This window comes from Meriones unguiculatus, chromosome 5 (genome assembly GCF_030254825.1).
Source record: "Meriones unguiculatus strain TT.TT164.6M chromosome 5, Bangor_MerUng_6.1, whole genome shotgun sequence".
NCBI lineage: Eukaryota > Metazoa > Chordata > Mammalia > Rodentia > Muridae > Meriones > Meriones unguiculatus.
This window is the reverse complement of record NC_083353.1, coordinates 4,272,177-5,425,609: the sequence shown is the minus strand read 5'-3', so window position 1 is coordinate 5,425,609 and position 1,153,433 is coordinate 4,272,177. Positions and strand designations below refer to the sequence as shown.

At 38.2% G+C, this 1,153,433-nt stretch overlaps 1 protein-coding gene and 2 pseudogenes across 4 annotated transcripts; 2 read left to right on the top strand and 1 right to left on the bottom strand.

Annotated features, from left to right (window-relative positions):
- The first annotated feature begins 210,014 nt into the window (after positions 1–210,014).
- Lrrtm4 (leucine rich repeat transmembrane neuronal 4) lies at positions 210,015–1,032,201 on the top strand. 4 transcript variants are annotated; one of them, XM_060383515.1, is made up of 4 exons: positions 210,022–210,325; positions 210,751–210,814; positions 212,644–214,190; positions 1,031,023–1,032,201. In XM_060383515.1, exons 2-4 carry the CDS (start codon positions 210,811–210,813, stop codon positions 1,031,242–1,031,244), a joined length of 1,773 nt encoding a protein of 590 aa, XP_060239498.1. In that variant the 5' UTR covers positions 210,022–210,325; positions 210,751–210,810; the 3' UTR covers positions 1,031,245–1,032,201. The 4 variants fall into 4 exon arrangements, with proteins under 4 accessions (XP_060239495.1, XP_060239498.1, XP_060239497.1 ...); XM_060383514.1 differs by having other exon boundaries at positions 210,732–210,814; XM_060383513.1 differs by having other exon boundaries at positions 210,610–210,814.
- Positions 837,976–903,598, bottom strand: LOC110561443 (L-xylulose reductase-like; annotated as a pseudogene).
- Positions 903,616–910,327, top strand: LOC110561442 (mitochondrial import inner membrane translocase subunit Tim23-like; annotated as a pseudogene).
- Positions 1,032,202–1,153,433: the final 121,232 nt, after the last annotated feature.

Below are 1,153,433 nucleotides of genomic sequence, written 5' to 3'. Positions count from 1 at the left end.
GACACAATAAACCTGTTAGAAGAAAATTGGGGAAGAGCCTTGAACTCACTGGCACAGGAGACAACTTCCTGAATAGAACACCAACAGCACAGGCTGTACAATGGAAAAAAGACAGCATCTTCAATAAATGGTGCTTATCTAACTGGATGTCTACATGTAGAAAAATGCAAATAGATTCATATTTATCACCTTACACAAAACTAAAGTCCATCTGGATCAAAAACCTCAACATAAAACCAGACACAATAAACCTGTTAGAAGAAAATTGGGGAAGAGCCTTGAACTCACTGGCACAGGAGACAACTTCCTGAATAGAACACCAACAGCACAGGCTCTAAGAGCAACAATCAATAAATGGGACCTCACGAAACTGAAAAGCTTGTGTATAGCAAATGATATTGTCATTAGAACAAAATAACCTACAGATTGGAAAAAGATCTTCACCAACCCTGTATCTAACAGAGAGCTAATATCCAGAATATATAAAAACTCAAGTAGTTAAACACCAACAAACAAGAAATCTAATAAAAAAAGGGGTACTGATCTAAACAGAGAATTCTCAATAGAGAAATATTGAATGGCAGAGAAATGCTTAAAGAAATGTTCAACATCCTTAGTCATCAGGAGATGCAAATCAAAACGACCCTGAGAGTTCACCTCATCCCCATCAGAATGGCTAAGATCAAAAACTCAAATGACAGCACATGCTGGAGAGGTTGTGAAGAAAGGGAAACCCTCCTCGATTGCTGGTGGGAATGTAAACTTGTACAACCACTTTGCAAATCAAACTGGTGCTTTCTCAGAAAATTAGGAATAGTGCTAATTCAAGATCCAGCTATACCACTTCTAGGCATATATCCAAAATATACTCAAGTAGACAACAAGGACATTTGTTCAACCAAGTTTGTAGTAGCTCTATTCATAATAGCCAGAAGCTGGAAACAGCCTAGATGTCCCTCAGCTGAGGAATGGATACAGAAATTGTGGTATATTTACACAATGAAATAAGACTCAGATATTAAAAATGAGAAAATCATGAAATTTGCAGGCTAATGGGAACTAGAAAAGATCATCCCGAGTGAGGTAACCCAGAAGCTGAAAGACACACATGGTATATATTCAGAGATACTGAATACTAACCTGTTTTGCATGAGTTTGAGAGAAATGTATGACAGAGATAGAGGGCATTTTTATACTGAGGAAATAGTTTTAAAAATTAAAGCAAATCACAAAATAACCGAGCAAGAAAGAAGGAAGGCTCCTCAGAAATGCTTCTTGAGGCAACTGGAAGCAAGAAAGTTCGGTATGTACTTGGAGATATTGGCTTCATGTAAGGCACAGATGGGTGACTATAGTAACATGTGGGAAGGTAGTTAACGTGGGTGCAGATGGTGGAGGGATGGTAAAATCAACTAGAGGAGGTTCTGGGATTTTTCTTCTGATTTTTTTTTCTATTTCTTTTTCAGTGAAATAGGAAGAAAAATAATCAGTTGATATGAAGCGTGTGAGAGGATGGCACACAGTTTAGGAATGAGGAAACGTGAAACTTTATCTAGAGAAATCCTAGCATGCATTTGTACAGGACTGTCATATACGTGTTTGTATTTACAGATCCTTCTGTAGGGTTTGCCAATATGGCTCTTCCCTCCTACAGCAATGTGTGTTAGCTTGAGTGTGGGAGAATCAGGCTAAATTATATTTAATTGAGTTGTGGTCTTAAAATAATAAGTGTAATGATTCAAGAGTGTCTCTGTGGGTGGAGAATCAAGGATATTGTTGAGAACTTGAGTATGGTGCTGACCATGGAACTATAGCTAAGTAGAAAAGGTTGAAAATTGCAAAATCAAAGTGGAGTGGCATAATGAATTAATTAGCCCTTAGGGGGTAGCAAGTTAAGATAGTAGGAGGCACTAGAAAGCCACAATGGCTATATCCATACATGGTCCTTGCTTGAATGTCAGTCTCAGAAAAGACCCTGTGCCCAGATATATTTGGTCCTTGTGGAGCTCCTATCCTTTCCCCATCATACTAACTCTCCTTCTTTCATATGATTCCCTGTACTCTGCCAAAGGTTTGGTTATGAGTCTTAGTGTCTGCTTTGAAAACACTGCTAGAGTCTTTCAGATGCCTTCAGTAGACTCCTGTCATACGTTCAATGCATATCCCATCTGTCTTTCTAAACAATATTGATTATCTTACCCCATGTCCGCTCTCTTGATTATCTTTTTAAGGTGTATAGATTTCATTATGTTTATCATATCTTATAGGTCTATATAAGTGAGTATATACTGTGTTTGTCTTTCTCCTTCTGGGATATTTCACTCAGAATGATCTTTTCTAGATCCCACCATTTGCCTGCAAATTTTATGATTTCCTCCTTTTTGATTGTTGAGTAGTATTCCATTGTGTAAAAATACCACAATTTTTGTATCTATTCCTCCATTGATGGACATCTGGGTTGTTTCCAGGTTCTGGCTATTACAAATAAAGCTGCTATAAACATGGTTGCTTGGATGTAGCCCGTGGTAGCTCAGTAACCAATTGGTTTCCCATAGTGAGGGGAACAAGGACTATTTCTAACAGAAACTCAATGGCTGGCTCTTTGACCTCCCCATGTTATACCCAGTTCGAGAGCCCCCACAAGATCTACAGGAATCGACTCTGTTGAAAAACACACGAGGGTCTTTATTATTACAAGCTCGAGCCGGGTCACTGCCCTTTACAAAGACATACGGGCAAGCGACCCCTAGCTCTAGGAGATCAGGGTTTTTAAAGGAACAAAAACGCCAGTGGGGTAGTACAAGCTTTGGCATTACAGGATTGGGTAAGAGGAACAAAATGCAAGTGGGGTGGTCTCTAGGGATTGGTTTAAAATGATTGGTCTATTTTTAGGCGCCAGAACTGCTAATGGTAGGGCCTAGCTACCTGGGAGACATCTGACCTCTAGTTCTTAGGGGCCATGTGACTCCAGTCATACCCTGAGGTTTATCTGGGTGGGGACTGTTGTTGGCCCATTATCTGAAAGGAATGTGGTTTTGTGATTCCATCTTAGCCTCTGGGCCTGCCCTCTGCTCTGAAAGGAATGTGGGACTCTGCCCTAGCCTCTGGGCTAGCCCTCTGCTCTGAAAGGAATGTGGGACTCTGCCCTAGCCTCTGGGCTAGCCCTCTGCTCTGAAAGGAATGTGGTCTTGTGATTGTGCCTCAGCCCCAGGAATTAACTCTAATCTTTCACCCAACCCCCAAGGAAGGAGCAGTCCTGTTAGGCCACAGAGGAGGACTTTGCAGCCAGTCCTAAAGATACCTGATAAAACAGGATCAGATGAATGGGGAGGAGGTCCCCCCTATCAGTGGACTTGGAAAGGGGCACGGTGGAGATGAGGGAGGGAGGGTGGGAATGGGAGGGAATGAGGGAGCAGGATACAGCTGGGATACAGAGTTAATAAAATGTAACTGATAAGAAAAAAATAAAATTAAAAAAAGAAAAAAAAAAAAAAAAGAAAGCCACAACGGTTTTACGCTTGTGAAGTAATCCAAACAACACCTGTGATAGCACCATGGTTACCAAGAAATATATATTAAAGGGTATGACAATGAGAATGTGAGAAAGAGTTTAGGCGATGGAAGAGACCAGGTAAAGAGAATAAAGGAAATGAGAAGCTAGAAGTTTTAAAAGAAGCCAATATATGTTTCAAAATATCCGAGAATTAATATTGGAGTCATTTTAGAAAGATTATCAGTGAAAGTAAAACAAAAATCCAAAGGTTAAGCAGTACCTACCCAGGTTTTCAGGAGATGCAATCTTTTTTAGTCCTATCTCAGTTTCGACCAGTCTGTGAAAGTGTGGACATTGTATTTTGAACTAAACACACACACACACATATATATATATAACCCCTTTTAATGTCCTTAAAATATATCCTTGTTTCCGAAATACCCAACTTAGTGTCCTCTAGAAAGAAATAAAAAGAAGTACTATTTATGCTGTGTGTATATTCTTGAATATATGACTTTATACTGATCTGATCTGTTAGTTGAATTATACCAGGTCTAGAAATATGCAACCTTCCTCCAGTTTCTCACTGTCTTTACATTTTTCATCATCATTCATTTTCCTCAAATTATTCTGCCTCCCTCTCTTTTTCCATTCCCTCTCTCCTTCCTTCCTTCCTTCCTTCCTTCCTTCCTTCCTTCCTTCCTTCTTTCCTTCCTTTTATCTTCTAGTGTTCTGCTCTTCTCCCAATCTTTTAGAGTTCTATGGATAGTTTCCTGCTTTTAATATTTGAGATCATTGTTTTAGATATTTAATGTTTGTAAGAAGATAGATAGACCTGGAGGAGACAGGAACTCCACAAAAAGAACAACAGAGCCAAAAATTTTGGGCCCAGGGGGGACTGCAAAGACTGATGAGTCAACCAAGGACCATGCTTGGAGAGGAACTAGACCCCCTGTTCAGATGTAGCCCAGGGGCAGCTCAGTCTCCGTGGGGTGTCCTAGTAAGGGGAGCAGAGGCAGTCACAGGCGTGAACTTGATTGTTTGCCTTTTGATCACCTTCGCCTGGCAAAGTTGGCTTACTAGGAAACATAGAAAAATAATCCAGACAGTCCTGATGAGACAAGATAGGCTAGGATCAGATAGTAGGAGAGGAAGACCTCCCCTATCAATGGACTAGGGGAGGGACATAGGGGTGGGAGATGGAGGGAAGGTGGGGCCAGGAGGATATGAGGGAGGGGGCTACAGCTGGCATACAAAGTGAATAAATTGTAATAAATGATAATAATAATAGAAAAATAAAAAAATGAAAAAAGTATTCTGACTATTTGAATACCTTCGGATACTTTGGATGTGAAATTGTATATTAATAGTGATTTGGATAAATGAAGAAACAGAACTAACATAATTTTCTTTCAATATGTTCCTACCATCATTTTTTATATATTTCACAGTTAGTACATTATACAAATGTTTCTTATAAACCTAAACTTTAAAACATTACTTATTGTGTCTGTGTGTGGATATGCCAGGTGCTAAAGACGACCCAGTCTTTAAATACCCTGGTGTTGCTGGCAGTTTTGAGCCACCAGTGTGCTGATGGGAACCCAACTTGGGTCTGCTGCAAGAGCAGTGTGCTGTTATCTCCTGATCTAATTCGTAAGCTCCAACAGCTAAACTATTTTGTAATAAATATATATTTTTTTCCTTGAAATTTCGGTGCAGGCTGATCCTACACACACAGTGTCTTACACTTGCTTAGGTTGGTTACATTCTTCTCCTGTCAGTTTTTCTGTGAGCTCACTAGTTTTTTTTTTTCTTTTTTTTTTATTAATTACACTTTACTAATTTTGTATCCCCCCATAAGCCCCTCCTTCCTCCCCTCCCGATCCCACCCTCCCCCCGGTTTCTGCATGCATGCCCCTCCCCAAGTCCACTGATAGGGGAGGTTCTCCTCTCCTTTCTGATCTTAGTTTTGACATATGACATTTTTGGGAAATTCATTGTCATTTTATTTCCACATATCCCTCATTTCAGGTTTTTCTTATTTTCTGAACTAGAAATTATTTGCCTGTCACTACTATCTTCTGTAGCTGTTTTATCTTTTTCACTTTTATTTATTAATTACTTCAAATTGCCTTCTATGTTTTACTACAGTGATATCTCTTTGAAAACAGTAGGATCCTTATCTTCTTTCCAGTTTTCATATGCAACATTTACTAGTAACCCTAGGAAGTGAGCATGTAAGATACGTCCTGTAAACAAAATCGTTAGCTGGTTTTGAAATTTTAATAGGTGCTAATTTCATGTTTGTTCAGTCACACACTTTACGTTCAAAACTGTATTCTAAATTTTTACTTTTAATCTTCTACACTCCTGCAGTAAATCAAAGCCCATCCTGACAATTCGAAAGAAACTTATTTCGTTGTCAAGTTAAAGTGTTTTGCCAAGAGTATTATGGAGTGTTTTATTTATTCATTTATTTATTTAGAACCAATCACCTCTCCTCTATACTCGGATTGTATTCTGTTAAATCCTCTATGATGAATCCTTGAGATAATTCCATACAGTATACATCAGCTGGCTCTGCTGAAATTGTGTACTTTACATGCAGACAGGTAGCACTTAATAACCTGCCTGTGTTAAAAACCTGGCACGTTTTCTTGACTTCAGGCAACTCTAAAAGACCTTGCAGCTGTATGGCAACCAGGAAAACAGCTAAGATATCAACTACCAACACACAAATTTTCATGATCTCTCGATACTACCATATTTTGAATATGTTATTCTCAATAATCTTACTATCCCCCAGATTTACACCATGATTATAAAGAGTGCAATGGTGGGTTCAATATTTCAAATATTTGGTAAGTTGAGTGAAAGTATGAATTCTTTTTTTTTTTTTTCTGGTTGGAAACCTTGCATTTATTAAAAACAAATGGTATGGTAACATTAAAACTTTCAGCAGTAGAAATGTGTTCTTTTTTTTTTATCACAGGTCATTCACTTGTATCCCATCCATAGCCCCCTCTCTCTTTCCCTCCCAATCCCACCTTCCCTCCCTCATCTCCTCCCTGTCCCCTTCCAAGTCCACTGATAGGGGAGGTCCTCCTCCCAGTCCACCTGACCCTAGCTTATCAGGTATCTTCAGGACTGGCTGCCATGTCCTCCTCTGTGGCTGGCAAGGCTGCTCCTCTCTCTGGGGAGAGGGGGAGATCTATGGAATTAGAAATCTCTTGCCAAGTGTCCTACCACTATTGCTGTGATGAGATAGCATGACCACAAGCATCTTGGGAGTGAAAGGGTTTGAGTTACACTTCTGCATCACTCTTTATCACTTAGGGAAGTCTGAACAAGAATTCAGGCAGGGCAGGAACCTGCAGGCAGAAGCTGATACAGAGGCAATGGGAGAGCCCTAGGTTTTGGCTTGCTCTCCATGGCTTGCTCAGCCTGATTTCTTGTAGAACCCAAGACCACCATTCCAGAAGTAGCACAACCCACAATAATCTGAGTTTTCCACATCAATCATTAATTAAGAGTCTCAACTGAGGTTTCCTCCTCTCTGATGATTCTAGCTTATTTCGAGTCGACGTTAAGCTAGCTAGCACAAGAGTTATTAGTATTTGGAACAACATTTTAATGATGATTAGTCACTAATTTAGAGTGCTTTGTAAAAGCCAAGACAAAGAAAAAGAAAAACTCTAGATTGAGTTCAGAGATCAAACATGAGTGGCATGTTTATTGAGAAGGTGAAGTTTAGTTTTATCCTGGGGGAAGGTCAAGGCTGTAGAATACAGCAGAAGGGTATCACATGGAGACATCTAACTAGCGTTACTGAAATAAGATGGCTCTGTCTACATATCTAAATCTTCGCAATGGTATGACTAACAGAAGTAACCCACATCTCCCTGGTGAACACTCATGCCCATTTGCTTAAAATGATGCTGAGATACCTCTTCTAAATATTAACAAGCAGGCTGGGAATGTGTGTTCCATTTCTGCCTAGTGTGTGTTCCATAAAGGCCTGGGTTGGATCTCTTTGTTACAGAAAACTGGATGTAATGGCTTGTGTCTGTAACGTTAGTACTGGAGAAGTGGAGGGAAGAGATTTAGAAGGTCAAGGACATATTCAACTACAAGGAAAGTTTGAGGCTACCCTGAGCTACATAAAAACTTGTCTCAAAAAAAAAAGGAAAAGAAACAGCTACACTGTGTTTCTTCATTTATCCTTGTGTTTATCTCATTGATTTGCTATTTATTAATTTCTTCAAAACTTATTTCCTAGTTTATACATTCTACACTCAGCAATATTTTGGTTTTATGCTTAATTTGGTTATTGATAAGTATAAAATATTATATATATTTGATAAGAAAATGTTTATTTCATCATATGTTTAGACACCATCTTACAGGTAACAGGAAAGCAAGAGCTTGATGTTAAAACTGTGGGAAGAATTCTGAATACTTGTTTGCTGTTAGTTTTACTTTCAACTTCTTTCTTTTTTATTATTCATTACAATTTATTCATTTTGTATCTGGCTGTAGCCCCCTCCCTTTTCTCCTCCCAGTCCCACATTCCTTTAGTCTTCCCTCCTATTATGGACCTCCTCTAGTCCACTGATAGAGGAGGTCCTCATGCCCTTCCATTGGACCCTAGCCTATCAGATATCATCAGGACTGTCTGGATCATCTTTCTCTGTGGCAGAGTAAGTCCACCTCACGGGGCGTGAGTGGGGGGTGATCAGAGAGCAGGCAGCTGATATTACTCCAGAGACTGCCCCTGCACCACTTAGTAGGGTACCCCAATAGAACCATAAAATATAGGACAATCATACTAAAATCTACATTCCTAAAGAAGCTAAACGACAAGAAGGAATAGGGAAGATGCTTAATCTTCATTTAAGAAGGGGCGGAGCCAAGATGGCGACTAGCACACACAGTTTCTGAGCAGTGGGATACCTGATCTTCTGAGTTGGAGAATGGAAGGACCCCCAACCCAGGAAAACCACAGCGAGGCTTTCTGAACACCAGAGAACATCGCAGGAGGTGAAAACTTTGGCCTCCGGTCACCCGGAGACTTGCTTGGGGAGGGAGAGAAAAGATCCTTTGTACTTGCTGCACTCCCTTCCCCCAGACCTCCTTCCTCCTCGGCACAGCGGCACAGCGGACTCATCTTTCTCAGCGCAGACCTAACTGCCTGGGGTATACAACCGCTGAGACGGAGCCCCAACCACTTTAGCGGCAGACAAAAGCCAGCAGTACGTACCCCGGAGTCCCAGATTCGCGCAGCGGCTGCACCATCCTCCCAGGGCGCGAATCTGCTAGACACCATACTAGCTCCGCAGGATCGCCATCACTGACGGTACGACCCGCCCAATCCCACAGTGACAGAGAATACGCTATATACTCACCGAAACCAGGCAGAAACGTCATACAACCTGGACACACCAGGCATTGGGCCTCCCAAGCTTGGAGAGCACAACGAAGAGATCCCAGGACTTCCCAGAAAGCATTGGGACTAGCAAGCCAGTCTCCAGTTACAGCAGGACGGGGCAGCGGAGCAGTACTGAACTGGTGGGGCACCACAGCCCTCCAGTTTAAGACTAACCAGGGCCAAACCAGAGAACAGAGAGCCTGATTACCCCATCCCTGCTGAAGTGACCACCCTGAAATCTCCAGCTGCAGCAAGACCTCAGAACCTGGCAGTGACAGCAGCACAGAACTGGCGGAACACATCAAAGAAGCAGGGCCAAACCAGAGAGCAGAGAGCCCCGGATACCACGATCTCGGCCAAGAGACCTGCCTGTAAGTGAGTGCACCCTTGAGAATCTGCAGTTCCCCAGATCCTGGGTCCTTCTAAATCAGAAGCCAGGCATCGAACCCCCTCCCACCCACATACCCACTTTGGGAAACAGAGGGGCACTAGGGACATTGAAGTTCCTGCCCTGTGGGCCTGATTGAGGAGCTAAGACAGTTAATACCAGAAATTGCGCTGCGATCATCATTAGCGCCTGCGACATATACAGTACAGAGCCCCTCCCACACACTCAAGGGTTCAACATTAGCCATCACTCTGTCCCTCGAGAAACTCATCCACGCACACTTACACACACAGACACACACGCACGCGCGCGCGCACACACGCTTGCATTTGCCCCGTTTGCGCCTGCGTACTTTCCTCCCACAGGTACAGCTAGTCCTCAGCACACGCTGAGAGTGCTCAGCTTCCTGAAGAACTCTCCAGACACCAGAGAGAGACAGCACCAATCTGATCTGCAGAATCCAAAAACAAACAGAGAAGGTTTCAGATAAGCCAGTGGCCAGAGGTAGGCGAAAGAACACTTCCAACATAAATCAGGACATCATGACTTCACCAGCAAACCCCAAAATCGATGGATACACCAATTCAGCAGAAGCAAAGGAAAATGATTTTAAAGCCATGCTTGCCCAATTATTTGAGGCTCATAAGGAGGAAATGAACAAGTCTTTCAAAGAGATGGCCAGTCAATTGGAGGTAAAGAAAGAAGAAATAGACAATATCCTTAAAGAAACACAGGCAAACATAGCCAAACAAATAGATACACAAGTAGAGGAAAAATTAGTGGCATATAAGAAGGAAATGAAAAAAGAAATAGAGGCCATCGTAGAGAGACAGGAATCCAAATTCAAAGACATGAAAGAAATGGTGCAAGGCATGAAAACAGAATTAGAATCAATAAAGAAAACACAAAATGAGAAAACCCTTGAGCTGGAGAACTTGGAGAAAAGATCAGGAACCACAAAAGTAAGCATCACCAACAGAATACAAGAGATGGAAGAGAGAATCTCTGGAGCTGAAGACACACTTGCAGAAATGGATACTTCTCTCAAAGAAAAAGTAAAATCAGAAAAGTTCCAATCACAAAATATCCAAGAAATCAAGGATGCTATGAAAAGACAAAATCTAAGAATAATAGGAATTCACGAAAAAGAAGACTCCAGACTCCAAGGTCCAGAAAATATTTTCAAGAAAATCATAGAAGAAAATTTTCCCAACTTAAAGAAAGAGATGTCCATAAATATACAAGAGGCCTACAGAACTCCAAATAGACTAGACCAGAAAAGAAACACATCACGTCACATCATAGTCAAAACACTAAATCTACAGAACAAAGAAAAGATATTAAAAGCAGCAAGGGAAAAAGGCCAAGTAACATATGAAGGTAGACCTATCAGAATCACGCCGGACTTCTCATCAGAAACTATGAAAGCCAGAAGGGCCTGGGCAAGTATCATGGAGACTCTAAGAGATCACAAATGTCAACCCAGACTACTATACCCTGCAAAGCTTTCAATCAACATAGATGGAGAAAACAAAATATTCCATGACAAAACTAAATTTATACAATATCTACACAGCAAACCATCCCTACAGAAGATACTAGAAGGAAAACTCCAATCCAATGAAAACAAATTCACCCAAGAAAACAGGGCATACAGATAATGTCGCAACAAAAATGAAAAGAAAACAAGCAATGAAACAGGGTTAGATCATCGACTCCATTACAAAAGGAACTAACATGCATTGGTCACTATTATCTATCAATATCAATGGACTCAACTCACCAATAAAAAGACACAGGCTAACAGAATGGTTAAGGAAACAGGATCCAACATTCTGTTGCATCCAAGAAACACACCTATGCAACAAAGACAAACACTACCTCAGAGTAAAGGGCTGGAAAACTGTTTTTCAAGCAAACGGTTCCAGAAAACAAGCTGGAGTAGCCATCCTAATATCTAATAAAATAAAATTTCAACAGAAGTTAATCAAAAAAGATAAGGAGGGCCACTATATTCTCATCAAAGGAAAAATCCACCAAGAGGACATCACAATCTTGAATATCTATGCCCCAAATACAAGAGCACCGACATTCGTAAATGAAACATTATTAAAGCTTAAATCATACATTGATTCTAATACCTTAATAGTGGGAGACTTCAACACTCCACTCTCACCAAGGGACAGATCAACTAGACAGACACCAAATAGGGAAATAAAAGCACTCACAGAATCCCTAAATCAAATGGACCTAATAGACGTCTACAGATCATTTCACCCAAACTCAAAAGAGTACACCTTCTTTTCAGCACCCCATGGAACCTTTTCCAAAATAGACCATATAGTGGGCCACAAAGCAAGCCTCAACAGATACAAAAGGATTGAAATAATCCCTTGTATACTATCTGACCACCATGGACTAAAGCTCGACCTCAACAACAACAGAAACAACAAAAAGCCGACACGCACATGGAAACTAAACAACTTACTACTCAATGACAGCTGGGTTAAGGAAGAAATAAAGAAAGAAATTAAAGACTTCCTAGAATTCAATGAAAAGGAAGGCACAACATACCCAAATTTATGGGATACACTGAAAGCAGTGCTCAGAGGAAAATTTATAGCACTAAGTGCCTGCAAGAAGAAATTCGTAACATCACATACAAACAACTTAATGGCCCAACTGAAAACCCTAGAACAAAAAGAAGCAGATACACCCAAAAGGAGCAGACGGCTGGAAATAATCAAACTAAGGGCTGAAATCAATCAACTAGAAACAAATAAAACTATCCAAAGAATCAATGAAACAAAAAGCTGGTTCTTTGAGAAAATCAACAAGATAGACAAACCCTTAGCCAAACTAACTAAAAAGCAGAGAGAAACTTTCCAGATCAGCAAAATCAGAAATGAAAATGGGGACATAACCACAGACATTGAGGAAATCCAAACAATTATTAGGTCATACTACAAAAGCCTATATGCCACAAAATTTGAGAATCTAAATGAAATGGATAATTTTCTTGAAAGATTCCATCTACCAAAACTAAGTCAAGATCAGGTAGAAAGACTGAATAGCCCTATATCTCCCAAGGAAATCGAAGCAGTCATTAACAGTCTCCCCTCCAAAAAAAGCCCTGGACCAGATGGCTTCAGTGCAGAATTCTACAAGACCTTCAAAGAAGTGCTAAATCCAATTCTCCTCAAGCTATTCCACAAAATAGAAACAGAAGGAACACTACCAAACTCATTCTATGAAGCCACAGTCACCTTAATACCTAAACCACAAAAGACCCAACAAAAAAAGAGAACTTTAGGCCTATCTCTCTTATGAACATTGACGCAAAAATACTCAATAAAATACTTGCAAACCGAATCCAAGAACACATCAAAGATATCATCCACCATGACCAAGTAGGCTTCATCCCAGGCATGCAAGGGTGGTTCAACATACGGAAATCCATCAATGTAATCCACTACATAAACAAACTGAAGGAGAAAAACCACATGATCATCTCCTTAGACGCCGAAAAAGCATTTGACAAAGTCCAACACCCATTCATGTTTAAAGTCTTGGAGAGATCAGGGATACAAGGCACATACCTAAACATAGTAAAGGCAATATATAGCAAGCCTATAGCTAACATCAAACTCAATGGAGAGAAACTTAAATCAATCCCACTGAAATCAGGGACAAGACAAGGCTGTCCATTGTCCCCATATCTCTTCAACATAGTACTTGAAGTCCTAGCCAGAGCAATAAGACAACTAAAGGAGATCAAGGGGATACAAATCGGAAAGGAAGAGGTCAAAGTGTCACTATTTGCAGATGATATGATAGTATACATGAGCGACCCCAAAAATTCAACCAGAGAACTCCTTCAGCTGATAAACACCTTCAGCAAAGTGGCAGGATACAAAATCAACTCAAAAAAATCAGAAGCCCTCCTATATACCAAAGACAAAAAGGCTGAGAAAGAAATTAGGGAAACAACACCCTTCACAATAGCCACTAATAACATAAAGTACCTTGGTGTGACCCTAACCAAGCAAGTGAAAGACCTGTTTGAGAAAAACTTCAAGTCTCTGAAGAAAGAAATTGAAGAAGATATCAGAAGATGGAAAGATCTCCCGTGCTCATGGATTGGTAGGATTAACATTATGAAAATGGCCATACTGCCAAAAGCAATCTACAGATTCAATGCAATTCCCATCAAAATACCAACTCAATTCTTTACAGACCTTGAAAAAAAGATTCTCAGCTTCATATGGAGAAACAAAAAACCCAGAATTTCCAAAACGATCCTGTACAACAACAGATCATCTGGAGGTATCTCCATTCCTGATCTCAAGCTGTACTACAGGGCAACAGTAATAAAAACTGCATGGTACTGGCATAGAAACAGAAAGGAGGATCAATGGAACCACATAGAAGACCCAGAAATAAATCCACACACCTATGAATACTCGATATTCGACAAAGAAGCCAATTCCATTCAATGGAAAAAAGACAGCATCTTCAACAAATGGTGCTGGACCAACTGGATGTCTACATGCAGAAAAATGAAAATAGATCCATATTTATCACCCTGCACAAAACTAAAGTCAAAGTGGATCAAGGACCTCAACATAAAACCAGATACCCTAAATCAATTGGAAAAAAAAGTGGGGAACAGCCTAGAACTCATTGGCACAGGAGACAACTTCCTGAACAGAACACCAACAGCACAGGCTCTAAGAGCAACAATCAATAAATGGGACCTCATGAAACTGAAAAGTTTCTGTAAAGCAAAGGATACCGTCATCAAAACAAAACGACTGCCTACAGATTGGGAAAGAATCTTCACTAACCCTTTATCTGACAGAGGACTAATATCCAGTATATACAAAGAACTAAAGAAGCTGAAAAGCAGCAGTCCAAGTAATCCAATTAAAAAATGGGGAACAGAGCTAAAGAGAGAATTCTCGACAGAGGAATATCGAATGGCAGAAAAACACTTAAAGAAATGCTCATCCTCATTAGCCATCAGGGAAATGCAAATCAAAACGACCCTGAGATATCACCTTACACCCATCAGAATGGCCAAGATGAAAAACTCAAGCGATAACACATGCTGGAGAGGTTGTGGAGAAAGGGGAACCCTGCTCCACTGCTGGTGGGAATGTAAACTGGTACAACCACTCTGGAAAGCTATCTGGCGCTTTCTAAGACAAATAGGAATAGTGCTTCCTCCAGACCCAGCTATACCACTGCTAGGTATATACCCAAAGTTTGTTCAAGTACACAAAAAGGACACTTGCTCAACCATGTTTATAGCAGCTCTATTTGTAATAGCCAGAACCTGGAAACAACCCAGATGTCCATCAACGGTGGAATGGGTACAGAAATTGTGGTATTTTTACACAATGGAATACTACTCAGCAATCAAAAAGGAGGAAATCATGAAATTTGCAGGCAAATGGTGGGATCTAGAAAAGATCATTCTGAGTGAAATATCCCAGAAGGAGAAAGACAAACATGGGATATACTCACTTATATAGACCTATAAGATATGATAAACATAATGAAATCTATACACCTAAAAAAGATAATCAATTGAGCAGACATGGGGTAAGATGATCAATCCTCATTTAGAAAGACAGATGGGATGTGCATTGAACGTATGACAGGAGTCTACTGAGAGCATCTGAAAGACTCTAACTAGCAGTGTTTTCAAAGCAAAGACTCATGACCAAACCTTTGGCAGAGTACAGGGAATCATAAGAAAGAAGGGGAGTTAGTCTGATGGGGAAAGGATAGGAGCTCCACAAGGACCAAATATATCTGGGCACAGGGTCTTTTCTGAGACTGACATTCAACCAAGGACCATGTATGGATATAACCTAGAACCTCCACTCAGATGTAGCCTGTGGTAGCTCAGTAACCAATTGGTTTCCCAAAGTGAGGGGAACAGGGACTATTTCTAACAGGAACTCAATGACTGGCTCTTTGGTCTCCCCACCCCCGAAGGGAGGAGCAGTCCTGTTAGGCCACAGAGGAGGGCTTTGCAGCCAGTCCTGAAGATACCTGATAAAACAGGATCAGATGAATGGGGAGGAGGTCCCCCCTATCAGTGGACTTGGAAAGGGGCACGGTGGAGATGAGGGAGGGACTGGGAGGGAATGAGGGATCGGGACACGGCTGGGATACAGAGTTAATAAAATGTAACTGATAAAAAAAAATAAAATTAAAAAAAATATTTTCTTAGAAAACAAAACAAAACAAAAAAAATGCTAAAGTAACCTTCCTGTCCTAAGTTGCTTTGACCAGGGCATTTCATCACAGGAATGGGAACAAAGCTAATCCATTACGTAGCTTACATGTAAAAACTGTCCGGTTGTTACTGCAAGAAGACTGAAAATAAATTTGATAGAAGTAACTTAAAAAAAAAAAATCTTCATTTAAAAGGGCAAACAGGATATCTGCTGTGGGAGAAGACAAGGAACACAACAGGAGCCTGCCACAAAGGGCCTCTGAAAGACTCTACCCAGCAGAATATCGAGGCAGATGCTGAGATTCATAGTTAAACTTTGGGCAGAGTGTAGGGAATCTTATGGAAGAAGGGGGAGAAAAAGACCTGGATGGCACAGGAGAGCCACAAAGAAAAAAAAAAAAAATTCTGTGCCCAGGGTGGGTCCTGCAGAGACTTATGAATGCACCAAGGACCTAGATCCCCTGCTCAGATGTAGCCCATAAAATGATATTTAAAAAAAATTTACATTGCATATATCTTAATATTTTTATAGTTGTAATTATTCACAATTAGACTTTTATTTAATAAGATTTTACTTATTGTATATTTGTATTAATATTATCTACAACTGAAATATGTATAGCTATACCTATGTGTGACATGTGAACATAGGCTTCCTGCATGGCAATTTGATTCTTCATTTAAATGGTGTGACAACAGTGGCATTGGACTGAGTTCCTAAAGAGGCAATTTTGCAAGGCATTTGCCTGCTGTTCAATAGGCTATCAGCTCATAATCACTTTCCAGTGATTTTTGCAATGCATCTCAGACCACAGAGGGAAGGTATACTTAAGCTGTCAGTGTATATCAAGGCTTGGTTACAAGCTCTTAAGGGGAAATGTCTTTTCCCCCCTTCCCAGATGATTAGCCAATTGCAGAGCCCCTGCTGTTGTTGATTTGAAGTATTTGGTCAGCATGTCTTACCTAAGTAAGTCTAAATGCAGACTGAGTTTTAACTGCTCAGTATCCTCCTAATTTTTAAAGTCCTGAGTCTATTTGGTTGTCATGAAAAAGAGATGAAGGTCTTTTTATAGCATTTTCAGTTATTTTATAGCTGGAGATGTTTTCAAAATATATGGTGTGCTCTTTGTCCTTGGAATGTAAATCACACTGATGTCTGAAATAATGTAATGTAGCTTAGAAGTTGATTCCTATGTTGATATTTTCATACATAGGCATATACACATGTATAAATGTATGTATTTCCTTTAATACATAAATTCTTTTCTATATATTTGTTTCTTTTATTATATAAGTTCATAAATTTCACAAAGGTATAAGAGAAGTATTCAATGCAACAAAAGAAATATCTTTTAACCAAGTATATCTGACATTGCAGCTTTTAAATCCTAAATTTTCTCTGCTGACAATATAATTTTCTTTTGTTCTTCCATCACTGCCTCCACAATTTAACCAATACTCTTTCCAGGCTACTTATTTTAAACATATTTATTAAATTCGGGAAAAACTATCCTTTTCATTGATAACAACTTACTTCTACTTTTGTTATTATTCATGTTTATTTTTCTTTTAAAATATTTGTTATAATCTCAAAAATACAAGAAAAAATGTAATAAATAAGTAAATAACAAATAATTTATTTTTGCTATGAAAAGCAAACTCCATTGAACTACTGAAATTTCACTAGGCCTATCCTATTATGTTTTTACTTCTGTGAAATTTCAGGGAAGCTTCCAAAACACAATTTTACAAGATACATTTATTTCATTTCTGAGGCTATCTTAATTGAGAAACTGGCCTTGAGTTCACATTATACCTAGGCCAATCTAGGGTTGACAGTCAGTCTCAACCTCCTGTTTTCTGAGATTTCAAGAATGAGCCAGCAGATAAAGACACAATTTCTATATCTCCTGTGGAAATATATAGTTCTGCTGTGTTATTTTTTATGGTATGAATATATAATCAGTGCAGTTGTCATTTTAAGGCTTTAAATTTCTTCTGTTACCAGTTTCGTGTGTTTCTGAGCAGTAACTTCCTGACTATGGTCCCTAGATGTGCCTTTCACTATACTAAAGGAACTCTCTCCCAATGACCTTTTTTTCATATTGGAAACTTCATTCTTGCCACTGCTTGCTCTTGTTATTGTTGTTCATATATGGTTATGTATTTTAAGTATATCAAATACTGTTTTATAACCTTACATTCATACACTTTACTATGTTTACCATCCTTAGAGCTTCTGAAAAAGTATCTATAGCTATGGACCATCAGTAAATTGATACAGCATTGTATATTAGAGCTTCTATTTCAAGACTGTGATTCCTTTGGCTGTGAATCTGAGCATTTTCTTTGATATCCTGCTGAACAGATTCTTTCAGAGGCCCTCTGTGATAGGCTCCTGTTCTGTTACCTGTCTTCTCCTGCCTCTGATGTCTATGCTGTTTGCCCTTATGGATAATGATTAAGCATCTTCCCTAGGGTCCTCCTTGTTGTTTAGCTTCCTTAGGGCAATAAACTTTAGTATGTTTATCATATATTATATGGCTAATATTCTCTTATAAGTGAGCATATACTATGTGTGTCTTTCTGCTTCTAGGTTACCTCACCCAGGATGATATTTTTTAGTTCCCAGCATTTGCCTGCAAATTTCATGATTTCCTTGTTTTTAATTGCTGAGTAGTTGTCCATTGTGTAAAAGTTCCACAATTTCTGTATCCATTCCTCGGTTGAGGAACATCTAAAATGCTTCCGGATTCTGGATATTATGAATAACACTGTTATGAACATAGTTGAGTAAATGTCCTTGTTCAATGGTTGAGCGGCTATCAAATATATGAGAAAATCTAATGGAAGAAGAGGGACAGGAAGGGAAGGGACAGGAGCTCCACAAGGAGACAAACAGAGCCAAAAAATCTGAGTCCAGGGTGATGTCTGCAGAGATCAATGTGCCAACTAAAGACAATTCATGGAGAGGACCTAAATCTCTTGCTCATATGTAGACCATAGAAACCTCAGTCTCCACGTGGGTTCCCCACTAAGGGTTACAGGGGCTGTCTCCGACATAGAGTCAGTGGCTGGCTCTTTGATCACCTCCCCCTGGGGGGGTACAGCCTTGCCAGGCCACAGAGGAAAAAAATGAAGTTAGTCGTGATGAGATCTGATAGGCTAGGTTCAGATAGTAAGGGAGGAAGACCTTACCTATCAGTAGACTAAGAGAGGGGCATAGGGGAAGAAGATGGAGGGAGGGTGGGACTGGCAGAATATGAGGAAGGGGGCCACATTTGGGATACAAATGAATAAACTGTAATGAATAATAAATCAATATAAATTAAATAAAAAGAGTGTTATTCATGGAACAGACAGAAGAAAACTCACTTCTACCTCTGACTCAAGCAGCTCAGAAACCCTGCTTTCTTACAGTGCATTTGTTAAGTTCTGGATCCTCCAATTTGCTGATAGTCATCAAACATTTTCAATGCTGCTAATGATCTCTTTCATAGGGATTTTATTTTAATGTAGTGTGAGTACAGAATTTATTAATGATTTACTATTGATATATCGTTTAGATATAACCTAATAAACTATTTTAAAAATATTCTGGATTCTTAAAATTATCAGCAATTTCTGCCATTAGAGTTTTGGAAAGAATACAGTTGGTGCAGTTATTTAGAATCTCTTTGCAGAAAAGTTAATTGTGCGTTTGTGTGTGTGTGTGTGTGTGTGTGTGTGTACTTGTGTGTACCTGCATGCACATATACACTCCTCACAGGTTATATGCTTTTTTTTTTCAGGAGTTTCTATTTTTAAATTTACTTATTTATTCACTTTACATCCCGATCTCAGCCCTCTCCCTTCTCTCCTCTTGTGACCACCTCCCACTGGCTTTCTCCTTTTCCAGCTCCCCTTCTCCTCAGAAAAAGGAAGACTGTCCTGTACCAACCCACTCCTGTCCATCTACTCACATCAGGTCTAAGAACATTCTCTTCCACTGGGGCCAAACAGGACAGTCCAGCTGGGGGAAACTTATCCATCAGGCAGCAGAGTCCAATGTCAGACACAACCCTGTTCTACCTGCTAGGGGACCCACATGAAGACCAAGCTTCCCCTCAGCTATGAATGTGTCAGGGGCCTAGTTCTAATCCATACGAGCTCTTTGGTTAGTGCTTCATTCTCTGTAAGCTCCATGGGTCTAGGTTAGTTGACTCTGGGTTTTCTTGTGGAGTTTCTGTCACCTCTGGCTCTCACTATCCATTTTCCTACTCTTCTACAAGACTTTCCGAGCTCCACCTAATGTTTGGCTGTGAGTCTCAGCATCTGATCTGCTTCTGGATGGAGCCTCTAGGAGGACAGTTATACTTTTGTTTCTCTTCAGATAGTATGAATTTTTTGGCTTTTATTCAGGAATTTCATGGTCATATTTTTCCTTCTACTTACATTTCTTAAGTGTTTCATCTACTTTTAAATTGATACATATTTCATTTTTAGTACCATGCATAGTCAATTTAATAACAACAAAGCAGATTAATTATATTTATTAGAGTCCCATATATCAGAGATATGTGCTAATTTTACAGTAAAAATTTTGGAAATTCAGTTTTAAGTTTTACATTTATATTTATGTTTGAGCGTGTGTGTGTGTGTAGATACTCAACGAAGCCTGAGGAGGGCATTAGCTTGTCATGATGATGGGAATCTAACTTGGGTCCCTAGCAAGAATAGTATGTACTCCTAACTGTTGCTTCATTTTTCTGGAACCCAGATAAACTTAAATTTGGAAAGTAAATGTGAATCTCATACTGTTTTCTTGCAAATAAAGCTTTGTTTCATTATTTCTGACAGTTAAATGGTAAAACCACTGAATAGGAGAGTGGAGTCAGCCAGTGGTAACAGAAAGCATGATGCTTCTTTCCTGGAACATCATCCTCTCTTGCAGTTCTTTGTGATCCCTACAAAATGTATTTATCTGGCTCCTTTCCTAACCTCTGTGGATGTCCTAAGGATAGGCAGTCATTTAAAAGTGGTCTGCAAGGAAAGACCTCTATTCTGTAGGTGTGTTTGTATTGATAATAAGATCAACACAAAAGAAGCCTCACTAATGTCCTCTGGATATAAAAATTGTCTAGATGCCTTCTGATGCTCTTGATCCATCTTTTCTACTTTATGACAGTCAGTGGTTTAGAGCACATTTAAGTAAATTTGGTTTAACTGGACATGGTTACAAAAATTCAAAATGATTCTAAAATTTTTGACAGTTTAAAAATCCTAAACTTGATAAACCCAGGAATGCATTTGTATTTAAATTAACACATAAGCCACAACAGATAATTGCAGACATACAATAAGCCTTACAACATGCCCAGAGCTCATATGACGTTGATTTCTCAGGAGATTTTAACTATAAATTATATTTTGAATAATGTCATTTTCTTTCCATGTAGTTTTTTTTCCCATTATTGATCTGTATGACACTTGTTTTGAGTGGGGATTCTTGAAAAATTCATCCTGGCCTAGGAGAAAATCACTATAATTAGCTTCAATATATAGTAAAAGGTTACTTGAAGATAATTTCTTTCAGATCCTGCATGTTTTCAAATCATCAAATGCAAAACTCTCTTGCATCATGGTTGTAATACCTGCTCTGTCAATCATGTCACTTCATGCATTGGCCCTTTGAGCTCTGAGCTTGGCAAATGCAGTGATATGGAATTGTGCTCTAGTACTTGTCATTTCATAACAACTCTCTTCAAAGCAGATGATATAAAATAAAAACAATATGACTCTATTTCATTATGTCATGATTGTTCAGTTAAAGTATGGTAATGTGAGGGAATCTTCAACACAGATGATATCAGTTGCTCAACATTATGGAACAGTGATCTGTAGTGATCATCGCAGATGAGGAATGAGCAGAGATGAGACAGATTCTCCATTTGCCCATGTCATTTCTTACATGAGCTCTACAATACTGAAGATGTACACCTGAAGGTTCTAAGAGTAAGTGTTTGACACGCTTTTGCCTCTCCATTACCAACACATTGTATTGGTCAACTGAGTCAATCCCAGGTCAAAGCCGGTGACATTAGATCTCTCCTTTTAGTGTGATGTCAACGATCATTAGGCGACTGTAATCTGCCATAATTTTATCTAATGCTAAGGATTTTTCTAGAGCATCTTAAAGATTAAAATATACTGTTTAATGTTTCTACCAGGAATATTTAAAAATAATTGATGTTGTCTGGAAATGAAGTTCTACTGGCATTTCTAAGAATGGACAAAATGCATCAGATTAAATATATATAACCTCTCCTCATAGGTTAGAAAAGACACTGTTAAACAAGCAATGAGGATTAAATTATGAGGTAGAAAAACTAGAAATGAAGTAGCTAGAAAATCAGTTGTCATGGTGAGTCTGAAATACATAATAGAAAAAGAGAGCGAAGGGGTAAATTAAGACTTCATGAGATTAAACTCAGCAGGAGCAGAAAATTAAATCCAATCCTACTCATCTGCTGCTTGGAAACTGTAGCCAATTCATTTTATAAAAGGAAGAAGTGCTTTCCCAAGAGGCAGCTAGAGTTACAGGCTCTTGTCAGAGTTGCACAGTGTATTTTATCTTGATTTATTTTTGTTTTTGTTTTTGTTAATAATAATTATTTTGACTGCAAAACTAACTTGAAGACTTAATATTTTTTAAATATATTTTTATTAATTACAGAGTATTCACTTTGTACCCCCTGTAGCTTCCTCCCTCCTCCCCTCCCAATCGCACCCTCCCTTTCTCTTTTCCACCCATGCCCTTCCACAAATTCACTGAAATGGGAGGTCTTCTTCCCCTTCTTTCTGATCCTAGTCTATCAGATCTCATCGGGAGTGGCTGCATTGCCTTCCTCTGTGACCTGGTAAGGCTGCTTCCCACTCAGGGGGAGGTGATCAAAGAGCAGGCCAATCAGTTCATGTCAGAGGCAGTCCCTCTTCCCATTACTATGAAACATACTTGGACACTTACTGAACTGCCATGGGCTACATCTGTGCCGGGGTTCTAGGTTATCTCCATGAATGGTCATTGGTTGGAATATCAGTCTCAGAAAAGTCCCATGTGCCCAGATTTTTTGGTTCCATTGCTCTCCTTGTGGAGCTCCTGTCTTCTCCAGTCTTACTATTTCACACCTCTTTTGTATTCCCCGAACTCTGCCCAAAGTTTGGCTATAAGTCTCAACCTCTGCTTTGATACCCTTCAGGGTAGAACCCTTCAGAGGCCCTCTGTGGTAGGCTCCTGTCCTATTCCCTGTTTTCTCCCTCTTCTGATGTCCATCCTCTTTGCCTTTCTGAATAGGGATTGAGCATTTAAGTCAGAGTCCTCCTTCTTGATTAGTTTCTTTAGGTATACAGATTTTAGTTTGTTTATCCTATATTATATCTCTAATACCCACTTATGAGTGAGTATATACTCTGTGTGTCTGTAATAGCTAGAAGCTGGAAACAATCCAGATGCCCATCAGTTGAGGAATGGATACAGAAATTGTGGTACATCTACACAATGGAATACTACTCAGCAACAAAAAACAAGGAAATCATGAAATTTGCCCGCAAATGGTGGGAACTGTAAAAGATCATCCTGAGGGAGGCATCCCCGAAGGAGAAAAATACACTGGGTATATATTCATTCATAACTCAGTATTTTTATGTAATAGTTTATATTGTCCTAATGACTGTTAAATGGGATTATGGCTAGGGACAATGGAAAGGCAACTTAATGACTGATGTTTCCAAGTTCAGCATGGTATGGGTAGCTACAGCTACGATGCCCCCATACTGAGACACAACAATGGGTATTGCTCAGGAGATATGAGGGTTGAAACAGAGCTAAGAATTAGGGTTATTCATCTCTCAATGCTTCTAAGAAATAGAGAATTATGCAAGTTCTGGAAATACATGCAATTTTTTTAGCCATGTGGCTAAAGAAATTTAGAGATTTTAGAGTAAAATGGAGAGGTAAAAATGCAGTGGAAGCATCTTTCAGAGGCCCCATGTGGAAGACTCCTGCCCTGTTCCTTGTCTTTTCTTATGTCTGTCTTGCTTGGCCTTCTGAGTGAGGTTTCAGCCTTTTCCCTAGGGTCCTTTTTTTGTTTAGCTTCTCTAGGACTATAGATTTTAACATGTTTATCTTATATTATAGGGCTAATATTCACTTATAAGAGAGTATATACCACTTGTGTCTTTCTGCTTCTGGGATACATCATATGGGGCCTCTGAAAGACTCTACCCTTAATGGTATTGAAGGAAAAACTGAGACTCATAGCCAAGCTTTGGACAGAGTGCAGGAAACTTTATGGAAGAAGAAGGAGATAGAAAAACCTGAAGGAGGCAAGAAATCCATAAGGATACCAAAAGACTCAAAAAGAAAAGAAAAGAAAAGAAAACCTGGACCAGGGGTGGGGGCTGCAGAAACTGATACTCCAACCAAGGACCATGCATGGAAAGGACCTGTACCCCCTGCTCAGAGAAAGCACATAGGCTGCTCATTATCCAAGTGGGTTCCCTAGTAATGGGGTCAAAGTCTGTCTCTAACAAGAATTCAGTGTTTAGCTTTGTGATTACCTCCCCTGGGTGTGTGTGTATTTTTGCCAGGTCATAGAGGAAGATGATGCCTCCAGTCCTTGTGAGACCTGATAGATTAGGGTCAGATAGAAGAGGAGGAGTCCTCCCCAATCAGTGGACTAGGGTAGGGGCATTGGATTAGAAGAAGGCAGGCGGGTAGGACTAGGCAGAGACAAGGGAGAGGGATAGAGCTGGGATACAAAGTGAATGAATTGAAATAAATAAATAAATAAATAAATAAATAAATAAATAAATAAATAGTGCAGTGAAAACTTCAAGATTTCTGGGTTGTTTCCAGGTTCTGGCTATTAGGAAAAAGCTGCTACAAACATGGTTGAACAAATGTCCTTGTTGTGTACTTGAGCATATTTTGGATGTATGCCTAAGAGTGGTATAGATGGATCTTGAGGAATCTCTATTCCTAATTTTCTGAGAAAGCTCCAGATTGATTTACAAAGTGATTGTACAAGTTTAAATTCCCACCAAGAATGGAGAAGGGTTCCCCTTTCTTCACATCCTCTCCAGCATGTATTATCACTTGAGTTTTTGATCTTAGTCATTCTGATGGGTATAAGGTGAAATCTCAGGGTAGTTTTGATTTGCATTTCCCTGATGACTAAGAAATTAGAGCATTTTTTAGGTGTCTCTGCCATTCAATATTTCTCTATTGAGAGTTCTTTCTTTAGTTCTGTATCCCATATTTTAATTGGATTAATTGATTTGTTGCTTAATTTCTTGAGTTTTTGATCTATTCTGGATATTATCCCTCTGTCAGATATAGGGTTGGTGAAGATCCTTTCCCAATCTTTGGCAGTCGTTTTGTTCTGGCAGCAGTGTCCATTGCTTTACAGAAATAAAAGAAATGTTATCTTTTATAAAGGTTGCCTTTAGTCAGTGTGTTTTATCACAACAGAAAATTAACTAAGATTCTCTGTCTTAGGCTTGCTATTACGGTTATCAACACCATGACAAAAGCGATTTGTGCAGGAAAAGTATTTATTTCACAGTTTGCAGTCCATCATGCAGAGAAGTTGGGGAAAGAACTCAGTACAGAAACCTGGAGGCCAGACCTGAAGTAGAGGCCACAGAGCAATAGTACTCATTGCTTTTTTCCTCATGGACTGCTCAGCCTGCTTTCTTATACACAGTAAGGTCATAGTTCCAGGGGTGACACCAATCAGGAAGGGATGCACCTTTTTCACATCAGTCTTTAATCAAGACTACACCATCACCCTGACTTCTCTACAGGGCAGTCTAATGGATACATATTTACAATTAAGATTCCTTTTCCCATGTATGTCTATTTTTTTTTCCAAGTTGATAAAACCAACTAGTATCATCTCATTATCTCCAGTGAACCTTACCACTCTCCATTACCCAAACACTGGGATTATAACAAGCTCCACCATGACTTACACAGGGTTGTTGAGGCTTGAACTTAGGTCTTCATTATTGCATGACAAACACCAACTGATTGAGCAATCTCCCAAGTCTTAAACTTGTTTCTTTATTTGTAAATGTGTTGACTACTAGAGATAAAAAATGATAACCACAAAACCCAAACACTTTTATATTAATTTTTATTTTTTATATTAATTACAGTTTATTCACATTGTATCCCAGCTGAAGCCACTTCCCTCATTCCCTCCGAAACCCACCCCCCTTCCTCTTCTCCACCTATGCCCCTCTCCAAGTCCACAGATAGGGGAGGTCCTCCTCCCTTTCCATCTGACCCTAGCCTATCAGGTCTCATCAGCACTGGCTGAACTCTCTTCCTCTGTGGCCTGGTAAGTCTGCTCCCCCTCAGGGTGAGGTGATCAAAGAGCCAGCCACTGAGTTCATGTCAGAGATGGTCCCTATTCCCATAACTAAGGAACTCACTTGGATACTGAGCTGCCATGGGCTACATTTGTGCAGGGGTTCTAGGTTATCTCCATGCATGGTCCTTAGATGGAGTATCACTCTCAGAAACGACCCCTGGGCCCAGATTTCTTAGTTCTGTTGTTCTCCTTATGGAGCTCCTATCCCCTCCAGGTCTTTCTGTCCCCTCCCCTCTTTTTTCATAAGATTTCCTGCACTCTGCCCTAAGTTTGGCCATGAGCCTCAACATCTGCTTTGATACCCTGCTGGGTAGAGTCTTTCACAGGGCCTGTGTGGTAGGCTCCTATCCTGGTCCCTGTTTTCTCCCTCTTCCGATGTCCATCCCATTTGTCTTTACAGAACACCAACAGCACAGGCTCTAAGATCAACAATCAATAAGTGGGACCTCATTAAAATGAAAAGCTTATATAAAGCAAAGAACACTGCAATCAGAACAAATCTATAGCCTGCCGACTGGGGAAGGATCTTCACCAACTCTATAGCTGACAAAGGGATAATATCCAGAACATATAAAGAACTCAAGAATTTACAGAACAACAAATTAAGTAATACAATTAAAAAATGAGAACATAGCTAAACAGAGAATTCTCAATAGAGGAATATTGAATCACAATATAGAAACACTTAAAGAAATGTTCAACTTCCTTAGTCATCAGGGAAATGCAAATCAAAACAACCCTGAGATTTCACTTTACACCCATGAGAATGGCTAAGATCAAAAACTCAAGTGACAATACATGCTGAAGAGGATGTGGAGAAAGGGGAATCCTCCTTCATTGCTGGTGGGAATTTAAACTTGTACAACCACTTTGGAAACCAATCTGGTGCTTTCTCCGACCACTAGGAATAGTGCTTCCTCAAGATCCAGCCATACCACTCCTGGGCATATATCCAAAAGATACTCAAGTACACAACAAAGGCATAAAACCATGTTCATAATAACCAGAACCTGGAAACCACCCATATTTCTCTCAATGGAGGAATGGATGCAGAAATTGTGGTACATTTACACAATGGAATACTATTCAGCAATTAAAAACAAGGAAATCATGAAATTATCAGGCAAATGGTGAGACCTAGAAAAGATCATCCTGGGTGAGGTATCCCAGAAGCAGCAAGACACACATGGTATATGCTCACTTGTAGGTGGATATCGGACATATAATATAGGATAAACATACTAAAATCTGTGCACTTAAAGAAACTAAGCAAGAAGAAGGACCCTGGGTAAGATGATCAATCCTCACTCAGAATCCAAACCTTTTAACTCAGGGATGTAGCATATGCATAAAACATTCCCAGAAAACAAGGAGGTATGGTTAATGAAGTAAGTATCATTCTAGTCATTTAAACAATTGAAATTATTCAGAAGAGTAACAAATTGACTCAAAATGAGCTAGGAAAAGAAGGCCAACTAGAAGGTCCTCACTAAAATCTTAAAGTTCATGTGGGTGGAATTGAGTCACTTTGAGACAAGTCCATAGAAGGAAGGCTGTAGGGTTGAGCATACCAACAGGCAGCCAACTCTGGAGGGTAAGCCTTAGAGAAACTGCAGACATGGAAGCCACACATCCAGTCTGTTTCTCACACTCACTCTTTACAGAATTGAGCTAGACAGAAATATACAAGAGAAGTACATGTAGCTTCCAAAATCTGTGTAGTAACAGAGGTAGCTGTTGAGTGGATATTAGATCAAACAAGTGTGCAATCCATGCTTCATCATCTCTTGAGAGACAACTATTCCCTGGATAGAATTTAAGTTTTATGTGAAGATTTTCTCTACATAGTGTTTTGAGTAATCTATCTGTTCGGATTTCTAGAATTACATTTTGAATTTCAAATAAGAAGAGACAATAATTTAGGTCACATCTCCTGGGAGAGAAGTCAATAGCTAACCTCTGGTTTATTGATTAACTATAACTTGGAGTCTTAATCAACAGTCCCTATGTTAGTTTTTTTTTTTTTCATATTTTCAGAGTAGGAAAGGAAAACAAGATGCTCAAAGCTCCAAACAGGAATAATTAATATTGGTACAGAGCGGTTAAGGATGTGTGAGGACAGTTTGGAGAAGGAAAATTGAGATAAGGATCATGAACTTCAAATGACAAGAAGAATTTGAGATTACAGAAAAGGACACATTTCTGTTTGCAAAGGAAGGAAAATAGTAATGGTGAAAAAATACATGTTTGTCTGTTCCATCTCCTATCTATCTATTTATCTATCTATCTGTCTATCTATCTATCTATCTATCTATCTATCTATCTATCTATCTATCTGTCTATCTAGCAAACCATCTCTCCAACCCTATTTTTTCTATTTTTTTTACAAATTTCCTTATGATATATATTACTCTTGTCACACAGTAGTAGAATAAATTATTTTTATTGTATGATAAGATATTAGCCTTTATTGCTAAGAATTATATGTTAATTTTTTGAAAAGATTACAGAATTTAGTTTTCCCACCTTTTACAACTCTCAGCTTTTCTTTACATCTGTGGACTCTTCTCTAAGGCCTGGTTGATATTGTGATGGTGTCTTTGTCGAACAGGAGAAATGAACTCTTTGCTTTTCTCAGGTGCTTAGTGGAAGCTCTGGGTCTACTGAGGTCACTTTTTATCACAATGCTTTCTCAGTTATCCTATATCTTTCTAGTGACAGTTAGTTTCCAAACATGAGCTGCAAGGCTAATGGGAGACAATAATTGCATTTTCATAGGAGAAAATTACCAAGGTTTCTCAAGGTTCATAGTGTTTTATTTCTGCTATTCATTCTGGTCAGAATAAAGAGAAAACACTTTCAATGTGTTTCTAGAAACAAAATTAACTTCTTCCTAGAAAAATAACAGTTTATGCTCAACTTCAGACCAATGTGCATAAGGTAGTCTGAAATACAGAAGAAAATTATTTGAAAGTGGTGATAGCAGTCAGTCCTTTAATGACAAGTTCTACGCAGGTTGTGCTGAGATGAGAACCAACAAAAATATCAATTAAAGGAGCTGGAGGTGGAGCTGGGGCTGGGGCAGGGACAGCTGCTAGAGCCCTGGCTGCCCTTGCTGAAAGCACAGTTCTGTTCTCAGCATAACATCAGGCTGCTCACAACTTTTTGTAACTCCACTCTTGGAGATCTGTCTGCTCTGACGGATGTCTCTTCTGGCTTCCATGGGCACATGCACAGGTGGGCACATATATATAATCCGACTCACATAGCTATACTTTTAAATAAAAATACAATTAAATATTTTGAAAATCCCACCAACTAGTCAAAATAGATATAAAGTGAAACATTGAACACAATATTCTGTATTGCTTTCCTAGTTTTATTTTTTAGCTTTAAAAAGCATTAAAAGATGTCCTGAGCATATAAAAAGTACTTTTTCTTAAAGACAGAATGAGAAAGGTAATGCCTAACTTCCTAGAAAGAATCCCTGGGGAGATATAGGCAGTTCACCACTTGACTTGAGTTGATGGGAAATTGGCTGAAACTAAGTCAGTGTTTCAGTTCAGTTCCACCCACAATCAGCAGACATGTGCACAGATGTGCAATAAAAAATAATCTTGAGCCAAAAAAAATACATGTTTTTGAGAAAGATTGAATGGTAGCTGACATGATTTATCAGTTTGAGACGCTAAGAAATATTTTATGTGCACATTATTTTGGGGTAAATGAAAAAAATCAATTCTAAATTCACAGTCTAAACCTAAATTTTGTGTTCCCAAATAAATTTTTTCAAAGTAAAAACAAAAAAACAAAAAAACAACAAAAACAAAAAACCCGCTTAAAATAGCATGTGTATGAAATATATATAAGAAATCTGTGTTTGAGTGCTGTGGGAGGTGGAGAGACTGAGACACAACCATTGGAATTGGGGAAAGCTCAATGCTAAATGTATTCATTGAGATATGAGTTGGTGATGGTGAATTCCATGAACAGGAAGTAGTGAATCAAAGACATCTAGACATCCGGAACACATTATGAAAATGGGTATTCATCCTTGGAAGATATTAACAGAGCAAATAGTTTCATTATTTTTAAAAGAAAATAATGAAGTATAGAAGTATAGAAGAGCTAAAGTTTGAAGTAGAATATGGAAGTTATACAGAGTAACACTTGTACACAATAAAAATTGGAAGTACCTAACCACAAAATTTATTTAAAAAAATTAGAAGGGCCTGTATAAAACTGCTTAGAAAGAATGTAAACAAGCTTCTTTCTATGTAATTTGTGTAGTCTGTAGGGAATGTATAAGGAGGTAATGAATGTCTTACTATAAACAGGTGGATATTTGCTTTATTTTATTAATAAATTATGACATTTACATACTGCGTCCATATCTCCATATTCATAGACATGCCCTAGTGTTTGTTCCCTGAAAGTTAGCTGAAATTTCTTTCCTTGAGAAAGATTCTTTGAGTCACAGGAATGTTTCTAGACAGATGTCCATGGCAGTCAGCTTGTTATGAATTTTGAAACACAGTTATGGAAAATTATTTTTAACACCAGGAATATTTGAGTTCAAGAACATGAGTAAATGTGCTAGTAACTTTTCCTGTTGATGTGACAGAAGACCCAAGAGAAGCAAATGATAGAGAAAACAGTTTACTTTTGGTTCATATTCAGGGTATGATTCTTCATGGTTTATGCATTCAGTGCCCCATACATAAAAACAATTTCCTAAAGTGTAACTAAAGGAGAGCAAGGGGATACAAATTGGAAAAGAAAAAGTCAAAGCATTATTATTTGTGGATGATATGATAGTATATATCAAAGACACCAAAAATGCAACCAAGGAATTCCTACAACTGATTAAAAACCTTCAGCAAAGTGGCTATATTAAAAAAAAAAATAACTCAAAAAAAAAAATCAGCAGCTCTCCAGTATAAAAAGGGAGGGGGGGCTGAGAAAGGAATTAGAAAACAACACCCTTCAAATACCCACACAACAAAACAAAACAGAGAACCTGTAAAGTATCTTGATGTAACTCTAACTAAGCAAGTGAAAGACTTCTATGAAACAAACAAACAAACAAACTTCAAGTCTCTGAAGACAGAAATTGAAGAGAATATGAGAAAATGGGAAGATCTCCTATGCTCATGGATCAGAAGGATTAATATAGTGAAAATGGACATCTAACCAAAAACAACCTACAGATTCAATGCAATTCCCTTCAAATTGCCAACACAATTCTTTATAGACCTTGAAAGAACAATTCTCAACTTCATATGGAAAAACAAATACCTAGAATAGCTAAAAAACAGTCCTGTATAATAAAAGGTCTTCTGGAGGAATCTCTGTCCCTGATCACAAGTGTGCTGTAGAGCAACAGTAATAAAAACATGCATAGTACTAGCATAGAAACAGACTAATGGGTCAATAGAATCTAATCTAGGACCCAGAAATAAACCCATACACCTATGGACACCTGACTTTTGACGAAGGAGCCAAAATCATCCAGTGGAAAAAATAGCATTTTCAACAAATGGTGCCCATCTAATCAGATGTCTGCATGTGGATAAATGCATATAGATACCATATTTATCATCTTGCAAAAATCTCAAGTCCAAGTAGACCAAAGACTTCAACATAAAATTAGACATAATCAATCTATTAAAAGAAAAGATTGGGAAGAGCACTGAACTTATTGTCACAGAAGACAACTTCCTGAACAAAACAACAAAAAATCAGGCTCTAAAATCAACAATTAGTAAATAGGACCTCATGAAACTGAAAAGCTTCTCTAAGTCAAAGGACACTCTCAACAGAACAAAACAACTGCCTACAGATTGGGAAAAGGTCTTCACCAACCCTTCATCTGACAGATGGCTAATATCCAGAACATATGAAGAACTCAAGAAATTAAACATCAGCAAAGAAAATAATCTAATTAAAAATGGGGCTAAATAGAGAATACACAACAGAGGAATATTAAATGGCAGAGAAACATTTAAAGAAATGCTCAATGTCCTTAGTCATCAGGAAAATGCAAATCAAAACAACTCTGAGATTACATGTTACAACCATCAGAATGGCTAAGATCAAAACCTTAAGAGCCAGCACATGCTGGAGAGGATGTGGAGAAAGAGGAACACTCCTCCATTGCTGGTGGGAGTACAAACTTGTACAACCACTTTGGAAATCAATCTGATGTTTTCTTTTAAAACTGGGAATAGTGATACCTCAATCCCAGCTTTACCATTCCTGGGCATATATTAGAAAGATGATCCATCATACAATAAGGACATTGGCTCAGTTATGGTCATAGCAGCTTTATTTTTAATAGGAAGTATCTGGAAACAACCTAGATGTCCCTCACCCAAAGAATGGATAAAAAAAAATTGTGATACATTTATACAATGGAATACTGCTCAGCTATTTAAAAAACAAGGAAATCATAAAATTTGCAGACAAATAGTTAGAACTAGGAAATATCTTTTCTTCTGTTTTCTTTTGTTATTATTATTATTGTTATTTATAACTTATTTACCTTTTATCCTAGCTGTGCCCCCTGATTATCTCCTCCTGTCCCTACCTTTCCTCCATATCCTCCTTCCTATATCCCTCCCTAGTCCTCTGATAGGGGAGGCCCTCCTCCCCTACTACCTGATTCTAGCCTATCAGCTCTCATGAGGACTCCCTGGATCCTCTTTCTCTGTGGCCTAGTAAGGGCACTTTGCCAGGGAGAGGTGATCAAAGAGCAGAGAACCAAGTCAATGCCAGTGACTGCCCCTGCTCCCCATCCAAGTAGATTCTGAGACTCATAGCCAAACTTTGGGCAAAGGGTAGGAGATCTTATGAAAGAAAGGGGAGATAGAAAGATCTGGAAGGGTGAGAAGATCCACAAAGAAACCAACAGAACCGAAAAGTCTGGGTCCAGCAGGGCCTGCAGAGACTGATGAATCAACCAAGGACCATGTATGGAGAGGACCTAGACCCCCTGCTCAGATGTAGCCCATGGGAAAAAAAATCATCTTGAGTGAGGTAACCAATACTCAGAAAGACCTGCACGCTATATACTCACTTACAAGTGGATATTAGCCATGAAATATAGCATAACCAAACTACAATCCACAGACCTCAAGAAACTAAAAAACAAAAGAAGAGCCTGGGGAGGATATTTAATTCTCATTCAGAAGGTCAAATAAAATAGACACCAGAAGCTGTTGAAGACAGGGAACAAGACTGCAGACTACCATAGATGTCTTCTAAAAGGCTCCACCCAGCAGGTGATTGAAGCAGATGCGAAGACTCACTTCCAAATTTTTGGCAGAATGCAGGGAGTCTTACCGAAGAGTGGGGCAGAGATAAGAGTTCCACAAAGAAACCAATAGAGCCAACAAATCTGGGCCAGGGGTGAGGGTGGGGGGAAGCAAAGACTAATGCATCAACCAAAGACATGCATGGAGAGGAACCTGCTCAAATGTAGCCTGTAGGTAAGTCTCTGTATGGGCTCCCTAGTAATGGAAGCAGGGGCTGTCTTTGACATGGATTCTGTTGCCTGCTCTTTGATCATGTCCCTCTGGCAGAGGGTCATTACCAGGCTACTAGGGAAGAGGATACAGGAAGTACTGATGAGACTTGATAGGCTGGGCCAGATGGTAGGGAAGGCATTTTCCTTTTTCTGAGTACTAGGGTTTTGGGATGGGGGGAAAAGGAAGGAGAAGAGGAAGGACGATGTTACAATCAGGATGTAAAGTGAATGAATTTTAAAAAATAAATTTTAATTTTAAAAAATGTTTTGAAAAAAAAAAGACAAAAAAATGACTATTTAGATGACCCCCAAATTATTCACATTAAAGGACAAATATAATTTGTGACTACATTCTACTTTCAATAGATCAACTTGAGTTAACGTGAACACACACAAACACACCCATAATCTAACAGAGTAACAGAGACAGATACATACATATGAACATATGCACATCCATTTAAACAGTAAAAGAAACAGAAGACAGACACACAGAGAGATAACTCATATTTACATATACACAAATATATTTGCATAGAGAAACAGAGAGACATACACGTACATGCATATACTACAACCACCTGAATGAACCAATATGTGGTTTTCATCAGCATTATGTTGAGACTACGTTAGACTGGCTTATTAAAATGAACTTTTAAATTTTCAGGTACATTTCAGAACAGTATAATATATAAAAAATTTAATTGTATTAATGCACTTTTTAATAAAGAAATTTAATGAGATAAATATCCACTCAAACACACCACTTTGATGATATTATCGCATTTTACTACTAACTTTGCTATTGAATACCATCTTGTTATTTCAAAATAACAAATGAAGTATTGAAAATGCAGAGGAAAGCTACTCTTGTTTTATGACAACATGTCTCTAGCTTGAAATCCACACCTTTGGTGGCTATTTTTATCACAGAAGTTTTCAAACAATCTGAATCAAGGTCTATTTTATTTTACTTATTTTTTTATTATGTTATGCATTTATTTATTTATTAAATTTACAGCTTGATCGTACTCAGGGGCCCCTTTCCTTCCATTCCCACCCACATATTCTCTCCTTCCATTCCCCCCCTTCTTCTCAGAGAAGGGAAGGTTCCCCAATAGTACCAACACACCAACCTTAATATATCAAGTCATAGCAGATATAACATGGTCAGAGATAGCCCCCTCTCCAATTGTTAGTTGGCCCATATGAAGTTCAAGCTGCACATCTGCTACATTTGTGTTCCAGCCCATGAAAGATTTTTGGCAGGTAGTTCAGTCTCCATGAGCCCAATGAGCTCGGGTTATTTTAATCTGTAAGTCTTCTTGTGCTGTCCTTGACACCTTCTGCTCCCTCGGTCCTTCCTCTCCCTTTTCCACAAAACTCCCAGAGTTTGGCCTATGGTTTAGATATGAGTGTCTGCCTCTATTTCCATCAGCTGCTGGATGAAACATCAAGCATAGCAGAGTATCATTAATAGTGTCAGTGTCTGGCTTACTCTCATGGAGTGGGTCTCAAGTTAGGCCAGTCATTGAGTTGCCATTCCCTCAATATCTTCTCTATCCTTATGCCTGTATATGAGTGACCCCAAAAATCCAACCAGAGAACTCCTTCAGCTGACAAAAACCTTCAGCAATGTGGCTGGATATGAAATTAAGTCAAAAAAATCAGAAGCCCTCCTGTATACCAAAGACAAAATGGCCGAGAAAAAAAATTAGGGAAACAACACACTTCACAATAACCAAAAATAACATAAAATGCCTAGGTGTAACTCTAACCAAAAAAGTCAAAGATTTGTATGAAAAAAATTTCCAGTCTCTGATGAAAGAAATAGAAGAAGATATCAGAAGATGGAAAGATCTTCCATGCTCATAGATAGATAGGCTTAACAAAGTGAAAACGGTCATCTTACCAAAAGCAATCTACAGATTCAATGCATTTCCCATCAAAATGCCAACACAATTCTTCGCAGAACTTAAGAGAACAATTCTCAACTATGATGGAAAAACAAACAATAGAAAACAAGAACTACTAAAACAATCCTGAACAACAGATCATCTGGAAGTATCTCCATCCCTGATCTCAAGCTGTACTACAGAGCAATAATAATAATAATAATAATAATAATAATAATAATAACAACTGTATGTTACTGGAATAGAAACAGAATGATGGATCAATAGAATCAAATAGAAGACCCAGAAATAAATCCACACACCTTAGGATACTTGATTTTTGACAAAGAAGTCAAAACAATACAATGGAAAAAAGACAGCATCTTCAACAAATGGTGCTGGTCTAACTGGATGCCTACATGTAGAAAAATGCAAATAGATCCATATTTATCACACTGCATTAAGCTAAATTCCAAGAGGATCAAAGACCTCAACATAAAACCAGACGCACTAAATCAGTTAGAAAAAAAAGTGGGAAGAGCCTAGAACTCATTGGCATAAGAGAAAAGTTCCTAAACAGAACATCAACAGCACAGGCTCTAATATCAATAGATGGGACCTCACGAAAGTGAAAAGTGTCTGTAAATCAAAGGCAACTGTCATCAGAATAAAACGACAGCCTACATACTGAGAAAAGGTCTTCATCAACCCTATATCTTAAAGAGGGCTAATATCCAGAATATATAAAGAACTCAAGAAGTTAAAAAGCAACAAATCAAGTAATCCAAACAGAATTCTCTGTAGAGGATTATAGAATGGCAGAAAAACACTTAAAGAAATGTTCAAGTCCTTATTCATCAGGGAGATGCAAATCAAAATGACCCTGAGATTTCACCTTACACCCATTAGAATGGCCATGATGAAAAACTCAAGTGACAACACATGCTGGAGAGGTTGTGGAGAAAGGGGAACCCTCCTCCACTGCTAGTGGGAATGTAAACTGGTACAACCACTTTGGAAGTCAATCTGGCGCTTATTCAGACAATTAGGAATAATGCTTCCTCAAGAACCGGCTATACCACTGCTAGGTGTATACCCAAAATTTGCTCAAGTACACAACAAGGACATTTGCTCAACCATGTTTGTAGCAGCTTTATTCGTAATAGCCAGAACCTGGAAACAACCCAGATGTCCATCAATGGAGGAATGGATACAGAAATTGTAGTATTTTTACACAATGGAATACTACTCAGCAATCAAAAACAAGGAAATCATGAAATTTGCAGGCAAATGGTGGGATCTAGAAAAGATCATTCTGAGTGAAGTATCCCAGAAGAAGAAAGACAAACATCGTATATATTCGCTTATATAGATCTACAAGATATGATAAATATAATGAAGTCTATACACCTAAAGAAGATAAACAAGAAAGCAGACACTAGGTAAGATGATCAATCCTCACTTAGAAAGACAAATGAGATGTGCATTGGATGTATGACAGGAGTCTACCACAGAAGGCATCTGAAAGATCCTACCAAGCATCGTTTCAAAACAGATACTAAGACTCATAACCAAACCTTCGACAGAAGGGGAGTTAGTATGACAGGGAAAGGATAGGAGCCCCACAAGGACCAAATATATCTGGACACAGGGTTTTTTTCTGAAACTGTTTCTCCAACCAAGGACCATGTATGGCTATAACCTAGAAACTTTGCTCGGATGAAGCTCCTGGTAGCTCAATAATCAATTGGTTTCCCATAGTAAGGGGAACAGGGACTATCTCTGACAGGAACTCAATGGCAGGCTCTTTGACCACCCCACCCCCTAAGGAAGGAGCAGTCCTGCTAGGCTACAGAGGAGGACTTTGCAGCCAGCCCTGAAGATACCTGATAAAACAGGGACAGAAGAAAGGGGAGGAGGTCCTCCCAATCCGTGGACTTGGAAAGGGGCAGGGAGAAGCTGAGGGAGGGAGGGAGGGGCTGAGAGGGAATGAGGGAGCAGGATACAGCTGGGATACAGAGTTAATAAAATGTAACTAATAATAATAAACAATAAAAAAAGAAAAAATAGGGATACCATGTTTCTTGACAAATAAAAAAAAAGAAAATCTCAAGTGACAATACATGCTGGAGAGGATGTGGAGAAAGGGGAACCCTCCTTCATTGCTGGTGGGAGTGTAAACCTGAACAACCACTTTGGAAGTCAATCTGGTGCTTTCTCAGAAAATTAGGAATAGTGCTAATTCAAGATCCAGCTAAAACACTCCTAGGCATATATCCAAATTATGCTCAAGTACAAAACAAGTACATTTGCTCAACCATGTTCATAGCAGTTTTATTTGTAATAGCTGGCATATGGAAACAACCCAGATGTCCCTCAATGGAGGAATGGATACAGAAATTGAAGTACATTTTCGCAATGGACTACTACTCAGCAACTAAAAGCAAGGAAATCATGAAATTTGCAGGCAAATGTTGGGACCTAGAAAAGATCATCCTGAGTGAGGTATCCCAGAAGCAAAAAGACATGGTATATACTCACTTATAAAGGTGTATTAGCCATTTAATATAGGCTAAACATACTAAGATATGTACACCCAAAGAAACTAAGCAAGAAGGAGGACCCTTCGTAAGATGTTCAATCCTAACTCAGAAAGGCAAATGGGATAGACATCGAAAGAGGGAGAAAACAAGGAACAGGACAGGAGCCTACCACAGAGGGCCTCTGAAAGACTCTACCCAGGAAGGTATCAATGCAGATGCTGAGCCTCATAGTCAAACTTTGGGCAGAGTGCAGTGAACCTTCTGAAAGAAAGGGGAGATAGAAAACCTGAAAGGGACAGGAGTTCTATAAGGAGAGCAACAGAATCAAAAATCTGGGTCCAGAGGTCTTTTCTGAGACTGATACCCCAACCAAGGACCATGCATGGAGAAAACCTAGAAACACATAAATGTAGGCTATGGCAGCTCAGTGTCCAAGTGGGTTCCCTAGTAATGGGAACAGGGAGTATCTCTGACATGAACTCAGGGGCCTGCTCTTTGATCACCTCCTCCTTAGGGGGAACAGCCTTACCAGGCCACCGAGGAAGACAATGCAGCCAGTCTTAATGAGACCTGATAGGCTATGGTCAGAGTGAAGGCGAGGAACAAGGGAGGAAATGAGGGAGTGAGAGCGGGATTGGGAGGGAGTGATGGAGGGGGCTACAGCTGTGATACAATGTGAATAAACTGTAATTAGATAAAAACAATAAAAAGGAAATGCAATATTAAAGTATAAGATATTTAAGATATTTAAAAAATATTTTGTTCAATTTCAATGAGTATTTTTCAATTGTAGTAGATGGATAATTTTCTTTTACCACAACAGAAAAAATGGAAAACGTGTATTTGGTATATTCCCTTCTTCATATCATGATATCTCCATATCACTAATAGCCTCTTTCGTTTAGCACTTAGAGCAATTTTTGGTTTTCAATTCAGTGTGAAAGTTAATACTGATAATCAACTTGATAGGATTTAAATCCATCTTGGAGAAAAACCTCTGGGTATATCTGTGAAGAGTTTTATGCATTGTACTAAATGAAATGGGAAGACCTTCCCTGCATGTAGGTGAAATCAATCTCGTGGACCAAGATTTAATAAAAAGAATAAAGACAGCTGAGCAAGTGTCATAGTTACTTTTATATTGGTACAATAAGACTCCATAGCCAAAGCAACTTACAAAATAAGGTATTTATTTGGGGATTACACCTTCATCAGGCCATAAGGAGCATGGCTTCAGGTAGGCAGGCATAGCACTGGAGAAGTAGCTGAGAGCTTTCTAATATAACCATGAGCCCGAGGGGGTGGGGAAATGGCATGAGTCTTTTGAAACCTCTAAGCTTTTCCCTGGTAACATACTTCTTCTCCAACAATACAACACTCCCTAATCCTTCCAAAGTAGTTAGAACAGCTGGGGACCAAATATTGAAACATATGAGCCTATGGGGCAGTGCTCATTCAAACCACCACGACCAGTATTTATCTTTGTACTTCCTGAGTACGGGTGCAATATAACTGTCTTCCTGAGGCGCCCACCTCCATGATGACCTGCATCTTCAAACTGTGACCCAAAAGAAACCGTTCCTTTTCTAATTTGTTATTGTCAGATATTTTGTCAGTAGGTGAGAAAAGTGATGATTGTAAAATGTCACATAGAGCTCCCATATACGCCCTACCCCTACACAGACTTCCCTAATTATCAACTTCACTTTGCAGAGCAATGCACTTCCTCTAATGTATACATGTCACTTGATCCATAGTCATGCATAGACCATAGTGTATGCTAAGGCTAATTCTGGGTGTCATACAGACTGCTGATTGTTTGATTGTGTAATGCTCTGTAAAATCTGGTTTTAAAAGCAAAAGCCCATTGTTTTAGGGAACATTCTTTTGTGAAGATCTATCACTGTGACATAATTTAAAATTTCAGTAAGTACAGCAAGAAATTAATATATTACCTAATTTTATATCTATGTTTTACAGCCACAAAACATTACATAACATACAACAGAGACTGAGGTATTTGACAAGTGAAAAATAACAATAAAATCATAATTTTTGTTTAATAAAATTTAATGACTTTGAGGTACTTTAGAGGCATTTCTAACTGTTGGGTTAGAAATGTTTATGCATCAATGAGAGAATTAAAACTCTTGACAAACATATTTTCCAGTTTTAAAAAATCCTTTTCTTGCAAACTTTATTTGCATTAATTTTGTACCACCATACCTTCTCTTATGATTGTTACTGAGTTGTATGAATTACTTCATTTTGTATAAGGACAAGTTAAATATTAATCTTTAGGAATATTTCATGGTTTCAATTTATACTAAGGTAAAATTTTATTAACCCCATCACATTTCAATGTACCTTTTAGAAATAAGTAGTGAAACAAAATTTGAATGGTAACCTGAGAAAGAATGGTTTTGTGGTGTTTTTTTTTTTCCAGGTTTAAGTTTGAATTTTGTTGTGTTAGTTTGTACAGAGCATGTGTTTCAAACTTGCTCGTTTTCAATTTAGATGTATTTGACTTCAGATATTTGTATCTATATAAAAAAATATGTTCTCTAAAGAAAGTATGAAAGTAAAATATAAGAGCCCAGAAAAGCTGATGTGCTTATTTTGTTGCATATAAAAACTAAATGCTAAGACCCTGTGACTTACACTGCATCCTTCTTGCTTGCTAGATTTCACAGTTCTAGAAGGTGCTTTACAAACCAATTGGAGAGAAAAGGAATCAGTGAAATTACCATTGCAGAACTACCTAAATGATATAGTAATGGACTACCAGGCAGAAATGTAACTACTGTTGTCTCAGAGGTCTGATGATCATGGGGGTAATCAGCCATTTTCTGATTGGTTTGAGGTTGCCTCTTTTGGAGAAAATACATGGTTGGCATTCTAATCTTGGCAAAATCCATAGCTAGAGAGACAGCAGTTCTTAGTAAGAAACCGCCCATCTTTGTTTTAATAAATGGGTATTTTATAAATTTGCTTCCTACATATTAGATTTATGCCCTTAGATTTCTTCTGTTCTCAACATTGACTAAAGAAGCAACTTTTGGCGATGTCTCATAAGAGTTCAAGATGCTAAAAATATAATGACTATTGAGTATTCAGCCCTAAATGGCACATCAGCATGGACCTCTCTTGAAGCTCAGAGAAAAGAAGAGAAAGAAGAAAGAATGTAAAAGCCAAAAGGAGTGTAAGATGTTGTCTTCTGGATGTGACAGGAACCTCACATTCATAAATATTCTGCAGTTGTAGTTATCTACACAATATCAAGACTTTCTTCATTTATGCATAGATGCAATCAGGGGACCCTATCCCTACCAGAGAAGCTTTAGGTAATTAATGGTTGGAGATGAATGTTCCTTTTGGGTTTTGACTACTGGTAGGTTGCCTGTGCTCTAGAGAATCACAGTACACCCAATGCACATTCATGAAGCACCAATTGGACTGAATCTTGGCTTTGAAGGTGGGAGGGAAGTATTGGTGGCATTAATGGTTCATGGATTGGTGGTGTTAGCAATTTATTTTTCTCTATTACATTTCAATTAATAAACCTCCGTCCATCCATGAATTTAACTTTGGATGACAGACTTTATTAGAGGAGCAAGTGCCTGTTATGCTGTTCCAAGGAGAAATTTATCCATTTCCTCGGTAAAACTAGCAGCTCAGTTTATTGAGCATTTGATGAAACCATTGTTAAGCCCACCAAAGAATAAATATCTAGTTACCTAAATCCACAGAAATGGAGACACATGCTCACCTCACCTACCCTTACTCAGAGTTAACAATTTCCTTTGATCTTGTCCATTTTTCTCCCTGTGTCTCTGCCTGAATTGGGGAACCATTAGATTCTATTCTCCTTTTAGTAGCTTTAATGTTTGCTGTTGTCATTTTGTTTCATTTTTATTGTAACAAAATGCACATAGTCTGAAGTTCACTATAGATTTTAATGATACAGTCTAGTAATATTAAATGTGTTATTATATTTCATAACCATCACCAACTTCTCTCTACAGAGTTCTTCACATTTCGAAATTTCAATCTCTTAACTATTTATTCATAGCTCTTCATTTTCCATCCCCCATATCCCAGCAACCACATTCTTCTTTCTCCCATTCTGATTCTTAGCACTGTTAAGTTTTTCATGTAAACAGAGTTATATACTGTTTATCTCTTATGATTATTATAATTCAGTTAGCATAATAGTATCAACCATCATCCATGTTTTAATAAATGGAAAATTTTATTTTTTCATTGGAGAGTATTTATTTATTCATTGGAGAGGTACATGCATATGTACCTCTTTGTTTCTCCTCTTGTTTACATGTGGAAGTGCAGGTTGCTCCCACAATTTACCTGTTATGAGTAATGCTCTCACAAACAAAGAATACAAATATCTGCTTAATGGTGTGCTTTTAGCTCTTTTTAATATATAACTTTACTCATATATACGCGCACACAATATCTGTATGTTTGTGTGCATCTCTGAATGTGTGTATACACATATATAATCTTTCATTTCATTTGTCAAAAATTCAAAAACAAGAGATAAGAAGAAAAAAGCATTTTTTACGATAAAAGCATTTTCAATAAAAAATAAAAAATATTCAGATATGATCTCACAGTGTGTTCCTGCAATATAAATGTTGGAGTCATGCTAAGTAGATTAAGTAGACCCTGACATCTTATCTTAAAAGTTTGGATAGTTTATTTTATTCATTTATGGGCCATGAGCAGGACTTGGGAGCAGCATGGAGAAATTTTTAATTGTCGTCCAGTCCTTACTATGCTCTGCTCTGCAATCTGGGATATGGTATCTCAAGGTATCTATTGTATGTGTTGCCCTTGAGTTCTTGCTTTATTTACTGGATGTATTTTATGTTATTACTAACCTATTTGTCATAGAGCAACATTCTGTTCCAAAGAAATAGCACACACTGTGTATTTCTGGGTAGAAATTGTCTTGATGTACATCTAAATCTACATGAAGTGAGAATCCCCACAAACAGTCCCGCTGTCTAGCTAAATATATCTGCATACATTGTTCTAGTGTGGAGATTATACCCAGACCTCCTCAAAGAAAATCACTCCACAGCTCCATTCAGTAATTACAGCCTAATGACATGGATTTCTCAGTTACATGTTTTTATCTCTCAACTCCAAAAGTGAATTTTAGTGAAGATATCCATGCATTAAACATCTGCCCAGAAAACCATGATGAATAAAAGCAAACTAATTATAGATCATATTTATATGAATTGTTATCAGTGAATGAAATGACATCTTATAACAAAAATATATATGGAGTTCCATGCCATCAGCAGAGTAAGTTTCTTGGTGAACACACGTATCAGCTACTTTTTGCTGATGTTATTATAAAACATGATCTGCAGCTCAAATTTATATATTTTAACCTTGGAGAATATTTTTGTCTATTACAAGTTTATTTGCAACCACTTTGTTTCAAACCTTCCACTCTCTATTCTATCTCAGCCTTTCTGAGTGAGCTTCTGGCCTCAGTGCGTGAGGATGTGCTCAGTCCTGATGTGACTTGATGTGCTGGGGAGAAATGCTATGGGGTAAGGGGGACTCCTCTTTCCAGAGAAGAACGGGACTCTGTTAAGGGAGAAAGGGGGGAGAGGTAGGAGTATGGAACTGGGAATAGATGAGGGAGGGGGCCGCATTCGGGATGTGAAATGAGGAAAAAGACTTAGTAATAAACGAAAATAAACAGAAAAAAAATAAAACTTTGTTTCTCCAGTTGCTGCTTTAGTGAATAAATCTGACACAGACAGATGCAGCGACCATTTGAATTTGAAAGTGGACACTGGATGATGGAGAATAGCCTGAATTCTTTTCTACAAGTCGCTGGCAGCTCTAGCTTGTGAGTAAGCCTGTGAGAAGAGAATGGAAGACTGTTTTTGTGAAAAGACACTTTTGTATAATGATCTTAAACTTTGCTGGAAACATTTCAAATAACTTGCATTAAAAACATCTTCTTCCCTGGTGGAAGGGAAAATACATAGAATAAGGAGATTAGTTTTGTTTCATGATTCCAGAGGATCAGTTCACCCTGGCATTAGAGACATGGCAGCAGGCATCCAGAAACCAAATCTAGAGATTATATCATCTTCAACAGCAAATATGAATCAGAGTGAAAGAACTTGAACTGTGTGAATCTATCAATGCTTAAAGACCATACCAATGATGTACTTCCTCCAATATTCTCCATTTCCTCCAGATTCCAAAACATTTCCAAGTGATCAAATACATGAGCCCATAGCCTGTATGATGATTTTTCATTCAAACCATTACAGCATGTATAATATCACTGATAATGTTCCTTGATGGTAAATCATTATCATTTTAGTCAGTATGTTTAATACACATTGATTCTTTATGTCTTATTGTTTATAAACTATCTAATGGGCATTGAAAAGTATGTTGGGGAGGTTTGCCTAGCTTATAATGTACTAATGGTGATACCTTGTTGAGTTTATCTTAAAGATCCAATAATCAAAGAAATCTCAAAGAGAACTAGTGATTTGGACAACATGATTCTCCAAAAACATGTTCAGTTTTTATTTATTGCAATCGCTACAATTCTAAGACAGTGAAATTTATAAAAAGATCTTGAACTTGAATCTGTTTAACTTGTTTTCTTGATTTATATTTGATTTGATTGGATCATTTTGTGGTGTTTTGGATAAACATCCAAGTAACCCAGGCTGGCCTGAAAGTCACAATTATCCTGCCTCAACGTAGACTCTAACATCTTATCTTAAAAGTTTAGAGAGTTCAACTAAAGAATGGATACAGAAATTGTGGCACATCTACACAATGGAATATTACTCAGCAATAAAAACAAAGAAATCATGAAATTTGCAGGTAAATGGTGGGACCTGGAAAGGATCATCCTGAGTGAGCTATCCCAGAAGCAGAAAGACACACAGGATATATACTCACTCACGTAGACATATAATATAGGATAAACCTACTAAAATTTGTACATCTAAAGAAACTAATCAAAAGGGAGGACTCTGGCTAAAATGCTCAATCTGCATCCTGAAAGGCAAAGAGGATGACATCAGAAGAAGAAGAAAACAGGAAACTAGTTAGAACCTGCCACAGAGGGACTCTGAAAGCCTCTGTCCTGCAGACTATCAAAGCAAATGCTGAGACTTATGGCCAACTGTTGGGCAGAGTGCATGGAAATCTTATGAAAGAAGTGGAAAATAGTAAGGACAGGAGTGGACAGCAGCTCTGCAAGGAGAAGGAGAGCAACAGAACCAAAAAATCTGAGCACAGGGGTCTTTCCTGAGACGCATACTCCAACAAAGTAGCATGCATGGAGATAACCTAGAATCCCTTTCCAGAGGTAGCCCATGTCAGTTCAGTGTCCAAGTGGGTTCCATAGTAATGGGAACAGGGACTTCCTCTATCATGAACTGATTGGTCTGCTCTTTGATCACCTCCCCCTAAGTGGGGAGCAGCCTTACCAGGCTACAGAGGAAGACAATGCAGCCACTCCTGATGAGATCTGAAAGATTTGGATCAGAAAGAAGGAGAGGAAGACCTCCCCTACCAGCAGACTTGAGGAGGGGCATGAGTGGAGAAGGGGGAGGGAAGGTGGGATTGAGAGGGGAGGAGGGAGGGTTTTATGGGGGAATACAAAGTGAATAAAGTGTAATTAATAAAATTAAAATAAAAATATAGTAAAAAAAGAAATAAAAAAGTGTAGAGAGTTTATTTTATTAATTTAATGGGTTCAATGTTTGAACGGCAAGTATACACACCACTTGGCATTTTGTTCTTACATATGCTAATTCTTGCTTGTCCCTTCAGATTTCAGTTTTATGTAGCTTTAACACCAATCACTCTCAACCATCTGAAGGCTCAGGTCTCAGCAGGCAGGAAAAGATGTTTATTTTAACTATATTGCTTGATTGATTCATTATCTGGTAGAAAATAATTACTTGGAAATATTAACAAAAGCTTGAGGGCACAATGTAGTTTCTTGAGAGTTATCAGCTGTTCTGCTCTAGGGCTAGGTTTTTATCCATCATTATGGAATCTACACATATTGAAGTTCAAGTTACAGAAAAGGGGCATTCTTAGCAGAATTGTTTGTGCAGTGAAGTAAGTAAATATTTGATTTAGATGAAATGCATTCGTGAAGACATACTGTGTGGTAAGAAGTAGCACACACCCTAAAGTATTTCACCGCTCTTGTCCACAGGAACAGTAGGACGCATTGGCCCATGGCTGACAGTGGGGGTAGCTGACTTTCTGTGTCAAACGGTTTTATTTGGGAAGAGCTTTATGTGATTAAAGTCTTTCCCAGTCTTTTAGAGTATCGAACTTGGCTCCTGAGTGGCTCACAGCGGTGGGTGACTTCCATTCCAGGGGATCCCATGCCATTTTCTGATCTTCTGACCTCTACAAGTACCTGCATATACACATACATTCTCAAAGTCACTCTCTCTCACATACACACACAAATGAAAATAAAGAACAAGAAGAAAAGTAACATCTGTTCTGAGAGATTCATATGAATGACTGATGTAATTTTTATAATATTTTATTCTTATTAATTACAATTTATTCCCTTTGTATCCCACTTATATCTCCATTTATCTTCCCCTCCCAATCTCACACGTCCTCTATGAGAACTGAGAATTTTGCTGGGTATAGTAGCCCGAGCTGACATCTGTGTCCTCTTATGGTCCGCATGATATCCGTCCAGGCCCTTCTGGCTTTCATAGTCTCCATTGAGAAGTGAGGTGTGATTCTGATGGGTTTTTCATTATATTTTACTTGGCCATTTTCCCTTGCAGCTTCTAGTATTTTTTTCATTGTTCTGTATACTTACTGTTTTGATTATTATGTGGCAGGAGGATTTTCTTTTCTAGTCTAATTTATTAGGTGTTCTGTAGGATTCTTGTATGCTTATAGGCCTCTCTTTTAAATTGGGGAAATTTTCTTCTATGATTTTGTTGAAAATATTTTCTGGGCCTTGGAGATGGGAATCTTCTTTCTCCTCTATTCCTATTATTTTTAGGTTTTATCTTTTCATATTTTCTTGGATTTCTTGGATGGTTTGTGTCAGGAATTTTTTAGATTTATTATTTTCTTTGATGGATACATTGATTTCTTCCATTGTATCTTCCACACCTCAGATTCTTTCTTCCATCTCTTATAATCTGTTGTTTATGCTTACCTCTGCAGTTCCTGTTTTCTTTCCTAAGTTCTTCTCCATGATTTCTTCCATTTTTATTTTCTTTAATTTTTCCAATTCTGTCTTCATATCTTGAACTGTTTTGTTGATTTCCTTTACCTGTCTGACTGTATATTACTGTTTTTCCCCCCTCAGTTCCTTTACCTGTTTGTTTGAACATTCCTCTTTCTTTCATTTCTTTAAGTGATTTAACCATTTCTTCTCTGAAAGCCACAAACTGTTTGGCTGTCTCTTCCTGTAATTCTTTACAGATGGGCATAATCTGTTTGACTTTATCTTCCTCTAATTTTTTTACACATTTTTTTTTGTTTCTGCCATTAACCTCTTCATAAGCATAAATGTAAAGTCTTGAATTTCTTGAATTTCACTTACGTTAGGGTGTCCAGGGCTACTTGCCCCTAGATAACTTGGTTCTGGGGATTCCATATTGCCTTTCCTTTTGTTGGTTGTGCTTTTATGCTGGCCTCTACCTATCTGGCTGTTTCAGGTGTTGGCTGTTAATTTTTGGTGCCTCTTGGAATGCTGGGATAGGGAGAATCCCCTTGATAGGGATTGGAAGGAGGCCTCCTCAGCCTTTTGGTTATGGTCACCCGAATGTCGGTGCCTCTCAGGAATTGCCACAGTTTACCTCAGGCATATGGACTTGTGTGGTAACTGCTCTCCTCTCACCAGGAGAAGTCCCAGAGACAGCTGCCCTGCTGCTGGGTTTCTTGCTCTGAATTTAATGAGCTGCTGTTGCTCCTCTTATGTTGTGTTTGTTGGAAGCAGCCCACTTGAAGAACCAGGGAGCCCACAGGTTTGTTCAGTTTAGCTAGAGATAACTGGTTGACTTTGGAGCAATATCTGGGGGCTGATCCAGTGGCTCTCAAGCTTCTATAGGCCGGAGGTTGGAGCTGTGTGCCCTAGTGCCTTTGTGGTAATCAATGGCAGGTGTGCACAGCACTCATGCTTTCAGGTGGAGGCTAGAGCCTCGAACCTGCGGGAACCCAGAAACTTTTCTGGAGCTGGGTGTTGTGAGGCCAGATCTGATGTTTCCCCCCACCATGGGGTTTCCTCCCAACAGGAAGACCCTGTCTGTGGTGTTTGGGGGCCACCATCTAGGATGGTGAGTAGAGCTTGCAGGTAGAGTGGCTCTGACTCTGGCGATTGAGTGCCTGGTCGCCTTGGTGCTGGGTGCCTACAGGAAACAGGGAACTTATCCTGAGAACTTTTCGGGGCACAAGGCAGGTGGTGGTGGCTGAGTGCCCTAAGGTTGGACTTGCCTTTTCCCTTTCTGTGGGGTGTCCTCCTTACAGAGAAACCCAGTCTCTGTTGCCCTGGGACCCACAGTTCAGCCTGGGAAGGTGATCAGAGCATGCAGACTTGCCGCTCTGGGCTGGCAGGAGCCGGGTACTCTTCTGCAGTTTAGCTGGATAACCTGAACCCAATTGATTCCCACACCATAGGGTTTCCTCTCACCTGGGAAACACAGTCTCTGGTGTTTTAGGGCCCAGAGTTCTGTCTGTTTGTCACTGTCCGTCCTGCTGTGCTGCTAGTCAGAAACAGTGTCCTCCCATCGCCGCTATCTTGGATCCCTCTGAATGATGTATTAATTAAGCTTTTACTATACTTGTGAATGAAGACATAAATCATAAAATATGTTCATAATAAGTAATTAAAATAATTTAGCTGAAATTGTGAACTATGAAAATTAATAGAAAACCATGCAACAGAATAGTCAAACAGCTTAAAAAAGAAATGCACTAAAATGATATAATTTTGGTTTTGTTTTTTCAACAGGGTGTCTTCTTTATGTAGCTGTGGCTATCCTGGACTTACTTTGTAGACCAGGCTGGCCCTGAACTCACAGAGACCCACCTGCCTTTGCCTCCCTAAGTACTGGGAGGCATACATACTCACAGTTCATACTCCTTAAGTATGCTACTGTGCCCAACTAAACTGATTCAGTCCTTAAAACAGCATGATTTTGAAGTGAACACAGATGCATGGAGCAGTAGGAAAGAATACAAAGAGGAAATGAATCCATGTATTCACAGCCAATTAATTTTCACTTCTCTCTCTAACTGCACAATTGATGTTCTGTTAATTAATTTTCTGATGTCCCTACCATTTTAAAATTCAGCATGGGGATCGGAAAATATTACAAATTTGACCTGGCTCCTGTCATTATTTTTTTAAATAGTTATTATTTGAAATTTTCACATCTGTACATGGCATTTTCATCACATCTATCTACTACTGCTTCCTTCTAACTTCCCTAGGATCTCTGCCTTCCCCAGCTTCCTCCCAACTTCATGCCCTTTGTTGTTGCTGTTTGTTATTAATGACCACATGATTAAATTAGCACAGTCTAATGGGTATCGTGGGAACTAGCCAGTAGCTCATGGGCAATTTTCCAGCAACAACAGCCCCAGAGGAGAGTCACTACCTCTCAACAGCCATCACCAACTCCAGCAGCTCTTCTGCCCAAGGAGGGGCACCAGGAACTCTTCTTGTGCTTTCTTTTATTATTTATTTCTTTTATTTTAAAATCATTTATTTTATTTCCAGACAGAAAGCTTGTTGATTATTTACCATCATGATTCATCTCTGTATTAGCTACTTTTCTGTTGCTGTGATAAAATACCCTGAGAAGTAGCAAGTTATGGAAGAAAGGGTTTTGTTTTGCCTTATAATTCCACATAGAGTTTTTATAATGGTAGGGAAGCCATAACAAGGTAGTAGGAGCAGGAATTAGACAGACTGTATTTCATCGTTATACAAGCGTGGGGGGGGGCAGGAAGCAGGACCAGGCAGGTTAGCAACCCTCACAGGCCTCCACTATTGACATGAACCATCCAGCATGGCTCTACCACCTATGTCCCAGGACCGCCATAAATAGCACTACCAACTGGGGGCCGAGTGTTAAAACACACAAGACTGTGGAGATATTTTTCATGTAAATCCCAAGTACAAAGAAAAAAAATACAGAAAATACACCCTGAAAAATAAAGTTCTAAACCTATACATTTATTTCAACTAAACTGACATTCATAGCTGATCACAACTAGCAGACATGTTACCTCCAGAACTTTTATTTCATACTGCCTTAGTCATCTAACTTGCCATTTAAGTGAAGTTATTGTTTTTCATTTATTCTTAAGTCATTTTTATTTAATGTATACCCTCCTATAATTATGCAAAAGACATCAATGTGATCCACAACCCTGTTGGTCAATGTTTACGAAGTTAGCAGGCCCTACAGCAGGAGCTATTGATTCAGTTGCAGGTTGCAACATTGTAAAATGAGAGACATATAATATAATGCATATTAATAAAACCACATCTTGCTGAGAGAAAGTCAGGCTTTTTAAATCACAGGTGCTAATGAGAGCACACCTGCAGAGACCCAGGGAAGCTACAGATTTTATGCAGATATATGGATATAGCAGATACTACACTTTCTCTGAATGCCAGCCAGTCCTATCAAAGAAGATTCAAAAACCATACAAAAATACTAAATTTTAATGCTCTTACTTTTTAAAATTTTTCTGTGTGTTTCTGGCACCCACATTTTGATAATTCTGCCTAAAAAGGAAGCTAAGATTTCTTACTTGCAAATAATTTGTTCAATAATTCATTGTTAGGCAAAATATAGCCTATGGATAAGAAAGCCTCACCTAGGTGCTAGAAAATTCTCTCTTCAGTCCGAACCCAGATTTATTGAAACAGAACCTGCACTTTCATTATTTGCAGTGTGTGATGGCCAATTTTAAGAGCAAGTGTTATGCAGCCTATGGTTTCCTGAGAGGCAAGCCTAGAGCTTCAGGGGAGGAAGCCCTACACCAAACTGGCCTCATTTGTTAATTACTGTAGGAGGACTTGGCCCACAATGGGTGGCACTCGTCCTTGAGCAGGTGGCCTTGAAATGTATAAAAATGCTAGCTAAGCATGAGCCTGCAGGCAGCCCTTTTTGAGTCCCTTCCCTGTCTTCCCATGCAAAGAACTGTGGTATGGAAGATGAAATACGTCACTTCCTCCCTTGAGTTGCTTCTGGTTTTGGTGTTTTATTATAGCCACAGGAAGAGACTAAACTCTATGGGTGAAACTTGTCTACCCTTTAAATATGAAACACTACATTATTAAACACTCAATGTTATCTTTGTAATTAATTTTTCAGGTAGAATCAAACAAGTTATTATATAAATCAGCCATTTTTAACTGGGTGTGATTTATGTTATATCACTTATTTCAATTTTCTGTAAATAAAAATTGCAAGAAACAATTATCTCATAAGGTGTATAGGCCAACAATAACTCAGGTAGGCATTGTACTAGGTTAATTATTACACTACTTTGAATGCAGAATAAGAATCAGATTTTATTTGCCTTATAGTTCCTAGTCCAACAAGGTATTGGCTGTGCTTTTATTTTTTTCTTACAGGAATTACTGTATATAGCTTTAAGAAAGTAAAATAAATACACCAATAAGTCATATGGTATATATCAGATATAGAAATATGTCATTTCAAATCTATTAGTACCTAAATTTTTGATATATCTGAAATAATTGTTACATCAAAATCATATGGATAAAATCAATTTTTAATAAGTAAGAGTCAGTACAGAGGGGATGGAGGTGTGGCTTAGTCATGGAGAATACATTCTGCTTGGGCACAGGAAAGCAGTTTGGTTCCCACACAAAGATCAGTGGCTCATGACTTCCTGTAATTCCAGATCAGTGGATCTGATGCCTTCTTTCTGGCCTCCCCCAGATACCTACAACCACACACAGACACACATGCACACACTTAATTAAAATATAAACCAATATTTAAAATAAAAGATTCAATACAGAAAAGTTAGTCAAAATTGTGGTGAAATCATGAGTTATTTAAAACGTCCTACTAAAACAAAAGCAGGATTGTTTAATTGGTGTTTGATAGTAACAACATTTCACTTGATCTGCCCACTGAAATAATTTGAGAGTCCAAAAACAATTTAACCAGATCTTGCCTTGCTTTGGATGGAATCTAAGAAAAGGAATGTCAGATATCATGAAGCCAGTTTCAAGTGATGCCATATATTATAAGGCTATAAGTGTAAGAATGGTAACATGACAGGAAATGGTGCCTATAGCATATACTAATCAGGAAAACAGTTTCTTGAATATATTCTGTTCTTAGATGTTTTGGAGAAAGGATCTTGAGGAGTGGTATGATCTCTGAATCTTTTCCTTAACACTCATGCCCTTTGAACTAGTAACCGTTTTGCGTTCTGCTTATTCCCTTCAGGCCATATTTGATATTTTCATTACATTGTTGTTTGCAACAGGAAAAATATTTAACATGGATCTTCAAATACTTAGGATAGGAAAATCAAATACGACATATTGTGGATTGTCTTTCAGAGTAAGCGTCAATTGTCAACTTGACACAAATAGGATGAGGAAACCTCGGTTGAGGAACTGTCTCTGTTTGACTGGCCTGTAGGTAAAACTGCGATGCATTTTCTTGACTATTGACAGATGCATGGGGGCTCAGCCCACTGTGGGTGGTGTCATCTCTAGGAAACATGTTTAAGAAAGGGAGTTGAATATAAGCCTGGAGGCAAGCAAGTTACAGCGACATTCATCCATTGGCTCTGCTTCAATTCCCAACCTACCTTTCATCAATTAAGGGCTATCATGTTGAAGTATAGGACAAACAAGAGCATTCCTCCCCAAGTTTGGTCTTGTTCAGTGTTTTATCACAACAACTAAAAGTAACTAGGGCTGTATCCATCCATCCATTCATCCATACATAGATCCCTACATAATATACATATCCATACATAGATGCATGCAATGCATACATAATATAAAATATTGACACATATATCATGACACAATGGTTCGTTCTAATTACATATATTATATATATAATTTATATTTATATATAATTATATATATATTGTTTACTGATAAAAACACAACCAAAAATTTCATAAATTTTTGTAAAAGATTCTTTTGAACTTTGAGTATTGTTTTCCCAAAGAATAGTTTAAACTTTTGCATTTTATCATAGGCCAATTAGAAGTTTATTTTTAAAATGTACCTCAATTTCAAGCTTGTGATTTCTTGAAGATAGAAAATAGTATAAAGGAAATTATGCTTAAATGTCTTACCTGTACTAAGCATACATCTCTGTGAGTCCAGAACTAATAACACAGATATGCTTGACAACAAAAAATAATTAAACAATAAATCAAGGTAAAGCTGGGAATGAGAGAAATATGACTTTCATTCTTTATGAAAGATGGCCATCTAATATTTTATAAATATTTTTTTATAAAAATTAAATACTGAAAAATAAATAATTTCATGGTTATTATTAAATAATACTTAAATATGTTCTGTCCTGTATCAACACTAAGAGAATGTGAAACTCTGATTTGATGTTGCTTCTCTGATTTGAAGAGTGTATAAAGACAATTCGCAAGTCTCCCAGCTGACAGACAATAATTCATTGGAATGTCTGTGGAGGATAAAATCCTTTTCAAATGAATTCTACAGGAAAAACCACATCACTCAGCCAGAAATATTGAATAATCAGAACTGTATTTGAAAAGCCATCAAATTTTCATTCATGTTAGCTCTACAAAATTCAAGTAGATGAAGATCCATTCTTATTTGTGGATATGTAATTTTCCAATTTTTATAAGATCATCCAGTCATTTAGTTTTTCTGCTAGATCGTAGATTCAGACATATTCTTTTGTATATCTTATGCCATCCTGTACATGATGACTTCTTTTAGTTTCTTCATCTTCCTCTTATGACTTCAATATTGTTCAATGTCACCTAACCGGAAATAATAAATTTTAATGACTATTTTGACTTTGGGAGTTTCACTGGCCATACATAGGCAAAGGGGTAGGTGGGCATCACAATAATTCTCTGTATGAGAGAGAATAAATAGAAATTTTACGCAGTAGGAATGAAGCATTATAAGACAGCAGATGTAACATTTCATTAGTGTTTCCCTTAAGAAAATAGGGAAAACGCTGAGAAAATGGCTTAGTGGATACTTTCCTTGCTGCACAAGTATGGTCTGAGTTCAGATAATCAGGATGCTTTCATAAGGATACTGGAATGGGAAGGGTCACCTGTACTATTGGACTGAGAAGATAGGAAGAACTAGAAATTGTTGCTTGCAATCATAAGTCAAAATGCAGTGTGAGAAACCCTGTCTCAGGAGAACAAGGCAGAGAGCAATAGAGGACATTTTATATATAAAATAAATGACAGGCCTGGGGGCCAGTAAGGTGCCTCTTTGGATAAAGGTACTTGCTTTTCAGCCTGAATCCTTGAGTCCAATCTCCATAACCCACGTGGTGGACTCACAGAAGTAACTCCTGAAAGCTGTCCTCAGACTACCACATATATGCTGTGTAATGCAAAGGCTGCATGCATGCACACACACACAAACACACAAACACATACACACATACCACATTACCTATTTACTTATCATCTATCACCTATCTATATATCATCTATCACCTATAAATATATGTATATGTCACATATGTAAAATATAATACAAAGGATATATAAAACATATACATATACATGTATTCTAATTTGCAAATTTTGATTGCAAGCATAATCAGAACATCTAAGGTATTCAGTTATGTACATTATATCTTCACTTACATATGTGACGTGAGTGCCAGCCATATGTCATTGTGCTTTTTAAGTCTTGCGGTGTCAAGAACGAAGATCCACCTATCACAGAATCATCTTCATGGTGAATATAAAACTCAAAGCTATTGCAATGACAATGGTTTAGAAAGGTATGTATGAGAGAGAGTGTGTGTGTGAGAGAGAGAGGGAGAAAGAAAGAGAGAGAAAAAAAGAAATAAAAATTCTGATGACACAGTATTTCCTACTGTGGCAGAAGACTTTACAGAAAAAAAAAATTAACTTTACTAAGAAGAATGAAATTCTACTATTCAGTACAGCATCCTGTGATTTTAGCACCAACTGTAGCTTTTGTTATTAGCATGGCTTGATTACTACTTTTCAAAGAACTAGATATCATATGCCCCACATTAATGTGCTGTCTAATTAAATCACAACATCACCATGATGTATAAATAATTGTGCATTTTCATTGCAAAGAAGTGAAATTCAGCTTTCTCAAACATAGAACATGCAACTATCAGGGCTGGTCAGAGCCCAAGATTAAGGTTAAAGCAAACATTCCATGAGGTGGGTCAGCTGGGTCAGTGGTGACAACTGTGAGTCAGTGCCAGAGTCCTCAGCAGCATCAATACCACAGTAAAGGACATACCTAAAGTAGAGATTTAAGAAATCAAAATGTTAGTGGAATGCTTTGGGTTTGTATACTTGACTTTTTTAAATTTATATATATATATTTTTTCTTTACAATTTATTTTTTATCCTGATTGAAGACCCTCCATCAACTCTGCCTAATCCCACCCTCCCATCCTCTTCCCCCATCCCCTTCCCCTAGTTGACTGAAACGGGGAGTTCTTGACCATTGCCAACTGCCCATAGCTTGTTTTTTAATCCTGATATAATAATTAAGATATGTCATACACATGTCAGTTAAGTTAAATGCTTAATGTGGCCATTTAACATATCAGGTCAAATCAGTACATTGATTATAAAACTAGGTGTCACGTTCTGAATGTATGTCAAACATACTCCTTTTTGCCTTCCCTTCTCTAGAGATTACTGTGACACTCCTAACTTAATTTCATATTAGATGAAGATCATTAAAGTTTAGAGGGCTGAGAAGACTCAGTTGGTAACTTACTTGCCATGCAAGCATGAGGAAATGACTTCATATGTAAAAGCTCTAACTAGTGGTACCCATTTATAACCGCAAAGCTGGAGTACTGAGGTCCAGTGACAGGAGTCATCCTGGAGATCATTGGCCAAGCAAATTAAATAATTGATGAACTTTAGTTTGTTGAGAGACCTTGTCTGCCTCTAAACACACCACAAATAAAATAGAGAACTACAAAGAAATATATCAATGTCATCCTCTGTCCAGCTCACATGTGTCTGAGTGAAAATGTGCATCTTCACACAGAACACAGACCTACACTACATGCCGAGAAAGGCAAAAACACTTAAAAAGGTTTATCTATGCTAATTTTGCCATCAATCAAATATTAATTATTTTATGAAGTACGACATGTTATAATCAGATAGCATTACTAAGTTAACATTGTGTTTTAGAAAATAGTTCGCAAATGCAGCTGAACGGCACAATGAAATGAAATGATATTAAAAGAGTAGTACCGGCTTGGCGTTGTAAGAACTTGCAACTGTTTCCAGCACCCCTGTCCAGCGCCTCACGCCCACCTGCAAATCAAAGTCTAGGGGATCTCACTCTTCTGCATCTGCGGGGACCCTCATGAGTGAATTTTACCATTTTTGTAATATTTAATATTTTATTGTTTTTAAATGCTTCATATAAAATCCTAATATCAACCTATGTTCTGTCATACATGTTGGAAATTTTTCTAAAACTCTCTTGTATTTTAATGCTCTTATGTATTGAGCTGTCTCTTAATTATCTGTGAACTCCATGTCAATTAGTAGATAGTTCTTTGTCAATAAAACCGCTCTGTGCAAATATAGTATTTTTAAATTTTTTCATAAATGATCATATACAACATTTATGTGTTTAGTCAAAAATAATTTTATTAAGTGTAGGATATATATTATATTTTAAATTTGTCATAAGAATTTAGATATGTCAAAACCATCCACTTTCACAGTTCATTACAATGGTTCTAGTTATATGATTAATGTCTTTGTAACTCTTTTAGCCAAAATTTATGTTAATGTTTTGATAAAAATAATTCTGCTCCATTAATTAGTTAGTGACATTCTTTCCAATAAAAATTACCAGAAAAATATTTTGTATTCTTTATTTGCTCCCTTGTTTTTATAGAAATACTGAGGTAAGTACTATTGAATTTCTATTGTTATCAAGGCAATCATTGAATTTTTCTGTTATTTATGGAATGAAATTTATTAACATATCTATAAATTCAAGTGTCAATAAAATAAAACTATACTAATATTAATTAATTCTTGGGGAGATAATTTAATCTACTTGTAAAATTTGCAAGCCTCCCAAGTATGTCTAATTTGTTTGGCCTGTATTTAATTTTCTTTAGCATTGTGGTTGCTATTTTTATATATTGTCTCAAATGGTAGAATAATAAATATTTAAAACAGCATAAATACTTTCTATAATGTAGAATCTGTTAAGTAGTGTAACTTGAAAAAATAATTAAGTTAAACTAGTAATTAAGTTAAAACCCTCTGTTTTATTTTTGGTGAGATCCACATCCTTGAACAACTGCTTGCCTTTTCCCAGTTGCTGTGTACCAGCCCTTGGCAGAGAAAGACTTCAACAGTTGGATGCTTGAGATTTCTCAGATGTTGTGGTTGGGCTTTCTCCTTGTTTGCCATTAAGTGTTATTTTCCTAAAATCTTTCTGCTGTGTTTTTTTATTGATAATTTGGATGCACAGGCAATACTTTTCCCTCCCCCACAACGTTATGGGACAGATGGTGGTCAGAGACATCCATGAGTTCTGCTGGACTGATGACACTGGTTCTGTCCTTGTCTGTGGAGTAAGAGTCACCACACCAACGAAACTCAGTTCATGCAGTTGTTAAACTTTTCTCTGCAAGGAGCTAGGACAAGTCTGGAGCATACCGTGCTGCCACTTCCTGCTGTAATTAATAGACCATGATGTTTTTAATGTATTTTTGTTTTAATTGTGCATATTTGTGAGCAAAGGGAATGTATAGAGAGTACAGTGCCTATGAGATCAGAAGAGAGTGTCAGATCCCCTACAGCTGGAGTTACAGAAAATTGTGTGCTGTCCCAGTGGTACCAAACAGGGCTTTTGCAAGAGCAGAACATGGTTGTAACTGATGAGCCTTCTCTTGGACCCCACAAGATCACATTTAAAATATCTGCTTGCCAACATGTAGAAAAGCAAACATTTCTTTTCAATCATATTAACCAAATACTCTCAAGTGAGGAAGAAAATTGACAGTAACTGTCATAGTTTATCTAAGTTCCCATTACTGTACACTCTACATATGCTCATTAGATCTAGAAGATTTGGGTGTTATTTTTTCAGAACTTTTACACGGGTTATGATGTTATCTATTAATGAAGTTACTTCAGTTTTTTTAATTGTCATATTTCAATATTGATTGTGTTTTTTGATGCTATCTAGGATTTCTGTCATTATGTTCAATAGTAGTAGTAAGAGAGGGGCCTGGAGAGATGGTTCAGTGGTTCAGAACCCTGGCAATTCTTCTAGAGTCCTGAGTTCAATTCCCATCACACAAATGTTGGCTCACTATTTTATGTAACTATTGTCCTATGGGATCCAGTATCTTCTTCTAGTGTATAAATGTACATGAAGATAAAACACCCATATACATAAATAAATAAATAAATAATTTTTTTTAAAGGTAGTAAGAGAAATTATCTAATTTTAAAATTCTTGCTCTTTTACTATCAGGACTTTCAATCCAGCAGAGCCCAGTGTCGGAATAGGAAGCATCGTATCGTGTTGGTCAGGCAAAGTGATGCGCATTCTGGAAAAGCGCCGTAATTTTCTGAGTGTTTCTTTTGGGTTTCTAATGCTTTCAGCCTTTTTATGATGCTTTTGAATTTCACAAATAAATAAAAATCAAATTATACAAAATTAATTCACATAAAAGCTTTGATCTTTTTCCATTATCAGAGTACTGCAACAAGAAATGGAGAGGTTTATAAGGATTTTCTCTTCACTTTGTACTTTAAAAGTTGTGGAGATCTTCATTGACTTCTGTAATTTTAGATGTGTTAGGAGACCACTTTAGAGGCAGAGTGGCTCACAGTGAAGCAGCTCCCAAAAAAGCTCTTATTACAGTAAACAAGAAGGGGTCATTGGCCATCCAACAGTGTCAGATGCTTAAAATGCCAGAAATTCCTCCATAAAATTTAGAAGAAAGCATTCAACTTTCAAGAAGGCAGGAATTCTGTGTTTGGTTTAATCAAGGGTCATTGCATGAAGCCAGTTATGCCACAGAAAAGAGCTTATAGCATAATACATTTACCAAAGCTTTAAGAAACATTTCTGCGTGGGAAGTACAGTTATTCATGTGATGAATATTTCGTTTGGGGAATGTAACTGCAGCTTGTTCACAGACTCTCTGGAGTCTCTGTGAGATGATTGTCAACAAGGCCTTTTATAGCCAACCTTCTTAACTTTCTACTTTCACTGATGCGCTATTAAAGAGGGATTCTGAATCTCCCAAGAATAAAGTTAACATATTGCTACTGTCTAATGATCTTCTAAAGATCTGGTGATTTTATTTTCCCTAAAAGCCCAGTTTCCTTGTAAATAAGCTCTGTTCAATTTGAGGCATGCTGGGGATATTTAGAGTACACAGTAAAGGGAATATTGCAGAGAGGTCTCTCATTACTGTCAATTGCTTTCTTCATTGGAGAGTATGGGGAAGCATCTGAGCTGAGTCAGTCTTGCAAAGAAATGAAGGGATGTGAATATAAATCTTACTTAGATCAGGCTTCTCTTGGCAGACCAATTTTATTGTTGTTCTTACAGGTGTGTGTGTGTGTGCGCGCGCTCATGTTCATGCCTGTGTGTGTGTGTGTGTGTGTGTATCTGTATTGTTAGAGGCTCTAACCCTAGACCGTAATAAGCCCCAGACTTTAGCACAAATGACACCATTATAGAAGATTCATTCAGGACCTAGAACACAACACATGGGCAGCCACCAGCTGCCAAAATGAGAACAAAGACTAATCTACCAAAGTCCATAGTTCTGGGAAAGTCCCTTAATGCACTAACCCTGCTTTTTTGTTCCCATAGTTCTGATTCTGGCTAACTGTTCTTGCTAACTGAGGTGTGGAACCTCAGGCCGTAGTTTTTTTGTTTAAAAGTTCAACCTAAGAAAGGTTAGGAACTGCCCTGGTGTTCCAGATGCCCAGCATAGTTCCCAGATGGCTAATAAAAACTTTCTATTGGCTTATACGTGTGTCTGAGTAGTCTTCTCTGAACACTGTGTTGGTAAATAGGTCACCACCGTGAGTATTTGTGTGCATGTGTACCCACAGGAGCTCAGTTTTTCCTGGAGGGTCATATTCCTGGAGCTGAAGCTACAGGCAGTTGGAGTTACCCAGCACGGACAAATGAGTACTGTATACCAAGCTTGTGTCCTCTGCAGCAGCAGCAAGAACTCTTAATTACCTGATACCTTTCCAACCCTGAAATCACCTTAAGTTCTTTCTATGTTAGAAATATAAAGAGTGATTAATAACCAGAAAGGACTATTTAGTCCAAAGGACCCAAGCAATGTATAGAAACTTCTAAGTTATGCTCTTCATTTCTGAAACTCTAGGCTGCCATCCTAAACCAAAGATGCTTAGGTTTTAAGTTACCCAAACTTTTAATTCCTTCAGATACGATAAATTACCTCCATTATAGTTTGCTGTCAATCATTTTCACAAATAGTTTTGTGTGTTTTCTGAGGAGAAGTGAAGATCAGTTTCTTCACTGTAGTTAGGATGCTGACCGAACCAAGCAACAATTGTATCTGAGTACAGATTGGGAAACAGATGGGTTTATTAAGATGACTTAGTGAATAAGCATAGAGTAGTTTATAGGATTATAGGTAATTTAAAAGCCGCTGAAGCACGAAATAAAACTTCACCCCAGCATGAGTGATGACTTAACAAAAGAAGGGAGTCCAACCTTATCGAGTTTCTTGTGTGTATCTAATTGCTCTAGTATCCCTAGAACCAAAAGTATTTGAGGAGAGGAGAGACTGATGGCCAAAAGAGAAGATGGACCCCAGATATATTACCCTAAGAGAGAAAGTTTACAGCCCCATTGCTGTAAGTATAGCTAACAAATTTGGGTTTTTATTTTATTGTCATTGGTAAGAACTGGAGTTAGAAATTTATTGAAAAATAGAAAGAAGGAAAGAAAGGAAAGATGAAAGAAAGAAAGAGAGAGAGAGAGAGAGAGAGAGAAAGAAAGAAAGAAAGAAAGAAAGAAAGAAAGAAAGAAAGAAGCCTAATCTAAAGGGTCTTCTGAAAAACTCCACCCTACAGGGGATCAAAGCAGGTGCTGAGACTCATAGCGAAACTTTAGGCAAAGCTCGGGGAGTCTTATGGAAGAAGGGGACAGGATAGAAGGACATGGAAGGACAGGAGCCCCAAAAGTACACCAACAAACCTAAAAAATCTGAGCCCAGGGGTTCTAGCAGAGACTGATGCACCAAGGACCATGCATGGAGAGGACCTGTACCTCCTGCTCAGATGTAGCCCTTATGAAGCTCAGTCTCCATGTGGGTTACTGAGTAAGGGAGGCAGGGGCTGTCTTTGTCATGAACTCGGCTGGCTGCTCTTTGATTACTTCTCACTGGCAATGTGGCCATCCTAGCCCATAGAGGAAGAGGATCCAAGCAGTCCTGATGAGACTTGATAAACTGTGGGCAGATAGTAGGGGAGGAGAACTCCTGCTTTAAGTGGACTAGGGAAAAAGGATGGGAGGGAAGGGAAGGTGGAACTGGGAGGAGTCTACAATTGGGATATATAATAAATAAATTGTAAAAAAAAAAAAAAAAGAAAAGAAAATGGAAAAAGACCTAAACAAATGTCACGAAGTTCTTCGTTGGTAAAAGGAAGTCCTTTGCTTGTTGTTAGCCTCCTCCATGCTGGAGGCTAAAGATGCTGGAAGTATCTAACTCAAGAATGCCTGTGATTCACCTCTTAAAGGAAGCTAGAGATGCCAGGAAGGGGGTCTTGTTCTTCATAATGGATCTTTCCCTAAGGTGGTATCACTTTTAATGGAATCAATCTAGATTTTACTGAACTAGCAGAGCACCTCAGGACCTGGAATGGATACCAGAATGAGCACCTGTGTCCAGCGCATTTCTTCCATCCAGCATGCACTATCAGCCTCAAGGCAGTGAGGTTCGGATACCAGAATGAGCACCTGTGTCCAGCGCATTTCTTCCATCCAGCATGCACTATCAGCCTCAAGGCAGTGAGGTTCCATGGCACCTCCTCCAGAAGACCCATTCTACTAAACTGTTTTATTCTTTTAAGCTTTGCATTGTTTTATTCTCTTAAGGTCCCTATAGTAAAATATTTTTTCCTAAAATCCACCATCTGTAGCCCATAAATTTCATTGTTCAAACTCACAAAATGGAATGCCACTGGGTCAGGCATTGTTGTCCACCATCTCTTTTTGGGATGCAGTTGCCCAAGCAAAGTAGACAAAAACCAAGAGAAGTCCCACTGCTTTCAAAGACACCTCACATCCCTTACTAGCTTGAGTGGGGGCCAAGGCAGTCCTTTATGGTTGTGATTGTGTGAATCACACAGGAAGTGGCTTCACAATGACATATTTCACTCCTATCCTTCTATAAGATTCCCTTGGATATGTCTACCTAATGTATGTAAATAATACGCATACTAGCTAATGTATGCAAATAATAAATCAACTTTTCTTAAAATTCTGGATTATTTTCAGTTTTTTGCCCCATTGTCCACTGAGTCTATATTGCACTTTTTCCAATCATGCAATGACAACACTCAAAACACAGCTCTCACATCAGAGGGAATAACACATAGCTAATTCTAAAAGTAAATACAAGTGGCCATGGCCCTCGAACAGAGTAACATCACCCCCAATTTTGTTACAATATGGTAACAGCTTTATGAACTTTGGATAATTACATAACAAAGAACACAACTGATTCACTTTTAAAATTCATTGATGGAAACCTTAAGTTGGTGGTTTTCAGTGAAGAAGGAAATCTCTGCTACAGAATTTAGATTCAAAGGGAAAATCGTCTCAGATTTTAAGATAGAATCTGAGATCTCAAATGTTTTATATAATAATCACAAGGAATTTAGATCATACACAGAGGTGAGCAAGAGTGGATATTTGGGAACTTAGAGCCCAAGATAATTTAGCTGAAAACATACAAAATTCCAACTAACCATAATCATTTAAGTTATGATGCACTAAGCATCTTTGTCAATATTCATGTAGCTTACGTTTCCGGGGACTTCAGATAATGGCAAAGAAACCAGACTAGCTTAGCTGTTGATCTGGGTGATGCAGTCTCTCTCCACTCCTTCCCACCCTTTTCTCTTTCAGAAAAGTGTTCCTGTTGAAGTACTTGATCTGGTCCAAAATTTTATATACCTTAACCCCTACATCTTTAAACTCCATTATGATGACACTTTCTCATGATTTTTTAACAGACATTTGAACAGGTAAACATTATACAACTACATCTATATCACTATTTAGGCTTTAGATTTTCAGTCATTCTCAATGAACACCTAAAGTTTTACAAGGCCAATTTGAAAAGGCTTTGTTTTGACACCCTCACACAGACATACATGCTGGCTAAATACTAATGCACATAAAATAAAAATAAATTATAAAAAAAGATAGGATAAATATACTAAAATATGTGCACCTAAAGAAGATAAACAAGAAAGAGGACCCAGGGTAAGATGATCAATCCTCACTTAGAAAGGCAAAAGGGATGGACATGGGAAGTAGGAGAAAACAAGAAACAGGACAGGACCCTACTGCAGAGGGCCACAGCAATTCTTATTAAACATTTGTTAAAAAGAATTTAATAGGGGCTAGTTTACAGTTCAGAGTTTTAAGCCATTGCCATATGGCAGGAAGTATGGCAACATATAAGCATGCAGGTTAACTGCTGGTTTCTATAAATCAAAGAACTAAGACCATTGCCAGTAAAATGGCTCCCACTTTCTGTAACCCTCTATCTGAGGTACCCATCAATTAATTTAAACATGTCTCTATGTTGAACGTTTCACTTCATATATTATAAAACTTCCTCAAATAGTTATATGAAAATTAAATTTATGGTAAACTTAATTTGTGTCCCTGGGCTATGGTCATTCATATTTTATTTTAGGATGAATTGTCTCATCCCCTTTGAGGTGAGTGTTGTATTTTTCACAATAAGTATCATGTTTGCCTTTATTTAGGTTTTGTAAAAAGAGGTAAAACAAAACAAAAAAACAAAACAAAAAAAACCCCCACAGTTTGCTTTCAGATGGAAAATGCTGCCTAAAGGACAGCAGCACATCAGACAGGAAGAGGAAAGGAAGAAAGGAGGGGCAGTTCACATCAGAACAACCCCATTAAGAGAAAGATCATTTCTCTTTTTAACTGTTATTTTCAGAGATTTGTTTTTGTTTTTATTTTACTTCTTTATTCTTTCGAATCTATTCTGTTACATCCTTTCTGATGACATGAATGGGATATGAGTTATTTCTCTGATTCTGGCTAGAAAAATGATTTTTGACATAGTTGCAAAGATCTTAATGGTACCATCGTACTATCTAGAAGAGGATTTCTTATAAAGAATAAACGCAAACCCATCTCACACTCTTTCCTTAGAAACAAATGCTATTGGTGCTGTCAGTCACTTAGATGTGAAACAACATCTCTAAAAAGCTCTGTATTCCAAAACATTTGGGATTAGTGTATCCTTTTTTGGACTTGGGGTCAGTACACTGGTCCCTTTGGGTATGGTCAAATCTCAAGCATGTCTTTCCTGTTTCTTCCACAATGGCCTCTCCAGTCATGGTCCACTCTAATCCTATGAGAAAGTTTACCTCTATGATGTCAACTTAGATCATTTCCACTGTCACACTTGAGAGTGACAGGGGTTACTCTATAATGCATCCTGGCTACATTTTACTCCATCAATTATTTGAATCATTTGAGAATATAAGGATTAGGGAACACAGAGGAGATTCAGAGCAAGATCTAATAACAGGACATTGCAAGGAATATGCCAAATCGAATTATTCTTTTCTTTCAATTATTAAGAGTGCATGAGGCTGAGCCAACCAACCGCAAGTAAATCTCAGTAGGTTTAAGATTCTTCCTAATTAATAGTATTCTTTGATAACTTCATTCATCCATAAAATTTATTTTCATCTTATTTACACTTTTTTTAACTCTTTGAGGTCATAATTCATGGCTTCTTCTTTTTTGCTTTTGTTTTGTTTCTGTTATAATCCAATGAGTTCAATTATTGTTGTCCATATTCAAGTGTCAGTTTAGTACTCTTTCCATTTAGCACTATAAGAGTATGTATCCATAGAACCCATGACTGTCCTACTTGTAGGTTCTTGGAGCCAACAACAGTGTCACATACAGACTTCATCTAGTAGAGAAAGACTTGGATCCAATAAGAAAATAGTTATTTCCACTTTGTTCATCTTATTATTTGTCCAGCAGGTATGTCTTTCAAGTTAATAGTTACTGTAGCTTCAGTACTCAAGCTTCATAGCTGAATGTGACTGATTTCATTATCTTTCTCCTCCAGGAGCATGCACAGTACCTTCCAGGAAGATGAAGGCTAGCCAGTAGTGTTGAGGTTTTCAGGTGAGTACCAGCTCCATTTCTCCATGTTCTGTGACTTATGTGTTCTGTTTTCGATAAGAGAGTCTTATTCTGGTAGGCTACAGAGAACAGTTGCCTGTAATTTTTGATACTCTATGAAACTCCATTGGCCAAAAATTCCAAAAGAGGAAACTAATTTCTGGTTATGGACATTTTATTTGATAGACTGTTCTTTCTAGTTAAGTCATTGTCACTTTGTTACATAGTAAATACATTTTAACTATATATTTGCATGCATATACTTTATGAGGTTTAGTAAGTTAAGTTTTTGTGTGACTATTTAAAAAAAATGTCTTTAATGCTAGGTTAAAGTGAATAATGGAACTAAAGGGGTTAAACTGGGGTAGAAGGTAAAATAACAAGGAAGAGACAGGAATACAAAGTGAGAGCACACATATGCACTAAAGCGCCATTTTAACTACGACCCACATATCTGGAATCTGTTCTCAAGATAAGTGGATAGGGTGCCAAGGACCATGTGTCTGTCATTTTTAACACCTGTCAATATTTTCTTCAGCTGTGCTGAGGGAGTCAAACAGCAGAAGCAGGGGGAAAGAGTGTGTTTGGGCCAGAGTGATGGTTCAGCAAGTAAAGGTGTTTACTTTCAAGTCTGTAGTGTCAGCTCAATCCCAGAAATCTAAACAGTGGAAGCAAATATTGATTCCTTGAAGGAAATTGTCTCTATGGTGGGTATTTCCAAGTGGACATAGCATATTATGAATTTTCATGCGCAACATGTTTAGCCTTTAGGTCTAATTTTTGACCAGCTCAAGAAAAAAAATTCTGCCTGTCAATCCTATCATCAGTTCTGCTGTTGGTGTTGGTACTGTTTTCTTCCTGTTAACTCTGGACTTTTAAAAATCTTTTTCTTTTTAAAAGTATTAATCTGTCAGAAATAGTCCCTGTTCTCCTTACTATGGGAAACCAATTGGTTACTGAGCTACCACGGGCTTCATCCAAGCAAAGGTTCTAAGTTATATCCATACATGGTCCTTGGCAGACAGGAACTCAATGGCAGGCTCTTTGACCTTCCCACCCCCCAAGGGAGGAGCAGTCCTGCTAGGCCACAGAGGAGGACTCTGGGGATACCTGATAAAACAGGGTCAGATGAAAGGGGAGGAGGTCCTCCCCAATTAGCAGACTTGGAAAAGGGCAGGGAGGGTGGGATTGGGAGGGAATAAGGGAGCTGAATACACCTGGGATACAGAGTTAATAAAATGTAACTAATAATAAAAAAATAAAATTAAATTAAAAAATATTAATCTATTTTTATTTTCTGTCTATGAGTACTTTTCCTGTGAAGGTGTGTGTGTGTGTAACATGAAAGCCAAGTGAGGGTGTCAGATACCCTGAAGCCATGGGTAGTTGTGAACTTCATTTGGGGCTGTGACCTCAGGTTGTCAGTCAAGGTAGCTGCAGCTTTTAATCAATGATACAACTCTCCAACCCTCTTAATACAATTTTTGACTGTGTCTTAAAATGGCTATTCCAGTCAATTTCTTCACATGTTCAATTTTCTTTTTTATTTTTTATATTAATTACAGTTTATTCATTTTGTAACTCTCAGATATTCATTTTGTACTCCCATTCCCTCCCAGGCCCATCTCCCTTTCTCATCTCTTCCCATGCCCCTCCCCCAGTCCACTGATAGAGATCTTCCCCTCCTTTTCCATCTTACCCTAGCCTATCAGGTTTCATCAAGACTGATTGTATTTCTCTTCTTCTGTGGTGTGGTAAGGCTGCTCTCCTATCAGGAGGAGGTGATCAAAGAGCCAGCCACTGAGTTCCTGTCAGAGATGGTCCCTATTCCCATAACTAGGGAACTCACTTGGATACTGAGCTGCTATGGGCTACATATGTGCAGGGGTTCTAGGTTATCTCTATGCATGGTCCTTGGTTGGAGTATCAGTCTCAGAAAAGACCCCTGAGCACAGATTTCTTGGTCCTGTTGCTCTCCTGTGGAGCTCCTGTTCTCTCCATATCTTTCTATTTCCCCCTTCTATCATAAGATTCCCTGCACTCTGCCCAAGATTTGATTATGAGTCTCAGCATCTGCTTTGACACCCTGCGGGGTAGTGTTTTAGAAGTCCTTTGTGGTAGGCTCTTGTCCTATTCCCTGTTTTCTCCCTCTTTCATTGTCTGTCCCCTTTGCCTTTCTGAGTGAGGATTGATCATCTTACCCAGGGACCTCCTTCTTGCTTAGCTTCTTTAGGTGTACAGATTTTAGTATTTTAGTATTTTATGGCTAATATAGACTTATAAGTGAGTATATACCACGTGTGCCTTTCTGCTTCTGAGATATCTTACTCAGGATGATCTTTTCTAGTTTCCATCCATTGCCTGCAAATTTCGTGATTTTCTTGCTTTTAATTGCTGAGTAGTATTCCATTTTGTAAGTGTACCACAATTTCTGTATCCATTCCTCTGTTGAGGAACATCTGGGTTGTTTCCAGTTTCCGGCTATTATGAATAAAGCTATGAACATGGTTCAACAAATGTCCTTGTTGTGTATTTGAGCATATTTTGGATACATGCCTAGGAGTGGAATAGCTGGATCTTGAGAAAACACTAATTCTAATTGTTTGAGAAAGTGCCAGATTGATTTCCAAAGTGGTGGTACAAGTTAATTTTCAATAAAATACTTGCAAATCAAATCCAAGAACACATCAAGGATATCATTCACCATGACCAAGTAGTTTTCATCCCAGGTATGCAGGAGTAGTTCAATATATGGAAATCCATCAATGTAATCCATAATACAATTGAACTGAAGGAGAAAAACCAAACAATCATCTCTTTAGATGCTGAAAAGCATTTAAAAAAAATCCAGCACCCATTCATGTTTAAAGTCTTGGAGAGAACAGGATACAAGGCACATACCTAAATGTAGTAAAGACAATATAGAGCAAGCCTATAGCCAACATCAAACTTAATGGAGAGAAAAGTAAATCAATCCCACTGATATCAGCGACAAGACAAGGCTGCCCTCTCTCTCTCCATATCGTACCCCAAAAGTACTCTTCAACATAGTACTTGATGCCCTTGCCAGACCAATAAGACAACTAAAGAAGATCAAGGGTATACAGATTGGAAAGGAAGAAGTCCAAGTATCACTGTTTGCAGATGATAAGATAGTATACATGAGTGACCCCCAAAATTCAACAAAAGAATTCCTTAAGCTGATAAACACCTTCAGCAAAGTGGCTGGATACAAAATTAACTAAAAAAACAAACAAACAAACAAAAAAACAGCAGCCCTCCTGTATATGAAAGACAAAAGGGCTGAGAAAGAAATTAGGGAAGCTACATCCTTTACAATAACCCAAATAACATAAAGTACCTTGCTGTGACTCTAACCAAGCAAGTAAAGGACTTGTTTGAAAAAAACTTCACATCTCTGAATAAAGAAATTTACGAACATGTTTAATTTTCAATAAATAATTATTGGTACAAGAATTCTCACAGACATTGAACTCTCTCAAAGTTTGAGAGAGTTTGAGTCAAAGCTCATAGAAACATTTAAACATTTGAAAGGATGCTAATAAATAATAAGAAAATATGTGAAAATTAATTGACATTTAGCAGAAATGTCTCTAAATTAGTGGCAATAAACTCCAATCCCAAGTATTCCATAAGTCTCACTGTGTATTCTGAATGTAGTAACTCATATTTACAATTTTGTGCCAGAAGAATCAGACAGGGAGGATTCTCACAAAGGCACAGGCAAGGTAATTAAGTGCACAATTTGAGGGAAATGTGAACTTCTGCGATTAGAAGTTGATGACTTTTGACCTAAATTAAATGCAGAAATTTCTTCTCACTTTATAATAAGGTAAGCAAGCAAAAGGCGCCCCTGTTGTCTGTGTCAGTGTGGCAGAACTTGCAGGTGCTTCTTACCTTCATTAATAGTCAGGATTCCTCTGCGGACATCAATGCTGTCAACATAGCTCCTTAGGGCCAAAATATGTAAATAGGGCTTGGAAGATAATTCAGTCAGTAAAGTACTCAGTGCACAAGACAGAGGATATGGGTTTGATTCCCATCTTAAATCACAGTGCTGGAGAGGTGGAAATGGACAGATGCTGGAGCGCACCAGCCTGAGAATTATCCATGAGCTCCAGGATTAACAAAACACTATGTCTCAAGAGAATTAAAGTGGGCATCCCCAAGGAATGAAATGAGAACTTGACCTTGGTTTTCACATGCAAGAACACAACTGCACACCCTGGTACTCCAAAAGTTAAAAATACAAGGGCCATCCATGAAGACTATAAACAACTGTTTATAATCATAAACTATAATTATGTTGTAACAGAATTACCATTACCACATGGAATCATGTGGTTTGGACTGAACAACATAATAGGGTGTTTGTCGTGTTATACAATGTGAACTACACGAGTGTTCTATATTAACCGGAATATAAAATCTAAGTGACGGTGAATCATTGCTAGTTTGCTTTTGATTTTTGTTGGAAATTATCTTTAACCTATGTTTTCTTGGGTGTATTTGTTTTCATTAGATTGGAATTTTCCTTCCAGTATCTTCTGTAGGGCTGGGTTGCTGTTCAAATATTGCTTAAATTTAGTTTTGTTGTAGAATATTTTATTTTCTCCATCTATGTTGATTGAAAGCTTTGCTGGGTAAAGTAGTCTACAGTAACATCGCCAACTCCACAATAATAGAAAATAACATTCAATGGTCATTATTATCTATCAACATCAATGAACTCAACTCTCCAATAAAAAGACACAGATTAACAGAATGGGTATGGAAACAGGAACCAACATTCTGCTGCATCCAAGAAACACACCTATGCAACAAAGATAAACATTACCTCAGAGTAAAAGGCTGGAAAACAGTTTTTCAAGCAAATTGACCCAAAAAACAAGCAGGAGTGGTTATCCTAATATCTAATAAAATAGATTTTCAACCAAAACTAATCAAAAAAGACATAGAGGGGCACTACATTTTCATCAAAGGAAAAATTCACCAAGAAGACATCACAATTCTAAACATCTATGCCCCAAATACAAGAGCACCTACATTCATAAATGAAACATTATTAAAGCTTAAATCACACATTGATCCTAATACCCTAATAGTGGGTGCCTTCAACTTCCCACTCTCACCAAGGGACAGATCAACTAGACAGAAACCAAATAGGGAAATAAAAGCACTTACAGAGTCCCTAAATCAAATGGACCTAATAGACGTCTACAGATTTTCTACCCAAACTCAAAAGAATATACCTTCTTTTCAGCACCTCATGGAACCTTCTCCAAAATAGACCATATAGTTGGTCACAAAGCAAGCCTCAACAGATATAAAATGATTGAGATAATTCCTTGTATTCTATCGGACCACCATGGACTAAAGCTGGACATCAACAACAATGGAAATAACCAAAAACCTACACGCACATGGAAACTGAACAACTTGTTACTCAATGACAGCTGGGTTAAGGAAGAAATAAGGAAAGAAATTAAAGACTTCCTAGAACTCAATGAAAATGAAGGCACAACATACCCAAATTTATGGGACACATTGAAAGCAGTGCTCAGAGGAAAATTTATAACACTAAGTGCCTTCAAGAAGAATTTTGTAACAAGTAACTTAATGGCCCAACTGAAACCCTAGAAAAAAAAAGAAGCAGATACACCCAAGAGGAGCAGACGGCTGGAAATAATCAAACTCAGGGCTGAAATCAATCAATTAGAAACAAATAAAACTATTCAAAGAATCAATGAAACAAAAAGCTGGTTCTTTGAGAAAATCAACAAGATAGACAAACCCTTAGCCAAGCTAACTAAAAAGCAGAGAGAATCTATCCAAATCAACAAAATCAGAAATGAAAAGGGGGACATAACTACAGACACCTAAGAAATCCAAACAATCATTAGGTCATACTACAAAAGCCTATACGCCACAAAATTTGAAAATCTTAATGAAATGGACAATTTCCTTGAAAGATTCTGTCTACCAATATTAAGTCAAGATCAGGTAGAAAGAGTGAATAACCCTATATCCCCCAAGGAAATTGAAGCAGTCATTAACAGTCTCCCCTCCAAAAAAAAAAAAGCCCTGGGCCCGATGGTTTCAGTGCAGACTTCTACCAGACCTTCAAAGAAGTACTAATACCAATTCTCCTCAAACTATTCCACAAAATAGAAACAGAAGGAACACTACCAAACTCATTCTATGAAGCGACAGTCACCCTGATACCCAAACCACACAAAGACCCAACAAAAAAAGAGAACTTCAGGCCTATCTCTCTTATGAATATTGATGCAAAAATACTCAATAAAATACTTGCAAACTGAATCCAAGAACACATCAAAATATCATCCACCATGACCAAGTAGGCTTCATCCCAGGTATGCAAGGGTGGTTCATTAATGTAATCCATCAATGTAATCCACCACATAAACAAACTGAAGGACAAAAACCACATGGTCATCTACTTGGATGCTGAAAAAGCATTTGGCAAAGTCCAACACCCATTCATGTTTAAAGTATTGGAGAGATCAGGGATACAAGGCACATACTTAAACATAGTAAAGGCAACATACAGCAAGCCAACAGCTAACATCAAACTCAATGGAGAGAAACTTAAATCAATCCCACTGAAATCAGGGACAAGACAAGGCTGCCCACTCTCTCCATATCTCTTCAACATAGTACTTGAAGTCCTAGCCAGAGCAATAAGACAACTAAAGGAGATCAAGGGGATACAAATTGGAAAGGAAGAGGTCAAAGTGTCACTATTCACAGATGATATGATAGTATACATGAATGTCCCCAAAAATTCAACCATAGAACTCCTTGAGCTGATAAACACCTTCAGCAAAGTGGCAGGATACTAAATCAACTAAAAAAAAAAAAAAAATCAGAAGCCCTCCTGTATACCAAAGACAAAAGGGCTGAGAAAGAAATTGGGGAAATAACACCCTTCACAACAGCCACTAATAACATAAAGTACCTTGGGGTGACATTAACCAAACAAGTGAAAGACCTGTTTGAGAAAAACTTCAAGTCTCTGAAGAAAGAAATTGAAGAAGATCTCAGAAGATGGAAAGATGTCCCGTGCTCATGGATTGGTAGGATTAACATTGTGAAAATGGCCATCCTGCCAAAAGCAATCTACAGATTCAATGCAATTCCCATCAAAATGCCAATTCAATTCTTTTCAGACCTTGAAAAAAAGATTCTCAGCTTCATATGGAGAAACAAAAAACCCAGAATCTCCAAAATAACCCTGTACAACAACCGATCATCTGGAGGTATCTCCATCCCCGATCTCAAGCTGTACTACAGAGCAATAATAATAAATACTGCATGGTATTGGTATAGAAATAGAAATGAGGATGAATGGAACCGAATAGAAGACCCCGAAATAAACTCGTGTACCTATGAATACTCGATTTTTGACAAAGCAGCCAAAACCATTCAATGGAAAAAAGATAGCATCTTCAACAGATGCACAAAACTAAAGTCTAATTGGATCAAAGACCTCAACATAAAACCAGATATGCTAAATCTGTTAGAAGAAAAAGTGGGGAACAGCCTAGAACTCATTGGCACATGAGACAACTTCCTGAAGAGAACTCCAATAGCACAGGCTTTAAGAGCAACAGCAATAAATGGGACCTCATGAAACTGAAAAGCTTTTGTAAAGCAAAGGTCATCAAAACAAAACGACTGCCTACAGATGGGGAAAGAATCTTCACCAACCCTTTATCTGACAGAGGGCTAATATCCAGTATATATAAAGAACTAAAGAAGCTGAAAAGCAACAAACCAAGTAATCCAATTAAAAAAATGGGGAACAGAGCTAAACAGAGAATTCTCTCTAGAGGAATATAGAATGGCAAAGAAACACTTAAAGAAATGATCAACCTCATTAGCCATTAGGGAAATGCAAATCAAAACGACCCTGAGATTTCACCTTACACCCATCAGAATGGCCAAGATGAAAAACTCAAGTGACAACACATGCTGGAGAGGTTGTGGAAAAAAGGGAACCCTCCTCCATTGCTGGTGGGAATGTAAACTGGAACAACCACTTTGGAAGTCAATCTGGCACTTTCTCAGACAATTAGGAATAGTGCTTCCTCAACATCCAGGTATACCACTGCTAGGCATATATCCAAAATTTGCTCAAGTAGGCAATAAGGACATTTGCTCAACCATGTTTGTAGAAGCTTTATTTGTAATAGCCAGAACCTGGAAACAACCCAGATGTCCATCAACGGAGGAATGGGTACAGAAATTGTGGTATTTTTACACAATGGAATACTACTCAGCAATCAAAAAAGAGGAAATCATGAAATTTGCAGACAAATGGTGGGATCTAGAAAAGATCATTCTGAGTGAAGAATCCCAGAAGGAGAAAGACAAACATGGAATATACTTGCTTATATAGACCTATAAGATATGATAAACATAATGAAATCTATACACCTAAAGAGGATAATCAAGAAAGCCTACACGAGGTATGATGATCTATCCTCATTTAGAAAGAAAAATGGGATATGCATGGAATGTATGAAAGGAGTCTACAGCAGAAAGCATCTGAAAGACTCTACCTAGCAGTGTTCCAAACTAGATACTAAGACTCATAACCAAACCTTCGGCAGAGTGCAGGGAATCATATGAAAGAAGGGGAGTTGATGTGGAAAGGATAGGAGCTCCACAAGGACCAAACATATCTGGGCACAGGGTCTTTTCTGAGATGGACACTCAATCAAAGACCATGAGAGGATAAAACCTAGAACCTCTGCTGGGATGTGACCCATGATAGCCCAGTAACCAATTGGTTTCCCATAGTAAGGGGAACAAGGAATACTTCTAACAGGAACTCAATGACTGGCTCTTTGACCTCCCCACCTCCCAAGGGAGGAGCAGTACTGTTAGGCCACAGAGGAGGACTTTGCAGCCAGTCCTGAAAATACCTGACAAAACAGAGTCATATGAAAGGGGAGGAGGTCCTCCCCTATCAGTGGACTTGGAAAGGGGCAGGGAGGAGATGAGGGAGGGAGGGTGGGATTGGGGAGGGAATGAGGGATGCAGCTGGGATACAGAATTAACAAAATGTAACTAATGAGAATAATAAAATAAAATAAAAAAAATAAAAGATAAGAAAGAAAGAAATAATAAAATGAAAAGGATTTGTACAGGGAAGGAGAGTTAGGCAGGGGTGGGAGGGATAAGAGATCTTCCAGGACTTGGAAAAGAAGTGTTTCAGAAAATGATTGAAGATTCAAGTGTGTGCCAATGTACACATACTTTTGATTTAGTTCCAGAATTGTTTTTGACATCAAAATTTGTTCTTAATAGCTTTGTTTCCTTCAGATGCCATCCCCCACCCCCAAATAAAACAATCCTGGGAGAATTCTGGTTTCTGTCCCTGAATGAGACTCATTTCTGGCAGCTTGAATCAAAACTAAAAGGCACCTTTCTTGAGAACACTGTCTCGAAACAGGTGAATTTGAAACTGCAGTTTGTTCTCAATTTCATGGGGTTTAACTGTGCTGCTGAAAACGGGCCTTAAAATGTAGAGTAACTCTAGGAAAGGGAACAGGGACTATTTCTGACATGAACTCAATGGCTGGCTCTTTGACATCCCCCCGCCCGGAGGGAGGAGAAGCCTTGCTAGGCCACATAAGAGGACATTGCAACCAGTCTTGAAGACACCTGATAAACGAAGGAGAGATGAGGGGGGGAGGATGTCCCCTATCAGTGGACTTGGAAAGGGGCATGGGAGGAGATGAGGGAGGGAGGGAGGGTGGGATTGGGAGGGGGGCTACAGCTGGGATGCAAAGTAAATAACCTGTGATTAATAAAAAAATAAATTAAATAAATATAAAACTCATTTTTTTTAAAAAAAGAAAATCTAAGTGATCATGTTTATACATTTAGGAATAGACAAAAAGAGAGAAATGTATGTGTCCTTGAATAAATGATCAGAAAGCAATATATTGGGTTAAATGGAACACTGAATGACTGAGAGGGGGACCTATAGGACAGTTTGGGGAACTATCCATAAATTTTATGAAAATAATGACTACTTCAACGTTCTTATTGTATTAACTCTTTTAATTGACGCATTTGGTATATGTACTTTTTTGTGTGAATATATTGTTGTTAGCAAAAAAATAAAACAAACAAACAACAAACAAAAACTCTACAAGATCAGTAGTATTGCCAACTTTAATTTAAATAGAAGCTGCTCATCATCAATCCAAGACCAGGAAAGATTAAAATAAAACAAATAAACTTCAAATTAGTATCTTTAAAGACAAACAAATGCAGATTTTGTATATCTGCATTTTTTAATTTTCAAAAATTTATTAATGTTTTATTTTTACCTTATAAGAGTAGTTTGTAAAGTGAAGCTTTTTTTTTAAAAAAAAAATGTTATTTGTAAATTTATCTGTGTTTTCACAAAACATTTTTTCTTGTAACTTTTAAATCATGGAATCATATAGTATTTACATAAATCATATAAGTGAAATAGTATGTATAACTGGAGCAAATATAAAACAAATACAAACTCATTAAACTAAATACATGTTTAACTTATGGAAGTTGTAAATACAGAGGGTTACAAAATGTACAAAAGAGTGCTTTAGGTACTGGTTTACTTGAGCAAGAAAAACAAGAACAGTTATACATGTGTATGTGTGAGAGCTACTGAGAGATGGAAGTTTCGGTACAAAGATAGACAAACAGACCGACAGACAGACAGAGTTTTTTGGAACAGGTCCTTGAAAGTAAGCATACTCCTCTACAGAGAATTCTCTGTTTAGCTCCATACCGCATTTTTAATTAGATTACTTGATTTGTTATTTTTTTTAACTTCTTTAGTTCTTTATATATTCTGGATATCAGCCCTCAGACACAAGGTTGATGAAAATCCTTTCCCAGTCTGTAGACAGTCATTTTGTTCTGACGACGCTGTCTTTTGTTTTATAGAAGCTTTTCAGTTTCATGAGGTCCCATTTATTGATTGTTGCTCTTAGAGCCTGTGCTGTCAGTGTTCTGTTCAGGAAGTTGTCTCCTGTTCCAATGAGTTCTAGGCTCTTCTTTTCTTTTAACCGATTTAGTCTGTCTGGTTTTCTTCTAACCAATTTAGTGTGTCTGGTTTTATGATGAGGTCTTTGATCCACTTGTACTTTAGTTTTTTGCAGGGTGATAAATATGGGTATATTTTCATTTTTCTGCATGTAGACATCAAGTTGTACCAGCAACATTTGTTGGAGATACTGTCTTTTTTCCATTGAGTGGTTTTGACTTCTTTGTCAAAAATCAAGTATCAGCTCTAAATTGGTTAAAAGAAAAAGTGGGAAGAGCCTAGAACTCATTGGTACAGGAGACAACTTCCTGAACAGAACACCAACAGCACAGGCTCTAAGAGCAACAGTCAATAAATGGGACCTCATGAAACTGAAAAGGTTCTATAAAGCAAAAGACACTGTCATCAGAACAAAATGACAGCCTACAGACTGGGGAAGGATCTTTACCAACCCTACATCTGACAGAGGGCTAATATCCAGAATATATAAAGAACTATAAAAGTTAAGAGCAATAAATCAAATAATCCCATTAAAAAATGGGGTACAATGCTAAACAGAGAATTTTCTGTAGAGGAATATACAATGACAGAGAAACACTTAAACAACATCCTTAACCATCATAGAGATACAAACCAAAACAATCCTGAGATTTCACCTTAATCCATCAAAATGGCTAAAATCAAAAACTCAAATGACAAAACATGCTGGAGAGGTTGTAGAGAAAGGGGAAACCTCTTTCATTGCTGGCAGGAATGCAAACTGGTACAACCACTTTGGAAATCAATCTGGCACTTTCTCAGACAATTAGGAATAGTGCTTCCTCAGGACCCAGCTATACCACTCCTAGGCATATACCCAAAATTTGCTCAAGTACACAACAAGGACATTTGCTCAACCATGTTTGAAGCAGCTTTATTCGTAATAGCCAGAACCTGGAAACAACCCAGGTGTCCATTAACATAGGAATGTATACAGAAATTGTGGTACTTTTACAAAATGGAATACTACTCAGCAATCAAAAACAAGGAAATCATGAAATTTGCAGACAAATGGTGGGATCTAGAAAAGATCATCCTGAGAGAGGTATCCCAGAAGGAGAAAGACACACATAGTATATACTCACTTATATAAACCTATAAGATATGATAAACGTAATGAAATCTGTACACTTAAAGAAGATAAACAAGAAAGAGGACCCGGGGTAAGATGATGAATCCTCACTGAGAAAGACAAATGGGATGGACATTGGATGTAGGAGAAAACAAATAACAGGACAGGAGCCTACCACAGAGGGCCTCTGAAAGACTCTGCCTAGCAGTGTATCAAAGTAGATACTAAGAATCATAACCAAACCTTTGGCAGAGTGCAGGGAATCATATGAAAGAAGGGGGAGTTAGTATGATGTGGAGAGGATAGGAGCTCCACAAGGACCAAATATATCTGGGCACAGGGGTCTTTTCTGAGACTGATACTCCACCAAGGACCATATATGGATATAACCTAGAACCTCTGCTCAGATGTAGCCCATGGTAGCCCAGTAACCAACTGGTTTTCCCTCGTAAGGGGAACAGACTATTTCTGACATGAACTCAATGGTAGGTTTTTTGACCTTCCAACCCCCCATGGGAGGAGGAGTCTTGCTAGGCCACAGAGGAGGACTTTGCAGCCAGTCCTGAAGATACCTTATAAAACAGGGTCAGGTGAAAGGGGAGAAGGTCCTCCCCAATCAATGAACTTGAAAAGGGGCAGGAAGGAGATGAGGGAGGGGAGGTGGGATTGGGAGTGAATGAGGGAGCAGGATACAGCTAGGATACAGAATTAATAAAATATAACTAATAATAAAAATAAAAAATAAAAAAGAGAAAAAAAATTAAGTATCTGTAGGTGTGTGGGTTTCTTCCTGGATCTTCTATTTGGTTCCATTGATCCACCATTTTGTTTCTATGCCAGTACCGTGCAGTTATTATTACTCTTGCTCTGTAAAGGAATATAGAATGGAAGAGAAACACTTAAATAACTGTTCAACATCCTTAGCCATCAAGGAGGTGCAAATCAAAACAACCCTGGGATGTTCACCTTACACCAATCAAAATGGCTAAGATCAAAAACTCAAGTGACAACACATGCTGGAGAGGTTGTGGAGAAAGGGGAACCCTCCTCCATCGCTGGTGGGAATGTAAACTTATACAACCATTTTGTAAATCAATCTGGCACTTTCTCAAATAATTAGGAATAGCTCTCTCTCAAGATCCAGCTATACCACTCCTAGGAATATATCCAAAATACGCTCAAATATACAACAAGGACATTTGTTCAAATATGTTCGTAGCAGCTTTATTTGTAATAGCGAACCTGGAAACAACCCAGATGACAATCAACAAAGGAATGGATGCGGAAATTATGGTACATTTACACAGTGGAATACTACTCAGCAATTAAAAACAAGGAAATCATGGAATTTGGAGGCAAATGACGAGATCTAGAAAAGATCATCCTGAGAGAAGTATCCCAGAAGCAGAAAGACACATACAATATGTGTTACCTATAATTGGATATTAGACCTATAAATAGGGTAGGCATACTAAAATTTGTACACCTAAAGAAGCTAAACAAGAAGGAGGATTCTGCATAAGAGGATCAATCCTTACCTAAAAAGACAAATGGGAAGGACAATGGAAGAAGGAGAAAACAAGAAACAGGACAGGAGCCTACCACAGAGGACCTCTGAAAGACTACCTAGTAGTGTATCAAAGTTGATGCTGAGACTCATAACCAAATCTAGGGCAGAGTGGAGGGAATCATATGAAAGAAGACGTAGTTAGTAAGACCTGGAGAGTACAAGAACATGACAAAGAGAACAACAAAATAAAAAAATCTGGGCTCAAGGGGTAATTTCTGTGACTGATACCCCAACCAAGGTCCATTTGTGGATATAACCTAGAACCCCTGCTCGGATGTAGCGCATGGTAGCTCAGTATCCAAGTGGGTTCCCTAGTAAGGTGAAGAGGGACTGTCTCTGACATGAACTTAGTGGCTGGCTCTTTGACCCCCTCCTTCCCGAGGTAGGAGCAGCCTTGCCAGACCACAGAGGAGGACAATGCAGCCAGTACTGATGAGACTTGAAAAGCTAGGGTTAGATGAAAGAGGAGGTGGACCTCCCTTATCAGTGTATTTGGAGAGGGGCAGGAAGAAGATAAGGGGGGGAGTGTGGGATTGGGAGACAATAAGGGAGGGCTACAGCTGGGATACAAAGTGAATAAAAATATAATTAATGTAAAAAAAAGTAAAATTAAAAAAGAAAGTAAGCATACAAGAATTTCAATGAAGTAGAAGAAATTGTTACTTCACTAATCTTATGAAGCTTCTGAAATCTCATAAACGGTTCAACACAACCAATAAAAATTATGAAACATAATTTGAAGGTCCAAAATTTAACTCAGTGTTAAATTTTGATTCTCTATTAGGAAACACAGAGTGATTAAAATCAAAATACTTTCACAGAGTTGAAAATATTGCTGAAGAAGATGGAAGAAAGCTTACTTTAAAAATCTTGAGAAATGGGCTGCCTCTGACATGAACGAAGTGGCTGGCTCTTTGATCACCTCCCCCTGAGGAAGACATAGAGGAATTCCACAGAGGAAGAAAATGCAACCAGTTCTGATAAGACCTGATAGGCTAAGGTCAGATTGAAGGGGAGGAGGTCCTCCCCTATCATTGGACTGGGGAAGGGGCATGGGAGGAGAGGAGGGAAGGAGGAAATGATTTGGAGGGGATGAGGTATGGGGCTACAGCTGGGATACAAAGTGAATAAATAAAAAAAAATCTTGAGAAAAAGAGTGTGTTTCAATCATAAAATTACTAAGAGGTGAACAAGGGCTGAAGAGATCGTTCAGTGGTTAAGAGCTCATATTCTTGCAGAGTGCCTGACTTTGGTTCCCAGAATCCACTTTATGTACTTTTGGCAGCTCACAACTGTTTGTAGCTTTAAATCTAGGGGATCCTAAACCCTCTCTTCCCTCTTCAGGTTCTTACATTCTCCTTACAAACACACACACACACACACACACACACACACACACACAAATACATACACTCACACACACATAAGGACACAGGCATGCATGAATAATTTAAAAAATCAATTTAAAAAAAAGAAATGAATCAGTTATTAAGTACTAAAATATAAAATAATAAACTTCAGACATAAATATGAAGTACCCAGTTTTCATCAAATTGGGCAAAATGAGAACATTTTATCATATGAATAATATTACATTTGTTTTCAGGTCATTTAGCTGAAACATTCTCTTTTGAAAACATGAACTTATAGTCTTCATATTGGAAGAGTAATTTGCCATAAATTCACATTCCAGAGCAGGTCAAAATTTCAATTAAATTTCAAGTGTAATTCATATTTGTCATTATTCATGCTTTGTTAGTTTGCATTGCAAACTGTATTATAAAAATTTAAAAAGCAAAGAAGGCGTGGATATGAGGAGCGTGAGAAGACAAGGAACACTAATATATAATTCAGTCTAGTAATTGTAGAGGGACACCATTGGGAGAGTTAAAGTAACTGTTAATGATTCAAAAACAATAAAAGAAAATAGCAATATTTCGAAAAATAATATTTCTCTTCTTTTCCCATAGCAAACAGAATAAAGAGGAAAAAAATGACCAAGAAGATTTCAGTACATGCAGTGAAGAAAAATATATAGGCTATTTATTTTCTTTTATTCTTTTCTCAAACATTACATCCTGAGCACATTTCCCCTTACTTTGTTCCTCTCAGTCCCTCCATCAAACCTCCTTTCTCTCCCAGATTCACTCATCCTCCATTTCTCCTCAATTAAAAGAGCAGATCTCCAAGAAACACAGCTGAACAATGTACAAGACTAGACATAAACTATCATATCGAGGCTGGACAAGGCAACCTAGCAGAAGACAAGGGGTCCCAAACACAGGCAAAATACTCAGGGATTCCCTCACTTACACTATCAGGAATCTCATAAGAATAGCAAACTACCCTATCACACAGTTTAGTTGCTTCAGTCTCTGTGAGCACCAACAAGTCCTGCTTACTAAATTCTGTGGGCCATATCCTCTACCCCTCTGGTTCCTAATTTCATCCCTCTCTTTTCTGTGATGGTCTCCCGGCCCCACTTAGTGTTTGGATGTGGGTCTTTGCATCTTCTCCCATAAGTTTCTGAATGACACTCTCCAATGGCAGTTGGATTAAGCAAGAATCTATAAGTATGTCCTTAGGAATCATTTCTTTGACTTTTTTTGCCTGTAATACTTGGTTCTATCTTGGATCTCAGGGACATCAAGTATCTGGTTTCTGGCTATTCAGGAAGTGTCAAGCATGGATTCCCTCTTGTGTTCTGGACCTCAAGTTGGACCAGTCAATGGCTGGCTATGCTCACAAGTTTTGTGCCACCATTACCTCAGCACATCTTTCAGGCAGGACAGACTAAAGTTTGGTGGCTGGGTTGAACACGCCCACTGCCAGGACCTTTGCTTGGTTATAGAAGATGGGTAGCTCAGTGTTGCGAGCCATGTGATCGTCTTGCCAGCAAGAACGCACACGGACAACAGGATCCTTCTGCAGCAGGCTTTATTATATGAAAGGAGGGAGACACCGAGCCCCGAAGTGGCGCTGTTTATATAAGCCCTGGTCGCACCTAAGTGACGTGAAATGATGTGTCATACCCTGATTGGCTGCTCACTCATCACCACTCATCACCCTGTCTGACGGCCCAGGCTCGGGCAGTGGCTTGGTGCGCTTTCGCAACTTGCACATGCGCTCTAGAGGTTCTTTACAGTTCTGAGGGCAGATGTCAGCGCCATTAGATGGTGTCTGAATCTCAGCTCTCCACATCTCCCCCTTTTTGTTTTAAATATAGCAAGTCCCCTTCCGCCGACGAGGTGCTGTGCCAATTTATTTGAGAGCATTACCAACGTCTGAGCCTGGTGGAAGGCAATGCTCAGCCCTTACCCATCATTGGAGCAACCTCCTCACAGCGAGGCTGTCCTGTCTTAGGTGGGCGGACACTTATTTGCACTCTTCCGTCATTGACTTTCCAGACCGTTTGATTTTTATACTCATGAAGAGACAACATGGAATCGCACCCATCCCCATGCAATGGGAACACATCCCCAGGAGTGCAAGGGCTGCTAATCCAGTCTCATCCAATTTTGTGGCACTACAACTACAAAGGCAGAGGTAACCTTGCTGTTTATCATTCTTTTAACATGGAAAGCCAAACCTCGGGAGACGAGCCTTGCTCTAGGGCTGCTAGTGCTTGTGCGATCACCACCTTGTCACGTTTTTGTTGGGTTTTGAGTTTGCAGAACCCCCAGAGTAAAAACACTAAGCCACAACATAATGCTGCACCAAACATTCCAAACCCCACCCATTCTTTAAAATAAGAAAAGGCAGAAGAAACCCAGGATAATAAGCCATCTGTGAGCAATAAACCCACTCAAGTAGAATTAGTGGTCACCACTGCCACCCTTAGTTCTTCAAGTAGTTGCAGGTATATTCGTTGAAAGATCATCTTCAGCTGCCACGAGCTTTCGCGTGAGGCGCTCCGGTACCCAGAATGGATTGTTTTCTTCCTGTGGGAAAACACAGACAGCTCCCCTGGATCTTATTAAGATAGGATCCGGGCCTTTCCATTGACCAGTCAAGACATCCTTCCATTTGACCATTTCCTTAGGCCTATCAGGCTCTAAGCAGTGGTGATCAGCCGCTGAGTGGCCCTGACTGTCCAAATTTAAAAAATTGAGAGTAAAGAGTGCCAAGGAAACAGTCACTCGTGGCACTGAGGGCAGAGCCTCCTCGACTCCCCCTTTTTGTTTTATTAAGTAGGATTTTAGAGTGCGATGAGCACGTTCAATAATACCCTGTCCCTGAGGGTTATATGGGTGACCCGTTAGGTGGGTCACTCCCATTTGATGACAAAACTGTCCAAATTTCTGAGAAGTATAGGTTGGCCCATTGTCAGTTTTTAGAATTTTGGGCTTTCCCCAGGCACTCCATGCCTCCAGGCAATGTTGAATAACATGGGCTGCCTTTTCACCAGTCAGGGGAGAAGCAAACATAACTCCAGAGCAAGTATCAACAGAAACATGCAAATATTGAAGTTTACCAAAAAATGAAATGTGGGTAACATCCATCTGCCACACTTGTAGTGGACAGATTCCTCTGGGATTAATCCCAACATGAGGCATAGGTAAGAACTGACAACAATTTTGACATTGGGTTACAATATCTCTAGCTTCCTTTCTAGTTATGTCAAACTGATGATGCAGTGTTTCAGCTGTCACATGAAATTTCTTATGAAACTCTTTAGCCAATTCCAAATTGGAGAAGAGGGCAAATGCAATCATCTTTGTGGCTCGATCTGCCAGGTCATTTCCATGGGACATGGGTCCTGGTAGACCTGAGTGAGCCCTGATGTGTGTAATAAAAACAGGGGATCTTCTGGTAATTAAGGCAAACTGAATCTTTTGAAAAATTTTTGCAAGCTTGCTAGATGCCTTGATCAATCCAGCAGCCTCTAAGATTTTGGTTGCATTTACCACATAACTAGAATCAGAAACAATATTTAAAGGACCTGGAAATTTTGTCAAAACTTCTAACACTACTAAACATTCCACAATTTGAGGCGAAGTCTCATGATATTGCTTAGAAACAACTTTATTATTAACCACATAAGCTCCTACTCCTGTTTTTGACCCATCTGTATAAAATACCAGTCCATCCTGAAGTGGTTCCTGGGACGTTACATGCGGGAAGACTACCTCTTGAGTTAAAGCAAATTGCAAAACAGGGTGTCGAGGGTAATGATTACCAATCAAACCACTAAAGGAGGTAACTAGCACCAACCAAGTATCAGAGGTAGCAGTCAATACCTGAACTTGGTGAGCTGTATAAGGCACTATTAAGAACTTTGGCTCCTTCCCAAAGTATGTAATGGCTGTTTTTAACCCACGAAGTGCAAGTTGAGCAACTGCATCTGGATACCATTCAATAATTTTTGCAGGAGAAGCATTGGGATGAACCCACAATAAGGGTCCATCTTGCCATAATACAGCAGTTGGTAAATGTTTAGTTTTAATGACACACAGGTCAAAGGTCTTAGTTTCATCCACACGTTTTAATTGGGCATCTTGTAAAGCGTTTTCTACCACTTGTAGGGCGCAGCTTGCAGCCGATGTTAAGGCTCTGGGTGAAGAAATATGAACATCCCCTTCCAAAATATCAAATAGGGGTTTTAATTCAGCAGAAGGAATCTTTAAAAACGGCCTAAGCCAATTTATATCACCTAATAATTTTTGAAAATCATTTAAGGTATGTAAATGATCCCTGTGAATTTCTATTTTCTGAGGAACTATTTGTTCAGGATAAATAACAGTCCCTAGAAAGGAACCTACTTCTGAAATTTGGACCTTTTCAGTGGCAATATGCAATCCCCATTGTTGCAGGGTTTTTTGCAACAAAGGATACGCATCTTGCAAGATGGCTAACTCCTCATGGCACAAGAGAATATCATCCATATAATGAATCAGCAACAAGGAAGGAAATTGCTGTCTAACTGGTTCAAGAGCCATCTGCACATACAATTGACACATGGTGGGGCTATTAGCCATGCCTTGAGGTAAAACTATCCATTGATATCTTTTGTCTGGCTCATGGTGATTAACAGCAGGTAGGGTAAAGGCAAATCTCTGTCTGTCTCGTGGGCACAATGGAATGGAGAAAAAACAATCCTTGATGTCTATTATTATAATTCTCCATTGCTTAGGCAGGGCTGAAAGCAGAGGCAAGCCTCGTTGCACTGTTCCAAATAATCGCATCTGTGCATTAATAGCCCTCAAATCATGGAGAAGCCTCCATTTTCCTGATTTCTTTTTTATAACAAAAATGGGTGTATTCCAGGGGGAAGTAGATGGTTCCAAATGACCAAGCTGTACCTGTTCTTTAACCAGCCTTGTAGCGGCTTCCAGCTTTTCAGAGGAAAGGGGCCATTGAGGAACCCATACGGCTTCCTCTGTGAGCCAAGATATGGGCATGGAACCCTCAATGGCAGCTAATGAAAACCCAGGCCTTGTTTCCCTGTATTACTTTCCTGTGAAATCGGGTGTAATCTCCCTTGTTCCTGTTTACCAAGGCCTTTTTCTTCCTTATAACCCATTCTTTTCATTATATCAACCGCTTGTTGAGAGTACTCATTGGTCAATGCTAATCCTAAATCCTGCAAAATATCTCTTCCCCAGAGATTGACAGGGAGAGGAAGAACATATGGTATGAAACTTCCTGTTTGACCTTCTGGTGCTTGCCACATCAAGGAACGTGAACTAACTGTAGGGCTGGCCTCATATCCCAACCCTTGTAAGGAGTGGGATGATTGTGTAACAGGCCACGCCTTAGGCCACCAGGTGGAAGAGATAATGCTTTTATCGGCCCCTGTGTCCAAAATACCAGTAAAACATTTTCCCTCTATTTGTATTTGTAGGGTAGGTCTAGTCTTAAGATCAACTACCAAATGAGCAAAATCTGTTCCTGTGGAACCGAGTCCTTTTGTGCCCCTTGGTGTTCCAGTAGATGGAAAATAGTCATGAAGGCTTGGGAGGAGGACTAATTGACCAATCCTATCTCCAGGAGAAATAGAAAATATGCCTTGGGGGCAGGAACAAAGCACTTGGAGCTGTCCCGTAAAATCCTGATCTAATATTCCAGGATGGACCATAAGTCCTTTTAAAGTGAGAGAGGAGCGACCCAAAATAAGACCGACACTTCCTTCAGGCAGGGGGCCTTCAAACTCCACTGGGACAGGTTGCACCCCCATGTGTGGCATTAATAAGAATTGGGAGGTGGAATGGAGGTCCAGCCCTGCTGATCCTCTTGTTGCTCTACAGCTGGATAAACCCTCCTGTTGTCTGCCTGTGTCCCATTTTTTGGGGGGCCCTGAGACTTGGGGCCCTGAGACCCGTTTTTTGGAATATTCTCATTCCTCTCATTAGGGGGGGTTTCATTAGGATAAACTTCATTAGGATAAGTTTTCCCTGAATATCTCTAACTGAACAGCATTCAATAGCCCAGTGATTGCCTTTTCTACACTTAGGGCAAAGTCCAGGAACTTTCTTTTGCACAGACACACGACAGTCTCTTTTTAAATGACCCATTTTGCCACAATTAAAACAAACTTTATTGTTTCCAGAACTTGGGCGGTTATTGTTTTGTAATATGGCTGCCGCCAGGCCGGCATTGGTAAGCGGGCCTCTGAGTCCTTGGCAAACTTTTATCCAATCTGTCAGTCCTTTGTTCCTTCTGGGGGTAATGACTGCCTTGCATTCTGGTGAAGCATTCTCATACACCAGTTGCTCTATCATTGGTCGGACTCTTTCTGGGTCTCCAAATATTCTGCCTGCTGTGTCTGTCATTCTGGCCACAAATTCTGGGAATGACTCCTGAGGACCCTGGATAATTTTTGTTAAATGGCCCTCGGTCCCACCCTTCTTTGAAAGGGCCTTCCATGCTTTAATTGCAGCAGCAGATATTTGGCTGTACGCTCCCCAATCATAATCTGTCTGTTGCTGAACATGTGGACCTTGTCCTGTTAGTAGCTCAAATGTCCAGCGTCGTTGATTGTCTTCTGCATTGGCATTAGCCCTAGCTTGGGATTGACAGGCATCAAGCCATAAGGCTTTCCATTCCAAATACACTCCCATATTAGGGAGGGCAGCTTTCACTACAGTCTGCCAATCATTTGGGGTCATTGCTGTAGAGCCTAGCCTCTCAAGCTGCATAATTATGAAATTAGCATCCACCGCATACTTATTAACTGACTCTGCCAGTTCCTTGACTAGAGGGTAATCTATAGGTACGTGGACACGGCCTCCCTCCACATCTTCAAATACTGGAAAAGTCTGAAAAATTTTGTGTCTATCTTTTGTTGAAAAGAAGGAATCAGGATAGTGCCTCCCGGTGTAGGGTGGAGGAGCACTAGAGACAACGGGAGCGGCCCACTGAGAAACTGCGCCCTGCCTGTTCCTCATACTACTTTGCTTCCGATACAACAGTAATGGCCGCTCATCCGGGTGGTATCGTTCTTCCTCATAGCGGGTTGCTTCCCCCTCTAAGTCCTCTTCCTCAGAGGGATTCAGCTGCTCAGATTCAGAGCTATCAAGCCCCAAAGCCTCCAATTCTTTTATCGGATAAAGAGGCTTCTCTTTTGGGTTTCTCCTTCCCTTCTCACCTTCCTCATACTACTTTGCTTCCGATACAACAATAATGGCCACTCATCCGGGTGGTATCATTCTTCCTCATAGCGGGTTGCTTCCCCCTCTAAGTCCTCTTCCTCAGAGGGATTCAGCTGCTCAGATTCAGAGCTATCAAGCCCCAAAGCCTCCAATTCTTTTATCGGATAAAGAGGCTTCTCTTTTGGGTTTCTCCTTCCCTTCTCACCTTCCTCATACTACTTTGCTTCCGATACAACAATAATGGCCACTCATCCGGGTGGTATCATTCTTCCTCATAGCGGGTTGCTTCCCCCTCTAAGTCCTCTTCCTCAGAGGGATTCAGCTGCTCAGATTCAGAGCTATCAAGCCCCAAAGCCTCCAATTCTTTCATCGGATAAAGAGGCTTCTCTTTTGGGTTTCTCCTTCCCTTCTCACCTTTCTCTCCCAGGGCGTCTTTTCCCTTACCTCTCGCTCCTGCGGCTTTAACATCCGCAGAAGGGCTTTTTTTCTTAGAGACGTCTCTATTTCTATCCATTGGAGCCCCTAATCTTTTGTCATGTTCTGTTTCTGACATGCTGTCTTGTATCTCCTCTAACACTCCCTTAGTGCCTACTCTTAGCTTTTTGTTAATCTCTTCCCTTCCGAGGTCGCCCTCAAGCTTGTACGAAACCAAAAGAAAGAGGACGAGGGCAACGGTCACAACAGGGAAAGCAATAAGGGCTTCTGCTAGCTGAAGTGAAAGATGAGATAAATCAAGACTAAACATGCCTCTCAGAACTAACCTCGAAGCTGCAGTTCTGAATCCTCCCCGCAAACGGGGGGTCTTCTTGGCACCAGCGATGGCAGGCTCCCTGCTTCCCGGGTGGTTCGATCCCGGGTTTCGGCACCAGATGTTGCGAGCTGCGTGATTGTCTCGCCAGCAAGAACGCACACGGACAACAGGATCCTTCTGCAGCAGGCTTTATTATATGAAAGGAGGGAGACGCCGAGCCCCGAAGTGGCACTGTTTATATAAGCCCTGGTCGCACCTAAGTGAGGTGAAATGACGTGTCATACCCTGATTGGCTGCTCACTCATCACCCCGTCTGACGGCCCAGGCTCGGGCAGTGGCTAGGCACACTTTCGCAACTCACACATGCGCTCTAGAGGTTCTTTACAGTTCTGAGGGCGGATGTCAGCGCCATTAGATGGGGTCTGAATCTCAGCTCTCCACAGCTCAGGCTTCAAATTACCCATTAACAGATACCTCATTAGGGTCACTAATAGACTACAGGGAGTTTCCACTGCACTAGATTTTTACATTTCTCCCAAACGCCCTCCAATTCCAATTTTCCCTCCCCGTATTCTCTCTCTCTGCTCTTCTCATCTCATCCCACACCTGTTCCTGCTGGCTATTTTTAACAGAAATGAAAGCAGAATAGACAATATTAAAACAAAACAAAAGATGGGGAGCAAGAAAGATCTCCAAGCCCAAAGCTGGTCTGGTGTCACATAGGCCTCCTCGGGAAGGAGGACAAGTGGCTGAAGAGAGGGTACAAGGTAGGAAAGGGTACACAGAAAGTTAAGAGGATGGAGATCAGACTTGGGGTGAGCGAGGAAAAGAGGAAAGAAGGCCTTCGAATAAAAGAGAAACTGAGGGTGGGAGTATCACTGTGACAAGTTGGAGACCTAAGTCAGGGTAGGTAGAATATGAGGGAGACTCATTAAAGACTCCTAGGAGCAGAGGCCATAGAAACTGAAGAGGGTACCCTCTAACTAGACTAGACTCCTAGTAGAGGGAGAAGAACAACAACTCACCCACAAATCTTCAACCCGAAATTTGCCCTTCCTACAAGATCTGCAAGGGTAAGATTGAGCAGATAGAGCAGAGACTGAGGGATTGTATAACCAGAGGCTCACACTATTGGAGAGTGCCATCTCCTGACACTATTAACGATACTCGGCTAAGTTTGCAGGCAGGAGCCTGACAGGTTTGTCCCCTGAGAAACTCTACCAGCAGTGCCTCACAACTGATGCTGACATTCACGTCCAGACACTGGGCAATGCACAGGAAGCTTTGTGGGAAAGTGGGAGGAAAGAGAAAAAAGACCTGGAGGTGACAGGATCTCATAAAGACCAACAGAGCCAACTAACCTGGGCCCAGAGGGGCTTGCTGAGACTGAAACACCAACCAAGGACCATGCACAAATTGGACCTAGGCCCCCTACAAAGATATGGCAGATGGGCAGCTTAGGCCTCAGGTGCGTCCTCTAGTTAGGGGAATGGGGACTGCATTGAACAAGAACTCACTTGCCAGCTTTTTGATCACTTTCCCCTGGTAGGACTCCCTTGCCAGGCCACAGCAGAAGAAGACATGCTCAGTCCTGATGCAACTTGATGAGCTATGGTGGATGGGAAATTGGGCTCCCCTTTTCTGAGGAAAAGGAGAAGGGAGGGGGAGAGGGAGGGAAGGTCGGACTGGGCGGGAATGACAAGGATGCACAGTGAATAAAAAAAAAGGAAAAACATTAAAAACTTAAAAACAAACAAATGACAAAACAAGTGCACTAATATTAAGCTGAAATGATAATAGTCTTTCAGCAAGATTTACAATCCAATCCAATAAGATTAAGAACAAAAATCTCTATAGACCCTTCATGGAAACAAAATCCTAACAATACATCTCTTAGATTGAGAAGGACAACAAATATTCACAGTGGGAATATGTTAGAATCCTTTCAGAAACAAGATTAAGTCAATAAAATTATATCAGAACATTATGGAAACTAATAAGGCTATAAGCATATGTGGTCATCTTTATAGCTATTTAAAGTTTTCTGACCGGATTTGCAAATGAAATAAAATATCTTTATCAGATGCTACCAAACTCTGCATATCCAGGTCCTTAGAGACTGCACAGTAGCAAAAGGCTTGTCGCCAAGGCTGCAGACCCACTGGCCTGCAAGCAGAATGGAAGAATGACCCCTGCATGTTGTCCTCTAATCATCACCAGCAACGTTCTGAGGACTCTGTACGTCTGCCTGCTGAGCATCTCCTGAGCTCACTTAAGACAGGCTGGCCTTGTGTCCTCCATTTACTCAAGAATGACTTTGGTTTCTGGAGGTTAGCAGTCTCACTGAGGTACATCAACAGCCTTTGTACAATTATTCCTATTTTTAAATTTCTATTACAATAGATCCATCTTACAGACCTGGGACTCTCAGCTTTTCTTTGAACAGGACTGCATTTTCTATAAGTCCTCCACTCTGTCATTCATCTTTAAGAGTGGAGGTTTAACATATGCAAATAATGGGAAGGTGTTTTGGAGAATTGTGTTTACTATGGAACTCAAGTCTTTCAGGGTAACAAGTGTGAAAAAGTATGCCAACACACCTGCCTTTCTGAAAAGTTTGCAGTGACTGCAAAGGCAGGGGGAGAGAGCAAGTGGGGAAAACAAATCATTTGCTAAGAGTTAAAAGGCTGGACCTGGAGAAGGGATGGGGTTAAGGTGGACTATGATGAGGATGTTTGCAGTGAAGTAAGTGGGTTAGAAAGCAGAGAGAACGGGATTCCCCTGTAACAAGTTATAAGTTGGAAGTTGTAGTAATGGTAACCAGATAGGTAGTGGGTACAGGTAGATGATGATGCAAAGGCCTAAAGTTAACTGAGTAAAAAGAAAAGTACATGCATGGAGGGGTCACTCCTGAGAGCTCATTCTACACTGCATATATATATTATATAATATGTACATATTATATACATGTAATACACACACATATATAGTACATATATATACACAATATCATTATGTTGGCTGCAAATAAAAAGGAGGACTTGTGGTGGTTTCCTGTCTCATTGCCATTTCAAAATACCTGGCAAATGCTACTTATAAAAGAGAAGATTGATTTGAATTCTGAGTTAGAGGTATGGGAAGGCCAGATGATGGGTGAAAGCCACTTTAACTGTGACAGCTAGAACATGAGGCAGCTATCCACAGCTGTGTCCACAGTCAGAAATTAGGGACAGACAGATGCTGTTGCTCCACGCAGGTTCTCTTTATTACTTTGTCCTATGCCCCAGACTATCAGACAGTGGCACACTACAATAGGAGAAGTTCTTGTCAGAGTGGTCAGGGACTTTCTGGCTTCAAACCAGTGACACAGTTTCTGTCATAAAGTGCCAAACTGAAAGGACCCTTTGAGTTGAGTTTTTTTTTTTTCCTTTTTAGAAATTATTTTTCAAAAGCTGAAGCAAATGCAATGATAAACAAAATACCATATATCAAGTGTTCCTCTGAGCATTTCTATGGATAATTTCTCATTTTTAAGTGAATTACCTTACTTTAGCATGAGCTATTTTAGTCATGTAAGATGTTAGTTTTGCAGTTATGAAATTAGTTAATTAACCAGATTTTTCAGTGTCAGTGAGACTACGATTTATTTTTCTCAAACTCGTAGGCACAAACTAATTAAATGGGACTTATTGGGATTGGTGATGACCTGGAGAAAGCCACACCAGACTTTCACCTTAGTAATGCAGAAATGACTAATATGTTCCTCCTTTGGCACTATATTCTATAATTCATTGTATGGAAAGAATTTTTTGTGTGTTTGTAAGAAAAATAAATTACTGCCTGAATAGAGTAACTCATTTGAATATAATTTATATAACCTTATGTGAGCTCTTAAGAAATGAACACTACCTTATGTTTTCTATAGAAAGCTATAAGCAATGCAGAATGGAAGACGTAAATAGGGGCAGCTACAGAAAAGAATGTTAACTACCACATGCAGCATTTGTGCTTTGGGTTTAAAACTACATATATATGTCTTGACTATAGGATTCAAATATTATCATGGTTCTTAGGATGGTTCCAAAAATTCCTGTGACACAATTATTAAATTTAATGATTATGCTAATACATTCCTCATATACATTTATTTAAATTTTGAAACCTTAATCTAGTATGTAATGTTTCGGCATGTTGAAATTAATATTAAATTGGTATCACTATATTAGGAACTTGAGGAGGGGAGGGTTTGTTTTGCCTCACTTTGAAGGGACAGTGTATCACGGCAGGGAAGACATGGTGGCAGGAGCAGGAGGCAAATGGCCACACTGCATCCCTAGTTAGGAAGAAAAGAGAGCTACATTTCTTTTCTTTGTTCAGTTGGGTATTCTAGCACAGGGGACAATGCTGTCCATATTTACAGCACACTTTCTCAGTTCAACAAACATGATCTTGATAATGCAACACACTCACGCCCAGAGAGTTGCTTTCATGATAATTCTTAATGCTGTCCAGTGGACAAGAGAGATTAACCATGACAGTAAAGACACATCAAAATTCTTCTGGATTGATTCACAATTAGGGCTAGAGAGATAGCGTACACACTGAGTGCATACACCACTCTTCTATTGCATCCAAGTTCTGGTTCTGTCCCCAGCACCCATGCAGGTTGGCTTATAAGCCCCTATAACTCAAGCTCTGGCAGATACAAACACCCTTTTCCAGATTCTTCAGGCATTGCACTCATGGCAATGTGTGTGTATATATATATACACACACAAGCACCCAGAGTTAAAATAAGGTAAAATTTTGAAGTACAATTTTGGTTTAATTTAGTTTTTATTTTCAAAATGAGAAGATTTTCTACTTTGGTTATTTTGATTTTGTTGTTGGTAAACATGAACACATTTAATGATAAACTAATATTTACTGAGTAAATAAATTCTCTTACTAAATGATTAATTTAAATTTAAATTTAAAGTTATACAACTAAAATTGTGAATAGTAAGGATTTCAAAAATTTTATATATTCTTGATATTAACACCTAAATTTTCAAGCAAGATTTTGTTAGTTCAAAAAAATTAGACTTACATACTACAAAAAAATAAAAGCAAAAAACCCTAAATTTTTATACTGTAATTTTTACTCACTCCTTGATTGAAAGACTTCACATAACTATTAATTCTCTACCCTGATGCAAGTATGTTTTATTTTCATTCTAGACAATGGAAAAATATGCAGCCTCCTTTGAGCTTACAATGTCTTCTTGGAAATCCTATTCCCAACCAGATACTTAAAAATGAGGACATGTGTCCAAAAACATTTATACAAAGATACATTATAATTTTATTCATGGTAACAAGAGTTCTCTAAAGAAACATACAGGCTACAATGAACTATATGTATAATATATGGCTATATGTAATACACACTAAATATTCTGTATATGTATACTGTATATATATGGGGGGGTTACTAGATTGGCTTATGGCATATAGTAGTCCAGAAATAGTGGTCTTACACTGGAGAAGCAAGAATCCTGAAGCTGATCATCCTAGGGGCATGGTTGTCTCAACAGTCACAACATGGCACCAGAGGCACGTTGTCCCACTGTACAGTAGAATAATGGTTAAAAAAGACAATAAATAGTAACATACTCTTGAATGAGAATAAAGTTTGAGCATATTAATGTGGTTAATTTAGGCATGAAATCTCACCAGGTTTGATTCTATTTTCATGAAGTGTGAAGACTAAGCAAGAAAGTAGCCACAGAAAGAGCAGTCCAGTGCAGAGAGACTCATAACTATTCAGAGTGCTGAGAAAAGAGACTTTGAGTCATTCCCTGAATGAGAAATCTATATCAATATCCACCATACTCTGCCAAATCTCAGAGGACAGCCAGGAAGAGTAAAAGAAGAAACATGAAAATGCTGAAGGATGGGGCAAAGTGCAGTGAATTTCTGTCCTCTGGGCAGGACAAGAACGTGCATTTGTGATATCAAAGCAGCTTCAGTTATCTCCAACAAACTATCAAGCCTGAAACAATTATGGAATAATTAAGGGACATCCATTACAAGTTCTAGCCTTTATGAGGAGTCACTTGTCAGTGAATAGCTCTTAAGGGGTAGGGTGTGGGCAGACAATCAAGCTTCTTCGGGGATGTGGCCACTGAGAAGCTTCTCATGATCCAATAGATGGTCCCATACCCATCATAATGGCAGCATTCCTTGGGTTTAGTGAGCTACTAGTGGAAGAGAAAGAGGAATTGGAAAAGGAGGAGGAGACTTGAAGTTGAGAGGTGGAATTACTGAGAAAAATATGGAATAAGTTAGAGGGGGAAGGTGGGTGTAAGATAATCATATTTTATTGTAGACGTGTGAAATTAATATAAATAGTTATATGTGTTTGTGCATTTCTAAAAAGAATGAAGGTAGAATTGTGTCAAGGACTGTGGAGAAGATGGAACTCATAACTGATATGAGTGTTTAACACTATGTAAAATTGCACAATGGAAATTATGATATTTATTAATGAAGAAGTTATATACTATAGCAGTGAACACTTAAAACTTACAATACACTAACAAAATCTAATTCCACTAATTTTTGTGAATTATCTAATTGTACATGCCACTTTATGGTGATGTCATATCCTGTACTGGCTCGTCATTTCTTGACAGGAGATACATATCTTCTTACCTAAATTAAGACATTTAAAGATCCAATTGATTTCACAATTATTCAGAGAGTGATCTAGTTTATTATGTGAAGTATTCAGTGCAATTTTGGAAAACTAATGTCAAAAAGGAAGGAAGGTAAGTGGCATGACAGAAGAGGTCATTCTGCCATCCTACATGGTAGATTTTTGAATCAATCTGTGATAATTTTAACTGTGAGTAATATGAACTCACTTATAAATAGATATTAGCCATGTCATACAGGATAACCATACTACAACCCACAGACCTAAAGAAGCTAAGTAACAAGAAAGACCCTAGGGAGGATGCTTAATTTTTACTCAGAAAGGCAAAGAGAAAAGACATTAGAAGCAGATGAAGAGAGGGAACAGGATGGGTGCCTACCATAGACATCCTCTGAAAGACTCCACCCAGCAGGGGATTGAAGCAGACGGTAAGAGCTTCAATATTTGATATTGGTACATAACAAAAAGTCTGTCTTGTTAAAATGTATTGGCAGGCTGAGGAGATGGTTTGGTAGGTAGAGGCTTGTTCAGGCATTTTTGTACCTGAGTTATAAACACAAGCGCCCACCTTAAATCAGATAGTCCAGCCCTGGGAAGGTGGTCACAGGCAAATCCCTAGTGGGCACAAGCCTGCTGGTCTAGTCTAGTCTGGTGGTTTGCAGATTCAGTGTAAAACTGTTTCGAACATTAAGATAAAGAACAACTGAAGAAAACACTGAGGGTTAACTTCTGGCTTCCAGAGGCACATACACACATGTGAACTCTGCATAGCACATACACAAAGGGTAAAACATTAGCAAGCCAAACAACCACTGAAGACTCAACACTAGGGACACTGTCCTTCGTAGTGCTATGAGACGGATGTTGTGTTAAATATTGCCAGCTGGTTGTCTGCTTAGCTGCTTATTTCTAATTTCTATTAAAATGCCTACACTTTAACCTGGAAAAGAGTTCTACCAATGCATATTTCTGCAGAGCCCTCGCTTCCTGTCACACAGGCTGCAATCGGTGATAGCTTCCAGGTGCATGAAGATGCATGATTATAGCTCGCCACCCCAGTTTATCATATGTATCGGTGGCAGCAGAGCAATGTATTCAGTTTTTCACAGCATTTGAGCAAGTTCTGAATATTAAAAACTGTATACAAAGAGGGGCAGACTGCCAGAACTGCTGACAGTGCTTCCCCATAAGGTTAATTGTTGTAAACAGAACGGTCCCTAATGCTCCCTTCACTCATACGCTGGCTGCTGCCAGCCAAGCTCAGTAAAGACTTTATAAATTCCCACTTTATCTCAGCCTCCAGATGATTGACAGGTGAACGGCAAGCTGGTGCTGTTTGAAGGACTGCACTGGATTTCTATAAAGCTATGATGTTTCCTGAACCTTCCACAGCCAGCACTAACTTCTGCAATTTCAACTGAAAACTCTTAAATGTCCGAAAGTCTCTGTACTGGAAAAGCAGTAGAATATCTTACTGTTTCATCTCCTTCCTTGGCTTGTGACAGTTTATTCAGTGAGCAAAATTTAGATGACAGGAGTTTCCCATTCAGAGTTTACTAACAATTTTAACAGCCCGACAGCTTATTAGTCTGATGTTTTAATATATGATGTAATGTTCTTCTTTTTTGTGTTCTAATTCTAGTTACATTAAAAAATTCACCTAATGAGCTTTGTTTCTTCCTTTGTTAAAAGTTATTAACTCTATAAATAAAACAGCTACTACTAATTTTAAAGAAACACTGTAGTGACAATTTTTCATAGAGAGGAGGTGTAACATTTAGGAGTTGGTGAAATGGTGCAAGTTAAAATGTGTCTGGCTCTTTCCTCTCTCCCCTTTTCCTTTGTTCTTCCCCTCTTCCCCCTTCTCTTTTGCTCACTATGTGTATGAATGTGTATGAACACGGTGCATGTGTGTATAAATACCCACAGACACGTGCTCTCAGAGGCCGCAGAAGAATGCCAGCTGCCTGGCCTGTCACTTTTCGTTCAATGACTTTGAAACAATCTCTTGCTAACCCTGAAGATAGGCTGGAGCTGGGAAGCAGAGTTACTCTCTTGTCTATGTTCACCACAGTGCTGGGGTTACTGGTACAGGCGAACAGGCCAGGATTTTTAGTGGGAACTGGAGTTGAAATTTGGATTTTATACTTGCACAGCTCAATTATCCCCAAGCCATCTCTGTTTTTCTAGCCTCGCTCTCTCCTTCTTTCTTGCCTTCGTTCTCTTTTACCTTTCCTGTCTGTTTCCCCTTCTCACTCCTGTTTCTTCCTCCTCCCCTGCCATCTCAATCACCTTCAGTCCTTCAGAACTCAGTTACCTTCTTCAAATGAAATGAACCCAAAAGTGATAGAGTATAACATTAAAACACAAATGCAAATAAAGAGAGATTTCTTATATAGACATTTTTCTCCAAATGAGACATATGTTATGTAGGTTGTCTGGCTGCTACCAAAAGGTCCCAGTATTCTCCCGATATCTAAAATAAAGAATTGGTGCCATTAATCCCAGGGGTTTATCCTTTCATTGGATTAGGGGAAGGGGATGGAGAAAGAGGGAGGAAGGCTGAACTTGGGGAGTTGAGGAAGGGGGCTTAAATCAGGATATACAATGAATAAATTGTGAAGAAAAATATAAAATTGAAAAAATAATTAAAAAATTGGAATTCCTAAAATTTTGCTAAAGATGGAATGTATTGCCTCTCTTACAGATTCAGTTATTTCATGTTTATTCATTGGTGTTGGATCTGAACACATGTTGATTTTCTTCATTTTAGAGAATGACAAGAGAGAAAAGTGAAATTTGTTTTGTGAACTGCGAATCCCAAAGTGAAGAGAAACAGTTCTATGATTCACAATCAAGCAACATCTCTGGTAATAAGCAGGAATCTGCAGCCATCATGAAAGGACACTCGTAACGACTGAAGCCTTCTCTCCACCCAACCTGGAAGAATCAGGATAAAGAAAACAGGGGAGTTCTTCAAGCAAATTCTCTCATTATAGCATCCTCATCTTAATTCTAATTAGACAGAAAATACATGATTAGATTAGAAAATTCATGATTGAATGTTTGTAGGTACATGCATGTGGGTTCATGTATTACAAACCAATATTAACATGATCAAAATCACACCAAGTAAGGAACATCAATGTGGGAATATTGCAAGATGCCTCACCAACCAACATCACTTGGTTCTCCTCTAGTGTACTAGATTTCCCAACACCCATACGTGATGGTTCGAAACCACCTGCAATTCCAAAATCCAATGCCCTTCTCTGGAGTCCATGGGTACCACACTCATGTGTGCGTACAAAGATACATACATAAATAATAAACTTTAAAGAAATGCCAATTTGAGAAAAGGGTTTTAAAACTGCATTCTTAAAGATAAAAATAAATGTTAGACAGAATTTTCAATATCGGAATATCTAATGACAGAGAAACACTTAAAGAAATGTTCAACATCCTCAGTCATCAGAGAGATGAAAATCAAAACAACCCTGAGGTTTCACCTTACATCCATCAGAATGGCTGAGATCAAAAACTCAGGTGACAACCCATGATGGAGAGGATGTGGAGAAAGGGGAACCCTCTTCCGTTGCATTCCGGGAATGTAAACCCGTACAACCACTTTTGGAAATCAGTCTGGCAATTTCTCAGACAATTCGGAATAGTGCTTCCTCAAAATCCAGCTATACCACTCCTAGGCATATATCCAAAATGCTCAAGTATACAACAAGGACATTTGCCCAACCATGTTTGGAGCAGCTTTATTTGGAATAGCCAGAACCTGGAAACAACCCAAAGGAATGGAAACAAAAATTGCTGTACATTTCCACAATGGAATACTACTCAGCAACTAAAAACAAGGAAATCATGAAATTTGCAGGCAAATGCTGGGAACTAGAAAAGATCATCCTGAGTGAGGTATCCCAGAAACAGAAAAGCACATTGTACATTACTCACTTATAACTGGATATTAGCCATAAAATATAGGATAAACATACTAAAATCTGTACACCTAAAGAAGCTAAGCAAGAAGGAGGACCCTGGGTAAGATGATCAATCTTCATTCAAAAAGGCAAACAGGATGGACAAAGAGGGATAAAACAGGCAACAGGACAGTAGCCTGCCACAAAAGGCTTCTGAAAGAATCTACACAGCAGTGCATCAAAGCAGATGCTAAGACTGATAGCCAAACTTTGGACAGAGTGCAGGGAATCTTATGAAAGCAGGGGGAGATGGAAAAAACTGGAGTAGACAGAAGCTCCAAAAGGAGACCAACAGAGCCTAAAAAACTGGGCCCTGGGGGCCCTACAAAGACTAATACCCCAACTAAGGACCATGCATGGAGAAGACCTAAACCCTCTGCTCAGATGTATCCCATAGACTGGGTCTCAAAGTGAGTTCCCTAGTAAGGGGAGCAGGAGCTGTCTCTGGCATAGACTCAGTGGTAGGCTCGCTGATCACCTCTCGCTGGGTGTTTGCAACTTTGCCAATGCAGCCAGTCCTGATGAGACTTGATAGGCTAGGGTCAGATAGAAGGGAGGAGAACCTCCCCTATCAGTAAACTAGAGGACGGGCATAGGTGGAGAAGAGGGAGGAGGGTGAAATTAGGAGGAGAAGAGGGAGAGTGTTACAGCTGAGAAACAAAGTGAATAGATTGTAATAATAATAATAATAAAGTAAAAAAGTAGATGTTAGATTAATCAAAAACTAAATGCAGTAGCATACACAGAGATGGAGATATTTTACCAGTGACACCAAAATTTATAGGTTAATATTAAAGAAATAAGTAAAAACAATAAAACACCAATTAGGAAGATATATGTTTAGTATTTGAAAACAGAGAATCTACACTACTCTAAAGAAAAATATTTATAAATATGCTGCATAAAAATTAAGTAGGTAGTAGGGATGCATAGGGGCATCCTCAACATAAAGTGGAAATAACTGGGTGAATTTATTTGTAACATATGTTAACATCAAGATGTTATAAGACAATCATTTAAGTTTTCCTCTCTAAGAAACAAATGATCAGCCTTTATAGTAGGAGGTGGCTTGTTAAGAAACATGAGAGGAAACAGATGCCCCTTGGTAGGCATAAGCTCAGTGACATGTTCAGCTTCTCCATCTCTGATAACATACCGTTTAGACAAACTAGTTTAATCACATTGATAAATGGATCACTGAGATTGCTCAGCCAGTGGAGGTGTTTTTCATCAAGACTGAACCTTAGTTCAACTCCCAAATACTAAATGGAAGCAAAAGCTAACTGACTCCTGCATGTTGTCTCCTGACTTCCATATGCCCAATGTGGAGAACACACACACACTCACACACACAACAGAAACACACACACACATTCATTCGCTCACACACCTTCACATGCACGGGCTCTCACGAGCAGGCACGTGCTCTCACGAGCAGGCACGGGCTCTCACGAGCAGGCACGGGCTCTCACGGGCAGGCACATCCATTCACACACACATTCACACACAAATGCAGACACACACATTCCTGTACACACATGCACATACACACACATCTACTCATGATCACACATGTGCATGTGCACAAACACATGCATGCACACACTTGCACAAACACACACACACTCACAAGCACACATATGCATGTGCACACACACATGAATGCACAGACAAACACATGCACATCCATGTCTACATTTATACTCATGCAGGTACACCTACACATGTGTATACATGTACACACACGCATTTGCATGTGCACGCACATACACACACATATGCACACAAACAATAAATGTTAAAATATAATAAAATCCTGGTAATTGGCATATTTATGGAGAAACACATTCAGTGTTCAGTGTTCGAGGGTTATTTTTATTGAATCAGTTATTGTTAATGATTCATGACGATGACCAATTACATTTGTAGATTCATGGAAAATAGTGGAACTAGAAGACACAAAGGATCCTGAAAAACAACCACTATATTGCTTTTCATAACAGTGAAAAATCTGAAACAATGTGCTCTTAGGAAAACTTCTTGAGTACATTTTGGCATAGCTAAAAGAAAAATAAGTTTATTCATTTCTAGAGGAATTTTTTTCCAAAGTATAATTTCTTTAATATAAAAATAGAAATCCAGGAAAGGCATATAAACATGTGATACCTAGAGAATTATGGAGAATTCTGGCAGCCTTTGGATTCTGTTATGATATGGGTCGTGTAAGAATTTCAGATTTGGAGTGAATAAACTTAAGAATTATTTGAATATTTTACCAATTATAATTGTAATATCAGTTTTCAGTTAAATGTCTTTTTTAATGTATTATGCAGTTATTGGGCTGTGACAGTCTGGCTTGAGGTTTAATACATACTATCGAGGATTATAAACCGTATTTATTTAATCTGCTTCTATAAAGTACTCTAAAGCTTTAATTTCATATATAATCTTTTTAGCTGCCTGAAGCAAACCCTTTATCTCTATTTACTCATTACAATGGAGTAGAATGGCATGTGTGTATTTCAAGGAGTCGGAATTTTGATAGCAGGACAGATTCCTTAGACCATGATACAGATCATATGATTATTTTTTTCATGCAAAACAAAATAGTGCCAGTCTAGAGAATAATACAAATGAAAAAAAATACTGAGCAGGGGCTGGTAAAATGATCAGTGGCTTTGAGAGTTTGTCACACTGCCCCGCTTCCAGTTTGAGCTCTCCGCTTCATGTGGCCAACTGAGATGCACTATCTCAGCTTTCTGCTCCTCTCCCCATGCAATTTCTACCATTATAACCATGGAAGCCTCTGACACCTTAATCCAAAATAAATTCTTCTTTAAATTAACTTTGGCCATAGTTTTTGTTGTTGTTTTCTTTTTCTTTTTTTATTTATCACAGCACTAAAAATGTAAAAAAGACACTTGAAAAAAAATCTCTAAATGTCACTTGAGTTTAGTGATGCAAGCATAATGGACGCTTTTCCCCCCCCAAGAAAATACCATTCTCTCTTCTTTTTCAAGTGGAGGAATTTTCATGCATCCTTTGACTCCAAGTACATGTCAAAGCACCTTGGGATAATGTCAAATGTAGTAGCTCTCTAAGTCTGCTGCTCTCAATGTGTATCTCCTGGGACATGCCTCTCTTTCTTCAATTCCAATGAATAATTTCAATAAGTTCTGTAGTATGATTTTCCTTGTTTGTATAAAAGGTACGTATTTTTGTACTTTTATAATTAGGTCAAAAGTACATAAATATGATTATCTTAAGTATAAAAAATGGTTATTTTTTGTGGACCAATGTGAAACCTCTCCATAAGCATGTTGTATCTTAGAGATCACATGTGCATTTTAAAAAGGGATTTGCAAAACCTATTTCACAGGGAAAAGAAGCCAAGGCTAGCTAATGAGCATGCGGGTAAGTGCCTTTAATCCTAGTACAGGAGAGGCAAAGAAAGACTCTCTGTGAGTTCCTAGCCAGCCAAGACAACTTAGTAAGACTATGAAACAAATAAATCAAGGTCACTCATTTTTACAGCAGGTGTAAATAGCAGGATGACTTTGATATATCTTGAACTGCTAAAGGATGTCTGAAAGGCAGGGATGGGAGTGGAGATTTCTTATCTTCTGAGATCTTTCTGAAAACCCTTTTTCATTTAAATAATTTACTGAAAGAACAACTTTGCATTTCAATAAAGCAAAACAACAACAACAACAACAATAAAACCACCTCTGTACTCTGAATACTAAAGTTGATAGGCACTATATCAGAGCTAAGGTATGAACATCATTGACTGAGCCTATTCAGAATAGATGCTATTTTCTAAGTAGTGTTAGCTGCCTGGACTATCTGCTTCTCTTCTTGGTTGGTCTCTGGCTCTTCTATTCAATCTAATTCTCTATTGTAGTAACAGGTGTGGTAATCTGCACAGAAAAGTATCTTTTTGCACATAAAATAAACCTTCTTTCATAGAAGATAGAGAGGCTCAGAAACTTCAACCATCCTTGAAAATTTGTGTGCAGTTAATGGTTGATCAGGAGAGCAGAAATATTTTGTTTAGTAGTATAGCCATTGCTAAGATGTCTGTGCATTTGTAAAAGCCTTATCTGCTAGCAAAAACAACCCTATACAATAAAAGAACTTCCAGGGGTATCATCATACTTGATTTCAAGTTGTACTATACAGCTGTAGTAAGAAATACCACATGGTATTGGCATAAGAACAGACTCAGTCATCAGTGGAATACAGTTAAAGACCCAGGTAGAAATCCACACAATTACCAACACCTCAGTTTGGATAAAGATGCCATAAATATACAATGTAAAAAAAGAAATCATCTTCTGCAAATGTACTGCTCTGCATATAGAAGAATGCAATCAGTTCCATATCTATCACTGTGTATAAAACTCAAGACTAAGTGGCCCAAAGACTTCAACATAAAACCAGATACATTGAATCTGACAGAAGTGAAAGTGGGAAATAGCCTTGAAATCATTGGTACAGGAAGCCACTTCCTGAACAGAACATCAACAGCTCAGGCACTAAGATCAATAACTAATAAATTTGACCTCATGATACTGAACAGCTTCTATAAGGCAAAAGACCATCAATAGGACAAAGTGTCAGCCTATAGGATAAGAAAAGATTTCACCAACTCCACATCTGACAGAAGGCTAATATCCAAAATATATAAAGAACTCAAGAAAATAGATTGAAACCAAACAATCCAATTAAAAATGGGATAACAATGGGGACAGGGACTCTCTCTGACAGGAACTGATCACCCTGCTCTTTGATCACCTCCCCCTGAGGGGGGAGCAGCCTTACCAGGCCACAGAAGAAGACAATGCAGCTATGAGTCCTATGAGTCCTGATAGACTAGGATCAGAGGGAAGGGGAGGAGGACCTCTCTTATCAGTGGAATGGGGGAGGGATACAGGTGGAGAAGAGGAAGGGAAGGTGGGATTGAGAGGGGAGGAGGGAGGAAGCTACAGGGGGGATACAAATTGAATAAGCAATAATTAATAAAAATAAAAATAAATTTAAAAAAATGAGATACAGATTTAAACAAAATTCTCAACAGAGGGATCTCAAATAACTAGGAAACACTTTAAAAATGTTCAACATCCTCAGCCATCAGGGAAATGCAAATCAAAACAACTTTGGGATTCCATCTCACACCTGTCAGAATAATTAAGATCAAAACCACAAGTGCTGATTAGGATGTGAAGTAAGTGAAACATGCCTCCATTGCTGGTGGGATTGCAAACTTTCATAGCTACTTTGGAAATCAATATGGCAGTTTCTCGGAAAACTGATCTACATCAAGGCCCAGCTATACCACTCCTGGGCATATACCCAAACAATAGTCCACCCTACCACAAGAACACTTGTTCAAATATGTTCATAACAGCTTTATTCTTAATAGTCAGAAACTGAAAACAACGTAGGTATCCCTCAACTGAAGAGTGGATAAAGAAAATATGGTATGTTTCCATAATGGAGTATTAATTCACTGTTTATAAAATGAGATCATGAAATCTGCAGGAGAATGAATAGAACTGGAAAAGCTCGTGCTGAGTGAAGTAACCCAGACTCAGAAAGCCATGCGTGGTATGTACTCACTTACAAGTGGATGCTAGCTATAATGTAAAAGATAATCATGCTACAGTCCACAGACTCAATAGAACAAGGAATTCTTAAGTGAGGATACAATGATCTCCCTAAGAAAAGGAAATAGAATATGTTTTGTGGGTGGACTTGGGGAGGGTGAGGTTGGCAAAAGGAATGATCATGTGCAGGGGTTTGTGAGGGTGAAAGTATCTGAAGAAAAGACTGGAATTGGGGACATTTGGGGGTGAGGCAGAAGCCTAATGCAAAGGAAGCTTCAGGAATCTATGAGAGTAACCCTAGCAAAGACTCCTAGTAATTGAAGACACAGCCTGAACTGGCATATTCTGTAACCAGGCAAGGCCTCAAGTGAATGGAATGGGTGACTAACCCAGACACAAAACCTTCAACATACAGTTTGTCCATCCTGCAGAGTGTTCTCGAGCCAGAACTTAGCAGTGTCATCATGAAAGAACCCAGAGAGTATTCAGCAAGTGATAGGAGCTGATGCAAAATAGCATAGACAAATATTTGGCTGAGCTCAGGGAGGCCTTTGGAGGAAGTGGAGGAAAGGTTGGAGAAACCAGAGAGTCAGAGACACCACAAAACACAGGCCTCAGAGTCAGCTGATGAGCTCACAGAAATCAGGGAACCTGAACAGGTCTGACCCACGTCCTATGCATATATGTTATGTCTCAGTAGCTTGTTGTTCTTGTGGGAATCCTAACAGTGGGAGCTTGGGCTGTTTCCGACTCCTTTGCTTGCTTGTGGTATACTTTCCTGCTTTCGGATTCTCTCATTCAGCCCTGATGTCATGGTATGGGTCTTGTCTTATTGTAGCCTGTTATTCCATGTTTGATTAATGTCCCTAAAAGGCCAACTGTTTTCTAAGGGGAGGCATAACCGTGTGAATCTGAGTGAGAGGGGAGGTTATGGAAAATGACTGGGGGGGGGAAGCGAGCAGAAGGACATAATAAGAGAAAAAAAAAGAATTCATCCATATTTCTATAGTAACCTTAATGAACTCATTGAGTTACCAATATCAAAAGTAGAAGAGAGTCCAGTAGGAAATAAGACAAGGTTCAGCAGGAGTGGGGAAAGTCAGAAAAGCAAGAAAGAATAATGGGGATGAATATAATCAGACTACATTTTGTGTGTGTGTGTGTGTGTCTGTGTCAATGTATATGTTTCAAACACACACACACGTAACTGTCATAACAGAATACATAGGATTAATTTATGCTAATTAAAAGCATAAAAAATTACTCAGATTTTATCTAGTTCCACAGTTTGCCAACAGAAGATAATCTCATGTGACAACTTTGGCCTAAAGAAAACAAAATTGTTTAGCATCTTGTGGAGGCCTCCTTTTGTGAGAATCAGCTACAATCACAAAATATAAATGTCCAAAAGTGCTAATCAGTCCCAGCTGTGATGCTTCTCTACCACGGTCTCAGTATGTTTGCCACCAATGATACTGAAGAGAAGCCTCTTCCCAGTGGAGTGGAAAGCCTCAAGTATGCAGAGTTAGATTATGTTTTCTTTTTTTTTAATATTTTTTTTAATTTTTTTATCAGTTACATTTTATTAACTCTGTATCCCAGCCGTGTCCCGATCCCTCATTCCCTCCCAGCTCCTCCCTCCCTCCCTCCCTCATCTCCACCGTGCCCCTTTCCAAGTCCACTGATGGGGGGACCTCCTCCCCATTCATCTGATCCTGTTTTATCAGGTATCTTCAGGACTGGCTGCAAAGCCCTCCTCTGTGGCCTAACAGGACTGCTCCTCCCTTCGGGGGTGGGGAGACCAAAGAGCCAGTCATTGAGTTCCTGTTAGAAATAGTCCCTGTTCCCCTCACTTTGGGAAACCAATTGGTTACTGAGCTACCACAGGCTACATCTGAGCAGAGGTTCTAGGTTATATCCATACATGGTCCTTGGTTGAATGTCAGTCTCAGAAAAGACCCTGTGCCCAGATATATTTGGTCCTTGTGGAGCACCTATCCTTTCCCCATCAGACTAACTCCCCTTCTTTCTTATGATTCCCTGTACTCTGCCAAAGGTTTGGTCATGAGTCTTTGCTTTGAAAACACTGCTAGTTAGAGTCTTTCAGATGCGCTCAGTAGACTCCTGTCATACGTTCAATGCACATCCCATCTGTCTTTCTAAACGAGGATTGATCATCTTAACCCATGTCTGCTCAATTGATTATCTTTTTTAGGTGTATAGATTTCATTATGTTTATCATATCTTATAGGTCTATATAAGTGAGTATATCTCATGTTTGTCTTTCTCCTTCTGGGATATTTCACTCAGAATGATCTTTTCTAGATCCCACCATTTGCCTGCAAATTTCATGATTTCCTCCTTTTTGATTGCTGAGTAGTATTCCATTGTATAAAAATACCACAATTTCTGTACCCATTCCACCGTTGATGGACATCTGGGTTGTTTCCAGGTTCTGGCTATTACAAATAGAGCTGCTATAAACATGGTTGAGCAAGTGTCCTTTTTGTGTACTTGAACAAACTTTGTGTATATACCTAGCAGTGGTATAGCTGGGTCTGGAGGAAGCACTATTCCTATTTGCCTTAGGAAGCGCCAGATAGCTTTACAGAGTGATTGTACCAGTTTACATTCCCACCAGCAGTGGAGCAGGGTTCCCCTTTCTCCACAACCTCTCCAGCATGTGTTATCGCTTGAGTTTTTCATCTTGGCCATTCTGATGGCTGTAAGGTGATATCTCAGGGTCGTTTTGATTTGCATTTCCCTGATGGCTAATGAGGATGAGCATTTCTTTAAGTGTTTTTCTGCCATTCGATATTCCTCTGTCGAGAATTCTCTGTTTAGCTCTGTTCCCCATTTTTTAATTGGATTACTTGGATTGCTGCTTTTCAGATATTTAGTTCTTTGTATATACTGGATATTAGTCCTCTGTCAGATAAAGGGTTAGTGAAGATTCTTTCCCAATCTGTAGGCAGTTGTTTTGTTTTGATGACGGTATCCTTTGCTTTACAGAAACTTTTCAGTTTCATGAGGTCCCATTTATTGATTGTTGCTCTTAGAGCCTGTGCTGTTGGTGTTCTGTTCAGGAAGTTGTCTCCTGTGCCAATGAGTTCTAGGCTGTTCCCCACTTTTTTTTCCAATTGATTTAGGGTATCTGGTTTTATATTGAGGTCCTTGATCCACTTTGACTTTAGTTTTGTGCAGGGTGATAAATATGGATCTATTTTCATTTTTCTGCATGTAGACATCCAGTTTGTCCAGCACCATTTGTTGAAGATGCTGTCTTTTTTCCATTGAATGGAATTGGCTTCTTTGTCAAATATCGAGTATTCATAGGTGTGTGGATTTATTTCTGGGTCTTCTATGCGGTTCCATTGATCCTCCTTTCTGTTTCTATGCCAATACCATGCAGTTTTTATTACTGTTGCCCTGTAGTACAGCTTGAGATCAGGAATGGAGATACCTCCAGATGATCTGTTGTTGTACAGGATCGTTTTGGAGATTCTGGGTTTTTTGTTTCTCCATATGAAGCTGAGAATCTTTTTTTCAAGGTCTGTAAAGAATTGAGTTGGTATGTTGATGGGAATTGCATTGAATCTGTAGATTGCTTTTGGCAGTATGGCCATTTTCACAATGTTAATCCTACCAATCTATGAGCACGGGAGATCTTTCCATCTTCTGATATCTTCTTCGATTTCTTTCTTCAGAGACTTGAAGTTTTTCTCAAACAGGTCTTTCACTTGCTTGGTTAGAGTCACACCAAGGTACTTTATGTTATTAGTGGCTATTGTGAAGGGTGTTGTTTCCCTAATTTCTTTCTCAGCCTTTTTGTCTATGGTATATAGGAGGGCTTCTGATTTTTTTGAGTTGATTTTGTATCCTGCCACTTTGCTGAAGGTGTTTATCAGCTGAAGGAGTTCTCTGGTTGAATTTTTGGGGTCGCTCATGTATACTATCATATCATCTGCAAATAGTGACACTTTGACCTCTTCCTTTCCAATTTGTATCCCCTTGATCTCCTTTAGTTGTCTTATTGCTCTGGCTAGGACTTCAAGTACTATGTTGAAGAGATATGGGGACAATGGACAGCCTTGTCTTGTCCCTGATTTCAGTGGGATTGATTTAAGTTTCTCTCCATTGAGTTTGATGTTAGCTATAGGCTTGCTATATATTGCCTTTACTATGTTTAGGTATGTGCCTTGTATCCCTGATCTCTCCAAGACTTTAAACATGAATGGATGTTGGACTTTGTCAAATGCTTTTTCGGCAACTAAGGAGATGATCATGTGGTTTTTCTCCTTCAGTTTGTTTATGTAGTGGATTACATTGATGGATTTCCGTATGTTGAACCACCCTTGCATGCCTGGGATGAAGCCTACTTGGTCATGGTGGATGATATCTTTGATGTGTTCTTGGATTCGGTTTGCAAGTATTTTATTGAGTATTTTTGCGTCAATGTTCATAAGAGAGATAGGCCTGAAGTTCTCTTTTTTTGTTGGGTCTTTGTGTGGTTTAGGTATTAAGGTGACTGTGGCTTCATAGAATGAGTTTGGTAGTGTTCCTTCTGTTTCTATTTTGTGGAATAGCTTGAGGAGAATTGGATTTAGCACTTCTTTGAAGGTCTTGTAGAATTCTGCACTGAAGCCATCTGGTCCAGGGCTTTTTTTGGAGGGGAGACTGTTAATGACTGCTTCGATTTCCTTGGGAGATATAGGGCTATTCAGTCTTTCTACCTGATCTTGACTTAGTTTTGGTAGATGGAATCTTTCAAGAAAATTATCCATTTCATTTAGATTCTCAAATTTTGTGGCATATAGGCTTTTGTAGTATGACCTAATAATTGTTTGGATTTCCTCAATGTCTGTGGTTATGTCCCCATTTTCATTTCTGATTTTGCTGATCTGGATAGTTTCTCTCTGCTTTTTAGTTAGTTTGGCTAAGGGTTTGTCTATCTTGTTGATTTTCTCAAAGAACCAGCTTTTTGTTTCATTGATTCTTTGGATAGTTTTATTTGTTTCTAGTTGATTGATTTCAGCCCTTAGTTTGATTATCTCCAGCCGTCTGCTCCTCTTGGGTGTATCTGCTTCTTTTTTTTCTAGGGTTTTCAGTTGGGCCATTAAGTTGTTTGTATGTGATGTTACGAATTTCTTCTTGCAGGCACTTAGTGCTATAAATTTTCCTCTGAGCACTAGATTATGTTTTCTACCGCCCTGAGTGTAAATGTCACTGAAGTTCCCCTGCAGGCACCAGTGAGGAGCCCTGGCTCTATTCATTAACAAGTAGTCAGTATTCAGCTTACACCTTCGTACCTTCCACTTCCTCCTCTCTGAGTCCTATAGAAACTCTTTGGTTGGCACAAAACCTGCAGATTTCCCCAATGCTAAGATTACTTCAAGAGACTAACATGGAGATACTGTATCTTTCCAGGGTTCCCCCAGGCTGTAGACATGAATCTCCAGACCCCTGTGCCAAATTATTGTGTGTGTGCCAGTGCACTTGCCTGTGGAGGCTAGATGTCATCTGTCAGTGTCATCCCTCAAGTGCTGCTCACCCTCTTTTTTTGAAACAGTGTCTTACTAGGGCCTGGGCTTGCCATTTATGTCGAGATGGTTAGTTAGCAAGCTCTGGGGATTTATCTTCCCATCTCTGTCTCCAGAGATCTGATCCCAAACATGCTCTATTCTACCCAGACATTTTATATAGGCCTTTTGTATCGAATTCAGGTCTTTATATTTATATGGCTATCACTTTACCAACTGAGCCATTAACCTATCACTCAACTAATTTTAATCTTAAAAATGGGGTATGCAAGTTAATGTAGTATCTTTCTAGTTTTTAAAAATGATTCAATTAAACAAAACATCTTCAAACAAACGACAGCCAGTGTTACCAACTTTCTCCTGACTTGTAGCAGATTGAAGTTACCTGTAAGCTCTGAGTTTTCTGAACTGTTGCTTCCATATTGTGCTCATCATGAACTTCCTCTACTGATAACCCAAATTCAAAAGCAGCAACAAAATGAGAAATATAGCATGCAGGAGTGTATATCCCATTGTTGTATATTCCAAATTCTGTCAGTTGTTGAGAGCAATAATTGTTAAAGTTCTCTATACAAACTTAAGCACTAAGATATATTTTCCAGTTCATTCCATTCCTTTAAGCACAAGTTTAAGTTACCATTAACTGCTATCTGCCTTTTGTTGCTGGCTCAAGGGATTTCCATCGGCATAATGGCAATGTCTTGATGAAATTTAGCAACAAAGACTAAAAGGGCGATAGCAAAATGAGATGGAATTTTAATTTTTTTTTGAGGTTTCATCCAAATCTACGGAGCCTGAGGCTGCTGAGTATTTCTTAGTGTAACACTGCCATAAAGATCTAGGAATCCAGAGTGTGGCTTCACTTCCTTTTGCCAAGTTTATTTTCAAATCTGTGAAGGGTTGCGAGGTCCAGCCTCTTCTCCTAATGTTATGACCTAGAGATTTTATAAACACTCTTCTCACATTCAACTAATGGGCACTGGTCATGCACGTGACTACCCCTAGCTTTGGGGAGACAGTATCCACACACTTGAAATTCTGTGCCTGGCAACTAGGAACTCGGAAAAAAAACCTATGGTTCTCTAATTAAAGGGTTAAGAGAAAAATAAAGAGAGAAGCAAAAAAGTTTCATTTCAATCACATCCTTGAATTAACCTAACCCCTTATTCCCCAGCTTTTAAATTTTTAAATTTTTTATTTATTTTATTTTATTTTTTTTTATTTTTTTTCTTTTTTTTTTAATTTTATTTATTTTTTATCAGTTACATTTTATTAACTCTGTATCCCAGCCGTGTCCCGATCCCTCATTCCCTCCCAGTCCCTCCCTCCCTCCCTCCCTCATCTCCACCGTGCCCCTTTCCAAGTCCACTGATGGGGGGGACCTCCTCCCCATTCAGTGAATTTCTGTTTAGAAGCCTGGATCTGATATAAATAAATAGATAGATAGATAGATAGATAGATAGATAGATAGATGGATAGATAGACAGATAGATAGATAGATAGATAATTAAATACAGACAGACAGATAAATATAGAAGATATAGATAGAGATACATTAGATATAGATATATAGATATAGAGATACAGGTGATATATAGATAAATAAGATAGAGATGGAGAAATATACATAGATATAGATGATATACATGCAGATACAATATAGTTATGGATATATATAGGTGATATATGATAGATATATAGATAGATGATAGAAATAGAAATAAATTAGGTATAGATTAGATATAGTCATAGAGAGTAATAGAGGTACATAAAATGGAGATAGAGATAGATTAAATAAAGATAGAGATAGAAATAGATGATACAGATAAAGATGTAGATAAGCCATAGATATAAGTGATAATGATAGATACATACATAGATGATAGATAGAAGATAGATAAATAGATATAGTGATACAGAGATATATAGATATATATCCATATAAATATGGATAGATAGATAATAGAGATAGAGAGATAGATATATAGATATATAAAGAGATAGATATCCATATATATGGATAGATAAAGAGAAGGATGTATAGAGATTGAGAAAGAAATAGAAGATGTAGGGCTAGAGAGATGGCTCAGAGGTTAAGAGCACTAGTTGCTCTTCCAGAGGATCTGAGTTCAATTCCCAGCAACTGCATGGTGGCTCACAACCACCTACAGTTAGATCCCGTGCCCTCTTCTGGCCTGCAGGGTACAGGCAGGCAGAATAATGAATAAATAATAAATAAATCTTTCAAAAAAAAAGAAATAGATGACGTAATATATCTTGCTCTGCAACATTCTTTTTTCAATAACTAGTTGTAAATTGTCCGCTTTTCAGTTTGATTCTCTGTCTAAATATATGGGACCATATTTGGATCCCTAACACCCACTTAAGAGCGCTCCTGGTAGTACATGCCTGCATTTCCAAAGCGGGAGAGGGAAAGCCAGACGGTTCCTGGGGTTTACTCCAAATTCAGCAAGAGACCCTGGCTCTGTCACGTACAGAAAAGATTGAGAATAACTGAGAAAGACACCCACATAAACTGCCCATCTCTTCAAGTGCACACAGATTAGCACTCTAACCACAGACACGTGTGCACCCATGTGAGCATGTAGACAAATATACAAATACATGTGCAAATATAAACTCCATTTATATTTAGATCCTACTATATATTTAAATTATGACCATGATAATAGGTATATCAAGGACTTAAGAAATTTGCTACCCCTATTAAATAAGCAAATATAATTTTGTATTCTTGCATTATTCATTTTTCTGTTCTTTCATTTTTTTATTTTTTGGTTAGTATATAATTGAAATTTTATTTTTAAAAAAAGCTTAACTTACTCCAATAATCCTAGAACTCTGGGATGCAGAGACAGGTAGATTTCTGTGAGTTTGAGACTGGTCTATAAAGCAAGGCCAGGAGAGACGAGGAAACTTATTTAATACAGATAAGCACAGGTTAAATAACCTAAACCCAAATGTTTTAATTACATTTTACTCAAATGTCAGAATTCAAGTAAAAGAAAAAATAACTTTATTAAATATTCATCTTCGTCTCCATAAGCTTTATGTGTCAACCACAGTTGGTTGGTTGGTTGTAACTTAAAGGAGTTTGACAATCAGAGGCTTTCATTGAACATGATGCAATAGAAAAGTTTGCCTTGATTTACTAAGGTGTACGTGAAGTTATGGCAACTTGAAGGATTATTTAAATAGACCAGGCATGTCACAGAGTCATGTGTGATGGGAAGTACTTGGGACTTGAAAACACATTGTATTTCTAGAGGTCTAGATGGGACCAGGGATGATGTCTTTTTAAAAACCTATCAAGTGATGCTGAAGCTGCTAGAGGATGAGCTGGACTTTGAATAAGAATGTGATAAATCCTGCTAGGTATATACCCAAAATTTGCTCAAGTACACAACAAGGACATTTGCTCAACCATGTTTGTAGCAGCTTTATTTGTAATAGCCAGAACCTGGAAACAACCCAGATGTCCATCATAAGAGGAATGGACACAGAAATTGTGGTATTTTTACACAATGGAATACTACTCAGCAATCAAAAATGAGGAAATCATGAAATTTGCAGGCAAATGGTGGGATCTAGAAAAGATCATTCTGAGTGAAGTATCCCAGAAGGAGAAAGACAAACATGGTATAAATTCGCTCATATAGACCTACAAGATATAATAAACATAATGAAGTCTATACACCTAAAGGAGATAAACAAGAAAACAGACATGAGGTAAGATGATCAATCCTCACTTAGAAAGACAACTGAGATGTGCATTGGACATATGACAAGAGTCTACCTCAGAAGGCATCTGAAAGACCCTACCAAGCAGCATTTTAAAGCAGATACTAAGTCTCATGACCAAACCTTTGGCAGAAGGGGAGTTAGTATAACAGGGAAAGGATAGGAGACCTACAAGGACCAAATATATCTGGGCACAGGGTTTTTTTTTTTTCCCGAAACTGTTTCTCCAACCAAGGACCATGTATGGATATAACCTAGAACCTTTACTCAGACAAAGCTCATGGTAGCTCAATAACCAATTGGTTTTTCCTAGTAAGGGGAACAGGGACTATCTCTGACAGGAACTCAATGGCAGGCTCTTTGACTCCCCACCCCCCAAGGGAGGAGCAGTCTTGCTAGGCCACAGAGGAGGACTTTGAAGCCAGTCCTGAAGATACCTGATAAAACAGGGTCAGATGAAAGGGGAGGAGGTCCTCCCCAATCCGTGGACTTGGAAAGGGGCAGGGAGAAGCTGAGGGAGGGAGGGTGTGATAGGGAGGGAATGAGGGAGCTGGATACTTCTGGGATGCAGAGTTAATAAAATGTAACTAATATTAACAAACAATAAAAAAAATTAAAAAAAAAAGAATGTGATAAATCCTCCTGGATAATTAGACCATCTCTCAGAGAGCACATTCTTTGGATTATGTAAATGAAGATTCATGCATGCATGTATATAACAATATTTATCAACTCACTATGTAGTGGGCAAGTTTCTAACTGTAGAAATAGAGCCATAAGCCTTAAAGATGGAGCTGGTTTCTGCCTTCCACCTTCTCGATGGTGAGTGCTCTCTGTCACAAACAACTCCACATTTGGCTAAGGCTGAGGATCTGGCTTGCTTCCATGTATGTGGACCTATCTGCATTGCCCACGTGGCATGCTGGGGCTGGCTACCCAGAGGCTATTTAAGCTGTGGGCTGGCTATCCCCAGGGTCAGAAGATTGTTCAAGGTTCCTGAATAAACTGCATTGAAAAAAAAATAAAAAATAAAAAGGAGCTGTTTAAAAAAAATAAAAAATAAATAAATAAATAAATAACAAAACAAAACAACAAAAAAAGAAATAGAGCCATAAAATAAATAAATACATACATACATACATACATACATAAACACATAAATAAATAAAATAAGTGTAAGCCGCTATTCCTGCAGGTATAATGTTTAGATGTATGAGAAGAGCAGAAAGCAGCAAAAATGAAGACTAGCAGATATTGTATGAATACCTAGTAAGTGTTAAGAACCTTTAACAGCACAAGCCCGAAGTGGTGGGCACAGTAGTTAAGAGCACCAGATAGACTTCCAGAGAACTGAGTTATGTGTGCAGCAGCCATGTCTGGTGGCTCACAACCGTTTATAACTCCAGGATCCTGCAGTGTCTCTGCAGGTACCAGTAAACATGTGTATTGGGAGGTAATCTACCATATATACATAAATACATACATATATATATATATATATATATATATATTTGTGTGTATAGTATGTATCACAATTTGATAACATGATATATATATATGTATATATGTATATATCACATATATATGTGTTTGCTATATATGTTGTGAGATTTCACAATACCAGAGCACTGATTTAAGCAAATGTAATGGAACTTTAGCCTAAATCATTACTAAAAGTAACTAAAATAAAATAATAGCTTTTAAAAAACAATCTAAACCTTCTAACCTCAAAGGCAAGCCCGAATGTACCTGGGAAATCCAGCCCAGCCCATAAAAAGTTCTTATGTTAACTGTCACAGGGCTATGTCATGAGACCCTTCCTCAGAGCAGCATTGGAGAATTTTACAAAGTGGATAACAAAGAGGAAAAAAAGCTTTAACCCTAAAAATACCAGGATATTAGTATGAAGAGAAAGACTGGGTAACCAGTTGGTATTGATACCAAAATAAGACTGATAGGATGATCTTTTCTAGATCCCACCATTTACCAACAAATACCATGATTTCTTTGTTTTTAATTGCGGAGTAGTATTCCAATGTGGAAACGTACAGCAATTTCTGTTTCCATTCCTCTGGGTTGTTTCAAGGTTCTGGCTATTACAAATAAAGCTGCTACGAACATGGTTGGGCAAATGCCCTTGTTGTATACTTGAGGATGTTTTGGATATATGACTAGAAGTGGCATAGCTGCATCTTGAAGAAGCGCTATTCCAAATTATCTGAGAAAGCACCATATTGATTTCCAAAGTGGTTGTACAAGTTTACATTCCCACCAGCAATGGAGGAGAGTTCTCCTTTCTCCACCTACTCTCCAGCATGTGTTGTCACTTGAGTTTTTGATCTTAGACATTCTGATGGGTATAACGTGAAATCTCAGTGAAGTTTTGATTTGCGTTTCCCTGATGACTTAGGACTTTGAGCATTTCTTTAAGTGTTTCTCTGCAATTCAGTATTCCTCAACTGAGGAATCTGTTTAGCTCTGCAGCCAATATTTTAACTGGATTACTTGATCTGTATTTTTTAACTTCTTGAGTTCTTTACATATTCTGTATATTAGCCCTCGGTCAAATATACGGTTGGTGAAGAACCTTTCCCAATCTGTAGGCTGACATTTTGTTCTGACGACAGTGTCCTTTACTTTACAGAAATTTTCACTTTCATGAGATCCCATTTGTTGATTGTTGATCTTAGAGCCTATGCTTTTGGTGTTCTGTTCAAGAAGTTATCTCCTGTGCCAATGAGTTCTAGGCTCTTCCCCACTTGTTTTTTTCTAACTGATTTAGTATGTTTGGTTTTATGTTCAAATCTGTGATCAACTTGGACTTTAGCTTTGTGTAGGGTGATAAATATGGATCTATTTGCATTTTCTACATGTAGACATCCAGTTAGACCAGCAGTACTTGGTGAAGATGCTTCTTTTCTTTTTTTTTTTTTTTTTCCATTGTATGGTTTTGGATTCTTTGTCAAAAATCAAGTATCTATAAGTGTGTGGGGTTATTTCTGTGTCTTCTATTCAATTCCATTGATCCACCATTATGTTTCTATGCCTGAACCATGCAGTTTTTATGACTATTGCTCTGTAGTACAGTTTGAGATCAGAAATGGAGATACTTCCAGGTGATCTGTTGTTGTCCAGGATAATTTTGAATTTCTGGGTTTTTTGTTGTTGTTGTTTAGTTTTGTTTTTTTTTTAATTGTATTGGTATTTTGATGGGAATTGCATTGAATCTGTAGATTGCGTTTGGCATGATGACCATTTTCACTATATTAATCCTACAGATCCATGAGCATGAGAGATCTTTCCATAATCGGATTTTGTCTTCAATTTCTTTCTTCAGAGACTTAAAGTTTTTTTTAAACAGGTTTTTCACTTGCTTGATTAGAGTCACACCAATGTACTTTATGCTATTAATGGCTATCATGAAGGGTGTTGTTTCCCTAATTTTTTTCTCAACCCTTTTTGTCTTTGGTGTACAAGAGGTCTTCTGATTTTTTTTTTTTTTAGTTAATTTTGTAGCCAGCCACTTTGCTGAAGGTGTTTATCAGCTGAAGGAGCTCTTTGGTTGAAATTTTGGGGTCACTCAGGTACGCTATCATATCATTTGCGAACAGTGATACTTTGAGTTCTTCCTTTCTGATTTGTATCCCTTGATCTCCTTAGAGTTCTTGATATAAGTATAGATTTTAAAATTTTATTTGGAGAATAAAGGAATTGGCCCTTAGAGATTTAAAAAAATGTTAAACTCCAAAAACATCAAAATAATATTTCTCTGAAGTTAAATAATATAATTATCAATTATAAGTAAAAATATAAAATTCTTTATATTTCACAACATATTATAGTTTATAAATGTTTTTCTGTATGGTGGGATGTGAATTTTTCCTCATAAATACCATTGTGAAGGAGGGTGTGGAGTTATTAATTTCCCTCTTCATCTCAGAGGCAGCCCCAAATCCTCACTGAGTAGATTAAACATGCATAACTTCATTTTTCATTCCCTGGCTGATTCCAGAGTCAATATCTTAATATTGCTAAAAGAAGTTGCCTTCCTTAAACTAAGGCTGCTGTGATACATAGAGAATATTTATAAGGTAATAAGCAAGCATCGTTATGAAGGTGAGACCAAGTCTTATAAAATCTGCAGACATTTCATCTTTATTACATAACTTTAATTAGAAAAAGGGAAATATTTCAACCGGGTACCTGAGCATGTTTTCCACAAAATGCATATATACTTTTTTTAAAATATTTTCCTTCCAAATTTTTTGTATGTGTATGTGTCTGTGTTGTCATTTACTGTTGGCTTGTGAGAACAGAGTGTATTAGATTCAGGAAGAGTTTGCCTCCCGTGTAAAAAATATACAAAGGAGAAAGAAAAATCTTATAGCAGAAGTTATGACCCAGCAAGGCCTAAAATGATTGTCAGGTGTCTGGGGAAGGTCATGAGATTCAGAATCAATATTAAGCTCAGAATTAAAACAGTAGTAAGCCCATTCATGTTCAGGTCAAATGATGCCAAAATAAACCATGAGAAAATTAAAAGTACAACAGTCTTGCAAGGAATATGGATATGACACTTCTCTCTAGGATGAATTGGTAAAAAATGAAAAGAAAAAAAGAAAGAGCGCAAGTTGAGCACAGATGTCTCAGTGTTACCTATCACCTGCACACTTGCTCTGGTGCTGTTAATAATGCATCATCACTCGGTGACAGTACTCATTTGAGACACCCGTTTTACAGACATTTCTGTTCTCTGTGAATGTATATAAAACCACACATGCTAGACAGATATTTAGGATAACTTTTCCAGTTACTGCATTAAAAGAGTAAAAGAAGCAGGTGAAATTATTTCCACTAATTTCTTTATTCGGCTCATTTTAGTTAGAACATTGTGCACTGTAATAAACAATGTTTTCTCAATCCTCGCCCCATCCCCCAAGTGTTTTCCACTCTCCAGCTCCCTGGCATGCTCGTTTCTCAGACACCATCTCCACCTGCAAACCTGGAGACAGGCAACCATTAGGGAACAGCAGGAGAGAACCCTTCCCCAACCCCTGGCCTGCTAGAGCTCAGCTGCAGAGGTGGGGTCTGCACTGGGGCCTCCATCTCCCTGATATTCTCCATTTCTGGGACCCAACCACCCCTGCAATCTCAGAAACAGCCAGTCATCAGGAAGCAGCAGAAATCTGCAGCCATTAGAGAGCACCAGCAGCTCTCAGCATGCCCTATTACCTGGGCCCAGTTTCCATCTGCAATCCCAGAGACCAGCAGTTACCAGAGACTACCTGTTCTCCCTATATCCCCTGACACCTCCTACCACACAGGAAAATGAAAGGACTGCTACCACCCTGGACCAACAGCTCTACCAACAATCCTACAGACCTACTACCACCAGGCTTGCTAACACCAGGGACAACCAGATGGCTAGAGGTCAGCCTAAGAACACAAGTTACAAAACCCAGGGCCATATGGCATCAATGGAACCCAGATATCTTACTTTAGCAAGCGCTGGATACCCTAACACACCTGAAGTACAAGAAAATGATCTTAAATCTGATGTTATGAAGATGATAGAAGCCTTAAAAGAGGAAAATTAAACCTTCAAAGAAATTAAGGTAAATACAATCAAATAGGTGAAGGAATTGAACAAATCCATTGAAAAAATATGGGAAAACACAGTCAAATGAGAGAAGGAAATGAATAAAACTGTTCAAGGTCTGAAAATATAAATAGAAGCAATGAACAAAACACAATCTGAGGCAATTCTAGAGATGGAAAACTTAGGGTAGAGAACAAGAACTGCAGGAAGAGGCACCACCAACAGAATACAAGAAACAAAAGAGACAATCACAGGTGAAGATATGATAGGAGAAATCGTTACATCAGTCAAAGAAAAAGGTAAATCTAGAAAGTTCCTGACACAAAACATCCCATAAAAAGACCAAACCTAAGAATAGAAGGCTAGTAGAATAGTAGTAGAAGACTCCCAGCAATGATCAACAAGAGACTCTTTCTCAACTGAGGTGGAAGGGGAGAGTTAACACTCAATGTGGCATTCTGCTCTCCACACACAGGCAGTGATGCCCCTACTCACAATCGCAACACACCTGTGTGCATGTGCACACACACACACACACACACAATTTTGAAACTATTTCTTATTTGTATACCTACTATAATCCCCAATTGCTGAAGGAGTAGGGTGTTCTTCATTAAGTCTTTAATCAAGAACGATCAACTGAGTTTATACTTGCTGCCTTTAAGGAGCTACACTGTGTGTCTTTGTACATTTACACTCATATATTTTCTTCTATTAATTTGTCTTCCCTGTCCTTTTGAAGTTCAGTCTGAATTTCCCACTCACATTTCTGCCTTAGCCCTTGCTTTTTACTTTACTGGGAGCATATCTGAAGCTGGGAAGATATCAGGCTCCTCCTTTCAGCCTGACCCTCCCACATCACTTCATCCACTACCATTTTCCCCACCTATTTCTTCAAAGACCCTCCTAACACCTAGATGCTTTGACTGATCCACCATTCAGGACAGATGATGGGCCAGAGAGGAAGGCAGACCTTGCCTAAAAGTCAGCTTTGTGTGAAGATGGCTCCTGAAGTTCTGGCCCATCAACTCTTTCAGAAGAATTGTATAGTTATTACAAGAGGATGAGGAGACCGTCTTATAGGCTGAGATACAAGAAGCAGGCATAAACCCAGGCTACCTCTTGAAGACTTTTCCTTGAGAGCCTCTCTGGATCTCCATGCACTCAATGAGGTTTTGACAGTTTATAATCCATAGTCCAGAGCTGTAAATGCTCCAGATGTGTCAAGGCTTCTAATAATTTGGCACTTGAACAAGTGCGAAACCTCTGTTTCAAAGCTAACCAGTATTCATTAATCAGAGTCCTAAATTAAAGTCACACTGTAGAGCAGACAAAGAAAATGGGCTTCTAAATTTTATGTATTCAAATTACCAAACAAAATGGAAAGCATGAGTTTTCTAAACAGATAAGGAAATGAGCACATTGTTCAAGAAAATGCATTTTGGGAAAGTGACTAAGAAAATAATGCCATTGATTTTGTAAGATTTTGTTTTAATTTTCATTTCTATCGTATGTGCTTGCACTAACACAGTGCCTCTCAGGGGACAAGAGAGTTCATCATAGTCCCCAGAGTTGCAGTTAAAAATGGGTGTAACCAATTGGATAGGGGTGCTGAAGACTAAATTTGGGTCATCTGGAAGAGTATTAAGTGTGCTTAACCTCTGAGCCATCTCTTCAGCTGGAGATCTTCATGTTTTAAGCTCATAATACATGCTAATTATGTTTATAAATGTTTATATTATGTTTATATCATTAGAACAGACAAACATCCTGAGTCAAGCAAAACCATTTCTTTGCTTTGAGTAGAATCCAACTATGAGTTAGGCTGCCACATCTTTAAATGTGATTAATAGGACTTTCGTCTAATTGCGTTGGTGTGACTTAGCAATGGTGTGTTTAATGTTTCACAATTCAAATCTCTCTTGTACTTGAATACCTTGCTATGACACAATCAAGAAACGATAGCTTTGAAAAATAATAACTTAGTTCTTTTTATTCTCTACAGTTTACAACAGTGAAAGCAGGAAATGGAATCATTGATCCTGCTCTAATTGGTTGGCACTTTGCTTCTGATCACCACTCCTCAAGGTGACAGAGATGCCCTTTCATTTTTGCTGACCTGCCAATACACTTTTAGAGTGTTGCAAATTGCTCAAAGGCATTTGACATCACAGAAGATGATGAAAAATTATCTTACATCTAACTGCAATGTTCTTACACCTCTGAAGGACCCAGAATTTTAAAAGCAAAACAACAACAAAGCATAATAAATGTCTCAGCATTGCAGGTTCTCTCAGTTGATGACATGAATCTCCCAAAACACATCCTTTCTTCTCATGTCCTTGTTTGCCTGTGTTCCCTTGTCCTCCCTCCCTTGCCCTCTCCTTCCCTTCTCTTCCCTTTTTTCCCCTTCTCTCTACCCCATCCTCTTTCCTTATGTTCACTTTGTCTCTGACTCTTATCGAAGGCTTAAATTATTTTCCCAATTTAAGACACTTTTCTACTTAGAAAAGCCCTAAAAATATACCTCTATTCTGATAGGCAGAAAAAACCTTTTGATTCTTCATTGTTCCTGTACTTAGTGTCTCATACTAGGCCATTTCTTTCACTTTGATATTTCCTTCACAAAAACTTTCCTTACCTGAGTTGGTGCTCATTCAATTTTGGAAACTTTTTTCATTAACTGTTTGTTTTCATAGTCACTATCCTGTCATTTCCCATTGCCAGTCTCTGGTCTCATTAGCTGCCCTTAAAAAAAGAAAGGTTTCAGGGGGGAAAAAAAGGAATAAAAATAGAATAAAACTTACAGTTGTAGCATTTTTGGTCACATTATTATAAAAAAGAGAAGCAGCCCCCATATTGCAATAGTCCTTAATTGCTAAAATCTGTGTAACTAAAGGGCTTTGCTGAACCTTGTGTATTGAGTGTGTTGAAGTTTGAAGTGGCATTTTCTGAGTTTAATTTGAGAGAAGAGTGTGGAGATGAAGAAGAGAAGTTGCTGAAAGGACTAAGCCCAGTGAGAATCGATATTTTGAAGATTTTTGGATATGTTCTTTACTTTGCCAGGAAATATGTATCTTCCTATTTGGGGATTAAAATTATAACATGTCATGGAGTGGAAAATTAACTAGAGGTGCTTTCCTGAGGGAGCCAAGTTTGATTCCAAGCACAAACATAAGAGGGCTCACAATAGCCTATAATGCCAGCTCTTCTGAGCACTCAGATACTCAGATACACACACAAACAGAGAGAGAGAGAGAAAATAAATATCTTAGTGTAATATCTTAGTATAAATATGAAGTGTGATCAAGTTTTTGCTCTGTATCATGCTCAATGTGTTGAAAATTTTAAGGGCCAGCAGATAGCTCAGAGGGTTGGAAGCACTTTCTGTTCAAGTCTGAGTATCTAAGCTCAGTCTCCAAACGCCACCATGGAAGGAGAAATCGAACTTTTGAAAATTTGTTCTGTGACCTTCGCACATGCATTCTGGCCTGCCATGAGAACATGCCTGCATTCTCTCTCTCTCTCTCTCTCTTGATAATAAAAATGGAATTTTTAAATTTTTGAAAATTTAACATCAAAAGAAAGGGATCTTTTCTGGGTCTGAGTTGTCTCTTTCAGGATAATTTTTTTTTTCTAGTTCCATTCATTTGCCAGGAAATTCATGGTGTCATTTTTTTAACTGCTGAGTAATACTCCATTGTGTAATGTACCACATTTATTTTTAATCCATTCTCCAGTTGAGGTACATCTAGACAATTTCCAGTTCCTGGCTATCTGAATATAGCTGCTATAAACATAGTTGAGTGTCCCTACCAGCGGGAGTTCAAAGGGTTCCTAAAGGGGGGTGAGGGGTGGAAAGCATGGGGGAGGACAAGAGACACAAGGAATGAGGAGGCCAAGTCTGTTTGTCTGATCAAAGCCTTGTTTATTAAAAATTTTTACCCAACTTATATAGGGAGAAGGCAGGAAAAGGGGGAAGGCTAAATTACTGCTGCAGGAGAGAGGAAGAGTGCTTTCATGGCTTGAATATTGCACCTGCAAGATACCATAACGATGTTTTCTTAAGTTAACTCACTCAAGGATGTTCTAAAACTAACAGAGAGATGTCCTCACAAATCTATCACCCATGATTTAGGGTCCTGGGTAAATCTTTCACTAAATAGCTTTAGGTCTCCACTAAATGACCTTTGCTCACTATTTGGCTTTGGCTTCAGTAAAAAGCTTTGGCTCCTGGCAGTTGAGCAAGGGTTCTTGTGGTAGGATGAGTTATCTTCTGGGTACATGCACAAGAGTAGTTTAGCTGGATCCTGAGGTGACTGATGACCAAAATATTTTTTTCAGGAACTACCATGTTAATTTCATAGTAGGTATAAGGTTTAGAGACCTAACGTAGAACCAAACAAGATTAACAACAACAAGAAAAAATTAAAAACGTTAAGAAAAAAACAAAAAAGATTCCTAATGATATTCTGCTATACTGTAGGATCAGTGGCTAGCCCAGTCCTCATCTGAAAGGTTTCCTCCAGCAGCTGGTGGGGACAGATTCAGAGCCCCACAGCCAGACATTAGTCAAATTCTGGGGAAGCACAGTAGAGGAAGAAGGAAAAGGACTGTAAGAAGAGAGGTCAAGGACACCAGAAGGACATGGCTCCCAGAGTCAACTAAACAGGGCTCAGAGGTGCTTACAGACACGGAAGTGGCTACTATGGAGCCTGCCTGGTCTGCACCACGCCTTCTGCAAAAATGCTGTGGTTCCTTAGCTTGGGATTTTTTTTTTTTTTGACTCCTAAATATGAGAGTGGGGGTGTCCTACTGTTTGTAGGATCCTTTTTCTTCTACCAGGTTTCCTTGTCCAGCCTAGAACCTTGTTAGGTCCAGTTTCAATGCTATCACTGGAAGGCCTGCTTTTTTATGAAGAAAAACAGAGGAGCAGTGGATCTGGGGGGAAAAGGGTGGTGGGTGGAAGGAGAGGAAGAAGAGGAAGCTACAATTGGGATGTATGTATGAGAGAAAGAATAGATAAGTAAAATAAAATAAAAATAATAAAATACGAATGTCAGTGGGACAGCATATGTTTTCAGTTAATATTCAGGCTTATGTTTAGAATGCATTCCCTAAATTCCTATAATTTAAAATTATTTATTTTTTTTGTTTTTTGATATTTATTTTTTTATTTATTGCAATGTATTCACTTTGTATCCCAGCTGTAGTCCCCTCCCTCATTCCCTTTCAATTCCACCCTCCTTCCCTCTTCTCCTCCCATGCCCCTCCCCAAGTACACTGATGGGCGAGGTCCTCCTCCCCTTCCATCTGACCCTAGCCTTTCAAGTCTCATCAGGACTGGCTGCCATGTCCTCCTCTGTGGCCTGGTAAGGCTGCCTCCCCAACCCTCAGGAGGAGGTGATCAAAGAGCAGACCACTGAGTCCCTGTCAGAGACAGCCCCTGTTCTTTTTACTAAGAAAGACATCCATTTCTGTTTTCTCTGCAGCTACCAAGTCATTATGTTTCAGAAACTATGTTTTACAAATAAAAATATACTTAGTTTACATGCATGCTATAAAAAGATTTGTTTTAGAATAACAATAGCTTTTCATAGAAATGATAGAGATTAGATTATTATCATGAGAAAAAGACATAGCTTACTAGCTCTTGGAGTCATTTTATAATATAACATGCACTTCATAAACAATGGTGTAAAGAAAGGGAAACGTAGAGGCCATCATATTAACACCTTGTTTCAGAAGATAGAAAAGTAAGAATGAAATGACCATTGTGTCTTTTGCTAGCTAAATTTGTGGTCAGTGTAACAGGAAGAAGACGAAGAATCCTGATTCACAGTACTTCATAGTCATTCAAGTTACTCTGTTTTTGTTTTCCTGGAAGATGCTCCGTAAATCTTTTCTGAAAAATAGGGCACAAAATCAAAATACAACTGTGTTTCAATGTTTAAACATTCCAAAAAGCATAGTAGGTATTTATGCTTGCACTGGTCGTATATTTTCTCTTTTTATTGTTTTATGCATATATGGTTAATGTATATAAATAAAATAATAAAAGAGATTACGTGAGTGAAAGAAGATGTGTGAAGCATCATGATACATACCCGTAATGGACAACATGAAGTAAAATGAAATCTTAACATTGGTAAGAAAGGGGATGGATCTAGAAATAATTATATTAAGTAAAATAAGTCAGATTCAGAACAACTCCTACTTTTCTGTCATATGTGAGACAAAGATTTAATCATAAATAGAGATTCACATACATGTGTGTGTACATGCATGCATGTATGTGTGTGTATGTGAGTAGAACATGAAGCTTAAGGTGTAATGGGAAAGGGGAGGACGCTCTTTCGGGGGCACATAGTGAGAACATAGCAGAAAAGCAGATGGAATGAGCATTAGTGAGGTGGAAGGTAGCCATCAGGACTGGAAGAATGGATGAGCGATGCAGTGGATAAAGAAGATAACAAGGTACAATGTAAATTGACCTTTGGATTGCTTTTGGTAGGATGCTCAGTTTTACTGTGTTAAGCCTACTAATCCATGAGCATATGAGAACTTTCCATTTTCTCATATTTTCTTCAATTTCCTTCTTCAGAGACTCTGAGATTCCAACTTACATCAGTCAGAATGGCTAGGATTAAAAAATCAAGTGATAGCACATGTTGGCAAGGATGTGGAGAAAGGGAGGCACTACTAAGTTCCTACTGGGAGTGCAAACTTGTACAACCACTTTAGAAATCAATCTGGCTCTTTCTCAGAAAACTAGGAATAGCACTACGACAAGATCGAGCTATACCACTCCTGGGCATATACCCAAAAGTTGCTTCACCATTCAGTAAGGACATCTGCTAAACTATGTTCTTAGCAGCTTTATTCATAAAAGCCAGAAAGTGGAAACAACCTAGATATCCCTCAACGAAGGAAAAGAAAAAGAAATTGTGGCACATTTACACAATGTAAACTGACCGATTTGGATGAGAATGATGTGCTGAATCCTACTATCATATGTGCTGAGAAAAACTAATAATTAAGACATACTATTTTTTTTAGGATTTTACTATTGTTATTTTTAAAACATCATTTGTAACAAACAACCTTGTTAAACATGATTTGCTCTAGTAGGATGCTACCTTGTTAGAAAATTATTACTGTTTGTAAGAAGGTGCATATCAAGCCAGTCCTGATGAGACCTGATAAGCTAGGGTTCGATGGAAGGGGAGAAGGACCTCCCTTATCAGTTGACTTGGGGAGGGGCATGGGAGGAGATGAGGGAGGGAGGATAGGATTGGGAAGGAATAAGGGACAGGGCTAGAGCTGGGATACAAAGTGAATAAGCTGTAATTAATATAAAAATATAATTTAAAAAAGGAATGTGCATACCATATTTCCGTATTTCAAGTATGGAGTATAAGATTCTGCACGCATTTATATCTTAATGAGTACTAAGACTGCATTTCATTTGTCATAGCTGAACTGTAGAAATTAGGAAAAAAAATACAAGATTTAATGTAAACAAAGTAAAATAATGTTCAGCAATATAATTAAAAGTCAAGTAATTAATATGTTTAAAATTTTTAATGTTTTTAAATAGAAAAATGAGGCACAATTTTTTATTTCTTTTGGAAATTATTATGTACTCTTACATGCTAAAGTGCATCATGTAACTAAAGAAATGTCTACAAGAAGTAACCACTGCAGGATTAGTAGGGGTAGGCACAGAGAAGCACATGTTGGCAAATGAACAAGGACACAGGAATTATTAGCAAACTCAATAAAATCCAAGCACAAATACAGATAACATTTCTAAGCAAGTTATGCAATACCAGTATAATAATACTCATTGTTAATTTTGTAATTTGCCTAGCTTCTCATACTGGTAAATAAGATTAAATTTTATTGGTAGCACTAATGTAAAATAATCTAAATATCTATGTAGCTTCCTTTTTCAAAGATTTTCAGTCTAGGCCAAACCTGAAATGCAATATCTCCCCTCTTAAGTCCCTGTTATTGTGTCTCACTGAGGCTAGTTATTGTTTTTTTTTTAATGTTGAGCTTCCCACCCCAATATCTATGTATGTGTGTCACCCCAGGATTGATGGATGTTTTCAGTCAAGAATCAACTGTAAGTCTTTCACACTTCATGGGTAACACACACTCTCTGCAGTAGAACCTGGGCCAAAGCAGAATGCAATATTTTACGCAGTTTAATGCAGTATGCAGTGTTTTTTGTGTTTAAAAAGAAAATGTAAAATGGTGACAGCTAAGGGTGTATCTATGGAAGGTTAACCATGTTTCAGTGTGTGCCCCTCAACCCCCTGTCCTTGCTTCACCAGTATATGGACAGTAGTAATTAGATTTAGTAGTTAATAAAATTTTAACTGTAAAAATGACGACATAGATTTAGGTTGGAAATGTTGTAAGAGAAGAGGACATGGCAGGAGTTGGAGTAGCAAATTGGGGGACGGAATGTGATTGAAATACATTTCATGCATCTATGAAATTCTTGAATAATAACTAAAAATGGTTTTTAAAAGGAAAAGATAATAAAATGAACAACAGGCATAAACTTAAGCTATTTAGTGCACCCTGTTATTATGTTTTTTTAATTTTTTTATTTTTAATGTTTTTTTTATTAATTACACTTTATTAATTTATATCCCCCATACGCCCCTCCCTCCTCCCCTCCCAATCCCATCTTCCCTCCCCTTTCTGCATGCATGCCCCTCCCCAAGTCCACTGATAGGGGAGGTTCTCCTCTCCTTTCTGATGTTAGTCTATCAGGTCTCGTCAAAAGTGGCTGCACTGTCATCTTCTGTGGCCTGGTAGAGATGCTCCCCCTCAGGGGGAGGTGATCAAAGAGCAGGCCAATCAGATTATGTCAGAGGCAGTCCCTCTTCCATTACTAGGTAACCCACTTGGACACTCTCCTGCCATGGGCCACATCTGTGCAGGGGTTCTAGGTTATCTCCATGAATAGTCCTTGGTTGGAGTATGAGTCTCTGGGAAGTTCCCTGTGTTCAAATTTTCTTGTTCTGTTGCTCTCCTTGTGGAGTTCCTGTCCTTTCCAGCTCTTACTATTTCCCACTTCTTACATAAAATTCCATTCACTCTGCCTGACAGTTGGCCATCAGGCTCAGCATCTGCTTTGACAGTCTGCAGGGCAGAGGCTTAATGCAACATCTAAATATTATAAATTTAGGCATGGTAGTGTATGCCATTAATTCCAGATTTTGGGAATCAGAGGCAGACAGATATCCATGAGTTGGAGGCACTCTAGTCAAGAGAGTGAAGTCTTCAACATTTAAGGTTTCAAGATAAGAACATTTCAACAGCTAGTAACTAACTAACTAACTAACTAATCAACTAAATAATTGCAATTACATTTTTAGTGGACATGAAAGCTATTGAGAAATGAGTGATCATTTCTACTCTATTTATGCTTTAACTTTTCAACCTCCATTTTGTATATTTTTCTCCTGTTGACATTTTAATTTTGACTGTTCTTTCTTTTGAGTGATCAGGAGTTTCCTGTAGTCAACACCTAGTGAATTACAGTTGGCCAGTGAAGCTTCACCATGTCCTAAATGGAATCTTCAACGATTAAACTATAGATCCCATTCATTTCTTCCTGACCTGGACAAAATCTTTTTTCCCAGCCACTGAGGTCCAGAACTTAGACAGCTACTTTAATAATTCTTCACATTCTGCTGTGTGGTGCTAAATAGAAAGCCCCACATGTTAAGCCACTGTGCTTTGTCACAGTTTCCATTGCAAGGCATGGCTTGGTCTTGCTTAGACTATCAGTGGATGGCTGTGCTTCTGTGTCTGAGCATTACTCACTGTATTGTTTCCAGTTCCATCGGTGTCATACTGTGACACTCTCTTGCTTTGAGATTGAATGTAATCCTAACAGGCTATTGCATTACATGTCATGTGCTCTCTGCACATTTTATGATATCAGAAGCAAATGGTGATAGTTTTAATTTTCATTTTAAATTGACCCTCTTTTTTCTTATTTAATTATTTCAGCCATTACTTATAGTATCATGCTGAGTAGAAATGGTGAAAGAGAACATCCTTAAAGAACAGTTGGTCTTAGAGAAAAATCTTCCAGACTCTGTAAATGACATGACAGCACTTTCATATAGAGATCTTGACTTAGAGAATAATTTTCATATATTGATCTTAATATATAGGTTTTATTAGATTTTTATGTAATCACTCTGAAAGGCTCAGAGTGATCATGGAACAGGAAGTAAATAGGTCATTACGGACACTATAAGCAGGACTGACAGAATTCTAGACATGATCACATAACCACACATATGAAGTCACAGCAGGTATGGTTGAATGAACACGACCTGAATATGACCCAGCCACACGACATTGCAGCATGGAGTTGTAAGGTTTTCATCACACCTCATTCCTGAAGTGATATATTGACAGCTAGTGTCAACTGTTCTAGAGAGAGTCCAGTTTCTCTAATTGTGGCTCTCCTGCTAGGTTGACTGGGCTTCAGTGGGTGGACCCATGCATAGGTGTACATGAAAAACACAAATAAGACTCAGTGGGTTATGAATAGATAAATAATAAAAGAGGACAGGAATCTGCGTAGGAGAGTTTAGAGTAGATCTGGGAAGAGTTATTGGATGAATATAATGAAAATATATTGTTTGCATATGTGAAATTCTCAAAAATTTAACATATTAAAATGTAAATAATATACAAATATATTTATGTACAAAACATATAATGATTTAAGCATCATAGAGATATACAAGCATTGAGAGATCATTACCATCATTTATGATGAATAACAATATCAGAAGTATAAAAACAATATCATAAAGTATGCACTTACTTTTATTTATTGCTTCATTCAATTGAAGTTCTACTTCAAAGATTCTAAAAGAAATTAACAAGATTTGTGTTTACAATCCTTGTTCTCAATCAAAATAGACACAATGCAAAGTATGGTTGGGCTTTAACCAACCATTTCTAAACTGGTGGAAATGTGCACCACAATTGACAACCATTGTATTTACAGAGGTATCTGAATATACTTCAAAGTTTAGCATAGTATAAGAATTTGAAGATGAAGTAAGTTTTTTAAGACATCGTCTCTAGGATAAAATCTACAATGGATGTGACCCATGATAGCTCAGTAATCAATTGGTTTCCCATAGTAAGGGGAACAAGGACTGTTTCTAACAGGAACTCAGTGACTGGCTCTTTGACCTCCCCACCTCCCAAGGGAGGAGCAGTCCTGTTAGGCCACAGAGGAGGACTTTGCAACCAGTCCTGAAAAAAAATGACAAAACAGAGTCATATAAAAAGGGAGGAGGTCCTTTCCTATCAGTGGACTTGGAAAGGGGCAGAGAGGAGATGAGGGAGGGAAGGTGGGATTGGGGAGGGAATGAGGGATACAGCTGGGATACAGAATTAACAAAATGTAACTAATGAGAAAAAATAAATAAATAAATAAATAAATAAATAAATAAATAAACAAATAAATAAATAAATAAAAGACATTGTCTATAATGAGGTTGAGCATTTCTTTAAGTGCTTCTCTGACATTCGATATTCCTCTACAGAGAATTCTCTGTTTAGCTCTGTTCCCCATTTTTTAAGTGTATTACTTGGTTTGCTGCTTTTCAGCTTCTTTAGTTCTTTATATGTACTGGATATGAGTCCTCTATCAGATAAAGGGTTGGTGAAGATTCTTTCCCAATCTGTAGGCAGTCGCTTTGTTTTGATGACGGTGTCCTTTGCTTTGCAGAAGCTTTTCAGTTTCATGAGGTCCCATTTATTGATTGTTGCTCTTAGAGCCTGTGCTGTTGGTGTTCTGTTCAGGAAGTTTTCTCATGTACCAATGAATTCTAGGGTATTCCCCACTTTTTTTTTCTAGCCGATTTAATGTGTCTGGTTTCATGTTGAGGTCTTTGATCCACTTGGACTTCAGTTTTGTGCAGGGTGATAAGTATGGATCTATTTTCATTTTTCTACATGTAGACATCCAGTTGGACCAGCACCATTTGTTGAAGATGCTATCTTTTCTCCATTGTATGGTTTTGGCATCTTTGTCAAAGGTCAGGTGTCCATAAGTGTGTGTATTTATTTCTGGGTCCTCTGTTCAGTTCCATTGTTCCACCATTCTGTTTCTATGCCAGTACCATGCAGTTTTAAAACTGTTGCTCTATACTACAGCTTAAGATCAGGGATGGAGATACCTCCAGAAGATCTTTTATTGTAGAGGATTGTTTTAGCAAATCTGAGTTTCTTGTTATTCCATATGAAGTTGAGAATTGTTCTTTCCAGGTCTGTAAAGAATTGTGTTGGTAATTTGATGGGAATTGCATTGAATCTGTAGATTGCTTTTGGTAAGATGGCCATTTTTACTATGTTAATCTTGCCAAGCCATGAGCATGGGAGATCTTTCCATCTTCTGATATCTTCTTCTAATTCTTTCTCCAGAGACTTGAAATTTTTTTCATATAAGTCTTTGACTTCCTTGGTTAGGGCTACTCTGAGGTACCTTTTGTCATTTGTGGCTATTGTGAAGGGTGTTGTTTCCCTAATTTCTTTATCAGCCCTTTTGTCTTTTGTATATAGGAGGGCTACTGATTTTTTGGAGTTAATTTTGTATCCGGCCATTTTGCTGAAGGTGTTTATCAGCTGTAGGAGTTCCCTGGTAGAGTTTTTGGGGTCACTCAGGTATACTATCATATCATCTGCAAATAGTGATAATTTGACTTCTTCCTTTCCAATCTGTATCCCCTTGATTTCCTTCAACTGTCTTATTGCTCTAGCAAGGACTTCCAGAACTATGTTGAAGAGATATGGAGAGAGTGGGCAGCCTTATCTTGTCCCCGATTTCAGTGGGATTGCTTTAAATTTTTCTCCGTTGAGTTTGATGTTGGCTATAGGTTTGCTGTATATCGGCTTTACTATGTTTATATATGTGCCTTGTATCCCTGATCTCTCCAATACTTTAAACCTGAATGGATGTTGGATTTTGTCAAATGCTTTTTCAGCATCTAGGGAGATTATCATGTCGTTTTTTTCTTTCAGTTTGTTAATATGGTGGATCACATTGATGGATTTCCGTATATTGAACCACCCCTGCATACCTGGGATGAAGCCTACTTGGTCATGGTGGATAATATCTTTGATGTGTTCTTGTATTTGGTTTGCGAGTATTTTGTTGAGTATTTTTGCATCAATGTTCATAAGGGAGATTGGCCTGAAGTTCTCTTTTTTTGTTGGGTCTTTGTGAGGTTTAGTTACCAAGGCTCAACCTCATTAGCCCTTAGGGAAATGCAAATCAAAACAACCTTGAGATTTCACCTTACACCCATGACAATGGCCAAGATAAAAAACTCAAGTGACAACACATGCTGGAGAGGTGGTGGAGAAAGGGGAACCCTTCTCCACTGCTGGTGGGAATGTAAACTGGTACAACCACTCTGGAAATCAATCTGGTGCTTTCTCAGACAACTAGGAATAGCGCTTCCCCAAGATCCAGCCATACCACTCCTGGGCATATATCCAAAAGAGGCTCAAGTACACAAAAAGGACATTTGCTCAACCATGTTTGTAGCAGCTTTATTTATAATAACCAGAAGCTGGAAACAGCCCAGATGCCCCTCAACTGAATAATGGATGCAGAAACTGTGGTACATCTATACAATGGAGTATTACTCAGCAATGAAAAATAAGGAAATCATGAAATTTGCAGGTAAATGGTGGAACCTGGAAAGGATCATCCTGAGTGAGTTGTCCCAGAAACAAAAAGACACACACGGTATATACTCACTCATATAGACATACAACATAGGACAAACCCACTAAAATCTGTGCATCTAAAGAAACTAAGCAAGAGAGAGGACCCTAACTAAAATGGTCAATCCCCATACTGAAAGGCAAAGAGGATGGACATCAGAAGAAGAAGAAAACAGGAAACAACCTAGGAACCTTCTACAGAGGGCTGCTGAAAGCCAGAAGAAGAAAACAGGAAACAAACTAGGAACCTACCACAGAGGGCCTCTGAAAGCCTCTGCCCTACAGACTATCAAAGCAGATGCTGAGCCTGATGGTCAACTGTTGGGCAGAGTGATTGGTATTTTATGTAAGAAGTGGGAAATAGTAAGAGCTGGAGAGGACAGGAACTCCACAAGGAGAGCAACAGAACAAGAAAATTTGAACACAGGGAACTTCCCAGAAACTCATACTCCAACCAAGGACTATTCATGGAGATAACCTAGAACCCCTGCACAGATGTAGCCCATGGCAGTTAAGTGTCCAAGTGGGTTACATAGTAATGGGAAGAGGGACTGCCTCTGACATAATCTGATTGGCCTGTTCTTTGATCACCTCCTCCTGAGCGGGGAGCAGCCTTACCAGGCCACAGTAGAGGACAATGCAGCCACTTTTGATGTGAACTGATGGACTAAGATCAGAAAAGAGAGGAGAACCTCCCCTATCAGTCGACTTGGGGAGTGGCATGCATGCAGAAAGGGGAGGGAGGGTGTGACCGGGAGGAGAGGAGGGAGGAGCTTATGGGGGGATACAAAATGAATAAAGTGTAATTAATAAAATAAAATAAAAAGACATCGTCTCAATTACTCATATTCTTAAAAAAATTAACATAATTGTGGAACAGTGGTGTTCAAGCCAATTATAATGTTCAAGCCAGTTGTAATACTATAAAGCGTTTCATTGAGATTAGCTGACCCCACCAAAGGTCCCAGTCTCACAACATCATCAATAGGAAATTCTATTATCCTATACAAGCTGTGTTAATTACCATTGGTTCCAATATTCTATTTGGTTTTTTGTTTGTTCGTTTGTTTGTTTGTTATTAATGACTCTCTACCTGGTGGTTTTCTGCTTTTTAATTACCACTCACAATTTGAGAATAATATGAGTGAGAGACTACCTTTATACAAAAATAAAAGACAATGAAAAATTGTGGGTATAAAGCTCAAATAACAGTGAGATGGTAATATAAATTGAAAAAAATAGCTAAAATTAAAAAAAAAAGTTTTTCCAAGGCTGTAGGGCAGTTGTGGGATTCTTGACTAGGGTGAACATTCTTGCTTGGGTTCTGTCCCCAAGCACCACATAATCCAGACATAGAGTAAACTCCTGAAAATCCAGCACTGGGGGGATGTATTCAAGGACTACAAAATTTCATCCCTCACATAGTGAGTTTGAAACTAGTTTGGGCTACATGACAGCCTGTCTCAAAAAACTAAACTAAAATAATAAAATACAATGTAATAAACAAAATCAGAATAAAATGAAGTTTGCCATTGTGTCCATTTACTGTATCATTCTTATTTCTGTGGTGGTGATCATTTAAAAGTTGTCATCTTCTGTTGCTGAACAATTATTCAAAAACGCTAAACTGCAAGATCAGTGTGGCCTTGGGAACAGAAAAATGCACTACAATCTACCCTTCAGACTCTTTTATTTAGTGTGTGTGTGTGTGTGTGTGTGTGTGTGTTCGTGTGTGTGTGTGTGTGTGCTTGTGTGTGTGTGCGCACATGCATGCACCACATGCACACAGTGACCACAAAAGCCAGAAGAGGGCACTGGCCCCTTTAAAACTGTGATAACAAGAGGTTGGCTCAGTAATTAATAGCACATACTACTAGAGAAATAGCTCTGCAATAAATAACATGTATTACACTCCCCCTTTAGAGGATCTGAGTTCAGCTACCAGGATTCATGGTAGACTGCCTACAAGAACTGTTTGTGATTCCTTCTCCCGAGGATCTCACAGTTTCTAGGGACTGGCCTCTGAGCACTTGCACTCAAATACACACACATGAACATATACACAGTGCAAGTTTTTGGGTTTTGTTTGTTTTGTTTTTAATACCTGGCTGGAAATATGGCTTAGTAGTTAAGAAAAATGGATACTCTTCCAAACAAACCACATTCAAAACCCAGAAAGCCCCATGGTGGCTAGCAAACATCTGTAACCCTGGTTCTAAGATGCCCTCTTCTGGTGTCCGTAGGCATGAGGTACCTACATATTGCACAGACATATATGCGGGCAAAAGACCTACATATATTAAATAAATAGATAGGTAAAATCTTAAAATGATTTAAATTTCAAAGCAAAGAATTTTAAGGAGTTAAAATACTTAATAATACTATAAAATCATCAGAGAATAGTTTCTGGCTATTAAGTCAATATGTTATCACTTCTAAATTTATCACATACACACAGAGATGAACAGACTAAAAATAAATAACTCACCTCAGATTAATCAGATAGTTGAGGTTTCCACCTTGAAGCTCCAAGATGCAGGTAGATGTGGAGACCCTCATGACAGAGGGTGAGGCATGGCCAAGCCTGAAGTGATACTGCTAAGGAAGAAGCAGGGTGGGCATCTTCGCAGAGATGGTCCTGCCATCCTACAACTCCTGGAAATCTTTTTTTTTCCAGGCTGGAGACATGACTTGAAGATGAAAAGTATGCACTTCTTCTGCAGAGAACTGGACTTTGGTTCCAAGAACTCAAGCTGAGCCACCCACAACCTCAAGAAACTGCAGCTGGAAGGATGTAACACATTCTTCTGCCCTCCATGATCATCTGCCCTCATACGTGTGCATACTCATACACATAGCACATAAATATATAAAACTGAAAAATATATATATATATATTAGTAATCTTTCCCTTTATTTTTATCTAAAACATGATGGCACAAACTGGACATGTTAGGAAGAAGGACTGTCTTCTCCCCCAATATAGGCTACCTAATAAATCCCCCACCATGGGTCCCTGGGCTTCTTTTATGGACAACCTTGCATTGCAGATGACCCCCAGTTATCCGTACTTGCTTTGGGTCATAAACATTTCTAATATCTTTGATATCTTGACTGTTTATGTTGACTTTGAACACATGGAGAGGCAACCCCCTGACTTCAGTTACAGTGCTTACCATAGATTTACTAAAATATATATAATGAACACATCAGCTGGGGAGATAGAATTCCAGGGGCTCAGCTTAGCCACAGGATTATCATCATGGATTGCTGCAGTCATGAATCATCTGAAGGAATGGGCGGGCATGGGAGCGTTAGCAGGCCTTCTGGTGTTGGTCTCCTTGGTTTGCCTGTGGTGTATATGCAAGATTAGAGTCTCACAACAGCGTGATGCAGCCATGACCATTCAGGCCTTTACAGCCATTGAAGCAGGACAGTCTCCCCAAGCATGGTTGGCTACCATAAAAAGCTAAAATGTTATGCTCAGGATGCGAGGCTAAGCACTGCACTCAGGGTCAGCCGCTTTCGACCCAGAGAAGAGCATGTCTGATTGCATGCGGGTTGATGCCCCAGGTCCCGCCTCTGAGAAAAAGGTATCGGACGGGTCTGATGCTCTTTGGGTGGATGACACCTAAATGAACATCAGTACAAAGTCCCAATTTATTTCTTTTTTTTTTTTTCCAGAGCTGAGCAAGAACCCAGGGCCTTGCGCTTGCTAGGCAAGCGCTCTACCACTGAGCTAAATCCCTAACCCCCCCAATTTATTTCTAAGATCAGAGATCAGACCTCTACTCTTGCCTGATGCGTCTAAAACAAAAAGGGGGAACTGCAGAGAGCTGCGTAATGCCACACCTTAAAGATGGAGCTGGTTTCCGCCTTCCACCTTCCCGATGATGAGTGCTCTCTGTCACGAACAACTCCACATCTGGCTAAGGCCGAGGATCTGGCTTGCTTCCATGTATGTGGACCTATCTGCATTGCCCACATGGCACGCTGGGGTTGGCTACCCAGAGGCTATTTAAGCTGTGGGCTGGCTTTCCCCAGGGTCAGATGTTTGTTCAAGGTTCCTGAATAAACTGCATTGAAAAAAAAAAAATCCAGAGTAAAGCTTAGGTATGCCCCTAATACTGTAGGAGAAAAAGAAAATAATTTTGTAACATGTCCAGATCATGCATCGCTCATTAGCAAAAGCCTAACCTCAAGAAATAGAGAGTAAGAGAGAGAGAGCGGCCCAATATTATCAGCACCTAGCCAACATGGCATGTATGTGATAATCAATTCCAGTCCCTCTGGACTTTGCCTTAACGGAAGTTGGGAAAGCTAAACATATGTGACATTCACAGACCACGAATCCAGTCCCAGTAGATCAATACAGTATACACAAGAATACAGGGAAGCAAAATGTTTCTTTCCTTGTGCCTTCCCATCTATTTTGGGAGCAACTGAAAAAAAAATGCAGCAGTAGGGCCCTATATAATGAGGAATATCTATGGAAACCCATAGACAATGGTGGATATGAGAATAAAGAAACCAAAGAAATTTAACCTCATAATCACAGCAATCAATAAACAAAGTCTAGATTCCTTTTATCAAGAAGTTTTCCAGTCAAGGCCTGGACTCTGGCAGTACAAGAGCTTCAATGAAAGTGTAAAGTAGGCATGAGGTATAGAGAAAGGAGATTTATTCAACATGGCCAAACCATGTTAGAAGGACAAATGAAGAGGTTCAGGTACCCCAACTCCCTACAGAGGTACTGAGGTAAGGCTTATGCTTAAACAGAGATCTCTATTTTAAAGAAATCCCTCTGTATAAACAGTCTTTGCCAATATGTGCTCCTGCTCATTACTGATCATTGTCTCGGTTTTACTCTGTTCTATCAGATGGTCCAGTAAGTTGCCAGAACTCTGAAATCTCTTTCTGGCAAAAAAACAAATCCTCTCCTGTCTTTCCCTTTTTCCAGCATGGTGTTACTTACTAAGCTTTAATTTTTTGAAATACATTGTTTCTACAGTATCATATTAGTCAAATGGAAATATACAAATGTCTTTCTAACATATTCACTCATGAAAGACTGGTGACAATCCTAGTTGAGTAATCTTGAAGCCTAACATGAAAGGTCTATTCTTCCTGGATCAAAGATATCACTTCAAATTTTATGTATAACTACAAGAGATGATAAATGTTAAAAAAGACCAAAAAGCAAACTTAACTATCAAAAGTAGACTTCCAAATGGCAGAAATGCTGGTATCCACTATCTATCATCAGATGAAAAGCTTGTGATTATCATGCTGAGAATATTAGACAATTGGACAACAAACATTCAAGAACATATGGTGAATATAAGAGAGAGGTCAGGGCTTAAAAGATGGTTTAGCATTTAAGAGAACTGCCTACTGCTATAGAAGACCAGAGTTCAGTTTTCAGTAGCCAGGTGGGGTGGCACAAAACCACCTGTAACCCCAGCTTCAGAGGGTCACATGCTCTCTTCTGGCCTATGTGAGCACTGTACTCATTACACATATCTGCACACATATACATACATACCTAACTAAAATTGAAAATAATATTTATTGGTTGGAGAAGTGGCTCAGAGGTTAAGAGCACTGATTGTTCTTCCAAAGGCCCTGAGTTCAATTCCTAACAACCACATGGTGGCTCACAACCATCTATAATGAAGTCTGGTTTCCTCTTTTGGCATGTAGGTGTACATGCAGGCAGAATTCTATATACATAATAAATAAATCTTTTAAAGACAATATATAACATTAAAAAATTTAAAGATAATAGAAACCAAATAAATCTTTTAGAGCAAATAGAAATGTAGACTCAAAAACAGAATCTAAAGATAATTTTTCAAAGTGAACAATACCATTACAAAAAGAATGCCTCTGTGCAGTCAAAAGGCTGGAAAGGGTTAAGAAACAATGACCTGAAAAAAATTATAATGTACAATTTGCAAACTAAAAGTAGAGGTTTCTGTATAACAGATTTATCCTGGGTAACACACAATTCTACTTACCCCAGATAGGAAGCTCATGACAGACCAAAATAAGAACACCACTGTTAATCCCTTAGACATAAGGAGAAAGAGCACCAAGCCAAGTTATAGTCAAATTAAATTAAACATTATTCATGTATACATCAGAGCCTAATCAGCAGCTATCTCCCACTAAGGTGGGATTCATGAGACCAACCCTGAGGCAATTTCTCATGCCCTTTTTACAGGGCAAACCCATAGAGTGAGAGATTTTGCACACAAGTATGGTTATAGAAGTTAGACAGGCACTTAGGAAAAGTAGATCATGAAACAAGGAGTACAGAACATTTCGCATTACAGGTAGGGAGGTGTTATGGTCCAGTCTACGGTTATTGCGTGGGGTACATCCCAGCTCTGAGAAACAGAAACTCAAGCTTTATAGAAAAAAGAAAGTTAACTTGGCTACAGACTCAAAATGGCTCCGAGAAAGAAAATGGAGACAGGCTGGTATTTCAACCACCAAAGTTTAACTTGGTAAATCAAAGATTTTTATGGGGTTATTTACAGGAATATAGGTAAGTGATTACTTACAGAGGGAAAATTAATTCAAAGACAATTGCATCATCAAAAGGCCAGCCCAACAATGGTAACAGTTCACAAAACCTGAATTTCTGGATTTTACTGCCCCCTTGCAGGCAGCTCTAGGGGTTAAGCGTGTCCTTTCTGGGTAGCTGAGTTAATCTAATCCTCCTCCAGGCAGCTCTGCTGGTCTATGCTTCTTTTCTGGCAGCATGGCCTGTCTGACAGTCTTCCTTTCAGTCTTGCTTGTCTGCGAGTTACTCTTATCAGTCATTATTGTGTACAGCTTGGAGGGAAGAGCCTAGTCAATTTTAATCTAGTCAATTTTAGGGACTTCCTGAAGCTATTGTTACTTGTTTTCATCCCCTCTTAAGGAGGATGGATGGAATGTTTACATTTTGGAGGAAACTGCTACACAATAATGTAAAAAAAATGAGACCATTGCAATAGGCATAATTTATGTCTAATATAGATGACAAAAGAAAGAAAAGGATTATTTTAGGTACTAGTGGCTGGGAGTGTTCAATGACACAGATCAACTTTATATCCAGAAGCCTCAGATCAGCAAACATCAAACTTGATAAAGATATATAATGTTGCTCTGTCATATATAAGTCACAAAACCAGACAAAATAAAAGGCTAACAAGGTTACAAGAAAAAAAAGTAGCATAACAGTTATTCATTTTGAAGCCATGGAAGCAAAAAAAAAAAAAAAAAATGCATTAAATATTTAAGGTGGTGAAAGAAAAGCATGCCAACCTAGACTGTTGTCTCTGTAAAGCCATCCTTTAAGTACAAAGGAAAAATAAATCATCTAAAATAAGTGATCAAACTAAAATAAGAGACAACAATGTGATGGATGAATTTCCATGAGAGAAATTAATAACAGGAGAATTAAAAAGGAATAGGAGGATTGATTGTTGAAATACATATTGTCAGTCTTCAGATCATCCTCCAACTACAGTAGAGTTACCTTGTAATTACCTCATCAAATCTGGAATGTAGCAAGGGAAATGAGCTTAACACCCCTACCTCTAATGTACTATACCCCAGATCTGAGAAATGCCATATGCTTGACACCTGACAGTATTCATTGTGGTCCTATGGCTCTCTGGAGGCTATGTGCAGTTGCCTGTGGAGAGCAGAAGAAGCATCAGATCCCTTGCAGCTGGACTTATCGGACACTGTGAACTTATGGACATGGAGCTAGAAATGGACCCCACGCACCCCGCAAGAACAAGAAGCATTCATAACACCTGAGCCACCCCTGCATCCCACACAAGTATCATTTCACTGAGTGGAGGGGAAGTTCAAAGGAAGACTATTTTGAATCTTATTTTGCTGCCTTTGCTATTTTGCAATCATATTTTCCTAACAAAATAACCCATAGATAATGATACCCCACAAAAATATTTATATTCACTTGGATGTTTTGCTGGCAAAATAAGGGATGTAACTTAATGTCTAACTTTTCAATGGCCTGCTATGTTTTCATATAAACAGAATCTTAATGTCTGTTTCCCTTTTATGCCTGTAAATTTTGAAAGCGTAATGCTGTATATTCTCTTCTTTGCATCTAATAATCTGTCAGTTAAGGCTATGAGCATTTCATTCAGATCCACGCTCTCCATGTAATTTGCATAGATTGTGGACAATTTTATTTCCCTTGAAGAAAAGTACTCTTAAGTAGAATTACTCTCCTTGTAAAAAATATGGCATGCAAGCATTCAGGAGTTTAAATCTACCATCTAGCAAGTTTTTACTCTTAAGAAAAATAATATGGATGCACTTATTGAAGTAATGAAATAAAAATTGGCATAAGTGATATCTATTTTTTGGAGAAAACACTGTTAGGAATCCCTCCACCTCTGTTAAATTTTTTTGATAATTATAAAAATGAATGTTCAATACTCTTACCATTCTCACAATGATGGTTAGCTATAACTGCCAATCATCCTATTTCCAGACAAGACAGACATTACGTCTCCCATGCATGTACCGTCTTTTCATTTTCATTTCCTAGTTGATTTAGGAGCCTGGATCATAGTTATCTCTGGTTTGAAAATACCCTTTGTAAAGTCTACTTATGCTGCTTCTCTGAAATGCAATGTTTCACTGTGATAAAATAATGAGATTGCCTAATCCCACACGAACCATTCAGTCTCTTTGTTATGCTCATAAACTAAATTATTAGAATAAAAGTGTGATCAACCATGACAGCAGGAGGCTTTATTGGTAAAATGATGCTGTGTACCTGCTGCTTCACAAGACTATTTCTGACTTCATCTTATAGTCACTGTAATTGAATTTTACTGCCTGTAGTTTAGTATCCATCTTTAAATTGTGTAAGCACATCACTAACCCCCAAAGCATTTTTCTATGGTATATCCTTATTAAAACTCACAATTTTGTACTCATTACATTAACTTCTTGGATGTTTATTAACATAGTTGGAATAGTATCTGGGTTGCAGGATGTCATATCCTGTTTGCTGTGGGCAGCACCTGACACTCAACTTAAAACTTTCCACTGTGTATTTGCTACAATGGTAATTTTACAAATGGTAATTTGCTACAATGCGTGTGAGTGCCTTAATTACATATTGATTCTGGATTTCATCTTAAGAGGGTTTACTGGACAAACTCTTGGTTTTAAAAGAAGGAAAATCAAATATATATATACACATATATATATATATATAAATTTTGTCTCCCTGAAAAATTATATGAGTCTTAAAACAAAATTTGGACCGTATTTTCAGAATACAATTCACTTTAAAGAGAGGGGATTCTGCTTATAAATAGATAGAATTCAATTATGCCAGAAGTGTATATTTTCAGTAAAATTTACATTTTTAAATGATACCTTGAATTACCTAATAAAAATACTTCCTTGAAAGTTTTATGGTAACCAGCACTACTTTTGGTTTAAATTAATACCCTGGGAAGTATATGAATTCAAAAGTAGCCACCATAGCAGACTTTGGAAATCTCTACACCTGCTAATTTCAAAACCATAGACATATGAGTATGACATGCAAAGAATTCTTTCTCGGCCAAGTTGACAGGGTGTACATAATGACTCTGCTTTTTTTCACACTGGATGGCCTGAAAAGTGTCCTCAGTGTCCCAAGTTTCATAATAATAATAATAATAATAATAAAGTCTACCTTGGGGCTAGAAAAATGGCTCAGCAGGTAGGTATACACACTTGCTGTCAAGGTTGACCACCTGAGGGGATTTCCAGGTTCCACATGGTGGCAGAAGAGAGGAGAATGCCACTGCAAGTTGGCTTCTAACCTTCACAGCTATGCCCACAAAATAAATGAAAGGAGTATAATATAAATAAAAAAGATAACGGCTTCTGTCAGTGCTGTTATCAGGGGTGAGCATGTGACTGGTGATCTTGAAGATCTCCTAATTGCTTACACTTGATCATTCTCATGAAGACAGTCTTTTACTTACTTGTTTTTCCACACAATATGTTTTTATCATATTATTTTGCAATTGATGTTTGCTGTCAAAGGGAAAATCCTTTTATAGTCATAATACAACTTTTTAATAAATCTATTAAAAATCTTAATAATCTTTTAAAAGTCTAGGTTGCTTTGCTCTGCATTGTGTAGACATTATGCCTGGTCTCAGTAACTCTTTTTTCCCCATATTAAAAAAAAAAAAGTCCTTAGGCCTATAGCCAATTACTAGAGAGGTAGTTCAACAAAAGCTACTAGTTTTTTCATCCAAAGTACCAAAGTGGGATAAAAATTTTGGAACAATTCCTCTCCCTTGGAATTCCCTTTGGGAAGTTCAGTTAGACCTTTCTTTTTCAATTTTTTTCTTTCTTTTTTTCTTTTTGTCATTTTCTCACTCCTTACAGCCTGATACCAGCCCCCTACCTTCTCTCCTCCCAGTCCTACCCTCAGGACCCTCTTGAATCATTCCCTTCCTCTCCTTCTTCCCAGAGAAGGGAAGGCCCCCAAGGGTGCCCAATCCATGCTGGCACCTCACGCTGGAGCAGGACATGAGAGGGCAGCCCAGCTAGGGGAAAGGGATCCAGAGGCAAGCAATAAAGTCATTGACAGCCCTTACTCCCGTTGTTAGTGAACGCATATGTTGACCATACTGCAAGTCTGCTACATATGTGTAGGCGGTTATTTAATGTGTATAAGGTATTTGGCTTGTTTGCTTGCTTGCTTTTTTTTTTTTAACCTGCTCATATTTCTTTGTACCTTTTGTGACCCTGGTGCCTGTATTCAACCAAAAGAAGGCATAAGGTCCCCTAGAAGTGGGCTTACAAATGGTTTCAAGCTGGTAGAAGTTGATTCTGGCTCACTACAAGAACAGATAGTGCTCTGAATGGCTGAGTCTCCATTCTGTCCCCCAGCTATGCATTTTAAAAGCCCATATTCTGCATTAGTGTGGCTTCCTTCCTACCCTGTGCTTCTAGTGCCCTTACTGAAAACTGGGAGAGTGATTTTTCTGCCAAGCTGTGTCTGGTACAACTCTCCCTAGCCCCCAATGCGGAGAAATTCATTTGCGGTTGAAAAACATGAAGCCAAGCCTTACACACTGACCACAAGCACACGGCCAACAAATTCTAACAACTATTTCCATAATTTATATAGTTTATAGAGTAGCAAATTGTTTATCGTGTAATCGATTAACCTGACCTGAAAATGATAGGAAAGATGAAAAGTTAAACTAGAAACTCCAGGGCAGTGAGTAATGTAACTTGAATCATTAATACTTATTTTATTAAATAGGTAAATATTATTTGTATATGAAGTTATACAAATTTGCTGAAAAATAACAAAATAAGAACCTAGATATTCATTCCCTAAAATGTATCAAGATATCTAGGAAACAAATCTATTATAATGTGCTGGCAGATGCTTATATTTATGGCTTAGAAGGAAAATTATAGCTCTGCCTCACCTGTGGCAGATTTGGAAGATGGCTCTGTAGTGAGAGCCTTTGGTTTGCAAATATAAATACCAGAGGTCAAGCCCCCAAATCCATGTCAAAAATGCCAGCTGGGCACAGTAATCCGCCTGTAATTTCATCTGTCAGGAGGTAGAGTCAAACTCCCTGTGAAAAGATGCTTGTTATGACTAAGCTAGAGAGTACACTCTGCCTTTCGGTGAGAGATCCTCTCTGGATGCAGAATGTAGGCAGTGATTGTGGCCACAACCTCTGGCCTCGATATACACCAAACACATGTACCAAACATATGCCCCAACACACATGTGAATGCACATACCCACGTGTACACTACAGGCTTCTCACTGACATACCCACCAACAAAATGACACACAACCCATATCCAAAGTATCTTTTTATACATTACATTAGAGAAGTATGAAAGCAAAAGCACGAATTGTTAAATTTAGCGATTCTTCTGTGCTGTTTTATTGTTTGATAACTCCAGACATGGATACAATTGGCAACCCTAGTCAGACTCAGGGGGCTTTAAAAAGAGAAGAGGACTTGAAGTGGGGAGGGTAATGTGGGAGGGTCGATGTCGGGGGAGGAAGTGGGAGTGGGAAGAGGGCAGGCAGTTCAGTTTTGACATTGTAATGGACTAAATAGGAAGGAGTGGAACATGACAAATTAGTAACAAGACTTTAAGCGAATATATAAGTAGATGTTGCAGACATTATTAATAGAATGCTGTCCATCAGAATAGCATTAACATTTTCCCAGTGTGCAGTGAGTTTCCTACGCCAAAACTGACTCAGTATGCAGCACAGTTTGGGAAAGGCCAGTTGAAAGTCTAAAATTAGTCTCTTTTAGTCCTGCCAAACTTCGTAATTAAATAGATGCTTTTATTTAATTTCAGCTAAATAGCAAACTCATACTCAGTGTGAAAATAATTAACTATTATTAAATCAATGGTCTTGTAAGTATTTCAAGTTTCTGAGGTTATGAAATTTTGAATTCATTAAATATGTTTATTTCTTTCATAGAATGTTTGAGAAAATGATATTTTCTCAACTGTTAATTTATAATTGTAAACAATTTTCTAAATTCATTCATGATGCAAAAATAAAATAATAATTTCCAAATACTATGCTACTTAGAAATAAATGATAAGTACCATTTTAGTTGAAACAGTATTCTAGTAATTTCATAATATGCTTTGAAAATGATGTTTGCATATATTCTGTTTATTTTATTTTTATTTAGGTTTTTGTGTGTATCACTGTGTGTGTGTGTGTATGTGTGTGTGTGTGTGTGTGTGTGTGCACGTGTGTGCAGATCCAAATGAGTGCAGGAACGCAGGAGGCCAGCAGAGGGACTCAAATCCTCCTGGAGCTCGAGTTGCAGACAATTGTACGCTGCCATTTTTGGATGCTAGCAACTGTATTCAGTTCCTCTGGAAGAGTGCAAGTGTTATTAACTGGTGAGCCGTCATTCTAACCCTATTCATGAAAGCTCATTTGTTTATGTCAGTGGGATGAATGGCCCTTTGGACCATCACGTAAGTTGAGGAACCAGTTAGTTGAAATTTCATGTAGAATCTCAAGATCATTTACTAACTTTACGGAACTTATGGGAAATTTTAAAACCCATAATTATGAACATTCGGCAGAGCACATTATGAAATCAGTACATTGTCATTTGCACAGAATTATTTCCTCAACATAAACTACTATTAAATTTTTTTAACCGTGTATTCTCATCTAGATATATCTTAATTTATTACATATTATTTGTACTTCATTATTCTCATAACCAACAGACCTTTTTGGAAATTTTAATAATGTTTCTATATATTTTATGTATACATCTCTTTCAGGGCTTATTTGTTTCTTGTCTTTTAAAAAATTATTTTATTCATTTTTTATTCAGTTTACATCTCAGTTGTAGCCCCATCTCTACTCCCTTCCCATTCCCATCCTTCTGCCTGTCCCCTTTGCTTATTCCTCAGGAAAGGGGAGCACCCTTTCCCATACACCTCAGCTCATCAAGTTGCGGCAGGACTGAGCATGTCTTCTTCTCTTGTGACCTGCCAAGGCAGTCCCACCAGAGAGAAATGGTTAAAAACCTGGCAAGTGAGTCCTTGTCCAATGTAGTCTCTGCCTTCCTTACTAGAGAACCCTCATGAAGCATAACCTGACCATCTGCTATATCTTTGTAGGGAGCCTAGGTCCAGTTCATGCATGGTTCTTGGTTGTTGCTTCAGTCTCAGCAAGCCCTCTGGTCCTGGTTAATTGGCTCTGTTGGTCTTCTTGTGGAGCTCCTGTCACCTCCAGGTCATTTTCTCTTTGCTCTCACTTTTCCACAAAGCTCCCCATACATCGCCCAACATTTGGCTGTGAGTCTCAGAATCAGTTTTGAGGAACTGCTGGGTAGAGTCTCTCAGAGGACAAATCTATCAGGCTCCTGACTGCAAGCTTAGCAGAGTATTATTCATGGTGTTAGGGGTTGGCACTCTCCCATAGGGTAGGTCTTTGGTTGAATTTAGTTTTCTGCATCACAATATAACTATTGTCCTAAGCCTATCCTCTTGCTTATCATATCCTGCTGTATTTGCCTTTAAACTCTTTTTAGTTGGTGGGTTTTGCTTTGCATGACCAAAGCCGAGGTGTCTGTGTTTTTATTCTGAAAATTCACTGGCTTACTTTTGGTTTTGGCTGATCCAAACAATCTGACACACTCTTCAGGCTTCCATGAATATCTGCACTCAGGTAAATGTATTCAAACACAGAGAGACACAGCCACCTATGACTAAAAATAAAAATGAATCTAAAATAAATAAATATAGGACTTTTTGTTTTAGAAAACTTTAAGATATCCCAAACTAAAAAGACGGAACATAGAAATCCCACCACTTGAGAATGTAAACTGGTACAACCATTTTGGAAGTCTGTCTGGTGCTTTCTCAGACAATTAGGAATAGTGCTTCCTCAAGATCAAGCTATACCATTCCTAGGCATATATCAAAAATTTGCTCAAGTACAGAACAATGACATTTGCTCAACCAAGTTTGTAGCAGCTTTATTTGTAATAGTCAGAACCTGGAAACAACCTAGACGTCTGTCAACAGAGGAATGGATATAGAAATTGTGGTATTTTTACACAATGGAATACTACTCAGCAATCAAAAATGAGGAAATGATGAAATTTGAAATGGTGGGATCTAGCAAAGATCATTCTGAGTGAGGTATCCCAGAAGGAGAAATACACACATGGTATATACTCACTCATATAGTCCTATAAGATATGATAAACATAATGAAATCTGTACACCTAAAGAAGATAAACAAGAAAGAGGACCCGGGGTAAGATAATCAATCCTCACTTAGAAAGACAAATGGGAGGTGCATTGGACATCAGATAAGACAAGTAATAGGACAGGAGCCTGAGGGCCTGTGAAAGACTCTACCTAGCAATGTATCAAAGCAGATACTAAAGACTCATAACCAAACCTTCGGCAGAGTGCAGGGAATCATATGAAAGAAGGGGGAGTTATTACGATGTGGAAAGGATAGGAGCTCCATAAGGACCAAATATATCTGGGCACAGGGGTCTTTTCTAAGACTGACACTCCACCAAAGACCATATATGGATATAACTTAGAACCTCTGCTCGGATGTAGCCCGTGGTAGCTCAGTAACCAATTGGTTTCCCATAGTAAGGGGAACAAGGACTATTTCTAACAGGAAATCAATGACTGGCTCTTTGACCTCTCCACCCCCCCAAGGGAGGAGCAGTCCTGTTAGGCCACAGAGGAGGACTTTGCAGCCAATCCTGAAGATACCTGATAAACCAAGGTCAGATGAAAAGGGAGGAGGTCCTCCCCAATCAGTGGACTTGGAAAGGGGCAGGGAGGAGATGAGGGAAGGAGGGTTTGGGAGGGAATGAGGGAGCTAGATACAGCTGGGATACAGAGTTAATAAAATGTAACTAGTAATAAAAATAAATAAAAAAAGAAATCCCACCACTATTTTTCTTGCAATTGCCTACCATTAATATGGTACCTTGGTTTACAACTAGTGAATGACAAAACCATGTTATCGTGTTTATATTTTAACTATACTTCCTTATTTTTAATGTGATACTTCATTTATGTCCATGAAATTCAACACAAGTCTTTATAGTTATCATTACTTCTTCAAAAATACTATTGGTTAGTGTTTCTTTGAAGAGATTTGGGTTTTGAACAGATATATTTCAGTTTTAAATTTAAATTAAACTTAAATTTAAATCTTCACTTTTTTCACGAAATTTATGACAGCAAGAACTCACATATACATTTATATTATAACTATAACCTAACATATTATTCTTTCAGTTGTTTATAACTTCAGGTATTAAAAGGCCTTTCAGCTGACTCCAGTCCTTTAGACCGCTCACTGTCATTTCTTTCCCATATCTATAAACCTTGCCAACTATCCTCCATACCTGTTCTCTTCCCAAGTTCACCATATTTTGTTACCCATTTATTTTAATAAGTGTCATCTGTGTGACCAGTGGATTGGAATAATCCATTATACCCTCATGGAGCCACCCTGGGAATACAACTAAAGCCAATAGCACCCTTCTCCTGGAACCTATCAGTTGAAACTCTACCAGCGGTAAGGATTATGGCATCTCCAAAGTGTCCTCTTCCAGCCATTCTTGTCCAGCACACTTACCTGCACTTTGTGAGAGCTTTTTGCGGCAACAGCTCTTTGCTCAGTAGATGTCATTACATTATAGCCCTTCTCCCTATATCCCAGCTGCTATGTCCCTACTGCATATGCTTCTTCAGTGTTCACTGAGCTTTAGAGGTGGTGCCATAACTGTCTTTTTTGGCCTGAGTACTCAGTCATCACATGTTCTCAGCATACTATGCAGCCACTATTTTCTACCTTCACTGGAGGTTATTGAAAAAGTGACTTCTCTTATTGAAGCCCAATGTGACAATTGTCAATGATTATAAACATGTGAGTTTACAGTGTGATTCAATCCAACTAAGTATTTTGAATGCACTGCTAGTGATATTACTCTTTCAGACAACTTCTTGTAGGCATGCAAAGATGGCTCAACAGTTAATAACACTTGCTAATATTCCAGAGCCCAAGTTTTTCCCAGGACACACTTTGAATGGCATAGAACCAGCTGTAACTGCAGTTCCATGGCTATTCTAGTATCCTTTTCTGGCCTCCCCAAACTCCTACACACACATGACGTAAGCACATGGACATACAAACATAGATTAAATAAAGTTTTAAAAATTTATAAACAAACAAAATTCCAAATGCCTTCTCAGTTTCTAGGTCTAGAATATTTAACCAAAATATTGTCTAATTCAGCCCCCAAGTAAAGTGTTTGTTCTAGAAGCCCTTAATTGAAGAACTGCTTAAAGTCAATTTTATGAGAAGTAATTTCTGTGACTCTTCAGAGAACATTGTCTGACACTCTGTCAGCTAATGGAGTCTCAACACCTGCATACTTACATCATATGTCTGCATATCGATGAATGCTATCATTGCATTCCAGTACTGAATGAAACATGAGTTGTCCTGATGTATATGTCAATCATCTTGTATCACTTCAGCATATTGTGTGATTCCTGATCTTGCTATGTCATTATTTTAGATTAAATTTTAACATTCTAATACACATGTGCAGTGGTTTCAAATATCTTTAATTTTTATCCCTAAGGACACAGATGAGAAAAATATTTATTAACAATTAAACAAAGGTTATATGTACTCTTAATGGCTGATTTCCTAGTTTTGTTCACTTATAGATTTATCTAAGGTCAACAGCTAGCCTGCATCTCTGTGAAACATTTTCTGTGCTTTGTGCTATAAGGGGTTATTACCATATTTTTAGCTATGTGTTCGGGGCTCGGTAGTTTAGGAGTTCAGTTCCATCACTCATATCAAGTGACCCAAAACTTCCTATAACAGCAGCCACAGAAGATTTTTCTCCTCTTCCCACAATCTGTGGGCGCTGCACTTGTATGTACATACTTTCATAGACACACACACACAAATACATGTAACTAAAAAAAAAAAAATACATTGTTTTCAACTGTTCAATTTTGTTTTATTCTGATTTTTCTTACTTTAAATAATTTGAAATATTTTTGTTTGTATGCATGTTTGTTTGTTTTTAGAAACATGGATTTCTCAAACATTTGTACTTACATACCTCTGTGTACTAAAACTTGAAAATTTAAAGTTTTTTTTCCTTAGTTCATTTTAACAAAAATATCATTTTTTTCTGACATGTGAAGTATTCTAAAGTACTTATTGAAAACTTGACAATGATGGCAGCTAAGCATTTTTCTTTATTTTTGACAGTTTTCTATACATATGCAAAGTATAAGGATTGTATTCACCCACTATTATCTCCAGGCCCCCTCCGGTTCCTCTCCTCTGAACCCTTGTTCTTACCTGACCCCTCAGTGTTGATATCATTAGAGAAAATAACAGCTCCTCTTCTAGCAACCATTAGCAGTCATTTGCTTTTCAAGTAGGGATGCCATCTCCTGGGTATCTCCTCCATGCGTGGTTCTTACTCAGGTATCCACAGCTGCTGTGTATGCACGTTTGCAACCTTGATATCGCAGGGTCGGGATGAGAACTTCCATTGACACTCTTCTCTCAGCAAGGCTTCTTAAATTATTTCTTCCCACTTCTCTCATGGTCCCTGGGCCTTGGGTGGGTGGGTTGGGAATGATACAGATGTCTTGTTTCTTAAGCATTCATTGATACTTCTCTGTGTCTTCACAAACTTTTCTGTGTTAACCAGCCCCCTTTTCAAGGAGCTCCTCATTATTCTATGGGTACAAACATAAATATTTAGAAGATAATATGACAGCATGCTAATTTAGGGAAACAACAGTAAGTAGTGTGTGCTCTTCTTGAGTTCATGTCAATATTCAGCCATAAAGTTGGAGCAAGTTTATGGTATTCGATGTATAATTCCTCCTGTAGACAGAGTTTCAAGCCCAATAAATAAATCATTGCCTTCACCAAACGTAGTCATTCCAATTAGTAGTTAATGATAAGTTATAATCAGAAATAATACCTGTAAAAATTAATTTTAATTCATGTTTGTCATATTTTCTCTGACACCACCCCAACCACAAACACAAATTGCTTGGCATTTGTGTCAGAGACTAGTTTCTCAGCTGATGTTATTGGTGTAAGAAAATGTACAGAATGCCATTTATTTTCTTTTTATGTTGCTTTTTTTAAAGTATAATACTGGGAGTAGCATGCTATATTTGTTTTTATTTGCTTAGGGCTAAAATAACAAAGAAAATTATGGAATGAAGAGGGATTTGAGAGAAGCAATGGGAAAGTGGAAGAGCCCCTCTGAGAGAAGGGATTCGATGCTGTTATCATGTTTAATAATGTGTCATGATCATTCCAGCCGTTTCCACTTGAGGCCAAGAGACATTTGCACCACTAATATTTTACAAATATGTTTCTTTAAGGGATAATATTCCCCAGTCTCAAAACACATACCAGTGTTAGAATTCTCCAAGAACTCCTAATTGGACTCTTGAGTATAAAAATCCCATCTATTTTTAAAGGACGCTTGTGTGTTAGCTGCAAATATTTCCATAATAAAAAGATATTAATTACGAGAAAGGTGTCTATGCGAAGCCGCAAATAACCACTCATAAATGGCCCCCAGCCCCTCCACAATAGTATGTCTAACAAGCCTAGCTGATAGAAAGCTGATGGTTAAAATTAGTAATCATGAAATGCACGTGTGGAGGCACCGTAAAAATAAAAAGGCATTAAAATTCTTTAGCATAACTTTGCATATTAACTATGAAGAGTCATAAATATTCAATCAAAATATACCAAATATGGTATATTCCATGAATATCAAAGCTGTATTTCAGCCAAGAGGAGACCTAGATCCATAATTTTATTGAATACTGCAAAAAGCTTTAACTAGATTTTACTCTTTCTATGTGTCTCTCTTACATGCACACTGCACAATTTAAACATTAGCTGCTGAATGCTATTTCTACTTTCAATGTAAATAACTACTCATGATTTCCTTTTTTTATTCTTCACACTAAGTTTTAGTACATGTTTTTAAAGTGACGTTTGTGTTGGGGGAGAGGTGCCTGTCATAGTATGCATGTTGTGTCAGAGACCAATTTCTAGAAGTCAGCTCTCTCCTTCCACCACGTCGTTCTGAAGACTGAATGCAGATCCTCAGGCTTGGTAGCAATTCTTGTCCAATGAGCCATCCCCCAGCCCTCACCAAACTTTTGCACTAATATCCATCTTGGCAGTAAATAAAAATTTACTATAAGAATTCAATAAAAATATTTAGCATGAAAGTATAAAGGGGATGATGCACATGCAGACACTCCCAGGCAAACTTTGGACAGAGGGCAGGAAGTCTTACAGAAGAAAGATGGGGTGGAAGTACACAGAGGGGACAGTACCTCTACAAGGAGACTAACAAAGACAAAACATCTAGGCCCAGTGGGGGCTGCAGACACTGATGCACCAACCAAGGATCATGCATGGAGAGGACCTAGATCCCCTGCTCAGATATAGCCCATGGACAGCTCAGTTTCCATTTGGGTTCCATAGTAAGAGGAGCAGGGGCTGTCTGTGACATGAACTCAGTTGCCCTTTCACTTTCCCCTGGTGAGGATCCTTCCCAGGCCACAGAGAAAGAGGATCCAGTTAGTCTGATGAGACATGATAGACTAAGATGAGATGGAAAGGGAGGAGGACTCTTTTTTTCAATGGACTAGGAGAGGAGAATAAGGTGGAAAGAGAGATGGAAGGGGCTACAATCAAGATATAAAGTGAATAAATTGTAGAAAATAAAGCAATTAATTAAAATAAAGTAAATATGCTTCATTTATACACATATTTATACCTCTTGCTTGCATTTTCACTTAAAGTAATGTGAAAGATAATAGAGAAATTAAAATTTGTGTGCTAACTTCTAATATTTTTTGAGATTTTCATACACACTCATTTTGATCAAATCCATTCCCATTTTACATCAACTCCTTCTGTACACCATACAACCCTTTCCTCCCAATTTCACATAGTTCTTTTAAAAAAAGAATGAGTCCACTTAGTGTTGGCACCATGCGTATGGGTGTAGGGTCGTCCAGTGAAACATGGGCAGCCAATTAGGAGAGATATCTGAAGTAAACTGACTTTCCCTCTTCCATCTTCTATCAATTGCTAATTTCTCCTAAGTAATGGGGTCTGTATCAGTCAGGTTTTCTAGAAAAACGTAAATTGGAGAATGAATATATATTCATATATAAATACCTATACATCATAAAGTATTGAATTAAATGTATAATATATGCATATATTATATATAAAACATATGGAATTTATTAGAGTGGTATACAGGTTGTGGTCCAACTAGTCCACCAATGACTGTCCACAAAGAAAAAGTACAGCAATACAGTAGTTGTTCAGTCCATGAGCCTGGATGTCTCAGCTGGTCTTTAGTATTCAATGGAATTCCAAAGAAACAGGCTCTTCAGCCAGTAGAGAAATGCACATGCCAGTCAGATTAAGTGCAAGCAGGTAGACAGTAAACACTTCCTTCTTCCATGTTTCTTATATAGCCTGCCACCAGGAGATATGTCACAGATCTATGCTGGGTCTTTCTACCTCAAAAGATCGAGGTTAGGGTTTGTCTTACCAAGTCAAATGCTCAGCCATTAAAAACCTCAGACAGTTGTATCAAGCCACTTGGGTTTTATTTAATTCCAGCTATAGTCAAGTTGACAACCAAGAATTGCAGGGTCTGACTTCACTTTAATGACTTCACTTTTAATGGTCCTAAATTTGTTTGAATTTTCTGTGCCCATTATCCTTGACGCTATAATGACTTTGCATACTTCATAGATTCCACACACTTTATAAATGCTCTAAGAACTTTAATAAGTGAATTGTTCCATTTCCTCAGCAGCAAAGCTCTAATCATCAGGATCGTCTGATTTGTTTTCAAAGTCTGTGTTCATTTCCACATCTTTGTGAAAATTCATAAAGGTAAATGAGTATTTCAAAGAAACGCCTCTCCTGAGTTCCTTGGTAGACTAGACATTTCCGCATAGTAATCTCACCTTTCACAACAATGATCAAAGGAATATAAAGCAGAAATGGGATAATTGGTTCAGTACAAAATAAGTGGGAGAAAGTCCTTAGGGAATATCAAAGGAAAATACTTAGCAAGTGTTGAAACTGAAGAGCCAAGTTCTCTGACATGGTTCTTTCAGTTGGCAGTCAATGTGAAATCTGTCGAGAGCTGCGTCTAGATTCTCCATCAATATATGGTGGCATGACTCTCCTGGGAGGACAAGAAGGTAATGTGGCTGCTGTTTTAGTCATTTGTGACAACTGTGATGGAAAATTTGAGGTGCTATATTCCAAATTTTCTGGTTGCTTTAGTCAAATAACTGACAAAAACCAGTGTCAGGGAAGAAAAGTTTCTTTTCGCTGAAAGTGGAAGGGAATACTGTCCAACATGGTTAGGAAAGTGTGGCAATCAGTCATATCTCAATCACAATCAGAAACCAGAGAGATAAGATTAGCTTTCTCCAGGACCCCAGCCTTTGAATGGTGCCAACCACATTTGAGTAGGGGCTTTCTGTGATAGTTAACATAATCTAGAAAATTCTCTATGGGAATGCTCAGGTATTTGTGTCTGCACCTTTTCTAAATCCATCAAGCTGGCAATATAAACCCTTACACTGCTAAGTAAAGTGAATTGGTGGGTGTTATGAGAGTAAAGCCACACGGAGAAGCCAGGCACAGTTTTGCTCAAAAGCCAAAGGATACAAACCATGTAATCTCAGCTGCCAGACATGGCAGAACACCTACTAAACGAGACCAGGAAAGAAAATCCTCCAGCCCCATAATAATCAAAACAGTAATTATACAGAACAACAACAAAACACTAAAATCTGCAAGGAAAAAAATGCCAAGTAACATATAATGACAAACCCATCAGAATCAAACAAAACCTACCCATGAATCCATCATTACAAAAGATACTAGAAGGAAAAATACAACCCAAGAAAGCTAACTGCATTCAGAAAACTACAGGAAATAAATGATCTCCCTACAGCAAAACTAAAAGTAGCTAAGCACTCACACTACTACAACCAACACCAAAATCAAAGGATCTAACTCTGGTCTTTAATCTGGTCATTAATCTATCTCAAAATCAGTGGACTCAGTTCTCCAATAAAAAGACACAGACTAACAGAATGGATGTGTAAACAAAACTCAACAATCTGTTGCGTACAAGAAACATGCCTAAGTCACAAAGATAGACATTACCTGAGAGTAAAGGGCTGGAAGATGGTTTTCCAAGCAAATGGACACAAGAAACAAGCAAGAGTAGCTATTTTAATATCTTATAAAATAGACCTTCAACCAAAATTAATCAAAAGAGATGAGGAAGTTCACTTCATACTCATCAAAGTAAAATGCCACCAAGAAGACATCACAATTCTGAAAATATATGACCCCCCCAAAAAAGGGCATCCACATTTGTAAATGAAACATTAATAAAACTGAAAGCACACATCGACCCCTACACATTAATAGTGGAAGTCTTCAATACTCCACTCTCAACAGAGGATATGTCAACAAAACAGAAATTAAACAAAGAAATAATGACTCTGACAGAGGTCATGAATCAAATGGCCCTAACAGACATCTACAAAACTTTTCATACAAACACAAAAGAATTTACCTTCCTCCCAGCACCTCATGGAACCATCTCTAAAATAGACCATAGAGTTGGTCACAAAGCAAACCTCAACAGATTCAAGAAGAAAGGAATAATCACTTGTATCCTATATGACAACCATAGACTAAAGCTGAGCTCAACAAAAAACAAAAATAGCAAAAAGCCTACATGCACAAGGAAACTGAACAACTTGCTACTCACTGACAGCTGGGTTAAGGAAGAAATAAAGAAAAAATTAAAGGATTTTCTAGAATTCAATGAAAATGAATACCCAAACTTATGGTACACAATGAAAGCAGTGCTAAGAGGAAAGTTCATAGAACTTCAAGTAGAAATTGTAAACATCTCATTCAAGTAACTTAACTGCTCACCTGCAAGCTCTAGTAAAAAAGAAGCAGACAGACACCTGGAAATAATTGAATTCAGGGCTGAAATCAATAAATTAGAAACAATAAAACAATTCAAAGAATCAATGTAACCAAAAGGTGGTTCTTTGAGAAAATCAATAAGATAGACACTTAGCTAAATTAGCTAAAAGGTGGAAAGATATTATCAAAATCAACAAAATCAGAAATAAAAAGTGAGACATAATAACAGACACTGAGGAAATCCAAACAAGCATTAGTTCTTACTTCAAAAGCCTATATGCCTTAAATTTTGAAAATCTAAATGAAATGGACAATATTCTTGTTTGATTCCACTTATCAAAGCTATATCAATACCAGGTAAATAAATTAAATAGCCCTATATCCCCTAAAGAAAAAAAAGCTGTCATCAAAAGTCTTCCATCCAAAAACAGCCCAGGGGCAGATGGTTTCAGTGCAGAATTCTACTAGATCCTCACAGAAGAGCTAACACCAATGCTCTTTAAACTATTCCATAAAGTAGAAACAGAAGGAACATTCTATAAAGCCACCACCACTTAGATACCTAAACCTTACAAAGAAAGATAAATTCAGGCCAATCTTCCTTATGAACATTGATGCAAAATACTCAATAAAATACTCACAAACTGAATTCAAGAACACATCAAAAATATCATCTAACATGAGCAAGTAGGCTTCATCCCAGGTAATGCAGGGGTGGTTCAATATATGGAAATCCATCAATGTAATCCACCATGTAAACAAACTTAAAAAACAAACAAACAACAAAAACATGATAATCTCTTTGGATGCTGAAAAAGCATTTGAAGATCCTTGTACTCATTGGCATGGGAGACAACTCCCTGAACAGAACACCAACAGAACAGACTTTAAGATAATCAATAAAAGGATCTCATGAAACTGAAAAACTTCTGTAAAACAAAGGATACTGTCATCACAACAAACTGACAGCCTACAGACTGGGAAAAGGTCTTCATCAACCCTATATCTGACATAGGGATAATATCCAGAATATATACAGAACTCAAGAAGTTAAACAACAACAAATTAAGTAATCCAATTAAAAATGGAGTACAGAGTTAAACAGAGAATTCTCAATAGAGGAATATCAAATGGCAGAGAAACACTTAAAGAAATGCTCAATGTCCTTATTCATAAGAGAAATGAAAATTAAAATGACCCTGAAATTTTACCTTGCAACTATCAGAATGGCTAAGAAGAAAAACTCAAGGAACAACACATGCTGAAGAGGATGTGGAGAAATGGTAATCCTCCTTCTTTGCTGGTGGGAATGCAGCCTTGCACAACCACTTTGGAAATCAATCTGGTGCTTTCTCAGAAAATTAATAGTGCTATCTCAAGATCCAGTTATACCACTCCTACACATATATCCAAACTATGCTCAAGTACACAACAAGGAAATTTGCTCAACTTGTTCGTAGCAGTTTTATTCATAATAGTCAGAATCTGGAAACAACCCAGATGTCCCACAATTGAGGATTGGATACAGAAATTGTGTTACAGTTACACAATGGAATACTACTTAGCAATTAAAAACAAGGAAATCATGAAATCTGCAGGCAAGTGGTGGGATCTAGAAAAGATCATCCTGAGTGAGGTATCTTAGAAGCAAAAAGAAACACATGGTATTTACTCACTTATAAGTGGATATTAAACCTATAAGATAGGAAAAATATACTAAAATATGCACACCTAAAGAAGTTAAGCAATAAGGAGGACCCTGGTAAGATGTTCAATCCTCATCCTGAAAAGTAAATTGGATAAACCTCACAAGATGCAGAAAACAGGGAATAGAAGAGGGGCCTCTATTTCAGAGGGCCTCTGAAAGTCTCTGCCCAGCAGGCTATTAAAGCAGATGCTGAGACTCAGAGCCAAACTTTGGGAAGAGTCCAGGGAATATTATGAAAGAAAGGGGAGATAGAAAAATCTGAAGGGGACAGGAGCTCCACAAGCAGAACAACACAACCAAAAAAATCTTGGCCCAGAAGTCTTTTCTGAGACTGATACTCCAACCAAGTACCATACATTGACATAACCTACTGCCCCTGCACAGTTGTAGCCCATGGCAGCTAAGTCTCCCATTGGTTCCCTAGTAAGGAGAGCAGGGACTATCTCTTACATGAACTCACAGGCTAGCTCTTTGATCAGCTCCCGCTGAAGAGGAGCAGCCTTACCAGGCCACAGAGGAAGACAAGGCAGACAGTCCTGATGAGACCTGATAGGCCTGATAGGTTCAGATGGAAGAGGAGGAGAATCTCCCCTATCAGTAGACTGGGGAGGGACATGGGAGTAGAAGAGGGAGGGAGAGAGAGATTGGGAGGGGATGAGGTAGGGGGCTACAGCTGGGATACAAAGTGAATCAATTGTAATAATCAGCTACAGATAGGATACAAAGTGAATAAACTGTAATTAATAAAAATAAAAATAAAGAGAAAATACAAAAAAAAATTAAAGAAAGAGGAAAAAATGAAAGAGGATGAACACCAGTGACTCCTATACTTGAATGAATGATCCCTGGTTGGGAGAACTGTTTTGGGACAAATTAGAAGATATGCCCCTTTTGGAAGGCCTGTCACTGGGGGCAGGTTTTGAGGTTTACAACCTCAAAACATTCCCAGATCTCTCTCTCTCTCTCTCTCTCTCTCTCTCTCTCTCTCTCTCTCTCTCTCTCTCTCTCTCTCTCAGCTTTCAGATATTGCTGTGGCACCCCCTACCTACCTGTATGCTGGCATGTTCTGTAGCATAAAAGGTATGATCTCTAACTCTCTAGAACCATGAACCCAAACTAAATGCTTTCTTTCATAAGTTATCTTGGTAATGATAGTTTGTCACAACAATAGAAAATAACTAAGGCAGGGTCTCAACAGAGGGCTTTAAATATTCAGTAAATAATGTTATAAATAGATTTGCTATCATAGTGACTTCATCATACTGCTTAAGTAGCATACACTTGAAATGGCACATTTTTATGTATTTGTTAAAGAATCTAGGATATAGGAACAAATGATGGACTGTTAACTTCAACTCAAAGCCGGGGGCTTTCTTAACCCAGTAAGAGAGTAAGCTTTGTCCTTTAAAACTCTTCTTTCTAGAGTAGAAGACTATGTGTGCACATTGATAATCTACTGCATTGTCTGAAGAGGCTCCTCAATTATTTCATGTAGGTTTTGTAGAAAACTTATGTTTATGACATCAGCTGTTGCTGTTTTGACTTTTATCCCATGGATACAGCGTTATTTTAAAGTACTATTAGCCAGACTCTTGCAGTTTCAAGGTGATCCTTCCCAGATTGTTCACCTTTGTAGAACTGAAGAGTTCTGCATTTGGTTTGTGTTATCCTTGTTTGGATCTATCCAGACTTCCAGTGCTTCATCTTCACTGTCTGCTAACATGATCTGGAGTCACATAGAAGAGGATCATGGGAGCCTTTCTGTGGAAGTTTAACTGAGGAGGGAAGCCCCACTCTACAATAGACTGAATAAAATGCACAAATGATCAAGAATGCTTTGTGAGCACCAGGATTCATTTTTCTGCCTTCTGACTGCAAATTCAGTGTGATCAACTGTCTCGTGCTGACATTATAACTGCAGCTTCAGATACTGAGACAAAGCAAAACTTTAGGCCATTTCCAGGTATTTTGTCCGAGCAATAACAGAAGGGATTAATATGGAGGCTCCTCAAATAGGCCTCACATGAGCATTAGATTTCTTTATCTTCTCACCTCACTATCCACTAAAACAGCTCTTTATTTTTCCTTGTGAATCTTTCCTTTGTAGTCACAGCATGGAGAACCATTAGGCACCAAGAATTTATGTTCTGTTTCTCTAAACATTATTCATAGTTCTTTTAGCTTTGTCTGTTCAACTCTTGATGACATGTAAACAGATGTGATTTTTTTCCTTTTATTTGTTATTATAATGGTCATTATAGGGTTATTCTCTTACTAATTTTAATATTGCTATGTCTTCAGAAATAGGGAAGCAGAAACTAGCTAATTACTATTCATTTTTGGATTATGTACAATATAAGTACAATTTATGGTATCCAAAGGGGTCATAAGAAAAACAGAAAAGAAGGCTTGATCTGAATAATATAACAGTAATGAAAAGTTTTAATGCACAGTATTAGCATAAAAACAGAATGGTGGATCAATGGAATAGAACAGAAGACACAAAAATAAACCCACATACTGATGGATAATTGAATTTTGACAAAGAAGCCAAAAACTACTCAAAGGAAAAAAGACAGCATCTTCAACAAATGGTGCTAGTCCAACTGGATGTCTACCTGCAGAAAAATGAAAATAGATCCATATTTATCACCCTGCACAAAACTAAAGTCCAAGCGGATCAAAGACCTCCACATAAAACCAGATACACTATATTGGTTAGAAGAAAAAGTGGGGAAGAGCCTGGAACTCATTGGCACAGGAGACAACTTCCTGAACAGAAGACTAACAGCACAGGTTCTAAGATCAACAATCAATGAATTAGACTTCATGAAACTGAAAACCTTCTGTAAAGCAAAAGATACTGTTGTCAGAACAAAAAAACAGCCTACAGACTGGGAAAGGATCTTCACCAACCCTATATCTGACAGAAGATTATATCCAGAATATATAAAGAACTCAAGAAATTAAAAAGCAACAAATCAAGTAATCCAATTAAAAAATGGGGTACAAGAAGAAGGACTCAGGGTAAGATGATCAGTCCTCACTTAGAAAGACAAATGGGAAGGACACTAGAAGTTGGAGAAAAAAAGGATATGGGACAGGAGCCTACCATAGAGGGCCTCTGAAAGACTATACCTAGCAGTGTATCAAAGCAGATGCTGAGATTCATAACCAAACCTTGGGCAGAGTGCAGGGAATCATATGAATGAAGAGGGGAGTTAGTAAAACCTGGAGAGGACAAGAGCTCCCAAAAGACCAAATATATCTGGTCACAATGGTCTTTTCTGAGACTGATTATCCAACCAAGGACTATGCATAGATATAACCTAGAACCGCTCAGAAGTAGCCATGGCAGCTAAGTCTCCAGTTAGTACCCTAGTAAGGGGAACAGGAAATGTCTCTAACATGAACTCAGTGATTTGCTCTTTAATGCCAAGTTCACAGGACCCTCAGAGATCACCAGGAGATGATAGCAAGAGAGTTTATTAAGAGAGCAATCAAATCCGGAAACCAAGTCTCACTGATGCAGCAGTAGAGAAGTGGGACCTCCAGCTCTGTGTTTAAAGGGAAACTCTGTGAGCAGGGGGTTTCCATGGCAGCAAGCAGGGGGGCACAAGCCTTGGCATTATAGAATTGGGTGAAGTTTAGCAGGGTGGGGTGACCTTTTCTGAGGCACACACAGTGGCTAAGACATATAATCACAATGCCTATTTTTCTAAACCATATCTGAAACATTGGGGAGAATTTTTCCATACTATTTCCAACCAATTCCCATTGATTATTGCCAGGGAGTTTGTCTCTATTTTCTTTTTTTTTTTTTAATGCAGTTTATTCAGGAACCTTGAACAACAATCTGACCCTGGGGAAAGCCAGCCCACAGCTCAAATAGCCTCTGGGTAGCCAAACCCAGCATGCCACGTGGGCAGTGCAGACAGGTCCACACACATGGAAGCAAGCCAGATCCTCAGCCCCAGCCAAATGTGGAGTTGTTCGTGACAGAGAGCACTCATCATCGGGAAGGCGGAAGGTGGAAACCAGCTTCATCCTTAAGGCGTGGCATTACGCAGCTCCCCACAGTTCCCCCTTTTTGTTTTAGACGCATCAGGCAAGAGTAGAGGTCCAATCTCTGATATTAGAAATAAATTGGGACTTTGTACTGATGTTCATCTAGGTGTCATCCACCCAAAGAGCATCAGACCCGTCCGATACCCTTTCCTCAGAGGCGGGACCTGGGGCATCAACCCGCATGCAATCAGACATGCTCTTCTCTGGGTCCAAAGCGGCTGACCCTGAGTGCAGTGCTTAGCCTCGCATCCTGAGCATAACATTTTAGCCTTTTATGGTAGCCAACCATGCTTGGGGAGACTGTCCTGCTTCAATGGCTGTAAAGGCCTGAATGGTCATGGCTGCATTACGCTGTTGTGAGACTCTAATCTTGCATATATACCACAGGCAAACCAAGGAGACCAACACAAGAAGGCCTGCTAACACTCCCATGCCCTCCCATTTTTTCAGATGATTCATGGCTGCAGCAATCCATGATGATAATCCTGTGGCTAGTCCTGCGTCCACTCTGGTAGAATTTACTGTGACAATGGCCACTCTCAGCTGCTCCATCGTAGTATTGAATTTTCCAGTCCAATTACCTAAAATATAGCTAGACAATTGTTTAGACAGATTTGCAGCACAGGAAAAATTCTCATGTTGTATGCTAGTGACTCAAAATCCAGCATACTTTCATTGACAGCCAAGTTGAGCGATTTGCCATAGGGTATCAATTTGCTCCTGCACGAGGTCAATCCTCTGATTGAACACCATCAAGCCTCCTTTTAGTTGAGCATTAATTCCTTTTTGTACATCTAAGGCATGAGCTACATTGTCTAAAAGGTTATTCGGGGTCTGAGCAGTCTGCACAGTATGACTCCTGGCTAATGCCCTGGTGGTAGCTCCAACAGCCACCAATGAGATGGCAGTAACAATGGTGGCTGTAGTTCCAAGATCCCTTTTCTGTCTGAAGAGAGTCATAGCATGAGGGGCATCAACGGGCACAGGCACCCAGCGAGGCATGCGAGTAACCAGCTAGTAAATTTACTAGCATTCCAGCATTGGGCAAAAAAGCAAGTATCATTACCACTATTACTTGGCTCTATCTGCCTAATAATGAATAGAAATGGGGGATATAAACAAACAGGTGTGGGCTTATAGGAAATATTACGAGAAGCCTTAACCCCCTTGTTGGAACATCCTGCATCAGTTCTAGAACTAGCAGTGGTGGTGTCCGAGGTCTGAGTAGGTTCAGAAGACCATTGCCCCCAGGGGCGAGACGTGCTCCATGTAAAATGTAAAATGTAAAATGTAAAACTCCATGTTTTCCTCTACTTTTGAAAGTCATTTAAGGTTCTTAAATTATTTTTTCCCTTTTTTTAAAATTTTTCATCAATTACACTTTATTCATTCTGCATCCCCCCATAAGCCCCTCCCTCCCCTCCAAATCCCCCCCTACCTCCTCCCTCTGCATGCATGCCACTACCCAAGTCCACTGATAGGGGAGGTTCTCCTCTCCTTTCTGATCTTAGTCCATCAGTTCACATCAAAAGTGGCTGCATTGTCCTCTACTATGGCCTGGTAAGGCTGCTCCCCCTCAGGAGGAAGTGACTAAAGAGCAGGCCAGTCAGTTCATGTCAGAGGCAGTCCCTCTTCACATTACTATGTAACCCAATTGGACTCTGAACTGCCCTGGGCTACATCTGTGCCGGGGTTCTGGGTTATCTCTATGAATAGTCCTTGGTTGGAGTATGAGTCTCTGGGAAGTTCCCTGTGTTCAAATTTTCTTGTTCTGTTGCTCTACTTGTGGAGACCCTGTCCTCTCCAGCTCTTACTATTTCCCACTTCTTACATAAAATTCCATTCACTCTGCCCAACAGTTGCCCATCAGGTTCAGCATCTGCTTTGATAGTCTGTAGGGCAGAGGGTTTCAGAGGCCCTCTGTGGTAGGTTCCTAGGTTTTTCCTGTTTTCTTTTTCTTCTGATGTCCATCCTCTTTGCCTTTCCGGATGGGGATTGGACATTTTAGTTAGGGTTCTCTCTCTTGCTTAGTTTCTTTAGATGCACAGGTTTTAGTGGGTTTGTTCTATGTTGTATGTCTATATGAGTGAGTATATACCATGTGTGTCTTTTTGCTTCTGGGACAACTCACTCAGGATGATCCTTTCCAGATCCCACCATTTACCTGCAAATTTCATGATTTCCTTATTTTTCATTGCTGAGTAATATTCCATTGTGTAGATGTACCACAATTTCTGCATCCATTCTTCAGTTGAGGGGCATCTGGGTTGTTTCCAGCTTCTGGCTATTACAAATAAAGCTACTACAAACATGGTTGAGCAAATTTCCTTTTTGTGTGCTTGAGCCTCTTTTGGATATATGCCTAGGAGTGGTATGGCTGGATCTTGGGGAAGCATTATTCCTAGTTGTCTGAGAAAACGCCAGATTGACTTCCAAAGTGGTTGTACAAGTTTACATTCCCACCAGCAGTGGAGAAGGGTTCCTTTTTCTCCACAACCTCTCCAGCATGTGTTGTCACTTGAGTTTTTGATCTTGGCCATTCTCATGGGTGTAAGGTGAAATCTCAGGGTTGTTTTGATTTGCATTTCCCTAATGGCTAGTGAGGTTGAGCATTTCTTTAAGTGTTTCTCTGCCATTCGATATTCCTCTACAGAGAATTCTCTGTTTAGCTCTGTTCCCCATTTTTTAAGTGGGTTACTTGGTTTGCTGCTTTTCAGCTTCTTTAGTTCTTTATATATACTTGATATGAGTCCTCTGTCAGATAAAGGGTTGGTGAAGATTCTTTCCCAATCTGTAGGCAGTCGCTTTGTTTTGATGACGGTGTACTTTGCTTTGCAGAAGCTTTTCAGTTTCATGAGGTCCCATTTATTGATTGTTGATCTTAGAGCCTGTGCTGTTGGTGTTCTGTTCAGGAAGTTTTCTCCTGTACCAATGAGTTCTAGGGTATTCCCCACTTTTTTTTCAAGCTGATTTAATGTGTCTGGTTTCATGTTGAGGTCTTTGATCCACTTCGACTTCAGTTTTGTGCAGGGTGATAAGTATGGATCTATTTTCATTTTTCTACATGTAGACATCCAGTTGGACCAGCACCATTTGCTGAAGATGCTATCTTTTTTCCATTGTATGGTTTTGGCATCTTTGTCAAAGATCAGGTGTCCATAAGTGTGTGGTTTTATTTCTGGGTCTTCTGTTCGGTTCCATTGATCCACTATTCTGTTATTATGCCAGTACCATGCAGTTTTTAAAACTGTTGCTCTATAGTACAGCTTAAGATCAGGGATGGAGATACCTCCAGAAGATCTTTTATTGTAGAGGATTGTTTTAGCAATTCTGGGTTTCTTGTTATTCCATATGAAGTTGAGAATTTTTCTTTCCAGGTCTGTAAATAATTGTGTTGGTAATTTGATGGGCATTGCATTGAATCTGTAGACTGCTTTTGGTAAGATGGCCATTTTTACTATGTTAATCCTGCCAAGCCATGAGCATGGGAGATCTTTCTATCTTCTCATATCTTCTTCTAGTTCTTTCTTCAGAGATTTGAGATTTTTTTCATACAAGTCTTTGACTTCTTTGGTTAGGGTTACTCCGAGGTACCTTATGTCATTTGTGGCTATTGTGAAGGGTGTTGTTTCCCTAATTTCTTTATCAGCCCTTTTGTCTTTTGTATACAGGAGGGCTACTGATTTTTTTGAGTTAATTTTGTATCTGGCAACTTTGCTGAAGGTGTTTATCAGCTGTAGGAGTTCCCTGGTAGAGTTTTTGGGGTCACTCAGGTATACTATCATATCATCTGCAAATAGTGATAATTTAACTCCTTCCTTTCCAATTTGTATCTCCTTAATCTTCTTCAACTGTCTTATTGCTCTAGCAAGGACTTCCAGAACTATGTTGAAGAGATATGGAGAGAGTGGGCAGCCTTGTCTAGTCCCTGATTTCAGTGGGATTGCTTTAAGTTCCTCTCTGTTCAGTTTGATGTTGGCTATAGGTTTGCTGTATATTGCCTTTACTATGTTTAGATATGTGCCTTGTATCCCTGATCTCTCCAATACTTTAAACATGAATGGATGTTGGATTTTGTCAAAGGCTTTTTCAGCATCTAGGGAGATTATCATGTGTTTTTTTTTCTTTCAATTTGTTAATATGGTGGATCACATTGATGGATTTCCGTATATTGAACCACCCCTGCATACCTGGGATGAAGCCTACTTGGTCATGGTGGATGATATCTTTGATGTGTTCTTGTATTCATTTTGCGAGCATTTTGTTGAGTATTTTTGCATCAATGTTCATAAGGGAGATTGGCCTGAAATTCTCTTTCTTTGTTGAGTCTTTGAGAGGTTTAGGTACCAAGGTGACTGTGGCTTCATAGAATGAGTTTGGTAATGTTCCTTCTGTTTCTATTTTGTGGAATAGTTTGAAGAGAATTGCTGTTAGCTCTTCTTTGAATGTCTGGTAGAATTCTGCACTGAAACCATCAGGTCCTGGGCTTTTTTTGGATGGGAGACTTTCGATGACTTCTTCTAATTCCTTGGGGGATATAAGACTATTTAATTGACTTACCTGGTCCTGATTTAGCTTTGGTAAGTGAAATCGATCAAGAAAATTGTCCATTTCATTTAATTTTCAAATTTTGTTCCATATAGACTTTTGAAGTAAGTCCTAATGATTGCTTGGATTTCCTCAGTGTCTCTAGTTATGTCCCCCTTTTCATTTCTGATTTTTTTCATTTGGATGGTGTCTCGCTGCCTTTTAGTTAGCTTGGCTAAGGGTTTGTCTATCTTGTTGATTTTCTCAAAGAACCAGCTGTTGGTTTCATTGATTCTTTGAATTGTTTTATTTGTTTCTAATTGATTGATTTCAGCCCTGAGTTTGATTATTTCCAGCCGTCTGCTCCTTCTTGGTGTGTCTGCTTCTTCTTTTTCTAGGGTTTTTAAGTGAGCCATTAAGTTGCTTGAATGCGCTGTCTCAGATTTCTTCTTGAAGGCACTTAGTGCTATGAACTTTCCTCTTAGCACTGCCTTCATTGTGTCCCACAAGTTTGGGTATGTTGTGTCTTCATTTTCATTGAGTTCTAGGAAGATTTTAATTTCTGTCTTTATTTCTTCCCTGACCCAGCTGTCATTTAGTAGCAAGTTGTTCAGTTTCCATGTGCGTGTAGACTTTTTGCTATTTCTGTTGTTACTGAGGTCCAGCTTTATTCCATGGTGATCAGACAGGATACAAAGGATTATTTCAATCTTCTTGTATCTGTTGAGGCTTGCTTTGTGACCAACTATATGGTCTATTTTGGAGAAGGTTCCATGAGGTGCTGAGAAGAAGGTAAATTCTTTTGTGTTTGGGTGTAAGGTTCTGTAAATGTCTGTTAGGTCCATTTGATTCATGACCTCTGTTAGAGATATTGTTTCTTTGTTTAATTTCTGTTTTGTTGATCTGTCCTTTGTTGAGAGTGGGGTGTTGAAGTCTCCCACTATTAGTGTGTGTGGATCTATGTGTGGTTTAAGTTTTATCAATGTTTCTTTCACAAATGTGGGTGCCCTTGTATTTGGGGCATAGATGTTCAGGATTGTGATGTCTTCTTGGTGGAATATTCCCTTGATGAGTATGAAGTGTCCTTCCCCATCTCTTTTGATTAATTTTGGTTGAAAGACTATTTTATCAGATATTAGAATGGCTACTCCTGCTTGCTTCTTGCATCCATTTGCTTGAAAAGCCATGTTTCTTTCCATCCCTTTACCCTCAGGTAATGTCTATCTTTGTGACTTAGGTGTGTTTCTTGTATACAACAGATTGCTGGGTTTTGTTTACGCAACCATTCTGTTAGTCTGTTTCTTTTTATTGGAGAATTAAGTCCATTGATATTGAGAGAGATTAATGACCAGTGGCTGTTAGATCCTTTGAATTTGATGTTGGCTGTGGTCATATGGTTGTGTGCTTGGTTTTTTCTTTGTTTTACTGTAGTTGGGTTATTTATTTCCTGTGTTTTCTTGAATGTAGTTAATTTTCTTGGGTTGTATTTTCCCTTCCAGTGTCTTCTGTAATGCTGGATTTGTTTGTAGGTATTGTTGAAATTTGTTTTTGTCATTGACTATCTTGTTTTCTCCATCTATGAGGACTGAGATTTTTGCAGGGTATAGTAGCCTAGGCTGACATCTGTGTTCTCTTAGGGTCTGCATGATATCTGTCCAGGCCCTTCTGGCTTTCATAGTCTCTGTTGAAAAGTCAGGTGTGATTCTAATGGTTTTGCCATTATATGTTACTTGGTTTTTTTCTCTTGCAGCTTTTAGTACTTTTTCTTTGCTCTGCATGCTTACGGTTTTGATTATTATGTGGCGGGAGGATTTTCTTTTCTGGTCTAATTTATTGGGTGTTCTATAGGCCTCTTGTATTCTTATTGGCCTCTCCTTTAACTTGGGGAAATTTTCTTCAATGATTTTGTTGAAAATATTTTCTGGGCCTTTGTGCAGGGAATCTTCTTTTTCGTCTATTCCTATTATTCTTAGGTTTTGTCTTTTTATGTTGTCTTGAATTTCTTGGACAGTCTGTGTCAGGAATTTTTTAGATTTAACATTTTCTTTGACAGATCTATTTCTTCCATTGTATCTTCCACCCCGGAGATTCTTTCTTCCATTTCTTGTAGCCTATTGGTTATGCTAACCTCTGTAGTTCCTGCTTTCTTCCCTAAGTTCTTTCTCTCCACAATTTCTTCCATTTGTATTTTTTTTTAATTTTTCCAATTCTATCTTCAGGTCTTGAGCTATTTTGTTGGTTTCCTTCCCCTGTCTGACTGTATTTTCATGTTTTTCCGTCAATTCCTTCAGCTGTTTGTTTGAACAAACCACTGTTTCTTTTATTTCATTCAGTGATTTAAGCATTTCCTCTCTAAGGGCCACAGAATGTTTGGCTGCAGCTTCCCGTATTTCTTCACGGATGGCCATAATCTCCTTGTCTTTAATTTCCTCCATTTCTTTATGGATAGCCATGATCTGTTTGTTTTTATTTTCCTATAATTCTTTTCGTATTTTATTTGTTTCCTCTGTTGTCTTCTTCATGAGCATAGATGTTAGGTCATCTCCTTGAATTTCATTTATGCTGGGGTGTCTAGGGCTATTTGCCCCTGGTTAACTGGGTTCTGGAGATGCCATATAGCTCTGGCTTTTGTTGGTTGAACTTTTACGCTGTCCTCTACCCATTGGGCTATCTTAGTTGTTTGAATTTAGTTTCTGGTTGTTCCTGGACTCTTGTAGTGGAGAGAATCCCTTTGGCAGGAAGATGGTTTTTCCTGAAGGAAGCTTTTCCAGCTTTTTGGGTATAGTCACTGGATGTCCCGTGTTTTTCAGGAGTTGCTACAGCTTACCTCAGGCATAGAGACCTGGGTAGTAACTGTGGTCCTGATTAGTCAAGAGGGCTCTCCTCTCATTGGGAGAAGTCCTGGAGACAGCTGTCCTCCTTCTGGGTTTCTTGCTATAAATTTAGTGATCAGCTGCTGTAACCTGTGTGTCCCGTCGTTTGGTAGGTTTTGTTAGGGATAACTGGTTGCCCCTTGGAGCAGTATCTGGGGGTTGATCTCAGGGTTCCCAGTCTTTTGTAGGTCTGAGGTTGGAGCTCTGTGCTCCAGAACCCAAGAGGTAATCTGTGGCGGGTGAGTACTGCTCTGGTGTCTTGGGGCACACAGATCTGCCTGTAAGGTGTAGTTGGTACCAAGCACGCCTCTGGGCTGGCAGAGCATGCGCTCACCTGCTAGTCTGCTGGAGCTGAGTTTCCAATCACTCTGTGCTCCTGTTTGGACTCAGATCTGTGATGGCTGGGTGTACTCACCTGTTTGTGATCTGCAGGCTGCTAGACTTTCCCTAGGTGACCCCAGCAGCATGGTTTCTTCCTTCCCTGTGGGGTCCTCTCTGGACAGGGGTTCCCAGTCTCTGTTGTACTGGGGCGTGCAGCTTGTCTGTACTGCTGAGCTGAGCGCAAAGCTCTCCAGGCATGGCAGGAGCTCAGCTGTAATGGCGGCGGGCAACCTCTGTCCCGGAGACCTTCCGGGGAAATACTGGGTGACCCGAGATCAGACCCGCAACCTTGCTTCCCCGTGGGGTCCCCCCGTGCCTGGGACTCCCAGTCTCAGGAACCCTTGTGCTCACGGATCAGCCTGGGAAAGTGACTGGGACACGCCCGCTTGCGGCTCCAGCCCGGAGACCCAAAGCCCGCCCCACCCAGGATCTCTTTCGGGTTTTGGCTGGGTAGCCGAGAGTGGACCCAACCGATTCCCCCGCCGTGGGAGCCTCCCCTCACCTGGGAAACACGACCGCTGTGGTTTCAGGACCCAGAGTTCAGTCTCCTGGTCGCTGCACGGAGAGTGCTGTCCTGCTTCTCAGTCTCAGTGCTCACCGGGCGCTGCCATCTTGGCTCCCCTTGTCTCTATTTTCTATGAAGCATTTATTCTGTATTATTTTCTGGAGGCTAGTAGACAATTGCTAGATATTTGCTAGGAGAATTAACTTTGTTCTCTGACAGGTGTATATTCTGTGGTCTTTCCTAGTACCTGAATTCAGCTCCCAGTCAAGATGGCTCTTTATTTTAAAATGGAGTTATACTCAGGCTAACTTAAACTCTTCAGCTCTTTGACTTTCCACCTACAAGAGAGAAGCAGCCTTGCTAGGCCACAGAGGAGGACATTATAGCCAGTCCTGAAGAGACCTGACAAGCTAGGGTCAGATGGAAGGGGAGGAGGACCTCCCCTATCAGTGGACTTGGAAAGGGACAGGGAGAAGATGAGGAATGGAGGGTAGGATTGGGAAGGAATGAGGGAGGAGCTACAGCTGGGATACAAAGTAAATAAACTGTAATTAATATAAAAAATAAAAATTTAATCAAAAAACTGTGTACCTAGCAAAAAAGAAAAAAAAAGAGACAAGTTTTAAAATACTGCATAAAACATTGACACAGTCATGGGCTCAATTTATGTTTTTGGAAACATTATGTAATACAGTTGTTTAATTCAGGATTGATCCAAATCTTCATTTTATGGAAAATATATTATCTTCAAAAATATAACCTACCTACCAGGAAATATGACTTTAAAGAGTTCTGACTTTTCCTTACCACAGAATTTACCAACTGTTGATATCTCCCCAGTTAGCAGTTGAGACTAATGTGCTTCTTCCTACTCTATGTTACAATGTTGACTAGTTTAATCTTTTTAGAACTCACTCACAGTTGCTGTGAGTTCTTGGAAAGAATTGATTTCTACAAGTTTACCTCTGACATCTACACACTCACCATAGCATGTGAATGCATGCGTATGCCTAAAGAAAGTCAAAGTTTATAAAGGGGTTTTGTGGATGTTAAAATTTGATGGCTGTCTAGACTCCTTGGGATATAGTGGCCACCGTGTTGATGGTTCAATAGGGATTAAATGTAGAATATAGCATAATCACAGGCAAATAGCATAAATCCAACTTTACAGACATGTTTCATCCGTCTCATTTCTTTGACGTGAAATTCTGAAAATTGGTCATCATTGGATTTCTTGTTCAAAAAACATCTGAGAAAATATTGATTACCTAGACAGAATTTGCCCAACAGGAAAAGTATCATGGAGATCTGTGTATCTGAGTGACAGAAATGGCTGCTGCAGGGACCAAGCTCACAAATGAACACATCTGCAGTGGCAGAGGCTATATTTGCACATGGATCAAAACATCAAGAGTTCAGGGAAGCATTATTATACATAAAGCTTTTATTTTTACATTACATACATGTGCACATGTGTGTGCACACAAGTGACTGTGCGTGCGCGCGCGCGCGTGCGTGCGTGTGTGTGTGTGTGTGTGTGTGTGTGTGTGTGTGTAGATCAAAGGACCACTAACAACCATCAGAGGACAGGAGTCAGTTCTTTCCTTCCACCTTGTTAAGTCCATTCACAAACTAAGGAATTGCATAAAACATTAAAGAGAATAAAATAAAATATTTTGTTGTTTTTTTTGTCAGAAAATAAGCAAACATGGAAAAATAAACTATAATAATATGAAGTAAAAACCATCACTAGGCACAATAATCTGTTTAAATTGCTTATCTGATCTTGATTTAAGTTTGGTAAGTGATGTGTAAAGAGAAAATTATTAATTTCTTCTGGATTTTTCATTTAGTAGAATATAGGTTTTAATGGATTCTTTGGCTTTTCTTGGTCTCTGAAGTTATGCCTACTTTTTCATTTATAATTATGTTAATTTTAGTATTATTTCTATTCCTTTTAGTTAATTTGGATAAGTGCTTGTCAATCTTATTGATTTTCTCAAAAAACCAACACTTTACATTGATTCTTTGCATTTTTATTTATTACATTTATATATTTGAATTGTTTACTTATTACATTTATATATGATTATTTATTTATTTTGTATGTGCATAAGTACACATGTGCCATAGCACATATTCGGAGGTGTGAGAACAACTTGAAAGAGTCTGCTCTCTGCTTCTACCATGTGGTGCCTGGAAATCAAACTCAGATCATAAACAAGTTAGTAAGTGCTTTTACCCATGAGCCATTACACATATTAAATACATATTTAAACATGTTTCTCCTACATTTCTAATAAATAAACTATTGGAATTGATATTTTTCTTATTATTGAGTCCTACCTGTCACCGAAGGTAGTGTCACTTCAGCACTCTACATATGCAGTTTGAAAAAATATTTATGTAAAGTTTAACAATAATAAATTGATTAATGTTTTTAAGACAATAGCATATGTGGTATGACAAATGTTTTCCAGAGAAATAAAAGAAACATCTACTTACTTCATAAACAGAATCAAGAAAAGACCAAAATAAGGATTGTACCTAAGTCCACATTGACGAATCAATGAGTTTTTACAGGGTTATTAACAGAAATGTTAATAACTATTACTCATAAGGAATGGGTACAACTCAAAAGCAACCAACTTTATGAAGAAAATTCATTGTTCCCATGATCTCCAATCATCAGTGTTTGTGGATAAATAAACAAAGGAAACCATAAAATATCAATTGTTAGGATGGGAAGTTCCTCAGTGGATAAGGATGTTTAGTGTGAGAGCATGATAATCTGATCGTGTGTGCATGTGTATATGTGGAATCACTGCCCCCACACACACACACCTCAAACTTAACTAAAGCTTTCAGCTTCCATGTGCAAAATATTCTTTAAAGACAAAATAAATGACCTTTACTAAAGAGAATCATTACGCCATTGTAAGAGACTTTGAAGTAATAATAAAAACTTGAATTTGTTGAATATATTTCCTTTGTGAACTTATAAGAAAATAAATGAATAAAATAACAAGAACTAGGATTGTCAGGCATCATTGTTCGGTAGGGATTCTGGGTGGAGTTATTGGGTAGGGTTTCTGGGTAGTGCTCATGGGTAGAATAGTTGTCTATGTTTGATAAGTAACATTTGTGCAGAGAGTTCGTGGGAAGGGTTAATGAAGAGTGTTATTGGGTAGAGCTGATGGATAGAGTTGTTGGGCAGGGTTGCAGGGTAGGGTGTCTTGCTAGAGTTGATGAGTAGAGTTGATGAGTAGAGTATGTGGGCTTGATTGCTAGGTAGGATTTCTGGGTAGTTAACTTTCCAGGTACAGTTGCGGAACACTTGCTGAGTAGGGCTCCTGAGTATTACTTCTGGGTAGAGTCGTTGGCTACAGTTTATGAATAGGATTGACATATAGAATTGATGGTATTGTGTTGGGTATCATCTCTTAGTAGGGTTCCTGAATCCTACCAAGTACCAAAGCAAAGTACACTGTCATCAGAACAAAACAACAATCTACAGACTGGGAAAGGATCTTCACCAACATTTTATAACTGACAGAGGACTAATATCCAGAATACATGAAGAACTCAAGAAGTTAAACAGCAATAAATCAAGTAATCCAATTAAAAAATTGGGTGCAGAGCTAAACAGAGAATTTTCTATAGAGTACTATTGAATGGCAGAAACAATTAAAGAAATGTTTAATGTCCTTAGTCATCAAGGAAATGCCAATCAAAACGACCCTGAGATTTCACCTTACATCCATCAGAATGGCTAAGATGAAAAACTCAAGTGACAACACATGCTGGAGAGGATGTGGAGAAAGGGGAACCCTCCTCCATTGCTGTGGGAATGTACAACCACTTGGGAAATCAATTTGGCACTTTCTCATAATCAGGAATAGCGCTTCCTCAAGATCCAGCTATATTGCTCCTGGGCATATATCCAAAATATGTTCAGGTACACAATAAGGATATTTGCTCAATCATGTTTGTAGCAGCTTCATTTATAATAGCTAGAATCTGGAAACAACCCAGATGCCCCTCAACTGAGGAGTGGATACAGAAATTGTGGTACATTTGCCAAAGGAATACTACTCAACAATTAAAAACAAGGAAATCATGAAATTTGCAGGCAAATAGTGGGCTCTAAAAAAGATCATTCTAAGTGAGGTATCCCAGAAGCAGAAAGACACGCATGTTATATACTAACTTATAAGTAGATATTAGACAAATAATATAGAATAAACATACTAAAATCTGTACATCTTATACAGTAACCATACTATTAACCCTACAAAGCAAATTTTTTCTAGCAACCACCTCCCATTCTGAAATCTATTCAGACTTGTATTCTCAAGTAAAACTTGTGCCAACTCTCTAAGATCATATAACCACATGGACCTAAGGGAATCTGGTGACACTCAACTGTATAGAATCAAACACCCAAAAATATGAACTAAATTTGCCCTTAAAAGAATCTCTACTAACTCCCTTTTTCAACGTTTTTTATTAATTAATTCAATTTACATCTTGGTCATAGGCCCCACCCTCCTCTTCTCCCAGTCTCACCCTAACTCCCAATTTTTATAACATATTTCTTAAATACTATTTTATATTTGATATTTTAAAACTTGGAGTATTAGGATAGTTGTTGGTATATTTTTCTAAGTGATAAATTAATTTAAAAATGATATGATCTTGGTTTGGTGAAAACACAAATGAGGTGTAAGATATTATGTTCTCTCATTCATGATACATTTGTTTTGTTTTTATCCTTATCCAGACCTCCTACTTTACATAAAGCAAGTCTTCAAGTTTTAAAAGATTATAATTTCTCATTGTCTCCACCAGGTCTTATCTCATTATTCAGTATAATTTCTCTTTCCCCAGTAGATATCAACTGATAAGAGTTGCTCAGTTAAATGTGGGGCTTAGAGTCTATTTATTCCATCTAAGTCATATTTTGGCTATCTTGAACTTGTATAGGTCAACATGGTCTCTATTCTAGGAGCTAATCTTTTTATCACCATGGAACATAAAACTGGAGTCACTGAGCTGGTGATGCTTGTCCAACAGGGGAACGTATGAGCTGAAGTTACAGGAAAAAAATCTATATGGAAGAGTCTTTAATGCTGATTGTTGGAGTAAGACACAGCTGCAGAATTGGAATATTGCAGGTCTATAACCAAAGTAATTTTGAGCTGTCTTTAAACTATATAATAGACACTCATTGTTATCTGATCTTACACCGTTATGACTAAGGGGAAAAAATATTTCCAGTGTGTTTTCAGCAGGCTAATCATTTCTAGCAATGCTAAAGCAAGGATGTCATCAGCTGTTATCTGCGCCCTATTACAGAGGTTCTGCATATTGCTATAAACCTGCCTTCTCTTCCTAACGCAACAATTGGTAAGTGCCTTCTCTCAGAGCTTTCTTTTATTCTATAACTGTGAAAAGTTCATGGTATATTTCCTATGTTAGAATATACCACATAGGACAACCTGAATCTATGTTTCCTGTGATTACTCTGAACCAAATCTCTCTGTACATGCTTAGCACAGAATGAACTGTCCCATCTCTTTTGCAATGAGAGCTGTGTTTAGCATCACAAAGTCATGTATCAGGATGCCATAGATGCAAATTCCCCTCATATGTGTGGTTGGATTGTGAAATCTTTGAAAATTCCTCATGGTGTAGTAATACTCTATCAGGTATGAGCATTTCTAATTCCTGAAATCAGTTATCTCTGAGAGGGAATATCATGAAACTTGTAAAAGGGTCTGTAGTATTATGAAGACATGTTTAGTAAATTAGTAAATCTTGCCTTGGTTTACAGATGAACACCCCTTGGCTTTAGGCACTACTTGAAGTTTTATTTTCTATAGAAACCATAAACACACATGATAAAGTAACAAGTGTACATCAGATAACTCGGGTTTCTTCCTATGAGTAACAGAAATAAGAAGTGACAACATAGCCAGTTGAATTATTCAGAAACTGATACAAATCACTCCTCCTCAATTTATTAAGAATTGCCACATTTGAATTATTTCTTTTCCTTCCTAACCTGTCCCCATCTGTAAGTGTGTGTGTATGCGCGCACACACATGCATGCCAACAGAGCATAAGGGAGGATTTTGTATGCTCTGCTCTATCACCCTAAACCTTATTAATTTGAGAAAGAATCTCACTAAACTTGAGCCAGGCAGATAGTCAGAAAGCCACAGGGATCCTTCCACTTCCATCCACACGTCTGGGGTTACAGAAGAAGCATCCTTTGACCTACTTCTTTTTTTCTTTTTGAAAAATTTCTTTTACAGTATATCCCAATTATAGTTTCCTCTCCCTCTCCTCCTCCTAGGTTCTCCCCACATTCTCTCCCATCTGGATCCATTCACTCTCTCTCTCTTATTAGAAAACAAATAGGCTTCTAAGCAAATATAATATAATAAATATATAATATAACATAATATAATACATAATATGCAATACATTGGAATTAGATAAAACAAGCAGAGGGAAAGATCCCAAGAGAAGGCACAAGAAACATAGAGCTACTCCTTTGCACACACACACACACACACACACACACACACACAGGAATCCCACAGAAACCACTAAACTGGAAGCCACAGCATGCTCAAGGGACCTGGTGCAGACCTGAAGCATGCTGCCTCAGTCTAGGTGAGTTCATATGTGTTTTGAATATGCCAATTTAGAAAACCTTGCTTTCTTGGTGCCCTCAGTCCTCTCTGGCTCTTATGCTCTTTTGGCCTCTCTTTAGCAGGGTCCCATGAGAAATGAATGGAAGGCTTTAATGGAGACGTCTGGTTTGGCCCTAATTGTTCCAAGTTGACGCCTCTTTATATTGGTGCCTGGGATCTGAACTCAAGTCCTCATGTTTGTACAGCAAGAGTTCTTATGCCCTGGGCTATCAGACACATATTCTCACACCAAGTCTGGATGAGGCAACTCAGTAGGAGAAAAAAGGCCCCAAAGGCAGGCAATAGAGCAGAGACATTCCTTGTGTACACTCTTAGAAGTCCCATAAGAACACTGAGCTACACAGCCATAACATGTAAGTTTGCCTTTTTCTCATTAACTTTGATTCATGACTATGTCTCAGCTGATCCTTAATACTAAAGACTTTTTATTGTAAAAGGTAAAAATGCCTCTGCGGTATGGGGAGTCCTTCTTTATTGCCATTATTATTTAAAGGTTTAAGAATTGTAATAAAAAAACATTTTCTCCTTTTTGTTACATTTGTTTTTGTTTCAAGAAATGATTGATTGTTTAGGCTTTTCTAGCAGCTAACAATTTGTGCTCGTATTTATGATATGATTCACATCATCTTTTAGACAGTCAGTTACTATTTCTTATTAAGATATTTGTCAGGTAGCATTTTATTTTACATTATTGGTAATAAGATGAGAAATAAATCATTTTGAAATGCTCATGATTTTTGTAATAAAATTATGTCCATCTTCTACTGTAAGAAATTTAGATTAGACTCTCAGGTATTCATGTTTCTGGGCCAAAAGAAACTGCCAAGAGTCTGGAGTCATGGCTCAGCTGTTAAAAGTGCTAACTGCTCTTACAGAGGACACTGTTTTGGTTCCTGAGAAACTGGCTGTAACTCCAGCCCCAGTGTAGTTGATATCCTTTTCTGGCTTCCATGAATAGCCACAATCACATGGACACATACACATAATTAAAACTGAGAATGAATCTTTTTAAAAATTATAAAGGAATGATTTCAATTATTATGTGCTCTTAATTGAGAACTTAGATGAATTAAATCACATGGCAGGATCAATTATTTTTCCTTGTACATGGTAACTGTTAAATATTAGTGTTTTATTAGTCATTTAGTCTTATTTAATTTAATTTAATAATACACATTAGCTTCAATTCTCCAAAATAGTTTATAATAAATATTGTTTCCCATGCTTCAGTATTATTCTAGAGAAAGTATTCTCTAAGACCCTGATCTTGTTCTGTGATTTTTAATGTTTTTGGTCTCGTCTTCTCTTAAGAAGGGAACAGTGTGAGCTGAACACGATGGTAGAAATGGTTTGTGCCAGCATTGGGGAGGCAGAGGCAGGGCATCACCCATCTGAGTCAGGCCTGGGTCACATAATAAGTTTGAGGCCAACCAGACTCCCATATGGAAAGCTGGTTCCCTAAATTTGCATCCCAGAGAACAATTTACCTTTTTGCATACATTTGTAGTTTTCTAATTAGTGAGGGTGTTGTCAGAAGTAACTATATTGCAAAGCCCAGGAATATCATTAAATACCTCACACTGTGAGGCAGGAAAATGTTGCGGTGGATAAAGCATTTATAAAAACACAAGCATGAATGGAGCTTCGATCTCCAGCACCCATGTTTCAAATGCCAGGCATGCATTGTCTTTGCCCTATAATCCAAGCACTAAGGAGCGGAAGCTGGCTAGAAAGGCTACAGAAATCAGTGAGAAGTGGGTGTAGCAAGAACCCCTGTCCCAATGAATAAAGTAAGGAGCAATCAGAGGAGACACTTTATACAAACTCTGGCCTCCGCATATATGTAACACATGTGCCTACCTATGCATCCATATATTGTCATAAGGCACCCGCCCGAGAAGACTACTTAGACACAGGTTTACTCAAATATAAAGTCTTAATTAGCTTGCTGCTGACTCTGACTACCTGGGTATGTTGACCGCAGCTCCAAGCCTTTCTCAGGTGTGTAAGCACAAAATCCACCTCCTGAGTTGACAAACCTCAGTTAGCAAGAACAGTTGGCCAGAAGCAGAACTACAGAAGCCGAAAAGCAGAATTTCTACATTTAAGGAACAATGGAGTTTGATGGATTAGGTTTGTTATCATTTTAGCAAGGGTCTTTGTGCTGGTTTTCAATGCGCGAGCGGAACTTAAAGCTTGGTGTCAATAGTGCTAAGGTCTGAGGTTCTACTAAGGCCCGGAGGCCCATTACAACATACATAAACATACAAACACACACACACTGTATGTATAAAACAAGCATGCACAATAATATAGGGAAGTTCCTCAATGTGTGAGCTGTATTGTAGAACAAATTATCCAATCTAACAGGACAATAATGACAACTTGAAGAAACATTGTATTTGAGGTATCGCTTTTCCCTGCACACACACACACACACACACTTAGCCCAACATTTCTTTTAAAAGTACCCCAGGCAGATCAAACAGCATTGATGAAGTCTGTTTCTAGTAGAAGTGTTCAACGGTTGCATAGAGTCAAGTCATTTAAAAAGCCGTTCAACCATTGGTCACTGATCAATAATATAATAAGCTCTGATAGTTGAAACACTTTCTCATAGGAATAATTTCTAAACTCTATATAAGCAGAAATAATGCACTATGCATTTATGAGAAGGGAAATGCATTAAATATATATATGATTATATAGACAATGAGAATATTTAAAAGAGCATGTCTTTGGACAGTTGGGAAACGTTTGTGGATAAAAGCACCTGTTGCCAAGCTTTATGATCCAAGTTCATTCCTCATGACCCACTCAGTAGAGGTAGAAAAGGATCCACTCATGAAAGTTGTCCTCTTCCTCCACATTTACACATAGGAAAGCGGGGAATAAAGTTGTAATATTTCTTCTAAGCAATTATTTTCTGAATTGTATCTGTGGGCATTACATTTTTATTATATCCACGAAAACTAGTTATAGGCTCAAAAAAAACCAGAACATTAACTAATTTAGAAGTCTTTTAATAAAGGTGACTTATGAAAATTACATCAATTAATGATTTGAATCATTTGAGTAATATCCACCTTTTTGCACTATATAACATGACATATCAGCACATGATATTCACAGTCACAAATGTATGTGGCTACAATCCAATTCCAAGTAACAATTTTCTAGTACCTCAAATTAAAAGTTAACTTTGGCTACAAGTTTCTCCAAATAAACCACACATATATTCCCTATGCATTGATTGAATCAGAAAAAAATGACATAAATGGAGACTGAAATGTTTTACTGCCTGAGAAGACTCATTAGGAGAGTTTTCTGATACTTCTGTTGTCAGACAAATGACATCCAGCTTTGTATGTCTGTTTTCTGTCAAAATCTACATTAGCCACATGGACAAAGCATCATTTTCATAGTCTACTTTTTCAATAATTTCTCCACAATGCACCTTGTTACATTTAGATTTTAACTATAATCTTTTTATTCTACATTTTTTAGTTAAAACAGATAATTTGTTTTGATTTAACTTATTTCATTATTATTCTTTTTCTTCATCATCATCATTATTATTATTGTTGTTGTTGTTGCTGTTAATTAAAATTCATTCACTTTGTATCCTGGCGCTGGCCCCCTCCCTGTCTCTTCCCAATCCTACCCTCCTTCTCTCTTCTCTCCCTATACACTGCCTCTCGTTCACTGATGGGGAGGTCCTCCTCCCCTTCTATCTGACCCTAGGCTGGATGCCTGCTTATTTTCTAGTAAGAGACACAAAGGGTGTGGATTTGGGAAGGGGAAAATCTATTTTCAATAAAATAAAATAAATAGAAGACATATTTTATATGATATTCTGATTATAATTTTCCCTTCCCCAACTATCTGAGATACTTCCCCACCTCCACTCCCACTCCAGTGCATACCCTTTCTGTCTCTCACTAAAATAAACAAGCATCTAAAGAATAACAATTAATTGTAATAAATAATAGTAATAAATAAATAATAACAAAAATGAAATAAAACAAACTGGGATCTTAATGTTATGGTTTGAACATAAGCATCACATCATTTTCTTAAACTGGAAGGAGAACTCTTTGAAATGAATATGAATTTTATTTATCTTCTCAGTGTCAATCTACATAAATACTAGACCAGTGTGATGTAATTATGTGATGACAGTGTAGACTGTTCTTGACTTTCCTGGTCCATTTTGGAGTCAGTAAGAATTGCAGGAACTGTGAACAGAAGAAGTTTTTCTTGAATTTTCTAATTTATTTTTAGGTCTATTGTTTGGTTGAAAATAAAGTCACATACAATGGAAAAAGTTAGTTCTCGGCTTTCGTAAAGTTCCATTCCATATTTTGGTCTCTGTATGAACAGCATCATTCTTTCCGTTTACTGAAAATATATAATGCAATTGAACATTTTCTTTCATCCCTTTGACAAAGATCAGACTGATCTCAGCCCGCACATATCTGCTGTGCAAGGGCTGATTGCTGGAGGTAACAGATGTCATGAACTTCATGACTTGGAGTAAGTCCTCTGCTTAAAACAGCTCTGTGGGTCAGTCATTGTCCATCCAACTTCACTGTAAAGCAAAGTCAGGACTTGGTCCATCTCCAGTGTGGCCCAGTGTGTGGACTGGTCCAGATGCGTGGGCTGCATTCTTCAGTGTTTGGTTTTACCACATTGGACAGCCCATATTGTCTATGCAGTCAGAGAAAAGAATTGAAAAACCTGTTCCTGTTTCATCATCCGTAAAATGAGCATAAGAATGTCACTCACCACATAGTTGTGAAAAAAAATTTAAAGCAATGATTGACACACAAAAAATTACTGAATAAATTCTGAATTTTGTACTTATTATAATCACAATAAATTCTTATTTTTTACACTGCCTGTCAAATAGGTAAATGCTAGACGGGTTAATAATTTATTTATTTATGGGTAATTGGGTGCGTGTGTGAGTTTAAGTGTATGTGTGTGTGTATATGTAAACGCGTGTGTGTGTGTGTGTGTGTGTGCGCGTGTGTCTGCCCATATACACACAACAGTGTGAAAATGTAGATCAAAGGACAATTTCCAAAACTCAGTTCTTTTACTCCACTGTTTATGTCTGGAGACTGTACTTTGGTCATCAGGCTTGGCAGCAATTGCCTTTAACCATTAAACCATATCATGGTGCTGGACTCTTCTTTCCTGTGTTCCCTGCAGCTATTGAAATTCAACAGAGTTCTGCTGCACCTGTGATCAGTTACAAGACATCTTCAGTCTCCAAGTATCTACACTGAGATATATAAGAAATGTAAGATGATCAGTCCTCACTAAGAAGACAAACAGAATGGACATTGGAAGAAGGAGAAAACAGGAAAGAGGACAGGAGCCTACCACAGAGGGCCTCTGAAAGACTCTACCCAGCAGGGTATCAAAGCAGATGCTGAGATTCATAACCAAACTTTGGGCATAGTGCACGGAATCTATGAAAGAAGGGGGAGAGAGTAAGACCTGGAGGGGACAGGAGCTCCACAAGGAGAGGAACAGAACCAAAAAATCTGGGCCCAGGGGTCTTTTCTGAGACTGATACGCCAAAAAAGGACCATTCATAGAGATAATCTAGAACCCCTGCACAGATGAAGCCCATGGCAGCTCAGTCTCCAAGTGGGTTCCCTAATAAGGGGAACAGGGACTGTCTCTGACATGAACTCATTGGCGGGCTCTTTGACCATCTTTCCCCGAGATGATAGCAGCCTTGCCAGGCCACACAGCAGGATATTGCAGCCAATCCTGATGAGATCTGATAGGGTAGCTTCAAAGGAAAGGGTAGGAGGACCTCTCCTATCAGTGTTCTTGGGGAGGAGATGAAGGAAGAAGGATGGAAGTGGGAAGGAATGAGGTAGGAGACTACAGCTGGGATACAAAGTGAATAAATTATAATTAATTAAACATGATTTTTAATTAATTATAATTAATATAAAAATGATTTTTTTTAAAAAAAATTATTTTTTAAAAAATGATGGTCTCCCAAACCATCAGTCTTCTGAGTCAAGATTCAGATCCCATTGCCAAACTGAGGAATAAAGATTAAAAAATTTTCTAATTGTGTTTGGACTTTTATTGTTGCTTTTATGCTTATTTTTATTTTTGTGCTTTTGTGTGTCCACATGCACACACATGAGCACACCCACACATGTTTTCATGTACACGCAGGTAGGTGCAGAGTCAAGAGGAAAACTTTGGGTGTTGTCCCTTACCATTCTCTGTCTTATTCCCTTAAAGCAGGGTCTCTCTGTAAATCAGAAACTTAGTTTTTTTCTGTGATGATAAAGGCCATTGAGCCCATTAAGCCTTGCCGACCCTCTTGCCTCCAGTTCTTTGGATTTCGGGCTCTTATCATCTTTCTTGGTTTTTGCATTGGTGTGAAGATGCAAATTCAGTGACATGCAACTGTGATAGGCAACAAGAGTTCTCGCCCACATGCACCCAGTTCTGTTTTGAGGCAGTATCTGCTGATTTTATCCAGACTTGCCTTGAATGTATGATCCTATTGCTGTCCCATTGCATTTCCGGAAGTATACCAGCTATAGAGTCTGCTCTGTTTCTCCTGGGTGGAGACCATTTCTGCTTGAGCTATTCAGTGAAGCATGTAGTGCCTGGCAATTCTTCACATCTCACAGATGTCTCTGGGTTCACACATGGTCATTCTGCAACAGCACTTACTTATTATTTCCCATTATGTTTGTTAAATTCATCACCAGTAGGCCATATGGAACTCTAAAAACTGGAGCTCAGAGTTGTGAAATAACTAAGAAAAAATGGGTGTCCCTGAAACACAATAATTATGAAACACAATAATTATGGAATTCTTGCACATCACACCACAGCATTAAACTTTCGTCCACAAATTTCTTGTGACATTGTTTCATTAGCATTTTTCTGTCCTAACAATGGCTAGTTATTGATAACTTAGATGTAAAATTATTCACTTCATGTAAATAGTTTAGGTGCTGAAGAGCTGAATCAACAGGTAAGAGCACTTACTACTCGGGTTGGGCAGTTCACAACCAACTGTACTTCAAGCCTGTGGGGAGCTAACAACATCTCCAGGCCTCCATGGACACTTACACACACTTGATACACACCTGTCTTTTCTCTCTTCTCTTCTCTTCTCTCTCTCTCTCTCTTTCTCTCGCTCATACACACACTCAGGAGAGAGAGAGTCGCGCACATATACACAAAAAATACATTTTTAAAACAAAACATTTACTGCTATCTTTTCATGAGCTCCAATTTGTGATATCTAAAACTGAATTAAGCTAATGAAACAAGTTTACAGCATATATGTTCTTGAGTATACATGTTCACACACATATATAAACACAATTATTTCTAGTACAAATTTATTTGGTGAGACATGTTTTAGTATAATACTTTTAGAAATCTCATTTCTGTTTTAATAATATCTTAATCCTTAAAGTCAGAAGGGACAGGAATTGCTATGATCAGTGTTCAAATTGAAGGTTTCCTGTTTTTGCTTCTGTAAAATGTAATAATCTGCTTTGCTGTCGAAATCTTTCTGTTTTTTGTCTTTAATATTGTCACTATTAACACAGTGATGTCTGCTTTGTCTGGCAGGGATTCCGGGTTAAATAGGCATCAATGTACATGTATTTCTTCCATGATTAAGTACAAAACAGATTCCAAAGTTGTAAAAAAATACACTTTTTAAATAAATTCTGAGTGACTGGAGAGGTGACTCAGCAGGTAAGAGTGAATATTTCCTGAGTTCAATTCCTAGCTGTGCTACATCGCTGCTCACAATCACCTGTACTCTAGCACTGGTTGAATGACGCTTCTGGCTTCTACAGACACCAGCACACTTGTGAACATTCCTGTACATAATTAAATCCAATACACATAATTAAAAATACCAAAAACTTTAAAACCAAATTAGATCATCATTTTTCATTTGTATTTTATATAGTTGCACAATTTTTCAGTTGTATTTTATATAGAGTTTAGAGCCAGGTTGGGTTTAAGGTTGTTTACTTTTAAATTTTTTAAAGATTTGTTCATTGTTTTATTATGCATTTGCACACACACACAGATGCCCATGTATGCCATACATGCTGAGGTCAGAGGATAAGTTTTTGTACTTGGGTCTCTCCTTCTATGATATGGTTTCTGACACTATGCCATCTCACTGTACCATCATTTTTTTATGACTTGTAAGTCGTTTGTTTCAAGATAAATATTTCATGACAATTTTTAATTGATTTGTAATAATACCAACTTTATTAGATAAAATATTAATATATATTAATAATAGATTAACTTAATTAACCTCTATTAATTTAGTAAATTAATAATTTACTAAAAATAATTTTGTGAAATTTAAATTATTTTTTCTATAGTGCATTAAATCTAAAAATTTTATTTTGTAATTATTGGAATAGCCCAGAATGGCCAAATTGGAGGGTTTATAAGGACTGAAAAGTAAAGAGTAAAAGGAACACTTGGGACTTTTTTGTACACCTGCTACATTTTGCTTTTCATTATAAATCAGCATATGCTTAGAGACTAGTAGCATCCAAAAATAGAAGTAAGAAATGGAAATTAGCAAAACTGAGTTTGCTAAGGCCATTTTGCCCATTAAAAGATGGGCTTGGATCATAAACATAAGCTATAGCTGTGCTGCTGATGAAACAAGACATATTTGTTTAAAGAACGTGAACAGACCTAGCAATGTTCCAACAGTGAGAATCATGCAAAGAAAACGTGGGTAGATGAGAAGGTTCAAAGTGTAAAGGAGCGTGCAAGGCTGATACTAGAATCGGATCCTGGGAAGGAAGTGCCTCCCTCAAATCCTTCTATGACTCCCACAGACAAGCAATGGCATGCACATGCCCTTTATAAGTAAATAAACCTAAAACATAAAAGTCTTCCTTAAATTGTAAAGTTGATGGTTAACTGCAACAATATTCAGAAACAAACTCTATCAGCTCTTATAGAATCTGTCAGAAGAAAAATCCTTAGCATACTTTTAAAAATGCAAGCATATTTAAACGAATATTAATGTGTGTATTTTATGTGTATAGACAGATAAATATAGATATACATGTATTTTATGTGTATAGATAGATAAATATAGATATACATGTATTTTATGTGTATAGATAGATACCTGTATATCTATTTATACACATAAAATACATGTATATATATATGTATGTAAATATGTACAACACAAAGTAAAATTTTCCTTTAGAGAACATCAAAACTAATCAACAACAGCAAAGTGATAACAATATCAAAACTTCATGATGGATCTTCTGAAATAATGTATAGACAATAAACTTTAGTGCTAATTCCTTTGTTCTCAACATTGTAAACATGAATCTTAGTAGCAACATCACAGTCACACTAAGAACTTAATATATGCATATTTATGTTTTATATCAACATATCTCTTTTATATAAGTTCTGCTAGCCTCTTTTTACTTATAAAACTTAAATATAAAGTATCTGGCTTTTCACGTGTGTGTGTGTTCACCTGAATGTGTGTATGTAAACCAGTCCAAACCCTTTTGGTTCCCATAAAAGCCAGAAAAAAAGTATTGGAGCCCATGAAATTAGAGTTATACATAGATGTGAGAAACTGTGTAGGGGCTTGCAAAGTCCTCTGGATAAACAAATTATCTTATTCACTGATTATTTCTTAAGGATCAGGACATTGCTTTAAATAAATTTATAATTCTAGCTATAACATAGTTACAGAGCACAATGTACCAAGCCTAAACAATCAAACACTTAAAGAAGTTTACAGAGTCAGTTTATATTAGTACATCAAATCATGAAAGATATTTAGTTCAAATTTATTTTAAAATGTTCTAGGATTTGGAGAGATGGAATAATAGGCAAGAAGACATAGTATTTTCTCAGAGGACATGAGTTCAGTTCTCAGCATTCATGTCACATGTCTCTCAACTGGCTTCCTCTCTAGCCTTAGTATATCCAAATCTCTCTGTGGACATCCTTGGGTCAATGCAATCAGGTGTATATACATACCCATAGAGAACACTCATACCCATGATTAGAAATAAATCTTTAGAAATTACTCCAGAACTTTTCTGTAACTGAATCAGGAATTTGGCGTTACCATACTATCTCAATTAATTAATTACAGTTCAGGGCACAATTTCCCTCTTCTGGGTAGGAGTTCTATACTTCTGGATAGTGTATAAAAATATAAAAAATTAGAACATTTATTCAAATAGTTTCAAATTCAACAGGTAAATGTGTTCTAGGTTACTTTATTTTTTCTGAGTAAAAAAATATAAGGAATGATTTTATTTGTTATTTAAGAATTCCATACAATGTATTTTGGTCATAGTAATTACCTTCCCCCAACTCCCTCCATCCTTACCTACCCAACTTTGTATTATCTCTTAAAACAAAAAACAAAACAAACAAACAGACACAAAACAACCACAATTAAATGCCAACAGTTCCTTGGCTAGCTGTGGGGCTGTGTTCTTCCCTGCCACTCCCATGCTGGTTCCTTCTGGCGTGAGCTTGTGCAGGTCTTGTGCATGCTGTCTCAATCTTACATGCACCCAACATGTTGTGCCTGTAACTTCTGTCTTTGGAGTCATCCACCACTTCTGGCTCTTACAGTCCTTCCAGCTCTTTTTCTACTGTTTGAGTACAATTTTTACATGGCTGTAATCATTAATATGAATACTGTTTTGATTCCAGTTTTTATTTTTTAAATTATTATATGTATCACTTTTTATTTTGGCTGGTGTACATATTTTACCAATTGATCTGAAATATTTCATTGGACTATTCTTTCTTATTTTCAAAGTTTATTTTTATGACTTTTCTTTATATATATAGCAATACCATAATGTACTTATTTGAATGAAGCATATTACATGCTAAAACATCTTAGGATAGGCACAAGAGCTTAACCTTGAGAATGGGGTCTATCAGTCTTATACCATTTTGCTTTTCATGTAAGACAATAATTACTCCAATTTACATTTCCACTGTATGTCGATATAGGTTTGGCAAGAAATAATGAAATAATAATGAAAACATGTTTGATAACATGACCAAAGATCATATTAACTCACAGAGACTGAGGCAGCATGCATAGGGCTTGCATAGGTCTTCACCTGGTCTTCTGTGTTGTAGATTTCAGTTTAATAATTTTAAAGGATTCCAGAGTGAGAGAGGAGGTGATTCTCTGTTTCTTGTACCTTCTCTTGGACTCTTTCCCTTCTGTTTGTTTGTCATGTCCAACTTTGATGTGTTAGTTTTTCTTTTTTCCTTCTATATTTTATTATTATCCCTTAGAAGCCTGTTTATTTTCTGAAAGACACAAAGGCAGTGTACCTTGATGAGAGAGAAGGTGGGGAGGAACTTAGTAGAGGTGGAGGAGACAATGTCCAGAAAGATTATGTGAAAAGAAAAAAGAAAAAAAAACCCATTTTCAATAAAGGAAGCAAAAAACACGATAATGCTTCAAACACAATGTCTTAGTTAAGTTTACTGTTGCTATGGTGAAATGTCATGACTAAAAAAAGTTGGGGAGAAAGGCTTTATTTGGCTTACACTTCCCCATCATAGACTACCCTTAAAGGAAGTCTGGACAGAAACTCAGACAAGGCAGAAGTCTGAAGGCTGGAGCTACTATAGTCTTTCGAGAAGTGCTTCTTGCTGGCTTGCGCTCCATGACTTTCTCAGCCTGCTTTCTAATAGACTCAGTTTCACCTCCTAGGGGCGGCATCTAGAAAGAAAGACTTGGCTCTTCCACCTCAATCACTCATTAAGAAATACGCTGCTGTCGTTCTGCAGCCCGATCTTGTTGAAGCATTTTTTTTTTAAATTTTTAAATTTTTTTTATTTATTACAATTTATTCACTTTGTATCCCAGCTGTAGCCCCCTCCCTTGTCTTTGTATCCTCTCAAAAGACTTTAGCCTGTGTCAGGTAGACATGAAAAGAGCCTGCATGCGTAATATAGCTTACTATCTTCTGCACTTCATGTGGTTTCTGCACGGAGAACATTCCTGGTGGTAATGATTACAGTTTTTGGTATGAACATTCTCATTGTTTAACTGCTACTTAATTTACATCCTTGTTGTAGCACCCTTCCATCTTCCCTCCTAGTCTCACCGTTCCTCCACCTGGCCCTTCCCTTTTCCTCAGAATAGGGAAGTCCCTTTCCCATCCACCCCAGCTCATCAAGTTTTGTTAGGAATGAGCATGTCCTCTTCCCTTGTGGCCTGACAAGACAGTACTACTTAGGGGGAAGTGCTCAAAAAGCTGGAACATGAGCCCTTGTCCAATGCTGTCCCCATTTCTTTTAGCACAGGGTCCACATGAAGCTAAGAGAACCATCTACTACATCTTTGTACAGGGCGTAGGTTCAGTTCCTGCATAGTCCTTGATTGATGTTTCAGTCTCAGCAAGCCCCTCTGGGCTTTGGTTAGTTGGCTCTGTTGGTCTTCTTGTGGAGCTCCTGTCACCTCCAGGTCCTTTTCTTGTTCCTTCCAGTTTTCCACAAGACTCCCTAAGTATTGCCCAATGTTTGTGAGTCTCAGAATCTTCTTTGAGGTGCTGCTGGGTAGAGCCTCTCAGAGGATGGCTCTGACAGGCTGCTGTCTGGCAACTTAGCAGAGTATAGTTCACAGTGTCAGGGTTGCCACTTTGGGTCTCAGATAGGGTGGGTCTTTGGCTGGGCCAGGCATTGGTAGGACATTCCCTCAATCTCTCTCTACTCTATCTTTACTCCTGCACATTTTGAAGGCGGGGTAAATTTTGGGTCGATGTTTTTGTGGGTGGATTGGTGTTTCCATCCCTCTAATAGAAGATTAGTCTAGTCAGAGGGTATCTTCTTCGGTCTCTATGGACACTGCTACCAGGAGTCTGTGCTTGAATCTTCCTCATATACTTCCAGGAGGCTACCCTGACTTAAGTCTCCATCTTGTTACAGAGATGTCCCCACCCTCAGTTTCTTTTTTTTTCTGTCCTCTCACCCTCATTCTCTCAAGGTCTGATGTCCACCCTATTAACTCTCTGTGCCACATCTCCTACCTTGTTCCCTCTCTCCAGTCACTACCTCTGCTTCTTTTATATGCTCTTTCAAGTGGAAATTACACATCCTCTCATAGATTCTCCATGTTACTTATCTTCTTTGGGGCTGTGCCTCATAGTATGTTTATCCTGTACTATATAGCTAAAATCCCCTTATAAGTGAGTACATACTATGTGTGCCTTTCTGGGTCTGAGTTACCTCACTTTAGGATAACCTTTTCTAGTTCTATCCATTTGCCTACAAATTTCATGATTTCTTTGTTTTTAATAGCTAAGTAGTATTGCATTGTGTCAATGTGCCACAGTTCCTTTATCTATCCTTTGTTTGAGAGACATCTACGTGGTTTCCAGATTCTGGCTATTTTGAATAAAGCTGCAATGAACATAGCTGAGCAAGTGTCCTTGTAGGATTGAGCATCTTTTGGATATGTATCCAGGAGAGGTATAGCTGGGCCTTGAGGTAAGGCTATTCCCAATGTTCTGAGAAAGCACCAGGTTGATTTCCAAAGTGGTTTTATACATTTATATTAACACCAGCAATGGAGGAATATTCTCCTTTCTCCACACCCTCTCTTGAGATTTTGATATTGGCCATTCATAACAGAGTGAGCTATTTTTTTTTTAATTTTTGTTATCCTAATTTCTAAGTAAGTTGAGCATTTCTTTAAGTGCTTCTTGCCCATTTGAGATTCTTCTGTTGAAAATTCTATGTTTAATTCTGTGTCCCATTTTTCAATTGAGTTGTTGTGTTTAATTGTGTTTGATTTCTTGAGTTTATTATATATTTTTGATGTTAGCCCTTGGTCAGATATAGGATTGGTGAAGATCTTTACCCTACCTATAGACTGTCTTTCCATTCTATTGACTGTGTTCTTTGCCTTACATAAGCTTTTCAGTTTCAAGAGGTCCTTTTTTTTATTATGTTAATCTTAGAGTCTAAGCTGTTGGTGTTCTGTTCAGGAAGTTGTCTCTTATGCTAATGAGTTCAAGGTTCTTCCTTACTTTCTTTTCTACTAGATTTAATATATCTGGTGTTATATTGAGGTCTTTGATCCACTTGGATCTGACTTTTGTGCAGGGAGGTATATATTGATGTAATTCCATTTTTCTACCAGTTAGATCAGCACCATTTGTTGAAGATGCTGTCTTTTTTCCATTGTATGCTTTTGGCTTCTTTCTCAAAAATCAAGTGACCATAGTGATGTGGGTTTATTTCTGGGTCTTCAATTTTATTTCATTGATCAACCAGTCTATTTCTATGTCAGTACCATGTCATTTTTATTACCATTGCTCTATAGTATAGCTTGAAGTCAGGGTTGAAGATACCTCCAGATGTTCTTTTATTGTAGAGGATTGTTTTAGCTACTCTGTTTAATTTTGTTTGCTTGTTTTTTTTTTTTCCTTATGAAGTTTAGAATTATTCTTTCAAGGTCTATAAAGAACTGTGTTTGTATTTTGAGGGAGACTGCATTGAATCTGTAGATTGCTTTTGGTAAGATGGCCATTTTTACTATGTTAATCCTACTGAATCACATGTGTGAGACATCTTTTCATCTTCTGATATCTTCCTCAATTTTTTTCTTCAGAGACTTGGAGTTCTTGTCATATGGGTCTTTCAATTGCTTGGTTAGACTTACAGCAAGTACTTTATATTATTTGTGGCTATTGTGAAGGGTGTAGTTTCCCTAATTTCTATCTCAGCCTATTTGTCTTTTGAGTACAGGAGGGCTACTGATTGTTTTCTAATTAATCTTATATCCAGCCACTTTTCTGAAAGTGCTTATCAACTATAGGAGTTCTCTGATGGAATTTTGGGGTCACTTACATACACTATCATATCATCTGCAAACAGTGATACTTTTATTTCTTCCTTACAAAATTGTATCCACTTGATCTCTCTGATTTATCTTATTGCTCTAACTAGAACTTCAAGTACTATATTGAAGAGGTATGGAAAGAGTGGGCACCATTCGCTTTTCTCTGATTTTAGTAGAATCGCTTTGACTTTCTCTCCACTTAATTTGAAGTTGGCAATCTGCTAACTGTATATAGCCTTTATTAAATTTAGGTATGAACATTTTATCCCTGATTTCTTCAAGCCTTTCATCAGAAAGGGGAGTTGGACTTTATCAAAGGCTTTTCCTACATCTAATGAGATGATCATGTGAGTTCTTTCTTTGAATTTGTTTCTATGGTATTTTGTTTACAATGATGGCATTTCAAATACTGAATCATTACTGTATCCTTGGGATGAAACCTACTTGATCACTGTGAATGATGTATTTTATATATTCTTGGATTTGGTTTGTGAGTATTTTATTGAGTATTTTGCATCAATGTTCATGAGTGAAATTGGTCTAATTCTCTTTCTTTGTTTAGTTTTTGCATGGTTTACATATCAGGGTAACTGTGGCTTCCTAGAATGAGTTTGGCAACATTCCTTCAGTCTCTATTTTGTGGAATAGAGAACTATTCTTATTAGTTCTTCTTTGAATGTTTGGCAGAATTCTGCCCTAAACATGTGAATTTTGTTTTGTTTTGTTTTGGTTGGGAGAATTTTGATGACTGCTTCTATTTCCTTAGGCGTTATAAGTCTGTTTAAACTGTTTACCTGATCTTGTTTTAGCTTTGGTAGGTGAAATCTATCAATAAAATAAGCCATTTTCTTTAGACTTTCCAATTTTGTATAATACAGGCTTTTGAAGTAAGACCAAATGATTTTTTTTTATTTCTTCATTATCTGTTGTTATCTTTCCCTTTTTGTTTCTAATTTTGCTTATTTGGATACTCTCCCTCTGTGTTTTAATTCGTTTGTATAAGGGTTTCTCAATCTTATTGCTTTTCTCAAAGAACCAGCTCTTGGTTACATTGATTCTTTGTAGGGTTCTTTTTGTTTCAAATTTATTGATTTCAGCACTGAGTTTGATTGTTTCCTGTCATCTACTCATCTTTGGTGTGTCTGCTTCTTCTGATCTAGAGCTTTCAGGTGAGCTTTCAGTTACTAGTTTGGAATCTCTCCAATTTCTTTATGAAGGCACTTAGTGCTATGAATTTTTTTCTTAGCAGTGCTTTCAATGTGTCCCATAAGTTTGAGTATGTTGTGCCTTCACTTTCAATATTAGAAAATCTTTAATTTCTTTCTTTTTTCTCTGATATAGTGGTTGTTGAGTAGGAAGTTTCCATGAGTTTGTAGGCTTTCTATTTTTTTCTGTTGTTGAGTTCCAGCTTTAATCCATGGTGGCCTGATAAGAGGCATAGGGTTATTTCAATCATCTTGCATTTGTTGAGGCTTCCTTTGTGACCAAGTTTATATTTAATATTAAAGAAGGTTCCATGATGTGCTGTAAAGAAGGTATATTCTGTTGTGTTTGGATGAAATGTTCTGTAGAAATCTGTTAGAACCATTTGATTCATCACTTCTGTAAGTTTCATTTCCCTGTTTAGTTTCTGTCTTGATGAGCTGTCCATTGGAGAGAGTGGAGTGTTGAAATCTTCCACTATTAACGTATGGGGTTTGATGTGTAATTAAGCATTAGTAATGTTTCTTTTATGAATGTGGGTGCCCTGCAATTGTGACATAGATGTTCAGAATTGAAAAGTCGTCCTGGTAGTTTTTTCCTTTGATGAGTATGATGTGTCCTCCATCTTTTTTGATTAATTTTGGTTGAAATTCTATTTTATTAGATATTGGAATGGCTACTCCAGCTTGTTTCTTGGGCCTATTTGCTTAGAAAACCTTTTCTAGCCCTATACTCTGATGTAAAGTATTGCTCAATAAAGTATCTTTATTGCTGAGGTGTATTTTTTGTATCCAGCAGAATGATGGGTCCTGTTTTCTTCTCCATTTTGTTACCTGTGCCTTTTTATTGGAGAGTTGATGCCATTGATGTTGAAAGATATCAATGACCAGTGGTTGTTACTTTCTGTTATTTTGATGTTGGTAGGTATAGAGGGTGTGTGTGTGTGATTCCTTTTGTTTGGTTTTGCTAATGTGGGATTATTTATTACCTGTGTTTTCCCGGGTGTAGTTGTCTTCTAATATCTTCTATAGGATTTGTGGTAGGTACTGTTTAAATTTGTTTTGACAAAGAAGATCTTGTTTTCTCCCTCTATGCTAATTCAAAGTTTTGATGGATATAGTAGTAGGGGCTGGCATCTGTGGTCTCTTAGAGGCTATAAGACATATGTCCAGGCTCTTCTGATTCTTAGGCTTTGTGATGAGAAGTCAGGTATAATTCTGATAGGTTTGTCTTTATATATGACTTGGCATTTTTTCCCTTACATATTTTAATATTCTCTATTTGTACTATATATTTAGTGTTTTGATTATTATATGGTAGAGTGATTTGTGTTTCTGGTCCAATCTAGTGTTCTGTAAGCTTATTGCATTTTTACATGTCTCTCTTTAGGTTGTGGAAGTTTTCTTCTATGATTTTATTGAAAATATTTTCTGGGTCTTGGGGCTAGGAGTCTTCTTCTATTCCTATTATTCTTTGGTTTGCTCTTTTCGTAGTGTCCCAGATTTCTTAGATGTTCTGTGTCAGGAGCTTTTTAGATTTAACACTTTCTTTGACTGGTTTCTTCAATTATATCTTCTACCCTGAGATTCTTTCTTCCATTTCTTGTATTCTATTTGTGATGCTCATGTATATAATCCCTGTCATCTTCTCTAGCATTTCACCTCCAGGATTTCTTCAGATTTTGTTTTTCTTATTGCTTCTATTTCCATGTTTAAGCCTTGAACAGTCTTATTCATATCCTTACCCTGTTTGATTGTAATTTCCTAAATTTCTTTAATTCTTTCATCTGTTTGATTGCATTTTCTTGTGCTACTTTAGGAGCATTATTTTCTTTCTTTAATGCACCTATGATTTTCATAGGTTCAGATTTAAAATCTTTTCTCTTGTGCTGCAGGTGTGACAGTATCTCCAGGGCTTGCTGTGGTAGGACCAATGGTATATGGTGATGTCATATGGTCCTGAGTTTTGTTGTGTGTGTTCTTACGCTGGCCCATAGCCATTTAGTTGTCTCTGATGTTCTCCAGTCTGGTGGCTCCTCCTCTCGGTTCACTGTGTTGCAGGTGTGACAGGCAGATGGGAAGCAGGGAGAAAGATCTCCTAGCTGACCACTGCTCCAGTGTCCCGCAAGCCTCCTTGGGATGGGGGACAATGTGGTTTGAGGCCACATCCACTTGACCTCCACTGGATTTGCTGTTGGACTCATTATCTATGACCCAGGTCAGCCAGGCAAATGGGTAGCAGATGGAAAGATCTCCAAGTCAAATTCTGCTCTGGTGCCCCACAGGTGTTCTTGGGATGGGAGACAACTGAGTTTGGGTCCCCTGTCCAGCTCACCTCCGCTGTGCTCACTGTCTGTTGGTATGTGAACATTCTTATTATACTTGTTTATGCTAAGCAAGTGCAGGGACTTCTCTTCCTGTCAGGGCAGAAACATCTGGTTAGTTTTTAGATAAAACTTCACTCAAATGAGAATTTTTGTTTGTAATTTATACAACATCCCTTCTCTAGCTATTTAGGAAGGATGTTCAGCTTATCTGTTGATGTTTTGCTAGGCAACTCCCTGTACTGCCTTGCCTGCCTCAACAGGTTTTTCTAGAGTGGTTTTTCTGCCAGCATTTAGTGGTATTGGCTGAGTAAAGGCATCAGTGATACAATCAGCAGAATAACAAAAATAGGAACAGAGAAAGGCAGACAGAAGAGTGACCAGGTGCATTGAAGAGGGAGGGCGGGATTGGGAGGGGAGGATGAAGGGAGGTACAGGGGAGAAACAAAATGAATAAACTGTAATTAATAAAAATACAAAATTAAAAAAAGGTGGTGATATGTGCCTCCAAAATTGGTACCATTTTCACAGTGGCAATAGCAATAAGATTCAGCTAAATATCTCAAGAGAGTAGATGGGCAAAAACGAGAGAGCTATGGAAGAAGAAGTGTTGGTGTTTCTACTGTTGGGTTAAATCACTCTACCAAAGGCAGGTTGGAAAGGAAAGGATTTAGTTCATCGTACAGCTTATAGTTCACCATCCATGAAACCTGAGGAATATGGATGTTATTAATTGATACACAAACCATCGATGTGTGGTGCTTACTGGCTTGCTCTCCATGGCTTGTTCTACTTTCTTATACACTCCAAGACCACCTGTCCAGAGGTTGTGCTATTCACAGTGCTCTACAACCTAGAGTCTAGGCATTCATACATAAATCAATAAATAGGAAAATGTACTACATGTTTGTCCATAAGCCCATCTGATAAAAGCATTTTTAATTGAGTGTCTGTCTTCCCAAATGTCTCTTCTTTGTGTCAACTTGACACAAACTAGTCAGTAGATGATATAAAGGATATAAGGCTGTGAAGAGCCAGATAATAGAAATACCACATTCAAATGCCTGGAAAGAAATGTCATTAGACAAAAAGACCTAAGATATTGGCTTTGCTACTTTTCCTGTTTCCATGAACAACCTACAAGATTAAACTTAAGGGAGAGAGAGTTTATTTTGTTTTAGTTTAGATAATTCAGTCTACTGTGCTGGAAAAGGCAAAGCGTTGGGAACAGAAGGGCAGTTGGTTGCATTGCGTCACAACAAGAGAAAGAATAAGTAGTGTGGGGTCACACTATGAACCTCAAGAACTTCCCCTCCTACAGTTTCCACAACCTGCCCAATGAGCATCACCCATTGTGGACCAAGTATTCAAACACAAGGGCCTATGGCAGGCATTTCACAGTCAAACCATCGCAGACACCCCAGGATCAGGAGCTGTGTCATTAGCTAAGGCCAAGAGTAGAAAAATCCTGATATCTAGGACTACCAAGAAGCTACAAAGCCAACCACTGCCAAATGCCGAAGAATCCAAACTCCCTAGGCCTACACAAGAACGACAACACTTGTCCTTACATTTGAGACAGAATATAGCTGTAATACACTAAGGGATAAAGGTGCCAATACCCAAGACTTATAAGACAATTTTAACTCTACAAGGTGCCACCTGTCACTGCTGCAGCTGCTCAGGGCTGGGAAATGTTAAGAGAAAAAAAAAAAAAGAGGTACTAGACATGCAAGGGCTTCTTCTTGCTTGCTCACGATTTCTATCCTGACAGAGTAAAAAGATCACAGCCATGTGGTTAGTGATGCTACATGTCTTATTTTCATTTCTGCTTGCTATGACAAAATATTCTAACAAAAAAAATCACCTTGAGGAAGAAAGGACTTATTCCGCCTACAGTCTATCACTGAGTGAGGTCAAGGCTGAAACTTGAAGCAGAACACATCATCATATCCATAATCTAGCATAGAGAGAAACAAAGTATTCATGTTTACTTGCCTCTTTACTTGTGCTCAGCTCTGTTTCTCTCTTCTTTGTTGACTCAGGATCCCCTGTCTAGGCAATGGTGCCAGACATCATGGGATGATGTTTTTCATATTAGCAAAGTGAATTAAGACAATCCCTCATAGACAGACTCACAGTCCAATACAACATAGACAATCCTTAAGGAACACTATTCCTAGGTGACTCTTGCTTGTGCTGAGTTGATAATTAAACTTAACCATCACACTATAATCACATGATTACTCTTGGGATCAAATATATAAGTTTTTTTTTAATTCTTGCATTTCTCTTAATGCACTAACTTGGTGAGAAATGACAGTGAAACATTGTTATGGAGGTAAAAGTCTGTCTCTAACTTCACTAGATGTCTAAGAAATAGAGACAATGGGATATACATGACATGGTCGTCAGTGGACCTGTTGTGTAGGGCTAGTAAAACATAGTACATGGGATTTGCACAAAGGGTAAGTTTGAAAGCAGAGAAACCAAGGTTCTGGGATCACAAAGTTGGAACTACCATACCCAATTCGGCATAAGACCAAGTAAGGAACCCTTAGCTTGTTGCATTTGGAAATACAATAGGAACAGGGCATTTATCATATCTGTCAAGGACTGAGAACTCTGTAGGGATTGTCTGTCTGATTATTGTGTACTTCCAACAATCAGTGGGTTTCTGGTTCACCAACTTTTGCCATATTTCTATGTGCACAGAAAATTAGGAGCAAGTATTGTATTGTATATTTAGTTCACATACCACCAAAGCTTATTAGAGCATGCTGCGCACCTGGTGTGCTAACCTCTCTGAAATGACTGCAACATTCTGGACAAACTGTCACACTGACTGACCTGGTAGGAAATGCAAGCCAGGGCTCAGTCTATGTATTTCAATATTTGATGGAAGCTAAGAATTAAAATAGGGAATAACTGGAACCCAAGGGCCACTGGGGTTAGAAAACAAAGTGTTAGAAAACAAAGAAAAAAGTAACTCCAATCCAACTACCATTTCTTGGCAGATGTTTTAAAAATTGATTTTTCTTTTCTTTCTAGTTATATTTCCTTACTGTTTTTATCCTATATTTTTTTAATCTTTAATTGGAATTTTTTTTTTCATTTTGGTTCTCATTTTCCTTTTTAAAATATTTAACTCATTTTTCTCCCTTTTATTATTAATTTCGTTATACTTTTTTAATTTTGCACTTTTACTATAATTTCATCCCATTTTTTTATTATTTCTTGTTGTGGTTGTTTTCACTATATTTCTATCTTTCATTTGATTACTTTCATATGATTACTTTTATCATGTTTTATTTTATTCTTTTAGACATCTTTTGGAGTTTGAGCCCAGCATCTTGATCTTGTTGAGAGGATGCTTTCATGCTGAGTTAAATTCTCAGAAGGAGTGAGGGAAATTACATCCCACCCTTTGCATAATCCAGTCACATTCAAATATTTCCAGGCATTTCAACATAAGAAGCAGATCAATGTTTACAACATTGCACTCAAGTGGACATAGGCAGGAAGTCAGAATTCCTGCTACTGCTTGGCAATAGCATATAAAAATACCATATCTGTTGTAAGCACATCAGCTCTGAGGTATCTCAGCCTAGGTCCCTATAGTAGGTTCTAAGAAAACACATTACAGATAAGAATAGAAGAGTATGCAGAGAGACACAGGTATATTTTGCTCTTTAAATATATCAGCTCAGAGTATCAAAGACAACCTTCTCTAAGGAGATCTCCAATCAAAGTGTACCTCAGACACAGAAACTGTATGCACAATATCAAAACATGGTAGCCACAAGCAGAGAAGCTACTTTGAAACTACACTGTGAAGTACTCTTGGAATAATACTACAGAGCAAACCAGCACTTTATAGCTTAGAAAACTGACCATTAGGGCAAATGGATGGAAGTAGAAAATCCAGATTACCTTAATGAGGTAATCTGGATCCAGAAAAACGCACATGGTATGTGCTCACAAGGAGATTTTAGCCATCGAGTACAGGCTAAACATACTACAGTTCACAGACCCAAACAAGAGAAATAACAAGGAGGATCCAAGGGCAGATGCTTCAGTCTCAGACAGAAGGGGAAATAGAAGAGAGAGTGGAAGTGGGTGAAGAGAGGGAATCAGGTAAGAGGGAGCACACAGAGAAACAAAGGGGGAGACCAGACCTGCGGGGAGTAGAGCGGAGAGGACAGAAGACCTACAAAGAGAAGTGAAGCTGTGGGCAGGGGCATCTCTATGACAAGCTGGACACCTAAGACAGGGTAGGCTTCTGGAAGCATATGGTGGTGACTCTTGCTGAGACTCCTCGTAGGAGAGGTCATGGAGACTAAAGAGAACACTCTCTAACTAGACAAGACAACTAGGGAAGGGATGGGAAGACCATCTCATCCACAAATCTTCGACCTAAAATTTACCTTGACTAGAAGATATTCAGGAATATAGAGCAGAGAATGAGGGAATGTCCCAACCTGCCCCAACCTGAGACACACCCTATGGGAGAGAGCCAACTCTGACACTATTAGCAATATTCTACTATGGTCACACACAATAGCCTAGCATAACTGTCTGCTGAGAGGGTCCACCAAGCAGCAAACTGAAACATGCTGAGACTCACAGTCACACATTCGGTGAAGTCTAGGGATTCTACAGGAAAATGGAAAAGGATAGAAGGGCCTGGAGGGGGCAGGAGCTCCACAAGAAGATCAACAAAGCCAACTAACCAGGGCCCAGAGGGTCTTGTGGAGAGTGAACCACCAACCAAGGTCCATGCATGCAGAGACAGGGCCTCGGTCCCCTACACAGAGGAGCCAGGGCTGACTCTAACATGGACTCTGTTGCCTGCTTTCTGATCACTCCATAACGGCAGGGCTACCTCCCCAGGCCTCAAGGTAATAGGGCATGCTCAATCCTGATGCACCTTGATGAACTGAGGAGTTGGGGAGGAAGGATGGGAGGAAGAGAGAGGGAGGGTGAGATGTGGAAGAGAGAAGAGAGGGGACTATGGGTAGCATGTAAAGTGAATAAATTAAATAACTTAAAAAAGGAATAATGTAAAAATGAAAAAGAAAGATAACCTAGAGCCCCTGCTCAGATGTAGCCCTTGGTAGCTCAGTATCCAAGTGGGTACCCTAATAAGGGGAATAGGGACTGTTTCTGACATAAACTTGATGGCGGGCTCTTTGAACTCCGTCCCCCCCATTCCTGTTGGGAGAAGCAGCCTTGCTAGGCCACAGAGGAGGACTTTGCAGCCAGTCCTGATACCTGATAAAACAGTATCAGATGAAAGGGGAGGAGGTCCTCCCCAATCAGTGGACTTGGAAAGGGGCACGGTAGAGATGAGGGAGGGAGGGAAGGAGGGAGGGGCTGGGAGGGAATGAGGGAGCAGGATACAGCTGGGATACAGAGTTAATAAAATGTAACTAATAATAAAAAATAAAATTAAATTTAAAAAATAAAGATATTTATATTACCAAATGAATAAATAACAGTGTAGAAAAATGAAATTCTTGGGGCAAGGAGAACTCACAAAGCTCTTTTAAAATAATTTTTAAAGTGTGTATGAGTGTGGTGTGGTGTGATGTGTGTGTGTGTGTGTGTGTGTGTGTCTGTCTGTCTGTCTGTCTGTCCCTCTGCCTGCCTGGGGTAAGTGTACATGATTGTCGTGATAGCAAGGGCTGGAAGAAGGTACTTAATATTTTTACATCTTAGTAGTCAATGACAAGGAGGTACCCACCAGAGCTTATGCTAGCAAAAATCAAGAGCCAACAGTGAATTATCTAGTTGTGGTATTTTGCTTTTCATTTGGCTTGTTTTTGACTGTGTGTTGTTTTTGTTTGTGTGTTTGGTTGGTCTGTGACTTATTTGCACCATAAATACTACTTTCTTTGCCACACTCCATTGGTAGCTCTCTCTCATTTATAATGCTAATTTAAACAATTGTCTGAATCTAACACCAAGACATAGCTTTAAGGTCTTGAGGAAGATAAAGTCAAAGGAACATGAAATTGGTCCTTTTTCTTAACCCCTTGGCCTGGTGTGATGCTCTTCCATTCTGCTCATTGCACAATGGTATGTAAAACGTATCCCTTGTGTGGCTCCAACCTCTGTTTAGGGCTAATGTATAAAAATTGTCTGTGTAAAATTTTGTGACGATTTCTTTTTTTTTTTTTTTTTTTTTTTGTCCGCTTTCAGTCTGCTTTTGGAAGTTATTTCCTTGTATTTCCTTGTCCTATCAAAGGGTTGAATCTGCCTCTGTAAACTTTTCCTCTTTTTACTTTTACTGAGAGACCTTATTTTTCTGAACAGAGAAAACCATTCTTATAAGGCAAAAATGAAAAGGTGGGGTGTGAGTCAAGGTGGAAATTAGCCCCACTGTATAAAATGAGGTTTTTATTAGTATACACAGAGGGGAAGGTGAAGACAGAGAAGGAGAGATGGAGGAGAGCTTGAATGTACACAGTTGACTGTGGAGTAGAAATCTTATTTCCTGTTTGTTTTAGTTATGCTTGGCCTCTTGTTTCGATCTCACTGTGTTAGGTAGACTGGCTTTCAATTGGTGCCATACTTTTGCATAAGCTTCTTTGATACTAAGGTTATACTCTTGATCCATCATGCTGGAATTGCAACAACGATTAGATTGGGGAAAAAACATTGATGGTTAATTGTGAGAATTAGAGCCCAGGGAAAATATAAGAACCAGGGCCACCCTATCTGACCACAAGCATCTTCATTGACCATAACTAAAATAGATTGGGTATATCTTCACAAGTGTCTTTATGTTTTTATCAATATGGACCTTTAACGGGGAGATCTAGTAATACTGTAGGAAAGAAGAATGGCTTTGAAGGTGACATTGACTATACTCTTCATAGTAACTAACTTCTTGGTTTATTGAATTATTGACTGCTGCCAGAGCACTTTACCAATTGATTTACTAATTAATCCATTCATTTTAAAGCACTTTTTCTCATTTATAATTAGACAGGTTCATAATAGCGATAAAACGTAAGTGTACAAACAGACAAATGTCCCATGACACTATCATATGTTACTACGACTTCAGGAGTAGTATGAATTCCAGTGCAGGAATATTGTAAGAATGTCGGAAACATCAGGGTGGAAGCTGTAGAGTTGGACTGGAGTCTGTGCTGTGTGCATTAGTTCTCCAGTTGTCTTCCCCACTCCTTTTAATCCTTTACTGCTTTTGAGATTAAAGGAGAAATAGACTTTTCAAAGAAAACTAAAATTAAGCTTTTTTTCTTTTTTCTTTTTCTTTAATTTAGTTGCAAGATTATAGTACTTTCCTAGTATGTCTATGTGCTTTGGATCAAGAAATACATAAGAACAATTCATATTGGAAAGGAAGTTAACACTGGCTCTCAAAGAGTAATGCTTTCATAAATACTATCTTAGTGTATGTGTGGGCATGTCCATGTGTGAGCATATACACGCACATGCAACTGTGTGTGGAAAACACAAACCAGCCAGGGACGTTGTTTCTCAGGAACTCCACACCTTCTCTTGAGGTGTGTTTTTGGACTCCATGCTCACTGGTTAGGCTAAGCTGGCTGGCCAACAGGCCCTTGAACTCTCCTGTCTCCATCTGCACAGTTCAGGAGGTACGCCACCATACTTAGAGTTATCTGTCAGTTCTGGGGAATCTCACTCAGGCTGTCATGCCTGCACAAGTGGCTCTAATGACTGTGCTTCCTTCCTAGCCCTCTCTAAATGATTGTTTTTCACAGGACTAACTTCATTTCTGTGTTAAAAACTGATGAATTTCATTGCTCAATCAGAATTTGTTTTTCAAATGCCAGAATGCTGCTCAAATTTTGCAGTGTTTAAAATTATATAGCTACAGAGTCAATACATTTTCAAGTTGATCCTTTTCTTGCTTTTTTTCTGTATCATTTTCTCAGGTCTAGACATACGCAAAACAATAAAGCAGACACTGAATTATAGACTTTGGTGATTTCTGTGTTGTGAATATTTCTATCACAGGAAATTTCAAGTTCTAAGTTTCAGTTACTGAATGGTCTTTGAGGTAACAAAAGAAATGTACTGCCTCCTCATGAAGTTCCATAAGTAACAGACGTATTAGGGCCAATTTTAAAATTTATGTCAAAAGCTTCTAATCTTTTAGCTTCTCAAAGCCATGCTGAATAAACTGCTTTGGATGACATATTACAAAGTAAAAGTATTTTCTTCCCTTATTCTTTACAGAGCATCATTCTTTACAGAGCAGATGCCTGGCAGTCAGGTCTCTACCTGGGGGCAAGGAAACACATCTTCCATTTCCTTATCTTGATTTCCTCTTATACATTTACAGTTCTTACATCTAACTAACCCATGATAATAGAATCTCTTAAACTATTGTGAAGATTTGTGATCTTTGAGCCTAGGAAATGGTGAAAATTTACTTTTCATTATTATATTTGTAGTTCATCAACAGCCTCACTACCAATAATTAATAAAGAAAGCAATCTCTCAGTGGTAGGCTCCTGTCCTGTTCCCTCTTTTTTCCCTCTTCTGATGTCCATCCCATATTCCTTTATGAATGAGGATTGCTCATTTTATTCAGAGTCCTGCTTCTTGCTTAGGTTCTTCAGGTGTAGAGATTTTAGTATGATTGTCCTATATTATATGTCTAATATCCATTTATAAGTGAGTATATACCATGTGTGCCTTTTTCTGGGATACCTCACATAGGATGATCTTTTCTAGTTCCCACCATTTACCTGCAAATTTCATGATTCCCTTGTTTTTAGTTTCTGAGTAGTATCCCATTGTAAGTGTACCACAATTTCTGTATCCATTCCTCCACTGAGATTCATATGGGTTGTTTCCAGCTTCTGGCTATTACAAATAAGCCTACTATAAACATGGTTGACCAAATGTCCTTGCTGTATACTTGAGAATTGTTTTGTATATATGACTAAGAGTGGTATAGCTGTATCTTGTAGTAGCACTATTACCAATTGTTTGAGAAAGCACCAGTTGATTTTCAAAGTGGTTGCACAAGTTTATATTGGAGGAAGGTTCCCCTTTCTCCACACCCTTTCCATCATGTGTTGTCACTTGAGTTGTTTTATCTTAACCATTTTGATAAGTGTAAAGTGAAATCCCAGGGTCACATTGATTTGGATTTTCCTGATGGCTAAGCATTTCTTTTTTTTTTTTTCTTTTTTTAAGATTTATTTATTTATTTATTTATTTATTTATTTATTAGATACTGTTCTGCCTGAATGTATGCCTGCACACCAGAGAGGGCACAAGATCTCATTATACGTGTTTATGAGCCACCATGTGGTTACTGGGAATTGAACTCAGGAAATTTGGAAGAACAGTGTTCTTAACCTCTGAGCCATCTCTCCAATCCAAGCATTTCTTAGTGTTTCTCTGCCATTCAATATTCTTCTACAGAGAATTCTCTGTTTAGCTCTGTACCCCATTTTTTAATTGGATTACTTGATTTGTTGCTGTTTAACTTCTTGAGTTCTTTATATATTGTGGATATTAGTCCTCTGTCAGATATAGGGTTGATGAAGATCCTTTCTCAGTCTGTAGGCTGTTTTGTTCTGATCACACTCTCCTTTGTTTTACGGAAGTTTTTCAGTTTCATGAGGTCCCATTTATTGATTGTTGATCTTAGAGCCTGTGCTGTTGGTGTTCTGTTCAGGTAGTTGTCTCCTGTGCCAATGAATTCCAGGCTCTTCCCAACTTTTTCTTTTGAAAGGTTTAGTGTATCTGGTTTTATATTAAAGCCTTTGATCCACTTGTACTTTAGCTTTGTGGAGTGTGACAAAGTATGGATCTATTTGCATTTTTTCTACCTGTAGGCAATCATTTAGACCAGCACCATTTGTTGAAGATGCTATCTTTTTTCCATTGTATGGATTTGGCATCTTTGTCAAAAATCAAGTGTCCATAAGTGTTGTGGGTTTATTTCTGGGTCTTCAATTTGATTTCATTGATCAATCAGTCTATTCCTCTGTCAGTACCATGCAGTTTTTATTACTGTTGCTCTATAGTACAGCTTGAAATCAGGGATGGAAATATCTCCAGAAGATCTTTTATTGTAGAGGATTGTTTAAGCAATTCTGGGTTTCTTGTCATTCCATATGAAGTTGAGAATTTTCTTTCAAGCTCTGTAAAGAGGCAGAGTGCAGGGATCTTATGAAATAAGTGAAAAATAGAAAGACAGAGAGGACAGGAGCTCCACAAGAAGAGCCACAGAACCAAAAATCTGGGCCCAGGGATCTTTCCTGAGACTGATACTCCAAGGAAGGACCATTCATGGAGATAACCTAGAACCCATGCAGAGATGTATAGCCAGTGGCAGCTCAGTGTCCAAATGGCTTCCCTAATAATGGGAGCAGGCACTGTCTCTGACATGAATTGAGTGGCTGGCTCTTTGATCATCTCCCCCTGAGGGGGGTGCTGCCTTACCAGGCCACAAAGGAAGACAATGCATCTAGTCCTGATAGACTAGGGTTAGATGAAAAGGGAGGAGGACCTCCCCTATCAGTGGACTGGGGGAGGAGCAAGGGAGGAGAAGAGGGAGGGTGGGATTAGGAAGAGGATGAGGGAGGAGGCTATAGCTGGGATACTGTAATTAATGTAAAAATAAGTAAATGTAAATTTAAAAAACTTGTACTAAGAATAAAGATAAATAGGATGTGCGAAAAAAAAAGGAAAGCAATCTCTCTTCTCCTTTGCATTTTTTCTAGTACTTATCCATGCTTTGTTGACTTCTGTTTGTCTTTTGGTTTTGTTTGTTTGTTTGTTTGTTTGTTTGTTGTTTTAGTCAAGCACACTGTGAGACTCTTTCTCTTAGGTGCTTCAACAAAGTTTGAGGTATCCTCAAAATGACTTCCCGCCTAGCTATCTTTCTTTCACAGAAGGTTCCTATTCATGTTTTTTTTTTTTTGTTAAATATTTTATTTATTTTATGTATATGAACACTCTATCTGCATGTACACCTGCATGCCAGAAGAGGGCATCAGATCACATTATAAATGGTTGTGAACTACCATGTGGTTGCTGGGAATTGAACTCAGGACCTCTGGAAGAGCAGACAGTGCTCTTAACCGCTGAGCCATTTCCTATTCATGTTTTTATCCAGACAAATGTTGAACATGGAAGTTCCTTCCCATTCCACCTAGCTCTGTTGTATTCTAGGAACCCCATTAGTCTTCTGTTGATTTTTAGCAAGAAGCATATACAATTCCCACAGAGGGCTCACCTGGGGCCCACAACATGAACCTACAGTGTTCAATTTTTATTTTTTTAATGGTCTGAAGGAGTGATTGATCAACTTTTTCTTTTCAGGAGATAAAGATAGATAGATGGATAGATAGATAGATAAAACATGGGAAAAGGAAAGACGAGGTAAGGTTTTTCCAAACAATTCTTCTACATAGTATCTTCCATCCCACTCCATAGCTCTTTACAACATTATCCTTGTTTGCATCTTTATATTTTGACTACATTGTTTATAGAATAAGAATAGAATATGACACCAAAATTGCAATACATTGCCTATTAGGTCTTAAGGGAACATGAACTTAATTTTTAAGACAAACACCCTTTTTGCTCATAGGTATGACAGGGTTGCCTGAACCTTTTCTTTAGCCTCCTGAGCTCTGTGATGCCTTCAAATCTGTATGTACTTTGCCCAGTCAGTATTTATTAGCTCCTGATACTTTAAAATGAAAGGTTTATTTTACTTTTAGCTATGTGTATGTGCATGTTTAAATATGCATGGTATGAGTACCTATGGAATCCAGAGGTTCTGCATTCCTTTGTAGTTGGAATTAGCAGAAGAGCATGGGATAAAGGGATGGTAAGATATGTGACATTGGAGCCAGGAAAAGAACTCAGGTCCAGAAAACTCTTTTAACTACTAAACCATTTCTCTAGCACCTGATCTTTATATACTAACCAAATTATCAGCTAATTATCATTAAAAACTGATATTATTTTCTCCAATCAATTGTCAAAAGTAGTTCTCATATTGTAGATTCAAACAAAAGAAAATTTACACATGTGTGGATAGATAAACATCATACCTAACTACATATTCATGAGATGAGAAACTAGAAAATATAGACAAAATATCACAGCAGATGAAATCAAATACACCCTAGTTTCATCTTCCACCAGATATCTGCTCTGAACATTTCATTTTTTTTTCCCTACACAAATGAAAATATTCCTGGAAATAAATCTACTGCTTTTTCTTTTTTTCTGATACTTGCATTCTCTGATCCTGTCACCCTATATTTTATATGATATGTAGTCACCCAATCCAAAACTTTTTTTAAAATTTTACTGGTAGAGTGCCCCACTTTTTCAAAGTCAATTGTTTTCTCCTTAGCCAGTCTACTATAACTGAATATATGGGTGGGTTTGTGTATCTATGTGAACCACAATAATTTGAAGAAACCCTATGTGTATCACGTTCACTGATTGACTTATTTCCTTTCAATACCCACAATTACATTGCCTCTTGTGGTATGAATTTGCATTTTAATAGGTATTAAGCCTTAAGCCCAAAATACACATTCTACATCAGAAACTCACATACCAGTTAATGGGAAGCATGTATGTATGGGACAAGTGATCCCCCCACCTTTTTCTTTGAGAAATCTTAGTAATTAGACAAAGTTCTTGTTTCTATCAGGTTGCCTTGCATAACACAATGGGTAATTTGCATAAGAAAAAGTTTATTGCAAAAGTGGATGAGTTTTAAGGAAAGTGACTGCAATAAAGTTGACAAGCTTCAATTCAGTTCCTGGCTGATATTCAGTCTCCGTTACCCAGAAACTTGGTAAAATGCTATAGCTGAGAAAGCATTAAGGCTAAATATACACACTTTTACAAAGTCATATTATAAATCACTCAATAAATATACAAAGTAACAGACAGAATAGATGTTATTGACAAAGGCTGAGAATGGAGCCATCACAAAATCTTTCTCCCAGGTGGGGTGACATCCTTATGTGATTATCTTTAAAAATGTAAATGAAGACAAACCAACAATAATCATAAATATAGTACAAATTACTCCTGTCATTGAAAATAAGACAATATCATCTGTGACATGCACAAACCCATTTCAAACCAAAGCAACTTGCAAAACCTCCTGATCATGGACTTTGGGAGGGAGAGAGATCTAGAAAGTTGTTAACAGCTGCTGCAGCTGTGAAACATAAACCCTGGCACAAACCTTTCATAATTTATATTATTGGAGAGAGGGGGAAAAGTGATCCTGTGCCTTTAATTCCCCTTTTTGAGCAGGGAAGGCTGCACAGCCCTGACAAGCTCACTTGTTCCCGTCTTTAATGTGCAATCTGTTTTCTCCAGCGGAGGGCACTCAGTGTATCACAAACTCGAGCATTAGCACCAACCAGCTCTGAGCACCATCAGTCTCTGGAAAGCCTTCTGAATTAGACAAGGGCTGCCTCTCAGCACAGCTACAAAACACTTTCAACCTGACCAGCTAAATGGATAAACCTAGCCCGCATAGCTTTTAAACTGGGGTCTCACACAGCACAGGCGGCCTGCTTGCTTCAACAACTGAAAAATCCTGAGGATGAATTGCTTTATCTGGGAATGGCAAAAGCCAGCACAATAAGGAATGCCAGGTATTCTGAGGATTTTCTTTTTCTTATCTTTTTTTTTTTTTACCCTTCTCCCGTCTCTGTCTCTTTCTCTCTCACTCCCTCTTTTTCCACAGAGAAGTTGGTTACCTCCGAGATGAGCTGTAGCTCTTTTCACAGATTGCCAATTTACTGCTAATGTGTCCCTAGTGAATTATACAATGGTCCTCAGAGCCTAGAGGCCCTCCCCCTTCGACCCCCCCCCCGCGGCTTCCTCTTCCCTGCCCCTTCATCCCACCCCGTGCTGATTTCTTTTTTTTTTTTTTAAGTATACGTGCACCTATATTATTTGTGTGTGTCTGCCTGTCCTCTCCGGGGAAGTTTACATGGGCTTACTGGCTCACATGCGGGCTCAGAATGGTTTGAATGACAGCTTCACTGTGTCATGAAGGTGGTGGTGATTCCTACAGGAGAGACCAAATAAGAAGAAAGCTGAGAGAGGGGGGCAGACGTTTTTTGGATGACAAAGGATGGGTAAGCGAACTTTTGTTGTTTTTGTCTTAGCAGAGCTGATCCTAACCCCTCATCCTCACCCGGGCATTAGCTGCTAAGAGACCAGGAAACAGGCACAAAGCAGCAACCTCGACTTTACCGGTTGTCTCACTATAGTTGCTATTATATTTTTAGATCATTTTATTTTGGCAGTGTTTTTTTTTTTTTTCTAATCTGTAAATGCATAAAGCGGACTTAGACACACTCTGGAGGGATAGCTTTAAGACTGTCTCTAGCGTCTGCGTATCCACAGCCTGGGAACGGAGCATGAAATAAATCCCGTGTTTGCTTCTATTTCCTGATAATCTGAGCCACGCTTGTGCTCGGGTTGCTGTCGGGAAGATTGTTAACACTTGGCTGTGTGTGGGCAGGGGTGGGGTCCCTACTTTATCAGAGGTGGCAAGGGAGGCTTGTTTGATCTTGGAACCTGCATCCTGAATACAGCTTCCAAATTTCCAATAGTCATTTGCCAGTTTTATTTTTTTTTTCAAGTGTGACTGGCTTTTTTTTCTCCCTCTCTCTCTTTCTCCTGTCTGGGAGAGCTGGGCTGTATTTCAATGAGTCTGTAGCTGACAAGAAAACAGAGTGCAAGATCGAGTTAATTTTATAAATAAATAAATAAATAAATAAATAAATAAGAGAAAAAGACAACTCTTTGAGAGAGGGAGAATTTTTAGACTAGGATTTTAGCTAATTGTCTCTTGTTTCTAAAAGATGAGCTTTTAAAAAGAAAAGAAACTGTAGCCTGCAGTACCCCCACCCCATCTCTTGTCTCTCTCTTCCCAGTGAAGAAATAATATACCGGCTGTTGAAGGTGGACTGGAGTCCCCTCACATGTAATGACTTGAAAATGCGGCATAAATGCTAAGGGATCGCAACTTTGCAGGATTTCTGAAGTTAATGGAGACAGAGGAGAGATGGAAAAGCAGTCAGTGAGAGACCTGAGTAGGTCAGGATTGTGGGGGGCTTGAGAACAGGCTTCTTTGCTTATCTCTCAAATTTGTGAGGGCAACTGCATGGGAAAAAGAACAGCATTCCATCTAATCATGTGATTAGTTTATTATACACATTTTGAATAAGAATTTGACATTATTGCCAGGGCTACCAGTGTCTATGGTATGGCTGAGCATGTATGTGAGCTCACTTATTACTGGGCATGGGGCCAACATACGCAATCATATGTTCAGAAATCACCTGAGAGCACCTCAAAGTGTGAAGAACCGTGTTCTGTGGGCTGTCCGTACAGATACCCATACCACTTCTCAGGGCTTAGTGATTGCGACCCTTGTATGCAGTCAGCATGGAATTCAGGCAGAACAAACTTGGATTACTTTGATAGCATCCCGGAAGCTCTTTTGCTAAATCACAGCCTGTTTGTTCAACTAGGAAAGAGGTGCAGGAACTGCGTTTCCTAAGTCATGGTTCTGACCTTACCAAAAGCTGGGATATACCTTTCTTCAGTACTGTGGGTCCATACAATGACAGCTAAATGTTACCATTATCCAAATGTCACCATTCAATAAAGAGAAATGCCCTGGGCTTTTCAGTGTTGGGAGAGAGCAGGACTCTTGAAACTCGGAGAGATTTTTCACAGTTCTACTTCTTTGTAATGTTATGAAAACTAAGGAAGAAAGAATGAGCTCTAAACAAGCAGGGGGAACTAGAGTAAATAGATTTTTAAGTGTTAAAATGTGCTCTTGAACGTGCTATCCCACTCTTTCACTAGACGAGACACCCCTGATCGCAGTGAGCCAGTGGGGCTGTGCTGTCTCGTTTGACGGCGTGCATCTGTGTGCTCTTTGCCGTTGTAGGTTTCCGTCTCCTCACGCAGCTGAGAGGCATGAGTGTGTTCCTGGTGCTGCTTCCCACCCTGCTGCTGGTTATGCTGACGGGGGCTCAGAGAGCTTGCCCGAAGAACTGCAGATGCGATGGCAAGATTGTGTACTGTGAGTCTCACGCCTTCGCAGACATCCCAGAGAACATTTCTGGAGGGTCACAAGGTTTATCCTTACGGTTCAACAGCATTCAGAAACTCAAATCCAATCAGTTTGCCGGCCTTAACCAGCTTATATGGCTTTATCTTGACCATAATTACATTAGCTCAGTGGATGAAGATGCCTTTCAAGGGATCCGCAGACTGAAAGAATTAATTCTAAGCTCCAACAAAATTACCTATCTGCACAATAAAACATTTCATCCAGTCCCCAACCTCCGCAACCTGGATCTCTCCTACAACAAACTTCAGAGCTTGCAATCTGAGCAGTTTAAAGGCCTCCGGAAACTCATCATTTTGCACTTGCGATCTAATTCCCTAAAGACTGTGCCCATACGGGTTTTCCAAGACTGCCGGAACCTTGATTTCCTGGACCTGGGTTACAATCGTCTCAGAAGCCTATCCCGAAATGCATTTGCTGGTCTTCTGAAGTTGAAAGAGCTCCACCTGGAGCACAATCAGTTTTCAAAGATCAACTTTGCTCATTTTCCTCGTCTCTTCAACCTGCGATCCATTTACCTACAGTGGAACAGGATCCGCTCTGTCAGTCAAGGCCTAACATGGACTTGGAGTTCCTTGCATACCTTGGATTTATCAGGGAATGACATCCAAGCGATCGAGCCTGGCACATTTAAATGCCTCCCCAATTTACAAAAATTGAATTTGGATTCCAACAAGCTCACCAACGTCTCCCAGGAGACCGTCAATGCATGGATATCCTTAATATCCATCACCCTATCTGGAAATATGTGGGAATGCAGTCGGAGCATTTGTCCGCTGTTCTACTGGCTGAAGAATTTCAAAGGGAATAAAGAAAGCACCATGATTTGCGCAGGGCCTAAGCACATACAGGGCGAAAAGGTCAGCGATGCTGTGGAAACTTACAACATTTGCTCCGAGGTCCAAGTGGTCAACACGGAAAGGTCGCACCTGGCGCCTCAGACGCCCCAGAAGCCTCCGTTCATTCCTAAGCCTACCATCTCCAAACCTGATGTCATCCCAGCCACCCTGGAGGCAGCGAGCCCTTCCCCGGGCTTTCAGATTCCTGGTGCGGATCATGAGTATGAGCACGTGTCATTTCACAAGATCATCGCAGGGAGTGTGGCTCTGTTCCTCTCGGTGGCCATGATTCTCCTGGTGATCTATGTGTCGTGGAAACGGTACCCAGCCAGCATGAAACAACTCCAACAGCACTCCCTTATGAAGAGGAGGCGGAAAAAGGCGAGGGAGTCCGAGAGACAAATGAATTCCCCTTTGCAGGAATACTACGTGGACTACAAGCCGACGAACTCTGAGACCATGGATATATCGGTTAATGGATCTGGTCCCTGCACATATACCATCTCTGGCTCCAGGGAGTGTGAGGTATGAACCGTGATTCCCCTAAAACCATTTCTACTGCGGGGAAGGAGAGGTAAATGTTTGAGGCTCTAGCCGTGTGTCTAATCACTAGAAAGATTAACGACCCTTTTGCTTTGGGGTTTTGCTCAGTGTGAAAGGTTACTTAATTAAATTGCAACCACCAGGAAACTGACTACTTAAAAAAATTGTTGAAACTTGAAAGAAAATCATTCAAGGATGGGATTAAGTTGTAATAAAATACTATGTTAAAACACCTGTTTTTATTTTTTTTCCTGTTGGTTTATTTTGCTTTTTTTTTTTTTTTTCTAAAACAGTATATAGAGAAGTTGGACTTAGAAGCAATTTGTTTTGAATTCTCACAAACAAAACCATTCTGAAATTTATGTCTGGTTCTTGGTGATTGACTTTCGTAATGGGGTGAAGATGGGAGGCCCAACTTAATTTAAAATCTAAGTGAGTTAACCAAAATTATAGAAGGTGGTGAAGACTTAAACCAAAGAGCATTTGACCCAAGGTTTGACTTTTTTGCTGTTAATTTCTAGTTTGAATTAAAGCATGCAACCAGGAAGTCACAGCCATGTCACGTGTGTTTGGTTCGTTTTTATACCAGCAGAGAGAATAGCCAAGGCCTACTGTAGAACTGTACCACACTTCGAAGGATGCTTTCTTTCTATTGCCTTTGCTTTTCTTTTGTTTATAACTACTGGGATATGAATCACTCTCCAAAGGTTCTTTAAGTGCTGGATATTTGTGTTTTATTAGAAGGAAACTGAATTTCCATATTTTGCCTGTTCCTCTGGTAACTAACAGAAGGCCAACTTCTAGTGGCTTACTCGGCAGTAACGTAATGACAGGCATCATAGAAACTGCTTGTCATCTTTCCTTTCATCCTCAAAAGAAATGATATAAACTCTTGTTGATCTGACCCAAAACTAAGTGATGCAACAAATATTTATGAATAAAGGGTGAAACTTTTTCTAGAGTCTTCCTTATTTGCATAGAATCCTCAAAGGGGTGTCTGGATTTCATGTTGGATTTCTTTTCATTTATATGAAAATAAGTTTGGTCCACTTTCTGACTATTTTATTTAAAATGTCACTTACCAGAACAAAGTACATGAGTAGAACAGTGGTTGCCCACTTCCATTTTCTGATTGAATTATACTAGATATATGTTGTTCTTTCCTTGGTAAAATAATGCTGTGTAACATCCAACTACCAGGTTTTATTGCCAGAATACTTTAGCTAATAGAAGGTTGTTCTGGCAATTGACTATTTTAGTATCTGATATTAGATGGTATTTTCAAAACTGAGTTTTAATGAGTGTTTAAAGATGGTGCTCTTTCTAATGCTACTTATAACAATTAGGAAATATAATTTGTTCTTTGGTAACCTATATCAAGTTTTCCACAAACCTACATACAGACTTTAATGAGATTGTTTTCAGATGCTGCAGTGAATTTGAAATAATCATAAACTTAGTACAGTTTGGACTTTTTGAACTGTTCTTTGCTGAGTTTGTTTTCTCTTTCTCTTTTTCTTCATTTATGTACCACTGAAAATAAAAGACATAATTCCAAATATTAAACCCCCCAAAGAAACCTGTATAAGCAATTACCCTTAAATCTTAAAGAGAATAAAAGCTTTCTATGAAAGTCTAACAGGACTTGATGTTTTTCTTGCAAGCCCACATTGATACCATAGAGGTGAAAGTACACAAGGCAATTTCATCATATTATAATTTGGGTTCTCCTTAGATCCTTGAGTCTCGGAAAGGTTGGTACCATGAAAGCTAATGGAAAATCCAGGTCTATTCGTTTATTTTATTTGGAATAAAATGGTGATTCAAGTTTCACTAAGAAGGAAGAAAGACTTTCAAGGAAGTATTAGAAAACCGGTGTCCTAAAATTTTCCAGAGTTCTTAAATTGCAGATATTTTCCTTCAGAAATATTAGACATTACTGTGATGGAAATAAAGGTTGCTTTATTTCCTAAAAACATAATTTAAAACACAGAATACCACCTGTGCTTAACAAAGGGCCTTACAGCTACGAAACTGAACTGGCAGAATTGATTATTGAGGCATTGATCAGCAAAAGGATTACACAATGCTGCAAGGGTGCTGTTGAGTCAAATGGCAGCAACTGGGAGGATCAAACCCTCTTTGTCCTGGAACTTGGAAGATGATTGGCTAAATACATTTCACAACATTGCCTTCAATGACCAAGGCATAAAACTTAAAAAAGACTTAAAAAAAATCACTATTATTTTCAGAAACTTGAGTACTTCCCAATAATGGAGTCATCATTTCTACTTTGAATAATCTATTCAGATACTGGAGTAATAGATGGATTTATAAATATAAGCAAAAGAAAATTCTGAGAATTGATTGGAGAGCTATTCAACTTTTTCTTTGTCACAAAATGTTCTGCAATTAAGAAACTGTCCTTTAAATAAAGGCTGTCTGTGAAACAGAGCCAGGAAATGAGCACAATATTACTTAAAATTGCTGTTTTAGAAGTTACTATATTCTGTCTTTGCTCATGCATTGTTTACGTAAATCATAACATCAGAAGCATAGACTCTAAACAACTGTTTGTATATTTATAGTATCATTTTGTTATTTTTAAAAAATATATATAACAACTATCTTGAAGAAAGCTATAAAATTTCCACTAAAACATGTTGCAATGATTTTTTTTTTAATTAATGCCTTGAAAAAAAAAAACTGCTCAATGGAAAAATTTTCTACTAATTCATGTATTCAGTTGAAATACCCATTTTGTCTGCTTAATAGTAAAATGAAACTGTTATACTCTCTCATTAGGATGGGAACTCTCTCATTAACAACTACTCACAGCATCATTTTCAAATTCAGTACTTTTCCCTGTGGTTATTTTTTTTTATTATTTTTTTATTTTTTTGCAAGGGACACTTTGAACAAATCATACGCAAATAGCAAATATCTGACTAACAAACTGGGAGAGAATATTTTAAGAGCATAAGCAGTATTCTTCATAGCTATAAAAGAAGAATTCCTTATATAGTAATGAGTGATTAGTATGATTAATTAAACAAGTAAGAGACACATACACATATCTGTCGCCATACTGAGTCAATCAGTGTGCTTGGAAGTACTGAGTAGAAGAAACTCAGAGCTAATGAATTCACTCTAAAATTTTGAAAGATGTTATGGGAAACTGCAATTCCTCATTCTCCAAAAGAGCTTGTGAAATCTTATGCAATATTTTCTCATTAATTATATTACAGAGATGGTGACTGTATGTATATATATATATAATATATATATATTACCATTTTGTCCCTAGGTATTATTAAAAAAAAAAAAAAAAAAAAACTTTGACTATCTAGTTATTCCAAGGCTGGCTTTCTCAGCTGATGAAAATAAAGACATTTATACAATTAGCTTATGTAAATACAAGAAAACGGAAATAATTTCTAGTTTGGCTCTCACAGTTTAAAGCAGTGACATTGTTGGAGCATGGAAGGCAATCAAAAGTCTCCAATATTCTTCATCCAAAGTGCTTAAAATGTGAAATCCTAAAAAAGTTTATCTTGAAACATCCATCCCACAATGCTATCAGTGGTACCACTAAGAAAATGTCAGTATGGATGATGACTTAGCTGCATATTTCCTTATTTTCAGTATTTCAATGATATACATTGAAATAAATGTATAATGTAGTCGGTTTGTTCTAGGCTTTCACGATTATGCAGTAAGGTAGTGTAGTCTGAGGCTAACAATTTGTAGTGACATAATAGCAGGTGTTAGGTCAAGTTCAAGCTTTTGACTTGAAAAATAATGTTATCTTCTTTTGACACTTTAAATTTTGACATTTTTGTGGGTTGATAACTGTATTTCCAAGGACTGAAAGGTTTTAATGTATATTGAAAGAGTATTTGTAGGTGAGCTGAGCCCAGTTTCATTAACCGCTTGCTGAAGTAGTTATAAAAAATACAAGTACAATATGATGAATTAAACATCACAGTGAACTGTTGTAATTGAAGCTATAGCTTGTACGGTCATATACACAATGTGTGCTAATTGTGATTTATATAAGAACTTAAACATATGTGCATCAGTGTATTCATGCGCTAATTATAAATATATACATACTGACACAAGGCAGAGGTGATGGGAGAGAAAAACAGAAAAACATATTTTACAATAGAGGTAATGACTTTTCAATATTAATAAAAATAATATGGTGTCATAATTACTAGAATGTGTTAGGAACATATTTGTCAAAGTAAACATATAATCTAGTTTTTTATAAAAGAGAATTTTATAAATTATGTAGTTTAATTTGAATACTCATGACATAGTGACATTTGAACGTGATAAGGAGTTAGTCCTTTCTTTTGACTTTGACCCATCACTCATATTGTATTCAACTAGCTTAGTATTTCCCAAGTCAAACATTCTTCAAAACAGTAAATTTTGTAAAACTCTTTGTGGTCATGTGCAGGATTAAGTGCAAAACGATCAGACATGGGGGAAAATTGAACTATTTTTATTTTTTTGTCAACATTAAACAAACAAACAAACAAATACAGTACACTGAATTATTAAAAAAATGCTTGCTCAGGTGATAGTCATACCATCCTCCCATCTGGTCGAAAAGGTATATAGCTAACACTGGCGTGATGAACATCCAAGCATGAGGGCCAGCATACCTGGGCTTATTTCAAACATTCTGCCAAGCAGCTACTTATTTTGAAAGCACTTAAAAGTATGAATGTCTTTTAAAAATATCGATTGTCTGATTTGATCCAGTTAAAATCTCTTTGTGAATAGTGTTTTCATTAGAATTTGAAACTGGTACTTGTGAGGACTGACAGCTGCCAACAGGGCCTGACATGACAAATTCAGGAAAGGTTTCTTTTTAACTGACTGAAATGCTTCAGATCTTTTCTGGGATCTGCTGGAAACAGCATCTGAAAACATGGATTGAAGCACAGAGTATGCTCTAAGAATCCAATCTGAGAAGTCTAAGAGCTTAAGAATGTTAAGATTTGATTCAACTCAATAACTTATATAATCCCATTATTTTTCTTCTTGCTGCTATTTCTATATTGGACAAAGCACATCATCCCTATCCTAAAATTTGCCTTCCTAGGCAGAACTGTGCTTTAGAGGTTGTTCGGCAACATCAGCATTGGTGACTCATCTGACTGCTCGTGTCTTTAGAGTTTTGTGATTCAGTAAATCAAGAGGAGTGTGGCAGCCTGCCTGTTACAAAGCATTGGGGATTATGAAACATTAGCATGTCTTTTGGTTAGGGAAACGTGTGAAGTAATGTTGAATACCTTTTAAAAATTAAAATTGCTTTTTACAGTTCTAGAAGTAGCATCATTCATCCCTTCAGTTTAATAAAATCTCTGTATTCTTAAAAGGAAGAGAAATTACGAAGCTATTTTTCTCATGTTTTCCATAAGCCATTGAAACATTCAGTAGGGGTTGAGGGAGGCTGAGAAAAATCACAGTATTTCCTGTGGTATCAAAGTCATTGTTTTTGGAATTAGTCGCTGCTACATCTCTGCAAAGTCGCCTTTAAAACCCTGCTAATACTCTAATGTTTCACTACCCTGAAATGAAATCTAAATAATTTCAACAGCTGAAAGATTACTCTTTTGAGGAAAGATATATGAGAGAATCATATACATTATTTTAATTTTTTAACATTTTATTACCCACACACATATTGAATACTGTATATGCATTCATGCAGGGATACACAGGTGAAGCTCAGACAATAGTTTCAGGAGTTGGTCCTCTCCTTCCACCAGGTGGGATAAAGATGTCAAACCCAGGTCTTCAGGCTTGGTGGCAAGTACTTTTACACACTGAGCCATCTCACTGGTCTGGTTGCAATATTTAGTAACATCAAATTTGGAAGTAAAGTAACAAGAAAGCTGATAAACTTTTAAGAAGTTATGGTACATGTAAAACTATTTAGATATATTAACTCTAAATATTGAATTTTTCCACACATAACTGAATGATTTTGTTTTGTAGTATTATTTTTATATGTGGTAATGTTTTAGTGGTATAGAAACGAAGAATTGAAGAATATCTTTAATATAATCATCAACATAATTTAGAAGTTCTCTTTAATGATCCGCATATAATTAAGCATTCAGACTCTTTTATGCATGATGCAGAACCAATACACATATGCATGTAGTATATGTTAAAATAATGCATTTTTTCATTTTGAATATATATTCAAAAGGAATATATATTACATATAATATACATATAAACACCTTTGTTTGCCCATCTTCCTCTCCTGTACTTAGTTTGAAATTTGAATAATACTCACAACCACCTCATAAGCAGCTTCTCTTTTGCTTTGACTCAGCTTTCTTTCCTTGTTCCTTAGGTGTCAGGGCAAATGGCAAAGATATAACCATTAACGCTGGACAGTAAAATCATGTTATTAATTCTTATTTGTTTTTCTTTAAAACAGAAATTGTCCAATCCTTATAATCACATATAAACAGAAAGTAACTATAGTTTTAAAACTTCCACATAAATTTATAATGTTTACATACTAATCCAATGTTTGGGGTCTTCAATTCTCACTGATTTAAAGGACAGACAACGGTTTTCATTTAAACTAGGTTGAATATAAACTAACTTTTATAAATTAGTTTAAGAGAACTATTTCTTTAAATTCTCAGTGAAATGTATCTGTCAAAATAGAAGTATAAAAAGTTATACTTCATTTCATGAAGGATTCATTAATTTTAAATCTAAACCTCAACCATGTCTCTACTGCTTATGTGATAGCAGAAATTATTATTCAGAGTAAACAACCTCCCCAATTCATTTTCAGTCTAATTTCTCTTTAAAGGAGCAACAATTTTGTTTCTTGCTTGATTTCAAAATGAGATGTCATTTGATGGATCAGCTTGAAATAAAATTTAAAAACACATTATAAATTTTATCTTATTTCTTCATTCCTCTCTTCTTCCTCAAATCACCATTACCAAAACACATTTGAGGTATTGAAAACTGTTAAACTTTGATTTCTTGATTTTCTTACTGATTTATCAGATGTTTTAAATGCATTCATCTTCAAATAAAACTCAAAATTTCATTTTATCACATCCTAAATTTGATTATGATATCACTAATAAACTGTTTGATCTTTGCGATTTTGACAACAACAGTTGACTAAGATTTTCAAAATAAACAAAAAGAAATAAAAAACAATGGTTTTCTACATCTTCTCTTTTATGGGCATGATAGAAAAATATTGATAATTTTTTCTATGTTTATAGATTTGTAGAAGTGAGAGTAGAGAGGTCAGCCATGGGCTGTTTTAAGTTGATGGCTACCCACTACACAGACCAGTATTGCGCTGGTCCACTGGTTAGATCAAGAGGTGAAAAGAAGTCTCAGATTTGAAACCGACTCCCTGTGCTTTTCCCAGATTGGACAAGTAAATATGTAACTGACCTTTCCATGATATAATTTTTCTATCTATTGAACTGGGATAATAACTTTCCAAGTAACTGGCTGACATGATTAATGAGGTAGTGTTTGGAAACTCTCTGCACTCCTTTACTGTAAATATACTATTATTAAGTGTAAACCTTGCTGTCTCCTGAAAAATGCAAAATTCACTATTACTGCATTATTTTCCTTGTTATTATTAGTTTTAATGATGCCAATAATACACATGATTTAGAAATAATGTTCCTCTTACATTTCTTCTAAACTGGATAATAAACCTGACCTTTCTGGCCCCTGCCAAAGCTGATATTTAATCTGGGTACAAGCAAAGTAATATTTAAAAATATTTAATATAATACCTTAAGATTTTTAAAATGTTCCATTGGCTGAAACTTTTATTCACCTTGATAAAAATCAATATTTATGCTTGTTTTATTGGTATAGTCCTAAAAAAATAACTGCATTAGAAACACAATTTATAAATCACCGAACTCATCAACTATTGCCTCTTAATTAATATTCTTAAAAAGCAACAGTTTTCTAATCCCCATACCGATTGGAGCTTTCAAAAAATATAGGATATTGCTTGTGATGTAAAACCTTACTGACTAATATCAAGAAGACATAATACATCTTAGTGTATGTCTAGGTAATGTCAGTAAGACTTCAGTTAACTTGACTTCTCTTACACAGACATATAAAAATTTAGTGGAGTGTCCGTGTCATGCATATTGAGAGAGAAATTAACTGCTGAGGACTCTTTCTTAAAGAGACTACACATCATGAAAATCAGGTGGCTTCACTGTCAAAAAGACATATTATACTGTAGTGTTATTCTTATATAAGCTATCCTTTGATGATTGAGATATTGGTACATAGAGCATGGCCCTTTATGTATCTATGTAGCTATCCACCCTATATTCAACTCTACAAACGACATGATAAAAATACATGTCACATTTCATGCTTAATGTGAATATTTATGTTTATTGACTATAATTCAAGCTCTTCCTTTTACAGAAATATGCATTTCCTTATTCTTATTTTTGTCCCCATACATACGTCATTTTGTAAGGTAAAATAACAATTTTAGCTTTCAACTATTACTTAACAACGAATGTTACTAAACAAGAACAATATTCAGGTTCCTTAAAAAGTACAACTACAGAAAGACAAAAAGACAAACAAAATTAACTTTATGGGCAGAAGAAGTAGTTCCACTGGTGGAGTGTTCACCTAGTATACAGAAAGTTCTGAGTCCAAGCATCCCCAGTTTGGTGGATTCCAGAGGCAGGGAATCGGGGGTTCATAGACAATTGTGGCTATCAGTGAATTTCAGGTGAGCCTGAGAACATGAAATGCTCATTAGGAAGCAGGAAAGAAAGAAGGAAGGAGGAAGGAAGGAAGGAAGGAAGGAAGAGGGAGGGAGGGAGGAAAGGAAAGAAAGAAGGAAGGTAGGAAGGAAGGAGGAAGGGAGGGAGGGAAGAAAGGAAGGAAGGAAGAAAAAGAGGGAGGGGGGGAAAGAAGGAAGAAAAGGAGGGGGGAGGGAGTGGAAGAGGGAGGGGACTCATTGTAGATGGCCATGAGCTCCTGAATCCTCACTCTGGAGGTCAGAGTGATCCTGTATCCTTGATTCCGAGGAATTACCATCTTTTCAGACACTGTATGCAAGAGTAACCAATGATCTGATCACTTATCATTTCTCAACACAGTCACCTTGGTAAGTTGTGGCAGATCACTTTGGAAAAGTCTGAGGAAGAAAGATACAGTTAAATAACATGAACTTTTGAGAAGGTAGCAGAGTTCTTCCTCATGTGGCTCTGATGTTGGTTCTACTTGAGTTCTAGGTCAGTAATTAGATGACTACAAACTTCTTTAGGTGGTTTCAGTTTATTCTTTATTACAAACACTCCTCTGTTTACCCAAAGTAGGCTCCCTACACCATTCTTTTCTAAGAACTCTATGACGGTCTAGCTGACCTCATGTTAGTGAGGCTCTCTGAGTGCTTTGCTTCCTATCACTGTGGTAACTCTGCCACCATGTCTTTGGTGATGGAGTGATGTGCCTCCTATAATGCCTTGCTTCTATTGTACTTACAGGTCACAGTTAGATATCTAACAGCTGTTCCTACTGTAAATCCTAAACCACAGCCACCACAGCACTGTTCACCTCAGCATTATCTCCCCGACCTCATTCTCCCCTGTCCATTCTGAGACGTAGACTTTGCTACTAAAATCTGAAATTATATTTCTTTTAATATTTTTTAAATGAAAACATACTTAGATCCCAAATTTGAAATTTGAAAGGCAATAGAATGTGTAAAATTTATAAATTTTGCCAGTCAAAATCCCTTTGACATCCCTGTTCACAAATGGTGTCATTTCCTCAAATGATAAAATGATAAAAAAATCAATTTAAATCAATATTCTACCATATTTCCCTTCATTTTGAGTTTAACATTTTCCTTGGGAATTTGTGCATGATCAGTCACTGGATAAAATATACAGTAGGATTATTAGAATAGAAAGAAGATAATATCTATTTATATTGTCGTTAAATTTTCTTTCAAAATTTTATTGAATACAATGATTAAGTATATGAGCAAATATTCCCATTTTATTATATGATGTTGTCAAACTTTATATGACTGATTCAAACTAAACAATTGGTAGATTTATAAGTATAATCTGATGCAATTATCTAAAAATATAAAAAGTAAAGTTCTGTAGAGTAAGTTAAAGTTTTTCTTCTTTTTATATCACTTTTAATAAATGATTGTGTTTTTAGAACCATTTTGAAATGTTCAAGGATGAAATTATTAATAACTTAAGGAAAGCTATTAAAATTGTAATGCAGATTAAAACTTTTTGGGGAATTCATATTACTTTTAACATATTATAACACAGGTGGATGAGAATAAATGTGGCTCAAAAAACAATATAAACTTGATTCTGGAATCTAAATATTTAAAAAAAATTGAAACAGATTCTTTAAAATCTTTATTTTTTTGATAAGATGAATATTTATTAAATGTATTTTATTTCATAATTTCCTTAAACCTTTCTTTTTTGCTAAACAGTTATGCAGGTCCATACTTCATAAGTAGTTCTGTTTTAGAATTAAAATCTTATTGTATTAAACTTGCAAATTAAACATAAGGAGGATGGGCCTACTGTCACATGCCTTTCAGCCTCACACCTGGCTGGAATGGGACATGGGCAGAAGGATTACTGTGAGTTCCCTGTCCAAGTAATAGTAACAACAACAACAATAATTCTTGTGGAATACATTCACTGTGCTTATCCATCAGCAAACAAAGAAAAAAATCCGTGATAGACGTAGAGCTAGAGAAGCCATTGACTTTCTTTCCTCCTTCACGTGTGTGTTGCTCGCATTCACCCTCCGCCTCAGCTAACATCCTCGCTGTTGTTTCTACGTGTTCTACTGCACACACACACATGTTCACTAAATGCACTTTGGATCTCAGTCACAGCTATTTTCGATAACCTCCTCAAGCATGTGTGCTCTAAGAAGAAAGGCATGGCCACACAGAAAAAACAGAAGACGTTTTCATGATTTTTCCAAGCTACTTAAAAGTATACATGGCCTTTAATGTGATCACACAATTCACAAACATTTCCGCTTTTCTCATTCACACTAACTTTATTGTTTTTTGTCAACCATCTGAGAGCTTTATTTTGCCTACTGTTTACAGTTTTTTGTTTCGTTTTTGTTCTATGCAGGGTCTACTTGACCCTCGTGTCTCTGCTTTCCAAAAACTCAAATTCATCACCACCGCTGGTTTGTATCTCTGCATTTACTGTAATTTTTCTTTCTTTTTCTTTTTTTTTCTTTTTTACATGTTATTTGTAATGCATACTCTGACCCTCCAGTGAGTCTAAACCTAACAGCAGATTTTTTTTTTAAACAGCAATTCCTAGCATGGCTGTAGCAGGGCATTCATTATGTTTCGACCATTTTGATCAAAATGTTTACGTTTATATTTCAGCCTTTAATCTCTTCATAACTTAGCACAGGATGGAAAATAGAGACTAACTTGTTTCTCTCATTAAAGAGTTTTATTATAGTCAACATCTCTAATGCGGAGGTGGAAGATGAAAGCAGTCATGTATCCAGACACTTGTAATTTCTACAGTTGTCCATATTCCCTCCACAGTGTATCAGAAACATGATTCTAAGCACTAAACTACATTTAGTGTGCATGGATGAAGGTCCTTTCTGTAACAACTAAATTCAACATAAGTTTTGAAAAGAATATCTTGCTTCCGTTTTGATATGTACAACTGAAATAAAATAATTGCATATTTCTCTATTTTCCCCAAAAATTCGCACACAACGTAAACAAAAGTGCACACACCAGAATGCACAATGCTCAGTTTAGCCAGAACTATGCAACTCTAGGAATACTTCTAAAATAAAAGGAATCTCTGTGTAAAGGAATCATTGTGGGGGAACTGACAGCATTACAATGCTACATTTAAAACAACTTCTAACATCAACAGAGGTGATTGATATTACTCTAAGGTCTCAATATATTTATTATAATATATGTATAAAATTAGTTAATGATTCATAGAATTTGTTAATTATAGTACATGATTTTAAATTTCCTAACTTAAAATTTTTAATACAAAATATGAGAATAAAAACTATTTCTTACTTTTTTACATATTCTAGAGCCTAAACAATTCAGAATAATGTTAAGTAAATAATATTAAAGTATTAAGGTGATACCTATCAAAACATTTAACTCTTAGATATAATAAATAAAATTATTTTATTTTTCTCATATTTATTTTTTATTTATTACTTGAGGATTTTATATATTTATTAATCAATCCACCCATTTTCATTTCCTTTCAACTCCTCCCACCCTGTCCTGCATTTCTCTTTTCCCAAATTCATGGACAATTTTTAATTCTAAGTCCATTTACTGCTATATAGCCAATTTTTCCTCAACTGCAATAGATATATATATATATTTTTTTCATCTATGTTATTGTATAGTCACACTGGATAACAAGCTATTTTGCAGTAATGCACAAAACAAGTTTAATTTTTTAGCTAAATCCTTCTTATTACAAATATAGAAGCATTTTTAAAACATAAATTTATAAATATGCACACTAAATGCAAGGGAAATTTTAGCTTTTCTTTTCACCAAAAATATTTTATACATCTTACAGGTATATATTTTATAAATTATACATATAGTTTCTCATTCAGATATTTGAATTACTACAGTAAAATTATTATTTTATGCATTTCTTTTGCAGATTAGCACTCATTTAGACTTATTGGAAGTTTTCACTTTCTCTCTCTCTCCCTTTCTCTCTCTCTCTCTATATATATATATATGTTTGTCTGTGTGTGTGTATGTGTGTGTTCCACAGCCCCTGTGTGGAGGTCAAAAGATAATTTTCAGGGATAGTTTCCCTCCTTCTACCATGTGGGTTCCTGGGATTGAACTCGGGCTGCCAGACTTGGCAGCAAACACTTCTACCCAGTAAGCCATCACGTCAGTCTCGAAGTCTCCGTGTCTCTTTTAATGAAGAGCTTCATGTGACTTTCCCTAACAATGTCTTACATTTAGTCAATTATCATTTTATTTTTGAAATGATTAAAATAGTAAGAAATCAATTTTCCTTGAAATGTACAAGCAATCTACAAAAATTTGTCATTTAGAGACCATTTTTGATTTGCTGAAAACATATTACATTTCTTTTACATAATGGTTTGAATGGTTTTCTTTCTTGAATCAGAATTTGAATGATAGTTTCGCAGAAAATTACTCATGCCTTTAAAACAGCAATTGTACTATCTGCTTGATAGTAGTACTCTTCCTTAGATGTGTATAGTTATGTATTTTTCATGTGCTCTCTAAGGGCAACTGTGCTACAAAATACAAGCGAAGCTTGTTAACTTCTTTATCTTTTAATTTATAATTCAGAATAAAACCGTTGGACCATTAGGTATATTTCTGTCTTTAAGGTGTTATGTTCCTTCAGTTATGTTTTTGTGCAGTTTTATGAATTGATTCTCATCATATTTACTAATGGCTTTCACATTCATAGATTTATAAAACAAACTTAAGGGCATTTATATTCTATTTAAAGTGAATTATTATTGTCCTATTTCCCTGAGTATAACAGTACCAGAGTCTGCAGAAATCCTTCTGCTTTTCTGCTTTGGCATTCAAATAAGTATTTTATTATTTTTATTAGCTACTATACTTTTTCATATAAAGTCAAATGATTTCATCTCTATTGGGAGTCCAGCAATCTATTGCTATCAGATCAATGCAGTAAGTGGTTAGAGCTGAGACCTGTGGGTTATGTGGATGCTTCATCAATGTGTCTTGAAAAAAAAAAAAAAGAAAAAAAGAGTAGAAACTTTGCAAAGAACATAGACAGCTTTTGAACAACAAAGCTTATTTACAGACTGGATTTGATAAGTGAACTCTCATTTGCTCACACAATGATGTACCATTCTTACCCACTGAACATACATGGATCTTATTGCTAAAAATCAAAGCAAACTTTTTTTTTCTAAATTAAAACTTTCTTCAATTTCATTCTTACCCCACCTTATCCTTGGCTCTGCCCCAGTTTACTTTTCCCATCAAACACTCAGTTCTTCAGACCAAGACAATCTGTGAATACAGCCTGCCAATCATCAAAACCAATCTTGTTAATCTTGCCAGTGGCTTCACTGATGCTATCTGGATAACTTTCGATTCTGTACCTTACTTTAATATTTCAGCAATAATAAACTCTAGGCCTTTTTTTTTCTTTCTTCCAGTGCTCTCTTCTTCAGAGCTTTCAATATAAGACGGTTTCTTCCCATAGTTTTTTACAAGCTCAAATGTTTTTCTACCTGAGTAGAATAGTGTATTTCCCTCATGGAATAATCATCAAACTTCCTCACGTGTTACTAAATATCTCTCTCTCCCTTCTCTCCCTTCTTTCTTTTTATTTACATACCTGAACAATTGTGACTTCTTTACTGGATAGAAACAGGCTCTTTGTTTTTTACTACATAATACATTTGCATCTACCAATTGCTAACTTGGTATCTGAACCCTAATATCCTTCAAATTTTAATAATAAAGTTATAAAAATAACTTTAATATTATAATATATATTTAATAATATCATAATAAATAATAAAAATATCAAATTTTCCTTGAACTCATTTCTAAAAGTTAGCTGTTTATTTTTCAAATATGTTATTTTTTCCATATTTATGCTTTGAATGAAGTTGTCCATTATACAAAGTGAGACTCACAGGGGTCACAGATGACACTAACTTTCTTTTATCAAAATCCTACTGATTTCCGCCCTTTACAGTTCTCTCAATTTATCATACATCCTTTCCATCATGAGTGCTACGTTCTTCTCTTCTGTGTCTCAGTTCCACCGTTCTCTTGCATTTTCTTTTTAAACTTCATACAATGTACTTGGAAAACAGAGAAGTGGCATCAGATTTCTCCCGGTTTACATAAAGCATTTTAGTGGGATCTCATGCTCATAGAATGAGAGCTAAAACCATCAGTATAAACCACAGAATGATGAATAATGACCACTCAAACGCCTTTCCCCTTTTCTGAGTATTCCACCAGAGAAGTTCTTGTCTTGTTTTTCTTCATTATCTCCATCTTATTTGTTTTCTTCCTCTTTCCACAGTTTTTGTAAATTGAGTTGTAAAATCCCACTCAACTCTATGTAATTGATTTCCATCCTCAAACCACCCTTAAAATCCTCACGTGGTCAAGATAACACCCAGTCAAGGTGAGATAATGACTTCCATCTGCAATTCCCACTTGAGTCCAACCCACTGATTTAAAAATAGTGTGGGATCTCTAACTCCAGAAACTCTTGCCTTGTCTTGACTCAGTAGGAGCTTGAAATACTGAGAGAATTCTGCTTCATTTTTTGTCACTGTCTTTTAAATATAGATTCTCTTTGAACAGGATTTAATATTTGTCTTGAAAGATTTTGATATTTAGTTCATCAAGTAAACAATTGCCCTAGGTTTCATTGACTTTTGTGTTGGCCATTCACACACACAACCACAACATACATACCTTCACATGCCTTGTATTAGCATTTTCTAGAAAGCTTGTATATATAAATATTAGAATACAAAATAACTAATGTAAGAAAAGTGAAATACTGTATTTCATTAACTCTATTGAAAGAATTTTTGTATCCTAGTGAACATTCACATAAGCAGAATGTTAGTGCATATTACTATTTTATTGTACTGATATTGCAATTGTTTTTGTTTTTTTTTGTTTTGTTTTGTTTTTAGTTATTTGGAATAAACAAATTTGGGATAATCCTTGAGCTTGTGTCTGTCTTGATATATCTAAAGATTTACAATGCATAGTTATATTTCCTCTCATTTCATCATTTTAGGTTTGTTTTTTTTTTTTTTTGAGGGGGTCTGTTTCAGATAAAAGCAAATGTATCTCCTGTCCTTTCGACATTTATCACTGTGATCAGTAATGACACACATCATTTCTCCTATCTATATGAGCTTTGTATTTTCTAATTACTGTATTATATGTTCCTTTTCAATGCTTGTTCATAATTCTACTAACATTCATAGATTGTACAGTATTTATTAATCTTTCAGCCTTTACAAACATCTGAATTGTTTCTATCAGAGAACATTTGTTTATTTTACTATAAATGGCATTTTGATTGTATAATCACAAGTTTATTTTCTTATAAATAATCCTAAAATTTATTTTACAAGGATTTTGTTGTATTATATGGAGGCTCTATATAGAAAATATTAATAAATATTCACTTTGCTTTTATTTAGTAGATTTATACTGGTTTTTTAAAATCATTTTATTGCCATGCAAATCATTAACTGAACTCAGCCTACATTATCAAATATTTGTTGTACTTCTCCAAACTAATTTTCCATTTAATCACAGTTCTGATGCTTTGTTAGTAATTTTAAACATTTTAAGTAGTTACTTATGTTCATATATTAAAATTATATATATATATATATACTTAACATGCTTTGTTTATAGGTTATCTATCTATCTATATGTATATAGCCTATAGACAAATATTTGTAGGGAAGCAGTTTCTTTACTAATAAACTTTTTACTTAATTGTTATTTTTCTATGATGCTAGTCAATATACTGGATAAAATTACATTCATTTTTCTTATTTGAAAATTTTGGCTATTTTAATATAATCTCTGTATTGAACTATAAAATGATGAACTATAGCACACATTGATATGATATTCAGTTCCAAAATGATGTTTCTCAAATCCTCTGGAGAAAATCTAGAAAAACAATAAATCATTGTATGTGATTCACTGTGTACTAACCTGGATAAATTCTGTGACTACATGGATAATTTTTTTCTTTATAAATAACATTATGCATAAACAAATTTTAATCTTGCTTATATACATGCATTTAAATTTAGTTCTCTTGGTATGCTCATCTTTCTCATATCAATAAATAAAGATGTAGCTTTGCTTCTAATGTATTAAAATAGTTTTTTAGGATGCTGCAAAGGAGGATTTTAAATTACTTGGGTGTGTGAACTGTAGAAAATGAAGTCAATAAAAATCCATATTTGCTATTATTTATTAGAATTACATTTTAAAACAATGTAGAGTGAAATAATACATTTGAAATTCTGTCTATCATTTATGTTATGAAACATTCTGCTTACGTGAATTAATATTTATGAGTAAAATATGCATTAAATCTACAGTGTTATATATACTGAAGAAAATTTATTTAAAACTATATTGCCTAAATATTCTGTTTTTATCTTTAATATAATCTAAAGGGTTTTTTCTTTTTCAAAATTATCTGTATTTTTCAGCTTCATAGTTTATTATTTTCTGTATGTTGTACAGTTGTATTATATGATGTCCCCATTAAAGCCACAAAATAATATACCAAATATTAATACTTTCTATTCTGCTCAATAAATAATGGATTTCTTATTTTGTTTATTATTTACTAACCTATTTCCATCACTAGATTCACATCCAATTTTTTAACATTTTATTTGTCAAAGTGTTGAAGTTGTTGATTAATTCCAAGCCCTGAGGTGCTCAGCAACATTCCCTCCAACTTCCACAGTAGTTCTGAGGAGGAAAGGCATTATGTGAATAATTTGGGTTAAGAACATAGAACATTCACGATAATAAAAGTGCTTAAAATAATTGCAAGCCTCTTCTGTAGGAAGAGGAAGCAATTAAATCTGATGACAGTTCCCAATGGAAGGTGTTCTTAAGTATCCCCAACTGGGGAAGAAAAATAAGTTTTTCTTCTTTACTGTCCTTTATTGAGCTTCTTCTGGTTCTTTAAATATTGTGGTGGTATGAAAAAGGACATCGAAAGTTCTTGTGAGCTTAAGATAAATGATTAGGGAGTGAGAGGCACTTCGTTTAAATTTGACCATAGCTTGTCTTCTAGTACAGGCAAACACCCATGCACTGATGTGTAGGAAAGGTAAGTACCATAAAGGATACATGCAACAGTAATTGACAATAAATTAGAATTGCCATTTTATCTCCAGAAACCTAAGAGCGTGCAGAGTGTTTAAGAAAGCATTATTATTATTATTATTATTATTATTATTATTATTATTTGCATTGCACTGGACAAGGCTAATAGATTTTGCTGTGGAACTTCAGTTGTCACTTGGTAGTGTTAACTGACTTAGGACTGAAGTGGAGAACATAGCTTTAGTCACTCACATGCTGCCCACTCGACTTTACCAAACACAGGCTGTGTTAAAAAAGAGTGACAGAACTAGGAAGGTGCTGAAGGTTCTTTCAAATTCTTTGTTCCTATGTCTCTTTTAACTGTGCATTCCAGAGAAAAGAGTAGCATTTGGCATACCTAGGCAGGCTCAGGTAAGTGTATAGAAAAACAGGATCACAAAGATGTTGAATGTATGGAGGCTGTCAGATTCCTTCTAAATACTGTAAAAGGATGCATGTAGTAAAGGGATTTTAGCCTCACTACTTTTGGCTGTTTTGTCCAGATAATTGATGATAGTGGATGTAAGACACATTGCAGGCCTCCATCCATAGTATCTCCAGCAATCCCTGTACTTGAAAAATGGTAACCAATATTGCTTTCACCTCTTGCAGGATGTCCCTCATGGGAGCTCTCAAATGAGAACCATTGAGGTACCTAGACTTTTGTTTTGGCAGAAGCTAGAAGGTGGTCTGCATTTGAGGAAAGATCATTAGCAAGCCTAGCCCCTTGGGTTAGATAAGATATCTAAAGATGGGATATAATCCACACACAGGTTGCAGTTGCTTTTTAAGTAGACTCAGACTCATGTCAAAAATGGGGGATTTGTATGTGCCAACATTTTTGAAAGTAGCATCAGTATTTTAATTACAGGGCCTGGGTAGATTATTTAACCGTTAAAAACACTTATTACTCTTGCAGAGGACTTTGATTCAGTTCCCAGCACTCATATAGACCAACTCACAACCTCTTCTTCCTTCAGCTTAAGGTGACCTACTGCTCTCTCTGGCCTCCATGGGCATTGCACTAATATTTAAAAACTCACACATATATACATATTTTAAATTGGAAACAAGTATTTAGGAGAGAATCTGAATGTATAATTAATAGGCCTCAATAATAGGACAATCAAATGCCTATGAATTTAAAACAAATGCTACTTATTTTTTTAGAGAGAAATGAAAATCAGCTGGTTTGTGGACCCAGTAATGATGTCGCAGGCTTAAAGAAAACTGTGTGGGATGTGATGTTGGGAAACTACATGGGGAAAACAGCACAGGTTCCTGTGAGATTTTTAGTGACTGAGTGTTTGAAACATAAGAGGCTCCAACTATTCCTGAGGCTTTGCAATGCTCAGGTCTCTGAGTTTAGGGCTCTGCTTTTGTTGCTTTGCCTAATCTAGGACAGGAAGGGGGCAGGAGCCTACAAGTATGCTTGCACTCAATTCTTGCAGATGTTTTGCAAAGAAAAGCAATAAATGTTTTTGAACACACTGGATGAGACTGTGCAAGAGGGAACCTAGCCTCCAGGGGAGAAAAATGGTGAATCTGGCACAGACACTTCCATAATTTTCTTCACTCCCTAAAAAGACAGTTTTTCAGTGGATATGCTCTATTGGAGGAAGCAATTTTCACGGATGGTAGAATTTTCTCCTATTATATGGGAAAGATACGGTTAAAGCCTTGATGAAAGATTTCTTCCAATTGAATTTTAGGCTCACAAGTAATGAAATCTGAACAAATGCCATAGAATGACATGGAGAGGCTGAAATTAAAAAGAAAAAAATCATATTTTTCTTCTTTCTCTAGAAATTCTTTGAAATCTAAAGGACCTGAGATGAAGCAATTGCCTTTCCACATTTAGCTGTAGAATCATGTGCAGACTGTGTAGCCTATGCCAACTTTATCTATTAAAAATAGTGTCCTATTTATAAAATAATGATTTTCTCTGTACTCCACAGAGTGATACCAAGATGCCAGGTGGGACAGAACATTATGCAATTTCTGTGTTGTGAGTGCCCCTGGCAGTTAGTAACTATTTCTGACACGTTACTCTGCTTGCGAACTACTCTCCAAACCTTACCTCTTTTGGTGATGTTTGTTGCTGTTACTCACCAACTTCAACTTGGTTTAGGGTATGTCCTATAATTTTTGTAATATGTATCTATGTAAGATCACATATTCAAATGATGCCATCATACATAATCATCTAATTACATGGAAAATAGTCATATATATGTATGTTTAAATGTCTATGTATGATGTATTCATATACACTTGTATATGTGTGTGTACATGATATAATTATTTTATATAAGTGATAATAAGGCATATATGGATATGTATAATACTAATATGCATGCTATATATAACTAATATGTTATATATATATATAAAATATATACACACATAAGTATATATATATTGGAACATATATGGCTGTAGGTGAACATGGTTGCCAAAATGGTTGCCTCACTGAATTCTCCAAGGTAGTAAAAAGTGTGCTATAGAAACTTGTGGAATAAGAGACTGACTGGAGACTCCAGAACGACTGAGGCCCACCTGGTGCACCAAGGAAAATGTGCAACACACAATGCATAATTAGAAAAGACCCAAGTCAGTAGCTTAGCTTTGGCATTAGGAAGCTGGGGTGGAGCTCCAAACAGAAAAAAAAAAAACTGTCAATGAAGAACAAAGTTGGAATGTTTCAGAGAACAAGCAGAAACAAACAGGACTCAGAAATCAGTCGTTGAATCTGAGGAGTAAAGACAATTGAAAAGCCATTCAGATCTATCTTTGACAAAATTAATCCATCATTAGAGATGTGTCACTGCAGATGCTAAGCATATTCAGAGCCCAACAATATTGCAAACTTATTTTCCAGTAAATTTAATAATTTGGATGTAATTTATAACTTACTTAAATGGCATGAACTACCAAAGTATGCTGGAGTTCCCTGTATTCTAATCGCGAGCATAGTTCTCACAGAAATTATATATTTATAATTATTTCCACACTGAAAAATATAATGATGGGTGGAGTCACTGGTATATGATTTCTACCAAATATGAAGAAATAATACATATTCTTCAGGAAATGAAGGTTGGAGAGAAAATTTAAGAGGAAGGAACAAATATCCCAACCTACTCGAAAGGTCATCATTGTACTTACATAAAAAGACAAATTCAAGGAAAGAAAATTGAAGTCAAATATACCCTACGTATATTAATGTAAAAGTTCCCTATACATTTTAGCAAACTTTTGTCCAAAATATGTAATCAGGCTAAAGAGAGAAAGTTACCCATGCTGTAGCTGGTTGGGAGAGCATCATCAGCTCCGTGCATAGAACTCATCATGTAATTGGCAGCTAATCACCTCTGCATATGCAGATTAAGCAGTTGACAAACTGCAACCTATATTTCAATATTAAAAAAGAAAAACTAGGGTAGAAGGAAACTTCTTCAACTTGACAGAGAATTCTATAATAAAAGCAACTCTTGGTGATTACCTCAGGAGACAAATGCGTAGGTTCTATGTAAGATCAGGAGCAGATGTAGAAGCTCAGGCTCAGTACTCCATTCACTTTAAAGAGATTGTCTAATCTATTGAAGATTAGAAAAGGGTAAAATTAGACTCCCTGTGCTTTGCCCAAAGTTTGGCTGTGCGTCTCAGCACCTGCTTCAATCCCCCGTTCGGTGGAGCCTTTCAGAGGACCCTTTATAGTAAGCTCCCATCCTGTTCCCTCTCTTCCATCACTTCTGATGTCTATCATGTTATCACTTCTGATGTCTATCATGTTTGCCATTGTGAATGAGATTTAGGAATGCTCTGTAGGGTCCTCCTTTTTGTTTAGCTTCTTTAGGTCTGTAGATTTTAGTGTGTTTATCCTTTACTAAAAGTCTAACATCTGCTTTTAAGTGAATATACACCATGCATTTCTTTCTGGTTCTGGGTTGCCAGGCCACAGAGGAAGAATATTCAAGCAGTCCTGATGAGACTTGGTAAGTTAGGTTCAAATGGCAGGAAAGGAGAACTCCTCCTTTTAGTGGACTTGGGGAAAGGAATAGGAATAAAGAGGTAAGAAGGATGGAACCACGAAAAATAAAATAAATGTAATGAAAAACAAAACAAAACAAACAAAAACAAAACAAAAAAGAAAATGAAAACAATAAATCTGGACTGGATGAGAAATGTCAAATTACTTGTATGTTCTCATTGAAATATAAGAAATATAGAGAATGTCAAGCATTATATTAAAGTACCCACTAAAATGAGTGAGCTTAGCAAGCTTACAGAATACAAATTTTATATAATAAAACAATTATGTTTTTTATATTAAGACAAACCAAAACAAATTTAAAATTATCATTTATGATATCACTGAGAACAGGAAAAGTTTAGGTATAAATCTAACAAAAGTATCTATGACTTATGCTCAAAGACACAAAATACAGTCAATATTAGTGCATAGAGTAAAAGCTCAATTGGAAGGCTTCAAGATGTCAGCTCTTTCAACCTAATATATTCATTAAGATCAAAACTGAAATACTACCAGAATTATTTTGTAGAAATAGACATATCTTAAAATTCTGAAATTTATACCAAACTACAAAGGACCAAGAATAATCAAAGAAAAAATGCAAAGACAGAAGGATTTGAAGGGTTAACATTCCCTTGCTTCATATTTTGGAAGACCTTATTACCCAATGATATATGTGTGAATGCTATATGAACAAGTAAATCAACGTGAATTCAGTCTCAACATAAACCCACAGAGAAGAAAATCTTATATTTGGCGACACTGAAAAGGTAGCTCAAAGAAGAAAGCAAAGGGATTTTATCAAAGGACAATTGTTATTCACACATCAAACAAGCAAGAAGTGCCTCCATACATTCACAGTACTTTAACTATGTGATGCTTAAATAGAAAACACACAAATTACATGCTACAACATTCGTTCATCTCAAAGTGTTTATGCTGAACGAATAAGGAAAGTCGGAAAGAGAACACCTGAATGACTAACCATCTTAAAATAAATCTGAAGTAAATTCATACTAATACACGACAATCTAGTGTTGGCCAGACTGAAAGGGTCACAGAAACATTCAAAAGGTGGAGAGGAAATTCAGTCTTGTTCACATGACTTTTTTTTCTTGTTTTATCAACACACACACACTTTCTAAAACATGTCAAATTCATACTTTAAGTAATGTAGCATATCTATACCTATTGTTTCCCAAATCTCCCAATAATACACATGAACTTTTAAAGAAGGCCTTCTGGCTGAAGCAGACAAAATAGCAAGAAAACAAGAAAAATGAGACAGCGACCAGGGGATCTTGCTACGTGCATCACTGTGGAGAATGAGATTTTATAGCAATGAGGAAGATCAAGGTTGAGTTCATAGCTGAAAATTGAACAGTAGATAGCCAAGGAAGTTTAAGAGAGAAACACAAACCAAGAGAGGCTTTCAAAGCTATGTCTTTGCCTTACATTTTTTGTTTATTTAATGATGTCTCTTCTTTTATAGATTTCTGTGTCCTTTAGTAGATGTGTAGTAGGTCTCTGCGTTCCCCATTATATACAAGAGTAGCCACTGACTTTAGCTGTTGAGAGTTTATTTTTTTTTCCTGTTTTACAATATTAAGTATTCTATTTCCCTCATTTCATGAGGACTTGATAAGAAACAAATAATAAAGTTTTGTATAGCTGTGTCCTATAGGTGGAGGTTATTTTAGCAAATCCATTAACAAAGCAGATCTATGAAGTTTTTGAACGTCAACATTAACTTACTATTAAGTCTTTTATAGATTATAAAATTTGCTTTTTTATTTTAAGGAATATTATGATTAATTGGCTGAAGTGAATTGCTCCAAGAGTGCTTTTATCAGTATCTGCAATTAAATCTTATGAGCATTGTTTTGTTTGATTTCTTTATTAACTCACTTGATTATAAAATAATTAATTGTAAACCTTTATATTATTTCTATGTCCTTATATATAAAACTTGACATTGATAGTACCTCTACAACTCTTTCTATACTATATCTTTTGAGACAGGATAGTTTCTGAATTGAAAATTTTAAGTGTGATAAAAGTCTTTTTTTTCTATTCAGTTTTAATACATCATTTTCTTCTCTATGATTCTATGATCTCACATTCTTAAATATTGATATCTGGTATATATCTTACCCACACACATACACATACAACAACAACAACAAATCCTTATTTCTTAATTCTGCTTTCCACAATTAATACTTAGCCTTGGTTCAAAAATGACTCCAAGATGTCTTTACTGGCTATAGCTTATGATTTTTTTTTTACTATAGGTAAACATATTGCTTGCTTAATATTTCTGAAACTATGTCTTTTACAAAAGCATGTTTTCTGACTTTAGTTACATAATAAATGGAAATTTTCCTTTTAAAAGTTTTTTTTTCTTTTTTTATTGTATAATAAAAACATATGAGCCCCTAATACTGTTTCTGATTAAATTTTAGGTTTTATCTTAAATACATAAATTCTGGTGTGTTTTACTTATCAGTAATACTTTTAAAATAAATTTTATTTGTAGTTTGATTTTCTGTTTTGGCATTATGTTTATGAAGGAGAATAATCATTTGGCTTGTAGTTGCTGATATGTAGGTCTTTAACAAGTTGCCAGTAATTTTCAGCCTTTTTACATAATTTAAGTGCAACAAATGAAATCTGTCTTTGTTTACTAAAGCAAAACAAATTTCATTATTCTTGGATTTGAACATAAAGTGTATTATTTATTTCAGTGACACGGTTTTTAATAAACTACCACTCCAAATGCTTAAATTGCACAACTTTGATTGGCCATTGTTACTGATCTATCCTAACTGCAGATTTTGTTTGCTCTTTCCTTCCATAGTGTTACTGCACCTATGGCCATGCATTGTTACTTATGATCTCTAAATTATAACATTACAAACACTCATATGTGGATTTGAGAGACGGCTAAGCTACCATGAGCACTTGCTGCTCTTGTGCAGGACATGAGCTTAGTTCCAGCACTCCGTTCTCAGTGCCTCACACTTGCCTATAACTGTAGCTCTAAGTTTTTCAATGCATGATTCTAGCCTCTTTGGGCATCAGCACACACACACACCATCACCCACCCAGCATCAATAAAATCATAACAAAGAAAACTTAGAAGAACATATAGATACCCCTTACAAGTACTATGAAATACATGTAGTTGTGTCTTGTATAGAAAAATGATTGTTACCAAAGTTCTTTATAATTATATATTAATATTGTTATTTTCTTTTCAAAAGATCCAAGAATATTTTACTATGTATAATATATTAGCATATATTAATTAATTAATTTAATTTACTTCTTGGTCATAGGCCCTGCCCTATTCCCTTCCCTGTCCCACCCTCCCTCCCACATTCCCTTCCCCCTATTCCTCAGAATAGGGGGCCCTCTACCCTACAGGCATTTTGTTCTATCTAACTTGAGGGAAATAGCCTTGTAAAATAAATGGAGTTTTATATGACTTACTTGGTTTATCCTAATCGTTTGAACTTAATCTTCTATATTTGACAGTTTTTCATGTTTTATAGTATAGTCACATGCTTTATGCTTTTATTTATCGCCCTTTCTTTGCTCTGCTGTGCAATTTTACATAATACATGAGTAATTTTTCTAGAACTCACTTCAGAAAGCATATGTCTTAGTTTGTGTTCTTAAAATGTAACTTTTACATTTATAAAAGGAACTCTTAAAAACTTACTTAAATGAGTGAAAACTTACAAATGAAACTTTATTCTTTGTACAGAAACAGGGAATTTGATATTATTTTACTTCTCTCATAAATAAAAGTATTAAAATGAGAGCCATTTTATATACTCTCCATATTCATTTTATTATTTCTTACGATTTTGTGGCTTCATCAGTAATGTTGTTTTCTTTCCTCTTGTTTTAAACTTTTTTATGTGGAGTGTTATGTCATTACGCCATCGGAATTTTTACTCTTTAGTTTTCTTTGAATGTCATTGAAGTTAAGTTTCATTATCATTGAATTCAGGCACAATTCAAAATTGAAGAAACAATAATATTTGCAAATTATAGCATAGTTTTACAATTCATAGATCTCTGATTCCCATTTAGTTTTCCACCATGTTTTTTTTTCCCCCAGGTCCACACAATGGCTTCTGTCTGCTCCTTTTGTTTCATTGGGTTTGCCTTTCACTAGTACCTTCATACTCTTCTTTGTTGTGACTGTTTTTTGATGGAAGGACCTTCCCTTACATTGAGAAGTTGGGTTCCCTTTTTTCAATTGTTAATTCTGTCGTTAAGTGAGAGCTGAGTGCTGGAAGATTTTGGTATTTTAATTTCTATGGCCCTTCACAGGATTTGTATTTGTAAATGCTTCTTTTTCCTCACCTGTGGAAGGGCAACCCAGAAGAGATGAATCAGGTGTTGTCTTGTTGCTGATTGGTTCGTACTGGCAAGCAGCTTTTTGTGTAATGACAGGATGACAGAGCAGACAGGAAAAGTTTAGAGAACTAGTTGAAGGTCTGCTCCAAAGGGCCAACAGCTTTAATCTATATAGAAGTCACTTTGTTGTAATTAAACTGCAAGCAGGATTTTTGAAAGCTCCGCATGGTTTTTCAACGTATCCTTCCTCGTATCTTGGTTGTTCACTCAGACTTTTTTGTTGTTGTTGTTAATTCTCCAATGCCACTTTGACTTTCAGCAGTGTGCTTTGCTCTATATCTTCTCACATGTAGAGAATTTTGGTCTTAAATGATTGTCACAGAATCATATTTTTCAAAACTTTGATGTGGTGTTTTAAATGAATTGGGTTATACTGGTCTATGTATGCCTTGCAGAAATGGCCGAATTAAGTTTTTTTGAGTAAATGTGACTTTGCTCAAATGGATTCTTGGCAAGATGGATCCATTTCCCTAGCAGATGGAACATGACAATGATCATGAAGATAGTGTGGCTTTTCTCTGTGTTGCACAGCAGTGTTGGTAGCATGTCCACAGTTCGCACATACAAGTATTTGCAAAGACAGAGAGCATCGGACTGACCATTTTATCTTGCTATTCAGTTATGGACTTAATGTCCCTACCTCCAGAAGCTGTGGAAGTTGATTTGAGACATATGTGGGCTCTGTTTAAATTCCCAGTCAACTTTCTTACTGGGTGCTCTTACTTGGTAATCAAGATCATACTCCTGGGTCTCCCCCATATCTTCTTACATGTTCCCCTGTATTTTTATATTGTGAAGCAAGAAAGAATAGAAAATTAACAATTTATAATATTAGCCACCGTTAGCCACATTCTCACAACACAATGTGTCTGAAGTGTCTTTTCCTTCTGTGGAATGAACCTTCATATTCTAGCAGTTTTGTTCTTAATGCTTAGGAATATTCATTTATTAGCAGAACTTAAGTCTCTGAGGAAATGTTTTCTTTGCTTTGTTTCTTAATGTTGTGAATTATTTTTATTCTGACTGATGAATAAACACTATACTCCAATATATAATGTACTATCAGTGTCCTCTTACATTCCTCTCTCACACAGTTCATACAGCGCATAATGCTGCCTCTCCTCTTGCCGGGTACTCAATCTTCAGTTAAGTGTTTAAATGACATTAGCTTAAATGATGTCAGTTCTGGATATTTCTAGGCATGAGTTTTGTTCTCTCCTTCCTCCATGATCCCAAGATTTCAAGGCCCAGTCTCAAAATCTCTTAGACTTATTTTTGGTACACTCCTGCTATTTGATATTGTGTGAGACTTACCACCTAAAGAGACATTTAATGTGTGAGACCTAAAAGCTAAAGAGTCAGCTGAGAGCTTTGTTTCTGCTGTGATGCCTAAGTTGCAAAGACAATGGTGGAGAGTAAGGGGCAATTACATTCTTGCTTAGCTGCTCTTAGGGAATCACTCTTTCACAATGTAGACCATATTTATTTAAGAGAGCATTGCTTGCAAATATTGCAGGCTGGCTGTGATATGCAGTGGTTTCAGAAAGATATCTACTATCTATAAAACAATTGTTTTTCCTTGTTTTGTTATTTGTTGCTATTGAAACCTCATCATCCATATTTGTTTTGGAGACTATTTTGGGGAGGACACAGCAGCTTCAATAGATTATATGCCACTGTAGATTTGCAGAAAGGCCATACATAGAATATTTATATTCACAGATACAGAGATGTTATGAGTTCCATTCCTCTGATCTAGTCAATTTTAAAATACAAGTATTATAACAGATATGACCTATTTTACAATATAATATATTCATACACCAATTAATAAGTTTGGTTTTGGAATGCCTAAATATATCTAGAGGTCAGAATAGACTATACTTGATAGGGGAGAGATATACTTCTATTGTAAAAATCTTATCTCTTCTATCAGCCTTGAACTTACCCTTCAGTACCAAGAATCCCTAAGAGGAGGAAGGATGAGAGGAATACCTGAAAATAGAGCTTTAGAAATTGAAGACATGACATTTATCATGTCAATACAACTGCCTACAATGCATTCCAGTTGCTCTCTTTGAAATAATAAATTATTTAGGCCTGTTCTGAAGCAATAATATTTTTTCTCAAGCAGTATAGTCTACATTTCTTAAATCAAGGATATTTGTATAGATGAATGCACTTTTTTAAATGACAAACATATTTCTTTTAGTTATTTGTTAAAATGAAGTCTTGTACTTCCAGTTCTTAGTAGGCAGAGAGGAGGATTGCTTGAACCTAGGAAGTGGAGGCTACTCCGGGCAACATAGTCGATTTGTTAAAATCAAATATTAATTAGGATTTCTTTACTTTTATTTTTAAACAAGCTATTATTACTCATTGTTTTATTGAGTTGTGCAGCCATAAGTTAAACTTTGTTAATGACTTAAATATAAAGGTATCCTTACACCAATCACAATAAAGCTGACTATTAAGAAGTATCTATAAATATCATGTTACAATTGTATATAATTGAAAATTAAAAAGACTACTTTGAAAATCAGACATGTGCCATCTGGTTCCAAACTGTAGTGTTTGCACAAGCTCAGGGGGAATGTAGCATTCTAGACAAAAGGCAATTCTGAAGATAAGTATCACAAACTACTACTGAAAAATCAAGATAGCAGGAGACTATTTGACCATCCTTGATGTATTGCTTATTCATAACTCTGTCAAAGTAGGAAGGTCTGTGTAACATCCTTTTTATTGAACATTGTAGAGATACAAGTTGATAAGGTTATTAAAATTCTTCATCTAGTACCAAATCCTTCAGTTCTTGATGTAAGATCCTTCCTAGAACAAGGTTCATGCAATGGCAACATTTTTAGGTGAATAAGCAGAAAGAGAAGTTTCAGCTCAGTTCTTTCCACTACTGAAATTGATCATACTATTTAGTATTAGAAATTAATCCACGTCTGTTGTCTTTTATGAGTAACAACTACTTGTCATATTGCTAGTTTATATGCAATTGGGCCATATTAAAGTTTCACTAAAATTTCAACATTCTCCTTTTTTCTTTACTTTTATTTCATTTCAGATGACTATAAAATTTTTTGAACTAGGATTTTACTCTGTTGCTTAGGCTGTTTCCCACTTGTGTGTAGCCCAGGCTATCTTATAGCTCAGTGATTCTACTGCCTCAGCTCTACCTGTACATAGCACTATTCTCAGTCTTCCATTGATCTTCAGACTTCTTCCTAGCCAACTGAACAACACAGACAAAATGAAAATGTGACAATTTTCATTCAGAGAGGCAAACAATATAGACATCGGAAGAGGGAGAAGACAGGGAACAGGACAGGAGCCTACCACAGAGGGCCTCTGAAAGACTCTACCCAGAAGAGTATTGAAGCAGATGCTGAGGCTCATAGCCAAACTTTGAGCAGAGTGCAAGGAATCTTATAAAAGAACTGGGAGATGAAAGACCTGGAGGGGACAGGAGATCCACAAAGAGACTAACAGCCAAAAATTCTGGGCCCGGGGGTCTTTTCTGAGACTAATACTCCAACCAAGGACCATGCATGGAGATGTCCTAGAACCCCTCAACAGATATAGCCCATGGCAGCTCAGTCTTCATAAGTGGGTTCTCCAATAATAGGAACAGGGACTGTCTCTGACATGCACTTAGGGGCTGGCTCTTTGATCACAGCTCCCTGAGGGAGGAGCAGTCTTACCAGGCCACAAAGGAAGACAATGCAGCCAGTCCTGATGAGAACTGATAGGCTAGGTTCAGAGGGAAGGGGAGGAGGAACTCCCTTATCAGTGGATTAGGAGGAGGGCATGAGAAGAGATGAGGAAGGGAAGGTGGGGTTTGGAGGGGATGAGGGAGGGGGCTACAACTAGGATACAAAATGAATAAACTGTAATTAATAAAAAAAATAAATTCATTAAAAATATTTACAGTGGAAATATTTGGATATCTAACTTTGCAACTTTTCTGCTTTCACTAATGACACCATTTCATTCACATGAAAGAAGGGCCCTGTTTTTCTGTATATAAGGGTTTTATTTTCTCAATACTTTTATCATGTTAGCTACACAGGTTTTCACCTCTTTGGTTCATTCCCTCTTAGATACTTAACTTTTTTGATACTATTCCAAAACAGTTCTCTTTCCAGATTTCCTTGTTATATCCTTCACTCTTGGCATAGGGCAAAAGTGATTATGTTATTGACTCTTAGCCTAGAGATGTCAGCCATGTTTCTGGATTGAGCTGTTATTTCACTTTGTGTTCCACATGGGACATCCTGATGATCTGTTATGATGAACACAGTTTCCATATACTTGTTGGCCATCTGTGTATCTTCCTTAGGCTTGGTACCATTTTTAATTTGTGTATTTATGGTGGCTTTACTATTGAAATTATGGAGTTCCTTACTTATTCTGCATATTAGTCAATTGTCAAACAGACTACATATTCTGTTCTGGCACTGACTTTATCTTTTTGATTATTTTGTCAAAACCCTGTACTTTTTGTGACCCTGTTTGTTGCATCCTCTGTTGCTTCCTCTGTAATACCAGCTTCCTTGGTTCTGAGGACCAAAGTAGTTCCTTTCTTTTCCTCTGATATTTCATAGGTACAGGTGTTACATCTAAATATTCTGTCCTCTTCAAGTTCATTACTGTAACTTGTGATAAGTATTGATCTAAAAAAAAAAAGTATTGATCTAATGTGCTGCTTCTGCTCATGGAGATCCAATTCCCAGAACTGCTTATTGAGGGGATGGTCCTTCTCTGCAAAGCCATCTCGACACTGGTTTTAATGAGTTAGCTGCAGTTCTCTGCTCTTTTCTGTTCTGTCCATGTTCATTCCAGTGTCATGGTCTTCCAATCGTTACAGTCTAATGAACATTTTGGTAACAAATATCACAATGCTACTTGCTTTGCTCTTTGCTCAAGGTGACAAGATGACATTTGCTACTCAGCTTTTCTTCCACATAAATTTTAGATTTGTTTACCTTTACTTCTTTGAAGAATTTCTTCAGTGCTTTTATAGCAATTGCATTAAATCATAGATTATTTTACTTAGCAAAATTATTATTATACATTCTTCTAATCTATGAACAAAGGCACTTTTCAGGATTGATCTCTCTCTCTCTCTCTCTCTGTTTGTCTCTCTGTCTGTCTCTGTCATTCTCCCCTCCTCTTCCTGCTCTCTTCTCTGTAGGCTTTCTGTGTGTGTGTGGTGTATCCTTTCCAATTTATTTTGTAAGTACTTTGTAATTTTTACCTTTAGATGATTTTCATATCTTTGGTTAATTTATTCTTAGTTATAAATATTTGTACATATTCCAAACAAAGTTGATTTTCAACTTTCTGTTTTAGATCACTTTACTAACTTTGGCATGTTTTAGTACAGCTGGCTTTATAGGTTCTTGAAAATGGGCTGAGTTCCTTTATTAATTCTAGCACATTTTTAATGACATATTTGTGATGACTTTAATTTTATTTTTAAAAATATTTATTTTAGTCTTATTTACATGTATGTGTCAGCATGCCTACATGTGCTAAGAATGCAGATGTATGTGTATGGCCTTACATGGATGCTAGGAGCAGAGCTTTGGGGCTCAGCCAGTGTAGCACATGCCCTTAACCACGAAGCCATATCTCTAGTTCTCATTTGAATCATGATCATATATATATGATCATGTCATTTTCAGCACCAGTGATTAGGGTTTCTCCACTATGGATTCCTGTTATTTCATTCTATTATCTGACTGTACTGTTTAGGAGTTTCTGCACTATATTGAGTTACAGTGCCTTAAGGAAGCAACCTTGTTTGTTCTAGGTTTACAGACAATGCTTTCAATTCTTCCCTTTCAGGATTGCTTGATATTTTCTTATTTTTTTTTTTTTTTTTTTTTTTTTTTTTTAGATATTAGTGAACTTAATAGGGCTGTGCAGTTGATTTAGTGTAAACAGTGCTTGCGCTACAACTGTGAGGACCCAGCACTGGTAAAAAGCCAGGCATAGATGCATGTTCCTGTAATCATAGCAATGGGGAATCTATCTATGCACGTAGATCGAGAGAGCTTGCTGGCCACCCAGAGTAGTCAAAGAGGCAAGCTTCTGGTTCACTGAGGAAGCCTACATCAGGTTTAGTGAGCACTTGTGGATATATGGCTCGTTTTCAGGCTTCCTACCAGGTGCATGTCCACATCTTCTCATACATTCATATGTACGATTGTTCTCCGCACACACCTAATTTATTCAGGTTTTTACTTTGAGCTTTTGTGGAATGAGATGTTTTTCTTCATATGTTATAATTATGTGGTGTTTGTCCTTTGTTCTGTCGGCATGATGAATGATATTGAAGCCATCATGTACAAAGGTCATGGCACATCATTTTTTTATGGGTGTAAGGTTGCTCATTGGTGTTGTGTTGAAGATTCAGACAACAGTATTAATCAAGGACAGTGGATCCTGTTTTTATCAACCGGACTGTGTATCAAAGTAGGACCAGCCTTGTTTAATGAGGCTGAAACACTTCCTATTCTGTTTTGCATTTAAGAATAATTTGTGATAGTTCTTTAAATGCTCAGTGGAAGCTAACAATTAATCTTTCTGCTTATTAATTTGTTTGTTTCTTTAATTATCATAAATTTGTCTGGAAAATGATTTATTACTGATTCAAACTCATTACATGTTATGGGGCTGTTAAGACTGTTTCATTTCTTCATGATTCAATGTTAGTGAGGTAAATGTTTCTGGGAAATGGTTCCTGTCTTCTGGTTTATCAAATTTGTGTACCATTGTGTGATGTAACTGTTGATGATCTTTGTTTTCCTACTTCTAATGCCTCCTTTCTTTTGGTCTCTGATCTTATTTATTTAAGTTTTTTTTGGCTTTTCTTCATCAAGGTACTCATTTTTTTTAAAAAAAATATATTCCAGAAATATCAGTTCTTCATATTATTAATAATTTAAATTATTTTATTAATGTTTCTTTCATTAATATCCATTTTCTTTGATTATTTGTTTCTCCTTTTTTTAAAAAAACTTTTATTCCATTGAGAAGAAACATAGATTATTTACCTGAGATCCTTTTGCTTTTTTGATATATGTTGATTATTGAAAAGTAAAATTTACTTCAAAGTAATTAAATATATTCCAAATATATCTTGCTTGTGATGCATAGTCTTATTGTAAGATCTCAGAAAAGATAATTATCATAGGTTCAGTTTTATAAAAATCTATTGAGTCTTGCTTTGTCGTCTATCCTTCACGGACCCTTTGTGTGGATACTATGATGATAATCTCACAGATTTGGGCTACAATTTAACTGTGTGTCCTGTAGAAGTCTGGTTCGATGATCCATCTGCTGACACCAGGAGGGTGCTAACCCGGCCCTGTTTGCATTGAGCCAGTCCTGACTCTCACTGTAGGTTTACTAAGGTTGTGTAGTATATTTTGGTATATCAACAAGAAGCACATAAGCAGCTGCTTCTGCCATAGAATATCTTATCCCATAATCCACTCTCCTTCTGTGTAAATACTTCTTACAGCCTGTTCTAGTTTGTACCCATTCAGTCATTAGGACTGAACTTGAGAATTTAACTTATTAGTGTTCAAGGTTTATTTAACTTATTAGTGACAAGGACTGGATTACAGACTTGTAAAAGGAATGCCTGGTGTATCTGCTTGTGACTATGTGCACGGGTGCCCCAGGAGCCAGAAGAGGGCATCCGGTTCTAGGTTACAGAGTTACAGGTGGTTGTGGGCTGCTTGAAATAGGTGCTCATTGAATAGTCCATGTTTTGTGGAAGAACAGCCAGCACACTTAACCACGGACCTGTCTTTTCAGCCGCTAACTATAGACATTTCTGACTTGACTTCTAGTGGCATTCTGATTACTAATCCTTTCAGTATTTGTCTTCTTTTGATTAAGAAATTTACTCCTGTAATAAGTGTGCTTGATTTATTGTTTCTTTTTTTCATTTTCTTTTTTGGTGTGCTTGCTGTTTGTTTATTATAGATGGTTGATTTGTGGTCATGATGAGCTTTAAAATGCATTTGAATTATAAGAGGCTACTCTGAAGGGGCAGTAGCTGCCTTGAACGCCAGTGAGCAGGATGCTTGATTCTTTGACACTGATGTGGTATTCCCCAAAGCCTTCCTCCGTTCCCGTTAAGTCCTTCTTTTGTTCTCTAATTGTGCATCCTCTACATCATCTATCTTAGTGTACAGATTCTCTTCTCTGTGTCATTTATAGGGTTGTCAACATGCATCCTTACACTTTTAACATCAGTGTTTATTCTCACCTCAAGGGCTTGGCAGGCTTTCGAATCAATTCTATCTTTTCATTAAATTCCTTTTCAAAGTAATTGAACTTATTTCTCAGTTTTTCATGAAATTTTTCCTCATCAAGTTTTTTAAAAATTGCTCTTGCAGATTTAACACCTGAGTGCGCTCTTGTATTGATAACCATCTGGCTAGTTCCTGGCACCTTATTTTGGGGATTAGATGAGTGCACCGTGAAAGTTTTTTATGTTTGTTAGTTAGAAAGCACTGTCTAGACTCAAGGATTGGGCATCTCACTCTTCAGAGTATGCTTGTGCATGAGCCTTTCCAGTTTAAACACATCTTTACATTACCTCTTTTCTTTAGTTATTATTGTCAACTCTCTCGTCCTTTCTGTCTCTCTCTCCCCTTCTCTTTTCTCTATTTACACACACACTCAGGGAGCAGAGGAGAAAGAGAGTTGCATTTGTATAAATAAATATAACTTCCTTTTTCCACTTAGTGTTCTTAATATATAGATGGTTTAGGGCCACTCACTGAAGAGAACTGATTCTTCTTTTTTTCTTAGTCATTTTCAAACATTTTCTTAGTCAATGTTTGTAGCTCTTTATCTAGGTATGAAGCCTTGTGAGCCTTTCCTCCGTCAGTGCTGGGAATGTGCAAGTCCTTTTTAGTATCATATTTTTACTGTGGTTTACCCTATCATCAAAACTTTCATTTTTTGAAGCAGAAGAGAAAAGCTATGCCAGAAAGTCACTACTGGTCAAAACTTGGAGAATAACTGACGGTGAAGTGCCCAGTCCCAACTGACGCATCTGTAAACCAACTGTCCCTAAGGCTCAGGGGAAATCTCAGGAGAGTGGAAAGTTCATGAGAACCAAAACAACAGGATGTCTTCGCAATACCATAACTATATAGGACAGGAAAGCTGAACTCATGAAATATTTTGGGGGTTTTAAAAAACCTTTTTGTTTTCTGAGCGAGCATTTGAAGATACCTGCATCATTTCAGCACCACATGATGCCCCAATCCATGTTTGACACAAATCACTGTTGCTGTATTATAAATTTATAAGTTCTAGAGTGTCACTTCAGACAATCTTGCAAAATGTACAGCTGGTATTTTTTTTTTAGCAGAAATGAACGAGGAGAATATAAGGGTTATCCACTCCCATAGGCCTCTTTTGTAGGCTGCTGTGGGAGCCCAGAGATCCTTTACACAGACCAGAGTAGATGCCCCTATATAGGTATTCTCCCACACTTACATATCTATCCTAGGCTCTTATGCCAAAATGCTATCAAGTTTCCTCATTCTCTGATCCTAGAGTCTACTAAGACTAGGCCAGCAACAGGATAGGACCAAGAAGTACACTTATATAATCTGTTTAGCACTGAAGTGGACTCATGGCAATGACTGCTGTAGTTGGCCACAGGAGATAGAGTCTTGTGATATACGTATGTCACTCATGTGATAGTTTGGTCCTATACAGTTCCTTTCCACACCTGAAATGTTTTGGAAGCTCCATTGATGAACATGCTTTCAAATTGTCGGTGTCAGGATCTGCCCAGTATTGGCAGTCTCAAACCTGGCATTACACTCAAAGGAAAGATTCTGTATTTAATGCTATGTCCCACCTTCCAGAAATGGAAGTTTGTTCCCTGCCGTGCTTCCTTAAGTTCAGTGGCAATGGTGAAAGCCATCACTTGCTTACTGAGACTTATGCTAAAGTGAGTCACAGCTATATCACACAGTTGCATGTATACATACATATTATAAATAATACATATGGATGTTATCAGAAACACACCAAGGACTTCGAGGTTGACACTGATACAAACTAAACTTTCTATCTAGTCTACCTACAACAGAATTTCTCCTGGTGCAATGACAGATCCAGAACTTTCGCTCTGAGCACAGGACGGGCTACTGCTGTGATTACTAAGGTTAAGGAATGGATGATGTAGAGAGTCTTTTGATCACCAAAGATCATATTAAACTGAACCCTACCTGAGCCTCACCGCTGGAATCTTCTCTGTCTTAGAGATTGCATATTCCCCAGCTGGAAATGTTGTTTTGCAAAACAGAATTCTGTCTCAGAGGTGAGGCTCTGTCTCCCAGCTCCAGTCAGTGTCAGATACATATATGTTTTTGTAGCACCAGGTACTGAAATCTAAGACTAAGTCTTCTCCTAGTTTTTGTTCTCAATACCATGAAATTGCACGATTCTGTTGCCAGCTCTGCCTTTTGAGTTTGGGGCAGAGGGGGAGGTGATCTGTTTGTCTGGCTAGTGCAGGTGCTCAGCATATATTGTTTTGGCAAGAAGGGAAATGGACGTTGTCAGCTGCTAGTTTTATTGTGATAGATCTGGCATTTGGTTTCAAGGGCAAGGCCTCTTCCACGTGGAATGCATCTCCACTTCTGCTTATTGGAGTTAGGAAGCAACTGATGTGGACAGCTCTTGTCTTTCTGGTATCTTCAGCACATCCTTTTAAATTATAATTAAATTATTTCCCTTCCTCCCTGCTCCTTACTCTTCCATTTCTTCAGCATATCCTAAGGCAACCCTCTCACCTGATCTGTAGCTCTCAGAAAAGCAATATTTCTGTGTGAAAAGCTGTTGAAATTGGTATGTCTGTGAGTAGACTATCTCTAGAGGATTTTGTCTTTTCATTCCATTTCTAAAATTTACACTTGGTTAATAATACAGACTCTCTCATAAGAAGTATGTGATTATCCGGGATACATTCATATAATCCATGATTCATAATTATACCACCTCTTTCTTTAATGTCATTATACCATGAGTACTTTGCAGTTTCTTCCTTAAAATTCTACTTTAATGAATGCCAGAAAGTATTGTTTTCTTTTTCTAAATGGGGGATATATAAGAATGGAAAGTGTTATTCCCTCTCCTCTCTGTGATTATAGAGGAGATAGTATGCATGAATTTTTAATTTATTTCTGAAATCTATTCACAACATGCTGTTAAATTTTCATTAAACCCATAGTTACTGTCTTTGCTGCTGACAAGGTTACTTTATTGTGTGGATGGCAGTGGGCATACAATCAATGTGAGGCAATAGCCAATAAAGGCAATAGTCTTTAAAATGTATCCATGGAAGAATTATAGATGTGGAATAACCCTTCTTTATTAGTTGTATTCACATAAAGTATTTATTTTTATAAATAAAATCTCAGTTGGTATAGGATGATGCAGAATTGTAACCATAACACTTCACAGGAGGAGATAGGAGGATCAGGAATTCAAGAGCATTCTCAGTTATTTAAAAGGTTCAAGGCCAGCTTGGGTTACATAAGATAATGTCTCAAGAAAACATGATACAAATAAATAAATAAATAACAGATATTAATTAAAATTATTGTGGACCTCATCTAAAGAAGTGTGTGAAAAAGATGATATTTTTGGATTTCCTTAGTAAACTTAAGTTGACTTCTTTAGAACAGATCTGACATGATGAGTAAAATGGCTCAGTCAGTAAAGTGCTTCCCACACAAGTGTGAGGGCTTGAGCTTAGGTCTCTAGAACCCTCTTGAAAAACCAGCATGGTGGTAGTGGTTATGGAATCCTTGAAGCTCATTGGCCACTCCTCTGGCCAAAAACAAACAAAAAGGTGGAAAGTGGTTGAGAACAGATACCCGTTATCCACCTCTGTTTTATAAATGCATATACATGCATTTTATAAGTATATGCAGATGCTCAAACACATACTAACACTGAAACCACACACTATGATAACAGTAACACACACATGCAAACAGACACAAACACACACAAATACACAAGGCATATGCGATACCATATACTTGAACTATTTATAAATGAAATTTCTCCCATTGTTTTGGAAGGTTGTAGGGTGTTTCTGGGGAGACCTACCAGGAGGAAGTAGGTCTCCTGGTATATGGGGTAGTCTTTAGGTAGTGGATCTCCTGCTAGTGACCTCCTGGTGGGGTAGCCTTAAAGTTTGTCTAGCTTGGCTCTCTGATCATACTCTCTGTCTCTCTCTCTCCCTCCCTCTTTGCTTGTTGGTTGACAGATATATGGACAAACAGCTTCATACCCCTGTCACCACAACTGAGAGCCACCCCTGCCATTCTGCCTCCCCTACTGTGAACTGTATACTAAACAGGGCCCAAAGGAATCCATGAATCCCTCAGTAGCTTTTGTGTTTGGTATTTGGTCATAGAAATGAGAAAAGCAACCAACACAGCATCCAGGCTGTAAGCCTTTTTATTAAACAATTTCAAAGCTGTTTTCAGGATTAGAATTAAACAACAATAAAAAAACAGTGGTAAGCCTCATTATATCTTTTTTCCCCTTTGAAGTTGGATCTCATTGGTATGTGATGATATGAGGATCATGTTTCTCTCCACTCACTGAGTGCTTTTTTGATTTTATAATTTCCCATTATCTTTGTCTACTAGAAAAATATCCTCATTTAAGATGCAGTCTAATTTCATCTCTGAATTCATAAGTAGCAGTATTGATCTCTTATGTTTTCCCAAATCTTGCACACTACCTGTCCTTAACAGTACCCTAATTTGACCATCAGGCTTGGCTTCTTTGGCTGGTGCTTGGGAACTGAACCCAGATGCTCAGACTTGCACAACAACAGGCTAGCATCTGAGCCATTTCTCCAAACCTCCATTCTACCACAATGAAAAAAAAATTACATAGTATTTTCTCAAGTTGAATTTGAGTATGTCATATTTATATTTTACATTAAGTAGTTAAGTAAATTTTATGACTCATGAAAAATTATAAAATAGTTTTTAAAAGATAATTTGACAAAATTGTGAATAACTCATCAAAACAAAGCTAACAATGAAATTTACAACAGCTCTTGAATACATGATTGCTTGAGTAATTTTTTACCACTGAAATTTAGGGTGTGTGTGTGTGTGTGTGTGTGTGTGTGTGTGTGTGGTTAGTGTCTCTTCACAGATTCTGCACTTAGATATTCCATGTTGCTTTTTATTGACAAACATGCCATTAACTACTATTTGTGCTGGGATGAAGCCAAATTACAGTAATTAAGTTTACTGATCCCAAGATTGTTCTTTATTGATTGTTAAAAAGAGTAAAGGGGATGTGATTTTATCACTGCAATAAAAAGAAAAATAAACTTCAAAAATCATGTTTAGGTTTTACTTTTTATCATTAGAGGTATTTTAACTAAACCAGAATCACATTGCTCTCTTTCTTCCCTTTCCTCCCAGGCACCTACTTTCCAATGCTTTCCATGCTCCCCACGCCTACCCTCAAATTAATAGCCTCTTTTTCTTTTATTTATATCTTCAATCACAAGATATTTTACTAATATCTGCACACACACATGATCAGGCATATGCACAATTTATTTTTATTCACAAATACATCAATACAACTTGTTGGCTCCATTTTTGTTGTTTCTACATATATGATTTCAGGCTGAGCACTTTTTTCTGTATAATCAATGCAGAGTCTCATTCCCCAGAAAGGAGAGTCCTCCCTTTTCTGACAGTCATGAGTTGTGAGTAGTTCTCCTTTCATGTTATCACATTTATTGATGCTGCTATTGCTGCAGTCTCGTTTATGCAGCCATTTGGTTCTAGCTCTTACAACCTTTCTACACCTCTTCTGCTATGTTCCCTGAGCCACAGATTTCAGAGCTGGGTTATAAATGTATCTACTCTGCTAGAGTAACATAATCCCTTAATACATTCTAAATCTTATCCTTAGAACCACAAATTAGTGTGCCTCCTACCCTTCATCAAAGTCTCTCTTTCCAGTGAGTGAAGGCCCTCACAGAAAACCACAACTGGATATGATGCAGAAACTCATTGTCCTCTAAACATTTAGTCAAACAAAGTACTATTGAAATTAACCAGATATTTATTAATGTTAAAATTATTCTTAGATACCTAAAGTTTGTATGTTATTTCATCTACCAGCTGTAAATTTAAGAAATTTATTTTAATCACTGATGCCTTGGTAATGTCTTTAACTTTCATCACTTAAACATATAAAAGAGGAGTTTGGAGAGATGCCTCAGCAGTTAACACTCTTTTTCTGCTCTTACAGAGGACCTGGGTTAGATCCCAATACCTACATCAAGTTGTTTACAAAAGCTTGAAAGTCTAGCTTCAAGGAATTCTATGCTCTCTTCCGGTCTGCAGGCACCCGCACACTTTTCAGGCACACACACACACACCACATTCTGTCTCTCTCTCTCAAACACAAAATAAGTTCTAAAAGCTTGAGAACTTGTAAGGTAGCAAAAGAAACTTTATCCTAACTTAAAATATCCTGAATCTATGGGCACCACTTTCTATTTCCTGTTTGTTTCAAAATTATGGTTATCTACCAAAATACAGAGAGTTCATCTTGCAAAGACATGCACTCCATGACTTTGTATGGTCTGTTCCACAGTGACAGAAGTGTAACAGAATTGAAACAGAAGCTATAGAGTAGAGCAGAATGTTGGTGTTTGGCTGGGGAACAATCTGGTTACCCTGGAACTCACCTATGTTTACCTTCAGAGTCTGGTTACCCGCTGGAAAGAGCCAAGGACATGGTCTTGAATATTCACGCTATCCACCTGTAAATGAGGCAGGATTTTTCTTTACATGGGTGTTTCCAAGACCCTTTTACTCTGAATCTAACCATTTGTCAACTTAGCCTAATATGTGATATGATGAAGTAGGATTCAGACTTCTAAGATTGAGTTATCAGGAATTGAAAATCAAAAAGAACATTAAAGTTACTGTGTTAGTTTTTATGTGTGATTGATAGAATGTCTGGCCTGTAATAAGTGGTCAGCATATGTAGGTTATTATGGCTGTAGCTTATTATCATCTCAGCTACAAAAAGATGATTTGCTGCATAGACTAATGTAGATTAATACTACCGCTACTTGTTAGGTAAAAGATTGCTGTTATATATAATGATTTAAACAACATTTTAAAATATATGCTTAAGTATGTGCACTACATGTATGCAATATTTTATACTTCATGTATAATAGGTATATAGGGGTCATTTCATGCAAAAATCTAAACAACTTTTAAATTTATCATACAATTTTAAGTGTTCCTTTTTTATTGAAATGTTTTTAGAATTTATGAATGTTTAAATTTACTAGTTCTTTAAAGTGGGATGTAAATTTGATCACAGGTGAGTCTGAATGTGTGTGTATGTGTGTGTGTGAAAGAGAGAGAGAAAGGTTCCTTTGGTTTTTGAGATGATTCTGTGTTTGAAATTTGTTTGAAATTGCATTACTTTTATAGTAGTTTGGATTTTTTCTTTCTCTCTCTTTTCTGTTATTTCCTTGTATCTCCAAAATCTCACATAGGGTATCTGATTTATAAGTCAGTGCCTTGTAGGGAATAAAATGGGAAATAAATGTGCCTCTCATTTCCTCGCAGTTGGAATAAATACCAGCCAAATCATATTGGGTAAAAGAAGCAGCAATTTTAAATTAGTGAGAATCATCTATGAATGCACACCATGAGTATCTTCCATCCTTTACTGTCTACTTTAGAAAAAAGGCATACACTCAGGAAAAGTGCATCCTTTCACTGACCTGAAATGTGTAAGATTTGATTTGAAATAGTAGAACACTTTTCACTATTATCTTCCTGTTAGTGCTTGGAAAGTTTTGGTTTATAAAAGTTACAACAGAATTTAGAGCAATGCGTACATACTAAGAGATGTAGTGGCCCCGAGGATCATAACCAGGTCACAAAAGAAATAGAGAACGTAAACAAACAAACAAAAGCCACCAAACCATCCATGAGCTTCCATCCTGGTTTTACATGTGCTGTGGGAAATGTTACAGTAAAAGTAATATGACAGTTTTTATTTACTTTTTAAATTTAAAATGTAATTATATCATTTATCTCCTTTCCTTTCTTTCCAACCACTTCCCTTTTAGATCCATGGCCTCTTTTTATTTATTATTGTTATATCTACATCAAAAATATCCAAGTACAACCCACTGAGTCAGTTTAGTGTTGCTTGTATGTATATCATTTCAATGCTGACCAATTAAGGGATTTATCCCTAAGGAAGACAAATTCTCCCTCTCTCAACTGTTGGCTCTTCATCCTTTGTTTAATTATACTATCATTAGAAAGGAGACTTTCTGGAACGTTTTTGTGCCCATAGAGGAAAAATGTATATAATGAAATGAAAGATGTATATAACATGTACTATCCATAGTCAACCTTATCTTTTCAAACTGAGAACACGAAAAGAGAAAGAAAAGCATAAAGAACCAAGAAAATGAAATAGCTAACAGAACTGTTCTTTTAAAATTATTATTCTTTTTATCTCTCTCTCTCTCTCTCTCTCTCTCTCTCATGCATGTAAGTCAAGGTGTGCATTGTTAGAGCAATCATATTGAGGTCAATGGACACCTCAGATGTTGGTCCTCACCTACCTCCTTGTTTGGGACAACATCCTCTTTTTTGCTTTGTGTATGTGAAGTTAGCTGTCCCACAAATCCCCAGGGATTCTCCTTTCTGCAGCTCCCATCTTTCTAAGAACACTGAGATTAAAGTAAGGTATAGTGCTGTGTATGGCATTGTGTGGTGTCTGGGCTCCTAAATCAAGTTCTCACACTAATGTATTAAGTGTTTCACCCACTTAGTCGTCTCCCTAGCCCTATTTCTACATGGTCTGCATTTTACAGGAGTTTTAAAGTTCTTGGAGAAAGGCAGAATACATCTCTCCTGCTCTAGCTGTTCAGTCTGCCATATGCTAAAATGGTCTGTATGTGGAGGGGGTGGGGTGTGTAGGAATAGATTGCCTTATGGAAGCCAAGCCATCCATTTCTCCTCATTGATATTGGTCATGCCTATCAAAGCAAGGTCTCCAGTCAAGCTGCTGCATTTAAAGTTCGATGACCCCATTCTCTTGGTCTATAATACCAAGAAAGCCCACTTGTTTCTTTGAGAATTAGAATTTTTTTTCACTGAGAGACAATGATATTAATTGACTATGGCTCACAGACTTCTACCAAAAATTCAATAAAGGAGGATCAGCATAACTTTTTACCACAGCACTTTGCATAGTAAACACATTCAATATGGTTAGCCTGTATTCCTGAGCAGTACCATCAAGGGTGAGCAGTGATGGAGGCAACACTTCTTTATGGATTCCTCGGCTTCTGTGCCTTCTTCAACATGATAATTATACCTATGAATAAAAAAGTCCAGATAGCAGCTTATTAGGCAGGTGTGATGGTTAGTTCTAATCCTCAACTGGACACAATCTAAAATAAACAGGAGAGAAGGGCTCAGTGAGGAATTGCTTAGATCAGTAGTTCTCAATCTTTGACAAACTTCTATATCTCAAAAAATTACATTACGATTTATAACAGGAGAAAAATTACAGTTACACAGTAGCAACAGAAACAATTTTATGGTTGGGAGTTACCACACTATGAGAGACTGTATTAAAGGGTTGCAGCATTAGGAGGATTGAGAACCACTGGTCAAATCAAGTTAATCTGTAGTATTGCCTGTTGGAGGTAGCATTGACCATGTTAACTAAGGGGAGGGGAACCAACCTACCGCGGGAGGGTCTGTGCCCTGTGTACGTGGCGTTGAACTGTGTAAGACTAGAGAAAGCGGGCTGAACACTAAAACATGCACACGTTAGCTTATATCTGCCCCTGACTCTGGGTGTTCTGTGACCATCTGTCTCAAACTTCTGATGCTGTGTCTTCCCAATGATAGTAGACAGTCATGTAGAATTATGAGGGTAAATGAACCTCTTCTCTTTTAAGTTGGTTATTGTCAATATGTTTTATCATAGCAATAGAAAAGAAAAACTACAACAGCATGATTGGCTAAAGATGGTAATAAAGAGCCATGTTTTTAATGGGAATAGAACACAAGTTAGACTCATCTCTCTCACTTGTCCCAGTCTCAACACTAATGAAATGTTCCAACTCTGTGAAGTTTGTTTTGGCCAATTGAGTGGTTGTGATATCTTTACCATGTGCCAGTTTAGGCTGAGGGCACAGACCACCGAAGATCTTAGTAGAAAATGAGGTCAGTTGTAAATATGAACTGAAGTGGAAACATGCATTTCTTTTACTCAAACATCAGTCTTTGGTAATTCAAAATTGTTGGAAAACCAGATATTTGAAGGCTTTGTGAGAACATAAAATTTAAAGTTGTTCTGAGGAGGACTGAGAAGCCAAGGACTTGAGAGAACAAAAAACAACATGAAGGATTGGCAGGCCTCTTCTTGAACACTAAACACCACAGTGGCTCCTGGGAACTCACAGGACGGTCACTCATTGTGTGCTTAACACAGGTCACACAGCTTCTGCTCTCAAGGTCTCCTGGTTATTAGTCATCTTTGTTTGGGGGGGTGGGCAGATTAGCATCCTGCTCAGGCTCACTGTCCACTAAACCCTAAGGATGTGAGTTTTGAAACTTCTAATGCTTTTGCAAAGCCAACTGTCTACTTCATCCTCTTTTTTTTTTTTTTTTTGTCAGTTATACTTTGTTAACAGAAAAAAAAATTCATCTCTGGAGTACCAGACTTCCTATATGTCTTACAATGAGTGTTACAAAGAACATTATAAGACTTTCACTTTTTCTCTCATAAAAAATTTTGGCTCAAAAGGTCAACAAGGAAACTAAGTGATTTAACATGCAGCAAGTCCTCATAGAAAAATACATACTGAATGACATGAAGATTCCTCACTACAGAAAATGGGTCAGGATTATCACAGTTGTTTTTTATTTCCTTTCCAAAAATGATAAAAATCATAAATCCTACGTGACTATTAGAATAAATGCTATGTTCACATAAGGAACAGATCTGAAGAAGTAATTTCCTCTGAGGTGACAAGAAAAAAGAATGCTTCATTATAATTAATTGAAAATCTTGAAAATATACATAGTTTCTAGGAAAGAAGCTCCTTTGCATATGCCGGTGTATGCACACAGAGAAATCCCTCTCAAGAAATCATGCATAGGGCAAAGGGTGCCAGTTGACTAGTATTTATTAGCTCATGACCTCAAAGCATCTTAAGAAATAAAAAAGGAGAGCAAGATGTTTAAAAGAAACTGGCTGCTCATGTGTAATGTGATTAGATACATGACGTTTCTTTTATGTAGTTTATGTAAATGTTAACACTGAGTGGTTTTAGAGATGAGTGGTAGTCCTCATTTCAGTCATGATGGTATACCCCAAGACACTAGGCCACCCATTCCTTCTCAAGGATGCGTTTTGTTAGAGGGTGTTAGCACAACAGCAGAAAGGAAACCAGCGGCTGGAGAGATGGTTCAGAGCTGATGAGCACTTCCTGCTTCCCACTTCCTGGAATTCCCACTGGGGAGTTATTGAGCATCTAGAATTCCTGTTCCAGAAAATCCCAATCTGACTCCTGCCCTGCACAGGTACCTTCACTCACAGGCACATACTCACACACAGGCACACCCATGTATGATTATACATAATCATAAATGAAATAAAACATAAAAATTATAACTAAAACATAGTGGTAAATATGCAAAATAAATACTCGTTTTAAGGACATATGAAAGAACTGCAATTTGACCACCGGAACTCATGAAAGAGTTTGAAATAAAAATTCATCTTTACAGGGTGGAGCCAATGCTCACACAAACCTCAGTTTGGGATTTCCTGTATTCATGGAGTGTGATTTGTATACAGAAGCACATTGACATGAACTCAGTGGTGACTCTTTGACCTTCCGTGCCCCGAGGGAGGAGCAGTCTTGACAGGCCACAGAGAAGAACATTACAGCCAGTCCTGATGAGACCTGACAAGCTAGGATCAGATGGAAGGGGAAAAGGACCTCCACCATCAGTGGGCTTATAGAGGGGGGAAGGGAGGAGATGAGGGAAGGAGAGCAGGATTGGGAGGGAACGAATGAGGGGGCTACAGCTGGGATACAAAGTAAATAAACTGTAATTAATATAAAAAAACTAAAAATTTAATTAAAAAGTAAAAAATAAAAATGAATCAAATACTAGAAAGAAAGGAAGAAAGAAAGAAAGAGAGAGAGAGAGAAAGAAAGAAAGAAAGAAAGAAAGAAAGAAAGAAAGAAAGAAAGAAAGAAAGAAAGAAAGAAAGAAAGAAAGAAAGAAAGAAAGAAAGAAAGAAAGAAAGCACATTGGTGGTGTTCTGGGAATGAACTTTCCTGTATCATTCAGAATTTTTCAGGAACACTTCATCTTGTACTTTCGTTTTCTACCAATTTCTTAAATTTATTCCCTTGAATCTTCAGTTGTATCTCTGTGAGAATCATCTAGAGTTTCACAACAGGCCAATGACTCATTACGTGGTCTGCACTCTGGCTCTCTTTGTATCTCCTACTATTGACCCCATGACCCCTTCCCCGTGTTAGAAGAACTCTGAAATGCCTAGTAACACACCTTGCAAAGCTCAGTGTTTGTTCTCCATTTGATCATATGTATGCATCCAATAATACACGCATTACACATGAGGGAGAATAGAGAGGGAGAAAATCCCTCAAGTACTCATTTTACTACATATTCTAACATTACCTTGTAAGAACTGGCAACAAAGCTCATTCAGTAAACTACCCATCTTTCAAGCACAAGGCCCTGAGACTGATACCTAGAACTCATGCCAAAATAAAAATAAACATGAAAATTAAAATGATGGTGGAAGGCACTTTGAAATTCCAGTTGAAACAAAATATGCTCCAGGCTTAATGGACCAGCTGATTTTGCCTACTTTGTGAGCTTTAGGCCACTAAGAGAAGTTGTCTTTATAAAACAAAGGTAGAAGGCACCTGAGTAATGGCACCCAAGGCTGTCCTATGACTGCCACACATGTATACACGTACATAAACATACAGGCAGACGAAAAGATGCATTATATTCTCATGAATTTACAAAAACACACAATATACATACATACATATGAATATATATACATATATAGTTTATAATTATACAATATATAAAATATGTATTTATTACATTTCTGAAGAGAAATCATTATCTACCTGGTGGGGGAATAGAATAAATTAGCTATGAATTCACCATTTGAAAAAAACCTGTTATTTCATTATTTCCTGAAAAAAAAAAAAAAAAAAAAACAACCTGCATTAGATTTTTCAGTTAGACTATAAATTCTCAAGAAATAAATAGATAATATAACTGATATTTGACAAGCAGCTTTAGCCTGACAATCAGAAACATTCTGCTGAAGCATTATTTGGAGAGATTATGTACAACAATGTAAAAGCAATCTTTAATTAAAAACTTTAATTGAGTATAATTTTAACTAAAATTAGTAGCTTCCAGTATTTCCATGTTATAAGTTTCTTTCATGGTGCTTTTTGAATTTCCTTTCTTCTTTTGCAATAATGCTTAAAAATAATGCTCATTTAAAATTTGTGTGTGTGTGTTTCCCATTAAACTCAGTTTACGGCTCTTGCTGCATGTAATTTTACCTACATATTTATGTTTTATTTTGTGTATTTACTTTTTTATTCTTCATTTCTTAAATGTGTGTGTCCATGTGTATGATGTGTACACTTGTGTAGGGAGGTGCATGTGCTTGTGCAGACTAGAAGAGGATGTTGGGTATCACTCGCTCATTCATGGCCTCCCTCCAAAACAAGGGCCCTCTCTGAACCATCAAATTGCCATTGGTGGCTATGATCACTATGCAGCAAGCTTCAACCGTCTACTGACTAAGGCCGGGCCAGTCTTTCACATGGGTGTTTGCAGGTCTTTATGTTCGCACAAGTCCTATTAGGAACTTAACCATTTTCCCAGCCTCCATTGTTCCATTACCAAAGACTCTATGTATTTATTTTTAGTTGATTTTTCACATATTTTTGGGAGCATTTAAGAAAAGTGTCTTGTCAGTTAGTTAGTGATTAAGGGATCCTCAGTAAAGTGGTTCAATATTAGCCTCACGTCATTTAGCAATAAGAATTTCCTTTCTGAATGGACATGTGGGAGCACTAAGCTCATTTACAACTAGTAAATATGTAGATGGCATTATCTGGAGAAGACATCGGAGGGTGAACAATAAAATGACGTCTACCATATTAATTAAACCGCCTGTTACTCTGACCTAATGCGTGACAGAGACAGCTTAGCAGAGTAAAACTTTTCTATCTCATTGTATTGGAAAGTTTGTTCCTTGGCCTCTTGGTTCTAATTCAGAGCCTGAAGTGACATAGAGTACCATGGTTCTGTGAGAGGGTGGCAGTTGTTCATCTTATGGTGGATGGGGAGCGCAGAAAGCCAAGAAGTGGCCAAGGATAAGACTCACTCCTGGACACCCACTTCCTTCAGCAGATGTAGTTTCCAAAGCCTCAAAAGTAGGCTCATCTTTTGGAGGACATATAACCCAGCATAACAAATGAGATGAAGGTGATTCCTCTGCTTCAGGAGTCTATTCATTAGCTCCGGTAATCTATAAGTCTTTTCCATATGTACAAAAATTCCCTGGACACCGTTGCTTTTAACCATTTAAATAAAGAGTCCATTACTTTTGTTAAAACTTTACTATGTTTATACTAAAAAAATGGTCACTGTTTCTCTGTAAGGAAATAAAATAAGCTAATAAAATAAAAGATACTTGTCTTTGCATAGGTACATCTTGAGAAAAATTTTGATGGTGATAATGTGATAGAAAATCATGTTTTGTGAAATGGAAAAAGTAAACCTATAGACAGATAAACCCATGATTATATACAAACATTTATATAAACACACATGCTGCAGACACACACACATATTCAGATAAATGACTTGAATATGTTCTGAAGAAATAAGTAGAAACAGGGAATATTCTTATAAATTAAGAACTTCTTATACTTCTTCTTTTGGAGGGGCCTGGAGACATGTGTACCTGCAGACATGTGCACACGCAAATACACAATAGATAAGCAAACAAACAAACAAATAAATAAATATAAAAGTAGAATACAAACATTTTATTATGTCTGTAGGCAAAATTCTATGTGCCATGCTTGGAGGCCACCTGCTGGTCAATGGACTAGTAAAAACGAATGAATTCATATTGTAAAATACTAGTTATTATTTTAGCATTTCTTTATAATACTGACATGCTACTTTATGAGTGCATTTGGAAAGAATTGCTGACCTCAAAAATATGAGTTAGTCAAAGGTTTCCATTGCCCCAGCCCTCGAAAATGAGTAGCTGGAAACTTGACCCTCAAAGCCTCATGTTTACAAAAGTTAGGTATGTATTCATCACAGAGCAAAATGAAGAAACCTAAAGGACAATGGAGTGTTTATAGTATTTCTTCAGAATTCAGTACTCAGATTATTTCAAGGGTGATTTAAAGTGTGAATAATTCTATTAATCTGACTTAATTTTGACATTTTTTGTTCTAATTCATACTATTATATTGATTCTGAGGCAAGCTTAGTCTTGAGATTGCTGTACCTGATCTATTGAGTTCTCCCTGAAATGGGTTTCTGTGGCTACTTTATTTATAATAAATCATTTGAACAGACAATTTGACTCACTCAGAAAGCTGTGAGTATTTACATGTCAACAAAACAAAAGATGTCTAACATTTTAATATAAAAAATTATATATCTAAAGCCTCAAATATCTTTTAAAATCTACTTAAATGTCTTATTTACTTCCATTGCTCTCATCCTCTTTTGGCTCATCATTCTTCCCTCTGCTTTCCCCTCTCTCTGTCTGTTTTTCTTTGTAGTAGAAATCTCCCTTACTGTGTTAATTTTTAAGTAATTTTGCTCAGTTAAAACAAACAACAAAACATAAACAGTATGGCTGGTTCTTCTTTAAACTTGGCCTAGAAATAAAAACAAGAAAACACTATTTCAACAAATAGTATTGACAAATAGATCAACAAATATGGAAAGGAACACATAATTAAGTAAATGCTTTTATTGTCCTTACTATTGTGTTGTGTTATGTTGTGTGTGAATTTCTCACAGCCCCACTTGGAATGGCTGGTACACAGCTCAAATATCCGTTCACCAAATAAAACGAGGACTTTCCATAGACAGTAACTGTACTTTTCTTTCTTTTTCTTTCTTCTTTTCTTTTTTTTTTTTTTTATTACGGTTACATACTTTAGTGCCAATAAAGCTGTCAAGCAGATGTTTTTGCTTAAATACCCCTGGCAGTAACTTTATTGAAAATCAACACAAATCATGAGTCACAATCGCCTCTTACTCCCCAAAGAAACAATTAAGTCGAAGTGACAGCTCCGCTGGCCTCATGAGGGGGAACCAGATCTCAAGGTTGAAGTACAAGGCTCTCTGTCACAGTGGTCCAGTTGCCACCAGGTCAATGTCCTTTCCTTATTTGATTTTACTCATATACCCGTCCTACTCATTTTTCTAGAAAGAGGAAAGAAGTAACAAAACAAAAGGCTGATCGAGCTGTCAGGTGAGCACTGTACATAAAATCAATCCCTTTAGCCCAAGAAAATGCAGTGTTAATGTCCTGCAGATGCTCATCTCTCCCTCTCTCTCTCTCTCTCTCTCTCTGTGTGTGTGTGTGTGTGTGTGTGTGTGTGTGTGTGTGTGTGTTCGGCTCCACATGGCTTCTTATGGTAACAATAAGCAAATTCATCCACAACATTCCTCATTACAAATTCCTTAATAAACAAGTATTTCAAACATCAGAGGATATGATCAACACTGCATAAAGTTTACTGGAGTTACTCATCATTTTAATATGACCCAATATTTAGTCACTCTCAGATTGCTTTTGTATACCTAGTGTTTCCTGATTCATATGATTATATGAAAAAGTAGAGGAAAAGATGTGTTAAAACAGTGTTCTCTGAAATGCAGACAAATGCATCCTTAGACTTCATTAAATTCTCTGTGATTCTGTCTCCTCCATCTACCATCTATATCTGCTGGCTCCTTTTGGGATATCCTAATTTTTGCATGAATATACTTTGCATTTTACTTAAACAACAGCAACAATAGTAACGAAGGCAAAGGAAGTTGCCTCACAAACCTAAGACGGGAGTTCAAAGGTAGAGGGAGAGAACCGGCTCCATGAAATTGTGCTCTGACTTGCACATGTGCGCCGTGACGTGCACACCGAGGCAGAGACACATACATCACACACGCACGGTAATAGAGTGTGGAATTTAAACAATTTACCTTACTGTTCTTTAGTTGTGTATTTGAGTGTGTGTGAGGTGATGCATGTGCATCTGAATGCAAACGCCCATGGACTCTAGAGGAACACCATTCCGTGGAGCTGGAGTTAAAGGTGACCGTGACCCAACCAAACTGGCTGTAACTGAGAATTATCCAGGTCATTTGCAGGTGCAGTGCCGGTTCTTAGCCTAAGTCATCAATCTGACCCCTAAAATAGAAATACTAAAATTATTTCTTATGACAACAACAATAATAAACCTGTACGTCTTAAGATGGCCATATGAATGAAGGGTAAATTCAGGTTAGCATTAGATATAGCTGAAGTTTGCTTGTTACTTCACTTAGTAATTAATTAATTGCTTTCCTTTCCTCAGTTCAGCTGGCATAAAGCTATCCATTAGCTTCAGGATAAATAAATGGAGATGGTTAGCAACCCCAAACCTTGTCCTGTTTCCCACCAACAGAATTGGTGTAAGGGGACCTCAGCATCTGCTTTTGTCCAATAGATGTTAACTCAGTAGGCAAAATGAAAGCCATGATAATGTATTTACATCGCTGCAATGGCTGCTCTATCAAGAGCATGCTTTAGCACTAAGGAAATTAGACAGTGACCAAGTGTGAGGAGAGCAGATTACATCACCTGTCTTCCTCCATCACTCTCCATCTCCTTTTAAAGATGGGTTCATCTGTAAATTAGAACTCACCAACCCTGTCAGTTAGAAGCACTTGCTGGTTAGGCCCTCAAGATCCTCCTGTATGTGCCTCTCCTTCCCCCTTATTACAGTGCTGTGCTCAGCTTTGCACGCTGGTGCTGAGGTTCTAAACTCAGGTCCTAATGCTTTACATGAGCAGTTTACCAGCTGAGCCATCTTTCTAGCCAGGGAGTAACTTTTATGGATGATGCTTTGCATTATGTTATGAAAAAAATAACAAAGACATATAGAAGACACACACAAACACAGCTGAGTCTCATTACTCACTGCGTTCATGCTGTGGACTTGTGATGAGCATGGGATTAGTACATTCTCAGCTACTGCTTCTAGGATAAAATACAGAGTGTTCTTGGAAGCCGCAGCTAATTCAACTTTTGTTGATCAGTTTGTGTTTATCACTACAATTCTCATGCTCATCTGTGTAAAGCCAGTTCTTTGGCTAGCACTGAACTCATAGCTCACAGTTCATGCCTGAGGAAAGTTCATTCCACACACATATTGTCTTTGTAAGGCATGCCACAACCGTCTTGAAGTTAGGAACATTACAACTGAAAGCTGTTATCAACAGCAAAATTACCAGAAAAATGCAAAAGCGAATATTACAAAACAGACCATGAAAAGGACGCCTTTTCACTGTAGAATAGCTAAAATATGAAGACAAAGCCATTTAGCAATATTTTCAACTGTGAACTGCTTCTTGGGTGCTATTGATTTTTCAGAGTTCTAAGTAACCTACCTGAGTTCCAGGAAAAATTAGGAGTAAGTAATCTAAATTTAACATTAAGGAGTTTTTATGAGTGAGAAAAACTTGAGTTTGACAATAATTATGATATAGTATGTGTTTATGAGTACATGTGCATGTACGTGCGTCTGTTTGTTTAACATTCCCTAGGTGGAAATAATAATTACAGAAATGTCCAAATCAGGTAAGGGGCTAGAGATTGCTGTTTCTGTGACAAGTGTGTCATAGGGTGGAGACCATAGTATAATAGCTCAAGAGATTTGAAGATACTATCAAGTGGATATTTACCAGAAATGACAACCAACTGGAATACGACATGCTTAGATGACTAGAGGAGTTATAATGAGCTTATTTGAGGAGAGGCAGGCTGAAGAGGGGTGATATGAGATTGTGAAGAAAGAGGCTACAGAGAAGTGGAAAAGGTGCAGGACCTGTGATATTAGAAAATGTAAGGACAGATCAGTCCATTAGGGCTATGTGAAGATGAATGGTAACAAGCCATGGTGAAAGCGAACCATGTGACATTTGCAAAGAATATATGGAAGTTTGCTAAAAATTAAATTATCCATTTAAGATTCTTCTGGACTCCTCGGATTTTTTATGATTTTTTTTTTATACAGTGTAACAGTGTAGTCGAGTGGTCATGTTTGAGCTATATCGATACACTTCACAGGATTACTAGATACTGAACAATTTACAGAAACCAAGTAAATGATGGAAACCCCATGAGGCCTCTCTGAAAGTTGGAAAATAGGATTACATTTAAAAAGAGAGATAAGTGTGTAATATATTTGGAGGAAAAGTCTGGGAACTACAGAACTATACATTATGTAAACATGTATCAGACGTCAGCAGCAGATGGAAGATGATGAAAGCCAAGAGAGTAGAGGGGAAGCAGAGCATAAGTGCTCAGAAGAGAGTCCCCGAGAGTGAGTCCTACATGGGAATCAGGATCCAGCTTTGGGTCTAGGGATTTTGCTAATGTCTGTTTTCTCGGCATAGACTCCCATCAAATGTTCCTGGAGTCCATAGGTTTTTTTACTCAATTCCCATGATATTATTGAGATATCACAGAAAATTTTTTTTAATATCATCTTTTTTTAAAGACCACAGCCTGTGTTTTACATTCTCTAACAACAAAGAAGAAATCTTAAGACAAACATGATTTAATAATTAACAAGGAGGATATGGTGGTGTGTAACTTTATTTCCAAGAACAGGGGATTTTGGTAAAGCAGGATCACTGCCATGTTCAAGGCCAGCCTGGCAAATATATTGGGCAACATCTCAAAATAATAAGCATTATATGTATAAATAAACAAATAACCAAGGTTAGAGATGTAACAGAGTGGATAGTACTTGTTCAGCAGTCACAGGTTTCTGGGTGTTTTCTCAGCATTATTTAAAAGATATGTTCCAAAAGAAAACGAAAGGAAAGAAGCTTAACAAGTTAGTTCTGAGGGGACTCACCTGTAAAGCCGGGATGCTGCTTCATTGGCTGCCAGCAGCAGCGTGAGGAGAGCCCGAAGCATCCTTTGGTTGCCTGACTCAAATCAGTCCTCTTACACAAGTCACCATTTTGCCCAGCATGTAGCTTAATCTTGTAAAACACCACACATCGTTTTAAAAGTTATTGTTTTAGCTATTCTAAAAATGCATTCTTAAGCCTCCTTTTTTTCCCGAAGTATCTCCTGCTTTCAAACACTTGCTTTGTACAATTTTGTCTGTGTTTTCTGTGATTTTCAACGTATTTGGCCTCAACTTACTTTGCCTTCCAAAATTCTTACCACCCACCCATCTGTTTTTCCTTATGCCAACAGCCAGGAAGCATAGCTCTCAGTCCTTAGCTCTGAAGAGAAAAGTTAGATAATCTTGAAGGAAATGGATTATTTTACCATCAAAGGACATACAACAAGTGGTCATGAGTTGCATACCAAACCCACATGCCCATCGCCTTGTATTGTGCATTTAAAAGTGCTTTTGCCTTCAACCACCACATGCGACTTTCCACATCTGTAGAGAGTCTATCTATCATTTTTGAGAAACTAAGCCTTAAAGCTAATGTAAAGCCTGAGTAACCTTGACCTCTTGTACCGTGTGACCTAACTACACTTGTCAAAGCAATGTATTGTGTTTTACAGTGGCTGGCTCTCTGACCACCTCCCCCTGAGGGTAGAGCAGCCTTGCCAGGCCACAGAGGAAGACAATGCAGCCAGTCCTGATGAGACCTGAAAGGTTAGGGTCAGATGGAAGGGGAGTAGAACCTACCCTATTAGTGGACTTGGGGAGGGGAACAGGAGGAGATGAGGGAGGGAAGGTGGCATTGGGAGGGAATGAGAGACAGGGCTAGAGCTGGGATAGAAAGTGAATAAACTGTAATTAAGATAAAAATAAAAATTTAATTAAAAACACACATTTAATGGGATTAACTGCACTGTAATTTTCAAGAGTTATTTTTTGTTTTTAGTGTGCGTGTGCATGTATATGTGTGAGTGTATGGGACCTCTGTGCCTGTATGTGTGTACGTGAGAGAGACCTTTGTGCAAGTGCCCAAAGAAGGCATAAAGGACCCTGAGGCTATTGTTACTGATTACTGTGAGATGTGACTACTGGGATATGAGGTCCAGTCTGGTACAAGAACAGCAAGTGACCTTTACCACTGAACCATCTCTCCATCCTAGGCTTCACCATATTTTAAGTGAGCTACTAAGCAACTTAAACTTATCTACTTCAAGTTGTGCAGAAAATGTCATGAAGAGCACAAGGTGTTTTTAAAACAAAGAATGTTGTGTTATAAATACATAAAGTATAATTTGGAATGTATTTATAACAGCATAAGTATTCATATACATGGTTTAAATACATATATTATATGCATGTATAAAATTTAATCATCTTCCTTTCTAAGAATAAGATTGATATCTCCAGTTTGCTGCAATTCATCATCTCACTTTCTTAAAATCATTTCATATATTCATCAAAATTAGAGCCTTTATTCTGGAATCAGATGGAAATGAAATAAAGTCTTTGCCTTTCTCATTTGCATAATTGCAAAATTTTGATTTATGTATTAACCTGGCACTAATTCCCTCTCCTTCTTGGCTGTGTCTTTACAGTTAGCAGAAAGCTTATTTTTTCAGTACATTAGTTCTCTATTACTAAATATCAGTTTGAATTCTTTGTAAGTTTTTTTTCCCTGCCCTGACACATTCTCTCTGTCTCTTTCCATCAAACAGGCTTCTGTTGTGGGAGTTTATTAGTTGCTTTCTGTGAAATAAAGGCGCTTCTGTGTTGAGCCATGATGTGCTTGCTGGCCTGGCTCTCAGAGGCAAACCCTCGTGGCTTCTTCTGCTTGGGCACAGTGTGCAAATATGAGAGCTTACAGCTGTAGCCTAACTATGTAAGTCCAACCAAGCTTTCCCCCTTGTATAGTCCCCTTAACTCTGTTTTGCCCCTTTTCCTAAAGCAAAAGCAGCCAAAGACCTGGGAGATGTCCCAGAGTGCATGCTGCTTGCTGTGCAAGTGTGAGGACATGATTTCTGATCCCCAGAGTCTATATAAAAGCATGACCAGCAGCATGCTACCATAACCCCAGCACTAGAGAAAGAGTGACAAGAGGAATCCAGAAGCTGCCTCTGTAGCAAGCCTGGCAGAAATAGTGATAACGGGTTCAGAGCATGACCTAATCTCAAAAACTAAGGTAGAGAGAGATATAGAAGAGATTGTAACATCAAACTTTGTTATCTACATGTGTTAGCATAGGATAGCATACTTGCACATGCACACACGTTAAAAAATAAAATAACATTAAAAGCAGGTAAGGCTGCAGTACAGTCTCTGCGTTGACCTGAGTACCCATAGACACAGCTCTGCCACTCTTATTGAAAGACCAGGGCTTATTTTACCTGCCAGAACAAATGAGGCAGTCAGGCCCAGTGTCTGCATTTCTGTGGCATAGAAGGATCAGGTGAGGCCTTTGTAAGATGTGCTTCTTTAATGTGTGCTTTAATGTTCACAAGAAAGACAAAAAAATTCTCTTTGAATCCTAAAGGCAGGACCAGTACAGGATGGGTATCAAGTGGTAAGACAAAAGGTTGGAAGCAGAGGGGAAGTAGGAAGAAACCAGGGATTCTGTGGAACCATCCAGACCCCTGCAGACAAAACGACTACTCCACAAGACTGGCTTAAGAGCTCTCAAAATGTGCCAAGCATTCTTGACCAATGAGGAATTAGTGAACAGATGCCTCAGTATTAAAAGAAAATGTAGGTTAATCTGAAGACATTTCAAGAGTACATGGATTTTGTAGCATATCAGAAGCCCTAGTTTACAGGACCTTGCACTTCCTGTGGACAAGATATGCATATGATGCATTTTTCAGTCTCTATAAATAAAGCTTCTAAGTGTTTATGCTTCCTATGAGCATGGCTAAGCGCTGTGTTCACAGTGGATATTAAATATTTGTCACACAAGGATGCAAATGGAACAATAAGAAAACTACCAGTGATAGTGAAATACAGAGATCATTAGTGTAGCTTTAATGAAGGCCTCCCTCCCCACAGTTATCAAGCCATTCAGCTGTTATGCCCCAGAGAATAACTGACAGGAGGGGTGTGTAAGCAGATACCCCAACTACTGGGAGTGCCTCTCACGATGGAGGTTGACAATACCATGGGCAATTTTAACAAAAGCAAGGAAAAAGAAATGAAATTAAAAATACAACACTTAAGCACAGATCTGTCTGGTCTGGCATTTATGCCACCATGGCAGGCAATGAGAACAAAGCAAGCAGTTCTGATAGCAACTTAAAAGTAAGCAGGAATAGGCAGAAAAAGACTAATCATAAATAATTTCTGACATTTAATCAAAACTTTATTTCAGAGTTGACACAATGATTTTATGGCACCTAGGACTTTTTCTTAACCCATAGTTTATTTATTTGTGTATTTATTTATTTACTGTTTTTAGTGTTAAAACTCAGTGTGTTTCTGTCACATTTCCCCGACATTTGATAAATTTTAGTACAACACATTGTTTAAAATTATTTCAAAGTCGATTGTCAAATTAGTTACACTCAGCCTCATGGACAAATGGCTACTTTTTTTCACATATATCATATATTTAAAAGATATTCCTTACTGTCCTATTGGTTAAAAATGAAAGTATATGTTCACGCGTGCCTCTATACACTCAAATATCTCAAATATGTGCTAACAAATTTGTGTGCTTTCTTAACCTATCTACAATAGGTTTTTAATCAAGGCAGCCACAGGCCTTAAAGGGATATTAAAATACCTAGAGAGCTTGAGTTGTCGTGACTGGTAATTACTGTTGTTGAGAACCCACAGCAGCAGACCTTGACTTTTCTCCTTTCTGAATTCTATGCAGTATAGATGACATAGCTGGGACCCTGCCTTATGAGTACTGAGACTTTTTGCCACATATAAGGCTCCTCAGTGCAAAGCAAGTGTTCTTTTCACTTATGGTCTGCTGTTCTGTCAAACAGAATATTTTCCAGACTGGCTTCATGCATCATGTGTCCAAGACTAGCTTCACACTAGATCAGGTGGCAGAGGATGACTGTGAACTCCTGATTCTCTTGTCTCTACCTTCCATGGTCTGAGATTACAGGCCTGAAAACCTTCAACTTCAAAATGCTGACTACTGAGTAAACTTATACATACGTACTCTGAGTTGAAGACTATTGAAAGACCAAGAGCCAAAATCATGAGGAACAGAGTCCTCTGTTTTCTGCTCCTCTCCTGAACCACAAAGTCAGAGCTGGGGGATATTCTTGTTTAATTTAAAATGCCAGGATGTAAAATGTGATGAACAATTTCTGTAACAATAAAGAGTTAAGAAGCAGAAAGAGGATGTCACTAGGATCTATAGATATCCTTTATAATAGTAATACATACTATATTGGAGACAGATGTTTATAGATTATATAAAATGATTAAAGAAAACTTTTTGATAGTCTGCAAAGCCTCTGCCCTGCAGACTATCAAAGCAGACGCTGAGACTTATGGCCAACTGTTGGACAGAGTGCATGGAATCTTATGTAAGAAGTGAGAAATAGTAAGAGCTGGAGAGGACGGGAACCACACAAGGAGAGCAACAGAACCAGAAAATTTGAACACAGGGAACTTTCCAGAGACTCATACTCCAACCAAGGACTATACATGGAGATAACCTAGAACCCCTGCACAGATGTAGCCCAGGGCAGTTCAGAGTCCAATTGGGTTACATAGTAATGTGAAGAGGGACTGCCTCTGACATGATCTGATTGGCCTGCTCTTTGATCACCTCCCCTGACGGGGGAGCAGCCTTACCAGGTCACAGAGGATGACAATGCAGCCACTCTTGATGTGATCTGATAGACTAAGAACAGAAGGAAGGAGAGGAGGACCTTCCCTATCAATGGACTTGGGGAGGGGCATGCATAAGGAGGAGGGAGGGAGGATGGGATCAGGAGGGGAGGAGGAAGGGGCTTATGAGGGGATACAAAGTGAATAAAGTGTAATTAATAATAAAAAATAAAAAATAAAAAAGAAAACTTTTTATGTTTGACTATTACCGATCTGAATTGTTCATTCTCAATAAGAAAAACTAATAATTGCAAACAAGATGTTATCATTTAAATGTTAGTGACACCATACAATAATAAAAAAAATGTTTTAAAAATGAACAGTCAGCACGTAAGAGCACTCAGGTATGGTTCCTAGCACTGTACCGGTGGCTTCCAACCATCCATAACTCCAGCCTCAGGAAACCTGACTCCCTCTTAAGACATCTACAATGTATAGGCATGCACACATAGACATTGTACACACACATACAGGTAAGCAACACACACACACAGAGATCTTTCTTTTAATGAATAGTAGGTTAGGGAGATAGGTCAGATTCTACAGTGCTGGCTTTGTAAGACTGAGGACCTGAGTTTAATTTCTGGAGCCTGCATGCGAAGTTAGATGTGGTGGTTCACTCTTGAAATCCAATTCCTGGGGAGAAGACAATGTGGTTCTTAGCTTCATTAGCCAGACAGCATAACCTGCTTGGCAGGTTCCACAATCTAATGAGAGACTCTGTCTAAAAAAAATGCCTTCTTGTCTACACACACAAAAAGAAAAATCACACTAGCAAAAGAAATGAATAAATACTAGACAGAAAAGATAGATATCTTTCTGTGATAAGAGAAATGCATCAGCCTATTTAACTTATTATACTAAGGTTTTTGTTGTTTTTTTTTTCCCAGACCACTAATTTCATCTCTGAGGTTATAAATTTCAAAATATGGATATTTAGCTGTAGGACAGTCTTATGAATTTATATTTCTTGCTCAGTTGTAACAAAGGCCCTGTTAGCTCAGACTCCCCTGAGTTAATTAATTTGGGGTCTTTTAAAAACCAGAAGACTGTACAAGCAGAGTTCTATTTTACTTCCATCCAATTAAATTTCACAGCCTTTACTGTCCCCATCTGCCACTCTCTGATAAGCTTTGTTCAGAATTGAAACTCTGAGGAGAGCTGATCTGAATTCAATTCTATTGTTTCTAAGAAATGTATCCCATAGTTAAAATCTTGTTGTTTTTCTCTAAAACAAAGATGTTCTCTCCACATAAAAGGAGTCATGGTTGCTTAGGGCCAGAGTTAGACAAGTTTTATGCTCTGTGAATGGACTACAGTCACCAAGCAAAATAGAAGTGTGAGGCAAAGATAGCCCACACTGTGCCTGAGAAGACTGCTGTTTCTCACACAGCCTTTGGTGCCAGCTGCCTCTACGCATTGTTCTGAAATACCATTCTAGTCAGTGCAGAGACCAGACACACCATGTACATGAAAACTAGAAAAAAATTTGCTTAAATCTATAAATCCAAAAAAGCACACCAATGAAGTTAAAACCAACGAAGTTAAAAAACATGTGTTCCAAAGAATATATTTTAGAGAACTACGGATAGGTAAAAATCTGTAATAAAAGCAAATGTGGTGATGGGTTGAAAGTTATTCAAGGAGGTAAGGAAACTATAGGAGACTCTTTCTGTGATGTTGTGACAGCAAACTCTCTTCACTCCCATCACCACCATACAATCACAATGGTGAGAGAAATTGCAAGTGTTAAAGAGGATATCTTGAGTGTTTTTTTGTGTGTTGTTTATGCATGTGTGTGCAAATGGACTTGCCCCAGATGGGCGTACACACAGGTCATATATTTAGCAGAATATCTTTTACTTGTTCTTTGGTATTTTTAAATATGTAAACAATTCATGTTGGTCATAGACTCTCCCAATTCCTTCTCAATCCCGACACATCTCTGTCCTCTTTTATAGCCTTCCTATTTTTAGTTAGTAATAGTCTGAGGTCAATTGTTCCTGCCTACGGCAATGTTAACTAATCTTGACTTAATTTTGTGCAGGTGATTCCATCTGCATTAGGCTTCTGTGTGAAACAGACAAACCATGTCCAAAAGCTAGCATTTCAGAGCACCCTTCCCAGTCCTTCAGGTTTTATATAGTTTGCTACAATTCTGTGATGTTCACAGAGTCTGGGTTAGGGAAAGTGGGTAGATGTCCTATTTAGGGGTGAGCACTTGATAGACCGCAATTTTATGTGATTTAGGAAGTCATTTTTAAATGAAAACATTTTTTTGAGATGAGCATTATGAAAGCTTCAAGTTTTATTTTTTAATTAATTAATTAATTAATTTTAAATTAATTTTATATCCTGATTGCGATCCCCTTCCTCCACCCCTCCTCATTCTCCTATCTTCTTCCCCTTGTCCACTGAAAGGGAGAGTTCTCTTCCCCTGCCATCTGACCCTAGTTTATCAAGTCTCATCAGGACTTCCTGAATCTTCAACCTCTGTGGCTTGGCAAGGCTCCTTCACCAGGAGGCGAAGAGTGAGGTAACCCAGAACCAGGAAGACATGCATGGTATATACTCACTTATAATCAGATATTAACCATATAATATAGGATAACCATACTAAAATCTACAGACCTAAAGAAGCTAAACAAGAAGGACCCTAGGGAGGATGCTTAAATCTCATTCAGAACACCAAACAGGATAGACGCAAGAGTGGTGGAAGAGAGGAAACAGGATGGAGCCTACCACAGATGTCCTCCGAAAGGCTCCACCAACAGAGGATGGAAGCAGATGCTGAGACTCAGAACCAAACTCTGGGCAGACTGCAGGGACTGGGTATTTTACTGAATGTTCCATGCCTTTTCAGCAAGGCCAGCCAGTCAGTGAACTCACAGCGTTTTCTCCTGTCTCCATTTACCCAACACTGGGATTGTGGGTACCTGCCCTCACACTTGATGCTGTTTTTGCAGGGAATTCCCGTCCTTGCATACCAATGACCATTGCCCCTGAGCCATCTCTGCGCTTCTATGTCTGCTTTTAAGATGTGAATGTTTGTGTAAGAATAAACAGTCTTCACAGTGGTGAACGTTTTAAATGTCCTTTTCTTCACAGGGAAAACGTGCAAGCATTGGGGGAAAGTTGTGTGAATTGAAGTCCTCGTGGATATAATCAATTCTCATTTCACACATTCTCTCAAGATGCACATGTTGTTCAATTTGTGGTTAAATGACTCACATGCTGTAAAAAGAAGGTTCCCTTCACTCGTGAATCAAATATTTTCTGAGCACCTGCCGTTTCTGCAAGGCATAGCTTTGATAGATATACTGTACCTTATGGGGATACTGTAATTAATCTCAGTCTTTATAAAGATTATGTATCTCTGGCAGCTGAACAACTATCAACACATTCTATTGCTTTGTGGAGCTACAGAGAATAATGAGGAATATGGTTTCTGAGACGAAGACAGTGATATATTCCATATTTCCCCCACTGTGTTAGCTCTCATGGGAAGCAGGGATGAGAATTGATTTGGCTCTATGATATTAATGATTTCATGAGCTATCTTTTTGTACAGCATCTGTTTGTTAGGAAAGAATATTTTTAAAGAGCTGACTTTTCCATCATTAGTCTATAGAAGAAACACCTGGCTAACTTGCTAAAAAGCACATTTGATTGCTCAGTTTGGAGTTTCTTACTTTGTGCCCCTTAATAGAAGGTTTTGTGTGAGTATCTAAGATGACACTAATGCAGGTGACCTATCGAATATTTATTGAGAAACAGTGACCCCAAGGAATGGCTAGATATTTAACTTAGGTTGCCTGTTCTCATAGCTATAACTGTCCACTTGACACAACCGAGAGTCACATAAGAAGGGAGTCCCAACTGAGAGATTGCCTCAGTCATACTTCCTGTGCACATACCCTGGGAGGGCTGTCAGCTCAGGCAGGAAGACCCAGTCCACTGTGGATTGCACCATCAGGCAGGTGGTTCGGGTCTGTGTAAGAAAGCTTCCTAAGCATGAGCAGGCGATCCCGCAGTGTTCCTCCATCGCTTCTGCTTCAACTTCCTGACTGATTTCCTGCCTGGATTTCCCTCAACGGTAGACTGTAGAAGCTCCTTCCTCCTCAAAGTTACTTATAATCACAGTGGTTTTTGCAGCAACAAAATGAAAATGAGAGGCTGTCTTGGTATTGTCCCTAAATTGGCTTCTGATAACCAATGTATCCAAGACCAGGTTGTGTCTGACGGAAGCCCCTTCAGTACTGTGAGTGAAATTGGAACTTTTGAATTGCACACATGCTCTGGAACTGGAAAATAACCCCTTGTTTTGTTTTTTAAACGTACCATGAAAATAATTAGCATATATTAAGAATTTTTTACTTGAATATTTGCAGCAATAAAATATGCTGAGTATTTTGAGTAAAACAATATATATATATCATTGAGTTATTATTTTATCTTTCTGTAAACCAGTAAATATTCATTATGTTATTCTATTCATTATGTTTATTTTTATTTCATACTATATTATATTATCATATGTACACTTCTATATTCGTTAGCTAATTAATTTGCTCAAAAATTATTATCAACCATTATGTCCTAGCCAGCAAAAAAAAAAAAAAAATACCTGTTTCCTAATGGCACAATGGCAATATTTTTATCAATATATACCCAACACCACCACCTAAATTATGAGTAGAGCAAGATATGGTGACCAGTGCCAGAAGCAGGATATCACATCCTTACAGTATTCCTGCAGCACAAGTGTTAGGACATTTCTATATTCTGTATGTTCCGTACTCTTCCAGTTGTTTTGACAGGGTTGAAATAGGATGAAAGTGACAATGCCTGTGGAGAAACGCAACCATTTCAGAATCATGAAAACATAATGATCTATTATTTATAGACATGACATTTCTCATTCTCTAGTGGGCTATCCTGAAGGATAACATAAATTTTGTGCCATTAATAGCCAGAAGATTCCCACACTCTTCTGTGGAAACACTGACAAGTCTATGCCACTATAAATTCCTTAGTTCTGAGCATGTAGGAAACCTTGACTTAAGTGCTTAAAACGAACATTTGTGTCTGTGCTTAATACTAAGATGTGAAATATATAGATGTGTTATGTAAACACTTTGTCACACAAAAACAAATTCCCTGTAGTCACTAAGTGGCCCAAAAAGCTAACAATGAGTCCACCACAGATAATGAAAACAATTCTATTTGTTTGGTTCTTTTGTTTTTCCTACCTCAGACCCATCCTATTTTTTCCCAGTCTTCCCTTATTAATCTGATTGGCCTTATCAAAGCTTTATGCGTAGATACAGGGACAGATATCCCACAGAAAGAGAGACAGACAGACAGACAAAGAGACAGACAGAGACAGAGAGAAAGAATGAGAGAGGGAAAAAGAGTTAGATTACTCTTTGAAAATATTTTTTAAACAAAAACTGTTACACTTGTCTCAAAATCCTAAACATGTTTGTATTGATTTCTGTACAGGTAGGCAGTATTTGATTTTACTTTTCCTCAAGCTGATTGCTACTCAAGGCAAGGCAAGACCTTTTAGTTTCCATTTGAAAGGGTTGTCTTGTGAGTAGCACATTATCTGTGACTGCAGCAATCTAAACACCAAGGAGAGAGCTCTTAAGAAATTTCCTGTCACCTGTTTGTTTATTACTTATTTGTTCATTCATTCATTCATCCATTCATTCACTCACTTAGTCATTCATTCATTCATTTTCGTTACGTTGAGTCTTGGATTTCTCTATGCTACAACATTTCCTTTTGTAGTTGCCTTGCTCAAACCCAGGAGTATCATTATCTTATAGGTTGTGACCCCAGAGAAAGACAGGGCTCCACCAGAAAGTGTGAAGACAAGCCTGGACTCTCAGAGATTCTCAATTCTGATTGCTATTGAACTACCGTGGCAGGATGTTAAGCCCCAGTGATTCCTCTGTGATTGAAGACTTTGCAAGTGTCTGGACCAATTCACAACTTAGACAAAGGAAAAATATTCCTTTGGGAAACTTGGCTGGTTGAATTTGACAGAGACTTCTCTCTGATTGGTTCTCCCTGCAGTTCCAGTGTGTAAACTTGAGATCCAAATTGCAGTTTCCCCAAAACTGAGAAGAAGACAGCAATCATCCTTGATGCCCCCACCTTGCCAGATGGTTTAGAAGGTACTTGGGTAGAATTGTCCATGCATGGGAGTGTTAACAGAGTTATCTAGAATATTTTTCTGACTTCTAAAGAAATGTGTGCTAAGAGATGCTGCTATATCTAAAAAATAAAAATAACAAATGGATATCCAGCTAGTAAAATGACTCAAAAGGTATGATTAATTGTTTCCAGAAACTTGCTTCTAAACCTGGTCAGCTGGTTCAGTTTCTTGGACCCATATCATAGAGGAAAGAACTGATCATCCTGTCCTCACTACAAATACACCATGGTACAGTGTTCACACAAACAAACACACTCCTACAGTAGATAGATAGTTAGATACATAGATAGATAGATAGATAGATAGATAGATAGATAGATAGATAGATAGATAGATGGATGGATGGATGGATGGATGGATGGATAGATAGATAGATAGATAGATAGATAGATAGATGGATGGATGGATGGATGGATGGATAGATAGATGGATGGATGGATGGATGGATGGGTGGATGGATGGATGGGTGGATGGATGGATGGATGGATGGATGGATGGATGGATTTTTCAAGAGAAAAGAAGATGCTCTCAGTTGTTCTCAGTTTGCTCTCACATCGGGTTGAATTCCTGTACCATTGTACTAAAATGCCCAAAAGTTACTAGGTCATCAGTATTAATATGTGCTGAAAGATGCAAATAAACAATATATTCTTTGGTCCAAGGAAGCAGATGAATAAAACATATGATCACAGAAAAGTATAAACCCTCCATAACCAGTTGATTGAAAAATTATTCTATTGGTTGCTCTGTATAATTCATTGCCCCTAATGGCCTAAATCAGCCAGAGTAGGGCAAGTTCACTGTCATAGCTGTGAGATGCTAAAACTTCAGATGGAATTAGTTATCGATGGAAAAATTGATCATCTGTGCAGAAAATAATGTGTGTAATTTCACTTTTTAAAAAATGCTTTGTGGGGGGGGGGCAATAGGTTGATGTAGACTGTCTTCTTCTTAACTTCGCAATCTTAGTTTGTGAGGAAGGCTATCTCAATGAAACTGGAGCTTCCAAAAAGCAGGCTGGCAGGTTCAGGGATCTGCCTTCTTCCACCCTGCCAAAGCGGGAACTGCAGTTGCCTGCCGTACGCTTGGCTTTTCAATAGGTTTTGGAATTCAAACTCAGGATCTCATCTTTACATGAGAAACCATTTACCCACAGAGCCTTCTCCTCATTGCTATGCGAAAAAAGATACTTTAGTTTTTGGAGCTATATTTACTTTCCTTTGAATAATATTAATAAAAATAATAGATGGAATGTTTTGATATTCCAGTGACTCCCAACATTTATAACCTTGTGGTGACAGGGAGGCAGGAGTGCGTGTGTGAGTTGAGATACTACAGCTGCCAGTAATGACGGAAACTGATTCAATGTCCTACATTTGAGGATACAGTAAGCAGGAAACTAATTCCAGATAGTGGTCCATATTTCTGAGTAATTTATAATTTGTTCTTTCCTTCTGTGGAGTACGTTTTGGAGCTTACATGTTAAGAGAATTTGCTTATCTTCGTATAGTCCAGGATTGGCTCTGTGGACCTTTGTCAGGTAGCTCACAGTCACATGTACAATTGTAGAGTATATGACACTGCTTTCTGGACTTGAAAATTATATGCATAAGGTATATATGCATACATTCAGGAACACACATGTAAACTGACAAGTCTCTTGAATTATATAGTTTAAGTCATAGAGAAAGAAAGGCTTCAAAATCAATGCATTCCAAAACACATGTGCAGATATGTAGAGAAATAGTATTGTTAAAGAAATTCAAAGTACACGTTTCATTAGCGATGAATAAAAGTAGGCGTAAATGTGTTGAGCACGAGATACAAGGTATGGAACAGAATTTTCATTTTCTTTAACCCAAATAGCTGAAATTTTTTTCAAAGTTATTTCTACGACTATGGTGGAGGCAACAAGGATACGTTCATGTTGATTGTTCAGTGTTTCATGCTGTTGATTCTTCCTAGGCGCAGCCAATCATTTTCAGGGATGCAAAGTGCAGTATTTGACTGTTACATCAAGCACACCATGCTCATCTTTCCCTGTCTGCCTTAGGGACAAATGGCCTCATTCTAAAATGTGAAATTTCTTTGTCAGTTTCTTAAATTCATGTTAATAATTATTCCGAGCTATTAAGATCACCAGTTTCTATTCTACACTAATTTTATGGTCATCAAGCTCAACTAACATGGCCTCAAGAAGGAAACCACCTGCAGTGACATTTTTCGTCTTTCCTGAGATAAATGAACGGAATGAGATTTGTCATAAACTTCTCCACCAGCAGTTTCAATGGTTTCTTTCTTACTGATAACAGAGAGCTAAAAGAAGTTACATGATTTAACTTGTTATATAGCTAACAAGTACCCATGGTCAGCTTTGCTATAGGCCAGTAGCCACCCTGGTTCCTCTATATGGAGTTAAATGTAATTTCTACTATGTTTTCTTGGTAAACGACAAAATGGACTTAGGGGTGTGACTCACTCGTGAAACATTTGCATAGGGGAGGGAAGAGGATCCTAGGTAACAGACTAGAGAAATATGAAAAGGTGGAGCATGTCCATACTGTCAGTATACTACTTACAAACAAAACTGTGCTGATCAGTATCTCTGCAAATAGTTAGACATGCCATTCATTCCCTCAGTGTTTTCTTGTATTCCTCTGGGCGTTTACAGACAATGCAGAAGTTGAATCCTTTTAATTAGTTTACTCAAGTGGAAAGAAAAATGTAGCAATTTGGAGATTATCACTTTCCATCATGATCTGAAGATAGATTGGAATTTAATATAATGGTTACTGGAATAAGAATCTAATGTCTGAAGGTAATGCAAGGCAGAAGCCCACTGCTTCCTGATAAGTTGAGTTTATGGGCACATAGCAATTACCAAAACTCATTAGCATAAATGATTAGTCAAAAACTACATCATTTGGTGGCAAAATGTTATTGTTGTACTTGTTGCTGCTTGTTTTTAGGGGTGGTTTGTGTAAGTCTGTATAAATTCCTCCACTGAACGTGCAATGCTTTGAAAGTGAGTCTTAGTAAAAGAAGTCACGTCTTTACTGTTTTCTGAAAGTATATTTCATTGGCTTTCACCTGTGTTTGATGTTAAATATATTTAGTAAATCTTAAATATGTCATCACTTATAATGCACGATGTTTTAGATGTTTTGGGGGAACATTTTACTCCAGAGACTAAAAACAGAGATGATCGAGCCAACCATGTAAACATTTTAAGACTCACTTTTATTTGTAGTAATGGAGTTTCTGTTCGTGTCTATGCACACATGAATGCAGTGGCACATGGAGTCCAGAAGACGCTCTTCAGATTCTCTGAAGCTTGAGCTTCAGGCAGTTATGAGCTACCGTGTGTGGATGCTTGGGATTGAATGCAAGCCCTTTGCAAAATAGCATTGACTTAAACACTGAGCCATCTTTCCAAACCCAAGTCTCTAAAACTTAAAAATATCTAAAGTTTCATCTGATCAAGAATGTCTTTCAGTCAAATTAATGGGTCAATCACACTCCAGTCATCAAGTAAATTATGTTAAATCTATTGATTTAAATAGCAAGAGCTGGAGAGAACAGGAACTCCACAAGGAGAGCAACAGAACAAGAAAATTTGAACACAGGGAACTTCCCAGAGACTCATACTCCAACCAAGTACCATGCATGGAGATAACCTAGAATCCCTGCACAGATGTAGCACATAGCAGTTCAGTGTCCAAGTGGGTTATATAGTAATGGGAAGAGGGACTGCCTCTGACATAATCTGATTGGCCTGCTCTTTGATCACCTCCCCCCGAGGGGGAAGCAGCCTTACTAGGCCACAGAAGATGACAATGCAGCCACTTCTGATGAGAACTGATAGTCTAAGATCAGAAAGAAGGAGAGGAAGACCTCCCCTATCAGTGGACTTGGGGAGGGGCATGCATGCAGAAAGGGGAGGAAGGGTGGGATTGGGAGGGGAGGAGGGAGGGGCTTATGGGGGGATAAAAAATAAATAAAGTGTAATTAATAATAATAATAATAAAAGAAAAAAACAGAAAAAGGTACTATCCACAGTACATGGGCTATTTATGCATTTTTTCATTTTATATCCCAATTGCAGCTCCCTCCATCCTCTCCACCTGGCCCCATCTTCCCACTCTCGTTTCCCTTCTCCTCTCACCTTCTCTTCAGAAAAGGGTAGCCCCCACCCTACAACCCCCCCCCGGCACAACAGGGTACATCCTCTTCTACTGAGGCCAGACAAGGCAGCCTAGTTAGGGGAAAGTTATCCAAAAGCAGGCAAGACATTCCATGTGGGGGACAACCTCGATCCATTTGTTAGGGAAACCACATATACTGTATATGATCTGAAAGAATCAGAAGCCCATCTTTGCTTCTTAAGTGATTTACAGCAGTGTACAAAGCAGCAGAGTAAATAAAAACCTGGCACGCATTCCCTAGGCATGAGACAAGGAGAACTTGTCATTTTGTGATGAATATTCACTACTTCAAGCATTTTATAGTTGAAGCTCTTAAAGTTCATGATAGTATTGTTTAGTGCTTTTTTTTCAGATTCAGTTATCTGTCTCTATCTCTGTGCACAATCTGTGACTCTCTTTGCCTATTTCTGTGCTAAGGTGTCCTTCCCATCAGAGGAAGGCAGTGATGACATCAATGGAAGATGACTGAAACTCCAGTAGCCATGAGCTACTCTTTCAAGTAGTTTCTATTAGGCACTTTGTTAGCACAGTGAAATACTGACTGGTGCAATGTTGAAGACAGCCACCAGAGTTTACTTAGTGGTGTCAGTGTATAGGCAGGTACCTTGTGTACAGGCACTTGATGAGAGCCAACGTCATCCAGTTATCCATCTTGTTTTTAGCTGGCCTAGCAGCATGTACCATGGATCTGCTTCTCCAGCACGGGGATTTCAAATTCATGCCACAATGCATGACTTTTTACCTGATTCTTGGGATTGAACGCCAGTCCTCAAGTAACCCATCTTCCTAGCCAGAAGGTTCACATATTTTATCTCATTTTTACATTCCATTGCAGTTACCAAAATGAGTAAAGTGAAATTTATAACAACATCAACATTCAAGATGCCACTGAAATATGGAAATATTTTAAGGTGTTTACAAAATAAATGGTTGGAGCAAGAACGTTATGAAAGAACCATCCACAACATTCTCTTCAGAGAAGGAAAATTCTGTGGAGATGGATAGGGCAGGCTTCCTTGCAGGAATGGCACTAATTCTCTTTTGTTTATACCACCAGAAGCCGGATCCAATGCCAATACATGGCCCATCCTTGGCTGAACACCAACTGAGCTCATAATTTTCCCTGTATTCATTCACAAGTCCATTCCATGGGACAGCCCTGCCATGATTGCCTTCTAACTCCCATTGCCATGTTTAAATATGTCAGAGCATTGCCCCCGCAGCTGGCTCCAAATGGAAGAAATAGTGCCAGCTGCAGAGAGCGCCACTGACCCAGCTAATGCCTGCTGCCCTGAGAAATGTAAAAGTAAATGGCTTGGCAGACAGGTGAGGCACTGCTTTGGCTCTTTCTAGCTATAGCTCCCTTGCTACCCTCTCCTGGCAGGCAAAATGAGAGCTACTTTGAAATGTGTCCTTTATCCTTTTGTTTGGTCCTGAGATATTTGAACAAGGATCAAAGTAATCTCCAGTAGATCCCATTTCAAATCCCAAAGCTGGAAAAGAATTATTGATTGTTTGTACTCTATACAGGTGGGAAAATATTGGACAAATGCAAGGACTAGGCCTTAGAGTGAGAGGGAGTTAATCTAAGGTGGTAAGCCACAGCTACCTATGAGACAGCTGCCATTTTTGTTTACCTGTGTAATTTTAATTGTAATCCAATCAGATGCAGTGTTTGTGTGTGTGTGTGTGTGTGTGTGTGTGTGTGTGTGTGTGTGTGTACAGTTGTATACAGGTGCACTTATGTGGAGGAATGAAAGTTTGGGCAATAACTTGATGTTATCCTTCCAGCAGGATCTAGCTTGTTTTAATGAGATAGAGTTTCTCAGTGACATAGGACTTCTTAATTTTGTCTATGCCAAATGGCTGGTGATTCTCAGGCATATATATCCCTTCATCTCAAAAGAGCTGGGTTTATCAGCCCACGCTTGCCTTATTTTTTTAAATATGTGTACTGGGGAATTGAACTCAGGTTTCCCTGCTTGCAAGAAAGCAGTGACCTAGATGTCTATGTCACCATATCACCCAAACAGTTTCTAAATTCGTTTCCACAAAGTTCTCTAAAGCATAGGCACAGTGCAGGGTAATTCATAAAGACGTTGTTCAGCATCGGAAATACATTCTTCATTGCTGTGACAAAAATACATAGCAAAAACTAGTTATGGGGAGAAAGGTTTATTTTAGCTCATGGTTTCAGAGGAATGGGAGTCTGTCATGCTGGGGAAGGTAAAGTGGGGCAGCTCAGCATGAGGACCAAGGGAGTGTGTGTTTGTTGTAGTTCCTTCATATGGTAGAGAGCAGGAAGTAGAGATAACTGCTTAAAAGCACATATAATATTCAAACCTCTGTCCCTGGTGTCCTATTTCTGACAGCTAGTAATTACCCTCTGGAAGTTCAAGATCCTCCCTAAATCACATCAACAGCTGGGCAACGAGTGTTCAAACAGGAGCACATGTAGCAACATTTCAGAAGCATCTTATGAGGCTTAGAAAAGAGGGATGTAAACTGAGGCATGATGGGAAGAAACTCCTAGCTTATGATTCGTCAGAAGATCATTCTTGATAGAGGTATTGAAAGGGTCAAGACATTAATTCAGGTGTGAAGTGAGCATCATAATTTAGAGACAAAGGAAGTGAAATGGCTGCAGCGTACTCCAGTAGAGGAAGGCCAAATGTGAGATCAGGGAATCGGGAGCGGGGAAGCAGGAGGAAGAGGACACAAGCTTGAATACCATGTGATGCAGCACTGCAGAGTATTTAAGGGCAACGGCAAGCTGTACCCGTATTCTGAAGCAGGAAACGTATGAGGTGATTCATATTTTAAAATATCTTGGCTTCTTTTTGGAAAGTGAAGAAAGGTATGGTGAAAGGGTTGGTGTGGAAGAATCAGGTGCTGTTAGCCAGCTGATACACAGACGTGACTGGCTTGGAACGGTTGAGATGGAGCTGGATTGTGTGCTGTTATGTCAGAGAGCTCAACGAGTGTTTGAATGTGTGTGAAAAGATGCAGGTGGAAGAGGAAAATGAAATCAGGATGACTTTTAGCCTAGCCAACTCCCATTTGCTGAGAAATGGAAATGAGGGAGGAACAGATTTTGTGACAAGAGGGGGAACCTGGGTGTAACGAAGCAGCTTTGTTAATTTTAAGACGGCATTTGAAACTCTCACAAGTGATAGAGACTGGAAATAGAATTTAAAATTAATCACCATATAAATAGTGTTTTAGAAACCAATGAACAAAAATAAGCCACCCAGAGAAGGGACAGAAGATGCCTAACCAACCTGTGCCAGGTGAGGAAAATATAGACAAAGAGAACTAGAGAATTCAAGGGTCAGAAAAGAATAGTGGAGGTGGAGTGGAATATCAGAAGGTGGTTAGAGAATGTGTTTCATAGGAGAAATATAATAGCTCTAGCAGATGTTTAAAGGCTGTATGGAATAAAACCTGTACTACATTTCTTACAAGCTAAGATCACTGGTGACCTAAAAACCATTTGTATGAACAAGAGTGGAACACTGACTGTAATGTGGACAGGAAAATTTTCATAAGGTCCCACCCCTAGACAAAGAATTACAGGCAAAAGAAAAAGAAAAAGAAAGAAAAAGACTGCAGCATAGTCAGCACAGAAAAAAAAAAAAAAACATACACACAAGCAAAAATAATAGACTCGGTATGTTGTACATACATATATACAAACATATATAAATATATAAACATACAAACACCACACAAACACACATCATACACACACATATATACCAATAATAATCAAAGAAAATAGTTGAAGAGTTTTCTCCATGAGAGGAGAAGAGGAAGTAGGGGAGGGGTTGGAGAGATGGTACATTGGAGGGACCGGAGGAAGGAATGGGAGGAAGGAATATGATATAATTCTATTTGAACTGAAGTATATATCAAAAATCATTAAAAAAAGAAGGTATTACTAAATGACAGTATAAAATGTGGCCATTGAAGAGAATGGGCATAAGATCAAGGGGGAATTTTAATATTATTAATATTGCAATACATGTGTGTGAGTGAGTGTGTGTGTGTGTGTGTGTGTGTGCGCATGTGTGTGTGTGTAGATGGGACTAATCCAATGGGACAGGAAGGAAGAAAGTTGGAGAAGATATAAAGACACTGAAAGACAGGCATAGAGACAGAGAAGAAGGCTGAACATTCAGGAGAAAAGGAAAATGATTTCTATTTGTGAATAAGAAGAAATGTAGACTTTGACTTCAGTTATGAGCATGTACAACCTACCTGTGTTTGTGTAAGAAGGTGGATTTTTTTTCTTCTTTAAAATTTTTATTCTTCTCTTTTACATTGCCTCATCTCATTCTTTTTGTTAAAAATGCATCTCTTTTTTTTTTTTTTTTCAATGCAGTTTATTCAGGAACCTTGAACAATCATCTGACCCTGGGGAAAGCCAGCCCACAGCTTAAATAGCCTCTGGGTAGCCAACCCCAGTGTGCCATGTGGGCAATGCAGATAGGTCCACATACATGGAAGCAAGCCAGATCTTTGGCCTTAGCCAAATGTGGAATTGTTCGTGACAGAGAGCACTCACCATCGGGAAGGTGGAAGGCAGAAACCAGCTCCATCTTTAAGGCATAGCATTCCGCAGCTCTCTACAGTTCCCCCTTTTGGTTTTAGACGCATCAGGCAAGAGTAGAGGTCTGATCTCTGATATTAGAAATAAATTGGGACTTTGTACCGATGTTCATTTAGGTGTCATCCACCCAAAGAGCATCAGACCCGTCCGATACCTTTTTCTCAGAGGCGGGACCTGGGGCATCAACTCGCATGCAATCAGACATGCTCTTCTCTGGGTCCAAAGCGGCTGACCCTGAGTGCAGTGCTTAGCCTCGCATGAAGGTGGATTATTTGTGGAAAGAATAAAGTAAGCATATGTGGAAAGATGAGAAGAAAATAAATTTATATTATTAACTATTTTTGTACAAAGTATCAGAAAATACAAACAGCCCAGAATGTGTTTGAGAGAATGACGCTAGATCCTTCCAAGAAACGCAAGTTGATGTAGTAAACAAGAAATATGCAACAGAATGCAATAGAGCTTTCCTGAATAGTTAAGGGCTCTTTGAAATTAATATTTATAAGGACCAAGTGAGTCCTGTCAGTGGGAGGTTTTGATCTCCTATAGTGATATTCAGCTAATACTGATATATTGGCCAACATGTTTAATGTGGGAGAGGAAGAAAATTTTAAGTATCTTGCAAAGAGTGTAAACTAGGTATAACAGGCAGACACTAAACTTGAGCAGTGTGAAACAAGATGCTGATTGACACCAACTGATAGAAGGCAAACGAATATCGAAAACAGGTGTGGAATGATCTTGCTGAGTGGGCTATGCCAAATAATAATTTTGCTGTATTTCCAGTCAATTAAACAAAAATATAGAAATGGCTCTTTAATTGGATGGCTCAGATAAAGTCGTTAAGATAAAAAAGTTATTGTGTTGTAAAGATTCAAAGGATATCAATCAAGTTTAGCAGATCAACTTGAGAACATTGTGACTCGGGTATTAAGTAGATGGGGATGGGGCAGGAGTGCAGAGATCACAGCAAGGAAGAAGAGAAAAATGGGAATACGGAAAGACAAATGTTTAGAAAGCAGAATAGAAGTTCAGAATGGGACACGTGGTCATCCCACCTTAAAAGATCATGCAGCTGGTTAGAGGCAAGCCTTTGTGGAAGGATCTTACTGTGGACAAAATGGCATCTGGGTCTAATAATGTTCCAGGGGAACCCAATAAAATCACATGGATGACAGCTGACTGGTGGCTGCCCCTTCTGCAAAGTCTGTGTTTGGATGTGTGTTGCTCATATAATGCTGGCTTTGGTCATTTGCAACAACATTTGGACATGGAGCGATCATAGTAGAAATAAGTAGTTGTGTGACTCCTTGAATATATTTGCTTCTAACCAATATTTATGCTTCCTGACATGACTATAAGCTCTATATCCACTGCTAGACTGGGGAGCTAAGGAAGCTGACCCGACCTCCATATATTCCTGCCCCTGATAGACTGTGAACTTGAACTGGGAACCAAGATAAACATCTGCCTCAAGTTGTTACTGTTAGACATTCTATCACAGGTATGAAAAAGCTAATTATCATAGTACTCTTGGGCATTACTGTAGGATAGCCAAATCTAGGATTAGAGGACTCTGTGGCAAATGAAAGTGCAATGCAGGAAATGTGGCTCATTGGTAGAGTGCTAGTCTACCAAACATGAGCTTTGGTTTTGAGCATCAGCACTGCATACTCCTGGGGAGGAGAGTACATGTGTGTAAAACAAAAAGCAGAAGAATCGTGAGTTCATGGTCATCCTTGCATAGAAAGCAGCTCAAGATCAGCCCTGAGCACATGAAGCTTCAAAATACTAACTTTACAAATTAAAACAACTTAACACCCTTGTACTACTGAGTTTTATCAGGGTAACTTGTACTGCTCGTTTTAATTTGTTGGAAATTGCAACAAATTAAATTGTTAGACACAAATCACAGCAGTAAATACCTCCCATACATTTTTTTTCTTTTGTAAGGTATTCTTCACATAATTTAAAATAAATATGTGTGTGTGTGTGTGTGTGTGTGTGTGTGTGTGTTTGTCTGTGTCTGTGTCTGTGTGTGTCTATTTGTTTTCTGGATAGGAAACCTTAGAGGTTTGCCTGTCTCCATCTCTCACACACTGAGATCACAAGTTCTGCTTTGTGTTTCATGTAATAAGCATGAATAAAAATGAATACATCTTTTAAAAACAAACACAAAAAAAGAATGAGTGAAAACATAATTCTTCCACATGCAAGAACAGCCAGGAATGCACAGTGGATTTTTGTCTCCCACTGTAAAATCTAATGTGGCTCATTGAACATCAATGTGTCATTTTTCAGCTCTTTAGGGAGAACAACATGGCTACTCAGATCTCATCTAGAGATCAATCAACAGATACAATCAATAATGACATTGATTAAGACTAGATGGTGTGCGAAATTAAAAAGTAGGGCAAGCACTGTTTGTCCATCTACTCAGAGGAAGCTAGATAATTTCTAACAATGCCACTCATGGAACAAAGCACTAGGAATGTTCACAAGCAAAGGTGGGGACAAAGCCCCCAGAAATGTCTTAAGGAAGACCTAGATGTAGCTTGACTTTGGCTATTTTCTGGGTTCTTATTTCTTCCACCATTTTCCACCCTTTTTCTTTTTCCCTTTCAACCTCATAACGCTAGGAGATAGAAAAAATGGATAGAGAATAATTAAAGACATCCCTGAAGTTGATGCTTGCAAATGGGTTGGCATTATTATTATTGTTAGACTACTTCAGGGGATTCCAGATCCTTGGGTCAAGTTTGATACTCACCTTCAGTGTATCTAATTTATTTTTGTTGCTCTTCTTTGTGCATGACAAATTGCAACTAATCAAAACCAACAAGCAACAACCCATCCTACCTCTTGAAACCTTAGCATTTATATACCCTCTGAAAAGTCCTCAGAATTTTCAAACCACACAATTGCATAAACTATCTGAAACTGACAAAATCAAACACCACATGAGAGCATAAGGCAAATCATAGGAAGCTGCTGTGAACTAGCCTTATATGCCCACATCTGGGATGAAAATGAAAAAATGTTCTTACAATATTTCTGTGTTTTTAAAGAAACCAAAATTCCAAAATTCTCACTACACCTACACATCAGATGAAGGCTTACAAGACATACTGGCCTCGACTTGAAAATTAAGATTTGCAAATGTTAGTGTGACCTACCCTAGGGGAGCTTTGCGAGGCAATATGGGCATGGGTTTGCACTCTGCAAAAGTTTTCAGCATGGAAAATAACAGAGTTGGATTTAGTGAGACTGCAAAGATGCTGTGTACTAAATCCATTTTAAAGTTGAAATGCAGACAATAAAAATTAATAAGTCCTTTCTGGCAGGGAAGGAACTATAGTAGGGGAAGTGACATGTTAGGATTTAATCTCTAGGAATTTATAGAACACTTTGGGCTGGTAGGAATAAACCCTAGAATACTATAACTGTCTCGCTACAATATGATATGTGAGTTAGCTAGTAATTTTGTGTTAAATCCTAGTGGTAAAAATAGCAAGTCTTCCCCCAGGCCACAGAAGAAGACAATGAAGCCACTCCTGAGGAGATCTAATTGACTAGGATCAGAAGGAAGGAAAAGAAGACCTCCCCTATCAGTGGACTTAGGGAGGAGCATGCATGCAGAGGGTGGAGGAAGGGAGGGATTGGGATGGGAGGAGGGAGGGAACCACAGGGGGGATACAATTTGAATAAAGTGTAATTAATAAAGAATATAAAAAAAATAAAACTGGTAGGCAACATAAAAAACAAACAAATAAATAAAAAATAGCAAGCCTTGAGTGTGTGACTAGATACATTTTCTTTTGGAAGATCAGCAATCAAATTCTTAGATGTTGTTTTAATTCTCCATTCTGAAAACAACAACAACAACAAACAAGAACAATGAGTATATACTTCTCATAATTTTGATCTCTGATTTCATACACATTTGTTTTATGTGTCCCAGCTTCTGAAATTCTAGTCCAAACTCAGGGTCAATTATAGGCAGTTAAGTGAAGTATAGATTGCCTTTCAGCATCTAATTTAATTGGTAAATCCTTTACGCTAAAAGTAGAACCAAAAACTTAATAAAGCGGTTTCCTCTTAGGCTCTTAAAACGTATGTCAAAGTTCAGAGATAACTGCTGAGAAATGTCCTTGGCCATCAAAATATGCCACCCAAAATTTGATAGCAAGTAGATAACACATAGCTATAAGCTCAGCTATAGGTTGAGGCAAGAGCATCAGGATTTTAAGACCAGCTTCAGCTATATAGTAAGTTTGAGATCAAACTGGGTCACGTAAGTTCCTATCACAAATAAAAAATAATCGATACACAATTGATTCATTTTACAACTAAATATTAGACGACTTTTATTTCTGAAATATAATTTTGCAAGCATTTCTTAACAGATATGCATGTCATGGTCATGTTGCAATATTATGAGCTAGCTGCTAAGAGTACAACACCAAAAAGTCACTCCTGGTTTCTGAGTTCTTGAACGGAAACCTATTATTGTTGAAGACTGGGCCCTGCTTTAATATTTCACATACTAGAGGAGGGCTTTGCAGCCAGTCCTGAAGATGCCTGATAAAACAGGATCAGATGAATGGGGAGGAGGTCCCCCCCATCAGTGGACTTGGAAAGGGGCACGGTGGAGATGAGGGAGGGAGGGAGGGAGGGACTGGGAGGGAATGAGGGATCGGGACACGGCTGGGATACAGAGTTAATAAAATGTAACTGATAAAAAAAATAAAATAAAAAATTAAAAAAAAATAAAAAAAAATATTTCACATACTGCACTGCTGAAAAGTACAAAACTGACTCTGACGGGTTAGACAGAAGATATTGACAACACATTAGGAAAGTAGTTTTGGAAGTGATGTCGCACCCAGTACCAGAAACTCCTGCTGGTTGGGCCACCTCTGCCCACACTGTAGCACTGCAGCTTCCGGGAAGTAGATGGACTCTGCATTAGGCTCCTGCGTTCCACGATGGCTAATATCTAAAAAACAACTGCTGCTACCCATTAAGCCACCTCACCAGCCACTATTAGGTTTCAATTTTTTATTGTCAAAAAAGAAGAATCAAAATTATCATACAGCTATTTTGTATCACTTAGAGTCCCTGACATTCTAGACCTTTTATTACAGGCAAAGTAAACAAATAAAAAATTAGTATAAGATTAAAGAATAACCTTAGCTTTAACTGTTGTTTCTCACATTAATACAATGTGAGTCACACAGATACAAAATGATTTGTAAGGTTATTCATAATTTAGTCAGTATTCAAGATCACAGAATTCCAATATGCAAATATTTTTTAAAAATACATTAAAATAACATAAATCTGCTACTTTTGCATATATCACAGAAAGTTCATTGCCTTTTAATCTGCTTAAACTTGACTAAACAGTCTATTAAAATCTGAAAATACATTCATAGAGTCATTAGGCAAATTCAGAAATAACAGACTGCTTTGATAACTGACATAAAGCATATGTAGGTTATATATATATATATAACAGCTCCCCCCTCAGGGGGAGGTGATCAAAGAGCAGGCCAATCCATTCATGTCAGAGACAGTCCCTGTTCTCATTACTATGGAACCCACTTGGACACTAAAGTGCCATGGGCTACATCTATATAGGGGTTCTAGGTTATCTCCACAAATGGTCCTTGTTTGGAGTATCAGTCTCAGAGAAGACCCCTGTGCCCAGATTTTTTGATTCTGCTGCTCTCTTTGTGGAGCTCCTGTCCTCTCCAGGTCTTACTATTTCCCACTTCTTTCATAAGATTACCTGCCCTCTTTCCAAAGATTGGCCATAAGTCTCAGCATCTGCTTTGATACCCTGCAGGGTAGAGCCTTTCAGAGGCCCTCTGTGGCAGGCTTCTGTCCTGTTCCCTGTTTTCTCCTTCTTCTGATGTCCATCCTCTTTGCCTTTCTGAATGGGGATTCAGCATTTTAGCCAGAGTCCTCCTTCCTGATTAGTTTCTTTAAGTGTACAGATTTTAGTAGGTTTATCCTATATTATAAGTTTAATATCCACTTTTGAGTGAGTATACACCCTGTGTGTCTTTTTGCTTCTGGGATACCTCACTCAGGATGATCTTTTCCAGTTCCCACCATTTACCTGCAGATTTCATGATTTACTTGTTTTTTATTGCGAAGAAATATTCCATTGTGTAGATGTACCACAATTTCTGTATCCATTCCTCAACTGAGGGACATCTGGGTTGTTTCCAGCTTCTGGATATTACAAATAAAGCTGCTACAAACATGGTTGAGCAAATGCCCTTGTTTTGTACTTGAGCATCTTTTGGATATATGCCTACGAGTAGTATAGCTGGATCTTGAGGAAACACTAATCCTAATTATGAGAAAGTGCCAGATTGATTTCCAGAGTGGTTGTAGAATTTTACATTTCCACAAGGAGTGGAGGAGGGTTCCCCTTTCTCCATATCCTCTCTAGCATGTGTTGTCACTTGAATTTTTGATCTTAGCCATTCTGATGGGTGTAAGGTGAAATCTCAGGATTGTTTTGATTTGCATTTCCCTAATGACTAAGGACATTCAGCATTTCTTTAAGTGTTTTTTTTTTTTTTTTGGCCATTCAATATTCCTCTATTGAGAATTCTCTGTTTAGCTCTGTACCCCATTTCTTTTTTTTTCTTTTTTATAGATTTATCTATCTATTTATTTATTTATTTATTAGATACTGTTCTGCCTGAATGTATGCCTGCACACCAGAGAGGGCACAAGATCTCATTATACGTGTTTATGAGCCACCATGTGGTTGCTGGGAATTGAACTCAGGAAATTTGGAAGAACAGTGTTCTTAACCTCTGAGCCATCTCTCCAATCCAAGCATTTCTTAGTGTTTCTCTGCCATTCAATATTCCTCTACAGAGAATTCTCTGTTTAGCTCTGTACCCCATTTTTTAATTGGATTACTTGATTTGTTGCTGTTTAACTTCTTGAGTTCTTTATATATTGTGGATATTAGTCCTCTGTCAGATATACGGGTTGTGAAGATTCTTTCCTGATTTGTAGGCAGTTGTTTGGTTCTGATGACAGGTTTTGCTTTACAGAAGATTTTCAGTTTCATGAGGTCCCATTTATTGATTGTTGATCTTAGAGCCTGTGCTGTTGGTATTCTGTTCAGGAAGTTGTCTCCTGTGCCAATGAGTTCTAGGCTCTTCCTCACTTTTTCTTCTAACAGGTTTAGTGTCTCTGGTTTTTTGTAGAAGTCTTTGATCCACTTGGACTTTAGTTTTGTGCAAGGTGATAAGTATGGATCTTTGTGCACTTTTCTACATGTATACAATGGATAAACTCTTAAATGTCAACACATATGAAAGAACAGTCAAAATGGAAAAGTTTTAGCTACTGAGATCACCATGGAGGAACACCAAATACAAAAGTTTTAGTTAAAACAAAAATTCCAAGAAACATATTTGTGTGGTATGAAAAGTAAAGGTTTAAAATAAAAAAAAAATTCTAATGTTTTCATTTCATTGTTGTGTTTGTTTGTTTGTTTTGTTTCTCTGAATTACTTATAAAGTATGGGTATGGTGATACTTGCCTGCTATTACGATGATAATGATGGAGGGTCACATTATTTTAGTACAGCCTGGGATAAGCAGAAAGGTCAAGACCAATCTAGACTACATAACTAATCTTTCTTACCAACACTGAAGGCCTAAATTATATTCAGATAAATATTTATTTAAAATATAAAGAATAAGAGTTAAAAATATGATCTGACCAGAAGTTGTTACCCAGGTGTGAGTATGATTAGTATTCAGAATAGTGATGTGGCAGAGGGAAGTGATACAAACAAAGTCCTTATACCTAAAATTCTCAAGATTAAAAATCAGTGCCCTGCAAACAGCACAGCCAAAGAAATTCAGAGATGAGGCAATGTCTCTACTTTAATACTCTTGTGTTGACAGGATTTAAAAACCACTAGAGAGACTACTAGATACACACACACACACACACACACACACACACACACACACGTACACACACACACAAATGAACTATGAAAGAGAGAAACGGGCACGAGACAGATCAGGAGAAAACACAATAAATCATTGGTGGCCTCTAACCTACTGAAAATATTTTTCATACAATGTATTTTAATCATAGTTCCCCTCCCCAACTCCTTTCAGATACTCTTAGCTCCCACAATTCCACATCTTCTATCTTTAGAAAACATACCCAAACAAACTAAACACACAAGAAACCACACAGAGAGACACACTTATACAAAAGACACACATATAAAAACACAAAATCAGAAACCACAATATACAAGCAAAAGAACAGTAAGACAAAAACAACCAAACAAAAAAACACAGTGTGATACAAACCTACAAAAGTAGCATTGAGTTTGTTTTTATGTTGACTACCTACTCCTAGGCTTGTGGCCCAGCCCAAAGAGTGGTTTATTTAAGCAGAGAGACTACATTAGAAAAAGCAAATTTTTTGTTTCTTTTATCTATCTATCTATCGATCTATCTATCTATTTTTAGGTTAATTTATTTATTTTTTGTGAGATGTTGACACTCAGAGAGCTTCTGAGTTATATTTGGAGCTTGTATCTACTTGTCCCTCAGCACTGGGACCTCCTCTGAACCTGTGCAGGCCATGTGCATGTTGCTAGAGTTTTATTGAGCTAATGTTTCAGTCCTGTTCTGTATGGAAGAAACAGTTTCCTTTTACATCATCCATCCTCACTAGCTCCAACAATTTTTCTGTTTCCTCTTCTGCATAGCTCCCTGAGGAGAAACATTTGATAAAGCAATCCTATTTTAGATTGCCTGGTCCAAAGTCTCACTTTCTGAGCATTGTCCATGTCAATTCCCATCTAATGCAAGAGAAAGCATCCCTGACTCTTGATACTTTTGAATTTGCAGTCTGGTTATACCTGTGGAGTGCTTTCTGAATTTCAGTACAGTCTCTCATTTGTCTCTGTCTAAATTTGATACTCTATAGAGACAACATACAGACAAAACAAAAACAAAACCATTCACACCAAAATAAGAAACATTTTACCCTAAACTGTCAAAATAAGATACATCTTCCACAGACACAAATATTTCCATACAAACTTGTACAAAAATGTTACAGTCGTAGAGTAATAATAATGAACAGGATAGTGTTAGAACTGCATACTTCCTGAAGAATTTCAAAGATTTCCTTCCATCACACAGTTTAATCTGATAGAGGGATATATGATCTAACTGTGATTCAAAGGTATTTTTGAGCTGTTTTGTTACAGTAAGTTAGAATGTTTTAAAATAATTGCTAAGACTTAAATGTTAGAAGACATAAATATCAGGATATTCTGTGTGCTAGGCGTATCTCTTTCATTTCAACCTGACATACAGACTATCCACAAGCCAGCCTAAATGAATGTCTCATGCAGCTTTCATAGCCCATCATTTCACCAGGTACCAAATACTCCTTCAGCTTATTTCCCAAATCTGTTTCTCATTTCTGTCACCTGAACATCATCCTTTGATATTATTTCTTGTATTGCAGCCATTTATATACTTAGAGTCTTCCTCCATTGCAATCAAAAGCCATGTTATTTCTCCACAATATCTGACATCATTCATCATTTAATATAAAACAAACCGCTAATAGTCATGTCACGGAAGGACATGGATTTTTTTATTTTTTAATTTAATTTTTTTTATAATTTATTCACTTTACATTTCACATCCTGGTTGTAGCCAATCCTTCATCTCATCCCAGTCCCACCTTCCCTCTCTCTTCCCCCTAGTCTTCAGAAAAGAGGGAGGTCTCCAGCCTACCATCTGACCCCAGCCTATCAACTCTCATTAGGACTGCCTAAATCTTCTTCCTCTGTGGCCAGGCAAAGCCACTTCACCAGGCGAAGTGATCAAAGAGCAGGCAACAGAGTCCATGTCAGAGACAGCCCGTGCTTCACTTTATAGGACCCACATGGAATCTGAGCTGCTTATTGGCCATATCTAGTGGAGGGTCTAGGTCTAGCGTCCATGCATCATCCATGGTTGGTGCATCAGTCTCTCCATGACCCCTGGGCCCAGATTTATTGACTCTGTTGGTTCTCTTATGGAGCTCCTGTCCCTTCCAGGTCCTTCTACCCCAAAATCTCCCCTTTGACTCCCTGCACTCTGCCCAAGATTTGGCTGAGAGTTTTAGCATCTACTTTGATCTCCTGCTGGATGGAGTTCTTCAGAGGACATCTATGGTAGGTTTCCTTCCTACTCCTTCTCTTAAACTGATTCTGGTATATATAGGTCTGTGGATTATAGTTTGGTTATCATGTACTATATGGCTAATAAACACCTAAAAGTGACTATATACCATGCATGTCTTTATGGTTCTGGGTTTGCTCACTCAGGATGATGGATTCTAGTTCCATCCAATTGTTTGCAAGTATCATGATTTCCTTGTTTTTGATAGCTGAGTAATATTCCATTATGTATATGTACCACGATTTCTGTATATATTCTTTGGTTGAGGGACATCTAAATTGTTTCCAGATTCTGACTATTATGAATAAAGCCGCTATGAATACAGTTGAGCAGATGTCCTTCTTGTATGGGTATATGCCCAGGAATACTATAGCTGCGTCTTGAGGTTGCACTAGTCTTAGTTGTCAGAGAAAGCACCAGACTGATTTCCAAAGTCACTGAACAAGTTTACATTCCTACCAGCATTGGAGAAGGGTTCCCCTTTCTCTACAACCTTGTCAACAAGTGGTGTCACTTGAGTTTTTGATCTTAGCTATTCTGTTGGGTGTAAAATGGAATCTCGGAGTCATTTTCATCCGCATTTCCCTGTTAACTAAGGATGTTGAACATTTCTCTTTTTTTAAATTTAATTTTATTTTTTATTATTAGTTACATTTTATTAACGCTGTATCCCGCTCCCTTATTCCCACCCAATCCCACCCTCCCTCCCTCATCTCCTCCCTGCCCCTTTCCAAGTCCACTGATTGGGGAGGGCCTCCTCCCCTTTCATCTGACCCTGTTTTATCAAGAGAAACAAAAAAACCCAGAATCTCCACAATGTTCCTGTACAACAGATCATCTTGAGGCATCTCCATCCCTGATCTCAAGCTGTACTACAGAGCAAAAGTAATAAAAACTGCATGGTATTGGCATAGAAATAGAATGGTGGATCAATGGAACCGAAGAGAAGACCCAAAATTAAACCCACATAGCTATGGATATTTGATTTTTGACAAATAATAGAAGCAAAAACCATTCAGTGGAAAAAAGACAGCATGTTCAACAAATGGTTCTGTTCCAACTGGGTGCCTACATGCAGAAAAATGAAAATAGATCCATATTTATCACCCTGTACAAAACTAAAGTCCAAATGGATCAAAGATATCAAAATAAAACCAAATACTCTAAATCGGTTAGAAGAAAAAGTGAGTAAGACATTGGAACTCCTTGGCACAGGAGACAACTTCCTGAACAGAACACCAACAGCACAGGCTCTAAGAGCAACAATCGATAAATGGGACCTTATGAAGCTGAAAAGGTTCTGTAAAGCAAAGGACATAGTCATCAAAACAAAATGACAGCCTACAGACTGGGAAAGAATCTTCACCAACCCTACATCTGACAGAGGGCTGATATCCAGAATATATAAAGAACTAAAGAAGTTAAAAAGCAGCAAATCAAGCAATCCGATTAAAAAATGGAGTACAGAGCTAAACAGAGAATTCTCAGTAGAGGAATATCGAATGGCAGAGAAACACTTAAAGAAATGCTCAACTTCATTAGCCATCAGAAAGATGCAAATCAAACAAACAAACAAAAAAAAAACCCTGAGATTTCACCTGACACCCACCAGAATGGCTAAGATCAAAAATTCAAGTGACAACACCTGCTGAAGAGGTTGTGGAGAAAGGGGAATCCTCCTCCATTGCTGGTGGGAATGCAAACTTGCACAACCACTTCGGAAATCAATCTGGCACTTTCTCAGACAATTAGGAATAGTGCTTCCTCTAGATCCAGCTATACCACTCCTAGGTATATATCCAAAAGAGGCTCAAGTACACAACAAGGGCATTTGCTCAACCATGTTTGTAGCAGCTTTATTTGTAATAGCCAGAAGCTGGAAACAACCAGATGTCCCTCAGTTGAGGAATGGATACAGAAATTGTGGTACTTTTATACAATGGAATACTGCTCAGCAATTAAAAACAAGGAAATCATGAAATTTTCAGGCAAATTGTGGGACCTAGAAATGATAATCCTGAGTGAAGTATCCCAAAAGCAGAAATATACATATGGTATATACTCACACATATCGTCCTATAAGATATGATAAACATACTAAAATCTGTACGCCTAAAGAAGATAAACAAGAAAGAAGACCCAGGGTACAATGATCTATCCTCACTTAGAAAGACAAACAGTATGGACATTGGATGTATGAGCAAACAAGTAACAGGACAGGAGCCTACCACAGAGGGCCTCTGAAAGATTCTACCTAGCAGTGTATCAAAACAGATGATAAGATTCATAACCAAACCTCCGGCAGAATGCAGGGAACCAAAAAAAAAAAGGGGGGGGAGTTAATACAACCTGGAGAGGACAGGAGTTCCACAAGGACCAAATATATCTGGACGCAGAGGTCGTTTATGAGACTGTTTCTCCAAACAAGGACCATGTATGGATGCATCTAAAGCCCCTGGTCAGATGTAGCCCTTGGTAGCTCAGTATCCAAGTGGGTACCCTAATAAGGGGAACAGGGACTGTTTCTGACATGAACTCAATGGTAGGCTCTTTGATCTCTGCTCCCCCCCCCCCCCGCCCCTGCAGGGAGAAGCAGCCTTGCTAGGCCACAGAGGAGGACTTTGCAGCCAGTCCTGAAGATACCTGATAAACCAGTGTCAGATGGGAGGGAAGGAGGTTCTCCCTATCAGTGGACTTGGAAAGAGGCAGGGAGGAGATGAGGATGGGAGGGTGGGATTGGGAGGGAAAGAGGGAGCAGGATACAGCAGGGATACAAAGTTAACAAACTGTAAATAATATTAATTTTTTTTAAATTGGTTTACTTGATCTATTGCTTTTTAACTTCTTTAGTTCTTTATATATTCTGGATATCAGCCCTCTGTCAGATAAAGGGTTGGTGAAGATCCTTTCCCAGATTGTAGGCTGTGGTTTCGTTCTGACAACAGTATCTTTTGCTTTACAGAAGCTTTTCAGTTTCATGAGGTCCCATTTTTTGATTGTTGATCTTAGAGCCTGTGCTGTTGGTGTTCTGTTCAGAAAGTTGTCTTCTGTGCCAATGAGTTCCAATGTCTTACCCACTTTTTCTTCTAACTGATTTAGAGTATCTTGTTTTAAGTTGATGTCTTGATCCACTTGGACTTTAGTTTTGTGCAGGGTGATAAATATGGATCTATTTTCATTTTTCTGCATGTAGACATCCAGTTGGACCAGCACCATTTGTTGAAGATCTTATCTTTTTTTCCATTGTATGCTTTTGGCTTCTTTGTCAAAAAGCAAGCATTCATAGGTGTGTGGGTTTATTTCTGGGTCTTCTATTCGGTTCCATTGATCCTCCTTTCTGTTTCTATGTCAATGCCATGCAGTTTTTATTCCTATTGCTCTATAGTACAGCTGGAGATTGGGGATGGAGATGCCTCCAGAGGATCTGTTGTACAGGATCGTTTTGGAGATTCTGGGTTTTTCGTTTCTCCATATGAAGCTGAGAATCTTTTTTTCAAGGTCTGTAAAGAATTGAGTTGGTATTTTGATGGGAAATGTGTTGAATCTGTAGATTGCTTTTGGCAGGATGTCCATTTTCATAATGTTAATACTACCAATCCATAAGCACAGGAGAACTTTCCATCTTCTGATATCTTCTTCAATTTCTTTCTTCAGAGACTTGAAGTTTTTCTCAAACAGGTCTTTTACTTTCTTGGTTGGTGTCACCCCAAGGTACTTTATGTTATTAGTGGCTATTGTGAAGGGCGTTGTTTCTCTAATTTCTTTCTCAGCCCTTTTGTTTTTGGTATCCAGGAGGGCTTCTGATTTTTTTTTTAGTTGATTTTGTATCCTGCCACTTTGCTGCAGGTGTTTACCAGCTGGAGGAGTTCTCTGGTTGAAATTTTTGGGGTTGCTCATGTAGACTATCATATCATCTGTGAATAGCGACACTTTGACCTCTTTGTTTCTCAGCCATTCAATATCTTTTTGTTCAGAATTCTATGGTTGGTTTTATACCCCATATTTAATCAGATTATTTGGTTTGTAAAAGTTTAATTTCTTCAGTTCTAGATTTTGTATATTAGCCCTTTATCTGATGTAGGGTTGGTGAAGATCTTTTCCCAGTCTGTAGGCTGTCATTTTGTTCTGGTGATGGCATCCTTTGCTTTACAGAAGATTTTCAGTTTCATCAGATCCCATCTATTCGTTGTTGGTTTGAGAGCCTGTTGGTGTTCTGTTCCGGAAGTTGTCTCCTGTGCCAATGTCCCCACTTTTTCTTCTAAGTGGTTTAGTGTGTCGGTTTTATGTTGAGGTCTTTGATCCATTTGGACTTTAGTTTTGTGCAAGGTGATAAGTATGGATCTATATGCATTTTTCATGTAGACAATGGATAAACTCTTAAATGTCAACACAATATGAAAGAACAGTCAAAACGGACAAGTTTTAGCTACTGAGATCACCATGGAAGAAAACCAAGTACAAAAGATTTAGTTAAAAGAAAAATTCCAAGAAACATATTTGTGTGGTATAAAAAGTAAAGGTTTAAAATGAAAAAAATTCTAAAAATTCCTCACTTTTTCTCCTAGTAGATTTAGTGTGTATCGTTTTATGTTGAGGTCTCTGATCCACCTGGAATCTAGTTACTGCAGGGTGATAAACATGGACTTATTGCATTTTTCTACATGTAGATATCAACATAAAAAGATTTCTCATGCTCATGGATAGGTGGAATCAACAGTAAAAATGACTATCCTAAAAAAAGTAATCTACAGATTCAATGCAATTCCCATCAAAATACTAACACAACTCTTTGCAGAACTTGAAATAATAATACTTAACTTCATATGGAAAAAACAAAATTCCACAGTATTTAAAACAATCCTGTACAATAAAAAAAATATTCTGGAGGTATCTCCATCCCTGATCTCAAGCTGTACTTTAGAGTAATAGAAATAAAAACTGTATGGTACTGGCATAGAAATAGAATGGCTGGTCAATGGAATAGAACTAAAGACCCAGGAATAAACCTACACACCTACAGACATGGTAATATATGCCTCCAGTGAAACTAAAGGATTTCTGTCCTGAATGGCAGCACATGGTTGTGGATGAATGTGTCCTATGTGAACAGATATTTTTATTTAATTCTCTTTAAGTTTGTATTGCTTTCCCTAATGTCTTCCATTTCCTTTTCTTGCTCCCATCTTCATCTGTTCTTGATTGTGTAGACTTATTGCTCAAGTTGGAGGTCAGAGAATGAAGCTCTTTCTTCATCCTTTATTAATAAGGAGAACAGAAACAGTTGGTTTTCTTTTTGTTTTTGGCTGCCTTTCATATGATACCTACAAGTCAAGTGTGTACTATAGTTTATCGATGGTTCTAGAACACTCACTTACCAATGAGATATTAAAAACCACACAATAGCATCCTCGTTCCTTGGTCGTACAATGACTTTCTAGTTGTGATACTGAGTTCCTCAGTATCATTCCACATCCATGTCTCTCAGAATAGCAGCATGGAACATTATGAGGATTGCAGGGTCTGTTAAGTTGCTGGACCTCTTTGTGTTCTTCCCTACCTCTAAAACAAGAACGATGCCACACCGAGCATGTGGGGCTGGCCCATGTGAGATTCTCTGAAAGAGAATTTGCATTGAAGGTTTACCAGTCGTTCCCTAGCTACAAACAAAATAATTAGCAAGCGTTGCTCCTTCTGTCCTTGTTAGTGAGACAAGGCATGGAAGGCAAAAGAAGTTGGACCTGGTACAGAAAAGATGGCAAGGAGTCTGCTCTTCACAGCTATGATGTCATTGATGCGAAGTTCCATGGTTTTATATTGTTAATACAAAAAGGAAATAGTTAGGAATAACATATCCAACTGGTCTGTTCACATTTGCACAAGCACACACATACACATGCAAGTATGCACACACATTTGCACATGAATATATATTACGTATGCTTATTCATGGATGTGTATATGGGTAAACATACTTTCAACTTCTCTAGGGAAGCAAATGCTCTTAAAGAAGGAGTGGTGGGATTAAGATACAAATCCTATGGGTCCCTCAGTTCCTTCCATTATATCACCTGATAATGGTAAATTACAAATTCAGGCTTAAGAGTAGTTTCTTATAAACATTTTGAGGTTTTGATAATATGGACAGAATGATAGAGATATGAACCTATATACTATTTCTTTTTTTTTTGCTAGAAGTTTAGAAGTTTGCCTGCCGTTGCTGCAGGCAAAGTGATAATTTAGAGATGAGTCTAGGGATGTGCTCTATTACAAGTCATAATTTCATCACTTCTGTAAAAGGCTGACCTCTATCAGAGCTCAATATAAGCAGCCTTGTCAATCATCTCTTGGATGCTGCAGTTAAATCTCAGGCTCTGCTGGAGGTCAGAGCTTGTACAGTTATCCGCACCACAACAGCTGATTTTTATGCAAAATTGTCCTGACAGTGACAGAAGCACTAAGGCTACCTTCTGTGTGGCCTGGCACATGGCCTACTTTCTAGTCCCTTGAGAGTGCATAAGAAATTAATTATAGAATGATTAAGGAAAAGGAACATTTTCATAATTTGTTCTCTCTCTGTGCACCTTTCTCTTGATTTCCCCTATGGCTCCTACATCTAATCTGCTATTTCAATAAACAATTCAATCTCTGCTTCTAAGTGGAAAGAGGAATGGTTCAGAAATAAGTTGTACAAGGGCAATGCTAAGATTCCCATATTCATCACTCACTATGAAAACGGTTGTGTGGCAACAGCAAGCTAATGCGATAACAGTAGGACTGTTTTCCAACCCTCTCAAACTACATATAGAGTTTGCTGTAACCCGACATATATGCTCTCAAAATCACTGAGTTATATAAAATATATTTGCAATAAATTCCATAGGGCTTGTGAGAAAATGAAGTTAAGTGCACAACACTCACATAATTGTCAACGACACACACAGCACAAATACATGACCCAGAACAGCACAGCTGTATTCATGTTGCCTGGCTATTGTGCCATTGCACACAACCTTGATGATTAAGAGTGAACATCAGAATGACTGTTTGAATCCTAGAGCTTCCTATGAAGTAGAAGGAAGGTGAAGAAAATCACACAGAATGTGGGTGAATGTGCTTAAACGATATTTTGTTTCAAGGGCCTTCTGTATGGTTTTATTCAACTAGGTATCAGTTTGGTTTCTGTATTCCTTTAGTGTTTTCAATGGCACATCTATACATAAGAAAATATAGTTATTTCTCTATGATATCAATGAATTTCCCAGAAACATTTTTGCATTTTGAAAACATGGAAAATGCATTACATTTAGAGTTTTATGTAAATATTAAAAACCTGATGACAGGTATGAATCTTCTCCCACAAATATTCACATACTTTAAACTTTTATTTATTTATTCTGTTATAGGGTTCACCTACATGTAAGTATGCACACCATGTGGATGGCTAAAACCAGAGAGGCCAGAAGATGGCCACTGGATTTCCTGAAACTGTAGTTGCAGGCAGTTATGAGCCTCTGAGCAAGTTCTGGGAACCAAAAGCAGGTTCTGTAAGAACATCCAGTGCTCTTAACTAGTGAACTGTCCATCCAAACTGAACATACAATTATTTTAATATCAGCATTAATACAGGATAGATATATAGATGATAGAGGTATAAATAGAAGATCGACAAACAGATAAATGAGAGACAGATGGCAGATAGATACATGGTAGATAGATTGGTTATACATGGATCATAAGAACATGATAGACAGATCATAAGATGGAAATGCTATGCCCAAAGAATTGTATAAAAACTATATCAATTCCAAATGTTAATACAAAAACAGAACAAGTTCTAAGGATCACATGTGGACTCCAAAATGATCTAAAGACTGAGCAGAAAATATTTTAAAGGTAAGAAAATAATTTTCCAGAGACAAATAAAATAAAAAGACTATCTCTAGATATCATGTATTTTTTAAAAATTTATTTATTTATCCCCTTTATATCCCAATCATAAATCATAGCCCCCTCCATTCTCTCCCCCCATTCCACCCTCTCTCATTCTTCCTCCATTCCCCTTTTCCTGTTTCTCAGATAAAGAAGCCCCAATCCCTCAGTTCATTAAGCTGAATCAGAACTGAATGTGCTCTCCTCCCCTGTGGCCTGGTGAGGGAGCCTTGCCATGGAGAGTATATATCAAGAATTCTTTGAGTGTATTGCTAGGGTTGATTCATGTAATTCTCATACCATACTTCAATAATATTACTTTGACACTCATTTCAAAATAAGAAAGCTGAGACATAAACAGACCACAATAGTCTATTTTCACTGAATAGATATTGAGCAAGAAAGATAGGATCTAAACCTGCAGGAAAGAGTTAGCTTCCAGGTTCTTAACCATAGTTAATTTCGCCTTATAAAAATGCTCGAGGATCACTCACTAGAGTAAGCACATAGGATATCCCAACAGTTAAGATACATAAAGCACATAAGTTACCTGTCAAATCCATTTTCCACCCACCAATTTACACACAGCCATCACTGTGTATGTATGAATGCAAAAGAAAGAGATGGAAAAAGACAGAGGGAAGAAGGAGCAATAGAAGATGCAGGCAAATTCTTACTTCATCTAATTTTCAGTAAGGTTTCGGAAAAAAATGAAGGTGTTGAAGATGATCTTTTTTATGGCATTTTTTTTTTCAGTAGGAACAAAGCTCCTGGCAGAAATAACACAGTGAAGGAAACTGAATTCAACAGACACTATGATTTTAGTGTTTATTATGTAGGCTGAAATTGATATTAAAATATTCTTTCAATTGTAAAATCTGAATTTCTTATTTTGTGTTTTAACAACTAGGATGCCTAGTTATTGTGGTAAATTAGGGAGCACAATGCCATCCCTGTGTGGTACACCTCATCACATGTCTTTAATGTTTACTGTTGCTAATGTTCAGCCAAGAAAATGTCAGGGAAACATCAAGTGGTCTTAAGAATAAGTGATAATGTAACCATGGTGAAAAGACTAACTTCTGAAAATACATATTTTTGCAGAAAAGTAAAGGTTACATTTGTTGAAGAAATGGTCTTCTGGTGACTTTTAGTTCAATAGCTTCCTTGACGGGCGTCCAAGTGAGACACCTGCCATACAGGGTGCTTACTGTTTACAGATACGCACCTGATGACATGACCGTTGGAGAAACGGGGTGAACTTTTAACGGAAAATAACTGTAGTTATTAACGACTATCTTCAGAATAGTCTCTGAATTTTGCTGTGCTTACTGTGTCTAATATCGAAGATAACATTTAATAAAGCAGATATTTGCTGCCTAGAGTGATTCTCCTGTGTGAGCTGGATTTACAGCATTAGAGTAAAGCAAATGATTGCCTAGATCGCAGTCTCTGGCTGTACACTTTCCTCTGAGTTTTCCACTCTGCTATACATTGTGACATATCATCCCTCAGCTCTTGTCTTTTTGATTTTCTTTGAATCCTCCTTAGAAGCCAAATCACTTAGCACACAGTGCATTTGAGCTCGTTTTTCCTGATAATACAATTACATCTCTCTTCACTGAATTTAAGGCATTTTAACAAAGCGCTCATGGTATAGCTAAAATGGACTTTTGACTTAATGTCTTTCCTCAAGCCTTGTTTTGTCATTGTCATGTTTTCTTTCTTTTTTCTTTTTAGGCTTTAATCTAAGAGTTGCATTAAAATTGATGGTTGAGGATCTCTCTCTGTGTGTGTGTGTGTGTGTGTGTGTGTGTATGCTGACATTTTAAAAATTATATACTTTTTATTAATTACAGTTTATTCACTTTGTATCCCAGCTGTAGCCCCCTACCTCATCTCCTCCCAACCCCACCCTTCCTCTCTCATCTCCTCCCATGCCCCTTCCTCAGTCCACTGATAGGGGAGGTCCTCCTCCCCTTCCCTCTGACCTTAGCCTATCAGGACTATCTGCATTGTCTTCACTGACAAGCATTATTTACACGCTTGATGCATTCTTAAAATATGTGCATGTTAGGAAAACTATTCAATTTTCTATAAAATCCTATGAAACAATGTAGCTTTGAAATTTGTTTGTAACACACTTTATGTGTCACAAGAAAGCTTCACCAGCTATATATGTTAGAATCCCAGTCTCTCACTGAGCTAAGATTTGCTACTATATTGTAAATATAATAGCACTGAAATATTAATATTTACTGAGTGTCAGTAAATGTGTCAGTAAATGTTAATTTACTGACTAAAATTTTATTAATAATACTAACTTTAAGGAAGATATACTATTTACCTACTCGTTGGTATTTTCCGGGTGTGCAAACATAATAATAAAAAAAGTTTTACTGCAACCTAAGTGTTCTAACCCCTCCCACATAACAGCATTTCTTTCCTTTGAATACCCACAACCACAGGATCTAGTTGATGCATCTATTGCTGGTCTGGAAGCCTTCCAGTCCATAGAACTCATCAGTGGAAGAAATACAGTGTCTACGCTCACTTGATAAATGCTTTGTCACCCTCCCTCTGTGATTCCTTTCTTAGACTAAAAGAACAGTACAGGCTGCAAACCTTGACTGGACTTGTTCTTAACAACTTTATCCATCCACTTCACAAAGTTTGTATTTTCTCCTTCCATGTGCTATGTTGTTTTACTCAGAAACACTGTTAGTACTGGGCCAGCTCCCCTGACACAACCCTTCAGCATGATGTTCATTCAGCAAATAGTAATAATCGCATAATTAGATTGTATGTGCCCAGGGAGCCCATTCTATACTCCAGGTAACTCCAGAAGAATTTCATGTTGATCACATCATTTGTTTAAAAGTAATTCCTTTACTTCTAATTATGGTCTCTGTGTAGCTTATGTGCACATGAGTGAATGTGCTCCGGGAGCCCAGAGAAGGTTGTCGTACCAACTGCTGTTAAGCCACTTGCCACGGGTGCTGAGAATGAAACTCAGGTCCTATGAAAGAACAATATGTGCTCTCAGACTCTGACCCAACACATGCTCTGACAGTTCTGCTCATTTTAAGAAATCTGAAATACAATGAATAGGAAGATTTGATGTTGTTTTATAAACTTGAATAGGAAACAAGCTACTGACAGGAACACAGAATCATGCTTTCTCTCCAGAGGGTCCTACTCAAATAATGTATCTAGATTAACTGTTTAATGAAATTGCTATTGGAAAAACAAAATTTTAAATTGGTCAGTGTAATTCTGAAACCTCTTTGTATTTAGCACAGTTGTCATTTCTACAAGAGTCCCCTGTGTTCAAGCTTTTCCCTATTGCTCTATAGGATATCATGGACACATTTTGATACAAACTATGTGTTAGGTACTTTATTAGCTTTATTACATATAACACTATGTCTAACATAAAAATGCATATTAAACACTGTTTCATGTATACAACTGGCTTAAAGTTTACTATGCAGTCAAGGATAGCCTTGACCTTCTGTCCCCCTGGGTTCACTTGCTGAGTACTGGGATTATAAACACGTGCTAGCATATCTGGTTTACGCAGTGCTAGGCGTGGAATCCACGACTTTGCTAAGTGAGCTCTCTACCAACTGACTCATAACCCTGGTCCAAGAATTTCTGAAGAAACTCCTCTACTATTTTCTTTGATTCCTTCATTATATCATCTGCTTCAACACTATGACTGCTGTTTGCACATTTCCCGTCATTGCTTTCTTGTGCTTGTCACATGATGTAAGGTAGGATTTGGAGACAACGATCAGTCACGTGTTTCTGATGGCCCTCCTGTGGGTCATTGGCTACCTAACATGCGTCCACGACACTGAGAAACAAACCTCTAGTTACTCAAACAAGGGAAACTGCTCCTTGTCCATTTTGTTGGTGACAAATATAAGAAGTGGAACAAGTATATTTTAAAGATATGCTGAGGGTGCTGGAGAGACTGCTCAGAGGTTAAGAGCACTGTCTGCGCTTGCAGGGGTCCTGACTTCAATTCCCAGCAACCACTTGGTGGCTCACAACCATCTATAATGTGATCTGATGCTCTCTTCTAGCATGCAGGCGTACATGAAGATAGAGCACTTATCCATAAAATGAATAATAAATAAATATCTTTAAAGATATGCTGAAAGAAATATAAACAGTGGTATGTGTTGTATGCAATTGTTTCTGAGACAAATATTTATTCTTGTGGTCATTTTCTTACTGCCCAAACCTACAAGTTTAATATCTCTATGCAAAGAATGAGCTGAGAAACACACATGTAAAATGAATGGAGAAAAATTGGACATGTGAACTTATTTGTTTTCATATAGAACAAAAAACAAAAAGGGCATTTAAACATCCAATGAGTGAACATACTGAGAGCAAAACACGGTTTCTGTAAACTAGTAAGCACACAGTATTAAACAATTTGCCTCATGTAGTAGTTCAACAACTGTTTATGAGCTGCTATGAAAAACCACTTGCAATTCTATGCATCAGATACAGTTCAATAGGTCATCCAAAAAAAAAAAAAAAACCTAACCAAAACACTCCTTTTTCTTCTTCCACCTGTTCCAGTGTGGTGGTCACTGTGTACATATAGATTTTAATGATAAGAATTTAAATAAATTTTAGCAAGTTTTCTTCAAGTTAATAGAGGGTTATAGAAATATTTAGATGTGTGTGTGTGTGTGTGTGTTATTTGGTTTTTTACTTTATTTTATGTGTACCATGTGCTTGTGTGCAGTGCCTTCAGAAGGCCAGAAGAGGATGTTACATCCCAGAGATTTACATTACAGAGAGATTTGAGACACTGCTGAGTAGTCCTGGAGGAGAGCAGTAGTGCTTTTAATCACTGACTTATTTCTGTAGCCCGGCTCAAAAAAATGTTAGTTTTTCTTTGTCAATTTTTGATTTAGTTATGATGAAAATGATTTTGTAATAATAAATCATATAAATGGTTTCAATGTGTACAACCATAATCCTTTTTCATTGAAATAGGAATAGAATTTCTTTTTGTTTGTTTGGGTTTTTTGTTTTTGTTTTGTTTTTTGAGACAGGGTTTATCTGTGTAGCTGTAGGTGTCCTAGAACTTACTCCTAGACCAGGCTGAACCCAAACTTACAGAGATCCTCCTGCCTCTGCCTCTGCCTCCCAAGTGCTGGGATTAAAAGTGTATGCCACCATCACCTGGCTGGGACAACATTTCTCAATTTATACATGAAATGATCAAGCAAAGTGCCCCATCAAATATCACCCACATCTCTTCAGCCTCACATACTTTGGTTGAAGAAGTAGGATTAAAAATTTTCTACAGGCATCAAAATTTTCTAGGTCATACTCATCTACACTGAATTTGAGAGTATCAAGTAGTGTTTATTTTTTTAAAAAAATGAGCCTTATTATGCACCACAGCTATAAAAAAAATCAGTCTTATTTGAGTTGGTTTTATAAGATTCACCTCTGCAACAATTAATTCCTAAACACTGAACTAGTCCTTATTTGGAAACATAAAGGGTGAAATCTGCTAAGTTTCCCTTATGACATTCACATTCTGAAAAACAAATGTCCAGTAAAAATGTATTTTCAAAACAAACATTTAATTGATTGTTGTACTATACTTTTTTCAAGCATTTTCATGTTGCTATTTTTGGGGGGGTGTGAGCAGGACAATGCACGCTCCACAGCAGTCAAGTGACGTGAAACACATGTGGAAGTCAGAACACAACTTGAGTCAGTCGTCTCTTTGAGGACTAAACTCAGGTCCTGAGGCTTGGCCACACATTGTATCAGAGCTGAAAATTTGCCTTTCTGGGTTGGTTTTGTCTCAAGAAGAGTGAACCCTCAAATCTTGTTATCTCTCATACAAGCTTCAGATTTTTCTTTACCCCATGTAAAGAATATTCCATTTCACCCATAGTTCACTCTGTTGGAAGAATATTAAATTTTACCTACAGGGTCTTCATGAATCCATCATTATTTAATAGCTACAATGTTGAATAACATTTATTATTCCACATGGAGGATACCCATTTCCACAATCAGATATGCAGTATTGCTTTAAGAACACAATCATTGTGACACTTTGATCTTGTTACAGCAGCGAACACAACACTTAGTGAACTGGGATGAGTGCTCAGTTGTTCTGTCATCCCCGATGCTTAGTAGGCTCAGGATGGTTACAGTTTTGAAGGGTGTCTGAGCCACAGAGTGTGCCCAAGACCTCTCTGGGCAACTCATTTTTATTTTTACTATCAAAGGAGGGAATGCAAACATAGAACAGTGGTAGAATAATTGCCCAGCGTGCTCCAAGCCTTATTATAAAACCCATTACTACCATCATTCAGTCAATCACTCAACCAATCAAATTCAAGCTGTCCCTGCATCAATTGCTTTTCCTACAAGATAATAATAAGTAAAATAATAATAATAAAAGTAAAATAATAATAATAAAAGTCTTATACATTCTGCTCTTTGGATTAAGTAAATAAATCATGTGAAAGAAAATAGCAATAACTTAGAATTTAATTATGTATCAATGCTAGCTATAACCTTCTTACCACTTATTCAAGAAAATAGGTATTTATTAATGTACAAATTTTGACTTCTACACATAGCCTGGTTTAGATTGCCTATTATGGCACTTCATTCAAAGATTAATTAAGAGAAAATTTTTACTGATATTTAGCTCAGGCATAATTGTTTTTAAAGTTATAGTACCAAGTAAATATGTTCAGTTTTAGTTATTAAAATAAAAACACACTTTAAATCTATGCTCATGTTCATATATGACTTAAATTAATCGCACTTAAATTTATTTTAAACCATAAAAGTAAGAAAAAAAGAAGATAGGAGGAAAAATAGCATGTGCACTTATCCATAAAAACAGCTACGTATAGTGCTGCTGAGAGCTAAGTGTGAATGATCTCATTTAATATTTACAGCATTTTGAATCTGCTCTCAAAAGTTTTCTTCTGTTTCCTGTCATAGAATATTAGCCTAAACAGGGGGTATTTTTTAACAAAACATTACATCAGGCTGCATTGCAAGGAGAGCCCAAACACCAATCTCAAGCCCCATACTGCCCCAGACCCTGTGGGGCAGCTCTGCTTTACTCTCATTTGGAGTAATTTACAGGATACATCTTCATTCATGACTGATGACACGTTTTGAATACTTCTGTCACTAATGTCTAGTTCTATTGCTGTGTACAACTCTAGGCCTCTGTTGTTTCCAGATTTAGAGATTGTTAAATCTGGATCCATGCTAGCAACAACAATTCCTTGAGTATGAGTTCCTTGTTTCTGGGTTAAAGGAAAAAGGGACAGTGGGGAAGCTACTTGCTGTGTGAGCTTAAATCCCCAAAGAGGACATAAAGCAGGCAATAAGGTGAGCACTGATAATTGTAGGGGCCTTAAAGTAAGATGAGCATTAGAGACAGAATAATCCCTGGTAGCCCCATGGCCAGCAGGCCTGGCACAAACAGGGTGGAATGACAGTCTCAAAACAAGGTAGAAGACAAGGGCCACCATGGAGATCAGTCCCTGCCCTACAAGTCTGCATGCATACACACACACACGTACACACCATGAGTTCCTTGATTACCCTAATGAAGTACTTTATAGTCAAAAGCTTCTCTGGGTGATTTATGTTAAAATTGCACCTGTACTAGTAACTATAATTTTCTCACATACCCCCTTAATTCTTATTTTTCTATTATTATCAAAAGTGAAAAACTCATTTTTTTTGTTGCTACCTACTTGAAACACATTGTTATAGCTAAAAGAACAAAGCCCAAGTTTAAAATCCCTTCTATTAATGTATCAATTTCTGTCATCTGTATTCGGTATCAGGGCTAATTTTCACAGCTCTACTCAGCTCTATAATCTGATTTATCACTCTACTAGAATACACATTTTATTCTTCTCACCGTTTAGAAATGTAATTTGTACATATTTTGCATACATCATAAATTATATTTTATAGACTCTGAAATATAATTATGTGACCTGTCATTAATTTAAAGAAATCCAGCTATTTCATATTTTAATGTGAATAACTTCCATTTTTCCATTTAAAATGATATCAGAGCACTCCATTGCAGTGTTATTTAGTATGTAGAATTGTTACTACTTGTATAGTAAACTTTAGTCCTAAAATATTTTTAGAATAAACTGAGTGCAGGGTGTGCTCTACGTATGAAATTATGGACACATAGGTTGCAAGACAAAATGCTGTGACTAACCTTGCTTTCAGTAGAGAAAACAGACACTGAGGTGCCTTCCACTAACAGTGATTGTACATACAATCACCCCTACAGATGTTTCCCCTTCAATTAGATAAAACCAAGCTGTAAAATGAACATTACTAATGCTGGGTAAATAAGGGCTCATTTTATTATTTATTCAGGGAAAATAAAATGCAACAGATACCATTTTAATTGGTTTAGAGGAAAACATAGCAATCTAATCTATGCTCATTAAGTACTTTGCATTGTATTTTCTATACGAAATTATTCAATTAACATCTGCAATATACTTTTAAAACGTTGTTCTGTTATTTTCATGTGTGTGTGTGTGTGTGTGTGTGTGTGTGCGTGTGTGAGCTGATGTGCACCATGTGCACACAGGAACCTACAGAGGCCAGCGATCAACATATCCCATGAGGCCCCTGTGGATGCTGGGAACCAAATCTGAGTCCTCTGGAAGAACAGCAAGCGCTCTGAATTGCTGGGCCATCTCGCCCACCTCCTATGCACAGTTTATGTTTCCTTTGATCACTTTGTAGACTTTGCAGGAGCCATGACGCTGCTTTACATGCATGTAGAGACTTCGTTCATTTCCAGAGGTAGATATGCACCTCTTCAAATTCAGTGCTTTCCCAATGTTTAATAAGGAAAGGTTATGCCCCAGTTTCTTCCAGATGATCTGGTTATAGTTTTTAATGTATTTAACCTCAAATGTGGAGTGTGATCACTAATGCTGTGTTCAAAGAGTCAGTGGGCTTGAGATAATGCAATTGCCTTGTTTGTTTGCGAGTCGACATGTAGAGTTCCTTAGAGAGCTGAGTCTGTATAACACAAAGGTCTCATGAAATGAGAAATACATTTATAGTTTCTCATGCCTGCTGCTCAGAGTGGCTTCTTTAATGATCTTAATGTTCATGCAAAAAAATACCATTTCTGAGATTTAAAGAACACTAAACAATTTTATCTTATGTGTGTGATACATGAACATCTGTGTCTGTGCTTGTTCATGTGTGTGAGTACTGATATGAAACCTCTGGTGTGGACATTTGCCTTCAGACTTCTTTCATTCACGGGACCTGTGGTTGTTTGCAGTTTTGTATGCCAGGCTCACTGAGCCATGAGCTTTCAGAGATTGTATTGGCACCATCTTTCGGCAGGTATGTTGGGATAGCAGGCACATGTCATTCACCGCTATGTATTTGCATGTGTTCTGGGGATCCAGACTGTCCTCAGTGCTTTCACTACATGTACTCTTCTCACTGAACCATCTCCCTAGACCCAACATTTTTGCTTGATCTAAAATTTGTAGAAATCATACATTCAGCCAGCTGGAAATGTAACAGGCCTGTATTATTGAAATTAAAAGGGAGTCTCTTAGTAAATTTATTATACTTTTGTCTCTTCATAATCAGATTAGTGTCAAGAGAAATAATCATAATTTTCTTCCACAGCCTACAAACCAGACATATGGAAGTCATTATTATAGATCATTTATGCATGTTAATATTTAACTTTGCAAGTTTCAACTTTTTTTTCTGGTGTTTTGATATAAAGTCTCATGTATTATAGTCTGGCCCCAGTATTGCTCTGCAGTCAAGAATAATACTGAATATCTTATCTGCTTGCTTCCACCTCCCAAGTACCGGTGTGTGCCAACACACCCACGTTAATTTGATATACATCGTATGAGTTGGTTGGCTATTTAAAACACACTTTGATATAGATATAGTGAAAATGGAGTCAACTAGACTAAATTTATCTCCTTAGCACTTGGTAAGAGTTTAGAGACAGTGAATCACTTTTTGTTATGCAAAATATTACTTTTATTACACATAATAAATAAGTGTATATCATGCTAAATATATAAAAACCAGTAACAGAGAATAAGCTGTGATGAAGTTGAAAGCTAACACCTTTATTTCCCTTTTTACACATTATTGCCGAAAGACTAAGTATCATGACCTTTCAGTTTTTTAAATCCTCTAACTTTCCCATAATCTTATACTGTGTTTCTATGGTATCATCTCTGGAAGTAATCCATTGTATAATAAATAAATCCTTCTTTCATGGTTGCTAAATTTAATTTTCCTGCACTGTACAATGTCTTTTGATTTTATTTTTCTGGCATAAAATTAATTGTAAGTATATAAGATCCTAAACAATATTTTTATACATAAACAATTATTGTGGCTGAAATGGCTTGTCTATGCAACAAGCTTAATATTAATATTCAAAGAGATCATTTACTGTTGTAGGGTTTCAGCCATAATTCATGTGGTATTGACAGGATGCATGGCACTTTCTATGGCCAGTAATTTAACCCCACCATATTGCAACCTATTTGATATTATTCATAAATATTTGAGTCTTTAAGTACTAATCCAAGCAATTTTTTCTTATAATAGCCCCGGAAAATACGTATTATGTTTTCTTAAAAGTATAATTCAATAATTTCAATGCTTTTATTCCTTCTTATTTCAAATTGTTAATATGTCTCCTGGTCATGCCTTTCCATCTGAAGAGTGAAAAACATTTAAGGACAGATGCACATACAGAGAAAGCAAGAGAAAAAGAGAAAAGGCACGAATCAAATACCTCTTCCTTTTCATTGTTGATCTCTAATGTCTTTTACATTAGATTTGCAGTCCTGGTGTATATAGCCTTGTTCTCCCAGATTTGCAGTTAAAGAAGTTTTATATTTATTGTTTAATTTGTTATTGGAATTATATTAAATGTAATTATCTTTGCAATTAAATTATATATTATGTACATAATGATTTCATAAAATAGACATAATGATCTTTATTTAGGTATATAGATAAGGTAGTTCAACTAATAATTTTCAGCAATAAAGCAATTTGATTAGGGAATCACTGAGTAATAAGCTTGAAAACATGTTTTATGGCATAATTTCTTTTCACAAATTGTTCTTATTTTGTCTCCTCCAGTATTCAAATTACTGGGATACTATTCTTCCAAATCAATTATGTTATCAGCAGAAATCTCAAAAAGCAAAACAAAACACAACAAAAGAAAAAAGATGGTAAAGGAAATAATACTCAAGTGTCCTTCCAGACACATTAAGGGTATCACAGTGGTTCTTAAGCACTTTTCTGCTCCTCCTAAGGACCATTTGGTCCTTTTTTTTTGTCATAAGTGAGAACCAGGCTTCTGCTAAATACAAGTTGGTAAAGACAAGGCATACAACTAAGCACGCTACAAAGCACGGGGAACCCCATCAAAACAAGAAGTACCTCCATGTGCATTGCCGTGGTCTTCGTCATCTCGGCCATGAATATAGGCTTTGTTCTCCAGAGGTAGTTGTACTGGCGTGCATATATTTGGGTTTTAATTCCCAAGTCTTCCACCTATTGCGGTGTTTCACCTGGGCATGTCACTGTACCTTACTTTTAGAGTACGAATTCTTTGATGGTTTCTGAGCTATAAAACTGCTATCAGAAAAATAACATTATTATTGTTGTTGTTAGTTTACAAATTATTCCCTTTGTATTCTGGCCTGAACCTCTAAACTGGAGAGCAAATATCTAATAAATTACAGCAGCTATATTAACTTTTCTATAGATATTAATGAAGATTGTAGCTTATAAAATGTGTTTTCCAAAAATCTTACTTAGTTTCTGACTGTGCTCTCCTTTTCAGAACTGAAAATAAAAGGTCAATTTGCAAATAAACTCATATTAATTAATTATTTCTCTGACATAGTAAAATCCCATTCTGATTTCTTTGTTGTCAGTGTTGCATGTAACTTTTGGAATGAGATCAAAACCTACTGAAAGTTCTTGGTGGCGACTTTAGTTTTTTGTTAACAGTTTTGTTTCCCTGGTTCCCATTATCAGTAGCTGTGGCACAGAAGCATTCTGCAGATGTTCTTTTTCAGTCTAGGCTCTGACCAGATCTCTATCCATGTTTTTGATCCGTGCAGGTCTACAAGTTCCTTAATATCTTTTTCACAATTCTTTCATCTCTGACGCAATGGGGAACTCACAAATACAGTCTCATGGCGTAAAGCTACCAAGAAAGGTAAATGTTGTCTTGGACAGTGTTGTGCACCGTTTGACAGCATCACTGTTTGAGGGTCCTAGAACTCAGGTGCCCTTGCAGGTACAGGAAAGCTGCGATGGAAATCCCCTGATACTGTGCTTTTCGGAAGACTCCACTTTTCTCTTAGAGAAAGCTCCGAGTGGGAATGTAAAACAGTAAAGCACAGCCCCGAGTCAACAGAATTCATCTGTTTCTCTGCAGTACTTCCCTATCTCAGCTAGAAATGCTGGGCATGTGGCACATCTTTTAATCCCATCACTCGGAGACAGAGGCAGGTGTATCTCTGTGAGTTTGAGGTTAGCCTGGTCTACAAAGTGAGCTCAGGGCAGCCTGGACAGCACAGAGAAACCCTGTTTAAAAAAAAATTTTTTTTCAGGGAGAAAAGTTTATTTATCATGTTCTAGTGCTAGAGTGCCCTGATGTGGCTAAACAAAAGTGAGGGAAAATGCCTCACATCAATAAATTGTTCAATAAGCCCAAGTTAACATATCAAAGTACCACTAGTTTTTTACATTTCAGAAGATTTGACTTTGCAGCAAACTCAAAATCTCACAAATGATTGAAGCAAGTTTAGTTGTTGTTTAACACGTTATCTGATTCCCCCAAACACCTGGTTTTACAATCTAACCGTATACAGTCTGTGGTCTCCTAGCATGCTGTCCGTGTACAAACTAAGCCACGACTTCCGATTCTGAAAAATGTTGTTGGTGAGCCGAAGTGCTATTCACACAGCTAGACCAAGGATTTTTGTAGTCAGTTTAATACTAATCTCATTTAGTAGAGTGACAGTACTAGGTTCTCACCGAGGGCCAATGTCTTTCTACTAACTAGCTCCTGACCCCAGTAAATGGTAGTAGTCTGGGTTCATTTTGTAGAGCAGATATTAAATCCAATTAGAAAGTGATTGGTTAACACCATAACCTCCACAGCACTGGGGCACTAGTGGGCATGACGTTCAGGCCCATGATTATTGTATCTCCCATTGTTCATACCTGGGTGAACCAGTTTTTGGTTGCCCTCCGGAACATGAGGGTAAGACCCTATTGCAGAACTTACGACATACTTGAATTATACGACGTGGATACTTAAAGCTGCTAGTCACCTGAAAGCTTCCTCCCTATTCTCTGGGTGATGTAATCTTACTGGATGAATGTCATGCTCACGGTCAGCCAATATAAATATTACTGTATAGAATATAACTATGTGTTGCTATACAATATAATTCAACCCAATTTTCATATTTAAGTAAATTTTTATTAGTGCCTCCTTCATCAAACTACCCTTATTTCTTTCTTCTTCTATTTAATATGAGTCCTATATTTTAGGTTTCATAAATGAGATAGTGTATGTACTATTTCTGTTTCCATGTATCACTTATTTTCTTTACATATTATTCAACACACCACAAAGTGCATGATTTCTTTCTTAATAAAAGTGGGTAATTTCCCACCACATATAGATATGTTACTTCTCTATCCATTCGTTTTAGTTGATTCCATATCTTGGCTGTTTTGAATAATGATGTGATTGTCATGGGAGAGAAAACATATTTTGTAAAAACTAATTTAATTTTACACTGACATGGAGATAGATAGAGAGAGAGAGGGAGAGAGAGAGAGAGACCCAATGGTTGCTTTCATTTTGAGTGAAAGGGCATACTGTAATTCTTAGACCATTATATCATAAATGGTACTGCATAGTCTATTATGCTGGATCTAGAATAAGCCTTTAATGTCTCTCTTTACACTAACCCACATTCCAGCTCCGCTGCCATTTCTTACCCCACAGTACTTCACTCCCACTGACTCAGCATTCCAGTGCTTAGAATAATGTGGAAAGTTCAGTGTGTACACCCACCTTTAGGTTATTTATAAAAACCTTTAAATAAAATTACTGTCAAACCCCAGGAATGACATCGTTAAACTTTCCCAACCAGCACATATTAATTTTGCTTTGTTCTTTTTCTCCTGATTATCATGGTAGTCAGCATGCACACTGGCTGCTCATTGGCTCACAAGAATATCTGCGTGTGATGATGAATTCTATGACAGGAAAGGCACTCAATTCAATCACAAAATAATTAAACTTTATTTGCATTTTTAGAAGAGTCTCAGTAACAACACTTTACTGGACATCATGAATTAGTATGACCACCATTTACTTTTAATTCTCCTACTAGTGGCCTAACCTGTGAATCTTATTAAAAGCACATGCAGACTTAACTTAAAAGTTTTGAACATCTGTTCAATTGATCCAGAATTTATTTGGAACCTATATCTAAAAATTGTGGACAATGCCTAAAACCTATATCTAAAAATGTGGAAAATGGGGAAAACAGTATTTTACTCTGAGTTAAAAACCCATATGATACTGTAATGTAAATTCCAAATGTCAAATTATAGGCTAAGGCAGGTTTAAGGTCAAAAATTTTAGAAGACAAGATGAACTGATAATGGACAGTCACCAGAGTTTGAAAGTTACATTTATTAAAAAAAAAAAACCTATATTTTTGTTCTAGTTGTGAGCATGAAGGGACAGAGACATTCCTCCACAGTGCTTTCCCCATGAGCATGAGCATGTCCTACATCTTGAGTTTTGAGCAACCTCAGCAAGTAGAGTTTGTAGCTCTGCTCATAAAGGAATTTCATGACTAGCTGCTATAACAAAACAGAGGCAGACATTTTAATAGAAAACATTTTAATGTCAGCTTCACCATGAAAGTTAAAGAAAGAGGCAAACAGGATAAAGAAAGGCACACCCAAGTGAGGGTATGTGCATTGAAGCTGAGAATAAAGGCACTTTCTCAAGAGAGAATGAGCAATTAGCATTAGCCATACACAACCTTGGGCAACTCTCAGATTATATCTCAAAAGGTCTCATTTCATGTTGTTGAGATATTACGGGGTATAAATTCAGATGCTGCTAAGACATACAATCTTACAGCAAAGTCCCTAATCATCTGACTCTTAAAATCTTATCGCTTCCTCTTCTTCAATGTTCAGAGCCTTAGACATGGAAGTGTTTTGCAGATGTATACATTGAGACTGGAGTGTATAACTTTACATTGGTTGTGTTTTACTGTAGTGGCCTATGTCTGTTGCAAAGAGAAGTTTTCCTTAATGAGGGGTGAAGACTACACTTATCAGTGTGTTTAGTGATAAATATTTATAGATCGTTGTTAGGAATCATGTTGATTTAGTAAATTAGGGGTTGTAGAGTCTATTCCAATAACTATGATTTTTCTAGCACTTAGTAATTAGCTATACGTCTAGGACCAGGCATTTTGAGTGGATCTCAAGTATGATTAGAGAGCAGTGGTTATGTCCAAAGTATGTGTACCACTGCTGCACCTCTCAGGCTATTGTCCAGTGCTGGTCATTCATGTGGTTCTGGTCAACATAGATGGGGAAAGCTATTGGTTGCCTCCCTTCTTTGGAAGCTTGCCAGGCACCTTATGTTACTCTGAAAGGTAGCCCCCAGGGAGGGCACATGTCAGGTCAATTCCTGCTCTGGGATCTCTTGGACCTTTTTCTAAAGTTCATAGTGCCTTCAGCAATAGGGATCTAACTGTCATGTGGGTTCAGGAGGAGAATAATCAAGGTCATCAGCAACAGGCTTTATGGTTTGGGAGTCTCTTAAATCATGTACACATTGTTCAATGATGGCACCAACAAACACGTTCGTTAGGCCTCAACCCTCCAAAAACAATTATAGGCAGCTGAGGAAAGATGAGAGTGGACAAGTGGTACTCCCCAAGGAAGAGCATAATGTTTGGGTACCCAAGTGTGGAATACTCAGCCGTGAAGGCAGACATACAAGTAACCTAATATAGATGGAACTGGTTACATTTAGAGATATGTATCATAAATATATATGCATACAAGAGTACTTAATGGGAAAAGAGGACATTGATTTGAAAGAGATTGGAGGGAGAAAAGGAAGAGGAAGGGATAAACATAGCTAAATTATAATTTTAAAAGTAAAAACAAAACAGTTACTAACGAACTGTTCCTCCCCCTCTTGATGAAGGAGATAAGTGAGGTGGCTCGAGAGATACACTGTGTGAAACTATCATCTAATGAAGTAATACCAGGAGCCAAAAGGATTGCACAAGGAATTTTGTACATGTCCTTTCCCAGAAAATGGGTGACAGTCTCAGAAAATAGCAGGTTTTATTGATGGGTATGGAGAAGGGCCTTGCAAGTTGTTAGGAGAACTTTACTTGTGGTGAGAGATTTCACGTGGGTGCCTGGGTCAGGGGCTTCTTTTCTTTTTCTGTAAGTGATGGGGTACTGAAACCACTGAACTAAGCCACTCCATGGATGCAGAGAAAATTTTCTGTTGGGAAATTCAAAGCTGTCATAACTGTCCCTTGGATAAAAGAGAGGAAATATGAAAAGGGAGCTTTTAAGAAACCCAGAGAAGAGCATGTCTGGTTGCATGCGGGTTGATGCCCCAGGTCCCGCCTCTGAGAAAAAGGTATCGGACGGGTCTGATGCTCTTTGGGTGGATGACACCCAAACGAACATCGGTACAAAGTCCCAATTTATTTCTAATATCAGAGATCAGACCTCTACTCTTGCCTGATGCGTCTAAAACAAAAAGGGGGAACTGTAGAGAGCTGCGGAATGCTATGCCTTAAAGATGGAGCTGGTTTCCACCTTCCACCTTCCCGATGGTGAGTGCTCTCTGTCATGAACAATTCCACATTTGGCTAAGGCTGAGGATCTGGCTTGCTTCCATGTATGTGGACCTATCTGCATTGCCCACGTGGCACGCCTGGGTTGGCTACCCAGAGGCTATTTAAGCTGTGGGCTGGCTTTCCCCAGGGTCCGAGGATTGTTCAAGGTTTCTGAATAAACTGCATTGAAAAAAAAAAAAAAAACAAGAAAAAAAAAAAAAAAAGAAAGAAAGTAGTTAGCAACGGAGGAGCTACTTAAATAAGCCAGAGCAGTCTGAAATTTAGTGTGATGTTAGGGGAGGAAGATTTTTGGGCTAGAATGTTCCTAGATTTTGATATGTATTATAGGTATGTGTTATTCACAAACTAGATGCCCAATATTTGTGGGGAGAGATAAGATAGGTAGTAGCTCTTCCTGACAGAAACCTACTTTTAAAGCTTATGAAGAATGTTGAGTGTAAGGTTTTTTTCATCTGCTAGTAATCTTTCTAAGAGTATAGTTGGAGCTGAGGTCAGACTCTTTTTAGGGGTTGAGGGGCATTTTGGACCTAGCATTTTCTTGTGCTCCAACTTTTCTGCCTTTTTATTATGCTTCAAAATGAGCAGCACAGACATTTCAACTTACATATGTAAATAATGTAGATAAATGAGAGAGCTAGCAAATTCATAACCATCTTTCACCTTTCTCTAAATATTTATTATACCTGGACTTCTAAATATTAGTAACACAGATTTATATATCACTAAGCTAGGAATTTCTTCTATTCAGCTGAACTTTGAAGATGTACGCAATGGTCACACATAAACAAAACAATATTCTTCCTCATATTCTCTTCCCATGACATACATCCAAATCATAGAATCCAATGTTAAAATACATATCATTTTATGTCAGCTACGTCATTGCTTTACATGTTAGAATCATCTTCAAAATAGCTCAGTAACTTCATATCACTCCATAAATCCTAACTTTGCATTACCGATGAAGCAGATTTTTATCGTATTGTATATGGAAAGATCATTGTTACCATGCTTATGAATGAACCCAAAATAGGGTTTGTTTTCACATCAGTACTTCTGCTTACAAGGTGGGGATACTTGGCTCATAACTGCTTGTGGTATTTAACAAATCTCTTTAAAGTTCTAAGTAACTTGTTCAATGATAAGTATAAAAACAAGCAAAAACCAGTGCAAAACCAGAACTGATCCCCCACTTAATAAAATGGAAACTCAGAGTATTCAAGACAGAGAAGACCCTGAGTTAAACAAAAGAAGCAATGTAAAGTTTGTGAGCGTGAATTAAGCCTTGTGAAAAGAAAAGGGTCAGAGTTTACCAAATTAGCCCCATTAACAAGTCAATGTTACAGAGACAAAGCTCTAGCTGGATGTGAACAAATGGCAGCCAGGGAGGGGAGCCTAGGGAGATGTAGGGTCGTCCACTGTAGATATTAACATAGTAGTAATTACCACTGAAACCAAGAAACTGGTATGAGAGATCATAAGTGAGTAAGCGTGAATAACTGTGTAGCACGCAGACTCCAGAAAACTTTTTAAAAGCATGATTGGAGAGTGAAATGAGGGTGATGGGTGTCAGAATTGACTAATGACTATTGAATTTAGAACCTGGATGTATAAATTTAAGACATTCAAGGGAAGCTGAGAAGACAGCAAACATCAATATCTTTACTTATAAATGAGATCTAGAAGGCAGGAGAGAAAGCTTAGCAGTTAAGACTATATAAAGAGCATATGCAGCCCTTCCAGAGGATCAGAGTTTGCTTCCAGCACCCAAGTCAGGTAGCACACAATTGCCTGTGACTCCTGCCCCAGGGAATTTGATGTCTTCTCTTTCCAGTAGGCATCTTCACCCATGTACACCACATACACACATACACATACATATAAACAAACAAAAAATAAAACAAACACTTTTTCACAGAATGAAATCTTTTAATGTGAATCCTCTAAGGTAAAAGCAAAGAGGATGTTTTACTATAAGAGAAAGGAAATATTCAGAGGCATGTGAAAGAATCCAGAGCAGAGAGAGAAAGAAGTAGATTGAACATGGCCAGCAGACTAGCCATGGCCAGGGATATCTGTGAGAGAAGGGACAATAACAGGAGTTAGAGAATAGAGAACACATCGTGAGAGTAGTTGGGTTATAAGAAGAATGAATAGATGGGAATAAGGAAAGGGCCAAGAGGAAAGATCCAGGGAAAAAGGCTTGGAACTTTGAAATGTATAACAAGTACTTGTGAGCAGGGACTGAGGGAGCCTGGAAGCTAGTACAGACTTTGATATGCTTATAACACTACAGGCATATGCTATTGGACAATCATATGCCCTTTTGCCAGGGTTAAGGAAAAAAAATGACTCAATTTGGCAGATTAGACCTGGCTTCACAAATTGCTGAAGAATAGTGGCTTTTTTTCTAAGTGCCAGAAATCTTTCTTTAGTCCAGATTAAGCCCATTTCTATATATTTGGACTGCCTTTTGGAGTCTGGGGATTTGGCCCTTTGGACCTGACAACTAGAAGTGTCAACTGTTATACTATGTGAAGACCTAGGGAAATGGCATAGAACAAAGTCGTAATTTAGACGGATCATATAAGGATTCTGGTCTTGAGAAAACTAGAGCATTCAAAAGAGCCAGAGAGAGAAAATTTATCTGACATAAGGCAACAAACTCAAAACGAAATGGCATAAAAGTCAAGACAAATTCAGGTCCAGTATAACAAAATAAACGCTGCTAAGAAGGTCAGGTAACAACCCATTGGATAATATCCAGCCTATTTAGAAAACCAAGGCTGACTATGAGTCATTACCACAGGTATGAAAGCAGAGTGATGGACTGGACTGCTGACTTAGACTGAAATTTACAAAAAAAAAAAAAAAAAAAAAAAAAAAAAGTCCAGAAAATTGGGACGTTGAGAAGGATTTATAAGAAATGTTTCCGTGAAACTGGGAACACTCTAACTTAGTCCCTGCTTTTCATAGGCTGTGATATTTTGGAGAAATCAAAACAGGAAGGAAAGCTGAAGAAATTAACTAAAAAATGTTGAAAATTACTCAATGCTCAGTTCTAACTGTAGGAGCGTGTTTTTATTTAGCATGTTTTTTTGGTAATTGGAATACATTTTTTAATAGATGCTGTGCTTAATCATCTTCTGGAATCTGCCACTGTGATTCAAGGATGTTTCATATTCAACTTAAAATACTAAGCATCTAGAATAAAAAGAATATATTAGCCTACCTCCTGGCACTTAGAAGTATTTATTTTTAAAGCTAAACTATTAATGGGCTCCTTAACACGTGTTTCTTCCATCCATTGGCATCGTTGAGTCACTGACAAAATGTAGCATGACTTCTTAGAAAAGGGATGATTTATTAAGAGTGACATTTTCTCCCAATCAATTGTATATATTTATTTGTGGAAAACTCTCAAAGAATTCAAATCAACAAGAACGATAATGTATACACTCATCACATGGGTGTTAGGTGTTGGGTTCTGGAATATTTCAGCTATGAGAAAACTGCTAAAACATACATATTGAGAAATATGTGTTCTGTAAGATCAAGGAAATTTAGCTAAGATTAAATATTCCACAAAAGAATAATGAATTACTTCATGATCATTATTTGCTTTAATAATAATGACTGTTTCTGATTTTTCGGAGTGGCAGTAAGCACATTGTTTAGTCAAGCACTGTGGTTGTTTGATGGGGGGGGCTTTACAGAGTAGTGTGTTAATGCTTGGTCCTCAGCTGTTGATATTGAGCTGACAGTTCTGGAATCATTAGGGGATGGAAACCTGTTGGAGAGCTATGTCAGTAGAGCTGTGCCTATTAAGGCTAAACATGGTTTTCTGCTCCTGCTGGCTGTTTCCAGTCTCATGTGAGGTAAATGGCTTCTTGCTCTATTCTCTTTAGCTACCAAGGTGCACTGTCCAAGCACACAGGCCAAGCATCCCTTGACTATACCTTCTGAAAGAGGGCCAAATCAATTTTTCCTCCTTTGCCTTGTGCTTTGAGGTCATTAATCATTAATATGCAAAACTAAAAACCCAAGAGCTATTATGAAGATGTTTTAGAAATCAAGACGTTGAGTATAGTGTAACACATCATCAATGGAGGATATGTGACGAAATGTCATCTCAAAAATCTTTCCTTCCCTTTGCTCAGCAAAGGATCAAATAGAAACCAAGATTCTCAGTCAAACATAGGGAGGAGGAGTATAGAGAAGCTTGTGAGGGAGGGAGGAGGGAGCAGAGAATACCCTGAGGGGACAGGAGCTCCACAAGAAGACCAATAGTCCTAACTTATCTGGTCCTAGGGGGGATTGAGGAGAGTGATGCACCAACCAAGGACCAGACACAGACTAGACCTAGACTCTCTACACAGCAGCTTAGTGTCCATGTGGGTTCCTCAGAAAGGGTATGGGGCTGTCTCTGACATGGTCTCTGTCGCATGCCTTTCGATCACTTCACCCTTGTGTGGCTGCCTTGCCAGGACACTGAGAAAGAAAAAACACAGTCCTGATGAAATCAGATGTGCTAAGATATGTTTGGGTGAGGGGAGTAGAGGGGTAGAGGCGAGGAGTTAGGTGATGTATCTTCTTTCCTGAGGGGTAAGAGAGGGATGATAGGGGAAAGAGGGAGAGACAGAGGTGAAGAACTGGAGGAGAAATGAGATGTAAAGTGAATAATTATAAAACAAACAAACAAAAACAAAACAGAAAAACCTTTTCTTTCAAATCATGTTTTCAAGTTCAGCAAGCAACAGCTGCAACAAAGTAAAAAGTGTGGAATTCCTGCCACATGTCCAGAAGAAACCAAAGTTCATCCAAGTGCTAAGATCTCACATGTTTGCCAAAACACCAAGCAGTTCTACTGCATATTAGGAGTGTGCTATTCTCAGTCTCTGTGGTGATACAAGCAACAATGACTTAGAACACATCCGCACACTGAAGGCGCCAATGGCAAGACACATGAATAGACAGTGAGGGAAAACAAAGACACAAAACAAATATAACCTACCAAGAGCTCAATACATGCAACTGAACCAAGTAGAAGACTGTATAAAGCTGTTAAGTACAAGTGAAGGATTGTTTTATAGACTGAAAGCCGTTGACCGTTTTGAAAGATTTAAAGCAAGGTCTGTGACGTGGCTGACTCAACATCATCCCCCCAAACCTGACTTATCAGACAGGCTAGAAAATTAAACAGCATGTTTTGTGTACAACTTCTGGAAGGGCATCACTTTGCAGTAGGATTCTGACTGAGAAGACTGAGAGGTCACAGGTCCTCTAGGAATTCCTTGCTTATTTTCATGCTAAGATAAATCTTCAGATCCATTCAGTGTATTTGTCTGGTCGCTAATAGATTATTTCAGCAACCAAAATGAAACCATAACAAAACCACATGGTTGCTTTCTATCCTCCAACTCAGGATCATAGAAGATATGTGTCACTGATAATACTAGCCACAGCACCTTAATATCTGAGATGAACCAAATACAAAGTATTTAGATAATTTCAGTAAATGTGAGTTATTTTGTAGGCAATTGCTTTCTGAATTTCTGAGGAGTGATTTATCTTTAAGTTTCAATAATTTTTAGAAGGGCAAGAGTTTATTTTCAGGTATTTAAATTCTGGGAATTATCACAGAGGAATTTATACCAGATCTATACACCCTAAAACGAATGAGTCTGGATGAGAAATTATGTAGTATGTAGAATGCATTTATTTCAGTACAATTTATAATACAGAAAAGTAGAGGGGGGATGAAATGGTAAGTAGGAGATGAAAAGTAATATAACAAGTAATGTTTACTTAGTGGATCATTCATTATCTAGCAATAAAATGAGTGGAAAACGAATAATGCTAAAATATAATGTATTTTAATATAAATAGAATGTAAAATTAATATTTAACATTCTATATAGCACAATGAAAATGCTATATTAAAGGAATCATAATGTTAAAGTTTGTGTTGAGTTGATATACATTAGTGACATTTTGCTGTTATAGCATTTCTTATATCCAAATATAATTATAGTAATATTTAATAGGAAATTACAGACTTTTATGTTTAATCAATTTTGTTATGAATGAAACTACTTACTCTTGAGTGTCATAATGCACTGAAAAGCTCAAGGAATGATAAAAGAAATGTTCATAAATTATTAACCTTTATTCAGGTGACTGTTACCTGCTTATTATTTTTATTTTTTGATCTTAATAGTCTATTGTTTCATCTTGTTTTGTTTTAATAAAATACAGAAAGATAAAACTAAAACTATTATATCAAAATTGGATAAGACAAATCAAGAGAAGGAAAAGGACCCCAAGAGTCAGAGCAAAAATCAGAGACCCACTAATGACAAATTCAAGAGTCCTATAAAAGAACTAAACTGAAAGATATGATATATAATAGAGGACCTGGTGCAAATCTGCATAGGCCCTGTTCTTGCTGCTTCAGTCTCCGTGTGTTCATATGAACTTCCTGGGTTGATTTAGAGTCTTTTTTTCCAGTTTCCTTCATATCCTCTCTCTCTTACATACATTCTGCTTCCTCTTCCACAGGGTTAACTGAGCTCTGAGGGGACAGATTTGAAAGACATCTCATCTAGAGCTGTGTCTTTCAAGGGACTATGTGTAATGTCTAGCTGTGTGTTTTTGTATTTTTTCTCATCTCCTGCCAGAGGAAGCCTCTCTTGTAATGACTGAATAAGATCTATGAGTATAACAGATTATCATTAGGGGTCATTATATTGTTACTTTTCTATTTCTTAGTCCACTGTTATTCATTCTACCCTAGGTCTCTGGACTACCTAATCTCAGATTCTTGGTCACCGGACAATGTTGGATATGGGTTCCATCTCATGAAGTGTATCTTAAGTCAAATCAGACAATTTTTGTTTTCTTTTACAATTTTTGTGCCACTGTTGATCTAGTGTATTTTGCAGGTAGAATAGGTGGTTTGTGAATGTGTTTACATTTCTCTTTTGATAGCATTGCTGAGGACCTTCCAGTACCAAAAACACTAGTACAGGAAGGTGAAGGTTCTTTATAGGCAGCAGCTCTCCCTCTGCATGTTCAATGAGTTCTGTACGTATCGTTTTCTGCAGCTGGGCCTTGTCAGTTTGTGAAGATAAACTGACAATACCCTGGGTTATTTGAGGATTTTCATTGGACCCCTTTGGCCAACAATACAGTTGCATATAACCCAGTCCCAATACTGGAACCTTTGTTTGAAGACAAAAGATGGTCAGTTAGGACTCAGTCTCCCCTACATAGAAGCAAAGGCATTTCATATTTATATTTCTGGCTCTGGATTACCTCACTAAGAATGATTCTTTTTCTCTCATTCCATTCCTTTGTTTGCAAATTTCATGAGGTAATTTTTTAACAGCTGAGTAAATATACTCTAATTTCTTTATTCATTCTTCCATTGAGGGGCATCTAGGTAGTGTCCAGTTTCTGGCTTTTACAGATAAGTAGCAATGGACATGTCTGAATGACTGTCTTTGTGGTAGGATAAAGTGCAGTTTGGGTGTATGTCCCAAAGGGGTATAACTGGATTGTGAGGCAGATTAATTCCCATCTTTCTAAGGAACAACCATACAGATTTCCATAGTGGCTGGACAATTTGGCACTCCCACCAGTAATGGGGGAGTGTTCCCCTTGCTCCACATTCTCTCCAGCCTAAGCTGTCATTTGTGTTATTGATTTTAGCCATTCTGACAGGAAAGATAGAATTTTAAGGTAATTTTGATATGCATTTCCCTGATGCCTAAGGAAATTAAAATTTTTTAATTGTTTTTCAGGTATTTGTTGAGGTTCTCTGCTTAGAACTGTACCCATTTTTAATTAGATTTCTTTTTTTATATCTATTTTTTTGAGTTCTTTATGTATTTTATATATTAGTTCTCTGCCATATGTGCAGTTGATAAAAATCTCTTCCAATCCTGTATGCTGCCATTTTGTCTAAGAGGAGGTGTTTTTCCTTATATGCGTTTAAGTTTCATGATGTCCCGTTGACTAATTGTTGACCTTAGTGCCTGCCTTACTGTTTTCTGTTCAGAAAGTCTTCTGTTCTGCTGCATTTGAGGCTGCTTGCCACTTCCTCTTCTATTAGTTTCAGTGTTTCTGGTTTTATGTTGGTCTTTGATCCACTTGGACATGAATTCTTTATAGGGTGATATATATATGAGCATTCTTCTGCATGTAGAAAACCAGTTTGACCAGAAGTTGCAAATGCTGCATTTTTGCTGTTGTTGTTTTCTTAGTGTATATTTCTCGTTTCTTTATCAAAACTTAGGTGTCAATATGTGTATGTGGGTTTGTGTCTAGGTTTCAGGTCCATTTATTAACCTGTCTGTTTTTATGTTAATACCGTGCTAATATTGTTATTACTCTGTAGTATGACTGGAAATCAAGAATGAAAAGACCTCAAACAGAGCAGTTGTTTCATTATTCAGAACTGTTTTAGATATTCTTAGATTTTGTGTTTCCATATAAAGCTGCAAACTGTTCATTCAATTTCTGTGAAGAATTTATGTTGGAAATTTGATGGGATTGAATTGAATCTATAGATTATTTTTGGTACAATGCCCATTTTTGCTGTGTTAATCTTACTGAGCCATAAGCATGGGATTTTTTTCATCTTCTGATATCTTTTTGATTCAGTTCTTTTTTCAGAGACTTGAAGTATTTAATCATACAAGTTTTTCACAAGTTTTTCATGTTACCCCAAGATATTTTATATTATTTGAGGCTATCATGAAAGGTGTTTCTTCTCTATTTTCTTAGTCTGTTTGTCATTTATATAGATGAGTTTCTGATTTTTTGTGAGTTGGTTTTGTATCCTGCTACTTTGCTAAAATATTTATCAGCTGTAGGATTTCTCTAGGGGAATTTTTAGGGTCACTTATGTATTTTATCATGTGATCTCACATAATTATACTGTGACGTCTTTCTTTCCAATTTGTATATTTTTGACCACTTTCAGTTGTCTTATTGCTCTAGTAAAATATTTACATACTATATTGAATAGATATGGAAAGAGTAAACACCCGTGTCTTGTTCCTGATTTCAATAGAATTGTTTTGAGTTTCTTCCCATTTAAGTTGTTGTTATTGGTTTACTGTAAATTTCCTTTACTGTGTTTACATATGCCCCCTTTATCCCAAATCTCTACAGGGTGTTTAACATAAAGATCGTGTTGGATTTTGTCAAGAGCCTTTTCTGCACTAGTGAGATGATAATGTTTTAATTTTTTCTTTTACCGTCTTTATATAATAGATTACATTTATTGATTTTCAAATATTGAGCTATTACCATTCTAACTTAACTCCATGCATGTTCCTTTTCTCCCTCTGTTTTGGCATGATCCAGGGGACTGAGATGCATATCCCCATTTGCTTTATCTCTTGGCTGCCAAGCTGATGGTTCAGGCAACTGATCACAATGGATGACCGAAAGAAAATAAAAAAAGGGGCTGGAGCCCAGGATTCATTATTTAGGATTAGAAACTAGTTACACAGCTGCTAATGAGGAAAACTTCAACTGACCACTATTTTCCTGCAGTGGCTGCTGTAAAAGCAGCTTCTACCCAAAACTGCAGAGTGATCTAAAAGGAGGCTCTTTGATCTGTACCTAGGCCTCTTTGCAGAGATCTTCATTAGACTAAGGCATGCCTGCTGATGGTAGAGCCCGGAGTCTTTTAACTTGTAAGTTCATCTATAGGAAAACAAAAATGAAAGAAATAAAAACTAGACCTCTCACACAAAGGAACATTCCAGAATGAAAGGTGAATGAAGTTAAAACCTCTAATTTCAACATCGACAAATTCCCACAAGATCACATATGCTGATGATGCTGATTTCAGCTAGCATCTACTAGGTGAAACTACAGAAAGTTCAGGCTCCCTGTTCCTTAGTATCAGCCCATACATACACATGGACAAACAATCAGACATATAAACGTGTATATATTCATATACACATTCAATGGACCAAACAAAAGGAGCTCCTTACACACAGAGAGACAATTAACATATATTCATGTAACATATGTACAAAAAACAGGCAGACAGAAGGAAAGACATATTTAAATGCAAACACATATCTATGTACATATTTACATATACGCCACTCATGGAGGAAGCAAATTCCAGAGGACTTCAACCCCTGTTTATTGTCTGGTCATAACTTTTATACTCATTACCTGAGAAAGCTCTCTACCTGAGAAAAGGAATTACATCATAGTCAAAAAGGCAATTAACCACAAAAAAAGATGAATTCTATAATACAACAGGTTACATGTTTTTCATTAAAATTAAATATTACTTATCTATGTATGCAATCCATATGTTTATATTGAGTTCAGTGTGACTAAGTTTGACAAGACCTAAAGGTTAACAGGGCTCAGAAATTTACAAGAATATGTGTCTTTTCAACTAGGAATGGCCTGGATATGAATTTTCCAGCTATCTCTTAGTTTATAGTGAGTTCAGGACAATAATTTTATCTGTAATTTATTCTAAGAAACAAAGTAAATTTAGAATGACAGTATTTTATGCCATAAGCTGACAAGGTATATGTAATTACTACAAAACTGTTTGTATATTTTTTTACATTAAGGTTTGCATTGTATTTAATTTGGGTATTTCTAGATAGTCCAATTACATTGTGGGTTCATGGAAAGTTTAAGCCAACTTGCCTATATTCATGGTGCCATCCCTAATGTGAGAGCTTATCTGAGGCCACAAAACTGTCTCAAGCCTGTCTCCTAGTGAGTAATCTGGAGGTCCACAGAGGTATTTACTGAAGCTGTAAACTTTCTAAAATTGTTTTAGAAGTTCTTAAACAATTTAACTTGTAAAACTGTTTGAATTGAATCAGGAATTCTATAATCAGGAACTAATTCATTTGAAGAACAGTACATTTTCATAAAGATCCCATAGGAAATTTGTTCAAACTTAATGGGTAAATAGTCACAAAGTGAGGGTTTACACATGCCAGATTTTTTGATGACTTCAACAGCAGTGTAGAAATAGCAAAGTGTCAGAGGCTGGAAGCAATTCTGTTTTCAAGACATGTTTTTGCTATGTAATAGCACTGGCTGTCCTGGAATTCATTTTTAGAGCAGGCTAGACTTGAACTCACAATCACCTACCTCTGTCTCCAGAGTGCTGGGATTAAAGGTGTGTGCTACCACCACCCAGCTAGTGTTCTGTTGTTGTTGTTGTTGTTTAAATAAGTGGGAATGTCTTTAACATTGATTAATGTTAATACTCTTAAGTTTGAGACTCTTAAGTCGGTCCTCTTTTAGTTTTATATTCCATGTCTGCTTTATGAAAAGCTAAGATTAGATTTGTGCTCTTGTGCCTAAAAATAAATTTTGATATATTTTATCACATATTTTTATTTGCACCATAATTTTCTGATGGCACCGTAATTTCCCTTGATTATTGTATCAAATTAAAAAAATCTATTCTATCTCTTGGAACTTATAAATGCAGCCCCTTTAATGTGTATTGCTTTTTGAATTCTAACAGTTGAGAGAACTTTGATATACTCCCTTTGGAATTTTGCCTTATTTGGCTCAATACCCTTTCTCAGTTATCATAAGCCCTACAGTTAAGGTGTGTCTCTTCACCTCAATTAACCTACTCTAGAAAATTCTTCTCACATACACACACACACCCTGAGATAAATTTCCATAATGATGCTAAATCTAGAAAAGCTAACAATCAATAAAAATTGTCACTCTCCTCTACTAATAACAATCAGATTTACAATACTGTTAGAGCTTAAATTGTATTTATAAAGCCAAAAAGACTGCTTTAGAGGAAAAATGTCCCTAATAGAGGACCACTGAGTTACCTTAAGATTCAAACACACACACACATACACACACACACACACACACACACACACTTAAATTAATGTGTTAAGTCTCAGTTTGAAAACATGGAACATTTACTTAGTCCTTAATTATCTATGTATATCTCTTTTTCACTCACAATTTTAATAGCTAATTATAACATCATAATAATATCTTACTTGTTTTTCCTTGTGTTATGTACACTTTAAGTTGCCCTTCAGTTTATTGGCTTGGTAGTCAGGTTCTTCTTCTATACCACCCTCTTCCGGATGATCTGGGGGAATCACTTATCCTTAATAGAACTTTGCAAAGAAGGAAAGGATGTCACTTCCTAGGCTGTGTTTTAAAAGGATCAAAATAAACCTGTTTTCAGGTGGGCTTGTTTATCTAGATTTCCTGTTATTCGGCCCTTTAGAGTATGTATGTTCTGCTTTGAGTTGACCAGCACTGTCAGAGACTCACAACAGAAAAACGAAGAATGTCTATCAGCCAGAGAAGAGCTGAAGCCTTCATTTCAACAATCCGTAAAAAAAAATCGAGTCTTCTCAGACTGGATGTATAGTTCGATCGGAAGATTGCTTCTTAGTGTGCGTTAAATACTGGATTTAGTTCGCAGAACTGCTTGACTCTGGATTTAGTGCTGCACACAGGTTATCCCAGTACTACAGAAGTATGGGGAGGAAGATCATAAGCTCAAGGGCATACATGCACACAAAGCAAGTTCATAGCCAGCCTAGGCTCCATAACAGCCTATTTCAAACAACAACAAAAAGAAAAGAAAAGAAAAGGAGAAAAATGGAGTCCTCTCAACAACTAAGCAAGCTAAGAAAAAGGTATTTCTTTCCACTGCTGGCCCTGTCGGAAGTACAGAGAAATGAATTTTATTGCTGGGCTCACTTTTTGAATATTCAATCTGAAAACCACCCACATTCAGAGTATGCCTTCCTGACTCAATTAATGCTTTCTGGGAATACTCCAACAGATACATCCAGAGGGTGAGGGAAATTCTAAATTCCATCAAGATAACAATGAAGATTCATCCCCAAAGATGGCAAACCCCTTCTTTTTAATTAATGTAATTGACAGTGTATTAGTCATGTTTATGTTGCTGTGCTAAAATACTATTACCAAAAGCAACTTAAGAAAAAGTAATTTATTTTTGCTTATGTTAGCTGGGAAGGTATAGCAAAAGAAGGAAGCTGGCTGATCACATCATCCATATCCAGGAAAGAGAGAGAACAGGGAATGGCATGAGGCTATAAATCCTCAAAGTCTTTCTGGGAAGAATGTCCTCTACAGTAGTTCAGTCTTCTAAAGGTTCCATAGGTACCTTAAACAGCGACGCCTACTAATGACCAAGTGTTCGAATACATGAGTCTATGGAGACAATTTTCATCCAAATTACCATATTTTGTGCATTTTTGATAGCACAGATTAGGGTTTCTTCTGTTCAACACTGTTAACATTGTAAGCCTTACAATTTTGCTGTAAGTAGGTGTTCAACGTCTTAAGATGTTTAACAGGGTCACTGGTCTCTACTCATTAGATTTCACTATCATTCCCCACTGCAAGTTCTAACAGCCAAATGTGGAATATTATCCTTTTCATTCCTTTCAAGAACATTGCCTTAGATTTAATATATATGTCATCCTTGTCTTATAGCTCTACGTCACACCCGTATTTATATGACATTCTTCTTAAAACTGATTTCTTTCTTTTTCTCTTCACTTTACAGTCTAATCCCAGCCCTCTCCCTCCTCTCCTCCAAGTCCCACCCACATTCTTCTCTCTCCTACTTCTCAGAGAAGGGAAGACCCCCAAGGGCTACCAAGTCACAACTGATCTCCTTTTTAGATGTGCTTTAGTGCTTTCCAGGTCTACTAATTTTTATTCATTCACTAATGATAGGTTTTTATCTATCTATCTATCTATCTATTTATCTATCTATCTATCTATCATCTATCTATCTATCTATCTACCAATGTATCTACACAAATAAAATTTAAAAAAATAACTACATTTTTGCAAGACATAAAAAAAAAAAAACAAAACAAATCCACACCACCTATTAGGAAGTGAACTAGTTTAATTTTTTACCAGGAATGAATGAGTATGAAGCCTGAGAAACTGTCCTCAGTCTTTAGTATTATTGCCAGTCTGACAGAAGACATTAGTCTAATTTCACTTGCTCCACAGTTATTATTAGTAAGACTAGTGACTTTCCATATATTTGTTTCCATATACTTGCCATGTCATTTGCATTTTATGTCAGTTACATGGTCACATTTATTTATCCCTTAATATCAGTAGTTATTTTTATTTTCCAGATGGAATATCTTAACACATTGGTTCTAAAGCTTTGTCTACAGAGTGGAGTCTACAGAGGTTGCTCAGAGGGTGAAAGCAATGAGGACTTGATTTTAGATTTCTTTTTTTTTTTCTTTCTGCAGAAATTTTTTATTTTTTTATAAGTTACATTTTATTAACTCTGTATCCCAGCCGTGTCCCGATCCCTCATTCCCTCCCAGTCCCTCCCTCCCTCCCTCATCTCCACCGTGCCCCTTTCCAAGTCCACTGATAGGGGGGACCTCCTCCCCATTCATCTGATCCTGTTTTATCAGGTATCTTCAGGACTGGCTGCAAAGCCCTCCTCTGTGGCCTAACAGGACTGCTCCTCCCTTCGGGGGTGGGGAGACCAAACAGCCAGTCATTGAGTTCCTGTTAGAAATAGTCCCTGTTCCCCTCACTTTGGGAAACCAATTGGTTACTGAGCTACCACAGGCTACATCTGAGTGGAGGTTCTAGGTTATATCCATACATGGTCCTTGGTTGAATGTCAGTCTCAGAAAAGACCCTGTGCCCAGATATATTTGGTCCTTGTGGAGCTCCTATCCTTTCCCCATCAGACTATCTCCCCTTCTTTCTTATGATTCCCTGTACTCTGCCAAAGGTTTGGTCATGAGTCTTTGCTTTGAAAACACTGCTAGTTAGAGTCTTTCAGATGCGCTCAGTAGACTCCTGTCATACGTTCAATGCACATCCCATCTGTCTTTCTAAATGAGGATTGATCATCTTACCCCATGTCCGCTCAATTGATTATCTTTTTTAGGTGTATAGATTTCATTATGTTTATCATATCTTATAGGTCTATATAAGTGAGTATATCCTATGTTTGTCTTTCTCCTTGTGAGATATTTCACTCAGAATGATCTTTTCCAGATCCCACCATTTGCCTGCAAATTTCATGATTTCCTCCTTTTTGATTGCTGAGTAGTATTCCATTGTATAAAAATATCACAATTTCTGTACCCATTCCACCGTTGATGGACATCTGGGTTGTTTCCAGGTTCTGGCTATTACAAATAGAGCTGCTATAAACATGGTTGAGCAAGTGTCCTTTTTGTGTACTTGAACAAACTTTGGGTATATACCTAGCAGTGGTATAGCTAGGTCTGGAGGAAGCACTATTCCTATTTGTCTTAGAAAGCGCCAGATAGCTTTCCAGAGTGGTTGTACCAGTTTACATTCCCACCAGCAGTGGAGGAGGGTTCCCCTTTCTCCACAACCTCTCCAGCATGTGTTATCGCTTGAGTTTTTCATCTTGGCCATTCTGATGGGTGTAAGGTGATATCTCAGGGTCGTTTTGATTTGCATTTCCCTGATGGCTAATGAGGATGAGCATTTCTTTAAGTGTTTTTCTGCCATTCGATAATTTCTGAGTGCCTATGTGTCTGCATACGATTGGAACCCCTGAACTTCTGGGGGTGATGGGGGGAAACAAGTGGTGCAGCTGGACTGAAAAAAAGATAAAATCAAACAGCAACAATGAATAAAAACACAAACAACTCCAAGTGGTCCATTCAGTAAGAGGCCCTGTCTAAAGGGAAAAGAATAGTGATCTGGCATCCACCTGGCCTTGATGCATCCTGAATATATGAATGTCACATACACAATACACACACACACCAAAAATGAATACACATAGAGACACACTCACCATATGCATACATGCGCAGAGACACTCAAAAACACAAAAGAAAAAATGTTTGAATACAATCTATTTTACACATATCATTTGTTTTTTAATTTAAATTTTTTATACTTTCATATATACATAGTCTTCTTTAAACATTTTCAATTATTTTTAATAATTTTATACAATATATTTTTATTACATTACTCTTCCTTTTACTCCAGAAGACTATCATTTTCTGTTTCCCTACCCAACCAATTTTGGGTTCTCTATTTTTCTTTAAAAACAATAAATCAAAGCCCTGTTTGTGTTTCCTAACTAATCCTTGAGGTGGAGCCTGTCATGGAGTGTGATCACACTATTATATATCAGGTGTCACACAATTGAGAAAATTTAATTTCTCTCACACAAGAGTAATCAAATATCAACAGTGCTTTGTCTAAGGGTAGAAATTCATACCTACTTCTCTTCTTCTATTGTGGAATTTTGTTTGGTTTGAGTTTGTGTCCATTTTATATATACTGTCACAGTTTCTGTAAGTTCCGAGGTAGATCTGTCCTGTTCTGTCTTGAAAACTCTGTTGTTTTTTTTTGTTTTGTTTTGTTTTGTTTTGTTTTGTTTTGTTTTTGAAGTCATCAACCGCCTCTGATTCTTTAAACCTTTCAACTTCCCCTTAACATTGATCCCTGAGCTTTGATGGGGCGGTGTGATTCAGGTGTCACTTTTACAGTCACGTATTCCCTGAACATTAACCAGTAGTTGGTTTCGTTGTTAACTGTCACGTGCTGCAGGAAGGAACTTCCTGGTAAAGGTTGAACATTGAACTCATGCATGAATACAGCAATACATCCTTTACTAGAATAATGATAGAAAATATCCCCTACGGTCATCACCTTGAGCTCCTGGCTTTATTGACGGGGTCAGGTTTGGGTTCCATCTTATGCATCAGGTCTTTCAAAAGTGAGCTGCTTGCTTCCACGATATACATGCCACTGTCGGCATAGATATCGAAACCTTGTCATTTCCTCCCTCCATTTCTTCCTCTATTAATTCCTGATACTTGTCCCATGCAACTTTCTGTGCCTTTGTTTTTTTTAACACTGGGTCCACCCAAGACCTCTGTATTTACATGGATATAGAACCACCCACTGGACTGTGGGTAATTTCTCACATGCCACATCCCTGAAGAGAAGGCGATGCCTCATCTCTCAGAATAGCTCCTTAACTAGAGATCGGAGCTCAAGAGGTTCATCCCAAACCTTGCTGGTATTTGGCAGCCTAATCTTGTGCATGCTGTCACAGGTAGTTCTACAACTGTAATCTTTATGTCCTTCATTATAAAACAATATCAGTATAGTCTTTATTTTATGTGAATGTTTAATTGTTTTATCTTATGTTAAAGCTGAGTTATGGTCAAATAAATTAAACTACACGTAAACTAGGAAATAATTTAGTGGATTTTCTAGGCAATTCCTGAATCATTATTATTTATTCTGTTTCATAGAGGCACAAACTATTTTAATTTTTTCATTGTGAGTTTCCAGTATTTTACCACTGATTTAGAAACTTCACGTTTCAAGTTCTTTGGAGACGTTTTATTTAACATGATATATTTCCAAACCTTGAGCCTTTTGTATTGTTTTTATTTGTTTATTATTATCAATTTATTATGGAGACAAGGTTTTACTATGCAGCACAGGTTTGGCTGGAACATACTATGTAGTCCAGGCTGTCTTTGCATCTTGCAATCTCCAGCCTGAGTTTCCTGAGTGTTGAGATTATAAGTTTGTATACCAAATCAAGTGATTCTCAATTCTTTTAAAAATAAAATTCCTTGGGTTATAAATAATTTATATAAAGTGGAATTTACATTTCTTAAATATAAAATTCAATAATTGCTACAAAACATACAGAACTTTGCACTCATAAAAATTTTAGTTTGGATCATCTTCTTGACTTCAAAATGTTTCTTGCTTCCATTAGGCATCACTATGGATTATTTCACACGGCCTCTATAAGACAAAAATCCATGATACATTTTTATAGATAATCCTCTTTTGATAGTTTTTATGTAAACAAATGATGCATATACACTTTGATTATGATTGACATTTTTCACTGAAATTAATGGACTATGCTTGAGTTCATCATATTTGCAGTTTGTATCTGGGCTTCAGTTTCCATTTTCAAATATTATAACTGGTTGATTTATGACATATTTGGTCACATATTATTTATTAATATTTGAGTTTTTCTTTTTTATTTTACTTCTGTTGTAAATGTTACCAGAAACATTTACAAACAAGCCCTGGGAGATTTGCATTCAACTTAGATTAATACATAGTAGTATATAAGTAAATTATATGGTAAATTTACATTTAACTACAAGAAATTGTAAACTAAGTATGGCCTGCTCAGTGATTATAATGGCATTTGTGTGCATGTTTTCAGGAATGACTATTGGTATTGTAAAATAAGTTGGTATGCTATTCCCTGGGGAAGGCTATTTCTCTTGTTCTTCGCATTTTTAGCTGCCAATAGTTCTTTGTGTAAGTGTGAGATCTCGTGGTCTTTTCCTTGTACACCTTGTTTCTGACATTGTTCAGCTCACCTTCGGGCAGTAATGTTGGTGAGACTTTATGACTGGCATTACTAAGTGACACAATGTCAAATCAAACTTACTGATCATCTGGCTCTTACCATCTTTCTGCCCCCTCTCTGACAATGTTTCCAGAACCTTAGATGTGGTAATTGTTTTTTAGACGTGTACATTAAGAATAGGTTCCACAATTCTGCATAATGATTGGCTGTGGTTTTCTGCAATCGCCTCCAACTGTTGCAAAGAGAATTTACCTTGACGGTGGATAATGACTATACTTTTCTATAGATATAACAACAAATGTTTATAGATTGTTGATAGGAATTATGCTGGTGGAGTAAATTACTGGTTGTAGGTTCTCCTGCAATAACCATGATTTCTCTCATATTGATTAGCTAACTAGATTTCCAGTATCAGGCATGGCATTCCCATTATTGAGCATAATTTTAGTCCAATTAGAGAGCTGTTGGTTACCACTAAGTTACTCATGCCACTACAGCTCCCATATGATTATTTAATTACGCATGATTTTGTTGTAGTTCATTGCTATAATAATAGATGGATAGGACTTTGTTTGCTTTCTCTCCATTGGACGCTTGGATTGCATCTTCTGATACTATGAAAACTAGTCCTCAGAGAGAAGACTTTCAGGTTAGATCTAGCTTGAGTCCTCTATGCCCAGTTTCTGAAGTTCATGATATCTTCAGCAATAGATCCTTACTTTCTATCTCTCAGGGGATACCAAGGACAGTAGCAATAGCTTAAAATATCCTGGGAGTCTTTTAAACAACCCTGACCAATAACTCAAAAGAGGCGTCTCTTCCCTGGTGTAGAATTTGTTACATGGCCTTTGGGTTAAAAATCATTTAACATCTTTCTCTGATTTTGTGCATACCTAGTTTTCTGCTATGTGTAATTGAATCAATAATAATATTAAAAATACTTCTGGAACTTTGTAAGTTTATTATGTAGTTAGAATTTCAGGCATGATTGAATAAACAGAGATAATGGAACTAAGCCTAGAATAGCATCCGTGCTGACTTTGATATAAAGTCATATAGAAGTACAAAATAGTGGTAGTCCAGATGAACTTAGATTTGACTGTATTTAGGGTCAATGTCTTAAGTAGATTTTTAAAGAAAATTGTGAGTAGGAGTCATCTGGCTCATGTGAAATATATAAGTCATCTGGTTCATGTGAAAATAAATAAATAAATAAATAAATAAATAAATAAAATCAAACCTGAAAATTAATAAAAATTTAAGAATGACGAGAGAACACCTTTAAGCCATCCAAGTTTAGGGAGAGCTGAATTGGCAAACTTTTAACAATGTATTAGGTTTGCTTTAGTATGTATATATTTGATTTGGAAGCATAATTTGCATTTACTGCCATACATTTTGACTTTAAGTCATGAGTTCTAAACAATGCAGTTTCAGTGAAAATTATCTGGTTTACAGAATGAAGTTAGTTGTATAGTAAGCCAGTATTTCCTCTATTTCTATTTAACAAGTTGTCATTGTAAGGGTGATGTAGACTTAAAATAGAGTATCCATGCCCCTTCCTCTGGTGTCTCCTTACATACAGTGTGTTGACTAAATTATCAGTGGAAGGATTTTCTTAGTATGTAGACATTTGTCTTCAGAGGAAATAATCTGAAACACATGGATGGGCCAGTGAGATGACCCAGTCTGTAGAAGTACTAGAAGCAAAACCTTGAGCTGAGTTCAAGCTCTTAAATTGTGGTAGAAGGAGAGAACTAATTCCCAAAAGTTGATTTCAAACTTCAACATGAGGCAGAACGCAATTTTGCACTCCCATACCAATGTGTGCAAATACACACTCACAAACACACACACTCACATACCCGATCCTTTTAAAAGTTTGGCTTGCTTCCATGTATGTGGACCTATCTGCATTGCCCACGTGGCATGCTGGGGTTGGCTACCCAGAGGCTATTTAAGCTGTGGGCCGGCTTTCCCCAGGGTCAGATGATTGTTCAAGGTTCCTGAATAAACTGCATTGGAAAAAAAAAAAGTTTGGTAAGAGTGTTGGCAAACAAATGCTTTCAAACAAAGTCTGCCAACTTTTAGTAAACTTTGGATGAAAATAAGTTTTGTCCATTAGTAGTTTGTAAAAACCTTTGTCTGGTAAGATATCAGTGCTGAACTCAGTTGAGAAATAGGTTTCTCATGACCTTCCTTTCTGTTCTTCTAGAGACCTCTGAGTTCCTAGCACTTCTAGTCCAAATAAAAGGTTGAAACTATAAAAAATAGATTAATGATAGGAAGACACAACTTCAACACCAGATAGACAGCTCAGACTTTATGTGAGTTCCCTAGTGCAGGGAGCAGGGCTTGTCTCTGACATGGACTCTGTTGCCTGCTCTTTGATCACTTCCCTCTGGTGGGAGGCCATTGCCAGGCCACAGAGGAAAAGGATGCAAGCAGTCAGGGTGAGACTTGATAGGCTGAGATCAGATGGCAGGGTGTGAGGGCTCCATATTTCTGAGAAATACGGGAGGAAAATGGAGGGAGGTGGGACTGGCAGGAGCTAAAATCGGGATGTAAAATGAACAAATTATTAAAAAAGATGTTAAATTTAAAAATTAAAGTCGTCAATCATCTGAGTGAATGAAAACAGATAAACGTATCTTTTCACTAAAGTGATAATTTATTAACAAAGCATATTTGACGGTATGTATTTACTGTACACATTATGATTTTTAGAGAATACCCTAAGACGCTAACTAACATAAACATTGTCTCCAATAAGTGTTTGCATTGTGAGAACATTTAATTTTCTCTGTATTTTTCAAGAACACAATATGTCTTCATTAGCAGAAAAATTGAAATCAAATGTCTGCCTCCATTCAATGGAAGAGCACTCATCAAATACAAGATATGGAATCACTTGTGTCCCATCAATTAATCAATAGATACAGAGGATGCCCAACCATTGGAATACTATTTAGCCATAAGATAACACAGCAGGGTGTTATCTGTAAAGTTCATTTTACAAGTAATGAGATAAGTGTTCACATGCTTAAAGTAAGGAACCAACATCCCTTTAATAGGACTTTGGATATGAGGGAAACACACACTTGAATTACAACACTTATTTGAAGATTAAAGTATTAGCACTTGGTTTCTTAATTTTGTCTTTATTATTTTTAATGACATGGATAGATGGGGGATGTGAATGCATTGCTGGTGGAGACCAGAGGAGGGTGTCAGATTCCCTGGTTGTGGGTTGCAGTTGGTTGTGGGCCTTCTGATGTGGGTGCTTGGAACTGACCCAGGGTTTTCTCTAACATCAGTGTGCTCTTAATTATACTGAGGCATTGCTTCACCCTCTGCAACTTGATATTTCTAAAGGTTATCTTCTTATTATGGTTTCAAGTTCTAGGCATACTACTTTGGACACAGTTGTTCATGGAGAATCTTTGTGTATTAAGTATATTTCACAGAATATTAACAAATAAATTTTAATGGGCTCTTTTATAGTTATAATTAAACTTCTCAACTCCTGAAATTTAAAAAACAAAACAAAACACATACATCCTTGTGATATGCTGGAGTACCTTTTGGGTATATGCCCAGGAGTGGTACAACTTATACTTATAGTTGAGGTATAACTATACCCAATTTTTTGAGAAAATGCCAAATTTATTTCCAAAGCAGTCTTGAAACTTTGCACTCCCACCAGCAATGGAGGAGTATTCATTCCTCTTTCTCCACAACCTTTGTCAGCATGTTGTGTCACTTGAATTTTTGATCATATCCATCCTAATCAGTGTAAGATGGAATCTCAGAGTAATTTTGATTATTTTTCCCAGATAACTAAGGATGTTGAACATTTCTTTAAGAGTTTGTAGACAATTAGAAATCCCTCTCTTGAGAATTCTGTTTAGTTCTGCATGCCATTTTAAAATAGGTTATTTGGTTTGTTGGTGTCTAATTTCTTGAGTTCTTTATATATGTTGGGTATTAGCCCTCTGTCAGATGTAAGGCTGGTGAAGATCTTTTCCCATTCTATGGTTTGCCACTTTCTCTGTGACAGTGTCCTTTGTTTTACAGAAGCTTTGCAATTTCATGAGGTCCAATTTATTATTATTTTTTTAATCTTAGTGCCTGAGCTGTTGGTGTTCTGTTCAGCAAATTGTTTATTGTGTCATTGAGTTCAAGACTATACTCCACCTTCCTTTCTGTTAGATTTAGTATCTGATTTTATGTTGAGGTCTTTGATCCACTTAGAGTTGAGTTTTTTCATCATCATCATCATCATTATTATTATCATTTACAATTTATTCACTTTGTATCCTAGTTGTAGCACCCTTCTTTATCTTCTCCCATCTCCACCCTCTTCCTCCCCCATCCTTCTCCCCTACTCCACTGATAGGGTAAGTCCTCCTCCCCTACTGTCTGACCCTAACCTGTCAGGTATCAAAGGACTTCTGGATACTCTTTCTCTGTGTGCTGGCTAGGTTGCCCCAACAGGGAGAAGATATCAAGGAGCAGGCAACAGAGTTTATGTCAGAGACTGTTTCTTTTCCCATTACTAGGGAACCCACATGAGCTGTCTATGGGCTACACATGAGCAGGGGTTTTAGATCTTTGGCTGATGCATCAGTCTTTGAAGTACTGCCTAGGCACCTTTTGGCTTTGTTGGCCTCCTTGTAGGGCTCTTGGCCCCTCTTGGTCCTTCTATACCCTTCTTCCATAAGATTCCTTGTGCTCAGTCTAAAATTTGGCTATGAGTCTCTGCATATGCTTTGATCCCCTGCTGGGTGGAGGCTTTTACACAACATCTGTGGTAGGTTCCCATCCTGTTCCTTCTCTTCTACCACTTCTGGATATTAGCCAACTTAATGTGCCAGGGAGAGTTGGTACCCATAGGGGACCCCCTTCAACTTTGAAGAGAAGGAGACAGGAGAATGGAAGGAAGGGGTGTGAAAAGAGGGACTGTGAGGAGGGAGGCTGTGATCAGAATGTAAAGTCAATAAATAATTAATGTGAAGGAAAAATCACATTTGCCATCAAATAATGGTCATAATCAATGACATAGTATTTACTTATTTATGTTACAAATGCCTTGGGAGAACTCAATACTAAAAAATTGTGCTAAAGTAAATATTTAAAAAACTAGGTTTGCTCTGTTCAGAGGTTCATACAGAAATGAAAAATATCACAGAGCCTGGAGAGATGGCTCATCTATTATGAACATGAAAATACTCTTGAAGGGAACCAGGTTAATTTTGTTTTCAGGATCTTTTTGGATAACTCACTACTGCCTATGACTTCAGCTCCAAAGAATGGGCTTTAGCCTCTAGCTTCAGAGGATACCAGCATACATATGGTCTACATGGTATAGACCACAAATACCACTACCACCAGCATACACAAGCACACACACACACACACACACACATTTAAAATTAAAATAGAACTTGTGGGCTGGGGCGGGGGAGGGAGCCTTACCAGGTCAAAGAGGAAAACAATGCAGCCAGTTCTAATGAGACCTGATAGGGTAAGGTCAGATGGAAGGGGAGAAGGACCTCCCCTATCAGTGGACTTGGAGAGGGGCATGGAAGGAGATGAGAGTGGGATTGGGAGGGGATGATGGAGGGGGCTACAGCTGGGATACAAAGAGAATAAATTGTAATAAATAAAAAATAGAAATTAAAAAAGTATAGTTAAAAAAGTTTTGCTAGGTATAGTAGTTTGGTTTGACATCTGTGTTCTCTTAAAGTCTGCATGACATCTTCCCAGGCCCTTCTGGCTTTCATAGTTTCTGTTGAGAAGTCTGGTGTAATTCTGATAGGTCTACCTTTATATGTTACTTGGCTTTTTTCCCTTGTTGCTTTTAATATTTTTCTTTATTCTGTAGATTTAGTATTTTTACTATTATGTGATGTGAAGAGTTTCTTTTCTGGTCTAGTTTATTTGGTGTTCTGTAGGCCTCTTGTATGTTTAAGGATATCTCTTTAAGTTGGGATTTTTTTTTTCTGTGACTTTCTTGAAAATATTCTCTGGTTCTTGGAGCCTGGAATCTTCTATTTTGTCTATTCATATTAGTCTTAGATTTCATCTTTTCATGGCATCCTTGATTTCTTGGATGTTTTGTGTTTGGAATTTTTCCAATATTATGTATCAGTTTCTGTAATTGTATCTTCAGAGCTTGAGATTCTCACTTCCATCTCTCATATACTATTTGCGATACCTTTGTGGTTCCTCAACCAAAACGGAATGGATACAGAAATTGTGGTACATTTACACAATGGAATACTACTGAGCTATTAAACACAAGGAAATCATGAAATTTGCAAGCAAATGGTGGGAACTAGAAAAGATCACCCTGAGTGAGGTAATCCAGAAACAGAAACATATATGGTATATATTCACTCATAAATGGTCATTAGAATTATAATGTAGGATAAACATACTAAAATCTGTAAGAAGCTAAAGAATAAGGAAGCTAAAATCTAAAGAACCTAAACAATAAAGAAGACCCTAGAGAAAATGCTCAATCCTCATTCAGAAGGACAAACGGGATAGACATCAGAAGCAGAAGAAGACAGGGAACAGGATAGAAACCTACCACAGAGGGCCTCTGAAAGACTCTACTGATCGAGGTATCAAGGCAGAGGCTGTGACTCACAGCCATAGCCAAACTTTAGGGAGAATGCATGGAATTTTATGAACGAAGCGGGAGGTAGAAAGACAGAGAGGACAGGATCTCCAAAAGGAGACCAACAGAGCCAAAAAACTGAGCCCTGGCTGCCCTCAAGAGAATGATATTCCAACCAAGGACCATGCATGGCGAAGACCTAAAACCCCAGCTAAGATATAACCCATAGACTCAGTCTCTGAGTGGGTTCTCTAGTAAGGGGAACAAGGGCTGTCTCTGGCATGAACTCAGTGGTAGGCTCTCTGTTCATTGTCCATTCTGGGTCAGTGAAACCTTTCCAGGTGAAAGAGGAAGACAACACAACCAGTCCTGATGAGACCTGATAGGCTAGGGTCAGATGGAAGGTGAAAAGGATCTCCCTTATCAGTAGACATGGAGAGGGCATGAGAGGAGATGAGGGAGAAGGGTGGGATTGGAAGGATATGGGAGGACACAGCAGGGATCAAATTGAATAAACTGTTATAAATAATAATAATAAGAAGAACAAGAACAAGAAGAAAAAAAGAAGAAGAGACCCTTCCCTATCATGGGCTAGGGAATGAGCATAGGGGGAGAAAAGGGAGGGAGAGTGGGACTGAGAGTATGGGGCTGCAGAGGGGATACAAAGTGAATAAATTGTAAAAGATAGATAGATAGATAGATAGATAGATAGATAGATAGATAGATAAAAATTAAAAAAGAAGAAAACTCACTCAGGATGATCCTTTCCAGTTTCTATCATTTACCTGCAAATTTCATGATTTCCTTATTTTTCATTGCAGAGTAATACTTCATTGTGTAGATGTACCACAATTTTTATATCCATTCTTCAGTTGAGGGGCATCTGGGCTGTTTCCAGCTTCTGGCTATTACAAATAAAGCTGCTACAAACATGGTTGAGCAAATGTCGTTATTGTGTACTTGAGCCTCTTTTGGATAAATGCCTAAAAGTTGTATGGCTGTTTCTTGAGGAAGCGCTATTCCTAGTTGTCTGAGAGAGCACCAAATTGATTTCCAAAGTGGTTGTACAAGTTTACATTCCTACCAGTAGTGGAGGAGGATTCCCCTTTCTCCACAACCTCTTCAGCATGTGTTGTCACTTGAGTTTTTGAGCTTGGCCATTCTGATGGGTGTAAGGTGAAATCTCAGGGTTGTTTTGATTTGCGTTTCCCTGATGGCTAATGACATTGAGCATTTCTTTAGTGTTTCTTTGTCATTTGACGCAGAAAGACACACACGGTATATACACACTCATATAGACATGTAATATAGGATAAACCTACTAAAATCTGTACACCTAAAGAAACTAATCAAGAGGGAGGACTCTAGCTAAAATGCTCAGTTCCCATCCTGAAAGGCAATGAGGATGGACATCAGAAGAAGAAAACAGGAAACAATTAGGAGCCTCCCACAGAGGGCCTCTGAAAGCTCTGCCCTGCAGACTATCAAAGATGTTCAGACTGATGGCCAAACTTTGGGCAGAATGCAGGGAATCTTATGAAAGAAGTGGGGAGTATTAAGATCTGGAGAGGACAGGAGCTCTACAAGGAGAGCAACAGAACCAAAAAAAAATTGAACACAGGGCTTTTTCCTGAGATTCATACTCCAACCAAGTATCATGCATGTAGATAACCTAGAACCCCTGCACAGATGTAGCCCATGGCAGTTCAGTGTCCAAATGGTTTCCATAGTAATGGGAACAGGGACTGCCTCTGACATGAAATGATTGGCCTGCTCTTTGATCACCTCCCCCTGAGGGGCGAGCAGCCTTACCCGGCCAAAAAGGAAAATAAGGCAGCCACTCTTGATGAGGCCTAACAGACTAGGATCAGAAGGATGAAAATGAAACCCTCCCCTACCAGTGAACATGGGGAGGGGCATGCGTGGAGAAAGGGGAGGAAGGGAGAGATTGGGAGGGGTGGAGGGAGGGAACTAGAGGGGGGGATACAAAGTAAATATAGTGGTTCTAGGTTATCTCTATGCATGGTACTTGGTTTGAGTCTGAGTCTCTGGAAAGACCCCTGTATTCAAATTTTCTGGTTCAGTTGCTCTCCTTGTGGGGTTCCTGTCCTCTCCAGATCTTACTATTTCCCACTTCTTTCATAAGATTCCATGCACTCTGTCCAACAGTTGTCCATATGTCTCAGCATCTGCTTTGATAGTCTGAAGGGCAGAGCCTTTCAGAGGCCTTCTGTGGCAGGTTCCTAACTTGTTTCCTGTTTTCTTCTTCTTCTGATGACCATTCTCTTTGCCTTTCAGGATGGGGATTGAGCATTTTAGTCAGAGTCCTCCCTCTTGATTAGTTTCTTTAGATGTACAGATTTTAGTAGGTTTATCCTATATACTGTAGCCCATGGCAGTTCAGTGTCCAAGTGGGTTCCATAGTAATGGGAAGAGGGACTGCCTCTGACATAATCTGATTGGCCTGCTCTTTTATCACCTCCCCCTTAGGGGGAACAGCCTTACCAGGCCACAGAAGATGACAATGCAGGCACTCCTGATGAGATTTGATAGACTAAGATCAGAAGCAAGGAGAGGGAGACCTCCCGTATCAGTGGACTTGGGGAGGGGCATGCGTAAAGAAGGGGGAGGGAAGGGTGGGATTAGGAGGGGAGGAGGGAAGGGTTTATAATAAGGGAGATACAAAGTGAATAAAGTGTAACAAATAAAAAATAAATAAAAATAAAAAATAAACTGTAATTACAAATAAAATAAAATAAATATTAAAAAAGAAAAAAACTCAGAAAGAAAAATATTACAATGCAAAATTGTGAGAGAACAAGGCTCTAAAAATTTTTAATTTATGTATTAACTTTACATCCTGATCACAGCCTCCTCTTTCCTGTCCTCCTTGTCCTACCCTCCCACCAAATCCCCCCTTTCTCCATATCCCCTCCTCCTCAGAAAAGAGAGCCCTTCCACTACCAACCCACCCCAACACAGAAATTCACACCAGGACTGAGATCATCCTCATCCACTTAGGCAAGGCAAAGCAACTTCAATAAGTGGAGGTGATAGGAGAGCAGGCAACAGAGTCCATGTCATAGACAGCACCAGCCCAACTTACTAGGGCACTCACATGAAGATCAAGCTGCCCATTGGTTACAGGTGTAGGGGGCCTAGGTCCAGTCCAGGCACGCTCTCTGGTGAAAACATTTTTAAATTGAACCTATAAATGAGATGGAAGAGAAGCTTCCTGTGTGAACTGAGAGCTGGGATAAAGCTATAGTCTGCCAAAGAAAGAAAGAAAGAAAGAAAGAAAGAAAGAAAGAAAGAAAGAAAGAAAGAAAGAAAGAAAGAAAGAAAGAAAGAAAGAAAGAAAGAGAAAGAAAGAAATTTAACACAGTGGAAACTTTCTTTTGGGCTTAAGAGAATGTGTAAATATTCCTACAGGAAGTCAATAGAACATGCGTGTACAAGGAAAAAAAAGATGGCTGCCATATATTAGAAACACTCATATGTTAGAAGCATCATAGAGATAAATTATCAATGTCAGTAAGAAGCTGTGGCAACAGCAAAGGTGAAAAATAATAGGAATTAGTATGCTCATGTACTTTGAAGAATGGAAGGCAACTTTGATACAATGGGTAAAGTGTCATCTTTGACACAATGAGTGAAGTGCTGGAAGATATGTGTTTCCCTAAGCAAAGATTGTTTCTGACGCATTCTATGTTACACCTGAAGAATTATGTAAAACACTATGATTTCCCAGAAGCAACTCTCCCAAGAGCAATGGAGTGTGCAGTTTGGGTGTAAAACGAACACACACATCGTCTGTCATTTCTTCAGGGAACTTTATTTGTCATGCTCTGGACTGCACATGTAACATTACAACTTAAAATCATAATCACAACATCCTGAATCACTACCGTCAAATGCTTCTAGCACTTGTTCTGAAATAACTGAATTTCAGTAGGCCATGTAAGAGCTTTGTCTAATTCCATGATACTGTGTGGGGAGATGCAAACAAGCGATCAGAACATGTGAAAGGTCAAAGGCTAGCTCTCTTTTACTTTTGGTCTCTTAGTTTTGATTTCCCAGACAGGTAGTTCAGGTGTTACAAATGGGTAATTATTGCTCTTTGTGTGCCTTTTCCTGGTGATCTGTGAATGAATGCCTCTAAGGATGACAGAGCAAAGAAATGATTCCATCCTAGTCCAGCTTTTATGGGGTCATTTATAGGAACTTGGATCTGGAGTATGAATTACTCGCATCTGTATCACTGAAAAGCCCAGAATAGCATGGCTTATGATTCTCAAATCTCCCTCCTTGGAGCTTTCTGCACAACTAATAGGCAGTTCAAGTGGTCAGAGTATTTCTTATATCTAATAATTATTACTGATTACTTGACTTTGTGGATGGGACCTTGTGTATACTGCATACTTAGAAACTTTCAAAGACTAGTATGTTTTGTTACTTCTAAAAACTGAAGGGGATGTTTCAATATGGAGAAAATGGCTACAGGACAGTGTTGTGTGTGTGTGTATGTGGGTGCATGTGTGTTTATTATAAAAAGAATGCGGGGAAGACAGGAATATTTGCTCATAATACATAAACACTACTGATACTGGTGAGATACTGAATATGTGAATGCATGACTAATGCTTCTAAAGAGCTGTTTTTTCTTTGAGAAAGTGTGATTGGGTCAGAAAACCCCTGGCCAGTATAAGAGCAGAGGCGTTCATCTTTCTCTAATGGCAAACTATAATTACAACAATGCCCTTACAGAAACCATGGTCTTTAATTGGTTTTGTTGCTGTTAGTGCCTGTGGTTGGCCATGGATTCAGAACAATTAGAAGATTCTGAAATAAATAGAAATATAACAGGCTTTTGGGGGGCATGAGAGGTCACTCACTCAGACAGTTTGGCTAGCGTGCAGCAAAGGCTTCCCTGGGCAATTAAAACTAGTGGATAAGCTGTCCATACAGACCTCTGTATTTCAGTTTAATAGTATTCATCATAATAAATTATAAATAACTATATGATAGCATGGTTTGCCTCATTGCAAAATTTAGCTTGTGTTTGGTTTTTCGGATTTTAGCATAATGGCTACCATTTAGAAAATCTTAGATATATGTTTTTTTGAATGGAATTAGGCTAGAACAAAGGAAGATATAAGGATAGAAAAGGGGAGAAAAAAAGATACAGGTTAAACAATGTACTTCTATGTTACATTTTATTTTAATTTCAAGTAGCAGTATATTTAATTTCAAGTAGCAACATATTCTTCTTTAAACTAAAAACCACACTGGCAAAAGAGCAGTGCTGCAAAGACTTCCTCAATTTCCTGATTTAATGAAACAGATTTCCAATAACCCTACTTAGGAAAATGCCTCATTGACAGTGAACAATTGCTTATCAGGGTAAGCTCTAGAAGCCCACCTATGCTACAGTGCTGATTATCTCCAGAGTGTTTAACGTAGCTCTGCATTTAAGCAGACAAAAATGTTGATGCTTGAAGGTCCTATCCACTTGAAAACTGTATTTCTATGGTTTCACCCTATAAGACTACAGAATGCATTTGTGGGAAACCGTGGGAGAAGATTCTAGAGTCTCAAGACTAATTCCCTTCTCTGAAAACAGAGTTCTCCATGTCTACCATGAGCTCTCACACTCTGATTCACATGTAAGAGGAGAATATTGTCCAATATCTATTATGTTGTCTTAAGTCCATTAAAACGTAGTATGACTAGTAATGCTGTCTGGTTCATAGGGGATCAGAAAGTTCAATTAGGTCAGAGAAATACTACATAGTGTTTGGAACAAAAGTATCTTCCCTGTCTTTGAGACAAAGTTTAGGAGGCCAGGGAACTACAGCTTGTTCATGAAATCAGCTCTCATAGGAAAAAGGCTAGATGTCAAGGCCTACATTGTGGCACACTTGCATCCTTTTCAAGTTAATGACTGAATAACTATATTTTACTTTTTCAAACAGGGGAAGAAAGACCTCAAGTGACCATGAAACAACTATTAACTATAACACTAATACCTGTATTATCATCTTCCTTAATCACCCTTGACCGTGACTGTACTGGAGGACTCTCCATTACTAGAGTAGAAGAAATCCCCTCTTTAGTTGAGAAAAATAAGTCATCTGGACTTCCTGTGTACTCTGCACACAAGGTCTGTGAGAAGGTTCATTGGTACAGGGGCTTGTTACAAGAAGACACCTGAGTTTAGATCTCAAGACCCACATGGTAGAAGGTAAAAGCCAAATTCCGAAATTGTCATCTCACCTCCATACTTGTTACCGAGTGCTTACTGTGTGTGTGTGCTTGTTAGTGTACACACACAAATGATAATGATAATAATAATTGAATCATACATAAATATAATCAAAATTTTTAAGTATTGGACAAAATCTCAGTAAAAACAGTGGATATATTAAAAAAAAAACACCTTAGAAGCAAATTGGTAAATAGTATAAGTGGCAGTTATCAAAACCTCACAGGCATAAGCTAAAATGATCATTATCTCAGAATTTCTTGATGTTGACATAGATTGTTAACTTGACAGGATTTAGAATCATCCAGGAGACAGTTTTGATCATGTCTATGTGGGAGTTCCTACATGGAAGAGTCATTTTGAATGTGAGAGACACTATTCCATGTTGTGAGGGTGTCAGATAACACAGAAAGAAGGGAGTTAAATGCTGTTTTCATTTCTCTCTTTCTGACTGCCAATGTAATGGAACCAGCTGCCTCAGTTCCTGATACAAGGCTTCTCCCACCACAACAGAGTGTCCCCCAAGCTGTGAGCTGAAAATAAAACTTTCTTCCTTTAAGTTGACTTTGTCAAGGATTTTGTTGCAAAATCTAGAAAATTAGCTCAGAATCCTACCAATCAAGGTTCTGTGAAAAATCTACATGGCAGAAAGTTTAACTAAGCTATTTAAATATCTATACATTTATGATTTTTATTTTTACATATTTAAGAACAATGGCTTTCACTTTTAATAATCTGGAATAATTTTCCAAATTACACCTCATTAGGCACTGTAATTTCTGTTAATTTAAAATTATTTATTCTATTCTCAGTTATATGTATCTATGAGTGTGTGTTTATAGATAGGCACACATGAGTGCAGAAACCCTCATATTCCAGAGACACTGGATCCCCTGAAGCTAGACTTACACAAAGTTAGGAGCTGCTCGCGCTTAGGGCTGGGAACTGTCCTGTCAGCTTTGCATGCTCTTACCCTTACTGCTTGTGTGTACAAGCTGACACTCATGGTTGTTGATGGCACAGGTATAATGTCGCGTGAATTTCTCAGTTCTTCACTGACACAGCACATGATATGAAGCAGCTGATTGTCTCCTTTACAAATACTGCCATCAAGATCCCCTTGCAGGCTGTTTAAAATCCTCCAGGGCTTTGTACGTGAAGAAGGCATTATCCCAAAATTAAACAGTGGTAGCTGCTTCCAAAATGCTTGCAAATACAGAATATTTGCTAAGTGGCTAAGCAGATGTCACTGTAGTGTGCTGTAGAGATTTAGAGATCCTTTAGGGCTGTAGCATATTTAGAGAAAAAGCTTGTATTGTACTGTCTGCTACTCTGTTCAGAGACAAATTTATTTCCTCTTAATGAAATCTGCTACAATATGGCTGTATTAAAAACTGAAATGTTTCCCCCACTTTACCTAGGGGAAGTCTTCTTGTCCATTCCACACACTGACTTCCATTCCTACAGATATATTTATAATCATCATACTCTGAGGTTCGACTGCATAATATCCAGAAGATATATAATTCAGCCTGTGGAATTCATGATGTATTATTGCTGGTCTTGGTAATCGTCTTGATATTAAGGCTTATATCTAGCCCATCTGTTACATCCTCTTACCTGAACACCAAACCTTCTTTGGAGTAAGTCTTTAATGGATGTTGAATAAATCCAACCGAGGCCTCTCTGCTGGTTTACTGTCATGTATTCCATTGCACCACACAAACAAATCATCTGGAAAGAGACTGTGATGCCTTCAAACCTAATGTCTTTGTCAGAGATTGTGGTACATCTGTTAGGTTTCATTGTCCAGAAGATGATTTTATTTCCATACACCTCCATGGATTCTAAATAATTCTTGATGAATAGTCATTGTTTTCAATGGTTGTCAATTTCTAGTTCATGCAAGTGTAGGACAAACTTCAGTCTGACCAAGTTTTCTTTAATACTCTACCTTCTCAGTTGGGGTTCTCCACCCGATATGCACCCCATTCTGAAAGGACTTTCTCACAGGACTGGATCCCACTTAATTAGCTGTCTTACAGATTGGGAAGGAGTCCCTGATCAGGTGTTAGCTAGTGTTTCCTATGGTGTTACATCCTGTAAAGCAATTTCAATTTAATAGGGAAATGGGAGGACCAGAATCTTTAGGGCTTAAGAAATCTAATAGAGGTTTCAAGCACCAGTGTGGGAGTTATTTCAGGGAAGGGAGGTCTTTAAAATAGACTAAAATCACAATTGATCTGGCTCTCTACTCTTGTGGCTGACCCAATTTCCCCAGTATCAAACCCAGATTATCCATGGTGTGAAACTGTTTTTGCTGATTCCTCTCCATTGTATTATGAAGTTTTTATATTTAAAAAAGACCATAAATGTAGATTATACTCTTGCATATTTTCTCTAAAAAGCTGTGAGATTTTTTTTACTGTTTTTATATGATAGACTCATGATAGATTACAGGTAGATACAGATAAATTAGTAAATAAAACCTAGGTAGATATATAAAAAAGAGATGGATACTAGACAGATACATGATGAATAGAAGACATAATAATTATAAATATATCAAGGAATAGGTGCGAGGTAGACAGCTGATAAATTAATAGATAGTTTATATTTGATAGATAGAAGATACATGCATAGATAGGTTGATAGGTAGATAATAGATAAATAATAGATAAAAATGATAGGAAGAAAAATTAGAGATTATAGATAAATAGATATGTTGATAAGTAAATAGAACATAAATCAATGATAGAAGATAATTGCTAGGTTGATAACAGTGAGATTACAGGGAGAAAATCAATAAATAGATGATAGGCATATAAAGAAGCAGACAGTATATAATAGATAACAGGAAGATGAATGACAAATAGAAGATAGACACTTTACAGTAGATGCTCACACGCACTTGTTTTCTGTAGACCCCTTTAGAGCATTCTAAAAGCATCTCTTATCATAAACTTTGTGTAGTTGCTCACGGTGATTGATCAGGTCATACAGTTGCAAATTTAAGAAGGCCGGGGTTTCAGACTGAGCCTTTTCTCTACTTAGGATTTCATGTGAATCAATGAGGATGATGTGAACGTAGCAGAGGAGAGCCTTCCCAGAAGTTTGCCACTACCTCAGCCTCCTGCATAGGTACCGTCACAGTAACCCCAAGGATGCCAACACGCAAATGCTTGCGTTGCTCTTAGTAGCGGGTGCAGTCCTTGTATATTACCCACGCACACATATCCGTACGCTGCTGAAAGCATCCTGCAGCTTATTTGCAATGCCTAGTCTGATCTCCGTGCTCTGCCAGTGCTTGCGTCACTGACACATGTAGGCTATGACCACACAACAGAAAAGCTCGTCACTACTTATACGTACTTTTATCTTTCTGAGTGATTCTATCTGTAATTAGCTGAATCCATGCATGTGGAACCTGCATATAGGTAGGGCCCATGAAGCACATAGTTTTCTATTTTTAGTTTAATAGGCATTTCTCCTTAAACTCATTTCAGTCCATTGCAACATCAATTCATAGATAATAAAATGTAAATAAAGACAGACCTTTTAAAGAAAAAAAAGTTTGGTGATTGAATGTTCTGTTATATTTTCTAAAACTATAGAGTAGAAGTTAATGATATTTGTTTATTTCTAAAATATTTTATTCAATACATCCTTATTGTAGCCCCATTCCTCCTCCCCTCCAAGTCCCACAGCTCTCCCTCCCTCCCCATCCCCTTTTCCTTAGAAAGGGGGAGCTCATTTTCCCATCCAGACTACCTCATCAAGTTGCATCAGGACTTAGAGTGTCCTCTCCCCCTGTGGCCTGGAAAGGCACTCCCACCAGAGAAAAGTGATCAAAGACTTGGCAAGTGTTCTGTATCCAGTGAAGTCCCCACTTCCCTTACTAGAGGACCCACATGAGGCCTAAGCTGTCCATCTGCTATGTCTTTGTAAGCCTGGTTCCCCCATGGTCCTTGGTTGATGCTTCAGTCTCAGCAAGCCCCTCTGGGCCCCAGTGAGTTAGTGCTGTTGGACTATGGAGCTCCTGTTACCTCCAGGTCCTTTTTTCTTTACTACCACTTTTCCTATGCATCACCCAATGTTTAGCTGCAAGTCTTGGCATCTGTTCTGAGGCATTGCTTAGTAGCCTGTCTGCGAGGACAACTCTGACATGCTCCTGACTGCAAGTTTAATAGAACGTCCTTCATAGTGTCAGAGGTTGGCACTCTCTGATAGGATGGGTCTTTGATTGGGTAGGCATTGCTTGGACATTCCCTCAATCTCTGCTCTATCTTTATCCCTTCCATCTTGTAGGCAGGGTAAATTTTGAGTAGAAGTTTTTGTGAGTGGGTTAGACTAGTCTCTGCTAGGAGACTAGTCTGGTTAGCGGGTGTCCTCTTTAGTCTCTATGGCCCACCCTGACACAGAGCTCCAGTTTGTCAGAGAGATTCCCCAATCCTCAGTTTCTCTTTTCTCTATGGGCCTTCTGTCCTCTAGCCCTATTCTCCCCAGATGTGTTCTCGACCCTTTCAACTCTCTGCATGCCCTCTCCTATCTTGTTCCCTCTTTTCAGCCACTACTTCTGTCTATTCTGTCTGCCCTTCTGAGTGAGATTTATGTATTCTCTCTTGAATGATCTATGTTATTTATCTTCTTTGAGTCTGTGCCAAAACAGAGAAATTATAAAATTTGCAAACAAAGGATGGAACTAGAAAATATCGTCCTGACTGAGGAAACACAGACCCAGAAAGACATCACTGGTATGTATTCACTCATAAGTGGATTTTAATCATGTAGTACAAGATATTTGTTTTTTTCCCCCACAATTTAATCATTATAGATCCTGACTGAAGCTCCCTCCCTCTTCCTCCATCCCCCTCCCCCAGTCCACTGAAAAAAGGAGTTCTCTTTCTCTGCCATCTGCGCATAGTTAATCAAATCTCATCAGGACTGCCTGTATCTTCTTCCCCCGTGTCCTGGCAAGGCTGCATCACCAGAGGCGAGTGATCAAAAAGCAGACAACCTAGTTTATGACAGAGGCAGCCCCTGCTCCCCTCATTCGGAGGTTCACATGGAGACTGAGTTGCCAATCGGCCTCATCTGAGCAGATCTATATTCTCTGCACACATGGTCCTTGGTTTGTGTATCAGTCCCTGCAGGACCCCTGGGCTCAGATCCTTTGGCTTTGTGCACGTTTATTGTGTGCAGTGGCCCTAGGGAACCAGAAGAGGGCACCCAACACGTTGGCGCTGAAGTTACATATGGTAGGTGATGAGTTGGATTGTGTTGGCAACTGACCTTGAGTCAAGAAAGCACTCTTAACTATTGAACCATCTCCCCAGTTCAAATACTTATTAAATGAAATCTTTCAATAATTTTTATTTAAATAATTTTTGCTTAAAACGATCAACCAAACAATATGAAAACCCTTACAGCACAGTACACAAACACACACACACATACTCCATGTACATCATCCCATACACACACATCCCATATATATAACACATACACAGTGGCACACTAGACACATCATGCAATACACATAATACATACTACATATATCATATGCATAACACACACATAAACAGCCCCGCACACAGGGGAAGAATGTCGTTTGTAAATTGGAGGTAATACTAATTGTTGTCTCACGATTTCTCTGTCTTTATTAAGAACGCAGTGTCGGTGCCAGTAGAAAACGAACACACACAAGGGAATCTTTACACATATTCTTAATTGACTATTTAACTGATACTAGTTTTTTATAGAAACATATTTATTGAATATATTCAGTTTTGTGTGATTGGGAACTGGGGATTTACTGTGGCACAACTTCTTCTTTTGAAGAGCTTTATCTGATGGGACCACAGAAATGGGAAAAAGCAATTACAACACAAAATGACAAAGCCTCAATGGGGAAGCAAATTTCACAGAGGCAGAGTGCTTCTCAGACAAGAAGGCTCACTAACTGCCAGAAGCACACAGAGGTCATGAGTAATTTGTAAGAACACACCAGTCAGGTGTTCAGTAAATACAGTTTTTTTATGTGTGTGTGTGTGTGTGTGTGTGTGTGAAAACACACAATCAGGATTATTCGTGAACAGTATTTCTGCAAATTAGGAATTGATTTTATATAACATTTCTTAGGGATTTAAATTCTGAGCTCAGCAGATAGATGAGAAGTTGTAATTAGAGGCAGCATTTTTTAATGACTTATCTCAAATTGGGATTTAAGACCTAATTCAGAATTTGCTTTGTCCATAAAACATTATGCCTGGATAAATATTTCAAGCCATGGTAAATTCTGAGTTCTCGGGATTTTGAGTGTTTTCTCTATAAAGAAATGATGAACGTTTAGGGTGACAGATACATTTACCCTGGTTTAAACAATAACTACATCTAACAAAACATTGTGTGGTGTCCCATAAATATGCTGAATTTTTATGTCTTTAAGATATAGATTCAAATATAAAAGTCTTAAGCTATTAAAATCTCACTAAATTAGGAGGCACATTCAGTCATAGCTATGAAGGAGGCAAGAGGAATCGATGTAATACTCCGATAAATACTTATTCTCACACCCATAGATTAGCTCAGCTTCTATCCCTCATCAGAGAAGCTCCCTTTTGGAATGAATAGAGCTTAACAGGGAGAACCACAGATGACTCAAGTACAGGAACAAGTGTCTATGGAGTGTTCATTCCCAAATGAGACATTTATATCACAGCCTTCCCTAAAGACTAAGGGAGCTTCAAAGAAGAGGGGCCAGAAAAATTGTAAGAAAGAGGTCCAAGAAGACCAGAGCAAAATAGTGTCTTCCAGGTCCAACATGTACTTGTGCCCATGAGCTCTCAATAGCTGTGATTTCTACACACGACCCACACAAACTCTATCTAGTCAATGTTCTAGCATGATCCTACTGCTAGTTTTGAAGGTAGGGCCAGCTGATGATAGTTCTGGAGGAAGGAGAGTCAATTTCAATTTTTTCTAGTGTGGGGCTCCTGCTAGGTTACATGTGTTACAATGGACAGCCGTATAGTGATATACATCCAGCAAACCAATTGGTTTCAGTAGGTTGTATATTTGTGTGTTTGTGTGTGTGTGTGTGTGTGTGTGTGTGTGTTTCAGAAAAGAAGACATGAAGTAGTGAGGTGGGTATGGAAGAAAAGACCCAGGAAGAATTGTAGGATATAAGGAGTAAAATGGAACAAAAGGAAATATATTCATGTGTGAGTAAAATTAAAAAAAATGTGAGAGGTCCTCTGTGTTAGGCTCCTGACTTGTTCCCTCTTTTCTTCTTCTTCTGATGTCCATCCTCTTTGCCTTTCTGGATAGGAATTGAACATTTTAGCAAGAGTCCTTCCTATTGAATAGTTTCTTTCGGTGTACAGATTTTAGTAGGTTTATCCTACATTATATGTCTGTATGAGTGAGTATATACTGTGTGCATCTTTCTGCTTCCAGGATAGCTCATTCAGGATGATCTTTTCCAGATCCCACCATTTACCTGCAAATTTCATGATTTCCTTGTTTTTCATTGCTAAGTAATATTCCATTGTGTAGATATAACACAATTTGTGCATCTATTCCTCCACTGAGGGGCATCTGGGCTGTTTCCAGCTTCTGGCTATTACAAATAAGGCTGCTACAAACATGGTTGAGCAAATGTCCTTACTGTGTACTTGAGACTCTTCTTGGTATATGCCTAGGAGTGGTATAGCTGGATCTTGAGGAAGCGCTCCTGCAGACTACTGATGCAGATGCTGAGACTTATGGGCAACCTTTGGGCAGAGTGCAGGGATTCTTATGAAAGAAGTGGGAAACAGTAAGATCTGGAGAGGACAGGAACTCCACAAGGAGAGCAACAGAACCAAAAAATCTAAGCACAGGGCTCTTTCCTGAGACTGATACTCCAATTAAGGACTATGAATGGAGATAACCTAAGACCCCTGCACAGATGTAGCCCATGGCAGTTCAGTATCCAAGTGGGTTCCATTGTAATAGGAACAGGGATTACCTCTGACATGAACTGATTGGCCTGCTCTTTAATTACCTCCCCCTGAGGGGGAAGCAGCATTACCAGGCCACAGAAAAAGACAGTGCAACCACTCCTGATGAGACCTAAGTGACTAGGATCAGAAGGAAGGAAAAGAAGACCTCCCCTATCAGTGGACTGAGGAGGGGCATGCATGCAGAGGGTGGAGGAGGGGAGGGGTTGGGAAGGGAGGAGGGAGGGAACCACAGGGGGGATACAAAGTGAATAAAGTGTAATTAATAATTAAAAAACAATTAAAAATTTTAAATGAAGCCAGGAAAATATCACCATATTAAACAGAAGCAGCATTTAAATGTAGCCACACTACAAACCAACTTCATATATTGAACATATTGAGATGAAAGTATCTTTCTTTACAAGGTTAGTAATCTTCTAAGTGTCTCAGTAGAGAGGGCTCTTATCATTTTCCAGTGAATGTTACTGTTTACATTTGAGATTTACAATATATCCTCAGGAGATACAAAAGGCAAAATTGTTACAATAGTGAGACAGACTGTCATAATATGTATCTCCCAAAGGGACCAAATTTAAATTGATTGGTTAAACAAAACTTTTGAATCTGGATCTGGTGTTATATAGCCTCACACTACATGGTATAGCTATGGAGTTTTTTTTTATACTGGAATTATATCCATCTGCCCATTCACATACTTACCTCTGTTTGACCAATTTTGTTGTTAATTTTACTTCTGTCAACTCCTCATGTAAGTAAGATTATGCAACTCACTTCTCTTTCTTTTTAACAGTCAAGTGGTAAGATATGGTTCTATTTTAAGCCTGAATATCATACTGTCATGAATGTGTACATCACAATTATTCCTTTGTACATTCATCCCTTGAGATAAACATGGTTGTTTCTATGTATTGTATATCAACAGCCTGATTTACAAACTTTCTTCCAAACTATATTAACAGTAAGAAAACAGGTGATGGAGTTGGATTAAAGGAACAGTTCTCAGGTACCAATTATATTTAATTTTTTCTAGATATTTGATAATCTCTATTTCTTCAAAAAGGAACTCCCAAAAATCTTGGACAAAGGCTATATAAAAGTGTCTAAGTTTCATTTTAGAGGCACTGAAACAGCCTGAAGAATATCAGGCAGAAATGTTCAAAGTCTATTTAATGCACATAATGATATTTGCCAAGAATCTTGCTGCCAGGACTTACAGGTGACTTATTATTACAAAAAAAAAAAAAAAAAAAAACACAACAGACTGATGTTAAACACAATGCTAAAACGATCACATAGGCAAAAGCAGATGTGTTCTTATGCATAACTGTAGTTTCACACTCTAGAGTATTGATTCATCTATAACATTTTAAGGAGCAGTTGCAAAGATGGCTCAGTCGATAAAATGATTGCCATGATATTCCTAAGACACACGCAAAATAAAAGATAATGAATGACCTGGATGACCGAGTATTTGGTCTTTTGGTCCATTCCCATGGTCTATTTTTTTTTTCTATTGTTGATAAAATTCAGAAAAAGTTTGACCCTTACAATTCCCACAATGTAGCTGAGTAGGGCAGCACTTGTGTGGAATTCCAGCACTGAGGAGGCAGAGAGAAGTGGATCCCAGGAGTTCCCTAGGCAATTAACCTTGCCTTCTTCCTCAAGTCCAGGCCAGTGAAAAGATTTTGTCTAAATAAACAAAGTGAGAAACACCTGATGAATGATAGTCAAGGTTGTCTTCTGGCCTCCACATGTGTAGCCAAGCACGCATGCGCGCGCACACACACACACACACACACACACACACACACAAATGCACATATACCTGTGCCATGCTCAAATATGTAATTAAAAATGAAACTTCCATGCAAAAATAACATTTTAATTTCATATCTTAAAAATATTTCAGGACAAGCGATCAAAGAGCAGGCAACCAAGTTTGTGACAGAAGCAGCCCCTGCACCCCTTATTCAGGCACCCACTTAAAGAATGAACTGTGAATCAGCTACATCTGAACAGGAGTATCTAGGTCCTCTCCATGAATTGTCCATGTTTAGCAATGAGGCCACAGAGGAGGGCATCCAGGCAGTCCTGATGAGACTCAATATGCTATGGGCAGACGGCAATAGTGGAGAAGGCTCCCTTTCAGTGGACTAAGGGAAGGGAATGAGGAGAAGAGGGAAGGAGGGTGGGATTGATAGGAGTTGCGAATGGGGACTTCAATTGGGATATACAATGAATAAATTGTAAAAAAAATAAATAAATATAACTGAAAAATATTTTAGAATACATTATAAACCTCACATAGAGCTAAAGTTATTGGTTTAATATATCTTTTAATTTCTCCTTGCAAACTATTATTTTTCATGTTCCAGTTTCAAGATAATATATATATATATATATATATATATAAAAGAAGACCCAAGTAAATCCATCCCTCTCTTTAACACCACAAAGCAAGCAGCCAGGTATAAATTTGTGTGCAGTTTTCTTGTTAAGATTTACTTTTAATTACAATTGAACTCAATAATCTAAGCCCAAGGAATAAATTCTTTTTCTACAATTAGAAATTCTCCATTTAAAAGATTGGGTTTATTGACCAGTTTCACAGTAGTTAACTTAGGAGGGTGTGCTCCAGTAGCTAGCTGAGGGAGAATTTATCTCACTGTGGGCACTGGGCAGTATTTTCCCCCTGTTATTTCTTTCTATAGTGGAAAGGTATATTTTTGTTTGTCATGTTTGTCAAAAGTACTAAAATGATATAATGCAATATTTCTTTCTTTTCTCCTGTGGCTTTAGAAAAGTATTTTCCTATTCCATGTATAGCTGGAGAGAGAGAGAGAGACTAGCCTTGCAACATACTGACAGTATATTTGAACTTCATCAACATCGTGTGCTAAATGGTTTGAGAATCATCAGAGATCATCACAAAATTATGTTCTCAGAAAGCTCAAATGCTCCTGTATTCTCAACCTTAGGGAGGCTGAGGCAGGAGGATTAGCAGTTCAACACAGCCCTGTATATTGTTAGTTTAGTTTGAAAAAGAGCTACATTACATGAGACTATGTCTCAAGAAGCAGCCTACCCAAACTATATTGTTTTGTTACAAATTTGTTCTTCTATTAATTTAAAATTAGTAAATGAAACACTGCAGATAGAGGTTCTTTTTTTTCTCCTTCTTTATTTTATTATTTATTACAATTTATTCACTTTGTATCCAGGCTGTGGCCCTCTCCCTCTTCTTTTTTCCCAATTCCACCCTCCCTCTCTCTTCTCGACCTAGGCTCTTCCCCTTGGCTGATGCTGATAGGTCAATTTTTCTTTTATTTTCTTGTCCAGTATCTACCAGAAATGTTCAACATCAAGCTTTGGTACAGAAATGAAGAAAAGAGTAATATAGTTCTCTAAAATGGGTTTTTTTTTTAGACTGTGGATTGCTCAATTCTAAATGAAACATCTACACCAAACTTTCTCTCCAAAAGGAAAAGGGGGAAAGAGAGATTGAAAGAACCAAAGTAAAAGATGTCTACAGTAAAACAGTATTAATGGAACATAACTGTTGCATACAATATCTGTGAATGCATGCATTAAATTGCCACAAGGGCAATTTCAGCATGAATTGTGGAGGTGCAAGTGAAATCCCACCCCTAGCTGAAGAGCTCTTGGCAGTTGATGGACTCTCAGAAGAGAGGACATGAAAGGCTACCTATATTCTAATAGATATTCCAACATCCACGGATATACAGACAGCACCAACTGTACTCTGGGTCATAACCCCAAAGGAAGGAGGACATGAAGTTAGATGAGAAAAGTACTGAAGAGGGGAGGAGCTGGAAGGAGAAAATGGGGATGGTTTGTTACAAATAAATTTTATGCATATATGGAACTCTCATTTTTTGAAATGTTCAAAGACCTTTATGTACTGGAGTGCTACACATTTGAGCAGACAAAAATTATTGAAATGAATACAAATCTTGAAAAGAAAGATAAGAGGACCTTACTAACTGAGAAGAGTAGAGGGATGTCCACTCTTTGGTAGATACACAACAAGATTCTAAATAGACTTGGGATTGTTCAACACTAATAAAATGCTGATTATTGTCCCCCAAATTCTACTTTGACCCATTTATTCATTATCATGTCAAACACTGTCCTGCTGTGCTAGAGCAGCACTTTTTCTAAATTTATTCTGGATAACTGGAAGGCAGTCCTGAAGGTTTAAATATTGAACATGAATAGGTCTGAGCTAAATGACTTTTCAAAATTAGAAAAAAAGAAAAATATGTAAAAGAAAAGAAACACATTCCACATAAAGCTCTAGTCAAACAGTAAAAAAAAAAAAAAAGAAAAAAAGAAACATTCATATTATGCCACAGACTAGGCAAAAGGATTTAAGGCCAGGTGGCAGAAAGAGGGCCATGTTATACTGAACACATGTTTTTGCTGTGTTCAGGAGGCTTCCTCCACCACTCCAATGCTATTTGTAAAAGCTAAGCATTTAACAGTTCTATTGGGCTCTATAAAATTTCCCAAAGGGCTTCAAGTCAAAATTAGCCTATTGCTCATAAATCAAAGTAAATAGCATTAATTTGGCTGCAATTGGAGTGAGACTGATAAAGTGGAAGCTTTCAACTCAAACATCTGCAGAAGCTGAGATTCTTTTATATTAGAATTAAAAAATTACATTTTAAGAGTAATTTAAATCATAGCTTACACCTGCTATTTAGTAAAGTTGATTGCATAGTGCTTAATAAGTATATAAATCTACCTTTAAAAGTGACATTATCACACTTACCAATCATGTGAAAATGCAATGGTCTAGAACATAGATCATGGAAGGAGTTCATTAAAAACAGAAACATCAAATGCCAGATGCCCAGTAATTCCTGTTGCTTCACTAAATGCTATTTTCTTTCACTTTTTCCTTTTACTGCATGCTGCTGCCGCCTGCTTACAAGCTCCCTGTGGCCTTTTAATTAGCTCCCCGCCTCTCCTGTGAGATTTGCTGATGGCATGATGGGTCGAGTTAACTGAGTCTAACCGTGGCTCTACTATTTTCTTCATAGAAATGTGGGAGTTGAAAGAAAACCTTACATCTCCTGAGTTCATGTGATCCTTCGTTAAGCAGAAGTACTGAGACACCATAATACAATTATGACTGGCACGTGGTGTATTCACTCACTGGGTACACAGCATTTCTTCTGAAGCCACCTTCCATTAGTCTAAGCTTTCAAAGGTGTTTTGGTTTGGCTACTAACAGATTTGAATTTTTTCATTTTCTGAAGCCGAATCCAAACTGTCCAACAGAGAAGGTCTAGTGTTTGTTAAAATTTAATAGATTTAAAAATTACCGCTGTGAAATACAGGTGCACCAAACTGCATAAAACTCTGCTTATATTAAGTATCAGCCATCCAAGAAAGGATGATGGGAAAATTAGAGACCACAGTCAGTGAAAGAGTGTGCTTTTCCCCCCAATGCACAATACAACAATTTCAAATTTGCTTTTCATTTCAACCAATTAGTTCTGTGACCATATTGTGAAGGAGATTGCTTGCTGAATCACAAACCACAATATCAGCCTGAAGTTATGGTGTAATGAGGACTGTTTTAAGGGTCTTTCTCCATATAAACCACAATAAACCACAATAGAAATGGCAGCATCTTATCTCTCTAGGAAACACGACTTACTGTTTGAGTTGAATACAATAGCAGATCCTTTAAATGGTAATAATGAAGCAGAACATTGTGCCCTACTTAACTGCAAGCTGTTCTTAAAACGATATAAAAATGCTACAAACATCTTCTTGATGATTAGAAAAGAAAATGGATACTAAACTTCCTTTCATAAAATTTGTATCTCCTCATTTAAGTGGTGAGAAATAGAAATAATTGCCTCCTAAACAAAATCTCAAGCCAACAATGAATAATATTTAGTGATGATCATTGTAGACTAAAGGCTTAGTCTGAGTTCGGATTCAACAAGATGGTAGTTAAGTACATTGTGTAAGCCATGGAGCTATTAGGGAATAAGGACCTGCCTCACGGTAGGACTAACGAAGCTCAGTCCAATTTTATAAGGCTTCCATGTGTCATTCTTACTAGAAATATCAAAAGTCATTTGCTCTCTGGATAAAGAGCTTACTTTGCAAGCACAAGTTTCAAGACCTGAGATTGAAACTCAGCACCAGAGTAATTGTGCATGTAATAACAAACACCTATAATTCCATGACTGAGAAGGTGAAGATAAGTGGATACTGAGGATCTCTGTGTCAATAGACTAGTCACAGGTTAGGGACAGCCAGAATCGTGTGTGTGTGTGTGTGTGTGTGTGAAGTGCTGATTAATTTTTTCATTCTTTTTAAACATTTATTTATTTTTTTCTTAATTACAGTTTATTCATTTTGTATCCCAGCTGTAGCTCTCCGTCATCACGTTCCATGCCACTCCCCAAGTCCACTTTTGGGGGAGGTCCTTCTCCCCTTCCATCTGACTCTATCAGGTCTCATCAGGACTGGCTGCATAGTCTTCTTCTGTGGCCTGGTAAGGCTGCACCTCCCTCAGGGGGAGGTGGTCGAAGAGCCAGCCACTGAGTTCATATCAGAGACAGTCTCTGTTCCCATCCATTACTAGGAAACCCACTTGGACACTGAGCTGCTATGGGCTACATCTGTGCCAGGGTTTCATGTTATCTCCATGCATGATCCTTGGTTGGAGTATCAGTCTCAGAAGAGACTCCTGTGCCCAGATTTCTTGGTTCTGTTGCTCTCCTTGTGGAGTTCCTGTCCCCTCCAGGTCTTTCTATCTCCCCCTTCTTTTATAACATTCCCAGCAGTCTATCCAAAGTTTGGCTATGAGTCTCAGCATCTGCTTTGATACTCTGCGAGGTCCTCTGTGGTAGGTTCCTGTCCTGTTCCCTCTTTTTTTCCTCTTCGGATGTACATCTGGTTTGACATTTGGTTTGAATGAGGATTGATCATCTTAACCAGGGTCCTCCTTTCAAGTGCTGATTAATTTTAATGATAAACTTGATACAACGTGAAATGAGCTGGGATGAAAGTTTTGATGAGGAATTATCTAGATCAGGTTGGTTTCTGGATCTGTCTATGGGATTGTCTTTATAAATTGAAAATACTGCAAGTCAGAAATTCTGTTTGTCCACCTAGACCTCTCACCTCTAGTTTGGTGGCAGAGGATAGTCTGGTCTACTCCTTATCACCAGGATTATGTCAATGACTCATTGACCCAATGCTCAATGACCCAGCAACAAAAGTTACATCCACCAATCCCTATCCTAAGTAATGTGCATAACTCACGTCTGATTTTATGGAGTTTTCCAGTATTGTACAGTCACAAATACATTAAGTTTAAACATCATATATTAGACTTTCTCTGATTGGAAAGGTACCAATTTAGAGTCAATCACTCACCAATAAAAAAATTTGCTGAAATGTCATAGAATAAGTGTATAACACACTCAGGGAAGGGGATGTTATAAGTAACAAGCATTCAAAAACTATACAGATAGAAAATAATGGAATCTCCCAGAGATTCGCATGCTAAGTACTTACACATCATCATATCTCAAATTCCTGAATCCCCAATATAACTACAGATGAGATAAACCACATAGGCAGTCCATGCAGGTGGCATTCCCACGTTCTGGGATGGTGGCTCTAGAATGCCATGATACACCATCTTTCTTCTGCGGTCTCATAAAATGCAGGCCTTGGGCCTTGTACCAGATTCTCTGATTAACCAACGCTGGTGAGGTATGAACGTTTGCAGTGTTAACAGGTTTCCAGGCATTCTGATTTCAAGAGCCACCTCTGAGAACTATCCTATACTGTATAATGCGCCAACATTTTCTATGAATGTCAAAATAATAAATACTCTTATTGTGAACCATAATTTTCCTTTAGAAACCAGACATCTAAGCATATGAAGTGTAAAATAGCCATGAGAACGACACTTGAGTAAAGAAAACTACTTATAAGCAATCAAATTTTAATTTTGTTATAATTTCTACTCACCAGGAAATAGTAGCCTTCAGTTTATCTTTGAAACATTTAAACATTTACATAACATCATTATCTCATATTTCTTGCAGAAAATATATTGCCCAGGAAACGGAATAACCACTTTTAATAAGCAGGAATGAAAATGGAAACTTCTGAAGTAGAAGTATATTTGGTATGTTCTAGGAATGGGGAGGAAGCTATTGTCTCAACAGGAGGGAAGCAGAGAGAGGAAGCTTTAGAATTTGGGAGTTTATATGAACCACCAGCTCATAGACCTCTCATAGACTATATTCTGGTAAGCAAATGGCTTACAGCACAGAAATGAGGACATCTGTCCCTCTCTGGCTGTCCCACGATCCCATAAGACTAAAGTTGCAGAGGAAAAATGGAGATAAGAAGCAGGTGAATTGTCAGGTGATCCCTTACTTATCCAGGAAAATGCTCTGGGGTTCAACTCAGACATTTGCTATATCAATGTTAGGAGAGAAGTGTGTGTGTGTGTGTGTGTGTGTGTGTGTGTGTGTGTGTGTGTGTGTTATAAACCACCTACGCTCATGCTGATAGATGCTCTCTGGGATGTATAAAATAAAGCCAAAGACAGTTCTGAGTCTTTCCATCTTGGAAGCTGAATGAATTGAAGGGCCAATTACTCAGCAGTAGTCATTAGAGAAAATTGTAGATCCAATTACTCAGCTGTAGGCAACAGAGAGAGAAGCATGGACTGTGGAAGGGGAACAGTATCATTGAATGGTAGATAAAAACAAATCAAAACAAAAAATACAGTGGCCGTCTCAAAATAACGAACTCTTTGGGAAAAGGATGAGAACCATGAGAAGGCATGCAAACTGAGGACATGCAAACTGAGGCATGGCTGTAACACGGAAGCTATAGCTGCGTAGCTGTGGCTCTCACTTGTGAAACAGGGAGTGCCATTCACAACAGGATGAAATAAAAGTACTGGGGATAGTTTACAGATTGTTCTAAAAAATATTTATTAGTAAAGAGAACAATAATAAGAAGCAAGGTGACTATCTCCTCCACATGCATCTATTGGCAAAGATTTAAAATATGGTTTGCATTCTGGTGTGGATTATCCAGCAAAACAACTTCGTGAAGGATGATAGACAGGTGAAATGGTTTAGATTTGGGGTTTGTTAGAAGGGATTTCCTCCTGTTGACTGCAGAGGGTCTGTATAGAGCAAACTATCAAGCAAAGAGACACAGAAGATAGATGTCACGAATTCACAAATAATGTTTCTAGGTACCACAGTTTTTTTTTTTTTTCTATTTGATTATGTATACATTTGTGTGCATGCACTTGGTGGGGTTTTTTTTTTCTGTATGATAATGTGATCAGAGGCCAAGCAGTCCCCAGATAAGCTTTGATAGGCAGAATATGTCTATACACTGGTAGCTTATCAACTCTGAAACCTGAAAGTATCAGAACAAGAGTAACCAGTGATGGAGCCCAGGCAGATGTAGAAGCACTGGACCTTCAATCAAGAGTCACTGGTAACTTTGTATTCAGAGCTGAAGTGGCCATGGTTGTGGGCAGTAACAGAAAACACAACACAAAACAAATTACTCCATTTGCTCAGAAAGAGTCCTGTGTAAGAACGCAGGAGTCTTCTCTTTCTCCCACAGTTCTTCAGGCTTGTTCATTGCCGCCTGCCATATTCAGAGTGGAGATTTCCCTCATTCAGTTTGCTGACCCACACAATGCTCCTTTTAGAAGTGGTATTTCCTAGTTCCCTAAACTTTTATTTTTCATTCCAGAAAGCCAAGAGTAACCATCCTACGAGGCAAGCAGGTGCACAGACTTGTTAGCTGAAGTCTGTCATTTTGTGGCATGGAGATGGCAAAGATGGTCTCTATATCTGTCCACAGCACATGTGAGTTGGTCTAAGAGAAAATAAATGAAGGACATCTGCTTTATGAAAGGATTGCTGAGGGATCCATTCATTCAAAGAAGGCATGATTGCAAAATGTTCAGACTCTTGAAAGAGTCTGTTGATGAAGATATATTTGAAATTCAGAGGTCTGACATTCAGATAGATCTTCAAGTGAATTGTGCCTACTCTGTCAACTGAGATATATATTCCAAGGACACCACAGTGACCTCTGGCTTCCACATCCATGCATTCACAATTATGACAAAACCAACCTTCATACAAATACATACACATATACAAAGTGGGAAAAGGAGATATAAGCTTATATTAGAGTTCTCTAGATTAACACACACACACACACACACACACACACACACACACACACAAGGAGGTTTACTAGAATGACTTACAGGCTGTGGTCCAGCTAACCCAACAATGTCTGCCTTTGAATGAAAAGTCAAGAAATTATCAATACAGAGAATTCTCAACCAAAAAATCTTGAATAACATCTGGGTCATTCAAGATTTTTCTGTTGAGAATTCTCTGTGTTGCTCTATAGCCCACTTTTAAATTGGATTATCGGGTTTGTTGGTGTTTAATTTCTTGAGTTCTTTTTTTCAAGTTGTTATTAATTGATTTATTCTTTATTACAATTTATTCACTTTGTATCCCAGCTATAAGCCTCTCCTTCATCTTCTCTCAGTCCCACCCTCCCTTTCTCTTCTTCCCCTATGCCCCTCGCTTATCAATGGACTAAGGGAGTTCTCCTCCCCTACTATCTGCCCCTAGACTATCAGGTCTCATCAAGTATGGTTGCATCTTCTATGTGGCATGGCAAGGCTGTTCCCCACCAGGGGGAGGTGATCAAAGAGCTGGTCACTGAGTCCATATCAGAGACAACCCCTAATCTATTATTAGGGAACCCACATGGAGACTGAGCTTCCTGTACTCTACATCTGAGCAAGGGGTCTAGGTCCTGTGCATGCATGGTCCTTGATTGGAACATCAGTCTTTGCAGTCCCCACTAGTCCCAAATATTTTTGGTTCTGTTAGTCTCCTGGAGGAGCTACTGTCCACTCCAGGTCTTTTATCTCCCCCTTCTTCCATAAAATTCCCTGCACTCTGCCCAAAGTTTGACTATTAGTTTCAGCATCAGCTTTGATACCCTGCTGGGTAAATTCTTTCAGAGAAACTGTGTGGTAAGCTCCTGTTCTGTTCCCTGTCTTCTCCTGCTTCCAATGTCTAAACCGTTTGCCCTTCTGAATGATGATTAAGCATCTTCTTTAGGGTCCTCCTTCTTGTTTAGCTTCTTTAAGACTATAGATTTTAATGAGTTTAATCTTTGATCTCATTGGTACAGGAGACAAATTCTTGAACAGAACACCAACAGAACAGGCTCTAAAATCAGCAATCAATAAACTGGAACTTATGAAACTGAAAAACTTCTATAAAGTGAAGAACAGTGTAAACAGAACAAAACAACAACCTACAGAACTGGAAAGGCTCTTCACTAATCCTATATCTTACAGAGGGCTAATATCCAGAATATACAAAGAACTAAAGAAGTTAAACAGCAACAAACCAAGTAATCTGATTTTAAAATGGTATACAGTGCTAAACAGAATTCTCAAGAGAAGAATATCAAATGACAGAGAATCACTTAAAGAAATGCTCAGTGTCCTTAGTCCTCAGGGAAATGCAAATCAAAATGATCTTGAGGTTTTACCTTACACCCATCAAAATGGCTAAGATCAAAAATTCAACACATGCTGGAGAGGATGTGGAGAAAGTGAAACCTTCCTCTATTGCTGGTGCAATTGTAAATTTGTACAACCACTTTGGAAATCAACCTGGCACTTTTTCAGATAATTAAGAATAGTGCAACCTAAAGATTCAGCTATATTACTCTTGGGCTTATATCTGGAACCTGTTCAACCATTCAACAAGGCCATTTGCTCAGCTTTGTTCATAATAGCCAGAATGTGGAAACAACCTATAGTTCCTCAACTGAGAAATGGATATAGAAATGGTGGTACCCTTACAGAATGGAATACCACTCAGCAATTAAAAACAAAGAAATCATGAAATTTGCAAGCAAATGAATGGAACTAGAAAAGATTATTCTGAGTGAGGTAACCCAGAAGCAGAAAGACACACATGGTATATATTCACTTATAAGTGGATATTTCTTTGGATCTTTTTATAATTTGGATATTAGCCCATTGTAAGATGTAAGGTTTTGGTGAAGATTTTCCCCCAGTTTGTAGGCTGCTGCTTTATTCTATTGACAGTGTTCTTTTCCTTACAGACACTTTACAGTTTCATGAGGTGCCAATTATTAATTGTTGATCTTGGAGCCTGAGCCATTAGTGTACTGTTCAGGAAGTTTTCTCCTGTGTCAATGAGTTCAAGTGTGATCCCCACTATCTCTTCTAATAGATTTCGTGTTTCTGGGCTTATGTTGAGGTCTTTGATCCACTTGGAATTGAATTTTGTTAGTGATAGCTATCCACTGAGAGGCCCTACCCATCAGTGAATCAAAACAGATGATGAGACTCAAAAACAAACATTGGGTGGGTCATAGAGAGACTTATGAAAAAGTGGAAGGGGGGAGGATGTAAGGAAGGGGATAGGAAATCCATAAGAAGACCAACAGAGCCAACGAACCAAGGCCCAGGTATGTTTATGGAAACTGGAGCACCAACCAAGGACCATGCATGGACTGCAACTAGGCCCCCTACACAAATGTAGCCTATGCACAGCTTGGGCTTCTTGTGTGTCCTATAGAAAGGGGAGCAGGGACTGTCTCTGACATGGACTCTGTTGCCTGCTTTTGATCACTCCCTTGTGGTGGAGCTGCCTCTCCAGGCCTCAGAGGAAAATGATGAGCTCAGTCCTGATGCAACCTGATGCTGTTTCCTGAGGAGTAGAAAGGGGTGATAAGAGAAAGGGGTGGGACTGGGAAGAGAAGAAGGAGGGGGCTATGATCAGGATATAAAATGAATAAATAAGTGGATAATAAAACAATAGATGACAGATAGATAGATAGATAGATAGATAGATAGATAGATAGATAGATGGATATGACATCTGACTCCTAAATAGATTGACCTGTGGGAATTTGCTTCATTCCTGACTCTGGTGTTAAAGCTTGCAGCCTATGAGATCCCTTCTGGAATGCATATGTGACTTGAAGTTTGACTAACTTCTATTAAGCTGTAAGGCCAACTGGAAACTATGAGTAGTAACTATTCCTCTCAAGGCCTCCTTGATGAGACTGTCCTTGTAGCAAATATGTAAAGAAAGCCAATTATGCAACAATATTCAGCTTAAAACCATACCGGTAAAGGGAAATCTCCTTCTGTATTCAGGGCAGCATGTGGGAGAAAACTGTTCATAGGGTTTTTGTTTGTTTGTTTGTTTGTTTGTTTGTTTACCATATTAATACGGTTAGAGAATGGAATTAATAGTTATGAGTTTTTATATGAGTGGTAGAAGTGGGTAGTGAGCTGGACAGGGTTTCAAAAATCATATCATTGGTCCAGGAAACAAACACCATTTTGAACCATGGTCCCTCAGAGCTCTGCATTTTCTGAAATGAGCACCACAGACTTTGTTTTGCAAAAACTCTTCTGTGTTCTTCTTCAGGAGAACTGCTACAGAGAACTGCTATAACACTAATGTACTGACTTAGGTTGATGAATAATTTTTGAGATGATAAGTAATTTGATCCCGTGATCACCACAACCAATTATATATAAAACCATCAAATTACCCAAAGAGATGTTTTCTTACCTGTGACTTGATTCACTATCTGCTGATGTCTGTGCTTAATTAACAGAGTCATCTTACAGGTCTTCCTTCTGTGCCTCTTCACAGGATTCTTCACTTAATGCATTGTGAGGAGAAAGGACTGAAAATGTACATGGTATGCATAAGATACAGAATCAGAGGAGCTCAGGCCTAGGATCGTGTTTATGACATAATCTAAGATGTTATGTTAAGCCTGAACCTGTGAGACATGTTGCAGCTATAGTATTACACACTTGTTCTAATAACAGACTAAAATGCACACTAAAAAAGGGGTGATACAAAATTTTAAATTGAATGTATTATTACTATTTACTCCCAGCATAAATTATACACACTTGACCCTCTGTAATCATTTGCTGACTGAATGAGCAAATCAGCGAGTAATAGACCACTCATCAATCATTGTATTTGGCTATGCTAAAGCCACAGTTCAAAGGAGCTTGTTACACATGACCTACCTGTATGTAAAGCAGAGAATGACAATAAGCCAGCAGGCCTTCTCAAGCTCCCATGTACAAACAAGCTTCTCCAAGAAACACGTATTCAGACATTGATTCCAGTTGACCTTGTTGCTCAACCCTCTTGTAGCAGCAATAACAGTTAATCACTTTACTGCTGTCTCTTGTTTTACATAAGCAGCTCTCTTGCATGTTACCTAGTGTTGCTATTCAATGGCCTTCCTCTTTTCAAAGATACCACTGAAGCATAAGCCTCTGACAATTTTTTCCTTATATTCTCATAATCTACTATATATTGCTTACATTGGCAAACAAAATAATATAAAACAAAGCAAAAATGCCTGTTAATCTTTTGTATTGTTTGGATTTCTTCCTTATCACATGGTAACGGCTACACTGTGTATATGTCCATTTTGTCATTTATTCAAAACAACGTTCAAGATGTTTACACTAAGGAGATGGCAATATGGTTCGGTGGGTAATGGAGATTGCCTAGTTAACTGAGTTTGATACCTGAAATTCATATAAAGGAAAGGGAGATCGAACACACACATGCATCAATATTTGTTGAATTGCTTTTTATTTTTATTCTTTAATTTTTAGTTTGCCGCACTTGAACACAATAGTTTCAGAGGTTCATACATGATGGTGTTGACAAGATATTTTTGCTTTGGCATGCCTTACTGAGTCTTTGATGCACAACCAGTTGAAAAGAAAAGATGCAACTGTGCTTCTCTGCAGACCACAGCTAACCATAGGGTCCTGTAGTTAACAGCAAAGCCTTGGTGGTAGCCTTGCATGGCAACATAGTTACAATAATTGTGTAGACATTTCATGGACATCCCTGAATCCTTTCAAACAAATGAATAGTGAGCCTAAGAACCCCATTAAAAAATCCACATGCACACTGAACTGCCATGGGCTACATCTGTGCAGGGGTTCTAGGTTATCTCCATGCATGGTCCTTGGTTGGAGTATCAGTCTCAGGAAAGACCCCTGTGCTCAGATTTTTTGGTTCTGTTGCTCTCCTTGTGGAGTTCCTGTCCTCTCCAGATCTTACTGTTTCCCACTTCTTTCATAAGATTCCATTCACTCTGCCCAAAGGTTGCCCATAAGTCTCAACATCTGCTTTGATAGCTGCAGGACAGAGCCTTTCAGAGGTCCTCTGTGGCAGGTTCTTAGGTTGTTTCCTGTTTTCTTCTTCTTCTGATGTCCATCCTCTTTGCCTTTCGGGATGGGGATTGAGCGTTTTAGTCAGGGTCCTCTCTCTTGATTAGTTTCTTTAGATGTACAGATTTTAGTAGGTTTATCTTATGTTATACGTCAACATGAGTGAGTATATACCATGTGTGTCTTTCTGCTTCTGAGGTTGCTCACTCAGGATGATCTTTTCCATATCCCACCATTTACCTGCAAATTTCATGATTTCCTTGTTTTTATTGCTTAGTAACATTCCATTGTGTAAATGTACCACAATTTCTGTATCCATTCCTCCATTGAGGGACATCTGGGTTGTTTCCAGGTTCTGGCTATTACAAATAAGGCTGCTACAAACATGGTTGAGCTAATGTCCTTATTGTGTACTTGAGCCTTTTTTGGGTATATGCCTAGGAGTGGTATAGATGGATCTTGAGGAAGCGCTATTCCTAATTGTCTAAAAAAGCGCCAGATTGCTTTCCAGAGTGGTTGTACAAGTTTACATTCCCACCAGCAGTGGAGGAAGGTTACCCTTTCTCTACAAGCTTCCATGGTAATAGGAACAGGGACTGTCTCTGACATGAACTGATTGGCCTGCTCTTTGATCACTTCTCCCTGATGGGGGAGCAGCCTTACCAGGCCACAGAAGAAAACTATTCAGCCATTCCTGATGAGACCTAATAGACTAGTATCAGAAGGAAGGAAAAGAAGACCTCCCCCATCAGTGGACTTGGGGAGGGGCATGCATGCAGAGGGAGGAGGAAGGGAGGGATTGGGAGGGGAGGAAGGAAGGAACTACAGGAAGGATGCAAAGTGAATAAGGTGTAATTAATAAAGAATTTTTAAAAATGAAAACAAAAATGGAAATTTTTCAATTGAATAAAATTGAGTTAAAAACAAAACAAAAAATAAACAGTATGATCTAAAAAAAAAATCCACAACCAGGTGTCATCTAACAAGGATGTGATTGCTAGAAAATGAACCAGCAGAGAATATGATCTTTCTGTGAGCATTGTAGCATGTACTTCCATAGACTGCTGACTAGGATTGTTGTAAAAATGCCATTTTCTGAGGCTATATGTACAGTTTGACAGCAATCACATTATTGTAGAACATGCATGGCTGTGTTGGATTTTTGTATGCAGTTGAATGCAGCATTATGTGCTCAGATGGAGATAGAAATGATACTGGTAAAGGTAAATATAACACTATCATTTCATAATAAAATATATGTGGAGACTTTCCTTTTGTATCTTATGTGTGCGTTTTATGTATATGTCCATCTTTTTGTGTGTGCATGTAATGTGGACATTAGAGGTAGATGTTGACTATTTCTCATATTCACTTACCACCTTATGTATTGAGACAGGACTCTCACTGAACCTGAGCTGCATCAATTCAACTACGATGGCTGGCAAGCAATGGCCATAACCATTCCCATCACCCATTAGCAAGGACTACAAAAGCTTGCTGCTAGAACTGATTTTTATGTGAGAGAGCAGAATTTAAATGCAGGTCCTTAGGCGTGTGTAGCAAGCATTTTACTCACCAATCCATCTCCGCATCCCCAAGACTTCCATAACTAAATATTTCAATGAATCCTATTTATTCCCTTATAAAATACAAAATATTTTATGCAATTTATAATTTGATAACTCACGTATATTTAAATTTAGAAAAGTGAGTACAGGTATTTGTATGTCCATTTAAAAAGATAATTTCAGCATAAAATTAATAATAGATAAATACGGCAACAATTCTAAATTATATTACATAATGTTCAGAATGAATGTACAAAGTATAAATAAGCCGATTTTACATAGGAGAACATTGACATGGTGCTTATATCATGTGCTGAATACCCAGTGTAAGACAAAGTCAAAGACTTGAGGGTCACACTGTTAAGTTTGATGGGGGTTAAGGAGAATGAAGTAGCTTTTAATTTTAATTCACTCAACACTTACATGTTGGTGATTGTTCTTCTTCCTCTTCAAAATGTGATCTACTGAAAACCTGCTATTCTCAGGTGCACATTGAACACATGTCTTAATATTTAGTGGTCACTTTTATCAGCTATGTACAAACTGCGTTCTTGTTGCAGAGAGAGAAAACAACCATAGATTTTATCTCCATAGGGCTGAGTGTAGTGTTCTGTATCTATACTGATTGAGTGGCTGATAATTTAGCTACTCTGAGAGATCACAGTAACAGTGGATGCTTGACAAGAAAAGTTTCAGCAGAAAATATTTCAAAGTGGGATTTTACTTTTCTTATACAAATACTTTCTGAAAGAAGATGTGGGATACCTCTGTTTCTTGAAAGGAATGCAGCTTGTGGATGACACTCATCTTTACAGTAACTGGCTATTTTTCATTCACACACGGTAAAAATGAAAACATTTACTACTACATTTAAACATGTAGAAACATTACAGCTTTGAGAAATATCCAAAAAGTGACTTGAGTTCATCTCACAAACAAACAGTCTCTGTATGCTAGTTTTTGTATACTGACAATCCTGCAGTATTTAGGAGTTTTGAAGCAGAGCTGCCGAATTGTCGCTGTTCACAGAGGGGCTTTCTCTGCCTCATGTTTGTTTTTGAAAGAACGGTGTTTCGGATCTGTTTATGAGGACTTTTCTGTCTAGGACACCACTGTGGCTCCTTCCTGACAGACAGGGCACGCTGTTCAAAACAACTGAGAGTACCCAGGTACCAAAAAAGTTATTTTGGTCATTCCTGATCCCAACCTTCTAGTCCTTTGATGATATGTCCTCAAGCTCTTAGGAGTAAGGAAAGGAAGTCCTAACCAATGGTTTCCAAGTTTGGTGGCAATCCTAATACGGGAACATGTTGACATAAATTATTAATACAAGATAGAAAATCAGTTAAATGAATATGTGAGCCTTTTTCATCCTCCTTTTAGAGTAGAATATACTTTTACTTTTGATTCCTTGATATGTTTTGAAAAAATAATTGAAGCAAGAAGAACACATACGTCACTATTTTAGCTGTCTTGTTATCTGTCCATGGACAAGTATGTGGATGTGTGTGTCCATGTGTGCATGTGTGTGTGTGCAGGTGCTCATGGGTGGGAGCCAGGTGTCTTCCTCAATGTCTCTTCAACTTATTCTTTCATTTTTGTTCTCTGAGAGAATTTCATAGTTGAATACAATGAAATATAATCATTTTTAGTTTTTATTTCCCTTTCAACTACCCCCCTATTTCCTTACATTATTTTTTGAGACAAATCTCGGACTGTATCTGGAGCACATTGATTCTACTAATATAACCATCAACCCCCAAGGATCTGTGTGTCTCTCCCTCTCCAGCCAAAGGCTTAACAAGTGTATTCAGCAACAACAGACATTTTCTGTGACGCTACAGGGTTAAGCTCACATCTCCAAGCCTACAGGCACTTTACCAGTTAAGTTAGGATCCAAGCTGTTCAATGGTCTTTTTAATTTTTTATCTTTCTTTCTTTCTTTCTTTCTTTCTTTCTTTCTTTCTTTCTTTCTTTCTTTCTTTCTTTCTTTCTTTCGATTTATTCACATTGTGTTTCTGCTGTAGTCCCCTCTCTGGTCTCCGTCTCCTCCTAGGCCACCCATGCTCCCTCTTCTACCCTCATACCCTTTCCCTAGACCCCTGATAGGGGAGGTCCTCCTTCCCTTCTATCTGCCCCTAGCTTATTGGGTCTCATCAAGGCTGGCACCACCATCTTCCTCTGTGGCCTGGCCAGGCTGCACCCCTCAGGGAGAGGTGATTGAAGAGTCAGCCACTGAGTTCATGTCAGAGACAGCCCTTGAACCCCTGACTAGGGAACCCACTTGGAGACTGAGCCACCAATGCGTTTCCTCCATGGTCCTTTGTTGGAGTATAGGTCTCTGCAGGCCACCCTGGGCCCAGGTTTCTTGGCTTTGTTGGTCTCTTTGTGGACTTCCTGTCACCTTCAGGTCTTTCTATCTCCCTCTTCTTCCATAAGGTTTCTGGTACTCTGTCCAAAGTTTGGGTGTGAGTCTCAGTATCTCCTTTGATATCCTCATGGGTAGAGTCTTTCAGAGGCTTCCTGTGTAAGACTCCTGTCCTGTTCTTGTCTTCTCTTACTTCCAATGTCTATCCCGTTTGCCCTTCTGAGTGAGGTTTCAGCCTCTTCCCTAGAGTCCTCCTTATTGTTTAGCTTCTTTAAGACTACAGACTTTAGTATGTTTATACTGTATTATATGCCTAATATCTATTTATAAGTGAGTATATACCATATGTGTCTTTCTGTTTCTGGGTTACCTCATTCAGGATGGTCACAGATAACTATGTAGCTCTAGTATATTTTGTAATTTATCTCTTCCTTGTACTCTGTTTTCTGCTTTGTTGAGGAAATGCAGAGACTTAATTGTTTTATTTATTAGTGGAGAAAGATGGTCTCCTCGGGCTTGTTTCCATCCCCAAATACTATGAGAAAGGGTTGTTGCTCTTGTCACTGTCAGGAACTCTTTTGTGCAGTCCTTCCTTTGGAGGCTGAATGTGGCAAGGTGACTGGTGCAACTTCATTTAGTTAGGTCACTGACCTAGAATCCTGAGTCAGGATTGCCATGGGCAGTCCCAGTAGGAATTCTTTGAGACTGGACTGATTCTTCTCTGTGTTATTAGAACCTCTCTTTCTGGAGTCCTGACACAAGGCATGGCCCTGATCTGCTTTCTTTTTTTGTGTGTCACTGAGAGTAACATCAAGAGAGCCTCCAGGGACACCATGACCCAGCAGAAACAAATGACTCCCGTTTAGTTGTAGCTACCTGCTGCTTGCTCCTGAAGCAAGAGATTTAAAAGCATCTTGGTTTTTGTTGGTATGTTTTTGTTTGTTTGTGAAACTGTTTATTCTGATAAATCCTGAAAAACTTTATGCACATATGTGATCAAAACTGCTGTCCTGAAATAAGCATTTGTATTTCTTTGAAAACTTAAATTAAATTTTTATATTCATTCCAAGTTACTAATGGAGTTACATTTGGTCATGTTTGGCTTTTTAATGCAGATTGGCAAAGGGAGTGAGCAGAATGGCTGTATTTTCGCTCTGCTGTCCAGTGTCACCCTTTATTTATTTATTTTTTATCCTCTTCCTTGCCATCTAATTGTCACCTAACTGCTGCTTTTCCAGTATGTGGACAGCTGGCCTTCAATTAGGTCTCATTTTACTTAAATTAAGCAGATGACCTTTAAAGATTTCAAAACATGGGTGTCTTCCTTATTCACAGTGTGATTTGTATTTTTCAGCTTTTATGAAAGGAAGGGATGTATTAGCTGCCTATTCAGGAATGTTGTTGGTATTTGAAAGCCCCCATAATGAGCTTTGAAATTTTCTTGTTCTTAGACTGTTAGGCGGATGCATGATAACCTGATGAAGCAATGATTCTTCAGTGGCCCAGGAAGAATTTTATAACCAGAAGGCAGAACAAGAAACCTCAAGTATTTTCTTTTTCAATTTTTAATCATTTTTAAAATGTTTTAAATGAATTTATTTCATTTAGGTTTGTATATTTTATATCCCAAGGGTGCTCCCTCCCCTTCTTTCCCCTTCCCCTCTCCCTGTCTCCCCAGAAAAGAGGAGACCCCTCCCTGTATCAATCCTCTCGAGCACATCAAGTCACATCAGTATAGAGTATATCCTGTTGCACTGAGGCTAAGAAAGGCAGCGCTGCCAAGGGGAACTGAGTCAAAAGCAAGCAATAGAGTCCATGTTAGAAACAGCCCCCACCCCTCCACTGGTCAGGTGACCCACATAAAGACAAATCGGTCCATCAGCCACATATGTTCAGGAGGCCTAGGTCCAGACCATGAATGCTCCTTAGTAGATGCCTCAGTCTCTGTAAGACCCCATGGGTCTGGGTTAGTTGTCTCTGTTGGTCTTCTTGTGGGGTTCCTGTCCCCTCAGGACAGATCCTTTTATCTTTCCCCTAACACTTCCACAAGACCCATGGAGCTTCGTCCCATGCTTGGCTGTAGGTCCCAGTTTGCAGGAACCTCCCAGATGACAGGCATATTAGGCTCCTGTCTGTAAGCATAGCAGCATCATTAGCAGTGTCAGGGCTGGATCTCTACCTTGGAGCGGGTCTCAGGTTGGTCTAATTATTGGTTGGATATTCCCTCAATCTTTGTTCCTTCTTTACAGCTGCACTTCTGTAGGCAGGGTAATTTTGGGATCACAGGTTTTATCAGTGGGTTGTTGTTCCCCTCCTTCCACTAGTCCTGCCTGACTAGGAGGGGGTCACTTCAGTCTCCATGTTCCCACCGCCCTCTCCTTTAGTATTCTCAGCTAGAGTCTCAATCATACCCGCCAAGGAGCCTACCCAGAATCAGGCCTCCAGCTTGTCAAAAAAATGGACCCTCTCAGTTTCACTGCTTGTTCTCAGCTCTCTCATCTGTCGCCCCTGTTTTCTTCATATCTGATCCCCACCCTTGTTTCCTCCCCATTCCATCTCCTGCCCAGTTCCCTCTCTTCATCCATATTGCTGTCTATTTTTTTTTCCCTTCTGAGTGACATTCTGGCACCCTCCCTTGGGCCCTCCGTGTTATGTAGCTTCTTTGGGTTTGTGGATTGTAGTATAATTATCCTGTACTATAGATATGATATCTGCTTATAAGTGAGTACATAACATGTGTGTCTTTCTGGGTCTTGGTAACCTCACTCAGGGTGATCTTTTCTAATTCCATACACTTGTCTCATCTTTACACGTACATTTGTATCTCAAAATAATGGTTTGTAGATACAGTTAATAACTTCACATTTGAAAACTCAAATATGTAAATTAAAAATCAAAGGATGTAGAGGGTAGTACGTTAACTCAGCAAGTTAAGAAACTTGCCACAAGGTATGATGATACGAATCAATATCCTGGATCCACGTGGGGGTTGGGATGCGGGGTGTCGAATCCTGCAAAGTGTCCTCAGAATCCATATGTGCACTGTGACAAGTGCTTGCACTCTTGTGTGCATATGCATAAACAGTAACACAAGATGAGAGAGACTGAAAATATCTCCAAATGTAGAGTATGAGAGGAGCTTTTATGAAGATTATTTACTGCATTTACATTAAAAATATTTCTAGACTGAAGATTCAAATAAGCAGAATTTACTTTTACTGTCATTCATTTAACAGCATTTAACAAGTACTCACACTATGCAAAGCCATGTTTAGCCACTGCAGGAATATATAAAGATGAATTAAACACAGTTGCTACCTGAAAAGGCCTTACGGGAGACAAACTATACATAAATAGCTAGAATACAATCCAGGAAAAGGAGGAGTGCTTTGGGAGCATAAACCATGTCTCCTGGGTTGAGCAGTTTATGAGATTGCTGTCATGTAGAAATAAAATGGAGAATACGAATGCACAGGTGTATGTATGTATGTATGTATGTGAACATGCACATCGGTTGGGTCTATTTCATGACAGTTCCTATGTATTTAGTTTTGAAAAAGATGCATCCTTTTGTGGTTTTAAGAGAGCAACGCACCCAAAGAAGCACACTGCAAGGATAGCATCTCAATGATTCAAAACATGATCCAGCTTTTCATGTTCAGAGGGATGTTTCAGTACAAATATCAATTACAAGACAGGAAACATATGAAATGACTCCTAATGAGCAAAATTAACTCCTTGGCAAATGTCACAGAATCACATCCATTTATATCTAATTATTTAAAGCTGGCAAAAATCGATGTGGAAAACTGGACCATTTAAGAAAAGAAAAAATCTAAACAGAAATGCTGATGTGAGCTGAAATGAGTGTTCATGCATGAGGACACATCACAGTGTTTTCAGTAATTTGAAACAAGGCTTCCATCCAATGGATTCAAGGCATAGAAATTTCAAAAATAGCACCAGCCAGCCAGCCTTGTCAGTCTCTGTGCATAGACAGGCAGCAAACAGTTTAATTATAGAAAGACAAAGTCAGGTTCTAGAAAATTCTAGAGAGAATAACTCAATAAAGGAGGCACCAGGGCAATTTGCTATGCAGTTTCAATTTATAAATCTCCACTTAGTGATCAAAGAGTTTGGGAAGGAGAATTCGGGTCCTCTTCAAGCATTATGATGACCTGTCTGCAAGCTACGTAAGCCAGTCATGTCCTAGCTACTTCAGAGCCTCCGCTATTATTTCTGGTGAATTTGAGAAATTTTCTGACTCATATTTACAAGGAAGATATTTCAAGCTTGGATACCATTAATAATACTACTGCTGAAAATGTAAATGAGCATATGCCTGTGGCATTTAATAATAATGCCACCACAGACAGGACATCCCATAACTCTGTTTCATGACTTGAAAATAGTCCCTAAAACAAGGTGGGAAGAAAGAACCTAGGAAATTCAGGAATTTATTGTCTCCAATAGTGTAACATTATTTTGCTTTCCTATATAAGAGGCTAACATGAAATCCAGAGGCTTTCACAAAGAAAAAGCACATTCCCTTTCTTTAGTGTTGCTAAAACATTATTGCAGAATCTATAAAATTTACACGTGTTCATTCAAATGCTGATTTCTCTGCTCCACTATCTAGTTTCAACCCCAACATTGCATTGTGATGCTTATTCTAAGCATCACCTGTCTTAATTTTGTGTAAACATGCTACCATTTGTTCTCTGCATTGACAATAAAAACAACCAGCCAATGCTGAGCAATGAAGAGAATAGGTGGGAACACCCTTTTCTGGAGGGTAGGAGAAAGAAGCCAGTGGAAGAGAGATCCCAGAGGAGAGGCCATGGAAACATCAGGAAAAATGAACGGTACCTAAGATGTGAACAAAACCAAGTATAATGTGGGAAATCTGAATGGGAGGAAGCTATGCAGGCTTGGAGGTTAAGGATGGAGTAATTATTGCCCAACAGTTTGCTCTAGGTTAATTAAATAAATCCTAGTGTCTGTGTGGTGATTTGGGTATACAGCTGGTTTGGGAATGGCCACTGATAAACTAAAATATAAATCAATATTAAATATTAATAATATTTGAAAATTCTTGTGACATAAAAACTGTAACACTTTATTTATTATTATTAATATTATTTATTACAATTTTATTTAGTTTAAAAATATTAATAATCATCAACACTTTATTTTTAGTTTGCTCCATAGTTAGAAAGTTCAGTTCCCTTTCCTCCTGTCTTTACTTTTATTCTTAGAAAACTTCATACATTTATATCATATAATATGATGATAAACCTTTCCTATTACTCTCTCATATCCTCAGCTGTATCCTACTAAATCTCTTCTTTCCAGGTTCTCCACCTATGCTTATGTTTTACGTGCTGCAATAAGTTTAATTAAGATTGCAAGATGATAGGTGGGAGACCATATACTGAACCAAGGACAATGTACTAGTTGCTAAAACCATGAAGAAAAATGAGCCCCCCCCCCAAGCATCAAATGACAGCCAATGGCTACTAATGGAAGGGTGTGGCCTCAGGAGTTCCTCCTCACCCATTATGGAATGTCAATGGGTTCAACCTTGTGCAAATCTTGTGTAGGTAACCACAGCTGCTCATATTTCATGGGTGCAACAGCTATATCATTTTCAGTAGGCACCATTTATGAACATGCTTCTTCTTTTAGCATCAGTACTCTTTCCATTCCCTTCTACCATAGTATCTGAACTTAGGAGAGGGTGATATAGATGACCTGAAAAAGGCTAGCTCACAAATTATTCTTAGGATTTTGACTAGTTATGGCTACATGCATTAACCTTTAATCTTTAAAACCTCTAAATTTGCTTTTATGTATAGTATTCTCATGTATAAATGCAAATTGTCCATAACAGGGAATCATGTAATTTTTCATGCATACATAATTTGTAAGGTTCAATCAAGCTAAGACATCCATCTTCTTATTTTTCATTCTTTATAACTAAGACACTCAATTAAATTTCTTTCAGCATTCAAAAGTGTAGACTGTAATATCATTAGCTATAGTCACCCCACTTGGAAGGAGCTCACCAGAAGCTCTTGCTCCTATCAAAATGAAAATTAGGACTCAATGACCAACCTTCTCCATCCTACCCCACATCCAAAATCTCTACAGCTTGCAGGAAACAATATTCTGTTCCCAATTTCCATAAGATTTGATATCCTTGACTTAAAGCAAATGAAACCTAAACCAATATCTACATAACTAGATATCAAATTTTGAGAAAAAAAAAAGAAAGAAAGTACTCAATGTGTCACTGCAGAACACTTGACAGACTTAATAAAGGACATCTGGTTAAATCAAAGTTTCAAATAAACAAGGATGATTTTCTTCTATAAATTTATTCTTGGTTTTAGATAGAACATGTTTATACTAACAATTATTCATAATTCATCTTAAATTTGAATTTTATGAGCATATGTATTTCATATAAGAAAGATAATCTTGGGTATAGGAATTATGTAGTCTTGTTGCACCAAACCTAAATTGATCAACCCACCTCTACCACTACTTATCCATCTCTGTCCCCTCTGCCACTTCCTTCCTTCCAAGCATTAATCACTATTTCCGAAGTAACTCTAAATGTCTAGTAACTGATTTATTTTCTTCCTCTCCCACTCTATCTTACACTTTGTAGGAGAGTCAATGTTCTATACCTCAAACCTGATAATAGCAACTCCACTGCTAAAATCTTGCTGATGACTCTCCAGAGCCCTCAGGAGGAAGTCTAAACTAAATGTAAACTCTGGGTGGTCTAGACCTGCCTTCTCCAGAACAGCAGTAAATTGAATCCCTCCCCACTTAAGCTTCACCCTCTCTGGATTCTCCTGCATGGAAAGAACATCATCATCTTCTCCTACATGCTCCCCTAGAGAAATACTGCTTACCCAGAAGATGTGTGCATATCTTTTCTTCAGTAACCTAAGAGTGTTCCAATTTTAACACATTCTAACAACTGTCACCCAGCACCACAATTGCCTTTTTCACTCCTTGGTTTCCTTAGTAGACTCCATGCTCTGGGAAGAGAGAGACTGTCTTTCTGAACTTAATATACACTGTTTGGTGTATTTTAAGTGTATTGAATAAAGGAAAATAATTTTCATTTCATAATACATTAAATCAGGGCAAGAAGCAAAATAAGATGAGATGGCATTTAAAAGCTAAAGCAGAAAAAATAAAGCCGAACTTTTAGACAGCAATTTGGTTCTTTGAATTATCTTAGTATGAGAATTCTTTTCCCTAATTGATGAACAGCGTCTACATGAAAGAACTGGCCTTAGCTCCACAGTGAATTCAGGAATTGCAGATTATTATTTAACCTGTGAAATTCTTCACAAACTTCTTCTTTCTTTTTTCCTTTGTGTTTGTTTATGTTTTTTGCTTGGCTGTTGTTTTTGGAGGGCAAAGCGTTTGACTTGGTTTTCTTGCATGTCTAGTGATAACAGATTTAAAAAACCTAGTCTGACTAAGGCTATCAGGATTGGGAGGGGAAGAAGGAGGGAGGTATAGCTGGGATACAAAGTGAATAAATTGCAATAAATTTAAATAAAAAAAAAACAAGAATTCTTGCTGTTCATTCTTGAGGACCTGAGTTCAGATCTCAGGACCCACTTCAGGCCCTTCACAACTCTGGCTCCAAGGCATCTGATGCCCTCTTCTGGCCGTGTCAGGAACCAAAACATACATGTGTGCAAACACATACACACATGCACACACACAAATAAATAAAATAGAACAAAATTTTAAAAGAGTATTTAAAAATCTACTATCATTAATGTTCAAATATATAATAATCATAGGTCTCACATGTATAGGAATTTGCTTCAATTTATTCTTACTTTGCAAGTAAAATTTTGTGACCTTTGACTCACATCTTTCCCCCAAACCTCTTTCACCAGACCCTGGGAAACACTGCACACTCTGCTTTGGTAATTTCTGCTGTTCACAAACAATGGGAACAAGCTGTGTTTGTCTTTTTGTTTGCTGTTTATTGCATTTACCATCTTGTCCCTGGGTTTACATGTGTCCTACACATTTTCATTTTTAAAGGCTGAATAGCGTCACAATGTGTATACATGATGTCCGCTTGATTTGTCATCTTCTGGACACTCATATTTGGCAAAAAGTGACTCAGGCAACCATGCATGAGTCTACAGTTTGAAGTTCTTGACTTACTAGGTAAATAATTTTCAATTACTTTTTCAGATAATATAGAATTATAAGCTGTAATTTCTCATTTTTAATTTAATTATTAATTTCTGAGAATGTCTTACATGAACACTGTATTTACATCATTTCTATCTCTCCTTTATTCTTTCTGCCTCCTCTCACATCCTTTCCTCTCTTTTCAAAATATAAACCCTCCTTCTCATTATTATAGTTACACACATATACATTACCTGAGTTCATTTAGTGTCACTCTATGAATTAATGTTTATGGCTAAACATTTCACATTGGATAGTTTATCAAAAGGCTCATCCTGGGAAAATATTGCTCGTCTCTCTTTTTGTAACCACTGATTGACTGTAGCCCTTCATCTAAGAGTGAGGCCTTATGATGACATTTCCTCCATCCATAGTAGCATGTCAACTGCCGTTGGTATGTACAGGTGCCATCCACATATTTCTTGCTCTAGAGGCAAAACTCTTTAGCCTTTTCATGGGGAGCTTTCAAGTGCTGTTTATGCAAATGAGAGCAAATATATGTAAATATAAGCACACATTCATTTCTATTATTTCTATGGGTAATTAAATCTTTAACTATTAAAAAACAAAATTACAAAGGCTTCACTTGACCCATTCAAGCAATGGATTTCATAAGAATACGTTTTGCTTGGTTCCACAGTTTTGATCAGTAATTAAGTAATTAAATATTCATTAATGAAGAATATACCATGTTCTGATTGCAAATTTTAAGTGGGTCATGATCTATGGATAATATGCTCCAGTACATTGTCTAAAAGTTGTAAAAAATTTAAACAGCCTATCTGAAGATAAGAAACATGGCCCATTCTCTTCCAGCAAATCCTAATCTTCTTTGCATTTTCTATTTTTTCCTAAGAAGACTTCTATTCATTCTTAGCCTTCAGAAAGATTGAAAATTACAGTGTATTTGTTATAAAAATAAACAACTATGTAAATTTTTATATACTTCTTCAATACGTAAATGACTATAAATGAATTATAATATTTTCTTCTGAAAATAACCTTTATTTGCATTAACTATTTAGTTAATGTACTGTGGACACTCAAATTTAATGATAGACATAAAAATGTTACCAGTTTGGAGATCAAATCAAGTATAACATGTTTACATAGAATAAATGCATCCTGATTATTGATGTTAAGAGCAGCAGTCATCCTTCAGGTGAAACAGGCTTTCATTTCCACATATTTACCAGAGATGTGGATTTGTTTGTAGCACAAATTGCTTCTTTGCTGCCTCTGAAAAGTTAAAGAAACTTTTAGTGTTGTGTACCTCCAGAACTACTAGATGGAAGATGAAAAGAGAAGATACCCTATAAACATGTGAAATTATATTTTACTCCATAGAAAGATATTGGCTTCATTATAATATCACAAATAAATTCATATATGTTCCCCTTCTAAACGGCAACCACTGCTCAGTTCTAGTGGAAAAATTATTCATATTATAATGCAAAATAGCATAATTTTTACCATTCCTTTACAGCTGCCTTAGGAGTAAAGAGAACAAGGTAGAAGTATGTCCAGGGGTGATTTACTGAACATTAAATATATGTTATTGAACCCAAGTTTTAGATTCCAAAAGAGGTGATTATGTCATCTGTATATCTTCTTTGTATGTGACACCTCCATCTTCCCTCAAAGGCTCTGGACACGCAGGAGGTTCCTTGTGGCCAGGGTGATTGTCTCCCTTCCTTTCCATCAGTTTTTCCTGCTGTAGTCACTAAACAGAAAGTGACTAGCATGAAATAGACTGCTCATGAAATGGAAAATAGAGTGGTTGGGAGGAAGGAAGGAGGGAAGAAAGGAAGGAAGGAAAGAAGAAAGGAGAAAAACGTGGAGCAAGGGAGAAAAGAAGGAAAAGGAAGTAAGGGAACGGAGGAAGTAAGGAAGGAGGGAAAGAAAGCAAGTAATGGGAAGAAAAGCAGATAGATGGAGAGGAGAGGGAAGGGATAATGAAACAGATTTAGACAACACTGATATAGACAGGCTTCAGGAAATGACCATAACAGAAATATGTGCCAGAGTTACTCCTTTGGGAAATATTGAGATTATATACATAGCAAGTTAAAAAATTATACATGACTGACACTATATTAATTCAGGATACTTCATAAGTAACATTTTCATGTTTTTCTATGATTTGACATGTAAAAAATTACATGATTATCATAGAATAAAAACTTTGTTAGCTGTTCTAAGTGGGAGACTATGTATAAATTTAAAAATGGCTTCTTATTGTACTAAGCTGTGAAGTAACTGCATGAAAACCGTTTGATGGCTATGCTAAAATGAAGAAAAGAAACAATGAATGAAAATGGTAAATTCAACTAGTGAGATTGCTCAAGCCTACCTGACAACCTGAGCTCAAGTTCCATCCCTACAAAGGGAGAGGAAAGTGCTCCTATCCCATTGGCCCCAATGTGCAGTCAAACTGAGTACATATACATATATTAATGAAATAAAAATAATAACCAAAACACACTCATGTACTTAGTCTCATCTATGCAACTGTGACTGCACACTGCTTCATTCGGGATGTCGGTCTTAAATGACAGAGAGAAATAACATATTGGCTTTGTATGAGATCTGCGAGCCACCAACATCCTTCACAGGGTGACCTGAAAGAGTGGCCAAATGCTTCTTCCTCTCACTAGATGAGGTCCATTTCAGTACTATTTTCTATTCTATCTAATTCTTTCTCAGTAAATCCTTTCTTCTTCTACACAAATAAATGTGAGTATCTGTTGGTCAGCACCAAGCCTTACTTTATCCCTGGATATTACTTCTAATATTTTAGGTAATTAATCTGATTTTTCCTTCCCTCTTTCACATATCTCCTTCTCTTTCACACAGCCTGGTAAGACAATTTACATCATAGAAACACAAAGACCTCATACCTCGAAAAGATCTCATTCCAATAGTACCTTACACTCTACAAGTGCCTTCAGCAACATAAAAATAGCAGGAGCTCATGAAGCAAAGAATGAACTAAAACACAATAAAGGTTTCAGAAAATGTGGACACTTTCACTCATAATGCAAAGCATGAGGACATCATCTCATTAACTCTTAGCTTTATACTCGTATTCCATTACCATGGTCCCAGCTTTCATTTGGTATTTCTTCATCAGACAGAATGTTTTTTCCTCATATAAGCTGTTTCTCCAATAAGGATACAGGCAGACATGTCCAGAGGTTGCAGACACAGCAGGTAGAGTGAACCCCCCAGCACACCACCCCCTACAGAGGCAAGACACAGCAGTCCAGCTTGCTCTTCACACAGTCATTGACGTGGAGATGAAAAACCTCAAACCCCAGGAAGTAAAGGTCTGCAAGCCAACCTGCCAACACGTTGCCCCAGAGAGACACCCTCAGAAACAAACCAATCTGTCCTTTACTTCAGAAAGAGATGCAGAAACACAAGAGACCCATGGGAATTTCTCTTAACAAAAATCAAAATCATTCACTTAGGAGATCTGCTTTGTTATGCAAATCGGCACTCATGTAATTCATTCCACCCCTTTTCCCTAGGAGGCAGGCTGGTACAGTATGATCAAATAACCTAGCATCTATAAATGTTATTGTGTCCCAAGGAATTTTCATTAATGCATTTGCTCTAGCAGTGAGAGTCAGTCTGCCAGGAGCATTATGCGATATTGAAGCTAACAGCCCTGGAAGGACCACTGTCTGCTACATAATTTTGGTGACATAATCATTATGCAGTGAGGCTTAGATTTTGTTTGGAACATTAGAAAACAAGTGTTATATAATTGTTTTAAATGAGTGAAGGAAAAAAAAACAACTTTTAGTCACAACACTTTTAGTTGTTTCATTCATTTAGCAGATTTATGTAAAGAACTTATTAATGGCTAGTAGGATTATCCTGGTAATTTGTTAGTATAAGATCAAATCAGTAAATCTATGGGTTTATAAAAACCATCCATCTTTGTCTTATAGAAAGTAAGTGAAGTAAACTGTAAGTAAGTTATAGGAAACTTACTTATCTGAGATTTCCCCCAAAGGTTTGCTTTTCTTCCTATCCCTTCCTTATTTGCTAATGTTTTATTTCTCAAATTCAGTTACTGGGGGCATAATTTGATGAGAAATTATGATCAATACTCTACCTTAAATACGTTATCTTACAAATTATTTTCTTATGTTCTGCCCCAAAGATCTAAGACTGCAGTATGTAACATAAGAATGAGCATTTTATAATTTTGCCTTGTGAAAATGAAAGGGAAATGTAAAGAAATGGCAACTCTGCTTAGCAGAGCATGTGCTGCTGCTAACAGAGAAGAGAGAGAGGGAGGAGGAGGAGAGAGAGGAAGAGAAAGAGAGAGATTCACATTTCCAAGTCATGCTCTGAAGGGTTTGATACTCTTATGTCAGGGATCCCATGTTTTCCATGTGAAGCCACTTTGTTAGGAACCTGCTCCTTACGTCTCTCTAGCCAGGAAAGGGTTAACTGAGGACAGAAGATTTATGTTTCGTAAATGTTATCAAAGCCAACAGCAGCTAAGAGGATTTGCTCTTACCTGTGAGTCTGCCTGAATGTTCTTTGGGACTGCCGTCCACACAGCCCTATTCTCCTGCCCGTTGTTAACAGAACTGTTCCTTGACTGAGTTTGGCTAAGCCCCTAGGATAAAAGCTTCTAAACTGTGCGGTTAGAATTATTAATGGGATTTGTAAAATCAAATGATTCGTTAGAGTGCATTCCACTGCAGATCCCTTTCGAAACATTCCATTTTCCGTTATGTTTTGATCTGTTTCTCAGACTCTGGGCTGAGCCTGCTATGATTAATTACTCTAGAAATCACATCACCTGAAACTGTGTTCTTACCTGGGAAAGGTGTTTCCATTCTGCTCTTCCTATTTCCTTCCCACACACTTTTGTTTGGACACAGATGATTAACATAGAGGAATAAAAAACTGAGTGGTAAAGGGTTGTAAACACCTCCTGTCTAAGAGTTTCCATACCCATATTTGCTATGTGGTATTCCCCTAACTAAAGGCCACGTTTAGTTGAGAGCAAGATGAACTCTACAATTTATGTTTAAGTCCAGGCTTTACTCACTTTCCTTCATAAATCTCATATCCTATCGTGATAGTCTATTCTCTTTCCCAGTAAGCATTCTCTCAAATTCCCGTCTTACCAATTCTCTTTTTCTTTGAACCAGAAAGAGAAAAAGATGGACAATATCCAACTTAAGTCCTGCTTTTCCTTTTTTGGCTTGCTCATTGTTGAACTTCAAATTCTTCAACTACTCAATATTGCTCTCTTTATTTGATTTATTAACATTTTACTACAAAATGGTTTTTTTTTTGTCAGTTGTACTATCAACACAAGCAGAAACAAGTAATTAAAAATTTTGAATTTATGTTACATATTACATAAAAGCCTTGTTTAGGCTTTCATATATATAATATATATTGTATATAATAATTTTGTACAAATAATATATAATTATTATATATATAATTGTACTAAATTATTGGTTTCATTGTGATAACTTCACCACACCCCATTACCATTTCTTATTGACCTCTACCCTCTTCCCTTGTCCCCTTCATCTCCCCTAAGATATTATTCTACTTCCATGGTTTTTGTTTGTTTGTTTTAGATTCTTGTCTGACTGAGCCTTATCTCAGTTAGCACGGTGTTCCCGATTCCAAACACTAACCTGCACACAGCATGGTTTTCTACTTTTCTTCTGAATAGAACTCTATTGTATGGATAAATACCACATTGACACTATACATTAGAATATGATTGGGCATTTAAGCTTATTTTATGATGTAGCTATCATGAATAGTCCTAAAATAAGCATGGATTTGGAGGGTTTTGTAGCATGTGTTGACTTTGATTATTTGTCATTTAATTCACCTAGCAACTATATAAGTTCAGTACCTTCGGGACGTTTGAAAGATGAAGTATTCGGATGGGCCCCTCGGATGACATCCTGTAGTAACTGCTGAAACTGGTGTTCACGCCTTCTGCTCTCAAGGCAAGCACTCTCATTCTAAACCTACACGCTGTGTTTTCTGTTTAAAGAAAACCTTCTGTGTTTCCCAAGTTACAAAATCTTTGATGAAAAAGGCAAGTTCTTATAGATGTATGCCTCCCTCGCACACCCTATGCAAGCCTATTTATTCGCACGTTTCCTCTGTTTCTTTATAACTAGCACTATGGTAATTAAACACAGAATCATTATAGCTTATCAAGATGGCTCTCACGTGCAAGCTTTCCTCTTTTAGATTTAACAAAACATAGCTATCAGTAATATTTCCCTAAAGAGGCAATGACAGTATATCTAAAGTCTAAGCTGTAAGAGTTAAAAGCCATGTGAGCATCATTGTTTAAACATCATAGGGTCTTGTTTTATTTGTCCATAAGAAGCAAGCATTGAAATTCCATGTGCCCTGAATGAGCTAATGCACTGGGGGTGGGAGGGATGAAAATCTGAAATCTAGAAACTGAAATACGACCATTTCTAAACATAACAAAAGTATAGTTAGATTAACAAAGGCTGGCTCAGTTCTCTGGACCTCTTATTTTCACTTATGAAATACAAACTATGTATAATTTTCAAAGCTCAGTTTGTTACATAAATCCTTTTCTTCATCTGATCCTCTTACATACATGAGAAAATCAGCAAGGAGGGAGGCTCTGCTGGGAAATTGTTATTTCTAGTAAACAAGGTAACCTTTTGATCCTGCAGGTTTTCTTAGCAACTAAACCCATTATTTCAGGATTTCATTGAAGCCAGGTGTAGTGAAATTTAAGTGGGTATGAAGTGTGCATTTTGCTCTAGATATTCATTTGCCTATTAGCTTAAATCCTGATTTAGAAACTTTAATATACTTTTTAGAAATCCTTTTGGTTTTGGACAAGCTTGGTTTACCCTTAGAGAATAAAGCACTGGTGTGATTCCCATAGCCATTTAGATAGAGAGCCACTCTGTGGTCATTGATTCAAGATTTCATTCATTACTTTCCACACCTTCTCAAACAGATACCATAAGAACATTTGTTTTCATTTTTCCAGACCAAACTGTCCTTGTTAAGTGGTTTTCCCATGAACTGTGTTTTTGTTTTTTTTTTTTTTGTTTTTTTTTTGTTTGTTTGTTTTGTTTGCCTGAAATAAAAACTCCAACATAAAAATATATCAGAAATAAAAAGCAACTATAGAAGTATTTGAAAACTGACTATGTAAAGTGTGTTTAAATATCATTACAGATTTCCCTGCAGGACCAGCCCTTGTTGCGGAGTGTCGTATTGCTTAATCAGTCATAAGTTAAATGATGAACATGCTACTGTAGATCATTGCTCAGAGTTACGGCTTCATAGACTACTGATTTAACAAGCATTGCTTAATGAAATGTGTGATGCATATTTCCTTTTTTTTTTTTGCCTGTATGCTGGAAACAAATGTATCTTTATGAAATTATAGATTACCAAACACTAAATGAAAAGTTTTAAAGAGCCTCATGCAGAAAATAGATCAACTAAAATTAACCAGACAGAGCTAAATTCTCAACATCAATAAAGATCATAAAATGCTAAAATCATATTTTTCTTTTGTTGAGAAAAATAATTGCCTTGTGCCAGTTCAGTGCTCAGATAAACTACAATAATGGTAAATGGCAAAACAGAAAACAAGACAGAAATTAGTCATAGCACTTTTTCTGAAGTCCTATTACAGCAGTATGATTCAAGAAGGAAAATCAACAAAATATAGAAAGCCCAGGAGAGAAAACAACTACTAACAAAGAAATTGATTGACAAATAGAAGATACATAGAACTACATAAACTAAGGTTCAGATCAGCAACTAGGGAAAAGAGATGAACGGAAACTGAAAGTAAACTAAGTGACAGAGGCAGCGGGTAAGTGTCATAGGAGGGTCTACGTTTATACCAGCACAAAAGCCAGATGATGCTGGAAGACCGAGTCACAAGGTTCTTAAATATGTAATGTCACGTCAGATGTTTATATTGAATTTATACATAATGTTAAAATGACTCAAGTACAATACATCACTCCACCCTAGTGAAAAATTAAATATTAGTGAAGGGAATTCCAGGAACTTGGAAGATGGCTCAGTTTGTTTCCCAGAAGCCATGTAAAAGTCAAACACAGCTGTGTACTTGACACCTCAGCACTAGGAGAGTTTGGGAGGGAGACAAGAGGGTTCCTGGAGCTTGCTGGCCAGCTGGACGAGCCTAAGCTCTTAGGCTTAATGAGAGGCCCTATGTCAAAACAAGGTATGTGCAACCAAGGACGACACCTGACACTGACGTCTGGTCTCTCCATGCCTGTGCACCAGCAGCACACGCATAGACACTTTCACACAAATGCACACATACACTACACACACAAAAGAATGTTCCATGACGAGCTGATGGACAATAAATAGAGAATTTCAAGAACAATCTCTGAAAAGGAGTATTAAAGAATAGCACTCAGTATCCACGATACAGTGTTAAAAAAAATAGGGCTGAACAAATGGGGAATGTACTCTTAAGGTTCTGTTAATTAACTGTAAGTAGATATGATTTTCTAAAGCTTTACAGAGAAAGGATCTTAACACACATAGCATAGACACACACGCCCTTGCATAAACACTTTACATGCATCACACATACACACATCCAAACATACAAAGTGCTATGCACACATCTAGATGAACACAAGTATACACAAACCTACACATACACACACACACGTTGCACACACACTTCATACACATAATACAAGCCTACGTAGGTGTACATACATACTCATACATGCACACTTACACATATATTCGTACATACACACTGATAAACATATATACATGCACACAACTGAAAATAAATAGTTTTATAAAGGACTCATAATTAAAACACGTATTTCAACAGTGAAAACAAGATAGCTAAACACCTGGGATGAATCTTTGAACAATGTAATTTATTGTTTTAGGTGTGTGTGTGTGTGTGTGTGTGTGTGTGTGTGTGTGCTTGCACGTGTGTGTATACCCTCACAGGGCAGAGGGTAGAGGAGTTGGATACCCGGAGCTGGCATTCATTACAGGTGACTGGAAATTGTGAGCCACCTGACATAAGGGCTTGGATTTGAAACTGCATCGTCTGGAAGAGCAATATGCCTTCGTGACAGCTCAACCATCTCTCCAGCATTGTGGAATGAGTTCAAAGTATCAGTTAAGATTAAAACTTTAGTCTTAGTTACAAAATTATTTAATTAATTTTACTTATTATATGGATGCAAGCGATGTGCATGACTCAAGCTAAAAACATTAAAATTATCAATGAATAAGGCAAAAAATGAATTGAAATAGAAAAATGATTTCCAAAAATAAGTCATTGAAAAAGACTTAAGTTGACAAATACACAAGAATATAAAAAAGGGGGGAAGGCAACATTGAGGTATAACAAGTTAATGTTTACTGAACATAAATAATAGGATTATGTTGTATAGGGGATATTTTCTAAATTATTTATTTTTTTGAGATTGTAATTAAGCCATTTCCCTTTTCATTTCCTACCTTCAAACAATCCCTCAATCCTCTCCTCGTTCTTTTTATAAATCATGGCCTCTTATTTATTACTGTGTGTCCATGTGTGCATATATATAAACACACATATATATATACATATATCTTTTTTTTTTCAATGCAGTTTATTCAGGAACATTGAACAATCCTCGGACCCCGGGGAAAGCCAGCCCACAGCTGCAGTATATTAGGGTTCCAGAAAGTATACTTAAGCAGACAGAGACCTGGAGGCATCTCAGTGGACCTTCAAATGCAAACTGCAGCCAATGTGAAAGAATGGTCCCGGAAGAAATGATACCAACAGTCTGGTGCACAGAATAACATAACATCTGTTTTCTCTCATTGTGATATATAAAAAAAGTGAGCCTGTCCTCATACAAATATTAGTTCAATAAATAGTGAGAGAAAATAAATAGGAGTGAGAAAAAGAAGTAGAGAGGAAGGAAAAGAGAGAGACACACACTGAGAGATGCAGAGAGCAGTCTCCCACATAAAAGAACTACAAATATTTCTTAGAGGTGATCCCTCAATTTTCAGGACAAGATGCTTGATTTTTTCCCCTTCTTGAGTACTGGATATGTGTAATGATTTGCTTCCAGATTGTAGATAAAGAAGAGGACAAAAGTAGCTTTCCAATGCAGAGAACACACACCCCACCACAGCCTGGTGCACAAGGCTGTCATCATCAGAAATCAATCTTGTTGATAGCAAGCTTCCCCACAACAGTTGAGAAATCATAGTAACAGCATTGTATTGCTATAGTCTTCTTCCATAAAACTTATAACCCCAGGTAATCACAAGAAAAAAAAAAGTTGGTAGAGCTCAATTGAAGTGCATTCTAAAAACAACTTACCAATTCTCAAAAGCTTTCATCAGAATCAAAGGCAATCTGAGATACTGTTAGGACCAGGAGAAGCTGAGGAGGTTTCTGAACCATTTCGTTATCATTGGCATTGCAGATCTCTTCACTGAAAGAGGAAAACTCAGTAAAGTTAAAAATGAAGCAGAGGTGTGCTGATTGTAGCATTGCAGTTTTGATTGTTTCTGTTGGAGCAATTGCATTCCCTAAAGAAAAGTTTATAAGAATTACATAGCCTCTCCTCATTATCTTTGTAAATTATCAATATGAATCTATTTCAATATCAGGACATTTAAATAATTTTACAAGAGTGAATTTCCATTAAAAGAAAACTTTAAGGTACCTTGTAAAATATTGTAGCAAGAGGCATCACACAAAATAATTTTGAAGCCTAGAAAAGCTTGAAAACCTATAACAATTGGATCAATGTGTATGAGGGGTCATAACACCTTATCCTACAAGGCAGATTCATTCTATGGTTGATATTTGTAGTGCTCAATAAGTTCACAATATTTCATTGGTTTTTGAATTTAAATGGAGTGAAGGAAAGAGAAGCAGAAAAAGACAGGAGACTAGGGAAAGAAGAATTTGCAATGTATATTACAAGTTTGGAACAGTTTCTTTACACCGCCACACAGAGAGTTTGTACTAAAGGAAGGCTGGTGACAGCATCTAGGGGTTCTGACCACTTCCTCAGGGCCCGATGGTTTTCCCGAGGACTTCCCTTGTTTTTACCTCTCTGTCCCCCTTACATGTGATAGCCGTGATTTCCTACACATAGGGAAGAAAACTAAGTGCAGAGTCTGATGTCTCAGGTGTGTACTCTCAAAGTGTATGGACATTGGGGCACAGGTGGCAATTCAAGCTGTCTCTTTCAATGTTCTCATTCTTAGAAGCACTGGCTTTAATCTAGAACAGTGGTTATAACTGGGGTCGGACCAAAAGGGATAGCTGAAGGCTTGCAGAAATCACAGAATCTATAGTTCATCTTTAACATTTCCCCCCCATTGTGTTTAAGTTTCTAAGTTTGTTGTGTCCATTTTTCCTAAAGTTTTTATTATTCATGAAAATATGGCAAATTTCAACCTTAAGGAGAAATATAACTCCTTTACTTAACATCTTTGAGAGTTTGTGGTATGACCAAATTCACCTCCAAATTCTTCCCAATTTACCCCCACTTCTACATCAATTGAATTTGCTTTTATTTTTTAATCCTTAAAGACGAATTTGTGGTGCCCAAGTACTCTTGGATATGTGGCCTTCTGTCTGAGAAAAACCCATTTAAGGGGTGCTATGTTATTAGAGAAAAATGCCCCCCTCCAAAAAGCTAACAAATGTCATTGTATACAATGTAGGTGTCGATTGTGTGCCCAAACTCATGTACTGGGATTTGGTGTGTGTGTTGTCACAACTGTGATGAGTTCATATGGGTAACTGCTTGCTGTATCTATATGATAAATTCCTGGAGTCACCTCGCCTTTCCAGAGAAGATAACTATAAAAAACAAACTAAGGGCTGAAATCAATCAATTAGAAACAAATAAAACTATTCAAAGAATCAATGAAACCAAGAGCTGGTTCTTTGAGAAAATCAACAAGACAGACAAATCCTTAGCCAAACTAACTAAAAGGCAGAGAGAAACTATCCAAGTCAGCATAATCAGAAATGAAAAAGGGGACATAACTACAGACACTGAGGAAATCCAAACAATCATCAGGTTGTATTACAAAAGACTATATGCCAGAAAATTTGAAAATCTAAAAGAAATGGACAATTTTCGGTATAGATTCCAGCTACCAAAATTAAGTCAAGCTCAGGTAGAAAGAATGAATAGCCCTATATCCCCCAAGGAAATTGAAGCAGTCATCAACAGTCTTCCTTCCAAAAAAGGCCTTGGGACAGATGGTTTCAGCATAGAATTCTACCTGACTTTCAAAGAAGTGCTAATTCCAATTCTCTTCAAACTATTCCACAAAATACAAACAAAAGGAACATTTCCAAACTCATTCTATGAAGCCACAGTCACTTGATACCTAAACCACACAAAGACCCAACAAAAAAATGAGAACTTCAGACCTATCTTCTTTTATGAACATTGATGCAAAAACACTCAATAAAAGACTTGCAAAACGAATCCAAGAACACATAAAATGTATCATTCACCATGACCAAGTAGGCTTCATCCCAGGCACCCAATGATGGTTCAATATATGGAAATCCATCAATGTAATCCACCATATAAACAAATTGAAGGAGAAAAAATACATGATCATCTCTTTAGATGCCAAAAAAGCATTTGACAAAGTCCAACATCTATTCATGTTTAAAGTCTTGGAGAGATCAGGGATACAAGGCACATACCTAAACATAGTAAAGGTGATATACAGCAAGCCTATATCCAACATCCAACTCAATGGAGAGAAACTTAAATCAATCCCACTGATATCATAGACAAGGCAAGGCTGCCCACTCTCTCCATATCTATTCAACCTAATACTATGAGTCCTAGCTAGAGTAATAAGACGAGTAAAGGAGATCAAGGGGATACAAATTGAAAAGGAAGAGGTTAAAGTTTCACTATTCACAGATGATATGATAGTCTACATAAGTGACCCCCAAAATTCAATCAGAGAATTTCTTCATCTGATAAACACCTTCAGCAAAGTGGCTGAATACAAAATCAACTCAAAAAAAAAAAAATCAGAAGCCCTCCTGTATACCCAAGACAAAAGGGTCAAGAAAGAAATTAGGGAAACAACACCCTTCACAAAGCCACTAATAACATAAAGTACCTTGGGGTGACTCTAACCAAGCAGGTGAAAGACCTGTTTGAAAAAAAAAAAAAAGTCAAGTGTCTAAAGAAAGAAACTGAAGAAAATATCCGAAGATGGAAAGATCTCCTGTGCTCATGAACTGGTAGGATTAATATAGTGAAAAATGGCCATCCTGCCAAAAGCAATCTACAGACTCAATGCAATTCCCATCAAAATTCTTTATACATATTATAAATTCAATTCTTTATAGACCTTGAAAGAAAAATTCTCAACTTCATGTGGAGAAACAAAAAACCCAGAATTTCCAAAACAATCCTGTACAACAACAGATCATCTGGATGTTTCTCCATCTCTGATCTCTGTAATACAGGGAAATAGTAATAAAAACTGTACGGTAATGGCATGGAAACAGAAAGGTAGATCAGCAAAACCAAACAGAAGACCCACAATTAAACCGAAACACCTATGAGTACTTGATTTTTGACAAAGAAGCCAAAACCATTCAATGGGAAAAAAAGACAGCATCTTCAACAAATGGTGCTGGTCCAACTGGATGTCTACATGCAGAAAAAAATGATCCATATTGATCACCCTGAACAAAATTAAAGTCCAAGTGGATCAAAGACCTCAACATAAAACCAGATGCACTAAAACGCTTAGAAAAAAAAAGTGGGGAAGAGCCTAGAACTCATTGGCACAGGAGACAACTTCCTGAGCAGAACACCAACAGCACAGGCTCTAAGAGCAACAATCAATAAATGAGACCTCATGAAATTGAGAAACTTTTGTAAAGCAAACAACATTTTCATCATAATAAAACGACAGCCTACAGACTGGGAAAGGATCTTCACCAACCCTATATCTGACAAAGGGCTTATATCCAGAATATATAAAGAACTAAAGAAATTAAAAAACAATAAATCAAACCATCCAATTAAAAAAATGGGGGTACTGAGATAAACAAAAAATTCTCTGTAGAGGAATATAGAATGGCAGAGAAACCCCTAAAGAAATGCTCAATGTCCTAAGTCATCAGAAAGATGCAACTCAAAATGATACTGAGATTTCACCTTACATGCATCAGAATGGCAAAGGTTAAAAATTCAAGTGACAAGACATGCTGGAGAGGTTGTGGAGAATTGGGAACCCTCTTCCACTGCTGGTGGCAATGTAACCTTGTACAACCACTTTGGAAATCAATCTGGCACTTTCTCAGACAATTAGGAATAGCACTTCCTCAAGACCCAGCTGTACCACTCCTAGGCGTATATCCAAAAGAGGCTCAAGTACACAACAAGGACATTTGCTCAACCATGTTTGTAGCAGCTTTATTTGTAATAGCCAGAAACTAGAAACAACCCAGATGTCCATCAATGGAGGAATGGATACAGAAATTGTGGTACTTTTACACAATGGAATATTACTCAGCAATTAAAAAGAAGGAAATCATGAAATAGGCAAGAAAATGGTGAGATCTAGAAAAGATAATCCTGAGTGAGGTATCCCAGGATAAGAAAGACACACATGGTATATACTCACTCATATAGACCTATAAGATATGACAAACATACTAAAATCTGTACACCTAAAGAAGATAAACAAGAAATAGGACCCTGGGTAAGATGGCCAATCCTCACTTAAAAGGACAAATGGGAAGGACCTGGGAAGTAGGAGAAAACAAGTAACAGGACAGGAGCCTGCTGCAGACGGCCTCTGAAAGACTCTATCCAGAAGTGTAACAAAGCAGATGCTGAGACTCATAACCAAACCTTCAGTAAAGTGCAGGGAATCACACATAAAAGGGGAAGTTAATATGGACAGGAGAGTACAGGAGCTCCACAAGGACAAAATATATCAGGGCACGGGGGTCCTCTATGAGAATGTTTCTCCAACCAAGGACCATGTATGGATATAACCTAGAACCCCTGCTCAGATGTAGATGTAGCCCATGGTATTTCAGTATCCAAGTGGGTTTCCCTAATAAGGGCAACCAGAATTATTTCTGACATGAACTCAATGACTGGCTCCTTTACCACCACCCACAGCCCCTGAAGGAGGAGTAGTCTTGCTAGGCCACAGAGGAGGACATGGCAGCCAGTACTGAAGATACCTGATAAGCTAGGGTCAGATGAAAGGAAAGGAGGACCTCCCTTAGCAGTGGACTTGGAAAGGGGCAGGGACAAGATGAGGGAGGGTGGGATTGGGAGGGAATAAGGGAGAGGGCTATGACTGGGATACAAAGTGAATATCTTGTGATTAATATAAAAAATAATAGCTAATTTAAAAAATAAAAATAAGATTAAAAACATAATAAATAACTTCCTGTAGTCACTTCCCTTTTTCAGAGAAAGATAACTATAATGATAAAAATAGAATTTACTTCTATTTTTTTAATGAAAGTACCCTGTCACAAAAGAACATTGGTCCTATGGACACATCTATTTGCGCTACCTAAAAACAAAGCAAAGCAAAACAAAACAAAACAAAACAAAAAAAAGTCAAACACATGTTAAACTCATGGCCACCGAGAGTATCAGAGGAAGGAAGAAAGAGAGTTGATCTGACAGTGTGTAAAGTTTCAGTCAGGCAAGCTTATGTTGCAGAAATATGCTGTAAAATACAGGCCACGTAGGAAGACAATGCAGCCAGTCCTGATGAGATCTGATAGGCTGGGGTCAGATGGAAGGGGAGGAAGACCTCCCCTAGTGGACTGGGGAAGGGATATGGGAGAAGATGAGAGAGGGACAGTGGGATTGGGAGGGGAAAAAGGAAGGGGCAACAGCTGGGATCCAAAGTGAATAAACTGTAATTAAGATTTGTTTCAATGCACTCACTGCTCTTGCAGTGAACTTGGCTTCAGCTCCTCGCAGGTACATGGCTGCTTACAGCCATTTCCAACTTCAGTACTTAGACCCTGAGGACCTCTCTGGTCTCCTCAGGCCCTGAGTACACACGATGCACACACATGGAGGTAAAATATTCCTACAGATAGAGCTAAATAATTTTCTTTTGAAATCAAATGAAGGGGAAGAAACAGTGGTGAAATAGAGATGGTATTCATAATTCACTTGCTTACTTAGAGAACTGACATCAGATTGGTGTTTACATATTGTATTTGGAGGAATATTAATGTCAGAATCCTGGAAAAACACTTGCTATTTTACTGCCTCTTATGAATCAAAAGTAAATGGAAAGAAAGACTGTGACAGTATTCCAACATACCTCCAAATGCAGCATCCATATTATAACCTCAGTGTGGAGGCTGACAGCAATTTTAATCAATTTATTTTTTATTTTTCCCCCAAATGTGTTTTATTACAGACAAAAGTTTTGGTTTTCTTTTGTTAATGCATAACTTGCTATTACTTCTTTTGTAATTGCTTCATTATATTACATTTTACGGTTCATTTTTATTTGTGTAGTGTTCTGTGTGTCATGTGGTTGCAGTTGCTGCAGAAGCCAAAAGAGGGAGTCAGATCTCCTGACCCTGAGATGTGGGTGGCAGGGAACTTTCCTATGGAGGTCTGGGAAAACCAAAGCTGGGTGGCAAAAGCAGTACATACCCTTAATGGGCCCCTCTCCACCCCTTTTCAGGACTCCAAGAATTAATGAAAAGTTTTCAAAGATCTGAGCCACAAACTGTTGATACTTACGCAGCTTAAGTGAATCATCGTAATATTTATTTCTGTCTAGATCTGAGGTGTTTGTAATAAATATATATATATATATGTACAATATATATTCTGTTCATTTAAGTTTGTTACAATGGTTTGTTTTTCAGAATTGGAGAAGGTTGCAACACAGTCTATAAGCCAATGCCCTTTTAAACCAAAAGTGTCTTAAATCTGGTTGATATTCTTTATGACCCTTTTTAGTAAGCTCTTTTGTGTTTCCCCAGAAATCATTAAGCTCATTGCAGTGAGCAAGTAAATTGTGTTTGACCAGCTGTTCCACTGCACTCATTTCCAGAAGAATTGAATTTTCTTCTGAACTCTGAACTCACAATAGCTAAACTTGGCACAATGTATTTTCTTATTCCTACCTCAAAAGACCCAGCATACAGAGTTATTTAATATAATGTGATTCCAACGGTTGTCCCAAAATGAAGTGGAGGCTACCAGCAGCTGCTTCGGTAGTTTGCTGCAGTTTCTCTCTGCATGTCTTGAAGAATAGAGAACACATTGCTAATACTAAAATTTTACTCACAATTTATTCTTCTTTATTGGATCAATACTAACATATGTAGAGATTTTTTTGGCCAGACCTCAATTCTTAGAAACCTTGCAGCAGTTTATAATGAAACGACTAGGTATGATTTATGATTAGTAATTAAGGGCTTTAAAAAAATCACAGTTATTTCTGCAATATGTTGCAAGATTCATGTGTCTATTAAGAATTTAATCAGGCTCTTTGAAACTGAGATTATGTTCATCACCTAACAAAATGTCTAACACATGGAATAAAGGGCATGCTCAGTGTGTGTGTGTGTGTGTGTGTGTGTGTGTGTGTGTGTGTGCATGTGTGCATGCAGGCATGTAAATGTGAATGTGCATTCATGCCTGATCATGTTTGCATGTGCAGCAGCCAGAGTGTCGATGTCTGGCATTTTCAACTATGGCCCCTCACCTTAATTTTCTGAGGCAATGTCCTCACTGAACCTGTAGCTCACAGTATGTGACAGGCTGTCCAACCAGGTGGCCACCAGGAAGGACCCCTCTCCTCCACCACCATAACATTGGGGTTATAGGCAGATAACGCCATAACCTGGCTTTTCACATGACTTCTGGGGATCTGAAGTCTTTATGTTTACCCATTTGGCCACTTCTCCACTGCTGAATATACTTAAAAAATTAATAAGCCCAGTGAGATAGCTCATCAGGCCAAAGCACTGTCCTCAGTCCTGATAACCTGAGTTTGATCCATGACCAGCACGGCAGGAAGAAGAACTGAGTCCTTAAAGTTGTTCTCTAACTTCAGTACGCAAGCAGTGGCATGAGATACTTCCAAAATAACTATCTAACTATGTGAATAAAATAATAAATATAATAATTTTAATGAAATAATAAAGTGTAAATAAACAAAAATCAGTCTAATGAGAACCAGTATTCTATGGTATTTTTATCTTTTTTGGCTATGTTTTGTTCAAGATCTTCAGTATATGTGGAAAAGAAAATACTTTGATTTTTTTTTCTTTTTTAGTTACACTTTATTCACTTTGTATCCCCCCTGTGGTTCCCTCTCTCCTCCCATCCCAATCCCTCCCTTCCTCCACCAGCTGAATGCATGCCCCTCCCCAAGTCCACTGATAGGGGAGGTCTTCTTTTCCTTCCTTCTGATCCTAGTCAGTTAGGTCTCATCAGGAGTGGCTGCATTGTCTTCTTCTGTGGCCTGGTAATGCTGCTTCCCCCTCAGGGGGAGGTAAAAAGAACAAGCCAATCAGTTCATGTCAAAGGCAGTCCCAATTCCTATTAAAATGGAACTCACTTGGATACTGAACTGCCATGGGCTACATCTGTGCAGGGGTCTTAGGTTATCTCCATGCATAGTCCTTGGTTGGAGTATCAGTTTCGGGAAAGACCCCTGTGCTCAGATTTTTTGGTTCTGTTGCTCTCCTTGTGGAGTTCCTGTCCTCTCCTGATCTCACTGTTTCCCACTTCTTTCATAAGATTCCCTGCACTCTGCCCAAAGGTTGCCCATAAGTCTCAGCATCTGCATTGATAGTCTGCAGGGCAGAGCCTTTCAGAGGTCCTCTGTCTGAGTCAGGCTCTTGACTTGTTCCCACTTTTCTCCTTTTTCTGATGTCCAGCCTCTTTGCCTTTATGGATAGGAACCCTTCACAATAGCCACAAAGGACATAAAGTACCTTGGTGTGAACCTAACCAAGAAAGTCAAAGACTTGTATGAAAAAAAAAAAAAAAGAAAGATTTAGAAGAAGATATCAGAAGATGGAAAGATCTTCCATGCTCATGGCTTGGCAGGATTAATATAGTAAAAAATGGCCATTTTACCAAAAGCAATCTACAGATTCAATTCAATTCTTATCAAATTACCAACACAATTCTTTACAGACCTTGAAAGAAAAATTCTCACCTTCATATGGAACAGCAAAAAAACCAGAATTGCTAAAACTATTCTCTACAGTAAAAGATCTTCAGGAGATATCACCATCCTTGATCTCAAGCTGTACTATAGAGCAACAATACTAAAAACTGCACGGTACTGGCATAGAAACAGACTGATGGATCAATGGAATTGAATAGAAGACCCTGAAATAAATCCACACACTTATGGACACCTGATTTTTGACAAAGATGCCAAAACCATTCAATGAAAACCATTCAATGAAAAAAGACAGCATCTTCAACAAATGGCGCTGGTCTAACTGGATGTCTACATGTAGAAAAATGCAAATAGATACACACTTATCACCCTGCACAAAACTAAAGTCCAAGTGGATCAAAGACCTCAACATAAAACCAGACACATTATGGATATAACCTAGAACCTCTGCTTGGGTGTAGCCCCTGGTAGCTCAGTAACCAATTGGTTTCCCATAGTAAGGGGAACAAGGACTATTTCTAACAGGAACTCAATGACTGGCTCTTTGACCTCCCTACCCCCAAGGGAGGAGCAGTCGTGTTAGGCCACAGAGGAGGACTTTGCAGCCAGTCCTGAAGATACCTGATAAAACAGGATCAGATGAATGGGGATGAGGTCCCCCCCCATCAGTGGACTTGGAAAGGGGCAGGGTGGAGATAAGGGAAGGCGGGTGGGAGTGGGAGGGAATGAGGGAGTTGGATACAGCTGGGATACAGAGTTAATAAAATGTAACTGATAAGAAAAAAAATAAAATTATTAAAAAAAAAAACAGACACATTAAACTGGTTAGAAGAAAAAGTGGGGAAGAGCCTTGAACTCATTGGCACAGGAGACAACTTCCTGAGCAGAACACCAACAGCACAGGCTCTAAGAGCAACAATCAATAAATGGGACCTCGTGAAACTGAAAAGCTTCTGTAAAGCAAAGGAAACTGTCGTCAGAACAAAATGACAACCTACAGATTGGGAAAGGATCTTCACCAACCCTGTATCTGACAGAGGACTAATATCCAGTATATATAAAGAACTTAAGAAGTTGAACAGCAAAAAATTAAGTAATCCAATTTAAAAACTGGAGTAAAGAGCTAAACAGATTCCTGGCTATCAGTGAGGGGAATATTATGATGCCAAGCCCAGGGACACACCTGCGAAGCTGTGATTGCAGCCAGCAATGGGAGTATAGTGAGTCCACACCTTGGAGGCAGTTCACATAGCCTAAGACAGGTCACCTCACAATAGCTGTGACCACAGCCGATGACGGGATTATTGTGAATCCAAGTGTGGAGCCAACTCACATAGCCTAGGACAGGCAGATCACCTCATATAACGGTGCTGGGCTTGGGTGCTCATCATATAGCCTAAGACAGATACTTCGCCCATTTTTCTTTATTACAAGAAAGGGGGAGATGCCGGAGACCAAGATACCCAGGCACGTAGTCACGATGGATGCTGGTGCCGGAGGCTGCAATTAGCTTTGACCACCTGGATAGATTGCTTCCTGAGACTGGGAACCACCCCCACCTAATTCCCCCACCTGATTTCCCCACCTGACCAGTTTTAACAGTTAATGTTAAAACCTTGGAATGCCTCAATGAATCATGAGATAGGCTCCCGCCCCGCTTCCTCCTAGTCTACTACCTCATTCTTTGAGCATAAAAGTAAAGTCTTGCCCCATAATAAATGGACTTTGACAAGGAAAACTGCTTGTTCCCATTCTTCTCTCTCGCCCGTTTTTCTTCAGGCTTGGCCCTCTTTGAAGACCCACGAATTACCAGTCCCCCAGGCAGGTACAAACAGAGAATTCTCAATAGAGAAATATTAAATGGCAGAAAAACGCTTAAAAAATGCTCAACCTCATTAGCCATCAGGGAAATGCAAATCAAAACGACCCTAAGATTTCAACTAACACCCATCAGAATGGCCAAGATCAAAAACTCAAGAGACAACACATGCTGGAGAGGTTGTGGAGAAAGGGGAACTCTCCTGCTGGTGGGAATGTAATCTTGTATAACCACTCTGGAAAGCAATCTGGCGCTTTCTCAGACAACTAGGAATAGCACTTCCTCAAGATCCAGCTATACCACTCCTAGTCATACACCCAAAAGAGTCTCAAGTACACAATAAGGACATTTGCTCAGCCATGTTTGTAGCAGCCTTATTTGTAATAGCCAGAAGCTTGAAACAGCCCAGATGCCCCTCAGTGGAAGAATGGATACACAAACTGTAGTATATCTACACAATGGAATATTACTCAGCAATAAAAAACAAGGAAATCATGAAATTTGCAAGTAAATGGTGGGATATGGAAAAGATCATCCTGAGTGAGCTATCCCAGAAACAAAAAGACGCACACGGTATATACTCACTCATATAGACATATAACATAGGATAAACCTACTAAAATCTGTACACCTAAAGAAACTAATCAAGAGGGAGGACTCTTGTTAAAATAATTTGAGTTTTTTATCTTAGCTATTCTGATGGGTGTAAGATAAAATCTCAGGGCCATTTTGATATGCATTTCTTTAAGTGTTTCTCTGCCATTCAATATTCTTATGTTGAGAATTCTCTGTTTAGCTCTGTACCTCATTTTTAAAAATTGGGTTACTTGGTTTGTTGGTGTTTAACTTCTTTAGTTCTTTATGTATTCTGGACATTAGCCATCTCTGTCAGATACAGGGTTGGTGAAGATCCTTTCCCAATCTGTAGACATTCCTTTTGTTTTGATGACAGTGTCTTTTGCTTTACAGAAGCTTTTCAGTTTCATCAGGTCCCATTTATTGACTGTTGCTCTCAGAGCCTGTGTTGTTGGTGTTCTGTTCAGGAAGTTGTTGCCTGTGCCAATGAGTTCAAGCCTCTTCCCCACCTTTTCTTCTAACAGATTTAGTGTGTCTGGCTTTATTTTGAGGTCTTAAGTGACAACACATGCTGGAGAGGATGTGGAGAAAGGGGAACCCTCCTCCATTGCTGGTGGGAATATAAACTTGTACAAACACTTTGGAAATTAATATGGTGCTTTCTCAGAAAATTAGGAATAGCGCTATCTCAAGATTCAAACATACCACTCCTGAGCATATATCTGAAAGATGCTCAACCATACAACAAGGACATTTGCACAACTATGTTCATAGCAGCTTTATTCATAATAGCCAGAATTTGGAAACAATGTAGATGTTCCTCAACCAGGAAATGGACACAGAAATTTTGGTACATTTACACAGTGGAATACTACTCACCAATTAAAAACAAGGAAATCATGAAATTCACAGGTAAATGGATGGATCTAGAAAAGATCATCTTTAGTGAGGTAACCCAGAAGCAGAAAGACACACATGGTATATACTCACTTATAATTGGATATTTTCCATGTAATATAGGATAAACATACTAAAATCTGTAGTCCTAAAGAAGCTAAACAAGGAGAACCCTAGGGAAGAGGCTTAATCCTCATTCAGAAGGACAAACAGGATAGACATTGGAGTAGCAGAAGACAGGGAACAGGACAGGGACCTTCCACAGAGGGCCTCTGAAAGACTCTACTCTTTAGGGTATCAAAACAGATGCTGAGACTCATAGCCAAACTTTGGGCAGAATGCAGGACATCTTATAGAAGAAGGGGAAGATAGAAAGAACTGGATGGGACAATAGGACCACAAAGAGACCAACAGAACCAAAAATTCTGGGCTCAGGGGGTCCTGCAAAGACTGATGAATCAACCAAGGACCATGCATGAGGGAGAGCAAGACCCCCTACTCAGTTGTAGCCCATGGGCAGCTTAGTCTCTGTGTGGGTTCCATAGTTAGGAGACTAGGGGCTGTCTCTGACATGGACTCAGTGGGTGGCTCTTTTATCATCTCCCCCTGGGAGTTAGCCAACTAGGCCACAGAAAAAGAGGATCCAAACAATCCTGATGATACCTGATAGGTTAGGCTCAGATAGAAGGGGAGGAGGACCTCCCCGTCAGTGGAATAGGGATGGGACATAAGGTGGGAAGATGGAAGGAGGGTTGAACAGGGGGGAGATGAGAGAGGAGGTTATAGCCAGTATTCAAAATAAATAAATTGTAATTTATAATAATAAAGAAAAATTTTCAAAAGAAAGAAAATACTTTGGAATATACCATTTCATTTAATGTCAGAGAACAGGCTTATTGCTGGTTGCAGTAGCAAAGGCAATTTCTGCATAGGGCTCAGATTTGGAAAGTTTGTATACAGCCCATATTACTGTCAGGGATTTCTAAACTTGGGTGGTCTCTTGACTGTGATGCAGAGCACCCATGTCTTTCAGCCACTTATGTCACCACTTAAAACATGAGTGTCATGAGAACTGATGGCAACATTAAAGCTCATGCTTCATGTCCTATGGGTTATCATAGACACCATCTTTCTTCAGTAAGTTGTGTATCTTCAGTACACAGTGCTATACTAGTTGATTGGTCCTCAAATAAAGTAAAATCATATCTTTGTTAAGGTTCTTGATACAACCTCTTGCCATGGAGGTCATATCATTACTTTGTCAGTAACTAGTGTGAACATGCCAAGATATTTGAGAGACGGGACTGAGGAGGAAGAGCTGGCAATTAAGGATGGGTCAAAGATTTGTAAAGTAAGTAAGGCTAATGCTATCAGCCCCTAGAGTCAGAATCGGAGGAGACATTCAAAAAATGCAGTAATAAAAGCTTCCTTGAATCAAGAATAAAGACATTGCCTCATGTGCAAAAAGAAAAAGAGGTAAAAGACTGGCTGGAGCAGTAGAAAGTTGAATAAAGGGTTGGAAAATGAAGAGAAAATCAAGCCTGTGGGTTCACAGTTTTCAAGAGAATCCTGCCATGAAGTGAGAGAAAATGGCGAGGAAACAGAGCAGGCGCATCCTAGGGAAACTTACATGTATCAGTGTCAGAATGGGAGAAGCCCAGGTATAAAAGCAGATCGTGGGGAAGGTGGTAGTCGTAAGGGCTCCGAGCAGGTCACAGAGTACAGATCTGTAACATTTTGACACACAAGCTAACATGGTACACTGGCACAGAGAAGTCGCTGAAGGAGGTAGATCAACAGGAGGGAAGGTCTGAGGAAAGCACCAGTACAGGCACTTCCACTGCCACTGTTAGGAGATGAGCTTTCATTCAGAAATCTTTATGCCAAATACCTTATCCTACAGCAAGGAAATGGTTTTAAATACTGTAACATCAGCAGAATGTTTCTTGTTAATTAGACTATCATTTTAAAAATGACACAATCATTAGCTGATTATATAAAAGACAAATACATTTCAGTGACTAATAGTTAATATTTTATAAAAATGTATTCATAAAGACATCAACTAACTCTAAGGTTGAAGTTTTACAAATTTTAAAGAGATTCATTAAATTTTATTTACTTTCATTTCTAAAGGAAGATGTGTTCCAAGAGGGAAAAAATAAAATATGAGATGTTTTCAGAATTCCTGATTATATAATGTTGTCTTAGTTTATTTATCTTAGACCAGATATGGTGGGTTATACTTGTAAGTCAGTGCTCAGGAGAGAAAATGGTGCTATGAAACCCAGAGCAACCAGACTGTCTCAATACACAATCAGCAACAACAGAAGGTCTTTTCTAATGATGCTGTACTTCTTGCTCTGTATCTGCATATAGAGTTAAACTCTTCAGCATTGGAACTTAAGCACATAATGCTATTCTCATCATAGATTACAGAAGTTTTCCAAGGCTAGCAGTGTTTAATAGACATGTCTGGGTACATATTATGCTCCACCCCAGACACACTGCCTCTCTATTTCCCTTGATAAAGAGCAGATTTCCTAGATATATCAATAGAACACGGCTTAAAAAGATGCAATAAGACTAGGCAGAAATGCTCATACCAAGGCTGAAGGAGGCAAGCCAATAGGTGAAAAAGGATCCCAGGAGAAGGTAAAAGAGTCAGAAATACTCTCACTCCCACCATTAGGAGACCCACAAACACTCCAGGCTAAACAATCAGAGTGTCTATGCAGAGGACCTAGTGCTGGATCCATGATTGCCCCTCAACAGTCTCTTGGTTTCCCATGATCCTCCTTAGTTGAATCTGTAGACCCCTCGTCAAAAGAAGAGGGGTCAAAGTGCGTTTCTGGATTCTACCAGTGGAACTAAGAAGACACCACTCATTTATCTTTCTTCTGAAATTACTAGTTCTTGCATATAATTAGGTTCTGACTTTTACCCTTACAAAGAAACCTCAGTAGGTAAAGGTCTGGACATTGTAATTGTTGCTGCAATGCAGAAAAATGGATTTCTTTGTGTTGGAAATGTCAATACTGGTTTTAAAACTTGGCTTTAAATGAATGTTGCTTATCTGCTAAGAGGTAGGATTATATGATCATTGGGGATTCGTCCCACTCTGATGGATTCAACTGCAGTTGGTGTTTATCCTCTACATATTTCTCCCACCAAAAGCATCATCAGGAGCATAATAACAAAAAACAATAAGAGGGTTTTGGCTATGATGGTGACTCTGGCTCCTAGATTCATTTGCTGCACTTCTTGTGATGAAGACAGCTATTTATTGAGGTAAATTTAGTCAGTGATACTTTCCTTCTGGATACAGAAGCCTTGTTAGAGCCTATTGATTCACAGAAGATGAGGCAGAGTGCCAGGAGATGGAGGAGCCAGAGGGGAAGAAAAGGCCCCCTGGGACTCTCAGGAGACACCATAGGGTAGCAGAGAGTTCTCTAAGTTCAGGGAAAAGTATATCTGTTCTCATTATTGCTGCTAGGCTGTTTTCCCTTGAAAATATGACCAGACAGAGATTTTTGCCTGTAAGTGAGCAATTAGTCCTCCACTGAAAAACAGAGTCTTCCTTGTTTTGACTTGAATCCACAATTTTCTATCATTCTCTAAGTCCCATAAAATTGACTCTAGTCTGTAGCTTTCACCAAATACATTCCTTTTAAATAATAGTTAACTTGAAGACTTCATTTTTCTTTCTAAAGAAATTTTAAATGTGTGAGAGCTGAAAAGGGAGCACAAGCAAAACATTCTTCTGCTCAGAACCAGCCAATTAGCTAGTGGCAGGTGTGAGGATATTGTATGAGAATATTCCCACAAACACAGAGGCATAAATAGTAAAGGGAAACTTTCCTGTTTTGAGTCCTCTCCCTAACTTTCTGTGCTTTAAATTTTTCATTTGAGGAGAATTTGAAGACCTAAAAATTTCCTTTTGGGACTCAAATTTAGGTGTGTTGAGAATGAGCATACTGCAACTCATTTATCTTTAGTCAGTAACCATTCTAACTGTGTCAGTCATGTGTGGAGTCATGTACCACTTGTAAGTGAAGCTTTCCATTATAGATATAATTTCAGTTCAATTGGTTCTTTTCAGTTCCAAACTCAATGTTACATAATACTTCAAGTAAAATCCCAAAAGCAGTCTTTTAATACCTCCATGAAGAGACAAACATCATATATGTAAACTGTTCAGTGAGCTATGCACAAGAAAAGAATAAAATTAATTATGGCAAATTGGCTGCTTTTATCCAAAAGTTAATGCTTATGGCACAGTGCTCTGAAGAATACATTCATTAATCATTCATTTTGTTTGTACAACAGTTCTGGGTCAGAATGGAATTCCAGATTGGAGACAAAGCTCCATAAACCATGTCAGGATGGCAAGACATAGAAAACATGCATGTGTGCCTCTTTGTCTTCTTCAAAAGACAAAGAGAAACTATTACGACTTGTGTTCAGTGACATGACCATAGTAACACTTTGGATTACGTCACATTGCATTCATTAGGCAAGTCTGGATTCTGTGGACTCCAAGCAATATACTGTACTCTTAGAGGCACACTTTTCTCTTTCCTCTGCTTTTCTAACCTTCAGATTACTTTTCTTCCTTTCCTCCTAGTTTTCTTTAGTTGTTAATATGCAGTTTCATGGACAGAACATGTTTAACCAGGCAGTCACAATGGTAACAAATAAAACATTCAAGCCGATGATATTTCTATTACAGCCTATAGTAAAGCTTACTGTGAGTTTCATCTCTGTAAGTAATATAAACTTTAAAGGGCCACAGTGACCTTGTGTTTAAAAAGATGAATTTTTTTTCTAACCTTTTAAATTTTGGGGGATATTAAATATCTTGGGGATAACATTTTTTGTTTCCTTTCTTTTGCCCCAATCCTCCCAAATGTGCCTCCCATTCTTCTTAAAAATTGTGGCTTCATCTTTTATTAGTTGTCATTACATGGATATATGTATATCCATACACATTCCTAGATATAATCAGCTAAGTCCTTATAATTCTACATGTATGTATGTTTTTAGAGCTTATCATTTGCATCTAAAATCTAGCTATTTCTAACATTTTCTTTTTGCCATTTACTCTTTGATATTAGATGAGTTACCAACAGGAGAATGCTACAATTTTCTTTTCTATTGAGTGGCAAGCTATAATAAAAATCTGTGTGGATTCCTATAAAGATTCAGGGGAGAATTGCTAAAAAATGTACAATAAAAATTAAACATTTCTCCATTTGAAGAAGCAGACTAATATTTAGTCTAGGTCAACCTGTGTTGTGTACAGATGGAGTAATTGACTTCCTCTCCTCTTATTGATACATGGGAATTCAGAATCTCATTTGGGGATCTTTAATCTCATAAATAAAAGACTTTAAGAATGTAAGCACAAAGACAATTTTATTAGCATTTAAGAGAAAAACCTGAGGGCAGGCCAGCTGTAAGGTGACTTAGCTGCTGTCCAAGGAAAGGGACAGAGAAAAGAACTGGAAAAAAAAAGTCATTTAAGCTGGTATGAACCCTGATAGACAAGCAGCAACATGGAAGGGACGGAAGGTTTTTAGAAAGAATAAGGAAGCCAAGATGTTGGAGGAAAAGCCCAAAGTATTGAGGAAAGCATGCTAGGGTGAGACTAGGGAGAAAAGGTAATGTGATGTTTTGCTTTTCCGAATTGTACAGGAATGGACAGACTTGGGTCCCTGCAAGGTGGAAGGTCACAAGCTTCAGCACTAGGGGTAAGGCTACAGGATGGGAACAGTTGAGCATCTCGTTGAAGAATTAGCTATTCCACCTCTCTCTTTAGCAGGGTGTAAGGTGTTCCCACCTTCCTAGGCAGGATCCCTTAGGGAAAGTGACTGAATCAGCCCAGAGGAAAGTTATGTCTCTACCAAGGCCAGAGTCCCTGGACAAGGAGATGTTTTGCTACTCTAACATAATCGATTCTTATACCTAAGAAATCTGTTATGCAAGACTTAGAAGCACTGTTCATTCATTGTTCTAATACAGACAAAGAGTAAAAGGAAGGATTAGTCAGTAGTTCTAGCCTTTTATCTCATGGTCCTAATGTCAAGAAGCACCAACGCATTCTCTTCCACTGACTGTGACTTTTTATTAGACAGACTTCTTATGGTCAAAAGAAAAAATGGACCTGCTTCCATACTGCTGTTCATAGGGAACAGAATATAATCATGCTGGTGAGATCACGGCATCTGAACAGCTTAATGAGACATGGGCCTCATTACCCATCAGGCTGGTTAGTCCCTATGGTACACTGCTTTTAGTTTACAAGACCTACCTGCCTTCTTAATGATGATGCCAATGACAACAGTGTCTGTCATAACTCCTAACCATCCTAAGGGTGTGAAGGTTTCCCAATTTTTCTCTAATTAAAAATGACTCAGAGTTGAGAAGGGATTGAGAATAAAAACCGTAGAGATTTAAGATGGTGTTATTCCAAATTTTAGTAGCTAGCATAACGTGGCACTTAAAAAATATAGGAAATAAAAGTCCCCAATACTTAAGTAACTCTTAGATGCTGTTTTATATGGGAAGAAAATGATAGGATGAATCAGTTGGTAAAATGTTTGCCAATCAACCATGAATATTCTAGTTTGATTCCCAAAGCTCACATAAAATCCTGGCCCTGTAAATCTGCATCTGTAAGTCCAAAGCTCCTAGTAGGAAGCAGAGATCAGGGGCAGGAGATGCTCTAAAATTTATATGTCATGCATTGATATCCATACAGAGATTTTTAAAGTTAAATTAACAAAAACCTATAAAGTTAGTAAAATATCATCATAGTATATGGTAATAACCAAATGTAGTTGGTGATAAATATAACACATCTCATTCAAAAAATTAATCACTGCACATCAAAACTTAATTTTTATCCAGCAATCCAACTCTAGCAATTATTTTACTGAAAAGTACTTAATGACTGGGATTTCTTTTGCTATGAAGAGAAAGACTTCAAAATTGACATCAGAGTACAATTTATTCTTTACTTAAACATTATATGTTAGGGGAAAGATTGAGAAAATTATTGGGATATTTTAAGTAAGAAAATGACTAGGCTGAAATGCATGTTAAATTAGATCTTTATTTTCCTTCAATTTTGATATAATTTTTAAAAAACACTGATAAGAATACAAGGAAAGTGTGTTAAAATGATGAGTCACTGTAAAAAAACCCTTATTTGTTCTTTCTGTCCCCATGAGGCCTACTCACTTTCTTTGAAGTTCTGTATGTCTGAGGTAGGAGGTAGTAATGTCTATTTTAAAAGGATAGTATTTTTAAAAGCATAAAAATATATAGTAACAAAAAAACATGTGTCTTCATTACCTCATGTTAACTTTTAGTTTAATTGCATCATTTCTGTGCTAACACCTGTCTTTTAAAAGTCCTTAATTTAAAATAAAAGGAATTTAAGAAAAGATTGAAATGTCCAAGACGGTTTTGCTGATCAGTGATGTGCACATGCATCTGAAAAAGCTCTGGGTAAGATGTGAGTGGACATTAATCCTAACTAGATATTTCACATTTGATTAGTACTCAGGAAAATCCAAATATTGGGGAATAATTTCTTTCTAGGTAAGGAGTACAATTAAGAAGTAGATTTGAACATGTGGTCTTGGTCTTTCCTTTATTACAGACTCCTCCAGATGTGCTAATTTATTGCTTTGTTGGAAAATACAGAAAAGGTTATCATCGTTTTATCTCATGTTGCAATACCATGATACACTGTTGGTGATATGTTATTCAAATTTTAGTTTTCATTTTTCTTCTTCAAAGGCTTTGGAAATTAGCCTTTACTTTAATTATCTTGAAAAATAAAATTAATGTAAATGTTTAGATGTTAAAAACAATAAGTTTGAATGGTAAGTGTACATAGATAGAAGATACCGGACAAGGCATAACTTAAGCCAATTCTAGCTCAGGACCGTGAACTGCAGAAGGATATAAAATACAGCCTCTAAACAGAGCCCCTTCCTCACAGACAACAGGAACGGCCTACTGCAAATATCCAGCGGAGGGGGTGGGAAAGGCAGAGGGGACCCCGGGCCATGAGTGACTGTGTGTCCTTGGGCAGCGGGTGCTCACGGTGCCCTCAACGCATCCATTAGCTTGACTGTAGCTATGAGGCCTGCGACAGGCTCACAGCCTCATGATGCAGGTTGAAATACTAACAAACCAAACTGCTACATGATGAACCTGAAACCCCGAAACCCCACAATTTGGAGTGCGGGGGGAAAAAAACATCTCGGCTGTTAAGGGCACGTGTTGCTCTTGCAGAGAACTTGCGTTCAGTTCCAAGCACTCAGAGTGCTCAGTTTACAAGCTCCTATAAACCAGCTCTGGGGAATCCAACTGTTTTCTGACACACACTCACACACACACACACACACACACACACACACACACACACACACACTGTACACACACACACACACACACACACACACTGTACACACACACACACACACGCACACATTTTTTAAAAAGTAAATAACTCTGTAGTTTTGTTATCTGTATTAGACCTGCTGCTTCTTTTGAACAAGATGTCGATTTTGTTGTCCTGGACATTTTTCTCATGTAACCCAAACTGAGCTTGGAGTCATTGTGTAGCCAACACTGTTCTTTGCTCCTGCCTTTTCTGCTTCCACCTTCTGGGTGCTGGCATCACAGCTGTGTGACACCCCTCACCTCATAATTACCTAAGCACACATTCAACTTCAGCCTAGCTGTGGCTACTATGATGGCACAGCTGCTTAATGTCAAACCATGCAGTAAGATGCCAGTGCAGCTACAGAAAGCAGGCGGATAAATTTTCCCATTGTTTCCTTACATTGAGCATCTTGCAAAGCAAACTGATCTATATTTTCATTTCTAGCCAGTTGAAACCTTCTTTATTTTTTCTCAAACTTTGATACAGCAGGCTTACTAAAAACTTATTTCTTCAGTCGTCTGTGGGCCTTGATATCATAGCAATATTTAATACTCCTTTTCACAGAGTCTCCTCCTTTCTCATGTCATCTACCACCAATTTACTGAGTTTCCCACACATTTTTATGAAACATTAGTGTCACACAGTGATTACTCAAGGCAGGTAATCTCACATTTTTTTCATGTGTTCACTTTTTTCATTTTTTATATTTGTGACTGTGTGCGTGGTCATGTTGCATGCCACAGTGTACAGGTGAAAGTAAACAATGTTGGGGGGAGCCATTCTTTCCTTCCACTGTGCAGGCGCCTGTGATAAAACTCAGCTCATAGGATTGGCGACAAATGAAGTTACACATGAGCCATTCTGACAGGCCCTAAAAACTTGCAATATCGAGACTGAAATAATTCTATTCTCTCTAAATATTACAATGTCCTTTGTGGGGAAAGTTACACTATCTATTTAAAAAAACTATTTTTGTATAAAATGTTTGGGGAATGTTCCTCTAGCCACGTAGCCCTCCTAAATGAAACCATGTATGTTCAATTCACTATGTTCTAGTTTTTACAAACGCTATCTTGGCAGTTCTGGATTGCCTTATTCACTTCCAACATGAAATTACATGAAGATACGGATGACACAGGTTGCATTTTCTTGCATCTAAACCCAACAGACTGAGTTTTCCTCCTCAGGCATTTTATTTTTGTCCTTTCAGAATTTTTTCCCAGTGAGTGTGTCGTGACTTTTTAAACTTTTCTTTTTATTTTGCCTTTCTCAGTTGACTACTCTGGCCCTGGGAAACAGGATGCACAGTCCACACGCCTTGCTCTCTCAACTGATGGAGGCATTACTAACCTGTTCACACCAGTGAACAGGCATCTGGAGATTAATAGAATATTTTGACAGAGGAATATTTTAGCAGAATCTATGTTGTGGTTTTCAACGTAGACACTTAAGTCTGACTGGGAAGAGATCCTTAGAGATTGTCTTAGGGACTCTGAGTATAGAAATTGAGTATTATTCCTCATGAGCCCTTTTCTGCTGTCGTGGGTAAATTATGAGACAGGAAGGTTTCTAGCTTGCATTATTCATGTTTATCTCAAAACCAACCCTTTGACCATTGGCAGAAAGCTGGCATCTGATGGAAAAACTGCAAAACTATTCCATCCCACGTTATTTCCTCATCAATAAGGGTGGTATAATAAATAGAACTATCATTTCCTTCATTAGATAATAGCATATGAGATATTAGGTACAGTGATTTGAATGTTAAATACAAATGAATCATTTTTAATTCAAAATATGTGCATATGTAAAGATGTTTGTTTTAGTTTTATGTGAAATACAGGAAAAGTTAAAAAGTAAATAAACTGTAATTAATATAAAATGTCATTATTTGCAAACAAAACTATCTAGATATATAAGAACACATTATAGACTCTCTACTAATCGTTCAAATTTTACGTATAATTATTTTGTCTGCTTTCATGTATGTATATTATCTAATACATGCAGTGCCCGTAGAGGTGAAAAGGACATTGAATTCCCTAGAAAGGGAGGTAAACTCTTGTGGACTGCTATGTGGGTACTCAGGTCCTCTGTAAGAGCAGGCAATGCTCTTAACCACTGAGTCATGTCTCCATCCTCGGGTAATAGACTTTTAATACTGTAATTTATACTTTCATTATAAAAACATTTAACGTCACTGAATGCATGCACAACATATAAAGAAGAAACAAAGATTATTCACATTTTCAGCAAAGAAAAAAACTATTGAAAAATGTAAATTGTTATGGCTAGAAAGATGATTCAGTGAATAAGAGCACTTTCTCTACAAAGCATGTGGACTTCAGTTCAAACCTTCAGCACATACAGAAAGGTGGGCATGACCTTAGCATTAGAGGGTGGAAACAGACAGATCCTGTGAGCTGACTGGTCATCTAACCTAAACAAAACGATGAGTCTTCAAACTTATTGGGAGGCCCTATCCAAAGGCAATAAAGCAGAAAGAAATAGAGGAATATAACAAAAAGCCTGCTCTGGCTTCTGAATGAATACACATGTGTGCACAGCTGCACATCATATGCTTACTGCACACACACACACACACACACAAAGACACTAGGTGTTATTAACTACTCATGTAGGAGACAGAAATATGATATTTATATTTGTATAAATTATCTTTACTTAGTCTTGCTTAGTTCTTGGTATTGATCCTAGGGTCTTTCAAATGCCAGGAAAACATTTCACCACTGAGCTCTGTATCAGATTTTCATTAATTTGTTTTAGAGACAGGGTTTCACTGAGCTGCATAGAAAGTCCTTGAACTTGTGATTCTGAGGTAGGGTTCCAAATAGCTGGGATTACAGGCTCATAGGATTGTATATTTAGGCATAGCTTCAATTTTATTTTTTAATTATAAAATATTTTAAATAAAAAGATTTGAATTATAATAATTTTATTAAACTTTTCATCCTATAAGGAAAAAGTATGCATCTTATCATATAAATATACCATTATAGTTTATATATACCATTATAGTTTAAATATACCATTCAAATCAATAAGATAAAATTAGCCATATATTTTAATTATTTAAAAGTATTGAGAAATACAAATAAAAAAGCCGAATTTCATCAACTTGATTTGTGTGGTATTTCCAATTAGACCTTTATTAAACTCTTGCAATTAATCCTCTAACCAATACTTACTTTTTGTTTGTATATCAGCCAACTTTCTTTCAAAAGTTTCAGGGTTGAAGAGATGGCCCAATGGTTAATAGCGCCTTTTCTTGTTCTAAGGACCCAAGTTCAGGTCCCACCTGTAGCCCAAATCCCAGGGGATCTGATGCTTTATTCTAGACTTTTTGACATCCAGACACATAGGGCACATACATGGATGAAGACACCACACAAATGGGCACATAAATAAAAATGAAACACATCTTTTCAAAAATAAAGAAACAAAGAACACAATTGTTTCTTGCAATTCCTTTCCATAACTTGGAATACACACACACACACACACACACACACACACACAACGCAAAAAATAAAAGAATTCTTGTTTTTGTCTGGGAAAATAAATAGAATTGTAAGTCTTAAGGGCTCCCTGCATTGCATATTTAGACCAATGACTCCCTTTAGATACAGCACTGTAATCAGGAACAAGCTTGGTCTGTCTTCAAATGGAAGCACTTGGAATCATGAGAACTGATTATACTTCCAAGATGTCCCTTGGGAGAGTATTTCAAATGAGAAGGCGCATGCATAAAATTAATTGCAGTTTCTGGAGTCTGCAAAATGATCTGCGGGTGAGGCAGATCACTTAATAATCGCCAGAATAATCTGTCTTCAGTGTGTAAGGTCACTGATGGAGAGCTTGAATTTTTTTCTTTGTTGCAATCATATCTAGGAAACGAACAATTTTTCCCCTGGCCATCTGGCAGTGGGTTGTACAGCAAATCAATCAATGACTTTGCTTCTGAAATCTAATTATTACTTCCCCATCAGTAAACAGCACTAAACAAATAGCTTCAAACTCTTATTCCATAAAATGGAAGATTGAGGGTCAGAGTCAAGAGGCTGTAGAACAGCCTCTTGTAGGCGCTATAGAAAGGAGACAATGGGGACGGGAGATATTCCTTTATTTTTTAAGATCCATGACTGTTCTTGCAGAGGAACAGGGCTTGAATCTCAGCACCATCTTGTGGCTCTCAAAGTTTGTAACTCCAGTTCTGGTGCCTTTGGCTGCCCTTACAGCCTTTAGGGATAAGTTGTGCACATGTAGATCACTCCTCACTGCAGACTGGAGCTCAGGCGCTCAGTATTGACATGCTCTTATACCTTTTGCTGTTCTATCTCATTGCTATATAAACTCCCTAGATAGCTGAAGAATTTGATAAGGTGACTTCATGCACGCAGTGACCTATGAGGCCAGCAGAGATGACAGACCTCCTGGAACTGGACTACGGATGGTTATGAGCTTCCATGTGGGGCTCAAAATCACACCTGGGTCCTCTGAGTGAGCAGCAAGTATTAGTAACCGCTTAGCCATCTTTCTTGCCCCTTCTAAATTTAGCTTATTGTAATGACTTTTCATTAAATATTTCTACATAAATTTTACACAGTGTTTCACATGTTAAAGAATTGTTTGTATTGATTGTGTGTGTGTGTGTGTGTGTGTGTGTGTGTGTGTGTGCATGAGAATTGTGCTCTTGAATGAAGAAAGTCACAGGACGATGTTGGAGCTCCTGACTGGGAGTTACAGGCAGTTGTGTGATGCTTGACATGGGTTCTGGGAATAGAACTAGAGTCCTTTTGAAGAGCAGCAAACATTCTTAAGTGAAGAACCATCAAGCCAGCCCTTCATATGTATATTTTAAAGTATTTTCACTCCCTAATATACTATGTAATACATAGCATAATTCTGCAGTTCAGTTTGAATGACTCTGGGCTGGAGGTATAATTCTGTGTTGAGGGGCTTTTTCTTGGATCTCTCCTGGAAAAAATTAATTGCAGTTTCTGGAGTCTGCAAAATGATCTGCGGGTGAGGCAGATCACTTAATAATCGCCAGAATAATCTGTCTTTCGTTTGTCTCCTCCTTTAGCACCTGAAAGCACCCAGGAGCACATAGCAATCTACTGTGAGGACTATGCAGGTTTTCTAAAATTTCCCCTAAATAAGTACTGTTATGTAAAGTAAAATTGCATGTAAAAATTCACTAGGATAAGCACACATATATAGAGGACTTTCATTCTCTCACAAACATATATCATTTTTATGTCTCATTTCCACCACTTAAAAATAGCACTCACTTATAAATGAATCTTAGCCATTTAATATAGGATAAACATAGTAAAATCTTTAGATCTAAACAAACTAAACAATAAGAAGGACCCTAGGGAAGGGGCTGAAACCTCACTCAGAAGGGCAAATAGGATGGACATTGGAAATAGAAGACAAGGGACAGGACAGGAGCCTTCCACAGAGAGCCTCTGAAAGAGTCCACCCACCAGGGTATCGAAGCAGATGCTGAGACTCATAGCCAAACTTCGGGCAGAATGCAGGGAATCTTATGATAGAAGAGAAAGATAGAAATGTCCCTGGAGGGGACAGGAAAGTTGATGAACAGAGCCAAAAAACCTGGGCCCAGCATTGCCTGCAGAGACAGCTACTCCAACCAAGGACCATGCATGGTGAGGACCTAGAATCCCTGCACAGATGTAGCCCATAGCAGATCATATCTAAGTAGGTGGCCTAGTAAGGGGACAGGGACTGTCTCTAATATGAATTGGCTCTTTGATCTCCCATTGGAGGTTGCAGCCTTGCCACGCCACAGAGAAAGATGACGCAGCCAGTCCTGATGTGACCTGACAGGCTATGATTAGATAGTAGAGGAGATCCTCACTTAACAGGAAAGGGGCTTAGAGGGAGAAGAGGGAGAGTGGGTGGAAGTGGGAAGAGCTGAAGGAGGGGGCTGCAGTTGGGATACAAAGTGAATGGATTGTAATTAACTAATTTAAAAAAATTTAAAAGACAATTTCTCAAATAAAAAAAGAAAAAGCACATGGAAATATTTCTGCATCATTTGGTTTATTTCCATTTGTTTTAATCTTTCAAGGTTTCTATTTCCATCAGGCCTTTAGCCATTATACCACTAAAGGGAACTCAATTTTTTTCATGTCTTTTACATTATAATGTAGTAAATGCTGCAATAAAACTGTCAAACTTACATCTTCAATTGTAACTGCTTTACCCCTGAATTTGAAACTAACCGGAAATACCTTGACTAAGAAAATACACTTTGGAATTGTGAGGTTCCTCCACTTGATGTGAGGTTGGCTCATAATAATTTATACTTTCACCAATAGAGATTTTGTTTGTTTGCATGTTTAATTTTTTTCAGTGTATGAATAATGTGACATTTCCCAGCAGTGGTATATTTTATCAGTTACTCCTTAACTACTGCTGAGGCCAAACAACTTTTTACATGATATTTAGATAATAAATGGTCAACTGAGATTGACAATGTAGAGCATCAATTTTTCTTAGTCGTTTCCACTTGCTTTGCTACCCTGTTTTAATCACTTCATAACAATGTGTTGTGTGGATATTAACTTTCCATTTTCTCATGTGGGTTTTATGGTTGGAATCTTGATAACAGGGCTACTAATTACCATAGAATTAAACATCTAGCTACACAGTCCATGACAGTCCGTTGCTCAGGGTCATCAGTTTTTATATCAACTTTATCACTTTTTCCTCAAATTTTTCTAAATCCATTCGCTAACACCTCAGCATCATTAAATTAAATTGTAAGAAAAAAAAATGTATGAGCGGAAAGTCTTCCTGAAGTTAATCCCATTATTAGCCAGGTTGCATGTGCTGCTGCAGACTTGTTGCGGCTTACAGCTCTGTGTGGTAGACGGTAGGGGGTGTGTTGATACTCTCTGAACGTGGAAACTGACTTTCGCGACACCGTCTCAAATATGCTGGAACTTTATTTTGATAGCTTTGCTGTTGACATACTTTGTTCTGGTTTTTATGGAGGTGCTAGGGTTTGAGCTATGGAATTCATTCTATCACAGCAATGGCTCTTACCCTCTGAGCATGTCTCCAGTTGCTGATGATTATCCTGTCCTGGTTTTTAAGAAGCTATCCTTTCACAGTGACTATAAGCATCTTTGCTTAGGTGGTGTAATACAGAGAACTTGCCCTCTTTCTTTCTTGTTCTCAAGCAAGACTTGTCATTGTTCTGGGTACATTCATCTTCCCCGCGGATGCGAGGAGCAACCTGCCAAGTCCCCCTGTACACACAGTCATCAAAACTAACAGTAGCATCATCACAAGGGGTTGATTTTCTAGTACAATGGTGAAATACTTAGTGCAGGATTATGAAAATAGACTGCTATGTCCAAGAGAACACTTTCTCTTCCTGCTTTAACAGTATACCAGAGCTTCAATTTCTCCTGAGCTATTTTAGACCAGTTGTAAGAACTTTCTAGTGTTAGTTTTCCCTTTAATTCGGAATAAATGATTTAATACTTCTATGCAATTTTCTAGGAAACAAGAGAGGAGACTGGTTTCACCTGTAATATATTTGCTTTGTGTGTGGCCAAGGCAGGTGCACTTGTCAGTGGCTTTTGATAATCTCTAATATTAAATTGATAGCAGTGTGGCATCTCTGTCTGTCTGAATTGTCCCATTTTCTCACTGATGTCACCAAATCCTCTGGTACACTTTTACCTTAGGAAATGGACTAAAACATCACCCTGCCCTCTTCCTGGCATCACTGCAAATGCTCCCAGAGGCCTTTTAATCATATTTGCACGCATTTAATAGTCTTCAGTTCTTATTTTTAATATAGCTTTTGTTGTAACTATGAAGTGCTTTTTGTGCACTGCTAATATTTTTGCAAAGTGATTATTTGGTGTCTGGAAACAACTGAACGAAAATGAGGTGATTAAGAACAGGTTTTAACAAAGGTGATGCTTTCAGAGGCGGGAAACATGGACAAAACATGCTGAAGACCCCGTGTTTATGCAGCATGATGGCCTCACATCTCCTGGATTGAGACAAAAGCTTATCGTAACTGGAATTCTCAGGAAACTCCAGCTTCAGAGTTAACTCACCTGATAGGAGTTATGGCCTTTGGTCAGGTCACGTAACCATTATCAAATCACAGACAACAGGGGCAGAAATAAATACCTTCAATATCCTTCTACAGGTCAAGTCTGTTAGCATTCTGTCTTGGTCAACCCAAATGCAAGTCAGAGAGCAAGAATGTCCATTTCTGAAGCACCCCTGGCCGGGGGAGGGGACAGTGTGAGTCTGTGAAGGAGAGTGGAGACTGTGTGCCTGACAAGCAGGGTGGTTCAGACTCTCTGGGGTTCATGAAAAATTAAGGGATAAATAATACAAAATATTATCTTTCATATGTGTGTGTGGATGGATGGATTCTGTTTGCTCTTATTGCTATAACTTTTTAAAAACTGAAGGTAACATGTGTTATGAGCGAAGTATGGCACACATGTCTGAAATCCAGCACCCAGGAGATGGAGGCTGGAAGAACAGGCACTCAAACTCATTCTCAGCAGCATGCTGAGTTCAAGGCCAACTTGGATTGTATTATGCTGTGTCTCAGAACTCAAATAAAATTACATATGTATATATGTGTGTACATATCTCTTTTAGATATATATGTATATTTTGTGTTTTACACCAAAAATTTGCAAACTATCTTTTTATTTTGTAATTACTCTTTTAAAAATCTATTATGATTATATCCATTTAGGAACCAACACAGTGTTCAGAATTACGTCGGTGAAATTATCACTATTTAATGAAGCTTTGGTTATTGCTTATTTGCATTCCACTGAGCTAGACAATAACGATGGTTCTGCCACTACAAAGGCACCCTGTACTACTTGCTGCGTACATAGTCACTTCCTGTTCTAATTTACAGGAGTAGAACTCCCTCAGGGAGCCTTGAAAAGTGTTGAAAACTCTTGTACACCTTAAAAGCTTGAACTAAAATTTCCATATCCTAGTTGCCTAGGCCTTCATGTCACTATGAGGACCACACACATATGTCTCTGCATGGTTACATGAGAATTTTTGAAATATGTTGTATATTAATTTTAAATGTTATTTGAAAAAGAGACAAAACATGTTTGTTTGTTTTGAGTTAGGATCTCACTATATAGCTCTGGCTGTCATAGAACTACATAGACCTGGCTGGCCTCAAACTTATAGAAATTTTCCTGTCTCTGCCTCCCAAGTGTGGATTAAAGTTATACACCACTAAGCCTAGCTGAGTATTTTTTTGAGTATCATATCAACTATATGTAACTCGATCAATATTCCACATATTGCCTAAAAATTGGATTTATTTGCATTTGATTTTAGTATAATTTTTAATCAACAAATATACAAAATCTGTTCATGAACTAGTTATTAACATTTATGGACAAATAAGTTAGTTTGTGTCCCTTCACCATGATCTGTTTTCATTGATTAACATTTATTTTAGCATGTTTTATGATATTGTATATGTAGTATTTAAATGGTTTGCTATTTATCCATTTTTAACTTTTTTATTTATTGTCAACAAACATAATGATTGTTCTCTTTCCTGCTATTGACCACTCTGTGAGGTGTGTGTCTGTGTGTGTTTTATGTTTGTGTGTGTGTTCAATGTGTGCGTGTTCAGAGGCTAGAGGAAAACCTTAAATATCATTTCTAAGATGCTTTCAACTTTGTTTCGATGTAGTGTTACTGTCTTGGCAGTAAGTCCCATGAATCCTCCTGCCTCCATCTTCCTAACACACAACCGGTATACCTTGGTTCTGGAGATCAAACTTCAATTGTCAGGACTGCATAGAAAGAATTTTACTGAATAAGCTGTCTCCAGAGTCCTCCATGAGGCTTAGTTCTTGGTTGAGCACCTGCTGTGTCAGCTGGAAAATGGAGCGGTTCAATGCCCTTGCCAGGTGCTGCTCTATGTGACAGTCTTCCAAAGTTGCGCACTGCAGGCGAGGCAAAGGATGCACCCTGGTTTTGTTCTCACTGCTTCCCATTTTCACACGCCCTAGGAGAACAGCACACCGGTTTCACACGTGCCACCTTGTTGGCCGTTCTGAAAGGTTGTATAAATGTATTATTCATTCCATCTTTGGTATATAATACTGTCTGCTGAGAGCACCATGGTTTGTTTAGATGATCTGTCAGGAATGACATTCGGACTCTCTTCAGTGTGTGTGTTGATAAATAGGACTACTGCACATAACATATATGAGTTTCTGTGAATGCAAAGTTGCATTTAGCTTAGGTAATTATCTAAGAGGAAAATCACAAGTTTGTTTTGGCAAATATTTCCAATTAAATAAACTATCAAAATTTTTCCAGAGGAACTTTGCCATTTTTGCTCATTTCCATAGTAATTGTTAGTCCCCATTGTTGTGTATTCTTGACAACATTAAGTTACTATTATCTTAGAAGCTGGTCAGAAGAGAACTTTGTGCTTTCACTTTCTATTATTGCACAGGCTGCTGAGATTGGAGACCGAATGAATAACTTTTTAATGTGCTTCTTGGCCAACTCCATATTCTCTTACACGAGAGTCAGGAAGTTTCTCTACAAATGTTCTGCTCTCTCTTTCTCATGGGTTTCTTCACTTCTGCAGTCTTTTTCACAATCAGGATGTGAAAATAATAACTGTTGTACAATATTTGCTCAATAAATAATTATTTGCTGAGTAAACCTATCTGTCAACTATATCACCGTTCCCTGTTGTATGACAATCACCGCCATGGTATTTTCAATCTCATTAGTTGATCTTCTTCCTTCTCTTCATTTTTTCTTCTTCTTTTTTTTCTTTTCTCCTCTTACTCCTCCTCTTTCTTATTCTTCCTCCCTTTCCTCCTCATTCTTCTCTTCTTCTTCATCTTATTTTCATTTTTTGAACTTTCTTGGGAAATTCAGAAGTTATTCAAATGTAACTAGTCATGAAGGAGTAAAATTGCAATCTGAATTTTTAAATATATTAAAGAGTAAAGTACTTAGGTGACTACTATTTGGGGAACAATTAGACTTACAGATTTATAACATGGGTTAGACAAAATACAGAGGGATCTGAGAAATGCAAAGATTTTGGTGGTATGATTTACATCATTGTGAAGTATTTGACTGGCTCTCATAAACTATTTTGTAATGGGAGGAACTATGGAAAGGAGAACTGTTTTGTAATGCTCTTTAGAAAACATGAGTTTTGCATTTCTGACTGAAAATGATAGCTCTACTTGTATTAATTGAGACTCCTTAAATTAAAACAGATAAAGCTTAATGAAATTTATAAAAAGATGGAGGGTGCAAGTCTTTGGTTTATCTCAAGTTACATAGTTTCAGAGGCATAGCTAGACATCATGCTGAAATGTGATCGTGGTAACTCTTTTTATCATGCTCAGCTCTTCTCCACTGCATGGTCATACTTTCTTACTGGCAAAGGTCTTTGCTTTCAGTCAAGCCATGAGGTCATAGTCTTGGAAAGAACTGTTATTTCTTATGGAGATTGGACTCCTTTAAAAGGCACCCTGAACCTTTTTAGGATTCTACTTGTGGGTTGGTGCTATAGGCTCTTTTCTATTTATTATTTTTTAATATTTTATTAATTACAGTTTATTCACTTTGTAGCCCAGCTGTAGCCCCCTCCTTCATCCCCTCCTCATTCTTCCCAACCTCCCTCTTCTCCTCTCATACCCCTCCCCAACTTCACTGACAGGGGGAGTCCTCTTCCCCTTCCCTCTGAATCTACCCTATCAGGTCTCATCAAGACTAGCTCCATTTTCTTTCTCTGTGGCCTGATAAGGCTGCTTCCCCCTCCAGGGGGAGGTGACCAAAGAGGTAGTCAATGAGTTCATATCAGAGACAGCCCCTGTTCCCATTATTAGGGAGAACATTTGGAGACTCAGTCTATGAGTTACATCTGAGCAGGGATTCTAGGTTTGCTCCATGCATGGTCCTCTTAAGGGTGAATCTACTAAGCAAATCTTATGGAGGAATGAGGGGCTGTCATGTTTGCCATAAGCGTATGTTCTGCTACTGGAAACAACAAATAGGGCTCTTACAAAAACAAAAAAATAAAACAAAAAAAATACTGCTTTTGCCTTTATTTTATTTTTGCTGTAGTAAATGTGGAGCCCTGGGCTTTTTACATGTTCAGTAAGCCTTCTACCACTCAGCTATAACTGCAACCCTATTTTATCTTTTTTAAAGTAAATTTTACCTTCCATATTAAATAATTCATTTTGTTCAATAAAGTATCTAAAGTTTTAGGCATAATTTGCTCAATTTGCTATACTTATTTAGCAGAATGACAGAAATGGTTGTTTCTGTCTGAGTACATAGTCCTCCAAAGTTATGATAACTCAAGAAGTATTCTGTGTAATACTGAACTTTAATAGATAACATTTTGGTACAGAATTTCCACCAGTGTTCCACTCTGGGTGTATCTGGCCTTCAAGATGCTTTGTTGTAAAGAGTGCCATAGGATCAAGAATCAGAAAAGGCTACAGATGCATTATAACCTTGTGTCTACTGGCATTGATGTAGAATATGGATATCACAAACATCTCTAAAATTCTGAAGTTGACAAATTGTTCAAATTCTTGGTCAATGACTGTTATTTCTTAATCTCTTATCCCATGATCAAGAACTCATAAAATACTCGGATATATTGTCTTTTCAATTCCAAAGCCTTTGCATATTTCATCAAGCCCTCTGTTTTTCAGAAACTGTTACTCCATACAAGAATTCTTCCAACAAAGATTTACAAACACTTTTGCCTATAAATACATCACTTCTACCTTTAAGTGACATCTAGTAGATTCCTGTTCATGCTTAAAATAGTCACATGAAAGTGATTGATCAGTGTCTTTTTCTTAATCTTCTAAAACATAAACAATTTGCCTTAGGTCTTTCAGCATTTAATTTTTATTGCTAGCTTACTTTTTTTTCTTTTTCTTCTTTCTATGTAACAGATATTAATTGAATATACTATATTGTTCTGGAGAAAAGCTTACCAGGTCCTCATCCTCATAGGGTTAATACATTAATAAGTAAAACAACGTCTGTCATCAATGAGAATAAGAAAGCATCTTTTTAGAGGGAATATGTATTGTGCTGTAGCAGTTGAAATATCTCGAGACAGTATAATGTCTGGCGTGAAGGAATAAAATGTAAGCAGATATCTCAATGCTAATTGAGGCCTACCTCAAAAATAAAGACAACTTAGATAAAATGAGGAAACAAGATTGAAAGGAGACAAAGGCTCAAAGGTAAGAGAAAGTGTAAGATCACTACAGAAAACCGTAACAAATCAGAATGCAGAGTTGTGGAGCCCAGTCCAAAGGGATGCATCTACAAAACAAAGACCACACCAAAAGCTCAGGGAACACTGTGGAAGAGGGTGCAGAAAGATTGTAAAATCAGTAGTATCCATAAGTTTTCTATGAGATTTTTGTCTCCTAGTAGTGTAAGAAAGTTACACCCATAAAGTCTCACCAACGTTGACTGCTCAAACACAAGCTGAACAAAGACAACAGTAGATATGATAAACTGAATGGGAAAAGGTCACAAGGCCACAACCCTACAGAAAGAACTATAAGCATGAAAAATGGTGAGAGTGGGAGCAATTGTCTCCCTCATGGAGGAGGGAGACATATTATGGTCAGCAATGACAGCATGTAAAGGAGTAACATTGTATGCAGGTTATATTTAAAAATATATATATATAGATGTATACCCCAGTATATATATATACATATATATATATATACAGTATACAAATAAAATAATAATAAATGAAAAAAGTCATGAATTTGAAGGAAAGCCAGGAGGGGTATATGAAATGATTTGAAAGGAGGAAAAGGAAGAGAGTGATGACATGACTATATAATTCTCAAAAGTAAAGAATAACAAAAAGATTGTGTCTTTAATTTAATTGCAATAACAAATAGCATATGAAGGCTTCATTACAGATTTTGAACATGAGGCAGGAAATCTAAAAGAAATAGGATCATAGTTTGTGCACTCAGGTAAGTTCAGCCAGACCCCAAAGACAGGGCCCTAATCTTCATGATGTCCTGTATGAACAGGAAACTGTCTGACTCATGGTACTTATTAAAACAGTGTTCTTGGGCAAATGGATCCTTATTTTCTTTAAAGTCTGAGAAATAATGAAAGAACACCCCATACTATGTCATTATATCTTTATACTGTAACACATATAGTATTTCATTTTGCTGGGAGTCAACTGAAGCTGGAATAAGTTTTCATCAGGGGCTTGAATGGTCTCTGATTCAGAAATAATTCATGTCATTGTATTATATACACAATGTTATATACTATATACTTCCAGTTACTAACTGTAAAAATAATTTTTCACTTAGAAATATAAATCGTTCTTCCTACACAAGGTATATATATATATATATATATATATATATATATATATATGTGTGTGTGTGTGTGTGTGTGTGTGTGTGTGTGTCCTATTAAGTAACTTGTAGTGTCAAATTCTTGCAAAGAATATTAAAATTGTGAGCTATGGTGGATAAATTACAATCATTTCTGACTGTCAGTAGGGGATTAATCAAGAGAATACAAACACCTTGACAGAATAAATGACTTTATTTCTGAATTAAGTCTAATACCTAGTTCATAATTTCTTCCCAGTTCTAACCTCCTCCTCTTTCTGTGCATGTGAAAATAAAATAGTATTTAAAGGTCAACGATCTATAGACACGTTTGTTGCAATTAATTTACTGTTATTTCAGTATTTATATTTACAACTATTGCCTTGAATGTGTATGCCTAACCTTTGGCCAGGAGTTACAATGTGCCAAAAATAATTAATTTCTTCTATGTATGTAGTCATACAATCTTCAGAGAACCATTACTGTCAGATTTCATTGTTATCTAAGGTTTCTCATTAAATTTATGAACATAACATAGTTCATAACTTTACCATAAATTTTGAACATTTAAATTATGCAGTTAATCCCTTTTGTTTATGCAGGGACCGCCTTGACTACAACCTACTATTGCTTATATTAGCAATTCAAGGTTGAAGATAAAATTTTTATATACATACATATATATATATGTATATGTACATATACTTTTTAAAGATTATATGTGTGTGTGTGTGTGTATGCTGTGCATTTGGGAGTACCCTCATAGGACAGATGAGAGCATCAACAGTTTTAGATGGTTGCAATCTGTCTAGCATGAGTGATGGAAACTGAATTTACTCCCTTTGGTAGACTAGCAAATACTCTTAAATGTAGAGCTATCACTCTAATCCTTCAAATATGTATTTAATGAAATCAGACACATACTAAGTTTCCCAAGGCAAATAAAATTGACTCCATGAAATTTTATTCTTTTGAGAACTTCACCAACAACCTGGTTTTAGTTTCTGATATATCTCAGAATGCGATCCCTCTCATTTCCCATGATATTTGTTTTATCTGCATGTATATTTCTCCATATGCAAAAACTGAACCTGTGGTCTTTACATGGTTTTCCATGTCACTGGCTACAAATCTTAGTGTACATCCTAACTGGTAAAATAAAGCCACTGGGCTTCGTTGGAGAAGATACATCAGGAAAGTGTACCAGTTTCCAGAGACATCTTGGCTGTGCTGTAGAAATGAAGTGCATTCTTCAATTCTTCCACTATCTTTAAGAGGATGGGGGAGGATAGGGAGACTTACTTACTATCTACTCAGTGTCTACAGTGACACATTCAAGCACTTTAGGTTGGATGGATGGTCAAGAAACAAAGAGCTTAGAGACCTTAACATTTACATATATCACATTGTCTTTACCTTTTGACCTTCTGTTTGCAAACTCAGCTTTTCTCACTATAAATTGAAAGCACTAACAAATACATCACCAATAGACAATGTTTTTCTAGTTATGCGTTTGGCACATATTCACTGAACATCTGCTCTATTCCAGGTGCTAATTTGGACAACAGAAAATCATTTGCTTTCACCACATTGTCATTATGAAATTACAGAAAGAATAATAAAAATAAGTAAATAGTCAATAACATGGCACTAAAATAAAGAAGAGAAAGTGGAGCATAAAGGAGAGGCAGAAGTCGATATGCTGGGTGAAGTGGTTGAGGGAGACTTTGGCTAACTGAAATGGTAAAAAGAAACAACAACAACAAAATGCCATGGTGTTTTCGACTATAGGGTAGTATGCTTAAATGTGGTTTCCTGAAATCAAGTCTGTTCAAATGTCCAACTGTGGGTCTCAGACAAGGAGAGCCAACCAGTTTCTTGGAATAATGGCGGTCAGAAATCTCTAATTCCACCAGTCAGGTGCACAGGCTTTCTGATGGGGCTTATACAATGTCTGCTTAGATATGAACATGTATGGGCTTATCTCTGTTGATGTCATAATAACATTCCAGCAGGACTTATTTTATAATAAAATCATCTTTATGTAGGTATCTTATTTTTACACAATGGAATACTACTCAGCAATCGAAAAGGAGGAAATCATGAAATTTGCAGGCAAATGGTGGGATCTTGAAAAGATCATTCTGAGTGAAGTATCCCAGAAGGAGAAAGACAAACATGGAATATACTCGCTTATATAGACCTACAAGATATGATAAACATAATGAAATCTACACACCTAAAGAAGATAATCAAGAAAGCAGACATGGGCAAAGATCATCAATCATCATTTAGAAAGACATATGGGATGTGCATTGAACGTATGACAGGAGTCTACCGCAAAAGGCATCTGAAAGACTCTAACTAGCCGTGTTTCAAAGCAGACACTAAGACTCATAACCAAACCCTCGGCAGAGTGCAGGGAATCATATGAAAGAAGGGGAGTTAGTATGATATGGAAAGGATAGGAGCTCTACAAGGACCAAATATATCTGGGCACAGGGTCTTTTCTGAGACTGACACTCAACCAAGGACCATCTATGGATATAACCTAGAACTTCTGCTCGGATGTGGCCCATGGTAGCTCAGTAACCAAGTAGTTTTCCAAAGTAAGGGGAACAAGGACTATTTCTAACAGGATCTCAAGGGCAGGCTCTTTGACCTCCCCACCCCTCCAGGCGAGGAGCAGTCCTGTTAGGCCACAGAGGAGGGCTTTGCAGCCAGCCCTAAAGATACCTGATAAAACAGGGTCAAATGAAAGGGGAGGAGGTCCTCCCCTATTAGTGGACTTGGAAAGGAGCAGGGAGGAGACCAGGGAGGGAGTGTGGGGTTGGGGAGGGAATGAGGGAGCGGGATACAGCTGGGACACAGAGTTAACAAAGTATAACTATTAAGAAAAATAAAATTTAAAAAAACTGTAAAAAAAAAAACGATTTCACTGCACAGATTTTGCAATTTTTGACTAATTATACCAATACAAAGGTCTTACAACTTAAAAAAAAAAAGTGAGATATCCCTTAAGTGACTACATCTCACAGTGAGGAAATGGAGTATAATGTGTCCCTCATAGTCACAGAAATTTCCTATAAATATATATTTGATTTCCAAAAATAAGAGCAGTTTTAAATAACAGTAACTTCAAAATATTAATGCATAAACTGTCTTTTTCTTTTTGCTGCTGTTGCTGCTGTGGCTGCAAACGTAGAAATGAAGTTTCAGAAAGAAGATCATACTTAGCTACCAAGATTGGTGGCATTTGGAAAGTGAAGTGTGCAGGAGTGCTGGCCGTGGTGACACCTGCAGCCCGTGCTGACCTTAAGTGCTCCTGGGATTTTTCACTGTACAAGAGTTCTTATTTGTTCTTATTTAAAGATTCAAAAACTGGCAAAAATCAGCAACTCAGATGGCCTCCAGCATTCTGAAGGCAGAATTAAAGAGAAGGTAGCACACACCCATGTTATCGTAAATTAATAAAATAAAATTGCATAAAATACTATTTTTAAAAAGCTTCCAAAAGTAAATTTCAAGTTAGTCTGGAGAACATATAAATGTACCTTAGAGTAACAGGTCAAGAAAATTGTGGTTGACCCGCTAGAAAAGTGAGGCTGCCAGAGGACATGCTGAGAGCCCACATGTCTGTCTGTCAAAGAAGGGTCAGGAAAACTGTCTGTGTACATTTGTGTGTCTGTGTGAGCACATGCAGTCTTGTACAGATGAACGTATGTACAAGTGCAATGAGACAGAGATCAACGGCAGTTATTGTTACTCAGGCCCCCTCCACCTTACCATTTAAGGCTGGACCCTCACTGGCCAGGAGCTCAACCATTATGCAGTGCTGGCTATCAGAAGAGTCTGTGGGATCTCCCCTAGTTACTAGGGTTACAATCAGAAGCAATCCTGGCATGCCCAGGTTTTTCAGAAATTCTTAGGATGCTGCAGAAGTTCTGTTGTTTACTCAGCAAACACCTTATTGACTGAACCATCTTTCCAGCTCTAAAATTACTATTCAGGAGTCAACAAGCTCCAATGTGCAGAAGAAATCTGACAGATGCTTGACTCTGTCAGTGAACTCTATTAGAAGTCTGGAACTCCTCCATTCTGTCTGCAGATGAGACTGTGCTCCAACAGCAAAGACATAGGGTGAGGGTAAGAAGGAGGCTGTGGGGTGTACACAGCCTGCAATTTCTGCTTTCAGCCCATCTGCAGACAAATGCTCACTGTGCCCTGCAGTCAGTTCTCACGTGATGTCCAGGAGGTATTAAACCTGGCAGATTAGCAGAGGACGAGTTACAGGCAGCACTGCAGCTTCTACGTGAAGCATACTGACTGACTTAAAGATAGAATTGAGACCCAGAAGGCTGTGCCCAGGAGGGAATATGGACCTGCCAACCACATCTAGGTCAGGCATGCCTTTGTGCCAGGAAAATGTTCAGAGCGTGGCTGTCAGCCTCATACACAGGATTCCATGGCAGCCCCTCAGTCAGCTCAGAGTCACAGGGGAAAGCAGAGTTTTGTTCTTATTTAAAGATTCAAAAACTGGAGCTTATGGCATCTGAGACCAAACAACTAGAAACTGTCAGAATTTGTGGAAATACCTAGGTCTTCCAGACCTCAATGACCATGCTTAGTATTTGTATTAAACAATGTTTTCTCCAGTGTGAGAGTCTTTAGAAATTATTTTGAAAAGTTAAAGAATTAAATAAATTAACAAACTAATGAGCAAATTTAAATAAAAGAGGATGCCTACTAGAAAACTGATTACTTATAGAAGTCTGTTAGGGATGAAAATGTAAGAGAAAGCATATTTCCACTGACTACAAATAGTGCGCTTTGAAAATTCAAGAGAGATTTCTATTTAACCTTCTTCAACAAACAAAGAATTTTGGGAGAAAATATGGAAAACCATCCCTTCCTTATCACAACAAAGAGGCAACAACAACAAAATTACAATAGATTAAGATTCTGAAAAATTATAAGATAAAATTAATTATTCATTTTTAAAAATCACAAGCTCTTGTGTATCTCATAAAAGATAGGTGGTTTATCAGAAAAAAAGAAAAATACATGTATTAAAAGTACACATGAAACTGCACATGATAGCTCAAGTCCATATCCAGTACTCAAGAGCACTCTGGAGAACTGCCATGGGTTTGAAGCCACCTTAGGATATGTAATAAATTCTAGGATATACTGGGCTACATAGCGAGACTCTGTCCAGAGGATGTTTTAAAGGACCTGAAGAAAGAAAAAAAAATGTCTTCACATAATTTAGATTTATCCAAATAAGTGTCACTTATGTAAGTTAAGTAGTGATTCTAAAATAATAAATGAAATACAATACAGTAGGAAAATATTGCCAAAGATAAACGGGAGCAGGAATGCTGTAATGGGGCAGGATCTTGAACATCACGCCTTTCTGAATAGGTTAAATGGAAGCAAAAACTTCAAGATACACGGGTATGGTAAAACTTCAGTGGAGAGAAGACAGGGAACAGGTCCTGAGGCAAGAGTGTGCCTGTGTTATAGAAAATCCAGGCTGACCAGACTGATGCAAGCCAAGGAAGGAGGGGTGAGGTGGTGCTGAGTGCACAGAATCTAGACACGAAATGGACTGTTTTGTGGAGTTAGCTACTTAGACCTCAGTGTGGGAAGTGCTCTGCAGGCTTTGATAAGCGTTTAAAGTAGACTGGGTCTAGAAAAGTGCAATGGAAGTCTTCTCTCCACACTCAGGCGCTTAAGAGATTTTAAAACAAGGTGAAACATATAATGCACAAATTGACTTAAGCTAAAATATTGTAATTCCCTATAAGAACTTTGATCCACTAAAATGAGAACATATAAAGAATAAGATAAAGAAAACTCTAGAGAGGCTATAGAAAGGAAAAATGAGGAAAGTATTAAATTAAAAACAGATACTTTTGAGGTTGAGGAGTTAGCTCAGTGCTAGAGTGCTTGTCTAACACACACAGGGCTTAGGGTTCAATGCCTACACCTGTGGGAGGAATAAAAAACACTACTGTTTGCTAAGTATCGACTGCGTTAGCATTGTTAGCATTTTACATATATTTCAGTCAAAATGTAAATGCAGGACAGTATTGTTATTTCTGTAATTTGTAAACAAAGCGCATGCAGCGATGCTTGTAGCGGGACTTAGAACCCTGCAGTCAAAAGGAAGAAGTGTCATTCTGGCTTTAACTCAGACACAGCTCATCTTTCTAACACAGCACCGTGAGAAGGATGGAAAATGGCAGACAAAAGCTATGTACACTGTACTCACTGGAGATGAGAGCCTCCAAAACTAAGCTTCAAATGACTACAAGAGTGTAATGCTAAAATTAAGCAATTACATTGCACAGGCGAGAGAATGTAGAACAACTAGTGTCTATTACACTCTACAAACTAAAACCAACTAAGTCTTGAAAAATGTAATAAATTTAGGGGTGCACAGTTGTTTTGTGTTAATAGAGAGGAGAAGAGGTTGGACCTATGATCTAGCCTAAATTACTGGTTTCACTAAACTGCAGAGACTGACTACAAATAGTGCGTTTTGAAAATTCAAGAGAGATTTCCATTTAACCTTCTTCAACAAACAAAGAATTTTGGGAGAAAATATGGAAAACCATCCCTTCCTTATCACAGTCATAATCATGGTTATGATTACCAAGGTTTTACTGGAGCCTCTTGAAAGTATAGTGCAAGTGGAACTTGATGTATGATGTGGTCAAGAAGTCCTAGAACTACGGCCTGTCTCTTCACTACACATTTTCAGTTTGATTGAGACCTGTGTTTAGGATATTAATGCAAAATCAAGTTCATAGTTGTGGAGGTCTTTTCCAAAATATTTTTCATTATTATTTTATTATTTTATAATTTATTCACTTTGTATCCCAGTTGTAGCTCCCTTCCTCATTTCCTCCTATTCCCACCCTCTCTCCCTCCCTCTTCACACTGTATCCCTCTCCCCTAGTCCACTGATAGGGGAGGTCCTCCTCCCCTGCAATCTGACCCTAGCCTATCAGGTCTCATCAGGACTGCTGGGATTCTCTTCCTCAGTGAGATGACTAGATAGCCAGGGAAAGGTGATCAATGAGCAGGCAACTGAATTCATGTCAGAGACTGCCCCTGCTCCCCTTACTAGGGAGTCCACATGGAGACTGAGTTACCTATGGGCTGCATCTGAGCAGGGGTCCAGATTCTCTCAATACATAGTCCTTGGTGGATGCATCAGTCTCTGCAGGTCCCTGGACCCAGAATTTTTGTCTTTGCTGGTCTTCTTGTGGAGCTCCTGTGACAGGCCTAGATCAATTGTATAGTTTTAAAGATTTTGTTTTTCATTTTATGTATGTGAACATTTGCAGAATGTATATAACTATACTACCTATATGGAATGCTAAAGAAGGGTGTCAGATTCCTCTGTAACTGGAGCTACAGGTGCTTGTGAGCTGCCATGTAGGTGCTGAGAAGTGAACTCAGGTGCTCTGGTAGAGCAGCCACTGCTCTTACCAAATGTGCCAATTCTCTAGCCTCAGTGCAATTCTTAGACCTTCTTTCCATGAACTCTTCCAAGAAATTCCTAAGTTGCAACTTACTATCTTCTGTGAAAGGCAGTGTTCATTGTTTGATTTATTCATGTCCAAACTGCTCTAAAGGAAATACTGCCAATAAAGCTACAAGAAAATAAAAGGATGTTTGTTTCGTGTTTTGCCAGACGGCATTTTGAAATTTCCCCTGTATTTTGATTTTAAAAAAATCAATAAAGGAATTTAGACAGTTTACAATATGAAATAGATTTTTCTAGAATACCGAAAATGAACATTCTTCCCAGGAAACATATTGACATTTGTATTATTGTGACAATATTTGTCGCTTTGCCTTGATATCAAAATACATATCTAGGACAGGGTAGGGGCTAGGCAAGTGTTCTACAACTGAGCTTAATTTATTAGAAACATGTATTTGTTCAGGCACACACCAATAAATCCAACATTCAAAATACTGAAATAAAATGTTTTATTTGTGTTTATATAGTTGCCCAGATCCATCTCACACTGGGAGGCTAAAGAAATGATTTCATGCTTCAGGATCTTTGCTTGCTGTGTTTACAGGAGACCAGTGGTTCATCCCAGCACCCACAGGGCGTGGTTCACGAGCGTCTATACCTCTGGCTCCACAGGATCCAACACCTCCTGCCGGCTCCCACATGCGCTTGAACATGTGTAGCATGCACACACACGTATACATAAAAACTAAAGTAAATCTTAGAAGAAACAGCCTTAAAAAGAAGAAAAAATCCCATATCTATCCCATAAAGTCTTTAGCTAACTTAACAGGAAGGATTAAAAAGTCAAATTACACTTGCAAAATTAGGGATCTCACCCGCTGTTTTGTTTACCACAGGGAAGGAATGGCAGAACACTCTGGTGAAAGCACCTTAAAAGAGGAAGGTGTGATTTAGCCCACAACTGAGTTATAGTCCCCATAGAAGGGAAGTCAAAGCAGCAGGAGCTTGAAGCAGCTGGTCACCTTACATCTACAGTTAGAGAAAGTCAGCAACGGTTGTTTGCCAGCATTCGGCTCAAATTCTTCCTTGCCAGGGAATGGTGTCATCCGTAGTAGACAGATTCCCCAATCTCAGTGAATGAAATCAAGGTGTCCTCCTCCTACAGGCCCAGAGGCCCATCTCCCGGTTAGTCTCGACTGTGTCAAGCTGACAGCTACACACCTGCTCTTCACTACTATTAAATTTTCTCAGATTATGAGTAACCGTAGAAATAGTCTCCTACAGTGGAAGTTGGGGTGTATTTAACTCGGTTGCCTACTCCTGAGACCCTTTTCCTCCTTCTGGGTTGTCTCTTCCAGCCTAGACATGAGGATTTCTGCCTAGTCACATTGCATTTTATCATGCCTTGTTCAGCTGATATCCTGGGGAGGCCAGCCCTTTTCTGAAGAGAAATGGAGAAGCAATGATTCTGGGAGAAAGTGGGGATGGGAAGGTAGTAGAACTGGGAGGAGTGGAGGGAGAAGAGGATGGAGCAGGGTCGACGATAGGAGAGAAAAATGAATTAAAAAGAAAGAAGAAAACAAATTAAAAAATAGTTAAGTGGTAAAAAAGTGTTCTCAAATGATCCTTCTCAAACTTTTTTTTTTCTTTGTCACATGTTTTACTCTGGGCTTACACAAAACAATGAAAGTTTTCTAAGTTCGGTAACACGATTACATCATCAGTACAGGAGAAGCCCACGCAGGGTAACTCTCCACCTTGAATTGCATGAATGCCTCCCCTCTTGTGAATACTTCTCCAGCAGAAGCAGTTGACTGCAGAGCTACCTTTAACAAGAACAGTTTTCAACTGGCCTTTGTCTTTCCACATCTTAAAGTAGGCCTGGCCACTCATCCCCCTCCCACCTATTATCCCAGTAAAAAGCACCTGACGCAAAGAAGCTTACATAAGCCAGTCAATTAGATAATAAGCAATTTCTTTTGTACTCATCTAAGTTCTCAACAAAAGCAAGTTATCAGTTAGGACTGGTACAAAATCCTATAATATTTGGTGTGGGGGTGGGATCTTCTTTTCTTTTGTTTTTCCTATAGTGATTGCCAAGCCTGTACTACTGATTGTCAAGATATACATTTGAATTAAAAATGAATCATGATAGCATGAAGAAGAAATAAAACTGAATATCCACAGAGGAATACATTAATACAAAGTACAAACGCAGTTGGAACCACAGTTTGATCTGTAATGAGCTTACTTTGTCTCTATATCCACCTACCATTTGAAGCTCTTTCCTTTCAGTTATGTAAACCATTGTATGAACTGCATACATCGCCTCTCAGACAGAGTGTTAATGAATCATAATATATACAGAGGAATTTAAAACTGACTCATACTCTTTCCATAACTAATAAAATGCCATTTTGATATTTTGACAATTTAACTTTTTCTTTTCTTATAACATACAAAAGAAATCATAAAATGCTAGATTCTGAACTTTAATTCCTCTCACCACAGAGAGGAATTCAACTTGCCACAGTTTATATTTTTAATAAAAGTATGGCAGCTCAGTATTCAAGGGTTCCCTGGTGATGGGTACAGGGACTGTCTCGGACATGAGCCCAATAGCTGGCTCTTTGACCACCTCCTCCTCATGGGGAAGCAGCCTTACCAAGCCACAGAGGAAGACAATGCAGCCAGTCCTGATGAGACCTGATAGGCTAGGGTAATGGAAGGAAAGGAGGACCTCAGTGGACTTGGAGAGGGGCTTGAGAGGAGAGGGTCTACAGCTGGGATACAAGTAATTAATATAAAAGATAAAAATTTAAAAAAGTAGTTGGAAGCTGTTGAATGAGCAGTGGAGCTGTGAAGTGCTGTCCTCTGGACATGACATGGCCAGTGCACTCATGAACTTACAGCATCTATAGCTATCTGCACAAGATCAAGCAAGGCTGACACAGAGATAAAGGAAGTTGTGCTCCAGGCTTCACTCCTTTGGACAGGAGCTATTGGCAGTTGATAGATGCTGGGGTGCTGGGAAGGGGGAAGAGGTGCCTTCCTTTTTATGCACTGGGCCATTGGCCATTCCTCATGCTTCACTGTTTGGCACTATATCCATTGTGTACGGTCATCACTAATTGAACCTAGTCAGTTTTCAAAATTTAAAAGATATGAAATTAGAAAGGGGATATTTTGGGGAAAAATTTAGTAAATACCATCTTTCTAAGGATTAATGTATGGAATTCTCAAGGACTAAGAAAAATAATTTTAAACATCACTAATGGCAAAAATGAAATCTGATAGAAAGTTGATGTTTTTGACAGCACAGATGGATGTAAAAGCAAAAATAAATAATTTTTTATCTAGTAATTAATGTTAGCGACCATGACATGCTGACACACTCTCTTCATATAATCATAACATAAATATATAAACCCAGGCTCATGCACATACAAAAAAGCAACCATATTTTACATGCATATTTTATTGTATAAGAGGTCACAGAAATTTTTTTATATAATTGAAGTTTTGCAAATGGAAATTTGCTAGGAAACTTATTTCTTGTTGTTACCATAGAATAAAACTCATTGAGAGAACTCTTCTCTCACCAATCAACAAAATACGAACAATTACTAATACTTTAAATGTCACTGTTTTGATTGCAATCAACACCATTCAAAAGAGCACCACTAATTGGATTCATGTCATCTCCTTCTGTGGGTAGTTAACAAGTCACTTGAACCATGTGGGTACATTGATCATAACCAAGAACAGAGAAGCAAATAATTAAATAAAAACTGCTCCCAAAGTTTTGCTGAATATTTAACTGTGCACTGAACAAGAGATTTTCCACCTACAATTTTGTCCTTCCCATTAACCCTTCAACAAGCAGCGTTGATTTACCAAGTGATAGTTCTGAGACCCACACCATTCACTCCACTCTTGGATGTTACAGTTAAACTAAGCTAGGGGCTCAGAGGGAGAAGGAGGCTGCACTGTGACCCCTTTACTTCACATGCTGAGTTATGCCTCAGAAAGCCCCAGTCAACTCCTTGATCAGCTTCTGGATGTTTCCTTGCAGAAATAAATTCACTGCCTGGAACTAAACAGGGTTATTTAGCTTATTATTATAGTGATAGGATTATTTTTTTTAAACACTTAGGAACATTTTATTATTATTCATATATGATACTATTTTTAATTTTTTTTATTTTTCTTATTAGTTACATTTTGTTAACTCTGTATCCCAGCTGTATCCCGCTCCCTCATTCCCTCCCAATCCCACTCTCCCTCCTTCATCTCCTCCCTGCCCCTTTCCAAGTCCACTGATAGGGGAGGACCTCCTCCCCTTTCATCTGACCCTGTTTTATCAGGTATCTTCAGGACTGGCTGCAAAGTCCTCCTCTGTGGCCTAGCAGTACTGCTCCTCCCTTGGTGATAGGATTATTATCCATCCTTATGCATTATTGACCCACTTCCTTCATTGCTGGGACCAAATGCCCGAGCAAGAACCAACTTAAGAATGATAATCGCTAAACTTGTAGACAGGAGCATATCATAGTTGTCCTCTGAGAGGCACTGCCCAGCAGTACCTCAAAACAGATTCTGAGACTAACAGCCAAACATCGGGCCATGTATAGTGGAAAAGTAGGAGGAAAAAGAAAAGGACCTGGAGGTAACAGGAGCTCCTCAAGAAAACCAACAGTGCCAACTAACCAGGCCCAAGAGGGGCTTGCTGAGACTGAAGCATTAACCAAGCTCCACGCAACAACTGGACCTAGGCCCCATACAAAGATGTAGCAAGTGGGCAGCTTAGTCCTCATTTGGGTCCTCTAGTAAGGAAAGTGGGGACTGCGTTGGACAAGGAATTGCTTGTCAGATTTTTTTTTTTTCAATGCAGTTTATTCAGGAACCTTGAACAATCCTCGGACCCTGGGGAAAGCCAGCCCACAGCTTAAATAGCCTCTGGGTAGCCAACCCAGGCGTGCCACGGGGGCAATGCAGATAGGTCCACATACATGGAAGCAAGCCAGATCCTCAGCCTTAGCCAAATGTGGAGTTGTTCGTGACAGAGAGCACTCACCATCGGGAAGGTGGAAGGCGGAAACCAGCTCCATCTTTAAGGCATAGCATTCCGCAGCTCTCTACAGTTCCCCCTTTTTGTTTTAGACGCATCAGGCAAGAGTAGAGGTCTGATCTCTGATATTAGAAATAAATTGGACTTTCCCATGGCAGAGCTGCTTTGCCAGGCCAGGGGTGAAGAGACCCTGTTAAGTCCTGATGCACTTGAGGAGCTGGAGCAGATGGGAAAGGGACTTCCCCTTTTCTGAGAAAAAGGGGAATGGGGAGTGAAAGAAGGAGACAATGGGACTGGAAGGGAGGGAGGGAGGGAGAGATGGGGCTACAACAAGGATGTAAAGCGAATTAAAAAAAAGTAGCTAAATTACTAAAAAAAAAATGAAAGAAAGAAAAGAAAAAAGTAATTTTTTTTTAAATGAGAAAGTATAATAAAAAAGAAAAGGGTTTTATTTGGCTCATGTTTGTAAGGGACTCACTTGGCCTTGGTGGAAGAAGGGATGAGGCAGGGTTGACGCTGCCTACTCATATTTGGGCAGACTAAGGAGCCGAGAGCAGGGATCCTATCACTGAGGTCACTTTCTCTTTTTTCCCCTTTTACTTGGTCCAGGATCCCAGACAATGTGATGCTACCTACACTTGGGCAGCTCTTCTTCCCCCACTTCATCCTCTCTGTAACTGCCCTGATACACACAGACAAAGCTAATTCCTGCGAATCCCGTAGGCATATATTTTTCAAATTAAGTAGACTGCTGAAGTTAAGCATCTAGCCTTGTAACCCCTGCATCCAGCCCGTCTATTGCTTAGGGTTATTTTCTGAGCCCAGACAGAAATACTTTCAATCAAGTACCTGTGCAGCGTTGGATCTCTTCCTGTTGCACCATCCCATCCCATGCAGCTCTCAGAAGTTGGCTCCATAGAATTCTATCCCCAGATCATTACACTGTACCATTCTGAGATATCAGGGCTAAACTCCAGAAGTCATTCATCAGCTTGTTTCATTTTAGGTGCCCATAGTATGGACTGAAATCCCTAACTAAGAAGAATAAGTCACCTGTGATGAGTTCTGAGCAGCTTCTTCCAAACAGGGCGCTTGTAAAGCATACATCATAGTTGACTGCAATCACCCTCCTGGGCTTCACAATTGTCTCATGAATGTATAATATATTGTGGGAAGTTATAGTTTTAGTAACTGTCATTGTTCAGCTCTAATTCTTGTGCTCTCAAACCACGCCTTGAAATTGTTCCAATGGCATGGTAGTGAGTCAAAACGTAGGTAGGCAGGGAATAGAGGGAGAGAGGAGGTGGGTGATGGCATCTGCCCGTTTGTTCCTGAAATCTCCCCATTTTGACTACACCCTGGAAAAATGTCAACCCAAGCAGCAAGCTTCGGGGATAACTATGGGAAAACATGTGAACTCTGTCAGCACTCACAGGCAGAACAGGCAAGCTTGTCCTGGCTGCTTGAGCAGGGGTTCTACGTGGCTTGGATTTTACACAGCTGTTACTCAGTTATATTTAATAGCAACAACCTTCACCTGCACCTTTGAGCTCACTTGGACTTCAAATTTAACTTAATCTGAGGTTATATCAAGCCAGGTAGGGAGTTAATGGATAAAACCGATTTGCTGAAATTATAACTTTTATTACCAAAAATAAGAGGTCACCTCGGGTTTAAAACGGTATGTAATAAGAACTGCTCTAATGTCTCTCCACACAGGTATTTTGAAAAAGTCAGATTCCAGCTTTAAGTTCACAGAACAGGCAATCTGGCAAAACACCTCTCTGTCTCAGATTTTTTTACCTCTTTCTTTTTTTTACTTGTTTTTCTTAACCACTGTCTTTCCTGTGACTGCCTTTCTTTCACATTTAAGATGCCCCTCTCCTTTTCTCTTCTCTCTTGCTTAACCCTTTCCATCCTTTCTTCAAATTATGCCCCCTCTTTTAGAAGATTTAACATTTTCTTTTTTTTTTTTTTGTACTTATTTTTTTTTTTTCAATACAGTTTATTCAGGAACATTGAACAATCCTCGGACCCCGGGGAAAGCCAGCCCACAGCTTAAATAGCCTCTGGGTAGCCAACCCAGGCGTGCCACGGGGGCAATGCAGATAGGTCCACATACATGGAAGCAAGCCAGATCCTCGGCCTTAGCCAAATGTGGAGTTGTTCGTGACAGAGAGCACTCACCATCGGGAAGGTGGAAGGCGGAAACCAGCTCCATCTTTAAGGCATAGGATTCCGCAGCTCTCTACAGTTCCCCCTTTTTGTTTTAGACGCATCAGGCAAGAGTAGAGGTCTGATCTCTGATATTAGAAATAAATTGGGACTTTGTACAGATGTTCATTTAGTTGTCATCCTCCCAAAGAGCATCAGACCAGTCCGATACCTTTTTCTCAGAGGCAGGACCTGGGGCATCAACCCGCATGCAATCAGACATGCTCTTCTCTGGGTCCAAAGCGGCTGACCCTGAGTGCAGTGCTTAGCCTCGCATCCTGAGCGTATCATTTTAGCTTTTTATGGTATCCAACCATGCTTGGGGAGAATGTCCTGCTTCAATGGCTGTAAAGGCCTGAATGATCATGGCTGCATCACACTGTTGTGAGACTCTAATCTTGCATATATACCACAGGCAAACCAAGGAGACCAACACCAGAAGGCCTGCTAACACTCCCATGCCCGCCCATTCCTTCAGATGATTCATGGCTGCAGCAATCCATGTTGATAATCCTGTGGCTAGTCCTGCGTCCACTCCGGTAGAATTTACTGTGACAATGGCCACTCTCAGCTGCTCCATCGTAGTATCGAATTCTCCAGTCCAATTACCTAAAATATAGCTCGACAATTGTTTAGACAGATTTGCAGCACAGGAAAAATTCTCATGTTGTATGCTAGTGACACAAAGTCCAGCATACTTTCATTGACAGCCAGGTTGAGCGATTTGCCATAGGGTATCAATTTGCTCCTGCAAGAGGTCAATCTTCTGATTGAACACCATCAAGCTTCCTTTTAGTTGAGCATTAATTCCTTTATGTACAACTAAGGCATGAGCTACATTGGCTAAATGATTATTCAGGGTCTGAGCAGTCTGCCCAGTATTACTCATGGCTAATGCCCTGGTGGTAGCTCCAACAGCCGTCAATGAGATGGTAGTAACAATGGTGGCTGTAGTTCCAAGATCCCTTTTCTGTCTGAAGAGAGTCATAGCGTGAGGGGCATCAATGGGCACAGGCACCCAGTGAGGCATGTGAGTAACCAGGGCATACCTAAATTTACTAGCATTCCAGCATTGGGCAAAAAAGCAAGTATCATTACCACAATTACTTGGCTCTATCTGGCTAATAATGAATAAAAATGGGGGATATAGACAAACAGTTGCGGGCTTATAGGAAATATTATGAGAAGCCTTAACCCCTCGTTGGAACATCCTGCGTCAGTTCTAGAACTAGCAGTGGTGGCTTCTTAAGTGTATTTTGTCTCCGAGTTGATGTGCATGTTTGAGCAGGACCCAGAGAGACCTGAAGAGGGCATTGGATCCCCTGGCACTGACATTAGGAGGTGGTGAGCCGCAATGTGGGTCCAGTTCTCTACAAAAGCAACAACCACTCTTAACCACGAAGCAGTCTTTCTAGGCCCCTTTATCTTGCTGATTATCTTTATACACTCCCCTTACCAACTATTGCATTGGTTTAGAGGGATTACTCTGTGGATTACTCCTTCTGCTCCAAAAGCAATGTCTAGGGATGGGAAGTCTGCCTACAACTAAATGGGGTAAAGACAGAAAGCTAACAGTGGATGCCATCGATCTGAAAAGCAGAAATCATATAATGATGAAGGACCCCATGCCTCCTGCCCCCTTTTCTTTCCTGGTCTAACTTACAACCTTTTGTCCTTTCCATAACTTATAGCCATTTAAATGATTTTTTTTTCAAGTAAAAAGAAAAATATGCCATGACCAAGGAACAATTTTGCATAATGATCTTTATTGTGCATAGACAAATAACCCTTTATTGCTGTTCATATGCCACTGATTATTCTGGAAAAAATAAAAAATAATTCTACTCTCAAGGGCTGTATAACGTTAGTAAGCTGTAGGAACCAACTCTTGATGTTATATATAAATAAAATCCATATCACATTTTCGTATGACTCCATCTTTTACTCTCATTTTGTAACTGATTTACCTAGTGTAAAGAGGCAGAGAAGCGATTTTAATCTCTGCATTGCTTCCTTTAGGTTCCACAAGATCTGTGACTTGATGAATACAATTAGGCACATTGTGATTCTAATGTCCAGATCCTGAACTGTCTGTAGTTAATTCGTGAAGAATAGCTTCCCCTGGTGCTACATCACATTCTCTTAGAAAGGAGCGATTTATGGCTTCTGACGCTGATGGCGCCACAGTTAAAGTGCTTTCAAGACTGACGACTGAAGTTGATTCCTGGAACCCATGGTGGTAGGAGAGAAACAACCCACTCAGGAAAATTTTCCTCTGACCTCCAATATACACACCATGACCTGTATATGCTATCGAAAAATCACGTTAGCACCCACACCCACACAAGTTCTAGAGATCAGGACACCGTGAGATTGGTACTTCTCTGGCTCTACCATTTGAGTTCTTAGGATCAAATGTAGAGCCCCCAGCTTAGGGATACGTCTGCTGAGCCATCTCACTGCACTGGTGTCTGGAAAATTTTTGTTTCATTATCATAGCTGGGTAATGACTTGGCCTCGAATAAAAGAGCTAAATTAATAAGATAAAAGTATCATATTTACTTATTATGAATTTCCAAGATAGGATAGACCTCATGGAGGAAATAAAGGTTCGAAGAAAAAAAGTAACCCTGTACTTGCATGTGTCAGTGGGAAGAGAACTGGCAGCCTTGGAGAAATCTTGGGAAGAACGCCGGCAGTGTATCCGGCCTGAGCAAGCGGGAAGCTTAGCAAAGCCTGTCTGTGAGGCTCCTTCTAGGTCTCTGTGTTCGCAGCTCTTTCCTCTGGGCATGGGCGAGGGGTGGGATGGGGTGGGGGTGGGGGAGTCAGCCCTGTGGCGAACCACTGTGAGCTGCTTCACCCAAGAAGAGGTGGGGAAGTAAAGGGGCCTTATTGCTTCTGCTGGTTCACAACCTTTAGGACCCCGCGTTTTATGGTTACATACCGAGATCCCTTTGGAGGCAAATGATGAGCAGGCTGAGCATGCCGACAGTCAGCTTCCACGGTTTTGATTTTGGCCAACGATTGTTTTTATGTCTACTATCATTTTACCCGCATGTACGTTTGTGCGTCTCATGTGTCCTGATGCCAGCAGAAGGTGTAAGATCTGCTGGAGTTACAGTTGGATGTGAGCTGCCATGTGCAGGAGCAACCGAAACGTTTAACTACTATGTTACCTTTCCACCCCCGATAAATCTTTTTTCCAGCCCAATGCATTTTTTAAAGAGGCCATCACAGAATTTTTAGCAATATGCACTGCAAGAAGCTAAATACAGAAAACATACTGATAGCATTTAGGAAATCACCTCCTTCCTCACACCAGCCAACTAGGTAAATTTCCCATCTCTCAATGTAAGTCATATTGTCCTTACTGAGAGTACAGAGTATTCTGTTAAGAAATGGCGCCCAGACAATTCTGGTTCTTCGAGGGGGGTCTTTCTTGACCAATCCCATGTGCTTTTTTTTTTCTCTTTTGTTCTGATGTGTTTACTCCTTTTGATATCTACGAAATCCAATTTTATTTCTATCGGTTTCTTAAATTCAGAGCCCTATAGCTGAGGAATAACTTGGCATCTGTATTTGCTTAGCCCACATGGGTCTTAAACCAAATATGTTCCCCACTGAACTCACGTTGATGACAGGCTGTACTTGAACTCATGCAAAATTTGTTTTGGTAAAAGGATTGAGAAGCATATGAGAAATCTTTTAATTGTTTTATTTATTATTTTAGGTTTTATTTTGGAGACAGGGATTTACATATCAAACTATTCTGATAATGTCTTGCCTTTCTGAGGAATGAAGAATGCCCTTCTAAGACTATAGGAAAAAAATGTGAAGTTATCAGGTGACATTAATAGTAATTAATTTAGGCTGGATGTTGCCTAAACTACCATAGAAGAACCCCAGTATTTATGAGACTGGAAAACTAGTTTCAGTCTGTTGTCAGGCTGAGTTGCACAGTTAGTTTGAGACCAACTATTGTTACAGAGCAAGACCCTGTCTCAACTTCCCAGGCTCCCCAAAAAACCAAACAAACCAAACAAAATTCAAAACAAAACAAAGCAAAAAATAAACCAAAACAAGTAAACAAATACCAACTTCAGTTTGTAATAAGAAGTTCGGTAATAAGTTTAGTAATAAGAAGTAGATGCATGGACATCATAGTTTCTATTTTATCAACTGTGTATGCTTTCTGGTCTTGTTTTATTTCTTTAAACTCTTAAATGATGGTTGATTTAGCTACTTGCCTTTATCGTTCTGTCATGACCTGTGAAAGAAGCAATAATTTTGCACATGACAGTTAAAATATCCTCTTAGCTGTCCTTGAAAACATACTTGTTGCATTTATCCAATTTATTCTATAAAAATTAACCCATGGGTGACTTTAAATATTGAAATGAAATCACACCACTACCCTTTCTAAGACACAGGGGGTGAAATCCAAATCCACCACACACCTTCCCCAATGTAGTATGATTTTTTTCTTGTAACAATATTTCCAGCTACTTTTCTTGAATGTAACCCCAATTTATTTTAGCTCCAAGATGTCCAGAGTTGGCTGCCCCATGTCTGCTTCTCCTCTTTGGGTATTCAGGCTCATAGTGCACTGAGCTGGACTTGGAGAGAGGGAAGCTTAGCTAGAGTGGGTGGGTACAATGCAGAATCTCCATTGGCAGTGAGATTGAGAAACAGCCTTGAGAGACAGCTTCAGGGCGACAGCTCATTTAATTGGGTGGAACAAAGCCTATTTAAACCCGTGGGGAGTGGGTAGAGGATTTTGGGGTGAGTGTATATCATTGGCCAGGGCCAAGGGGCTGGGAATGTCTTATTTGCAAGAACTCCAGGTGCTTGCTGGACATGACCTTACAAGAAGAGAGGAAGTTTAACTTGTAACCTGGCAGCAGGCTACCTGACCACCTCAAGGTGGCAGAGGATGGGACTGCAAGGCTGTGTGCCTGGGACATGCAGGCCAAGGGCAGAGAGAAAACCTTTCCTGATCCTGCTGATCTCACAGGGTTTGGACATGCCTCCACCTCACACTTGCTCCAGGCCAGCTGCCCAGTCATTCTCGCCCTCCCCTCTGCCTCACAAGAATTCTAAGAACCTTGTTACTCTGTTTCCAAATATGTTGCCTAATTTTAGATGAATAGTATTCATGTTCTTCTTACTTCCCGGACTAGGGTTGAGTACCACTTTTATGCTTCCATTTTACATTTGTGCGTTTTTGCAATGTGTGTGTAAGAGAGAGTTTATGAACATAACCTTTCAAATACTTTATAGCTCATAAGCCTGTGAAGCCCCAAGAAAGTGAAAAAACCTTGCTTCCTTTGCATTTGCTATTTTCTCTTCCTTCTCCCAAGCATAATTAGTGCCTGTGTTTTGTAGAGAGGAAGCTAGAAATATTGCAATCATGCTAATCTAAACTATATGATACCCCTGCTTATTTTATAACAGTCTGAAGATTCTTCATTCTGTCAAAAAACTTTTGATGGAAATATTAAATGCAAACCCCGCAAGAATGAGAATGGCCTCCTGGGCACTGTGTGGTGACTGTTCTAAGGTACTCGTCTCAGCACTTTATATTAAATCTTCATGTAGATTAGCACCTATGGGAGCTGGGATATGCCACAGAGGTTAGGTGCACTTATTTTTTCAGAGGACCTGGGTTAAGAGTCCAACATCCACACTGTGACTTACAACCACCTGCAACTTCAGTTCTTGGGAATTCAATGCCACTTCTGGTCTCTAAGGGAACCAACAGCCAAGGTTCAGGCACACACACACACACACACACACACACACACATCATACACACATACATACACACACACACACAAGAAAACACATCCATGTACATGTGTATGCATACAAAAATAAATCTTCAAACAGAAACTACCATTGCTACAAGTTTTTGTTTGAAAAAAATGAAGTTAGACAAAGTCAAGTGACTTTCCTAAGAACACTAAGAAAATAACGACAAAGCCTAGCTTCAGGTTCTCATTCTTACTTGGTGGAACATGGGTTTCACACTCAAAGAGGAATATGTAAATACAGTTCTGTGGTCTTTCAGCGGTGTGATCTGAAGGAAATACTTTAATGCCACAGGCTCTGTGCATTTTTCTTTGAAATGGGGTTCTTCGAGAAGAGACTGTCCCACAGTTGCACTAAACATGTTACAGTTATAGTGGGAAGCGAGGCAGCCACAGTCCCTACAACCTTTGCACTGACGGTATAGATTTGTTCTCACGCAGCAGAAACACAGGTTAAGCCAAGTTGTAACAAATAAAAGTAAATGCTTAGTTCCTGTAAGTTTATTTAAAAAAATGCAATTGTTGGGTGGGTTCCTGGCAAAAAAAAAAAAAAAAAAAAAAAAAAAAAAAAGAAAAGAAAAAGAGTCTTTCTGATGTTTGACGGGGCTCTGTTATCACCTCTGTCACACCAGTTTTTTCCATAAGCCACATCCCAGTCTGACCTCAGACTGCAGAAAAGTCAGAGAAAGACTACTGCTCATAACCAGCAATCACGTTCTTGGGGAACATGTTCTTGGATTTTCTGTTTGGGAAGCTTTGAACCAAGAAGTACATGGTTTGTGGGAGATAGTCATGGGATGTCATGGAGAGCTTACTAAGAGGGATCGAAAAGCTGGGATGAAGCTGCTGTCTGATCATCAGCCCTCTTCCCAAAGATATGAACTCTTGTCTGAGACATTGTGAAAAGACTAATACCAGCAAGGAACTGGGCACTATGGAGAGCCAAAGGAAATTAGATTTAATTGTGTATGTATGTGGGAGGGAGTTGTCTAGTTGGGACATGTGCACATGAGTGCAGATGCCCTCAGAAGAGGGAGTCCGATTCCCAGGAGCAAGAATAAACGGGATTGTGAGCTGCATGACATGAGTGCCAGGAACTGAACACAGCTCCCCTGAAAGAATACCGGTATTCTTAACTATTGAACCTTTTCTGTAGTCCTATTTACAGGCTTTATACTAATTTTGGCACCTGTTAAGAATTGTCTATTAATGTTAGGATCTGTGCAAGTAAATATTTCTGGCAGAAGCAGTTTGCCCATAAAGCCATGCCAACCCTTTATTACCATCATTGCCTTCAGGATTTGTATGAAGCATCCAGTCCTTGGTCGAATGCAGCAGTATTCCAACATTTGGAAACGTATATGCTAATTGAACTGTTTAAAGTACTCTAAAATTTAGCCAAAATAAAATCTTTTTATTGCATGGGGGTGGGTAGCTGTGATATGAGAGCTCATCTCGAAGCCTTGAGAGCTCGCTCACAAAGTGATGTGAAGCCAGGTTTGCAATGTGCGCCACTGCTGTCAGTTGTGTCATGTGAGCTGATTCACCCAGACCCTACAAGAATGCTAAAGAAGGACAACGCAGGAGTAAGATGGATTTACCAACACACAGGGAATTTGTGGTTCTCTAACTCCATCCTCCAAACCCTCAGAAAATTTTTCTCTACCTTAAAACCCTCATGCTGTTACAGAAATTGAAGCCTAAAGGAAACTCCTCCACTTCTACACTTGGTTTTCCACGAACGGAACTCAGTTTCTCTATTTATAAAGGAGGGAGGAATTAATTTTTTTAAATCTAACTTTTACTCCCCTACAGATCAGAATTTTCTTAGTTTCCAATTGTAAATAATATGCTTCAATCACCACCAGAGAGTATAGTAAATGAACATTATTGACCTTACAGCAAAGCCATGCAGCTGTCCTAGATCTCTTTGCTCAGTTTTTATAATCCACTGGATCAATATGGACACTGTCTGCCAAGCCTCCTAGAATGAGTCTTGACCATATTTTTAAAATATCTAAATTTATTCTTTGTGTGATGATCTTTACTTAAAAATAAAACATTTTCTTCTTGCTCATGTTAAATTCATACATCATATTTGAGTATGGCTAAACGGATCTACCTAGTGAATATAAAGTATCAAAACATCCTCAATTTGGTTCCACTTAACATTACATCATAGCTATTAATTTATTTGTTTTTCTTCATTCATCCCAGACTTACTTGACACATACTCTTTGCTAAGGTTTGAAAATTAAAGCACTTTTATTTAGATATTGTAGTGTTTCCTTTGAGGGAATCATAACCAACAACTGCCTCCTGGTGATATAAGATGGATTTTGATTTAAAAAATACTCTCATTTATATACCTAAGATTTCCAATAGGAGGCATGCTAAAAGTATTGATTTCCATTGCATGTGCACACACACAGACAAAAACATCTTACCAATAAAATTCTACCTCCGGTTCCTGTGACTTGCACTTCTACAGGCAGAAGACCTACTCAAGAGTGTCAGGGAGAGACAGTTTCTTATTCCTTTCTAAAAGATCTCAGGACAGACAGATGGAAGATGTATCCATTTCTACCAACCAGCAGATGGTGCTTTCTGTAATAAAGTTATGAGTTCTTTTCAATATTACCTCTCTGTAGAGTTTTCTTTTAATAAAACTCTCCAGAAACTAGACAAGGTGATATTTTCCCATGACATGCGCAAAGTCTATATATTTTATTGTTATTAACCTGTGTTCCTACAAATCTCAGTGTGGCTTATCAAATATCAGCACTTCTCAAATAGTGAGAGAGGTGATGTAGGCAAGAAGCTGAAGTTACTGTAAAAACAGGTATCTCAGCAATGTGTTTTAAGTGTTATGTGCAAATGTAGTTCAAGTAAATAAGCAGCATAATTTTTACCATAGACATTCCATATTTATTGTATTAACTCATGTTGGCTTTATAATAGATTTTCTTTCTTTCTTTCTTTCTTTCTTTCTTTCTTTCTTTCTTTCTTCAGACAGCATATTTTATTTTACATCATCCACATCTACCTTCATTATATGTAGGAAACAAAAATAAAGCTCAAGTAAAAATCTCTAGAACTCTTACTGATAAGTAAAATATTAGAGACAAATTATTCACTTTGTATTTCGGCTGTAGCGCCCCTTCCTTGTCTCCCGCCACAATCCCACCCTGCCTACCTATTCTCCTTCCAAGTCCCTCCCCCAGTCTACTGATAGGGGAGGTCCTCCTCTACTTCCATTTGACCCTAGCCAATCAGGTCTAATATGATACACTTTCTTTGTATGTTTTTTTTTAATCTTGATGTCTTATAAAATCTATGCTACTATTTACTCATAGCATCTTTTTGTTTGTCTGACTGATTGATTTGTTCTCGCTTCCATTTTTCTTCTATCAACTTCAAGGCATATTCTGTCCTGCCTTTTTGCTTTGTATTCTTCTTGGGGATTGATATATAATACACACAGAAATAACAGCAGGCAACATTTTAATAATAGTCAAATATATTAATAATAGTTTCATTCTTTGAAATGTTCATCCATTTATACAGTGTAATTTGATCATATCAACTCACTACTTCCAAACTCTCCTTAATGCCCCCATTGTTTCTCACTCCCAAATTCAAGTCTGCTTTTTAAAAATTATTAACGACCCACTGAATTCAGTTAGTGCTGTCCATATGTACAAAGGTATGTGGACATGTGCCATTTGAGCAGTGTCCACCTTCCCAGGGGATAATGGCTCTCCTTTCTTTAGCAGCCATAAACGGGTAATAAAAATATAAGCCTGGAGGTCTCGCTTTAACCCAGGCTGGAATTCTACCTAGCTTGATTCTGTGGGTGTAAACACAGATAGAGTGTGTTGGTGAGTGCAACAGCTATGTCACATCCTGCAGTCAGCAGGCCAGTCCTCCTTCCAATTGCTAGCTGTTTTATTCTTTCTGTCCTCCTGTTTGCAAAGTTTTCCCAACCTTGGCTGCTGGAGGATTGGTACAGATGACCCATTCACAACTGGGCACTCCGTCCTTTTTAGTAGTCCACACTTTGACCAGGCATGAATCTCTATGTAAAGAAAGGTCTATTTTTCTTTTTTTATTATTATCATTTATTACATTTTGTTCAATTTGTATCCCTGCTGTGGCCCCCTCCCTCATCTACTCCCAATGCCCCTCTTCTTCCCTCTTCTCCCCCTATACCCTTCCTCTTAGTCCATTGATAGGGGAGGTCCTCCTCCCCTTCCATCTAACCCTAGCCTATCAGGTCTCATCAGGACTGGCTGCATTATCTTCCTTTGTGACCTGGTAGGATTGCACCCCGCTCCCCTTCCCTTCTGCCGCCCAGGGGGAGATGATCAGAGAGCCTGTTACTGAGTTCATGTCAGAGACAGCTTCTGCTCCACTTACTAGTGACCCCAGTTGGAGACTGAGTCTATGGGCTACATGTGAGTCAGAGTTTTAGGTCCTCTCCATGCATTTTCCTTGGTTGGGGTAGCATTCTCTTCAGGGTCCCCAGGGCTCAGTTTTTATGGCTCTGTTGATCTTTTGGTGTTCTTGTCTCCTCCAGGTCTTTCTACCTCCCCCTTCTTCAGTTAGATTCCCTGCACTCTGCCCAAAGTTTGGCTATTAGTCTCAGCATCTGTGTCAATACTTTGATCAGTAGAGTCTTTCAGAGGCCCTCTGTGGTAGGCTCCTGTCCTGTTCCCTGTCTTCTCTAGCTTCTCATGTCTATCGCGTTTGTCTTTCTGAATGAAGATTGAGCATCTTCCCTAGGGTCTTCCTTGTTGTTTAGCTTCTTAAGGACTATAGATTTTAGTTTGTTCATTCTGATTCTGGGATACCTTACTCAGGATGGTCTTTCCTAGTTCCCACCATTTGCCTGCAAATTTCACAATTTCCTTGTTTTCAATGGCTGAGTAATATTTCATTGTGTAAATGTACCACAATTTCTTATCGATTCCTTGGCTGAGAGACATCTAAGTTGTTTCCAGCTTTTGGCTACTTCGAATAGAGCTTAGTCATCAGAGAGAATCAAATGAAAACGACCCTGAGATTTCACCTTACACCCATCGGAATGGCTAAGATCAAAACCTCAAATGATTAACACATGATGGAGAGGTTGTGGAGAAAGGGGAACCCTCCTCCATTGCTGGTGGGAATGGAAACTTGTACAACCAATCTGAAAATCATTCTGGCACTTTTTCAGAAAGTTAGGAATAGTGCTACCTCAAGATCCAGATAGACCACTGCTAGGCATATACCCAAAATATACTTAACTTAATATACTTAAAATATACTTAAAGACATTTGCTCAACCATGTTCATAGCAGCTCTGTTCATAAAGATATATTTTCAAAGAGGTCAATAGGAAACTCCTGTTACCTTGATTTTTGTGAAGAGTTGGAGATCCTTGGAGATCCTCACAGTGTGATAGATTAAAAGCATGTTTACAATTTATAAAGGATTGTTCCTTTTTTGTTTTGTTTTTTTCTCGTATGACCAGTTTCTAAGAGGTGAGCCACGCTGGTAGAAAATGAAGAGTGTGCATGAACTAACCTACATGCAGCTTTGACAGGTTGAAATGTGAGAAACCGCCATTACTTTCAACACTATTCTTAACAGTCTTCAGTCTCTTGCTAAAATGCAGTAGATCTGTGTGTTTTAGTTACCATTTGGTCCTTTCCAACTTGAACATGAAGAGATTAGCAGAACTGACATCAATACAAAAAACTAGTAAGGAATAAGGACTAGAGTAACAATGTCTGGGTGAGTTGAAAGACAACACAGGAGGGAAGGAAAAGGGTAGAGAGGGAGCCCTGGGCCCAGGAGGGCCTTCCATAAAGAACAGTCAGGTGTGGGTCAGTGCCTGACCTTTCCCTTTACAGACTTTATTGAAAGTTTATGTAAAAGGATTTCCCCTCTAAGTAGCCACCGCTGAAAAGCAAGCCTCCTGACCTTCATACATAAAGTCAGCCTCACAAGCTTTGAAATTGAATTTCCCAATCTAAGAGCATACATGAATTTACACTTTGGGGACTGAATAGAGCATCTTCCTCCTGGAAGTTACCATTCCACCCTCCCCATTATCTGTGTATCACCACTATTTCAGAATATACATGACTTTACTGCTCAAATTTCATTGTAAGTCACACCAAATGTGCTGTTTTCATGTTGTTTTCTTTCATATTTAGGGATATTTGTAAATAGCTATCTGACAACCTGAGTTGCCATATTCCCCACTGTTCTTGGCACAAATCCGAGTTTGAAGAGCACCATGGTTTGGATTGACACAAAAGCATCCGTGGGAATCAAGATAATTAAAAGAAAGAAACAAAGAAACTTGGATACTAGACAGTGCTGGACTCATGTTCAAATTAGAAGTAGCATGGGTATCTTTTACCTGTCATTTATATATTTTGCATTCTTTGAACACAAATTGTTTTCTTACGTATAGGCAGTGGTCAGTAGTTTCCATTTTTCCTATGTCATCAGTTTCTTCCATGAATTAATTATGATGCATCTGCAACCCTCCTCTCCCCCCTATTCTCTTACATCACCTTAGCATAAGAAAGGGAGGTGTAAAACCAAGAGGAAAGTAGTTAAAAGCTCTTTGTGTCCTTGAGTCATTCCTTGTCTCAGCTTTCCCACAAAGAACCACGGAGACTTGACAAATAAAGTCACAGATATTTAAATTTAGTCAATAGCAGGAATGAGTTGGCTATTATTTAATTTTAATTAAAACTTGGGGAAGTCCCATAGCAACACAGGCTTATTTTAATATGCACCCATTAAAATGAACATCAAACCATTATAAGCATTTTTTGTGGTCTTCTTGTGCTGCTCCAATCACCTCCAGGTCCTTTTCCCCTCCGCCCCTCTTTTCCATGAGACTCCCTACATCTTGCCCAAGGTTCGGTTCTGAGTCAGCAGCTGTTTCTATTCACTGCTGGGTGGAGCCTCTTGAGGACAACTGTGTTTGGCTCCTGTCTGCAAGCACAGCAGAGTATCATTAATAGTGTCAGGGGTTGGTTCTCTCCCATGCGGTGAGTCTTGAGTTGGCCAGACACTGGTTGGGCTTTCCCTCTGTTATATCTGCTCTATCTTTATCCCTGCACATCTTGTGGAAAAATGAGTCCAGGGCCATGAGGGGCCTGCTGAGACTGAATCACCAACCACGGACCTTGCATGGACTGGACCTAGACCCCCTACAAAGATGTAGCTGATGAGCTCAGTTCTCATGTTGATCCCCTAATAAGGGGAGCAGAGGCTCTCTCTGGCAGGGACTCTATTGTCAGCTTTTCAATTATTTCCCCCTGGAAGAACTGCCTTGTCAGGCCACAGAGGAAGAGGACATGCTCAGCTCTGATGTGACTTGATGAGCTGGGGTGGATTGGAAGGGGGAATCCTCTTTGCTGAGGAATGGGGATAGGAGATGAGGGAGATGGAGGGAGAGAGTGGGACTGGGAAGTGAGGAATGATGGGGTTCAGATCAGAATGTAAAGTGAAAAAAAAGTAAATAAATAAAAAATAAATAAATGGAAAAACCTTCTTTGCCTTTATAGCATCTGAAGAGGGGTAAAACCAAAGGCATACTTTGCTACTGGGGGGAGTTGTCTGGGGGAGGGGGCAAGAGAGAGATGGAAGACAGACGCAGAGACAGAGACACAAAGATAGAGAGACAGACAGAAACAGGAAAAGGCAGACAAAGAGACAGAGATAGAAACAGAAAGAGAGAGAGAAGTGTGTGTGTGTGTGTGTGTGTGTGTGTGTGATTTTAAAAGGAGGCCAGAGGAGAACACTGAGGTTCCTGTTCTGTCACTCACTTGCTGATGGTCAAACCCAACATTCTTTTTAAACCTGGATTCTGGGGACTTAAGCTTAGATATTCATGATGTATAGCAAGCACTCCTACAGACAAAGCCATTTCCCCAGGCCCATGCCCTGCTTTTCTTAATGTTAATTAGTGATCAGACATCATGTGAATTTGAATTATTTAACACAGTCAGTTCAGGATTACTAAATGCCAGCCAGCTCCTAGAATGTAGCCTGTGCTGAAAAGCAGGAATGTGACAATGTAGAACAGTGTCCTATTACCAGATTGTAGGATGTGATTTTGGTGGCCCAGCATCTCTTCTGTGATGTTCTTACCAAAAATCTAGTACGCTTTAGTTGTGAGACAACGTCAGATTAAAATCAAAGTATATGTGCAAATAACTGGCTAGTATTGATGGAAGTTATTTGAAAGTATCAAAATAAAGACTTAGGAACTGTCACAGTGGGAGGAATGTAAGGAGACATGACAGCACAATGTAATACAGCACACTGGGTTGGGTCCAGGAGCTGAAAAAGCAATTACTGATCGAATTGGAAAAATCCATATTTTCCTAACTTAATTGAAAGTATTGAATTAAATTAGCTTATAATTTCTTTCTTTCTAAAAACGTGCGTTTGAATTTTGCCTGCACATATATCTAGTGAGGGTGTCAGATCTCCTGACACTGCATGCAGTTGAAGCTGAGCCTTCCAGAAGCACAGCCAGAGCTCTTAACCTCCAAAGCATTTCTTTAGCCCTAATTCATGATTTCTACGTGAGTGCAACTTTCCTTAAGTCTAACATTTTATAGAGAGTAAAGAAAGGAAACAGCAATTATGTGATAACACTCATAACCCTCAGGATTCTAAAGACCCCATTCAAATTTACCCTAGCTTTCAAGTTGTATCTCTTCTACAGATTGTCGTGTCAGTCACACATTGAATGGGAGTGTTCAAGAAAGGCATAATCATCCTGTAAGGCAGTCCATGTGGTCAAATTATAATTAGCCCATATGCACATTGAAATCAGGCAACAATTCTTTAAAAAACAAAACAAAACAAAACAAAAAACAAAAAAACAAATTAGATTAAACTATATGTTTTCAAGCCACAACGATATTAAGTAAAAACAGCATTTGGTTAGGACTCTGGCCCTTGGAAAGGCTCCTTCTCTTTTCCAGGTGTCTTCCAATAGGAAGATAGTATGTTCCTCAGTTGCTTCATGGAAGTGCAGGCTTTCATTTTGCTGCTTCCCGGTGTTTTCAGGCAGAAAATGCTTAATTTGATCTGCTGAATTCCTTCACAAAAGTTTGCTGTAACTGTATACAGCCATGCAACTTATCCCTACTGATTCAGATTGTGCCGGTGTTTTAATCAAAATAAAAATATAAGAAATGTAAAATAAAATGTGCCCTAAGAGACAAAAATACTACTAGAAAACTATTATGTTTTGAGTAAAGAAAGTCTGGTACAAGAGACTGAGTAACTGGCATCGGGAATTTATCCTGAGTATGTTATCTGGAGAGCTCCTAGATCTGAGAACTGTTTAGATTTGCTTGTCCTACGCATCAGTTAGCAATGGGCACTTCAAGACACATTTATGTTTAAGAGGGACAGGAATCTACCATTAAGTCATGTCTAGTTATTAATAGTCACGTGACTTGCCAGCCTCCCGTGAGTCCCTCCACAGTGAGTTGGTACCATCTAACTATAGAAACACCACTTAAAACACAAATGAAGAAATACACAAGGTGGAAGGAATGGCTATTCAGGCTGTGGGAAGGCACTGCAATCATAAAACAGTGGGGAACCTTATATTTATTGGGAATAAAATTTTAAAAAATAATAAAAAGCTCTATGTATTGTTTAAAGAGAATTAGGAAGTTGTGTGGAAATGCTGTTTCTATGACAGATGAAGGATGATTTTCTTTTTAACTAGATGATCATTACCAACAGGCTTACTTGTATCACAATCCTACTTTTAATCATTAGTTATGAACTGATGCCAAGAGGTCAAGATTACAATTAGATTTCATATTTTATACCATGTATCTGTACACTTAACTTGTTCCTTTCACACTGTATGGATGTCAGTGCACTAAATGTACTATTTTTTGGTCATGTATTTCATCATGAAAATATTCTAAACCAACCAAAGATTCTTAAGAGCCGTTCTAAACACGTATCTAGTATAGTCTCCGGCACAAAGATTTTAGAAGCTGTTTTTCTGTAATTTGATATCTTTTGTGATTTTCAACTTCTCATTATTGGAAAAAATATTTTAAAAAAGCGTAAATCTACACCAGAAGTTTAGCATTGATGTGTGCTGACCAACTGTCCTTCAGAAAAACAGACTTTTTTGTGTCGACGCCTTTATGTTTTGTCAGCTACTGGCAAGACTCGGGCTGTTCATTAGTTTGAAGGTCATTGTGTATTAGTTAATTTATTGTTGCTTCAACGTACTTTTATAAAACTACAACAAAATACATTTATTTTGTGTGTTTATTGGTATATTCTTGTAATTGCTTATATAATCTCTCAGAAAGTATTTTTGCTTTTGTCTCATTGAGCCATTTCTGTACTTCATTCATTTTAGGGTTGACCAAAGTCATTTCCTTTGATCTATACAACAGGCTACTAGCCAGATGTTTAAAATTCACTTGAGCAACTTGGAAAATTAGCTGGGTGTGGATGTCCGTGGCTATAATCACTGTACTTGGGAGGCAGAAAAGAGAGGATCAGGTCCAAGCCTGCCTGGGCTATGTGAAATTCTATGTCAGTAAAAGCAAACTAAATCAAACAATAAACCCAACAGCAAAAGAACAACAAAACAAACTGAAAAACTGAGATTTAATCACATGGTATTCCCAAATTATAGAGCCAGCCATTCAAGAACAGAACCACTGTTTGGCTGTTAAAGAAAGCCATAACACTAAGGGATGAAGAGATTGCCCGCAGAGGCAGAGCAGGAAGCACACTAGTGCTGGATTCCTTCTTTCAATAAAAAAGGACTGGAAGATTTTTAAAAAGATTTCAGATTGCTTGGAGTCAATGCCATCTATGTTTGTTAATTAACCTCAGCTTTAAAAGTAAGTGTTCTTATGTTTTTCTGCCAGAAGATGGTTTTATGGTTTAGGGCAAAGCTCCAGCCAGGCTTCTGCTCCTTTGGCCTCAGGAAAACGAGCTGAAAGGTCTCTACCCTGATTACATTTTAAAGACACAGTTCTAGAGCCTTGAGAAAGGCAGCCTTGGGCTGTAAAATCTGAAAGGGGCTTTAAAAAATATTTACATCTCAAAGGGCAGAAAAAGGATTTACAATTACATTACCTTTACAAAAAGAATTTTTGAAAATGGGGAGGTCAGAGGTCTTCTGTCAGAACTTCCCATCTGATGCTCAGACCCACTGAGGGGGAGAAGTAGGCCTTTGGGGTCACTCTCAGTAACCAATGGTATTCAGAAAGAATCTGGTAGTAGAAATTATGGCAATGATCTTTCAGCAAATTTGTCTTGATTTATAGTTTGATAAATTTTATAGTACTAGAAACCTACAATATGCTAGTCCTACAAAATGAGAAAGTATTCTAGCTGTTTATGTATGCTATGCAAATTGTTCCTTTTCTTTCTTCTTTCTCACAATTTGCTTTTGTTTTATTTTTTAATTTAGCTGTTGTAATGCATGTCGTGCTTGCTGTATTTCACTGACCTCTTTTTTTCAAAACTTTTAATTGAAAATAGATTCTCTTATATAATACAATCCCAGCCACAGTTCCCCTCTCACACCTTCTAGCTCCCCATAGACACACACACACATTTCCCCTCCTCCCAGATCCACCCTTTCCTTTTCTGAAAAGACAACAGCCAAACAGGTCAAAAGGAAATGGAGACAAGGTAAAAGCCCACATATGGAGGCTGGACAAGGCAACCCAAAAGATGGAAAAGAGTCTCTCGAGAGCAGACAAAATCAGTGAAATGATTCCTAGTGACGTTCTTCTGCACTGATACGTTGCTGCCTTGTCCAGCCTTCATCAGACAGATGGGTCTGCTTGGAAACGTGTTACTTTTCTAATTAACAAGGCATGTTAATGATCCTTTTGAAAGCAGTGGCACCTGAACTTTACAAATTTCAAGTTAATAGAGTAAACACACACATACACAAGCCTGCAAAGGCACACAAGCACACACCTTTAACTATTATTGAGATCTTTGTCTAGATTTCTTTTGGCTCACAGTTCTTTGCGATCTGCCTAGACAACTAAGGTAAGACACATCCAGTGGACAAAACAGAACTTTTTAGAGTAGAGGATAGTGATAAGCATTCTTCTGGCTGACTTAATGAACCAATCCCAGCCAAAACTAGAGTTTATGAATGCAGGTTTATTAGAAGCAGCTCTATGCAGGTTCATTGGTCCCAAGGAACAGGGCTAGGGAAGTCACCAAGCAGGGGCAGACAGAAAAGCTGGGGTAAGAGAAAGCAAGTGCATGAGCAGAGAGAGAGAAGAGGGGGAAAGCAGAGCAAGTGAGAGTGAGTGAGAGAGAGAAGAAACACACACACACACAGAGAAGAAAAGCAGAGAGCACAGGAACCAAATGTCTAGCTTATATAGGGAAGCCCAGTCCTGGGGCTGGAAAGGTTAGGGTAGAGGGCAGGGTATGCCAGCAACATCCTGTAATAGGAAGGGACTAAGGGATGCTGGGAGAGCCTGGAGGCCAGGTCCGTTTTGGTTAAAAGGCATCTCAGCCACTTGTCTATAGTCTGAAGCCCAACAGATGGCATCTTCTCAAGGAAGGGAAACACGCTGTGGCCAAAGAGAGGGAGATTTTTTGCAATTTACCTTTCAGGCAAGCTCTCACTCACGTCTTATTCTTTATCAGAAAGCATCATGCTAAATAGAAACCTTATAATACTTAGAGGTCCTGAACCAGGCTCAGATAATTATCAACTGATGACCTTCCATGCAGGTGAAGATGTCATGGGGTCTTCAGGTCCAGAAATATCACTATATCCCATTCCTTAGGCCAGTAATTAAGAGTCACTGAAATATGTGGCTGGAAGAAATGGCATTTCTTAGAGTCACACTTTAGGGATATGCTATTGGTAATATGTAGGAGAAAAGACTGAGGACAAGAAGACCCTATATGTGATCTGATAGTGTTAAAACTAGTCTGCGATCTCAAGAAAACTACCAAACACAACCCAAGTTCTTTGAGAAGTTACAAAGTTTTATCTCTGTAGAAGGGTGCATGGCTGTGCTTCAGGAAGTAAGCAGGCACACTCTCTGAGTAGCCACCAGGTTCTTATTCCTAAAGGACAGGCGTGCTGTATCTCATCGGAGTGGCTAGACTTCATCAAGGTGTAACTGGTTGTCAAAGTGCAACTTTTGACAACAGAATGCAACCTTGAATAAATATCAGAGAAAAAATGCTCTTAGGATGGACTTTTGCAAGGTAGGATTGTTATACATTTCTTTAAAGGTGGAATTTATTTTATTTTCGTCTTATTTAATCCTTGGATAGGTAAGACATTTATATCCTTCCTAGGTAGCAGTGGATAAAGAGAAAGAGAGATCCCGCAGTTGGTCTGCAAAGAGAAGCTCTAGAAGGATGTTTCTGATGTCAGGATGCAGGAAGTAAGAAAGAAGGCTTCCGGTAGCTCTAGAGCCCAGTGTCTGGTTTGTTATTTTAAGTGGTTTTGATGAAAACACTCTCAAAACTATTTCTGTATGATAGGTTTTCCTCATGAGGAAAGGATCTAAAACAACTGGCAAAGCCAAAAGAAAGAATGCTTCATGTCTTTAAATTGACAATTCATTGTAATCTCAACTCCAGCATGCCCTATCACCAGTCTCACGAGCTCTCTTCTGCATTCCTGGGACAACTCATCACTGGACCTTTTAACAAATGTCTTCAACATTTTTAATGTTTCCTTTTAGTGCGCAAAGCTTCAGAAAAGATGTGCATTTTCTTTGTTTTATGTATTTCATTGTTTGCCTGCATGCATGTTGTGTACCTTGTGCTTCTTTGGTGGCCTTGAACTCACATCATCTGCAAGAGTAACAGGTGCTCTGTCTTCACTGCTGAACCATCTTTCCATCCCCTCTCTTCGCATTTTCTGATTCTAGGGAAACCATGTCACATCTCTTTCCTTTCAAGAGTTAGTTGATATCTTTTGGTATTTGACAATCTAGTTTAGGTGATGCTTGTTGGGTGACAGATTTTCCTTGAATTAGACAAGTTTTTTGGAAAGACTTAACATAATTTGAAAAATGGTAGCCTGTTTAATTATCATCTAGATAATTGTGCTGAACTCAACTCATGAGATTGTTTTTAGTTAAAGAAAGATAAATATGTTTATATCAAATGAAAAATGAATTGTAATGTGTCGTTTTTTTATTTTTATTTGAAATTTTAGATTTTCTTTTTCTTTCTTTCTTTTTTTTTTCATTAGAAATTGAAACACCTGGGTGTGCACTCTACCACTGAGCTGGCCCCCAGCTACATGAATTTCAGAGTTTGAAACTGAAGTCCAATGTAGATAATTGAAACTGTGCCTACAGATCTAAAATTATCTAGTACTGTCAATAAAATAAAATTGCATTTACATAATTGTGTTACAATCTTGTTGATGGGGTGAATCAAATTCAATAGCAGCATTTATCCCTTAGTGAAACAATCAGGAGTCCAGCGGGGGCTGAAAACCACAGGAAAAAGCAGATCAGGTATACTCGATGAGGGAACTTTAAGTGACATCTAATTAATAGTGAAGAATTACACGCTGCTGTGGAGGATATATACTGCAAAGAAATGGAAGGTTCACCTGGTATTCAGCACAGGGGACATGGGGGGATATGCATGGAAGCCTCGGAACCTTTCAAAGAGACAACACTCACTGCCATGTTTCACTAAGGGTGAGACCTCCACACTCCAATCCTGGCAAAGTCTCCAGAGAAAGAAAAATAATGTATCCCGTACCTTTTCATCTTTTGTGGAAGAAAAAAAAAAAAAAAAAAGGAATCAGCCCAGGGGGATTTTCCTTCCTCATATTGAAGCAAGACAGTCAGGTTAGGAGTTAAACAAAATTTACCACTCTTCTTCATTAATTTACTATACGGTTCTAAGTTTTTAATTTTTTCTATGATTTATTTATTTGTTCTCTGCATATATGTGTTTGTGTGTGGGCATGTATGTGATAAGGGGGCTCATGTTAACAGAGGACAACTTTTGGGAGTAGATTCTATTCTTCCACCATGTGTGTCTTGGGGACCAAAATTGAGTCCACAGGATTGGTGGTGAGAGCCTTCATCCACTGAACTATCTCATATGTCAAAGTCTTCTAAGTTTTCATGACATTTCATTGTGAAACAGAGATGAATTTCCCAAAGATGTTATGCCTTTAGATCTTGTTTATGTTTTATCTGTGTTTGATGTATACCTTGGGCTTATAGCTGAATGAGATGTCTCATCCTATTGCTTCTTCATAGGGCTTCCTCTCATCATTGAGGTTTTGGCTAGAGGCATTTCACAGTCCTAATGGTCTATATCTCATTCTACACCACTGGTGTTACCATCACACATAGAGTATGAAAGATACAGTCAGGCAGGACAGATGCCCAGTGGATGAAAAAAATTTGCACCAATTTGGGTTTCCAGGCCCCATGTGAGGTGGCTCTCAGCCATTTCTAATTTGGGCCCCAGGGGATCCAATATCTTCTTCTGCCCTCTTTTGCACACAGATGGTATATACCAAGTCACACACACATATAGATAAATAAAGATGAAAATAAATCTTAAAAAACAAGTGCTTCATAAATATTGACTCATTTGATGATCAAAACAATTTTATGATAGAGACAGGCAACAGTCTCCTACAATTTAATGGCATGCAAATGAGGGTTTTAGAATGTCAAAAATGCTAATAGTGTTCAATCCACCTGTTTTCTGGCCTCTGAGATTAAGCCCTTTATTCCACCTCAGCACTCAGCTCCTGGATGTCCTCTATTCTGCAGTCCTTCCCAAGTCCCACATTCCACTTTGCCCTTGAACCGGCAGAAAGCAAAATTATTAATGAAACCACAGGGCAGGCAGAAAACCCCGCAAACGTCACAGGCTTTTAAGATTCTCCCTTATGGTTGGTGCCTTACAGTCTGCCTTGCAGTCCAACACGTTCCCTTAGAAAAATATTTCAAGAATGAATTTGATGCAAAAAGTCCAAGTAATTTTTTAAGAAACAGACTGTAATACCTTCAACTAAGGCTGCTATATTTAGATATCTCTGCAAAAATGAAACAAGCCAAAGGCAAAAGCTTAAATTCACAATCAAATGAAAGCAGGTAACTTCCATGAGATTTAAATATTTGTCAAACATTTTTGCATTTTTGTTTATGTTAATTTTAGGTTCAATGACAAGTTTAAATGCATATACAGACACATGTATGCATGCAATAACAATTAGTGAAAAAAGAGCTCAAGAATTTGAAGGAGAGTGAGGAGGGCTACATGGGAGGGTTTAGAGAGAGCAAGGGAAAGGGAGAAATGCAATCACATTATAATTGCAAATATATAAAAGATAGAAAAAACAACATATATTCAGATGTAAGTGTATATTTTGTATCTATACATACAGGTATAAAGGTGCATACACACATACTTGTGTAATGTTTATAAGTATAATATTTAAAGTATATTATCATGATTGCTTTGTATATATGTATGTTTGCATGTCTGTATTCATGGAGATGTGTGTGTACCCAGGTGTAATTATAGGTATGTAAGCCAGGGACAATCTTGTTTGCTATGTTTCAGGAACTATGCCATCAGGCTGATTTTTCAACCATGGTCTCTTGCTCATCTAGTATTATTCAATACTCTGTCAGATGGTTCATTGAGCCATGTCAGGAAAGCCGCCTGACACAGTATTGGAGTAGCCTAGGCTATCTGATTCACAAGCCGCAAGGATTGTCCTATTTCTCCCTCTTCAGTGCTGATATTTATAAGTGTGTGTCTCCAAGCCCAGCTTCGCTTTATTTGTATTCTAGGGCTGGGTCTCATGACCTTGTGTACTTACAGCAATGATGTGAAAAACTGAGCTCCTTCTCCAGCTCAAATCATTACTGTTTTTTTTTTGTGCTAAGACTGAAAATACAGTTAATTGTGCTGGTCTAGCAAGGTATGGAGATATTGAAAAATTGGCTGTAGACACCTAACTGACTTTTTTACAGCAACAGTGGAGATTCTGATCGAGAGAAGTATTTGCTGCTACATCAGACAATAGATTAGTGACAGATGTTTTATGTTTGGCTGAAGGAACACAGATGAAAGTAACAGACTTTCCATTCTTGTGAAACCATGGTCAAAATGAGCAGTTGTCCCTCTTGCAGATAGCTGCTAACAGACTTGCAGAACCTTGAATTGATGTGAGGCCTGTCCTGCACTCAGAAGTGGTTCCCACGGAGACCTCAAGGCTGCCTGCATGAACTAACAATCCTCTATCCCCTCAATCACATTAATGCTCTGTTTTCTTTTTCTGAAAACTTATCTATTACAAATAGTGTTTGCAAATCAACAATATAAGTTGCTATAATAATTTGTTTCATTTTATATATATATATTTATACACACACACATATATATATGTATACATACATATATATATTCCCTATTTTGTTTAAGCAATATATTTTCTTTAAGGTTAAATTAAAAAAAAACAGACAAATGCATATAATGATGAAAAAGTCCATGTTAACATTGTAGTGTGTAGTCCATCCTGTAAACTCATACATGCCTCCACTATAAATATTTTAATGGCAAATATATAATAATATACAGTTTGGTACCAATGCTTTTCCACAGGGTACTAGCTAGTAAAAATGTGTCTCAAATGTTTCTCTTTAAAATCTTCTTTAAAGAAGAAGTTTTTGAAAAGGACACATACCAGATATTTTAAATTTTTCTCTCTGGATGTTATTTGTCACAGAAATGAAAGTTCTTCACTGCATCAGAAAAGAAGTCATGCTCTATGCCCAAATAACCCTGCTATACCCCAATGGGACTTACAAGAACAGGAAGCATACCACTAGAATTGGTCTGTGGGTTGCACTGGTCCAACTTCGCCTTTGTTCTTATTTTAACGCTGTGTAAACTTCCATGCTGTGGCGTGGGCATGGCTCATTTCCACCTTTAGCAACCATAAGGCATCCTTTCTGTTTCCAGAATTTTGTTATTTTAAAAAGAAATTGCCAACTCTTCCACTACGCTTTGTGCTTAATGCAGGAGCTACTGTCTCTGAAGCCACCATTTCAAGGCTTTTAGCCTGCTTGGACGAGCAATCCTTCATTTTCCCCATCCGAGTATCTACGGGCTCCAGCTAGATCTAAACCTACCTGTGGCAGTGAACACCATTTCAGAAGAGATTAATGACAACAGATCTATTGATGGGCAAGCTTTTTCATGGTCAAATCTACACAACATTTTGCAAATTTATGTTTCCAAAAAAAAAAAAAAAAAGTCCTAGTAATGGTAACAGGACTGTCTCTGACATGAACTTAGTGACTGACTCTTTGATCACCTCCCCTTGAAGGGGGAGCAACCTTGACAGTCCTCAGAGGAAGATAATCCAGCCAGTCCTGATGAGACCTGACAGGCGAGGGTCAAAGGGAAGGGGAGGAGGACCTCTCATATCAGTGGACAAGGGGAGGGGCATGGGAGGAGATGAGGAAGGAAGGGTGGGATTGGGGGGGAGAGGACCACAGCTGGGATACAATGTGAATAAACTGTAATTTATAAAAAAAATGAATTAATTTTAAAAATAACAAAAAAGTTTGAATGACAGTCATCTATCTGTCTCCACCCATGTGTGTATGTGTGTGTGCAGTGTGTATGTCTATGTTTTTACATAGATGTAGACATACATCCTTGCAGGTGTGTGAGAATATAAAAACCCCAGTTTGTAGACAGGAACCCTTCAATATCACCTTCCACCTCAATTTCTGAGACAGAGTCCCTTAGTCAAATCTAGAACTTATTGATATGTCTTGTCTTGCTAATCAGCTTGCTCTAGTGATCATCTGTTTCCATCTTCCAGGACTGAAATTATAAGCAGGTCATTTGCCTACTTGGTAGTCAATGATTCCCCAGTCTCACACTCAAAGAGTAAAGATTTAACCACTGGGGCCTTTTCTCAGCCCTGGATGAGAGTTTACTTAGAAGGTGGACATTGTTTTTGTTTTTAAGATTTTACATTTATTTTTTCCCAACATTTTATGGATTATTTGAGAATTTCACATCATGCAATCCAATCATAGTCACTTCTCAGTTCCTTCAGGTCCACCAGCACCCAACTCTTGTGACCTTCCTTAGAAGAAGAAGAAGAAGAAGAAGAAGAAGAAGAAGAAGAAGAAGAAGAAGAAGAAGAAGAAGAAGAAGAAGAAGAAGAAGAAGATCCAAGTTCAATTCTTAAATCTTAAGGTTGAAGAAGCAGAGAGATGTTTCTTAGTCTTCTCTTCCTGAAATACATGTCCAGTTGGTTTTACTGAGTCACTGTTTACATTCTAATACTATTTACTTGAACTGTGCCCAGCTTTCTTGCTCCACGTTGAAAACATTAGCCAAAGACTTATTAAAGCTGTAAAATGTCTTTCTTCTCCACCTATGATCACATCATTTTGTTTCCTGACAGATACATTAGCTGACAGGATTGCTGATGTCCAATTACTTATTTAGCAGTTCTTATTACTGAAACGAGGATACTCAGGAGTTGCAAAGTCATGGTAACAATTTTAAGATTATGGTTAAGGTTTCTCTTGTTGTCTTGTTTTTTGTGTTCTCTTGTTTGTTTTTTTTAAATTTTGGTTGCTTAAAATGGAATTTGGCATATCAAGAGTTCTACAGTTTAGTGAAGTGAACTGCCCATGCCAAAATTAAACATACCATAATAGAAATTTTACATACAAAGAAAAAAAATTGACTTACAAGAGAGTTTTGTCTTACAAGAGGAAAAATTAATGCAAGTATCATACTGTTGTTAATAGAACTCAGGGAGTGGGAGAGAGATGTAAGAAAGAGAGAGAACTTTATTAGGGTTTTCATCATGATCTACATAATGAAGAGCTTTGTCTAAAAGAAAGAAAAAGGATATAAATTTGTTATTTAACATTGTAAAAATGAGGAATAAGAACGTACTACTAAACTCACACAATAAGGACAGTAACAACTAAGCCCCAGACTCTCACGAGTTCCAAAGTTGATTGCTCAAAGTAAACACTCGAGGCACCAGTGTCTTCTTTCTAATTGTAGCTGTAATCAGTATTTGAAAGCTAAAGAAGCCGCATTGTTTTCCTGTGGACTGAGGGTTAAAAATGAAGACCCCAGGCTGGAGAAATAGCTCAGCAGTGAGGGAAGCTTGTCGCTCTTGCAGAGAAGCCTGTTCTGTGTCCCAGCACTTACATAGTGGCTCATCCAGTTCCAGGGCATCCAAACCCTTCTTCTGACCTCCATAGGCACTAGATTCACGTGTGATATACACATTAGATAAATCCAAGAAATAAAAGCTATAAAAAGTCCTGTCTTTCCGTTTCCATGTTATATCACTCACTAACATTACATCTTTAATATTGAATTGGAATGGAATTTTTTTATCAGTAACAAAAAAATCATTATATTTCACTGATAGCATGCATGTCTTTTAAGGTAAAAGCAAATAAAATTCCATTATTTTTCTGTGTATGTGTCTGTACATACACACATATGTGTATACATACACACATACATATATACAGATACTTACATATATGTATATATACACATAAAATATATGTGTAATATCAGAGTGACATTTGTGTGCATATGCATATTTATGAATTTTCTGTTGCTGTAATAAAATAACGTGAGCCAATCAGCTTAAGGCAGAAAGGGTTTGTTTTAAGTTATAATAAAAGAGAGACAGAGTCCATCATAGTACAGAAGTCAGCATGATAGCAGAAACAGGAAGATGGTTAATCACATTTATCCACACTGAAAGTAGGGTGAAGCAATAGGCTCTCAAGTCCCATTATCAGTTACATACATTAGCAAAGCTCTACCTCCAAAGGTTCCAAACTTACCCTGATCATGCCACAACTACAGACTGTGTATTCAAATAATAGAACTTAATGAAAACATTTTTTCATTCAAACCACAATTACATTTAACATTGTGCTATTAATTTAAGTAAACAGATTAAAAGCATGCATACTTGGTGCTGGAGAGATGGCTCAGTGGTTAACAGTGCTTAGTATTCTTGAAAAGGACCTGAATTAGATTCTCAGAATCGACATTGGGTAACTCACAATTTTCTATAGCTCTAGTTCAGGTAATACAATGACCCAACCTCTTCTGCTGCCTATGTGGGCCCCTATGCATTCGTGGCACACATATTCATATAGGTACTTAAACACACACCCACACACCCACCCATTAACAAAATCAAATTTAAATTAAAGTTATGTATGGCATGAAAAGAATTTTATTATTTGTTAATGGATGTGTGAGCCCCAGAAGTCTTGAATATTAGGTGGAGAATTAGAGTAAGAAGCAAAAGTGAAGAGTAATTTTTCGTTCAGAGAAAATTTCAGTTTGATCTCCATTCTGTTCATATTTCATTTGATCACATTTTAATAGTCACAGTAGGCTACAGAAATGTAGGAGAACAGAATATACCCACTGTTTTTTAAGAAAGAGGAATCACAGAAGCTATTTGATTTTAACTTTAATGACTAAAAGTATTTGCAATTTCACCCTACCAATATCAATTCATTATGCAAGGTTTTCCTCTCCGTCCTCTGTTTTAACTGCATGTCTTGATTAAATGAAATCACAGATATTTTTAAATAAATGTGACTGTACTGCACACTTTGAATCTAGGGTTGTTATTGTTATTTATTCATATCCTGAGTTAGAATGGTATCACCATCACAGAGTATTGTATCATTAATTGGTCTCAGGTTACTCCTTTGAGAAAGAAATGATGAGATTTTAAGAATTAATTATCTATAAAAGATGAATTCTCCTTTGAATACTGCTGGAGTCACATTTGAAAATATGAAGGAGACATCAGTTACTTGTGCCTCTGGTGGGACTTAACAAAAATTATCGAGTTTAAGGGTCTTATAATACGAGAATCCACAAAACCTGTAGATTTCCGAAGAGTTGTGTGTAGGGTCCCAGTCTCACCTCGTTATGAGCCATGGACCTCAGATTTGTCAGCCTGTACTCTAGATACAGCAGGACTGGGCAGTGCTGCGCAACACAGAGAGAGGGGTAGATTTAATCCCTCTTGTTTCCATACTCAAAGGCAATGAACAGAAACTTTTTAAAAATTATATTTGGACCCAAAGTTGGTTTTAAATTAACTTTGGTTATATATACTATCAGAAAAATACACAACAGATAATATTGAAGAGTTGAGTTGAATTCTAAATACCCACAGATCTAAAATTAATATATAACTAAGAGTGTTTCTATACAATGCGTTCGTATTATGCAGACATGTAGAAAACACTGTGTGGTCTGATAGGCAGAAGAGATGATTGCATAGGTCGGAGCACTTGCTGTCTTATAGAAGGTCAGAGTTCAGTTCCACGTGCCCTTCTGGCTGGGATGAAAGCATGTGTATCTCCAGCATCAGGGTATCTGACACCCTCTTCTAGCATATGCACACACACACAGACACAAAAAACCAAACATTTTAATGTAAGCAAAATAGAGATATAGGATCCAACAGTATAGTCAGTTATTCTGTTTTTTTTTAATGCTTTAGATTGTACATAATAATCAGTTGTAATGATTTGATCAGTATATTTTTCCATCTTTAAAATGTGCAGCCAGTCTTATTATTTTAGTGTGAAATATAAAAGGGATTGCTATAGTTCTATCGTTAAATCATGAAACACATTATTTGAATTATTGTATCATTTAATAATTAAAGATTTTGAAAATTTAAAATAAATCTCAGAATATATTTTTATATGTTCTTAAGAATACTGGGCTGAGTTTTTCAAAGGTCCTCTGTCATATTCCGTTTTCTCCCTCTTCTGATGTCTGTCCTGTTTGTTTCTCTGAGTGAGGATTGAACATTTTACCCAGGGTTCTCTTTCTTGCTTAGCTTCTTCAGGTGTACAGATTTTAGTATGTTTATCCTATATTTTATGTCTAATGTCTACCTATAAATTAGTATGTACCATATCTGTTTTTCTGCTTCTGGGATACATCACTAAGGATGATCTTTTCTAGTTCCCACCATTTGCCTGCAAATTTCATGATTTCCTTGTTTTTAATTTCTGAGTAGCATTCCATTGTGTAAATGTACCACAATTTCTGTATCTATTCCTCTGTTGAGGGACATTTGGGTTTCAAGGTTCTGGCTATTACAAATAGAGCTACTACAAACATGGTTGAGCAAATGTTCTTGTTGTATATTTGAGCCTCTTTTGGATATATGCCTAGGAGTAGTATAGCTGGATCTTGAGGAAGCACTATTCCTAATTGTCTGAGAAAGCACAAGGTATCAAAGCAGACACTGAGACTCATAGCCAAACTTTGGGCAGAGTGCGAGGAATGTTATGAGAGAAGGGGGAGATAGAAAGACCTGGAGGGGACAGGAGCTCCAAAGGAGAACAACAGAAACAAAAAATCTGAGCACAGGGGTCTTTTCAGAGACTGATATTCCAAACAAGGAGCATTCATGGAGATAACCTAGAACCCCTGCACAGATGTAGCCCATGGCAGCTCAGTCTCCAAGTGGGTTCCCTAACAAGAGAAACAGGAGTTGTTTTTGACTTGAACTCAGTGGCTGGTTCTATGATCACCTCTCCCTAAGGGGGAAGCAGCCTTACCACTCCACAGTGGAAGACAATGAAGCCAGTCCTGATCAGACCTGATAAGCTAGGGTCAGATGGAAGGGGAGGAGGACCTCCCCTACCAGTGGACTAGGGCAGGGGCCTGGGAGGAGATGAGAGAAATAAGGCGGGATTAAGAGGGGGCTACAGCTGGGATCCAAAGTGAATACTTTGTAATTTATTTTTAAAAAATGAATACTGGGAGCCTGAGATAGGGATCAGTGGGTAGGATCACATGCTCTGAAAGCATGCTAGTCTGAGTTCTGATTCCTAGTACCCTTGTAAATTCAGGCTTTGAAATTCACACATAACTATGGCATTACACGGGATACAAACAGGAGATTACTGGGTCTAACTAGCCAGCCATTCTGAGCTGAAAAGCATCCCAGGTTTAGGGAGAAACTCTTTCTCAAAGGATAAAGCGGAGAGAAATAGAGTAGGAAACCATACATAGCCTCACCATGCAATCACAAACACACATGCACTTTTCTCGTTCTAAAAATTTCCTAGCTTCTATACATATATGTGATATGATGTACTATGAAGAATTAACCCATACATCATTCATGGAAGTGCTGGTTCATCTAGTTGTCAAACTTCATTCTCATCAAAGGAAAAATCCATCAGGAGGATATCACAATTCTGAACATCTATGCCCCAAATACAAGAGAGCCTACATTCGTAAGTGAAACATCATTAAAGCTGAAATCACACACCGATCCCAACACCTTAATAGTGGAAGAGTTCAGCACTCCACTCTCACCAAGGGACAGATCATCTTGACAGAAGCTAAATAGAGAAATAAAGGTACTTACAAAGGTCCTAAATCAAATGGATCTAATAGATGTCTACAGAACTTTTCACCCAAATTCAAAAGTGTATGCCTTCTTTTCAGCACTTCATGGAACTTTCTCCAAAATAGACCATATAGTTGGTCACAAAGCAAGCCTCAACAGACACAAGAAGATTCAAATAATACCTTGTATTCTATCATGGAATAAAGCTGGACCTCAACAACAACAGAAATAGCAAAAAGCCTACACATACATGGAAACTGACCAACTTGCTACTCAATGACAGCTGGGTTAAGGAAGAAATAAAGGAACAAATTAAAGACTTCCTAGAATTCAACGAAAATGAAGACACCACATACTCAAACTTATGGGAAACAATAAAAAAGGGCTAAGAGGAAAATTCATAGCACTAAGTGCCTTCAAGAAGAAATTGAAATATCTCATACAAGCAATTTAATGGCCCAAATGAAAACCCTAGAAAAAAAAGAGAAGCTGACACACCCAGGAGGAGCAGATGGCTAGAAATAGTCAAACTCAGGGTTGAAATCAATGAATCAGAATCAAATAAAACTACTCACAGGTTTCTTATATAATCCTCCCAACAGCATTGGTTGAAGAATTTTGATTTCAAACCTGTAGTGATGGTTATTCTAACAGCTACATCAGTCAGACTCTGGAATGTCAATATTAATGTTTTTGAAAAACATTTGCAAAAATATTCCCATACTGATGATTAGTCACACTGATTAAAAGAAACCAAAATTTAATATGACAGAGCTGTCTAAAATTTTTGGTTAAAACAAAAAGTTATCTATTGATTATTTAAGTTAATAAAAAGAGCCAGATACAGGCCTGGACTGAATAAAAACAGAAGGACATTTTGACTCAATGCTTTCTCTCTGCCTGTGGAATACTTTTTAATACTTTACATTTGGAATGATTTTTTGGAATATCTTTGATGGAAATTTTATTGCCTCAGTATGCATTTGCACTGATAACTAGAAAAGTATGTCTTTATTTCTATCTATTCCTTTCTGGCTTTTCTGATGCATGGAAAATGAGCTCATTCCTGCTCAGTTCTCTCTTTGTGCCTAGATGACACAGAAACTCAGAAACTCAGAACCTATGTCTAAAATCATTTTTAAATGATTTTCTTTTTGCCTTTTCTCATTTCTGGTGAGTCTTCCATGACGCTCATATTTTGTGGAAGTGCTAGGCAATATCTTAACTTTTCATTTCTTGCAATGACTTAGCTCTTCGGTGTCACTGTTAAGTCAAAAGCTGAGGTCACAGACACAAAATATGGGATATCTATCTGGCATCTGAGAATTCTCCATGGCCCAAGAATGATCAAGTTTAATATGAAGGGAATAGGATAGGATCCATCTACAGTTCTATTAGCAAAAATTCTAGTAAATAATTGAAAGACAAGGAGAAATATAATTACAGAAATAGGTTGCCAGCTGCCTTCTACATTCCTAGGATGCTCTCCTGGGACAGAACAAAAGTGATTGCTGTTATATTCAGTGTCTCCGAGGGACACCAATGTGACAGTTTTAGCAATAGCTTTCTTATTTTGTATCAAGTTGTGTTAATAAAATGGATGGCTCTGGTAATTTGGGAAACATTAAATTTTGTTAATAGTAATTACAGCTGAATTCAGTCCTGGTGAATGGCATACAAAAATCTTTCTAGGACACACATTGCCTCTGTGTGAACCTTCAGCAGTGTTATTATTTGTAAACCATTTTCTGATAGTGTTTTCAGGTAGACACGCCGACTTAAATTGATAAATTGACAATTTATTCTATGCATCACGATGTTACATTTTTCAAAAACTAAAGCAAGAATAAAATTAAGAGTGTTTAACATTTGCAGTGATAGAATTTAGAAGTAGAAAGACTGTTCATTTTCTTTACACAACTACTTAAGCATGTTTCATTGGATAGAAAAACAATCCTCAATATTTATAAAGTACCCATTTAATAGTATATTGAGATGAGTGAAGGGAAGTTTTCTGGCTTCCATTTGTGTTCTTAACCCCAGGTGAACCAAACACTTCAGTGAGCTTTAGAGGAGCCACTTGATGGCTTGCTTAGCATGTTTGTCGAATAGACAATGAGAAATCCCTTTCTTTTAGACTTAAAGTGAATTTCTCCTCCCTACAATTATATTATTATTAAATAATTTTATTTATTCTTTGCTAATATTATACATGTATAAAATATAGTTCTAATCATGTTCATCTTGCACACCACTTTCCTCTAGATCCACCCAGATTCCCAACATATCCTGTATCTACTACAAGTCCTTTAACAGAAGTAGTATTAGCACACTGAATTCAGTTAGTGCAGCCTGTATGTCCACGGATGTGGGACCAGCCACTGAAGTACAGGAACTTACCAGTGGCCACACTTCTAAAGAACAATGACACACCCTACCTTAGCAACCATCAATTGTCGATAGCTACTCAGCCAGGAGTAGGGCCTTACGAGGCCCTTCCCATCCATGCTGGAACTTTGGCTGCCTTGATTTTGTTTGGGTCTTTTGTAGAAAATCAAAACCGCTATGAAGTCTAGAGTGTATAGGTCCTTTTGTGCTGGAAATCAACTCTCCATACCTCTCTGTGTCTTCCAGCTCTTAAACTCTTTCTGCCCCCCCCATTCATGTTGTTCTGTGACTCCTGGTTGGAGAGAGCAATATAACTAGCCCATCTTTGCCCTCATTGTCATTTGTCTTAGAACTTAGACCAGTTAAGTCTTTATATCAAGTAAAGTAGTGTGTGTTTAACACACTACTCAAAGAAGTTTTATGATAAAGGTTGTGAGCAGCACAAATCTTTGGGTATAATAAAGAATATTTTTTCAGGGTTTTATTAATTAATTTAATTTATATCTCTGTCATAGGCCCCTCCCTCCTCTCCTCCCAGTCCCAAACTCCCTCCTGCATCTCCTCTTCCCTTTCCTCGGATTAGGGGAGCCCCCATACCCAGACATCCCTGCTCATCTATTCACATGAGGGCTGAGTCTTCCTCTCCAGTGACCTGGTAAGGAAGTCCCATCAGGGGTGAGTGATCAAAAACAGACAAGATAGTCCCTGTCTGAGATAGCCTCCACTCCTCTAACTTGTGGGTCCACATAAAGCCTAAGATGCCCATTGAGCTTATCTTCTTGGGGTCTGTGCATTGTAGTAGTCTATCCTGTACTATATGACTAAAATCCATTTATAAGTGAGTACATAGCATGTTTGTCTTTATGGGTCTATGTTACCTTACTCAGGATGATCTTTTCTAGTTCCATCCATTTGCCTGCAAACTTCATGATTTCTTCGTGTTTAATGGCTGAGTAGTATTTCACCTTGTAAATTCACCACAGCTTCTTTATTCATTCTTCAGTTGAGGGACACCTAGGTTGTTTCTAGCTTCTGGCTATTACGAATAAAGCTGCTATGAACATGCTTGGTCAAATGTTCTTGTTGTATGGTAGAGCTACTTTTGGGTGTATGCCCAGGAGTGGTATAGCTATGTCTTGAGGTATGGTTATTTCCAGTTTTCTGAGAAAGGGCCAGATTTATTTCTACAGTGGTTTTACAAGTTTTCATTCACACCAGCAATGGAGGAGGGTTCCCCTTTCTCTCTAAATCCTTGTTAGTGCTTGTAGTCTTTTGAGGATTTTTTTTTCATCTTAGGCATTTTGATGGGTGTAGGATGGAATCTCAGAGTCATTTTGATTTGCATTTCCCTGATGACTAAGGACCTTGAGAATTTCTTCAAGTGCTTCTCCACCATTCTAGATTTCTCTATTGAGAATCCTTTGTTTAGCTACACTGATAGAACTTCCGAAGGTATCTTCATACCTGACCTCAGGCTATACTACAAAGCAATAGTAATAAAAAATGGTACTGGCATAAAAAATAGGCTGGTTGGTCAACAGAATCAAATCAAAGACAAAGAAATAGACCCACATACCTATGTACAACTGATTTCTGACAGCATCTTCAATGAATGGTGGTGCTATACCTGGATGTCTACATGTAGAAAAATTCAAATGGATACGTATTTCTCACTCTGCACAAAATTCAAGTCCAAGTGGATCAAAGACCTCAACATAAAAGCAGACACACCAAATCTGCAAGAGAAGAAAGTGCATATTTTAAATTACGTTTTACATCTTTCTTCAAATTACTGGTATTGAAATTTTCAACCTGAAAGAATGAAGGCATGTGATACTATATGAAAGATTACTTTTGTAATGATTAAATAGTGAACTTGGTTGCCTGCTCTTTGATCACTTACCCCTGGTGATGGCCTTGCCAGGCCATGGAAGAAGAGGTTCGAGGCAGTCCTGATGAGACCTGATAATCCATGGGCATATGGCAGAGGAGGGGAACTCCCCTTTTCAGTGGACTAGGGGAAGAGAATGGGGGGGGGAAGAGGGTGGGAGGATGGGACAGAGATGAGTTGAATAAGGGGGCTCCAATCCAGATATATAATGAATAAATTATGAAAAAATAAAAATAATGTATAAAAATGTTATCTTGCTAGTTGCTCAACCATGTTTATAGCACCTTTATTTGTAATAGCCAGAACCTGGAAACAACCCAGATGTCCATCAACGGAAGAATGGGTACAGAAATTGTGGTATTTCTACACAATGGAATATTACTCAGCAATCAAAAAGGAGGAAATCATAAAATTTGCAGGCAAATGGTGGGATCTAGAAAAGATCATTCTGAGTGAAATATCCCAGAAGGAGACAGACAAACACAGTATATACTCACTTATATAGACCTATAAGATATGATAAACATAAGGAAATCTATACACCTAAAAAAGATAATCAAGAGAGCAGACATGGGGTAAGATGATCAATCCTCATTTAGAAAGACAGATGGGATGTGCATTGAACGTATAACAGGAGTCTATTGAGCGCATCTGAAAGACTCTAACTAGCAGTGTTTTCAAAGCAAAGACTCATGACCAAACCTTTGGCAGAGTACAGGAAATCATAAGAAAGATTGGGAGTTAGTCTGATGGGGAAAGGATAGGAGCTCCACAAGGACCAAATATATCTGGGCACAGGGTCTTTTCTGAGACTGACATTCAACCAAGGACTATGTATGGAGATAACCTAGAACCTCCACTCAGATGTAGCCTGTGGTAGCTCAGTAACCAATTGGTTTCCCAAAGTGAGGGGAACAAGGACTATTTCTAACAGGAACTCAATGACTGGCTCTTTGGTCTCCCCACCCCCAAGGGAGGAGCAGTCCTGTTAGGCCACAGAGGAGGGCTTTGCAGCCAGTCCTGAAGATACCTGATAAAATAGGATCAGATGAATGGGGAGGAGGCCCCCCCCATCAGTGGACTTGGAAAGGGGCACGGTGGAGATGAGGGAGGGAGGGAGGGGCTGGGAGGGAATGAGGAATCCGGACACGGCTGGGATATAGAGTTAATAAAATGTAACTGATAAGAAAAAATAAAATTAAAAAAAATGTTATCTTGTAAAAAAAGAAAAGAAAAGAAAAAATAGGAACATTCAAGCATGCATATTGAATAAATGTCTAAGATTTCTTCCTAAGCACTAATATCAACCAATGAATACTGACATTTACAGAGTTCTGATGTACAGAAGCAATAGTTATCAGTGTGTCGTACACACTCTTGAATTTCAGGCATACTCCTTATAATGTTTCTTTATCACCATATTAGGTGCAATTTATATCAGATTCCATATCACAAAAGGAATATTGAGTCACTTCTCAATCGGTCCCAAATTATACATCTAGTCTTTGTTAGAATTTAAGCACAGTCCTAATTTGTATAGTTGAATCCTCATCATTCTTCATGATTTTATTTTCTTCTACATGTAGTCTAACAAAAGTTTGAAATATGTTTGTTTCCAGTGGCATAAAATTCTCTAAAGAGTAATACAACATACAATTTTGATATAATTTTGATTAAAGAACATGACTTGTGAACAACTTTTGCAAATTAGATACTGAACACCACCATACTAGTTTCTATCATCACTTTCATGTACTTTATCAGCTATATGATCTTCAAATAAACTTATGAAAATCATCATTACCTCGTGTCTAGTCCTCACACTCACTGACAATGTGCTGTGATGTTTCCACAGAGCTGTCAAGTGTATTTTCTTGGAAAGGTCAAGAGTGTTTCTTTACAATGAACCATAAGCTTTTCCAGATATCTTGCCCGCTTTATAGAATCAGAATGTTCTGCATTAGGTAACAGAAATGTTTTACTTAAATAGGGTTTTATTTCTTTTCCACTTCAATTTATAAATAGAAGATTAGAAGGAGAGAATGCTCAGCTACCATGTGAAAGGGAATCTCCATCCATTTCTTAGAGTTGGGATGGAACTTTATTTTAAAGATTTATTTTGTCATTATTTTCATGTGTGCATATATGTGTGAGTGTTTGTAGATAGCGCATGTGTAGAGGTGTTCAAACAAGCCAGAAGAGAGTGTTGGATCTCCTGCAGGTGGAGTCACAGGTAGTTGTGATTTGCCTGATGTGAGTTCTGAGAATTGCAAGTAGATTTTCAGGAAGAGTGACAAGTACTTTTTAAAAACTGATGCAATTTTGTAGCCCCTGGATATTTTGTATTAATTAGAAACAAAGAACAAATTTCTATAATAATATTGATGAAAATTTGCATAACAGTGCAGGAGAGAAAAAAAATTAAAATGTCAACAACAACAAAACAAGAGTAGATGCATTTTTAATGATGTTATCAGCGATTTGCTGCTTTGCTGCTTCACAAAACTGTAGTGAAGAGTTAGGTATAGCTCTCTTTGTGTCTTCATATATCGGTCTCTCTGACTGTCTCTATCTGTGTCTCTCTGTCTCTGTCTCTCTTTGTCTCTCTCTGTGCCCTTGTGTCTCTGACCCTGTCTCTCTCCACCTGTAACTTTTGGTCTAAGTCATATTCTACGGTGCAGAAATAGATGGGAATCCCAGAAAGTCAGAGTTGGTCACTTCATTTATTCTGACACAGAACTACCTGAATGGAAAGGCAATTCTTCGGCAAACTCAGGTTCCATGTGAAGCAGGAATGAGTCTTTTCAGCCTTACCTTTAGCAGTTTTCTATTTACGTGAGAAAATAAATTCTCAGACACAAATAATAAGAGTGAGTAAGTTAGAGTGGTCCAGTTTCCTTTGGGGTTATCTACCTATCTATCTTTCATATTCTATATGTCTGTCTATAAATCCATCTGTCCCTTTATTTATTTACCAACGTGTGTGCGTGAGGATGTCCCAATGTACTTGTGGAGATGAGAGGAAAACTCTCACTCAGAAGCTAGTTTTTGTTTTTCACTGTGTGATTCCTGGTGAGAAAACTCAGGTCTTCAGGCTTGGAGGCAATCACCTTCACTCTCTGAACCTCTTAACTTGCCTCTAACTCCCAGGTTTAGAATGTTGACGCTTAAGTTGTGAAAGAGGTAAATATAATAATAATCTAACTGGCCAGGGTAAATATGTGTGAATCTAAACATGTGTGAATCAACCATGTCACTAAATAAGATTAATGTTATGCATTGAATGTGTCACTTACAAAGTCCGGTACATATACAACTCTCAAAAACAATGCAGGGACATCACCCCCCATTTATGCGATTGAAAAAAAAGACTAGTAGGAACACTAATGAATTCACAGAGAAACACAATGGGGAATGCTACTCTACCCATGAAAGCCACAGGAGACAGTGCAGAGGTGCAAAATGGGAACATGCTTAACCCTATGTGGCTGTGGGCTCCCTCCCCAACCCTGTGGATTAACAACCCCAAATAATATAAAGACCACAATCGGTTATATAAAAATAATTTAATGCTATTATTATGCTATGAATATTTTAGAAATACAAATTGGGAAAATGGCATATGCCCAGCTTTATTTCTTTAATTAAAGATGAAACACTATTTAACTTTTTGGTGTTCTTGCAAGTCAAACCCAGAGCCTCACGGTTCTGAGCGAAGAGCTTATAACTGAAATATACCATAAGTTCTCCAAACATTTGTTAAAACAAATATCAAATCCTTAGTGTTGGGAAATCCTAGAGAAATTTCTTCCCACTGTTCTCATTTTATCCACAAACTTCTATATGTTTGCAAATTGAGATCTTTAAGTAGGTATAGAAGCTTGAAAATATTCTTGCACTTAGAGAAATGCTCATCAGTTAAGAGTTCTTGCGTCTCTTCCTGAGGACCTAAGTTTCCAGCACTCACATCAAGCAGCTCCAAGCTCTCTGTAACTTACATGTACAGGGAAGCTGAGGTCTCATTTGGTCTCTGCAGCCACCGGCCACACAGACACACACAATTGTATACACAGAAATACACATATACATACAAACAAAGGACATTTGGATCCAACATGGAGAGAAGGAAGCTATGTAAACATCCACAGGAAGGGAAAGGCAGCATTTCCATGTCAGGAAAAGGGGCTGTGACCCTGTCTTCTCATCACAGCCCTCACAGGACATCAACTCTGCTAACTTCATGCTTTCAGAATTCTGAGAAAATACATTTTTGCTGCTGAATTTTCCACACCTTCAGAACTCGCAGTGACAACACTGGCCAGTTGGGAGCATGATGGGCCAAGTCTCACAGCTAGAGACAAATGTTGATGTTATTGTTCTCCAAAGAAGGGTTTTCTGGACCAGCCAGGCCAATACGCTCATGACATGATTACCAAGTATGTTTTGCCTAGCATAGGATTTTAACCACATGAAAGCGGCACTCAGGAAGGAAATGATAAGTTCCAGAAGTCTTTATAAACAGATAATTTTATTTTATCTTTGATGTTTTAACATGTGTAGGTAGCAGACTTTCATTTTTTCACCCTCATTGCACTCTCTTCTTCCCTATTTCCTCTTTACCCTAAGTCCTCCTCTCCCTGCATTCCATCAGTGTTTCTTGCATGAGCACGGTTGCAAGAAAGTCAATTCTTAATAGACAACACAAAACTGTTTAAATGAAAAAGTTCTGCAATTAATATAATATGGAAGGGTTTTAGAAGCATTTGTTGAAAGACATTTGATCCCTTTGTGAACCCTGAGATTGTGGACTGTAAAATACTTGTCTTTACAGCTACTAATCTGAGCACTCTCCAAAGTTAGAAAAGTTGGCTGCAACTTAGATGAGGGCTTTAATCCACCTGCAGCCATTTCTTGTTCATGAATTTTCCTTGATGATTGTGTAAATGTGCTTCCTGTTATTATTATATCTGACTTCTACTTCAACACAACACATCCTTAAGTGGACTTTCTATTACATTATTGTAGTTGTGAAATGGCTCAGCCCTAACCATGACTTTAATCCAAGAACATTCTGTTTATTATTATTCTGTAACTCAGCCCTAGCACACATCTTTAATCCAAAATCTTTCTGTACATGTGATTAAAGAAAGTTAACCCTAGGTCAAGAAGCAGAACAAGCATCCAGCTGATAAGAGATCAGATAGAAAGCAGGGACTCTGAGCTGAATGGTATTTAAGACAGCATGAAGAAGAAAGAGCTTTTGGCTTTTTGGGTTTTTGGCTATTTTGTCTCTTTCCTTCTGGGGCTTGAGATGAGTAGTATAGTAACCTGAGTGCTTTCTCTGAATCTTTCAGCTAGTAGGTATTTATCCCAGCTTCTGATTCCTGAGTCTTTACTGGTAAATTCAAGCATTGGGATTTTGTTTTGAAAATAGCACGTACACATTAAAGTAACATGTAAAGTAGAGAAATTGTGTTAGAGTCTCACACCTTCAGTACCAGCACTTGAGAGGCAGAAGGAGATAGATCACTGTGAGTTCAAAACCAGTCTTGTTGAAACAGTGAGTTTCAACTATATGCTCACTATGCTATCCAGGGTAGCATAGTGAGACCTTCTCTAAACGAACAAGCAAACAAACAAAGGAATAGTAAACAAAAAACCACAAAAAGACAAGATACATTTTTTCAACAATATATAACTGAAACTATGAAAACTTTATTTACTGAAGAATAAATTTTGTTTCCAGAACAATTACTGAATTTATTGTAAATTGTAGTAATATAAAGGCTACTAACCTGAGCACCCACCAACATTAGAAATGTTGGCTGCACCTTAGAAGCAGCATTTTTAATTCGCCTGCAGTCATTTCATGTTTATGCGTTTTTCCATGGTATTATGTAAATGTGCTTCCTCTTATAATATCTGAATGTTGCTTCAATACAACACATAGTTAAGTGGACTTCTATTACATTATTTAAATTTTGCTTAGATACCACACATGTATTAAACAAAGAAACTAACTTCTGGTACTGACTGTTTCCTTAAAATGTTTTGGTTTTGAAATAGGAAATGACAGGGTATATGTTCTGGGTGTGTTTTCCTTTGCAATGAGATGCAGTTCTGTTCCTGGGGCATTTTGAGCTCCCTGTTGCCATAGCTGCTGCTAAGAAAATGCATTTTTCTAAAAGATTTATAAATAATAATTGCAGTGTTTTTTAGCTCTTTGTAGTGAAATACAATATCTACACCCTCTGAGAAGAAAATAAATCCAAGCACCAGGGAGCAATTTGGGGCACACTTGAGTCCAGTTACAAGCAGAGCAGGAAAAGTGTCTCAGTGGCGTCCATTAATGTGCACTCTCCAGCCCACTCGAGAGATAAATTCTATGTTGTTAGGTTGGAAGTCATATGGAAGACAGGTTCTGAGCTTCAGATCTGTGTTTTCTCCTTCAGTACTTTGTCAGGTTCAAAACTTCCTATTTATCATCCCTTCAGTCCATTCTGATATAGTTTATTTCCCTCACTCTTCTAAATGCTGAATTTGCCTATGTATTTTATATCACCATGTTCACCAAATCCATGCAACTTCTACTGCTACCTTTGAAAGTAGAGAATTTCTACTTTTTACCTTATAGAAAAACAAAGGTAGCAAAAGCTGATGAGCTGAGTATTATTAAGGTCTACAACAAAAGTGAAGGATCGATATTCAAGAGCCATTTTTGCTTTTTATTTTTTCCAGAAATATTTACTATATACCAATTGAAAGTCAATTTTGTTATTCAACATATATTACAGGTCAGCAGAATGCAAAACACTCACCTTAAATCCAAGCACCAAATACAGAGAACAATATTAAAATAACATAGAAGAGCCTGGCATTCTGAGATAAATAATTAGTGTTTTATGATCTTACACACTTACTTACACACAGATATACATAATATACATATATTTTATATATATATATATTATATATGTGTACATATTATTTATATATATATAGAAAATCTTACTCACATAGATTACATACCTAGTGTAGAACATCTTTTAAAAAGGAACCAAACTTCTTGAAATAGCAAAAGTTTAATATTTCTTATTCATAAACAAATTTAAAACTTTCATCTAAAGAAAAGATTTGTTTCCTTTTAGTCACTCAGAGATCTGGGCCTACGTGACTGAAGGTTTATCATATTGTGACATGGTGAACCATCATCGTATATCAGGGGGCTCCAGGAGAGAGATGAACCCACAAGACTTTCCAGCGGAAAACTCTGCAAATGGAGTTGTCCATGCATGATTGTTTGTGTATTACAGTCTGTTCCTAAACCATTTTCACCTACTGATATCTCTAAATAATTTTGTCTTACTTGAAAATATGAAGTACCTACAAATTTCATTTTTTCTTGTTATATTGTTTGTGAGTCCTTAGTTTTTAACAAGAAAGACTAAGTTGATGTCATTAGAAGTAAATATAATAAATATTTTAATCTATGCACCTTGATAAAATACCATAGCAAATGGCAAAAACAAAACAAAACAAAACAAAAACGTTGGGTAGGGGAAGGGTTTATTTAACTAAAAATTTATGTTATAGCCCATCACTGAGGTGAAAATAAGGCAGGAATTCAAGCCACTAGTCAAATCATGTCTACAGTCAAGTAAATAGATAGAAAATAGATACGTGAATCATTGCTTTCTCTCTCTCTCTCAGGTAGTGTTTCTCTCTCTGTTGCCCTCTTCAGGGCTCCGTGACTAAGAGACAGCGCACACCACCATAGATTGGGTGCTCCTACAGCAGTCAGCAATCCAGACTCTGCCCCACATATTTAGACACAGGCTAACCTGATCTAGATGATTCCTCACTAAGATTTTCTAGCCTGCTGATTCTAGTTTGTGTCAAGTTGACAGTTAAAACTAACCAGCACCGTGTATAAATAAAGAAGAAATTGTAAGTGTATAGTTTCTTTAAATGTAGTTGTGGTTTTAAATTTATAATGTTCAAAATGTATACAGAGAAATTCAAAGACATAGTTCGTTAATAGGGTGCTTGTTTAACATGCGCAAGGCCCAAGTTCATTTCCAATCTTCAATACAAACAAAATAAAAATTAAAAGAAGAATTTAAGAAGCAAATATCTTAATAAAGACATGGGGAAATATTTACTTTTAGTTAAAACAACACAGAAACAGACACACACACATGTAAACACACTCACATATTTGATGAAATCATGCCATTTGAGGTGGCAATGCTCTTACCAAGAGTCATGGACTGTCTAACAAAAATCACCAATTATTAGGTGGTTTGCTCTTTACATGCAAGACTTGGTGGAACTGACTCCTCACTGTGGACTACCTCTCATAGTATCTGGAACTTTTGTGAAAGATACTAAGGAAGAAAAGCAGTCAGTTGTTCTAACCAGCTACAAAGCTTATGAACCAAAACAATGACATGCATGGCAGGATATTCACAAGGGTTCAATACTGGCCTATACCTCATTGGAGTAACCAACAGTTATCTAACAGTTGGACTTAAGCCTAACTCAATAGGAGGTAATTAATGCCTATTACTGGAAACAACCAAATACCCACAGCTTCAAAGTCATATACACTAGAGGAAACCTTACTACTATCACTTCCTGAAAACAACATAATTTGTGACTGTATTCCAAATACCCTTCTTTACATCCACAGAGAAGTGTAGTTCTCACCATGAGTCAAAGAAGCTTCTCTTTACCTCAGATACAAACGACTACAGAAATCTACAACTGTTCAGCATTGCAGGTCATATAAGACCATGAGTTGCTAAGCTCTTAATATGTACAATATGGAAGTGAAAAATTTCCTCCATGTTTTGCACGTATATTAGTCCATAATGGAAAAGTGATAGGAATCGATGATGTTCTACTAGACAGTAGATAACTCAGTAAATAATAATAGGGAGAGTGCAACTGGGGTAGGTAATAGAACAGTGGGTTGTGCTGAATGCACAAGAATTTTATGACACTATTTATGCAGCTCTTATTTTTTCCTAAGCACCTGTAGAATAGTTAAGGCCTGGATAAAAATAGACCTTACCACTTTGTCTCACTGATGTTGCCACCATACAAGAAGTACAAGATAGCATTGATGGCATGCCTTTGGTCCCAGCACCCAGAAAGCAGAAGCCAGCAGATCTTTGTGAGTTCTAGGCCATCCTAGAAAACATGGTAAGTTTCAGGATGGTGGGGGCTGTGTAGAAAGACCATTTCTCAAAACAGACAAAAAGACTTCCCATTTTCTGATTCATTCAAAACTGTATGATTGGATTTTTTAAAACTTTTCTCACAAAATTTCGCCTTTCACAAGTCATTGTGAATTATGGGACAATTTTGTTAACTCCAGCACTTAATGCAGAGCTGTGATAGAGCTTTCTTTTATAGTACAACCATAGCTTACTCCAATCACTCACTAGTGTAAAAAAAAAATTCTAATTTTCTTGATACTAAGAAATGCATGGTAGATTGAAAATAACACACCCTCCCACTAGGAGTATAATGTTGAAAACAGAACTGTATCTGTCTTGTTGAGTTGGTTAGAACATGGTGCTAGCTGTGGAGTTTGACAGGCAGTAAGGGGCTCATGGCCCCAGCTCTGTCCTTCTATATGAAGTTTGTCTGCAGTGAAATTGAGAGACTCTTGACTTGGCATGACCCCTGTGAGCTCATGAGGCCTAAATATGTCAGACAACTGATGATGAGGAGGAACACAAGAGCTGTAAGTGTCTTAGTGTCATGAGCCCTGAGGGAGGTCCAGAGCAAATGAAGCTACAAGTAGCTTGAATTATTCTGAGAACCTGGGCTTTGAGAAGAAGCAGATGACACGGAATAGAAGCAGATGCCGCTGAATTCAAGCATCAGTTCCTTAGGTACCTCTAGATAAACAGCGGTAGTGACTGCTTACTCACTTTTCTCACCACTGTAAGAAAGTACTTAACAAAGCACTTAAGGAAGAAACAGTTGATTCTGGCTTAAAGTTTGAGGGTGCCATGCAGCCAGCCCTGGTGGACAAGGCAACAGGAGTGACCTTCCTTCCTCGGTTTTCATTCACTACATGACCCCAGCTCATGAAAAGAAGCTACTTACATTCAGAGTGGGTTTTCCTATCTCAGTCAACCTATTCTAAAAAGTTCCTCAGATACACAGCCAGACATTTCTTTTCAAGAGGACAGTGAGCAGCAACCTTTGCAGTGTCCTGTGTAGCCCCTACCTCATGGCTACGTCACTCAGTGGTGGGGAGACCCACACAGAAAGACTGATACTTTTAATCTACTGTAATAAATCTAAAGAACCAGTCCATTGAAGATTACACAGTTTGTATTGGTTTTCTCCTTGTTTTAGTTTGCAAAGTACTTGATTGCTCATAAATTCTTATTTTTTAAAAACAGCTGTCTCTGATAAAGACTCAAATCCCTTCATAATGCCTCAATCAGAAGATAATTTCTCTTGGATAGTGCTGATGATTTTTCTTTGGGGAATTAAGAACTAAGATGAATGGGGAGACAGGGGTCAAGAGAAAGGGTAAAGAAATATTATTTTGGGAAATAACCTGCTGAGAGCAAGACATAAACAGAGGGCTTATTTATATTGACCAGATTTCACCCCAGAGCTTTTAAACAGGGAAGGGGCTGGGGAGATGGCTCAGGAAATAAGGTGTTTTCTTTACAACCATGAGGACCTGAATTTCATTTCCATAACCCGTATGAAAACAAGTGAGGATGGTGGTGGGTACAGGCTTACACCCACAGTTTTTGGGAGACAGGCACAGGTGGGTTCCCAGGCTCTCTGTCTAGCTAGCCTTCACAAACTGCCAAATTTCAACCTGAGGGAGACATCTGTCCAAAAAATGAGGTAGAGAATAAATGAGGAACATACTGAACACAGACATCTGGCCTTCGCATCCATACGCATAGACATACACATGCCTCTGTGCAAACACATGGACAAACATACAAAGAACTGAATTAATACAAGTATAATTGTATAATCATTGCACAGAAAATTCAATCAGGCTGGATACAGTAGAGACAGGGAGAGACATGTTTGTGTATAAGCCCACACTCTAAATTCTCCATGCTCTCTCGCCCAACATTCATACTGCAAAACAAAGAGGCAAATAGCAAAAAATGCAGGCCTGCCATCTTGATCCTAAACATGTTGGTTTTGGTATGAGATAAAATAACCAGTTTTTTTATCATGAGTCATTTCGTATGAAGTCTGTGGTTAATATTAATATTGAGCTGGATAGGAGAGTGACTCCAGGGTTTTTGATAATCACGTAACACAGGAGATTAGCATCCACTCCTTACTGCATGTGTAATTAATGAACAGCAAAATCATCTAAACTTCTTCCACACATACACTTTTGAAAAGGTGGGTCTGTGAATCCTGAAGCTTTATTTTTGTATTTTTACTTTGTCTTTATTCATCTCTCATATGACATACATTGCCTTCAGCCTCCAAACCCCCCTCCTCCCCAACACACCTCTCCTATTCTCCAGATCCACTCTTCCTTGTTTTCTTCAGAAAAAGGCAGGCATCCCAGGGATGTCACCTGATCATAGCAGAAGAGGGTGCAATATGTCGAGGTACAAATATTCATATCAAGGCTGAAGGAGACAATCTACTAGGAGGAAAGGAGTCCCAAGAGCAGGAAAAAGAGTCAGAGACACCCCCACACCATTGGTAGGAGTCACAGAAAACCCCCAAGCATAAACAACCATAATATATTAAACAGAGGACATAACACAGACCAATGAAGGCTCCTTGATTGCTGCTTCAGCCTCTATGATTCCCTATGAACCCTGCTTTGTTGATTCTGAGGACCATGTTCTCCTGGTACTGTCAACTCCTCTGACTTCTACAATCCTTCCATACTGTCTTCCATGGAGCTCTGGTAGACCTAATGATTATCAGCAGGAATCATTTCATTGACTTTTTTTTTTTTTTTTTTTGGCCAGTGGTATTTGTTGGTGTTTAGTTGTATGCTATGTCTCTGGGCTATACAGTTTCAGGATTTTGGCCATCTGGGCAGAGTCAAGCATGGGTTCCCACTAGGTGCTTGGGCCTCAAGCTAGACCAGTCATTGACTGGCCACTCCAACAATTTCTGAGCTACTACTGTCCCTGTACACCTTCCAGGCAGGACATGTGCATCAAAGGTTTTTTGGCTGATTGTTATCCTAGTCCCACCACTGGAAACCTTACCTGCCTACTGAAGATGGCTGTTTCAAATCTGTTTGAAAATAAAACCCCAACTTTGTTCCAACGTTTAAACTAAAATATGCTATGGTATAGATAAGATAAAAGCTGTCTTAGAGAGACTGTAAACTCCTTGTAACAGCATAGAAAATTACTTTGGTCAAAATTATGCAGACTGACTGTGCCCTGTTTAGAACACACACAAACCACACACACACACACACACACATACACACACACACACACACACACACACACACACACACACACACACACAGTGTTCTATATTTGCATATAAAGAAAACAAAAAGTTCTTATACTGCGATTAACAAATTTGCCTCTTGTGAATGAATAGCTAATTAATGGATCAACAGCTTTATTAAAAGTCATGGTGATGGTATTGCCACTTGAGTTTTATGTTTCACAATGCTGATGCAATTCCACCTACCATCTCACAGGCAGATGAGATTACTTTATGCTCATACAAATAGCATGAACATGCCCCAGAAAAATGGATTTAGGTTGCCTGAAATACCATATTTTAACATGATTGTGGGTACATGAGCATTTGTAGTAATAGACCATAAGGAAACCATAAACAAGGCATTAAAAGACAGAGTGCCAGAATCTCAAACAAGGGCAATAAAGCAAATCAACAAAATCTCTGTTGTAGGGATCAGGTGGTATTTGGCAATACTTTTTGGCACAGGGGTGAGGTGAAGCTAGTTGTCTCCTTAGCATTCAGTTCTAAGATTTTCTTGTGCATGGAAAGGTAGGTCAGAATAGCACGTTTAATTATCAGCCACTGTAAAGTCCTAACCCATCATCAGTCAGTGAGCCTGTAGAATCCTCTGCACAGGCTTTCAGGAAGATCCTTCCACACACAACACAGTTGGCTTTCTCCAAGACACCACAGAGGAGAAAGCTGGCACAGAGTACTCTCTGCTACACAGAAGGCTAGGAAAGAAGTAGACAGGATGGTCCCAGTGAGCATGACCTAGGGCAGCCTTTTTCTGAAAGTATAGTGTCTAAGCATTGCTACCTAAAACCTAAAGTGAATCCACAGACCTTTTATTCCTCTGTATGTAATTCCTTACTGTGTTCTTATACATTATTTATTTATAGTTTCAAAACATTGACACATTGATTTATTATTCATGATGATTAGAAAACAACAAACTTTATATTTTAAATGATTTATTTTTTGTGTAAGTGTAAGTAGCCATACATATACCATGGTGTAGGGTGTAGGAGTCAGAGGACAGTATGTGAAAGTCATTTCTCTCATATTATTTTGGGGGTCCCAGGCATCAAACACAGATCATTAAGTTTGTGCCAGATGATCCATTACTCTCACCCTAACATTGAATTGTTTAACTCTTGAAACATCTCCTCTGACATCCATATGAATTTCACAGCAAAATCCATTCCACCTAGCCACCCCATACAGACACATAAAGAGAGAGAGAGAAAATGTTTCCATTAACCAGTTTAGTTTTATAACATAGTTAACACCTGAGATAATACTATAAAGATAGGATAATTAGCAATAACCAATTTTAAATAGCACTTATTTTCAAAGTCAATGTAAAATAAGTTGGAGTTCAGGATCTCTTTGTCTCTCTTTCATTAAGCCTGGGGTTACAGACATGGGCAGCCAGGCTGAGTTCTAGCTTGGTTGCTGGTGAACTGTGGTGGTTTGAATGAGAATGGCCCCCGGAGGTTCACAGATTTGACTACCTGGCTCCCAGGGTTGGCACTATTTGAAAATGATTAGGAGATATGACCTTGTTAGAGGATGTGTGTCACTGGAGGAGGGCTTTGAGGTTTCAAAGGCCCATTCCAAGATCAGAGATGTTCTCTTCCTGCTATCTGCTGATCTGGAGGAAGAACTCCCAGCCTCTTCTCCAGTGGCATCTCTGACTATGTGAGCCATGCTTCCTGCCAAGCAGATAATGGACTATACCTCTGAAACTGTAAGAAAGCCCCAACTTAAATCTATAAATTTAAAATTTTCTTTTATAAAAAGTTGCCTTGATCATGGTGTCTCTTTGCAGTAATCGAACACTTACTAAGACAGGATTCAAACTCAGTTTCTCTTTTGCGGTAGCAGACACTTTACCTATTAAGACATCATTCCAACCCCCATTTTATTGTTTTGACTAACTGAGTTTTCCTGTACTGTTATACTAGTTATCTTTCTATTACTGTGCTTAAACACCATGACCGAGGCAACTTACAAAAGACGAGTGGAGGCAGCAGGCAGCATGTGTGGTGATTGCAGCAGCCCCTGGGACACACATCTTAGACCTTAGGAGAGAAGCAGAGACACTGAATGGCTTGAGTCTTTAAAGCCTCAGAACCCTCTTACAGTTATATACTTCTTCCAACATGGCCACATCTCCCAAGCTTTTCAGAATAGCACTACCAACTGGAGACTGAGCATGAAAAAGAGCTTGGGATCATGGGAAATAGTTTCCATTCAAACCCCACATTTGCAAAAGTGGAAATAAGCACAACTAGCAAACTGTAAAAGGCTAACAGCATCTGGGGGGGGGGCTCTTTTATACTGTCTACAAATGTTTTTCTTTAAAAAATTCTGTGTTTATGGATGGCTATTCATGTGTGTGCAAGGGTGTGTATGTGTGTGTGTGCACACACGTAGGTATAAACACATGACAGAGGGGTGTGTTGGGTATCTCCTGTATGACACTCCACTATTATTTTGAGGCAGATTCTCTCGCTGAACTTAGAACTCACATTTTAAATCAGGGATGTCAGCATGTAGAACCTGGCAAAGTATCTGTCTCTGTGTGCCTATCTAAATGATGGTGTTTCAGGCATACTGGCGCCACTTTTGCCTTTCCAATGGATTCTAGTATCGAAACTCTGGTTCTTATGATTTTTATAGCAAGTGCTCTTAGCTACTGGGCCATCCCTGTCCCAGTATCTAATCTTAGTATGTTTAATTTTTTTTATTTTTTGATTATTATAATTTATTCATTTTAGTAGTTTTAATGATAAAATATTTTTATTTGCTGGCAATGTCTCACATTACTAATTTTTTGATTCTATTGGCCACTTGAATTTTTTCTGTCATTTTAAATTTTATATAGATTGAATAATATTCAACGAACACTCATACTAATCACTAAGATATTTTATTTTGCTAAAAATGAAACATCATGACTGGCTTCTAAAACGAACCTGTACAAAAATGGTTTCAGACTGATACTGATTATGTTTCTACTGCAAAAAAAATTAAAAAAAAGAAAGAAAAGGAAAGGAAAAAGGCAGTAAGCTAACAAAAAAGTTTCAGCTCAGTTTTGCAGTTATCAGAGGTTTATATCTTTTGACCTTTACTTAAATAGTCCAAGGCTGCAGGAATAAAGTCTCTCTGATAGCACACCAAGTGTTATTACTGTTATCTTCATCTCCTAAATGCAATGTTTGAGCTACTTAAGATTCACCTCAGATGTTGCATACTTTCTTAATAGCTTTGTAATCATAAAGAGAGCTTTGATGAGGGTTTTAGGGTTTCCCTGACTTCTGAGTGAATCGCCTGGTTAGTGGCAGATAAGGAGACTTCAGGGGCTGCGGGGCTTACCAAAATCCCATTTCTTTTGATTTCTTCATTTTCTAATTCTTTAAAACATGCCTTTTCCTTCACTAACATGAGATCATGCAAGCAAGCAACATGTTAGGTTGAAAGAACAGAAGGAATTAGAGGATATAAATCACATTTTAACACTATCATTAACTTCTAGTAAAGTTTGGATAGAATTACTAACGTGTCCTGAAGGGTAGAGGAACTTCTGTCTCAAAGGCCATCTTACCTAGAAACATGATTATTTAAGAACATGTTTTGCGTTATTGTCTACTTATTTCCTCAGACATTCATTTACATTTAATAAGAGTAAATAAAGAAATGCCACTGGGATTTTAAATATAGTTGCAGGTTTTAAAACTGCATTCTATTTTTAAAAACATTTGATGTTAATATGTCAAGTTAAGTTAACTTCCCATTCTTTTAGTTAAGAGTGGACATGCAGTATGTGCTGTCAGCTAATGGTGACTAGTACTAACAATGTTTCTTTTGTGGTACAAAAGGACGTAGTACATTATGAGAATTACACTATTACGTGCAAAAAGGTGATATGTGCTTTCCTCATGTTCTCTGTAGAGGTAACTTAACTGTGAGAGCGCTTGTGTAGAAAGTGTGGGAAGCCCAGAGCTCAGACAGCACTAAGGAATGCTTCCTATTAACTTCCAACAGAGCGTGAGATTCACTTATTTGACCAAGGAAAGAAACCAATCACAAAGTTTACAGCATCACTGTAATCTTTATATAAAACACTGAGGAGAAAGTGCATTGTTTTTTATAATTCACAGTATGAGTGATTTCTGCTCTTTACATCTCATTTCTAATTATTTATGTAGCAGGATAAAGCGTGGACATCTAACATACCTCATCAAGCTAGTCCTTGGTGTACTGTTTCCACACCTGATTTAGATTGCTTGTATTTTGTCCTTTACATAAGTTAGGTCTTTTTTTTTTTCTCAGTATCCATACACTTTTTCATTTAATGTAGTATATACCACCTTTGTTGTACTCCTGAAGGAAACAACAGCCAAGAGTTTAGCATTGGGGAAATTTGGTAAAATGGTAGTTCTATTGCCTAAAGCACAAATTTGATTAGTTCTTTCTTTCACCATAAAAGCTTAATTACACTAGAAGGTCATATGTGAAACTTCCATCCTATCATTATAACTTTTCAATATATTTTTACTATATAAGAAACAATTTGCCAAATGGAAAACAGTAAACTTTTGTTCTTCAGTAGCTATTCAGAGACAACGCATGTCATGTAGATTGTATTGGAACTGTGATTCCCACCATTTAAAACAGGTGATTTAAATAACCTGAGAGGATGTGTCATGCTATGGATGGCAACTGAGTGCCTACAAATTCTGACATACACAACACATACTGTAAATAATCTGCTTGTTGACTTCATAGCATACCATGTTGCCCGAGAGGATGTTATAATGAATAAATAAATCTAGAAATTCTAAACTATGAAAATATGATTAGGCTCACAAAGGATCATGACTTACAGGACTTTCTAGAAACTCAAGAGTCTAGCCAGTTTGGCTAGACAGTGAGCTTTGTGCAGACATCAATGATACCTTGTCATGCAGAGCACTCAGCATGGCTTCTGGAATGAAAAACATAGAGAGTGAAAGACACTAGTCTTGCATTAGCCAAATAAGATTGACATTGATTTCTGATGAAATTTTTGATCCAATTATAATCAAACTTATTAACGAGTGACTGCTAGAAGGAGCAGACAGCATTCTGCTTCAATAAGGGTTTGCCAAGACTAAGTCATGTCAGACTAATTCAATTTTTTTTCTTTTAATAGGGTTAGTAGCTTAATAGATGAAGGGATATTAGAGACTACAGAAAGGACTGGAGTTCAGCCAGGGATTTGACAAGTTTGCTGATGTTTTTCTTGTTGACAAGACAATTAGAAGGAGCTGGATGTAGAAGCAATTTCTGCTTAAAGAAATTTTCTTAGGATGTGTACATATTTTTAAAAATTAAAATAATAGTGTTGACTTATAGGTCTTTGCTTGCAAGCTGCTGACCTGTGTGCTGAGCATCTATACTGTCATTCTTATCTCACAGGATCTGTGATGTAATATAAGACAATAAAAATGCATGGTCATCTGGGTTGGATTACATTACGAAGCAACACTTCAACTGAATCTGTAATTTCAAGTTGATGTTATACCCTTAGTGCATCATTTGATAAGGGACTTTTTCTATATTTTTACATATTTTAATGAATTATTTAAGTAAAGATAGAACATATTTATCAGTTTTCAGAATGCTATATGTGAAATAATAGAAAACACTTAAGGCAATATATTTCACAAAACAGTTGTTCCACACCAGAGAGATAGCTCACAGGGTAAAGGTCTTTACTGCCTAGACTGCTGACCTGAGTTCAATTCCTGGAACCCAAATTGTGAAAGGGAACAGCCAACTCTTGCAAGTTGTCCTCCAAGGATATTACTATGTTGGTAGACTGTTTGTCCAGAGTGTAGGAAACTCTGGGTTCTGACTTCAATAATGCCAAGCCAGGCATGGTGACACATGCCTATGTCCTCAGTAATGGGGAAATGAAAACAGGATGATCAGGAGTACAAGGTCATCCTCAGCTGCACTATTGAGAGTTGTCATGCATGAAAACCCAGTACCTGTTAATGATACCCATCAGAACTAGCACAACTTTCTAATGAGAATTATGAAAATGGGTAAAAGAAGTTTTGTGTAGGTTACCTGTATCTCCCAATCATGAATGTCTTTCCTCTTCTATCACATTGCAGTAAATGTTCCTTTTGTTCTTTCTAACTGTGATTTGAAGTCTGGAATTTTAGGCTCCTTCACTCAATTTTCCTCATATACCATCAGGGGAATATCAGGAAAACATTTTTTTGAGTGACATTTGGTGCTCTATCACCATTATTCTCAAGCAACCACAGTCTCTTATCTATTTTCATAAGAGATATTTGAAGAATGAAAGGCATAGTTCAGAGGTGTCAATCAAGCTTGCACAGACATGTATGGTGAAGTTGTCAGCTCCTTCTACCTGTCACCTTCAATGTTACATACAAAGAAAAGGATTTTACCTTATAATTGGGGCTTGAATTCATTTGTGTGTAAATTTAACTGCTAAACTTATAAGCTTCATCAACTTAATCGCTTTTGATCTTTATGTGAAATGTTAAAAATAAAAAGGACCTTGTGGAAACCGAAACCCATCTACTTTGCCTAAGGTCACTTTGCTGATTAAAAGTGGGCAAAGGCTGAAGAACAGCTAGACAGGAGGAGAACCTGGCTTTGAACCTGGGACTTCTAATTATAAGTTCTGTGCTCTTTTTACAATGCCATGTGACCTTTCGAGCTAAAATGCCACATCTTTCCAACATGGTAATGAGCTTTCAGTTTGACATAGAAGCAGGGGTTCTTCTGGGAGTATGGAGAGAAATAAAGAAGGAGAGAGGAAAAAAGAATGAGGAAAGGACAGTGAAAAGGAGGGGAGAATGATGAAGAGAGAGGGAGTAATCCCAAGTGAAGCAATGCAACTAACCCTGAAGAATGAGTTTGATTTGTTTTTCTTATGAGACTAATTAGGACTGCGATCAATCTGAAACATATAGCCTCAGTTTCCTTCATCATTAGATTGCTGAAGCACTCAGTGACATTTCAGAGTAAATATGACAGGTGAATGTAAATGCAATTACACAAATCATATATTGCCTGAGTCATTTGTAAAGATCACTACGAATAAGCTACCCAGCAAGGGATCCATTTGTCACCTTAGAAAATGAGATCACTAGCTTTCCCACAGGAGAGGAGAGATGTAATTATGAAATAAGCTCCCCAGAAGCCAGAAAATATCTAAATTCCCTCCTCCCGGACCTGGGTTTAATCATCGGTTAGGGTGGTCTCCATCCATTCCGTCTCCATAGAACACTTGTATAAGAGAAAAGGAACCAAAATGAGAGTAGATGTAGTGTACAGATGCTTGAAAAAGCAAATGAATGAATGATATCCATGCTGCTCACTTGTCAACATTTCAGGTCTCTGTGGTATACGTGCTGGTAGTCAACAGTGTTGAATGTTCCTTAAGGAAACAGGCAATTAGCAATTACTTTCTACGTGATGTACTTGGCAAGTTCTAAAGAGTGGAAGGTAGAAATTGCAATGAACTGTAATTGCTGTATAGAGGTCATAAACATTGAAAATTGTAAAAGCTTAGAGTGTGTGCTCCGATATCGTCCTTCACTGCTATTTGTCATTGGATTTGAACACAGTGAAGGTATGAAGCAATGAGTGTGTATATGTGTGTGTCCTGTGTGTGTTGTATGTATGTGTGTGTGTGCTGAGTGAACCTTTTAGTGTAGGTATAAGTCCGTATGTGCACAGGTATATGTGCTGGCTTCCATAGGTAAACAAATCAGGGGTCCTCCTCTGTTGCTCCCCACACTTCTTTATTTTATTTTATTTATTTATTTATCCGTAATTTATCTACCTCTCTATTTATTTTTATTTAGACAAGGTTGTTCTCTGTAGACTAGGCTGGCCTCACATTCATAGAGATCCTCCTGTTTTCCCATTTAATCATGCTACTCTGTTTCTGAAGCAGGGTCTGTCATTGAGCCTAGAGCTCATCCACATATCTTCATGCTTGCTCAGCAAGCACTTCTCAATCTAGCTTTCTCCCACACCCCACATGACACAAGTTTGAAAATTATTCTAGAGCACTCACATTTGAACGTCCCTGCTACACTAACTGACGGGGCCCTGAAAAGGGACATGAAGTCACCATCTCAGGGAAAATGCTAAATAATGTGCCCAAATTGTGAACCTACATCTATTCTTTTCCTCTGGATTCAAAATTTGGCCTCTTTCCTAGACTGTTTTCATTTGTAGTTAAATTCTGCAGGAGCCTTTATTAAAAAAAAAAAAAAGTTTTTGTCTCTTTGGAACACTAGAAGATAAGAATTGTTCCAATGCCAGTGTTCTGGTTTTAAGTCCTTTCCTTCATAAATTTCTCTAGCAGCTAGAGTTGGAGAACTGATATATAAATATAGATATATAATTGGAAAATTATGCAATAGTTATTTCTATCTATACTTCCCTCTACAAGATCCAAATTTTATTTTTATCTTACCTATCTTCCATTTAGTCTCCTGGCCTTCTTTCTCTCTTGATTGGGACCTTGCTTGTTTTAAAATATGTAATTTTATGGTATAATGTTTTCTTGAGACTCTGAAGTAGTCTAGTTGGAGTTTTCAATGTTTGTTCATTCATGGTCTGATCTGAAGAAGGAAAAATGAGCAGTTTCTATTTCTGAGTTGGAATTATAAGGTAATAATCTGTTCAGAGGAAGGGAACTGGGAAGTTTTAGTCCTGAGAAGAATAGTTAAGATTTAATCAGGAGGTTATATCTTCTTTTGTTTTTTCTCTTCCCCTCGTTTCTGGCCTCTGCCCCTTGTTCAGGGCAATTGATGATTCCTAAGCTCTTGTGCTTCCTGTTTAACTCCCAACTTTTGCAAATCCAGTCTTTCCTGAATATCTCACTTGAAGTGAGATTACTATCTCTGGTGTGAGGAACACAAATGAAAATTCTCAGCAACATTTAAATACATGACAACAGACTTTGCCAGGGAAAGCTGCTAGGAAAATCCTCCCACCTCATGTAGCCCTGTATCTATATTCTCTATCTGTCTGATTTGCTCTTACTCTAACCTTGAAAGTCTATGAGCTCTTTCCTGTCTTCTTTGGAAGGCCAAATGAAAGCTCAGCAGCACTGACAGTCAGGTGAAGTAAAAGCCAGGGCAGCTGAGGTGTATCTGGGAAGGAATGAAGAGCCATTCCTATCATTTTGTAGGGACCTAGGGCAAAATAAGGGAGGGTGTTTTGTTTGTTTGTTCTTTTTATCTTAAGGCAAGGTCAGTCGGTGTAACCTTAGCTGACCTGGAATCCCTTACGTTAGATCAGGCTGACCTTGAACTGAAAGATTCACCTGCTTCTGCCTCCTGAGTGCTGGGATTAAAGGATTTCACCACCACACCCAACAAAAATCGGTATTTCTCTTGAAAGAGTCTCCTTTCTATTTTTTAAGAGTCATGTCTCTTAGGTCAGTTTTCCTATTTTTAAGTCAATTTGTGGGGCTTTTTTATTTTTTTCACAATAACGTAGACAGTAGAATAACTTTTCAATCAGTTATAGTTTTAAATTTTTTAAGGTATATTTGTCTAGATGTTATTGATTGTATTAGACTGTATTCAGCTCTATAGAAACACGCAGAAAATATTTAACACCAAACAATCTGGGAAGCTGATCAATACCCTGGAGGGAGGAGAGTTAAAAAGAACCAGTGTTGTCTTATAGGATTTTATGGTCTAGCATAAAAAAGTTACAACAAAATCCCTGAAGGAAAAAAATAACAAGACAAATCAGCACAGAAGATAATAAATGTGGGACATGAGAAACCAATGGAAACTCTGAGGAAAAAAACACTAACTATTCTTTTTTTTTTATTTTGTTGTTGTTGTTCTTTCTTTGTTACTACTAATATTATTATTTACAATTAATTCACTTTGTATCCCAGTTGTAGCCCCCTCCATCCTCTCCTCCTGGTCCCACCCTCCCTTCTTCTTCCTCCCCTAACCCTCTTTCCTAGTCCACTGATGGGAGAAGTCTTCCTCCCCTACTATCTGACCCTAGCCTGTCCAGCAGGACTACCTGGATCCTCCTCCTCTGTGGGCTGACTAGGTCACCCTCAGGGAGAAGTGATCAAGGAGAAGACAACTGAGCTATTGTCAGAGACTGTCTCTTCTCCTCTAACTAGGGAACCCACATTGAGACTGAGCTGTCTATGAACTACATCTGTACTATGATCAAAAAGACTATTCTTAACCTTTGAGTCAGGATGGTCTAGGGTTGTGGATGGCCAGCAGCTTTTCCTCTCCTCTGTCCTCCTCTTCTTCCTCCTCTATTTACTTCTCTTCCTTTTTCTCCTTCTACTTCTCCATCTTCTCCTTTGTGGTATTCTTCTTACTTCCCTTCTACAACTTCTTTACTCTAGTCGCTTGAAAGTAACAGATGAGGATAAAACTAAGTGGTAGAGCATATCTGAGGCCCTGGATTGTGTCTCCAGTATTGAAAACAAAACAAAAAACAACCCAGAAAACAACTTGCTATTTAGATAGTATGTGGCACCCATCAGAGTTAGGGGTCCCACTCTTTAACATACTGATGTTCATCTTCATGTCCTAGTGGGCACAGACAGGTTGAATCACATCAGCCTGGTTTAGAAGATGGGACCCAATTCAGTGAGAGCCCATCATCCCTCTGTGTCTTCTCCAGCTTCAAATTGTCGATCTCTCTGCAATTGGACATCTCTGTAAAGAAGGAAGAAGACAAGGAATGCTTCAATCTAATTGTCGATGGTTCTCTGTATCTCCACCTAAAATTAGACATAAAAGCTGTCCTGGATGTGGTGACTCCATTATGACACCAACCCGAAATCTACTGTAGTATAACCATACAGTCATCCAACATCATTATAACCATATTTAACATAATAGTAATAATCAGGTTTTATTATCACTGCCTTTTGAGGCATTCTAATTAGACTTTATTAATGTGATTGTTTGGATATGTCCATTTTAGTCTTTGAATATACTAGGTGAAAGAGTCACAGGTTTTAAAATATTTCTGGATTATAAAATTGAAGCATTTCTCTTGACTATACAATAGTAATTCCCTTTATAGATGTTTGATTAATAACAGGAGCAGAGTTTGACCTGATGCCATGGCATCTTTGAACCTGCGCTTTCTTTCGGATCCTCTGTAGCTTAAGAAAGTTTTCACCATCACAGTTCTGGGTACAGCTGGACACTCAGGCTCCATATCAAACCACCCTGGGAACATTTAGATGACTAGGTCTCTCTCCTCTTGATGACACTAGCAGTGAGTTCTGTGACTATTTTCTGAATTAATACAGAGATTTGGAAAAAGAAAAATATTCTGCTTGGTTGCTCAAATTGTTAATATTCTAAGCATGAGTATGAGTGGGGAAGTGAGTGTAGAGTAAGTGTGATTGTGTGTGTGTGTGTGTGTGTGTGTGTGTGTGTGAAAGAGAAAGAGAGAGAAAGAGAAAGTTTATGAGTGTGAATTTTGTAAAATATAAAACTGGGTATTATAATTCCAGAATAAGTAAAAATGTCACCACAGTAATGAAATTAATGACTCCCAAGCACTGTTAGAATTTATTTATAAGAGAAACTAAAAACTATACATATATTGTGAGTCATTGCTAAGAATTTTCTAATTACTTAAAGAAAAAAGTACATTGCCTATAATCCTAGCACTTGGGGAGGCAGAGGCAGGGGGATCTCTGTGAGTGTGGTGCAAGCCTGGTTTTAAAAGTGAGTCCAGGGCAGCCAAAGCCAAATAGAAAAACTCTGCCTTGAAAATAATAATAATAATAATAATAATAATAATAATAATAATAAATGCATTGCATTTGCTAGAAGACAAAAAGTTTGTATTACAAAATTTCTGGACAAAGATTGTAGACTCAGTTAGTGTGAGATTAATAAGTGGTAATAAATTTAAAAGCCATATTTTGTGTGTCAAAAGTAAGGCCAAGAAGTACAAAAAACACTTGTGAGTTCAGCTGCTTTGACACTTTGGTGTTCTTATTTCTGAAAGGGGAATGGCGCTTTCTATGGTGACTCAGGTTTACAAAGCTGAAAATCCAGCTCACAAGACTGAGGGAGGAGAGAGGAGGTAGGAAGACTGTGGTAGAGCCTGAGTTTGATTGTAGGGCTCTTTGGTTGTTAGTCAAACAGGAAATACTAGTTCTAATGAATTCAGTCTTGGCCTAATTCTTTGAGACCTGCATACATGCTTACGGTGTATTTTTGTCATACCCACCCTAACTCACCTCCGCCTAACTCACTGCTACAGCCTCTAACCCCTTTCCAACTGCATGTGGTTTTTGTATGTTTGTTTGTTCTGTTTTTGGTTTCTTTGTTTTATTTTCTTTTGTTTTTAAGTAACCAACTGAGTGGATTTGGGGCCCATATATGGGTATAGGGCCATAGATTTGAGTAAAGTTGATCTTGTATCTTCTGTTCAAAAAAGTATTAAGTTTGAGGGAAAAAAATATTTATTTATTTATTTATTTATTCATACATTTATTCATTTATTACAATTTCTTCACTTTGTATACTGGTTGTAGCCCCCTCCCTCATTTCCTCCCAGTCCCACCCATCCTCTTTCTTCTCCCCCTATGCCCTTAGCCTAGTCCACTGATAGGGGAGGTCCTCCTCCCCTTCTATCTGACCCTAGCCTATCAGGTCTCACAAAGTTGACTTCATCATCTTCCTCTGTGGCCTGGCATGGCTGCACTCCCTAGGAGGAGGTGAATAAAGAGCGAGCCATTTAGTTCATGTCAGAGACAGCCCCTGTTCCCCTTGCTAGGAACCCATATGGGAGGTTCCTGTCCTGTTCCCTGTCTTCTACTTCTGTTGTCTATCCTGTTGGCCCTTCTGAGTGAGGCTTCAGCCTCTTCCCTAGTGTCCTCCTTGTCGTTTAACTTCTTTAGGACTATAGATTTTAGTACATTTTTTCTTTATTGTATGGCTAATATCCACTTATAAGTGAGTATATACCATATGTATCTGCTTCTGGGTTACCTCACTCAGGATGATCTTGTCTATTCCTACCACTTGCCCTCAAATTGCATGATTTCCTTGTTTTTAATTGCTGAGTAGTATTCCATTGTGTAAATGTACCACACTTTCTGTATCCATTCCTCTGTCGAGGGACATGTAGGTTGTTTCCCAATTCTGGCTAGGCTGAATAAAGATTCTATGAACATAGTTGAGCAATGTTGTATGGTTGAGCATCTTCAGGATATATGCCCAGGAGTGATATAGCTGGATCCTGAGGTAGCCCTGTTTCTAATTTTTCTGAGAAAGCACCAGGTTGATTTCTAAAGTTGCTGTACAAGTTTGCATTCCCACCAGCAATGGAGGAGGGGTCCTTTTTCTCCACATCCTCTCCATCATGTGTCATCCCTTGAGTTTTTTATCTTAGCCATTCTGATGGATGTGAAGTGGAATCTCATGGTCCTTTTGACTTTCATTTCTTAGATGACTAAGGATGTTGAACATTTCTTTAAGTTGAACATTTTTCTGCCATTCGGTATTCCTCTGTTGAAAATTCTCTGTTTAGCACTGTACCCCATTTTTTAACTGAATTAGTTGGTGTGGTGTTTAACTTATTGAGTTCTTTGAGGAAATTATTTCATTCTCACATTTTTTTAACAGGCTGAAAATATTTCATGTGATTCTCTCAAGCTTCTGAACTTTTAGTTATCATTTTCTAGGTTTATTCAATAATAGTTCTCATGGAAGTGGTCTCTGCAAATACCATGGCCAGCAAAATAACTACCCACAGAAGGTAAGAAGACAGTTCAATTCAGACAGACTAAGCAAGTATTGGTTCAAACTTCAGGAGTCTGACACCAGCAAATGAATGAATGAATGAATAAATAAATACATAAATAAGCCATGTGCACATACAGACTTCTGTGCTTCCTACAAGAAGCATAACCTACTTTTAAATAAATTTTCTCTACATAAATTTGAATATTAATTTATGTAATTTATTGTACTAAAACTAAATCAAAATGAATAAAAAAATTTAGTGATTCAAATGTTTGCTATGGTGGTTATAAAATTAGGGCAATAGATCATGTATGGCAGGGGTCTGTCAGTTCACTGCATGAGAGAATCAAACTGTTGAAAATAAAACAGATGCCTTGAAAGTGATTGGGTGTGTGTTTAATTTATGCAGTTTCCCCACTAATAGCATTATCTATTTAACACATCCATTACACATTTTCAGTGTTAATTTAAACAGAAAAAAATGTAGCAACTTCAAAAGGAAATCTTCCATTAAATTAAAGATATTGACTTTAATGGATGTTCTGAATAGACATGGAAATTAACAGGATGAAAAAAACAATTTGATTAAAAGTGGTCTCCATTAGATGTTGTTATGCCACGCAGAATGAAAATATTCAGATAGAATTTACTGAAAAAAAATCTAACATAAAAGCCCTTTGCACTCTAAATTGTACTGAAATCTTATAAAACCACTGCTTTGGGGAATTTTGAACAATTCTGTTTCCTGCAAGAAAAAGAACCTTAATGTTTACAAGCTGACTCCATTGTGATGGCCAGGGGATTAGAAAAGGTGATCAATAAACTTGTTTAATTTTAATTACCACGAATCACAGATTCACCTAACTTCCTCCAGCATGATTTGCTTCTCACATGTCTTCTTTTTTCTCTTCCCCATGTCTCCAAGCATTACCCTGATATTCCTGATTCTGTGTATTAGAAGGCTTGCAATTTATTTTACAGATTCATTTTTGGTAGATTGAAAAATCCTTCTTTCCAAGATATCACTCACCATCATAATGCCAACATGACAGTCACCAACTAACCAACAATTTAGCAAAGTCTCATGTGGTGAGGATTCCCAAACAAAACCGCAAAACTCTACCCTAAGTATATAACATTTGCTGTGTTAATAAATACAAAAGCTGAAAATTAGTGTTTGGGATTTGTGGACAGAATGCCATCAAAAAGTTTGGGAGTGATCGATCTTGAAGGATGCATGCCTTGCCTTTCTGAGTGAAGGTTCAGCCTCTTTCCTAGGGTCCTTCTTTTGTTGTTGTTGTTGTTTTTTAACTTCTTTAGGACTATAGATTTTATTATATCTTATATTATATGGCTAAATATTTGCAAAAAAACATTCATAGTAAAAGAATATGATGTTTTATGAAATTAAAAACCCATCTAGTGTCTCGAATAAGTTAAACAGTGGGATTTTTAAGGTGTTTCAGCTATTGACTGATGAGCACATGGATTTCCCAACATCCATATCAAGTATCTCACAACTGTCTGTAACACCAATTCCAGTTTATCCAATGCCCTCTGGTTTCTCTGGGCACACGCTTACATACGGTGCACAGAAACTCATGTGGGCACACAAAAAGACACACAAATGAAAATGGATAATAGGTCTCTAAAAGAAAAGTTAACATGATATAGGCAACAATTCATGTTTAAATTACTTGAATCTTTGAAGTACTTATGCATGCTTGGGATGTGGTGGACGGAGGTGTGTTTTTTTCTGGAAAAGAAGCATAAGTGACTGGCTACTAGAATATGAAACACATTTAGTCACAATAAAATAGATTTGAACACAACGAAAAAGTAAGTGGTGGTGAAAACGGAAAGATGACAAATGGACAGTGAGACTGATGTTTGAACGGTTTCTATGTGAGTGACATCCTAGAGAATCCCTCAGAGAAGGAAGAGTAAAGTCAGGGGATGATTTTGAAGATAATGGCATCATCCATATCAGTTAGCTAGTGAGATGAAATAAGAGAATATTTGAGGATGTCATCTTATAGAGGCATGGTCAAATGTTGAAGAAGGATTTTAACAGGGGTTATAGAATGATTCTTCAGTGGGGTCTCAAAGGGATATACGGTCTAGGAAATGCCCTCACACATCATCATTCTGTAGTGCCATTCATCATAAATTTATCATGACAATATATTAAGAACTGTCTTTTAAACAGAGAAGATCATAGAGCATTTTGAAGGGACTCCATGGAGGGACTCTGGTCTAAATACTTACTTTTAGAGGGCATCAAACGGCAGAGGCATGTGATTCACAACCCTCCTTGCCAAAGCTGGAGCAAGACCTATCACCTTTTCAATGTTTTCTTACAATTAATCCCCGACTTTTCAATTTTCTAGGTCACTCTTCTAAGCTGTCCCTCTTTTTCTTAAAAATCAGTGACCCAAATACATAGCTTATTAAGATGAAGCTTTCTCTTTTTGACCGTGCCTCTGCAGAAAGAGGCAGAGAATCAAAAGTTACATTATCTCTGAATCCAGACACTTGTCACTACTCAGATCATAAGTAGTCACCTTCCCACTTCTGCACGTATCTGTGGCCAGATGACCTCAACTTCTGTGTCTGTCAGCAACTACAGGAGGCAAATATGCAGCTCAGTCAGATATGAGTTGACAGCATCATCCTCCAAGAAGCACCAAGTTGCTTGGTAACCAGGTACCAAAATTCAAAATGCAAGGAACCTAGGAACCTGGAGTTCAGACTCAAGGTCTTCGTAACTGAACAAAGCCCGAGGATGGGGGTGTCTCACCATTCTGTCTCTTTTATCTCTGCCATTTTTAAACCTGGTAAGATTTTGCATAAAGCACATTCAAGACATGCCTCAGTTGAAGTCCTTATGCAAAAAACAAAAACAAAAACAAAACCAAAAAGAAAAACAAACAAACAAAAAGACTATTTGTAATCTAAAGCATGGCATTAAAAAAAATTATTATTCGCTTTACATTCTGACTGCTGCACTATCTCCTCTTCCCCGTCACCACCTCACAGGCTCCTCCTGTCCCCATTGTCCTCTCTCCTCCTCAGAGAAGAGGAAGTTCTCCATGGGTGCCAGCCCACCCTGGCACATTAAGACATTGCAGGATTAAGCGCATCCACCTCCACTGAGGCCAGGCAAGGCAACCAGGTTAGGGGCATGGGATCCAAAGGATGCCCCCGCAGTAGTTGTTGGAGGACCCACATGAAGACACAGCTGCCCATCTGCTACATATGTGCAAGTCTATGCATGTTCTTTGGTTGTTGGTTGAGTCTCTGTGAGTTCCCATGGGCCCAGGTTATTAGACTCTGTAGGTCTTGTTGTGAAGCACTTGACCCCTCCAGCTGTCTCAATCATTCTCCTAAGTCTTCCATCAGACTTACCAAGCTCTGTCTAATGTTTGGCTGTGAGTCTCCGCATTTGTATCCAATGGGTGAGGCCTCTCATAGGAGTTATGCTAGGCTCCTGTCCACAAGCATAGCAGAGTAACATTAATGGTGTCAGGGAATGGTTCTCTCCTATGGGATGGGACTTGCAGGGCCAGTCTTTGGATGGCTATTCCCTCAATCTTTGCTCCACCTTTGTCCCTCAAAATTTGTAGGTAGAACAAATTTTGGGTAGAAGATTTTATGGGTGAGTTGATGTCCTTATCCCTCCATTGGAAGTCCTGTTTAGCTACAAGAGGTATCCACTTCAGGCTCCATATCCTGTGCTGTTAGGAGTCTCAGCTAGAGTGTCCCCATAGACCTACTGGGGCCTCACCTATCCCAGGTCTCTGGCAAATTCTGGAGATGGCCCCCACCTCTGATTTCTTTTCTCACACCTGGCCTTCTCTTTCCTCTCACCTTACTTCTAATCTGCACACCTCTCTCTTCCTCATACCTGGAGGATGTTTTTAAATGGAAAGGGACATGATTAATAACCCAGGAGAAGTAAGTCTAAACGGAGAACTATGGTACATAGGGATGCTATGGTTTGAATGTATCTTTTTGCTCTGAAAAACTTGTAATCAAGCATGGTGGGCATGCTTGGTAGAGGACACCTGTCCATTTTACAGAGGCTGGGAAGCATATGAAGAGTGGTAATCTTGATGTCTTCTTTACTGACACAAATCCACTATGACCTATCTTCTTCACCACTCAATATTTCCATCAAGTTCCAATAGCATCATGTACCATTGACAATGCCTTTAACACATTTGTCATTGTGAAACACTCCAGACTCAGACCAGGATCTCTCTAGAACTATAAGAAATAAATTTCTATAGCTTGTGAGTTACCCAAATTATGGTATTTAAATCTCTTTAAATAATATGGCCATCGTGATGGAGAACATGGCAGCCATCCAAAATGTATGGTCCTGGAGCAGTAGGTGAGACTTAACACCCTACATGCAAGCTGAAATCAAAGAAAGGGAGAGACTGGACCATTTGAAACCTGGCATGAGCATTTGAAACCTAGACACCCACCACTAGTGACATACTTTTTCATGCTAGGTCACAAAAACTAATCCTTCTCAAACCAGTCTGACCAACTAAAGATAAAGCATTCAAATATGTGAACTTAGGGAGGATATTTTTATTTAAATCTCCACAGTCGACTTCCCACGCAGTGATAGGTTGTTGACTGTCCTGATATTGTGAAGGTCTTGTGTAGGCAACCAAGCATCTGCGAGTTTATGAATATGTCAAGAAGAAATTGTTTGGCTCTGGTTCTTGCCAACCTTTGGTTCATATAAGTATTCCCTTCCCTTTTCCTAGATAATCCCTGACCCTTGCATAGGGTATAATATAAATGTTTCATTTGTGCTGAGCACTCCACAAATACTTATTTTTCATATTCTTACTTTTATTTATTATTACAATCCTAGAAATAAAGTCTAAACATGTGTTTTCTTTCCCCTTTGTGAGATAGTCTCATTTCAATTTTTTCCCCTTCAGTCTTGATAAGTGGCTGTGGTGTTGATACTTCAACAGCTAAGATTCTAAATATTCTCTTATGGTATCTATTTCTCCTGCCATGTTCTAAAAGGTTTTTCTTATAGATTGGCTATTAGCAAACATTCCTTTATGAAATGTAATTCCTTTAGGGCTTATAGACAGAATGACCTATGTGTTTTTTATATTAATTTTTAGTTTTTAATATTAATCACAGGTTATTAACTTTGTATCCCAGCTGTAGCCCCCTCCCTCATTCCCTCCCAATCCCACCCTCCTTTCCTCATCTCCTCCCTGTCCCTCTCCAAGTCCACTGCTAGGGGAGGTCCTCCTCCCTTTCCATCTGACCCTAGCTTATCAGGTATCTTCAGGACTGGCTGCAATGTCCTCCTCTGTGGCCTATCAAGGCTGTTCCTTCCTCAGGGGGCAGGGGGTAGTAAAGGAGCCAGTCATTGAGTTCATGTCAAAAATAGTTCCTGTTCCCCTTTCTAGGAAACCCAATTGATACTGAGCTACCATGGGCTACATCTGAGCAGGGATTCTAGGTTATAGTCATACACGGTCCTTGACTGGAGAAACAGTCTCATAGAGGACACCCTGGCCCTGATATATTTTGTCCTTGTAGAGCTCCTGTCCTCTCCTGGTCATATTAACTCCCCTTTCTATCATGTGATTCCCTGCACTCTACTCATTATTAGTCTAAGCATCTGCTTTGATACTTTGCTAGGCAGAGTCTTTCAGAGGCCCTCTGAAGTAGGCTCTTGTCCTGTTTCTTATTTTCACCTACTTCCCATGTCCATCCCATTTGTCTTTCTAAGTGAGGATTGATCATCTTACCCTGGGTCCTCTTTCTTGTTTATCTTCTTTAGGCATACATATTTCAGTATATTTATCCTATCTTATAGGACTATATAAGTGAGTATATACAATGTGTGTCTTTCTGCTTCTAGGATATCTCACTCAGGATGATCTTTCTCTAGATCCCACCATTTGCCTGCAAATTTCGTGATTTTCTTGTTTTTAATTGCTGAGTAGTATTCTATTGCGTAAAAGTACCACAATTTCTGTGTCCATTCCTCCGTTGGTGAACATTTGGGTTAATTCTAGTTTCTGGCTATTATGAATAAAGCTGCTATAAACATGGTTGAGCAAATTTCCTTGTTGTGTACTTGAGCCTCTTTTGCATATATGCCTAGGAGTGGTATGGCTGGATCTTGAGAAAGCACCAGATTGATTTCCAGAGTTGTTGTACAATTTTACATTCCCACCAGCAATGGAGGAGTGTTCCCCTTTCTCCACAACCTCCTCAGCATGTGTTGTCACTTGAGTTTTTAACCTTTGTCATTCTGATGGGTGTAAGGTGAAGTCTCAGAGTCTTTTTGATTTGCATCTCTGTAATGGCTAAAGATGTTGTGCATCTCTTTAGGTGTTTCTCTGCCATTCTGTATTCCTCGACAGAGAATTTTCTGTTTAACTCATTACCTCAATTTTTAATTGGATTGTTTGATTTATTGCTTTTTTTTTTTTTGCTTTTTAATTTCTTTATATTTCTTTATATTCTGTTTATTAGACTTCTGTCAGATACAGGGTTGGTGAAGATACTTTCCCAGTCTGTAGGCTGTCGTTTTGTTGTGATGACAGTGTCTTTTGCTTTACAGAAGCTTTTTAGTTTCATGAGGTCCCATTTATTGTTTGTTGCTCTTAGAGCCTGTGCTGTTGGTGTTCTGTTCAGGAAGTTGTCTCCTGTGCCAATGAGTTCTAGGGTCTTCCCCAATTTTTCTTTTAACCAATTTAGTGTATTTGGTTTTATGTTGAGGTCTTTGATCCACTTGGACTTTAGTTTTGTTTAGGGTGATTAACATAGATCAATTTTCATTTTTCTGCATATAGCCATCCAGTTGGACCAGCACCATTTGTTGAAGATGCTATCTTTTTTCCATTAAATGGTTTTGGCTTCTTTGTTAAAAATCAAGTATTCATAGGTGTTTGGGTGTATTTCCGGGACTTCTATTTGGTTCCATTGATCTACTTTTCTACTTTTATGTCAATACCATGCCGTTTTTATTATTATTGCTCTGTAATACAGTTTGAGATCAGGGATGAAGATACCTCCAGCTGATCTGTTGTTGTACAGGATCTTTTTGGAAATTCTGGGTTTTTTGCTTCTCCATATGAAGTTGAGAATTTTTCTTTCAAGGTCTGTAAAGAATTGTATTGGTATTTTGATGGGAATTGCATTGAATTTGTAGACTGCTTTTAGCAGTTGGCCATTTTCACAATGTTAATCCTACCGATCCATGAGCATGGGAGACCTTTCCATTTTCTGATATTTTCTTCAATTTCTCTCTTCAGAGTCTTGAAGATTTTTTTCAAACAGGTCTTTTGCCTGCTTGGTTAGAGTCACCCCAAGGTACTTTATGCTATCTCCGTTTCACATAGCAGCACACAGGAAGCCACAGTCAACCCACAGGGGGCACAGCTGGATCTAATAGTCATCATGACAAAAATACATGGTAGATTGTGTGACGCCAAGGTCAGAGTTTTTAAACATCGGTCTGAGCAATGTAAACTTACATTTTTCCTTGTTATGTTATGTTTTCCCCTTTTCATTTAATATTGATTCCTACTGAAATGCAACCTGAAGTGCAACATTAAATAACAATATTATTACACTATTTTTCTGCTAAAGGAGTTCAACATCTGTTCTATTATACTGTAGTTTACTATGCACCATTTCCATATCAATTTGCTATTCTTACCTTATTACACAAGAAAGACTTTTGTATTCTTTTTCTGTCCTTTTTCCCAGGTTCTGAGCATATTATACCAAATGAAAACTAGGTAGTATATGCTTTGTTTGTTTGTTTTGCACTTTGAAGTCAATAGAGCATTGCTGTTCAGTTTATCCTATATGATTATAGTACTTCAAATACAGTTTCATAAATATGCTAAGCAAATAAGAAGCAGAAGAAATCACCTTTATGTAATTGTTTCATCTCCACTTTGCATTAGAGAAATCTTTCTCCTATTTTATCATACTGCATTGGCACAAGCTCTTTATTGGTTTTAAAGTTTTCCAACTAAGAGACATCTACTGTGACATTCCATGGTAAATGTCTCCTCATAATTTCCAAGAAACCATTGTTTCACCATCTTAGAAAACAAATAAAAATGACACTTCTAAACACTCCAATAAGACAAAGTAAATTTATTCTTAAGAGTTCGGAGAACAGCGTTGTGAGTAGATTCACGATGAGCTTTTTGATTAAATGGAGACAGTGCTTTCGTAGTGGCCCTTCTCATTAGCAGAGCACAATTGAGATGACCATTTCCTTCTAATTGCTCTTGGTGTTTACACGGTGGGGGGAGCTCATTTGAAGGTTGGTTTGAACAGATTTATATCTAATCAAGTCACAAAACCTCCTGCAAATTTGACAGATAAATATTATAGCTATGACAAGGATAGACTCAGTAACAAAAAAGAATTTGGTGATTTGCTAGTCTTTAATTTCTCCTAGAGAACAGAGATTTCAAATTCCTTTTTGTTGTTGTTGTTGATTCTTTCAGTTGACTCAATTTCTTTTTTTTATTTTTTTTTATTTTTGTCATGAGCTAAAGGCTTATGCCTCCCTGGAGTTTTATGGTGGACCCCTAACTTTCAGTGTCACTTTATATACAAGTGGGGTTTTAAGGACAAAAGTCATTAAAGGTAGTTTGTATTATGTAAATGGTGCCCTGACTTGATAGGATTGGTGTCTTACTAAGAAATATGACAGTGTTCTAACAAGAAACCAGAGGATGTCTTATTTCTGCAAATATAATATATATATATATATATATAGAGAGAGAGAGAGAGAGAGAGAGAGAGAGTCTTCCACTACACACACATACACACACAGACTCTCTCTCTCTCACACACACACACACAAGCACACACACAAAGCTGACAGAAGTTGGGAAGCCATGTGTGTAGCGAGATCCAGTGTCCATTCCTCAGTTGAGGGACATCCAGGTTGTTTCCAGATTCTGGCTATTATGAATAAAGCTTCTATGAACATAGTTGAGCTAATGTCCTTGATGCATGATTTAGCATTTTCCAGGTATATGCCCAGGAGTGGTATAGCTGGATCTTGAGGAAGCACTATTCCTAATTTTCTGAGGAAGCACCAGATTAATTTCCAAAGTGGTTGTACAAGGTTACATTCCTACCAGCAATGGAGGAGGGTTCCCCTTTCTCCACATGCTCTCTAGCAACTGTTGTCACTTGAATTTTCGCTCTTAGCCATTCTGGTGGGTGTGAGATGAAATCTAAGGGTCATTTTGATTTGCATTTACAGAATGAGTAAGGACACTGAACATTTTTTAAAAGCATTTCTCTGCCATTTGATATTCCTCTGTTAAGGGGAGGAGGTCCTCCCCTATCAGTGGACTTGGAAAGGGACAAGGAGGAGATGAGGGAGGGAAGATGGGATTGGGAGGGAATGAGGGAGCAGGATACAGCTGGGATACAAAGTTAATAAAGTGTAACTAATATTAAAAAAAAGAAACAAATTACAAAATGAAAAAAGAATTCTCTGTTTAGCTCTGTACTCCATTTTTAAATTGGATTACTTGACTTCTTGGTTCTTAACTTCTTGAGTTCTTTATTTATTCTGGATATTAACCCTCTGTCAGATACAGGGTTGGTGAAGGTCTTTTTGCAGTCTGAAGGCTGTCGTTTTGTTTTGATGACAGTGACCATTGCTTTAGAGAAGCTTTTCAGTTTCATGAGGTCCCATTTATTGATTGTTGATCTTAGAGCCTGTGCTGTTAGTGTTCTGTTCAGGAAGTTGTCTCCTGTGCCAATGAGTTTAAGACTCTTTCCCACTTTTTCTTCTAACAGATTTAGTGTGTTTGGTTTATGTTGAGATCTTTGATCCACTTGGACTTTCCCTTTGTGCATGCAGATGAATACTAATCTGTTTACATTTTTCTACATGTAAACATTCAGTTAGACCAGCACCATTTATTGAAGATGTCTTTTTTTCCATTTTATTGTTTTGGCTGCTTTGTCAAAAATTAAGTTTCCATAAGTGTGGGTTTATTTCTGGGGCTTGATTCAATTCCATTAATCTACCAGTCTGTTTCTATGCCAGTATCATGCCATTTTTATTACTGTTGCTATATAGTACAGCTTGAGTTATGGGATGGAGATACCTCTAGAAGATATTTTATTTTACAGGATTCTTTTAGATACTATGGAGTTTTATTGGTTTTTTTTTTTTTTTCATATGAAATGGAGAATTATTCTTTTAAGGTCTGTAAAAAATGTGTTGGTTATATCCATGAATGGTCCTTGGTTGCAGAATCAGTCTCAGAAAAGAACACTATGCCCAGATATTTTGGTTGCTCTCCTTGTGGAGCTCCTGTCCTCCCCAGATCTTATTAACTCCCCCTTCTTTCATATGATTCCCTGTAGTCTGCCCAAAGTTTGATCATGAGTCTCAGCATCTGTTTTGATACACTGCTAGGTAGTGTATATTAGAAGGTAGAGGCCCTCTATGGATATAACCCAGAACCTCTACTCAGATGTAGCCCATAGCAGCTCAGTATCCAAGTTTATTCCCTAGTAAGGGGAACAGAGACTGTCTCTGACATGAACTAAGTAGTTGGCTCCTTGACAAGCCCTCCCACCCCCACACCAAGGGAAGAGCAGCCTTTCCAGGCCACAGAGGAGGACATTGCAGCCAGTCTTGATGAACAGAGACTGTCTCTGACATGAATTCAGTCGCTTGCTCTTTGACACTCCCCCCACCCCCCAAGGGAGGAACAGCCTTGCCAGGCCACAGAAGAGGACATTGTAACCAGTCCTAATGAGACCTAATAAGCTAAGGTCAGATGGAAGGAGAGGAGGACCTCCCCTATCAGTGAACTTAGAGAGGAGCATGGGTGGAGATAAGGGAGGAAAGGTGGGATTGGGAGGGAATGAGGAAGGGGCTACATCTGGGATACACAGGGGATAAAAAAATATATATTTGTTGTTATTTTGATTGGAATTGCATTGAATCTGTAGATTGTTTTTGGTAGGATAGCCATTTTCACTATGTTAATCCTAAAATCCATGAGCATGGGTTATCTTTCCATTTTTTGATATCTTCTTCACTTTCTTTCTTCAGACTTGAATATTTTTTCACACAGGTTTTTCACTTGCTTGGTTAGAGTTACACCAAGGTAATTTATGTTATTTGTAGCTATTTTGAAGAGTGTTGTTTCTCATCCAGTTTTTTGTTTGTTTGTTTGCTTGTTTTGTTTTGTTTTTTCTTTTTGGAATATAGGAAGTCTTCAGATTTTTTTGAGTTAATTTTATATCCAGCCACTTTGCTGAAGGTGTTTATCAGCTGAAGGAGTTCTAGTAGAATTTTTAGAGTCACTTGTGTATACTATCATATCATCTGTGAATAGTGACACTTTGACTTCTTACTTACCGATTTGTATCTCTTTGATCTCCATTAGTTGTCTTATTGCTCTATCTAGGACTTCAAGAACTATGTTGAAGAAATAACCAGAGATTGGGAAACATTGCCTTATCCCTGATTTCAGTGGGATTGATTTATGTTTCTTCCCATTTAGTTTGATGTTGACTATAGGCTTGTTGTATATTGCTTTTACTATGTTTACGTATGTGCCTAATGTTCCTGATCTCTCCAAAACTTTAAACATGAAAGAGTGTTGAATTTTGTCAAATGGATACAGAAAGTGTGGTATATTTACATAATGAAATATTACTCAGCAATAAAAAACAAGGAAATCATAAAATTTGCAAGCAAGTGGTGGGAAATAGAAAAGATCATCCTGACCGAGGAACTCAGAAGCAGAAAGACATATTGTATATACTCACCCATAAGCGAATATTAGCCATATAATATAGGATCAATATACTAAAATCTATAGTCCTAAAGAAGCTAAACAACGAGGACCCTATGGAAGATGCTTAATCCTCATTAAGAAGGGCAAACAGGATAAACATCAGCAGTAGGGGAAGAAAAGGAACAGTACAGGAGCCTTCCACAGAGGACCTCTGAAAGACTCTACCCACTAGGGTATTGCAGGATATATTGAGACTCACAGCTAAACTTTGGGCAGAGTGCCAAAAACCTTATGGAAGAAGAAACAGATAGAAAGACTGGGAGGGGAGAGGAACTCCACAAGGAGAACAACAGAACCCAAAAACCTGGGCACAAGGGGCCTGAAGAGACTGATACTCCAACCAAGGACCATGTATGGAGAGGACCTACACCACCTTGTTCAGAGGAAGCCTATAGGCTGCTCAATTTCCTAGTGGGTTCTCTAGTAAGCCACAGGCTGCTCAGTTTCCAAGGGAATTCCCTAGTAAGGGGAGCAGGGGCTGTCCCTGACATGAATTCAGTGTCTGTCTCTTTGGTCACCTCCCCATGGGGGAGGGGGTGCAGCCTTGCCAGGCCACAGAGGAAGATGATGCAACCAGTCCTGATGAGAGCTGATAGGCTAGGGTCATAGAGAAGGGAAGGAGGATCTACCCTATCAGTGGACTATGCTAAGGACATAGGGATAGAAAAAGGAAGGTGGGTGAATCTGGGTGGCAAGGAGGGAGGGAGATGCAGTGGTGATACAAAGTGAATAAATTGTAATAAATAAATAAATAATGAAATTAAATTAAATATAAGTGGCCAGAAAAGGGTGTGAAAACTACACAATGTTAATAATTACGTCCCAATTTCCTCATTTCACTTCTGTAACAAAAGAGAAGGGAAAGCGATGAAGTGCAGCCTAATGAGTTCTTCCTTGACTGACCTGTACATTTCACCTATTTTTCATATCTACACTAGCCAGTTACATCTCACATAAGCTTATTCAAATCTAGACACAGCCTCTTTTTTTCACAAACCATCATCTGGTTTCCTCTTGACTGCCAAGGGCTTTCTCTTTCATCTTTCCTCAATAAATCCTCTTCATTGTCAATTCCTCTCATTCTTTGTGATCACAAGACAAGAAACTAGTACAGAAGTAAGTCTGCAGGAAAGCCATGGGAGAAGGCCACCATTAGAATTTCATGAAGGGTCTTAAACAAATAAACAAACCCTCACCTCATCTTGGACTTCTAGCCTCCAGACAGAAAGACAATGCATTTCTGTTGTTTTGTACCAAGAATGGGAACTGATAAAAATTGTAATATGGACATGTCCTTGATATGATGTTATTACTAACCCAACACGTAAACTGAAACTCACCATGAGAAAGCCATCATAGCAACCCACACTAGAGTTTAAAAATACTTGGTATGTTCCTCAGTAAATTATAAGATTCATCAAATGAGACGAATGTTTCAAAATTTATCATAATCTAGCAGAATCTAAGACAGTAAGAAGAAAATAAATTTTGGGTGGGGTCCTGGTACAGAGAAATTAACAGTAAATTAGAACTAAAGACAAGTAACTAAAGTAGAACTTTAAGAATGATATGTTAAAATTCTTACTTAACCACAAGGGATGCATCCCAGGAGTGTGAGATGCTACCTACAGGAGGGGGAAAGGATGTGTGGAAATATACCTTCACAGTGATTTCTCAAAATCCTGGTAGTTATGAACATCGAAAGGTTCACTTTTAGACAGTAGAAAATGTTGCTTTTTGTTGTTGTTGATTATTATTTCAAAGTCAATTATTAAGTCAAAGTCAATAAAACTTCAAGACCAAGTTAGGAAGCTCTGGAACTTTCATGTTACTAGAACCCAGTTAATCCATTTGTCTCTTTTGGATTCTAGGACCCCATTCCCAGGTACATGTGTATAAGTTAAGGAATGTTAGGTTTAGTGATGAAAAAGGGAATACCATAGAGTGACTCAAAGCAACCTGTGTGCATTTGACCATTGTGCTGTTTCTAGTCTTGGGCACTTAGAAATTTTTTACCCAGGAACCAAGATCAATGGGAGGGTAAGATGATTACATACTCTGAAACAGGGATAGACATAGTAGTTAATTATATGCTGGTGCTATGTGACTTTTCCTGGAGACAAGGCAGTAAACATCTGTTCATCCCAGATAGGGCACCAATAATAACTAAACAGTTCTATTCAAGTTTGCTTTAGCAAACCAGTGAAGTCTTTAAAGTTACTTGTGCCTGAGTATGAAAAAACATCACTTAAAAGCCTATCCTGTGATGAGTAAGGGCTCACAGAAGCTATATACATATACTTCCAAGTATGTGTTGTAGATAGATCAGCTGGAAAGAGTATAATCTGCCAAGCATGATGTATAGCTTCAGTTAAAGGCTTTGGAGTGCTGTAAGTTTCAGGAGCATTCTGAGCCTTGTGCATAGTGCTTACTTACTGATCCTTGTAAGCTCTGTTAATTTCCTTGGTGTTGAGTAGCCTCCATCCAGTAGGGAATATTTTAACTTGGTGGCAGTAGCCAGCCAAGAGTAGGCCTTTTCCTGCCTGTGTCTTCTGGACATATAGTGCCTCTTACACTCCTTAGACTATATTAGACCGCATTTTCCTGTATTACTGCCAGAGGATTGAAAGATACATAAAAACATAATATTTATTGAGTAATAATTTTCTGTCCATTCTTTTCTCATTTTTTAAACCTCACTTTGGCTTTCTTTCATTTCCATTTTATTTTAATTACTAGTACTCACAAATTATTTGAGAATTCTGAATATAATTCTGTAGTCATGGTATACTTTGAAATGTTTATTACATTTATTTATTCAAGTGTGTATGTGAGTCATGGTATGCTTGTGGAGGTAAGAGGACAAATTGAAGGAATTGATTAGCTCTTTCCACCACGTGGGTACCAGATATTAAACTCAAGGGGAGGAGGGAGGTGCTATAGCTGGGATACAAAAGTGAATAAATTGTAATTAATAAAAAAATAATTAATTAATAAAAAGCTTAGCTGCAAATCCCTTCAACAGCTGGGCTGTCTGTCCAGTCCCAAATTTAAAATAACCTTAGCTCTTTTTTGTTTAACTTTCTGGAAAACATGAACATCAATACAAATCTCAATATCTACATATAAATATAATATTCATGTTTTCTTCATGCTACTTTCAGTTTCTGCCTAAGATTTATAAAATAATATGCGATGAGTATATTGTCAGCTACTCTTTTCTCTGTTAAAAATGACACGGCGGGGGACCACTAGTCATCTCATGATATATTTGCAATCACTAATCGAAACCTTTCTCAACTTTTAAGTGTCATTCGTTTGCATATGTTTCCACAGGAAGTTTTGTCCAGTCCTGGTGAGGCTCTCCTCCTATGAGGAAAGTGTCCCCTTACTTTCAAAATTGGATAATTATAGTTCTAACAACACGGTCTAAATATAAATATCCTATCGACCACAAAACGTTATGTTTTGACAAGTAGTGTTTCATGGACCCCTTTATGTACACTTGAACTAGCTTCTGTTTGTTGCAAAGTTGGTATTTACTGCTCTTAATTAGATCAAGAACTAAGTCCTGACAGATTAGAATCTCCTCCATGCCATAGTGGTAGTTAGTGGCAATTATAAAGACTTATTGGTCAATTATGTCAAGGAGTGGTAGGGTCTGTGTGCATTTAATTGTGCATTGCTGAATTATAAATCTCAGCTGGCTACTGGCAGTAATTTCATGATCTGTATACACAAACACACTTTCATAGCTACCAATTTGTTTGATGACAGTCTAGTGTGGGAGCTTCAGAGGACTTCTCGGCACTCTTTGTTCTGTTAATATTTTCTGTGCTCTGTTTGTTTCACTCTTCTGAAACAGAGTTTCACCATGTGCTGTATTATCTGGCCTGGAAATCCTCCTTCTTCTCCCTCCTAAGTGGTGGGTAACAGGCATATGACAACAGCGTTGTCATGCTGTACTTTGACCTCGTCTAAGAAATCTCAGCTGAGTTTACTTTTTACTTGCTTAATGCATGTCCATACCGCAGCTCTTTGTGATGCCTAACGCTGTGTACATTTAGAAAATATATTGTTACTTAAAAACTGTAAAAGAGCTTCAGAAACAAGGCTGAGTGAGGAGAGAACTGATTCATGAGTGTTTTCCTCTAACACATAATGGGCCTTGGTACACACGCATGTGCACACACAACAACAACAACAATAAATTGAAATTATTAAATATAATAGAGGCTTTCTACATTCTCAGACAGAATTATCTTCTGCAAGTTGGGAAATAAAGCTTTTAATTCACATCTCGGAACTCTTCACTATTCCCAAGGGAAAAGGCTTCTTTCCTTCAATGTTGCTCTCCTCATTCTCAACTGTCAGGTGAAAATTCATGACTTAATTAGGCTGCAAGACTCTTGACAACTTTGTTTCCCAACCGTTAGGTATTGTATAGAGAAAATGGGAAAAATAAGCTAATTTTATCAACATCAGGAAAAACATTTCACCCCAGTCTTTGATAATCAGTGTTCTCTAATTGGAGTCCTATTTTATATTATCTAATCATTTCTCACTCTCCCTCTCTCTTCCTGGGTCTTTACTGAGGTCACCTGTCAAGTACCACACCAAGGATCACATTCCTCAGAAAGGATGCTATCAATTGTGTGTGTGTAATATATATACAGGAAGACAGAGTCAGAGAGAGACCAAGAGACACAGAGACAGACAGAGATTGAGACAGACAGACAGTAACAGAGAGTCAGAGAGCAAGACAAAGAGATAGACAGAGGGGCAGGGGTTCATGCATGAGCATTTATGTACAGGCTTATGTGCCTCTGAGTCAGAAGTTGGTTTTCTGTGTCTTCCTCATGTTCCTCCACCATTACTTTTTGAATATACATGGCATCCTAACCCCAATCTTTGTGACTTGGTTTGACTCCAATCCAGTGCTAAAATCACAAGTGCACTGTAATCCACTCAGTTTTGTAAAGGGCACTGAGCACTGAACACATGTCCTGCTGAATATGCATTATACCCAGCCCGTTCTTACTCTTTTTTTTTTTTTTTTTTGTTAACCTAGAACACAATGCTGGGCAATATTTACTCCCTCCTAAACCTCCAAGCCCTCAGTTTCCTAACATTTAGATTTCCCACATTATACTTGCTTTTTGTGAAATCTTAGGTCTGGTTCATGCTCCAAGTCCTCCAAGCTCTCTCCTCCCGCTCTGCTCCTCGTGCACTGCACTCCTCCTGCTGCTCCCTTCTGGAGCTCCTCCTCCTTCTCGCCCCTTCCTGTTCTTTAGCTCCTCCCCTCTTTCCTGTCCTCTGGCTCCTCCCATTGCACAACATTGTATCTAGTTGCTTTATTTGTGTCCTGTTTACACAAAAGTTGAGACAGGATGCCTATAGTGAGTATCACAAGGCAAAATCCAGATTGAAACCAGAGAGTTGGGGGTGGGGAAATCAGCATTTGAATTAACAAGGGGAAGGCATATACATTTTAAAAGAACATTATAGAAACATTTCCCCCTTTAAGTCCAATAAAAGGCTTCTTTTCTTTCAATACAATAATAATTATGAAATTATGAAAACTGTTAGGTAAGATCTACACATGCAATGTCTAGCCCATGTGTGTTTAGCACATGGAGAGGGTATCTTAGGAGAAAGTGTCTGATTATCCTATCTATCTTGACAAGTTTAAAGTTCTATACCTACATTAACTTTTATCCTTATTGGTATTACCTATTTAAAAAGATTTCTTAATTTCTAAACAACTTAAGCTTAAATGTGGTACTGTAATTATTTGGTCTTCAACCCCATCAGAGACTTGAGAAGGAATAAAATTAGTTATGAGAGTAAATAGGAAGTGCATGTTAGCAGCTTCCAAAAAAATAAAAAATTGACAGAGACAGTTTGCTGCTGAACAGTCACCCATAACTCTCTATTACGTTGGAGCATCATTTTCAGCCTTCTGGCTCAGAATATTTTGGCAGACATATATGTGAAGCAGGAACATTTTAGGACTTGCTTACCCTGTCTTGGCAGAGTTCTACAGTCGACTTGTCCTGCATTTAAGCTCTCCCATTTTAGGCAGAATTTGTCTGTTGTGAAGCGAGGGTATTTTCTTTACCGGAGTGGCTTGTTTGCCACATTTGAAGCCATCTCCATATGGAGGTTCTTCGATGCTCATTATCTCCTTTCAGGTAGGCGGGGTGCTGCCAGGAAATGATTGTCTCATTGTCAAAGAATCTTTAAAATAATAAGAATATTTTAAATGCCATATTCTGTAGGTCTCTGAAGTTTTTGAAGACTACCTATCTTTATGTAATCGCTTTGTATACAAAATCATATCTATCTGTTAAACCTATGTATACTCCTGTGATAAAAACGTTCTTACTCTTTTAAACACTAGATCCGCCTTCCTTCTTATTGGCCTCTACTTCTGCACTTCCAGTGTAAGAACAGCTCACTGTATATTACCTATATGTAGTGTACATTCATCTCTATACTTCTCAGATTGTCCAGAGATGTAAGTACATTCTGGTTTCTAGTGTTCTTCATTGTGGTGACACACACTTTGGAAACACAGCTCTAAAAATTTTGTTGAATTCAAGAGCAGGAGTTATGACTCAAACCTGATAACCATTAATGTTTTTTGTAGAGGACAAAGGTTTAATTCCCATCACCCATGTTGAGTGTCTCAGAATCACCTGAAACTCCAGCTCTGGGGAATCTGCTGAACCAAACAATACTTATGTGCACAACACACACACACACACACACACACACACACACTTAAAAAGTAAAAAAAAAAAAAATGAATGACTTCAATGTCAAATAATTATAAAATAAGATGTGTTGAGAATTCACTCATATCAGGACAATAGCATTTTGTGTGCAGTCTTGATTAACATAGAGACTCTTTTTAAAAAAAATATTTACTACAATTTATTCACTTTGTATCCCAGATGTAGGCCCCTCCCTCATGCCCTTGCAATCCCACCCTCCTTCCCTCTTCTCTCTCAATGCCCCTTCCCAAGTCCACTGATAGGGGAGGTCCTCCTCCCCTTCCATCTGACCCTAGCTTATCAGGTCTCATCAGGACTGGCTGCATTGTCTTCCTCTGTGGACTGGTAAGGCTGCTCCCACCTCAGGAGGAGGTGATCAAAGAGCCAGCCACTAATTTCATGTCAGTGACAGTCCCTGTTCCCCTTACTAGGCAACCCACTTGGCCACTGAATTGCCATGGGCTATATCTGTTCAGGGATTCTAGGTTATCTCCATGCAAGGTCCTTGGTTTGAGCGTCAGTCTACTCAGACACTTTAAAGGCAGTACTATTCTCACTATCCATGTGTTTGGGGGATGATTTTGAAGTTTAAAATCTAGACAGTATTATGTTGTTAATGAAAAGTCAGGACTCAAGTTTAAGTCTAGCTCATTCTACGGTTCAAATTTGAAACATTTTGTCACTGATATTGGTTTTGTGGAAGATGAAAGATACTTTCCTTGAACTTGCTTCATGTGAGTCTTTCTGATTAGTATCAAAAACTGTGTACTGAGCTCAGTATGCAAGTGGGTTCCCCAGTAAGGAGAACAGGGACTCTTTCTGACATGAACTCAATGGCTGGCTCTTTGAACTCCCCCCCTCCCCAGAGGAGGACATTGCAGCCAGTCCTGAAGAAACCTGATAAACTAGGATCAGAAGGATGGGGAGATGGACCTCCCCTATCAGTGGACTTGGAAAGGGACAGGGAGGAGATGAGGAAGGAAGGGTGGGATTGGGAGGGAATGAGGGAGTAGGCTACAGCTGGAATACAAAGTTAATAAACTGTAAATAATATTAAAAATAAAAGTTTAATTAATAAAAACTGTACTAATTCCTGACGAATATGCACAAGGTTACTGTAATTTCATTATATATTTTATTGTGTCTCAATGAATGTTTACATTCTCTACTAATGCATTATTCCTTCACCAAATCTCTGCTATGAAATGTCTCTATAATTAATGTTTTGTTTTAATTTCTGTTTGGCATCTTTTTGAAAATGGTGCTCCCATTCTTCTCAATAAATCTTATTCAAATTTAATCTCTGTGTTTGTTAGTTTTATGTCAAATTGACACAAGTTAGAGTCAGAGAAAAGAAGAAGCCTCAACTGAGAAAATGCCTCTGTAAGACTGGGCTGCAAGTAAGCCTGTGGGGCATTTCATTAATGGGTGGTTGGTGTAGGCGGGCCAGTCCGTGGTGGAGGGTGCCACGATTGGAGTGGAAGTCTTGAGTTCTGTAAGAAAGCAAGCTGAGCAAGTAAAAGGAAACAAGCCAGTAAGCTGCTTTCCTCCATCCTCTGCATCAGCTCCTGCCTCCAGGTTTCTGCCTGTTTGAATTCTGGCCCGGACTACCCTCCATGATGGACTGTTACCTGGAAGTGTATGCAGAATAAACCCTTTCCTCACCAAATTTTTTTAGGTCATGGCATTTCATCACCACAATAGTAAACATGACTAAGACACTCTCATTCTAAGAACAACCCAAAGGAAATCTTGGAATAGAGACTATTTAGGACATGCAGGTATCCATTTTCTTTCTTTCTTTCTTTCTTTCTTTCTTTCTTTCTTTCTTTCTTTCTTTTCTTCTTCCTTTCTTTCTTTACATGATTCTTTTAGTGCATTGTAAGTGATAAATTAATTCATAAACTGAGTAGCTCAGCTATTCAGTTTCATTCATTTGTTCAGTCATTTGGAGTCGCTTTGCTGCTGATTCTTCCTTGAAGTGTTAATACATGTGTACGGGGAGGTCTGTCCACTTACCCACACTCCTGAGAATGTTACACTGTTTATATACTTATTATTCTTTTATTTGTACTTTATATTTATGAGTGTTTTGTCTGCATGTTTGTGCACCAATCTCATGCAATGCTCTTGGAGGTCAAAAGAGTGCATCCAGTCCCTTTGACAGTTGTGAGCCACCATGTGATTTGCTTGGATTCAAATTCAAGTCCTCTTCAAGAGAAAGTGATGTAGTTAATTCTTGTGCCATCGCTTTAGGCTCTAGCCATGAGTGCTGTCATGCTTCCTGCCATGATGATAAAGGACTAATCTATGCAATTGTAACACATCCCCCATTTAAATGCTTTCTTTAATAAGATTTGGCTTGGTCATTCTGTCTCTTTACAGCAATAGGATAATGACTAAGACACCTAATGACATAAAATGCTTTGTTATATAACTTGAATTATGTTGTGCTTTATGTTTTGATTGACACAATGTTTATTTATATTGATGAAGTATAAGGTGATACCTTCATTTATATATAATTGAGTAGTAATCAATTCAGAGTGATTAACTTGTCTTCTGTATGAAACCTGTATCATTCTCTCACAGGGAGGACATTCACGTCCCTCTCTTTTATGTACCTTGGGATATGCAATGTATTGTAAGTTGTTTATGCTGCAGTGTCAGGGTCTTACATAACTGCAGTATAATAGTGAAACAAGGCAGATGCTAGGATGAAGTAGGATTGCAGTGCATTGCTGTTTTATCACATGTCTAATGAAGATGATAAAAGACAGGAACGCACAATCAAGACAAAAAAAGTAATTTATTACCATAAACACCACATGTGCCGTTTGTCTGATGTGTAGTAATGTATCCTGAGCTGCAACTTCCAATCCTCACATCTCTTTCACTCCTGGGTGTCCTCAGTATTTTTTTAATTATTATTATTTTTTATTTTAATCACAGGTCATTCACTTGTATCCCAGCCATAGCTCCCTTTCTCTTTCCCTCCCAATCCCACTCTACCTCCCTCCCTCATCTCCTCCCTGCCCTCTTCCAAGTCCACTGATAGGGGAGGTCCTCCTCCCCTTCCATCTGACCCTAGCTTATCAGGTATCTTCAGTTCCCTAGTAAGAGGGACAAGGATTATTTCTGACATGAACTCGATGACTGTTTTTGTTTTTAATCATTCTGTGTGTCATGATATCTCACTCTGGTCTTAGTGTGCATCCCCTACTGGGTAATGTTAAGGGAGGAACATTTCATAGCATACTTTATTTACATATTTTCTTCAGTGAAATGCCCCTTCAAGGTTTCAACCTGTTTTAATTGGCTGCTGTAATCCTTCTACCCCAACAGGGTATGTTGCTTGTTTTCAATTCCTAAAGTTTGCTCTCAGTTTATGATTTGTGAATGTTTTCATCCAGCTTATAGGCTACCATTTTATTCTCTCTGTGTCCAGGGACATTAATGATGAATACTAAATAACTAAAATAAAAACTAAATGTAATAATATTCAATTTTTTACGTTTTTTCTTTCTTGCACTGTTTTTAACATCATGAGCACAAACTCTTTACCTATTTCACAGTCTCAGTAATTTTCTTCCATCTTTTCAAAATGTATCATTGTTTTGTATTTTATATTTACATTTCTGGTCCATTAGGGATAAAATTTGGGTAACTATGGGATTTAGTTACTGGTTAATATTTTTTAGTTATTGTTATAATGCTGTTTTAGTATAACTTGTAAAGATGTTTCTATTCCGGCAGAACAACTCTGTTGAAAATCAGTCACCTATACTTCTTTTGCTCTTTATCTGAGCTTTTTATCCTGGTTCATTTCTCTTTATCTTTACTGCTTTCTCAATAATGCAGAGTCCTTGTTGTTGTAGACACCTATTTCTGTTTGTTTACTTGAGGGAAGCTCTCACTATGAAGGTAGACTGGCATCACACTAGAGTCCCTACCTCAGCACTCTGTGTGCTGGAATTACAAATGAGCACCACACATCTCACATTCATAATTTCACTCTGTTAAAATGCATAGATGAATGATTGATGTACATATTTCATTATTTTATTTTAATGTATTTTATTTTTATTTTTATTAGTAACAATTTATTCACTTTGTATCCAACTTGTATCTCCCTCTCTCAGCCACTCCCAATCTCATGTCCTCTCCCTCTTCTCCCCCCATACCCTTCTCTAAGTCCACTGACAGTGGAAGTCCTCCTCTCCTTCCATCTGATCCTAGTCTATTAGGTCTCATCAGGAGTGGCTGCATTGTCTTCCTCTGTGGCCTTTAAGGCTGTACTCTCGCTAAGGGGGAGGTGATCAAATAGCAGGCCAATCAGTTTATGTCAGAGACAGTTCCATTTCCCATTACTAAAGAACCCACTTGGACATTGAGCTGCCATGGGCTACATCTGTGCAGGGGTTCTAGGTTATCTCCATGAATAGTCCTTGGTTGGAGTATCAGTCTCTGAGAAGACTCCTGTGTCTAGATTTTTGGTTCTGTTGGTCTCCTTGTGGAGCTCCTGTCCCCTCCAAGTATTTCTGTCTCACCCTTGTTTCATAAGATTCCCTGCACTCATTATTTTCTATCAGTCATTTTTGTACTGGGTCTGCGGTCAGGTCCTTGCCTATTTTATACTTTGGGTGAGTACTCTATTGCCTACACTCATTCCCAACCACCAATTTATTAGACTTTTCAGAAACATTGCAGACATCCCTTCTTTTTTTGTTGTTGTTCTTTTTTGTCTTTTTTTGTTTGTTTTTTATTTTTTTTTGATGTGACAAAATATTAACAGAAGGTACTGAAAAAAAGGGAGTTTCTCTTTTGCGTCATTGAAGCTCTATCTTCTTTTTCCAGTCCATTCACATTTTTAATAAATATATCACATATGAGTGTTTTATAGTATTCTTATCTAAATGTGCACAATGTTGTTGGGATGGGATTTTTTTTAAATCAAAATTGTGTTGAATGTGAACAATAGTTTAGGAATAACAAATGTATTTACCGTACCGAGTAAGACCATAACCAAAGGAAATCTCCCTTTTCATTGGGCTATTCTCTGGTTTCAGCATCATTTCAACATTCATTACTCTATGTGTCTTACTAGATGCACACCTAAATAGTGCTTTCTGGAGAAGTTTCAACTGGTTTTGTGATTTCAATTATGTTATTGCTGGTTTACAGGTAGCACACAAACATGCGTTTCAAAGTCTACTATACATTAGTACCTTTTAGAGTTCATTTATTAGTTTTAGGAAAGTATATTTTTTGGTATACTATTATTCTTAGTACCTTCTAAATAAGCTGTCCAACCATCTAATGATTTTTCATCCTTTCTGATGTTTTTCCTTTATTTTCTCTTTTTGTCATTTTGTGGTGTCTGGAATTTCTGATTCATTCAAGTGATAAGAGTGGGTACCATTTCCAAAACCAATCTTATAGAAAGATCCCTTTATTTTTTTAATCATGACTTATGAGGCCATCTGCAGGTATTTTGTATCCTTTAATAATTTAAAGTTGCCTTTTAATGTTATTTTTCCAATCTATCTTATTGTAAATGTTTGTTGAAATGTGTCCAAAGCTTGTTGACCATTAACTAATATTTTTTCTGGTTTTGCTTAAATGTGATAGCATAATTGTGGTTTTTTAAATAATTATTGAGAACCAGGGCTGTAATTTTTGATAAGATCACACATTTATTTTCCATCTTCTCTTCTTCATTCTGATGTTCTGTGATTCACTTTTTGATGACTGATCATTTCTTTTCATTTTAGAGAATTTTCTGCAGCCATTATTTTAAAGCATGCTGTGTCCCATTAATTTTTTGTTTGTTTATTTTTTGTTTCTCATACATTTTTCTTCATCTGGAGATCGTTCCCACATATTTTTTTTTTTAATTATTGACAGATTGCTGCTGAATATAGACTCTGAGATGAGTCCTTTCACATTCGCGTTTAAGGATGTTGTACTTTCTTTTTGCCTTCATGTTTTTTCCTGAAGAATTGAGTGTTATTTGAGATTTGCTTTCTCTGTGTAAAGTGTCATTTCTCTCTGTCCCTCTTGAAGAGTTTTATCTTTAGTTTACAGCAGCTTACTATTCCAGGTGTAGGTATGATAATATGTAAAGCTGTATATAAATATGTATATATACATATATGTGTGTGTGTTTATAATTGCCTTAATTACTCATGTCTTTGATGTGACAAAATGCCTCACCAACGTTAAGTAAGGTATGGCGGGTACCTCTTGGCTCACAGTTCAGGTGATGCAAAGATCAGGATGTGGAAGGAGTGGCAACCTGAGCATGAGGCAGCTGTCTGCATTGCATGGGCAGGCAGGAAGCAGAGAGGAGGAACACTGCTCCTCCGATGGGTTCTTCCCTTTACAACGTGTTCAGTCTGGGACCCTGGCCGTAGGATGGGGCTGCACACATTCGGTTGAGCCTTCACTAGTCACAGACACAGTCAGTAGTCATCTCCTGGTTAATCTCAAATGCATTCAAATTGATGAGGAAAATTAACTACCTCAGTGGTATACACAGTGTATACACACACACACACACACACACACACACCTATGCAACCAAAACTGTTTAGTGTCACCATTTTCCAGGGGAAGTGCTTAAATCACTTAATTTTTACATACTTTTACCATTATTATAACATAATTATATTAGAATGTCACTATATTTGAGAATTTACAATACATAATTTATAATATATATTGTATATTGTCATTATTTTAATATTGAACATAAATATAATATGTGACATAATTCAATTCTGTTTAGAGATTTGCTTTTTTTTTTTGAAACTCGAAGTTCGTATCTTGTCAGTTTGGGTAAGTTTTCAATGTTTATTTGTTTGAATACTTGCCAACCCTTCCTGGCTTCTTCTCTCCAGAATTCTGATAACATAAGTGTCAGATCTTCCAGGGGGCCCAGGGGTACGGAAGAATCAGCAATTTACCCCCATTAATCCCACTACTTTATTTTCTCTAATGCTCTTCTTAAATAAGTTTGTTTACTTTTCTTTAAGGATTAAAATAATATTCTTGTGGGTATAACATGTTCATGCATATTTTGTTTTTTCTGCATAAAATTATTATGTGTATTTTTTGCATGTGTCTGTGTGTGCACATATTCAGTTTGTGTGAGGAAGTGAGAGACAAGCTTGGTTGTCGGCCCTTGGCTTCCACCTTGTTTAACACGGCGTCTCTTTGCTGTTCTCATTTGTACGTGTCGGACTAGCCATCTCCCTGTCGTCATAGATTCTTCTGTGTCTGCTTCTTTACCTACCGCAGGAGTGCTCAGCTCTAGGTGTGTGACAGGGCATTCGGGTTTACGGGCATTCTAAGGGTTCAAACTCAGGACCTCACACTTACATAGAACGTGCTTTATTCATTTGGGTCACCTCCTTGCCCCTTTTATTTTATAATTTATTTTTTCACTGTTTTTTAACTTTAAAATTTGTCCTACATATATTCATAACTTGCAATGTTACCAATTTTATGATATACAATTTAAGATTCTTTCAGATACTCATTTTTAAATAATATTTTTATTAATTCTGTGAAAATTTGAAACCGTATATTTTGATCATGATCATCCCCTTCCCTATATTCCTTCTTTTTACACTCTCTCCTCCCTACCCAGACAACTCTGACTTTTCTTTTCCTTTGTTTTCCACCGAGTGCAATTTGTGTGCAACTACTCTTGCGTGTGAGGCCTGTCCTAGGGTGTTGCTAACCACCCAAGTTTCACATCATTTTATAAAACTGATTTCCATATCTCATAAGCTATCAAATACCAAAAGCTCCTCAGATGGAAGAAGAATTGTATGCCCTCTTCCCCACACTGGCATTTTTTCTGATTTGAACTTGGACAGGTGTTGTGTATGCTGTGACAATCTCTTTGAACATGTAACTGTATTCTTTGTACACTTTGGTTTCTGAAAAACATTGTTTCCTTGATGTTGTCTAAAACTTCTGGGCCTTATACTCTTTTCATCCCTTCTCCTTGTAAGACCCCTAAGCCTGGGTGATAAGAACTTGATTCTTTTGACAAGTATGTCATCTGGATGTTGATGACTGGAGATGCTCTTCTACTTCAAGGGAGATCTTCCTGTCATTTGACATATCAAGGGTTTCATTATTGTTACTAAATCTTTAGTACTTGCATGTATGTAAGATGAGATTGGTTCAAATGCTCTTTTGTTTAACTCAGCTGAAACTATTCTGACAAGGAGAGAAGCCCTCTGCTCTGCACTGGCAGGTTACAGTGAAAGTGTAGATCCTCTGCTCTGTGTTGAGAAAAGGGGTAGATCCTTCTTGACACTAGTTAGTAATGAAGTCCTGGTTCTCCTGGGTCATTTCTGACTGCCAGCTGAGGACAGTGAGATGTAAATCCTATCAGGCGTATTCGGAAATGCACAATTAATTGCACGGAAATTTTTCTTAACATTAAAGTAAAAAGAAGGTCCAGTCATCACTGACAAAGATGAAAGTTTTGATTCACTACTCAGCCTCCTGTAACTTAAGTCCATTGGCAGGAAGGACTTGGCTTGATTTTTATAGTCAGCAGAGGACAAAAGTCTGGCTTCACTATAGGAAATATAGTGACATGGGTGGAGGGGGTGTTTTAATCTATCCAGTTTGATGGAGTAAACACCTATTTTCTAGGAGTTTTCTCTCTTAATAAGTTTCTCTTACTCTGAAATATCAGAGAAACTAAAATTTGTTCTTATGCTCTGCTCCCTGCTATTTTCAGATTAGTAACTTGTCCAGCATGAAAACTAAAATATAATTAGAAAAAGAAAGCCCAGAAGACTGTATGTTATGCTTTAAACGCCAACATCCTTGTGACTGCTTTCTGCCTACCGTGTTTTAACTTTTTTATTTCTATTGCTTATGCGTGTGAATACCACAACAATGTGTGGGTGTTTGGATGACAACTTTGAATAGAGTATCTCTTTCCATCAAGTGGGCACCAGAATCAGATCATCACACTTGGCGGCAGATGCCTTATTCATTGAGCCGTCTTGTTGGCCCTCTCTTTTGTTTTTAATTGTATGGATTAAGAACAGGAAAAAAAGAACTATTTAATTATTTGAGAAATAAAACATTTTATTCCTTTTTTTTTTGTAAATGTTGTCTTTATTTCTTCTGCAGAGGGACTATGATAAGAACCATACACAAGTTTTACAAATACGTGGCTTAGGCTGAGCTAAGATCATTGCTATTTAACTCCCTAGACATAGACCTGGAAGCATCTAGCTTTCATACAGTCTAATCCTCTGCAAGCTGGGAACTTGAAGGCTTCAGGTTCCAGCCTCCATCTGCTAACATAGGCCTAGAATATTTTCAGCTTCTTAGATTTGCAGCTGAGTAAACTCACCCTTTCTAGTTTTTTGAACTCTCGCTGGTTGGTTCAGCTCAGTTGTTCTGACTCAAAACTCCTCTCCATGCTGACTGATTCAAACTGGTTTCTCTCTGCTGCTCTGTGAATTGCTCTATTTGGAAAAAAAAAGTGTGTCTGAACTCCACAAACTGAACTGTGCAAACTCACCTGCACTCCTGTGCTGCACTCTTCTCTGTTTGGTATATGTCACTCTCTCTGCTGGTACTACTCTTAAGTAGCTTCTCTCTTATGAGTTGGGCATGCCTTATCTCTTACTTATTCTGTCAGAAATTTCTTTGATTTGTCACTTTGTCTGCCCCTCGATAAGACATTAATGTTTGGAATTAAAGGTGTCTATTAAACTCCAGGCAAAAAGAGTAAGGGTGTGTGTATTCCACATGATCACACACCCCTAAGTTTTTGGATATGATTGCTTGACAGAGCAGCCATGTTGCACGTTTAAATTTCTTCTGTAAGTTTTCATTCTGCTCATCGCCAGTGTTTTACTAGGTTAAATTCTTAGACATTTGGAATGTTTTTAGTGGGGTTTTGCTCACAGTGCTTTATTAAATGGCTTTTCAAAGTCCTTTCATTTCAGTGCCCTGTCATCGTTCATGCATTACAGATTGAAACAACAAAAACTATGAATATATATTCTTGTAAAAATATGTGCAATTTTCTAAGTGATGTGCAAGAAAACTCTACCAGAATCACATAATATGCATCATTACGAGCGAGATACGCTGCTGCTTCTCCGTAAATGTTCAATGACTTTTTTATTATTAACTTTGCCCTTAAGAAGAAAGACTCTTTGTAAATAAAAACACAAATTTTAATCTCTGTGATAATGTTTCTTGGAAGTTTTTAAGCAGTTTTGATTTTCTAACTGAATATTTTTTATTACAGATAGACTCATTTTATAGGGTTATTGATTATTGGTTTCCATCTCAGGCCCTATGCCAATCTCCACTACGATGCATATCAAGTTACTCCTGTGTGCCTTGCTTGCTCTCAAAATTAATTTCTCTTGTTTTTTTCTCTATGTTATTTCTTAAAGCTGACATCTAATTTACTCATGGTACTTTTCAGAACATTCAATATTACGGATGTTCCCCCCGTTACAGTTTTCATTGAAAAACTTTTGGCTTGTGTATGAGAAGCTAAGGGACTGTTCTAGAAATAAAGACCAATTGCTGATTGTTGAGAACGGAAGTGTAAGGAATGAGGAAAGTACTGCAAAATGCCACAGCATTCACTGTGACGCCCCTCTGGGGTTCCCCCAGACTTACAGCATTTGGATACTTGGTAAATTCATTTTAGTAATTTTTATTTGTTTGTGTGCTAGAAAATAAAAGGATGTGGGCTGGGAATACATTCAGTAGGAGGATACTTAGGTAGAACATGTGAAATCTTATACTCCAACTCTAACCGTATATCAAACATAGACACACATTCACATGCACACACATACTGTTAAATACTATATATCATGATTTCTCTTAAACCAAATAAATGAGAACCAGTAAATAATGTAGGTGACACAGAAATTTAGGTGACAAAGAGGGAAATGAAAATGTAGTTGTGCAGGCATTGGCACAGATACTTAGAAAAATCATGTGGCCTCAAGGATCTCTGAAGTTCAAAAGTACTAAGAAAGGGCAAGTGGAAAATCAATGTGTCTATGCTAAGATTTCAAAGCAAGGTGGATCATCACGAGATAGGTCACCATGTGAAAGAATGGGGAGAAGAAGATAGCAATAAATAAGGCAAGGACAGAGGCATAACAAGAAACAAGCTTGGTCACATCTTGGTGTCTGGCTACAAGATCTGTGAAAAGATAAATTTCAGTTGTTCAAGCTCTATGTACTTCCATCCCTTTCCACTAAAACAAAGCATAACATCAAAGATGCTTTTACTTAGAATTAGTGTTTTAATCCTTGGCTATAACTCTTCCTTTTCCTATAATTTCCTATCTTTCTGTAGGATCACTAGGCCATTATTCTAAGTGCATCAATTATATTACTTTCCCTTGAGAAATGTGGGCAAATGTCTAGTCATCTCAGATAGGGTACTGAAGACATACCAGATAAGCCATTCCACCAAAGTCCAAGTTTCCAACTTGGTAAACCAGTGAGTGTAAAGTGTTTACTTGCAGAGTATGGTTGAGGAGATACTTGTAAGAACATGAATGACTCAAAGGTAACCGTATCCTAGAAAACCAACTGCAATATGAGTGACAACTATGACAGTTGAATCCCTGAAGCTTTCTGAATGAGTTGTAGACATCAGGACAAGTCTAGAAAGTCTGTTTTCCCAGCAATCCTTACTGTATTTAAAACTATACAGAGAGGCCGTTTGAATTTTAAAAGTTTCAGGAACTACCTGGAATGTATGAGTTATTTATCTCTTGAACTTTGTAAAGTGGGCTAACCTCCTCTTTAAAGAAGCGTCTTATCTACAGGAAATGTTCTAATTACAAGAAATTCCTACCCAACATAGTTACATTTTCCATTATGTTGTTTAATACCTGACGATTATTAATTCATGAGGTGAAGAATTTACTTTGATTATACTTTAAGAAAGAATATAGTTCATCTAAGTGGGAAAGGATTGGGAGAAGGAGTCACATTATATCTGCAGTCAGAAAGTAGAAAGCAGACAGGAAATATTGTCAGGCAATAAAAGTTCAAGGTTCATATCCCACTTCCTCAACAATGGCTCCATTTTCTGAAGGTTCTATAGATTTCCACAGAATAGCACTACTAACTGAGGGCAAAGTATGTAAGTTTGTAAGTCTCTAGGAGACATTCCACATTCAAAGCACAACAGTCATCTGTTGACCTCTCCTGAGGCTAGGCTAGGTTTATTCTAGGAATTTCCCCCTCTATGCTGAGGCATAGAGGGGGAATAGATCTGAAATAAGATCTATTGAAATCTCTTCATTTGTATAAGGTTAGCTTTTGTCTTGAAATCAATGAATGATGAGTTTGTTGGCCTTTCTTCAGATCTAGTTTTTTCTCTATTATTTCTTGCCTGGGGTCCTACAATTTCTTGAAAGCATGTGAAATATTAGTATTTGTCTGCAAGTATGGAGGGATATTGATATTTTATTTTTTCTTTTAAATTAACATAATTATGCCTCTGAGCTTTCATCCCAGTCATTTGCAGAACACTCAATTTCAGAAAATTTTGACCTCTGACAATGACTACTCACCAAAATATCATCTTTAAGATGACACATATCTGAAGATTTATAACATCATCATGGAGAATAATTTGCCAACCAGGTACTATGTAGGTGAATTGCAGAATCCCTTGCATTATCAATGCTGGTATTCTTGTGGGTAAGTACAAGAGGGCGGAGTCAAGAATTCTCAGTTCATCCTGTCTTTGCTGGTGTTCCTGGCTGTCAGGTGGGCTCTTTGTCTTCACCAGTTAGTAGAAAGAAAAACACCAAGATATTTAGCAAGAACTGCAAATTTGATGGAGAGAGAAGGAGCCCCTGGAGAGACCACCACTAAGGGAATTTGGTGATTCTTTGCTCTCTCTTTATGTATTGGTAAATGTTGTTAAACCCTTTCAGAGCAGGGGTTGGTTCCCTTTCTGTCCATGAGCAGGGAAATAACCGAAATGATTGTTTAATCTAGCGGTCCAGCTAAGACTAGGTGCCCAGCATCCTCTGCTATTTGTGGTATAGCAGGGACAATGAGACCTACCTCATGTGAGAGGAAATGCTCTACAGCTTGAAAAAATGAAAATTTATACTGCCTCGGACAAAAGGCACTCAGAGATTGAAACTTACTGTTTATTGTTGGGAACAGAGGTCATGAAATAGCTCAAAAGTTATTAGATACTCAGTCTCCCATGCGAGGCACATGCAGCCTCACTATAAGGTACACAGCCTTGACGTTTTACAGGAAACAATCTTTCCATTCTCCAAGCCTATAACATATAAATTCTGGTATAATTATCAAGGAATTTGGAAGAGGATTAAATGAACTGAGGTTTACAGAGATGTACTCAAATTGCCCACTCTAGCCACGTGACTAACAGGATGGTCCAGTGACTGCTCTAGGAAGGGATCTGAGCACACGAAGAGCTAACTTTTACCTCAGTTCAGTCTATGTATTCCTCAAGTATTTTTCCATTCCCATGATCATGGAGCTCATAGCCACCCACTTTAATTTGTTTGAAGTTCCACAGAAAAGAGAATATTTTTTTTCCAAATCCTTTAAATCTATAGAAATAAAATACAAGCTCCTTTCTAGAAATGAGAGAAAAGTAAAGCCAATATGAAGTTGTCACACTGATGTACAATCTGTTCATTTAGTGGGGATATTAGAGATGCTATCCTCACCATTCTGAAGAGATTCCATTTTAGATCTACTATTTGATAATTACAATTTTACACAATTTATGGCCTCTTCAGAATGTTACAGAAGTTGGTTTATTTTATTATATTTTTTAACTAGCTTTACATTAAGGTAATATTAATTAAATTGTAATAACGTAGGAGGCGGCCTTTTCTCGTGCCCACTAATATAAAAATACACAAAGTGTGTACACAGTTGTATTGAAAAAATATGACTTCTCATAATAGATGTACTAGTTCTGCCCAAGATATAGTCTAAAATTTCATGTTTTTATTCTAATTTTCTAGTAGGAGAACTCAAACACTTATTTTCAAATTTACCCTCTAACTTGGTTCAGGCTTTCAAGAGCAAAGAATATTTAGTATTAATTTTCTGTGAAATATGGCTTCACTCACACATAAATTTATCAGTTTTATTTGTCTTGGATAGAGATCTATATTAAATATCACTATAGTTACATTATTTTATGAGTGTGCTTTGATTAGGTTATTATTGATTCCATGCCTGTATTTTAATTTGTATGTGAATATCTATGAAAATATAAGAAGACGCATTTCAATATGACATTCACACAGCCATCCCATGTCCATATGTTGGTTTAGTAATGAATGCATACATATGTGCTTTTATATATATTAGTGGTAACTGAATTAGTTAATTTGTAAACATGCATATTTCCACAACATACAATAGTATATATATCTATATTTTTACTTATTTTTTAGAGTGATAAGTCCAGAGCAAAATTGGGTAGGAAGTACATATATTGACACACATTTCTTATCAAGCTCAATGCATAGCCTCTCCACTTTTCAAACCTCTTGTAATGAGATTTTTATATTACAACTAATGAAATTGTATAGCTCCATGTTTTAAAACAGAGATGCTTGACCATCTGTGTTTATTGATGGTCTCTTCTAAACAACAACAACAACAAAAAAAAAACCCGTGGGACTAGCCTACTTATCTATCCATAGAATTATGAATAATGAAAATGTTTTACATGTGCACAATGGTAATTTATTTAGATATAAAGAAAAAAATGAAAATACAAAATTTTCAGGAAAGCAGGTAGATTTCAAAAGCAGAATGTTGAGCAAGGTTACCCAAATCTCAGAAAGACAAAAACAAACAAACAAACAAAACAGCATGTTTTCCATCATAAGTGGATGCTAGCCAACAATGCATACGAGTATACATATAAAGTGATATAAGTGTGGGTATATGTAACAGTCTAGAAAGGAGGCCAAATGGAGGTAACAAGAGGATGATGAAGGATGACGGTAGGCTAAAGCACGCATAGGATGTTACCAGGATAAGGACAGTAGTTGTACGGGTTGTGATGATAAGGGTGGGAAGGATAATTACTATGCTGAACTTTGATAGTGTCAAAACTTTCCTTTATATCTTGAAAGATCACTTGTTTTTTTTCAGAACTAAATAATATTCCATTTCAAGATTATGCCTTGGTATAGACCCTCAGTCTTCTACAGGGCTTCATCTGAATTCCTTCCAAACTTTGCAAAGGACAAATATGTTTAAACAACCCGATGCAGCTTTTTAAAAAATTCTTTATTAATTACACTTTATTCACTTTTTATCCCTCCTGTGGTTACCTCCCTCCTCCCGTCCCAATCCCTACCTTCCTCCATCCTCTGCATGCATGCCCCTTCCCAAGTCCACTGATAGGGGAGGTCTTCTTTCCCTTCCTTCTGATCCTAGTCAGTTAGGTCTCATCAGGAGTGGCTGCACTGTCTTCTTCTGTGACCTGGTAATGCTGCTTCCCCCTCAGAGGGAGGTAATTAAAGAGCAGGACAATCAGTTCATGTCAGAGACAGTCCCTGTTCCTATCACAATGGAACCCACTTGGATACTGACCTGCCATGGGCTACATCTGTGCAGGGGTCTTAGGTTATCTCCATGAATGGTCCTTGGTTGGAGTATCAGTCTCAGGAAAGACCCCTGTGCCCAGATGTTTTGGTTCTGTTGCTCTCCTTGTGGAGTTCTTGTCCTCTCCAGATCTTACTGTTTCCCACTTCTTTCCTAAGATTCCCTGCACTCTGCCCAAAGGTTGCCCATAAGTCTCAGTATCTGCATTGGTAGTAGGCAGGGCAGAGCCTTTCAGAGGTCCTATGTGTCAGGCTCTTGACTTGTTCCTTCTTTTCTCCTTCTTCCGATGTCCATCCTCTTTGCCTTTCTGGATGAGAATTGAGCATTTTAGTAAGAGTCCTCCCTCTTGATTTGTTTCTTTGGGTGTACAGATTTTAGTAGGCTCATCCTATATTATATGTCTATATGAGTGAGTATATACCATGTGCATTTTTCTGCTTCTGGGATAGCTCACTCAGGATGATCTTTTCCAGATCACACCATTTATCTGCAAATTTCATGATTTCCTTGTTTTTTATTGCTGAGTAATATTCCATTGTGTAGATATCCCACAGCTTTTTTCTAGGATACACAGTCTTAAATTCTCTGTGTTAATACTAAGGAATGATAGCACTAAGTGATATTGTTTACCTTTCTGAAAAATGATACAATAAAACTTTCTTCCTGAATAGTGCTGTAGATTCATCTTTTCACAGCAGGGACCTCCAGTTCTGGTCCTCTGTGTCACTGCAGTGTTTCACAATGCTGGTGTCCTGTACTTTGGACATTTTTAGAGGACAGTATACCCGTCTAGACCATATACCATGATTTTATGTATGTCTTTTTGTATATTTGCTGTATGTATGTGTAAATTTCTATGTGAATAAATATATGGAGGGCCATGGACAATCTTAAGTGTTCTTTCCTTAGGAGCTCTGTCCACAATGACTCTTTGTGACAGGGTCTCTCTCTAGCATAAGGCTCACAAGGTAGGCTAGGCTGAATGGCTTCCAGAGAGATCCAGAGAGAATTAGAAACAGCACCTACCATTCCTACCTTTTGCACATGCCTCAGAAAATCAAGTGTAAGCCCTCATGTTTTCAAGGAACATACTCTAGCAGTTGAACTATCTTCCTAGCCCTCGGGCCTCTGGAAAATGTTTTTTCTCCAATTTTGATTTTATTTTCTTCATATCTTGATCATCCCTTTAGCAAAATATATATATATATATATATATATATATATATATATATATATATATATAAATTTTAAAGAATTTCAGCTCAATATGACTATGGCGTTATACTCTATCTAAAATGTCAGCCCTATATAATAAATTTTGTCTGTTACTTTCTGCTAGTTTTAAATTTGCAGTTATGATTGAGTTTCAGGTACTTATTGGAAGATTTGTAAAGTGTGTTTGAAATTTTGTTTCTCCTGAGAAGGGCTGTTTGTTTCATCCTCGTTTGTTGGAGATACCTCCACACTTTCGTGCACTCTCCGTTTGTCAAAGGCCAGGTCCTGTTGACTCTGTCTGTGCATCTCTGGAAAGGCCCCTTTCCACTTTGCCAGTCGCTCTGTTCTTTTAATACCACACTATCCTAGTTATCCCAAACTTTGACAGAAAGTCATAACATTTCATAGGGCCATTTTATTTTATTTTATTCTCTAACATTGTACTGGTTATTGTCAGACCTTTGACTCTGTGTAAGTTTATTACCAGAATCTTTTGTTGATATTAAAACATTTTTTATATTTCAATAAGGATCAAGTTCACGTCACAGATAAAGTAAGAAGAACTGCTTATCTGAAAATCTTAAAAATTTCTGGTCAGAATCATCCAGCACCTCTCTATTACATTCTGTGATTTTTATAGTTTTTCAGTTATCTTGCACTTGCAGTGTTAGAGTTATCTCTAACTATTTGATTACTTTAGAACAAACTGCTCTTCTATATTAAAGTTTTCAAAATCGTATATTTATATGTATTACATGTACAAATATAATTTCCAAATAATGATATCTTTCCAATTTTGTGTGAAATATTCTTTGCATCACAGATACATCTTTAGTACTTTCTTTTAAGCATTCTGCATACACTTATTATTTCAGAAAGTCCAAATCTCAGAGTTTTTGAGCTACTTTGAAATTTTCTCTCCAACTCCTTAATCTGAAAGTCTCAGCCAAATAATAAGAACCCAAAGAGATGAGAAGAATAACTGGGAATGAAAAATCACAGTCATGTGGAGCGCTGAGGTGTTTTATCACTCGTAGGTTTCGGTTCAACATGGCAAAGATTTTGGTAAAGTATTTCCATCTGAGTGCTATGTATGAAGAATAAGTAAACCCATTAATCCTAAAGTTAAGGGGCTCTGTTGGCAGCAACTAGAAGCCACATGTCTCCAAATAAAAATATAAAAGCAGTGCCTAAGCAGGCCACATATTTGTTGGGTACAAACATTTAGTGATTACTTTGAGTAAAAATGTATGCGAAACACTTCTTTGAGACAGAATATCAATATGTAGTCCTGACTGGTCTGGCACACTTGCCTGGCCTTGAACTCCCAGCGATATGCCTAATTCTGTCTCCCCAGAGTTGGAATTTAGGACATGCACCGTGTTAATCAATTTTGTGATACTAACAATTGTATTCCTTGTGAAGTTATGTATTTGTTTTGTGTCATATTTACTGGGTATATATCACTGATCTAAAGAATTTGGTGTATTTTCAGATGGTTATATTATTAAAGACAAACAATAATACACTTCCATACATCTGCTGGAGACAATATCATATGACATTAGTTGATGTCATTAACAAAAAAATTTCAATCCATTGTTTAAGTGAACAAAAAAGTAAAATTCTTTTGGCTTCAGTGGTGAAGTTGTGATTTTTTTAAAACATTGAAAAATTAATTTATTATTGACAAAAATATCAACTTATATTTCAAAATTTTTTATATACATATGAAATTTTATGTATAATTATGTTTTCCTCTGACATTAAGCAGACAAATTCATCTAATAATGGCAGAATTGGATTGATAAAACATCAAAGCAAGCAATGTCAGTAGTAATAGTAATGACATGCTTTTCATTACCAGTTCCTCATCATTTCTATGCTCTGATACTGGCAAAGAATTCCACTTTGATTTCAACAGGGAGGAGTACTGGGACAATGTCAAAATAGTCTCTATATTACAGAATTGTTTGCAAAGATGAAAATGTTTGGTACCTGGGAAGTCATTTCAGTGGCGCTAATCTTATGTGACTAATAAGAATCTAAAATATTTATTGTTTCTGAGGAATTAAATATTCAACTTAGAATTATTTGTGTTTATGTATATTTTTTATTTTTTCTGTTTCTTTTTTATTTTTTATATTAATTATAGTTTATTCACTTTGTATCCCAGATGTAGCCCCATTCCTCATTCCCCCCCAATCCCACCTTTCCTCCCTCATTTCCTCCCATGCCCCTCTCCAAGTCCACTGATAGGGGAGGTCCTCCTCTCCATCTGATCCTAGCCTATCAGTGCTCATCAGGACTGGCTGCATTGTTTTCCTCTGTGGCCTGGTAAGGCTGCTCCCCCTCAGGAGGAGGTGATCAAAGAGCCAGTCACTGAGTTTATGTCAGAGACAGTCTCTGTTCCACTTATTACGGAACCCACTTGGATACTGAGCTGTCATGGGCTATATCTGTCCAGGGGTTCTAGGTTATATCCATGCATGGTCCTTGGTTGGCGTATCAGTCTCAGAAAAACCACTGTGCCCTTTTTTTATTATTATTATTATTCTGTTGCTCTCCTTGTGGAGCTCCGGTCACCTCCAGGTCTTTCTATCTCCCCCTTCTTTCATAGGATTCCCTGCACTCTGCCCAAAGTTTGGCTATGAGTCTCAGCATCTGCTCAATACCCTGCTGGGAAGAATCTTTTGGAGGCCCTCTGTGGAAGGCCCCTGTCCTATTCCTTGTTTGTAAATATTAGTGTTCACACATGTCAATGACAATAAGACAAGGACACAACACTGTTCTGCTGTGAAGAGATAATTTACCATTATAGCACCTAAACATTAGAAAAATATCCTCAGAACTGGACTTATCCCTCTGACGTATTTTGTCTTACCATGCTAACAAGATGCCGTGACTCAATTTATGATGAAGCAAGAGGTAAATTTAAGTTCTGATACGAACAAATTTTTAATTAGATTGTAATGTTTGAACTGATGCTCAGCTGTTAGATGTGGTGAAATAAACTTTTTGTCATTTGCAAATGTGTATACCTAGAATAATACACATTGAATAAAATAGGGCTGCCTACTTATCAGTGATGTTGGCTAGACAAACTAAGATTAGACAAATACAAAGAAGGTATTGAATTCAGCTGACATATTGCTGAGTGTTTAGTGGTAGTTAAGATTAATAGACCTGGGGCGAGATGGCTCAGCAGGTAAAAAAAAAAAAAAAAAAAAAAAAGTTCTAGCTGCCAAGCCTAACCACCTCCACGTTGAATCTCCTCTACCTTCATGGTAGCAGGAAGTAACTGATTCTCCCCCATTGTTCTCTAAACCTCTAGATGGCATAATTGCACACTCCTGCCCATTCACCCCCCCCACACACAAATAAGATGTAATTCAGACCAGAGAACCTAATCTTATTATTTGATTAATGGAACTGGCTTATCCTGCTTTGCGGTTGATCATGGTAGATTCTTGGGAATAGAAAGAACTAGATTTTATCCTACAAGATTCTCAAAATACATTTTGTTCCGTCTCCAGGAGTCATTCAAGAACAAGGAGCTATACGAAATTTGATCATGACTATTGGTTGAGAAATTCATCTCAGTGTTTTCCCCTTCCTTTCCCAGTGCACAGTGCCACAAACTTAAATGAGTGTTAATGCATACCTCCTCATACAGGAATAATAAAAAAGAAGTGCTTGCAATAAATCTCCATTGTTTTTATCCCTTCCTCCTCCCTCAGAAAGTGTAGTGCTGCAAGTATAAGTGATTTTCAATGCAGAAACATACTACCTAATATATTTGGAGAGTTCAATTACATGTTTTTATTTTGCTTTTCTTTTCACTGTCAATTTATCAGGACACAGAATGACACAGGAGACAATCTTTTGGCATGTCTGTGAGGAAGTTTCTAAATGACATTAGTTGTGATGTGTCAATCCTCTCTAATTGTGAGTGGTTCCACTCCATCGACGGGGGTCCTGGACAGAATGAAAAGGGGAATGCAAGCTCAGCTCCAGAATTCACCATTCTGTGATACCTGACTATGGATGCATCGCTGCCTGCTGTCTCCTGCTTCTGCCACCATGCATTCTGGCTATGGGCAACTGCATCCTCTCACACTGTGAAACAAGATGTTCTGCGTAGCTTAGAATTTCAATGTGACACAGCCTAGACTCATCTCAGACAAAAAAAAAAAAAATTGAGAAATTGCCTAGATCAGATTGACTTATAAGCATGATGATGGAGGATTGTTTGATTACTAATTGACATGGGAATGACCAGCCCTCTGTGTGTGGCACCATCCCTAGGCAGTTATTGGTAGGCTCTACAGGAAACATAGCTAACCCTGGGAGTGAGAGAGTGGGCTAGAAGGTAACAACCTCTCTTGTTCCTGTTGTGTGTTCCTGGGGGTAATTCCTTGATGGAGATACTGCTGTGTGAAATAACAAGCTTTCCTTCCTGCCTTCTGGTTGCTGCCTGAGTTCCTGCCCTGACTTCCCTCAAACATTGAGTATGACCAGAAAGTATAAGCCACATGAAACCTTTCCTCCTCAAGAAATATTACTCATAGTTTTTTCATAACAACTGAATTAAACTAGAATAATGCATCTCTCCAAACATCTTTTTATTGTTTTGTTTTGTATTCTAAAACTGCTTTTTTGTTTGTTTGTTTGTTTTATTTCATCTTGGGTATTATATTACATCATCCTCCCCGTCCCTTCAGGTTCTTTAAAAATAGAAAAAAACATGATGCTAGAGCATCAATAAAACTAAAAATAATATTTCAATGAGTGTAATGTAAATTGTTTCTTTTGTTTTTATCATTGGGCAGATTTTTACATATTTATAATTAATTTTAGTATTCATTTCCAATTCCCCTCCCTCAACCCCCTTCCAAGCCTGTTGTTTTACAAATATATTCCCACATTCATGTCTCCTTTTTGTGTGTGATCCACTGAGTTTAATTAGTTTCTTGCCTGAGCATGGGTGGGAGGTGAATTACGGAAGCATGAACAGCTTAGCTGTGGCCACACCACTTGAGAACATGATATCCTTCCCACAACAACTGCTACTTGACAACAGTCACTTCAAAAATATAAAATTTTAATGTGTTAAAATGCATAATAAATTGCAACATTTGACTGCTACTAAGTATGCAATCTAGTACTCTGAGCTTTTAGAAATTCAAGTTCCAGGGTGAGTCTTTGTTCTCTGAGAATGCTCTTTATGTCTTTCCCATGTGGCTCTAAAAGAAGGTGGGTAGTATTTGGGCAGTCTCAACTGAGATGTGCAGACTTCAATCATTCATCTGCCTGTGTGTCAGTGATCTGGCACAATATAAACCTATGTTACTTTTGAGGTCTGTATTTTTTATTGTTTAGTAAGGAAATTAGTCTTTTTTAATTAATTTATTTTTTATATTAATCACAGGTCATTTGCTTTGTATCCTAGCTGTAGCTCCATCTCTCATTCCCTCCCAATCCCTCCCTCCTTCCCTCATCTTCTCCCTGCCCCTTTCCAAGTCCACTAACAGGGGAGGACCTCCTCCCCTTCCATCTGACCCTAGCTTATCAAGTCTCTTCAGGACTGGCTGCAAAGTCCTTTTTTGTGGCCTAGAAGGGCTGCTCCTCCCTTGTGATGGGGGTGGTAGTGGAAGAGCTTGCCTTTGAGTTCATGTCAGAAATAGTCCCTGTTCCCCTTATTACAGAACCCATTTGGACACTGAGCTACCATGGGCTTTATCAGAGCAGGGGTTCTAAATTATAACCATACATGGTCCTTGGTTGGAGAAACAGTCTCATGAAAGACCCCTGTGCCCGGGTATATTTGGTCCTTTTGGCACTCCTGTCCTCTCCAGGTCTTACTAACTCCTCCTTCTTTCGTATGATTCCCTGCACTTAGTCTTTTATACACAAATCTCTATCTCTTAGGATACAGAACATCCCTATTTGTTCTGTTTGCCACTACCACCACCATCACCACCACCAAAAACAAAAACCAAACCAGAATGGTGGAAAATCCTCTGACCTTAAGCATCACGATTATCTCCTATTCCTGTGATTACTAACCCTGGGAGCTCTTTTGGAGAGCTACAAAAAGGTGTCGATGTTCAAACTCTACCATCCAGAAATTAATAATGGATCACAGTAGTGCCCCAAGAATGAGTATTTCTTTTAAAAATCTATATGGGTGTTCTAGTTTCTTTTCTTTTGCTAAAAAAAAAAAAAAAAAACACCAAACACCTCTCTGACCAAAAACAATTTAGAGGAGGAAAAGTTATATTTGGCTTACACTGGAGTGGTTCATTACTGGAAGGAGTCAGGGCAGGAACTCAACAGGAACTGGTCCAGGTACAGTGTAGCCCATAGTGAATTAAGCAATTCTGAACGGAGAAGTGTTAAGATAACCCCACAAAGAATTGCTCACCAGCTGATTTGACCTATGAAACTCTTCAGTTGTGGATTCTCTATCAGAGCTGTGTCAACTTGACAATTAAACCTAACTAGGATACCAAGGATGCTAGTAATTAACTAAGATTAAAAATTTCAGCTGGAATTAATTTACATGTTTCTATAAATCTGAACAGTATGTAAAGTAATACATCTCAACCAAAGAGGCATGATACTTTTAAATATATCATAATCCTAAATGTATTTGAATGTATCCTTTGATCTTAGCTCTTAAAGTGAAATCAACCAAGACCGTATTTTTCACAGCTGTAGACACATATTCCGCCCAAAGCTACCCCTAAACCCTAGTCACAGATTATTGAAATCACTGCCATGATTTGGTGTTGTGAACTGAGGAGAGACAGAGTCTTTTGTGAGACGTTAAGTCAAGCCCCTTAACCCTGCTATTTTAATGGTTGAGTAGGTTATCAATTGAGGACTTCTCGTAGGAACAGCACAGAGTATCAGGAATAAAAGATGGCTGTCAAGGACGTAGGTGTTTTTATGCAGCCTGGTTTCTTCCATGAGCCATTTCAGTGTGTCCATTATATTGATAGAAACATCTAGTGCCTGTCATGCACATGGAAAGAAACTTGCCTGGAACTAACGAATATTTACCCAGTCAGGATTGTGCCCAGTGAAGCTTTATGATTAGGCACTGTCCTTTCAGGTTTTGATATTTTAATGATTATTTAGAAGAATTACTGTTAAGTAAATACATTGAAATTTTACAAGAAATCTATAAGGAGACAAAGAGAACAAAGTATAGAATTTCAGCTGGACAAAGTAGAACCAAATAGAGCAGCCAATGTATGAAATTAAGTTTTCGTGAAAATTCTGAACAATCATATGTGTAAAGATTTGTATTACATATTTAAAATGGCACCTTAATGAACATAAAAGGACTAGAGATGGAATTCCATTGATTTATAAAATGTAAAAGGACTATTAGCTCAAACGTCTCTCCTCCACCTACTGTTGAAGATAGACCTAGGATGGACACAATCTTAGTCAGATAAGTTTCTGAGCATTAGGGCAACAGCCCAATAGAGGAATGCATACATAACCATTAAAAGTGCTGAGACCAAGCTAAAGTAATTACTCATTCCTTGTTTTCATATCTTCTCCTAGAACATTTTTTAATTTTATTTTTTTCATTATATATAATGATTGAAGGTCCCTCCTCAACTCCTGCCAGTCTCACTCTCCCTCCATCTTCCCCCCTCATCCCCTTCCCGTAGTCCACTGAAAGGAGGAGTTCTCCATCATTGCCATTTGCCCATTGCTTGTTGATTTCTCATCAGGACTGCCTGAATCCTCTTTCTCCTTCTTAAACTGGACACTTTTATAAACCCCTCATCATCAAGGCACAGGGGACACACCACTGAAGAAGAGACAGAAACAATGGGAAAGAGAAAGAGGTGAAAGACTACTGTGAAATGTGGTCTGTTAGTTATCACATCCAACCACACTCACAAATTCACAGCAGCTATGCTCAACTGCCTAAGACCCACATAAGAGCAAGCCAGCCAAATTTTCAGGATAGATGGGATATATGATCTTCAGATTTACCTCTTACAAAAGAACCACTGGCCCTTGATATTTGCTTGGGGTGAAGAGCAGAATCATTCTTTATTGAACATGTTATGTTTCTCATGCTCTAGTTAATGGTTCTTACCCATGTAGGTATGGGTAACAATCATTGCATTTATTGGGTTATCAAAAATGTAAAAGAAGTAAAGTTTGGAAGGATTTATGTTGGAGAAATATGTGGAGATTGGAAGAGTAAGGAGACAATTACCATCTTTCCTTTTATACATGTAAATTCTCAAAAATATTTTTAAAAAGTCAAACATAAATTGATAGTCTCTGTTGGTCTTCTTATGGAGCTCCTGCTCCTTCCAGGTCTTTCTGTCTCCCTCTTCTTCCACAAGATTCCCTGAACTCTGACTAGAGTTTGCTATGAGTCTCAGCATCTGCTTCAATATCCTACTATGTTGTGTCTTTCAAAGGCTCTCTGTGGAAGGATCTTGTCCTATTCCCTGTCTTCTACTTCTGTTGTCTATCCTGTTTGCGATGAAGATTAAGCATCTTCCCTAGGGACCTCGTTGTGGTTAGCTTCATTAAGACTATAGATTTTAGTATGTTTATCTTATATTATATGACTAATATCCACTTAAACATGAGCATATACCGTGTGTGTCTTTCTGCTTCCAGGACTCACTTTCTGTTTCCCACAACCTCACTCGGGATGATCTTTCTAGTTTCATCCATTTGCCTGCAAATTTAATGATTTCTTTGTTTTTAATTGCTGCATAGTATTCCATTGTATAAATGTGCCACAATTCCTGTATCCGTTCTTCAGTTGAGGGACATCTAGGTTGTTTCGAGATTGTGGCTATTATGAATAAAGCTGCGTTGAACATAATTGAGCAAATGTCTTTGATGTAGGCTGGGCATATTTCAGATATATGCCCAGGAGTGATATAGCTGGATCTCAATGTAGAACTATTCCTAAATTTCTGAGAAAGTGCCAGATTGATTTCTAAAGTTGTTTTATAAGTTTACATTTCCACCAGCAATGGAGGAGAGTTCCCCTTTCTCTACATCCTCTCCAGCATCAGTAGTCCCTTGAATTTTTGATCTTATTCATTCTAATGGGTGTAAGGTTGAATCTCAGGGTCATTTTGATTTGCATTTCCCTGATGACTAAGGACACTGAACATATCTTTAACTGTCTTTCTGCCAATCGATATTCCTCTGTTGAGAATTCTCTGTTTAGGTCTGTACCCCATTTTTAAATTGGATTATTTTGTTTGTGGTTAACTTCTTCAGTTGTCTATATATTCTGGATATCAGCCTTCTGTCAGATATAGGGTTGGTGAAGATCCTTTCCCAGTCTGTAGGCTGTCATTTTGTTCTGTTGATAGTGTCCTTTGCTTTACAGAAGCTTTTCAGTTTCATGATTTATTGATTCTTGATCTTAGAGCCAGTGCTGTTGGTTTTCTGTTCAGGAAATTATCTCCTGCCCCAATGAGTTCAGCATTCTTCCCCACTTCTTTTTCTAAGGAGCTCTACAAGGAGAACAACAGAGACAAAATATCTGGGCTCAGGGCATCCTGCAGAGACTCATGAATTAATCAATGACCAGGCATGGATAGGACCTAGACGCCCTGCTCAGATGTAGCCCATGGCAACTCAGTTTCCATGTGGGTTCCCTAATAAGGGGGGCAGGGGCAGTCACTGGCATGAACTCAGTTGCCTGCTCTTTGATCACCTCTTCCTGGCAAGATGGCTTTTCAAGGCCACAGAGAAAGAGAATCCAGAAAGTCCTGATAAGGCCTGATAGGTTAGGGTCAGAGAGTAGGGGAGGAGGTCCTCCTTATCAGTGGACTTGGGGAGAGACATAGGGAAGGAAGAGGGAGAGAAGTGGGACCAGGAGATGAGGGATGAGGCTACACCTGGGGTACAAAGTGAATAAATTATAATTAATAATAATAAAATAGTAACAACAATAAAAAATAATAATGAAAAATTTTAAAAATATACCCATTGGTTTATAATGACCTGTATTTCACCTGTGATATGTGAATGCTCACAGGTTGATTTCCACACTGTTTAGCTTTATGTCATTTTTTTTTTTCAAAAGATACCAAGCTCCAAAAGCTAGGATAGTGCTTCTAAGACATCAGTTTCTCAGTCCTTTTGCCCTGAACTAATGTATGAAGTGCCAGTCATGTACATGAGCTACTACAGTTCCATAATGTCCAGAGAAGAATTATTTAAATCTTATCAGAAGTGGTTGATGAACATACTCTTATTTATAAATTAAAATATTAAACAAATTAAATTCAAATGTGAAGTATCTAAAAATGTAGAACAACTCTTAGCTTGAGGGTTATGCGAAAATGTGGCTGAGGACCAGATGTCATCCATAGTATAGCTTACCTATCCATGATACATAAGTAGATCTTAATTAAATTTCTATGATCCCTTCAGGTTTTTAAAAAAATTCTCTTTAGTGATAGTCAGAGCTGGCTGCTACCAGTTGGCTAGATGGCATTAGAAAGCATACAGCAGGGTTCTTTATGGCAAACAGGTGTGTGTGCGTGTACATACAGATGTGGGGGAGTCTGTGTGGGAATACGTGTAGGTGTGAATGGTTTATCAGCCAACCATCATTTTAAAAATCTAACAGTAAGGTCCATATTTAAAGTGGTCAGATAAAATTCAGGTAGCCCACTTGAAGTTAAAGCAAAGCCATAAATATTTGTAAAGTATCAGCACTGTCCATTCAATAGTTATTGTAGCCTAAGTATAAAAAGCTATAAAATTTAAGTTTAAGTTACTATTTCATTTTTATTTGCTACATCTTTAGTTAGAAATGTCATCAAGAATATTGACAAAACAGCCACGACAAATTATTAATTACTTTTATTTATACCAGCTTATTATCTTATGTTATTGTTAAAGAAATAACATACTTTATAAATATATATTCACAAACTGGAGAGAGGACTCAGCAGCTGAGAGCACTTGCAAACCTTGTAGAGGACCCTGTATCTCCAGCTTCGGAGTGTCTGACACCCCTCTTGGCTTCCGCAGCTACTTTTACGCACATGTAAATATACACATACACATGAATAAGGAATAGAACAGCGTTTTAAAGAGTGAGTTCAATAAATAAACCCTTTATTCCATACACATGTAACTTATTGTCCCATCTATTTAATGTCACTTTATCACAATGATGGGGTCAGTTCAGGTGCTTAAATGTTTTATCCAAAATCTCCTCAACAATTATTGAAGTTGTGAAAGACTGTCTAATAACCAGTTATATACCAGTCTCTTTTCATCACTGTTGAATGATCTTAAAATCATTTCTTTAGTCAGAATAATTCTGGTTAATTTTTGTTATTTTTCCTTTTCTGATGGTCGTCTCTGATATACTCCGTACTTTTCAAACAACAGTGGTGTCTTCCTTATGTGTGGTTTGTGCAATAGTATTTAACAGTGTCATGCTTATATGAGCTTGAAAATGAATTTTAGGAATTAGCCATTGGCACTGCACAATTATTTATAGATTAATAATTGACGATGTAGTTTTTCAGTGTATGTTTGAGTGAATGCAAAGTCTGCATTTGAATAATCTATGTGGAAAGTGAAATCAAGTAGGTACTGGCAACTCCATAGGCAACACTTCGCATGTGCCACTGAGCAACGCAGACATCACTGGAAGGTTCACAGAGTCACAAGATTACAGCCCTTTTCTCTTCCAGTACATCTCCCATGGGAAATACGATTGGACAATAAGTAACAACAGACAGCATGTAGTGGTGAAAACAAGGAAGTGCAAGGACAGATGCATAGCTTAATAATTGTATGGCATACGGCATTTGATAGGAGATACATGCTGAGTGGCTACTCTCATGGGTGTTTTGTAAGCAGAAATTTGACCAAAGACAGCAGAACATTCAGGCATTTATGACTTTGGACTCTAGGTAGAAGAACTTGACAGGGTGTGCCTTTTCACACTGAGAGTTCCTGGAACTTAACAGGAAGGGTTGGATACATGATGTTGTTGGTCATATCTGTCAGGTTTACTGATGGCATGTATGTAGAGTGTTCGAAGAAGCAAAAAATAGAGAATGATGCCAAATAACTATGATCTCCCTCCAAGAAATGGCCTGGAAGAAAAGAACTGGGCAAATTCTTTTCAGGACTACATAGGGATATAAGTAAATATTTTTAAAAAAAATTATTTTTTTATGTTTATTGGTGTAAGGGTGTCAGATTCTCTGAAACTGGGATTACAGACAGTTGTGAGTGACATGTGGGTTCTGGGAATTGAACCTAGGTCCTTTGGAAGAGCAGCCAGTGCTGTTAACCACTGAGTTAACATTTTTCCAGCCCCGCAAATATTTTTTTTATTCTTTATTAATTATACTTTATTCACTTTGTATCCTCCCTGTGGTTTCCTCCCTCCTCCCATCCCAATCCCTCCCTTCCTCCACCCTCTGCATGCATGCCCCTCCCCAAGTCCAATGATAGGGGAGGTCTTCTTTACCTTCCTTCTGATCCTAGTCAATTACATCTCATCAGGAGTGGCTGCATTGTATTCTTCTGTGACCTGGTAATGTTGCTTCCCTCTCAGGGGGAGGTGATCAAAGATCAGAACAATCAATTCATGTCAGAGACAGTCCCTGTTCCTATTACAATGGAACCCACTTGGATACTGAACTGCCATGGGCTACATCTGTGCAGGGATCTTAGGTTATCTCCATGCATAGTCCTTGGTTGGAGTATCAGTCTCAGGAAAGACCTCTCTTCTCAGATTTTTTGGTTCTGTTGCTCTCCTTGTGGAGTTCCTGTCCTCTCCAGATCTTACTGTTTCCCACTTCTTTCCTAAGATTCCCTGCACTCTGCCCAAAGGTTGCCCATAAGTCTCAGCATCTGCATTGATAGTCTGCAGGGCAGAGCCTTTCAGAGGTCCTCTTTTCTCCTTCTTCTGATGTCCATCCTTTCTGGATAGCAATTGAGCATTTTAGCAAGAGTCCTCCCTCTTGATTAGTTTCTTTAGGTGTACAGATTTTAGTAGGTTTATTCTATATTTTATGTCTATATGAGTGAGTATATACTGTGTGCAGCTTTCTGCTTCTGGGACAGCTCACTCAGGATGATCTTTTCCATATCCCACCATTTACCTGCAAATTTCATGATTTCCTTGCTTTTTAGTGCTGAGTAATATTCCAATGTGTAGATATACCACAATTTGTGCATCCATTCCTGCACTGAGGCGCGTCTGGGCTGTTTCCAGCTTCTGACTATTACAAATAAGGCTGCTACAAACATGGTTAAGCAAATGTCCTTATTGTGTACTTGAGACTCTTTTGGGTATATGCCTAGGAGTGGTATGGCTGGATCTTGAGGAAGCACTATTCCTAGTTGTGTGAGAAAGCGCCAGATTGCTTTCCAGAGTGGTTGTACAATTTTACGTTCCCACCAGCAGTGGAGGAGGGTTCCTCTTTCTCCACAACCTCTTCAGCATGTGTTGTCATTTGAGTTTTTGATCTTGGCCATTCTGATAGGTATAAGGTGAAATCTTAGGGTCATTTTGATTTGCATTTCCCTGATGGCTAATGAGGTTGATCATTTCTTTAAGTGTTTCTCTGCCATTCGATATTCCTCTATTGAGAATTCTCTGTTTAGCTCTGTACTCCATTTTTTAGTTGGATTACTTGATTTTTTTGCTGTTTAACTTCTTTAGTTCTTTATATATACTGGATATTAGTCCTCTGTCAGATATAGGGTTGGTGAAGATCCTTTCCCAATCTGTAGGCTGTCGTTTTTGTTCTGACGACAGTGTCCTTTGCTTTACAGAAGCTTTTCAGTTTCATGAGGTCCCATTTATTGATTGTTGGTCTTAGAACCTGTGCTGTTGGTGTTCTGTTCAGGAAGTTGTCCCCTGTGCCAATGAGTTCAAGGCTCTTCCCCACTTTTTCTTCTAAGTGGTTTAGTGTGTCTGGTTTTATGTTGAGGTCTTTGATCTACTTGGGCTTTAGTTTTGTGCAGGGTGATAAATATGGATCTATTTGCATTCTACATGTAGACATCCAGTTACAGTGGTGCTGGTCTAACTGGATGTCCGCAAATATTTCTTTATGGCGTGAGGGAGGATATAGCTCATTTATTTATGACTCCTTTTTAAAAACTGGTTTCACAAGAAAATATGAGATTTAGAAACTTTCCAGTTTATATGAAAGTATAAAGATGTCATAGATTGATTTTAGATGATACTTTAAGTCATGAGGTAAGGGGGTGTTCCAGTTTCATTCTGTTGCTGTCATAAAACACTCTGACCAAAGGCAACTTAGGGGAGGAAAGACTTTATTTCAGCCTGCATTTCAGGTCACCATCCATCACTGATGGAAGTCAGGGCAGGACCTAAGGCAGCATAGGATCTCAAACCGAGTAGGAACTGAAGGAGAAACCACGAAGACATGCTGTTTCACTCTCTAGCTTGTTCATATAGCATTCTAATGCAGCCCAGACCCAGTAACCTAGAAAAGGCACCAACCACAACAGCATGGGTCCTTCTGGGACATCTAGTAAGCAAGAAAATTCTATGCAGACCAGTTGGATCTAGATGATTCTTCTGTTGTAGTTCTCCCTTCCCAGGTGACTAATCAGCACTAGAAATCTAATGAGGATACAAAGGGATGAGTAAAGGGAAGCAGAAAGAAAAAACAAAGCCAAGGTTTTTAACACTTCAAAGTATAGATTAAAATATATCCTATAGTTGAGGGCCATCTAGGTTGTGTTCTGGTTCTGGCTTTTATGAACAAAGCTGCTATAAACATGGTTGAGTAAATGTCCTTGTGGTATACTTGAGCATATTTTGGCTATATGTCTAGAAGTAGTATAGCTGGATCTTGAGGTAATAGTATTCCAAATTTTCTAAGAAAGCACCAGATTGATTTCCAACACACATGGTATATACTAACTTATAAGTGGATATTAGACATATAATATAAGATAAACATACTAAAATCTGTACACCTAAAGAAGCTAAGCATGAAGAAGGATCCTGGGTAAGATGATCAATCCTCATTCAGAAAGACAAATGGAATAGACATTGGAAGAGGGAGAAGACAGAGAACAGGACAGGATCCTACAACAGAGGGGCTCTGAAAGACTCTCCCCAGCAGGGCAATGAAGCAGTGCCGAGACTCATAACCAAATTTTGGGCAGAGTGCAGGGAATCTTATGGAAGAAGAGGGAGATAGAAAGCCCTGGAAGGGACAGGAGCTCCACAGGAGACCAACAGAAACAAAAATTCCAGGCCCAAGAGTCTTTTCTGAGACTAATATTCCAACCAACAATATACATAGATATAACCTAAACCCCTGCACAGATGTAGGCCATGGCAGCTCAATATCCAAGTGGGTTCCCTAGTAAGAAGAACAAGGGCTGTCTCTGGCATACACTCAGTGCTTGGCTCTCTGATCACCTTCCTATGTGGGGTGCAGCCTTGCCAGGCCACAGAGGAATACAATTCAGCCAGTCTCTGTTGATAGGCTAGGATCAGATGGAAAGGGAGGAGGACCTCCCCTATCAGTGGTTTTGGTGAGGGGTATGGGAGGAGATGATGGAGGGAGAGTGGTGTTGGGAAAGGATTAGAGGGGAGGCTACAGCTGGGATACAAAATGAGTAAATTTTGATAAATAAAAAATGAATTTTAAAAATATATCATATCATATACCATAGATGAAAGGGTTTTTGGTAGAGGTGACAAGAACATACTGTGTGGTGTTCTAGGAAAGGGTTTAGTGGGTTTTCTAAGCAGGGAGAAGAGACAGTCTGTGTTGACTAATAATCTTACTGATGAGTGATGGAGGCATAGAAGGATGACCACTCAATTTGGAGTCAGAATTGGAGTCAGAGCAGTTTCTTAGATCATTGGTGATTTTAATTAAAAAGAGGAAGAGGACTAATGGTTCAAGTTCATATCCACACATCCTTCATCTGTACCGGGAGACAGAGCAAATAACAGCTGATGGACCTCTTAGGACAGCCTTCTTCTATAGTACTTTTTCATTGTTGCCATCCAATGCCTGAATAAAAGCAACTCAAGGGAGGATGTGTTTACTTTAACTGACAATTATTCAGAGAGGGGAGGACACACTGGGAGGGGTGGGAGGATTCCTGTCAACTTGTGTCTGTGAACAGGAAACACTGAGAGATGTAAGTTGATGCTCAGATACATTTCTTTTTGTATTCAGTCCAGTACCAGCCTTTGAATCGTGCTGCCTGCATTGGAGGTGGACCTTTCTTAATCAGCCAAATATTTCTGGAAATATTCTTAGAGACACACCCAGAGGCATGTTTCCATGGTGACTCTCAATCCAATCAAGTGGACATGAAGACTCACCATTGATGCTAAGTTTTATGTACCAAATAAAGGAAGCTGACTCATGGATTTGAGATTTTATGATCCATTAGTAATCACTGGTTGTCTTCCTAATGTGACCAAGGCCATACACAAAAGGAATACACTTATGGAGCCTTGGCTGCAGCTCAGTTCTGCTAACTCAGCTCTAAGGCTGGCAGTGACACCAGCACTCTCTCTGGGGTGGCCAGCTGGCTGGAGTCTAAGCTTTTTTTAAAAAAGTTATTAATTACAGTTTATTCATTTTGTATCCCAGCTATAGCCACATCCCTCATCCCCTCCCAACCCCACCCTCCTTCCCTTTTCTTCTCCTATGCCCCTCCTCCAGTCTAATGATAGGGGAGGTCCTCCTCCCCTTCCACCAGACCCTAGTCTATCAGGTCTCATCAGGACTGGGTGCACTGTCTTCCTCTGTGGCCTGGTAAGGCTGCTCCCCCCTCAGGTAGAGGTGATTAAAGAGCCAGCCTCTGAGTTCATGTCAAAGACAGTTCCTGATCCCAATTACTGGGGAACCCTCTTGGACACTGAGCTTCCATAGGCTACATGGGGGCAGGGGTTCTAGGTTATCTCCATGTATGGTCCATGTTTGTAGTATCAGTCTCACAAAAGACCCCTGTGCCCAGATTTTTTGGCTCTGTTGGTCTCTTTTTGGAGCTCCTTTCTCATCCATGTCTTCTTATCTCCCCCTTCTTTCATAAGATTCCATGTACTTGGCCCAGAGTCTGGCTATGAGTCTACATTGACTGGGAGAGTCAGAAGCCCTCTGTGGTGGGCTGGCATCCTGTTCCCTGTCTTCTGCTGTTTCCTATGTCTATTGCATTTGTCCTTCTGAATGAGGACTGAGCATCTTCCCTAGGGTTTTCCTTGTTGTTTAGCTTCTTTAGGAGTATAGACTTTAGTATATTTATCCAAGGACCATGCATGGAGAGGACCTAAAACCACTGCTTACATGTAGCCCATAGACTCAGTATCCAAGTGGGTGTCCTAGTAAGGGGAGCAGAAGCTCTCTCTGGCATGAACTTAGTGGCAGGCTCTCTCTGATCACCTCCTCCTGGGGGGTGCAGCCTTACCAGGCCACAGAGGAAGACAATGCAGCCAGTCCTGATGAGACCTGATAGGCTAGGGTCAGATAGAAGAGAAGGAGGACCTCCCCTATCAGTGGACTAGGGGAGGGTCATAGGAGAAGAAGATGGAGGAAGGGCAGGATTGAGAGGAGATGAGGGAGGGAGCCACAGTCAGGATACAAAGTGAACAAGTTGTAATAAATAATTAATAAATTTTTTTAAAAAGATTGTTTTGTCCAGCCAGATGATTTCCTTCCCAGTTTGCTGCTGTTCTAAAAGTGTCTAGGATCTCCTTCTGTATCAAATAATTATTGATTTTGAAGGAAGAGGGTTAAAAGTGGGTATCCCAACCTTCTCTAAATGAGAAAATGGCTTACATTTCAGAAAAATGGGGATTTACTGCTAAGGAGAAAAATATACCAAAAACAAACAAACAAAACGAAACAGGAAAATTTACTGTCCATTGCTGCAGACAAAATGCCATTAAAAAAACAAAACCTCCAATCCTGAGATTATTACTTTTACCTACTTTCCCCTGTTCTGGTGGTCCAAAACCTCAGAGATACATTAGATATTCCTGTGATACTATCAGTTGGTTGAACCTTAGCTCTAGGGGTTGTCAAAATTCAAAACACTGTTCGCGAGGCTTCCCACAGTTATTTTGGGGATACACGCCTACCTTTATGAAGTAGCTAATCTTCCAGAGGGTTATCGTGAATTAGAAGTCTTCCTTTCCTTTTAAGACGGTGCAATCCATGTTGAAATGCACTCATAATCAAATAGGACGGCAGAAATCAAAATGAAACAGCAAAGATCTACAATTGCTGAAATAGACACAAAATTGATATTTGGCAGAAAATATGTGCCAGAAAGACTGAGAATCTTGAAAACAAAACAAAACAAAACAAAACAAATGATTAAGATCCCGGGTCTGTATTAGCACTTAAACAAAAATCTGAATTTCTCTCATTCTTAGGATCTTCAGGTACTGTCTGTTCAGGGTTGCCTGCTGCTGTGAAAATGTCTAGTTGTATCCTTCTCTTTCAAAACCAAGTTGCTGTTAGCTTTAACACTATGCCTATATCCCATTAATTCCATTTTCCTAAAAATAATCAATGATATGTTTTAGATACGTGTACTATTAGAAAGCAACAACAATATAACAGGAGTCTCAGAATGTTATTTTGCCAGACTAAAGTTGTAACATAGGTATTTACATAAGACAGAGATTGGAAAATAGAAGCATATATTTTTTTGTTTGTTTCTGCTCCTTTTAATTTTTTTAAATGTTTTATTTTTTCTTTTTTTAATTTAATTTTTATTTTTTATATTAATTAGAGTTTCTTTACTTTGTATCCCAGCTGTAGCCCCCATTCCCTCCCAATCTTGCCCTTCCTCCCTTGTCTCCTCCCTGCCACTCTCTAAGTCCACAGATAGGGAGGTCTTCCTTCCCATCCATCTGACCCTAGCTTATGAGGTCTCACCAGGACTGGCTGCAATGTCCTCCTTTGTGGCTTAGCTAGGTTGTTCCTCCCATGGTTGGTAGGGAGGTCAAAGAGGTAGCCACTAAGTTCAAGTCAGAGACAGTCCCTGTTCCCCTTACTAGGGTACCCACTTGGATACTGAGCTGCCATGGGTTACATCCGAATAGGGGTTCTAGGTTATATCCATGCATCATCCTTGGTTGGAGAATCAGTCTCAGACAGGTTCCCTGTACCCAGATATACTTGGTTTTTGTGGAGCTTCTGTCATTCCAGGTCTTACTAACTCCCCCTCATTTAATATGATTCCCTTCACTCTGCCCAAAGTTTGGTTATGAGTCTCAGCATCTGCTTTGATACTCTGCTAGGTACAGTCTTTCAGAGGCCCTCTGTGGTTGGATCCTGTCCTGTTTCTTGTTTTCTCCTTCTTCCAATGTCCATCCCATTTGTCCTTCTAAGTGAAGATTGATGATCTTATCCTGGGTCATCCTTGTTTAGCTTCCTTAGGTATACAGATTTTAGTATGTTTATCTAAACTTCTAGAAAATTTGTTCCTCTAAACCATTTCATGGTAGAACAATAAACATCTTCAAAAAAACAATAGTTATTGCGAAATGCAATTCACAAATCCATGTGTGATTATTAGAAGCCAGGCTACACTTTAGGCCCTCTATTAAAATGTTGTATATTTAGAGAATAAAGGGAAAATCAAACAGACATAAAAGCAGTTAAATCTAGCCAGGTCACTCGTCTTGTGAATATTATAATTAAACTGACCTAGCTTTGTCATTGTGTAAGTTTGTGGTATTGAAAGGCAACAAGGACAACTTGATTAATTGCTAATATAAGACTTATAATTGCTTTCACTTCTTTAGTTTGTGCTTCTGTGTTTCTTCATGTTTCTCTCCTGTTCTGTGACTCTTCTGCCTCTTGGAGTCATTTTGTAGATATTACATTGAATCAATTATTAAATTGTGTTTTTAAACTTTCAAAATATGCTCATTAGTGCTAAATTTATTTCACTCAGCAAAGACCATTGCCATAATATTAAAACAAAGTAAATATTGCCTGTGTTTGGAATTTGGTAACAGCGGTTTTCATCCTTTTTGTTTCTTGGAGGCTGTATTTTAAATTCTTAAAGCAGATTGCTAATAATACAAGGCCATGGGCAGGAAATGGTAAGAGAGGATTAATCCTTAGCTCTTTGCTATTAGAAAACCATGCAATGGCAGCAAACTCTGACCTGGCCTTCTTGCATATCTAGAAATAGATGGGAATAAGTGTTAGAGTGTTCTAGTTTGCTTTCTGTGGCTGTGATAAACCCCATGACCAAATACAATGTGGTATGTGGGGCTACTTTATCCTGCAGGTTATCATGAAGATAGTTCATGGTGAAAAGCAAAGCCAAACAAAACAAAACCAAGACAGGAATTCAAGGCAGGAAACTGGAAGCAGATACCAAAGCTGAGACCATAGAGAAACACCGCTTTCTGACTTGCTTCCTCGGGCTTGCTGACCTGCCTTTCCTGTGCAGACAAAGTGTGCATGCCACAGTAGTGTCAAACTTTGTAGACCGCACCCTCCTACATAACGTGAAAACCAAGAATGCCCTTGGACATGACCACACACCAGTATGATTGAGGCAATTTGTCATTTGAGGTTTCTCCTTCCAAGATAGGTCCAGTTGCCTTCCAAGAGTAGCCATCACAGCAGAGAACTCATTTCACTATATTTACATTGAGTAGAGTGTAGCCCAGTATAGTAAACTAATAACTAATGTAAAGGGAGAAGTATATATAGTATGTTGAAAAAAATATTTTGTCCAGAGTATATTAGAGTATATTAGAGTAACTGTGTATGACAGTTTCTAAAACTTACCATCTTCTAAAGTCACTCAATTGTTATAATATTTGCACTAATGCTTGTGGGGGAAAATTATACACTCTGCAAAATGGTTCATAGGGTGAAGTTGCTTTTGTTTCTGAGACATAGAAGTAGAAGAAGGAAAACAACTATGTGCCTCTAATTGTCCTCTGAGAAGTCTTCCGTTGTCCAAACACATGCACAAAATAAATAAATATTATGAAATACTAAAAATGCTTTTATTTTTTTTTTATAACGTGAAAAATTTCTCATCTCATCAAACTAATACTCCCAGCAGCTCTTGATGCAGGGATGGAGCCTTATAAGATTTCTCATTCCATGTTGCCATGTCAGCTGGTGCTATTATTCTGCAGATCTTGTTTAGAGGACCATATTGTTAACTGGATGCAGCTTCTCCATCATATTTTAGAAAACACGATGTCCTAGCTGATGTCGGGGTCCTTTGGCTTCCTCAGTTTTCTGTCCCCTCTTCTGTGATGCTCCCTGATTCTTAAGTACAGCGCTTGTGTTGTTGACATATAAGTTGTTGATGGGCATCTCATGGTCTGCATCTGCAGTTCTACAAATTTTGAATTTTTGTGGTGATGTCTGTCTGCTGTAGTTTTTTCTCTTTAGCGTTGTTGATGTAGAATCTGAACCCAGAGTTAAATATTTCTATGCATTATGAAAAAAATGACCTATGATTGTAATTTCATGAAAAAATAGAAATTACTTTGTGTGGCTATTGGTAGCTTGTATTTTTGCTTTGTGTTACCTAACTGTCTCTGAACTTCTTACCCAAACCAGAAGAAGAGTAAAAAGAAAGAGTTCTCTAGTATATATAGATAAAACCATTGCTTTGTTCAATAGTGTTTTCAGTGTTTTGTGTTGAAAACTCATGGTTTGTCTTAAAATTTTGTTCTGAGCTGGTTAGAGGGTTCAGTGGATTAAGGTGCTTACAGTCAAGGCTAACGGCCTGAGGATGATCTCTAAGATCCATGCCGTAAAAGGAGAAAATTGTCTCCCACATGTTCACCTCTGCCCTCTGCATGCACACCATAGCATGCATGTAGCAAGGTATGTAACACACAACAAATTGCTAAAATGTAATAACTTTATAACAATAACAGTTATTTTCTATAGTCTCTAAACTATTTGTGAATTATCTACAATGAACTTTGCTTTCTAGAAAACAAACTAAAATATTTTTAAAATAATAGTATTTAAAAAGTATAACTACATATTTGAAAAGTAAACGATTATATAATTGAGTAAAGATCATACTCAAGTTGATATGTATTCTTTCTGCTCTCAAACACTAAGTAGGAAACTCTTATGAGACAAAATTTTTGATTAGTCTTCAATTCCAAACAGATGTTTCATATCGTCATGTAGGTAAATAAATCATCTTCCTTATATGCTCTTTAAAATGTTATATTTGGATGTGTCACTTTATATTAAAAGCAAAAATAATATAATGAGGCAACTCAAATCAGTTCTCATGTATATTTTAATTTCTTCTCCAGATAAGTTTAATCTCCTTATGGGCATATTATGTAGTTCATCTCTGTTCTCCATCTATAGGCGTAAGCAAGTGATGATTAGTTATTTTCATGGCATGTATAATTAAAACGTGTCCATGTATTATTTATTAATTCAATAAACATTCCTGAAGAACTATGAGATTAATCCCATCAAATGGACAGTCAGTTCCATCTATTTACTAAACAAGACTCAATAAGCATTTGTTATAGGAATGGCTCAAGAGGGAAATGAAAGGATACACACAGAGAGTTGCAGACATGATATGGAATTTCAGGAGTATTAGCATGGCCATTCCCTCCAAATTACACCACTAGTCAAATACCAAGCTCTTTTCTGCAAGACTTTACTTTCCATAATATCCCAACCTGACATGAGTAGATGCCATGTAAGCATGTTCATGTGCTCTTTCCTCACTCTTAAGTCCTGTCTAGGAGACCTTATTGTTGGGAACAAAGAGAGTGGCTATGATTTTACAGACTAACTCAGTAAAAACCAAACTTCTATTTTGTCAGTGTGAGCTCCTTATTGAGCACAGCCTAAGGATCTATACATTTTATTTTAGCTTCTCCTCACGCTGTGCTTCATGACCTATAATCCTCCGTATTATTGTACACATCTCTTGTGTGAGCATAGCATATGCAAAGAGAAGTTGACGGTGCAAGCCAAACTTTTCCTGGGCTCCCCATTTGTTCTTATCATGGAATTAATTAGCTTAAATTTTTAAAAGGAAATAGGTTCAGCAGGAAACTGAGTTACCCAACTCATCAATAATATGTCAGGCTGAAATTGTAGGAATGAATTTTACTAGCAAAAACTAAATTCAAGAATGACTAATTATTTACCAAGAACAATTCTGAAGTAATTGACTCCAATTTCGTCTAAGTCACAGGTATTCCAAGACCCAGTCATAGTCTGCTATTTCAGCACATCTCATTATATATTGTGTTTTATTTGTTTGTATTCTTGTCTTCACCAGTTCAGTTTGATGAGAGCTGGTGAATTCAGAGTGGTATGGTGGTAGACCTCCAATTTACTTTGAGACTCTGATGGTCTGGACATCATCCTTCTCTGAAATCATGGCATCAACATGCTTTATTTATTTACTTATGTAGTGAATGTGTTACAAAAACCAAGCTAAGCTCCATGCAGTCAATGCTCCTGGGAAGTTTTGTCTGCAACAGGAAATACATTGGTGTCAAAGCTGGGAAAAACTGCTGGATATTGTTCTTTTAAACAGGACATTGGTTATATATTTTCAAACATTTGAAGCAACTTCTCTGTTTTCTTCCTGACCTAGAAACTGTTTATATTTTTATTAAGTGTCAAATTGACTTGAAAAAATTTTGAATATCACAATACCAACATGTTGGAAAAATTAATAAAACAATCAAAATAAATATAGTAAAGAAACTAATATTTTGATGGAGGAGGGAGAGCAGCCAGCATTTTTCTCCATTCATCTATGTCTTTCCAGTGGAAAGATGAGGCTGAAATGAAAGAGCTGCTGTAAATATGGTAAAATAACCCAAACAACTCAATTCTGAGCCACAGCTTTTATGAAAAACAAACAGTTCTGTTAAAGAATACTTCTAAAAATTTCTTTCTGCTACAAACTTTACAATGAAAACAGAAGAGTTTCACTCTGCTCAAACTGCATGGTAATGATGTGGAATCAAGGTGCAGAGTATAAGTAAGGCTCCTGTTACCACAGCCACCAGGAATCCTAACAGTGCTGTCTGTGAAGGACATTAGGAGAGTCTGTGTTAAATAAGTTAATTTTCAGAAATTTATGACAGACTGTTAATTTATCAACAGTTGGGATATAAAGCAATTAGGAAAAAAAAAGTAGAAAAAGAAGCAGAAGCCAGTGTCAGACATGTGGCATATAATCCAAACACTTGGGAGGTGGAGGCAGAAGGATCAGAGTTTAGGGTATGAATGGAAGAAAGTCAAAAAGGAAGAACGCAGGAATGAAAGAAGTAAAGGAGGCAGGAATGGAGAAGTAGGGAGGGAAAGAAGAAGGGAGTAGGTAGGAGAGGAGAAAATAAGTCTTTGTTTGCTTTAAAATACCAATAACATATTTGCACTAGGCAGTCCCAGTTCTTTATTTTAAATGGTGTTGAGCGTATTTCAATTTGTTCTTTGTCCAGGAAGGTTTGCACTGCCCCTTTCTTATCTCAGCCATTCTTCACAATCATATCTTCTAATTTATTCACACCTTTGCTGCATTTTTGTGCTGGGTCAGGAGACTCCCAGGTTGCTGCTTTTGCTCCATGAGTAAAAGCTTCCACAGAACTTAAACCCACTCCAACAGTCAGCATTTAATGTCACAAGTAATAGGACAGGGCTTTGATTGTGTGGAGGTTGGGGGTTTTCATATCTGATCCCATAATTTGTCAATGCACTACTAGCAATAATTATTACACAGACAAATAATGTTTATTAATATATACTAATTATTTAAAACTTCGCCCTAATTAAATCTGCATGAGAGGTTAAAATCTCTCAGGTTTTACTATAATTGACATTGTTCAGCAGTGGCAATTAAAATCAGTCATTTCAAAGAAACTGCATGGGGCACAGTTCAATTAACATTCAAAAGAATGGAAAATCTGGAGGCTTAGACAGTTCTCAAGAACGTCTTCCTTAGGAGGAGTGGAAGAGAGCCTCACAATCATGTCAAATGAAACTGACAGGCTAAGCCGGAAGCCTCAGACCCTAACAGGGCTTTAGTGCATTTTCATGGTAAGTATGATGGAATTATCCAATTTCAGTGTAATGAGGAGAAACCAAGAATATTAAAAGAAAAAATAGGTCATAATTCTACCCTGCTGAAGATAAAATGTTAGAATATCCCCTAATTAGTCCATGACATTTTCTTAAAGGCGTGTGGTATGTCTGGGCATAGAAGTGTTCAGCTGTACCACAGAACTTTGAAATGTATTTTGGGACAACCTGCTCTTCTCATTAATGAAGTAGCTGAAAATCTTTACACTGAATCAAGACCACAGGTGACCTCATTCTCTTCAAAACCTTTTGTGATCATTCTTTCCTCCTATCCTCTTCCCTAGTGATTTTTTTTCTCTTTTTTAAATGTGAATGTTGGTCAATTACTGATGACACTTAAAATCTTAAAAAAAAAAAAAAAAGCTGATTGTTAAAACCCAAAGTTTGCATATGTTGGTAAACAAAACATCCATTTCTTCAAATTGACTCTATTGAGTTACATATATGGATAGTCCAGGGAATAATCGGAAAGATACCAGTCATAATTTTAGGCAATTTAAGGAAATGTAGAATATATATCTATATATTTTAAAAGAAAACTTATTACAAAGAATCATGGAAAATTACATCGCTGTGGGATAAAGATAGGAGACTGCCTTTTTAGGATTCCAGACATCTCAACATCTGTTTAATTCAAGAATGGGTTATGTTGTGATGGAATTATACATAAATTAGAACCATGCATAAATCTTCTTTTTAGCAAGAAAAGTTAACAGATGGCTAGAGATGATTGTCCATCAAAATGAATAACGATTAAAAGGAGTTATATAAAAATTAGCAATATTGCCTCCCACATATTTTTCATATTGTGCTCTGTTACAGGATTGTTAACTTAAGCCTCACATACTGTCTCATAGTTCTTTTTATACTGAAAAATGAAAATAAGTTACCATATTGGAACTAACCTAAAGAGGACTCACTGAGTTTTGAAATTTTATGGAAAAATCACCATTGCGTAACAACAGTTTTATTTACCATCAATCAACTGATACTGAATGAGTCATTATATATGACAGAGTATTTAATAATACTAATGATTTTACAAAAGAATATCCTTCTCCTTACTGCAAAAATAGAATTAAAATACAAAAAACTGAAATGCATGCTATCTTTTTTCTACATAGAATTACCTGGAGGGGACAGGAGCTCCACAAAGAGACTAATAAAGCCAAAATTACTGGGCCCAGGTGGTCCTGCAAAGACCAGTACTCCAAACAAGGGCCACGCATGGAGAGGACCTAGAACCCCTGCTCAGATGTAGCTCATATGCAACGTAGACTCCATGTGCTACTAGTAAGTGGAACAAGGGCTGTCCTTGACATGAACTCAGTGATGAGCTCTCTGATCACTTCCCCCCTGGGAGGTGCAACCTTGCCAGGCTACAGAGGAAGAGAATGCAGCCACTCTTGATGAGATCTGATAGGCTAGGGTCAGATAGTAGGGGAGGAGGACTACCCCTTTCAGTGGACTAAGGGGGAGGCATAGGGTAAGAAGAGGGAAGGTGGGTGACACTGGAAGGAGATGAGGGAGGTGGCTACAGGATACAAAGTGAACAAATTGTAATAAATAAAAAATAAAAAAGAATTGAAATAGAAATGCAGCCTCTACACCCACCACCACCTTTAAACATTCAAGCTAAGCATTGTCTCATTGTCTTTTTTTAAAGAAGATTCCCAAACTCATTACATCAACTGGACACTAGAGTAATTTGTGAAGAGCATGCCACATAAGACAATTAATCCCATGTGAAGGAAGACTTAAGGAATCCTATACTATTTAAGTGATTATGTTTTTGCTTATAATTAGCATATACAGTCAGTGGGAAACATTGATCATCAGAATGTCTGATTCTGAAGTTTTTTATTAGGTGTACAGAGACACTAAGTAAGATCTTTCATTGATCAGGGTGAATGATTCACTAAAAGATTGGCTGTATGTTGATTCTGTAGCTCCTCCTTATCCACCCCACTACCAAGATAAATATTGTCAAATGCTCTGTGTGAGAGGTCCATGGAAGTCAAGATCCCTTAGGCCTTCCTGAGGCCTAGCAATTGTCAGTGATCCTTTGTACACTGGAAGGAACTGATGCAACCCAGAAGGGAATAGCTCCATCTACTCTAGTAGTTGCAAGTGAGTTTCTGGAGGCGCAGAGATTTGCTGTTAGAAGGTTGGGTACTCACTGGGAATGGACAGCTCCTGTGAGATGTGGAGGAGCCTTTCTTACCCTTCATCGTTGGAAAATACTGTAAGTAGGCATGGAGATGAAACACACTTGCTACACAAGCCTGATGGCCTGAGTGTAATCCAAGGAACCTACATTTTAGTGTAAGAAGAACAAACTCCATGAAGCTGTTCTCTGACCTCCATGTGTTTTGTGTTTTCTGGTCACATTCCAGGTAAAAACTTGCCTGTAAAAATTGTATCTCTAATTAGACAGGCTTACCACTTCAATGCACAACCTTGACGTTACATTTCTAAATAGAATAATAATGTTTGCAAAATTGGTCATTATATTTGGTAAACTCTACCCTAGAGTTACTTTACCGGGAACAACATGGTACACAGCAAAAGAAACATATCCAGAAATGAAAGAATAAGTTGAAATTTTCAAATAAATGCATATTAGTCACACTTTTTGTTCCTGTGACAAAAGCTGAAAGAAAATTATCTAAACAGCAAAGGAGTTTTGTGATCTAAAGCCTCAATTACATGAGTATGTTTACTTTGCTATTAAGCCTGTGAGATGGCTAGAGCATCATGACAGAATGGCAGAGTGACAAGAGGTGACAGGCCAAGCATAATCAAAAGAACCCATCCTCAGTGATATATGGTCCCCACTTGTCCTCACACCTTTCTCAAAGTCGATTCAGATTTTGAGTAACTGAGGGGATTCAAACATTCAGTGAGTGTGAGACCTAACATCCTAATTCTCCACGGAAAGGGAAGATTCTATCTGATTCACCCAGAGGGGAGCTTTATTGATCCCAAAGCTTCTCATTTCATTTCAATTGGTGATCAAGATTAACCACCCTAGAGTGCTAGACTTTGTCATTTACTCTATGCAAGGAGTTTAGTTTAAATTTCCTTACCTGTGGTTTTTGTTTACAAGACAGAGAGTATGTATCACCAGAGTTACAAGTATTAAGCAGAAATAATGTAAATAATTTAAAATTTACAACATAATGGTATGTAACTTACATTGTAAAGGAACTTGGCTTTAAATGTATTATTATGATGATAATTTTAGTATCTTATCAAATAACCTAGAACAATTATTCTCTTTCTAAACATTTTAAACATACAAATGATACTTTGTCCCTTTATTAATACTTCATAATGCTTTTTTCTTATATATGTAAGTAACCACCCTTATATACTATTTACTTTTATGTTTGTGTACGTTTGATGTGAACACATGAATTCTACAGCAAACTTATGGAGGTCAAATCACAACTTACAGAATTTGTGTTTTCTTTTCCATTTGAGACCCAGTGATAAAACTCATATTATCAGTTTTAGTGGTGTCATCTTGATGCACTGAAACACCTCAATGAAACTGTTCTATACATGTTAATGTTAATGTATGATAAAGAAAGAGAAGGCATATTCCATTAAATCTGAAATCTATTACTCAAGGAATAGCGTGTATCAGTTGCCACAGGAACTAACAGAGATCTCATTATTATGTTAAAAATATTCATTAAGAATTAATGAGCATCATAGTGCTCAATAAAATTTTAATTGCATCAGAAAATTAGGACATAGAGCTGTACACAATCAACTGTAAATTAAATTTTGTTCACTTTACATTTAATAAAAAAGAAAGATTTTAATCATGTAGAGAACGCCTGAAATATTTGATATGAAATTCTTCTTTGATTATGTTTTAAAATAGACTCTTTTTGTTGGCTTCATTGGTACTGAGTTGGTCATGGTTAGTAAAAATATTTAGCCACCCATATTTTGATTAAATTGGTAAAGACAGTGCATTGATAATTTTTCTATGAATGTTGCCAAGCCTCTGCCATGAAGAACTCAAACCCTATGGAAACATAAGCCAAAATAAACTCATTTTCCTGTTAGTTGCTTTTGTCAGGATATTTTTATCATAACAACAGAAAAAAATAGAAAAAATAATAGCTACTACAATGAGAATGTCAGAGCTGTTCTTAGTTTTTCTTCCTGTCTCAGTGTTGAGTCAATTATTATCTGATTCTCTTTCATGATTCTGGTACCCGCTGTTTCTCTTCTGTGTCTTCTGATCATTCCTATGATGGCTTTAGTATTAGTTTCTGACAGCAGTATACTGTTTCATCCATCAAGCCTCACTGCTGACTTTCATTCTACCACTCTCCATATTTACATTGTTGAGCTTCTGCATGCTTCTGTACTAGTCCTCCACGCTGAATTATTTTCTGGAATGATTTCGGGTCTGGCTTCCGCAGAGCTTCCATGGGATTTGTTTATAGTGTAGTTCACATCCATTACAAAGTCTGGGCATTACAAAGGTTGGCTCCACCTTCTGTCATTCATTGTTTACCGTTGTTTCCTTCCTGTTCCTGCTGATGGAGAAACACTGGACTCTGTCTCTCTGTGTGCTTCCTATTTCTACCCACTCAGACTAAATAGTTCTGAGTAAGATAAACCTGCCTCATAGAGGAAAAATGCTTGTTTGATTTAGGGATTTGTAACTGGCTGAGGGCTCTCAAGTAGAATTTATAAGAGGGAAAATACTTCTTTTGATTCAAAAATCAGCAGACACTGAAAATACAGAAGGGAAAATAGTATGCCAGATTAGCAGTGAATAACAACTTGATTAGAGTCACATTGACTCCATGAGGCAGGTATGTGACCAAGAGTGATACAGAAAGAGACAAATATCACAAGAGGTGTTGGAAACATGGCTCTGTGGGTAAACCTTATTTGTTGTTCTTATAGGGGACCAAAGTCCAGACCTCAGGACCCATAGCTGGTAGCTCATGAGAGCCTGCAACTCCAATTCCAGGGGATGCAATGTCCTCTTCCGGTCTCACTGACTCATGCACTCACATGCACGTTATACGCATATGCATTAAAATAATAACAAACATTAAAAAAAAACACCAATAGAAGAAAGACTCAGTTGAAGAAGCATAGACACATTTATGTATATGAAAAGTACAAAATAAGTAAGTTTAAAGATAATGGAAGTTTTATTACAGTAGGGGTATGATTAAAAGGAGACAACTGGATGGGAACTTACTCTAACAGATGCTCAGACTAAATCTTTGGGCAAAGCGCAAGATGTCTTATGGAGGAAAGAGAGGGACATGGAGGGGATGGGGCCCCACAAGGAGACCAACAAAACTAAAAGATCTGAGTCCAGAGGGTCCTTCAGAGACTGAGGCACCAATGGAGGACCATGCATAGAGAGGATCTAGACCCCTTGCTCAGATGTGGCCAATTGGCAGCTCAGTCTCCATGTTATCTCTGAGTGAGGGGTGCAGGGGTTGCTGCTTATATAAACTCAGTTGACTGATCTTTGATCACTCGCTTCTTCTGATGCAGCCTTGCCAGGCCACGGAGGAAGAGGATCCAGGCAGTCCTGATGAGACCTAACAAGCTATGGGCAGATGGCAATAGGGGAGAAAATTTTCCTTTTAACGTTGTTTTAGGGCATTTTCTCAGATTTTGAAATTAGGTCGCAAGATTATATTCTCTCCAGATGTTACCTAGTTCAAGAGCTTTATGAGAAGACAGGAAAGAAAACATAATGAGGGAACTTTCAGAATCGTATGCACAAGAAAAGGCAGGAAAGGAATTGTGTTATTGTGAGATAAGAAACCAGATGCTATTTTCAGTGGGACATAAAGCAGGCAACCTGGGGTACGGAGGAGATAACAGACAACTTAAAACTATTTTGTTCTTGGCTTCTCCTTCAGATATGGAGTCAACCCCTTGGCATATCAAAAATTGACAGCAACACAGTAATTCTTTCTGTAAATAAAATAGATCTGGATATATTTATGGTGCATTTTATAGTGTCTAACACATCCGAGGGAAAGTGCAATGCTCAAAAAATCTGGGCATATGGCTCTACGAATATAGTCTGGGTCCAGCAGAGAAGTTTTTGAACTCAGGAGTCAAAGAGTTACTCTCTGAAGAAGCAAGAATTGTGGCATGTGAAGCTGATTTCAGAAGGTTTTACTCCTGTAGTCCTGCTGAGTTACTATTATCCAAAACACACAAAAGCAGCTTTCACCTCGTTCACAGCTTCTTCTAATGGCTTTTCCCAGATAAAAGTATTTTCAATGTGCGATTATTGAGGTCAGAGCATTGTTTCACAGTAATTGTTTTATGTTGGCTTTTCTGCCTTTTAGAAAATCACCTATGAAAATTACAGTTCACTGGAGCCCTTGCTTTTTTTATTTGCACTAAATAAATTATGTGCAGGTAAGTCGCCAGATTGACAACATGGTTGAGTGTTCTAACAAATGAACACTATTTAAATTGCTCTGCCAGTAGCACCAAGCTCTAGGCGTTCATGTATGACTTAAGAGATATTGACCTTCCATCTGCAGAAAGGAATCACATTGCAAATTTGGGATGTTTGTTTTTCGGCACTATGTTGTTGAGTTTTTTTTGTTTTTGTTTTTTGTATTTTGTTTTTGTGTGTGTTTGTGTGTGTGTGTGTGTTTTTAACAAAAGCTGCTCAAACACACTGTTTTTCTCAGTGACAACTAAATACTAACAGTAGCTAATCTGGTTTTTCTTTTTTTTTTTTTTTTCAATGCAGTTTATTCAGGAACCTTGAACAATCATCTGACCCTGGGGAAAGCCAGCCCACAGCTTAAATAGCCTCTGGGTAGCCAACCCCAGCGTGCCACGTGGGCAATGCAGATAGGTCCACATACATGGAAGCAAGCCAGATGCTCAGCCTTAGCCAAATGTGGAATTGTTCGTGACAGAGAGCACTCACCATTGGGAAGGTGGAAGGCGGAAACCAGCTCCATCTTTCAGACATAGCATTCCGCAGCTCTCTACAGTTCCCCCTTTTTGTTTAGACGTTCTGAATTTTCCCAAAATATGAGTGTTCTGCTCTTGCTCCTGACATTGTGATTTAGTGTCACCTAAGTTGGCATTAGTGTTCTCAACATGCATCAGAAGTGGATGTAATATACAAAACATCAAAGAAAAACAGCTGAGAAATTAAGGAAGTAAAAACTGACCGCAATGACTATTTTATCATCTTGATATTTGGATTTAAATTATTTAAGAACTAACTAAAGCACTGTAAGAAATTGGAATGGAGTCACTGGGACTATGGCCTAGTTGATAAAGGGCTTGCTTTGCAAGCATGAAGAGCTGAGTTCAATCCCCTGTACCCATGCAACAAAGCCAGATTTGGTTAAACATATGTGTAATCTCAGTACTGTCAAGGGAAATAGGTGGAACCCTAGGACTCAGTTGCCAACCAAGCTATCAAATCAGTTAGCTTCAGACTTAGTGAAAAATCTTGTCTTCAAATGTAAAGCATATAGCAGTTGATGAAGACACAAAATATTGCTTTCTGGCCTCTTTATGTATGCACATGTTTGCACACCTAAATAGATAGATATGTGTGTATACACATGAGTGTGCACATTCAAACATGCACAATAAATTGAATTAAAAATACTGTAGGAGAAGAAAGAGCTGGAGTTTATGGTCAGCATTATACACAGCAGGATAGATGAGAAGGTGGAGAGGTGTTTGCATGAAATGGAAAATTTTATGTAGAAAAACTGAATACTTGAAGGTTAATAATAAATCACAGAATTACACATTTCCCCCAATACTCGCTTTATAAACAAAATTCAACTTATTTACTTGAGTGGACAAATGTCCAACTGAGTAAGTTCACCCACAAATACAATTATTAGCTACATAATATAGATATTATTGATTTCCACCTAAACCTCCAGGCAGCTGACTGAACAAACTCTTAGGTTGTTCATGGGTTCATTTCTAGTACAAAACTTTTCTTTTATGCAGGCATGGGCAATCATGAGAAGTAATCCTTTATGTGTTTTCAAGCTTGCCTCCTAAGAAAACCCAGTTCCAGGCAAGCTACAGGAGTCAATCGATAAAGACACTTCCCACCAAGGCTGGTGACCTGAGTCCATTCCCAGGACCCGCTTGATGGAAAGAGAGAAGAGACTCTGTCAGGCTGTCTTGTGACCTCAAATGCACACTGTGGCTCACACTCTTTACCACAATAAAATAAATAAACATAATAAAAATGTCTAAAGAAAAGTATAAAGAAACTACTTCCCCCATATCCCCTCTGCTGAGCTCCCTGTGTGTACAAGGAGCTTCCTCTCTCAGATATTAATGCTTTTCTCCTTTCAAAGGTTTACTGTCATTCTCTTCAGGAAGAGGGACTCTGATATTCTGTATCCCGCTCATTTGTACATGGAAGAGAGAGGAGGAGTGGGTTAGATCTCTTCAGAACCCAGTCCCATTTTCTCTCCTTCCATTTCTGTTGCTGTGATAAAATACTTTAACAAAAAGCACTTAGAGTCAAAAATGCTTTATTTCAGCTCACAATTTCAGATTCTAGTCCATTACAGTAGGAAGTGCAGGTAGCAGGGACTGAAACCAGCTGTCTATATCACATTTATAGACAGGGGAAGCGAAGGGTACATGTTCCCTTGCTTGCTCCGGCTTGGTTTAATTTCTCTATTTTCAGTGTTAAAAGAGATATTATTCTATTGTGTTTGTGTGTGTGTGTGTGTGTGTGTGTGTGTGTGTGTGTGTGTGGGTGGGTGTGTGCATGAGTTTCTGTATAAGATGCTCATGCAGAAGCTGATGGAGACCAGGAGAGGGAATCAGAGATCCTGGAACGGTAGTGGCAGGAGCTGGGAAAGTCTTCGATTGGATCCTGGGAATCAAACTCTGGCCCTTTACAAAGTCAAACATGCTTCGACCCGTTAAGTCCTCCCTCAGGCCCTGATACACTCAGAGTATCAGGAACTCTTACTCAGGGAATAATTCCACCCACGGTGCCCTGCATCTTCTTGCATGAACTGAGTTAACTAATACATACCCTCATAGGTTGTACACAGAACAACTTGATGTAGAGAATCAAGTTTCCTGGATTTCTTCTTGAGACTGTCTTTCCAGAGAGTTCCAGGTTGTCAAATAAAGCTAAACAACACAGCATATGTCATTTCCAAAAGATAATTCATATGATGGTTTTCATCTTCTTAAATAATGAACTCACCATATATAACCATTATTCGAGTGTACCTAAGCACAAATCAGAACACCCCAACACAATTCTATCGAGACTCAAAGAAAAGACTGATTTATTTTTAAATGAATAATGAAACAAACCATCTAGTTTGAAGATCATTTTTGAGTTGTAATTGTGAAAGAGAATGCAAAGACCTCTGGAAATCTATGTCATTTATCGTTGTCATTTGTTCAATGTACTGAAAGATATTTACACAATATGACATCAAGGGGAACTGCTCGTGAAGCATCCCATGGATTTCTAACAAATGCTTGTGAGCTCAACTCTGCCACAACAAAATGACACATCAGGCTGAATTGGTATCAATCATACCTTCACTATGATGACAGCTTCAAGGAAAGCTGGAACAGGCATGGAAGCTTGCCCCAGAAATTTCCTGGAGAGGAAATAAAAGGAAATTAAAAAAAAAAAAAAAAGCTCAACATGCTACAGTTTCTTCCATCTGAATTTCAGAGTGTTACAGACAGAGGAAAAGGTGATTAATCAGATTCCTTATTGAATATGTGGAGTACTCTATGATCTGAAGGTATGAAGGTATAGATTAGAAATTCTCAATGGGTCAATTTACTGCCTCAGTGAAGAGAAGGTGTTGCATCTCTCACACTGGGGCTATTGTGGGCGACTTTCATATAGTGTGGTAAATTTGGATCTCAGTTAAATTAGTTGTCTTTGATGTGAAATGTGACCCATGCTGCCTTAATTAAGGCCGCATTTATTGATCTGTCAACAAAATCATTTGGGGGATGTTGGAGAACAGAGAACAATTATAGCAATGCATTCAGCCAGGGTGATTTTGAAGTCATTATGTAGCATTGAAAATAGATGCCTAATCTCCTGCGATGCAAGTGTCAGTGATGTCTGAAGTTTATATAGCACGTGTTCACTCAGCATTGTAGCAGAACAGCTAAGTTCTTCTCATAATAGCCATGATGTTTTTAGGTTTTTTCTTTTTGTAATTTAAATCTGCTGACAACACTCCAAGGACTCCCAATGGAATCACAATAGCATCCAGATTGCCACTGTTTCTCAAAACCTAGAGAAAGACACTTTCCTATCTGACCTTATCTCACCTCTCTCTATCTCTCTCTCTCCCTCTGCATATGCATGTGTGTGTGTGTGTGTGTGTGTGTGTGTGTGTGTGTGTGTGCATGTACACATACTCCAACATCTTAACCACTGGTCCTATGATCAGGTTATATACTTTCATAAGAGAACTCTTATTCATATCATTCCTTTGCTTGTCATGGTGCTCCTACTTGTCTGTCCAGGGCTATTCAGTTTTCATGGTTGGAATATTTAACGAAAGTCACTTTTACAGAGAGAACTGCATGCTTATCTTATCAGAAAAAGCTAACTATCCTGTCTCATGCATCCCATTATCAAACACTGTTTTCTACATGGCGCTTTTCACCACCTGATGTTATCTTGTTTGTTTTCTTTCTTCAATTCTTGTTTTTACAAAAACAGAGCCCTATATCTGAACTAGACTTATTGTGGCATCATTGATAGAAAAGGTAAGAATTTTTCCTTGAATAGATGTGTAAGGTATTATACGTGCATTCTGCCTTGTCCTGGGGAAAGAAGGAAGTCACATCTTCCAAACTTTTATTTTCCAAGTATGTAAAGCCATCTTTTCAAAACTCATTCTGAAATTACATCATACAAATACTTGAACTCTAGAGTAATTTAACATGAAAGAGCAGTTAAAGTATCTGGGGATATAGCACAGTTGATAGAGTGCTTGCCTCACAGATGAAGCCCTATGTTCTATCCCAGCCTCACATATGAAGCCCTATGTTCTATCCCAGTACCACATGAGCCCGGTATGATGGGGCAGGACTGTGAACTGAGCATTGAGAGGAGGAGGTAGGGAGCTCAGACACTTAAGGGAATCCTCAGTTACACAGAATCTTCAGGGACAACCTGAGATTAACATCACACTGACTGTGGCTGCTGCTGGCTTTTGTGTGTTCTGAAGGTTTGCTTACAACATTTTTAACTGAGTGGGTAAGTACTGAGGTGTACTATGAGAGTGGATTTGGTTCATTGAACAAGTATTTTTTAGTGTCCTCCCTTCTTAGTGATCCACATGCTACAGGGTTTAAATTGAAATAGCATCGACTTTAATGGAGTTTACAGAGTACTTATGGAAACATCAGATACTCTACCTGTTCTTCAAAGATGGAACTGTAATCAGAGAAGGATGTTGGAATGCTCTGGACACACAAAGCTAGATCACATGATTCTACATCTACCAGAGAGAGATTTTCAGAAGAAGTGATATCAATGTGAATTTAGAAGAAAGAGAGAAGTTTGTCAGGAGAAACTATATGGGCTTCAGGCTTGAACCCCTAGCCAGAAAAGCTGCTAGATTACAATCCTCAAAATGTTTCATTGTGTTTTAGGCAATTTTAGCTATCAATGCTGTCCATCGATTTACTGCTTACTCTGCCACTGCTTTCATTATAATCATCATCCTCATCCTCATCATTTTCAGCAATAGCAACATTGTTCTTACCGATAGCATAATTTTTGTAATTATTATCATTATCATGGTCCTCATTACACTTACTATTGTCATCATTATCCTCATTATCGTCATCATCACCATTTTATTGTCATTATCATTGTCATCTTTATTATTATTAAAACCATAATCATCATTGTCAATGTTATCATTCTCCCATCATTGTGACCATCATCATTATCATGGTCATCATCATCTTCCTCATCATTAGCATGCTTATCATCGTCATCGCCATTTATTTAGTGAGGAATTATTTTTAAATGTCTCTTTGTATAGTCAAGTGATTTTATAACAACACTAGCAGTTGTCACTAATATTGTATTTAGTTTGGGTATGAAGAACTAAAGGTCACAGTATTTTACCCCAGTTTACCTCTCTAATTAGTACCATGCATTTCTATATTATGCTTCTGCATACCACATCTGTGTTAATTTCATATTGGAGAGAAAATGCAATCTTTTTGTTCTCGGCATTGATCAGGAGTCAGTGTAAACAAAGGATGACCTAAACAGCATGGCTTAATATCAAGGTCATTGGACATGACATTGACCTTATGAATTGTGGGTCTTTTCAAGTGACAATAACAGTCTCTTAACAGTGTCGGTGCAGATGAAGTCTAGGGTTGCTATAGTGACAGACTCCATGACCTACAAAGAGCAAAATGCTTTCTAACTCAAGCTCCTAGAGACATATCAGCATTGGTTTGAACCTTAATCCTGCTATGCATTGTGTAGGAACAACATGTTTCTCTAGCTTAATATTTTGATCATCCCTTCTGGGCATAAATACTCCTGTTGCAGAGTGACTGCCATGTGCTGCTTGTGCACTGTGCATCTACATGCTGCAGCCACTAAGAAGAGTCTTCTCTTCCTCTGAACCAAGCTTGTGTATCAGCCTCTTACTGCATTTTAAAAGTTTGTCATGGGTAAAATCGTCTGTGCTTTTAAAGCTCATACATGCTGGCAGGTGTGACCAATACCACCCCCTAAGCTGCATGGGCCCAGTAGTTATAACTGCACCCCAAACAAAACTGTTAACATGAAACATGAGATACATTTTGTGTGATTTTTAAAAACTCAGTTGGAAAGTTATGAAATACGAACATCATCGATGACAATTTTACATGATCAAGAGACAGAGCGCCATAGATGGAGCAGCATTCTGCAAACACATCGTTGTGGTAGCTTCCTTCCATAGCTCTGTCTTGCGTTTGCGTGTCTTCTAACCTTCACAACAGCACAGGATTCTTGAAGACCTATCTGTAATCTGGGTTCCACTCCCACTTTCCAACACTAAACCCAAAGTCGGGAACTTCCACGACTCAGTTCCAAGAGACTATGCCACCTTGGCAACTACTGCTAGGTCCACCAAAGCCTATGTCCATTGTTACTGTGCCTTGATTACCTCCAGGAACCCCGGTTAACTCCTCCTTAGAGGTTTGGTTCAGCTTGGGCTGAACTTTTGCTGTTGACTATCCTATTTCTTCCTTCCAGTGACTGGTAATACCATTTTATTCCTGAATACTTGTATTTATTTCAAAACCTTTCAAAGGATGAAAATGACCACAACCAGAAAAGCAATTTAAAAGTATAAAGGCAGCAGGCTTGGGACAATGAAGATCTGAGGATTCGTCCTAGAATATAGAGGTCTTCTTGGTCATGGCCATGGTTAATAATCTTTGTTCCTCATATATAATATATTCCAACCAACTAGGAAAATTTCTTAAATTTAGAAAATCTTAAACCTTTAAAAGTTGGCAAACAATCAAGGTTTTTCTTTTAAAAGTATCATGAAGACAATACATAAAAGAAAGACAAAAATTTCATCTACAAAAGCTTGCTGTAACTTCCCTAAAGTATCCACCTCATGCAAAAGGTTAGCACTGCTCCATTCCCAATCTCTGGAAATGCACAGCAAGTTAGATATTCTGGTAGCTCTCCTGTTACTATGATCAATTTGTCATAAAGAGTGATGGTAAAGCCTCAGCCTACTGCTTAAATTCAGTTTTGCTAGGGGAAAAAAAAACCCACAACATCTAAATTATAACATAAACTAGTATTTTGTTTGGACACTGTATCAGTTACATTTTTGTTGCAGTGATAAAAATCCCATGACCCAAATCAACTTATGGACAAAAGCATTTGTTTTGGCTTATGGTTCCAGCGAGGCAACAGTCCAGCCAGGCAGAGAGGCAGTGAGCAACAGCGCTGGGGGGAGCAGGAAGCTAATGTCCATCCATGCAGGAAGTGGGGAGAACGAAGTGGACTTGGGTGAGCCCATAGTCTCTCAAAGCCTGTCCGCAGCGGTGTCCTTCCACCAGTAAGACTGTTCATCCCAAAGTTTCACACCCTCCCAGCACAGCGGCACCCACTGAGGACTAGGTGAGGAAACGCATGAACCTCGGAGTGACATTCTCATTCAAACCACCACAGCCACGCAAAGAGACATAACCGAGAGCTGATCTACACCCGAGTGTGTGCAGCACTGCATTTAAAATTATGTTTGTACAATGGCTTATGCGAATACAAATTGGTAGTAATGCCATTTCTCTGGAGCTTTGAGACCTGGAAATGTCATGCCCCACTTTCTCAACTGAGGTGTCTGGGTTTGTTGTATTTTAGCTCATGTGATTAAGTGCTTCTCTTCATTGCCCATGCAAGGAAGCATGATCCTCAGTAGCAGCAGAGATGTTTCAAGCCCTCTGGGGGACTAATGAAACACTAGGACATACAGAGGGATGTTATAGGTTTATACAAGACACTTTCTACACTATCTAGGGCTATTTCTATTTCCAGCATCCTCTGCTTGTTACGACCACATTCTATGAACTGCATAATTTATCCTGTCACCTGACAGCAGCTGTCATTATAAAAATTGCCAAGCCGATTCAGAGAGTTTCTGCACAGTGGGGCAACTTAAACTTTTAACAACCTTCAAGAAAGTCTAGACTCATCAGCACCTCTTGTCAGCTTGTACGTGAGCTCATCTCTGAGTTGCAGAAAGTTGGCAGATTAGAAGATTCTAGATGACAGATCTGAAATAGCATCGGTGACACTCTTCCCCAGCAGTCTCTCTGATAAGAAGCATAATGAAAAGTCATATTTAGAAATTTCGTAAGTTTTTTAAAAATCAGGAGGGTAGTTCCATGGCTAACTCTTTATAGTTTATTCCATTTGTCTGTAATAAAACTGTGATTTTGGAATGTGGAGGGCATTTATAAGAAAGGCCTTGGAATTTCACTTATGTTCTTATACCCTATCTTAGTGTTCACCATGGAGATTGAAGGAACACTTACTAAATCTTGCTGTTTCTACCAGTCAAACTCCTGTAATTGCTCTCCAGTCTCTGAGGTTGGATTATTCTATTTTCTACACACATGAATATATATACATATATATTCATATATGCATATGTATGTATGTATGATATATTGTAATTACCATGGAATGAAATGAGTTAGTCTAAAGTGAATACTGTGTCCATTCTTTGGCTACCAGATTTTTGAAACAATGGAGTCCTAAAGAACCAAAGTTCATCAGGATATACGCCTCAGCACAAGGGAGGCCGAGGTTGGGATAGGTGTATCTCTGTGAGTTCCAAGACAGCTTGGACTATATAGTGGCTTCCAGGGTAACTAGGGATAGAGAGAGATCCTGTCTTTAAAAAAATTCCCAGGAATACCTTTCTGGGAAAGAGGAAATGCTGAAGTTCTGGTGTTAGCTAGAGAAAGAACTTTTCTCCATGAAAGAGATTTCATGCAGCTTTGAGAATTTGTAGGAATATTTTTCAGGTCTGACCAGAGCTAAGATGATGAGGGCCAATAACGGAATGTTTACTTATGCCTACCTCTTTCTTTCAGTTTAAATGTAAACTTCATGATTGTCCTCTCAGACAAGCTTAGAGGTCACTGGACCCGTTCATTTGTTCCTATTCCCAGTATGAACAAACTGAATCAGTCTCTATTTCTGGTTTCCAATAATAGTCCTTAAAGCTAGTATTTCAGGATGGGTTTCCAAGCAGTTTTTTGGCACGACATGAGCTCAGGCTTCGGCCCTAAAATCTTCAAGAATAGCATAACACATCTCTGTAGTAATCTGTGAATTTATTTTTTCCAGATAAACTATCATTTTAAAATGGCAATTTTCTTCCCTTTTACATATATGGGTATATGAGTGCCTTGTTTATGCGTATGTACGTACACCATGCCCGTGTCCAGTACCCTCAGAGGTTGGAAGTGCAAGAAAGATCCCCTGTTAGAGTTCTGTATGGTTGTGAGCTACCTTGTGGGTGCTGGGTAATGAACCCTGATCCTCTATGAAATCAGCAAGTGCTATTAACCACTGAGCAATTTCTACCATTTCTCTGTAATTATTTTTTCCCAATTTAAATAATTAAATATACATATGGCTTGCACTAACCAGAGGCATCACCACAGAACAGATATTAGTGTGCAGGCTTAGACTAACTGTAGCTCAAAGCAAAGACAAACAGCAGCTGCCTTTTAGGGCAGTCATATGGTAGACAACTTCCATGGGTAGTTCCTGTGGCCCTGGAATATACTTGCATATCCCTCTTCCCTGCTGGGTGGCATTTAATCTCCACGTTGTCACATACCACACCAGAGTCCTACATGAAGAGTTTTTGATTCATCTTTTTATTGTTCACATTCTCTCTTTATAATTTGAATGTTTCCTCTTTTTTTGTCTTCATTAGTAGGTCACTGATTCCAAGCCATGACATCATGAGGGATAATAACTCTGAAATCTGCTTTGAGGAAAGAAAAAGGCTGTATGTATTTGCACTGATGTGTTTATTCGCACGATTCCCGAACCTGGAGAAGGGAATCCATCTCAAACATTCCACTTGTTTTGGGTCCCATGCTGTGGAAGGAAGAGAACTGTGGAGGGTAGAACTTAAATATCACGATTTTCTAGATGCCACTCGTAAATAACGTCAGATTACATTACTTACCCTTTACCCATTTAATAATGTATGGAGGGAGAGTCATCATATTAAATTATGCATATCTTCCTGGGCGTGGTGACTGAGTAAAGCATTTCAACTTCCCTCATGCTGCTTTCAACGAATACACCAAGGAGTCTAAGTGCTGACCTGAGCTGAAATTAAGAGGAAAAAATAAGAAAATTAAAGTATATTTTACTGTATATTTTTTTCTGTAAATGATTCTTTCCAACAAACCACCCTGTACAATATTGTAAAACCATGGGCATGCCATACCAGTATTTTCCAGAATGAATATTAATGTTCTTCATGAAATTCTAGAAACTTAAAAAAAAATAGAAGATGCCTACAATTGATTCTATGTCTAACTATTTCTTAACTGAAACATTGTTAAAAACTGGAAGGAGGTTTTGACTTTTTCATACACCGTCCTTTCGTGCCTGTCTCCTACAAATGTTTTCGATTAGTACCTTTCTCTAGGACATTCTTGAAGGTCCTTCATGGTTACCATTACTTAATTGTATTGAGTAAACCTTTCTTACCGGGCATCACAGTCAGACCACTCCCTGTTGGTTATCATAGTAACATGTCAGGTGCCAGCACAACATGGGGAAATATTTTTATCAGTTCTTTCAAATCTGTCTATAAAGATTCTTACATCAGAGAGTTTACAATTAAAAACTTGCACAAGCAACAAATCAAGTAATCTAATTAAAATATGGGGAACAGAGCTAAACAGAGAATTACCAATTGAGGAATACCAAATTGCAGAGAAGCAGTTAAAGAAATGCTCAACATCCTTAGTCATCAGGGAGATGCAAATAAAAATGACCCTGAGATTTCACCTTATGCCCATCAGAAAGGCTAAGAGCAAAAACTCAAGTGACAACACATGCTGGAGAGGATGTAAGAAAGAAGAACCCTCCTTCATTGCTGATGGGAATATAAACTTGTACAACCACTTTGGAAAGTAATCTGGTTAGGAATAGCACTTCCCCAAGATGCAGCTATACCACTCCTAGGCATATTTATAAAACATACTCAAGTACACAATAAGGCCATTTGCTCAACCATGTTCATAGCAGCTTCATTTGTAATAGCCAGAATCTGGTAATAACCCAGATATCTCTCAACTGAGGAATGGATTTAAAAACAAGGAAATCATAAAATTTGCAGGCAAATGGTAGGATCTAGAAAAGATCATCCTGAGTGAGGTATCCCAGAAGCAGAATGACACACAGGGTATATACTCGCTTATAAGTGGATATTAGACATATAATATAGAATAAACATACTAAAATCTGTACACCTAAAGAAGGTAAGCAGGAAAGAGGACCCTGGGTAAGATGATTAATTCTCACTCAGAAAGACAAATAGGATGGACATTGGAAGAAGGAAAAAACAGGAAACAGGACAGGACCCTACCACAAAGGGCCTCTGAAAGACTCTACCCCTGAGAGTCATAACTAAACTTTGGGCAGATTTCAGGGAATCTTATGAAAGAAGGGGGAGATAGAAATACCTGGAGGGGACCTGAGCTCCACAAAGAGAACAACAAAACCAAAAAAGTCTGTGCACAGGGGTCTTTTGTGGGACTGATACTATAACCAATGACCATTCATGGAGATAACTTAGAACTCCTGCTCAGATGTAGCCCATGTCAGCTCAGTATCCAAGTGGGTTTCTTAGTAAGGGGAACAGGGACTGTCTTTGACATGAACTGATTGGCCTGCTCTTTGATCACCTCCCTCTGATAGGAGTGCAGCCTTACCAGACCACGGAGGAGGACAATGCAACCAGTCCTGATGAGACCTGATAAGCTAGGGTCAGATGGAAGGGGAAGAGGACCTCCCCTATCAGTGGACTTGGAGAGGGGCTTGGGAGGAGATGAGGGAGGGTGGGATTGGTAGGGAATGAGGAAGGGATTTAAAGCTGGGATACAAAGTAAATAAACTGTAATTAATATAAAAAATTAAAATTTCAAAAAAAAAAAAACTTGCACATGTGAAGGTTAACAGACAACGTGTGGGAATCAGTTCTCCCTTTCCATTATGTGGATACTTGGGACAGAACTCAGATCTTCAGGATTGGCAGCAGGTGCCCTTACTCCCTGAGCCACCTCTTTTCCCATAAAACATCTTTAAAAAGTAGAGAGCTGCGGAATGCTATGCCTTAAAGATGGAGCTGGTTTCCGCCTTCCACCTTCCCGATGGTGAGTGCTCTCTGTCACGAACAACTCCACATTTGGCTAAGGCCGAGGATCTGGCTTGCTTCCATGTATGTTGACCTATCTGCATTGCCCACGTGGCACGCCTGGGTTGGCTACCCAGAGGCTATTTAAGCTGTGGGCTGGCTTTCCCCAGGGTCCGAGGATTGTTCAAGGTTCCTGAATAAACTGCATTGAAAAAAAAAGGGGGGGGGGACACAGAATTTTATTTTAAAATAACAAACAAAACTACTGTTTGTTTTTCTTTGTATATATGTTATATCTTCTCTTCACCATATGTGTTTCTTGTGCTTTGTTGGCACTTTTTTGTTTGTGTGTTTTTTTTGTCCTATTCTGTCATTATCCTTTGGATGTCTGTTGATTTTCTGAAGAGAGACAGAGGCATTTGGATTCAGATGGGAGGGGAGGTGGGGAGGATCTCGAAGGAGTTAGGGGATGGAAAACCATAATCAGCATTAATTGTATGAAAAGTTATTTTCAATAGAAGAAAAATAAGAATATTGCATTTGATTTTAATTTTGAGACAACTGGAATGGGAATTGTAAGGGTTTAAACTCCACATGTTTAGCCCCATTGTTACGATTTAAGCGTTATATTTTAGTCCCATTGTTACGATTTAAGCGTTATATTTTAGTCCCATTGTTACGATTGAAGCGTTATATTTTAGTTTTGAGGTGGAATGATCTACTAACACATATTAGCTCTGTTTGGATTATGATATTTAGGGAATTTGTATTGTTTTGTTTTGTTTTTTGTTTTGTATTGTTCTGTTTTCCTATTGATTTATGTAGAGTACAGCATCGGGTATTGAAGTCAGTCACTGTCACTGTATTGGGATCAATGTGTGCTTTTAGAGCTAATAGTGGTTTTGTTTGTTTTTAAATAAAATTAATGTCCCTTTTTTAAAAAGAAAACAACTTTTTTAACCCTGCCTCATAGATGCATGATCTGGAAATCATCTTGTCTCAAGCAGACAGAATACCTATTCCAAACTTAGAAACCTCAGCAAAAGGATAATTTCGCCTCAACAAGCTGTCTCAGGCAGTGTGCAGGCTGTGGAGCCAGATAGTCTGAGGTCAGGTCCTCAGAACTCCAGCCACTAGCCATTTGATCTTCAGAGAATTGCTCATCCTTTGCACTTTCCATTCCCTCGTGTGTAATATGAACATTGTACAATTATCTGTGTCATAGAAATTGGAAACAAATTGGTTAAAATAGGTAAAATGTTATTACCTATTGCATGGGAAAAGCTCACTAAGCTTTGCTATTTATTATTGTTATTATTATTAATATATATACATCTGATTCTTTGTCAACAGTCTAAAGAAAAAATTAATTTAATGTTTCTCTAAGAAATATTTGATAAAGTTTAGTGAGTTAACATTCAGAAACATTAACATTTGTGCTCAAGGCACAAAAATATTTTTAGAATAGAGCTGCAGATGCCAAGAATTCAGTGAGTTAGAGGTTGGCAGCTGTACTAGTGAACTTTACCTGTCCAGCTGACTGCTGAGAGTCATCTCGGAAGGTCTCAGTTGAGGAATTGTCCTTATGAGATTGGCTGTGGGCATGTCTGTAAGCATTATTTTGATTGTTAATTCATGCAGGGTAACCAAGGACCCTGCGTGGCATCATATTCTAGGTATAGAGAAAAGAGCGGAGTAAGATGGAGAAAGCTGTTGACACTGTGCGTGGCATCATACATATTCTAGGTAGAGGGAAATGAGTGGAGTAAGATGGAGAAAGCAGTCTCTGACAGCAAGCAGACAATCAAGGATTCACACTTTTGCTTTTCCTGCTTTTGGCTTTCAGTTTGATAGATTTGCTTCATGCTCCTGCTTTGACTTTCCTTTACTGAGAGGCCCAAATTGTATCTTGAGTAAATTCCTTCTCCAGCAAGTTGCTTGTTATCAGGGTGGTTTATACTCAAAGAACTGAAACTAGGAAAATAACTAAGAGGCCAGACTAATCCATGCATGTTGAGCATGCTGCACCTAGAACTGATAGACATGATGATTAGGAGGCAGCACCATGGTTTAATGTTTGTCTCTGAAGTTGCTCTTAAAACAGATATTCTCTTCTCCCTGCGATGAGACCTGATCTCACTACTGTGATGACTTGAGGCACGCCTACCCAGTGAGCAGTGTAATGTAAACCAGGGAATGACATGTGAGTGCCAGCTTTGTATAAGAATCTACCATCTAAGTAGCAAGAAGCAGGTGGTCTCAAGATGCATCACCAAAGCCACCCTCAAAGCACCTATTATACAAGAGTAAGGTGAATATCTTCATTTAAGCTATCAAGTTCTTGAGTGCTTTACTCCATGACAACATAAGTAGGTAAACCTAAATTAACTACCAGGTATCTCTAGACACCAACACAAAATACCTGTGTTTCTTTGTACACACACACACTTACACACATGCAGTCTCATAGAATGATAGATGAAAAATTTACCATAATAGGAGTTAGAGAGTTGATCCCAGTGGTTAAGGGCACCTTCTGTTGTTGCAGAATATCTGAGTTCAGTTCCAAGCACCTACCTCCAGTGGCTTACAACCTCATGCATCTACACCCAAAGATTCACACACGCTCACACACACACACACACACACACACACACACACGCACATTCACACACACACACGTTCATACACACACAATGTATCTTTTAAGTCTCTAGGGTTCTGCTTTCTAGTTTAGTTATTAGTCCAGTATGGTATTTCTCAATTCAGTTATACTCTCAAAGGTATTTTAACATATAAATATGTATGTATTTATTTGTTTGTTTGTTAATTTAGAATAACATAATTGTTTCAAATAATGATATTGTTTTCACTATAAAATGTTCTCAAATAGAAGTGTGTAAGACTCATCATTTTCTGAACTCTACCATTCCCTAAAATCAATAACCTGAAATCATAGTATTGGGAAATTACTTTGGTGAGGGAACTAAGGTTATAGTTCCTTCTCTTAGAACACATTACCAAAGAATGAAACCATAGGAAAGGATACGCAAACTTTCAATGAAGTAAAGATAAAAATGTGTCTTGAAAAATTCATGGGGTACATGTGTAGCAAACAAAGTACCATGTGTCTTGAGTCTTCATCCACCCATTGAGGCTTTTATTGAGATGTATATCAAACGGCTTTCTGCCCAAGACGATGTAAGACTTGGATGCAAGAACTGACTCAGCTTCTTGGGTCAGTGGAAGCAGACCTCGCTAAACACATTCTGTTACTATTTATTCAGCTTTGAAGTAAAGAAAATAATGTTCTGTGTGAGATAGGAAATGGTTAATTTAATGTCTTATGAGGACTTTAACTTTTAGAGTTAGTCAACCTTGGGCTAGCAGGAAAGAACGGCTGATTCAATTTACTCTCTTCCATTCACCTTCTAACTTTGAGACCAATGTAAATAAGTCTGTGCAATTATTTCATCTAATAGTTACAAGGCTCAGAGCATCTGCTGATTCATTTCTAACTGAGCCATCACATGCAGTTAGAAGACTGCTTGATGAAAGGTTAATGTTTGAAAGTTTTCAGCTGTCTCTCTGAGAATCTGGCTCTTCTCACAATTCCCTGATTCATTGCCCACCTTAATGGTAACAGATGCTATTCTTCATTTCAAATACAGACAACTGGAAAAGGTCATGACAACTACTTTCCTGGTTTTCTCACACTATGAGTAATATATAGGATATAGTTTTTGTTAAGTAAAGTTAATTTAGTAATATAGCCTAATTAACAGTGTTCTATGCTCACTTATTTTCCTGAATTTTCTAGACATTAGATTATTTTATGATGCCTTAATATATTTTTATTATTTAATGGGAAAAATGGATGCAGAGATGCCCATTAAGATCAAAAGGAGGCAGGAACATCTCTTGTTCTACTCAACTAGATGTATATATTCATGATGCTTTCATTTAAAATAGATGCAGTTTTTGAAATGAAAAGGATTGTAAGTTACCAGAACTTGGACTTGCAATAGACAGAGATCAAGAAAATAAAAGATGGAAAAAACTTTGCTAAGCGTTCAAAACTATAAGAAAGCTCATACTGTTTCTTCAACTGTCCTAATTTCTTAATGTATTTTACTACTATCTATATATGAATATTTGATTGTATATGTATGTACCTACCTACATACCTACATACCTACCTACCTACATACCTATTTGAGTCATTAATATCCAATTATGGTTGGTACTTATATGTGGGGTAGTTGTTGTCCTTAGCGCTCAATTGGATGAGGACTCACTCTGCAGAAGATCTCTTCTCAAAATTGCAGGGCTCTTCTTGCTTCAGCATCTCCAGCACTGAGACAGTAGGTGTTCTTTACCATGAGGGCACCAGTTATTTTCAAATGTTTTATTTCTCACATTTTGTATAAAATATTGTATACGAGTTCTTACTTGTGGAATTCATTTTAAAATTCTTAACTCCAACATAACTGAAACTATGAAATAGTGTATGTATTTTATTCACTATTTCTGCCATTCTGTTACTCAGGAACCTAGGGTCCTCTCTATTTTACTATTCTTTAACGATTAGTATGTGTGTTTACATACATGCCATAACACGGGCATGAAGGTCAAAGGACAATTTGCATAACTTTTTTTCTCCTTTCACCACATAGGACACAGGGTTGAACTCAGATCACCAGGTTTGGTGGCAAGATCTTTTTACCTACTCACGCTAGCTTCCCATTTTACTCATTCAGTTCTTCCCATTCACCCAAATGCTTCAAATAACATGGTATATGCTTCTTTTCAATAATTAAAATACAGATACACAGTAAATACACGAAAACAAAATGCATACTAGAGTCTTATAACTTATCCTTCATATTGAAAGTCGTGAGTGCGCTTGAAATTTGACTGTCAGTGCTTCAAAAGTATATGCACATGATTATATGCACATGAAAGTTTGTATATATTATGATACATGCATATACATGAATTATGAGTGTGTCATATTAGCATAGTCTGCAAAACGTTGCATAATACAATATAATCTGCCTAATAAAGAAATAAAGTAAAACACAGCTATCAGGTACTTGGAGAGCTCTCAGTTAGTGAGTGATTTTTGTTTAAGATATAGTTCTGTATACTAAGTGTTAAGTTTTCTTGCCATGGTTAAACTTTATTAAATACATGCATAAAGATGCTGTTTATTTAAGCTCTAAATGCTTAGCTTTCCAATTTCTCTATAAATCATCTCTCTAGTAAGATTCTGTTGTATATGTCTATGGAATAGCATGGAGAAAAACGTCCATGAATATTAATAATGCTAATAATTTAGTAAGCACTTTCAAGTTGTAAATCAATCCCAATACATTTCCATTGGCATGGTAATATGGCAAAGTTAAATAGAAAAAAAGGTTTAATTTTCATTTAGCCATCTAGTGAAATTACATAGAATATGTTTATTTTTTAATAACTAAATATACATATTTACACATAATAAATACATGATGATAAAAATGCATATTATAGAATTTTTGTTCTAAAACCTGTTTTGTGAATTAACTTTGCCCTGTTGGCTCTTTTGCAAACCATCAGCTTTGTAGTGCAATACAGCTTCTTATGTAAAGCAAACCCAAAATAATTTCATTATTTTGATTTCACAACTATTTTTTTGAGAGAATGCTTTTGATACCCTGAGGTGGTTTCTTTGGACTAAAAGTTAAGGAAATTAAAATGCCAGGTTGTCTATAGTGAAGCTCACAATATATCAGCCCTCATGACCTCACCTACACTCTCTACTGTGGGTGAAGAAACACAATATTAAGTCTAAGAAGAATCAGTACCAGGCGTTTTAGGTCACAATTCTCTTATGACCCTAGTTATTTAGTGGCGTGTCATTTATAAGGCTAGAGAGGCATAGTAGCTTACTCTCCTAATAAGTAATGAGCTTACACCTAATAAGTAGATAGATTCTATGCTATATGAAAAGAAGCTTGAGTTTACTGAAGTCTGAGTATACACATTTCTCTAAGTTCTTTTTTTTTTTTTTTTTTCAATGCAGTTTATTCAGGAACCTTGAACAATCCTCGGACCCCGGGGAAAGCCAGCCCACAGCTTAAATAGCCTCTGGGTAGCCAACCCAGGCGTGCCACGGGGGCAATGCAGATAGGTCCACATACATGGAAGCAAGCCAGATCCTCAGCCTTAGCCAAATGTGGAGTTGTTCGTGACAGAGAGCACTCACCATCGGGAAGGTGGAAGGTGGAAACCAGCTCCATCTTTAAGGCATAGCATTCCGCAGCTCTCTACAGTTCCCCCTTTTTGTTTTAGATGCATCAGGCAAGAGTAGAGGTCTGATCTCTGATATTAGAAATAAATTGGGACTTTGTACCGATGTTCATTTAGGTGTCATCCACCCAAAGAGCATCAGACCCGTCTGATACCTTTTTCTCAGAGGCGGGACCTGGAGCATCAACCCGCATGCAACCAGACATGCTCTTCTCTGGGTCCAAAGCGGCTGACCCTGAGTGCAGTGCTTAGCCTCGCATCCTGAGCGTAACATTTTAGCTTTTTATGGTAGCCAACCATGCTTGGGGAGAATGTCCTGCTTCAATGGCTGTAAAGGCCTGAATGATCATGGCTGCATCACACTGTTGTGAGACTCTAATCTTGCATATATACCACAGGCAAACCAAGGAGACCAACACCAGAAGGCTTGCTAACGCTCCCATGCCCACCCATTCCTTCAGATGATTCATGGCTGCAGCAATCAGGAGGGCAGCAGCTTCTGGGGGAAGCAGCCAGCTTCTCCATCTACTCTGTGCAGGACAGGATTTTCTGTGGTTCTTCCTCGCTTCCCATGACCAAACATGCTCTCTTTGCTTGTTTCAGATTTCCCAGATCTATTTTTTGTTATTGTTTTCTAATTTTATTTGTCTTTCATAAAATGTATTTTGATCATATCTCCTTTCCTCCAACTCAAACAGATCCCCTCCACCTCCTAAACCACCTACCACCTTCATGTTCTTTCTTTGGCCTATTGAAAGTTTTCAGAGCTGCATACAGTTGTACTGTTTTCTAACAGATCCTATCTAATGAAACAAGTCACATTTGTCCCCAGGAAACAAACTTGTCTTCTGTGATATATATATATATATATATATATATATATATATATATATATATATATATACTGAGGTTGGTATTTTCTAGGAACAGTATTTACAGGGTAGAAATGACACCCTTGAAGACCCCGTCACCTCTGCTTTCTTCTCTCACATATTCCAGGCAGAGCTCCCCACTTGTCCACAGGTTCTTCCCTGGGTTCAAACAACCACAGATCCAAAATATTTTTAAAAAATTACAAGTGGATTAAAATGCACATAAATTGAGAACCACATGAATTATGAATGATTTACATTGTAATAGTTTTCTAATCAATTTATGTATGATTTAATATATAGTTATATAAACACCAATCTCTTTTACACGGGGACTTGAGTGTTCATGAAACCATGAAGACGTGTGAAACTACTAAATACCCTGTGGATACTGGGAACTGGTGTATGGGTATCTTCTCTTAGAATGTGTCATCTTCTCAGCTCCGTACCAAGATGGTAACCAATGGCAGCCATCCCTCATCCCAAAGGGAGCATCTACATCTCACACCAAAACTATGAGTGCAAAATGAGTATTCTTAATATCTCAAAATTCTGTGTGTGTTGCTGATGTGCATGACAGAACTTTGAAACTAGAAGTAACAAAGAGAAATGTGTATTAATCTCTTTCCCTCAGCATATGAAGCCTACAGCTCCTGAGACAACTGTGGGTTTCCATTTTGTTTCTCTTTGCTCTGAATTTCTGACACGTGTTCTAGTCAATGTGTCTTAGTATTATTCAAAAGTTTCACACAATGACTGGAAGAGTACTCACTAAAAATTATAATCATCAAATTTGTATGCATACCACTTTATAAGAAATATGTATAATAGTGTTAGTTTTAATAACAACACTAGATGTGATGCTAAATGCAAGAATCAAGAATAATTTCATTAGCTAAAATGTTCTATATTTGGTTTTCCCAAAATTTAAGTATACATTAAATTCATTTGTAATGTCATAAACAAAGAAAAAGTGCAAATTAGAATTTTGAGTAAAAATTGCAGGGCTCTTATTTTCTGTGTTAGTTATTATTTACCAATTGGCTTCTCTGCAGGTACTGATAATGCACAGTGAAAATATTGTCTTAATAGATGTGATGCTATCTATAACTGCACAAAGAGAAATTATCTTACAAACCCATGTTAGAGTTAACCCTGAAGCCACATGTAGCACATCATCAGCTCGAACTTGCAATCACCTAGATTCTAGAAAACAGATTCGTGTAAAGAAAAGAGGGATACCATTTGTAACAAAAGATAATATCTATCATGGCTACTTAAAATGCTTTTCAGATGTACTTATTTTCTTTTATGTGTTTGAGGGTTTTCCTGCATATATGAATGGGCAGCATGGCCATAAGTGATGTACTTGAAGATCAGAACAGGGCGTTGGATTTACTGAGACTGAAGATGGTTGTGAGCCACCATGTCAGCGCTTAGAATTGCCTTGGCATCCTCTCAAAGACTATCAAATGCTTTTAACCAATGTGACATCTCTCAAGCCCCTGTCATGATTAATTTTAAAAATAAATTTTTGTGTAATTAAGTTTCATAGGAGGCATGTATTACTATTTTGAGAAAAAAACTATTTTAATGTTCATTATTTTTTTCTGTTGATTTTCTCTAAAGGATTCTCACTTGAAGGACCGCACAAAAAATATTTTCTTTGTATTTTTCCAGTTTAGCCATGGGGGCTACAAAGTTACACAGTACTTTCTTATTAAGAAATGGAGTGCTTTTGTTTTCATTTTCTTTTTGTTTCTGCAAAGATAAGAAATACAGAGAACTATTTTAAGAGGTTTCTAACACAAGTATCGTAGAATGAATGAAATTTGGGTATGTGCTAAGAATATGGATGTTTTGGAAAGAATGAATCAGAGAAATGTTCTCAGTGAAGACAAAGAAGAAGACGGGGAAAGAGACAAGAGTATGTACTGTCAGAGTGAAAGATTCCATGATATTACACATAGCTATGAGGCAACAACTATATCACAGTTGTCCAGCTTGAAACAATGGAACTAGGCTTCCACATCAGTCATCCATTGACTACAGACATCTCTCCAACAGACTTCTGAAGTTGGTGGCTTCTGCTGTAGAGAAAGTACAGCACTGGGCATTTCACTGGTCAGGAATGAGTGTGTATAAATGAAATATAGCTAAAGGGGTCATGGAAAAAGCCTTGTTCTAGAGAGTGAGAAGAATTAGGATCTAGTTCATTCATTATCTGCTTATTCTTCAAGACAGGAATCTTTCCCTTCAACCTTTATCATGATGTACCCACTTTTTAAGCCTCATTTGTGTGATGACTCCCAAAGTTGTGACTGATTCTTGAGGTTGTATAAAGAGCATTAGGAAAACCATGGGAAAAGCAGGGTGTGCTACTCATATCTATACAGCAAATATTGATTGCTCAAAGCACATCTCACTGTAACAATTGAAGGACTCACATTGCTAATGACCAAATATATTAGCAGCACCATTTCAGTGGGAAGTTACTTTATGGAAAATCATGTTTATCCTAAGGAATCTTTCTTTATATAAGCACTATAATGATTTATTTTAATTTAACGTTGCTCTTTTATTCACAATCTTCTTCCTTCAACATTTTTTGAGTTTCAGAGTCATATATGTAGATATTGGCAGCTTTATTATTTTGTTTCATTTGTCAAAAATTCATTAAATGCTTATTATACCTAAAATAATGAAAAAATAAAGAAATAAGACATGACTCCCTCTGCCCTGAAACATAAACCCAAACAAGATGATTTAGACATTTTTTAGTATTCATTTCAATCCAAGGATATCTCAGATGAGTGTCATGTGTGAGGTGCTGGCTGTACTTGATTAAAATAAAACAAGCAAATAGTGACAGGATGGAAGACATGCATGGGACAAGAATCATAATGTAACATTACAAAGTCTATTAGAATGTGAAATGGCAATTGCTGAAGGCTGGGAAGGGTGGGGTGGGGAGAAAGTGTGGTTTGGATAGTGGGCATTCAAACACAAAATTATAGAAATTGTCCTGGTTGTTTGTCTATCAACTTGATAAAAGCTAGTGTTATTTTGGAAGAAGGAGCCTTCCCAAAGTGAATGGCATACACATACATGTATATGTATATGTGTATATATATATATATATATATATATATATATATACATACATATACTTATCTATATATTCATGGTACAAATTATATATGTGTGTGTATCAGTCAATCTAATGATATACTTGTAAGGAACTTAACAACAGCATTGAAATATAAAAAAAAGGATTGATGTGGATATCTCAAATTTCATGAAAATATAATTTAGTATGTAAAAGAAAACAAGTCCTAGAATCTAACTTAACTAAAGTTCACCACAATAAAAATGGGGTGCGGTATTTATGAGGATTAAGTTTTGTGTTTCGCACATTTTGATAGCGGGTAGGCTTCTGATATTAAACACCGTGCTCATGTACTCTATCCTGTATTGTTTAAGTAGTGTGTAAAATTGTTAGGTACCACACACTGGAGGGTTGACAAGCAAAATCACCTGTATATATTTTTTTCATGCTTGTAGTATGAATGCTCATTTACAATTGGAAAAAGCTAAAGATTTATTAGAAATTTGGCATCTTGTCAGAAGCCACACTGCTGACAAAGAGGTATTCATACCAGACCTATCTGACTTTTTCCTTCACTGACCAAAGTATGTCAATGTACAGCCTGCACACAGACATAGGTGAGGGTTTTTAAAGAATAACATTTGTTTTTGTTTGTTTGTTTATGTGTGTATTTAGTGTGTGTGTGTGTGTGTGTGTGTGTGTGTGTGTGTGTGTTTTAGAAGCCAGAAGCAAGTAGTTTAAGATTCTTTAAAGTTAGTATTACAGGTGTTTGCAAGCTGTCCACTGTAGGTCCTGGAAACCAAATCTCTCTTAACAGAGGAACCCTCCCTCCAGCCCTATAGGCTAGTTTGGAAAATGTATAAAGTTTGTGCACAACTCTCTAAACTTTAATGAGAAAATTCATTAGAGTCTAATTCAAAACTTCTTTCTTCCTAGCTTCTAGTTTATCTTTATGTCTACCACTAGCCAAGATATCCATATCACACACTATGCCTTCCCTCCCACCTACTGTCAGGGTGTTGGAAGGGTGGAATAAGTGTGGAGAAAGAAGATAGAAAAAAGAACCCACAAAACAGCAAAATGTGCAGCTCCCCCTGCAGCCCAATGCAGAGCAAGGCAGAAATTTTCTGGTAAATAAAAAATTAGTGTTGAGCTATATAATGTTTATTCTTTGCCCTATGATTATTGCAGTGGTATTATTTGACATGCTGTCACAGATGAAAAGACACAGACACTTATTAGGTTTTATAAGTGCCTGACTACCTTGGGCCAGGCAGATATTTCTAACAATGCTCTCTCACCATTCATCTCCCAGTCCCCATCCAATGCCATCCATCTTAACCATCCTCAGCCAGGCTACCTTCCATCCATAACCTTATAAATACTTGTTTATATTTTCATCTTGGTGTTTTATCCATACATGCCAACCCCAGAGTCCTTCCTTCTTGCCCACGTGGTTCCTTCTTCATCTAACTCATTGTGGCCTCCTCCTTCCTCCTCTCTTCCTGTCTGCCTCTTTCCCTTGATCTTGATTCTCCTGTTCTCAAAAGCCTGGAAACTTTAGCCAAGCCTACTGAATTCTTCCCTGCCCAGGTACAGGCCATTTAATCAACCATTCAGGTATAATGTCTTAGGCAGGTTTACATAACAAGGATAGGTTTAGTAACCAGATCTTGAAAGCCAGCATCAGAATAACCCCCAACACAAAATGGGAAGTCTGGTTTCAAATGCTGTAGACGAAATGACAGAGGAATAAAGGACTAATATTTTCTTTCAAGATGTCAGCAAAAGTTTTATTGTGGCTGCTACCACTAGGCTATCTTCTGCTTTGTTCCTAGAGGAGATTTTATGATTTTTCTTCTTCTTCTTCCTATATTTCATTCCAAAAATGGTTGGAAGAATGGCTGAACAATTGGAAAAATTGAGAGTGGAAATAGAAGGGGCTGAGAACCAAAAAATAGCTGAAATGAGAAAACCAAAAGGGTCACTTTACTTTCATTTCTGAAAGGCTTGTAGAGTTAGCTATGCAACTGGAAAAGTTACTGGTGTGGGTAAAAGCTCTTAGGAAGTGAGTTGTACAAGTGAAGGGAGAAGTAAAAGACTTAGACCCAGTGACTGAACAAGAAAGCAGGAATTTCCTCCAGGAAGAAAGAGAGAAACAAACTGTGCTAGAAGGCAGATCATCTCCCCCCTCCCCTCCCCCGGCACGTGCACGTTTGGTTTTCAGTACCTGCAATCCCTGGATAAAAAGAGGAGCCCGATGCACAGCCAGTGGGAGGAGGAGGTTCTAAAGGACAACAAGGTCAAAGACAAACTGAAACAGGCCATTTCAAAAGAAAGGGTTAGTCTGCAACCAACTGCACATCCAGGAATAGGTGAGGAGTGGCCTCAGATTACAAAATTAACATCAGTTTTTCCCACCCAATAATTGTACAGCATATGCATGATAAAAGGGCAGATGATTACAATAAAATAAGGTGGCATCCTATAGAAATGATAGATCTACAGTCTTTAAAAGAGGCTATGATTTTCTATGGCATGTATTCACCTTATATAAAACAAAGTCTAAGTAATTGAGGTACTCAAAATAGAATTATCCCTCAAGACTGGAAGGGGTTGGTAATAGCTGTGCTAGATGCCAGTCAGCAGATACAGTGCTTACTGTGGTGGAGGGAAGAAGCCACAAATATTGAACAGTGAAATAGAGTACAGGAATGAATATTCTCAAAGATCAATAACTGGATGAAGATATGTATTTGTTTAATCCCAAGTGTAGGATATGGGACTGTTTCAGATTGGCCACATCAGCAGATTATGATTTGCCTCACGCTCTGGCAGCAGTGTGATTTTGCCAGCTGCAGTTGTAGGAGAGGAAGTGGTGTATCAGTAACAGTCTAGATAGCCACTCGCATCCAGAGCCAATGGATGCATGAACTACATCACTTGTCATGCTGTCTTCAAAATGCCTGTCCACCTGGGATCCAGTGGACTATCTTATATTTCGTACCTTCATCAGCACAAAGCACAGATTTCTGTCCCATCTTTGTTTCAGAGCATGCCACATTCTTCTCTAACTCACCAGTAACATATTCTCTCCCCAGTGGAGTGAGTGAGTGATGGGGAGAACAAGGTGGTGCTTCCTTCTCATCCCTGTATATGCTGGGTGTTATGTAAAGCAAACAGCAAATGGTAGCTTTAGTGTATCTTGTTTGTGGAATTTCTCAGACAGCAATTCCTCCAAATGGAAAAAAAAGGAATGTGGGGAGTAAATGGTGTCCTAAATCACTACTACTTCATTTATTAAACGCCTTAACCTGCAAGATGTAGCTGCATATGATTTCTTTTCATTTTTCAGTTTTATTGGTTTAGAAGATAATATTAGAGCACTTCTTCGGAAGAAAATAGCAATTGTCAGTTTTTAAATAAGGGAGCATAGGAATAACTTTTATGTGTAAATCAATGTCTCTGGATTGTGCTTGTTTTATTTGTGCCTGGATTAGAGAAGGATAAATTGATATAGAACATTGACCTGGATCTTTACAGGGATGTCTTTGAATGCCTTTCTATGAGAAAGGTATTCTATATTATTGTAGTAACCAAAATGATATTTTTAGCATTGCATCATAGGCAGTAATGTTATGCCAGTAATGACTCTAGGAAAGGGCAAGAAAAAAATCCTATTTCCTTTACAGTTCATATTCAGTTCAAAAAAAACCTACCAGAATATGTTCCTTAGGGCACTGGCAGAGTACTTATCGAGCATGAAAAAGGCAGGCCCTGAGTTCAATCCCAACTTCTATAAGACTAAATCATTGTTAGAATGAATTATGCTTCTATTTGTAATTTTCCACATATTCTATGAGAGGCCTGGGATGGGCATAAATATCAACATTATTGTTTTATTCCAGATAAGATACAGATAGTTTATGATTTTCCTCTGTCAAGCCTCATTTTTTAATTTTTAAAAAGGTGATGTTTTGACATTATCTAATCTTAAATTAAATCATAATTATAAGCCTCCTTATAAAGTGGCATGTGATTGTATGATAGAGACAAAGGCAGAGAGAAAGAACATTAATAAAACTGATTTAAATTGCATAAATGTTTAAAGAATTCAAATTGAAAAATTCTGGACCCTGGCTTTTTAACTTAAAGGAAAATTAGAATTTTTTTTCTTCAAAGTTAAGCAGAAGGTATTCAAGATATTAATAATAATAGTAAACATTCACAGAAAATATTAAAATCTGTTTGGAATTAATATAATTTCAGTTTTTTAACTACAGTAATGGAAATAACTAATTTCTACATCAAATATATAACATAGTTTAGTATATTTTCAGAATAACATTATTATGTTTTTAAATAAAATACCTTGTGAAGGAAGAAAAGTTAAACGGAGATAATGAAAACATACAGAAGAGAAACTTTACTAACTTTTAACAATTTATTCATGCTGGGTGTCAGCACCTCATCTGAAAAGATGAGAGCCTTTCTAATTACTTCCTTTCAGATCCAAAGGTCAACAGGCTCTGGCTCTTTAGCTTTCTATTGCATTTGCTTTTACTCCTTATAGACAACATGTTTTTATTTATTGCTTTAGTTAGTCCATCCCAACTGAAGTCCAGTATCTTTGGATTTTCTTGGTTTTTGTGATAACATTCCATTAGATAGAATTTTTAGCTTTGTTAGTGATAATGAGTCTTTGTATGGTATTAATATTTTCATTTTTCTGTTTACTACAAAATGCTATGCATTACTCTGGGAATGTTATGTCAGGTTGTATGTTTTTTACTTTAAGCCTATGTATGTGGAATTTAGTTTTCTTAATATTGTATCATAATATTGGAGCATTTTTACCACTTTACAGTTAAGTGGGTTTTCATTGCTCATCTTTGTGATTATTCAGCTGTTTGGAATCTATGTAAAATTCTTCCAAAACTTGTCATATTAAAAAAAAAAATAAAGTCAATGTAAAACTTAATTACTTCTGAAATCATAAAAGATGTCATACCACTGGCTTTTTCTATGCAAACTGGAAGAATTTTTAATTTTTTTAAAATTTTGTATATTATTTACAATTTATTCAATTTGTAGTCCAGCTGTAGCCTCCTTCCTTATCCCTTCCCATTCCCACCTTCCCTCCCTCATTCCTCCCATGCCCCTCTCCAAGTCCACTGATAGGGGAGGTCCTCTTCCCCTTCCATCTGACCCTGGATTATCAAGTCTCATCAGGACTGGCTGCATTGTCTGGAAGCATTTTTTTTAATGTCCATTTCCTTTATTTCTTGTCCACTATGCTGCCTATCACTCAAATATATTACAGTTACAATGATGAATAACTTTGGTGTTTAGCTCTAGATGATAACAGCTTGTAAACAGGTGAGTTTTTTAGTCACTGTGACTTCAATGCAAGCTTATCACTAATTTGTACTTTAACATTAAATAACCCTACAACTTGCTTTACATTTATAGAGTTTTTTAAATTTATTTTTATTTTTTAATAATATATAATATTATTATTATTTATAACTTATTCACTTTGTATCCCAGTTGTAGCTCCCTTCCTCTTCCTCTCCTACCCTCTTCCCTAGTCCATTAATAGTGGAGGTCTTCCTCCCCTACTGTCTGATCCTATCTTATCAGCTCCCATCAGGACTGCCTGAATCCTCTTCCTCTGTGGGCTGGCTAAGTGCCCCACCAGGAAGACGTGATCAAGGAGCCTATAACCAAGTTCATGTCAGATACTGTGTCTTCTCCCCTTTTAGGGAACCCACATGGAGACAGCTGTCTATAAGCTACATCTGAGCAAGGGATCTATGTCCTTTCTATGTATGGTCTTTGCTTAACGAATCATTCTCTTCACACACACACACCCGGCCCTGTTTTTTTGTTTGTTTTTATTTGTTTGTTTGTTTGTTTTTGTTTTTTTGTTTTGTTTTGTTTTGCTTTTTGCTTTTTAGCTTTTTGGTTTTCTTGTGTGGTTCTTATCCCCTCCAGGTTCTTTTATATCCCCCTTCTTCCATAAGACTCAAGACTCCCTGGGAAACATCCAGTTTGGTATTGGGTACTCCACAGTCACTTATTCTCTGCATGTTTGATCAGTGGTAGATCTTAATGTTAGTCTCTATTGGCTGGAATAATAAGCTTTGGAAAAAATGGGTTGTAAGGGTCACTCATTTGGGAGTAAGGACATGTTTAGAGGCAGTTGGAGTCTATATCAATGACAGTAGTATTTTCTCCTCTGAGGTCTATGATTTCTCCAGCTCCAGGTGTTTGGTTGAGTTTATAGGAACAGGCATGAGTTCACTTCACTGAGTGGGTTTCATGTCTATACAGAGAGCTATTTTTTTAATTTAACTTTTATTAATTACACTTTATTCATTTTGTATCCCCCCATAAGCCCCTCTTCCTCCCCTCCTGGTCCCACCCTCCCCCCCTTTTCTGTATGCATGTCCCTCCCCATGTCCACTGATTGGGGAGGTCCTCCCAGAGAGCTTTTTTTTATCCCAATGCGTAAGTGCCACTGTCTCGTGGCTGAGATTTTACACTGTACAGTGTGGTAGGGCATCTCTCTGTTTTTATTCTTCTGAACTCTACCAGATATCCCTTGAAGACTTTTCTGTGTACACTTTGAATGACTTTTTATTAATTGAATTTTTTTCTCCAAGGCTACTGCTCTTTATTGAATCACATTAAATTAGTTAGAGTTAGTTTCTCGCTATTTAATATTGCAGATGGCTGCCAGTCTATCTTGATTCTGTTATTTGTATTTGAATTAGGATATTCTTTTTTTCCTAAAATGTATGCCTGGGTAATTTCATCATTTGTTTTTGCAGTAAGTGCTACTCTTTGTTCCTTGCACAAGAAACATAAATTTTGTTTGCAAAGCTTATAGTCCCTTAAATTTTCACATGTTTACTAAGTTGAAAGAATGCTAGTTACTTGGACCCTGAAAGGTACTGATACCTTTACTTGAATTAATTTTCAACCACAGTTATTCTTTGCTCCCCAAACAATCTGTCAAATTCAAATCTGGGAATTGGGAGAAAAATACTCTGTCCAGTGTCCAATACTTGGAAAGCTTCTCTACGTCTTCACACTGCATATAATGGCCTAGCTCACTTCCACTCCCTATTCTTCCTATATGTAGGCAAAACATATACTAAAGTTAGTATTCCATAGCAGAACTGACTATATGTCTTTTGGGTATGTTTGCACTTATGTATAAGTGGTATTTTGCTCTCATTTGAGTCTCACCATCTGTGTAACCTAAGACATTTGCACACATCACACCACAGATACACACAGAAACATGCATGTACACACTCATTCTGACATGAGAGGAAATATGAGATAGTTTATTCTTGAGTCAAATACGAGTGACTGTAGTCCAAGAACACAAATTTGTTACCTCATGATAACAGTTTAAACAAAGTTTTTGCAATAATGGAACAAAGAAAGTTATAAATACAGGCATATTTTTAAACATTTTTCAGAATATCCGCTTGAGAGGCTATATCAAAGCAAGAAAGTCTCTGCTGCAAGCCTCAGATGCTGTCTGGTGATGTTTTGGCTCTTGGGTTGATAATCTGGCTCTGGACCTACAACATTCCCACTTTTCACAATCTCAAAAGTTATAATCAATCCATTGGCCATTTAGGGATGTTTACTATAAATAACACTATTACTTCTGGGAAACTCAGTTCACACATTTTTACATTTATAGTTTCCATCAGCGCTTGCATGAGCCAGTTTTTATGCATTATTGTGTAACTTTAGGAAACTTACTAGGGATTTACCAATGGTGCCAATCACAGTTTCTATTCCTTCCTCATGTCTACTTATTCTTGTAAATTTTCAAAACAAACAAAAAAAAATCAGAGAGCTTTATTATAATGAATATAAAGCTATAAAGGATTAAATTTATACAATGAATTCAATTGTCCTGAGAATCTATATAATAAATTGCTTTGTTTTTTTTTAAATTGATGCCTCATTCTAACAGAATGTTCTACAGCTTTCTAGATTAACTCTGTTTTTAAATGTTTTGTGATATTAGTTTGACATACTTTTATGACACTTGAAGTCATCCATATATTAGATTGTAACAAAAATAATGAGACAGTCTTCTTCCAAATACTAGAGATGATATTGGGATTTATTCAATGACATGATATTAAAAATAATTTTTGCAAACTTCTTTCAGGAAAGGTTATTGGTATGAATGTTTTGTTTGTATTTCTATGCATATTTGTGGGATACGAAAATCTATATCTATACTTTGATGTAATAAAGGCAAAGACTGAAGGGTAAATTGAGTATATACACAGTCTAATATACTGAACAGGAAAGTCAGAAAGTGTACTTAGGACACTAGATTTAATAGGTATATTCTCATATTCTTTCATTTTTAAAAATATAATGATGACTTTTTATATGTTCAAAATAGAATAGAAAAGAACACAGAAAAAAGTAGATAATAGATAGAGAAAAGAAGGGAGAAAGAGAAAAACATGAGCGAGAAATGGGAGAGTAAAGAAATGAAGAGATAAAGAGAATCTGTACACCTAAAGAAACTAATCTAGAAGGAGGACTCTGGCTAAAATGCTCAATCTCCATCCCGAAAGGCAAAGAGGATGGACATCAGAAGAAGAAAACAGGAAACAAGTTAGGAACCTGCCACAGAGGGCCTCTGAAAGGCTCTGCCCTGCAGACTATCAGTGCAGATGTGGAGACTTATGGCCAAACTTTGGGCAGAATGCAGGGAATCTTACGAAAGAAGTGGGAAATAGTAATGGAGAGGACGGGAACTCCACAAGGAGAGCAAAAGAACCAAAAAATTTGAGCACAGGGGTCTTTCCTGAGACTCATACTCCAACCAAGTACCATGCATGGAGATAACCTAGAACTCCTGCACAGATGTAGCCCACAGCAGTTCAGTGTCCAAGTGAGTTTTGTAATAATGGGAACAGGGACTGCTTCTGACATGAACTGATTGGCCTGCTCTTTGATCACCTCCCTGTGAGTGGGGAGCAGCCTTACCAGGCCACAGAAGAAGACAATGAAGCCACTTCTGATGAGACCTAACAGACTAGGATCAGAAGAAAGAAAAACTCCCCTACTAGTGGACTTGGGGAGGGGCATGCGTGGAGAAGGGGAAGGAAGGGAGGGATAGGGAGGGGAGGAGTGATACAAACTAGAGGGAGGATACAAAGTACATAAAGTGTAATTAAAAATAAAATTAAATTAAAATTACAAAAAAGAAGGGTGAGGTTGGGAGGGAAGGAGGGAGGGCGCTACAGCTGGGATACAAAGTAAATGAACTGTAATTAATATATAAAAAATAAAAATTTAATTTCAGAAACAGAAAAGACAGAAGAAAAACACAAAGTGAGAGAGACAGCTAAGTGAGAGAATAGAGAGGGGAAAGATGAGGAAAGAGGGGAGGAGCAGACACATGGCAGAAAGAGACAGATGAAGAGAGGAGATTCAGAAGAAAGAAAGGGGGTTTTGAAAGAGACAGATGAGAAAGTTATGGAAAAAGAGGAGAGAGATAATAAATAGAGATGGCAAGAAAAGGAAAGGACAGACAAGAGAGAGAAACAGATGAAATAGTGAGAAAATATACAGAGGTATGAAAGAAAAAGGATACTGAAAAAAGATAGACTTGAAGAAGAAAAAAGAAGAGAAGAGAAGAGAAGGGGAGGGGAGGGGAGAAGAGAAGAGAAGAGAACAGGGAGTGACATGTGGCTTATTCTTCCATACAATGCATTCTCCACTTATTAAAGACTTTGTCACTGGGAAACTTTTAAGTCCTGTTTCTGTTGTGTTTGTAATATCTGGTTCTACAGTGATACCCTAGCATGGTAAAGATCAAACTGTTTCTCACAATATCTATTTTCTGATATATATTTATCTTTCACTTTGTTCTCTGATTTCTAGTAGCATTTGTATTCTGCTTTCAAATATTAGATTTCATTCAGGGTTTTAAAATGTTATGCTGCTACATAATAAGTTTAGACATTGCTTACAAACAGTTTTGCTGGTTTGATGAGCGTGTACTGTGGTTTCCTGAGTGGGAGAAGATATAGTAAGCCAGTACAGTTAGTTCTGTAACTCTACAGCCAAGATGCTTCCCAATTCCGACTGAGTTAGACTAGAATCCAGGATGTGAATTTACATGCTAGAAACAAATCAGTCTTGTCTTAGTAATAAAATGAGCTGGCTCTTATTGTCATTTTTTTTTCTTCTTTAGTCGAAGCCTGAACCATCCTTATTAGGACAGTTTTATGGTGTAATTTTTTAATAGAGTAAAACCTGACATAAATCAATTGGAAATCGAACATTAAGCCCCTAAACCTTAAGTGACTTCACTCTCAACTTAACTACACAGTCTTCTTGAAATACTGACCTGTGACAAGTCATTACGTACTCCATGTAATGCTTGTCAATCACCTGAACAAACAATCAGGAAATCTCATACAATATTATTCCACAAAACCCCAAGCAACACACAAGGGAGGAAAGTTAAATATTTCAAGGACCACTGGCTTGGGACTTGTGTACCTGCATTTATTCTGACTCTGCTCATTTGACAACTCTGACTTCCTTTACATAGATGCCAAATAAGCTTTCCTAAGACAGAGTGAGTTTTGCTGCTACCACATTTCAAGAAATGTGATCACTGACATCTCAATTCTACTTGCTGAAATGGTATTAGTTTAAGGCTTAACATTAAAAAATGTGAGGATTTTTTCTTCATTTACTAATGAATTATCCCTAGTTGTGCCATCAGGCTTTTCAGCTAGTCTTATCTCTTACTGTCATCATTGCGTTTTAAAGATAATTTGAAGCATACATTAGATATTCTTTAAAATAGATTTTAAAATACAAATTTGGAAAAACACAGTAGAATATTTTTACAAATATTAAATCAATAGATACAACTGACATTCATATCGGAACATACTCAATTATAAGCATTTTATAGTAAGTGAAAGAATTATAGGTTGATATGTATGTTAATTTCTCTTGTGTCCATAAAAAGACATTTTAACAGGATGATTTTTTGAGTTTTTATTTATTTATTGGTGTCATATTGCTTGTTTGAGCATTTTTAAAATTTTTATTATAAGTTACATTTTATTAACTCTCTATCCCAGCTGTATCCCGCTCCCTCATTCCCTCCCAATCCTACCTTCCCTCTTTCATCTCCTCCCTGCCCCTTTCCAAATACACTGATAGGGGAGGAACTCCTCCCCTTTCATCTGACCCTGGTTTATCAGGTATCTTCAGGACAGGCTGCAAAGTCCTCCTCCGTGGCCTAGCAGGGCTGCTTCTCCCTCAGAGGGGGTGGGAAGGTCAAAGAGCCTGCCGTTGAGTTCCTGTCAGAAATAGTCCCTGTTCCCCTTATTATGGGAAACCAACTGGTTACTGAGATACCACGGGCTACATTTGAGCAAAGGTTCTAGGTTATATCCATACATGGTCCTTCGTTGGAGAAACAGTCTCATATAAGACCCCTGTGCTCAGATACATTTGGTCCTTGCGGAGCTCCTATCCTCTCCTATACTAACTCCCCCTTCTTTCATATGTTTCCCTGTACTGTGCTGAAAGTTTGGTTTTGGGTCTTAGTATTTGCTTTGATACACTGTTGAGTAGAGTCTTTCAGAGGCCCTCTGTGGTAGGCTCCTGTCCTGTTACTTTTTTACTTCTACATCCAATGTCCATCCAGTTTTTCTTTCTAAGTGAAGATTGATCATCTTACCCCGGGTCTTCTTTCTCGTTTATCTTTTTAAGGTGTATAAATTTCATTAAGTTTATCTTATCTTTTAGGTCTATATAAGTGAGTATATACTGTGTCTGTCTGTCTTTCTCCTTCTTTTTCCTCACTCAGGATGATCTTTTCTAGATCCCACCATTTGCCTGCAAATTTCATGATTTCCTCCTTTTTGATTGCTGAGTAGTATTCCACTGTGTAAAAATACCACAGTTTCTGTATCCATTCCTCCGTTGATGGACATGTGGGTTGTTTCTGGCTGTTACAAGTAAAGCTGCTACAAACATGGTTGAGCAAATTTCCTTGTTGTGTACTTGAGCCTCTTTTGGATATATACCTAGGAATGGTATAGCTGGGTCTTGAGGAAGCACTATTCCTGGGAAAGCACCAGATTGATTTCCGAAGTAGTTGTACAAGTTTACATTCCCACCAGCAATGGAGGAGGGTTCCCCATTCTCCACAACCTCTCCAGCAGGTGTTATTATTTGAGTTTTTTATTTTAGCCATTTTGATGGGTGTAAGGTGAAATTTCAGAGTTGTTTTGTTTGTATCTCTCTGATGTCTAAGGATGTTGAGCATTTCTTTTTTTTTTTTTTCAATGCAGTTTATTCAGGAACCTTGAACAATCATCTGACCCTGGGGAAAGCCAGCCCACAGCTTAAATAGCCTCTGGGTAGCCAACCCCAGCGTACCACGTGGGCAATGCAGATAGGTCCACATACATGGAAGCAAGCCAGATCCTCAGCCTTAGCCAAATGTGGAGTTGTTCATGACAGAGAGCACTCACCATCGGGAAAGTGGAAGGCAGAAACCAGCTCCATCTTTAAGGCGCGGCATTACACAGCTCTCTACAGTTCCCCCTTTTTGTTTTAGACGAATCAGGCAAGAGTAGAGGTCTGATCTCTGATATTAGAAATAAATTGGGACTTTGTACTGATGTTCATTTAGGTGTCATCCACCCAAAGAGCATCAGACCCGTCTGATACCTTTTTCTCAGAGGCGGGACCTGGGGCATCAACCCGCATGCAATCAGGCATGCTCTTCTCTGGGTCGAAAGCTGCTGACCCTGAGTGCAGTGCTTAGCCTCGCATCCTGAGCATAACATTTTAGCTTTTTATGGTATCCAACCATGCTTGGGGAGACTGTCCTGCTTCAATGGCTGTAAAGGCCTGAATGATCATGGCTGCATTACACTGTTGTGAGACTCTAATCTTGCACATACACCACAGGCAAACCAAGGAGACCAACACCAGAAGGCTTGCTAACGCTTCCATGCCCGCCCATTCCTCCAGATGATTCATGGCTGCAACAATCCACGGTGATAATCCTGTGGCTAGTCCTGCGTCCACTCTGGTAGAATTTACTGTGATAGTGGCTACTCTCATGTTTCTCTGCCATTCTACATTCCTCTACAGAGAATTCTCTGTTTAGCTCTCTACCCCATTTCTTAATTAGATTACTTGATTTATTGCTTTTTAACTTCTTTAGTTCTTTATATATTCTGGATATTAGCCCTCTGTCAGATATAGGTGAAGATCCTTTCCCAGTCTGAAAGCTGTCATTTTGTTCTGACAACCGGGGCCTTTTTCTTTACAGAAGCTTTTCAGTTTCATGAGGTTCTATTTACAGATTGTTGCTCTTAGAACCTGTGCTGTTGGTGTTCTGTTCAGGAAGTTTTCTCTTGTTCCAATGAGTTCAAGGCCCTTCCCCACTTTTTCTATCAACAATTTAGTGTGTCTGGTTTTATGTTGAGGTCTGTGATCCACTTGGACTTTAGTTTTGTTCAGGGTGATAAGTATGGATCTATTTGCATTTTTCTACATGTAGACATCCAGTTAGACCAGCACCATTTGTTGAAGATGCTGTCTTTTTTCCATTGAATGGTTTTAGCATCTTTGTCAAAAATCAGGTGTTCATAGGTGTGTGGATTTATGTCAGGGTCCATTGATCCACCATTCTGTTTCTATGCCAGTACCATGCAGATTTTGGTATTGTTGCTCTATAGTACAGCTTGAGATCAGGGATGGGGATACCTCCTGAAGATCTTTTACTGTAGAGAATTGTTTTAGCAATTCTGGATTTCTTGTTGTTCCATATAAAGACCATATTCAAGGTCTGTAAAGAATTGTGTTGGTATTTTGATGGGAATTGCAACGTGTAGATTGCTTTTGGCAGGATGGCCATTTTCACTGTTAATCCTACCAATCCATGAGCACAGGTGATCTTCCCATCTTCTGATATCTTCTTCAATTTCTTTCTTCAGAGATTTAAAGTTTTTTTTTTTTCAAACAGGTCTTTCACTTGCTTGGGTAGAGTCACCCAAGGTACTTTATATTATTTTGAAGGGTGTTGTTTCCCTGATTTATTTCTCGGCCCTTTTGTCTTTGGTATCCAGGAGGGCTTCTGATTTTTTTTTTTTTTGAGTTGATTTTGTATCTAGCCACTTTGCTGAAGGTGTTTATCAGTTGAAGGAGTTCTCTGGTTGAATTTTTGGCATCGCTCATGTATACTATCATATCATCTGCAAACAGTGAAACTTTGACCTCTACACAGGGTGAATTTTAAACCAAGGATTTATTTTATTTTTAATTGTGTAGGGGAGGTGTGTATGTGTGAGTCTGTGTGTTTGTGTGTGTGTGAGTGAATGTTGGTTTGTCTTATGTGGTGTAAGTGACTTTGGAGGCTTGAGGTTGTAAAATCCTTAAAACTGGAGTTGCTGTAGGTTTTGAGCATCCAGATGTGAGTGCTGGGAACAGAATGGGGACTGGTTCTTTTACAAGAGCCGTACATGTTTGTTTGTTTTATTTTCATAATATTTTTATTGATTATTTAGAAATTTCACGTCATGAACCTTCATCACACTCACACTCCTAATCCCCCCAGGTCCACCTGTCACCCTTGTGACCTCCCACTAAAAAGAGAATAATAATAATAATAATAATAATAATAATAATAATAAGTCCAAATTTCCTTGCCCATATACTCACTGGAGACATCTCCATAAAGAAAACTGATTTCATTTTTTAATTGGATTACTTGATTTGTTGTTGTTTAACTTTCTGAGTTCTTTATATATTCTGGATATTAGCCTCCTTTCAGATATAGGGTTGGGGTAGATCTTTTCCCAATCTGTCGTTTTGTTTTGTTGATAGTGTCCTTTGCTTTGCAGAAATTACTAGTAAGGGGAACATGGGGTGTCTCTGACATGAACTCAGTGACTGGCTGGGGAACAGCTTTACCAACTCACAGAAGAAGACAATACAGTTTTTTCTGATCAGACCTGATGGCTATGGGCTTTTGGAAGGGAAGGATGACCTCCCCTATCAGAGGACTTGGAGAGAGGCATGGGAGGAGAAGAGCTCGGCAGGGCAGAACTGAGAGGGGACAAAGAAGGGGCTACAGCTGAGATAGAGAGTGAATAAAATGTAATAAATAAGTAAAAAAATGGAAAAAAAAGAAAACTGATTCCTTTCCCATTGGCACCCCTGCCAGAAGCCATCAACTGTAGGGAGTTATACTTTATCATTGTTATCATAATGTTTAAGAGTTCTCTCCGATGGTGTTCTGTCCAGGCTGTTACGTTTTTGGAGGGACGGGTAGGCTAAGAGTAGGGGTTGTCATAACGGCCTTCTATGTCCCTCTTTCTCAACTGTGAGTATGATGTCATCAATACCAGAGCACAGGTCCTTTCCTTTCACTTTACTTTCATAGGGAGCATAGATCACAGACGTCTATGTGGTATCCAGCATTAGCACCTGCCACAAAACTCAGCATGGTCTCCAGTGGCAGCTCAGACCATGGACACCAACATGGCCCCTGCTACAGCACAGACTACAGACACCATGGTAGCCCTTGGTGACAGAAAAGACCAAAAACTTCCACATGACCTCAGGTGGCAGCATAGACCACTCACAGCAATGTAGCTTCAGGCAGCAGGCATCCTACTGCCAAAAGACATGGCTTAAGGAGGCAGCACAGACCATGGACATGAGCATGGACCTCAGTGGCCATGGATTTCAACATCGCCCTGGGCTGTAGTAAGACCATGTGCGAACAGCACATAATCTTAACCACTGAGCTATATATGCACTTTCTGATTCATATGCTTTTAAACTGCAGCCTTTGGCCCAGTTAATTCCTTATAGAATTTCACCTTGGGAAGTTATGAACACTTTACTGAGCAGTTTAGGCAAAATGATGCCAACACCAAAACTAATTCAGAATGATAGGGCTTGAATACTAATAGCCATTAATTATTAAGGGGTGTGTTAATCATACCTCTTTATAGCTGAGCAAGGAAAGAATGTGTGGTCATTAAATGAATATTGGGAATAATGAAAGAGTGAAAAGAAGTCTTCAGACTTGTGTATCACACCATTCCAAACACCCATGTATTATTCACTAAAAATAATACTTTCTGGCAGAATAATTCCAGATAATTTCTACATTTTATACTGCAATTGAGCCGTTTATACATCTAGAATGTTTTCATTCATTAAGATACAATATCTAGGAGCAGGCGAGATTGCTCAGTACTTCAAGTGCTTGCTAGTGTGAGGACTGAAGGCAGGTGTAAAGATCTGGTGAGATGCAGAAGTTCTGAAGACAGACTAGGAATGCTAACTAGACTAAGCATTTCACTAAGATCTGGGCTTGGCTGATAGACTCTACCTCAAGAAATGATTTCACATATCAACATCAGGCCTCCAATCACACGGAAACATACATACTTAGCCATTGACATGTGTGCCTCCAACACAAACACGCACACAAACACATCAATGAAAATGGAATAAGAAAGCAGTTGATAATTACCACAATTTGTTGAGCCTGGACTATGATGCAGGCAATTTTCCAAACTAACCCCTTTAGGGTGAAAGAAATTGTTAACCTAACAGTACACAAAAGTGTAGAGTCGTTAATGCAGCTGTCTCTCCCTTGGGCGTCTCACGGTTGTGAAGCTTTCCGTGGGGAATCCTGTTCCTGGCCATTGACAAGATATCTTCCCATGCATTGTTGAGATTTCTGATTGACAGGAGACAGGAGAAGCTGCTGGGTCGATAACTATAAGCCCAGGTGCAGCAACTACTCTTCAAAGTAGAGATGCATCCATGAGTGCTTCAGGTAAGGCTTTAAGAATGTGCTGAAACGTGCCGAGTCTTTATAAGGTTACTCAGGCCTTGGAGCAGTGGACCACTAAAATGCATGGAGTCCCACTGATTAATAGAAAAAGCAGTTCTTTACCTTCCTCCACTCACAGTAGACAAAGCCACCCATCGTGATGTTGTGTCACATGGGTCCTGATAATTGACCTGAAAATGGTCACCATTGTTCACTTATGCTGCAGTCATCTGTTCATTGCCTATTCATTTAATCCTTAGCATCTGTTATAAGAAACTGCCAAAAAAGAGTCTGGTGAGCTGGAGAGTTGGATTGGAAGATAAAGTGCAGGTGGTATTAGTGGAAGGGCTTGAGTTTAGGACTCTAGAAAGCATAAAAATTTCAATGACAGCGTGTGTCTGTAATCCCTGCACTTCTACACTGCAATGGGAGGTTGATGCCCCAAAGCTCACAGGCTACCTAGCCTGGTTTACACAGTAACATACGCTACGTAAACCTATCGCGAACAAGGCAGAAAGCAAAGGTCAAAATTCTAAGGTTGTCGTTTGATTTCTACACATACGCCTGTGTTCACATGTGTTTGTACACATAGGAACACACAAACACCCACATACATGCATACACACACATATATACATGCACACATCCACATATATACACACATACAAAAACATGCACTCAAACATAGACACATGTACACATACATACATGCATATACACACATATACAAAACACTCACACATACACACAAACACATACACACACGACTCTAAAAGTAGAAATAGAGAATTTGTTTTTCCGGTTTTCCAGGGTAGTTGAGAACCACTAGAAACTGTGTGCCCTAGAAAGATGCTAGCTTGCTTTCACTGACACGTGACTCTTCTACTATCAGCCCTGAAAGTTACATTCTACAGACTCCCCTTTAGTCTCACCTGTTCAAAAATGTTGGGAAGTGTGTACTGCACAAAGACTGTGGAAACTCCATCTAGAATGACAGGCAACAAATGTGATGAACCATTGAAGAACTGAACAGTCCTTTCATAAATCTGCAAATCCTACCTGGCAGCTGCCTGAAAGCCCCAAGAGAAGTTCCTGTGGAAGAGGAAGAAAACACGGTGTCATGCTGCTCAGAGCACTCATGAACTTCATTTTGGTTAAAGTAATAAATAGCAGTTGAATCAATTCATCTGCCAGTCACTCCCACTTTTAGGCTTCGAAGCTCAACCAGCTAGTTCCCTAGGATAAAAGGGGAGGCTCCCACACAGAGGCTAAATGCATGGCTAGGAAGTGATAGAAGATACTAGAATGGAGAATCATATTCCCAGTTGCTTTCTAATTTTGACATTCCATCATGCTAAGGGGAGTCGGGAACAAGAAAGACAAGCAGTTGCCTGCTTCCATCTTCTTTGACCGAGTGCTTCATCATTTCTCATTCATTCTACAATATCAGTTTGAAATCTTGACCAACTAACACAAAGATGTGAAGTCATAACTGAATGAATTTCAGATCTTCTAATTTCCAATAGGCATCCATCGTAAACCCATCCACCCATCAATCTATCGCTCTGTCCATCCATACATCCATCCCCCTACCTACCCAGCCATGTGTTTATTTATTTCAAGGCAAACATTTCATTGCAGTGAAGGAAGTAAGACTTTCACATTGAACAAGCTGTTATAATTGGCAGCAGGCTGTGTCATGCCTAAGTGCACAGGAAACATCACCTGAGTTCTCCTGCTCACGTTGATGGAGCTCTCTTGACTTTACCTGTGCTTTCTTCTGATTTTAGACAACACAACCCTGTTCTTTTTAACTGTTTCTCCCCACCAATGGCACACACTTGAGAAACCATAAGCAAAATTTATACTTATTTGTTTCACTTGTTATCTGCTTATAATACACCCAGCCTCCTTAGCTATATCCATTTCTTTTCACCAAGAATCCACAGAAGAAAAATAAAAGTTGGGCCAAACACACACACACACACACACACACACACACACACACACACAAACACACACAAACATACACACACAAAAAAAAAACCAAACATACACAAGCTCTCTGTTTCTGTCTGTCTCTCTGTCTCTATCTCCATCTGTCTGTGTGTCTGTCTGCCTCTCTCTCCAAGTCTCTCTCTCACACACACATTCAAAAACAAGGCATGTCCCAACCCCAAGGGAAAGTAAGTTTTAAAAAAAATGTCATGAATAAGCAGCTTACCCTTTAAATGATGCAATGTCAGAAAAGAACAGTTCCTTTTATATTTTGACCTTGACAGAAAGAAGAGTTTTAGGATGAAAGTGAAGGTTTCCTCCAAATAACATCTAATTTCCATCTTCTGGTTCTAACTTAAATTTCTGATTTCATTTTTTCTTGCATTTTGTGTGTGTGTGTGTGTGTGCCCATGTGCGTGCATGCATTGTGTGTGTGTTCATGAATTATTGTAATAACACATATGTGGAGGCAAGAGGATGATATCCGTTAGTCATTTCTCTTTTCCACCAGGTGGGCTGTGGGCATCTGAACTCAGATATTCAGGGTTAGTTTAGTAGCACACACCTTTATCCATGGAGCCATCTTTCTGGTAAACTCTGTATTTAAATTCATTTATTAAACTATTGCACCTTAATTTCTAGGTTACATGACAGTGTTTGCCAGTTCTTAATTATAGTTTTAGTGTCACTCTATATATATAACCTTCTTAAACACCAATGTCCCTTTTAAAATGCAAATTCTTGTTGACTCATTTTTTCACTTACATCTTCATTTTCATGTTTGAATATATTGCAATATATGAACTCATCCAACTTCTAACACTTCTTAATTATAACCTAGTAGTTTTCTTATTTCTTTCTAGAAATCGTCTTTGTTTCTGTCTGCCTACTTCATTTGAATGATTCTCACAGTTCCTTCTCTGTTTGCTTTTACCAACAGCACTTCTTTTAATCTTTTATTAATAAATTTTTAAATGGTTGTTCTAATATTTTGTGACTGGTTTTCTATTTGCTAATACTGTTTTCTTATGGCATTTCAGCTCCGTTCGTGGTGTTTATAAATACAATCATTTATAACTGAATGCTCACATTTAAAGTGACTTTCCATTTTTCCACATAAAATACCTTTGGGAGTCCTTTAAGCACTAAGGAGGAAGCCTGGGGTTCGATTTCTTTAGAAGTTAAGCTTCCTGCAGCTAATGGGAACACTGCTTTTCTAATCCTTTCTTCAGAGATGGATCAGCTCTTCGAAATGTTCTGCTTTACATAAGGGCTCAATTCCAGCTTTGCCAAATATAGAACCTCCTCCTCCTGGTGCGTCCTCTGTCCCAGCACACAGAGCCCTTGGCACAAATGAGAAACCTTGGCTTGAGGGTCCCACCTGAGAAAGTCTTTCTTTGCTTCAGATGCACGTACGTGTGTACATAGGATACAATTTCTTATTAATTAGCTTCTTTAGGTTTGTGGATTGAAGTATGTTTGTAGTATTGTATGGCTGATATCTGCTGATGAGCGAGAATATATACCATGTGTGTCCTTCTGGATCTGGGCGACCTCACTCCCTGTGCTTCTTTTCGAAATGTGAGAAGGGCTAGATGGCCACAGATCTTGCCCCTAGGCCCGCCAGTCTTAGTGCAACCCCAGAAACTCACCACTTTGAAGGAGAAAATCCACTCCCACAAACTGTCCTCTCACCTCCACATAGGTGCTTCAGCATGTGGAATCCCACAACTACTCACTAATGCACACAAAGATAAATTAATCGTTTAATCAATCAATATAAATGTGGAGCCTGTGGGGAACATATCACATTCAAACCACATCAGTGTTAAACGTCAGGTCTGCACTGCAGACCTGCACAAAGCCATAGACCCAATACTTCCCTGTGTTGATTGACGTCAATTAGCTTTTTAGTAATTCACAAAAATGTTGAGAATAGTAACTTTTCCTCATTTCCCATGAGTCAATTCTGAAAGTTTTAAGTTATCTGAAACAAAATATCTTGCTGCGTATTTTGTGTAATTAAATAAATTAGATGTCAACTGTGGGCCACTACAAACTTTTGATAATTAAATACTTCCATTGTCACTGGGGACAAAAAATAATGCACGCTTTAAATCAAGAGTGTAATTATTTTTCCTGACAAGGTTTCACAAAGCTTGATAGAGTTTTCTGTCTGCATACATGTGGGCTGACAGTTTGCCTGTACGGTGTGTTCCCCTAGGCAAATATCTAAAAGTGTTCCTAAGGTTTAGGATTAATGAGAACAAGTACTGTTAACCCCAAAAATGCTCCTTTTGCTCCAGGAAATACCAACCTGGAAGGTTTTGGAATGATATTTCTTATCATGAAATAAAAACAAGATTTTAAAAACAAAGCTATTTAAATTAGATGTAATGTGGGAATGTATTCTTCAACCTTTCTCGTGATCCTAACTGCACTCTATTCATATTTTAAAAAAGATAAAATGACTCTAATAACTTTTTTGCATGAAATTGGCATTTTTAGTTGTTTTTTTTTTATTTATTCACTTTACATTCAGATTGTAGCCTTGTCTCTTGTCTCTTCCTGATCCCACCTCCATTCCTCTCTCCCCCATCTCTCTCCACTAGTCTTCAGAAAGAAGGAGCCCTCCTCCCACATCAACTGACCACAGTCTACCAGGTCTCATCAGGACTGCCTGAATCTTCTTCCTCTGTGGCCTGGCAAGGTTTCCCTACTAGGGGAAAGTAATTAAGGAACAGGCAATAGAGTCCATGTCAAAGACAGACCCTGGTCCCCCTTACTAGAGATGCCAACTGTTTATATCTGAGCAAGATGCCTACGCCTTCTCTATGCATGGTCCTTGGTTGGTGAATCAGTCTCCAGAGGCCACCCTGGTCCAGGATTTGTTGGCTCTGTTGGTCTTCATGTGGAATTCATGTTTCCTCTGGGTTTATTATGGTCCCTAATCTTCCACTCCCTGTGCTCTGCCCAAAGTTTGGCTGTCTCAGCATCTGCTTTGATCCCCTGCTGGGTAGAATTTTTCAGAGGGCGTCTAAGGTAGGCTACAGTCCTGTTCCCTCTCTTCAACCACTTCAGGTGTCTATTCTATTCACCCTTCTGAAAGAGAATCAAGCATCCCCTCGAGGATCTTCCTTGTTAATTAGCTTCTTTAGGTCTGTGGATTGAAGTATGGTGGTAGTATTGTATGGCTGATATTTGCTGATGAGCGAGAATATATACCATGTGTGTCCTTCTGGATCTGGGCGACCTCACTCACTGTGCTTCTTTTCGAAATGTGAGAAGGGCTAGATGGCCATGGATCTTTCCCCTAGGCCTGCCAGTCTTAGTGCAATCCCAAAAACTCACCACTTTGAAGGAGAAAATCCACTCCCACAAACTGTCCTCTCACCTCCACATAGCTGCTTTAGCATGTGGAATCCCACAACTGAACACTAATGCACACAAAGATAAATTAATTGTTTAATCAATCAATATAAATGTGGAAGCAGAGAAAATAGTCACTTCACTGCACCCTTTGCACTTAGGAGAGTGGCAGTCTAGACTCTAGGTCTGCGACCAGTTGTTTCTCAGTAGGTGGTGAAGGGCCACCTTCCCATAGCCTCAGGAAGCACAGGTGCATGGCCAGGAAGAACTCAGCACTCACCAGCTCATCTCTGCACTTGTTTTTCTAATGAGGAAGTCACCTGCGAGCTCTAAATGTATTAATGAGCTAGTAGGAATTGCAAGGCAGAGGAAATCTTACAGGAAGTCAATAAAGGAGGATGAAGAATGAATCGTAAAAAAAATAACTACAGAGCAGTTACTCACATGTACTGCTTTATAGAAAACACTGAAGTTTTGACTGTTCTTTGTCTAACGAATGAATGAACCAGGACACAGGAAGTGAAATGCTTCCAACGTTGTTCATGGGTGAATGGTACACCTGCATGATGTTGCTGAATAAGAATTCTGTGGGCAGGCTCCTTGTCTCTAGTGGGGGATCAATGAAATAATCCCGTAGAATGTTCATGGAGACACCTGTTCAGATCCATTGAAGGTCAAATTGGAAACCTTTCATGGCTTCCCTTGACAATTTATGTAAAAATAAATAACCCTGAAACTCTGCTGCTAATTAAGGATGTAAGCAGAAAAAACTAAAGTATATATGATTTCTAATTTTCTTCTTTGGTTCGTTCTAAATAATGGCTGTATTTAGAAATATCTTCCTGCTTGGGTGCATGCTTAAAGACTTTAATCACCTTATTTTTTAACTGCCAATTATAAGCAAGTTTATTGTTGGTATATGTTTACTTACAACAAAAATTTAAGGCATATGTGATTGTGATTAATCAAAAGTTGTAGGTGGAACAAAAAAATTCGCCTGATATATGCTATAATATACTGTTTTCTATATATGATGTACCCATAAAAGTGTAAACAATATGATCTCCTAAACAAGACCATCACAATGACAATGTGGGTTGGCATACCAATAAGGGTGAAGGATTTTCAAACCTCTCAAACCACTCCAGACTTCGATTCAGAGCTACAAGAAATAATGGCTCCTAAAGAGGAGAATCAGTCCTTTCCAGAGATGAGCCCCAGGATAGGTTACCCAATCCCATGTGTTGACCTTGAATACATACTTATACAACCAGTGCTAAACAGGTTCAGTAGTGTGTGTGTGTGTGAATCTATGTGTATGTGTGCATAAAGCAATAATAATTAAAGATGTGGTCATGAATGAGAGAGTAGATGCACAGGAGTTGGAGGACACAGGCATAGTGACGAATATAATACAGTCTACTCATGTGAAATTCTCAGAAATTCTCAGAAAGCGTTATTATTTTTTAAAAGATTCCACAAGGAGAGCAACAGAACAAGAAAATTTGAACACAGGGAACTTCCAAGAGACTCATACTCCAACCAAGGACTATTCATAGAGATAACCCAGAACCCCTGCACAGATGTAGCCCAGGGCAGTTCAGAGTCCAATTGGGTTACATAGTAATGTGAAGAGGGACTGCCTCTGACATAATCTGATTGGCCTGCTCTTTGATCACCTCCCTCTGGGAGGGAGCAGCCTTACCAGGCCATAGTAGAGGACAATGCAGCCACTTTTGATGTGAACTGACAGACTAAGATCAGAAAGGAGAGGAGAACCTCCCCTATTAGTGGACTTGGGGAGTGTCATACATGCAGAGGGAGGAGGGAGGGTGGGATTGGGAGGGGAGGAGGGAGGGGCTTATGGAGGGATGCAGAATGAATAAAGTGTAATTGATGAAAAATTAAAAAAAAAGAATTAGAAAAAAAAAGATTTAAAATTGTTTCAATTGTATCACAATGAACAATAAAAGTAAGGCATCCTATTCCTTAATTTACTTACAATACTGAATGTATTTTAACTTTCCTTGCATTAAATGGTGCTTAGGGGTGTATTGGTAGAACACTTGCCCATGTGCTGGTCAATGAAAACATGAGTATATGAGCAGCATTGTCTTAGTGGGTTATAAAAAAAGACATTATGTCTTGAGGCAGATTTTAAAGGAGACATGTTGGCTGACAACGTGGAGCTCGTTGAAGAGGATGAAGGTTAGCAATAAGAAATGTGTGTGTGTGTGTGTGTGTGTGTGTGTGTGTCTGTGTGTGTGTAATTTAAAATAGAGTATACGAATACATATTTACTCTGCTCAGATCAACTGAATTCACAGTTTCTGCACTTAGTTTTTATACAATGTCACAAATAATAGCTTTTGTGTTACTGTTATTTCTGGCTTAGTAATATAGTATAATATACGAATGTTTTCTTTTGTGTAACAGTGGAGGCTTAGTCATTTTCCATCTCAATATTTGCAAATAATGTTGCAATGAACAGAAGAGCACAGATATTTATTCACACATCGACACATCATCTCATCTATTGTTTTAAATTTTTAACCAGATGCAGCATTTCTAGCTAATGTTATCTAATGATTGTGATTGGCTAGTATGGGAATGGTGCATTGCTGTAGATATCGTAGGCAAGCTAACAGGCATAGAGAATACAGTAATGGTTTCTGGGAGTGTGGAGTATAAGAAATTAGAGTTTTAGTGGCTATAAAGTTTCAAAAATACTACAAGAGTATGATATAGAAATTTTTATTACAACAAGGTATCTATAACTAAGGGTCGCAAGGAAATTTGGGGAGCTGTTGATATGTCTACTGTTCATTCTTTGGAATGCAATGGTGCTATCCGGAACAATTTCTATGTACAAACCCATAAAACTAGACTCTACATGAATATATACACACATACATAATACACATATGTTTATATATGTGCGCGTGTGTGTTTATGTTTGTGTGCATATGTGTGCATTAGTGTGTTTCTGTGTGTGTTCATGTGATGTTTATAATACTTCAATAAAACTGTTTCTGAGAGTACATGCAGTTTTCAGTCTAATAATAGATGAAAGTGAGACACAAAAATATAAGTAAAAGAATGGAGAAAAAGATCAAAATATAGTAATCATGGCAATTCGTGAGGACAGAGCAATTGATGTGATTAAATATAGTTTTGAATTACTTAATACTTCAGCATCATAATATACATCTTAGATATTTTTCTGTCACTGTTAATTAAAAAAAATCTCTGGGTCAGACCGAAGGGGAGGAGGACCTCCCCTATTATTGGACTGGGGGAGGGGCTTAGGAGAAGAAGAGGGAGGAAGGGTGGGATTGGAAGAGGATGGGGGAGGGTGCTACAGCTGGGATATAAAGTGAATAAACTGTAATTAATAAAAATAAAATTAAAAATAAAAAACTCTGACAAAAGTAAGTCATGGGAGAAAGTATTTATTTTAGCTCTTAGTTCAAGGTAAAGTCCATGATGCTGGAATGTATCAGCAGCAGAAGTTTGAAGCAGCTGTCTCATTTCATTGACAATCAGCAAACAGAAAACAGTGTGATCCAGTGTCCATAAACTGTGATCACATCCACAGTTGAGACTAATTTTCCTATATAACTTAACTTAAGATAATAGCTCACAGATACCCAAAGAAAGTAAAATAGTGCCCGACAGGAGTGCCTAGGTGATTTTAGATCATGATTTATACTAATCTTCAAACCATGCCACACCGTTATCTAATCTGCAAGACTGTTTTATAGTTGTTGTATGTTTTTCTTTTTAATGTGTTAGTATCATTTTTATTTATCTACATGCATGTTTATGGCCAGATGACTGTATTCCATGTATGTATACATGTTTATAGAGGTCAGAAGAGGGAGTTGTTAGATCCTCTGGAGCTGGAGACAACATAAGCTGCCCAACGTGAGTTTTGGGAATCAACCTACTAAGATCCATTGCAAGAAAAGGAACAGTTAACTTCAGTCATCTCCTCAGCCATTATGGTTAATACCTAAAATATATAACTATATGTATATATATGTATGCAAATGTATATGTTAGTTGTTAATCTTCTTATTGGTTATAGTCATTGTAGTTTTGCAGAGGCAAAGCTTAGTCCCAAATAATGACAAGCAGCATTTTGTAGGGTAAAACTTAGTAAGTGGAAGTTTCTAGACCATCCTTAAATATGACCCCTAATTCAGTTCAAAAAGTACGTGCAGGAGTGCAGGTTCAATATTTCATTTTTAGAATTTGCAGGGCTTTATTTTGCTTGTGAAAGTTTATTATTTAACATAAAAGGGACAAAAGAAAGGAAATAAACAGGGGGAAAAAAAGAAAGATTTGAGTGATAACACTATAGTACTCTGAAGTTTTTGCAGTCTCTTTTTAAAAATAAAGTTCCAGACAGTGATTTTGTCGACCTCCTATCCCTGAAATTCTGATCCTATCACCACAGCTTCATAGTCTTTTGAGTTCCTGTTGGAAAAAATTTCCTTCCAGTTTGCCCAGGCTTACTTAACAACTGACCTCTACTCTGTTACAGAAGGCTCAACTCTGTTAAAACACTCTTTTATTCTTGGCTAAACAGATGACATCCAAGTGGCAGAAAACAAAAAGATTAAAGTTAAAATTAATGAGGAATGAATACAAATAATCAGCCTTGCTTGGAGAAAAACAATATCTCTAGAGCAGTCTATTGATTTTTTTCATCAAGTTGATAATGTGTGTTCTTGGAGGCTCTGTGCAGTCGGCAGAGCAACACTCAGCACCAGGATGAAGCCAGAAAATGATTGGGGAGGCCTCATGGGAGCGCAGGTTCAGCGATGTGTGAGACGCTGGCAGGTGGGCACTCGGTGCTGAGCAGTGAACTGTGCAAACCTGATGAATGGCCGTCCACCAAGTCGTAGGCAGGAGTTCCAACATGCATCTCACTCCTCAGATTTTCTCCTAAAACCTGACAGCCCTTATTCAAAATTCTCAGATTTTTTAAAGCTCCCTAACAAAAGAGTTCTCATAGTTTTCATATAGGAGATATGTGTAGCAAGCACTAACTCAGCACCCACAGCAGAATGCTAACATGGAAGTGCTTTCTGGACAGAAAGAAATCCAATGAGAAGTTTGTTATTTGTTCCTTCTCCTTCTCTCTCTCCCTGCTTCCCTCTGTGCATCCCTCCTTCCTCCCTCTCTCTGTGTGAGTGGAAATGTTCATAAATAAGTGTATTTTTTTCATGACTGTGACTTTGTTCATAGGCAGAAGTAGAGAAGAAGGGAGCATTGGGTGTCCTATTCCATTACTTTTCAACTTATTCCTTTTGAGTCAGAGACTTTCAGTGAGTCTGGAGGCAGCCAGCTACACTCCTGTCCCCCACTCAGTGGTTATGCTGGGTCTTATTAATGCACAAGATACTACACTCTACTTTCTACATGGGTGCTGAAGATTTGAACTCAGACGCTTGTACAGGTGACTTTACCAGCTGATCCATATCCTCAGCCTAACTTCTCTTTTTTAATGGGCCGCGGAGCCTAAGACACTGATGAACACTAGATTGCTGGCTCCCAACCCTCTAATGCTGTAACCCTTTCATACAATTCTTCGGGTTGTGGTGACCCCAACCGTAAAATTATTTCCTCGTCACTTCATAACTGTAATTTTCTACTGTTATGAATCATAATATAAATATCTTATATGCAGGATATCTGATATGTGACCCTTTGGGCATCCCAACTGACAGATTGAGACCCACTGCTCTAGGCAAATCCTGTCTATGTGAAGGTTAGTGACAATAGAAGTGAGAGGCAACTGTAGAACTTTACTGAAGTGTTCTAGTGGCCTCAATGAAGGAATAACACAATACATAAAAATAAAATGAAGTGGGATATCTGACTTATTGCTATGTGGTTGAAGTACTTATTTTAACATGTAGTCAGGGACATACTTATATAAATTTCCAAAGTGTATGATATATTCTTTCAGTCCAGAGAACTGTAAAGTCAAGTCAAACTCACCTTGTGCATCTGTAGTCCATGATTTTTGCCTAATAAGACTCTTGATCACTGGCTCAGAAAAATTTTGGAATAAATGAATACAAAAACAGTTTTATAAAATCAATTGGCTGTTAGACCACATCTGCTCAATTAATATTTTCTACCTACATAATCATCAGAAATAAAAAAAAATATATTAGAAGTCAAAGTGTTATTAAGGAGATATTGCTACCTAGAGACAGCCTACATGCCTGGAGAAACTAAAGGCCAACGATTCAGGAAGCCCTTCCAGAAGTTTGCTCTGGTTTCTGTTCTCCTCACTGAGTAATCAACACACACTATCTCCTTAGAGTTTTGAAGTAGACTAATGGATTCTACCCATCCTTAGGCATTAGTTGTAGATATTTCCTACACACTGCTTTATTTCTTTTTTTTCTTTTTTTTTACTTGGACAAGGAAAATTTATTGATTGTACAAGAAGTCCCAGAAAAATGTGGACCCAGTTCTACAATTTTTTAACTACCAGTTTAATAACATCTTAGGAAGTTCAGCCGAATTGCATCTTTCTGCTCTATCTTGTGCTCATCATCCTTGTCTTCAGATCACAGCACAGCTGCATCAGATGTCAAAAACCAGAAGAAAGGATTAATGGGAAAATATTCCTCAGAAATTTCCCAACATACGTCCTCCCTCATCTCACAGGGGCAAAATGGGAGTTACCCATTCAGTTACAAATTACTGGCAAGGAAATTGTAATTGTTATGAGTGGGTTAGCATAACGTGTATGGAGTTATTCCAATTGTTTGAAAAATGGACAGCTAGATGAAATCAGGATTCTTAAAGCAAGGCAGTGGCTGTCTGGTACCCAGACAGCCATGTTTGTTCTATCATCTGTCATAGAAGCTGAAGGTATAGGCAGTATGATTCTGTTGTTGACAAACCATCTGATTATTATTTTTTAATCCAGAAATCTAGATGTTTATGCAAGATCTCACTATTCAAATCTTATTTCTAATAAAAACAGTTTTAAAAAAAGACTCAGGAGGTCAACATCTTTGATTTATACCAAATAAAACACATCTGCAATCCAAACCTGGCCAGCAGGTCACCAGCTTGTAACTGCTGGTTTATGTTCATTTCTTTAACTGAAACATTCTCTATTTAGAAAGGAAGCTCGCTTCAAACATTCAGTAGTTGGCATATAAATATCTGTGACTAGAAAAGATTATCCTGAGTGAGGTATCCCTGAAGCAGAAAGACACACATAGTATATACTCACTCATATAGACCTATAAGATAGGATAAACATAATGAAATCTATACACCTAAAGAAGATAAACAGGAAGGAGGACCTGGGGTAAGATAATCAATCCTCATTTAGAAAGACAAATGGGATGGACATTGGATGTAGAAGAAAACAAGTAACAGAACAGGAGCCTACCACAGATGGCCTCTGAAAGACTCTACCTAGCAGTGTATCAAAGCAGATACTAAGACTCATAACCAAACCTTCGACAGAGTGCAGGGAATCATATGAAAGAAGAGGGAGTTAGGAAGACCTGGAGTGGACAGGAGCTCCACAAGGACCAAATATATCTGGGTACAGGGGTCTTTTATGAGACTGTTTCTCCAAACAAGTTCCATGTATGGATATAACCTAGAACTCCTGCTCACGTGTAGCCCATGGTAGCTCAGTATACAAGTGGGTACCCTAGTAAGGAGAACAGGGACTATTTCTTACATGAACTCAAATGGCAGGCTCTTTGACCTCCCTTCCCCTAAGAAAGGAGAATGCCCTGCTAGGCTGCAGAGGAGGACTTTGCAGCCATTCCTGAAGATACCTGATAAAACAGGGTCAGATGAATGGAGAGGAGGTCCTCCCCTATCAGTGGAATTGGAAAGGGACAGAGAGGAGATGAGGGAGTGAGGGTGGGATTGTGAGGGGATGAGGGAGTGGATACAGCTGGGATACAAAGTTAATAAACTGTAACTAATATTAACAAAAAATTTTTAAAAAGTTTAGACACACTTCTTTCTTAATGTAACCTGTCCTTCCCTCTTGCTGTGCTTTGACTGTGAATTGTCACCCCACAGAGTCATGAGTTTGAACAACTGACTTCCAGCAAGTGGTATGTCTGAGAGGCTCTGAAACCTTTAAAAGGTAGAGCTTAGCTAGAGAAAGTAGGTCTGAGGCAGGGGAATACCTTTGGCTTATAGCTGGGCACCAATTTCCATCTAATTGTTCTATGCATATTGATGTAACCAGGCACCAACAATGGAAGCTCACGGTCTTGGTTTTCTGGTCCGAATGGACTATATTCCTTTAGTCTGTGAGACAAAAAAAGTCAGTCTTGAAACATGGCATTAGGGCACTCAAATCTAATTAAACTCAGTGGATCATATCAGAAAGAAGACACAAAAGTTCTCGGAGGAACTTGGGACGTTAGACTTTCAGTAGGAGAGGGCAGCAGATGAGAGAGGGGTATTGGAAAAGCAAACATGACTAAATTCATTATAAACAATGTATGAAATTTCAATAGAGTAAAATAATGGGTACAAAAGTTCTTACATTTCTTCCTTTCAGTCATTTGGTCCCAATAATTGCATCTTCTTTGCAGCCTTCTTTTAAAAATATTATTTCTATTTCACAGTAAGTACGAGTGTAAAGGTTTAGCTTCATTTCTGTAGCTCAAATTAACAATTCTCATCAGTAAGGCAGCTAGTGTGGGAACTTGTGCTAAGAACAATGCCAACTAGTTGTTTATGCTCTGAGAAAAGGGGAAGAATGATGGCACAGGAAAGAGGAAATTCCCCACACTCTTCACAACCTGCTTAAATAAATGCCCCTACCTTCACTGAGTTCTCACAAAAGTCACACATTCATCTACTCTTTCATTTCCCACCAGTATTTCAAGGTGTGCCAAATGATTTTCATCTTGCAAGACATCCAAGGCATTCTCAGAGTGCATTTGCCAGGGCAGAATCAATAACAATCCAAGTGGGTGCTAATTACACATGTTCATAAGGGTCAAGTGAGAAAGGAAAGCAGCACTCTAAACGAGTGGTCCATGCCAAGAGGTGGGGCACAGTTTCCGATGCCAAGACATGTAGCCATATTGCAAAAGCCATAAATAAGAATCAAGCATGACCACAGAAAGCATTTAGACTGATCAAACAGGGGCGAGCTAACATCACAAGGCTTGCAAATTTCACCCCATTATTAAAAATAACTTGAATTATTTTTAAGATTTCTAAGGGCTGCTGAAAATCATCTCCATTAAATTAAATTTTAATAACTCTCATATTTTAAGAATAATAAAAAGGGGTGCTAATGAGATGGCTCAATGGCTACTACATGCTGTCAAGAATGATGACCAGACATTAATCCCCTGCTAACCCACAAGGTGGGAGGGAGGAGAGAAGTGACTTCCAGAAGTTATTCTCTGACAACTACATATCTGCCATGGTACACACACACACACACACACACACACACACACACACACAGGTTATAACCAGATACATTACATATATAAAATTAAAAGTTCAATGACTTTCTAGAGCAACAAAGCACATTAATCTCCCCATGCTATAACTCCCTATTACATAATCTCTAAGACATGCCTCTTTATAAACCACCCCAATTTTTATCAATGCTCCTTTAAAAGATCATTTAAAAATTATTCAGCTTACAATAATATATTGTAGTTTTAGAATAACATGTTAGGTTAGTCAAAAACTTTTCTCATGTTTGCAATAATATAATGGAGTTATTAGAATTTGGGAAAATTCTACGAAGCACTTGATTTGATGGTCGACAGTTGTAGACAGAAATGCAAAGAAGGCAGAAGAGGTAATGTTTTTATGCCGACAAAAATGTAAACCTAAGTTATGTGTGTCTTTAAAAAAATCTATTTCAGAGGTATCAACCATCATTTTTATTTATTTAATTATTTCTGTGTGTGTGTGTGAGTGTGTGTGTGTGAGTGAGAGACAGAGACAGGCAGAGGGAGGTGTAGGGATGGCACCTACTAAGGTGTATATGTGGAGGTCATAAGATAACCTGACTGTTGGTTTTCTCCTTCCACTATGACTAAAGCAAATCAATCTCAGGTTTCTATTCTTCAAAGCAAACCCCTTTACAAGCTGAGCCACCTCCCCAGCCCGTTAAAAATGTCTTTGTGACAAGACAGAAATAAGATTGCCTGATGTAAATACTACAGCACTGTGATTCATCAAAACTTAGCCCCACTGGAGCCCAGAAAACAGCCCAATAGCCTCCATTCTGTTCTCAGCTGGTCAGCTGGGAATAAACATCCAACATTTTGGAAAGCCCTCTTGAATTACATGTTTGTACCTTTAATAAAAAGTAAATGTGTGTGCAGAAAGAAATTGGTTGAAGTCCCCCACCCTGCTGTGTATGAATTCCTGTAGTTGTCTCTTGCAAAGTTTTAATGTTTTCATACTAAAAATTTGATTCGTAGTTATGAAGTCATCTCTTGTCATCAAGCGATGACTACTTTGTTTTTAAATTAATCAAAATTGATCTGTCAGATAAACAAGAAACTCTGTACTCTTTTTCTATGTCACTTATTCACTTAAGTGTTTTTGTTTTTTGTTTTTTTTCTGTCATGAAAGTAGAAGAATGAATGAGGGATCACTTTATTTATATTATCTGACAAATTGCTTAACAGGACAAATTAAATTGTTTAAAACTTATTAGAATACTAGAAGATTTGACTTTCCCACATAAATAAGATGTCTTCTGAAAACTAAAACAACAAAGAATTGGTGAATTAAGTTTTATTTTCTGGAAATTTTGGCTTCTGTCTCACTGAGTCTAAGTAGTACTGTCTATATGCACATGGGTGTGGGAACATCCACAGGGGAGCACACCAGTTCTAAACTCCTGAAGAAAAATGGTTGCTAAGAAAGCAATAGGTACTGTTTGAGCAAACGGAAGGAACTTTGTTATGCTTAGCAGTGTCCTGAAATTTTCATTGCTTGCTAATTTTTAAAGACTTATCCTTAAAACAAGGTTCTTGGCTCCAAGATTTGGTTAAAATGCAATTGCTTAGGTTTATTTATTTATTTTTTTAATATTACTTACAGTTTATTAACTCTGTATCCCAGCTGTATCCCACTCTCTCATTCTCTCCCAATCCAACCCTCCCTCCCTCATCTCCTCCCTGCCCCTTCCAAGTCCACTGATAGGGGAGAACCTCCTCCCCTTTTATCTGACCCAAGTTTATCAGGTATATTCAGGACTGGCTGCAAAGTCCTCCTCCGTGGGCCAGCAGGGCTGCTCCTCCCTTGGGGGGGGGGCGGCAAAGAGCCATCCATTGAGTTCATGTCAGAAATAGTGCTTGTTCCCCTTACTAGGGTACCCACTTGGATACTGAGCTACCATGGGCTGCATATGAGCAGGGGTTCTAGGTTATATCCATACATGGTCCTTGTTTGGAGAAACAGTCTCATTAAAGACCCCTGTGCCCAGATATGTTTGGTCAGTTTTGTTTGACTTACTAAATCTTAAAGAATAAAGCAGGTTAAATATAGGTTAAAATGGGTGTCTTTTAATAATGTGTAGAACAGCTCAACAGAATACTGGCAGAGAGAGAGAGAGAAAACCTTAGCCCACAGCATATATGAAAGTATACAATCCAAGAGAGAAGGCTGCCTTTGTGAAAATAAGAATGTAAATCTAGGTTTAAAAAATCTTAATAACAGGACAGAAAGCGTCTATAGTCCTGCTGTGCTAGGTTCCCCAAAATGGTGAATAGACAATTCCCTTTACTTTTGGAAATATTGGCAAGCCTACGGTGAAATTAAAATGGTAGAAAACTCATGGTACAACAAAAGATGATTCTTTTAAACATGGCCTTGTTAAAACTAAACATAAAATTTCTTTACTCCTGTGATTCTGCCCTTAGTCTCTACTACAAACACTGTTGAGCAAATGTCCTTGTTGTACAGTTCCCTATATTTCAGAAAAATGCCCACGAGTGGTATAGCTGGATCTTGAGGAAGCCCTATTCTTAATTGTCTGAGAAAGTGCCAGATTGATTTCCAAAGTGGTTGTACAAGGTTACATTCCCACCAGCAGTGGAGGAGGATTCCCCTTTCTCCACATCCTCTCCAGCATGTGTTGTCTCTTGAGTTTCTGAACTTAGCCATTCTGATGGATGTAAGGTGAAATCTCAGGGTCGTTTTGATTTGCCTTTCCCTGATAACTAAGGATGTTGAGCATCTCTTTAAGTGATTCTCTGCCGTTCTATATTCCTTTACAGAGAATTCTCTGTTTAGCTCCGTACCCCATTTTTTAATTGGATTGCTTGATTTGTTGCTGTTTAACTTCTTTAGTTCTTTATATATTCTGGATATCAGCCCTTTGTCAGATACAGGGTTGGTGAAGATTCTTTCCGTCTGTAGGCTGTCTTTTTGTTCTGATGACAGTGTCCTTTGCTTTACAGAAGCTTTTAAGTTTCATGAGGTCCTATTTATTGATTGTTGCTCTTAGAGCCTATGCTGCTGGTGTTCTATTTAGGAAGTTGTCTCCTGTGTCAATGAGTTCAAGGCTCTTCCCCACTTTTTCTTCTAACAGGTTTCGCGTGTCTGGTTTTCTGTTGAGGTCTTTGATCCACTCGAACTTCAGTTTTGTGCAGGGTGATAAGTATGGATCCTTTTGCAATTTTCTACATGTAGACATACAGTTAGCCCAGCACCATTTGTTGAAGATGCTGTCTTTTTTTCCATTGTATGATTTTGGCATCTTTGTCAAAAATCAGGTGTCCATAAGTATGTGGGTTTGTTTCTGGGTCTTCTATTCGGTTCCATTGAACCACCTTTCTGTTCTCAACTGACAGATTCATAATAATGAAGAAGGCAGGATCTGCTCTACCAAGATTCAGAAACGCTTTTATGTTGTCTATACACGCTCAATCAAACGAGAGCCCACAGATATATGGTCACACACTGAATGAGCGCTTGCAACACTAGGCTTTGAAAAGTGTCACCTTCATTTTTTTACATAGAAGAATAATCTTAGACACTCAGCGCCTAGAGCACATCAAAAGCCTCTGAAGCTGTAGCAGCCTTACTTTACCCAAGCACACAGGCAAAACACAACAAAAGAAGCAAAACAACAACAACAACAACAACAAAACCCAGCTGATGATATCTAAGATATTGATTTTCTAGAATATGATTCTGTATAGGTATCACTGTGTTTGTCATGAAATTAACATACAGCAACTTTTTCAAGTTTATATACATGGAATAAGGGGAAATCATTCTTTTGTACAGATTTTTTTATTTTATGTATACAGTGCATTCTGAAAATTCTGGGCTCTGTTCTTTCTATTTTTCTTTCAACACACAATTTTACTACCTCTTTAAGGGTCATTTCTATATCATGATTTGTTTTTTGGACCAATTGATTTTTTAAATATTTATTTTATCATTTGAAATTATAATATAATTGTATTATTTCTTCCTCCTCTTTCCTCCCCATGTTTTTTTATTAATTAGGTTATTTATTTATTTTACATCCTAATCACAGCTTTGCCTCCCTCCTCTGCTCTGAGCGCCTCCCTCTCACTCTTCCCCTCTTCTTCCACTTCTCCTCAGAAAAGAGTAGGCCTCCCATGGCTATCAAACAGCCTTGCATATAAAGTTTCAATAAGACTAGGCTCATCTTCTTTTGTTGAGGCTAAACAATGCAGCCCAGTTAAGGAAAAGAGATCCAAAGAAGGGCAATGTAGCCAGAGATAGCCCCTGCTCTCTCGTTTTAGGAGTCTTACATGAAGACCCAGCTGCACAACTGTTACATATGTGCACATGGCCAATGCCTGTTCCATGCATGTTCTCTTGTTGGCAGTTCATTCTCTCTATTAGCTCCCTATTGACCTAAGCTAGTTGATTACTTAGGTTTTCTTGTGGTGTCCTTGACCTCTCTGGTTCCTTCAATCATTCTTCCTGACCCCCTTCCACAGGATACGTTTAAGGTTTGGCTGTGGTAGCACTGCTCTTGTTTGAATGTGGAGATAACATTCAAATGTAGAAATACCAGAATCTTAGGTAACTATAACTTGAACTGAAAACATTGATTAATCTGTAGTATTGCCACAAGAGAAATATGACCTTGGTAGGAATTTTCTAGTATCTTTGTTTTATTTATTTATAAATTTTAGATTCACATTAGAAACAAACAAACTGATATGTTCCTTGGGAATAAAATAAAAGCAAACCGGTTTATGAATTCTATACATATAAGGAATCATCATATTTATTTCCTTCATCATTTGACCTTTTGTATAATTTATAGAAGGGTGTCATATTGTTCAGGAGTCAAAGATATTTTTGTTATGACTCTATTATCAAGTTTCTTGGCTTATTATTTAGCAAGAATACACCAAATGTGATAGTCACTCCTTTATGGAGCTAATAATTTGTTATAAATCTATATTAGATATTATTTAATTTAAAAATACCAATTTTTGTAATCCAAATAAGTAGAGTTGTTAACTTCTCCTTTTATCAGCGAAACTGAGATATATAGATGATATAAATAAATGACAGATAAGTAGATAATAAATAAATGACAATATATAAATAATCAAGAGAGTATAAAGATTATAGTCAGGTAAATTATTGACAAATATATAATGCACACACACATATATATGTACATATATAATAGATAATAGATAGGCGATAGACATAGATGATTTATAGATATGTAGATGACTGATTATAGATAGATATTATAATGATTAATATGCAGATGATAGCTACACAGATGCCTGCATAGAAAAATGAGGTGTGTGTTTCTATTTGTGTATTTGTATGCTAACACATGACAAACAAAGTCAGAATGACTCTTGAAGTCTTTCTTGCAGTGTAGTGCTTGGGTCAAACATCCCAGAAAAATATGGAAACAAGAACAAGAGCATGCCTGATGCATCTAAAACAAAAAGGGGGAACTGTAGAGAGCTGCGGAATGCTATGCCTTAAAGATGAAGCTGGTTTCCGCCTTCCACCTTCCCGATGGTGAGTGCTCTCTGTCACGAACAACTCCACATTTGGCTAAGGCCGAGGATCTGGCTTGCTTACATGTAGGTGGACCTATCTGCATTGCCCCCGTGGCACGCCTGGGTTGGCTACCCAGAGGTTATTTAAGCTGTGGGCTGGCTTTCCCCGGGGTCCGAGGATTGTTCAATGTTCCTGAATAAACTGCATTGAAAAAAAAAAAAAAAAAAAAAAAAAAAAAAAAAAAAAGAACAAGAGCATGGTATTGATATTTTCAACTTAAAAAAATTACGAGGGTATCTGGCAGCTTGTAGACAGAGAAAAGGAAGTGGAAAGTTTATAATTAAAATATAATTTCGAAAAGTAAGTAACAGGCAAACACTTGTGAGAAAAATCCCAAATGTTTGTAGTGAATCAAATGTGAAGCAGTTTGTTATCATGCGTGTTTTCACTCAGCTCACTGTCATGTCAATTCCCAATAACGAAAACACAGAGGACGATTTTAGAAATCAGTTCTTCCACAGAAATTGCAAGCCTTAGTGTGGGGACAGGTTTATTATATGTGTTCTGTCGATACTTTAATTTGTTAGAGAGGAAAGATTTTCCCATCCTGTCATCTCTGGCTCTAGCCTTTAGGAACAATGAACTCCAGAGATGACTATAAGAAATCAGAGAGGAGATAACTTTAAGATAAGAGTGACTGAAGTTTAAGCCCTGGGCTTTCATTCCTATTACTTACTCATAGCACACATTCTGTGTTTCAATTTTCCACTGTTGATTGGTGATTTATATATCCTCAGAACTATTATGATATAATAAAAAAGTCTGTCAAAAGCGTCCCATATAAGCATTAAGATCTTGTTTGGAATCTAGTAGCAATGTTAGAATATATATATGATATATATATATATATACACAAATGAATATAAATCAACATTCTACATTTTTATATATACATGTATATATGAAAAGATTAGTGTTTGGTATAATAAAGTCTATAAACTATAACAGAAAATAAAAATTAAAAGCCTAGGAGCACTTTATTTAGAATATATACAATTTATAGTTCATAGTCTTGAAATGTAGTTGAAGCTTTTAAAATAACTTTCATATTTAGATGTTATTTTTAACATTAGCTTGATTTATAAAATGCTTTTCTAATTATACGAATTATATGTAGTACTAGAAATATATGAAAATAAGCATGCGCCTATTCGTTGGACTGTTTTAATACCTTGTAAGTTCTTTGATTTCATTTCTACGTGATTTCTATGTTTGCCACAGTTGCTTTCCAGGGCTCACATTATAATTATTTTTGAGCCTACAGAGGGCTCAAGAGTCACTCAGTCAGTCTCCTCCCATGTGAGCATTCAATATGATTTGGTATCTACTGTAGTGTGAGGAGCTGCTACTGTGAGGCAGGAGGAGACAGCCCTGCGTGCCTGTAACTGCAGCAAGCACAGGGCAGGATATGCCTGGAGCTCTCGGAATGGCGATAGAAGGACCAAGAGAGGACAGGAGCTCTACAAGGAGATCAATGGAGTCAACAAACCTGGGACCAGGTACACCAACAGAGACTAATGCACCAACCAAGGACCATGCATGGAGAGGACAAAAACCCCCTGCTCAGGTGTAGCCAATAGGCAGCTCAGTCTCCCAGTGGCTCTCCTAGTAAAAAGATATAGGGAAATTTTAAAATGGGTTCAGAGTAGAGAATTACAAGTCCTTATCATCAATATTACTGTTATGTGCATTATATTCTTTTGCTATGTGGTGTCTGTACACAAGTGACACTGTCTCTGGTCTGAACTTCTAACTGAAGACGGTGAGTGATTTTTTGATAATAGGCCTGAGTCTTTATAATAGTCTTTATAATATAATAACTAGTTTGTTATTAGGGCATAGAATGCTCTAAATTACTGTGTATTCCAGTTATGTTGAGAGAAGGTTATGTTGAGGTACGTGGCACTCAGCATGACTGAGTGCTCCCCAAAGGAGGAATACCTCATCTCTGAAGTGGACAGAGGAATAGCTTACGGTTAATTCTAAAGTACCTCTATTAGACTATAGACTGTGACCTAAGTTTCCATGGTCAGTGCCTGGTAGGAAGCCGATTTGTGTGAAGAGAAAAAAATGCTGACCTAATCCAGTTTTTCAGTTTTACAAAGGATGCCTTCTCTAGTCCCTTTGCATTGAAAACAGAAATGTCTCCTTCGTCTTATATCAGACAGCATCCTCGATATTTCCTTCTGTAAGTGCTGAGTTGGACTGTCTTTGCCTCCGCTATTTGCAAAGCTGCCAATACTAGCTTAACTTCATTTCTAAACAAATAAAATGCAACAAAGTCATAATTTAAACTCAAATGTGGCTATTGGCTATGCTCAATAACTCAAGGTCTATTTCCTGTGAAGCTGCTATAGTCACTAGAAGCCTAGTGAGATTCCTGACAGATACTTTCTAGCGTGTAGATGAACCTTGGCAGAGTAATGCCAGGGACTTATAGTTTATTGTTTATCCTACATTGTGTTTGTACTCTCTTGGCCAAATCCCCATTATATCTCAAATTATTCTTTCTTTCTTTCTTTCTTTCTTTCTTTCTTTCTTTCTTTCTTTCTTTCTTTCTATTCTTTCTTTCAAATATATCTTTCTTCTACCCCTTTGCCTCTTGGTTTGCCTTTCTTAAAAATTCTACTTCTGTGAGTTAGGGATATTTTCACTAATAACAATGCTTTTTACACAAGCATGGGGTCTTGAGACACTAAATCCTTGTAAAAATATTAGACATTGTGGTAGGACTTCTAATTTCACTGCTGGGAGACAGAGACAGACTGACACCTGGCGCTGGATGGACAAACAGCTTGTCCTATGTAATATGGTTTAAGCTAGTAAAAGACTCGACAACAAAAAGTAGGTTGATGGCACTTGAGTTAGGAAACCTGAAATTATCTCTGAATTACGTAAACATCATACACACATACACACACATACACACACACACACACACACACACATACATATACATATGTGCATTGGCACAGACATACTTGTACTCACATGACTACATTCTCTCTCCTGTGTGTACCCACATTGTTTTAGAATACAGAAATATCCATGCTTCTTAATATTTTCAAAGATTTTATTATTTAATTTAATGTGCATATGTGGACATGTGATTTTGCATATGTGTACTAGAGTAGAGATTCCAATGGAGACTGGAAGATGGGGTCAGAACTCCCAAATCTGGAGTCACAGAAGGTTACAAGCTCTCCAATGCAGGTACTTGGAACTGAACATGGCTTGCCTGAACAAGCTGTGCAGGCTCTTAACCACTGAGCTACATCCCCAGGCTATGCTCTGAATGTTAATGATTTGGAAGTTGCTTTACTCCTATGGCTTTGTCTTCCTTGACAGCAAGTTAAAAGTATGATGAAGCTGGTGACTGTGCATTAAAAGACCCTTTGCAATGGGGGATTTGCTCAGGAACACGTTATCCGGGTATGGAACAGGTGTGTGAAAAAGCTTACTCTTGTTTCTGGAATAAGCACGATTGGCAACACTTGAATCAATGCATCTGTGATGTTTCTCATTTCTGATGTTCTCATTTCACAGCTAGTGGCAACATCTTTATGGAAGAAGAATTTGTGCACTTGCTCATGTACATGATATGTGACCTAACCTGTGGGGAGGAAAAACTGAGCTTCAGTTACAGAAATCCTTCTAAATATCTTTTTTTTTTTTTAAAACAAAGTGGTTGAAAAATTCAAATAATTCGTGGAAAGGTTATAAAGTAAGAGTTATCTTCAGAATTGGAGCATCCCAAGTCGGTTGACACTGAATTGTTCTAGAGCAATGGTTCTCAACTTTCCTAATACTGTGACCCCTTAATACATTTCTTGTATTGTGGTAACACCAACCATAAAAAATTATTTTTGTTGCTACTTCATAACTCTAACTTTGCTACTGTTATGAACCATAATCTAAGTATCTGTGTTTTCTGATAGTTTTAGCTGACCCCTTGAAAGAACCTTTGAACACCAAAAGGGTCGTGACCCATAGGTGGAGATCCACTGTTATAGAGGCACTCTTTGGAGAAGCATGCTTGCTACACTAATTACTACATACTTGATTACTATTTGAATTCTATCCTTGATGTTACAAAAGTTTAAAATCATTGGTGCTAATCCTAGGCATCTAACAGTGGCTCCCTGAAGGTAATAAAGAATGTGAGGGTCAATTAAAGTTTTGACACCATGGTACCAGCATGAATGAACTAAGATGTTGAAGTAGGAGATCATGAGATGCAGATTATATTTATAAACAATGATGCAATTCAGAGTTATGCGACTATGAATAATTTGTAGACAAATCTTGGCTTTGCATGATTTGGTAAGTCATGGAGAGCAGAGGTTACCTCTGCCTACCGTATGTACATGTCTGCATAGGACTGTCTTCTAACTTCCTTGAGTACTTTTTCTCATAGTGACATAAATCATTTTCATAGATAAGACTTCTTGGTGTGATTCCAAGAAAACATTTTTTTTAAATTTTGCCTGATTCAATCACAACCAAAAAGTGCCAGAGACATCAAGAATACACAACTTAGTTTTAAATTTGAAGGTACATCTTGATATATATGTCATTTTCAGGGTGTCTTTTATTGTTATTCTGGAGAGCCTACAAAGCTAACCACTTGTTCAGACATGGTACCTATTACTGCACGTGAACTCTTTGATTTCTATTTTTCTTTCTGTTCTTCTTAGCATTGGGTGTCGACCTGGCACAGCTTAGAATTAGCCAAGGGAGTCTCAATTAAGGGATTTGCGCAGACTAGCTAGTCCTGTGAACTTGTCTGTGAGAGGTTGTCTGGATTGATGTAGATGGGATCAGCACAATGTGGGTATTGTCATTCCTAGGCAAGCAGGCTGGGGCTGTAGAAGAAAGCTCAGTGAGCCCAATCAGTGAGATAGCCTTAGAGCTAGCCAGTGTAATTTAAGCTTAGATAAAAAGAATAACATAGTTCTTAGGGAGTAAGAAACTATTGTGTATTCTGTGGGGGTTTTGTTTGTTTGTTTGTTTTTTACAGTATGTTTAGAGTTATAAAAAGAGGTAAGAAGATGAGAAAGACATATTTGTGGATAAAGGGAGTAGAGAAAATTTCCAGAAGTGAGGAGAAGAACAAAGAATAAATTTCAGGATCTTTCATAAATCCCAGGATTTGCATAATACAATTTCTAGCTGCCCCTAGAGAATCAGAAAAAAAAAAAAATGAATAAACATTCTTGAATTCAAATGAACTTAGCAGCACTCTCCAGAGAAGCCAGAGGTTGAAACACCTTGCAGGGACTTAATCCTTATTTTCGCTTTCTCTTCCTAATATCCTTGTGTGCTTTGCTCATCCATTTCTAGGTGACACTAAATCAACTCCCTTAGGAACCCCCATTGACAGCACCAGAACTTTCCAGCAATGGGCAGAAAAGACCCCTTGTCATTTCACATTTCTCTCTAAACCCACATTTCTCTTGCAGGATGAGAGAAATCTATATAAAGTAAGTTTCTAAAATTGATTTCCTATGAAAGGGATCTATCTTTCTTACTTAAATAGCATTTCTTATAATGGATTCACCATTTTACTCTCCTTCAGGATACCTTGTGCAGAATTTTATTTTCCCTTCAGTGCACAGGAAGGAAAAAAGCCCATTAGAAACAAGAGCAAAGTACAATATGGCACTTTTTCTCAATTCTCCTTATTTTGTACTTAGTGGTCCCAATTTGAAGTTTTTACATCTACTTAATCATATACTCTTCTTTGCTAAAATGCTTAAGTATGATATTCTTCTTTCCCTCCAATTTATACTTTATCTTTTAGAAAAAATGTTAATAGTTTATGTCAATAAATATGAAATAGACAATAGTTAAGACAAGTTATTAAATATAAAAGTGTAAATTACCTTAAAAACACATTAAAGGGGATAAACAGCTAAGAATTTCATGAATCAATTTACTTGAGACTAGGGCAGATAATTCATTCAATTATTTAAACCTAAGATAGATATAATGCTTCTAGGTATATAAACCATAAAATATATTTGCATGTATGTATGTATATATGTAATCTGTACACATAACACACATTATATTCATGTATACAGCAACCACATAAATAAGTATTAACACACTCACAAATATGTGCAACATATAATCCATATGTATTGAATAACAGATGATTTAAAAATCTATGAATAATTTGAAATTAAATTTCTTTTGTTCGTAATCTCTCAAATCACATAACTAAGAAAAAGATGTTCTAACTTTGAATCTAGAGTTGAAATACCAGTATATATCTTTAAAGTCACTCACAGTCACACACCTACACAGAATGTGTATGTTTCCATTATATTTGCTGTGTGTGCAAAAACTATCAGAAAAAGAGAACCTCTAAAAATGATAAATGCAAAAAAGTTAAGGATTTCTTAGTGTAAGACAGTAAAGCCTTATTCTTTCTTTATCCTCAAAGCCCAAAGTTTATCAGTGAAAGAGGGCTGGGCAAGCAGTGACTGGAAACACTGAATAGCCAGATGCAAACACAAGGCCTCAAATTCTTGACTCTCTTGACAGTCACCAACAACATAGAGAGAGTGACCTTTGGGGATGGCTGATTTTTTTTCCTCTCTTGTCTGTAAAGAAAATCTTTCTATAATATTGTCTTCTCAGATGCTTTACAAATATGTATACTAGAAGTGATTATCCAATGTTTAAACTCTATCTTAGAACCAAAAACTACTGTTTCAACTGAAGACATCTTAAATATGGTTTTGTGGTTGTTGTCATTATTCGTAAAATAAAACTCCTTGATAGAAAATAAAAGTCAGCAAAATCCCTGCTGACATAAGCTGGAGGGATGAGCCAGGGCTTAAGAATACATTTTGCTCTTCTAGAGTGTCCAAGTTCAGATCCAAGCACCCAGGTTGCGAGACTCATAACTGCCTGTAACCCAAGTTCGGAGCAACCCATGGCCTTCTTTAGGTACTTTTACCATGTGCACACACAGAGACATTAATGCATACAAATATTTTTTATAAAACCCTTAAAATATAAAATCTGCTACAGATAAGGGTAATCAAAATGTTTATGAGCACATTCTGGTATGATCTAGCCACAGTGGTCTTGTTAATCATTTCTGAAAGACTAGTATCAACTTCACAGGTTAGGTAGACTAGTCATTTATGTTATGAGTTGTATGGAAAATAAAGGAAAATAAAGAAGCGAGAGGGAGGCACTGCAGCTGACACCACGAATATCTAACCTTCATAGTTCAGAAAACCTCAAAGCTGCAAGTCTGTTCATTCCTATTCTATGGAGATAGTTTTGAATGGCGTGTTTGACAATAGACTAATGTTTTTGAAATATTCAACACAATGCTCTGTAGTGACCCAAAGAAGAAGCATGTCATGAATTGCATTCCAACTCAAAGTGACACCATCAATGAGAGTATCTTCTTGCCACACCTGTTACCAAAAAAGCAAGGGATTTAAATCATGGCTGATAGTGACAGGAGTACAAAAATCTGATTGAGCAAGGGCACTGGTGGTGCATGTATTTAATTCCAGCACTTGGGAAGCAGAGGCAGGTTGATATCTGTGAGTTTGAGGCCACCCTGGTCTACAGAGAGAGAGTTCTATGGAGTCTACACAGAGAAATGCTGTCTCTAAAAGCAAACTCTGGTTTGAAAGCATTAGCATTTTTTTTCCAGAGAATGGAGATCAGGTATTCATCATCCCAATGTAACCAAAGGGTGAAGGATAGTTTCAGAGTGGACCACATGGCTGAATTTTTCTCATTTCCTATGAAATTCATCTTCATTTGTTCTAATTTCTTTTAAATCTTACCTGGAGCTGTATGTCATAATTTATGACCAATTTTGTCTCAAAAAGGAAGATTTAAAGTTCAGGCCTCTCTATGATTTCAATGGCAGTACCCAAAAGACAGCGGTGCCTCCCTGGTTACCCTCTGGTGTTATCCGGAACATGTGTGATCTGCTCAGTCCGTACAAGTCCTCAGGTACTTTGTCATCCTTGCATGCTCCCAGCTCTTTCCACCCTTTTTCCATGTTCCCTGTGTGTTTGTTTTTTTCTCTTTTAGTCTTGTCTCAAATAGAGGACTTCACTGTGCCCACTAGTAGTTTAACTACTAAGGCTTCTTGTCCTCTAATGCTAAACATTCTGAAAGCTGGTTCCAGACTATGTAGTGAATCCTTATGTCTCCATTAAAATTTTCTCCCTTTCTCTGCTTCTGATGCCTGAATTATCCATAGGTTGTGTTACCAACTTCCCCACAGCCTTTGTGTATCCTAGCTTACTTTGTAAACGTAAAATGTGATGCTTATTCATTTTCAGCCATCAGCCTAACAGATGGGCTTAGATTACTGCTACTTACTGTCAAGGCTGAGTACTAAAGGTGAAGTCTCCTGCTAGATTAGCTCTATCACGTGGGTTTAGCTGGAATTCTGGAGTGCGTGTGATGGAAATCAATTGTCCCTGTCACCCAATAAGCACTATTGTAACAAATAGAATACTTGGTGTGAAAGCAGGTTTGAAAAGGCTGTATTTAGTGATAAGTAGATAATATTTCCATTATTTTTTGTGTGTAAGATAAATAAATTAGATGAAGCCATGAATGTTTTAAAAATAACTTATTTTAATTAAAATGACTCACCAAGTTTAAAAATTATTTTTATTTTTTATTTATGTATAAGCGTATATCAATGTATGTATGTCTGTGTGTAACTGTCCACATACATGCTTGCATAGAGTCCCACACTTTCCAGAAAATATTGCTGGATCCTCTAGAGCTTGAGGGATAGGAAACTGAATGCTCTGATGTGGATACTGGGAACTGAAGCCGGTCTACAAGAACAACACATGTGTTTAACTTCTGAGTAATCTTTCAAGCCCTGCCCCAATATGTCTCTAAATTGTTTTAATTTTATTAATTATACTTTATTCACTTTGTATCCCCCATAAGCCCCTCCTTCCTCCCCTCCCAGTACCACCCTCCCACCCCCTTCTACACACATGCCCCTCCCCAAGTCCACTGATAGGGGGGGTCCTCCTCTCCTTCCTTCTGATCTTAGTCTATCAGATCTCATCAGGAGTGGCTGCATTGTCATCTTCTGTGGCCTGGTAAGGCTGCTCCTCCCTCAGGAGGAGGTGATTAAAGAGCAGGCCAATCAGATTATGTCAGAGGCAGTCCCACTTCCTATTACTATGTAACCCACTTGGACACTAAACTGCCATGGGCTACATCTGTGCAGGGGTTCTGGGTTATCTCCATGCATGGTGCTTGGTTGGAATATGAGTCTCTGAGAAGACCCTTGTGTTCAAATTTCTGGTTCTGTTGCTCTCCTTGTGGAGTTCCTATCCTCTCCAGATCAGGGATGGAGATACCTCCCGACGATCTTTTATTGTAGAGGATTGTTTTAACAATTTCGGGTTTCTTGTTATTCCATATGAAGCTGAGAATTTTTCTTTCAAAGTCTGTAAAGAATTGTGTTGATAATTTGATGGGAATTGCATTGAATCTGTAGATTGCTTTTGGTAAAATTTCTATTTTTACCATGTTAATCCTGCCAAGCCATGAGCATGGGAGATCTTTTCATCTTCTGATATCTTCTTCTAATTTTTTCTTCAGAGACTTGAAATTTTTTCATACCAGTCTTTGACTTCCTTGGTTAGGGTTACACCAAGGTACTTTATGTCATTTGTGGCTATTGTGAAGGGTGTTGTTTCCCTAATTTCTTTCTCAGCCCTTTTGTCTTTTGTATACAGGAGGGCTACTGATTTTTTTGAGTTAATTTTGTATCCTGCCACTTTGCTGAAGATGTTTATCAGCTGTAGGAGTTCCCTGGTAGAGTTTTTGGGGTCACTCACATTTACAATCATAACATCTGCAAATAGTGATAATTTCACTTCTTCCTTTCCAATTTGTTTCCCCTTGATCTCCTTCAACTGTCTTATTGCTCTAGTAAGGACTTCCAGAACTATGTTGAAGAGATATGGAGAGAGTGGGCAGCCTTGTCTTGTCCCTGATTTCAGTGGGATTGCTTTAAGTTTCTCTCTGTTCAGTTCGATGTTGGCTATAGGCTTGCTGTATATCGTGTTTACTATGTTTAGATATGTGTCTTGTATGCCTGATCTCTCCAAGACTTTAAATATGAATGGATGTTGGATTTTGTCAAATGCTTTTTCAGCATGTAGGGATATTATCATGTGGGTTTTTTCTTTCAGTTTGTTAACATGGTGGATCACAGTTTTCTGTATATTGAATCACCCCTGCATGCCTGGGATGAAGCCTACTTGGTCATAGTGCATGATGTCTTTGATGTGTTCTTGTATTCACTTTGCAAGTATTTTGTTGAGTATTTTTGCATCAATGTTTATAAGGGAGATGGGCCTGAAATTCTTTCTTTGTTGGGTCTTTGTGAGGTTCAGATACCACGGTTACTGTGGCTTCATAGAATGAGTTTGGTAATGTTCCTTCTGTTTCTATTTTGTGGAATAGTTTGAAGAGAACTGCAGTTAGCTCTTCTTTGAAGGTCTGGTAGAATTCTGCACTGAAACCATCTGGTCCTGGGCTTTTTTTGGATGGGAGACTTTTGATGACCACTTCTATTTCCTTGGGGGATATAGGACTATTTAATTGATTTACCTCATTCTGATTCAGCTTTGGTAAATCGATCAAGAAAATTGTCCATTTCATTTAGATTTTCAAATTTTGTGGCATATAGACTTTTGAAGTAAGTCCTAATGATTGTTTGGATTTCCTCAGTGTCTGTAGTTATGTCACACTTTTCATTTCTGATTTTATTGATGTGGACGGTGTCTCTCTGCCTTTTAGTTCGTGTGACTAAGGGTTTGTCTATCTTGTTGATTTTCTCAAAGAACCAGCTCTTGGTTTCATTGATTCTTTGAATTGTTTTATTTGTTTCGAATTGATTGATTTCAGCCCTGAGTTTGATTATTTCCAGCCATCTACTCCTCTTTGATATGTCTGCTTTTTCTTTCTCTATGGTTTTTTTAGTGAGCCCTTAAGTTGCTTGAATGAGCTGTCTCAATTTTCTTCTTGAAGGCACTTAGTGCTATGAACTTTCCTCTTAGCACTGCCTTCATTGTGTCCCACAAGTTTGGGTATGTTGTGTCTTCATTTTCTCTGAGTTCTAGGAAGACTTTAATTTCTTTCTTTATTTCTTCCCTGACCCAGCTGTCATTTAGTAGCAAGTTGTTCAATTTCCATGTGTGTGTAGGCTTTCTGCTATTTCTGTTGCTGTTGAGGTCCAGTTTTAATCCATGGTGATCAGATAGGATACAAGGGATTATTTCAATCTTCTTGTATCTGTTGAGGCTCACTTTGTGACCAACTATGTGGTCTATTTTGGAGAAGGTTCCATGAGGTGCTGAGAAGAAGGTAAATTCTTTTGTGTTTGGGTGTAATGTTCTGTAAATGTCTGTCAGGTCCATTTGATTCATGACCTCTGTCAGAGACATGTTTCTTTGTTTAATTTCTGTTTTGTTGACCTGTCCTTTGTTGAAAGTGGGGTGTTGAAGTCTCCCACTATTAATATGTGGGGATCTATATGTGGTTTAAGTTTTGTCAATGTTTCTTTTACAAATGTGGGTGCTCTTGTATTTGGGGCATAGATGTTCAGGATTGTGATGTCTTCCTGGTGGAATTTTCCCTTGATGAGTATGAAGTGTCCTTCCTCATCTCTTTGTATTAATTTTGGTTGAAAGTCTATTTTATCAGATATTAGAATGGCTACTCCTGCTTACTTCTTGGGTCCATTTGCTTGGAAAGCTGTCTTCTAACCCTTTACCCTCAGGTAATATCTATGTTTGTGACTTAGGTATGTTTCTTGTATGCAACAGATTGCTGGGTTTTGTTTACGCATCCATTCTGTTAATATGTGTCTTTTTATTGGAGAATTGAGTCCATTGATGTTGAGAGAGATTAATGACCAGTGGCTGTTAGATCCTTTGATTTTGATGTTGGCTGTGGTCATAAGATTGTGTGCTTAGTTGCTTTTTGTTTTACTGTACTGAGGTTAATTATTTCCTGTGTTTTCTTGAATTGTATTTTCCCTTCTAGTGTCTTCTGTAACCCTGGATTTGTGTGTAGGTATTATTGAAATTTGTTTTTGTCATTGAAAATCTTGTTTTCTCCATCTATGAGGACTGAGAGTTTTGCGGGGTATAGTAGGCTAACATCTGTGTTTTCTTAGGTCTGCATGATATCCGACCAGGGCCTTCTGGCTTTCATAGTCTCTTTTTAAAATCAGGTGTGATTCTAATGGGTTTATTGTTAGATGTTACTTGGCCTTTTCCCCTTGCAGCTTTTAGTATTTTTTCTTTGTTCTGTATACTTACTGTTTTGATTATTATGTGGTGGGAGAATTTTCTTTTTTGGTCTAATTTATTGGGTGTTCTGTAGACCTCTTGTATTCTTATTGGCCTCCCCTTTAAGTTGGGGAAATTTTCTTCAATGATTTTGTTGAAAATATTTTCTGGGCCTTGGAGGAGGAAATCTTATTTTTCCTCTATTCCTATTTTTCTTAGGTTTTGTCTTTTTATGTTGTCTTGAATTTCTTGGACGGTCTGTGTCAGGAATTTTTTAGATTTAACATTTTCTTTGACAGATACATCTATTTCTTCCATTGTATCTTCCACACCTGAGATTCTTTCTTCCTTCTCTTGTAGTCTGTTGGTTATGCTAACCTCTGTAGTTCCTGCTTTCTTCTCAGTTCTTTCTCTCCACAATTTCCTCCATTTGTGTTTTCTTTAATTTTTCCAATTCTATCTTCAGATCTTGAGTTGTTTTGTTGATTTCCTTCACCTGTCTGCCTGTATTTTCCTGTTTTTCCATCAATTATTTCAGCTGTTTGTTTGAACAATCCTCTATTTCTTTTATTTCATTCAGTGATTTAAGCATTTCCTCTCTAAAGGCCACAAACTGTTTGGCTGCAACTTCCTCTATTTCTTTAAGGATGGCCATAATGTGTTTGAGTTTATCTACCTCTAGGGCTTTACGTATTTTATTTGTTTCCTCTGTTATCCTCTTCATGATCATAGTTGTTAGGTCATCTTCTTGGATTTCAGTTATGCTGGGGTGTCCAGGGCTACTTGCCCCTGGATAACTGGGTTCTGGAGATGCCATATTGATCTGTCTTTTGTTGATTGAGCCTTTACGCTGGCTTCTACCCATTGGGTTATCTTTGGAGCTTGGAGTTAGTTTCTGGTGGTTCCTAGGGATCTTGTGGTGGAGAAAATCCCCTTGGCAGGGAGATGGTTTTTCCTGATGGTAGCCTGCTCAGCTTTTTGGATATAGTCACTGGATGACTGGTGTTTTTCGGGAGTTGCTGCTGCTCACCTCAGGGATAGAGACCTGAGTGGTAACTGTGGTCCTTGTTAGTTGTGAGGGTTCTCCTCTCACCCAGGGAAGTCCTGAAGATAGCTGCCCTGCTTCTGGGTTTCTTGCTATAGATTTAGTGATCTGCTGCTATAAACTGTGTGTTTTGTGGTTTGGTCAGTTTTCTTAGGGATAACTGGTTGCCTCTTGGAGCAGTATCTGGGGGTTGATCTCAGGGATTCTGTGCTTTTGTAGATCTGAGGTTGGGGCTCTATGTCCCAGTACCCAAGCAGTAATCTGTGGCGTGTTTGTACTGCTTTCCTGGTTAACAGCAGGCTATCTGGTGCACAGCAGGTCCCTGTGTTGGGCCAGTCTCCAGAACCTATTCCAGGGATATACTGGGTGGCCTAAGCCCATCCCCTTTGCTTCGTTCCCTGTGAGGATTTCTTCAGACAGTGACTCCCAGTCTCTGGTGCCCTGGGGCACACAGCAAGAGAGCTGGTGCACAGCAGCTATCTGTGCCTGTGTCTGGAGCCCAGTTCAGTGATGGCGGCTCGTACCCACCGGTCTGTGAGACTTTTTCCAGGGACAAAAGAGACTGTATGACCCAAGTCAGTACTGTTTCCTTCCTTCCCTGTGGGGTTCTCTCGCGACAGAGACTCCCAGTCTCTGGTGTTTTTTGTGCCCACTGATCAGCCTGGGAAGGTGATCGGGACATGCAGGCATGTGACTCTGGTCTGGGGACCTAGTGCCTGTGAGACCCGGAATCTCTTCCGGGTTCTGGCTGGGTGGCCTGAGTGTGGACCCTACTGATTCCCATGCAGTGGGGGTTTCCTCTCATCTGGGAATCGCTGTTGTTTTAGGGCCCAGATTTCAGCCTCTTGGTCGCTGTACGGGAAATGTTGTCCTGCTCCTCAGAGGCAGTGTTCTCTTGGCGCAGCCATCTTGTCGTCACCTACAGCCTCTTTTTTTTTTTTAAATATGTATTTATATCTATGTGATACAAAACATACAGAAACATTCAGTGCAACTCAAAAAGAAAAGCAATTGTCTTTCGTTTGAGGATGTGAAAAGCCATACCAAAAGAGCAAGTTAAAATATTTAGCTATGAATATGTCCAAGAACTAATCATATACAATTAGATTCATGATTTTTACCTAAGGAGATATTTATTGTTGTTTGCTTTTATTATGTGTGTTCTTTCTATTTCTCTCAACTGTCATTCCTTTTCATGCCAGATTATCACTATAAAATACTTTACATGCTTATTTTTAGTGAACAAGAGAGAGCATTTTTCACATATCTGATTGTACCTAATCTATATTTGCTCCCAATACATTGAATGGGGCCAGGAACTTTTAATATGTGGTTTTAGATTTTCCTGTTCTTGGAGTACATGTTTATGAGACTTGACATATTCTAATTGTGTAGAAACTTTAAAGAAACTCAAGTGGCTGCTACATATGTGGGGCAATAAATTAAGAGAAATATTGTATTCAAAAGCAATTACTTCTTCCTCTTTACAAAACAGAGAATTTTGTCCCTTAGGTTTTTGGCAGAAGCTTTTATTGGGTTATTGTCTCTCATGCATTATCAAATTGGTTAGCAAGCAGTCTCATGGAGTTGCTGAGCTTAGAGTACTGTCATTTAATTCCCAAGAGCAGATTTTCTGAGTCTCACAACAGACTGCATGAATGCTGTGTGACAGGCTGGAAATAACTCACTGGGTAAAATGCCCTTTTCACCATCATGGATTGAGTTTAGACCCTTGGCATCTATGTAAAAAGATAGGTGCTGTGCAATGTACTAATAAACCAAGTGTTCCAGGGATGCCGACAGGTAGATGAAGGCTCTTGCTGTCCCGCTAATCTATCTAAAACAGTGAACTCTACATTCTCAAGCAGCTCACCCCTCAAGAATGGCATGTCGTCAGACCCGTCCGATACCTTTTTCTCAGAGGCGGGACCTGGGGCATCAACCCGCATGCAATCAGACATGCTCTTCTCTGGGTCCAAAGCGGCTGACCCTGAGTGCAGTGCCTAGCCTCACATCCTGAGCATATCTTTTTAGCTTTTTATGGTATCCAACCATGCTTGGGGAGAATGTCCTGCTTCAATGGCTGTAAAGGATGACACCTAAATGAACATCTGTACAAAGTCCCAATTTATTTCTAATATCAGAGATCAGACCTCTACTCTTGCCTGATGCGTCTAAAACAAAAAAGGGGGAACTGTAGAGAGCTGCGGAATGCTATGCCTTAAAGATGGATCTGGTTTCCGCCTTCCACCTTCCCAATGGTGAGTGCTCTCTGTCACGAACAACTCCACATTTGGCTAAGGCCGAGGATCTGGCTTGCTTCCATGTATGTGGACCTATCTGCATTGCCCCCGTGGCACGCCTGGGTTGGCTACCCAGAGGCTATTTAAGCTGTGGGCTGGCTTTCCCCGGGGTCCGAGGATTGTTCAATGTTCCTGAATAAACTGCATTGAAAAAAAAAAAAAAAAAAGAATGGCATGTCGGTGTGTGCCATGCCAGCTATGATTGTACACACCTGTAATCCCAACTGTGTTGCTTTAGACACAGAGAGATCAAGAGATCATGCCCTGTCTTAGAAACAGAGTAAGGAATAGGTCAGCAAGGGTGGTGTAAAACACTGTTTCCAAGAACAAAGCCACAAGAACAATTGCTTGCTGCTCTAAAGTGATCCTTTTGATAGCTTATATTTTGCATGTCTTTTGAATTATTATAAAACTCTGTCTTCAAATATCATAAAGTAAATATTTCCTAAATCATAAAAGTATTCTCTAGTTATATACTTAAAAACAAAAACAAATTAAACCATCAGAACTCTATTTGCTTTGGAAATATTTTAAAGTAGTTGACCTTGTGCTAAAACTTCTAATGTCACTCATATATCATTTATGTAAACTTACACTAAACTAAATTTGATAATTTTACTAGAGAATATTTGTATAGTTGTATTTATTAGAACTTGAACTCTTCAATGTCTTTAGCTACTGATATAACCGTTTTGTACCTTGTTAAAATTTTAGGGGGGTTGATTTTAGAGACAGGGTTTCTCTGTGTAGCCCTGGCTATTCTGGACTCACTTTGTAGATTAGGCTGGTCTCAAACTCACAGAGATCTGCCTGCTTCTCCCTCTGCCTCCCAAGTTCTGGGATTAAAGGCATGTGCCTCCACCACCCAGCTAACCTTGTTAAATTAACAAATCACTTTTGCATTTAATTACTTATAAAGGCTTATGTACTCTATAGTATACATATGTATGTATAAATCTAAGTTTCTAAAGTAACACTTCTAAATGTTATTTAAAATTAGCAGTATTAACATTTTCAATAATTTATGGTCAATTATAAAACAATCTTTAATAACTTTTACTTTTAAAATTTTACAGCATAAAAGCATGGTGGTGCACACCTCAATCCCATCAGAGATAAACTCTGATTTCAAGGTTAGTCTTTTCTAAATAGTGAGTTCCAGGCCAAAGCAGGCTGCATAGTGAGTCTCTGTTTCAAAAATAAGTGAATAATAAACCAACCAACAGACAGACAGACAATGAACTTCAGTAAGTTCTACTTTCTTACACATCAGCCTCAGCCAGATGTCTGCCTAAAGTCTCTTGACTGCAATGAAAGCTCACACATAACCTGGGTTACAGCCAGCACCGTCTGTCTTTCCTCTATTCCAGCACAGTAACCTCAAACACCACTATAGTTAGCATAAGTAAACAGTGGAAAACTAGGTGTCTCCATGGGGAAATTAAAATGAAACACTCAAAGGAGAATTCAAGATGCATCAAGAATGCCCATTTGCATGAGATTTCTGCTCTTTTACAGAAATATAGTGGCACAAATATCTCATATATTTTACTTTAAAAAATTCCCAGGTGTGGATGTGCATGTCATTAATTCCAGCACTAAAAAGACAAAGGCAGTTTGAGGCCAGCATGATCTACAGAGCTACTTCCAAGACAGCCTAGACTACACAGAATAACCCTGTCTCAAAAAATATATATTATATAAACATCATATATATTTGTAAACAATGCATCTTCCTTCTGTGAACTCAAATTTAACAGTTTTTCAAAGCAGCAAAATTAGTTTTAATAATTTTGTATGTTTCCATGTAAAATAAAATAAATATAAATATAAATAAATTTAAATATCTTTTGATTATGCTCCTTTCCCTTTAAACTGCCGAGTTTCAAAACCATTTCTCCTCATTAGGAAGAATTTGATTAAATTTATTTTACCTCTGATCTCAAAAAAGTTCTGATTTCTTTTTCATTTACAAATAAGTACTAATGGTTTTATCTTTAAATATATTATTTATTGTGTAAATAAACTATTACTGTATGCATGTCTCTGTGTATGAGCATTGTGTGTGTGCACACGAGTGTATACAAACCTTTTTTGTGTGTATTGTGTGTGAGCATGGTGTGTCTTTGAGTTAGTGCATACTGTGTGTGAGTAGTCTCACAGTCCACCATCTGTGTGAGGTCTGAGAATTCTCTGTGGAGCCTGTTTTCTCCTCCCGTGTTTAACAGGGTTTCTCAGGAAGAAACATAGATTGCCAAGCTTGTAGGACAAACACCTTTACCTGCTAAGCTACCAAAAGTTTCCACCTTTTGTTTTTTAATCTCTATGTCTTTATCTTCCTGTTTACCAGTAAGGAGAGCACAGATACAGACAGGAATTTCCTTTTTCCCTTCTTTCTTTCTTCCTCCCTCCTTTCTTCTTTCCTTCTCTCCTTCCCTGTTTTCTTCCTTCTGTTTTTCCTCCTTGCTTCCCTTCCTTCTTATTCTTCCCTTTTTCCTTCATCTTTCTTTCATCTTAGGTTTGGTGTAAATTTATTCTGAATACATGCTTCTGCACTGCAGAACTGTAGACCACTGTTAGAAAAACAAATTAAATGATATGTTGTTCTCAGATTGTCAGAAAACAAGGATGCTGATGGGAAATCAGTGACACAAATGAAGTGAATCATTGAAATGCACACAAGCCTAGGCTTTGTCACAGCTGCCAAAGGCACAGTCTTCCTATACAGAGGATTTGATTTCTTACCACGATAAATATTGTGCTTTATATTTAAAAACCACCATAATTGGGGAATTTTCAGTGGATGTGAGCATAGTTTAATCTGGTTTTGAAAATGAAACAAAAATAGCATGAAGTAGCATAAAGTAGCATGACTTTATTAACCTAGAAAATTAGTGAAATATTTGAAACCTTTATTGATCTCCTAATTGAATCTGTCAGAGGTGGCCCACTGGAACTTCTCTTACATGCCTGAACTTGTACAACGGAAGAGCTCTTTCTAGTTCAGTTTCAGTAACAATCCTTCTGAAGCTGGGTTTTTTTTTTTTTCTTCTGATTTTAAAGTTTCAGTTACCACCCTTCACCTCAATTTCTATTCAAATCCTGCTATGAAAAGATGTGTGTTTTTGTTTTGATGTGTGTGTGTGGGGGGGGGGGTGGAGACAGACAGACAGAAAGGGAAAGAGACAGAGAGACAGGACAGACTCAAACAGATACAGAGGGAGGGAGGGAGGGAGAGAGAGAGAGAGAGAGAGAGAGAGAGAGAGAGAGAGAGAGAGAGAGGGAGAGAACAGGTACCTATGAAAGCAAACAGAGGGAGGCAGATTTGCTAGAGTTTAAGGAAGGCTGACCCATGCAATGAATGACTATTTGCAACCTAAAATCACCCTGGGCCATAGATTGCCCATGGATTGCTTTTAGAAATCCTTACAAGCAGGAGCAAACTTTTTTGTCCAGTTTGCTTTCTATTGTCATAAATGCCATGATCAAAAGAAACTTGGGGAGGAAGGAGTTTATTTCAGTTCGTAACTCTCAGGTCACACTTCATCCGTGGGAGAACTCAGGGCAGGCACTCAAGCAGGAAGCTGAAGCAGAGGCAGTGGAGAAATGCCCGTGTGGTCCTGCTTTCTGGCTTTCTCATACTTCTTCCTTCCACAGCCCAGACCAGGTGCGATGTCACTCACAGAAGTCTGGGTCCTCACATATTAAAAATTAATCAAGAATTGCCAAGAGACTTGTCTACAGGCCTGTGCAATGGAGATATTTCCTCAAATGGGGTTCTCTCCTCCAAGATGACTCTGCTTGTGTCAATTTTATTAAAAACAAATGACCAGCTCAAGTAGGAAGTAGAAATTTACTTCCTGCGGAACAAAGACTTGGTATATGATTGTTGGGGAAATATATATTCTACTGTGACAAATCTTGTTCATTTTAACAGCATGTTTCTTAATTTTCCAAATACAACATTATTAAATGAAGTGATTAAGTTATTTTTTCATTCTTTAAAATATTATATTTTTAAAATTTCCATGTCAGGTTTTAATTTTTATTGTGTTTTCTAAAACAATGTATTTCTCTTGATTTTCCTCTTCCATATTCTGTACTTCTGGTGCTCCTGGCCCTCTGAACTGCCCCGTTTTCTTTTCCTCTTTCGTGTCCCATGAGTCCTTTTGCCCACAACCACTGTTTCTCATCATAAAATTTTAGCCTTTCTTGGTATTCTTTCTATTATTTTTAGGTGTTACCCACACTTACACAAGGGTATAAATAGATGATAGGTGATAGATAGATAGATAGATAGATGATAGATAGGCAGAACTACATGTAAGCATTCTACATTATTATATATGTATACATTATATATGTGTATTATGTATATATTTACATATATATGTATATATATGTATTATATACGTGTATATATGTATAATATATTATATATGTATCATTCACTGCTGATGTTTACAACTTTTAAATGTTTGAGCCAAACTACATGAGGAAACATTGCAATGAATTTTGTATCCCCCACTGCCTCCTTTCTCTTGCCACTTGACTGTATCCCAGGGTTTAGGCTACAGGTGACAGCATCTGCCCCACAGCGTATGGTAGGCTAGCCATCTCAGTGATGCACCTACAGTAAAGCAACTGAGAGAGTGAAGAGTTTGAGCTGCAATCCTGATTGCTTTCGCTATCAGGACTCAGTTCAACAAGAATAAGAGACCTTCTGTATCCTGAATGTAAGGAAAGGAAACATATTTAGCCAGGATAAACAAACCTTCACCATTTCTTGAAGAGAAAGTTCAACACCCCTTTAATTCTTGCAAAACCATGGTGCAAACAGGTGAAGAGGAAGAAGAGAGGCAAAGAAGAATAAAGTAAAGGGAGGCTAGAAAAAAATCTGGAAAAGGAAACTAGAAAAAAAATTCATATAGAAAAAATCGTGTGGTTATGGTGTATAAACAAGACACAAAAGGAAGCAACAGTTTGCATATAATAGCTAGATCAGTTGACTCACTAAAATGATAAGTTTGTAACATTTTCTAAAGATTTTAAACTCCATTTATTTATATGTTTATTTATGTGGGAGTCAGTTCTCTCCTTCCACCATATGAATTCTAGGGATCAAACTGGAGTTGTCAGGCTTTGTGGCAGGAGTGTTTACTCCCTGAGCTATCTCAATGTCCTTATTAAAGAAAATAAGTGACTTCATATTTTAAACAAGTGACTGAATAACTTCATAATTTAAATCAGTACATATTTACACACAGGTTATATATAAAAAACTTCATATCTTAAAAGTAATTGTGTATAATATTTTCAGTAACTTTTATAATATAGTTTCACAACACTGAGATTTCCATACCAGCACAGAAGAAATGAATGCATATGTACACACCTCCTGTGCAGACTGTGTAGAACCAGAAGAGGCAAGAGGAAGGTGTTGCATCCCCAAAAGCTGCAGTGATAGAGCGCTGTGAGCAGCCACGTGGGTGCTGGGAACAGAACTCTAGTCCCTGCAAGAGCAATCAGTGGTCTTTTTCTCAAGGCCATCCTTCCAACTCAAGTAAAAATACACTAGGCAAAGAGAAATGGTGATTATGTTGAAGAAAAACTACTGTTATTCTACTCTTTAAGGATCCTTCAGGGATGTTTGGTTTGGTTTGGTTTTGCTAAAAAGGAGAAATGTTGCAGAAATCAATCAATTTCTAGCAGGGACAACATTTGTCAAAAAAACACAAACAAACAAAACAACAACAACAAAAATATTCTTTGATTTTTTAACATTTTAAAAAAGTTATTTCTTTTATATTTTTTACAATTTATTCACTTTGTATCCCAGCTGTAGCCCACTCCCTTGTCCCCCTCCTAATCCCACCTCCCTCCCTCCCTCTTCTACTCCCATGCCCCTTTCTAAGTGCACTGATAGGGGAGGTCCTCCTCCCAGTCCTTCTGACCCTAATTTATCAGGTCTCATCAGAACTGGCTGCATTGTCTTCCTCTGTGGCCTGGCAAGGCTGCGCTCCTCCTCTCAGAGGGAAGTGATAATTTTGTGTGTGCGTGTGTATGTGTGTGTGTGTGTGTGTGTGTGTGTGTGTAGAGAAGAGAGATTTTTCTGAAGACAGAGAATTCACCCCTGTTCAAGTTTGAATTTTTAAATTCAGTGAATGTAAGAAATGATAATTTACTTGTGAACTGATGTCTAGAATATGGCTGTCAGCAGCTTCAGTTTCTCCACAGTGACATGTGAGGGAAAGGCAAGTTCTAATGGGCTAGAATTGCTTCTCCTTAGAAAGTATGCAAATAAACACAGACAATTGACTCAAAATTATCAAGCAGAAATTTGCTCAAACACTTTCAGCAGGCTATGTTCCATGAACGATTTTAAAGTGTTTGAATGAATTAATCTTTTCATGTGATAGTAAAACACCAAACTTTGTACAAACATTCGCATGTGTAAACACTATGACTTTCTCACATGATTTAATTTGGAAAATACTGGATAAACTGTACTTGTTTTTGTTAACAATTTACTTAAAAATATAACTTCAGACTTGGAGGTTTTTGTTTGTTTGGTCACTGAGCAACATAAAATATTTATATTAAAATAGTCATCCTGTATGGATCAGATGCTTTGTGTATGACATGGAAGAAAGAGATTAATGAGAAAAATTTTGAGCTGTACTGTGCATGATTATGTAATATATTTCCCCAGTTCAAAGGTGTTTATTTTATCAAGATGATACTTAAGTCACTTAGGTAATATATTTAGTGATATGAATAAATGATATTTAACTACCTTTACCATTCTTTGAAGAGAACAAAGTAACCTCTTTCATCTTTCATTTATTTATCCTCTACTGATTCATTTAAATGTTTATATTTCCAAAGATTTTGATCTGTTACATTTTTCCATTTTAGTAATTTTATATGTTGGTGTAGATTTACACATGCGATAGAGCATATGAAGGTCAAAGAAGATTTTTCTGGAGTTTCCCCCATCCAATATATGGCGTTTCTTGTTAAAAACAAAACTAGTTTTGTCTTGGTGTCAAATGCCTTCACCCACAAAGCTAACTCATTAGCTAATTCCTTATTTTTAATAATTAAAACTAAACAAATTTTGAAAGTGTGCATAATAGTAACTGTAAAGTTAGACCTACAGAAAATAAAATGGAAGCTCAAGAGATGTTTCAGTGTAAAAAGCACAAGCAACACAGCATCAGGATAGGAAGTCAAATTTCCAATACTCACACAAAAAAAAATATGAGCAAGGCCACAAACATTTTTAACTCAGTAATGCAGGAGGCAAGGACAAGAGTATTGCCTTGTCAGAGGGGTGCTGACAGCCATCGTCAGACAGAGCTTGACTCAAGGGAGTGGGAAAGAATGAGAGAGCAGAACACCACATATTATTCTCTGGACTCTGCACATATGTGCACCTGTCTACACTTGTGCCTGAAGGTATATACCACAAGCACAGACATAGAGAGAAAGAGACAGACAAACAGAGACAGAAAGAAAGAGAAACAGAGAGAAAGCGTCAACTGTATCTGCGTCAACTGACAAATGACAACTGTTAAATCGTGCAATGATTTTAATTCAGTGAGCAATGGATACCTGCTAGGTCATGGGTGAAGTTCAAGTTTATGGCTCTCAGTGAAGAGAGTCTGGAGGAGGACCAGTGCTATGAATCACACGCACATTGTTTATCAGAGTAGGAAAGTCTGTGCATTTGTTGTGTGTATGAATCTCTACCTGTGTGTGCACCTGTGTACTGCAGGCTCCTGAGAGCGCTCACCAGGTTGATGAAAATATTCTAATAGTATTAGAAACAACAGCATGTCCCGGTATATTGACTAAAATACTGAGCTTTATATTTCAAATAGGCAAATCATCTGATAGACAAAATAATAATGGATTTTGAAAGGGTTATTTTTGGATTGTATAAGGGAACAGAAAGAAAGTCTGAACATTGTAATGATAATGAAGAAAAATCCTCATAAATAATAGTCATACTTAGCTTTGAGGATGGTTCCCAACACCAAAATCCAAAATGTTCATGATAATCTCAGCAAAAGTTAGGGTGTTGTACTGTAGGCAAAATACTTAATTTTTAAAAGGGGGATATGACTTAGAGCTTCTATTGCTGGGAAGAGACAGTGGCCTCAGCAATACTTGTAAAGGAAACCATTTAATTGGGGCTGACTTAACAGTTCAGGGCTTTAGTCCATTGTCATCATGGCTGGAATCACGGTAGCACACAGGTAGACATGGTGCAGGAGAAAGAATTGAGACTTCTCCTGGGTGATAGGCAGCAGAAAGAGTGACACTAGGCCTCGCCTGAGCATCTGAAACCTCAAAGGCCACCTTTAGTGACACAGCTCTTCCAAAATGTCACACCTCCTAAGAGTGCAACTTCCTAGTGTGCATGCATTAGGATCTATGAGTCTATGGGGCCATTCTTACTCAAACTACCACAGGGCATTTGGCTGTTTTTCTCAAGATTAGAAAATTAGAAGAGAATAATACTAAACTCAAAATATGAGTTAGCTACTGTAAATGTTGGGGCCAGATGTATTTTCTTTTTTAGTTTCTCAGATGAGGGGATGAGATGACACCCATACCAAAGCTGGCTGAACCCAGAGTATTTTTCTCTGTTCTAACTATCCCTAAACCTAGCAATTATGTATGTGCAATAATTATGCATTCAATAAATCTTTCATTTATTTTATATAGGAAGTCATAAATTAGCATTTATGTTAAATTTGAATTGATTTTTTCTATTTCTGCTAAAAATAATATTACAGGAAAAATCCAATGTTCTAGGTTGAGTGTGCCACAAAACACAATTTGAATTTTCTCTCTTCATTGCCCTGTATGATTTACCAAGTTATAACCTTAACCTTGGCTAACAAACAGTATTTCTACAGAGTCTTGCTGTGTTGCGAGCAGGAATTTTATTTCACTGTTCTTTAAGTTTTTTGGGCTCTAGATCATGGACTTCTATGTACTAAAAACCAAACCCTCTTTCATTATTCCTCTTAGAAAACACCTTAGGAAACATTATTTGTGCCTCATCCCTCTAAGAAAGACTATGTGTGTAAACCCTCAATGGGAGATTCTTTCATATCGTGTTTTTAAAACATGTTTTTGTATAATTGAAAACCTATTACAGATTTCTTACAGTAAGAATCATGTGAATGTTGAAAGGCTTTTCACTTTATTAAGAGATTTTCAGTGATGTTCATGCGTTGGGTTGTATTAATTTATAGAGTCCTTTTGAGTAAAAGTGGATGTGCTATGTATATATCTACCACTTGACTGAAAAATTACTGTCTTAATTTCTTCATCAGTGATTTAAGAAAATAAGGAACTGTGAGCCATTTATTTCATATGTAATTTTTAATTTATTTTTTTTATTAATTACAGTTTATTCACTTTGTATCCCAGCTGTAGGCCCCTCCCTCATTCCCTCTTAATCTCATCTCCCCCACCCCCTGTACATATTCTCCAGTCCACTGATAAGGGAGATCCTCCTATCCTTGCATGTGACTCTAGCCTATCAGGTCTCATCAGAACTGGCTACATTGTCTTCCTCTGTGGTCTGGTAAGGCTGCTCCCCCTCAGGGGGAGGTGATCAGAGAACCATCCACTGAATTCATGTCAGAGACAGTCTCTGTTCTCCTTATTAGGACACCCACTTGGAGACTGAGCTGCCATGGGCTACCTCTCTGCAGGGGTTCTAGGTTATCTCCATGCATGGTCCTTGGTTGGAATATTAGTCTCAGAAAAGATCCCTGTGCCCAGATTTTTTGGTTCTGTTGCTCTCCTTGTGGAGCTTCTGTCCTCCCCAGATCTTACTATTTCCCACTTCTTTCATAAGATTCCCTGCACTCTAACCAAAGTTTGGCTATGAGTCCCAGCATCTGCTTTGATACACTGCTGGGTAGAGTCTTTCAGAGGACCTCTGTGGTAGGATTCTCTCCCGTTCCCTTTTTTCCCCTGCTTCTGATGTCCATCCCATTTGCCTTTCTGAGTGAGGATTGATCATCTTACCCAGGATCCTCCTTCATGCTTAGCTTCTTTAGGTGTACAGGTTTTAATATGTTTATCCTATTTTATTTGTCTAATATCCACTTATAAGTGAGTATATACTATGTGTATCTTTCGGTTTCTGGGATACCTCACTCAGGATGATCTTTTCTGGCTCCTACCATTTGCCTGCAAATTTCATGATTTCCTTGTTTTTAATTCCTGAGTAGTATTCCATTGTGTAAATGTATCGCAATTTCTGTATCCATTCCTCTGTTGAGGGACATCTGTTTTGTTTGTTTGTTTGTTTGTTTGTTTTTGTTTTCCAGATTCTGGCTATTATGAATAAAGCTGCTATAAACATGGTTGAACAAATGTCCTTGTTGTGTACTTGAGCGTATTTTGGATATATGCCTAGGAGTGGTATAGTTGGATCTTGAGGAAGCATTCCTTATTGTCTGAGAAAGGGCCAGCTTGATTTCCAAAGTGGTTGAGAAGAAAGTCAGGAAAAAATAAAATGAGCTTTTGTAACAATTACAGATAGCATTCAGTGAAACCAGTTTCTGTGCCATTATGCTGCACACCCTGCATACTTTATCATATGGTGATAAACACACCTGGTTACCTTAGAAACAGCCCTGTAATTCCATGTACTTTTGCCTTTTTTCCATCCTGCTCTCTCAAGCATTTTCCTAATTAAATAAGTGGGAGAAATACTTCAATATGAAATTATTTTCAGTTCTTTGACTAACAAAGTAATAGAATCCCTACTATAGCTTTATGTCCGAATTCTTTATTTTCCATCTATCAAAACAAGATGCCACATTCATACTCAGATATAGGATTTATGTCATGACTTTTTAAATTGCAAAACTGAAACCCTAATATGGAAACATTCTAAAAATATTGTGAAACACAGAAGTTCACTTAAAAGTATTCAGAATTTTCCTAGCAGAAACAACCTAATATTTTGTGATCTTGTCTCTAGTAATATTCTAATAAATCATATTCAGGCTACAAGCTACACATGCATATGGACTGGTTTGTAAAATAAAAATAAAACATTGCTACCTAGCAATGCCTTTTGGAAGATGTCTCCCTATAATTTCATTAATTTTATCATAGTATTACATATTACATTTCATAGTTTTTCTTCTGGAGCTAAACATTTCTTCTTACAAAGTGTTTCATTTTGTTTTTAATATTTAAGTCACTTTTATATGTGTATATGTGTCTCAGGACAAACTTTATATTTCTACAAAGAATCTGGAAAAGAATGGCATGTATTTTCACCATGTACCTAGAATAAACTAGTTCTTTTAGAAATTAAAAGATATATAAATAGTGGATTTTTCAGATTCTATATTTTGTGATACAGAGAGGTGGTGTTATCAGCAACATTCTGGCTTGTCCCAAGATCTCAGCTCAGGTGGCTCAAGACTGCCTACAACTCCAAATTCAAGGGCTATGAAAAACCCTCTTCTGACCTCTACAGGCACCTACTAAAAACAGAAACTTATTTTTTAAATTTTCTTTAAGATTTGATATTAGACATATAATATAAGATAATCATACTAAAATCTGTGCTCCTAAAGAAGCTAAGCAAGAAAGAGGACCCTGGGTAAGATAATCAATCCTCACTCAGAAAGACAGATGGGATGGATATTAGAAGAAGGAGAAAACAGGCAACAGGACAGGAGCCTACCACAGAGGGCCTCTGAAAGATTCTACCCAACAGTGTGTCAAAGCAGATGCTGAGACTCATAGCCAAAATCTGGGCAAAGTGCAGGGAATCTTATGAAAGAAGGGGGAGATAGAAAGACCTGAAGACCTGGAGCTTCACAAGGAGAGCAACTAAGCCAAAATATATGAACACAGGGGTCTTTTCTGAGACTGGTACTCTAACCAAGGACCTTTGTGGCTAACCTAGAATCCCTGCACAGATGTAACCCATGGAAGCTCAGTCTCCAAGTGGCTGTCCTAGTAAGTGGAACAGGGACTGTCTCTGACATCAACTCAGTGGCTGGCACTTTGATCACCTCTTCCTGAGGGGAAAGCAGCCTTGCCAGGCCACAGAGAAGGACAATGCAGCCAGTCCTGATGAGACTTGATAAGCTAGGGTCAGATGGAAGGGGAGAAGGACTTTCCCATCAGTGGATGTGGAGAGGGTCATAGGAGAAGATGAGAAAGGTGGGGTGGGATTGGAAGGGAATGAGGGAGGGGGCCTATGGCTGTGATACAAAGTGAATAAACTGTAATTAATATATTAATAAAAAATTAATTTAAAATATTTATATATTTACTATGTATTCTGCCTACATGAGTGTCAGCATGTCAGAAGAAGGTACCAGATGTCACTGTAGATAGTCATGAACCACCATGTGGTTGCTGGGAATTGAATTCAGAACTTCTGGAAAAATAGTCAGTGCTCTTAACCTCTGAGCCATCTCTGCAGCCCCAGCAGCTTATTTTTAGTTGATTACATTTTGAATTGTATAAATCACTGCTAGTAGTGTCAATATTTTGCATATTTTAGGAGCATTTAATTTCCTTTTCTGTATCATCTTCTGCCTATAATTCTGTATTTCTTCACCTTTCCCTTTGCTAATACTGCACACGCATGCATTATGCTTGCCTCTTCCTTCTTTGAGTGAAGGTGCCGTCTGTTATTCTTTACAGCGTCCCTTTCAACTTCTTGTTTATTAGATAATCCCTGCCACTTTCTCCTGAAATAGTCTCATCTTAATTCCCCTAATTCTTCCTCTCACCCAGTTTCTCTGGTTAGTTGTTTTAAAACTCAGTCAAGGATTGCAAGTAGTTAAATAAATTTTATACATTTTGAGCTGTAAATATCTTTACAGTCATAAAGGGTTTCTGAAGAAAATGTCACCCAATCCAGCATTTTATAAAATTTCACTCTGTAATTCCCTAAACAATTTGTAATTACACATGCTTTTGATTTTTAGAATACTTAACTTCTCCAGTGGCTTCTTATTCTTTATTCTGTCATTCATTATTGTCATAGAATATAGGTTCTTGGTGTTTTACTTTGAAGCATATTGAGTTTTATTTTTACTAAATACAGGAAAAAGTATACAGATAGATTATATATGTGTGTGTGTCCTCCCTTTTACTGTCTGCCTCAGCATATATTTATTAACACCTACACAGAGTTAAGGAAACATGTTAAAGACGATTTCCTTTTAAAAATTGTCATGTTTATTTTTGCATTTCCCATTTTGAAACTCGATGTTTTACAATTTGGATACTCATTTCTTTTTCATATTTTACTAATAATTCATAAAAACATAAAACATTATACATCTTAACAGGGGACTGTGTAAAGTTTTTATGTGTATTAAGTTGTATGACATTTAAGTAAGTTTAAATATGACTCTTTACAACCTTTCCTTTTTCTATGGTAAAGATATCCATGCTTTTATTCAGGATCTTTTTTTTCCAGTAAATACAATAATTTATTTTTACATTTTTTAGTTTTTTTTTTTTATATTAATCACAGGTTATTTACTTTGTATCTCAGCCATAACCTCCTCCCTCATTCCCTTCCAATCCCACCCTCCCTCCCTCATTTCCTCCCTGCCCCTTTCCAAGTCCACTGCTAGGGGAGGTCCTCCTCCCCGTCCATCTGACCCTAGCTTATCAGGTATCTTCAGGACTGGCTGCCATGGCCTCCTCTGTGGCCTAGAAAGACTGTTCTTCCCTTGGGGGTGGGGCAGGTAAAAGAGCCAGCCACTGATTTCATGTCAGAGATAGTTCCCCTTACTAGAGAAACCCACTTGGTTACTGAGCTACCATGGGCTGCATCCGAGGTTATACATCTAGGTTATATCCATACATGGTCCTTGGCTGGAGAAACAGTCTCATAGAGGACCCCCCATGCCCTGATATATTTTGTCCTTGTGGAGCTCCTGTCCTCTCCTGGTCATACTAACTCCCACTTCTTTCATATGATTCTCTGCACTCTGCCAGGATCTTTAAATGGTGCAAGTATAATATCGACTATACTCACCCCACTGTTGACTATAATTCACTGGAAGATCTTATCTGACCCATCTGTGACTTCGTCCTCACTGCTCCAGTTTCCCGCCCTCGCCTGCCTCCACATTCCAACATTTGCTCTGTCTTTCAAGATTTCTCCTTGAGTCTTTTGACGCCAGCTCTACACAGACTGTTTAAAAACATCCATTATATTGCTCATTTATCTCAAAGTCATTGCCGTGTGTGTGTGTGTGTGTGTGTGTGTGTGTGTTGTTTTTAAGATAGACACATATGAAAATCTATGCTTTGAAGTCTCTCCATCTGTGGGAGTCTTCATTCTTTTTGATTGATATTGTTGAATTTAGCACACACACACACAAATATTCATGCTTCAAATTCTTCATATATTTCACACCTTAATAGCTTGTGAATAACTGTTATTGGTATGTGCTTTCTTTAGCTCGTACAGCAGAGCTTTCCCTTCAGAGTGTTTTTTTGTTAATCTGACCCCTACTGTAAGGAGCCATCCACATTTAAGTTGTATCTTTCCACTTGAAATAACCAGTCAAAAAAGTTCCTCACCTTCTGCCCCGCAGTCCCTCTCTTTGCTGATCTCAGATCCAGTATTCATCATTACAGCATCTGTCTGATGAAGTTTGCTAATGCTCCCTCCATCTCTGATGGACATGGTCTACTTACACTCCTCCTTCATCTTGAGCCTTGTGTGGATGCCTCAATCTCTAGGTGTGGCTTGTGGCCTTCTTCACCCTCATTTCCAGATTTTATAAAATGGAATGTGTATGAACATTAAAATCAGTAACTTTATGCCAGATGTGGTAGAGTATGCCTGTAATCCCAGCTCTCAGGTAGGCAGAGGCAGGCAGACTCTGTGAGTTCGAGGCCATCCTAGTGTCCAAAGCGAGTCTAGGACCGTCAAGGATAAACAGAGAAACGTTGTCTTATAAAACCAAAAAAGAAAGACAGACAGAAGGAAAGGAAAGGAAAGGAAAGGAAAGGAAAGGAAAGGAAAGGAAAGGAAAGGAAAGGAAAGGAAAGGAAAGGAAAGGAAAGGAAAGGAAAGGAAAAAGGAAAGGGAAGGGAAGGGAAGGGAAGGGAAGGGAAGGGAAGGGAAGGGAAGGGAAGGGAAGGGAAGGGAAGGGAAGGGAAGGGAAGGGAAGGGAAGGGAAGGGAAGGGAAGGGAAGGGAAGGGAAGGGAAGGGAAGGGAAGGGAAGGAAAAAGGAAAGGAAAGGAAAAAGGAAAGGAAAGGAAAAAGGAAAGGAAAGGAAAAAAGGAAAGGAAAGGAAAAAGGAAAGGAAAGGAAAGGAAAGGAAAGGAAAGGAAAGGAAAGGAAAGGAAAGGAAAGGAAAGGAAAGGAAAAAGGAAAGGAAAGGAAAAAAGGAAAGGAAAGGAAAAAGGAAAGGAAAGGAAAAAAGGAAAGGAAAGGAAAGGAAAGGAAAGGAAAGGAAAGGAAAGGAAAGGAAAGGAAAGGAAAGGAAAGGAAAGGAAAGGAAAGGAAAGGAAAGGAAAGGAAAGGAAAGGAAAAGGGGAAAAGAAAATTAGTGTTCTCACTGCCTTCAAATTCTTACATTGTTTTCTTACAGAATGTCATTTATTGATTCTGGGAAGCGTGGCGGGGTGGCAGAGTGGGGGGATGACAGGGTGGCGGGGTGGCAGGACGGCAGAGTTTGATTTGCATTTTGAAAAGCTCTTTCTGACCATCTTGTGGTAAAAAGCATGCTGGGGACCACAGTGGAAACAAGGAAGCCTGACAGAAGTTTCCATGTTGGTTCAGATTACACATGAATTTGACCTGAACCAGCCATGCAGGAAAAAAACAAAACAAGACAAACAAACAAACAAACAAACAAACAACCCAGACTGACAGAAAGTGGGGGAGGAACATAAACAAGATGTTTCAATGAATTCTGTATAAAGTTGAATGCAGAAAGCAATGCACAGCTTTTAGATTCTGGCCGTGAGTAACCAGGAGAACTTTATATTAACTAAGATGAGGACTAGGAGAGAGGATTTCATGTGGAAACATGCTGCTTTAGTCTAAGGCTAGGAATATATTCTGGTTGAGTGCAGATGAGCTTGAGACATTCTGCTGTAACTGACTAATGAGATACCTGGGCCTGGACTTCTTTCTGGGCAGGAATGAGAATTGCTTCCCATCAAATGGAATCATTATTTCTTTTTCTTTTTAAATCTTTTAAAGATGTGAAGAGTGTTAGAGCCAGAGGGGATGAAGGACATCAAGGAAAGAAGGACCTCTAAACACAGCAGGCCACACATATGAACTCACAGAGCATACACAGGGCCAGCATGTTTCTGTGCCAGATGGAATCACAGTGCAGAGAGAAGTAGACACAAGTCCATCCCTAAAGAAGACATTTTGTTTTTCTGTTTTGTTTTGTTTGGGGATTTTTTTTCTTTCAAGTCATGGTTTCTCTGTGTAAATTTAGCTGTCCCAGAATTGCTGTGTAGACCAGGCTGGCCTCGAACTCAGAGGTCCACCTGCCTCTGCCTCCCTGAGTGCTGGGATTACAGGTATGTGCCACTGTGCCCTGCTTCCAAAAAGTCTTAATGGAGACACAAACCATTCTTAAGGCAGGTCAGCATAAAACAAACTCAATGGCATCTTTGGATGCCATGGTTCTTTATCTCATAAAGTTTTGATAGGGCTGGGTTGTTTGTATTTTCTTGTTTGTTTGTTTTGTTTTGATTTTTACCTTACAGGTCCAATAAATTTGATTTTCTAGTTTTATGTTTTTAAGGGATTCGTGTGTATCTCTGTATCTACATGTATACCTCATGTTTTTTCTTTGACTCTTTTCTTTCTGTTTGTTTGATTTGTCCTACACCATTTTTTAATCTTATTTTATTATTTAGATACTTTTTTCAAAGAAAAGACAGAAAGTGTGTAGATTCTCATGTGAAGAAAGGTAAATAAATCTTTGAGAAGTTTGGAGAGGAGAAACAGTAATTGAAATTTATTGTATAAAAAATTATTTTCTTTTTAAAATTAATAATTATTTACATATTTATTCATTTATTACAATTTATTCACTTTAATTCCCCTCTGCAGCCCCTCTCTCATTCCTCTCATTCCCACCCCCCCTTCTTCTCCTATGCCCTTTCCCCTGATATGGGAGGACCTCCTCCCCTTCTATATGACTCTAGCCTATCAGTTCTCATCAACATTGGATGCATCATCTTCCTCTGTGGCCTGGCAAGGCTGCACCTCCGACAGGGCGGTGATCAAAGAGCCACTGAGTTCATGTCAGAAACAGCCCTTGTACCTCTTACTAGGGAACCCACTTGGAAACTGAGCAGCCAATGGGCTTCCTCTGAGCAGGGGGTCTAGGACCTCTCCATGCATGGTCCTTAGTTAAAGTATCCGTCTCTGCAGGACCCCCTGGGCCCAGGAATTTTGGCTCTGTTGTTCTCCCTGTAGAGTTCCTGACCTCACAAGGACTTTCTATCTTCCTGTTCTTTTACCTCAAGATCCAGCTATACTACTCCTAGGCACATACCCAAAAGATGCCCCACCATTTGCTCAGCTATGTTCCTAGCAGCTTTATTTGTAATAGCCTGAACCTGAAAACAACCCAGACGTCCCTTTAGGGAGGAATAGATACAGAAATTGTGCTACATTTACACAATGGAATACTACTCAGCACTTGAGAACAGGAAACAGGAAATTTCCAGGCAAATGGTGGAAATTAGAAAAGATCATCCTGAGTGAGGTAACCCAGAAGCAGAAAGACACATATGACATATAGTCACTTAAAAGTGGATATTAGCCATATCATATAGGATAAAATACTAAAATCTAAAGAAGCTAAACAACAAGGAGGACCCTAGGGAAGATGCTTAATTTTCATTCAGAAGATCAAACAGGATAGACATCAGAAGTAGGAGAAGACAAGGAACAGGACAGGAGTCTTCCAGAGGACTTCTGAAAGACTCTACCCAGGGTTTTGAAGGAGATACTGAGACTCAAAGCCAAAAAGTATACTTTTATATACTTTTATATAAAAGTAAAAGGAAGAAAAATTCTTTTAAACCCAAACTCTAGGAAAATTCCTTGATTTAATTTCAGTCCTGGTTTCTCAATCCTGCCTCCAACAAATTTGTTTTTCTTCTTGTTTTTCAGATTTCTGTTGTATGTAATTTTTTTATTTTAATTTTTTATATTAATTACAGTTTATTCACATTGTATCCCACTTCTCTCATTCCCTCCCAATACCACGCTCCCTCCCTCTTCTCCACCCATCCCCCTCCCCTAGTCCACTGATAAGGGAGGACCTCCTCCCCTTACCTCTGACCCTCTCATCAGGACTGTCTGCACTGTCTTCCTGTGTGGCCTGGTAAGGCTGTTCCCCATCAGGGGGAGGTGATCAAAGAGCCAGCCACTGAATTTATGTCAGAGACAGTAAAATTTTAAGACTTACTTAATGCAGAATGAAGGGTGGGACATTGTAAGACGATCTAGGAGGATCACAAGAAAGCAGTTTCTTTGGACATGACAGGACTCACTTCTTTGCGAACTCACACCAGCTGCAGCTGCTTGCACAAGATCTAGCCAGTCCAGTCAGCATTCCAGCTTGGAGGAGGAAGGGCCTCTTGAACCTGAACCCTTAACTAATGAACTCTGGGCTCTCGATGTTCGGGGTGGAGGGGTGGAGCATCTTTCTTTAAGGGTGTGGCTTTTTGCTGGTTGAACACACTCTGCTTGAGGGCCCCATATATACAAGTATCAGTAGCACAAATTGACCTAGTGAATCTAAAGAAATAAAGACAAAGAACACAAAGTTGAGAGCGTGGTGGAGATACAGAGCAGATTTGTGAAAAGTTAGGAAGAGGGAGACTATATGCTCAGCGTATACTATCTGCATGTATGAAAGTCTCAAAGGGTGAAAAATATCTTAACTATCTGTTATGCGTGCATATAAGTGCATGTGTGCTTATGCACATGTCTATGGGGATACACGGAGTCCAGAAGTGAGCATCAGCTCCTTTTACGAGGGTGCTCAGCTTGTCACATCCTTATCATTGCACAGGAATCCCTGGTAACTGCTGAACCGTTACTAAACCCCCACAAATATATTTTTAAAACCTAATTTTTCTTTCCTAAATGTTTGCCTGTCTTAGAGGATCGCCTTTCTCTCATTCTCCACTCCATTGTTTAATCTGTAGGCTGATGTGTCTCTGTGGGTCCACATGCTCTACTGAATCATATTGCTAATGCTCACTAAATCACCGTGGAGGCCCAGCTTTCACTCTACATGTATTGCTAAGAGGATATTGGTATATAGAGTTTAATGATTGTTCCCCCTTGTTCAACAGCTAAATCAATTCACATGCCCAGTGAACAAGTGCTTTCTTACTCTTGAAGAGAAATGGCTATTTTTTTCAACACCCTGGAGAATACTCTTGGAGATTGTGCTGTGTTGTTTAAATCTTTCATGACAAGAGAGATAAGAGGAAGTTTAGAATCACTTTGCCAATTTAAATCCTCAATTGCCTGTGCAGTCCCTCTCTTACCCTCACATCTCTGGGGGCCATAGTGCTGAAAGTTTTTGTTTGGGATTCAGTGTAATTTCCCCTCTCCAATGCTCTGACCACCCTTGTCAGTGTCTTACAACCATTCCTCAGAATGCTAACACACCCTCACATTACCCCAGCCCCAAATAAAAACCCAGGAGGAGCAGTCCACCATTGGCAATTCTTATTCTTGATTTAATATTTGGAATTTTGTCAGTATTAACCATTTCAATGTTCATGGTGTCACATTTATTATTCAGCCTAGGATCTACTATTTTATCACAATGCATTTTTGTTTTTTGTTTTTAATTCCTTATTTATATTTTGAAGGAATGCTTTTTATTTTTTTAGAAATTGTTTTTTTAATTTTTTTACAGTTTATTTACTTTGTATCCCAGCTTTAGCCTCCTCCTTCTTTCCCTCCCAATCCCATCCTTTCTCCCTCTTCTACTCTCATGCCCCACCCCTGGTCCACTGATAGGGGAGGTCCTCTTCCCCTTCCATCTGACCCTAGCCTATCAGGTCTCATCATGATTGGCTTCATTGTATTGCTCTGTGGCTTGATAAGGCTGCTTCCCCCTAAAAGGGAGATGATTAGAGAGCAAGCCACTGAATTCATGCCAGAGATAGACCTTGTTCCTCTTACTAGAGCACCCACTTGGAGATTGAGCTGCTATGGGCTACATCTGTGCAGGGGTTCTAGGTTATCTCTATGCCTGGTCCTTGGTTGGAGTATCAGTCTCAGAAAAAAGCCTTGTGCCCAGTTTTTTGGTTCTGTTGCTTTCCTTGTGGAACTTCTGTCCCCTCCAGGTCTTTCTATAACACCCCCCCCCACACACACACACACTTTTCCACAAGACTCACTATGCATCACCCATTGTTTGGCTGTCAGTCTCAGTATGTTTCAGTCAGCCTGCTAGGTGGAGTCACTCAGAGGACGGCTATGCTTGGCTCCTATCTGCAAGCATAGCAGAGTATTGTTAATAGTGTATTATAATTGAGGCTACCAAAATCGCAAGGTTTTTGTGGGTAATTGCTAACGTAGCCAAAACCAAGATAAATGTTCTAAACAGTATCCAGTGCTTCGGACTACAAAATGGTTTCCATGTGGCCTCTGAACAGTCTAAGATATTACTCTACTCCAACGCTATGATTTTGCAACAGGAATGCTTAAAGACTGCCATGTGTTTTCTACTCTGCTGTGTGTGTGTGTGTGTGTGTGTGTGTGTGTGTGAGTGAGTGAGTGTATGTGTGTTTTCTGTCTTTGGTAGTTGGAAGAAATCCATCATAGAGTCTAAATTTTATAGAAATGTGTGGAGGTATTATGGATTTATTTGATAAAGTATCTTGTGGGAGAAAATGGATTTCTCAGGCTCAGCTGACACAAATTCATAAAAAAGTGATGATATTCCTAAATCAATCAAAGATATTATTAACACAAGTGTGTCAAAACAGTGGACTGGTACTGACCAGAAGGTTAATGTGAAAATGATGCAGAATGTGGAAAATTTATAGTGTATGTGCCAAAGGATGAAAGGACACTGAGCAGGAGAAAAGTCATCCTCAGTTTAGAGAGATAATCTGCAAAAGAGGCTAGCCCAGCTGCTGTAAAACAGTGGTATTGTTTTATATGTCTGAAGTTTGCACTATACAGCCATTATAACCACTCCTGTGACAGTGGATGATACTACCTTATTTAACTTAAAAATAATTGTGTTCATTGTTATGCATCGTTATAGATTCAGATATGTATTTAATCATACAGAATATCTATAAAGAAGTTTTGATAAGTGTGTAAGTTATGGCGTACATATTAAACTATTTTGGGGTGAGTTTCATTCATTTTGAAGTTTTTTTGTGTTTATCTGTATGTATGTGTGTGTCCTCACACACACCACAAGGCAAATATGTGTGTGAATCTATGCAGATCAGAGGACAACTTGCTTAAGTCAATTCTCTCCTTTCTCACGTGAGTTCCAGAGATGAAATTCAAGTCTTTGGGCTTGGCACTAGGAATCTTTAGCCATTGAGCCATCTTGCCAGTTTTTGTTTTGACAGACATATGACATGTCTGATTTTTTTTTTTTTTTGGTGTTGCACAAGAGTAAACTCTTGTAATATATTACACTTTACTTTTCCATTCTACTGTTGAGGGCCTAGAATTTTACATTTCAACTAACAATGAGATGGATTTCTTTTGCCCTCAGAACTAATACTGTTATGAACACTTGTATGACACTGTCGACCACAGTTTTCCTATCCCGTGAAGAGCTTCCCAGGTTATCAGATCTTTCCACATTTATCATCCTTCCACATCTTATAAATTTTATCATTTTAAGCTCTTATGGTGGCCTGAATAGGGGTTATTAGCAGTGTTCAATGTTTTATCTTCTTCCGTTCTCATGGCTTTCTTTATACTTCATAGCATTTGGTTATCTTTATTTTGTTTCTGTTTGATGATTCATAAAGCATCTTTGTCATATTGGGTAACTAATTTTTGTGAAAATATGCTATCTGCTAAGTCATTTTAGTCACTTAGTAGTTATAATTGCTTATGGCTGAATTATGGTTATTTTTTTATCAAGTGTTTTATTCCTGATTTGTATTGCTCACATTTCAATGGATATTCTTATATTATTTACTCCCATTGTAAATTTTGAGTTTTGAAATTTAGGCTATCAGACTGTAACTAAAAATATTTGCCTTGGGGTGGCAGATGGTTCAGGGGGTTTTTACGAGGAGCTGAGTTCTAATTTTCTGTATCCCCACAAAAAGCCAAGCAAGTTTCCACAACTCTAATCCCATGGGAGCAGATGGATTCTGGACCTTGCTCATTAGGAAGCTTACCTGAAACAGAGGATTCCTGGTTTAATGGAAGACACTGTGTCAACCTCAGCAAGTAAAGGTGAGCTTACCCACTTAGACATGCGCACAGGAGCACACAGAGACACAGACACGATACACACAAATAATAAATAAAATAAGTGAATAAATGGCATCATGTACACCACACACAATTAAATAATAAATAATAGACATATATCTGTATAGATAAATAAACAGTAATGAAAGTTTGTTTTAAGGCAGCCTTTATCTGACTTGTTCTCTACCATAAGAAAAGTTTCTATGTAGTTATCTTCTTTTTTATTGTTTATTATTATTAGTTACATTTTATTAACTCTGTATCCCAGCTGTATCCCGCTCCCTCGTTCCCTCCCAATCCCACCCTCCCTCCCTCATCTCCTCTGTGTCCCTTTCCAAGTCCACGGATTGGGGAGGACCTCCTCCCCTTTCGTCTGGCCCTGTTTTACCAGGTCTCTTCAGGGCTGGCTGCGAAGTCCTCCTCTGTGGCCTAGTTATCTTCTTAAATGCTTGCCTTGCCCTGTGTAACATTTTATCTCTCTAGAATAATACGTTCCAATTTATCAATTTTCTTCTTCAAACTACCTTTACCTTTTCCTACCAAATCATACTTTGATTGCTACATTGCTATAAATATATATTTTGGCACTGTTCTCCAAAAATTCTCTTTATTGTTTTTACATTTTATCCCGATTGAAGGCCTCTCCCTCAACTCCTCCCAGCCTCACCCTCCCACCCTTAAATTCTCTTTAAATTGAACTAACATTTTCTCTACCTTTTTCTTTCATGTAAATTTTTCATTTTAGTTTTTATTTTATGTGCATTGGTGTTTTGCCTGAATGTGTGTCTATGTGAGGGCATCAGATCCTTGGGAACTGTAGTTACAGACAGTTGTGAGCTGCCCCGTGGGCACTGGGAATTTAACTCAGGTCCTCTGGAAGAGCAGACAGTGCTCTTAACCATTTAGCTGTCTCTTCAGCTTCTTACATGTAAATTTTAATATGAATTTCTTGACATAATATCAAGTTTTAGGGATATTTGAACTTTTTGTTTCTACTTCTTTCGACAAATGTCTTATTTTAATTTTCTTTTCTTAATTAATTAACTCATTTTTATTCACTTTACATCCTTGTTGTAACCCAGTCCTGCCTCCCTTCCAGTCCCACCATTCCTTCCTCTCCCCTCCCCTCATTCCTTTTTCTCATGCAGCAGGACTGAGCATGTCCACTTCTTCTGTGGCCTGGCAAGGCAGTCCCACCAGGGGAAGTGATCAAAAAGCTGGCAAGTGAGTCCATGTCTTATGATGTGGTCCTCACTTCCTTCCCTTACTAGAGGACCCACATTAGGCCTAAGCTGCCCATCTGCTACATCTTTGTAGGGGGCCTAGGTACCGGTTCATTCATGGTTGATGCTTCAGTCTCAGCAAGACCTCCCGGGTGCTGGTTAGTTGGCTCTGTCTTCTTGTGGAGCTCCTATTATCTCCAGGTCCTTTTCTCTTTCCTCTCACTTTTCCGCAAGAGTCCCTACGTACCACCCAAGGTTTGGCTGTGAGTCTCAGCACCTATTTTGAGGCTCTGCTGGGTTTGTCTCTCAGAGAAAAATTCTTTCAGGCTCCGGTCTGCAAGCTTAGCAGAGTATCTTTCATAGTGTCAGGGGATGGCACTCTATGACAGGGTGGACACCTGAGGAGAGTGAGAGCAAGAGGACAGAAGGCCAGTCAAGAGAAAAAAGAAAAACTGGGGCGGGGAGAGAACTGTGAAAGAGGAACTGTGAGGGGAAGTGTCTCTGTGACGAGCTGGAGACCTCTCCTGGGAGGCTCCTGGGAGGCTCTTGGGAGGCTATTTTAATTTTGTTTCTTTCTTTTTCTTTTTTCTCTCTCTTTTGTACTTTCTTTCTTGGTGGTATATTATTTTTATTTTTTAATTTTTTTTTAAAATTTATTCATCATATATCCCAATTGAAGCCCCCACTCCTCATCTCCTCCCGGGCCCACCCTCCTTCCCTCTTCCCTCATATCCCCTTTACCTAGTCCACCGAAAGAAAGAGTTCTCCTCCTCGGCCATCTGACCATAGCTTAGGATTGCCTGGATCTTCTTCCCCTGTGGCCTGGTAATACTGACTTACAAGAAGGAAGTGACCAAAGAGCAGACAACAGAGTTTATGACAGAGACAGTCTCTGCTCCCCTTATGGAGCATGGAGACTGAGCTGCCTTTAGATGTGGGTTGGCTTCCAGCAGGGCCCTAGTGCAGAGGGAGTTTGGGGAGAGTCCAGACAAAGGCCATATTCCCTGGACTGTTCTCGCAAACGAATGTGGAGGATTGGAATTGCGTTCTCACGCCACCGGCTCACCTTAAATACTTCTCTGACAAAATAATAATAATAAATTATCTTCAACTCAGAAAATAAACTGTGTTCAGCAGGGTGACAGCAGGGTCCATTTGTTGCATTGCACCACAGGGCTACACAGGACAGGCAGGCCGCATACCCACAGGGGAGCTCAGGGCTGCCTGAGGTGAGTGAACAGTGCCTTTGTCCCCTGGAAGGTGGCAGCCCTGGCCGTGCCATCGCAGGGGACGGGCCTCCTTCCTCCTCACGTGCGCCTGGTCTTCTGTTACTCCCATCCGGTTTCCTCTCTTCCACCACTTCTGGTGTCTATCCTGCTTGCCGTTCTGAACGAGATTTAATCACCCTCCCTAGGGTCCTCTTTGTTGTCCAGCTTCTTTAGATATGTAACCTTTAATATGGCTAATATCTGCTCATAAGTGAGTATTTAACATGTGTGTCTTTCTGTTTCTGGGTTACCTCACTCAGGATGATCTCTTCTAGTTCCATCTATTTGCCTCCAAAATTCATGATCTCCTGGGTTTTAATAGCAAAGTAGTATACCATTGTGTGAATGTGCCACAATTTCTGTATCCATTCTTCCATTGAGGAACATCTAGGTTGTTTCCAGATTCTAGCTATTACAAACAAAACTGCTAAAAACATAATAAGACAAATGTCTTTGCTGAATGGTGGAGCATTTTGAGTATATTCCCTGGCGTGGTATAACAGGATCTTGAGTTAGTGTTATTCCCAATTTTCTGAGAAAACACCAGATTGATTTCCAAAGAGGTTGTACAAGTTTGTACTCCAATGCCAAGACCATACAAGGATAAAAGACAACATTTTCAACAAATGGTGCTGGTCTAACTAGATGTCTACATGTAGAAAAATACAAATAGACCCATTTCTATAACCCTGCACAAGTGGATCAAAGACCTCAACTGAAAACTAGACACACTAAATTGGTTGGAAGAAAAAGTGGGGGAGCCTTGAATTCATTGGCACAGGAGACAACTTCCTGAACAGAACACCAACAGCACAGGCTTTAAGATCAACAATCAATAAATGGGACCTCATGTAACAGAAAAGCTTCTGTAAAGCAAAGGACACTGTCAACAGATATTTTGATTTTCTTTGTGTCTGTTGTGTGTCTGTATCTGGTTATTTCAAGTGAGTGCAGTGTCTGAGGAGGCCAGAAGAGGGCATCGGATCACCTGGAACTGGAGTTATAGGCCGCTGTGACTTGGGTATGGGAATCATATCTTTTTATTAAACTTTTCTAATGTGCTTCATATTTATATTAATACTTATATCTTATCTCCATTAACATATGAGTGTCATAATATTCTTTTGCATTAAGTCAAATGTATGAAAATTATTTTCATAATCTGAAAAAGTGAAGATCAGAGGCTGAAAATTTTAGCAAAATGTCACATTTTAATTATAAGTATCATGCATACATGTTATGCATACATGTTATTTTATTTCATATTTGTTTTCTAAGTTTTTAGTATGATTTTTTCATGGGAAATTCGGGAATCTGTTTTAATATTTTACTTATAGTTTGTTACATTTTCAGTTATTATAGCACAATCATCATTATTTACTGTATAGTGAGATCTTGATACGTTTCTGAAATTGTTTTACAGTTTTACATTAAGTTTAAAGGCTATTTGAACTTTTGAGTTTATAGAACGGGAATGTGTAGGGCCTAGGGATAGCTCAGAACCTAAGCTGTTCTTGCAGAGGACCCAAGTTTCATTTTCAGCAACCATGTGACAATTTACAACTACATGTAACTTTAGTTCGTGAGGCTCCAGTGCCCCCTTGTGGCCTCTGTAAGCACGCGAACATATACATCTACCCATACACACACAGACACCTACACAAGACCAAAAATTAAATTAAAAGAAGGATGTATAGTTTTAATCCTATAAATATTCCTAAACAATGCATAAAATCAGATTATTCAAATTTTTATTATACTTCATATTATGTAAATCTCTTATTTTCTTTTAATTTAAATTTGTTTCAACAGAAACCTAAAGATGCTTATAGTCTATCATGAAACATTTGTTCACATGTATACATTGTGCGATATTTAAATCCGATTATATATATGTATCTCCTTAAACAATCATACTTTGTTGTGAAAGCTGCCATGAATTTTTATTCTAGCTTTTAAAAACACGTTGTGTATTTATGTTATCTATAATCTTGCTGCTGAACAAGAACACACTAGAATGTCTTGGGTCTAGCCGACCATATCTTAGTACCATTATTGATCTCTCCTAACCCTTTGGGCCTCTATTTTTCCACCTTATGATAGAACTGAAGAATTCTATGAATGAGAGTATGTATCACTTCATTGAAGAACACATTGCTCCCCATTTGCACCCACGCTATGTCAGAATTTAGCTTTTTAAGGCTAAGCAGTATTCCACCATGTCTCTTTACCATACTCCTGTGTGAGTATACATAACTCTATAGAGACTTATTCTGTTTCCGTCTATTACTGGACAACAGAGTGTAGAAGTCTCTTCAACAGAGAAGAGTATCTTAATTTCCTCTGCATATACGCTAAGTAGTAAGATTACTAGATAATATGATAGTTCCTGTTTTGAATTGTTTCTGAGAAACCTCCAAACTGTTTTCCACAGAGATTATACGAATTTGCATGCCCACCAACTGTGTGCATGGTGTCCCATTTCTCCATGTGTTCAATAAAACTTGATTATCTTTTATCTCTGATAATAAACATTCTGGCAAGAATTGAGCGATGCTCATAGTTTGTGCTTCCATGATGATTATAAATCTGTAGCATTTTTGTAATAATCTATCAGCCATCTCCTCCCACCACCTTTCCCCTCTCATTCTCCCTGCTAGGCTGTTTGTTCCCTTGCTACTGAGTTGTCTGAGTTTCTTCACATACATGTATGTACATGTCTCTGCGTCAACTGTTGATAACCCCTCCCAATCCATGGGCTGTTGGTCCTCTCAGTTCAGTGGTCTTGTTGCTCTATGGACACTTAGTTTGATGAAGTCCCATTTCTCTATTATGTTATTGTTGCCTTGGAAATCATATCTCAGAATTCATTACCAACAAGAACACTGTGCGGTTCTGTTTCCCGTGTGGCCCCAGCGCTGCAGGGCTTCAGTCATGCTTGGGACGCATTCTGAAAGGATTTTTGTCTTTGTTGTGCATAAGGACAACAGTTTCAGCTTCAAGTTATTTCCCCAGTACGATTTGTTATTTAAAGAATGGCCTTGTTACCTGCTGTGTTCTTGTTGCCTGTATTAAAAATTGACTATAGATATTTGTGCTTATCTGGGATTTCTGCGCTGGTTTATGGCGGTGTGACTGTTTTCTGCTGATCCTGTGTTGAGGCCTGCTGGTGCTGCCCTTACAGCATCGCCCATATGTTCTTCTTTACACGGCTTACAAACTGCTTGTGTTATCCATGATTTTCCAGTTCCATGTGAAATTAGGCCCTTTGTTTCTCTTGCTATCAACAAGGACATAGAATTTGAATGCGAATGGTACTGAATCTGTACATCACTTTGGGAAATAGAGACATTTCAGGCACACTTATTATTCCGGTCAATGAACAATCTTTTTCCATTTACTCGTATTAGTTAAATTTCTGTGCATACACGCGCACACGCGTGCGCTCACGTTCCTGTGTGTGTGTGTGTGTGTGTGTGTGTGTTTCACATACGTGACTGGTGCTTGCAGAGGCTGGAAGACAGTGTAGGATTAGAGTTGTGGACGGTTGTGAGCTGCAGTAAAGATGCTGGGAATGGAAGCTCTGTCCCGTGGAAGCACAGCTGCTGTTCTTAACTGCCAAGTCATCTCTCCAGCCTCAGAGCTCTTTCTTAATATTGAATTGTGTTGTTAATTCACTGTGTTTGGTGGTTATAGCTCCATGTCCAGGAATATTTTCTTTTTGTAGTGCTAAGGATCAAAGCCAAGCCTCTGAGGATTCTGGTCAACTGCTTTACCTCTGAGCTCTCCACCTAGCACAGCCCTTACTATGCGTACATTTTAAAGACACATACACAGTTTCCAATAATAATTATATGATAGCAAAAGCACATTAATTAAAACTATGTAGGAAATTTCAATTTTTCCTAATGCTTTTCTCAATCCAACTGCAGTGGGATTCGGAATTACCTAATCAACAGGATTGATACTATTTTTCATGTGAATTCTTCATATTAATTCACATGATTTCTCCCTGTCTCAAAAATCAGCTTCTGTGGAAATTCAACAAAAATAAAAATAAGAGACTTTCATTGTTCTTATGGCTTCTGTCAACCGTGTTGTTTTCCCAGAGGACTGGAATATCTATGGATATGGGGACTCTTTAGAAGACTTGGGAGTGGGGAACATTTGGGGACTATTCTAGCACTGTGTATTTTACATAGGGTAATCATTTTCTAATTTGAGCTTATATTTAAACAGGCAGAAAATCATTAGATGATGCATCAAATGGGAAAAACTTACTAAAAGGTCTGGATGTCATTTTGGAAATAGAGGACAATTGGAAGACTCTATCACATTGAATGTATTTTTTCTTAGTAAAAATTAAAGGAATTGTGTCAGGCAGAAAATTGCATTTCATGTAATATTAGCTTAAAACAAATAAATGGAGTTTGCAGTTAGCTTTCTGCTGGAGAGCATGGCCACATTAGCAACCTTTCTCTCTGTGTGTATTTGTGTGTAAATGTGCAATGTGCTCTGTGTATGGAGGGTTCCGTTGTGTGAGCGCATACATGTGGGTGCACTTAACTGTGTGTTAGTGCCTTCTTTGTGCCCTGCTAGATAGCTCTACGTAAGAACTTCACGGTTTTGGTGTGGCTGGCCTGCCCGAGGTCTCCGGCTGCACCAGCACTAGTGTAACAGATGAAAGCTATAGTACCCAGGATTTATGGGTATGCTGAGTATTCAAACACAGGTTCTCTTGATTAATAGCAAGCACCTTCACGCAATGCCACTCTTGTACACTAGCACTACTCTGTCTTACCTTGATATGTAACTCCGAGTCTTAACATGGAAAGGAAATTATCTGTTTTTAGGAAGATTTGATATCTATTAATCTGCCCTGTCAATTTGTGTAGTGAGACTCCTCTGTAAGTGTACAAATAACATAACAAAAAGTAAGAAACACCTGCAGGGTTGTTCGGTTGTTATTTCAATTAAAACTACATTTTCACAGTTACTGTTAACATATCACACCCCTGGGTGTAGAACTGTCTATGCAGGAATGCTGACTGTGAAAATTTCCCTTCGAACGTAAACAAGGCGTTTTCCTAAATGTATATACACACTTGCACATGCGTAGAATGTGAGATTAATCATCTATTGTCATTCTACTACTCAAAAATTTAAAATAAGTAACATTTTGTTTATGTTTTTATATTTATAAGATAAATTTTGCTTAATGTAGTGTAATAGCTAGTCTTAGGCAGGGCGTAAGTTGCTGTGATGGAACACCATCACCAGACAACTTGAAAGAAAGGGTTTATTTTAAGTTACACTTCTGAGTGATAGATCTTCACTGAAGTAAGTCAAGGCAGGAGGTCAAAAATGGCAGGAACCTGGAGGCAGGAGGTGATGCAGAGGCCATGAGGAGTGCTGTTTACATGTTTGCTCAGCCTGCTTTCTTTAAAACTCAGGACCACCGGCCCAGGTATGGCACTATTTGCAATGGTCTGGACCTTCCTCTATCAATAACTACTTCAGAAAATGCCCTACAGGCTTGCAAACAGCCTAAACATATAGAGGCATTTCTTAATTGCAGTTTTATCCTCTCAAATGAGTTTAGCTGTGTTAAATTGGCATAAAATTATCTAGGATAGACATCTACACAATTCTCTGAAGTGTTAGTGTCTCCTTATTAGTTTAGTGAAAAAAAAAATTGATATTTGGAAGGATTAAAGAATTTGCAAACACACCATTAAGGATAAACGGCCCACCAAAGTTAGGATCTGCAGCCCCCAGTTTGCCAATAATGACTTACAGAGGCGCCATAGAGGATACAGACAATTGGAAAAACATTCATAAAGCTTAAGATGATCAAAGTGTATCACATGCATGCATGAAAATGTCACTATGTATAATTAATGTGTTAATAAAATAAATATAACACTAAATTACTAGGTGACTCCAAAATTCATAGCAGTGTTAATTTGGAAATAGTAAACATGTTAGAATTGCATGTATAAGAAAGATTACAGCAAGTAAAACAAGCAAGACGAATACATTCTATGCAAAGTATGAAGCTGCTATGAAAACTGTTTAGAACCAGGGCTGGTACAGATCTGCACCTTCTAATCCAAAAATGGTTCCCATCTTTGCAAATCTAGACCATATCAGTGACCTAGCCACTGCACCCCATTCTAGAAGTATATGAAACTAAGACCGTGTTGGGGAAGACAGTGCAGCCAGTCCTGATGAGATCTGATAGGTCAAATAGAAGGGGAGAAAGACCTCCCATATCAGTGGACTAAGGGAAGGGCACAGGGGAAGAAAACCGAGGGAGGGTGGGTTTGAGAGGGAATGAGGGAGGGGATCACAGCTGGGATACAAATTGAATAAGTTGTAATAAACGATAATAACAAAAAAAGGAAAAACAAAACAAACAAACAAACAAAAAAACCTAAGACCAAAAATGTGTGGAAGACAAAGTTCATTTTCTTCTTTAGTTTTTTTTTTTGTTTTGTTTTGTTTTTTTTTTTTTTGTTTGTTTTTTTGGTTTTTTTTTAAAGAAAATGGTATTTGTTTATGCATGTATGTGGACAGGGCAGCACATGCATGGGCAAGATCATGAGTTAAAAGCCAGGTAGTTCTGTCAGAACCCAAGCAAGGGACGACAGCTCCTGTGTTACAATCACAGGGTTAGAGACTGGCTACTCCACAGGCTTCAGTACTGAAATGCTTGCTCCCTGGGTGGTGGTGCTGTGATGGGAGGGTGGAGCTGAGGCTCCACTGCAGGATGTCCTCACTGAGGTTTGTCTTTATTTGTAATTTTTTTACTATCACACCTACAGCACATCTGGAAAAGGGCAGACATGTTCGATAGGGGAGATTTAGTTACTTTTTTCCTGTGACATTTTTCTCGAGTCTCTCGAATATGCAGTGATATGACTGAAACTTTTTACTAGTTTTTTTTTAATAAGGAAGGAAAAACAAGTGCATACATGTATGGGTGTCTAAATATATAGCAGTTCTCTGTGTATTGATCCAACAGCAATTTTCTCTACTGACTGCATTTTATAAACAATGTTCTTTTGGATAACATTCTTGGTTTGCCTTTAAAGTTGTGTAGTCATCTTTAACAGAGAAAATTAGGCAAACTCACTTCATGAGCTTTTAGTTTTTATTATATTTAAAATTAGTCATTGTTCCTACAGGGGAAAAATACATGAAATAAATCAAGCCTGCTGGATACCCAATGTGAAGGAAGGAGCAGCTTATGAAGTCCCGTGTCTAGTTATTTGGGGATGGATTGATGCTGAGAGAGGGGAGATAGGGAGAAATAGAGAGAGAGGAGGAGTGGGGAGGGAGCAGGATAGGTGAAGGAGAAAGGGAAAGGGAGGGAGAGAGGTGGTTTCTTCTGTACATCTGCCCATGAACATCTGGTGATGCTTACAGGACTCGGTGGGTTTCAAAAACAAGAGCACATGAAGTTAGAAGGAAAAAGCTGCAGTGAGGGTGAGAAAAGAATTGGATGGGAAGGGATGTGCAGCAGCATCCAAAAATCAGGTCTAGGAGGGTTTAAAACATCTACCTGGAATGTGTCTCCAAACTGACAAACTGCTGAAAAGCCGGAATACAAGATCTGTGAAAAGTAGATTTTGTTTCCAACTTGAAGCTATATCTGCAATTGGACGGGAATGATGTCATTTTCATACAGTAATACTTTCAAAGTGATAAGAGCCTGAGTTCTCTTGGTGTACTCAGAAGGTAAATATGTTGACTTCTATGCCTACAAACATAGATTAACTTCTCGTACATGTATGGGTATAGACTGTGGTCAGGTAATACTGTAGGTCTAGGAAATATAGCAGATAAGGGTAAAGGCTGATGACCTGCTGAACCCCCAGGCCTCACATCGAGGAAGGAATAGAACCAACTCCACGTGTGCTGTCTCTTCTCTTCACAGTGCAGAGAATAAGCAATGGTTGTGGGCCTGGCCATAAGCAAGGCACACCACCAATCTAAGTCACAATGGGGAAGAGGAACTGGGAGGTACAGAGGACCTGGAAGACAGCATCAAATGGTACAAAATGCATTTTTTTTTTTGTCTAGACACAATGGACAACCCTAAGTTATCTGTACTGCAACACCAGCCCAATTAACAGTGTCCCAGCTTTGGCTCTTAGTACCCTACACTGTCCCTATGAATTACTGGTTAGTGATAGCCAGTAAAAGAAACTGCTGTCCTTGATTTTATACCCACTCTTGCCCACCAGGATCCAAGATAGCTTCAAGTGTGGTTGCAGACAGCCCCAGCTAACTGTCATGAGCACTGTGGGGATGAGAGGACTGACATCTATACTCAGAAACTGGGGAGTGAGCGCTGTTGCTGTGTGCGATGATTTAATGGAAAAATTTATTTTAAAAGTCATTGTGTGGAAAAACCCTGATGTGAATGACTTTTAAAAGAATGACAACTAAACAATGAGAGAGTTTCTATGAGAATTTCTTGTGCTGAAGACAGCAAATAAGTGCAGAATATTTTTGTTTGTTTTCCTTTGTATAGTTCTAGGGACTAAACCCAGGGCTTCATACATACAAGATACGTGTTATTCCTACCTCAGAACTATAACCTAGCTCCCCAAAGTGGACATTTTGGGGTGCTTAAAAACTATACTACTATTATAAATCCAGATTGAAATTAAGACTAAATATTTCCATTGTGGAGGTGATACACGAACATTACAAAATTCTTAGAGCATAAACTTAGAAAAAGTAAATTTAAAGGATAAAAATAAAATTATTATTATACTGTCATCTGTCACTCAGTAGCTAGTACTTGATGAACACCTCTGTGTTTAAGACATGGTATCACATAGTCCAGGCTGACTGGTCAGAGAATAAATTTGAGCGCCAGATGCTCCCGCCTCCACGTCTATAGTGCTGTGATTACAGGCACGAGCCACCTCTGGCTGTTTCTTTTTATTTTGGTTTCACCATGACGATCAGGCTCTTCTTGGATTTGTGCCTTTATTTTCTTGCTTTGCCTCCCAGGTGCTAGGATTACAGTTGTGTGGCATTACGTCAAGCTTGCCTAGGTTGCGCTAAAGAATAACCCAGCCTCATGGAAGAACTTGCCCAGGAATCTGAGGACCCTCTCTGATATGAATCGTGTTGTATGTGTTTGAGAATTGCAAGTCATAGAGATTTCGTTCTAATTGTTCAACCCAGAAATTGCTGGTGACACTAGCTCTAGACAGGGTATAAATCAAGGGGTAAGGCTGTCAGTCAAAATCTGGGTACCAACACAGCCATTGGCCTTTATCTAGCCTGCAGGCCATATTCTTCTAATTTTTATGAAAACCTGTTGTGGCACTTAAATTTCTATCCTTTAAACAAGTGTTTACTAACCCGTGGGCTCCAGTTTGCGCTGTTCAGACACTTCAGAGCTTACGACCATCCAATGGAGTGCGCTTAGCCTACCCTTAAAGGAAACTGACTCTCCATCTCCCAGAAGCTCAGTGTCCAAGGTACTTCAGCTGTGGGTGGAGGCTCAAGTGCGTCTTTCCACTGCGTGCTAGAGTGCTCCTGGATTGTTTGGGGAAGAGAAAGGGAAGGAAGGAGATGCTGATTCATATGATCAAAATATCTTCTATGAAATTCTCAAGGAACTAATAAAATATTTTGAAATCATTTAGAATGATTTCATCCTTAGCCTTTAAACACACACCAAGCTGAGATATTCGTATTAATAAAGTTCAATACAATACAGATAGGGAAACAGATTTTCCTATTTCCATGTCTTTATCTTTGTTTTAAAACTTTGATTTTAATCTCTGCTAATCTGTGTATGTACAAGGTGGGTGTGCCCGACATGAGAGCTGGTGCCAGAAATCACCATCGGCCTTGAATCTGCCTCTAGGTGGAGCTACAGATGTCTGTGAGTCTCCACATGGCTCAACAATTCTATTCAGCAGCAAACAACATTTAAAACCCGACCTTAACAAAGCAGGTGCTAAGACTTATGGCCAACCTTTGAGGAGTTGCTAGGAATCTTATGAAATAAGTGGGAGTTAGTAGGACCTGGAGCTCCACAAGGAGAGCAACAGATCCAAAAAATCTGGGCACAGGGGTCATCCCTGAGACTGATAGTCCAACTAAGTACCATGCATAGAGATAACCCAGAACCCCTGCACAGATGTAGCCCATGACAGTTCAGTCTTCTAGTCGGTTCCATAGTAATGGGAAGAGGGACTGTCTCTGACATGAACTGATTGGTCTCCTCTTTGATCACCCCGCCCCTGAGGGGGGAGCAGCCTTACCAGGCCACAGAGGAAGACAATGCAGCCATTCCTGATGAGACCTAACAGACTAGGATCAGAAGGAAGGAAAAGAAGACCTCCCCTATCAGTGGACTTGGAGAGGGGCATGCGCGGAGATGGGGGAGGAAGGGACGGGTTGGGAGGAGAGGACGGAGGGAACTACAGGGGGGTTACAAAGCAAATAAAGTGTAATTAATAAAAAATAAAATAAAATAAAAACCTATGTTAAATGTGCTGACATTAGGAAGAGGGACTCTGGGTGGTGATTAGGTCATGAGGTCTGACTCTGTAAAACTGAGTTTGGTGTCTCAAGCAGTATTACCACGGGACAACTTTTGCCCTTTCTACACTGTGTGAGGACACAAAGAAAACAACCTTTCACTCGACAAGATACTTGAATTCAAAACCTGCTGGAGATAGAATTCTCCAGCTTTCACAAAATGGAGAACTGAATACTTGTGGTTTATGAGAAAGTTGCTTGTAACCGTTGGCTGCAGCATCTTGGATGGAGCCAGATGGAATTTAAAAGAGAAGGGAGCTTGAGTCCAAGCCTGTCCATGGCTCCTGGTGTTTTGTTTGCTGTGCAATGTTTCCCACTGAACTGTATGTGTTCCAGATAATAAGATTTCTGTCGAAGTCCCTAAAGATAAGCATATCCCCAGCATAATGACAGCTCTCCTGCCATAAATCAGGACAGGCATCCATGCACAGGGCTCTCTAAGTTAATAAAATATTGATTAGTGGAAGCGTACGGTTTATAATCAATGAGGAACAAGATCTCCTTAGGCTATATCACTGCATTTTTCCCTCAGCACTAGCCCTCTATAGCTGACAAGACCACAGAGGAGGGGTGTGACTGCATGTGCTTCTGTGTATGTGTATTCATACATGTTTTCGAAAGAAAGACCCTTCTTTTTTTCCTTGACATGCTATTGTTTTTGAAATGAGAGTGAAAAAAAAGTAGTGATAACAGAATCTAACACTTAGAACCAATTTAGTGAGCATCTCCTTCAGAATATTGTGTGACAGATGACAGATGGCTTATGAGTGGGGGTTCATAATAAGGTAGTGGCTATATTGCTTATTGTCTCAAAGCATCAAAACACAAAGGGGTGTCCAGCTTGCAGAATGAAAAAGGAGCCAAATGCTTCGGAAAGAAGACGAGCTTGGAACTCACTGCTTGCAGTGTTGGGAAAGCCAAGTTTAAATAGCCTCATGGTGAGAACAAGAGGGAGCACATTATTTTTCTTCCCACTGCCTGTTTCTCTCCACTCAGAGATGCAGAGTATGCTTTGTTACAAGGGGCTATGAAGATTAATTATTTGACAAGTACTAAGTGCTATGGATGTGTTCCATGGAACTTGCTCATTAATCAACCTGTAAGCTCCTTCAGTCTTGGTCAACAGATTTCTTTTAGAGCCTACTGTTATGTCCATTCTACACATGTATAAACAGATCAAGAAGTAAAGCATTGTTTTACATTTAATACCCTGGAACTTACTCCGGATTTTATCAGTAGCCATTTGCTGTCCCTATGAACTCTCAGGAGCTATGCTCATGGTACTAAAAAAGGTTTGCAGAGTAAGAGAATTTGAAACATTTTAGCAGGTTCCTAGCTAACTGAGATGTAATGTGGAAATAGAGTTGAGAACACCATGATGGTCTCATGACCTGGGTTCCCACTGCAGTCCACAAGCAGATTCAGAGAAAGGGGAGGTTATAAGTATTTTCAGGAGTTATATTTCTGACAGAACATACCAAGTCTCATACATAGTATTAAATCCTGGAAAAACTGAAAAATATGTCTAATAAACCCTTGTTGGACATTTTTAGATATAGTGAAATTTAGCATTTCTTTGCAACAGCAACAAGCAAGCAAATATGTTGCTTCCAGGCCAAACTTTCCCATCTCACATCCTCTAAATGATTATAGTTATACAATAAAAATAGAGAGGACCCTGAATTCTTTGACAAAATTAAGACTACTTTGTGTGTGAAAACAAGTTTTGTTGCAATGTTCATGAGTCAATATGGAATGGTATTTTATTCTACAAGCTAGACTGTTCTTTTCTCTCTTTTTTATTTTATTTTATTTTTTCTTATCAGTTACATTTTATTAACTCTGTATCCCAGCCGTGTCTCAATCCCTCATTCCCTCCCAGCCCCTCCCTCCCTCCCTCATCTCCACCATGCCCCTTTCCAGGTCCACTGATGGGGGGGGGACTTCCTCCCCATTCATCTGATCCTGTTTTATCAGGTATCTTCAGGACTGGCTGCAAAGTCCTCCTCTGTGGCCTAACAGGACTGCTCCTCCCTTGGCGGGTAGGGAGGCCAAAGAGCCAGTCATTGAGTTCCTGTTAGAAATAGTCCATCAACGGTGGAATGGGTACAGAAATTGTGGTATTTTTATACAATGGAATACTACTCAGCAATTAAAAAGGAGGAAATCATGAAATTTGCAGGCAAATGGTGGGATCTAGAAAAGATCATTCTGAGTGAAATATCCCAAAAGGAGAAAGACAAACATGGGATATACTCACTTATATAGACCATAAGATATGATAAACATAATGAAATCTATACACCTAAAAAAGATAATCAATTGAGCAGACATGGGGTAAGATGATCAATCCTCGTTTAGAAAGACAGATGGGATGTGCATTGAACGTATGACAGGAGTCGACTGAGCGCATCTGAAAGACTCTAACTAGCAGTGTTTTCAAAGCAAAGACTCATGACCAAACCTTTGTCAGAGTACAGGAAATCATAAGAAAGAAGGGGAGTTAGTCTGATGGGGAAAGGATAGGAGCTCCACAAGGACCAAATATATCTGGGCACAGGGTCTTTTCTGAGACTGACATTCAACCAAGGACCATGTATGGATATAACCTAGAACCTCCACTCAGATGTAGCCTGTGGTAGCTCAGTAACCAATTGGTTTCCCAAAGTGAGGGGAACAGGGACTATTTCTAACAGGAACTCAATGACTGGCTTTTTGGTCTCCCCACCCCCGAAGGGAGGAGCAGTCCTGTTAGGCCACAGAGGAGGGCTTTGCAGCCAGTCCTGAAGATACCTGATAAAACAGGATCAGATGAATGGGGAGGAGGTCCCCCCATCAGTGGACTTGGAAAGGGGCAGGGAGGAGATGAGGGAGGGAGGGAGGGACTGGGAGGGAATGAGGGATGGGGACAGGGCTAGGATAGAGTTAATAAAATGTAACTGATAAAAAAATAAAAAATAAAAAATAATAATAATAAAAAAGAAATAGTTCTTGTTCCCCTCACTTTGGGAAACCAATTGGTTACTGAGCTACCACAGGCTACATCTGAGCAGAGGTTCTAGGTTATATCCATACATGGTCCTTGGTTGAATGTCAGTCTCAGAAAAGACCCTGTGCCCAGATATATTTGGTCATTGTGGAGCTCCTATCCTTTCCCCATCAGACTAACCCCCAATCTTTCTTATGATTTCCTGTACTCTGCCAAAGGTTTGGTCATGAGTCTTTGCTTTGAAAACACTGCTAGTTAGAGTCTTTCAGATGCGCTCAGTAGACTCCTGTCATACGTTTAATGCACATCCCATCTGTCTTTCTAAACGAGGGTTGATCATCTTACCCCATGTCCACTCTCTTGATTATCTTTTTTAGGTGAATAGATTTCCTTATGTTTATCATATCTTGTAGGTCTATATAAGTGAGTATATACCGTGTTTGTCTTTCTCCTTCTGGGATATTTCACTCAGAATGATCTTTTCTAGATCCAACCATTTGCCTGCAAATTTCATGATTTCCTCCTTTTTGATTGCTGAGTAGTATTCCATTGTGTAGAAATACCACAATTTCTGTACCCATTCTTCCGTTGATGGACATCTGGGTTGTTTCCAGGTTCTGGCTATTACAAATAAAGCTGCTATAAACATGGTTGAGCAAGTATCCCTTTTGTGTACTTGAGCAAACTTTGGGTTTATACCTAGTAGTGGTATAGCTGGGTCTTGAGGAAGCACTATTCCTAATTGTCTTAGAAAGCACCAGATAGCTTTCCAGAGTGGTTGTACCAGTTTACATTCCCACCAGCAGTGGAGGAGGGTTCCCCTTTCTCCACAACCTCTCCAGCATGTGTTGTCGCTTGAGTTTTTGATCTTGGCCATTCTGATGGGTGTAAGGTGATATCTCAGGGTCATTTTGATTTGCATTTCCCTGATGGTTAATGAGGATGAACATTTCTTTAAGTGTTTCTCTGCCATTCAATATTCCTCTGTCGAGAATTCTCTGTTTAGCTCTGTTCCCCATTTTTTAATTGGAATACTTGGTTTGCTGCTTTTCAGCTTCTTTAGTTCTTTGTATATACTGGATATTAGTCCTCTGTCAGACAAAGAGTTAGTGAAGATTCTTTCCCAAACTGTAGGCAGTCATTTTGTTTTGATGACGGTGTCCTTTGCTTTACAGAAACTTTTCAGTTTTATGAGGTCCCATTTATTGACTGTTGCTCTTAGAGCCTGTGCTGTTGGTGTTCTGTTCAGGAAGTTGTCTCCTGTGCCAATGAGTTCTAGGCTGTTCCCCACTTTTTTTTCCAATTGATTTAGGGTATCTGGTTTTATGTTGAGGTCCTTGATCCACTTTGACTTTAGTTTTGTGCAGGGTGATAAATATGGATCTATTTTCATTTTTCTGCATGTAGACACCCAGTTGGTCCAGCACCATTTGTTGAAGATGCTGTCTTTTTTCCATTGAATGGATTTGGCTTCTTTGTCAAATATCGAGTTTTCATAGGTGTGTGGGTTTATTTCTGGGTCTTCTATGCGGTTCCATTGATTCTCCTTTCTGTTTCTATGCCAATACCATGATGTTTTTATTACTATTACTCTGTAGTATAGCTTGAGATCAGGGATGGAGATACCTCCAGATGATCTGTTGTTGTACAGGATCATTTTGGAGATTCTGGGTTTTTTGTTTCTCCATATGAAGCTGAGAATCTTTTTTTCAAGGTCTGTAAAGAACTGAGTTGGTATTTTGATGGGAATTGCATTGAATCTGTAGATTGCTTTTGGCAGAATGGCCATTTTCACAATGTTAATCCTACCAATCCATGAGCATGGGAGATCTTTCCATCTTCTGATATCTTCTTCGATGTCTTTCTTCAGAGACTTGAAGTTTTTCTCAAACAGTAGACTGTTCTTTTCAAATCCTGTGTGCCTTCCATATTCTGAGGAACTAAATTGAATGCTGAGGTAAATACCAACAGAATTCAACAATCCGTGGAAAAGGAGAATAGAGATTGGAGTGACAGGACTGAAATCCAATTCAAATCTCTCTCTCTCTCTCTCTCTCTTGTGTGTATGTGTGTAACTTCAGATTTGTCACAGTGAATATAAAGAAGAGGAAAATGGATTTCTGTATGTGTTTGTAGTGTATAAGGAGACATATGTGTATGTATATACACATGTCATATGACTGTGGAGTCAGAAGTTGATGTCAGGTGTCCTCTTAGTTATCCACCAACCTATGGTTTGAGGTAAGGGCTCCTCTTGACCTGCAATGTTAGGCTGGACTGCCTGATTGAGCTCCAGCGAGCTTCCTCTCTCTGTCCTCACAGATCCTCACCTGTGCTACATACCCACTTTACTGTGTGCTGAGGATCTGAACTCAGGTATTCAAGCTATCATGGCTTGCACTTTAACAACAGCACTACCTTTCCGGTCTTGAAAAAAAACAACTTCTTGGTAAGTGGATAAATTGTTGCAAATTTTCATACTTAAAACTCCTATCACCTCCAGGAATAAGATCTCAAAGTCCTCTTTTCTTAAAACCTAGCTTTAAAGCAAATCATTATCCATAAGTAATTTGGACACCTAAGAAGTTCTCACAGTCTCACACTGATTAAGACTAAAGAACGTGGGTAGCGTATGCACTGTTTTCATTTGCATGACTGTTATACCGTCATTTTCACTAATGGAACATTTCAGGGTTATTTAGACACATACTCAATGACATTACCCATGCTTCATTTCAGTGCAGCAAGAAGTAGCAGCCTTATTCCCCACAGAAACTCAAGCAGAGCGCCACACTCATTTGTTATGAATGAGCAAACAGTGCAGTGCATCTTTCTCACTAGCGTGACCATTCCTGTAGGGTTACATGTTTCTGTTGTTTTTTCTTTTTCGTTTTGTTGTGGGTGGCTCAGTTTACTCTTCAGCTATGCATTTTGCATCTCTAGAGTGACAGAAGCTAACATGAATCTTATTTGTCAACCTTAAAATGAAACTGTATTCCATGAGGATTTCATTTCACAAAATATTCTTTAAGATATTCCAAATGTGCAAACAGTTTGTAGCTATGCGTGGCATGTGTCCCTCTGAATTAGAGGAGTTAACTTTCTGCGTTAAAAGTGAACACTGAGAAATCTGTTTTCTAAGGATAGCGTAAGTTCTGAAAAGTGTTGTCACTCAGTGACTATCCCTGTATGGCAGATGTTCTTCTAATTAATGTTTGCCTTAACTGCAGCAAATTTCTCTCCAAAGAATATCTCTTGAGAGAATGAAAAAAAAAAAATTGCCTGGTTTTTGGCGTTATATAACTGCCATAAGCCTTGCCTATCAACAGGGTACTGAAAGGAAGAGAATGTTACTAGAACCCAGTCTAGATCAGAATGGTCCCAAAAGAAACTTCCATGACTCATGCCAATTTATTTGAAACTAAAATGAAGTTCTAGCGATTCTAATGATCACCGTTTGCCACACAGTGCCAACAAAATAGCACAGAACTTATGTGTATGACAAACTGATGAAGAGCCTAAGTTAATGATGTCATTAATACCCTTGTTATACCCTTTAAAAGATCTCACAGATTTTTGTTCCATAACAACACAAATTTAAACCTCTACTTATTTTAAAGAGATTTTATACGATTTACCTTCTGATTTTCTTCTCCAGGAGAGTAAACAGAAATTTCATCTGACTTGTGATGAAGCCTGAATTTTACAAGTTGAAAACATAATAACTCGTACTAGAGAGATGGCTCAGTGGTTAAGAGCACTTGTTCTTGCAGAGACCTGGCTTTGATTTGAAACTACATCAGAGCTCACAACTGTTCATATTTCCAGGTCCAGGATCTGATGCTCAGTTCTGATTTCTATAGACACTAGGCATACATGTGGTACACAGACATACATGTAAACTAAATAGAAACACATGTAAGAAAAGCACACACACATAATTAATATAAAAAGAAAAAAATTGTAATCAAATAACTAGATTTAAAAAATAGATGATTTGTCATAAACCAATCCTATATGTTGGAAGTGTGTTCTAGCTATACTACAAGTTAATTTACTTTGCCTTTAGATTTAGCAAATTAACAGTACCGCCTCCTTCTTTCACTCTACAAGACACACGCAAAGGTTTTAATGGGAATAATAAAATACAACAAAATAAATTTTTATATTGATCTGGTTTTCAATGGTTACAGAAAACTTCCAGCTTATACTCCTAACTACTTTAGAATTTGCACACACATAATTAACACAGTAAACTAGGGAAAAGAACAAACTGTCGTTAAATTCTAGAAAAAAAAAATAAAGCAAGGCAAAACATGTGTCAGGGTATCAGGTTTTTTTTAAAGAGGTTGCTTAATGGAAGAAATATGATTAACTCGAATTCTGGTTCACCTTTGCAGGGTCAACTGGGAATCAGCCCTGCAATTGGCAAATCCATCCTCTCCTTTATTTCCCTCTTTATTTAGACATCCATATCTGCAGTAATTGATCTGCTGTCATGGTAATGTTTAAAGCTGATTTCCAGAATAGCTTTCTCTTTCTCTGCTCGGCATCAATAATACTTTTTCTACTTCCAGATGACCACTGTAATTCACTGTGATCAAATACAGCAGTATAGTGTGCACGCCCACACATATTTACATTGACTTATTTCACACTGTGGAAATATGGAACAAAGAAGGATTAGCCTAGGGTTGACAATAGATACACACACACACAAAAAAAAAAAAAAAAAAACAAAAACAAACAGGAGCTAGGCAGATGTGCTGTCAGTGCAGGCAGTGTTTCATTGGACTGTAGAGAAAGAGGCACTTTTTACCTACAGGCGTGAAGATGCTGACCACAAGACCTAAGAACATACATTGAAGAACAATATAGCCAAACACCCATGTTTGCTGGTAAAAGAGCGGGTCCCCAATGAGGACAAGGGCAAAAAACTGAGATGTGGCAGAAACACAACCAAAGGAGAAGTAATTGAAGATGGACTCAGGGCCAGTTAAAATATCCTTTACGATATTTCATTTTGTCGAATGAGCTCTGTGTCCTTGCAAATTTATGAAGTTAAAAAATTGACTTGTAAATAGATTGCATAAGAAAACCATGAGCATAGTGGCAGCACATTCCTAACAACAATAATATATACCAATTTATGAGTGCATTCATCATAAAGGTTAACAGTAAAATCATATACGTTGAGGAAAACGCCCTCATCTGAACTTAGGTAAGAGTATATACATATCTAGGCTATTTTGAAAAAAAAATTTGCAGATGAGATACTTAATTATAGTATTTAATAGCTATATTATATGTACACACACATAAAATCTGGCAGAAAACTCTATGATACCTGATACTGTGAAAGGGGTTTATCTTTGCAATATAACGTGGGATCCTCTAATATATGATGGACAGTCGACCCGAGGCGAACCCTTCTTTGTTCCGTAGTTCCACAGTGTGAGTAAGTCCAATAGAAATGTCTCTGTGCATGGACACCACATTGCTGTGTTTGACCACAGTGAGCTACAGTTTGACGTTCTAAACTTAATGTACATTTCTTAGGACATAAAATGACTTTTAACAGAATATTTTTACTCTGTTCTTGTGTCATGTTGTCTGCCATCTTTAGGGTAAATCAGTAAAACAAATTTGATTTAAGAAAGCTGTTGGCAAGACAGTTTGCATAACTAGGATGGTATGTTGAAATTTTAATTAAACATATTTCCTAAATCATTGAATTAATTTTAAAATGTTGACACTCCTTTTTGTCCTACAGACTTTGAGCTTCAATTAGAATGATGAACTTATGGAAAGTATTTTGGAACTTCAGAAACATGGTTTGGCTGTGGAGGAGCTTAAAGAATACCCACTTAGAAGAGATTCATCTATAATTTAAAATATAGTCACCATTGTAATTTTTTCACTTAATTTGTCTCATTATTATGCCATTTACAAAAGCTATTTCTTCTTAATCAGTTGTTCTATAACTGACAACATAAAATGCAAAAGTTAAAACAGCCAATAACATTTTATAACTAAATTTTCTAGAGACTTTATTTTAATTTGTATACAAATACACTGTAAATAAAGCATCACTCCATGAAAAAAAAAATCATTGTGAAACTTGGGGGGACTGGGAAGTAAAAACATAACTGTGCTGGTTACTAATGTGAGTTCAGGTCACGGAGCTCTGCCAAGTCAGCAGACTTCACTTCTCATGATCAGTACCATCATCAAGGTCCTGTTGCCTAGGCTTCAGTGACAACAGTACCCCCAAAAGCTCAGACATTGGTGCCTGTATAGATGCTCTCTTTTAAAATTCTGTCTGAGAACCTTAACAACAACAGAAACTGTACAGTATTCTTTAACTCAGGGACACAGACAGATCCCTTTGTTGATATTAAGAGTAATAAAGCCATTAATTTTGGGATTACTTTTACATGGACACAACTGTGATGTAGTTAAGACTTCTGAAGACAAATCTTTCTCTTTCTTTCTTGCATCCTGCAATAGGAAGAGAGCCTTCTTCTCTTTCTCTACTGCCATTAGCAATGCACCCGAGTGATTGCTTAGACTACAGCCACAAAACTGGGAAAGAATTTGGGGGCAATGTCTGGTTTACAAACCTCTATTACACTGAAGCTGTATAGTGTTCTGACATTATAATTAAATTAATGTTTAAATATTAACAGGAGTTTCTTCATAATTTTTACATTCTAAATTTTACTCAATTATTAATTTATATATTAATTATAGATGAACTAATTAACTAGCAGTTTAGGTGTTTAGAAAGCTGTAACAAAATATAAATATATAAATATAAGTTTATGTGGGAAATCTTGTTGTTGGAACATGCTAAAAAAGAAACATCTGAAGTTCAAGTTATATAATTATTATACATATACATATAATATAAAACTAAAATATGATTCCTACTTATATACTTTTTGATGATTCATTGAGTAGTCAAGGCATTTTATAAAATATTCTTTATCCTCTCTATATCTGTATATTATTTCTAAAGGGTATAGAATCTCTGGTGCTAAAGAGAAAAATAAAATTTAAACATGAACAAAAATAAATTTAAATTATTTTTAGTTTATTAAAATATAATATTCCAACAATACAAAGGCAAAGCACTTCATTTTTAAAAATTTATCCAAATGATATTATTAACTAATGTACTTACATTTCATCTTAGAAAATTCATAGCAAAAAATATGATTGAAAAAATTAATTTGCCAGTTTTTTATGTTAAGGAACAGTATTACTTAATTTACTTTTCTATATAATAAAAAATACACATGTTAATATGTGGTTTGTTCAATTATATCTCATTTTTAAATATTCTATAATATAAATGAGCGAAGAAAAGAATTTAAAAATAGAATGGGTAATAGAAAATTTGATAAAAATGAACACACATATATATGTAATATCATCAAAAATGAATATGCTTTGAAAAAATTCTATGTAGAGTGATGTCAGCATTAAAGGGAGAGAAAGGAGCTCTAAAATTTTATCACTCCATAACCTTCATTAAAAAAAAAAATAGAACAACTTTCTGTAACTAACAAGATTACCCAAAATCTAGAAACAATCTGTTGCATGTTTTCACATAAAAACGTGAATCTGGGCAAAACTCTGAGTTTTGGAAAATTCTATTTTATGTTATGGTGGTATTTTTTTTTTCTGACTTTAGTCGCCTCATTGACCTTGCAGATAGATAGATAGATAGATAGACAGACAGATAGATAAAATTCCTGCATTCCATTAGCGCTAGAAGATGTAAGAGCAAACAGACCTTTCAGGACCTCATTTCAAAAGAACTGTGTTTGTCTACTGTCAGGTAGCATCTTGGAAGTCCAGTCTCTAAAGGCTTTTTTTTTTTTTTTTATAAAACCTTACTGCAGTTCATCAGTCCTAAAAAATTCTTCAAATGGCGACTATTTTCCCAAAACATGTACAGGCAAGTGTTTTAAAATTTGCAGTTTCCTGTGGCTACATATAAGACAAACAAGCCAAGATTTGGGCAAAGAATACGCCAACCACAGAACTCAAAAGAAAAGGCTAACAAATGTGATGTTTTAATGTCACTTTGGGTGTGTTCCTTGGAACCCAGCAATCCCAGCTTATGTGTGGGGCCATGGCATGTTCACTGAGATCTAAGAAGCTTTCTTGACTTTATTATGAAGCTCTGCTCTATGTGGAAGAGGAAGCTAAGTCAGAATTTCAAATGAACTGTCTAAAAGTTAAGTCAAGCTGAAAATACACTGACATAGATTGGAGGGCTGGATATTAAGAATTTGAGAAACACGTTTAATCATTAGCTAAATAATAAATAGAAACTGAGTTCTTACTTGACATTTTTAAAAATTACAGGTCATTAGTTATTTCATTAAACAAGCAAGGACTACACAATGCAGAAACAACATGAACACAGTTCTATACTAATGATTAGTAGACACCTTGCCACAATGTTCCCAAATTTCTGAAGAAGAACTCGGCATCGATATAAGAATATATATTTGACAATTGTAATCAGACACTTTGAGAACTGAATCACACCAATCAATGCTCATTCCCAATGACTGCCATTGTGTTCAGTTGAAAAACAGGTCCCATGAGGTTAAAAACATTTTAGCTAGAGCTGCAGAGGTGACTGTGTGATTGGTTAGGGGTACTTGTTGCTCTTGCAGAGGATCTGAGATTGGTGGTTTAGAACCATCTCTAACTCCAGAGACAGGGAAACTGATATTCTCTTCCTTGTACATAGCATGCAAGTGGAGCACATAAACACTTGAAGGAAAAACAGTCAAGTACAAAATATACAAACAAATACATCATTACAAAAAGAAAGGAAGGAGCTATACCAAGCATGCTCGTCAACCACAATTAAATAACAGAAAACACCAATAACACGATGAGATTTGAAATTTTTTACAATTAAGAGAAAAATCAGACAAAAAAGAGTAATTCACAAAGTGGTCAAATAGAAAAAAAGAGAGAGCTAAAAATACTTCAAAGGAAGTTTAAAGAGAAACATTAAAAATTATTACATCAAAAGTGTAGGTTTGTGAGAAATGCATTAGCTAGGACGTCCAGCTTTGAGAAAGAAGAAAAATGGACAAATCAATAACATTTGTTCACCTTCAAAACCTAGGAGGATTATGGGAGGATACAAAGTGAATAAAATGTAATTAATAAAATAAAATAAAAACTAGGAGGAAAAAATGCCAAAGAAAGCATCAGGAAAGGAATGAAAGTGGGAGAAATAAAAAGCACATATGTGATCACAGAACACCAGAAATTGGTTCTTCAAAAGCAGCAGTGATCTTGCAAACATTTAAGCAGATGAATCAATTCAAGGAGATAAAAGTTTCAAGTGACTGAAACAAACAAGACAATGGAAAGTTGACTTAACCATTCAGTGCTCCTAAAGATCTTGCAGAGGATTTGACTTTGGTTCTGAGAACTTACACTGGGAATTTTCAATCATCTGTAACTCTACCCTCCAGGGGATCAGACTTGTTCTTCTGGTATCTGTGGGCACTGGAGTTACATGCACATAACCACAAATAAAGGCAAACACATGCACAAGTAAAATAAGATGAATCAATAAAATACAATAAAAGATTATGAAACACCCTGAATATCTGAATACCAATACCAATTAGATTAGGTGAAATAGTAAAATTTCTTCAAAGATATACCTACTCAAACTACCTTATGAAATTAAAAATGTGAACAGACCTAAGATGATAAGTTAGCAATCAGAAGACATCCCAAGTTTAAGATCAAATGACTCATTTGTTTACTCTTGCTAATAGCTTAAAGATTTACTTTTATTTATCCATGTATGTGTGAATGGGTGACTGAGTGTGTGTGTGTGTGTGTGTGTGTGTGTGTGTGTGTGTGTGCGTGTGTGTGCAGTTCAGATGCTTGCAGCCACCAGAAGAAAATTTTGGGTTCTGGGTTCTGAAGTTACAGGTCATCGTGAGCTGCCTGACATGGTCCCTGGACTTGTGACTTCCTGAACAACAGCAAGTTCTCTTAACCCAAGCCATCTCTTCAGCCAGTGCTGAAAGTATAAATTAATGGTTTTCAACTTTCCTAAGGATGTGACTCTTTAATATACCTTCTTAGGCCGAGGTGACCCACAAGCATAAAATTATTGTCGCTATTTAATAACTGAAAATTTGCTAGCTTTGAATCATAACGTAAATATTGGATATACAGTATATTGATATATGACCCCAAGAGGTTGTGATCCATAGGTTGAGAACCAGTTTTAAATCATGTCAACTTATTCTTCTCAGTTCTCCTAGAACAACATTAGCGGAAAGATTACCCTCCTTCTCATTCTGTTATGCAGATGTACAGAAGAGATTAAGAACATTATGTCTGGAAAATAAAAACCTTAAAACAATATCCCCTATGAATAAAAATGCAAGATTCATAAAAATATTGTAGAAAACTAAATTTGGGAGTATATAAAATTGATCACACTGCATGACCAATTGGGATTTATTGCATGAAGTCAAGCTTTGCTAAGTATGTAAAAATTAAACATTTTAACACACCAATTAGTAGCATAAAGAACAAAACCACATGCTCATCATACTGGACTCAGTAAATGTATTTGTCTATTTGGTTTCAATTTATTTGTAAACATTCAAGAATAGGAGGAATATCAGCCTGATAAGCATATTTGCAAAGGTCTGTCAAGGTCCACGTTTGTAGTGAAAATATCAAAATTCTTTCAAGATAAAAAAGTAAAAATGAATGCTCACTTTTATCCCTTATCATTTGTCCTAGACATTATAACCACACAGATGAGCAAAGAAAATGAAAATAAAGTGCTTTCACTTTACAATGTAGGAAATAAAACCATCTCTACATGAAGCAGGTAAAAATCCCACATACATATCTAACATTACTTTATAACCTGAAAAATCATACACAAAAAATTACATCAAATAGATGAAAACCTAAGAATACATAATGACAGGTCACTATGCGAAGCCTAGCTGTCATTGTTTCTGCTAGCAGTGACCAATCTGAAAATGAAGCCACAATTTCTTTTACAGTGCTGGCATTAACCATTAGAATAGTCATGAATACATTCAAAGAAGTATATCTAAAAATAAATCTCTTTTTTTTTTTTTCAATGCAGTTTATTCAGGAACATTGAACAATCCTCGGACCCCGGGGAAAGCCAGCCCACAGCTTAAATAGCCTCTGGGTAGCCAACCCAGGCGTGCCACGGGGGCAATGCAGATAGGTCCACATACATGGAAGCAAGCCAGATCCTCGGCCTTAGCCAAATGTGGAATTGTTCGTGACAGAGAGCACTCACCATCGGGAAGGTGGAAGGCGGAAACCAGCTCCATCTTTAAGGCGCGGCATTACGCAGCTCTCTACAGTTCCCCCTTTTTGTTTTAGATGCATCAGGCAAGAGTAGAGGTCTGATCTCTGATATTAGAAACAAATTGGGACTTTGTACAGATGTTCATTTAGGTGTCATCCACCCAAAGAGCATCAGACCCGTCCGATACCTTTTTCTCAGAGGCGGGACCTGGGGCATCAACCCGCATGCAATCAGACATGCTCTTCTCTGGGTCCAAAGCGGCTGACCCTGAGTGCAGTGCTTAGCCTCGCATCCTGAGCGTATCATTTTAGCTTTTTGTGGTATCCAACCATGCTTGGGGAGAATGTCCTGCTTCAATGGCTGTAAAGGCCTGAATGATCATGGCTGCATCACACTGTTGTGAGACTCTAATCTTGCATATATACCACAGGCAAACCAAGGAGACCAACACCAGAAGGCCTGCTAACACTCCCATGCCCGCCCATTCCTTCAGATGATTCATGGCTGCAGCAATCCATGTTAATAATCTGTGGCTAGTCCTGCGTCCGCTCCGGTAGAATTTACTGTGACAATGGCCACTCTCAGCTGCTCCATCGTAGTATCGAATTCTCCAGTCCAATTACCTAAAATATAGCTCGACAATTGTTTAGACAGATTTGCAGCACAGGAAAAATTCTCATGTTGTATGCTAGTGACACAAAGTCCAGCATACTTTCATTGACAACCAGGTTGAGCGATTTGCCATAGGGTATCAATTTGCTCCTGGAAGAGGTCAATCCTCTGATTGAACACCATCAAGCTTCCTTTTAGTTGAGCATTAATTCCTTTATGTACAACTAAGGCATGAGCTACATTGGCTAAATGATTATTCAGGGTCTGAGCAGTCTGCCCAGTATGACTCATGGCTAATGCCCTGGTGGTAGCTCCAACAGCTGTCAATGAGATGGTAGTAACAATGGTGGCTGTAGTTCCAAGATCCCTTTTCTGTCTGAAGAGAGTCATAGCGTGAGGGGCATCAATGGGCATAGGCACCCAGTGAGGCATGCGAGTAACCAGGGCATACCTAAATTTACTAGCATTCCAGCATTGGGCAAAAAAGCAAGTATCATTACCACAATTACTTGGCTCTATCTGGCTAATAATGAATAAAAATGGGGGATATAGACAAACAGGTGTGGGCTTATAGGAAATATTATGAGAAGCCTTAACCCCTCGTTGGAACATCCTGCGTCAGTTCTAGAACTAGCAGTGGTGGTGTCCGAGGTCTGAGTAGGTTCAGGAGACCATTGCCCCCAGGGGCGAGACGTGCTCCATGCCAATTGACTAACTCCATGTTTTCCTCCAATTTTGAAAGTCATTTAAGGTTCTTAAATTATTTTTTCCCTTTTTTCTTAAATTTTTCATCAATTACACTTTATTCATTCTGCATCCCCCCCATAATCCCCTCCCTCCTCTCCTCCCAATCCCACCCTCCCTCCTCCCTCTGCTTGCATGCCACTCCCCAAGTCCACTAATAGGGGAGGTTCTCCTCTCCTTTCTGATCTTAGTCTGTCAGTTCACATCAAAAGTGGCTGTATTGTCCTCTACTGTGGCCTGGTAAGGCTGTTCCCCCCCCAGAGGTAGGTGATCAAAGAGCAGGCCAATCAGATTATGTCAGAGGCAGTCCCTCTTCACATTACTATGTAACCCAATTGGACTCTGAACTGCCCTGGGCTACATCTGTGCAGGGGTTCTAGGTTATCTCCATGAATAGTCCTTGGTTGGAGTATGAGTCTCTGGGAAGTTCCCTATGTTCAAATTTTCTTGTTCTGTTGCTCTCCTTGTGGAGTATATCTAAAAATAAATCTCTTAATCGAAAAAAAAAAACCATACATGTTGTTCAAAGTAATTAAGGACTGAAATAGAAGCCACTGGGCTTGCTCAGTGGGTAAAGGTACTTCTTCCTAGGCCTGAGGTCTTGAGTTCAGTCCCCAAGATCCACAATGTGTCAAGAAAACCCTCTCTCACAAATCATCTTCAGGCTTCCATAATTGTGCATGCACATGTTCTGCAAGCGCCTTTACACACTACACACACAAACACTATTTAAAAGGAGGTTAGAGAGAAAGCTCAATGCTCTTGCAGAGGCCGTGATTTCAATTTTCCAGCGCCTACACAGAACCTCTCAAAAGTCTTAATGCCAGTTACAGAGAATTTGAAGTTCGTATTTACACCATGCAAAATTGATCCTATAGTGATTTACACAATACAGAGAAAGGATTATTTGTTTAAGGAACCCCCTCTGAAGCACCAACAGTTTCTGCTGCTGAAGTATTTTACAAATGCAACTTCATTTGCTATGAAGTAGGTAGGTTTGTGTCATTCCCCCTTTTCCATGATATGTACATGGAAGCTTAGTGTTTGGTCAGTTATGCAAATGTTTCTCTCCTCTCAGGGGAAGAGAATCAACTGGTGTGACTGTGTAGGAGAAGCTGGAAGACACTGAGCTTCAGTCAAATATATATATATTTGAATATATGTATATATATATTGCTCTGTTTCAAACCCCTTCTTGATATTGAGTATTTTTTTCTGACTCACAGCCCCAGGCTTTTCCCAGCATTACATGAAATTTCATTTCATATAATCCAGACCACTATTCTGTCAGATGATGTTGTTAAGAAATGTGATTTAGTAGCATATGGCAGTGTTTATCCACACTTTGATTAAATATGTGTTTATCCTCCTCTCCGGGTAAGTTGAGATGTTGAAGATAAAACCCAATAACAGGAGGACAACAAAGAGGACATGAATCAATTTTCCATTGTGTTTTAAATATATTTTTTTCATAATGAAAATCCATAGTTACACTGTGAGGTCTTATGGGTAATGGCACTAATACAAAGGTAGCAAAATTTACATGACTCACACGTAGGTGAAAACTCAGTTCTGCTTTTCATTAAGAATAAGCATAGTAAATTTCTTTCTTCATGGACAGTAGTCATATTTAAAAGCATTTTGTGTGTGATCTTAATTAAAGAATGCTTTTCGATTCCCCATTGTGATTACAACAGAGACCACATTTTCAACAAATCATTATTATGATTATTATTATTAATTATCATGATGTTTTTGAGCCTTATGTTTTGAATAAACTACTGAATAGTGTGATAGATATATAAAACTTTTTAAATCTCCACATGATATAGTACCTGGGAATGAGTTATGCAAAACTGCATAATTTCCAGAATGAACTATTGTGTCCTGTAGAACTCCCAGAGTAGGTTCATTCTGACAATCAGAAAAGAAAACAGAAAGTGTCATATCAGGAACTTCAATTTAGATAGAATATTCTAATGTGTAAGGAAATTATGTTTTCTAAAATGTGGAGTGTTTCAACAGGCTTCAACTCCCTAAGAACATGAAGAAAAGGTATCTGGCAAACCGTGGATGCCATCTGTCTTTTGGACTAGAAAGTAAACGACAGTGCACCCCACATGATGATAAGCTAGCCCCACTAAGATGCATGCAGGTTCTTTGGTCTGAAGAATGTGGCTGAGAAGTATTCTGGAAAATTGTTTCCAGCAGATGCCTTACAAATCTTTTGTGTCTATATTTTCCATCACAGAGAAAGGAAATGGCAGCTTTAAAATGTACTCCACATTAAGTTGTTGAGATTCCATTTCTTAGCTTCGTCTGTAGCCCTGCATGCTTTATCTGCCATGTGGATACTGAAATGAATAAGGTAGTTGTCAGGGTGCCCAATGAAGGTCAGCTTTAAGTGGTTTGTAATCATGTGGCCACAAACTACCACTCGACTGCTGCCACCTTCTGAAGTTTAGACAATATTATCTGTGGTAGATGCATAGGAACACTCCCTGCTTCTCCACAAAGACTGAATGAGTTTTGAGATGAAATTGTTAACATATTTAACGACGTGTTTCTTTTAAATGATGATTCCAGACAGTCAGGCTAAGGAATGTAGGAAATGAGGGCTGGAACAATGGCTGGCTGGTTGGTATCAGGTACTGTTCTTGCAGATGGCCGAAGTTCAGTCCTAGCATCTATCTAATTCCATCTCCAGAAAGAAGTGAACACTCAGACATCTATGGCATCCACATCTCTTCACTAATATTTCTCTCAACAATATGTTTAGATTTCCAAGAAAAAAAGTATGCCGATTTTATTGAATTTGACAAATGAATACAGAGATAGTATTAAAGATGGAGACACGGTTTTTAGTATATGAGGAGGATTTGGGCAGTATCCTAGAGCTCAGTAGTAAAAGTCATGTACTGATCTTTCAGAGGAAAAGTGTTTAATTTCCAACACCTATGTCTGACTGCTCAAACCACCTGTAACTCCATTCATAGATCTAATTCCTTTTTATGACCTCTGGTCATACATGTTCTCATATGCAGATAATCATACAGATCCTCCCCCCACTCACACACACCACACAGAGAGAGAAAAACACAGACACACAAACACACATACAAAAAGAAAAAAAACTGAAACTAAATTTAATATTTAAATAAAATATATAAAATAAAATCAAAGCACAGAGATGACCAGGAATTTATTCTTTCACAAAAGGACAAAAAGAACTTGACCCTTAAGAAAACTACAGGGTCACTGTCTGAGCCTTGTTGTTTTCACTAGTGGAAACTGTGCCCACCTTCTCTTTGCCTGCATCATGCTAAAGATTCCTGGGACATGTGCCAGCATCACAGAACACTAGAGAGCTATTAGCCCATTGGAGACCTCAATCTGCCTGTTCAGCCACACTTCCCTGAAAGAATACAGCAACTTAAGATATATGAAAATACATCTTATTACATTGGTTGTGGGGAGGATTACCAAGTTGCCTTTGAGTTTGCCTCAGTTCTCAGAATTTACTGCACCAACATAATCCCTCTGCATGTAGAGAGAGATAGAAGGTCATATTTCCAGAGAAGGCTTTGTAGAGTTGGAACACCTGCGTTAATTACTAGATAGACTGTTCATCCTTTTAAACACTGATTAAATAATTATTAACTCTAAATTGATTGCAGTAATTGCATGTGTTACTCTCCTCAGATCTTGAGTTTTATCATTTATATAGGATAATGAATGACATTCAGCTTTTCTCTCTGCAGTGTGTTTTTTGATTAATCTAGATTAGAAGCTCTAGGACTCTGTAAATACAGAGATTTCTAACTTATTAAGCAGGAGAATTACTGTCTGGTGCAAGAAGGGATAATTACTGTCTGGTGCAAGAAGGGGTTATCAGTGAGGTGTTTCACATAATATAAAATTCAGAAAGATCCACAGAAAGAGAAAAAAAATGAGTCTTTGCCAAGAGTCAATCCAAGTCAGTTTTGAAAAATGAAGCAAGTGTGCTGACCATCTCTCTTGCCTTGTGCTTCACAACTTCTGCCAGGTGTATATCATAAACCCCTGGTCACTACCACTGTAGTCTGTTTTTAAAAATTAATTGTTTTTTACATGTTCTCAAGGAAAGCACACAAAATATTTCAATTAATTGAGTCATTCAAAATTATCAACTATTAAGCCCTATATAGATGACAAAGAATGTCCACTTGACTTCTATTTCTTCATTGGACAGTGCTCATATTTCAGTGAAAAGACTGCAAATGGAAGCTGTCTGTGTGTGTGTCTCTCTCTCTGTGTATGTCTTTAGAGAAAGAGAGACTAATGTTCAATGTGTGATTACCCACAGTAATGAACCATAGCCACAGAGAACTAAATGGATAGGACTTGTCTCAATCTCATTCAATGTGGTGTATATATATATATATATATATATATATATATATATATATATATATATGTGTGTGTGTGTGTGTGTGTAATAGAAAAACCTTTTGAAAGTCAATACATAAATTACATGATATACAAAATAAAAATATATAATAAGTATCAAATTTTATCCTAACCCCTACCCCACAAATAGCAGAGTGGCATCCAAAGCAGTCCTCATTAGATCAGTCTCGGCACCATGCTAAGTCTATTTCGGAGAAATTTGAGTGTTTGAAGTAGACCCTCATATCAATGCACTATACAAGCCCAGAACATAGCTGATCTCAATTTAAAAGTTCCCACATCATGTTGAGTGGAAAAGTGATTAATGTGTGGGATTTTAGTGACTCAGCAAGTTTATTATGACATTTTGATTTCTTAAGACTTCTCCCCAACCCATTCCAACTACTATGGTGAATTAAACACTGTTGAAGGCAGCCTTAAGGCTTAAGGTCTGAATCCCTGGCACTGGAGACACAAACTTACTTTTAAGACTGGCCAAATATAATTATGATAATTAAAATTGGTCTTACTATTGATAATCTAAGAAATGTTCCATTATCTAATTTGCTTCTCTTCATGACACTGCAAAATAACTAAGCCAATGAACTGCATATATTCAGAGAAACTCAAGTTTAAAAATTATTTCGATAGCTTTTACACTGTCGTAAGTCACGAATGTGACAAAATTAAGATTCAAATCAGCATTTGATTCTTCTGATGACATTGTAATTAATATATAGCAGTGAAGTATTGTTTGTTTTTAATGACACAGATCTATAATTTGCTGTTAACACATATATATGCGTATATACCATTGAATGCATTAATGAAAGAACATATATATGTGTCTGTGTATTTGCACACATATTGCATATAAACGCTATGCATACAGAATATATAGTACATATAATATACATGTATATATACATATATATACATATACATATATAAGCTGAGTCTATTTAATGTTATCTGTATGTGTATAAATTCAGGATGACTACCTGAATTTGGATAACTATTTAGGGTTCTCATCCTGGGGGAAGTTGAAGCTCCCCTCTTCTACAATTTTTAATTGTCTGTAGCTCTTCATCTAGGGAGGGAGCCCCGTGAGAATTCTATCATTCAAATTTGCATATCAACTGGTGTTTTCAATTTGCAGGTTATATTTGGCAGCCATGCTGTTGATATTTCATGAGTAAATCTTCCTTGTTATATCTAGAAGACATCACCTAGCAACAGATTTCCTGACCCTCTGGCTCTTACAATCTTTCTGCCCCCTCTTCTGCTAAATTCTCTGATCCTTAGGTACAGAGGCTTTGTCACATGTGTGTACACTGGGGCTAGGAACCCCAGAGTTAAATGTTTCCTTCACTTTGAACAGTTTTGGCTTTTTATAATGGATTCAACCTATTACAAAAAGAAGGATCATTGGTCAGAATTAAAATCTGTACTTATTTTAGATATAAAGATACACATTTAGAATGTAGTGATGAAATTATGCCAATTTAGTAAAGTGGCAGAAATATGTCCTCCTCTATGATTCATGACCTTACTAGTCCTGAGTTGCAGCTGTCTGGTACCAAGAACAATTTCCCACATGTTGAACAGCTCTTAAGTTCAGCCAGACAGCTGTGGATTAACACCAAAATGAGTGACATTTTAATTTTATTTTGCACTTAACTTTAAAATAAAGTATGAGTATACACAAAGTACACTTATATAGTAACTGATCAAATCCTAATTAAATTCTATGTGCCAGATATTACATTAAAGTCTTTTATTCATTCCACAAAGGACATCTACAAAACAAACAAACAAACAAACAAAAATAGGTCCCTACTACATTTTTTTAAATGGGCTGATCTCCTGTAGCCTAGGCTAGCCTGCAAATTGTGTACAAGCATATCTTTTGAATTCTAACTCTCTTGCCTCTGGCTCCCAAGTACTAGGACTACATCCAATTTGTGTGGTTACATAGGTGAACTCTTTGTACATTCCACCCAGGGAGGCTCTTCAAATGCTTATTTTCTATCTTAAATATACTATACTTTTACAAGAGAAGATATGTTTAACAGTTAAAAACATATTTTAAATTATAAAGGAAGAGATGGATCAGTGATTAAAAGCGCTTGCTGCCTTTCTAGAGGACCCAAGTTTGATACCCAAAACCTTTATTAAGAAGATGGCAGTAGTCTATAACTCAAGCTCCACGGCATATGATATACTCTTTGAGACTCCACAGGCACCTTCCAAAGGCAGTGAAACCACACACACATACAAGCACAACTAAATAAATAGGTAGGTGTATAAGCAAACAAATAAATATTTCTAAATAAAAATAAGGTATAAATAAGTTATAAAAAACTTCATATCTGAAACCATACCTTATAGACATTCCCCTAATGTTAACAGTGAACTTCCTTTTATCAATGAACTCAAGATAACTATTAAATTATATGGTTTATTCTTATGTTCCTTTTCTGACTTACCAAGAGAAACTGTACATTTTAACATAAATAAATAAACACATAACCTATTTTGTTTTGATACTCCAAAACATATGCACTTAAATTATGTTTCCCTAATGAAACTAATGCAGTTTTTACCAGAAAAATTTCTGTATCCTTCATGTTTACTTACTGATTTGAAAAGCATCTTTACAATACAAAGAACATTTGTGCAAAATATTTATGGAATTGGATCAATATTACACAATGAAACAAAAGCCTGTGAGGACAATCTGAGCCCACTTCATCCCAGGGTCTGTCCACAGAGAGCATGATGTACTCACTCCTGACTCGTTGAGGGACCATCATAAGGAAAATGAAGACGGTGGCTTTTGCCCGTGACTGTGGCTGACCACTGCGCTGCCATGATTCCAGAAACAAAATGAATAAAAAGCAACAAGTCACTTTGCTTTGCCTATGCTTTTATGAAAGACAAACCCCTCCTTGATAACCAGATGGATATCTGAGGGGTGCGGATGTTGAAGAAACTGGAAGATTATGATTTGTGCTCAGAAGATGTAAGATTTGGAAGGTAATGAGAAGGGCTGAGTGATTATGTCATCTCCTATCATGACACACCTAAAGCAATCATGACCTCACAGTAGCTGAGGTTGCCAACTCTGGGCCTGAATAAGGCTGAACTTGTCAAGAGTCAATTATGTACCTTGGAAGGGCTCATTGGACTCTAATTTGAGCTAGGAAAAGACTGACTATTGATAGCTTCTAAGGAAGGGACAGTCATTGTCTTGAATTCTGTACTCAAGGGGGAGCCTACCAGGCTTGAGTGGATATTTACAAACTTAGGGTGAAATTGACTGCCCTGGATATAATCAGATGGTCACAGACAAAAGAAAAGTATGACTGGGAGAGAGACATATAAAGAGGAAGAGGTATGAGAAGGACGGGAGGGAATGGGGTGAAAAAAAAAAGAATGTACTATATACATGGATGAAGTTGTCAAGAAAAAATATTTAATTAATTGAGAAGTCCAGGGAGGAGACATTGGTTTCACTCTACAATTACCATTAAACCAACCTCTCTGTATGTGGGTTAATCATTTGGTAGAGAACATGCCCATCAAAAAAGAGCTTGCTCAGGTTTTAGAAATCCCAGGCAGTATGTTTGCAAAGTAGGCAGAATGGTTAAGTCTCTTTCCTATGATGCAATTTTGAATAAGTTATGCTGCCAATTGGTGCCCAAGGCCTGAGTCATCTCACAGGCAGAGCCTGTGTTCATTCTCTTTCAAACGTAAGCCATTTTGCTCAGTCTCTTCTTGTTTTATTTTAATATGTAACTGTTAATGCTAAATAATAGAGGAAAAAGGAGGGGAGGAGGAGAGGGAGAAGGGAGATGATGAGGACACAAATTGGAAGATAGGAAGGAAGAGGATAACCAGAGGGAGAGGGAAGAGGAGCAAAACACTCTTGGAATATTTAGACAACCCAACTGAAGAAACATCCACTGTGACAAGATAATAGCTTACTGCTGAAAAGGCTCCTGGCCTTCCAAATGCAAAGATGTTTGTCAGGATTTTTTTTTTTAAGTTGAATCAAACACAATCTTTTTATTTTGCAGTGCATTCTTTAAGGATGACAGCATAGTTCCTTTGCTTCAAATATACTAAATTACCACACACAAAAAAATGAATATATTTAGCTTCAGATACTGTAAGCCATTGCCAAGTTCGGGAGATTAAAAAAGGAGATTGACAAAATTTAATGAGAGGAAAAAACAGTGTGTTTTCAAAATGACAGTTGGTTTAAGTAATAAAGCAATTTACCAAAGCTCCTTAGGTAAAGGACTACTTCAGTCATCAGTGATCAGGATATTTCATCCATAAATTCATTTACAGGTATTCAACAATAAATTTAAGTAATAAGCCTAGGACTTATTAACAATATGGTATTGATTATTTAAGGTAAAGTATTTTGAACCAAAGAAATCTGTTTAGACTATTTCTCCAAAAACTGGTTTGGGTCACCCTACTAATATAGAAAATAAAATTACCAAAACATACTATGTATATTAAGTGTATAAAATAACATGTTAAAATAATATTTTTCTGGTCTGATCAAAAAGTAAAAGGGTGACTTCATTTTTGCTCAGGAGATCTAGAGAACAAATGAAACATGTAAACATGTCAAGAAAAAAAATACTGTGTGGAAGGGAGGAAGTTGACAAGAAAACACCAGTAAATGACAGACAAAGCAAAGACAAATTTTTGGTTTCACTGGGACCTGAGAAGTCCTGAGCCTGCTTCTCCTCTTCTTCTCCCCGGGAAAACAGAATCCTTCCCACACTTGCCCCACATGAAAAAAATCCATCACTGCCATCAATAGTCTTTCACTCTGGGTCCCAAATTAGTTGATTTCCACTAGTTAAAAAGAGTAACTGAGTTTCTCTTGTTATGAGTTTTTGTATGCATGTCTTGGGTATGAGTGTAAACATGCACATAAAGGCCAGAGACAGGTGATGACTGAGTTGTGTTCCCTGATTGCTCACCACCATGCAGATACAGGCAGAGTATCTCACCTGAGTCCAGGAGTCTCAGACTGCGATGGTATAGCTTTCTCCAGAGGTTCCAGTCTCTGCTTCCCAAGTGTGTGGAATGCCAGAAGGCTGCTAGGTCAAACTAGACAGTTTCAGGACTCTGGGGGTTTGCTCTCCTGTCCTCACACTTGAGTACCAAGTGCTTTACCCACTGAGACATGGACTTTACTCAAACTCTTCCTACATCATCAAGGACACTTAGTTAAATACCGTGAGGTGCACTCACCATTGACTTCTAATCTGTGATTTAAAAATGTTATATTTCAACTGGCTGCAAAGGTTTCTTTACCTTGGTATTTTTGTTGGTGATTGTACTGGTTAAAATTGAAAACTCAAAATGTTTAAAGATAAGATTTTTTTTTAACTTTGACTTTTTTATTTATAATACTTTACTTTTGGTTAATTTGGTGGAAATGTATAGTTAACATAAAATTGTAACTATATCAATTAACATAAAATAACTTTAATCATGAATATAACAAATTGCATTACTTTTGTTTCCTTATCTGTGAAAAATGTAAAATTTTGTGTGTTTTAGTTTTTTATTTTAGTGTTTTTATTTTTTATTTTATTTTTTAAATTTTTATTATTAGTTACATTTTATTAACTCTGTATCCCAGCTGTATCCCGCTCCCTCATTCCTTCCCAACCCCACCCTCCCTCCCTCATCTCCTTCTTGCCCCTTTCCAAGTCCACTGATTGGGGAGGATCTCCTTCCCTTTCACCTGACCCTGTTTTATCAGGTATCTTCAGGACTGGCTGCAAAGTCCTCCTCTGTGGCCTAGCAGGACTGCTCCTCCCTTGGGGAGTGGGGAGGTCAAAGAGCCTGCCATTGAGTTTCTGTCAGAAATAGTTCCTGTACCCCTTGCTATGGGAAACAAATTGTTTAATGAGCTAGATCATTCTGAGTGAGGTATCCCAGAATGAGAAAGACACACATGGTATATACTCACTTATATAGACCTATAAGATATGATAAACATAATGAAATCTATACACCTAAAGAAGATAAACAAGAAAGAGTACCCAGAGTAAGATGATCAATCTTCACTTAGAAAGACAAATAGGATGTGCATTGGATGTAGGAGAAAACAAATAACAGGAGAGGAGCCTACCACAGAGGGCCTCTGAAAGATGCTACCTAGCAGTGTATCAAAGCAGATACTAAGACTCACAACCAAACCTTTGGCAGAGTGCAGGGAAACATATGAAAGAAGGGGAGTTAGAATGATGTGGAAAGGAGAGGAACTCCACAAGGACCAAATATATCTGGGCACAGGGTCTTTTCTGAGACTGACACTCCACCAAGGTCGATGTATGGATATAACCTAGAACCTCTGCTTGGACGTAGCCAGTGGTAGCGCAGTAACCAATTGGTTTCCTAAAGATATTTTTAATGTAACTATGAAATGTAACTATAGTGTGGAAAGGATGACACATGTCCATGAAAAATATAATCGATTGAAAAAAGCACATGCAGAAAGAGAGGCCCTATAGAAGCCAATGGATAGCAAGTGTAAAATCTTCGCAGAAATGGAGTTGATACACTGTGGTTTGCATGCAGAGTTCTGTAGGATGTTTTCTCAGTGATTATTCCATAATTCATGAGCTATTTTGAATTTCAATTAAGTCTTCATGAAATCTCAACTTTCTGCTTCTTCTCTTGTCTGAAAAAAAAAAAAATCCCACATGTCTATATTTCTATGTGCATGTGTATTAACTAATGTCGTTGGATATTTTAATTTGGGGTTGATTTTTTTGAAAATTTTTTATATTAGTACTATATGTATTACATCAACTATATCCCTCTCTGTCACCCTCCTACTGCTTCCATGGCCCCACAAACATGACCTTCCTCCCAAATACACGGCTTCCTTCTTCAGCTGTGTGTGTGTGTGTGTTGCATATGCTGCTACTCATTTGGAGTTCTTCGTGTGTGTATGTGTTAAGAGTGAACTAAATGGGATCGGGTCACTTATAAGGATTCTTGCACCTGTAATAAACTAATCCTCATCCCTTAGCAGCATTGACGACTTGTACCTTTTCCTGTAGGGAAGGGCCTTGTGAGATTCCTCCCTTCCGTGTCAACTGATGCTATCTTTCAAATGGTCTTGTTTAGGTGACTGTACTGTGATTTCATGTGTGCAGCTCCCATGTTTTATGCAAGAGACACAGTCTCACTGCAAAGGTCCTGGCAGACTGCCTCTTACCTTATATCTCTCCCCTCCTCCTCCATGTTGGTAGAGCCATGAGTGTAGGGATTCTATTGTAGGGAAGGTCATCCAGTTTGGTCACTCCACAGCCATTCATTCCATTCTTGTTGAACTACAGAAAGCTACCAGTTGTAGCTTTCTGTAGTTGTCCCCATAGGCTGGAAAATGGGCTTCTTTGATGAGGGCGAGAGCTGAACCTATCTGTGGGAATAAGGATAAACATTTAGAATTCTGTTAGAAATTTTGATGGTTTAGGAAACTGGCATAGTAGGTTCTTTTAATAGCTCCGTTTCTCTTGACCATAAACCCACTGAGAGCATATGAAAGCTGAGTTTAAGGGGCTGCTGTTTTCCAGGGCTGGGCTGCAAGAAGAGCAAGGACATGTCCTTTGAAAGTTTTTCTACTAACTGTAATGTGCAGAAAAGAATTTAGAGCCACCCACTAACTCTATTTGTTCTCAGATCCTAAAATTCATCTTACTAGTGATAAGAAAAGGCAAAGGTAACCATGTTTGTACTATCATTTAATTTTTTTATTTTTTATTTTATTTTTCTTTATTAATTATACTTTAGTCACTTTGTATCCCCTCCCCGTGGTTCCCTCTTTCCTCCTGTCTCAATCCCTCCCTTCCTCCACCCTCTGTATGCATGCCCCTCCCCAAGTCCACTGATAGGGGAGGACTTCTTTTCCTTCCTTCTGATCCTAGTCAATTAGGTCTCATCAGGAGGGGCTGCCTTGTCCTCTTTTGTGGCCTGGTAATGCTGCTTCCCCCTCAGAGGGAGGTAATTAAAGAGCAGGCCAATCAGTTCATGCCAGAGACAGTCCCTGTTCCTATCACAATGGAACCCACTTGGATACTGAACTGCCATGAGCTACATCTGTGTAGGGGTCTTAGGTTATCTCCATGCATAGTCCTTGGTTAGAATAGCAGTCTCAGGAAAAACCCCTGTGCTCAAATTTTTTGGTTCTGTTGCTCTCCTTTTAGAGTTCCTGTCCTCTCCAGATCTTACTGTTTCCCACATCTTTCATAAGATTCCCTGCACTCTGCCCAAAGTTGCCTATAAGTCTCAGTATCTACATTGATAGTCTTCAGGGCAGAGCCTCTCAGAGGTCCTCTGTGTCAGGCTCCTGACTTGTTCCTCTTTTCTACTTCTTCTGATATCCAGCCTCTTTGCCTTTCTGGGTAGGAATTGAGCATTTTAGCAAGAGTCCTCCCTCTTGATTAGTTTCTTTAGGTGTACAGATTTTAGTACGTTTATCCTATATTATATGTCTATATGAGTGAGTATATACCGTGTGAATCATTTAATTTAATAGCTAAATAATATGTTTTCTGATTGTGAGTAGTAATTCCTTTATTTAATGGTAAATTAATTAGTGGTTAGTCACTCCTTTATTACTGTGACACACAATAATCCAATTAAATTGTTTAGGTTGCTCTAAGCATCAAAAGAGGTCACACACATGTTCACAATTGTTTTTAATGATAAGTAGATATTACAATGTTATCAAGGCCATCAAAATTCTAATGATCATTTGTATGTATGTGTGAATGGGGGATGTGTATGTGCCCGCACGTGTGTGTGTGTGTGTGTGTGTGTGTGTGTGTGTGTGACAACCTTGGGTGTTGGTGTTGGTCCTTGCATGATACTGTGTTTAAGAAGGGGGAGATAAAAAGACCTGGAGGGTACAGGAGCTCTACAAGGAGAGCAAGAGAACCAAAAAAATAAAAATAAAAAATCTGGGCACAGGTGTCTTTTCTGAGATTGATACTCCAAACAAGGACCATGCATGGAGATACCTTAGAACCTCTGCATAGATCTAGCCCATGGCACTTTAGTGTCCAAGTGGATTCCCTAGTAAGAGGAAGAGGGACTGCCTCTGATGTGAAATCAGTGGCTGGTTCTTTGATCAACTCCCTCAGAGGAGGGAGGAGCAGCCTAACCAGGGGACAGAGGAAGACAATGCATCCAGTCCTGATGAGATCTGATAGGCTAGGGTCAGATGGAATAGGAGGAGGACATCTCCTATCAGTGGACTGGGGGAGGGGCATAGGAAAAGAAGAGGGAGGGAGGGTGGGATTGGGAGGGAATAAGGGAGGGAGCTACAGTTGGGATACAAGTGAATAAACTGTAATTAATAAAAATAAAAATTAAATAATTAAAATAAGAAATTGTCTCCTGTGTTCTTCCCTGTGTTTATCAGCCTAACTGGGTCCTAAGACTCAGGAACACCACTGACTCTGTCTCTCATTATTCTCTAGGCACAAAGGATAACAGCTGCATAGTGCCATGTAAGCATTTATGGGAGATCTATGGATTTGAACTCCAGACCTTATGATCATCCAGTAGTCACTTTACTCACCGAACAATCCCCCTAATATATTTCTTCATTGCACCACAATTATTTATATTTAAATAATACTTATAGGGCATGTCCCACAAAGTGGTTTTGCTTTATTTAGAGGCACCAAAAGAACATGGGCACTTTTCAGAGTTATTTACTATACCATTTCTGAGACTCACTTTGGCATCACAGTGTATGTCAGGCATGTGTACAAGCCTGAAGAAATGGATCTTCACATGAGGTTACAGATGCTGAGACTCATTTGGCAGCAGCACTGAAGTTTACATTTCCTTATGCCTGTGCTCCACACTCAGTTCAAGACTGAGACATCGGGGGAAGCAACACTGTCTCAAAGATGCACAGAAGTTTTTTTTTTTAAATCTAAATGAGAAATGGCAAATAGAATTAGATAGATGTTGTAGTCAGTCTTCTAAGGAAGAAGGATTTGAATGCATGAGCTTTCTCTGACATTTTGACATCAGAAACATGGAATAATTGTATAATATTTGGTTTGTGACATAATAATGTCATAGGTTAAATATTACTTTAATGAATTAGATTTATGTCTTTCAGTGAGAAATTTTCTCTAGCCTTTCCTTGTTTATATTCTCAGTTCTCAATCACTTTCATTTTATTCTTTTCCACTGATCTTGAGCCTTGATTTGTCATTTGTTCTGTTCTCTGATGTAGACTGTTTCCTGTTGCCCAGATTGCTTTTTGAGAGATGTCTATCCTAAATTTGCTATTATCCTTGACCTCACGCAATGATGATGTCATTTTCACGACGTTTCTTTTCAATGTGTAGAAGCTTAATAGGGTGTGGAGTCTAGAAAACGTAAGCTTAAAATGTGACACGCAATCTTAATTTTCTTCTTTTTAACTTTCTTCCCTCTCTTTGTCTCTCTTTACCTATGTCTGTCTCTGTTGCTCTACTTCTCTCTCTGTCTTCCTTTTTTTTTTTTTTTGTGGTGCTGGATGTTGGAAACTCTTGCTGAACCAGTAGTCTGTCTCTGAGCTCTATCCCAGCCTTCTAATTTCCTGAAAACAGTTTAGGCCACACAATAGTTGTTCTCAAATTCTTTGTCTGGTGTCCTTGTTTTTAAACTACACTTTCTTTCCATAGACTGCAGATTTTTCTTAAGATGCTTGAATAGATGACATAGTTGCATGTCTGGAAAGAAGTGAAAGTCTAATTTGAAAAACGATTTTGTGTGTTCTGCAAGTGTCATAGAATTAGTTTCAGAGACGAGCAGCAGTTTCGATGCATGGTCTTTTTAATTTGCTCATTCAGGTGTTCACCGAACTGGAGGAGATGAAGCAAACAGACCATATAGGAGACAGGGCTAGCCCTGTGATGGACAGTTTCTGCTTAGAGTGGAAATGCTGTGGTGGCTGAGCCAGCATCACATCTGCTGGTTCTGTTTAGAGAAAGCTGGAGGCAACTGTCCCAGTATCTGATTTTTTTTTCAGCATCTTGCCATTACAGTGAGGACAGTACAGCTGCTGAATCCTAGCTTTATGTAAAGCAGAATATCTGATTACGAATGAACTTTGTGCAGAACACAATTGCAAATGAATAAGTCAAAAACAAATTTGTTGAGATGATAATTCAGCAAAGACAGATTTTCTTTTTCCAGCCACTGATTTTACAATTTTTTCCACTCACCAATGTCCATTTCACTTTTAAAAACAGCAATTACTCAAAGTAAAGAAATTATATTCTGATGGTTTCTAATTCTAAAAATGATGTTCATCCAGCAGTAACCTCTCTGTCTACAGCACATGATTCTGTTAAATATGCAGATAGTTCCTGTCCTGGTAAACTGGTGCAGTTATGTGAGAAGTTGTAGCAACATCTATACTTTAGTGGAGGACGCTGTCAAAAGAGTGAAGAATAAGTTACTAAAGATTTTTTCTCTCAAAGCAGCTGTTTTAGCTATTTAAATATTCTTTGCCCTACACCAGATTTCCCATTCCGTTACTAACTAAATGGTTACGATATAACCATTATCATTAACCTAAAAATGACACTCAATACTTATTATTTTCCATTCTTGTATATAATGTTTTAATCAAATACACCCTCTACTCCTTCTTCTCCAACTTCAGAATATGTACTCATTTTAAATGTTAAAGATTATATTCAATATTCATATACGCATGCATGTTTTGTAACATCCACCTCCATTTCCTCCCCTACAACTTTCCAATTTATCCTTTACCACCCCTCCTATTTTTCCTCAACTTTATTCTCTCTTCCTCCCCAAGCATTGGTCCATTTAGTACTGTCTATATTTGCATGAGTGTGGAATATGGGTAGACTTTCAGGGGCTTCATTCTTGAAGAATACTGACTTTTCTTCCCCCAGTAGCTATCACTTACAAATGATTCTTCTGATAGTGGTCTGACTTTGTAAACTTCTTTTCTACTTTTACTCAGACTTTGATCAGATTTATCTAGCTCAATTCTTTTGCATACATTCCAATCCAGTGTGAGCTCAGGTGAGAAACTGTGCTATTTTGTCCAATAAGCACTGTTTTGTATCAGACATGTACTTCCCTTTCCTATACAGTCTGTCCATCATCTCTTTTGCAGTGATCACTGGTTGTCGGAGAGGTCATTTTATATAGATGTCCTCTTTAGAGCTGAGAATTCCATCATCACTATTCTCTGCACAACAGCCAGTTGAAGGTCTCTGTGTTGATTACATTTATTATTGAACAAAAAAATGTGATTGGATGAGTGTTTTGACATGCACTAATCTCTGGGTAGAAAGATCTTTAGTAGTTTGCATCTGTGCCACTGTCCCACCAGTGGGTACAGCTTGCCGGCTAAGTCATTAGCATAGCTTAAAAGGGTTGCTCTTTGGGTGGATGACACCTAAATGAACATCTGTACAAAGTCCCAATTTATTTCTAATATCAGAGATCAGACCTCTACTCTTGCCTGATGCGTCTAAAACAAAAAAAGGGGGAACTGTAGAGAGCTGCGGAATGCTATGCCTTAAAGATGGAGCTGGTTTCCGCCTTCCACCTTCCCGATGGTGAGTGCTCTCTGTCATGAACAATTCCACATTTGGCTAAGGCTGAGGATCTGGCTTGCTTCCATGTATGTGGACCTATCTGCATTGCCCCCGTGGCATGCCTGGGTTGGCTACCCAGAGGCTATTTAAGCTGTGGGCTGGCTTTCCCCGGGGTCCGAGGATTGTTCAATGTTCCTGAATAAACTGCATTGAAAAAAAAAAAAAAGGGTTCACATTACAGTAAAACCGTTGACGACCTGTTTCCTCAGGTAGAGTTCACAGAAACTCCCCAAACTATGAAAGGATCTAGTGTCGGTGTAACTTCCAATTCAGGACTGGTTTGATTTCTCCAGGTGCTGACTCAAGTATCCATTGTCTTCATAATTTTTTTCCATCAAGTTCTAGAATGTAACCAAGAGAAATGGCATTTTTTTTAATGAACTGGGTGAATCTATTCTGCTAACATTCTTTTCATAGATGTATGGCCATCCACTGGCATATATTGAAATTTCCTTGTTTCCATTCATTTCTGTTTCTAACTCAAACTCTTCCTAAAAACAACTCCTCCTGCTTTTCTGTCATTTTTGTTTGTTTTTGTCACTGAGTTTAATTGAGATTGCTTCATGAATTTGGTCAGGAATGTTTGTTTGTCCTCCTCTTCCTTGATGATATAGATTTTATCACCCACTTTGGCCACGTACAAAGCAAAAGTAGACAGCTTTGTAAAATTATTTTACCATCAGTAATGAAATATAGTCATAATTCAACCTCTTCTTCTTTGAAATAATGTACAGTTCCCCTATCTGCTCTCCATAGGAACTCACACAGTTAACCCTGCCCACCTTTACCAACAACGCTCATCACCACAGGCTCAAAAGGGATGCCTCAAAATGACTGTTTGGGGTAATTATAGTCTTCTCTTCATGTTTCAGAAACAGAAACCAGCTAATGCCACGCTGCATTGCAGGCATGCCAACTGAGAGCTATAATTCTGAACTTTTTTTTTTTTTAGAAAAATGTGTTAGACTATTTTTTAACCAATAAAATACTTTTCTAATTCATAGTTCTGGTTTGAATAACTACCACTCATACTAATGTAGGTGGTTTGAATATTCTCTAGTCAATTTATTTGAGTTTCTTGGGTATTGTTTTCATAGCATATGTATATTTAACAAACAAATTAATAAGAACATCTTGTTTCAATTTATTTTAGCTAAAATTTAGATTTGGTTAGTTCTCCTTCCCACCCCCTCCACCAGTTTCATATTCTGATCTAATTGTGTGCTTAGTGTTCTTGTGATGTTTGGCAAAGATACTCATTAATTCTATTACCTCTTGCAGGAGAATGGGGGAATTTTGAAATGGCTAGCAGCTACAGATCAATACCCTAACTCAATAGAGATAATTATAGGAATCACTAGGAGACCAACAAGCTGCCAGCTGTAAGCAATCATTCTAGGCTTCAAATAAATCTGTAGAAAACACAAAGTAAATTTTAAGAGCATTATTCTGAAATGGAGAGTCTTGTTCTGACAAACGTCTTTTTGTTATTTATTTGCACAGGTTTGTTATCATTAGCTTTTGATGCTATATATTGATTTTTAAATACTGGTGCAGACTAAGTTTCATCCTGCACCTTCATTTCTCTATTGACTTTATTTATTTATTTATTTATTTATTTATTTATTTGCTTTCCTCCATTGCCATTGGGTCATTCCACTAAATTAGAAGTGTTGCTCATGTATTTTACACTTTAAAATATGTATATATCAGTTTCACTTAAGCATTAACAGTAACTAACAATAAAGATGCCAGAAGCAAGGTTGTCATACATTTATAAAGAGTCATTCTGTTTCCTGTTGTACAAAATTTCTGTCATGTCTACATTCTCTTTTAGTAAAACATTCACATTTTCCTGCTTGTTGTCCTTTTTATTTATTTTTTTTTTATTTTAATCAATGTCTAGTCACTATGGCTGATTCTCAGCATTTCTCTGCTTTTCTTTAGGCTATGTAGATAAATACATCATTTCTTTTCATTTGAAAATAATTTTATTTGTTTGCAGTATGCTGCTTTCAAACATTGTTGAATGAGAAGTACACCTATTATGTCTGTGAATTCAAATGGAAAGCTATTTTGTTGTATGTGTCCTAAAGAAATCAATGAAGCTAAACTTTACACCAAAGACATTATTCGCGTTTGAATCTCTATGTCAGCATGCTTGGTATTATAAGAAAATAATTAAATAGAAAATTAACATAACCTTTCACAAATATTCGTACACACCATCACTTTCCTAGCTCAAAGCACTGGAAGTGAGGCTCATACAAGCCTGATAGTAGACTCTGTTATGCAGATCCTGACAGAGCAGTACCATGCTCTTGACCATGCATCTTCCTCCTAACCAGCAATGTATGAGGTAAGAGACAGAAGTAAATTGTATGACACCTTTGTAAGACTTGTCCCTGTCATGATTGTTTTATGTGCATAAACATGTGCAAGTACAGAAATGCAATTGCCATATATCAATATAGATTAGTATTAAAAAAAAAAAAAACACCCTTGGTTTTTTGATACAGGCGATGTGACCTAGAACTTGGCAGAGGCCTATATGACAGGCCAGTGAGACTCAGGAAACTACCTCTCTCTGTCAGCATGGCCCTGGAATTGTAAACAGTTTTCACGATATCTGATATCTAAATTCTCAGGTGCATACCGGGTATGGGTGCTTGAATCAGGGTCTCACAGAACTCAGGTTAGCAGTCAAGTGCTGTCTTGACCACCTGATCCTCCGTCTTCCGACCTGGACCACAATCACCATGCTCATTGTATGCATTGCTGGGGATATAAGCAAGGATTCATGCACATTAAGCCAGCGCTCTGCCAACCGAACTACACGCTCTTCCCTTTCTTCCTTCTAGTATTCACTAAGTCCCTTGTGGTCAAAGATGATTGACTGTATCTCAAAAACAGATAACATAAAACGTATTTCTTAAAAGTTACATATTCTTTTGGAAAACTTGCAAGGAAACATGGAGGTGAAAATATTTAAAATATAAGAAACAACTACCTCTTTTAAAATATCAGCAGGCTGGAAAGACCTGGAGAGGCATGCATCTACTACACTACTGCCTTGGAAGCCTTCCACGGTGCTTAGTTTCTTAATTGATAAGGTGATAGACTGCAAAGCAGACATTAAAAAAAAACACACACACACACATGTCCTTGCTGTACACTTGAGCATATTTTGGATATATACCTAGCAGTGGTATAGCTGAACCTTGAGGTAACACTATTTCTAATTTTCTGAGACAGCTCCAGATTGATTTCCAAAGTGGTTGTAAAAGTTTACATTCCCACCAGCAATGGAGGAGGGTTCCTCTTTCTCCACATCTTCTCTAGGATGTTTGTCACTTGAGTTTTTGATCTTAGTAATTCTGATGGGTGTAAGATAAAATCTCAGGGTCATTTTGATTTGCATTTCCCTGATGGCTAAGGATGTTAAGCATTTCTTTTTATTTTATTTTATTTTGTTTTATATTAATTACCCTTTATTCACTTTGTATCCCCCATAAGTCTCTCCGTCCTCCCCTCCCAGTCTCACTCTCCTTCCCCCTTCTTCATGTATGCCCCTCCCCATGTCTATTGATAAGGGAGGTCCTTCTCTCCTTCCTTTTGATCTTATTCTATCAGATCACCTTAGGAGTGGCTGCATTGTCATCTTCTATGGCCTGGTAAGGCTGCTCCCCCCTCAGGGGGAGGTGATTAAAGAGCAGGCCAATCAGATTATGTCAACATTTCTTTAAGAGTTTTTCTCCCATTTGATATTCCTTTATTGAGAATTCTCTGTTTAGCTCGGTACCCCCATTTTTTAATTGGGTTACTTGATTTGTTGGTGTTTAACTTTTGGAGTTCTTTATATATACTGGATATTAGCCCTCTGTCAGATAGAGGGTTGGTGAAGATCCTTTCCCAGTCTGTAGGCTGTTGTTTTGATCTGATGACGGTGTCTTTTGCTTTACAGTTGCTTTTCAGTTTCATGAGGTCCCATTTATTGATTGTTGCTCTTAGGGCCTGAGCTGTTGGTGTTCTGTTCAGGAAGTTGTCTCCTGTGACAGTGAGGTCAAGGTCCTTCCCCACTTTTTCTCTAACAAATTTAGTGTCTCTGGTTTTATATTGAGGTCTTTGAGCCACTTGAACTTTGGTTTTGTGCAGGGTGATAAATACAGACATTTGCTCAACCATGTTGGTAGCAGATTTATTCGTAATTGCCAGAATCTGGAAACAATCCAGACACCCCTGAGCTGAAGAATAGATACAGAAATTGTGGTACATTTACACAATGGAATACTACTGAACAATTAAAAACAAGTCAATCATGAAATTTGCAGGCAAATGGTGAGAACTAGAAAAGATCATCCTGGAAGCAGAAAGACACACATGGTATATACTCACTTATAAGTGGATGTTAGACATATAATATAGGATAAACATACTGAAATCTGTACAACTAAAGAAGCTAAGCAAGAAGGAGGACCCTGGGTAAGATGATCAATCCTCATTCAGAAAGGCAAATGGGATGAACATCTGAAGAGAGAGAAAAAAGGGAAGAGGACAGAAGCCTATCATAGAGGGCCTCTGAAAGACTACCCAGCAAGGTATCAGTGCAGATGCTGGGATGCATAGCCAAACTTTGGGCAGAGTTCAGGGAATCTTATGAATGAAAGGGGAAATGAAAGACCTGGAGGGGACAGGAGTTCCATAAGAAGAGCAACAGAACCAAAAGATTCCTGGCTCATGGGTCTTTATGAGACTGACATTGCAACCAAGGACCACGCATTGAGATACCTAGAACCTCTGCTCAAATGTAGCCCATGGCAACTCAGTGTCCAAGTGGGTGCCCTAGTACAGAGTGCAGGGGCTGTCTCTGACATGAACTCATGGGCTGGCTCTTTGATCAACTCCCCCTGAGGGAGGAACAGCCTTACCTGGCCACAGAGGAAGACAATGTAGCCAGTACTGATGAGAACTAATAGGCTAGGGTCAGATGGAAGGGGAAGAGGACCTCCCCTCTCAGTGGACTGGGGAAGAAGCATGGGAGGAGAAGAGGGAGGGAAGGTGAGATTGGGAGGGGACAAGGGAAGGGGTTACAGCTGAGATACAAAGTGAATAATATGTAATTAATAAAAATAAATTAATTAATAAAAAGGCTTTGTCCAGGTGTTCAGAGTATAAAATTTCTAATCAATTTAATCTTTACATAAGCAGTTAATATAGGCAGGTGACAGTGATAGCTTTACACAAAAACCTGGCTTTATAGCTATCTGGAGACATTTTAAAATGTGTTGTATTATCTATCTCTGGAAAAAAGCCTGGGAAGTTACCTGAAGTCACATGTATTAACTGTATCAGAGGACATGCACACGTGCCCGGTGATCCACTGAGCAGTTTCATTTATTGTGATTTCCACTGCTTAGTGCTACAGATATGTAAAAGTGATGAATTTATGCTGACCCAGAAGCTTGCTTTTGGAAGTCAAACTTCTGCATTCCAGACAAGAGCTCTTATTTCATCTATAAGGGAGAACACCATCTAGGAAGGCAGGCCTTCTTTCCCATTCACATTGCTTTGTTTTTGGTTTTGTTTTTTGTTCTCTTATATTTGCATATAGTGCATTCTGATTACTGATGTTCCTTCTTATTTCTCTCCCCAAAAATATTACCAACCCACAATTGTCTTTTCCACACTTTTGCTCAGTTTTGTGAACCACTGAGTTTAACCAAAGCTCTCTGTGTTTCATGGTTCTGTTGTTATTAATTATAAAGTGTTATACCATCAATAGATAAATAGATACACAACTGGAGATGTCTGTCCCTCTCTCAAAGCCCATTAATAGCTCATAGCTCAGCAGGAATCAGCAGGGCTGCAAGAGCCCCTCCTTAAATTATGATTGGCTGTTCTTAGGCCCAGTCGCTGGTGCAGGCCCCTTCTGACTGTGTTATGGTGAGGTCATTGACTGTTCTGCCCATAAGTTTTACTTTCCACGCCCTGCTCTGTATTTTCTACTTCTAACATTCCCCCCAGCCTATCGGTGTTGTTAACTAAGCCCTAGAGAATGTGGTAGGAATGCTCAAGTAGGGAAGTGAGCACTGGAACATCAGCTCTTTTCTGATTATATTTTCTTCCACTCTCATGTAATTCATACATTTCTGACAGTAAATTTTTCTAATAATTTGTATCAGATTTGCATCCCCTTTATCTTCTTTAGTTGTCTTATTGCTCTAGCAACGACTTCAAGTACTAGGTTGAAGAGATACGGAGAGAGTGGGCAGCCTTACCTTGCCCCTGATTTCAGTGGGATTGATTTAAGTTTCTCTCTGTTTAGTTTCAAAGCAGATGCTGAGCCACACAGCCAAACTTTGGGCAAAGCAGAGAGAGTCTTATGGAAGAAGGGGAGGATAGAAGGACATGTAGGGGACAGGAGCTCCTCAAGGAGACAAACAAAGCTAAAAAATCTGAGCCCAGGGTATCCTGCCAAGACTGATGCACCAATCAAGGACTGTGCATGGAAAAGACCTGGACTTTCTGATCAGATGTATCCCATAGACAGTTCAGTCTCATTGTAGGTTCTGAGTAAGGTGACCAGGGGCTGCCTCTGCCAAGAACCCAATTGCCTGTTCTTTGATCACTTGTCCCTGGCAATGCAGCCTTGCCAGGCCATAGAGGAAGATGATCCAGGCAGTCCTGATGAGACTTGATAAGCTAGGGTCAGATGGCAGGGGAGGGGGACTCCCCCTTTTAGAGGACTAGGGAACAGGATAGGGGGAAAGAAGGAGAAAAAGTGGGAGGGTGGGACTGGAAGGAGTTGAGGGAGGGGACTACAATTGGGATATACAAGGAATAAATAAAAAAAATAAAAAAAAATTAAAAAGTTATATTAGACATTTTATAGGTAGGGACTTTTCTGTGCACTGTAGATTTTAGCAGAATGCCTGGATTTTCCCTGGATGACAGGACTATTTCTATTTTCCCTTCGTGATTGAAACTATTTGAAGGTATGACCAGGTATTCCACTGGACAAGAAGACACCCGTAGATAAGAAGCATGGTGCTCTAGCCCTCTCTCAGATGTGGAATTCCCATTCTGAAGGCTGCAGTTTTGTTCTACCGATGGTGGTCCCTCCCCCCCTTTGGAAAGCTTTTCATTTTCATAAGTTTCCATTTATTGTCAGTCTTATAGGCTGCACTGTCAATGTTCTTTTTAGGTAATTATATCCCATGCCAGTGCAATCAAGGCTACTCTACTTTCCTTTATATCAGGTTTACTGTGTCTGTTATATGTTACGGTCTTTGATCCACTTGGACTTGGTTTTGTGCATGGTGACAAATATTGACTTATTTATGATCTTTTACATGCAGACCTCCAGTAAGACCAGCACCATTTGTTGGAGATGCTTTTTTTTCCCCATTGCATATTGCTTGGTTCTTTATAAAAACCAGGTGTCTATAGATGTGTGGATTTATGTCTAGGTTTTCAATTCAATCTCATTGAAAATGTCTGGCTTTTATGCCAATACCATGAAGTTTTTATTGCTATCACTTTTTACTAGAACTTGGAATCAGAGATGGTGATACTCCCAGAAGTTTCTATATTACTCAAGATTGCTTTAGCTATTCTATATACTTTTTTTCATATGAAATTGAGTATTGTCCCTGTGATGTCTGTAAAGAATTGTCTTGGAATGTTAGTGAAGATTGCATTAAATCTGTAGATTGCCTTTGGTTGGATGGCCATTTTTGCTATGTTAATTCTTCCAATTAATGAGCATGACAAAAAAAGGGAGCTGTTGTCCAACACTGCCTGGACAGCTAGGATGGCTGTCATATAGAGTGTCTCAGAGACCTAGAGTGGAACCAAACATGACTGTGAATAAATAAATAAGTAAATAAATAGTTTAATAAATGCATTTATTTTAAAAGTAAATGGAATGATTCTTAAGGATATTTTGCTATACTCTTAGATTGGTGCCTAACCCATTCCTCATCAAAAAAGTTTCTTCCAGAATCTGGAGTAGGTAAAGAGACCCACAGCCAAACCTTACATGGAGCTGGGAGAACTCCTGCAGAAGAGGGGGAAGATTGTGGGACCCAGAAAGGTTAAGGGCATCAAGCAAGCAGGGCCCAAAGAATCAGCCAGGCAGGGCTCATAGTGGCTCTCAGAGACCGAACTGGCAACCAGGGAGCATGCTGGGCTCTGTGCTAGACCTTCTCCATACCTGCAGTAGTCCTCTGGCTTAGGGTTTTTGTTGAGCTACTAACAGTGGGAGTAGGGGTGTCTCTGACTCTTTTGCCTACTCATGAGAACTTTTTTCCTCCTTCTAGGTTTCCCCATCCATCCTGAGGGGTTTTGCCTAGTTTTATTACGTCTTGTTATGCCCTGTTTGACTAATATCCCTGGAGATCTGCTCTTTTCTGGAGGCAAATGGAGGAACAATGGAAGACAGGAGGCAGTGACAGAGGGTCTAAAAGGAGTGGAGGGTAGAGAGGCTGTGATCACGAGGTAGTGTATGAGAAAAAATAAAGAAAAAGAAAAAAAAAGCAAGCATTGCTCTAAAGTTCAGCCCTATCTACTGTTTCCTTGGTGTCAATACACAAAAGTAAAGGTAAATAATGTTTTTAGGTTCTTTGAGAACATAAACTGTTGATGGGCTGATTATTTAGACAATGGATATTTGGATTATAAAAATATTTGTCATACAAACATAGATACAATGATTGTTATGTATAATATGTAATGAGTGTTTACTCTGGCGAATGTAATTCTTAGCAACTGGTGTGTGTTTACATATCTATTTCTAAAGCTTATAAAAATAAGATTTTTTTCTATCTTACTGAAGTAGAAACATAGAAGAGTTAAGTATTGCCAAGGCCACATAGCTAGCTGAAGAACGAGGTGGGAAATGTATTTGAGAGCACTCAAGATGCGTTTAGAGAGACGCACAGTGGTTAAGAGGACGTGCTGCTCTTTCAAAGTTCAGCTCCCCACACTTGCACAGTGCCTTACAGCTGCCTATAACCTTAGTTCTAGGGGATCAGACACCCACTTTCTGGTTTTCAAGGGCTTTTTCATTGATATAGGACATAATTTCATGAAGACAAAATAAAAAAGCATAAATATATTATGTATAACATAAAAATAAATATAAATATTTTTAAAAATCTTTTAAAGAAAATACGTATTTAGACTGTAGGCCTTGTCTGCTGCTGTCATTGCTAATCAGATAGCCCTGATAACACTTTCCACTATGTAAATACAATGACTATCCAGGACACAGCTTTACATTAATAATTCTTTTCAATTGTTCAAACTCCTTCCCGAAGTTTCTGATAAACTACCTTCCATGGATTCCAACTTGAAGTCAAACCAATTTACTGTCCATGGCTGCAGATATATTTCATTGTGGCAGCTAATTTCTTCTTTCTTCTTTTGATTTTTAATTCACCACAATCAAAACCGTAGTATTTCATGTAAAAATTTTTTTGAATTATTGCTGTTTTTGAGAAATCAGAAGATCTAGAATTGATTCATCCCTTAAGGCTTTATAGTCTATATCCCTCCATGATGGTTTTATATTTTTACATAATTGATGATGTAGAATAAAATCCTCCTCTATTATACTGTTTTTGTATAATAATGTTGTTATATCAACGAGAAAAGGAATTAATAAAGTACCTAAATTTTTGGGGGGAGAAATTAAACTAAAAGTAGGGAGAGTTACAATATGTGACAATTGAGAGATAGGTTTCATATCAATGTGTCTCTGTACCTGGATATAAAAATAATTATCTTGGAGTGAAGAAAAGAAAGGTAGAACTGATATAATTATATTCTAATATCATAATTTTAAAATGTATTTAAAAACAATAACAAATTCCCTATTTGAAAAAGTCACCTTATTTCACTTGTATAACAGAAAGTCAATAATAGTAGTTAGCATGTATATATTGATTTTTCAAGTTCTAATGAAATGACTTGAAAGCTGGGTCATCAGTCGCCATTGGAGATATTTTGTCCCACCCAAAAATTAAAATGCTAGGTGGTTTGGCTTCATTGTTTTGTAGTTGTGACTGGAGGTTGGAATGTTATCAACATCTATTGAACTTGGGTGATGTACAGAGCAACCCAGCACCCAAATCTGAAAAAAAAAATCTAACTTCACTGTAATTATAAGATTTATAAACCTTAATAGCTTATCATGGTAAAATGATTGGTCTGCTATGTTTAGGTTAAAAAGGTATTCTTTTATACTCTCTGGCACCTCAATTGCAAGTTTGCTCAGAAATTAGATCACTACAGATGCAACTAAAGATGTGACTGGGTGATACTGGGGAAGGTTGGTCACCTAAGGCAGTGGCTGATGGACGTACAGAAGGATGTGAACACAGCACACACAAAGAGGTTATGTCAGAGATCTGGCTATGCTTCTGCAGTCCAAACAAGACTTGTGCTCAATGGAAAACTGTAGGGAGCAAGGGAAGTTCTTCCTTACAGACCATTCTCTGAAGTGCTTGTGATGTCTTCTCTGTGCAGCACTATGCTTAGCAAAAACGTGGCTAACGGTGAAGCAAGTTCGGGCTGGCTTATCAATACAAAGGCATTTTTCTTGCAGAGTTTCCTCCTCAGCTGAGATGTCACACATTTCTGAACCAATTTACATCACATCTCTAAACTTGCGGCAGAATGGTGTCTTGATTGTTGAAAGTTTGCTTCCAGAAAGGGACCGGATGTCCTAACCTAGAAGAAATTAGCAATCAAAAGAATCTCATTTCTAAACATTAGGCTTCTACTTCCCTTTGATTCATTTATGCATAGGAAATAAACTCACTTGATTTGTTTATGACTGCAGTGGAAAAGCTTCAGATTCCTCAAAGTCACCTTGTCTTTCCTGAATTACAGAAATTCTCTCATGTATGAGTGCGTGCGTGTGTGCGTGCGTGTGTGTGTGTATTAAACATGTATGTGTATATATGTGTGTATGTGTTTTGCACATGTATGTACATATGTGAGTGTGTGTTTTGGGTTATGCAGCTTCACAGACTTCCTTCCAGACCTTCTTTCGTGCTGCAATTTGATTTTAATATTTTAGTCATACATCTACTGCTGTTCCCCATGTGAGTCCTAGTGTTCCTGAGAAGAGCATGGCTCGTTTTGCTCTGGGATCCTCTGGGCTCCCTGTGCAGAAGCTTCCATGTCCTCCAGCTGAACAGTATCTTCTCCAGGCATTCAACTTCAGGTGCCTCCATGAACGTCATCACTGAAGCCATTTGCCATGGCATGTGCCTCCCTGATACCAGACTACATTCAACCATGCTATTGAGTAGACTGATAAAAATTATTGGTTGATATCAACCTAACTTTTACAAAAATGTATTAACTATTTTATTTCTATGCAAGAAATAAAGTATTTCCTCATTATTGAGCCTGGCACTTTTGTGTCCTGGCATATGTAATTTTTTCTTCAGAAATGGGGTTCCCAGATAAGCCTAAATAAAGGAACTTTTGGGTCTAACAAAAATAGATCCTGTTAAGACTACTTGCTGCCTTTGTTGATGAACAGGGCTTTGTTCCCAGCTATCATATTGGCCAGTTCACAGCTGACTGTAACTACACATGCAGGAAACCTCATACCCCTCCTCTCGGTGGGCACCAGTCATACGTGTTCACTGACATAGGAATAGAACCATATGACTAAAATAAATATTGTTTTAAAAAGGACTTGGGGAGGGGCATGTATGCCGAAAGGGGGGGTGGGACTGGGAGGGGAGGAGGAAGGGGCTTGTGGCGGGATACAAAATGAATAAAGTGTAATTAATAAAAGTTAAATAAAAAATTAAAAAAAAGGTAACCTGTCTCCAATGAAGGAATATATGTCTCAATCAGAGATCCTTTTTTTCTGAGCTTCCATGCCTGACTCAGTTTCAGTGTACAGACCACAAGAAATCCATGGTTCTCTGTCTGAATAGTTAAATCAGAGCATGATGCTAGATTTGACTTCTATACAAGTAATGATAGAAAGTAAGCATTGCTAAACCGGAGGAAGAGAAAGAAAATGAAACCAATGTTTCATGAATGCAATAACTTCCCAGACAACAACTGATCTGGTTTCTCTAAAGAGTCAGTGGTACCTGGAAGAGTGGGCTATAGAAGGACAAGAATGAAACAGGAGCCCCACATGGAGAACAGCAAAGCCAATAAATCTAGGACCAGAGGGCCCTACAGAGACTGATGCACCCAACAAAGACCGTGCAAGGAGAAGACCTAGACTCCCTGTTCAGATGCAGCCCATAGGCAGGTCAGTCTCTAAGTGGGTTCCCTAGTAAGGGGAGCAGGGGCTGTCTCTGGTATGCATGGGCACAGTTGAGAGCTCTTTGATCACTGCCCCTAGCAGGACAGCCTTGTCAGTCCATAGAAAAAGAGGAGGAAAACAGTCATGATGAGACTTGATAGGTTGGGGGCAGATGCCCTTTCTGTGGTCTAGGGGAGGAGGATAGGGGGAGGGAGGGAGGGTGAAACTGTGATGAGACAAGAAAGGAGCTTACAATCAGGGTATACAGTATACGGTAAAGACAAAAAGAGAGAGGAAGAAAGAAAGAAGGATAGAAGGAAGGAAGGGAGGAAGGGAGGGAGGGAGGGAGGGAGGGAGGGAGGGAGGGAGGGAGGGAGGAAGGCAAAGAAAGAGTCAATGGTACTGAAGAACCAGAAACGGTAATGGCTTCACAATGATGAGAGAGATAGCACATAATGTTAAGGGAAGACTTGAATTCATACAGAAAATGGAAATTGTTTCAAAGCTTTCTGGAAATTTTGTTCATGGGCTATGTGTTAGGTGGGATAAAAAAGAAAAAACACTGACAACTCTATTTTAGTTGTAAAATAAATATGTGTTTGGTGTAAAAGGATGAACAGGTCCAGTAGATACAGCCCCAGGACCGCAAGTAGCAGGAAAGAATAAACTCTCACAAATTGCTTTCTGCCACATTTATGCTCATACACTCTAAGTAAATAAATAAGTAAAATAACAAAGAGGTGAACAAAGATAAAATTTAGAGATGAAATGGCAACATGCCTGAAGTTATTTTTATATTAACGAACCACTAGAAATTTATCGTATTTTGGTTTTGTTTGATTTTTTACAACTGACTGAGAAGTTTGAAATGTTTTATAATAAATAATTTTAAAAGAACACCAATGCTCATTTTGCAAATCTCTAGAATTCCATAGATCTTTCCATTTCAATGTAGTAGATCTGGGCTGTATTCACCTCTCTGATCCTATTATCACTTTCTGAAAAACAATTATCAGTCTATCTTCTTACGTAGGTGAAATCTAATTTTTTATCTGTATGAGCATTTTGTCTACATGTATATCTGTACAACAGTTGCATGCCGGCTTCTCAGTAAGGCCTGAGAGGAAAATGTATCCCTTGGAACTAGACGTACAGTTTTTATCCACCATCTGAGTACTGTGAATAGAATTGAGTCCCTTGAGTAAAAATGTAGTGCTTTTTTTAACCACTGAATAATCTCACCATTACCCAAATAGATAAGCTATCTAGAAGCAATATACATAATAAAATGAGCATTCAATAATAGATAAATATTGTAGACACACATATTTTTACTACCTTGATATGAGTTTCATTAGTGTCAACTTATACATGTATATACACATACATTTTCATATCAATAGATAATTACATGTACACCTGTACTGTAATGGTATTTATTGTCTTGCTTGTATAAACATAAGCATATGTGTAGACTTTGAATGCATCACTACAGAAACATTTTGGGTAGCAGCTTTAGGAGCTATGTGCATTTATTTTTTTCAAAATAACTCTCCTTCCACAAAGATGGGCTTGAGGTTATCAGCTTAGAGCTTTCTATAGAAAGTGATGTTTAAACTGTCTGCGGAAAGAGGCAGAATGATGAGTGGGTTTAAGCACCACCTTTCACTGATGTTCTTTGCCTGAACTATTTTATTCCCATGGTATATACTTAGCTCTATTAAAATAATATTACCTCCCCAGCTTTTGTGTGCTTTATGTTCAAATGGCCTCATGGTTTTCAAAGCTGAGTGTAGTCTCTTCTTCAAAATGCCATTCCAGATGAGGAGGCCAGAGCAGGAATATTGTAAAATCTATAGTGTTCATTAAAATATCTAGAGGACCTTACCTACAATTTCAGATACAATAATGATTGCCATCTTCATTTCTTTATTTTGGAACACAATAAAGATTAAAGCACAAGCACATAGAAGAACATGAAGGAGTTCTTCCCCTCCCTGCCTTGCCCTTTCCCTGTAGACACACTGCTTAATCAGGCATCAGTCTGCAAGCAGACCTGTTTGTTGAGGATACAGGGTTATATTTTGCTCAAGCTGTGGGCTTAAAGCTGTTTGGCTAATTGGGGATAAATTACAACTGATTTCCTTTTTACTTGACACAGAGAACTTAACATCTATTAGTCATTATTCCAACAAGAATCTCTCATGGCTTTAGGATGAAGGATGTCTGCAGGAGGAATTTTGCCAGATTATAGGATCATTATACTGGTACTGATTCATCATCCTTCATAGAGCTTGGCTGTAATCTGCACATTTATATGATAATATTCTGGTTGTGATGAAATGTTCTTGTATTATATTCTTTAGAGTAAGACGGTACAGATTTTACTCTATCTTCCTCTCCACTCATGAGATGTCACTGTGGCTTATGACTTGATTTTAATGGTTGGAAAATAAATAAACTAAAAAATAAAGATTTATGCAGTTTCAAAACCCTGTATAAATATTATAAGAATTCCCTTGAGGGAATTAGATATTTCTCAGAAGTGTTTCTTGCCATGTTGCATGCCCAGTTGGAGACAAATAAAATATGGTTGGAGAATATGACTGAATCCACTTCTTTATGTCCTCAGGAACACACATGGGCAGCTGGTGTTAAAAGTTAACCATGGCAAAGAAGATCAGGTGGCATTGAGAAAACTAACCCTGACCTACAGTGCCTAGACTAGCATTTTTCTGTGATATCCATCCATTACTCAAAAAGCAACCTCTTCTTCACATACAACAGTGTCTGCTCACATACCAATGACAATGAAACTCGAGCAAAAAGCAATCCACTAAAGACTGAGAAAGGCAGTCTTTTCTTCCTAATTACCAGGCAGAGTTAATTTACAAAGTATGCCATGATTGAAGCTGAAGAAATGGCTTATTGGTTAAGAATGCTCACAGATCTTGGAGAATTCCAGAATTGAATTTCCTGCATTCATGATAAGAGGCTCACAACCACCCGTAAACCCATCTGCAGAGGATCAGACACCTTCTTCTGACTTCTGTAGGCAATGACACAGAAATGCATACATGCACATAAAAACATTTAATAAATGAGAATAATTATCTTAAAAGAAAAACCATACATAAGTATGAAGAGACCCAAAGCATCTTAGACACAAAAGACAAATTCCAAAGACACATAACACATCTCTCTTTACCTGCAATGTCCCTCAACACAGTACCGAATGTATGTAAATTCCACATTGGGGCCATTAAAAAGGCAGACCCTTTGCCACTAAAACTCATTCCTATAACTCTGATGAACTCACAACAGTTGTGGTCACAGCAAAAGATGAAAGTAGGTCAAAAATCTAATATGAATTGGAAGGGGTGCATAAGACCCCATCCCTGCCTGGGGAGCTGTAGACAGTTGGTGGCTTCTGAGGGAGAGAATCAGTGTTCTTGTAAGGGTACCCACAGCAGTGTCTGACCCACACCTAGAAATATACTGACATCCAGTAATCAGAACACATGGGATAATCCTTTTTTTAAAGGACATGGAGTTGCTGAAGTAGGCAGGTGGGTGGATCTAGGAGGTGTTAAGGGAGGAATTGTGGGTGATTATGATAAAAAATGTTGTACAAAATTCTCAAAAAGTTTAAAATATTTATGTCAAAAAAGAAATCAATTTGCACTGTTTCTCTTCTCCACAATGATAAAAATGAGTATCAGATTTGTTTCTACATTTTTGTTTCTTTTTCACAGGCTTATCCTTAGGCCACTTGCTATGCTCATGTGCGCTATAAAGTATATGTAGTCTTCTCTCTGTAATAGATGATAGGGTAGGATTTTGTTTTATGGAGGAGTCCACCATTGAATATTAACTCATCCTTGACTTCTTTAATTATGAGTTTGCTAAGGCCTCACTGAAATTCATCAGTTTGACAATGTGTTTTTTCTCATAGGCTGTAAACTTATGTGGGTGTCATTTAGATTTTCCGTAAATTAAACAAAACCTGTTTATTTTTAGTTATTACCTGTGAGCAATTAGCAAATAAATATCTGTTCCCTAGACCCATCACCATGACATGAGAACGTAAGGGGAATTCAGGATAGAATTAGTGGTTGTGGAACCAGCAGGCATCTCTCAATGAGCATTTTACGAATTAAAAGTTCAAGGAAATGCCTTATAATTTTATATGAACTCATAGATGTGGACCAGAATTCAGTCTTCAAAATAGAACACCTTTTTTCTCCTTCCACCACTCCTATCTACATTAAACTCTTCTTTATAATAACACTATTTATTTAAAGACACTCTAAACCTCCATAGACTGTAGTTGCTTAAAGGATGGTGATTATGATGTCAAATAATCATCACCTAGAAAAACAATTGTTTTGAAAGATTATATTAGTACCTGATAATAAATTTATGATGCCGAATTCTGTTCCTTTTGCAAGATTATTCTATTTAAAATGTAAGGATAATCCCCCATATTTGTAGCCTAATGTTCTAATAATTTTGTAATGGATTTTGCATTTGTATAAAAACTAAGGCAAAATAAAATGTTCAAACAATGATTACCATATACAAGAAAATATTCTATTCAGAATGAGTGATTTAATATGAGGTGGGCTTTTCATCTTCTTAATAGTATTTTTTCTCGTTGTTTATCATATTGTGCATGCATAGCAATGTGCTCCTTTGGATTTAGTTTTCTTCTTCCTCCCTTCTATGGGATACAGGGATTGAATTTAGGTATTCAGGCTTATGGACAAGCGTTTTCCTACGGAGCCATGTCATGAGCCCTTCTGTATTTTTAACAAATAGACAATGCATTGGTGGATTCACTAACTTTATCTTTCACAAAAAAAAGTAGTATTATGATGACAGAGCATGAAGAATAAGTTCTATCAATGAAAGGGAAATGCTTCCCGCAATGTTTAAAAGGTGTAAATCATCAGGGAACCAGATATACCCAAAGAGTCCTTATTATTCATTACCTTCTAATAATATTTTTAAAGGGAAATGATAAATTCTTTTGACTGTATAACTCTTGATGCCACACATTCATACCTGTAGTTGATGTCAAGGAGAAAACATGAGTGGCCAAAATTTGAACATTTTACAAACTATTGTGCTTCCTTCTAAGATGTCAGATCCATTGACTCTTAAATGGCTCCAATAGAGTTCTTTAGCACATTTATAAAATTATTACTTTCCCTATGTATCTTTGAGTAGTTTTATTTTTCCATTAATTATGTTCATTATTATATTAAATATATAGTTATTTTTATTTTATTTTTTAAAATTTTTATTTATTATTATCATTTATTACAATTTATTCAATTTGTATCCTAGCTGTGGCCCCCTGTCTCATCTCCTCCCAACCTCACCCTCCTTCCTTCTAATCCTCCTATGCCTCTCCCCTAGTCCACTAATGGGGTGGTCCTCCTCCCATTCTATTTGACCCTACCCTATCAGGTCTCATCAAAACTGGTTCCATTGTCTTCTTCTGTGACCTGACAAAGCTGCACCCCCAGGGGGAGGTGATCAGAGAGCCTGTCACTGAGTTCATGCCAGAGAAAGCCCCTGCTCCCCTTACTAGGGACCCCACTTGGATACTGAGTCTATGGGCTACATCTGAGCCTGGATAAAGAGAAAAACAGAGCTTAAAAAAAAAAAAAAAAAAACCTCTGAGTCCTGAGGGCTCTTAGGAACTGCAATGAGAATGTAAGACCCTACTGACTCTACCCCGAGATGAGGAAATATGCAAATTGCCTTACATAATTTGCAGTAAGAAAATTTGTTGTTACAGGTAATGATAATGATCTGTATGTCTGTATGTAACCCTGTCCCTGACCTCAAATATTTTAGTTTGATAGTGGAATCAAATGTATGAAGCAATAAACGTAAGAAAAAAGTTTAGAATTCTGTATACCAGAATCCAAGAAAACTTCAAAGACAGCATTACTACTTGAATCATCAGGAAAATCCGCTTCTTCTGTAGCAGTTTTGTTTTGCTAGTCTACATAGTTCTGTTCTTGGAGACAGTGGTATGCCCTGAATACCAGGCTGCCCTTGAATGTCTCACTCTCCTCCTGTTTCTGCTCCTCGGACACCTCAGTAGCAACTCAGTAACCTCAGTGAACAAGCTGGAAATTCTTAATTAATTATCTCTCAAGAATAATTTCTTGGGGTCTCCCTTTGCAAAGATGAAGGTCCCTAAAACAGGAGTGAGGAAATGGCTAGGCTAGCTCCCCAGCATTCTCAGTAGCCACAGGCAGGTGCTGGTAGGGTTAACTAAAGCCAATTACATTGCAGGAAGCCTGAAAATTCTCTGCTACCTGATATTTGCCATGTAAAATTTACGATAGCAAACTCTGTTGAATATGAACAATATTTTTTTTTATTTTTCCTGAAACCAAAATTTAGTCATGACGAACACAAATGGCAACTTACAATTAAGCCTGTGTGAACCAACGCAAAACATAGTGTATTGGCTATTTTAGGATGTTAGTGTGCTCCACGTGCCTAAGTTCAACTGAATCCTACTTGCAAAGCTGTAAAAAATAATCATTTTTAGGCTCACTTCACACAAGGGACTTTGAATACAATGTGGCAATTGAACCACTCTCTTCATTTGACGTACTCATGAAGAATCATTGAGAATTGTTTTAACATTAGTGAAATAGTCCCTATCATTTTTCTATACAAAAGCCCAGTGAGAAACTCTGTGGAACTAAAGTAGATGTCCATTGAGAAATATTTGAAAGAGAACATAAACAGTTTTAATAGAAAGTGGGTTTCTCATGGCAGAGAACAGTCTCCTTGTACTAACAGAGGTAGTTACAGTTAAAGAGCTGAGAAATAAGAAAAAAAAATATTCATACAAATTGTGTTTAAATCCCACTTGAAATATCTCTTCTGTGTATTTAAATCCTTATCTACTTTTAAAGGAATATCTGTGTGTGATCCTCTTATCAAAAACAATGAACATAATGAATGAGGTTTTCCATGGTTAATCTAATAGGGCCTCACCGAGGCTGAACCACCAACTAGAAAGCATGCTTGGGATGGACGTAGGACCTCTGCACATATGTAAGATATGTGCACCTTATTTTTCCTGTGGGATCCCTAACAGCAGGAGCAGGCCCGTCCCTGACTCTTAACCTGCCTTTGGATCCCTTTTCTGTAACTGGACTGGCTTGTGTAGCCTCAATATTAGAAGATGCACCTAGTCTTACTGCAACTTGATATGCCAGGGCAGGTTGATATCCAGGAGAGATGTCCCCTTTCTGGATGACAGAGGAGAGTTGAGAGGAAGGAACTGGCAGCAGAGGGGAGAGAAAGTGGCATTTGGGATGTAAAATAAATTAATTAATAAATTAATGAAAAAGAGAAAACTGTAGTCTATGAGTATTTACAGATTTAACAAGAATAATGATATAAACATGAAAAGACAAATACAATATTTAGGAGCGGGGTAACATATGGAATCTCATGCATGAAGGGTGGGATAATAGAGATGCCATACTGTGATAAATACCTGGATAAAGCAAGATTAAAATAAGAAAGATTTGTTTTCGTTTGTGGGTTTGGAGGTTCAAGCTCTGTAATTCCTACGGTTGTGGAACCATAATTACAGAGAACACAATGCCATATAGGCATCCATCATGACAGCTGAAAAACAGACAGGAAAGGGATAGACATACTGAAATCATCTTTTTCTTCAGAAGTGAACTACCTCCTCCATCACAGTTCTGCATCCTAATTTTCTATGATCTCCAAGTGTAGGGCCACCAGCTGATGTGTAAGACACATGAACCTCTGTGGACATTCCATATTCAATTCTTATCAGAAAGGTGAGATAATGGTGTCAGATTTAAATAGTGTGGTTCAAGATATCCCAATGATGGGATTCCTTATAAACAGAAGACTCAAAAAAAGATAAGAGGAGAGCGTGTTGTTTGATACTATTGTCTTTATGTAAAATATAAAACTGTTGAGTTGTTTTAATACTTACTTATTGAATTAAATGAAGAATTGTTAGTAAATCCAGATCTACAAAACCCATATTCCCTATTTCTATATTGAATATATTTGTATGTTGGTTCCATTCCAGATAGGGCTACCTATCAAGGGAAAGTCACCTTATTTCTGATGTTATATGAATTAGGTAAAATAGAGATGGTGAAATTAGTTCCCTCACTTCAATCTAATTTCTAGATCATCTGACATAATAAAACACAGTTAGTTTGGAATCTCAAGAATGCAAAGTACCTTGGTAACTTGCATTTTCAACAGAATTAAATAGGGCTTAATCACCTCTAGAAATTTTTGGAGCTATCCTTCACAATTCTAAGATAGAAAATAATTTTAATGCTGGGATGGATTGACAGAAGACATATTTAGATCTTCAAAGCTCACATAAGTAGGAAGTAGATAAATTATCCTACACTAAGGAAAAAATAAAATATATTTTAAGAAGAAAATTAGGTTCTGGAGATAAGGCCCTATGGCTAAGAACTCTGGTCCTCTGTAAGAGCAGAAAGTGGCCTACAACCTCCTATAACTCCAGATTTAGGAGATCTGTTGTTCTCTCTGACTTTTGTAGATACTACACATACAGACACTCACAAACACAAACACACACACACACACACACATACACAAATAAATAAATAAATCCTTTAAATTCTTATTGACCCTTGTGCTTCAGTCTTTTGTGTCCCAGAACTCAGCAATGGTTTTCTATGACATTTGTTTTCAGGTCCAAACTATTTCTTTAGGCAGGTGATCCACTGCTACACATGTGTGTGAATAAGGTATCAATTTGTGTTCTTTAGCTTCTACATGGCAACATACACAAATCTGTGGGAATAAAACATCTAAATTTGGAGAGTAGGGCACATGAAAACTCTCCGGGGATAGTTGAAGCTTAAAGTCTGAAAAGCACCAGGCTTCCTCACAGAACTTAATCAGGTTTATTCTAAGGGCACAGGGTTTTTATAAAACCCCTAATAGTAATTAAATGCCATTCTTGTCTGAATTTGTTTAATGTTCAACTACAGTCAAAATATTTGTATTGATAAACATTCGTCTGGCTTTGCAGTTAGAGTTGATCAGAGAGCACAGTGCACTTTATTTTGGAAGAAACACCCAGGCACAAAAACAGCCAAGTTAATTTTGTCTCTTTACTACTATATCAGGCAGTGTCTTTCTTGGAAAAACTATTATTCTAGGTAATTGTTTCAAAATAATTTTTGAAGAAAGATTATGGTGTAAAGTTGAACTATTAAAATTATGAAAATTAAGGGAAATGTTTCACATTTCCAAATTTCTAATCAGGCTTTGTTCCTTTCCAATAACATATATAACATATATATATATATATATATATATATATATATATATATAAAATTTTATATGTATATTTGTTCCCCTTTTCTGATTTATATGTATGTACACACATATACACATACATATATACATAAAACTGTACATTCATATTTCTCTAAGAAAGGGACCTTATGAAATAACCCTTACCCACATTGGTCTGCCAACCAGCACTGGTATTATGCAGTTCTGGTTTAAGTAACCATATTTTTCATATTTTAGTTTTGTTTTCCTATCAAATCTAGATGACATTATCTAGCAGCAGACATACTGGTCCTCAGGCTCTAACAACTTTGTTTTGGGAAAGAATGAATGAAAGAAAGAAAGAAAGAAAGAAAGAAAGAAAGAAAGAAAGAAAGGAAAGACATTAGATTAATCTCAATTAAAACAAAAGATTGAAAATTTTACAAACTTAATAACCAGATAATTAGGAGAGTGAAAGCAAATCAATGTAACAAATAAGATCTTAAGAGAAATGTAAGTTAAAGTGAAAAAAAATTCAAATTCAAGAAAACTTGAGGAAGAGAATAGAATATTCAGGAGACAATGCAATTGTTAAGAGTTGAGAAAGACAAATTCCACAAGGGAAAAATCACATCCAGTATAAAGAAGCATGGCACATTCCTAAGAATGATGACCACACACATTAGACACTGAATGGACTATATGGTTTGTACTGAAAGAGTCAAGATGTGGGGTGAAAGGAACAAGAAGACATAGAAATATAGAGTAGTATTCCATTGTGTAAATGTACACAATTTCTGTATCCATTCCTCAGTTGAGGGACATCTTGGTTGTGTCCAGATTCTGGTTTATTACAAACAAAACTGCTAAGAACATGGTTGAGTAAATGTCCTTGTTGTATACTTGAGCCTCTTTTGGATATATGCGTAGGAGTGGTATAGCTGGATCTTGAGGTAGCACTATTTCTAATTATCTGAGAAAGTGCCAGATTGATTTTCAAAGTGGTTGTACAAGTTTACATTCTCACCAGAAATGGAGGAGGGGTTCCTCTTTCTTCACATCTCTCCAGCATATGTTGACACTTGAGTTTTTGATCTTCACCATTCTGATGGGTATAAAGTGAAATCTCAGGGTCATTATGATTTTCATTTCCCTGATGACTAAGGGTGTTTTGAGCATTTCTTTAAATGTTTTTCTGCCATTTGATATTTCTCTATTGAGAATTCTGTTTAACCCTGTAACCCAATTTTTAATTGGATTACTTGATTTGTTGAGCAATTAAAAACAAGGAAATCATGAAACTTGCTGGCAAATTGTGGGAACTAGAAAAGATCACCCTGAGTGAGGTAGCCCAGAAGCAGAAAGACACACATGGTATATACTCATTTATAAATGGGTATTAGACATATAATATAGGATAAACATACTAAAATCTGTTCACCAAAGGAAACTAAGCAAGAAGGAGGACACTGGATAAGATTATCAATCCTCATTCAGAAAGGCAAACTAGACAGACCTCAGAAGAATGAGAAAACAGAAACAGGACAGGAGCCTACCCCAGAGAGCCTCTGAAAGAGTCCACTTAGCAAGGTATCAAAGCAGATGCTGAGACTAATAGCCAAACTTTGGGCAGAGTTCAAGAAATCTTATGATGGAAGGGGGATATAGAAATACCTGGAGGGGACAGGAGCTTTCACAAGAAGAGCAACAGAACAAAAAATATTCTGGCACAGGGGTCTTTTCTGAGACTGATACTCTAACCAAGGACCTTGCGTGGAGATAACCTAGAACCTCTGCTCAGATGTAGCCCATGGCAGTTCAGTGTCCAAGTGGGTGTCCTACTAATGGAAACAGGGGCTGTCTCTGACATGAACTCAGTGGCTGGCTCTTTGATCACCTCACCCTGAGGAGGAGCAGCTTTACCAAGCCACAGAGGAAGACAGTGCAGCCAGTCCTGATAGGCTAAGGTCAGATTGAAGGGAAACAGGACCTCCCCTATCAGTGGACTGAGGGAGGGGCTTGGAAACAGAGGAGGGAGGGAAAGTGGGTTTCGGGAGGGATGATGGAGGGGGCTACAGCTGGGATACCAAGTGAAGAAATTATAATATATTAAATTAATTAATTAATTAAAAAAATTAATAGAGAAAATAAATAGAGACAAAGAAACAGACAGAGACAGACAGGTAAAGAGACAGAGATAAAGACAAAAAAAGAGGAGGAGAAGGAGGAGACAAAAGAAAAAGAAAGGGAGCAAGGACAAAAGAAAGAAAACCAGGAAGAAGGGAACACCGATATGATTCAGAGAAAAATTTCCAATTGGTTATCAACTAAAATTTTCTAAATCAGTTTTATACAATGGAAAAAAAAGTAATGCATATTTAAAACAAAAATAAATAGAAATCTCAGGCAGATGTTTCAGTGGGTAGGAGTGCTTGTTACATAAGTAGGAACCTGAGTTCAATGCCCAGAACCTACAAAAAAATTAGACTATGGCAACACTCACCTATGATCTAGCCTTTGTGGAGTAGACACAGCAGGCTTGCTCACACTGGATCCGGCTTACAGCCAGCCTAGCTTGACGTTCAATGAGAGAGAAATAGAAGAGGCTCCTATGTCGTTCTTTACCTTCTGCAGGTAACCTTCCACATACACACATAAGTGTGTGTGTCCACACACACAAGAGAGAGAAAATAAAATTCATTTAAGCAAAGACTTTTATATTTACCCCTTTCAATAAGCAAATATAGAGTCCAGAAAAATTCTAAACTCTATGCAGACACTCACAAACTTGCTTTCCCATGAGTTTCTGAACAATTTGTTAGAAAATCAGAATTAGATGGCTAAAATTATAATAGAAAAATACTCACAGCAGTGAACACAGAGAACATACTGACTTATTGACTTAAGAAAAAATAAGGGTCACACCATCAACAAGCACACATTCAGCTGGTTGTTAGAGTCGTAGCAAATTAGCTAATGTCCAACTTAAAGCAAATGATGAAACTGCAAACTTTTACCCTTTGAGAATATGGTTGCTTAAAAATCTATCAGATATATTTAAGTCAATTATGATGCTAAAAAACAACGCTGTACCTTTTTCATGAAAAATTTTATTGGATATTAAGATTGATTTTGATTTGATATTCAGTCTAATTGGTATCTAGTTAGATGCTTTCCATAGTAGAGAAAAACATGGAGGAACATATCCCAAAATCAGTATTTTGATCATTTGCAGTAGAAAAATTTAATAATGTTACCGTTTTTACCCTATCAGAAGTTCTTTCTTTTTCTCCTCTTCCCCTCCTCCTCTTCCTTCTCCTATTTCACTCAAAAATCAAACCTGAAACTTTTTCATTTCTGTGAAAATAAAATCAATCTAGATTGTCCTGTTCTTACCACTAAATTCATAGTTACTATATATAAGACAAATTTGAGAGGTTTTTAAAAATGGTAATAAAAATAACTCAGGAAAACTCAAGACTAAGGGACTTGAGAAATGATATGATAGGAAATCCCCTGTTATTTTCTTTGCTGTTTATATATTTTTGCCTCATATATTTCAGGTTTGAACACAAACAAGCCAACAGCCTAGAAATGTCAAGCTATACAGTAAAAAAGTCATATCTCTCTAGCCTAGGGACAATCTAGACAAAAATTAAACAAGCAAACAGAAGCAACACTTACAGAAGAAATGCTGTCATATACAAGCAGCATTGAAATCTCACTCCACTGTCACCCACTCTAGGGGACAGCTCTGAGGGGAGAACAGGCTTATATTATCCACAGACTACGACAATATACCGTAATATTACTGTTAAAGTGGAGTCAGTGACGGCGCAGTGACGAGCTGGTGGGTCTTCAGGAGGGGCACAGGATCTGCTGTGTCACAGGAACAGTCAAGACCGTTGGCTTGGTATGCTTGTCCCTCCACCTGGCACGCTCAAGTTCCTCCCCATTTTCTTGATGTTGGATGAGCCAACTTCGTTGTACATGGAACCACTCAGAAGCTGAAAGCCCAGACTATATATTAAATGGAAAGTGTGAGCCAAGCACCAGCATGAACTCATTACTCTCTGCTCTTCATTGTTCACGTATGTGATAATGCCAGGTACTTCCATCTCCTGCAACCAAGATCACTCTGCTTCATGATGGATGCCAACCTGGAACTGTGCAGAAAAGTAAACCTTCTCTATTTCAAGCTATTTCTGTAAAAATTTTATTACAACAGGAAAATATTTAATATAAGCATCATAATAAAATTAAACTAATTAGATTCCTGCATTAAAAACAAAAAACTTCACGTAATAAAAAATTACATCTCTTATTCTTTAAAACTCATGAGTTAAAGGTAAGTCTCAAAGAAAACCGTGAAGTGTGTTAAACTGAATGAAACTAAAATAAAATAAAAATAAAATTATGAGCATTTAATGGAATACAGCAAAGCACTAATAAGAAGAAAATTTATAACACTAAATGCATAATGCATAATATAAGAAGGAAAGCCTCCACTCATTAAATCATAATCGGAGCTGCCATGTAGGACCGAGTTTAAAACTTAAACGTTGCAGGCATTGTGATACATACCCCTAACTGAAATTGAGGTAGGAAGGTTGAAATTCAAGGATGTGTAGGGTACAGAGACAGACTCTCTCTGAAGCTGACAGAATCCCCAATTATAATTTGATTGTCAAAAGTGACAGAACAAATGAAAATAGAATTACATAGTATAACAACATGATTAAAATACTGAAGAATGCTAACCCGCCTCATAACCCACATTTTAAAAAGTGTGGAGTGAATACTAAGAAAGGAGGAAACTATTTGTTGAGAAACAAAAGTAAAACTGTGGAGTAGGGGAAAATATTTGCTGTGAATTACCATGCAAAGGACTAAATTCTAGTATGGGAAGAACTTGAAACTGTGGTAAAGGTGCTTGTGACTAGGCCCAAAGGTCTGAGCTTGATTCCTGGGACACAGGAGATGAAAGGTATGAACAACCCCTCAGCTGACTTCTGATCTCCACACTTGCATGCAGCAAGCAAGAAACTTTCCCAGTGTTAACAAATAAGGAGGAAATAAATGTATTCTTTAATTTTTATAGAAATTTCACAACATAAAAAGGAAACAAATACGTCCATTCCTTGGCTGGATATGGAAAGACACAGTAGTGTGGCCAGGCCTTTTGGCTACTTTATTTGGGTTCCTATATCTACCACCCTTCTTCACCCCAATCCCTTCCAACTTTGGAACACTAGGTAGACAAGAAAGAAGGTTAGAGAAAGGGGGCATAGACTTCTTTATATTACTTCCTGCCAATTAGGGGTGTTGAGTTCTTTGGGCAAGTCCAGTTTTCATTGTCAGAATACAAGCAATCATCCAGCAATCCAGCAATCCAGCAATCCAGCAATCCAGAAATCCAGCAATCCAGCAATCCAGAAATCCAGCAATCCAGCAATCCAGCAATCCAGCAATCCAGCAATCATTCAGCAACAGCAAAAGCAGCAGCAGGAACCAGCAGAAGCCAGAGCACCAGTAGAAGCAGCAGCAAAAGCAGCAGCAGAGGCTGCAGCAGTCTTCATAGGCCCTCTCAAGGTTCTCACATTATACCCTCTCAAGAGTGCCCAGAACAGAGCCCCCAGAATTCCAAATGTAAACTATTGTCAGCTGGCAAAACAAAAAAAAAAAAAACATACCCCTTGTAGAGCATGAGACAAATTATAGTCAGGGCCTATAGACAATTTGAAGCAGTCACATATCCTACAGCTGAGACTAAAACAAAAATATATTCATATAACATAACTGTTTTTTTTTTAAGAAACCCAAATTCTCACTACATTTTCTCACTTTATTCCAATAAATGACATTTTTAATATAACATCAATAAACTTTATATAATAAGAGCAATTATGAGAACTATCAGGTTATAGTTATATTCACAATGCCAAGTCCATTTGTATTTGGAAACCATGGAGAAAGTATTCCACTATCCATTCTATCTTGGTGAGTCCCATGTTTTAAACCTAAATACTTTCTTGTCATGACTTTCATTTCAAAACTGAGAGAATATAGTGACCATTTAGGCTTTCCCAACCCATATATTTTATTGTTGTTGTTTTTCAGACCCCTCCATATCCACTTGAAATTTTTCAAGCTGCTCAACCATTCTCCCAAACTTTTTTTGAAACTTCAAGGGAATCCATTTCAGAGATGGACATGGTCCAACGTACTCTAGACAATGCCTCACCAATACCCCCTCTCCCTGTTGATGTAAAGTATGTCAAGTTGACAGGTGAAATTAATACTGAGTACTGAATAGCATCAGTTCTGGGAAAAAGTCAACCATTTTCTTGTAAAGAAAAAATAAGTTCATACATAAACAGACAACCCTGTTAACAGGGGGACCTCATGATTTTGCAGGGATGGAAGGCACTGTGAGTGAACCAAGACTCTTGGATAACACTGTGGGGCAAACAAAGTTCTGCTTCTTGACTTGAGCTGTAGCTACAAGAAAGCTTCTTTATGATATTTCCTGAACTTTTGAGAAATTAAAGATTTAAGAACAGGTTTTAAAATTTGAAATTTCTAAATCTCAGAAAGAATTTAAAGCCTATATTATATGGTCTTCAGTGTATGATCATAACATACAACATTTTCCTCATATTTAGTATAAACTGTATTTCAAATATCTTTCTTGGCTAAAGACACATTCTTAAGATGCTGAATAATAGCAGAAAAATCATAGGTGCCAATCAGCCAAGTAATGATAGCAAAAAGGTGAGTGTTTGCAGTGTCCTGTCTAAACTTTGAGGTTGGGAAGCAAAGTGCATTAGAAGCATTGACGTGTGTGTGTGTGTGTGTGTGTGTGTGTGCCTGAGCCACTTTTACTTGTTGATGTAATCAGAAGCCTGATTACACCAAATTAAGGGAAATGCAGTTTATTCTATGCAGTTTATTCTGTCCCAGTGCATCGTTGCGGGAAGTCTCAGAGGCAGACACTTGAGGGAACTGGACACATTGCTGGTGCAGCCCAGAGTGGAGAGTGACTAAGGCACTGTCTCCCATGTTCTCCGTTTTATACAGTTTAGGGTCGTCACCCAGAAAATAAAGCAGAGCAGGGAGACACAGTTTCTCCTTACATAGCCCAGGGTAACATCTAGCTCTCTGTACAGCTGAGGCTAGCCGGTCTTTAATGCTCAGGCCCTGGGATTATAGGTGCAACTATAAGGTCTAACATGTTCCTGAAAGTTATTAGCAGCTCTTAGTTCTCTTAACAAAATATTTAACATTTGAGAGACAAAACAAAAGACAGATTTATAGTACAATAATGGTTAAATATAAATAGAAGGTGCCAATGTAACCTTAGTGATAAATTTTGCATGCTTCCAGAGTAGTTGTCTATAACTCAAGCATGAGAAATTTTAGTCTATTAGCAGAATATAAAGGGACAAAGTTTGTATACAACTAATATAACATTTAATATTACGATTTTATAGTTATCTCTGGATAACTCTTCCTGAGTGAAATTTATATTCATTACATAAGGAAATGTTGATTTAATTTGTCAATATTGTTTACAGCCCCATGGCCACTTTTGTATACAATATTAATATTATAAGAATAAAAATCTAATTATGCATTTACTACTTGCATAATTATGATCTAATTACACTTCTAATAGAAAATGCCTTTCACTGTGGGTAGACGTCAATAAAGATATTTTTTACACACTTTACTTGGCATTTAGTATACAATAAATGTCTCCGTAAAAATAAATCCAGTGCTTTCTTGAGAGAGCCCATTTAAAACAATCAATCCTGGTGACAACAGTTTTGCTTAGAAAATATGACTTTTAAATATTGAGTAGATCAGCGCCCATGTTTTTTTCTAAGCAATACTGTTTCCTCCTTGCAAGTGATGTTCAAAGCTGTTCTTTTCTGTTTCATTTCAGCTTAAAACAACAACAAAAATGTGAGCTGCATCATCTCAGAGCAGTTTTATTCCTCTTTGTACTTCTTTTATTTTTGTCCTATTTCTTGGATAGTTGAGGGAAAATGTTGTGTATAAAGCATACCATGTATGGGTCACTCTTAAGTGGCCAAATTAGTAGAACCTAGTTCTAGGCTCTACTACCTACTAAAAACTAACAAGAAAAAAAAACTGTACATTATTTCATCAGAAAATCAGCCATGCAAAAACCAATGCTAAGACCAATGAGCAATTCCAAATATCATTTTTGAAACATAATTATTGTAAAGAAACCTGTTTAACAATTTAGAGTGATTTAAAGGAGATTCTGGAAGTTTCTGGTGTTGATTTTTATGATTATATTATACACCAGCATTCAGATATGTGGCTATGAAAAATATTTTGGTGATTGGCTTCTTAAAACTCTACACTTCTTGGGAAAAATGAATTAAAGTAAAAGCATGTGACCCTCACAGTCAAGCCTTTTTGTAGAGATTTCATCATTCATTTATCCATTCAATAAATATATTATCCGGGTACTTTGTGCTAAGTTCTGTTCTAGCTTATGGACATGTGAACAAAATTAAATGTGCACTTTTATAAAATTATACTCAAGTGGAAGGCAAAAGTACAATAAAAGCAAGATAGATACAGTCAGATAGTTAGTTAATAGATGAATAGATCAATTCCAGGGACTTGTTTGTACTATTCTAATATCCTCTCTGATATGATGGAAACTGGGAAGGGACCTGGAGAAAATGAAGAAATTATTCAGGTGACAAACTAAGAAAACTGCTTCATAGAAAGGTGACTGTAAGTTCATAGGGCCTGTATATATAGTGTAGGATGTATGCAGGCCAAGTGCAGCTTGAATGACTGCAGGGAAAGCTGGGAGATCAGGATAGAGCTTAGGGAGCCTGAGACACACTTGAAAGTTAGTTTCACACACTAAAAAGAGGTACCATAAAACACCTTGAAAAGAAGGTACAGTTTTTATCTGACTTCTGCTAACACTTTTCACTTTGACTTTGATGTAGAAAAATAGTGCAGAGCTGGAGAAGATACCAGCGGAATGGCTGATCAGGAGACAAGTGGAATATCTCAGGCCTGAGGTGTGCTGGGTCACCTCCTGCAACTTAGATAAAGAGGACTAGACCGTTCATATCTTTAACATGTCCTGGTCTACCATGATGCTGAGAATAGAAGAAAGAATTGACGATCAAGACTTGGGCCTGAGCAACAAGAAGACTTAGGGATACACCACTGAGACAGAGGAGAAGGGGAAGACAGACATTCTGAGAGATATTAACTAGACACATAAACACAGTCTAGAGTAAATCCTTGCAAGACATTAATTTGTAGATGTAAATTACACACAGGAAATACACAGGAACACACACAAACACATCAGTAAATGGGAACAAGGTAATGTCTATTACCTCTGCAGGTATTCTTTTGTGAATCACTTTGAAGTAGACAATGATTCCTTTGATAGAGAAAAATGCTCATATTCTGATAAAGAATGCACTCGATAGTCAGCGTTTATATCTTTAGTCGTTGCTTTCTTACTTGCAGTTCTATTTCTTCTTTCTGTGTTAAATACCATGATCAAAAGTAACTTCGGGGGGCTGGAGAGATGGCTCAGAGGTTAAGAGCACTGCTTGCTCTTCCAGAGGTCCTGAGTTCAATTCCCAGCAACCACATGGTGGCTCACAACCATCTGTAATGGACTCTCACGTTCAGGTGTACATGCAGGCAGAACATTGTATACATAATAAAATAAATATATCTTTAAAAAAAAAAAAGTAACTTCGAAAGGGAAAGGTTTACTTTAGTTCCCAGGTCACAGCCATTGTCTGGTGAAGCCGAGGAAGGACTCCAGCTATGGAGGAATGAGAGAATGGAGTAACGCTGTTTAGTAGTTAGCTCCTAGGCTCAAGTTCTTCCTGTCTCTATGTCATAGGTTCTTTATAGGTGACACTAACATTATGTCTTCTGAATATTTTTATTCTTGGTAGTTTTCTTCTCATTCTTTATTCTTTCCTAGAACCATCCCTCTTATTATTTGTTTCTTGGCAATCTGTTTTCTTTTAATCAGAGTCAAAATTTTGCTTCCTTTTATTCTATGCCCATTTGTTAATTGTAATACCCCACTTCTCATTTATAATTCAGAGAACACAGGTTCCAAGACCTTCCCCCTGTTCTTTCCTCCTGTCTTCTTTCACTATCACTTCAGAGAACTTGATGCCTGGGCAAATCATAATCTTTTCATCTCTTTATATTTCTTTGGTACCATCCAGAGTGTCTTAATGGAATGAGGACGGGGGATAAAAAGGTGATTCAAACTCAAGATTTTCCGGGAAATCCTCTGATTGATGTAGTTAAGTGGTTTCTGACACAGATTACCACTGTGCTTTGGCTCCTCACATGCATTTCTCTTTTGAACACATGCCAACTTTCTTAATTTCTGTACCTTTCATTCCTTGGTGAGTCAAATGGTACATTCTAACACCTCTTCTTTCTTCCATCTTTGGCTTGGATTTTCAAATTTGAATACACTGTCCTCTCCATCTCTCCGTGAAATTGAAATGACACCCTCTTAATCTAAGTGTCTAATAGTATGAAGTACTAGTAATTGTTTATGAACTTTTCATACCAGCAAAAATTCATGAAGTGTGCTATGAATATGGAGAGGGGAATAATGAGGTGTGTGTGTGTGTGTGTGTGTGTGTGTGTGTGTGTGTGTGCGTGTGTGTGTGTTTCCCCATTTGGACCAAATAAGCTTAAAGAGGAAAGAGTTTCTTTAGACTGACAGTTGGAGAGAACAAACTCCATCACAAAAGAGAAGAGATGGAAATGAGAGTATGAGGCACCTGGTCACGTCCTGCATCTTCACTCAGGAATGAGAATAGGAGGGGGGCTAGGCTACCAGACCTCAAGTTTCAGCCTCAGGCATTCACTTTCTCCAGGAAAGAGGCCAGCTCCTAAAGCAAGGGTACTCAACCTGTGTGTCACAACCCTTTTGTGGGTCACATTTGGGATACCTTGTGTACCAGGTATCTATGTTTTGTTTCATAACAGTAGTACAGTTACAGTTATAAGGTAGCAACAAAATAATTTTATGGCTGAGGGTCAGCACAACATGAGGCACTGCACTGAAGGACCGCAGCATAAGGAGGTTGAGAGCCACTGTCCTTCCGAAAAGGCACCACAACCTTCCGAAACTGCGCTACCAAATGGAATCCATGAATTCAAATGCAGGGCCCTGTGTGGGGAAGCTCTCTTTCAAACCAAATGTTCAGATGTTCCTGCATTACTGCAAACTTGTCTTCTTAAAAAAAATGCAAGTAAAGCATCCTAAGAAACATGTCACCATTAATTTTAACAACAAGTTTAATCGGTATAGAGTAGGATTGACTTTTCTAAATAAAAGTATAATGAATACATGCTTTGGGACATTAAAACTAGAATACGTTAAAATCAATATGCTTAAAATAAACATGGGAATAATTATACATTCTAAAACCCCTGAAGTGTATTTAATCTCAAATGCCTCGAAGTTTTAAGTATTTTCCTAACATATTATTTGTGTGTGAGAAATATTATATATGGTACAACCTCATGTGTCAAATAAAGGACTGACAAAAGCCTGACTTAATCAAAAATAACTTTAAAAATATTGCTGTAATGCATATTTACTGATTTGTTTTTGTTTGTATCTTTTAATTTTAATATAAAAATGTAATGCAGTAGAAGACTATGTAAGGTTGTTTGATGTTCTCTTTCTGTTTCTCTGTAGGGGATGGGGTGTGTGTGCATCTGTGTGTGTGTGTGTGTGTGTGTATGTGTATCTGTGTGTGTGTTGTATGTGTGTATCTTTAGGTGTGAGCATGTGTCTCTGTGTGTGTGTTCCAAACTTTTTTTCCATTGCAGCCCTCTAACTGAACCTAGAGCTAAGCTGGCTGTCAGCAAGCCCTATTGGTACTTCTGTCTCCATTCCCCACACCACATAATACAGGTTCATGTAGCCACACTTAGCTTTTTGTAAATTTTTTATTTTACCTGAATGCTGTGAGGGTACAGACTGGTACTCACAATTGCACAGCGAGGACACTTACCCATCAGCCATCTCCCCTGCTTCCTAACGTGATAAAAACAAAACAAGCAAACAAACAAACAAACACCCAACTCTGGATGTAACTGAATACTAGGACTGCTAAGAAAATTTCCCACTAACCGCAAACATTTAAAAGGCTCTCAGTGTGTTGTACACTCAGAACTGATGTTCTTCTGGTCTAATTGCCATCTATTATAAAAAAAAAATGCTGCTGTACTGGTTAGCAAGTCATTTCAGCCATGAGTGCATATCCATTTATTCCCTTTTCATCCCACCTGGTGATCAAGATCATCTGCATGTCAGTCAGTGCGTCTTAGCCTTAATGTACTGATGCATGCATGCCCTGGAAATTAACTTTGGCATGCTGTGACCATCTACTCTAGTAAGTAGCTATTTCTAAAAAGATGTGTATTAATTCCTTTCTATATTCGATTCATCTCCTCCAACTTCATAACCTTAAAAATCAGAGCTCAGACTAAAGCTTCTATTAAAATTTTCCCATTAAAAATTGAGCCTTTCTTTAGCATACCACATCCTTTGGTGTATGGAAACATGGGAGTAAAAGGAGACAACCTTACACAGTTTTTTGGGTCAGCAAAGCGTCTTCATATATAACTGTGAAGATGATCCATAAATAATTTATCTGAAAAGCAGGAAGGAATTTGCTCCTTAATTTTCACAGTGCTGTGACAAAATACTGATAAAAGCAAGTAAAGGAATGAAAGGTGTATCTTGGCCCATGGTGTAAGACTGGCTATATTTAGGGGAAGCATGGTAACAGGATCATGAAGCAGTCAGCCTCATTGTGTCCTCTCAGGAAGCAGAGAAAGATGAAAACTGGTGTTGAGCTTGCTTTCCTGTTTTCATTCAGTCTTGAACCTCATCCCATGGAATGGTGATACACCTGTATATCATAAGAGACAGCATCACAGACAAACCTGAAGATGTCTCTCCAAGGTCATTCTAAATCCAGTCAAGTTGGCAGTCACATTTTACCATAAAGAGCCATTATTACCTAAGATATTGGGGTTCCATGAGAACTCTCCTAGTCACAAGAAGATCTTATGGTGTGGCAGACATCATAAAACTGGAAAAAGAAAGGGGCCAATTCATAGTATGAAAGTAAACTGTAATGAAGGAAAAACTGTTTTTAATTCATCATGTATTTATATCCTTCAAAAAAACATGTTTTCTAGAATACTCCACTAGTTATTAGTGGATGCCTTAAACCATTATTTGTCTTGTATGTATAAATATTAAAATTAAAGTATCTGAATTTAAGATTTAAGTAGTCTTACAGTTCAATATTGTTATTTTCCTAAATAATAAAATGGGTTTTTCAGACAAAAACATTTAAAATAGTATTTGGGATAATATATTTTTATGAAATATATGAAATTTATAATAAAATGCATTTTATTTAAATTTTTATTTGTTTAAGACAGTAATCAGTTTTTTAAACTTTGAATACAGATTTTACTGTATAATGTAAAGTCTTACATCAAATTAGAAAATTATATAGAATATTAACATGGCATTGTTTTGATTTTAAGAAGCACAATCACTTTGGGGTAGTAATGTCACTATAATTTATTATGGTGATTTACAGTTTTGCTAAAATATTTATATAACGATAATTCCTGTGAGTAGATTACTTCCTTTCACATCTCTAAATTCTTGAACATTTTTCTCTTGTGTGTAAAGTCAGGATAATATTCCTTCTACCTCCTCCAGTTTCAGTGAGAATTGGCCCAATGCTGCAGGCAAAATGCTATAAAAAAGAAAAAGAAAGAAAGAGAGAGAGAGAAAGAAAGAGGGAGGGAGGGAGGGAGGAGGGAGGAAAGAAGGAAGGAAAGAAAGAAGAAAGGAAGGAAGAAAGAAAGAAAGAAAGAAAGTAAAGAGAGAGAGAGAAAGGAAGGAAGGAAAGAAGGAAGGAAGGAAGGAAGGAAGGAAGGAAGGAAGGAAGGAAGGAAGGAAGGAAGGAAGGAAGGAAGGAAGGAAGGAGAGAGAGAGAGAGAGAAAGAGAAAGAGAGAAAGAGAAAGAGAAAGAGAAAGAGAAAGAGAAAGAGAAAGAGAAAGAGAAAGAGAAAGAGAAAGAGAAAGAGAAAGAGAAAGAGAAAGAGAAAGAGAAAGAGAAAGAGAAAGAGAAAGAGAAAGAGAAAGAGAAAGAGAAAGAGAGAAAGAAAGAACCTTCTGACTTCTGGCTATCAGTATCCCTGCTGCAGTAAAGTAGATTTCTCTTTCTCAGAATGGTCACTATGAAACATGACAAAGAAGAAATGTGGAGAAATGCCAAAGCCGAGAAAACAGGCGCTCCTGATGCCTGACTTATTCTGGAGCTGTGAATCCACTGTTTCAGTGTATGCTGATTTCGTGGCAATCAGGCCCCAGGAGTGGCTTACTTATCAAGACTGAACAACACTTAGAAGAGTGGTTATTGACCGCTATGGTTTTTGAACACTGGCCTAATTTAGAGTCTCCTGATGGACATCTATGGGAATGTTTGTTAACAAAACACCTACACTAAGAATTAGAAGACAAGAACAGCAAGTGTTGCAAGATCAGAAGAGTCAGTGGGATTGGTCAAGTTCCTCCCTCGGGTCTTCTTCGGAGGTTCCACATCTATATCCCATCTGGTATTGAACCTGCCTTCTAACCTGCTTCCTCCATTTCTCACTCCTGACCTACTGAACAACAGGCAGGAGGGATGAGCCCCCAGGCTTCTTGACACTCAAGAGTAGTCACACTATGAAATGTATGTGTGTTAAAATCCTGACTTAATTTATTTGCATTCTGGCTTTGAGGAGAAAAGAGCATAGATGGGGAATGTTGGAAACAGGAACGGACAGGAGGGAATGGGGATGATAAGGCGTGTTGCCATTTCTTTTTACTGTGTTCACTCAGCCACGAGCTGCGGACAAGCCAAACTTCCCTTACATCTCTGCACAGAGGAGACCTCCTCAAAGATTTTCTATGTACTCCTTAAGGATAAAACTACCTCCTAATATTATTCAAGAAACAAAGATTAACTAAGTTATAAGCAGCACAGGGGGAGATCATTGGATCTTGTAGGCATAAACCAACTGATTTCAAAAGAATTGTTTGAAAGGATTACTAGTAACACACCACAAGCAAGCAAAATACTTTTTGTAAGACAATATTTATGATTTATTCAGGGATCAAGTGCTTAGTCCATGAAATAAAGTATTTATGTATCTCACTGTTAGGATTGAAAATTTCTGTGTAAATGATATAAATTTCCAGTAATTTCAGAAGGATATATTTTCTTATCATAACTTAAACTACAGAAGTAGAGGACTGGTGAAATGGCTTGACAGGTAAAAAGCAGTTTATGCCTTGCTGATGACCTAAGTTCCCAGGAACCAAACAGTGAAAGAGGAAATGATGCTAGCCAGTGGCCCCTGGCATAAACACATGTGCTGTGGTGTGCACATGCTTACACACAAGTAAGTAATAAACAAACAAACAAATAAATAAATAAAAATGATTGCCTTGATTTACTTGAAATCATACATATTCAAATAAATACAACAAAATTATTTCTCACTGTATTTGAAACAGGTAGCAATAACATCAAAGAGTTGACTCAGTTACAAAGTCAAGTAAAACATTATCCAGTTTACATTAGCCATTATAAAAAGCTCACCACATTTTAAGTGAGAGTGAACCCTCCCCTCTTATCCCCACAGGTTAAGGGAATAGAGCTGTAAACTCCAGTGTTTATAATTGTCATTTCAACAGAGCAATATCACTACCCCTCTTTGCAAGCATGTGTAATCATCTGAATATTTTATTCTCTTTACGGGTGGAACCTGAGCATTTTATTTTCCTCATGGTGATTTGCATATAGCATCTCATTCTCACATTGGAAAGTACATACGATAATAAACTTACTATTCCCTGAAATTTTCACTGCAAGCAACAGTGAACATAGGTTACATTGTTTCCCTACAGTTGTCAAAAGATTCTCTTCTTATGATTCGTTTGTTTCCTGTGTTTCTTTCATTCCTCCCTTTTGTTTTCTCTTGGCCAGCTCTTTCTTTTTTCTTTCCGCAGAACTGTGATATTATGCATATATTGTCTTTGTAAGCAACAGCACAATTTTCTGAATTAGAATGCTAAGTAATATTAATTTATTTAGGATGGACACAGGCTGAGCACAGAAGAAAAAAATGTCACATGATACACTTTGTGTGTGGAATCTGAAAGCCTTAAACTCAGTAGAGGATGGAGTTTGAATGTGGAAAACAGTGGCCCCAACCCAAAACTTATTTATGACCTAAGGAAGCCCTGGAGCCCCCAAGTCAGAGAAGACTTGTGATAGATATTATACTCATTGTGGTTTCGGCAATGGCAGCCTTGGTGGCTAAGCCATTGCATCTATCTTGAATCTATAGTTTAAAAAGTAGCAGGGTTTTGGGAGATAGCATTAACTGGTCAAGTGCCTACAAAATTACTATGAGGACATGATTTTGGATCCCTGGCATCTATTTAATGCTGGGCTTGCCACCATGAATCTGCTCACCAGCGATGGGCCAGTGAGAAGAAGGGTGGCCCCCTGCTGCTCATTGCCCAGACAGTTTAATTTGAGGACCTCAAGATCAGTATATCACCCTTCCTCAATAAATAAGCAGAATGGAAACTGAGGAAGACAGTTGGATGTGACCTCTTTCACATTCAAGGAGACAAATGTTTAAATGACTTATGCACACTTGTGCACACACCATGGTGAACATTTAAACATATACCACATACACAATTAATCAATTAAGTAAGAGAATCTCAGTTTAAAAACTATCTTAACTACTTACTGCTGTGTCTTCCCACTGATTCCAAGTTTCAATCTGCTAGAAATGCCAAGGGAAACACGTGTTTGTAGTTTATGGTTATGTTACATTCCCAGAGTCAAAAGCAAATAATTTGAAATGGGTCTCTGTGGATTTTACATAGAAATTAAAGGGGAGTGATACACTTACATTTCTGAACAGCCATCTTCTGTAGCTTAAAGGGTGTATTAGCTACCTCTGTAATCTTTCTTAAGTACTGACTGAGGCTTTTACTATCATGAGAGGCATGATTCTAAACATGAAAGTATTCCGTAAATTAAGGGACTTTTCGGGATGGATTACTAGAGAAGATGGTTTTCTTTCTGGACAACTGAGTTATGTATCACAGTATGTTCTGCTAATACTGCTTATAAGCATTCTGCTAATGCCACCCATCTTATTCTTTGTAATGCTAAGATTTTCTACCAAACATCTTTTCCTTCCTATCTCTGTACATATAGAGCAAAAAGAAGTAAATATCAACATCTAGGTAAATTTTCTTTTTTTTTTCTCTCCTCTATGAATAGAATTTATTATTTGATCTAAAATGCACAGGAATTTGAAGATCATTAATCAGCATAAAATCAATAGTGTTCAGTAGCATAAATATTTTTACATGTTTCCCCCAAGAGGCCAAATTTTATTTTATTTTATTGTATTTTTTTATGTGGATCTTTTTTTTATAATTATTATTATTTTTATCAGTTACATTTTATTAACTCTGTATCCCAGCCGTGTCCCGATCCCTCATTCCCTCCCAGTCCCTCCCTCCCTCCCTCATCTCCACCGTGCCCCTTTCCAAGTCCACTGATAGGGGGGACCTCCTCCCCATTCATCTGATCCTGTTTTATCAGGTATCTTCAGGACTGGCTGCAAAGCCCTCCTCTGTGGCCTAACAGGACTGCTCCTCCCTTCGGGGGTGGGGAGACCAAAGAGCCAGTCCTTGAGTTCCTGTTAGAAATAGTGTAGGTAAATTTTCCATTAGAAAGAGAATTATTTCATGTTGTTAAAGTCATTCAAAATGTTGATTTGCCAGTAATTCACTACTGAACAAAGTAAAGCCTAATGAACATCATTTGATTTAACCAGTAGTAATTACTTCATTATCAAAGTCTAACATCTTGTCTGCAATTCCTCAACCCTCACAAATGTCCTCCTTGCCCCTTTTCTAACATTTTTCCACCAAAGCAAGTACTACTTGTTTTAAACAATTTTTTAAAATTATGTTTAAACCTTACTACTAACAAAATTTCCTGGCCTTGGTATCTAAAAATTGAGATAATATTCTGTTATTATAATGAAATTTGTGTCGCTTACTATTGGTTTGGTGATTTCAGAAACTGCAATTTGTCTTTATCTAGATCTGGTAGTTTTCATACTTCCTGGGCAGTCCTAGCAGGATCTGACAATTATAGACAGATATCCTGTGCCAGATACTACACTAAAGATGTGAATGTTTTCTCATTGTATGTCTACAACAGCCCTTTATATTTTATATCTTCTTTGTCTTTTGAGACAGTCACTCTACATAATGCTGCCTGTCCTAGAACTCATATATAGAACAGGACTGCTGTGCACTGCAGAGATCTGCCTGCCTCTGCTTCCCAGTGCAGGGACTGGAGCTATGCAGCACCATGCCCAACCATCATCCCTTTTAATAGAGTTAAAGTTTTGTTTCATTGAATATTGAATTTCCCTATTTTATAATAGTCAGTATGCTCTATTTGATAAGGAAGCAATATTCATTCTTCCTATAGGAAGTTTGTTGCATGTCTACCTCCTGGACATAGATCTGAGGGTGAAATTATAAGTTCTTTGTATTTCTGTTGCAGTATCCCCTATAATTTTTTTTCTTTAGAGGTAGAGAAGGTAGACTAAGCAGATATATGAATATTTTAAAATGTTTTACAGGTCTGGGCTGTGACAATAACTCAGTGGAGAAGAGTGCTGACTGTATACACAGGAGACCTGAGTGTGAATCTCTGGTACCCAGTGTAAAACACAGGCACACTTGAGTGACAGTAACCTTATTACTGAGGACAGAGGAAGATACCTGATGAATTCTGGAAACTCACTGTCAGTCACCAAAACTGAACCACAAAGCTTCAGATTCAGTGCAAGACCAAGCCATGGGGAAGAACCTAAGTTGTCCTTTGGCCTCATTAGGCACCAGCACTCACAAATACATATGCATACAGCACAGTAAACACAAACAGAGACACATACACACACACACACACACACACACACACACTACATCATATCATAACACATCTTCATATTCCTAAAAGCTCCAAACAAGAAAAAAAATTATGCTATCACACATTCAGTAATAAAACTGTCGTTAAATTAAAATACAATACATATATGTTCCACAAGTCCCCAAGGCTTGATTTCACAAAACAAACATAATTACAGTAAACATGTGTTTTGTTTGTAGGCAAGTTATACACGTGGACTTCTTCCAGGACCTAGTCCTTAACTCCGTTGTAAAATTTGTTCTAAAAGTCAGAACGTGTTCCGAGTTAATACCAACCTTAATTTCCTCTGAACTATTAGCAGTTTGTAGTTTAAGTTAAGGAAAGACAAAACTATACTGCGTCTATGACAATCAAAATCTAACCTAGAAAATGTCAGGATGAAGGAGGAATGGAGGAATGGAGGAGGATTTCTATGGAGAGAACAAGTGTGCATCAAGGGACTTGGAGATGTTCAGTCAGTAAAGGTTAAAAACATGAGGATATGTGTCCTGACAACTAGAATCCAGATAAAAGCCAGACATTGCAAAACCGACAATGCAGAGATAAAGGATTCTAGGGGCTTGCTAGCCAGCAAGTCTTCCAAATTGGGTCTTAGTGAGAGACCCTGTGTCCCAAACCATGGAAATAACTAAGAATACAGGCCAGTGTGCATCCCTGACCTCCATTCACATCACATGCATATATGCCTATGCAGGTGCCCCCACATACACACACATCTGTACATACCAACCCTCCTCTTCCCACGTTCACACACAGGAAAAAGCTTAAATGAAATCCGAGTCAACAGCCATCCTGCTTGGTGGTCCATACCCAGCTGTGTATCCTCAAGGTTATCCAGATGGTGGTTTGTTCTTCAAAAGAATGCAAATAGAGAAGTCGCAGTCATAAACAAATGAAAGGGCCCTTAGGGGTCCTTTTGGAATCAAAGAATCTTCCTGCTCTCTAGTCACCTGCTCACAGGCAGAGAAAGAGCTAAGGCACACACAAAAGCCAGACAGAGCTAGTAGCCCACTGCTAGGTGAAATGTGCATTGTACAAAGAAAACAAAGCTTTTTTTTATTTTCCTGGAAACCTGTTTTTCATCATATCACAGAAATTAAATGTTTGAAATGAAAACTCTATTTTAAAAACATTCAAATGCAAGTGAATTCATTTAAATGTTTTCTACTAACTCCTGCAACATTGGTAAATAAGTCAAATTTAAATTATCTCTAAATGATCCAGATAGTGAATTTTATCTCAGTTCTATATAAACGTACTTTTCGTATTAAAATATCATGTTGACTATCTTAACATTTTATGTCTTTAACTGACAGTTGTTTCATTTATTATTTAAGGTTTATTTTTATTCATATGAATACATATGTGTCTCTTTGTGTGTATGTTCACCTGAGTATAGACATCTGTACGGGCTAGAAGAGGGCATCTGATCAGGATTTTCAGGTGATTATAAGCTTCGTTATGTGTGTGACAGGATGTGAACTCCAGTCTTCATAATTGAGCAAGAGTTCTAAACTGCCGAGAAGCATCTCCAGCCCAAACACTTCTTCTTCATAAAGATATGTTCTAATATATAGTGATTTGATGGTTATGCAACCTTGTTAAGTATTAGTGAATGACATCCATATATGTTAAAGCTCATGAAAAGCTGCATTAATTAAATATTGAATTAATTGTAAATATTTGAAAAGCTTGCCTTTAATAGCCCCTGACCATTTAATTTTCCTCTTAGTTATTTTAATGTTTATCCTGGATAGTGGGAAGAGAAACAGGAAGGGAGAAGATACTTAAATTAATAATATATTTTATTTACATCTTTTATGACTATGGCTAGGTCTGTTGAAACCCACCTTACATGAAGAAAATTTCTCCTGTGTAGAATTCTAGAAGTTCTCTCTTCAAGAGTCTAGCAGATAGAGTAACACATGAGACGCGTAGACCTGCTTTTATTTAGCATTAGAAAAAGAATGTCCCTCTCAACTCTATTTACTTCTTAAGAGGAGGTGGAGGTGCTGGAATAGTTACGTTAAGAAGAGAAGAAGTTTTCAAGTCTTCTTCAAAATTAGACAAGATAAAAGCATAACAAGGACAAACTGGTCTGGCAAGATGGCTCAGTAGATAAAGGCAGCAAGCCACCTTTACCAGTCCCTAGATAAAGAATCAAGCGTGATTCCAGAGAAGCCCTTGGAGGAAGCAGCGCCGTGCTGCCTATGACTTCCATATTGTGCCTTTACATGGGACCATCCACCCCCAAAAATAAGTAAGTCAAATGGACTAAAGGAGTTTTTTTAAAGAGAGAGAAAGAAAGAAGGCAAGAGATAAAGACACTGTTTGTTCTATAATAGAGATTTTTAGCCTACAGTTATAAATCATTCAAAAATATACTCCAGAACTCAATGAGACTTAGTGGAACTGTGACTTTCAGATGGTATGTGAACTGCCTGATGTGACTGCGTAAAGCAGGAGATTTTAGTTTCAATACCATGCCTATCTTCATTTCTGGACCACTCATGTCTCTCCTTACGATCGTCAGTGTCCTCTTCTGACAGGGAAAGGATATGAAATACTGCTTATGACTCACTGTTGCTTTATTCACACCTTTAGAAGCAATTGTTGATGCATTTAGGCTGAGAGTAATTGAAAAAAATCAGTGAAAACTCTGGTTTGTTTCCATGAAATAAAGGAAACAAGATATGCCCCTAACAAAAGTCAAGTATAGAGTGTGACTACACATCTCTCTGTTGGTTACTTCTCTTTTATTAGAAAAAGAAAAGAAAAAGTCAATAAGGTATCATTTTGGATCTCCAATTGGCCTTGCTTCTTAATCAGTTTCTGCAGCCAGAGGCAGCAAATGTTGAACGAGGCAATAGGTAGAGATCCCAGAAATAGAAAGTGTAATTCTAATATGAAATTCACTGGAGGAAACACTTCAAGGCCTCTATTTATCATCTGAGCAGGGACCTCTCCCTGCAGGAGAATATGTATTTGCATTTTCAAGGGTAGGATGTGCTTTCTTTCTTCAGAAACAGCCTGGACAGAGAGAGGCAACTCAGCATCTGTTGGGATGAGGTGGATGGTCCTTGGTCCTGATTTTGTTTGATTATGGTACATGGGGAATCATTGGTGTGACCCATTGGCCTTGAAGCCATATTGACAAGGCTCTAGAAAGCCAAGCCAGGAGGACACTCTCAAGCGCTTCTTATGCTTTCACTCTCTTAATTTGAAATATGTGTTACTACTGCCCACATCAAAGCAGCTTTAGCAACAAATCAAAGACTTAGTCACAAATTCTGCTACATTACCATGCATTTAGCAGTTTATAACATTTCTATAGTAAAATAACAAGAAAGTTATGAATCAAGATGTGTCAAATGCTTCGGTAGAAGCCTCAAGTACATAGAAGGAGGGGACCTTTAAAATAGGCCTCAGATCTTAAAAGATCATAGTTGTTGAGTATGTTACAGATGATTTACATGATTTAGTTAAGTCACAAAGTTGTTAGGTCACATACAGAAGAGGACAACAAATGGCTATAAACTGCTACTTATGGGGGGTGTCCATAGCTCTGGACCTGCCACATTCCAGACTCTCCTCAGTCACTGGAGTTCTAATTACTTTATCAGCCTTGCAGATTCTTCTTCAGTGTAAACTGTGGTTCTTTCTAGGAACTTTAGCTTAAGTCTCTCTCTCTTTCTCTGTGTGTGTTTGTGCTTTTGCTTTCACTTTTGCTCGCCATTGGGGGCACTTGCTTGCCCTCTCATGGTGCATGAGTGAGTGCCTGTTTTCTTTAGGTGCTTCATGCATTAGAAGGTGGATGAGTTTTGACTGTTCCTTCACTGCCCATATTCTCTGAAGTGAGTGTTTCAAAAGCAAAATATCCTTCTTGAACTAGCTGAAGAAACAGAAACAGGGGACATCGGTTCAGAGATGATGGGTTTATCTTCTTTAGGACTATATATTTTAGTATGTTTATCCAATATTACATGCCTAATATCCACTTATGAGTGAGTATATACCCTGTGTTTCTTTCTGCTTCTGTGAAACCTCACTTTGGCTGATCTTTTCTAGATCCCACCATTTGCCTGCAAATCTCATGATTTCCTTGTTTTTAATAGCTGAGTAGTATTCCATTATGTAAATGTACCCCAATTTCTATATCCATTCCTCCGCTGAGGGACATCTGGGTTATTTCCAAATTCTGGCTATTATGAATAGAGCTGCTACAAACATGGTTGAGCAAATAACCTTGTTGCATACTTGAGCATATTTTGGATATTTTCCTAGGAGTGGTATAGCTGGATCTTTAAGTAGCACTATTCATAATTGTCTGAGAAAGCACCAGATTGATTTCCAAAGTGATTGTACAAGTTTGCACTACCATCAGCAATGGAGGAGAGTTCTTCTTTCTCCACACCCTATCCAGCATGTGTTAATCACTTGAGTTTTTGAGCTTAGCCATAATGATGGGTGTAAGGTGAAATCTCAGGGTTGTTTTGATTTGCATCTTCCTGATGACTTTAATTGTTTCTCTGCTATTTGATATTCCTCTATAGAGAATTTTTTGTATAGCTCTTTACTCTATTTTTTGGGAAGATGTTCAATCCTTATTCAGAAGGGCAAATGTAATAGACATCAGTAGCAGGAGAAGACAGGAAACAGGATGGTAGCCTACTACAGAGGGCCTGTGAAAGACTCTACTGATTGAGGTATCAAAACAGAGGCTGAGACTCACAGCCAAACTTTGAGCAGTGAATCTTATGAAAGAAGAGGAAGATAGAAAGACCTAAAGGGAACAGGAACTCCAAAAGGAGACCAACAGAGCCATAAAAACTGAGCTCTGGGGTCCCTGAAGAAAATCATACCCCAATGAAGGACAAAGCATGTAGAGGACCTAAAACTCAGACTCAGATGTAGGCCATAGACTCAGTATCCAAGTGAGGTCCCTAGTAAGCGTAGTAGTGGCTTTCTCTGACATGAACTCAGTGGCTGGCTCTCTGATTACCTCCCACTGAGGGGTGCAGCCTTGCCAGTCCACAGAGGAAGACAATGAAACCAGTCCTGATGAGACCTGATGAGCTAGGGTCAAATAGAAGGAGAGGCAGACCTCCCCTAGCAGAGCACTAGGTAAGGGGTAGAGGGGGAGAAGAGGGAGGGAAGGGGAGTAGAAGGAAATGAGGGAAGAGGCCACAGCAAGTATATTAATTGAATAACTTGTAATAAATGATAATAAAAATCAATAATACAACAGAAAAAAATGAAATAAAAGAAGTACTTTTTAAAGAGAGAGAGAGAGATAAAATGGGTCAAGTTGGCTTACAGGACGGTAGGCCTGTCCAGGAAGGTCTGACATTCATAAAACAGATCAACAGCGAGGGCAAATGGGAACTGTGAACACCACAAACAAAGCCTCTGTGCTCAGACAGACCCATGTGGCAGTGAACTTGATCATACTGGCAGTTAGGCAGAGCTATTATCTGTTTGTTTATTTCCCATCCGTTCTGATTGCTCTTCAACTCTTCTGTCCAGAACCAGTCTATGATTATGGAACAAAAATTGTTGTTGCTGAAGGCTTTAGTGCTGGGCACAGACCTCTGACCATTCGCTTATAATTGACAACGAGGGGTCCTTGGGTCCCTGTTTACATTGTTTCTGCACAGCCTGGCAAGTTATTATTTTCAGGATACCATGACACTGGTATCCTACTCACGTCACTTTTACTGTTTATTTATTTGGGGTTTTGAGGCAGAGATTAATGTAGGGGAGGCTGGTCCTTTGAGACAGATATTCATGTAGCCCAGGCTGGCTCTAACTGCGAAGTCTGCAGATTAACTGGAACTTCTGACCATCTTGCCTCCACCTCTGGCTTTGCTTAGTTAAAAGAAAAGAAGCAATTGTTACATTTTATTATGTATTTGTGTGTGTCTTTGTGTGCTTGTGTATGAATGTATCTTTATGTCCATCCACAGGCACAAATTTATGCCACAGCTGAGCATATAGTTTGTAGATGTCAGAAGAAAATAGTTCTTCCATCCCTTCCCTCAAACACAAGGATTGAATCTGTGTCATTAAGCTTGACAGCAATTCTAGAGTCTCAGAGCCACCTCAGTGGTCCTTACTTTACTTTAAACTGTTCTTGTTTCTCTACTCCCATTCACCTAGTAACTTTCTTTGTGATGCTCACTTCATGGCTACATTTACCTCAGCGTGGATCACACAGGTAAGATAACTCGACAGTGAACCCTTCTCTGCTGCTAGCAAAGAAATGGGTAAATGCCTACTCTGGCTCCTTTTCGTCAGAACAGGTGACACCACCATAGCATCTCTGTGCGGACAATCAATAGAATCAGGAGAAACAAACCAGAAGCAAGGCCCATTCCTGCTTTTGGCTTCTGCCTCAGGTGCTCTGTGGGTGCACTCTTCTGGTTCAGGTTCAACCTGAAGTTGATACAGTAAAGACCTTTTTGTAGTGGTCACTTTCAAAGGAAAAGCTTTGAACCAAATAAAAATATGAGAACTATGAAAAGTATGGAGATGGTCATTCATTTATTCATTCATGGCATCATTTATGCATTCATACCACCAGTGCTGTATTCTTTATAATTATTTGCTAATTTAGAATAAACCTTTCCAACACTTATACTTTCTTCTGTATGATGCGTCACAAATCTTTTTTTTAATTATACTTTATTTACTTTGTCTCTCCCCTCTAGTTCCCTCTCTCCTCCCCTCCTAACCCCTCGCTTCCTCCCCTTAGCCACACACTCCCCTCCCCAAGTTCACTGGTAGGGGAGGGTTTCTTCTTTTTTTTCCATCTGATCCTAGTCCGTTAGGTCTCATCAGGAGTGACTGCACTGTCTTCCTCTGTGGCCTGGTCCTTAATGCCAACTACTCTTTATATATATATAAGTGCCATTTATAGTGGGAGAGATTACAAATAAGTATGTGTCTTTTGTTGAGTCAGCAATTGTCTCTTTCGATTTGTTTTTTAAAAATATGTATGAGTCCTTTACATTTGTGTATGTATGCATGTGCTCTCCATACATGCCTAGTACCTCCAGAGGACAGAAGTCATTGGTGCTCCTGGAAATGAGCTCCTGTTTGTGAGCAGCCATGTGGCTGAGGGGACCAGAGCCTTGTCCTCTGCAAGAACAAGTGCTCTTAACTGATGAGCCATCGCTCTGGCTATTCTTACTTTGTTTGAGTTACATTCTAGTAAATCGTTGAAAACAGATTTTTGGTTTGGCTGAACTGTTTCATAGTCATGAGTTTTGGAAGTCACCCAATGTGGTGCCCCTTTGTTGGTGATGGAGTTTGGATATTTAAAAGGCAATTTCTAGGTATAAAAACTGTCGTACTTAAAAATAAAAAAAGAATTTTGGTTTCATGCCCAATTAACATTCATCAATCTTGCCTGGGCCTTCCAGATATTATTATTATTATTATTATTATTATTATTATTATTATATTTTATCCCTTTGCATCTTAGTTTTGTTGCTGTCTATAGCTTGGATTAAAAAAAATTGAACTACAGAAAGAAAGAAAGAAAGAAAGAAAGAAAGAAAGAAAGAAAGAAAGAAAGAAAGAAAGAAAGATATAATCTGGTAGGCATTAGCTTCCCAGTGTAAAATTGGGTTATGAGGTAGAGCAAGCTTCATTGGAACATCTGTTCCCGTCCCCTGTGTTGTAATATTGAGACAATATTTCTGAAGGATAATTCCAAGTTTGACAGGACTAAGAAATCCCCAAGTAAGCTTCACTATCTGTTTATGGAGCGGTTATATTGCATCAATCCAGCTAAACTGAAGTTGTATTTCCCAAGATTCATTTCCCATATGGTTTGGGGTTTGCATTGGCCACCAAGAACATTTTTACAGGAAGTGTGAGAGACAGAAAGAAAATAATAGGCGTGTTATATTGTTTGAAGTTTGATAGAGGGGCTAGAGTGGTGGCTCAGTGTCTAAGAGAGGACATACTGCTCTAACTTAGGGCTTTAGTTGATTCCTAGCACCCATGTTAGGCCACTCAAAGATGCCTGTAACCTTAACCTGAGGAGATCTGAGGCCATCTTCTGACCTTTAGGCACAACTGTACTCACATGTACATACAACAAAGTGAATACATCATAACAAACAACATCAACAACAATAATAATTAATTAAAAAATTCAATGCGAATATCCACATTTGGGACCTGACTTGAAACTGGCAGTTGGCATATTCTGTGCTGTGCCGTCAGAACTGTGTAGTTACGGGGAGCCCCCTCACCTCCAAACACGTCTCTTCTTTTGGCACCTGACTGTTCTGCACCATGGGGGAGCTTAGGTCCACAGTAAAGAGCATCAGCTGTTCTGAGTCAAGGTATCCAGACTGGAAACGGTGGAAACATAGGCAAGCTGCAATTGCACCTGCTGCCTCTCACTTCCGTTCTATTCTCACCCATCAAAGCAACTGTTCCACATTTACACCTACAACTGAGCTTCACAGAGACCTTGCAGGACACTGAAGACAAAGATTAAACCCTGTATAGTTTCCTATAGAAATTCCCATATTTATTCAATATTTGACTACAAGAATGCATCCCTTAACCTCTATTTTACCGTGTGAGGGCCACTAACACTGAATGCTAGTTAGTTAATGAAACTTATCTCTATTCAGATGTGTTATATGTTTTAAAAAAGTTGAAAATGGAGCTGTGACTTGAACATTTTAATGCAAATGTCAAACAAGAATGATATAAATTTTCTCATTGATAGTTTGACTTAAATTGTGAACATGTATTAAAACAATATATTTGAAGCTATTGGGTTAGATCAAATATGTAAAACCAATGCTAGCTTTTTTCTTACCTTTCAAAAGTGTAATGACCACACTGGAGAGAAGGCTTAGAGGTTAAAGCACTTGCTACTCTAGCAGCACATCAAGGTTCCATTCCTAGAGCCCAGAGGTGGCAGCTCACAATTTCAACCCCGGGGAATCCAGCACCCTTTGCCGGCTCTGAGGATACCAGGAACTCACATTATAAACACATATAACATTTATACATACAGTCAAATTCTGTGCTTATAAAATGAATGTCAAAAATATTTTCTAGAAGTGTAGTGTCTAAGAAAAACTTGAATGATTATTGAACAGTTACCCACATGGGTGAAATATGAGTTTTTTTTCTCTTTCTGCCTGTGCTGTAATTGTCTACCCTTCACTTGTGACCCTGGGACCAAGAAACTACCCATCACTTATTCTGGATGTTGATGAATTCTATTAGATAAAGCAATAAAAGGACAGCTAATGTCCAGTTCATTGACTGTACTTCACTCTTGCTTTTCTTGTGGTCACATGAGAGGAGAAGTGAACTAACAGCCCCCTTTGTGTCCTCAGCCTACACTCAGTCTGAGATTAGGAAGCTGGCCAAAGAGAAAACTTTAGTTGATGAATCTATTTCTGAAAAGTAAATGCATTTTTTTTACTCAGTTGCCAAATGTTCTGTAGGTGCCTCGAGAAGCACCAGACACTTACAGATAGAACTTGGTAAGGTAGAGATGTCTTTATTCAAGATCCTGAAGAAAGTGGCTCCACATAAGACAAGTGTGCCAAAGAGAAAATAGTGTTTTCATGTTTATTACAATACCATTCTTTAGTAGCCAAGATATGAATATATCTGTGATCATCGGTAGGAAGAAGAGTAAAGACAACATTATTTATGTAATAGATAAAATACATTTTTTTTCACTCCTTTAAATATAAAGGAAATCCTACTACTTTTCTACTAGACTAGACAACCTAAGGCCCTGTGTTGGATGATAAAACACAGGCATGGAAAGATTTAGACTGCTCAAAAACTGAAATATGAAGAAAAGAAGGAATAATAGTCACTAGAGGCAGGGGTTTTGGAGAATAAAAAGGTGGAAGACAAAGAAGGTAAAGTTTACATTAGTTGATGGGAGTGAGTTCAAGAGACTTGTTTATCAAAGTCATATTTTAATAACAGGGCTTGTTCTGAGATTCACTAAGAGCATAAATTTCAAAAGTTCTCATTAAAAATAATAACCATAACATAACTTAATGCTTATGTTAACAAGGTTGATTTATCCTTTCTATGACATATACAATAATCAAAACATCCTTTGTAAATTTTACATGTATATAGTATTTACTTGTCATTGTGAAAATAAAATGAATAGATACTTTCTAAAAAAGAGATCTATTCAGTTTGCATATTTTTGATAAAACAGCTTTACCAAAAGTAACACAGAGATGAAGGAGCTTATTTGACTTACACTTCCATATCATGGTCTGTCATTGAGGAAAGTCAGCATAATAATGCAAAGGTGGGAATCAGAAAACAGGGCTTCTTGCTATTGTTCACATTACATATGACCAACAAGCACGCTTCACAGTTAATGACAAAGAGCAAGAGCCAAGGAAGACACTGCTTGCAGGCTCACTTGTCGGGCTTGTGCCTGGCTGCCTTCCTTCTACAAGCCAGCCACGGCCCAGGGAATGACACTGCTCATAGTGCGGGAGGCATCACATCCACTGACAAGCGAGATATCTCCCAGGAGATATGCTCATAGACTGATGGGACATGTGCAATTCCTCCATTAAGACTCCCTTCTCAGACAATTCCAGCTATGTCCAGGCGATTCTGAAAAATAGCTAAGACTTTCTCTGTACTGATGAATTTTGTGTTTAGGAAGAGAAAAGGATGACAACTTATTTTGGACAAAATAAAAGAGAATAATAGAATAGTGCCTGGGAAGTCTTTACGAGACTTGGAATGTACTCACTTTTCCCAATATTATTCAGACAATGTATTTACATCATGACAAAATTCATGACTTTATTGATATTTTTTTCTCGGAGCAGATAATTCCAGTTTATCTATTTGAATCAGAAAAAAAAAAACTTGTAAGTAAAGTAGACTATGAACATGGAAATAGAGTAGTAGTTGATAATTTAAAAGTAATTAAAAAGCTTAAATTTGATGTCTGAAGCAAAAAAAAAAAAATTAGCAGTCCTGGCTTTAGTTTGAAACACAGAGAGAAGGTAAAAGTTCAATTGTGCTTTTATTTGCAAGTATGAAAGAAGCATATGTCTTGGTGCTTTAAAATGTGATTGCTCCTATGTAATGCAACTGTAGGATGCTTTGAAGAATGCCCTTTATACAATTACAACTTTAAGAGAGATGAATCAGGAAACATGAATCGAGTCTTTAATCTCCTTTGAAATCCAAAATCACTAGTATGATTCTAAAATGCATGAGCAAGTTCCAAGACATACCATAGGAGAGTGCCCTCCCCAACTTAAAAAAAAAGAAAGGCCACAGTGAAAGAAAAAAAAATCTGATCACTTAAAGACTTCAGGGTTGAAATCACACAGTTCCTGAGAGAAGTCACTGCGTCTGACATTTTTCCTTTGGGCTGTCCCATGACTCATCTAAGAATGGTGTCAGCTGTTTCCGAGTGCTGAGTGCTGCAAACATTTGATGCTTCGGTGCTAAGCCAGTTTGGACAAAGTTTATCACTGGTGCCAATTCTCATGAGGTTAAGCTCTCTGAATTTGTGATTAAATCTCAAGTGGTACTCAGATTCCCAGGGTTCATACTGTGACTGTGTGAATGAAACATGACAGAAAGATGTCAGCAAAACTGTTTTGCTGTGTTTCAACAAAATTTCCTTCTTTTTGGCTCCAGTGTGGTCGAGAGCCTGCATAGGGCAAGACACAATGAAGGGTTATAGAGAAAGTGCTTACCCAGGCAGAAACATCGAATTCTACAGAACGAAGCAGTAGGTCATCAGGAAGGCATTGCCAGCATCTTATCATGCCTTCAGGCCTGGAAAACAATTATAAAAACCATACATTTGGAGGAGTTCACAGCCTTCTGGGCAGAAACTTTACATTGGTTAAGTTAATATAAATTATTTGACAACAATAAAGGAGTTTCCTATATGGCTGGCAGGCTTCAAGAAGAAAACTAGGGCTTACCCTGCTAACCAGATGTTATCCAAATGGACAGCTGGTAGGCTCTGTGCTCCCAACACTCCCTGCATTTAATCCCTTTCAACCTTACATTATTTGCTCATGGCAAAACAGCAGTGGCTTAGCCAGCATCACATCAGTGGAGCAGCAAAACTGTCCAAACCGCTGTTGTCTGGTAAACAAAGCCTGTTTCATTTTTCATGTCCTGAGTAACCTGAGCCAGGTTTCCTGGGCATCTCTACGATGCCGATTTATGGGAATGATTTAATTTTTCTACAACAATATCACAAATTGGACAACTATAAGGGTAGAAAAGTTGGAGTCTGTACACAGTAGCTTTCACTAAGGATTTCTGGATGAACACAAAGATGCTGTGACCATCTCAAATAGATATTCCTTAGTGAAGTCAGACTAAAACGTGAAGGCTGGTGCTGTGCATGACATTAAAACAACAGTACACTGGAAATTTTCATGTGTTTTCTTTGACCTTTGCTTCTTTGTTGCTATACTTGGCTAAAAATGGTATGAACATGATTATGCAATAGGATTCCAGTCTTGTTGATATTGACACGGATTCTGATTTCTTTTCCTATTTCAGTTTGGTGTAGCAAAGATTAATATCTTGGGAAATTTAATGGGTATCCTGCAAAAAAAGAGGATTCACAATTCATTAAAGCAACAGTGAAGCTATATGAAAGGTATCTTGGATGGAAAGCAAAATCCCTTCACCTCTGCTATGTCTTTTGTAAATGGTATATGTGATAGAGCTATACTCAGCAGCTCATATCCAGGAGACTACTTAGTAAAAGAGCCCATTTTCTTCTCATAGAGCTCTCTTCTAAGCAAAATCAAAGGCCCAGAGCATTTCTTTTCCACCAACCCACTGTAAGCACACTGTAAATACCTGGTTTAATTCTGTCCCCTGACAATAGGTTTAATTGCTCGGATGTTCACTAGCCAGCCAAATTTACAATCTGTGAATAGACCTCTGTGGCCATTTCAGTGGTTATGAAAAAAAAACAACCCTTTCAGATAACACTTTCTTGCATCTCAAAACACTTGTCCTCCGTCTTCCTATGAACTGAAATGTGACTTGGAGGATGAAGAGATGGCTCAGTGAGTATGGCACTTAGCAGCTGAGTTTGAGCTCCAGGCAAGCACACAAAGCAGTAGCAGGTACCTGTAAATTCAGTGTTTCTATTCTGAGTTTGGAGGCAGGTTGCGAACATTCCTAGAAGCTCAGGAAATAACCAGTCTGATGTTTTCAGCAGTACAAACCAAAGAGACTCTGTCTCAAATGAGGAGCAAGTTGAGAATGAACACCTGATGTGATCTAAGATCTCAACACATGCTCCAGAGTACATATGCTCCTGTACTCAGGTGCACAAATAGCCCGTGCAGACACGCACACACACATACACACACACAAACACACACACACTGGGATACATAATTTAGAGCCATAAATTGTTACCTACATATATTTTGTAATTTGAGAATAGGATTGCTCATTTAGCTATTGCATATTAGACAATTTTACAGGCATGATTGGCATTTTTATTTTTTAAACTATTTCTGCAATGTCTACAGATACCTAGTTTTTCTCCTAACACTGTACACATCGTAAACAGGGAATACAAATGTTCACCTGCTCTTTGTCTTCATGCCCCTTTGCATCTCTGAGTCTTCTCTTAGAATTACAAATATGCACGTACCCACCAAACAGCAACACATTTCTTTTTATTTCTAACAACATAGTTTTAAAAAGGAGTTGAGCCTTCCCAGGTGTCAATAGATTCAGAGCAAACAATAACTAGGGTGTCTCTGTGTGAAACTTTGCTCCACTGTCAACATGGAGGAACTTAGATTAACTTCACATAGAACATGAGGAGGCACAAAAGGAACATGGAAACAGGAAGGACACTGCGACAGCGAGAGAGAACAATAAAATTAAGATCATAATGCAAATTTCTTTTTTTTTTTTCAATGCAGTTTATTCAGGAACCTTGAACAATCCTCGGACCCTGGGGAAAGCCAGCCCACAGCTTAAATAGTCTCTGGGTAGTCAACCCAGGCGTGCCACGTGGGCAATGCAGATAGGTCCACATACATGGAAGCAAGCCAGATCCTCAGCCTTAGCCAAATGTGGAGTTGTTCATGACAGAGAGCACTCACCATCGGGAAGGTGGAAGGCAGAAACCAGCTCCATCTTTAAGGCGCGGCATTACACAGCTCTCTACAGTTCCCCCTTTTTGTTTTAGACGAATCAGGCAAGAGTAGAGGTCTGATCTCTGATATTAGAAATAAATTGGGACTTTGTACTGTCATCCACCCAAAGAGCATCAGACCCGTCAGATACCTTTTTCTCAGAGGCGGGACCTGGGGCATCAACCCGCATGCAATCAGACATGCTCTTCTCTGGGTCGAAAGCTGCTGACCCTGAGTGCAGTGCTTAGCCTCGCATCCTGAGCATAACATTTTAGCTTTTTATGGTATCCAACCATGCTTGGGGAGAATGTCCTGCTTCAATGGCTGTAAAGGCCTGAATGATCATGGCTGCATCACACTGTTGTGAGACTCTAATCTTGCATATATACCACAGGCAAACCAAGGAGACCAACACCAGAAGGCCTGCAAATTTCTTAAGCAAGGTATGAGAACCCAACAAAAAGTACACAGAAAAATAAGTGAAAGATGAATAAGTGGAGAAAGTGATTTTGGTTTCTGCCACTCTTTTCATCTACAGGTTACCAAGGCAACCCAAGAAAGCACTTGTCTTTTGTTTCCTGTTCCACAAAAAAAAAAAAAAAAAAGAAAAGATGGTACCTTCTCATGCAATGAAAGATTTAACAGTATAATAATTATCTAATAAATATTACTTGACCTTTCTACAATAGAAACATTCTGAGCATAGAAGATGGCTCTTTCAGTAAAGTGCTTGCCTCATAAATCACACGGATCTGAGTTTCATCTCCAGAATCTATATTATCTATATCTATATCTATATCTATATCTAATCTGTCTATATATTAAAAGTGGACATTGTCCACACAGGTTTGTAATCCCAACACTGTGGAGGTGAAGAACAGAAGAAAGAAGGCTTTGGAACTCTCAGGCAACCAGGCTCAACTCAACAGGGAGAGCTAGGAAAGTAGAAGACACAGTCTCATGAAATTTAAAAACAAAAACAAAGAAAAAAACTGTAGACAGTGCCTCAGGAATGGCACACAGGCTTGATCTCCAACCACTCAGGTATACAAACATACCCCGGTCTGCTTGTGTGTATGCACTCACACGCACACACACACACACACACACACACACACACACACACACACACAGAGCTGTTCTGAACTTTAGCAGTGTGCTGTTCCTCCAGGCACCTAACAGTATTATAAATTGCAGATTCCTTCCGTAGGGATCAGTTGTCTCCTAATCTGCCAAAGACAAGACCACCATGAGTAAGAACAGCAGAGAAATGTGCAGCCTTTTCCCTGCAGATTTGCATACAAAGCCTGCCTCTTCCAGCCCATCTTTTATAGCCGCCTTGCCTTCGGAATCTGAGATGTCAGCCTCATTGTCAGAGGGAAGAGCACACATTATCACTTTACTTTGCCTAGAGATCCTTTGTGGCAGAGAAGGACATAGTCGGCACAGGAAGTCCTGAAGAGGAAATTACTCCCTAATGAGGGCTTAGCATGCCACCAGGCTCCAGCTGGCTGTGCAGCCTCATTCTCACTTCTGATTCAGGGTCATGCTTCTCCACCTGTGGGTTCACTCTCCCTGCCTCTCTCTACCTCAGCCATTGTCTGAGGGTTCTGTCCATTCATCATGTTAAATGAGGCTAAGAAGATGAGAAGACCAAGCAGGTTATATTTCTCAGTCTACCTTCAGTAAAGTGTAAAGGAGAGTGATCTACTATACAGTTTCCTGGCTGAAAGAAGCTATTATCATTGTCCATTTGGTTCTTTTCATAGTTTATTGGCCTGTCACACCACAGCTTACACACTCTTAAACTGTAACAACTTAGTTTTAAGCTACAAGAGAAGCCATCTAAAAATGCTATGCGTTTGCAGTTCTATGAAAGTTTGGAATCTTCACAGCTGAAGAGTCAATAGAGTACTGGGTATACAAGCATGAGGACCTGGAATTCAGAGCCCAGCACTCAATTAAAAGATGGTTTCGCACTGTGTGTCTGAAATGCCAGTGCTAGGAGAAAGAGGAAAAAGAATCTCCGGGGCTAGCTAGCTAACCAGTCTACCTGAAGAACCAAACTCCAAGATCAGGATGAATCCAGTCACAAAAACTAAGCCAGAGAGTGACTGAGGAAAGCAGTGTTGATATCTGCCACCTTGCTCACATGTGTACACTCACACAATACACATAAAGATAGACACACAAAACCTGAAAACTGCATTACATCACTGCTCAATATGGTTTATTATTTGAGATCCAGAAACCAATGGAAAATCGGTGTATATGGAAATTCTAAGTGGTGTGGATGAATGATAAAATTGAATCCAGTGTTAGCTCAGTGAAGGAAATTTGATTTGGCTAATCTATGCAGATTTCTTCCATATTCACAATGTAACTGATTCTAATTTTAAATTCTGAAAGGTAGAAAAGGCAGGGGAATTTCTAATGTCCTTCTTTCCTTTCATGGATCAAAGCAGAGGTGATCTTCTTGACCTCAAGTAGGCAGAGTCCATGCTGGTTTTATGAATTCCAGAGAAGCTGTTTCTGTACCACACAGTATCTTTTGCAGTTGCTTCACCAGCCCCTTTTGTTTTCTTTCCTCAACTGCTGTATTTTTTATGACTCCCTGATTGGTCCCCAGAGATCTTAATGAGTGTTCACCATTACTGTGCACCAGTAACTCAAGTATATCTTGAGATTCTATCAAGATAATTTTTACAACTGCTCACTTGAGGATTACATCTTCTCCCTAGATGAGCAATGGAAAGAAAGCACACATTAAAGCTGATAGTTACAAGTCTTCTGCTATTGGGTAATAGTCTTTATGGTTCTCATTTAATTACTGCAATTTATGAATTTTGCAGCAGCTTGAGGGGAAAGGATTTGGGATGAGTCATAAGTCAGGATGGACCAATAGGAATTTTAACTTTTCTCTGATGGTAAAGAAAGAGGAAAAACAAAAATGGAAAAATGAGGAAAGGATAAATAGAGATTAGAGAAATGACTGTCATTTTTTTTTCCACTCTGATTTTTTTTATTTTTTCTACAAAGGGATACAAATACCCATGGCTGTCCAAATTGAAAGCAAACAGGAACCTCTGAAGTTCCTGGCTTTGCAATTGGCTGCTGTTAACACTATTATTGTCTTACTTTTTAAATTATTTTAAAGTGCATGAGAGTTTGTTGGGGACAGGGATAGAAATGTGTGGTTATGTGCAATAGTGTTACCTACATTTTTGTCTCTGTGATTACATACCATGTCCAAGGCAACTTATAGAAAGAAAGTGTTAATTTTGTCTGACAGTTCTAGAGAGATAATAGCCCATCAAGAACAGGGAGGAGCAACTTTCAGGCATGCCACCGCAGCAGGAAGCTAAGAGCTCACTCCCTGAACTGCAATCCCCAGGAAAGCAAACAGGAAGTAGGAAGGGATGTCTTTTCTCTCAAATCCCGACACTAGTTATGAACTTCCTCTAGCAATGCTGAATCATCCAACCTAACCCAAATAGCCCTACCGACTGGGTGGGATCCAAGTGTTCAAATTCCAAATACTGTGGGAGATAAATTCTCATTCAAACCTTCACAACATGTGAGAGCAGCTGCCTCCGGAGACCAAAAGTGCTGGGCGCCCTGGAGCTGCAGTTACAGGCAGCTGTGAACCACCAACGTAGGTGACAGGAATAGAACTCAGTCCTCTGTAAATGCAGGACACGTTTGTAACCATGGAGCCATCTCTCTTGCATCTATTGTCATTGTTGTTGGTGTGTTTGCATCTGTGTATGTGAGCAGATGATTATATCTGATCATCATGTAAGCAAATTACAGCATAGACAGGACAACAAATTTTCATGAACTTTATTATGGTGTCCAGGCAGACACTGTATATCTGTTGAAAAAAATAAATGGTTCAGACATCCTCTGCTCCCTCGTTGAGTTGGTGACGTAGCCTTGGTAACTAATGTATGAAGCAATAAACATGAGACAGAACAAGTTTTGTAAGCTGACATATGTAGTATGTCCCATGGAGTAGAGAATGCTTGAAATATTGCTTTTTTTCCTATGTAAATCACTAGCTTTAAGTAATTAATGATGGATTTATGGGTTTATCTTTGCTTAAATAGAAATAAATTAATTAATAAATTAGTAGACTAAGCCAATCAGAGTTCAAATGCCCATTATCTCAGGGGCTGGGTCATATAGTCAGAAAAGTTGTAAATTTGAGGCCAGATTGATCCTTAAAGAAAATTCCTGCCTTGAAATAAATTAAATATTAGTAGAGTCAGAGAACAAGTGGGACAGTGTGGTATCAAGAAAGGCTGGCTTGTTTCTGGTAGGTCTCATAAATACCACCTCAGCTTGGTAACACCACTTCAAGGGCTTAGAGTCTATGGGTGAGATCTGAGCTGTAGGACTGAGTTATGAAGCAATAAAGCATCTAAACACTAAGATTAAAAAAATTGGTTAAATCATCAAAGTCATAGTGATAAAAATTTTTTTTTCAGACAAGTCCCTGTATTTTCAACCAATACCCTTGGCCTCTGTATTTAAACTACACAGGAAAATAGATAGGTAGGTAGGTAGATAGATAGATAGATAGATAGATAGATAGATAGATAGATATGAATGTGGTAATACTTCTTAGAAATCACTGTTAATAATGTTATAAATATTTGAAGTTCATTTGATAGAACTGATAAACTGATAATTGTCCTGGGAGGATAGAATCAGAATGAGGGAAAATAGCTTAATTAAAATTTTATTTGCTTTGAAATAAGGCTGAGAAAGGCATCCAAAAGCTGCCTGATTATGCATAAACATTCAGAATATTCTGACCTCACTGTTCCTTTTGGCTGCTTCTGTGTTGGCCAGTACCAGCATTCGTCTCTCACAGAGCACAGGGGCTTAATGCGTCATCTGTGTTGCCTTCCGCATCTACACAGACACTGTCACATATGTATGTATCTCGAGGAGTGTGTCCTCTAAGAAATCAAAGCTCAGAGTTGTGAATCATGGGCCAATGTGTCTACTATGCAAAAAAAAATGTGTGATCTGGTGTGTGTAGCTATGTTTTTATTTTTATGATTTATCCAGGCAAATTATCAGGAAGCCTGACATCAGTCATCAGTATTTCTGGACATTTAATATTAAAAAGTATTATCATCAGAGCAATTTTTCCTCTTAACCTCCCACTGTAGTCATGATTACTTGAGAAGTTTGTCACATTTTTTCCAGCCAAGCTATTACCTGTATAAAGAGCACATAGTAACCAACACAACTTTATGCTTTTCCCTAATGTTTATTCTATTACTATTATGTTTTAGAGGTATATGTTAAAAGAAAACCTTTATAGAATGCAATCATTATGAGATTGTTTCTCTCCAAATTCTCCAGGTAAACAGTAGCTTAAACTTTTTTTTCTTTTTGTTTTAAGACGTTAGAGACATACACAGGTTGATAAAAAAAAAAAAAAAGAAAGAAAGTTTTGTTTATAGGCCACAGAGATATAACCTTACTGCTGGTTCCTCTGTGATCTCACAGCAAAGGGTTTGGGGGGGGGGCGGGTGAGGTCAGTGACATGTATTTTCTAAACAATGTTTACTAGACCAATGAATTGGTCACCTCTGAAGGCATCAAAGATATTTTAGAAGTATTTTCTAACATTTGTTTATTTGTCATGGGCACGCACAAGTGTGTGTGTGTGTGTGTGTGGACATGTAACATGTGAACATCAGAGGTCAACATGCTAGATTCAGGGTTCTCCCCTTCTACAGTGTGGGTTCCAGGGAAGGGAATCAGGTTATCGGGGTGGCTTGCAAGCGCCTCTAACTACTGAGCCATCTCACCAGCGCAAAATCTTCTGTTAAGAAAAAGCTCATCGTGTCGGCGTGGGTTCTCAGTAATGATGTGGAAAGCATCATAAGAACTGAAGTGTACGGTTGGGGGATACTGGAATTGGTTCAGCAGTTAGGAGCACTGGCTGCTCTTTCAGAGGATTTGGGTTTGATTCCCACCCAGCACCCAGACAGTGCTCTACAGTACCTGAAATCCCCTTTTCAGGGTATCTGATAAACTTTTCTCACCTCCATAGGGCTCAGATACATACAAGGCAAGCAGACATGCATACAAGGCAGAATATTCATACAATAAAAGTAAACAAAGATGTAATTTTTTAAAGAATTGAATCACACCATGTATGCATATAGTAAATTGCCCCTGATCACACACAGTCTTTTGCTTGGCATGTCTTCAGCTAAGTACGGAACTCCCATCCCCCTGCGTGCTTCTCTCTTATCTCACACCTGTCTGGTGGGAACTCAGTACCACCAGAAAAATACTGTGTTGTCAATTATAATGTTCATTGGTTTATTTGATGCTAACATCAGAACAGCTAATAATGGACATTTATACAATACAGGGCACACAGTTTTGTTAATAGGGCTCTTTAAAAACAAACAAACAAACAAACAAACAAAAAACCAAAAGGGACATCCTAGCCCATCCCCTACATCTGGTCATTACTGAATCTTCGAAGATGAGAAAGTTTATAGTAGATGCTTTCCAATATTTCCCAAAGCTGTTTTTGCTCAGATATTTCCTTTCTACTTTTGATGCTGTAAGGTGACATTGAACATAAGAACTAAAATTTGGCTGGAAACCCTGACTCAGTGGCTAATGAGTAGCTCAAGAATGTTTCACATTCTTAGCGTCTTGTCAACCCAGTGAGTTGTCTATAGCTGAGCGTCTCAGACCCCAACTGGCATTTGCTAACCTTTGTGACGGTTCAACTTGACTGTCACCGGACTGGGTTCAAACAACCTAGGAGACACAGCTCTGGACCTGTTTATAAGGGTGTTACTCAGAGGTTTAGCAGAAGTATGTAGACCCTCCCTGAATGTGGTTGCACCATCCGCACGTGGAATAAAGAAGAAACAGAACTGAGTTGTAGCATGCTTTTCTCGGACTTCAGATGCAATGTGACAAGCTACCCCACCCGTTCATGGCTGCGTTTTTCCCACTGTGGTAGACCGTACCCTCTGTCAGCCAAATTAAATCCTCCCATCCTGAAGTTGTTCGAGTCAGTATGCGCAAAACCGAAGCTAATGTCTAACCCCTCGCCTATAATCCCTCATTGTTTTAATCGCTTTGTGTCTAGTGACATCACAGCCCTCCCCGTGTTCTTCCATTTCCTCGTCATAGGCTGTGCATTCCTTAGTTATTCTGCCATCACTGGCTTATACGACAGGCTTCTGATTTTGGATGCAGTGTTGAGTTTAAAGTACACTTGTCAATGATAGTTTATGAGCCTGTAAAATTCAAGGTTGGGCAAAAGTTTCTCTCAGACTTTAGAAAATAACACTTCAGGGCTTTTGGCATTTCTTATTACTGCTGAAACAAAACAAAACAAAACAAAACCTCCCCAGCCCCTGGAATCACTGTGCAGTTACTTGTTTTTACATTAATGTTAAGAATAATGTTATGTTGGTTTGAAAGCCTTTTATTATTTAAGTGTATAGTTATTCTTTTATTTATCTTCATCAATACTTGATTTAAAAAAATTAGTCTCTCTCTCTCTCTCTCTCTCTCTCTCTCTCTCTCTCTCTCTCTCTGTGTGTGTGTGTGTGTGATTTTTAGGTGTCTGTCTGTAGGTCTGTGCATGTATCTATGCATGTATATAGTATGCTATGTTGTGTGCATGTGTCCACAGAGGATCTGCTAAGCTGGAGTTATAGGAAATTAAAATCGTCTTAATACCATTCCTGGAAACAGACCCAGGCCCTCTGAAAAGGGTGCGAGTGCACCAACAGCTGAGCTCTCTTCAGCCCAAGTCAAAACTTACATTTCATTAATCATGTCTTTCTCTGAATTTTCCTAAACAACTGATTCATTCCTTATTCAAAGTTGGCCTATTTGCAATGTTATTTTTTAATTCTTCCAAACAGTCTCTCAATTTTAACTCGAACTATTAAAATTTGTCTTTCTGATCTCATATTTTTTTTTGCATTTTTGTCTCTATTTAAATTTTTTTATTTACTATTATTAATTACAATGTATTCATTTTGTATCTTAGCTGTAGGCCCCTCCCTCATCTCCTCCCTATTCCATCCTCCCACTTTCCCCCCTATGTCCCTCCCTTACTCCACTGATAGGGGAGGTCCTCCTCCCTCCCTATCTGACCATAGCCTATTAGATCTCATCAGGACTGTCTGGATACACTTTCTCTGCAGTTTAGTTAGGCCACCTTGCCAGGGGAAAGTATTAAAGAGCTGGCCACTGAGTCCATGTCAAACATAGTCCCTGCTCCCTTTACTAGGCAACCCACATGGAAACTAAGCTGTCCATGGGCCTACATCTGAGCAGTGAGTCTAGGTCCACTCCATGGTTGATTTATCAGTCTCTGAACAAATCCTTGCCAGGAAACAAATGAAGAGAAACATGGGGACACAGAAATCCAACATTGATTGAGATAGAAAAGCATCAGGGAGAAATCCTAGAATGTAAAAATATTATAAATAGCAACTGAGGTAACTTTCAATGGCCTGGTAAGGCTACACTCCCAAGGGTGAGGTGATCAAAGAGCCAGCTACTGAGTTCATATCAGGGACAACCCCTGACCCCTTACTAGGGAACCCACTTGGAAACTGAACAGACTGTGGGATTCATCTGAGCAGGAGACAATGGACTGTTAATGGTACAATATTAAGTAACAAAAAGGGCTTCTGGTCTGGTTTTCTTCTTTGCTACTTCAGACCAGAAGCACTAGGTCTAAGACTAACAAAGCTGAAGCACCTCAGGAATAAAGAGAAACAACAGAATGGAATTCTGTTTATGTAATGGTTTATAGAAATTAAATTCCCAAGAGTACCTATTAGAGAGCTTTAAAATTATTGAGAAAAAAAAAACAATTTTGAAGACACTTGGAGTGAGAATTAAGAAAAGATTCATTTTGCTTTCATAACGATTGATGGTGCCTAAACTGCTTTGCAAGGCGCTATTCCTCCTGGGTCATTTGTTTTGCTCAACACTGCAGGAGGATTTATTTCACCCATTTGTGGCTAATAGCTGAAATGCTCATCACCCTACACCAGCTCCCTAGAAGGAACTGAGATTTTTTTTTTTTTAACTGTTGGCAAATTTGGTAGGAACAGTTAAATCTAAGGGGGGAGAGGTAGAAAAACTAAAAAAAAAAAAAAAAAAAAAAAAAAAAGATTGTACTTGCTTAATATAAATATCCAATGTGTACCATTATCTAATGAGGACTCAAAGGCATCCACTGCGATATATACAGTGCAACTGCCACATCTAAATGCCATTCAGGGCACTCGCTCGGAGAACCCACTGGGCTGCTGAGAAGTTCTGCGGCGCTCTTTGGGGAAATTTGAAGGAATGGCTGCTGACTGATAGTCCTAGACTAGAATTCACTGAATTCTGTGATACCTGCTGCCTATCCTGCCCTGGACACGGCTCCAAACTGATAAATCCATTCACTGCCAAGTCAGGGTCTAGCATAGTAACTCATCGCTGTCTATGTAGTGTTTCCTTTATTTTTTATAGTTGTACCACAAATCCTGTGTCACTCTTATAAAATAACTACTTTCATGATTCCCATTGCTTTGGGTAGAGGCATTCATAATTTATTGGAAAGCTTCCCTCAAGAATCAGATATTGGCTTTCAGATAAAATTAGCATCAAATTATTCATACTACCTAATGCATAGAGAAATTGCCATCAAGAGCTCTATATACTAAAACTGAAGTAGTATATTTTATCCTTAACCTAGTCACTTATAACAAAAAAAAAATCAAATTTGCTAAAGCAAAAGAATGTACTGTTTGTGTCACAATGATGTCTACAGAGCAACAGTAGAAACTGATGGGTTCAAGAGTGTCAGTAATGGTGTGATGAAAGAACCAAAACAAATGTGGGGAGGAAATGGGTTATTTGTTTTATATTTCTGCATCGCAATCCATTCCTGATGGAAGTCAGGGTAGGAACTAAAACAAGAGTGGAGTGGCAGGAGCCGAGGTAGAGGCTGTGGAGGACCACTGCTATTTTTCTATTTTGCCTTTTCCTGGATCTGTTTTGTTTTTTTAACATATATAACCCAAGACCATTTTGTCAGCGATGTCACTACACACAGTGGAATGGCCCTCTTCACATCAATCATCATGCACAAATGTCACATAAACTTGTCTATAGACCATCACATGGACACATTTTCTCAGCAGAGGTCGTCTCTTCCCAGATGATTCTACCTTGTGTCAAATTGACAAAAAGCTTACCAGCACAAAGTAGGCTCTAAACTGTAAAACTACACTCTTCAATTGAAAACTCATACATGTATATGAACAAGAGAAATCTCAAAACAGAGCATTATCAAGACTGTGAAAATCTCAAACTAACATCACTGCAGATAGAAATAAATAAATAATTCAACCCTACCTCTTTGTATGGCACATGGTGCTGAAACTGAAAGTTAAAAGTGATTGGAAAGCCCAGAATTCCATTCATAGTGGGATATGATCCAACCCAGTGAAAAACTGTGAACCGAGCTCTGAGTTCAGAGGCCAAGTTCTTGCTTTCTGCTCTTGAAAACTTGTAGGCAAGAACTTGAGTGGGAATGGATGTAAGTAAAGGCCAAAGGTTGAGGGTCTGAATTTAACCCTGCAAGCTAAAAGCTTCTAAAGTGTGTGAGCGACTGTAGGGCAACTCTATTTTTCCATGTTTCAGACTGTCCTTAAATATTCTTTTTCATCATTTTATAGCTTTTGTCTGGCTGGTGTCCGGTAAATTAACAGAGCTATTGACAAAAACCCGAAAGCATACCATTAAAACAAGTTAGGTTTTGATTAAAAATCAAAACAGCGGCTCAGTGGCATGGCTTAGTCGGTAAAGGTGCTTGGATGCAAAGTGCAACTAGAATTCCATCCCTGGGTCCTACATGGTGGCAGGAGAGAGCCAACTTGTCTTCTGACCTTCACAGCATGCCATGGCATGGACATGCCTCCCCAACACACAAAATAAAGGGTGTGATAATAATAACAACAGATGTGTCTTATTCCTTCTATTTATATTACCTCTTAAGTATTACTCAAAAGCCTCTGACATTTTTTCCAAATCCCTCAAATCATGCATCAAGACTTTTAAAAGATCAGATTTCTTACCAACATTTCTCAGCAGAAGAGCTTTCATCTTACTTTATGTTATTAGAGCTAATTAAAATATATCTGTTTGCTTAGCTGCCAATCAAGGTATATGAAAGGGCCATCCTACTTTCTTGTGTGTACCCTTTTGTTTACCATGGCCTGGGCATAAGAAATATGGCCCTGTGGTCTTCAGTGCCTGCTTTTTTTTTTTTTTTCCTTTTGTAAGGCCCTTGCTGTAAGGTCTTTGGTTTCAGGCTGTCAGAAATATGTGGTAGCTCAGACCAGAAAGCTCAGGTAAAAGGAAGGTGACACAGTGTGCAGTTGTCGCCCTCGGGCTGAAAGCTGAAAATAAAACTGAATTTATTATTATTATTATTATTATTGTCCTACAAAGGAAGGAATTTCTCGGTTTGCTAAATGAAACATGACCTTTCCCAGTTAAATCACAGCTGGAATTCTGTTTAAATATATTCAACATTTATATATTTCCAATAAAAACTTTCCCATTAAAATTTCTAATTGTAGTCAGTTCTGGTGGTATGCACCATTAATACCAGCACTTTGAGAGAATCCGGTTGATCTCGGAGTTCAAGGCCAACCAAGTCAATAAAGTAAGTTCCAAGACAGCCAGGATTTCACAGAGAAACCCGTTCTAGAAAAATAAAATCTAATAGAGAATTCACTTTTTAGATGAAATATTTTTAACTGGAAATCTAAATAATTTTCTCAACAGTAACAATTTGTTTTGATAAAAGGTAAAGAATTCCCTCTAGAGAAAATGCACAAAATGAGCCACTTGGATTTACGAGTTTTGAAAGATCCTAAGACAATTCTTAGAATAACTTTTTTGAATATGAATGACATTCTAGACATGAAACTTTTACCCTCTGACTCCTTTTTAAATCCAGAAAATTGTCCTAACTTTGTTCTGGAAATATACAACTCTGACTTCATTAACTCTCCCCCTTTCTGTGGATTTATGCAAATCTTGGTGTGTTATGTCCATTTCAGTCTGATAATCAAGTTGACCTGAGTGTGCAACAGAGTTCAGCATGCATTGGCTTCAGCAGATATGATTACTTGAGCTTAAATTGGTAGCTTGCCTTCCTAGGATAGCAAAGCTGGGCATCAACATTGTGCTGGTGATGTCTTGGCCCTGTGGTCTTCAGTGCCTGCTTTTATTTTTATTTTTTTTATTTTTTTTTCCTTTTGTAAGGCCCTTGCTGTAAGGTCTTTGGTTTCAGGCTGTCAGAAATATGTGGTAGCTCAGAGCAGGAAGCTCAGGTAAAAGGAAGGCGACACAGTGTGCATTGTTCGCAAGAGTCCCTGTGAATCACAAGGGACAAAACTGAATTTCATAGTTACAAATGTCCATGCCACTGTGTCCAGTTTTTTGTTTGTTTGTTTGCTTGCTTGCTTGCTTGTTTTTAATATAGTTTCTGTCGAACAAAATTAGGGCCCAGCCTGCCAACTGAACCATCTTCTTAGTCCTAGATTTTTAAAATTATTGAAACAATTCTAAATTTGAAAAGAAATGACAATCAATATACAATAAAAGTAATTATATTTGATAGCTAAAACCAGTTATTATTAATTTGTTAATGTGATTTAGAGCAATGTTAACATGTGAATTTCATTAAAACTTTCAATAACGCATGTTTTTCAGGGAGCTATGTAGTACATCTGAATCCGGTGGTAGGTCTCCATACCACAGACTCCCAGAGAGTCATTCCCAGATCAACTTTGTCAGTTTCCAGGTTAGGATCTGTTCAAATTTGGGTCTTAAAAGTATGCAAAGGATTGTGGAGGTAACGCGTGCCATAGAGGTTTTACTCTTCAGGTGGCTGGACCAAATCCCCAAAACAAAGGTTTAAAAAGTCTGTGAGGTGTGGGCTTATAATGCCAGCACCTGGGAGGTGGAGGCAGGAGGACTGTTGGAGATGATTGGCTACTCAGCCAAGCACAGTTAAAAAAACCTAGGCCAGCCACTGAGTTCATGTCAGAGACAGTCCCTGATTCCATTACTAGGGCACTCAATTGGACATTGAGCTACCATGGGCTACATCTGTGTATGGGTTCTAGATTATCTCCATGCATGTTCCTTGGTTGGAGTATCAGTTTCAGAAAAGATCCTTGGGCCCAGATTATTTGGTTCTGTTCCTCTCCTTGTGGAGCTTCTGTCCTCTCCAGGTTTTTCTATCTCCCCTTTCTTTTATAAGATTCCCTGCACTCTGCCCAAAGTTTTTTCTTTCTGTGACATGAATCAGTGGCTGGCTCTTTGATCACCCCCCAACCCCTGAGGAAAGAGCAGCTTTACTAGGCCACAGAGGAAGACAATGCAGCCAGTCCTCATGAGACTTGATAGGCTAGGGTCAGATGGAAGGGGAGGAGGACCTCCCCTATCAGTAAACTGGGGGTGGGGCATGGGAGGAGAAGAGGGAAGGAGGGTGGAATTGGGAGGAGATGAGGAGAGGGCTACAGCTGGGATACAAAATGAATAAATTGTAATTAATTAAAAAATTAATTAAAAAATTTTACTGGTTAATACACAACACACGTTTATCGTTTTGTTAATTGATTTTTGGCTTAATTCTTCTGAGTTTGGAGTAAACCCCCATTATATAAAGTTCAAATGTTTAGAGAGTCATAAAAAAATCTGATCCTTCAAATAGATAGTTGCTGTAAATGTTCTACCTGTCCTGGAAATGATGTACATACAGTGTACCTGCATAAGAAATTCTCATAAAAAAGAAAGGAGGAGGAGGAAGGGGGGAGGAAGGGTAGAGGGGAAGGAGGGGGGAAGGGGAGGGGAAGAAGGAGAAGGAGAACTAGAAGGAGAAGAAATCTAGGCCAGAGAGCTACTTTCTTTTCAATCTAAACCAATAGGAGGTGGATTCTACCTGAGGAATAACAGAAGTTGACCACTGTCCTCCATACATGTATACAAACATACATGCATACATATATACATACATAGATACATACATACATACACATACAGGCATGCAGCATACTCATGCACACTTACACAGGCAACTCCCACCCCGTACATACAAAATAAAAGTATACAAAGAAATAGGTGTCCAGCACCTGACTTCAAAATGTTCTAATTACCTGAAATCCTGATGTGCTTGCAGTTTTATAATTGGTCGTTATGATGAAAATGAAACTCAAACTGTTACAAAGTGACCATTCTCCTCATGTCTCGCAAATGGATTCAGAGACAGTTGGAAATGACCTACGATTGTAGGTCATTTTCAACTTTGTGTACAACTCTAAAGGGTAAATTGGCACACATTGCTGTTCTGTAAAGTGTGGTTTAGGGCTCCTGCATAGTCGCTTTTTGTCGCTCTAATACAATAACAGGGCAAGGCAACTTACGAAACAGTTAGTTTTGAATAATGGTTGTGGAGATAGAAGAGTTCATCACGGCAGAGAAGCTGGCAGGAGCAGGAAGCTAAGAGCTCTTGTCTTGACCTGAAAGGATGAAGCAAGGAAAAACATTAGAAGTAGTGTATGATTTTTAATCCTGAAAACCACTCCATTTCTCCAAGAAAACTGAACTACCTAAACCACCCCAAACAGTGCCACTTATTTTATGAATTTTGACCCTGTATGAATTTCTGCTTTAGTTTTCTTAATGAGGGGTGAGAATTAAATTAACTATGATAAAAATATATGCTTTTAGGATACAGTTAGAAACATTTGCCTTAGGAAAATGGTAGTAAGAAAATGGTTCTTCTATAGGTCATATGACCTCTCCAACCATGGCTGGTTGGCTCTCTCTCTCTCTCTCTCTCTCTCTCTTTAATTACAGTTTATTCTCTTTGTATCCTCCCATAAGCCCCCCCTCCTTCCCTCCCGGTCCTCCCCTCTCTCCCCCTTCTTCGAGCATGCCCCTCCCCAAGTCCACTGATAGGGGAGGTCCTCCTCTCCTTCCTTCTGATCTTAGTCTATCAGATCTCATCAGGACTGGCTGCATTGTCATCTTCTGTGGCCTGGTAAGGCTGCTCTCCCCTCAGGGGGAGGTGATCAAAGAGCAGGCCAATCAGATTATGTTAGAGGCAGTCCCTCTTCCCATTACTATGGAGGCCACTTGGATACTATAAAGTTACATGGGCTACATCTGTGCAGGGGTTCTAGGTTATCTCCATGCATGGTACTTGATTTGAGTATGAGTCTCTGGAAAGACCCCTGTGTTCAAATTTTCTGGTTCTGTTGCTCTCATTGTGGGGTTCCTGTACTCTCCAGATCTTACTATTTCCCCCTTCTTACATAAGATTCTCTGCACTTTGCCCAAAAGTTGGCCATAAGTCTCAGTGGCTGCTCTGATAGTCCGCAGGGCAGAGCCTTTCAGAGGCCCTCTGTGGCCTCTTTACAAAACAAAACTTTGAATTTCATCCTATTTGGAAAGCTACATGTCTAACTAGCCACTCTCATTAAACACCAAGATAAAAGTGTGGCTGTTGTCCCATTGGGGCTATCTTCCTGGCATAGTTACTGTTCTTAGGCTTCAGAGATGGGAAGACTACAGATTGATTCTTTTTTCTTCCTTGTAAACTTACACAGGAGTCATCTAATACTGTGAGAGCCAGGGCTCAAGGGGAAGGCTGTTGGCTCAGTACCTCAATTCCTTCAAGACCTGTATCTGAAGTGTTTAGTATTTTCAGAAATAGATCTTACCTTCAAGTTCTGGAGAGCAACCGAGGGTAATATCAATGACCCATATTGGGTTTTTTTTTTGGGGGGGGGGTTCTTGGCCTCCACCGACAGCAACTTGCAAGGGGCTGTCCTATATCCAGCAATAGGGATGTTGTTACTCTAAGGCTCTTGAAGGGAGCATTATCCTCCCACATGTTATAACTTCATTTAAACTGAACCTGTACACACACATACTCACAAACACGCAGGCCTGAATGCATACAGTCACATGTGCTCACACATAGATATATTACGTATGTATATATTAGTGTTTCTCTAATACATTCTCAAACATATTTAATGTTATTTCCTTTCTCTCTTCCCCTACATTGTCCTCTTTCTCCTTCCTAGTTAAAAGCTCCCTCTCCATGTTCCCTTTATAACACTTGAGCCCCTCTCCAGAGCTCCCCATCAAGGTCTCTTTTTATTTTCTTGATTTTTGTAGTTATTATAGGTTACATATTCACATTTAAAGATCCATATCTGGGTCAAAATTAAAAAGGGTTTGCCTTTCTCTACCTGAATAATTCACTCAGTTAATATTTTATAGTCTATCTACTTACCTTAAATATCATGATTTCACTTTTCTTTTCATCTGGATTAAATACCATGGTGTATGTGTGCCACCGTTTAATTATCTATTTCTCAGTTGTTGGACATTTAGGTTTTTTCCTATCTCATAACTGTTGTGAAATAATACGTTACAGTTTTTTATTATTATTTATTTTTTGAGACTGGGTTTCTCTGCGTAGACTTGGCTGTCCTGGACTCACTTTGTAGACAAGGCCAGCCTCAAATTCACAGAGATCTGCTTGACTCTGCCTCCTAGAGTACGGGGATTACAGTCATGTGCCACCACGCCTGGCTTAGTTTATAGTCTTTAATCAGATTTTCATATAAAAGTGTAAGTTACCTCTTTCTGAAAAATACACAGAACATGTATCATAAGATTAAATGATTGAGAATTTATGTACTATGATTCATATGGTACTCATATTTATTATAGTCACACATTTTTTGTTATGAGATTTATTACTTTTATTGTTAAATATTGCTATTATTAAACTAAAGTCATTTTGGGCACCCAAAGCTGAGCTAGCTTTGCTGGGTCACTGTAGGCAGTTTGGGTAGAGGTTGACATGAATGAACATTTCTGAGTTTTGTTACTGGTTGCCATCTCAAGCTCAATTTTCTGAGTGAGGGATAGTCAATGAATTAATTTTATTTTCTGTTATCTTTGAATTTCCCATTCCGAAAACACACTGCCCATATCATTATCACACCTTCTCAGTCCCCACATATACAATATGTGATGTCTAAGACAAAGCCAGTCATAGGTAACAGTGAATGAATATACATTACAGTTCTATATGTTCCGCATCCATATGATAAAGAGATTCTATTTATTGAACATGAAAAATTTAAACACATACAGTGGAAACACACACTTAAAATTGCCAAATTACATCTGGCTCCAGTAACTATCATATCGCAATTTTAGCACAAGAAAACCAAAACTAATGTTAACGAATGAGATTGTTATATTAACTGGGTACATGAGAACATAGAAATAGTGATGTGTGACCATACAAGACTTAATTTTCTCATTTCCATTAACCTTTTCAAAATTAAGAACTAATGTGATCCAAAGCGTTAATAGAAATAGTAATTAAATGTAGCTCCACTGCTCTTTAACTGTTAGTGATATCATCTCTTCAACACTGTCTCTGCCATGAGGTGGAAATTCTGGGAAGCTTCTCAGAGTCACAAAATGTTGACTGGGACAACTTTCGGAGACAATGCTCTGGACTTCAGCCAAGGCCTGAGGTAAAACTACGTCAGAAGGCCTTACCCTGGATTCACAGCCTGGATCTGAACTAAACACTGATTCCTAGATTTCTTAGCTTGTCAACAGAGCAGGCCAGAGTTTACCTGTTTTATTTAGGCTTGTGCCAACACTTGTGCTCTAGGAGAATGGGTTTCTTTGCATCATGAGATGCCCTTTTCTCAAATCTTTCTGTGAACTATGTATCAGGTAGTAGAAATATCCTATTGTTTTTTTCTTTCCCACATAGAATTGTCATTTAAAAAAAACATATGGAGGGTGGCAACGTAGCTCAATAATAAATGTGTTTGCTGCTAAGCCTGATGACCTGAGTTTAATCCCCGGGACCCACATGGTGGAGAGGCTCAACTGCCGCAAGTTTTCCTCAGTTCTCCACGGCCATGCAGTGTCATCATGATTGTACCCACACAGAAGCACACATATTCCAACACATGTAAGATTTTAAAAACCATGTGCTTGAAAAATCCAAGCTACATTTATTATCCAGGCTCATTTTCTTTTCTTTTCCAAATATAAGATGCTGAATGATGGCCCAAGGAGGTAGTATGTAGCCCAGCATGGGCCTGGTTTGTGCAAAGCTCTCAGGTCATCACATATACACATACAAAAATATGTGCTGAACTCAAAGCAGAGTGAAGAAAACGTGACTTGCAAAGAGGTTCATTTGTCTGAGTCTCAGGCACAGTTTCTCACAAGGAAAGCGAATGTGAAGTGAATGTGCTTGTGTCAATACAGATAACCTGAGTTCAATCCTGGTACCCACGTGGCAGAAAGAGACAACTGCCGTCTCCATGATGACAATGACTGGGTGTGGAGATCAGAGACAAACTTGCAGGAGTTGGCTCTGTGTTCCTTCACCCTGCTACCTTCAGGATGTCTCCATTACTCTTTGTTTCTCTTGGGGGGACTCATGATGGTCTTCTTGACTACTAGAATGTGACTTCTGGATTGCTTTGCAGTGTCTCAAATAAGAAAGGTCACCACAGACACATCTATTTGAATGCTTGTTTTCTAGTTGTTGGAACTGTTTGGCAAGGATTAGAAGGTATAGCCTTGTTGGAGGAGGTATGATAATTGGGGGGGGGGGGAGGTTTCAGATAGCATTCTCTGCTTCCTACTCATGAGTTAAGATGTAAGTTGTCAGCAACTATTCAAGCACCATGCTTGCCTGAGAGCTGTGATGATGCTTCCAGAGATGAAACTCTAACCCTCTGAAAAATGTAAACCCCCAACAACATTTTCATAAATTTCCTTGGTCATGGTGTCTCTTCGCAGCAATATAAAAGTAACTAAGACACAGGGCATGCATGATATTTTTATTGAATGCTAAAATCTTCTAGTTTGCTTCATCCTTAGCACTGTGCACAGTCATCTGCATGACCTGGCTTTAAGGACTATAATTTTAGTATTCAAAAGTATTTAAGCTACTTTATATCATCCAGCATTTATGCTAGGACCTGATGAACTGAACTAAAGCCAGAAGAGTCTCTCTTCCACGGATCTATCACTTGTAGCTGAAGGCTAAGATGCAACATCTGACTGTGGTAATTTGTTACAGATAAAGTACAAAAGTTATCCTAAGAAACAGAAAATTGGGAGTCAGAAATTTCACATTTATTTCAATAATCTGCTATTTTCACAACTTTGCATAACGGCATGAGCTATAATCTCTTCAAGGTTTCACCATCTAACTTTTCCTTCCTCTCATTTATTGCTCATACTTTACCTCAAACCTATGCCCCAAGATTTCAGGTTTATGATGACAACAACGAACACTATATTACTCTTCCCATGGCAGTGTTTCTTAGCTCATTCTAGTTTCTTCTTCCAAATCATCCAGAACTTGTTCCCTACAGTCTAGATTCAGCACACAGCCTCTTTATCCTCATATTCTCTGCTGTGGGTTATAACACCATCCCACACAAGTCTGGACTTCTTTATGTATCCCTTTAAGGAATGTCCTCCAGTGGCCCAAACTGGCCTGAACTAGCTGAAAATGACACTAACCTTCTGATGTTTCTGCTTCTGTTTATCCCATGCTGGGGAGCAAACTGGAAACCTTATGCAGAGCATGCAAACACACTACCAGTTGAGCCACATCCATGAACCCTGGCACTCCTTGTTTAGCATCCTTCTCCTGGAATATAGTACCACATTTGTTAACTCAGTGTAGCCCAAATTAGCTCTCGAGAAAAAAAAAGAAAAAAAAAAACTGTTTTCTTTAGTTTTAGTAATTTGCAGGTAGAAGTGAAGTCAAATTACAACCAGTTTGAAAAAATTTACTTTTGCTTACCTGTCTGTGCACGTGGAATCTCAATGACCGGAGAGCGTGCAGGTAACACTTTAGGGAGTGCCTAAAGGACACTAGGATGTGTTCCCACACAGTTTGAAAACACTAGAACTTGGTGTCACTTAGTTGAAGAGGTACTTAGTATTAGGACCAGAGCAGACATTTTTGTCGACCATGAAGTTGTCGTCTGTCTGTGTCTTTTCTGTGTCTGTCAGTATAGAAACACCATGGGCTCTCTTCTCATCTTCTCATTTCTCGTTGTCTGGAGAAATAAGGATTTCAGATTGTCTCCACTTGTTACTTTTCCTGCTATGCGAAAAGAACATCTACAGTTTTCATACATTTCTGACACTTTTTACCCCAAACCAGAATTGATGCGCAGGGAGGAATGGCACTGTGTTTTCAAGTCCAGTCCCCAATTCTGCCTTTTATCCAAACAAATAAGGCTTCATGGAAGCTGTTCACATGAGGATATATTTAACCAGCCTCCAGGAGCTTTGAATCTCAATTACTGTTGTAAGAGTAACCTTACAGACAGAACTTCCATAAATATGTATCGACTGAATAAAGACAAAATGAATTAGGGAATGACTAAAAGCTGTATGGTAGCTCCCAAGTTGTATTTTCATTCCCTCTTTCACTGTTTAGGATTTTAGGACTTTATGCTAGAGGCTAGACAGCAGTGAGTATTTCAGCTGAAAAAAAAAAAAAGAAAAGAAATAAATGTAAAAATAGAAACATTGACAAATCTACTTTTATAAGGAAAAATGGTTCCAACTATAATCATTCATCAGCAGCAGCATAACTGTGCAATAAAATCTTGCAACTTAAGCCAACTGTGTTTGTTCTTTTTTTCTTCAGTCTAAATATCAACAGCTAAAAGATTTTAGAGAAAAATCTCTTAGCAAAGCTTTGCTTGTGTGCAGCAGAGAGGAAAGAAATGTTCCTTCCAAATCACTCATGCTGAACCTGCTGGGGAAGGAGGGAATATGTTTGTAGGTGAAGGGGGAGAAGAGTTTGGTAAGGTTCATCAAGGAAAGAAAACTCTGAGAAGGGTAATGGTTGCCATTCAAATATAATTTGTGCTAACAGAGCCAGGTAACATATTAACCTTCCCAGTAGACTCATCAACCATAGGTCTGACCATATGGAAGCTCCCATTCTCACCGAATGAATGTAAATAAAGGTTTTCAACTCCAGAGTTATCAAAGCCATTTATGTTTCTGGCTCAGCAAGCCTTTCAGTTCTTTCCTAGATAGAGTTAGCATAAAAGGGCATCCCACTGTTTCCACTACATTTGGGATTTTGAAAAAAAAAAAGCATATGTCCTAATCCTTATTTGTTTGTTTGTTTTTTTCTAATAGGTTTTTAAAAGAGAAAACACATTTCCTAGGCTTTAAAGTTACTCTTTGCTGACTGAAATCTTGAAGAATAGCCAATGGGAAACCATCGTAGGAAGAGGATAAAGCTTCACACATACTTCTTCTGTGTTATGGGTGGTCCAAAGAGAACAAACCTTCCCTGTGACTTTATATATAAAGAGCCAGGATTTCAGTGATAATTTATGGTCATTTTTTTTTAACCTGAATGGTGTGGACGTAGGAAGCAGACTCAGGTATTTGGGAAACAAATAGTTAACTGTTAACAAGTGAAGAACTGCTGTGGGTTAATGCTTAGCGCTTAGCAGGCATCTTTAATTTCAGTTTCAAATGGAGACATTCAAATGAAGTCCACATTTTCAGTCACTCAGATTCAGCTTGCAATAAAATGTCTTCGTGCTGTGTATGCTACAAGCAGGAATTGCTACTTCCACCAGGTGGGCAAATTTATGGGTATTTGTAGTTAAATTGGTTTAAAAAAAAAGCACACATATTATTACTAAGAGAAGAAGTTAGCAAAATTTCAAATCTGAAAGTAGAAAATAGGAGAAAGAACAGAAAATCAACATAACTAACCTTTGCGTACTTAATTTTTAATTTGTATTTTATATCATTTGTTTATTTATTTGTTCATTTATTTATGTGTGCATGTGTGGGCACACACCTGCCATAACACACATGTGGAGGTGAGAAAAAAACTTGCAGTAGTTTTGTCTTTTCTTCTATCATGTGGGTCCTGAGAATCAAGCTCAGGACATCAGTTGTGATGACAAGAATCTTTACTCACTGAGACAAGTCACTGGATCTAGACTAATGTGTGTGTGTGTGTCCGCGCGCGTGCGTGCGTATTGTGTGTTTTTATGTGTATGCAATGAATATATGTATGTGAGTACCCTTTCATGCCAAAAGAGAGTGTTTGCTCTTTGGAACTAGTTCTAGGCCTCCTAATGTAGGTGCTGGGAACCAAATTCCAGTCCTCTGCTAGTGTAGTTCTCCAGGTCCATATATATATTCCTGAATTCTTGCTCATATGATTCAGGTTTGCCAGGAGATATGGAATCAAATTTTCATCCTAAAATTATTAATAGTAAGAGGAGATTAATAAAAAGAACAAGAATGTGATGAAGTTAGTATCACAAAGAACATTTCTCCAGGAAAAACAGGACCACCTTCCCAGGAATAGCCCCACCCACAATGAACTGGGGCCATATTTAACATATATGCCAAGACAATTACAACACGGATAGTTCTTTTTGCACGTCAATTATAATTTTGTTAGATTAAAAAAATTATAAACGCTTGAAGAAATGCTCAGCTTCTTTACTCATCAGGTAAATGCAAATCAAAAGGACCCTGAGGTTTTGCCTTACACCCATCAGAATGGCTAAGATCAAAAACTCAAGTGACTGAGACAGCCCCTGTCCTCTTACTAAGGAACCTAATTGGAAACTGAGCAGGGCATCTAAGTCCTCTCCCTACATTGTCCTTGGTTGAAGTATCAGTCTTTTTAGGCCCCCCTCCCTGACTCTGTTGGTCTCCTTGTGCAGTTCCTGTCCCCTTTAGGTCTTTCTATCTCCCTCTTCTTCCATAGTGACCAGCTTTGATTGGCTACCCCAGGGCAGGAGGGGGAGGGGCATGCAGCCTTGCTAGGCAACAGAGGAAGATGATACAGTCAGCCCTGATGAGACCTGATAGGTTAGGGTCAGATAAAAGGGAAGAAAGACCTCCACTGTCAGGGGACTAGGGAAAGGTCATTGGAGAAGAAGAGGGAGGGTGAGTTGGAGTGGGAGGAGATAGAGGGGGCAATAGCCAAAATATGAAGTGAAAAAAATTGTAATAAATAAAGAAATTTTTTAAAAAATAAAAAACAAAAACTCAAGCGATATCACATGCTTGAGAGGTTGTGGAGAAAGGAGAGCCTTCCTCAATTAATGGTGGGAATATAAACTTATACAACCATTTGGAAATCAATCTAATACTTTCTCAGAAAATTAGGAATGGTGATACCTCAATATCCAGCTATACCACTACTGAGCTTATATACAAAAGATGTTTAACCAAACAACAATGACATTTGCTCAACCATGTTGATAGAAACTTTACTCATAATAGCCAGGATCTGGAAACAACCTAGATGCCCCTCAAGGGAGGAATGGATACAGAAATCATGCTACATTTACACAATGGAATACTACTCAGCAATTAAAAACAAGGAAATCATGAAATTTGCAGGCAAATGGATGGAAGTAGAAAACATTATCCTGAGTGAGGTAACCCAGACGCCAAAACACACATGTGAAATATACTCACTTATAAGAGGATATTAGACATATAATATAGGTTAATCATACTGAAATCTATAGTCCTAAAGAAGCTAAACAACAAGGAGTACCTACAGAAGATTCTTAATCCTCATTCAGAAGGGCAAACAGGATAGACATCTGAAACAGTAGAAGACAGAGAAGAGGATAGAAGCTTAGCACAGAGGGCCTCTGATTCTACTCAGCAGGGTGTTGAAGGAGATGCTGAGATTCATAGCCAAACTCTGGGTAGAGCACAAGGAATCTTATGGAAGAAGGGGGAGATAGGAAGACCTGGAGGAGATAGGAGTTCCACAAGGAGAACAACAGAGCCAAAATATCTGGTCCCAGGCATCCTGCAGAGACTTATGAATCAACCAGGGACTGTGCATGGAGAGGATCTATACCCTGCTCAGATGTAGCCTATGGTAAGCTCAGTCTACATGGAGGTCTTCTAGTAAGGGGAGCATGGGAAGTCCCTGGCATGAATTCTGTTGACTTATCTTTGATTGCCTCTCCTAGTAAGGCAGGGATCGCCTTCCTAGTCCACAGCGAAAGAGGATCCAGACAGTCCTGATGAGATCTGATAGGCTAGGGTCAGATAATAGGGGAGAAGGACCTCCCTTATCAGTGGACTAGGGAAGGGACATAGAGGGGGAAGAAGGAGTGAGGGTTGGACTGGGAGGAGAAGAGATCATTCTGTGTGAGGTAACCCAGAAACAGAAAGACAAGCAAGGTAGAATAATAATTTTTAAAAAGCATTTAAAAAGTATAAAAGGGATAAGAAGTATATAAGTTTCAAAAAAAACTTTTGAAGCATAGTGCAATTATTATTAATAGTGGTATTGCTCTTATAGTTCACTTGTATTGCTGTAGCAAATAACATGACAAAAAGTAATATTGGGAGGGCAGAGTTTAATTCACTCGTAACTTACAACCCATCAGGAAGGGAACATACATAAAAAATCAACTCAAAAAAAAAATCAGAAGTCCTCCTGTATACCAAAGACAAAAGGGCCAAGAAAGAAATTAGGGAAACAACACCCTTCAAAATAACATAAAGTATCTTGGGGGTGACTCTCACCAAGCAAGTGAAAGACTTGTTTGAGAAAAAACTTTAAGTCTCTGAAGAAAGAAATTGAAGAAGATCTCAGAAAATGGAAAGATCTCCCATGCTCATGGATTGGTAGGATTAACAGTGAAAATGGCCATCCTGCCAAAAGCAATCTACAGATGCAATGCAATTCCCATCAAAATACCAACACAATTCTTTACAGACCTTGAAAGAAAGATTCTCAGCTTCATATGGAGAAACAAAAAACCCAGAATCTCCAAAATAATCCTGTACAAGAACAGATCATCTGGAGGTATCTCCATCCCCAACATCAACCTGTACTACAGAGCAATAGTAATAAAAACGGCATGGCATTGGCATAGAAACAGAGGATCAATGGAATTGAATAGAAGACCCAGAGATAAACCCACAGACCTATGAATACTTGATTTTTGACAAAGAAGCCAAAACTATTCAATGGAAAAAAGACAGCATCTTCAACAAATGGTGCTGGTCCAACTGGATGTCTACATGCAGAAAAATGAAAATACATCCATATTTATCATCCTGCACAAAACTAAAGTCCAAGTGGATCACAGACCTCAACATAAAACCAGACACACTAAACTTGTTAATGAAAAAGTGGGGAAGAGCCTTGAACTCATTGGCACAGGAGAAAACTTTCTGAACAAAACACCAACAGCACAGGCTCTAAGAGCAACAATCAATAAATGGGACCTCATGAAACTGAAAAGCTTCTGTAAAGCAAAAGACACTGTTGTCAGAACAAAACGACAGCCTACAGACTGGGAAAGGATCTTCACCAAACCTATATCTGACAGAGGGCTGATATCCAGCATACATAAAGAACTAAAGAAGTTAAAAAGCAATAAATCATGTAATTCAATTAAAAAATGGGGTAAGGAGCTAAACAGAGAATTCTCGATAGAGGAATATAGAATGCAAACTGGTACATCCACTTTGGAAGTCAATCTGGTGCTTTCTCAGACAATTAGGAATAGCGCTTCATCAAGATCCAGCTATACCACTCCTAGGCATATACCCAAAATTTGCTCAAGTACACACCAACTACTTTTCAAAAAATATATTGTAATAATTGCAATAACTAATAATAGCAAAGAAAAATAATAGAAAAAAGAAAATTAAATTCATAACAGAGCATTTTGTTCTAAATTCTGAATATTCATATCAGATTAGTCAAAGGACTTTCTTAAATCCCCAAAGAATCTAACTTTTCATATATCCTTATATAATTTACTAAAAATACGTAACCTTTGCGCTCATGTGGAGGCCTGCTTTTATTAGAGACTATACTAGGTACATGTGGCTCGATGGTTATCTCACTTGGCTTCACTCCCCCTTTTAATCTGTGCATCACAGGGAATCTCTTGCTCCTTTATTTACAGCAAGTTTGTAGCCATAGTGAGAATATAGTTCAAACTGTAAAATACAGCATATATAACAATAATAATAGAAATTATTATTATAATACTGATGATGTAGTAGTTATTATTTTTAAACATTCTAATGTTCTTCAGATTAATGATAGTTCAGAATTAGTTTTAATTTCAAATTAAGAAACCCAAAGTATATTTCAATATGTATTATCCTTATAGTTGTTCTGCATGCTGAAAGAATCTTAATACATGCGTATGTTCTAAGTAGAAGTGCATTACATATTGTTTTATGTGAATCATAGTCACGCATTATCAATGGCATTATTCACTATTAGAGACTGCACTTACCTAAAAATATTGGAAAGCTGTTCTCTAAGGAAGAGGAAATTATTCTAAAGTGTCTTGTCTCTTACACCACACCTTAAAGATGAAGCAGAAAATTTCCTCTGTCTCCAAAATTTGAAAACAAGGAACACTTGTCACGTTTGATTTCCTGGTTAGGCTTTTCATTGATCACTTATTTAAAAAAAGAGAGAGAGATAAAAATTGTTTCTGTTACACTTATCCTGTAACACATAATTTTAACTTTGAGAATTAGTATAGGGTGAGGGGGGCTAGATTGACAGGTGTTCATAATTAGATGTGTTCCTTTGCTTCCTTGGACATTCTATTCTGCCCAGACATCTACATTTCATTTTTGTCATTCTTTATACATCAAGCTCACTCATCCATCTTCCAAAAAGATGGAAAATTGCATAAATGGGTTATTGGGGTATATTAGCCATGATAGACCAGAAATGAACATTACTTACCAAAGTACGCATTAAAGCTCATCAGAACTGATATGGTCTCTGAGAGCCCTGATGTCATGGGGAAGGCAGTTCTTTCGGACAGAGTGTTCCCAATGTGAAAAAAAAAAAAAAAGTTCTTTCCACCTGAAATCTATAGACACTGGGAAAACTAAATGGCACCTTTGCCTTCAGAATACATGTTAAAGTTAAAGCATAGTTCGTATAGTCTGCAGTAAGCAGTTTAAATACCTCTAACTTCAGAATATGGACAAAGTAGGTTCTGGAAAGATGAAGGCTTTCTGGAAGTAGGCTCTTCCAGGAAACCAAGATTTGGTTTGTGGCACACAGAGTGGCTCCCAGCAGTCTGTAACTCCAGGATTTGGGGATCTGCTGATTGGCGTGACCATGTGTCCACTTGGTGTGGGTGCACCAGCAACCACCTTTATCTTCTCGCATTCGTCAATCCCCTCTCCGCTCATGGGATAAATGAGCTGGTAGGCTATCTTTAAAAACAATGTATTCTCAGGGGGACAAGCATGTCTACGAGGCAGTCTGCTGAGAGGCCCTGACAGTTTGCAGGACCATCTGACTTCTGGAAAGTGACAGAATAACGGGTGTGTCCATTGCTGCATTTTAAATGGAGGAGGTCAAGGGAGAATGATGGTGGCCCGCACTGATGGCAAGGCAAGGAAATACAACAACTTGTGGGGTAAAATGCCACAGTGTCACCAGACAGTCAAGCACTGATTTCATAAAAAGGTAAATAACAATTAAAAAGTTCCCATTATAATTTAAGTCCTATTGATTTCTTTTTACATCTCTGCTTTGTCCATATTTTGGAAGTGACAATGAGACTGCTACTTTCCATTTGTTTTAAATATTTTATCTTGTGTCAATACATCTAAGAAAAATTAATCCACCATTGAATGACTATATTTAAATATAAACATTTAGTTCAATAAACATCTGACCTTGTTTGTTCTTACCATCTTTAGATTCCTTTTTTGTTTTAAAGACTTGTTTTGCTTTTAATTATTTTCATTTCTATGCCAGTTTACATACATGTACACAAATGTATTTGGGTGTGTGTGAAGGTCCTGAGACAGCATCAGTTCCCCTAGAACATACCTTTCTGTGGATTTTAATTTTGATTAGAAAGGAGGTCGTATCCTTGTCTGTCTATTCTATCTGACAAAGAAATAGATGCCAATTATCAGCCTGGCTCTCTTCCATCATCCCTCATGCCGTGATGGGGCTTCTCAATGAACCATAACCCTTTATAAGCTTTAGAATCTGTTATTGTATGCTTGTCTCTTACCACATGCATGCCCCTCAGTCTGTAGGGAGCAATTATTATGATATCTGTACCTTTAATATTGCCAGGGAAGTCTGTCAGGGGCATAATATTTGGGATTCTAAGTTCCACTTTCAGATTTAGGTAAGTTTGGTTAAGGATGGCCATCTTGCCAGGACAAATGCTGATAAACTTCAGAACAGTCTTAGAAAGTCCCCTGTCAGTGTTAAGTTTTATCCTGTGAGACTGTTCTCAGCATATGCTCTTGTCACTCATCCATCCATCTTAGGATACTAGGATCATTAAATTACATGCATGCATTGCTTTCAACAATAGGTGTGCTTTCTGCTTTATGAATTGTTGAGATGCTATGAGTGGAGGAGCAGAAGCTAAGGCATAAATACATACTGGATCCGGTGACTTTTGACTCTTACTAACTCCATGGTGCTTCCGCACTGTCTTTGTTTGAGCCTTCCATGCAACCGTGTAATTAAATGTAGCTCAACCTCTCCAACTTCCATTCATAGAATATTGGCTTAATAATTTCACTTTCAGTGAAATCACCATATTCCATCACCAAATAGGAATTTAATTACCTTCTATGGCTTCAGGCCATAGTGAAACTCAACTTTATATAATTATTGACAGACCATACATGAAGGTGATGTGGAATGGCTTCAGGCTCTTTTCCTTTAGCTAGAAATCACAGACTTCTTAATGTAACCAATTATTTTTAAGGTGTTATTAAGCTAAGAGTAATATTTATTTTAGGTTACTGATAGTATTTGTTTGATATGCCATAAATATTGCTGAATTTATATAACTACTCATGAATCGAGAGGGCCCAAGACAATATGCTTACCATTTTTATAGAAAACAGCAGAGAACAATGAAGGATTCTTAAACATATTTTCTTTTCCTTTTTTGTGTGTATGTGTGTAAATGTGCACGGTTATGTGTGGACACGTGTGCATGCCCACCTGAGACTGGCATCAGGTAACTTTGTTGCTCGTCCTCATCTCTTGACACAGTGTTATTGAGCTCACTGGACTCTCACTGAACAGGACTCCCTTCTTCATTACACTGGATGGCCAACCCCAGAAGTTCCTCTGTCCCCTGGTCTCCTGGTCTTCCTAGAACTGAGATTATAGGCATGCACTGCCACACATCATGTTGACCTGGGTGACAGAAATCTGAATTCAGTTTCCCGTGTTTATGTACCAAGCACTTTACTGACTGAACCACATCCTCAACCACTGCCATTTTTAATAGCACAAAATGTTCTGTATTGTTCAAACATTATTCGTTTTCTTGAGTGTGAGATAAAGAAAAGCTGTTTCAGTACGGACTGCTGTAATTTGCTTCAGTTTGTCTATGAGCACTGCAGGCAGGGTGGGGTACTTTTGCTCAGACTTCAAGGAGTTTTAAAGACCTCACCCTCCTGTGTCCTTATTCATATTTATAATTGTTAAACATTAAGCACTAGTGTTTGGGGGTGAAAATTAAAGACTTCATTGAAAACACATGTTGAGTAACCACACACATTAATTAACTGTACATTTAAATATCTCCCTCTGAAAAGTGAGTAGAATCACGTGATCTCTCTAGTCATTTTGACTCAAGGGTACAAAACCTTCTTCTCAGTCTGAAAACAAGAAAGGTATTTGGAAGTCTTGAAAGTGTGACCAATACAAATTGTTTCTGACCTTAACTTATCATTTTTTATGTTATAGTTTTAAAGAAAAAGATAATAATTTCAGCTCATTGATTTTTATGTTTGTAGTCTTGTTTTGAAAATGCAACTAAAACTCAATCCCATTCCAACATTATCACTATCATCACCATCATCTTCCATTTTTGTTTGTTCTCATGGGGAAATTTTATTACCATTAAAATATGAAAAATGCAGAACTTTGATGTGCAGTAAGATTGTAGCTAACTGGATTGAGTTACCTACTGGCCATTTTACTACCTAAAAGACAAATAAGTTCTCTTTAATTAATGCAGCACTCAAAATTTTCCTGGATTTAAGTTTTTTGGAAGAACTCTAGTTAGCACCCATGTTCTCCCAGAGAAACGCTGAAGTATTAGTGCATATTTGCATCTTCTTACCTGTTGTCAACTAGGAACAGTGACGGTGGAAAATGAAAGAACAAGAAAGATAACAGGCAACTAGGACTTCCAGGCAGAATAGTATTTGACTTAAGAAATGAGCAGATGAGAAGCAAAGCTTGCGCACCTTTTTCTCTGTCCCTCTACTAACTCCTCTTCACAAAAGCCTAAACAGCGAGTCGGTGAATACTTACACACAATACTGATATTTTAAAGGGAGACCTACAGCCATTCTGGAGGTGTTATTCTGTGCTCTAAGTAATTGCAGTGCTTCCCATTCAAAATGTGAAACACACAGCAATGCCTTGGGCTTCCACCGCAGATGAGGGAAAGCCCTCGGGAAGGACAGTAAGTGCAGGGGAGTCTTTATTTTACAATTAGCAAGATAAGTGACTGCAATGTAATTGACAGCTCCCTGGGCACTGACTGAAGGAGCTACATCTCCAGTTAATGTGTTGAAACAAAGCTCTGGGGTTGTGAAGTCTTTAAAAAGAAGATCAATGAAAAGAGGGATCCATTTAAATGCTTTTCTGGGCAGAAGCCTTTGAACTGCAGAAGAACAGCCAGAAGTCCCACTGCTAGAAGGAGAACTTCACAGGCTGATCATCCCGTCAGGCATTGTGGCTATATATACAGCCTTTGCCATTTACACTCTGTCTGTGCCTGTTCTTCTTCTATCACAGACAGGGAGCGCTCAACTCCTTTGACCAAAATAGAAGAGCTAGCTAAAGGCAAAATTAGTTAAGGATGAAAGAAAAGTGATCAAGGAAAACATGACTAGCTGTGGACTTTGAAAGTATAAATTAGACTTGTATCTCTTAACTGATGTACTATAAATATGTGAGTAGGTAGAGAGAGAGAGGAGAGAAGGGAAAGAGACAGAGAGACAGAGAGAAGCAAATGTTTGATTATTTTATTTTATGTGTTTTGTAGATTTGTGTTTTCTGTTTTACTAGCTCTGCAAAGTGCAAAATGAGACGCTAGGTTCACTGCAGAATTTGTGTTTTCCTTTTGAAGAGGGTTTCTAGAGCTCTTTTCATTCACACTAATTGCATTATTATTACTGAATTAAACAGTATATGTGTGTGTATATATACATACATATATGTATGTATGTATTATGTATGTATATAAGCTTCAGAGCTATTTTTTCCTACAGAGTTTGTATGAATGAATGTCCAAATATTCTCCAAGATGTTAGCAGCAGACCAATTTGAATGGTGTAATTGAAGTTTGAGTTTCTCCATTTTTTGCTTACTTACATCTTTAATCTTTTAATCAACCATTCTTGTTTTTTAATCAAATAAATATTTGAACAATAAAGATTGAGTCCTCAGTTAATATCCATTTGTCTTTGTATTTGTTTAGCAACAGTGCTGCATCAAACACTGAGCTAGGTGTTGAGAATAGAGATACACAAAGATACTTTTCCTGTTTAACTGAAACTCACTGGCTGAAAGTGGAATATTATGAGAAGGTCTGGTGGTAGCTTAGAGTATAATGGCACTTATGGCTCAAGAAAAGTGATTTGATTTTGACTCCCCAACAGGCAAAAATATAACCTGATATGATTTTTTTATTAATTTTAATTTTTATTATTTTTCACATTTTATTCATTATATACCCCGATTGAAGCCCTCTCCCTCCAGTCCTACCCTCTCTCCCTCTTTCCCCCGTCCCCTTCCTCTAGTCCACTGAAAGGGGGAGTTCTCCACTATTGCCATCTGCCCATAGCTTGTTAAGTCTCATCAGGACTGCCAGGATCCTCTTCCTCCTTGCCCAGGTAAGGCCGCATCACCAGGGATGAGTGACAAAAAGTTGTCAACTGAGTTCATGATAGAGGTAGCCCCTGCTCCCCTCACTCAAAGATCCACATGGAGACTGAGCTTCCAGTTGGCTGTATCTGAGCAGGGGATCTAGGTCCTTTCATGGTACTCTGTTGGTGCATCAGTGTCTGCAGGACTCCCTGGGCTCAGACCCTTTTTAGCTTTGTTGGTCTCCTTTTGGGGCTCCTGTCTCCTCCAGGTTCCTTTACCCCACCTCTCTTCTTCCATGGATTCCCTGCGCTCTGCCCAAAGTTTGGCCATGTGTCTCAGCACCTGTTTGATCCCCTGTTTGCTGAAGCCTTTCAGAGAACCCCCTACAGTAGGATCCCATCCTGTTTCCTCTCTTCTATCTCTTCAGGTATCTACTCTGAAAGGGATTTAAGAATCCTCTTTAGGGTCCTCCTTAGCGTTTAGCTTGGAGATGGTTATCCTATATTATACAGCTAATATTTGCTTTTAAGTGAGTATATACCATGCCTGTTTTTCTGTTTCTGGGTTACCTCACTCACGATGGTCTTTTCTAGTTCCATCCATTTGCCTGCAAATTTCATGATTTTTTGTTTTTAATGTCTGAGTAATATTCCATTGTGTAGATGAACCACAATTTCTGTATCCATTCTTCTGTTGAGGGATATTAAGATTGTTTCCAGATTCTGGCTATTGCAAATAAAGCTGCTACGAACATAGTTGAGCAAATGTCCTTGTTATATGGTGGAGCACCTTTTGGTATATGCCCAGGAGTGGTATAGCTGGATCTTGATGTAGTACTATTCTGAATTTTCTGAGAAAGCGCCTGATTGATTTCCATAGAGGTTGTACAAGTTTGCACTCCCACCAGCAATGAGGAGGGTTTTCCTTTCTCCACATCTTCTCCAGCATGTGTTGTTACTTGAGTTTTTGATCTTAGCTATTATGATGGGTGTAAGATAGAATCACAGAGTTGTTTTGATGTGCAATTCCCCGATGACTAAGGATACTGAGCATTTCTTTAAGTGTTTCTCTTCCATTTGATATTCCTCTGTTGAGAATTATCTGCTTACCTTTTTATCCCATTTTTAAAATTTAATTTAACTTTTTAAATTTATTATAATTTATTCACTTCTTATGCCAGCTGTAACCCCTCCCATGTCCCCTCCCAATCCTGCCCTCCCTTGCTCTTCTCCCATGTCCCTCCTCAGTCCATTGATAGGGGAGGACTTCCTCCCCTTTCATCTGACCCTAGCCTAGCAGGTCTCATCAGGACTGGCTGCATTGTCTTCCTCTGTGGCCTGGTAAGGCTGCTTCCCCTTCAGGAGGAGGTGATCAAAGAACCAGCCACTGACTTCATGTCAGAGACAGCCCCTGTTCCCATTATTAGGGGCACCCACTTGAACATTGAGCTGCTATGGGCTTCATCTGTGCAGGGGTTCTAGGTTATCTCCATGCATGGTCCTTGGTTGGAGCATAAGTTCTCAGAAAATACCCCGGGGGCAGATTTTTTGGTTCTGTTTTTCTCCTTGTAGCACTCCAGTCCCCCTCCAGGTCTTTCTGTCTCCCCCTTCTTTCATAAGATTCCCTGTACTCTGCCCAAAGTTTGGTTATGAGTCTCAGTATCTGCTTTGATACCCTGTTGGGCAGAGTCTTTCAGAAGCCCTCTGTGGTAGGCTCCTGTCTTATTTCCTGTTTCCCCCCCTCTGATGTCTCCTGTTTGCCTTTCTGAATGAGGATTGAGCATCTTACCCAGGGTCCTCCTTCTTGCTTAGCTTCTTTAGGTGTACAGATTTTAGTGTCTAAATTCTTGAGTTCTTTATATATTCTGGATATTTGCCCTCTATCAGATATAGGGTTTGTGAAGATCTTTTCCCATTTTGTAGGTTGTCGTTTTGTTCTGATGACAGTGTCCTTTGCTTTACAGAAGCTTTTCAGCTTCACAAGGTCCCACTTATTAATTGTAGATCTTAGAGCCTGAGCTGTTTTTGTTCTGTTCAGGAAATTTTCTCTTGTGCTAATGAGTTCAAGGTTCTTCCCCACTTTTCTCCACCAGGTATGTTTATGCATGTCCAAAAGAAAAAAAATAAATAAAAACCACTAACCAACTAGATTTTAAAACTAGATTTAAAACAGTATTTCAGAAGCCTACCACAGAGGGCTTCTGAAAGACTCTGCCCAACAGGGTGTCAAAGCAGATACTGAGACTCATAACCAAACTTTGGGCAGAGTTCAGGGAGTCTTATGAAAGAAGGGGGAGACAGAAAGACCGGGGTGGGGGGCTGGAGCGCTATAACAAGAGCATTGAAAGGTAGGTAGACAGGAGTGTCTTGGGAGTTCTGTGGCCAGGCCACATAACTGAAATGGTAACTTTCAAGTTCCATGTGGGACCTTACTCAGGGGTGAGTGACAGGTGAATGACAGAGGAATACACTCAGCATCTTTGTCTGGTGCCCACATGTACATACCTGCATGTTCATTGACACACACACACACACACACACACACACACACACACACACCACAGAAGAGAAACAAAAATGCAAGCATTGAAAAATTAATATGAGGCTAAGAAAAATGTACAGCTGAGGAGAAGGAACCAAGAAAAATCATTATGATATGAAACACACATTTTAATAAATCTGGCCAATTAGCTAAATTTGAATGTTTGTTCAATGGGGCATAGAATAATTGTTGGAAAATTTATTTTATAAGTCTTTACAAAAGTCCCATACCTACATTTGAACAGTGTTAATGTTAATTGTTTCTTTGGGAATCATGTGGTTCAATTATCAACTCCTGTTGCAAGTGTTACTGAAAAACTTTAACATAGAAAGATAATATTAATGTGCTATGAGAATAGGTTGATGGGCACTAATTTGTTAGAGTCTCCTAGTGATTGTAAGAAATCATGAAAAATAAATCACAGACATATTTAGGAGAGAAAATCTGGGAACTGGAAAGGTGGCTCAGTGGTTAAGGGCATTTTCTATCCTTCCTGATCCCTGAGTTTGGTTCTATATTGTCATATGGAAGTTCACAACTGTCCAATAATGCATTTCCAAGGGAATTCAGCGTTCTCCTGTGGGCTGCAATGGCTACTGCCCACATGTGATGGAGTGCACAAATATTCAAGCATACACCTAAATACTTTTTAAAATAAGCACACTCTAATTTTTAATTAATTTATTAAAAGAAATACTGTTTTAAATCTAGTTTTAAAATCTAGTTAGTTAGTGGTTTTTATTTATTGGTTTTTGTTTTTTTGTTTTGTTTTGTTTTTTTTTTTTTTTTCTTTTGGACATGGTCTTTTGAAGCCCAGGGTGTCTTTAAACTCCTTATGTTGTTGAGACTGGCTTTGAACTATTGATCAACTTGCATCTACCACTGGAATGCTGATCTTACATGTCTGGACCACATACCTACTTCATGCCGTGCTGGAGATTGCACCCACAGCTTCTTCACCTTATACACGCTAGATTCCATTGCCTCAATTTAGTTGCAGCATAAGAGCCTGGGATACAAATGAGGGACATCTCTTGATTCATTGTATTCGGAGTATGGTAAGAAGTTGTAAGGAATAGATTACTCAGCACATATTTAATTGAGAATGACAACAAGACAATAGGGCACATATTTTGTCTGAGAATACTGTTAAGGTATAACAGGTTAAAAGACATAAGGCAATATACGTACGGCTTAGGATATTGCAAAGTTGATACATAAAAGAGATACTGAGTTGAGAGCCAGATGTTTAGCTTACAAGTTCATTAGAATTGATACTTTTGACAACACTATTATACAAGGAAATATATTACAATAAAAACTGAAAAGGTGCATTTTGAGCATTTAGTTAAGGACCCTGAAGAAATAAGGGAGGTAATAAAGGCAGCCTGAAGTTGTCAGGTTGAAGGAAAGCCTACAGAGATGGCTTATAAGATACCCCAAGAGGACCAGTCAACCATGCGGCCTGCTGAGAGAAATTGTATAAGGACTTAGAAATCACACTGAAATTGGATAATGAAAATGTCATTAGAGATATGATTCAGCTTTCATATACAGGAGTTTGACAGGAAAAGGTCCTAAAATAAGTGAATAGGAGATAAGAAACAGAAAAAGGTTTTCAGAAAAATTGTTACAAATTTGGAGTTATTATGTTTCTTATGTTTTGTATCATACAAAACTCAAAACATTTAATAATATATATTAAGGTATTATATATTTGAATTATATATTTACTGTATATATGAAATGAATGAAATTTATCTATATGAACATCATATATATGAATTATATATGTAGGTATATAAATCAAACAATGTAAATAGAAAAATGTAAATATATTTTCATTCAAAGTAGCAATTTTATTTTACAGCAAATGTTTAATTTTAAATTAATTTTAAAACATCATAGATAAATAAAGTATTTTCACTTAAATAAATATTTCCACAGCATCACTTCTCTCTATTGTACAGCTCTGATGTGATCATACAAAGGAAGGTGATTTTGACAATTTCTTGGGTTTTTGATATTACTTTTGCAAATGGCTCTGTTATGGCACCCTTTTAAACTTTCAGTTTACTTCCTTGAATTCAGTTCCAGGAAGCAAAATTAAAGAAGAAAATGGAGTACTAAATTTCTAGAATGAGAACTGTTTTTAATTTCTTTACTGCCTATGTGGTATCAAGAACTTTTTCCCATTTCTGTCTTATTTATTTTTTAGTTAACTTTCTCATCGGTTTTATAGTTCTCAACAACACAGGATTTGACTTGGTTGATTTTCTTTACTGTCTCTTTCTTGTCAACTTTGTCTTAAATTTTATTTCCTCGTTTTATTTAATTTGGCATTAAGCTGTAATTTCTTTTCTAAAAGAAACAAAAAACAATAACATATTAAATTTTAGATTTGCCATGTTTTTTTTCCTAGTATATGTACTATTCAGAGGATTTTAGAAAAATATATTAATTGTTTTATATAATATATATATATATATATATAGTTTAAGATAGGTGGCACACATGTGTGTATAATTATTTGAAGGTGTTTAACCATAGGGGAAAATATTGGAATTCCACCCTTTTTATTGAATGTAGATGCAGAAACATTAGATAAAAATTGTAAATATTATATATTTTATTTAGTCTTTATCTTTCAACTCAGCAGCTAAAAGAATTAAGTATTTCCAAGTATGTGAAATCATATTTAATATATCAGTTTAAAACCTCTGTCCTTACATTTCACCATCCCTCAATTCCATGACCTTCAAATGCTTGCATTAGAAACTCCAGAAGATTCCTACTGTGTTTAGCCTTAACATGACCCCATGAAGGTAACACGCAGTGGACATCTCCAGTGCATGTAAGATCCATTTTCTGAATCCATCAGAAAAACAGATTAACACATTTGTGAAGAGGAGAAGCAATCACATCAATGAGATAAAAGCAAATCTACTCCAGTTTAATTAAAACATTTCTGTCTCATTTATTAATGTTAATATTTGACTAAATAATAATGATTTGTAAAACAAAATACCCAAGTATATAATTGAATTTAATTTTATTAATATTTGGATATTTTTAATCTTTTATCACCAAGGGAATGTATTTCATTTTTAATAAGGAAGGAAAGTTGAGGATTGAGATATCTCCACTGTGTGAAATTACTAGTTACATTGAAGGTTTGAGTGTAGCTTACCCAGAAGTTTTTTACCCAAGCAATTTTACCTAAAGATCCAAGGAAGAAATTACATAATGAAATTCTGGAAGATCACCTAAGGCAGATTCTTCATAAACTATTCTTTACATTCTTTACATAGGCAATGACAAAGGGAGACTATTTTTTTCCTTGATGCATAAATGTGGTCTCAAACTGATAGACTCGAGAGTTTCCACCTGCGACATATTCCCAATGCCGTAAAGCAGCAACTGAGAAATTCATTCATAAGAAAAGGATACTAAGTGGCTGGCTCTTTGACCTCCCCACCTCCCGCGGGAGGAGCAGCCTTACCAGGCCGCAGAGGAGGACATTGCAGGCAGTCCTGATGAGACTTGATAAACTAGGGTCAGATGGAAGGGGAGGAGGACCTCCCCTATCAGTGGACTTAGAGAGGGGCAGGGAGGAGATAAGGGAGGGTATGTCATGGCTCTTAGTTTGATGTTTTTGTGGGACTACCAAAAACGGGAGCCAGTGTAGCTCCTCTGACTCTTTTTCCTGCTCTTGGGATTCTTTTCCTCCTAGTGGATTGCCTTGTCAGGCCTCAATTGTGTAGAATTTTGCCTTGTCTTGTATCTTTTTTTTTTTTTTTTTTTGTCCTGTTTATGGCTGTCATCTCTTGGAGGCCTGATCCTTTCTGAAGGGAGTTAGAGGGGGAATGGATTTAAGGGAGAAGAAGTGAAGGTCACTGGAAGAGTGGAGAGCAGGGAGACCAGGTCAGGATGTATGGTATGAGAGAAGAATCTATTTTCAATTTAAAAACAATAAAGAAAATTAAAAATGCACAATTCTCCTGTTCACTTTTTTCTGTGCATATATAAATAAGGTAATCCCATTTGTAACATTATTTTGAAAAGTCAAAGCATTTTAAAGACCGCTCCTTAACAGATGAAGATTGTTAGCTCTAGGAACTTTGCAGAAAAAGATTAGGAGAGTTTCATAGCTTAATGTTTTGCATTTTGAAATCTAGGAAGAAAAACCTGAACAAAACTCAGTCAGTGATAGAGTGGTAAGAATCCCAGAGATTGCACTAGCTGCTCAAGAAAATGTCAATGAGCCTTTGAAAAATCCCCGCACTTCTCAGTAATCGGTGTCATGGAGGCCTGGTTTCTTTCGAAGTCTGTTCCAAATCACTGTAAGGTTTTAGAATACAACCACATTCTTTCATTCACTTACTGTCTGTAGTTGCTCTTATGATAAAATGGCACATGGTTTTTTAAAATCCATCTGGCCAGAAAAACCCAAAATATTCACTGACTAGGCACAAGCATATGCAAACACACACACACACACACACACACACACACACACACACACACACATGCTGCCCAACCTGTCTAGTGTAAAGAGATTTGGTGGAAAGGTCAGGTCCTTATAGACAGCATATAATCAGATATCTCACCCGCCCTTAAGCCATATAGCTTCTTTTATGCATTTTGATGGGAGAGTTAGATACTTCTATATATTTTGCTTGGAGAATTTAATTAATTTACAGACAAACATTGGCAATTTTAAATAATGGTTCCTGTCTCTCTTAATTTTGTCTGCATAGTAAAGTATTACAGATACATTGTTGTTTTGGTGTCATTCTAGAGACTGAGGATTCACAAAATTAGGTCAACAAATCCAGTGTCTGATGAGGGGCTATGTCTCCTGTGTAATTTGATCAATTCTACAATCTCAGGGTCTCCCCACCTGCAGGAGGAGGCAGTGGGTTTCTTTCTCAATCTTCCCTATAGACAGCAGCTTCATTCGCAGTTGCTCTTCCCTGAGAACTTAATGACCCCTAAAGAGTCATTGATATGTCCTATCATGTTGGAGAATAACAGTTCACCATATGAAAATGTTGGTCATAAACATAACTCCCACTATGTTATCTTTTGATTATTTTATTGAAATCTTCCTCTCTCGATTTCTTCCATTTTGTTTTACAATACCTACTTTTATTTTCCTTTTCTACATGTTACATCAGTATTTTGTAATTATTGTGAGGCTTGGATTTTATAGCTGTAAAAATTGGTTTTAAACTAATGTCTTACTATGAAAAACATCTCATTTTCTCCCCCTCCTACATTCTTATCAGTATTAGAAATCACTTTTAATTTTTTAAACCCGTTATCATATTTTAAAAATTATGGTTATTTTAATGAGAAATAACTTTTATTTTAATTAATTGATTACTTATTACTGTGGTGTGTGTTTGTGTGTGTGTGTGTGGTGTGTATGTGGATTTAAGAAGACAACTTAAATGAGGTGATTCTCTACTTTCATCCTGAGTGACCCAGAACTTGACCCTGGGCTCTCAGGCTTGGCAGCAAGCATTTTTACTTGAAAGTCATATTGTCAGTCCAGTTACAGCTATTAATTGTCTGCTAACTCTTCTATATTCCAAATGGAAACTTATTTGTATAAACATCATATACTATTACACTATTCTCTTCACTTTAAGAAATTTCCTTTTAAAGTGAATTTTGTAATCACATGTGTTCTACTGCGCCATATGGTGCCCTTTATTCAAATATGAAGGATTTCCCTAACATTTCTATTAAAACATGCCATTCAACTATTGTCTCAATTTCTCTAAGATATTTGTTCTAGACAAAATATTCTTTGTCAGTATTACTTCATTTAATTCCTTGAATGTATCCCATGAGTTTTTCTGTCTTTAAATATATTTGCTAAGCAAATAATCATAATTAACTTAAAATGATTTATGATTATGTGTGTCCTTGTATGTATGTATGTATGTATGTATGTACTTATGCATGTATGTATGACAACAAACCCAGACGAGAGCATCAAGTTCTGGAAGCTGGAGTTACAGGAAGTTATGAGCCACTAAATGTTGTATGAATTTTGAAACTCTGAAAGAGCGGTTATATACTCTTAACTGCTACACTGTCTTTTTAGCCCCAGAAAACTTAGATTCTTGTAGAGACACTCCTATATGTAAATCGCTTTTCTATTAATTTGGCACATTCTGTCTTTAACTTCGGAACATTTTAGTTTCATGACCTTTGTGTTCATCCTGGTTGTAGCACTGCAGTCTTCCTAAATCTGAAAACCCATTTCCTTCCTCAGATTCCAGAGGGTTTGGCTGACACTTCTTCACACAGGTCCTTTCTTTGACTGTCCCTCTCCCCCTGGAATGAGATGTTACGTCAATGATGAGATCCCTGGGGCATTTATACTTTGTTTATTTATTTTCATTCTTTTTCTTTAAGACTTCTCGTAGCAACTTCCAGTGACCTTTCATTGCGTTTACTTATTGTTTCTTCTGCTTGACCAAATCTTCAGCAGAACACCCGTATGCCACTTTTCAATTCATGGAGTATGCTCTTCAACTCCAAATTTTCTGCTCAGTTCTCTCACAGTTTTGCTTTGTCTTCAATTCTGCTTTGTTTATGTATCACTCATTTCTGGGCTAGATGAGCACGTTTTCAGTGGTTCTTTTGAAATTTTTTGTAAGATAACTCATGTACCTGGGTTTATTTGAAGACTGTTTTTCCTAATGTTTGTTTGGTTTACTTCCTGACATGTAGAGAATAAAGGTTTATGTTCCTTTATTCTCTACATGTCATAATGTTTAGTTGTGAGCCGTGGGTTTGATGAGAAACAGTCTCCCCTGCCAGTCTTTTCAGAGTAACTTCACCCAGAAGAGATCTTCGCCAGTCAGCCCAGACAGGAACCCTGGGAGGCGGGAGGCGGGTCAGATCTTCCCTACAGAGCAGTGTGTTCTCTAGCCTGTGCATGTCATTCTCAATAGCAAAAGTGTATCACTTCCTTATGCACAAGTTTAAACTCCTGTCCCCCTTCTGGTATCTGCCTGTGGCAATGTGGTGTGTTCTGTGACCTCAACAAACACTGTGATCCCTCCAAGTATGACAAATAAGATAGGTTGTTCATTTCTTTTCAGTAATGAACTATGTGGCTTGGGAGAAGGAGAAATTTGTTACAATGAAACAGCGATTTTTTTCATCTCATGGTGGAAGTTCTCAGCTATGGCCTTGTTGGAAACACTGTTACCTCCTACCTGATTTTAGAAGTGTTAATAAAGAATTTTTCTGATAAATCAGTGCTGCCATGAAAGTGAGATAGAGCCCTAACAATGAGGCCATATTGCTGGCATCACTATCCCTTTTCTTAAATTTATAATCTTAAGATCTATCTTCCTACTGTGAGGGGGAAAAAAAGCACAGAATATTTCATTTTGAGGTTTAAAAAACAAGATTCCATGATCTTTCCATAATTAGTAGAGAAAAAAATTATGGACAGAATATTTTAAATAATAACAGTAAATTAATGGAGAGAAGAGGGGAAAGAAAAAGAAAGGGAGGAAGAGAAGGAGGGAGAGAGGGAGGAAGGGAGAACGAAGTCACTGTCACTTCTTCCTAGTGGGGCTGCTCTGCCTGGCCTCAGTGAAGGAGGATGTGCCCAGTCATGATGTGGACTGAATTGCTGGGGTGGGTTGATACAGAGAGGGGAGCTCACTGTTTCTGAAGAAGCGCAGGGGGTAGAGGGGGAAGAGAGTAGGAGAGTGGGGGCAGTCGAAGGGGAGGCAGGGGGCCGAGTAAACTTTAAAAAATGGAAGATAAAATAAGAGGAAAACTAGACATAGGTAAAGGTAGGAGAGCACAAAGTTCAAAGTTCAATAAAGCTGTCAGGTCACACTGCTCTATTTATCATACCTTTGACACATTTAACAGTGGACTCTGCCCACCAAGAGTCACAGGTGGTAGATGCCGATTTACTTTGTGCTGGTGTTGTTGATTTTAAAATATAAAGTGTAAGTAATTTTCATACAGATTTATCTTACTAACTTTTCAAAATATTATTTAAAATCTTAATATAGCATTTGAGTTTGATTTATTTGGGGGAATTTCATATATTATTATTGTAATGATATTCCCCTCTCTTCTTCCACCAAATCCTCTCATGTACCCCATAATCCCTTTCAAATTCATAATCTCTTCTTTAATCATTATTGTTCTATCTACCTACCTATCTATCTGTCTATCTATCTGTCTATCTATCTATCATCTATCTATCTATCTATCTATCTATCTATCTATCTATCTATCTATCTCTATCTATGACCTAGTAAACCTATCTAATGCTATGTGTGTGTGTGTGTTTGTTTTTTGTGTGTATGCCTTTGTGTGCATCTAGAGCTGACTACTAGGGATTGGATAATGTATCAGGAAGCTTGTGCACAGAGAATACTGATTTTCTATTTTCCCCTTTATTTTATTTATTATATTTTATTTATTTTGTATCTCAGCTGTAGCTCCTTCCCTAGTCCCCTCCCAATCCTGCCCTACATCCCTCTTCTCCACCCATGCCCCTCCCCAGTCCACTGATAAGGGAGGTCCTCCTTCCTTCCATCTGATCCTAGTCTATCAGGTCTCATCAGGATTGGCTGCATTGTCTTCTTCTGTGGTCTGGTAAGGCTGCCCCCCTCCCTTACTCAGGGGGAGGTGATCAAAGAGTCAGCCACTGAGTTCAAGTCAGAGAAAGTCCCTGTTCCCATTACTAGGGCACCCACTTGGAAACTGAGCTACCATGAACTACATCTGTGCAGGTGTTCTAGATTATCTCCATGCATGGTTCTAGGTTGAAATATCAGTCTCAGAAAAGACCCCTGAGTCCAGATTTTTTGGTTCTGTTCTGAGCTCCTGTCCCCTCTCGGTCTTTCTATCTCCCCTTTCTTTCATAAGATTCCCTGTACTCTAAGGCATGAGCTACATTGGCTAAAAGGTTATTTAGGGTCTGAGCAGTCTGCCCAGTATGACTCATGGCTAATGCCGTGGTGGTAGCTCCAACTGCCGCCAATGAGATGGCAGTAACAATGGCAGCTGTAATTCCAAGATCCCTTTTCTGTCTGAAGAGAGTCATAGCGTGAGGGCATCAACGGGCACAGGCACCCAGCGAGGCATGCGAGTAACCAGCTAGTAAATTTACTAGCATTCCAGCATTGGGCAAAAAAGCAAGTATCATTACCACAATTACTTGGCTCTATCTGGCTAATAATGAATAAAAATGGGGGATATAAACAAACAGGTGTGGGCTTATAAGAAATATTATGAGAAGCCTTAACCCCCTCGTTGGAACATCCTGCATCAGTTCTAGAACTAGCAGTGGTGGTGTCCGAGGTCTGAGTAGGTTCAGGAATTAATGCTCAACTAAAAGGAGGTTTGATGGTGTTCAATCAGAGGATTGACCTCGTGCAGGAGCAAATTGATACCCTATGGCAAATCACTCAACTTGGCTGTCAATGAAAGTATGCTGGACTTTGAGTCACTAGCATACAACACGAGAATTTTCCCTGTGCTGCAAATCTGTCTAAACAATTGTCTAGCTATATTTTAGGTAATTGGACTGGAGAATTCGATACTACGATGGAGCAGCTGAGAGTGGCCATTGTCACAGTAAATTCTACCAGAGTGGACGCAGGACTAGCCACAGGATTATCATCATGGATTGCTGCAGCCATGAATCATCTGAAGGAATGGGCGGGCATGGGAGCGTTAGCAGGCCTTCTGGTGTTGGTCACCTTGGTTTGCCTGTGGTATATATGCAAGATTAGAGTCTCACAACAGCGTAATGCAGCCATGACCATTCAGGCCTTTACAGCCATTGAAGCAGGACAGTCTCCCCAAGCATGGTTGGCTACCATAAAAAGCCAAAATGTTATGCTCAGGATGCGAGGCTAAGCACTGCACTCAGGGTCAGCCGCTTTGGATCCAGAGAAGAGCATGTCTGATTGCATGCGGGTTGATGCCCCAGGTCCCGCCTCTGAGAAAAAGGTATCGGACGGGTCTGATGCTCTTTGGGTGGAAGACACCTAAATGAACATCGGTACAAAGTTCCAATTTATTTCTAATATCAGAGATCAGACCTCTACTCTTGCCTGATTCGTCTAAAACAAAAAGGGGGAACTGTAGAGAGCTGCGGAATGCTATGCCTTAAAGATGGAGCTGGTTTCCGCCTTCCACCTTCCCGATGGTGAGTGCTCTCTGTCACGAACAATTCCACATTTGGCTAAGGCTGAGGATCTGGCTTGCTTCCATGTATGTGGACCTATCTGCATTGCCCACGTAGCATGCTGGGGTTGGCTACCCAGAGGCTATTTAAGCTGTGGGCTGGCTTTCCCCAGGGTCAGATGATTGTTCAAGGTTCCTGAATAAACTGCATCGAAAAAAAAAAAAAAAGATTCCCCGTATTCCGAAAAATTTGGCTATGAGTCTCAGCATCTGCTTTGATACCCTGCTGAGCAAAGTCTTTCAGAGGCCCTCTGCGGTAGATTACTGTCCTATTCTCTGTTTACTCCATCAAAAGATCATCCTGAATGAGGTATCCCAGAAGCGCATATATGATATATACACAGGGTATATACTCACTTATAAGTGGATATTAGACATATAATATTGGATAAACATACTAAAATCTGTACACCTGAAAAGATAAGCAAGAAGAAGGGCCCTGGGGAAGGTGCCCTATCCTCATTCATAAAGACAAATGGGATAAATTTTCTATCTCTTAATAGTCATTTATTGCATATAGCTCATTTGGGGCTGGATTCTTATTTAATAATTTTGTATTATGCCCCAAATAACCAGAGAAGAATGTGTGACATAGTTGTAAATTTATTTATTTTCTTGTTGTAGAAATATTACCATGTGGGTATTGATGTTTTCCTGCTGAAATAAAACAGGCCACACATGGATGCTCCTGTCTGGTAAATTTGGAGACAAGTTGTCAGGAAAGCAATGAGAGTTTCTTGATATTTGGGAAATTCGAGTTCATTTCAGCTTCATTAATGGGGCATACTTAGATGCTGTTGGGCAAAACAGCTCCCCACTAACTCAATTACACGATGTTTTAATGGTCACAGCACAGCTCTTTCCAGGAAGGCAAGAGAATCTGCCACTGCTACTGCTTTAGTCTGAATAGCTTCTATTCAGATAGACTAATGCACTTCCTGAGAGTCTTTCATTAATTCCTAATCAATAGCTCATTTAGAAGGCAGAAGGCATTATTATTAAATAATCCAGACCCTGTATTTCTATGAGACACTTATAGCTTTTACTTGTGATAAACTTTGCAATTATCCATAAATAGAAAATCCAAACTGTTTCTAATATATCAGGTAATACAAAAATACATGACCCAACTACTTAAGAAGTATTTGTCTTTCCCTTTTAGAATTCAACCCTCAAATCAGTTAATTCATGATCTATGGCCTTTTGTGGTGTGGATTTCTCACACTGGCCTTGCGTACAATGGTGATTTTATAAGACCACATCGTTATCACACTAAAAATAGACTCTGTCTTAGACTCATTTTATTACAAAGACAATTGATTCTAATGCACAAATCATGGCCAAATTTAGGAATAAAATAAATGGTGAGTTTTTTCAGTACTTTGAAAGGGAGGTAGAACATTCAGAAAGTAATTTATCTAGGATGCTAACTACAAAGGTTAATTTTTCACATGCGGTTATTCTTCGAATGTTTTGTCTACATTTCTATGTGTTCATCCACAATGGATGTACTGGCTCTCAGCGAATGAACAGTAAAATAAGGTTCCTGATTTTCTTTAATTCAGAAACTAATCTTAATATTCTAAATTCCTCTTGAGGGAACATGGCAAGTCAAAGCTCCTTCAGGGGCCTTTTCTTTATTGGAAGACTATAGCAATATTTCCAAATATCTTTTTAACATTAGAGATAATTAAATGGAAATGATTTATCCAAAATGAGAAGACAAGATTTATTTACAATTGTTTGTAAAACTGTATTCTCTGAAGGTTTTAACAGTTCTAGTCAAAAGAATATTACATAAATCATATGAGTCAGTGTTGCCTTAATCCACCAATTTTTTTCTAACCTTGGCAATTGAAAGAGCATTTTCATTTTTTAATCTTCAAAATTACAAAATTTTCTTACAGAGTTTCTTTTATTTGGCATTAGGCAGACCTAAGCACTGAGAAATTTTTGTCATGTCATGAGCTGCATGTGTGTGAAATCCTGCTGTCCTTGTGGCTGAACCCATAGAAACAGTTTCCAGGGATTCCATGTCCCTCTAACAAGAATGGATGCAGAAAGTGTGGTACATTTACAGAATGGAACACTACTCAGCAGTTTAAAACAAGGAAATCATGAAATTTGCAGGCAAATGGTGGGATCTAGAAATGATCATCCTGAGTGAGGTACCCCAGAAGCACATGGTATATACTCACTTACAAATGGATATTAGAGAGAAACTTTTAGGATAGCTTCCACACAGTTACTCACAACAAGTTGTGTTTTCATCATTTCTTGGCAACGTGTACACACATTGAGAAGTCTGCTGAGGAGCCTGGCCTGTCACTGTGCCCTGTGGCCCACCATCTTTACTAACGTTTCTCCCTACTGGCGTCACTGCTCCCGTCTAATTATCTCATTGTATTTTTTGAAATTATTTTAACTTTAAGTTGTCCGTTTGTTTGTTGTTTGACTGATTGATTTTTTTCTCATGATTGCCCTCATGAAGACCAGAAAAGGGCCTTAGATTCCCTGGAGGTGGAGTTCCAGGCAGTTGTGAGCCTTCTCACATGTTTGCTGGAAATTGAACTTAGGTCCTCTGGAAGACGAGTACAACTTTATAACCCTGGAGCCATTTTTCTAGTCTCCTTGATCCAGTTCTGAAGAAAGCAGAGCAAAACTTGAGAGATGGCTCAGCATCTGGAAGCATCTGCCCTTCTTTTGAGGACCTGGGTATGATCCCCAGAACCTACATGGCTGCTCACAACTGCTGTAACTCCAGTTCCAGTGGTCCTGACAAACTCTGGTCTCAGGTACGCAACCACGTAAGCTAAACAGGCATAGCATGAAAAAAGTAAAATTTTAATATCTTTAAAAATTAAAAATAAAAGTAAAAGAAAACACAGAGCAGGACTGAAAGTCTTGTACTGTAATGTCCTGTCCAGAGAAGTCCTACTTTGTGAAAATCAGGTTCTAAATAAGAGAGGAACATGATTTCATTTCTCAGTTGTTCGTGGGTGTTAAGCATGTGATGAACAAAACGTGTTCTTCTTGTTTTTTTTGTTTTTTGTTTTTTGTTTTTTTTTCTTTCATATTCTTTTTTCTTTTAATTGAGCTCTCTTTTTTTTCTCTCATATCTTGTTTTTCTCATGAAACTTAACTTTGCTATACTGGAACTTAGTATATGATCCTGACAATCATATTTATTATTTCAATTGAAATAATTATAGGATAATTATAGAAATAATTCTAGAATTTCCCATGTGTATGTACAAGTGCATGTGTGTGTGTGTGTTTGTGTCTAATTTCACATGTGTACACATGACCTCAAAGGTCAGATGTCAATATTAGTTATCACTCTGGATCTATACACCTTATTTTATGAGACAACACTTATCATGTTTACCTGAGGCTCTCTGAGTAGACATCTCCTTGTCTGTACCTCCTGAGAGATAGGGCTATATGTGTGACCACTCCCAATTATATCTTTTGGTTCAGGGTATCAAATTTAGTTCTTTGTGCTTTTATGTGTGTGGCAACAATGAAAACAACCGAGGAATCTCCCCAGCACTGTTTTGCTATGTTTGCATTATATAATAACAAAAAGAATGTATGTGCTCAAATAAATATCCAGGTCTTTATAATAGCTTGAGGTATTATAAACATCCTGATGTGTTTAATGATGAAGAGCCTGTCAAAATTGAACATATTATCACAATTACTGGACAAAAGTGCATTTTACATAGACTCCAGCCAAAACAGAGAAACTAGCCATCAGAGAAGATCCTGAAATTACCCTGTTCCACCTTAACATGGGTGAGGATTACCATCTTTCTATTCTGATTTCTGCAAGTGGTCTATGCCATATAGTCAACAGGTGAAATGTATCTCATCCTTCCAACCTGGCTGCAAGAGTCATCTCCTCTATGAACCATTCAGAAGGTCATTAAAGCAGAAGGAATTGATATCATTCTTCTTCTTAGTAGGCTAGGCTTTTTCTTGACTTGTGTTAAGTTCTACATGGAAATGAATCTTGTCTACTAGGGGTTTGATGAGAGGAAAAATTCTGGCTTCCTCATGCTTGGATCCTCACTATGGAATACCTGGCCAGCATTAAACATCTATTCATCTATTTAAATACATTTTTGGTAACTTTCACCTAGTTTCAATATGGAACATGTTTTTAACAAATGAGGGTGCCCAAGCAAAGATAATTGAATGCTAATGTATTTTGCTAACTAAAACACACTTTATATGTTTCCCCTCAGATCACTTCATTTTTCGTGACTTGCAGGAGGCAGTTAAGTTTGATTGTAAACATGAAGTATGTGACAGGATGATTATATCTACCAATCACAGAAACAAAGTAGGCTTATGTAGAGACATAGCCACCACATGCTTCAAATGTCATACACACCATTTAATCAAAATCAGTAAAACATTTTAAATAAAATCCATCAAATATCATAAATTCATTTCTATACAATGTATGGAAATGTAGTGATGATTAATAGTATTATTATAAATTTCAAATCTCATTATTGAGAACTGAATTTACTTACAGTTCAATATTTAAATATAGTAAGATTAAAATTATTCAATGAGTCCTTATAACTTGTGGCAATTCATTATAACTTCCTCCAAATGCTATTGTAATGTTATTAATCATAATGAAATCCTTTGAAATCCAGTAGAGCAGCAATATATTATTACATATACATTTCCACTCTAAATTAGCTCCAGTGACTTAACCAACTAAGAACTATTATTAAGTTACTATATAACACCTGCAAAATCAGACCCAGAAGCTGATTGAAAATGAAGTCATTCTCACCAGCTCTACTAGAAATGCAAATCAGATAAATGGAAAATATGAGACATCCTAAAAATAAAGTGCCACTAAATAGTATAAGATTATTAAATTTCCTTTATAAATAGGTCCAATAGACTTCAATGAAGGATGATTAAAATGCAAAGACATTAGTCTTCCCTTGACAAAACTCAAGAGGATTCAGTTATGCAGGCTACACAAATCTTCAGTTTAATTAAGTGGCAAATGGGATTTATGAGGACAATAAGACCATGACCCCAGTATGGATTTGTCATCATCTCTCAATATAAAGCTCCTTTCTTGCAATATCAACAACACCGATCCAAGAAGAAACAAACTTAAAAAAGCAAACGTGTTTATGCTCTTTAATAACATATTTTTCATTTTGTGATGTGAGATGTTGGCTTTTCCATGTGTATTGAAAATCTAACAGTATTTGAGAATCTCATCTACACCTGCAAACAAAATTTCTTTCTTTATCCTATTATGCGCAAAATAGATTGAGGTCTAAGAATAATAATAAAGAAACAGTAAAAAATTGTAAAATCATAGAACAGAACATGCAGTAGAGTGGTTTAGGAGAGTGTATAAGAAAAAAGGGAGGAGCAGTCCTGTTAGGCTACAGAGGAGGACTTTGCAGCCAGTCCTGAAGATACCTGATAAAGCAGGGTCAGATGAAAGGGGAAGAGGTCCCCCCCAATCAGTGGACTTGGAAAGGGGCACGGTGGAGATGAGGGAGGGAGGGAGGGACTGGGAGGGAATGAGGGAGCGGGATACAGCTGGGATACAGAGTTAACAAAATGTGACTAATAATAAAAAGAAAAAAATAAATTAAAAAAAAGAAAAAAAATGGTATTATGTTTGAGAAACATTTTTTTTTAAATTGAGCAGCCATCTTACATTTTGACTGATTGGTCTTAAGAATATAGTGTTACTATGCCAGTTCTTTCAAAACTCAGAATAATAGTAATAAAACGTTCAAAGTCACAAAGAGGCATTGTGGTCAACAGCCTAGAATATAACCACACTGCTTTCTGAACGTCTAGCCTCTAAATAATTTATCAGTAGATTTTAGGTGGTATGGGTGTCTGTGCATGTATGTGAGGAACGTGGACTGAGCTAACAGGGAAACCAGGATGGAGCTAAAGTGAGGCCAAGACTTATTCGAACCCCGAAACTCTCAATTTTCAGACTCATAGCCAAACTTTGGGAAGAGTGCAGGGAATCTTATGAAAGAAGGGGGAGGGGACAGGAGCTGCACAAGGAGAGCAAAAGAACCAAAAAAATCTGGCCACAGGGCTCTTTTTTGAGACTGATACTCCAAACAAGGAACAGGCATGGGGATAACCTAGAACCCCTGCACAGATGTAGCCCATGGCAACTCAGTCTCCAAGTAGATATCCTAGTAATGGGAACAGGGACTGTCTCTGACTTGAACTCAGTGCTGCCTCTTTGGCAACCCCTGAGGGGGGAGCAGCCTTGCCAGGCTACAGAGGAGGATAATGCAGACAGTCCTGATGAGACCTGATAGGCTAGGGTCAGATGGAAGGGGAGGAGGAAATTTCCTATCAGTGGACTGGGGGAGGGGCAGGGGAGGAGAAATGGGAGGGTGAGATTAGGAGGGGTGGAGGGAGAGGATGAGGGAGGGGGCTACAGCTGGGATACAAAGTGAATAAAATGTAAAAAAAATAAAATAAAAAATAAAGGACTGGAGAAGTGAGGAGCGCTTCCTCCCTGCTCTGTACCTGCATGCCCTCCCCGCTGGCTCAGGTGCACACCACCCTGGAGTTCACAAGGTAGTCTTTGCAGCCTAGCACCTGGAATTCTTCTCCCTGGGAATGGAGCTTTCCCAGCAACGATGCTCACTCTCCCCAAAGCCCCTACCCACCTGCCTCAAGTCCACACAGCACCTAGTCCACCCATTGCAGAGAGCTGTATCCCGGGAGAGCTGTGTCACTAGAAGGGCTGTAACCGTGCGAGAGCTGTGTGGGGGAAAGCTTTTCCCTCCAGGCTGCGATTCTACAGACCCCAGCCACCTGGCTGAACTTCACTCCTCGGAGTCCAGCACACTTGTGCCTGGATGCCTGGCAGGGAAGAAGCAGCCCCGGCTCAGGAGCAACACAAGTGTGCAGATGCGTGTAAAATATCTGCCCATCTCTATTGTGTCTGTTTGTAGAACGAGATTATATGGCATCATATCTGTAAACTGATCTCTTGATAACAGAATGAGTGTGTGCGTGTGTGCATGTGTGAGTGTGAGAGTGTGTATGTGTGTGCTGAGCCTTAGGCTCCCTATTTCCTATGGTATTGGCTATTGGTAAATTTGAGCCTCACAAAACCATCCCTCATTCCTGTTTCTGCATTATTTTTGTCCTGGCTTTTCTGTAGACTATTTGGCTCCAGTTCCATCCTCACACTCCTGGCATTGTCACGCCAGGAGAGCTGCACTGTCTGTCTAATGTACTTGTAACATTCTCATCTCTGTAATGGAGCAAGATCACCTAAAAGGCAGCTGAAAGGAGAGAAGGGATCTGGCATCTCACGGCGTAGCCTTGGGATCTTTGAGTACATGCAGGTCAATATCACTTCTACTTTGTTGCTGCCTGTTATTGTCAGCTTATCACTTAAGCATTCTTCCTGTTGATTTCCAGTTGACAAGGGCACTTAGCCTTTTAACAGTTCCATTTTTTTTCCCCGACTTCCTTGAAATTCTGTGAAAACAAATGGGCCTTAAAATCTCTTATTGTGTCCGGAATTGCTGACTCATTTAAACTCATCAGTTAAGTTTTGTTTATAATTCAATAATTATTCTTTTCTTTCAGGCCTCCCTGGTTGTATTGAAATCATTTCAAGGACGGGAAAGCCGTGCTTTGTAGCCTTCCCCACCTGTGCCTAACAGGTGTATCTCATTTGGCAGAGAGGCCATGTTGTAAATAACAGCACATAAATAAGTTCTCATCTACTGAGTTCTGCTTCAAATGGTATTTTAAAAGTTCAATAAAACTTATAGGGACAAATTATTTCCATTTTATGTTGCATAATTTAGAAGATTATAGGGAAATTTCTTACTCTAAGTATGAGTTTGGAAAGTTTGTAACATCTGTTACATGTCTAAAAGACTGGTAAAAAGCAATTAGGCTTGGGGCTGGAGATATGCCTCAGCAGTTGGATTCTGCTCATCTCCTTCAGAGGACTGGAGTTTGGTTCTCAAGACGCAAGAAGGGTGGCTCAGAGCTAGCTCTGTGCCAATTCCAGGGGATACACATCCTTTTTGAGGGCACTGCACTCATGTGGACACAACCTCTAAACACACACACACACACACACACACACACACACACGAATGCATAACTTAAATTTAAAAAAAAATTATTAGACTCTAAGTATTTTATTTGTGGCTTTATTTCATCTTTTAATGAAGCTAACAATGCAGTAATTATCTCATTAATAAACATTTTACAAAAGTTCAGAAACAAAAATTTTGCACATTCCTTCAGAATAGATGAGAGTTTCTTGATGTGCATGGCAATTTAGCTGTGTTCTTACCAGTCCTCTCTGCTCTTCTTACTCTAAAAGTCTCAGTTCCAGGTTTATGTTTACTCACTCATAAGTCTGGCTTGCAAACATAGTGAGAACAACATACATATTTTCCATGAAAAGTAAGAATAACTTTTATGTTTTTAAATGGTTCACTCTTCACTCTTGCAGTGTAAAGATGGTGCAAGTGGAACTATCAGGAGGAAGTTTGCTACTTTAAAAGAGACCCATCTTCACTTAATAAATATCTTCTCAACCATTAGTTTCCATAAGGTTATGGAGCAGATTTTAGAAAGTATGTTCATTAATTAGGGTATGATTTTAGCATGTTCATTTAGAGTGATGAGGAATTGATTTTCTTGTACTTTCCCTCCTCAGAAGTCTAATCTGTTGTCTTTACAAGTATTTATAGAAGGCTGGAGAGATGATTCAGTAAGTTAGAGTGCTTGTCACTCTTGTAGAGTACCTGCATTTGACACCCAGCACCGACCTGGTGGCTCACAACCGTCTGTAACTCCTGGGGATCCTACAGCTTTTTCTGGCCTCCTTGGGCACCAGGCACTTCCATGAAAAAATTCAATAATTCAAATTTATGCATACATGCAGGCAAACACTCCTATACACAAAAATGAAGATAAATCTAAGAAATGGATGTACGCCTGGCAAGATAGCTTGGTGGGTTAGAAGACATGGTACAGAGGTATGAAGACCTGAGGTCAGCAAGTAGCTCCAACATAAATGTTAGTCATGGTACATGCCATCATTCCCTCATGGAGGGGGTAGAGACAGGTGGGTTCCACGAGACTGGGCTCCTGTTGGTTTAGCTCCAGGTTCAGGCAGGGCCGCTTACGGGTAGGGAGGAGAGAAGTGGAGTGTTGCCGACCTCTGGCCTCTCCGCAAATCCTGTATGCAGGTGCAGCACAGCCTGCCCATCGCACACAGAAGCTTTTCCACCACAGACCACAGCGCGTAGGTCTCCGGAGCAAGAGCTAAGGCAACAAGTTTTACTTGGTGTGTGTGGAGACCACACACACTCTGCCTGCATTTGCGACTCTTGGCAAATGTCTTACTTGAATGACACTACAGGAACGACACTACAGTGCGATTTTAAATTGTCGAAATACCGTTATTTTGATAACATTCCTTTTAAACAGAAAGTAAGAGAGAGCAAGAATAAGAATGGATATGTGGATTATAAAAATATAATTTTTGTATTATGGACTCATTGCATTGCTCTCGAATGAATTCATCTTCATAAACAAGTTTTGCTGAATTTTGTAGCTATGATTGTAACAATCCACACTCTTCAAATATCTTTTTAAAAAAGCAGTGGGTATGTATGCACATGTCTACCCACGCATGACTGGGGAGATGGCCCTCCTCATGGAGGTGCTTGACAGCGTGATGACATCAGACTCATGATGAAAGGAGAAAAGCAGCCCCTGTAGCTTGTCTTCTGACTTCTGCACATGCTCCATGAGACACACGCTCATTCCCGTACACACAAACACACACAAAACTAAATGAGTGAATGTAAAAAATAAGTCTATTTTTTTCTTCATTTACCCAACAATATGAGTTCTTGACATATTTTATTTTGCTCCTTAAATGTCTTCCACTTACAGTAGTCAATATTTTATAATCCTCTTCTTTGTTTTCTTAAAATTTCATTATGAAACCTATGAGATTATTATATTACAGATCTACAAATCTTTTCCAAGTGTTTAATGTTAAGTTTTTATTGAAGTTTCTTTATCATCACAAAGGTGCCTTTTATTGAGTGGAAAAATAATGTTCTGAATTATACCATAAGTACTATTTTTCTTATACCAAGTGCATTGTACACTTGCCAAGGTCTATTACTCTTCATTTGAACCACTATTGCCCTCACCTTCCAAGGCCATTTCAATCCTATTAAAATAAAACACGATGCCTTTTATGATGGTGGCATTTGCACAACAAATGTTTCCACACTGACAAAGTTGTTACTCTGAGACCAATAAATGAACATTCATGTGACTCTCATGCTCTTCAGGAAAACATAAAGTGTGTAATTTAGATATATTAGTTACTTTACTTTTATGAACAATTTCCCTAGAGTTGAGGTTATTTTAATATTCTTTCTTCTTTTTAAAAGACAGAAGAAAAATTCCTACGTAATTATATTGGTTTAGACTCTTATCAAGCACTTTTATCATATTTGTGATCTTTAAAATTTTCCAGAACCTTGACTTTTATTATGTTCATGGAATTGGCTGAACATGCAACTGCATTAATCTTGAATTGAAGTTTGCAAATGCTTATTTTTAGGTCACTGCTGCCCAGGATAATTTTATCTCCTTGGAAGCTGGCTAGCCTATTATAGCCTTTTGGGGTTAGAAAAATTTCTCATGCCATCTCAGTACAAGCCCATGACAGTCACCTCCTGTCTTACAACTGAGCTAAGGAATATTTGGAACTAGACTTCTGTCATATAAAATCAACCTCTTTGAGAATTTCATATATGAATAATGTAGTTACATCATTCCTTCCTTCCAGCCTTCCTCTTTCTCTAAACACCTGCTCAAGTTTAGGAATCTTAATATTTAGTATTTAACATGCTAATGTTTTTTAAAAAATTATAAGTGTATTTATAAATGTAACCTACTGTGTTCATTTAGTGTGACCAATGTGTGTTTACTGTTGACATGAAGGACTGACTAATCTATCAGGAGGCTCATCCAGGGAAAGGAGTGATTCCGCTTTCTCAGCAACCATAAATTGGCTGTAGTTCTGTAGCCCCATTCATGTCTACTGTTGTCATTTTTCAGGTCTTATTTACAGAACTATACTGTTGATATTTCCAGGGTGCAGCTTCACTGTCATACATAAAAACTTTATCTCCAATCGATTTCTTTGATTATTTAACTCACTATGGAGATTGCTTTCCTTGCATTAAGAGCAGTGCCCTCACAGTCCTTATAGAATAAAGTTTGGTGAGATCTGCAAGAGCACAACTTGGTTTCCCATCTAAATGTCTTATGCACATTTTCAGAGAATAAGAATAAGCCTGCTTTTAGGAAAACACTGGAGACTGTATCATCAGGATCCTCTTGTCTTTAGTTGTTTCTGGTTCTTTGTTCCCAGTTCTTGTCTGTAAAGAAAGTACCATACTTGCATTCTTAAAAATTGTCTGTTTATTCTCTTCTCACTCAGTATATATGCTTTTCTCACTCAGTATCAGTGTTGGTAACAAAATTAATACTTCTTGAGAATTAGGGAAATCATTTGGTTCACAGCTGGGAGCAAGGCCAAATGTGTTCCTTCACAGAACTTTAGTACATTTAAGTAAATAAGTATGTTGATAATTAAATTTGATGCCCGAAGTGTTAGGAGGGAAGAACTGCTAAATCACAGAAGCCCCATTGTGTGACTTTTCCATGTGGAGATGGTCAATGATGAAACACCAAAATAATGTTAGACCCACCCAGGTCTGGGTCTAACTTAGTGAACTAGAGGCCTTACTGGGGTTGCTTATGGGGGTGTGAATGATGGGTTACTTTCAACAGTGGTGACTCAAAGGCTGAGCAGTCAAAATGCCCTCCTGGTGTGGGTGAGGACTCAGGATGTCTCCATCTCTGTCCAGTCTGTAGGATACTCAGCTGATCTCAATGTTGTTACTGTAGCTCTTTTAACCTTTGGGAGAAACCTTGTGAGACCTGTGAGTTTCAGGAATTTCTCTAGACTTACAAGTTTTCTTTACTTCATGATCCTTATTAAAGTGCTTCAGTTTGGTGTAAATAGCTGTACAGAAGCCCCCAGAGAGATACTGGCAGGTGAGATGGAGAGTTATCCGAAGGATATACATTAGCACACATGTGGAGGGGAATCACAAGAGTGACTCTAGGCACACTGTCAGCACAAAGGCAGGAAAGACTGTCCCTGGATATTCAGTGTGGCTCAGTACACATATCAGGAAGACATGAACCTGGAAGGCCAGCACTGCTACCTCAGAGAGGGGCTGCTTTGCATTTCACACTGGAGAACGCTTTGATCCCAGCGTGATCCTCTTCTGGCTTCATGGAGAAGCGTGGCTGGTATTGAGAGAGACGAAAATCAGAGATACCAGCCAGAGCGTACGACAAGATGGTACTAGAGAGTCCACGTACAGCTTGGGGAGTAACAGTGCCCAGTGTAGACCGCTGTGCATGGAGACATGTGACCTCTGCTGCAGAGCACGACGCTTGAAGGAAGGTGAGCGAGACCTTCAGGGTGGCTGTTTCTTCACATCACCACACCTCTTGGCTTTTCTTCTTTTATAATTTGGTCCTATCATTGAAATTGTGTGTTCTGTATTGTTCATTTAAAATTTTTATTCATTTTGTCTCATTTTATTTATTTTTACTTTTTTTTAATTTTATTTTTTTCTTATCAGTTACATTTTATTAACTCTGTATCCCAGCCGTGTCCCGATCCCTCATTCCCTCCCAGTCCCTCCCTCCCTCATCTCCACCCTGCCCCTTTCCAAGTCCACTGATAGGGGGGACCTCCTCCCCATTCATCTGATCCTGTTTTATCAGGTATCTTCAGGACTGGCTGCAAAGCCCTCCTCTGTGGCCTAACAGGACTGCTCCTCCCTTGGGGGGTGGGGAGACCAAAGAGCCAGTCATTGAGTTCCTGTTAGGAATAGTCCTTGTTCCCCTCACTTTGGGAAACCAATTGGTTACTGAGCTACCACAGGCTACATCTGAGTGGAGGTTCTAGGTTATATCCATACATGGTCCTTGGTTGAATGTCAGTCTCAGAAAAGACCCTGTGCCCAGATATATTTGGTCCTTGTGGAGCTCCTATCCTTTCCCCATCAGACTAACTCCCCTTCTTTCTTATGATTCCCTGTACTCTGCCAAAGGTTTGGTCATGAGTCTTTGCTTTGAAAACACTGCTAGTTAGAGTCTTTCAGTAGACTCCTGTCATCTGTTCAATGCACATCCCATCTGTCTTTCTAAACGAGGATTGATCATCTTACCCCATGTCCGCTCAATTGATTATCTTTTTTAGGTGTATAGATTTCATTATGTTTATCATATCTTATAGGTCTATATAAGTGAGTATATACGGTGTTTATCTTTTTCCTTCTGGGATATTTACTCTTAATTCGATTTAATTTGATAAACAAACCAAATTCTAACCAAAAATATGAAACAAGCATCTGAGTTCTCTTCACAGAGAATTTTCCCAATTCTGGAGAAAAATAAATAAATAAATAAATAAATAAAATCATAAGCAGTAAGGAGCTATTGAAATTTTTTTTTATAAAACTTGATTTACCTGTTTGTTTAAATTTTATTTATTTATTATTTATTACTATTTATTTTCTTTGTACCCCAGTGTAGCCCCTCCCTCATCTCCTCCTGGTTCCACCCTCCCTCCCTCTTCTCTCCCTGTGCCCCTCCACTAGTCCTATCATATGTGTTAATATATAGGCACACTCCAATGTTTGTGTATAATTTAAATAAGTTCCTAAGTTATTTAATTCTGTAAAAATTTTAAAGTATTTTAGTATTTAATCCTATATACATATCAAATAAATGTGTGAAATAGAAAAAAGTGGTTGAATAATGACCTCTTTCATGTAAATGCTAACAAGAAATAAATTATTCAATGGAAATCCAAGGGTTCAAATGAGCCATAAGTTTACTAGATAATATTTTGTTCCTCCTATGAGTTACCTTTTGAAGAAACGTGGGATATGCACAATGTCTGTGTGGTAAATAGAATGTGCTTTAACCTCTACAACCTTACACAGTATGTGCAGCTACTGTTCTAACTACACTGTTGCTAATTCTCCAGCACCAGGGATGTCCTTGCTTGCATCTTTGATACAAAACCGCTGGAAAGCAATGATAGAGACTAGGTTAGAGCTGCAAATACAGAATGACCAGATAAAGGAAACAGATGTTGAAAATGAGAAAGATTATTTAAAGTTAGAATAGTGTGAGGAGGTCGGTGAGATGGCACAGAGGTTAAGAGCACTCATTGATCCTACAGATAATCTATGTCCAGTGTCCAGCACCACCAGATTCCAGGAGATCTGATGCTTCTTCTTGCCTCTGTTGGTGCTATACACTCATTTAGGGGTGGGACAGTGAGGCTTATTGGACTGATGGAGGGCACATTGTTCTGAGCATAAAGCTGAGCAGAGTATTGGTGGAGGGGGCTCAGGTAGCTAGGAAGCCACATCCACCAGCAAAGAGGAAGAAGTGATCATGCTACTTAGGTTGCTCAGCAGGAAGAGAATGGTGTCCACCGTGCTCTCCACCTCAGCAAACTTGCCAAGTGGGACATGACCCAGCATAACCTTGGCCTTGTGGAGATCACTCCAGTTGGTCCAGCCCATGGGTGTCATCGTTACTGTGAGCTTTTCTGCATTCACAGGGATCTTATGGAGCCCAAGCACTAGGGCAGCCATCTTGTTCAGCATATCCAGAGCACCCTTGACGGAGCCGCAGACACTACGCTTGGTCAATGCACGCTGAAAGGCCTAGCTTGAGACGTTCACAACGGCCCTTGAGACTCCCTAATCTAATCATGGCCCTGGCCACAATCTGAGCCCGAAGTTTCACATTGAGGGAGATGCTGCAGGCCATCTTGGTGACCTCTAGGAAGAGGTACAACAGGGCCACAACAGCATTGTTCACCTGCAGGTCCACCAGTTCTAGGCTGCTTAGGACTTCTGTGGCCTTACAGTCTGCCAGGTCCACACACACCGGCCCCACACCAGAGCACTCAAGGCCCAGGTTGTCAAGGTCTTCTCAGGGTCCACTCATGGCCACAACATGTGCTCCAGCCACCTACAATGCCAGCACAGTGCAAAGCCTGATGCCTTTGCCCGCTCTGGTGATCAGCGCCCGCTGACCTGCAAGCCTCAGATCTACAGTGAACCAGTTTGGTCCTGAGGGGGCAAGATGGACTTGGAGTTAAGGCATCGAGGCTGGAAGCCCCGGCAAATATCAGGCAAAGCACTCATACAGAGAGTTAGAAACATCTACTATTCTTTCCTCCTTAGATTCATTTATTCACTTATGCACAAAAGAATATTATCGTTTTTCAAAAAGATAAACACTTCCATAATTGGGTCCCTGCTTTAATTCAATCAACCAACTATAATACAGTATCCAAAACCTCTTCCTGAAAAACGAGCTACTTAATTTTAAGTTTTTTGGATAATTAGTCAAATGTGAGAGGAAATGATATGCTCAGAATGTAGTATCTCATTTTGTGCAGAGATGGCTCACTTAAATTTTGCTCGCTGACACAGATAGACAAGGTTTTCTGTTTTCAGGTCACAGATCCCAAGCAAGCTTACAAGCAGTAAGACGCTGGCATAAAGTTGTCTGTTCTAAAGACATATGTAAAAGTCTGTCAGTAAATTTCTCTTCAAGAATTGTTGTGACTGAGGCAGAAGATAATTTATGCTCTTTGTCCTTGGAATTTAGATATATCAGAAGCCTGTTACAGCTTCTAGAATGAGGTTAATGTGACTACCAGATGCCTGACTTCAAAACAAGGGACCAAAAGAAGTGTTTTCTTTTCATTGGTTTAAGAATCAAGACTATTACTTTAATATCTCTAACACCTGCTAAACAGATGGACTTTACAACACAAGACTGAAAGAATGACTGTTGTTGAACAACTGAAGTGTGCTGCTTGTTGAAGAGAAATTTTGCATTAAAGAATTTTTAGTGAAGTAGTACAGGTAGGAAGGCAAAACGCATCAATAGATTTATTTTTATTTTTATTTTTTTATTAGTTCTTTTTTTTAATTTTTTTTAGCAGTTACATTTTATTAACTCTGTATCCCAGCCGTGTCCCGATCCCTCATTCCCTCCCAGTCCCTCCCTCCCTCCCTCATCTCCACCGTGCCCCTTTCCAAGTCCACTGATGGGGGGACCTCCTCCCCATTCATCTGATCCTGTTTTATCAGGTATCTTCAGGACGGGCTGCAAAGCCCTCCTCTGTGGCCTAACAGGACTGCTCCTCCCTTGGGGGGTGGGGAGACCAAAGAGCCAGTCATTGAGTTCCTGTTAGAAATAGTCCCTGTTCCCCTCACCTTGGGAAACCAATTGGTTACTGAGCTACCACAGGCTACATCTGAGTGGAGGTTCTAGGTTATATCCATACATGGTCCTTGGTTGAATGTCAGTCTCAGAAAAGACCCTGTGCCCAGATATATTTGGTCCTTGTGGAGCTCCTATCCTTTCCCCATCAGACTAACTCCCCTTCTTTCTTATGATTCCCTGTACTCTGCCAAAGGTTTGGTCATGAATCTTTGCTTTGAAAACACTGCTAGTTAGAGTCTTTCAGATGCGCTCAGTAGACTCCTGTCATACGTTCAATGAGGGGAACCCTTCTCCACTGCTGGTGGGAATGTAAACTGGTACAACCACTCTGGAAAGCTATCTGGCGCTTTCTAAGACAAATAGGAATAGTGCTTCCTCCAGACCCAGCTATACCACTGCTAGGTATATACCCAAAGTTTGTTCAAGTACACAAAAAGGACACTTGCTCAACCATGTTTATAGCAGCTCTATTTGTAATAGCCAGAACCTGGAAACAACCCAGATGTCCATCAACGGTGGAATGGGTACAAAAATTGTGGTATTTTTATACAATGAAATACTACTCAGCAATCAAAAAGGAGGAAATCATGAAATTTGCAGGCAAATGGTGGGATCTAGAAAAGATCATTCTGAGTGAAATATCCCAGAAGGAGAAAGACAAACATGGGATATACTCACTTATATAGACCTATAAGATATGATAAACATAATGAAATCTATACACCTAAAAAAGATAATCAATTGAGCGGACATGGGGTAAGATGATCAATCGTCATTTAGAAAGACAGATGGGATGTGCAATAGATTTATTTTTAAATATTGGGGAGAGAAATTACTCTGCGGAATACTAACAAAGTTAAAATGAATAAATTAAAAGTATCTGAATTTTGAACAAAAACAACAGTTTTTTTTTTTTTTTTAATTTCTCCTTCTCATAAGGAGTAACAAGGTCCAAGAATCTATGCAAATGGTATTAAGCTTATATAATCTTAAAATATAGTGAAATGGAGGCTAGAAATATGACTCAGGAGTTTTTTTTTTTAAACTTACTGTTTTTGTATAGAATCTGAGTTCATTCTAAACAGCCATATTAGGCTGCACAGCATCACTTGTAACTCCAGCTATGGTCACTCTGATGCCTTCTGCTGGCCTCCATTAGCACTGCACTCATGTGCACAGACACATAACTATAAATAAAACAAAATGTTATTGTAGCAAATACAATCAACATACCTCATATAAAATAGAAACAAGAATTACTTAATGCATAATCAGAATAAAGCTTAATAAGAGGACATTTCTATTTATAGATTAAAAACAGAGTCTTTCCATAATAACTCTGGTATCATGCCTTCCATGATACTGTGTTAAATGAAAAAAAAAAAAAAAAAGAATCATAGTGCTGTACTGTTCCTTGTAGCATTTTCTAAAAACCTACCTTCTTTTTCCTTTACTATGGAGAAGGACCAAAATGCAGAGTAACATCAGATGAAAATCACTGTGAGTTATTTTGTTCTGTATATCACAGTTAGAGCTGGAAGTTAAAAAGTTAACTCCACAAGGAGAGCAACAGAACGAAAAATCCACACACAAGGGTCTTTTCTGAGGCTGATACTCCAACAAAGGACCATTCATGGATATAATCTAGAACTCCTGCTCAGATATAGTCCATGGCAGCTAAGTATCTAGGTGGGTTCCCAGGTAAGGGGAACAGTGGCTGGCTCTTTGATCACCTTTCCCTGAGGGGAGAGCAGCCTTGCACTACAGAGGAGGACAATACAGCCAGTCCTGATGAGACCTGATAAGCTAAGATCAGATGAAAGGGAAGTGGACTTGGAGAGGGGCTTCGGAGGAGATGAGGAAGGGAGGGTGGGGTTGGGAGAGAATGAGGGAGGGGATTACAGCTGGGATACAAAATTAATAAATTTTAATTAATATAAAAATAATAAAAATTCTCAAAAAAGAAACCAAGATCCAGGGACAAAAATAAATAAAATTAAATTTTAGTAGATTATCAAGGAAACCATGCTGTAATGAATTTTTCTTTACAGTCATACAATAGAATAACCAATCAAAAAAGTATCATTTTATACTTATTCAGGCTTTGTTCTCACGCTGTATTTTGAAAGCCTTCCTGTGACATTGTTTTTGTCACTGAATACATTGACATATATATATGTATATATATATATATATATATATATATATATATATATATATACAGACACACATGTGAACACACACATATACATACACACATATATTCTTAAATTGGAAATTACTCAGTTAACCTGAATAACAAAAAGGTTTGAAACAGTGTTCTTTCATATGCAGTACGGAATCCATTACTTATAGCTTGAATATCTGACTACTCAAGGGTAGTTTTGTCTTCCTTTTATCCTCTTCTTAAATACTGATGAAATGAGTGTGTATCCAGACAATCAAGTTAATTATATTATTGATGCTCAAATACTCTTTTCTATTTTTAGTGAATGAAAGTTTAATTCAGGATGTGTTATAATGAGCACATTTAAGTAAACTTAGAATCTAAGTCATCTAATTTTTCTTTTCTGTTGTTATTTTATACCAAAAGCAAAGAAGCATGGAGTGGAGAGGCAGTTCAATGGTCAAGTATGAGTACCCAATCTCCAAATTCCAAATTGGAGTTCAAATCTCCAATACCAATGTAAACATTTTGGTATACCTACATGCACATCAGTAACCCTACTGGCGTATGTGTGTGTGTGTGTGTGTGTGTGTGTGTGTGTGTGTGTCTTGGATTTACAGGAGACAGGAGGATGGCTGGAACTTCCTAGCTGCCAACGTATCTCATGTTCAGGAAGTGACTTTGTGTCTAGAAAATAAGGTGGGGGTGATATAGCATGAACCCCCAACACTCTCCTGTGACCTCTACATGTGTGCACATTACAAATGAATCTCATACTCATGCACATGTACAAATACAGTTACTCTTACATACACATAGTTAAGAAAGAATGATCTGCATTATTCAGAATGTTATACTGATCCTATAGTAGCACTGACAGTTTTGATGCAGCCTTTGTTTCTCTGACATGGGTACACACCTGTGTTATTCTTACATACACACCATTCCATGAAATATTCATGTTCATTTGCCTTCTGTGAGTCATACTACAGGGTATCATAATTTTTCATGGGGGCAGAGGTGTGCTGACACAAGTTGGCTTGTGCTCATTTGTAAATCTAAATTCTGCTCATCTCTCCTCAGTTGGAAATATATCCAGTGGCAACATCGATATTCTTAAATTGGCCACACTAAATACCGATAGAGAATATGATAAGAAAATGTTGTGAAACTGGTTGCTATGTCTTCTCAAAAAGCACAGCATGAAAAAAAATTCTTGTGCTGGATTTCCACGCTTTAGTTATTTGAAAATACAACAAACTAAGATTTACAAATGAGATAGTAAGATTCTAATGCAGTGTCTCTGGTCACAGTGCAGGTCTTTCTTTTTAGGGTATTTCTCTCCTAGTTATAGGCATGTTTGGTGTGTGTGTCTCTGTGTGTGTGTCTGTGTGTCTGTGGGTGACAAAGGCAGAGATGCAGGTTTGTTTATATTCTTATAAGACTTCTCCGAAGACTCAAGTTTTCTGATTCCATTTAATGCGAAGCTGTTCTGAGAAGTGGAGGAGCCTGCAGAGTAGATGCTGCTAAATCAATGAGAGCTTTATCAATGTCTTCGCCACTCCTAAAAGATGTTATTTCCCAACACAGCAACATTTGTGCAGGGCAATCTATGCCATAAATATTTTAAGCCCCCACCATTCATACCAGAGTTAAATAAATAAAGAAAACATGCAAATTTGGGGTCCAGTGTGGAACTTTTCATCACTTTCTTTCCCCCAAAACATCATGAATGCATTTAAAGCTAGAATTTCTATGTGATACTCAGTGCTGGGTAAGGGTAACTCACAAGATCTGACACTAATGCTCAGAATTTTCTCCTGCTTTATTTATTTATATCCTTAGTCTCGGATCCAGTCTACATCTTGTAACTCAGAAGATTTATCTGCTGGTTTTCAGTCACCATAAAAGACACTGCTAGTATGCCCATAGATCAAAACCCCACACATAATTATTTTAAAGTATGATGTCCTGGAAGGAATGCAATTATTAATACCTGAGGCTAATTTTAGCAATACATTCTCAAAAAATAATGAGCACTTCTTTTTTTTATGCTCCTCCATTCTATTTATCATCCTTTAATTATTTCACATAGTCAAATCTGTAAAATTTGATTATTGTAGCAATGCTAAAAGAAATGAGCACTCTCCACCACTATAAACCAATTTGTGGACAACATGAGGAAATAAATAATGCCCATGCGGTGACACAGATAAACAGGCATAATATATAGTGACTGGAAGATTATACAGCAGTATAACTGGGTAATTATTTCAAAAATATGTTTATCTTACTGACTATTCATTGGTTGCATTGAGATAATTTCTACTCACATTCATGAAACACCCTTGGTCAACCAGAATGTATATAGCAAATAAATACCCTTATATGGGTTGTTTGACCAGTGGGAAATGAAAGATTCTATTACCCAAAGAAAGAAATCTATGAGACTCACAGGTGGGAAGCAGCAGGCTTCTCCCTCAGCAGTAGCTCTTAGGAAAGCCTAATAGGGTGAGCACTCCCCCACCTCCTAAGAAGGAAACAGTTTCTAATCAACTCAGGTTTGCAGCTGAAAGCCACAGTGCTGGAAGGGCCTTTCTATGATAGCCAGGCTCTAGTGTGAAACAGCAACAATACAAAGAGAGGGATATTCATATGAAGCGGAGGGTACAGAATAACACAGTGCTCCTTGGCTATAAAAATCAGCTCCTATGCTACAGCAACCACAGTCACAAGACATGATGGGACACATCTTTTCTTTTGAGATTTAAAACATTAATTTTCACTAGCTAGGTTCTCTTCATTGTCAACTGTATTTGTCTCTGATCTCAATATCATGAAATTCCTTGGTGTATAATTTGTTACTTGCAATCTTCACCTTGATCACTTATCACCTTGAAGATCATTTGGTTCTTAATAATTAAATATGTAAAACAAGAATACATAATATATATATTCTGTATATATATATATATAAAATAACAAGAATACATATGTGTGTGTGTGTGTGTGTGTGTGTGTGTGTGTGTGTGTGTGTGTGATAGGCAGGAGGGAATGTTTTGTAGCTGAGAACCAGTGGAGACTTAATAAGACATTGAATGTTTGGAAAACAATAGGGAAGAAGAGATGGAAATGGATGAGATAAAAGTATATAGGAAGAAAAAGTGGATGGGGAGGGGAAGAGCAGAAGGAAGACAGTAGGAGAAGAAAATAGAAGACTTGGCAATATTCTAATACAGCAGACATTCTTGTATCACATTTATAAAGTTATAATACCAGAATAATAAAAATCTAAACCAATTCTGGCATGCTGGCACTTGCCTCCCACACTAGAGGAGGCAAAGGTAGGTGGATCTCTGTGAGTTTGAGAGCAGCCTGGTCTACAAAGTGAGTTGTTCCAGGACAGCCAAGGCTTTCCAGAGAAACCCAATCTTGAAAAAATTTTGTTATTGTTGTTGTTTTGGTTATTTTTGTTTTTATTTATTTTAACTGTGACATCTGCTGATGTTATGCTTACTATTTTTTAAGTATACACTTACAATTTCCTAACTTTAAAGTTTTATTTATTCCATTATTTTTATGTGTTGCATAGATGTTTTTGTACTGTGTGTGTACAAGTGTCCTCCAGGGCCAGAAGAGGACCTTGCATCACTTGGAACTGGAACTAAAGGTGGTTGTGAGCTACCATAGAGGTGCTGCAATTGAGACCAAGGTTCTCTGTACGAGTATCCAGTGCACTCCACAAGTGTGCTTCTACCCAGCCCGTCCTATGGTTTAAATCCAAAAGCTATTTCTCTTTTACTCTCTGACCCATTCCCATCCTCATTTCCTTCAGATTCTCTCTTGTATTAATTCCTTTATCCTACATCCCTTTTCTCTCACAGCCAAGACACTGTTTCAAAATGAAGTTCCAAAGTAAAGGGAAGTCTCTTAAAAAAAATCAAACAGGGTCACAGCTTGAAAGATGGCTCAACAGTTTAATACAATTCCTGCCCTTCTAGAAGAACTGAGTTTGGTTTCCTGCACCCAGCCAGAGGAGGCTCACAACTATTTGTAACTTTAGCAACAGAGGATCTAATCCATGCATGGATATACACACATGTACCCGTACATTCACACAGATCCATGCAAACTCACACAAGACACACAGACAGACATGCACATAAGCATCAAGCCTACACATGCAGGTACACACATACACATACATGTACACATATGCACGCACTCACACATGCACATACAGATCATACACACATGCAAACACCCACAGCCGCCCACAGTCTAGGAGCCATGGGTATTGTTCACAAAAGTTGTGCAAGTACGCTGATTCAGGTGGAAGATGCTGTCCTTCTAAACACTAGAAATAATGTAGATATCATTTTTTAAAAACTGTAAGAAAATGTATAATGACTATGATGTATTTTTACACAGTCAAGTATTTTTAGTGTTTTCTCCTTCATCAAAGCATTTCTAAGCATTCATAAAAATAATCTGTCCTTATTTTACAGAGCAGGAGACTAAGGACAGGAAGATGCCTGACTGTCTAGCAAGGAAATAGGTCCAGACTTCTCAATATGGCCTTTCTGTTCCCCATCCCCTGCTCTTTCTATAAAAGAATGCCAATATCAGTAGTGGGAAAGTATGCCATATGTCACTCAACATGCCTTAAGATTGTCCCAACCACTATGAAGAAAATCTCCCAGAGAAATCAATGACCAGAGAGAATTGCAGAAAGCAGATGGTGCCGTCAGCACACTTCTGGTGTGACATCTGTGATTACTTCTGTGCCTCTAGATCATATTGCCCTTGCATCAAAAGCACAAATATGTGCAAAAGAAAAAAAAAGATGAACAAAACCTACAGCAACGATGCAGACTCTTCATACAAAACTGCTGATGCATTTGGCCAGGCTGTGCATGCAATGTGTACACACCTGGGCATCTGCTGAGGTCTCTCCAGTGCTCAGTGGATCTCATGAAGTTTAAGGCCAAAGAGAAGCTATGACACTCACCTAGACACCACAGTAATGGAGTAGTGGTGGAAACCCCCTACTTAGTTACAGATGGAGCTCAAGGCAAAATCCCATTAAGACAAGTTTTATGGGTTTGCTGTGGTTTGGCTTTTAGAAATTGCACCATTAGTACACAGAGCCTGAAGTCAAAACAAGACTTAGTGCCAGTCCTTCTACAAAGAGATAATAAAGAAAAACAAAGAACAGAAACAGCTCAAAGAGTTTGCCAACTCTAGCTGGATTTTTGGCTAAGAACATTACCTAGAAGACCAATAAAAAGAATCCTCCACACAAACACACATGCACACACACACACACGCACACACACACACACACACACACACACACACACTCACACTGCATCCACAGACTTAGGAATGGGTTTGAAGGAAGCTAGGCAAGACAATTGGTTGACACTCCTGTTTCTAGATTAGGCAAACGAAAGGATGGCACTATTAACACTTATTGAAATGAATAAAAAAGAGGTTCTAATCAGGTTGAATATGTTTATTATTTTATTTTGTGTCATGTGTATGTACCTGTGAATGCAACTCTATCTGTGTGTATATGTGTGTATGCAGGTACACATGCTCATGTGTGACTAGGTCAGAGGAGGATATTGGGTATCCCCTCATATCATTTTCAGCCATATTCCATTGAGACAATGTTTTAGATAAAGTTACTACTGCTGTGACACACGATGGCCATAGCAATGAAGGTGGAAAGGGTTTGTTTGGCCTACACTTCTATATCATAGTCCATCATTAATGTCAGTCAAGGTAGGAACTCAAATGGAAGATGCTGAGTCCAAGGAGGGAGGCTGCTTCCTGGCATACTCCCCATGGCTTGGTCAGCCTGCTTTCTTACAGAACTCCGGAACATCAACCAAGGATGGCACCACTCACAATAGGCTAAATCCTTTGCACAACAATCACTATTTAAGAAAATGTCCTACAGGTTTGCCTACAGCCTTCTCTAATGGAGTCATTTTCTTAATTGAGGCTCCCTCCTCTCTGATGACTCTAGCTTGAGACAAGTCGACACAAAACTAGCCAGAACACACGTGGTACCTCTCTGAACCTGGAACTTGGGCTTTTGTGTTTGATCTAGTGTCAGCAAGCTTCCTGTCTCTTTGCCACACTCCCAACTCTAGAGTTACAAATATACAATTTCATGAAGCTAAGGAGACAAACCCAGGTCCTCATGCTTCCTAAGGACTTCAGTTACTCATAGAACCATCATCCCAGCCCTGACTATGTCACCGAGCCAAGGCTAAGTCAGGTGTGCTATCTGGATTCTGAGCCATCTGCTTAGATTCCCAGTGGCAATGGAGGCTGCCCATTGAGCTTATAGAATATCTGTTCTTTTATATCACTGCACAAAGAAAACACTTTCCTTCATCCTAGTGATATCCCAACCCTAAATCTAATGTAGGGCCTAATTTGCTTTCTTGTCCTTCAAACTTTCTAGAGTGTCTCTTAACAGATTAGTTAGGCCTGACGGTGAAGATATCACCCTCAGGATTTAGGGGATTGCACAGTAGTCATCTTAGCATGCTCAAGGACCCATTTCAATCCCTAGCACTGAAGGTAAATGTGTTCATCAGAATCACACGTGACATCTAGAAATTAAATCTAGACTTTAGTCCTGTATTTTTTGATGTAATTTCCTCTGAGTGCATTCTACATTGCCTAAAAATGTGTTTGCCACCATGTTTGACTTCTGGAGTACTAACTACAGGAGTGGCAAGATATAAGGAGAAACCAACCCTATAAAGGATGTCCTTAGACGTTCGATACCCATGGAGTTAGTGCTTTGCTCATATGTACATGACATCCTTCCCAACACACACACACACATACACACAAATAGATCTATAAATGTAACTAAAATAAATAAAATGCATATCCTATATTCTTTCTTTTTGTACTTCTTTTACTGAAGATAAATCAACAAACACTGAAAGTATATTATATCACAGCTTTGTCATGTAATGTTGCCTTGTTGGATTGATCAATGGTTCTTCTGTTAACTTTAAATATCTGAGAGGCTAGAGTGCAGTCCTAATTCCTTTTTCCTATTGATCTGAAGGGAAGGTCAGTTGGGTTTCTCACCATCTTGAAATAGATGATGATGCCTCTCCTGGACCCCAGCTGCTTCCATCCTAGTCCTTGAAATTCTGCAAGGTGCATCTGCCTTTAAAATGCATGAACCAGCAGTGGAAATTCCACCCTTTGATCTCTCCCGGCTGATGGTTCCATATCATCAAAAAATCCTCAAAGCTTCTTGGTGACTAGCGGTCAGGCCCATAGGCACATTGCAGAATGTGATCTCAAACCACAAAATTGAAAGCCTTCTCATCTGCTGCCCTCAGCTCTACACTTGCCTAAGCATATTCATAACACTTCAGAATGGTTTGCACTGTTACCCAGTCAATTATACATGGTGCCACTTCTAATGTTTTAAATAAGAAAACTGACAGTCAAAATAGAGAATTCCAATTAGCACTGAATTTTTATTTTATCAATATTTTAAAGGGTTTTAGGCATCAGATGTGGAGTGTGATTCTAAAGTGTGACTTTCATCACAAACTTCACTTTGCACAACCACATGGCTCCTGTCCTTCCTCTCATTTCAACAAACATTTATTGTTTGACTGTTGGATGCCTGATGGAAAGCCACACACGAAACCAGAATGCTATCTTCTATGACTTTCAGGGAGAAGAAATTTTAAAGGCAATTGGGGCATATATTTTACAAAATTTGTCTTCTTATTTGAATCTTTCAGAAACAGTTCTTTAGCTAGGTATAGTGGCACAGTATTTTAATCCCAGCATCTGGGATTTTGAAGCAGAAAAGCAGTGGATTTGAGGCAAGTCTAAGGTACACATTAAGAATGTATTTTTAAAAGAAATACAAGAATAAGATTACTATATTAGTAATGCATCTTGCTGCTGTGACAACATGGCTGGCAAAGACAACTTGAGAAAAAAAGGTTTTATTTGAGGGTGCACTCCACCATGTTTGGGACATCATGGTGGCAGGAACTTACGGCAGCTGGTCACATTGCACTCAGGGTCAAGAAGAAGAGAGAGACTGAGATAGAGGTGTGTGTGTGTGTGTGTGTGTGTGTGTGTGTGAGAGAGAGAGAGAGAGAGAGAGAGAGAGAAGCTGGTGTTAGTTTGTTTCCTCCTTTTTGTTCAGTACAGAACTCCTCAAGGTGATGCCACGACATTTAATGATTTAATGTGGCTCTTCCTACATCAAATAACTCAGTCTGGATAGACGCTCATAGACATGCCCAATGGCCTCCTTATTCCTTCAGGGATTTTAGACTCTGTCAACTTAACAATGAATACTCACCACCACATAAAAAATTGTACCAGCAAATGAATCATATTGCCTCTCTGTATAGAGGAGAGCTTGACGTCTTATTATTTTTTCACTCACTCGCTTTATCTGTTTAGCTTCACTGATTCTCAGACCAACTATTGATAGCTACAGAGAGTACTTGTAAATGGAAAGATCATTAAGAGCCCAAAACATCATTAAGTTTGTAAACTTGGGAGGTATAATGGAAGAAAAAAAGAAGCTGATAAATGATGTATGTTTACTTATATGTGACTGTACAACCAGCTTCTTAATTAACATTTCATCACTGGCAAGTGACAGAAACCCAACATATTGGTGGATGGGAACAGAGAAATACTCTGTCTCTTGCAACCCATGGCAATTAGGAAACTAAACCAAAAGGATGACAGCTCCTCCAAGAACAAATGCTTCCATCATTTCTTTTCGTCTTTCCATCAGTTGCCTCTGTTCTTAAGATTTGCTTCATTATTTCTCACATTGAATCTTCAGAAATCATTATGATCAAAAGAATGAAGATTGAGAGGGTTTTTTCTTAATATATATACAGAAAGACTTTGTATGCCTCTTTATCCTTAGAGCTCTAAAATTACAGAGAAGGGAATGCATTTGCTCATTTTGAGAAAGTTCTTATTTCAGATCAAATCACCTATGAGCATAAATGTGGTAAAGTCTATGGTAGGTTGTAAGCATATCAAAAGTCCTGCGGCAGAGCTGTATAGTATGGTAATGAAAAAACTGTTCCTAAGAAAGGCTTGAGAGGTGAATAAATATCTTCACAGAGGGGCACTACTGAGTCAGAAACAGGAGCTAATAATCATAATGTAAATGTCATAAGCAAAAATCATCATGAAAATTACCTATTTGTAATTTTAATGCAGGAAGAAATTAAGGAGATGCCAAAAGTCTGTCCTCATATCTGACCTTGTTTTCTTTTTCTGCAACTTTGATTTGATTCTGCTGAAACCAGAGGAAACTTTTATATCTAGGTGAATTTTTCTCATAGAATTTAGGGAAGTTTTAGACGAGGAACAATATACAGAGGCAGGTTGATTTAGCCTTTCCGTGTTTTCATAGAGACTATGACTGTTTTCTTATAGAGTATGACAGACTAGGAAATTTACAGAAATAAAAAAAAAAAAAACAAAAAAAAACATGTACTGGCTCTGGACTGTGGGGAGATACAGATTAAGGTCATCTTGTTCTGTCATTCAAGGCAGAAGAGCATAAGAAAAGACAAATGTGGATAATAGCCATATTAAAAGAGACAATTCTTAATCTCAGTAAGACCTGGTGAAACCGAAACTAGCTATCTAACTCCAAAGTATAAAGATATAGGACAGACAAACGTACTGTTGCCTTTCTGAGGTAAGCAACAATGTAGTTATAATTTCTTTCATTTCTGCTTTGCGCATACCATCTCTTAACTGTCCTTTCGTGTTAGTCAAAACACATTCCAAATGATCTGTCTTTACAATTACAATAGACTGATCGAGGGTGCTGGGGCAGTTTGAGTAAGAATGGTCCCCATGAGCTCATAAATTTGAATACTTGGTTCAGCTGTGAAACTATTTGATAAGGATTAAGAGGTACAGCCTTGTTAGAGGAGGAATGCCACTGTCCTCAGGCTTCGAGTTTTCCAAAAGTTCAAGTCATTCCAAGTGCATGCTCTCTGCATTGTGCTTGTGGGTCAATACAGGAGCTCTCAGCTACTGCTCAAGGGTGATGTCTGCCTGTCTGCTGCCATGCTCTCCATCATGACGAGCATGGACTCTGAAACTGTAAGCTCCAATAACGTCTCTTCTGTAAGTTCTTTTGGCCCTGGTCTTTCTTCCCAGCAATAGAAGAATAACTAAAACAGAAATTAATAATGTCATTTTTTACATTTTATTAACTCTGTATCCCGCTCCCTTATTCCCTCCCAATCCCACCCTCCCTCTCTCAGCTTCTCCCTGCTCCTTCCCAAGTCCACGGATTGGGGAGGACCTCCTCCCCTTTTGTCTGACCTTGTTTTATCAGATATCTTCAGGACTGGCTGCAAAGTCCTCCTCTTTGGCCTAACAGGACTGCTCCTCTCTTGCGGGGTGGGGAGGTCAAAGAGCCTGCCATTGAGTTCCTGTCAGAAATAGTTCTTGTTCCCCTTACTATGGGAAACCAATTGGTTATTGAGCTACCACGAGCTTTGTCTGAGCAAAGGTTCTAGGTTATATCCATACATAGTCCTTGGTTGGAGAAACAGTTTCAGAAAAAAACCCTGTGCCCAGATATATTTGGTCCTTGTGGGACTCCTATCCTTTCCACGTCATACTAACTCCCCTTCTGCTGGAGGTTTGGTTATGAGTCTTAGTATCTGTTTTGAAATGCTGCTTGGTAGTCTTTCAGATGCCTTCTGTGGTAGACTCCTGTCATATGTCCAATACACATCTCATTTGTCTTTCCAAGTGAGGATTGATCATCTTACCCCGTGTCTGCTTTCTTATTTATCTTCTTTAGGTGTATAGACTTCATTATGTTTATCATATCTTGTAGGTCTATATAAGTGAGTATATACCATGTTTGTCTTTCTCCTTCTGGGATACTTCACTCAGAATGATCTTTTCTAGTTTCTACCATTTACCTGCAAATTTCATGATTTCCTCATTTTTGATTGCTGAGTAGTATTCCATTGTGTAAAAATACCACAATTTCTGTATCCATTCCTCCACTGATGGACATTGTTTCCAGGTTCTGGCTATTACAAATAAAGCTGCTACAAACAAGGTTGAGCAGCTGTCCTTGTTGTATACTTGAGCCTCTTTTGGATATATGCCCAGCAGTGGTATGGCTGGATCTTGAGGAAGCACTATTTCTAATTGTCAGAGAAAGCGCCAGATTGATTTCCAAAGTGGTTGTACAAGTTTACATTCCCAGCAGCAGTGGAGGAGGGTTCCCCTTTCTCCACATCCTCTCCAGCATCTGTTGTCACTTGAGTGTTTGATCTTGGCCATTCTGATGGGTGTAAGGTGATATCTCAGGGTGGTATTGATTTGTGTTTCCCTGATGGCTAATGAGGTTGAGCATTTCTTTAAGTGTTTCTCTGCCATTTGAGATTCTTTACCATTTGTCGTATAAAACGTGATGAAAGTAGAAGCAATTATCTCCACACTGTTAATGTTTCCTTGCTTTGAAGAAAACCGAATGCATCCCACATTTAGGAGATCAGGTAGGCCAGCATCACAGGAAGTCAGCTCAGAACTTAGAATACTTGAGGCACATTCCAGTTGGCCTGTAACTATGAAGGACAGCAGGATACTGGATACTCATTTTCACTCTAAGAAGAACTCAGTGAAACTCAAAGCTCTTAGTGAATGGTGGAAAGTAACACAGATTGCCAGGAGCATCTGTATTGTATGTAATTTGCTTTGCCTTAAAAAAATACATGTTTTAAGTAAAATTCCAAAAGTAGGTGTGCTCTACAATAGAACCATTCAGACAAAAGTGAATAAGTTTGTCTATTTCAGTTGAGCTGTTTATAAACTGCCATCCAGGTAGCTAGAGTTCCACTACATTTAGGAAACTTCAAAACAAAAACATCTTTTGCAGTAGATGTTTATTCATAAAAAAAAAAATAACAACAAAGATTGACCTGAGGTAATATGGCTCAATAGGTAACAGTGCTTGCTATTCAGGTGTAAAAACTGAGTTCAAATTTCCACACAAAAGCCAGATACCAAAGTGCAAGTGTCTGTAACACCAGAACTCTGAACACGAGATGGGAGAAAGACATAGGAGAAGCCACAGCAGCTTCCAAGCTCTAGGGCCCAGTTTACACTACAGCAAACAGGAAGAGAACAACAAATAAGGTGAAATTAAACACCACATCCAAGATTCTCTTCTGACCTCCATAAGAGTTACGGGGACAGACATATCATATTCCCACACACATGTGTGTGTCTACACACACACACATACACCTGCATTGGGATTTTTTTTAAAGGATGAAAGGGAGATGATTAGAAACCTAATAAGAGCAAGATCTGGATTGAAATAGTTCTTCAGAATATATGTCACCAGCTTAGCTATTTCAGGAATGAGAAATGGGCAATGCCATCACTGAAGAGAGTGATTACTGACCATACGCTGACTATACACTGCCTTCAAGCTAACACCTGAATGAATGATGTAAGAGCTGATGATGCCCTACAACATGAGTGCTCTCCTTAGCCTCTGTAAACTGTAGTAAAGAAATCACATCAAGTAAATATCAAAACTTAAAATTCCATGCAGTGTGATTTGACTTAGGGGAGTACAAACAATAATACTAGAATTATGCAGGAAAACCTTGTCTGAAATGTATACATGGGCAGAGAAGAGAAACTTTGTATGAACACGGAACTTGAAGGAAAATGAAAATAAACACATTGACTAATAGCTTGAGAATGAATTAATGATTTCATTTCATGAAAGATTTTCATGCTCACTGATTATTGTGGCAAGTAGGAATTGTGTTCAGTTTTCTCAGTTTATGTCAGAGCATCTCAAATTGGTATATAAATAAGTAATAACTACATGTCAATTGCAAGAAAAAATGTGTTTTAAAAAACGAAGGGAAAAGGAGAAAAGAAAGATGAGCCACGGACAGTAGAAAAGTAAACATGGAAGGGAAAGAGGACCTCCCTTATCAGTGGACTGGGGGAAGGGTATGACAGGAGAAAAGGGAGGGAGGGTAGGATTGAGGGGGAAGAGGGAGGGGGTTACAGCTGGGATACAGAGTGACTTAATTGTAATAAATAAAAAATAAATTAAAATTTAAAAAATGGCAGAGGCAATTTTACATAGTATTAGGCAAATGCCAGTCTGGTACATAATAAACATATGTATTTGCCAATGTTGGCATAATGTCTACTGTAGTTTAAATGATTGCCAAGTGTTTCATATGCCAGTACACACAAATGCTTCCTGGTTTTACTAGTCACCCAGTGCAGTCTCAGACAGGGTGGTCAGGCGTGATTTCCATTGTCCTAGACTTCCATTTCAGTGTCTGCTGCTTTTGTGTTTTATATAACTTTTCTCATAAGCTAATGTGGTCTAGTTTTGAGAACATTTCTGCCTTACAACTAGCATCCAAGCTACCTAGGAATTTAAAGATTGGTTCTTGCAGGCTGAAGCTAAAGGAATTTAGGTCCAGGGAGCCTTTAGATTTGAGACATTTCATAAGCACGTTGTTTTGAGAAAACAAAGTCATATATAATCTTTTCATATCCATTAGCATGATGATCATAAATGATCATAAATATGTTGAAATTTAAGTCATTAAGTCAATATGTTCATTTTCATGACCATGCCAAAAAATAAATTCGTATTTTGATATTACTTAAAAACTAATATTTGAGAGGCAAGAGAGAGTGCTTATCGGTAAAGCGTGCATTCTGCTAATTCTGGCTGAGGACCTGAGTTCTGTTCCCATAGGTGATGTCAGGTGTCTCAGAACAGCCTGTAACATGTGCTCCAGGAGAGTCATAATCTTTTTTTGACTTCAGATAGAGTAACCGTTTTTCATGAAATTAAATGTTGGAAAAACCTCCTTCTTGATGACTGTTTATAAAATATAAGCATGGAAAAAAAGGATATTCCATTTCTTTCCAAAAATTAAGTGATGGATTCTCATTGCAAAATGATCTGATTAGAATTTAAAATGGACATAATAAAATTAATTATGCAAAACATTGAACTAGGCTAGTGGAAGGAAAAATTCTTAAAAATAAACAGTAAGTAGGTCTAGGGAGATGGCTTAGAATACTTACTGGCAGATCATGAGAATCTTAGCTTGGATTCCCAGAAGCCATGTGAAAAACCCAGCATAGGTAGCAGCTATAAGCCAGAGCTAAGAATGCAGAGATGGGGGGGGGGGGCGGATCCAGGTAGTCTTCCTAAAGCTCTGAGTTCCATTATGGGAAACGGCTGTTATCAAGAGAAAACAAGGCAAGAAACTGCCTGATAATGAGGCCTTGGGGATGATTTTCCTAAGAGAGGTGTGATGAATCCTTACCACTTGGGAGGTAGAGATAGGAGATCAGGAGTTCAAGACTAGCCTTGATTACACAGAAAACGTTCATGACCAGTCTTCGAGAGACTTTCCCAGAAAAACCAAACCAAACAAAACAAAACCAACCTCTGATTGAAACAACATCAGAAACAATAACAAGGTCATAAAGAAAATGGAATGGTGCAGAAAATTCCAGGTTCAGTGTAAGACCCTTCCAGGGAGCCTTGACATAAATGCTAATTAACCCCAGACAGGGAAATCAACAACAGACTAAAACAATGATTACCCTAAAATCCAACTCAGAGTGACATGTGAGTGACAGGTTGCTTATAGGAGTAGGAACCGCTCCAAGGCAGTTATGAACCACAGAAGAGGCACACCCCAGCCTGAGCAGACAGTCATGGAGCTACAACCTGGAGCTCCTTTTATATCCAGGCAACTTTATTGGCCAGAAAATATCCCACAAAAATTTGTTGGTCAGTCTCCACAATGCGCAGTGTAAGGCTTCTGTAACTCCGAGGAGGGGCCTTGTGAGTCTAATGAGTTTCAGCATTCTCAGACCACTGAATTTAGTTTATTCCCTGAGTCTCATAACCCCCATTCCTCTCCTTAGAGAGAATATTTTAATTCATAGGAAACTGCTACACAATGCTATCTCTTCTGAATTTTTACATGTTTCTTTATGCATTATTTGGGGCTGTTTCATTTATAACAAGGAAACACTCGATTTGTGCATGGGGTGTGCATGTATTGCCATGTTTGTGTGATATAGATGGTAGGTAAAATGTACCTCTAGACAAATCTAAACAGTGATGGGCACTTTGAAATAATAACAAAATCCTGAATTAAATGAAGGGAAATGGTACAGGCTGGGTCACAGCTGGGCATAGAAGATATAATGCAAATCGGAACTGAGAAAGTCAGTGCTGGTGTCTAAACGCACCTCAAGGGAAAACTCTGCTACCTTACATTACTTTTTGAAACCTCTTGTTTCCTGCTTCAGTTTTACTCCTATATTCTGACTGTAATCTTTATTCTAGCAGTTGGTGGAGTATTCTAATATATTGGGACATCAGGCATTTTCATACATACGTGTTTCTTTTACACTGATGAACTCTTGTGATTTTGGTATTTGTTACAGGGTTCACTGAAGGATGATAGGTGAAAGAAGTATTTAGAGCAGAGGGGCAGTCAACAGCCTAGAAGGTCATGTGGTCCTTTCCCACTCTTCGTGGATTAAGTAGAAAAGCAAAGTCATGATTTGATCATGTAGATACCACAGTGTGGCAATGAGGGCCTGAAGGAAACACACTTTACTTCCAGGATCTCCATTTTCCTGCGAAAACGGGGGGGGGGGGAAGTGGTGAATATCAGTAAATAGAATGGCATAGGGTGGATAAAAACAGTGGAAGGGGCAATGAGATTGCTGTGAGGAAAACTGACTGGGTAGCCACCTGAATGTACACACGTGTCAGTAGCAGCCATAAGAGTAGGCATGGCATCAATTGAAAATTACATGAACAATGAAGAGAGGTGTTCCAGTTGACTTTTGTTTACTCTGATATAACTCTCAGACCAAAAGCAAGTTTCGGTAGGAAATGCTTCTTTTGCCTCACACTTCCAGGTCACAACCCATCAGTGAAGGAAGTCAAGGAAGGAACTAAACCAGAAACCATGAAGGAATGCTGCTCACAACTCTGTGCTTAGCTCGATACTAAACCTATGCTTAGTTCCTGTTCTTATAAAGCCCAGTTCCACCTCAGCAGCGACGGTACCACCCCCAGTAGGCTACCGCCTTCTCCCACATCATCATAAATCAAGATGATCTCTTACAGATAGAGCCACACTTGGATATAGATGGGCAATTTCTTAACTGAGGTCTCCCTCCTTCCAGGAAGATGACTCTGTGTTATGTCACGTTGCCATTTTACTCCACAACTTTGTAATTGTGAACATGTGGTGACATCTGTATTATAAAGAGCTGAAGCCAAGCATGGTAGCATGTGACTGGAAGCCTCTAAGCCAAGAGCTCAGGAAGCTCAGTTGGGATCCTGACTTCCAGCCTGGCCAGAGAGAAAAGGTCAGAGAGGGAGAAGGAAAAGGAGAGGGAAGGATGGAAGAGGGAGTGGAATGGGATAACAGAGAGAGAACAGGAAGGAGTGGGGTAAGAAGAACATTTTCCAAAGTCTCTGTAAAGAAATGGCTCTAGTAGGAGCTGGCTTATGCAGTAGAGGTAACAGATTTATTTTATTTTACTAATAACAGTTTATTCACTTGAATCCCAGCTGTTGCCCCTCCCCCACCCCCTTTCAAACTCAACCTCCCTCCTTCCTCTTCTCCTATGCCCCTTCCCCAGTCCACTGATAGGGGAGGTCCTCCTCCTCTTCCATCTGACCCTAGCCTAGTAGGTCTCATCAGGACTGGCTTCTTTGTCTTCCTCTGTAGATTGGTAAGGCTGTCCCGCTATCAAGGGGAGGTGATCAAAGAGCCAGCCCATGAGTTCATGTCAGAGATGATCCCTGTTCTTATTATTGGGGAACCCTCTTGGACATTGAGCTGCCATGGGCTACATCTGTGCAAGGGTTCTAGGTTATCTCTGAGGTGACAAATTTTTACAATTTTGTGTATATACATGTATACATATATATGTATATATATATATATGTAATTTAATATATACATGATGTATTTGTAATATATGTAATTCAAATCAGTGGGTTTCCTAATAACACTTTTGTCAAGAACATTCTATTCTTTTACCACATACATTCTTGGACTTTACTACTTTCTGGGTTCTTCTTTTTCTCACCATTTTCCTCCTTCCACAGTTTCAATTCCAATCATTGGATAGGAGAGAAAGAAGGATGGAAGAGAGAGAGAGAGAGATCCCTGAATCTAATTTTTTTTCTTTGCATATAGCTGATTTTTGCTATGTTGTGGGTTTTTCTTTTTCTTCTTTATCCCTCCTCCCAATTTCACCTGTTATCACTAAATGGAAAAGAAAGAAGGAGGGAGAGAGAAAGAGAGAGATCCTTGAATCTATTTTTTTCCTTTTTTTAATTTTATTTTTTTATTATTAGGTTACATTTTATTAACTCTCTATCCCAGCTGTAACTGCTCCCTTATTCCCTCCCAATCCCACTCTCCCACCCTCATCTCCTCCCTGCCCCCTTCCAAGTCCACTGATTGGGGAGGGCCTCTTCCCCTTTTATCTGATCCTGTTTTATCAGGTCTCTTCAGGACTGGGTACAAAGTCCTTCTCTGAGGCCTAGCAGGATTGTTCCTCCCTTGGGGGTGGGGAGGTCAAAGAGCCAGCCATTGAGTTCCTGTCAGATATAGTCCCTGTTCCTCTTCCTATGAGAAACCAGTTGGTTACTGAGCTACCATGGGCTTCATCAGCGCAGAGGTTGTAGGTTATATCCATACATGGTCCTTGGTGGGGTGTCAGTCTCTTACTCTTATTCTTATTCTTACTTTTATTTCTTCTTTGAGTATGACTACTAACAACCCACTACAGAGCCCACTGAACAACTGACAACAGCTTGTCCTGCCTCTTTATGCCCAAGAATTTACATAAACCCTCTGAAAAGTTCCTAGAATTCCAAAGTCATACAATCACAGAAACTGTCTGTGGCTGGCAAAAACCATACCTCTGCTAAAGCATGAGGCAAAGCACAGTCGGCTTCTGTGTACAGTCCAAAATACCCCATATCTCAGCACCTGGAATTAAAATGAAAACATATTTTTTTCTTTATTAATTACACTTTATCCACTTTGTATCCCTCCTGTGGTTCTCTCCCTCCTCCCATCCCAATCCCTCCCTTCCTCCACCCTCTGCATGCATGCCCCTCCCCAAGTCCACTGATAGGGGAGGTCTTCTTTTCCTTCCTTCTGATCATAGTCAATTAGGTCTCATCAGGAGTGGCTGCATTGTCTTCTTCTGTGACCTGGTAATGCTGCTTCCCTCTCAGGGGGAGGTGATCAAAGAGCAGGCCAATCAGTTCATGTCAGAGACAGTCCCTGTTGCTATTACCATGGAACCCACTTGGATACTGAACTGCCATGGGCTACATCTGTGCAGGGGTCTTAGGTTATCTCCATGCATAGTCCTTGGTTGGAGTATCAGTCTCAGGAAAGACCCCATGCTCAGATTTTTTAGTTCTGTTTCTCTCCTTGTGGAGTTCCTGTCCTCTCCAGATCTTACTGTTTTCCACTACTTTCCTAAGATTCCCTGCACTCTGCCCAAAGGTTGCCCATAAGTCTCCGCATCTACATTGATAGTCTGCAGGGCAGAGCTTTTCAGAGGTCCTCTGTGTCAGGCTCCTGCCTTGTTCCCTCTTTTCTCCTTCTTCTGATGTTGTTTGTAGCAACCTTATTTGTAATAGCCAGAAGCTGGAAACAGCCCCAGATGCCCCTCAGTGGAGAAATGCATGCACAAATTGTGGTATATCTACACAATGGAATATTACTCAGCAATAAAAAAACAAGGAAATCTTGAAATTTGCAGGTAAATGGTGGGATCTGGAAAAGGTCATCCTGAGTGAGCTATCCCAGAAGCAGAAAGATGCACATGGTATATAAGCACTCATATAGACATATAATATAGGATGAATCTACTAAAATCTGTACACCTAAAGAAACTAATCAAGAGGGAGACTCTTGCTAAAATGCTCAATTCCTATCCAGAAAGGAAAACATATTCTTATAATATTTTTGTGTTTAAAAAAGGACACCAACAAAATTCCCGTATTATCACTACACATTCTGCATTAGCTTCTCTAGATTCTTCCTGCTGTTGCTACTAATTCCATTCTTCCCAAATACTCCTCATTAAATGTTGACTGTGTGTGTGAGAGAGAACATGTTTGAGTGTGTGTGAGAGAAAACATGTTTCAGTGTGTGTGAGAGAGAATATGTTTGAGTGTGTGTGAGAGAGAGAACATGTTTGAGTGTGCATGTGTGTGTGAGAGAGAAAATATGTTTGAATGTGTGGGTGTGAGAAAGAGAGAATATGTTTGAATATGTGTGTATGTGTGTGCACGCATGTGCATGGGTGTGATGTAATGTACATGTGAAAGACATTATATTTATCTTTGAGTCTGACTATTTCTGTAAAGATGATCTCTGTTACTACCCATTGTTCTCACAAATGATGACTTTTCTTCTTTACGGCTGAGGAAACCATTTCCGTGTATATATGCCAGGTTTTGTTTTCTCTCTGTTGATTGTCACTCAGGATAATTCCATAACTCAGCCATTGTGACTAGTGCTACAATACAGATGGATGAAGTGTTGTCCATGTGATGCTGCAGGCTTGCTTGGGTGTGTTCCCAGGAGTGATGTAGCTGGATCATCTCATACTTCTATTTTGATTTTCTTGAGAAAACTCCAAGGTGATTTTTATGCTGGCTGAGGCAGTTTCTATTCCTATAAGTAGTACAAAAAACAAAACAAACAAAAACCTTCACTTTTAACCTCTTTTCTTTTTTTTTATCTTATTTTTTTTCTTATCAGTTACATTTTATTAACTCTGTATCCCAGCTGTATCCCGCTCCCTCACTCCCTCCCAATCCCTCCCTCCCTCCCTCATCTCCACCATGCCCCTTTCCAAGTCCACTGATTGGGGAGGACCTCCTCCCCATTCATCTGATCCTGTTTTATCAAGTATCTTCAAGACTGGCTACAAAGTCCTCCTCTGTGGCCTACCTAACAGGACTGCTCCTCCCTTGGGGGGTGGGGAGGTCAAAGAGCTAGTCATTCAGTTCTTGTTAGAAATAGTCCCTGTTCCCCTTACTATGGGAAACCAATTGATTACTGAGCTACCATGGGCTACTTCCGAGCAGAGGTTCTAGGTTATGTCCATAGATGGTCCTTGGTTGAATGTTAGTCTCAGAAAAGACCCTGTGCCCAGATATATTTGGTCCTTGTTTTCACCTCTTTTCATAAACATTTGCTGCCATTTGTTTACTCTGTGACAGTAATTCTGATTGGTTTAAAATAACCCAGTTAAATTGTGGTTTGCATTTCCCTGAAGACTAAGGATGTGGAACTATTTTTCTCATATATTTATTGGCCATCTTCTTCATCTTTTAAGTAGATCTGTTTATTTTGTTTACTCAATTTTGATAGGAGCTTTTGCATTATTATTTATATTGTTTACTTATTTGTGTATGTGTTTAACTTTGAATCTCTTATGGTGTTTATGTATTATTAAGAGAATATTCTTAAGAATGATACTATTAGGAAGTAATGTAAATAACAATATTTAGAGTTAAAAAGATCTTAGAGAAGCTGGAGAGATGGCTTTGCAATTACGAAGACCTGCTCCCCTTACGTAGGACAGAAGCTCCTCTCCCACCATTGAATGGAAGCTGACAACTATTTGTAACTCCAGACTTAGAGTACCTGATATTCTCCTCTGGCCATCTCTGTGGACAAATATACACTTACAAGGAACCAAATAAGAATGTAATTTTTAAATGATCTATAGGTAGTTCTGTGAAGCTTTCTGTACCATTATTTTTGAATTACAACCCATATACCAAATCTATCCATTCACCTATTTTGTAAATCATTTAATATAATAGGCAAATTTATTCATTTGCACATTGTCTAAGACAAGAAAGCTAATGGCAGTGTTGCAATAAAGACTAGGCTTCTCACAAAGTCTAAACACTTTCTGGTCCTTTGTAGAGAAAATGGTCAAACTCTGCTCTTCAACAAAAAGAATATATTAAAGACAGGCAACTATACCCCATATCAATAAAGCATATGAGCATATCCATTCCGGTATTATAAATGTTTTACTCTGATATCAGAGGCATACTAGAGAGTAAAGTCATTCAAATATGAGGCTTTTACTTAAAATGTGATGAATCTAGACACTTTTAACAACATTTAAAACTGAAATTTTAATTTCAAAATATAATTTACTGGCAAAATACCTAGTTGAACTTGGAAATAAATGTAAGCTTTATTATTAAGTAAATATATAACAAGTAAGATGCATTTTAAAATAGAATTCAATAAGCTACAATGTACAAATATTTAGTTTAATATTTTTAATGAAATAATTTGTAGACTCAGAGCAAAATGCATAAATTACATTAGAACATTGAAATCTCTGTTTTTTGCCTTCCCACAGCTGAGTGTTATAAGTGGGCATAAATGATATTTTAATATCAATAACTGTTTCATGATCACGATTTAATTAATATACCAATTTACTTTACTATAGCAACAGAAAATATGGAATTTCAAGATGACCATTGAAGGTTTCAAAACCGACATCATAAAACAAAATTAAAAAATGTTTCAAATACAAAGAAAGAATGTAAAGAAGGAAGCTAACCAAACAATCATTCTTGAATGGCAACACAAATCAGAAAATAATTATGAAAGATTTAAGAAAATAAACAGAAATGGGGTAAATGTGTAAATGAGTGCAAATAACAACAGAAACACGCGTATATACTGTTTTTAAATCTATTCCAGTAAAAAAACATTATGATCAAATATGTTGCATGTTGTGATGATGTTATGTAAAACCCCCCAAAACATCAATTATATATTAACTCTCTTTTTGGAAAAGGGTCTAAAGTTGTTTAAGAGTAATGAGAGTTGCTTTCTAAAAGAGTGCACTGAATCTTAATCCCAAATATTGTTTCTGAATTTTTTTTCTTGGGAATTTTATTTTAAAAAATTATAATTTTTTATATTAAAGAATAGGTTTTTACGCATTAGTGGCCATGGTAGCTTCCCACCTCTATAACAGAACACCAATGCCAAACAGTTTCCAGAGAGATAGGATCCATCTTGGTTTATGGTTTCACAGCTTTATAGTTTATGTCTATCTCTGTGTTGTTGCATTACTAATGAAGTGTCACACTACTGTGGGATTTGTGTGGGGAAGGAGACCTGGTCACTTCATGGCAGTTACACAGTGAAAAAGTGGAGGGAGGGACAGCAGCACCACATCCCCTTTCAGGTCAAATCCAGCATTAGACACTACCTTGAAGAGTTTCCATCACCATTCCACTGCAGTACAGGATGGGGGCAAATCTGTCCATTGGAGACAATTAAGATCCAAACATTAATATAAGACATATTCTAAAAGAAAAAACAAGAAAATTGTTTCCTGGTGTCACTATTGCTTCACGTGCAGTCTAGTTTGCTTAGCAGAGTCAAGACTCTGGGTTCAATTCTGACTCTTGCAGAAAAACAGTGATAATGATGACAGTAATAGAGACCATGGAAACTGTCCTCCCGAAAAAGCTAGTATTTGATTTGAAGATTTCTAATTAGCAAGAATATCCAATAAATATTGAGTTAAATAGGTTAACATCAACCATCTGTATGATCACTCAGCTCCAAGACAGGATGATGAGGAATATGGGCCTTTAACATTATAAAAACATAAATAAACACCCTCAGCAATGTGTTCTAACTGAAACAAAACATATTAAACAATATGTAATTTTATTAATAAATTATCATATTCTAAAATACCCAAATCTATATCAAATCAGTACAGAAAACAATATTCCAAAAGAAAAACATCTATCAAGGTCATAAATAAATCAGAATAAAATAGACATTAAATATGTTGTTACAATGCATGTAAGCTTTTAAGTGATAATGGTTATCAATAGGGTGCTGTTTAGGTTTGTTTCTGTGTCTGTGGATAAATATTCTGATAAAAATAACTTTAGAGAGAAAGAAATTATTCTGCTTACAATTCCCGGTTATAGTTCATCATTGCAGGGAAGTCAAGGTAAGAAACGGACGCAACTAGTCACGTCACATCCGAAGTCAAGAGCAGAGAGAATGAACGCATGCATGCTTGAAGCTCAGGAGGCTTTCTCAACCTTCTCACAACCCAAGGCCCCAAACCAGAAACTGCACTGCACTTTCCAAGTGGGTCCTCCATGTCAATCAAGGAAATCAGCACAATCACCTAAGGATGTGTGCTTAGACCAACCCTATTTAGACAATTTCTCATTGAAACTCTTTTGCAAGGTGATTCTAGGTTGTATCAAATTGCCAATTAAACTAATGATCACAACCGATAAACATTGTTTACTAGGACAATAAAACAGACTATGTCAATCAAAGGTGATGGCAGTTAATTATAAATTAGCAAGGGCTTTCTGGAGCACGGAGCCTCTAATTGCTAATAAAGCTCTGTCCTACCTGTAGCCTGTGACTTTACATCCTGGGATTTATCCTAAGAAAATTATTCAGAATGGATCAACTCCACAAGAAATTCATCATCATAGCATTGCTTATAATAGCTAAATAATGGAAAGGGATCTAATTGAAAAAGATTGCAATAATCTGCATCCCTAAGATTGACAAGGAATGAGAGTTTTGATAAGGTATGACTAAAAAATTGATTTGAATAATATGAATTTTTAAAAATGAATATAGTGTGTACACATAGCAAGCATAAAAAGTCCATGTATAGCTCACTGTAGTAGAGCTGAGGCAATTTCAACACACACACACACACACACACACACACACACACACACACACATTCACCCACTCATAATCACAGTCTCACTTTCTTCTGTAGTCTTTACTGAACGTGTAGATTATATCTCATCAGAAAAGAAAAATGGTTCCATCTGTCTTCACTTTTCTCTCTTCCTCATTACCTTACCTCTGTCTGGATTTCTTTGTGTGCCTTGTCTTCAGTTTCTTCCCTCTGAATGGGGACATCAGGGTCCATTCAAGGGAGCAGTGATTCCACCACTACTGCCACTGGGTGAGCCATGGGAAAGCTGCATCTCTGAAGCACAAATATAAATCTTTGAAACCTAGTCAGATTACAAAAATTGAGTGATTTTTCAGGTATTGTTGCCATGAACTTCTGAAATACCATATCTATGTCAGGATTTCTTTTTAAAATGTATTTATTCACTTTACATCCTGATCATAGCCCCCTGACTCCACTCCTCTCCATTCCACCCTTCCTTCCTCTTTCCCCTATCCCTCTTTCCTGACCCCTCCATTCTTCCTACTACCCAGAATTATACTCTTATATTCAAGACAATTTTGATGAACTTAAATAAGTATGGAAATTATTGATAATAGTGATTTCACTAGCTAATATTATAATGGGATGCACGCATTATTCTGTCTTCAAAAGGCATCTATCTATAAAATTCCCCACTGAGAGTGTCGCTTATAATTTAACATCTGATTCAGCCTTATTCTCTAACTTCAAGAAAGACCAATTCCTTCTCAATCCTCCACTGTTAAGGGCAAGTATTGTTTTTTCTTTGATTCCCTATTTAAATGAATAAATATTTTAGATAAAAATAAGAAACGTTTTATTCAAAAAAAAATTTTTGAACCTTGAAGTAGCATCGCAACATCATTGTTCAATGACAAGCATCTTTCTAGTTATGGAGATGAGTCATGAGTTGTCCTCAGAAATTTTGGAATCCTTTCTACTGCCAATTAGAATTTCTGTGGAATGCACAAGAATGACAAGACCAAAAATAGCCAACAGAAGAATTCAGGCTCATGTCTATGTAGGAGAAAAAAATTGAAGCAGACTGGATGAGAATATATTAGGTTAGGAATCTTTGAAAGTAGTTCTCAGATAATTATCAATTAGCACATTGTTAACTATTGGCTTTATATAAGGGAGTAATTCTGTGATGTAAGTGACCAGCAGCTCCTTTGTGTTATTTAACTCAAAGGCTTCCTCAGACAAACAGCTATTCACGGGGTAAATCTAACAGTAGCTCTTCCCTGTGAGGAAAACGCATACCTCTATCTGTTTTGTGTGTGTGTGTGTTTATGTTTGTGTGTGTTTGTGTGTAGCCATGTACGTCCACATATTCATAGATGTTTATATATGTGGAGATATCTTTCTCAATCACTCAACATCTTATATTTTTAGACTAGGTCTGTGGTTTCCTCTTTTGACTTCTTCTCTCAGGTGTGTCCAGGAACAGCTGCATAGCAGTCTGGGAAGGATGAAGTGGAGCCTAGAACAGCTGGGGTCCAGAGAACCCCAGTCAGAGGGTAACGCCAGGTAATGCCAAGGGGAGAAATCCTTCCTCGAGATTTTAGTGTTACAGCTCCTATGGACAACAGGAGCCTGGTTAGCTTCCTCCTTTTGGAAGCATCAGAGCGTCCCGGGGTGCCGAAACAGGAGGAAGAACCGAAGCCCAGTCAGTTGGGCAGGTCCAAGTGCCCAGGAGGAGTGGTGAAAGCCCAGAGAGAGGAAGCTCTCTCTGCAGCAGCTCTCCAAGTGTTGTAGCTTTTTTCGCTCAGGAGCAGCAGCTCTCAGACAATAATCAGTGAAAGAGCTCGGGCCCGTTTATTTGGAGTGGATAAGGCATATAACGAACCTTGGGTGAGTGGGAAGGGATTCCAGGATGGGCACATATCATCGGTTTGTGCTGCTATGTTGGTGATGCTGTTTGCTTGGAGAGGAATTCCAGTGCCAGGCTAAGTGATCATCTTGAAATTTGTGGAGATCGGGCATCAGCAATTCCAGGGGATCATCACAAATCCCCCCCTGCTTTGGGGTACATCAGTCAATGCTTCAGGCTGATAAAACTTCTCAGCTCTGGGGCTCAGGCTTGCATGACAAACACTTTCCAGGCTTAGCCATCTCTCTAGCCCCATGTGTTCCTGAAGGTGAGAGTCTGTAAATGCACGACACATAGGGAATTATGCCCATCAATATAATTAGCAGTATTTTTCTCCAGCAATAACCATAAAGAATGAAGCATCTTGAAAGTGCCTTTGATAAGCATGAATCTTGAGACTCATAATTTTGATGCTAACACTCCATGATGGTTGGTGTTGTACTTTTATCTGGCACTTTTTATAAACATGTGTGACATTTCATGTTGTCTCTTGTCATAAAACTCCCTAACAGTGTAGGAAATTGGAAAATGGGTCTTCCAACTTCAAAGTCACTGTTGCTTTCACTCTTCCATCTGCCTACTGAGACTCCCCACTGAGAATTTATGCAGTGTTTTGTCTACTGGGGACACTGAAGGCCTGTTATGCTATTGCGAATACGTAGACAGTCCCGCCAGATAGATCCACTCTCTTCTACAAAAGGGAAGGGGCACAGAGCATTCCTTTCATAAAGATCTTACAGTTATAAACACTAAGAACCTGCAGTCCAAACTCTGGGCCTTCAGCTATCTGTGATTATCAGTGTGATATCAGTTCTTGATCAACAACTTCTGAATCAAACCTGATACTTTTAGTGTGATTTTATTTTCTTTGATCGTATGGTTCCACAAGTTATCAAATTGTGTTCTTCTATAAGAGGGTTTTGCTATAGGAATTCCTTGCTGGATTTTCCCAATGTACTCTTCACAGAGAGTAAAGAGAAAGTTATTGGCCACAGGTTCATTGATATTTACTAAGAAACTTCTGAATAAATACTTGCATACACACTCAGGGCTGGAGAAGACCTAGAAGCATCCATTCAGTTATTAGAAGAATCCATGTGAATTCTGTGTACTATATATGCCAAACAAACATCTACTTCATACCACCATTAAAACTCCGCAGGGAATTTGTGGTCAAGCAGGCCTCCTACTACAGCTCCAGGACGATCTGAGGAGGAGTGAGGATGCCTTGGAGGGGCAAAGGTCCTAGTGTGTAGACCGGGACAGGAAACCCTGAAGGATTAAACCCAGCTTCCTAGAGTCAATCTTCAGAGATCTTAAATTTGGTGAAATGCCCCTTCTCCACCTCTGTTCTTCCCGGACTCTGGACCCCAAATCTGAGACCCTCTTACTGTTACCATGAACAACTGGACGTGGAACCAAAAGCTTCTCCGAGAGTTCTTTCACACTCTTGTCTTGCTGTCCGTGGGTTCACACATTGCCACCCTACCTCACCCGTTAGGCTGCAAATCCACCTCTCTCTTCAAATAAAAACATTCTTCTTACTAGCCACAGCCCACGGCTTTTCCCATCTCCTTGATTAGGAACTGTCTATAGGCTTTACTCTCTCCCTTTAATCTCAGCATAACACAGCAGGGTAACCTTCTTAAACAGGATTATCAACTCTTAAAGGCAGCCAATTCCACTTACTCCTCCAACGATGGGGTCTGTCAGCATGCCTGGGCTGCTCCTGACCTTTCCTCTTTGTGGATCCACACCTCTCTTAGGGTAGATCTATACAAAATGATTGATCCCTTCCTGAGTCCTAAAAACTCTGTTTATTCCAGTTTCTTAGGATCCCCTACTCCTTTCTGAATTCCAAATGATGAGCTATTGCTCTCATCTTCCATCTTATCAACCCTATCTGCATCCTCCCCATTCTGACTCCACTCACAAATGTAAGCACAAATAAGCCTCTTTGAGGCACAATACAGTTTTTCCTCTACCCCATGTGGAGGCTGTATCTGTGACCAACCACCTCCTTTCACAGGCTTCTCTCTCTGTCTTGGTTTTCTACCCTCGCCTCCCTTCACACCTTCCTGAGGAATCTGTTTCACTATATAATCAATTCATCCAGTTTTTTTTTTTAAATCATCCATTTTTACCCATCTAAGGATTACTTTTCAGAATTTTCTCTAGGAGAACATTTTGGAAATCACATGATACACTGCAGATGATCAAGTTAAAATTTTCTCCTCCTGCTACACAAGTCAACCAGAGCTATACCCCTTAAATCCTGGTGCCAGAGACTATTTCTCCATCATCTCCCTTCTTCAGGAATCAGCTAATGTGAGAATATACTGTCCCTTTAATTTTAGTGTGTCCTTAGGGTCTGGAATGAAGGTTATCTAAGAAAAAGCCTCAGCTGTACTGAGAAGCTGTGGACAGCAAGGTTGACTACTGGATGACACCTGAGGTACACAGACCAAACCCACTGGTGTCTACCACTTTCTGACTGCAGGGGAAAAGAAACTTCCATCCCCAAAGTTTCCCCTTTTATATCTTAAAACCCCAAGAATCCCACACCTTCACACTCAGTATCCATTTTCATAGAGAGACTATGGCTCTTCTTTTCTTTTTAATTATCTATTTTTTAAATTTTATTTTATTTTATTAATTGCACTTTATTCACTTTGTATCCCTCCAAGAGCCCCTATCTCCTCCCCTCCAGGTCCCACCCTTCCTCCCCCTTCTTCACGCATGCCCCTCCCCAAGTCCACTGATAGGGGAGGCCCCCCTCTCCTTCCTTCTGATCTTAGTCTATCAGATCTCATCAGAAGTGGCTGCATTGTCATCTTCTGTGGCCTGGTAAGGCTGCTCCCCCCTCAGGGGGATTTGATCAAAGAGCAGACCAATCAGATTATGTCAGAGGCAGTCCTCTTCCCATTACTATATAACCCACTTGGATACTGAACTGCCATGAGCTACATCTGTGCAAGGGTTCTAGGTTATCTCCATGCCTGGTACTTGGTTGGAGTATGAGTCTCTGGGAAGACCACTGTGTTCAAATCTTCTGGTTCTGTTGCTCTCCTTGTGGGGCTCCTGTCCTCTCCATAACCTACTATTTCCCACTTCTTACATAAGATTTCCTGCACGTTGCCCAACAGTTGGCCATAAGTCTCAGCATCTGCTTTAATAGTCTGCAGGGCAGAGGCTTTCAGAGGCCCTCTGTGGCAGGTTCCTAGGTTGTTTCCTGTTTTCTTTTTCTTCTGATGTCCATCCTCTTTGCCTTTCAGGATGGGGATGGAACATTTTAGTCAAGGTCCTCTCTCTTGATTAGTTTCTTTAGATGTACAGATTCTAACAGGTTTATCCTATGTTATATGTCTATATGAGTGAGTATATACAGTGTGTGTCTTTCTGATTCTGGGACAGCTCACTCAGGATGATCCTTTCCAGGTCCCACCATTTACCTGCAAATTTCATGATTTCCTTATTTTTCTTTTTTTTTTATTTTTATCAGTTACATTTTATTAACTCTGTATCCCAGCCGTGTCCAGATCCCTCATTCCCTCCCAGTCCCTCCCTCCCTCCCTCATCTCCACCGTGCCCCTTTCCAAGTCCACTGATAGGGGGCACATCCTCCCCATTCATCTGATCCTGTTTTATCAGATTTCCTTATTTTTCATTGCTGAAAAATACTCCATTGTGTAGATGTACCACAATTTCTGCATCCATTCTTCAGTTGAGGGGCATCTGGGCTGTTTCCAGCTTCTGTCTATTACAAATAAAGCTGCTACAAACATGATTGAGCAAATGTCCTTATTGTGTACTTCAGCCACAAGAAACCCAGAATTGCTAAAACAATCCTCTACTATAAAAAATCTTCTGGAGGTTATCTCCATCCCTGATCTTAAGCTGTACTATAGAGCAACCGTTATAAAAACTGCATGGTAATGGCATAGAAACAGAATGGTGGATCAATGGAATTGAACAGAAGACCCAGAAATAAACCCACACACTTATGGACAACTGATCTTTGACAAAGATGCCAAAACTATACAATGGAAGAAAGGTAACATGTTCAACAAATGGTGCTGGTCTAACTGGTTGTCTACATGTAGAAAAATGCAAATAGAACCATATTTATCACCCTGAACAAAAACTAAAGTGGATAAAAAACCAAGTGGATCAAAGACCTCAACATAAAACCAGAAGAAAAAGTGGGGAATACCCTAGAACTCATTGGTACAGGACACAATTTCCTGAAGAGAACACCAACAGCACAGGCTCTAAGAGCAACAATCAATAAATGGGACCTCATGAAACTGAAAAGCTTCTGTAAAGCAAAGGACACCGTCATCAAAACAAAACGACTACCTACAGATTGGGAAAGAATCTTCATCAACCCTTTATCTGACAGAGAGCTAATATCCAGTATATATAAAGAATTAAAGAAGCTGAAAAGCAGCAAACCAAGTAATCCAATTAAAACATGGGGAACAGAGCTAAATAGAGAACTCTGTAGAGGAACATCGAATGGCAGAGAAACACTTAAAGAAATGCTCAACATCATTAGCCAATAGGGAAATGCAAATCAAAATGATCCCGAAATTTCACCTTACACCCATCAGAATGGCCAAGATCAAAAACTCAAGTGACAACACATGCTGGAGAAGTTGTGGAGAAAGGGGAACCCTTCTCCACTGCTGGTAGGAATGTAGACTTGTACAACCACTCTGGAAATCAATCTGGCACTTTCTCAGACAACTAGGAATAGCGCTTCCTCAAGATCCAGACTGTGGCCCTTCTTATCAGAAGGAGAGTTCAGCTTTCAGTGATGCCTCTCTGCTTTCTTTTATGTCCATCTTACCTCCACTTTCCAGACCTAACACCCAAGCTCCTTCCTTGTCCACTTTTTTCAGGGACTCCAGAAAGCCACTCAAGGAGCTAAATCCCCACTCAGCTCTGCAAGCAGCATGTAGACCCCAGAGCCCTGTCTCTGTCAGCCCCGTAGACCATGATTCCTGTCTCTGACCAACATAACCTTCCTGGGTCTCCTCTTCCCATAGTTCATGGGTTGAACTTCGGAGAATTCCTCACTACTGAGATGAAAAACACTTAATAAACTTAACATGAACACTAGTGAGAGTTTTGTGCGTGATTGTGTTTGTGTGGTGTTAAAAGTTTGTCTCTGAAGGCATTATAAAATAATATTTAAATCTTTGAGTTTTATTATTTTGCTTTTTAATCTCATGTATTCAGGAGAGCTCACTACTGTGTCACTCTCTTCCTTTCATACAATGAGTTCCAATAAGGCCTCAACTACATAATTTCACTATATTTTGGTGAAAGTCTACTGAGACACCAAGGTTCTCAATACCACATAAAGTTTACTCATATTCTGTCTCTGATTCTACAAACATGTAAACATTTATTCTTTGCTCTGATTTCAATATTGATATGTTGGTGTGAGACTGAGAAAAGGATGGTTTTTTGTTTTGTTCTGTTTGTTTTTGTGTGTGTGTGTCTTTTACAGAATGCAAAGTGTTGAGCAGCTGATACTGTATAACCTGAGGCTGATGTCTGGTTAGCTCGATGTCAGCTTAGCTTTGTTTGTTTCTATGTAATGAACTCTGGCGTGTATTTCAGAAAAGGTGCCTCATGTGGTTTCAGGTAAAACACATGCGTTCTGAAAACAATATATTAGTGCAAAGCTGAAGTGGAAAATAGGTGAAATTGCTTGATGTTTGTTGTTATAAAATAAAATTAATTTTTTCTGTTACTCTCTTTTCCTAGAAATATTATGTTAGGTCAAATCAAGGGACTTTTACCCCTTTGTATTTCTGAATTTTATGTTTTAAAATGAGCATTTAGTTACTTTTTTGTAAATGAATATTTCTGTCTCCTTGTCATGGGTTTTTTCTAGGTAAACTTCTTTTTATTCTAAAATTTTGAAATAATTTTAATAATTTCATATATATATATATATAAGCACACTATTTTACATCATTCCCACTCCTTTGTCTCTAAGTATTTTTCTTATGTTTCTATTTATTGTAAGTGTGCAAGTGTGTGTGCATGGGCAAGTAAGTGCATGTGTGTATAAGTTGAGTCTGTGTGTGCTGGGTACTTGTGTGTCTTTGTGTGTGTGTGTGAGAGAGAGAGAACATGTATGCACGTATCACGGGAGGTCAGACTATAATTTGCAGCAGCTGATTTTCTCCTTCCACCCTGCTGAGCCCAGGACCACACTGAGGTTTGCATCATGACTCCAGGCAACTTTACTTCTTTCTCATCACCAAGGAAACTATTTCATTTTCAAAGAATTGTCAAACTCTTTTAGGCTATCAGTGGACACACTTGTTGGAAGACAGAAAGATTTGCTCAGGAAGCATAAGTAGATCATTCCACAAGATACATCCCATGAGTTTGGGCCCCAAGCTGTTCTATCTTGAGGGTGATTGTATGTAAATAGAACGATTCCTAATACTAACTCCACCAAGCTACAGACAGTAGAGAGGAAGCCTGCTCCTCTTCCTCTCAGTTCACATCAGGGTTGAGAATTGCAATTGTTGCTAGGATAGCTTTAACAGTTAAATGAGGCTCAGTACAGAACACCGGCCTTCTACACAGACAAAGTAGTACACCCATTTCACTGGACAAAAGGCCCCTAGGGTTAAGGAATTCTTAGTAGTATTGGCAAATATTTATATAATATACCCTTTCATGGTTTCTATTATATTAAAACAGATAATCAAGAAAAGGAGCATGGCACATTTTTTGAAAGCTACAGGTTATGGTTATTATTCACCAAATCCATGAATGTTCAGAATATAGAACTTTCTACTAATTATGTCTAGCAGAAATGTGTCCCATTAAATAGTGGCTCAAGTTCACAACATCATATACAAACATTGTCAACTGTAGATAAAATAAGCTTTTGCAGTTTTAATGAAACATGGCTAAAGATAAAGCTATCCAGCACACACTAATGATCTGAGAATCTGTAGAATAGAGGTGGCAGTTTAAAACTTCATTAACCTTGACCCAACTAAAGTATTAGTTTATTATAGAAATAGTCACTTAGAATCCCCCAAAATAGAGCTAATTAAAAGACAGTATAACATGCTTAAAACCCCAATAAGCATGGTCACATTATCCAAAACTCTAATAAGTGAGAGAAATATCCAAGCATGGAACCATCAAATGCACAATTTGGTAGAGTATTATAAAGCTAGAGCGTTTGCAATCTTCAGTATCTTTCAAAAATATAAAATGTTGGTGTGCAGAAGAAACCTCTTGAAGAACAAGTTCAGCTAAACGAATCACAACTTACTAACAGGTAGTATTTGATCCATGGACAATCTCTTGCTGTCCATGGGGTTATCATTTTATATTTGGTACTAAGATGCTCCTGTTTATGTATGTCCTCTTCCAGCTCCCTCTGGAAATGCCAGACTTCTTGGTTTCCTCCATCATGCATTTCAAATTCATGTATTTCAAATTTTTACCTCAAGAATTCCTGCTGAGTGAGAAGCTATCCCAAATCTCTTATGAAAGTATAAATTATTATCGAATGTGTACCAGGATGGTTGCAACATGCCTGAGATTAGTTAGTTAATTAGAAAGGATTTGAAGGTTTTATATTTGGTAAGATTGGCAGAAAAGAAAGAACTGTGAATCTCTGAGAGAAGCAGGAAAATGTGGGGATGAACAAGGTACCCCGGTATCCTGTATTCTGTAGATGGTAGGTAACCCACACACACACACATCCCACATATAGAGTTAAAGTTTTCACAAATACTTAGGACTTTGTGAGGCAGGTTCTGTAATTTTGTGACTTTTCTAGGTCTTGGCCAGAAGGACTTGGGAATCCAGTTATAATTATTATCATCATCATCATTACTCCAGGTAGCTTTTTAAAATTTTCTTCTTTTTTTTTTAGATGTGAAATGATAGTCTCCCACAGAAGTTCATGTCTTTTTCCCACGGAAACCTAGAATCATTTAGACTAAGTGGCTAAAAATGAAGATTGAACATGAGCATGTACATGAGCCAGTAATCACAAGACTCATTATAAGTGATATAAAAGAAAAGCACAATGAGATGTCCTTAGTGAGAGCTTGTGGGAGATATCTAACGCTGACACTGGAATTAAAGTGGCCATTAGGTAAAAACACAAGAAACATATGCAGCCCCGAGGAAGCCTGGAAGCCCACAAAAAGCCTTCTACCAAAGATTTTCCACAAAGGGATAGAGTATGCTGATACCTTACTGTTATCCTAGTAAAAAGATTCTTGCCTAATCTTTGAACTAAGGAAGATATTATCAAATAATAAATTTGAGTTAAGTTTCCAGATCTGTGTTCATTATCATGTATGAAATCATAAGATATTCTCATGTGCAAAGAGCATCTCACTCCCAACCCCCACACTTTTTCTTGTGCCTAAGGCACCAATCCTCCTGAGAAAGTTACCAGAAAACAGGAAGAAATGATAGGTAAATGACATTTGAAGATCAAATAATTATAATAATGCATAATTAGGATCAACAGAGTTGTATTCTGGTCTTTATTAACACTTGCTTTATTTTCTTCACAGTTCTTATAAATAGCCTGAAATTCATTCTTTTTTATTAAAAAAAAAGAAAACCTTTTGTGAGCATCAAAGTAAGAATAGGAGATGAAAGTAGAGATGAGTAATATTCCATTGTGTGTACATGCCACATTTTCATTATCCATTCATCTGATGATGGACATCTAGGTTCATTCCATTTCCTAGCTATTATGGTTAGAGCAGCAATAAGCACGTGATTGTATGGAAAGATATAGACTCTGTTGGATATTTGTCTTGGAAGTGATCTGAGTAGTTAGAATGTGAAAATCAGTCAGGGAGGGTATGATCACATTTCATTATTTACTCAAATCATACTCACAAAAGAATGAATTTAAACATGGAAAATAATAAATGATCATCATTGAAGAATTAGGACACAAACCTCTGACTTTCTGTTTCAAAAATATTTAAATTTTATGGCTCAATTTTAAATGCATTTATGCTTGGATTTCTGTGTAGATATTCATTTGAACCAAGTAATTTATTTTACCGAAACAGAAAGAGATAAACATAGACAATGGATTCTTTTTCATTTTCTTGCCATTCTGACATTTGGGACTTTCTAGTCTCTCCAGTGCAGTTCAGCACCTGCTACTTGAACATCAATAGATTCAGAATTTAGTTGTTTGTATTTAAAATGTAGAAGGGTCCTCTTCTTATAATACACACACACACACACAAACACACACCAAGTAAAAGTGATCATAGAGCAGGAAACAGGCAAAGAGCACCCCCTGCTTCCCTTACTTGGAGATCGGCATGAAAACTACTCTGCTTTTCAGTTAAAACTGATCAGGGGATCTAGGTCCTCTCCATGCATGGTCCTTGGTTGTGCATCAGCTTCTGCAGGCCCCCCCTGGGCCAAGATTTGTTGGCTTTGTTGGTCTTCTTACAGAGCTTCTGGCCCTTCTGCGTCTTTCTATTCCCCCGCTCCCCTAGGACTCCCTACTCTCTGCCCAAAGTTTAACTGTGAGACTTAGCATCTGCTTCAATCCCCTGCTGGGTAGAATCTTTCAGAGGATTTCTATGGTAGGCTCTCACTGTGTTCCCTCTCTTCAACTGCTTCTGGTGTCTATTCTATTTGTCCTTCTAAATGAGAATTAAGCATCCTCTGTAAGGTGTGAAGGTTGTGGAGAAAGGGGAACATTCCTCCATTGCTTGCGGGAATGGAAATCAATCTGGTCCTTTGTAAGACAATTGGAAATAGCACTATCTCACAATCCAGCTACCACACTCCAAAAGATGCTCCACCATACAACAAGAACATTTGCTCAACTATATTCAAAGCAGCTTTATTTGTAATAGCCAGAAACTGGAAAAAAAAAAACCTAGATGTTCTTCAACTGAATAATGAATACAGACATTGTGGCTCATTTATAAAATGAAATACTTTTCAGCTATTAAAAACAAGAAAATCATGAAATGGATGGAACTAGAAAAGATCATCCTGAGTGATATAAAAGAATCAAGAAGACATGCACGGTTATATACTCACTTACAAATAAGCCAAAACCATACAATGGAAAAAAGACAGCATCTTCAACAAATGGTGCTGGTCTAACTGGATGTCTACATGTAGAAAATGCAAATGGATCCACACTTATCACATAGCATTAAACTAAAGTCCAAGTCAATCAAAGACCTCAATAGAAAACCAGACACACTAAACCTTTTAGAAGAAAAAGTGAGGAAGAGCCTAGAACTCAATGGCTCAGGACACAACTTCCTAAACAGAACACCAACAGCACAGGCTCTGAGATCAACAATCAATAAATGGGACCTCATGAAACTGAAAATCTTCTGTAAAGCAAAGAACACTGTCCAGAACAAAACGACAACCTACAGACTGGGAAAGGATCTTCACCAATCCTGTATCTGACAGAGGGATAATATCCTGGATATATAAAGAACTCAAGAAGTTAAAAAATCAAGTGATCCAATTAAAAAATGGGGTACAGAGCCAAACAGAGAATTCTCAATAGAGGAATATCGAATGTCAGAGAAACACTTAAAGAAATGCTCAAGGTTTGGTTATGAGTCTCAGCATCTGCTTTGATACACTGCTAGGTAGAATCTTTTAGAGATCCTCTATGGTAGGCTCCTGTCCTGTTTCTTGTTTTCTCCTACTTCCAATGTCCACCCCATTTGTCTTTCTAAGTGAGGGTTGCTCATCTTACCCCTGGATCTCCTTCTTGCTTAGCTTCTTTCATAACCAAACCTTGGGCAGAGTTCAGGGAATCATATGAAAGAAGGGGGAGTTTATTAAGACATGGAGAAGACAGTAGCGCCACAACAACCAAATATATCTGAGCACAAGGGTCTTTACTGAGACTGATTCTCCAAACAAGGACCATGCATGGATATAACCTAGAACCACTGCTCAGATGTAGCCCATGGTAGCTTAGCATCCAAATGGGTTTACCAAGTAAGGGGAACAGGGATTGTCTCTGACATGAACTCAGTGGCTGGCTCTTTGACCTACCACCCCTCCCCCTCCACCCACCCCCCCGCCGAGGGAGGATCAACCTTGCTAGGCCACAGAGGAGGACATTGCAGCCAGTCCTGATGAGACCTGATAAACTAGGGTCAGATGGAAGGGGAGGAAGTCCTCCTCTATCATTGGACTTAGAGAGAAGCAGGGAGGAGATGAGGGAGGGAGGGTAGGATTGGGAGGGAATGAGGGAGGGGGCTACAGCTAGGATACAGAGTAAATACACTGTAATTAATATAAAAAATAAAAATTTATATATATAAGAAAAAAAATGCTCAACACCCTTAGCTTTTCTTAATTTTTTAAGAACATCAGGGAAATGCAAATTAAAATGACCCTGAAATTTCACCTTATACCCATCAGAATGGCTAAAATTTTTATGTATTAAAGAATTAGTCTCAGAAAGCTATTGGATATTAGAAACTATTTTATAAATATTTTGCTACTATCAATAACTATTTATTTATGTATTTGAAACTTTTTATTAAGGTTGTTATTTTGGCAATTTTTATATGTAATGCATTCTGATTATTGTCTCTTTCATAATTTCTGTCTCTCCCATCAATAATATCTTCCCCATCTTCACTACAGGTTCATGAACTCTTATATAGTAGATTTACCACTTAAGACAGAAACACAAATAGTGCCCAGGTAGATGTAAGGTAATTAATTAATATTTGCAATGACATTTTCTTTGACAATAATTGTACAGAAAAAAAAGTTGAATATACCATTAAGTTTGAAAACGCATTTAAATTTTTTCTCTGTAATACCATGAAGAAAACCATATTCCATGAACACAGAAATCAATACTACTTAGTCTTTAGATCTTCTAGCATGTTTTATATTATTAAATCCTGTTTCAATTTTACTAAGGATGGATATCATAAAGAAAGGTGATATTGCTTGTCCAATGTCATGATTCCACTAATAAGGAATGGTCTATGTCTCTTAGTCTGATGTGTGCCTTCTGTCTTATTCCTTATTACTGTATAATTCAGCACAGCTTATGCATATGAGCACTCCCAAACACTAGATACAAAGAGTAAAAAAAAATTAAAAACAAAATCTCTGCTATTACACCTTGTAGATTCTAATAAAGCTCTAAAGAGGAGGGAGGAAACAGTAGATTCGAAAGAGCTAACACGTAGGTGAGTGTGTCATACGCCACAGCACACATATGGAGAGCAGAAAACCAATTTTTTGAGTTGTTCTCATCCTTTTCTCCTTCTACCATGTGAAGTCTGGGGAACCAAACTCTGGTCCTCAGGCTTGGCAGAAACTGTCTTTCTCATTACCCACACCTTTTTGCTTTTGTTCATAGACTGTGTCTTATGAAGGTTACCTCCATTGCCAATCTACAATAATGAGCGTTTGCAATTTCGACCTTCAAATCAATAGTGCTCATAATGTAGTTACAAAACATGTTAAGATTTAATAAATAAACAGTAAACAAGCAAACAAAAACAAATAAACAAACAAATAAATCTCTGTCTTCCCCCCCCAAACAGAATCTCAGCTCCATTAAACTAGGAAGGCATTAGAAATTTGGGAATTTTGCTCAGTTCATTATCTTAGCTTTTCTCAATAGTTTTTTAAATAAATATTTAAAGTCCTTTCCAAACAATAAGTCATATATTTATTTACATTTCACTTTATTTTTTACTTTTATACTTTAGTTAAACAATTATTCACTTTGCTGTTCAAAGCTAACATATCACACAGGTTTTTTTTTTCTTCCAGCGATGGAAATAACATCCTTTATAACACAGATTGTTCATAAACATTGTTTTCTTTATGTATTTATGAGTGATACTAAATCAAAATTAGATTTGTATGTGAATTAAGCTCTGTGTCTGTGTAATTCTAAACATTCAAATTCCCAAATATAAAAGACGATGTCCAGAATTAAGAAATATATATATCTTTTTGCAAAATGGTTAAATAAATATCTATCTACACATGTACACACATATATCCTGTTTTTTTAAAATGTATCTTCCAGCAAGAACTAGTTCCCTTTAGGTCTAGTGATTATCTTTCATATAGTTCACATGTCCAAAGTCTGTTTTCACATTCCATGTGGGAGCATGAAGTGTTAATGCTTTTTGTTTTAGAAGTGTTATATCTGGGATACAGTCACCACTGCACTGTTTAGAAGTTGTCTTGTCATATAATAGTGACATTTTAAAGCCAGAGTCAAAGAAGCCACCTTTGAAGCCACCAAAGTCCCAGCCCTGAAGAGTCTGGTGCAGGCAGAACACATATTCAGGGTCAGCCTGAGCGATGCAACCAGGCTCTGATTCAAAACGTAAAATCAATTTGTGGCATGCAATTGAAATTATTAACAACTGTTTTGTGTGTAAAATATTGCTAGATATTCTACTGATATAAAAAATCCATCCTAGGGTTGTTAATTATTAAGGTATTGAGCGCTAAAGACTGCTTTGTAGAAGCATAGCGTGGGATTAAAATCAAATAGAATTAGACCTGTAATCCCAGCTCTATGCTGGCTTGGAAGGAAGGGTTCAGACACCAGGCAACTGCTGGAGCAACACAGAGAGGTCATTGTCAAACTCAGCAATTTATAGAAAATTTGTTTCAAAACAAAGGATTAAATCAATGGTAGGAAACAGACCTACACTCATACATGATAGGTCATATGTGTGTGTGTGTGTGTGTGCAAGGATGTATGTACATAATATGGATATATATATATATATATATATATATATATATATATATGGATAATAGGTTCAGGCCTATTAATGAAACGGATATAAATGTGAATGTTTCCTAATAATGAGTATGTATCATACTTTCATACAGATGTAAAAAGCAGCAAAACAACTAAATATGTTTCATAGTTATATGGGTGTTTCAACTGATATTACTTAAATTAAATACACAGGAATAATGTCATAAGACAAAAGAGTTTTTGTGGAGTTGTGTTTCCATAGGGCAGATTTAATTCCACCAGAAAGGCTTTAGTCGTTCACTCATGCCTCTTCACTCAGTTCCAAAAGAATACCTCTGAGGAAAACGATGGGTTTGAGATTGCTCTGAAACAAACTTGAAGTTGGCATTTTTAATTGGAAAAATAAGATATTTTTGTATGTGAAGTCTCTAATAATGAGATTTTCTTTTTTTTTTTTTTTTTTGGTGATATAATTCCACCCACACAGACAGTCTGCATTGACTCTTCTTTTTGTAAAATCAACCTCTGCCTTTATTGAACAGGCAGACGTATACGTGGAGGAAGGGCTGGACATTCAAAGAAGCAGGTGCACGTGGCGCATGGCTAGTCTGGGTTCCCTTCTCTCTCTCTCACACACACACACACATACACACGTGCTGGGTTCTCTTCACACACACACACACACACACACACACACCACCACCACCACCACCACCACCACCACACACACGTGCACATATACTCAGGCACATGACTAAAAAATAAATTCTGAGTGGTAATTTTTTTTTCCTTTCCTTGACAGCTAAAATAGCAACACAACTCTCCGCAATATACAAGCTTTTACTTTTAGAGTAATGAAACTGTAAGTGAAAAACTGAGCTTTAACAGATATATTTGATCACATTTCTTCAGCCCTCTCCTGGGGTTAAGGCAGACTTCTGCATGTTCTCTGGCTGCAGCGTTGAAGGCGGTTACCCTGACAGGCAGGTCACTCTTCACCGGGTGAGCAGCCAAGACTCGGATCCTAGTCAGCCTTCTCATTTTAGGTTCTCCGCGTATGTGGGTTGCTTCATGACAAGCAATGACAGCGGGGTTGTTAGGCAACCACCACATTTCTGATCTGAAAATAACCAAGAAAGTATGCGCCTTTCTCAGCCAACTCTGCTGGTCCCCACCAGGAAAGCATTGTCCCGTAAACTCAGAGCAACGACACCTACAGAGTTTGCATTTATTCTAATATCTGTTTAGAAAATGTACGGCTCATGTTTTTTGTTTTGTAAAATTCTTAATACTATGGTGAAAATTGATTTTATGGGTTTTTATACACACTATTATTATTGTTGTTGTTGTTATTTTGGATTTTAGAGACTATTTCTCTGTGTAGCCTTGGCTGTCCTGGAGCTGCTTTTAGACCAGGCTGGCTTCAAACTCACAGAGATCCCAGCCTCTCTCTCCTGGGTCCTGGAATTACAGACATTTGCCACTGTGTCCAGTTGGCTCTTTTTATTCTTAGTTCTTCTTTGCATATTTTATGTTGCCATAATACATGCCCTTTGTAGAGAAAAGACATCACAGGAACTGATATTTAAACTGTGGGTGACTATCACAAAGTATGTAAGACTGGGCAGATAGCTCAGTAGTTGAAAATGCTTGCCGAATAAGGGCCATTGGCTGAATCCCCAGTGAATGCCCAGAACTCATGTAAAAGTAAAACTAGTCATGCAATATATGTCTACACATCTGAATTTCATAGTGCTTCTTCAGCAAGACTGGTAGGAGATTGGAGAATCTTCGAAAATTTGAAGGTTAGCTTGTTTGCTGTGCTTTCAGAGAAACTGCAAACTGATACTGTCACAGCTAGATAAAAGGAAAGAAAATAATATTTCAGGCTGTTCTTTGAGCTCATGTGCACATTGTGGTATGTGAACACTGTCCTTTGTATGCACAAACTCATACACACAGATATATATATATATATATATATATATATATATGACTTCACAAATTTTTTAAGCTTAATAGTGTATTTTTGTTCATACAAGAATATAATTTGAGTCTATGGCCCAACGTATGGGACAAATTAGAACCTTCTCAAGAGAAAATACTGATTTTATTTTTAAATTAAAACAACAAAATTTGCCCTTCATTTTGTAAGCTCTGATGACACTTGTTTGATGGTAAATATTTAAAATATTCCTAAGTGATTATTTGAACACATCATGCAGAAGACATGTCATATAGTAAAATATTAAGTTTTCCGTAAGAATTATGTATGGATGAAATGCATACCAGCACAAATAACAAAAAGCCAGTCATTCAAATTTATCCATAAGATATTTCACAGTGTTGAACCAATGAATCAGTTGCACGCAACAACCATGGGATAAGGCAAAGTATTTTTCCAAGGACATTGGCTTGCTTGGCACCAGCCAGTACCTGTTTCCTCCCACACAGTAGCACTCAGGCCCGCTGAGCACCTGTCTTCACCCTGTAGACCTGGCAGATGTGATCCCAGTGAGGTTCCACCACCTTCCACAGCTGACTGGAGCCCATATGTTGCAAAGAAGAGAGAAGGAAAAGAAGAAGATTAATTCAGTTGTCAATGTAAGTAATTGGGGTTGTCCGGCCGCCCTCCACAGTCAGTGTGGAAGACGGCAACTTCCTTAATTATTTATAACAAAGCAGCATTGGTCTCTGCAAACACCAATGCGCTTGGCTGTGTGTTTACCCCTATGGCTCTCTATACTCCATTCGGATGGAGGGAGGCAGGTTGTTGTCTTAATTGTTCACCCTGAAGAGTTTACTGGATTTATAAACAGATAATGGATGCTTATAGAGTTCAAAGAAGAAGTTAAGAAATTTTTGTATCACCAACTCTTCCCACATGTCTGGGAAGGACATTTCATTCCAAAATGTTTCCAGTTTCTATAATTTGGAGGGTAAATGAGTTTGGCTTAATATATGACCATGTCAGCATTTGTCCAGGGAAAGTGCTGTATATTTAGACAATACTTGTGAGCTGTACTGATAAATTGTACAAGGTTACAAAAATACAGGTGAGGCATCAGAACACAGATAAAACAACCTAATGACAGATTTACCAGGAAAGAACGTAAAGGTAGAGGCCAGAGGGACAGAGTACCGTTTGCTTGTCCACAGGACACAGGCATGACTCGGAATACCCACTCAGTGGCTCACAACCTTGGGTCACCTCGGAACAGAGGACCAGACGCCCTGTTCTAAACTGTGAGCACTGTGCACAAGTGATGCACAACACACACGCACGCAGCTACTAAGACACATTAAAATTAAAATAAATTCCTTTTTTTAAGAATTCAAAAGCAGCCTACTTACAAAGCTTATTTGAGATATTTTTAATCGAGATAAAAAAATCAGTCTACTGTCTTCCATGAGTTCTCTATAAATAGAATCGAATAATAGCACAGAATGCTATAAAAGGTAGATAAGCTGCAAATAGACATGCAAATGAAGTGGTAAAAGCTTATGGGGAGATACCTACATATGTTTGTTCTATGAAGTCTGGCTCACTCATCTCTTAAATAATCACATTATTTGCCAATGCGTTTTACTTTGTTTCACTGTAAAATGAAATGTCTCTCCCTAATATTTGATAAAGGAATTTTTTGAAGAGGCAAAAGCTGCAAGATTACAATTTATTTTTTAATGTTTTTATTTATTAAATTTATTCACTTGTATCCCAGATGTAGCCCCCTTTGTCACCCTCTCCCAATCCTGCCCTCCCCCCTATTCACCTCCCATGTTCCTCCCTAAGTCCACTGGTAGGGAAGGTCCTTCTCCCCTTTCATCTGACTCTAGCTTATCAGGTCTCATCAGGACTGTCTGCATTGTCTTCTTCTGTGTCCTGGTAAGGCTGCCACTCCCACCTTCAGGGGAAGTGATCAAAGAGCAACCCAAAGAGTTCATGTCAGCCCCTAAGCCCATTTGGATACTGAGCTGCCATGGGATACAACTGTGCAGGGGTTTAAGGTTATCTCCACACATGGTCCTTGGTTGGAATATCAGTCTCAGAAAAGACCCCTGTGCTCAGATTTTTTTGTTGTTGTTGTTGTTTTTCTGTTGCTCTCCTTGTGGAGCTCCTGTCCCCTCCAGATCTTTCTATCTCCCTCTTCTTTCAGAAGATTCCCTGCACTCTACCCAAAGTGTGGCTGTGAGTCTCAGCATCTGCTTTGATACCCTGCAGGGTAGAGTCTCTCAGAAGCCCTCCTTGGTAGGCTCCTGTCCTGTTCACTGTTTCTCCCTCTTCTCATCCTGTTTGCCTTTCTGAATGAAGATTCATCATCTTACCCAGGGTCCTCCTTCTTGCCTAACTTCTTTAGGTGTACAGATTTTAGTACATTGATATTATATATCTAATATCCACTTTCAAGTGAATATATACCCTGCGTGTCTTTCTGCTTCTGGGATACCTCACTCAAGATGATCTTTTCTAGTTCCATCCATTTGCCTGCAAATTTCATGATTTCCTTTTTTTTTTTTTAATTGCTGAATAGTATTTAATAGTGTAAATGTACCACGATTTCTCTATCCATTTCTTAGTTGAGAGACATCTGGGTTTTTTCCAGCTTCTAGCTATTACAAATAAAGCTGCTAAGAATATGGTTAAGTAAATTTCCTTGCTCTATACTTGAGCATTTTTGGATATATGCCACAGATTGGTATAGCTGGATCTTGAGATAGCACTAGCCCTAACTTTCTGAGAAAGCACCAGATTGATTTTCAAAGTGGTTGTAGAAGTTCATATTCCCGCCAACAATGGAGGAGGGTTCTCCTTTCCTGGAGTCTCTTTTTATCAGCCATTTAAAGCTGGCATGGTGGCAGAGATCTGTTATCCCAGCACTGACCTTGTAGAAGCAGGGGCATTGGAAATTAGATCTAGTTAAGCTACATGGAGAGCCTGAGGTTCAAGGTTGAGTAAGTTGAATAACTGAATAAATATATCACCTAAGTTCTTTTCAAAATACTTGCAATGGTTATTTTATTTAGAATAATTTCTCCAAATGCAATTAGTATTTTTACAGCACAATTAATACATTACTCATGTTAAAGTAGGATTGTTAAGATAATATTTGGAAATAATGACAAGTAGCAAAATGAAGTGTGTGTAAAACACCAGCTAAGAGCCAACAAGATGGTCAGATAGTCAAAGTATTTGCCACCAGCTCTGAAGGCCTAAGTGATCCTTGGGACCCACATACCAGAAACGAACTAACTCCCAAGAACACCTAATGACCCCTACATGAACACCAAAACACACACACACACACACACACACACACACACACACACACTAAGAGAGAGAGAATGAGAGAGAGAGAGGGAGAAAGAGAGAGAGAAGAAGAACATTTGATTACTTAAAAATCATCTGATCTTAGTTAAGGTTGCAAACTAAAATCTAAGTACTTTGATACATTACAAACAATTGCATTAATAAGGTGAATTAAACATATTCCTTCCGAAAACAATCAGTTAGAAGCCATAATCACACAAAGCATGCAGGTAGTTCCAGTTGCTCTGTCTCAATCTTGCTCGATTATCCATCACTGCTTAGACACTTCTGAATGCCCTGCCATCCCAAGGCTGACCAGGCTGCCGATGAATTCCTCAGGTCTTCATTATGCACAGAAACCCAAGGAAACCGGCTCCATTGAGCACACTGAACCTTCAGAATATAGGTCTGAATAATTAAAAGCCCATCTTTCTAAATATTTCATATGTTGTTCATACTTGTGAATACGTATCAACGTACACTGACAAAAATTTCCACAATTGTATTTACATAGAAGGTACTTAGCTGATCTTTTTCAATATAACATATGCATTTGAATTTAAGTGGGGGAGTTGATTGGACTTGTTGGTTTAGTTATTCTGAAAAATAATTTGGTTAAAACCACTGAATATCTTCCAAAAAAAAAAAAAAAAAAAAAAAAAAAAAAAAAACTCTCTTCACTGGACACATCAACTGTAATTGGTAGAAAACACTGTGGACAGATATTTGTCATCACCTGCTGCGAGAAGACTGACTTTGCCAAAGTGTGAGGTATATAGGAGCACAGATTCTCTGGACAATATGTGGGATTTTGAGGCTTTCATTTTTTCCTTTAGAATGTTTTTCATACTTAAGAATTAGACACGAGCCCATGAATTTCATAAGTACACCGATAATAAGGGCAGGGAGAGTTGAAAAAAACGAAACTTCTCCCTCCCTCCAGCCCAAGTATGCAATTAGCAACTGTCAGGCAAAATGCGAATCTCTTAGGATGACTTTGCCTTAGGAAGTTTGTAAACATTTCATTTAAATATACAAGTTGGAGGATCTGTGCTTCAGTTCTATCACAAGACTTAATTTAGTCGCATTCAATATTTACAAACATACACACACACACCCCCACACTGGCATGAGGCTACATTAAGATCTCATTGGGTTCTGCTGTTAGTAAGCTCCCTTTTGTATGGAAATACATTATTGTAGTAGCAAACACAAATACATTAATAATTACTTGCCTGAATTAGCCTATGTTTTGGTAGTCATTATTTTTTATACTGTTTGTGGCTAATTGGGAAAAGAAATGTGGGGATTATTACATTATTATATGTATGTATATATATATATATATGAGATTTATAAATATATAAATACACATATATATGTACTTATAGTATATATCGGTATAATTATATATAATATGAACACACATATATAAGGAATATATTATATTCAAACATACACACATATATATGTATTACTTGAAGTGAATGAAATAAAGTTACCTATTTTCTTTTTCATTCATTTATTTTTTTATTAAGTACAATTTATTCACTTTTTATTCCAGTTGTAGCCCCCTCCCACATCCCCTGCCAATTCCACCCTCCATCCCTCTTCTCCTCCCATGCCCCTCCCCCAGTCCACTGATAGAGGTGGTCCTCCTCCCCTTCCATGACCCTAGCCTATCAGGTCTGACAGGACTGACTGCATTGTCTTCCTCTGTGTTTTGGTAAGGCTGCTCCCTCCTCAGAGGGAGGTGATCAAAGAGCCAGAAACAGAGTTCATTTCAGAGACAGCCCCTATTCCCCTTACTAGGGAACCCACTTTGACACTGAGCTGCCATGGGCTACATCTGTGCAGGGGTTCTGGCTATCTTAACGCATGGTCTTTGGTTGGAATATTAGTCTCAGAAAGGACCCCTGGGCCCAGATTTTTTGGTTCTGTTTGTCTCCTTGTGGAGCTCCTGTCCCCTCTAAGTCATTCTATCTCCCCCTTCTTTCAGAAGATTCTCTGCACTCTGCCCAAAGTGTGGCTATGAGTCTCAGCATCTACTTTGATACCCTGCAGGGTAGAGTCTTTCAGAAGCTTTCTGTGGTAGGCTCCTGTCCTGTTCCCTGCTTTCTCCCTCTTCTGATGTCCATCCCATTTGCCATTCTGAGTGAGGATCGATCATCTTATCCAGTGTCCTCCTTCTTGCTTAACTTCATTAGGTGTACAGGTTTTAGTATGTTTATCCTATATTATATGACTAGTATCCAATTACAACTGAGTATATACCACATGTGTCTTTCTGCTTCTGGGATACCTCACTCAGAATGATCTTTTCTAGATCCCACAATTTGGCTGCAAATTTCATAATTTCCTTGTTTTTAATTGCTGAGTAGTATTCCATTGTGTAAATGTACCACAATTTCTGTATCCATTCTTCAGTTGAGAGACATCTGGATTGTTTCCAGCTTCTAGCTATTACAAATAAAGCTGCTACAAACATGGTTGAGCAAATTTCCTTGTTGTGTACTTGAGTATCTTTTGGATATATGCCCACAAGTGGAATAACTGGATCTTGAGGAAGCGCTATTCCTAATTGTCTGAGAAAGAGCCAGATTGATTTCCAAAGTAAGTTACCTACTTTTCAAAGGCCTAAATTAACTCACATAGACTTTGTAAGAGAAATATAATTAAGTTAAAATTCTCTGTATTTTTTCAGAGTATCTCTATGTGTTGTCATCAAAGTGTATTAGTTTTTCAGAAATTACTGTTTGTTTATTAAACCAAGAATGTTTTCTAAGAAGACCGCCCGAAGGGAAATTATTCTTCTCATGTGAATGTGACTGCGTGTGTGTGTGCATGTGTGCACTTACTTCATGTTCATGCACGTTCATGTGGAAGTCACAGGTTAACATCAGGTATCATCTTCCACCATTCTTCTTGTTCTTTCACACACAGCATATCCTACGAACCTAGTGGTCAGTGTTTTAGCTACATGGATTGCTCAGAAGCCTCGGAGATCCACCAGTGTCTTCCTCCTCAACTCTAGGAATTTTGTTGTGTTCCATGGTGTTCAAATATGAACTCAAGTATTCGTGCTTGAGCAGCTACTACTTTTCCACCTAGCTGTCTCCTCATCCTTACACATGACTTTGACAAACACCATGAGGAGGGTGTCAGGTCTTGGTTGGACTTCCTGCAATCCTTATTTCCTTTATATCCCTGCACTTCTTGTCAGCAGGGTAATGTTTGGATGACAGGTTTTATCAAAGTTTTTTTTTTCCTCCTCCTTCCATCATTCCTACCAGGCTAGGAGGCGGTCAGTTCAGTCTTCATTCTCCCTCCCCTGTTAGGAGTCAGACTCGTGTCCTACCAGGAGCTGACTCTGTCATAGGCTTCCAGCTTGACCAGGAGATGCCTCCCCTCAGTTTCCCTTCTTGTTTCCAGCCCTCTCACCTCCTCCCACTCTATTTTCTTTGGGTCTCTGTATTGTAATATGGTTATCATGTACTATGGGTCTAATGTTTGATTATACATGAGTACATACCATGTGCATCTTTCTGGTCTGTGTTACCTCACTTAGGATGATCTTTTCTAGTTCCATCAATTTGCCTGCAAATTTCACGATTCCCTTGTTTTTAATTGCTGAGTAGTATTCCATTGTGTAAATGTACCACAATTTCTGTATCCATTCTTCAGTTGAGGGGCATCTGGGTTGTTTCCAGATACTGGCTATTACAAATAAAGTTGCTATGAACGTACTTGAGCACATGTCCTTGTATTGTGGAGAATCTTTTGGGTATATGTGCAGAAGAGGTATAGCTTGATCTTGAGGCAGAACTATTCCCAATTTTCTGAAAAAGCTCCAGATTGGTCACCAGAGAGGTTGTACAAGTTTGCACTCTCACCAGCAATGGAGGAGTGTCCCCTTTCTCCACATCAGCAACAGCATGTGTTGTCACTTGAGTTTTTGATCTTAACAGTTCTGACTGGTATAAGATGAATCTTAGAGCCATTTTGATCTGCAGTTTTCTGATGCTAAGGACACTGAGCATTTCTTTAAATACTTCTCAGCCATTCAAGATTCCTCTGTTGTAAATTCTCAGTTTAGCTCTGTACTGCATTTTTAAATTGGATTACTTGATTTGCTGACCTTTAATTTCTTAAGTTCTTGGTGTATTTTAGATATTATCCCTCTGTCTGATGTAGGGATGGTGAATATTTTTCCCAATCTGTAGGCTGCCATTTTGTTCTATTTGGACTGTCCATTGACTTACAGAAAAATTCTTGTGAGATCCCTTTTTATTAATTGTTGATCTAAGAGCCTGTAATGTTGGTGTTCTGTTCATGAAGTTGTCTGCTTTGTCAATGAGTTCCAGATCTTTCCTTAGGTTGTTTTAAAAACGGTTTACAATCTCTAGTTTTTTGTCAAGGTCTTTGATCCACATGTACTTGAGATTTGTGCAGGGTCATAAATATAGCTCTATTTGCATTTTTCTACATGTAGACATCCAGTTAGACCAGCACCATTTGTTGAAGATGCTTTCTTTTTTCCATTGTATGGTTTTGCCTTCTTTGTCAAAAAACAATTGCCCATAGGAGTGTGGGTTTATTTCTGGGTCTTCAATTCTGTTCCGTTGATCAACTTCTCTTTTCCTTTGCCAGTACGATGCAGGTTTTTTTACTATCACTCTGTAGTATAGCTTGAGATGAGGGATGTTGATACCACCAGAAGGCAATTCCTTTTGTGGATTTAACAAAGAAATCTTGAAGTTAGAGGTCACCTAAGTAAATATGCTTCTCCTAATACAAAGTATCATGAATGGGTGCATTGTACTTGCCAAGCACAGTATTTGATTTTCTTTAAACTTACATAGGACAGGCAAGATGACTAGTGAGTAAAGGTGCTTGCTACTCAAACTAAGTACCTGAATCAGGCCTATGGTCCCATGTGCTGAAAGAACAGATGTGATTTCTTTAAATTGCCTTCCCCCCACATACAGAGGGTGGGATAATTTAATCATAGTATCTAACATCCTTCCACAGTTTGTGGACTATAATCCTCCAACAGAAAATACTTGAATCCCAATAGCATTCACTAGTGCTCTCTATTAAAGTTTCCTATCACATTTCCTTTTAAGTTCTTATTTCCCAAATACTATCCTCCAAAAGCAGAGTCCTTTAACATGCACCTTGGAAAGTGACTTGCGAAAGAAGAATGTTCAGAAAATACTATACACTTCATTTCTCTCCTAGAGTGCCTTGATGAATATTTAAAAAAAAAAGATTTCTGTGCTTTTCTGAGCTTAAAATCTGAATCAATCACCAGCTTTTCATAAATGTATTTCTCTTTAAGTCTCCTTTTCCCATGCTGATGGTTTTACTTTTAAAATCAAACCCAGTCACATTCTGTGGCTTTTTGGAATGTGTTGTGGGAATTGCTAATATATATCACTGTCTGTGGGCTAGCCAAACATGAAAAAAGTACAGTTTTCATATGCAGATATTTTGAGGTCTAAGATGTATGAAACTGTGCCTTTCATACTTGTATTGCTTCCTAAATCTGTTCTAGAAGCATGAAATGCCAGTTGGGCATTATAATATATAATTGGCCCATGAAGACTTTTGGGACAAATAGGGGTCGTGGCATAGGATGTCTTCACTGTCGCTTCTACCTGGAAAGCTTGATCGAGACTTAGTCTGTATCCCTCACTCTTGTTCAAGGCCTAAAATTGAGCAGTGACATTATCAAGTAATTTTTCTAACAAAAAGGACAAGATGAGATTGAGAAAGAAAACCCAGTGAGCAGCTTCTCAGCCCAGAGAGGTCAGCTGAAGAGTTGAGGATAGGGCATAGTTAGAGGTAGCATTATTATTTATTGCCAAATCCAGGGTCTACTGAACGCCACAGCCATTGTTATGTTTCCTTTTTAATTTTCTTATAAATTATTGTCACATTTTATTTACATGTGTATACGTGTGGGAGTCACATACCTTCTTCCAACATAGAGGTTGCCTGACTTAGCGGTAAGTGTCTTTATCTTAAGAATCATCTCACCAGTCCCCTGTTCCTTTTCACTATCAAGGCAATTGTTGTGGTTTGAGTAAGAATGTCCTCCATAGGCTCATATATTTAAATGCTTGGTCCCTAATTAGTGGATTGTTTAGGAAGGATTAGAATGTTTGGTCCTATTGGAGGAGCCATAGTCTTCTCAGAGGCAATGTGTCTCTGTGAGTGGGCATGGGTGTTTCAAAAGTCCATGCTACGCCTAGTCTCTCTGTCTCTGTCTCTTTCTCTCCCTCTATCTTATTGACAGTTGACAATGTTAGCAATGTTATGCCTGCCTATCTTCCACCAAGCTCATGCCATGATAGTCATTGCCTAACTCTCTCAATGCATAAGAAAGTGACAATTAAGTGCTTCATTTTATAAGTTTTCTAGGTCCTGTTGTTTCATAGCAGCAATAGAATAGTAACTAAAAGATCATGGAGTTATCATTGTATTACAAACATTCTCAAAAATGTCTGCCTTTTAAAAATTTGAACTCTTGGAGACCAGAGTGCACTCCTCTTTCATGAAGCACGTAGAGATTCCTAATCTGTTTTATTTGGGATGGTGTTAGTTAGAAATAAATCAACAAGTCAAGATATTAAAACAGAAGTGTAGTTGAGCAAAGGTGGTGGATGGCTATAAGTCACAGTCATTAGGCTTGACTTTGGCCATTTACCTAACATGGTGGCCACTTAAACAGAGACAAACCCAGAACAGGAAGTTAGATTGTCATGTATATAAGTTTGTGATGGTTAGTTTTATTTAATTATTTTTTTTTCTCTTACACAATGCATTCCAAGCACGGCTGCCCTCCCTCCACTTCTCCCATTCTCTTCCTTTTCTCTCTCTTGCCCTCAGACCTACTTCTCTTCAGTTTCCTTTGAGATAAGAGAATGCACCCCCACACAAGGAATATCAGTGTAATACCTCATAACAAAATTAATAGGAATAGGCACAAACCCTCATATTGAGGCAGAATGAGGCAACCCAGTAGGAGAAAAAGGGTCCCAAGAGCAGGCAAAAGAGTGAGAGACACACACACACCCTCCACACACACATACTTCTAGGAGTCCTGTAAGAGCACGAAGCTGAACAACCATAACATACATGCGGAGGACCTAGAGTTGACCCATGCAGGCTTCATGATTGGAGCTTCAGACTTTGTGAGACTCTATGAGCCAGGCTTAGCTGATTCTGTGGGCAGTGTCGTCCTGGTGTCCTCAAACACTCTGGCTTCTACAATCCTTATTTCCTTTCTTTTAAAGTTTTTTCTCCATGCACTGCCTAATATTTGGCTGTGGGTTTCTGCATTGGCTCCTTATTACTTAGCATCTCTAAGTCTATGAATTGTAGCATGATTATGTGATGGCTAGTTTTTTTTTTTTTAAAAAAAAACAACTATCTATCTATCTATCTATCTATCTATCTATCTATCTATCTATCTATCTTACATCTTGACTGTATTTTCCTCTCTCTCTTCTCCTCTCTGCTCTCCACACCTCCTCCACATCCACCCTCCATCTACTCCTTTTCTCTTCAGCAAAGAGCAGACCTCCCATGGATATCAAACAACCTTGGCATGTCACATTACATTAAGACTAGGCACCTTCTCTCCAATTACAGGTAGACAACAGAAATAGAAGGAACATTGCCAAATTCATTTTATGAGACCACAGTCACCACCCTGATACTGAAAGCACACAAAAACTCAACAAAGGAAATTTCAGACCAATTTTTTTCATGAACATTGATGATTAATTTTAATTGTTAACTTTATACAATTAGCATCACCTAAGAAAAGCATCTCCATGAAGGACTGCCTACATTAACCTGATCACTAGGCATGTCTGCAGGATATTGATTTAATTGAAATAATTAATGTGGAAGACCCAACTCAATGTAGGCATCATACTTTGTTAAGTTGGAGTCCTGAAAGATATGAGTGGAATTTGAAATGAGCACAAGTGAACAAGCAGGTAACCACACATTTATTAAAATTCTCTCTCTGCTCTTGACTCTGGATATCATGTGACTGGCTATTTGAAGTAAATTCCTGTCTTGACTCTCCTAAAATGATGGACTTAAACCTTGAATTGTAAGCTGAAATAACCCCCTTTCTCTCCCTAAATTGTGTTTTTGTCAGGACATTCTGTCATAACAACAGAAATAAAACTGGGCTATATGTCTAAACAATTTAAAGTTTTCCAGGAAGGAAGTAGGGTTTCACCTCTGAAAGGTTTCCTGCCTAGAAGCAGGATTGGATATTTGCAAGCCACACAGATACTGGAATCAGCTAAATAAAGTGATTAACTTTCTAAAATGCTCATGAATTGATGCAATGGGAATGTGAGACAGCATTGCCAATCATCAGAGTCTTGACAGACATGTTGAATTTTGAGATATTTCTTATCATCCTAAAGATCACCCAGGCCTGGCATCAACTTTGCTTCCCCTCCTCCTTTCTCTTAAGTCTGATATGCTCAGAAAATTGCTGATGCTAGTTTATAGGAAGCAATATTGGTAGGTAATTGGTTAGGAGCTGAGATACCAGATTGAATCCTGATGGTCCTGCAGCCAGCATGCCAAGTTGGTGAAATTCCTCAATAGCTTTTCTGTACTTAGCATATAAAATGTATATGTCCATATTCTGACTTACTATTTTATGTTACCTTCAGGGAGATAATGTGTGGAAACTATGTAAGGCAATAAGAGGCATGTGTTAGCTTTCCTGAATAACAGCGATTAGTATTTTTATTTATATTATCATAAGTACATTAATATTTCCAAGGAATATATTTTGTGTCAATTTTACATTTCTGTAACTGAAATTTATAACTGTACAGATGTATATTTGAATATTGTAAATTTAATTATATTTACTTATTCTGTGTGTGTTTGTGAGAGTGTGTGTGTATGTGTCAGTTGTGTGCTCATGTGTTTGTGTACTTTGGAGAACAACTTGTGAAAATTAGTTCTGTTTCTACCGTCAAATGGGTCAACATTCTCAACACTGGGAATTGAGCAGGCAGAGTACAAGTGCTAGCTTGTCTTTTTGTCCAGAAAAGTTGTAAAGCCTCATTCATCTTTTTAAATCAACGCATGAGTGCTCATATAACTATGACTCAAGGTAAATGTAATTTAGAATTTCTAGTGCTTAAAATAATGTTTTATGGCAATTTATGCAATACTACAATGCTGTGAAAGTCATTTATTTTCCACACACAGTACCAAATATAGGGTATTTAGACACTTGTCCTCACATTTACTTTCCTCTACCAGACTTAGCTCTTTTCACACTCTAAACCTATGACATAACCTGCTGAATCTTTGCGGAAATTTTGTCAAATAAAACCATTTTTTCCATTTATGATTTTTTCATTCTCAACTCTAATTAGAAAAGTTTCCTTGGACCTCCCCTATCAGTGGACTTGGAGAGAGACATGGGGGGAGAAGAGGGAGGAAGGGTAAGATTGGGAAGGGAGGAGGGAGAAGGCTGCAGCTGAGAGACAAAGTGAATAAACTGTAATCAATATAAAAATAAAAAATTAATTAAAAAAGAACAGCTTCCTTATATCCATTTTATGAGTTAATCCATTCATGTTTTCCTTTCCTGCCATTATCTATAGATGTCAGTAGTAGATTGGACACAAGAACCCCATCCCCAATGGATACCACAATCTTCCAGCATCAAGTTTGAAATAAGATGACCACTTGTTTGCATATGGTCTGCATGCAACCTTTGTTACATAACTCTACTCTCTAGCAAACTCAGTGAAAATGCAGCCACACTAAAATTTAAGGGAACAGTAACAAGAAAGAAAATTATATTGCATAAAATACAGGTGTAATTTTAATTCTATAATATTTTTGAGGTCCACTTTGTTGAAGATAAAACTAAGGATAAAGAAGGCTGATATTCGTGCATGGCTCCAACTGTTATGTTTAGATAAATTATTCATTTGGATCTCATTCCAGTTTGAGTTAGTTATGTATCTAATCAGATTTATTGTCATATAGGTCTCTAGGTTTTTGATACCATTTATGGAAAGATCTGCATTATTCCCAGTGATTTCAAAGTCCAATATCATATGATACATTTCCATTTCTAACTATGTCTTATTTTTCATATCAACTTGAAATCTTTTCTTACTTCATTTTTTTCCATGTGGTTTTATTAGTTGGGTTTACTCTTTCAAAATTCTAAGGAGATTTTTAAAATTATATTATTGAATTTTTTATTTTATGCATATATATGTGTGTCTGTCTGTATTACTATCTACTCATACATGTGGATGTCTTTAGAAGCCAGAGAGGATGCCAGATCTCCTAAAGCTGCACATATAGGCAGTAGGGAACTGCCTGTCACGCATGCTGGTAATGGAACTCAGCTCCTCTGGCAGAACAGCATGCACTCTGAACAAGTGAGCCATTTCTTTGGCCACTCTACTTAGCTCTTATTGACCTATAAATAATACTTTTCTTGTTTATTTCCTATTCTATCACCTTGAGAAAAAATGGTACTATATATAATCTTTTCATAGAATGTCTATGTCCAGTGTTTAACAAAATTTGCTACAAAGACATTATGGATGTTAGGAATCTTAAGCATAGTTAACAACAAATGAACCCTAATGTGTGTGTGTGTTTATGATATTACTTACATATGATATGACACACATATTGTTTTTAGTTAGGGTTTCTATTGCTGTGAAGAGACACTATACCATGGCATCTCTTATAAATGAAAGAATTAACTGGAACAGGCTTAGAGTTCAGAGGATTAGCCCATTGTCTTTATGGCAGAATGCATGGCAGAACACAGGAAGACATAGCACTGGAGTGGTAGCTGAGAGTTCAGATTGGCAGGCAGCAGGAAGAGAGTGAGGCCCTGGGCCTGGCTTGAGCATCTGAAACTTCAAAGCCTATCTTCAGTGACAAACTTCCTCCAATAAAGCCACACCTATGCCAACAAGGTCATACCTTCTAAATGACCTTGAAAGATCATTTCCATTCAAACCACATATATATGTATGGTGGTTTTGGATATATACACACACACACACACACACACAAACACACACACACACACACACACACACATATATATATATACATCTATATTCAGAGAAACAGAATTTGCTAATTTCTGCTCTGAATTTATTCATAAGTGTAACTGAACTGTGTGAGCTGAAAGATGTTTTTCATATATTTCAATTATTATGAATCTATTATTTTATTGTAATGAGTTCTACCTTAATTTCTAATTATCTGAATAGATTGGATAATAGCTCTTCTGCTAGATTCAGTACCCGTGAAGACAATGGGCAGCTCTGTCTTTTGTACATGCATGCTGAGAATGCATCTGATATTTTTCCTTAGGTACAATGCCGGCTTTAGAACTGAAGAGTTCATTATCCTTAATCATGTATATGTGTCTGTGTATGTCTCTGTATCACTGACACATAACGGTTTTATGACATATTTTTATCAGGGAAAAGTGCTATTTTATCTGAAAGATCTTCTTAGTATCTGTAGAAGTAATGATTTTTCTATCACAATTTATGAATATAAATTTTATCAAAGCACTGTATGCTACATTATTCTTACTTTCAAGGAACACTGGATCACAACACATTATTTTGATGTATGATTAACAATTTACACTACTATGGATTTTTCATCAGTATGTGTGTGATATTGAAAATCGTATAATGTGGAATTTTAAGAGGTACAGATTTCCACCTGAATACTAAGCTTACATCATGTAATTTTTTTTCCATATTTTAATTCTCTGGGAAGGTGTAAGATGCTATTTGATTCTCTTCTGTTGATGCAGTCTTTTCTTCTTTCCCTCTGCCTAGTACCTTGTAGTAGGATCTTTTCCACTCCATCATGGAAAAGGCAGCATTGCCTGTATCTCTCACCTCACTCTTGTGACAACTTGCTCTTGCATCAAGATCTCTTTCCTCTTCTTTCCCCCATAAGTGCTTTCTCTTTCTTCTGGTAATCTCTGAGTTTGGCCTTATGTCCTTGCCTCCTTCTCCTTGCTCACACCAGCTATGTCAAACACTCTCTTCTGGCAAGCCAGACAGAATTGACTATGCTAACTTAGGAATGTGTACATCTTCTACATGAATAAAGATTATGACATGCTCTTAATACTATATATATATATATATATATAGTATTTTTGGTATGGATTATGGTAAATTATGAAAGCTATCTTTATTGATATGTTAATTGGCTATCCTCATAAAGAGACATTGCCATTACCTGAAGTGTTTGTCAAGCGGCATTATGCATATTTAGGCATATAGATATGTATATATAATGTTTTATACATACAAGGTTATAAATAAATTTTCTGTAGTTAAGATTTATGCATTAATGTGCACTAAAATAACATTATTGGCTGAGTTGAGGAAGAAGAAATTTAAAATAATATACAATGCGATCGTGACCAACAGGAACCTATAGACTTATTTAACCTCTGAAGTATTTTTGATAATTAAATAAATCATACTTAACCATTGGCTTGACAAATTACTAAAGTGGGTAATAATACTTGCTGTGAAATTAGGAGAATGAGTTCAGATCTCATGGTCGGCTTTCTAAATCATGTATGGTCTTATGCATACCAGTAATCTTAGCAATGTTTCTGGGGCCCCTGTAGTCCAAAACATTAAAGGGTCAGTATCAGGGAGAGAATACTCCTCAGAGAAACAAAACACCAGACTTTAGAGAAGGCACTGTGCAACACCCAATGACTGTTATGCATAAACAAGAGCACACACTGCACAGACACATAGAAAATAATGCCTGACAAAGCTTGTAAATCCCAAGGATAGAACGTTCTTTCTTTTCATTATTGACTGACACTCATTTACACTTTTCAGTCGGGAGAGGAGAACCTGTTTTTATCTGTGTTGATTCTATGCTCATGAGGCCTGGGATCTCATTAACTCCCAATGCCAGGAGGCAGCCCTGTGGTCTTTGAGAGCCATACCTCTGTGGCTCTGAGCACAGAATTATCTGCTGCAGTGGTGGTATTATGGAATCTAGTGGAGCCCTTTCACATCCTATCTTGCTTTTGATAAAAGGTACACTACAGCCATTTCTTTTCATTGATCCTAGGTGAGACCTTCACCAGCAAATGAATCCAGTTTTTTTTCCCCTCCTGACAGAATGACAGAGCTTCCCAAATGTCCCTGCAGTCATCTATCTAAGACTAGGTGGCAAAACAGAATACCATGATATGAACTGGGGTTCGATATTTCAGCCAAGGCTCCGTGGATCTTGATTGCTGGCTTTGCAATTATTCACTCTCACTCAGTCTTTCCTAAACAATATTTTTGTTTGTTTTTCAACTCCACTCTTTTCCTTTTCTCTTCTTCTCTCTTCCCCTCCACTCCCTTCTTTTCCCTTTCATCTCATCTCCTTCTTTCCCTTTCCTCCTCTCATTTTACTTCCACTTCCATCCCCTTCACCCTAATACCCCCCCTTTACTCTCCTCCCTTCCTCACTCCACTCTTCTGTATTTTTCCCTGTTTTCCTTTCCTGTTTGCAACAAAAACAAAAGGACATAGAAGCAAAGACACTTTCTCATCAGTTTATGTAAGTGCCCACTGAGAATGTGGGAGGAACCATATCAATTAGGAAGTGGAATCCTTCTATGCTTAACATAAACCTGGAATCATGAAAGCATCCTAATCCCGATTACTTTAAAATAAACCTTAAGACAGCTCTTTATTGGTACATAGAACCTGCCTGTACCATCCTGTACCCTCCATCTTGGTTCTCCCAAACACAGCAGTCAGAGCTTACAGAGGAAGCATTACGGAAGTAGTAATGACTTATTTGTGTTTTAAAATCTATAGATCCCGAGGCAAGGATTTATGATGAAAAGAGGGAAGATGGGCAAGTCTAAGAAACCTTTAACTATTTTTGATACCAAGGGTCTCCATTCCTCTTCCACAGCCAGGCACTTCCCTCAGGCTTGATTGGTTGTCTGTCTGGTGTAGCATGTAGAACTCAGGCTTTCAAAGCCCTGCTTGAACTGGGAGCACAGTCTGCTTCCATACTGAGTGCTGCCAATCATTGCTTTCAAGTAAAAATAGAAGATTGCTTGGAAAATATGGGAGCCAGCTTCCTCCAGCTGTGTCTTTAGCTTCTCAGGGTCCATCATAGTGTGGGGCGACATCAGAATAAACTCCTCTGTGCTCCCTCTCAAAAAATAAAAATAAAAGATGAATTTGGAGCCTGTAAAATGCTGAATGTACAGTACTGAACATCATCCCTCAAAAAATACATCTTTTGTTCAAAATTTTGATCATAATTATTTATTTTGGGGGATGAGGCAAGTACAGTGGCATCCATGAGAGATTGTAGAACAATTTCTGAGTCAGTTATGCCTCTCGACTGTGTGAGTCCCAGGGACTGACCTCAGAACACCAGACTTGATGACAAGCGCTTTTACTCAATGAGACTTCTTGTGAACCCAGCTGTCCAATATTTCAGGATGCTTACTGTTTGTCAGGTCAGGCCTCTTAAGCTTTCACAGACCCAGGTTTGCTTATGCACATATATAAAAATTTACACAAATAAATGTACACAAACAGAACATTTACTGGTAATAAATTAATTTATTTAAAAACAGTTCTTTAGTGTATGTAAAATTTTACTATTCATCAAAAACAAAATCACAAATGTGAGATGGATTTGCCTATTTATTTTGACACAGTTAAATCGTGGCTGGATATTTGGCACTGCTGGACATATGGCATCAATATTTTTTCAGAGTTGATCAATATTTGATTTTATGGCCACTGCAGCTGACAATGCTGCTTCTTGTAATAACTTAGTACAAACTGGCTGAGAAAGGTATAGGTCATTTCGTAAATGCTTGGAAATTCTGTCCTAATTCTAAGCCAAAATTCAGTCAATGGTGCTGTAAAGAAACTTAAGTCGGCAATTCTCAAACAGCAGTTTGTAAAGACAGAACATTCACATATACTTGAATCCAGAAACGTATTGATGTTACAAGATGAGGGCTGACAGTAGAGAAATATTAAATCTTTGTTTTTCTGTAACGAACTTGTGTTTCTGCATACATTTTCTATCATAGCACAAGCACTATAGCCCATTATGTTAGAGCCTAGAGTCTAAGCACAGTATAACTGCATGGCATGTGCTCAGAATCTGGGCAGCAAGGCACCATAAGAAATATCTTAGATATGTTATGTGTTGAATCTTGAATTGACTTGTGGGGGGAGTCTTTATACATTTAAAAAGTTATTAGTATAGAGGCTCAGAAGATAATTCTCTGGTTAAGACCACTCAATGCTCTTGTGGAGGACTTGAGCTGAGTTACCAAAACACCATGAAAAAGAGGTTGTTTTCCATTACTCCTTTTCCTCAATGAGATGTGGTCAGATCAGTGAAGCCAAGCACCATGACCTCATATAGGAGCCGTTTAAGAAGGTTGGTGTTTTGATTTGAAAACACTGCTAGTTAGAGTCTTTCAGATGCGCTCAGCAGACTCCTGTCATACGTTCAATGCACATCCCATCTGTCTTTCTAAACGAGGATTGATCATCTTACCCCATGTCCGCTCAATTGATTATCTTTTTTAGGTGTATAGATTTCATTATGTTTAACATATCTTATAGGTCTATATAAGTGAGTATATCCCATGTTCGTCTTTCTCCTTCTGGGATATTTCACTCAGAATGATCTTTTCTAGATCCCAGCAATGTGCATTGAATGTATGACAGGAGTCTACTGAGCGCATCTGAAAGACTCTAACTAGCAGTGTTTTCAAAGCAAAGACTCATGACCAAACCTTTGGCAGAGTACAGGGAATCATAAGAAAGAAGGGGAGATAGTCTGATGGGGAAAGGATAGGAGCTCCACAAGGACCAAATATATCTGGGCACAGGGTCTTTTCTGAGACTGACATTCAACCAAGGACCATGTATGGATATAACCTAGAACCTCCACTCAGATGTAGCCTGTGGTAGCTCAGTAACCAATTGGTTTCCCAAAGTGAGGGGAACAGGGACTATTTCTAACAGGAACTCAATGACTGGCTCTTTGGTCTCCCCACCCCCGAAGGGAGGAGCAGTCCTGTTAGGCCACAGAGGAGGGCTTTGCAGCCAGTCCTGAAGATACCTGATAAAATAGGATCAGATGAATGGGGAGGAGGTCCCCCCTATCAGTGGACTTGGAAAGGGGCACGGTGGAGATGAGGGAGGGAGGGAGGGACTGGGAGGGAATGAGGGATTGGGACACAGCTGGGATACAGAGTTAATAAAATGTAAGTGATAAAAAAAATAAAAAAAAAAGAAGGTTGGTGTTACACCATTGTCACATGGAAGAGATAAAGATAGAGAAGGGATACAGTTCTCACACTCAGGAGTTAACATTCGCACAAAATAATCCATCAGACTAGAAGGAAGCTCTCTGGCAGTCAGAGGGAAAAAGAAGTTGGAGGAAAGGTTTGTGGGAGAGGCAATGGTTGTGTTCACACAGGCCCAGATGAACGGAGGGTTAGGAGGCAGAGCCCTGGGTCTTGGTACATCCATCAGAAGTAGAATCCAGGGAGCAGCACTCAGCGTCACTGGCTCTTTGTTCATTGTGGCAACAATGAGAGATGGCCAGGTCAGCCACGCCAAGCCTGCTTGCCTTGGTAGGAGGTATTGCAAGGCAGCAGTGAGAGCATTGGACAGACAGGGCAGTCCCCGCTCATGCTGGAGTAACAATGCTTTCCTTTTTTTCTTGCTGGAGAGTTGTGGTAGAGGGCATTCCGCCCACCAGGTGGGCAAGAATGATTTCTCTGTGTTGTCTCATGCACAAGGCACTCTTTTCAGAAGCTGATTTTTTTTTCTTGTTTCTTGAATCTGTATTTCCAGAGACTGTTGTTGGTCCTTGTTTCAGACATCTATTAGTAGAACAGGACAGTATTGCAACCTACTGAGATTCAGTGGCATGCCAAGCTCCATAGACCTCACTAATTTATACTTTTCTGTATAATAATATGGCCATTGTAAAATTTCTTGGAATCAATAAAATATACTACACTCTATGTTGTTGTTTTTTTAACTTGAAAAGTAAACATAAAAGGCTACTATTAATTTTATATCATTTTATTACTGAAATGCAATAAGTAAAATAATTTTTCAAACAGAATTAAGAGAAAATATGGCACAAACTCAAACCACCTTCACATTTTAAAATGTTTCATAAACTACTAACCACAGACACACACACAAACACACACACACACCATAGCAGAAGGTTGGGCAGTGGTTGATTTCTTAGATAGAAACTTTGTCTAAGTTCAGAATTCTTTCCCCCAGACTAATGCAGAGCAGAGCGTATAAAAAACTGTTGGTGAAGGGAATTTCATACTCATATTTCAATTCAAAGCCAACTTATAATTTATTGTTAATGTCTATCGATTGCTAGTGAGTGTGTTTACATGGGCTTTACTGCATCCATCCCTCCCTACCTCCCTAACCAGAAGAATACTACAGAATTCATATATATATCATAAGAGCATAGTTCACAGCACTTAGTCATTTTTGATCAGAACTAAAAGAAAGCTAAAGTACTTCTGCTATCTATACTATATATCTGCTTTCATTCTATATTAATTTAGACAATATAATTCAAAATGTAGCATGTTACATAATTGAAAATTAGAAACTTTATTTTAAACTGTTTTTTCATTTCAATTTTGACAATAGTTATTAAAAGCAAAATAGCCTTCACAGTTTTTGTTGTTTTCTAAATTTTACGACTGGGAAAATTTGCAGAGGACTGTGAAGGTTAGTAGTACCATAGAATCAGTATAAATTCAGCATCTATAATAAAAAAACGGAATCATAAAGTAAAAGATACAATGAGAGAGAGCAGTAAAGCCTGTCTCTCTCCTTGGACACGTCATATGATAACCATAATTCCAACTATATATCATTATTATCAGTGTAAATTTGAAGAAGCAAGCACTGCCCGGGGAACGCACGCAGGTACTGCTGTTTGGTCATGCATAGGTCATGGCTGTGACTTCACTCTCTGAAAAATTCTTTCAGTTATCTCTCCAGTTTAAAGCAACTGACTTCATTCAGCCCCTGGCGGGTTAATTTCAAAATTATTTCAGTTTGTGCTTTTTTCTTCTTCATCTTCTTCTTCTTCTTTTTTTTAATCTTACTGCATTCACCCTTGGAAATCCTGTTACATAATTCTATATCGCCTTTTCTGACCCATCATGGCCTTTGCTTTCCCCTTGAATTTTCTCTCCCTGTAACCTTTGATCCATCTTATGAAATGCTTTGCTGACCCAAGCTCTCAGGTCTCAGCCATTTCTTTTTATTGCCCAGGCCTTATATTGAATCCATATCTAAGAACCCCAGATAACATGTCCATCACAAAGAAAAGAAAGTCTCTAAAACAAGAAGCTAACAGGCATTTTTTTTTCAGTTTATACTCCTAAGATAAATACAGATATAATTTTATGATAAGGTTCTGCGAAAATATAAAACATAGATATGAGACATTTCAATTCTGATAATTTGATATAGGATTCTAATAACCGGCAACACTATTTTACACACACCCTGAACATAGTAATAAGCAGATGGCTCTGAAGTGCAGGTATGTTGGTTGATTAACCATTGTTCATGAAAGTAAAATAGTCATTACTGAAAGCAAAATTCCCTTAGAAACACCAATATATTGTCATTAACTGGATAACAGTTTTAAAAATAATCATTTCAATTAACAAAAATGTAGATGTATTAATTAATAAATAATAACCAACCAACCATTTTGAGAATATTCTGTTGGAATTAATGGCTTAATTAACAAATATTATTCACCAAGTAGAGCAGAAAACATCCAATATACAATGAAGCATATTTGTAATTGTCATAAAATGGTTTACAATGATAAACATATTAAGACTCTCTATGTGTTCCTCTAATGTACACTTTAAAGATATTTTCAATAGCCAGGTGTGGTGGCACATGCCTGTAATCCCAGCACTAGGGGAGGCAAAGGCAAGAGGATCTCTGTGAGTTCAAGGCCAGCCTAGTCAACAAAGCAAGTTCAGGACAGTAAGGCTACGCAGAGAAACCCTGTCTTAAGTTTTTTTTTTTCAATTATAATATTTTTGTTTCTTGAAGTACACTCCCTATACAGAAAATTAAAGATGTATACTTTAATATTTCTAAAATCTAGACATTAGAATCATTTGTTTCAAACTACAATAATTTAAGTTTCATTGCCCCATCAACTCCTTTACTAACTGGCTTTAACCAAATGCAGTTAATAAAGGAACAGGTTTATTATATTTTAAGGTTTCATAGCCAGAGGAAGTGTAGGCCAGAAATGAAAGGAGGAACCTTAAGCAAAAGCAAGGAAGAATAATACTGCTTACTGGCTTGCTTCATCTGGCTTGCTCCGCTACCTTTTTATTCAACTCAGGCACATATGCCTAGGCATGGAACTGCTGACAGTGGGATAGGATGCCTACACCCATTACCAATAGGCGACTGTCTCACAGACATAGGCCACTAGAGGCTCTCTATTCCAGGACAGCCAGTGACACAGAAAAACTCTGTCTTGAAAAACCAAAACTAAACTAAGCAGTCAAATAAAACAAAAACAAAAACAAAAACAAAATAAAAGGAAAGAAGAGAAGAAAGACAAAAACAACAACAAAGGGCTGGGACTGATAAGATGTGTCAGTAGGTAAACTTGTCTTCTGCCAAGCCTGATGACTTGAGTTCAATCACTGAGAACCTTACATTGGAAGTAGATTGCTGGTTCATTCAAGATGTCCTTTTACCTCATATGCATTATTATATGTCACACACAGTTGAGAAAGACAGTTGTAGGAAGGAAGGAAAGGAAGAAAGAAAGAAAGAAAGAGAGAGAGAGAGAGAGAGAGGAAGGAAGGAAGGAAGGAAGGAAGGAAGGAAGGAAGGAAGGAAGGAAGGAAGGAAAGTGTGTAAGTAGAGTTTAAAAACTAAAAAAAGAAAGCAAGAGAAAAGCAAGGAGAAACAATGGAGCATAAGGAACAACATTCAAATTTCTGTGTAAGAAGTTGTTAAACTTTCTGAGATAAATTTGAAAACTGTCAGTAAAGTGATTAATTGTATTTTACATACACTTGAGTATTACTAATTATTAAATCCTTTGTTTTATAACTTTATATTCAAGATAAGGAAATAGTTTTTTAATTTTTTTCTTCACAATTTATTCAATATATATATATATATATATATATATATATATATCCTGATTGAAGCCCCTTCTCTCCACTCCCCAAGTCTCACCCTCCCTTCCTCTTCTCCTCAGCCCCTTCCCCCAGTCCACCGAAAGGGTGAGTTCTCCTCCATTGCCATCTGCCCATAGCTTGTTAAGTCTCATCAGGACTGCCTGGATCCTCTTCCTCTGTGGACTGGCAAGGCCACATCATCAGGGGCAAGTGATCATATAGCAATCAACTGAGTTCATGATAGAGGCAGCCCCTGCTCCCCTCACTCTGAAATTCACATGGAGACTGAGCTGCTAGTAGGCCACATCTGAGCAGGAGGTCTAGTTTGTTTTTTATATATAACAAAGTACATTAACAAAAGTCTTTCAGTAAAACAATTTCCATTCAAATACTTTGTCAGACTTATAATCTATCAAAATTATGTAACAATCTTCTAATCTTGATACAATAATGTGAGGTTTTTAGATGACCTGATATTTCTTCAGTTTTGTATTATATTTATTTCATGTGACTTCTTAAATTAAGAAATATTATAAAAACATTATCTTTTTTAGCTGGACTTTTGGCTACTTTATTGTTTTTTTCCCTATACCCCTACAGCACCACTATCCTTTCTAATCTCCCCAGCAATAGGTATGAGAGAAAGCAGGTTAGAAAGGAAGGGAGCTTCAATACTGTTACACTTCTTCCTGTCGATGAGAGGCGAGGCTTAGAGGCAAGGCAAGGTGTGGCATCCAGTTCCTTGGGCGAGTTTGGTCTTTGTTGTCAGGATATCTCCAACCTGCAACCAGCAGAACAGCAATGAGTAACACCATCAGGAGCAACAGGGGCAGCCGCCGAGGCAGCGGCAGCCACTACTCAGTTTGGGGTTCTCACATTTTATGCACCCTCTGAACGGTCCTCAGAATTCCAAACATAAGCTGTCCTCAGCTGGCCAAATCACACCCTGCCAAGGCGTGACAGAGTTAGCAGCTGTGGAGAATTTGAAGCAGCCCCATCTCACACCTGGGATTAAAGCAAAAGTATAATGTATGTATGTTTTTAAGGAAACCAAAAATTCTCACTGTAATGTTTATATTGAGTGTTACTATGTGAGAATTTATTTGTTTGAAAAGATCATCCCTTTCCCTCAAAACTTTACATACTAAGTTATTTACTGTGTGTGAATTAATTCTCATCTCAAGGGAAAACATCAATTAGATTTGATTAGAGATTGAATTCATTGGGGAAATTTTAGTAAAGCAGTAAGATTCAATTATTGTAGTGATGGCTGGAAGCTGAGAGGTGGCTGGTTCCATGACTGGCATTCCATACTGCTGCAGGATGTTTTTACCTTTTTGACATTCCCAAAAGGGAGCAAGAATTCTTTTTAAGAATATTAACACTATGTACATGTTTGATTTCTATAATGTGTGTATGTTTACTAGATGGGTGCATGCCTGAGGAGGCCAGAAGAAAGTATCAGATCCCTTGGAGCTTGAGTGACAAATGTTTGTGAGCTGTCATGTGTGTGCTGGGAACTGAACCCAGATCCTCAGAAGGAGCAGCTAGTGCCCCTAACCTCTGAGCTATTGTTCCCACCCTAAAAAACAGGCATTTTAATCACACTCTCTAGTACAATTCCGATGAAACGAGAGTCTGCTTTTGGCAATAGCACGCAATCCAAACACTGTGGACACACATACTGATGCTTTTGGGAAAACTGACATGATTGTCCATTGTCTGACAAGTCACAAGAGGAAGCCAAATTTAACGTATACAACAACATTAAACTCTCATGTGTGCTGGCTATTGCTTCTCAACTTGACACAGGCTAGAGTCCTTTGAGAGATGGAACTTCAGTTGAGAAAGTGACACCATAATATCTGGCTGGGCCAAGCCTGTGGGGCTTTTATTGACGTGGGAGGGCCCAGTCCATTGTGGCTGAGGCCATGTGTGCTGGTTCCTGGGCCGTGTAAGAAGGCAGTCTGGAGTAGCAACACAGGTCTTCGCGCTGTTGCTGTGGGGGCCACGGCCCCGACCTCGGCCTGAGGTGGTGGTGGAAGCCCACCGCAGTTGGCTGCGACAGCATGGAGGGTGGCGGAGGAGGCGGCAACAAACCACCCGCCGTTAGCTGGCTTCTTCGGAGCGGGAGGAGCGGGAGGAGCGGGAGGAGCGGGAGGAGCGGGAGGAGCGGGAGGAGCGGGAGGAGCGGGAGGAATGGGTTACTCGCACACTGATTTGGCAGGTGTCCCGCTAACTGGTAGGAACCCCCTGTCTCCATATTTAAATGTGGACCCACGCTGTCTCATTCAGGGTACGGATGAGTTTATTTTGCCAACTGGAGCTAACAAAACCCGAGGCGGAGTTGAACTAGCTTTCTTGACCTTTGGAGGAGGTTGCACGACAGGGGCTGCATTTGAGGCAATGAATGGTCTTCGTCTAGGACTGAAGGAAACCCAGAGCATGGCCTGGTCCAAACCAAGAAATGTACAGATTTTGAATACGGTGACTAGGCAAGGGGCACCCCGGGCTAGTACTCTAGGTTCTCTGGCTTTGCTCTGTGCTGCATTTGGTGTTATCGTCGAGAAAACACGGGGTGCAGAAGATGACCTCAGCTCAGTAGCAGCCGGACCGATGACAGGAATGTTGCATAAATGAACAGGTGGTCTTCGAGGAATAGCACGCGGTGGCAGGGCCGGACTGACTCACCAGTGTCTATGCATAACAACTGGGAGCACATGCAAGGTTCCCCGCTCCAACAGTCGCTCTGAACATTTTGCCACCTTAGGAAGGGGGACACTTCACAGGCATCGTGATCAGTCAATAAGTCAGTCTGGAGTCGCTTCCTCTCTTGTACCTACAATTACTTTGAACAATTGGAGACTCTGATTTGCTGTGACAAAGATCATGGATGGTTAGCCTGGACTACGCTACTGGCCCTTAAGTGAGTGGAAGCCAACGCTCTGGTGGCTCACTGAGTTTGTGTTTTCTTCTCTGGAAATGAGCTTGCACCTGTTTTCTTTCCTGCCCCCAAACTGGAAAAACCACTTGCTCTCCAAATTCAGGCCCTAGTTATTTTTAACACTTTTATCACCATGTTTATTCATTTAAAAATCTAAAACTTATGTTGCCCTGCATTCCAAATAAAGGGTGAAAACAAAACAGAACCAAAGTAAAAAAAAAAAAAAAAAAAAAGCAGTCTGAACAAGCCATGAGAAGCAAGTGAATAAGCATCTCTCTCCAAGGGCCTGTGCATTGCCTCCTGCCTCCAGAATTGTGCCCTTTTTGAGTTCTTATCTTGACTTCCTTCAATGATGTAAAGTATGGAAGTATATTTGTATGGAAGTATAATCCAAATAAACCATTTCCTCTACAGCTTTTGGTTATGATGTTTCATCACAGTAGAAAGCCTCACTAGGATAGATGTTGGTACCGGGAGTGGAGTATTGCTGTAATAGACCTGACCATGTGATTTTGGGAGGAATGTAAAATGGCTTTGGAACTTGGGGCTGGGAAAGCCATAGAGTGTTCAAAGATTGGTGGCCTGTTCTATGGAAGCTAGGAAGATAAGAATGTTGAGAACAATGCTGATGATAGAAGCCTTGCTAGTACAGTTTCAGAGGTAGGACTCTATCAAGGTAACTTTGTTTTTTGAGTTGAGAATTTGTGGTTCTGGTTACCTGGGGCTGAAGAATTAGCTGTGATTACCTAAGGACTAGGACTACTCAATGTCTGTTTTTTTTTTTTCCAGAACAATTAACACTGGTCAGCTGGAGCTAGGTGTTTTTTGGTGATCAAGAAGAGAAGGACAGCATGGGGTAGAATATTCTGGGCAGTGTTTCCTCAGGTCAGCGCACAGAGGCTTTTGTTCTGGAGGTGACTAAGTTTGTGCTTTGCCACCTGGTGGTTCTGATTTTGAAGGCATGGAAAGATCACAGAAGCTTTACACTGTGAAGACAGTCCAGGAGAGGCTATTGGGGAAAATTCAGCCTAGTATCATGAGCAGATCCCAGTATTTTGGAGATGTCAGTATCATGGGATGATCAATAAGAACATCAGGATGGAAAAAAGTGACAACTTTGTGTTTTATTGTGTCTGCAGCTATTTTTACCACTACGGCACCTTATTTTCCACTTCAGCCTCCAGTGTTTCTTGCTGTGAGCAAAATATTTGGGATTAAAAAATGAGCTTTACAAACTAAATACCACTTTAGTAATACAATGGGCTAAACAGATTGGCAAATAAATATGCAAAAGATTAGAATGAATCAGGAGAAGCAAATCCTCATAACAAATATATAAAAACATATAAACAGCACATCCAACTTAATGGTGCTTTTGTAATAAGAATAGATTCTGTTACCAATACAAGCAAAGTTTAAGACAAAATTAATAGGGCCTGGAAAGATGGTTCAGCAGGCAAGAATGTTTCTCTAGCAGAGGACCAGTGTTTGGTTCCCAGAGTTGAACTTGGATCATTCATAACTGCCTACATCTCCAGCTCCAGGAGATCGATGCCCTCTTCTGGCCTCCATGGGCCTTGCATTCACATGCACACATATGTAAATAAAAATAAACACTATGGCAAACATATGTAACCTTTCCGACATTTAATCTAGCAATAATCTCAGGCACTATTTAAGTATCTCATTCCTAGAAATTTATTTCTAGAATATCGTCTGAAATAGAAATGAGGATTTTGTTACAAAGTTGGGTGTGCTACTGTTAGATAAGGTAAAAAAGCATTTGAAATAACATCATGATTTATAACAACAATAAAAGTTTATAAATAAACAACGGCTAAGCTATTTTATGAAAATTCCTCAGTCATTCACTTTACTATCAGCAATCAGATCAATTATATTTTGTCACATTTATATTTATCAAATGGTGGTATTCATTCAAATAATTTATTACTTTTTACTGTTTTTCTATAAGGCTTATCTATGCTTGTTTTAAAGTACAAAATTAAGGCATAATCTTACAAGGGTATTAGTCTAGCCATAAAACTAAAGATTCATGGAAATTAAGATATATATATATATATATAGAGAGAGAGAGAGGGGGGGGGGAGAGTGTGACAAAGGTAGGTAGGTAGAAAGATAGACAGACAGACACAGAGAGAGAGAGAGAGAGAGAGAGAGAGAGAGAGAGAGAGACAGGCAGGCAGGCAGACAGAATGAGAGAGCAAGGTATGAGGGGAATGCATGAAAAGTTTGACAAAACAAAGATGTTTGAATCAAAGTCAAGGCAATATTAAGTGAAGTCCAAAGTAGCATATGAAGAATGGAAGTCATGATTTAGACAAATAAAAAATTGCTTAGGAGAACATTTATTCAGAGGGAAAATCATATGCAAATCCATATAAAATACAAACGTGTGCATTTCTATGATGCAGTATGATCTCTAGCTATGGGGAGCTCCTAGGAAGGTAAGCATGATTTCTTATGAAAAATGCATTTTGCTTGATAATAAAACATTTTTCCTAGATTAAAATTAGTGCCTTTAAAATAAATGTGACTTGTTCTTATGTTAGGAAACATTTACCCTATATATTTTTAGGAAATTCAAATGCTCTGAGGAGGCTGGCCTTCCAAAGTACTAATCGATGTTTTAATTTATTCTGGGTAGGGTTTATGAGTTCTCATGTGTTTTAAGTACATTAACATCAATATTGGTGTCTTAATCTATAAACCTGGCTCACATGCGTCACCTCTTAACATCTCTGACTTCCAGGGCAGATCATGAAGTGAACAGGAAGGGTATATGCTAATTTGCCATCTAGAGGCAGAAGAGTGTGTTTATCTCACACATGTCAGGGTCAAAGACAATCACAAACTTTAAAGACAGGGCAAAGTATTAATTTAATTACCCAGCTGCTTGGGAAAATAGAATCAGTATTTGCTTTCAGCATTGCACATTCCTTCAAACTGATTTTCTAGCCAATCTGAGTATACAAGTGCCTGTCCAGGTAATGGGACATAAAGCTGTGACAAGCAACATCGGGCTTTTAAAAATAAGCAATTCATCATTGTACTGAATGTGGGAATCCTCCTGTCTTCTAGTATTATGATATCTGAATCTTATCATTAAATAGAAAGACCATAAATTAGTTGTTTGAGGTTTTCCGAGTTTGCTTCTTAGGTGCTGTGACGAACGCCATGAACAAAAACAACCTGGGGAGGAAGGGGTTTATTTCAGATTACAGTGTCTAGTCTGTCCTTGAGTGAAATCAGGGTAGGATCTCAAGGCAGAAGCGTGGAAGCAGAAAGAGGAGGAGAGGCAATGGAGGAACACTGCTTACTGGCTTGGCCCACCTGATTTGTTCTGCTCCTACTTTTATAAACTCTGAGACCACCTGCCCAGGGGTAGCACCACCCACAATTGTCTGGGTCTTCCACGTCAATCAATAACCAGGAAAATCCCACAGAAGCATGACTAACACCTGATCTTAGGTAATCCCTTTCTCAAACATGATTCCCCTTCACTAGATACATCTAGATTTGTGCCAAGGCAGCAAAATCTGCAGAAGGAGCTAGAGAGATAGCTCAGTGATTAAAATTCTTGCTCTGCCAGTGCGAAGACTGAAGTTCAGATACCTAGAAAACCATTAAAATATGGGTAGGTATGGTGTCCACTGTAACTTCAGGTGTTGAAGACTGACATGTATCTCTAGAGCAATCTGATTAGCAAAATTAACCATATAATGACCTCTAGGCTTGATCCAGAGACCTAAAATAAACCCCTCGCCTACACAAGTACTCACACATGTGTACCTATGTACATGAAAAAATGAGCACACACATGTTATCACATGCATAGAATATGGTTTTTGATCAGCTGCATCACCCTAACTGTATAAAGTTAAATTTTTTGTGTATAACCTCTGAATTAATGACTGACTATTGTGCTGGTTTTGATGGGAGATTGAGGTACTCTGGTACTTTCAGCCATTGAATTTCTCTCTCTGTGTAGATACCAATAGAATTGTGTGTGTGTGTGTGTGTGTGTGTGTGTGTGTGTACCTTCAGTGTCAATGAGTTACATGGAGAGTGAGTTCATAGGACAAATGAAGCAAACACCATACTTGAGCTCTGGAGGTCAGAATGGCTTCTTGGAATTAATATATGAGCACTTGAAGAGGTACACAGACTTTAGACTGTGGCAAGGACTCCTGTGTTGAGGTTCTGAATTCAACCATCCAGAACCCACCTAAAGCTAGGCTCAGTAGCACGAGTCTTAGCACCAACACTCCTGTGACTAGATGGAGCACTGAGATGGGAGAGTCCCCAGAAGCTTTCCGGAAAGCTAGGCTGGTGCACAACAATGAACAAGAAACCCTGACCACAACACAGTTAGAAGAGGAGGACTTACAACTGCCTTCGTCCCCTGATGTCCGCAAGTGCTTTCCTTGTACACAGACACACACACACACACACACACACACACACACACACACACACCAACTCTTACAGAAGAGATACAGGTAAACAAGAAGTGACTTGTTTACTTGTTTAAGGATGGCTTCCTTGTAGGTAGATATTTTGAAAAATAATGCATATTTCTTCCAATACTGATACCATTCCCTCTTCTCTCTGAGAAATTCACTGTGCTGCTATTAATGCTTTGTTCTGGTTTCATAAGAAATCCCATGACTCAATTTGTAATGTTTTTTAAGGTCAAGAAAACATTACTGTCCCTTGTGGCATCTCGTTTCTTTGTGCACCACCACCCTATTGAGAACAAACTCCATTAGTTTGTCTACTGATGTGTAATAATTACTGCAAACATAGCAAGTCAAAATGGAACAGTTTTCCTAGGTCTGGAAAATTCATCTTGGTGACGTCTTCTGCCTTAAGATCTCAATAATGGGACAACAAAGTTATTAGTGTGACACAGCATTGATGGTTGAGCACAACTGCAACCCCAGCACCTGGACTACAGAAGAACCAGAAATCAAGATCATCCTCATGTGCACAGTGAATTCAAGGCCACCTTGGGATAGCATGTTGGCCTGTCTCTAATAAGTACAAGCAGAATTTGTTAGTGGTCTATACTAAAATTTAAGATCATCACCTGATGGAGGAGGACTATTGGAAATCCTTTCCATGTTCACTGGGAGGGGTAAGCTCCTCCTTGGCTGTGTGACTAGAGAAATTAATTCCTTCTTGGTTGTCAGGGCTGATGCTAGTCTCTACCTGCGCATGGCAGCTGGCTTCATTGAAAGCCGTGAAGCCGGTACAAAGGACACAGCAAAAATTAGATTTACCTGTAATTTGAGCACAGCCTGTGATGCCAAAAATTTGGGTGCATTCTATTTGTTTTCAGTGGTAACTTCCACATCCTCAACGAAAAGAAAATAAACCACAGTCTGAGTACCTTGTAGAAGACATCATCTTCAATGCCTTTGTAATACTTCAAAAATATACAGGTTATCTTGGCATAAAAGCACACATCTATAGTCTCAGCACAAGGGAGGTAGAGGCCAGAAAATCAAGAAAGAGTTAAAGCTCAGCCCTGGCTTTGTAGAATGTAGAGTCTGTCTCTCACACATTTGCTTGGGATAGATAAGCTATGGTGAAAATGTGTCTTTAACATTCAACCAAGGACCATGTATGGATATAACCTAGAACCTCCACTCAGATGTAGCCTGTGGTAGCTCAGTAACCAATTGGTTTCCCAAAGTGAGGGGAACAGGGACTATTTCTAACAGGAACTCAATGACTGGCTCTTTGGTCTCCCCACCCCCGAAGGGAGGAGCAGTCCTGTTAGGCCACAGAGGAGGGCTTTGCAGCCAGTCCTGAAGATACCTGATAAAACAGGATCAGATGAATGGGGAGGAGGTCCCCCCTATCAGTGGACTTGGAAAGGGGCACGGTGGAGATGAGGGAGGGAGGGAGGGAGGGACTGGGAGGGAATGAGGGATCGGGACACGGCTGGGATACAGAGTTAATAAAATGTAACTGATAAAAAATAAAATAAAATAAAAAAAACCATTTCATTCAAAAAAAAAGAAAATGTGTCTTTAACTACAAAAAGATTGTGACACTACATTTGTTTTGCCATTAGTTTTTACTTAGTGTAGTAGCCCGAGTTCTAGATTTACTAACAGCTGAGCATGTAACCTTGGAGAACACCTTAATCCCACCCACCTCTTGTCCCCATACGTGGTACGTAGAGTGATCAGACTGTATGTACACTTTCTGAGGAAAATGAGTTCTTAAAATTATCTTTAGGCTGTATGTGGTAGCATCCGCCTTTAATCCCAATACTAGGAGTCTGTAGCAGGAAGGTATCTGTGAGTTCCATGCCAGTCCTGATCTACATACCAAGTAAGACCTTTTCTCATAAAAAGTTATGTTTACACTTTAATTATGTGTATGTATGTGGTAGGGATGAACACATGTGCACAGGTACACATCTCAGAGAGTGAGAAGTGGGAGGAATCAATTCCTGCCGCAGTCATGTAGTTCTAGGGATTGAACTCAGGTTATTAGTCTTGTTCCAGATGTTTGTACCTTTTGAGTCATCTCACAAAAGCCTACAGCCAACCTTGCCTTAACATAATTTTCTACATCCATGTGTATACAAGTGTGGAGTTGCTGCTATGTATGTGTGAGCTCTAGGCATGTGTGTGTCACAGTGGATATGTTCAAATCAAATGAAAACCTTGCGTATCAGCCCTCCACACACCGGCTTTGTATGCATCATTTCATATGTCAAAACAGCTGTTCCAGGAGCCTGTTCTTCATAGGTATCCCATCTTACCACAGCAAAGCTGGAATTGCGTACAATGAAGACAACGTTTAGATTTAATTAGGTTTCTGAACTCAGATAGTCATGCTGTGCAGCCAGCAATGAGCCATCTACCTAGGCCTCTAAGAAGAATATTTTTATTAAACACACCAAATGCAATAATTTAAAGGTCTCAGTTTGGAAAAATAAAGGTTAAGCCAAGTTCACCTCCAAGCACAGATTTTTTTTAAGATGGAAATTAGGACAATGTTTGTTCAATACAGAACAAAATATGCCATTCTAAAATATGGCTGTTCACAGTGATGCTGTATTGATTTTTTTCAAAGGTTTTACAGTGCCTCTGGTACTCTCTTGAAGCCTAATTGCACAATCTGCACCATGCATAACTCTGTAGGCACAGTCTAAAACAGTGTGTTTGGGTCGGTCAGAGAAGCAACCTCACGACAAAGGCAGAATGATGGAAACGTGGCTTGTTCTGACCTGCTGAGTAAAGACATTCCAGGGTGTAGTACACTGACATTTCACTGTTGTATCCACATTCACTGGACCCTTGTGTTTGGTGACTGTGTTTAGGGCGTAGTAAATATGAGGTCCTTCTATAAGCACACCATTTCTATGGCACTACAAATTGTTGCCTTGTAAGGATATTTTTGTGATGTTTGCCGCAGAAGAAAAACCATTTGAAAAGGAGGCATATTTAGCTTTTCATAATTTTGACATGTGTAAGGTTATGAAAACAGGAAAACTCTCAAGGGTTTGAGAAAGGAATATGCCTACTATTTTGTATAACAGAAGCATCAAACACATCATGGAGAGAAGCTTGAAGAACATTCATTCACCTCCTACTGATCTGCGCTTGTCAGACTCATTTGCTATCAGCTGCTGCTACTGATGTTTCTCTGTCTCCATTTTTTTCTGTTCATTTTTTCTTCTCTTCTTCATCCTCCTCTTCTTTTACCCCTTTTCCTTCCTGTGTCCTCCTCAGTTATTCTCCCCCTCTCCTCTTCATTCCTTCCTCCTTCTCATCTTTCCTTCTGCTTTTCTTCTTTCCCCTTCTTCCCCAATATTTTCTCCTTTCTTCTCTCCTTCTCTTCTTTGTCCTCTCCTCTCCTTCTCCACTTCTTCTTCCTCCTATATTCCCTCTCATACTCCTTTTTATTGTCATCCTTTCTCTCTTCACCTTCTTTCTCTTCATTTTTCTCCTCTCCTTCTTTCAAAAAGTCTTGAATTTATGCATTTTGAAAATGGTCAAAGTGGAGTTAGATTTCTGAGTGCTGTGATTATACGGACATAAACAAAAGTTCCCATCAGAGAACATGTCAAGTACTGGACACAGTCAGGCTAACTCAGTCCACATCTGTACAGATCCAGGGCATATTGTATGCTGATTCTGGAGAAGGAAGCAAATTCACTAATATGCAAAAATACTGATAATGCAGGAAACCCTGCAGGATCCAGTGGGGATAGAGGCTCTTCTTTCTTTGGGATGAGAAATATGTGAAAAATTCTAATGACTGGTGAGCAGAGAGAAGCCTGGTCACCACTCAGCAGAGAAGACTGTTAATCTATATGCTTTGACACCATTCCAATCTGGGTAACTGTTTTCTGTCTTTCTAAATCACCCTCCTTTACATCTGTACTAAAACATCTCACTTTCTCTCCAAAATGAATTACACTGCCCTTCACTCAGAAGGCATCTTTGAAGGATGCAAGTGTAAATTTATTAGGTAAAAGGTAAGACACTGTGTATCCCCAAGGCTATTATCAGCACCATTCTCATTTTTATCTTTGGTGGCTTTCTTTCAAGCTCTTTTATAACCATACAACATAACCTTTCAATCCTTTCCCTTATATTGAGAAAGAAGATCATCTTGCCATTGGTTATCATATATTTTTATTTTAACAGTGTATGTTAACTTTCATCCCAAGTAACCACAGTCATGTTTTTAAGTATGTCATGCTGTAAGAAAGCATTTTGGAAAACTTCCCCCAGAATTCTGAACTTCTCAATCCCAACCTCCCTCCCTCATCTCCTCCCTGTCCCTTTTCCAAGTCCACTGCTAGGGGAGGTCCTCCTCCCCTTCCATCTGACCTTAGCTTATCAGGTATCTTCAGGACTGGCTGCAATGTCCTCCTCTGTGGCCTAGCAAGACTGATCCTCCCTTGGGGGGTGGGCTTAAAGAGCCAGCCACTGAGTTCATGTCAGAAATGGTCCCTGTTTCCCTTACAAAGGAAGGCAATTGAGAAAGCTAATCTTCTTTAATCTGACATTTGGCCTTGCAAACCTTACCTTAGATTCGAACACAAAATCCCAGAGAGGACGTAGAATACTGTTATGAGTTGGCCATGTGCTGTGTTCGAATGTGAAATGTCCCCCCACAGCCTCAGTATTTACCTTCTCTGCCCTGATGTGGTGTTTGGGATCTTTGTGGACATGAGGGAGATGGAGCCTGATGGAAATAAGTTGTTTACTGGAGTAGTGTTGCCTGACATTTTTTCCCACTTTACTCCATTGCTCCTATCGGCAAGTGCCATGAACGGAGTAGGTTCCGAGCAGCCATGCTTTCCTAGCTAAGATGGACAGTATCCCCTTGATCTGTGAGCCAAAATAAACCTTCACCCCTTATGTTGTTTTTGATAGCTATACTTTCTGGGAAAGGAGACAAGTTGCTAATCCATCATGCTACAGAGTTAGAATTTCTTATCCTTTCCTCAATGTGAGTCCAACTATGTGACCAAGACAGCTATTAAGAGAACACTAGAGTAGAGGAAAGGACACAGGGTAATTTAGTGGGGTGTGAAATATTTGAAAGACCAAAAGACCTTCAGAATTCCCACACACTTTCTTTGATACGACTCTCACTCAGTTAAAGATTTTTTTATTATTATTTTATACTTCTTATTTAAGTGACCAGCCCCCTGCTTACCCAAATCCCTTGGACATTTTTGTTATGTTCTCAGCAATGTTTCCACATAGAATTCAGCAATGCAAAAATAACCTGAATTTCCTCAAGTTGAGCGAAGGCTTCACAAAGCATTTTTTATTCTGCTAAATCTTTTCTCTAATATAATCTTAAAATATCCCCCATAAAATTGCTGATAGACCCGTGGGAGTTTAACACGTGTATTGAAGGAGAAAATTAACCACGTGTGGTCTACAAAGAACAGACTGATTGAAAGGTGTTATATACATGAGAGGTATTTTTTTTTCCTTTTTGTTATCACTCAAAGAGTTTTGTTGAAAACTGACCATGCTATATGCCTATAGACAGAAGATAATAGAATTTTTAAGTATGTGATTCTGGCTTGTGTAGGAGTAGCTACTGGATCTTGAATATGATAAGTCATAAGCTATTAACTTCACCAAATCAGAATACTATTTTAAAAAAGCTAGTTTCATTTTGAGATTTGTGGGTGAGTTTTTTTTTCCTGTAGTCTTATAACAGTGACTCAGTTTGGTTGAAAAATAAAATCTTATTTCTATCAGATTATTTTATGTTCTCCAGAAACTTTCATTAACTAAAATCCTAATATCTACAGAGGAGTCAACAGGAAATGTCTCTAAAGCTCCATTGATTTGATAGGACTTCCTGGTCAATGTAGCAGTAATAATCAGTCTGAAGAGCTCATGGACTGATCAATCACGAAAGTTCCAAAGGGTATTTAAGCCACTGAAATCTCAATCCCAAGCATCATGGAACATAATGTTTTCTATTATTAATCAAAATGGAAAAGAGTATAAATCCTGGTCCTTTAATGGCAAAGAAAATGTCTTCCCTTATAGACAACAAGCTCAATAGTGCTGAAAACTGAACTTGGAAAAGTAATGTATTTCACAGGGTCAAGCTAGTGATTCCATTTTAAAATAGCACAATCAAGTGGGGAAATGTTCTGCAGAGTTTAGGCAGTGTCTTGTCTGTGTTTTCAGAATCACTAACATCAGTTTTATATAAAGCTAAAGGCAAATATCACTTCAACTAAAATTTTCTCAGGGGATTTTTTAGAGCAGCAAACTCCTAACATTCATAAAAACAAACAAACAAACAAACAAAAAAGGAAAACAATACACTTAGCAGATACAATCAAATATACCTGGAAGAAATCAATAACAATGGTATTTCCCAGATTTTAAGCCACAGTCCACATATTTTGTGTTTAGATTCTTTATGCTCACACTAATTTGTTTGCAAGCATTCGTATTTGTATTCTGTGGCAGAATTTCTTGTGAACTCCCCCCCCCAAAAAAAAAAAACCAAAAAACAAAACAACCATCCAGTAAGCAGCACAGTGGATCCTGAGGCCTTTTGATCAGCTCAGTCCATCATTCACACTCAGCCACTGACTGGTATGATGCTAAGGGACAAGATCTACACAATGAACACAAAGATACATCAATTGGGACTTGTTTGGAAAAGGATACACTTTGGAGCTTCAAAGGTTTTAATTTAGAAAGCAACGTGTTTTTTGTTTTGTTTTGTTTTGTTTTGTTTGTTTGTTTTTTAATTTGTTTTAGAGGGAAAGCCAAATAAAGAATGAAGATGGGGTCTAAAAGTGAAAGAGGAGAAATTACAGTATCGACCCAAATGCTTGCTGAGTCATAAGGAAACTGAAATTGCTGTCAGGAGAGAATGGTACCCAGCTGAGAACCGGACAACCTTGAGGAAAATGGTGAGAGAGAGAGAGAGAGAGAGAGAGAGAGAGAGAGAGAGAGAGAGAGAGAGAGAGAGAGAGATTCATGCTTTCAGATAGCAGCCAAAGGAAGCAGAGGAAGGGCTCAGTTGTCCTGTTCTAGCCCTTTCCTTTAGCCCTTGAGATGAACTCATGATTGAACCTGAAGATAAGGTATTGGTCATCAGTTCCCAGGGATCCTATCTCTGACCTGCCCAGTGCTGAGATTACAAGTTTGGATAACTATGGGGCTAAAGATTTAAATTCAAGTTTCTGCTCTTACACAGCAAATATTCTTGACCACTGAGAAATCTCTGCAACCCACAATTTGTTCAATTCTCATTCTCCTATAATCATATTGAAATACTGGATGAAGGGTATCATGTGTTCCCTAAAAGCTCTCTATTGTAAGTAAACACCTATACTTTCTTAGATAGTGTAATCGCAATTTTATTAGAAACTCCAATCATTATTATCTAAGGGAGATAGGTCCTGCTGGTTTCCCCATGTTAAATATGGTTATCCACTTATATTGCAATGATTTTCTAAATGCTACAAATATAGGATCCAAATATAGGATGGAATTTTTTATCAAATATATCAGTACATGCTAGGTAGTATGTCAAAGACACATGTGTTATGTATCTTACGAAGAATCAGTGCCTTGGGGTGTTAAAGGCAGGCATTAAGGCAATGACAGGACCATATATGCCCAAGAAAAACAATTCTACATTAAACTGGTAATAAATACATGAGCAACATTGCTTTCATTTGTCCTTCATGCTGTTTCAGGTAGGTGAGAGTTAATTATTAACATATGACTAAAGCTCTATTACTTTACTAAAACATCACTCTTTGGACAGACCTGCAGTTGACTCTAGACAGGGTAAAAAGGGAAGTAAGAGTAACTGCGTATAAAATCTACCTGTCTGAGACACACAGCAAAGGCAATGTCAAATCTAATGTCAAGTAGTATATGGTTCATTTCCACATTAACTACAAAGCTACATAATTTAGAAACTATTGTTGAAATGATCTCTGAAGTTATACTTTCAGACAGGGAAACACACACACACATACACTAGCCTAAGTAAGCAAGGCATCATTTTCAGAACAGAAACTGGAATACGTATATACATATACATGTATATACATATATACACACATACATGTATGTATGCATGCACTGCCTATAAGAGACTAAATCTTTCTCCTGCTAGAATTTTAAAAATGTTGTGAGACAGGGACATGTTCACAAAAACAAAAGAATTTGAATGAAAACAGTGCCAAATGAAAGACTGAAGTACCAATTGCTGGCTATACACGAGTCACTAGCTATATTAGTTACTTTCTATTTGTTGAGCTAAAAACATCACAAGAAAAGCACATTAAAGAACAAGGAAATTATTTTGGTTGATACTTTTAGGGAGATGTGCTCCATCACTGTCTGGAAGACACAGCAGCAGGAACAAGAAACTCCCTGTTCAGATTGCATACACACACACACACACACACACACACACACGAACCAGCGCAGACAGGAAGTCCAGCTTGTCTGTGAAGCCTCTAAGCCTGTCTCCATTGATTCGCTTCTTCCCGTGAGACTGCGGAAGTTCCACAGACATTCTGACCGTGTCACCAGCTGGGGACCACGTGTTCAAATACGAAACTGTTCACCTTCCAGTTGCGACTCCAGCCAAGTGCTTCCATTTTAGAACACTAATGTGGTGGAATGTGCTTTGAAACTTTGTCCCTCTGAAGTAGATAAACAGCAGAAAAATAATCTAGTATCAGCTCCGAGTTTGAAAGAAAATGAATATACAGATGGTACGCTACCTCCAACACAGATATTTTCCACAAACAGCAGAATGCACCTTGCCAGCTGAGAATCTTCATTTATTAAAGTTACATTTCTCCTTTTCTTCCAATTCTCTTTCAAAGTCTACAAAGAAATATGAGTTGGATGCTCATTTTCATCCATAGATTGTTCAAATGCAATTCAATAGAATTCATCTTAACAGAGAAGTGGTATTTAAAAGGGATCCAAATATGTCAGCATTGCTTTATTTTATGAACAGATATGTCCTTGTGTCTGCATATGTGTAATATTTCCCACTCTCTCACAAAAGTGCATTCCCCTTTTCCTTTCATTCAGGAAGGTCATGCTTTGACATCTATTCTAATTGGATCCAATCCAAAGCAATAACTCTTGGGGAGACGTATCCAGACTATAGAATTTCTCTTCATTTATTCCTCACCTTAGAAGTGGCAACTGGCTTCACCAACCTTTTTATGACCCTCTGTGAATAAAAAACGAAGTTCAACAAATTTTAGGTGATATCAACAAAAGAGAAATAATTGCCAGATCCTAAAGATAACGTTTTGTGAGTGATGCTTTGAATTGATTTTTAATCTATGTCCTTTTCACCTCTTCACTTTACAAAGACTTCACTGAGAAGCTCTCCTCTTCTCCAGGAGCAAAATGTGTCTTACTGCTATCGACTTATCAGCCACAAACATAAAGGCACTGACTGTGGCAAATGCTCCTGACATTTGGAAGCAACTGTCTCACTATTTATCATTTGATGTCCTTGCAATAATAGGGTCCTCGTTTATGGCCGTGTAAATCTCTAAGGCTTGCCTTGTGTGCTGGGGAGAAGGCTCAGAGGTTAAAGCTCTTGATATGAAAGCATGAGGATCAGAGTTTGAGTTCTCAAAACTCACTTAAATGCCAAGCACACATGTCATCTCAATGTTCAGAGATCGAGAAGCTAACTAGCTGAAAAGCTAAACCCTTGAGCTCTGGGTTTGAGTGAGAGTTCTTGCCTGAGTATAAAAGACAGAGCATGATCAAGAAACACTTTAAGCATCACTCTGTAGTCAGTGAAGTGGTAAGTGGGCAAGTTAGACATAACACCCATCTATAAGCACACACACATGCACACATGCACACACGCACACACACATGCACACACACATGCACACACGCACACACACATGCACACACACACACACACACTGCTTTTTATTTTTTCTTTTTGTTTCTGGTCATCTAGACTAGCATTAAACACACTGTGTAGCATACAATGGGCATGAATGTCTGAACTTCCTGCTTCTCCTTCCCCAAGACTGAGATTGCTGACCTGTTCTGCTACATATGGTGTATGTGGTACTGGGAATCAAACCCATAGCTTTGCACATGCTAGGCAGCCACTTTTCCAACAAGGCTATATTCCTCAGTCTAAGCTTGATTAGCATGTCCCTAAACCTCTGACTCAACCCAATATGTTTATTAGCCCAGAATTCCCTATATTGTAATAATATTTGTCAGGGGACAAGAGCAAAGGGATGCTTTAGCAGTCTAGTAGGTTCCAATGCTCATGTAAAGAAGAAGAAGTAGCTGAGGTGAACTCAAATTTCCCTATAAAGAAGAGAGATTGCATACAGTGAAAAGAATAAATTCCAGAAGACCTGTAAAAACAGAGTCCTATATGTGTCCTCACTGAAACGCTGAAACTGCAAACAGATCAGGCCACTTTCATAAAAAAGTGAAGGACCTCCATGTCTCTCAGGAATAAGTGTCATGCTATCAGAGAGAGAGAGAAAAATATTAGTGGCTAAAGTACAGAAAGACATTTGCTGATGTTAAAAAGGCCAGATGCAGTCATAGGCTCATTCTCCAGGTATTTAATAGTCACCTGCATTCTGTGAAGGGCATAGAAGAAACACACTAGAAAGAAAATTAATAAAGCCATTGACATGCTATGTGGGCAGAATGGAAATAGCCCCATACTCCAAAGAACGGTTAAAAGCAAAAAGACCAGATCAAAGCATAGCTCATAATAGCATAGAACCTATCCTTTCTAGCTACATATATTGTATTTCAGCCCTTATTTCATGTTTCTTTTATTTAAGGAATATTTGTTAGAGTGATTGATGGAAAGGATATATGGAAATAGTCAGAGACAGATAAAACCAGAGAAAGAGACATAGATAAATACACCAGCACTTTCGGGAATGGGTGGAGGATGACTATAAGCTTGCTTACTAAACCCCTATCTTGAATTATTTTTTTTCCTGAATTCCATGTTGCTTTTGATTGTTACTTCTAAAATCTTGACTATATTGATAAGATGAGCATTTAAGTGGTGACCTAATTTAAATACAGGATCATTTTCTACAAATGATCCAGAGTTATTAATATATCTTCTATTTCTTTAGAAATAGACTACGTGCAACAAACAAACAAACAAAAACAGATAGAGACAAGAAAAAAGATACATCAAGATGGAAATGAGTACACCAAAAATAGAGATTTATGCCCTCCAAGCCTGGGAGGCTCCAGCCCACAACAGATTGGGACAGATGCTTGGACTTGCAGGCAAGCATGGGGCAGAGCTCCAGGGGTCCTGTGGAAATGTTGGGGGAAAGATGGAAGGACCTGGAAAGGACAGGAACCGCACATGAAGATCAACAAAGACAACTAACCCAGTCCCATGTGGGCTTTCAGAGACTGAGACATCAACTAAGGAGCATGCATGACCTGGACTAGGTCCTGAACATGTGTGGCTGTGGGGCTGCTTTGTCTTCATGCCTGACAAGTGGAAGGGGGCTCCTGTTTCGAACATGGACTCTATTGCCAGCTTTTGGATCACTTCCCCTGGCAGGGCTGCCTGGTCTGGCCTCAGAGGATGAAGATATGCTTATGTGACTTGATGTGCTAGGGAAAGTTGATATGGAGAGAAGGGAGCCTCTCCTTTTCTGGGGGGAAGGGAGTGGGGAAGGGAAAAGGAGAAAGAGAGGATTGGGAGGAAAGGAGGGAGGGGACACCCTTGGGTTGTAAAATAAGTAAAAAAAAAAGTAAGAAAAATAAATTTTGAAAAAGACAAGGAAAAGAAACCAACTGTAAGAGGAAAGGCCTGGTTATGACACCTCACAATCCAGAGATGTCTAGAGGTAACAGGAAAACACATCAAAGCCAGTAGCTGAGAACATATTTGAACCAATTTCTCACGATACAGCTTGTTTTAAATATTTTATATTACAAACAAAAATCTATTTAATTTTTAAATGAGATATAGTTTTATATATTATTTTTTTCTGTCTGGAGTTTGTTTCCATATGTACCTCTGTTACATGTGAAAACATATAAACATCAGGGACACTTTACATTCTCTGACCTCAAACTTAACATCATTGACCACTCTGGCTGCTCTCTAATGCTCTACGCAACCCCAAACAGCATCTAAGAGCTCACCTAATGCTATGTCCCATTTTCCTTTAAACATATTAAAATAATAAAAGTCCAAATTTTCTCCCTTCAATGCCAAGTATTGAGCCAAAGTCTTTGGCATTAGACAAGTCTTCTACGTTCTGGGTGACACACCCAAGTCTGGATACCATGCTTCACATTTCCAGTGTGGCAATTGGGAGTGTTCAATCAATGATTTCGTTAGAAATATCTTTGTCTAAACAACCCTAAAAGAAGCCAGAATCATTCTATCTATTCCATGAATTGAAATCAGAAGAAGAAGAAGGAGGAAGAAAAGGAGGAGGAGAAGGAGGAGGAGAAGATGGAGAAGAAGGAGAAGAGAAGGAAGAAGAAGAGGAGGAGTAGGAGGAAGAGGAATACATAGCTTGCAGAATGAGCTGAAAGAACAGAACGAACTCATATTTAATCTCATTCCTCTGACTCCAGTGTCCTTGCAGTAACCCTGATTCATTGTCACTAAGTTAAGGTACTTAGCTCTTCCAACTTTATGAGGCCAAATAAGAGGAAAAAATGTAGGATTTATGTGGAAAGGGTTACTATGTCATAAATGTGAGCCGCACACCATGGTCAGGCTTTGTGTGATTCAGCTATCTCCTGGGTGTGAGTGCCATTGACTTTGAGAAGGGAGTTCTGTCTGCCAATTCAAATGCTAACATCATGCAACATTTATCAAATGAAAGAAACCTAGAGTGTATGTTCTCTTTTAAAATAAAGTGAAAATGTATAAAATTTGTATTGTTTTGCCTCTGTCATGTAGGGGAAAGCAGGCCTCTCTTCTGGATGAATGTCTTAAGGCACAAGAAGTAACTGACTTTGTTAAGTCTAAAATCACCACTTACTATTTGTCTAGCACTCAATGGGAGGAGGGGAAGGGTGTCTCTGGTGGTGATTTCTTTTCACAACCCCCTCCCCGGGCCAATTCACCATATATTAAGTCCAAAATCACTGCATGGAGAACACCAGTCATATAAAAAAATAGACAAGAGTGTTTTATATCGAGAAAACCTGCTTGCAAAGGTCAAACCATTTTACAAAGTGGTGACCATAGACAAAGGCGTGAAGGTCTTTTTGTAGGAAACTAGAGAAATTCTAGCAAGGGTTAGGTAGTCAGAACCTCACTGGTGGGTTTCAGGGACGTTTCAGGGGTTGGTTCCTGATTGGCTTGCATCTAGGTGGTCCAAGGACTGCATTCTTGTGCCATGAACGAATGTTTAACTACAGAATGAGGTACTGTATTCCTGTGCCACAAACATTTAACTACAGGATGAGGTAAGGCTGTCCAGAACAGATGCCCATACTGAAATAATATATTTTCCCATTCTTGTGGTTAACTCCAGGCTGTTTTGGGGGTATGCGATTTCATGGTCTATCTCTGGAACTGGTAACCTATGACCTAGCTCCTGGGCCTGGTGCCTTATGGCCTGAGTTGGAGTTGGCAAGGCTGATTTAGCCAGGCTCTCTCAACCACAGGAGCTGGTTTGGTATTAAGGATGGTCTCAGAGTAGGAGGTTCAATGACCATGTTGCCACTCTTTGTCCTAGATGGGAGCTGGCCACTTGCCTCTGCTGTTTGTTTTTCAGCAATACTATTCCCCAAATGAACAAACAGATCCCTACTTCCTTTCTCATTTGGCTCTTCTGGCCACCAAACCTTGTGACAAAGGACCTTGTCCTGGATTTTCTCCCTGGCATCAGTTCTTTCAACATGGCTAAAAAGGCCTCCCAGGTGTCATGGCTCCCAGCATCTATTTAGACTGTGCTATGTGTTTCTAAATTTGTCTTGCTCAGGCCACTGGACTCTGTTTTCTTTCTGTTTCATAAGATTGATCAACTTCTGAATTATTGTAGAACACATTTATGTCTTTTGATTCCCTCCTCTGTCTTTTCTGTGCATCAGATGCACATAAGCAGCAGCATTTTTTTTTTCTATTTTCCACACTGATGTATCTGAAATGCTTTAGATGGCTCCAGGCTTATCATTGGTTCTCAGTAAATACTTTGTAAGTAAATAAATGCAGAATACCTTAAGGCAGACAGTCGTCAGTTAAATGAATACAACACAGAATACCGTAAGGCACATAGTCTTCCGTAAGGACAGTCACTCAGTTTTGTGAAAGAAGTGTGCACTGAAAGACAGTGATTGATAATGTTAACTGAAAACAGAGTATTCATTATAACTGCAAAATCCAATAAGTCATGGCTGTTCACATTTTTTTTTTCTTTTGAAAATCCCATATTTGGATTCAACGAATTTTGATCTTACTCATCTTTCTTTCTCTCCAATCTAACCTTTCCCACACACAAACCCTCAACCACACCACATTTGTGGTGTGTGTGTGTGTGTGTGTGTGTGTGTGTACACATTTAAACCACTGAACCTAATTACTATTGCTACTATGGGCATGGGTAAAGGGCTGACCACTGAGGCCTGAGCAATGCCAGCATTCAGAGCATGATCTGCTTCTGAGGAACAGCACAGCTGTGCACAGGATCCGCACAGCTGCTGAGGAACAGGTCACTTCTGTGTTCAGCCATCTTTGTCCCTTTGGGTTTGGGTTATTGTGTTTATTTCATCTATGGAAACACATCGCTTGCTTCAGACAACATCACGCCTTTATTTTAAAGTATGCAGGGTACTTGACAGGAAGTTGAAAGAAGATTTTGCCTGGAGCTTCCTAAAATATCAATGCTAACTTCTCATTGACCCACAATAATTGGTTCATTGCAGGAACAATGGCAAGCAATGCTAGGAAACCCTCTTCCACCTGGAACTCAGAGCACACACAGCCTTTGTAGCCTGTCTCCTGAGGATGGAACTGCATTCAGAGATGAAATCAAACACAGTTAGCAGGGAGAAAGGGGTCTGGTGGACACTAGAAGTTTAGAAATCCTGTTGCTAAAAATGAAGACCCTGAAGAAAGATGCCCTTAAGTATTAAGACCTTTAAAAGATACAAAATAAATACATGGACATTTTAAGTGAAGAGGATACATATGAAATTAAGACAAAAATATCACAACTGGAAGAAAGAAGTTACTGATTTTTTTTTCTCATTAAGAACTAAAACCCAGTGGATATTAAGTGTCAAGTCAGGTGCAGGATTTTACATATATTTTGAAGAAACCCAACATAATACACTTTCAGTTTATTTATGCTCTTAAAAGTACATTCCTTTGATATCCTTTGAAATGTATGCTTTGTACATGCTATAAAAGTCTATTTAAAGTAGGATATCAAGGGCTGGAGAGATGGCTCAGAAGTTAGGAGCATGGACTGTTCTTCTAGAAGACTCTGGTTCAATTCTTAACATCCACAGTGAAAGTTACAATTGTCTGTGACTCTAACCCAGGTCATCTAACAGCCTCTCCTGACCTCCACAGGCACTTTATGCATGTGGTGCGCATACATACATGCAAGCCAGCACTCATGCACGTAACATTTTTTAAAGTTACTTTCAAGAGCTTTAGTCTCTGGTATTAAAGCCGTTTAGTTCATTGTCTTATCAATGCACAAGTCACTGCCACGTATTCTTCTCTGAATGATACAATAAAGAGATCATTTTAGGCACATAGCTTGCATAGGGCCTCCTAGGTAAACCAACTTCAACTTAGGGTTCGCATTCTAAGGTCACATAAACATATAAAAGGCAAAAGCCAGAGTCTGGTATAAAAAAATAAAATATAAATGAACAAACAAACAAAAACACCAAGAAAACTATTTAGAAGGTGGTGAAAGGAGTGCTCAACAATTTAGATCTAGAAACGAAGGTAGACTTGTATTAAAAACAAAAATAGAGGAAAACTAAACAGTCTACGGGGACCATGAGCCTGTCTCAATTCAATTCAGTCTGTTGATCATGTTTCTTGAAATCTCTCGAATCAATTTCTAACCTGTGTCTCCTTAACAAAAGTATATAAGTGACTCTAGCCTCTACCCCAACTTGCTGGCCACACTGTACAGGACATTGAATCTGATCATTTGTATGTATATCAATCTTTATATATATATGTACATATACATACATATCATACATATATGTATGTATATCTAGGTATATATGTGTGTATCTCATTAAGTTAATATACACTTACCTATTAACCCCCTTCAAAACAAACAAACAAAAAAGAACCCAACATTTTCTTATCAGCATCCCACTGACACAGCTATGATGTTTATAGGTCAGAGAAAAACTGGGAAAAGTATCGTAGGGAAAGAAGGAAGGAGGTCAATGCTAGAACTCAGGGGCAGCTTCCAGGCTGAGTGAACAGCGGTGGTTTCCACAGGCATCTCACCTGAGCCATTCCTCCTAGAGAGGTGGCTGGTAATGAGAGGTGGGCTCAGTACAAAAGGTGTTCTGAAGTTCTGTTTGGAAATAGAAATTGGGAGTAGGATTCTAGATGCCACTGTCTTGTGATGCAAATTTGAATGAAGTTGCTGTGGAAACATTTCATAATCCAGAGAAATTTCCCCAGAATACTTGAGCTCACAATTCAGCATTATCACCTGTACTGAAATAGGATCAGACAACAACAAATCCCCTGTATTTTTAGCCGCACCAACCTCTGTAAAACTGAGCTACATTAAATGCCCAGAACCATGAAGGTAGTGTTCTTCATTTTTTTGGTTGTAAGATGTAACAACAGATAGTTCACATGGGATCTGTAATCACAGTTTCAGAAGAGTTCAGGTTCCTCCAGCTCCGGAAAGTATTATCCCTTCAGACAGGTGTTTAGGGGAAAGGAAATGAGTTTCAGAGTTAATTAAAAGTTAATTAATAAAGAAACAAACAAACAAAAACCTAAGTGCTACTTTTTCCTTAGATGGGAATAATTTATTTTCTTGGTTTTTGTTTTTTGTTGTTGTTTTGGTTTTTTTTTTTGTTTGTTTGTTTGTTTGTTTTTCGAGACAGGGTTTCTCTGTGTAGCCTGGGCTGTTCTGAATTTGCTTTGTAGACCATGCTGGCCTCGAACTCACAAAGATCTTCCTGCCTCTGCCTTCCTGAATGCTGGGATTATAGGCATGCACCACCATGCCCTGCTGATGGGAACAGTTTTGGCCTTGGGATGAAGAGGGGATCTCTTTTGTAACTCTTGTCAAATGACTAAGAAAAAAAGGACCCTGCTGAGGCCATGCTAGTACTTGAACCCATGGTTTGCCTGGGAGAAGGCTTCAGAAAGAACAGCCTCCATGAGCCCTCAGCAGAATTTTCTGAGTCTATGTGGTAAGGGCAGCCATAGTAAGATCAGGTCTATGTTTTTACTTTCTACCTCTTTTAGGTAACTCAAAGAAAACTCAATTTTTTATCATGAGGAAATGCTGAGACAAAAACCCAAATTGCATTTGCAGTGAGGCCCCTGCTATGTCAGTACATTAGCTACAGATTCAATAAATGCAAAGTGGTTGTTAAGCTTTTCAGCTTCAATAGCATCCTTTTTGCTTTATTGAACTTGCAACGAAAAAAAAAAAAAAACTGTGGCACCCACCCCAAATCATAAAACCGAAGCATCTCACAAAGAGGCTGTGAGCCTTGAGCTCTGTTACAGTTTCAGATTTGCTGTCTCCCACTCCATATATCATTTGAAATTTACAGCCACACCTGCATATCCAAGCATGAGGCTGAACTCTTAGATAAATAGAATTGCTCAGAGTGTCCCTTCATGTACAGGGTGACAAAGCTGGTCTCTCAGCCCGAACGAGAATTCAGATACACCCACACAGGATGCATCTACTTAACCACAATCAACTGGAGCTTGAAGCATTACATTTATTTAAAAACAGAATCAATCTTTTGGATGGACTGCAAAAGTCTAAAATAAGACAGGTGGGAGTTCAATGGATAGACCATAAACACTGATTGTGTGTAGTTAATCCATTTCCAACCATCCCTAGGTTTTTCTACTTTCCTTATAATTATCAGGGATTAACAAACTTTAAGGATATTTGTTATGGAAATACTTAAAATGCGAGAGAACATGCTGGGAAGCGTGTGTTTGAGCACAAACATGTTTCCAATGTCGTGAATACACAGAGCTTTCAGATGAGCAGAGGAAGATAGAGAGGCAGCTGACAGCTGCCTGTCATGTGTACAGGGTTTACCCACTTTTCTACTGTTCTTTCTGTGACTGTGATGAGTACTCTGATTAAGAGAAACTTGGACATAACATCGTTTATTTCATCTTCCACATGCAGGTCACAGTCAGTTACTAAGGGAAGTCAGAACAAGAACCTAAGGAGAGGCCTGTTTGCTATTCCCTGTGGCTTTCCTTATGACTAAGGGAACTCATCCCCAGCCAAGGCAGTACAGCATGACCCGTGGCATGCTGCTTACAGCTTCTAGCTGTATCACTGTCTGACCTACTCGGGGTTTTGCTTAGATAGATTACATATTTAGCCCAAGAATACTTGCCCTGTGAATGGTGCTACCCACCGTGGGTTGTGTCCTTCTGTGACAGTTATCAGTTAAGAGTCCATCAAAGACACACAGTCCAGCTGGAAAAGTCACTTATTCAACGGAGACTCTTTTCATGCTTCTCTGGTCTATGTCAAGTTCACAGTTAATACTAATGAAGGTGTTCCTTCACCTACCATGGGCAAGTATGCATAGAAACTGTAGACAGCACTTGTTTCTATCTCTAGTGTTCAAATAGAATGTAAGAGAGGATGGAAGTTACTCATTTCTTTACACCACATCCATGATTTTTCAATATTTCTTTTATTCTGTTCTTTATTAACATTTTTATTTAATATATTCTTTTGAAGATTCCATGCATATATACTATGTGTCTTGATCAAAACTACTGTTTTCTTCCCCTGTCCATCATTCCCCAGGGCTTTCTTCATGTCATCCCATGCATGAATTACTAGTGGAAATAAAAATTGGAATTTTCTTTCTTCAGCGAAGCCCACACTTATCCTATGCTATCATGTTCTGTTACCTTCATCATGTGACAGCTTCCTGCTTCACTGCATTTCTGGTAGATGTATATATTTATGGAGGGAATACTAAAATTTGGCTGAGATTGAAAAACTGGAAAATAAGTGAATAGCTAAAAAAGAGGGAAAAAAAAAAACAAAGTAATAACATGCCTATGACATAAATGGCTTATCCAGTACAAAGATCCTAGTTTGGAGATGCTTCCTTGACTATGAAGATGTGGTGGACAGACAACAACAAAATATAAAGTTGAAGTTAAATTGATAAAGGTCTCAACTCTCAACTGATGCAATTTTAAAATTCAAAGATAAGTAATTACCCCTTAACACTTATAACTTAGTGGAAAGAAAAACATTCTCCAAGACCCATATTCATACCCAATTCTTTTATTACATTCTCCCAGAAACCCACTAATCACCTTCCATTACATGTTACAAGAAGATCGAAATAGGGGCTGAGGAGATGTCTCAACGGTTAAAAGTGCTGCTCGCTGGGGCTGGAGAGATGGCTCAGCAGTTAAGAGCCTTTACAGCTCCTCCAAAGGGCCCAAGTTCAATCCCTAGCACCTACATGGCTGCTCACAGCTGTAAATAACTCCAGCTTCAGAATCAAACATCCTCACACAGATATATGTGCAGGCAAAACACCAATGCACATTCAAAACAAAACAAAAACCAAAAAAAGAAAGCTAGAAAAACAATAAAAAGGAAAAGAAATTTTAGAGTAAAATAATGAAAGAAAAAACTTTAAAAAGAAAAAAATGAAAAAGGAAAAAAAACAAAAAAGAACTTTAAAAAAGAAAGGAAAAATTTTAAACATAGGCACCTACAACATGTATACACACGCTAAAAATAAAGCTTAGGTAAATAGGTAAATATATTTTTTATGAATAGACCTTACCACCAGCATTTTCTCTGATTTTATTGATTCATTTTTGGTTTGGTTTTGTAATTATCTTCAACTTTAAGGGGTTATTTAGTGTTTATTTTTTAAACTTTTATATTCATTTCACATCCTTGTTGTAGTCCCATCCTTCCTTCCCTCTAAGTCCCACTCTCCCTCTCTCCCCTCTTTCCCTTCCCTTTCCTCAGAAAAGGGGAGAGCCTCTTTTCCCATCCAGGCGATCTCATCAAGTTGCATCAGGACTGAGCATGCCTAGTCTCCTGTGGTCTGGCAAGGCAGTCCCACCAGGGAAAAGTGATAAAAAACAAAAAACAACACAAAACAAAACAAAAAAACTGGCAAGTGAGTCAATGTCCAATGCAGCCCCCATTTCTCTTCCTAGAGGACCTGCATGAGGTCTAAGCTGCCCATCTTCTACATCTTTGTATCCTAGGTCTAGTACTTGCATGGTCCTTGGTTGATGTTTCAGTCTTCAGCAAGCCCCTCTTGGACCTGGTTAGTTGGCTCTTTTGGTCTTCTTGTAGAACTCCTGTCACTTCTTTTTTCTCTTTCCTCCCACTTTTTCACAAGACTCCCTAAGCATTGCCTAAGATTCTGTGAGTCTCAGCATCTGTTTTGAGGCACTGCTGAGTAGAACCTCTCAGAAGACAACTCTGTCCAGCCCCTATATGCAAGCTAAGTACAGTATCATTCATAGTGTCAGGGGCTGACACTCTCCAATAGGGTGGGTCTCTGACTGGGCCGGGCATTGTTTGGTTATTCTCTCAATATCTGCTCAATATCTGCTGTCTTTATAGTTGCACATCTTGTCGGCAGGGTAAATTTAGGGTTAAAGTTTTTGTGGGTAGGTTGGTTTTTCTCTCCCTCTTCTAGGGGACTAGTCTAGTTAGTGGGTGTCTTCTTCAGTCTTCAAGGCCTGTGCTACAATTTAGTATTATTAAATACTGTTGGATACCTTCAGTATAAACACAGCCTCAAATACAACATAATTATAATTATTTGTTGCTTGTGTTCATAAGAATACACTGTATTTCACTAATAAAAGTTAACAAATTATTTGTTGAGCAGCATATTTTCCCATTTGAAAGAACTAGATGTGTCTCATGTAAATATACTTGCCAATATACTCATTTTATGGTATCATATTCCCTATCGTTATTCTCAGGGTGGTAAAAAAAATTTACCTTCAATAATTTGTTCTATCTGAACACATTTCTCTCCAACATAAGCTCTTCCTAAACATAAAAATTTGAATTATGAGTTTTTAGTCTTTCTTGATTTGGATAAAGATATTGCAATAGAGATTTTCCACTTACCTAGAAATGAGATTAAACCTTCCCAAGAGAATGTAAAAGAGCATACATTGACAGCATCAAAATTCTCAAGCAGAAGACAAGACACCTTGTAGAAAGAAATCGAGTCTGAGGTTATTTTTTTTCCTTTTTTTGATCCATTCTCTCTTCTCAGCCCATCATCCTCACATCTCTCAGAACAGCAGTTATCTTCTCTTACTTAATTCTCCTAGCATCATCTCAAAAAAAAAAAAAAAACTCATTTATGTCACATAATACATAAGTCAGGAGAACAATACTAGCACAAGCTACATATAAAATGGGACAGGAAAAGGAGAAGATGAGAAGCAGGACACTCACTGGTCCATGCATACCTAAGTCAATACAAAGAGGGTTCCTTTTGGATTTCAAAAACAAAGCCTATGAAATCTTTCTAGTATTTTAGTAATAACAATTGCATCTTGAGAAAATATTTTGTTGAATGCTGTGTCCCAAAGAAAGTACAGTGGGCCCAGAAGAATTTTCAGTGCAAGCTCTCTGTACTGCAGAAAAGAGGTAAAAAACCAAAGATATTACTTCAGAAAACTTACAACCTTTTCCTTGCAGATTTCCTAAAAAGAATGAGTTCTTTATACATTCAAAGAGCTTTACTTGAACTCAGCTGCTCACAGTTGCCTTTTGGTGTCTGATCTAACAAGATGGCAATGGCTTAATAAATAATTCCCTGTTTGTCTTTCAAAACATGACTCAAATATCTTCACAAAAATCTTTCTAGAATCCTTCATTCAGAAGAACTTGTGTTTAGTTCCTTTCAACTATAATAACTATTTGCATTTATCATATGACTGCTTTCCTTTCTAACATCATTTATAAGTGTGAACATTTCAGCTTGCTTTTGCCAAATGAGAATATATTCAGGAAGGTTGCTAGGAAGACTCATCTTTGTAGTATCAGAATGCAAAAGGTAATCTCAGTGTTTAGGTGTGGATAGAAACAGGAATGTATGCAAAATTTGCATGTGATGTCCACAAACAGAAAAGACAATTTTATATTTTAACTACCAAGACATATTTACAAATCAAAGGATGTTTTAATTTTTTTTTCTTAAAATGAAATGTTATGCTCTTTGAGGTTTATGTCTGCAAATGGATCAATGGACGGATGGATGAACAGATGGATGTGTGGATGGATGTATGGATGGGTGAAACAGATACATGAATAAGAGATGATAAATGATGGATGATACGTATCAGCAAATGGTAGAACAATGCATAAGTACACACATATAAAATATCAACTTCATATATGAAGTTTTGTCTATTTTGTCTATTTTCCGCAGTTATTCAGAACACATCGTGTTAGGCAGGAGCAACGCCAGGCAGATGAGTTTCCTGAGTGGCACCTGGACCAGGTGGAACCAAGGCACAGATTGCAAAGTTCTCTCTTTTGATGTTTTATATATATATTTTTTAATTTTAAAATTACATTTATTCACTTACCTATGTGTGTGCCTATGTGTGTGTTTTCAGTGGACAGCTAAAAGAGTCTGTTTTTGCCTTCAACCTCTATGTTCATTGTGCATACTCCAGGCATGAGAGTAGGAAAATCCCCCGAAATTCTCTTGTTCCTTTCTTTCTGGTCAGTTCATATTGTTAATATGACACAGACTAGAGTCAGCTGGGTAAGGGGAAGCTTAACTGAGGAATTGCTTCCCTCAGATTGGTCTGTGGGACAGTCTGTAAGACATTTCCTTAATGGTCAACATGACTAGGGTCACTCTGAGCAAGCCAAGGAGAGCAAGCCAGTAAGCAGCACTCCTCCATGGTCTCTGCTTCAGTCCCTGCCTCCAGGTCCCTGGCTTGAGTCCGTGCTTTGAATTCAAGCTTCATTTAATGCTGAAATCTATCCTATAAGATCTAGTAAACCATTTCCTCCTAAGTTAGTTGGTTTCCGTTAGCGTTTTGTCACAGGAACCAAAAGTAACTAGAGCCCTCTGCCTCCCTCATCTAACCGTAGGAGTGCTAGGCTTGAAGATGCACGTGACTATTTTCCACCTTTTATGTGACTTTCAGTGAGTGAGCACAATCCTCAGGCTTACAGGCCTAACACCTTTACCCACTGACCTGCCCCCTACCCTGAGAGGCAGGTCTCAGCAGGTCTAAGTTTTGAGCTCGGGTGGCTTTTTAAGTGTCTTAACCCCGGCACATCATACGCACCATAATGATCTCTACAGTGCAGCTCTTGGGAAGTATCTCCAACTTTGGTGTTATCTGCAGACTTGCAGCTCCTTCCGCATCCTTTAGTCCTTCTGATGGGCTTGAACCAGTCTCTCTCCCACCTCCTTCTCAAGACTCTCATAGTTTCTGCACTGTTCACGAGAAGAACAATGTCCTCAGCGTGGAGAGCTTTATAAATAGTCTTTTCACTTTTTCAAGCAAAAGAGACAGAAATATATTTTGCTGCATTCCGGCTGGTGGCAATCAGACTGTGTAATGCCTGTGTGCAAAGGGATTTATTTTAAGCACGCTCAGAACTCCTTCTGCCTGCGTGTATTTGCTCCCGTAACAGCCCCAGGTACCACTGTAGCCTGTAGCAGAACGTTTGCCCCGAATGTGTCTCATTAAGCTCTCCCATGTAAGGTTTTAATTTCACATTTGTGTGTATGTTCATGGGTTCACATGTGTGCATGCACATGAAAGCTAGAGGTTATCACAAAAGTTCTCTTTATATTCTAAGACCGGATCTCTTGGTGAACACGGGGCTCACTGATGAGGTTTGGGTGACGGGCCTGGATATCCAGTTGTCTCAGGCCTGGTGAGCTATAAAGGGTTACACAGGTGCACAGGACACCTGCCTTTTACTTGGTGTAGGGACTGGAACTTAGTTCCTTTTGCACTGAAAACAAGCAGCATGCACCTTAGCCACGGAGCCATTTCTCCAGACACAGAATTTGTATTTTTGAGTTTTGTTTTCTAAATAAATTGCAAGATATTCATTATCTGACATCCAAAAAAGAATGAAAAACAGGTAATAGAAACATTGATATTAATAAATTGAATTGATACAGTGCAATCACACTGACCACTCTCCCAATTATCTGCCTAAAAGAGGTCCATGAGGATAAATTATCATTCTGTACATTGATGCCTCCTGACTTACTGGCAACTAAAATCCTATTTTAGTTTTTTTAAATGAAGACAACTTATTCTGTTATTTTAAAAGAATCAAACTCTGAGCTTCAACCTAAACAATATGTAAAATGTGGTGGCATTACCACATTTCCTCACTGAAATTTCTAGGCAACACACATCCATCATTAAAAACACACGTAATTAATTGTGGATTAAGAGTTAGAGTTGTGAGCAGGAACCACAGTGACAAAATTTTATCAAGAGACTTTCATTCTAAGCTTTGTTAGAAATTATCCTTCCTCCCTCCCTCCCTCCCTCCCTCCCTCCCTTCCTTCCTTCCTTCCTTCCTTCCTTCCTTTCTTCTTTCCTTCCTTCTTTCCTTTCTACCTATGGCCAAAATTCAGTTCAACAACTCAGTTACCCTAGCTGGTAAAGAAACTGTTGAATTTACCTTTCAGACCTGGATATAAGATATGAGAAGAGCTGGGAGAAATGGTTTCTGCTTTCAAGTGATTATTTACAGGGAGTATTGTGTGTGCTTTCTAGTAGGACCTTTGGAGACAGATCTGACTACTGTTGATATTATTCTAAGCTCTCCTACTGGGACAATTTCCACAGGCATTTCATTCAATAGTACCATTATATGGTAGACAGTAGTATTATATGGTAGAACAATGGATCTCTGGATGTAGAGCCCATCGACCTTGGCTAATACTGACGCATAATGAACATGCATTATCCTTCCTCTGAGATTAGTTTTAATATATCTTAAAAAGCATAGTCTTTGTGTTTTTATTTCAGTGCATTATTTTTAAACAAAAAATAATTTGTGAATGTGCATTACTATTTAATATTCAATCAGTATATATAATTTTTTATTGAGAGCTACATTTTCCTTTTTGCATTATCTCTATAATGCCTCTTCATCCTCTGTAATAAAAGTTTGAAAAGTTTTCAGAGATACTTAAGTCACATGTAAATCTGTGCATGTGTTTATGTAATTATATTATATGTGTTTAAACACACATGTGGATGTATAAAACATATATAGACAAATATGAAAATCTAGACTCACAGGTCACTGAAAGAAGAGATGTTAATTCTCAACATATTAAGGAGAAATTGGTGGACTCTGAACAAATTGCAGACCTTATTATTCAGCCTCTGATTCACTTTCATTTTCTTTGTTTCTGTTTCTCCTTTGCTGATTATTTTGCTATTTGTTTTACCCCAACAATCTGCCTGTACTTCTTTTTACTTAAGTTTATCTATGTGTACCCTCCCTAAGAAAAAGATGTCCACCATTATCTTATATTTTAGAAACTCTAGTGTGTAAACTTTCCCATTTATTCCAAAGCATAGCTTAGGAATAGTGTGGCTGTGTGTGTGTGTGTGTGTGTGTGTGTGTGTGTGTGTGTAGGGGGGTGTACCTACATTGATGTCCATGTGGATATCCAGAAACCAGAAGAGAATATCAGATTTCCTGGATCTCGAGTGACAGGCTGCTGTGGGCCGCCCAAGGAGCTGCTGGAAATTGAAATCCAATTCTCTGCAAGAAGAATGAACTATCTTAAGCACTGAGCCATGTCTCTAGTTTTTGTAAAGGAATATGTTATAAAGTTTTGGCTCACTTAATTATACAAAGTTCATCATCTGTCATCCATCAGTGGAGAGCCAGAAAAATCAGTGGTGTATGGTGAACCCCTAAGGATAGTAACACAGAATCCAATCTCACTATGATGTTCTAAGAACAAGAGGTACCTACAGTAGGAGAAGGCAGAAATCCTTGAAGGTTAAACTTTCTTCTGCCACTTCTTTTTCTGGTCCAGCTGACTGGATGACACCTACCTCTGCTGAGCAGGCTTCGTGCTGATGCTGAGCTCATCTAGAAAGCCCACAGACAACCCAACATAGCCAAGTACTCAATTTTCCTCTGTTCCATGGCCCAGGAAAGTACACAGATAAAATGAATGGCCATAGAGAAATATCAAATTGTTTCCTGTTATGCCCCCAGTTTCTCTTGGCTCCTCAATAATGTCATTTCTTTTAATTTTATTTTCCATTACATCTGTAAAATTTTCTAAGGTTGAACTCCCTCATTCTCTAGTACTGTTGAGTATTCATTATTTTATTTGCCATTTGTTTTTTGTTTTTATTTTTGCATAGTTTTTACACTTCCCATTGTGTTATTCAGATCTTCAACACTAAGTACCTTCTCATGAATTTATTGCTCAGTTTTCTTCCTTTATTTCACATTAAAAAATAACTCTTAACCTTCTATCATTTTGATAACTGTTTTTGGTCTTGAATACATATAATCTCTGGAACTAATTATACCACAGTGTAGAGTTAAGAATTTCAAAGTATTGCATGAATTTCCTCCTTCTCCCAGTGTCACAAATACCCTTTCAAGGCAGTAAATTAAAAACCACACTTTCCTAGAAGTATGGTAAAATAAGACTACAGATGTTAGAAAGAGCTCAGATGTTCATGATCATTCTTTAGTCCTCCCCCTCCTTGTTTTTCCAGAAAACAGAGAAATCCCATTTAGTCGGTGGTTTAGTGATAATATATTCAATTGGTGGAGTTTTATTTTATTTTGCTTACTCTCTTTTTGGCTTTCTTTCATCCTCTTGATCCGAGAAACTCACGGGTATGGGCTCATTACCACATCATATTATCCTTAACATTCTACCATGTACATGTGAGGAAATTAGTGTCTGTTTGCAGGATACAAGAAAAGAAAAGGAGTAACTTCATTTCTGCCCTTAAGGGCTGGGCTAGTAGGAAATGAGTTCTGAGAGAATGACTTTGCCTGAGCACTTAAGAAGTTACTACAGGAATGACTTTATTACTTGCATAGATTTCATTGGTTTTATTTAAGCTATGTTTGAGGGGATAAGGAGGAAAACGATGGTACGAAGTTGATAATATTGTGTTGCTCTAAAGCTTAATATAAAACACAGTCCACCTTTCTTGTCCTCTTATACCATGTTGTAAGAAAAAGATTTTCAATGGAGAAACAATTACTGGTCATTCTTTCTTAATCATTTTTTTTATGTTTTATTCACTTTATATCCCTATTTTAGCCCTCTCCCTCATTGTCTCCTTCCAGTCCCACTCTTCCACCTTCATCCCTCCCATCTCCCTCCCTTTGCCCACAAGAAGAGGGAGATTTCCTCCCCTACCTTCTGACCCCAAACTATCAAGTCTTATCAGCATTCTCTTCCTCTATGTCCTGGAAAGGCTGCTCCACCAGGGAGAAGTGATCAAAGAGCAAGCAACAAAGTTCATGTCAGAGACAGTCCCTAGTCCCCTTACTAGGGAGGCCACATGGAAACTGAGATATCTGTGGGCCACATCTGAGCAGAGGGTCTAGGTCCTCTCCATGAATGGTCCTTGGTTGGTGCATCAGCCTCTGCAGGCCCCACCCTGTACCTAGGTTTGTTGGCTCTGTTAGTCTTCTTGTGAAGATTCAGTCCCCTCCAGGTCTTTCTATCCTCCAACTCTTCCCTATGACTTCCAGTGCTCTGTCCAAAGTCTGGCTGTGAGTCTAGCTTCTGTGTTGATCCCCTGCTGGGTGGAGTCTTTCAAAGCACATCTAAGGTAGATCCAATTTCCTCTCTTCAGTCTCTTCTGGTGTTTATTCTATTTGCAATTCTGAATAAGGATGGTCATACTTAATGGAAAAGCAAACAGATTTAAGAAAAAAAATTAAAGAACAGTCTTCTTGGAATGGAAGAAATGTTGGGACATTAGAACATTGCTTATCCTGTGTTTCAAGGTGCGGCCAAAGGCCTGATACAGACTCTCAGTGACCCTGAGTAGCAGAATAAAGGAAGAATCTCACAGTCCTTTCTTAAAGTAAATGTTAACAAATGTATTAGCTGTTGAGTTTACTCCTCATCCTCAAGGCACAACTATTTCTTCCAGACATTCTTACCATAGTTATTTGGAAACACAAATTATATTTTAGAACTTACATAACTGTTTTTTTTTTCAGAATTATGGGTACAATATTATTTACAGAGTAACAGCTTTATGATTTACACATGTGCATGCTTCCAAATGTGATTTGTCCCTTTCTGTGGGAAATCACATTAGTTAATAGCATTTTAATAATACAATAACATTCCTGTGACATTTTCCCACAACAATCATCCCCAGTCAGCAAGCATGATTAATTGTAAATGACAGGTTTAAAATTATATCACTAGATGAGTTGATATCCAACTGAGGCTCCAAATATTGAAAAATATAATTAGTCTTAATTATAAATGATATAGTTATTGTGTACAAAGTTGTTATACAGTGCTTTCAGGCTATGATATAAGAAAAGTATGCTACAGATTTCTTATTCTCAATCCACCCTTTGAGAATACATGGCCAGTAAATGTTTTTACTTATAAAAACCATCTAAGTGAGCATTTGTTCCCTTTCTCTTGGAGAACGGTCTTCTTTGACACCTGACCAGAACCGTGAATGCAATCTAATGTTCACAGTTTGAGATAGTCCCTTTCAGAAATTGTCATTAGAGGATAAAAATCTCTCTCCCTCGCTGACTTCCCATCTGTTATCGACAATAATTGGAAAGTCTTTCTTATTTTTCTCACGTAGTCCTTTAATTTCTTCTTTTTCTCTTTTTAACAGTTACATAATTAACATTACACAGTGGTAAAATATCCTTGGGAAAATGCTACAAAAATATCTCAGTGCAGAACATTTACACAGGCAGTAATTTGCTGCCTATAATGGTACCCAAATTCCTTTTTTTTTCCATTGAGGGATATGGTATTTCGTGTCAACAATCTGTTAATACACATTTAAAAACTGTAAATTAAAATAAGTAGGAAAGTGTCTGGAAAAGTGGCCTATTGGTCTAGATTGTGTTCTGTTATGACAGATGACTCCAATTTGGCTCACAGCACCAATATCAGGTGGTTCAAAATGACCTGCAACTTTGGCCCCGAGGACCCTGTGCCCTCTTCTGGACCCTGTGGACACTGTGCTCATGTGTGGAAACACATACGCAGCCTCTTCCCTACTTGTAAGAAGCATGCAGTGGAGTAATCATCGTCCTGGATCTAGGGAAACAGTTATCAAGCTGTCCAGAGTAAAGGAGTTGAAAATACACTTTCAAATTGTTTTATCAAAATCATTTTAATAGTGACAGTTTTGTACTCATTAACTGATTTTTAAGAAATGTGGAGGCTATAGCTATCCTGGTAATAAATAAGCTTAAATATCTCTTTTTATTGTGGTGCACCTCACTCCATGCATATGACATTCATATATACTCACTCCTGTGCGTACTTGAAGGATGGAGTCTCTCACAGAAACTGGAGCTCACAGATTTGCTAGACTGTTTCTGGGCAGAGAGCCTTCCCCATCTGTCTGCTCCAAACTATTTATTTATTTATTTATTTATCTATCTATTTATTTATTTATTTAATATTAGTTAAACTTTGTTAACTCTGTATCCCAGCTGTATCCTGCTCCCTCATTCCCTCACAATCTCACCCTCCCTCCCTCATCTCCTTCTTGCCCCTTTCCAAGTTCACTGATAGGGGAGGACCTCCTCCCCTTTTCTAACCCTGGTTTATCAGGTATCTTCAGGACTTGCTGCAAAGTCTTCCTCTGGCCTAGCAGGACTGCTCCTCCTTCCGGGGTGGAGGGGAGGTCAGAGACCACCATTGAGTTCATGTCAGAGACAGTCCCTGTTCCCCTTACTAGGGTACCCACTTGGACACTGAGCTACCATGGGCCACATCCGAGCCGAGGTTCTAGGTTATATGCATACATGGTCCTTGGTTGGAGAAACAGTCTCAGAAAACACCTCTGTGCCCAGATATATTAGGTCCTTGCAGAGCTCCTATCCTTTCCCCATCATAATATCTCCCCTTTCTTTCAAATGATTCCCTGCACTCTGCCCAAGGTTTGGTTATGAGTCTTAGCATCTGCTTTGATGCACTGCTAGGTATCACACCACCATCCTCAGCTTTTACTTGGGTCCTGGGTATCTGAACTCAAGACCTTGTGTTTGTACATAAGCACATCATTGACTTGATCCATTTTCTCATTCTGAGTTTCCACTCTTGACTCCTGAGAAGTTCAAAGGTGTCAGAATTATTCCAACTTAGTGTTTACCCTATTTTCATACTACTTTAAAAAAAATCTTCTGATTGCATGATATTGTTAATTATTTGGTTACCAGAGTAATAGAATTTATATTAATGTTCTTAGATAGGTTTCATGATGAAGATAAATTTTCTTTGACAACCTTTTTCACTTTATTTATTTATTTATTTATTTATTTATTTATTTATTTATTTTTATTAATTGAAGTTTATTCACCTTGTATCCCCCCCACAGTTCCTTCCCTCCTCCGCTCCTAATCCCACCCTTGCTCCCTCTTCCACCATGCCCCTCCCCCGGTCTTCCTCCCCTTCCCTCTGATCCTAGTCTATCATGTTTCATCAGGGGTGGCTGCACTGTCTTCCTTTGTTAAACAGCTAAACCACATATAACCCTCAGAGTCCTAAATTCCTGTATCTCCATTACATTCTGTTTGTCTCCTTAGATGTCAGAAAAAAAAAAAATTCCACACTAAATTCAGGAGACTGTAGGATCTGTGAATTGACTTTTATCTCAAGCTCTGCCACCAACCTGTCGTAATGCATTCCAGAGACCACATCTCTGAATCCTTTTATTGTTTTCATGTATTATTGTCATAGAGAATTGTCATTTGAATTAAAGAATATATATGGAAATTATTTATCACAAACTTTAAAATTATCTGGCAGTTAACAGTAAGCTGTGGTAGTGTCCACCTATAATCCCAGCATTTGAAAGTTGGAGGCAGGAAGATTGGCCTAGTTTCTCTACAGACTGAGCCAGCTAATGCATTCTATCCGAGCCCATATTAAAATGTGAAAATCTGTCTCCAACAAAGCTGAACAAAATCACCTGTTATTGGTACCATTCTTACAATGGTCTTTTTTAAATTTTTATATTTTATATTAATCACAGTTTATTTACTTTGTATCCCAGCTGTGGTCCCCTCCCTCCCAATTTCACCCTCCCTCCCTCATCTCCTCCCTGCCCTTCTCTAAGTTCACTGATAGGTGAGGTCCTCCTCCCCTTCCATCTGACACTAGTTTCTCAGGTCTCAGGTCTCATCAGGACTGGCCACAAGGTCCTTCTCTGCTCCTCTGTGGCCTAGCAAGGCTGTTCCTCCTTCAGGGGAGGGGGAGGCAAAGAGTCCTCAACTGAGTGTATGTCAGAGAAAGTCCCTGTTCCACTTACTAGGGAACCCACTTGGATGCTAAGTATCCATGGGCTATGTCTGACAGGGGTTCTAGGTTATATCCATGAATGGTCCTTGGCTGGAAAATCAGTCTCAGAAAAGACCCTTGTGCCCAGATATATTTGGTCCTTGTGGAGCTCCTATCCTCTCCAGGTCTTACTAACTCCCTCTTCTTTCATATGATTCCCTGCACTCTGCCCAAGGTTTGGTTATGAGTCTCAGTATCTGCTTTGTTACACTGCTAGGTAGAGTTTTTCTGGGGCCCTCTGTGGTAGGCTCCTGCCCTATTACTTGTTTTCTCCTACTTCCTTTGTCCATCCCATTTATCTAAGTGAGGGTTGATCATCTTACCCTGGGATCTCCTTAGCTTGTTTAGGTGTAGAGATTTTTGTATTTCATCCTATCTTATAGGTCTAGTATCTACTTATAAGTGAATATACCATGGGTGTCTTTCTGCTTCTGGGATACCTCACTCAGTATGATCTTTTCTAGATCCCACCATTTGCCTGCAAATTTCATGATTTCCTTGTTTTTAATTGCTGAGTAGTATTCCATTGTGTAAAAGTACCATGATTTCTGTATCCATTCCTCCATTGAGGGACATGTTTTTTTTTTTTTTTTTTTTTCAGGTTCTGGCTATTACAAATAAAGCTGCTACAAACATGGTTGAGCAAATGTCCGTGTTGTGTACTTGAGCCTCTTTTGGGTAAATGCCTAGGAGTGGTATAGCTGGATCTTGAGGAAGCACTTTTCCTAATTATCTCAGAAAGCTCCAGATTGATTTCCAAAGTGGTTGTAGAAGTTTACATTCCCACCAGCAGTGGAGTAGGGTTCCCCCTTCTCCACATCCTCTCCAGTATGTGTTGTCACTTGAGTTTTTGATCTTAGCTATTCTGATGGGTGTAAGGTGAAATCTCAGGGCCATTTTGATTTGTATCTCCCTGATGGCTAAGGACATTGAGCATTTCTTTAAGTGTTTCTCTGCCATTTTATATTCCTCTACAGAGAATTATTTGTTTAGCTCTGTACCCCGTGTTTTAATTGGATTGCTTGATTTGTTGCTTTTTAACTTCTTTAATTCTTTTATATTCTGGATATCAGCCCTCTGTCAGATATAGGGTCGGTGAAGATCCTTTCCAGTCTGTAGGTTGTCATTTTCTTGCAATGGTCTTTACAGCCAAAAACTGGTTGAAAGTAAAAGAGCAATGGTCTTAGGAAAAAATGTGTGGAAGAAAGAGCAGTCACAGGAAGACAGGAAGTTCAGAAAGTTTGGTGGAGGAGCCATTTACATGCTGCATAATCATGGTTAAGGATAAAACAATAAAGACGACAAAGTACAGTGAGCAAGCACTAAAGTGGCCCATCCCACACACAAAATGTGGTCACGGATTTTCATAGCTCTTCATGTGACAAAACTGGAGCTCAGAAATTCTATGTTTGGAGCAAATTCATCTCACATAGGTAATGTACACTCAACAAGGAAAATATTAAAGATTGACTGATTTTTTTCCTAAAATACTTGGAACCTGAGAATTCCTGATTTGGAAATATTTGCCTTTTTATAATAATCTGCCTCAGGGATGACACCTGACTTTAAACCCCGAATTGGTTCATAGCCTTGTTATGGTTTGGTTGTAGTTTATCACAATGTTTGATATTATTTATCTCATGAAATGAAAACTCCTCTGGCATAAAGTATGCAATAAAAAATTGGATTTTGAAGTATGTTTGATTTTAGATTTTCAGTTTTGGAGTATTCAGCTTTAATACTCAGATAGTTTCATTTGTTACAGTTTTGTTGTGGTGGTGGTGATGGTGTTTGTTTGTTTGTTTATTATGTATCCCAGTTACTTTGCTAAATGTGACAGCTTAAGAAACTTGGGAGAAAAGAGTTTATTTAATCTCGTTCTCTCAGATCATAGTCCATCATTGAGGAAGTCATGGGAGGGACACAACTTAGGAACCGGGAGGTAGGAACAGAATCATAGGTCCTGGAGGAAGGCTGCTTACTGAATTACTTACCCTGGCTCCTGCTGAGCCATGCTTCTTAGGGGTGGTGCCACTGGCAATGGGTTGAGCTATCCCAATCAAGATTATTCTTCCCAGACATGGCCACAGGGCAATCTGACTGAGGTAATTCTTTAATTGAAGTTCCTTCTTCCCAGTAGGCACTAGCTTTTGTAAAGCTGCTGCAAAACTAACCCACATACCATGTGTAATTATATTCCAAAGCTAGAAAATTACTCCAGATATGATTTGCTGTGTTCAGTTAAAGGGAATCATAATTATCACTGACTTTTTCTCCTATATCCCTGTCATTGTAAGTGGCAAGAGTAAAACAATTACCTCTGCCATTTAGGAGCTTCTGTGATAAATTAAAGATTCAAAGACAAAACCACCCAAATATATTTATCTATGTTGGTATGGAAGATTTCTAATTAACCTTTCCAGAATATTTTCAGTCATATTCTCACTTATATTACCAATCTATTTTCTGAAGGCTCTTGGTAAACTTACCTTTAATAAAGCTTACCTAGCTGTAAATACATCACTAGTCTCTATGAGTAACTGTAAACAAGTGACATTATCAAAGAATGATGGGCATTTGCACAAATATACACCCAAGAAAAGGTGTAAATTCTTTAAGTACTGGTCAGGTTTGTTACTGCTTGACTCACTGTACTATTTTTAAACAGAAAGAATCTCTTCAGAAATACCCAGTCTTTTTATGCAGTGCTGGAATAAAGCAAAATAGTCATTTTTTTTCTATTTTATTTTTTTAATTTATTTGTTTTATTTTTATTTTTACTTATTTTATTTTTTTATTTAATTTTTATTATTAGTTACATTTTATTAACTCTGTATCCCAGCTGTATCCCGATCCCTCATACCCTCCCAACCCCACCCTCCCTCCCTCATCTCCTCCTTGCCCCTTTCCAAATCCACGGATTGGGGAGGACGTCCTCCCCTTTCATCTGGCCCTGTTTTATCAGGTATCTTCAAGACTGGCTGCAAAGTCCTCCTCTGTGGCCTAGCAGGACTGCTGCTCCCTTGGGGGGTGGAGAGGTCAAAGAGCCAGCCATTGAGTTCCTATCAGAAATAGTCCCTGTTCTCCTTACTATGGGAAACCAATTGGTTACTGAGCTACTATGGGCTACATTTGAGCAGAGGTTCTAGGTTATATCCATACATGGTCCTTTGTGGAGTATTAGTCTCAGAAAAGACCCCTGTGCCCAGATACATTTGGTCCTTGTGGAGCTTATGTCCTCTCTAGGTCATACTAACTCCCCTTTCTTTCATATGATTCCCTGCACTCTGCCGAAGGTTTGGTTATGAGTCTTAGTATCTGCTTTGATACACTGCTTGGTAGAGTCTTTCTGAGGCCCTCTGCGGTAGGCTCCTATCCTGTTATTTTTCCATCTACTATTTGTTTTATTAATTACAGTTTATTCACTTTGTATCCCAGATGTAGCCACCGCCTTCATCCCCTCCCAATCCCATCCTTCCTCCCTCTTTTCCTTCCATGCCATCTTCCCTCAGTCCATTGACAAGGGAGGTCCTTTTCCCCTTCCCTCTGACCTGAGCCTATCAGGTCTCATCAGGATTGGCTGCATTGTACTACTCTGTGGCCTGGCAAGGCTGCTCCCCTTCAGGAGGAGGTGATCAAAGAGCGGGTTACTGAGTTCATTTCAGAGACAGCCCCTGTTCCCCTTACTAGAGTACCCACTTGGACACTGAGCTGCCATGGGCTACATTGTGCAGGGATTCTAGATTATCTCCATGCATGGCCCTTGTTGGAGTATCAGTCTCAGAAAAGAGCTCTGGGCCCAGAATATTTGGTTCAGTTGCTCTCCTTGTGGAGCTCCTGTCCTCTCCAGGTCTTTCTATCTCCTTCTTCTTTCATAAGATTCCCTGCACTCTGCCAAAGTTTGATGATGAGTCTCAGTCTCTTCTTTGATACCCTGCAGAGGATGGGATGGACATCAGAAAAGGGAGAGAACAGGAAACAGGAGTCTACCACAGAGGGACTCAAAATAGTCATTTTTATTCAGAAATTTCTCCTATATTTTTAAAGAAGAAGGCTTTTCGCCAGAAAGTCATGCTCTGTGTGTAATTCTGACTACCCTGTTTCTGATGTTAAGTTGCTCCAAAGAAGGATTATTAAAGAAGCAGAGCAGTTCTCAACTCATAATTCAGTGTATATACTTTCAGAATCATCCACTCACATCTGTGTTCATTTGTGCTTTGGTGTTATTTTCAGTGTGCACACTGATCTGTTGTCTCCACTAATCTTTAAGGAATCAATTGAATCTAGGAATCTAGGCAGATTACCCCATATGTATGAAGTTCAGAATTAAAGACATAATATCTTCGTTAAGTATAAATTAGACACTGAAGAATCATTTCTATCTTCTGTTTTAAAAAAAACGTTTTTATTGATTCATTGTGAGTTTCACATCATACACCCCAGACTCACTAAACTACCTGTCCTCTCACATCTACCCTTTACCCTTGGAACCTCATCCACAAAATAACAAAGTAACAACAACACCAAAAACAGAAAACATCTCATGGTGGAAGCTGTAGTATGTTACACATTATATCCCTCTCACCACACATCTTCACTTGCAAATGTTTGTTGTAATAAGTCATTGGTCTGGTTCAAGATTTCTGCCTTCTGTGACACCATCAATATTGGATCTTCATCAGGACTTCTCCTGATCATCCTGTTGTAGCCCTGTGTTATGGCAATCCTGCAGCTTTGAAACAGCAGGACTAATCCTTTTGTATATCTCAGTTGTTTTCAGATGGTATAATTTTGGGGTAGGGCAATTCAGAGGCCTGGATCTGGGCCTGGGTATTAACTGAGCTGGTCAGCCCACTCAGTTAATACCCAGGGTGGGCTCTCTAGCACTGTTGGTACTCTGTTGGTACACTGTTGGACCAAATGCTGCCATTGGCAGAAGGCAGGCTCAGCTCTCCTGTTCTCATGCCCTCATGACCAGCACACCAGTACCCATATCTCCAGAGTAGCTCCACTGTGCTGCCCAAGTGTTGCAGCCTGTGAGGGGCAAGCCCAGCACTTCTCATCTCACACCCTCAGGACACTCAACCATGCCTTTGCCATCAGGGCACTCTCCTGTTGTCAAGGCAAGATGCTACAGACAGCAAGAAACAGGGCCAGCCTACCTGATCTCATGACCTCCAGGCCAGTTCTCCAAACTACCAGAGCATCATCTGCACTTGCGCCACCCCATGCCAGAAGAGTGGCAAGGCCAGTTCTCCTGAGCTCTCACCCTCAGGGCTGGCTTTCCTCTATCACCAGCACCAGGGTCAGCTCTGCGATGCAGTCCTGGCCAGGAGCAGTGATCACTCTCCTGACTTTTGCAGCTAGTGAGCGGCAGGAGCAGCTTTCTCCAGCTCATGACCCTGTGCCCATCTTTCCTGATTGCCTGAGGTAGTGAGGGGGGCTTCTCCTCTGCTCCCAGGTGATCCCACAGTGGCATGAGTGTTGGGTCAGATCTTCTACTCGCATACCCTCAGGAGCTGGTTCACCCATACCCCTACCACCAGCTCCATTGTGCCACCAATGAGATGGACATTCTCCGTTGATTTGTATTTAAAGAATTACACCTTAACCAAATATTTGATAGTGAAGGTCATACTTCATTATAGTTTTTCAGAGTTGGTGGGCCTTTCGATTTTATAATCATTAATGCTCAGAATCTGGTATACGTTTGCAGACAATAAAGACAGTATATTTCAGAATTCTGTCTTAAACTCAAGAAAATTATCTCCAATGTGACCACACAAATATGAGCTGATCAAGAATACCAACTAACATGCCAAACAGATGCAAAAACATGCTCATGAGACCTTAGCTCTATTTTGAAAACTACAGGTAACTGAAGGAAGGTGGGAGCAGGAGAGGTGATGTTCCTGAGGAAATGCACGCACGCCATTTGGTTCTCTCGTGGCAAACATCTTTGAAAGCATGAATACAAGTAATGTTATGTGGACACAACAGATTATATTTTGGAATAAATACATATGTATGTATATATATATATGTATATATATAATGTGTATGTATGTATATGTACATATATATGTGCGTATGTACTTATATATGTAAACACATATGTGTATGCAATAACAATCAGTGAAAATAAAAAGGCCATGAATTTGAAGGAGCGTGGGGAGGATTATATAAGAAAGGTTTCGTGGGAGGAAAGGGGAGGTAGAAATATTATAATTAAAATATAGCTCATAGAAAAAAAAATCCCAAGCAAATATTTACTGAACAGCTTTTATGACACTCAAATTGGCAGCTCAAATGGAATTTTTGAAAAACAAAGATTCTAGTATAATAGATTTATAAAAAAAACATGCCAATTTGTACTTATATGCAAAGGTATGATGAAACAAAATTATGAACAAATATTTTTTTTTCTTTTGTATCCAAGAAAATCATAGGTGAGCAGCAGAAAACCATGGCTGTATAGAAAAAGAAAAACATATAGCAAAAAAAATTCCTCATGTGCAATAATTTCCAATCTGACCGAGCTGCATGAATGCATGTGTGTTCACTTTCTTGCTGTGTTCAGCTTTGTTTTCTTCCTCTCTCTTAGACCTGTCTAGAGTATGGTTCCTCCCACAATAAGCTGGTCTTCTTACACTAATTTATTTAGTTAGAACAATTTCCCACAGATCAATAAAATGCAGGCAAACCTTCATTCAGGAGCTACACAGGTAATCACAGTCTATGTCAAGATAAGAATGCTAACCATTACAGTAATAAATATTTGAGAATACCTTCTGAAATGTCCTTAGATAAATAATTGTTGCTGATTGAACAGAAAGCTGTATATTCTTTAAAGCTATGTGAGCTAAGAGTGGTGACACATACCTTTAATCACAGCACTCAGGAAACAGAAACAGGAAGATATCCATGAGTTCAAGGTCAGCCTGGTCTATGCAGAGTTCCAGGACAACTACAGCTTCACAATGAGACCCTCTCTAAATAAATAATTTTTACATGAAGTTTAACTAGTCACATTGTGGAAAAGATAAAAAGATTTAAGTGGAAAACTGAGTAAACTGTCTTTATTATTTGTGTTGAAATAAAATAGTATATGCAAATGAATAACTCCATCTAAGATGAAAAATTTGAAAATTGCTTTAGTAGAAAAATATTTCCATTTCCAAGTGCTTTATAATGACTATGCAACATATTTTATACCACAAGACTCACGTTTGGGAGGAAAATATGAAGCTAAGTAACTAAACATTGACAGCTTTAAATATTATTAATAGCATATTTTCATATTTTTAATATTTGTTGATGATATATCATAATTGCTGATTTATGAGTAGATATCACAGTATATTTAAAGTGAGAAAATCATGGTTCAAATTATCTTAGCTGAGTATCCCCTTCATACATTTGAAAAATATGTTGTATGTAAGGACAGCTTATACATGTTAAGCAATTTTTAAATAACAATCGGAGATGGGTGTGTATATGGGTTAAACTAAGCTGACCACTTAGAACATCCGCACAAAGCTGGAAAACAAATGGCATGTTTACAAGCCAAGTTTGCTGCAGGGATGTGGGTTACTAAGTCAGGGACAATTCCTGTAAAGACAAACAGGAGCTTTGAAATAAAACTCCTAGCCCTTCATGATCACTCCCTGACAGAGTTCATTTACTTTTATGGTTTTAACCATTATTTCCATGTAAAACAACTCCCCAGTCTGTATTTCCAAACATAATCACTCACCCAAGTTCTCAACTCATATATCACACACTGTTCTGTGCAGCTATGAGGTACTGAAACTCTAGAAAATTTTCCCCAAGCTCCATAGCCAAAAAGCATGTTTGAGCTCTCCAGTTTTGCTAACATGAGCTCAAGGTTTCTGCTTCGGAAGTATCTTTCAATATTAACACCCTGACAGTGGCCTAGTGGTTCTGACCCTTTAGCTTCTGGCTCCACTACCCAGTGTGCCCTATTTGTTTGTGTTTTTCCCCTGTATCTTCTCACATCAATTAATTTAATAAAAACAATCCCCCACTAATGTCCAACCCAATGTAAACAGTCCTTCATTAAGCTTTTTCTCCCAGATGATTCCAGGTTGTGTCAGCTTGGTAATTAAAGTTCTCACAAAGGATCAAATTTGGAGTCACCTAAGATTTGGGGTTTCATGTGGTTTGGAACTACTCAAGCTTCAGGATATCTGAGGACATTTTTTTGTCCTCCTGAGAATCCACCAGCACATATATGCATAGACAAAACACACACAAACTTAAATAAATAATAAGATAAATATTTTTAAATGATCATCACCTGGATTTGGAGAAGAACTAGGCCACGGCGAGTAGCACCTACGCTACTTCCTAGGCTGGGTAGGTGGGATTTCTGATGTCTATAATGGGAGAGGAGTTGAGCTTAGCACAGGGGAGCCGGAAAATGGCACACAGTCACATTCATTTCTCTCTCCTTTTTTAAAATTATTTTTTAATTTTTTATATTATTTACAGTTTATTAACTTTGTATCCCAGCTGTAGCCACCTTCCTCATTCCCTCCCAATTCCACCCTCCCTCCCTCATCTCCTCCCTGCTCCTCTCTAAGTTCACTGATAGGAGACATGCTCCTCCCTTTCTATCTGACCATAGCTTATCAGGTTATCTTCAGGAAGGGCTGCAATGTCCTCCTCTGTGGCCTAGCAGAGCTGCTCCTCCCTTGCGGGGGGGGGGGGGGGGGCAAAGAGCCAGCCATTAAGTGAAAGGATCTTCACCAACCCTATATCTGAAAGAGGGTTCATATCCAGAATATATAAAGAACTAAAGAAGTTAAAATGCAACAAATCAAGCAATCCAATTTAAAAAATGGGGCACAGAGCTGAACAGAGAATTCTCTGTAGAGGAATATAGAATGGTAGAGAAACACTTAAAGAAATGCTCAATGTCCTTAGCTATCAAGGAGATGCAAATCAAACCTGAGATTTCGTCTTACACTCATCTGAATGGCTAAGATGAAAAACTAAAGTGACAACACATGTTGGAGAGGTTGTGGAGAAAGGGGAACCCTACTCCACTGCTGGTGGGAATGTAAACTTATACAACCATTTTGGAAATCAATCTGGCCCTTTCTCAGACAATTAGGAATAGTGCTTCCTAAAAATCTAGCTATTCCATTCGTAGGAATATATCCAAAAGATGTTCAAGTACACAACAAGGACTTTTGCTCAACCATGTTCCTAGCAGCTTTATTCGTAATAGCCAGAACCTGGAAACAACCCAGACGTCTCTTAGTGGAGGAATGGATACAGAAATCGTGGTACTTTTACACAATGGAATACTATTCAGCAATTAAAAACAAGTAAATCATGAAATTTGCAGGCAAATGGTGGAATCTAGAAAAGATCATCCTCAGTGAGGTATCCCAGAAGCAGAAAGACACACACAGTAAATGCTCACTTAAACGTGGGTACTAGACCTATAAGATAGGATAAACATACTAAAATCTGTACACCTAAAGAAGATAAAAAAGAAAGAGGACCCACTGTAAGATGATTATTCCTCACTTAGAAAGACAAATGAGAAAAAAAAAAAAGAAAGACAAATGGATAGACATTGGGAGAAGGAAAAAACAAGTAATAGGGCAGGAGCCTATCACAGAGGGCCTCTGAAAGACTCTACCTAACAGTGTATCAAAGCTGATGCTGAGACTCATAACCAATCCTTGGGTGAGTTCAGGGAATCATATGAAAGAAGGGGGAGTTAGTATGACCTGGAGTGGACAGGAGCTCTACAAGGACCAAATATATCTGGGCACAGGGGTCTTTTCTGAGACTGATTTTCCAGCCAAGAACCATGTATGGATATAACCTACAACCCCTGCTCAGATAGAGTCCATGGCAGCTCAGCATCCAAGTGGGTTCCCTAGTAAGTGGGACAGGGACTGCTTCTGACATGAACTCAATGGTTGCCTCTTCTCTCTGCTTTTAAGTGTAGATGTGATGTGACTAGAACCTTGTGTTCATCGCATGACTTTCCTGCAGGGATGGACTCTAACCTAGAACTGTGAACTGAAATAAGCCATTTCTCTATTAAGTTGCTATTTGTCAAAGTGTTTCATCGCAGCAAAGAAAATGATCCAGAAACAATTTGTGTGGAGAAAATTTAAATCTGTATAAACTATGTAAAAATATTCCTTTGCTCTTAGCCAAATATTAATACAGTACCTAAGAAAGGCCTTCTTGTCTTTAGCCTTTTCAATAGTGTTGGAAGAAAATTCAAGATGTGAATACATGGAAAGAGAGCATAAACCCTTGCAAATAATGACATGTGAAATACAGCTGGTGGTCAGAGAAATTTGGTGTGTGTGTTTGTGTGTGTATGTGTGTGTGATTATGAACATATGTGTAAGTACATGCATGTGCGTGTGCATGAGTATATGTGTGTTAGTGTGTGTGGCTGAAAAAATATGTGTGTGTTGCTTTGGGGTACTGAACACACATGTAGAATTCCTTCTTCACATTTTTCAAAGAGGCTCAGTGCGGAGAAAAAGACTGAAAAGAAACTTCCAAATTGCTTATAATCAAATTGGTTATAGAAATCAGAATGGTAAACAAAGGCAAGTAATGTAAAACAGATATGGGTATCTGTTCATATAGAAACCAGTGTGCTCCATCAGAGTGTTGAAGAACATATGGAGAAGTTGTGAATACAGGTTCCCAAAATAAGCAAACTCCTGGCGCTTCCGTAACAGTCATGGGAAAGTTTTCCATTCCCAGTATAACAATTCTCTAAGATCCTACAGGACATAATACTGTGAGATGCCAACAATCAAGTTATCAAAAATTTACCAAACCAACATACTTGTGTGTAGAATAAAAAGCTAATATACATAGCAATCATAGAATATGTGTCTTTTCTGCCACAACAAATAAATGTGTACTAACATTTTCTTAAACAAAACAAGTGAAAATATTAAAGATGGTGGCCACATCACTCTGAAGTGCTTGGGCACTGTGGAGGTGGTCTCAGGATGGGCTAAATCCCTGTGAAGACTGATCAGCATCAGCATCCTGTGAGACGAAATGAACTGTGAAGGGAAGTGCTGGCATTCTAAGAGTCTTGTCCCCAGATCTTAGCATACTGGGTAGTGTGTGAACATATACGTTAGAGGATGATTTCAATTTAGATTGTTCATCCAGGATAAGCCACTTGCCAAGTCATCATAGCAAATATCAAGGAATCACATACCAAGAGATGCACTCATTTATTAGCCACTAATTTTTTTTATTTATGGTTATGGGTGTCATGAACTAAACAGACAAGAGTCATGAGCAATTCAAGAGTCAACAGAAGATTTATAGCAGGCTACTTGGTGTTAACTAATCAATAATGAAACATGCCTAGGTGTGGAGGTCTGTTAATTACGTAGAGAGTTTATTTACAAGAGCAAATGTCTGTTTATATACATAAACCAGTGTGAATACCGAAACAGAAATATCAAACTGTGAAACAGTATACAGTGCTTACAAACTACCAGAACATCTTAATGAATATTTACCATATGTATGTGTATACCATACACATGTTACATATATGAGTGTATTCACATCATATGTATTATATAGGAGCACAAATGAAGATTTGCAAATTCATAATGTTGTTACCTGTGACACTGCTTCTGAAATATAATTTTAAATCTTTAATAAATAGTACCATCACCATTAAATCAAATGAAAGACAGAATGCCAACTCTGGAGATGTTGCTAAAAGTAAATATAATTTAGAATCTAAAACTAAATTGTACTAAAAAGTAACAAAACAAAAAATTTTCTATTTTTCAAAGAGGGTCATAATTATAGCTATAGCATTGCTCAGTGTTTATTAATTATATCAGACAAAAAATGTCAGCAACTATCTTTGGAACCCAAAAATTATCACTGTATACGCCACACTAAAACTTTCTTCTTCTCCCCCTCTCTCTTCCTCTCCCTCACTCTCTCCATCTTTATCTCCCTCTTTCTTTCTCTGCCTATCTCTCTCCTGGCTCTCTCTTTTTGTGCTGCACTTTATGGGTAAGGTGTTTTTTGAGACAAGGTCTCTCTGTGTAACCCTGGTTGTCCTGGAACTCACTATGTAAACGAGGGTAGCCTTAAGTTCATAGAGACCCACCTGCTTCTGCCTCCCAAGTGCTGAGGCTAAAGGAGTGCACTAGCATTTTTGGCCTCTTATGTAAGATTTTAATACCAGTACATTTGCTTTCTTGGTCTTTTTGCTGTGTGTCTGTGTTACATGTGTGTGTGCGTCTTTCTGAATAGGCATTTTCAACCATATGTGCACACATGAGTGCCAGAGGTTGATCTCACTTGTCTCCCCTGATTGGACTCCATCTTGCTCTCTGAGAAGTCTTTCACTGAATCTGGATATGCTTTCCTGGGCTACACTGTTGGCCTTTGAGCTCCATGGATCTGTCAGCCTTGCCATAAGCTCCAGAATTATGCCTGGGCATGCCAGGTCCTTTTGTGTGGACCTGGGGCTACACAGTCAGGTCCTCATGTGCAAGCATTTTACCCACTGAGCCCTCTTCTCATCCCACTAAATTTTGATTAAACACATCTTTCCATTTCTTGTTTTGCAAGGTTGCTTTTCAGCAGTATTCTAAGATATTATGACAATGCAAAGATTAATGCACACATCAGATACACATGTACACAGATTCACATCAGATTCACACACACACACACACACACACACACACACACACATATGCATACATTCACATACAAACACACACATACCCTAAATAGGGTACTTTGTCACATGAAGACAATGTATAGCAAAGGATAGAAAAACAAAACATGATATGGGTAAAATGTGTTTATATTCTTACCATTGTCACACTACTTGGAAAGAAAAAAGAATAAAGGAGAAAAATGAGCAAGTTTTTAACGTTTCCTATTCTGAAAAGTTGGTTACATGCCTGTCATTTTAAGGCTGTTCAGATGCCTACAGTATGGAGAAATCTAAAGCTATTGTGGTAGTCTCCTGTCAGGGGAATGGTGGATGCCTGCCAAAGAAGGTAACTCAAACTAAATGGCCATTCCTTTTTCTTAATCCCAAGGATTTCGTTATTTTTAAATAAATTTGTCAAAATATGTAAGTGAAAGTTATCAAATCAACAGCTTTGTTTAATTAAAATTCAAAGATATATATAATAGTTTTATGTAAGCTAGATTAAAAATACTGGAATATATTTTACTGAGTTTTTTTGACAGGCCATCAATGTTTACCTAGCTGGAGAGATGGCTGAGTGATTAAGAGCATGGAGAGCTCCTCCCGAGGACCTGGGTGATGGTCTCAGAACCTACACAACACATCACAGCCATCAGTAAATTTAGATCCAGAGATTTGACAGCCTTGTCTGGCCATAGTAAGCACCAGGCAAGCATGTGGCACACAGAAATACAAGCAGGCCAAATACCCACATATATAAAAATGAAAATGTAATGTCCACACTACAAAGAAGTAAAAGGAGATGTCATCTAGATGTATTATATTTAAGTATGCATAGACTCATCAGTGGACTTCAATACACCAAGCAGTAGACTGTGCAAGTTCTCTGTCCCTACAGAAGATAGAGCCGGGCCCTAATTAAGCAGAGTAATTATCTGGTAAGATATGATCAAAGATTCTTAAAATTGCAGTTTCATTTATGATTCGGGAATAATGTAACCTAAAAAAAAAAAAAAAACAAAAACTGAGAATATAATGGGGCTTACTCCAGCTTACAGTGTCAGGTTAGAGATCATCATTGTGTCATTGTGGAGAAGTTAAGGCAAGGACTTTAAAGACTCGCATCACATTCACAGTCAGGAGCGAACTGTTAATGCATGCATACTTGCTCACTTTCTGGAGTTCAGTTCTATTTCTCTTCTTATAAAGCTCAGAATGTTCTACCAATGGGATGGCACTGCCCCCATCAATCAACGTAATCAATACAATTCTCCAGAGTCTAACTTTAGTGTAAACAATCCCTCATTAATACTCTTTCTTAGTGATTCTAAATTGTACCAAGTTAACGATTAAAGCTAATATCACAAGTATGTATGAGTGTGTGTGTGTGTGTGTGTGTGTGTGTGTGTGTGTGTGAATCAATTGTTTCCCTCAAGCTAAGACTTAGGTCTTGCAAATGACTAGCTCCTGACCTAGTAGCTCTCACCTGTGGGCTATTCCTTAAGTCTCTGTTGTGCCTAATCTCCAGAAGAAGTGAAATTCAGGCTTATATCAACAGCAGTGTGAGATCACAGACCCCAAGGGTATGGACTGTAGGAAAGCATGGGTTTTCTGTTGAGGAAATCCCACATCTACACAGAGTCGTAGGCACTGTTGGCCCGTCAGAGCTGGAATAAAACTAAACTGGTGTCTTTAGGGTTGGCGTGCCAATGCAGAATGTGATAAGGGCATTTTGGGATATGAAATTACAAGATAAGAATCCCCAGGCCGAACTCCTGCTTGAATAGTGGAAACGAGGCTATGAAGAAAAGTAGCAGGCAGGATGGAATTCATTAGGGCAAGGGGAGAAAGGTGCATGTGAGTGCTAAATGTGTTTCATTCTTCTACTGCTCCTGACTGAAAGGAATCTAAGAGCTGGAACACAAGTGTGCCTTCAGCCATTGTGAAGAGAGGAAATGGCTGGCACTCACAAGTGCTCCAATTAAAGGATCTGTTGCAACCAAGGAAGCAAATGTGTAATTGTGATTGGCAAACACAAAGACAAATTGAATTATAACTAGTACTTACATTACCTATGATTTGATAGCCTTGGTAAGAAATTCTTAACAGACTAACGGGTCTATACAATTCTCCCTTATCCTCTCTCAAAGGGTTGCATTAGGCTAGCACACAAGAAGACATTTTGAAACTCTTTTTCCTAAGTGCCATCATTTTGTTCTCAGAAAACTTCAAAGCACAAGGTTAAAAAGCTAGGACAGACTCTTTGAAATGTGCATTACAGTGATATCTCTTCCAGTTTTCTCCAGAGCTCCATTTTTAGACATTGTGTATACGGGATTTGAGCCCAAATAAGATGCAATTATGCAAGAGTTGAAACAGAGGTCTTTGCTCTTGAACTTTTAAGAGCATTTCTCCTTTACTGCAAACTTGGAGGGAGCCAGGACTCTTTAGAGAACTTGGGAGCACCCTAAGTAACATGCTCAGTCAATCAGAGACCATTAGCCATTTGACCATTTATCCTTAAAAAGAAACACACAGGAGATATGTCCAATTCAAAAGACCGAAGACTGAGATGATTCCTAATGGTGTTTATTCAAATTCAGTACAGGAACAGAGAAGTGTTGGGAAGACTTTTCTGACATTGGCAACAAATGTCTTATTTTCTCAAGATTTCCCATACCATATCATCTTCTCAAATAAATGACATCTTCTTGTGTTATTTCCTTTGTTGTGTTCCTAAACTAGACAGCTGTTATTAGAATCAATAACTGCAAAGTAGAGAGTTAGATTTCCAAAGAACAGCAACTACAGCAGTAATACTGTTTGACTGCTTAGTTCTTGTAGATAGCATTAACGTAACACACAATAGGAACGAGGAGAGCAGGTGAAGTCTGGACAGGGAATGGTGTTGACAAAAACTGAACCGAAATGTTAGGGACTTACCGGCTTTCGATATATTGACCTTCAACACATGAGTTAAGAAATAAGGGTGATGACTTTGTAATGTCCGTATATACCTTTGCTACAAAATTCTTAAATTAATCTCTTGAAATGCTTATATTTAGAATAAAAGCAGATCTTTCTTGATACTATGAGATACACGATAGTTAATCAAAGGGTTTTCTTCACATGTAGTTTCTGGAATCATTATGAATCTTAGGAAGTTAAGGTAGGATGACATTCTTTTTTAAAAATAAATCTAGATATGTATTCTGTTGCCATTTGAATTCACCTGTGACATAGCAATATAAATAAATACTACACTGTTTTGGAGCTGGAGATGTGACTAAGTGGCCAAGAGCCCCTGAATTCAGTTCCTGGAACCCATGGCAGGTAGTTCAATACTGCCTGTAATTGCAGCTCCAGGGAAACCAACAACCTTTCCTGCCTACACAGACACATAAACTCAGATTCATTTACACACATGTGGATACAGATGCACATATGCACACATGTGGATACAGATGCACATATGCACACATTAAAGACATAAAACATAATAGTTACTTCTTTGGCAGATTATTTACTTATATCCCATTGAATTCTTCCAATAATTTTGCAACTGTTTTTAAATCAACCAAAGCATTAAGTGTGAAAATAGTGTAAGAGACCTCTGGAATTTTGTTACTTAAGTTCTCAGAAATAATGTTAGGCCTAAGGAGTGAAGTCTTGCCAGCTGGAGCACTCACTCAGCACAGCTGAACCATAAAGGCTCTCTCTAGCTATTGTTTCACAACGGCAAATAATGTCTTAGGTATTAGAAATTCTTAAAGTCAATGTGCCCCAGGGGTCCTTTCTGAAACTGATACTCCACCAAGGACCATGTATGCATATAACCTAGAACCTCTGCTCGGATGAAGCCCGTGGTAGCTCAGTATCCAATTAGTTTCACATAGTAAGGGGAAGAGGGATTGTTTCTGACAGGAACTCAATGGCAGGATGACCTCCCCACCCCCATGGGAGGAGCAGCCCTGCTAGGCCACAAAGGAGGACTTTGCAGCCAGTCCTGAAGATACCTGATAAAACAGGGTCAGATGAAAGGAGAGGAGGTCCTCCCCTATCAGTGGACTTGGAAAGGGGCAGGGAGGAGATGCGGGAGGGAGGGAAGATTTGGGTGGGAATGAGGGAGCGGGATACAGCTGGGATACAGAGTTAATAAAATGTAACTAATAATAAAAAATAATAAATTATTAAAAAAGTTAATGTGCCCATACCGTTACCTCCTCAGTGGGAGACACCATGGGAATCCGTCTCAACAATATAACATCCTTTATTGAGTTGCCAGGGTTGAGAATGGCCTCAGAACAGACAGGCACTCAATGGTATCTCCCAGAAACAGAGTTGCCTAGGAATCTTTGTTATAAAATTAGTTAATTTATTTATGTTATATTCTGACTGTAGTTCCCCCTCCCTTCTTTCTCCTTGTCCTTCCCCTGCTTTCCCTCCTAGCTCCTCCCACTCCTCCTTTTCTCTTCAGGAAAGGGGAGACCTCCCATGTAGAGCAACCAACCTTGGCATATCAAGGTGCAGTAAGACTAGGCATATCTTCCCCTCTTGAGGCTAGATGAGGCAGCCCAGTTGGGGAAAAGGTCCTAAAGGCAGGCAGCAGAGTCAGGGACATGCCCTGCTCCAGCTGTCAGGAATCTCACATGTAGACCAAGCTACAGAACTGTAACATATGTGGAGAGGACTTAGGTCATCCTATTCATGTTCTCTGGTTGGCATTTCAGAGTCTGTGAACCTCTTTGGGCCACTTGATTTTGTACGTTCTCTTATGGCATTCTTGACCTTTCTGCCTTTGCCCAGAAATCCTTACCTTCATAACTTCATAACTTTTGCTTATGTTGCTTCATACACCTGATCTTCCTCTGGAGATTGACTATGCTCCACACATAGGAAATCATTCACTCACACACAAAAATGCACACAGAATCTCTCTCTCTCTCTCTCTCTCTCTCTCTCTCTCTCTCTCCACTTGTTTTAGAACATAATCATGTGTGCTTTACTATACGAGTTACACACTCCTGAGTAACAATTTAGTAAAAACATTTTATGTGGTTTCTCTGGATGCCCAGTTTTCATTAGAGCGAGCGTTTTAAGGGATAGTGATAGGGTTTTGATGCCATGAATGACCAATCTTTGAATTTACACTCACTCCTTCCTTGTGCTGTGGCATATTCATCCCCAGCAATACATATGAGAGATTTTGGACTTCACTTTGTTATTTCTCTTTCGTGTTTAATTATCCTTTCTTTGTTCAGTGTGTATATGTGGTGTTTGTGTGTGTTCACGCCCGCAATCATGTGACAGAGATTCCCTGTGTATATCAGAGGATATGTAGTGGTATGTTCCCTCTCCTCACTACAAACTCCAGAGGATCTAAGACCTCAGCCTTGGCGGCAAATGTCCTTACCAGCTGAGCCACCTCTCTGGCCTCAGGGAGCTTCAATTCTCGACAGGGGGTTGTTGGAGACTTTAAAGGTGCGTTGTAAAGTTGCTGCATTTCCTGAGTTTGTGGACGTCAGAATCTAGTTCCAATTACAGTTATAGCCAAATGAATTACTATAGAAACTTCAGTATATTTTACCTGGTTTGTATCGTCAGTCTTTCTGGTCATCTTTTTTGTTTGTTTCTTTTTGTTTTGTTTTGTTTTTTTGGTTTGCTTTATTTGAACAGTGGTTTTATTTGTTTCATTTCCTTTAGGTATAAACATCCAGCCTATTGCTAACTCAGCCATTCTAAGTGTCTGCTTTCTGACAGGAAACATTCTAACCATGGCATCAAGATCTGTATCTGGTCCTATCATTCCATCCAATCTCAATAATTTAAATTAAACACTTTCATTTGGCCCTGTATTTGTTTCCCCCGCTTTTGAACTTTTATCTGTTTTGCCTCTAGTTCTTGATATGAGTATGTGTGTGTTTTCAGACAAGCTACCACACAAAGTCTCACACCACAACACTAGCTGATCTTGCACTCACTATGTAGCTCAGGCTTTGCTTGACTACTGCAAAATTTTTACCTCAGCATCTAAAGATTACACGTGTGAGCGACCATGCTCTTTCTTCTTCATTTTCACTGTTATTTATAAAGTATATGTATCATTTTAATTCTTTTAAAAAGTCTGGAAATTTTTGTTGCCTCATAGATAAATGGTAGAATTATACTTTTTTATTAAATTTTTTATATTAATTACAGCTCATTCACTTTTTATTCCAGCTGTGTGTGTGTGTGTGTGTGTGTGTGTGTGTGTGTGTGAATAAAATATTACTGTGAGGATGGGAGAGTTCAGTAGTACCACATACTTTATGTTAAATAGCTTTGGGCAAACTCTGGCTACGTATGTTTAAGCTTTCACTTGTGGAGTTACATATAGAGGCACAGCCTCCTTTGTCACTTAGAAGTTATTATTTCTTTTTTTCTCTCTCTCTAGTAACCTAGTCCTGTTTGTGTTTTTTATGAAGTGCTGACTAATAGCTCTTTCAGTTTTCACCCATCTTCTATTTATACAGTCATGGTGAGCACTGTTTTAGTCCTTGGGGTAATTGCTGATTTTTATGGTCCACTATAATGCCAGCAGTGATTCCATTAGGAAGCACTGGGGTTTTTTGTTTGATTGTTTTTGGTTGTTTGGTTGATATTTTTTTTTTTTTTTTGTATTTCATTTTTAATCCTTTGTGTTCATTTTACTAGATGAAAAATCCATAGACTGGTTCATTATTTACTAGAATAATGTGTTTCTAATTCATGTTGTAATCTCCATTTTCACTCCACCAGGGCCATTTTCTATCCTTACAGCATTTAGTTTATTCTTATTCCTCTGATATAATATCTAGAAGTCTTTTTATTTATTTTTTTTTCATTGTCTGAATTCTTGGCATCTCCTATCTTCATCTGTAATATCATGAAGTCTGGCTTTTACCACATATTTTGAGATAACAAAGCACATACTATTAACAAAGCAATGTGTGATCTACGCAGAACACTGTTGGGAAAGATCGTCTTTGTTCATGTCGGGAATATATTTTCACGCTATCATAATCTTCCTAAATATTTATATGGTCAAATGTGTTTTCAGTTTTGCCCATTTATCAGCTTATTTAAGCTGATCCTTTTGCAAACCAGCATAGATTTGTTTGTCTCACGTCTTTTCAAGAGAAATCACCAGACTCTTGGTTAATGCAGCCTGTAAACTATGCTATTCTGTGAAAATGACCCAGAAGGGCAGAAGAAGCAATTGAAGAGAGATGAACTTTCTCTGTGGAACTATTTTTATTTATTTTAAAATTTTAATTTTGTGTTGAGTTTATTTCATGTCTCCTGTTGAAAGAAACTATTACAATTTCTTTATGCCTTACTATTACAAGAACGGGATATTGTACTTTCCAGAGTAAACGCTACCTATCACTCAGTTGGATGAGCTGGTTATTCTATGAATATGTCCTTACATTCTTTCCTGTGAGGCATCTTTGCAAAAAACTCCATACCAACAGGGCAAATCAGTTGAGGGAATTACTACCACAGGAAATCAAGAGTAGTGTCAGCCACTGTTTTTTGTTTTTGTTTTTTTTCTTGCACTATCTTCTAAGTCCCACTGAAACGATGGACCCTGGCTTCCACTGTCAATCTAGTTCTATAATGTTACGCCAAGAAAAATAATGCTACATTCTCATCTAGGTTTCAGAAACAATGACAGGCTTTTTCCTTTTATAAACTATTACGTTAGACTTGATGAAAAAGTAGGCTAGGTGCTTCCCTTGGTAGGAGATAATCCACAATCTCCTCTATTTAAGCTGGAGCCCACTGCAGTGGAGAAGGAGGCATGAACTTTCCCACTCATGTTTATGATTTTTCTCAAGTCTGTAAATGTGGTTTAGGGACATATTTAAAAGGAAAATTATTGTTTTAAACTAATACAAGCAAACACATGCTTCTAGGAAAGTTTTGGGTTTTTATTGCCATGCAAGTCTGTGTTGTATGTATTAATAGTTTGATCACACACAGACCACAGTCTCCAATTAATAATATGTCCTTCATTATCTACTGTGTTCGTTAACACAGTGTCAATGGGATATATACATCTTCTTAATATATCTAAACACTTCAGTTTTTTCCATCAAGACATGCTCAATCATTTAGGTTTTAAGGCAGAAAGTTAATGTCGCAATTGTTACTGGTTCCCATCCCATCTACCCTAATTGGCATAGCCAGAAGAAAACTGATGAAATGAAATGGGGAACACACATGTCACAACAATTTCCTGTTCATTTTGGGCCTCAATGCTTTATAATTTTATTAGGGGCAATAACAGCATTCGTGACTGTGTACCACAGGCTTAGAAGTATGTGTTATCAATGTCACGAGCTTACTCACTAATCTCACTTTCCCTATCCCATGTGTTGTGAGTAGCTCTCTTCAAGCAAACTCCACTCTAACAATTTCGTAAATTTGGAAACGTATTCATATAAGATTAACATGAAAAATTAAATCGACAATTTTTACAGTAAAATTATCCTAGAGATTCAACTTCCCATAGACTAAGGCTGAAATGAAAGTTGATTAATTCTAGATGTTTGATTTTATTTTCTCCCTTACTTTCATGGTACTTTGGAACAACTTTTAAAATGTACCGTTCATTTGCAGAGAAATTGAGATTGTTTTGACTCTCACCTAATCTTCCTTTATGTCTCATTTAATGCAGTGAGGGGCTAGAAAACATAGGAACAGAATAGAAAAAAAAGAAAGAAAATAAGTCCTGAAATGAAGATGTGAAAAATAAAAAAATAAGCTCTTATCCAGCAGGCAGGAGACCCTGGTTTGGATTTCACCATCATATAAAGCAGGCATGGTGGTATATATCTGTAACTTGATTTCTCAGGAGAATTAGGCATTCAGAGTCACCTTTGTCTGTATAGTCAGTTCAAGACAAGTGTAAGCTAGATGTTACATGAGATCTTGACTTAAAACCAAACAGACAAAAGAAACCAGATAGAAAAGATACTTAGTCACAAGAGTTTGAGAAGACTGAGAGAAAATAAAAACTTGTAGTAATAAAGTATGGCTTAAGTTTAAATACAAGCAATCATACTAAATATAATAATTTCAGTGTAGTAGAATAACTAAAATCTTGTATTGAACAGTAAGAATTGAAAGAAAGATAGCATGCTTAAGTTCCCTTTGAAAGCAAGTTAAAACACGACTAGAAAATTAAAAAAAAAATTGGGTGGGTATTAAGAGTGGCTGTGAGGGATGGAGAGTGTTTTCTTGTTGCAGTGTAATTCATTGCCAACATGAAAACTCTTAGGAATAAAACATGGAGTCTGAGGGTAGAAGAGTCAGAACATGCTTTGATCATCTGCTTAATAACAACACCTATAAAAATAGATAATAGAGGTATTGCTCTCCCATAAGAACACCATTAAGACTGAAGGAAGTGCAGTGCACATGGATTTTGAGCAGAAAGACAACAGTGAAATGTAAGCACATTCGACAAGTCACTTTCTATTATTGTATTAACATTTTCTAGGGAGACGTGAACAGCTATTTACCACAGATAAGCACCAACTGCAGAGGTAAGTCCACCTAAGTCCTGCTTTTTGAACATATGAATTATGTAGATACACTGTAGTGTTGGAGAAGGGCTACTGAAAGGGCTGCGGGTGACTCAAAGACAGCTCTATCACCAGTGTCCCACCCCATCATGGATGATGACCTCAAAAAAGCTGAATCATAGGCTCCTCTTTTCAGCTGAACTGCCACTTCTAATACCCCCAAATCAGTTGCTGCTGAAAGGAAAAAGAGGAGATAAAGGCCAGAATCCCAGGGAGGGGGCCTGTGACACCTCCCCTGTTCTACTAACAATGCTATAAAGCTGTCTTACTCTTATTTCATGACCATAATAGTCCTATTCCAAAATGCTATTATAGTAAACATCTTAGTTATGAGAGAACTCTAAACTACATCATCTATTTTTCTTTTCAGTCCATATTCTAGGCACAATGCTAGGTTAACAATAACCATCTACAATATGGGTTTTACTGCCAAAGAACATGGTAAAAGTCTGATGCCAACATTCATGTGTACCTAAGTCTTTGGTTTACATTCTGTGAACATTTTATTTTATTTTTTTAAAGATACTATTAGGAATAATATGATGTGAGAAAGTGTCATTATTTTATCCATAAGGAAATGAGAAATGCAATATTAGTGAAAGCATCTCTGTCAATTTATACTCCTTTCCTGTCTGAACCTTTGCTAGGTATTGTAAATGCAAGTGGAGACCATTTTCCTCCAGATTCCATGCTGAATGTGATGTGTGGAAGGCTGTAGTGAAGAGGAAAACATAACAATCTTCTACTATATGATTTTTTTCTCATTTCAGTTCTTTTAATGAAAATTATGATATAAGACTATTTCCTACTAGTAAATGATGCTATGGTCTCCACCTAAGGAACCCAACAAGTCAAAAGACAATAAATATTTTTTCAAAGTCTTCTGAAAAAAAAAAACATTTAAGTTAATGAGTAATAGGCTCTTAAAAATGAAACTGGAAAAGAAACATAACAGTTTTAAAATACATTACAGAGAAAGATGGACTCCAGTTGATTTTTCATTTTCTTAAGTAGAAGCTACAACCTACTCCATCCACGTTTGTTTTATCCTCTGCACCCTCATTAGCTTTCCTAAAGAACTTGATCAAGATTGCTACTCTCTCAAAGTTTAAGAGAGCATGAAACCTTGTAGTTTTATTTTCAACATGATCAGATTTCATGAATGGTGACGGTCACATCCTACCTAAAGAATAAAACCCAATTTTTCAATATAAAATCTGATGTATAAAGCTAGCATATTGAAAACAAGAGGACTCTCCTGTACCGCATGCTCATTAGCACATCTTCAGTAAGGCATTAACAACATCTCCTAGTTCAAGAGCGTTTAAGCCTGTTTTAGAATACTTTTGATGTTAATATGAAACCAAAGACCTAGTCAAGGAAGTTACAGGGAACTTCAGTAGTTACAGATGCACCGGTGTTCACTACGCAAGACTGTGATAATCGCAGGACGTTTTGCAATCAAGACTGGAACAATAGAACTTAATCTTATCAATTTACTAGATGAGACCCTGCACACATTTCTTAACCTTTCCGAGGTCATTATTGATCATAGAAAAATGGCTTCTTTTTTAAGGCAGCTACAGCTAACTCAATGGCCCAGCCTCCATAGCTTAAAATTGTTGTGTTGAATCTCTTAAATCCTAACTCTATTTTCCACAAATGTGTTTCATTTTATTTTACTTACATAATAATTGTGTCAATTAATTTATCAGAGAGACCTCTTTCATCAGCAAGTGGGAAGCATTTCTAAGCTGATTTGGAAAATACAGATTTTACATTAAAATTCATAATAGTAGCAAAATTACTGGTGTGGCCTGGCAATGAAATAATTTTATGGTTGGAGGTCACAACAACATGAAGAACCATATTGCAGGGTCATAGCATTCAAGAGGTAGAAAACCGCTCTGCTAGAGATAGTGGTTCCTGTTAGAATTTTGTGATCTTGACTAACACATATATTGGAATTATCAAGATTTTAGGATGTAATTCAGTGATAGCCCAACTTCAATACTTAGTCATTGACATACCTGTATAGTTGGTCAATTCTGCCAAATTTAAAGTTGTTTCTGATTCTTGTTTGGCTTTTTGGAGAAAGGGAACAGTGTTCGTAAGAGAACATGTTGCCTGTATGCACAATCCAAGGTCAGGTAACTCAAGGATACGTCTGAATGGCATTACAGAGAAAGAGAGAACAGGTGTTGAGCATTGGGTTACCATCATGTACAGGTTAGGAAACCCTGAAGACCTGGGTCAACTCACAAAATACACAATAAAATACAGACTGTGGTTATAAATCATTATGATGACCCACATGGAGATGCATTTTTTTCTTGACACTGTTAGGGTATCTGTGGTGAATAACCAGCTTGTGAAGTAGCATAGGGATAGGGATCAGCAACTACACTGCCACTCTGTAGCATCCATCGTCAACACAGCCAAGATGGCACCCAGCGTCTGAAAGCCTTTATGCAAGTCCTGTCTTCTAGTGGTCTCTTCTTTATGATCTTGTCTTAACACCTTTAGGCATAAAATACCTTTTCTGTATCCAATTATGTCTGATACCAGTAAGGACAACTCATCCAGGAAGACAAGAAAAGCAGAGAGACATAGCATAGTACTGTGACCTGGAGTTCTATATAATACCTGCTACTTGCAGAAGATTAGAAAAAATGAATTTTAAACCCTTACCTCCAAATTGCTACTAGTGAGAATAATAAGCACCATGAAACAAAATAAATGTGAAAAATAGTATTTTTAGAAAAATTAGAGGAAAAAATCAAGAAGACCAATTGTAAAAATTTTCACAGGAGTCACTTCAGTCTAAAGGAGAAAATATAATTGCTGATGTCTTCAGATGGATGATTCATGTTGGCAACCATCTTCTCATGCTTCTCTTTAGTTCACTCCTCTCTGGTGTATATTTAGTTCATGTGCAAGGTTAGATTCCCCTGCAGTCTCTCCTGCTTACATCTACTGATACTTCATACTAATGTGTCATGGCTCTAAAGCTGTTTTTGCAGTTTTTAAAGGAGCATTTTCACAAAGATCTATTAATAACAATAGATAATGCTATAATTTGATCAATAATTTATTTGTATATTATAATAATGATATCACACTGAAGAATTTACCATATAACTATCGCTGGTAGCTGGTATACACTAGAAATCCAGACTTATAGACCTGCAAAAAAAGGAGAGAGAGACAGAAGTTTATATAAAGATGAAGGGTGTTTTCATCAAATCTGTGTCCTCTGAGACCGGCATGATCAGGGTCTGTCACTTTGGTGTGACTTAAACAGAAGTCATCCATTTCCCTAAGTTCTCTGCATGTTTTCAAACAGTGAACATACACTTAATTCTTTAATTAGTCCCACACTGAGATTTATGTGTGCAGGTCAGCTTCATTTGCCTTCTGTGTGGACCACTTCATTTCATCTTTCCATATAAAGAATTGTTGACTTGTTAAAAGAGACCCTTTAAACTAAATTTATTTACTCATCTATTGACTTAAAAGATAAGTGCCCCATGTTTCATATAGCATGAAGATCCAGGAAAGATCACAGTGGACTTGTAGTCTACTCATGTACCCTCACTCCATTGTCCCTACCGTTCTAGAGCTCTGCGTATCATTGAACACTGTCCCTCGCTTTTATGTGGTTGTATACTGCATAAGAACATGTAGAAGTATACATACATTTATTTTTAATTGTCATATATTATAGCAGTGTACTGAAACCACACATGAGCAACTTAATTAAGTCTACATATTTTGATATTTTCAATTATTATCCCCAAATAAATTTTTTTCTCATATAAAAATTATTTTTAATCCACATAATGAATATACTGGAGTTTATTGAATATGACTCCTCTTGTGACAATCTGAGTTACCATATTTTACTAATATAACACATGAGGACATTGAATAGTATCTTGGATTTTCTTATTTAGCACAAATTAGAACTTTTTATAAGATCCGTTCTGCATTGTAAAATTAATTCTTGAAAATCATTTGTATTTTGAAGCTATGCATATATGGGAGCAGGGGGGATTTGGAAAGTTTCTGTACTTAACCATGAACTGTTTATGTGAAGTTTAAACTGTTCTAAAAAGAATGTCTGCTAAAATTCATTTCAAAATAAAGTTAATTAGAAAGATACATGAACAAGAAATGCAGCTGAGCACTCTGTGATCAAGTGGTGTTTACACAATACTGGAAACACAACAGAAAACACAAGTTTACATGCATGTGAGAGAGGATGAAGAAGTAGCTAAGCTATAAGTCTCAATGAAACAAAAATCATGTCTATGATAACATTTCTAAACGATGGGCCTAACAACCTATAGTTAATGTTTTATTTACAGTAATCTTTTATTTTCTCCATTGACTGTTATTAAGAAGCACTTGGAGCTGTGAAAATTAAAACACAGAGGCGTTAAGCCTATAACACTTAACTGGATGCTGGCTATTTATGCATCCACCTCTCTGTCCAGGCCATGCTGAGTTCTCCAGTACCCATGATGAGCACTGAATCACCATTCTTTAAACAGCCGCCTGACAGAATGACACCAAACATAAAGTTCAAGATCAAGTACTAGGTGATTGACGGTGCATTCAGCCATTCGTTTATAAGACAGTGTCCCCTCAAGTGTGACAAGTGGCTTCAGTACAATATGTAGAATTCACCAAGCATAGACTGCCCATGGCTAAAATTATTTCTGTCATGAAAGAAAACGAAGGCAGAAACAGAGAGGTGATCACAAAGCTTCATTTGACCTGCCTCTGGGCTCCGTCTGAAGGCAACCCAGTGTGCAGTCCTCACTGCTGCTGTCAGGGCTAGAGCTGCCCATCTGACTTGGAAACTTTTATTTATGTGAAAAATGTAGTATCCTTTCCATCCAAAGGTCTACTTTCAGACATGGGAATCTTCAGTGAAATTCATGAGTGAACACACTTCTTCATAGTGAGTAGTCTTACTTGTGGAGAGATCCATATTCTATAACGGGATAAATGGGTATTGAGTGGAGGTGTTGTCAGGGAGATGGGGGCTGATTTAATCCTGGACCCAGTTTTCATGTAAAGAAGTATATCTAACCTGGTTTTTCAAGACAGCGTTTGTCTGTGTTGCCTTGGCTCTCCTGGACTCTTTTTAGATCAGGCTGGCCCTGAACTCACATCCTGCTGTCCAGAGTGCTGAAATTAAAGGCATGAGCCACTGGTCCTGGCTGAGGTACACATTCATCGCTAAAACTCGTTGCTGAATGAGATGACCAGAATGAATCTTGTTTCTAGTAAGTTTATTATTAGAGACATCAGCTTCAGTAATGGACATCTGAAAAGCAGAGCCAGTAAATAAATAGAGAGGAGAGAGAGAGAGAGAGAGAGAGAGAGAGAGAGAGAGAGAGAAAAGAAAAAGAAGAAGAAGAAGAAGAAGAAGAAGAAGAAGAAGAAGAAGAAGAAGAAGAAGAAGAAGAAGAAGAAGAGGTAACAAAAGAAAGTCTGAGACACTGTTAGCTTAGTTATTAAGACCAAGGGTCATGAGGGATGCCAGGACTGAGGAAAGCAGATGAAGTTCTGAGGGATGGGCATGAACTTTCACAATGTGTTTGTTGGGTCCTTTAAGCATGACAATGTAAGAAAGATGCCTTCATAGCATTAGGTAGCAGAATCTGGTGAAGCTGAGGTTGGAAAGATGGCTTGGCTGGAAAGTGCAGACTGCTCTTATATGGGATCCAGCTTCAGTGGACAGGACATAGGACGATGGCTCACAAGCTGAAGTGGAGTCATGATTGCGTCCTCTGGCTCTGCATTTATCCACATGTACCTAACTTTCTCACACAGATTCACATGTATCAAAATAGTGAAAACAAATCTTAACAAAATGAATCATTTCATAGGCTTTGTGTGAGGCTGAAAATATTCATAGAAGTTTTATTTTCAAGAAGTCCTGTTTCCCTATCTGCCCTGCAAAAGTTGGAATACCTAAAACACGTTCTCAGTCTCCACCCATTACTTCCAAAGAGGAGCCTCCCAGGAGTTAGAGTCAATTAAATTAACCCTCCACCTCCCCTAGCGAAGACTTTTCTTACTCTTTACATAAATTTAACATTTATCTTAAATGTGTTGATTCTTATTTTAAAATGTAACTGGATAAAAATGGAAAGACTTTGGGACATAAAGAACAAAGAAGCCACAGAGACTTTCACATGACTGTCGTAGACACTTCCAGCCACTGATTTTGTCTGCTGACTGGACTCATATTTCTCTGACATCAGCCAAAGCATAGCAAGCCCCGGGTTGATAAAAGACATCTGAACAGACAGCAGCTGAGAGATGGGCCTTGTCTGACAGAAGCTAGATTATACTACTCATGGTGATTTAAGTAAAGAAAGATTGCCCCCATAAACAATCCCCTGGTGGTATGATTTCCCGTGTACACCTTTCTAGATGAAATATGTCAGCATATTCTTCTTCTAGGAATACGGCACAAAGATGTGCCCAACTTTCTCTAACTCTAACCTTGAGAAACCTTATTTTAATGCTTAAAAATGCAATGGAAGCACCATCTGGGATTAAATACCCTGGCGCTGGGGAGGTGGCTCAGCAGTTAAGAGTGTGTGCAGCTCTTGCAAAAGGCCAGAGTTCGGTTCCCAGAACCCATGTGGTGCAGTCCACAGCTGCCTGTGACGACAGTTCTGAGTGAGCTGGAGTCCTCTTCTGTGTTTCCTGGTCACACCCCTCTCCACACAGTTCATAAATAAATATCCATTCCAGGTTAAATCTGGGAACAAATAGATTAAGTTCTTGCAAAATACTATCATACCAGTCTCCTCCTGCCCCTGTGCCAGGCAAGTATCGAGAGCAGAGGTAACTCGTCTTCAACTTGAAGACAATAATTATACTGAATTACATGTCTCTTGATGACACACGCTCTTATCAAGCTCATGCTGAGCCCATTAGATCTCATTTCAATCTTAACCAAAAATTCCCTGTCAATTAAAGCCACAGTTTAGCAAATTGCACCCTCCCCTGTCCTTCTCTCTACTCTCTTAAGGACGGAGAATTTATTGCGGGTGCCCTTACACCTATCTGCATTTGTTAGCCACTGTCCCATCTCAGGGAGCGTTTCATTGGTTAGCGGCCAGGAAAACACTCAATGAACTTTTCATTCTGTCAGTTCTCCTATCGTACGAGGCATATACATAATATAATTAAATGTCAAAGAAGTTTATGTGCTGTTTAAATGAGTAGAATGGATCTTGGATCTGAAAATTGGATTAGATATACGAGATGGGTAGAAGCGGACATTGTTTCATTTCCCTTCCAGACCTCCAAGACTTCCACTAGCTGTGTTTATTATTCAGCTACACTATAAATTTTTTCCTTAGTGCTTTATGAAGTTCAAATAACTCCATTTATCAAAAGGAATATAAGTTATTTTAATGTTTTATTGCTATGGGGAAAATAAGCTCAGTATTTGAAATATAATTCTTATGGAATATATTTAGGATAATGGGAGTAAGGAAAAGGGGAGATGAATATAAGAAAAAATAAATGGCTGAGTTGGGTAGATAATGAAAACGTGAATGGGAAGAAAGAATGAAGAAACGCGGCATTGTGTCTTTTTATTTTTGTAGACTACAACTTCAACCTTCAACCAAAAGGAATAAATGTTGATTCTCAATGACTGCGAACTTGGATTACAGCTGAACACTTCTATGCCACTGGTCAGGACGCGTAAATAATGAACCTGAGGATTTTTTTAAAATGATTATTGAATAGGTGCAAGTATGGAGTTTTGCCTTCCATCAGTTTACAGGAAACACACATACACATGCACACACATGCACTCATGCACACATATAACATCACACATCATATACAACATACACCTCTCTCTCTCTCTCACACACACACGCCCATCAAACACAGTTACACATACCAGTTCTTTGAGTGTTGACAGTAGTGTTGAATGGACTTCTGACATATCAGTCTACTGCACTGCACAGATATGCAGAAGCATCAAAGGTGTATATCCACCCTGCAGTGAGAGCCAGGAAGGGATACATTTCCCCCGTCAGGCGGATAGAGTCAGGCTAATCCACAATACAGAAGAAAGATGACGTGCCTCTCCACTCTGAGTGTGCAGGGGACATGCTTTCATCCTCATATGCCAGCTTTGTCAGTATTCTTCCTTCTGCATGCTGTAGTGTGGACCATAGTTTCATCTGTGCTCCTGTTTTCCCCCTCTTCAAAACATGTATTAATCTCTCTTAGGCCTTTGGAAAGCTCTTCAGTGACAACTCCAAACTGAACAGAAAGTGGAGACAATGTGAGGAATATAGGATTTCCCTCTACCCCCTGTTAACATTAACTTGTAATATTTATTTGCTGCCTACAAAGTGTCAAAAACTCTGTAATTAAGCATATTCCTTTGGCCTATTGAGGCTGAGTATCGGAAGAAAGAAATAACATTATGAAATTTAAGTCTGTGTCTGAAATGACAGTGAGTGTGTAGCAAGAAAGGAGAACTGTATCTGAATCCCAGACTTCCCTCTTAGTGTTGACTTTAAATGAATCACAAGTTTCATTACTAACTTTGATTAGATCCCATGTAGATGCTTTTAATTTCTTATAATTTTGTTTTAATATATGTGTCTTTTTTTTTTTGTGCATGGCTGTTCATGTCCTGATGTCCAGGGAAGCCAGGAGAAAATATCTAATACCTGGAACTAGAGCTACAGGTGGTTTTGGCTGTCATATGGGTGCCAGGAATTAAAGCCCAGTCTTATGCAAGAGCAGCAAGGGCTCTTCATTGCTAAGATATTCCCCTTAGCCCTCTCATTCTAATACTTTTGTCTAGTGGTTACATTATGACTTAGTAGAGCAGAACTTCTCAGCGTAACTAGTGGTGCCTAGCTAGGGAAGATGCGCTACAGAATGTGCCTACCTTTCCAGTTCTTGCACAGCCAAACCTAACCAGTGTGCTGAAGCAGCTTAGGCATTGATACCAAGCCACAGTCTACACCGGGACAGCAGTGAGCTCACCAAAGCAAGAACTTTGATTCAATAGTGAAAACAAATTAAAGACCCGAAAATGATCCTACTTTCCAGTAGGATGTAAAATGAAGACTTTTATACATTGGAATATATTTTTGTACATTTTAAGACTTCTTGGCAAAATGGTAACCTTAAGATTTCTTATAAAATTACTTCTCTGTTCAGCTAGCTCCCTGTGTTTCAGGCCTAATACATAATTGATTTCAAAATTATGCTACTGAAAATGGAAAATAAAGCACCCATTTTCTTTCTTTTAATATTATTGATTTTTTTATACTGTAGTCCTGTAGGACTACTTGAAATTTGGAATGGTGAACTCTCCAGAACATCTTTAATTGTTCAGGACTGCTTTAGCTACTAAAGTTTTATCATACAGGTCTTTCGCTGGCTTGTATACATTTATACCAACATATTTTATATTATTTGAGGCTGTTGTGAAAGGTGTTTTCCTAATTTTTTTTCTTAGTCTGTTTGTCATTTGTATATAGGAAAGTTATTGATTTTTGTGCCTTAATTTTTTATTTTGCTACTTTGGGGAAAGTAAGCAAGAAGTGTTTATTAGTTGTGGAAATTTCCTGGTTGAATTTTTTAGGTCACTTATGTATTCCATTATATTTCATATCATATCATTTGGAGATAAGGATATTTTGACTTTTCCTTTTTTTATTCACTTTATATCCTTGTTGTATCCCAATCCCTCATCCCATCTCAGTACCATCCTACCTTCCTCTCCCTTTTCCCCTCCCCTTTACTTCATCTACCCCAGCTCATCCAGTTGCATCTGGACTGGTGTTTTCTCTTCCTGTGGCCTGGCAAGGCAGTCCAGCTAGGGGGAAGTGATCAAAAGCTTGCAAGTGATTCCATGTCCAATTCAGTTTCCACGTTGCTTACTAGAGAACCTACATGAAGCCTAAGCTTCCCATCTGCTACATCTTTGCAGGGGCCTAGGTCCTTCCTTTTCAATCCAGTTTATATCTATTTTCAAAAGCTAATGAAAAACAAAAAGAGATGATAAAACCCAGTGCTGATAAAATCATGAGAATATATATTCTTTTTTTCAATAATAAAATGTATTTTTAAAACAGCAACAAAACAGCTTTACTTGTAAATAGACATGTGACTGAGCAAACTACCAGATCTCAGGCGTTATGGTCCATGGAAATGAATGGGGGTTGGCCGGGTCTGCTGCAGCCCAATTGGACATAACATCAGCCTAGGTTAGAAGGACTTTTAACTCCTGAGCCTCCAGCCTCCATCTCGAGGTCATAGTGTGGCAGTCCTGTGCCACTATGCCCAGCCAAATTAATTGTTTAAAATCACATTATAAAGCCATAATTCAAGAATAACTTGTGACTATTGATGCCAGCATTCTTTTCAGCACTGCCTACATGGTTCCACAGAGATGAAATATTGAATTGGTCAAAAGGAAAATGAGTTTTTAGAATCACATGAAAATTATTTTGATTACAGTGAAAAGGATTTACACGTATGGTTCATTTTAAAACATATTAGAAAATATTCCAGTATCCTCTTTATGATTTTTTGAAATATTACTCTAGTTCCCAAATTGCACTGTGAAAACAGACTAAGATGAGGAAATTTTAAGTTCAAATATCATATGTATAAAGTATCAAAAAGTAGAGAATATGGAACTATAGAGATAGCTCAGCAGTTAAGAGCACTGACTGCTCTTCTAGAAGACCAGAGTTCAATTCCCAGCCCCCACAAGACAGCCCACAGTCCAGCACCCTCACACACACATACATGCAGCTAGAAAACCAATGCACATCCAGTAAAAATGAATAACAAAATTAAAAAGTAAGGAATATGCAAGAAGTTTGTAAGATGGAAAATACATATTCTTGAGGGAATTTGAAGGAAGCATAGCTTAGGAAAAACAGTATTAAGGTTAGTTGTGTATAATGTTCAAATCATTTCAATAACATAATTTACTTTTTAGTTTGCACATAAGACACTGTTAAGAAGTCCGCTTCTCATATATAAGAATAAATGTCCAATAAAGAAAGATTGTTAAATAAATTCATGATGGCCTACTACTCATTATCAAGGTCTTGGAAACACAATGATAAAAGCTGATAACGTTCTGTTTTCATTCAGCCTATATTGTGGAGCTATAAGAAATACAATGAGAAGATCAATATCTGCCATAAGAGTTGGTGATAAGTGCTGTGAAGAAATATTAAGCAGAATATAGAAGAAAAGTCACAGGTGATGACTTTTGTTAAGAGTTTAGATAAGAAGCAAGAGTCTGATGTGATGACATTTGGATAAGACCTAAATAAAGTGGGAATAGATGTGTGAGCAGAGTCCCAGGGCACTTGGGAAAATGTCTGCTTGCAAAGCAAATGGAACCCACAAAGTCCCACAGAAGCTAAGACAACAGGTTGAAGGGTCATTGTGGAAGTACATGGAAGTTTAGAAAAAAAGAGGATGAAGGAGACAAAGTCAGTACAACAGGAACTGGGTTTCAATTTCCATTTGATGGTGACCAGGTTAGTGCTGGGTGCCAACCTCATAATATAGTCACCTTAGAGACGGGCCTGTTGGAGACTGTATTGACTACCTGTGTAAATGTGGAAGACCCATCTTAACTGCAGATGGAGCCATTTTCTGTCTGGGATCCTGGACTGCACAAGGCGAGGAAAAAGCTGAGCAAGAGGTAAATAGACATTGCTCTATCTGATGGCAATTCCAATCTCTGGCCATTGATGGAATGTGCTTTGACTTAAAATTAACCTCTTCTTCCTCCATTTGCTTGTTTCTGGGTATTTTATCACAACAGCACGGAAAAGAAACTAAGGCCAGTGGGATGCTACAGAAAGATGCAGGTCGGTCTAAGTTGCTATACAATTACTGGTAAGGGTGATCTGGGTGAGAGCGCATTAGAAAAGAGATGTTCATTGCCTTGGTCAAGGACTGGCAGTGGGAGACGTAGGTGGGTGTCAGTGATTAGATTATTTTTAATAAAGTCCTAGAGCAGTGGTTCTCAACCTTCCTAATGTTTTGACCCAGCCCTTTCATACAGTTCCGCATCCTGTCATGACCCACAACCATTACATTATTTTTGTTATAATTCATAACAGCAATTTTGTTACTGTTATGACTCATATTTAAATATCTTGTTTAGAGGACCTCTGTGAAAGGGTCAGGGGTCTCCCCACAGGCTGAGAAACACTGTTTTAGTTACTAAGATTTTCATAGCATAGAATGTGTTCTTTGACAAAACACACAAACAAATACAAAACAACAACAAAAAAACACCTCACAGAAGAGTCTCTAATGTGAGGCAAGATTGGTGAGAGATGAAGGTGACAAAATGGCAAGAAGACACTGAGGAGGAAAAAGAGGTGAGGATAGCTGCAAACCATTCATCTGTACTCCAAGGTTAACAGACTTGGAAACTATAAAACATTGTTTTGGGTGTGAAGGTCACAAATAAGATTCTGTGTGTCCATGCCCATGTATGTGTCTGTCCTGTGAAAGTGTATGCTCACTTGTTTATGTGAGCGTGTATCCATGTCTGTGTGTATGACTGCCTGTACTTCCGTAGGAAACTGACCAGTGATAAGAAATAAAGGAAGGAAGGAAGAGAAAGAAAGGAAAAATGAATGAAAGAAAAAACAAAAGGAAGAATGAAAGAAAGAAAAGAAAAGAAAGGAAAGGAAAAGGAAAGAAAGAAAGAAAGAAAGAAAGAAAGAAAGAAAGAAAGAAAGAAAGAAAAAGAAAGAAAGAAAAGGAAAGAAAGAAAGAGAAAGAGAAAGAAAGAAAGAAGCAGCATTATTTGCACTGGTTGGAGCATTACAGCTGACTCTGATTTCCTTTGTCATTTCATTCTCTATTTTCTAAATTTCTTACTATAAACATGAGTATTGAATCAGGAGGAAAAATCATTTGAAATAGCTTTGAAGATCATGGAGAAAGATAATTGGGGTAAAATGTGGTTGAAAAAAACCCAGCTGTTAGAAAATCACTCGAAGCAGCTGACAAACACAAAACACAGCTGGCTTGGAGGATGAGATATTATATAATTTGAATTAAGTGTCTCTGCTGAAATGAAAAAGAGACTGGAGGAAACGTCCCTTCGTACTAAGAATATTGTCATTTATTTTCTGAGTTGAACTAAAGAAGATGAACCCAGAAGAATATTCTCAGTAAGCTTTAGTGCTCTAAGTCTTCAGCAGTATGCAGGTAGAAAAGGGCGTCACTGAGGTAGGTGATGGAACATTCAGGAACACCTTGTGTTGTCTAAGAAACCGAGGCAACACTTCAGGATATATGGACCCGCCTTTAAGGAAAATGAAACTGCATGTCTAAATAACATCAACAGTACTTCTGCTTTCTAGCTGCAGAGATGGCTTAGCTGATGAGAGCACTGCATGCTCTTCCAGGGGACCTGGGTTCCAGCACCTACATGGTGGCTCACAACCATCTGTAACTCCACCTCCTGAGGATCCAGCGCGCACCCTAATGGTGATCATACATACCTTCAGGCTAACGTGTAAATTTATATGAAAAAGAATACTTTTGCATATTTTAAAATATTATAGTGTATATATAAATATGTGTGTGTGTTTGTGCGCATATGCACGTGTGTGAAATTTGCGTGTGTATGTGTCTGTGTAGAAATTATCTAAGAAGAATAGCTCCTAAATCAGGGTGGTGTTTGTCTGCTGAGGGAGCACTGGTTGACTCCTTTCTCTTCTCTGGTTTATGAGTTGTTTATCTGAATGCTGGTTTTCTTGAAAGATGACACGTTTATGCTGCTCATATGATAAATTGTTACTGTTAGAAGCGCTCCTGTTGGGTTTAGAGGTCATGAGTGTGTGCTGTATTTGTCGACCCCAGCATGGAGCCCAGCAGCAACCAGGTGGCTTACAACTGCCAGGAAGTCTAGTTTCAGGAGAACTGACACCCTCTTTGGAACTCTGGGTACTACCACACGAACGTGGTAAATTTTAATACATGTGGCACATACATATGTGAAAAATGAGTAAATCAATTAACCAATCATGGAAATTATACATAATTTAAGACAAGGTGAGTATATAAGTTGAGGACTAAGAAAACAAATATTAATAAAATCTGTTAGGACACACAGGGAAAATCGCTATTGCTAAGATTTTAAAGGCTGGAGGGATTGCTCAGTGGTCAAGAGCTCTTGTTGCTCTTAGAAAGGACAAGTTTTTACCAGCACCTCGGCCAGGCAGTACACAAATATCTGTAACTTAAACTTCAGGTTATCTGACCAAAGACCTGGCCTCCAGCGCCACTTGCATTCAGGTGCACACACACACACACACACACACACACACACACACACACAGAGAGAGAGAGAGAGATAAGAATAAGAAAGCACACTTTAAAACAAAATATTTTTCTTTATAACTGATTATTATAAATATACACACGGATAAACACACGTGTATATATGCAGGTCAAAGTGAATGCGCAGAATGTGTGCTACCCTGACACATCTCTACGCACTATGCTCACATATCCCTTTTCTAGAAAACATCCATCATTTCCACATTGTCATGCCATGTAGTTATGCTTCAAGCCACTTATCCCAGCCTTACAGTTGAAATTTTGGTCTCAGTTCACAATCCCAGCAAGGATTTCCGTAACCAAACGGAGATAATGATTGTATTTGCATCAGTTCTTCAGTGTAGAATTGGTGAAGGAGATGGCTGACCCACTGAAGGTGCTTGCGGTTAAGCCTGAGAACCTGAGTCTGCTCCAGGGAATTCACGTAGTGTGAAAAGACAACTCATCCCTGCAAGTTCTAGTCTCACCTCCTGTCACATGCTGCTGTATGTGCAGGCATGTATCTGCAATGTGTTCTGTCTCTCTCTCACACACACACACTAAATGATTAAATAATTAAATAAGTTTAATATTTTTGTTTAAAATTTTTAAATATGCAAGCAGGGTAATAACTATATTCCAAGTAGAATTTTTATTTTCCCACTCCCGTAATTGGGGTTGCCAAATTGCCCCCTCTAACATGTTTTATAAATATATATTTTTAGATATTTATAATGTGAATTTTTGAAATACCTTTAGTTAATTTAAAGATTTTAATTTTTAAACTCTGTGGGTGTGTGAGTCTCTATGTATGTACGTGCTTGTGAATATAGGTGTCTGTAGGGGTGGGAGATCCCCTGAAGTGCAGGTGGTGATGGGCTGCCTAATGTGTATACTAAGAAGCTCTTCTGAACTCATCTGCAGAAAGGATAGGTGCTCTCAGACACTAACCCATCTCTGAACTCCTACCATTAATTTTTATCCTCCTGTTGCTCCACATCAGCATTGTACGTTGCTGTCAGTTTATAGGTCATTGGAATATCACCACTTGTGGTATGGTCTTCTCGGTTCCTTCTCTCATTCGCTTATTGCAATGCTTGTCTTTTTAAAAAGTGAATATACAAATACCAGATTTATGCATTTCAGACCAATACAAGTATGTTGTCAGATTAATAAGTTACTCTTTTTATTTTATGGCAGTTGGGCTTACCATCATCTGGAAATTAAAGTTAATTGTACTCATTTTTTATCTTCTTTTTAGTTTCCATCTTTAGTTACATTTGAACAATCATATTACTGAAAAAATATACTAATATTAAATGTGTATTCCTTTAGTACAGTTTATTTTTAAATCTATACAGATAATTAAACATGCTCAAAATGATTTTTTTTACTTTTATTGCTTAAAGTATGTTCTTCTTTATTCCTCCTCTTGTACTTCTTCTTTTTTTTTTCCTTAAAGGGTCTAACCATTTGTTGACTCAGACCCTTCCCTGAGTATTTGAAGCTTCTGCCTCATTGCATACTAAGGGCCTTGGGTGCACTTTACTTCATTATAGATTTTTGTGTTCTGCTTTAATCTGTATTAACATGTTGGCCGTGCTCTTCTGACAATGGTAGACAGAATAAAGATCTTCCATTCCCGAGTCCCAGAAAGGGCATGTGGTACCTTCGTATGAAGAGTGTCTGCACACAAGATTAAGGACTCTGAGACTGGACGATGGTACCTGTTCATTCACGTGGGACACAATGCAGCATGAATCACCCCTTCCAGAGAGCAGGCAGGCAGAAGTCTGAACACACACAGAGGATGATAAGAAGGGAACTAGAGGAATGCAGATGCTGATGGTGGAGAACGGAGCTGTGTGGCCCCACACCAAGAATTCTGGCAGCTCTCCAGACCTAGAAGAAGCAAAAGACTCTCACCTCTGGAGTGTTCAGAAGTGTACACCTAGCTAGCATTTTAGTTCCTCCCCAGCGTTACAACTGTTCAGTTTCTGAAGTCTAGAACTGTGAGAGAAAACATTTCTAATTTTTTCATGCTAACATTGTGGTGGCTGTCATAGCAGCCCCAGAAATCAAGTATTGTAGCATTATTACAGAACTCATTTTCAAGACCCATGCTAGACTTGTTTCTTTTTACTCTGTTTTCATTACAAGCCTTTCTACTAATATCATTTATTCATTTATCTACTTATTTATTTATTTATTTATTTATTTATTTATTTAGTTAGTTAGTTAGTTAGTTAGACAGACAGACAGTGTTCTGCCTATACATTTGCCTGCACACCAGAAGAGGGTACCAAATCTCATTATAGATGGTTATGAGCCACCATGTGTGTTGCTGGAATTGAACTCAGGATCTTTGGAAGAAAATCCACTGCTCTTAACCTCAGAGCCATTGCTCCAGCATTCATTACAATTGTTATTCATCACTTAACTACTAGTTGAAGTCTATTTGTTGGTCATCAGTGTCTCAAGCTTTATTTTATTTGAGTAGAAAAATTTTCATGATTACTTATATAGATCTGGAACAAGCATCTTTTATTCATTTCCACAAAATACATCAACTGCTCAAACTAACCTACTAGATAGTGGATGTCCAATTACTAAAATACATTCACATGTCTAGGAATCTATATCTTATTTCTTATTTTATAATTTTAATTAATTCTGCATGCTTCCTCAGATACTTGAATATTTCTGCTGAAGATATTCCAATATTTTAAATAGATTTTTAAAAATATAGAATCAGACAAATAAGTCACTTTTACTTTAACAACTTGTGCGTAAGATACATAAAAAATTATTTTAAAACTTAAATGTGGATTATATAAACAAAACCACCAAGTAATAGTAATTACACTCATGAATTTATGTGTGATTATTGGTACAACTTACTTTTGTACACTGAGACTTATCAGAAAGAAAGTGTACTGTAGCCCACAAGTAGATTATCTGCAGTGTGACATATTTGGTGTAACTCACAAGTACATTATCTGCATTGTGACATATTTGATCATCAACTATCTATTTCCCCAGAAACAGTTCATGTGAGGTAACAAAATTTATATGACAAAAGTCCAAGTCACTACAATAGATGGTGGACTCTGAATGCTCAGAAAGTTGTAGAGTTCTAAGAAGATCTGTTTGCATCAACAATATAGATGATGTTAGAAAGAGAATAAAGAACAATATCTATATATAATATATATTGGTATCAAAAGTGCCTTACTAGAAATGATGGCATATTAATGCTAAAATAACGTATTGTCTTTGATACAAATATGGCAGACATGAGCTGCCTTTCTGTATAACCTGAATTCAAGTTTGACATGTGAAGGTTAAGAAAAAGCAGAAAGATTTTCTAGAGAGACTGAGAACAGAAATGTAAATTTGCTTATGATGTATCCAAATTTTAGTTGACAACTATTTTGTTACCATAACTAGAGAAGCCATAAAGGAAGGCATGAACCCATCAAGTTTTAAAGAAAAGCATTTACCTAAATAAGCTGTGCCCAAATGACAAGATGTTCTCAAGCATGAATGGGATCAGAGCGTATCTTTTTAATCACCCTGCAGATTTACATAGCTGAATGGCAAAGAGATTGAACAAAATTTAAAAATTTAAACAGAATCATTTGAATGAAACTAGGCTTTTTGAGACAGGGTTTCCAGTATCCTAGTTTATCCTCAAACTTTCTTTATGGGTGAGGATGACCTTGAACCTCTGATCCTTCTATCTCTAATTTATGAGGCAGAATCACATAATTGTGCCAAACCAAACTCTGTTGACGCAATGTGAAGGAATGTCAGGGACACACACATTCTACAACCTAGTATGAGTTTGGAGGAACACAAAGAAAACAACCTTTCTTTCCACTAGTGAAAGCCAGTTGGTGTGGGACTAATGGGGTCACCATTTAATTCATGCCTCTAGGACAGTTCCCCACCTAGTGAAACTTTGACTGAATAGATTCTATTTATTGGAACTACAAAACATTGGACTGAACAAGGAAGACATAGGACCTTGATTACTTTCTTCTAAAGACACATCTGATCTTTACAAATTAGCCTAGCTCAATGGCTGCTTCTTTGACCACCCACCCCACCCCTGAGGGAGGAGTAGCTCTGCTAGGCCACATAGGAGGACTTTGTAGCTAGTCCTAAAGATACCTAATAAACCAGGGTCAGATGAAAGGGGAAGAGGTCCTCCTCTATCAGTGGACTTGGAAAGGAGCAGGGAGGAGATGAGGAAGGAAGGGTGGGATTGGGAGGGAATGAGGGAGTAGGATACAGCTGGGATACAAAGTTAATAAACTGTAACTAATATTAAAAAATTAAAAAAATAGCCTAGCTCCTTCAGTTGGTTTTGAGAGAAGCCTATCTCAGACAACAACAACAACAATTAAAAAATACATAGGAATCATGATCAACCATGTCTATGTGACAAGGTTATCAAATGCCCTTTGCTAGCCTAAATGATAGGAGCATCAAATACTTATGAAAACGTCCAAGTTCTGCCCCAGGTTACATTACTGCCTCAGTTAGACTGTCTGATGTCAGGCTTTAAATAATCAGAATATACCTTGCAATAAGCAGTTTGGAAAGAGTTCATGTAACAATTTCAGGACATAATGATGAAGTGTACATGGTATGAATGGTGTGCTGTTTTAATCACACAGTGGCCCAGCACAACAAATACCATTTAGAGGAGAATATAGTCTAAACCTGAATATATATCATTAGTCTTTAATTCAGTCCTATATTGATGATCAGTCTCTCTAAATTGATATTACACAATACTATATATCAATATGCAACATTCATAATACAGAAATGTTATGAATAACTTTGCAAAGATCTGATGAATTGTGATGCGCAGTATTAAGTATTAATTATCTAGACACAGCAAGACAAAGTTCTCCCAAGAGGGTGCCTGGCACTACACAGTGCCATTGTGTAAAGCATTGCTTGTCAACGGTGACCCGGAACACCTCCTGCCTCTCCGGGAGAACGTGGAAGGCTCAACTCTTAAATGTGCCCACAGCTAGGATTTTCTGAAAATAATGCATAGCAAACAACACAAGAATGAGCACTTGAAGTAAACTGAAGGAAGCCAGGCATACACTTTTGAAAAGCTTCTCCCAAAGGACACAGGGCTTGCTCAACTTCTGAAGCAACTTGTGAACTGCAACAGCATGTGTGGAGTCCTTCCAGGTGGGAAAGCTCATGAATGGTTACATGATCAGTCTTTTCAACGGGAAGCTGTCAGGTAGTCATCACCTGCCTCCCACATAACAACTTTCAGGCTCTCAGAAGGAAAGCCAGTGTTCAGTAGACCACATGATTTCATGGACTTCTTAGGTGTGGAGATCCAGTCTCATCCCTTTTAGTAACAGGAAAATTCTCTTTATCCACGTTCCAAGATGTCAACTGACTAGCAACAATCTCTGCAGGCCTTCCAAAAGATAACCCTGGACTGAACTCGGGATTTATGCACGCTAGGCTAGCATTCTATTTCTAAGCTTCTGAAGCCCTTTCCAGCCCACATGGACAATTGCACACACATAAATGTACATACACAGGGTGTAAGATCATATGGTCTTCACCCTCCATTTGGTAACTGTCCTATATCACATGGTAAGATTTTCAATACTGAACCTCCCTTACTTGACTAGTTTAGATCCCAATTGCACTTACGAAATTGAAATCAGTGCTAGTATTCTCTTATTTCCTCGTCTCATCTTGGATACTAGCCTAGGATTTTCTTTATTTGTAGTATTGTCTTCTGGCTTTCATATTAACATGATGCCAGATTCATAAAATAATATAGCTAATGAAAATAAAAGCAGTATATGAGGACAACTACATTATTGTATCCATTGTTGTATATTCATATTATATAAAGCATGGAAATAACCTAAGTATCTATTAATGGATGAATACATAAATAAAATGTGGTACATGTACACAAGTAGATACAACTCAGCTTTTAAGTAGAGGACATCTCATTGTGAGAGCATGGATGCTGATGGGACATAAGACAAGAGTAAGCTAGGCACAGAAAACCAATTATTCAAGATCTCAGGTGGAGAATATTAAGATGCTGAACACATAGAGATCGAGAGAAGGATGACTGCTATTGTGGGTTGTGAGTAGGCTATGGAGAATGGTTGGTTCGGTAGAAAGAATAATTTCAAGAGATCTAATGGATAACATGGTAAGCACTGCAGTCAGCACTGCTGTATTACTGAAAGTCTGTATAATAAAGAACATGAGAGTAAGAAGAAATGCTTATGTTAAGTAGACCTACTTAGGTAATACACAGTTCATATCTAATCCAAACAGCTTATTGTAAATGCAAACAAATGTAAACTATCAAAGAGGTATTTTATTTTAATGATAAGTATATGCATGACTGCCTACATGTACATATGTTCATTGTGTGCATGAGTCCATTAAGTACAAAAGTGGGCACCAGGTGTGCTGGAACTGTTCCTTCAGGAGGTTGACTGCTTGCTCATGTGAGTGCTGGGAAATGATCCCGGGTGCTATGTAATAGTACATTTTCATGTTTCCTCTCCAGTGACTACTCATGCGCTCATGCACGTTAATATTATTTCAATAGCATGTCTATGTTTTGAATATATTGTCAGTATATCTGCCATATTTTCATTAGTTTCTTACATTTCTATTTCTTGCATAAGTCATTTTATATTATAATACAATATGCCAATTTTTGGCAAATTCAGACTTTCTCATAGACTCATGAAATTCTTCTACTATTTCCGTAAACTATTGTTTAAATTGGACAGTAGTTTAACTACTTGCCTCCGTGACATTTGCCCCTTGCCAGAAAAATATACACTTTCCAGGGATGCTCTGGCTTCCAGAGTTGGGCAGAGGTACGATTTTGTCTGTTTGGAATGTGTTGTGAGGGTGCCATACATCCTGCTAGGCACAAAGTGGTACTCAGCAGAAGATAAGCCATTATCAATAACTTTAAGCTGAGAAGGTTGTAATAGAACAAAGTGGAAAAAGTTAAAGACTGAAGGGAAAGGAAGAAAATGATCCTTTTGATACCAGTATAATTGTTGTCTATCAAAACAAACAAACATTTTGAGAATTATTATTCAGTTTAATAGACCAAATATAAAGTGATTTCCTATAGCAGTAGTATAGAATTTAAATCCTATTAAATCCCATTTAAATATAAGATTTAAATAGGTTAAATCACCAGTAAGTGATTTGAAATGATAGAAAGGTAATATCACTTACGATTATAATACAATAAATACAATACCTTCTAAAGCATATTGGTTATATGTTGCAACAATATTGTTCTGTGGCATGTGTGTGTGTGTGTGTGTGTGTGTGTGTGTAAAAGCCAGAGAGATTTCATTCCTCAAGCATACTCCACTTTTCTTAGTTTTGTTTTCCATATAGGGTTCCACATTGGCCTGAAACTCACCACATAAGCTGAGGGTGATTGAGGGCTTACAGGGGAGTCCCAGGAATCCTCCTGTTTCCACAACTTCTCAGGGATGGACCAATGTATACACAATACCTTCCCAGGTTTAAGTGAGTTCTAGGTATCAAACACAGGTCAAATACATTAACAAATGAACTCTATCCCCAGTTCTTTTAACAGTGTGTGTGAGAGAGAGGAAGAGAAGGAGAGGGAAGAAGAGAGGGAGACAGGGAGAGGCAGGGAGAGAGAATCTTGTATGTAGTGTCAGTGTGCATGCTGGCTAGCCGGTGACCTTTAAGGGTCTGTCTGTTTCTGAGCTCCTGGCATTGGAGATAAAGTTGCACGTCCAAGCCCAGGCTGTGTTTTCCTTTCTTGGTTCTGGGCTTCAACTCCAGTCCTCATGTTTGCATGGAAAGCATTCAGCAACAAAACATCTCCCAAACATTCCTGTCTAAAGACTGATCATCAAGTTTCTGAAGGCTCACCTTCCTCCTCTAAGACCTACTTTCCTTTCGCACTAATTCAGGTATCACTTAAGTCTGATCTAAGGACATAGTTCTTCCTTTCTTTTCAATATAAAAAAAAATCAACAGACAATTTAAGAAGCTTACACAGCAATATCTGTTTCCTTTGAAACAGACTCACCTCTGACCTCATCAATCATTTCAACAAACCAGATTTCTTCACTCCATGAGGGATGCTGCTGAACAATTGACAACAGTGCTTTTAGCTTTTAGTCCCCAGTGGGCCATCGCCTCTCTTCACTACAAAGCCCCATATTGGCTTATATAAATCACTGTATGGATACTTTCAGAGAAAAAAATCTCTCTCTAAGGGGAAGTACACATTTTTATGGTAGCAGCTTGGAAGTTTCACAGGTTTGTTTGTTTTTTGTTGTTGCTTTTTCCTTTTCATCCATAGGAAGAAATAGTGTCTGTTGATACATTAATGGGATTACAGATGTCCACCTTTTGGTTCAGTGTGTCTAGCGCTGGGGAAGGGACCCAGGGTGATCTGTGTATGGGACAAATATATTACCACCCACGGACACAGAAGGTTTGATTGTTTGTTTTTAAGTGTTTTTGATCTGCATAGATTGAGTGCATGGATACAGAATCCTCAGATTGAGTAGCCTAGTTTCATTTTAGGTTTCTTCGTCTAGACACCCTGTGTCCCTGAAGTGAAATAATTACTTGTCAATACACTACTGGTTCATACCCATAGCTCCTACCAACATCTGATGGTAGACAGAGTAAAGATGCAGTGAAACTCTCATGAAGGATGATAAAGGAAGTGCATTTTCTCTAAATCTTGGATTATACAGCACAAACAGCTCACCCCATTCAAGGGGTTCCTGGTCTCTGCTTGCCTAAAGACTTCAATTTGAATACTAACTTAAAATTACATTTTATATCAGAAATCTGTGAAATTACTTAACACCAGTAAAAGTCATTTTTATCATCAGTAGAAAAAGGTAATATTTTTGGAGTTGTAAGGATTCTGTGGAGAATCTCATTTGCTATCAACAAGGAGCAGCAGAAGACAAACCCTTGCATCAAATCAAGCAGATGCACAAAGAAAACATGAAATACTGGGAAAGCGCAGGATGGTGGTCAGCCAGAGACAGAGAACCAGTAGGTGAGCTGTGTAGTCACCAGGGTTCCTGAACTGAGTGTTTCCAGGCACAGAGCAGAAGAATAAGGTTGACCCATGCCATCCTCCTCATCAGAAGACAAGCCTTAACCAGGAGTAAGCAGCAATGGGAACATATGGAAAATATGCTAAAGGGGGACCCTTGAGAAAGAAGAGACTCCTCCAGGCTCATGGAGGGTTCCCAGAGTATCTATTTGATGACTAACCTTAGCAGTATTCCTCGTCATAAAGCATGTTCTGCTTGAGACACCTTTTTCCAGAAGATTTTGCATAACTTATATATATCGGCACAAGTGTAGAACTGAGTAGGCTCTACACACACACACACACACACACACACACACACACACACACACATACACACACACGCACAAAGACAGAGAGCAAGAGAGAGAAATTTTCACACATAGGCACACATGCACTTACAGCTCATGTGTCTTTGCTAGCATGAAGTAAAATTCTTAATTATTTAATTTGTGTGTGTGTGTGTGTGTTTCTTGGTGTGCTTGTGAAGGTCAGAAGACAAATTGTGAGAGTCAGTTTTTTTCACTAAATGGAACCTGCAGATTGAACTCTGGTTGTCTCATCTGGTTCAATCCTTGTATTAGTCACTTTTTTTGTGGCTGTGATAAACTACTATGACCGAGATGGTAGAAAGATGGTAGAAAGTTTTTTTTTTTTCATTTTTCATATGGTTTATTTTTGTTTTCATTGTTTTTATATAATTTTTATTTTTATATTAATCATGGTTATTTACTTTGTATCCTAGCTGCAGCCCCCTCTCTCATTCCCTCCCAATTCTACCATCCCTCACTCATCTCCTCCCTGCCCCTCTCCAAGTCTACAGATAGGGATTGTAGAAAGGTTAAAAAAGGAAGGCACTATTTTGATTTATAGTTCTAGAAAGATAAGAATACATTCTGTAGGAAAGGGTGGCATTAAACAGTAGGCATGGTAGTTAGAAGAGGATGCTAAGAACTCACGTCCTCAAACATAAGCATGAGGCAGAGAGAGGGAACTGGAAGTGAGGAGGATTAAGACTCTCAAATTCACCCCCAGGGACTCACTTCCTTCTAAAAGCCCTCAAATGGCACCACTACCTGTGACCAATCCTTAGGTACCTGAACTTACAAGGGACATTCTCACTCAAACCTCTAGGACCTTGATATATATTTCTAACTAATGGATACATATCATTCTGTTTTTAGATTTTCCACAGTCCTGTTCACTGTGTCTTGCATTGAACAATTGTCTAATTAATGTTTCCTGGAGTTTAAAACATCAGCATTCAACAATGCTTTGATCAATTTCTGCCCATGCTTGCTCTTTATTTTGTATGTACATACTTGTGGACATGTGTCATATATGTGTGTGTGTGTGTGTGTATACACATCTGTGTGTGTATGAGTATAAACATGTGAATTGTATATTTGGGAAGAGTTCCCTGCAAGCTATTTAAGTGCTTATAGAGCCCAAAGGTGATACCAGGTGTCTTCATTTTACTTTTACTTAGTGAAATTAAATCAACCTGGATGTCTGTTTCTGGATAGCCAGCGTGCAGCAGAAATCCCCCATCTTTGTAAACAGAGCTCTGGGATTAGCGCCAGGACACTACACATGTCCACATTTGTATGTGTGTTCTGGATTTCTGTGTTCTGTTCATCACACTTGCACAAAAAGTGCTTTATTCACTAAAACATCACCCTGTCCTCACTTTCTCATTCTATCATTGTACCAGAAGGTGTGCTTTTTGCTATTTATTTATACATTTGATTTTATGTTGATTTAGTCTACATGGTTTTTTAATTTTTTATTAATTACATGTTTTATTTACTAGAACATAACTGTAATAGAGCTTGAATACTATGGAAAAATTCTTACACAAGGTGTTAAGCTTTTCTCTCTCTGTCTTTCTCTCCCTCCCTCTCTGCCTTTCTTTCCTCCTGGGAAAATTCTACTTCTCTAAATATGAGCATTTATATTTTAAGTATTCTGTCTGCCTCAGGTTTGTATGTGTAGATAAACAAGAGCCAAATTACATTCTGCAAAAGAACAATATAATATAGAAAACTGGGACACAGTGAGATTTATAATCTAGATCTGATATAGAAACTTGAGTGGATGATAAGCTTAAAGTAGTTAGGGTTTTTTTTTCTTCGTTTTTCTTTTTCTCAAGAAGTCTCGAGGGTTTGAAAACATTTAACGTCAGAAAGTAGCTTATTACAATATTTTGACTTGGTTAGTGTTGGAAGTGAATCTATGTCCGGAACCTGTGACTTGTGTCTGAGGTATGTCTGTAGAGTGTGCTGTTCTACGGTTTGATCCTGTCACCAGTAAACACCATGATTGCTCCATATGGAAACAATCGTGGCTGATGAGCCTGTGTCTTTTGGTTTGCCTCTCAGCTCAAGACTGTTTCACACACAATTCAGCAGTGTCCAGCATCCCCTGCACTCTCCTTTTATCCTCCTTTATTTCCCTGTAGAAACAGCAGGAAAAAAAATTACCTCCATAGAAGAATGACTGCTGAAGTATCCCAACTTTTCCTTAAAGAGCTGAATGCATTCTTTGCCTTACTTACATCTCACCATCTGTATGCTGCTCCTTTTAACTTCCTAAGTTTTCTGGTAAATTCTCTGATGCTACCTCTAAGTATCACTTTCTAATTTTTCCAATCAAAATACTTCCATTGAGTTTCAAATCTACTAATGAATGTAGCTTTGAGCTAAGATGTAGCCCATGGTAGCTCAGTAGCTGTGCTCCCTAGTAAGGGGAACAGGGACTATCTCTAACATGAACTCAATGGTGGGCTCTTTGACCTCCCCCCACCTGAGGGAGGAGCAGTCCTGCTAGGCTACAGCAGAGGACATTGTAGCCAGTCCTGAAGATACCTGATAAACCAGGGTCAGACCAAAGGGGAGGAGGTCCTCCCCTATCAGTGGACTTGGAAAGGGGCAGGGAGGAGATGAGTGAAGGAGGGTGGGATTGGGAGGGGGAATGAGGGAGCAGGATACAGCTGGGATACAGAGTTAATAAACTGTAACTAATATTAACTAAATAGTAAATAAATAAATAAGAACTTTTTTTCTTTAAGTAGATGATACCTATTGGCACTGCTGAAAAAATAGCAGTATATAGTAGATAGGTGTTGTGCCCCACTGAAGGGATGAGAACTCATAATATGTCTCTGTTCAGAGCCAATAAAGCAATGGTCAGTAAATAGATGCAACCCAGGATGATATTACAAAGTAGATATGCTGGCTTCGTATTTTGAGAACAAGAAAAACCCATAATTGCTTTTATAAAAAGTTGTCTTCAAGTCCTAACCCTAGAACAGAGGTTGAGGTAATTCAGCCTTAGGGTATCTCTTCAGTAACACCAGGACTTTGTTTTTTGTTTGTTTGTTTTCTTGCTTGCTTGTTTTTTGGTATGTGTGTGTGCTTATTTTGATTGTTTTTTTTTTTTCTTTCATATTTATAAGAGGAAACCAAAGTGTCAGAAGAAAGAAAAGATCTTAGAAATGAGAACGATAATGCATTGGGGAGAAAAAGCAAAAGAGTCTTTGCCCATCAGAGCTGGCCCAGGACACATGTCTGGAGCTATTCATCCAGGCAGGAGACTTCTTTATCTTTAAGATCAGAAGGGAAATGCAATCCACCTATAAGAGAGACAGGTTAAGACTAGAGAAGAAAAACAGGATATTAGGATCATCCCAAAGTGAAACGATCTCCATTATCTGCCTTTCCTGAAAGAAGAGAGGGGAAGGTGTGGAAATTCATACCTCTGTTCTCCATGACATTCACCACTTCAGAGCTCTTACCCATATCCTAAGGGCCTAGAGTATGGCCCTCCCAAGTCAACACTCTTCCGTCAGAGTGTGTATGTGTTGAGGCACAGGGAGGTTGTCATGGTTGTGACTGATACTCAAAGACCAATAAGGAGCAACAGAGGGGGTTAAACATTAATTCTTTGTGTTCCCACTGAACTAAGCAAGCAAAATCCCTTCGTAAAATAGTATGCCACTGGACCTGAGAGAGCATCTCAGCGTTCATATGAAGCCCACTCCAGCAAGGCAGAAGCCTCCTGGGGAAGCTTACATCAATCCTGCTGTTTGAGCTATCCTTCGCAGAATACTTTTCTTGGAAGAGGGAGCTAATTATTCTAGAAAGGAGATGGGTAGTCAGCAGGAGGTCTGTACAAAATGTGGAGGTGTAATGCCTGTTGTGAATCCTGACTGTGTTATCTTTTCTGCTCTGTTCTCTAGTTTACTCTGTCATTACTGAAGTGTGTATACTAGGTATGAGTGTGAATGTCACTTAGCACCTCTGTTCCATGGCTGCATCTCTGGGATGGTCCCTCCTCTTGCAACAAGAGGGGTGAATAAGATGTGAGCTAGGGTTGAGTTTTATCATTTGAAGTTTGCAGAGGAAACACCTTGATATATTCTTTGCATTTGAAGGTTAATGATAAAAAACAAAAGCCAAAAATATTTGTTGTATGCATGATAAAAATAGAGGCTCCAAACTGAACTGAAGAACAAATTGGCAATTGGTTGTATTAGTTACCTTTATATTGTTGGGACCAAAATACCTGACAGAAAAAACCTGAGGGAGAAAAACTCACTGCAGCTCCGTTTGAAGGAGTTTTTGGCCCAGTGTTAGTGACCCCCACTATCTTCATTAGAACATCATGATGTCAGGAATCCAGATCACAGAACAGCCATTCATATTCCAGCAGATGGGAAGCAAAGAGAATGGGAGGAAGCAGACAGAGATAATAATCTCCCATTGACCCACTTCCAGCCAGCCTCTGTCAGCCACATTTTTTGGACCAAACATTCAAAGTAGGAGTCTGGGGAGGGCATTTTGCATTCAAATCACAGCATGAGTGATAGGTAATAATGATAATTAAGATTTATTCTCACACTGTTTAGTTTTCTTTGTGCGGTAGTAACTGGAATGAATTGTTACTGCAGTCACATTATCTTTATGATCATTTTCAGTCATTTATGTTACTTGTATTCAAGCACAATACAAAAATAGTAAACAGGGAAATCCAGATAAAGCTGTCCCTTGGTTTAAAATCACATAGTCTTCAAAAATGAGATGGAAATTTACCTTTTCACTTTCCCAAAATGTGACATTCCACTTTGTTCAGTGTTTCTACACTATGATATCTCTGTCCATTAGTCACTTATTGTCCATTCTAGGTACCAGACAGGCTGTTGTAGTAATAACTTTCTATTGGGTTTACAGTTTCAAGAATTTATTTATTCAATAGTTTATAGAGACCTTATAAAATAATATTCACCCTGTGATGGTTGGGCTTCAAATTGTGTTATATGTTTCTATATTGTGTCACCTTGAACACAACAGAGTGTCAGGGAATCTACATTAACTACAATGGTTTTGCCTGTGGGGATGTTTGTGAAAGATTGCCTTAGTTAATCTATGTGTAAGGACCCAGCTATTGTGGGTGGCACAATTTCCTAGGTAAAATATGCTGAAATAGACAAGAGTAAAGAAACTAAGATAAACATGAACAAGCACATATCTGTCACATCCTGGCTGTGAATGTGGTTTTAATATCTGCTTGAGGTCCTATCATGGACTCCCCAAAAGGTTACTGTTACCGGGAATGTTAAGGAAAACAAACTGCTTCTTCCCTAAGTTGACTTCTGTCAGATTGCTTTGACAGCAATAGAAGTGAAAAAAAAAAAAAAAAAGACAACTGTATTAGATTATTTCCTCTTTTCTCATTTTTGTGACCAAATACTTAAGCAACTAGAAGGAGAAAGAGTTTTATAGGGTTTGTACATTGTGGGGGGGGGGGTATTTTTATTTTTGGTTTTGCCTTACAGTTTGAGTGGAAACAGTCCACAATGGGAAGAAGCCGTGGTGGCAGGGGTGAAATATGTATGACCACACTGTACTAAAGAACACTTAGACCCTAACTGGAAATATGCTGCAAAACCTCCAGGCCCCTACCTCCAACGACTCAGTTCCTCCAGCCACATTCACCTCCTGAAAGTTCCAAAAAGTTACCAAATAGTGTCATCAGCTCAGAGGCACATGAACAAACACATAGGGGAGATTTCAAATTCAAACCAAAACAAGCCATCTGGACATGGAGGAAGGCTTCTTGAGGGGTAGTTAAGATTTGCCTTGCTGTCTACAAACTACTTTCAGATAACAATAAAGTCTTGTACCTTTTGTTGGGTATTTCTTTCAGATGACAAAGATGAACAGAATATAACAGTGTTTTAAATAATCCATCATAATTTACACAATTCTTTGTACTCTCAATCTGTCATAGTGTGGAGAGGAGAAAGTAGGGTGGAAGGTCTTGACTTCTGCTTTGCTATCATTGGCTCAGTGGCCTTCAGCCTAGTAATTCTCCTAGCATTTAAGGAAAGCTCCTGAAATAATTAAGATAATTAATTTAACTTTAAATCTAATGGGATTACAGTCCTAAACTCCGTGATACTTTGGATCTTCACAATGAAACATAAGCGTAATTTTCCAGTATCATTTTGTGATACAAAAGACATAGGATTTTGTATTGGTGAGCTGGTTCAGTATTAGATAGTGCCTCTTGCTCTTGCAGAGGACCCAGCACACCTGTAACTCCAGCTCCAGATGATCCAGTACCATATTCTGGCCTCCAAGGATGGTTGCTCTCTTTCTCTCCCTCTTTCTTTCTCTCTCTCTCTCCCCCTCTCTCTCTCTCTCCCTCTCTCTCTCCCTCTCTCTCTCTCTCTCTCTCTCACACACACACACACACATAACCTGCATGCACAAATACATACATATATATACACACAACATATTTATGTGTGTATGTGTATATACACACATATTTATATATGTATATATGTGTGTATATGGGTATATGTGTGTGTGTGTTTAAAAACAATAAAAATATCTCTTTATTCTAAAAGGTTCAAATATTCCCCTCTGAAAACAAGTTCTCAGGGTCTTTTTTCTGAGGTTTTAAGAGCATAAGTAACAAGAAAAACAATTAGAGCTGGAAAGATGACTCAGCACTGAAGAGTGCACACAGCTCTTAGAGAGGACCAGGGTTCAATTCCTAGCTCCCACATATTGGCCCACAGTTACCTGTAACTCCACTTACAGAGAAGTTCATGACTCTCTGGCCTCTTTGAGTACGAGCTAAATGTGGTGCAGAGAAATACCTGCAGGCAAAATGCCCATAGAATAAACAGGTTTTTCTTTAATAAAAGAAAAACAAAGGACATTGAGCTGAAACACACAGTTCCAGAGAATCACGTAATTACTCTTACATCTTGTGTGAATACCTTTAAAAAGTCAGCATAAAATTTGATTTAAACTTGATCTGGCTTTAAAGCCTTCTTGCTCTTATTTTGAAATAATCTCACCATTTTCCTTGGATTTCATTAATCTTGGTCCTTGCTGAATCCACACAGGTTAAGTAGAGAACATTAAACTTTGAGTCTTTGCTGATTCTCAGTACTGGTAAATTTGACCTTGTGTTCAAGCTCATTTTTGTTCTGATTGAGATAAAGACAGGTTATTTGCTCATTGTGTTTCTCTTCATTCTATATTAAAAATTACAATATCTGATAAGAGAGATGCATGGGAGAGCCAGGGAAGGTCATGTGACTGTCTAACTCCTTCTTTAACCCAATTCTCACAAGTTGCTCACACAGACACGTTTTTTGTCTTGACCAGATCAGTGTCAATCGCCGTTCTGTGCACATTTTTGTAGGACCTTGTGCTTAGCTCAATTACGCTCGTTCGCACACTGTGCTGGGAGTATTTATTTACTTGATGCATCCACTGCACTATGCCCTTCTTCACTTTCAGGGGTGACTGTATCCCGGTGCTCAGGATCAGAAACACCCTCCTCATGACAGCAAAAACAAGGAGAGAAATTTCACTTCCCACGTATTTTACATTGTCAACGTAGTGAACAGGACGTTTATATGTCTTTCTAATACAAATCTTCTTTTCCAGACAGTTTTATATTTTTATTTTCCAGGTTATAATATAATTACATTTTCTCCCTTCCCTTTCCTCCTACCAGAAGCCACATGCAACCCCTGCTCTTTTTCAAATTCATGGTTTCTTTTTTCATTAATTGTTATTGCATGCGTACATGTATGTGTATAGAGAAGCATTACAGAAGAGGGAGGTGGAAAATTGTAAGAGATAGAGGATTAGAGAGTTTACTCTTATATTGTGTCTCTTAGCAATACTGGCTCTTATATCCATTAAATCCCACCAACCTGACTACTGAAATGTGAGCTGAATAAGATGACAGCAATGAAAATGATCAATTCCTACCCAGAAAGGCAAAGAGGATGGACATCAGAAGAAGGAGAAAAGAGGGAGCAAGTCAGGAGCCTGACACAGAGGACCTCTGAAAGGCTCTGCCCTGCAGACTATCAATGCAGACGCTGAGACTTATGGGCAACCTTTGGGCAGAGTGCAGGGAATCTTAGGAAAGAAGTGGGAAACAGTAAGATCTGGAGAGGACAGGAACTCCACAAGGAGAGCAACAGAACCAAAAGATCTGAGCACAGGGGTCTTTCCTGAGACTGATACTCCAACCAAGGACTATGCATGGAGATAACCTAAGACCCCTGCACAGATGTAGCCTGTGGCAGTTCAATATCCAAGTGGGTTCCATTGTATTAGGAACAGGGACTGTCTCTGACATGAACTGATTGGCCTGCTCTTTAATTACCTTCCCCTCCCCCTTAGGGGGAAGCAGCATTACCAGGCCACAGAAGAGGACAAGGCAGCCACTCCTGATGAGACCTAATTGACTAGAATCAGAAGGAAGGAAGAGAAGTCCTCCCCTATCAGTGTACTTGGGGAGGAGGAAGGGGGGGATTGGGACGGGAGGAGGAAGGGAACCATAGGGGGAATACAAAGTGAATAAAGTGTACTAGTTGTTTATCCTAAGGAATTCTTCCTCTGGAGCCCCTGCCTACTCTCAGGAATTTCCTTCTTATTTTCCTTAATAAATACTGATTCACTGTGCTAAATCATATATAATTATATTTGTCCCATTTTTAAGTGTGTGTATATGTATGTTTTGTTTGTGCTTAGATGCATGTGTGTGAGTGCATGCATATGTGTAAGTGTGCATGTATGGCCTACAGCTGGTGTTGGGAAATAACGTGGTTGATCTTTTACCCTATTCATTTAGTCATAGCTCACCCTGTGACTAGTCTCGCTGTACACCCTGCTGTTGGAATCCTGTTTTCTCCATATTAGCCTGGAACTATAGGTAAACCATCAGGTGCACCCGGCATTTATGCACATTCTGAACTATAGTCCTCTATTTGACAACTGTGTCAACCACTGACAGCCCTACCTTCGGCCCTAAAGGTCATTTTTATATTTGCAAAATGAGTCTCTTGGTGTAAGAATCTGATATCTGGGAGGAATGTACTCTGTACAACATAAAGTTTTCTACTCAACTCTGATGTCCTTCCTCTAATAAATCCTCTAATCTTTATAAAGTAAACAATATGTTCTTGAATTAATCCAAGTACTCGATTTTCCCATTAACTCCATCTCATCTTCCTGTTCCCTGGTTTTACCTTTCATTCTCCATCTTCAACACACACGCCATGTTGACTCGCCCTCCCCAGTGGCCTTGTAAGACAATCAGTTTCCCAATCTGATGCGCTTGCACTCTGAGCATGAGTAAACCATTGCAGCACAATGGGGAGCCAATCAGAGCATGCTTGATAGAGCAGTGCACAGGGAGATAGAGGAGACAAATGTTATTATGGGCAGGAAATTGTCACTAATGGCAAGACAACCTTTCACAAACTCAAATATCCCAAGGACAATTGTGGAATTGTGTCAACTGTGTGTTGCATCAAATATCTGATCCAACAGTCATTAAGACACGGGCTTACTGTGGCCCATGGCTATGGAGTTCAAAGTCTAATTTATAATCCGTTTTCCTATTTGCTTCAGAGCCAATGATGGGGCAGCATGGAGGAGAGTGAAGCATCTGGGCAGCTCTAATGAGGAAGAGGAAGGCATTTTGAAGACACACCCCTCTGAAGGCACAGCCCTTTGAAAACACACCCTTCTCCCTAGCTGATTTGAAATCCAATCCCTAGTCTTCCGTTTACAGATTTCTTTAGGGCCTAGTAGGGTCACCCTGGGGAGCAACCATTACATTTTAAATCCTGCTAGTGACACTTAAAATCCAGGCTCTTCACACACTGAGATTTCTCTGTAGTCAACATTTTCCAGCTCAGTTTCATTTTCTAGATCCTTATTTTCTTAGACCTAGCTTTACCCAACAGATCACTGCTTTCTTTACACATCTGTGCTACCTTTTGTTTTTCTTTCTACTTTCATCTTTCTCCAGCTTTGGATAGCATCTTTCCCCAGCACTTTCATGTGTAGATCCCTTGGTATTCACTAGTTTTTCCAATCGTAGGAATAAAGTAAAAAATGTGTTTCACAAAATGAAAGGCAGTTAAATTTTACCCTACAACAGTCTTCACTGTGCTCAGCAAATTCTAGACAGCTGAGCATAGTGAATACTGTTGCATAGAATTTGATACTATCAGCTTGGGGAAAGGAAACAGTTAAGGAAGTGGTATGACAATTAGTTTTCAGGTTTCAGTACCTTATTTTGTCAATAATTATTTCATTGTACCATATTTATATTGGTGTTTTGCCTACTTACATGTCTGTATACCATGAGTGTGTAGTACCCACAGAGACCAGAAGAAGCAGTTGGATTTCCTAGGACTAGGGTTATGGATAGATGTTAGCTACCATGTGGTGCTGGGAATAAATGCAGACACTCAAGGAAGATCAACTTTTAATTGCTGAACCATCTTTCCAGACTTTTCTTCATTCTCTAAACAATCCAGATTTGGTTTGTTATCTTTGCGTTGATCTAGGAGTCTGTTGACACAAGATAAGAACATTGGAAGGAGTACTTTAAAAGAGTAAATGGATTCAGCAACTGCCCGAGTTCATCTGTACCTCCCCCAAATATTTTTTAAAAGCAAATTGTTCCTTTGCTGTTCATTCTCTTGTCATTTTGCTTCTCTGTAGACAAAAATGAAGAAAAAAAATAATGGACACCTGAGGATAACTCCCAAGGATTGAAGAGCTATACAATGTATATTTGTAAGATTTACTAAATTCAGTGATGGATACTTTCAATTTTAGAGTATTATAGGAATGAAAGACAAGAGTTGAAAATACACAAACAATGATGAATTTGATTGTGTGCCCTCAGTGGATCAGACAAACTTTGATTTATCATTTGCTCTTCCTTGGCTTTCCTTAATGTATTATGAATGTAATCTGTGGAAGTTTCAAATCTATAAAAATAGAATCAATTTGAGAAGATTTTGTTTTTGTTGGTTCTTGTGCAAACAGGACAGGAATGCAGCTGCTGCGGTCACCTGCAGAAGACCTTGCAAGACCAAGGCAGTTCATAACTTAGCATGGAGTGGTGGAAGTCTTTTCAGGCCACAAGGCTGACTGAGACAGTTGCCAGCAGATGACAACTAAAGTAGGGAGAGTAAATTGCAAGGATTCCTGCTGCTCTGTGAAGGAGAAAGATTTCCCAACTTTTATGTCAATGAAGGCACAATTTTGAGAAGTGAGGTAAAGTTTGAAGGAGCTCTCTAAGAACCTCCTCCAGGTCACAGCAGATACTGAGAGGACAGAGGAACTCAGGATTCATGAAACCCAACTATACATTGGTCAGAAATCAGCCAAGTGTCCTGCTCAGGATGATTTCCATGTGTCCTTTAACTCATGGCTCCTTTGGTCTCTGGTTCACTCACAGGCAGCTCTGTAGACACTATCTGATTTTTCTCTGTCTTCTAATATCCATCATAATTAAAGTCAACCTGGTATAAAGTCTATTTGCGACTGGTTCAAATGGGGATTTATTAAGCTTTTCTCTGTATATTGAGTATGTTTCATTTCCACTGTGTATCTTCATCTCAATTATATAGATATGGGAACAAGAAAGTTATTTCTTTAATATTTTAATAAATATTTTATTAGTTATTTGAAAAATAATATTTTGATAAATTTCATCGTCCCTTTTTCCCAACTCCTCCCAGATCCAACTTCCTTTTCTTACTCACTCAACTTTGTGTGTTTTTTTCTTTTTCCTTAAATTCAAGTCCACTTTGTGCTGCTCAAATATTCTTGCATGTGTGGCTTTCCAATAGACTGTGTTCACCTTACCAGGGCTGCCCTCTTAGAGAGAACTGATTCTCCTACTCCGGTTAGCTAGTAATTGTCAATAGCCCCTTGGGGAGGTGTGAGACTTCGTACTAATCTCTCCACTTCATGATGAGAATGGGTGTGATCTGAGCTTGCACTGCTATTTTACTTGTTGTCACAACTGCTGAGGTCACATGAGCAGCTGTCCTGATGTGTCCAAAATATGGCTTCCTTATAGTCCTCATCTACCTCTGCCTCTTATTTTCTTTTTATCCTCTCTTCTAGAAGAATCTGCAAAGAGGTGAAGTATAGATGTTCCATTCAGAACTGAGAATTCTATTTTGTGCACATTGGTCAGTTACCTCTGTTTTCATCATTACCTACTGTAAACAGAAGCTTCTCTGATTAAGGTTGAAAGCCATACTTATCTATGAGAGTGAGGATAAGTCACAGGATTTTATTTAACACTAGATCCATTTAGCAGAATAATAGGAATAAGTTTTCCCTGAGAACCTATGACCTTCTAGCTGTTCTTGATGGTCCTTAACATGCACTGGCCAATTATTTACCTTTCTTGTAACCTTTAATGAAGAAAAGTATTATGAATACATCTTTAACTTAGAATTAGTTGTAGAAAAAAAATTCAGAGCTGATTGTCAGTTTGACAGACATGGGAAGGGGGAAACTCTCTGAAGAAATTGTTTCTATCAGATTGGGCTTGATATGTTTGGAGGACTTTTTCTTGATTGCTAATTGAGAAGGACACAGCCCAATGTGGGAGGAACCATCCCTGAGCAGGTGGTGCTGGGCTATATATAAAAGGCAGTTGAGCAAGCCAGGGTTAGCAAGCCAGTAAGTGACATTACTTAATGACCTTTGCCTCAGCTTCCACTTCCAAGTTCAAGCCTTGACTACCTTTTATGATGGATTGTCACTAGAGAGCTTAAGGTGAAATGACCTCTTCTCTGATTTTATTATCCAGAGTTTTTATCACAGCAACAGAGGCAAACTAGAATAGAAAAACATACTAAAAATGCGTTCCAAATAACCAGTGAACATGATTACTGGCAGAGTAATCCCAAAGGTGTCAAATTATCTGCTTTGATTTTCCCAGCAAAGCTTGCTGTCACAGAATTTGCTTGCCTAGGACATTAGCTGAAGCCACCTATTAATTATTAAACATAATTTATGTTATAAACCACATCAATGTAGTTTGATCTTTTCTTTTGCCAAAATCTTATAATAATTCATTTTAGCCTATTAATTCTTCTGCAAGTTTAACTTGAGGAGAAAAATTAGGTTTTGACCATTTGTAAAAATCTGTCTGTGGTTACAAATAATGCTGATCATTCAGGCAGGAAGTTCTTACCCCGGAGTTTCATTCAGATTATTCAGAGCAGATGCCAGTGTCAACACAAGATCAGAATTTTCAACTGCATGATTAGAGTTCCTTCTTTGATAACCAAAGCAACAAAGTTGTCTTTAGAGAACTCACATGTAAATAATTTATTTTGTAAACTATCAGTAAATTAAATGTTGAGAAAGCCATATTACAACAAAGAGTTATGAACACTGTCTTTAGGGAACTCAGATAGGATACAATAAAATTAAAGCCCCAAATTACTATTGTATATCTCAGAGATCAATCTGCCACTGAGTTTACCATGAGCCTGCCCATGAATTGAATTAGTTCTGTACGGAATATTTTATTTTACTGTCAAGGTATTCAAGACAGCTGGGACTAACATACAGTTTTTCTGTGTGGCACATTTACATCTCTGTTTCCACACTATTGTATTTTTGTGAAACTGAGTAAGGGAAACTTAACATGGAAATTTGGTCCTGACTGAATAAATGGCTCGCTAGCTATGTAGTCGTATTTTCTTATGAATCTTTTCAGATGTGCAATAATGATATTAATATGATAATAGGAAGCCATCCATGCATGGTATACTATTACATTCAGCAGCAGAAAACCAGCATTGTCCAATAATAAACACAACTTAAATAAAATAAAAATCACAGCGCTTCTAACTCTGAAAACAGGTTAATTACTCATTTTATGTTGCTATGCAGAGAAAAGCCTAAATAATAGTTTAATTTTATTTCATTGCTCAATAAGAACTTGCAGTTCAAGATGTGAGCTCTCAGCTGCTGCTCCTGCAGCATGTCTGCCTCCTGATGCCTCCTCTCTACCATCACAGATTCTAGTTTCTGGAACCATGGGCCCAAATAAACCGTTCTTCCATTAAAAGAAAAAAAAAAAAAAGAGCATCTTAATGTCTCTGCATATTTGTGTGTGCTTGATTTATTTTAGTGGGCAGATGGTAATATAGGCCCTAAACTTTTCATTTGTTCAAATATAGAACATTTTATGTTATCCCATAATAATTTTAAGGCTGCATAGAATCATAAAATATTAATTACGGTACTATTTGTTTATATGAAAGAGATAATGAAAAAATCCTAAATTAGTTTCAAATCGTTAATGAGCAGGTACCTGTGCTTTCTTCAGTAAAAGAGCTGTAGTCAGAATTCACTATTAGCTCATCTGAAATTGCCATGACTTAAAGAATGCCTTAACTCAAAAGCCACCATGTTATTTAGAAATTAATTTCCCAAACCCGTCATTTGCATTTTCCCACTCTTCAAAGAAAGGAAATTCACGTAGCGACCCTGTTTAAAAACGCGAACACGGGGTTGGCCCTGTGATAAAACAGCTCAGGTGGCAACCTTTGGTCAGCAGTCTCTTCATAAATTCACACATTCCCCTCCTTCGTCTCAGTGAGAAATGGCACCTGTGGAACACTGCAGTTACACTTCAGAGTTCTCCCTCCTTGGTTTCGACTTGAGTGACTGGCTGCTTTCTTGAACTCAGATTTGCAAAGTTTGCATACAGCCTCCCTCTGTCACTGGAGACTCTTCCCATTCCTCAGAGGGTGTCTGCACATCCTCCACGTATTTTTTGCCTGACAAGCCTTCTGTAACCTGAGCCCTTCACTGGGTATTTGATATCAGAGCCTTGGATCACAGAATATCTGCTGGTTCTTCCTCCTAGATCCATGAATTCCCGCATTGCTTCTCCATGTCCCTTTTCTTCAGTAAGTCATAAGCTGTCTGAAACAGAGATCTCAACCAGCTTTTGCATCTCCTAGGCAGGGTCTAGTGTGACATATAGTTAAATAAATGACTATTGTATCACTGCAAAAAGTGCAAGAACACAGAAATAGGCAGAACTAAATCTGTTGTATTTTATGCCTAATTTTAGTATATTAGTTCAATGATTTTTTTTAGCTAATCAAAGGGCTAACATTTCCTTTTAATTTGCTCTATTATATTAAAATTGTTGAATTTTTCATTATTTTTCTAAAATACTTTTAATATTAGATTAATTATATAATCACACATATGTGTGTGTTAAAAGAGCACATCTTTGGGAAATTTGAAATTTATTATTTATTTTTTATTCTTACTTTACTTTGAGTCTACTTTGTAGTTAATTTGTTTTATTCTAATTCAACTTTTGGAAGGAAATCCCATTCCTTAGTGGAATGATGCTGAAATGTATAAATTACCCAAAATTTATACATTTATACATTCGATACTTGAACCAAATCATGTGAATTTGATCAAAGAAAAACTGAACTGGACAAAGTGAAGCTGGCAAGGAAGAGTTTATTCAGGACTATAGCACCGGGGCGCTGGCAGCGGCAGGAATTCCCTCTGCAGTGGGAAGAACCGTTTAAGCCACTGGTACCACTGGCTCTTGTCATTGTACAGGGACTGAGAGATAGAATGGCAGTTGCATTTTGAACTGTTTGCTTCCAGATTCTTGAAGAAATTATGCCTGATATCAACTAGGCATGATTCTGAGAAGAATGTATGTATCTCTCAAGGGCAGAGAAATAATTTAGATTTGCAAGTTTTCACAAGTAAATGCATTCTAAATAAGGAATCAAGGGAACACAATCAAGAAGAAATATGTTTAAAGTTTAAGCCAGCTGAGGTAAACAATAGGTAATTTTGATCAGTTCCATTACTATTCATGTAATTTCTTTTACCAATGTTTCTCTTTCCACAATCCTTTTTTTTTTTTTTTCACTTCTCTATACTACAGTTGAAATTGTCAAGTTTCCTGGTGCTTTCACCCAACACAAGTTCCTGAATCTGAAAATATTGTGAACTTAAATTACTCTCAATAGATCAGACACTGCAAAGACAAAACTCAAGGCCAACCTGGTGTCTGGTGTATGCTGTGATCTTGGGTCATACTTGTCCCTTCGGATGGAAAGGAGTTCTTTGAAGTCTCTTCTACAAAGGTACTGGGCTCCTCACGCTGTAACTGACCTTCATGGACTCTCAGTACCACACTAGGTTACAAAGCCAACACATAGGAGAGAATAGACCCTCTAAAATTCCATCCTTATGTGTTTTCTTTTTTAATTTTTATTTTTTATATTAATTACAGTTTATTCACCTTGTATCCCAGCTGTAGCTGCCTCACCCATTCCCTTCCAATCCCACCCTCCCTCCCCTCTCCAAGTCCACTGATAAGGGGAGGTCCTCCTCCCGTTCCATCTGACCCTAGCTTATCAGGTCTTGTCAGGAATGACTGCATTGTCCTCCTATGTGGCTTGGCAAGGCTGCTCCCCTCTTGAGAGGTGGGAGGTGGGGGGGGTGTCAAAGAGCCTGCCACTGTGTTCATGTCAGAAACAGTCCCTGTTCCCTTTACTAGGGAAGCCACTGGGATACTAAGCTGCCATGGACTACATCTGAGCAGGGGTTCTAGGTTATATCCATGAATGGTCCTTGATTGGAGTATCAGTCTCAGAAAAGACCCCTGGGACCAGAGTTTTTGGTTCTGTTGCTCTCCTTGTGGAGCTCCTGTCCTCTCCAGGTCCCACTATTTCCCCTTCTTTCATAAGATTCCCTGGACACTGCCCAAGGTTTGGTTATGAGTCTCAGCATCTGCTTTGATACACTGCTGGGTAGAGTCTTTCAGAGGACCTCTGATTTATTTTCTTTCAAGCATTTGCATTTTCTTGTAGCCAGTACCATGAAATTGACTTTTATTTATTTATTTGTCTCTGATGAGATGAGTGAAACAATGAACTATAGCTCTTTTTCTTTTCTTCCAAAATCATTTGGATTCATTTTTCACCAATTCTTTACTGTTGGGAGGGAATACGTGAAAGTGAATCAGATGTTGATGAGGAAAATTAGATTTAGGACTCCACAGCAATTGAGACAAAAGAAAGCATTAATCATGGTTCATGCTAAGAAACCCTGTGAGGTCTGACTCACCCTTGTTCTGGGTACCACAGCAGGCGCCCAGGAGAACAGCTTTAAATTGAATTATTTTTCAGTGCAACTGGCAGTGATTCAGGAGATCACACACATCTTTATGTTTCAGGAGAAGGCTCTAACCAATGCTGTTTGAAGTGACAAGCTGAGCTCAGATCTCACAAGCAACTGTTTAGTTGTGCTGGGGAAGCACAGAAGTTAGAGTGATTGCATGTGGCATCCTCTGTGCTGTCTTCCTTCCTCTGCTCCTCATTCTTTCAGACAGGGTCATTTTGGGATGTTTGTCCCATCATCTAAATCAGGCCGAGTAGTTCTGAGTCAGTCAGTGTTTCCTGTCTTCATCTTGCTCCTGCTGTATTAAATCTTTTCAGATAGCTGATCCAGTGATTCTAACCTCACATGTTTCCTGTCTGTCATCGATCATTTCTGTGATTTTTTGTTTCTTCTTATCTGCTTCTCCTATTCAAATGTTGGCCAGAGCCTAAGTGTGCTTTCTCTGGTAACATGTGCTTTGTATTCCTTCACTGTGAAGCTCTCTCACCCTCTTTTACCACATGGAGACTCAGAAGCAGCTTCATTTCTCCTTCGTTCCCATCCTGGGTACCTTCCAGTATTCACAGTTTTTCTTCTAAATTTTCTTTAAAATGGTTCTGGAAATTTCTTCTAAGTATCTTTCTTAAAATCTTTTATTAATGAGACTAAGAACCCTAAGAGTGGACCCCAGTTTCCCAATAGCAGCTAGTACTTCAGGTTAAGCTCCCCAAAATTTGTGATAACAATCTTATCACCATAGATATTTTAACATGCTGCTTTTAAAATATTTTTAGAATGAAATTTGAATATGAAGCTAAATAAGAAAAAGGAAAAATAAATAAATACCAAGGTGATGAAAAACGCCATTGTAAGTATGTCTCTCATAGGTGCAAGGGTTTGCATTCTACAAGTAAACTTTCACATTTTTCAAAGGAGCTTTTTAGAACTGTTGTATAAGTGGGGCCCTGTGCTAGTGTGCAGTTTGTTTGAGCTTTCCAGAGTCACGATGACTTGGATTTTGAGAACATGTAGCACAGTCTGAGTCTTAGTTGACCTAGAAAACTCTCTGGGGGACGAAAAAACAATTAGAAATTTAAATGCATAAAAAGCGAGACATAATTTATGTAATGTCACATGTTTCAATTGCACCACTGGGGGTAAAAGACCTTCTATGACTTTGTTGGTAGATTTCTTTCTCTAGTACTTTATATATAAAAGAATATATACTGAATGCTGCTTGTTTTTAATGAAATGATTCAAATATATTTTACAGATATTTTTTTAAATTTAGAAAAATGACCTCTAAAATGGAAAATCAACTTTTTCAACCTGAAACAAAATATTTCACAAATTCAAGTCACATTTTAAGTAGCTATCAAAATGAGTACCAGATTATAGTCCTAGATGCCTGATGTCACATGGATATTCGCCTAATATCAATATACACTTCTTTCCCAGTGGTCCCTATTATTGAAAAGTTAAAAAACAAATACAAAATCAAAACAAAGCAAAATGGAATATAATGACCACAGACACTACGGATGGACTTCACATTAACATCTCCTTAACCGGTGCTACCAAATGTAGTTCTTTTTTTTTTTTTTTTTCTATGATGTATTGTCCAGGTTCTTAAATTCTTGAGTGAAGACTTGAACAAGGCACAGAAAAGCAAAGAATATAAACTAATATACACACTCCACAGTGAGAGCTGGCTCAAGCGTGTGACTCAGTGTCCAGAGTTGCATTAGTTTGCTTTATAGAGTTCTTTGTTATAAGTTTAGGTAGAATTATGATCTTATCCATAGTAAGAGCAATGCAGCGGATCCCTACCCTAACTACATATGAGCTGTTATGAATAATCTCTCTGTGTGTGGCCAAAGATTCCATAAGTTTAAACATATGGATATACTGCTATAGACCCCAATGAGGTAGTAAGTCGTGGGTTTTCTCTGTATGGTACTGTTGAGGACAAATTAGCCTAAATTTTACTGGGACCCAACACCCATTTAAGCTATGGGAGGAGAGGAGGGAGGGAGGGTGGACTTGAAAGAGGATGGGGGTGTGGACTTGAGAGGGAGGGGGTTACAGTTGGGATACAAAGTGAATAAACTGTAATTAATAAAAATAAATAAATAACTTTCTTTAAAAACCCTTCGTTCTACCAATATGTACCTGATGAAAAGTTACCCAAAGCAGAAAGTTGCTGAGTACTATCCCCCAAGAACCGAAGACAAATTCCCCCAGGAAGGACTATCCATAGTCACTGGGCTGTCCTCAGGACTTCCTGCATCATCGAAAAGAGGTTCTTCTAAAGATTAGTGTTTTCTGTGAGTTTTGAAAGACAAGAATAAATGAAATTAGCCAAAATAAAGTCATCCTAGTCTCTATTACATACTTTAAAACAGCATTTTAATGCAGAGAAAAGTCTACCTTCCATGGAGCTACTTTGGGGAGTGTTTTTTTCTGTGTATTGGGTGGATTTCCTGGGCCCTACATTCTCTCCCACACTGAAGTCGCACTGGTTGGGACTCACCTGAGCCTGTTCAAACATAGATAACTAAGCCTCAAAGCTAGAAATTTTATTTAGTAGGTCTGAGATGGGATCAGATAATTATTTCTCATGAGTTCCCAGTGGACACTGTTGCTCCTCATAGGGCGTGCCAGTTCTGCAAGCGCTGATGGGGTCTCTTCGTTTTGATTTAATGCAGTTTTGATCTAGACAGTGTAGACACACAAATCTGTCCTCACATATAAATACCATTGCCGTCCTGGTGGATGTTTACTCTCGAACAACTGATGCATGAAGCTGTGCTCCACAAACCCAAATACAAATAGCAGTGATTTATTTATATTCAGTGAGCTTGGGGTGAGGCTTGAGGTTTCACATGTCAATCAAACTCCTTTGTAAGATGACTACCCTGGAATTTGAAGGTAGCAGAGGACACTGGTGTAGCAACCTAACAAACTTGCAGTGTTACTGAGATTTGTCTGTTTGGCCTTATTAAAGTGTGTGTGTGTTTGTTTGGTGCAGAGTTGTGACTGTGAGTACAGTTGCCAGGGAGCCCAAGAGAGAACGATGGATTCTTTAGCTGGAGTTTATAGGCAGTTGTAAGCAGCCAGATGCATGTACTAAAAAACAAATATTTCTTATAAAAGAAGTTAAATTTAAATGCTTAAGTTATGTTCTAATAATTGTCTAGCTTTCAACAGAAAAAAAGAAAGCTTTGTGTTCACAAAAGAACAAAATAAATTTTAAAAAAAAATGGATACCCCAAATGTGCAGGAAAGCAAAATGGATTTCATCTTCTGAGTAACTCCCTTCAGTTCTCTGAATATATTCTTAGTCTTATATCTGACTGGTAATAAGAAATTTGCCTAAGCATTGGGTACATCTTTGTATTTTCCAAAGTAGAAGTGGCCTAAATAAGGAAGAGCTCCTTGAGTAGAAATGATAAATTACTTAGCCAAGTAGCACAATGACCCTTTCAAATCGTATGGACATGCTACTGATAAACCCCCCCCCCCCAGTCCTGTTGGTCTGGTATTGAAATGTACAGTTTATGGACTCCATCATTACTGAAAGCACATGCTGATTATCAAGAGTCCATTAAAGAAGAGGGATCCGGGCTGGGAAGATATCAGAGCAGTTTAGAGCACTGGCTGCTCTTGCAGGTGAAATGAGCTCCCACAAGGCAACTCATAACCATTTGTAGCTTCAGTTCCGAGGAATCTGATGTCATCTCCTGGCCTCCATGGACACTATATGCATTTGGCATACATACATAGAAGGCAAACACTAAAATATATATACATAATTCTTACATAAGCAAACAGAAGTCATTCCACACACAAATACCTGGAATTATTCCAACTCCCCTTTCTATGGTCTGATTAGAGTGATGGACCCATAGGAAGAAGCTCTCCATGTCTCTCATTTCTGTGAATGTCAGTAGTTTCCCTCCCTTCCATATTCTAAAACAAATAAAGAGTGCAGATAATGACTCTTCTTGAAGTTAAATCCTGAAATATTTGTAGGCAGGAGGAATCAGGATTTCAGCAAAGACTTTGAAATGACAAGGGAGGTCTTTATTCTTACTCTGCTAGTGAGATACTTGAAAGAATTTGTCACAGTTATCATAGAGCATATATTTTCTTAATATAAGGAAAAAACAGAACTTTGTGCTGAAATTGTTTAACCCCAGCAAACAAGGACCCCAAAACAGGAGGATTCGAACTTAAAGCTAACCATGGCTACAAAAGGATAGACTATATACGAGGGACACGTAAGTGAGTAATATGTTTGTCTAGCATGTGTATAGTTTGGAGGAATCCCTACTACTACTGAAAACAAAAGATGAAGAAAAAAATGTTGAAGAATAAAACCATACAAAAGTATTTTTTAACTTAAAAGTATAAACTTAGGCATGATTGTTTCCTACTATGTGTTCCATAATAAATGCTGTACACTACTCTGAAATAGCCATAGAAGTTGAACATTAATTCCCCAAAAGAGAGAACAACTTTTATACTTTTATAAATACTATTTAAATCTTCTAGAAGAAGCTATCTTTTATATGTGTCTTTTGCATGATACAGATTCTGAATTCTCCTAATGAAAGGTAAATATTCATCCTAAAACAAAATCTACTTAATCCATATACTTGTCTTTTTATGTCATTCTTTCATGCTTCTTTATCTCCTCCCTATTTTGCCAAATTGGGAAAAAAATAAGTCTCTCTCCTAGACTTACATATCATTGTAAGTCACATACCATTTTGCATGGTGTCAGCCAGACTAGAAATTTGATATTAAATTTTGAAATACATATTTGTTGTGAGGAATTGAAGGAGTTATCATCCTTAGGGGTTCTACATATAAAGCAACCACACTTCTGTTCCCTTGCTGTCATATTTTTTTAGAAAGTAGAGACTGACAATTCCAACTGTTAGCATTTTATATTTTCAAATCAGAACCCTTACATAAACTATGTCACTTGTTTTTCAAAAGGTCTTTCTGTTACTCTATAAACTAACCCTGATTCTCATATATTTCTGAAGTATAATTTTCAAGAATCAATTGACTGCACATCATGAGCTCTTTATGAAATCGGCTCATACTGTCATATAAAGGTACAGGTGCATGAAAAACTAATGTTTCAGTGATTAACACGAATGCCAAACATTTTGTGAAATCTTAGCAATAGGCATAATCAATATTTCATGCAAGTTGTCTGTTCTTGGAGAATTGAGCAACACACTGACTAAAGACTCAATGAACTTGCAATGATATGTAAGTCTAGGAGAGAGACTTATTTTTTTCCCAATTTGGCAAAATAGGGAGGAGATAAAGAAGCATGAAAGAATGATATAAAAAAACAAAAATTAAAATGTGTCTTCTTCTCTTCTTCTTCTTCTTCTTCTTCTTCTTCTTCTTCTTCTTCTTCTTCTTCTTCTTCTTCTCTTCTTCTTCTTCTTGTTTTTGTTCTTGTTCTTCTTGTTCTTGTTCTTGTTCTTCTTGTTCTTCTTTTTCTTCTTTTTACATTTATTATTATTATTTTACTTTTCACAATTTATTCATTTTATATCCAGATTGTAGCCTCCTCCCTCAACTCCTCCTGCTTCTACCATCCTTCCCTCTTCCCCTCCTAACCTCTTCCCCAAGTTCACAGAAAGGGGAAATTTTCCTCTCTTGCAATCTGAACCTAGGTTACAAGTCTTATCAGGACTGCCTGGATCCTCTTCCTCTGTGGCCTGGCAAGGTCCAGTCACCAAAGTGATCAGAGAGCAGGCAACAGAGTTCATGACAGAGGCAGTCCCTGCTCCTCTTACTGGGGCACACACATGGAGACTGAGATTTCTATTGGGTACATCTGAGCAGCTGGTCTAGGTCTTCTCCATGCATGGCCCTTGGCTCATGCATCACTCTCTGCAGAACCCTGTGGCCTCAGATTTTTTTAGCTTTGTTGGTCTTCTTGTAGAACTCCTAACCCCTCATTGCCCTTTTATCTCCCAGCCCCTTCTTCCATAAAACAAACTGCACTCTGCCCAAAGTTTAGCTGTGAGTCTCAGTATCTGCTTTAATCCCCTGTTGGATGGAGCCTTTCAGAGGACCCTCTACAATAGGTTCCCATTCTGTTCCTTCTCTTCTTCCGCTTCTAAAATCTACAGATCTAAGGAAGGTAAACAACAAGGAGTGCCATAAGGAGGATGCTTAAATCTTATTCAGAATGGCAAACAGGAAAGGCAGCAGCCTTGAATTTTAAAGAAAGAGAAAGTTACAGATATGAAATTATTTTCATATGCAGGAATTCTTAGATAAAGAAGTCTCGATATATCAGTGATGTAATGTGATTTCAGATGAGAACTTTAATTTTTTTATTGTAAAGTGAGGCATTTGTGCTCATCTTTCAAGACACATACTTAGAGAGAAAACAATCAAATTTATCAGAGAGAGTTCCTTTCCTCAATGCTTCAGGGTAAACTGAAGGTGGGTAATTATTGCTGTGGACAGGATTACAGTGGTTGGGAGACAAAAGAAAAGAGGTTAATTGCCTAGAAGCATCACACAATAATGTTAGCTTCCACCAGTATTATTTAAAATATTAATATATCTATCTATAAATGATTATGCTCATAATGAATTATTGGTTATAGTCTACATAATTCATGTACAATCATCTACATTTTCTGAAGCCCTTTCTTCGTTTCAAGCATATAGATTTATCTACTACATCACTGGAATTTCTTTTGCAGTTATCTAAATTGAACACAATCTTTCTCGACAAACTTTAATTTTGAACATATTGAACATTATTTCTATCCATCTTTGAAAGCGGTAACTTATAGTTACTGAAGAAAGCCATTTTCATCTTTCCTTGAGATCAAATACATTTTTCAGCCTTAAGAAAAAAAAATCCCCAAATAAATAAATTAGAGATAGGCTGCAGATAGATAGATGATCATACATACATACATTCATATTTAGCACAGAAAAATGAATACATGATAAATTGAGAGGTAGATGATATAGACAGAAAGGTTGATATATAGAAAGAAAGATGATAAAAATATAGATAATAGATAGATGATAGACAAACAGATAATCAATAAATAAACATAGTCAAAGGCTCATATTTATAAAGCATATAATACAGATTACCTGCCTTCTTGACATCTGATCTTAGGGTTGCCTTTGGAAGTCACATAAAACTAAATCCCTGCAAAAATATAGTGAGTATGAACATAGTAGACTATGAATATAGTAGAATATATATAGTGAACACAATATAATATCTCTACTCACATCTGATGCTCTGCTCAGTTTCATGCATTCAAATCTTCTCTGAGGGTCTAAGTTCTTAAAAAATAATGAAGTTGTGTATTATTGCTTAGCAAACATATTAAAATTTTAAAATACCTGTTATAAGTATTTTACCAACAATAATGTTTATTAGTTGTCATAATTAACCAATGAACCACAACTAGAAAAAAGGTAAAATATTAGTTTACTTTACTGAGTTCAGAATTAATAAGATTTCCTAGTGTTACTCAATGAGGCTTCTTATTGAAAGGATGTGGCAAGTATTTCTGAAAAATCTAATTTGGGACATGAGCGGGACATGAGCTTCTGCTTCAGTCTGTTGAGAACAGTGAGAAAGTGGACACCTAGGATAAGTGGACTGATGGAAATCAGTCTCCACAAATCAGGATGCAGAAAGGCATGCAGAACTGGACATGACAGTAGATGACACAAACTCCTCATACTGGTGCAGAGTCTCTGAGGCATTAGGAGGAAGCTACACATGTATGCACAGGATGAAGGGTAATATGATAGCTAATATTAATTGTCAAATTGGCAGGCAGTATAATAACCTGGGAGAGTGATCTCTGATTATGCCTGTCGGCACTATCTTCTTTATAGTAAATGATGTTAGATTGCCAGCACACTCAGGGCGGCATCAGTCCCTTGGCTGAGATTCTTGACTCTATAATAAAGACTAAGAACTGAACAGCAACATGCAGTCACCACTCTCTAATTCCTAGTTGTAGCTATCATGTTACCAGCTGCTTCAAAATTCTATCTCCTTGACTGCTGCAAAAGACAGGCAGCAAGGAAAAACTATTCCTCTCTTCACTTGCTGTTTTCAGAGTATTTTATCAGAGTAGTAGAAGAGAAATAAAGACAGGTAGTTAGTGATGCTAGAGCTTAAGAAATACGTGAGATATTTTTGTGAGGAATAGTAGACATATGGCAAAGAAGAAAACAGAACATTCTAGAGATAGAGATAGTGTTGATGGTGTGGAAATGCTCACAGTCTTGCTCAGTATTTGGCATATTGAGCAAGGTGAAAATTAACATAATGAAATGCACGATTGTTGGTTGATTCATCTCCTTTAGGGAATATAAGAATATCTTGCTGTTTAATATAGCTTCATTCAAGAAAATAAGGTCCAGAGGAGTCTTCCATGCTGATGCTTGTGCTCTGAAGAAATATGAGAATGTGAGTGTGATGGATTATGTTGGAGAACATTCATGAAAAGGACGAAGAAAACTGTGACTTTGACAGTGACTGCTGGAGTTCTAGGTGGTATGGTATATGGGAGGAGTGGGAAAAGGACTCCTTAAGATCTTTTCTGCTCTCTCTCTCCATTTATTGCTAGGGATTAACCACCAGAGATAGCTAATGCCACTGTGTGTTGACTTATTTTTTTTAATTTTTATTAATTAGTTTATTCACTTTGTATCCCAGCTGTAACCCCTTCCCCTATTCCCTTCTAATGATAGGGGAGGTCCTTTTCCCATTCCATCTGACCCTCTTCCATCACTCTATCAGGTCTCATCAATACTGGCTTCAATGTCTTCCTTTGTGAACTTGTAAGGCTGCTCTCCCCTCAGGTGGAGGCGATCAAAGAGGCTCTTTGATCGCTGGTAAGGCTGCTTCCCCTGATCACTTCCCTCCTGAGGGGGGAGCAGCCTTACCAGGCCACATAAGAAGACAATGAAGCCAGTCCTGTTGAGATTTGATAGACTACAGTCAGATGGAAGGGGAGGAGGACCTCCCCTATCAGTGGATTGGGGAGGGCCATAGGAGAGGAAGAGGGAAGGAGGATGGGATTAAAAGAAGATGGGGGAGGAGGCTACAGCTGGGATACAACATGGATAAACTGTAATTAAGAAAAATAAAATTAAAAAATATGAAAAGAACCATCCCATGAGTTCATGTCAGAGACAGTCCCTGTTCCTATTACTGGGGAACCTCTTGGACACTGAGCTGCCATGGGCTATATCTGTGCCAGGTTCTAGGTTATCTCCATGCACAGTCCTTGTTTGGAGTATCAGTCTCACAAAAGACCCCTGTGACCAGATTTTTTGGTTCTGTTGCTCTCCTAATGGAGCTCCTGTCCCCTCCAGGTATTTCTATCTCCCCCTTCTTTTATAAGATTCCCTGCACGCTGCCCAAAGTTTGGCTATGAGTCTCAGCATATGTTTTGATACCCTGCTAGGTAGAGTCTTTCAGAGGCCCTCTGTAGTAGTCTCCTGTCCTGTTCCCTGTTTTTGCCCTTTTTTTGGTATCTGTCCCATTTGCCTTTCTGAATGAAGATTGATCATTTTACCCAGGGTCCTTCTTCTTGATTAGCTTCCTTAGGTGTACAGATTTTAGTATGATTAACCTATATTACATGTTTAATATCCACTTATAAGTGAGTAGATACCATGTGTGTCTTTCTGTTTCTGGGATACATCACTCAGGATGATCATTTCTAGACTCCACCATTTGCCTGCAAATCTCATGATTTCCTTGTTTTTAATTGCTGAGTAGTATTCCATTGTGTAAATATACCACAATTTCTGTATCCATTCCTCAACTGAAGGACTTCTGGGTTATTTCCAACTTCTGGCTATTGGAAATAAAACTGCTACAAACATGGTTGAGCAAATGTCTTTGTTGTATTTGTATACTTGTGCATCTTTTGAATATATGCCTAGGAGTGGTATAGCTGGATCTTGAGGTAGCACTATTCCTAATTGACTGAGATAGAACCAGACTGATTTCCAAAGTAGTTGTGCAAGTTTACATTCCCACCAGCAGTGGAAGAGGGTTCCTCTTTTTCCACATCCTCTCTAGCATGTGTTGTTACTTGAGTTGTGTATTGACTTTTAATAATTCCAGTGCCCCTGAAAACTGTCCTCTCACAATCCTCAATTTGTTTTAACATCTCCTACTTGTTTGCTTGGTGCTACTTTGGGTCTTTCATTCTTTTGCATTTCTTTTAAACTTATCACTTGATAGAAATAATTAGGAGTTTTGAGTATTTTTTTCAAGAGTGAGACTCTTTATTGGCTTTTAAGTTCACAGAAATATCCTTTTTTCCCCATAGGGCCAAACAGAGTGGGCTATGGCTAACATTCTAGAAAATTTACTTACTTTTAAAAATAAAAGGAGTAGATCATAAAAATGTTTAGCTAAAGGAATTCTCCAGCTGAATGAACCTTTACAGACAATTCACCACCAATATAAGGTAAATTCACTTACAAGTAGCTATTTAGAAAACACGTGTATAATGACAGTTGTTAAATCTATCCAATTGAATTAGTACTAACTGCAGACCAAGTATGTGTATCACCAAACTGACGATCCCTTGAAGGACGGCAGGACCGTAACTGATAAGAACATGAGTGAGATCAAGTTCACGCACTCAAGTTGCTGAGACAGGAATCAGTCATAACAAGCTTAACTAAGAATCTATAACATTTTGATAAATGCCATGCAGAAAATAAACAAGGCTTTGAAATTGGGGAGAGCTTATATATGTAAATCTGAATGGAATGGCATTTTAGATAAGGTTTTAGAGATGAACTCTTCAGAAACACGACCTTTAAACAGAGGATCAAAAGATTAGCATAAGCCCATTGGGGGTGGGAAGAAAGAAAATGATAACAGAGAAGAAAAAAGAAAGTATGTGCAACAAAAAACGAAAGAAAGAAAGAAAGGAAGAAAGAGAGAGAGAAAGAAAGAAAGAAAGAAAGAAAGAGAGAGAGAGAGAGAGAGAGAGAGAAAGAAAGAGAGAAAGAAAGAAGACAACTGTGAATACCGAGACCTAGGTATTGGAGAGGGCTGAGTGAGATTGAGAAACAGAAAAAAATAAAGGCATATTTTTAGCTTCTGCACAAGAGGAAGCAGTGGTGGGACAAATGTTTAGACTTAGTAACCTTTGACCCCAATGACCTCTTTCACATAATCACCAGAGTTCTCTCCCTTGTGTTAGAAGCTGCCACAGCGTAGGAGCTGGCTCACTGCTGTAAGAGCATCCCATAAGCTCTCTACGCAAAGGTCAGCTCTGTTCCTGCTATAGTATGCTTGATCCAGTATGACCTCAGTGGTGACTTTCAAGCTCTCACCTGAAGCTTTCTGTCTGACTTCCAAGTACCAAGGCTGTGTGAGTCCAGCTCTTTGTGTGGGGGCCACCAAGAGCTTTATTCTTGGCAAGACCTGGGTCTTCACTTGGAAACACACAGGACTCACACGCTGGGAACTCTTTTCCTATCTGCTCTCCTGACTCATAGTATTCAGTCTCAATGACTGGCAGGGAGGACCAGGCTCAACTCATTCATTCAGCTGTTAATAATCTCCTTGAGTAACCACCCTCATTTTGTTCTCCTTTGCAGAACTAGAACTAGATGACTAGATTATAGAAAAATACCCAAACAAGCTAAATAATTTTTACTTTTTTTAGTGTTATATTGTAACCCATGAACCTTAAATGAAGCTCAAAATTCCATATCTGTAAGTATTCTGGTAAGCAGTTGCCCTAATAAAACACTAACCAAAAACAGCATAGGAGAAGAAAACATTTATTTATAACACACTTTCAGGTCACATTCTGTTACAGAAGAAATTTAGGAAAGAAACTCAAGCTGAAGCCATGGTGGGCTATCATTTGGGAGCTCACTTACTTCACTTGGAATAAGTTTTAATCAGTTTTCTTATACCACCCAGAACCGCTGTCCCAGGATGTGATGTCACTCACAGTGGGCTTGGCATTCCTACATCAATTAGTTACAAACACAATTTCCTGCAGACATGCCGTAGGCCTATCGGCTATTCCTCCATTGAGGCTTTCTTCTGAGACAACTCTAGGCTCTGCCAACTTGGCAGTTAAAGCTCTGCCGCTAAGTAAATTTATATTAAAAAGAGCACCTTGTTTATTTGTCCACATTTTCTATTTCTACTTTCACACTGTCAGAAGAGAGGTCAGTAGTTAACCATAAATTCCCTGTGAGTTGGCAGACTGAACTATCACTGACTTGTGATAGAGTTTGCCAGCCTTATGGTAAGCATCCTCATGTGAATGAACGAATGAACACATAAATAAGTGAATTATGTTAGCAAATTCACTTTTGTATAATTACACCTTAATCGTATATACTTTATGGCAGAGATCCAGCCATTACCTTAGACCTGCACACATTTCATTTAAAGTATAAAACCAATATTATTTATATACCATTCTGATATGCTTTTCTAAAATATAGTCAATCAGAATAAAATATATAATTGCATTTTCTAAATGAGCATATTCTATTTTCATAATTAAACTTGTATCTCAACATTTCTCTTTATTAGAAGTAGCCAGGCTCCCGGAATTTTCTTTAAATGCTTCTAGAATCAGAACAGTCATTTCATTCAGTCAGTATGTCTGAATACTTACGGGTTTTTTTCTCCTGCATCTGTTAGTTGGTTCTGAAGTTCTACCGTGGGGTACAAAATTCTGATTGACAAAGTCATATTCCTGGGCGAATTTCAAGCACTTTCCTTGTGTGAGAATTTTATTTTAGTTTTACATTTGTAAAAGAATGTCCCTCTTTAAGTGAATATCCACTACATGGAGAGTAGACATTGGAGACTCCTCTACTCCATCTCCAAAGAACAAGTGTTACCTTGTAGTTAGTCAACATAACTACATAAAAGGAAGCATAGGATAGTATAAACTACTTATAGAATGTCACCCAAGCTCATATGGACACTGTAGCAAGCCACCATTCACGGAAGAGACACAGGGGAACTTGATTGAGGAATGTCACCAGTGCTAACTGCATCTCTGTAGCTATTCCTGCTTCTGTATACTTGAGAATCATTAATGACAAATTAATAACAAATCTCTATCTCTATGTCTCTCTGTCTTTGTTGATGTGTATGTGTTTGTGTGTGTGTGCATCCCTGTGAGCACAAGCACATGTGTTTATGATGCTTCATGTGCACATGTGTGTATGTGTGTGTGTGCATGTGAAAGCCAAAGGTTATTGTCAGGTGCCCATAGTCTTCATTATCTTTGAATTTGGGTGAGATTTTACCCAGAGACTCCTGCCTCTGCCTTCCCAGTTCTGGAATTACGAATGTTGCCTACCATGCTCAGTTTATAGAATTAAACTCATGTCCTCATTCCTCTGAGTCAAGTATGACTGAGCTATCAAATTTAAGGCAAAATATCTTAAACTGAATCTTAAACTGTGCAGATAAATTTCACTTCTGCTTCTTTACTTCTGTATGTTTTGAAATTTGGCAAGGAAAAAATGGGACTCATATAATGATCGCATTCTTCTGTTTGAGGACTAGCATCTTGTATATGTCCTTGTATTTCTTATAAAGCCTACATTTTTCCACAAAAGGGAAATATCCCTGATTTAAAATATCATTATCTCCATTTGTTACTACAATACTTTGGTATTTAAGTAAAATATACTTAAAATATATTTGATATTAAAGTAAAGTATACTTGATTACAATATATCATTGGGGACACATTATTGTTCCTAAACCAGGGACCAGATCTTTGCAAAAGAAGCCTCTAAAAATTAAGGACAGTTAATTCCTCCAAAACCTTTGTGATTGCTGAGAAGATTCCTAATGTAATAGCCCCCCACCCCTCTTCGGTAGAGTCAGCCCTAACTTCAAAGTCTGATGGTTCCTCGTTAACTGAAGTCCCTGGACACAGTGGAAGCAGAACATTCTGGTAGGGGAACACTAAATTCACAGGTGGACATTCTGTTCCAATATCACACAACTGACTTGAAAATGAAAATTTAGACAAAAGAAGGTACACAGACCAAATTCATTCTAACCTCTAAATAAGAAGGAGCAGGAAGAAAAGACAAACTATACAGTGTTTGTCAAAACTTGAGAAAATGTGTGAAGGTCAGGTGACAGCTTGTTAGAGTTCATTCTACCCTCCTACCCGTGTGAGTTGCATGGATAAATCTCAGCTTGTCAGGCTTGGTATCAAAGGCCTTTGCCCAATGAAGCATTGGACTTTTAAGAATGGTGGACTTTACATGATGAAATTCTTTTTGTTTATTTCTTTTTTTAATTTTTACCTTTTTATATTAATTACAGTTTATTCACTTTGTATCCCAGCTGTAGCCCCTTCCTCATTCCCTCCCAATCTCACCCTCTCCCCCCAGCTCCTCCCATGCCCTTTCCAAGTCCACTGAGAAGGGAGGTCCTCCTCCCTCTCCATCTGACCCTAGCCTATCAGGTCACATGAAGACATTCTTGTGGGCCTTTTAGCCCAACAACAAAATGGAAGCAGGATAGTTGCCAGTTTCAGCATTACCTTCTTTGTTTTATTTAGGAACTTTCTGAAACAAATGTCACAAAATGTAATTGATGATCTTACAAACTGAATAGATGGCTATGTCACATTTATTATTAATTTAACCTTCCAAACAAAATAGGAAAAGCATAAAATTTCTACCAGGCATTGTTTGTGCTGTTAAACTTCCATGAGCTCTTATTTCATGTTTCTGGTTTCACCAGCTGTTAGCAAATCATGTCATTGTTTTAATGCTTTGAACATCTCATGAACTTCTTAATTCTTAGATTATTTTCTTCTATAAGGTACTTCTTAAAAGTATGTGTGTGTGTGTGTGTGTTTGTGTGTACGCGCATCTGTGTAAGCTCTCCAGTGTCTGACTGTCTGTATATAGCACAAATGTGGACAGTAGAGAATGACCTCAAGTATAATTCCTTAGCACCCACCTTTTTGGAGACAGGGTCCCCTGTTGTTTGTCTCTTGGCCATGTGCTTTGTAAGATTTTCCCATCTTTGCATCCCATATGCTGAAGGCACAACTAAGTTTCCCTGTTATCCACCCAACTAAATGGGTTAAGGTTCTGTTAGCTTTTAACTAACATTCCTGAAATACAAACCAGTTCCAAAACCTGTTTATATGTGCATGTTTGATTCTCATCACATACTAACATAGTAAAGGGATAAAAGTCAAAGTTATACGTTCACTTAGCAATTACCATTCATTTTAAATCAGTTTTACTTCCAATAAATTAAGTGTCCATCTTCATTAAGCAATTCAGCTGTATTGAATTCATTTTTAGATTTCTATGATGATACTTTTAAAATGGTCTGAATAGCCCAACACAAAGGTTTAATTCTGAAAATTAGAATCCAAATGTCATTCAGGAAATTGAAAATCAACTTTTTATGACTTCAGTGGAAAGAACTCATACTGAAATCTGAACAATGGCCATGAAAAGTTAATAAATAAGACTAATGATAGACCACAGTAATTTAAGAACAATCAGACACTTTAACTACTTATAAGTAATGTTTGAAGCTTTGAGAAAAGGAGGAAACAGTATTGGATTTCCATGTTTAAATTTTAAAGTGTTTGATCAAATTTATCAAGGATCCATTTCGCATTGCCCTCACACTTACTGCACAGACACATTCTTGTTTTCAATATAATTATTACAGACATAAAATTACAGAGTAGAAGTCAATATGCAGGTTTTTAAGCTCTGTACATCTCACAATAATTAACCCTTTCCTTCCAAAATATAAAATACCCCTTAAGCTAACTTCTGTCTTTAAATTACTAACATAATCAACCCTCATAATCCAGGGAACTGTTTCATTTTTCTAAACATATTTCTGCTGTGTTTAAAGAAAAAATAAGAGCAAATGATGTTCTCTGGAAAACCAAAAGATGCAGTAATGATTGAGAGCTTCCCAATGCACAGGATAGGACTGAGAGCCTTGGTTAGAAACTGTGCTGTGCCCTCCTATGTCTTGTATCTCTATGAACAGAAACTGGAAGACCAAAGGGCAAGGTAGGCTTCCAAAAAGTATAAGGGCAATGCTGAGTTTAAAAGACCAGGAATCGGTATTCTCAGTAGATTTCTTTCTTTTTTAAAATAATTTTTATTTCTTTTCACAATTTATGCATTATATATCCCGACTGAGCCCCCTCCCCTCAACTCCCCCCAGTCCCACCTTACCCCCAACACCTTCTCCTAGTCCACTGAAAGGGGGAGTTCTCCAATATTGCCATCTGCCCATTGTTTGTTAGGTCTCATCAGGACTGTCTGCATCATCTTCCTTCATGGTCTGGCAAAGCTGCATCACCAGGGGCAAGTGATCAAAGAGCAGGGAACTGAGTTCATGATAGAGGCATCCCCTGCTCCCCTCACTCAGAGATCCATACATCAGAAAGGATTTTCAGTGTTACCTGAGGCCAGGACTGCCCCATTTTCAGAGGGCTGTCTAGATATCCAGAGAATAAAAGGTACTTATAATTAGTCATAGGAATGATTTTTCCCTCTGTAACCTACCTCACATGTAGTTATAAATTACTCCTCAATGGAAGTTTACAGGCAGAATAGCAGAAGAGTATGGCATATTTTCCAGATTCTTGTTATTCTGTGCACAACGCAATTGTCTTTAAATAAAGTACAGTTTTCAGTGCAGCCAATGAGTAGCCAGGCATGCTAATGGGGACATCTTTAAATAGCGTTGTTCTGCTGAGCTACTGAAGTGGAGCCCAGGAGAGAAAGGATGGAGCACAGGGACTCTTTTGTAAAGTACTAGGAACACATTTACAAAAATACCAAAACCACATTAAGGGGAACTTAAGGATGCTTTGCTGTGACTACTGGAAACAAGAACCCACACAGGGACCTGGGTGGCTAATGTACTGTATATTACTACCGTGAAACAGAAGACCTCCTTCTCTTAGCTTCCCCAAACCCACCAATTCAATTGATTACACGGTGCCCCACTGATTAGATTCCAAGAGTAAAGGAGCAACTGCTGCAGTTATTCTTTCAAAGCTGGCCAGTTCATTAGGCTTTTGATTATTTATTTATTTTGCCATTGGTCAGTTTAGAAGAGAAAAATGTTACAATGGTTTTTATCTCAGAAAAATTTGTTTCAGATACAAGAGAAAGAAATGCTCTGGACCCCTGCTTACCATAGTAAAACACAGTCCAACTGTTATAGCAAAACAAATTTCCGGAGGTCAGAGATGATATGACACATACATCTACAGGTCTGCATTTAATAAGACTCTTGATATTTAAGTCAACAAGGAGTTGAATATCATGACTTTTTAAAAGTGAAATTGTTCTCTTATATTATATTTTAGACATAAGAGCTTTAAACAAACATAGAAAATTCAACAATGTTGACATATGAGCTGCTGGTTTTCATTCTTAGATGGACCTATTTGTACAGAGCACATGATTACCTAACTTCCTCTCACATACAAGATTAATGCATGCTTTTTGAGTCCAGTGTCTTCCCCTTATAATGAGGAAAGACCTCAACAATAGAAGACATCAATAGAGCCACAGTCAGTGCTTCATGTAGACTTACATGTATAACACTGACCTGGCTAATTTTGAAAAATAAAAAACAAAAACTGAGTCATTCCTTTAACTGAAAGCATGGAACAAGGATTGGCAAGGTGGCTCAGCTGGAAGAGGCACTTGCAGACTAACCTGAAGACCTGGGTTTGATCTACAGGAATCTCTGTGTATGAAGATAGAGTCGGGTCCTGCAAAAGTTCCACCTCTATTATGGAGCATAAAATAATAAAATAAAAACATAAAAAAAGAAAGAAAAGTACAGAATAAATATTCTCTGCCCAGGGAATGTTGCTGAACTTGGAAGTAACTTGGTGACTTTTTTATGGTATTTTCATGTTGTCCTCCACATATTAGTAATACAAAGAAAAATGGATCATAGTATTCTTATAAAGATCTTTTCCAAAATATTTCTCCTTACTCAATTTCCTGAACAAAGTATCAGCTTTCATTTCTCTGCTTTGTCATAGCTATGTTGTTTCAGGACACCAATCATTCCTCTACCATCTGACACACTTAAAACATCCCTCAGCCTTCCCCAAAACAGAAAAGACAATGAACTGCTCATGTCTAGACAGTGTGCTGGCTTATAGAAAGATATCTGAATGGGTAAGAAATAAAAATAGGGTGTATGTATGACACAGTATTAGAGACTGTTATACCTGCCTCTTCCAGAAAGCTATACTTGTCAAAGAGTCTTCTAGGCAGCTTTTCTTATATGGGGGTGTACCCCGGAAGTTCTTCTGAAGTTGGTGGCCTTGAGAATCTGGTCAGTTTGAGGGATGCCCTGAAGCTCTTTAAGCTGTTTATTCCCTGTGCTTAATGAGCTTCGATGCAGAATGGAATGTTTCTCCTCCCTTTAAAATACCCTGTGTCTTAAGAGCGTCCCTCTGAGATGGAAGATTGTATCTCAGCAAAAACTGCCTCACAGCAACCGTGTTCTGAGTAAGAAAAAATAGCTAACTAGATAGATCGGCATGATATGCTGACCCTTACTCTGGCTGGCAAGTCCATTCCCTTCTATGGCATAGATCCTAATTCTTTGCATTCTGGCATATACTGAAGTCTACCTGAGACATACAGTCTTGTGTACTGAGCAACTACTGGACTCTTGGAACTTCAACTGGTAGAAAGGCCGTTGTGGGACTAGCTGGACATAGCGAACAAACCATCCTAATAAATCCCTTTCCATAGACATTCACTTGATAACTTCTGTTCCTCTAGAGAATCCTGACTGCACTCTACACACCATGTGGTAAGTGTCAAAGGGTGTCACCTGCTGCTATGGGAATGCACCAGCCAGTCCAAAGGACACACATTATTTGAGGGATGTCTACTGCATGAACAGAGAGAAAGCTCACAGCAAGGACAATCCTTCTCCTTCGAAGTCTTCCTTCCCATAAGCCACTGTTGGCAGTCTACCAGAAAGCTGCAGGTGTGAGTGAGACTCACTTTGACGAGCGATGACCCCAGGGTCCTTGGAGGTAAAGCAGAAGTAGAGTTGGAACAACAGGGCAACAGCTCTCCCATCATCACCCACTAGCAGCTGAACACTTGGATATTTGTCATCTCAACATGGAGTCAACGCCATCAGATTGATGTAGTAGGTTCAGATAGATGTGCAAGCAGTTGCATTTTTCTATTTGTAAATTTGTGAAATGTGTTTCTTTACCCAGAATATATGGTATAATAGAAAGCAACAGAGAAAATTAAGGTGACTATAGCATTTTCAGATTTTCCTATTTAGACAATTTCTGTTGACTCTCACTAAGGTCTGTTGCAGTAACAGTAAGTGGATGCTTACCTTGTTGGCTTGAAAATGAAGAATACCATTCATATTATAAAGAAAAGATGTACCTGCTCAAATGTTAACACTTTTTTTAAGCAATGTGTTGCTAGAAATTATCAGTGGTATTTTTATCCTACATAAAAGATATAGGAACTCAAATGAAGGTTAGAATTATATGAAATGAGAAGTATAAATGAGAGTTAAAACATGTCTACAGTATATAAGTTTTACTTTAAATATAGGCTCTAGAAGAGAGAATTAATTTGTAATACCATAACTTGGTCAAATTCCCATGTTGAGCGAGATGATAGGACCTACAGGGGGATTGAATAAAGCTGTTGAACTAAACTATATAAAGTCAAGCTACTTGTCTTGTAAACAATTATGTTTATACTCATAGAAATTGTCATTCTTAGCCTTAATCACTGAATCCTCTCTTTCTAGTGAATAGTAATAAACGCAGAGATGCTTGGTTGAACAAGGTGTTGAGATTAAGAGATGAGTGAGTGTTCATCCCTCAACAAGACGATTATATGATCCTTTCAAAGACCCAGGGAACAGTGCAAAAGGAGGAATGAAAATATTGTTAGAGCCATAAGATAAGGGAAAAGACTGTGAAATGCCATCTTCGAGTGAAAAAAAAGACATAGACATTGAAAACGTGAATTCAGAGAAGCTCCGGTATCTACCCTGAGTCTATAGAGTAGCCCATCAGAGGTAGGTGTGGAGGAAGCTTTCCCCTTCACTGATGACCTACATGCTACTGATTACAGTAGACAAAGAAGTCTTTTCTTCAGTCGTGTTCCCACTAATAACCTGACCAAGCTCTAACAGATAGATCCAGTCTAGTGCTCACATGGATGAGATGGCTCGGGTTCAATTGGATGAGTCACAAAACAAAGTAAAAGTCATGAGTCTGATAAGGGTCCAGAGTGTTGATGTCCATAGTGATGGAAGTCAATAAGACAGTTCATGAGGTACCCAGAGTGCACTGTATGCATGTATGAAATTGTCAAGAATGAAGTAAAGGAAAAGGCTGGCATACAGGACATCCATATAAACGCATCCATAAGGCATGAACATGTAGTTACAGATATAGACAGCATGTACATCATACACATGTGTATGTAAACATATACACTCGTGTAACATATAGACAGACATGAAGCATACACAAAGAACTTGCATATATCATCATGCACATATGATCATTCACATATACACTCTTTTTTGCATTTTATTTTTTACCTACCCTATCATGCCATACTGTAACAGCTTTTCTCTATTTTTGTAGCATCTGCATTCACATGTAGGCTCTGGGGTGCTTTTGATAGCATAGTAGGGTAAACACAGCTTCTTTCAATGTGTGTAATGCATGTCATCCATGTTCATGGACATTTAGGTTATTCTAGCTCTTTTATATTGGAGTGGCATCAGAAATCAAGCATTGGAAAGGCATTCTATGTAAGTTATAAAGTATATATAAATTATACTAGCCAGAAATAACAACCATTTTTTGGTTAAATTGGTGTTTTAGAGTAATAGAAGACTTGAGTCCACATGGAAAGTACAATCAGATCCAGGGAACAGTTCATTTCTCCTTGTAAATCTTATCACTAAACAGTTTCTTCTTTGTCTCTCATGTGCAGGTGCCCCACCATGTGAAGCCCTTGCCGTACTACAGCTATGACCAACCAGTGATTGGGTACTGCCAGGCCCACCAGCCTCTTCACATTAACAAGGCCTATGAAGCTGTGTCCATAGACCAGGATGACAGCCCCAGCTTGGAGCTCGGGAGAGACCACAGCTTCATTGCGACCATAGCGAGGTCGGCCGCACCTGCCATCTATCTAGAGAGAATAACAAACTAACAGTAAAGCCAACTCCTTGATGCAGAGCTCCTCGAGGAAAGGAGGCCTTCATCGCAAAGGACATGAGGTGTCCAGCATCCTGCAGCCTCAACAGCTCATTGGTCCTGTACAGAAGTTTAGGGCATAGCGGGAAACAAACCCCAAACTGCTTCTAAGGTTGGGCAGCTGACGAGCCCGCCACCAACGGGAGGACACAGAACTTTCTTTGCTTTAAAACATAAAACAAATACAAGCACTCCCGGATGTAAATAGTCAAGAGCGTTAAGTTCTTATAAAAATAGATTTCACCCTAGCTATCTATAGGTTTGTTTGTATATTTGATTTTTCTACACTGCATGGTTCCTGGGCTGGAGAACCACAGGGTGGGGAGGGGGGATTTGGGGAAAACAACCCAGTTTTCCTTGTAAGGTGTGCATAACACTCACAGACCTTTTTTCCAATGTTTTCATTTTACTTTTCCTTGAAAATCTGGCTTTATTCTTTTATTTATTTTATTTTTCTCAATTTCCTGGTTGAGTGACTTTCTACTTCTAAATATGAGTAAGTAAATGGTACCAAAAGAAGATTTGCTTTTGCACTGACCTAAAGTAAAGAATTTTGACTACAGCATTCAATAAACTACTGGAATGAGTTAAATACATCAAAGTGTATATTCACACAGTACAAATTATAGACAATATTAGGAGCTCTGGTTTATTCTCCTATTGGTATCCATCATGGACAGACACCTCATAACCAGAATTGTGGACACAGAGATTAGAGAAGAGCCTGAGTGTTGAGTGCTACCCGCAGTGGAGAGAGGGGTTGTGGACAAAGGCCAGGGGTCCAGAGGATGAAACAGACATGAGATGAATTTCTAAACTCAAGATGATGTGTAATACTGCTTTTAAATTTAATTATCACTTATCTTTTTGTGTAATTTTTATCAATAAAAGAAAAATGTTGAAAAATAAAATATATAATTTGTGGTTGGCATACTATAACCCATCTTCATATGTGTTCAATGTTTCTACTTAGTATCAGAGTAACAATGTAGGAATATATCAAGGGTTTCTTTTTCATTTTATTTTATTTTATTTTTTTATTCTGTGCCCCATGGTCTGATAAAGAAGCATCAAAAGATGTAGAGAATATATATGAAATGAAGCTGAGGTAGTAATATGTTTCAAAAAATATTTAGGAATATCCTTACTCTAAAAATCTACAAGATGAAGAAAATGTAACAGTCGGAGAATTAAAGACTCTCTGACCTTAGAGGAAAGACATGTATGTAGCAACGACATGAATTAGCAGCCACACAGAAAAACACATAGCAGTCATTTTTAAAATCATCTCTCAAAAGAGATCATGGGGGCTGGAGAGAGGGCTCATCAGGATAGAACACAGGCTGCTGTTGCAGAGGACCAGGGTTTTATTCCCAGAGCTAGCGTCACACTATTCACAGTCACCTGTAATTCTAGCGGCAAGGGATTCCAATATACTCTGGCCTCCATAGGCGCCTCTACTCAGATATGCTTTCCCACTCATACATACACAGAAGTAAAATAAGATCACCCAAAGGCACCTAGAGATGCAGCTGTCGGTAGGTCAGAGCATATTCTCTTTTGTCATCAGAGTGCTGGTGTAATACATCAACAGTTCTCCAACCGACCATGGACACTTCCTTGAGGTAGTTCTTGGCCTGAATGGAGTGGTTTTATTTTTAAAATGAAGCTATGATGTTTGTTATTTCTTAAGGCAACTTTTACATTTTAAAGTGTGGTATTAGATAGTGATTTCAGTAGATATCCTCAAGAAGGAACTAATTCTAAACTCTGAAACAAACAATAAAAGGAGCTTTATAAATTACTCCATATCAAATTTACAAACAACTATAAAAACAAAGCTATCAAAAACACTCTAGGATACCAAAGATGCATCATCTTTTCAACATCATTCTACGTGAGTACCACACTAGCATAGAATTGAAGTTACCCTCTGTATTAAACAAGAAAATACCAATTGTCATGTTAAAGAAAAATACAGCCAAGACAGAACTTATTTTCATATTTAAAAGGCCATTATTACTATATTCTTTTAATTTGTGCTAATATTTATCATTTAAATGATATGTATTTTCTTAACTATGAATATAAAAGATTGACCATAAGTTTAAAATTTAAACATAATTCATTGCTGTTATGACCTTTTTTATTTAGGATTTGGCCAATAGATTTGAAGCACAACTTCCTAAATTAAAATGAATTTTTTTTTTGTAGGGATGGGTATCTGTCCGAACTGGAAGGATTTTATCAGACATTGATACCTTTTCCTTTCCTAGCTGATGCCATCAGGTGTACCACTCCTTAGTTCATCTAAAAATATTTATCAACTTGGTTATGATTAGTTTACTTTTATGTCTTACAACAAAAACATCAAAATATACATTTTATTTAAATGAGTGTACTGGCAAACTGTTGCCTAAAGTCAAACATAAACATTGAGGTGAACTGCTAGGAAAACAGACAGCATTGTGAAAATGTGGAGCTTCTAAACAGAACAACTTCCAAAGAATGTATTTTAATTTGCATATCATTTGCATGTGACAGAATAAGTTTGCATTGAGTTTTGCAAATGTGTTGAAGCTTAGAACAGGTAAACAAGAAAACATCAGAAAGCAATTTCACTTGAATAGTCCTGGAGAAATCCTGAAATGCAAACATTAGGCCTCATATTACATAATGGGCAGAATGAGCTTTCAAAGGAAAAGAGATTTTAAATTAAAAAATAAAAAGGTGATATTTCAAAAGGGCTTGAAAATGTAACACTGGATTATTGATCCTTTAAGAAAAAAAAATCTGTCATCTGTTATCCGTACGCTGGAAGCCTGATGCAAGCAAAGAGGATGTAAAAAATCAATAATTCACTATTCAGGCTACATCGCCATATCTCCACAACAGGGCAAATGTGCCTATATGACTCACTTTCATTCCATTCCTGGTTCATTCATGTGCTATGCAAAGCGATTGTCGCAGGAGGCTGGACATTCCTGAACTTGGAAGAATGACCTGATGCTGAATGGTAACCCTAGGTAATATAAAGATCTCTCCACTGTCTTTTAGATGCCAGGAATTAGGTTGATTCTCCTTGTTTTCATGTTGGAATATTGGGGATTACTACCAAAGAAAGCATACTCTTTATTTTTTTTCTTTTTATTATTAGTTACATTTTGTTAAGTCTGTATCCCAGCTGTATCCCACTCCCTCATTTCCTCCCAATCCCATCCTCCCTCCCTCATCTCCTCCCTGCCCCTTTCCAAGTCCACTTATTGGGGAGCACCTCCTCCCCTTTCATCTGACCCTGTTTTATCAGGTATCTTCAGGAAAGCTTACTCTTGTTCAAAACTCTTCTTGCTAGAAATCTGATTTTCTACTAGATTGTTTGTTGGACCTTTGAAAGTACTACGGGTTCTCTTCTGATAGCTGAAGATTCCTATGAAATAGCCACAGAGCAAGGAAGCTAGAACTAGGCCTAGAAACAATTCTGAACGCGACACAATACACCGTGGAACAGACAGTCTCCAAAACGTGATTAACTCTCTTCATGAATATTCATAGCAACACTGAGTCTGCTTCAACTCATTGCAACAAGCAGTTAAGTACATGGGGTCAAAACTTGACTGATATGTGCCTGAAAGTAGCCATGATTTGCGTTTTCATCCCTTTGAAGGTCTGCAGCAACATTTCACATGTGACCTTCAGAGACTGAAGACATAAATAATAAAAACTTTTATTTGCAAAGTGTCAGAGAAAAACCAAGCACTTTCTATATAAGTATACATATAATATATACATATATATTATATGTAATATAACACACATAATAATAATATATACATATATAAATATATGTATATAATTACAATATTCTAACAAGTTTTATTCAGTAAAGAAGCAGTAAGGAGGTCTTAAAGAGATGCCCTAAGAAGCATCTCTTTTTGGCTTTGTGTTACATGTTTCTGTACCTCTGAGTAGAGAAAATAGCAGGTCGAATTTACTACAAAATAGTTGATATCACGAAACTGCAGAAAAAGAAAATATACAGCATTTCAATATTAAATCTTTGCATTTTACAAACAGTCCATAAACATATAAATAAATCAAGACAGAAATTATTACTAACAACTATATAACATGTTACTCTATAGCTTAACCAGATCAAAAACAAACACCAAAAATTACCACAGAAGGACATACAGAAGGAATGTTGTGATGTGATGCTGTCATGAGGAATGTAAGCTTAGCTGGCCCAGACAGGCTTAGAACGTATCGTCAGTATCAAGCTTCCAAGGAGATACCTACAAGAACAATAACCAGAGCATGTAACATCATGCCACGCATTGTACATGTCACTGTAAATAACTGAAAAATGGATTTAGGTGAGACCGCACATAGGATCGTCTCCAAGCCTACAACACTGGAGAAAAGCGACCGTCACAGCTTCCACCTGCTGTTTAAGTGCTGGACAACAAGCGGTGCAGCAGAGCGTGGAGCTGGTGGAGCTAAGCCCCTTAGACGGAGCTTACTGAGGTCCTTCTCGCGGTCTCACCCCTGGAGCAGTCTAAATCTGAAGTCCCACGGCTTCACAGCACTTCCTGGATGAGACCTGAAGGCTCATTTCCACCTCTATGTTAAATACTCTTTAATAAAGAGGTGCACAAGCAGGAAAAAAAAATCTGAAATTTGGGTTATCTATCATTGAAATTAACAGTTAAATCAGACAAAGTTCTCTTCCCTAGGGAGGGATCTTGTGTCACAACATTTCTATGATGAAGTTTTTGTCTCTTATTTTCCCAGTTCTGTGCACCTCCGATTCCTGGTTAGAATCTGGGCTTCCTGAAAGCTGAGTGCCGTATTTCTCTTGAGCCTGTTAACACACACTTGGTTTCTGTCTGTACCTTGCCGTAGTTTCTCATTGAACAAGCTCTGCTGAATTAGTAATACTTTCTACCCCTCGTGTACCCAGCATGTTCTGCTGGTCACTGTCTTATCACTGTTCTATCTCTGTGAGGAGACACCATGACTTAGGTAACTGTTATATAAGGAAGCATTTGACTGAGGGTGTGCTCGCAGACTCAGACCATCTGCGTCATGGTGCAGAGGGTGGTGTCATGCGTGGTGCTGAAAGGGTAGCTGAGAGCTACGCCCTGACCAGCAGGCTAAAAGAGACTGGGCCTAGCATGGGCTTTTGGAAACCTCAGAGCCCACCCCAGTAACACACTTCCTCCAACAAAATCACACTTCTAAAACTTTGTAAATCCTTTCAAACAGCTCCACTCCCTGGTGACTAGGAATTCAAACAAAGAGCTTATCGGGGCCACTCTTATTTAAACCTGCACAGCCATCTTCACTTCCTCTTGACTCCCTCCTATCTAGCCACTCCCTTTCATCACTTCCTTTAACCCCACAGGTGAAAGCCAGTAAGATGTGAGTTTCTATTCTTTCCCTCGTATGCAAACGCGTGGCTGTGGAACATTATCATGTTACCGTGTATTGCAATGTCCTGAAAGAGTGTTTAAAGAAGATTGATTGGTGTTCTGCATGTAAGTGAGTGACTGACTGAGTCTCAGATGAGCTCTTTCTAAGAAGACTCAGCACATCCTAAGACTGTGGATGTGAAGGGACACATAAATGCTTGCAACACTTCACGTTAGTAACTCTGGACAGGAATTCAAAGTCTGTATTAATAGTTTCTGAGTATATAACTTTAGATGAATAAAAAAAAACTAATTACAACAAATGATAGCATTATATAACTGCACACTTACAAACATTTCCCAAATATGCATCTAGCACCAATAAGAATTGTAATTTATGAAAACCAAAGAGCAAAACATAAACACTAACAAATTAAATACTAGAAAAAACAGAAATATTACACTAAAACACACTGAGTGTTATTCAACCCTGGCTTTTCTAATTCTGTTCTAGTACAGTAGTCCTCTCTAATTCAGTACTACCTAAATCCTTAAGAACTAATTTCCTGTACAACTCATTTTGCGAAGGCTGATTTAAGGACTGCTTTTCCTTTGGCCATAAAGAAAAGTATCCACCTCAGCAGATAACTGCTTCAACTCTCGAAAAAGACATAGTGTTCTTCATTTTCGGAAATGCATTCAGACGTTCTTCTTTAAATCAGGGGCTCCGTGTATTTTGAACTAATAATAAATTAAATGTCAAATCAATCTGGGTAAGTGAGAATGAATAATTAAAATGACAAGAATTCGCTATGAGGAATTGGAAACTGATCTGCCTGTATAGGAAGCCTGTGTGTGTGCGTGTGTGTGTGTGTGAGAGAGAGAGAGAGAGAGACAGAGAGAGAGAGAGAGAGAGAGAGAGAGAGAGAGGCTGGCTCATTGTTACAAGTATGTAAACCACTTTGGAATGGTTAAAAATCATCAAGGGATGCCAGGAGTATGACGAACATTGGTTCTGAAGTCTAACATTGGTTCTGGAGGTACTGGGTATGACTGTCCACCACTCCAATATTTCTGGAGATGGGGGTGCCAGTCATAAGGGGAGATGAGAAAAGCAGATACATCCCTTGATTACTCCTGCGTAAGGTAATTTTTAATTTTTTTAGGTTATAGTTTAATTGCTGCATTTCTTCCTATCCTTTCGTCCTTCCCAAACTTTCTCATATATTCTTCTCTGCTTTCTTAAAATTCATGGCCATTTTTAACCACTAATAGTTATTGCATGCATATGTGTACAAATGTGTATATTCATATATATAACCGGTTCAGTCCACATAATGTTATTTTATAGCCGACAGTTAGGCACTAGACAACTAGTTGGTGTGCTCTTCCTTGGGGAATCACACCTCTCCCTCACAGTCTTCCACAGTTGCCTATGTTCTTTGTTAAGGTTGAAGTATCATGGTTTATTTATTTATTTACTTATTTGTCCATCTAGTTTGGCGTGCTCATTGGTGCCATCCAAGATTTAGGGGTTAACATGAGAAAGGGTTTTAGGTGATTTCTTAATTTGCTTTCTGTTGGTATGATTAAATCCTGACCAACACTTGAAAAGAAAGGGCTTATTTTATCTTCTACTTTACAGCCCAAATAATCTCTCCAAATAATCCCAGGTCTGTGAAGGTAGTTGTCTAGGGCTCACTGACCAGCCAACTTAGCCTAACTGCTAAACTCAGGACAATGAAAGAGCCTGCCTCAGTCAAAAAGATGGAGAGTACCTGAGTCACAATAGCTGAACTCGTCTTAAGTCCTCCACATGGGCACACACCCCTCCCCAGTCTGTCCCCTCAACATAATCAAGAAAAACTAAAGGAAGTTCAGACTTCTCACATTAACTTTGTCTGTTATACAAAATGTTGTAAACCTGCTTTTATCCCCTGCTGGGTAAAGTCTTCCAGAGCCCTCTGTATCAGGCTCCTGTCCTGTGTGCTCTCTTCTCCCACTTCCAATGCCTACCTTGTTTGTCCTTCTGATGGGTAACTTCCATAGAGTCCCCCTTGTTGTTTAGCTTTTTTAGTTCTATTGATTTTAGTATGTTTATCCTATATTACATGTCTAATATCCATTTACAAGTGAGTATATGCCATGTGTATCTTTCTGTTTCTGTGTTACCTCACTGAGGATGATCTTTTCTACTTCTATTCATTTGCCTGGAAATTTAATTGTTTTTAATTGCTGAGTAGTATTCCGTTGTGTAAATGTACCACAATTTCTGTATCATTCTTCAGTTGAGGGACATCTGGGTTGTTTCCAGATTCTGACTATTATGAATTAGCTTGCTATGAACATGGTTGAGCAAATGTTCTTGTTGTATACTTGAGCATCTTTTGGATATATGCCTAGGAGTGGTATAACTGGATCTTGAGGTAGCACCATTCTTAATTTTCTGAAAAAGTGCCAGATTGATTCCCAAAGTGGTTGTACAAGTTTGCATTCCCACCAGCAAAGGAAGAGGGTTCCCCTTTCTCTATATCCTCTCCAGCATGTGTTGTCACTTAAGTTTTTCATCTTAGCCATTCTAACGGGTATGAGGTGGAATCTCAGGGTTGTTATGATTTGCATTTCCCTGATGACTAAGGATGTTGTGCATTTCTTTAAATGTTTCTCTGCCATTTGATATTCCTCTATTGGAAAGTCTCTGTTTAGCTCTGTACCCTATTTCTTAATTGGATTACTTAGTTTCTTGATGTTTAACTTCGTGTGGTCTTTATATACTTCTGGATATTAGCCCTCTGTAAGATGTCGGTTTGGTGAAGATCTTTTCCCAGTCTGTAGGCTGTTGTTTTTGTCTTGTTGACAATATTCTTTGTTTTTTAGAAGCTTTTCAGTTTAATGAGGTTCCATTTCTTGGTTGTTGATCTTAAAGCCTGTGTTGTTATCTGACCCAGGGAGGAAGGGTTGCTGCAGAGACTGATGAATCAACCAAGGAACATGCTTGGTGAGGACCTTGACCCCCTGTTCAGATGTAGCCCTTGGGCAGGCCAGTCTTCATGTGGGTTCCCTAGGCAGTCACTGCATGAACATGGTTGCCTACACTTGATCATTTCCCTCTGGAGAGGTAGCCTTATTAGGCCACTGAGAAAGAGGATGGTGACAGTCCTGATGAGACCTGATGGGTCAGAGAGTGGGGGAGGAGGACCTCCTCTACCAGTGGAGTAGAGAAGTGGCATAGGGTGGAAAAAGAGGTAGGGTGGGACTGGGAGGTGATGCGGAAGGGGGCTACAGCCAAAATACAAAGTGAATAAATTGTAATAAATAATAATAATTTAAAAAACAAAATGATATAAAATGGATAAGAATAACATGGTTATAGCTCAGAATTCTGTGCAGATTGAACAAGATCTTAAGCTATTTTTTTTTTAAACAAGAGTCATATAAGGGCTATTCTTGAGAAGAAAAAAAAACTACTCATATTATCAGAATTCTTGAGTTCACTTATATCTCTCTGATTTGGTTTTAGATAGTTAAGAGAGTCCTGGCTGATCTTGAGGTGAAGCTTAATCAGGCGAGTGGGTCAGTCAGCTCTTACTGCCCTAACAAAATAGTTAATTCCCAACAGCACGGCGTGTATTTTGCCAGCCAGTCGAAGGGCAAGTGTTAACATCAAGGTTCCTGCATCTTGGTTTCTGATGCTGGCTCTCCTCCTGGTTGCTGACTGCTAGCTTCTCTTAGAACCCCCACTGAGCAGCAAAAGGAAGTGATATCCCTCATGCTTTCTCTCAGTAATCCTTTTGAATCTCATCTCCACCTCCAGGAACTCATTTAACCTTACCTGCCTCCTTACAAGCCTATCTCCACATAAACCCACAGTGCCGTTCAACCCTTCAGTACAGAGATTTTAGAACAGAATTCAGCTTTACAGCAAGCAGTAAAGCAAAACCAGACAAACAAACAAGTAGGTTCAGCATCCATTAGGGCCATGGTTCTCAACCTGTGAGTTGTGACACCTTTGGGGATGAAATGACCCTTTCACAGGGGTCACATAGCAGATATCCTGCATGTCAAACACTTACATTATGATTCATAAAAGTGTCAAAGTTACAGTTATGAAATAGCAATGAAATAATTTTATGATTGGGGTCATCACAACTCGAGGAGCTGTATTAGAGTGTCACAGCATTAGGAAGTTTGAGAATCACTGCATTGGAATATTCCATCTGGTTTCAAGAAGCAAAAATACAATAAGAAAAGCATATTGTAGAAGAGATCACCTGAAATAAAGACTTTTTTTCCTTGAAATTCTGTGAGAATTTGAATGTATTTCTGATGAATAATCCACTGTTATTACTTTCTGTTTCAGTTTTATATGATACTAAAGTATTTTTTAAATAGGGTGATCCTGGAAGTAAATCAGATATATTTACTAGAGAATTTTAATTATTAAAGGAGTTGTGATGTTGAGAACAAGACCATGTCCCAAGCTGATTTTGTACAAGTCCCACTTTGTACAAAAAGGGTTACAAAGTAAAGTAATTTGAAAAGATAGTTATATTTTACCACTCCGTACAGACGTTCCCATTACATTAATATGTTAAGAGCTCTGATAGCTTTTGTAGCAAATAACCCAGTTTAAATCAGCACTTCCCAATTTTATTAGACTTTGGAATATTCCTCCCCTAAATAAAAGCTATGGAGAACCTGTAGAGTTCGTTTTCCACAAGGTACATTTGAGAACACATGCTATCTCTGTTAATGGGATCACCTAGGGATGGGAAATAGGACCATTAGTGTGGGTGTAGATTCTAAAGCCGCCGGTGGAACCGTCTGAGAACATTCTGTTCTAAATTCGGTATTTAATTTTTTCATCTAAACTGAGTATTTAAATCTCCAATCACAGTGTACCACACAAACAGGGAAGAGGGCAGCAATTCTTATACTATCAGACCATCTAAAGCCTCGTTTCTTGTTATGGTAATAACATAAATGGAGACTTTCTTTTTTCTTTAATTTATTTGTCTTATGTATATGAATGTTCTCTCTGAATTTACACCTGCCAGAAGAGGGAGTCAGTTCACATTATAGATGGTTGTGAGCCACCATGTGGTTGCTGGGAACTGAACTCATGACCTTTGGAAAAGCAGACTGTGCTCTTAACCACTAAACCATCTCTCCAGTCCCCGAGACTTTCTTTCAAAAATGCTTTTATTAAAATTTTAGAATTTGTTACATTGTATTTTGATCATTTCATCCTCCCAAATTCACTTCACACTCCACATAATACAAGTTTGTGCTCTTATTTGTTTTTTAAACCCATTGAGTCCATCAGTTCTGCCTGTCTACAGGGTGTAGCTGTCTGCTAGAGTGCGGACCTAGCAGGGGCCAGAGCATTAAAGAGAAATGACCTCTCTTTCTAGAAGCCCTTAATTAGCATCCTCAGCAGATATAGGACATTGTGCATACCTCTCCCACTCCATGCTTGGACTGTCTTAGACTGAAGCTTATACAGGTCTTGTTCATATTGTCACGACTGTGAGTTCATAAAGGTGACTGTTTTGCTGTGTATATAAAACACTATTTCCTGTCCTCATCCCCTTCATTTATCTCTTAGGATCTTTCTGCTTCACCTACTACATAGATTCCTGAGCCTCAGAAGCAGGGGTAGGGTACAGGTCTCTCATTTACCGTAACACACTTTATAGTTATTTTTCTTTATGCTTTGATCAGCTGTGGGTCACAGGGTTAATCTCTTCCGGTATAAAACCAATGCTTCCCTGATGATGTCTGAGATATGAACTAATCTATGGGTAGAAAAGAGATCATTATGAGCCAACCTAACACTTTTATGGATTAGCAGAGAAAAAGAAGTAGATTCTCCCTTGTGGCCCACGACTTGTCTAGCCACAGATCCTGTACCCTGGTTATGGTGTGAGGCATGGTTTTCATAGTGTGAAAGGGCCTTAAATAGAATCAGAAAATGGCAGGTTAACAGCGACACTTGTGCAACTTTTGCACTGGTGTGCATTGCTTGCCAGGCAAGTTATTAATGAGGCTGGTAGGGTTCACTGCGGGATACTATTGCTGGTTACTTAATTTACAACTCGAAATTCTGTAGAGTATGGGGAGTAAAACATTTAAATGCTAGAAATTGTACATGAATAACTGACATTTTAAGGAACGAAAGATTCATGTAGGACAAACAGCACTTCTTTTCAAAAACTGAAATTCATATATCATCAGTAGAAGTGTAAAAAGTTTATTTTTATGCATATGAAAGTCAAACTGGACATATTGATAAGATTTCAACTAAGCGTCTTTATTCGATGACTAATGGTATTGCAAGCCACCCAACTTTGTTCTACTGGATAGTACATTATTAAGGGAAGGTTTTAGACAAGGAGGTTAGCAAGTGTGTTTCATCCCACGAGTGCGACAGTGAGGAAGAACAAGCATAACTGAATGCTTGTTACCTCACACATTCGATGAGAGGAAAAGCCCTGCGTAGGAGATTAGTGAGAGCAACAATCAGGCCAGAGTTAAGGAAGAACATAAATTAGTCAAGCACTGAAACTGCAATGAGCAAGGGATCTGGTACAGCCATAAATTGGAGTTTCATTTAGATTATAAACTGTACCATCCATGTGCACCTGTGCCAAAGAATTTGGAAATGATCTTTAGGAATTCATGATATAGACTACTACCAAACAGGGACATAGATGACTATTAAGTCATAGCAGCTTTATTCATAATAGCCAGGATCTGGAAACAACATACATGTCCCTCAACTGAAGAATGGATACAGAAATTGTACATTTACACGATGGAATACTACTCAACAATTAAAAACAAGGAAATCATGGAATTTCTAGGCAAATGGATAGAACTAAGAAAGATCATCCTGAGTGAGGTATCAGAAGCAGAAACACACACATGGTATATACTCATTATTAAGTGGATACTAGACCTATATAATATAAGATAAACATCCTAAATTTTAGAGTCCCAAGGAAGCTAAATTACAAGGAGGACCCTATGGAAGAAGCTGAGACCTCTCTTAGGAGGACAAACAGGATACACATTGGCAGTAGGAGAAGACAGGCCTTCAACAGGGGGCCTCTGGAATACTCTACCCATTAGGGTTTTGAAACAGATGCTGAGACTCATACCCCAAACTTGGGCAGAGTGCAGAGAACTTATGGAAGAAGGGGGAGATAGAAGTACCCAGAGGGGATTTTCCAAGTGGGTGTCCAAGTAAGCGGATCAGTGGTTGTGTCTGACATGAACTCAGTGGCCAGCTCCTTGATCATGTCTCCCTGGGAGTTGCAGCCTAGTCAGGCCACAGAGGAAAATGATTCAGCCAACCTTGATGAGACCTGATAGATTAGGGTCAGATAGAAAGGAGGAGTCCTCTTCTATCAGCGGACTGTGGGAAGGACATAGGGGGAGAAGAGGGACCGGGAGGAGATGAGAGAGGGGGCTACAGCAGAGATACAAAGTACATAAATTGTAATAAAACAAGAAATATATAAAGACGACAATAAACACACTTTAGATTCAGTAAAAGTCTTTATGGCTTGGACAACTAAACAAGAGTGACTTTATGGTAGTATCCAAATGATGAAGGTCTTTTTTTATTTTTTAAAGCAAATTCTAATGTAGGTTGAGAACAGAAAAAAAATGAGACTATTATAAAGTATATACTATGTTCTATCTAGAGTTTATTTCTCATGATATTTGTATCCAATATCCTACAAAAAACATTCGAAGAAAGATATTTTAGCTCCTGTTAGGATACATTATTTTGCTCAGGTAGACTGAAAGAACCATGATCTGCTCATGGTCTGACTGCATCCTGATGTGACTGGACATCATTTCTCAGCCCTACTTGTCTTCCTCTGTAGCCCCACAATTCACCAAGCTGAAAAACAAGCCAGAAGCCTCCTCCTTTTGGTGCCTCTTCCACCTGCTTACAGTTCTGACGTATCCCAGCATGAGCACCCAGCTATACACATCCCAAGCTAGAGTCCAAAATTCCTGATCTCCCAGGACAATGTTTGGGAGTGTAGGATCCTGCCTATTTGTCTTGAGAAAGTCTCAGTTTGTGTGTTCATTAAGGCCTCCTATGCCTTTGGGAGCATGTCATACCATACGGAATCCACCTCAGTATCTACACTTCCAAAAAACATAAGCACTCCAAAAATAGTCTGGGTCTCTCTTTATTCCCATAAAATTTGACACATTTTACACATATCTATGGTGGCAGAACTTTATAATGGCCACACTGCTAATGGTTGTTAAAGAATCCATAACTTTCTGAGTTATTTTTTTCCTATAGAGGGTGATCTTTTTTTATGTAACCCTTCCATTTTTCAAGGGTAAATTTATATATCTCAATTCACAACTTTAGGCTTGTTGTTGTTGTTGCTATTGTGCTGGTGGTGGTGATGGTGGTGGTGGTGAGCAAGCAAGCGAATGAGCCTGTACGTTGTCCAAAGAAGCCTCTCTTTGCAAATTTGCACAATTTTGCTGAAACAATTAAAAAAAAAAAAACGTTATAAAGCTATAACATGGGCATTTGCCACTCAAATTCTCTGTGGTCTCTATGGAGCTGAGAAATTATAGCTCCATGCTGATGACTAAAGCCCAATCATTTTCAAGCACATGTGGGGATGAACTTTAGGCACCATCAAACTGTTCTTATATTCTGCAAAGTAAAGACTGCCTCAGCAGAAGACAACCCCTTCATTTGGAACATTGGAGAGCCACTTTTACACCACCACTGAGAGTTAGAATTAACCCTCATGATTTGAGATCTCATCAGTATGAAACTAAGCAGAAGCAAAATGGTCACTGTATATTGGGGAAATTAAAAGAAATGGAATACTCCTTTGTTTCTTATCCATACAGCAAGAAGAGAGAGTCTGGCTCTGATTAACAGCTAACGGGAAAACCTCAAATGCATGGAATGAAGCATACCTCATACTGCTAGTAATTAGACTGTTGTTCTAAGCCACTGATTTTTACAAGTTGGGAGAGAGATTAGGCACAACTCTGAATGCAGCATCAAATGGAAATTTATGGCTGAGAAGCAAGAACAGGACCTAGAGATGGAAAACTAAAAAGAAACCACAAAACCATGGGTTGAGGAGTAGTTGAGATGGGTCAGTCAGTAAAATGCTTGCCATGAAAGAGTAAGGAAAATGAGTTCAATCCCCAGTACTGAGACACAACAAAAATAACAACAGAAACTCACAATGCGTGTTACACACTTGTAGTCCCAATGCTGTTGAGGTGGAGACAGGGAGGTCTCTGGAGCTTGAAGAAAAACTGGTCTTGATCTAGCTCTAGGTGCTTTCAAGATACCTTTTACGCCCTACCCACTGATGCAAAGACATAAATAAACAGATAAAATAAGGCCATGGCTTCTGCAGAATGACACCTACATTTCACCTATCATTGGTATGAATACACATGCACACATTAACACATACACACACATACACCACAGCACTCAAGTGCAGAAGTATGAGCTTATGAGCATGGTTTACACATGCACTTGTAAAGAGATACACAGGCGAGCATTTCTCGCTAAGCTAACCTACTAGAACATTTGTCCAATGAGCATAATAAAAACTTTTATAGATGATGCTGGAAAATAAAAATCCTGGTCAGATATTGTGGGTCACCAAATACAGGGTGAAGGATCTCACTAAATTTAACTTAGTAAAGCCTTTTCCTAAAATTTAATTTGCAGGAGAAAGTATGAAGGTAATTCTACTATTAGGGTCAAAACCCATCCAGGTTTTTTCAAGCAGAAAATATTTTCAAAAATCCAGAAATGTTATGCTATTATTTTTAATTATTTACTCAGTTTTGTTGCAACACTATCCGATAGCCAAGGCTAGCCCTGACCTTGAATTCTCACCTCCTCCACCTCCACTATGTAATGCTGGGGTGACAAACACTGCCATGTCCCGGTTGCGTTAATTTTCAAATGTTCTTTCTAACCATAACCCTTTCAGATTTTCTACTCCCGAAACCTCTGTGCTCTTTACCCCCAAGATCACAGTCATTTTTCATTTAATTGCTTATGTCTTGTAAGCTTATGTCTTACTTATCATCAAACTAAGATCTGTTGCTTTGCCTGGAGTGGGCCTTTAATTTGTGTGAGTCTGTTAGCAAGGCCCTTGTTCTTATGTCTGAGCTTGATAATTTACCTGTGTTTATGCTAATCATCCAGCAATCTAAAACCATTGGCTCTTTACAATCAGCACCGGTGGGTCCCTGAGGATTTGACTCCTACTGGCTCAGACACCGCTATGTCCTAGTCATTGTGCAGAACTTTGGGAAATATTGGTCAGTGTATAATATTCTTTTTTAAGTGTATTTTCTTCGTAAAAACATTTTATCAGGTATTTATAACCCTTTGATTCAATCTTTTTTTTTTTTGAAAGAATGGTTCAAATGTATCTCAGCATTGTAAATATCCACCCAGATCTGATTACTGTAACATGCTAGATGAGCAAAGCATGACGTGGAAGGTTTTGTTAAATTCTCTGGCACGTTTCAGCGTCCGTTAGTCTGCTTGTGAGCACTCATCTTTTTTAACTGTTATTATGGATGGTTTGTAAATGTCATTTGAAGGAAATCATGATGATTTGGGGGATGAAACAGACACATTTAGGTAGAGTAAATTTTCAAATATTTCTTTTTATATGTATTGATATTTTATTTTAATACTTTTATATGAATTTTTTTTAAATCGTCATATGATGTGTTTGATACCTTTGGGACTGCATTAGTTTTCTTTCTATTTATGTGATAAAACACTGACCAAAAGCAAGTTGTGGAGAAAAGGGTTTATTTCATCTTAGAGTTTAAAACATGAAGGAAAATCAAGAAAAGGATTTTAGCAGGAATCTGGAGAAAGGAACCAAAACAGAGACTCAAGAGAAATTCTGTTTATGGATTTGTCCCCTGCGGCTCGCTCACCTTGCTTGCTTATACTCCTCAGGACTATCTGTCCAGGTATGGCACAGCCACAGCAGGCTGAGTCCTCCCTTGTCAGTTATTAGGTAAGAAAACATCCCTCAGCCTACTGGCCAATCCGATGGAAGCATGTTCTCAACAATGGCTCCATCTTCTCAGATGACTCTAGCTTGTGTCAAGAAGACAAAAACTAACCAGTACCCTGCCATTTCCTAAAACATATTCTTCTATTTCTACAAAGGTAGACAAAACTTCCTCCAGGTTTAACGCTGAAGAATGAATCAGTGTTTGCCTTTTCTATTATTGATTTAGATTGACATTCTGAATAATAATTAAAAAAACAATAGGTTAAGTTTGAGAATTATTTTACTCCCATTTTTTTTAACTTTTATTAATTACACTTTATTCATTTTGTATCCCCTCCCAGTCCCCCCTACCCCCTTCAGCATGCATGCCCCTCCCCATGTCCACTAACTGGGGAGGTCCTCCTCTCTTTCTTTCTGATCTTAGTCTATCAGTTCTCATCAGAAGTGGCTGTATTGTCAGGGTTCTAGGTTATATCCATGAATAGTCCTTGGTTGGAGTAGGAGTCTCTGGGAAGTTCCCTGTGTTCGAATTTTCTTGTTTTGTTGCTCTCCTTGTGGAGTTCCTGTCCTCTCCAGCTCTTTACTATTTCCCACTTCTTACATAAAATTCTATTCACTCTGCCTGTCAGTTGGGCATCAGGCTCAGCATCTGCTTTTACAGTCTGCATGGCAGAGGCTTTCAGAGGCCCTCTGTGGCAGGTTCCTAGGTTGTTTCCTGTTTTCTTCTTCTGGCTTTCAGAGGCCCTTTGTAGCAGGTTCCTAGGTTGTTTCCTGTTTTCATTTTCTTCTGATGTCCATCCTCTTTGCCTTTCAGGATGGGGATTGAACATTTTAGTTAGGGTCCTCTCTTTTGCTTAGTATGTTTAGATGTACAGATTTTAGTGGGTTTATTCTATGTTGTATGTTTATATGAGTGAGTATATACTGTGTGTGTCTTTTTGCTTCTGGGACAACTCACTCAGGATGATCCTTTCCAGGTCCCACCATTTACCTGCAAATTTCATGATTTCCTTATTTTTCATTGCTGAGTAATATTCCATTGTGTAGATGTACCACAGTTTCTGCATCCATTCTTGATTAGAGGGACATCTGGGCTGTTTCCAGCTTCTGGCTATTACGAATAAAGCTGCTACAACATGGTTGAGCAAATGTCCTTTTTGTGTACTTGAGACTCTTTTGGATATATGCTCAGGAGTGGTGTGGCTGGATCTTGATGAAGCGATATTCCTAGTTGTCTGAGGTAGCGCCAGACCGATTTCCAGAGTGGTTGTACAAGTTTACACTCCCACCAGCAGTGGAGAAGGGTTCCCCTTTCTCCATAACCTCTCCAGCATGTGCTGTCACTTGAGTTTTTGATCTTGGCCATTCTGATGGGTGTAAGATAAAATATCAGGGTTGTTTTGATTTGCATTTCCCTAATGGCTAATGAGGTTGAGCATTTCTTTAAGTGCTTCTCTGCCATTCGATATTCCTCTACAGAGAATTCTCTGTTTAGCTCTGTTCCCAATTTTTTAAGTGGATTACTTGGTTTGCTGCTTTTCAGCTTCTTTAGTTCTTTATATATACTGGATATGAGTCCTCTGTCAGATAAAGGGTTGGTGATGAGTCTTTCTGATTCTGTAGGCAATTGATTTGTTTTGATGATGGTGTCCTTTGCTTTACAGAAGTTTTTCAATTTCATGAGGTCCCATTTATTGATTGTTGCTCTTAGAGCCTGTGCTGTTGGTGTTCTGTTCAAGAAGTTTTCTCCTGTACCAATGAGTTCTAGGGTATTCCCCACTTTTTTTTCTAGCCGATTTAATGTGTCTGGTTTTATGTTGAGGTCTTTGATCCACTTTGACTTCAGTTTTGTGCAGGGTGATAAGTATGGATCTATTTTCATTTTTCTACATGTAGACATCCAGTTGGACCAGCACCATTTGTTGAAGAGGCTATCTTTTTTTCCATTGTATGGTTTTGGCATCTTTGTCAAAGATCAGTTGTCCATAAGTATGTGGGTTTATTCCTGGGTCTTCTGTTCGGTTCCATTGACCAACCATTCTGTTTCTATGCCAGTACCATGCAGTTTTTAAAACTGTTGCTCTATAGTACAACTTAAGATCAGGGATGGAGATACCTCCAGAAGATCTTTTATTGTAGAGGATTGTTTTAGCAATTCTGGGTTTCTTGTTATTCCATATGAAGTTGAGAATTTTTCTTTCCAGGTCTGTAAAGAATTGTGTTGGCAATTTGATGGGAATTGCATTAAATCTGTAGATTGCTTTTGGTTAGATGATCATTTTTACTATGTTAATCCTGCCAAGCCATGAGCATGGGAGATCTTTCCATCTTCTCATATCTTCTTCTAATTCTTTCTTCAGATACTTGAAATTTTTTTCATACAAGTCTTTGACTTCCTTGGTTAGGGTTACTCCGAGGTACCTTATGTCATTTGTGGCTATTGTGAAGGGTGTTGTTTCTCCAATTTCTTTCTCAGCCCTTTTGTCTTTTGTATACAGGAGTGCTACTGATTTTTTTGAGTTAATTTTGTATCCAGCCATTTTGCTGAAGGTGTTTATCAGCTGTAGGAGTTCCCTGGTAGAGTTTTTGGGGTCACTCACGTATACTATCATATCATCTGCAAATAGTGATACTTTGACTTCTTCCTTTCCCATCTGTATCCCCTTGATCTCCTTCAACTGTCTTATTGCTCTAGCAAGGACTTCCAGCACTATGTTGAAGAGATATGGGGAGAGTGGGCAGCCTTGTCTTGTCCCTGATTTCAGTGGGACTGCTTTAAGTTTCTCTCCGTTCAGTTTGATGTTGGCTATAGGCTTGCTGTATATCGCCTTTACTATGTTTGGATATGTGCCTTGTATCCCTGATCTCTCCAATACTTTAAACATGAATGGATGTTGAATTTTGACAAATGCTTTTTTCAGCATCTAGGGAGATTATCACGTGGTTTTTTTCTTTCAGTTTGTTAATATGGTGGATCACATTGATGGATTTCCATATATTGAACCACCCCTGCATACCTGGGATGTAGCCTACTTGGTCATAATGGATAATATCTTTGATGTATTCTTGTATTCGGTTTGCAAGTATTTTGTTAAGTATTTTTGCATCAATGTTCATAAGGGAGATTGGCTTGAAGTTCTCTTTCTTTGTTGAGTCTTTGTGAGGTTTAGGTACCAAGGTGACTGTGGCTTCATAGAATGAGTTTGGTAATGTTCCTTCTGTTTCTATTTTGTGGAATAGTTTGAAGAGAACTGGTGTTAGCTCCTTTTTGAAGGTCTGGTAGAATTCTGCGCTGAAGCCATCTGGTCCTGGGCTTTTTTTGGATGGGAGACTTTTGATGACCGCTTTTATTTCTTTGGGGGATATAGGACTATTTAGTTGATTTACCTGGTCCTGATTCAGCTTTGGTAAGTGAAATCTATAAAGAAAATTGTCCATTTCATTTAGATTTTCAAATTTTGTGGCATATAGACTTTTGAAGTAAGTCCTAATGATTGTTTTGTTTTCCTCAGTGTCTGTAGTTATGTCCCCCTTTTCATTTCTGATTTTGTTGATTTGGGTGGTGTCTCTCTGCCTTTTAGTTAGCTTGGCTAACTGATTGTTTATCTTGTTGATTTTCCCAAAGAACCAGCTCTTGGTTTCGTTGATTCTTTGAATTGTTTTATTTGTTTCTAATTGATTGATTTCAGCACTGAGTTTGATTATTTCCAGCTGTCTACTCCTTTTTGCTGTGTCTGCTTCTTCTTTTTCTAGGATTTTTAAGTGGTCCATTAAGTTGCTTGAATGAGCTGTCTCGAATTTCTTCTTGAAGGCACTTAGTGCTATGAACTTTCCTCTTAGCACTGCTTTCATTGTGTCCCACAAGTTTGGGTATGTTGTGTCTTCATTTTCATTGAGTTCTAGGAAGACTTTAATTTCTTTCTTTATTTCTTCCCTGACCCAGCTGTCATTTAGTAAAAAGTTGTTCAGTTTCCATGTGTGTGTAGGCTTTTTGCTATTTCTGTTGTTGTTGAAGTCCAACTTTTTCCATGATGATCAGACAAGATACAAGGGATTATTTCAATCTTCTTGTATCTGTTGAGGCTTGCTTTGTGACCAACTATATGGTTTATTTTGGAGAAGGTTCCATGAGGTGCTGAGAAGAAGGTAAATTCTTTTGTGTTTGGTTGTAAGGTTCTGTAAATGTCTGTGAGGTCCATTTGATTCATGACCTCTGTCAGAGATATTGTTTCTTCCTTTAATTTCTGTTTTGTTGACCTGTCCTTTGTTGAGAGTGAGGTGTTGAAGTCTCCCACTATCAATGTGTGGGGATCTATATGTGGTTTAAATTTTATCAATGTTTCTTTTACAAATGTGGGTGCCCTTGTATTTGGGGCATAGATGTTCAGGATTGTGATGTCTTCCTGGTGGAATTTTCCCTTGATGAGTATGAAGTGTCCTTCCCCATCTCTTTTGATTAATTTTGGTTGAAAGTCTATTTTATCAGATATTAGAATGGCTACTCCTGCTTGTTTCTTGGGTCCATTTGTTTGGAAAGTCGTCTTCCAACCTTTTGCCCTCAGGTAATGTCTATCTTTGTGCCTTCGGTGTGTTTCTTGTATGTGACAGATTGCTGGGTTTTGTTTACATATCCATTCTGTTATTCTGTGTCTTTTTACTGGAGAGTTGAGTCCATTGATGTTGAGAGAGATTAATGACCAGTGGCTGTTAGATCCTTTGATTTTGATGTTGGCTGTGGTCATAAGGTTGTGTGCTTGGTTGCTTTTTATTTTACTGTAGTAAGGTTAATTATTTCCTGTGTTTTCTTGACAGAAGCTAATTTTCTTGTCTTGTATTTTCCCTTCCAGTGTCTTCTGTAATGCTGGATTTGTTTGTAGGTATTGTTGAAATTTGTTTTTGTCATTGAATATCTTGTTTTCTCTGTCTATGAGGACTGAGAGTTTTGCTGGGTATAGTAGCCTGGGCTGACATCTGTGTTCTCTTAGGGTCTGCATGATATCCGTCCAGGCCCTTCTGGCTTTCATAGTCTCTGTTGAAAAGTCAGGTGTGATTCTAATGGGTTTGCCATTATATGTTACTTGGCCTTTTTCCCTTGCAGCTTTTAGTATTTTTTCTTTGTTCTGTATACTTACTGTTTTGATTATTATGTGGCGGGAGGATTTTCTTTTCTGGTCAAATTTTTGGGTGTTCTGTAGGCCTCATGCATTCTTATTGGCTTCTCCTTTAACTTGGGGAAATTTTCTTCAATGATTTTGTTGAAAATATTTTCTGGGCCTTGGAGAAGGGAGTCTTCTTTTTCCTCTATACCTATTATTCTTAGGTTTTGTCTTTTCATATTGTCTTGGATTTCTTGGATGGTCTGTGTCAGGAATTTTTTAGATTCTTTAACATTTTCTTTGACAGATACATCGATTTCTTCCATTGTATCTTCTACACCTGAGATTCTTCCTTCCATCTCTTGTAGTCTGTTGGTTATGCTTACCTCTGTAGTTCTTGTTTTCTTCCCTAAATTCTTCCTCTCCATTATTTCCTCCATTTGTGTTTTTTTTTTTTTTTTAAATTTTCCAGTTCTATCTTCAGGTCTTGATTTGTTTTGTTTACTTCCTTCACCTGTCTGATTGTATTTTCCTCTTTTTCTTTTAGTTCCTTCAACTCTGTTTCTTTTACTTCTTTCAGTGATTTAATTATCTCTTCTCTGAAGTCCGCAAACTGTTTGGCTGCATCTTCCCGTATTTCTTCACGGATGGCCATAATCTGCTTGTCTTTAACTTTCTCCATTTCTTTATGGATAGCCATGATCTGTTTGTTTTTATCTTCCTCTAATTCTTTACATATTTTATTTGTTTCCTCTATTATCCTCTTTATCAGCATAGATGTAAGGTCATCTTCTTGATTTTCTATTGTGCTGGGTTGTCCAGGGCTGTTTGCTCCTGGATGGCTGTGTTCTGGAGATGCCATATTGCTCTGTCTTTTGTTGGTTGAGCTTTTACGCTGACCTTTACCCATTGGGCTGTTTTAGGTGGGCTGTTAGTTTCTGTGCTTCCTGGAGTCCTGAGGTAGGGAGAATCACCTTGGCCGGAAGATTATTTTTCCTGTCCTCCTCTGCTTTTTGGTTATCGTCACATTATGGCCAGTGTTTCTCAGGAATTGCCACTGCTCACCTCAGGTGTTTAGCCTTGAGTAGTAGCTGTGGTCTTTGTTAGGCAGGGGGGCGGGGGTGCTCTCCTCTTACCCATAGAAGTTCTCAAGACAGCTGTCCCACTGCTGGGTTTCTTGTTATAAATTTAGTGAGCTGCTGCTGTTGTTACAGTTTTCCAGGTACAGTCCTCTTGAAGAACCTGCTGATTCCCTAGCTGTGGGGTTTTCTCCCAACAGGGAAACTCAGTCTGTTATCCTGAGGCACACAGTTTTGTCTGGGAAAGTGAGAGGAGCGCCCAGCAAGTCTCTGGGCCAGAGGCTGAGTGCTCCACTCTGGGCCTAAAGAATGTGCACCTAGGTTGAGTTGGCACCTGGGGGGCGCCGCTCTGGTCTGGAGGCTGGGTGCCTCAGTCTGGACCAAAAGCTGTGTGTCCCTGTCTGGGATGTTGGCTGTAGGCACTGCTCTGGTCTGGACGCTGTGGGTGCAGCCCTCTTGAAGGATCAGGGGTTCCCACAGTTTTGTCAGTCTAGCTAGGGGTAACTGGTTGATCCTTGGCACAGTATCTGAGGGTGGCTGTAATGGCTCTCTGGCTTTTGTAGGTCTGAGGATGCAGCTGTGTGCTCCAGTGCCCTAGGGGTACTCAATAATGGCGGCTGAGCGCAGCGCTCCTGCCTGCAGTAGAAGGCTAGAGCCTAGAGTCTGCGTGAATCCAGAGAGTCTTTTGGTGTTGGGTGTCCTGAGCGTTAGACCTGATGATCCTCCCCCCCCCGTGCTGGGGGTTTCCTCCTGCCAGGGACACCCAGTCTTTGCTTTGGAGACTGCCGTTCTGTCTGGGGTAGTGGTGAGTAGAACCCACAGGCACAGACGCCTGCCTGTGGCTCCACCTTTCTGGCCACTGGGAGCCTGGAAGTCTGCCTTAACTGGTTAATTTTCCCGAGACCTTTTCGGGGTGGTGGTATCAACTGAGTGCTCTGAGATCAGACCAGCCGTTTCCCTCCCTGTGGGTTTGCACCCAACGGTGAAACTCAGTCTTTGGTGCCCTGGGCCCCACAGTTCTATCTGAGGTGGCAAATCAGGCGCATAGGCAGGCCGGGCTCTGTGCAGGCGCCTGGGTCCCCGGCTCTGGCTCTGGGCTGGCTCCTGGGGCACCGGCAGAACCCGAGTCTTTTCCAGGGGATGTCTAGGTGACCTAAGGTCGGTCCCAATCGTTTCCTGCTCCGTGGGGTTATCTCTTGACTGGAAAATCCAGTCTGTGATGTTGTGGGCCCACAGTTCAGTCTGGGACAGTGACCAGATCACACTGGCATGTAGCTCTGGGCTGGCGATCAAGCGCCTGGTGTAACCAGAGTCTCTTCCTCGGTTTATCCGGGTGAGTTAAAGCTGATTGAATCCCCCACTGTGGGGTATCCTCTCACCTGAGAAACACAATCACTTGTGTTTTATGGCTGCGAGTTCTGCTTGCTGGTCACTGTGCCAATCCTGCTGTGCTGCTGTTCAGAATGAGAGTCCTCCCGGCGCCGCCATCTTGCCCCGCTCTGAGGATCTACTCCCAAATTTTTATTGCTTATATATTTGTTATTTGCAACATAGTCCTTGATTACTATTGTTGTTTGTTTTGTTTTAATTCTTGATCTCCTCATAAATATTAAAGCAATGAGATTTACAGTAACATGTAAATGTTATTAATAGTAAAACTTTCTCCTAAAGATGCCTTCTATAACATACAGTACTGCATTCTTATTTTATACAGCTTTACAAACTGTCAGGAAACACTCAAAAAGTATTCTGTAGTTCCCAAGTCTTGAAGGCTCACTTGTTATAATTTTAAAAACCCGGAAATATGCAATTTCCTATTTTGAGTTGTTCATCACGCTCTGCTGCATTATTTCTTTTAATTTTGTTCCATCGTGTCCAGAACATCAATTTTTTCTAGTGTGTCCATGTTGTGTAAACTCCCTGTCTATTCATTATGTAGCATCCATCTTTGATTTTATACTGTTGGTATATTATAGTTCTTGTTCTACTGAATTAGTTTACTTAATATGGACCAATGATTTAGAAATTCTGAAGAGGGGAGTTCAGATATTTCAAAGAGAAGCAGTGAAAGGCTTTTGTTAAGAGGAAAAAATCTCTCAACTGAAAGACACTTGTATGTTCAGGTTGTTATATCCACCTTTAGAAGGATTCAAAAAAGAGAATGCACATGGGTGCAGTGCTTTTAGTGCTACAGTGAGGCCCTGGGAGGGAGTCCTCTGATCTCAAGGGGCCCTACTTTATATACACATAACTGTGGACATATTGACCACAATTAGGGTAGAATACCAGCAAAATTCAGGAGATTTTCAGGCTGCATTGGATCCACTCAGCCATCGATGGCAGCGCTTTGACTACTCCCTCTTGTAATCAGGCAAAGAGCAACTAAGAACTAAAGCCCTAATTTGTTGATATTTTTTTCTTGATGAAGAAGATCAACAAGGAGAACAAGAGACAGAAATTATTCTAGAAGGGCCTCGGCACAGTAGAGTAGCCTGCCTCATCAGACATTTTCCATTCATAGAATATTAAAAGAGGGAATTAAGTATTAATAACATGCAATGTCCGTTAACGGCCAATTCGCTAGTCAAATGTTAAACGTTTTAATGGAAGTAAGATGGCTTTCACTGCACCAGTGATAGTGAGGAGCTCGCTATTTCAGGAGACGGTGAATGGCTGGCTCATTAGTCTTCAAGGTAGCCTTATGAACTTTTATGGTTCTGATTACAATACATTTTATTGGTTGACTTAAAATAATGGACAAATACTAACATCTTCTTTCTCTTTAGAAAAGACACTAGATTTATCTTTTTTTCACTAAATATTTAACAGGTATGAACTGTGGCTGAAGAAGTCTATTGTGCGTGTGTGGTGTTCATGTGTGGTATGTATCTGATATTGTGGGTCTGTCTATCTTTGTCTTCTTTGTGTGTGTACTCATGTGTGTGTGTCTCTATTTCACTCTCTCTTTTCCTTTATTTTAGTAAAGAGATTTGCAGCATATACTAAGCTTCTATAGAGCTTCAGCGTGAAGGGTAGTTACAAACAAGAGTTGATATTCAAGGAAGGAAAGGAAGACTGGAAGTTACTGAGCTTCCCATTTGGGACATAAAGCACCAGATGGATGCTCTGGAACCTGGGGCAACCAGTTTACATCTTGATAGCTTTGTGGAACAGCTTTCTCCCAAGACCCTCCCTTGTGTGTCTATGACATTTGACTACTGTTGGTTTTATTGCTTTATCATAATTTTGGTGTTTTCAAAGCTCCCTGAATGAGCCTTCTAAAACACTGAACATAAAAATCTGTTTGAGAAGCTTGTATTTATGGTTAAGCTAGACATATTTACCTGACTTTTACATTTTAATTGACACCTGACTTCTGAAAAAGCTGCAGGTTGGGTGAGACTAGAATTTGACCTATGGAACCTTTTGGAATGTGGTGAGACATACAATTGCTTGAGTTTCACCTCAAACCAGCTGACTTAGAAATTCTGGAAGAGATGAGCAAACTGCTTGGACAGACTGCCCATGGAATTGATGCATATTCATGTGTGTGTGATTCTGATAATTGACTTGGGGTTGGATGTTTGCTTCTTGTTTTTTTTGCTCTCCTTCGTGCTCATGATTCCATATCATCTTAAAAGGGCTAAATTAATGCAGGGCCTAGTATTTCATATATCTTGGTGGTTTCAATTGGCATGGGTTGTCCTTCTTGTTCATGTTCTATATTCACTGTGGGTGACAAGCATCTGCTCATCACTGGATGCTCAGGCACTCAGAATGTTGGAATACTCACAACCTTGAATATTTCTGGTCATCTTGTCTGTCACAGCTAAAATTCTAAGCCATCAGCTGTTGCCTGGAGATCAATAGTGGCTCAGACTAGAAGAACCAGCTCTGCCAGTAAATGATGGCAGAGCTCAGAGCAAACAATGGGTCTTTTTTTTTATGGTCAGCTTTACTTGCCAACGTGACACAATGTAAAACCAGCAGGAAAGAGAGTCTTCCAAGTAAGAATCTTCTGATTCAGGTTGGCCTCTGGATGTGTTTCTGGTGGATTGATTTGAATATGTTAATTGATGTGACAAGACCCAGCTCACTGAAGGCGGCAGTGTTTCCTGGGTAGGGGTCCTGGACAGCACAACTGTAGAGAGGAGACTGTGCCCCAGAAAGAGTGCATGCATTAACATTATTATTTTTTGACTGGAAATGTGACTGCTTTGATTTCCATGCAGTGACAGACTGTCATCTGGAAGTGTGAACTGAGTAAACCCTTTCTCCTTTAAAGTTGCCTTGGTCAAGGTGTTTTATTACAACAGCAGTAAAGACTAATGCAAACACATTGAACTGTGTTTGCTGATACATACCATACTGACACACATGCATGCAAGCAAGTCCCAAATATCCCAGTGCAGTGCCTAATTCAAGATCATCAGAGCATTTAGGCAATCCCATAAAACTGTTATTTAGATACTTAACAAAGTGCCTGATGCACACCAGCTGCATGTGATTAATCTGCACCAATGCCTTCCACAGCAGGACTTTGGTCATATGAATGGGGCTGCTTTAAAAGAGCAGTAGCACATACTATTGATCTGCTGGAATCCATTGGATGCTTGTCCACTTGACACAGTGATGAGCTGATAGTTTGCAATTAGGGTACTGTCATTCAAACTGTCTTGTGCTGCATTCTAAATATTTAGCAACACATAAAGAAGATTGAAGGTCTTCTCCTCAGACAGAAATTATTGTGCCAACTGTACCTACACTGTGAGAAGAAACCTCTCAGACTATTACAGGCCACTATAGCCTTTCCATTGTGGGCAAAACCCATGACACTTGTACTTGGGCAAGTGCAATTCTTCCCTGTGTTTTCCACTTAATTCAGACAGAGTCTATGCATTCTTTATATTGTTGAAAGCACATTGTCCTCCTCAATAGCAAAATCCCATATAAAGGCGTAACCATCTCTTCATTGGAATCTGACTTTTCTTTACTATTAATATTTGTGTAAAGGATTTTGGTGTGCAATAATTACAAATTAATCTGCTTCTGTAATAAATTCTGCAACTTATAAAAAAAAGAAGACTGGGAGGTGATATGGCGACTTTGAACAGTCAGATGCCAGATATTCTCAAGAGTCCAAGGAACCTGGATATTAATAAGATTCACAGTGTATTGTCAAGATGACCTTGGTCCTGATCTCAGCTAACCAACTGCTGTGTGCAAAATGAGATGACTACAGAACTACTATGTTAATCTAGGTGCAATGTGGAATTCCTACCTGACTTCTGAGAAAAATGAGCCTTTACGTTAGTGTATCTGGGAAGTCTCAATATAGACCAATATCTAGATCATCATACCATCTGGTTTTGTTCTCACTAAGATAAAACCCATAAATGTTAAAATTCACATGTAACACACTATATGTGTGCTGGTGTATCAAATCTCATGTTCTGTATATACAGGTTTCTGATGTCATTTATTAAAAAAGTGGCTACACAATTATGAGAATGCCTAAAGCCTTTCTAAGTCTGGCACTAAAGGAAATCCATGGGACATTTCCTAGGGACCAGAACCTAATCTGAGATGCTCTTTTCCCTAAACAATTTTCCAACTATTAAGAAAGTCCTCCCCTATCAGTGGACTTGGGGAGGGGCATGGGTGAAGGAGGGGATGGAGAGTGTGATTGGGAGGGGAGGAGAGAGAGAGCTGCAGGGGGATACAAAGTGAATAAACTGTAATCAATAAAAATTTAGAAAAAAAGAATAAAGAGAGAAATCCCCCCCCACACAAAAATGAATGGCGTGTATTGTTCTTTGTGAACCTAAAACTGGAAATATTAAAAGCCACCATATTCAGTGATTTAAAAAAAAGAAGAAAGTCAAGCAAGTAGTTGGCCATGATAGCATGATAGTTAAATTAATTACATAGTCCTCATCTCTAAGTGGTGGGCACTGCAATAGCTTGGAATAGTTCTTCAGCATCCACTGAAAGAAGAAGCTTGATGCGTGGTGCCACCTTGTTACCCTGTTGGTGACAGAAGTTTTCAGTTTGCTTTTTTCTTGTTTATTAGAAAGAAAGAAGGAAAGAAAGAAAGAAAAGGAAAGGAAAGGAAAGGAAAGGAAAGAAAAGAAAAGAAAAGAAAAGAAAAGAAAAGAAAAGAAAAGAAAAGAAAAGAAAAGAAAAGAAAAGAAAAGAAAAAAGAAAAGTGACCAATTTCCAAAGCTAAAATTAGTACTGTTTTGCTAGGAAGAGATGTTGCTATCTAGAAGTGGGTGAAGGAGACAAGAAAAGGGTAATAAATGCCAATCAACAAAAGTCAAGTTAATGTGGTTGAAAGATCATACAGATAAGGAGGCAAGAGAAAAATAGTAGGGTATGGCGAAAGCAGAAGATGAATGTAGGAAAAATAGATATTTAAGTTCACCCATTAAGCACAGCTCTAGTATTATTTGTTTGTTTGTTTTGGCTTATTTATTTATTATTGGGATATGGCTATTTATTATGGGATATGCCTATAGCATAGTATAACACAGCATAGTATAATATATAGTACATATCATAGACTGGCCTCGGAAAACACGTGGTCAAAGGAGAGAAGGATCGAAAATGTTGACCTCTGAGCTACACAAGGATGGGCCATGCTAGACATACTCACCCTATTCAAATTACATCCCTAAACAAATATATAAATAAACACACAAAAAACATAAATGCAAAAAAAAGAAAATTAAAAGTACTTGGTTAGATTTTTCTTTTTGCTGCTTCTGTTGAACAGTTTTTATTTAGTAAAGTCTTATGGTTTTAAATAATTAGAACAAATGAAAATTATGAGATAAATATTAGATCTTTGCCTTCAATATGTCTTATTTACATTCATAAAATAGCAGTAAAAAAAACTTGTTTATAGCTTGATCTCAATTATACCAATATCTCTACATGGAAACCTATGGGTATTTTTCTCACAAACTTTTTGTTTGGGAGTATCTCACTTTTTAGAAATAAAGAAGGGGATTTGAAAAGTTTTACTTTTCAATTTCTGAGCTCTAATTTCTGCTCAGGATCATGTCACCAGCAGCTGGCATGGCCCTGTTGTATGCATGAATACTGAGTGAATAGTCTGAACATGTTTTACTATAGTCTGTGTATTTTCTTCACAAAGCAAATTTAGGTTCTATTTAACAAGATTTCTTATTACTGAGACATAATATATCAATCCTTAGAAGCTATGCTATAAAATATGGTGTGTGTATATAGCACATTATGATAAATCAAGGCTATAAACACTTCTATCTCTTCAGACATTAATCACATTAATGTGTTGGGAATTTTGTGTGTATCTAGTAATTTCAAAATATGTCATACATTTCTGGAAACAACAGCTACCACTATGCTATAAAAGCCCAGAAGTAGATTTCAGAAAACTACAAAATAAATGACATTGATACTCCTTCTTACATCAGTTAGAATAGTAAGCATTAAGAAAACAACAGCAATACTCAGTCCCTATCCAGAAAGGCAAAGAGGATGGACATCAGAAGAAGGAGAAAAAAAGGAACAAGTCAGGAGCCTGACACAGAGGACCTCTGAAAGGCTCTGCCCTGCAGACTATCAATGCAGATGCTGAGACTTATGGGCAACCTTTGGGTATAGTGCAGGGAATCTTATGAAAGAAGTGGGAAGCAGTAAGATCTGGAGAGGATGGGAACTCCATAAGGAGAGCAACAGAACAAAAAAATCTGAGCACAGGTGTCTTTCCTGAGACTGATACTCCAACCAAGGACCATGCATGGAAATAACCTAAGACCCCTGCACAGATGTAGCCCATGGCAGTTCAGTATCCAAGTGCGTTCCATTGTAATAGGAACAGGGACTGTCTCTGACATGAACTGTCTGGCCTGTTCTTTAATTACCTCCCCCTGTGGGGGAAGCAGCATTACCAGGCTACAGAAGAAGACAATGCAGCCACTCCTGATGAGACCTAATTGACTAGGATCAAAAGGAAGGGAAAGAAGTCCTCCCTTAAGAGTGGACTTGGGGAGGGGCATGCATGCAGAGGGTGAAGGAAGGGAGAGATTGGGACGGGAGGAGGGAGGGAACCGCAGGGGGGATACAAAGTGAATAAAGTGTAATTAATAAAGAATTAAAAAAATAGATTAAAAAAAGAAAACAAAACAATAGCAAACACCAGATAAGATGGAAAGAAAAGGAAAGACATATATATTGCTGGTGGGAAATGAATCAGCTCTTCAACTATAGAAGTCAGCATAAAGCTTCCTCACAAGTTAAAGACAGATCTACTATACATCAACCTGTTCAACTTCTGAGTGCTTTCCAAAGGGCTCAAAGTCATCACATCACAGAGATGCCTGCACAGCAATCCTCACATCAGTGCTCACAATAGCTAAGCTATAGATGCAGCTTGGGTATACAGCATAAACAAACAAATAAATAAAGATTAAAAAAGGATAAGTAAAATCTGGTGTAGGTGTAGATTGGAATGAAATTAGGTAATTTACAAGGAAGCGGATATAACCGGTCCATTAAGCAGATTCAGTCAGACTCAGAAATGCAAATATTAGATGTTTTTTCCGACTTTTGACTCCCAGCTTTTATATAATTTTTGCATGTATCTGAAACAGGAAGTTAGATATGAAAGTTCATTGAGAAACAAAGGGGGCTAATGGAAAGTGGATATATTCAAACTATGCTACGTTCTTCTATGAAACTGTTCTCCTGAAGCCAAGTACTATGGACAATGTACATGAGCCAATACAAAACAAGAAAGAAAATGAGAGCCAAGTCCTCCTTTGTGTGTTCACACCTATTAATGTACTGCTTCTGCCCCCCACCCAGTTCCCCTTTCCAGTATCTGTCACCCTCTAGTCTGCGTTGACCTGCATGAGACCCACAGTGTACATTCCACAGATGACTATACTTGGCCTTCAGTTTCTGAGTCATTCCAGTGAGCACAATCCCAGTTTTATCTCCTTTTCTGTCAACCCCAGTGCTTTAAGCTTTTTATGCTTAAGCATTTTCTCATTGTGTTACACCTGCTGTTTTTGAATAATGCTGTTCTATTTTACAAAGGAATCAACAGATGACAATTCTTCATCTGTGAAAAAGAAAGTGCGTAAAAGAGCCCAGTGAGATGGCTCAGCAGGTAAAGATAGTTGCTGCTCAAGCCTGATGTCTTAAGTTTGATCCCCAGGACCTTCATAAATGTGGAAGGAGAAAAATCTTCTCAGCACCAAGTTGTGCTTTGATCTCTATGTGGTACATGACGTCATACAAATACAATATGTGTACATGCATGCAGGAATGAATAAATGAAAGAAGGAACAGCGTCACAGCCAGGTGGAGCAGTGACGTGGCCCACAGCAAGGGTGCCGCATCTCCCAGTGCTTGGTGTGTTTAGAGAGTGTTGTTTCCTGTAATTTGTAAACTGTGCAAAAGTAAAAGTGTAGTAGATGTGCCCAAGATGGTTTACTGTAAGACTCCCTTTGGCTTTCCTTTTTTCTCTGTTTTTATGAGCTCCTTCTGTTTATATGCCTCCTTAAATCTGACACTGGTGTTTGCGTTCTCAGCCTCCTATTATTTGTCCCCTGGAGGAGAGTTATATCTAAGAACATTTTAATGGTCTTACGTATTGTAGTAGTTTCCATGAGAAACACCCCCATAGACTCATGCCTCTGAACTATTGTTCTGCAGTTGTTGATGCTGTTTGGGAAGACAACGTTTAAGAGATTGAACCTGGCTGGAGACAATGGGCCTACAGCCCATGGTCACTTGCTATTGCCTCATCTTTCAGTTTACCAAGATGAGAAGCCGAAGGGTCCCACTGCACACTGCGGCCACCATCCCTTTCCTTATGTGATGCCTGTATGTCCCTGTGATGAGTAACTCCCGTTTCCATCTCATGGTTTTCATCGGGGTACGTTATAAGGCGGTTGTCTTGGATGAGGTGGGAAGATCTGTTTGCTGTGGGTCGCACCACCTCTTGAGAGGGAATCCTGAATCGCAAAAATAAAGGCACTGTGAGTTGAGCACAGACATTCATCACTCTCTGCTTCTTGACTGTAGATGTAATGTTCCCAACCACCCCAAGTTTCTGCTTCCCTCACTTCCCCATTGTGGTGTTGACTCTCACCAACTGTAAGACAAAAAATATTCAAGTTGCCTTTGTGAGGCGACCTTAGAGTAGAGCAAACATGTAGCTAGGACACTACCCAAACTGTGAACAGAATAAACTCCTCCTTACTTTATGTTTCTTCTTCTTCTTAGACCCTTTGTCCCAGTAACAAGAGACAGATACTGCAGACAATAGGATAAGCAGGAAATCCCTCCAAACTCCTTCAGCCACACTCCCACTATGAAAATATGATACAGAGTGCCTTGATTTGATCAGTCACACATTTCTTAATGAAGTCAGTGTGCACACTCTAATAACATAAAAAAAATAATTGGGATGATCTCTCATGGATAAAGAAGTGGAACCAATGGAAATTCATCCAAGGTGGCAGAAAGGGATCTGAGAGTCAAAGGTCCAAGAAAACTCAAGGAGTAGAAGTTTCATTTGTTCTTGAGATCTAATATAAGTGAACCTCCTAGATGACACTGGTGGAAACTAAAGGCACAGTTGCTGGCATCTACTAATGATGCTACTTTGTGAAGCATTATCACACATTAAAGGCAAAGTTTAAGATAAAATAAGGACAAAAAAATCCAGTAAAGTATATGTTGTTATTCTGGTCACTAGGGGAGTAGGTATGGACACTTGGTGGCTGCTGGGGAGGGAGAGCCACTCTCCTTTGGAGACATGACCTGGTGGGTTTGTCAGCACTCCAGAACATGTAAGTAGACCTAACTTGATTCAAGGGTTATCAATAATAACTTAGTAAATAGAGGGCAGAACTTGAAGATGGATGGAGGGCACCAGGGGTAACCAAAGGAAAGCAGTGGAGAATACATATGGTCAATACACACTGTACACCTGAAAATGTTTTTGAATAAGAAAAAAGTATTTTTTAATAAAAAGTATATGGCAGTAACTCATGGTAATGAAAATATATTTCTAAATAAAGTTCGCCACTAAAAATTCAAAATTAAAGAATCTCACACTGCCCTTTATAATTTGATAGTTTTCTCTAAGTGATCTCAGACTATAAATCAGCATTTGGCACAGGGCATGACCAGCTCTTCCTTGGGAAAAAGAAAAAAAAAAGAAAAAAGAAAATTAGGAGCTATCGAATTAATTAAAACATTAAGAGAACTAGGAGATATCTGCCCAAATCATAGTGATACACATATCCCCTGGTGACATTTGCTTGTTGGGGATATTCTGTAATGTTCCAATGGTATGCACCTCTCTCTCTCTCTCTCTTGCTCTGTGTGTGAGTGTGTGTGTGTGTGTGTGTGTAAACTCAGATATCCAGAATAAAGTTTGCTATCATTCAAAGAGTTACTGCTGCTGACAATTTGCTTAAAAATGACTATGGATGAGTTTAAGATAATATAATTAGGAAGCAAGTTGCAGGCCTGGAGAGTTACAAGGCTCAGCGGTTAATAACAGTGGCTGCTCTTCCAGAGGACCCTGGTTCAATTCCCAGTACCCACATAGAAGCTCATAAGAACCTTTAACTCCAGGTCTAGGGAATCTGATGGCCTCTTCTGATCTCTGTAGGCACTGCATGCATATCATAAATAGACGTACATGCAGAGATGACACCCATACATATAAAACAATTTTAAAAACTTGAAAATGTTTTCAAAAAATGTAAGTTGTGAACATGAGGGGAGTCATGGAATCATACATTGAGACAATGAAATGTGATTATATCTTGTCCAATTTTCCCCTTCTGCTTTAACAGAACTTGCCCCAACTCATCCTCTGCCAACCTCATGTCCTTTGAAAAATACACATATGTCCATTTACAAATGAATTATTCTGAAATAGCATTCATTTGATTTTAAAAATTAGGTATTCAGCAATCTAAAAATTAATAGTTGCACCATCTAAATTATTCTTAAAGTTTAAATATACTTACAAATAACAAAACGAAAATGAATAAGCAAAACCCTGCTGAGCCTTTCTCAGTCTTTCTAGTAATAATAAACTATAATAGATCACTTCAGAACTCAGTAGATTGTAAGTAAATTTCCAGGAATTCACACATATCATAATATCCTAAGTGTGTGGTGATGTATGAACCACAAATTATTTACAGACAATTGCATGAGATAAATTGTTTGCAAATATTTATAAACAGCACCCAGAACATACTAACCTTTTGAAGTGATTTATCCCATAACAGAATACATAGGATTATGATAGGTAACAAAATAATTCATGTAAAAGATTTACCATGTATCAGTTTCACTAATATTAATTAGTATACTCATTATTTTAAGCAGCTACTAGGTGATTTAAAGTTCTCCCTCCATATTTTAGATGAGCTTTTATGACTCAATGCAAATATATATTTTTAGACATTTGAAGAGTCTCCTTTCTTAGTTCCCTTAATGAGGACTGAAATGTACCTGTTACCAACTGGGGCTATAGAGGGTTCATAAATTAGTGAGGATTAGGTTTCTGGCGACAGTTTTGTAAATGAATAAAAATCAGGAAGGTTTTTAAGATGCTATTTATTGGGCTGGAGAGACAGCACAGTGGCTCAGAAGGCCTGTTACTCTTCCAGAGGACATGGACTCTGTCTCTAGCACCCACTTTGGGAGACACACAATCTCCCAAAGCTCCAGCCTCAGGGCCTCCAGTACCCACCTCCGGACTCAGGGTACCTGAACACAAACACACACACACACACACACACACACAATTTAAATAAACTAATTCATTTAAAATAATAAAAAATACAAACTTTAAAAAGGTTACTCAGTGGTTCAAATCACAGCAGTGGTTACTTTTTCTATTTTTCCAGGATGCTGGGTAAGCTTTGCTTCTTTGGGAGACTCACCATCTATCACCCATACATGGTTGTACAGGGAACAGCCTCAGAAAATAGACATCATGTCTACCCATGAACAACACACAGGTTTACTCACGCCAGCTTAGTAACAATAATTTCTCCTTCAGAGGAAAGATCTATGGATGATTACATCCGGTATAAATGGCCCTCAGTTCCCCGATATGAGCTGCTTCATACTGGTACCAAGCTACTCCGTGTAAATGATCTACCTTGAAAAAGCTTGAGTCTGCTTCTCTGGGCTACCAGGTGTGTTTTCTTTCTCACTCATGCTTTCAAGCACAGGAGAATGAGAACCTAAACCATGTTCTTTAGGCTAATACCAGCTTCCCATCGTCCTCCATGTAGTTGTTTTTCTTGAGAAACTAATCTGGTGCTTTCGATGTCTCTGGAATAGCAACAAAGAACTTAATGACTGATGAAACAAATCAAATTTTCCTACCTTTACATTTTTATTCGGTCAAAGTAGAATTTATAAAACCTTGTCACCACTGACTTTGTGAGCTAGATATTCTTTGTTGTTGCTGTTAGAAGAAATTATCTTCTACCTGGTAGAACACTGAGGCAACATTTTTAACCTTTGCTATTTTTTTTAATTTTTATTAATTACACTTTATTCACTTTGTATCCCCCCATAAATCCTTCCCTCCTCCTCTCCCAATCCCACCTTCCCTCCCCTTTCTCCACACATGCCCCTCCCCAAGTCCACTGATAGGGGAGGTCTTCTTCTCCTTCCTTCTGATCCTACTCTATCAGATCTCATTAAGAATGGCTGCATTGTTATCTTCTGTGGCCTGGTAAGGCTGTTCCCCTCTCAGCGAGAGGTGAAGATCAACTTCCACAAATGTTTCTTTTATTGCAAAACTGTTCAGGGTTAAGAACTACTGGCCAATGAGTTCCAGGCTCCTCCCCACTTTTTCTTCTAACAGGTTAAGTGTGTCTGGTTTTATATTGAGGTCTTTTATCCACTTGAACTTTAGCTTTGTGCACCATGATAAGTATGAATCTATTTGCATTTTTCTACATGTAGACCCAGTTAGACCAGCACCATTTGTTGAAGATGGTATCTTCTTTTTCCATTGTATGGTTTTGGCATCCTTAAAAGTCTAGGCACAGGGGTCTTTTCTGAAACTGATACTCCAGCCAAGGACCACTCATGGAGATGGCCTGGAACCCCTGCACGAAGGTAGCCTACGACAGTTCAGTGTTCAAGTGGCCTCCATGGTAATGGGGACAGGGACTGTCTCTGACATGAACTGATTGACCTGCTCTTTGATCACCTCCCCCTGAGGGGGAGCAGCCTTACCAGACCACAGAAAAAGACAATGCAGCCACTCCTGATAAGACCTGATAGACTAGAATCAGAGGGAAGGGGAGGAGGACCTCCCCTATCAGTGGACTGGGAGAGGGACACAGGTGGGGAAAAGGAAGGGTGGGATTGGAAGGAGAGGAGGGAGGGAGACACAGGGGGAATACAAAGTGAATAAACTGTAATTAATAAAAATAATTATAAACAAAAAGAACTACTGGCCATTCAACTAAAGCAAGTATCCTGGCTACAGGGCCACCAGAGACAACGGTCCCCCTGAGAAGAGCTCTGTGTGATGAAGCAGCAGCCAAGAATGTGCAGAAGTTTCATTTAGTGTGAGTGGTGGGGGTGTTCACATATGCTGTCAGTTGTGTGCTGGTTGAAGATCTTTGTCTAACTCAACAAAGAGCATGAGTTTACCAAGTGTGAAGCATCTCCCCCTTGCTACTTCAGCCTCCTCTCCAGATCTGTGAGCACAAGGAATGAAAGCAGGTAAACAAAAGCAGCAAAGACTCCATGCTCTATTCTTTTCTTCTTCTTTTGATTTTAAAAGGATCCCAATTGGTTGACCTTGGCTTTCAGGGTTAGACAGGGGAAACAGCCCAGGGTGAGGAAAATGAAGCTGAAAACACAGTAAGTTGCATATAAAAGAAACACATCAAAGAACCTGAGCCATTTATCATTACAAAAGAAGAAAATACAATAAAGTTTGGGAGGGAACAGTCCTTGAAAATAAAATATACATATAGCACATATGTTGATTTTTTTGTTAAGAAAAAGGCGATGACTTTACTAAGATGCTAACTAGAATAAAAAGTTAGGGGTTCTCCAGTTTCGTGGATTCATCTGGGAAGCATTCTAGTAGTGTGACCACATAATGGCTCTAGAAATTTTCAAAATTAAGCCAAGCTGTGGTTTTGGTATTTTTGCTAAAATGTATAACATTTTATTAAAGAGTTCTCATATTCTTCTAATATTTATCTTATTAAAATTAGACTTTGTATCTGAATGAAATAAAAAAGACCCATATGTTAGTGTAACTTTATGTAGATCTGTATTTCCATATAACTGATGTATAGTGTTGTGTGAATTTATTAGTCTGACAGGACCATAGACTTCAAAGTGCCAAGAACATCAATGAGCCCAACAGGCTAAAAGACTAAAGAGAAGGCTTGAAGTGAAAGACAGTCGAGTTGTGAAACCTAGATAAAGCATCACCAAGATACATTTTATACTTGTATAATTTTTAAATAGAAAATAAATTTTAAAATAGTAAGAATCAAAAGGGTTTAATTTTCCCAAGATCATGTTTTTGCTCTGTTATCCCAAGCTCATAAATATAGCAGCAAAAATAAGATTTGTTAGTTGTTAAAATTTGACTAGAAACTATACCATGTTATAAATAAATACAAATAATGCTATTTTTACACTATTTGGAAGTTTTGAAGCTTTTGTTTGAATTCATTAATGTTTATGTCACATTTTTTGTTTCCTAATCCACCCATGCGATTCCATATTTAACTCTAACAAAATTTTCTATAATTTATAGATAGAACATTTCTATAAATTACCCTTATTTTTGTTTCTTTTTCAAATATTAAACTTACCTTTCCAAAAGCCATTTTCATTATATGTCCATAAAATAAAATTATTTTGGTATTATTCTTCTGGAAAAAAGGTAATTAGGTAAAGGGGGAATTGTGTAACAAATAACATTTGAATTTAGACAGATATATTTCTGTGTTTCTCAGACACTGATATGTATCCATAAATTATACCTCCCCGCACTAAGCAGGAATGGCTTCCAAGACAAATCCCACTGCCCATTTTGCTGACTCGCTGGCAGCTGAAAATGTAGAGCCACCAGAGGAATCATTAGGAAATTTTTGATTGTATCACCTGGCCTTAGAAACATGTTAATAGTGGAAGAAATGAGTTTTGAAGAAAAAGGAGCCAGAAGCTAATCTGTGCCAAATTTCTTTTGATCATCAGATTTATCAAATTCTGTGTAGAGGTTCTGGTCTCAGGGAGTCTGATCAGACAGAATTTTACTTCTGCCAGAATATACTTGAAAATGTCATTATTGTAAATATGGACACAGTGTCTTTATTTCATATTATAATTTCACTCTAGAGCAGGCATGTTTAAACATAAGAATTTATGTAATTATTACTTAACATGAAATGCAAAATGAAAGGGCCCTCACCTAAATTTTTCAGGAAAGTTTAGATTTAGTACTATTAGACTAGGAAATTTTACAGACACATTCATATGTACATTTATAGATACATCCATATATACATACACCCAAACACACATAAACAAGGGGTTTATAGATATGAATCAGTAGTTAAGAGCCTGTAATGCTCCTTTTAGAAACCTGAGCTCCCAGCACACAGAATGTGTGGAGACTCAAACTGCCTGTAGCTCCAGAGAATATGATTCCCTCTTTTGGTGTCTGTAGGCGTCTGTACTTATGTGCACATACCTTTATACAGACAAACATATTCATATGAATTAAATATAAAATATTTTCAAAGAATATTTAGGTTCATAAAAACCACTTTAGAAAACTGGGGAGAGAATATAACTTGTTTTGAAAAGTCTAGGGGTGGCTTTTTTTTTTTTGGTGGATTTTACTTGAAAAAATGATTTGTGAAACATCACAGCAGACAACTTGCACAAAATAATTCCTGAACTTAATAATAAATAACCAAAATAATCAAAACAGTTTGGAAGTTAAAAACACTTTTTTTTACTAACATTTGGCACAAATAGATATCAAAGCTGCAATTATGAGATTTACAGAAAAAGTGACAAGACTCTCTCTCTCTATATATATATGTATATGTATATATATGTATGTATATTTGTGAAATATAGGTAATGATAAAACCAGACAAAGTATAACAGCAGTGAATATTTTCATTAAGAAAGGAAAACACTAAACAAAGAAGACATTTAATTATGTAAGTAACAAAAAGCACAAGATTAGAATTTCGTAATATTATCTGTAAAGATTCTTGGCAGGAAATGGAAAGATGGCTCAGTAGTAAGGACAATTTCCTGCTCCTGCAGAGGACCCAAGTTTGGTTCTTAGCACCCATGTTGGGGCTCACAGCTGCTTAGAACTCCAGTTCTGTTTTCTTTGGGCTCTGAAATCATCTATAAACACACAAACACAACACACATCACAAACATGTGCATAAATAAAAACAAATCTTTAAAAATTGCAGAACAAAACATATTTAAATAAGAGAAAATTTGAGAACAAATGAATTTTTAAAATGAAACATTTAAAAGTACATAAAAGAAACCCTACATTGGTTATTTAAATTGATCAGTCACTATGATGGATGACCTTTCAGCTATCCTATTGGAGCACATGGGTTCTAATGCAGATAGTTAAGAAATACTGTGCAACCAGAGAGAGCCGCGACTTGTTATGAAATGTGAACATTGGATTATTTTCTTTAAAGAAAGGAGCATCAAGTATTTCTAAATCTGATGGTGAGAGGAGAAGGTAGAACTATATTACAAAAACACAAGCAGGGAAATCATTAGGGCCAAGAAAGCGGAGCACACACTGAGAAATGACCTAAAAGTGTGGTGTGCCTGGGAAGCTGAAGTAGGCAGTTGCTAAAGTCTGAGGCTAACCTAGGTTATATGTAATGTTCTAGGCCAAACAGGGCCATACATTGAAATTATTTTATCAAAACAAAATGAAGCAAAATAAAAAACCAATAAAAATAAAACAGGAAGAGAAAAGGTAGATGGGTGGACCCTTACGTAAATTTTAAAGTAAAACAAGTGGTGGGAGTTAAGGGTGTTAAAAGTGCAATAGTTTCTCTTCTTTCTGTAGAGTAGATGACAAGTCACAATTTGTACTGAAAGGATAAGTACACTCCTTTTGTTTGAGGTTAAGAAACAGTGTCAAGTCTTAACAATCATTGCTGTGAAGAGTGCTAAGCTGAGGTCTCTAGGGAGATTTCACCTAGTTAAAGGCAAATTACAGAAGAAGCAAGAGTTAGTACCATTGATGGTAGGAGTCAGATTCCCTGCTGAGCTACATTCCTCACCAGTTCCCCATTAAGACGGCTCCTTTGAGAGGCAAGAGCTCTTGAAGGCAACCATAAGTCAGAATGTGAATTTTCCCCAAAGCCTGCTGCTTGGACATTACCCAGTGCCCACCTCAGAGACTGGGTTTAAGGGTGCTGCCAAGGGGCTGTGGAAGGCAAATGGGGCTGTGTGATTTATATCTTCCCATGAACCCCCCTAACAATATCTCAGTTTTGTAGGAACCTGAGCTACACATATTTTGCAGTACAAGACACTTGAATGAGTACTTCGGTATTTCAAAAATTAATGTAACCTAAATAAGAGGCTAGATAAATGGTTCAGCAATGATAAGCATTTGTAGCTTTACAGATGACACAGGTCAGTTTCCCGTACCCACATGTTTGCTCATAACTGCCTGTAATTCCAGGTACAAGGGATCCAATGCTCTCTTCTGCCCTCCATGGGAAGCTGCACATACATACACATAATAGTAAATAAACCTTTAAAAACAGAAACCCAGAAAAGGAAAAGCACTGAAAGTTACAAAGCAAAAAGAATTCATTCTATGCAGATGTTGATGCTCTGTAAACTGATTAATAAGTTAAGTTATGAATTTACAATTCAAGTGAAAAGTATATATTTTGAAAAACCATAGTAAGATTTGATAGGAAATGAACACTGGATTAAGTTACTAAGACAGCAAACATGAGAGAAGGAAGGTTGTTGTCCCTTCAGATCTTAATACTTTAGACAACAGTTAGAGAAAACTAAACTGTGGTTGAAATATTATTCATGTAAAAACTAATTCCCAGAAAAACAAACAAACACGTGAGTTCAGCAGAAGTGCCCAGTGCCTGTCCAGATGTCTGCCTTCACCTCCTGACTTTCATATTTCATGCGGTTGATGTGATGGCACCAAAACACTTATGATGTTTGTCAACTTGACTTCATCTGGAATTAACTAAAAGCCAAATGGCTGTGCACACATGAGGTAATCTTGTGGTTTTGTTTTGTTTTGTTTACTTAATAAAATAACTTGAACTGGGAAGATCCACTTTCTTTTTTTTATTGGTGTTATGTTTTTTATTTTATTTTATTTTTAATTACACTTTATTTACTTCGTATCCCCCCTCTAGTTCCCTCCCTCCTCCCCTCCCAATCCCTCCCTTCCTCCCCATTCTCCACACACGCCCCTCCCCAAGTCCACTGGTAGGGGAGGGTTTCTTTTTCTTCCTTCTGATCCTGGTCTGTTAGGTCTCATCAGGAGTGGCTGCATTGTCTTCCTCTGTGGCCTGGGAAGGCTGCTCCCCCCTCAGGCATTGGTGATCAAATTATCACTTTCAATCCAGAATTTTTGAGTGGGAGGGAGGTACACTTGACTCTGAGCCTCAATTTCTGCTGGCAGCCTATATAAAGGGCATGGAACACAGAAGCTTTTGTTCTTTCCCTGCTTCCCCTGGCCTTTAGAGGAAGTCCATTTTTTCGCTGGTATTACAGCTGATATGTCTATCCTCATGGACTGAGCAAATCCTGGCTTATTAGACTTCCTGTTATGTGTAGGCAGCTATTGCTGGATTAGCTGGACCACAGCCTACAAGTCATTCTAAAAATTACCTTTCTATGTATATAGAGATATTCATTCTGTAAATTCTATTATTCATTCTGAGAATTGACTAATGCAATTGACTTTTACAGATTAGAGAAATAAACAGAGGATTCCACCACTTATTTAAGAAGATTCCTTCAAAAAAGAAGCTAGATTTAGATTTTCTCTTTCCTTCATACATCCATTTAAAAACTAAAGTGAAGATTTTGAAATGTAGAATTTTAGATATTTTATTATGTATGAAAATACTCAAACTAATGCTAAAAATAATAGAAAGTAGATGGATGATATCAGGAAAGCACTCAAAGCCGAAACCATAAACTGATACTTTCCATTAAAATATTAGAACTCAGAGTCCAGTTGTCTCCTAAAGAAATTTAAAATCCAAATAAACAGGTGAAATACATAATGTGTAAATTGTTTTAAAATGTTAAACCACAGATGTTGCTTATTTATGGAATATTGAGGATCAGTAGTTCAGAGATGGGATGATATTAGGGGTTCTGAGCAGTGGGATTTTTGTTTTGAGGACAGGTACTAGCATTCTAATATCTAAACAAACTGACAGAAGGGACACTGCAGCTCTGCACCATTGCATGAAGTCACATGATGCACAAGTATGGCATAAAGCTAGATGCACTCGTATTGGAAATCCTGGTGTTTTTTTTACAGCTTCTCCTGGATCTATAGTAATTACACAATGTTTAAAATGTCAAATACGTAGAAAGCATAGGGCAGATAGCGTTTTACAGCAGCTATTCTGTATATACAATTATTCACACATACTTGCTACACAATAAAAAGAAAGTTCAGTGATTCTGTTTCATTCAGCATTAGTCACTACCTCCTGAGCAAAGCAATAACAATGACTTTGAGGCTGTGTAATAAAATAACCATGGGGCTGGAGGGATGGCTCAGTGGTGACAGTGTTTACTGGTTTTCCGGTGGATCCGAGTTACTTACCGGTGGCCGACAACTTACCACAGCTCTAGGGGATCTGATGCTCTCTTCTAGTCTCTGCAGGTACCTGCACAATCTCTCTCTCTTTCTCTCTCTCTCTCATATATATATATGACACTCTATATAAAACATGTATACACACACAAACACATATATGATACACTAAATCATTAAATATATTTTCGGAGGAAATGAAAAGTTTTATGTGACACTGCTCAAAAATTAAATTCAGTGAGATTTAGCATCAGATATTAAAAATCTAAAAGTTTTAGATGCCTCATCTCAGAGGCTCCTTATCCCATAATAATTCATAAAAGCTGAAATGAAAAACACTAACTACACCATAGCAGAGAACTGAGGAAATAATATTTTAAACAAACATAAAAAGGTTTATTTCTCAAAAGACATCGGCTCATCCATGCCTTTAATTCCAGCACTCTATAGGCAGAAGCAGGTGGGTCTCTGTTAGTACAGAGTAAGCCTGGTCTACATAGGCAGTGCCAAGCCAGCCAGGACTACACAGGGATTACCAGATCTACATAGTGAACCCTATTTCAAAAGCAAAATTAAATGTTAGCTAAAGACTTAGAAAACTTGCCTGTGAATTTGGATCTGAAAGTACATCTTGAGTAGTTCTGTGTGTGTGTGTGTGTGTGTGTGTGTGTGTGTGTGTGTGATGGAATCACAGTAATTTGGATTTTCAAAATATATACTAATTCTCACATTTTTATCAGACTTAAAATTTACACCAGAGTTAAATTTTAGTAAGAATATGTGCAATACCTTCCTTTCACATGAGTTTCATTAGAAACAAACAAACAAACTTAGATAAAGTTTATCAAATAGCTTCATTCAATGGGCCTCCTAGGCTTTTTGCTTCCTAAGTCTAAACGGCTGTACATCCACATAATATGCTGTCAATGGGGTACATGGAGTAATGCATGAATGTGACATCGGACATTGTCATTTGTTTGAACTTTCAATATCTGTTGTGAAGCCTTGTGGGCTAGTCATAGAAGCAGCTGTATGATTGTGTTTTTCCAGGAAGAGAGGGCCCTTTCTTCTCCCATCCTTGACTGAAACAACATTGTCAATCTTGTTAGCAGTGAATAAGAATATTAGAGACACATGTGACAACTGAGGTGGAAAAATTAGGTCCCTGCTGGCAATTACCCATCAGAGCAGATTGACTGATTGCAAGAGGTATAATGCATGTAAACTGTCAGCCGTCATAACAGGGCAAATATAACAGAACCACGGTGCAGAGTCAGGTAAAAATCCACTTTTCACTGTTGGGGACTGGCTCCCGGTGCCACACATTCATAATCCGCTCCCATCAAGCCAGGTCTACACATTCAGAGATGTCCATCATTCTAACAGTCAAATATATGTCCTGTCAAATACATTCAATGGCCCTCATGATAAGTTGGACGAGAAGTGACATGTTACACATGATTGAGTAGAAAGGGCATATCATATACAATTCCTGCTGTCACATTTGTCACTCTTTTCTATGTCTAGGTGACAGACTTAACCTTGACATGTCCTAGATTTAGTTGTTATGGCCAATTAAAGGGCAGAACAAGAGTGAAAATTAATGTTTTTTAAATTAAATGTAAAGCATGGCTAAAGACATACTAGGGAAGTATAAGGAAAGAATTATTCTCTTTTGTGATGCATAAATTAGTTTTCTTTGTATGTTGAAAACAACTATATCATGATTCATTGACAAAAATGACCCGAAGAGTGAAGATAAACCTTAAATTTTGCCTAAGTGGCCAAAGTATCGTAAAGATTCTGTAACATGCAAAGTTTACTATTTTCGATCACCTTTACGATGAAGACATAATCCTCATAAATTAAATTAAAAGTACCTATAAATTAAAAAGTTACTCAGAAAATAATGAGAAATAAGTCTCTGAGTCAAGCCACATGCTAGAGAGAAAGCACGCTTATCTGCAGCAGGCAGTGCTTTCTTAAATTAACCAAGCATTGACCAAGAGAATAGTTGGCACACTATTTTCTTTACATTAATTTTTTTTCTGAATTGTACACCATCAGAACTTCATACCAGTAGTTGATGTTGGATCATCTACACCATTGAAAAAACTACATTCTTCTAATCATAAGAACCATTCTTGGTCTTTTTCTCCACTTTTATTAAAGAGAAAGAGCTGATAGAAATGATCCCCCCAGTAACAGTTCTATGGTTTGAACATATTCTGTTCTAGTCAGGTATTGAAACATTAAGCAATAAGAAATGAGACTTTGGGGATCCAAGTAGGTCATGAGATTGCCTTCTCATGCCCTTATAAAGGAGGGTTCGTGAGGTTGTTGGTTTCTGTTTCTTCCCGACTTTCGTGGTGGGAAGATGACGCATATGTTTCCCCTTTCGAAGGTGTAGCCCCAGCAGTGAAAGCTGCCACCATGATGAACTAGAGTCTTCATGTTCTCCAAACTGTATGCAAGTACATTTCCATGTTTTTTAAGAACTCACCATGACTCAAATGTTTCATCACAGTAATAGATTACTCTAAAAGATCCTGTCTGGCAATTCCAACACATATTAATTAGGTCGATAATTGTTCCCATCAAAATTATATATTAGAGATGGGCTTGAGATTGAACAGAAGTGCTTGTAACTCATTTTCTGACTTTGTTATTGTTACAGGAGCTATTTACATTCTATGTCATAATTCCTTAGCCAATCTATTACATATAAGTTTTTTCTCTTAAGCATGCATGTTCACTCTCTTAGTTCCCCACAATTCATAGAACTATGTATTATGATATTCCAATGTATTTGGTATTACTGTTGTTCCTGTTATCATGTGTTTTGTCTAAGAAATTACTTGCCAGGACCAGGCTCATGGGTTGTTTTCCTGTTTTCTTTTAAGAGATTCATACTTGTGTTTTTGTCCTTTTTGATTTAACCTTCATCTGTTAGAAAAAAATGTTATACTTCATTTTGTCCATAGTTTTGCATAGTATAGAGATCTTCTTTCACTTTCTATAAAAGTCTTATTTTTCAGGGCGAGTTTTATGTTGTTTCAATTCCTGTGACTGAAGATAAGGACTTACTCATGCACACCTGTAAATAAGAGATAAGCCTAACTTTATACCCATTGCTCAGACTTTTTGTCAATAAGAACAAATACCTGAAATAAACAACAAGTTCAATGATAAAATTCTTTTAATTTTTTTGTTATTAAGGTTATTTTTTTAATTTTGGTTCAAAGTTTTGAAAGTGTCAGCTTATAGTTGACCGACTGTGTTGTTTCTAGGTGGTGGTGAGGTTTCACGTTTGAAAGGGATAGTGGAGCAAATAACTCACCTCCCGTTGACCAGAAAGAGAGGAGAGGGCAGAGAAGAGGAGATGGAGAAGCAGGAATATGAAAATGGGAGGAAGAAGTTGGGAGTGGTCCAGTCATGGCATATGTGTTGAGAGCATTGTATAGTTACCATGTCCTCTCACTGCACCTCCTAACATAGCACTCCTAAGCAGGAGGTCAAGCCTTGAAGACATGAACCTATGGAAATAGTTCACACTTAAACCATATAACATAGTTATTTTTATTGTCCACACAAAACAAAACTAGCCATAGTTATAAAGAGAGAATCTCAACTGAAGGATTTTTCCATGAGATTGGACCATGGTTACACCTGCAGAAAGAATTTTTATTGCTAATTGATTCTGGAAGGTTCAGCCCACTGTGAAAGAGTCACGCATAGGAAAGTGGCTCTGGGCTGTATAAGAAAGATATCTGAGCAAGCCAAGGGAAGCAAGCCAATAATAATCGTCCCTCTATGGTGTTTTCTTCAGTTCTTGCTTACAAGTTCCTAGCTTGAGATCAACAAAAATTTCCTCAATTTTCTTTTTGTCATTATGTTAAAATCACACCAAGAGAAAACTAAAACACATGTGAGGTAATATACATAGTAGCTCATCCTAATTATACTGACTGTGTATCAGAATGCACTGAATTTGTCCTACACTCTCTCGAGGACTTTTGAACACAGAAAACTCTGGCCTTTAACTTCAGAAGTTCTGATCATATATGGTACCTCAGATTTTTCAACAATTACAAATTATGCTAAAAGTTCTCAAATTGACCTGCTCAACTAAAACCTTTGTTTTCTTCAACAAAAATTTAACAATCGTCAGTGATATGATTTCAAAATGGTTAGTCATGTTTATTTATTTCAGTCATATAAAATTTCCATAAATTATTTTGGATACATCAACTTGTGATCTTATATAGCTAGATGTCTTTGTCTTAATGACTGAACCGATTGTGACTGTAGGGAATGTCAGGTGACACAGGTCTACATTCAAATTTTTGTTTCTAGAACATTCACAGCTCATGAACATTGGCAACATTCTAGAACATTAGCATCTCCACTGAAAACAGATCAAAGGTTCTATCTCCTGTCTGAGGATAGAATTGTAATATTTACCCTAAAAACATGAACACACATTGCTGCAGATATTGCTCTATCTGTGCATTTTGCAATGCTAACATCTCCAGACTAAGTGATTTTTTCATCTTACCTACATCTGTAAGCTAGTGAGGTCTTACTCAATAGTTTGTTTTCCTTCCTTCCTTTGTATCTTTATTTGTTCCTTCGTTGATTTCTGGACAGATATAGCAAATCAAGGATTATTACTGTGTTCAAACTATATCCTGAGTTATTTGTTATTTTTTCTTTTGAGCAAAAGTGTGAAAATAAAATGAGTCATGAGCAACAACTTTTTTATTTTGTAGTTTTTTATTTTAATTTTTAATATTAATTACAGTTTATTCACTTTGTATCCCAGCTGTAGCCCCTTCCTTCATTCCCTCCCAGTCCCACCCTGCCCACTCAGGGGGAGGTGACCAAAGAACCTGCCACTGAGTTCATGTCAGAGACAGTCTCTGTTCCCCTTCCTAGGGAAACTCATTTGGATACTGAGCTACCATGGAGAGCAACAAATTTTTAAAAATTATCATTTATTACAGTGTATTCACTTTGTATCGTGATGTACCCCCTTCCTAATGTCCCCCAATCCCACCCTTTCTCCCTCTTCTCCCCCTGTACCTCTCCCCTAATACAGCGATAGAAGAGGTCCTCCTCCCCTTCTATTTGATCCTAGCCTATCAGGTCTCATCAGGACTGGTTGCACTGTCTTCTTCTATAGCCTGGCAAAACTGCACCCCCGCTCCAGGGGGAGGTGATTAGAGAGCCTATCACTGAGTTCATGCCAGAGAAAGTGCCTGCTCCTTTTTCTAGGGACCCCACTTGGATGTTGAGTCTATGGGCTATACCTGAGCCAGGGTTTTAGATCATCTCCAGGCATTGTTCTACTTCAGGTATCAGTCTCTACAGGGCTCCCTGTATTTTTGTCTCTGTTGATCTCCTTTTGGAGAACTTCTCCCCTCCAGGTCTTTCCATCTCCCTTTCTTTCATAAATTTCCATGTCCTCTTCTCAAAGTTTGGCTATGTGTCTCAGCCTCTGCTTCAAAACCTAGATCAGTAGAGTCTTTCAGAGGCCCTCTGTAATAAGCTCTTCTCCTGTCCCCTGTCTTTTCCTGCTTCCAATGACTATCGTATTTGTCCTTCTGAATGAGGATTGAACATCTTCCCTAGGGTCTTCCATGTTGTTTAGCTTCTTTAGGAGTAGAGATTTTAGTATGTTTATCCTATATCATATGGCTAATATCCACTTATAAGTATGTACCATGTGTCTTTCTGCTTCTGGGATACCTCACTCAGGATGATCTTTTCTAGTTCCCACCATTTGCCTGTAAATTTCATGATTTCCTTGTTTTTAATACCTGAGTAGTTTTCCATTGTGTAAAAGTACCACAATTTCTGTGTTATCCATTCCTCTGTTGAGGGGCATCTGGGTTGTTTCCAGCTTCTGGCTATTACAGATAAAGCTGCTACAAACATAGTTGAGCAAATGTCCTTGATGTATATTTAAGCACACTTTGGATATATGCCTAGGAGTAGTATAGCCTGATCTTGAGGTAGCACTATTCTTAATTTTCTGAGAAAGAGCCACATTGATTTCTAAAATGGTTGTACAAGTTTACATTGCGACCAGCAGTGGAGGAGGGTTCCCATTTCTCCACAACTTCTCTAGAATGTATTGTCACTTGAGTTTTTTATCTTAGCCATTCTGATGGGGGGAAGGCAAAATCTCAGGGTCCTTTTGATTTGCATTTCCCTGATGGCTAAGGATGTTGAACATTTCTTTAAGTGTTTCACTGTCATTCAATATTCCTCTATAAAGAATTCTCTGTTTAGCTCTGTGCCCTATTTTTTAATTGAATTGCTAGATTTGTTGTTGTTTAAAATCTGAAGTTCTTTACATATTCTGGATATTAGCTCTCTGTCAGATATAGAGTTAGTGAAGATCCTTTTCCAATCTGTAGCCCATCATTTTGTTCTAATAACAGTTCCTTTGCTTTACAGAAGCTTTTCAGTTTCATGAGGTACCATTTATTGATTGTTGATCTTAGAGCCTGTGCTATTGGTGTTCTGTTCAGGAAATTGTATCCCGTGTCAGTGAGGTCAAGACTCTTTCCTGCCTTTTTTTTTTTTTTTTTCTGACAGGTTTAGTGTGCCTGGTTTTATGTTGAGGTCTGTGATCCACTTGGACTTTAGTATTGTGCAGGGTGATAAGTATGGATCTATTTGCATTTTTCTACATGTAGACATCCAGTTAGACCAGCACCATTTGTTGAAGATGCTGTCTTTTTCCATTGTATTATTTTGGCTTCTTTGTCAAAAATCAAGTATCCTTGTTTTTTATTGCTGAGTAATATTCCATTGTGTAGATGTACCACAATTTCTGTATCCATCCCTCTACTGAGGGGCATCTGGGCTGTTTCCAGCTTCTGGCTATTACAAATAAGGCTGCTACAAACATGGTAAAGCAAATGTCCTTATTGTGTACTTGAGCCTCTTTTGGGTATATGCCTAGGAGTGGTATAGCTGGATCTTGATGAAGTGTTATTCCTAGTTGTCTGAGAAAGCACCAGATTGCTTAGCTATTCTTATGGGTGTAAGGTGAAATCTTAGGATCATTTTGATTTTCATTTCCCTTATGAATAAGGATGTTGAACATTTCTTTAAGTGTTTCTCTGCCATTCGATATTCCTCTATTGAGAATTCTCTGTTTAGCTCTGTATTCCATTTTTTAATTGTATTACTTGATTTGTTAATGTTTAACTTCTTGAGTTCTTTATATATACTTGATATTAGTTCTCTGTCAGATATAGGGTTGGTGAAGATCCTTTCCCAATCTGTAGGCAGTTGAATTTGCAGGTAAATGCTGGGATCATGAAAAGATCATCCTGGGTGAGCTATCCCAGAAACAGAAAGACACACATGGTATATACTCACTCATATAGACATATAATATAGGATAAACCTACTAAAATCTGTACACCTAAAGAAACTAATCAAGAGGGAGGACTCTTGCTAAAATGCTCAATTCCTATCCAGAAAGGCAAAGAGGATGGACATCAGAAGGAGAAAAGAGGGAACAAGTCAGGAGCCTGACACAGAGGACCTCTGAAAGGCTCTGCTCTGCAGACTATCAATGCAGATACTGAGACTTATGGGCAACCTTTGGGCACAGTGCAGGGAATCTTAGGAAAGAAGTAGAAAACAGTAAGATCTGGAGAGGACAGGAACTCCACAAGGAGAGCAACAGAACCAAAAAATCTCAGCACAGGGGTCTTTCCTGAGACTGATGCTCCAACCAAGGACTATGCATGGAGATAACCTAAGACCCATGCACAGATGCAGCCCAGGGTAGTTCAATATCCAGTTGGGTTTCTTTGTAATAGGAACAGGGACTGTCTCTGACATGAATTGATTGGCCTGTTCTTTAATTACCCCCCCTTAGGGGGAAGCAGAATTACCAGGCCACAGAAGAAGACAATGCAGCCACTCCTGATGAGACCTAATTGACTAGGATCAGAAGGAAGGGAAAGAAGACCTCCCCTATCAGTGGACTTGGGAGAGGGGCATGCATGCAGAGAGTGGAGGAAGGGAGGGATTGGCATGGGAGGAGGGAGAGAACCACAGGAGGGATACAAAGTGAATAAAGTGTAATTAATAAAGAATTTAAAAAAATCAAGTATCTGTGTGTATGTGGGAGGGTTAATTTCTGGGTCTTATATTTTATTCCATTACAACCTTACTGTTTCTGTACCAGTGTAATGCAGTTTTTATTATGCAGCAACAACTTTTCTTTTTTAATTGCTTGTATATCACAAATGTTGTGTCTGTGGAATTGACAGCATAAGGTAGGAATCATGATGATGAAAAGACTTGGTGTCTGTCATTCTGGTAAGTACTATCCCATACAAATCCATCTGTTCCACAGTCACTGACAGACTGAAACTTGGAGGCATTGTGACCCCTTCTCCCAATCCCATTAGTATTTTAATGAGAATTGAGGGGAGAGACAGGGTGAGATCATGACACATGTTATTTCCAATACTGAAAGGCTCATCCAAAGTCCAGCCCTTTCACATTAAAAAAGTCAATATTATTCCAATTAATACAAACTAAACCAAATTGATCAAATACTGAACTTTATCAGCCAAAGTTAATTGATTAACTAATACAAACATATTGCAACTTGAAGACATAGAAGGATTCTGTGTTGACCATTTTTATTATTATGTGCATATTTGTATGCACATGTATGTTTAGTATGCATGCTGCTGCAAGCAAGAGCAGTGGCTAGAGAATGAAGTGGGAATGGCTCCTTCAATATCTTTCCACTTTACTTCTGAGACAAGGTCTTCCACTGAAGCAGGAACTTGCTATTCCAGCAAGGCTGACAAGACCACTGGGAAGGTGGGAAGTGGAGCAGGGGAGGAGAGGATAATAAGTTGCATAAAATTTTCTCCAGTACTCTGTTCCTGTGTGTGTATGTGTGTGTGTGTGTGTGTGTGCACATATATGCACACATACTAGTGTTTGTGGTACTTTCAGTGGATTAGTTAAAAAGGTAAAATTAAAAACAAGATATGTCAATTCATGAATGCATTTGAGGATAAGAGTGACAAGCAGGCAAGTTCATTAGACAAAAATATATGAAAGGGAAGAATGAAACAAGGGAATATGAAATGGACAATTAGAGAGAAAAGAGAAAAGGAGAGATGCAATGATGTACTAAACTATTAGCGAATTTTCTAATTTCATTTTTTAAAATTTCTGAAATATTACTGACAAAATAACCTAGGGGAGAAAAGGGTTTATTTATCTTGTAACTCCATATAAGGTTTCATGTCTGTGGCAAAGTCAAAGCCAGAACTAATCACATCGCTTTCACAGTAAAGAGTACAAAGAAATGGATACTTTGAAATGAATGCTTGTTCATTGAGCCTCAGCCTGACTTCTTTCTTACAAGGCTCAGAAATCTCGGGAATGGTGCCTTCCCACAGCAGTTAACTAAGACAGTCACACATATATACGCCCATAGGCCAATCCAATATAGACAAGCCTTCACTCTGTGTGTCTTCTCAGATTATTGTAGATTGTTTAAAATTGGGAAATATAACTCAACCTCACAAGTAGACTGTGTATAATATAACGTGTGTTAGCATCATTTAGCAAAAAGAGCATTGGAATAATAAGTAATTTTTACTTTTCAAACTGAAAGTTCCTAGAAATATCATACATAAAGAGTGAAAAGTCAATCTCTAAACAGGGAGAATTAGAAAGATAAGGCTTTATAGGTAAGAAAATTCTGTAGACTTTTGCTGGCCAATAGTATTTGGTTAGCCCCTGGTACAAGATGATGGGAACAAATTTTAGCAGTATTTCAGTGGCTGACTCTTTGATTACTTCTTCCTGAGGGGGAAGCAGGCCACAGAGGAAGACAATGCAGACAGTTCTAATAAGACCTTATAGGCTAGGGTCAGATGGAAGAGGAGGAGGACCTCCCCTATCAGTAGACTAGGTAAGGGGCATGGGAGGAGATGAGGGAGGGAGGGTAGGATTGGGACAGGATGAGGGTGAGTGCTACCGCTGAGATACAAGGTGAATAAATTGTAATAAATAAAATTTATATTAAAAATGTAGGAGTATTTACCATATTAGAATATAGTTATGTAGAGAAGAGTGTCATTTCATAGAAATGCATTAGTTTATGGAAGTGCCTTAATGCGTAGCTAAAACAAGCATCTTAGGATTACTTTCAAAAGTTGAGGGAAGGTATTTTGAATTTTCGTAATAGAAGGAATAACTATTAGAAATTATTTTAAAATTGAGTAAACATTTTCAATATTTTTTAATTCTGAGGTTATCTTTTGTAAATATCCTTATAATTTCATGCATTTAAATACTAATTTCATAGGACCAAGCACTTTAAAAGACTTTTTCATCAGCTACATCACAATACTGAAATATTCATATAGTCTAGATTTTCAGTTTGTCATCTAAAACAATGAACATGGGGGTTAGTCTATTGTACTGAAGCCGTGCTGTGAAACTGCTATATGGGAAAAGTGTTGAAAATAGTATTATTTTAATTAAAAGGTAAGCACCAAACAATAATCTACTCCGCTCTCTAATACACAAATGTTAGATAATCATGTTTAACTGCCATTGCCTCAGCCCATTAGGTTCTCCGTCTGGTTTTCTTATTATAGCGGCTCAGTAAATCTGTCAATGTTCTTCTAACCTTCAGGATACCCAGAACAGGCCATATCATTTGCTAGATTGACTGGAATTTGCTATCACTAAGTAACAGTACCTGTATTCTTTATAAGCATTAATGGGCACTCCTGCAAGATGTGTCTGGGTATATAGTCTGATTTTTTTTTCCTGTAGACCCTGGAGCAATGCATAGATAGCTAATAGGGGCATTTGTAGGTTTATTCCTGAAAACACTCCATTGGTCTCAATAGTTGAATCATAATCTTAACAAAAAATTGTTACCTCTCCATTAGTATAAAACTTTCATAGAGTTTTTGTTCCTGGGATAGCATGTGATGTATCAATACATGACAGGCTCATTCTGAAAGTCCTAACCATGGGGTTGTAGGTTCTAACATTACAACAAAAGATCAATGACTTTTAAGTTATCCTCTCAATTTCTTCATTGAATGATCATTGATAAATTAGAGTATGAATGTTCCAAAGTTGCAAGAAAAAAATCACATTTTCACTTTTGCATTTTATATCTCTACTCTGTGCTAATACACAAAAGTACAAAACTCAACTCATCTGATTTTCTAAGAAATCATATAGTGAAATATTATGAAAATGGTCAAATAGTATCAAAATTATAATATATATATATACATATATATGTGTATATATATGTATATATATATAATGTGGCTACATTATAAGTGTTTGTACTGTAACAATTTAGGAAAAAATAACCCTGCTCAGTACTTCAAAGCTACAGTGCTCCAGTAAGTTGAGGAATGGAGAGCTGGCTCAGTAGTTAATAGTGCACATTGCTTTTGTACCACCACCCATGTCAGAGTCTCATGACACCCTGTAATTCCAGTCCCAAGAGGACTTGATGACTCTGGCTTCTGCGGACACCTGCACTCGTGTATACAAGGATCCACTGCTACACACAAATGCACACACAAGCACACACACCACATGTTAAAAACTGCTGTAATCAGGTGTGTGTCTTAGCTAGGATTCCTACTGTGGGAAGAGACACAATGACCTCAGCAACTCTTATAAAGGAAAACATTTAATTAGGCCAGGCTTGCATTTACAGAGGATTAAACCGTTATTGTCACTGTGGGAAGCGTGGCAGGTTAAGGCAGACATGGAGCTGGAGAAGGAGATGAGGCTTCTACATTCAGATCACCAGGCAGTAGGAAGGGAACTGGCTTGAATTTCTGAGACCTCAAAGTCCACCCCCAGTGACACACTTTCTCCAACAACATTGCACCAACTACAACAAAGCTGCCCTTCCTAATAACATCACTCCCTATGGAGTATATTCAAACACGAGTCTATGGGGACCGTTTTTATTTAAACTACCACAGTGGTTGAGCTGTCTACAGAAGGCAAACTTCATTACCTTTTTTTTTTAATCCAAGATACACTATTTCATGGGTCAGTCATAGACACTGCTATGTGGACTTAGGATATATTTCACCTTACATGCAAACTGCTGAGGTATTGAGGGTGATATCGTAGCACAAGTGTCAATCAAATTTGAAATTACAGTGAAATTTTATCTCTTACATTAAAATAAATTTATGGAAGAGGGACTTCTTAAACTGCAAGGAAAATGGATTATCTAAGCTCACTTCAAATGTACTTTTTTCTTCCCTAACATTTCTATTGTTTCCTGAAATGATGTAAAACTTAAAGTTTGACCAAACAGCAAGTCTTTGTGTGGATACATCTATTTGGAGAGAAAACAAAACAAAACAAAACAAAAACAAAACACATTTGCCCTTGCCTGTGTTTGAACTGTTGAACATCCAACTGCTAATCTTCCTTCTTTCTTCACAACAGAAGTCATATCTGTTTTAACTGTGTTCTGTGGTAAGGATGTTCTTGTATATTTAAAAAAATGTATACATTTCTATGTCCTTGATAAGCAGAATTTTTAGGATTGATATATACCTCTATAGAAAGAGAATTCAAAATAAAATGGGCCCACATGTGTGCAGGCCTGCCTGGTTTCATATCCTATACCAGTAATTAAGAAAATAGTTTGCTTCATTTTATTAAAGTATGTGAGGTAGTTTTATTTCTCAAAAAGTATTGCCTCCAGTGTGTAGGAGATTGTAGCAGCAAGGTAATACACCAACATACATGGTTTAAACACAGGGTCACCCCAACCACATACCAATGCCAATGGGAAAATCACCTCAACTCAAGAACTCAATTGACGTTAACTCAAACTATGCTACTGGTTGAGAATTTGAGATCTACTGCCACTGGACATAGCCTTGAACCTTTAGATGGAATGATAGTATTTTATCTTATTTGTTATTAATGCCTAGGTATCTGGGGGTGCATGTAATCCTAGCAGGCTCATGTATGCCTCATATATTATAGAGGAATCTTCCAGGAATTGATTATTCCCTTTTACCACAGGTTCCATGGATCTAAGATTGTTGAGCTTCCAAGGACAGATGCTCTTATCCACTAAGCCTTCTTGCTGGCTTCTATATGTGTATCTTGTTCCTGATCACACCTTCCACGCTTCATTCATAGCCATTCATTCAAGTCATCTTGACATAGGGTAGCAGATTCCCCAAGGAAGGCCTGAAGATCAGGAGAAGAGATTGGAAAGCTGAATGTCATGTATATACAATTTCTTCAGTCTACCACGATCTGGAGATAGGTGGAGCATGAAGACAATCAGGGATTTGAGAACCTAATTTGGTATTATTACAATATTTCCATGCCCCTTTGTGTATTATGCATTTTTTGTGTGTTCCTGTGTTTTCAGCAGTACTCAGTGAGTGATAAAAATATGCCAGGGGATGGAGTACTTGCCACTTTTCTAGAGGGTATGAGTTTGATTCCAAACACTCACACTGAACAGCTCACTGTACTACCATCTGTAACTTCAGCTCCAGGACACTTGACTTCCTAATTTGGCCTCTCAAGGCACTCATCCTCACACAAATGCCCACATCCTCATAATTAAAACTATAAACTGATCACACTCCTTATCAAAGCTCGAATGCCATTTCCTTTCTGTTATGTTTTACTTCCATCAGTGCTCAGGATTTTTCATTTGTGAAAAACAGAAGTATGTGTACACACAAAACAGTTGCTTATGCTGACATGTTGTTTGTGCCTTAGAGAAAGAGTTGGGTAAGCATATAAATAATAATGATAGTTGCCAGTGCCATCTCATAAGTGACAAATGTTATATTTAGATACTTACTTTCACATCTGATTGCATCTAGGATATAATTACAAAATTCTATTGAATATGCTTATAATACACATACATGCAGACAGGTTGAAGTTTCAATCAAAATCTAAAATTTAAAATGCTCTAGAAGTCATTTTTCCCCTGAGCATCATAATTATGTTACAAATGGAAAACCCCACACCTAACTTTGCATGTGGTATCCAGTCAAAATTCACACTGACAAGATTGTTTAAAATATCCTTCATAAGGTTGAGCTAACACAAACTAAGAATGTAAGAAAAAGCATTATGGAAACTGACCAGTTAGTGACCTACTTTCAAAATATACTTTTCGTAGAAGAGATGAAGTGAAAACACTGCGTGGGTGAACTTCCAAAACTGAAGAAACAAGTTAACTGTGCATTAACAACCTGTGAACAATGATGGTTCTACTGGACACAGAATTAACATGACACTGTGGGGGGCCTCAGTAGTAGAGCTAAGCATAAAGACAAGAAAACATACAGAGAGCACTTGAACCTACATTATACCTCTGATTTCTCTTTGCAAATGTACCCACCAGGGTATCCAAGTAGATGATGAGATTTATAGCTGAACTTTGGGCAGAGTGCAGGAAATTTTATGAAAGAAAGAGGAGACAGAAAGACCTGAAGAAGACAGGAGCTCCACAAGGAGACCAACAGTGCCAAAAATTCTGGGTCCAGGGGGCCCTTCAGAGACTGATGTGCTAACCAAGAACCATGCCTAGAGAGGACCTGGACTCCCTGCTCAGATGGTAAGTAATCGGAAGCTTAGTCTTCATGTGGGTTCCTAGTAAGGGGAGCAGAGGCTGTCTCTGAAATGGACTCAGTGGCTGGCTCTTTGATCACCTCCCCATGAGGGGTGGGAATGCAGCCTTGACAGGCCACAGAAAAAAAGGATACAGTCCTGATGAGACCTGATAGGCTGGGGTCAGATAGTAGGGGACAAGGACCTCACCTATCAGTGGGCTAGGGGATGGGTTATAGAGGAGGAAGAAGAAGGGTTTGACTGGGAGGAGATGACAGAGGGGGCTACAGCCAGGATACAAAGTGAATGAATTGTAATCAATAATAAAACAATAAAAAGCAAAAAAAAAAAAAAAAAAACCCAAACAAACAAGAGACAAACAAACAAATAAAAAAGAAAAACAAAAGGCTTTCTTGATAGCTCCCACCTCATTCATTATAACATTTAAGATATATCATCTTTTTTTATATCCATTGATCAGCAAGATAATTAGCACAACCATTTTAAAGTGGAGCAGACAAGAATAACTCCTTGCCATTGAATATAATTTTACATCATATTTTAAGGTTTATTGTTTGAAGTTAGTATCCCAGGAGCTATAAATATACATGTCAATTATATTCATAGAGATCTTAACCAGAAATTTCTTTCTCTCATATTGGACATGTCTGAAGTTTATGAATACTTTTATAAAAGTGTTTTATAAAAGTTTATAAAAGCCTAAAGAGAGCTTTTCCCTCTAAACTGAGAAAGTTTAGAACTAAAACAAAACAAAGCACCAGGAAAAAAAAAAAAAGCACTGTGAAAGTTGTATTTCTATAGCAAAGGCAAAGTGATTAAGAGCACTACTTACCATAGCAAAGGAGGGTTTGGTTTCCAGGACCCACATAACAATTCACAATCAACTCTAAATCTTCACATGGTTCTGACATCCTGCTGGTTTCAATAGACAACAGACATGGGTTCACACATTGTGCACAGACATACATGACATACATGCAAGGAAAACATTCATAAACATAAAAGAAAAGAAAACTAAATGAAAAATGTGAACTTATACTCTATTTCTAACAAGCTGTAAGCTAGTACACAGCTTAGCTGGGTACATGGGTATATTTGAGTAAGAGGTTTGGTGTGTCCAAAGGAATAAATAGATTCTATACTTAGAATAAAAAACATACTAACTGTTCTCTGTTGGAAAGTTTATGACCTGAGAATTTAATTATAACAAGAGAGAACTCAGTCTCCAATGCTGCCAAGCCTCCACCCATAACAACCAGTCATAGTTACAAAGGTCCCATCCAAGCAACAGACAGGTTGTCCTGCACTGGGGGATAACAGGCATGTGGAAAGAAAGGCTGTTTCTGGTTGTGTAATCACTCAGCTGGGTAGTTGGTTGGTTGGTTGGTTGGTTTTTCTCTCTGCTTATTATCTCTGCTTATTATCTCTGCTTACGTTTAAAATGCACTATTCATAGCATAAACATTATGTCTTGGCCTCTTTGGCTCTTCAAAGCTTTTACTCAGTCGTTGGCTGGAAGGGCTTTCATGAATACATTAAGTTTTTTTTTTTTTTTCTAACTTCTTGTAATATTTAAGAACCTTCTGTAATTCTTTCTTGTTTGTGCTGGAACATTTTTTTCCTGCTGATCCTTAACATTTTATCTTACACATGCCATGAGAATGGTGTTCAAACAATAGGTAGGTAGATAAATTATGCCACAAATCCTGTATGGTATGTACTACCAAAAGACGATGTTGAATAGAAATGAGCCACTGAGAAGACCAAGGCTTAGACATGCTAAGTACTGTCTCCTACGGACATTGATCTTACCCCATGTCCGAAGTAGAATATGACCTCTGGTTTGGTAGGCCTAAATCTAGAAATCATAATATTACTACCTCCACTAATTTCATTTCTCTTTCTGTGATACAATATCCTAAGAAAATCAACTTAGTGAAAAACAGATTTATTTGACTTACAACTCCAGTTTACAGTCAATTATTTTGTGGAACTCAAGGAGGGAACTTAAAGCATAAATCACAGTCAAGATCAAAGAGAGAATATGTACATGGATTCTTGCTTGCTTATCAATGCTAAGATAGCTTTCTCTCCTTTTACATAATCAATAGCCCCACCTAAGGAAGTGCTGCCTCCTATTGTAAGATGAGTATTCAGATGTCAATAAAGTTTAAGAAAACTGTCTCAGACATGCCCAGGAGACAACCAGAACAACATATTTCTTCAATAAAACTTCGTGCAAGTGATTCTAGGTTGTGTCAAGGTGACAGTTAAAACTATCCAGCACACTGTCATGACACGTTGCCCTGAAGTGAAAGTACTGAATAATTTTATTTAACCACTGTTTTGGTCAGCTAAAGACCTTCCATTAAAATTAATGGATATGAGGCAGGGTGTCAGGCTTTCAACAAAAGATGAACAAGGCTTGTCGGTATCCTGTTACGCCCTGTTCAAAACTGGTATATATTTACTGTCCATGAAACAACAGTAGAATGAACAACTTTGTCCACTTCAAAAATAATATCTAATGACTTTGACATTACTAAAATAGTCTATTAGGCTTATAGTAAGTGAGTGTGGTAATTTAAAACACAGTTGTTACAGCTGTTACCTTACTAGCAATTTCACAGGTGCTCACTTGAAATAAGTGTTTCCTTCATGATTGAATATGACCTACTATTACAATCATAAAATTCTTGGTTGACAAACTTTCATGACGCAGGCATTGTTATATGAAGGATGGGTGTGAGAAAACCCATCTGTGAGTCTAACTGCCTGGTTGGGAGAAGCAGAGAAGTCGGAAACGGGAGAACTATAATCAGGCTGCAGAGAAAGGTACTTGGGGGAACGAGCGAAAAGTCAATGAAAACAATATGAAAGGATAAACAGTCCTAAAAAAATTAAATCTATGCTCAGGGGGAAAGGAAGCCATTTCCACCGAGGTGGAAAGGAAAACGTGAATAATGCTCTTGTTGAAAATCTGAAGGGCGCTAGCAGGTGCGCAGCTCCTATTTTGTAGCAGAATTGTAAAGGGACGAAGGAGAAAACACTTACTGGAACATCTGCTGCTCAACCCACTTGAAGAAAAATAAGCAGGCAGCAGAATGAGCACATCTGCCAGCGTTCAGCACGTGCGCTAGAGACAGCATAATCAGGGAGAGTCCGAGAGCACGTGTGTCCTTCAGATTTCCCCAGAGCTTCAGAGGGAGGGATGAGGGAAGGGAAAGCATCCCAAGGGGCTTATGAATTGGAAGGATACTCCTTCCAAGCTGGCCTGTGCGGGAACTGAAATCACAGCAGCACTGAAATCTGAAGCCTGAGAGCAGACTTCAGAGTCAGCTGATCAACTTGCATGGGAACCATTGCACCAAGAAGAGTGAAGGTGGCGATTAGGGGGATGCTTGGAAGGACAGAGTCTGTTCGGAGAATCAACCCCCAGAGCATGCCTAACATAAGGGATCGCTAGAGGGGCACGCTATAAGACCATTCATGTGAAACTTTAAAAGCCCCCTTCCTCAAATGAGCATTCTTAACTGGTCAATATCAAGAAATACGAAGGTCCTTTCCACTCCGAGTCCTTCTACCCACCCTCCCACTTTCTTCCAGAAGACCTGAGTTTGCTTCTCAGCACTTAGGGCTAGCAGCTCACAACCATCCCTAACTTCATCTCCAGATCACCTGAAAACTTTTCTTGACTCCTCAGGTACCTGATCTCTTGGCATTCAGTTACCCATATACACACGAACACACACACACACACACACACACACACATGCATACACAATGATGAATAAAACCTAATCAATACAAATCTATGAGCTTCTTCCTGTGATAAAGGAAGAAAAAGTTTACTTCCTCACACATTTTCTGCTTCTACTGGTTTCTTGAACTCTCTATAATATTATTTTGAACTGAATTCATATTTTGTATTAACAATAGATTTTTTTTATGTTTGCAGCTTTGCAAGGAAGGAGTGAAGGAAGATTGATGTCAATCCATTTATGCTGTCAACCTGAAGTTCAATGTTTGCTTTTTCTTTCTTCTCATGACCTGTATTTTTTAAAATGTCTTTCGCTCTTTGGTGATTAGTCCCTAAATTTTCTAAACAATTATAAAAGTTTTTTCAAATGGATGGATAGCTGAGTGTCTACCAATTTCACCCTACCTGCCCATGTCTGCCACCTTCGCATACCTGGAGTACAGCTCCACCATTGTCCCACCAACGCTTCTCTCCTTGCTTCCTTTGGGGCTTGCTCATTTTCATCTTTTGATGTTGTTGCTTTTGTTCTACAAATCTAGCTAATGAGAAAGAAAAAAGGCACAGGAACAGCTCCACTGTGTTCTGTCATATTAAATAGAGAAATTTAAGAAAAGTTAAAAATCAGCAAAAGAAAGACTACATAATAGCACAGCACAAATACAAGCAAAATCAATGTAGGAGTAACATTCCTAAAATAAAAGTGGAATCTAGACTTAAATCAATATATGATGTGAAAAAGTCTGATGACATTTACAATTTGCAAATGATAGGTAAAACTGTCTTGAAGACATCTAAAATGATCTGTAAACAAAAATTCAAAAAGCATATAAAAAATGACAGAAAGCAGGAAGCTAAAAGACAGCCTTTTAGATCATATAAGGCTAAAAATATACTGACAAAAAACAAAAATTAATTTTTTTTATTGAAATGACCAATGACCAAGGTTTAAGAGCAGATATGGCTCTTGTAGAGGACCTGCCTTTGATTGCTAGCACCCACATATGTCAGGTGGCTCACAAATCAACATCTTCTTCTGTTATCCATGAGCACCTGCATTCAATATGTGTCTGAATGCCACCCTACCCCCTACACATCCAAATACACATCATTAAAAATAATATAATAAGTGTTTGGGTGGTCGAAGAGATGGCACAGTTCTTAAGAGCATTTCCTGTTCTTGAAAAGAGCCTGCATTCAGTTTCCAGCAAAAAAAAAAAAAAAAAAAAAAAAGGTAGCTCAGAATGATCCTGAACTCCAGTTCTAGGAAATCTTACACCTTCTTCTGGCTCTTCAGGCACCAAGCAGACACATAATGCATGCTCATTATATACACAGACAGAATATGCATACATATAATAGGAAAACAAAACTTTCAAAATTCTTCCCTATTCACAGAATAACTATTGATCATACCTTACTTACATACACATCTTTTTAAAAATAATATATATATAATATATATTATATATATGTTTGTTTATTTTAAAAATAATACATATATATTATATATATGTTTGTTTATTACAATTTATTTACTTTTTAGCCCCCTTCCTTGTCTCCTCACAGTCCCACCTAGCCTCCCTCTTCTCCCCCTCTGCCCTTTCCCTAGTACCCTGATAGAGGAGAAACTCCATCCCTTCTATCTGACCCTAGCCTACCAGGTCTCATCAGGATTGGCTGCATCATCTTCCTCTGTGGCCTGGCAAGGCTGCAGCCCCCCACCCCCAAGTGGGAGGTAATCAAAGAGTCCTCCACTGAGTTTAGAAACAATCCCTGCTCCCCTTACTAGGGTACACACTTGGAAACTGGGCAGCCTATGGGCTTCCTCTGAGCAAGGGGTCTAGGTCCTCTCTATGCATGGCCCTTGGTTGGTGTATCTGTCTCTGCAGGCCACATCTTTTAGGTGACCTAGAGTGAGCATTGTCAAAATAACACTAAATTCTATGCCAAGAGGCATTCCTACCAGTATTCTTCAAACACTAAATATATGAAGAATGATTGGTTTTAACTTAGCACAATCATGAATATTCCATGTATATCTCTATGTATGAGTTTCCCTAAGAAGAAGTTCTGGCTGTTTTGCTTAAAGAGACAGTGTTTGTGAATTATCCTCCAGTGTCTTCTCATTTGGAACAAGTAACAGATATTTTTCCACACTTTTATTTCTTGGTTGCTTTGACCACCTTTGAAGTTCAGAAGAAGCAACCAATGTTTACAATAGTCGTGGTGGCCCAACTGTCTATTGCAAAATGTTATTACGAATCAAGATCCAGAAGTGTTGGGATAAGATGCATTGGGGGAAATGTCCTATTTTACCTTTCAATTTGATTGACCAGCCTTTATGGTGGCATAGTTTTGCAGAGTTATTCCCTTGATATTTGCATTTGTTTAGGACTTCTTGAAGGAGACATGAATGGGGTTTTCCATAAATGACTAACAAAGGGGATGCTCCTAGGAGAAGGGGAGTCAGAGAAACAAGAAGGAACAAAAAGAGATTAAGAAGGATTAATCTTGTGCTTAGGGGTAGTTTTAGGATCACAGGGAAGTTCAAATGAAAGATTTTGATACCAAAAATTCTGTCCACCTTATACTTCATATCAGTTAGCTGTCAATCATCTGCTTCTGGGAAGAAGAGTAACATATCAACCAGGACTAAGCACCTTAGCACAGAGTAAGAGAAACCAATGGGGTTAAGTGAGAGACCAAAAGATAAGCAGCGATTGTTATGTAGAGTAGGCGCGGTATAGTGGTAAGTTCCCTGAGGGGATAGCTACCTCGATGCATTCTTTCCCGCCTTCCCGGTTCCGGGTGGGTACGTGACTCGGCTCACAATCTGCCTTCCCGCCTTCCCTGTTCTGGGTACGTGACTTAACTACGGCTTTGTTCAAACCACCCAATCAGAACCCTGTAACTATGCTTCTCGCTTCGGTAACCACGCCTCCTGCTCCCGAGCCCTATAAAAACCCGTCACCCCAACCGAGAGGCGCGCAAGTCCTCCGATAGGCTTGGTCGCCGGGTACCCGTGTATCAAAATAAACCTCTTGCGGCTTGCATCCGAAGGCTGGTCTCGCTGTTCCTTGGGAAGCGGGGTCTCCCAGTCTAGATAGGCTCCTGGGAGTCTTTCATAAGTTGGCATCTGCGGATCTGTACTCATAGCAACATCAACAGCAGATGCCCCACGGTGTGGGGAACATGGCAATGTCTGCACTCTCTGAATCTCTTTTACATGATCTTCTGGTGGTGTGTGTGCCAGCATCAGCACCCTGTGTTATACACAAACGTGTTCTTTGAAAGAACGTTACGGGTTCCTATCCATTGTAACTTCATCCTGGCTAAGCATGGCATGAAAATATCTCCAAAAAATTATTAGTGTTATTTTAGTATTAGCAGTCAAAGATTCATACTACAGAACAACTCATGAATGACATTTCCCTTCAAACAATTAGGAAGCATTAAAAGATAAGGTAACCCCTCCCCCTGTGTATTCCTACCTCAGCTCTTGAGATGCAAATGAGCATAGATGGCAGCTGTAGCCGCAAAGACACATCTTTCTATGACAAGTCTTACTGTGGCCACTGTTTGCTTTCTAAGACATTCTCCCTCAAGTGCAAACATGGTTTTTAGTAATATTAAGAAACATACAAGATCATATTCTATAGCAGAAGATTATGAGGGATTGTGTGACACTGAAGGACCATTGACAAGAAGTGTGAATCTGATCTGGGCTGCATGGGTGTCATTGAATAGTGATGGATGAAGGAATAGGCAGAGAAGATTCTGAACATCATATTCTTCTCCCTGTTCTCAGAAGTGGCAGGTTGAAATGAACTCATCTCCTTGTTAATAAGTTGAGGATAATTTCAGCATAATTAAGTTGGCAAACTTCAAACATGAAAACGAGAGTCTGAATCCTCAGAAATCAACAGAGATGCCAGACAGATGAGGTGGGCTGCCTATAATTGCAGCCTCAATACGAGAGACAGGGGATCTTCACAGTAAGCTGGCTAGCAAGCTTACCAAAATTGATAAGCTATGGATTTTGGGGTAAGACTAGTTAAATGAATAACGCAGATTTCAGCATCAACTTCAGTTCTCCATATGTACTTGTGCGCACATGTGCACCAAACATGCAAAGCATGCATACATGCATATTTGTACCATACATATGTGAAAAAAGAAAAAAAATATGGTGTACAATGTCTGGGAATATACACTTAGCACAGTAGTATTAGAAGCCTTAGAGCTCCTGTGAAGATCAACCAATATTGGCTATTAATCTTTAAAGCTTTAAATTTCTCTTTCTTCTTTCCATTTCTCTCTCGTTTCTTCTGTTTCTCTTTCAATTTTCCAAGCAGGACACAAATGACATAAGGAACAAATGCCCTGTCAATATTCTTTTTCAGCTTCCCCAGGTAGAATATTTACACCCAAAGTCACAGTGTTTATCTGCCCAGCAGATCTCCAAAAAACACCATCAGAAAAACAAAATGTTGTGAAAGTGTGCTATGGTTCCAGAAATGTAAATCGTTAGCATTTATCAATACAGTGGGACTTCACAGACCCAGGTTGCCCTCAGGTTGTGGAAAAAAATTGATTTGAGAGTTTCATCTTACTATTCTGCCTTTTTTTTAAAAAAAAAAATAAGTGGAACAAAAGCTGAAAATTTAACGGTCAGACAGATAGACACACACACATGCACACACACACACACAAACACACACATACACACCTTTCTTACTGTAATTTTTTGCCTTGTTCAGTGCACTGGTTAACTCCTGCATTTGATTCAAAGCTGGGGCAAACTGTAAATTCATACTACATAAATTCATCAGCTCTAAACTTATGGAGCTATTCCAGAACCCTCTTCAGGGCTGTCTTTTGTTATGACCTGCTGTAAAACCTGATGACATGTGTAGTGTAAACATAGGAAAGGTCGAGCTGGCAAATGGGTCTCTAGTCACTTTGAGAAGCCCATTCCCACTTTTAGACATTTTCCTTGTGTGCTGGAGCATCACTCTATTTAGGAGCTCCTTTATTAGTATTTTTAGGGCTTTAAAATTATTTTCTTCTCAAATGTCACAGAATGTCTTACCATCCATCTGCCCATGAGACATAATTATGAAACTGACAGTCTTTTTTGACACCTCTTTGATGTGGGAGGAAAGAACACATTTCATTCAGTTTGGGAACTCGGGTTTTTGGCTTTCTTCATTTACAGCACCAAATCTTTTGAACACTTTCCAGGTTACATAAGTATTCAGATGATGCATGAGAAAACAGACAGTCAGCAGATCAATTGCCTTGTTGATGCTCTTGAGGATTTCCACCACTAGTGGAGTGGGGAGACTGTTATCTTAGCCAACTTGCTAATTCCACCAATGTACTTAAGGCAATTTCACATATTGTAGTTGTTTTTTGTACATGCCTCTTAAAGGAATGTAGGATACATATCTCCTAGCTGTGAGGCTGGAAGATAGATAGAAATGGATAGCATTAAAAGACAGTGAAGAAAAATTATGGAAATAATTTTTGAATTAAAATATTGCACTATCATTATTTTAAAATACATGTATTCATGTATGTATATATTGCATGAATGTTCATGTTTCAGTGAACATGAGGAAGTCCGAGGGACTCCATTGTCTCCTTCTAGCACATGGGAACTGCGGATCTAAGTCTTGTTATTAGGCTTGTTAGCAAAAGTCTTTTTCTTTTTTCACTAAGCTATCTCACTAGCCCATGATGGTTTGTGTCTTCAAAGAAGAGCATGGAAACTTCTCTATTGACATGGTTTGCATTAGTGAATCTGCTCATTTGCTTTTACATGAGATTTTAGTAGGACTACACGATGGGTTGGCTGTTAAAGAAACTGAGTGGAACAGAGTGATCTGTATCCCTGGGGAGCTGATTCCACTCACCATACATAGCCTTAGATCACATCTGACAAGGTGAGAATTCTAAGACTGACATTTCAACTCCAACTAATCAAAAGTTTTCTGACAAAGCATGTTTTCAACAACACCTACTTCTTGTCACCCTGGAGAGATTTCCATTCTGACAACAAATACTCTGACTAAAAATGTATCTATATGTAAAATAGGTTTTATTTAAGGAGTGCAACAAAAATAAATTCACACCAATAAAGAGATAAGGGCTTGTGAAATCATTGTAGAACTATGTAAATACCTAGTTATTGGGGTTTAGAAGGGAAGAACACTAGATGATCACAAAAGCCTGAAGTTCTATTCTCAGCACCCATGCTGGGCAGCTCCCATGGTCTGTAAGTCCAGTCCAAGGGGACCAATAGCCTCTTCTTGTCTTCTCAAGCACTGAAACACACAAGCACCAATAAAAATTAGTATTATTGTGGAGAAGGTTCCATGAGGTGCTGAGAAGATATTCTTGTGTGTTTAAACAAAATGTTTTGTAGGTACCTGTTAGGTCCAATTCCTCATAATGTCACTTGGTTTCCTCATTTCTTTGTTTAGTTTCACTCTAAATAATGTGTCCATTGCTAGAGAAGTGTGTTGAAGTCTCCTACTATTAAGGTGTGGGGTTCAATGTGTGATTTAAGCTTTAGTAATGTTTCTTTTACAAATATGGGTGCCCTCCCATTTGGGGCACAGATATTCAGAATTGAGAGCTCATCTTTGTAGATATTTCCTTTTGTGAATATGAAGCACCCTTTAACATCTTTTTTAAAAAATAATTTTGGTTGAAAGAGGATGGACATCAGAAGAAGAAGAAAACAGGAAACAAACTAGGAACCTACCACAGAGGGCCTCTGAAAGCCTCTGCTCTGCAGACTATAAAAGCAGATGCTGAGCCTGATGGGCAACTGTTGGGCAGAGTGAAGGGAATTTTATGTAAGAAGTGGGAAAAGAGCTGGAGAGGAGAGGGTCTCCACAAGGAGAGCAACAGAACCAGAAAATTTGAACACAGGGAACTTCCCAGAGACTCATACTCCAACCAAGGACTATTCATGGAGATAACCTAGAACCCCTGCACAGATGTAGCCCATGGCAGTTCAGTGTCCAAGTGGGTTACATAGTAATGGGAAGAGGGACTGCCTCTGATATAATCTGATTGGCCTGCTCTTTGATCACCTTCCCCTGAGGGGGGAGCAGTCTTACCAGGCCACAGTAGAGGACAATGCAACCACTTTTGATGAGAACTGATAGACTAAGATCAGAAAGGAGAGGAGAACCTTCCCTATCAGTGGACTTGGGGAGTGGCACGCATGCAGAAAGGGGAGGGAGGGTAGGATCGGGAGGGGTGGAGGGAGGGGCTTATGGGGGGGATACAAAATGAATAAAGTGTAATTAATAAAACATTAAAAAAATAAAAATTTTGGTTGAAAGTGTATTTTATTAGATATTAGAATAGCTACTCCAGCTTGTTTCTTGTGTCTACTTCCTTGGAAAACATTTTTCCAGCCCTTCATTTGGTGGTAATGGCTACCATTATTATTGAGATATGTTTTCTGTATGCAACAGAAAATGATGGGTCCTGTTTATGACACCATTCTGTTAGCTTGTGTCTTTTTATTGGGGAGTTGAGGCCATTAATATTGACAGATATTAATGAGCAGTGGTTGTTACATCCTGTTATTTTATTTTTGGTGGTGGCAGCATGGGCTTCCTTTCTTTTGGTTTTGCAGCTGTGTGGTGATTTGTTTCCCATGCTTTACTGGGTGTAGTGAGCCTCCTTGGGCTGGAGTTATTCTTCCAGTATCTTCTGTAGACCTGTATTTAAAGCTATGTAATCTTTAAACTTGGTTTTGCCATGAGATATCTTGTTTTCTTCATCTATGGTGACTGAAAGTTTTGCTTGGTATCGTAGTCTGGGTTGAACTCTGTGCTCTATTAATGTATGCATGACATCTGACCAGGCCTTCTGGCTTTCATAGTCTCTGTTGAAAAGGCAGGTATAATTCTGATTGATCTGTCCATATACTTGGAAATAAAGCAAGCCTCAATAGATCCAAGAAAATTGAAATAATACCTTGTGATCTACCAGACAACCATGGATTAATTACAGCTACACTTCAACAACAATAGAAACAATAGAATGCCTAACAACTCATTGAAACTGAGAAGTTCTCTACTTATTGACTACTGAGTCAGGGAGAAAAGAAAAAAGAAATTACAGACTTTCTAGTATTCAGTGAAAATGAAGGCACAACATAACCACACTTCTGGGACACAATGAAAGCAGTGCTAAAAGGAAAATTCACAGCACTTCATAAAGATAGCATAGAAAGCTCATTATAGCAACTTAACATCTCACCTAAAAGCTCTAGATAAAAAAGGAAGCATACCCAAGAGGAGTTGAAGGCAGGAAACAATCAAACTCATGGCTGAAATCAATAACCTAGAAATGAAGAAAACAACACAGAAAATCAAAAGGATAGATAAACCCTTGGGTAAACTAAGTGAAAGACAGAGGGAGAGTATCCAAATTAATAAAATCAGAAATTAAAAAGGAGATATAACAACAGACACAGAAGAAATCCAAGGAACCATTAGGTCATACTTCAAAAACCTGAAGGCCACAAAATTGGAAAATTTAAATGAAATCGATGATATTCTTGAGAGGTACCCCATACCAAAATTAAACCAATATCAGGCTAACAATTTAAATAAACCTATCACCCCCAAGGAAACAGAGCAGTCATCAAAAATCTCCTATCCAAAAGCAGCCCTTGACCAGGTGGTTTTAGCACAGAATTCTATCAGACTTTCCAAAAAGAACTAATGCCAGTACTCCTCAAACTTTTCCACAAAATAGAAACAGAAAGAGCATTACCAAATTCATTCTATAAGGCCACAGTCACCCTGATACCTAACCACATAAAGACCAAAAAATGAGAATTTCAGACTAATCTCCCTTATGAACATTGATGCAAAAATACTCAATAAAATACTTGAAAATGGAATCTGGGAACATATAAAAAATATCATCCACCATGATTAAATAGGTTTCACCCTATGAATGCAGGGATGGTTAAACATATTAAAACCCATCAATGTAATCTACCATATAAATGAACAGGCAGGAAAAAACAAAACAAAACAAAACAAAACAAAAAAACATGATCATCTCATTAGATGCTGAAAAGGCCTTTGACAAAATCCAACACCACTTCATGTTTAAAGTCTTGGAGAGATCAAGGATACAAAGCACATACCTATACACAATAAAGACAATATACAGCAACCTAATAGCCAACATCAGGTTAAATAGAGAGAAACTTAAAGCATTCCCACTGAAGGCAGGAACAAGAAAAGGCTCCCCAGTTTTGACATTTTTCTTCAATATAGTACTCTAAGTGTATAGGTAGATCAATAAGACAACTAACAGAGATCAAGGTGATATATCAAGAGGATAGAGAAGAAGTCAAAGAGTATCACTATTCGTAAGTGACCCCCAATATTCTACCAGAGAACCCTTACAGCTGATAAACACCTTTAGTAAACTATGAAGATACAAAATTAACTCAAAAAATCAGTATCAAGATTTTATACAAATAACAAAAAGGCTGAGAAAGAAATTAGGGTAACAATATCCTTCATAATAGCACAACAAACAATATAAAATACCTTGGTGTAACTCTAATCAAGCAAGTGAAAAACTTGTACCACAAGAACTTCAAATCTTTGAAGAAAGAAATTGAAAAATATTTTAGAAGATGGAAAGATCTCCCATGCTCAGGAATCCATAGGATTAACATAGTAAAAATGTCCATCTACAGATTCAATGCAATTCCCAACAAAATTCTAACACAGGTCTTTACAGACCTAGAAAGAGAAACCATTAACTTCATGTGAAAAAACAAGGTACTCAGGATAGGCAAAACAATTCTGTACAATAAAAAAAAAAATCTGGTGGTATCAACAGCCCTAATCTTAAGCTATACTACAGAGAAATAGTAATAAAAACTGCAAGGTATTGGAATAGAAACAGACAAGTTGATCGATGGAACTGAATTGAAGCCCCAGAAATAAACCCACACTCCTATGGGCACTTGATTTTCAAAAAAGAAGCCAGAACAATAGAATGAATACAAAGAAAGCATCTTCAACAAATGGTGCTGGTCTAACTTGATGCCTGCATTTAAAAAAAAGAAAGAAAGAAAATAGACCCATATCTATTGCCTTGAACAAAACTTTCAATTCCAAGTGGATCAAACACCTTGACATAAAACCAGAGATTCTAATTCTATTAGAAGACAAAGTGGGGAAAAGTCTGGAACTCATTGGCACAGGAGATGACTTCCTGCACAGAACACCAATAGCACAGGCTCTAAGATCAGCAATCAATAAATGGAATCTCATGAAACAAAAAGCTCTGTAAGTCAAAGGACACTGTCAATAGAAGAAAATGTCAATAGAAGCCTACAGATTGGGAAAAGATCTTCACCAACCCTACATCATACAAAGGCCTGATATCTAAAATATACAAAGAACTTAAGAAATTAAATGTCAACACATCAAATAATCCAATTAAACAATGATGTACAGAGCTAAACAGAGAATTCACAACAGAAGAATCTCAAATGGCTGAGAAGCATTTAGATAAATGCTCAGTGTCCTTTGCTATTAAAGAAATTCAAGTAAAAACAAGTCTAAGTTTCCGTCTTACACCCATTTGAATTGCTAAGATCAAAACCTGAAGGGACAACACATGCTGTAGAGGATGTGGAGAAAGGGGAACTCACTTTCATTGCTGGTAGTAGAACAAACTTGTACAACCTCAGAAAATCAATCTGGAAATCAATCTGTCACTTTCTCAGAAATATGGGAATAGTTCTACCTCAAGAACCAGTTGTACCAATCCTGGGAATATACCCAAAAGATGCTCCACTATTCTATAAGGATATCTGCTCAACTATGTTCATAGTGGCTTTATTTGTAATAGCCAGAAATTTTTAACAACCTAGATGTCACTCAACTGAAGAATGAATACAGAAATTGTGGTACATTTACACAACTGAATACTATGTAGCTATTAAAAACATGATAACCATACTACAAGCCACAGAACCAAAGAAGCTAAGTAACAAAGGCCCCAAGGAAGGATGCAGGAACCTCACTTAAAAGAGGAAATATAATAGATAGAAGAAGTGGGTGGAGAGAGGGAACTGGATAGAAGATGGAATGGGGAAGGAAGCAAGTGTGGGGATCAAATGTGGTGAGAATGGGGTCGGGGGCAGGCAGGGGTAGGTGAGAGTGCTGGAAACATGAAGGGAAACTGAGGGGAGTGCATCTCGTTGTTAAGTTGGAGGCCTGTCACAGGGCAGGCTCCTGGGAGGATATGGGTGTGACTCTAGCTGAGACTTCTAACAGGGGTCAGGGGACATGGAGACACCAGGCAGAACTAGTGGAAGGAGAGGAATAACAACCCACAAAAAAAAAAAAAAAAAAGCTGTGATCCAAAAATTCCCCTGCCTACAAGAAATGCAGAGATAATGAGCAAACAAAGTTTGAGGGAAATACAACCAATAATTGGCCCAACCTGAGACCCACCCCATGGTAGAGAGCCAGCCCCTGACAGTAATGATGATTCTCTGTTATGCTTGCAATCAGCTTACAGAGGATTGGATTGGGTAAGATGCTGGGACCTGCAGCCACTCATGGGGCCTGAGCTCCCAGGTGCCTGTGGAAGTGGTGGTGGTGGTGGGGAGGGAGGGGAATGGAACGACCTGGAGGGAACGGGAACCTCACAAGAAGATGAAAAGAGACAACTAACCCAGTCCCATGGGGGCTTTCAGAGACTGAGACATCAACTAAGGAGCATGCATGATCTGGTCCTAGGTCCCCTGCTCACAAGTAACCAGTGGGTGGCTTGGTCTTCATACGGTGCACCTGGCAAGTGCAGGTGTGTGTGTGGGGGGGGGATGCTATTTCTAACATGGACTTTATTGCCTGCTTCTGGATCACTTCCACCTGGTAGGGCTGCCTTGTCTATTCTCAGGGGATGAGGATATGCTCAATCATGATGTGATGATCTTATGGGGAAGGTTGATACAGGGAGGGGGGCTCCCCTTTCTGGAGGGAAAGGGAGTGGGGAACAGGAAAATCGGAAATCGGGAAGGGGGTGGACTGAGATTAGAGGGAGGGGGCACCCTTGGGATGTAAAGTAAATAAAAAAAGAAAAAATGTAATGTTAATATTTACAAACAAAGTTGTTAAAGAAGCCATCTTATTCTAAAACTGTGGCTATCAAGTCAGATCAGTTTGATAAAGTAGGGTCTGGAAAACAAACCATGGTGCCACATAACAGAAGATAGCACAAGATCTGTTGGCCTTCCTGGAGTGCTACCTTTGAGGCAACGCACAGTAACATACAGAGAGTATGGAGTAACATATAAGACACAGATTTTTACTTGTCCAGACTTACATTGAAAAGGAGGCGTATGGATTGCAGTGGAAAATTCGTACTGATGTGTGCATTGGACAGGCAAAACATGTATGTGATGAAAGTGTGTGTACCTTTAATGTAGTTCTTTATAATAGAGAATACAAATTAGTTTCAGATGAATCTACCCAAATAGTAAAGAAGTTTAGGATAAACTACTTTCTGAAGCAACCTGGATATTTGTAACTGTGATATAATTCTTTACATTCTCATTTCTGTGTGTGTATGGAAGAGATAAGGGGGACTGCGAGGCACAGCCTAAATCGTTTCATAAGTATAATTCGATGTCAAGGACATCACAATCTAATTTGAGTACAAAATGCCTGTGCGGCAGGACCGTAGGTTAATATGAAAGCTTATTCTTTTAAGGATGAAAAGGGTTATTTTAAAAATTGTATTGTTTTGGTTGTGTTTTTGTGAGTGAGTGTGCACATACCTGTCCTACGGTGTATGTGTGGAGGTCAGGCTCCAACTTTCGGGGGTCAGTTTGCTCCTTACGTCGTGGTATCTGCATCTTCAGCTTAAGTCTTCAGGAACGCACCAGCTGCAAACAGGAAGAAATTTAATTCTACCAATTTCAGGCGCATAAGAATCACATTCAAGTTTGATGGGCTGAAGTGACTAGATGAACCCTTGCACGAATGGCATAGAGCTGGGCTCCCAAAGAGGAAGTGCTCTTGCTATGTCGTAGGCTACTGACAACAGAGAAGTGCTGACCCGAACGCTTGAGTTTCGGGGTGAGATCGGGAAGCCATCAGAGCGGTTAACCTCGGTGCTCTGCTAACATTGCTCCGCATGGAACGGCAGTGCTTAGCTTAACTGCAAATATGCTGATTAGCCAATGCGTTCAAATGCAGGGACATAAACTGTATCTAGAACCCCAAGTGCAAAAGTACTTAGGAAATGTAATATTCCATTGTCATTATATATATAATATATATATAATATATGTTATTACATATGTTTATATATATTTAGTATGAAACGAGTTACTTATCTTTAAAAACATTAGCGTAATGAAAAAGGCATTGGAAACAGAATTTCATTAAAAAGCTACATTTTTTTCTTTTTTTTAATTTTATTTTTCTTATTAGTTACATTTTGTTAACTCTGTGACCCCACTGTTTCCCGCTCCCTCATTCCCTCCAACCCCACACCCTCCCTGGTCTCCTCCCTACCCCTTTCCAAGTCCACTGAGAGGGGAGGACCTCCTCCCCTTTCATTTGACCCTGTTTTATCAGGTATCTTCAGGGCTAGCTGCAAAGTCCTCCTCTGTGGCCTACCAGGACTGCTCCTCCCCTTGGGGGTGGGGTGGGGAGGTCAAAGAGCCTGCCCTTGAGATCCTGTTAGAAATAGTCCTTGTTCCCCTCACTTTGGGAAACTACTTGGTTACTGAGCTACCACGGGCTACATCTGAGCAGAGGTTCTAGTTTATATCCATAGATGGTCCTTGGTTGAGTGTCAGTCTCAGAAAAGACCCTGTGCCCAGATATATTTGGTCCTTGTAGAGCTCCTGTCCACTCCAGGTCATACTACCTCCCCCTTCTTTCATATGATTCCCTGAACTCACCCAAGGATTGGTTATGAGTAAAAAGCTACATTATAATATTGGCACCTTCATCCTCTCCAGAATTCCTTTTGAGAATTGATTTGATGTCACTAAGAAGAACTTCTCAGACAAAGGTCGGTTTTTCAGGACCACCATCTTTCTTCAATTTTTAGTAGCATGGAGGAAGAGCTCCTAGAAAGACATGGATTAAATCAGTCCTTGCACTTCGGCAATAATGTTTATTCCAATTGATCGTGCCAAATTCAATTGTGCCGTTTTCTCAGCACACTTGGAAAATGATCATTCCATAAGATAAATCCATACTGCAAATCCTCTTTAATGTACCAAATGAGCTTTTCTATGACACAATAACTTTTATAGCTTGCCAAAGCTTTAAAATGCTGGAAAAGGTGTTGCTAGCTTTCAACATGTGCTAATTGGGTATGCCTACACAGAAGGCACAAGAGTGAGAAAAGGGAGGGGGATTGCAGTCACTAAACTGTTCCAATCAAGGCAAAGAATAGGGAGAAACTGAACCCAAACAAGTCATTTAATCTTCTTGTTTATGTTATTACCATGTGAGGATTCAAGTTTGTTTATCGTGTTTTCAGGATTTGGTGTATACAGTTACTATTTAGGAAATACATACAACAAAGAACAGGATGACAAGAGAAACTGAGCTCCTGAGAGAATCTGGGCACAGCTTTCACAGTCTAACTTAAAGTGAACCATCCACATTTTACAGTTCTAGAAATCTGTGTGGTAAACTGCTGAGGCAGAGTTGTGTCTGTTCAAGAAACTTGGTATGATTTTTTTTTCTTTCAGCCAAATTTTTATCCTAAGTTCTCTCTCTCTCTCTCTCTCTCTCTCTCTCTCTCTCTCTCTCTCTCTCTCTGTGTGTGTGTGTGTGTGTGTGTGTGCGCACAGGTGTCCTCAGAGGTCAGAAGAAGGTATCTGATCACTAGAGCTGAAGTTCTAGACTGTGAGTTACTCAAAACAAATGCTAGGAACAAACTCAGCTCCTCTGGAAAAAGCAAGTGCTATCAAACCCAGAGTCGCCTCTCTGGTCTCCATCTTAAATTTTAAACCCAAAATTGCTTTGTATTCTTTGTAGGCTAGTGTACTCACCAGCATACCTATTTGCTCGTTTCAGTATCTAGGGATAACCTGTCTGGAGAGAGTTTGCTGCTTCTGTCCTGAGTGCCTTAGTGACCCTACCTCATTCTTTACTTTGTGTGAATAGCTAACATATTAATACGTTTTAACAAATTCATAACGTGTGTTTCTAATAATAACTTTTGCCAATATAATAAAGTGACTCGGTATTCTATCAGAAATCATCCTTAATATATGAGCTCATGTTTGAATATGTCATAGACCTAGCTATATAATCAAGATTGACAGCTAGGAGAGATGGCATTCTTGCAGATAAGCCACTGATGCAACAAGAATGTTTCTTTATTGAAACCAAAGGATTCAATGATAAAAGCTTATATTTGGAATTCATGTGAAATTGCACTTTTGATGTGGAATCAGAAATGCCTTAGAAACGTCACAGCTACTATTCCCTGACTGCCAAAAGATTCACCTGTTTCTGAGATGACTCACAAATTTCCTTGTGAAAGAAACATGAAACTGCTGCAATCTGTGGAGCGTTTTAGCAGAGGTATGAATGTTCATGTGAAAAGCCATTGAGAACGCCCTAGCCTTGTACAGTAGCCACTTTTCTGGCCGTGTGATTAAATACCGCCCTAGACTCGGAGAAGACAGCTAGGCACGGGTTTATAGATGTTGAGATGCAGTCGTCTATGGATACAGAGAGGCATGGCGGTAGAGACTGCTGGCCCTTGTGGCTGCAGGAGCATGGAGTTGCTTGTTCACATCATTCTTGACCAGGAGCACAGAGATTTGGAATGCTGGTGTTCATCTAGATATCTCATTTCTCTTTTCAAGTTTGCTCTAGGTCCCAGCCCTTTGTGGTACTGTCCAGGCTCAGGGTGGCAACTTCAAATCAGTTAATTATCCAGTAAAACACTGCCAGGTCTGTACATAGCTTGGAGATTATTTAAAAAATTAAATTTACTGTCAAAATTAACCATTATAATTAAACAATGGGGTACAGAGCTAAACAGAGAATTCTCAATAGAGGAATATCAAACAGCAGAGAAACACTTAAAGAAATGTTCAAAGGCCTTACTCATCAGGGACATGCAAATCAAAATGACCCTGAGATTTCACCTTACACCCTTCAGAATGGCTAAGATCAAAAACTCAAGTTACAACACATGCTGGAGAGTATGTGGAGAAAGGGGAACCCTCCTCCACTGCTGGTGGGAATGTAAACTTGTACAACCACTTTGGAAATCTAGAGATTTCTCAAACAATTAGGAATAGCGCTTTCTCAAGATCCAGCTATACCACTCCTGGGCATATATCCAAAATATGCTCAAGAATACAACAAGGACATGTGCTCAACCATGTTTGTAGCAGCTTTATTTGTAATAGTCAGAACCTGGAAACAACCCAGATGTCCTTCAAACAAGGAACGGATACAGAAATTGTGGTGCTTTAAAAAATGGAATACTACTCAGCAATTAAGAGCAAGGAAATCATGACATTTGCAGGCAAATGGTGGGATCTAGAAAAGATCATCCTGAGTGAGGTATACCAGGAGCAGAAAGACATTCATGGTATATACTCATTTATAAGTGGATATTAGCCATATGATATAGGATAAACATACTAAAATCTGTACTCCTAAAGAAGCTAAGCAAGAAGGAGGACCCTGGATAAGATGGTCAAATGGAGTGGACAAAGAAAGGCAAATGGGATGGACATCAGAGGAAGGAGAAACTAGGGAATAGTACAGGAGCCTACCACAGAGGGCCACTGAAATACTCTACCCAGCAGGGCATCAAAGCAGATGCTGAGGCTCATAAACAAACTTTGGGGAGAGGGAGGCAATCTTGTAAAAGAAAGGGAAGACAGAAAGACCTGGAGGGGACTGGATCTCCACAAGGAGAGCAACAGAAGCAAGAAATCTGGACACAGGGCTCTTTTCTGAGACTGATACTCCAACCAAGGACAATGCATGGAGATAACCAAAACCCCTGCACAAATATAGCCCACGGCAGCTCAGTATCCAAGTGGGTACACTAGTAAGGGGAACAGGGGCTGGCTCTTTGATCACCCCATCCCCCACAGAGGGAGGAGCAGCCTTCTGAGGCCACAGAGTAAGACAATGCAGCCAGTCCTGATGATGAGATCTGATAAGCTATGGTCACATGGAAGGGGAGGAAGACCTCCCCTATCATTTGACTGGGGAAGGGCCTTTGGAGGAGATAAGGGAAGGAAGCTGAGAGGGACTGAAGGAGAGGAGTACAGCTGGGATACAAGTAAATAAACTGAAATTAATATGAAAAAATAAAAAATTAAAAGTTAATCACTATAAGCCCAAGATTATACTCAAACACACACACACACACGCCCAAGATTACACTCAAATACACACACACACACACACACACACACACACCCTATTTCTTAAAGCCTTTATTGATTTCATAATGAAAATAATAATTTAGTCCATCTTTAAGATTTTCCCAAATCCAGACAGTTCTAACATTGTTCAAAACTGGCTTTTGAAAACCAAGACAATCTCTCAACTGTGAGACCCTGTAAAACAACAACAAAGTGACATTTTCAACATCTAAATCCTAGTCGCTCTTGCTGCACATACACACACACTCACACACAGAGACACAATGGTAAATAAGGCTTTAAAATCAAGCCTTTTCGTGTTTAAATGAGGGAGTTTTCACCTTGAGCTGTAACATTCTTATCACATCATATCTCTCCAGCGTCTGGTTAGCCCAGTGACCACCTTCTCTATGAGGGGAAAGAAAGGAGGGCAAAAATCATGTGGAAAAGAGAGAGGTGATCACTGGAGTGTTGGGTCACAAGTGGCTGGGACCAGTAGATTCTAAGATACAAAGAAGAATTCTCCCCTTCAGTTCCAGAGCGCCCGGCTCAGCTACACAATGACGTCAACCTTGGCACACTGGTACCTGTGACATACCACCTTTATGTTTTAATCCACACTTGTGTGTCATACTTCCCTTTACTTCAGGTTTTTGGGGAAAACATGGTTTGAAATGAACCTGTTTGTTTTGTGCCTGTGTGGGCTGTGGTGGAGAAGGGAGTGTAAATGTGTGTGCGGGGGGGACATGTGAGTGTGCACATGTATGTGCCAGTGTGTATGAATACGCATGTGTGTGTCTTCACGTGGAGACCAGAGGCACTTCTGGTGCTGCTTCTCAGGTCCTGACCACCTTATTTTATTTTAGATTTATTATTATTTTTAATTATGAACATGTGAGTGTGTGTGTATGTGTGTGTGTGTGTGTGTGTGTGTGTGTGTACGCTCAGAGTCCAGAAGAGGGTGTTGAATTCCCTGGATCCAGAGTTACACAGAGTTGTAAACCCCTGATATGGGTGCTGGTAACTGAACTTAGATCCTCTGCAAAAGCAATAAACACACAGTGCTGACCAGCCCTGCCACTGAGTTTTTATGACAAGGTTTGTCATCAGCCTGGGGATTGTATCTGAGATAATCTGGATGCACATGAGCCTCTAAGTATGCCCCTGCTTCTTCTATCTCTTCAATGTTGAGCATTCAAGTAGCCTTTTTTTTTTTAATGTGGTCTGGAGAAAGAACTCAAGTCGTGTGCTTGCACGGTAAACATGTTATCAATGGAACTATCTCCCCAGTCTACAATATATTTTTGTGTTGTGCTCATTGTATGTCTCTCTCTCTCTGGGAGTATGTTCATGTTACAGAAACAGAAGTTTATTTTCTACAAAGCTGTTTTCACTGATTAGAAGAATGCTACCCAGAGAATCCTTGCCAAGAGAATCCTTGCTGAGTATGAAATAATGGATGGATGGCTTGATGGGTGAAAGGATGGTGGCAGAAATGAAAAAAAAAAGCAATCAAATAAATACATGGCCAGTGAGATTGCTCACTGAACAATGACTCTTGCTACCAAGCTCACCAACATCAGTTCTTTCCCTGGAAACAGACACAATGGAAGGGAAAACTGACCCACACATCCTGTGACCTCCACACTGCACTGTGCTATGAGTATTGTGTCATGCATATACAAATACACAAGGAAATACATGCAATTGAAAATCAAATAAAATACCAGTGTGCATGTTTATAGATTGCATACAGTGAAAACAATTATCCCTGGGTGTCGGGTTCTAACATTGCTATCTCCTTTTTTTGTATCCTTCATTAATGTTCTTATTTCTTTCACAATAAATGGATATTTTATTGATGATCATAAAAGTAGTAAAAAATGCAAGAAAAATTAAAGAAATCATTCATTTGTGTTTCAGTCATAATATGTCCTTAAGCGATGTAGTGTATCATTTATTAACAATAGGCTTGCATTTTTCTTTCAATAAATGGATTTCAAGTCTGAAGATTTTATAGCTAATAATGTAGCATAACATAATTATTCAATTTGCATGTCAGAGGTCATTTACACTTCTTTTGAGAAGCCTAGAAAAGTGTCGCCTTTACCTGTACCTGATTATTGCACAGTTTGATTAGCTATGGAGGAGGAAACAGCCCTGTAAATAGCTATGGGAGGCTGACAGTAATGGCTTTCATTAAAGCTGAAAAGTTGATGCAAAATTGTTTTCCTTAGGGTGATAGGAAGAAAAATCACATGAGTATACTTATTTATATTTGTTTCATTTGTGGGTGTATTTTTCAGAAAATATGTTGGGAAAGAGAAGAAAGGTGCATTTAGCATAAAGACTTGGAACTTGAAATTTTACGTTCCTGGCGCCATATAAATATTCAGACTGAAATTTAAAACACAGGCTGAAACACTGGTGCTTTGAAATGACTGACAGCAGGTGTCTCTTATCCTTCAACCTCATCCTTTGTCATAGCAGGCTTGGGGAAGGGAAAACTGGCTATGCAGAACCACCCCTGTATGTGTGCCTCCGCAGGGTCTAGTTTTGTATTTTTTGGTGTATTGTTTAACTTCTAAGGATCCTCTTCTCATTCTTCAATTAGTATAATATCTGAGCACATGATTCATAGATTTGTCTTGGGTGCCATTAAGTTCTAGGAAACTTGTAATGCTCTTATCTCAAGAGACAAAGTCCTAGTTAGTTTTAAACTTGACATAGCCTACAGTCATCTGAGAAGTATGTTTCTTCAGAATGACTCAGATCACATTGGCCTTTGGGCTTCTCTCTCTTGATTGTTTTGATATATAAGAATGCAGGAGGGTACAGGCCACTGTGAGCACCACCATTCCCTGGGCAAGTGGACTGGAGTTGCTTAAGGTTACTCTAAGTAGGAGCCCAAGAAGGCAAGCAAGTATTCACCACTCCTCTGTGATTTCTACTAGAATTTCTTGCTTGCACCCTACCCGGACTTCCAGCAATGATGGGCTGTAATCTGAAACATTTTTATTCTCTAAATTGCTTTCGGTTAAGGTATTTTATCACAGCAACAGAAAGTAAACTGGGACTGGAAGACACATCTGCACTGGGTGCTCCCATGGTTTGTTGTTTGTTTGTTTTTTATTGTTGTTGTTTTTTCTGTGTTGGCTATGAAAAGCCCATCGCAGTCTGCTTCTCATGGACTTCTCATTAGCCTATCGGCACTTCCCTTATCATTGCTCTGTCAGAACAACCAAAGGCCTCAGTTCCCCACTGGATCCTAAGAATCTACAAGGTTGACTGCAAGGTGTTCTCCCATTCCTGATGCTGCGGATAACCAAGGATGAAGGCTTTGTAAATTACAGTCAGAGGCCATGAGAACACTTCTCTTCCTGTCACCTGAAAGCTGTTGCTGTTCTCAGGAACTCAGCCACATCACATTTGTTCCTCCACTGATTTTGCTTTTCGTTCTTTATTCTTTTATTGTTAATTTTTCTTATGTTACCATTTGGTCAAAATTCGGTCATTACAAACATTTTTATACTTTCTCTTAAAACATCAGCAGTTACCAAGTTAGTGTAACATGCTGTTATAGTAACACCCAACAGACGAAGTTTCATAATTTGTAATTCATTTCTGTCTTTGTTTTGTGCACATTGTTATTTTTTTATTTTATTTTTTAATTCTTTATTAATTACACTTTATTCACTTTGTATCCCCCCTGTGGTTCCCTCTCTCCTCCTGTCCCAATCCCTCCCTTCCTCCACCCTCTGCATGCATGCCCCTCCCCAAGTCCTCTGATCACATTGTTATTTTCAATGAAGTCTATGTTCATTGAGCAATACCTCATTTTCTACACTCTGCTTTCTTGCTGTTTGCAAATAGTATATATGTATATTACAAATGGAATATTCATATAAAACATTGGGTGAACCAAATCAGTTGGTACTATTGTTAACTCTAACATAAAGTATAAGGCAATTATCAATTTTTAGTAATAACATCTTAATTATGTATAAAAAATATGTTAAACTGTGCAAATTAAACAACTCCTAAAATTAGAACATTGATCAATGGAATTGAAGGCCCAGACAAAAACCCACACAGTTATGGACACCTGATTTTTTTTAATTTTTATTTTTTAATATTAGTTACAGTTTGTTAAATTGGTACCCCCGTTGTATCTCTGCTCCCTCTTTTCCTCCCAATCCCATTCTCCCACCCTCATCTCCTCCATGCCCCTTTCCAAGTCTACTGATAAGGGAGAACCTCCTCCCCTTTTATCTGATACTGGTTTATCAGGTGTCATCAGGGCCGGCTGCAAAGTCCTCCTCTGTAGCCTAGCAGGGCTGCTCCTCCTTTGGGGAGGAGAGGGGAAGTCAAAGAGCCCACCATTGAGTTCATGTCAGAAACAGTCCCTGTTCCCCTTATTAGGGTACCCACTTAGATACTGAGCTATCAAGGGCTACATCTGAGCAGAGGTTCTAGGTTGCATCCATACATGGTCCTTGTTTGGAGAAATAGTCTCATAAAAGACCTCTGTGTCCAGATATAATTGTTCCTTGTGGAATTCCTGTCCTCCAGGTCATATTAACTCCCCCTTCTTTCATATGATTCCCAGCCCCCTGCTGAAGATTTGGTTCTTAGTCTTAATAACTGCTTTGGTACACTGCTAGGTAGAGTCTTTCAGAGGCCGTCTGTGGTAGGCTCCTGTCCCGTTACTTGTTTGCTCCTACATCCAATGTCCAGCCCATTTGTCTTTCAAGTGAGGATTGATCGTCTTACTCTGCGTCCTCTTTCTTGTTTATCTTCTTTAGGTGTATAGATTTCAGTATGTTTATCCTATCTTATAGGACTATATAAGTGAGTATATACTATGTGTGTCTTTCTGCTTTTGGGATACCTCACTGGACACCTGATTTTTGATAAAGAAGCCAGTAGTGCGCACTGAAAAGAAGACAATATCTTTAGCAAATGGCGCTCAACAAACTGGATGGATCCACGTTCAAGAATCTAAATGGATCCATACTTATTAGTCTACACAAACTTCAAATGGATCAAAGACCTCAATATATAACCAGCTACACTAAACCTGATAGAACAGGAAGTGGGAAATAGCTTTGAACACATTGGCACTGAGGAAGACTTGCTGAGCAACACTGTTAGCATAGGCACTAAGATCAATAATTAATAAATGAGACCTTAAGAAACTGAAAATGTGCATGGCAAAGGACACAATTATTTGGATAAAGCCATAGCCTTCAGAGAGGGGAAAGATTTTTTTTTATCTAGTTACTGATAGAGGGCTAATATCTAAAATATATTAAGAACTCAAAAAAGACTAATATCTAAAATACATTAAGAGCCTTAGATATCAAGAAAATAACCCAATTTAAAAGTAGAATGGAGATCTACACAGAGAATTTTCAAACAGAGGAGAGTCAAATGTCTCAGAAACACTTAAAGAAATATTCAACAGCCTTAAATATAATGAAAATGCAAATTCAAAACTACTATGAGATTTCAACTTATGCCTGTCAGAATGGCTAAGATCAATAGTACAAATGGCAACTCATGCTGGAAAGGATATAGAGCATGAGGAGCACTCATCTCTTGATAGTGGTTGTGCAAAATTGTACTGCCACTATAAAAATCAGCATGGCAGTTCCTCAGAAAGGAGAGAATCAAATTATTTCCAGTTTCAGCTATCCCATTTTTGGGCAAATATCTAAAGGCTGCTTCATTCTATGACAGAGATACTTGCTCAACCACGTTCATTGCTGTTCTCTTCATAACAGCCAGAAAATGTAAAGTACTTAGGTAGCCCTCAACAGAAGATGAATATATTGCACATTTACATAATGGAGTATTATTACTCAGCCCCCACTAAAAAAATGAAATCATACAGTTTTCAGGTAAATGAATGAAACTAATATATATATATATATTCATTCCTGAGTGAGAGATCCCAGATGAAGAAAGAGTAATATTGTATGTGTTTGCTGATGTAGGGTGTTAGCAATTAAGTCAATGATAACTAAGCTGCAATCCATAGAACTACAAAGGTTAGGTATAGAGTAAGAGACAAATGGCAACAGATAGATCTTGTGAGGAAAGAAAAATAGAAGAGAGAGCTATAGATGGATGGAGAGCTTGAATGGAAGAAGCAAGTTGGGAGGAAGAGTGAGAGAAAAAAGAATGACAAAGAGAATATGGGGGAGAGAGCTAAAATTAATGTCTATTTGAATGGAATATGGAAACATAATAGAGTAGATGCTTCCTTTATATATAAATTTATAAAGGCAATATAAATGAAATTTAAGTACCCAGGTGAGAAAAAAAGTAACAATAAAATTACTATGACTTCTAATAACATTTTGTTACACTAATAGACTAGTACCTTCCTCGGCCATCATTAGAAAAGTTTGGTCCTTCAGCAGATGGGAACAAACACAGAGACACACAGCTATACATTATTCAGAAAATGAGAGACATCAGAACATTTAGCTCTAAGTGAGATGTCTCCATCAAATCTCTCCTTTCAGAGCTCAAGGAACCCCACAAAAGAAGAGTCATGAAGAGTGCATGAAATATCAGGATTGAGGACACTGAGGAAAAAAAGCCCTCTGTATCAACCTGATGAAAACCCACATGAACTTGCAGACCGCGATTGCGTGCACAGGGCCTGCAAGAGTCTACAGCAGGTTCTCTTCTTATATATTATGGCTTCAAGTTTAGTGTCTGGGATTCCCCGAGGGTCCAAACGAGTGGCTCTGTGTTTCCTGTGCCTTCTGTCAAACTCTTTCCCTTCTGTTTGTTTTACTAAATGCCAATGTGTTAGCTTTTGTTTTATCTTTATAGCATAGCATAGCATAATATAGTATCCTAAAATCTGTTTGGTTCTAATAAAAGAAAGAGAGTTAGTGGATGTGAATAGGAGAGGAGGTCGGAAAGAGTAGAAAGAAGAGACACCATAAAGAGAATGTATTATATAAGAAAAAAATCTATTTTTAATGAAAAGAAAATAGGGCTGGAGAGATGGCTCAAAGGTTAAGAACACTAGCTGTTCTTCCAAAAGTCCTGAGTTCAATTTCCAGCAACCACCTGGTGGCTAATAACCATCCATAGTAAGATCTTGTGTGCAGGCAGGATGTTGTATAAATAATAAATAAATCTTTAAGAAATAAAAAAATAAAAAGAATCAAACATGTCAATTCACTGACTGACAAAAATCCCATGTGAGTTACTACACTGTGACATTTGCTTTATTGCAGTAGTCTGTATTGAACCCACAGTTCCACCAAAGTACAGCGGCATCACTGAGAAGCAACCAACACACATTTAGTTTACTACAAAACTGTGGAAAGATTTCAATTTTCAGTTCCTCTTCTCCAATCCATTTCAATTGCCAAAACAATCATCAGTCCCCAGTAACTGCACCCATTACAGTGAGAGGAAATGGTTTGGAGTCTGGTTCCATTAAGGAGCACCATTTGAGGGCAGAGAAGATGTCTCAGCAGTTCAAAGTACTTGCTAGCTAAATGTGAGTCCAGGAGTTGAGACACCTAGAACCCAAGTAATGAACATAGCTATAATTCCAGTTTTCTTAGGAAAAGACAGGGAATGGCCTCAATAATATGGCTAAGAAGACTAACCATCACAGAGAGCTCTGGGTTTGACTGAGAAACAATGCTTCAGTGAGTAAGAAGTGTTGTCTAGCAAGATTTCATCAACCTCAGGCTCTCACACACACATGCCACACACAAACACAAACACACACAGAAGTCCTCACGCCCATACATATGTAAAAATTCACATACATGAGCACAAACACACCGTTCAACAAAATAATCAGTTCCAGAACAAACTGTTGCTCTTTTTTATGGATTACAGGAACAATAAACACTGAGGTGGAAGTCAAAGCACACTGTAGGATTAAAGGCAGTTATAGACAGCTGGAGAATTTGAGACAACTGGAGAATTATTAGAATATTTTGCATGCACAAATATAGCTTGTGTTTTATCTAGAGCAGGATGTCTGTGCACATGGTAAAGAAAAAAGAATCATAGCCAGCGATCTATGACAGACTTCGAAGAAAAAACAACATTGATGTCAGCACTGACATAGGATTTCATCTGTGGTGTATTCAGAAACACTGGGCTTCTGTCCCAAAGGGAGCTCAAAGAATGTTCAGAGAACTCGTTTCTAAGGTTGATTTGTTTTCTATCTCCCAGAAAACACCAAAGAAAACAATAAACAAAGTGTCATGAGTGCCTTTTTCATCTGATATCATTTATTAGTTTGGCATTTTACCTAGAAATGTTGCCCCAAATCACTGCATGAATGTGAAATTAATTCACATACATCCACCAGGTTCCTCAAGCTTAAAAATATTCAGCTGGCTGGCTCTTTGATCACCTTCCACCTGACAGGGCGCAGCCTTTCCAGGCCACAGAGGAAGACAATGCACCAGGCTAGGCTTAGATGGAAGGGGTGGAGGACCTCCCCTATTAGTGGACTGGGGGAGGGGCATGGGAGAAGAGGGAGAGAGGGTAGAATTGGGAAGGGATGACGGAGGGGGCTAGAAAATGAATAAAGTGTAATAAATAAAATAAATAAAAAATAAGTTAAAAAATATTCAGTTGAAAGAAAATGCCTTTTTATAAGGGTGATAAGAAATGAGTTGGACAAAATTGAATTAATTACAATTAATTAAATTCCCCTTCTCTTTCCACCCTCCAAACCTTATTTTTTTTCTTTTTCACTTTAATTTTTTTCACAATTCATTCATTATATATCCCTATTGTAGCCCCTCCCTCAATTCCTCCCAGTCCCACCCACCTCCCACCTCCCCCCATTCCTTTCCCTTAGTCCACTGAAAGTGAGAGTTCTCCTCCCTTGCCATCTGACGCTAGTTTATGAAGTCTCATCAGGACTGCCTGGATCCTCTTCCATCTGTGGACTGGGAAATGATCAAAGAGCAGGCAACTGGGTTCAGGACAGAGGCAACCTCTGCTCCCCTTACTCAGGCACCCACATGGAGACTGAGCTGCCTATGTGCTACATCTTAGCAGAAGGTCTAGGTTCTCTACTCCTCATTTCTCTCTTTCAAATTCATGGCCTTTAAATTTTAATTGTTATTAAATGCATATATTCACAGAATATATGCATATGCAAATATTTTTTCTGAATATAGCCTCCTTAGTCTATAATATTACTTGTATTTATGTTTTCAGGACTGACCATTTGGTATTGGATAACCACTCAGTATGTTCTTAGCTGGAGATGACTATTTTCCCATCTCTTAATATTCTTTAGTTGCCTGTACTTCTTTGTGTAGCTTGTTGTTGTTCTTGTTCAGGCCATGTTTAGGCAGTCACATCGGTGGGACTTGACAGGTGTGGCTTTGGCTATTACTAGGAGACACAATCTCACATCAAACCCTGGATCTCCTGGTTCTTCCAGTCTTTCCCCTTCTCTCCCACAATGACTCCTTTGCTTTTGGAAGAGGAAATATTTTGTAATTGTGTCTGCTGGACCGTGCTCCACTCTCTAAATTTTGATTGGCTGTTGTTTTCTGTACTAGTATCCATGCATGCAAAGGGAAATTGTTTTGGTGAGGAAATTTGATAAGGACTACACTTATGTGTGGGTATAAGGGCAAATGTTTAGAATATTGTTAAGGATTGTGCTGGTTCAGGAAAGTGGTAGTTGTAGCTTCTCCTCCAAGATCCATGACTTCCCTAGCTTTGTTGTTTAGGCTTCCAGGACCAGGCATGATGTCCATTTCACTGAATACTCTTAATTAGAGAGCTGCTTCTTACTAACAAGGTATGCATGGACTGCTACTCCTTAGAGTTATTGTACCATGAATGCCAGCCTCACTCGAGTCGATTCCAGTTCAGGGATCTCTGGTCCCTGTTTCTGAAGTATATGTTGTTCTTAGCAACAGGAGTTAATATTTTGCCTCCAGGGGACAACCAAGGGCAACAGCAATAGTCTATTTGGATGTCTTTTTGACAGCTCTGACCAACAACTCGAAAAGAATATTGGTGATGCCTTGTGTTGGGATTTTTGTTAGGCGGTCTTTGGTTCTTGGTGGGAACATAGTCAGCCCAGATGAGAAAGTGTCATTTAAACTATGTATGTATAATTATAAACAAACTGAAATTTTTAATTTTTTGTTTTAAATCCTTATTTTCCACATCATTCTTTCTAGGATAGTTTTTTTCTTTGTGATGAAGGAAGCATGCTTTACATTTGTTCATTTGTTTATACTACTAATAAAAAAAATACATAGATTTTGTAATCATTAGTTTGAGAGATAATTCATCTTTAGGAGCATCCAGTACTCTAACCTGAGAGACACTAACTCCATCTGGGGTAGAACAATTCAAAAATACTAGGAAAATGAGAGAGTAAACTTGCTCCATTGTTTCAAGCTTATGCCCTTTATAAAATACTGCTCTAAGCTTTAGGGGAGAAGGTTCAGTAGTTAAGGGCACAAGCTGCTCAATCATGAGGATCAAAGTTGTGATTACAGAACCCACCTCACATAGCTTACAAACACATCTAACTCTAGCTCCAAAGGGCCTGATGCCATCTTCTGGACTCTGTGGAAGTCTGCAAACACATGAACACACACTCACATAGTCATACTTAAACAAGACAACAACGTACATCTTCAAACAAGGGAAAACTCAGTAATGTGACACCCACAATGAAGGCCGTATTGTGAATGCCTGTTCTGCACTTCAGCTTTAATCACTTTTGAATGGTGCAGACCCCCTTTACATATTTGAAGTCAGTAAAGTTTCTGAAATAGGGTGTGATCAGAGAAAAGGATGAAAGAAGTCAATTGCCTTTGTTTTGCTGTGAGAAACCATTGTTTTTCTGTCTTTTCTCTTAGCAGGCATATACTTTTATTCTTTTACAAATTAAAGCAAAATTTAAAAATCATTGAATTCTATTAGCTTAGATGGACAAGTAAGATAAAATGTTCATAACCTCATATATGTATATATACTATATTCTCTGATTGAATCAGTATTTCATGGAGAAAATATTTTATTTATACCCATTAAATACAGTAGCACTTAGAGACATGGCAACACATGAATATGAAGACTTTAAAAGACTGGCTCGATATTTCTACACAGAAAACTCACTGCTGCATCGGCCTTGACGTGACCTATAGAATTTTGTGTTGGCAGAAAACCAACTTTGAAATTTGTTCCATAGCAAATCATCCTGGCAATGGACTTCCAGGAATTAAATCCTTTACATAGTTCAGTAGTGTTGCCAGAGAGCGTGGAGGGTCTCCTCTGATAAAAACCACGGAGAAGTCTTTGGCTAGAAATCCAAAGCCATATGTTAGTCCTGTCAAAAATGATATGGATCTGCTTACAAAATCCTTGCTCAGTGGCTCTGCCAGGAACCCTGTGGCTGTGTCCTGCCGGAAAGCCATTGCATGTGTTATCACTGCCAGAAATTGATGTTGCCCTAGGATAATCTAACAACACTAAAACTCAGCCTCTGGGCTTCTGCATCAGACAGCAACCATTAACAGAGCCTGGGAGTGTGTCCCAAAGAAGTAAGGACTACTTGCACTCTCTAAGGTAAAGATAGGCAAACCTCCAGCAATGGTACTTAGGACTAATTAGCTGCTTGAAAAAGCATTCTGAATGGGTTATATTAGCTGATTGTTTCTTGATATGCATCAGACCCAGCTAACATCTCAAGAAAAGATTTGAATAATAACTTTATTTAGAGGAAGAAGATGGGCGATAAAGGTTAAAAATAAGATATCTTGACTACAATGAGTTTTTAGCAGTAAAAGTATTATCAATTTAGTGTTTTCTCTATAAACCTTGAGCAATCATAGGATTCCCAGCTTTTATTGCTTCATGAAATGGCAAACTTAATTTTCATATTATTCAATATGGTCTTTCTTGTACAAATGCTTTATGTAAATAGCAATGCATTATATGTAAAGATATAAAACGATGGCTCAGTGTTTAAGAGCGCTTGCTGTTGTCCAAAAGTTCCCAGCACCTTCATTTCAGTGACTCCCAACCAAACGGAATACCAGTCCCATTTTGTCTAACACCCTTTTCTTGTCTCCAAGGGTACATTTGCCCACATGCACATTCTCACCATGGCCGCGACCAAACCCATAAAAATAATTGAAAATAAAATACTCTAAGTAAGCGGCACACATTTTTGGCACTTAGAGCTTGAAGTTTTAAGTGACATCTTAATTTTAAATTGATCCACTCTCAAAGTTGAATAAAGTTGTGATATGCAAGGTATTACTGTTTTACTTTTTGAAATGCATGTAATTCTTGCACAAATTTATTAGTACAGGAAATTTGAAATACTACTTAAAAAATTTACAATGGCTGGAAAGCCATTTCTTGTATTTTATCGAGTATTAACCTGTGGTATAATAGACACTGAAACCATAGCTCAACTTAATGTACACATAAGTTCAAGAATTTTTATTTTCCAAAGAAAGTAAAATTTTCTAATCTTCCACACAAGATGACATCTCAAATCAGTCACTGAATGACTTAATTCATTTTGGCTTTGCTCATCTTTTTTAAAAAATATGATCTGTTCTGTTTTCAAATTTCACATGATGATAATTTGATATCTCTAAATCTCTAAACATGAGATATTTTGATGTCATGGAGAGACATCAAGGTGAGTTTTTTTTTTTTTTTCTTACTCCATTCTAAGTTATAAAACTTTCACCCATCGCAGCTCAGTATCCAACTGGGTTCCCTAGTTAGGGGAACAGGGACTGTCTCCAACATGAACTCAACAGATGGCTCTTTGACATCCTTCCACCTGAGGGAGGAGCAGCCTTGCCATTCCCCAGAGGAGGACATTGTAGCCAGTTCTGAAGAGACCTGATAAGCTAGGGTCAGATGGAATGGGAGGAGGACTTCTCCTATCAGTGGACTTGGAAAGGGGCAGGGAGGAGATGAGGGAGGGAGGGTGAGATTGGGAGGGAATGAGGAAGGGGGCTAAAGCTGGGATACAAAGTAAATAAACTGTAATTAATACAAAAATAATAAAATTTTAATTTAAAAAAAACTTTGGTTCTTATTTTCAACTGGCTGGGAATATGTCAAGTTCATGGTCACCTGGTTTAATAAAATATACAAACTTTGTTTTTTAATATCCTCTTTCTCTCTCTCTCTTCCTCCATATATGTCACCCCCCCAACACACACACACACACACACACACACACACACACACACACACGCACAGAGGATTAACCTCAGGGCCTTGGATATGTTAGGCACAATTAGCTGAATCCCCATCCCCATGTTCAGGTTTTTTACAAATTTGAATTTCAAATTCTGCTTACGATTCCCATAGGATGCATGTGTTCTCCATTTTATTCCCAACATTCTGTCTCCCCAAATCTTTAGTCTGTCTCTGTCAGTCTTCCAATAGCTGTTACAGTTAACCATTACATAAGCTGGACTGGACTCTGATGTTACAGTGTGAAGGATAGTTATAAATTACCACCACTCAAGGAAGAAAGTTTCCGATAAATAATTACACGTTTACACAAATAATTTGGGAACAAGACTGAGTGATTATTCATCAGAAGATGGAATAATATGTATTTATTAGCATATTAGAACAAAATAATTTATGTCTTATCATAATCTAATTTTAAGATAAAATTATTTCTAGTGTACATTGCCTGAAAAGAGCAGATTAAGAGAACACATATAAAAATCAATAAGATATCATTGAAGTTTTATAAGTATTAATGTAGAGAACTTAATATTTGGAAGAAAATTCATCTAAATGCTAGTAATATTTGGGAGCGATTTTCCTTTTAAACATTGTGTTATTGAAAATTGATTGGTATTTTATAAGATATTCTACAAGAAAGCAAACAAGGGTTTATTATAAATGGATTTTTTCCCTAATGTCTAGTTTTTATCTTCTCTATTTTCTCTTTTGCATGAAATAACATTTGGTCTATCATTTCCTTCCTCTTTAGTTTCATTGAGTCAAATACATGGCACAAATGTATACACTATCTGAGTATTTGCCTTCAGCCTTTCCAAAATAGACTTTGTTTTTCATCTTTTATATTTTATGTGCTGCAGGAAGAACCAACGACCACTCATATTCTGGGCAAACATTTTTCTGAACTGACCTTCCTCTACAGACACTCATATGTATGTTCTCGTATTAATTCTGTGTTTCTTATATTTCTAATCAGAAGAGGCCATGATCAATTTTTTCTATCACCGGTCTATTATTAAAACTGAAACTAAAACAGAGAATTTGTACAGTGATCCAGAAATGAAAACATCCCACTTTCCAACCTTTCAGGAATTGCTAATAAATCATGGAGTGATATGACTTTTGTTTTAAAAATGTTTGGTATCAGTACATATTTTGGTTCAATATGGTCAATTCTGTCATCAAATCTTCACACCCTATCATATTGTTTCCTACATATGTTTTTAAAATTTATCTTCTGATATAGAAAATAGTAGCTAAAATAAAAAATGTTGAACTTTTCAAATTTTTCTATAACCAAAAACGCTCTAAATAGAAAAGTTCTTCCACCTTCCTGCCTTTCTTTTATCTTTGCGATAAGAACAATACTTCTTTAGAGTTTAGTGCTGAGCAGGGGGTCTAGGTCCTCTCCTAGGACCTGCATCAGTCTCTGCAGGCCCACTGGGCCCAGAATTTTTGGCTTTGTTGGTCTCCTTGTGTAGCTCTTGTCCCCTCCAGGGTCTTCTATTTCCCCCTTCTTCCATAAGGCTCATTGAACTCTGCCCAAAATTTGTCTGTGGGTCTCTATATCTGCTTCCAGAGGATCTCTATGGTAGGCTCCCATCCTGTTCTCTCTCTTTTATCACTTCTGATGTCTATCCTGTTTGCCATTCTTAATGAGATTTAAGCATCTTCCCTATGGTTCTCTTTGTTGTTTAGCTTCTTCAGGTCTGTAGATTTTAGTATGGTTATCCTATATGATGTGGCTAATACCACTTATAAGTGAAGTCTCCATGAGGGTGTCCCTGAGTAAAGAGAGAAGGGGCTGCCTCTGACATGAACTTGGTTGCCTGCCCTATGATCACTTCTCCTGGTGATGCGGTCTTGCCAGGACACAGAGGAAGAGGATACAGGCAGTCCTGATGAGACTTGATAAACTAGGGTCAGATGACAAGGGAGAAGGACTATTGCTTTTTCAGTGGACTAAGGGAAGGGGATAGGGGAGAAGAGGGAGAGAGGGTTGGACCAGGAGGAGATGAGGGAGGGGGCGACAATGGGGATATAAAATGAATAAATTGTAAAAACTAAAATTTAAATTTTTAAATAAAAATAAAGCATACAGACAAGTAACATTGTACAGAATATATTTGCATATACATATATGTAATAACAGTTCATGAGAAAAAGAGGCCATGATTTTGTAAGAAAGCAATGAGAAGTATATGGGAGGGTATGGGGGAAAAGAAAGGAGAAATGATGTAATTATATTAAAATCTCAAGATACAAAAGAAGAATGAAAAAAAAAAAGAAGTTAGGCTAGAACTTTTTTCTGCTTGCCTGATCTGCTTTAGATGTATGTTTCCATATTTGATCTATTGTTCTTTCATCCCAAGTCTACATGTAGAAAAATGCAAATAGATCCATGCTTATCACCCTGCACAAAACTAAAGTCCAAGTGAATCAAAGACCTCACATAAAACTGGATACACTAAATCTAAGAGAAGAGAAAGTGGGGACTAGCCTTGACCTCATTGGCACAGGAGACAACTTCCCGAACAGAACACCAACAGCACAGGCTCTAAGAGCAACAATCAATAAATGGGACCTCATGAAACTGAAAAGCTTCTGTAAAGCAAAGGATACCGTCATCAAAACAAAACGACTGCCTACAGATTGGGAAAGAATCTTCACCAACCCTTTATCTGACAGAGGACTCATATCCAGTATATATAAAGAACTAAAGAAGCTGAAAAGCAGCAAACCAAGTAATCCAATTAAAAAATGGGGAACAGAGCTAAACAGAGAACTCTCTGTAAAGGACTACTATCAAATGGCAGAGAAACACTTAAAGAAATGGCTCAGCCTCATTAGCCATTAGGGAAATGCAAATCAAAATGACCCTGAGATTTGACCTGACACCCATCAGAATGGCCAAGATGAAAAACTCAAGTGACAACACATGCTGGAGAGGTTGTGGAGAAAGCTCCTCCATTAATGGTGGGAATGTAAGCTTGTACAACCACTCTGGAAATCAATCTGGCGCTTTCTCAGACAACTAGGAATAGCGCTTCCTCAAGATCCAGCCATACCACTCCTAGGCATATATCCAAAAGAGGCTCAAGTACACAAAAAGGACATTTGCTCAACCATGTTTGTAACAGCCTTATTTGTAATAGCCAGAAGCTGGAAACAACACAGATGCCCCTCAACTGAAGAATGGATGCAGAAATTGTGGTACATTTACACAGTGGAGTATTACTCAGCAATGAAAAATAAGGAAATCATGAAATTTGCAGGTAAATGGTGGGACCTGGAAAGGATCATCCTGAGGGAGCTGTCCCAGAAGCAGAAAGACACACAGGGCATATACTCACTCATATAGACATATAACATAGGATAAACCTACGAAAATCTATACACCTAAAGAAACTAATCAAGAGAAAGGACGCTGACTAAAATGCTCTATCCCCATCCCGAAAGGCAAAGAGGATGGGCATCAGAAGAAGAAGAAAACAGGAAACAACCTAGGAACCTGCCACAGAGGGCCTCTGAAAGGCTCTGCCCTGCAGACTATCAAAGCAGACACTGAAACTTATGGCCAACTGTTGGACAGAGTGCATGGAATCTTATGAAAGAAGTGGGAAATAGTAAGATCTGGAGAGGACAGGAACCCCACAAGGAGAGCAACAGAACCAGAAAATTTGAACACAGGGGTCTTCCCAGAGACTCATACTCTAACCAAGTACCCAGCATGGAGATAACCTAGAACCCCTGCACAGATGTAGCCCATGGCAGTTCAGTGTCCAAGTGGGTTACATAGTAATGGGAAGAGGGACTGCCTCTGGCATAATCTGATTGGCCTGCTCTTTGATCACCTCCCCCTGAGTGGGGAGCAGCCTTAGCAGGCCACAGAAGATGACAATGCAGCCACTCCTGATGAGATCTGATAGACTAAGATCAGAAGGAAGGAGAGGAGGACCTCCCCTATCAGTGGACTTGGGGAGCGGCATGCGTGAAGAAGGGAGAGGGAGGGTGGGACTTGGAGGGGAGGAGGGAGGAGCTTATGTAGAGATACAAAGTGAATAAAGTGTAATTAATAAAATAAAATAAAATAAAATAAAATAAAGAAACTGAAAGGGGAAAAAAGTCCCATTTCTGCTTTGAACATTGGCTTTAAAAATTATATGCATCAGGGTTAACAAGCATCACAGCAGGGGACTGGACAGTCCACTCAAGGCCTTAGGGACAGCTCTGTAAACACTGAAACCATTGAAAACCATGAATGGACTTTATGAATTACTGTTTAAGGAAATTTGAGATGTAATGCTCGAGCAAGGTACTAATCTTCAATAGGTTTCCACACCATTCCCAGGGATAATAGTTTTATTTTGTTCTGTGTTATCTTTTTATCAGTATGACAAAATTCCCCAAGAAAAACCACTTGAAGGAAGAAATGTTCACTTTGTCTGCAGGTATTACAGGGTCCTATCAGTGGTCCTTTGATCTGGATTTGTAAGGCCTGTGGTAAGGCAGTACACGATAGTGGAGGTATATGGTAAAAGAATTCAAGCAAACTCATGGAAGACAGGAAGCAAGCAGACTGAGGAAAGTGCTACAACAAAAGATATTTTTCAGTGAGCTACTTCCTCCAATGAAGAAGTCCTTCCTTCCCAATATCTCTTTTAATTACAAAACTTTTAAAACTACTCATTTTTATCCCTTTTAAATTATGTGTGTATGCATGAGGCTGTGTGTGGCTATCTGAGTACAGTGTCCATAGAGTCATGTGAAGGAATTGAATCCCCTAAAGCTGGATTTACAGGTGGCTGTGAACACCTAGAAACTAAACTTTGCTATTTTGCAAGAACAGTTTGTTCTCTCAACTTTTGAGCCATATCTCCAGCATGGATTTTTAATTGGGTGGTTTATATTAGAGCCTTCATAATCTTATCTATTCCCAAAGGACCCACCACTGAACACTGCTGTATGGAAGACCAAGAGTGAAAAGCAAGAAAATCTCAATCATAATGGACTTTTTCCTCAGGCACTCAGGTGTACTCTAAACACACACACACACAATAAATAATTAAATATTTTGAACTTCAAACTGTGCCTAAGAGGTGACAAACTGAACTTAAACTGTAGCTAAAGAGGTACCCTGCTTCCAAACAACCTATGAGGGAAGATTTTCCAGATCAGGTCCTGAGGCACATGTATTTCATGGCAGCCACAGTGGGAAGGAAGCACGCTACATCTCAAGATGGTTGTGGATCCTTCACTTGCAGGCATACAATGTTACATGAGGTGTGGAAGCTTGTACCAAGATTCTAGAGATCAGATAAGGTCATGACATGTGCTGTCAGATCATACTTCTACACAGAGGCCCAGAAAACATTTATATATGGTGATGGAGGTAAAGCTTAAGTTTCAAGAGAAGCCAAAAAAAAAAATGATGGAGATGCCAGGATTATGGGATGTGAAATGATGTAGCATAACTGGCCCAAAAGATAGATTGTGCTGGTTGACACTGGCAGAATTGAAAGCACAGATGCACTCCTGGCTGTTGGAGCTTTAGTGATGCCGTTCTGTATAGGGGGGCTTTCTTGGACCCGCCAGCAGTATAAGTAATGATCTATAGAGATTTTATGTCTTTTAAAGCATAGGCTTTTATGTGGGGCAGATTTTCAGCTACAATCTACAGTTGACCAGACTTTTTCTCTATGACCCACCTCATAACTACCTCTCTGCTTCTCTTCATATCAATCTGTTCTCTCCTGTGTCTGCTTCCAAATTTCTCATATTGTTTTCCTCTTCTTGTGTCTCTCTTTCAGATGCCCTGCCCTCCATTTCTTGTCTCAGATCTTGGCCATAAGATCTTTTTTTATTACAATTGATCAGTAATGAGACAAGTTTTGATACATTTCTAGATTGCTTTTATGTCTATAAAGAGGAGGGAGAAACATTTACAATTAGAAAACATGAAGATGGGTCATAGAAATCACAGGACCAAAATCCTGGCAGCACTTTGCTTTCTGCTAGTACAGAATTAACAAACTGACAGTACAGAGACACACCTTCACACAGTCTGCAAGGAAGTTACAACAACAAACTTGGACTTGAGATGTGAGACATGGAATTTCAGGATGCAGTGTTTGTCTTGCTGGATCCTCTCTCTGACTTGCTGTTCCTAGGCTATGTCCCCATGTCTCACTTTTACAATGGGTGTATTGGGTATTTTTATTCACTATCAGACATAAGTTTTATTTTTATTTCAGTGGTGCTTATAGTTACAAATTGACAGGGTTTAAGTGTCTACGAACATATTTAAAGCTGTTAAATGCTGAGAATGTTAGGAAAACAGTATGCCTTATGAAATAAAGATGAAATGTTAGGAGTAAGAGGTAAAATACTATGATATTTAAGTGATGTACTTGTATGTCAAGTTGCCAAGGGTGAGTTTTTAATTGTTAACCTTGAGTGTTGGATTGACAGGACTTAGAACCACCGTGAAGATATACCTATTGCAATGACATTGGGGTATTCTCCCAGAGTTGTAACTTTGATGGAAAGACTCAACGTGAATGTGTGTGGCTTTATTATGGGCCAGCGTCTCTGAATGAAGGTAATGCTGATGGCAAATGGAGGAACAGCATCCACCCCTCTCTGCTTGCTGCTGTCAATACGCTGTAAGCAGACATCTTATGTCTCTACCACCATCCTTTCCTGGCCAAACAAGCTATACCCTGAAATAATGAGGCAAACTACACTCTTCTTTCCTTATATTGTTTTTTTTTCATATATTTGTTGAGAAATGTAATTTAGCACTATAAACAAAGATTGTTATAGAAGGCACTTCTGAGAAGACAATCTTCAAGATGAACATCCAGAAGAAGATAACCATATGAATAGCTTGACAGAGTCATACTTGTCCTCCTTCCAGCTCTAAAAAAAAATCTAGTTGTCTGTCCATGGTGGATGAACAGGGAGGAAGTGACAAGAGATGAGCTCTGAAAGTGAAGCTTAGCTTTGTTATCATGACAGACAGTACTGAAACTCCGCAGCCTGTCACTCAACACATCCCATTGTCTACCTCAATACCTGGTAAGTGCTCAACACATATGACTTGAAATAAATGCCTACTCTCAAAGGGAGAGCACATCTTTAATTATAGCTATTATTTAAAACAAACATAACAAAATTAAAACTGAGAGTTGATTGTCGGTATTACAAGCATATGGCTCAGTAGCTGCTGCCTTCCCAGCCTCTTATTTTCTCACAAATTCTAGCAAATGAAATATAATTAACTCCCGATAAGAGTTTTCCATTTAGTTAGGAAAAAACACTGACAAACAAAATTAAATTTCCCTTGAAAACTAATTGTTTTATAAAGGAAACCCCAAACATTATGGAGTGTTCTATTTCCAAAAATAATGAGTCATTTTTCTTCTATTCAGAAATATTGAACAAATATGCTTTTAGATTTTAAGGGCACCACTAGCATGAAGAGTATGGATTTTCTCTTTTTTGTACCATTCTCATCATGGATAATCTGAAGTTTGGTATTAATAATAATCTGTCATAGATTAGAATCAGCTGAGTATGAATGGTACCTCCTGGTGGAGGCCCAGAAAAGAAAAATCTGGCAAAAGCCAACTTATTTTCCCTTTCTTCCTGTGGCATTAACTCCTGCCATCTAGCGATTTACCCTTTGCTGGCATGAGACTCGGTGTTTTCTGGCTTCTTGTACTGAGGAGCAGCAGCTCTCCAGAGGACCCTCCCAGTCTAGGGCACCAGACTGAGACTGATGAGTCATCTACCAGGAGATGTGAGACAGGTGTTGTTACTATTTTAATATGAATTAATTTAAGAAAACAATATATGTCTATATGTTAATCTATGGATTCTATTTCACTACAAAATCCTGACTAATACAGGAATAGTACCTCTTCACTTCTCTTCCTATGGAACTTAGGTTTGGGGGGCTTCTCCCCCTTTCATGTGGTTTTGCTATTCTCCCAGCTGCTCTCACAATCACCGGGACTGCTTGTTTTCATGATGGGCTAGTAATCTGCTTTTACACGATGGCTCTCCAAGGTGTTACACCACATACAAGTCTCTATATGATATGGAAACCAAAATAGCTTCCATGAAGCTCTTTGCATAGTCTCAGATCTCCACCTCTCCACTGAATGTCTTCAATATCTGTCATCAAAATGTGAATAGCAGGATCTTGAGATCTTGGTTAATCAAGGCTCAAATTTACTGTTTGTTTGATGGCCACAACATAGTGTTTTTGTACAATTTGTCATAATAATTCAGTTTACTCAAATCAGGAACTAACACAACTAGACAATGTATTTAAAATATGATTATAATTAAGGAGTGAATGACAAGGCATGGATTGTGATGTTGGTGCTATCTCTATTTTAACTGACAAGAATGCCAGAGGTGAAGGAGAATAAGTGATTTACCAACATGGCATAACAGTGGCTGGCTTTGGTGGGAGCTCTCTAAGATGGACTGCCTTGAAAATCTAAGATGTCCAGACTCAAATGTGTTTGGTATTGGAAGTTACATGAACAGTTTTGATGAATATGTGCATATCCATTTTAAAATCCTTTAATACTATATCAAAAGGAAAGACAAACTATCTTTACCAGCCTGAAATCTCCTAGATTATAGAGTTATAAAGGAACAACGTTGTAGAAAATAGTAATTGTCACTGGTAGAGACATTCTAAGTGTCAGTTGGCAGTCTCAAAATGTGCCACCACATCTATCTTCACAGTGTATTTTCTGACCCTGATCCGGTGGTTTTAACATTTAAGCAAACAATATTTCCACAAGGCAGATGTCTTAATCACTTTTCTATTGCTGTGAAAAGATAACATGACCAAGGCAACTCCTATAAAAAGATTTGCTTACACATTCAAAGGTTTAGTCTATTTTCATGGTGGAGAACATGGCAGCATGAAGACAGGTGCTGAGACAGGAAGGAAAGAGACACTGAACATGGGGTAGGCTCTGGAAACCTCAAAACCCACCCCCAATGACACACTTCCTCCAAGGCTGCATCTATTAATTATTTTCAAATAGTGCCACTCCCTGGATGACTAAGTATTCAAATATATGCAGACTTATTGGGTGCCTATTAGGGGCATTTGCAGTCAGACTACCAGAGAAGGTGACAATCGATCCTAACTGGAAGTGAATTAGATTGCCTCTCCGCCATTTCACTCACACTTGTGCTGCCCAGAAAATGTGCTCTGATATTTACTAGATAATTGCACCCAATTATTTTTTTATATTTTCCCCACTTTTTATTTTAACTTTTATTAATTACACTTCATTCACTTTGTGTTCCCCCCCGTGACCCCCTCCTTCCACTCTTCCCAAGCTCACCCTCCCTCCCCCTTCTCCACGCATGCCCCTCCCCAAGTCCACTGATAGGGGAGGTCTTCCTCTCCTTCCTTCTGATCCTAGTCTATCAGGTCTCATCAGGAGTGGCTGCATTGTCTTCCTCTGTGGCCTGGTAAGGTTGCTCCCCCCCCAGGGGGAGGTGATCAAAGAGCAGGCCAATCAGTTCAGAGACAGTCCCTGTTCCCATAGCTATGGGACCCACTTGGACATTGAACTACCAAGGGCAACATCAGTGCAGGGTTCTAGGTTATCTCCATCAATGGTCCTTGGTTGGAGTATCAGTCTCAGAAAAGACCACTATGCCCACATTTTTTTTTTTTTGGTTATGTTGCTCTCCTTGTGTAGCTCCTGTCCTCTTCAGGTCTTATTGTTTCCTATTTCTTTCATGAAATTCCCTGCACTCTGCCCAAAGGTTGAGCATAAGTCTCAGTATCTGCTTTGATACCTTGCATGGTAGAGCCTTTCAGAAGTCCTCTGTGTCAGGCTCCTGTACTGTTCCCTGTTTTCTCCTTCTTCTAAAGTCCATCCTCTTTGCCTTTCTGTATGGGGTTTGAGCATTCATCCAGAGTCCTCCTTCTTGATTAGTTTCTTTAGGTAAACAGATTTAGTAAGTATATCCTATATTATATGTCTAATATGCACTTCTGAATGAGTGTATACCCTGTGTGTCTTTTTGCTTCTGGGATACCTCACCTATGATGATCTTTTCCAGTTCCCACCATTTGCCTGCAAATTTCATGATTTCGTGTTTTTTATTGCTCAGTTTTATTCCATTGTGTAGATGTACCACAATTTCTGTATCCATTCCACAGTTGAGGGGCATCTGGGTTTTTTCCAGCTTCTGGCTATTACAAATAAAGCTGCTACAAACATGATTGAGCAAATGTCCTTGTTGTATATTTGAGCATCTTTTGGAGATATGCCTAGGAGTGGTATAGCTCAATCTTGAGGAAGCACTATTCCTAATTGTCTGAGAAAGCTCCAGATTGATTTCCATGTGGTTGTACAATTTTACATGCACCCAGTTATTGAGAGATGAATAGTAAAATGTCATCTTCCTGTATTATAGGGTAAAGGTGGAAATGGGTGGTAACCCACAAAATTTCTTAAACTACCATATTCAAAAATAATTATGTAAGATGCATCACTACCCTATATGTGCAAAACCATCAGGATCCTGATCTATTAAGATTAAGATTGAATATTTGGGCTACCTGACTAAGAACAAATTGTTGACTTGTCGAAGGGCATTGAAAAGATCCCACTATGCTTTGTCTAGAGAAAATAATAAAGATTACACCCTTGTGAATAGTTACATTATCAATGACTATAGATTAAGTAAGTGACAATATTTCTTCATGTGTTAGTGTTTTTAAAAATTTATTAATTTTTTATTAATTACAGTTTATTCACTTTGTATCCCAGCTGTAGCCCCTTCCCTTGTCCCCTCCCAATCCTACCCTTCCTCCCTCATCTCCTCCCATGCCCCTTTCCAAGTCCATTGAGAGGAAAGGACCTCTACTCTTCCATCTGACCCTAGCCTCTCAGGTCTCATCAGGACTGGCTGCACTGTCCTCCTCTGTGGCCTGGTAAGGCTGCTCCCTCCTCAGGGGGAGGTGAATGTGTTGGTGTTTGAGTACTGAAAATTACTTTCTTTATCATTTTTCATTTTATCTGTTATTAAATAAATATAGTAAATTTTCCTATTTTTATAACATGAATAGAGATAGCTAATAGGAAGTGAAGATTCAGAGATAATAATGGCATGGTTAAGGAGTAATTTTTGATGTGTATTAGAGACAAAGGAGGATATGTTTTGGTTGTAATATGTATTTCGTACATTATGGAAAATAAACTATTGTTTCAAATAAAAGAAATTGTGGTATTTAATAGCAATTATCAACTTGATATGATCTAGAGTCATCTCTTAGACAAGCCTCTGGACATTTGTGTGAGGGATTTACTTAATCAGGCTATTTAACTTGTGAAGATCAGCCATAAATGTGAGTTTCATCTTCCATCAGGCTCCAGATGCAAGGAAATACCACAAGTAATGTCCATACTTTGTCTGCTCGCTTTCACATCTTGCTGGTAAGGTCATCTAGCTTATTCCTGAGCTAAGCCAACCTGCTGCTGTTGCCAATAATGTCACTTTTTTGTTGATATTAAAACCTATAGTCTTCAGCCTTCCAACATAAACTGAAGATCCGTAGTTCTGAAGGAACCCTCCATACCTTCAGCGCTATTGGGACAACCAGGGCACCAGGGTTTTGGATTGAGAATTTACTAGTTCTCAATCTTTATAGTGTATAGCAGCCATTGTTGGACTGCCCAGGCTACATCATGTATGGCAATATAATAGCACCATTTTTAGTAGATTATAATTCTATTAAATCTATCTCCCATGAGAACCCTCATACAGCACACTAAAGAAGATATCTAATTCTCTCAAAGACACATGCTACTCTCTCAGAAAACATTATCATGGCAATAAGTTCTATACTCTTTTATCAATGGGTTTTGGAAGACCTCAGAGGTCACAGATTGAATGTGGTAGTTGTAATGGTCTTTTGGGGCAGATAGGGCAGGATGAAGTCATGTGAAACAAAAGATTCTAGTTTTCATCATGAATGTGTCTCTTGTTCTTTTTTCAATTTGTATTTTTTATTGAGTTCTACATGAATGTTAATAAATGGAAGTGGTCTCAAGCATAAAAGTCATTTAATCAAATGAAGGCAGTACGGACTGTCACATAATCCTATTTTTTCTCTTTAGTATATGAATGATTAAGTATATTTACCTCTTTTTAAATTCCCTAGCTGAGTTCTGAGTAATACTTAGGGAATATAAATTTGGATCACAGAGTTGAGGCTCTCAGTATAACAAGGCTACAGTACACATTGTAGACATTTCCAGTTAATAAGATTCACAAATCGACCTTTCACTTCTATCCACAGTACTACTTGATAATTTCACAGCTTAACACATTAATGTTTCTGAGGTACACATTTTTGAAGCTGCAGTGTCATTACCAAAGCAATTTGGCAATAGCCAAAATCCCAATGGATTCTAAAATGCTAAGATATCCTCATTTATTTTCCTATCATCTTATTTACTATTTCATTAATCAGTCTTCTCTGAAATGCTTACTTACATTCAAAACGCAGCCACATTATTCCTCCTGCAGGAATCCTGAAGATTTTCTGTTTATCTTGTACCTTGATTTCATGTTGCATGTTTCCAGCAACTTGTATGCCAAAGTCATTTTTCTTGCATGATTTTACATTCCTCCCTTCCTTCTAATCACGACACATTTCAAGACTACCAGAGCAGCTTCTTCCATGAACCCTAGCAAAAATCTTGGTCAAAGAATGAGTAGAAAGAAAACATGAGAAATAGCCTCAAACACTAGCAATATTAATTTTGCAGCTAAAGAAAGGAATGAAGGCTTGGGAAAGTTGTAGAGGTTTGGTGTGTCATAAATGGTCCCGAGCATTTGAAAAACTAGTACCTTTCCCTGCCACATGGAGTAGAGTGAGCAAATTCACCTGAACTGTAGCTGTCTGTAAAGGCAGCCAGGGAGCATATAACAAAGAGCAGTGTTGGGTACATTCATTATTTGGGGTATAAAACAAGAATTACTCCAAATGACACATGCCTAGCTTACCGTCTAAGAGGCCACGGTCAATGTTGTAGTGCTGAACCATGTATGCTCTAAGTTTTTCTACAGTTTATTTATGTTTATGCTTCATAACGCAGTAGTACAACAAGATGACTCAAATTAATATGCAAAGAGGGAAAAATAAAAAGAAAGAGTATGAAAGGAGACTCTCTTAAGTTACCTTTGATAGTTTATGACTGTATGTGCATTTTTTGTAATTGCTTATATTACAGAAATTTTAAGTTTATAACTGTCAAAATGAAATTCTAATACTTGTAGTACTGTAAGTATTTTGAGTGTCACATTTAAACCAAGCATTAGGGCCAATTCTTCTTTCCACATGAGTTTGCTCAGTTCAAAAATAGAAAAAAAAAAGGCAATAGAAACAGTTACTGGAGCTGAAGAGAAAGCTCAATCAGTGGAGTATTCACTGGTCAAGCATAAGGACTTGAGTGTGAATCTTCATTACAAACAAGCCAGGAAGTCAAGACAGAAATTCAAACAGAGCAGGACCCAGAGGCAGGAGCTCATGCAGAGGCCATGAGTGCTACTGCTCACTGGCTTGTTCCACATATGTTGCTCAGCCTCCTTTCTTATAGAAGCCAGTACCAACAGCCCATAAAAGCCACCCACATTAGGCTGGGCCCTTCCCCATCAATCACTAGTTAAAAAATGCTCTACATGCTTGCATAAAAGCTGATTACAGGGAGGAATATTCTTACTTGGAGTTACCTCCTTCTAAATGACATTAGCTTGTATCAAGTTGACATGAAACTATCCACTATACTATCTTTTACTACATGGTGTTCCAAATAATTAAAAACCCTAGTAGAATTCACAGTGGGGTGCTTTGAAGTAGGAGTTCTGGGATAAGTCACATTTTACACCAATTTTCTCTATAACCATCAGGCAAGCTGCTTCTTATGTAAGTTCGCTTCCCCAATAAAATAATATTGGTTAATGAGTGTTATATCCTTGCTATGTCCAGAAGATAAGGAGTTCACAAGCCTGGTCCCATTAACTGTCAGTCCTGGATACATGAGAGGCCCCTGAGATCCTTTTTCTCCCATGGGGCCTGCTGGTTATGTACAGATACTGGGAAAGGGAGAAACGGTATGCTGACGCATAACTGCTGGTGAGCCCGGTAGCCTCCGGTGGACAGTTTCCCACCCGTGTTCTGGCAATAGTCCAAGTTAAACTCAGTGGGTGAGAACACAAAACAAAGAGATGTGAACGTGGGGGAGGCCTGGGAAGGAGATGGGGATGGCTTAATTAGTAATGGGAATGAAATAAGAGAGAATGGGAGTGAGCACAGTGTACTACAGACATGTACAAAATGATGAAGATTATATTTAATTAAAATGAACAGAGTATGGGACCAATGAGATGGCTTAGCAAGTAAAAGGTCTTGACTAACAACTGAGTTCAATCTCTAGAGCACACATGGTAAAGGGAGATGATTAACTCCCTCTGGTTGCTCTTTGATCTGGACATACATGTTGGGGCAGGCATATGCCACCATATATTAACATACGAATGTTTTCTACTTTTTTAGTTTTATGACTATACGTATATATATACGTATATATATGTATATATATGTGTGTGTGTGTGAATAAAAGTATCACTTATTAAAATTAACCAGATCCCAAATCGATACACTCAAAATTTTTCTACACAGATAAAAATATTAATTCAATAAACTAGAGATGAGTAGATGAGAAAAAAAAAGGAACATGGGACCAGGTTAGTGTGTCTTTGACTAACTTGATAATCTCTAGGCCAATAGGAAGAGTTCTGAAGTGTAGTACATGGCAAATAATAATACATAAACAGAGAAAACACAAACCAAACCAAAAGTGACCCTGGAATCACTCAAATGAACGCTCACGTGCATATTATAGCCAAGACTGAAGAAAATGCCATAAGACATGCTGAGCACCCTCTTCTGGCTGTTTGTGGAACATTGGTTTTCTGCTCCTCACAGATTTTTTTTTTTTTTTTTTAAAGAAACAGTCTATATCTTATATCCCAAAGGTTTCCAATTTCTGCCTCCCACCATTTTTACATCATTGACACTATGGTTTGGAGGCTGGCAAAATGGATCAGTGGTTAGAACACATATTGCCCTTCCAGGGGACTGGAGTTAACTTTCCAAGAACAATATAACCAAATATAACGTCAGCTTCAGAGGATCAAATACCTTTTTCTGTTCTCTTCTGGAGCTGTACATATATGGACATATATACAAGCACACACAAACACACATGTAAGTAAAAGTATGCATGCACCCAAACATGCGTTGTGCAGATAGCAAGTCTAAGGTATAATCATGCATGGTCTACCCGAAATGAACAGTTGGTGGACAACTTGTATTAACACACTGCTTTAGAAATTAAGATATTTTATTCTCATCAATTGGTGAAATATCTCATCTCCCCCCTTTCCCATCCATAAATCTTGTAAGATCCATTATTTTTTAACAGAAGTGATGCATCAGAGCTCAGCCTAACACAAACCCATATCATTTCATCAAATTATGCTTTTTGAAAATAACCTGACCGGACCTACATAAGAATAAAATGCTAAGAAGTATTATACTTTTATGTGTTTTAGATAATATGATTTTTAAAATAGCCATAAAGGGGCTAAAGAAATGCATGTAAGCATGAACACCTAAGTTCATGTCTCTAACCTGCACATGAACACAACTGACATGCCAAACACCAGTGAAACAATGTTGGACAGAGACCAGACAAAGTAGAACTCTGGATCTAGTGTCCAGCCAGACTAAGCAAATCAGTGAGCCCATGTTCGGTGAGAAATCCTGTCTCAAGAAATGATCAGGTGTCTGTAGGTGTATGGGCTTTTTTTTAAATCTTCAATTAGACTCCATCGATCAAGCTGTCTGTTTCTATGCCAATACCATGCAGCTTTATTACTATTGCTCTGTAGTACAGCTTGAGATAAGGTGTGGTGATAGCTGCAGCCGTTCCTCTATTGTAAAGAATTGTTTTAGCTATCCTGGCTTTCTTAGTTCTCCATATGAAGTTGAGAATTGCTCTTTCAGGGTCTGTAACCAGTTGTATTGGAATTTTGATGGGAATTGCATTGGACCTGTAGATTGTTTTTGGAAAGATGGCCACATTTTAATTTTTATTCAGTTTACATCCATGTTGTAGCCCACCCCTACTCCCCTCCCATTTCCACCCTTCCTTCTCCCCTTACCCCCTTTCCCATGGACCCCAGATCATCAAGTTGCATGAGGACTGAGTATGGCCTTGTCCCCTGTGGCCTGACAAGGTAGTCCTGCCAGGGGGAAGTGATAAAAAAGCTGGCAAGTAAGTTCATGTCTAATGCAGTCCCCACTTCCTTTACTAGAGGACCCACATGAGGCCTAAGCTGCCCATCTGCTACATATATGTAGGGTGCCTAGGTTCAATTCTTGCATGGTGCTTGATTGATGCCTCAGTCTCAACAAGCCCGTCTGGGCCCTGATTAGTTGGCTTTGTTGTTCTTCTTGTGGAGCTCCTGTCACCTTCAGGTCCTTTTCTCCTTCCTCCTACTTTTCCACAAGACACCCTAAGCATCACTCAATGTTTGGCTGTGAGTCTCAGCATCTGATTTGAGGCACTGCTGGGTAGCACCTCTCAGAGGACAACTCTGTCAGGCTCCCATCCTCAAGTTTAACAGATTATCATTCATAGCGTCAGGGGTTGTCACTCACTGATAATGTGGGTCTTTGGTTGAGCCAGGCATTGATTGAGCATTCCCTCAGTCTCTGCTCTATCTGCTCTATCTTTATCAGTGTATATCTTGAAGGCAGGGCAAAATTTAGGTCATAGTTTTTGTGGGTGGGTTCATGTTTCCTTCCCTCTACTAGGAGAATAGTCTGGTTAGGGGATGTCCTCTTTAGTCTTCATGACCTCTACTCCTAAGTGTCTCTGCTTGAGTCCCCCTTATAAACTCCCAAAGGCTACTCTGACTTAGGGCTCCAGCTTGTCATGGAGATGCCCTAACCCTCAGTTTCTCTTTTCTTTTTTTTTTTTTTTTTTCAATGCAGTTTATTCAGGAACATTGAACAATCCTCGGACCCCGGGGAAAGCCAGCCCACAGCTTAAATAGCCTCTGGGTAGCCAACCCAGGCGTGCCACGGGGGCAATGCAGATAGGTCCACATACATGGAAGCAAGCCAGATCCTCGGCCTTAGCCAAATGTGGAGTTGTTCGTGACAGAGAGCACTCACCATCGGGAAGGTGGAAGGCAGAAACCAGCTCCATCTTTAAGGCATAGCATTCCGCAGCTCTCTACAGTTCCCCCTTTTTGTTTTAGACGCATCAGGCAAGAGTAGAGGTCTGATCTCTGATATTAGAAATAAATTGGGACTTTGTACAGATGTTCATTTAGGTGTCATCCACCCAAAGAGCATCAGACCCGTCCGATACCTTTTTCTCAGAGGCGGGACCTGGGGCATCAACCCGCATGCAATCAGACATGCTCTTCTCTGGGTCCAAAGTGGCTGACCCTGAGTGCAGTGCTTAGCCTCGCATCCTGAGCGTATCATTTTAGCTTTTTATGGTATCCAACCATGCTTGGGGAGAATGTCCTGCTTCAATGGCTGTAAAGGCCTGAATGATCATGGCTGCATCACACTGTTGTGAAACTCTAATCTTGCATATATACCACAGGCAAACCAAGGAGACCAACACCAGAAGGCCTGCTAACACTCCCATGCCCGCCCATTCCTTCAGATGATTCATGGCTGCAGCAATCCATGTTGATAATCCTGTGGCTAGTCCTATACATCTTCTGTCTTTTTGTCCTCCCATCTCCTACTTTGTTCCCTCTCTTCAGCCACTAACTCTGTCTATTCTATCTCCCCTCCTGAGGGAGATTAATACATCCTCCCTTGGATCTTCCATGTTACTTATCTTCTTTGGGCCTGTGCCTGGTAGTAGGCTTATCCTGTATTATATGGTTAAAATCCACTTATAAGTGAATACATGCCATGTGTGTCTTTCTGGCTCTGGGTTACCTCATTCTGGATGATCTTTTCTGGTTAAGATGATCATTTTTACTATGTCAGTCCTACTGGTCCATGAGCATGGGAGATCTTTCCATCTTCTGATAGCTTCTTCAATTTCTTTCTTCAAAGACTTGAAACTTTAGACATGCAAATCTTTCACTTGCTGGGTTATAGTTACAAGAAGATACTTTATATTACTGTGGCTATTGTGAAGGGTGTTGTTTCCTTAATTTCTTTCTCAGCCTTTTGATTTCTAATATAAAGGAGGGTTATTGATTTTTTTACTTAGTTTTGTATTTAGCCACTTTGCTGAAGGTGTGTATCAGCTGTAGGAGTTCTCTCGTAGACTTTTGGGGTCACTTATGTATATTATTGTAGCATATGCAAATAGTAGTACTTTGACTTCTTCCTCGACAGACAGCTGATTTTTTACAAAGAACCGAAAACCATACAATGAAAAAAAGAAAACATCTTCAACAAATGGTGCTGGTCTAACTATATGTCTGCGTATAGAGAAATTCAAATAGATTCATATTTAGCACAACAAACCAAATAATCCAATTAAAAAATGGAGTACATAGCTAAACAGAGAATTCTCAACAGAGGAACATTTAATGGCAGAGATGTACTCAAAGAAATGTTCAGCGTCCTTAGTCATCAGGGAAATGCTAATCAAAATGACTCTGAGATTCCATCTTATAATAGTCAGAATGGCTATGTTCAAAAAGTCAAATGATAGCACATGCTGGCGAGGTTGTGGAGAAAAGGGAATGCTCCTTTGTTGCTGGTGAGAGTGAAAACTTATAAAACCATTGTGGAAATCAATATGGAGGTTTCTCTGAATTACACTACCTCAAGAACCACTCTTAGGCATATACCAAAAGATGCTCCACCATAACACAAAGACACTTGTTTAACTATGTTTATTCTCAAAAGCCAGAAACTGGAAACAAGCTAGATGTATATCCACCAAAGAATGGAAAAAGAAAATGTGGTATATTTACACAATGGAATACTACTCACCTATTATCAGAGATCAGACCTCTACTCTTGTCTGATGCGTCTAAAACAAAAAGGGGGAACTGTAGAGAGCTGCGGAATGCTATGCCTTAAAGATGGAGCTGGTTTCCGCCTTCCACCTTCCCGATGGTGAGTTGAGTGCTCTCTGTCATGAACAATTCCACATTTGGCTAAGGCTGAGGATCTGGCTTGCTTCCATGTATGTGGACCTATCTGCATTGCCCCCGTGGCACGCCTGGGTTGGCTACCCAGAGGCTATTTAAGCTGTGGGCTGGCTTTCCCCGGGGTCCGAGGATTGTTCAATGTTCCTGAATAAACTGCATTGAAAAAATAAATAAATAAATAAACTGGAGGTAAAAGAGTAAAAAAAAAAAAAAAAAAAACATCATGCAATTTTCAGACAAATGGATGGAACTTGAAATGATCATCCTGAGTGAGGTACCCCAGACCCTGAAAAACGTGCATAGCATGTATTCATTTATAAGTGGATATTAACCATAAAGTACAGGAAAATCATGCTATAATCCATAGACCCAAAGAAGCCAAGGAGGGCCCAAAGGAGGATGCCTGAATCTCACTCAGAAGATGAAATAAAATAGACATTTGAAATAGATGGAGGAAGGAAACTGGGTGGGAGGTAGTATGAGGAGGGGACCAGGGTGGGAATCAGGTAGACAGAGAGGAACGGAAGAAAGAACAGAAATATGTGTGGAGGCATTTCTGGGACAGTGGAGGCTCCCTGGAGCCAATAGGATTGACCCTAGCTAAGACTGCTAGCAGTTGTGGGGGGGGGGGGTAAGGAGACTGAAGTCTTCACTTCCTGTAGCCAGGTGAGCTTAAAGTGGAGGGAGGAGATGCCAATCCACCCATAGTACCTTCAACCCAAAATTTGTCCTGCCTACAAGAAGTGTAGAGAGGGATAAAGATGGAGCAGAGATTGAGGGAATGGCAAACCAATGACTGTCCCAACTTGAGATCCATCCCTTGACCAAGAGCCAAGCCCTGTCACTATTAATATTTCTGCTATGTTTGCAGGACTGTCTTCTGAAAGGCTTCATCCAGAAGCTTATGGAAACATGCAGTGACCCACAACCAAACAATGGGCTGAGCTCTGGGAGTTTTATATAAGAGTGGGAGAAAGGATAGAGAGAGTCGGAGGGGTCAAGGACATCACAAAAAGACTTAGAGTTAGCTAACTTAGGCCATGAGGACTCACAGAGACTGAACCACCAACCAAAGAGCAAGCATGGGCTGGACCTAGATCACCTACAAATATGTAGCAAATGTGCAGCTTGTTCAATATATGGGTCCCCTAATAATGTAAATAGAGGCTGTCTCTGATTCTATTGTCTGCCACTGGATCCCTTTCCTCTATCTGTGCTGCCTTTTTCTGGCTTCAGTGGGAGAGTATGCACTTTAGTTTTGCTGGGATTTGAGGGGCCAGAGTGGTTTGGTTGGTATCTCTTGGGAGACTCCCCTTCTCTGAGAGGAAAGAGACAGGGGGAATTGGGGGAGAGGAAAGGTGAGAATGCCATTAGGAGGAGAGCATGGAAGGGGCTGGGCCAGGCATCAAAGTGATTAAATAAATAAATAAATAGATTGGAAAGAAATTAAAAAAGACACCTAATATCAGCCTCTGGCCCTTACATGTATATGTACATGAATTCATGATTACACACATCTACATGAACACACATGTATATGTATGTAACAATTCTCTCTGTGTGTTTCTCCCTCTCTCTCCTTCCCTCCTTTGATCCCTCCTTTCCCTTCATCTCTTTCTCCCTCCCTCACCCTCTCTCTCTTCCATCTTACCTCTCTTGCAGTTCCTCAAAGAATGAGTATAGAACTGTGTTTTATATCCATCCATAAGTGATTTTTCTTTGTTTCTTTGTTTCTTTCTTTCCCTCTTTTTCTCCTTTTAAGAGCCATATAGTCATGTATCACAAGTTGGCCTCAAAGTCACTATGCAGCTGAGAATGATATTGAACCACTGAACTTCCTGTCTTGGCCTTACAACTACTGGGATTTCAGGCTTGAATCACCATGATGGGCTCAGGATCAAACCCTGGGCTCCCTGCATGCTATGCATGAATTCTACCAACTTGAGCTCCATCTCTTGCCCCAGCCAAAAGAATTCTGAAACCTCAGCTGCATTTACAATAATCTTGTGAGCTTTGTCTGTGAAAACCTGACTCTTACTTAGTGGCCTTTTCACTTCCTGTTGAGGGCAGTTTGGATGTAGCCTATCCATCCTGCCAACAGAATTGAGAAATACTGAGAGGTGATGCACAATCAATCATGCAAATACAATGTATGTCCATATGTCTAGGGACTGGAGAAATCACACCACACCTTGAGCATGCCACATATTTTCAATAAATATTTATCCTTGATTGATGAATTGCTTAAAAGATGACCATGTAACTGGGAAATCAGGCAAGGAGCCAGTTAGAATTTTGATGAGCTTGGCTTTCTGCCAGCTTCTGTCTTGATGCATGCTCCTCAACCTCCTCCCGCATTTAAGCCTCAACAATACAACCTGTCATGTTATTTTTTGCTTTTTTTTTCTACCAAATCTGTAAATATATTCAGTCATATTGGGCCATGAAAGAGCATTTTCAACTACGGAACACATTAAAGTAAGCTTTGAGAGTTTGTTTAACATACAAATCTTCCACCCAGTTTCTCCTAGGAAATCTGGAGTGAGGGAAAAGAGTAATTTTCATAATAAGTTTTCATTTACATCACCAGAGCTATGTTAAATAAAGAATCTACCACAAGGAAGATCTGTGGTGTGTGCAAGTGTACTGTGCCTATGTGCAACATGATATATGTATATGCAGGTATTCCTGCGTGTATATGAATGTGTTGAATGTATATGAATGTTTATGTGTTAGAGCACAGGCTGTACACATGTGTACATGTTTATGCATGTACACTTGTGCGAAATATATGTGTATGTATATGTGCTCACATATAATTGTGTGTGTGTTTGTGTACAGATTTTCTCACATACATATGCTTGTGCAGGTGGAGATCAGACTTTTCTGCTAGGAGACTTATTTTTTGAGACAAGGTTTCTCATAGGGACACATCCTAGTTTGTTGTCTGTTGCTATAGTAAAACAGTGACCAAAACCAATTTGAAACAGAAAGGATTTATTTTCCATTGTCAAGGAGAGCCAAAGAAGAACTCAAATCAGAGCTAGAGGAAGACATTGAAGCAGAGTGTAAGTATAGAGAAGCACTGTTTACGGGTTTGCTTCTTTGCCCGCGCTCAGTAAGCTTTCTTATGAAGCTCTGGACCACATGCCCAGGGTTGGCACTGCCCACAGTGGGCTGGTCTTCCCACAGGAGCCTTTAATCATAAAACACCCCTACACCTCCACACACCCCCACACACACATGTCCATGGGTCAGCAGGAGGGAGATTCTTCAGGTGAGATTTTCTGTTCCCAAGTGACTCCAACTTGTGTCAAGGTGACAGAAATCTAACCAGGGTAATTATAAAATATCACAGAACAATATAATGAGCAGAGAGAAGAAGTCACTAACTGACACAACATTGTAATTTTATTTGTATACTAAGCCTATAGGGGATAAAATAATTTAAACAAGTTATTTCATCAAAGTATAAATTCAGATAAAGTATTTTGAATGGATAATTCTCGATTTTTGCAAAAAAAAAATCTATGTCTGTGGTTTCTTTTTCACTTTGTGACTCTATGCATTCTGTGCAACTCCATTTAAGAACAGTCTTAGAGTTTCTGTTGCCATGAAGAGACAACATGACCACAACAGCTCTTATAAAGGAAAGCATTTAATTGGGTCTGGTTTAGAAGTTTGATCTCTTTTTTTTTTTTAACTTTTTTTTTTATTATTATTATTTTTATTTTTTTTATCAGTTACATTTTATTAACTCTGTATCCCAGCCGTGTCCCGATCCCTCATTCCCTCCCAGTCCCTCCCTCCCTCCCTCCCTCATCTCCACCGTGCCCCTTTCCAAGTCCACTGATGGGGGGGACCTCCTCCCCATTCATCTGATCCTGTTTTATCAGGTATCTTCAGGACTGGCTGCAAAGCCCTCCTCTGTGGCCTAACAGGACTGCTCCTCTCTTCGGGGGTGGGGAGACCAAAGAGCCAGTCATCGAGTTCCTGTTAGAAATAGTCCCTGTTCCCCTCACTTTGGGAAACCAATTGGTTACTGAGCTACCACAGGCTACATCTGAGTGGAGGTTCTAGGTTATGTCCATACATGGTCCTTGGTTGAATGTCAGTCTCAGAAAAGACCCTGTGCCCAGATATATTTGGTCCTTGTGGAGCTCCTATCCTTTCCCCATCACACTAACTCCCTTTCTTTCTTATGATTCCCTGTACTCTGCCAAAGGTTTGGTCATGAGTCTTTGCTTTGAAAACACTGCTAGTTAGAGTCTTTCAGATGCGCTCAGTAGACTCCTGTCATACGTTCAATGCACATCCCATCTGTCTTTCTAAATGAGGATTGATCATCTTACCCCATGTCCGCTCAATTGATTATCTTTTTTAGGTGTATAGATTTCATTATGTTTATCATATCTTATAGGTCTATATAAGTGAGTATATCCCATGTTTGTCTTTCTCCTTCTGGGATATTTCACTCAGAATGATCTCTTATCATTAATAGAGAGCATGGTGACATGAAGGCAGACATGGTGCTGGAGTGGTAACTGAGAGCTCTACATCTGAATACAGAGGCAACAGACAGAGAGTGAGACACACTAGCCCTGGGCTGAGTTTCTGAGAACTCAAAGCCCACTCCCTGTAACCCAATTCCTCCATCACAGCCATACTACTTCAGCAAGGCCACACCTCCAGCAGTGCTAGTCCCTATGAGCCCACGGAGCCATTTTAATCCAAACTATCACAAGAACTATCACTTTCCAATGAAGAAGCATGGTGGCATTCTTTCTCCATCTTCCATGCCACTGCAAGTTTGTAGTCTTCTTATTTTGGGTATGATTTTAGGCATCAGTATCAGTAAAGATTGATCAGTTTGTTTCAGTGAAACAAGGAATCTTACCTTTGTAGATTAATGCAGATGATTAGAATTTTAGGAAGTGTGGCTCAGGGAGAGGCATTTTTCTTTCTTTCTTTTTTTTTTTTTTTCAATGCAGTTTATTCAGGAACATTGAACAATCCTCGGACCCCGGGGAAAGCCAGCCCACAGCTTAAATAGCCTCTGGGTAGCCAACCCAGGCGTGCCACGGGGGCAATGCAGATAGGTCCACATACATGGAAGCAAGCCAGATCCTCGGCCTTAGCCAAATGTGGAGTTGTTCGTGACAGAGAGCACTCACCATCGGGAAGGTGGAAGGCAGAAACCAGCTCCATCTTTAAGGCATAGCATTCCGCAGCTCTCTACAGTTCCCCCTTTTTGTTTTAGACGCATCAGGCAAGAGTAGAGGTCTGATCTCTGATATTAGAAATAAATTGGGACTTGGTACAGATGTTCATTTAGGTGTCATCCACCCAAAGAGCATCAGACCCGTCTGATACCTTTTTCTCAGAGGCGGGACCTGGGGCATCAACCCGCATGCAATCAGACATGCTCTTCTCTGGGTCGAAAGTGGCTGACCCTGAGTGCAGTGCTTAGCCTCGCATCCTGAGCGTATCATTTTAGCTCTTTATGGTATCCAACCATGCTTGGGGAGAATGTCCTGCTTCAATGGCTGTAAAGGCCTGAATGATCATGGCTGCATCACACTGTTGTGAAACTCTAATCTTGCATATATACCACAGGCAAACCAAGGAGACCAACACCAGAAGGCCTGCTAATACTCCCTTGCCCGCCCATTCCTGCAGATGATTCATGGCTGCAGCAATCCATGTTGATAATCCTGTGGCTAGTCCTGCGTCCACTCTGGTAGAATTTACTGTGACAATGGCCACTCTCAGCTGCTCCATCGTAGTATCGAATTCTCCAGTCCAGTTACCTAAAATATAGCTCAACAATTGTTTAGACAGATTTGCAGCACAGGAAAAATTCTCATGTTGTATGCTAGTGACACAAAGTCCAGCATACTTTCATTGACAGCCAGGTTGAGCGATTTGCCATAGGGTATCAATTTGCTCCTGCAAGAGGTCAATCCTCTGATTGAACACCATCAAGCTTCCTTTTAGTTGAGCATTAATTCCTTTATGTACAACTAAGGCATGAGCTACATTGGCTAAATGATTATTCAGGGTCTGAGCAGTCTGCCCAGTATGACTCATGGCTAATGCCCTGGTGGTAGCTCCAACAGCCGTCAATGAGATGGTAGTAACAATGGTGGCTGTAGTTCCAAGATCCCTTTTCTGTATGAAGAGAGTCATAGCGTGAGGGGCATCAATGGGCACAGGCACCCAGTAAGGCATTCGAGTAACCAGGGCATACCTAAATTTACTAGCATTCCAGCATTGGGCAAAAAAGCAAGTATCATTACCACAATTACTTGGCTCTATCTGGCTAATAATGAATAAAAATGGGGGATATAGACAAACAGGTGTGGGCTTATAGGAAATATTATGAGAAGCCTTAGCCCCTCGTTGGAACATCCTGCATCAGTTCTAGAACTAGCAGTGGTGGTGTCCGAGGTCTGAGTAGGTTCAGGAGACCATTGCACCCAGGGGCGAGACGTGCTCCATGCCAATTGACTAACTCCATGTTTTCCTCCAATTTTGAAAGTCATTTAAGGTTCTTAAATTATTTTTTCCCTTTTTTCTTAAATTTTTCATCAATTACACTTTATTCTTTCTGCATCCCCCCATAAGCCCCTCCCTCCTCTCCTCCCAATCTCACCCTCCCTCCTCCCTCTACTTGCATGCCACTCCCCAAGTCCACTAATAGGGGAGGTTCTCCTCTCCTTTCTGATCTTAGTCTGTCAGTTCACATCAAAAGTGGCTGCATTGTCCTCTACTATGGCCTGGTAAGGCTGCTCCCCCCCAGAGGGAGGTGATCAAAGAGCAGGCCAATCAGATTATGTCAGAGGCAGTCCCTCTTCACATTACTATGTAACCCAATTGGACTCTGAACTGCCCTGGGCTACATCTGTGCAGGGGTTCTAGGTTATCTCCATGAATAGTCCTTGGTTGGAGTATGAGTCTCTGGGAAGTTCCCTATGTTCAAATTTTCTTGTTCTGTTGCTCTCCTTGTGGAGACCCTGTCCTCTCCAGCTCTTACTATTTCCCAGTTCTTACCTAAAAATCCGTTCACCTGCCCAACAGTTGCCCATCCGGCTCAACATCTGCTTTGATAGTCTGAAGGGCAGAGGCTTTCAGAGGCCCTCTGTGGTAGGTTCCTAGGTTGTTTCCTGTTTTCTTCTTCTTCTGATGTCCATCCTCTTTGCCTGTCTGGATGGGGATTGGACGTTTTAGTTAGGGTCCTCTTGCTTAGTTTCTTTAGATGCACAGGTTTTAGTGGGTTTGTCCTATGTTGTATGTCTATATGAGTGAGTATATACCATGTGTGTCTTTTTGCTTCTGGGACAACTCACTCAGGATGATCCTTTCCAGATCCCACCATTTACCTGCAAATTTCATGATTTCCTTATTTTTCATTGCTGAGTAATATTCCATTGTGTAGATGTACCACAATTTCTGCATCCATTCTTCAGTTGAGGGGCATCTGGGTTGTTTCCAGCTTCTGGCTATTACAAATAAAGCTGCTACAAACATGGTTGAGCAAATGTCCTTTTTGTGTACTTGAGCCTCTTTTGGATATATGCCCAGTAGTGGTATGGCTGGATCTTGAGGAAGCGCTATTCCTAGTTGTCTGAGAAAGCGCCAGATTGATTTCCAGAGTGGTAGAAGTTTACATTCCCACCAGCAGTGGAGAAGGGTTCCCCTTTCTCCACAACCTCTCCAGCATGTGTTGTCACTTGAGTTTTTGATCTTGGCCATTCTCATGGGTGTAAGGTGAAATCTCAGGGTTGTTTTGATTTGCATTTCCCTAATGGCTAGTGAGGTTGAGCATTTCTTTAAGTGCTTCTCTGCCATTCAGTATTCCTCTACAGATAATTCTCTGTTTAGCTCTGTTCCCCATTTTTTAAGTGGATTACTTGGTTTGCTGCTTTTCAGCTTCTTTAGTTCTTTATATGTACTGGATATGAGTCCTCTGTCAGATAAAGGGTTGGTGAAGATTCTTTCCCAATCTGTAGGCGGTCGCTTTGTTTTGATGACGGTGTCCTTTGCTTTGCAGAAGCTCTTCAGTTTCATGAGGTCCCATTTATTGATTGTTGCTCTTAGAGCCTGTGCTGTTGGTGTTCTGTTCAGGAAGTTTTCCCCTGTACCAATGAGTTCTAGGGTATTTCCCACTTTTTTTTTTCAAGCTGATTTAATGTGTCTGGTTTTATGTTGAGGTCTTTGATCCACTTGGACTTCAGTTTTTTGCAGGGTGATATGTATGGATGTATTTTCATTTTTCTACATGTAGACATTCAGTTAGACCAGCACCATTTGTTGAAGATGCTATCTTTTTTCCATTGAATGGTTTTGGCATCTTTGTCAAAGATCAGGTGTCCGTAAGTGTGTGGGTTTATTTCTGGGTCCTCTGTTCAGTTCCATTGATCCACCATTCTGTTTCTATGCCAGTACCATGCAGTTTTTATAAGAGTTGCTCTATAAGTCAGCTTAAGATCAGGGATGGAGATACCTCCAGAAGATCTTTTATTGTAGAGGATTGTTTTAGCAATTCTGGGTTTCTTGTTATTCCATACAAAGTTGAGAATTTTTCTTTCCAGGTCTGTAAAGAATTGTGTTGGTAATTTGATGGGCATTGCATTGAATCTGTAGATTGCTTTTGGTTAGATGGCCAGTTTTACTATGTTAATCTTTCCAAGCCATGAGCATGGGAGATCTTTCCATCTTCTCATATCTTCTTCTAATTCTTTCTTCAGAGCTTTGAAATTTTTTTCATACAAGTCTTTGACTTCCTTGGTTAGGGTTACTCCGAGGTACCTTATGTCATTTGTGGCTATTGTGAAGGGTGTTGTTTCCCTAATTTCTTTCTCAGCCCATTTGTCTTTTGTATACAGGAGGGCTACTGATTTTTTTGAGTTAATTTTGTATCCTGCCACTTTGCTGAAGGTGTTTATCAGCTGTAGGAGTTCCCTGGTAGAGTTTTTGGGGTCACTCACGTATACTATCATATCATCTGCAAATAGTGATAATTTGACTTCTTCCTTTCCAATTTGTATCCCCTTGATCTCCTTCAACTGTCTTATTGCTCTAGCAAGGACTTCCAACACTATGTTGAAGAGATATGGAGAGAGTGGGCAGCCTTGTCTTGTCCCTGATTTCAGTGGGATTGCTTTAAGTTTCTCTCCATTCAGTTTGATGTTGGCTATAGGCTTGCTGTATATCGCCTTTACTATGTTTAGATATGTGCCTTGTATCCCTGATCTCTCCAATACTTTGAACATGAATGGATGTTGGATTTTGTCAAAGGCTTTTTCAGCATCTAGGGAGATTATCATGTGGTTTTTTTCTTTCAGTTTGTTAATATGGTGGATCACATTGATGGATTTCCGTATATTGAACCACCCCTGCATACCTGGGATGAAGCCTACTTGGTCATAGTGGATAATATCTTTGTTGTGTTCTTGGATTCAGTTTGCAAGTATTTTATTAAGTATTTTTGCATCAATGTTCATAAGGGAGGTTGGCCGGAAATTCTCTTTCTTTGTTGAGTCTTTGTGAGGTTTAGCTACCAAGGTGACTATGGCTTCATAGAATGAATTTGGTAATATTCCTTCTGTTTCTATTTTGTGGAATAGTTTGAAGAGAATTGGTGTTAGCTCTTCTTTGAAGGTCTGGTAGAATTCTGCGCTGAAGCCATCTGGTCCTGGGCTTTTTTTGGATGGGAGACTTTTGATGACCGCTTCTACTTCTTTGGGGGATATAGGTCTATTTAGTTGATTTACCTGGTCCTGGTTCAGCTTTGGTAAGTCAAATCGATCAAGAAAATTGTCCATTTCATTTAGATTTTCAAATTTTGTGGCATATAGACTTTTGAAGTAAGTCCTAATGATTGTTTGGATTTCCTCAGTGTCTGTAGTTATATCCCCCTTTTCATTTCTGATTTTGTTGATTTGGGTGGTGTCTCTCTGCCTTTTAGTTAGCCTGGCTAAGGGTTTGTCGATCTTGTTGATTTTCTCAAAGAACCAGCTCTTGGTTTCATTGATTCTTTGAATTGTTTTATTTGTTTCCAATTGATTGATTTCAGCCCTGAGTTTGATTATTTCCAGCCGTCTACTCCTTTTTGGTGTGTCTGCTTCTTCTTTTTCTAGGGTTT

Bases quoted from the DNA above. Each gene is read 5' to 3' on its own strand.
- Lrrtm4 (XM_060383512.1), top strand. The intron at 214,191-1,031,022 runs GTATGAACCGTG...TCTCATGTGCAG, and splicing joins CTGGCTCCAGGGAGTGTGAG to GTGCCCCACCATGTGAAGCC.